Genomic DNA, 1,153,433 nt, shown 5'->3' with positions numbered 1-1,153,433 from the left:
CTTTACCATCTGAGCCACCAGGGAAGTCCTAGAGTGATATAGCCACTAGCTATATAATGCCTGAAGTGGCCTGAAGCTGGAAGAAGCAAGGAATGATTGCCCCTAGAGCCTTCACCAGACCACATTACCTGCCTCCTGAGAAACCTATATGCAGGACAAGAAGCACCATGTAGAACTGGACATGGAACAACCGACTGGTTCAAAATTGAGAGAGGAGTATGTCAAGGCTATATATTGTTATCCTGCTTATTTAACTTATATGCAGATGACTTAAATGGATGACTTACAAGCTGGAGTCAAGATTGCCAGGAGAAATATCAACAGTCTCAGATATGCAGATGACACCACTTTAATGGCAGAAAGTGAAGAGGCTCTAAAGAATCTCTGAAGGTGAAAGAGAATTTTTAACTAGCTTAAAACTCAACATTAAAAAAATGAAGATCATGGCATCTGGTCCCATCACTTTATGGCAAATAGATGGGGAATATGTGGGAACAGTGTCAGATTTCATTTTCTTGGGCTCCAAAATCAATGCAGATGGTGACTGCAGCCACAAAATTAAAAGACGCTTGGTCTTTGGAAGAAAAGTTATGACAAACCTACAAAGTGTCGTAAAAAGCAGACATCAGTTTGCCAGCAAAGGTCCATTTATTTAAAGCTATGGTTTTTCCAGTAGTCATGTATGGATGTGAGAGTTGGACCATGCTTTCAAACTGTGGTGCTGGAGAAGACTCTTGAGAGCCCCTTGGACAGCAATGAGAGCAAACCAGTCAATCCCAAAGAAAATCAACCTTGAATATTTATTGGAAGGACTGATGCTGAAGTTGAAGTTCCAGTACTTTGGTCACGTGATGAGAAGAGCTTATTCACTGGAAAAGACCCTGATGCTGAAAAAGAAGGAGGGCAAAAGGAGACGGGGGCCACAGAGGATGAGATGGTTGGATGGCATCACTGACTCAATGCACATGAGTTTGAGCAAACTCGGGGAGATAGTGAAGGACAGGCAAACCTGGCATGCTGCAGTTCATGGGGTCACAGAGTCAGACACGACTTAGTGACTGAACAACAACAAGAGCCTTCACAGGGAGTGTGGCCCTGAAGACACCTTGACTTTTGGCCTTCAAAGCTGTAAAATAATAAATTTCTATTACTTTAGCTAGTAATTCATTACAATAGCCACAGGACACTAATAAACATACATCTCCCAACTAAAAACATGCAAAAGAGATCTGATGATTTTAAAACTTAGATTATTTCAAATTTCCTCTTAAAAAAAAAAAAAAACAACACCAATTCATTATGATTGCCAGAGAAGTGAACACTATTCCATGTGTTTCCTCAGACTACTGAATATTGGATGATTCCTTAGGGATCTTCTAGTCTGGTGACTATGCACAGAAGAATCCATAGCTGTCAGGAAGGAGACATGGGTACTGGACTGGATTAGGGCAGAAGTGCGTAGTGAGTTTTAAGTAAGTCTCTAGTCTATCCAAAGGCTCTGCAAATCAAATGATTAAAAACCCTGTGAAGGAATAAGAAATAGTACTGTCTGGCTCCTTGTGCCAATTAAAAATCAGGGAACTACTACCAAAATGAAGAAGAGGAAAAGGAAAACTGGAGGACTGTTCCTGCCACAACCTAATGAGCAACTGAGCTGGGATAATAATTCCTGGTTCCTCCCTCCTACTCTAGGGCTAGTTCACCTCCTGTTCTTTATATCTCTGCAAAGCAGAATGGAAGGAAATGAAGACACATCGACCAGTGTGTGTCAGACACCATGCCAGGTTCTTTCAGATATGCAATCTCATTTAATTCTCACAACAGCCCACTGAGGTTGGTTGCCTAAGATCCCTCACTAATAGCCCAGGTCCCTCTGGCTGTGGTAGCTCATACTGTTTCCAAGACATAACACTGCTTCCAAAAGAGGGCACAACCAGCCATGAGACTTTGGGGGAAATACAGATATGTTCTCTTTCCAAAGATATGTCATAGTTATTTTTACTAATATTAATTTTTAATGTTTGAAATAGGAAAGTGTAATAGTTTTGCTGTGATACAGTTAGCATCACTATTTTTTTTTTCTGTTACAGATCATGTAGGCTTTCTCTTATCGTTTTGGCTTTATAAGAATTTCCTTTCCCTTAATAAATCTAAGACAGCAAAGTTACTGCTTAATTTTTCCCTTGATTGTTCTCCAACTGCTGACATCATCATATTACTTTTGGAATGTGATCTGATTTTCTCCATACTTGCTAAATGAAGCAATTATCTTGTGTATATGCCTTTTTATTTAAACACTTGTACCTTTAACAATTGTGTCTTGTGGATTTTATACATGTTTAAAGAGCTAAAGCTTGGCTTTCCTAGGAGACAGTGTGTTGTTTTTGTTGTTGACATGTGGGTAAAATATACTTTTAGATATTCTATTTTGAGAAGGAGTCTTTTGCCTGTAGTCATCCTGCCAAATGATGTAGGAATTTTCTAGTTATTGTCCTCATTTAGTTAACCAATAAATATTTATTCATGGCCTATTATGTGCTCAGCATGTTACTTGTAGACTATTTTAGATCTTTTAAAGGAAAGAATTATAAAATATGGTTGCAGTCTTTATACACTTGTACAACTTAGCTATGAAAATAAGACTAACAAAGAATCAGAAATATGGCTGCCTAATTGAGCATTAGGAAGTCAAAAATTAAGCTGCCCAGTATGAACTAAAATAGAGAATATTTCATGGGCATTGTGGAATTTGAGCTAGACATTCAAAAATGAGTAGGATGAATTGGTAGGAAATGAATAAGTTTTTTTTTTTTAATTTACTTTTGTGGAAAAAAATAGAATTAAAAAAGTAAATGTGGAGATTTATATATTTGGAACATAGTGAACGGATGGTTAATCACCAAAGTGAAATAAGGAAAATAAAAAATAAGAGGAATAAGACATTAGGTATGATAGCCAAATGGGAAGATAATATTAATATATGCATTAGCAGCCAGACTATGGAATTAAGATTTGAAAGTAGCAGATGATAATCTTCTTATGCTGGAAAATGAAAAAAAAAAAATTTATAAAGGAGATTTAGCATCAAAACATATGACAAATGGATTATAGTAGAAGCAAGGTCAATGTTACAGGCTTCTCTGGTGGCTATGACAGGAAGGAATCTGCCTGCAATGCAGGAGACCTGGGTTCAATCCTTGTGTTGGGAAGATCCCCTGGAGGATCTTCAGTATTCCTGCCACTCCACTCTACTCCACACTCCACTCCCCACTCCCCACTCCCCACTCCACTCCCCACTCCACTCCCCACTCCACTCCCCACTCCCCACTCCACTCCACTCCCCACTCCACTCCCCACTCCACACTCCACTCCCCACTCCCCACTCCACTCCCCACTCCCCACTCCACTCCACTCCCCACTCCACTCCCCACTCCACACTCCACTCCCCACTCCACACTCCACTCCCCACTCTCCACTCCACTCTCCACTCCACTCCACTCCACTCCCATTCCCACTCCCACTCCCACTCGCCTGGAGAATCCCAATGGACAGAGAGAGGACCCTGGCAGGCTACAGTCCATGGGCTTGTAAAGAGTCTGATATGACTGAGCGACAAAGCACACACAAGGTCAGTGTTAGGGCTTCCCCGGCGGCTCAGTGGTAAAGAATCCACTTGCAATGCAGGAGACATGGGTGCAGTCCCTGGGTTGGGAAGGTGCCCTGGAGGAGGAAATGGCAACCCACTGCAGTATTCTTGCCCGGGAATTCCCATGGACAGAGGAGCCTGGTGGATATAGTTCATGAGGCTGCAAAGAGTTGGATACAACTGAATGACGGAGCACCCAAGTACAGAGTCTGTATTAGACAAGTTTAGTAGCTAAAAGACTGCTGCTCTGCCAGTCTGGTGGTGGAACAGGGAGGATTTGGACTAAAGTGGTGATAGTCAGATGATAGGATAAAGCAAATTGTTCCAGGAAGCACTGAAGGAAGGAAAAATGGGTCTGTTTACAGATAGAGAATGGAGATGCCTGAAGGCATGTGTAAAGGACCTCTGATTGAGTAGGGAAGGAAATGATGGCCTGATAATAGATGGCTAGCTAAAGCGTAAATGGGTAATCAGCTCAGTCTTACTATAGTAAGAAAATCAGAGGGATGAGCTTAATACTCTGCACTTAGGAATCTCGTAGAGAAAGGGAGAGGAGAAGTGGCATCAGAGAGATGGGAGAAGCCTTTAGGTCATGTACCAGAGATGCCGAAGGATGAGAGAATTTCAGGAGTGGGTGGTTTGTAACATCAAACATTACAAGATATTGAAGAATATGTCTCAGGAAAAGTCTAAGGCCATCAGTTAAGCACAAAGATATCATTGGTAATCTCTAAGGAAATAGTTTCTGTGGAGTGGTGTGCACTCACTGAAATAGATTGTAAAGGGAGCAAGAAAGAATTAGAATCATTAAAAATGAAAGAGGAGGACTTCCCTGGCATCCAGTGTTTAAGGCTCTGCACTTCTGTTGCAGAGGGCACGGGTTTGATCACTGATTGGGAACTAAGATCCTGCAAGTCTCAAGGAGCAGTCAAAAAAAAAAATTTTAAAAAGTATTTAAAATGGGAGAGGAAAGATCCAATATTTGAGTAGCCTGGCAGCAGAATCAGAGTGGGGCATTGGTTACCAAGTAAATATATATATAGGCAGGAATAACAGAAGGGTGTATGATAGCTGGCATCCAAGATGATACCCAGTGATCTTCACTTCCTGCTATTCGTACCCTTGTGTAGTTCCCTCTCGCATGAAGTGATGCCTACTTGAAGAGCCAATAGTATATTGCAAAAATAATGGCTTGTGACTCCTGAGGATGGATCATAAAAGATGATGTGGTTCTGCTATGTTCTGTCATAGATTACTCATGCTGGGGGAATCCAGTCATCATGTGCAGATGATACCGATGCAACTTGTGGTGAGGAACCTGAGGACTCCTCTCAACAACTGACACAAGGTTAGTGAGCTTTCTTAGAAACAGATCTTTCAGGTCCAATCAAGCCTTCAGATGTCTGCAGACATGGCTGACATCCTGACTGCAACCTCATAGGAAACCTGAAGTCAAAACCACCCAGGTAAGCCATAACTGAGTTCTTGTCCCTTAGAAACTATGAGAATGATACATGTTTATTGTTCTAAGCCACTACATTTTGGAGTGATTTGTTGTGTGGTATTAGACAACAAATACAGATTTCTTTAGATACTTTCTTTTGTGTGTTTATCTTGGTTTTTTTGTTTTCTTTTTGTTGGTGGAGACTCAAAAATGTTTTAAGGTTCTTAAGCATATAGGAATGATTCTAGATGAGAAGAATATCAGGAAGAGAACTGCAAGGCTAAGTTCTGAGTGGCTAAAAAATTCAGGGGGACTAAAAGCTGGGGAGATGATTTTCAAAAAAGCAAAAGTGGCCTATTTTCTGAAAGTAATGGGAAGTTTAAAATAGATGCAAATTCCATTCCATCCTGAGTTGAGGACAAGAGTGCCTGAAATAATTCACATAAGATCAATTTAATTTATTAAGATCTCTATGTGTACATAACCCTGTGCATTTATGTTTTTACCTAAATAGGCTAGTAGATAATCTACTTACCCATAATAAGACATTTTCTATGATGGTGTGCTTTTAAGGTAAATGGTTAAAAATGTTAATCATTCCTCATAAAGGCTAGCAATTTGCTAAGTGATCTGCTAAGTGCATATGTAACACTTTATAATAGCTAGTTTTACTTTTGGTTATCTCCATATTTTTTCTACAGAGGTTGCTTATGGTTTTTTTTTTTTTAACCCATTAACTTATCTTGGCATCAGGGAACTGTGCGCTTTGAACTCTGTAGGTTCTTTGCCATCTAAAGGTCAAAAGGACTCTTGAACTTGGATCTGTGGTCTAAAAGGTTTACTTGGCTGTTAGTCTAATAGAAGAGGTTGAAGAACAAGTACAGATGAGATTACATAAATGTGGTTTGTGAATTGATTTGGCCCTGAACAAACTGTCAGATTCTGCTCTATGTTCTTTAATATGTATCTTTAGGATGGGAAAATTCATTTGTCAATATTGTTTGAACATAATCTATTTGTAGAGTACTGTATGAACACTTCAAAGGTGAAAAAAATCAATCAAAACAGAATCTTTCCCCAAGTAGTTTATAGTCAAATATGGTTGCTATTGGAAGGGATGGCATGGGTGTCAGCGAAAAGATAGAGTAAGACTGTAGATGTGCCCCGAATGTCTCATGCGATGACTACACTTGTAGTCCTTAAACAGGAGTGTTCTTTAGGATGGGTGAAGAAATGCGGGAGTGTGTCATCACTCTAATGTGTGTTCACAGGCAGCATTTTATCATGTGGAATATTGTCACTGATGATCCGGTGGCCTCAACAGTCCCCTCAGCTTGATTAAACTTTAGACATATTGCTTCCTTATTACTGGTCCTAATCTCCCTTTCCTTCAAGCATTTAAATTAGAAAAATCGAAATTGTATAGTCTTTCTCTGCCTCCTTTGAAATGTATATAAATCTCTTTCTAGCCTTTTGCCACATTTATAACCTCGGAAATGTCCTGAAGACCAGGGGACTGTCTCTCTGAGATATTGGCAACAAAAGATCACCTCTGTCTTGCGGTAGGAGAGGGGGGAGCCTAACTTGGATGGGCACCAACGAACAGACCCAGAGGGCCTGATCACAGCATCCGGAAGTCTTGCTCCACACATTCCTCTGGTCAGCTTACCCCTGAATATCCTCCAGCACTTTCCCACTAGTTCACCCTGTTACTTAAAAACCCTCCTGCCATTTGTCTCAGCAAAATGGAGCTTTTCTCTCCTAGTGAAATAGCATAAATAGTCTTTCCCTGCTTACCTTTGATACAGGTTTGCTTTGGCACTGGAAATCTTCACGTCCCTCTGGCCTTGCATAATAATCTTAGTATAAATGACATTTAGAAGATATCTTCTCCATCTAACTTCTTTGATGTGATAAGAGACACAAATAGATGCTCACTTAAGTACTGAGATGTAGATTGGTGTAAGGATTTCCAGGGAATCTGGAAGTTGAATACTGGACATTATTTCACATTAATAATGTAATAATTTGGTTGGGGAAAAAAGCAAACTTCACAAAAAGGTATACAGTGAAGAATGAATGTGTCCCCATGCCTCTTCTCCAGTCCACTTCTCAGGTATAGCACTTTCAACTGTTTTTAACTTTGTTATTATTGTAATGTAAATAATACATTTCTATCAATGTTCTTTCCTTTATCAACTCCTGGTATTTTGTGATATTCCATAAAAGGTGAAATTAATGTATTTCAATACCTTCTTCTCCTTCACTTTTTTCACTCTTGGTTTTCTTATATGTATCTTTTTAGAGAAACTCTTGTATAGTTATTTTAGTGGTTACTTTTTTCATATAAAATAGTTTTTAGACCTGTTTCTTGATCTGACAAATAACGATTATTGGTTCTCAAACTTTGGCATGCATCAAAATCACCTGGAGGGCTTGCTAGAACACAGCTTGCTGGACCCCACCCCTAGAATGTGATGTAGCAAGTGCTGTGACTTTGTGAACTTAATGTTTGTTAAGTAGAACCCAGGGCTGAAATGTTGGGCTATTGGATGGTGAGCCAAGATTCAATAAGAGACTGCTGCTGCTGCTGCGAAGTCACTTCAGTCGTGTCCAACTCTGTGCGACCCCATAGATGGCAGCCCACCAGGCTCCCCCGTCCCTGGGATTCTCCAGGCACGAACACTGGAGTGGGTTGCCATTTCCTTTTCCAGTGCATGAAAGTGAAAAGTGAAAGTGAGGTCGCTCAGTCGTATCTGACTCATAGTAACCCCATGGACTGCAGCCCACTAGGCACCTCCGTCCATGGGATTTTCCAGGCAAGAGTACTAGAGTGGGTTGCCATTGCCTTCTCCGCAATAAGAGACTAGAAGGGAATTAAAATAGAGAAGTTTATTACTCACAAGTCCTGAAAGAAGTATACGGGCTACCTCACAGGACCGCAGTGGGAGGTCAAGGCAGGGTGCAGGCAGAGAGAGCCTGAGGACCTGGGAACATGCCTTCTTTAGATTTGGTGGGTGGAATGCTAGGGGATTGTTGGGCTAAGGTCAGTGTGGTCAGTTCAGACCAAAAGAGCAGAGTTTTGGAAAGCTTGAAAGGGTTCTCATGTGAGGGGTGCATAAGAGGAATACCCTGGGAGGCTGAGGAGGAAGCCTATCACAAGTGCAGTGGAGGGGCTCATGGTGTTCACGTCTGCTTGGCCTCACAAAAGGAGCACTGAGCAGCAATACCACGGAGGAGTCCAGCTAAACCTTCAGCAACAGGTGTGGGGTGAGGCCTGAGGAGTGGTTTTCTAACACTGCTTTAGATGGTATTTATTGAGTCGTTCACTGTAGGATGAAGACATCATCCTACACTTCTCTTTACTTTTGGTTCCTTTTTGACATCAACTTCTGTCAGCTCTACCATCACTTCCATGCTGTTAATTGTGAAAGTGAGTGAAAGTGAAAGTTGCTCAGTAGTGTCCGACTCTTTGTGACCCCGTGGACTATATAGTCCATGGGATTCTCCAGGCCAGAATACTGGAGTGGGCAGCCTTTCCCTTCTCCAGGGGATCTTCCCAACCCAGGGATCAATTTTACATTGTCAATATGTGTGAAGTTAATTATTTCTTATTATTTTAATTTTGTGTTCTGTTTTTGATGTATAATTACTTCAAAAATTTGAGAACCAATCAACAGGATTTATAATATAGTAATAAAAATAGTAATCATTTATCCATGAAGAAGATGATATTAATATAAGCCTATGTATACAGAACCAAATCTATGAATGTTCTGAGTCTGTATTTCTCTCTCACCTTCACCTTCAAGTTTGGTCTGGCTTTGAATCTTGAATAACTTTTCCTTCTCTACTTACAAGGCATGTTCCAGGTAGCACATCAGGTCTGGGGCCTTTGTGATGCAGACACTAGAGGAAAGGAGAAGGGTCATAGATCAAAGGGCATGTTAAGGCTAGGAAAGAGTTTTGGAAACGTTTGAAGAGAAGGAATAGACATTCTGTGTGTAAATGAATTATCTGGAAGATATACAGGAATTTGGAGAAGTATTATTGTCTGTATAATCCTTTCTACAGGGTACAAGAAGTGCCCTAAAAGATTCTGACTGTGACTCCTTAATAGTTTTTTTCCCCAAGTTCTTTATTTCTCTTTCTGTCTGTATCTTTTGTGAATTGAAAGGTCAAATGATTTATAGTACTTGGAATTTTTAGAAACACAATTGTATATGAAATTTAGCTTCTTCCTAAAGATGCTTGACCTCTCAATTTCTTTTCTCATATTTTATTCAAGAATAAGGAAGTCTTTTGAATTCATAGAGATGTAGGTTTCTTCCTCAGATGTTGTTCTTATGAATGTATAAAGCAGGAAATTATAAGTGTAGTAAATGGATTAATATAATTTAATATAATTCTTCTTGGTTTTAGGGCCATGGCATATTCCTAAAAATTGAGGAACCCTCAGAACTTTTGTTTATATGAGCTATATCTATTAGTATTTATTGTATTAAAATCACAATTGAGAAAATTTAAAAATATTTCCATACTAATTCATTTAAAAATAACACAATGATTATTTATTAACATGAACAACGTTATGAAAGTTAACTACACTTTTCCAAAGTGAAAAATAGTTATTATACAAGCATTGTTTTATGTTTGTGTAAACTGCTTTGATATCTGGCTTGATAGAAGACAGCTGTATTGTCATATCTGATTCTGTATCATTCTGCTACCATGTATTATTTTGATAAAAATACACAGAAAATCTGTTTTCACACTTATATAGCTGGAAAAGGGAGGAGTATCTTAATAGATTTTTCAGATAATTGTGAATATTTTCAATACTATGCTGGAACTTATCAGGAAAGTCTTTGAAGATTGGGAACATGCATAGTGGCAGATACAAGTTTTTCAATTCTAATTTTCTCTTGGAAGTGCCAATTTTATCACTGGCAACAAATCTAGTCAGTTCTTTTTCTTGAAGTGACAGGCTTACTTTGCTCATTTTTTAAAAATTTTCTACCTAATATCCTCAATCTGAATAACTATCATTTATTTTTCTGTCATTCTTTCAAGCAAAAGTAGTACTTCAGGAAAAACTAGCTAGTTCAGCCCACAACTCACAATGGCATGGGTGCTTTTCCAAAAAACATCTTACTTGGATCCAACAAAGTATCACTGGTTTATGTATATTTCCCCCTGTCAAACAGAATATTTAAAAGATGCATACCAAAGAGTTGAGATTTAATACTAGTAATAATTTCAACTACTTCTTAAAGGATATCTTTAACTGAAATTGCCTTTCCTTTCTGATTATAATCAATTATTTTTGTTACTCTTGAGTGTATGGGGATGAAAAATATCACTACCAGTAGAGCTTGATACTGGTCTTCCCTCATAGCTCAGTTGGTAAAGAATCAACTGGCAATGCGGGAGACCAGGGTTCAATCCCCAGGTTGGGAAGATCCCCTGGAGAAGGAAATGGCAACCCACCCCAGTATTCTTGCCTGGAAAATTCCATGAACAGAGAAGCCTGGTGGGCTACAGTCCATGGGGTTGCAAGAGTCTGACAGGACTTAACCACTTAGACTAGACTAGACTAGACAGCTTGATACAACTCGATTCCTGTGATGGTGCCAGCAGTTTTACTCATGATTGCTTGGCCCATGTCAACATAGTGAAATAAGGCATATAGTACATTTAAACATTGTTTTAACTTTGCAGAACCCTGAAGGTCTCAGGGCCCCCCTGAGGATTTCTAAGTTGAGGTGTTCTCAAATTTCTTTGCATTTAGAATCTAGCTTTTTTGGATTTAAGGTTTTTGTTGCCCTTTTCTGTATAGAATTATACCCCATATCATCAGTAGCATTAATAGTGTAGCGTTTCTTGACAGGATGTTCTATTGTATTTGTTGTTGTTGTTGTTTAGTTGCTAGGTCGTGTCTGACTCTTTGCGATCCCATCAATTGTAGTCTGCCAGGCTCCTCTGCCCATTGGGTTTTACTGGCAAAAATACTGGAGTGGGTTGCTATTTCCTTCTCCAGGGGGTCTTCCTGGACCAGGAACTGAACTCACATCTCCTGCATTGGCAGGTGTGTTCTTTACCACTGAGCTGTCAGGAAAGCCCTTTCTACCATATACCTTGCAATTCTTTTCCAAACTAATGATATTCATCCAGTATATTTTGATACTGAACTCCTTCTGTTGATACTTTCTGTAAATAACATGAAAAGTTCAGGCAATAAGCAGGATATATATTCCTTCCTCAAATAGTTCCAAGATTGTTTATGAATGGACAGTTAAGGGGTTGCAATTGTCTAGTTTTGCCACTGGGGAAAACAGAAGTCATAGTTATGAAGGCAGTGATTAACACTCGTGTGATATTGAATTGTATTTGCAGAAATACAGTATGTTGTCCCTTTTGTTCTAGCTGCTCTTGTGCCTTTCAGGAGAATTTTATGGTTTAATGTAGATTTGAAGCATTTTTAAGCTTGAAAATGAATATAATCCTATTGGAGTCCTCTTTTTGATTATATCCTTTAATTGGTTTTGGGTTGTATTTGTATACTATATTGCTTCATAGAAAGTTTTAACATCATATAAATACTAATATTTTATAAATTAATGCATTAATGCAGTCTCAGTAGAATTATCATTTACTGTTTTTCTCTCTGAGGATAAATATGTTTATTAGCCATTTCACTTGGAAAAACAAATAAGCACGTACAGCCATGAATGTCCTAATAAAGAGTCGTGATATGTGGAGTGAAATGTCTCTATCTGATATTAAAACACATAAAGATCAAAGTAGTGTATTATGACTTTTACACAAAGAGGAGGAAATAAGAAAATCTACAAATAGATCCCAATCCTTATGAAAATTTATTATAAAGTCAGCATATCAACCATTGGTGAAAAGATAGATATTTTTGCATAAGTGATGTTGGGATAACTGACTAGACTTATAAAAAGTAAATATTCCATTTATTCTTACACCATACTTAAAGGAAAATTTCAAATGGATGAGAAATGCAAATTTAAAAAACAAATTGTACAAGTACTAGTAGTAACCTGAGTTTGTTCCTCTGTAGCCTAAGAGTAGAGACATTTCTTAACTTGATTAAAAGAAAGAAGTACCAAAGACTGGTATATTTGACCATTTAAAAAAATTGAGTGACTTGAATTCTTTAAAAAAGAACTGCAAACAAAACAAAGATAAATGATAAATGAGAGAAGTACTTACAATTTATTTCAAAAATGTTATAGTTATGATACAGAGGTTTTAAAAATAGAGAAATTACTTACAACTATAGAGAAAGATAGCAGTTCATAAAGAAGAGAGGGGAAATGATCCTCAAACATAGGAAAAGTTTCTCAACTTTGTTCCCAACAAGTAAAAGGCAAATTGAAACTAGGAGATTCCATTTTATTAGACTGACAAAAGTTCCAATTTGACAGCATGTTCTTTGATCAACAAGCTTGTGGGGAAATAAGTGTTCTCACATGCTGTTAGTGGAAATACAAAATGATGTTGCTATTATGAAGAAAATCTTTGCAAGATTTAGTAACGTTATATCCTTAATTTTTGACTCAGCAATTCCTCTGATTGAAATATATTGCAAAGATACTTCAGGCAAAAATGCAAAAAGATAAACTTGTGTAAGACCCTTCACTGAAGGAGTCTTAATATTTCCAATCCCCTTTGAAATATATTTGGGTTTGATACTATGTGAAAAAGTCACACAATGGAGTTTTATTTAGTTGTAAAAGAATGAAAAATATCTCTGTATACTGCTATGGAGTGTAGAAAAATGTGTTATACATATTACTGCTTATATCTACATATTTAGATATATAAATGCATACATATATTGATATATGCACACATGTATATTTATACACATATGCAATATATCTATAAATATGTAATTTTTATATATTGTATAAAGTGTATTATATAAAATAGGTTTAAATATATTTGAGTGTATGAGTGTGTGTGTGTGTGTGTGTGTATGTATATATATATATATGTATATATAAATTTGGCTGTAAAGAATCTGCCTGCAATGCATGAGACCTGGGTTTGATCCCTGGGTCGGGAAGAACACCTGGAGAAGAGAACGGCAACCCCCTCCAGTGTTCTTGCCTGGAGAACTCCATTGATCGAGGAGCCTGGCAGGCTATAGTCCATGGGGTCACACAGAGTTGGATGTGACTGAGTGACTAATACACACCTTAAAACAGTTGTTGAATAAATAAGAATACTTTTTAAAAGGTGAACAATATATGGAGGGCACACAAATAGAAGCTAAACTGCTTTGAGTATACCACATTATATGGATTAGACTTTGAAACCAGGTAAATGTGTTTATTTTTATGTAAGTTAGAAAATTTATCCAAAGAATTATGTGAAAATATCTCTTGCCATATCAATAAACAAGAAATGTCACAGTCATCAGTGATTTCTGGCCTCCAAATGTGAATAAGGTCTCCCAAAACTGTGATCCAGCAGATGCCACCACCCCTCATGGTGATTGCTGAAGAGATGGGGGAGTGTAAGCAGCAGCCATCTGCCACTCCTTAAGGTGAACAAGCAAGCAGGATTGGCTCCAGATAGGTGAGGTGCCCATGAAAGGAATGAATTCCATAAGCCCAGAGGCTTGCATCTTCCCATCCAGAGAATGCTAAATTCGTTAACTTGATACTTGATTGTTGATGTTCAGACTGCCTGCTCCCTTTGTTGCAAATTTGTTTATAGCTTGACTTCCCGTCCTGTCTCCTTGGAGCAGTTTTCTCAGAGCTACTGAGGTGCTGTCTCCTAGGCCAAGAGTTCCAACCATTCCCACCAAATAAAATAACTTCCTACTTTCAGGTTGTGACTATATTTTTTAGCTGACATGTTCGATTCCTGGGTCGGGAAGATCTGCTGGAGAAGGGATAGGCTACCCACTCCAATATTCTTCGGCTTCCCTTGTGGCTCAGCTGGTAAAAAATACACCCGCAATAAGGGAGACCTGGGTTCGATCCCTGGGTTGGGAAGATCCTCTGGAGAAGGGAAAGGCTACCCACTCCAGTATTCAGCCCTGGAGAATTCCAGGGACTATTTAGTCCGTGGGGTTGCAATGAGTCTGACAAGACTGAGCGACTTTCACTTTCACTTTCAAAGTTAAAAAAAAAAATGAACGGATGAACCTGTTGCATTATGATTATGTGAGTCATATAGGAAGGAATTATTATCAGTGGTTTTAAATTCTGGCAAATTTACTGTGGATCTGTAGTGGATTATATTCTAAACCTTTAAACGTGTGGGATTGGGGCGCCATCACTTAAGCTGTGGAAATTTCAGTTTAAGTTTAGTTGGTCTACCATGTCCACAGTTCTGTATCCTTAGATTCCACCAACTTTGGATCCTGTAGTATTTATTTACTATTAAAAAAAATTCTGCATGTAGGTGGACCCCAGTACAGTTCAAACTCACGTTGTTCAAAGTAGTTGCGCTATTTGCTATAATACTCATTGTTATTCTCTTATTGGTAGACTAAAAGAACTAAGGAATATGTTAATACTACCAAGAACCAAAGTTTTGCTGAATGACGGAAATGAGATAAAAATAATTTAAATTCGAATAAAAATAACATGAACTTGCTTTTCATGCTCCATTTTCTCCTTTAAGAAATGCTCATTTCCTTGTTTTTTCTGCTGAAAGGCCTAGATGTAATGAGCTCTGTAGCAATAAACACCCATAGTACTCAGATTACTCTTTCTAAATACCATTTTCTATCTTTTTAGAAACAGACATTTGGGAAAAATGAGAGACTTGAGTACAGAGCAAAGAACGCTATCAAAGACTTCTGTTTCAGTTTTCTGCTTAGGATACTCTGTGCTCCTTTGAAGTCTTGATTTATATTTTTCTTCCATTCTAGAATATACTTAGGCTTTATTTAAATCTTGAATACCACCTCTTCTCCATTTACATTTTGTGATTCCAGCAAACATTTGATTCCTCATTCTGTCCTCCATCTCTTTCACATTTTTCATCTCTTCCTTTTGTTTCATTCTGAATAAATTATTTGAGTATGTCTTTTAGTTCACAAGTTCTGTTTTGTACTATATCTTTCCTGCTGTTTTAAACATTTATGGCATTATTTATTTCAAATTCACTTGTACAAATTCGGTTTTTAAAATTTTATGTACTTATCTCTGAGAATTTCTTGATTCATGCTTATCTTTGCTATTGCCCAGATGTTCATTTAAACATTTCATGCATGGTACTTTTGAATGCTGGGAATGACAATTTCAAAATCTTCAAGGATTACAAGTATGAAATCTTTATTAATCTGTGGCTTCTTATTTTTGCTGGATTTGACTTATATGGCTTACTTTCTTACATGTGTACAATCATTGTAAAGTTAGTAATGTTCTATCGCTGCAAACTTTGCAAGCCTACTCAATAGGATTTTTGTGCTTCTTAAGAGTTTTGGGTTCAGAGGAGATGAGTGCAGACTCAGCTTCTCTTCCAACATCCCCAAAACAGTGTTGCCTGAAGGCTTGTTCTCAGGGCATCTAGGGCAGCTCACTCTTCTTGCTCTCTGGCTCTGAAGTATTGACTCCACTTCTCCCACATGATCCTCTGGGGGCATAACTGCTCTGGTTCCCAGCCCTCTAAAGCCTTTGCTTTAGCGTTTTGGGACATTAGAGCACTTTCATCTTTGTCTCATTATTTACATACTGGTGTTAGCCAGTACTCATAATTTTCTTTTTAACTTCATAAATGAGACAGTATAATCATTATTATCTTATCTAGACTCTTTAACACTTTTTATACTCATTATTTCTTCTTGTGTTGGTCCTGATGGGAAGACTGGCTAATTTGGGATGTGTACAACATCTAAAAGGTTTTAAAAGACTCTGAGTCCTCGTGGAAATCATTGCTGCCTTAAATATTAACAAGCATTTTTCCAGTGTATTTCAGTAAGTAAACACAGTAAAATCTTCTTGTGGTGGGTCTGCAGGGGACAGAAAAATTGTACCCTAGATAGAGGATTTCGCTTCGTGCCAGGGGCCTCTCCCATAGACTTTATTTCAATGAGAAAATCATGGCCTGTAGCTTGAGCCAGCAATTTACAGATTAGTAGACAAGATTTATTGAACTAAACAATAAAAAGGAAAAGCCGTTTTATATTTGTGATATAGAACAGTCTAACCAAAAAATTGTTGTCTCCCCTAGCCTACACATAAATCAGTGCCTTATCATATCTGTGCAGTCATGCTTAACATTTTCTACCCTGGAATTATGAGCAAAATCTTTGTAATACAGACTCTAGAATACATTTAAAAAAAAAAATCATACCTAATATGCATTTTAAAAATCCCATTCTCCAATTTTTTTCTCATTTTCATTTTGACTCTTGTAAGGCGAATGCAGAGAAAAAGAGCGAGTCTGGCCAAAGGGAAATTTATTAGAGGGAAATAAGAGAGTGACTGGCCCTTAGGAGAACCGGTGTCCTCCCTTTCTGACAAGGTCTTTCTTATGCCCCACCAATGAAAAATTCTCTGAAGGGATGGTTAATTTTTAGCCTGTAGTTGAGTCCTGTGGTCATGTAGCCGAAGGTCTGGAATCTGGTGGTCTCGTAGCTTTGAGAAGGTAGGTGTCAGTGAGAAAACAGAATGTCATTTGAGCAATTTGGTCAGTCTCAAGGATCACTGTGATTTTATTCTTTGTGAGGTCAACATAATGAGCCATCTTAACACTGAGCCCTCATGTAGACCCTATCAACTCTGTCAGAAGCTTTCAATTCAGGAACTTACTCTGTGTATCATGAACAGAACCTAGGCAGCCTTGTGTGGGTGGTTCATGCTCAAATGTGACACATGACTCTACATGGAAAAAAAATTTCTACATGGAAATTCAGAGCCAGTACTCCAGCTTTAATATTACCAGAGTCTTGTTTTCTGTTGCAAGAAGTACAATTTTAGTGATGGTTCTTATTAAGGATGGGTAAAATCTGTTTGAGGCTGGTTTGGTTTTGTTCTCAAATTGACCCTTCAGGGGTGAATCTTTTTCTATTGTTCATAATTCCATTCTTCATTTCCATCTTCTTCCCTTCTCTGTTTCTCATGCTGCTCCAGCCTCATTTCAGAAATTGCTGTTGACAGGAAACTATGTGTGTAATGTGAATTATCTGTCCGTGTCACATTGCATCCCCATCAACAGTAAGATGGCTTACAATCAGTTTTAATATTGCTTTAAAATTGTGAAAAACAGTGGAAACTAGAGTCAGAAACTTTGTAGCACTCTAATATATTAGTTTCTGGATGTGGAAAAAATTCTGTGTTTGGGACAATATTTCTAAAGAAAGTAATATGTGAGAGAGGAAGTAATTTTCTTTTCAGTAAAGCAAGTGGTAAGTAAAGCAATTAATACAAAAGCAAAGAAGACATATTTACAGCCCAAGATTGTGATGTATTTCATATTAAAAAAAACTCTTGGAAAATGTAGAAGATATAAAGTAGTAAGAGCTATATGTACAGCTTGAAGCCTAAATGCATTTCTATTTTCTCGTGATCCAGGTTAAGAAATAGAACATTATTAGCATCATAGAAATAACCTGGATGACTTTCCTTGCTTTCCTCTTCCTCTTAGCTTCCAGGAAGGTATCACCATTCTGAGATTCTGAATTTGTGATAATTAGTCTCTCATATTCCTTTCTAATTTTATAAAAAAGATATGTCTCCTTCAACAATGTACCATCTTAACCTTAAGAAACTTGCATGTATGGAATCATATTGTATGTATTTTGTGAGTTGTTTGGTTTTTTTCCTGTTAATGATACAGTCCATTTAATTTTACTATCATAAAGTGGTATATTATGTTTATATAGAGTATAGCTGGGAATATACATGTTTATATACATATATATTCATGCATATATGTGCCATGATGGTTTATTTATTTATTCCATTAGTATACAAATTTGCATTGTTCCTAGTTTTTTGATTGTGATTAATAATCCTGCTGTGAATAATAACAGCTTTAAGCTATAATGCTTCTTATGTGCCAAGTATTTTTCCACTTTATGTATTATTAATATATATCAACTCATTTAAATATCAGCAGAAGCCTATAGGCTAGGCTCTATTATCATCTTATAGGTGAGGAGGCTGAAACATAAAAATGCTAATAAATTAACTAAGATACAATAGGTAACAGAGATGAAATTTCAGTGTCTAGAGCCTGGCTACATAGTCCATGATTTTAACTACCATGCTCTGTTGCTTGATTCTTACAATGCTTCTGAAACATGTACAAATATGTCACCAGGCTTCAACAGTACATGAACTGTGAACTTCCAGATGTTCAAGCTGGTTTTAGAAAAGGCAGAGGAACCAGAGATCAAATTGCCAACATCTGCTGGATCATTGAAAAAGCAAGAGAGTTCCAGAAAAACATCTGCTTTATTGACTATACCAAAGCCTTTGACTGTGTGGATCACAACAAACGGTGGAAAATTCTTCAAGAGATGGGAATACCAGACCACCTAACCTGCCTCCTGAGAAATCTGTACGCAGGACAGGAAGCAACAGTTAGAACTGGACATGGAACAACAGACTGGTTCCAAATCAGGAAAGGAGTATGTCAAGGCTGTATATTGTCACCCTGCTTATTTAACTTATAAGCAGAGTACATCATGAGAAACTCTGGGCTGGATGAAGCACAAGCTGGAATCAGGATTGCCGGGAGAAATATCAATAACCTCAGATATGCAGATGACATGACCCTTATGACAGAAAGTAATGAAGAACTAAAGAGCCTCTTGATGAAGGTAAAAGAGGAAAGTGAAAAAATTGGCTTAAAGCTCAACAAATATATGGGGAAACAGTGGAAACAGTGACAGACTTCATCTTTCGGAGCTCCAAAATCACTGCAGATGGTGACTGCAGCCATGAAATTAAAAGATGCTTGCTCCTTGGAAGGAAAGTTATGACCAACCTAGACAGCATATTAAAAAGCAGATGTTACTTTGCCAACAAAGGTCTGTCTAGTCAAAGCTATGGTTTTTCCAGTAGTCATGTATGGATGAGAGAGTTGGACCATAAAGAATGCTGAGCATAGAAGAACTGATGGTTTTGAACTGTGGTGTTGGAGAAGACTCTTGAGAGTCCCTTGGATAGCAAGGAGATCCAACCAGTCCATCCTAAAGGAAATCAGTCCTGAATATTTATTGGAAGGACTGATGCTGAAGCTGAAACTCCAATACTTTGGCCATCTGATATGAAGAACTGTTTAATTGGAAAAGACCCTAATGCTGGGAAAGATTGAAGGTGGGAGGAGAAGGGGATGACCAACATTGAGATGGGACCTTTGTGGAAGATCTATTGACTGAATGTGCATGAGTTTATTTCTGTGGTGTCTATTTTGTTTCATTGACCTGTATGTCTTTTTTATGCCTGTACTCTACTGTTTTGATGGGGAAGGAAATGGTGACCCTCTCCAGTATTCTTGCCTGGGAAATCCCACGGACAGAGGAGCCTGGCAGGCTGCAGTCCATGGAGTTGCGAAGAGTTGGACAGGACTTTGCAACTGAACAACTGTTTTGAGAACTGTAATTTTGTAATATATTTTGAGTTCAGGAAATGTGACATTTCCAGCTTTTTTGTTCTTGCTCAAATTTCTTTGGTGATTCAAGGTCTTTTGTGATTTCATATGAATTTTTCAGTTTTAGGGAATTATAACTGACAAAATAGTATATACAACTTGATATTTTCAGGTATATATATATACATATATATATATATATATAATGATTACTGAATCAATCTAATTAATATATCCATCTCACATATTTAATATTTTTCTTTCTCCCTTTTTTGTGTTTAGAATTTACTGTTAAGTATACAATAGAGTATTACTTATAGTTAACAGTCATCCTACTTGTACATTAGAACTCCTGAATTTATTCATCTTGCATAACTGAAAACTTTGTACCCTTTGACCAATATCTTTCGTTTTCCTGTACCTGCTTCTAGTTTCTTACACAGCTGTCCCTTGGTACCTGAGGGTGATTGGTTCCAGGACCCCTACAGGTCTTCAATCCCTTATATAATATGGTGTAGTACAGTTGATCGGCCATTGGTTGGATCTGCAGATTGAGGGCTGACTGAATAATCTGGATCGTGGCTCTTAGTTGTATTGTTTGCAGATATTTTTTCCCATAGGTTGCCTTTTAAGAAGTTTATTTATTTTATTTTTGGCTATCCCAGGTCATTTTTGCTGTGCTGTTTTTCTCTAGTTGTGAGAGGGGCTACTCTCTAGTTGTGGTGCGTGGGCTTCTCAATGCAGTGGCTTCTCTTTTTGGAGAACACAGGCTCTAGGGCACCCGGGCCAGCAGTTGCAGCACGTGGACTCGGGAGTTGTGGCTCATGGGCTCTAGAGCATGGGCTCAGTAGTTGTGGTGCACAGGTTTAGTTGCTCCGAGATATATGGAGTCTTACCCGATCAGAGATTGAACTCGTGTCTCCTGCATTGGAAGGCAGATTCTTCACCTCTGAACCACCAGTGAAACTTCTGACTTTTCATTTTCTTTCCTTTGCATGGCTGAAACTGTTCAGTTTGATGTAGTTCCACTTGTTTATTTTTTGTTTTTTTTGTCTGTGCTTTTGATTTCATATCCAAAAAAAATCATAGCTAAGACTATCAAGAAACTTTTTTCTATTTCTAATTTCAGGTCTAATCCTTAAATCTTTAATCTATTTCTTTGAAGTATCATTGTGCTTTTTCCTTGGCTTTATTGAAATATTATTGACATATAACATCGTATAACTTTAAGATGTACAATGGCTTCCCTGGTGACTCAGTGGTAAAGAATCTGACTACCAGTGCAGGAGACCTGGCTCTGATCTCTGATCTGAAAGGATCCCCTGGAGAAGGAAATGGCAATCCACTCCAGTATTCCTGCCTGGGAAATCCCATGGACAGAGGAGCCTGGTGGACTACAGTCCATGGAGTCGCAAAGAGCTGTACATGACTTAGTGACTGGAAAACAACAACAGGATATGCAATGTGTTGATTTGATATATATCACAAAAAGATGATTACATGAGCATTAGCTTACACCTTCATCGTATTACATAATTATTATTTCTTATTTTGTGTGATGAGCACATTTAAGATCTACTGTATTAGCAACTTTCAAGTATATGATACTATATTATTAACTACGTACGTTGTTGTGTCTGACTCTCTATGACCCCATGGACTGTAGTCCACCAGGCTCCTCTGTCCATGGGATTTTCCAGGCAAAATTACTGGAGCGTGTTGCCATTTCCCTCTCCACTTATTAACTATAATCGTATGGTGTTTTTAGATGAGTTGCTCTGTCTTTACCCAATGGAAGAACTCATGCTCTGAGGACAGCTCTCATGTTCCAAGGGGATCTCTCTTAGAACTGTACATGGGGAGGTTGGGGAAGGGGTGATATAAAGGGAAACTTTGCTTCTTAACCTTAGTAGTGCAGTTTTTTTTCTCATTTCTATGCTCAACTGGGAGATTGTAACCTCTTACTTGGCTTCTGGAACTCTTGTAAAGGTTTTTTCATCCATGGATGATTGTTAAATTCGTGTTTCTATTGGAGGGAAGAGTGCTGGGACCTCTTACTCCACCACACTGCTGATATCACTGCCCTGTTTAATATTAATTACAATTATAATAGCTAACATTTGTGGACTATTTACTATGTGCAGACACTAGGCGTTATGTAATATAATTTTTGCAGCAGACATATTAGATGCTATTTTTATCCTAATTACCAGTAATAGTATTGAGATTCAAGGTCACATAGCCTTATATGGTGGAGAGGTAAATCTGACCCTTTATGACTTTAGAGCCGATAGCTGTCATCTATGATATATCAACTCTACTACTTCTGCAGTATCTCCAGAAGTCTGTGGCAAAATGGAAGTGTTGCATATTGCTCTTAGATAGGGAAATGTTTCAAACCAAGTATCCTGGAAAAGCTAATATATTAAACCTACAGCCTTTACAGTTAGAATATATGTGCTCCTGAATAAGTTACTTATTGTCAAAATGATTTTTTCCCTGCTGGTTTTATATATATTTTTAAATTACACAACACAACTAAAAAAAAAAAGTTGGTATTTCCCTCTAAAATGATTTTAGAGGTCACATAGTATGTGTGTTGGGGGAGAGATTCTGAAATAAGATATCTTTCTTTTTCATTATGAAAATGAATTTTAATTGATAAATATAACGTAAAAAGCACAAAACACTGTTCAAGAAAACCATTAAGGAAATGAAAGATGCAAGAAGGGGTGCTAATCATTTTGTTTCCATCTGAGACTGAAATGAAGCCAAATAAAGAGGGGTGGGGAAAAAAGGAAAATAGAAATTAAATGGTAATTTTGGAAGACTGCCTCACAAATACCAGGGAGAAAAAAGGGTTAATTTCTTATCATTGTATTTTGAAAGTTTTTAAAAATATATTCTAAAGATAAATCTTTATCATATATATAATTTAGAAATATTTTATCCTCTTTGGTTTGTCTTTTCATTTTATTAGTAGTGTCTTTAAAGAGCACAAGTTTTAAAGTTTATAAATTCCAACTTATCAATTCTTTTATGCATGATACTTCTAGCAACATATCTAAGAAATTTTTGCCTAATTAAAATATGCAACTATTTACTATTGTGTTTTCGTATAGAAGCTCTATAGATTTTTACTCTATACTTAGGTTCGTGATCCATCTTCAGTTAAATTTTGTATAGTATAATGTATATATTGGAGCTCAGAAATGAAATACTTTAAATCTGAATAGAAATGAGTTTATATTTTCATAATATTTCTTTAAGGGAAGCTTCCTGTTCTAAAACAGTTGTTTTAGGTACACTGTACAATGATTTCATTCTCTGATTCTTTAAGTAAAATTCTTTTGCTTTGGATTACTATCTTTATAGAACATGAAATTATATTAACTCTTGGGAGGAAACTTCCAGGCTGATGTGAGATATTTCTCGTTTTTAAAGTATTTGTTATTAAGTATTTAACTGAGGATAATGTCCTAAACATAGTAAGTTTCTTAACTGATTATCCTAAATAAAGTTTGGAAAGATTGGTGTTTCATAATTTCAGAAAACACAGAGGATGTGAGTGACTAGTTCTTCTTTCTTTCTTGGTGAACTTCTCCTTACATAGAGAATCAACAAACAAACTATTAAAGTTTCAATTATAGCTTTTCCTCTTGCTTAAAGAAATCCTGATATACTACATATCTGTTTTTTTTTTTTTTTCTTTTCCTTTAGACACTAACTTTTTGTCTTGAAAGAAGCAGATGGTTGGATTCTGATTTCTTTTTTACCATCAGTCTAGGTAATTGAAGTGGGGAGAAACACTGTGGTCTTGTCAGTTCTGGATTAACCAATTAGCATCTGATATTTGGAGTGAAAACAGTAGTTAACACACTCAGGCTTCAAATAACTTTCTCACACCCATAATCAGGCACAGCTAAAGAATCAGCCATCTAGGGATAATGATTTTCCATTGCTGTTTCGGCCTGGTTTGAATCCAAATGGCCACCTTGAAAAGAACATTGCTGTGCATTATGTGTTGCCTTCCCATTGCTCCATTTCCTCTCATTCATGTGTTTTCCATGCCATCATGCCTTTGCTGACTGCAGTGTCTCTTGAAATCTCCTAAATAAATAGTTATGCTTGCTCTTAGGCTGTCTTATATTGATGCTTCTAAAATGTTTTCGCTACTATCCTTTCAAGGTTTAGCTTTTAACAGTTATAAAGAAACATTTTCACCTGTGAAGCTTCAATTAACTTTAGTACTTGCTCATTTAGAAGGTGTTAGTATAGCTTTTTCTACAATTGTAGCACCATTTAGCATTTCAGTTCAGTTTAGTCGCTCAGTCATGTCCAACTCTTTGTGACCCCATGAACCACAGCATGCCAGGCCTCCCTGGCCATCACCAACTCCCGGAGTCCACCCAAACCCATGTCCATTGAGTCAGTGATGCCAGCCAATCATCTCATTCTCTGCTGTCCCCTTCTCCTCCTGCCCTCAACCTTTCCCAGTATCAGGGTCTTTTCCGATGAATCAGCTCTTCACATGAGGTGGCCAAAGTATTGGAGTTTCAGCTTCAACATCAGTCCTTCCAATGAACACCCAGGAGTGATCTCCTTTAGGATGGACTAGTTGGATCTCCTTACAGTCCAAGGGACTGTCAAGAGTCTTCTCCAACACCACAGTTCAAAAGCATCAATTCTTCGGTGCTCAGCTTTCTTTATAGTTGAACTCACACATCCATACATGACTACTAGAAAAACCATAGCCTTGGCTAGATGGACCTTTGTTGACAAAGTAATGTCTCTGCTTTTTAATATGCTGTCTAGGTTGGTTATAACTTTCCTTCCAAGGAGTAAGCGTCTTTTAATTTCACGGCTGCAGTCACCATCTGCGGTGATTTTGGAGCCCAGAGGAGTAAAGTCAGCCACTGTTTCCACTGTTTCCCCATCTATTTGCCATGAAGTGATGGGACCAGATGCCATGACCTTAGTTTTCTGAATGTTGCACTTTAAGCCAACTTTTTGACTCTCCTCTTTCACTTTCATCAAGAGGCTCTTTAGTTCTTCTTCACTGTTTGCCATAAGGGTGGTGTCACCTGCATATCTGAGGTTATTGATATTTCTCCTGGCAATCTTGATTCCAGCCTGTGCGTCCTCCAGCCCAGCGTTTCTCATGACGTACTCTGCATATAAGTTAAATAAACAGGTTGACAATATACAGCCTTGACATAGTCCTTTTCCTATTTGGAACCAGTCTGTTTTTCCATGTCCAGTTCTAACTGTTGCTTTTTGACCTACATACAGGTTTCTCAAGAGGCAGGTCAGGTGGTCTGGTATTTCCATCTCTTTCAGAATTTTCCACTGTTTATTGTGATCCATACAGTCAAAGACTTTAGCATAGTCAACAAAGCAGATGTTTTATTGAAATAGATGTTTTTCTGGAACTCTCTCACTTTTTCGATGATTCAGCCAATGTTGGCAATTTGATCTCTGGTTCCTCTGCCTTTTCTAAAACCAGCTTGAACATTTGGAAGTTCACGGTTCATGTATTGCTGAAGACTGGCTTGGAGAATTTTAATCATTACTTTACTAGTGTGTGAGATGAGTGCAATTGTGAGGTGGTTTTAGCATTCTTTGGCATTGCCTTTCTTTGGAATTGGAATGAAAACTGACCTTTTCCAGTCCTGTGGCCACTGCTGAGTTTTCCAAATTTGCTGACATTGAGTGAAACACTTTTGCAGCATTTAGCATTTAGTCAAATCATTAGTAATCTCTGGAATTGAGAGTAAAATATGGATTTTAAAGTCTTCCTCAAAGGTTTGTTTATATATATGTGTGTATATATATATATTTATTTATGAAGAAATTTATCCAACTGATTTTATTAAATCTGTGTCCTTTTGCCTTGAAATAAATAACCATTGGCATTGTCACACTGTTGTAAGGAGAAACTAGTGGTACTCTTACATGTTTTTCTGAGAAGAACAGATGAATGTAGTTATTTATAGGAAAATGATTGGAGAAAATAGAGATCTGAGGCAGAAATGTTTTAGCCTTTTTAAACCCCCAGTCTAAATGTTTATGCATGCTTTATGTGTTGTACCTATGGTGTGGGGTCTGTTTTATAATTATAGAGGAAAATTAAGTTCTGGAAAGAGAGAATAGCCAGTGTAGGATTTCTTTATGGGCCCCTTTATTGGGGTTGCCATGAATTTTCTCTTAGTACTGGATAGGAAGAAGGAAGTAAGTACAGATTTTTGGATTTAGTAAAACCTTTTTAATCAAAGAGGAATACTTCCCTTGACAGATTGTTCTCTTTTCCCTTAACTCAAAAAGATAATAATATTTATTATATTAGGACAATTGAGGCACAAAAGACAATGCTGCTGTTTGAAAGTAAGAACTATGAATGGTAAACTAACGTGATTTCTTTTTTCTTCATTTTTTGGAGAATAAGTGCTTTGCAGCGCTGTTTCTGCTGTATGGTGAAGAGAATCAGCTACATGTATACATCCATCTCCTCCCTCTAGGACCTCCCCACAAGCCTGCCCCCTCCATCGCACCCATCTAGGTCACCACAGAGCACGGAGTGAGCTCCCTGTGCTACACAACAGGTCTCCACCAGCCATCTATTTTACATATGGTAGTGTAATGTAGTGGCGATATGTAAATCCTCATCTCCCATTTCTTGGTGACTTTCACAAGTAACCATGTTTTTCATGTATATAATTATGTTATCAGGATAGTAATTCATTTGCACTACCAAAGATTCTACCTTCTGTTAGAGAGTTGACAGGTTCTTGATATGTGGTGGGAGTGAAGTGTGTGCCGTTTGTTACATTTTCTCATTTTACTTCCTTGCATTGGTCTGAAGCACTATCTAGTTTTATCTAGGAAAAATGGATTGTTAATACATGTAAGGAAAAAAATATATCTTACAACTGTTATATTAAAGGGGAAATAGAGTCTGGAAGAAATCCCAACCCCTCTCTACTGCTGACAGAAAGAGAGTTATCACTGATATTTTTTCCTTTGAGAACGAAATAGGAAACAAAATGCTTTAAAAATATGACATAACATAAATATGGCTCTGCTTTGTCTTATCACATTATTCTGGGCAAACAGTTTACTGCATCACAAGAATTGTCAACAGAGCCTCTGCAGGTTAGACAGAGAGCAGGAATAACTAAGAGGGAGGAATAAATAGTAAAAATCCTGCAGAGTGAATGTATTAAATTTATTACTATTTTTTTTCCATCAAACTTCTTAAGGTGAATGATCTTGTGTGTTTAGTTGTATCTAGAATAAATCTAGTTTAGATTTTGGAAGAAAATCAAACTGAAGACTGAATTAGACTCAGGAGTCAATAGAAGTTAGTCGGGAGGAAATGTTCTAGAAAGAAGTGGCAAAATGTAGAATTTTTTTTAAAGGCATCAAAATGGCGACATGTGACTTTGGCTAGTTGCTTGTATTGTCTGAGTCTCCAACATTTTTATCGGTTTAAAGGGCAGTGGTGATCAGAAAGTTCAGTGAGGCTATAAGGCGGTATATCAGTTGTAGAGAATTTAAACTAAAATTCATTTGTTTTTTTTAATCACCATTCCCAGGTAATTCTAAATGATATTACTGATAAAATACCCCTTAACACAGGGAAGGGCCACTCTTGCTGGCTACCCCTCATTTTGCTGTGTCATTTCCTTCCCTGCATCTCATTTATGTTGGTCTTGGTAGTGGAAGCAGTATTGAATATTCATAATTTTATTGCTAAATCTAAAGAAATGGGAGCCAATGCCTTTCTATATTAATGGTAAAGCCACAACATGACAGAAACAACAAGGAGTGTTGATTGAACAATTTTGACATCTTAGGCATTATACATAAATAATTTAATTTCTCTTTACTATAATCACAAAATGATTATTTTTACATTTTTTTCAGTTGAGAAATTTTGGAACTTAAAAAAATTACCCAATATACTTTATTGATATAGGAGCTGATATTCATATCTAGGTCTGTCTGATTTCAAATCTTCCACAGTTTTTCATTATAAATACATGGTTTCCTACTAACTCAGTCATATTTGGAGAATGCTTCTTTTAAAAAGAATTTTACTTTAATATAAATTTCATGTGCAACAGTGTTTCAGTTCTGCATATATGTATTATTTTTCAAATTCTTTTCCCATTTAGGTTATTATAGAATATTAAGCAGAGTTTCCTGTGCTATATGACAGGTTCTTGTTCATTTTCTATTTTAAGTATAGCAGTGTGTGCATATCAACCCAACCTCCTAATTTATTCTCCCCCTTTCACCTTTGGTAACCATAAGTCTCAAAGTCTGTTTCTGTTTGTAAGTAAGTTCATTTCTATCATTTTTTGAAGATTCTACATGTAAGTGATATAATACATTATTTTTCTTTCTCTGTCTGACTTTACTTAGTATGATAATCTGTGCCCATTATGTTGCTGCAAATGTCATTATTTCTTTTTAATGACTGAGTAATATTCAATTATATACATGTACCACTCTTTTATCCATTCATCTATCAATGAATATTGAGATTGCTTTTATTTCTTGGTTAAACAGTGCTGCAATGATCATTGGGGTGCATGTATCCTTTCAAACCACCTTTTTCTGCAGATATATGCCTAGGAGTGGGATTGCTGGATCATATGGTGGTTCTATTTTTAGTTTCTTACGGACCCACCCTCCAATTCTGCTAGTGGCTGTACCAATTTACATTCCCACCCACAATGTAGGAGGGTTCCCTTTTTTGGAGAATACATTTTAATGAGACTTTGATAGTAACTTTGTTCTTTTTCTTCTAGCTCCTCTTCCCCATTCATTTCTTTCCATTCTCTTAAGAAAGGCTTTAATACTCTCACTATCTCTTCTTGACCTCTTTGGCAAGTTCCTCAGCTTGCTCTAAATCAGATGTGTCTTTCTTAACAAATCTTGTAAAGCACTTGTGGCAGTTTGGGAAATAGACAGGCAACGCACAACTTTCAAAGCTGTGGACCTGAGTGAGAAGCCAGTGATGAAAATGGGTCTATGGATAGGATATAAGCTCCTTTCTTCTTGTTCATTGTGTTCGGTCTGGTGTTACTTGTCATCAAGAGAATCGTCTTGCTGAATCCCAGTGCCAGTTGTATGGACTGCATTGTTTGTGTTCTCCCAAAATTCATGTGTTGAAAACCTAATTTCCTATGTTATAGTATTTGGAGATGGGACCTATTGGGAGGTAATAGGTCATGAAGGTGGAGCTCTTACTGTGAGATCTGTGACTGTATAAGAAGAGACATGTGAGAGCTGGCTTCTCTGTCTGCTGTGTGCGGACGTACTGAGAAGCCCACCATCTGCAAGCCAGGAACAGGGCTCTCATCAGAACTGGACGACGCGGGCACCCTGACTACAGCCTTTCCAGTCTCTAGAACTGTGGGAATAAATTGCTGTAAGCCAGTTGGTCTATGATATTCTGTTATGACAGCCTGAACTTACCAATACATCACCCAAAGGAATTCTACCGGAATGGAGACTAAGCATCAAGGAGGATGGAGGAAGGCTGTCATTACTTTTTTTAAGACTATGTTTTTTTAGAGAACTTTTAGGTTACAAAGGAATTGAGATGGAGGCACAGAGATTTCCCATATAGCCTCCTGCTCCTACACATGCATAGCCTCTTCCAGTATTAATATCACTCTCCAGAATGGTACTTTTTTTTTTTTTAAACTAAGAATGAACCTACATGTCATAATCACCTGAAGTTCACAGATTTCCATAGGGTTCACTCTTGGTGTTGTACATTCTATGGGTTTGGACAAATGTAATGACATGTTCATCATAATATACAGAGTATTTTCACTGCCTTAAAAATCCTTTATGCTCTGCCTACTCATTACCCCAGCCCCATCCCAACTCTTGATAACCACTGAGCTTTATACTTTCTCCACAGCTTTATGTTTTCTAGCATGTCATATACTTGGGATCATATAGTAGTGTAGCCTTTCCAGATTGGCTTTTTACACTTAGTAACATGCATCTACTGTTCCTCCCTGTCTTTTCATGGCAAGATAGCTCATTTATTTTTAGCTCTGAGTAACATTCCATTGTCTGGATGTACCACAGTTTATGTATCTATTCACCTATTGAAGTATATCTTGGTTACTTCCAAGTTGTGGCGATTATGAATAAAGCCACTATAAACATCCATGTGCAGGTTTTGTGAGGACATAAGTTTTCAACTCCTTCGGGTAAATATCAAGGAGCAGGATTGCTGTGTAGTGCAAAACTGCCACGCTGTTTTCCTTAGTGTCTCTACCCTTGCATTTGTACCAGCAATGAATGAGAATTCCTATTGCTTCACATGTTCATCAGCATTTGGTGTTGCCAGTGTTTTAGCTTTTGGCCTTTCTAATGTATGTGTAGTGGTTTTAGTTTGCACTTCCCTGATAACATATGATATGGAACATCTTCTCAAGTAGATATTTGCCATCTGTAAATCTTTGGTGTAATGTCTGTCAAGGTCTTTGGTTCATTTTTTTAATTGGGTTTTCTTATTTCAAGAATTCTTTGTATATCTTGGATAACAATCCTTTATGTCATTGCCTTTTTTAAAAAATAGTAAGGGAAACAGGAAAATTACAGTTTTGATTTCATTCCTTCTGACAGTTTTTTGGACTGCAATATGATCTGTTGTCCCTGAAGAATGTGTTAGGCTGAACTGCAAGTGTAGGCCTTTCTTTTAACTTTGATTTGAATTGCAATGGATTAGCAACTATGAACAATGATTAAATAGTGATTATATAATGAATATCTAATGTTCCTGAATAATCATTTAAAATTAAATTTTGAATATTTTATAATATTCCTTACATAATTAAAGAGAGAACTTCTTTTGCATTCCCAAAAGAAGGTACCAAAGGACCCCCCCCATCACAATAATGGTTATTTACAATTAGTTTTAGTTCTTCAAAATATTGAATTGTTCCTATTTTAGATCTTTACAAATGCAAAAATCCCAAATCCCTGTGCTGTTAGCCTCCTGTGAGTCCTGTTATTCACAATGATGGCACAATCAAAATGCATGACCAGATAAAATGGGCTTGGAACTAGTCGTTCCCAAAGGGTATAGAAAATTGTGTTCTGCATCCAAGGCTACATGTTGTGATACATAAAACAACATAAAAAATGGCAAATAACCAGTATCATTTCGATGAACAATTACGTCATAACTAATTTTGTTAGTATGTATTATTCAAAATATCACCCTATTTTGCTATTTTATAATTCAAAAGATGATTAGATCAAAAGCAGTATTTTCTCAAGCTGTGTTTTTCTATATTTGTACCATCTATTTTATCTATCCATCCTTAGAATTGAAGTTAAAATACATCATAGAGAAAACAGGCCTATATGCCTTTATTATCCATGGGCTACAGAACACTAAAATGAGAAAAGAGGTTGATATCTTATAAAAGTGGAATGAAAATTATTCATATATACTACTTTCAGTAAAAGACACAAATATAGTTAATAAGTGAAGGAGACTGAATGCAGACTGTTAACTGTTAACCTGTAAGCCACATACACTCTTTTTTTTTTTTTTTTTTTTGGCCATACTTCACAGTTGGTATGATTCTCTAACTGGGGATTCCAACCCTGGCCCCTACACAGGATAGCCAGGGAATTCCAGCCACATACCTTCATTGATTACTTATTTCATGTGACTCTGAGGAGCAGGGAGTATTATTTTCTGGTAGAGACAGAGAGTCTCTACTAGCTTAGGACTGCTGTCTCCTTTGCTGACACATCACGCACCCCGCCTCACTGACTGCAGGTTGGAGAGAAAGAAAAGAAAAAACCTGCCCAGCCCTTTTCTTTCTTTCTCTAGGAATAGCTTCCTACACTTGTGTTATTTTCTCTCCTGCACTCAGGTGAACTCCCAGGGATAGAGAAGCCTGCAGTATTTGAGTCTGTCTACTTCAGGGAGGGAGTGCTGGGAAATCCTTTGGGTGCAGGTTTAAAGCCACATTTTCTAATCTGCTTTTTCAGTGACAAAGCTGTCACTTAAATCCCCATCTGTCTATCTTCTGTGCTTTATTTTTAATTGGTTCTGAATTTAATACAGAAAGAAAGGGTATTATATATTGACCCCTTAAGAGCCCAAAGGTGACCTATAGAAATCCATGGAGCATACGTTTCTCTGAAATGTTGAAAATAAGGCCATCCTGTTGGAAATTCAGATGAAAATATGACTGAATTGCATTCAACTTAATACCACTGTATTTTTTAAAAATCCCATTTAAAATTTATAAAGTATGGACTAATTGAATATAAAATCCAAAATCTAAAATACACTTATTTTGGCATTCTTCATCCAGATCGGATATAGAGAAATTAATTCCAATGTATAAATCCCATGACTTACTGCTTAAAAGATAGTGATTTAGGCTTTAGCCTATGTTGTTTTTAATTACATAGCTTGATCTTTCAAAGAAAACATTCCTTTCCTATTGGTTCAGTCTTACTGCTTTTCTCTAATACCAAGTTAATCTAAGAACTAATGCATGATATTTATGTATGAAAAAATCCAAATAAAAGAGACATATTTTTGTTAGGGCATTAGAAAGTTTTTACACTTATTAAAACAAGGAGCATTTAAAACTCTTGAGGAGGACATCGTACAATATGTTTTAAATTTTACAATACTTAGGGAGCATGTGTGTGTGTGTGTGTATGAAAGTCACTCAGTGGTGTCCAACTCTTTGCAACCCCATGGGCTGTATAGTCCATGGAGTTCTCCAGGCCAGAATACTGGAGTAGGTAGCCATTCTCTTCTCCAGGGGATCTTCCCAACCCAGGGATCGAACCTAAGTCTCCTGCTTTGTAGGCGGATTCTTTACCAGCTGAGCCACCTGGGAAGCCCTTACGGAGCATAAGACAACCTTCTTAGTATTCCTCATCTCATTAAATTTCTTCTTCAGTTTTTTGTTACCTATGTTAACATGCTGGCAACAAACTGAACTTTTCACTTTTATTGTCAAAGAATTGAAGTTGAGGAATAGGATTGTTTTACCTTTAATTTTTTTGCATATTTGATATTTCTCCTTCTAAACGAATGTTATTAGGATGCTAGATTTTCTGGTTCTGGTTGCCAAATTACATATATATTATTGGAAATGAGTTCGACCACAAAGAAATCCACCATGAAAATATTGGAGGGAATTATAGTGCTGTTTATAATATGTGAACTTCCTCCATTAATCTGAGGGCAAAGGGATTGAACCCAGTATGTTACCAGATGGCATCAGGCAAAGAATGAACAGTCCTTGCTAAACTGTTAAGTATCCCCCCCACCCAAGTTTAGGTCTAAGAGCAGCAAATTAATACTAGTTAATTGAAGTCCCTAAGAAGCATTTTAACTCAAGTTTAAATCCTTATGCCCCAAGTCATTAGGTCCCTGGTAACTAGCAAAAAATGTTTAAAGTTTTAAAGAGATACATTCTAAACTGTCTTTGAGAGTAAGAGTTCAACTAAATCTAAATATGCATTTGCTCTGCAGATTTGTAGGCAGAGTTCATTTTTCTTGAAATTTTAGGCTCTAAAATGGATATTTTGTGAGATGAGTGTACAATTGTGGTTGTAAAAAATACCAAATTATTGAAAGATGTTTCCTGCCCCCATACCCCAAAATTGATGATTATGATCATGCAATAGGAGCTTTCTTTTGTTCATCCTTCTGAATTCTCTTAGTATTTATTTTCTTATAGTGATTATTTGACCCTCAGAAAATACTGCCTTGCCACACTCATTGTGTAGCAGAAAGAGCAAAACTTTGGAATCAGACATACATGTGGTATGTCTAGCACTCAGGAGCTACCAGACTTAAGACTGTTTTCTCTAAACCAATGTGAATCTCACTTTTCTTAGCTGTAAAATAGAACTACAGGTACATCACAGAAAAGTTGCAAGCACTGAATAAATTAATGATGTCCCTACCAAGGACTCCCCTCATAGCTCAGTCAGTAAAGAAGCTGTCTCCAATGCAGGGGACCCTGGTTTGATTCCTGGGTCAGGAAGATCTCCTGGAGAAGGAAATGGCAACCCACTCCAGTGTTCTTGCCTGGAGAATCCCATGGACAGAGGAGCCTGGCAGGCTACAATCCATGAGGTCTCAAGAATCGGACATGACTTAGTGACTAAACCACCACCCTACCAAAGTTCCTGGCATGAAATAGGTGCTCAACACATTAAAAATTAATAGTCTTTGCCACTAAAGCATTGTGTGCTTGGGGAAAGGAACTGTGCTGCTTTTCTTTTTAAAAATTATTTATTTATTTTAAAATGAAAGTGAAAATTGCTTAGTTGTATCCAACTCTTTGTGACTCCATGAACTACATATTCTCCAGGCCAGAATACTGGAGTGGGTAGCCTTTCCCTTCTCCAGGGGATCTTCCCAACCCAGGAATCAAACTGGGGTCTCCTGCATTGCAGTTGGATTCTTTACCAACTGAACTCTCAGGGAAGCCCTTTTTTATTTTAATTGGAATGTAATTGCTCTACAATATTGTGGTAGTTTCTGCTATACAACAGTGTGAATCAGCTACATGACAAAACCAAATATTGTATATTAATTCCTGGTGGCTCAGATGGTAAAGAATCTGCTTTCAATGCAGGAGACCCAGGTTCAATACTTGGGTTGGAAAGACCCCCCTGGAGAAGAAAATGGCAACCCACTCCAGTATTCTTGCCTGGAGAATTCCATGGACAGAGGAACCTGGAGGGCTACATTCCATAGGGTCTCAGAGTCCGACACTACTGAGTGAGTAACACTTTCACTTTCAATGCACATACGTGGAATCTAGAAAAATGGTACTGATGAATCTGTTTGCAGGGCAGGTGTAGAGATGCAGATATAAACAGACTTGTACTGCTTTTTTTAGTGTTGGAATAGGTAGCTGCGGCTGCGTTCCCTTCATGAAGATTCCTTTCCTGGCACGAGCGGAGCTCTCATGGGTTTTCGGTGATTGAGAAGACGGTACACATCAGGCTTCACTGCCTGTGTTCTTTCACTTGCCTCCTTGTCTCTGGGTGGAGAAGAGGGATGAGGTGATGTTGGAGAGGTTTCCTGGCTTACAGGCACCCTGGAAACTGCAGTTCCAGGACTCTACTGCCTGCAGGCTCTGGCTACATCCTGGCAATTAGAGGTTTTTGTGAATACTCAAAATAGGGTAGGGGAGAAATTGGTCTCCGGATATATCAGGTCTGGAATGTGGCTTATACTCAGATGGCTGAGATGGGTTTTGCTTGCAATTTGGGGGCATCTTTCTCAAAATCTCTCATTTGATAATGCAGGCAGATGAGATTATTTCCTTCTAACCTTGAAACTCTGGATTTCCTGAGAGAGCTCACAATGTCTAAAGTAGCTTTTTTCCTCCTTGTCAAACTTGAATAGATACCTAGTACCAACTTTTTTCAGTTTAACAGCTACCATGGAAAATTGTTACTCATTTTTGTGAGCCAACAGACTAAACCTAAGCCTTGTGTTTACTCAAATTCACTTGAAAGAAAAGGAAAACTGACAACTTGTTACATACCATTTTGAATAGATTGTAATTCATTTTGATGATAATCTGTTAGAAAAGGAAGGTAATAAATTGTTTATGATAAAACTAAAGTGAAATTCTGAATAAATTGTTGCAAGTAATCACTTTTAGGTCAATAAGGCATTTGACTTCAGTATCCTCTACCTTCCCACGAACTGATTCTTAGTGAAAAGGAGAAAGGGAAAAGAGTTAATAATTAATCTGAAAATCTTATTTTGGTAAACAGAAAAGAGATGATTCAGACTACTTTTTTCTTTTATGGATTGGGAGATAGTTCAATGCATTTTGGGATGCTGTAGCTTGTAAATACTTATTTGTATAAAACATGCTAGAATGTTTTCTGGGAAATATAGACACATGGAATTAAAAAGTGATTTCAATATTTATGTTTCTCAGATCAGCACATACAATTTGAAATTAGTTAATGTTGGAAAATTCATATGTATTATACTTCTGAATTGGATATCCATATCTGATATCTGTGCTATTTCAGGCTGACTTCCTATTAGAGTTAACTGTAGAGCCATGACTTGGTCAAAATCTTTGATTCTGAAAACTACAATCTTCTGGGGAGAAAAGCTTTAATGTCAGTGCTAACATACATATATATGAGTATTTTTGGAACTATTACTCAGGAATGGTAATGATTGATGAGGGTAGCACAAAGTTAGAAAACTTTTTCAATACTATCTTTCCTAAACATTTCCTAAAATTATTGCCATTATGTGGTAATTAAATTTTTTAAAATTTATTTTTGAAAAACCTTTTTATTTTATATTGGAATATAGCCGATTAACAATGTTGTGATAGTTTCAGATGCACAGCAAGTAATTTTTAGATCAATATAGGATTATGGAATTAACAACTCCAAAAGGTGCTGCTGAGCTGGTAAATATGAGGTGGTCAGGGTCTCTCCATCCACAATTCTACTGTCCTCTAATCCTAACTCAAGTCTCACAAGGGCCATTAGAGGGGTAAGTATATGTATCCATGTAAACCTATGCTCATTTGAGGGTTCATACTTGCTTGTCGGGGCTTCCCAGGTGGCTTATTTGTAAAGGATCTGCCTGCAATGCAGGAGACACAGTAGACATGTGTTTTATCCCTGGATCAGGAAGATCCCCTGGAGAAGGAAATGACAACCCACTCCAGTATTCTTGCCTGGGAAATCCCATGAACAGAGAAGCCTGGCAAGATATAGTCCATGGGGTCACAAAGAGTCGGACACAACAGAGTGATTAAACAACAGCAAACACAAACTTGCTTATGGAGAGTCAGTATGATATTCTCTATAACATATAACTTTAGAGTATTTTCGTCACACTTTACGTAACAGCTATACATGCATTATTTTATGTGTTTCTCAATCACCTTGCAAAATAAGGACGGTATTTTCATCCTTTTAAAAGATGCAGAATCTAAAGATCAAAGCACGTCAATATCTTGGCTAAGTTTATCTAGGAAGTTTAAAGGGAGAACAGATGGTGGAATCTGGGTGCACTGACCTCTAGACCATTGTTTCTTCTACTACCATCTGAGCAGTAGTAATGGGTTTATTTTAATTTCAGGCACCAAGAATCTCAAGTGAGAGAGTGACATAGCTCTAACCTATAATGTTAATAGAATCTTATGACTAATAGAAAGTTATTGCAAGCACTGTGAAGGATATGAAGCCCAATATTCCAAAATTTCTCTCAAACTTCAATATCTTATTTTTTGTTCAGCCAAGGATGTGCTATTAGTCATTCATTGTTGCCAGAATGAGCAACTTCAAAGAAACCATCAGCCGTCTGGCAAGGCTTTCCTCCCAACATGGATCCAGTGATTCTCTGCCAGGCTATTTGCACCATCTGTTGGGTATGAGTCAGTGGAAGGATGAAGGTTGGACAGCTGGAGCTGTCAGCTTTGAAATGCCACTTGCTAGGGAAATACCAGAATTCTCTGCAAAAAGCACCAAAGCAAAGTCCCCTACTAATCCCAGAAGAAGACTAGTTAAATATGGTGGCATTTCTGAAGAAGGTCTTCTCTTTCCAGACACTCAAGTCCCTTTTTTTTTAAATCCTTCCTAGCCTCTTTTGGAAGGAAGATTTTGTTGCGCCATATGAAAGAGATGTGAGCACAGACTTTTCATGCGAGTGTAGTAGGAAATTGAGAAGCAGAACATCTTGAGAATTTTGTTTGATTTTGCATTAGAGGAAGAGTTATCCATTCATACCTGTATTCATTTAGCTATTCACTTTCGCTGAGTGCTTACCATATTCCAAGTGCTGATGGATGAAAGAGGAAATAACTCTACATTTACTGTGTACCTACAAGATGCATTGTGCTTTAAATATGATATTTACTGTTGGTAAGAATACAATGGTATGAGAAGTATTATCTCATTTTTCTGTGACCAATAGCCAATTTGTGACTAACCAATTTTTAAAATATCCCAGGATTTTGATCCCTGATCAGTCTTTTTCATTTAGTTGATGGTTTGGCACAAATTTACTTAGAGAATTCCAAAAATTAAGAATGGAAAGATCTCTATCTCTCAAACTTCACTCTTCAGAAGTCATTACCATTAATAACACAATATCATACAAGAAACTGTTTTAATTAAAGTGGAATCTTACCAAATGTAATGGGTTGGAGGTTGATTTCATTTAAAAATGTATTATGGGTATCTTTCTAGATCAATAGATTATATTTGCTCTTTTTTAAATATTGCATACTTAATATTCTGTAGTAAGTTTGGATCACAATTTATATTAGGTTGGTACAAACATAATTTTGGTTTCAGACTGTGAATTTTATCATTATCAGTACAGTTCAGTTGCTCAGTTGTGTCTGACTCTTTGTGACCCCAAGGATTGCAGCACGCCAGGCTTCCCTGTCCATCACTAACTCCCAGACTTGCTCAAACTCATGCCCATTGAGTGGGCAATACCATCCAACCATCTCATCCTTTCACCTTCACCAAGAGGCTCTTTAGTTCCTCTTTGCTTTCTGCCATAAGGGTGGTATCATCTGCATATCTGAGGTTATTGATATTTCTCCCAGCAATCTTGATTCCAGCTTGTTCTTCACCTGGCCCAGCATTTCATATGATGTACTCTGCAAAGAAGTTAAATAAGCAGGGTGATAATATTATCATATGGAGAAGGAAATGGCAGCCCACTCCAGTATTCTTGCCTGTGGGTGGAGGGGCCTGGTGGGCTGCTCTCCATAGGGTCTCACAGAGTCGGACATGACTGAGGTGACTTAGCATGCATGCATGCATTGGAGAAGGAAATGGCAACCCACTCCAGTATTCTTGACTGGAGAATCCCAGGGACGGAGGAGCCTGGTGGGCTGCCGTCTATGGGGTCGTGCAGTTGGACACAACTGAAGCGACTTAGCAGCAGCAGCAATATCATTATAACTAGGTTCAAACACATCTTTATTAATCAAAATAGGAACCATTACAGTCAACACGTATTTGCTAACAAGACAGAAGTTTGTTTATTCCTGTAGTATAAACATCCATGCTTCAGAATTCAATGAACTCTTGGAAAGCATTTTCTGCTTCTTGCTGGTTGTGGTAGCATTTTCCCTGCAAAAAGTTGTGGAGATGCTTGAAGAAGTGGTACTCGGTTGGTAGAGAGGTCAGGTGAATATGGTGGATAAGGCAAAACTTTGTAGCCCAATTCATACAACTTTTGAAACATTGATTGTGCGATGTATATGTCAGACATTGCTGTGGAGAAGAACTGGGTCCTTCCTGTTGACCAGTGCCAACTGTAGGCACTGCAGTTTTTGGCAGATCGCATCAACTTGCTGAGCAGACTTCTCAGATGTAATGGTTTTCCTGGGATTCAGAAAGCTGTAGTAGATCAGACCAACAGCAGACCACCAAACAGTGACCGTGACCTTTTTTTGGTGCACGTTTGGCTTTGGGGAGTGCTTTGGAGATTCTTCTCAGTCCAGCCACTGAGCTTGTTGTCATCAGGTGTCATATAAAATTCACTTCTCATCACATGTCACAATGCCATCAAGAAATGGTCCATTGTTGTTGCATAGAATAAGACAAGACAACACTTTAAAGCAATATTTTTTTAAAAATTTTCGTTCAGCTTGTGAGGAATTCACTTATCGAGCTTTTTCACCTTTGCAGTTTGCTTCAAATGCTGAATGACCCTAGAATGGTTGATATTGTGTTCTTGGGAAACTTCTCATGAATCCTCTCAATTGGTCATTGTCAGCTTCCATGCTCCTCATCTTCAAGGCTCTTGTCTCCTTTGCAAAACTTCTTGAAGCACCGCTGCACTGTATGTTCATTAGCAATTCCTGGGCCAAATGTGTGTTGTAGATATTGTGAGTTGTCTCCACTGCTCTACGACCCATTTTGTACTTGAATAAGAAAATCGCTTGAATTTGCTTTTTGTCTAACATCATTTCCCTAGTCTGAATGTATTTGAAATAAACAGCAAGTAATAAGTCATTAGTAAAAAAATAAAAATAAAAAAATAAAGTGATGAATGTGCATTAAAATGATGTATAACATAACCACATTTATTTAAGAATATATTCTAATATAAAATGGCAGATTTCAACAATGCAGAACCGCAATTATTTTTGCACCAGTCTAATAATACTACTATTTCATTTTGAGGGCCATTTAAACTATTGCCAATTACTGCTTTTACAAAATAAAGCTATAATGAAAATCATGTCTTTATGGCACTCATAGTAATAGATTGAAACAATTGGTGAAAAATACCAAATATTCTAATTAAAGAAATTATTCAAATCTTTATTCATTACTGTGAAAGGTTGGCCCCTCTCCTATTCCTTTCATAGAGTTTTGCCAATGTCTTAAGGAGGAAAAAAAATGTGTTGATTTGCATTTACAAGGGGCTCTGTCCTATCATGGTGCTCTCTTATATGAAAGAAACTTGTATTTCAAGAATTAAGTTACAAGAATAAATCACCCAATTTTGTTAATTCTACTTGCCATACTTGCATTAAAATGAAAACTAGTCATAAGGGAGGAGCAAACAGAAAGGCTATATGGTCGTGTTAACATTCTTGTATTTGTTAATATCATTGAGATGAAAATTGATGAGTTTAATCATACAAGAAAATAAAATCCTCAACAAAAAACTCTTTACAATTGCTTGTAAAAAGATAATTTCACTGGAAGGATTTATGTCCTAAAAAATATAGTAATTTTAGTGGAAGACATTCTGTCAGAAACTCCAAATACATACTGTTTGTTGATACTGTTTAGTTGCTAATTCATGTTTGACTATTGTGACCCCCATGAACTGTAGGGGTTCTACCAGGCTCCTCTGTCCATGGGATTTCCCAGGCAAGAATACCAGAGTGGGTTGCCATTTCCTCCTCCAGGGAATCTTCCTGACGCAGGGATTGAACCCACATCTCCTGCATTAGCAGGCGATTCTTTACCACCGAGCCACCGAGAAAGCCTATGCTATTTCGGCTGGAATATTTTAAAACTTATTATAAATATCTAGTAGATCTAATGTATATCTAAACTACATTGTAATAATCTAATAATAATCTCATCCAATCAGCTGTTTTTTCCATGACATTCAATTAATGACAATGTTGCTTGTTAAGTATGAAAAGTCCATGCAATGTATTTAATATACGTTATAATATATCTTATAATTTATAGGCTATTCTGTGTAACATCACTAATCATAATACCGATGCAAAAACTGGTACAGGCATACTTGTCATTTTAAAATCTTTTAAGCCAAATCCTCTAATAAAATTTCATTTAGTATAATTAAAATGTCTATTAAAATATTTAAGCCACATTAATTCAGTCATTTCAAAAGGTATTTAGTTTAGTAAGATTCTAGGTTAAACAAATAGTACCTTGATCTTTTGGACAGACTGAAATAAAAGCTACTTCTTCAGATAATAAAAACCAAAAAAAGTTTAAAATACAAAAAAATTCATTCTCCTACTATTATGAATCTTTATCTTTTTCATACACATCTTTTTTTTAGTCTTAATCTATGAACAATTTGGATTTGCATCCTAGTTTTCCTTTGTGTTTATAGAATAGTTTGCCTCGCCTATTGATTTATGGTATTCTTAAGCATAATTTCTAATTATTGCAAATATTTCATTATGTGTTAAAGAATCTGCCTGCAACGCAGGAGACACAGGTTCAATCCTTGGTGGGGAAGATCCCCTGGAGAAGGGAATGGCAACCCACTCCAGTATTCTTGCCTGGAGAATTCCATGGATGGAAGAGCCTGGTGGGCTACAGTCCATGGAGTTGCAAACAGTCAGATATGACTGAGAGACTAACACTTTATCCACCACTAAGTCATTTCTTTATGGTTGTACATTCATTTTGTATTGATTTTCACTCATAATGTTGACAGGGTGAATACTCATGCACATATTATTTAACCTGTTATGAGTCATTTTCTTAGCACATATTCCTTGAAGTTAATTGTCTAGATTAAATGGAATAGATGTAAGTAAAAAGTTCCACCTGTTTTATTTTAGCAGTATAATATCAACAAAATTTAAAAAATTCCACTGTTACAAATCAAATTGCCTTAAGTATATGTATGTGTGTGTTCGTGTGTACATATATACCTGTGTGTTATATGTGTGTATATGCAAATATCCAATATCAACTATGTAGTTTAATATTACATCTTGAATATATGAAAGAATAAAGCCTAAATTGAGGTTCAAGATACTACGTTGGATGTCATAGAATCAATCAATCTTTCATGAATAAGTATTTCACCATAAATAAGCATTCCAAAGAGCAAAGAGATTTCCATTAAGTGGCTTGTGGCCCAAATCACCAGTGTCTTCTTGTTACTGTGAATTCTTCTCTACAAGAAGTGATTCTGTTAGCTAATTTTGTGCTTGTTCACTAGCCATGCCCAAAATATTTTGCTTTATTTAAAGTAAGAAAGGTGAAACAAAAGAGTTGAAAGGTTTCTAAAAATTCTTCTATATTGACAAGATTAAGTAACAGTTGATATTCATTTTCTTCCTATTTCTTACCACTGTAGGTCTCTTAATTACTCGCCACCCCCCACCAAACCTCCAAACTGAAAAACTCCAAATCAAGCACATCTATACACTCATCCACCCAGGACCTGAAACACCATCTGAGGCTAAACCCAGATTCAAGCAGTAATTGGAAAAGAGAAGTTTACAGGATAGTGAGCTCATTATACTTTTCTCCTTTCCCAGTTGGGTTCGAAACATATCTTTTCACTTATTAATTCAAGCAAGAATGGCCACCCATCAGCAGGGATTCAGCTAGAGCTCTTCAGACTAGGGGTATGATTTCTGGCAATGTGTTCACAATAACAAATTTCATTAAAGCCAAAGCAAATTACGGGTCCGGTGGAATTCATTAGAATGGGATCTTACCCATATTTGTATTTTATCAAGAATATAAATCAACCTGGTAGAGGCTTGTTTTACCCTTCCTTTCTGGAAGCCACCTGCCAATTTAATTTATATATTTGCTCTCATGAGAGGTTACTTAGGAAAGCCAGTCTTGTCTGTGTATATCAACATTTCACGACAGATATGAAGTGTGTCCTACTCATTTGATAAGAAAGATATTCACAAATGAGGGGAGATAGAATGTGTGATTTTTCTGTTAATATTTTGTAACACACTTTACACTAACAAAATAATTTCAAAGAGGCTACCCTTTGTCCTTAGCATGGAAACCAGAATTTAGCTTGCATGAGACATTCAGCGTGGGCTTATTTTCCAGAGAGATGATGGTAGGCAAAATAATCATTCCCTGGACAGATTAAGAGGCTTTATGAGTTCAATCTGCCTTAAATAATAATAAACAAATATAGCCCTTATTTACATACCACATATTTTTCTAAGCTCTTGTATATGTATTAACTCACTGAACTCTTTCAACATCTGTATGGGGTGAGATTATTATTATTTTTTTGGATGAAGAAACTTAAGCTCAGAGAGGTGAAAGAAGTGACCTGAGGTCACACAACTTTTATGAATGAAGAAATTGAGGCCCAGAGAGGATAAATAAGTTACCTGAGGTCACACAGCCACCAAATGGTTGAGCTGAAAAGCACATCCTGGCAATCCCGATCCAGAGGATTCTCTTAATAACTGTTCCTACTGGGACATTGGAAGGATGGGGTACAGTAAGAAATGGTACTGGGACATTGAGGCTAGTTGTTTCCTATTTTCCGAGTGCAAATTCTACCTAAGGAAGCATGAGGGACTAATGTCTGTGACATAGGCCAGTAAACCAGACACATACGGCTGTGCTTCTCAAAGTTCAGGATGCTCAAAAATCATCGGAATAGCTTGTTAAACACAGATTTCTAGGTCCTGTTTGCAGATATTCTGCTTCAAGAGATTGGGCACAAAGATTTATATATCTGATCAGTTCTAGATGATGCTGATTCTGATTCAGGGGTCACATTTTGAGCAGCACTGGTGTAAAGGACACCAGAACCCTGAGGATCCTAGGCAAGTAGCATCCCCAATGGGATGAGATACATCTCTGATTAAGAATCAAATGTTATTCAGTAAATAAAACATCAGAATGGCAATGGTTGACAAGATGGCCTTTGTTTTTGCACCAGAGATTACCTTGCACATTCAGTCATTTTAATTGAGCACGCCTTCCCAGAAACTGGGGAGTGAACGAGGTCACAGCCAAATAACCAGGGAGTAAAGTCTCACCAATAAAGGGATGGAGATTTGACATGACAGAGTTGAAAAGGAACTTCTGAGTCCTTTCAAGATTTAAGGCAGGCTGAAAATCTTCAGCCTAAGTCTTACGCTCTTTCTTAGGAAGTACTTAAGTATCAGTTGTTATGGTTTGAGGTGAATGCTGAGAGTTTCAAAAAGCTTCTGTATTAATCTAGCTACTACATGTTTGTTAGAATCTCTTATGTTAATTATACTTAGTGTTTTATGGCCAGAAGTATCTTTATTCCCTTTCAACCCTTTCTCACTTCCTTGTTTTCAGAAACATGTACAGAACAACTATGATGTGCTGGATTTTTCAAGTAGGTAATGGGGCTCATGGAATCTGTGATCAAGCAAGGGGAACAGACATAATGAAGCAAGTACTCCATGAATTAATTGCAGTAGTGATCAGTTCTGTGAAGGAGATGCTGGTGTCGGGGGTGGAAAGTTGTGGTGGTACATCTGTGAAAGATTAGAAATCATTGCTTATGATACTACATCTACCAGAGAGATATCTCCGTATTAGACATGGTCAGGTGTCTTCCTCTTTAGTATCTATCACATGGTTATGTTGTAAAGAGACAATTTGTCATGACTTGGGTTTGGGCTATTTCCCTCTTGAAAAATAAAAAAAGGCCATATTTCAAAGGACTTGTGGATGCTTACCCAAATTTCCCCCCTTTAAAACACATGAGAATGTCTAAATTCCTTGATGGTTACTGTTTATTACTTTTCTGGTGGCCATATGACCTATATACATATGGCTCTGTTCTGTTGTCTGCTTCAGATTATAAAATTACTAGAGGTCAGGGGCCCAGAGCCATGCAATTAATTTTCTCAGTACTGGGAGCTTCATGCATGATTAGGTGCTTAAATGCTTTTTCATCCTAGGGATGATGCTCTTTGAAGTTTTTCTATGAATTTGATTGATGGCCTAAATGATGGTTGGTTTTACACAGATAATATTAATGACTGCATTTAATACAGTGTTCAGATGATTGTGCTTATAAGCCAAAGCTTCAAAATGAGTTAAGAAAGCCGTAGACAGCACACATTGTCCTTTTGTTATGTTATAGGGCTATATGCTTATGTAGAGTTAGTTATTTTAGACTAAATTTCTGAGTTTTGCTGAAGAGTGAGGGATAAAAGTGGAGTATGGAAAGATGCCACAATAGGTTTGTTAAATAGACATTAACATGAAACTTTATTCAGCATCACAAAGATAAGTAAAATCATGTTCTAAAGTGGCATGATTATCTGTATAGACATTGAATCTTTTCTCTATATAACTGATAAGGAAGTTGCAATCATTTATATGGCCCCTAGTCCTCTGATAAATACTATGTATTGATATATGTTAATTTGTAATATAAAAATTATGTTAATTATTAACTGAAACTAAATTATTAACTAAAACTTATTTGTCTAGGAAGATAAGCAAGAATCCTTTTTTGAGCAGTAGTTAGATAAACAAAAATATTTTGAAGACACTGAAGGTGTTCTATAAACGTTAACCTTTCTTAACTACTGCATTTATGTTATATTTTGTGATACATATTAAAATTTCATAGTAAATTTTCTGGGACTTGTGAAACAAACCTGAGTCTTAGCATCACAACTGTAAGCTGCTAGCATCCTGGCAATAGAGGGCATCAAGCTACTTTAGCCAATAGAGGGTTGGGAGATCTGTATTTCCAGGATTGCTGCTTTGGCGACAAGGAACTGTCTTATCTGGCCATCCAGAAGGTGTGAAATCTGATACATTCAATGTTTCTCTCTTTCCTTCCAGCACTGAATTTTTCCTTATTTCCTTCTTCTACTTCTTAGCTAACACCCATATCTTGGAAAATTTGCTGTCAAACTTGGAAAGCACTATAGCTACCTTATTTAGAGTAAAGCCTAAAATACACATTTGTTCAGCTTTTCCTCAAGGGTGAATCTAGCTCAACTCAACCTAGACATTGCGGATAAATGTTTTCCTTTTTTGATGATTCTCTCCTAAAACTATCAAGACAAAATGAATTTGTCCCATTTTTGCTGCTCATTTACTTTATTTTCTTTTGCCTACCTAGAGCATGTTAACTTGAATTTGGTCTTGATTTTTCCAGCTCTGTGGTTTTTAGATTTTCTCAAGCTGAGTCCTTTTGTTGAGATTTATTTTATACAGTAAGCCTTTGTGACTCTCAGTTCTCTTATTGGTAAAACAACAATAAAGCACTTTCTTAGAGGTTGTTGTAAGGATTAAATGAAATTAATGTGCTTATCACAATGGTTGACTCAATGCATGAATATTTGGGAATTTTTTTAAAAGACTTTCTATAATTTTACTTTATTTTTTGACTCCACTGGGTCTTCGTTGCTGCACGGGCTATACTCTAGTTGCAGTGCATGGGTATCTCAGTGCGATGGCTTCTCGTTGCTGAGCATGGGCTCTAGGGCACACAGGCTTCAGTAGTTGCTGTGCAAGGGCTCAGTAGCTGAGGTTTCTGGACTCTGGAGCACAAGTTTAGTTGTTATACGGCATGTGGGATCTTCTTGGACCAGGGATCGAACCTGTGTCTCCTGCACTGGCAGAGGGAATTTTTACCACTGAGTCACCAGGAAAGCCCAGGAATTTTTTTATTTAAATAAAATATAGATATTTTATGTGAAAATAATAAAGGGAACATTCAGGTAAACACTAAAGCCCCTAACTGATGGAGTAAGTAAGAATCAAATTTGTAGATGTACCCAAACTTTAAGAAATAGTGAAATATGGAATGTCAGGTAGAAAGAAAAAAGCATATAACAACTTGAAGGGTAATATACTAAAGATTTAACATCTAACATCACATTCAGTGGTGAAAAACTTGAAGGTTTTCTTCTGACATCACGAAGAAGATATAAATGTCCACTTTTATTCAACATGATATTAGAAGTTCTGACAAGAGCACTTACACAAGAAAAATAAAAGACATCCAAATTGGAAAGGTAGAGATAAACTGTCACTATTTGTGAATAAAAAAGGTTTTATATATAGAAAATCCTAAAGATTCTGCCAAAAAACTGTTAGGACTAATAATGAATTCAGTAAAGTTGCAGGATACAAAGTGAATATGCAAAATATACAGATTGCTGTATATTCAGTTGCATTTCTGTACACAATCAGAGAAGTTAAAACTACAATTCCATTTGAAATTGCATCAAAAAGAATAAAATACTAAGGAACAAATTTAAGGAGGTGAAAGACCTATACACTGAAAACTGTAAGGTATTGATAAAAGAAATTGAGGAAGTCACAAACATATTCCATGTTCATGAATTAGAAATTTTAATACTGTTAATGTCCATACTATCAAAGCAGTCTACAGATTCAGTGCAACCTCTATCAAAATTCCCCTGGTATTTTTCACAGAAATAGGAAAAACAATCCTAAAATTTGTATGGAACCACAAAAGACTCCAACTAGTCAAGGCAGTCTTGAGAAAGAAGAACAGACTTGGAAGCAACACACTCCTTGATTTCAAACCATGTTACAAAGCTATAGTAATCAAAACAGTATTGTACTGACTGGCAGATAAGTAGATCAATGCAAAAGAATAGAGAGCCCAGAAATAAACCTACTCATATACAGTTCATTAATTTACAACTTAAGAGGCAAGAATATACAATGGGGAGAGGACAGTCTCAATAGGTGGTGTTGGGAAAATTGGACAGCAGAATACAAAAGAGTGAAAACAGACTACTGTCTTATACCATATATATTAATAAAGATTAATTAAAACAGATTAAAAACTTGAAAGAACTGAAACCACAAAATTCCTAGAAGAAAACATAGGCAGTAAACACCTTGACACTGATTTTGGTGACAATTATTTGGATCTGAATCCAAAAGTAAAGGTAACAAATGTAATAATTAGGTTGTTGCTCAGTCGCTAAGTAGAGTCCCCCTCTGCAACCTCATGAACTATAGCATGCCAGGCCCCTCTGCCCTTTGCTAACTCCCAAAGTTTGCTCAGATTCCTGTCCATTGAGTCAGTGATGCTTTCTAACCATCTTATCGTCTGTCGTCAACTTCTCCCTTTGCCTTCAATCTTTCCCATCATCAGGGGGGAAAAGTTCAATAAGTCGGCTCTTCGCATCAGATAGCCAAAGTATTGGGGCTTCAGCATCATTTTTTTTCAGTGAATATTCAGGGTTGATTTCCTTTATGATTGACTAGCTGGACATTCTTGCTATCCAGGGGACTCTCAAGAATCTTCTCCAGCAGCATAATTTGACAGTGTCCATTTGTTGGCACTCAGCATTTTTTTATGGTCCACATGATTACTGGAAAAACTATAGCTTTGACTATACAGACTTTTTTTGGCAAAGAGATATTTTTGCTTTTTAATACATTGTCTAGGTTTCTCATAGCTTTTCTTCCAAGGACCAAGCATCTTTTAATTTCATGGATACAGTCATAGTTGCAGTGATTTTGGAGCCCCCCAAATAAAATTGGTCACTGTCTCCACTTTTTCCCCTTCTATTTGCCATGAAGTGATGGGACTGGATGCCATGATCTTAGTTTTTAGAATGTTGAGTTTTAGGAGTTTTTTCACTCTCCTCTTTCACTTTCATCAAGAGGCTCTTTAGTCCCTCTTCACTTTCTGCCATGAGAGTGGTATCAGCTGCATATCTGAGGTTGTTGATATTTCTCCTGGCAATCTTGATTTCAGTCTATGATTCACCCAGCCTGTCATTTTGCATGATGTACTCTGCATATATGTCAAACAAACAGGGTGACAATATGCAGCCTTGGCTTACTCCTTTCCCAATTTTGAACCAGTCAGTAGTTCAACGTTTGGTTTGAACTGTTACTTCTTGACCTACAAACAGGTTTCTCAGGAGACAAGTAAGGTGGTCTGGTACTCCTATCTCTTTAAGAATTTTCCACAGTTGGTTGTGGTCTACAGAGTCAAAGGCTTTAGTATAGTCAGTGAAGCACAAGTAGATGTTTTTCTGAAACTTCCTTGCTTTTTCTGTGATCCAACAAATGTTGACAATTTAATCTCTGGTTCCTCTTCCTCTTTGAAACCCAGGTTATACACCTGAAAATTCTCAGTTCATGTACTGCTGAGGCAGAGGTAAAATAAAACTGAAACGCTTCTATGCACCAAAGAAAACCATCAACAAAGTGAAAAAGCAACCTACTGAATGGGGGCAGTTTGCAAATCATCTATCTGATAAGAACTTAATATCCAAAATTTATGCAGAACTCATACAAGTCAGTAAAAAGAAAAATCTGATTAATAAATGGCAAATGGATTTAAAAAAATGGATCTGAATAGAAGACAAAGAAGCAAAGAAGACACAGGGCTGGTCAAAAGCTACATGAAAATATCTTCAACATCACTAAGCATCAGGGAAATGAAAATCAAAACCATAATGGGATATCACCTCATGCCTGTTAAATGAATGGCTGTTATAAAAAAGATAAGGAAATAACAAGTGTTGGTGAGGATTTGAAAAATAGGGACCCATTTGCACTGTTGGTGGGAATGTAAATTGATGCAACCACTATGAAAAACAGTGTAGAGTTTCCTGAAAATATTAAAAATAGAACTAGTATGTGATCCAGCAATTCTACTTCTGGAATTTATTTATTTATCCTAAGAAAATGAAAACACTGGTTCCAAAAGAAAATATGCATGCCCGTATTCATTGCAGGATTAATAACAGTAGGCAAGAAATAACTTAAGTGTCCATCTATGGATGTGTGGCTGGAGACGTTTATGCATATCTTATGCAATACTATTCAGCCATAAAAAAGAACAAAATCTTGTCATTTGTAATAACTCAGATGGACCTTGAGGGCATTATGCTACATGGAATATATCAGAGAAAGACAGATACCATGTGATCTCACATATGGAATCTGAAAAACAAAGAAATAAAAGCAAGGTGGTAGTTATAGAGAACAGATCCTGGTTGCCAGAAGGGAGGGAAGTAGAATGAGGGTGAAATGATTGACAGAGATCAAAGGGTACAAAATTCTAGTTATGAAATAAATGTTATAGGAATATAGTATACAGCATAGTGACTGTAGCTTATAGTACTGTATTGCGTATTTCAAAATTGCTAAGAGTAAATCTTAGAAGTCCTCATCACACACACAAAAAGCATGTTTTTGACTATATTTAGTAACAGATTATAGTGAGATTTATTGTGATGATCATTTTACAATGTATACCCATATTGAAAAATTATGGTGAACACCTAAAACTATTATAATATTATGTCAATTATATCTCAATTTAAAAATTAAATCATATCACATTTGCATGATTTAACATTCTTACAGTCAAACTTGTAAATCAAGTTTTCCCAACACATTTCTTTTTGAAGGGAAATTGTCAATTTTTAATTATTTCAGTAAATAAATAATTCTCTTTATGATAAGGTAAATATTGTAGGTAGGTTTAAAATTCTTTATTCAAAATCAATTTTCACTTCCCTCCCTAGAGTTTTAATAACTTCTATTTCATATGCATCCATCCTTCTATTGTTTATATGTAGAACAAATGGAAGCATGTTACTTTAAAATGTCTATAAGTGAGTGGTATTGTGCATATATTTTGGAAGTTTAATTTTTTACCCAACAAAATGCCTTGATGAGTTTTTCCATCAGTCACTACCTATAGATACAGCTTTTAAACTGTTGTTTACCATGGGTAGACTACTGAATTACATGTTCTCTAGTAGCCCAGGGAAACAAGAGGCTCCTGACCGTGGCCTGACATATTACATACTCAAAAAAATACACTTATTTCAGAACTAAAGGACACTTGACATTTTGGATCTTGTACTCTAGCCCTGGTGCTCAGGGCTAGAAATAACAATGGTAGCTCTAAGAATGGGTTTCATGACTAACCCTATTTAGACCCTAGCAAAGTACCTTCCCACAGCTCTTCACCTATGTCCACAAACAAAAGGTAATATGTCTGAAGGATATAACACCAGGGTGGATGACTCCTTACTAATGTTAGAGGTGAATGCTGTTCCAGAGAGGGGTGGATTTTGCCCATAAAATCCCCATAGGTAAGAGAAAAGACAAATTAACATGTCCAATTCTTGTTCTTAGCATATGAAATAGATTTTTGCAAATACTGTTTCAAAGAGTAGAGAGTGCATATTTTATGCTGTTACTATTCATCTGTTCCAGTTCAAAGTACCATAAATTAGCCTAGCATTCACAAAAGTGCTACATGGTGCCTCAGTAATATTTTATAGGATTAAGCAATTCAAATGCAAAATAAAAATCCAAATGTAGCATGAGTGAAGTAAGATACTACGTTTTTACATTGACAAATATATGGAAGCTAAATTACATTATTAAATCATTTTATTTTTTCTAATAGTATTAAGACAATTAAATTTTCAGAACACCAAATTTATTATTGGTTTTATTTCATTTTGATTTAAAATTAGTTGTTACAATTTCTCTTTGAATTTAGTATTTAATTTCAAATACTTTAAAAGTAACTTTGAGAATAGAAATTATGATTTTTGAATGATTTGTTATATTTCTGACTATAAATATTTGGGAGGAAAATGTACTAATTTTTTTACTCTCTAAGTACAACTATATTTCACTTTTAACTCTTTCAACAGAATAAATAAGGTCAACTAGAGGGGTGAGATGGGAGGTGGGAAGGAGGCTCAAGAGGAAGGGGATATGTTGGGGGAGTGTGTAATTTCCTTGGCTCTGTCTTGTTGCAGCAAAAATTTGAAGCAATGGATGGGCCAGTGTTATAGCTCAGTTTTATTGGCAAGCAAAGGAAAATACATCCTCGAGGCCTGAGGGCAGGCTGACCCAAAAGACGCAAAGAGAAGAGAAGCCCCTGACTCAATATTGGCTCCTCTTTTTATATGTTTTCTCTCCTTCCCCTGAGCCTGCCCTATGTAAACTGGGCTAGCCGGGAGGGCTGTTTGTTTTACCTGAGGTTCTCGCTCCGGTCCTTGGACCTCTTTTGCTCTATTTTCCTGGACTTTTCTCTTTTTTGTCTTTTAGCCACCACCATTCTGGACTCCTTTTTCCTATTCTAACTACGTAACAGATATATGTATGCATGTAGCTGATTCATGTGGTGCAGCAGAAACTAACACAGCATCGTAAAGCAATTAATACTCCAATTTAAAAAAATTAAAAGAGTCAGGTCAAGATAATGGTGGAAAAATGAGGTGGAGTTTAGAAAAGAAATGAAGCTGAAAAGAAAAATCTTCAAAGGGACCGTTTGATTAATTTAATAGAACTTGGAAACACTGAAGTAAGCATTTTATGCTCTTAAGCCCAAACTACAAAAAAATTTGCTAACAGGACAATACATATTTGTGATTTATTGAAGGTAATTTTGGGGGTCAGTGTGTGTGTGTGCTCAGTTGTGCCCAACTCTTTGAGACCCCATGGACTGTAGCCTGCCAGATTTCTCTGTCCATGGAATTTCCTAGGCAAGAATACTGGAGTTGGTTGCCATTTCGTCTTCCAGGGGATCTTCCTGATCCAGGGATCAAACTCCAGTCTCTTGCCTCTCCTGCCTTGGCAGGTGGTTCTTGACCACCACCTGGGAAGCCTATTGAGGGTAATTACTGATAAAATAATGACTCTGATTAAGAAAATTAATCTCATCAAATTCAAACCTACAACTAGAAACAGGTCAGATAAAATCCATGCAGCTTATATCTGTGTTACTAAGTGAAGGTTTAAATTGATGATCAGAATCATGAGAGTAAAAGTAAAAGAAAGTTATTCATATTGAATTCACAAATTAAAATTTAAAAATGCAACTCTCCCCAGCAGAGTTTCTTCTTTTAGAAGAAAACCACTGTTATAAAATTAGCAAATTAGGGAAGAAAGATTGAGCCATTCTACTCTGCTTACTGGAAGCTAATCCTGGAAAATGGGTATGATATTTTTCTGACAGCATGAAAATATTTATTGCAAAATATAGTCTGAAAAAAGTTAGTACTTAAATATTTCCTGCTTTGTTCAACCAATAGAAAATTATAATTTTATACATATTTTGTAAATGGAGAAATAAATTAGAAACTGGCTTTTCTGTTTCAGCACAAAAATAGTGTTTTGTTCTGGTGTTACTTGTTTCAAATTTCTAAAGGATAAGCTTTGTTCAATGATACAGAGGTGATTGAAAACAATTACTTTCTCAATTAGAAGCACATAAGATATTATTTGCACATTAAAAAGCACATATGCATTTAGAGCTTAGAAAGCTAAATAAAGAGCAAATAATTGATAGTATTCAACCACTGAACACTGATAAAGAACATTGGAGCAATAGTCCCAAAAGGATAATGTATATCTGATGTTTAGCTAAGAACAATGATCCTTTTTGTAGCACTAACAGATTGGAAAATGTCTGGGTGTAGTAGAAATGGTTTCAAAACTTGCTGGAATGGCTGAACATGAAGGATGGATTGAAGAAAAAACTAAAACAAATGGTGACTATTTAGAATGGAAATATCAAAGTGAGATGGTTAGTTTAGTGGGAAGTCAAGTGAGACAAGATATTAAAGATACAATATTTATATAGCAAATATACAATCAGTGAGTGTACCATTAACAAAAGTATGTCCAATAATAAGCTTTTATCATGCATGGGCTTTAACTTCCAAGAAAGGAAGACAAGGGAGTCAAAATTAATGACTCTTCATTGACTGTACAGCTTTTGTAGAAAGTGCTGAGAGGAAAATTATGAAAGTGATTTTGAATATTAACTATTAACTTAAGACATGATGAAGAGTGACTATATAATGCTAACAAGATTGGTAAGTAAAAGGTGTATGAGCTAGAATCACGGTCTAATAATTCTACCACATAACTGGCAACATAGTGTAAATTTATGCCCATAAGATGTGGGCTCTACTGTGCCAGGAACAAGTCAAAAATCATATCTGATCTCTGTGTCCCAAAATTGAATGTTTTCATGAATCACATGAGAGATATGACATTAAATCTTAGATGGATGGTGAGAATAATCATCATCATAGTGAAAGCTGAGTAAGCAATTATATTACTGTAGGTGAGAGGGGATGAAATGCAGTAGAATAGTTATGTGAAACAACAGCATATCTTCAAATAAATGCCAAGAAATTTTGGGTGAGAAACTTTTTTTTTTTTAATTTGTACTGCCTATAGTCATTTGACTATGAACTAGTACATATTATTTAAAATGTTAGCAAATGTATACCAGACATCTAAGTGTGGATATTTCAACATTTAAGGATTAGAACTTTTTTTTTTCATTTTAGAAAAAAACACTTTTAATAGAATCAAACTAATATATACAAAAGCAGCATTTGAATTAAAGATAACAAAAATATATATATGCCTATAAAGGAGGAGGTTTAAGAGCAAATAAAGCTGAAGCTAATTTCTACCAAGACCATTTCTACTGTTCTAGATCAAGGTATAGTCTCTAAAAGGTACTTGAACAAACTGAGCAACATGCTGCTGTTTTTTCATTTAAAAAATAATGTCCTAATTTAAAAATCTTTAAGAAAGAACTTAACATTTTATGGACCTAAATAATTGATTTAAGTGAGGTTAAAAGTCATGCTGTAGTAATCATTTACACAACTAAATTAAAAGTTTTTATAATATATTCTATAGCAGTGATAATTTATCATACATAGTTCATTACAGTGTTTGGATACCATATAATGTACTAGCTATAATCTACATATAATGTATCAATGCTATTAATAATTCCAGATTGTATCTCCTCTCAGCAGTGAGTAATGGCTCCAATTTACAATGAGTAAAAACTATGTATACACTAGCTTCAGAAGCCTACTTTGAAGTTAATGTCAATAAAACACATGTTTTGTGAAAATCTGGATTATGACATAGTCTGATGATTTTGTTGAAAAAAAGGTCAATTTTATGGGATAAATGTATCATATTTATGAATTTACATGCCTTTGTTTTATTCAAATATTGCTAGTCCATTAAAATACCATTTAGACAATGGCAATAATAACTAGTCACTTGATACCATGCTGACTTTCAGTAATATAAAAATGTGTGTGTATTAGTCGCTTAGTTGTGTTGGACTCTTTATGACCCCATGGACTGTATCCCGCCAGGCTCCTCTGTCCATGGGATTCTTCAGGCAGTTAAAAAAAATACTGAAGTGGGTTGCCATTCCCTTCGCTAGGGAATCTTCCTGACCCAAGGATCAAACCCAGGTCTCCTGCATTGCAGGCAGATTCTTTACCATCTGAGCCATCAGGGAAACCTTTATATATGTGTGTGTGTGTATATATATATATATAGGTAGCTCGGCACATGCTTTTCACTTTTGAGATTATGATGGTCTCTTTATCAAGAACATATTTTAGTAAAAGTTACATGTTTTATGAAAAGTTACATATTTTATGAAACATATTGTCTGAAAAGATTCTTCAGGCAAGAAGACTGGAGTGGGTTGCCATGCCTTCCTCCAGGGGATCTTCCCAACCCAGGTATGATCTTCCCAACCTAGGTCTTCCGCATTGCAGGCAGATTCTTTACCAACTGAGCCACTAGGGAAGCCCATTGAAAGTTACAGTCTTGGTTTAAAACTTTTTCTGTGATGTAAAATAAACTCTTGGCAGCTTTCCTAGATCCTGCTGAAGCGCTCTGGTTTTAGTCTTCTTCCCTCCCCACCCTTGCTCAGAGTGCACAGGAGTACTGCTTCCCTGTATCTTTGACAGTTCTCAGTGAATCATGGCCTTTGCATCTCTCTTGCTAAACTTTACGATCTTTTAACTGTAGGTTAGAATCTACAGGAAGTTTCATAATTCTAGCCTGCCTTTAACTGTACTGGGAATGTTTTTAGCATTACACTATATATGTAAGGTTCTGGTAGATATTCCGTACCTACTGAGAGGCATTTCCTTGTTTTTTCTTAAAATTTTATTTGGTGATATTCGCTTATATGTTTGGGCTTCCCAGGTGGTGCTAGTGGTAAAGTGCCCACCTGCCAGTGCAGGAGACATAAGAGACATGGGTTCTATCCCTGGGTTGGGAAGATCCCTTGGAGGAAGGCATGTCAACCCACTCCAGTATTCCTGCCTGAAGAATTGCATCAACAGAGAAGCCTGGTGGGCTATAGTCCTTGGGGTTGCAAAGAGTTTGACATGACTGAAGCAAATTAGCACGCATGCACACATTTATATGTTTATCTTCTTATTTGAGGTTCATGCTTTGGAGAAGATGTGAGATGAGTTGAAGGAGTCTTTCTCCAACCTCTGCTTACTGAGATTCAGAGAGGCAGGGGAAGCCCAGACAGTGCTGGCATTGCATAGTCTGCCTTCTGCACGTTTCCCCCTGCCCCCCACTTTTTTTTTTAACTGACATACATAAATAAATGTATTGAAAGCTTGATTAGGAATGAGATATTTACATAGTTTCACAGTGTACCCTTTCCTTCAATATTTATTAACTGGAAAGGGGGAAAATGTAATTTTTTAGTGGAGGAGCCTAGTAGACACCACCTAATAAAATGATCAAGGTCATCCATACCTCTAAGATCAATCAAAATGGAAAACACACTGTCACTTCTGATATTCCTCATATAAAGGTTTGTAACCCAAATCTGACTGTGGGAAAATGTCAGACCAGGCTAAGTTGAGGAACTTTTTACAAAACAATTGAACTTTATGTTCAAAAGTGTCAAGGTCATGAAAGTCAGGAAAAGGTGGAGGATCTCTCCCAGATTAAAAAAGAATGAAAACTAACACATATGTGATTCTGAACTCACTGCTTTGCTATAAAGAACGTTATTGAGATGAATGCTGATGCTTACCTGAGGTCTGTGGGTTAGATGGTAGCAGCATATCACGGTTACTTTTCTGATCTTGATGATTATTTTCTGGTTATTGTGGAGAATGTCTCTGTTTTCAAGAAAACACTAAAGATATTTAAAGCTTTAAAAATTACAAATACAGAAAAGAATATACTAAAATATCAAGATGCCAACTTATTCTCATATGATTCAGGAAAATTCATAATTTGATCTTCTTGCAACTTTTCTATAGTTTTTGATTGTTTCAAAGTGTGAAAATATATTTGTAATTCCATTGTATCCATATGTTTTATAAATAAAGCTAATATTTATCAGATATTCCTCTAAGGGATTACCCCATAGTAAGTTATTCAGTCTTTGTAACAACACTATGAGAAAAATACTATAATCACCTCTGTACAGAATAGGAAACCAAAGCATGGAGGAGTCAGATGACTTCCTCGTATTTATATGGTGATAAGTGTTGGACTTGTGTTATGAATCAAGGGTTTCTCATGCCTAAACCCTCCTTGTTAACTACTAACCTTCCCTGCCCCCTGGTAATTCAAACTTTGCTTCTATAATTGTACCAGTCACCTGAAGTTTTTCTGTAATTTGGAGCTAGGGAAATTTCTCTTGATCTGTAATTTTTAAAACACTTTGTTTCCATTTATGAATCCCAGTGCTTCCTAAGCCAGAGCACCCCAGTTCGTGTACCATGGATGGGTCACACATGCGGTGAGGTCGTGACTCCTCAGCCGTGGGTGGGGTGACTGGTAGGACCAGGGGCAGCCACACCCCGATGGCCAGTCTCTTGTGGCCCCTGAGAACTAGTGCAGACATATCACGTGCTATGAACCCCATGATCTGAGATAGGGGAGCAATTTTCGGATAGTTTTTCCTCTCTCCATCTGCCTTTGCTATACTGGATGATGAAAATATATTCATCTCTCTGCAGCAAATTTACTTCACGTGTCTATAAACATTCTTCTGAAAACCTACACCAAGTAGAATAGAAAATTAAAGGCAGAATTGATTTTTATTCCCCATTAGATGTTCTGCTTTCTTCTCATTGCAGACACTATTTTATTTAGGTGTTAAGGATTTAAAATTGTTATTTTCATAACAATGATGTTGCTGTCTACACATAGACATGCACAACCCATATACTTGTGGTGTCTTTTGTTTAATCAAGTCAGGATTCAGCTTTATAGTTGCAGCAGGTTGAATTATGGTACAATTGCAAGTTGACAAGCAGTAATGTAGTACTCTGTAGAACTGAAAGTACTGTAAAATACCTTTTCATATGTAGTATTTATTTTTTGTGTAGACTGGAAAATGTATTACTACACTGTAGTGAAGAAATGATTGCCTTTCCAAAATATCATTTGGTTGATAATCATAATTTCTATTAAACAAATATTCAGACAATCCTGCATCCATCACGTTAAATCCATTTAAAAAGCTTTCTGCAGTTCCACAATGTATGAATAACTTTTGTATTTAATGTAGAAACTAATGTTGATGTCTCCCCGATATGAAAATGAGAAGTCTAATTTTAACAAATAATTCTGTCAGTGTTATAAAGTGACTAAAAGAAGCCTAGTGCTGCTGATTTGTAGTGAATGTATTACTTAGGACTGCTTCTAAGTGGAAAAGTGATAAAGTAAGGAATCTTTTCCTCGTAACTTAAATGTTAAATGTCTTCTTTTTATCCCCTGAATTTTCTGGGAAAGCACTATGTCTGAGAAGGGCAATCCAATTTTAAAAGGGTTATATTACGGAGCTAGAAGACAAATACACTAGCAGTTTAATGCAAACATTGACTAAAGTAATTTATTGATGACTTGTATGATCATTGATCTGCTAATTGTGATTGGTAACTGAAAAAGGATAAGGAATCATTTGCTTCAATTTCTCGCCCCCCCAAAAAAAATTTCTTTTCAAGCAGATAGGAAGTGGGGGTTAAACTCAAACAGATGGAGTCAATATTTCTGTTCAAAGACAACAGTTAACTCTTCAAAAATAATAAATTGTGGAGAACTTAGTAAATAATGTAAATGAATAGAGACTAAGAAAGTTAGAGATCGTGTTGAATTTGTTTCTGAAGTATTCCTTCTGAGTTAGAGAAATACGCCATTTTGGAGTTTCTTTCCTCTACAGAGGCTGTGTCTTTGTGACCTCAAGTGTGAAAAGAAAGAAATCAATTGCCTGATTCATTTGTGAAATACTGTCTTAGCCCCAAGTATGAGCCAGGTGCTAGGAAGGAATTGTAAACAGGACAGCCACAGTCCCTATGCCCTTATATGCTCAGATAAGCTGAAGATTGGTAGAAGATAGAGACATATTATCAGACAACTGATAACAGGGAGATAAATGCTAGGCCAGAAAGAGCACAGGGATCCCTGGGGAGCAGCGTGATAGAGGTATTCATCATTGAATGGCAGTGTTGCAGGTGTCTGGTTAGGAGGTCACAGAAATCATTCCTTGGAAAATGATGGCTGAGTTGAGTCTTAATGTATTAATAGGAATTAGGTGAAAAGAGAAAGCAGCATAGCTAGTAGACTGCAAGCAAGAAAAAGCACAGCATTTTTAGGAAATTAAACTAGTTTTGTCCAACTGACTTTCCATATCTTGAACACTCACAACCTGTCTATATTTCTTTATGCCATGGGTTTATTTTCTTATTAGATTTATGCTCTAGACCTTTTATTCCCATGGAAGATATTTGGAAAGATTTCATGGCTTTGAAATGTAGCTCTGGTGTCCAGATATCAGGTTGACTTTCATTTGGATGAAAGTTTTGCAGTTTTGATTGGTCAGTATGGGTCAGGATCCTTGAAATGGCCACAAGATACACAGAACTCATACCTCCATGCTGGATGATGGGATACTCTGTTGTCAGGCTGACGCTTTCTCCTCCTCTGTCCCCTTGATAACCATACTGCTTATTACAGGGTATGTGTTGTTAAGATGATGGGAGGAAGATGAACTGCAGAGGAGATTGAAAAGATACCTTAACATGAAACAATCAATCTGTATGATGGTGGGACTCTTTCCACCCCATGGAATGTAGCCCACTAAGCTGCTCTGTCCATGGGATTTTCCAGGCAAGGATACCAGAGTAGGTTGCCATTTCCTTCTCCAGGGGATCTTTCTGACCCAGGGATTGAACTCACATCTCCAGCAATCTATATAAACTTCTAATAAAGTGTGATTCTTTGACCTGAACTTGAGCTGAGACGTTTGTCTTTTTCTAGTGTTCAGTGAATAGGCTAGCAGCACAGTACTTTGGCCATCAGCCACAGCCACAGAGACTGTGGCTTTCAAGACTGGCTGCAGTTGCATTTCAGCATCCTTTAATTGTTCAAACAAATCTAGGGATCTTCAAAGAAGAGAAGGGCCTCAACTTCCTCAGAGTCCTATTGGTTTCTATATATTTTGGCACCTTCCTGTGTTCTGTTCCATTTCTTAGTTTCAGTATTGCTTGAGTCTGTTTTCATTATGTCAACAATACCATAAATGTTAGCTGGAGACATCATTCTTGCTTCCAGTGTCCACTGATGTCCATGCCAAAGATGCAGATATCCAGTTATGCTGTTACTTAATAGAGTCAAACTTGCAAGAATGTTCTGTCATTACTTAAGGAGGAAATCCCACACTGTTGGTCTTGAGATCACATTAGGTTTTTGGGTTTGCCTACATCTAATTATTGATTTAGGATTGACAAATTGTTTCTTTAAAATTTACTTTCTGTCATCAACACCTCTATGATCTTTTGTGGTAATGCTTTATATAGATGCAGGGCTTTCTATTTAGTCTGTTTTCTTATTCTACTTGGGTCAATATTCCAAGCTATACTGATCTTGAATTCTGAAAGTGAACAGTCAGGGTCTTTGGTATTCTTCCATTTCATATCACCTGAAAATTTGGACATACATTCTTTGCCTTTATCAAATTTATTATCTAATAAATTGAGGAGTCCAGGGCCATAGATGAAGCCTTGACCGTAGCACCAACTCAGCTACAGTGGTCTAGTAGAGCTGTATTTGACACCTTGAATGCAATGCCCACTTATAGTGAAACAGATAATGGGATGGAATGAAGTTGGAGTTGGGTTTCTGACTTTGGGTAGTGCTGTTTGAGCAATGATTTGTTCTGTATCCACCACTCTGAAGATCTCAAAGCACTCTCCTCCTAGTCCTTCCCTTGATTTTATTATTATTTATCACTAATGTTAATGTTATTAATATAATGATTCTCACTCTGCCTCTGAAAATGTTTTATGTGTTGGGTTGTTGCATAATGCTATCTCAGACCCTTGCCTGTTCTAAGCAGAGGTAGAGTCAGTAAGGAGATTGTTACAGGAAAGAGAAGCCAATCATTAAATTTATTTTCACTTGAGCAGGATATAAATACAGATCTCTACAGGTCAAAGAATTGTTTCTACTGAGTTATCAGTCCCCTTTTATTGTGCCAGTTAATAAATCTCAAAATAATTTCATTCTCAAGCTTATAATTTTAGATACCTATCTCCAGTGGGCACCTTTTGGAACACTCATTTTCCAGAGTTTTGGAAGGGTACTTACTGGAAGATGCAGAATAGAGTTCTGACTTTTCAGTAGCTTTTGTTACCTATGCATTTTATCTTCTCCATTTAAAAGCCATGCAATGTCATACCATAGGCCCCAAATTCATCTTAAAGAACATCAGATTTGCTTTCTTAAAGCCTAAATTACTAGACATGCTGACAGATTTTATTTTTTCAGTATTGGTGGTCAATAAAATCTTTATGGTGGTTGGAACACAGAATGTTTTGGAACTTTATGATATCTTTGATCAAGAGAAAACTATTCCACATAAAATAATTACTCTTTCCTTTTTAAGAAGAACACCATAATTATAAAATACTCTATTTGGTTCGCTTTACACACAAGTAGAAAGTATTCTCATATTAAAATATAGACTAGTTTAATATCAGATAATCAGCAGATAGAAGTAATAGTGCAGCAGATGGCTCCTAATAGCCCAGAAATTAATACAAAATGATAAAGCAGCACTGCTTCTGTTAGGAAATTCAGTCAACATTTATGTCATATTACCCCTACGGTTAAATATAATTGTCTTTGGGCCAATAGAGAAAGAATTTCATAACAGCTTTGAAAAGTAATATATAATTGCCCCAAACAGTTTTAGCAAAAGATTTTTTATCCCATGATGACATTTAGTACATTTTGGAATGTCCTCACGAGATCATTACAAAGCTTCCCAGAAATGAAGTTCTTTCATTCTCTTTGTACTGTCTTTAGGGGCATATAATACTATTCCTATGTTCAACAGTCAACTGTATTTTTTAAGTTTGAAGAAATAATGTCTTCCTTTCCCACCCATCAAGTTAGTCTGTGGCAAGGCCCCTTTAAGTAGTCTTTGAACATATTATTTTCCTATAACATTTGAATATTTCTGGTTTATATTAATATACTAGGACATGAAAACAAATTTAACCACTGAGACAAATATTATAAAGGGAGAGATGCAACCTTATAATACAGACAGACCAGTGACACTGACTACTTCAAATTATCTCCCTATTGTATTTAGCCAGATTGCCTCCCTATAGTTTGTATAGTAAACTAGACTGGATATGTCTTAAAATTTTGTACAGCACACAGAAAGTAGCGAATTCAAACAGATAAATTTGTATTTGGCACTTTTTCCATTTGTTTGACACTTCGAAACACTAAAGTACCCTCGTACCTCATTAACTCAAAAATGACAAAATTGACTCTAATCATCTTTGCTTCTGTGGGCTCGATGATAATAGTAAATAAATGCTGTACCGTTATTTACACTGCATTGACTTCCAAATTAGAGTGGAAGGGATGAAAAATGCCATTATCCAAGTGGAAAAAATTGATCTAGTAGTATAATGTAATTTTCTATTAAAAATTATAATCTTTGCATCACCATAAATGGATTTATAAAAGTCCATTTCAACGGTGCCATTATCTTTGAATCACCTGCCCAGTGCCATCAGAGATGATAACAGAGCCAGCCTAATTGTCATGTTTTCTGAGCGGTGAGTTTATAAAACAGTAGACCATAGCTCTTTCCATTGCTCTTGCTGCAGGAGGCTCTGGCATTGGGCAGTAAAGCTTTCACGCTGAGAGAGTTGGTAAGTTGATGTACTGCATCCACCAGATGTAATGCTCATTGTGTTTGACTTTTCAGCCAAATCTGGAAGATTATTCATAGGAAATTAGATTGTAAATGCAGATAGGCTTTTTGATATTCCTGCTGTCCACGTTTTTCCAATTGCATAATGGGATGATAACTGAGCTTGGAAAGGCTGAGCCTTTACTCATCATCATATAGACAATCTTGAAAATAAGAGCAAAAGAAATCATTTCTGCCCTGTATGCATCCCTGAGGAGAGGAAGGCAAGTGCAAATGGATCTGCAAAATGGCTCCCACTACCCCATGCTGGCTGCGTAATTGCTTTGGTTGTACTCTGGCAGAACTGTGCGTTGGCCGCAAGCATGACATTTAGGAATTGTGCCCTATCTTCTCTGATTCCTGCTGTAATTTTGAACTGTGTCACAGTCCAGGGAGAAGTAATGCAAGAGCGTGATGGTGGTTGCAGGATTGACCTCCATCTTTGTTTGACGTTCTGCCAGTCCTTTCCAGCTCCAATCCTGTGTTAGCCCCCCATCATATCTTAGCTCTCTTAGCACTTGTGGCATCCTAACATTTTATGAAATAAATAGTTAATTAAAATTTTTATTTGGAGTAATTCTGTTTATTCCATTTTTCTTGATGACATTCTTCTTGAAATGGCCTCTGCCATTTTAATTGCTTTTTAGATTGGCTACACAACTGTAATCTGATGTATTTTTTTTTTTTAATGTACTACTAAATTTACACTGTTTTTATTTTTCTGGTATCTCAGGTCATTTCTCCCTCATTTTTTCTTGTTTTGTTGGGGTACTTTCTTGAATAATGTAATAAAGAGCACCTGGAGGTAATTTTTTTTCTGTTTTTTTGATGTCTAAAGATATCTTCAGTTTCTCTTTATACTGGATTCATAGTCTGACTAAATATAGAATGTTTAATTATCAGTATATGTCCAAAATAATATCTTCTTATCCTGACTATCCTTACATTTTATGTTGAGGTCTTATTTGGATTCATTCTTCATTTATTATACTCAGTGCTCAGTGTAATAGTTTTTATTGCTTTATTATGTATTTATTTGGAATTCTTTTATTCATTGAAATATAGCTGATTTATAATAAAAGTTTCTGATATAAAGCATAATGATTCAGGATTTTTGTAGTTTATCTTCCATTAAAAGTTCTTACAAGGTAATGGCTGTAATTTCCTGTGTTATGCAATATATCCTCGTTGTTTATCTACTTTATAATAATACTTTGTATATCTTAATCCCATACCCCTAAAGTGCTCCTCTTTCTCCTCCTCCCTGCTGGTAAATACTAATTTGTTTCCCATATCTGTGAGTTCATTTCTGTTTTTCTATGTGTATTCATTTATCTATCTGTATTATTTTTCAGATTCCACAAATAAGTGGTATCATACAGTATTTGTCTTTGACTTATTTCACCAAGCATAATATTCTCTAGGTTTATCCGCTTTGATGCAAATTGCAGAATTTCATTCTTTTTTATGGCTAAGCAATATTCCACTGTGTGTGGGTGAATGGGTGTGTGTGTGGGTGAATGGGTGGGTGTGTGGGTGAATGGGTGGGTGGGTGGCTGGTAGTGGTGTTGGAGAGAACACTATTTTATTATGATTTTCTGCCTGAATTATCTATCCATTGAGGTAAATCATTTGTTAAAATCCCCTATTATTATGGTATTATTATAAATTTCTCTTTTTATGTCTATTAGCATTTGCTTTATTTATTTAGGTGCTCTGTTTTTGGGTGCATATATATTAATGAGTGTAAAAAACCTCCTCTTGTACTGATGCCCTTATCATTATATAATGCCCTTCCTAGTCTTTTCTTGTAGCCTTTGGTTTAAAGTCTGATATGAATAACACTGCCTTCACTTTCTTGTTCTCATTTCCATGAAATCGCCTTTTCTATCCCCTCCCTCTCGGTCTGTGTGTGTCTTCATCCTTGAATTGAGTCTCTTGTGCTTGTGTGTTCAGTTTCTCTGTCGTGTCTGACTCTTTGCAGCCCCGTGGACTGTAGCCCAGCAGGCTCCTCTGTCCATGGGATTTCCCAGGCAAGAATACTGGAGTGGGTGGCCATTTCCTCCTCCAGGGGATTTTCCTGACCCAGAGACTGAACTTGCGTCTCCTGCGTTGGCAAGTGGGCTCTTTACTACTGAGCCACCTGAGAAGCCCTGAGTCTCTTGTAGGAAGCCTGTATAAGTGTCTGTTTTTTTAATCCAGTCAGCCTTAGTAGTAGTTTTTAATAAAAGACTTCTTGTTACATGTCACCTTTAAGAAAATTTCTTGTGTTTTTTCCCTTGATTCTTTTTTTAGGATTAATTAATTTATTTTAATTGGAGGATAATTACTTTATACTATTGTAGTGGGCTTTGCCATACATTGACCTGAATCAGCCACAGGTGTACATGTGTCCCCCATCCTGAACCTCCTTCCCCCTCCCTCCCCATCCCGTCCCTCTGGGTTGTCCCAGTGCACCGGCTTTGAGTGCCCTGTTTCATGCATCGAACGTGGACTGGTCATCTATTACATATACATGTTTCAATGCTATTCTCTCAAATCATCCCACCCTTGCCTTCTCCCACAGAGTCCAAAAGTTTGTTTATATCTGTGTCTCTCTTTGCTGTCTCACATATAGGGTCATCATTACCATCTTTCTAAATTCCATATATATGTGTTAATATACTGTATTGGTGTTTTTCTTTCTGGCTTACTTCACTCTGTATAAAAGGCTCCAGTTTCATCCACCTCATTACAACTGATTCAAATGTGTTCTTTTTAATAGCTGAGTAATATTCCATTGTGTATATGTACCACAATTTTCTTATCCATTTGTCTGCTGAAAGACATCTAGGTTGCTTTCATGTCCTAGCTATTGTAAACAGTGCTGTGATGAATATTGGTTTCACCTTGATTCTTTTACCTCCATTGTTGATAGCACACTTATAGAGCTCCTGGATTGATCTCTCATAAAAATGTATCTCATTTTTATTATCTCTGTTTGGTCAGCATTCTGATAAAGTTCTGAAATTTTGTTATCCAGGTCAATACTATTTTTCTCTATAGCCTTATATACTTTTAGGCATTTATTTTAAAGTGATTTTCTGTGGCTTGATTGATTCTGGTTTCCTCTAGTGTGAATTAAAAAATTTTCTTTTTATCCTGGTCTACCTGTTTGCAAAGAGTCAGACACAACTTAGCGACTGAACAACAACAGCAGCCTCCCCCATTACGCTGTTTTTCTTCATTTATTCTGTGATTATACATAATTTGTATTTTAGAATAAAGGGATTTATTAGTTCTTTCATGTGGGAAATAGGTTATGATGTCAACTACCAGGTTTTTGTGGGTGAGTATAAAGACAGTTATTAATCTGGGAAACCCCTAAGTGACCAAAAAGGTCTTTGCTTCTGTATGCTGTGGACCAGGCTAACCTGGGGCTTCCCTAATAGCTCAGTTGGTAAAGAATCCATCTGCAATGCAGGAGACCCTGGTTCAATCCCTGGGTTGGGAAGATCCCCTGGAGAAGGGAAAGTCTACCCACTCCAGTATCCTGGTCTAGAGAATTCCATAGACTGTATAGTCCATGGGGTCACAAAGAGTCAGACACAACTGAGTGACTTTCACTTTCAGGCTAGCCTTATTTTATCTAGACAGTTCAGTTTCTTAAGCCCTATGTTTTCAGACTTGGAATTACTTATTGCCCTTAGTTTATGTCTGGGGAATAGAGAGATAAGGAAATTTTGGCTTCTGATTTCTGCCTGCTTAAAAGAATGCCTCAACTCACACATTCTGTTGACTCTATTTCCTACATGATTCCTAAAATCATTGACTTCTTTGAATTATACTGCTATTACCTTAAAATATCTTAAATCATCTACTCTTATTTTGATAATTCAACAGCCAACTAGTGTCATTGACTAGTGTTTCCTCCTGTTCCAAGTATTGCACATGTGATATTTCTAAAAGAAAAATTTGATCATTAATTCTTCCATTCTGAAACTATTTATTGTGTTTATAATGTGAAAGCATTATTCTAGGCATTTGTTTCTTGCCCTCCAGGGGCTTACATTCTAATGATAATGTTGTGTAATGGTAAGATAATAAACAAGAAAATATTTGATCTTACATGAGCTGACTCAACGTTATATGTGCATCAATTTTTATTATTTATTTTTAGTTGTGCTGGGGTCTTTGTTGCTGTGTGTGAACTTTCTCTAGTTGCAGCAAGCAGAGGCCACTCTCCAGTTGGCATGCAGTGGCTTCTCTTATTTCAGAGCACAGGCTGTAGGCATGCTGGCTTCAGTAGTTGCAGCATGGGGGCTCAGAAGTTGCAGTTCGAGGGCTCTAGAGCACAGGCTCAGTAGTTTCATCACTCAGGCTTAGTTGCATCTGGAATCTTCCCAGACCAAGGATCAAAGCTGTATCCTCTGTGTTAGCAGGTGACTTCTTATCCACTGTACCACTGGGGAAGTACAATTATTTTTTATATATACTTATATAGTTCATGAAATTCTAAACAAAATGTTGAGGTTATTTTCCTACCTTAATTTTTAAAATTTATATGTGATTCTACAACTTCTACCATTATCAACATACTGATCAATGAAAAAATAGAAAGGGCATAAACATAATAAATAGCCTTGGTTATTATAAGATAAATATTTTAGATCAGTGACACAAAGATAGTTGTTTCTCTGTAAAATAAAAGCACTATGTAGAACTATGAACTTTTAGGGAAGAGATTGTAAGATGTCTGGAAGTGGTAAGAGAGATTAACTGATGGACTTCAAGAAAGAAAGAAAATAAAAATACATAATGTCAAGCACATGAAGACCAAATCAGAAGAAGCACAAGGAAAAGTAAATAACATTGAAACACAGTAAGAGAAATGAGTTAAAAACGAGCACAAGAAAAAAGAAATGAAGATTAAAAAGATATTAGAGACATATGGTAGTGTTGGAGTAGAGGCAAATGAGACTCAAGAGATGTATAAGTGGAAACCCAAAGGAGAAACAAATAATGGAATAGACAACTATTTAAGCAATTATGGAACAAACCAACAATCAAACAAAGAAATCTTTATAGAGACAAATGAACTTGCATCTACAAAATATACTCTACTTTTTCAAAACTACATACCTTTGTAAGTTTTCTGGACTTCAAATTTAAAAATATAGATACAAGCTTATATATTTCCCTTTTTTCAGTTTCCAAGTTTTACATTGCTTTTGTCTTATTTTAAACTAGAAAAAAAAATGACTATGGTAAATCAAGACAAATGGGAAAAAGGTTAGTAGCTATAACATGGATCCAGAGGTTAGCTATGTAAATGTGGTAAAGATTGGTCATAGATTCTCTATCTCTCAGGAGTTAATGAAGAAGAAAAGTTATCATTGATAATTGCCTTTAAAATGAAAACAATGTGATCCATTAGGAAAATGATTGGTTTTAGAGAGGATTTTTTATACAGTATGAATATGTGTGGTGGAGATATAGTCTTCAACAATATTTGCATTGCAAGTAAAATGATATAAAGCAAAGTATTGTTTTGTAACAGCATTTCTGTGAGCAGCTTCTGATGGTCTCTCTTGATCAAAGGGTAAATAAGAGGACATAGAGAAAGGATATTGACTTAGCTAATAACTCTCCAAAAACATTAACTCTTTTAACCGACATTTTCTTATGTATTTGATGGTAATAACTTGAAGGTTTTGCTAATACACACACACATACACACATATACACACTATATATTCCTTATTTTTAAAATACATTTACTTTAGCTGCCTTTGCCAAATCACCTGCCATCAATGTATGTATATAATATATATAAATAACATTTATATACATGCTTAATTGGGTCTAGGTAGCAGTCCGTTCAGACTGTCAGTCAATCTCCAGTGATTTCTTTTCTCTAATACATGAGGATAGTAACAGTGGGTCAGTTCAAGTATTATCAACTTTGATGTTTTGAATTCTTCTGGAAAAGATGGCATATAAATATAATTCAAGCCAACTACCATTTGTGCCATCCTATAAATTGGGTAGCCTTGGTACAGTTCTTAAATATGTCCAATGCTCACATGGGACTCACGCCTTTTATTTTGTAAGTGTTCTAAATCTTTGCTGATACCCTTCCAACTGAATTTGATTGTCTCGATGTACTTCCTCCTTGTGTTTCACAGCATTTTCACTTATCTTCCTAACAGACATTTTTTACATTGCATGGCAGCTTATTATAGGCTTCTAGAGGTAGCTAAGTGCTTTACTTACCATTAAATGATAAGCCTATATGGGAAGCCCACTGGCGGGAACTGGAGAGAGTCAGCAGTTTTGAACCTGGTAAGTCAGGCTGTGTTTGAAAGCTCTGAGGAGGCTAAATATTTTATTCACAGAGTAATTCAGTGTATGTCTGAGGTTTATTCCAAAAGTATGCCTATCAGGAAAATGCTGAATATATGGTATTAGCAAGAGGAAAGTAATTTTAGCTGCATGTATCTCTGCCAAAGTGACTTGGCCAGCATCTTGTAAGATGCACTTTTAAAAAGGGAACAATGTAACTGTTCACCTAAAGCTAAAGTCTATGAATTCTGTATCTTGAAGTACCCGCTTTTTTCCCAAATTATAGGATGAGAAATGTTTCATCGTCTCAGAGATTGGATAGACTAGTTATCTAAGATAATTTTGTGTGCTTTGCAATCGCTGTGACTTCCAGGGAAAATCATATTGATGTTGAAGTTTAAAATATCTCTCTTTGCACCCACCTGAAAACTTTGGGTTAAACAGTTAAATAGTGTTATCTCTGTTATTAGCTAAACTGCTAAAAAATTTGCCTGTAATTTCTAAGGGTATATTAAATGAGAAAATAATTATTCTGTTCTCAAGTTCATGTTACACATTTGGAGACAAGTATTCAATACCTGTACTTTACAGAGGAGGGAAAAAAAGGCATAAAAAAACTTTCCTAAAATAAATATTAACTCCTAGGTTTTATTCATGGGGTAGTTAAGTTTTTATCTGTAGGTTAAAAACGAAGCTCAGTCTTTACGTGGTTACAATTTGGAATCACTGGGGAGCTTTAAAATGTCCTGCCATCTGGATCCTAGACCCAGAGTTTCTAAATTAATTATTCTGAGGTATGTTCTTGCCATTCAGTGAGTGCTTAGAAAAGGAAGCTAAGTTGCAGATTCTAGGTGACCCCTTCAGTCTCATGATATGCTCCTACCATTTGTCATGACATGCACAGTTCTAAGTTGTCAATAGAGAAGGGAATCCAAGAAAAAAGTTCTTAACTGTTAAAATGGGAAGGAGATGTGTTACTCATGAGCTTTTTCCAAATAGCTTATATAAGCTGTGCTACAGAATCATTGCCTTATATCCTTGACTAAATAGGAAGCATGACATCAGTAAAATCTCTGAGGATTCTGTGTACCAAAAAAAGGTTGATTGGCAGTATACAAATTCATGTAATATTGGGACATAATTCTCCATGGATTTCTCATTGTCTGCTTTTTTTTCCCCCAGACTATATTTTCCAGGACTTTTTATAGTGAACAGCCTTAAAAGTTAGAATATCTCCCTTTGGAGCAAACGGCAGTCATGCTTACTATTCACTGTAGAAGATATAGGTTCCCCAAGCTCAAGATTTCTTTTCTATAATACAGTATACAATATAATACAATGTACAGTATAATACAACAAGATATAATACACAAGCCACTTTGTGTTCACTCATTTCTTTGAGGCCTATCTGCATCATCCTTTGTAGGACTTAGGACAGAAGGAAGTGATACAGATACGCTGATGCTCATGTTTCTTGCTGTGCCAGGAATACTAAAGTCCTTTGTCTCTGGCCAAGGAGTTTCATCATGTCTTCAAACATCATGAACGGTAGCTGTCTAGCTTATTCATTTCCTAGTGGGTAAAATCCCAGACCCTTCACAGTTCTTGATAGATAACACTGGTGCAATATTTTTTTTTCACTTATTTGAGTCAGGAATTATGTCCAGTCATTTTGTCCTTAACATATCAAGGCTTTTAAAAATGTTAACCATGTAAAATCAGGGAATACTCTACATCCTGAGTCCTTTTTGAGGCATCTAGAGGCAAAGAGCTTCATTTAACTAGGATATGACTGGGGAACTTGGTGGGGATCATTCAGTTTATTTAAGTGGAGTTCTAAGAATAAAGTAAGATAAGCTGCTGCTGCTGCTAAGTCACTTCAGTCGTGTCTGACTCTGTGCGACCCCATAGACGGCAGCCCACCAGGCTCCTAGTCCCTAGAATTCTCCAGGCAAGAACACTGGAGTGGGTTGCCATTTCCTTCTCCAATGCATGAAAGTGAAAAGTGAAAGTGAAGTTGCTCAGTCATGTCTGACTCATAGCGACCCCATGGACTGCAGGCTACCAGACTCCTCTGTCCATGGGATTTTCCAGGCAAGAGTGCTGGAGTGGGATGCCATTGCCTTCTCTGAGTAAGATTAGGGCAAGTGTTAAAGAGCAGGACCTCAATGCTATAGTTGTAATCAGCTGAAACACAGAAGTAAAATTTTTGAGGTAAGTAAAAGAAAAAGGGACATCCAGAAAGGGCTTATTGATTACTACATAGTAAATAGTTGTTTTTCAGTCACTGAGTCATATCTGATTCTCTGCAACCCCATGGAATGCAGCATGCTAGGCTCTTCTGTCCTTTGATATATCCTGGAGTTTGCTCAAATTCATGTCCACTGAGTCGGTGATGCTATCTGACCATCTCATCCTCTGCTGCCCCCTTCTCCTTTTGCTTTCAATCTTTCCCAGCATCAGGGTGTTTTCAGTGAGTTGGCTCTTCACATCAAGTGGCCAAAGTATTGGAACTTCAGCTTCAGCAATAGTTCTTCCAATGAATATTCAGGGTTGATTTCCCTTAGGATTAACTGGTTTGATTTCCTTGTCGTCCAAGGGACTCTCCAGAGTCTTCTCCAGCACCATAATTTGAAAGCATTTTTGTTTCTTTGGCACTCAGCCTTCTTTATGGTCCAGCTCTCATATCCGTACACAACTACTGGAAAAGCCATAGCTTTAAGTATACACACGTTTGTGGGCAATGTGATATTTCTGCTTTTGAATATACTATTTAGGTTTATCATAGTTTTCCTTCCAAGAAGCAAGGAAAGACCAGTCTTTACATTTCATGGCTAGTGTCACCATCTGCAGTGATTTGGGAGCCCAAGAAAATATTATCAGTCATTTCTTCCACTTTTCCCCCTTTTATTTGCCATGAAGTGGTGGGACCAGATGCCATGATCTTGCTTTTTTGAATGTTGAGTTTCAAGCCAGCTTTTTCACTTTCCCCTTTCACCTTCATCAAGAGGCTGTTTGGTTCCTCTTCACTTTCAGCTATTAAGGCGGTGTCCTCTATATATTGGAGGTTGTTGATATTTCTGAGCAAGCTTGACAGTAAATAATAGTAAAAGGGTATTACTTAAAGTGAACTCCAGCATTAAATGCCTAATTAGAAAAAATGAGGACCTCAGGCATTATAAAATGTACAAGTATAGAGAAGGTGATACTAGAGCAGTAGCACAAACCTTAGTGTTTCTGTTTTGTAAATAAGTTCATTTGTATCCTTTTTTAGGTTCCATATGTGTGGTATCTTATGAAATTTTTTGTCTAACCAACTTCACTTAGTATGATAAGCTCCAAGTCCATCCTTGTTGCTGCAAATGGCATTATTTCATTCTTTTTCATGGCTGAGTAATATTCCATTGAATGTAGTACATCTTCTTAATCCACTCCTCTGCTGATGGACATTTAGGATGCTTGCGTGTCTTGGCTATTGTAAATACTGTGGCTATGAATATTGGGGTGCATGTATGTTTTCAATGTATGGTTTTCTCTGGATATGTGTCCAGGAGTGGGATTGCTGGATCATATGGTAGCTCTATTTTTAGTTTTTTAAGGAACCTCCATACTGTTCACCATAGTGACTGTACTGTTTACATTCCCACCAACATTTTAGGATGGTTCCCTAAAACAGAAGAATTTTTATGTTGACTCACAAATCACAGTTAAACTAAAAATGATACAGCATGGCTAAAAAGTAATGGGCAAGGCTTTGGGAAATAAACAAACAATAAAGAAGCAGGGATTGTGATATTGATATCAATAGAATGGAAAGCAGGCCAAGAGCTGCAAGTGGGAAATACAAGGACACTGTATAAAGTGAGGGCTAAAAATCATATTGATTATCAAAGTGTATGGATCTCTTTGCACCAAATAGACAGCAAAAACTTTATGATACAGGGAAAACTAGACGTATAAAACAATAGTAAGTAGATATTAATGTTTTTGTTTAAACACAGTTCAAGTATATAAAAATGGGTAAATATATAGAAGATTAAGCAAGATTACCAACAAGGTAAATGGTAGACATATTTGCATCAAATATCTTATGGGCACATAGAAGTTTTAAAAAAATCAACCATGGTAAACTGTATCACAGAAAGAATATAAATAGCATTTTCATATCATACTACAATAACTAGAAATTAATAACAAAACCAAAGACAGAAGTACTTTAACTTGAAAATTTAAAAATTTTCTGTTAGTCACTCAGTCATTTCCAACTATTTGAAAGCTCGTGGCTTGTAGCCAACCAGCTCCTCTGTCCATGGGATTCTGCAGACAAGAATACTGGAGTGGGTTGTCATTCCCTTCTCCAGGGGATCTTCCGAACCCACTGATTGAAATCAGGTCTCTTGCATTGCAGGCAGATTCTTTATCATCTGAGCCGCTAGGGAATCCTAAGTGGCTAAGCCAACCTAAGCCTAAGCTAACCTAAGTGGCTCCCCTAGTGTAGATAGAAGGAAATAAAAGTATAGATAAAAAGAAATAAACTTTCTCTAAGTGAAGATAAAAGGAAATGAAAGCTGAATTTTCAGAATTTCTAGATGACGGATGCTGAAGCTTCAATACTTTGGCCACGTGATTTGAAGAGCTGATTCATTGGAAAATATGCTGATGCTGGTAAAGACTGAAGGCAGGAAGAGAAGTGGGTGACAGAAGATGAGATGGTTGGATGGCATCACTGACTCAATGGACATGAGTTTGAGCAAACTCCGGGAGATAGTAAAGGACAGGGCATGCTGCAGTCCATGGGGTCCCAAAGTCAGACACAATTTAGCAATTGAACAAAGCAACAAAATGAAAGAATGGCATATATAAGATGTGAAAGTGAAAGTTGCTCAGTTGTGTCGGACTCTTTGCAATTCCATGGACCAATTCAGAATACTAGACTGGGTAGCCTTTCCATTTTCCAGGGGATCTTCCCAACCCTGGGATCAAACCTAGGTCTCCCGCATTGCAGGTGGATTCTTTTTCAGCTGAGCCACAAGGGAAGCCCAAGAATACTGGAGTGGGTAGCCTATCCCTTCTCCAGTGGATTTTCCCAACCCAGGAGAACCACGGTCTCCTGCATTGCAGGTGGATTCTTCACCAGCTGAGCTATTAGGAAAGCCCCTTACGTAAGGTGTATTGCCAACTAAAACAGCTTGAAAACAAACAAAAAAGTAAAGAACAGAATAAATATAAAAATACAATGAGATAAAAAACAGAAACATTGGAACAATAAAATACTGATTTTTCAAGATAAAGTCCATAATATAGACAAAACCTGAACTAGTCTAATAAAAATTGGGGGAGGGTAAGGAGGTAATCTAAATATACAAAATCAAAGTATGAGAGGAAACATCTCTGGAAAGAGGAAATTTCAAACACCACTTTCAAAATATATTTGAGATTTTATATAAATAGTACCATTTATTAGGAAAATATAATCTCCAAAATTGACTTCAATTGAGATTGCAAGTTTAAACAAAGCAAATTTCTATGGAATAAAGAAAATAATAAACTATCATATTTAGGACTGGACATGGAACTGGACTGGTTCAAAATTGGGAAAGGACTATATCAAGGCTGTATATTAACATCCTGCTTATTTAACTTATAATGTAGAGTACATCATGTGAAATGCCAGTTTGGGTAAAGCTAAAGTTGAAATCAAGATTTTTGGGAGAAATGGCAATAACCTCAGAAATGCAAATGACACCACCCTAAATGGCAGAAAACCAAAAGGAACTAAAGAGCCTCTTGAAGGTGAAAGAGGAGAGTGAAAAAGCTGGCTTAAAACTCAACATTCAAAAAACTAAGATTGTGGCATCTGGTGCCATCACTTCATGACAAATAGATGGAGAAAATATGGAAATGGTGACAGACTTTTCTTGGGCTCCAAAATCACTGCAGACAGTGACTGCAGCCATGAAATTAAAAGATGCTTACTCCTGAGAAGAAAAGCTATGACAAACCTAGACAGCATATTGAAAAGCAGAAACAACACTTTGCCAACAGAGGTCTATGTAGTGAAAGCTATGGTTTTTCCAGTAGTCATGTACAGATATGAGAGCTGGACCATAATGAAGGCTGAGCGCCAAAGCATTGATGCTTTAGAACTGTGGTTCTGGATAAGACTCGAGAGTCCCTTGGACTGCAAGGAGATCAAACCAGCCAATCTTAGAGGAAATCAACCCTGAATATTCATTGGAAAGACAGATGCTGAAGCACCAATATTTTGGCTTCCTGATGCAAAAAGCCAACTCATTCGAAAATAACCTGATGCTGAGAAAGACAAGGGCAGGAGGAGAAAGGGATGACTGAAGATGAGATGGTTGGACGGCATCACTGACTCAATGGACATGAGTTTGAGCAAACTCTGGGAGATAGTGAAGAACAGGGAAGCCTGGCATGCTGCAGTCCAAAGAGTGTTAAAACACTACTGAGCAACTGAACAACAACAAATCTATCCCACAAAAAGTTTTATACTAAAATGTTTTCATGGGTGAATTCAAGAAATCATAAAAAAATAGATGCAATTCTATTACATTATTTCAGTAAATAGAAAAAAGAAAACTTTCATATTATATTTGAGACAAGCATAATAGTGTTCCTGAAAACTGAGCAACTAGACAGTCTAATGATACATCTTGATTTTTTTTTTTTGCTTTGAAATTTAGAAACAAATTTTATTTAAGATCTGAAATACGATTCCTAAAATATCAACCTCTCCGGAAAACCATGGCTACACAATAATGCATTGGCTCTATCATGTTAGAACGTGCATTAGACTCAAATACAAAAACCATGAAACAAACCACCATCCTTCAACAGCTTGAGCAAAGATAGAATGAATGCCTAAGGAACAACACAGATGGACTCGCAGAGGATGGGCTGTTTTACTTCAAGCACCATAAAAAAAAGCACAAATGCATGGGTTTTTCGGGTATATACATTAAGTTGAACCTTTGGCACTAGGAATCAGGGCATTTTTCACGTAGCATTAACACATATTAGAAAATTGTGTAGTGTCAAAGGGATAGAACCACAAGCATTCAAGCAATGTTGTCAACTAGGCAATAAAATGTTCTACTGAATGCTTCTTCTTTGTCTAATCACTGCATACACTGGCAGCAACTTTGAAATGAGAAAAGGAGCTTACACTCCTTTCATTTTCTGTTTAGGAGAAAACAGAAAACAAACTGAAACATAAGCCCTGTTATACATTAACGATTTTAAAGAGTATCAATTATACAAGAAAAAGACTAAGAACAAAAAGAGCGTTTACAGATACCAGATGTAACAGTGAGTGGTCAGTAGACCCTCACAGGGCTTTGCGGTGGTACTCAGCAGAAGCCACTTTATAATTGCTGGCAGTGAACAGAGACACAGCATTTTTTGCCAGGTATTTCAGGAAATCATGCAAATAGCCCAACAATAATGCAAGGCTCTTCTCATCAAGGGGTGTGTATGCCAATATTGCCCCAATTCTTAGAAATAATCTCAGGAGGTGTGGTGCCCCATAAACCTGGGACATTGGCACATCAGGGTGAGCCAAGAGAATTTCAGCAAACTGGGGCCTCTCAAATTTGTAGAGCAGCTGGGTGCCCAACATCACGTTGAAATACTTTTTATCCCTCCCACCACCTCATTAACTGCATACTCCTTGTTGTCAACATTGCCTTGTGATCTTTTGCAGTTGGCGTATTCTTCCAAAATAGTATCCACGTTTTTCTTGGCTGGGAGTTGGAAAAGTTGCTTCTGCCTGGTGACTAAGTCCCAGTCCTCAACAAGCCATGGTTTTAATTCTTCTGGAATCTTCACCTTAACTTCCATTCTATTCTTAAAAGCATCCTCACTTTCAACTGTGGGGTCTGCCCGGGCCCTTTTCTTCCGAGGTGGCTGGGGTGCTTCGCTGGTGCTGCCACCATCTCCGTTCCCAGGGGTCTTCCGTTTGTTCTTTCTGGTCTTCCTCACCGATCCTGATGGAGGGCTCTCAGCAGAGAGACCCACCCCCCCCCATCTGCCTGGGAGTGCTGCTTCCAGATTCTTCTGCTGGGGACCAGATCTCTTCTTTCCAGATGTCCCTCTCATTTTACTTCTTTGCATGTTGCTTCTAGTTGATTTTTTGAAATTGTCTTCTTCGGCGGATTGGTGTCCACGAGTTTGAGAACCCTGCTTTCTGGAACTCATTCAACCTTGTTTTTATTCCAACCAGCAATCCTCTTCTTTCCCTGCCAAGAACTCCTAGTGTTTTCCCAGATGGAATCTTATAGATCTTCTGGGATGGTCGTGGAGATGAGGTGAGAGACACAACCCAAGATTCTGTAATGAGGGATGTTCTGCAATCAGGATCAGAGCTGATCCTCACTACACAGCAAACTTAGTTTTTCTGATGGTAGCCTGAAACGAGGATCCATTTCTTTTCAACAGAAGACGTGTGATCACTGCCGTCGTCTCTCCAACCGCCATAGTCTACATCTTGATTTTTTTAAATACTATTCACTACTAAAAGAAATTTGGACTCCTTGGAAAGAGAAAGGATTTACTATCTTGGCAAAAGAAATACAAGTTGTAATGATATAGAATTCAACTTAAAGTAGCTTGTGAAGTGAAGTGAAATTCCCTCAGTTGTGTCTGACTCTTTGTGGCCCCATGGACTGTCCATGGAATTCTCCAGGACAGAATACTGGAGTGGGTAGCCTTTCCCTTCTCCAGGGGATCTTCCCAACCCAGGAATAGAACCCAGGTCTCCAGCATTACAAGCAGATTCTTTACCAGCTGAGCCACAAGGGAAGCCCAAATTTGGCAATATTGAGCAGTTTCAAGAATAATAATGATTATGGATTATAACATATTGAGTACATAAAAAAGAAACATGGGTCCATAAAGTTACTGAAGACAAAATAAAACAGGATATATAATCTGAGAAAAGAGAGAAGTTGGAAAACTTTTCTTACAGGAGAATGTCAGCTAATATAAAAATACAGATGACAAAATTAGGTCACTATTGTTTGTAACTCTCAATTTGTTTCAAACGTAGGTAATCAATTCACTCTCCCCACAAATTACTCCTTGATCACAAAGGGTAAATTTGTCTTTATGATAGAAACGGTAAGTAATCAAGCTCTCCATTGCCTGTGGTGGGACAGCTTGATAGGGGTCTGATCTGTTAAGGGGTCACCATAAGGTGTTCTGCCTGGAAAACTTTTAACCTGAATCTTGATACAAGATGAATCAATAATGTGAACTCCTCTGCAGGATAATTGGCCTGAATTCTTAAAAGGATTCAGTGGCATCAAGAAAAAAGAGAGGAAGGGTAATTGCTCTAGATTCAAGAAGTCAAAGGTGACTCAATAACCCAATCCAAAGTGTAAATGTTGATTGCGTCCCAGATTGGAAAAGATAAAGTATATTTTGAGACAAGGGAAATTTTTCATATAGTTTTTCCTTAGATGTTATTATATTCATGTTGATATTCTTAGGTATGATAATGGTATTATGATTGCACAGGAGAATGTCATTGTTCTTGAATTTATGCTAAAGTGTTTTGAGAGAACAATGTCATGATGCCTAAAACCTACTTTAAAATAGTTTGGAGAAATTGAGAAATCTTACTTTCTCTCTCTCTGTTCATGTACATCTGTGTCTGTAGGTTTATATGTGTATGTGTGTGTGTATATCCGTGTGTAGGTGTGTGTGTGCGCACATGTGTGTATAGGAGGGAGGAGAGTGGAGTGAGACAGGAATTGTGGTGTGATGCTAACAGTTGGTCAAAAGTATAATATATAGGAATTCATCATGTTGTCTTTGAGCTTGTAAGTTTGAAATCTTTCAAAATAAAGTAGCAAATTTAAATAGCAAAAAAGAGATTCTCTAACCAACTTCCATATCTTATTTTCTATTTTATTGAAGTTTGCACTGAACGACCATAACCCTTGCCTTTGATCATTTAGAATCTTATGCTCATGGAAACCTTTGCCCTGTTAATAGCTCTTATAATATTAGCTTGTAGTGAATTTTTCACTTTACCCTTGAAAGGAAATAAGGTAATTGCCAGATGGGAACACACTCCTCACTGAAATATTTAACATACTCTGTAAAGTGATAACAAATCAGTAAAGTATGGTTTGTCATTCTCTGTATTTCTTTCAATCTGGATGTTACCTGGGAACACTGGAGAATTTGTGTAATTACTGATGGTGGTAGCATCAGAGTCTAGAGTTGACATTTCTGCTATGTCTTCATTTTATCTCCTAATATACACTGAGTAGTTTTTCAAATACTCTTAAATCAGAGCTTGGGATATTTTAATTAGTAATGTCATGTTCCTGTGAAATCAGAATATTCTCAATACCCCAAGGTAGTATTAAATTTTCAAATGGAGAATTTATTATGGATAACACATTTTCTTATTTCCTCAATTGTATAAAGTTACATTTAGGTAATTTAAGGGAATTTAATTTCTTAAAATGATAAAAATAGGCAAGATTTTTGGTATTATATAAAAGCACATGTATACAAACTACTAGATAAGGTCAGTGTGTTTTTAAAAGAATTCATAATAGATAATGAAATGATAGTTGATCTCAGCTAGTCTTGAGACTTTAGAGTCACTTAAATAGAAAAGAATAAAATCCTCTAAATGCTTTGCTTCTTTAGATCTTAAATGATTTACTTTTGTTGGTTTTTTCCTGATTTATATCCTTGCTACTGCTGCTAAGTCACTTCATTCATGTCCTACTCTGTGTGACCCTATCCCTGGGATTCTCCAGGCAAGAACACTGGAGTGGGTTGCCATTTCCTTCTCCAATGCATAAAAGTGAAAAGTGAAAGTGAAGTCACTCAGCCATGTCCGACTCTTCGCGACCCCATGGACTGCAGCCTACCAGGCTCCTCCGTCCATGGGATTTTCCAGGCAAGAGTACTGGAGTGGGTTGCCATTGCCTTCTCTGGATTTATATCCTTAATACTTCTTAATTCATACTCTGCTCACTGAGAGGCAGAAATGTAGCTTTTGAAAACAATTTGGAAGATGGTAACCATTGATTCAGTGTTGACAATGCCTGTTTCATTTCTTTGGGGACTTGCCTCCAGCCCCGAATATGGGAACATACTTGGCCTTTCAGAGAAACCTCTAAGGAGCTCGCTTCTAGAGATGGGAGAGATGAGCTTGTTCTCTGAGAGTTGTGTAATGATTCTAATGACTCATGATAGAAATGTCTGGAATTTATGTCACTGTCTTTTTTTGTGACAGACATTCCATGATTTGGTATGCCTGTGAAACATTAGCTGCCTTATCAAAAAATACATTTGAGATCATGCAGTTGTAATAAGACAGACTTAAGCAAAAATGCTTTAAGTTAATCAGTCTCTTTCTCTTGAAGTTTGGAAGCCAGCATGCAAAGTTAGACTTTAGTAGAAGATGTGTACAACCTACTGCCGAGTAAGCTTTTTATGATCAAATGTTCCTGCATGTCTATTGCATGTTTAACAAAATTAGTGCAATTTCAGTAATGAACTATCCTGCTAATTAAAGAAATATCATGTATTTGATGTATCCACTATACATCACAACCAGGTACAGGAAAGGATAGAGAAAGTGTACTAAATTAAAAGCCAGAACTCTCTTTTCCAGTGTAGCATCCTTGGAAGTGTGAAGATGATGTAACTTTGGGCCATTATGTACATTGTGAGTCAAAATTCATGATTTGTTTGCTACCGAGCACAGTAGCAAAAAGTTTTCCTTGCACATTGCTGGTCCCCTGTGGCACATTCATATTGGGTTTCAGATCATCTTGTCCTTTACCGAGGTGTTCATATCAAACTGTGGTTTTAGAAAAAGGCTAAAAATAGAGTTTTTATGTTGTGATCATCCTCTTACATTATGCTAATAAAAATAATTATGTTGCATGGCATTCTCTTCAAGCCAGTGAAAAGAGGATATAATCAGAATCATGAAGATTTAATTTCTTAAGGCTGAATTTCTTCAGTCAGTGAAATTTTATGGTATCCAGTGTACCAGGCACTATTCCAAAGGGGAATAGAAGAATTTCTCTGTGATATTAAATATAGCTTTTACTATACTGAAGTATGTATTTATTTTATTTATATTTCCTCTCATATACTTTATTATTTTTTATTGAGTATAATTATTGTTTTAGTTTCTGCTGCACAGTGAGGCTATAAGTATACATATATCTCCACCCACTTGAGCCTGCTTCTCACCCCACACACCCATCCCACCCCTCTAGGAGATCACAGAGCACTGAACTGATGAGCTTCCTATGCTTTATAGCAGGTTCCCACTAGCTATCTGTTTTACACATGGCAGTGTATATATGTCAATACCAATCTTCCAATTCATCCCACCCTGAATTGTATTTTTAAAGTGTGTGTGTTTTCATTATGAATTAAAAAGCCACATTTTTTGACAAGTTAAGGTCAAAATAGTCACTGCTGTTATAGTGTGTGTGTGTGTGTATTTATAGCACACCACTAAAAACTTGGAGCTTATAGAGTTGCTTTGTTGACTTCAGCTTAATAATTTAAAATCTGGCACCTTGAACTCTGTGCTTTCAGGATCTATTTAGTTTGTGCTCTAGACTACTGGCTTTAAATTTGATGTCTTTGTCTAACACAAATCCTAATAATTGAAATAATATTGTGGGTTCTCTAGGAATAATTAGTTTTTGTATCTTAAGGTATGTTTGATTTTCTGGTTTCATTGATGCCATCCTAGCATGAAGGACATCATAGAAGAAAATGTACAACTTCTTAATCTTTGGAGAAATATAATGATTACAGTCTTATTAGAGAGGTGCCACACAGCAACTACTGAGCAATTTAATTTTTGCTAAATTAATTTTTACATGCCATTGTACAGTTGGAAATGGCATTCTCTTTAAAAATAGTATGAAACTTGTATATTTTATCTACTCATATGAGAATTTCTCAATGTAGAAATTGGGAAAGTTGATAATTTAAAAAATCTGAGTGAAATAATTAAATGTTTTCAAACTATAACAGTTCAGTTCAGTCACTCAGTCGTGTCCGACTCTTTGCGACCCCATGAATTGCACACGCCAGGCCTCCCTGTCCATCACCAACTCCCAGAGTTTATGCAAACTCATGTCCATCGAGTCAGCCATCTCATCCTCTGTCATCCCCTTCTCCTGCCCCTAATCCCTCCCAGCATCAGGGTCTTTTCCAATGAGTTAACTCTTCACATGAGGTAGCCAAAGTACTGGAGTTTCAGCTTCAGCATCAGTCCTTCCAATGAACACCCAGGACTGATCTCCTTTAGGATGGACTGGTTGGGTCTCCTTGCAGTCCAAGGGACTCTCAAGAGTCTTCTCCAACACCACAGTTCAAAAGCATCATTTTTTCGGCGCTCAATTTTTTTCACAGTCCAACTCTCACATCCATACATGACCACTGGAAAAACCATAGCCTTGGCTAGATGTACCTTTGTTGGCAAAGTAATGTCTCTGCTTTTTAATATGCTATCTAGGTTGGTCATAACTTTCCTTCCAAGGAGTAATTGTCTTTTAATTTCATGGCTGCAATCACCATCTGCAGTGATTTTGGAGCCCAAAAAAATAAAGCCTGACACTGTTTTCACTGTCTCCCCATCTATTTGCCATGAAGTGATGGGACCGGATGCCATGACCTTAGTTTTCTGAATGTTGAGCCTTAAGCCAACTTTTTCACTCTCCTCTTTCACTTTCATCAAGAGGCTTTTCGGTTCCTCTTCACTTTCTGCCATAAGGGTGGGGTCATCTGCATATCTGAGGTTATTGATATTTCTCCCAGCAATCTTGATTCCAGCTTGTGCTTCTTCCAGCCCAGCATTTCTCATGATGTATTCTGCGTATAAGTTAAATAGGCAGGGTGACAATATACAGCATTGACGTACTCCTTTTCCTATTTGGAACCAGTCTGTTGGTCCATGTCCAGTTCTAACTGTTGCTTCCTGACCTGCATACAGGTTTCTCAAGAGGCAGGTCAGGTGGTCTGGTATTCCCATCTCTTTCAGAATTTCCCACTGTTTATTGTGATCCACACAGTCAAAGGCTTTGGCATAGTCAATAAAGCAGAAATAGATGTTTTTCTGGCACTCTCTTGCTTTTTCGATGATCCATGGATGTTGGCAATCTGATCTCTGGTTCTTCTGCCTTTTCTAAAACCAGCTTGAACATCTGGAAGTTCACGGTTCATGTATTGCTGAAGCCTGACTTGGAGAATTTTGAACATTACTTTACTAGCGTGAGAGATGAGTGCAATTGTGTGGTAGTTTGAAAATTCTTTGGGATTGCCTTTCTTTGGGAAAACTATAAGAGAATGTTTTAAATAATTTTTCTCAGATTTAGAAGATTATTTGAATTTTAGCTATATTTTACATATTCCAAATTTGCAATAGGCCAAAGACCTGATATTACCACCAATCTGTTGCCTGACTGGCACTGATTTCTAGGGGGTGTTTATAAATAAATATTTAAGTCCTTGGTCAATCTCAATAGAATCTAGATTGGTATGTGAACATGATTTAGGAGTGTCCTCCATTTTCCTAGTTAGCCAATTTGGAAATAAAAGAATTTTTATAAATTTATAAAACTAGCAAGAGAAATATTTTGAAGTTTAATAAAGCTTTTTGAAGTAAACATCCATGAAGATGAAGCAGAATATCTCAAAGCATTTAGCCTCACGGCTAAAAGCAACATTATTTACAAAATTATAGGATCTAAGCTATTTTGCCAGCACCATGATCTATTTGGCTATCTAGAGAAAGGTTAACAGCTTTTGAACGGCTCTGCTAGCTGGGCAAATCATACACATTAAAGGTAAATGAAAAAAAAAAGAAAACTTTTTTCTATCAGTCATATCTTTAAGAAACTTCTTTCACAGATATTTTATGTTTATTTAAATTTCAAATGTTAGCTGGGAATTGGAAAATAATTTTGCTCTCAAGAAAACTGCCTAAAAAATTTTTGCCTTCAGTGTGGGCAACTGGGTAATGGAAAAATAAGAATGGGGAGTTTTTTTTTTTTTTTTTTCTCCCATTACTCTTTTTGAGCTTTCTGTGAGAAAGTTCTTTAAATTTGTGTGTGTGTGTACTAGTAAGGAATGGGTAAATAATTTGGCTGTGGTGACTCATCCACCAAAAGTATATGAAACTAGGTAGTTCTGTTAAAAAGAGAGAAGTAAGATGTTTTCATTGCCAAAAATATAATTAAAGAATTTATCACAATTTTGTGCTTCTAGAATTCCATTTACTTCTTTTTAATATTTGCACTACTACTGAAATCAATATCCAATAAGATTTTAGGTTTTAAGAAAAATGATTCTCCTTAAGGCAGAGAAAGAATAGTCTCTTGAATGAACAGAATTCTGAATCAAAAAGAAAAAAATGGTCTTCTTGAAGGACAGGCACAGAAGTGTGTTCCACTGTCACTTCCTGTTCAAAGGAGTAGAGGGTACTCTCAATTTAGAGAGTTAATCCCCCTTTCTCATGCTAGTGGTTCCTGAGGCCCCTGGGATCCATCATTGCTCTGCATGGACTATTTATTCTCCTTACCAGCCGCCTTAGGAAAAATGACTTCCTCTGAAGTTTTCATGAGGCCCACAAAAGTGCTCAACAAACTTGAAACACGGTCATTTAATTAGTTTCTCTAATTACTTACATCTACATGGATGTGAGAGCTGGACTATACAGATGGCTGATTCATGTCAATGTATGGCAAAAACCACTACAATATTGTAAAGTAATTAGCCTCCAACTAATAAAAATAAATGGAAAAAAAATAAAGTCGAATGCCGAAGAATCGATACTTTTGAACTGTGGTGTTGGAGAAAACTCTTGAGAATCCCTTGGACTGCAAGGAGATCAAAAACCAGTCTATCCTAACGGAAATCAGTCCTGAATATTCATTGGAAGGACTGATGCTGAAACTGAAGCTCCAATATTTTGGTTACCTGATGTGAAGAACTGACTCCTTGGAAGAGATCCTAATGCTGGGAAAGATTGAAGGTAGGAGGAGAAAGGGATGACAGAGGATTAGATGGTTGGATGGTATCACCAACTTGAAGGATATGAGTTTGAGCAAGCTCCGGGAGCTGGTGATGGACAGGGAGGCCTGGCACGCTGCAGTCCATGGTGTTGCAAAGAGTTGGACATGAATGAGCGACTGATCTGACATGAAACTCTAGTAAGCTGCATCTGCACGCATGCATGTTCAGTTATGTCTGACTCTTACAGCCCCATGGACTGTAGTCCTCCAGGTTCCTCTGCCTGTGGGGTTTTCCCAGCAAGAATACTGAAGTGGGTTGACATTTCCTCCTATGTGGGATCTTCTCCTGCATCCCAGGCAGATTCTTTATCACTGAGCCACCAGGGAAGCTACATATAATATTACTCTAATTTAGCCTTCCTAGGTCCTAAGTGACAGTATCTTGTGGAGGCTAAAGCTTATTTTTAATTATTTAATTTTATTAGTTTATATTTTGATGTGTGAGGTTCAAGGACTTTTAGTATATTTGTGTAACCGTCATCACAATCTAATTCTAGAATATTTTCATCACCCCAAAAAGGAACCCCATGCCCAATAGCAGTTGCTCCACATTCTTCCCTTGCTCTAGTTTCTAGTAACTACTAATTTTTTTTCCCCTATTCTGGGATTTCATTAAATGAAATAATATACTATGGACTCTGTGTCTGTCTCTTTTTCTTAGCATGAGGTTTTCAAGGTTCCCCTACTTTTTAGTGTGTACTAATACTTCATTGCTTGTTATTGGCCAAGTGATATTCCATTCTATAGATATGTTGCATTTTGCATTCATCAACTGATGGACGAAAGAATCTGCCTGCCAATGCAGAAGATGCAAGAGATGCAGATTCGAGCCTTGGGCTGGGAAGATCCCCTGGACAAGGGGATGGCAACCTATTCCGCTATTCTTGCCTGGAGAATTTCTTGGACAGAGGAGACTGGCAGGCTATGGTCCATGGGGTTGCAAAGAGTTGGACAGGACTGAGTGACTAACTTTCATTTTTATTTTCATACATGAATTACTGTAACTTGTAACTTTGTAGTAAATTTTGCAACTGGGAAATGTGAGTCCTCTAAATTTGTTCTTTTAAAAAAAAAACAAAAACCTTATTTTTCTCATGCTGGGTGTCCTCAAACTCCATATGAATTTTAGGATAAGCTTTTGATTTCTGCAAAAAAGGCAGGTAAAATTTTGATAGAGGAATTAAATTGAATCTGTAGCTCAATATGGGGAGTACTGCCATCTTAACAAGATTAAGTCTTCCAATCCATCAATACTAAATAAATGTCTTTACATTACTTTGATTTTTTCCAATGGTATTTTGAAATTTTTATTGTAGAAGTTTTGTATTTCCTTAGTTAAATTTATTCTGAAATATTTTAGTCTTTTGTAAAAGGAGTTGTTTCTTGATTTTAGATTGTTCATTACTAGTATATCAAAATAAGAGTGACTTTTATGTGTTGAGCTTGTGTCCTTCAACCTTGCTGAACTTGTTTATTCTAAGAAGTTTTTGTGGAAGTCTAAGGCTTTGAATGTGATAATAGTACCACCCTTTTTCTTATTCCTGCATCTGTGTGTGTGTGTGTGTGTGTAAACTCAACCTACTTGATTCAGTTTTAGCTTTTTACAAGTAAGGGTTAGGTTGAAAAACTTATTAGACTCCATACCATCTTCTTCTGACTTACGATCTCACTTCCACAGACAAGAGGGACAACCATCTATGGCATGCCCATTCTCAAGGGCACTGCGGGCAGCGCTGTGGGGCCCTGCTAGTGGATAGGTGGTTGCAGCTTCAGTTATACAGCTTGCTGCCTGATGGTGGTTTCCAGATAAGATGTCTTAATAGAGTTGTTAAGTCAGTCATGACTAGAATGATCATATAATTTATCATCACCCTGGGACACTTTTGAGACTTAGTGGTGGGGCAGGGATGAAACATGTGCTATTAATTACTATGCAGTGAAACAGCATAAAATTTGAATATCCTGAACAAAAAAGGAGGTGTGATCATCTTGTCATAACAGATTGTCAACAGATGGGTTTTAAAGTGTAAATTAGACAAAATGAAAGGGTAAGCCAGGAACAGAAGATTTGGTGCCAGAAGATGCCTGTGGGTTCAGTGGTAGGGAATAAGGATTAGAGAGACCAGGTCAGGAAGCAGGCTCTACACTGATAAGAGCGTGGGCCTTGAAGCCATTGCCTAGGTTAAAATCCTTCCTCTGCTACCTACTGCTGCTGCTAAGTCACTTCAGTCGTGTCTGACTCTGTGCGACCCCATAGATGGCAGCCCACCAGGTTCCACCCTCCCTGGGATTCTCCAGGCAAGAACACTGGAGTGGGTTGCCATTTCCTTCTCCAACGCATGAAAGTGAAAAGTGAAAGTGAAGTTGCTCAGTTGTGTCCGGCTCTTAGGATCCCATGGACTGCAGCCCACCAGGCTCCTCCGTCCATGGGGTTTTCTAGGCAAGAGCACTGGAGTGGGGTGCCATGGCCTTCTCCGCTGCTACCTACTAGCTGTGTGAATTTCAGGAAGTTACTTAATCTCGTAGTGCTTTGTGCATGTGTGTGTGTGTGCTAAGTCGCTTTAGCTGTGTCCGATTCTTTGCACCCTAGGGACTGCAGCCTGCCGGGCTCTTCCATCCATGGGGGTCTCCAGGCAAAAATACTGAAGTGGATTGCCATGCCCTTCTTCAGGGGGTCTTCCCGACCCAAGGATCAAACCTGCGTCTCTTATAAGTCTCCTGCATTTCACAGGCGAGTTCTTTATCACTAGCGCCACCTGGGAAGCCCAGGTAGTGCTTTAGTCCACTCAAATACAGAATGGGTTTAACAGTAACCTTACTTCATAGAGTTGTTATGAGGATCATATGAGTAAATATATGTGCTTCTCATAGAGTGTGTGCTTTGAAAATATTATCCGTAAATAGCTAAATACTGTAGTGATCAGTTTTGTTTCTTGGGTAGGGATATGGGCTGAGCCATCGTCTGGGAGCCTACTGGTTAGTGGGACTTTGACAAATCCACATTGTCAGTTGTATCACCACTGAGATGGACCTGTAGTGGCTTTGCTATAAACCTACCTCTTTAGTCCTGATGTGCACGGATCCTCTGCATTCTTTTATTTTTTAAAAATATTTTAGAAGCTACTTCCCATTTCCCTTTCAAAATACAGCTTTGAGAGAGAGGATTTGAAAATGCTTGAAAGAGATATGAATTTAGTAGGATTCAGCATGGATTTTGTAGTGTGAAGTTATCAACTACCCACAAACCAGTGCCAGGGAATGACACTTTATTTGATATTCTGAGGTCTAATTTCTAACTATTAAACTGTGAGAAACACTAGATAATTTTTCTCTTTTTCCAATAGTGTGTAAATGAAACAAATTCTTTTCCAGGTAGGATAACTCTTAGGTAATATTCTGGAAAATTCAAGTATAGTATTTTCTTTTTTATTTTGAATACTTTCTTCTCTTCCTTATATAAGGAATACTAAAGGTTTTAGGTAATTATTTGTCTACTTTTAGCTTATCTTTTGAAGGTATAGAAAATTAAATACTTATATCTAGAAGCTATAAATTTAATCAAATTTTCTTCAGAATGTTAAGGCCAAAAAATAAAACTCCAAACAAAAAAAGGATATTAGGGGTGTTAGCCAAAGGAATAACTTCATTTAAAATGTATCTTTAGTTTACACTCAAATAAAATTCACTTTTCATTTTTATCAGTTTATTTAAGGTAACGATCAGAAGTTTGAGTTACTTATTACTATTTTTTTAGACATAATGTGCTATAAACCTGTTTGCAGTTGTTGGGTGTTAGAGTAGATAGGGATTCAAAATTTTATATGGAATATTCATCATATTCCAGTTGGTGGTATATCTGACTTTGGGGGCTTGTGTATTGATCTAGAAAACAGACTAATTACTATGGCTCTATAATAGAAGATGATTTTATTTATTTGATAAGATTTTGCATTTAGTTCTTTGCTTTTAAATGGCTACTGGTATGTATTACCTTATTTTAAAAAACAGCACTCAACTTTATTAACTTTGAAACTTGGTAGGTGGTTGTTCCATTTAAGATGAACTTTCCTATAAAGAAATGATCACAGGACTCCTTTGAGCCTTGCTTCTACACTCAATATAAGATGTGATTTTATAAAATAGGAACTAGTTTAAAGGAGTATTGCCACTTCCACCTTAGGGCATAGGGTCTTCATCCTTTGAAAGGCCCTGAGTGTGATTTTATTGGTTGTGAACATTTGCAGCTGAGTCACCATCCTTGGTCATGAGGAGAAGGAAGAATTGAACATTCTACTTTGTGTGGTTTGATAAGAGTTTCTCTCTTACGTATGCTGAACTCTGGGACGAGGGATCCCAAATAAGACAGCTTTGGGATCTTCTGAGCGGGAAGGGACAAGTATTCCAACTTTGTTTTCCCAGGACTTGTGGCCAGGAAGATGAGTCAGGGCAAATCCAGTGCCTCAGATAGGTCCAAGAATTAGAGGTGCAATGAGTTCCCAGAAATAAAATCTCTCTGAGGAAAGAATATCTATGCTTGCAGCTTGGAATCAGCCTAAGAGTTCATTGGGAGGCCTGATTTCAGTCACTGCTTGTAAATAAGATTTACAATTTATCTTTAAAATATTTAAATTATAGCAATTAAAATTTTAAATTAATTCTAAATGAACACTGAGCTAGGTTTACCATGTTGAAAATAATGAACAGAGTGCTCAAGCATAGGTAATGTATTAAATTTTTTAAAGGTGTTCATATGTTTATTAGTTGGTTTGCCATAGATCATCTGGATGTGAATCTGTCATTGTTCTTACAATAAATGTTCTGTTCACTGATTCTCTGTGTAGGGATAAAGCTTGGTTAAATGAAGTTTGACCTGACTTAAAAAGAGTGTGATAAAGTTCCCTATGCTTATCTTTCTTTGGATGGTAATATTTTGACTCATCGTGCCTTGCTTGTTGAAAAGTGCTTTTTATTTTTTTCAATTCTTAGTCATTTATATAAATTAATAAAGATAAATGACAGAATTTATGGAAACTATGAAAAGGAAAGCTCTGATATTGTTACAGCCAGTTGTATTAGATCAGGTGAGCAGAATTCAGGTAGCAAAGATTCCTTGACCAAACTTCAGTCAGGGGCCTCTGAAATCTTCCCAACTAGACTGCACCTTTTGGGCTTATGTTTTCATCTTTGCATCACCCAGTTTTAGCAAGAGTTCTGCTAAGTCATTTTAGCAAGACACCGCCATCCTTGATAACTGATACCTAATTCCTCATCTCCTAACCCTGTTATCTGATCACTCTGCCCTGCCTGCAGCAAGAATCCTGTTAAGTTGGTTTAGCTGGATAGAATTCCTCCTCACCCCAGAGGTTTTCTCTTAGGAAATTTCTACCCACTGACCCTTGCCCTGCTCCTTGTCTGTAAATCCCCACTTGTCTATGATGTATTTGGAATGAAGCCCATTTCTATACAGAAGTCTTTTCTCCCTACTGCACCAGTTCCTGAATAAAACTTATTTATTTATTTTTTTTACAACTTTCACTACTGTCCAACTACTCTGATTTTCTTTGATGTAGCTAAGGCTGGGAATAACTCAATACATATTTGTCCAACACTGTTCATTATGTCCTTAATCCATGGAATTAAGTATTATTAGTAAACCAGTCCCAATCCTGCCATTGTCACGTAGCACTTACAGGGCTGTATTTGCTTTTGATGATGATCATGACTGTGTGTTAGGTATAAGAGAAGGAAGGGACATAAAAATGAAAAAGAAGGTCATCTTCTTATTATAATAAACACCATTTGGAAATTGGTAAATAAGCCAATTGTTATTGCATAAATCAGCAGACGTCAATGCAGAATAGTTAGCATGTGTTCTCTGTCCACCTGCTTCTGTCCCCTGGACTTGATTCACAGCAAGGGCCTGGCTCACTCCAGAGCTGTCTTGGCCTTGAGGGAGAACAGAAAAGCCACGAGAGGTCAGTAAGGGTCAAGAACTTTCCCAGTTCAAAGCTCTGGGTGAAGAGATGGTTAGGAGCCCTTCTGTTTTCATGGTCGAATACAGATCAGGGTCCACACTGAAAGAACAATGGGAATTCTTAACTCAAAATAGTGATTGGCAAGTCAGGAGAGCTCAGAATCTGACTGCAGAATTTTCCCGCCAAACCATCTTTTCCTGGGCTGTCATTGTAAGGCCTTCCTGCTTGGAGGTACTCTGGTAGAGTCAGAGGAACGAAGGTTTGGAGGCAGAGAGACCTGTAGCCCCCTCCATACCAGCTCTGCTGCCCATTAAATACCAGGCTAGGCACACATCCTGTGCGCCTCTGTGCCTCAGTTTTCTCATTTGCACACAGGCTCCTGGGTGAAAGGTGCCTAGGATGGTGCCCTTTATTACTCATCAGCAGATGTGGTTGAGCACCTGCTATGTGCAACACATAAAGCTAGGCACTAGGATATGGCAGTGGAACTTACAGCCTGGTTGGAAACCAACAAGTGAAAATGCAAGTCATGTAATTTTGAATTGTTTAAATAGCTAGGAAGAAAAAGCAGTAACATAGGACATGGATATAGGCAATGACTACGGTGCCTTAGATGGCATCATCAGTCTGATCAACCTTTCAGTTGAAATTCAAGATTCAACTTTGCACCCTGAACCTCTTTTCCTCAGCCTGTTAGGGAAAAAGAGACCTTGACCGGTGTTATGAAGTGAGGATGTCGGGTCAGATGAGACGTGGCCTTGCTTGGCTTGCTTGCTCATTCAGTCATGTCCAGTTCTTTGCGAAACCAGGGAATGTAGCCTGCCAGGCTCCTCTGTCCATGGAACTTTCCAGGCAAGAATACTGGAGTGGGTTGCCATTTCCTACTTCAGAGGTTTTTCCCGACCCAAGGATCGAACCCGCATCTCCTGCATTGGCAGGAGGATTTTTTTTTTTTTTTTTTTAACCACTGAGCCTCCTTGGAAGCCCAGGTGTGACCTTACTGGTTATGAAAAAGAATTTGGATTCATATGTAAAGTGGGAGAAGAATGGATTGGCATATGGTTAACATCAAACCTGTAGTGGTGGTGGTGATTATCGTAAGCCAATAGGAAAGATTCCTATTTCACCTGTGGGATCAAGATAGGAAGGGACAGGTTACCTGTGACCTGGACAAAGGTAGGAATGCTCCAGGCATGGAGATGGGAAAAGAGGTTTCTGTGTAGGAAATCTACACAGCATTACTACTACTGCTGCTATTATTCCAATCTGACTTTATGGGGTATCATTCAGGTCTTACAAATGTAAAAGGTGAAAATTGTGCATTGTAGGTAAAAACAAAACAAACAAAAAAACACCTGAATGAAATTTCACTAAAGAGCAATAACCCAATTAATGTATTTGGTAAGAATTTAGTTTGTCAGCTATTTTATTCAATTAAAACATAAACTGGGATGTAACAGAATAATGCCTCCATTGAGATTATTTAACTTTTATTACACAGCTACCAGCTCTTCATCTACTTCTTTAAGACAAAGGGGACCCTTTTGAAGTGTTGCTTATATCTACTTGGGGAAATGCAATGTTTATTGAAGTTGAAGTGCAATTAGGTTAATCTCTCTTTAGATAATACATGTAACTAAATGTTCCTAGGCAGAGCGCAAAAACTACAGACATATTCACTCATAATGAATATGCATAGTGTGGCAAATACCACCATTAGGTCCAAAGATGAAGATACAAACACATAAAGCATTCTATGGATGTTTGGGACACGAGAGGAAGTAGGTTATACACACACACACAGAGCCTGAAGAGCTTGCCAAGCTGTAATTTTCCATGTCCAAATTTTATTGGCTACAGGTGCATCTGTGGCCCTCAATCTTCAGTATAGATGTAGAAGAAACATTTATGATTCAAAGATTTAAGGGTATTTCCATTCCTTTGCTCCACTAATTTGAAGTGCAATATGATAGATTTGATTTCAAGCTCTGGTGATTTCTGCGTAGAAATGGTTTATCTGATGTGACTGTGAATGTATGTGAGTGCATAAGTAGGGGATGGGAGGGGCAGGATAGTGTACAAAGACAGAATCACAACATAAATACAGGTAGCAAGTCTCATTAATTCCACATGTCCATACATATCAAACATGTGCATGTTCCCTAAGTCATTAGATCTTCCTGGCACCTGTCTGCAGGAGGACTGTAGACCTAATTAACAAGTTTGCATTATTCATTGGAAGGGCTGAAGCTGAAGCTCCAATACTTTGGCCACCTGATGTAAAGAGCCAACTCATTGGAAAAGACCCTGATGCTGAGAAAGACTGAGGGCAGGAAGAGAAGAGGGTGACAGAAGATGAGATGGTTGGATGGCATCATCCACTTGATGGACATGAGTTTGAGCACACTCTGGGAGATAGTGAAGGACTGGGAAGCTTTGCTTGCTGTAGTTCATGATATCACAGAGACAGGCACAACTGAGCAACTGAATAACAATGAAGAAAAATTCCAGCAAGTAGGTATGTTTTGTGAAAGCCTGTGAGCCGTCTTTACTGATTTCCATACTTGAAATGGTTAATATGAAAAAAAAAAATAGCAGAACATGGAGGATTGCACAGATAAGATAGTAGCGAACTACATCCAAGGATCTCTACCAGTGTCCCAGGATGACAAAATTTCTGAAGACCTAAACTCAGATTGTTGTATTGTTATTTTTGTTCTAAGATCCATTTAAGGTGGATACATTTAAACATTCTGGCTTTTCTATATTGTTTTATTCTCAAGGACCTGACATTAAGATCAGGTTCATATAATGGAAATTTGCAAAACTTGGCATCATGCTGCTGTGAATGCGGAAAAAAATATTTTACAGTAGCAGTCTCCCAGAAAAATTTATTCACATTTTACCCTTCAGTAGTGTGCAGGGACCTTGGGATTTAATTGTGACTCTCTTGTTAATCACTAGTGTCTCCTTGGCTTTGTTACTTTGCTTTTCAACAATGCCCTTCAAGGATGGATGATGGGGAATTACTAACAAAATACACACTAAACCAAGACATGCTTCTGACATGCAGAGCTTTCAAATAAAGGATCACTTTCAACCAGGGTCTCTAATTAGAAAACCACAGTGATGAAGCTGCTGACAGTGACCTTTCTAAACCCCAAATCTGATTATATTACTTCTCTATTTAAAACCCGTAGAGAGCTTCCCATTACTCCTTGAATGACGTCCACACGCCTTAAAATAGCTTACAAGGCCTCATATGGCCCTGCTTACTTTTCTAGCTCATCTCTCTCCATCAAGCTTGTAGCTCTTCCTCCCAGTCACATTGGCTGCCTTTCTTTTCTAGTATATCTCGGCCTCCCCTGTCTAAGCCACAGCAGATTTTCTACACAGAATCCTCTTTTCCCATCTCTATGCGTGGATCACTCCTACCTTTGTCCAGGTCACAGGTGACCTGTCCCTTCCTATCTTTTAAGGTGCTCTCCTTGATCCCAAAGGTGAAATAGGAATTTTTCCTATTTGCTTCAAGCTTGGTATTTCCAGCACCCCTTTACCTTTCACACTGCGTTGCACCTCCCTCTTTATTGCCTGTGACTTGTTAACTCCACAGGGTTGGGGATTCTGTCTCTTCATTCTGGTATCACTGTGTCTAGCCTAGTGCCTTACACAGATTAGTGGCCTGTGAACATTGTTAGAATGAGAGAATATATAAATGAAGTCATCTATCCTTGTGCAATTCTACTAAGTTTATAGAACAGACATGTAAAGGTAAGAGGTAATTCAATAATTATTTATTTCCTTTACTTCCTTTTCCTGATATTTTTTAACCTCGCCCTCCTTATCAACAACTTGCAGCTTGTTACCCACAGACACAGGATAGTGTTTGCGTGTTCCTGTGTGCACTTTGTCCCGTCCGACTCTTTGGGACCCAGTGGATTGTAATCCACCAGGCTCCTCTGTCCATGGAATTTTCTAGGCAGGAATACTGGAGTGGGTTGCCATTTCCTACTCCAGGGAATCTTCCAGATCCAAGGATCAAATCTGCATCTCTTGCATCTCTTGCATTGGCAGGCAGAGTCTTTATCCCTGCACCTTCTGGGAAGCCCTGCTAGATGTAAGTAAGTCTTCCTAATTTAAATTTGTAAAAATGCTCTGAGTGTGAATTCCCATAAGCCAATAGATTTCTTCTTTGGGGTATCTGCTAAATTTCTTGAAATAATATCATTTGTTAGCTCCATGTTATCAGCAGTCCAACTTTTTACAGCCTGATCTAACAATCCCTGGGTAGAATTTTCCCAATATTTAACAAGCGAGGATCAGTCTAAAGGCCTGTTCTCAGACCTGATATAACTTCATCACATACCAGGGACATCCTCCTCTGCATATTTCAGATGCACCAGATGCTGTATTTACTTGAAAGGCCAGATTATGGTAGTACAAACTCCCACTAGCCTGGTTGTCAGAAAACCAACTTCAAAATATTCTGTTGTTTATCCACAAAGGTTTGTCTGTCCGGATGAATTCAGAAAGCCAGAATTGATCACTTTGCCCCTCACCTGGTCCTTCTCTCTTGTTCTGTTTCTCATTTGTCAAAGCAAAGCCTCAAGGAAACCTCTCCACTCTCCCTGTCTACCTTGAGAATACTAATGTTCATTCCAAGGGCCAGTTCCAGATACTCCCAAACATCTGGTCCTCAGAGAGAAGTACTGGTCATTTTAGTAGGAGTAAGCAGACCAGGGTACAACCCCCTCCATTCCAATGCTACCCCTGCGTCATCTGGCGCTATACCCAAAGCCTCACAAAATCTCTCTGGGAAACTTCTCTCTGCTTCTGGCCATGACTCTTGGCCCACGATGTCATCTTGCACAGTCTTTCCCAGAAAATGCTATTGCCATCCTTCCCAGAAATCTCACTCTTGTATATGTACAAAGCCAAAGCCAAACATATTCCCTATGTAAAAATCTGTTGAACCCCTGCCTACTCTCTCCTGATCTCTCATCCAACTGAATTTCCTTCTTTTCCAAGAAATGTCACAAACACTATTATGCATCTGTCAGTGTTGGTAACCACATGCTATGTGAAGGCGAGGAGGAGGTGTGGTTTTTAGAAACAATATCTAGTCTTCTTTCAATCACACAGGATGTTGAAACATGACTTTCACTAACTGTAGTGTGGAAGTTTTAAAAATGCAGTCCAAAACTGTATCAGGCATAAAAAATTCAGTATATATACAGTAGATCCTCATTATTTATGAGTCTATATTTAAGAATTGGTTTACTGGTAAAAATTTCTTTATAACTCTGAAATCAATACATTCATGGTGTTTCCATGGTCATTGTCAGGCATGCACAGAGAAAAAATTTGAGTTGCCCAGGGTGCTCAGTTCCCAGATGAGGCCAAACAAGGTGATGTCTGCTTTTGTTTCAGTTCTTATACTGTAAGCAAGTGTGTTTTGTGTGTGGTCTCATTTAGTACCATGTTTTCCACATTTTTCATTGGCAATTTCACTGTTTAGAAGGACCTCCAAGCATAGTGATAAAGTACCATGTACTGTTCCTAAGCCTAAGGAGGTTATTATGTATGTTATGGAGAAAATAAATGTGTTATATAAGCTTCATTCAGGCCTGAATTATTGTGCTGGTGGCCATGAGGTCAATGTCAGTGAATTAGTATGTATAAGAGTCGTTAAACAGAAACAGAAAGAGTAAGTTTGTGTGATGACTGATGAAAATATATGTGATCAGAGTCTTGCAGACCCAGTCCAGTGTTTCCCCTGGGATGAGTGACGAGTGACTTAGCGCTTGCTAACTCAGTGTTCAAGGTGACTTTATAGGACATAACTCCGTGAATACTTATAATCAGCTGTTTACATATAAAAGAACGTTAATTTTCAAATATGTACTGAAACTGCCTCTTTTCCCTTGGTATGTATGGTCAGCAGTTGGTGGTTGGCAGGGAAGCCCATGTCAGCCAGCATTTGGTGACAGACTGAAGCACTTGTGTGTTTGATTAAATGGACTGATACATCACATTATATCACTTTAGTGACAAGAACACTCACAGATGTGGGCAAATAGCTTAACAGATATTCCCACATAGAAGTGAAGGATGGAATGTAAATGCAAGAAATGAAAATGAAAACAACAAAAACCTCATGAACTCAGCTATAGTATTAGTTTTGGGCAACTCCTATTAAGAGGTAAATGAATAAAAATCTTGTAAGATTTGACACACTTGCTATAACATAAAACTAGTAAGAAATATTATTTTATACTTATATGTATAAATAATAAATGCATGTATATGTGTACATACATTTATTTAAAAACACTACCATATATTTGATGGCTCTCACCCTAAATTGATATTTTTGTCTTTGATATTTGCAAATGATTGTGTATGTTATCTTCATAAATTATAAATGATTTTTTAATTACACATTCATTTTGTTGCGCTTTGCAGATACTGTGTTGTTTTTACAATTTAAGGTTTGAGGCAATCCTGCATTGAACAAGTCTCTCAGTGCCATTTTTCAATAGCATTCATTCATTCCATGTCTCTGTGTCACAGTTTGGTAATTCTCACAATATTTCAGTTTTTTTCCTTATGATTATATATACATGATCTTTGATATTGCTTCTATGACTTGCTGAAGGCTCAGAGGATGGGTAGCATTTCTTAACAATCAAGGATTTTTTAAAATTATAAATGATTTAGAATTTAAAAGCTTTTTACTGATGGGGTAAGAGACCATTGGAGTAATATAGTAGGAAAACTGTTTGACTATAATATCTGACACAAACATACACACACACACATATGTTGTTGTTGTTCAGTCGCTAAGTCACGTCTGATTCTTTGCGACCCAGTGGACTGCAGCTCGCCAGACTTCCCTGTCCTTTAGTATCTCCTGGAGTTTGCTCAAACTCATGTCCATTGAGTTGGTGATGCCATCCAACCATCTCATTCTCTGTGTCCTTTTCTTCTCCTGCCCTCAGTCTTTCCCAGAATCAAGGTATTTTTCAGTGAATCAGCTCTTCACATCAGGTGGCCAAATGTGTGTGTGTGTGTGTGTGTGTGTGTATAATATCCAGAATATACCAATATTAATAATTTAATATGCCAGTATTGACTATACGATGTAGTGCAGTATTACAGTTGGAGAGAAGAGGCCACAAAAATCATGCATAAATGGACACATGTTCTACAACTTTGTTTGTAATCGTATATTTGGACATGAGTTCTTATAACTGTTGAAAGGTCAATAATTCTTAAAATTCTGGGGAATTGAGTCTCGGTATTGGTGACAGTCCTTAGAAAATTTATCTTTTTTCTCTCCTACCCATTCCTGATGTGGAATTTAACATTTCAATTACAAATGCCAAATTCCACTTAAGCCATCATATCTCACTTCTGTATTTACTTCTATGGAGAAAAGAGAAGGAAAAGGAGAAACCTTTAAAATTCCTTGGATGGGAGTTTGATACTTTTCAAAATAGTGGTCAAAACCAATTAACTGGAAACTAAAACATAAAATGGTCGATTGTTATGAACTCTGCAGGAAAATGTGAGGACTTCAGGTGAGTCAACCAGCAAATCTCTTGATATATTTGAGAGTGTTGTGAAGTGGGTTATTATATTCTAACTTCAGGAAGCTTGTGGAGAATGTGTGCCACGCAGTCACTTCCTTGCATATTTCTTTACATTCTGCTATACGAGTTACTCGCCTCATGTGTAGGCTCAGCTGTCTACCTCTGTGTAAATAGGGACTCTGCAAATCCTCTCTGGCAGAGTAATTTTAGCATACCAAGAGGTGCCAATTTGTCTTATTCTTACTCCTGTGGAGAAAAAAGTTAAATTTATATCTCAGTCCCATCCAAACACACTCACATTTATATACTCACTAAGACGCAAGACAAAGTATTTCTGTTCTGCCATTCCTTGTACCGTGGGGAGCTAACAGCTTATTTGGTTTTAGGAGCCATCAAGGAGATAGCCCTCAGGGAGATACAGAACCTGAAGGGAGAGACTAGCTTTGCCCTGTGAGGGAGAAGGAAGGAAATTGCAGCTTGGTGTTGAAGACTACATAGGATGAGAATAATTTCTCTCAGATGAAAAGGACAGAATTCAGGTTGAGGGGGTTCTAATAAGCAATTTGTTTTGGTAGCATTCTGAGAATGGCAGGACCTGAAAAGGGAGCCAGGCTGGTTACCCTTTGTCAGCTGCCTTGCTAATAATGCATTTGGTAGCTTCCCTGGTTCCACTGCAGCTGACTTCTAGTTCAGCTCATGGGAAGCAGTGAGAGGACTGGAGGGGAGAGAAATCAAAATATTCTTTCCTGCCTCCTTCCTTTTTGGGTGCTGTGTCTGGGACTGTGGCTGCGTATTTCCACCACTGGCTGTACAGCCATAGAAGCTCTCACTGGGCTCCGGTGGCTCCTATAAAACTATTTCCTCCTCTTGCACTCTTAGGGCTAGTGGAGATACTAGCTTTCTTCTGCTAGTCTCTGAGAGTTTCAACCTCTTTTGAGGATTCCTTTAATTTTGGCCATACCCCTATAAATAATATTCCTTTCATTAAACTATTTTTCATTGCCATTTATCTGGGATTCTGCCTCTCCCGAAGAGGTAAGGCCCTAGCAGCTTGGATATGAGGCATCTTCTTTAGAAGCTTGACTGCTTTTTAGAAGCTTACCAGCCTCCTGAAACTACTGTCCAGTCCGTGAACAAGGAGCAGTGGAAGAGGCTGGTGGACTTAATGTCAGCATGTCCAGAATTACGGTACCTTTTATTATCACCAAGAGTAGAAAAACCATAAAAATGACCGATACTGAATTTATCACTTGACTTTGATTTGTAACATATTTTGCTACTCAAGGGTTAAGGGGCAAGTGCATGCCTACTTGACTCATTTCTAAAACATGCTTTTAGCTTTGATGTAGAAGGGCAATTTGAACAATATGACCGGTCCTTTTGCTGTGGGTGACTGAAATTTTGTCATTAGAGTTCTCTTTACATAATTTTTATAGCTACTCCAGGGTTTTGAAAGAGATACCATGTTGTAGTACAAAGGGCCTTATTGTTAGATTGGCCTAGGTTTCTCTGAATCTCTGCTCCTTGATTTGTGAAATAGGAAAAATGAGGTCAAATATGAAGGATTGTTCTATCTAAACTCTTAGTAGGCACTCAAAAGTTACTTTCCTTTCTCTTGATTAATGTATGTTTCTTATGCTCCATGAGAGTCATGACAGTGAGTTGTAGGTGGTGCTGGATTCACTTGAGGACGTGGTTGTACATTGAGAGGGGTAACTGGCGCTCTGAGGTTGAGTGTATGCTCTATTCCCAGAATGGGTTTAAGTCCTTTCAACCCATTCTATGATGTGATACTTGGTGAGGCATGCATCTGCCCTTTGTTTTTCTCATGTGTAGTGAGGATAATAAGTGAGAATAATAATAGTATCTACTTTATTACAAATATTGAAAAAGTTCATGCATATAAGGAGCTTATAACAGTACTTAGCTTGACAGATGCTCAATGCATATTAGCACTGATTATTATTTCACAGGTTCTTCCCTGATGGCTCAAGCAGTAAAGAATCTGCCTGCAATGCAGGAGACACAGGAGATGCAGGTTCCATCCCTAGGTTGGGAAGATCTCCTTGAGAAGGACATGGCAATCCACTCCAGTATTCTTGCCTGGAGAATCCCATGGATAGAGGAACCTGGCAGGCTATAGTCCATGGGGTCACAAAGAGTTGGACATGACTGAGTGACTAAACCACACTATTTCTCAGTATCATAGCCTGGCTAGTTGTGCTGTTTAAGGTGTGTGCCATGTTATATCTTTCTTCTCAAGTTTAGTACAGTGTTTTGTATCTGATAGACAGTGAACATTTGTGAAAAACATACATTTCCAGAAGAAGTTCTGAGAGCTGTTACATGAACAAGGAGGTAGTTGATATAGCTCTACAGAATCATATTTACTGTAGGAGGCATTGTAATTTGCTGCTTCCTAGATGCTTGAGTGGGCTTCCCTGGTAGCTCAGTTGGTAAAGAATCTGCCTGCAATGCAGGAGACCCAGTTCAATTCCTGGGCCAGGAGAATCTGCTGGAGAAGGGATAGGCTACCCACTCCAGTATTCCATGGACAGAGGAGCTTGTCGGGCTACAGTCCGTGGCATCACTTGAGTAGAGACCAAAATGTATAGAGAACATAGAATGATGGGTGCTATATAATGAAGTCAACAAAAACAGCTCTCTGACTCCTCTTTTCCTCTGACATTCTAGCAGTACACTGTAGACAAGTATTTTGTCCAGAGTTCCAATTTATTTTAACTTGTTGGCATTCTTCTTCCTATACTTCAAAGGATATGAATACAAATAGGATGAATACCAGAAATGTATGTATCCTGGACTCCAACTGCCAAGCTAAGTTATATGTAGACCATTCCTACATAGAATTATAAATCAAGCTTCTGGATGCTACAATGTCTTAGGGTACAGTGAGAGAACTTGTATAATCTCTACTGACTAAAAAAAAAGAGAGAGGGAGAGGAAAAGGTGTTCCTAGTCGATCATAAAGTAGTCTCCCTAATGACAGATCTCTGATTGTGACAAGTCACATTTGTTCTCATTCTGGGACCAGATGAAGATTTATACTCTTATCCAGTTGTCACTGTACTTTTAGGTTACAAGGTCCTATAACATATATGATCTCTGTTACATCTTTCACACAACAGCCCCAGGGGACAGACCAGGCAGGTATTAACCTCATTTTACAGAATACGAAATGAGGTCTATGGGAAGCTAAGTGACTTAACTGAGGATCTATAGAAATTGGGAAAGGGCATGAAAACCCAGGTTTTTAAACCCCAACCAGTTTTCTTTCTTGTCCCACACCACACATCACCTCACTGTGGCCTTGATGTGATTTTGTAAAGAAACAGATAACTTCCTTGTTTATCTGATCAATAATGAGCTGTGTCTTCAGTTATATACATAAAAAAAAATCACAAAAACAAAACAAACCAAATTTTCACACTATTTAATCAATACATATTGAGCCCTCTTCTACCTGTAACACTTTACAAACAGAAGGTGTTATGCTAGAACCCTGAGCAATACAGCGATACATAAGGTAGATACAATGTTGCCCTCAGTTAGATCCCAGTCATTAGAAGATGAGAACTTAAACCAAAACAACATAACTGAGGTTGAGAATATTTATTTCTGTTATTTTCTGATTACTCTTCAGGTTCTTTGAGTTTGGAAGAATTTCTGGTAGCTCAAAGATTGAGCTTTAATTTATTATACAACGTATGTTAGGGCTTAAAAAAAGTAGATGGTCAAAACATTGTTCTAGGAAAGCATTTTATTTCTATTATAGAAGCATTTACTGTAATGATATTTAATACAGTGTGATAAAATAATTCTCAACTATTGATAATATGCCATTTATTTTTATGTTTTCCTTTATAAAACTATTAAACATATAGCTCTAAAATATTCATTTTATTACTTCAAAAGAAGAATAAAAGGCATTTAAAAAGTGATAATACTCCAATCCAAATAAAAATGAAGTATACAGAAAACAGCAAATATACCCACACATTAAAAATTTAATCTAGTATATTCTCACCTATTCCCAAAGATGATTATCAGTGATGATATGGGGAACCTTGACGAGTGGATTTCCTGAGAGACAACAGACCATGGCTTATGGAGTGGGATACATAAAACCTAACAGCTTTGGGACTGTCTTCCTCTAGTGACGGCTTCTTATCTCTTCCATCTGTATAATAAAAGAAACAATCACTACTGTTTATATCTATGAACCAGATAATGTGTAAGTGCCTCACATATATAAATTACATAGTTTTCTAAGTATTTTCATATATAAACTTTCTCGATTTGATTTCCTCAGCAACTTTATGTGTTTGTCTGGATTAAACATTATTGTCTCATTTTACAGTAAAGCAATTATAGGCTCTGAGACTTTTAAATTCTCTAAGATCGAGAAACTTGTAAGTAGAAAAAACATAGCTTTTAACCAAGTGATTAATTGCCAGGTTAGTTTTTTCACAGTTTACCACTTGTTTGTTTTTGAAAAATGAAACATTAGACAATCTCAGAATGAAAAGGTCTGCTTAACCATAATCATGATTATACTGTAAAATAAGGCATATTGACCATGGAAACTCATGTCCTGAAACTCCCAAATCCTCGGATGTTGATGATTCTGTTAACAATTACTGCATAAGTCTCTTGATTTGAGTTGTAACTCTGGTTTAATGGGAGAATATGCTATGGAATGCGCAGAGTATCAACTGCCAGACTAAGAAGCACTGACAATAGCCTGACTGATTACATCTGTCATGATCTTAGAGGAGATGTGGATTGTGAGAATATATGTCAATTGTCATAAGACTGTAGACAACTGAGTTGAATTTGTAATAATCTAAAATAATCCTTGGAAGCTTTTTTTTTAAATAAAAGATTACAGAATATTCTCTAATTTACACATATATATGAGGCAGAGTCAGTGGTACAGATGAAGTCTGAAATATTCATTTGAACAGTTTAGATTCATGGTAATTTAATATACATATATATGCATTAGCATAATTAGTTTGAATATTTAAAATATGTAGAGTAAAATGGTATCAAATTAATATCTAAAAACATAGTGATGGAATTGCATTTAATAAAAGAATATTGATAAAATTTCTTTTCTAACATTTAATGACCTTGATGTTACTATTTTATAAGGTCTAGGTCAACTATTGTGATGACTTTATGACATATTTTCCTTCTCTGAATTTGGTAAAAATATATACAGTGCTTTACTATTTTATAAGGTCTAGGTCAATTATTGTGATGACTTTATGACATATTTTCCATTCTCTGAATTTAGTAAAAATATATACAGTGCTTTACTTTCTGCATAGGTAATCTCTGAATTTCAGGTGGTAGGATGAGATTTCAGTGTACATTTTGTCATAAGACTCCCAGTTTACTTCAAAGATCTATTTTCTGTCTCTGGGTATAGTTTCTTTAGCATCAATACAACATAAAGTCAATGCATCACAGTATAATGTGTATTAAATGGATTGTTTATTCATCAAAAGTCTGCACATGGGAATTGCTATTAAAAATCCACACTAGTGCTTTGGATTGAATATTGCATTAATAGTTTTAAAGCTCCAGTTTGAATGGAGAAAATATTACTAAAATTTGTTGCCATTCCTCCTTCATAGACATTTAAAAATATCACATATTATCAGTTAAATTTTTCAAGTTTTTTCTGCAGAGATCACTCTCTTAGGTCAAAGTGTGACTGATTCTTATCATATGAACACCAATTACATGTATCAGTCCTGCCATCACCTCATACTCGGCATGTCCAAAATTGAGTCCATCATCTTCTTCACTCAATTGCTTTGCCTTGTTTTAATGATCAGACTCTTCTGTATTTTTTGGACATTACTTCAGTTTCTAGGGCTAAAAATCTTGAAGCTATTTTTGACATCTTTTCCTCCTTCATTGTGTCTATTTGATCAATAGTCAAGACCTACCACTTGAAGAAAATACTTTGAAATGTCCCCTGGATTCTCCTTTCCTTTCTTCAGTCACAGCTGTTACCCCAGTTCAGGTCTTTACCTGCTTCACGAGTGCATTCCTAAAGGACTGTACATCTCTATCTCAAGCCCACCCCCACTAAACATACACACTCCAGCCCCTTATGCATCTTACTCCTAGACCTGACTTAAAACACCAAATTTGTAATAGCACTCTTCTGCCATTACTATTGCCAACTGCATATTAACTTTAAGATCCTCATAAAATTACTGTATTTTATTCACCATTTTAAGCTATTTCTTAACATATGTTTATGTTTCCAGACCAGACTACCTTTCGATTAAGTTTCTGATAACTTTCTCATAAGCAGCTAATACTTGAGCCACATACATCTGTGTTCCTGCCATTTTCTGAATGGTCCATGTAGTCTTAGCTATTCACTTATTTGCATATGCTACTACCTAGAATGCTCTTCCCTACCTCCAATTGTTAAGTTTATAGCTATTAAGAAGCCTTCCATTATCCTCTATTCACTCTCCAAAATCTGATTTTTATTTTTCTATGCTCTTCTATATGCAGTGAGGGCATTTATGTAAAGAATGTATCTCTCAGTTCTGGGACCTCCACCCCCTAGGCGCCAGGCCCTACATTCAGAAACCCTGGGATCATGCATGAGCCCCAAGTCCTGGCTTCATGCATTAGTGGGACATGACTCTGCTCACCAGTGGGCAGACACCAACCCCAGGACCACCATGGTGCCACACACTGCCTTGACAGGACCTAGAAAATACTCCAGAAGGGTAGTATCAGCCCCAACTCTGCTCACCAGCAGGCAAACACCAGCTATGCAACACTCTGGGTCCCTCAGTTAAGCAGCTGCAGGATCCAGCCCCCCCAACTAGGGGGACACCTAGGACCCAGCAGCTAGAGACCCTGAGACCTGGCTCCACCTACCAGTGAGTAAGCACAAGCCCCTGGACTCACTGATCCCTGGCCCTATCTACCAGCAGGCTAATACCAACTCTGAGGGAGCATGGACGCCTCAGGCAGCCACCCCAGGATCCAGCCCTACTCACCAGTGGGTTGGAACTAGCTTTGGGACACCATGCAACTGGCAACCGAATCTGTCAGGAACTTGCCCTATCTGCCAGCAAGCCAATACTAGATTGGGGAACTCCAGCCCCACAACCAGTGATCCTAGAATTGGGCTCTGCCCATTGATGAGTCAGCATGAGTTCTGGGACCCCCCAGCATTCAGCAGCCAGATGATTTGCAGCCTGACCCTGCCAGTCAGCAGCTGGTAGCCATATCTTTGTGGGCTATGTATACCCAGAGCTGGGTCCCCATCCAGGGGAGGAGTTTACTGTGCATGAGCCTTGTTCTGGGCATAGAAGAAACAGCTACAATGATGTGGCAGAATTCCAGTTCTCAGTGGGGCTGTGAGCAGTTAGGGTCTGTCATTATGGTGATGTGTGAGCATATGAGAAGCAGGGAAAGATGAAGGTGTAATCTTCCAAGGATCTTTATCACTTGCTACATTTTTGAGCCCCTTCATGGATACAGCCTTGTTGTGGCAGAGGGGCTTGCATAATTCAGTGAAGCTATGACCCATGCCATACAGGGCCACCCAAGACAGATGGATCATAGTGGAGTTTTGACAAAACATAGTCTGCTGGGGGAGGGAATGGCAAACCTCTACAGTATTCTTGCCATGAGAACCCCATGAATGATAAGAAAAGGCAAAAAGATATGGCACTGGAAGGTGAGCCCCCCAGGTCGGAAAGGGTCCAGTATGTTATGGGGAAGAGCAGAGGGCAATTACTAATAGCTCCAGAAAGAATGAAGTGGCTGGGCCAAAGTGGAATTGTCACTCTGTTAGGGATGTGTCTGGTGGTAAAAGCAAAGTCCAGTGCTGTAAGAACAATATTGCATAGAAACCTGGGATGTTAGGTTCATGAATCAAGGTAAATTGGATGTGATCAAGCCTACAGTTAGAACATAGGTAGGCAAGTAGGGGACGGTTGAAGAAATTCCTTGATAGCTCTGGCTGCAACGTCCCAGAGAGAGCCCTGTTTAAAAAGTGTTGTGTCTTATACCCAATTTTGGGTTTAATTCTTTGGCTGTCAGTATTGGATCACATGCTCACCCCAAAGAAGACATTTTAGTTGAACTACAGCTTATGTCTAATAGAACAAGGAATATGTGATTTGTGGACATATCATGTAGGTTAAATCAAAGTGATACTCCAATTCTATACTTATGACACTAATTCCTTAGTAGGGTGAGTTGACTCTGCAGTAGCTTTGTGAAATACATTGAAATTTCCTTTGCTTGCTCTTTAAAATTGGACAATTTGATCTCTAAAGGATGATTTAAATGTAAACTACATAAGATTTAGACTGATGAGTTCTCTGAAAAGACACAGGGTAAACTTCTACCTTTTATGATATCAGTCCCTGTAGCTGCTTTCTTTATATTGAGTGACACCAAGTGTTCACCCTGTAAAGTGGAGTCTTAGATCAGGGACAAGGGGTAGAAGTGTCCATGTAGATCTTGAAGCTAGTGACTGTGGATGTTTAATCAAGTAAGAATCTATATGGAGTACTTAAAATGTGCCATGCTCTATTCTAAGTGCTTAAGTTCAGTTCAGTTCAGTCGCTCAAGTTGTGTCCGACTGTTTGTGACCCCATGGACTGCAGCATGCCAGGCCTCCCTGTCCATCACCAACTCCCAGAGTCTACTCAAATCCATGTCCATTGAGTCAGTGATGGCATCCAACCATCTCATCTTCTGTCGTCCCCTTCTCTTCCCGCCTTCAATCTTTCCCAGCATCAGGGTCTTTTCAAATGAGTCAATTCTTCACATCAGGTGGCCAAAGTATTGGAGTTTCAGCTTCAGCATCAGTCCTTCCAATGAATAATAGGACTGATTTCCTTCAGGATGGACCGGTTGGACCTCCTTGCTGTCCAAGGGACTCTCAAGAGTCTTCTCCAACACCACAGTTCAAAAGCATCAATTCTTTGGTGCTCAGCTTTCTTTATAGTCCAACTCTCACATCCATATGTGACTACTGGAAAAACCATAACTTTGACTAGATGGACCTTTGTTGGCAAAGTAATGTCTCTGCTTTTTAATATGCTGTGTAGGTTGGTCATAACTTTTCTTCCAAAGGAGCAGGCATCTTTTAATTTCATGGCTGCAGTCACCACCTGCAGTGATTTTGGAGCCCCAAAAAATAAAGTCTGTCACTGTTTGCATTGTTTCCCCATCTATTTGCTATGAAGTGATGGGACCGAATGCCATGATTCTTAGTTTTCTGAATGTTGAACTTTAAGCCAACTTTTTCACTCTCCTCTTTCACTTTCGTCTAAGTGCTTGATGTATGTTAATTCACTGAAGCCTTACAACACCCCTATAATTACCATTTCCCCCACCCCCATTTTATAGAGGGGGAAACTAAAGCACTGAGAAGTTGAGAAACCTGCCAAAGATCATATTTATTAAAAGACAAAAGTGAGACTTACACCAAAGGATTTTATCTTCAGAAACCATGCTTTTAACCATAGAGTCTTTGATTTCTGCAGATCAAAGAGAAAGGGAGGTGGTATATCCCCTACTATTCCACACTGCCCCTATCACCTAGAAAAGTTGTTTTCAAATTCTGGAACTCAGTGAAACTCTGGAGTTTCATTTTCAAATGCAATTCATTTGTCTCAAAAATTGGTTTAAAAATAGGAAGACTTAAAATTGATAAATCAAATGCTAAGTATATAGCCAGTTCTGGCAGATTACCTTGATGTTGCCCAGACATTGAAATGAATTTTCTACCATTTCTGTGCATATAACTGAGCTTCTTACAAATGTGATGTGAATTATTAAAACTTGTCCCATTGCATTAGTCTTTTAAAAACATTTGATCTGTGTACGTTTGAATACCTTAGTAAATGTCCACAATACTCGATTAAATGCAAGGCAGTCCTCAGACATATTTGCATCTGTTTTATATTCAATGGTCATTTATAACCATTTTATTTGTATAAAAATTGAGATTTCCCTTTGTGCATAAAACCTGAACATCAGTGATTACCACATCCCACTCTGTGATATCACAAGAGAAGCCAATATGATAGCAGCATTGAGTGAGCCATGTGGAATTTTCTGATGAAGATTTGGTAAAGGATAGGACTTATCCCACATACCATACAGGAAATGGCTTGGATTTCCTCTTTAACAATTTGCTTTTCAAAATCGCTTTTTACCCCATCCCATTATATATGAGATCTGGAGGAAGGAAGAGGAGATGAGGTGGCCTCCATGCATGGGATGGGGCTGTCCCAGGATCTGGGCTTCAGTATCTTTGCCTCTTGGATTTTCCTTGTGCTTTACTAAGGCCTACTCTATCTAGAAAGTTACATGTCTTGATAAAACACAACAGAAACAAGACTTTCTCTCCTGCATGTTTTTCTCTTAATTTGTGTCCAGTACTCTTTTCACACTAGAAAATAATTTGGTCATGATTGCACGTTAAACTTTTAGTTCTGATTCTCTTTCCAAAAATATATACTTTATAGCAGAACTTAAGAAAATTGTAAAAAATTAAAAACCTTTAAAAATAAGCATTACATTAATTCCATTATTCCTGCAAATACATTATAACTATATCAAAAAGCATGCAAAGGAACACACATTACTTAAATTTTCTTTTGGATAAGGAAGGAAACCCTGGCCCTTTTTGTTTCAACTATAGAAGATGGGCAGTCTGTATGGATAGCACTTCCCTGCATGCCAGAATACCAATTTGTTACTGAGCAAGTATACACACAAACCACCAAAAAAGAGACAGTGAATACTTAAGCTAGGTAACAATCAGAATATCCAGTCTATGTAAAATGGGTGAGGTGCAGGGTCAATTGCATGGTGATGGATGGATAGCTTCTGGACTTGTGTTGATGATCACTTTGTAGTGTATCTGGATGTTGAATTATAATGCTGTAGACCTTAAACTAATATAATTTTTTTAAAGCCTTTAAGGATCCTAAAAAAGAATATCAGGTCGTTAGTTAATACCAGTTACATTTCTTTAGGCCAACTAATATTCTAATATTTCATTAACATTTTACTATATTTGCTAGAGAATAAGATATGAAAAAATGCAGGAGATGTGAGATGAGGGTTCAATCTCTGGGTCAGGAAGATCTCCTCGAGTAGAAAATAGCAACTCACTCCAGTATTATTGCCAGGAAAATTCCATGAACAGAGGAGACTGGCCAGCTTCAGTCCATGGGGCCACAGAATTGGACACAACTGAGTGATTGGGTACATGCATACAGATACAAAACAAATCTAAACGGCTTGTCTCTATAAATATTTGGAGCTATTTTATTCAAATATTCGTAGCAGTAAGTAGCTAAATAAATAAATAGTTCTTAGATGTACCAATTGAGAAAATTAGTTGGGGCCAAACCAACAGAATACTTCTTACTGTTAGTTCTTCATAATCATAAAAACATAAGTCTAGAATTATTTTTAATAACAGGCTACAATGAACACTGATAATGCTTTTTATTATAGGTATGCAACTATTTAGGCCTATTTTTGTTTTGAATTATATTGTAAATCCTATAGCTAAAATACCTTTTAGTTATTATCATTATTATAATAAAACTTATACTTTATGGTAATGGTAACTTTCCTTCTGGTAAGCCATAATTTTTTTTTTTTTTTTTTTTTTGGCTTTCAATCCCAATTGGTTTCTCTCTATTCATTTACCCTTTGATGTTCATCTTTTCCCCTCAAATGTGTGTGTGGTGTGCTGTGTGTGTGTGCACATATAGACATCTGATTTTTAAGGGGAAGTGAATTTGGCAAACTCAACCTGGATACTTAAAAGATATTTTTGGGTTAAAGATACTGGGGTAAAAACCTCATTTTAAGACAATTCCACAGAAATGTCTAGTATTGGAGAATACTTCCAAGGAATTAAAAAAAAAAATTCTTGTTACCTTACAATTGCAAATAAATTCTTCCTTACCCTTTTCTTCTCTCTGGTATATGATGACAGTTAATGGGGCCTTAGACTGATTGTTGAAAGAGTAAAAATCAGAGACTAGAGAGCTTATCCTATCTCCCAGTGTTCTAGAACTTATATTTTAAACCATTCTGAAAAATTCTATTTCTAGAATTTTTCAATTTTATTTTATATACACAGGTTACTTTTCTTATTCCTGTTTATTCAATATTTTATGTGTCTATTCCATCATGTTTTAAATAGCTACTATTGACCATTTCTGTGCCAGGTAGTTCTTGGGCCTTTAGATAGATGAATAAAACACAGTCCCAACCTCCAAGACAACGTGAGTCTGGTGGGGAAGCTCAGAGTTTCTTGTGTTTACAGGGTCAGTTTAATTGCTGGTTTGAAAGGACTTTATAAGCCACGTAATCTTAGCAGGCAGTGTTGAAAATGACCACTGAGGTGTACTAGTTTAGTTCTCAAGAGAGAAATTTTGCAGGTAAAACGAACAACCTCCCTCCAAGCCTGATTTATCTCTGATTTGAGTTAAAACCTGAGACATCTATGTAGATCAAACTAGTCGAATGATTACTAATTCCTTCTCTGTTGCCTTTTTGCTCTGTATTATAGCCAGAGACAGTTTGTAGGCTGATCAGAGACCTTTGTTAAAGGCTTGTGCTAAGATAGTTGTGCTGCATTGCATTTCAAAGTTGGGTCAGAGCATTCAATAAATTGATTTTTCTGTCCCTTCTATTTCTCATTCTAGAACTCTGCCATAACCAGTTTCACGCGGCTTCCGTGGGCTTCTATAGTGGGGAAAGCCTGTACCTTGAGTGACAGAGGCAGGCTTTTGAAGTTTTCATGAAATGGTTGTGCTGACTTCCTCTTTGTTCATTGTAGAGGGTAGGATGTGTCTGGCTCATCTAATTTAGACACTTGAAAGTCAGATCCCAGTTCTACTTTTGAAAACCATCTGAGCTGCTTTTTATTCTCCAAACCCAGGAGCCCTCAGTGAAATCAATGGGCTTGGCAGGCTATATCTGTGAAGAGATGAGGTTACCCTGTTGTGTGCAAGACATTTTTTCTGAGGCTTGGACACAAGAAAAACAGCTTACTTGGGTGATAATTTTTTTACAGGAAAAAAGACATTTTGAGGGCTTCTGTGGAATGGTTGGGATTTATTAGAAGACAGGACATGTTAAATATGATTTTTAAAATGATGTAAAAACAAGTATGTGTTCAAGTATTTATTTTTTAGTTTTAATTGACCTCTAGAATGAAAAGCTTAAGTGACTTATGACACCATTTCTTTTTTTTTTTTTGCTGCTTATGTAAGAAAGATGGTTTGGGGTCAGCATGTTGTTATAAACTTTTATTCATCTTTCAATTTCAGAAAATGGGGAAACATTAGAGAGTCATACTGTTAAATTGCAAGTTCAAAAGCTCTTTGATTAATGCTGTTATTCTAAAATAGGATTTGAGTCTAGTTATATTGAAAAGAAATAGTTTCACACAGGGTCATTATATTGGGCAAGGTGATTCTTATGAATAAAGTTCAAGTGCCCTCAATTGAGCCACTAGCTGTTATTTCTTTTGTGGCAGTGTAACAATTTTCCAGTCAATAGTGTATAAATATTTTTAGACACTGCAGAGTCAGGTAAATTCCATTGACCAAAGGTAAAGAGCTATCTGTCATTAGTTCACTAAAGAGCAAGGTAATTTTCATTAATCATTTTTTAAAATTCTCTAACTTGGTAAGTGGTTATTTTATCCATGTTATTATTTAATATTTATGATGCCAAACTGAACCTCAGGTATATCTATACAATTGATGTAAAGTACAGAACTATCAATTCTCTCTCAGTGTGATCACCATCATAAGATTTAGTGTGAAGTAATGACACCACCCTTATGGCAGAGAGTGAAGAGGAACTAAAAAGCCTCTTGATGAAAGTGAAAGAGGAGAGTGAAAAAGTTGGCTTAAAGCTTAACATTCAGAAAACTAAGATCATGGCATCTGGTCCCATCACCTCATGGTAAATAGTTGGGGAGACAGTGGAAACAGTGTCAGACTTTATTTTCTTGGGCTCCAAAATCACTGCAGATGGTGACTGCAGCCATGAAATTAAAAGATGCTTACTCGTTGGAAGGAAAGTTGTGACCAAACTAGAGAGCATATTAAAAAGCAGAGACATTACTTTGCCAACAAAGGTCCATCTGGTCAAGGCTATGGTTTTTCCAGTGGTCATGTATGGATGTGAGAGTTGGACTATAAAGAAAGCTGAGCACCGAAGAATTGATGCTTTTGAACTGTGGTGTTGGAGAAGACTCTTGAGAGTCCCTTGGACTGCAAGGAGATCCAACCAATCCATCCTAAAGGAGATCAGTCCTGGGTGTTCATTGGAAGGACTGATGCTGAAGCTGAAACTCCAATACTTTGGCCGCCTGATGTGAAGAATTGACTCATTGGAAGAGACCCTGATGCTGGGAGGGATTGGGGGCAGGAGGAGAAGGGGACGACAGAGGATGAGATGGCTGGATGACATCACCGACTAGATGGGTATGAGTTTGAGTAAACTCTGGGAGTTGGTGATGGACAGGGAGGCCTGGCGTGCTGCGATTCATGGGGTCGCAAAGAGTCGGACACGACTGAGCGACTGAACTGAACTGAATGATGCAAAGAGTTGGACACGACTGTGCACATGTACGCAGTGACATCCAGACCCATTCCAGTCCCTACATCTAATCATTCATTTATAGAAACTAGGGCTCTTAAGGTTTTTGTTTTTGTTTTTTTTTTAAACTTTCAGTTGCTATAAAACTTGAAACCACTTCTCTGGTCATTGCTGTGCAGTGGTTTTCAAAGTATGGCCCTTGACCAGCAGCATCTGTGTGAGCTAGGAACTTACTGGAAAATTCAGATTCTCAGGTTTAAACATTTGAATAACTGAATCAGAAACTTTAAGGGCAAAACTAGCAATCTGAGTGTTAGCAACACTGCAGGTTGAATTCTAATACCCACTAGGAGTAGAAAATGATGGGGAAATGAACCCTGCCTGGATTTTTCAGCACTGCTGAAAACCATCCTTCTTAGACATGGAAATTTATGTTATGTAACGGTAGGGAGTATTTGTTTTCCCTTTCCCTAGAAATATTTTACTCTTCACCTACCATGAGAATTCGATCTGTAGCCATTTGTTAAAATGCTCTGATCTAAAAGGAAATAAAACTTCTCATATCCTCCCCAAGCCTGCAATGGTGACAACCTAAACCAGGTCCCTACGGTAAACCCTAGGGGTTGAGGAGACGGGAAGGCTCTTTTCCTAGGTATTTACAATTCAGAAGGAAAGTAGCCCTGGACCTTGGAGACATCTGGAGGTCAAAAAGCTGAGAAACGTGAGAGTGTCTGACTCTTGGAGATATTTTCTTTGCATTATTTATTTGCATGAAATTGAGACACAAGTAAGTTAAGTAACTTTCCAAAGATCCCATGAGTAGTGACTACACAGTTAGGTCTGTTACTTAGGCACATTTTGTTTGCAAGAGGGTCCATGGTGGCTCAGAGGTTAAAGCATCTGCCTGCAATGCGGGAGACCTGGGTTCGATCCCTGAGTTGGAAAGATCCTCTGGAGAAGGAAATGGCAACCCACTCCAGTATTCTTGCCTAGAGAATCCCATGGACGGAGGAGCCTGGTGGACTACAGTCCACGGGGTCGCAAAGAGTCAGACACGACTAAGCAACTTCACTTTCTTTCCATGTTGGAGTGGAAGGGCAACAAGGCTCTTTCCCCTTTGTATGCAGAGAAAAGTCACTTTTTCGTCATCCTTCACCTAAGGAGTGTCTGGCTATCCTCGTAGGAAAATTGATCTGGCTCTCATGTTGCCCTGGGTGTGAGGACTAGGTGAAAGTGGGGAAGGCATACTTATTATTTACTGAGAAGTATTTAGGAAAAAAAATCTGCGTAATCAGGAATACTTTGCGGTATACTCATTATAAAATTAATAAAGAGGAATAATAATACATGATTCACTTAAGAATTTTTCCAGATTTCTTAGGCCCTATTCTATCTAAATGCTTACTTGTCAAAAGCAGGATATCTGCATGTACACAGTTTGCATTACTAGACAGCACAGATCTAAAATCTCACTCCGAAGCATCTTCAGTTGGTTACTTCACTGGTTTAAATTTCCTTTAAAAATTGGGTAAGGACTTCTTTACATATGCATGACCAGAAATGTCCAAATGATTAGTCCTTCTCAAGGCCAGTTTCCAAAAGGGATTTAATTTTACCTTTAGAATGTGGGGATTGTTTAGGAATATTTTTCTTTTTTATTTTATTTTATTTTATTTTATTATTTATTTATTTATTTATTTTTTTTAAATTTATTATTATTTTTTTTTGTCATACATTGATATGAATCAGCCATAGATTTACACGTATTCCCCATCCCGATCCCCCCTCCCACCTCCCTCTCGACCCCATTCCTCTGGGTCTTCCCAGTGCACCAGGCCCGAGCACTTGTCTCATGCATCCAACCTGGGCTGGTGATCTGTTTCACCATAAATAGTATACATGCTGTTCTTTTGAAATATCCCACCCTCACATTCTCCCACAGAGTTCAAAAGTCTGTTCTGTATTTCTGTGTCTCTTTTTCCGTTTTGCATATAGGGTTATCATTACCATCTTTCTAAATTCCATATATATGTGTTAGTATGCTGTAATGTTCTTTATCTTTCTGGCTTACTTCACTCTGTATAAGGGGCTCCAGTTTCATCCATCTCATTAGGACTGATTCAAATGAATTCTTTTTAACGGCTGAGTAATATTCCATGGTGTATATGTACCACAGCTTCCTTATCCATTCATCTGCTGATGGGCATCTAGGTTGCTTTCATGTCCTGGCTATTATAAACAGTGCTGCGATGAACATTGGGGTGCACGTGTCTCTTTCAGATCTGGTTTCCTCAGTGTGTATGCCCGGAAGTGGGATTGCTGGGTCATATGGCAGTTCTATTTCCAGTTTTTTAAGAAATCTCCACACTGTTTTCCATAGCGGCTGTACTAGTTTGCATTCCCACCAACAGTGTAAGAGGGTTCCCTTTTCTCCACACCCTCTCCAGCATTTATTGCTTGTAGACTTTTGGATAGCAGCCATCCTGACTGGCGAGTAATGGTACCTCATTGTGGTTTTGATTTGCATTTCTCTGATAATGAGTGATGCTGAGCATCTTTTCATGTGTTTGTTAGCCATCTGTATGTCTTCTTTGGAGAAATGTCTGTTTAGTTCTTTGGCCCATTTTTTGATTGGGTCATTTATTTTTCTGGAATTGAGCTTCAGGAGTTGCTTGTATATTTTTGAGATTAATCCTTTGTCTGTTTCTTCATTTGCTATTATTTTCTCCCAATCTGAGGGCTGTCTTTTCACCTTACTTATAGTTTCCTTTGTTGTGCAAAAGCTTTTAAGTTTCATTAGGCCCCATTTGTTTAGTTTTGCTTTTATTTCCAATATTCTGGGAGGTGGGTCATAGAGGATCTTGCTGTGATTTATGTCGGAGAGTGTTTTGCCTATGTTCTCCTCTAGGAGTTTTATAGTTTCTGGTCTGACATTTAGATCTTTAATCCATTTTGAGTTTATTTTTGTGTATGGTGTTAGAAAGTGTTCTAGTTTCATTCTTTTACAAGTGGTTGACCAGCTTTCCCAGCACCACTTGTTAAAGAGGTTGTCTTTTTTCCATTGTATATCCTTGCCTCCTTTGTCAAAGATAAGGTGTCCATAGGTTCGTGGATTTATCTCTGGGCTTTCTATTCTGTTCCATTGGTCTATATTTCTGTCTTTGTGCCAGTACCATACTGTCTTGATGACTGTGGCTTTGTAGTACAGTCTGAAGTCAGGTAGGTTGATTCCTCCAGTTCCATTCTTCTTTCTCAAGATTACTTTGGCTATTCGAGGTTTTTTGTATTTCCATACAAATTGTGAAATTATTTGTTCTAGTTCTGTGAAAAATACCGTTGGTAACTTGATAGGGATTGCATTGAATCTATAGATTGCTTTAGGTAGAATAGCCATTTTGACAATATTGATTCTTCCAATCCATGAACACGGTATGTTTCTCCATCTGTTTGTGTCCTCTTTGATTTCTTTCATCAGTGTTTTATAGTTTTCTATGTATATGTCTTTTGTTTCTTTAGGTAGATATACTCCTAAGTATTTTATTCTTTTTGTTGCAATGGTGAATGGTATTGTTTCTTTAATTTCTCTTTCTGTTTTTTCATTGTTAGTATATAGGAATGCAAGGGATTTCTATGTGTTAATTTTATATCCTGCAACTTTACTATATTCATTGATTAGCTCTAGTAATTTTCTGGTAGAGTCTTTAGGGTTTTCTATGTAGAGGATCATGTCATCTGCAAACAGTGAGAGTTTCACTTCTTCTTTTCCTATCTGGATTCCTTTTACTTCTTTTTCTGCTCTGATTGCTGTGGCCAAAACTTCCAACACTATGTTGAATAGTAGTGGTGAGAGTGGGCACCCTTGTCTTGTTCCTGATTTCAGGGGAAATGCTTTCAATTTTTCACCATTGAGGGTGATGCTTGCTGTGGGTTTGTCATATATAGCTTTTATTATGTTGAGGTATGTTCCTTCTATTCCTGCTTTTTGGAGAGTTTTAATCATAAATGAGTGTTGAATTTTGTCAAAGGCTTTCTCTGCATCTATTGAGATAATCATATGATTTTTACCTTTCAATTTGTTAATGTGGTGTATTACATTGATTGATTTGCGGATATTAAAGAATCCTTGCATTCCTGGGATAAAGCCCACTTGGTCATGGTGTATGATTTTTTTAATATGTTGTTGGATTCTGTTTGCTCGAATTTTGTTAAGGATTTTTGCATTTATGTTCATTAGTGATATTGGCCTGTAGTTTTCTTTTTTTGTGGCATCTTTGTCTGGTTTTGGAATTAGGGTGATGGTGGCCTCATAGCATGAGTTTGGAAGCTTACCTTCATCTGCAATTTTCTGGAAGAGTTTGAGTAAGATAGGTGTTAGCTCTTCTCTAAATTTTTGGTAGAATTCAGCTGTGAAGCCATCTGGTCCTGGGCTTTTGTTTGCTGGAAGATTTTTGATCACAGTTTCGATTTCCTTGCTTGTGATGGGTCTGTTAAGATCTATTTCTTCCTGGTTCAGTTTTGGAAAGTTATACTTTTCTAAGAATTTGTCCATTTCATCCAAGTTGTCCATTTTATTGGCATAGAGCTGCTGGTAGTAGTCTCTTATGATCCTTTGTATTTCAGTGTTGTCTGTTGTGATCTCTCCATTTTCATTTCTAATTTTGTTAATTTGGTTCTTCTCTCTTTGCTTCTTAATGAGTCTTGCTAATGGCTTGTCAATTTTGTTTATTTTTTCAAAAAACCAGCTTTTAGCTTTGTTGATTTTTGCTATGGTCTCTTTAGTTTCTTTTGCATTTATTTCTGCCCTGATTTTTAAGATTTCTTTCCTTCTGCTAACCCTGGGGTTCTTCATTTCTTCCTTCTCTAATTGCTTTAGGTGTAGAGTTAGGTTATTTATTTGGTTTTTTTCTTGTTTCTTGATGTAAGCCTGTAATGCTATGAACCTTCCCCTTAGCACTGCTTTTACAGTGTCCCATAGGTTTTGGGTTGTTGTGTTTTCATTTTCATTCATTTCTATACATATTTTGATTTCTTTTTTGATTTCTTCTATGATTTGTTGGTTATTCAGAAGCGTGTTATTTAGCCCCCATGTGTTTGAATTTTTAACAATCTTTTTCCTGTAATTGAGATCTAATCTTACTGCACTGTGGTCAGAAAAGATGACTGGAATGATTTCAATTTTTTTGAATTTTCCAAGACCAGATTTATGGCCCAGGATGTGATCTATTCTGGAGAAGGTTCCGTGTGCACTTGAGAAAAAGGTGAAGTTGATTGTTTTGGGGTGACATGTCCTATAGATATCAATTAGGTCTAGCTGGTCCATTGTGTCATTTAAGGTTTGTGTTTCCTTGTTAATTTTCTGTTTAGTTGATCTATCCATAGTTGTGAGTGGGGTATTAAAGTCTCCCACTATTATTGTGTTACTATTAATTTCCTCTTTCATACTCGTTAGTGTTTGCCGTACATATTGCGGTGCTCCTATGTTGGGTGCATATATATTTATAATTGTTATATCTTCTTCTTGGATTGATCCTTTGATCATTATATAGTGTCCTTCTTTGTCTCTTTTCACATCCTTTATTTGAAAGTCTATTTTATCTGATATGAGTATTGCGACTCCTGCTTTCTTTTGGTCTCCATTTGCATGAAATATTTTTTTCCAGCCCTTCACTTTTAGTCTGTATGTGTCTCTTGCTTTGAGGTGGGTCTCTTGTAGACAGCATATATAGGGGTCTTGTTTTTGTATCCATTCAGCCAATCTTTGTCTTTTGGTTGGGGCATTCAACCCATTTACATTTAGGGTAATTATTGATAGGTGTGGTCCCGTTGCCATTTACTTTGTTGTTTTGGGTTCACGTTTATACAACCTTTCTGCATTTCCTGTCTAGAGAAGATCCTTTAGCATTTGTTGGAGAGCTGGTTTGGTGGTGCTGAATTCTCTCAGCTTTTGCTTATCTGTAAAGCTTTTGAATTCTCCTTCATATCTGAATGAGATCCTTGCTGGATACAGTAATCTAGGTTGTAGTTTATTCTCTTTCATTACTTTCAGTACGTCCTGCCATTCCCTTCTGGCCTGGAGGGTTTCTATTGATAGATCAGCTGTTATCCTTATGGGGATCCCTTTGTGTGTTATTTGTTGTTTCTCCCTTGTTGCTTTTAATATTTGTTCTTTGTGTTTGATCTTTGTTAATTTGATTAATATGTGTCTTGGGGTGTTTCGCCTTGGGTTTATCCTGTTTGGGACTCTCTGGGCTTCTTGGACTTGGGTGGCTATTTCCTTCCCCATTTTAGGGAAGTTTTCAGCTATTATCTCCTCGAGTATTTTCTCATGGCCTTTCTTTTTGTCTTCTTCTTCTGGAACTCCTATGATTCGAATGTTGGGGCATTTCACATTGTCCCAGAGGTCCCTGAGGTTGTCCTCATTTCTTTTGATCCTTTTTTCTTTTTTCCTCTCTGCTTCATTTATTTCCACCATTTTATCTTCTACCTCACTTATCCTATCTTCTGCTTCCGTTAGTCTACTCTTGGTTCCCTCCAAAGTGTTTTTGATCTCATTCATTGCATTATTCATTTTTAATTGACTCTTTTTTATTTCTTCTAGGTCTTTATTAAACATTTCTTGTATCTTTTCAATCTTTGTCTCCAGGCTATTTATCTGTAACTCCATTTTGTTTTCAAGATTTTGGATCATTTTTATTATCATTATTCTAAATTCTTTTTCAGGTAGATTCCCTGTCTCCTCCTCTTTTGTTTGACTTGGTGGGCATTTTTCATGTTCCTTTACCTGTTGGGTATTTCTGTGCCTTTTCATCTTGTTTAGATTGCTGTGTCTGGAGTGAGCTTTCTGTATTCTGGAGGTCTGTGGTTCCTTTTTATTGTGGAGGATTTACCCCGTGGGTGGGGTTAGACGATTGGCTTGTCAAAGTTTCCTGGTTAGGGAAGCTTGCGTCAGTGTACTGGTGCATGCAATTTGATTTCTTCTCTTTGGAGAGCAATGGAGTGCCCAGTAATGAGTTTTGAGATGGGTCTATGTGTTAGGTGTGTCCTTGGGCAGCCTGTATGTTGACGTTCACGGCTATGTTCCTGCGTTGCCGGAGAATTTGTGTGGTATGTCTTGCTCTAAAACTTATTGGCTCTTGGGTGGTGGTTGGTTTCAGTGTAGGTATGGAGGCTTTTGGACAGTCACTTATTACTTAAAGTTCCATGTAGTCAGGAGTTTTCTGGTGTTCTCAGGTTTTGGGCTTAAGTCTCCTGCCTCTGGATTTCAGTTTTTTTCTTCCTGTAGTCTCAGGACTTCTCCAACTATACAGCACTGATAAGAAAACTTCTAGGTTAATGGTGAAAAGATTTTCCCCCGTTAGTGACACCCAGAGAGGTTCACAGAGTTACATGAAGAAGAGGAGAGGGAGGAGGGAGATAGAGATGAGCAGGAGGAGAAAAGGGGGGACTCAATAGGAGAGAGACAGATCTACACAGCTGTCTGTTCCCAGAGTGTTCTCCGTAGCCCAGTCACCTACAAAGATTCACAGAATTGGATTGGGAAGAGAAGGGGAAAGGAGGAACTAGAGGTGTTCTGAGTTAGAAAACAGAGAGTCAAGATTGGGAGAGAATAATCTTCGGTTTAAAAATAGGGCTTCTCTTCTTTTTTTTTTTGTAAGGTTATAGTGTATTGAAAATGAAAATTAAGGAGGAATATTTTTCTTCACCCCACAGCAGCTTGCCTACTAGTAAATTTTAAGATCAAGTCTTTATCTCTTGCATGAAGAAAACATTGCCATCTGCAACTCTTAACATAATGGTAGATGTATTACAAGTATGATTAATGTTTTCTGAGATATACTGATTTATGTAGACATTCCCTCCAGGATTTCATAATCACATAGAGACCTCTAGGGATGCAGGCACTTCATCAGATGTGTAATTCAATTCCATCATTTTTACAGATGAAGAAAATTGAGACACGTGGAAATTAAGTAATGTTCCAAAGATATTGTGAGTAGTAACTACGGACTTAGTTTTAGTCATAGTTGACTCTTTTTCATCTGTTTTTCAGTATAATATCATACCTAAATGAATGGAAAACCTCCTGTGAATTCTATCTAGTCAGAGATCCTTCTGCCTATTTGATTTTCTCTGAACTGGGGATGTTAAGCAAAGGATCTTCCTTAAAGGTGCTTTGGACTCACAGTGGCAGAATCTGGAAGGCCTAGCAATGGTGGAAAAGCTCTCTGCTTCTTTATACCTCAGATACCTCTACTCACATCTCCTTTTGGAGGCTTATCCTAGAATTTCTCATTTCAGGTGCCACTGTTGCTTAAGCTTTCTATTTCTCAAAATACAGGGATACTATTTTTTTAGGGTTTGGTACATATTTTCAAGGGAATGCATGTAAAGACAAAAAGGAGTTTAACAAATTGGAATTCTCCAAGCCTTCTAAGAAGAGATTGTAGAGCTCTGAACACAGAAACAGATAAACCTGATTTTATGATTGTCTTAAATGGCATACTGTTGATATGCAAAGTACACAGAGGCAAAAAAGAAAAGATTGAATAACAGACACAATTAAATGACTGAATAAGAATAACAGATGTGTGAATGAAAATAAGACCATTTAGCACTCCTTTTTTTTCTATCCTTTCATGGACTGTAAGCCTTTTAGATAGTTTTCCAGGTTTTAAAATAACTTTAGTGTATTGGTAATTTGAACTAGCAGGGAAAATAACAAGGCCTCAAGATCCCCTAAATAGTCCAAACATAAAAATAAGATATAAAAAATGTGAAGGTTGCATGCAGTTGAAATCTCATGCTATAGCATACCTAGGAAATAGTGTTCCTTTTACTTGAGTTTTGAAAGTAAACAATGACAGGCTTTTAAACCAAGTGGTATAAATTTAATATGATTCAAGAACTCTACTGTACATGAAATCAGAGATAAAGGCAGCAGAAGAAGGAGCCACTCATTTTTCTGTATTCTAATTATCTTCGTTTCAGTGGGTTAGAAAATGGTAAATGTAGAAGTCAAGTTGGAGATGGTCCTGAGCTCAATCGGCTGCCAAGTTAAGTCTGATAAATGGCAAGTGTGTATAATTAATACTGTCATTTTCCCCTAGACCAAAGGGCGACTGCAGTAACTATAGATTGTAATTGTCATCGTTGTCACATAAAATGTGCTATTATTAAGTTCAGGCTGAATTTTATTGCTGGGAATGCTCATAAATTGAGCGGTCAGTCATTTAAATTACCAAGTAGAGAGCTTAAAACTACTTTCTAAGACAATATATTTGACTTTGGACCTCTAGAAACTAATTGCATTTTTTGAACAGACGGTAGACAGGCTGTAACCTATAAATGAGAATATTCTGACACATATGCCATGTACACTTAAGCATGTTCCTAGGAATCTTACATTTTTATTTCCAAAATTTTTGGTTGTAGAGGCAGGAGAGGAATGAGGAGTCGATGTGAAATGACATATGAGTGGGAGAGATCATTTTGAAAGTACACTTATTGCTTTCTTGCAAGATGCCTACTTTCCAGAAGATGATGTTGATAAAAAATTAAAGCATGCAGCATGAATATTATTATGGATTTGTTAGTGTCTTAGAGAAGGATCATGGGAGAGAAAATCAAATGGAGTAGCAAGGGATGAGGAACCAGCTAGCAATAAGCTAAAAAGATTAATAGTGACTAATAGGATATTTGGGGAGTCCATTTAGTATTCTATTTCTTTGTATGTTTAAAGTGAATGTACTTAAAACATGTATTAAACATATGTTTACCTAAAATACTATGCTAGGTATTCTGATATGAAAATACTGATGAGATCCATGACCTTATCTTTGGAATGTTTAATTCTATTTACATTTTTTCATTTTAAGTCTAAAAATAGAATTGTGTAATTATACAAAATATAAATATATAATTCTAAAAATATAATTTAAAGAAATACAATTAGAGGAAAAAAATGCCCATTCCTCCTTTTACTGGAAGCAGAATAGTTGCTATATTATTGCATTTCATATATGTATACATATATAAATGAATTTTTATAGTTGTAATTAGTATATGCAACTTTAAGTTCTGTGTTTTATATTCTGCATATCTTTTCCCTCATTTTCTAGATCTTCACATAGCTGTTGATTTCACCCTTATAATTCAAGTCTCGAACTGAATATCACCTCCCTAGGTCATTCCTACCATATTAGCCTACTTTCTGCCCATCTTTCTGTCATACTACCCTTCACAGAATTATTATATTCATATTAGTTATTTCTGTAGTAAATAATTTTGGTCAATCATTTGTTCATTTACCTTTTGTCTTTGCTCTCTTAAAACATAAGTTCTGTGCAGCCGGAACTTGTCTGTCTTATTCATTATATGCCCAGCCATGAAAACAAGGCCTGATATCTATAAATAAACATAAGTTGAGTTAATAGTGAAAAATTTACTGCACCATTCTTCTGTTGTTGGACATAATTTATTTCAAATTCTGCATCATTATAATTTATACATTTAGGGATATCTTCCATGAATGTAGTGATTTTCAAGCATAGAAAATAATTCCAAGTGTTAGATAATATTTCTGAGTCTGAAGTTGTTTATATTGTGATGTGTGTATTATATGTAATATAGTACACATATAATATAATAAAATGCAATATATACATATATTCCACCTATTTTTTAGAAAGCTTGACCAAGTGACAAAAATCTTATGTTTGTGTTTACTTTTTGTCAGTTTTACCTCTTCTGTATATTATAATTTTAGAAAATTTGCTATTAGATTAATAGTCAAAAACAATATGCCCAAAGTTGCTTATTTTCTTCTGACTTTTAGCAAGTTTGTACCTTTATTTTTAATACTTTTAGTATTGTTGGTAAGTAGGAGTTTCTCTTTTGTAAATTTCATTGTAGTCATTTTTCTTTTGTTTTAACATTTTCTCAGTCAGTGTGAGCTTTTGTGTACTTTAACCCTTTGAGCTGACAAGCTTAGTTGTAGTCAATTAAACTGTTACTTAGAAAGGTGGCATGCTATGAGTTTAACTGGTACAATAAGGAATGAGGAAGCTTCTGTTAATATCCCTCTGTGGGGAGGTGAGGAGCTAATAATAGGTGCTCAGTAGTGGGGGCTATAATTGTTACCTAGGTTACATCAGACTCTGTGGTCAGTGCTTTTATATCAATTAATTCTCACAAATCTTGTTAGTTTTAATCTTATTTTATCCCTATATAAAGATGTGAAGTTAAGTCTCAGTTGATGGGAGTACAGAACTGAGATTAAAATACTCCACATTGAGTGTTGGAACTGTGATTTAAACTCAAATCTGTGGTTTTTTTTTTTTTTTCCCTGCACTATCTGCACACTTTTTGCTATTCCAGGAAATTACCTTTGAGGTAGACTTGTAGGTATCTAACTAGCAAGGCAGAGTAAAACAGATGTTCCAGAAAAAGATACCAGAAATGAAACAACCTGGGAACACCGACTGTTGATATTAAAATGTGCATTAAAAATTTTTTTTTGAAATAAGTCACAAGTTCTATAAATGAACAAATACGTTAACCTCTTCATTTGTTTAATATGTGTTAAATTGGTAGTAATATCTTACTAAAATAATTTAGTCTTATTATGTAAAATATTGAAGAATGGTTTAAAGATCTGAGAACATATTTTCTGGTTTGATTGTATAGTATTTATTTTCACCAAAGGTTACATAGAATTTTAAAAGATGATGTGAAAACTGTTTTTTCTAGGACATATTAACAGTTAAGGAGGGCTCAGCTTCAGAACTTCCAGTGGGCATGACTTCCTCACGTTCTGTTCCTGGATGAATCCATTTAGAGAATATATGGTTTCCTCTGCTTACATTGGCAGCATGGGGTTGTTTGAACTTTGCTGGCCTGGCTATTAGCACTATTATGACAAACTAATCAACGACTCATATGACATAATCCCTACTTTTAAGATGTAAAATAATATACTTGCACAGAAGTTCTGATGTAGAGAACAGAGAAAGTGTGAGGGGGAACAACCTTTTTAAAAAATGATTGATCTCATACTGTGAAAGAAAAAATGTTTCCAATAAGACACACTCTTTCTGTAAGTTGCTCTGGATATCCTTCTGTTGCTAAAGAGAAAGAGTGGCATTCTGTGTGTTATTTACTGTGGGGGAGAAAGGAGAATCTCTCAGAAGGGCTGAACTGGGAATCTCTCACTGTGTTCATTGCTCCTCCCTCTGTATGTGTGGAAGGTTGTGAATATCTGGACAGAGACTTACAGAATTAAGAAGAAGATGATGAACTTCCTTACATCCTTTAGGTGTCTCTATTTTTTTTTAATAAACTGCATTGATAAATTTTTATCATGACCAGAAAGGGTACGAAGAAAGGAAGGCTGACAAACCATCTGTTGGCCACAGCTTAGAAACCTTTTTTGAACTGAACCTTTTTTTTTTGCTGTGTTTCTGAAAAACAATGCAATAAGGATTGTATTTTGATGAACTTCTATACTGCCCTTTTCACTTCTTTTTATTTGTGCCTAAACTATAGTTTCTTTTAATTTGCCTATGTGGTTGACTTTATCTCTGTCAAATGTATGTGTTGAAGTGGAAAATGTTGTTTATTTTTGTTAAAAAAAGTGTTAGTATTCTGTAAGGAAACAAAATGTGCTGGAATTAGAGGCTAAGATGTCATCTTAACCAAGTATTGAGCTGGATATCAGATGATGTGACTTTTAATACCAATTACACCATAGGATCTTGGATAAAGGATTTAATCTCTGAGTCTGTTTCTTTATCTGTGAAAGAAGTATGTTAAACTAGATGATATCCAAGTTATTACAGTGATGACATCATCACTTCCTTTGGAGAGGTAAATGTGGAAGCTAGACCCTTGTGTTCTGTTAAGAACAATTATCTTACGTAGTATAACCTAACACCTGTGACCCTTCCCAACAGTTTTACCTGAATTAACACACTGCGTTGCATCAGTATCACTGTGCTGTTAGTAAGGGCGGGGCGGGGGGGGGGGGTAGTATTAGCCATAGAAAAAGATGCAGAATCTGAGATTCAGATCCATAATAACCAGTCCAAGTCCACACAGTGTATTCCAACCAGAGCTGTTTGCCCTGGGTTTACTAACATAGGTTTGATAAATAATAATATATTGCTGTATTAGAATACTTACTGGCTTCCCACTGAACTTGCTTCTACTACTTGAGGCAAAAAAAAAAAAAAAAAATTGTCCTCAATCTGGTTTGCATCCAGAATTCACTAATTAGCCCTTACTAACTCCATATAGTTTGTGGGTGGCCCACCTGGCAGGTATGAAGGCAAAAAGATATGACACTGAAAGATGAGGCCCTCCAGGTCAGTAGGTGTCCAATATGCTACTGGGGAAGAGTGGAGAAGTAGCTGGAGAAGGAATGTAGAGGCTGGGCCGGAGCTGTAACGACATCCTGTTGTGGATGTGCCTGGTGGTAAGAGTCAAGTCTGATGCTGTAAAGACCAATATTGCTTAGGAACCTGGGATGTTAGATCTGTGAATCAAGGTAAATCCAATGTTGTCAAGCAGGATATGGCAATTATAGGAATCAGTGAAATAAAATGGATGGGAATGGGTATATTTAATTCAGATGACCATTATATCTACTACTGGGGCCGAAGATGGAGAAGTTCTACACAGTCAGCAAAAAAAAAAAAAAAGAAAGAAGGAAAAGAAAAGACCCAGAGCTGACTATGGCTCAAATCATCAGTTTCTTATTGCAAAATTCAGACTTAAATTGAAGGAAGTAAGAAAAATCACTAGGACATTCAGGATGACCTAAAACAAATCCCTTATGATTATACAGTGGAGGGGATGAACAGATTCAAAGGGTTAGATCTGGTAGACAGTGTGCCTGAAGAACTATGGTTGGAGGTTCACAAGATTGTACAAGAGGTGGTGACCAAAACCATCCCCAAGAAAAAGAAATGCAAAAAGGCAAAATGGTTGTCTGAGGAGGCCTTACAAATAGCTGAGAAAAGAAGAGAAGTGAAAAACAAGGGAGAAAGGGAAAGATATACCCATTTGAATGCAGAGTTCCAAAGAATAGCAAGGAGAGATAAGAAAGCCTTCCTCAGTGATCAGTGCAAAGAAATAGAGGAAAACAATAGAATGAGAAAGACTAGAGATCTCTTCAAGAAAATTAGAGATACCAAGGGAATATTTGATGCAAAGATAGGCACAATAAAGGACAGAATTGCTAAAAACCTAACAGAAACAAGCGATTAAGAAGATCTAGCAAGAATACACAGAAGAACTGTACAAAAAAGGTCTTAATGACCCAGGTAACCATGATAGTGTGGTCACTCACCTAGAGTAGACATTCTGGAGTGTGAAGTCAAGTGGAACTTAGGAAACATTACTATGAACAAAACTAGTGGAGGTGATGGAATTCCAGCTGAGCTATTTGAAATCCTGAGTACCCTTAAAGTGCACTGAACATATCAACAAATTTGGAAGATTCAGCAGTGGCTGAAAAGGTTAGTTTTCAGTCTAATCCCAAATAAGTGCAATGCCAAAGAATGTTCAAACTACTGCACAATTGTGCTCATTTCACGTGCTAGCAAGATAATTCTCAAAACCCTTAGTTTAATATTATATGAACTGAGAACTTCCTGAGATACAAGCTGGCTTTAGAAAAGGCAGATGAACCAGTGATCTAATTGCCAGCATTCATGGGATCATTAAAAAAAGGAGGGGGGGGGAATTCCAGAAAAACATCTGCTTCATTGACTACACTAAATCCTTTGACTGTGTGGATCACAAAAAACTGTGGAAAATTCTTAAGAGATGGGAATACCAGACCACCTTTCCTGCCTCCTGAGAAATCTGTATGCAGGTTAAAAAGCAACAGTTAGAACTGGATGTCGAAGAACACTACAGCCTACCAGGCTCCTCCATCCACGGGATTTTCCAGGCAAGAGTACTGGAGTGGAGTGCCATTGCCTACTCCGGTGGAAGAACATACTGGTTCAAAATAGGGAAAGGAGTGCATCAAGGCTGTACAATGTCACCCTGCTTATTTAACTGATATCCAGAGTACATCACAAGAAATGCTGGGGTGGATAAATGACAAGCTGGATTCAAAATTGCTGGGAGAAATACTGACAACCTCAGATATGCAGATGATACCACTCTAATGGCAGAAAGTGAAGAGGAACTAAAGAGCATGTTGATGAGGGTGAAAGAGGAGAATGAAAAGGCTGGCTTAAAACAGTATTTAAAAAACTAAGATCATGGCATCTGGTCCCATCACTTCATGGCAAATACATGGAGAAAAAGTGGAAGCAGTAACAGGTTTTATCTGTGCATTGTAATTGTAGCCAAGAAATTCAAAGATGCTTGCTCCTTGGAAGAAACAACTATGACAAACCTAGAAAGCATATTAAAAAGCAGGGACATCACTTTACTAACAAATGTCTGTATAGTGAAAGCTATGGTTTTTCCAGTAGTCATGTAAGGATGTGAGAACTGGACCATAGAGAAGGCTGAGTGCTGAACAATTCATGCTTTTGAATTGTGGGGTTGGAGAAGACTCTTGAGAGTCCCTCAAGAAGGGAGACTACCAGGAGATAAAACCAGTTAATCCTAAAGGAAATCAACCCTGTATATCCACTGGAAGGATGCATGTTGAAGCTGAAACTCTAATACTTTGGCCACCTGATTAGAAATGCCAACTCATTGGAAAAGATCCTAGTGCTGGGAAAGATTGAGGGCTGGAGGAGAAGGGGGCGACAGAGGATGAAATTGTTAGATGGCATCACCATGGACATGAGTTTGAGCAAACTCGGAGATAGTGAAGGACAGGGAAGCCTGGCATGCTGCAGTTCATGGGGTTGGAAAGAGTGGGATATTACTTAGTGACTGAACAATGACAACCACAACTCAATATAGAGGGGATAGAAAGCAGTCAGTGCCTAGAAAGCAGTAAGAATAAGTGTCTATGTAAATTGGATCTGCCTATATTTAGGTTATTGGTTCATGGTTGGGCTCCAGTGTTAAACAGCATCAGCTTCTGAGGTCATTAATGCTTGGTAGCCCCCAAACTGTTCTTTCTGGTTAAGACTTAATACTTATTGAATACTAATGAGTTTGAAATGCATATTTATGGCTAGCATTCTTTTAGAATCTTTAACTGAAAAGAAAAATAAAGTAAGGGAGAATACGAAGAGGTCATCTCCAATTCTGCATAACAGAAACAGAATATATTCCTAGAAATAGGTATATTGCAAGTAGTAAGCTACTGTGTGAGGGTTAACAGACCCGCATAATGCTTGTGAACTGTCTCTTGGTGAATAGAGCATTTATAAGACAATGAACTGTTAATGCATAAATTGCATTTTTATTCTGCAGTTTCTGAAAGCATGTCAATATACCATTTTTAAAATGTCATTTTGCTTTCCTAAAACAAGAGTAAGTATGTTCTGTGGATAAACTTGGGTATTTGTCAAATCTGAATTATGTCAGAAAAAGACATGGCTCAAGATAGTGGTTTGGTTTATCTCCTATTTCACGTGTGTTCCACTGACAGGAATTTAATTATATGTGTGTAATTCTCTTTGCCGTGGTGACTATAACCTTACATTTAGTAATTTTATTTATAAAAACTAAAGCTCTATGCAGAATTAAAATATTAGTTTTAGTTAACTGTTAGGAGTTTTTTTTTTTTCCTAGAGAGGGTCATATAACCTCTTGATTAAAAGAGAATCTTCTTATAGTAGATAGTAGTTGGTGTAAATTGAATGTTATAGCCTGTGATTTTTACATATCAAGAACAAAAGGAGGATAATCTCAATTTTTAAAATATTGAGATATCCAAATTAATTTTGAGTTTTAAAAGAGTTGAAAGCCTCCATGTGTAACAGTTTCCCAGTTTGTATAAATGCAATTGCACAAAAACAACTTTTATCCCAGACATTTCTGGTTCTAGAAAAATCAGAAAAAAGACTTCTCCTATTGTTTTTTAAAGTAGGTAGAAGCACTGAACTAAAAGTCAGGGCACTCCAGGTCTCATGCCATCTGTTTGTCCTTGGGCAAATTTCATTCCATCCTATGATATCAGAGCATTTTGTTCTGTAGTAGGGAAACCCAAAACCAATAAAGTAAAGCCTACGGTATATTTGAGGAACTTGGAAGAAAAATGAAATAGAAATTAGATACTCTTTTACAGGCATGAAAATAAGCACCTTTATTATGCCTATAAGACATTTTAATGATCTAATGTTTTTTATATTCTCTTTATTAACTTTGTAAGGATGGTAAGGAATATGAATTTAAAGGAAACAGCCACAAGTGTTGGGCAGGATCTAGATGGGCAGGAAACTACCTGGAACGTCATGAATCTTTATCTGAACATGCACACCAGATCCAAACAGTCTGTCTGGCTTGATTAGTGAAAAAATCAATTAGGTCTGTTAGGCAGTTCAGTCAAGTCATGAATTAGTTAACTAGTTCTTATTGGTCTGAGTAGATTAGCTGATATGTTTACTTATTCAGCCGGCAAGTATTTTTGGAACATCAATTATATGCCAGGCAATGTGCTATGAACACACAGATGAAACATTCTTACCTTTAAGGCTTTCACTGATTCAACTATAGTCCAAGGCATTGAGTTAAATGCCATCTTAATGGAACCTGCTGTAGGCAGATGCTTGGTTAATTCAACAGGGTGAGTTGAGGAGCAGTGGACAAACGTCTATGGGATGAGACACTTCTGGTGAAAATGAAGTTAATTTAGGAAAAAAGGAAAAAAAAAACTTGGCAGAGGGCTTTGGGATTAGGGAAGTTTCTTGGCTCAGTTATTGTTTCCATTCTTTGGTCTTAACTCAGGTGGCATTCAGTAAGGACTGAGATTAACAAACTTTGTTTCTATTTTTTTTACATTTACCACTAGCCCAAATTGACCAGCTTCTTTTTTGCCTAGTATCATCTAGAGACTTTTCCTTTCTTTCATCTTTGATAGATAGAAGGACCGAAAAGCAGGTGAGTAGGAAAATATTTCACAGATAAGTAACATGGCCAGGGAGCGGGAGTAAAGAGCCACTGCTCCATATGCTAAGATGGGATGCATAATGGAGAATCGCATACTACCTTAGAATGTCAGTGATAATGCTGAAAGTCCATCACTCTTGTTAATGAAAATATGAATATAAGTAAATGAAGCCCCAACATGAGAAGGAACAGTGATTTGATCTCAGGCCTTGTGTGTGCAGCTCACAGATCATTAGACCACAGCATGAAAAGCTATGGGGAAATGTTTGTATGTTTTTTTTTTTCAGTGCTCTTCTTGGGAGTCCTCCATTCCTATTGGATAGAAATGTGAAGGAGACAGCACTTGGGTATCTATGATCGTTCTGCACTGAGGCTTTAGTATTCAGTGTGATTACCATTTAAAAACTATGCAGTTAAAGCTATGTCTAATGAGAAAGAATAGGCCATGCTAAATAATCTGCGCTAACAAAAGCCAGCTATTCCAAAGGTGTAAAATCATCTTGGCTTCTGGTGTTAGGATGGTGGCCCTGGGGATTTGAAGGGATGGTGCTGTAATTAAAAGACTTAAGTCATGGATTGTAATGGCACTGGTGAACAGTACAGCTCCCAAGAAGGCAAGGAATTCTTTCAGATTGTTCATGGGAAAGTGAAGGTTTTGTCTTTGTTCTAAAATAATATGAAATGATGAGATTCAATTTAAAAATTCTGTCTAGTTCCGAAGTTTATTTTTATAATGGATGTCATATCCGACGTAAGATTTTGCTGCAGTATTTTTTCTGCCATAATATTAATATTAATAACCTACATTCAACATTAATGTAGTTACTTCAGTATTATAACTATCTACATATTTGTTTAAATGGATTAAAAATAGCTGAATGCTGCTCTAGGAACCGCCTGTCTAGTTAATGTTTTATTGCTCTTTCTGTCCAGATTTCAGTGTGGATCATATAGTAGAATTGAATTAATTTGTCAAATTTTTATTCAGTTATATTTGTGTGACCACTAAGGATTGCTTGCAGATTCTGCTTAAAATTTAATGAAAGGAGCTCTGAAAGGTGTGAGCCAATTGTACAATCAATAAGCCTGGATTCAAACATATCTGAAGTTTAAGTGGGCTATGCAGATTTAGTCTCTAAAGCATTTTTTTTTTAAGGGACATTTTGATTTAATTGAAGGGAGAGCTAAATAAAGAAGCAGAAATGAGTGACAAGATGACATAGTTATTGTGATACCCAGTAATTTCGACTTTGGATCTGGGTTTTAGTGTAGCAGGGAAAGAATCTGGAGGTGGGAAGAGAATAGGATGAATTTGAGAAGAGGGGATTAATGAATTAAAGGTTCAGATAGAGTAAGTGGCTTCAAAGGATACAAAGCCAAGGAGTGATAAGGGATTCCCATTTTACTAAATTTCTTCTTAAACAAGCATGAAGATATTGAAGCAGAAACCTTAGAAATTATGTTGTATTAACCAATTAAATACTTACTAAGTAGCTTTTGCACTCAAAGTTCAGTTAGGCAGCTGTAGTGTATCCAAAGCTTTGACATCTGATGGCTACAGGCAGGAGCCCACAAACTAGAGCTCCCCCCCAAATTAGGCCACTACCTGTTTTTGTGCCACCTGGGGGCTAAGAAAGGCTTTTGCATTTTTTAATGGTTGAAATAAAGTAAGGAGTATTTAGTGACATAAGAAAATTATATGAAATTCAAATATGAAGTTTTATTGAAATGCATCTACACTTTTTTTTTTTTTTAACATTTGGTTAATGGCTGCATTCCTGCTATAAGAGCAGAATTGAGTCACTGAAGCAGACCATGTAATCTGTAAGCTCTTACATATTTACTCTCTGACCCTCTGGAGAAAAATGTTTCTGAGTTCTGGTCTAAAATAACCCAAGTTCCACTGTTGCTTAATGTGGGCTTCAGTGACTTCACAGTCAAGATTTATTGAGGACTTTTGTGTGCTGGGAATTTTTCTCTGAGCTCTATTCATCTCATTTAGTCCTCACAGCACCTTCATGAGATTGCTGCTGTCTGCCTACAATGCAGGAGACCCAGGTTCCATCCCTGGGTTAGAAAGATCCTCTGGAGAAGGAAATGGCATCCCACTCCAGTACTCTTGCCTGGAAAATCCCATGGACGGAGGAGCATGGTAGGCTACAGTCCATGGGATCGCAAAGAGTGGAACGCTACTGAGTGACTTCACTCACTTTAAAAATAAGAAATTGACACACAGAAATGTTAAAACCTTGCCCTTAAATCACATAGGTATTAAGAGATGGAATTGAGATTTGAACCCTGGTGATCTGACTCCAAAAAGTATGCTATACACTTTCTAGATCTCAATTTCCCATCTTTAAAATATGGATTGTATACTTTTTAAGATACTTATTATTAGATAGACTTTGTTAAATATGTATAAAGCTGTTGGTATAAACAATTGATTTATAATATAGTCTTCATTTCTTTTTACCTTGTATGCCAATTTTTTGTAAGACTCTCCTAGTTTACTTGTTAACATAAAAATTTGAGATCCTGGACCTCGAGATTGTGGAATGAGGACTAAAATTATACTTTGTGAAGAATACCCCTGAGTTAGTTCAGTGCACGTGGTTAGGGTGGCACTTGGAGAAATCTTGGGTCATTGTGGGTTTGAAGAGGGAAAGAAGAGTAGCTTCTGCCCTCCCGAAAGATCAAACTTGTGTATGTAAATATGTAACTATCATAATGAACATCAAAATCCAAAGTTATGAACAGGTCTTATAGAAATTCAGATGAAGGAGAGCTTATTGTAAGAATCAGAATTAGAATTATGGGATAAGAGATAAGAAAGGTCGCAAAAACACATTAAGATAGAGAGTACTGGCCAACTCGATAAGCTATCCTAAATGAATGAATAAACTAATGTGGAAACTAACTTGAGAGGGCATTCACAAGACTTTTCTGAAAACTAAGGCTTTCCAGGTGTCTGTCAGAAGTAGACTCAGGGACCCTGCACAAGAATGAATCTTGGTGTGCACTCTCAGGGTGTTTACAGATAAGTCTGGGAAGCAGTGATGGAAACAATGGTTATGCTACAGTGTTGAATGTTCAGTAACAAATATATTATCAACCTTGTATATCACAAAGGAAGAGGTACCCATCCCACCTTGGGGAAGCAAGTAGGTTACATTGTTGAGTCAACAGTACTGATAAAAGAAGGTAGATGAAACATGAAAACTATTATGTGTAAAAGAACAAGAATAACCAAAGGATATCAATGGAGCAATTCAGTTCAGTTCAGTCACTCAGTCATGTCTGATGCTTTGTGACCCCATGGACTACAGCATGCCAGGCCTCCCTGTCCATCACCAACTCCTGGAGTTTACTCAAACTCATGTCCATGAATTGGCAATGCCATCCAACCATCTCATCCTCTGTTGTTCCCTTCTCCTCCCACCTTCAATCTTTCCCAGCATCAGGGTCTTTTCAAATGAGTCAGTTCTTCACATCAGGTGGCCAAAATATTGGAGCTTCAGCTTCAGCATCAGTCCTTTCAGTGAATATTCAGGACTGATTTCCTTCAGGATGGAATGGTCAGATCTCCTTGCAGTTCAAGGAGCAATTCATGATGATGCCAAAGAATAATACACAGTTTTTCTACCAAAATGTGACCTAAATGCAGAAGGCTTAGGTCAAAATTGTTGTTTAGTGGCCATGTCTGACTGTTTTGTGACCCCATGGACTGTAGCCCTCTAGGCTCTTCTGTCCATGGAATTTCCCAGGCAAGAATACTGGGGTGGATTGCCATTTCTTTCTCCAGGGGATCTTCCTGACCCGGGGATCGAACTGGTGACTCCTGAACTGGCAGGCAGATTCTTTACTATTGAAAGAAAGAAAGAAGTTGTTCAGTCATGTCTGACTCTTTGTGACCCCATGGACTGTAGCCTATCAGGCTCCTCTATCCACAGGATTTTCCAGGCAAGAGTACTGGAGTGGGTTGCCGTTCTTTACCACTGAACCATCAGGGAAACCCTAGGTCAAAATACCTATGAGCCAAGAATTTTAATGTTAATAGACATGTTAAGTGCAGAAGGCGTGCACACACACACACTCCCCTTCCACCTCCTCCTCCTCTTCTCTGAATTTAACACGCATAGGTAGTTCATAGTTACCATAGTCACTGGTTTTAGAGAACTTGGTGATATGGGATATAAAGATCTACAAAAGATCAGGTCTCAGGATTTTTGGTTCAAAGCCTTACTGTGTTTCTCAGGATAAGCTCAAAATCAAATACGACTTTGAAAAGATTACAGATAACTAAAGTTAAACTGACTTTATGTCTAAATTTTCCGATATAAATACCCTTTATCTTTGGTTTAACTTCCTAATTTAGCTTCCTTCAAAGTGTCTCCCCTCTATCTTCCCTCCCTTCCCCTTTCTTTCTGTCTTTGGAAATGTTTCAGATATGAAATAAAGCATGACTACGCAGTTTCACCAACTCTCAACATTTTGCCACATTTGCATTGTATTGTTTTTTGAGTGAAAATAATATGTTAAAGATACAGTAGACCGAAAAACCTCTCTTCATGCCTCTCCAGTCTTCTTCCCTTGACTCTTTTATTAGGATGAATCACTCTTCTACTATATGACCTTGGCATTGATCATTCCCAAAAAGTTTCTGAAATTTTGCAATGTTAGATAGTGATAAAAATATAAAGTACTGACATCACATTTAAAATGTGATGTCAGTACTTTATAAAAAAAAAAATTTTTTTCTAGCATTAATACACATATAATTCTGAAGAATGCATTTTAATTTAAAACTGTGTTTGGGGATTCAATCATATTGAACTTTGCAATTCTAGCTTATTTATTTTAACTGTTAACATTCCATTGTGTGACTGTGCCACAAGTTATTAATACATTTTCTTGGTAAATAATATTTGGCTTGTTTACAACTTTTAGCTATGACAGGTGATACTGCAATGAATATTCTTATAGGTATCTTCTTGTATGCATGCTCAGTCTTTTAGTCATGGCTGACTCTTTGCAACCCTATGGACTTCAGCCCACCAGGCTCCTCTGTCCATGGAATTTTCCAGGCAAGAATCCTGGAATGGGATGCCATGCCCTCCTCCAGAAGATCTTCCTGACCCAGAGACTGAACCTGTGTCTCTTTTGTCTGCTGCTTTGGCAGGCGAGTTCTTTACCACCAGCGCCACCTGGAAGATCATCTTCTTGTAAGGTGAAGTGAAAGTGAAAGTCTATCAGTTGTGTCAACTCTTTGGACCCCATTGACTGTAGCCCACGAAGCTCTTCTGTTCATGGGATTCTCCCATGAACATTCTCAAGCAAAAATACTTGAGTGGGTAGTCATTCCCTTCTCCACGGTATTTTCCCAATCCATATATCGAAACCAGTTCTCCTATGTTGCAATTATTATGAGCTCTTCTTTTAGCTTAGTTAATTCTTTTCTCAGTTCATCTAAAATGTCCTAAAATATTAGAGAAAGACAGCAAAGAAGTACTGTTAAAGATTCTTGCTCATATAAAATTTTACAAATGTATGAAATATTAGCTATTTCCCCCCCCCCCCCCCCCAGAGTCATATCTGTGTGAAATTTCACCTGGGGCAGTGGCCTCAACAATGTCTGGAGATTGCAGTGTCCCTATTCTTGAGCCTGTAGCGGTAATTGAGAATCTGTCTCCAAACCAAGAGTGTAGTTGCTGTTTCACAAGATATGCATATTTTCAAATTTGTTAAATTTATTGACAACTTGTTTTCCCTTTAACAGTGTTATGTGTGTCCCAGTTTAAATCTTCATCAATATTTGAATCTGTCTCTTTACTTTTGTTTTTTAAACTATGAATAAAAGTAATTGAAATGATATACCATATGGTCTGTGCTTCCCCCATGGCTCAGGGGTAAAGAAGCTTCCTGCAGTGTAGGAGCCGCAGGAGATGCAGGTTTGATCCCTGGGTGAGGAAGATCCTCTGGAGGAGGGCATGGCAACTCACTCCAGTATTCTTGCCTGGAGAATCCCACAGAGAGAGGAGACTAGCGCGCTGCAGTCCATGGGGTCACAGAGAGTTGGACATGACTGAAGTAACTTAGCATGAACCATGTGGGTCTACATTTTTTATTTCCTAGATTACTTGTGAGATGAGTTTTGTTTTTGTTTTATTTTATTATATACTTACATTCCCATTACTGTGGACTTTCCTATTTATTTGTTTTGCTCATTTTTCAGTTGGATTTTTGATTATATTATTTTCATGAGTTTTTAATATTATCCAAGTATTGTTCATAGATCAGTTATATGCACTACTGATACTTTCCTCATGGGATTTTTTCCCCCCCTTTGTTTATGGTAAGATTTTTCTCACTGAAATATTTTATTCTGGTGTAGTCAATTTTATTCATGATTTTCATTATGACTTGTGTTGTTTTAGAAATTCTTCCCTATATTGAAATGATAAAACATGTCTCCTGTATTTCTTTTAAATGCTTAAAATTCTAGTTTTTCAGTTTGGATTGTTAATGCATCTGGAATTTATATTTGTGTATGTTATAAGTGCATTATAGTGGCCGGAGTTTAATTGGAGAATGGATAGTAAGTCCTGTGTGCCAGTAGTGTACGGTGTTGGAGGAGAAGTGGATTGCAAGTAAGTTGTGCTGCCTAGGACTGGTTGGCAAGATCTGGGATATATATGAGCTCAAGGGCTGCTGTGACCACAGCAGACTGGGTGCCTTAAGCCACAGAATTGTATTTCTCACAGTACTGCATCCTGGAAGCCCAAGATCAAGGTGTCAGCAGGCTTGGACTCTTCTGAGGCCTCTCTCCTTGGCTTGAAACTATCTTTTCCCCGTGTCCTCACATGGTCCTTTATCTGTACACATCCTTTGTGTCTCTTTGTGTGTCCAAACATCCTCCTCTTAAAAGGACAGTGTATTTTCCAAGTCTCTTGTAAATGTGTTATCATACTTCCATAATTAAAAAAAAAAAAAATATATATATATATATATAAAAGAAAGAGGAAGAAAATAAAATAGGAGTCAGGATCTGCTTCATAAGGTGGAAGTTCCCCAAACATATAGGTGTTCAATAAACATAATGTGTGTGTTAGTCACTTAGTCGTGTCTGACTCTTTGTGACCCCGTGGACTATAACACACCAAGAAATAGTAGACGTCTATTATAAGTGCTTTGAGTAAAGAAAATATATCTAAATATATCTATGGAGGTATTTTTGGTTACTAGAAGCTCAATTTACAATTTTCCTTTTATTTTTTTTGTGTTAACCATAGTTTCCTTAATAAGCATGTGAAGTGAAGTGAAATCGCTCAGTCATGTCCTACTCTTTGTGACCCCATGGACTGTAGCCTACCAGGCTCCTCCGTCCATGCGATTTTCTAGGCAAGAGTACTGGAGTGGGTTGTCATTTCCTTCTCCAGGAGGTCTTCCTGACCCAGGACTGAACCCAGGTCTCCCGCATTGTGGGCAGACGCTTTACCGTCTGAGCCACCAGCGAAGTTAATAAGCATGTTACTGCACAGGTAATAAAAATTTTAAGAGTATTATTCTTAGAAAACAATAAATAAAAGGATGCTAGTCGTATTGGATCAGAGTCCACCCTAACAGCCTCACTTAACCTAATCACCCATTTAAGGTCCTATTTTCAAATATAATCACACTCTGAAGTACTGGGCCTCAACAGAGGAATTTGGTGAGAAAGACACATTTCAGCCCATAACAGGATATATTGGTTTGCTAAATTTTTAGGACAACTTAGCATGTAAATGTCTCCTGGAAAGCAGTCATGGTAGCTCTGGCCTTTCAGAGATGAAAGTGGAAACTGCCAGGCCTCTAAAGGTCTAGGCCTGGCACTGATACAGTGCCTTTTCTGCTTTGTTCCATTGGTCAGCATAAATCACAGGGCCAGCACAAATTCTCAGGGAGGGGAAATAGATTCCACACATAAGAACAGAGAGAATTATTGGTGGCCATGACTGCAGACTAAGAATGTGGTCACTGAGGTGAGAAGAGCAAGTGAGAGCTCACTTGCAGATTCCAAGGAAGGAGAGTAATTTGAGAAGCATTTATTTCAGAGTTTTAAACTTGGCAGAGTAATCAAATAGAATATGAAACAGAGGAAGTCCCTGGTTTTGGCAGTCGGTAAGGACTTGGCAAACAATGAGATCTGGGGGATACAAAAGATCATGGATTTGAATTTGATTTAAATTCAATGTAAGGGGGTTGGGACAGTGACAAAAGAGCTACAGCTGCACACACACCCAAGTACGTGGATCAGAGAGAGGAAATGGGGGACACAAAGACACTGCTGCCTTGAGTCACGTGGAGGAAATGGAAACCAGGAAGGAGGTGGTTATAGACGGTATCTTCATCTCAGAGGCACAGACAGTTTCTGCTGCAAGACCCAGGTCCTACCTTTCATTTAGAATGTCGTCTATCAGACCCCTCTCCTCTGATGACATGATCAGAAGTGAGATAAAATCTAGCTTTATTTTGGGAGATACTGAGGGGAGATTTCGCATTGAAGATTCTTTTTTTTCTTTTTGCTGAACAGCAGATAACTTGCAGAGAGCTTATGTTCTTGTGGTGCCTTTGGTTGGGTTGATCGTTTTCAGATGGCGCATACACCTCACCAAATCTGCCAGAAGAGCCTGTGGCAGGGATCAGTAAATGAGTGTTCCTGGCCTGCTGCATGTTTTTGTAAATAAAGTTTTATTGGAACATAGCTACACTCATCTGTTTTTTGTATTATCTGTGGTTTTCCTGCCACCGTGGCAGAGTTGAAATGTTGAGAAAGAGACCATATGACCCACAATAAAACATTTATTTTCTAGCCCTTTTCAGGAAGAGTTTCCCAACTCCTGAAGTATAATATTGAATCATATAATATATATATTATACAATTTATATATATTACAGAAAGTATAATAACTTTCTAAAAACTGTTGGCATTTAGCAGGCAGGTAAATGGTAGCCTAGGGTGATGGAGAAAGTCTTGGTAATTGACAAGCCACTGCTGAGGGTCACAGAGACCATGCTTGAGAAGGATTATTCAGAAAAGTCAGGCAAGGTGACAGTCCCCAAGACAGTTGCCAGATTCAGCAAATGAAAATAACAGAATATTCAGTTACATTTGAATATCAGATTAAAACACAGGTCATTTTTAAAAGTATATGTATATGATTTTAGGGACATACTTATACTAAAAGAGCCTTGTTGTTTGTCTGATATTCAGTGTTAACTGTGGGGGTCCTGGATTTTTTCTGTCTACCCTAGTCTCCAAGCATCAGAGTATTGTGTAGGAGTCTGAACCCAGACTGCCTAAGTTTAAATATTGCCTTCATCTCTCCCTGACTGAGTGACTTTTGGTATCATATTTAGTCCTCAGTGGCCCAGTTTCCTCATCTGAACTATGAGAATAATAACAGTTAAAGAATTAAGTGGGGGAGAATATGACAATAGTATCAGATTAAGTGAAATCATGTATACATCTATCACAACTCTTGATTATGTGTTTACTTTTATTAATCATGCCTAATAAATTAGGATGAAGGAAACTTTGAATCTTCCTAAATACAAATCATCCAGGGGAAGAACCCCTGGAAAAGAAAATAGCAACCCACTTCAGTATTCTTGCCTGAAAAATTCCATGGACAGAAGAGCCTGATGGGCTGTAACCTATGGGGTTGCAAAGAGTCAAACATGACTGAGCAACTAAAGCTTACTTCCTTAGTGTATATATGTTAATCCCAACTTCTGCCCACTCCCCATTTCCCCTTTTGTAAGGATAAGTTTGTTTTCTATGTCTTTGAGTCTCTGTTTTGGACATGCTTATCTCTATTTTTTTTTTTAGGATTCCACAATAAGTGATATCATATGATATTTGTCTTTCTCTGACTGGCTTACTCCATGTAGTCTGATAATCTCTAGGTCTATCCATGTTGCTACAAATGGCATTATTTCAACAGTTTATTTAAATTCATTTCAAAAATTACTGTTTCCTTATTTAGAAGTTCTCTACCTTTAGCCCCTGTTCATCTTTCTAACAATGTTATTCACATAAGCAGAGCTCCTTGTGTAATGTTATTTGTATCCAAGACTTTTCAGTGTTCTAGTCTTAAATAGTTCTGTCTAGTGGCTGTGTGCTGGAAATAGCAGCACCAGCTTTCTCTTGGCATGGATTCCTTGTATATCTGCAGTATAAGGCTTTTATTTGTGTCCTGACAATAACAAATGACTTATGGAAATTCTGGGTGGTTGAGTAATAGATGTCCTGAATGAATTGTCCAAGAATAATGCAGCACACTCTGAATTACAAAATATTTCAGTAATTATGATGATGCGGGGAAATAATTTACAGTTGTTTTTCAGAATTCATTAAGAATTTTAAGTGATTAGGAGTTTAGATATATGTGTTATTGAGTCAGTACCAACAAATTATCTATCTTATCTGTCTGAGGAAGAGAAATGTTATGGGAGGAGAAGTTAAAGTAAATGAATATATATGAAAAATATTGTAAGGAATGCAAAATTGTGCAAAGATGTAATATGTCTCTAAGCCAACACAATTTGGTTTGATACATGATCCTTTTATTTCACAGTTTTAAAATGCATCCCACAGCCCAAACCATTCTTTACTCTTCTCCATGGGGAAATATGTGAAGACAGGCAGTTCCACACAGGTCTGCCCCACTGGAAGCTTTTTATTTCAATGCTATCAACTTCTATTCGCTGCAATCATTTTTCTTTTATTCTCAGTATCCATTGTTTTCCGTAATTCACTTGAGTGATCTGAAAACCGCTGAGAGCAACTGTGAGAAATCTGCCTGCTGACTTTGTTGAGAGTGAATTTTGAGAAGGAGGTTATTTCTGAGTCTATAGACAATAAATAAATGGACTGAAATTAAATTATCATTATCTCACACAATCACCTTGATAAGAAAATACAATTTTATTTTTTTTTGCTGTATAGAAATGCCCTTAAGTCATATCTGGTAACCTTGATTCCCTAGTACTATGTGTTATAATGTTTACTACTTTCCTAAAGGGAGGAAGCAGAGGAGGCATCAGGGCTAGCTCCCACCTTCTCTTACTCATGGCCTGCCTTCTCCTTGATCATCTATCCTGTGATTGTGTATCAGTGGCTATTCTATTGTACAAGGTAATATATTCAATATAACCAGTGAATAAGTTCACAGAAAACAAAATGAGTTATAAGGTTAATTTGATTGTCTAAGCAGTTATACCTGAAGTGTACTCAGGATATCTCTCTGATTGTTATTGTCATTATTCTGATCATCAGCATCATAGTCCTCATCATTTTCACTGATGGTATTTTAGTAATTTTAAAGCCCTACCTGTATGATATCACAGTAACAGATTTACCTAATTCAATCACCTTAAATAAGTCAAATCTTTTTTTAAAATTAATAAACATTATCAACTCAGTCTGATTGTTCATAAATAGTGTGACTGATACCTTACCATTCCATGATGATTGGAATACTGGTCAGCTGCTTTCAGCAGCTTCCAAATAACTATGGAACCTCCTCATCTCCATTTTTTTTTTTTTGCATCAAATATATATGTACATAGAATGAGTAACAGGTCTCTATATTCTTGAGATTGGAAGGGATTCTCTATGTTATGTAGTCTGTTGTTGTAGTGAGGGTGGCTTTGTCTCATGGAAGTCACCAATGTACCCACTAGTTTAGGATTGTTTTATCTGTTCATCTACTGAAGGGGCAGTTCTTTGGTCATAAATAATTCATTTCACCAAGTTCTTATATTTGGATAAATTAAAAATAAGTTCTTGCCATGCAAGTTTTTTGGATACAATTATTGATTTCCAATCTGTTTGATTTCCTTAGTTGGTGCAAATAGAAGGAAAAAAAGGGCCTGATCATACCAGTGTGATTTAAAGGAATCAAGTATTATAATAGACATATTTATTAGCAGTTCTTCTGTGACAGTAAGTTATTTATATATACTAACTCATCTAATCTTTTAGCAACTCTATATCACTAGTTTCTCTATTTTTATATAAGATTTTGCTGAGACAAAGAGCCCCAAGGTACCAAGGTAAAAAGTAGTAAAGTCAAAAATTAAATTTAACTTATTCCAAAGTTTAAAACACTCATACATAACAAAACCCTGCTCAAAAGCAATGGAAGTTTTGCCTTATTGTAGGAAGAAATTTAAATTTGTGTCTTGCTTATAACTAAAGCATTAAAAGTCCTGGGATTTGCATGAGAAGGATGATGCAAAGGGAAATCTCGACAGATGAGAATTTACTGCCTCCTCTTTATAGAGTCTGTCCTGAAGGAAACTGGAAAAGAAAGTATTTAAGCTAGAGTTTTCCTTGTGGAAGAAAATAATGATACATAGGTAACGAGCGTTGGGGGGGAGCGGGTCAGTCAACAGGAGACTCTAGAGGCTGCAGAGGTATGTGAGACAAAGGAAAGGGGAAGGAGGATTTTTTTTTCCTTTTTTTCCATTATGAATGTGATCTTAGTTTTAGCACTTTCTTGAGAGTAATCTCAAGAAAAGTTTTAACTGATTTAACTGATTTCTAATTATTTCTAGGGACCAGACTGTTTCTTGGGATGTAATTGACTTTAAAGTTATAAAAGGAAGACCAAACTAATATAGTTTATAATTTTTTTGTACTATACTATACATGCTAATAATCAATATAATCACTGTAGCTTCCTTTTTTGTCTAAAATTTTGTTTAGCTCATATTTTAACATGACTCTATCTAGTCTTCACAGCACCCACAAAAGTATTGTTATTATTCTCTTTCACCAGTTTCTTTTTTCAGACAGGTACATCCAGTAACTGCTTTAGTTAGTTGTAACATTATTAATTACTGATGTCAAAATGGAAAACATGGAAACTGTCACTGGTGTAATAATAATAATAGTTGTCTTTTTCTTCTAAAAATTTTTTTTGTTTTTAAGTATGCTGAAGGCAAACTTTCTTTTAATACTATAGTATTCATTTGTATAACTAGCACTCTTAGAAATATTATCTATGAATGTCTCTGTAGAGAGTGTATAATGCAGCCCAGAGTGGTGAACATAGTATTTCCCAGAAATAACACTACTCTGATTCATTTCTACAACTAGCACTCTTTTTAGATGCATCTTTTACACAGTTTTCCTTGGAGAATATATAACATACCAAGCTAACTTAAAAAAAATATTATCTATAATTTTTCAACTACTCTCTAAGCCCAACGTAATTACTGTCAGTATGTCCATGAAGAAATTGAGACAGAGGAAGATTAAGTGTTTGATGTAAACAAATGCTTCGTCCCTCTAGGAACAAATGAAAACCCAGGATATTATGCATAAAACATTGTAAGAAGACTGTCAAGTGGAAAGAAGGAAGCAGAGCTGGGAACAACCATGCTGGTTAGGTTCCTGGGTTTCTCGTCGGCTCATACATCTCAGAATTTCAGTGAGCACACAGGCGACTGCTAAGTGCCAAGAGGCACAGACAAAAATGGTCGAATAAAAGCCTGTGCTTTCAAATTTGAGGACCAAGAAAGGGGTAGTCTACAAGACAGAAAAATGTTAGCCAATAGCCACCCCCAAACATCCAAACACCAGAGGAAACACACATACACACACATAGTTGTCCGATCCCCACCCGTGCAAGCAAAGGCCAAGTGAGAAGTCTAGGTGTCAACTCTTGTCCTGCTGTAATGGGGTGCTTCCATCTCCCCATTAGTGTGTTCTTAGAGTATGCTCAGTGAAACAGATTTGCATCCCCAACTGGGAAGAATGAGGCACCTTTCTCTCTCACTACTAGGGTGTTGTGAGGGGCGGGGGGGGGCAAGTGAAAAATCAGGACTTTGACCACCACACAGGCATAACAAGGCCATCCTCTTATCTCCATGGTGTCAAGGACGGCTATGTGGGGAGCAATAACAAGGCATCTCAAACTATCCCTGCCAGGGATGTCAGCGGATACCTTGTGGGGAGTCAGAACACCCATGCCTGCCCAATAGTAATGAAAAATTCCCCCCTTGAATATCAACAGAGGCTAAATAGGGAACCTGGACTTCTGTTCCACTGGGCAGTAATGAAGAGGTACCCCATTTATCCTAGCATGATTTCTGAGTTGCATCTTCAACTCTTTTTGACTTTTAAATTTAGGAACTGCACTATAGTGTCTGCCTGCTCAGTCACTCAGGCGTGTCCAACTCTCTGTGACCCTATGCACTGTAGTCCACGAGGCTCCTTTGTCCATGGAATTTTCCAGGCAAGGATACCGGAGTGGGTTGCCATTTCCTATACCAGGGATCTTTCCGATCCAGGGACTAAAACTGGGTTCCATACATTTACTGCATTGGCAGGCGGATTCTTTACCACTGAGTCACCTGGGAAGCCCCGGTATGTACTATAATTATACTCTGTTCTTTAAATCAGAGTATATTCTCCCTGGGGTATGTACAAAATGATTTAGTGGGATGTAGAATTAAAATGTTATACCTTGCATTAATACTTGGTTATCTCACCCTTCCAAATACCTGTTCATATTTTAATTAAATAACAATATATGCAATAATCTGACGGGCTATAGTCCATAGTGTCGCAAACATGACTGAGCATTCACACATGCAGATATCCAATAGTACCTGCATAGCATTAATGTATAGAAACACATTTATTGGGGAGATATGCTCAGTTTTTTGTTTTTAATGACTGGACGCATCATGCTAATACTTGGAGACAACTGCTTTAAATCATTAATATATAAAATATTTTGTGTCCTAAGTTTCAAGCCCTGTAAAAAGTGCTGGTCTCTGGAATTAGAACAGATACTTAGAAAAGTGAGAAGGGCATGGCCAAAAAGATTTGGAAGGTTCATGAGACAAGTATGGTTTTTACTATGATTAGTCTGATTGGACACAGGGACATATCTAGGCAACCGCTTACTCTATTACTTAATGACATAGGTCTGCCAATGACTTTAAAACTGTAATTATTTAAAGCCTTCAGGTAAAGGAAGAAGAGCAGCACAGCATATTAAGTGGCATGTGAGAACAGTGCTGAAATTGCCTATCCCATGTGAAGTCCTCTGGGCTAAGGCGGCAATGCAGCCAGGCATGGATAGGGTTTCCTATACCCTCTAACTCAGCATCTGACAGGATATGATGTAGCTGTAACAGTGCTTCTGAAACTCTGATAATTGAATTAATTCCATCAATATATAATGTCTCTAAACCCAAGGGGATCACACTTGAGTGGCATTTAATCAGTGATATCACCACATCTAAAAAAAGAATGATTCCAATGAAATGTAGAATTGAGATTCAGAAAGTGAAGATCCACTTGATGTTTGAGTAAATACTGCTCTACCAAGGAAGGCTCTAAATTTGGGAGATAAAAACAAACTTGCTGATTTAACTTTACTAGAAATTAAATGTAATACTATTACTATCAACACCTCATTGCTCTGGATCTTTCATTTCATACTTACCAAACAAGCTTCTGCTGAAAAAACACGTGCTCCCAATAATCTTGCTAATAGCAACTCGAAGTGGTTGATCATTTCTATGTGTCAGACACTGTTCTGGGTGCTTTATATATATTTGTTCATTGAATTCTTTTAACAGCACTCTGAAGTGGAAGTCATTATTAACCTCAATGTACAAATGAAAAGGACCCAATTCCACAGAGACTAAGAAACTTGCTCAAGACCTAATTGTTAGTAAGTGGCAGAGCTGGGGTTCACAGTGGGCCAGTCACAACTCGAAGTCTGAGATCTTAATCATTCTGAAACATGGCCTTGTTGAATCTGGACTGGGGGAAGTCTTGGAATCAGGGTAGATACTTAATCACTGGAATAATGTGACTACTGTTTTATATTAATGAAAGTCATTGAGGTATAATGCTTAGAAGTACATTAATCAGTCTTGTGCGTAGTTAGTTAGCAGGACTTATGCAGAAAGACTAATCTCTCTAAGTTGCTAAGAACTTTTGGTCTTTGGACTTGAAATCCTGACTGCTGGCTCTAGATCTGTGGGGACTCTAAGGGTATTACATTTATAAGCCCCTATTGAATAAAATCACCATCAGGATCATCCCATCAGAAATCTAGTGTAATACTCCAAGAAGCTTTATTAGAAACAGTGATGCAGGTATGTACTATAAATGTGATTTTTATAGATGATTTGAGATTTTTAAGACTGAGTATAAAGTCATGTGAACTCATGTGTCTGTTAATTTTAATTTTTGTGCTAATCTCATTTGCTGCCTCTGAGAACGGTTATTTCTTAAACTAATCAATACATTAATAGAACAATATTGTAAAGATCAATTGAGGGTTTTTGTTTTGTCCCGTTAATTGAAAACAATAAATGAGCCAGTTATTTTACCAGCAAAATGGATTTGTTCAGGAGCAGCAAAAACTGCAATATGAGACATGCAGTTATGGTGAAACTCATACAAGACTATTTAAAAAAAAGAGAGAAATGCTTTTATGTAGGAAAAGGGGAAATTGGGAGGGGCTGCTATAATCAAGAAGTCCATAGGTAGAAACTGGGAGTTTGAAGCATGGTAGTTGTTCATTGACTGAATTGTGACAGCTTCTCATTGGCTGAGTTGTTGCCAGGCAAGGGGATTTTTCCTTCCCTGCTTGTGGTAGTAAAGTACTATCACTCCCTGCCACAGGTGCTAGGGATGTATGTCTCTTTCAGTTGGCATCTATATTAACTTAGGATGGTACATGATGAGAGATTTCTTTTCTGGGCTCCTACCAACCAGTCCATCCTAAAGGAGATCAGTCCTGGGTGTTCATTGCAAGGACTGATGTTGAAGCTGAAACTCCAATACTTTGGCCACCTCATGCGAAGAGTTGACTCATTGGAAAAGGCCCTGATGTTGGGAGGGATTTGGGGGCAGGAGGAGAAGGAGATGATAGAGGATGAGATGGCTGGATGGCATCACTGACTCGATGGACAGGGAGTTGGTGATGGACAGGGAGGCCTGGCGTGCTGCGATTCATGGGGTCACAAAGAGTCGGGCATGACTGAGCGACTGAACTGAACTGAACTGCATTTAGGTGAGGTTTCCCTTTAGCATCTTTCAAGTTCATTTGTAGGACTCAAAATGTTTCTAAAAGTAAAGTTGATCATTTGGTAAACTCCCATTGTGCTGGGCAAGTTCTTCTCCCTGAGAAATTACTCCTGAGAGTTGGTTTGTGTCAGCTCCTACAGGCAGGAACAGCTGTTAAGCTATTTTTCTCTTGACATTTACAAAAATAACTTTCAAGTTGTTGCTGTAGTTTTAAAAGTAATATAGATTCTTTCTATTCTCTTTTCTCTCCGAACTTGTCTCAGGTGATCCTAGCACCATTGGCCATGGTGATGTCCTCTTGTAGCCCTTGAGCTTCCTTCTGGCTGAGATGAACATCTGGAGACCTGGGGTCATCCTTCAGTTCAGTTCAGTCACTCAGTCATGTCCAACTCTTTGCAACCTCATGGACTGCAGGACACCAGGCTTCCCTGTCCATCACCAACTCCTGGAGATTGCTCAGACTCATGTTCCTTGAGTTGGTGATGCCATCCAACCATCTCATCCTCTGCCATCCCCTTTATGTCCTACCTTCAAACTTTCCCAGAATCAGGGTCTTTTCCAGTGAGTCAGTTCTTCGCATCAGGTGGCCAAAGTATTGGAGCTTCAGCGTCAGTCCCTCCAATGAATATTCAGGACTGATTTCCTTTAGGATTGACTGCTTTGATTTCCTTGCAGTCCAAGGGTCTTCTCCAACACCACAGTTCAAAAGCATCAATTCTTTGGCACTCAGCTTTCTTTATAGTCCAAATCTTACATCCATACTTGACTACTAGAAAAACCATAGCTTTGACTAAATGGACCTTTGTTGGCAAAGTAATGTCTCTGCTTTTTAATGTGCTTTTAGATTGGTCGGAGCTTTTCTTCTAAGGAGCAATTGTCTTTTAATTTCATGGCTGCAGTCACCATCTGCAGTGATTTTGGAGCCCAAGAAAATAAAGTTTGTCTCTCTTTCCATTGTTTCCCCATCTATTTGCCATGAAGTGATGGGACTGAATGCCATGATCTTCATTTTTTGAAACTTGAGTCTTAAGCCAGCTTTTTCAGCCTCCTTCTTCACTTTCATCAAGAGGCTCTTTAGTTCTTCACTTTCTGCCATAAGGGTGGTATCATCTGCGTATCTGAGGTTATTGATATTTCTCTAGAAATCTTGATTCCAGCTTGTGCTTCACCCAGCCTGGCATTTCACATGGTGTACTCTGCATATAAGTTAAATAAGCAAGGTCACAATATACAACCTTGACGTACTCCTTACCCTTTTTGGAACCAGTCTGTTGTTCCATGTCCCATTCTAACTGTTGCTTCTTGAATTGCATACATGAAAATGAAGCACGGCAAAGGCTAACAGTTTTGCCAAGAGAACACACTGGTCATAGCAAACACCCTCTTCCAACGGAAGAAATGATTCTACATATGGATGTCACCAGATGATCAATACTGAAATCAGATTTATTATATTCTTTGCAGCTGAAGATGGAGAAGCTCTATACAGTCAGCAAAAACAATACTGGGAGCTGATTGTAGCTCAGATCATGAAGTCCTTAATGCAAAAGTCAGACTTAAATTGAAGAAGTAGGGAAAACCACTAGACCATTCAGGTATGACCTAAATCAAATACCTTAAGATTATACAGTGGAAGTGACAAATAGATTCAAAGGGTCATCCATAGGCACATACTTTAAATAACTAAATCCAACCAATCATGGTCAAAACCTCACCAGCTCCTCTCACTTCCCATCTACCCCTCTGTCTCGCATTTCACACTTAACTAGAAAATTCTCGCAGTGAGCAAAGCTCAGTCAAATCAACTTTCCTTGATACTTTCTCTTGCCTACCTATTTTTAATCATTTCTTTCCTGTCTACTCTGGTAATTGTCCTTCACTTTCATATATTAGCCTTTCTCATTAATCACACCAAGCCAGCCCGCTTTCCTAATTCTGTGGTTACTTCCACTAATTGCTTTCTGGGCACCAAAATGCTTCTTCTCTAGAAGAAGAATTTCTTTCTTACAAAAGAATTTCCTATTGCCTTCCTTCCTTCAACTCAGTAAACATGGCAGAATTTTCTGAAAGGGTGAAGGAAGACAGATGGAAGGAAAGAAGATGGACAAAAGGCAGTGAGGAAGGGAGGGAGGGAGAGACATCACTCGTTTGACACCTTATAAAAAGTCAGCTGCTTCTCAAATATTGCTTCCTGTCTCTTCTCTACAGAATGTCATGAAAGGCCATTTACTAATGCCTACCAAAGAGAATAGAAATAGTTAAATGAATGATTCTTGACTTAGTTTCTAATTGATTTTTATTGATGATAATTGTAAGATTTAATGTATTGATTTTTAGATATGAACTGTCCTTGGAAGTATTGATCATAGCTGTTAGATGTTAACACTGAGAAAATAAAATATAATCATAGAAACAAAAGCATTTATATATAGAGAGTAGGAGTTTAAATTAGCAATAGCATCTTAGTTAAAATAGATGGTATTCATCAGTGTTCAGAGAGTAGCCTGAATCTAGCTTATGAATTAGCTATTTGGTTTCTTTTGCTGGGTCATGATTTTATATTAAAATTTAGAAATAAAGGTAGAATAACTTGGTTATACAATATCATTTTCTTCAGAAGCTTGAGACAGTTTAGGGTAAGCTTCATCCTCACACCTTTTACATGAGGATGGGTAGAACTAATTTTATTCTTTTTTTTCTAGAAATAAATTAAAATATGAATATTCTGTGAATTCACAAAGTCTGAATACAGATTTTAGAAACTGCTCTTCTTTAGAATGTATTTCTCATATTTAATGTCACTATGATTTGAAAGTCTAAATATGGCAAAAAGTATCAGTAGCATGCTTGGTAGAGAAAAATTATTAGGGTACATATGATGGCAAAGGCAAAGAAGTCAAGTTTATAATAAATGAGTGAATAAAAAGTAAGGTTGCTGAAAGACTTCCTACATTCAGATGTCAGCTCTAGGATTCACTGAAATATAAATAAGTCTTCAAAATTTGTCCCATTCCCTGGTACCTTATTGATTTTCCAAGGACTTCTAAAGTGATGTTGATCCCAAATCTACCTTCTAAGAGCAACAATCTTATCCAGAAAATTACTGTTTCTCATTCTTACATTAAGTATGCAAAAATCCTTATTTATTTCAAATGTCGCTACTAACATAGTGGTCCCATTGGAAATTTTCTGATAAATCTTTGTGGAGTCTATTTCATAGTGATATATATCTTATAAGGAACAAGTTCATAACACAACTAAGTTCTTCACTATCTTGTGCTGAAATGGCAAATGTCTGTAGCAGATTGAAAAGGGGAAATTAGGGATGTGAGAGCTTTGGGATATTTTAAGTCAAACAACCTCATTGGACTTACTATGCATGCTTCCTAAAACTTGAACCAATTGAAGTTTCGTGTACTGATTCTAGAAAGTGATGTTCTGCTCAATCATATTGAGGGCTGTAGTAAATTATTACCTGAGTAATTATAAATGAGTAATACTTCCTCTCATCTGTCCCTGTCTAGTCCACTTCCACAGTCACTATGGACTTGGTCATGTGACTTGATTTGGCCAATGGGTCATCAGCAAATAGGAACACAAGCTTGTTCTTACACATTGTGGTTTCACTCTTGAACCACAGGATGCCCAAGATAGCCTGCTCTGTAGGGGAGGTAGAGGAAAACCAAGGCACCGTGACCAACAGGACTAGCCAACTCCTCGCCGTTAGATTGTGGCCACTGGGGGCACCCAGCTTCCAGATGACGTGGTAATTAACTACATCTGCTAAGGGAGTCCCGTCAGCTGCACACAGAGCAAAGACAGTTTCCCCCAGTAAGGCTCTGCTAATTGCCAAACCAAACAATTGTAAACAGATGAGTTGTTTTTGTTTTAAGCCACTATAGTTTGGAGTGGTTTGCTTCTCAGCTCTAGATAACCAAGTAGTGTCTGTTGAAAAGTGTTTGCAAGTTACCAAAACTTAGGTAAGTTTTTGTCATTATCCACGGAATGATGTTGAGTAAATTATATACTCTGAGACTCAATTATGAGACACAGATATGCAGATGACACCACCCTTGTGGAAGAAGGTGAAGAGGAACTAAAGAGCCTCTTGATGAAAGTGAAAGAGGAGAGTGAAAAAGCTGAGTTAAAACTCAACATTCAAAAAACAAAGATCATGGCATCTGGTCCCATCACTTCATGGCAAATAGATGCAGAAACAATGGAAACAGTGGCAGACTGTTTTCTTGGGCTCCAAAATCACTGCAGATGGTGACTGCAGCCTTGAAATTAAAAGATGCTCCTTGGAAGAAAAGTTATGACAAACCTAGACAGCATGTTAAAATCCGGAGACACCACTTTACTGACAAAAGTCCATCTAGTCAAAGCTATGTTTTTTTATTTTTTTTTCCAATAGTCATGTATGGATGTGAGAGTTGGACCATAAAGAAAGCTGAGCACCTAAGAATTGATATTTTTGAACTGTGGAGTTGGAGAAGACTCTTTAGAGTTCTTTGGGCAGCAAGGAGATCCAACCAGTCCATTCTAAAGGAAATCAGTCCTGAATATTCATTGGAAGGACTGATGCTGAAGCTGAAGCTGCAATACTTTGGCCACCTGATGCGAAGAACTGACTCACTGGAAAAGACCCTGATTCTGGGAAAGATTGAAGTAGGACAAGAAGGGGATGACAGAGGATGAAACTGACTCAATCACTGACTCAATGGATATGAGTTTGACTCAATAGATATGAGTTTGAGCAAGATCTGGGAGTTCATGATGGACAGGGAAGCCTGGTGCTGCAGTCCATGGGGTTGCAAAGAGTCAGTCATGACTGAGCGGCTGAACTGAACTGCACTGAGACTCAATTAGGTAGTAAGTTAAATAGGAATAATATTAGTGTCTTTCTGTTTAGATTTCTTAAAATTACAGAGGTCGTTTAGTTTATTTATTCTTTTTCCAGCTGCAGAGACAGAGATTTCCCAAAGTCACAAAAAAATACTAGTTTGCAGAAATTGTTAGCGCTCCTTTATATAAGTAATAAACATTTTAGTTTAAATGCTATAGGATGAGATAAGAGGAGGAGAATTCACATTAAAAAAAGCAAAACCATAACATACCCAGGGTTTAACTCGACAACAAAGGAATAAGACTAATAGGGCTTATCAAAGGATGTAAAATGAAGCTAGAATAAATGGAGAGGCCTGCCAGGTTCCCGGAAAGATACGATATTGTTAAGATGTCAATTATGTACAAATTCATATATTTAATTTTAATTGACACTATTTTGTTGTTAGAAACTTAAAAGCTGATAGTACAGGTCCTCTTAAAGAATAATGTATGAATATGGCCAAAAACTGTAGTTAGAAAACAGAACAAGAAATTTGTGGAAAAGATAAAAACATCGGGGAAATAGACTGTGAAGCAATTGTAATTGAAATAGTATAGTTCTGGCATCCTCACTTTTAGGTAATATTCTTGCACCCTATTTCACTGAGAAAAGTAGAAGCAATTAGAAGAGGATTTCCGTATACTCTTACCACTACATATGGCAACATGTCTGCATGTGTATCCAGATTCTTTGCTTCTTCTGGTACATTATTGAGAAATGTTTTATGTTCTTGTCTGTTACCACTGTTTCACGGTGGACTATAGCTCCTTTTGCTTGTTAGATTTTTGCTTTAATAATTATTTCTTCTCTATCTTGCATCATCAACTTCTGCTCCCCTGCATTTTCTAATGGTATACAATTATGCTGTTATTTTTCTTGGTTTGAAAAAAAAAAGGAAAAAAAAGTTTCGCTTGACCCCTTACTTTCCTTCACATTTTTTTCTAGCCAGACACCTTTAAGGACATTTCTGTAATAACTCATTCCACTTCTCATGCTCTGGAAATCACTGCAGTGTTTGGTACATACCCCTTCATCAAAATGGCTCTTGTCCACCACATGAAGGACTTCTCTGCTGGGAAAGACAATGTTCAGCTCTAAGCTTTTAATTGACTCAGCACAATGCAATCTTTAACACAGTTTATCACTCCTACTTTTTGAAACATTTTCTTCATCTGGATTTTAGGAAATCACTTTATCTTCACAACCACCATTCAGTCTCAAGGCTTTAACTGACGTGTTTACATGATGAATCTCAAAGCATATCTCCAGCTCAGACATCTCATTAAAAGTCCAAACTTACCTATCCATCCATGTATTCAATATTCTTAGTTGAATGTCTAATAGGTATCTCAAACTTAAAAAGCTCAAACCGGATTTTGACACCCCAAAATATTCCTCCCCCGCCCTCTTTCCATTTAAAAAAATGGCAACAACATTCTTCTAGCTGCTTAAAGCCAACATGGTGATGTCCTGTGTTAATGCCTTGTAACAGCAAATCCTGTTGACTCTAGTTTGCAAATATTTTTAGAAAGTCCTCCATCACTATCAGTGTCAATCAAATCATCATTTTTTTCTTTCCTGAATTATTGCAATAGCCTCTTAACTTGCCTTCCTTTGTAACCCTTCTATATATGTAAACTATAACTAAAATATCCACATTGAAGAGGTCCTCTAATAATCAATATAGCTAATATCATCTTTCAACCATATACTGTTAGTATGACTATAGGTAAATCATGAAAAATTTTAGCCCTTACTCCTTTTTAATGAAATACATGTGTCTTTTGCTCTCTCTACCCCACAGATTTTGAAAGGATTGAACAAATAAAAGGAGCATCTGTGTATGTGAAATTTGTAAAGGGCTACAAAAATATAAAGTGATAATAACAAAATGACAGAATGATTATTGTGATGACTGGATGAATGGTTGTTCACTATATAATATTTCTTCAAGTGTCATAAAATATTAACAATAATTTTAGGTTAATAGAAACCATAATATAATAACCACTTCATAGACTCTGCTGTGCAGAATGAATGGGGGGATGGGGTGAAGTGTGTAGCAGAGCCACTTTAGATGGGTTTGTAAAGATTTATTATGCCCACGGAGCAATCTGCAGTCGAGTAAATTGGCATTTGAGGGGTGTCACAAATAATAATGTAATACATCTTGCACTACAATGCACAGGTGTCCAAAGGCTATTACAATCCAAGCGTTGCACTAAAATTGTATGAAGTTAACAGCATGGCTACTATGAGAAGGGTACTCAGAAAAGAGCTTTTTAAAAAATCTATTTAGTGCCATCACCCCTGCCTTTAGCCCAATAAAACCACAGCAACTCAAGAAATTAAATTCTCTGCTTCCAATTCAGCCAGTACTTGTTTAAGTAATAATTGCAGGATGAAATAGTTGCTTATCAGAAGGACATCTGAAACTTCAGGCTTATTAGATTGAGCCCATGTGTAAGGGATTGTTGAAACTTGACTGAGGATCTAGAAGATACTGGGCCTCTCCATATCAGGCTACTTCCAGAAGGAGTTGAATGAGTCCTTTCTAGTAAGAACTTTGGTATGAGATATTTTGTGGAATATTTGGTATGGAAAATCTTTTACAACTATTGCAAAAGCATAAGGTATTTGATGCATCCTTTTTGCATCTTTGTATCAGTTCTTGAGTGAAGTTTCTCTTTATTAGGTTCCACTGATTGATTATTAAAACTCCCCACAAACACAGGTTCAGTTCTGAATACAAAGGAAATAATAAAGCTCTACTCTCTACTACTTTTTCTATGCTATACTCTAGTTAAACCCAACGTGATATCTTCTACCTAATGAAAAAAAAAATAAGTTTAAAGATGTTACTCAGATACTGGGAAAGAAAAATTTCTTTTATGGGCAGAAGTTAAGGGAGCCAGACTACATTAAAGACAATCAAAGAGTATCATAACTCTCATTCTTAGAAACCATTTTAGTTTTTATTCCAGCTTCTGTACCTACCAGGAATTATGCTAGGGGTTGGAGCCACAGGGATGAGCAGGAACAATATGGTCCCTGATGTGTTATTTTGGCATAATGTTCAGATATATGGGCTCTTATTTTCCAAGATCTCCAAACTCTGTTTCCCTCCCCTACTTCCTTTGGACCCTCTCTTTTCTTCACTCATGGTTTTGAGGTCACGCTCCATTTGAATTTATTTCAGGCTGACACTTTTTAATGTGAGGATTAGCCAAGAAGGGATTTTCAGTTTGTCCGTCTGGAGAGCTCATGGCATCATGATGGCTTCAGCTTCTTTAGACATCTCAGTGGACCCCTGCAATTATTCCGTGACTGGAGTTTCAGCTGGAGTGCTCAACCAACTCATTCTTTCCTCTGAGTACTGCTGACTGAGGTCGCCTTGCACCTCCTTGCCCCTTCCCACAGTGTTGCTGATGACACACAGCAACACTTTTCTTTTATTTGTCAGGATTTGTCCATACTTACTCACGTGTGGGGCTACGTATGAGTAGTTGTGCTTCAGTTGCTCACTTATGTCCAGCTCTTTGTGACCCAGTGCACTGCAGCACACCAGGCTTCCTTGTCCTTCACTATTATCTGGAGTTTGCTCAAACTCATAACCATTGAGGCGGTGATGCCATCCAACCATCTCATCCTCGGTCGTCCTCTTCTCGTCCTGCCTTCAGCGTTTCCCAGTATCAGGGTCTTTTCCAATGAGTCGGCTCTTCACATCAGGTGGTCAAAGTATTGGAGCTTCAACATCAGTCCTTCCAATGAATATTCAGGGTTGTTTTCCTTTAGGATTGACTGCTTTGATCTCCTTGCTGTCCAAGAGCTCTCAAGAGTCTTCTCCAACACCACAGTTCAAAGGCATCAGTTCTTCAGTGCTCAACCTTTTTTATTGTCCAACTCTTACATCCATAATGACTACTGGAAAAATCATATCTTTGACTATATGGACCTTTGTCAGTAAGGTAATGTCTCTGCTTTTTAATATGCTGTCTAGATTTGTCATAGTTTTTCTTCCAAAAAACAAATGTCTTCTAATTTAATGGCTGCAGTCACCATCTGCAGAGATTTTGGAGCCCAAGAAAATAAACTCTATCACTGTTTCCATTGTTTCCCCATCTATTTGCCATGAAGTGATGGGACCGGATGCCAAGATCTTCTACATATATATTCCACCTATTTTTCTTGTTGATATTTTCTGTGGGGTTTGATTTCTCTATTTTAGTTGCTTTGTTTTTTCTTTAACGGAGAATGCAAGGAGATTCAAAAACTCTGTCACCATTGCCATCTTCTCAGAACTCAGAACATGTGTTTTTAAACTAGGTTGGACAAGTAGAGAATCTCTGGGAATGGAATAAAGCTAAGAGTTATTATACACATGCCAGAAGTGATAACTAACAGCACAGCTGGTCTGGGAACTGTGAATCAGGCAGTTGTTTATCAATATCAGAATGTTTTTATTCTTGGAAAGCTTTCTTTCAGGCTGTTAAATCTATACTCACTAGCATTCTATGAATATGTATATATACATGTAGACTGCAGACAAAAACGCATAATATTTTGGAACTGGGAACCAAAATGGGATGCTGTATTACCACCTGTGTCTAATTAAATATTTGTGGTAATTGAATGTAATTAAAAATTAAACAACCATTTGGTAGAGGATAATATATCATATTTCCTACATCACTTATGTGCTTCAATATGCTCTCTAGCTGATTGTTTTAACTTGGATTTAATGTTTATAGCTCCCACTATTGTTGGTTCACGTTTGTTGAATTTTACATTTAAAACACCCTCTGCTTGCATCTCTTTCCTCCCACTCTTCACGCAGTTAAGCTCCTCATCATTCTCAGGTCTTAGCTTGAATGTCGCTTTCTAAAAAAGGTGTTTTTAAAACTACTACACATCCAACTCCTGGTGACTCAGACAGTAAAGAATCTGACTGCAATGTGGGAGATATAGGATCGAGCCCTGGATCAGGAAGATCACCTGGAGAAGGAAATGGCAACCCACTCCAGTATTCTTGTCTGGAAAATTTCATGGACTGAAGAGCCTGGTGGGCTACAGTCCATGGGGTCGCAAAGAGTTGGACATGACTTTCCAACTAACACATATACACAACCCCAGCTCCAGCTGAAATCTGGTTTTCTTCTTATTACTTTAATTTTTTTCCCCCTTATTTGGCTGCACTGGGTCCTAGTTGTGGCACATGGTATCATTTAGTTGTGGCATACAGGATGTCTAGTGGTGGCATGTGGGATCTAGTTCCCTGACCAGGGATCAAATCTGGGCCCCTGCATTGGGAGCTTGGAGTCTTAGCCACTGCACTACCCGGAAAGTATCTCCTCTTATTCTTTGTAATAAGATTAATATTTAGTTCTTTTGGGGTTCCCAGCAAGTATCAGTGTTGTTTGAACAAACAAATGAACAACAAAGCACCCTCTCCTTATGATTTTCATACAATTTTTTTTTTTTTAACTCTGATTTTGAGGAATAAGGTAAACTCATCACCATTTCTAAAGCAGATAGAGCCATAAAACTTCAACTAATTCAGTGTCTGAAGCTCTGCTACAGGACTAAATTGATGGGTTTGTTTTTGGAGTGTGAATCACAGCCCTTATCTTTTCTTTTGAAGGCCCAGCAAGAACAGTGTCATGTAACTTTTAGTGCTATTATTATGTTTTTAATTTTTAAATTTTTAGTTATTTTATTCTTTGGGCTGCTCTTGGTCTTTGTTGCTGTATGTGGACGTTGTCTCACTGTGGTGAGCGGGGCCTGCTCTCCAGTTGCGGTGTGCAGGCTTCTCATCGTGGTGGCTTTTCTTGTTGCAGAGCATGGCCTCTAGGATGCTTAGGCTCTGTAGTTGTGGCATGTGGGCTTGCTTGCCCCAAGGCACATTTGATCTTCCTGGACCAGGGATCAAACCCTGCAGTGTCTCCTGCATTGGCAGGTGAATTCTTAACCACTGGACCACCAGGGAAGTCCCTATCATTATTATTTGTCGGCACAGTTCCTCTACTATCATATTAGGAACAATTTCCCCCAAGGCAGGGGTGTATATTTATATAACTTGACTCTACTGCATGCTTAGAAGTGGGCAACTAAACCAAGTGGGCCCAACTGGGATTTCCTGATAGGGATGCAAAATCAGGATTTAAGCCTATTGGGTCTTTTCAATAGAAGATCTATAAACCTCAGAGATATGGTCACCCATGTCCTACCATGTGAACTTTTTAAAAAGTATGGGTGGTATTTTATGAGTTAGAGTTATGGTGCACTCTGGCAGAGAGGCAGAAATGAGAGATGAGCCATGTTCTATTGGTATTTGCATCCCTGGTTACAGGGTTATTCTGAGTTCTGATCGAACCTGTATCCTTTAGTCTCCATAAGACATTTTTATACACCTAAAATTCTTTCTTTTAGTATAATCTAATTCAATGGCTTTTTGCCAGTTTAGTCTACAGAGACATAATAATCATTAATAGCTATTGAATGAACCCATGCCACAACTTTTAACAGATATAAATTTATACAGGTTTCAGTTGAGGAAATAAGCAGTCACTATCACTAAGATATGTTCATTCTTCATACAACACTTAATTATGTTATATAGGACATGCAGAACTATTCAGAATTTCTACTCACTTGGCAGTTAATATCAAAATTGAACTTGAGATTCATCTAAGCCATTTGAGCATGTCTCTGGCATCTTCCATGTGTGTCGTGCTCCTGAAAGAGAGCTCAGCTAAGTTCCTCAATGAGAGCTGCAGAGCTCATGTAAAGCAGTGGTATTAATGTAACTTACACTATCCAAGGCCCGTCTTTGAATAACAAATGCAGTTGTTTAATTTCCTCCCAGCATATCAGGGCACCACTAAGAGGTGGGGTGTGAGGAAAGTCCTGGACCTAAATATGGAATATTTATCTCTGACTCTGGCACAGAAACCAGCTGGGGCCAGAGATAAACCAAACTATATGCAACTTCAAGGAGTTCTTTTCCTCCTGCTGTCATCACAGAAGCTTCCTGTGAAGACTTTCTTAAGCCAAGGCCTCTGATCGAGTGTTTGAACCAGACTCTCTTATTGATTCTGTGATCCAATACTTTCAGAGGCTGATTTTCATACCATGTGCCTAGAGCAAGCTAAATTCAAGTCCAAGACAGGATAATTTGTTGAACAAACTGTAGTTTATGAAACTAAGGAAGAACTTTCTTTAGCCATAACTTCTAGGTGTCATCAGAGTGAGGGATAAACACAAAGATTAGGGCTTTGGTAAATAGTAGCTATTTGGGTAAATCAGAGCCAGGCCAACAGTCTGGTAGATCATTCTCCATGACTAACAAAGAAAATATTGAGGAAGAGATGCTAAATGAATATTTTCCATGTAATTTGTACCTGTCTCTTTCTACTGATCCAGAACAATTCTTAACTTCTCAAGATGAGCTACTGCTTTTTATTTGAATTGATCATAAAGGTGATACTTTCTTTTACTCTTTTTTTGCATGTTTATACTATTATGACATCAATACTAAATGAAAGTAAGGAAAATACTTCAATTTTTAAGCTTATTAATGGACTAATTGCAAATAACTAATTAGTATTTAAATCAGGATCTTGAGGAACATGTTATTAGCAATCTGCATCAGAGCATTTGGAGTTTAGTGACTAAAAAATTCCAAGTTAACCTATTTCAGTAATTCCCAATGTTTCATGTATTTGTGTTTATATATCCATATGTGTGAGCAGCCAAACGTCTTTATCCTATTATGTTGATTATTGTTTTTATTCATTTTTACATTTCATATTGCATACCTTCCTTGTTATGTTTAGAACCATTAAGCCTCCATGGTTAAAACTGGAATTGCTATGAGTTTTCAAGCGCTGTCCCTAATTGCTATTACCATGGCTAATGACAGCATAGAAATGATTATAATCACACACAAAAAGAGCAAATTGGATATTTTAATCAGAATAGTGTAGATTAAAACAGGACTAACAGTCCTCATGTGGAAAATCGATATTTAAACAAGAAATGTCTCCTTTCTCTAGAAATGAGATTTCCCTTTAAAGGCGCTATTTGTTTATAATCCTCCATAAGCACTCAGTGTCTATATATCATAGCATTCAGCATATTGTTGGAGCAAAGGGAAACTTTGTTGTAATGAAATGCCATTTCTTCCCAAAAGTCTTGCACATTTAACTCTGTGGAAGTAATGAAGCTGATATCATCAAAATATCCCCTGTTCCTGAAAATTAAATGTTTTTTATTGATTTTTTAAGTATGCCAGAGTCAGCATTTTATCATAATTTCTTATGGATTTTCTTCTATCCATAGAAATAAAGCTATTAACTCTAAGTATGAGCTTTAGCTTTTTTTTTTTTTTTTTGCTGAAATTTGTTTTGCAATGTTGTTCCATTTCTTGCCACTTACTAACTTGAAGCCTTTTAAAATGCTTCTTTACTTTTTTAACTTAGGTGCCAGCTGTTAGGGCAAGACAAGAATTACCATGGTGTGAGCAGAATTGGAAAACCTTATTTTCAGGGATCTCTGTTTCAATGACTGGGGCAAAGGTCAATGTGGCGGCCATGTTGTTTTACATGTAGAATTGTTGCATAATATCAAATCTGTTCATTGGCTCTCCTGATTACAAACCATGTGACTATGAGAGAGTAGCTCTTCTAAGCTTCTTTTTGTCTGTGTAGAAAATGTGGAAAGTAAGGAGCCCTGGAAAATGTGTCACTCAAGGAATGTAAGGGGAAAAGAGCATAGTGCATACAAAATAGCTTTTTAAATTGAATACAACTGAAAAATGGTCAGAGGCTCTTGGCATTTCCAAAGCCAACATAATTACCAGAAAATTAAAATTTCTTGAGAAACTGGTAAATGTTTTTATTTTTTATTTTTTGAGATAGAGCAGGACCTGGCTTGTGCAGGAATGTTCTAAAGCTTTACTTGTGGATTTCTGTCTCAGATGGAAAGGAGAACTATTAAGTATTGTATACTAAATGTCTTTTGGGCACTCATTAAAAATAAAATACCTTGTAAATGTATAAACCTTTTAGATGCAACAATTCCTTTACTATTGTTTTTAATAACTAATGACCTTTTTGAATTATTGGAATTATTTATAGATATAATCTTAATTTTCAAGTTTTCTGATTATAGATAGGATAATGATAAGGAATCAATATTTTTAATAAATCATGGTGAGTTATGAGAAAGTCATTGTACTTTCCTTCCTATCGTTCATTTTTCTGAATTTCATGCAGAAATTCTGGAAATGAAACAGTGTGAATAATGTAGAAGTTAATATACATAAGTTGAATTGTAAAGTTTAAGCACTAAATATATTGATATTTTACACACACACATATAGATATATATATGGCATTTCAGTACCATATTTATGCATTAGGTATTTTGGATATTGTTGTTGTTCAGTCACTAAGTCATGTCCAACTCTTTGTCATTCCTTGGACTTCAGCACAACAGGCTTCCTTGTCCTTCACTATCTCCTGGAGTTTGCTTAGATTCATGTCCATTGTGTTGGTAATGCTATCTAGCCATCTCATCCTCTGTTGCCCTCTTTTCTTTTTGCCTTCAATCTTTCCCAGTATCAGGATCTTTTTCAGTGAGTTGGCTCTTCACATCAGGTGGCCAAAGTATTGGAGCTTCAGCATCAGTTCTTCCGAATATTCAGGGTTGATTTCCTTTGGGACTGATTGGTTTGATCTTCCTGCTGTCCAAGGGACTATCAAGAGTCTTCTCCAGCATCACAGTTTGAAAGCATCAGTTCTTCAGTGCTCAGCCTTCTTTATGGTCCAACTCTCACATCCATACATGACTACTGGAAAAACCATAACCTTGACTATATGGACCTTTGTTGACAGAATAATGTCTGCTTTTCAACACACTGTCTAGGTTTGTCATAGCGTTTCTTCAAAGGAGCAAGTGTCTTTTAATTTCATGGCTGCAGTCACCATCTGCAGAGATTTTGGAGCCCAAGAAAATAAACTCTATCACTGTTTCCATTGTTTTCCCATCTATTTGCTAAGAAATGACATGACCAGATGCTATGATCTTAGTTTTTTGAATGTTGAGTTTTAAGCCATCTTTTTCATTCTCCTCTTTCACCCTCAAGAGGCTCTTTAGTCTCTCTTCACTTTCTGTCATTAGAATGATTTCGTTTCCTTATCTGATATTGTTGGTATTTCACCTGGCAGTCTTGTTTCCAGCTTGTGATTCATCCATCCTGGCATTTCACCTGATGTACTCTGCATATAAGTTAAATAAACAGGGTGATAATATATATCCTTGTTGTATTCCTTTCCCAAGCTAATTCAGTGGACTCTGCACGTGAAATGTAATAGCCGAAAAGAACATCCGATGTCATTCTAGAGAGTTGTTATTTGATTTGCCATGACATTGATATAGAATAACAGTTTTCCCTTGGTTTATAATGATAATTTCTCTATATATTTCAAAGTTATTTTTACTTTTCTTTCTTTTAGTCCAGTTGCTTTTTGATGGCCTTCCTGCCCTTGGGGCTATAATCAGATGAAGGGTGTGTATGCTGAGTTGTGTCCACTCTCATGGTACTCTTTCTGATGCATCTGTTCTAACTTGCTCTCCTATCCCGAGACTGGCAACCTTCTTTCTCTGGCATTTTCAGATTAGACTTCAGGGCACAGTCGAAGATGAGAAATAGCCTGGACCTATCTCAGGAAGCAGCTTATACCACCTCTTCTGTCTCAAAGCTTCAGTTCCAAGTCTTGCCAGAATTATGGTGTTCAAATCCTAGCAAAGGATTTGCTATCAGAGATGTTTTCTTGGCAAATTTGAAGTTGAATCAGACTCTTGGCATTTACTTGTAAAACTCTCTTGGTGCCAGCAGCTTCTAGTCTATGGGAAAGGATTAATATGGTCTCAGCCTCATAAACTCTGATATTTAAATTTAATGTAATATAAACTCAGCAAGTGATATTAGCCATATTTAAACTGACAGATACAAGTAGAACTTGTAGACAAATACTGAAAAATAAAAAGCAGTTACCCAGCAGGACAACACAATAGTGATTTTGGTTTTGTAAACACTACTAGAAAAGACAAGCCTGTTAAACCACATAACTCATAGATTTTTCTGTAGAACGCCTCTTTCCTTTAAGAGGGGGTACCCTTATGAATATTGGGGATGCACTGAGACAAGAGGTGTCAAAGATGAAAGATTCCGTGCATGTTATTGTGTTTGCATGATATGACTCTTGTAAAGGAAGTGAGTAGAATAATACAAATGGGTATATCATTGTGATATTCTAAGTCTCCCTGCTATCCAAAAGTCCACTTCCACACTTAAGTATAGGTGTATAATCTTAAAGTGTTTTAAAATTACATATTTTGAACTCAATGCTTTGAATATATTTTTGTGCAAGGAGCAGCTTCTGTCTATGGAAAGTAGGATCCGTTATTTTTCATTCATCAGGGGTCATGTTTTAATTCTAGCCTGGCTTTCGCTGCACATCTCTAGCACATGAAGGTTATTGCTTTATATCTTTGTTGTTTTCTATTCTGAGTGTAAAGTAGAAAATCGTGTTCTCGTATTGATGAGATACCAACATTTCCACCTAGATCCAGACCAGAAAAATAACACATTCCATAGAGCTTTACCATAAACTTTAGATTTTCTGTGTTTCTAAATTATCTTTGGTAGTACACCCAACAGATCTTTCCTATATTGCTGACTTCCTAGGTAGCATTTTTTTTTCCCTACCTTCATTTTTGGGAGTAGAGAAACACTAACAGCAACAAATTTAAAAACTGCTCTTGCTTTCGAAGACCTTCTAACCCAAAGCTGACTTAAAGGTCCATTTCTGAACTTTACTTAGCAAAGAGTCTGTTTGTAACTCAGATCCAACCATTGGTTGGATTTACATGTGTGTGCTGCAGAGCTAAACAGAAATAATGCTTTCTTTCATGCTCAGTACAGCAGAAACAGGAATATCTTGAGGGTATAAAAAGGAGAACTTCTCTTCATTTCTACTCCTGCTGTCCCACCTAATTTGGAAGAAATTTGAAAGAATTAGTTCTGCAACTACCCACAAGATATGGGCCGACCTGTATATTATATATACTTTTATAGAAAAAATAACTGTACAGCAATTCTTAAAAAAAATTCTAAAAAAGAATCTGGTGTTATCATTATGTTTTGGATGCCTGATGTCAACAAAAGTCTTCCCCTCTTGCCTGCTGCTTTGCAGTACTATCTACATGCACACATATTTTTTTAACAAATACATATTTTTGCACCATTTGCTCTTTACCTTTTGGTTTTTAGCTTAACCTTAGAGCATACACATTTTCCTGATTGCTATCTGAATTTCATGCAGTTTTCAATGGCTGCATAGTGAATTGTCCATTTTATTGATATACAAGTAAATGATTTCTGGCCGATTTAACCTTAAGATTAAATCTAATTTGCTGTTACGGAGGATGGCAGAATGAAGATAAATGCCTGCCTAAAATACTTGTGATATATTCATTTTTATATAGTAACAGGATGTGCTTCTACACATTGTTTTAGTGTCTCTGGTGTCCTGACCCACTATTCCTGTATGACAAATCACTCTACCTTTGGTGACATAAAGCTACAACAAATTTATGATCCTTTTGGATTTGGTGGTCAGGAATTTGGAAAGGACCCTGTGGAGATAGAATTCTATCGGGAGCCTCTGCTGGGAAGACTACCTGGGGATTACTTAACTGATGCTTCTCTCTAGAAGTTTTGACACTTACATTTCTGACTGTGGGCCTGTGATAATTCAAATGCTCGGCTCAGCAAAGGGCTAACTGCTGGAGAGCTCTCACACAGGCTATCTGCATGGCTTGGACACCTTACAATGTGGCATCTCAGCTCTGAAAGGGAGCATCCTGCAAGGAAACCACTGGCGTATGGTGTTCCACGTGTCCAAGCAGACCAAGATGCTATACGGGAAACTAAATCATGGAAGGCTTTGTAGGGGACAGGCTTCTTTGGATCTAACCTCAGAAGTCACATGAGTTGCTTCCATCCCATTCTATTGGCTACAAGTGAATCAATAGAGATAGTTGAGATTCAAGGAAATTAGATTCCCTCTTCCAATGGGGAACTGGTAAGATCATATTATAGAAGAGCACATAGGGTTGAAGATATTTTTCCAGGCATCTTTGGCATACATGGGTTACTAGCATGCTGTTTCTGGAGGGAACATGTATTAATTGCTTAGGGGAACCGTGGGAATGATGCTCCTTTTGTGTCAGAGGGTTTCTACAAACCACTTTGCCATCCCAGAGAAATGCATAACTTTAACTCTGCATGGCTTCCCTGGTGGCTCAGATGGTAAAGAATCTGCCTGCAGTGTGGGAGACCTGGGTTCAATCCCTGGGTTGGGAAGATCCCCTGGAGGAGGGTATGGCAGCTTACTCCAGTATTCTTGCCTAGAGAATCCCCATGGACCGAGATGCCTGGCGGGGTACAGTCCATGGGGCCGCAAAGAGTTGGACACGATTGAGTGACTAAGCACAGCAAGCCAGTGACAGAATGCAGATTCCTTCAGCACTTGTCACTCAAAACTCAGAAACAACTTTGGAGCAGGGCCATAGTGTTTTGGATTCACTTAGAGTGAATCCTTGTCTTCCCTTGTCTTCCCTAGAGTCAGATCTCTTCTCAAAGATGACTTCTTTTCTTCTAGTTATAAAAGTAAACATGCCCTGAGACATGCTTATCATCTCCTCTTTCTAGCTGAGACCTGATGGCTAGGATTATGCCAAATGCCTGTTTAAGTTGATTAAGTAAGTAATCCATTTAGTCTTTCATTCTTACATGAGTGCCTGGATGCACAGATTTATTCCTTTAGCAAAAGTTTACTGAGTAGTTTTTTGCTAAGTTATCTACATTGTGAATAGTGTTATGATTCCCACTATCATGGATTTTAGGGCAGCATGAGGAAGACATGGATAATGTACATTATAGCACACATACAATAGCACATTGTGATAAATGCTGTGAAAGATGAGAGTGATGTGTGAAGAATGAGGAGCCAAGCTGGTGAAGAGGTGGAGGTAAAGCATTTGGGACATAACATTTATTTGAAAGTGAAATTTGTAGTTGAAGAATGGAAGGAAGGCCAGTTTGACTACTGTATTGAGGGAAGTCAAGGGTAGTACAAGAACTCTGGGAGACGGGCAGTGCTCTGGCGCAGTAGGATCCAGCAGGCCAGCTGAATTTTCTTCTCATAAGGGAAATCATTCAACTGTCTAAAGAGAGAAGTGACGTGATTTGATATATTCTTTAAGAATAGTTTGGGTGAAGAATGTTTTGAGGGAGGCCAGAGGGAACAGTGAGACAAAAAAACCTAGCATTTCAGTTTAGAGATAATCAGGGTTGGTAGGGGAGATGAAGAGAATCGGAAAGCTTTCAGATATACCTTGAAGTTTAAATTAACATACATGCACCCCAGTGTTCATAGCAGCACTGTTAATAATAGTCAAGACATAGAGACAACCTAAATATCCATTAATAGATGCATGGATAAATAAGATGCGGTACATATATAAATGGAATATTACTCAGCCATTAAAAAGAATGAAATAATGCCATTTGCAGCATCATAATGCATCTAGAGAGTATGATACTAGATCATAATATCTAAGTAAGTCAGAGAAAAATATGGTATCACTTATATGTGAAATCTGAAAAAAATGATACAAATGAATTTATGAAACAGAAACAGACTCACAGACATAGGAAACAAACATTGTTATCAAAGCAGAATGTAGGTGGAGGGAGCGATAAATTAGGAGTTTGGGACTAACAGATACACACTATTATACATAAAACAGGTAAACAAGAAGGTCCTTCTGTATAACACAGGGAACTCTATTCAATATCTTGTAATGACCTATAATGGAAAATAATCTGATAAAGAATATATATGTGTATATGTATGCACACACAGACACACACATGTATGACTGAATCACTTTGCTGTAGACCTGAAACTAATATAACATTGTAAATAAACTGTACTTCAATAAAAAATAAAGAGAATACCCATGATAAATGAGCTGTAGGGAATATGGAGAAACCTGCCCAAGAGGCTCCTTTGGTGTAACTGTCAATCCTTTATGACAGACAAAGACAGAGAATGGTGAATCACACTCGGCATGAGGAGGTGACAGCTCTGGTTTGGGAAGCAAGACGCCTGCTGTGGGCTGAAGTTTGAGAAAATAGTGCCAAGTCCTTAAATGTTCCATAATGCCCTAAGGCTATTGTGGCTGTAGGAAACGAAGTGTAAATGAGTAGTAGAATGTGAGGGCAGAGAGGAAAGAAGGAGTCAAATTGTTTCAGAGTTTTATAAGTCACAACAGCGACTACAGATTTCACTAGGAGTAAGGTGGGATGTCACTGGAGAGTTTTGTACAGAAAACAGATATGGTTTTAAATGATTTAATAGAATTACTCTATGTTAAAGCCAAATTGAGGAGAGGGATTGAGAGTGACAGATTAGGAGAAAGATGCAATATCACGGAAACAGGTGATGGTAAGTTGGACCAAGATGTCAGTCTTGGAGATGGAAAGTTGTGGTCTAATTCTAGAAAATCTTTGAAAGTCACTGAAAAAGAGTACCGTATTTTATATTACCACATCCATTTTGGGTGTGCAAGTTAACTTTTTTCATGAAAGCATTGAAGCAAGTTGCAAGTAACTTCCGCTCATTTTTGTAGTGCAAATTTTCTGTATATATCTGTTTCAAAGTAGGATGAATAGATTATTGGAGAAATGCTGTAATATGACTGTCTTCCTTTAGGGGATAACGTAGACCTCATGGTGTTCTTACCTGAGATGCTTAGAAGTTCTATATGTGTAGTTTGTATCTTGCTGAATCCAGATTCAAACAAACAACTTGAAAAAGACTGAGAAATATGAGCATCTAATGAATATTTCATCATTTTAAGAAATTACGTCTTTTAGGCATGATAGTGATATCATGGTCATGTTGTTAAAATGCCCTTATCTTTTAGAGGTGTATACTGAAAATTTTAATGTCATCTAATAAATCTATATTGAAAAAAATTTTAGTAAAACTATGGAATGTTTAAGATTTGGTACAAAACAAGCCACCCAGTGTGTGTGTGTGTGTATGTGTGTGTATTAATGAAGATAATGGGAGATAATGAAGTGGGTGGAGTATATATAAAACAAGGCCATATGCATATATATAAACATATATACATATAAATATGAGTTAATAGTCAACAATACTGGAAAATGTGTTCATAAGATTTCATCACACTATTTGAACTACTTGTGGTCCATGTGGTCCATACTATTTAGACTACTTGCACATTAAAAACATTTATAACACAGGCAATGTGATAAATCATATGAGAGCCTGCCTGGCTGACCAGTAGCATCTTGTAGTATGATAATAATCAAAGATCATTTCAGGCCAGGGTACAGTTCATAGGTTGAGAAATTCTCTAAGGCACCCAGAATTAGTTGAACTTGTGTGACTGATTCATATTAATCAAGTTCAGAATATTAATGTAAAATTGGGGATACTTTCTCCTAGTGATGAGAATCCTTGGGCCTTTCATTATATGCACCGCCTACACATAGCAAACTGGAAAGTTACAGATGTGCAAAAATGAGCGGAACAGGGTATGCAGCATTTTGAAGAATATATTCTCTATACCATGGTGAGACCTCCCCGATCTTCAGTTTAACGGAAATTCTCCAGGGATTGGAGGCCCAGTTTTATTCCTCCAAATCCACTTGGTTTGTGCTTGGCGTATATGCATTGTCAAAGTCTATATTCTCTTTTTTTTTTCAAAGTCTATATTCTTATATCCCATACTTTCTTATCATATTCTATGGCAAAGTTACTTGAGTAACTTTTAGATAGATCTAATTCACTCACTGACACTGGGTCAGAGAGCACTAACCCAAGGATTTTTTCTTAAGTCTCATTCATTAATTTCTGGATTTTCCTAATATCATCTGAGGATAGTTTCCATGACCTTTGGTCTAATCTTGCTATTACCCTATCAGACAGGGATCCTGTATCTAGATGCTCTTTGCCTTGAGAACTATTTAATGATATAATTGGTAGAGAGGGCAAGTAGGTACAAGGTAGTGGTGGGTACATTTTATGTGGCACTTGACATGAATGACAATTTTTTTCAGTGTGTGTGTGGGGGTCATTTAGGTAGTTAGTAATTATACTGACTTTCTATTGCTGCATAATAAATTAACACAATTTTAATTGTGTTAAACAATCAGCTTGAAACAACATTTGTTTATTATCTCACAGTTTTATGAATCAGAAGTCTTGGATAGTATGCCTATATTCTTGACTCAGGACCTCACAAGTCTGAAATTAAGTTAGCCAGTTATGTTAATATCTAGAGTTTTTAGTACACTTCAAGGTCATTACTGTTAGTGGAAGTCTTTAGTTCCTTGTGTTTTGTAACTAGGTTCCCATTTCCTTTGTAAGTGGTTGAACTGAGGTTGTTTCTCATGCTCTTGACTCATTATTCATTCCTTGTTTGGGGCCCTCCCCATCTTTAATGTTAACAATGGCATGCCACATCTTTTCTTGTGCTTTGAACTGTGACATCTGCTTCTGTCGCTCCCTGGAGAAAATCTTTGCTTTTAAAAGGCCTCATGAGATTAGATAAGACCCCCTCAGATAATCTCCACACTTAAGATCAACTGTGCTGTAGAATATAACGTAATCATGGAAATAATATCTCATCATCTTCAGTCTTCATAGGTATAAATAGGACATTATTGGGAAACCATCTGCTTACTATAATAATCCTACTCCACAGACCAGAATCTGAATCTAAAATGCTATTCTTGAATTAAGTATGAAGTTGTACTGAAATTATAAAATATCTGTTTCTTTATAGGGAAAAAAAAGAAACCCTTCCCAAAGGAAAGAGTTGATATAGTCCTGTTCCTAAATTTGGGTCTTTGGCTCTAAAACTCAATCATTATTTTCAAGGTTACACATGACCAACTATATATACATTTTCTTATAAAATTTACTATATGTATAATCTTTTTGTATAATTAGAAGGAAATTGCATATAAATTCTATCTGATATAGAAGTGTTTTAGAGATAACTTTTATACTCATTTCCAGTTCTCCTTCCTAGTTCACTCTTGTTATAGACTCAGTCTCAGACCATATATATTACTTTCAACAGCCTCAAATAAAATGCACACTTAAGGAATATTAACAATTGGTCTACCAACCATATCTCTCAGTACAATGCATGTATCATTATTATATATAAGGTTTCTGAGGTGACAATATTTCCCCTTTATAAAATTATAGAAATAATAATTCAAAAAGAGAAAAAACTCCATAATTCCAAATCTAGTGAAACCATTTAAAAAATTTTACATGTATTTCTCTGGATTTTCTTCCTATGTACATATTAACATACAAATTTACAGATAGCTATATTTATATTGTTTATAAACAAGAGTGACTTTTTAATATGTTGAGGTGAAATTCACATAAAATTTATCATTTAAGGTGAGCATTTTTAATGCTATTTAGTACATTCACAATGTTATACAAAATTCACTCCCATCTAGTTCTAAAACTCTGAAGTTTCTGTCCCTCCAAAATAAAACTCTATGTGCATTAAGCACATTATGTCCAGTCCTACCTCTTGCCAGTCCCTGGCAGCCACTAATATGCCTTCTATCTCTATGGTTTTATGTATTTTAGAGATGTCATATCAATGGGATCATACAATACTTAATATATGTCTGGTTTCTTTCACTTATCATAATGTTTTCAGGGTTCATCCTCAGGATAACATATATCAGTGTTTCATTTCTTTTCAAGGCTAAATAATATTTCATTGTGTGTGTTTACTACAGTTAGTTAATTCATTCATCAGTTGATGAACATTTGAGCTGCTTCTACTTTTGGGGGGCTGTTGTGAATAGTGTTGTTAAATAAATGTGTGAATGTCTTTGTTTAGTACCTGTTAATTTTGGGGAGCATATAACTAGGAATTGCTAGATAATATGGTAATTCGATGTTTAACTTTTTGACAAACATGAGTGGCTTACTTTATACATATAGTTGTGCGATATGCTTAATCAACTTAACCTAAATGTCTTTTGGTTTCATTCTGTGCTTACTTTAAAAAAAGTTCCTAAACTTTGGTCATAACTGGTGTGTAATTTTTATTATGATTATAATAGGGGAAATTTTTGTTCTATTGTTTTATGTAAGCCTGTGTTGCAGAGTAAATTATATGGAACTTAACTGAAATCTGTTGTAGAAAAAAAAGATGAACACAAACATTTAAAAAAATGCCACTCTTATTGGTTTGGTTAGGTGAAAGAGGTGTTCAATGCCAGTTTATAAATTTATGGATAGTCATATATTGAAGTGAAATAATGAATATCAAGGTTTTTTGACAGCTAGACCATTTTCTTCTGTTTAAAAAAAGAAAATGGGTGCAAAGTTATAACACTGTATAAAAATACATTTTTCATATTAAAAAGTCAGTTGAAAAAATTCCAACTGTCTGCTCAATTATCATAGTCACACAGTACTATAAACCAACTCAAGGAGCTAGATCTCTGTGTATGTTTGTATATGAGAAAGCACTTACAAAATTCATTTATTTAAACCATCCAAACATTGTTTATTATTTCAACTCTATGCTAGATACATTTCTAGGCAGTTGAGGTATATCAGTGATTGAGAGATAAGTGTGGTTCCCCAGAGACTACATTTAATATTTTTCTATAAATATTTTATAGAAAATTTATATAAATATTCTATAAATATTTTATATTTTTCAGTATGCTTTTTATATAGGTATATTGTTATAATTATGAATATTGATACATGCTGAGGATATGGAGTTTGAGTTTTCTTAGAAAATAATTACCTTGATTAATGTAAAAATTTGACCTAATAGCAAATGTGTAACCTGAGAATCATCTAATATTTTACATCATTTGAGATAGATATCAGTAGCAAATCTGAATAATTCATTGAAAGGACAATTGTGTAAGATGATTTGTATCTATTTTATCCATTTTTTTTAACCCTTTGGTCTTTGTCTTTTAATATCAGAAAAGGACTGATTGTTTTTCAAGTCAGTTTCACTGTTCTTTGGCATAAACCTGGACTACATTACTTTGCTCCCTTGTGATTATTTGTGGTCATGTGAGTAAGTGGGTGAGTGGGATATTAGCAAATGTGATGTGCACCAGTTTGAGCCATAGTGAATATAATTCTTCAGGGGAGGTCTTCCATGCTCTCTCCCAGCGTGTTGGCTCGACACAGATGTTCACGGTAACCTTGGAAAACATATGTTGAATATGGTGGAACCAAAACACATAAAGAGATTAGGTGCTGATCTTCCACTTGGAACTTGGCCATCTGCTTAATAAGAACAACTATTTTGGGCTTTGGTTTGAGGCGTTTGTTGTGTTACAGCAGCTAGAGTCACCTTAATTATACTTCTCTCCATAAACAGCAAGGGAAGAAGTGTCAATGTGTTGGAAAGAAAACAGGTATTTAACAGTTTAGGATGGAATATAAAAAAAAAAAAGAGTTTGTTTTTCTAAAACTCTTTTTTTCATGAGTGAGTGTGTGTACTTCTTTCATTTAGAATGAAAGCTTAAAGACTGCCAGAGGAATTTAGGAATTTACTTTTTAAATTTTACTTCTAAAAGTAAAAAGAAATTTACTGAACTCTATCTGACACATAAGAATGAGGACACAATGAATAGAAAACACATTTTCTATGCTATTTTGTCCAGTTTCCTAGAGAAAAGCAACACTTGTAGTCAGTTTAACCAAGAATTAGACTGTGGGCTTCCCTTGTGGTTCAGCGGATAAAGAATCCACCTACAATTCAGAAGACCTGGGTTTGATCCCTGGGTTGGGAAGATCTCCTGGAGAAGGGAAAGGCTACCCACTCCAGTATTCTGGCCTGGAAAATTCCATGGACCATATAGTCCATGGGGTCGCAAAGAGTTGGACATGATTAAGCGACTTTCACTTTCGCTTTGATCAACAAAAAATATCCAGGATGATGTTTGCTATTTTTTGATTCTTGATTAAATGGACATTGTATTTATTATTGGAAATGTGTAAAAAGGTTACCATAAGCATGGAGATAGGCCCTCCCGAAAAGATTTTTCCAACTGAGAATAAATTAGATTTCAGAAGTTGAGAACCAAAGAGCTTAGTCTTAAGTTATATTAATAGTTTAGAATGAATTATTAAGCAAATAGTTTGTACTTAGAAAAGAAAATGCAATTAGCTAATATCTTTAGTAACTTCAACTCTTGTCAATTTAACCTGCTATTCCTTTTCAAAGGGCAATTAGGCTGACAGTTGAGGAAATTGACTGTTTTTATAGATCTTAATGTAAGCTAGGCATCTCACAAAGATTGCTTATATGCAAGAAAGAATTGTTTGCTCTATGATACCACTCGTAAGTGAAATTCTGGTCAGTTTATAGTTTACAAGTGGATATAGAGGCAGCTAGTGTAAAACTGATAAAAAAATTTTTTTAACTTAAGGGTACTGAGTTAGAAAAAAAATTATCCCATAATTATCTCCCATTCAGTGGAAAACTAGTTTTTATTTAGCTTGTAAGAGAAGGACATGACTGAATAACCTTATTTTCATGTTATATTGTCTAATAAAATTAGCAATTACTCAGTAGGTTATTTTAATATTATGTTGCTATTTACTTAAATGACAATTTGCAAGCAGTACACTGCAAATAAATTGCCATTGTGGAAATTCTATCAAAATTATATACAAATATATGTATTAATAGTTATGTATATATATTTACACACACACTTATATACCATCTTTAACAGTAAAAAATTATAGATTCACAAATAAGCTATGATACATATGTATATGTTTTATAGTCTATTTGGAAAATCATGGGATAAAATATGCAAAAGATTCTACTGCACATTCTAGGGATACCAAACAATCTCACCCAGTAATCTAATAATAACAAAACACAATTCATACTGATTTAAAGTGAGAAAGGGAGAACAGCAGCTTATGAAAATTTTGATGATGAACAACTCAGGACAGTAATAATGCATAGTTAACGGTGTTCTTTTGAACATGTCAGGATTTCCAAATATATACACATGAACAGATCTATTTATCTATTGTTGTTGTTGTTCAGTGGTTAAGTTATATGTGACTCTTTGCGACCTCATGGACGGCAGCATGTCCGGCGTCCCTGTCCTTCACTATCTCCCAAAGTTTGCTCAAACTTATGTCTGTTGGGTTGGTGATGCCATCTAATCATCTCTTTATCTGTTGTCCGCTTCTCCTCTTGCCCCCAATCTTTCCTAGCATCAGAGTCTTTTTCAGAGAGTTGGCTCTTTGCATCAGGTAGCCAAAGTATTGGAGTTTCAGCTTCAGTATCAGTCCTTCCAATGCATATTTAGTTATCTATTACTGCATAACAAATCATCTCAAACTTAGCATAAAACATCATTTTACTGTGCTTATAGAGTCTGTATCAGGAATTTGGAGAGGGCCTAGTTTTTACAGGCTGCCGTGATAATCAGTTACTACAAATGTGGTCATTTAAAACAACAGTTATTCTTTGGAAGTTTCAGAGGCCAAAGGTTCAGAATCAAGAGATCTGTAAGGACAGTGGTAGCTCAGAAGACTCTAGAAGAGAATCTGTTCCTTGCCTCAACATCCAAATGAAAAGCCTAGCGTTAAAAAGTATAACCAGTTCAGTTCAGTCACTCAGTCATGTCCAACTCTTTGTAACCTCATGGACTGCAGCACACCAGGCCTCCCTGTCCATCACCAACTCCCGGAGTTTACCCAAACTCATGTCCATTGAGTCGGTGTTGCCATCCAACCATCTCATCCTCTGTGATTTCACTAGGTGGACTCAACAGTACATGTGAATTGGCAAAAGGAAAAATCAGTCACCTTGAAGATAAATCAACAGACATTTTCTAAATGGAAGAACAGAGAGAAGACAAAAGAAAAATGATCAGAACCTTACATGTTCAGATGACACATGGGGCAGTGTCTAGATTCACCCTATGTTAATGAGAGTTCCAGAAAAAGAGGAGAAACAGAAAAATATATGCAAAGAAATAATGTTACCAAGTTCCCAAATTTAATTAAGGGATGTTAAATTATAGGTAAAAGATACTAAATTAACCCCAGGTAGAGAAAATTTTAATATAACATTGTATCATTTTCTAGACATTAACTCATTCCCTGTATTGGAAATGCTTTACTGGCTGCTGTGGCAGAAGATCGTCTGAGTTTTATTTGCTTCTGCTAGCAAGTGTCTCAGTGACCCAATTTTTCTATTAGTGTCTTCTATTTTAGCCTCAGTTCATGATGATATCTTGGGTCATCACTTGCAATAAAATTACTACTTGTCCATTGAGTCTATTTCTCATTCCCATTTGCCTAGGGCAATGATTGGCCTTCCCTGGGGGCTCAGATGGTGAAGAATCCCCCTGCAATGCAGGAGACCTGGGTCCAATCCCTGGGTCAAGAAGATCCCCTGAAGGAAGGCATGGCAACCCGCGCTAGTATTCTTGCCTGGAGAATCCCCACGGACAGAGGAGGCTGGTGGGCTCCAGTCCATGGGGTCACAAAGAGTTGGACATGACTGAGCGACTAAACATAGCTCAGCAAAGTGCCAGAAAGCACGTATTTTCAGCTTTGCAAGCTGTGCGGTCTCTGTCATACTACCCCCTTTTGTTATTTTAGTGTGAGAACCGCCATAGACAGGACATGAACTAGTGTGTGGCTTCTCCCAATATGACACTTACAAAACATAGGATGTGTGTTAGATTTGGGGTGCAGGATATGGTTTGTTCAGTCCTGTTTGGGATAATGTAAGATGTACTTCTTGGGCCAAAAAAAAGTAGGAAATTTTAGCCCTGAAATGACATGCCCTTCTTAAAAAAAAAAAAAAAAAAATCGTGATTCACGTACTTCTGAAAGTGCTTATATTATGGTTTCATATGATGAGAAAAAATCCACTTTTCTCTTTAAAAGAAAAACAATCAAATTCAAGAAACAATTACCTGAAGAAGATTGCTACTGGTGAACTATAAACTCAACTACTTCTTTTTCAATACTTTTTATCAATAATTTGGATGAAGTTAGAAAAACCTATATTTCAAAATGGCATAAGAAACAGAAACAGTAAAGATGTCTAATATTTTGGAGAAAAGAATAGTGAAGCTATTCTAATGACCTCTTAGAAAACAATTTAAGGTGATAGAATACCTGCATAATATATTACATGAAAAAAATAGAATAAGTTTAAATACAGTAAAATCTCAATTTTGTATAAAACATAGACAAAACCCAGATAATGAACAGCATAATATTATACCTGTGTAATAATATTTAACTTTCTGGAACATTTATTATATTTGCCCTTTAAGAAATTTATAAATTTTTTACATTTAATGTTTACAGCTAACGTACAGAGAGGATTTTATCACTTCTTCTTAAAATGAGAGACCTTAGACAAATAAATTATTTGCTTAAAGTCCATATATATTAATTTTTGGATTTAGATTTAAATTCATTTTTTTTTTCTGATTGCAAAGGCAATGGCCTAATTCACTGGTCTTAAATAGTGGGATTATGGCTTTACTTTATTCTCTATATACTACATATTTTTGCATCTTTCATATTATCCACATTGAAAAGGTATTATTTAATTATAAAAATAAAGATAGGAATTGTTGACATAGTAAATTGATATCTTACAGTCATAATAATATGTCAAGATTACTGAATTTATATTTTGAAAAGAAATTCAATAATACAGACCTGGATGGATTTATTTCTTTATTTTACCATATTAAAAAATAAACTTAAAAACATTTTTTATTGAAGTAGAGTTGATTTACAATATTGTGTTAGTTTCAGGTGTACACAAAAATGATTTAGTTATGTATGTGTATATATTTATATATATTATGTATATATAGATATATTTTTCAGAATCTTTTATAGATTATTATAAAATATTGAATAGAGTTCTCTCTGCTACACAGTAGGTCTGGAGGAAATAGTCTAGATTAATAGATGTTAATGTGAATTTGGTTGACAGAGTCTCAATGAAGGCATTTACTTTCAATACTCATACAAGCGTGAGATACACATACTTAAGCACAGCATCTATTACCTGGGACAGTGCTGCTCAAACATGGCCCTTAATTGCTTGCCAACTATAACTGTTACTAGTTTATGATGACATAAGAAAATAAATTGAGAGGAAACAATCAACTGAGTAATTTTATGTTAGATGAATCTAATAATAACAAACAGGGCTTAAAGTTTGTCTTTTCACTATTTTACTTTTTTTTTTAAAATAGAACTTTGGTCCTTGAGAGAGAGGAATAAAAGCTCGGTGGTATTTCACTGTAGATAGTGAGAGAATCGCTGACCTGGGAGGTCATCTGTGGCAGTGGATACACATGTCTGTGGTACTTATACATACTCAGGTGTTAAATTTTAATTGGGACTTTCAGAGAAAGGAAGTTAGGATAATTACAAGCCTGGAAATGGTGTCACATGATGAATGATAAACTGGAGAGTTAGCAACAGGTTTTAGCAATGATTTTGAAATGTGAATAGTCAGCATAGGAAAAGGACCAATTGCTCATTATGTATGGATAGAACTAGAACTAAAATATGTTAATAGAAATGAATGTAAGATTTTGACTCAATCATTAAGAAGCTTAACTATCAAAGTACTAAACATGAGTGTATTCTAAGATGGAAAATTTCACCACATTAGAGCTATTCAAATAATGCTGAGTGAAAACCTGGAAGACATTTGGTGTAAGACTGATTCTTGAAAGTTCTTGCTCCATTCAAAGATTTTGTAACTCTCAAAATCAGATAAATAATCTGCTTTGGTAATGTTGTCCCAGCTTCACACTGGACAGAGCTCTCTGTGCTCTGAACCAATAGCGCAGCTGTCCATGTAAATTCAAGACTATGCTAATTAAATGGATGTTTAGGTTCCCTTAGCTATAGAGTTTCGGCTACTTTATTTTTTAAATATCACTTATTCTGAAATGGCATTGAGTAATCTACATACATTTTCTTCCTGAGTCTTCCTTTTTTGCTCAGTGAGATGCTTTTGGCTTTCTAGATATTTTTCTCCACATTATATAACTTTCTTTTGGTGTGTTCTAAGAGGACAAGCCAGTCCTGATATATACTCAGGAACAAACAGTGAATTGGACAGCCATAGGTGTAACAAAGATAAAATGAATTCATGTTTTCTGTTCTGAAATAACCTCCTCTCATCTTGACTCTCATAGGAACTTCTTTATACCTTATTTCCTTCACTGCACTATATTTATCATTCTTTTATAATAAATACTTGCCAAAGCTTAGTTAGGCGGTTGTCTTCTTAGTCTCTCCTAAAAGCAAAAGGCATGCATGTTTTCCTTCCACAGAAGTGAAAGAGAATGGGAAATACTTATTCTTATACAATTTTTACTGTTTTGCTACTCATTGTAACACTAAAACTGTGGGTGTTTATTGAGCTACTGCTATTTGAAGCTTTAGTGCTAAGTGTGCTAGTCTCTTCTCACCACGTATGTTTAGTCATGGCTTAACTCTGCCTGTAACATGGGTATACCTGGTGATTAACTAGTCTTGCTATTTCTAAGATGAGATTTCTTTTGGTTTCTATGTGCCAGGCTAGGGAATTGGGGATATTTTTGATTTGCCCTTGAAAAGCCATGCATATATAAGCTATTTGTATATGGCTTTAACCTCTTACAAGGCAGTGGTTGTATCATATTGTTACATTTTGTTACAAGAGTAAAAACCTCTTATGTAAGGATAGCTCATTTTATAACAAACTAATTTCCCAGTATTCATTACGGATGTAAGAGTTAGACTCTTACTCTACATAAAGGTGGCTGAGCGCTGAAGAATTGATGCTAATTATGGTGTTGGAGAAGACTCTTGAGAGTCCCTTGGATTGCAAGGAGATCAAACCAGTTATTCCCAAAGGAAATCAACCCTAAATATAAATTGAAAGGATTGATGCTGAAACTGAAGTTCCAGTACTTTGGCCACCTGATGCAAAGAGCCAACTCATTGGAAAAGACCCTGATGGCTGGGAAAGATTGAGGGCAGGAGAAGCGGGGGAGAGATAAGGAGATAGTTGGATGGCCTCATTGACTCAATGGACATGAGTTTGAGCAAACTCTGGGAGATAGTGAAGGGGACAGGGAAGCCTGGCATGCTGCAGTCCATGTCGCAAAGAGTCAGACGTGACTTAGTGACTGAACAACAACAAATTTTAGTCTGACATATAGATGAGTTGAATAAGATCACCCAAGCCTACTAGAATTACATATGATGGAGAAACTACCACTCCATGGACAACTTACAAACCATGGTAAGAATATGGAGTGATAGTAACCATTTTTAAGAATGGATTGTTAGTAAACTGAGTTATGAGACTGGAAATGCTAGTAAGAGTCCTGAGGTTGAAGCAGAAAGTTAAGTCCGCAATCATTCTTCTCTTGTCTTGCCATCGATGCCAGATTTAGAGCACAGGCTTTGTAGCATGTAGCATGCTACATGTAGCATGCCTGGGTTTCTACTCTATTTAAGTCACTTAAATGAGTAAACATAGGCAAGTCATGTAGTTTATCTGTGCCCCAATTCCATGTTGATAAAATGGAAACAATAATACCTCCATCTGAAGGTTGTGGTGAGGAATAAACAAAGTAATCTAGGCCAAGCATGAACATAATATCCCATACTTAGTAGACTCTCAGCAAATGGTTGCTTTTTTCTTCTTTCCTAGCTGATTTTTGACTATTTGTCTGGCTTTGACTTTTTATTCACCATGATATTACTGCTTATTATAAACCCTAATTCTAATTCTAACATACATGCTTTTTGATAGTTGACCATATTCTAGCTTCTCAGATTCACCTACATTCTTGTCTTGGCTCTATTTTTTTTTTCCCCTTTTCCTTTGGACACTCAGCTTCATAGCTATCCTTTTCTCACAACTTCACCTCATATAATCCTCTCAAGAACAGAGAAAGCATAAAGAAATATTAGTACAAGCATAAGAAAACAGAGAATATCTGATTTTTTCATAGAAAGATATTTTTAATCACAAGTATCTGATGAAATCTGCCTTCTGTGGATATAAAGAATATTTTAAGAAGCCTTATGCCAGCTTCATTAAAGTTTTTTTTTTTTTGGTAAAATTGTTTTACTCATCAGGAGAGGATGGTAATAGAGTATGCCGCAATATGTTTATATTTATACTGTTTTATCTCACTCTTTTTCTGTGGCAGAAGCACAGTGATGACTTAGCCAGGTAAAATTTGCTAGTATGTGAACCTTGAATTTAATATAAGTAAATGCCCTAGTTTATATAACTATGTAATCATTATAATATAGAGTTATGATTTTGTAGACTTGAATTCTGCCTTAGACAAATATTATATTTTTTAAAATGTGTAACATTCAGGAAAGGATCAAATTAAAGAAACTAAATATTAAGTAGATTTTCTTGAAGGAAGAAGGGATTTACAAACTACAGTTTAAACTGATTAGATAAGCCCATAAATCTTTCTAGGTTTTCATTGATTTCTTACATATCCTAAGACTATCTGGATTGAGAAACTGTAATTTCTGTCATTAGTTTGTTTATTCTTACCACAAACATGACATATAGCCTCAAATATTCAAGAATATTAAGTTTTTAAAATGTAGTGTGCATTTAAAATCAGAAGGAAAAAGTAGGTGAATTAAATAACCAGTGCTATATTTCTATATGTTAAATATTCCTATAAGAGACTGTAGTAAATAAAATATATATCTGTATTTTTAAGTAAGAAATATTTTCTTAAGAGCATCATAATGCAGATAGTTTATTTTTAAGAGTTTATTTAGAACTTCAACATTATTGAAGAACTTCTAGGATAAAATGAGCCTGTTACAAGTACTTGTACTGTATTGAATTTAGCTCTTCATTGCTTTACTTAAGTATTCATAGTTCATCTATTACTGCTAAAATTTATATTCACTACAAGCTCATTAGTACAACTAATTCATCTATTACGATTACTATGGGATAAAAATACCAGACTAAATTATTCAATTATTGGTTAGTAATTTGAGCTGGATTTATGGCCTCAACACAGTGACTCACTCTGGCTGACCAGCCTAGGCTTGTTCACATGGAGACCCATTTCAAAAGAAGCAAGAACATAACCACCAAGGCACCAGCATTTTTTGAATCTCTGCTTGTACCATGTTATATCCTATTGGCTCAGATGGTAAAAATGAGCCTGCAATGCAGGAGACCTGGGTTCAATCCCTGTGTCTGGAAAATCCTTGGAGAAGGGAATGGCTACCCATTCCAGTGTTCTTGGGGCTTCCCTGGTGGCTCAGATAGTAAAGAATCTGCCTGAGATGTGGGGGACCCGGGTTTGATCCATGTGTCAGGAAGATGCCCTGGAGAAGGGAATGGCTACCCACTCCAGTATTCTTGCCTGGAGAATCCCACGAACAGAGGAGTCCATTGGATCACAAAGAGTCAGACACGACTGCGAGACTAAAACACCCACACACAGACACACACTCACACACAACAAAGCCCATCAGTCAGTGTGGGGCAGCACAGCATCAGTCAAAGAGGAGGACACAGGATGGCATGAATCGGTTTGGTACTATGCTGGCATAATCTACCACAGTAAAGACTTATGGGATTATTCACATTAGGCATTCTCTTACTTCATAATAAAACAGTCAAAACAGAAAATGGAAACATTGCCTATTCATCTAGAATTGTATTTGTTGATGCTGATAGCTTACAGTGAATGATGTCAGATTCATGATCTCTAAAGAAGATTTAGCTTCAGGACCAGGGACCAGGCTTGATTACTCAAGAGCTTTTGTGTAGCAGAGTTTTATTAAGGTATGAAAAGGGACAGAGAATGCTTCTGACACAGACATCAGAAGGGGGATGGAGAGTGCCCCCCTCACTAGTCTTATCCAGGCCTTCACATACTTTTACCAGACCCACTCCCACAACATACATCTTAGATTAACAAGATTAGAACTAACAATAGAAAGGTTTTACCAGACCCACTCCAACACATACTTCTTAAAATAACAAGATTATTCAGAAGGTTCTTGTTAAGGAGAAACATGTCCTCAGGAAAGATACATTGTTATATTAACTAAGACAAAGCAATGTAGAAGGAAAAAATAAAGCCTTTGTTCTTTTCCTCTTGAGAGCCCCAGACCCCTTTCTCCTCCTCGGTTGGGGGTGAGTGGGGTGGGGGACTGGACTTCTTATCAACCTATCTAGTAATTGACTCTCATCCCCCCCTGCCACTTCCTGCCCTGCCACCCTTTTCTTTTAGGAGAATTATGTTGCCAAGTGAAAGGAGCATCATTTTCATTCCATAACTATTTCCTGCTATTGAGGGGCATCATCCCTAAATTGTTGAGGCAACATATTCTCCTAACCCTCATTTTGAGGGTCTGTGACCCAGGGGCCCCAAGTAATAATTGAAAGAGGCTGTGTCACTTGTAGGAGCTTGAACAACCATTTGTAACTTAAAAGCTTTCAGACAGTTAGAAACCCCATTTTACAGTTATAGATGTAAGGCAAAATAGTCATTAAACCAAGTTAAAACAAAATCAAAAGTTACATTATTCCACAGTTACATCAGTCCATCTTAGGATTGTTAGATGTCATCAGATCAAGAGGTGTCACATATGATTGTTGTTGGTGAAGGTACTCGCAGAGCTGAAGAGAGTCCTTTCCTTGAAGCGGAGAAACCCACCATATGAAGCCTTCAATTGATGAGAAGGTTGAAAAGCTGAAAGCTGAGTCACATAGTTAATTCTAAGGTTTCAGGATCTATGACAATATCTGTGCACAAAAACAGTCTGTGACAGAGACAGTCCCTTCTTCTTAGGAACAGTTTGAGCCCTCATTAAAGCTATGGGTGAAACTTGAAACCAACTGTCTTGTGTTTCCTGAGCTGACTTACGCAGATGCCTCTTAATAATGTCATTAGCCTTTTCAACTTTTTCTGAATATTAGGGTCTCCAGGAACAGTGTAAGTGATATTCTCTTCTTAGAGCTTTTGACACCCCTTGAGTTACAGCAGCTTTAAAGATGGAGCATTGTTGCTCTGAACTTTAGTTTAAGATCCCACTTATCATGAGAAGTAAGTACAGTAAGATTTTGCCCATTAGTAAACTTATGAGCTTTAGGCATTAACAAAATAATAGTGGCAATTACCCTTAAGCAATGCAGCCATAACATTTTTTCAGTAACAAACTGAACTCTGATCCTGTGTGCAAGCTCAAAGCGGGAGCCTGAAAGAGAGCAGTTTGAAGAGCCTTGAAAGCCTTTTGAGTCTCTGGCCCAGCTTTTTGGTTTGGGCCTGCTGAGTCTCAGTTATAAGTTTATATAAAGGCCGGGCAAGTTCCCCACAACCCAGAATCCAAATGTGGCAATTGCCTGTAATGCCCAAGAATCCTCTCAATTGTCTTAAAGTCATAGGTAGAGGAGGATTTAGTATAGGTTTAACTCTAGAAAGTATCCTTCAAATCAGCGACTGAAAAATATTTGGCTTGTTTAGGAATTTCAGACAATAAAGTATAAGGGTTAGACACTATTTTTATATCTTGAACAAGTCTCTATTTATCATTTGACTTTTTTACACCCAAAATAGGACTGTTGCATGAAATGCTATAGGGAATTAATAGCCCTTGTTCCTTTAAATTTTAATTGGTGGGTTTTAACTCTTCCTTAACCTCAGGCTTTAATGGATACTACTTTTGAAATGGAAATAAGTGAGGGTCATTGAGCTTGATAAAGACTGGAACAGCATTTCTGTTCCACTCAGTTTTTCTATCACCCCACACTGTAGGATTTACTCTTCAACTAAAAGAACAGGTTCCATATTTATGAAAACAGAGGCATGGACCTTTCTCAGTATATCCCTCCCCAGAAAGGGTGAGGGAGACTCTGGCATGATCAGAATTTCCTGTGAAAATAGCACAGAGTCCCAGTTGCAGCTTAGAGGATGACTGAAATAATAATGTTTGGTTTGTCCAGACAGCCCCATTACAGTAGTGGATTGGGAGGAAAGCAGACCAGGGGTTTCAGTGAGCACAGAGAAAGTTGCCTGAGTGTCCAAAAGAAAATTGACTGATTGGTCCCCTACAGTTATTTATAACTGGGGTTCCTCAGGTGTAATTAGGATGGGAGCTTGTGTGGGGGCCCCTGGGCACCTTCAGCCCCAATTGTCTTGAGAGTCTGACCCCTGGGGCCTATGCCTCGGAGGGTGGTCTCTTTTCCAGTATGGTCCTTTGCAGACTGGACATGGAGCCAGGGTGGCTTAGATGACTAAGGGCAATTCTGCCTGAGATGCCCCTCCTTCCCACGATAATGACAAGCCCATCCATTTTCACCTGGGTTCTTCTGGGTCTTTTTCTCAGGCTGTTTCAGAGTAGGTCTAACAGACGTTGTTGGGGCTTCAGTCTTTTGCCTGGTTCTTACTTTTTTTTTTTTTGGCCTCCTATTTTCCTCCTCGTATTCTCTAACATAATATACCATCTGAACCAGCTATAACAGCTTTTTTAAAGACTGATTTGTTCCAAAAGCCTGTTTTCATAAATTATGGCAGATATATGGAGCCAACTGACAAATCTATCTTTTACAATTACTCCTCCTTTGGAATTTTTGGGATCAATGTCAGTAAATTTGTGGAGAGCTTCCTGTAGTCTATCTAGGAATTTACCAGGAGTTTCCTTCTCTCCCTGTTCTATGTCAGCCAACTTAGCATAGTCTAAAGTCTCAGCATGTGCTCGCTTGAGTCCTTCAAGAATATATCCAGCAAAGTGGCTCTGTTATTGGAACACCCTGGCTCCCAGTAGTTCAGTTCAGTTGCTCAGTCATGTCCAACTCTTTCTGACCCCATGGACTGCAGCATGCCAGGCTTCCCTGTCCATCACCAACTCCTAGAGCTTGCTCAAACTCATGTCTATTGAGTCAGTGATGCCATCCAACCATCTCATCCTCTGTTGTCCCCTTCTCCTCACACCTTCAATCTTTCCCAGCATCAGGATCTTTTCCAAAGAGTCAGTTCTTCACATCAGGTGACCAAAGTATTGGAGTTTCAGCTTCAGCATCAGTCCTTCCAATGAATATTCAAGACTGATTTCCTTTAGGATGGACTTGTTGGATCTCCTTGCAGTCCAAGGGACTCTCAGGAGTCTCCTCCAACACCATAGTTCAAAAGCATCAATTCTTCGGTGCTCAGCTTTCTTTATAGTCCAACTCTCACATCCATATGTGACCACTGGAAAAACCATAGCTTTGACTAGATGAGCCTTTGTTGGCAAAGTAATGTCTCTGCTTTTTAATATGCTGTCTAGGTTGGTCATAGCTTTTCTTTCAAGGAGCAACTGTCCTTTAATTTCATGGCCACAGTCACCATCTGCAGTGATTTTGGAGCCCTCCAAAATAAAGTCAGCCACTGTTTCCACTGTTTCCCCATCCATTTGCCATGAAGTGATTGGACCAGATGCCATGATCTTAGTTTTCTGAATGTTGAGCTTTAAGCCAACTTTTTCACTCTCCTCTTTCACTTTCATCAAGAGGCTCTTTAGTTCTTCACTTTCTGCCATAAGTGTATTGTCATCTGCATAAATGAGGTTATTGATATTTCTCCTGGAAATCTTGATTCCAGCTTGTGCTTCATCCAGTCTAGAATTTCGCATGGTGTACTCTGCATAGAAGTGAAATAAGCAGGGTGACAATATACAGCCTTGACGTATTCCTTTCCTGACTTGGAACCAGTCTGTTGCTCCATCTCCAGTTCTAACTGTTGCTTCTTGACCTGAATACAGATTTCTCAGGAGGCATGTCAGGTGGTCTGGTATTCCTATCTCTTTAAGAATTTTCCACAGTTTGTTGTGATCCACACAGTCAAAGGCTTTGGTGTAGTCAATAAAGCAGATGTAGATGTTTTTCTGGAACTCTCTTGCTTTTTCAATGATCAAACAGATGTTGGCAATTTGGTCTCTGGTTCTTCTTCCTTTTCTAAATCCAGCTTGAACATCTGGAAGTTCATGGTTCATGTACTGTTGAACCCTGGCTTGGAGAATTTTGAGCATTCCTTTGCTGGCATGTGAGATGAGTGCAACTGTGCAGTAGTTTGAACATTGTTTGGCATTGCCCTTATTTGGGATTGGAATGAAAACTGATCTTTTCCAGTCCTGTGTCAGTTGTAGAGTTTTCCAAATTTTCTGGCGTATTGAGTGCAGCACTTTAACAGCATCACCCTTTAAGATTTGAAATAGCTCAACTGGTATTCCATTGCCTCCACTAGCTTTGTTCGTGGTGATATTTCCTAAAGCCCACTTGACTTCACATTCCAGGATGTCTGACTCTAGGTGAGTGATTGCACCATCATGGTTATCTGGGTCATGAAGATCATTTTTGTATAGTTCTTCTGTGTATTCTTGACACCTCATGTTCCCTCCTTCCCCTTATCTCACTTTCAAGTCATTTATCTCCAAAAGTAGTAGCTTCCCCCAAAACTCAAGTTTTCAAGTCAGGAGTCAGTATCTGTCCCAAGACATATATTACATATCTCCAAGTAAGGTCATAAAGTACAATTAGTCCCATAAAGTCTTCTATGTACCTTTTTGTATCCTCTTGAGAGTCTTGACCACAATTGGGACTGTTTGAATTTCTACAGAGACTGAAGCAACCCTGCCTGAAAGGGTGCCCCAATTTTCAGCCTGTTCAGTTGGGAGCCCCGGATACAGGGACAAAATAGAGGACAGGAGGGAGCTGAAGGTTTCACAGCCAAATCTGTATTCTTGGGATTTAAGTCTGGCAAGTCTTACAGAGAGATAAAGAGCAACGTATATGACACTTCTACTCATTTCTCTCCTTTTCCACAGAACCAGTCTAATTATAAAACAGTATTATAGTTGAGACCCTTTAACTGGTAAGTTTTTCCCATCTTCCAAAATATACTGTGGCCATTCAATATCACAGAAGAAAATCAGACATGTCTTTTTAAACTCTGGGGATCAAACTTGTCCCAGTTTTTAAAATACATTTTAAAAGAGTGGTTCTAGAACTATCAGCTCCCATCTGTAAGAGAGAAAAAAGTGGCATCCACAGCTGTGGCTTCTTCCCACTGGAGGCGTCCCTCCCTGCTCTAGATGGGGGTGTAGACAGACTCTCCACCGAAGCTTTCCTTCCCTGGTCAGATTTAGTCTGTCCCTTAGTGACACAGACACCTTACTCATCGCTCCCAGTTCTACCACCAAGGCAGGGTGGAGATGCACTGGGTTAGACCTGCTGACATCCCAAATTGATTTCTAGTTCCATACCACCACAACCTTTGTTTGACTTGTCCTTTTCCTCTGATGCCACCCAGGATGGAGCAGAGCAGTTTCCCGGAATGTTTCCCAAGCCAGGACTACTAGGGGAAGCATCCGTCTTACGTGTGCCTGTGCATACTGACTGCAGTAAAAGCAGTGAGTTATAAAGCGATGAACAAAAACCCCAAGATGCCCCTTTTGAGTGTCACCACACCAGTATCTGTGATAGCAAAAGAGGTGGTAGAGGATCGGCCACCCAGGAAAAAGTGATTTTTGTTCTCAAGCTATTAGGGCCAGTCCTTCCAGTTCATTCCCACAGGTTCCACAGAAAGAAATATCTAAAGAGTTGAGACAAAAGCCACCAGAGAGCCTCCTCTGGTCCACTAATAGCTAACGCTACCAAAGGAAGAAGCTCACTGCATTTCCAATCTGACCAGGTCCTGCAATTCCCCATCTGTGGCCTCAAAAGCCTCAAGGACACAAACAGCGCTTCTATTCACATAGCTAGGAGGTATAGCCATGACAAAGACTCACTTTCAGGTCGCTGGCCCCTGAGGCAGGCAGTCAAGAGAGTGACCTCTAGCCTGAGAGACGTTCCTGGAGCTAGAGCTCCACCTCACTCCCAAACGTGCTCTTATAACTCTTGGCTCCTAACAAGGCTAGGTGCTTCCATACATGGAGTCTAAGTAAAAGTACATAGTAACAGCATGAATCACAAGTCCATTGAAAGTCTATGATCTGACAGAGTAGTTTAGTAGTTCTAATTCCCCACGCAATTATGAAATGGTCAAAGAAGCCAGGAAAAGGTGACCGAGAAAGGAAAGCTGGGTCCACACACTTTGTCTGTCTCTGGCTGCTCCCCTCGCAGGGACATTGGGTGTCTTTTGGCATTGGCAGGTCGGTATAAATCCCAACAAGGCTCTCCTTTTGGAGTTGCCTTCAGTCATTATGAGGGACCTCAAAACCCTAGAGCAGGGCTCATCACTTGCTTCACACAGTTTGTGTCATTCATTCACACAAGCACACTGAAGGGTTAGTAAAATAAAGCAGAAAGCATGCATTCTGAGAAAGCAGAGAGGCTAGAGCTCTGAGTGTTCTTACCTTGTCCTGAAGATCCCGGGTGAGCCCCTAAGATGATAGCTTACAGTGAGTAATGTCAGATTCATGATCTCCAAAGAAGAAGATTTAGCTTCAAGACCAGGGACCAGGTTTGGTCATTCAAGAGTTTTTGTGTAGCAGAGTTTTATAAACGTATGAAACGGGACAGAGAATGATTCTGACACAGACATCAGAAGGGGAACAGAGAGTGCTCCCACTCGCTAGTCTTGCCAAGGCCTTATATACTTTTACCAGACCCACTCCCACAACATACTTCTTAAGATAACAAGATTAGTCAGAAATTCTTGTGAAGAAGAAACATGTCTTCAAGCAAGATATATTGTTATATTGACTAAGACAAAGCAGTATAGAAAAAAAGTGTTTGTCCTTTTCTCCTCGAGAGCCCCAGACCCCTTTCTCCTTCTCAAGGGCTCTGGACCCCCATCTCCTCCTAGGTGTCCTGGACTTCTTATCAGCCTACCTAGTAATTGACTCCGGAGAAGGCAATGGCAACCCACTTCAGTACTCTTGCCTGGAAAATCCCATGGACGGAGGAGCCTGGTAGGCTGCAGTCCATGGGGTCGCTAAAAGTCGGACACAACTAAGTGACTTCACTTTCACACATTGGAGAAGGAAATGGCAACCCACTCCAGTGTTCTTGCCTGGAGAATCCCAGGGGCGGAGGAGCCTGGTGGGCTGCCGTCTATGGGGTCACACAGAGTTGGACACGACTGAAGTGACTTAGCAGCAGCAGCAGTAATTGACTCTCTCAGTGCCACAAGGATTTATTTGCTTGATAACTTCCCCTATAGAAGATAATTTCCTAGTGACACATGTGTCTCCATATTGTCTCTGTGTAGGGAACTTGAATCTTCTTCCCTCCCTCCATCCCACCATCCTCCTTCATTAACCCCTCAAAAAATTAAATCATGGCCAATATGTTTCTTTTGACATAAAATAGACTCTATACAACAAAAAAATCCAATAAAGACTCAAAATTCTCAAACATTTGCAAAAAGCAGATAAAGTGTTTTTTTAGAGGAAGTTTACAGGTAACACTCATTTTGCATACCCATACTTCAAAATGAAGATATCTAACATGAAATTAAGATATATACCAAACAAATTTCAGAGTTTAAAAGTTTGAGGTGAATGCTCATATATGGTAAGTGACTGAGTTGCAACAACTCTATTAATGCATAGGATTTGGTGAGCAAGTAGAATTTATTAAGTACTATGTTAGTCTCGATGTAAGGAGTATATTTTGTTGCTTCCCTCTAGTCCACTCCTTCTCTTAACAGTTGCAAATAAGCTTCTCAATATCTTCCCCTCTTTTCTCTTCCTCATTTATGTACAAATAATTTTGATCTTTTTTTTTAATACTGACCTGCAGATTTGTTTGGGAAAATCTGTGAGTGGGAAGTGAATTATAGTTTAGGAGGCTAATAAGGCCTCTCAAGAAAGTTTCAGACTAAGTAAACTGAACATGTTTGTAGGCAAAAGAAATGAATCAGGAGAAGAGTGAGGCTTTGCAAGAGAAAGGGTATAATGGTGGGATGTATGCTTAGGGAGCATAAGTATTATTCTTGGAAAGAATTGGCTCGTTCCTGTCAGAGAGAAAGAGGGTGGTATTAAGTGCAGGCTGAAGAACAGGCTATATGCAAGAGAGCAGGTGTGATATAAAAGAGACACAGTACATTGGAAGAAAAGGCTTTTTCTCATGCTTCTGAGTAAGAGCAGTGATAAGATCACTTACCTAGATTGAAAGTCCAGTTCATTTCAGTTCATCTCACATTATTTGAGTGTCTCTTACGTGACAAGAATTGTGATAGGTATCTATGACCCAAACAGAAATAATGCACAATCTCTGTATTGAAGGACTTTAAAATCTAGGTGGGAGACAGCTACATACATCCAGTCTAATGTTCATGGGAAGGCTTTCAGAGGAAATGCCGCCTAAACTTGATTTTAAAAGATGTATAGACATTGACCATGAGAAGACAGAGAAGGAAATTGCAAGCAGGAGGATAGCAATTGCCAAATCAGTCAGGATGGACAGATAAATGTTCAATGTTGATAGAACTCTTTCTCAATTGGTTTTTAACCTATTGCCCCTTTGATGAACATGAAAAATATTCACATCCTTCTTTCAGAGATGGCAAATTGCCTCCCACCAATAAAGACCCAGTTTTCTAGTATAAAACCTGAAGTTTTTTTAGTGATGAAAAGACTGCCTGTGCAGATCGAACTGGCAGGGGGAATTGTATGTAGGTCTTTTCATTAGCCATTATGCAGGAGGTGAATACTGAGAAGACTAGAGGTGGTAGAATATAGATGGAAAGAGAGTGAAAGCTAAGATTAGTAAGACTCCTGCTTTTCACCCAGAGGAGCCATAGATGCCTAGAAAGTTTTCCAAGACAAACAAGCTGCTTTAATTTTTCTACCAATTGAATTGCAATATACTCTTGATTAGAATATAATATACAATATAACAATTGATTAGAATAACTAACACATAGGAACTACATTTCTCACTTCTACATGTTTCAGAAAATTGTACCAGTGTTCATTTTATCTGCAGTTAAGTTCAGCAATTGGGTTGAATTGATCCTTTGGCTGTCAAACAAATAAATAAGCAAACCAAAAAACTGATTTCCAAGTTCATGTTAATTAAGTGATCTTAGAAGCTATTTGGATAATCTGTTTAGACTTCTCTAACTTTCTAATTACCATGTCCATAGGGGAATAATGTCATTAAGCTGGCTTTGCTTAAAGATATTTATTCATAATATCATGGGTTAAATTCACTGTTACATTATGATTCAAATACTCCATGGATTTATAATTTTACATTCAATAATCCATTCTTCATGTCTTTGGATACATTTTATGGGAAGAATGGATAACTGGATTAAATGGCACACATATATGAGAACTCAGAGATTTTAACATTAAAATTGCTAAGAGAATAAAATTATGGTAAAATGTTTTTGGATATTACAGTAAATATATTCACATAGTGGATATTAATATACTCTGCTTCATAAAACATTAGTTGCATAGGACAGCATGATCATGACAAAAAGAATCATGTGCACACACACACAAACACACACACGTGAAAGTCGCTCAATTGTGTCTGACTCTGCGACACCCTGGGCTATAGTCCATGGGATTCTCCAGGACAGAACACTGGAGTGGGTAGCCTTCCCTTCTCCAGGGGATCTTCCCAACCCAGTAATCAACCTGGGGTCTCCTGCATTGCAGGCGGATTCTTTATCAACTGAGCTATCAGGGAAGCCTATATATATATATTTATATATATCCATATTCTTTCCCATTATGTTTGTTGTTGTTCTGGTTTTCCGCATGGTCAGGGATTGCTGCAGCACCCGGATGAGAGTGGTCACATTCATGTATGCCTGGGCCGTCCCCAGCTGTAACTGCCCTGGTAGGGTCACCCTCACAAGGGGGCTGATCGATCTCCCTATCTAGAATCCTGAATGGCAGTCCTCTCTTTCCTGTCCCTTTCCTAGAGGCCATTGAGGGCTCTAGAGGATGGAGAATTATGCTCCATCTCATACTAATTATTTGTAAACCACCCTCCCCCACCATTTCTCATACTTTCTATACACAATTTTAGAAGACTCACAGAGACACATTATATTCTACTCCTTCGGACTTGCCTCTGGCTGTCTCCTCATTAGGATCTCTCCTCCATGCTAGCCTCTGGAGTTAGGTAGTTCCTCCTATATGTTTATCCAAGTTGTAGCCCCCATCCTTCCTCCCTGTGCACTGATATTTCTTGATTTCCCTTCATGCTACCTTTAGAAAATGGCTATATTTATATATATATATGTGTGTGTATATATATATATATATATATATATATGGTGTAGGTATGTATTGCATAATCATGGTGGATTATGAGGTATTATTATCAAAGAAGTTTTCTCTCTTCTCTCATCTTTCCTCTTTTGATATTATCTTAAATTGTGGGAGAATATATTTGACATGAAGTTTGCCATTTATAACCATTTTAAGTGTACAATTCAGTGGCATCAAATGTATTCATAACATTAAATAGCCATCATAAATACCTATTTCCAAAATTTTTCATCACCCCAAACAGAAAGTCTGTTCCCATTAGAAAATTATTAACTCCCCATTTCTCCCAGCCTCTTGTTGTTCAGTCATTTAGTCATTTCTGACTCTTTGAGACCCCATGGACTACAGCGTGCCAGGCTTCCCTGTCCTTCATCATCTCTCTGGAGTGTGCTCAAATTCATGTCCATTGAGTCGGTAATGCCATCCAACCATCTCATCCTCTGTCATCCCCTTCTCTTCCCACCTTCAATCTTTCCCAGCATCAGGGTCTTTTCAAATGAGTCAGTTCTTCGCGTCAGGTGGCCAAAGTATTGGAGTTTCAGATTCAACATCAGTCCTTCCAATGATTATTCAGGACTGATTTCCTTTAGGATGGACTGGTTGGATCAGAATGATCTAGTGGTTTTCCCGACTTTCTTCAATTTAAGTCTGAATTTGGCAATCAGGAGTTCATGATCTGGGCGAGTCAGCTCCAAGTCTTGTTTTTGCTGACTGTATAGAGCTTCTCCATCTTTGGCTTCAAAGAAGATAATCAATCTGGTTTTGGTGTTGACCATCTGGTGATGTCCATGTGTAGAGTCTTCTCTTGTGTTGTTGAAAGAGGGTGTTTGCTATGACCAGTGTGTTCTCTTGGCAAAACTCTGCTAGCCTTTGCCCTGCTTCATTCTGTACTCCAAGGCCAAATTTGCCTGTTACTCCAGGTGTTTCTTGACTTCCTACTTTTGCATTCCAGTCCCCTATAATGAAAAGGACATCATTTTTTTGGGTGTTAGTTCTAAAAGGTCTTGTAGGTCTTCATAGAACTGTTCAACTTCAGCTTCTTCAGCTTTACTGGTTGGTATATAGACTTGAGATTGCATCCAAGTACTGCATTTTGGACTCTCTTGTTGACTGTGATGGCTACTCCATGTCTTCTAAAGGATTTTGCCCACAGTAGTAGATATAATGGTCATCTGAGTTAAATTCACCCATTCTACAAAAAAAAAAAAAAAAAAAATTCACCCATTCTAGTCCATTTTAGTTCACTGATTCCTACAAATGTCGATGTTCACTCTTGCCATCTCCTGTTTGACCACTTCCAATTTGCCTTGATTCATGGACCTAATATTCCAGGTTCCCATGCAATATTGCTCTTTACAGCATTGGACCTTGCTTCGATGGAAGTCACATCCACAACTGGGCATTATTGTTGCTTTGGCTCTGTCTCTTCATTCTTTCTGGAGTTATTTCTCCACTGACCTCCAGTAGCATATTGGGCACCTATTGACCTGGGGAGTTCATCTTTCAGTGTTCTATCCTTTTGCCTTCTCATACTGTTCATGGGGTTCTCAAGGCAAGGATACTGAAGTGGTTTGCCCTTCACTTCTCCAGTGGACCACATTTTGTCAGAACTCTCCACCATGACCTGTCCATCTTGGGTGGCCCCACACGGCATGCCTTAGTTTCATTGAGTTAGACAAGGCTGTGGCCCATGTGATTAGATTGGTTAGTTTTCTATGATTGTGGTTTCAGTGTGTCTGCCCTCTGATGCCCAAGGGACTCTCAAGAATCTTCTCCAACACCACAATTCAAAAACATCAATTCAATCCAGATAGGAAAAGAAGTGAAACTCTCACTGTTTGCAGATGACATGATCCTCTACATAGAAAACCCTAAAGACTCTACCAGAAAATTACTAGAGCTAATCAATGAATATAGTAAAGTTGCAGGATATAAAATTAACACACAGAAATCCCTTGCATTCCTATATACTAACAATGAAAAAACAGAAAGAGAAATTAAGGAAACAATACCATTCACCATTGCAACAAAAAGAATAAAATACTTAGGAGTATATCTACCTAAAAAAACAAAAGACCTATACATAGAAAACTATAAAACACTGATGAAAGAAATCAAAGAGGACACAAACAGATGGAGAAACATACCGTGTTCATGGATTGGAAGAATCAATATTGTCAAAATGGCTATTCTACCTAAAGCAATCTATAGATTCAATGCAATCCCTATCAAGTTACCAACGGTATTTTTCACAGAACTAGAACAAATAATTTCACAATTTGTATAGAAATACAAAAAACCTCGAATAGCCAAAGTAATCTTGAGAAAGCAGAATGGAACTGGAGGAATCAACCTGCCTGACTTCAGACTGTACTACAAAGCCACAGTCATCAAGACAGTATGGTACTGGCACAAAGACAGAAATATAGATCAGTGGGACAGAATAGAAAGCCCAGAGATAAATCCACGGACCTATGGACACCTTATCTTTGACAAAGGAGGCAAGGATATACAATGGAAAAAAGACAACCTCTTTAACAAGTGGTGCTGGGAAAGCTGGTCAACCACTTGTAAAAGAATGAAACTAGAACACTTTCTGACACCATACACAAAAATAAACTCAAAATGGATTAAAGATCTAAATGTAAGACCAGAAACTATAAAACTCCTAGAGGAGAACATAGGCAAAACACTCTCCGACATAAATCACAGCAAGATCCTCTATGACCCACCTCCCAGAATATTGGAAATAAAAGCAAAACTAAACAAATGGGACCTAATGAAACTTAAAAGCTTTTGCACTACAAAGGAAACTATAAGTAAGGTGAAAAGACAGCCCTCAGATTGGGAGAAAATAATAGCAAATGAAGAAACAGACAAAGGATTAATCTCAAAAATATACAAGCAACTCTTGAAGCTCAATTCCAGAAAAATAAATGACCCAATCAAAAAATGGGCCAAAGAACTAAACAGACATTTCTCCAAAGACGACATACAGATGGCTAACAAACACATGAAAAGATGCTCAACATCACTCATTATCAGAGAAATGCAAATCAAAATCACAATGAGGTACCATTACACGCCAGTCAGGATGGCTGCTATCCAAAAGTCTACAAGCAATAAATGCTGGAGAGGGTGTGGAGAAAAGGGAACCAACCCTCTTACACTGTTGGTGGGAATGCAAACTAGTACAGCCGCTATGGAAAACAGTGTGGAGATTTCTTAAAAAACTGGAAATAGAACTGCCATATGACCCAGCAATCCCACTTCTGGGCATACACACTGAGGAAACCAGATCTGAAAGAGACACGTGCACCCCAATGTTCATCGCAGCACTGTTTATAGTGGCCAGGACATGGAAGCAACCTAGATGCCCATCAGCAGATGAATGGATAAGGAAGCTGTGGTACATATACACCATGGAATATTACTCAGCCGTTAAAAAGAATTCATTTGAACCAGTTCTAATGAGATGGATGAAACTGGAGCCCCTTATACAGAGTGAAGTAAGCCAGAAAGATAAAGAACATTACAGCATACTAACACATATATATGGAATTTAGAAAGATGGTAACGACAACCCTATATGCAAAACAGAAAAAGAGACACAGAAGTACAGAACAGACTTTTGAACTCTGTGGGAGAATGTGAGGGTGGGATATTTCAAAAGAACAGCATGTATACTATTTATGGTGAAACAGATCACCAGCCCAGGTGGGATGCATGAGACAAGTGCTCAGGCCTGGTGCACTGGGAAGACCCAGAGGAATCGGGTGGAGAGGGAGGTGGAAGGGGGGATCAGGATGGGGAATACGTGTAAATCTATGGCTGATTCATATCAATGTATGACAAAAAAAATAAATTAAAAAAAAAAAACAACATCAATTCTTCAGCGCTAAGCCTTCTTTACGGTCCAACTCTCACATCCATACATGACTACTGGAAAAACCATAGCTTTGACTAGACGGACCTTTGTTGGCAAAGTAATGTCCAGCCCCTGGTCACTTAATTTACTTTCTATCCCTATTGCCTAGTCTAGATCTTTCACATAAGTGGAATCATAGAATATTTGTCCTTTGGTGTCTGGCTTAGCATAATGCTTGTCACTGAGCATAAAGTTTTCAAGGGTCATCAATTGTGTGTCAGAATTTAATTCCTTTGCATAGCTGAATAACATTCCATTTTATGTATAGACAACAGTTGTTTCTACCATATCCTTTAAATATTTTTTTCAACTGGAACAGTTATTCTTCTCCCTCGATCAAAAGTCAGGCAAAATCTCTGACTTTTAGTCAGTTGTAAGCGATAGAAAATCTTAATGTCACTTTATGTTGTACGTTCATAATCTAATCCATTAAAAATGCCTTGTGCCAAAAAATAAACTTGATACAACATAAAATCTTCTCCCCTGATCCTTGAGGCCCAGACCTGTGTGCCATATACCTGAGTGCATTTGGTGTAGAAGCTCAAATGGGCTGATGCAACTCAGTGGTCACTTTGAGGGTTCATCAGGTCCCACCTAAACCATGACTCTTTACTTATCTCAGATTAAGGTTGACAGGAAACACTAATCAGTGATTATCCACTTTATTCCCTTGAGAAGTATCTCTTCAGATCCAGGTTTTTAAATTCTAGTACTTAAAATTAGTTTATCTTGAATAAAAATAACTTAACCCTATGTTAGTGCCTGTAATGTTTCAGCCTCATTATAGGATCATTTCTGCAGACCAGAGTTCTCTGCCCTTACAGTGGTAGCAAAAGCCTAACCCTGTTCCTGTAGATATAAAAGATATGTGTTCCTGCCTAAAATAGGCTCACGGACATAATTACAAAGACTTGTCAAGATATGTGTGGAGGATATTCTTTGTAGTACTGTTTAGTAGTGGATAAGAACTTGGAAATGATCAAATTTTCAATAATATCATAGTGGTTAAATACATTTTTGAGATGTCTGTATAATAAAGTACAACATAATATAATATCTTGTTTAGACAATTGGCAATCTGGTTAGGCTGAGAAATTTTCTTCTGATGGTTTTAATATTAATTTATTTCACTCTTTTACTTAAAAGAGCTATTTTTTTCAGTATCCATATTGAATGGAATCACCAAATCAAATTTGAATTCTGATAATTTATCTTAATTTTACGTAGCCTGTATTGTTCTCCTGTCTTCCAGTATTCATAGTGGGAATGTAAAAGTGAATTAAGAACTTGAACATACAAATCAGGCATACCTAGATTTTGGTTGTGTGAATTTAGGCAAATTTTAAATGTCTTAAGTTTGGTATTAGTTATTTCTTTTTATATTTCTATCTATCCATCTATCCTTATCTATGAAATTGACATAATAGTACCTACTTCAGAGGCTTGCCATCATGATTAATTAGATCAGGTACAAAAAGTGCCTTTTGTTTTTCTGTCTTTCTTTCTTTTTTTTTGGAATAGACTTCAATGAACTACTACTAAAAAATAAAAATGAACTTTCCTTTTGAGGCAAGCATCACTTGGTCTTGAACACACAGGCTGTTTGGATCCCCATTGCCTTGTGGATAGTTGCTGCTACAATCTATGTAACTTATTTTCCCTTAGATGTAACCCAGGCAAAATCCCACATGTTCCATGAGGTCTTGTTCCATGAATACAGAACATAGAAGTTTCTGAATCTAGATCTAAATTTTGTTTGTACTCTTTGGTCCTTAAACTGGAGTCGTGGCCCACTATTGCTGTTTGTTGATTTGCTCATGTAGGTATTCTTTCCTAAAGAAAGTTAACATTCTTATATCATAAATTACATTAACAAGAAACAACAGAGAACAAAATAAGAATACTATCAACCAAAACAAACTCTCCCCCACCAGACCCTTTCAGAAGGCATTTCAAGCTGTCACATATTTACTGAGTGAATATTTGAATGGCTGTCTTAGAGTATTAGAAATGACTCTTGAGTTCAAAGTGACATTGACTACGCCCAAAATGGAGTTTTTTTTTTCCTTCGAGAAGTTCCTGCCAGCTAAGCCTTTTATTGTTGTAGAAAGGTTGGCATTAAATCACAGGGTAAAGTCAACTTTACCTCCTCCAATTTTGCTGCTGCATTTTTATTTTGGACCTCCTACATACTTAATGGTGGCAGTAGAGCTAATATTAAAGATGGGCTGGGGCTGGATTTCATTTGCTTTCTTGCTTCAGATCTCCTTTTATTATCTCTGGTTACCTAGCAACAGATAATGTTGAACTAAGGCCAGATGATGCCATCTAGGCTCATCCTTGTGCTATGATTCTGAGTGTTTGTTCATTAACCATATTTCTTTAATGTTCATGCCAAGGTCCATATTAGTATGAAAAATGGGAAAGAGTGATTTGGTTAATGAAATAGACACATGTTATTTGAATATCTAATATAGTGCAAGATTGCTTTAAAAAATATGCTGAGTAAACTTTGTGTGTGTATATATATATATATATACATATGTATATATATATATATAATTTGCAGGTGACTTACTATAATTTAAAAAGAAGTGGAAGTGATTTCTCTATAGGTGGTTTCTTCCAAATGGCAGGTTTAAAGGTGGCTGATCACAGTGAGGAACTAATTGCCTGGTTTTAACTAGGTTCACTGCTGTAAGAGATCTTGAAAATATTTCTTCTCCTGGTGTTTGTATCACCTTGAGCTTCAATATAATGATACCATACTCTTTTTGTATTGAGCCTTATTTCAACAGAAAATGTGAGCTATTTTCACTTTGTGAAAAGCAGAATTAGTGTAAAAAGTTTAAAGCAGCTAAAAAAAGCTTTTCATCTTTAAAAAATTCTGCTCAGAGAGGTCAGCTTGTTTTATTTTTTAAAGTTAATAATACTGTGACTTTAGCCTCTCTCAACTATTTCTGTGATATTTGTCACTTTTACTTCAGAAATATGATTACCAATGTAAGTGGAATATAATTGAACGGATTTATGGAGAACCATGAGGATCTCAAAATTATGTAATCTAAATTCTAAAATTAAGATTATCTAGTTTTATCACTAACTCTTCAATCTAAGGAGAAGGCAATGGCACCCCACTCCAGTACCTTTGCCTGGAGAATCCCATGGACGGAGGAGCCTGGCAGGCTACAGTCCATGGGGTCGCGAAGAGTCGGACACGACTGAGCGAATTCACTTTCACTTTTCACTTTCATGCATTAGAGAAGGAAATGGCAACCCACTCCAGTGTTCTTGCCTGGAGAATCCCAGGGACGGGAGCCTGGTGGGCTGCCGTCTATGGGGTCGCACAGAGTCGGACACAACTGAAGCGACTTGGCAGCTACAGCTTCAATCTAACCAAAACTTAAATTTAGAATGAATAAAATCAATGTAAAATAAAATGTTCAGCATTTTAAAAAATGACTTCTAATTTAATCCAACAACCTCTATGTTTATTATGTTTATATGACTGATCAAGACATTTTAGGTCTTTAGGTCTTGCAAATATGAGAAAGCAAAGTCCTTGTTGTCAGGTAACTTATGATTTATGAAAGAAATAATGGACATGTAAGAGACTAGAACCAAGGTAGAAAGGAACAGAAATCTATGCAGATATAAATGCATGTACATATTAGATCTGTTCAAGAGACAATAAGGGCTTAAATTTGTCAGGTCAGTGGTTCATAAATGTGCACTGTAGACTAACATATTTTGAGAACTTTTCAGAAATGCAAATTCTTGAGCTTCATCGCAGACTACAAACTCAAAAAATGTGGAATAGAGTCCAATAATCTGTTTTCACAAGCCCTCCAGGTACCTCTGAGGCATGATGAAATTTGAGAACCACTAGAGATGAGCTGTCGCATATAGTAGCCACTTTAAACATGTTGCTGCACAATCTAAATCTAAATTAATTAAAATCAGGATTTCACTTTTAGTTGCATTAGTTACATTTCAAGTGGTCAGTAGGTGTAGGCAGTCGGTAGCCACCATAGTGGACAGGACAGACGTATAACATTCCCATCATTGCAGAAAGCTTTATGGGACAGCGTTGCTCTGGAGCATGGAGCCCTCAGTGGGAAATTGAGAAATGAAAGAAAGTAGATTTCACTCAAATCACACAGATTCTTAAATGCATAAGTAAAGAATTTGAACTATAATCTCAGAGAAGAATGATTTTTATTTTTTTAAAGACATGATAAGCCTGGACTTTGTTTATAGAACATCACCCTTACAGTCAAGTGCCTGATGCTTCCTACTGATGAGACAGTGGGAAAGCAAACAACAGATTTATCGTTACTGAGACTGAAATAGTGGGAAGGAAAAGAAGAATGTGTGTTTATAAAACCTTGAGAATATAGACCCAGTGGGAACTGCTTACTCTGAATGAGAGGTAGTCAGAGAGATAGGAAACTTTAAATAAGACTGGATTTTGAGTGAATGATTGGGATAAGGTTATTGCTGTTAGCAGCGAGAGAGAAACAGCAGTAGTTTATCACATTACATGAAAAAAAAAAAAAAAAGATCATGAGCTTGCCATTCAGTTTTATCAATCCAAGAGCTTTTATATTCATCCATAAGTTTTCTTCATTACTCTTATAACATAGTTTTATCCTGTTATTTTCCTTTCCTATCTGGTAATTTTTTAGATTACTGGTTTTCATGAAGAAAATGAATATTTCCCCAATACTTACTGTGAATGTTTTTCAAAGATGTAAGCAGTTTTATTTATCAATGGATCAGGTGGAATATATCCAGACAATTTCTTCTCTTTTGGCTAGAGAAAAACTTTTTCTGGATGAAAGAGTTGCAAAAGAAGAAACCAGGTTGTAATGTATTCTGTGAAAATTCTGGCTTCCTCAAGTATCATCTGAACATTATAGTTTTAGTTTGTGGAAAAATTGAAATGATTTTCAGTTTCATGTGAAATAGAATACAGTTGACCCTTGAACAACATGGGTTTGAATAACATGGGTTTGAACTACATGGGTCACTTATACATGGATTTTTAAAAGTAGTAAATACTACAGTACTATATGATCCTGGCTTGGTTGAATTCACAGATGCTGAACCATGGATTCAGAGGAACCACGTATATGGAGTGCCAACTATAAATTATATGAAGATTTTTGACTGTGTAGAAGGTCAGCCTGCGTAACCCTCAAGTTATTCAAGCGTAAACTGTATGCAGAGTGCTAAGAGTGTCAAGAATTGTTCCAGTCCTTTATTTTTTTTTACAAATTTCACAGTAGTGTATACTTTTTTTTTTTTGCTCAGCCTCCTTTATTTTTTTATTTTTTTCCTATTATCATACTTTATTTTTATTTATTTATTTATTTATTTATTTATTTTTTCAGTGGGTTTTGTCATACATTGACATGAATCAGGAATAGATTTACACGTATTCCCCATCCCGATCCCCCCTCCCACCTCCCTCTCCACCCGATTCCTCTGGGTCTTCCCAGTGCACCAGGCCCGAGCACTTGTCTCATGCATCCCACCTGGGCTGCTGATCTGTTTCACCATAGATAATATACATGCTGTTCTTTTGCAACCTCCCACCCTCACCTTCTCCCACAGAGTTCAAAAGTCTGTTCTGTACTTCTGTGTCTCTTTTTCTGTTTTGCATATAGGGTTGTCGTTACCATCTTTCTAAATTCCATATATATGTGTTAGTATGCTGTAATGTTCTTTATCTTTCTGGCTTACTTCACTCTGTATAAGGGGCTCCAGTTTCATCCATCTCATTAGAACTGGTTCAAATGAATTCTTTTTAACGGCTGAGTAATATTCCATGGTGTATATGTACCACAGCTTCCTTATCCATTCATCTGCTGATGGGCATCTAGGTTGCTTCCATGTCCTGGCCACTATAAACAGTGCTGCGATGAACATTGGGGTGCACGTGTCTCTTTCAGATCTGGTTTCCTCAGTGTGTATGCCCAGAAGTGGGATTGCTGGGTCATATGGCAGTTCTATTTCCAGTTTTTTAAGAAATCTCCACACTGTTTTCCATAGCGGCTGTACTAGTTTGCATTCCCACCAACAGTGTAAGAGGGTTCCCTTTTCTCCACACCCTCTCCAGCATTTATTGCTTGTAGACTTTTGGATAGCAGCCATCCTGACTGGCGTGTAATGGTACCTCATTGTGATTTTGATTTGCATTTCTCTGATAATGAGTGATGCTGAGCATCTTTTCATGTGTTTGTTAGCCATCTGTATGTCTTCTTTGGAGAAATGTCTGTTTAGTTCTTTGGCCCATTTTTTGATTGGGTCATTTATTTTTCTGGAATTGAGCTTCAAGAGTTGCTTGTATATTTTTGAGATTAATCCTTTGTCTGTTTCTTCATTTGCTATTATTTTCTCCCAATCTGAGGGCTGTCTTTTCACCTTACTTATAGTTTCCTTTGTAGTGCAAAAGCTTTTAAGTTTCATTAGGCCCCATTTGTTTAGTTTTGCTTTTATTTCCAATATTCTGGGAGGTGGGTCATAGAGGATCTTGCTGTGATTTATGTCGGAGAGTGTTTTGCCTATGTTCTCCTCTAGGAGTTTTATAGTTTCTGGTCTTACATTTAGATCTTTAATCCATTTTGAGTTTATTTTTGTGTATGGTGTCAGAAAGTGTTCTAGTTTCATTCTTTTACAAGTGGTTGACCAGCTTTCCCAGCACCACTTGTTAAAGAGGTTGTCTTTTTTCCATTGTATATCCTTGCCTCCTTTGTCAAAGATAAGGTGTCCATAGGTCCGTGGATTTATCTCTGGGCTTTCTATTCTGTCCCACTGATCTATATTTCTGTCTTTGTGCCAGTACCATACTGTCTTGATGACTGTGGCTTTGTAGTACAGTCTGAAGTCAGGCAGGTTGATTCCTCCAGTTCCATTCTGCTTTCTCAAGATTACTTTGGCTATTCGAGGTTTTTTGTATTTCCATACAAATTGTGAAATTATTTGTTCTAGTTCTGTGAAAAATACCGTTGGTAACTTGATAGGGATTGCATTGAATCTATAGATTGCTTTGGGTAGAATAGCCATTTTGACAATATTGATTCTTCCAATCCATGAACACGGTATGTTTCTCCATCTGTTTGTGTCCTCTTTGATTTCTTTCATCAGTGTTTTATGTTTTCTATGTATAGGTCTTTTGTTTTTTTAGGTAGATATACTCCTAAGTATTTTATTCTTTTTGTTGCAATGGTGAATGGTATTGTTTCCTTAATTTCTCTTTCTGTTTTTTCATTGTTAGTATATAGGAATGCAAGGGATTTCTGTGTGTTAATTTTATATCCTGCAACTTTACTATATTCATTGATTAGCTCTAGTAATTTTCTGGAAGAGTCTTTAGGGTTTTCTATGTAGAGGATCATGTCATCTGCAAACAGCGAGAGTTTTACTTCTTCTTTTCCTATCTGGATTCCTTTTACTTCTTTTTCTGCTCTGATTGCTGTGGCCAAAACTTCCAACACTATGTTGAATAGTAGTGGTGAGAGTGGGCATCCTTGTCTTGTTCCTGATTTCAGGGGAAATGCTTTCAATTTTTCACCATTGAGGGTGATACTTGCTGTGGGTTTGTCATATATAGCTTTTATTATGTTGAGGTATGTTCCTTCTATTCCTGCTTTCTGGAGAGTTTTAATCATGAATGGGTGTTGAATTTTGTCAAAGGCTTTCTCTGCATCTATTGAGATAATCATATGGTTTTTACCTTTCAATTTGTTAATGTGGTGTATTACATTGATTGATTTGCGGATATTAAAGAATCCTTGCATTCCTGGGATAAAGCCCACTTGGTCATGGTGTATGATTTTTTTAATATGTTGTTGGATTCTGTTTGCTAGAATTTTGTTAAGGATTTTTGCATCTATGTTCATCAGTGATATTGGCCTGTAGTTTTCTTTTTTTGTGGCATCTTTGTCTGGTTTTGGAATTAGGGTGATGGTGGCCTCATAGAATGAGTTTGGAAGTTTACCTTCCTCTGCAATTTTCTGGAAGAGTTTGAGTAAGATAGGTGTTAGCTCTTCTCTAAATTTTTGGTAGAATTCAGCTGTGAAGCCATCTGGTCCTGGGCTTTTGTTTGCTGGAAGATTTTTGATCACAGTTTCGATTTCCTTGCTTGTGATGGGTCTGTTAAGATCTTCTATTTCTTCCTGGTTCAGTTTTGGAAGGTTATACTTTTCTAAGAATTTGTCCATTTCATCCAAGTTGTCCATTTTATTGGCATAGAGCTGCTGGTAGTAGTCTCTTATGATCCTTTGTATTTCAGTGTTGTCTGTTGTGATCTCTCCATTTTCATTTCTAATTTTGTTAATTTGGTTCTTCTCTCTTTGCTTCTTAATGAGTCTTGCTAATGGTTTGTCAATTTTGTTTACAGTAGTGTATACTTTTACATAAATATACTTACATCTCTGTGGATTAACTTTATTTTATTTTTGAACATTAAAAAATCATACTGGTTAACATATAACATGTACATGTTAGCCAGTTCTTTATAAAGATAGCATAACTGGTATGGTATGAGATATTAAGGTAGAAAAATAATCACCCTGTTAGGTGTCCAAAATTCCATGTTGTAGTTCTACTACTTTAAAGATATTAGATAAAGAGTAAACTTCTGTGGGCTAAAATTTCCCCATTTATGTAATGAAGAGCTTGAACTAGATTACCTTGATCTTTCTGACTCTATAGCATGAAAACATAATGGCTTGCAAATTGTTTATTAGCTGCTATTGATCAAAGAGCATACCTCTTGGGTGAGGAGGAGGCACAGGGCAGGTAACTTGTTGAGAAGTCGAAGAAAATAAGATGTGGGGCAGAGACTGGAGTTGTTTGTATCACACTGAACAGTAACAACTGGAAACTTAACTTGAAGACTCAGATACCTGGGGTAATGTTCCAATTGGGAAATTGCTATCCTCATGTACATGTGATTGTAACTGGTAATAGTGTGATGGAAAATGAAGAAGAACACTACTTAAGGTAGTCAGGAAGTGGAATGAAGTTTTTTACACAGACTCACTCTGTTCATGTAACTGTTGTACTTGATCTTGTCTCTAGCTTCTGTTTATATTGTTAAACACATATATTCAGAATTTGTACAGGGTAGAAGTGAATTTGGAAGATACATTCATGGGCAAATATCTGATGGGATAGAAAGAACACTGGGTAGGGAATCATGAAAACTTGTTTGGGTGCTAGCTCCTGTAACTAGTGCCATAGTGTTGCACAATTTATTATGTTGACACCTGCTTCTATGCCAACAACCTTCTGAGCAGACTTGACACTCTTAGACAGCAGCAGGGAGAGCGATCAGAGCAAGTGGCTAACTTGCTGTAATTCCCAGCCAGTCTACCTAGCTTACCAATTCATTGAAACTGGCAGCACTCCAGATCAAAACTCTTTCTGGTAACCATGCCAAGAAGTAGTTCTAGGTAGATCAGATGGATTTGTGAACATTCAAAGTGTTAATATTGATCATGTCCAAACTAGAGAAAGAAATAATGGTTATGTACAGCAGTAAGGGGAGAAGGCAATGGCATCCCACTCCAGTACTCTTGCCTGGAAAATCCCATGGATGAAGGAGCCTGGTAGGCTGCAGTCCATGGGGTCGCTAAGAGTCGGACACGACTGAGTGACTTCACTTTCACTTTTCACTTTCATGCATTGGAGAAGGAAATGGCAACCCACTCCAGTGTTCTTGCCTGGAGAATCCCAGGGACGGGGGAGCCTGGGGGGCTGCCGTCTATGGGGTTGCACAGAGTCGGACAAGACTGAGGTGACTTAGCAGCAGCAGCAGCACAGCAGTAAGGAGTGACTGATTATATAGATGAGTTTAATGCCTTTCATAAAACACTTGATATTTTTTTCCTTCCATAGTCTCATCCTTTATCTGCAGCACCAACAGTTAGTAAATTTCTCTCCAGGCCTTTACCAGTGGAGCTTGCTAATTGCAGATTCTCAGCCTCCTGATTATCATTAACTTCATTTTTGTAGTCATTTCTTATTGACTTAAGGAGGCATGTCTATTATCAGGGAAACCAGAGTGATGGGGCACAAAAACAGTTAAATTTATGCTTAAACCTGGTCAGATTCCATCTGTATTTTCTGCTTTTCCCACTCCACTGACCACAAATTGTTTTGTGACAATGCATTTATTCTTGTCCTCTGTATTTCTAGACCAGAGATTTCTCAGTGACCAGAAGAGAGTTTTGAGTTTTTATTATCTCACCAGAGAACTGAAAATAGTTTTTCAGTTCATAAAATCCTTTACAAGATTTTCCATAAAGTAGATGGTTTATAATTCTTAAAATTAATTACTGCACTGATACATTTGTCTTAATGTAATCATTATTTTCATTTTAATATAAGTCCTTTCTTAGTCCTCTTTTCTCCCAGAAGCGTAAGCTCTGGGCTATGTAAATATATTTTTCCCCTGCAAATGGAGGAGTTTGAATTTGGTGATCTCTGAGTCCCTTCAAGCTCTGAGACTAAGTCTGAAAGCTAAGGGTGATTATAAAAGGATTTTCCTGGTTTCTTGAGACTGAAGTCATAAGGAGTGGCCACTGTACTACTTTCTAAAACATGCTTTAGATTCACTGACGGGAGTAAACCACTGCAGTGGTCTGACACTGAATGCTGTGTATCTTCTGATTTTCCTCAAATGGTTGCCTTTCACTCTTCCATGCAGTAATTTTGCAGGCATTCAGTCTTTGCAGCCAGTGACATTTTTCTAATTTTAACTCAGGTTAATCAGCCGGGTGAGAATTGATGAACAAGCATTTGTTAAAACCATGTCTCAAGAAATGTCAATTTGGATTGAACACGTGCCTGCCGAAGAGATTTCTTCATTAACCTGCTGACACTGCCAATGAGAGTTCAATGTTGTTTCAAGAAAGAGTCCTAGAAGCACATGGCCCATTGCTACTTTTACTGTTGGCCCCAGTGTTCTGCAAATATTACGCCTTTTATTTTCCTTATCAAAGCTAAATGATTTATGAAGACCATTTAAATACATAATTTTAATTTTTAAATATGCTGGTGACTCTGTAATAATTTATTGAGCTCTGGGGGTGTTGAGATATAGAAATATTTAGGCACAAGATAGGACTGAATGAGCTAGTTCTATGATATTGATTTACTTATTTCTTTATTCATTTATAGAAAACAAAAAGGTCTATTTTGAAGTCATTTATCACTAAAGTTTTCCCTGATGGGCCTGAGACCCCCTCTCAGGGACAGGATATTATAATGTCCACCTTGCCATTTTTGACAGTGAAGTATAGCTGCTGCTATGGCTTTCACCCTGGAAAACCTAGTGTGTGTCCATTTTATTTTCTGTCAAATTTGCTTAAGTAATAAAAATTATGTATTCCACTAAAAATAATACTATGTTCATCATGGCCTAATGAGTTCAACATCATCATCAAAAATTGGATAATTTAGGAGGATTTCCTTGGTGGTCCAGTTGTTAAGACTTTGCTTTCCAATGCAGAGGGTATGAATTTGATCCCTGGTTGGGGAGCTAGGATCCCACATGCCTCACGGCCCCCCCAAAAAAAACAAAACAAAACATACAACAGAAGCAATATTGTAACAAATTAAATAAAGACTTTAAAAAATGGTCCACATCAAAAAAATCTTTTTAAAAAAAATAATTTATGTACAAAACAATCGATGAAGTGCACAAATATTAAGGGCCCACCTTGAAGAATTTTGCACATATATTATTATATACTCACCAGGTTAAGATACAGTTATCCCTTCCCAGTCTGATCTTCTCCTTTGCCCTGTTGAGGAAACCACTATTCTGATTTCTATCATCATCACTAATTTTGCAAGAATTTTTTATTCAGATCCAGAGATACATAACATAGTAGCTCTGTCTTTCAGTAGTTCACAATATGAGGGGAGATAAGAGCCATGAAGAAATTACCAGAATACAAAAGTAATCCTTAAGTGTTGCATGTTTGTGAGATTAATAATGCCGTCCCAGATTTCAGAGTGTTTGGTATTTATAAACCTGTGTACACTTACAATCATAATTGACCCTCAGAACACTTCTGAAAAATGAATGCTATTGTCTCCTTTTTTACTTGAGGAAGCTTAAGATAATAAAGCTTAACTATTGATAACATGCCTGTATTAGTTTTTTATTGCAATGTAATAAATTAACACATATTTAGCTGCTTAAACGACAGAATTCATCATCTTACTTCCTGTGCGTCAGGAACCCAGACACAGGCTAGACAGTGTACACCAGTGGGCAGGAGTCTTTGGGGGCATTTGACTAACCTAAAGGTCAGTAGTGTCACATAGGTGATAGGAAACAAACTAAACATGGCTGCATATCTTACGCATCTTTATATCATGCTTCTATGTGAACACGAGGAGGGAAATGACATTTAAAAAGGCTCTTCTAACCAGTGAAAGTTATTATTGATGGAGTTCTTATGTTCCATGATTAGATTTAAAGCCATTAGTAATCTTAGTGAGATAGAATTTTAGTTCCATTTCAAAGATATGGCAGCAGATGCTTGGAGAATATAATTAACTTGCCTAAGTTCACACAGCTTCTACATAAATGAGCCAGGATTCTAACCTAGTTCTTTCTGACTCCAAATCCTTTGCTCTTATACTCTATTACATGCCTGAACATAATATGTGAACTAGCCTTTGACAGATCTGTAGATTTTTGAAAATTAGAGATATGATCAGTAATAATCAGAAATGACAGTGAAAACAGGTAGAGATTTGGAAAGTGTCAGAAATATTATTTGGACTGTGGGTTTCCTGACAGCACAGCTGAACTGAACGAATGAAAATTTCACCTTCCCTTAGACTAGTGTTTTATTGACAAATACTTTATTTTGATACCAGGGACTTCTATTTATGAATATTGTAAATGGCCCTGTGGAAGTTTGCAGTACATATGTAAGAAGACGGCTCATTTCCTGTGCAGTATCTTTTTCTTAAGGGCCTTTGGGAGGAATTGCTTTCTACTTTTCAGATAAAGAAGAGCTGAGTTCACTGAACTGAGTTACAATTATTTTCACTCTTTGCCTGCTCAGAAAGCTTGGTGCCAAATTTGCAGCCCACTTTCACATGTATATGACATTATGATCAATGTGCTTCCCCTTTTTCAGTCTTACCCTCTTTTAACATTTTTATCTCGATAAGATACCTTAAATTCTTTTTTTGAGCTCTTCAGGGTATAAATAAGCAAATATATGAATAAAATTCAGGTAGGTTGTTTCCAGGAACCACTTATAAATTTGCAGGTAGGCAGAGTTCCGAAGCTCAGCTGTCAGTCCTCCTAAACGAGGTGAACTGAACACTAAATCATTAACTTGGCTGTGAGGCTTTTGTCAGTAGATCCCAGTGACAAGGCACAGGCACTGCATTATAAAGGTCAGGGTTTGGACCTACTGACAAAGATTCCACTCTGGTGTCCCCTTTCTTCAGTTGAGAGAGTAACTAGATTCAAAGGATGTGAAAGGGGCATTATAAGAAATTAAGGTCCTTCCACAATTACTTCAAAATCTGTGTCAGCTCAATTTAGATAAAAGGATGCTGGCACAGACTCAGAATGTGGTACATCAGCAAATTGATTGTTACAAATCAAAGCATCACCCCCCTTTCACATTTTCAGAAATGTAAAACTGTATTAGAAAAAAGGATGCTGTACAAGTCTGTTGCAAATGGGATATGGGAATTTGTTGTTATCACTGAGCTGTTCTAGAGAGTTCTTAGCAATAGCTTAAAAAAAAAACCTAAGGAGTAAACATTAGCAAAGCAAGTAAATGTAAAGATCTCATAGAAATATCAGGAAACCAGAAGAGGGACGTGGATAAAGAAGTGGTTAAAAATCAAACAAGACAAAAAGGAAGATGGGAATCATGTAGTATGAGAGTAGAGAAGAAGAAGAGGGGAATATCTTTGAAAACTTTGAGGACAGAAGCTCAGTGAGGGAGGTAAATGGTTGGGTGACGCACGAATCATGGGAAAGGAGAAGGCAAATAAGAGAGTCAAGAAGACGCTAATCTAGAGACAAAAGAAGAATTTCAAGGACAATAATTGCTGAGAGGTGGCAATTATTTGTGCATTTGATGTATGTCATAAGGTGAATATTGATGCAGCAGGAAAATTGAATTGAAACAATTGCAACCAGTTGCCTATTGTTGATATTCTTTCTTGTGAAATTGGGGAAATTAAGAGACTCTTCTCTATTGAATGCAAAGAATTTGTGATTTACTGGATTCCTCTGGGGTTTCCCTGGTGGCTCAGTCAGTAAAGAATCCACCTGCAATGCAGGAAACCCAAGTTCAATCCCTGGGTTGGAAAGATCCCCTGAAGAAGGAAATGGGAATTTGGACCTAACATACTGGGTAACTAAGGGGCACCTATGCTTATTTAATCACTAATCAGTTCAGAACTAAAATACATTTTAGTTCATGCTTGTATTATTTTACTGTGGTTGCTGGACAAATTATCACAATCACTGCAGCTTAAAATAGCAGAAACTTATTTTCTCATAGTGCTAGAAGCCAAAAGTCCAAAATCTGTTTTTCTGGGCCAAAATCAAGGTGTTGGCTGAGCCAAACACTGTTTTAAGGCTGTAGAGGAACATCTGCTTCTTCCTCTTCCAGCTCCTGTTGATTGCCAGCATTCCTTGGCTTGTGGCTGCATATAATTCTAGATTTCAAGGCCAGTGCCTTCAAATCTCTGTCTGCTGCTTCTTCACATCGCTTCTCCTCTGTGTACAGTCTCTCACAATCTCTCTTGTAAGGATATGGCATTAAGGGCCCACCTGTGTATTTCAAGATCATCTCCCCATCTCAAATTCCTAACTTAATCATGTTCTTTAAGAGATTAGAATTTTTCATCAATGAACCATTATTTAACTTACAACAGTGACCTGTTTAAGCATAGAATGGTATCTTGGCATAAAATAAGCACTTTGGTATAAATCTGCTCTGTTTTAATCTTGCTAGGTCTGTTTGATTCATCCTTCACATTACTGTGTCACTGCAAAAACTAAATGAGATCATGTTTCTAAAAGTGTTTTCTAAGTGATAAAGCACTATACAACTATAAGGCAATGTTAATATTTTAATATCTGACTTTGTATTCTGATAAAATATTGGGGGCTTTCCTGGTGGCTCATTGGTAGAGAATATGCCTGCCAATGCAGGAGATGCAAGTTTGATTCCTGGGTTGGGAAGATGCCCTGGAGAAGGAAATCACAGCCTACTCCAGTATTCTTAAGTGGGGAATCTCATGGGCAGAGGAGCCTGGTGGGTTACAGTCTGTGGGGTCACAAAAGAGTTGGACTGACTTAGTGACTAAACAACAACCATTTTATTGTGACCAATAAAAATAGTACTATGATACTATAATGATATGATTTGGGGGAACCAGGGAAGATTTACAGAGTCAAAGATATTTCTTCTTTTCTTCTCTGCTTCCTTACTTATTAAATGTGAATAATAATAGCACCCATATCCTAGGGGTTGTTTTCACAATTCAATTAAATGAGTGTAATGTATCTAAAGTACTCAGAAAGTGTTAGACACATTGAGTTAGGAATAATAGCAATAAAAAACCAAACTAATGAGCTCAGAGCTCTGGGTAATTGGTCTGGAATTTGGGAAAAGGATGTACCACCTGGAAATAGGAAGGAGACTCTGAAAGGTCTGAGCTGAGATTGCCACAGAAATGTTTTGATAAAACCCTCAAATGGAAAATGTTGTTTTGGGTTAGCCCTGCCTTCACATTTTTTTCCAATTAGTATTATTTAAAATGTATGCAATCTATTTTTGGTATTCAATGTATATATTAGTTAATTACTAAGTGACAAAAATATAGCTCTGAGGAGTGTTATAAGCAAAACACATTGGCCACCACTTGGGATCCATGTAGTCTGTAAAACAGGCTATTGGGATGGGAAAAGTATTGATATTCTTGATCCCTATAAATAGGCTTTATACTTTCCACATGTGGTGGAAAAGTGAGTCACACAAAACAAATCCACATAAATAAATCAGACTATCAGATAAGTCCAATAATAAAGGCATTGTGGAAGTACAAATAGGGTCAGTTCAGTTCAGTCACTCGGTCGTGTCCGACTCTTTGCGACCCCATGAATCCCAGCATGCCAGGCCTCCATGTCCATCACCAACTCCCGGAGTTTACCCAAACTCATGTCCATCGAGTCGGTGATGCCATCCAGTCATCTCATCCTCTGTCGTCCCCTTCTCCTCCTGCCCTCAATCTTTCCCAGCATCAGGGTCTTTTCCAATGAGTCAGCTCTTTGCATGAGGTGGCCAAAGTATTGGAGTTTCAGCTTCAGCATCAGTCCTTTAAATGAACACCCAGGAGTGATCTCCTTTAGGATGGACTGGTTGGATCTCCTTGCAATCCAAGGGACTCTCAAGAGTCTTCTCCAACACCACAGTTCAAAAGCATCAATTCTTCAGTGCTCAGTTTTCTTCACAGTCCAACTCTCACATCCATACATGACCACTGGAAAAACCATAGGCTTGACTAGACGGTAGAAGGGGCTAGAAAAGGCTTCGTAATATAGATATTTGAACTGAGTCTAGAAAGATGAGTAGGAGTATATTTCTTAGGCAGAAGTGTAGGATCATGTTTCAGGCTTAATAAGCAACTATAAGAGGGCCTGAAAGAACATAATAGATTCAGGGAACTGTGGCTAACTATTAAAAAATAAAGTTTAGTGAGCATTTGTAGTGTTCTGGGAAATGTCTGTGAAAAGATTGAGACCATGTTATCAAGGAGCTTGCAATTCTAATGAGTTTGCCCTTTTATATGAGTTGCATGGGCTAAGTTTATACACAAAAGTTTATCTTATTAAATTTCCAATTTAGAAAGTATAGCCTAGAATTTGAATACACAGATTGAGATGGTATACTGAAGCTATAGATATTTTATATTATATTTCTATTTCCCAGAATGTATCATTGAATGTATTAAGGGTTAAGGCATTCTATAACAGATAGAAAATAGAGATGTTCCAATCATGTATGTGGTATTTAAAGCTTATTCCAGTCTGCACTACATTGAGAAAGCTCGTTAGATGGAATAGAGTCTTTAGTGGAGGGTAAAGAGATTCCTTAACCTTCCCCAGTTCAACTTTTCTAGAACCCCAATAACATCTTTTAATTCAAAGTAGACTTTGAGGGACTTCCCTGATGGTCCAATGGCTGAGACTCCATGCTCCCAATGCACAGGGCCCAGGTTTGATCCCTGCTCCAGGAACTAGATCCCACATGCTGCAATTAAGACCCAGTGCAGCCACATAGATGAATATAAATATTAAAGGAAAAGTAAACTTTGAACCAAAAGATGGACTTTGGAGTCATGGCAAGGAGTTGGAGAGATGAATCACAGGCTTTTAGTTAAGTGCCTACAGCTTCAGAGTAAAGTATCCCACAGAAGTCACATGAACTTTGCACATAGGCTTCCAGGAGCCTGAACAACCTACTGAAGATAGCTAAAAAGCATTGCAGCATCTGGCATCTAATTCACAGGAATACAGTTCTATGAAATTATGGTTTTCTTTTCCAGAACTCTATCCTATCTCCCATGGCAGTCACACTGGATCTTGAAGCTTCAAAAATAATAAAGTTAAGTTTTCTAAATTTTATATTTTTTATTTTTGTTTTTCATATTTTATTTTCATCTATTTTACTTGACATTGATAAAACTGAGATGTGACTACAATCTCTGACAGAGCTAATAGTTACCAACTTTAAATAAGTTAGAATGAATTAAATCCACCCTGAAGTTCAACAGTGTGAGCGTCTGAGCAGTCAAATCAAATAATTTTAAATACTTAGGTTTTAAAATATTCTACTTAATAATGATACTGACATTTAGAGAGTGTAACACAACACTAAAATATTTCAAATAAGAAGAGAACCAAAGTTCTTAGAAATTAAAACAATTATTAAAATTAAAAAGGTTTATTCTATGTAAAATATAGTATGCAGTGACAGGTATTATTGTATTAAACTTGTTTAGAAGATGAGCTTGAGGTATGCTAATAGAATTTAGAATAATAAAGACTTTGAACTTATAAGGGAGGACTAAATTAACTTTTTTCTAAAAAACATAGGATTTTCCTTATTTATTGATCTTTAAGAAAAAATTTTTTCCATATATTAGTAACTCTGGAAGCAGTATGTATCTAGCAAGCTATACCATATTACAATTCCTATTGATTTCTTTTGTATTATATAATCTCTGTGAAATAGTTAAATCTTACTGTAGAAGAGATCATAGATTTGCTGAAAATGAGGACTGTTAGTTCCATAAGTGTTAAATAACAGCAATATTCAAAGCAAGAGAGTGAGAAGAAACAAGAAAAGTAACTGCAGAAGAAAAACATCTTTACTTAGGAAATGGCAAGGTATTCCAAATTGAAGAGGCTCTGACATGAAAGATAAAAGAAAGACCTACAATTAGGCTTATTTCAGTAAATTAATTTCAGTGAATAAGAGAATCATACAAGCATCTAAAGAGAAAAAGTACACGCACAAAACAAAAGCAAGAATCTAATTTTCATTGGACATGTCATCTCTTCCCCTTCCCTTCCTTTCCTTTCCCCCAGTGCTGGGAGATAATAGAGTCTGATCCTATAACTGGACGTTGCCAAAATGCTCTCTGGGCTTTTTGCCTTGTGCTTAACTGCATCCTCATTCCTTTCCTCAAATAACCAGAAAGAACACTGGTCTGAAATTAGATTTGGTTTCTGATTCCTGCTCTGTCCCATCCAAACTTTTTCTTTTTCAAGGTAGTATATTCTGTCAATTGGGACTTTGATGTCCTTGCATGTTAACCAATTTGAATTAGTTGATCTATAATGCCTGTTCTAGCTGTAACATTCTTTGATAGTGAGGTGATCCAAAACATGCTTTATGATTGTTAGAGTTTGAGAGCTAACTTTGTACGATTGTTACAGAATTTGAGAACTGTGTATTGGAAGCAGAAATCAAATGCCATGGGCATGTGAGATTTTTTACTATTTTCAATGATACTGGCAGTTTCATTCAAAAGTATATCCCAGTAACCTTCTAATTGGTTCTAGACTGACCAGTAAATATGGAAGCACATATCATGCTTGCCCAGAATTTGGCACTATTGGCATACTTTTTAAAAAAATTTTTGGCATAATTTTAACTTCAATAGAAATTTCTTGAAAGTAATCACCATCTACAATTTGAAGACTAATGACTGCTAGACCAATTAATTAGCAAGTTTCTAATTAGTAACATTCTAAGTTAAGAGAAAAATTGAATAATTTTTTAAAAAGCTAAGAAACCAAAAATATTTTAAATAAAGTTATGTTTATATACTACAAAGACATTTGTAGTCTAACTCTTTCAGTACAATATTTAAAATCCCTTTGTAAAATCAGGAATTTGATATCAACTTCATATAGAACTTAAAGAATAAAGTTCTTTCAATAACTTTCATAAATTTTTTTAAAAACAAAAAATTTAGAACTGCCATATGACCCAGCAATCCCACTTCTGGGCATACACACTGAGGAAACCAGATCTGAAAGAGACACGTGCACCCCAATGTTCATCGCAGCACTGTTTCTTATAGCCAGGACATGAAGCAACCTAGATGCCCATCAGCAGACGAATGGATAAGGAAGCTGTGGTACATATACACCATGGAATATTACTCAGCCATTAAAAAGAATTCATTTGAATCAGTTCTAACGAGATTGATGAAACTGGAGCCCATTATACAGAGTGAAGTAAGCCAGGAAGATAAAGACCAATACTGTATACTAACGCATACATATGGAATTTAGAAAGATGGTAACGATAACCCTATATGCAAAACAAAAAAAGAGGCACAGATGTACAGAACAGAATTTTGGACTCTGTGGGAGAAGGCGAGGGTGGGATGTTTAGAGAGAACAGCATCAAAACATGTATATTATCAAGGGTGAAACAGATCACCAGCCCAGGTTGGATGCATGAGACAAGTGCTCGGGCCTGGTGCACTGGGAAGACCCAGAGGGAGCGGGTAGAGAGGGAGGTGGGAGGGGGGATCGGGATGGGGAATACTTGTAAATCCATGGCTGATTCATGTCAATGTATGACAAAAACCACTACAATATTGTAAAGTAATTAGCCTCCAACTAATAAAAATAAATGAAAAAAAAAATTAAAAATAGTCATAGTCTATTATGGGTTAGGAAGATCCCCTGGAGAAGGAAATGGCAACCCACTCCAATATTCTTGCCTGGGGAATTCCATGGACAGAGGAGCCTGGCATGGGGTCGCCAAGAGTCGGACACAACTTAGTGACTAAACTAAACTATCTTGATATATTACAGAGTTTTCATACTTCCCTTCAAGATGAGTATATTTAACAATGAACAATGTCAATTCTAAGAATGTACAGCAGTCAAGTTTGGAATATAGCAATCTTCCAACAGTGACTAAATCTGAAATGAAGGCTTTAATCATTAAGTTTACAGATTATTTCAGATAAGGTAAATAGTAAGAACTAATGGACTTCCCTGGTGACTCAGCTGGTGAAGAATCTGCCTGCAATGAAGGAGACCCTGGGCTGGGAAGATCTCCTGGAGAAGGGATAGGCTACCCACTCCAGTATTCTTGGGCTTCCCTGGTGGTTCAGACCATAAAGAGTCTTCCTGCAGTGTGGGAGACCTGGGTTTGATCCCTGGGCTAGGAAGATCCCCTGGAGGGGGGCAGGGCAACTCACTCCAGGATTCTTGTCTGGAGAATCCCATGGACAGAGGGGCCTGGCAGGCTCCAGTCCATGGGGTCACAAAGAGTTGGATATGACTAAGTGAATAAGCACAGCACAGCACAGTTATAAAATAATCTTTATAAATTGAAAAGATGACCAGGACCAGGCAGAATGAAGTTCATTGAAGTTAAGTGCACTACAGATATGTGCAATTGGAGAGTTGGTGAAGTATAATGTTTTCTCCTGCATGGTTGATACCACACATATGTCACTTGGACTAGGAGATAAGAGTATAAGGGACAATTCAGTCATTATAGCAGGCTTCACTCTGATGCTATGGCAGGCAATGTAAGAGGAAGGATTGTCTCGGGATCATTGATTTCAGGTTTTTCAAATGACCTCGAAGTTCATGTTTTCTAAGGCCTTAAATGCTTCAGGCTATAATTCCAAAGGAAAACTTGCGGTACGAATGTGACGTCTATAAAAACATACCTAGAATTTGAATTCCCCCCCAAATGATTTTGGACTCCCAAAATACAAAGCAATACTCTAGAATAGATAGCCTGATTTTGTCAATAGCCACAGCTGCTAATCAAAGAATTCTCTGTGCCTCACAGTAGTAGAAGTAAAGTCACTATTTTAATTCTAAATTATTCCTTAGCCATTTTAATTGTAGAAGAAAGTTAAATATATGACATTATATAGGTACTAGATATCACAGTATTTTATTAGATTATAGGAGATTATTAATTTATACACCTAGATCCTCAAAGCAGAGTTTTTAATTGTTTGTCATAATATTTATGTATTTTAAATACAATCTTGGTGATAAATCCATGAAGAATTTAGAGACTCTTTTATGATGTGTTTACTGATTTTTTAGAGCTCTTCAAATATAATAATAAAGTATTCTGAATTTGTAAAGAAAGCATATAATGAGAATGTCACCCAGTAGCACTGACATATTTTAAGTCATCATTAAAATGACTTAACATTAGGCTGATATACAATATGAAAAGAGAAAAACTCAATTCTTAAAATCAGGCCATCCACCAAACGTGATAGTTTTTATAGGAGGAACTTGAACACAGACATAAAAAATATAGATGCATATTAAAAACAAATACACTGAAGAGCTTAGGAAAAGACCTGCTAAACTCATAAAATAGAACTCACTTGGATTAGTAATAATTTTATAAAAGGAGATTTTCTTACATGTTAATATTAGGGACTGTATTGGGTCGAGACCGATGGAAGTCTTAGGTGCAATTACATATTGCTTTCAGTTGGTTGGATTATTTGGGGACAGTTCAACTCAGTTTCTTGAAGCCATTGTTAAAGATTAAATCCTATAGATTTTCAAACACCCTGTAACTGTAGAAAGAACAAAATTAACCTTATTTTCTTCTTCTGAATTCTGTACTCCAAGTTCTCATAGTATATATGTTTAGGTGTGTTACCATATTTTGATAGCAAGTTGGGTTTATATGTTCTTTGATTTTGTTTACTCTGAAAATCGCTAGAAAATGAAGATTTTAAGTAGATCAAAGGGACACTAAAAGGAACACTGAAAGAAGAATGGAGAAACTCATGGGAGAATAATGTGGGGGAAGTTAACGACGCATACTTGTACTGTTCCTTGTAAGAAATTATGGACGTTTAAACCAATGTAGTAGCATTGAGGATGAGGAGAAAAAAAATAATCAACTCTTTTTTTTGTTTCTATTTTTCCTTGTTTCATGAAAAATTTAAGGTAGCTTTTAGGGATATACAAAATGCCATGGAAAAACATCATAGCTCATAGGATTATATTACTCTCAAGGGGAATCATGATTGATCAATCAACAACTAGTCTAGGAAGAGGGATAGAGGATAGTGCTTTGGCTTTTTTTGCTTGGAGAGTAGACACATGCAATTATTCTTTACTGAAATAGGAAGTAACATGGAGAAATTAGCTTACCTGGAGAGAAGGTAAATTCATTTTTGTATATATTAAATTTGAGATACCTATGAATCATTCAGGGCTTCCCTGGTAGCTCAAATGGTAAAGAATCTACCTGCAGTGCAGGAGACCTGAGTTCCATCCCTGGGTTGGAAAGATCCCCTGGAGAAGGGAATTGCTACTCACTCCATTATTCTTGCCTGGAACATCCCATGGACAGAGGAGCCTGGCTGGCTACAGACCATGGGGTCACAGGGTCGAAAACAAGTGACTAACACTTTCACTTTAACAAAGCATCCTGGTGAGGACATTAAAATGAGAGTTTGAAATTTTTGTTTAAACTTCAGGAGAATGATTTGAGAGACATTAGCAAAGAAGTGGCAAGTGGTGTAGTAGCAAATACTTGTATCAAAAATTCCAGATAGAAACTATCCCAAGACTCAGTGGTTTACTGACAATTACTTACTTTTTTTATTTTGGGTGTGTGGATTAGCTCTGGCCCTGCTGAACTATAGGGTTGGCCAAAAAGTTCACTCAAAGATTTATATATGATGTTATAGAAAAAACAGAATGAACTTCTTGGCCAACTCAATAGATTGCATTGTCTTCAGGCTGCAATTCATCTCAGCACTGCTTCATGGGTCTCCTTATCCTGCAGTTAGAAATTTCTTAACAGATTTTTTTTTTTTTTTTTTTTATAGTGGATGATGGCAAAATGCTAAAAGAGCTAGCAAAAGCTCATGATGTCTCTTGAGACCTTGGGGTACATCATGCAAGTTGCCTTATGCTCGTAGTCCAGTGACCAAAACAAATCACATGGCTAGGTCCACCATCAAAAGGGCCAAGAAGTATAATCTGCCCTCCATAGAGGGAATGATGGAAATCATAGGAAAGATTCTAAAGAAAAATGCTGTCTCCCATAGGGAGTTATCTGGATTATTAGAGTTGGATGACATCACTCAGAATAGGTAAAAGGAGGATGATGACAGCACCCTCAAAAAACACTGATATTTAAAGAATAACCCCAAGAATGAAAATGATGGAAGGATTATAGAGGGTCCCTACAATCAAATAAGGGGAGCTTCAATGAGTAGGAGGAGGAAAAAACATTATCTTATTCAATGCAAACTTCAAGTCAGGATTGAAATTGTCTGTTGCATAGCAGTTTCAAGGTCATTAATTAGACTTATTTCTGAATAATGGAGGCAAAGACTAATAAATTGAGAAAGTGAAAGTGTTAGTCACTGAGTTGTGTCTGACTCTTTGTGACCACCATGAACTGTAGCCCACCCACCTCCTCTGTCCATGAAATTCTCCAGGAAAGTATACTGTAGTGGGTAGCCATTCCCTTCTCCAGGGATCTTCCCAACCCAGGGATTGAACCCAGGTCTCCTACATTGCAGGCAGATTCTTTACCATCTGAGCTACCAGGGAAGCACAATTTGTGAAATGGATGGAAATGAGGAAGTAGAGATCACTAGAAAACTACCCCTTCAAAAACCTCTGTTATGCGGTCTGAAATTGGTAAACTGCCTATGATTGAGAAAATGATATTCCTCTAAAACCTCTCAGTTGAAAGTTAGAACAGTTGAAAATGATTTATTATTTGTAAATGATAAATCAAGAAAGCCTACACTTTGATGACTATACTTTGAAATCTACTTAAATGTTAGCTTTATATGAACCAATTGATTTATTGTGATTATTATAAAATTCAGCCAATAAAAATTTTATTCCTCTATGCCAGACATTATGAAAATATAGATGTAAAAGTAAGAATAAAACATAACTCTGAAATTCAAGAAAATTGCCAGATGAAAGACCTCTGTGTCTAGAGCGATGGTTGCAAAAGCTGTGTGCGCCCATCAATTCACCTGAGAAATTCTTAAACTATATGAGGCCTAAAAAAATCATGATTTACTCCAAGTACTCATTTTCCAGATTTATTCCAAAGAATGAAAATTTGAATTTAATGGATCAATTTTGCGGATTTCCATTGCTGTAAGTTTATTATTTCACATCTGATGTTTGCGGCTTTAAAAGGTAGAAGTATCAATGAAGATTGCTGCTCTCTTTGGTGGAAATTCATCAACATAAGCAGAGAAATGTGTGGAAAGGACAGAGAAAAAAGTTCTTACATTTCATATAAGGTCAAAAAGGATGCATTGAGGAAAATTATGCATACGCATATTTAAAAGGCAAGGCATTTGGAATCATTGCTTAGCTAGAAAGACTACTCAGTAATGGTATTTATGGGAATTACTCAGTTTTCATATCTCTTGCACTGCCATACATCACTCCTCTGCTGCTGCTGCTAAGTCGCTTCAGTCATGTCCGACTCTGTGCAACCCCATAGATGGCAGTCCACCAGGCTCCTCTGTCCCTGGGATTCTCCAGGCGAGAATACTGAAGTGGGTTGCCATTTCCTTCTCCACATCACTCCTCAGAAGCATCTAAATAGGCTTTTGCCCCTCTAGCCCTCTGATACTGTATTTTAACCAATATGTTACCTACATTTGTCCATTCTTCAGATTCTTAGAGAGTGATAGGTATTTGTAGATTAAATATCCTTAGGGTAGCTTCAGTTCAGTTTCTAACATTTTCTGCTATTTACCAAAGGACATCAGACCATCAGCAAACAATTTTTTATTACTGAAATAGTTAACAACTTGTCCTGATTTTTCATGCTGTATTTTGATGATTTATCTACAACTTGACACAGAATAAAATCCACCTGCAATGCAGGAGACCCTGGTTTGATTCCTGGGTTGAGAAGATTCCCTGGAGAAGCGACAGGCTACCCACTCCAGTATTCTTGGGCTTCCCTTAAGGCTCACCTGGTAAGGAATTCACCTACAATGCGGGAGACCTGGGTTTGATCCATGGATTTGGGAGATCCCCTGGAGAAGGGAAAGGCTACCCTCTCTATATTCTGGCCTGGAGAGTTCCATGGACTGTATAGTCCATGGGGTCACAAAGAGTTGGACATGACTGAGTGGCTTGCACTTCACTTCAAAAGCTTGATTTAAGGCTTCTCTCCTTTGTACCCCCATAGCATCTTCATATGCATATTTATTTTAACATTTATTGAATTACATTATTTTCATGCCTGTTTCACTCTATATTAACCTAAATGGGAAAATAATTTGAAAAAGAATAGATGTGTATAACTGGGTTTTCCAAGTTGGCTTCTCAGGTGGCACTAGTGGCAAAGAACCCTCCTGCCAATGCAGGAGATGTACAAGATGTGAATTTGATCCCTGGGTCAGGGAGATCCCCTGGAAGAGGGCATGGCATACCACTCCAGTATTCTTACCTGGAGAACCCCCATGGACAGAAGAGCCTGGTGGGCTATGGTCTATGGGGTCACAAAGAGTCAGACATGACTGAAGTGACTTAGAATGTACAACTAGGTCACTTGAAAAAAATCAGCAATAGGGTATAAGTATATTTAAATGTATAAGGAGGGGAACCAAGAAGTCTAAAGAAAAATAAGACAAGTATATAAAATCCAGTGGCAGAAGGGAAGAAAGTCTGGTGGAGAGAAGAGTGGAAATGTGTATGAGGGTAAGCATGAGAAAACTCCTGGGCCAGTCACCTGCTTGATGCTTTCATATCCACTCCTATCCTGTTCTTCTTTGTATCATAGGAACTAACCTCTGGAAAATATGTTTTCTAGGGCTCTGCCTTTGGCAATGTATTCTCTAGCTTCTACTATTGCCAACTTCCCAACTTGCCAATAACAGAATCCAAAACATTGTTGCGAGAGATGAGGGGCATCTCTTCTACCTTCTACCATCTTCTACCTTGTAGAAGATGGGATACTTTCAAACTCTTTCTTCATTGAGATGAAGTATTCTCATCAGAGTATGTACATATTCTATATACACCGACTTGTATTGATGTTGCCAGCCTGCAGTGCTTGTGCCATCATCACCATTGCTGGGTTACAGAATGTCTTAGAAGTGATCAGTCTCTTACCCATGTAAGTCATTGATCTTATCACAGACCTCACATCTAAAAGCATCTGCCTTACAGAAATGTGGAATTGCTCACTGAAACTTACATTACAGTTTAGGTTGGGAGACAACATCTTGAAGAGTTGGGTGCTGTCCTGTAGAGAAAATATGAACTTTAACCTATTGACCAAAATACATGTGTCCAGGAACTTAGCAGTAAAATTGAAGGTGCCCTTCTTTTATGTCACTTAACTACTCAGTTACAGAATTTTTGTCTTCTTTACTCATAATTCTGCTCTTTGCTACTTTCCCAATCATGATTTCCAAAAGGATGGTTATATGAGAGGATGCATCAATGGCTTCATTGAATTTGGAAGCTGAAAATGCCATATGGACTATATTTTGACCTCAAGAAATGTGGTGGTTTACACATTGTTTACATGTTGAATAGTTGAAGGTAGACTTCAGCAACCTAATAAAGGCTGTGTCATTAAGGAATCAGACCCTTCAGTAAGTTGCAATAGAAGATTCTTATTTACCAAAAAAAATGGTTTTAAAGATAAAAGGAGTAGAATAAAGCTAACAATAAACTGACAAACTCTCTCTGAAGGATTCTGAAATTCTATTGAAGAACAAAATGATGACTTGAAAAAATGCTTTGGATAGGGGAGACTCATTATCATCACAATAAATATTATCTAAATTAATATATAAATTATTAAAACTGCAACATCCCATAAAAACAATAGAATTTCTGAAGAGCTAGAGAATCTGATTATAAAATTCATATATTAAAAAGAGAAGTAACAATACCAGAAAATTGGGGTCAGGCAGGGGAAGTAATTAGTTGTAACAGTCATTAGCATGTAAAATAAAGCCAAAGTAACCAACATGAGGTAATTGTACACAAATAGAAAGTAGAAACCAATGCCGAGTGCAAATATATGTGTACATACCATACATAGTCAAATCTAGATTTCATATTTTAGCAGAGGAATATAGTTTTAAGTTAATAAAATAAATGACCAAAAACCTAGAGTTAAATTACGTTTAATGTTGAAAGAGTGAATACCTGACCTCCAATATCAAGAAAAAGGTGTAAGTATTACCTCCTACTATTCCTACTCAATAATATGTGTCATTCAAAGGAATAAAAGTCATATATATTAGAAATAAGTAAAACTGTATTTATTTGGAAACTATATGTACAAGTATTTAGGGAACTTGTAGGAATCCACAGTGAACTATGAAAACTAAGGTAACTTTAGCAACTCTTTCTATATGGTATCAGCATACAACTAGAAAAGAAAAATTTTAAATACCAGTTGTAATAGTATACAAATACAAGAAACACCTGAGATAAATGCAACAAAGATGTATAAGACTTGTTAAAGGAAAATTTTAAAATACAGAAGATATTAACATACTAGACAACCCAACATAAAATTTTGAGCAACATTCCCATAAAATATATTACTGGAAAATAAACATATTTAAAGATATCCAACATATTTATTTATTGTGCATTTCAAAGTAAAACTACAGTGAGATACCACTATACATTAACTTGAATAGCTAAAAGTGAAAGACAGACTTCTTATATATTGCTGGATGGAGAGTAAAGTTTTCCAAACACATTGGAAACCAGTTTGAATTTTTTTAAAGGTTAAACATTGTCATATAAAAAATGAAAATATAAAAACAATAGTCACATGAAGGCTTGTAAATAAACTGATTTGTATTAGCCCCAAACTGGAAACAACCCAGATCAAGTGTCTATCAGTTGATGAAATGATGAACAAATTTTGTATATTCAAACAATATAATACTGCTCAGGAATGAAGAAGACTACACTACAGACATAATATGGACAACTTCTAAAACATGATGCTAAGCAGAAGAAGCCAGATAGTAAGAGTATATACTGTGCATTTATATACAGGGTTTTAGAATAAGAAACTAATATATAGTTATAAAAACCAGATCATGGTTCCTTGGAAAGAGAAGAGAAGAGAAATGCTGAAAGGGGAGTGAGAACACTATTTAGGTATTTATGGAAACATTCTATATCACATGTGTACAATACAACTGTACACTTAAAATGGGTGCATTTTATTGCATGTCAATTATGCTTCAATACAGCTGAGATAAAATAAACAATCAAAGGCAAATGACAGCATGGAAAATTTTTGTGTGTGTGTTTCAAATCTAATTCCTAAGTATTTATATGAAAATTAATAATATAACTAAAAAATTTTAATAACCTATAAAAATAGACATAGAATAGACACAAAAACAAAGGTAACATAAAAAGACATTTTCAATACATTCTTAAGGAAACTGTAAATTAAAATAATGAGGAGACAACATTTTAATCTAAATACTTAATATCAAAACATTTGATTAGACTGCTGGTGAAGTTTATGGAAATGTCTTTTCATGTATTTTTTGCTGGATGACATTTTGATGAATTCTGTTAAAAGAGGGTGACCTTTGAGTTAGAAATTCTGTATCTATGTTGTTACTAATAAATTCACATACATCCAACTTGATTTACATACAGGGATATTCATTGCAGTGTTGTTTGTAATCTCATAATAATAACAATGTCTACAATACATAGCAGGGTAAATAAATTATGTAAAATCAATTCTGTGGATTGCTCCAGAGCCATTACACAGGATGAAACGGCTCTTCATGAATTAGTGGGAAGGAGCTCCCAGATCTTGAATAAATGGTTAAGTGCCAAAAACAAGGTGCAAGACCACACACACACACACCACTCTCACAAATGCACACAGACCTGTAAATGCTAGGGGGCAATTTTAGATAAAAAAGCTGAATTCTGCTTTTATTTTGACATTCTTTGCTCAGATCATGGTGACAAACTGTCTTTTTCCAAGTGTTTTGTGATTGAGGGAAAATCCTGTTTTCCAGAAGAATTATACTTGCAACCTTAATTAATTTTTAACATTTAATAATTGATCCTGTTCACCCTTCAGGATACATGACTGTCAGAATAAGACATAAATGAATGCTGTATCATTAGCCAGCACACATCACTATTGTACCATATTCAGGGTGGTTTTTCCTGGATTCAGTAAGCCTTTCGATCCTTTGAGAATCCAATCTTGTTAAATCCCTGCTGCTGCTTGCAATGACTTTCAATTAATAAGGTCATTTTGTGGCCTGACATGGTAGTCCAGTCAAACTGATGTCTGTTGTGTGAGCCAAGCATTGTAATTTATCTCTGAAAAGAGCTTTTGATTGTGCCAAAGGAGGAAATGCACTGATAAATTGTGACTTTTCAGAATACTGTCCCTAATTTTAGATGTTGGATTTTCTTAAATGATTTGCTGAAAGTATAAATGTGCAAAATGCTTGAATGACTGTTTAGTGCATGCTGTTTGAAGTCTTGTGCTTGTATTAAGCACAAAGGGAAAGTCATATTAATGGAAAAAGGAAAATATATAAATCTGAGAGGTGTAAGACAATATCAGTTATAGCTATTTTTTCTACTTAAATGATTGCTGTGACTCCAAAGATTAGATCAAAATTTCCTAGATAAATTATACAGAAACGTATTTAAAACAGGGAGGTTCTAGGTCCTCTTTTTCTAAAATTAATTTTTATTGGAATATAGTTGCTTTGCAAACTTGTGTTAGTTTCGGCTGTACAACAAAGCAAATCAGTTATATGTATATATATTTTCCCTCTTTTATGGATTTCCTTCCTATCTGGGTCACCAAATAGAACACCGAGTTCCCTGAGATATAGAGTAGGTTCTCATTGTATTTTATACATAGTATCACAAGTATGTCTATGCCAATTCCAGTCTCTCAATTCATTCTACCCCCTTTGATTTTGTCATAAGATTTAGTTATGCCAAAATATATTTTGGTAAGGATACATCATACTCGTGTAAGTTTTTTCATTACAGTTCACTGAGTTATATAATGGTAGTTGAATAAAAGTGAAAGGCAAAGTTAGAAATTCTAAAAAGAAACAAGAGGTGATATTTTATTCATCTGAGTTTTACAATAAAAAGAAAATGAGGTGCTATTCTAAAAAGTACCATCAATATTTAATATTCTAATTTAATAGAGTTTCACAATGCAGTTCCTTAAGCAGGTTATAAGCATGGTAAAGAAGAGAGAAAAGGAAAGAAAATATAAATGTGGCTTTAGTGTGTGTGTGTTTGTGGAGGGGGTGCTCAAATTGTTGAGATTGACTCAGACAAATTAAGAAGTCAGGGAACAAAACTGTGGAAGTACATTCTTAGAATTAAAGAGAATGAATGAAGAGGGGGTGGATAAATGAAGAGATGGCAAGGCAGGGAGATAATTAGGAGACAGAGACTCCAGAGGTTCCAAAGTGTTAGGTAAATTACTCTTGTCAACCGTCTCCCTGAGGCTGGGACTTCAGGGTGTCATTACTTCTTACTTCTTATCAACACTGCTATTAAACACTCTCAGATTTCATTTGCTCTTCAGCTCAAGGAGTTCCCCAGGTGAAAGGTTTTTCTATGACCTCTAGGGGTGTGACCACATCAATTTTCACAGAATGACAGCCTCGTCTGAACTTCAGATCGGAAATTCCTACTCCTGCTCTCATTTTGCATTCTTCTTTTCCACTTGCTGAAAATTAAAGGTTTCCCCTCCCCCCTTTCTCTTTGCATTGCAAAAGAAGTCCTGTAGAAAGGGTAATACGGGTTGCAATAGGAAAAATATTGACTTGTTACTGCCCCAAATCTCTGAAGCACAGTAAAAATATATATTCTTTTCTCTCTTTTATTTAAAATCACTTTCATGGAGAATACATTTTAAGTGAAAAAATTAAGCTGTGTCTGTTAAAAGGCAGGTGTAACATAGTCTTATTATATTTTAAACTTTGAAAATTACTTCTATTATTTCTTTTATAAATACAGCATAGTAAGATATAACTAAAAATGAATGATTCAATAATTGGAGGATGGTGACATTGTGAATTGAATAGGAAATGTTTATTTTACAAATATACTATCCACTTTTTATTAGTTTTTTTGGAACATGCTTTGCTTGTACTTAGTACATTTCACAATAGTATTGTAGTCTAGACTCTAGACAAATCAGACTTCCAGACCAATTTAATCCTTCTGTCGAACTACTTTCTGAAAACCTAAAAAAAATATTTCTCTTTAAACATTCATTCTGATTTAATCATTCCTATGAAATCAGGGTATTTCTTCAGAGAGCTTAAGTCCAGTCTGCTACTACTTGGTATAATTTAATTTTATGTTTTGCATTTAGAAGGATTTTCTGTTTTAAAAAATAATAGATTGAATCATATGAAATTGACATTTCTGAAAAATAAATTTTTAAAAAATGTCAATATCATATGGACCATTTGTCTATACAGTTATGTTGTGTGCTACATTCAGCCATTCTAGAGACAACAGTTATCCTTAAATACATACAATCTTAAAAATTACAGTATGTTTTCAGTCGACTAATATTTGTATTTATGTAATTTCATACATTGCCCGACTACCTGTGAACAATTTGCTACCATCTAGTTGTGAAATATTTGATTTTAGAAAAATTCTCAAGGATAGCATTTAAAATTTGGAGAAAGGCAATGAAATTTTGTTTTGTATCTGGAAACTATTTCTTTTATTCTTGCTCTTTTCCTTATAACATTGTTTATTACTTGATATATTCAGTAATTACTTCAAAATGGATCCTTAGAACTTACATAATTTACAGGTTTATTTCAGGATTCTATTATATACCTTCCCTTACACCATTAGTGTTTGTATAGGCAGAGCAGATTGATAACTCTGTGCTAAGATAAATCCAAATGAATTATTATTTTAGAGAATATTCTTTATGACTTCTTAAATCTTGCTAATATATACCTGAGAGACATTAGGATTTATCTGAGATGTGATTCAAACAAAACCAAATGGAAACAAGTTTTTATTAAATGTCTGTTAAAATGGTGCTTTAGATATTGGCTATAAAGTTGGGACAGATGAATCAAATGCTTTTGACTACATCTGGAGACAAATAAACAGGCATCACAGTCACTAAAACATTGTTGTAGTGTCAACAAAAGCCAGAATTGGAAGGTGGATGATTTCATTTCTCATAATTTTCCCTATCCAGATAGTAGATAGTGGTCTTCAAATGTAAAATCACAAAAGACAACAAAATGCATTTTGATAGTCTGTCTGACTGCTTTGTTTGAAACTTCAGATTTTCTAGTTTCCTACATTCAGTTTATCATGTGACTGACAGCCATTGGGGAGAATGAATGGGAGAATCATCAAATGAATGATTGCGAGCCAACCATCGGGGAGACAATAGGTACAACTGACCTTTAGTAAGAGGAACAAAAGGAACAGATTTTTCTGGGTGGTTTCTATTAATTTTAGCACCATCTTCTCTCTCATTTGAAATGTTAAATGTGTATGAATTGCTAGAAAGTGCACCTAAGTAAAGGCATTTCATATTTTTGTTCCCATTGTTTAACAACATATTTCCTTAGTTTAAAAGACAAAGTAATAATAATAAGCAAGAGAGTACATTAAATGAATAAAAAGAGCAAGACAGTACATTAAATGAAAATTAATTTACTTTTTAAACATATCATCTAAATCAGCTATACCAACACAATCAAGTCAGACCTGACTGAAAAGATGTACTCAGTTTTTTTTATTGTAACCCAAAATATGTATTGACACTATACATCTAATACTACATGATTATATAAACAATATGTGTATGTGATACAATTGATGCTATAAACTTAGAATTTTCTTCCTCGTTCTGACATTGGCCCATTCTCTTAAAATGCTGTCATATAATTTGGTGTAGATGGAGATAGTGAATAGAAAAATGTTTTGCATTTAGAAGGATTTTCTGTTTTAAAAAATAATAGATTGAATCATATGAAATTGACATTTCTGAAAAATAAATTTTTAAAAAATGTCAATATCATATGGACCATTTGTCTATACAGTTATGTTGTGTGCTACATTCAGCCATTCTAGAGACAACAGTTATCCTTAAATACATACAATCTTAAAAATTACAGTATGTTTTCAGTCGACTAATATTTGTATTTATGTAATTTCATACATGGACAATGAATAAGGATTCAGTTAAGTAAAACACACTGTGATTGTGTGTGTGTGCGCGCACACATTTACTATATTTTCCAATAAAGTTTTGTAAGACAGATGACAGCATCACATCTATAGTCCTGTGACCCTGTATCATTTTACCATAGTTGTTATTTTGTTTTAGAGAATCCCAAGTAATCTTAGAGCCTTCAAGTCTAGGTAACACAAGTAGGTTCTAATGCTTCTGCCAGTTTTGATCACTCCTGGTGGCTATTGGTTGTGTTGAGGATTCTCAAAGACGGTTCCTCAGGATTCCGTGTGGCAAGTGCTTGGAAATAGGTGCTATGTGTGTGAGATTAGTAGTACCCTTACATCCCATTTGATATTTCAGACCTAACACTTTTTCTTTTTCTTTTCTTTTTTTTTTTTACATCTGAGGAAACAGGGTGGGAAAGATGAATGTCATTTATTGAATATGTACTATGTTCCAGATCAGGCACTCTGCTAAGCATATTATTGCTTTTATTCCATTTACCCCTGATAGAAACTTCATGGTGGAATTATCACCACTTTATAGAGGAGGCAATTGAGTCTTATAGAGGTTAAGTTATGTACCTAGAACACAAAGTCAAGTCAGGACTTACATTCAGCAGAGTAACTCCAGATCTCCCACTCAGAATCATTTCACTGTGCTACCGTTACTTTCCCAGGGCAATCTGCTAGATTTAGAATGCTATTTTTGGATTAGGATCTATTAGGGTTTTTTTTCCCCATGTTAATTTTTAGTTATCATGAAGGATTTATAGATAAAATATGAAGGTATACTTATGTTTTTCATTAGAAGTATAATTCCCTAAAAAAGAGACATAATTTTTCCCACTGAAAAGGACTTAAAAAATCCAACCCTTGAGGATAAAAATCCTCAAGCCCTCCCTTCACTATCACTGTTAAAAATCTGTCTAGCCTATGATTAAACAACTGTACTAACTCCAAACCTACCAAATTTCAAAAAAAAAAAAAATAGTATTTTATACACCTGTGTGTGCTTCTGTCTGCTGAGTTGTTTCAGTCATGTCTGACTCTGTGTGACCCTTTGGACTATAGCCTGTCAGGCTCCTCTGTCTATGGAATTCACCAGGCAAGAATACTGGAGTGGATTGCCATGCCCTCCTGCAGGGGACCATCTCTACTCAGGGATCAAAACCAAGTCTCTTATGTCTCCTGCATTGGCAGCTGGGGTTTTTGACCACTAGCGCCACCTGGGAAGCCCTTTATATACCTATACATTTTATTATTTTCAAATAAAGCCATTTGTTGTATTAGTTCTACTAGTTACTTCTGATTCCTACGGATATGTAAATATATTATGTCAAAAATATTCAGAGATGCTGTTTCATGGAAAGAGCTTTACTTGGAGTATCAGTTAACTTCTATCCTAATTTTACTACTTTTCAATTCTGAAACTTGCAAGTAGATTACACACCTAACATAAAATGCTAATTTCTAAGAGATATTTAATATGTATAATCACTACTCCAGTGTGTTCAATTCAGTAAATGTTCCTCGTGGTCTTTTGTGTGATAGGTATTGTAGAGGGCTGTGAAAAGAGAAAGAATAAGCTGGAATCTTTGTTGATGTGGAAGCAAATATCTATCTATTTATCTATCTGGTTGATACAGTTTTATTATTTATTATTATTTAATGTGATAAAGATGTTTACAATGGTAAGGGGACTTGGAGGAGAAAGAAAACCTTTAATACATTTCTGGTCTTTGTCTAAGAATAAATGCATACGTACTTTAAGAACAAAGTTGCAGAAAGACATATAAAATGTTATAATTACTATCATTATCCTGTATATGCTTCTTAGTCTCTTAGCCCCAGAAAACAGCAGAAATTCAATAGATCTTAAAAATAAGAGATTAATTATTTTAAGAACTTGGAGGTGATTTTAGTAAGAGTCACAATTATCATAATTAGAAAAGGCAGAAGAACCAGAGATCAAATTGCCAACATCCGCTAGATCATCGAAAAAGCAAGAGAGTTCCAGAAAAACATCTATTTCTGCTTTATTGACTACGCCAAAGCCTTTGACTGTGTGGATCACAATAAACTGTGGAAAATTCTGAAAGAGATGGGAATACCAGACCACCTGATGTGCCTCTTGAGAAATCTGTATGCAGGTCAGGAAGCAACAGTTAGAACTGGACATGGAACAATAGACTGATTCCAAATAGGAAAAAGAGTATGTCAAGGCTGTATATTGTCACCCTACTTATTTAACTTATATGTGGAGTACATCATGAGAAACGCTGGGCTGGAGGAAGCACAAGCTGGGATCAGTACTTCCAGGAGAAATATCAATAACCTCAGATATGCAGATGACACCACCCTTATGGCAGAAAGTGAAGAAGAACTAAAGAGCCTCTTGATGAAAGTGAAAGAGGAGAGTGAAAAAGTTGACTTAAAACTCAACATTCAGAAAACAAAGTTCATGGCATCCGGTCCCATCAGTTCACGGCAAATACATGGGGAAACAGTGGAAACAGTGGCTGACTTTATTTTCTGGGCTCCAAAATCACTGCAGATGGTGATTGCAGCCATGAAATTAAAAGACACTTACTCCTTGGAAGGAAAGTTATGACCAAACTAGACAGCATATTAGAAAGCAGAGACATTACTTTGCTAACAAAGGTCCGTCTAGTCAAGGATATGGTTTTTCCAGTAGTCATGTATGAATGTGAGAGTTGGACTATAAAGAAGGCTGAGCATTGAAGAATTGATGCTTTTGAACTGTGGTGTTGGAGAAGACTCTTGAGAGTCCCTTGAACAGAAAGGAGATCCAACCAGTCCATCCTAAAGGAGATCAGTCTTGGGTGTTCATTGGAAGGACTGATGTTGAAGCTGAAACTCCAATACTTTGGTCACCTGATGTGAGGAGCTGTCTCATTGGGAAAGACCCAGATGCTGGGAAAGATTGAGGGCAGGAGGAGAAGGGGATGACAGAGGATGAGATAGTTGGATGGCATCACCAACTCAATTTACATGGGTTTGGGTGTACTGCGGGAGTTGGTGATGGACAGGGAGGCCTGGCGTGCTGCGGTTCATGGGGTTGCAAAGAGTTGGACATGGCTGAGTGACTGAACTCAACTGAAAATGATTACTTGTGCCTGATAAAAATGTGGGGCTTTGGTGACTGCAATAGAGCCATCACTATAGACTGAAAAATTCATACCTTCTAGAAAGTGGCACTTTTAACATCTTGATACCAAATTGTTTCTCTGTTATATGAAACAAACAACACATAAATGAAACAGAAAATAAACTTGTAATGGAGAAATTTGTACAAATTCTGTTATTCCCTGAAAACACATCTAAGTGCAAAGTGGGAACCAAGAGTAGTACTCTGAATCTCTGGGTGAAAGGGATTTCCAAAGGTCAGAAGTAATATTTACTGTTGAGGTTTGAGAGCAACCTAGTGTCAAATGTGTTTGATTTTCTTGAACCAAAACTTTGATGTTTGTATAGAATGTACGAATTTTGCTTGTATACAACTCTGCATTTCCATAGTGTTAATTCCTATTTAAACCAGCACCTATTTGTCATGATATCTAGCAAGTGTTTCTGCAGCCTAGAATTAAAATAGACAGATCTGAACACTTATTACAAAGTGATAGATTGATATTCATCAACTCGTGTTTACTTAACTGAATCTCTATGGCAATATGTATGACAAAGTATCCCATCTCTGGTGAGGAAACTTTGGCTATGAAGTCACATATGTGTTTTTTCATGCATTATCTTTAGGTTTGTTGTTATTCCATCATTAAGTTTTGTCCAACTCTTTGTGATCCCATGGACTACCGCACATCAGGCTCCTCTGTCCTTCACTCTACCCTGGAGTTTGCTCAAACTCATGTCCATTGAGTCAGTGATACCATCCAGCCATCTCACATTTGTTGCCCTCTTCTTCTCCTACCTTCAATCTTTCCCAGCATCTGGGTCTTTTCCAATGAGTCAGCTCTTTGCATCAGGTGGCCACAGTATTGGAGTTTCAGTTTCAACATCAGTCCTTCCAATGAACACCCAGGACCGATCTCCTTTAGGATGGACTGGTTGGATCTACTTGCAGTCCAAGGGACTCTCAAGAGTCTTCTCCACACCACAGTTCAAAAGCATCAATTCTTCGGTGCTCAGCCTTCTTTATAGTCCAACTCTCACATCCATACACGACTACTGGAAAAACCATAGCTTTGACTAGATGGACTTTGTCAGCAAAGTGATGTCTATCTTTTTAATATGCTACCTAAGTCTGTCATAGCTTTTCTTCAAAGGAGCAAGCATTGTTTAATTTCATGGTGGCAGTCACTGTCTACAGTGATTTTGGAGCCCAGGAAAATAACATCTGCCACTGTTTCCTTTTTCCCCCATTTGTTAGCCATGAAGTGATGGGACTGGATGTCATGATCTTAGTTTGTTGAATGTTGAGTTTTAAGTCAGGTTTTTCACTCTCCTCTTTCACTAAGAAGCTCTTCAGTTCCCCCTTTTTTCCCCTGCCTTTAGGGTGGTGTCATCTGCATATCTGAGGTTATTGATATTTATCCCAGCAATTTTGATTCCAGCTTGTGCTTCATCCAGTCCAGCACTTCGCATGATGTACTCTCAACCATATAAAAATTTTTTTGAGCAGTGACATTGTGTATAGCTCTTGTAAGGTATAGGGGAACAACAGGGGGTAAGAAAATTGACATGGCCTCTTTATAGAATTTAATTCCAGTGGGAGGAATCTAAATTTAGATGATTAATAGGCATATCATTACAAGTTGTGCTATATAGAAACAGAATATGAGCCATGAGAGAGCATAATAATAGGGGATCTGCTCTTAATTGGGTGGTCATAGAAGGCCTTTATGAAAACTGGTACTTATTGTGAGATAGAAAGGAGCTTCCACTGTGGAATGGAAGGTGAAAATGGGTTTGGCCAATATAGGTTGTATAATGGGCAGAAGCATTTGCAAAATTCCTAAGACAAGAAAATAAAATATTGACATTGAGTAATTGGAAGATGGTTAGTATGTCTGGGAATCAGTGCAAGGAAGCAGATTCTAGAGAGAAGTGTCTGGATCCAAGTGATATGGGGTCCTGTTAGCCATGATCGGGTATTGAGACTTTGCTGCCACAGGACGTATTGAAGTCTGTAAGTCCCCACAAAAATTGAACTCATTACATCATTCATATGCATTATACCATACTTTAGAAACTTGTAGTCTTTCATTCATTCTTTGATTCATTCATTTTCTGAGTGCCAATTTGAAATATCAAGAATCAAAGAATTCATAAGATAAATCTCTCCTCATCCTGATTTCATAAACAAATGGGGATAGGCAGATTTCTAGAAAGACAAGTTATACATACTATAAATTTACATTAATAATAAAACTGAAAGTACAATAACATCTTGTTAAACAAAAGATTTAGGCCTTTGGTGATGGAAGCCAGAGAGTTCGGAAAGAGTTTTTAGAAAATAAGTTGTATACCTGGATACTCTGAAGAACTAGTAGACATGTACTGAGTAAGTCAGGCATTCTAATCAGAGGGCCCAGGACCAGGGAGTTGGTTCCAGGGATGCATCTGTCATGTGCTAGGCAAGGAGGAGATGAGGCCCAAGAGATAGACTGGAAAAAAATTACTAACATGTTTTAATACCATGCTCAATGTTTTAACAAGTAATCTATTAGACCAAAGTCATTTCAAGTGGGAATATGACTCAATAAGGAGGTGGATTTCAGGATGACATTTTTAGGTTTTCAGCATAATTGCTCTGGCCTCTATCCCAGGCCACCATTTAGCTCCTGTCAGTCTCTATGCTGTTCTCTTCTTGTGTCTTTGGAAATTTTAGTGGCGCTCATTCTTTATCATGAATATCATGCTTATGATATCCCTAAGCAGTTAGAAACCTAAATTCATTATGGACACTTGATATATGCTAATTGGTTCTTGTATTAGTTCCTTATGCTCTAACAAGTTACCACAAACTTAGATAAAAAAAATCATATTCTGACAGTTCTAAAGTTCAGAGTCTAAAATCAAGGAGTTGGAAGGGCTGTGTTCTTTCTGGAAGCTTCAGGGGAGAATCACTTTCCTTGCCTTTATCAGTTTCTAGGGGCCATGTGCATACATTCGCTTGTGGCCCCTTCCTCTGTCTTCAGAACTCAGCACTCCTGTAGTTAGTTCTGTGGTCACAACCCCTTTTTCTGACTTTGATCACTTTTAATTACTTTGGCCCTCTCAAATATTCCAGGGTAACCGCTCTATCTCAAGGTGCTTAACTTAAGCACATCTACAAAGTCACCTTTCCCAAGTAAGGCAGTATATCTATAGGTTCCAGAAATCAGAATGTGGATATCTTTGGGGGCCTTATTTAGCTGACTAGAGTTCTGCAAATGTCATTGCCAAATTGTGAGCTCTGAACTCTTTGAGTCCCCAAAACTTGACTGAACATTTTTATCTTCATAGCAAAGCAGGGGATGACAGAACTTTAGAGGTGCTGAGTAGGTGACAAAAAGCTGCGTGATTTCGCTTTACCTTTTTACCTGGTCGCGTTTTACTAAAGTGACATTGTCCCACTAAAGCGAACAAGGGAGACTTTGAAATTCTGCTATGTGCAGGACTCTGTGATGCTGAGATCCAGTAGAGCTTTCATTCCCATCTTTCTTCCTCAGAAGGGAGTCTGTCACTCTGCGGGAAGCCTCTTTGAAGCAGCCACAGCTTTGGGATTACTGAGTGCAGGGACTTCTCAAAGAAAACAGTGTTCTTTTCATTTCCTATCAACAAGGAGTTCAAGTTCAAAAGAATATGTTCTCTTTTCTTGCTTTTTCGTATGTCTATTAATAGGACAGTGCCAAGGTTCTGACCAGGAGTTTATAGTAGATTCATGGGACTAATGAGAATGGAATTAGGTTACTAGATTTTTCATCTCTTTGTGCAGTTATGAAACAACACAATGGAGACATTAATGACCACTTGCCTATTAGTGAGATCTTACTCTTGAGGACACCAAAAGGTTTTTAAAGACATGAAGTCACTGGTCTTCACACTCTAATTAGCAAGAATGTAAAAAAAAAAAAAAAAACTATGGCCTTATTTTAAAAAATGAAGGCTACATCTGTACAAGTAACCAAATCAAGCAGCCTGAGGATTTAGTCCCTTTCTCATGTTCATATGAGGGATCATATAGTATCATGTCTGGAAAATATTTGCAAAATAGGGAGTCATTGAGGAGGTTCAGCCTAGTTATCAAGTCATTGTGGCATGACCTGTGAGAGCCCAGGTACCTGAGCAAAGCAGTTGATGTATTGGAAATGAATGAAGACTGCCAAACTGGCTGAGTTTTTAAAGAGTTAAGGTCCGGAATCTAGGTAAGTGAATAAACAGCAAATATTTAGAAACAGTGAAGTGCTCTGGAGCTTAGATATTTATCTCTTTATAAATATACCTGTTAAATACAGGTGGTTCTGAGTATATATATACATATATATAAGTTGGTTCTGGATTTACTAGTTAAAGATTGAGCGAGGGCCAGAAGCTGAAGTGAATTTCTCAGGGTTTAATGGGAGGTGAGTCAACTTATTTCCAAGTCTGTAGTCATCTTGACTCACTGCCTTTTCCTAGTTAGCTTAATTTAAAATTTTACTACCAGCTTGTTAAAATTTGATCCATTGTCTTTATAATTTAGTGGGCTATTATTATCAATTTAAAGTGATGTCTATTGATTTAAGCCAGATTAGTGTTTAGAAATTTCAGATTTTGAGTGTCCATGGCAAATGTCCTTCAGTTCTCAGAATTTAATCATGCTCCTCACTGAGGAAATAAAGTCTAATAGTTCATTAGTTTAAAAATTTTTTTTTTCTGTTTTTATTTTTAACACTGTAATATGTTTGGAAATCAGAATGCTTTTTTCCACGGAAACAGTAAATGATGGCTAAAGTGACTGATTGATTACCTTTTTAAATTCATACTTGGCTTGTCTATAAGCCTTCTGAGTTTCTTTGAGGTTTTTAATTAGTGTAGAGATGAGGTAAGAGGTTTTGGTTTCTGGTGGAAGTGACAGTGGAGAGGGCCCTGGGATGTAGAGGGTTTACAAGTCAAGAGGGACCTGGAAATAATTTTCCATTCAATACTACTTTTATTTCTCTAAGTATAACCCCTGAGAGTCCAACACAAGCTGTGATAAGTGGGTTTACTCACCTTTGGTAGAAGTTTTGTAGGCTAAGGGGATGCTCTTGGGCACTCTTAGTACATTTCTTTTTCCATAAACCATGCACATTATAAAGTAATGGGACTTGGGCATTCTACACTTTCCTAGAAGTATACTTTTATTACATCCTTTCTGGAGGGTATTTTGGACAGTATATCAAGGTCTCAAAAATGTATATAACTTTTGAAATAGAAATTCTTCTCCTAGGAATTTTTTCTAAGGAAATAATCACAGACACATGTAAAGATTTATGATTAAAGATATTGGGCTTCCCTGGTGGCTCAGACGGTAAAGTGTCTGCCTGCAATGTGGGAGACCCAGATTTCATCCCTGGGTCAGGAAGATCCCCTGGAGAAGGAAATGGCAACCCACTCTAGTACTCTTGCCTGGAAAATTCCATGGACAGAGGAGCCTTGTAGGCTATAGTCCATGGGGTTGCAAAGAGTCAGACATGACTGAGTGACTTCAATTCACTTTGGGTTGTTTTATTAATGATAGTGAAATTATGAACAGTAAAGAGGTTTAATTTGAACTGGTCAGTTGTATTGTATCCATCTGGATCCAATCAGGAGATAGAAACATACAGAGGAGGTTTACAATAGTATCATTAAACTCTTATAAAGAAAGTAACTAATACACACACACACACACACACACACCCCTACACACCTGACTAACATAACAAATACATTTGAAGAAGGGATGATTGAGCTTACTGGATAGTAGAGACAAGCTGGGCCATCACTGGGCAAGTAGGAAGCAGCCCTCTAGAATGCAGGCAAGGAATGGAAGAATTCAGCAAGTGGTAGCCAAAGTGTACAGAGAGGTGAGAATACTTTGGGCTGAAGGAGAGCTGTGAGAGTTAGTGGAGGCTCAGTGAGACTCCCCTGGGGTGTGGGTGGGCTGCATAGGGAACTGCAGAGAGGACAGCAAGGGCACAGGGTCCTCAGGTTGCAGGCATGCTGCTCAGGGAACGGTAGAGGAAATCAGGGTGCTGATGGGGGCGAGACACCTTTAGGGCAACAGCTGTCTGGGTCAGGTGAGCCACAGAGAGTTTATTTCTAGGCTAGGGCTGTAAGGCTGCCAAAGACTCTTGCATTCTGGGGCAGTGGCTACAGCAGAACTCTACCCATTGTCTTCACAGCCATGATGCTGACACTTCTACTTTGTGCTGGCTGGAAGATAGCGAAGGGCCCCTTCCACCTGACTATTTCCCTCCAGCACTCTGTACGAAGAGAGCTGAAAGTCCTGCTTAATAGTCCTGTTCTATTAGCACAGAACATATATCAAATGGTGAATTCCAAGGTAAGAGGTGATAAATTAATCAGTAGCGTATACATGATGGTGGAGCATAAGATAGCATTCTGTGAAGTGAACATCCTGCAAACATATAGCATATATATAGTGTATTCCTTTGCAGCAGAGGTTTGCTTAAATCCAGTATAAGAATTTTGAGTTTCTTAGGGTTAGAATTTCTCACCTATAACACAACTCATTCTGTGTTCACTTTCTGACTCTTTGAGTCACTCTGAGGGAACTGGACTTTAAGTAGACAAATGCTACTGCTGTGAGTACTAACAGAAGTTGCCTTTGGTCTGGGAGTCTCTTGTCTTTTGCAAGCAACCATAAATATATGACAGACTCATGCGTTGAGTTGCAGGTAAAGTAAAATTTCAGACCCATCTCTATTCTTGACTCACTTGAACTAATTAGCTAACTAAACTAACTAGGAGATTTTCTAGACTTGTCAGGTGCTTTTAAACAGATAAAATGAGGGAATAGCTTTAGGGGCACTGCTTTAGTAATGTGGGTAAAGAAGTCTACTTTGAAGAGCCAACTCAAAGTTGAGACATGAATAATAATAAAGAAAATGTCACAGTAAAATTTCAGTGAAAAGTTATGTAATGGAAGGAGCAAATGCAAAGTTCCTGAGGTAGTATCAGGGTTGGCCTGTTTGAGGGACAGCTAGAAGGTCAACATGATAGCAGTGAATGAGGGAGCCACAGGGGTGAAAAGAGGGAAGTAAACAGCAGGACAGAATACTTTAGTATCTGTAGGCTTTAGCAACGAAACAGAAGCCAGGGGAAGGATGATCTGATTGTTTTACAAAGATTATTCTGCCTCTATAAACAGGTGGCTCACATGGTAAAAATCTGCCTGCAATGTAGGAGACCCGGGTTTGATCCCGGGTCTGAAAGAGCCCCTGGAGAAGGGAATGGCTACCCATTCCAGTATTCTTGCCTGGAAAATCTCACGGACAGAAGATCCTGGCAGGCTGTAGTTCATGCAGTCACAAAGAGTTTCGGACATGACTGAATGACTAAGCACTCAGTCACTCATAAACAGGTTGGAACGGAAGGATTAATGGTAGAGAGAGGAAACCATTAGGAGAGGACCAATATAAGAAGTTTGATGATTGTGGCTTGGATCAGCATTCTAAGAAAAAAAATGAATAAAAATCTAGTTAAAAAAAAAAATCAGCATTTAAACATAATAATGAATAACTTTCCAATATAAGCTCTGACATGTGATGTCCAAAGAGAAACAAAAGCTTTTATCACGGAATGTTGAAAGGTGTTTGAATCCATGCTTAGAGATCAGAAGTGCTTTGTAAAAGATAATGAATCAGAAATTTCAGTCAAGTATTATTATGTTCATCTGGCATGGAAAATAGGTATGAAATATCTTTAAGAGCCTATATGTTTGTAGAAAATCTCAATGGGACTTGCTACCTCAGGACCAGATAAAGAAAAACTATTACAACTGATAGTACAGAAACACAAAAGATCAGAAGAAATCTTTGGGGGTGATCAAACCATCTCAAGAAAAAGAAATACAAAAAGGCAAACGGTTTTCTTAGGAGGCCTTGTAAGGCCTAGTTGAGAAAAAAAGAGAAGCCAAAGGAAAGGGAGAAAAGGAAAGATATGCACATCTGAATGCAGAGTTCGAGAGAATAGCAAGGAGAGATAAGAAAGCCTTTTTAAGTGAACAATGCAAAGAAATAGAGGAAAGCAATAGAATGGGAAAGACTAGAGAACTCTTCAAGAAAATCAGTGATATCAAGGGAATATTTCATGCAAAGATGGGCACAATAAAGGGCAGAAATGATGTGGACCTAACAGAAGAAGAAGATATTAAGAAGAGGTGGCAAGAATACACAGAAGAATTATACAAAAAATATCTTAGTAACACAGATAACCATGATAGTGTGATCACTCACCTAGAGCCAGACATCCTGGAGTGTGAAGTCAAGTGGGCCTTAGGAAGGAAGCATCACTATGAACAAAGCTAGTGGAGGTGATAGAATTCCAGTGAACTATTTCAAATCCTAAAAGATGATACTTTTATAGTGCTACACTCAATATGCCAGCAAATTTGGAAAACTCAGCAGTGGCCACAGAATTGGAAAAGGTCAGTTTTCATTCCAATCCCAAAGAAAGGCAATGCCAAAGAATGTTCAGACTGCCGCATAATTGTACTCATCTCACATGCTGGCAAAGTAATGCTCAAAACCCTTCAAGCTAGGAGGCTTCAACAGTATGTGAACCAAGAACGTCCAGGTATACAAGCTGGATTTAGAAAAGGCAAAGGAACCAGAGATCAAATAGCCAACAACTGCTGGGTCATAGAAAAAGCAAGATGATTCCAGAAAAACATCCTACTTTTGCTTCACTGACTATTCTAAAGCCTTTGACTGTGTACATTACAACAAACTGTGGAAAATTCTTAAAGAGATGGGAATACCAGGCCACCTAACCTGCCTCCTGTGAAATCTGTATCCAGGTCAAGAAGCAACAGTTAGATCTGGACATGGAACAACAGACTGGTTCCAGATTGGGAAAGGAGTACATCAAGGCTGTATTTTGTAACCCTGCTTATTTAACTTCTATGCAGAATACATCATGTGAAATTCTGGACTGGATGAAGCATAAGCTGGAATCAAGATTGCTGGGAGAAATATCAACAACCTCAGATATGCAAATAACACCACCCTTATGGCAGAAAGTGAAGAAGAACTAGAGATCCTCCTGATGAAAGCAAAAGAGGAGAGTGAAAAAGGTGTTAATACTCAACATTCAGAAAACTAAGATCATGGCATCTGATCCCATCACTTCATGGCAAGTAGGTGGGGGAAACAATGGAAACAGTGAGAGAATTTATTTTTTTGGCTCCAAAGTCACTGCAGATGGTGACTGCAGGCATGAAATTAAAAGATGCTTGCTCCTTGGAAGAAAAGCTATGACCAACCTTGACCGCATATTAAAATGCAGAGACATTCCATTGCTGACAAAGGTCCATCTAGTCAAAGCTATGATTTTTCTAGTAGTCATGTATGGATGTGAGAGTTGGAATATAAAGAAAGCTGAGTGCCAAAGAACTGATGCTTTTGAACTGTGGTATTGGAAAAAACTCTTGAGAGTCCCTTGTACAGCAAGGAGATCCAACCAGTCCTTCCTAAAGGTAATCAATCCTGAATATTCATTGGCGGGACTGAAGCTGAAGCTCCAATACTTTGGCCACCTGATTCAAAGAACTGACTCATTTGAGAAGACCCTGATTCTGGGAAAGATTGAAGGTGGTAGGAGAAGGGATGGCAGAGAATGAGATGGTTGGATGGCATCACCAACTCAATGGACATGAGTTTGAGTAGGCTCCAGGAGTTGGTGATGGACTGAGAAGCCTGGTGTGCTGCAATCCATGGGGTTGCAGGGTCGGACATGGCTGAGTGACTGAACTGAACTGAAAATTCAGTCCTAGGCCTGATATTCCCCTTACAAGATGGAGAACCAAACATTTTTAATAGCTCTTGCTTTTTTGTTGCAACTCTTAATTATGATTGTATAGATAGATGACAGGTGTGCACTTCAGGGTGTGTAGTTATTTGAAGACCATGCTAATCAGAGGTGCATATTCTCTGTTCTTTTCTCTGTGGCTCTAGGTGCTAGGGTGAATTTTTTAGGCAATCATATAAGAAAATAAAATGACTTTTCTGTCTGAAGGATTCATTGCCATTCCATAAAAGCATTTTTAATATATAATTGTTCTCTCTCATCACAAATGTTTTCACCACAGAGATAATCACCTTGACTTATAAGGAAGGTATGACCATAAGAATAAGAATTTGTCATTTAACATTTCATAGTCACTGTGTGTAGCACTGCTTGTTTTCTGAAAGAATAAAGCAAAATAACAGGGTTTACATTCATTAAAAATAACATGTTTTTAATAAAGGGAGATGAAATAAAATGTTGCACTCGTTTTAACTTTAAAACTTACTTTAACAATTGATACTTCTAAAGTCAGTATCTTATCTGGCATCACATTTTAGTTTTTTTTCACATTAATCTTTCTTCCAACTATCTGGTACTCTTTGATTTATAAACTTTAAAAAAGATTATAAATCAGAAAAGGGTCAAATCACAAGGGCTATGAAAGAAAGTACCGATCTGAAATACATTCATGAACACCCAAAAAAAAAAAAAGTTAAAAACAAGTTTGTAATTTATAGCTGCCCTGAGGCAGCGATAACTAATACACTGAAAATTTACCCATTTTATGCATCTATTTTGCTTGTTTTACTACTTTGCTTTTCATAAAAAACACATTTATTTCAGCAACCGTCGCTTCTTTTGGCATTTATGTGATCTCTGAGCTATGTGTGAAAATACACATATTTCTACTTTACAATTTTTATTGAAAAATTATTTCTTTTACAAAATTATATCAATGCTTTTTTTTCTAAGCTAGAATTATTTTCATTGTTCTTTTTTTCTATCAGTTACTTCAGAAAGTCAGTGTTACAGATTATTTTAACATCTGCTTTAAATCTTTTTTTCAATTGCCATTTGAATAATGTTTTATTGTTAAAGAGGAAGAAGTGGAAATTTTCAGAATCACAGGTCATACCAATTATTTAATAAGAATAACACTGTAGATTACACTTAAATGACACTGCCCTCATAAACACTGCATGCGATTCACAGCTGTAACCTAATGAGTTTTCATATTGTTCCTGGGAGTCAGTGGAATAGTGTGAACAAATGATTATTTTTATATATATGATAGTAGTATATGCTTGAGCAGAGTAAACAGAAGCAGGTGGCATCTCAGTACTTGCTTCCCAAAAGAATAGCCATGAAGACGCTGAGGCTTGGATTTCATATTTTATTGAATAAAACTTTAGATAATAAGGCAAGGGCCTGGTAGCGGGTACCTCCTGCTTTTGCCTGCTTAGCGTTCATTCTAGCATCTTCTGGTGAAAGCATCCATATATTTTCACTCTTGCATGTGTATTTAAATGTGGCTGTCTGAATCCTGCTTTATGATGGTGCCCTGATGCAGGCCTGGTCCTTTAGGACCTTACTTCCTCTTGAGTGCAGTAATTGATTCAATAATTTGCAAGTAACTGATTCAGTAATTTACAAGCAACCACTCAATTTACTGTTCTGTCTACCAGATACCTCTCAGTCTTCCTTTGTGACATAGTCCTTGTCACAATTTGAGAACTGCAGAGGTTATTAGGAGTCTCTGAAGAGATCTAGGTTTGGGGTAAGGGAGAGAACCTAACTACACATCCTAGGCTACTATGCTTTACACTTCCTTAGAAACCAAGACTGAAGACATTAAGATGAGTTCTTGATTGGGGAGACAGGTAGGATGGTGAGCTGGCAAGAACACCAAAGCCTGTTGCTAACAGTAACAATATCAGAGTAAGCTATAGATTAAAAAATCCTGATTCAATAAGGCCTCTGTGGTGGACCAAATGCAACCACCCCAAGCTCTACTCAACTCTGAAGGGAGTGGTATTGACAAGAAATTAACATAAAAAGGGTTTGTTATTGTTCATGCCCTATAACAATACCTGTAAAGTAATCTTCTATCCTTATCCCACATGAGTCAAGGAATTATCTGTTATCTACAATGAGTGATTTGATTCTAGAAATTGTGTTTTTTAAAACACTTTTCAGATAGTGTCATCACCCAGACTAGGAAGCTCTGATTCATCCAAAGTTTGCCACATATGCACAAAGAAGTTGGCTCTAAAATCCTTCAGTTCAGTTCAGTACCCCTAGTCATGTCCAACTGTTTGCTACCCCTTGTTCTGCAGCATGCCAGGCTTCCCTGTCCATCACCAACTCCTGGAGCTTGCTCAAACTCAAGTCCATCGAGTCAGTGATCCTTATGTATTACAATTGTGGTATAACATTGGATTGTCTGTCTTTAGAAGTAAGGACATACATTTTTAGTTAAATGTAAAACTGAAATAGGAGGGAAGCGGGCAGGGCACAACCTTTAAAAGAAAAGACATGGCCACAGGACATGACAAAAACTAGTTAGAGCCAATGAGGTCCAAGATGGCAGATGTGACATCCTGTAGACCTTGAGCTTCATCATATGCTCTTTGTAATATATTAGCATGCTAAATGAAACACTCAGCAGCACTATGACAGTTCTGAGACTAAGCATAAAAGGTCAAAAAGTGGGTGGTGACTCAATTCCGGGAAACCATGCCCCCTTCCCCCAAACAATTGGAATAATCCTCTCATTCATTAGCCTATGAAATTACTCAGTCCATAAAAACTAACCATGCTGTATTTTGAGACTCTCTCTCACCTTCTGAGATAGCTCACACTCTGTGGAGTGTGTTTCTCTTTACATAAATCTTCTTCTTACCTATTACTTTGTCTCCAAATTGTTTCACAAAGAAGAAAGAACCTTAAATCTACCAGCAACAGAACCATTGTAAAAGTTTGATAAACATGTGCTTTTTGATCCATACAACAAACATATTTCAGAATAGGTGTGGATTTATAAAAAAAGTTGTGAAGGTAATAGAGTTCAGATAAACACATGGCCAGTTTCTCTTCTCATTAAAATGTTACGACACATTTTCCCAATGAATGAAACAGTAGTTTTACATTATCCTAAAGTCCATATCTTATTCAGATTTTCTTAGCTATTACCTAGTTCGGTTCCAATTATTGCATTACATTTGCGTCTCCTTAGGTCCCACTTGACTTTGACAGTTTCTCTGACATTCCTCAATTTTGATGCCTTTGATAGTTTTGGTGAGTACTGGTCAGATATTTTGTAGAATGTCTCTGAATTGGGATTTGTCTGATGTGTTTCTCATGATTAGACTTGGGTTATGGGTTTTTGGGAGTAGGAACCACAGAGCTTAAATACCATTCTTGTCACATCACATCAAAGATAAATACTACCGACATGATTTATGACTGTTGATGTTGGTCCTTTATCACCAAGGCTGAAGTAGTGCTTGTCAGGTTTCACTACTGTAAAGTTACACTTTTTTTGCTCCTTGTACTCTTTAGAAGGATTTCACTATTGTGCAACACAAACTTACATATGGGAGAGTTATGCTCCACTTCCTTGAAAATGGATTATCTACATTAATTATGTAGTATTCTTCTGCAAGGCAGATTTGTTTGCCCTCTATTTATGTAGTCAGTCTCCTATCTGTATCAGTATAGACTCTGTTTTATACTTCAAGTTGAGTTATAATCCAATGCCACTTTTTTGATCGTCATGTTGTTCCAGCTTTGACAGTAGTAAGCTTTTTAAAGTGGTCCTGTGTCTCTTGACATACCCCCAGTCACTGGGTTTTTTCCAGAGTACTTTCTGGCATTGTAAGGTGCACCATGCTCATCTTATATGTTTCCTGCCCCAGCAGAAAAATAAGCCATTTTTCCAAGAAGCCTTAGTTCCTGTGTCAGAGGATAATATTAGAAATAAAGATGAGTGCTAGGTATGATTGTTCCCAGCAGTGTCAGCTGCTCAGTCGTGTCTGACTCTTTGCAACCCCATGGACTGTAGCCCGCCAGGCTCCTCTGTCCATGGAATTCTCCAGGCAAGAATACTGGAGTGGGCTGCCATTTCCTTCTCTAGGCAACCTTCCCGACTCAGGGATGAAACCTGTGTCTCCTGCATTGCAGGCAGGTTTGGGTCTGGGTCACCAGGGAAGCCCAAATATAATGTAAGTGCTATGTAAATAGTTGAAGATGAGTGGTAATTCAAGTTTTGATTGTTACTACTGGGGTGCCATTATTTATTTCTAGGCCCTCTCAGCTGACAGATCAAAGAAATATATCTGCATTCTTAATTGGCATATATATATATATACATATCTTTAAATATTAAGATATTTATTACATATTAAGGTACACACATACCTATAGCTATTAAGCTAAACTTGATTCTGTATTGGTGTTTCCTTTACCACAAGAATCATTCTGGCCTCTTCCCTAGCTTTGCTGTAACCGTGAATGTCAACAGTGTGAAACTCAGTTCCCATCATGCATTATTCATTTGCTTAATTATTTCATTATAGAATAAATTTGTAGTGAGCTCAGAATTGTTTACTCATACCCTTTTGGTAAACAACTTTATCAGTTATAGCACAATGGTTATGTGTAGTTCCTTTTGCCTTTAGTCTTACAGAAACCACGCATTTCTGAAGTTATTTAGCTTAGCCTCCTTGTCTCTTTAGATTGTTTCATGTATTTGTACTATAGTTAGGTTTTTGTGTCACAACCTATATTTCATCCTGGGGTCCTCAGCTTCCGAATTATTTTCATCTTTAAGGCTCATTCTTAAATAAGAGTGTAAAGTTGTAATTGTTCTGACAAAAACATAGTTTGTATATCTACCATTTAAGTATCACATAAAAATAACAACCTTAAAAAATTCTTTATACCTTGTCTGTCTCACCCTCCAGATCTCTCCTACCCCTAAACCTTTGGCAAACACAGATCTATTTACTGGGTTTCCCTGGTGGCTCCGTCAATAAAGAATCTGCCTGCAATGCAGGCTACCTGGGTTCTATCCCTGGGTTGGGAAGAACCCCTGGAAGAGGGCATGATAACCCACTCCAGTATTCTTGCCTGGAGAATCCTCATGGACAGAGGAGCCTGGCTGCAATCTAGTTACTGAATCTATAATTACTTTTTGCAAATACCATATAACTGAAATCATGTAGTATGTAGCCTTACTTCACTTTTCAGTAAGTAACAGAGATTCATGTGTCTTTATATGGCTTGAGAGTTCACGCCTTCTTATTGCTGAATAGTATTACATTTTATAAATATGCAACATTTCATATATCTATGTACTTCATTGTTTCCTGTTTTTGGTAATTATGAGTAAAGGTCCTGTAAGTGTTCATGTGCAGTTTTTTGACTGAACTTAAGTTTTCAAGTCATCTGGGTATATACCTTGTAATGTGTATGTTAGATCATGTGGCAAGACTATAGTTATTTTGTAAGAACTGGCAAACTGTCTGCCTAAGTGACAGAATATTTTGCATTCTTACCTAGCACTGAAAGTTAACATCTGTTGTTATTGTTAGGTTTGAGGATTTTGGATATTCTAGTAGGTATGTTGTGGTATTTCATGGTATTTTTATGCAGCCTTTTCCTAATGACAAATGATCAGTTCAGTTCAGTCACTCAGTGACTGTGTGCAACTCTTTGTGACTGCAGCACGCCAGGCTTCCCTGTCCATCACCAACTCTCAGAGCTTGCTCAAACTCATGTCCATCGAGTTGGTGATGCCATTCAACTATCTCATCCTCTGTTGTCCCCTTCTCCTGCCTTCAATCTTTCCCAGCATCAGGGGCTTTTCCAATGAGTCAGTTCTTTGCATCAGGTGGCCAAAATACTGGAGCTTCAGCTTCAGCATCAGTCCTTCCAATGAATATTCAGGACTGATTTCCTTTAGGATGGACTGGTTGGATCTCCTTGCAGTCTAAGGGACTCTCAAGAGTCTTCTCCAACACCACAGTTCAAAAGCATCAATACCTTGGCGCTTAGGTTTGACAAATGATATTATGTATATTTTCATCTGTTTATTATTTCTGTATATTCTTTGGTGTCATATCTGTGTTCTTATCTTTTGCCTATTTTTTAAAATGGGCTGCTTTAAGTGTTCTTGGTGTATTTTAGATACAAATTCATTATCACACATGTATTGTGCAACATTTTCTCCCAGTCTGTGGCTTATCTTTACACTCTCTTATCAATGATTTTCACAGAGATTTTAAATTTAAAAAAAGTCCAATCTATCAATATTTTCATTCACGGATTGTGTTTTTGGTGTTGTATCTGAAAACAGTTTTACCAAGGTAACATAGATTACTCCTGTTTTCTTCTAAAATTTCGATGCATTTTATATTTGTATATAATAAGTTCAGAAACATTCCCCCCCTCCTCTGTGTTTTGGAAGATTTTGTGAAGGACTGGTGTTAATTCTTTTTCACATGTCTGAAGACATTGTGTCCTGGGCTTTTGTTGGAGTTTTTTTAAATTACTGATTCAATTCCTTACTGGGAATCACTGTATTTGGATTTTTTATTTCATGATTCAGTCTTGGTAGGTTGTATATTTCTAGGAATTTATCTATTCCTTCTAGGTTGTTCAATTTGTTGGTGTATAATTGTCTCATGATTCTTTGTATTTCTCTGGTATCAGTTGTCACTTCTCTTTCATTCCTGATTTATTTGAGTCTTATTTTTTTCTTGATTTCCTTTAGGGTTTACTGGTTTGATCTCCTTGCTCCTCAAGAGACTCTGAAGAGCCTTTTCCAGCGCCACAATTCAAAAGCATTGATTCTTTGGCATTCAGCCTTCTCTATGGTCCAACTATTACATCTGTACATGACTAATGGGAAAACCATAGCTTTGACTATGTGGACCTTTGTTGGCAAAGGGATGTCTCTGCTTTTTCCATATGCTATCTAGGTTTGTCATAGCTTTTCTTGCAAGGAACAGTTGGGTCTGACTCTTTGCAACCCCATGGTCTGTCCATGGAATTCTCCAGGCAAGAATACTGGAGTGAGTTGCCATTCCTTCTCCAGGGGATCTTCCCAACCCAGGTATTGAACCCAGGTCTCCTGCATTGCAGGCAGATTCTTTATCATCTGATCTACTAGGGAATCCCACCAAGGAACAAGTGTCTTTTAATTTCATGACTGCAGTCTCTGTCTGCAGTGATTTTGGAGCCTAAGAAATAAAATCTGCCACTGTTTCCACTTTCCCCCCATCTATTTGCCATGAGGTGAAGGGACCAGAGGGCATTATCTTTGTTTTTTGAATGTTGTTGTAAGCAAGGTTTATCACTCTCCTCTTTGACCCTCATCAAGAGGTTCTTTTTTTTTTTTTTTCAAGAGGTTCTCTTTTTCCTCTCGGCTTTGTGCCATTAGAGTGGTATCATCTGCATACGTACTCTGCATAGACATTAATTAAGCAGGGTGACACAATATACAACCTTGAAGTACTCCTTTCCCAATTTTGAATCACTCTCTTGTTCCATGTCCATTTCCAACTGTTGCTTCTTGTCTTGCATATAGGTTTCTCAGAAGATAGATAAGGTGGTCTGGTATTCCTATCACTTTAAGGAATTTTCCACAGTTTGTTGTGATCCACACAGTCAAAGGCTTTATCATAGTCAATGAAGCAGAAGTAGGTTTCTTTTTTAATTCCCTTGCTTTTCCTATGATCCAACAGATATTGGTAATTTGATCTCTGGTTCCTCAGCCTTTTCTAAATCTAGCTTGTATGTTTGGAATACTTGGTTCATATACTGTTGAAGCCTAGCTTGAAAGATTTTCAGCATTACCTTCCTTGCATGTGAAATGAACGTGATTGTATGGTAGTCTGAACATTCTTTGGCATTGCCTTTCTTTGGGATTGGAATGAAACCTGACCTTTTCCAGTCCTGTGGCCACTGCCGAGTTTTCCAAATATGCTGGCACATTGAGTGAAGCACTTTAACGGCATCATCTTTTAAGATCTGAAATAGCTCAGTGGAATTCCATCACTTCTACTAGCTTTGTTCCTACTAATGCTTCCTAAGGCCCATGTGGCTTCCCATTTTAGGATGTCTGGTTCTAGGTGAGTGACCATACCACTGTGGTTATCCGGGTCATTAAGACCTTTTTTGTATAGTTCTTCTGTATATATTCTTACCACCCCTTCTTAATCTCTTCTGCTTCTGGTTAGACGTTTATGAATGTATTCTCCCCTGCACCTCTCCAGGAACCATCTTTTTGTTCAGTTGTTATTCTCTATTGTTTTCATTGGTTTCTATTATAATTTTTGTTTCATTTTTCTTGTGTATGCTTCAGGTTTATTTTCTGTTTTCTAGTTTTATATGGTAAAAACTTGTGTTATTAGTTCTTTCAATATATGTATTTAGAGCTATTACCCTTCTCTAAGCATTGCTTAAGTTATAGCTCACAAATTATGAGAATAATTTTTATTTTTGCTGAGTTAAAAATTTTTCTACCCATAACTTGCCTCAGTTTTGTATTCATTTTGCTAGTAAAAGTAAAGTGTAGAAAAAGTTCTTCACATTAACATTTTTTATCCTCCTACATTTATAATAAATTGTCATAACCTTTTATCTACATTTAGAAGTGGTACATTTAGAGCCACTACAGAGTGTGTTATAATTTTGCTTCAATTGTAAAGCAGTTTAGAAAATAGAGGAGAGTCTATTGTATTTACCATATTTTTACTTGCCACCTTTTTCTTTGCGATGTTCTAAAGTTCCTTCTTTTATCGTTTTCTTTTTGTTTATGAAATGTCCTTTAGCTGTTCTTTTAGGGGAAGTCTGCTGGTGAAAAATCTCTTAGTGATCTTTAATTCTAGAATGCCTTAATTTCTCTTTCCTTTCTATAGGGTATTTTTATTGGAGCTAAGATTTTTGGTTAATGGATCTTTTCTTGCATTATTTGCAAAACATGGTGCCATTTCCTTTTTATTTCCATAGTTTTTGATGTAAAATTCACTGCTATTTGAATTTTCTTTTCTCTGTAGATATGGTTTCTTTTCTCTCTGGCGCCTTGTAACATTTTATATTTAGCTGGCAGAATTTGAATTTTTTGTGTCTTTGCATTGATTTATCTCATTTATGCCTTGTTAGCTCCTTTAAGCTGTAGTTTTATATTTTCTGCCGTATTTGAAAAGTTTTTAGTCATTATTTCTTCAGTACTTTTTCATTCCTCCCCTCTGTCGTCTTCTTCAATAACATAAATGTTAGGACTTTTATTATAAATCTCCATGTCACTGTACTTGTTTTTGTTTTTTTAGTCTAATTCTCTGTTTAAATTGAAGAACTTCTATTTTTAATCTTTCAAGTTTTTTTCTCTATCTCCTCCACTCTGCTTCAGAGTCTATCCACTGAGTGTCTTAGGTAGTATTACACTTTAATCTTCTAAAATTTCCATTTATCTCTACTTCTTTTTCTTTCCTAAAACTTTCTATTTCTTTGAAATATTTGAGGCTTTTAATTCTTTCATCACTCTCAAGCATGTGCGTAATTGATTTTAGAGCTTCTTTATGACAGCTGCTTTAAAACCTTTGTGAAATAATTCTAACAAATTGTTGTGTTCATATTGAAATCTTTATTTTCCTTATGGTTGTTATAGCAAATTACCACAACTGTAGTGGCCTAAAGCAATATAACTTTGTTATCTTATATTTTTATTGGTCTCTCTAGTTGAATGTCACTGTATTGGCAAGGCTGTATTCCTTTCTAGAGGCTCTAGGGGAAACTTTTTTTCCTTATCTTTTCAAGCTTATAGACACTTCCTGCATTCTTGAATTGTAACTCCCTTCCATTTTCAAAGCCAATAATGTCTGGTCAAATCTTCAGTTGTATCTCTCTGTCACTGATGCTTGTTCATTTGTCTTATATATTTAAGGAAACCTGTGCTTACATTGAGCCCATCTAGCTTAAAGCCAGGTAATTAACAAACTGAATTCTTTTATGTTGATTTTTTTTTTTTTTTTTCATTTAACCAAACATATCCACAAGTTCTGGATGTAGACATCTTTGGCAAGGGGCATTATTCTATTACATTATGGCCCCCAGAGATGTACCACCCTATCACACACAAAATGCCTCCATTCCATTCAAATACTCTCCTAAATCTCAACTTACTACAGCATCAGCTCAATTTCAAAATCTTTATCATATAAATCATAGAATCTGAGGAGTCCCAAATCTCATTATCTAAATAATAAACATAAGGATAGAGTGAGTCTCTGAGTATAATCCATCCTGAAAGTGAAAGTTGCTCAGTCGTGTTTGACTCTTTGCAACCCCATGTACTATACAGTTAATGGAATCTCCAGGCCAAAATACTGGAGTGGGTAGCCATTCCCTTCCTCAGGGGATCTTCCCAACTCAGGGATTGAACCCAGGTCTCCCTCTTTGCAGGCAGATTCTTTACTGTCTGAACCACTAGGGAAGCACAATTCATCTTCATTTGTGAACCTCTGAAACTCAAAAATTAAATTCTCTGTTCAAAAATATACTGAGGGAGACATAGAATAGTGAGAGGGTAACAGGCAGGAAGGCCAGGGGTCTCCAAACGGAGGAAATAGGCTGCAAGTGTAAGACATTTTTAATCTCTCTTAAGCCGCAGGAGGAAACAAACCAGCTATATATTTTTTTCTTCTCTATACAAATTTAAAAAGAGGTTTCTCTTAAAATGCTGTGTTGCCATGACACCTGGTTTCACCTGAAGCTAACTACTCTCAAACCTTGAGTTAACCAATACATTTCTTTTTCTTATGGAAATGTTGTCTTAAGCTATGTTAATGTACCCCAGACTCTATCTTCAAGTTGGTTCCGCCAAATGGCCTAACCTACTTACTCAGATATTGTTCCCTGATCTATGTAAATGAAACTATTTGTTGGTAATCTGCCCTTCTACAAGATTCAAGTCAATCGTTTTATGGCCAGGGATGAATTATCTGGTGCCATTCTAAATTCTAAGACATTCCTTTCTTTTCATTAACAGACTGTGAGTGACTATATAACTTACAGCTAAAGACTAGGAGGGGGGTACTCTTTTGCCCCCTTCTGATGCCTATGTCAGAAGCTTTCTCTATCTCCTTTATACTTTAATAAAACTTTATTACACAAAAGTTCTGAGCGATCCAGCCTCATGTCTGGCCCGGATTGAATTCGTCTCCTCAGGAGGCCAAGTATCCCGGCGTCTTATCGTTCAGCAACAACCCTTCAATAGTAGTTATAAATATTCACATTCAAAAAGAGGAAAAATAAAGGGAAAGCACAGTTATTGGCCCCAAGCAACTTTCAGATGTAGTTGGGCAAACATTTCTTGTCATCAGGGCCTGGGAATAATCTTATGAGGTTCACAGATTCACTCTTTGAAATCACAACTTTGTCATGGGCTTCTGACTTCATCTTCTGAGTCATTTGTCCCCTTTCATGGATAATAGAAAATGTCTATAGCTGAACAGTGTTATCAACCTATTATCCTGCTTATAAAATGTTGCAGGTTCAGTAGCCAGCTATCATTTTCCTTCCTTCTCTTTCAAGCCTAACTGGGAGAGTTTCTATTCTTAAAACATTCTGAGGCACCTTGTAGATCTCCTACATGTGCCCAGGGGATTTACTGCATTATCATGAGATTTGTGCACAGGTCTTTCTTGAAACAATCTTCTCTATTTTTTATTTTTACTGACATAGCAGAGGGAATTAAGTCAACCTTTAATTTCTTTTTTTATTGAAATATAGTTGATTTTACAATATTGTATTAGTTTATTATAAAAAGTGAAGTGATAGTTATACATACATATTTTTTCCAATTCTTTTCCATTATAGAGTAGTATAAGATACTGAATATAGTTCTATGAGTTATTTAGTAAATCCTTATTTAATCCCTAATTTCTTTAAAAAGACTTCTCCAATGGCATACTGTGAACTTTTGATCCTTTGAAAGCATTAGAAAAAAACCTAAAAAGCCCAAATCTCAGATTTTTCTCTATAGGATACTTTGACAGTAAATCTCTTAATTTCAGCATCTTTTGCCATTTGTGAAAGATGAGGGTTTTCAAAATCATCATGCCTTGGTTCCTTTATGTTTAAAAATCTGTCTCTTATTTTATCTGTTTCTTGTTGCATTTTACTAAAAGCTCAAGAAGAAATAAGGCCAATATTATGTTTCAACACTGTTTGGAAATCTGCTTAAATATCTACTTTTTTTTCAATCCTAAAATTTTTTGTTTCTTCTTTACATTTTTTGGGGGGGTTATATGTTCTGTATTTTTGCTGAGTCATTATATTTTGCTGTTTGATTTAAGCATGTTAACAGGTACTTGTTGATCATTTATTTAAATGATGTCAGCTTAATGTCTAACATGTCTGTCACCTTTGTTGTCTTCTACTGAGATATTTGTGGTTCTTTGAGATCTTTGTGGTTCTTGATATGATGAGTGATAGTTTTTTTTAAATTGGAACTTGGACATTTGGCATACTTTTTTATGAGACTCTGAATCTTATTTAATCCTATATAGTTGTTTTTCTCTGGCACTGTTCCTGCCAGGGATGAGGGGTGTTATCTCATCACTGGCCGGTGAATATAGAACATGCTTTCACCATTTGGCTCTTACTGAAACCCACGGGAACATTCTCATTACTGCTGGATAGGAGTGGGAGTTCCAGCTATTCACATAGTCATCACTGACACCACAAATAGGGACACCTTATTATTGGATGACGACAGAGGATGAGATGGCTGGATGGCATCACAGACTCGATGGGCATGAGTTTGAGTAAACTCTGGGAGTTGGTGATGGACAGGGAGGCCTGGCGTGCTGCAATTCATGGGGTCGCAAAGAGTTGGACACGACTGAGTGACTGAACTGAACTGAACTGATTATTGGATGAAAAAAGGAAAGGTCTGGTTTTCAATTTGGCCCTGATCAAAGTATTGTTCCTAGTGTCTATTAACTGGAGGCACAGGAAGAGGTGATTAGAGATTTTAGAGACAGCACAATAATTTTAATGAGCTCAAATATTTCTTTATGACCAAAGATGACTGAGATGCTGATGTAGGCTATAAGGAGGTCATGCTCCAGTTTCTTTATGTTTAAAAATTTGTCCCCTTGGAGAAGGGAATGGCTACCCACTCTAGTATTCTTGCCTGGACAATCCCATGGACAGAGGAGCCTGACAGGCTATACTGCATGGGGCTGCAAATAGTTGGACATGATGAGTGACTATTACTTTCAAATTCTTAAACCACATCTTTCCTATCCAACTCTGAAGCTGGAGAAGAGTAGTTTTCTTTCTTTCTTTTTTCTCTTAGCTATCTAAATTCTGAAAGTGCTTATACCTACTTTGAATTCAACTTTACAAATAAAAAATACATGTTATGATTTAAAAAATTGTCCTTTAATTTCTGTCTTTAAAATTGCAGTTTACTAAAAGTGCAAGAAGAAATTAGGCCATACTATATTGCAATACTTTGCTTGGAAATCTCCTTAGCTAAATATCTAAGTTAAAAGAAGTGAAGGCAGAGGTACTATAAAATAGCATATATGGGTGTTGATATTTCCATGAAATTTTGGTACATTCATGGAGAGGAAGGCTAAAATATTCAACAAATAAATACAGATGATGGCTCAATCTAGAAGAGCATCAGTAGAATAGTATTTTTGAGGAAATATACATGAAACATCAACTGTGAGTGTCAAAAGGGCAACTAATCCACTCACTCTGAGATCTGTCAAGAATAGAGAAAAATGAAGAATGCTTTTTTTTTTTAAAATCAGAGAATAATTTCTTTACAATATTGTGCTGGTTTCTGCCATACAGCAAAGCAAATGAATCATAATTATATATATATATATATATATATATATATATATAAATCCCATCTTTCTTAAGCCTCCCTCCCCCGTCTCATCCAACCCCTCCAGGATGTCAGAAAACACCAAGCTGGGCTCCCTGTATAATATTATAGCAGCTTCCCACTAGTTATCTATTTTACACATGATAAACTATATGTCAATGCTGCTTTCACAGATTGTCTTATCCTTTCCTTCCCCCACTGTTTCCACACATTCTTAAGAAGAATGCTTCTGTTTGAACGGTTTTAGCAATGTCTTTGGGTTACAGCAAGGTTATCAGTTCAGTCACTCAGTCGTGTCTGACTCTTTGTGACCCCATCAACTGCAGCATACCAGGCTTCGCTGTCCATCACCAACTCCTGGAGCTTGCTGAAACTCATGTCCATTGAGTTGACAACGCCATCCAACTATCTCATCCTCTGTCATCCCCTTCTCCTCCTGCCTTCAATCTTTCCCAAAATCAGGGTCTTTTCCAATGAGTCAGTTCTTTGCATCACATGGCCAAAGCATTGGAGTTTGAGCTTCAGCATCAGTCCTTCCAATGAATATTCAGGACTGATTTCCTTTACAATGGACTGGCTTAATCTCCTTACAGACCAAGGGACTCTCAAGAGTCTTCTCCAACACCACAGGTCAAAAGTATAAATTATTCGGTGCTCACTTTTCTTTATTGTCCAATTCTCACATCCATACATAACTACTGGAAAAACCATAGCTTTGACTAGACAGACTTGTTGGCAAAGTAATGTCTCTGCTTTTTAATATGCTGTCTAGGTTTGTCATAGCTTTTCTTCCAAGGAGCAAACATCTTTTAATTTCATGGCTGCAGTCATCATCTGCAGTGACTTTGGAGCCAAAAAAAAAAATTCCTCTCACTGTTTCCATTGTTTCCTCACCTATTTGCCATGAAGTCATGGGACCAGATGCCAGGATCTTAGTTTTTCTGAATGTTGAATTTTAAACCACCCTTTTCACTCTTCTCTTTCATTTCATCAAGAGGCTCTTCAGTTCTTCTTCGTTTTCTGCCATAAGGGTGGTGTCATCTGCATATCTGAGATTATTGATATTTCTCCCAGCAATCTTGATTCCAGCCTGTGCTTCATCCAGTCCAGAATTTTGCATGATGTACTCTGCATAGAAGTTAAATAAGCAGGGTGACAAAATACAGCCTTGACATACTCCTTTCCCAATCTGGAACCAGTCTGTTGTTCCATGTCCAATTCTAGCTGTTGCTTCTTGACGTGGATATAGATTTCGCAGGAGGCAGGTTAGGTGGCCTGATATTCCCATCTCTTTAAGAATTTTCCACAGTTTATTGTGATCCACACAGTCAAAGGCTTTGCATAGTCAGTAAAGCAGAAGTAGATGTGTTTTTGGAACTCTTTTGCTTTTTCAGTGATCCAACAAATGGCAAGTTGATCTTTGGTTCCTCCGCCTTTTCTAAACCTAGGTTGAGCATCTGGTAGTTCATGGAATTCCATCACCTCCACTAGCTTTGTTTGTAGTGATGATTCTTCAGGCCCACTTAATTTCACATTCTAGGATGTCTGGCACAAGATTACACCATTGTGATTATCTGGGTCTTGAAAATCTTTTTTTGTATAGTTCTTCTGTGTATTCTGGCCATGGCTTCTGCTTCTGTTGTCCATACTGTTTCTGTTCCTTTATTGTCCCATCTTTGCATGAAATGTTCCCTTGGTGTCTCTAATTTTCTTGAAGAGATCTCTAGTCTTTCACATTCCATTGTTTTCCTCTATTTCTTTGCACTGATCACTGAGGAAGGCTTTCTTATCTCTCCTTGCTATTCTTTGGAACTCTGCATTCAAATGAGTGTACCTTTCCTTTTCTCCTTTGCCTTTAGCTTCTCTTCTTTTCTCAGCTATTTGTAATGCCTCCTCAGACAACCATTTTGCCTTTTTGCATTTCTTTTTCTTGGGGATGGTCTTGATCATTATTTCCTGTACAATGTCATGAACCTCCATCCATAGTTCTTCAGGCTCTCTGTCTATCAGATCTAGTCCCTTGAATCTATTTGTCTCTTCTGCTGTATAATCATAAGGGATTTTTGTCATACCTGAATGGTCTAGTGATTTTCCCTACTTTCTTCAATTTCAGTCTGAATTTGGCAGTAAGGAGTTCACAATCTGAGCCAGAGTCAGCTCCCAGTCTTGTTTTTGCTAACTGTATAGAGCTTTTCCATCTTTGGCTGCAAAGAATATAGTCAATCTGATTTCAGTATTGATCGTCTGGTGATGTCCATGTGTAGAGTCTTCTCTTGTGTTGTTGGAAGAGGGTATTTTCTATGAGCAGAGCTTTTTCTTGGCAAAACTGTGTTAGCCTTTGCCCTGCTTCATTTTGTACTCCAAGGCCAAATTTGCCTGTTACTCCAGGTATCTCTTGATTTCCACTTTTGCATTCCAGTCCCCTGTAATGAAAAGGACCTCTTTTTTGGGTGTTAGTTCTGGAAGGTCTTGTAGGTCTTCATGGAACCATTCAACTTCAGCTTCTTTAGCATTACTGGTCAGGGAACAGACTTGGATTACTGTGATACTGAATGGTTTGCCTATTGCACCCAAATACTGCATTTTGGACTCTTTTGTTGACTGTGAGGGCTACTCCATTTCTTCTAAGGGATTCTTGGCCACAGTGGTAGAATAATGGTCTTGTGGGTTAAATTCACCCATTTCAGTCCATTTTAGTTCACTGATTCCTAAAATATCAATGTTTACTCTTGCCATCTCCTGTTTTACCACTTCCAATTTGCCTCAATTCATGGACCTAACATTCCGGGTTGCTACACAATATTGTTTTTTACAGCATTGGTAACTGCTTCCATCACCAGTCATATCCACAACTGGGCGTTGTTTTTGCTTTTGCTCCATCTCTTCATTCTTTCTGAAGTTATTTCTTCACTCGTCTCCAGTAGCATTTTGGGCACTTACCGACCTGGGGAGTCCATCTTTCACTGTCCTTCTTTTTGCCTTTTCATACTATTCATAGGATTCTCAAGGCAAAAATACTGAAATGGTTTGCCCTTCCCTTCTCTAGTGGACCTCATTTTGTCAGAACTCTCCACCATGACCCATCCATCTTGGGTGGCCCTATATGGCATGGCTCATAGTTTCATTGAGTTAGACAAGGCTGTGGTCCATGTGATCAGTTTTCTGTGATTGTGGTTTTCATTCTGTCTGCCCTCTGATGGATAAGAGGCTTATGGAAACTTCCTGATGAGAGAGACTGACTGTGGGGGAAACTGGGTCTTGTTCTGATTGGCAGGGCCATGCTCAGTAAATCTTTAATCCAATTTTCTGTTGATGGGCAGGGCTGTGTTTCCTCCCTATTGTTTAACCTGGAGGCCTTACTAAGTGCCCCCAACCCTGCAATAGCCTACCGCTGACCCACACCCCTGCCAGAGACTCATGGACACTCATGGGCAAGTCTGGGTTAGTCTCTTGTGTGGTCAATGCACCTTTTTCCTGGGCCCCGGTGTGCACAAGGTTTTGTTTGCACCCTCCAAGAGTCTGTTTCCCCAGTCCTGTGTAGGTTCTGGCAGCTCTACAGTGGGGTTAATGGTGACCTCCTCCAAGAAGGCTTATTCCACACGTAGGTCTGTTGCACCCAGAACCTTGCCCCTGTGGCAGGCCACTGCTGACCTGTACCTCTGCAGGAGACACTCAAACACTCAAAGGCAGGTCTGACTCAGTCTCTGTGGGATCTCCTGGTGCACAGAATGGTTTATTTGAGCCCTCCCAGCGTCTCTGGCAGGTATGGGGTTTGATTCTACATGCAATTTTGCCCCTCCTATCGTTTTGCTGGGGCTTCTCCTTTGCCCTTGGATGTGGGGTATCTTTTAATGGTGTGATCCAACATTCTGCTGTCCATGGTTGTTCAGCAGCGAGTTGTAATTTTGGAGTTCTTGCAGGAGAAGATGAGCGCACATCCTTTTACTCTGCCATCTTGTTTTAGCACGGTCTTTGGGTTACAGAAGGTTTTGATTAGAGCAAATAATATGAGTAGCTTTCAGAGAAGAGATAGATGACTAAATTGTACTCATATCAGAACGTGAATTACAAAGGAAATGGTGGTTAGGGAATCACAGCCAGGTGGAAAATGGTGCTGATGATAGATGAACAGATGTATGCTCTGTTTTATATCTAGATTGTGATCACCTTTCTGGGAGGCTTGAGTTTTTGGCAGTGACTGATATGTGCAGCAATGTAATATAATGAGGTTAGTTTGGTTGGTCTTTCAGGAGACAGAAAAACAATATCCTTTGGAGATTTCACTTAGGCAGTTAGTCAGATATTTGATGTCACAGCTAGGGAAGGGCCACTTTGCATGGACTGTGGAAATGGACAGGCTTTCTTTAAAAACTTCAGCAGGTGATGTCTCATTTGGAGTAGGGTGTTCATAAGCCAGGGCAGCTCACCAGCTTCCTTTGAAACTTGTTAAAGGGTGTGTTTCAGCTAAGACTTGGGTAGGATTTAGTAAGAGCATGTTGACCTTTAGGAACTTCATTTAAATACCTTCAATAATTTAAAATCTAATAATAAAAAATGTAGCAATGCAAGATTTGTGGAAACTCTGATATGAGAGTTGCAAAAGTGAGTTATCACTGATTTCATTGGGTAAGGGTCATTGAGATGATAACTTTTTTTTATCTAGCTCTAATACCAACACATAAAGTAGAAGGCCATTCTTGACAGGAGTTTCATGACTGAAGTTGGGAAAGCGGTATTAGAGACTTAATGAACAAATATAATCTCAAAATGTAATGGGACGAGAGCAAAAGCACATCACATAAAGAATGTGATGAAGATATTCAAGAAAAATAGAGGTGAGAAGGGAGAAAAATAAAATAATGGAGAAAAGGTTTGAATTTATAAATAAAATTTGAGAAGGAATTTTATGAATTATCTGGGGAATTTTAACTGCAGAATTTAGTATCTGAGGAGAGACTAAAGATTTTGAATTTCTAACAAACTCCCTAGGTTTGAATTTCTAACAAACCCAGAGCTGCTGGGTTTTGGGAAAAAAAAGTCTGAGTAAAATGGGAAAAGTGAGATAGAAAATAGAACACAGAAGAAAGGAGAATAATGCGGTGAGATAAAAAAAAAAAAAAAAGTAGAGTTCATTTGAGGTCATTGCTCTATACCTATTCTGCTGTATTTTGGTTAGTTCTTAAATGGCATAAAATTTCTGATTCACTTACAGTCTTTTTAGTGATGATTTTTTAGAGGGAGCTTGAAGTTGCTATTGGTAGGGAAAAATAAAAGTAGGAAAAGTCAGACATGTACAACATTTTGAAAGACCCAATGTTATTTTTCTATTTGCATCCCCAGGTGGCTTCCAGAATCCTAGCCATTTCCCCAGTGTGGTTATCCAGCCTGGCACATACTTCCTCCTCGTTAGCTAAGTCTAAGTTCCTTGTATTTTTGATGGAAACTCTGGCCTTATAGAAAGCATTTAATTCAGTGGATTCACATGAATTTTTAATAACTATCATGCATTTAATCCTGTTGAGGGACTTGCATTTTAGAGAAAAGTTTGCTTACTCAAGAGTAATACATCTTAAATAGCACATCATATTTGGGTGAGGCTGACTTTCCTCATCTTCATAAATAATCTCATGGACCACTATTCTTCTAGGAATAGGAGATGTAACACTCTCCTGGTGCTCTTACATAGTTTTCTCAAAGGATTTTAAAACATTCTGAATTTTTACTTTTTTATAGCAGTACAAAGAAGTTAAGATTTTGTTAACTCTTACTTTTAGTATATATTATGAATAGATTCAACTCAACCTAGGTTTAAAGAAAAGCATGGCTATTTCTTTTTGAAAAATTTATATATTATTCTGTTTTATTACAAGTCTCTTCCAGAATCTATTTTGGTAACAGAATGAGGTCTGCCATCACCCACTACTTCTGATAATAATAGTGACTTCCATGCTGCACATTTTTCAATTTGTGTTGTACTTCTGCCACTGCTCCATAGTGAGAGGAGCGGATGATTTCTAGCTATTGTGTGGCTCTTTCTTCCCTTGGACTTCTGGTGTGCTCAGTTACAGCTCTGTGTCAGATGTTTTCCAACCAAACAACAATTATATTGCTTTTTTTTCTTCAGTTCTGTGGTGGATACCTTAGTCACTGGCATGCAACCAAGCTGGAATGAAGTCTTAGAGATATATTTTAACTTGCGAGGCGATCATGAAGGTTGGCCTTGTATTTGCATAAGGCAGTTTGTATTTTCTTACACAATTGTATTTTGTTATCCCTTGCCTACATGACTTTACTTGCCTGATGGAAATCAGCTGCCTCTTAATGTGTGTGACTTCACCCAACTATTATTTTCAATTTTGGTATTTTCCAGGCAAAAAGTACATTATATTTTGGCATAGAAATTATATGAGCCTGCTTTTGAGCCACCTATCAGGGATTTTGTTTTAAAAAAGTGATAAGGGAAGAAAATGAAGCTGAAATCCATATCATACATGACTACTTGGGTAGAGATAGTAAGCAGTCTAGACATCCTGGTTCACTTTTAAATATATCATGGGTATACAGTGCCTGCTTTAAATTTGAAGAAGTTAGAAATAGCTTTTAAAATCACCATACCCATATAATCCCCACCAATATTGTTATATCATTGGGCTATGTTGTCTGAGAGAATTTAGTCTATTCTTTCAGTTATTTCTTTTAAAGCTTATATCTTTTCTCATTAGTTTTCCCAGGATTATGCAATATAATTGAAAGTCATCACCAGATCTTATTTACTTGACAGTTACTCTCAAAACATATATAATGCACAAAAATCCTAGAAACATGGACTACCTTTATAAAAAAATCTTAGTGAACTCACTTTAAAGTTTGTCAACTTATGCTATGAAGCTCTGGTCCAAAGTAAAGCAGCTTAGCTAATATATTTATTCTTGCCTCAACTGTTGAGTTTTATGACTAGGTGAAGTGTTTTCACTTTCTGCTTTCTTTCTCTTCCTGTTTGTATAACTGCTTACTTGCTCTGTTTTGTAATTTCATCTCTTTCATCTGTACATAGTTGAGAGAAATAGCTGCAAGAAAAGGGTTATTTGCTACTTACCCCAACAATCCACTTTTCAATTATTCAGGTTTCCAAAAGGAAGAGCATGAGGTAAGACATGTACTCATTTTATTCAGTGAGGGTGTGGGTGCCATTTTACAGAAACAAATGTGAGGATAAAAGGCAACCAGGGCAGAGAAAGCAGTGTGCTGCAGAATTGACAGTTTTACTGGAAAGTACAGCTGGTTACAAGGGTGATGAATCTGCTAGGGGAAAAAAGAGTTTATCTGGCTTCTTTCCATTTCCTATCCATTGTTGGTGAAAATTCATTCTACAGGGCATTAACATTTTCAGGTGATGTCATCTGGCTCTTCCAAACAGTCATGGCAGAAGTCAGGTTCCCTATGATTCTAGCAACCATAGTGGGCTAGCAGACAGGTATGAACGATCAGCTCTGTCTGCTTGTAGGTCGGGTATGAAGGGGGTTCTGCACATCTCATCATCAGAGATAATAGGAAAGCTCCAGAGTGGCAAGCTGGCAGTGTGCACAATTAATATTGAGGACAGGCTGTGTTTTGCTTGACTTGAGAGGAATGGATGGGGAGAAGCGAATTGAGCTGCAGAATGGTCCCCCATCACTTGTGATGACGAACTCAGAGTTCTACATGCTTTTCTCCATTGAAGACTGAACCAACCTGCCTCTCTATGTGGGGTCTAAGAGTGTCTTCCATTTTTTATTGGCTTTTATCTACTCAAAACACTTTCCTGAGGGTTAGTTTTATATTCTGGAGTAGTTCAAAGCATTGTGATGCTGCTTCCCACTCCTTTCTAGAGGTGCCTCACATTCAGATTTTCCTGTCTAATCATTTATCTGAATTCTTCAATGGAACTTTCTCTCCTCATGTGTTCATTAACACCTTCTCACCTTGCAGAGTCCAAGCAAAGAGTTTCTAGATAGGGTCAAATAGTATCTTAATCAGTTCTGGCTGCTTTAACAAAATACCGTAGACTTGTGTGTGTGTGGTGGTGGTGGTGGGGTCTCATATACAGAAATTACTTCTTAAAGATCAGAGACTGGAATTCAGATCAGGTTGTCAATATGGCTGGGTTATAGTGAGGGCCCTCTTCATTGTTGCAGACTGTTGAGGTCTTGTGTTCATGTGGCAGAAAGTGATCAACCTATGTGTGTGGCCCTTTCTTGTAAGATCACCTGATCACCTAAAAATAACATCATAATGGGAATTAGGTTTCAACATATGAATTTTAGGGAGACATAAGCACTCAGTCTGTAACACTCAGTTTGAGCTAATTGATCTTTTCAGTTACCCCCACATCGGAAAGTCTAAAAATGGAAATGGTATACTGCATTTTTTACAGAGTGCTTACCAAATATATAAAAGGCTTATAATTTGAAACTCAGAAGAATTTCAAAATATATATTTCCAGTTAAAATCACTTCTGCCTTTATTGAAGGACTGACTAGAAAGAGTGCATTATTATTATAGAAAACTGGAAAAAGAACAATAAAATATTTCCTTATCCTTCTATTACCTCCCCCCGCCCCTCAACCTAGAGTGAAAGTAAATCTTATGCTTCCTTGTATTAAGGAGAAAGGAATTTATTTCCAGTTTTACCTGTAGCAGACTGTGGAATCTATTGATATGCTAAGCCAGGTTCTTTTGGACTTCCAGACCACACAATGTATAAATCAAATCATCTTGTCTTTTTGAGGTGTCTTTTTGTAGCTAGTTAGGTTAGCTCGTGTTTTAACTGACTCCCACGTCGCATGCACAGTTTGGCTTCCTTGGTGTGTTCTGATGATAGGAGGAAAGTTGATAGGAGTGGCAATCACAGACTCACTCAACGTGTCCCTTTCAGAGAATGCTGCTAGACCTTTTCCTTTTACTGAGCAAATCCTCTTATGTCTTTGAAGAAAGAAGGTGGTTCTCCCTGCCTGTTGAGCAAGTTCAATTTAAAACCTTGTGGGGAGAATTTCACAGCATGCAAGCAGAAACAGTTTTATTGCCTCTATTTTCAGGATCTCTTTTCAAATTACAATAATATGCCCAAAAAGAATATGAGAAAAGACAATCTTTTGGGAGCTAAAACAGAGCTTTTTATCTTTTAAACCCAAAATATAACTAAAGAAATCACTTGGCTTATAGGAGTTTATTTTCCAATTTTAAACTCCATATTTTAGGAAATGTTACAGTCTTGTGGATGTAAAGAAATAAATGCTTGTATGAAACAACTCTTTTGTATAAAGATTGAAACTCTTTATAATGTTTTATCCAGATTGAAAATCCTCTCAATTTACCACCTGTAGAAGTAGATAAATTTTCATTTCCACAAGAAAGATTTTTAAAAGATATTATATTAATGTGTGCTTAAATTTCCTTAATTTCAAATGTATTATGTTACTCATTTTTATTATTCATCATGCTTCAGAAAAGCTTGGTTTAGCTCCTGTGTTTCATAATCTCCTAAGAAGTTTTCATTCACATTCTTAGGGGAAATTAAAGCATTTATATTTTGATCAGCATGATTAAGGATTATTGTAACCCAAATAAGGATATAATGCCAAATATTATTTTCCATAGAATAGCTTACTTTTAGTTACATGTTTCTTACTGTAAAATTAAAATTTGTTGCTCCTAATATTTACCATGGGAGGTGGGCCTAGCAATTGAAGTTAGATCAATCTCTGTAGAACTCAAAAATTGTTATTGAAAACTCACAATGAATTAAGCAACATGGAAGATAACTACTTTTGCATGTTTGGGGACTGATGCATTGATTAATGCATCAACTAATTTCATGCATAATCTACTTCCTAAATGGAGTTCTTTGAGGATTCTGGATAATGTTTACATATACACAATTAATTATGAATTTATGCAGGGGAAATCAGGTACTAATGTATCTGGCTATGAGAGAAATTTCTAAGTAGATAGTCACTTCCTTTGTTGGTGCATTCTATAGTACTTGCTAGGGTTGCAAAGCTGTAGCATAAAGAAGAAAATCTGTATTTAGAACTCGGGCCAGTTCTTTGCTATTTTACTGCTAACACTTTAATAACTCGCTCTGAAATGATATCTCTTTCATGTTTAGGATAGATGAAACAAACTTATTTTCTGATTAAGTACTTGCTTTTTTCAAAAAATAAAAACAGGCATATTACAAATGCTAAAAGAAAGCTCACTGATACCTTAGCAAGAATGTAAAAGTAAATAGTTTTTGGCTTTTTGAAGAAAAAGGACCACTTAAGATATAATCAAAATAGTATTTTTAATTAGTCATGAAAAAAGTTTTTTTTTTAAAGCATTAATTTTTTTAAGCAATTCTCCCGGAGTTGAGTCACTAATAACTAAGATCTATAGGAGATATTTTAAAGTCCAAAATAAGATGAGAGCAACATCTCTAGGCAACTAAAATAGTTATCCTAGAGTGTAAGAGAACTGACATTCACTCATAAACAGAAATCCAGGAACTTAATAATTAGAAGGAGGAGGCATAATAACTACAAGGCAAATATCTACATCCCTCTATCCATATTTTAAAGTGAGATTGGTTATTTTGTTCCCCAGTTGATTGCCTATTAGAAATCACCACTAAGAGGGTGCTGACACCACTAGGGGCAAGTGATATGATACAAAGAGAGGGAAAAACCTGAATAGATGCTATCAAGGAGGAGGAAAAAGTGTTTCAGGTAGCTGGAGACTGTGTAGTATAAGGATAAACAATCTATGGATGGGTCCAAAAGTTCTATGGGGTTTTCCCATCACATCCTATGGAAAAACCACAACGAAATTTCTGGTGAGCCCAGTAATAGTCCCAGGCATCCCTGAGAACATCTAGTAGGAAAGTGAAGGTGTTAGTTGCTCAGTCGTGTCCAACTCTGCGACCCCATGGACTGGGGCCCACCAGGCTTCTCTGTTGGAATTCTCCAGGCATGGATACTGGAGTAGATTGCCACTACTTTCATAGGATCTTCCCGACCCAGGGATCAAACCCAGGTCTCCTGCATCACAGGCAAATTCTTTACCATCTGAGCTAATAGGCAAGTGCATAATAGTAAAAACTTTGTTTTAAACAAAAAAAGGTTAATCTATTTATTTTGGTAAATTCACTTTTAAATACAGTATTCTCTGACAGTGCCAACCATTTTTTTCCAGTATTAGATAATACCTTTTAAATTTTTTAACATATAAGAAGCTTGATTAATTAGATAGATATCATTATTCAATGAGATCTTATTTCAAATCCTCCAGGTTAGCAAAAATTAAAGTCTGAAAATACTAATTGCTTAGACAATATAGTGTAATGCAAACTCATAGCATGCTAATGGGAGTCCTGAAAAACAAGAACAAGCTAGTTAACTGGACTGTGTATGTGCAGAATTACCACCACCCATAGAGAAAAATCACTCATGTATTAGTGCATATGGAAAAGAACTGTTCTTAGCAGCATTGCTGTAATTGAAAAGAAAAAAAAGTGGAGGAAAAAAATAGTCATCAAAAATAAGGTTGATCATTAATAAATTATAGTACAATCACTCAATTGTATACTTTAAAGCACTGAAAATAAATGAGAGCCATATGTAAAAAATATATGTTAAATAATATTGAACAGAAAAATAAGCTTATAGAAGATTACTTGCAATCTGACTTCATTTTTATAAAGTTCACTGCAAGCTGAACTAAATATATGATGGGGTTAGTGTTGTGGCAAGATACAGTCACTTCTCCCTTGAACGATGTGACGTGGCTTTGAACCATAGGGGTTCACTTACATGCAGCTTTTTTCAATAGTAAGTAGTACAGTACTACATAATTAGCAAATACAGAGCCACAGTTACAGAGGGTGGTCATCCCTAACACCTGTGTTGTTCAAGGCTCAACTATAGTTGAAACACACTCTATGAGAAGAGACCTAATTTCTCTGTATAGGAAGTTTACTGCAAGTGAAATCTCAGATGTTATTTGCAGGTGAGTTTTTATTTTTATATGAAAACATTGTTTCACTCCACCATCTTTAGTGATGAGAGCTTCTCTGTTCTACTATTAGTTGATAATGTGTGCCTGAGTGCATGTTCTGTCGCTAACTCATATTTGACTCTTTGCAACCCCATAGAGTGTAGTTCACCAGGCTCCTCTGTCCATGGGATTTCCCAGGCAAGAATACTGGAGTTGGTTGCCATTTCCTTCCCGGTGGGACCTTCCCATCCCAGGGATCGAACCCACATGTCTTACATCTCCTGCGTTACCACTGGTGCTACCTGGGAAGCCCATAGGGGTGCATGGACCAGTGCAATTAGTAGACACTAAGAGTTATTATAAAGGGAGATGAATATTATTTGTGTTTATTTTAAAAATAAAGTTAAGAATTAAAATCTTTTGTATAGATTAACAAGGGTATCCTCCTTTATTCCACAGATGAGATTTTCCTATGCCTAATATGGCTCCTGAGCTGTTGTAAGGAAAAATTGGGTTTCTCATTATACAGAAGAGCAGCTTTCACTATAATGCTTTGTAGTTTCTATCATCTCATCCATGATTTCATTAACAACTAAATTCACCCTCATATTACATGTGATATGAATAATGTAAACATCAGTGATGTACCACTCCTTGACTGAAATGTTGATTCATTTCTACATGTAATTTACATGTAGTTTACATGTTTACAGAATAGACTATTCTACATGGACACTAGTCTCTTTCTTGGGCATAAGATGAGGTTAAAGTAGTACATGTAACAAGAAATCTGTTTAAATTTTAAATTAACAAGATTCTTTAGCAGTCTACTCCAGGTGGCTCAGTGGTAAAGAATCTGGTGCCAAACAGGAGATGTGGGTTCAATCCCTGGGTTGGGAAGATCTCCTGGGAAAGGAAGTGGCAACTTACCCCAATATTCTCACCTGGGAAATCTCATGGACAGAGGAGCCTGGCAGGCTACAGTCCATGGGGTCACAAAGAGTCAGACATGACTTAGTAAAAACAAGCAAAATTAATGATGAAACTTGTCTACGTATATACAGTATTGAGCTAATGATAACATGAAGCCCTCATGATTAGGAAAGTTTTCAAAATCTTAGCACCAAAAATATAAGTAAAAACTATTATTTATTTCAGTTGGAATATCTGAAATTCAGTACAAAAAATGTGTGTTTTAGAATGTTTTCACTAAACTTATAAATGTCCAGCAGGTGATTTTGAAATTTCTACTTAGTAGTAAAAGTTAAAACATCAAATACCATTGTAGAAAGAACAGTATAATACTTACTAGTCACGTACCTTGGGCAGGATCTCGTGTTGGAAAACAGTTCCTAAAATTTAGAAAACAAAATGTATTGAATGCATTTGAGAACAATGTATTGAGTTTAGAAGTTTTGCTATATGGTAGGTTAAAAATAGATTTCAAAAACCAGTCTCAGATTGCTTGACACAGACTTTCTAGTAATGAAACTTATCATTTCTGGTACATTAGCATTCTATGAAAAAACAGTATTGACAATACAGGTTTTCTTTCATAACAAAATATTTTAAGGTAAAAATTGAAAATGTCATTATCAGTGCTGGAACCAGTTTATCTGAGATTTTAAAAAGAATTTAATGTAGGTTTCCAGCTATAACTACATACCTGTAATGCATTCCTTACATCATTCAGAGAAACAGTTCAGAAACAAAGACATGGAAACCCAAGGTGAACAAAATACTATGGGGTATCATCAGTGTGGTTATTTTTATAAAAACAGGAGCTTTAATAGTAAAATCCCTGAATATTAAGTAATGACATGGGTATGGCTTTTATATTTCTGTATTAAAAAGGTTACCTGGATATTAGGGTAAATAACAAAAATAACTAACAGAGTTAGACATAAATTGAACATTTTCTTTTCACCAAGCCAGCAGTTTTATAGTACTTGACACTTTCTGTGATACAGTTGTTAGTCATGTGCTGTCTATCAGATTGTTCTCAACTTAAAAATAAAACAATTTGTCCCTTAAAAATGTATCTAACAGAACTTCTAAAGAGGAAATACATTTATGTAGTTCAAAATGTGAGAATAAAAAGTACCATATAGTGAATAGAATAGTCTACTCTCTCTGGCTAGTCTCTTAGATATTCTTGCAGATTTTATGCCTCTCTCTTTTCACACAGAATTTAGCATATTATACAAGCTATTTAAAACTTAAATTTCTTTTAAAAAACACTGGTCTTGGAGGTCTTTCCATATTGATACATAAAATAAGTCATCATTCTTATTTTTAAAACAACAGCTTGTGATTCTTTATATGGATTTCACACAGTTAATTTACAACCCCCCCACTGGTGAATATTTCTGGTAGGCTATGTCATTGTTCACTGCAATCTCCATTTCCTGACTTCTGAGATCACATTTCTCTATTCCTTTCCAGCCACATGTCTTGCCTTGACCAGTGAAATATGAGTGACAATGATGTATCACTTACAGTAAAAACTTTAAGGGACAGTGAATATATTTTTGTCGTATTCTGTCTTCTTCCCCTTCTCTCTCAACCAGACAAGAGAACCAGTACAATTCCTTTTCAACCTGGAAAAAGGTACTCCTTCCATGTGAGTATAATAATTAGGACCTGTGCTAAATGCTATGTGTGAATGAGAAATACAATTGCTAAAATGCACAAAGCATATATTTTTTCATTTGTTGCCATAGCTTTATCTAGATGATCATAATTGATATGAAGAATGATACCAGAATTTGTGCACTACCACACATAGACCTATGTGTTGTCATCATCCTGGTTAGGAAATAAATTGCAAGAATTTTTTTAAGTTGGAAGGATAGAGGTCTGCGTTAAGTTTTGGAGAAACAGTGATAAAATGGTAGTCTGCAATAACTTGACAAGTCACTAACATCCTTCATACTTTGGTGAAAAGGTTGGGAAACAGAATACGAGTAGTGTGGGTTGTCTGTTAACTAGAAGAAGAAAAAAGCCCAGAGCAGAAATTGCCAGTTTGAAAGGGAAAATGGAAAGGAAGATAGTCCTGAAAGTTAGGACTTGTGATTTGTAAGTGGAAACTGTGTCTTGATTTCTAACAATAAAAGGCAAAATTAAGAGAAAAAGCCTGTGAAATCAGCCTTGTAGCAAAGATCATATAAAACCTATGGACCATAAAACAAGAGCTGGGAACAGATTAAGAGACTAGCAGTAGATTCAGCATGTTAGAAAGACAGTTTATTTTTTAAAAAAGAAAGAAAGAAAAGATAGAAAAGAAAAAGACTAAGTGTACTTTTCTTTAAAACTCTGATAGCTCAAGGTATGCACAGTTATGTACACATAGATGGGCGTGTCTTAGGAAGAGTTGTGACTTTGGCTATTTGTATTTACATAATGCTGGTTGAAATCAAATAAATAAGAGGTCAACAAATTATTTCAGAGAGTTATCCTATCAAGACAAATGCTAACCTGAACTGAAGTAGACTATTGTGTTTCTAACACTCTGTGGGCAGAAAATGGGCTGAGAAAGCTTTTCACCACTTAAAAAGTTGTCACATATCTTCTTCAGTCGTAGCCTAGGAAGATAATGGAAAAAGAATTGCATCCCAGAGGGTGTACTTAAGGATCATGGATAACTGTGGCATGGGGACTGCTCTTAGGAAGACAAATCAAAGGTTTATTCCCGTTTCAGGACAAATGCTCTTTTCTGTATATGACCAGTGTGAATTGGCCTTGCTAAATATGAGTAATTGTATATTTCTTGATATTTCTCCATCTAAATGGAGGTGTCCATAGCAGAGTTGCTGTCCTTATTTCACTACTGTGTTTCTGGTAAAGAGTGTCCATCTGCATGTGGTAAATTGGAATGACTGAGACCTAGGGCTTTAATAGCAAAGAAGTAAATTGATGAGGTGTTCTAGTAGTTGCGATTGGAGGGGGAGCAATAAGTATCTGAGAAAGGAAACCAAAGATTTGTGATCTGAAAAGAAGACTGGTCAGTCTAAATTATAGTTCATCAATATATAATTTCCTACCATGGAAGAGAATCATAATCAAATTCCTTCTCGCATTGGCCAAAATTGGCCAAAATTGGCCAAGTGCCTTGCTTCCCACCCCCCCACCAAAAAAAAAAAAAAAAAACAACTAAAACTACCTAGAACTTATGTGGTCAGAATTTTTATAGCATGGGGTATATTTTGTCATTTTCTTTTCCATCACTGCAGCCCTCACCATTTCCAGACAGTTCCTGTTCCATAAGTAGATGGATATATTCTTTAAGCAGAATCCACTTAAAACTTTACTGCTTTAAACCATTAAAGTCCTGGTACACTTCAGCCTAATGTAGCCTACTCTGATGTATAAGCTTTCTCCAGCCTTTTGCTCTATCAAATAAAACTACAATGACTTAACATACATCATTCTGAAAATGTGTCAAGGGACCTGGAGTTTAAATTCTCAAAAGTGGAATTATCACTTTTTGTTTACTAGGCGTTTATGAGATGCTTATTTATTAACACTTGACAGGAAAGTTTTGGTAATACGTTTAAGATGGTGAATCTGGAAAGCAAACATTTTGAAAATGAACAAAAATATTAATGTTTGTGAAACAAACTCATACCTTGGAGAAAGAATTGTGTCAACTGTTGTTTAAAATAGTTCTATGTGAGTCTGAAGCAAATACAAATATGTATTATAAAAAATTTTATCTTCTATAAAGTTATAAATATAGATACATAGAAATAGAATTTTCCAGCAAAGATTAAAGTCGTCCATACAAAGAGTTTCAGTGGGTTTTGTATTTAATTAAAATATCTGTAACAACTGATTGTTTGAAAAAAAAACTAATTTATGTAAGAGAAGGTATATATGCATTCACTAAGGAAATAAAGATACTAAAGGGGGAACATCATATGATAACATTGCTACATGTGTAAATAATATTTGATAAAGTTCAGCACTCTGTAATAGAAGAAACTCCACTAGGAATATAGGTAGTTTCCTTTACCTAATAGATGATATCTAAGAAAATATTTGGTAGACATTATTATTAATGAAATACTGAAAACTTTCTGCTTGAGATTAGGAATAAGAGGATGATGCAAGCTTATGACATTTCTGTTAAACATTGTATTAAAGATCTTAACAGTGTTGTAAGTCATGAAAAGGAATGAGAGGCAGATCTGCCATGATTAAGACAACATGACTGTGATTAGAGAAAATCCAAAGAATGAACAAATGACTTAAATTTAGCATGGTCACTGACTATAAGATCAGTATATAAAATCAACTGCCCACCTACATCAGCAATAAACAACTAGAAATGGCATTTTTAAAAGTTATCAACAAAGTAGGGAAAATGTTACCACTTTATAATAGATAAAAGCCAGCAAATTTCTAGGAACAAATCTAATAAAATGTATATATCTCCACATCATAATTTTTCAACAGCAGCATTACAGAACTGCAAGTGCTGCTACTCTATACAAAAAGAAGTGGCATACCATCAAGAAGAAAAATTAAAGTAGGCCTAAATATGGGGATTTATGATGTTTACTCATTACAACGTTCAGGACTATGAAGATGTCAGTCCTATATAAATTGATACATAGCTTTACAGTCATCCCAATAAAATGTCTACCTATTTTGCCTGTTTGGAAATTAACTGGTTGGTTTTAAAATTTATATGAAATGCAAAGGAGAATCATTTAGGTAACAGAAGGTGAATTTGGTCTGTGCTACTATTCTCACACTCCCAAGGAAGTGCTTTTCCTCCTCTGACAAAATGAGGGAAAATCCAATTTTCTTTGTCATCACAATTTTTCAAAATACCTTTACCTCCCTTTCTCTGTTGACAGTCTCTGCAGTCCCCTTACTGTAATGCTAAGAAACCTTTCTTTTCTTGGCCTAGGGACTTTTAGTTGCTTCAAATGTAGTGTAGAAGGCATGGGTAACTGAATTAAAGCTTGCTTAATGTTTTCTGGCATTGTTAAAGCCTGTATGTATTAAATAAAGACCTCCTTTGATCTAGTAGACAAAAGAACCTTCTTACAGTTATACCTTTAACAAAATAACCTTTAATAGGACTAATATCAATACATCTCAGTAAGACCAACTAATTGATATCTCTGCCTCCAAGAATCCAAATGGCAATAAACAAAATTTACAAAGTCTGGACTTTAATCTTCTATTCATATATGACTCTTTCTTAGTCTCAGTATGCCTTTCCCAATAATTTTCCATCTCATCAAACTCCTGGTCTCAAGATAAATTTCTGCAAAGTTTTCTCAGCCTTCTCATTCTAAATCAGGTGCTTCTCTGTGTAATCTAGGGATGCTGCTTATTTATCTCTCATGGATCATTGTAGTGTAAATGTTGTGTTACAGAAATTTCAAATGCAATACATTTGTATTCAGTCCAGCTAAGTTTCAGAATAAAATGCCTCAGTGTCTCAAAACCAATACAATGTCTCAAAAACAACAGCAGTTTACTGATCACTCAAGTTAACAGTTCAAGGAGAGTGTGTCTAGTTCTTAGGCATCTCATCCATGAACTGAGGCATCATCTGCTTTTTCTAGGACAGGACAGTCGCTAGCATTCAGTGGCAGGAGGCAATGAAACAAGAAATATGTACAGAGGAATTTCTTGTCTAGGTGTGGAAGTGCTACACATCACTCTGGCTATATTCCCTGGTGCAGAGCTCAGTTAAGTGGTTCATTTAACTACGGTGTATCTGGGAAATATAGATTGGCTATGTGGCCAGCCAGGGGGTTATGTTCAGTTCAGTTCAGTCACTCAGTAGTGTCCGACTCTCTGTGACCCCATGGACTGCAGCCCTCCAGGCTTCAAGATCTGTCAAGAATAGAGAAGAATGCTTTTTTTTTTTTTTTAATTGGAGAATAATTTCTTTACAATGTTGTGCTGGTTTCAGCCACATAACAAAGCAAATGAGTCATTATATATATATATGTATATACATAATCACCTCATTCTTGAGCCTCCCTCCCCCATCCCATCCCACCCCTCCAGGATGTCACAAAACCCTAGGCTGGGCTCCCTGTATTGTGTTATAGCAGCTTCCCACTAGTTACCTATTTTACACATGATAGACTATATATACACACTACTTTCTACTTTCTCAACTTGTCCTATCCTTGCTTTCCCCCACTGTGTCCACATGTCCTGACAGAAGAATGCTTTTATTTGTGACTACTTTGGCAGTGTCTTTGGGTTACAGCAAAGTGTTCAGTTCATCACTCAGTCATGTCCAACTCTTTGCAACTCCATGGAATGCACAATTCTAGGCTTCTCTGTACATCACCAACTCCCAGGGCTTGCTTAAACTCATGTCTATTGAATCAATGATGCCATCCAACCATCTCATCCGCTGTAGTGTCCGTCTCCTCCTACCTACAATCTTTCCCAAAATCAGGGTCTGTTCCATTGAATCAGTTCTTTGCATCAGGTGGCCAAAGTATTAGAGTTTCAGCTTCAACATCAGTCCTTCCAATGAATATTCAGGACTGATTTCCTTTAGGATGGACTGGTTGGATCTCAGTGCAGTCCAAGGAACTCTCAAGAGTCTTCTCCAACACCACAGTTCAAAAGCATAAATTCTTCTGAGCTCAGCTTTCTTTATAGTCCAAATTTCACATCCATACATGACTAATGGAAGAACCCTCGCTTTGACTAGATGGGCCTTTTTTGGCAAAATAATGTCTCTGCTTTTTAATATGCTGTCTAGGTTGGTCATAGCTTTTCTTCCAAGGAACAAATGTCTTTTAATTCCATGGCTGCAGTTACTATCTGCAGTGATTTGGAGCCCCCCAAAATAAATTCTCTCACTGTTTCCATTGCTTCCCAATCTATTTGCCATGATCTTAGTTTTGTGAAGGTTGAGTTTTTTTCATTCACCTCTTTCACTTTCATCAAGAGGCTCTTTAGTTCTTCTTCACTTTCTACCATAAGGTGGTGTCATCTGCATATCTGAGGTTATTGATATTTCTCCTTGAAATCTTGATTCCAGCTTGATGTACTCTGGATATAAGTTAAATAAACAGGGTAACAACATACAGCCTTGACGTACTCCTTTCCTGATTTGGAACCAGGCTGTTATTCCATGTCCAGTTCTAATTGTTGCTTCTTGACCTGCATACAGCTTTCTCAGGAGGCAGGTCGGGTGGTCTGGTATTCCCATCACTTTAAGAATTTTCCACAGTTTGTTGTGATCCACACAAAACTTTGTCATAGTCAATAAAACAGAAGCAGAATTTTTTCTGGAACTCTCTTGCTTTTTCAATGATCCAACAGACATTGGCAATTTGATCTCTGGTTCCTCTGCCTTTTCTAAAACCAGCTTGTGCATCTGGAAGTTCACAGTTCACGTACTGTTGAAGCCTGGTGTGGAGAATTTTGAGCATTACTTTGCTAGCGTGTGAGATGAGTGCAATTGTGCGGTAGATTGAGCATTCTTTGGCAATGCCTTTTCTTTGGAATTGGAGTGAAAACTGACCTTTTCAAGTCCTGTGGCTACTGCTGGATTCTCCCAATTTGCTAGCATCACCTCCACTAGCTTTGTTTGTAGTGATGCTTCCTAAGGCCCTCTTGATTTCACATTCCAGGATATCTGGCTCTACATGAGTGATCACACCATCATGGGTATCTGGTTCATGAAAACTTTTTTGTATAGTTCTTCTGTGTATTCTTGCCATCTCTTCTTAATATTTTCTGCTTCTGTTAGGTCCATACCATTTCTGTCCTTTATTGAGCCCATCTTTGCCTGAAATGTTCCCTTGGTATCTCTAATTTTCTTGAATAGGTCTCTAGTCTTTCCCATTCTACTGTTTTCCTCTATTTCTTTGCATTGATCACTGAGGATGCCTTTCTTATATCTCCTTGGCATTCTTTGGAACTCTGCATTCAGATGGGTATATCTTTCCTTTTCTCCTTTGCCTTTAGCGTCTCTTTTTTTCTCAGCTATTTGTAAGGCCTCCTCAGATAACCATTTTGCCGTTTGTCATTTATTTTTCTTCGGGATGGTCTTGATCATTGCCTCCTGTACAATGTCACGAACCTGCGTTCATAGCTCTTCAGGCAGATTTATCAGATCTATCTCTTGAATCTATTTGTCACTTCCATTGTATAATCTAGTCATAAGGGATTTGATTTAGGTCATACCTGAATGGTCTAGTGGTTTTCCCTACTTTCTTCAATTTCAGTCTGAATTTGCCAATAAGGAGTTCATGACATGAGCCACAGTCAGCTCCTGGTCTTGTCTTTGCTGACTGTATAGAGCTTCTCCATCTTTGGCTTCAAAGAATATAGTCAATCTGATTTCAGTATTGACTGCCTGGTGATGTCCATGTGTAGAGTCTTCTCTTGTGTTGTTGGATGAGGGTGTTTTTATGACCAGTGTGCTCTCTTGACAAAACTATGTTACCATTTGCCTTGCTTCATTTTGTACTCCAAGGCCAAATTTACCTGTTATTCCAGGTATTTCTTGACTTCCTACTTTTGCATTCCAGTCTCCTGTAATGAAAAGGACCTATTTTTTTGGGTGTTAGTTCCAGAATGTCTTGAAGGTCTTCATAGAATTGTTCAACTTTAGCTTCTTCAGCATTACTGGTTGGGGCATAGACTTGGATTACTGTGTTACTGAATGGTTTGCCTTGGAAAGAAACAGATCATTCTGTCATTTTTGAGACTGCAACCAAGTATTGTGTTTTGGACTCTTTATGAGGGCTAGTCCATTTCTTCTTAGGGATTCTTGCCCACAGTAGTAGATATAATGGTCATGTGAGTTAAATTCACCCATTCCAGCCCATTTTAATTTACTGGTTCCTAAAATGTTGATGTTCACTCTTGCCATCTTCTGTTTGATCACGTGAAATCTACCTTGATTCATGGATCTATCATTCCAGGTTGCTATGCAATATTGTTCTTTGTAGCATTGCACACTACTTCCATCACCAGTCACATTCACAACTGGATATTTGCTTTGGCTCTATCTCTTCCTTCTTTCTGAAGTTATTTCTCCACTCGTCTCCAGTAGCATTTTGGGCGCTTATCGACCTGGGGAGTTCATCTTTCATGTCCTGTCTTTTTGCCTTTTCATACTGTTCATGGGATTCTCAAGGCAAGAATACTGAAATGGTTTGCCTTTCCCTTCTCCAGTGCACCGCATTTTGTCAGAATTCTCCACTGTGACCCATCCGTCTTGGGTGGCCCTACATGGCATGGTTTATAGTTTCATTGAATTAGATAAGGCTGTGGTCCATGTGATCAGTTTGGTTAGTTTTCTGTGATTGTGGTTTTCATTCTGTCTGCCCTCTGATTGAGAAGGCTGAGGCTTATGGAAACCTCCTGATGGGAGAGATGGACTGAGAGGGAAACTGGGGCTTGTGCTGATGGGTGGCCATGCTCAGGAAATCTTTAATCCAATTTTCTGTTGATGGGCAGGGCTGTGTTTCCTCCCTGTTGTTTAACCTGGAGGCCTCACTCAGTGCCTTCGGCCCTGCAATAGCCTACCGCTGACCCACACCCCTGCCGGAGTCTCATGGACACTCATGGGCAAGTCTGGGTTAGTCTCCTGTGTGGTCACTGCACCTTTCTCCTGGGCCCTGGTGTGCACAAGGTTCTGTTTGTGCTCTCCAAAAGTGTTTGCCCAGTCCTCTGTAAGTTCTGGTGGCTCTACAGTGGGGTTAATGGTGATCTCCTCCAAGAGGCGTGTGCCATACCCAGGAATAGTAAAAGCCTCTAACATAAAGTTCAAACAAATTCATTGTTTCCTGATGACAATGAATAATCAGACATGTGCTTAGTTATATTTCATTACAGTCCTAATGTGTGTCATTTCATTTCATTCATTCTCTGAATCTGTAACATGAAGAATCTTCATTTTACTCATTTGATTATGGAGTCAAAGGAAGATCATTCAGCTCTTTGAGGGTACTAGCTCAGCAATATGCAAATAGACCTTTCTCCACTCAACTGCATTGTTTTTTTTTTTTTATCTGATATGAGTATTGCGACTCCTGCTTTCTTTTGGTCTCCGTTTGCATGAAATATTTTTTTCCAGCCCTTCACTTTTAGTCTGTATGTGTCTCTTGTTTTGAGGTGGGTCTCTTGTAGACAGCATATATAGGGGTCTTGTTTTTGTATCCATTCAGCCAATCTTTGTCTTTTGGTTGGGGCATTCAACCCATTTACATTTAGGGTAATTATTGATAGGTGTGGTCCCGTTGCCATTTACTTTGTTGTTTTGGGTTCACGTTTATACAACCTTTCTGTATTTCCTGTCTAGAGAAGATCCTTTAGCATTTGTTGAAGAGCTGGTTTGGTGGTGCTGAATTCTCTCAGCTTTTGCTTATCTGTAAAGCTTTTGAATTCTCCTTCATATCTGAATGAGATCCTTGCTGGGTACAGTAATCTAGGTTGTAGGTTATTCTCTTTCATTACTTTCAGTATGTCCTGCCATTCCCTTCTGGCCTGGAGGGTTTCTATTGATAGATCAGCTGTTATCCTTATGGGAATCCCTTTGTGTGTTATTTGTTGTTTTTCCCTTGCTGCTTTTAATATTTGTTCTTTGTGTTTGATCTTTGTTAATTTGATTAATATGTGTCTTGGGGTGTTTCACCTTGGGTTTATCCTGTTTGGGACTCTCTGGGTTTCTTGGATTTGGGTGGCTATTTCCTTCCCCATTTTAGGGAAGTTTTCAGCTATTATCTCCTCGAGTATTTTCTCATGGCCTTTCTTTTTGTCTTCTTCTTCTGGAACTCCTATGATTCGAATGTTGGGGCGTTTCACAGTGTCCCAGAGGTCCCTGAGGTTGTCCTCATTTCTTTTGATCCTTTTTTCTTTTTTCCTCTCTGCTTCATTTATTTCCACCATTTTATCGTCTACCTCACTTATCCTATCTTCTGCCTCCGTTATTCTACTCTTGGTTCCCTCCAAAGTGTTTTTGATCTCATTCATTGCATTATTCATTTTTAATTGACTCTTTTTTATTTCTTCTAGGTCTTTATTAAACAGTTCTTGAATCTTTTCAATCTTTGTTTCCAGGCTATTTATCTGTAACTCCATTTTGTTTTCAAGATTTTGGATCATTTTTATTATCATTATTCTAAATTCTTTTTCAGGTAGATTCCCTATCTCCTCCTCTTTTGTTTGACTTGGTGGGCATTTTTCATGTTCCTTTACCTTTTGGGTATTTCTTTGCCTTTTCATCTTGTTTAGATTGCTGTATCTGGAGTGGGCTTTCTGTATTCTGGAGGTCTGTGGTTCCTTTTTATTGTGGAGGATTAACCCAGTGGGTGGGGTTAGACGATTGGCTTGTCAAGATTTCCTGGTTAGGGGAGCTTGCGTCAGTGTTCTGGTGCATGGAACTTGATTTCTTCTCTTTGGAGAGCAATGGAGTGCCCAGTAATGAGTTTTGAGATGGGTCTATGTGTTAGGTGTGTCCTTGGGCAGCCTGTATGTTGATGTTCAGGGCTATGTTCCTGCGTTGCTGGAGAATTTGCGTGGTATGTCTTGCTCTAAAACTTATTGGCTCTTGGGTGGTGGTTGGTTTCAGTGTAGGTATGGAGGCTTTTGGACGGTCACTTATTACTTAAAGTTCCATGTAGTCAGGAGTTTTCTGGTGTTCTCAGGTTTTGGGCTTAAGTCTCCTGCCTCTGGATTTCAGTTTTATTCTTCCTGTAGTCTCAAGACTTCTCCAACTATACAGCCCTGATAAGAAAACTTCTAGGTTAATGGCTAAAAGATTCTCCCCCGTTAGGGACACCCAGAGAGGTTCACAGAGTTACATGAAGAAGAGGAGAGGGAGGAGGGAGATAGAGATGAACAGGAGGAGAAAAAGGGGGACTCAAGAGGAGAGAGACAGATCTACGCAGCTGTCTGTTCCCAGAGTGTTCTCCGTAGCCCAGTCACCTACAAGGATTCACAGAATTGGATTGGGAAGAGAAGGGGAAAGGAGGAAATAGAGGTGTTCAGAGGTAGAAAACAGAGAGTCAAGATTGGGAGAGAATAATCTTCGGTTTAAAAATAGGGCTTCTCTTCTTTTTTTTTTTTTTTTTTGTAAGGTTATAGTGTATTGAAAATGAAAATTAAGGAGTAGTAGAGGAGTACTAGAGGACTTTAAAAGAAATAAGAGAAAAAGAAAAATAGAAAATAGAAGAGAAAAAGGAAAGAAAAAAAAGAAAGAAAAAGAAAAAAAAAATTTTTTTTTCCCCCTAATTAAAAAATCATAAAAGTCTGTGGAAATGAAAGTTAAGGAGTAATGGGGGAGTAATAGGGGATTTTAAAGGAAAATAAAAGAGAAGAAAGAAAAAAGAAAAAAAAAGAAAAAAAAGAAAAAAATAAAAAAAATTTAAAAAAAAAAAAAAAAGAGAAAAAAGTAAAATTATATCTAGGAGTTTCTCTGGAGCTGTTGCGGTCAGTGTGGGTTCGGCTCAGTTTCAGATAGCTCCTCGTTCCAGCTTACGCTTCTCGATATCTACAGGCCCCTCCGGTGTAGTCAGCGTTTCCTAGAGGGATTTTAATCTGTTGCACCAGTCCCTTCTGAAGCGGTTCCCTTTGTTTATTTGGCTTCTGTTTGCCGGTCTCTTCAGAGCCTCATTTCCGCCCTGACACAGGCGGGCGGAGGTGGACTCTTACTCAGGTAGCTAGTTCCGTCGCTCTGCGGGGCAGGGAGGGGCTTGCGCTGTGGGGACAGGCTTGCGCCGCGGGGATGGGCTGGGGCTGCCGGGAGGGGCTGACGCTGCTTTCTCCGTCTGTGCTGCTCAGGTTCCCGGCTGTTCTATATGGAGCGCGCCCTGCGCTGCGCGAGGTTCCAGCCCTCGGGTGTTCCACAAAAGCGCGGAAGGAAAAGCTGCGCCTGCTCTCTGTGCCTTCCCCGTCAGAGCGGTCCAGGCAGCCAGGGGCTTGGTGGGCGCACTCTACCCAGGTGTGGCGCGCCCCCTCCCTTCCGCGGACCCAGACTCAGTTTCCGCTGGCGCCAGTCGGGCGTGCGCGCCTTCCGCCCTCCGCGTCCCCAGCCCCAGTCCCCGCCCGCGCCGGTCGGGTGCCTGCGGCCTGTGTCTCGCCGCGACCTTCCCCTCCCCGCTGCCTCCTGCCTCCGGCGGGGTGGGCCGGTCCGCAGCCTGCGAGCTCCTCTCTGGACCCTCTCGGTCTCTTTGTTCTGCGAACGGCCGGCAGTGTGTTCGGGCCGGTTAATTTACTCTCTCTTTTGGTCTCCCACAGTTCAAGTTGGCAACTCACAGAAGTTCCCTCCGATTGTCCTCAGGGCACTCGGCCCGGACCCTACCCCAAGCAATGCCGCCTAAGAGCTCCCGGGACGGATCTCCGTCCTTAGCTCTTTTGTCTCACTTTTTATCTTTTATATTTTGTCCTACCTCCTTTTGAAGACAATGGGCTGCTTTTCTGGGCGCCTGATGACCTCAGCTAGCGATCCGAAGTTGTTTTGCGAAGTTTGCTCTGCGTTCAGTTATTCTTTTGATGAATTTGTAGGAGAGAAAGTGGTCTCCCCGTCCTACTCCTCCGCCATCTTGGCTCCTCCCCCCAAGTCATTGCCCTCGTCTAGATAACAGTATCTTTTACATAATTGATTTTGAAAGTCACACCACCACATTATACTTCTTTATTAAAACACTTTCCAAAATCTAAGCAATGAGTTCTAAAAGTTTATAAATATGCTATTGATATTCTCTTAATTGAGTCTCCAATATGAGTCTTTTTTAGAGGCTCCCATTTCCTAGGGGTTGAAAATGAAACCCCAATATGGCGTTCAATGCCTTTCATAATTGGGATTGCTATCTCCAACAGCCTTCTCTCTCCTTTTTACCCCTCCTCTGTACTTCAGACACAGGATACTGTTCCCTGCCCTTGAATAAAATATGCAATTTTCAGTGTCATTCTTTCCTTCCTCTGCCAAAAATAGCCTTTTCTCTTACCCCCTCTCTCATTTTCCTTCTCTGCCTTCTTGATATAGCTGTCCTTAAAGGTAACTCAAGGCTGCGACGGTGCAGGGGCGGTGGCCGAGAGGAGCTACTCCACGTTCAAAGTCAGGAGGGGCAGCCATGAGGAGATATCCCACGTCCAAGGTAAGAGAAACCCAAGTAAGACAGTAGGTGTTGCGAAAGGGCATCAGAGGGCAGACACACTAAAACCATAATCACAGAAAACTAGCCAACTTGATCACAGGACCACAGTCTCGCCTAACTCATTGAAACTAAGCCATGCCGTGTGGGGCCACCCAAGATGGTTGGGCCATGGTGGAGAGGTCTGACAGAATGTGGTCCACTGGAGAAGGGAATGGCAAACCACTTCAGTATTCTTGCCTTGAGAACCCCATGAACAGTATGAGAAGACAAAATGATAGGATACTGAAAGAGGAACTACCCAGGTCGGTAGGTGGCCAATATGCTACTGGAGAGCAGTGGAGAAATAACTCCAGAAAGAATGAAGGGATGGAGCCAAAGCAAAAACAACACATAGTTGTGGATGGGACTGGTGATAGAAGCAAGGTCCGATGCTGTAAAGAGCAATATTGCATGGGAACCTGGAATGTTAGGTCCATGAATCAAGGCAAATTGGAAGTGATCAAACAGGAGATGGCAAGAGTGAATGTCGACATTCTAGGAATCAGCAAACTAAAATGGACTGGAATGGGTTAATTTAACTCAGACGAACATTATATTTACTACTGTGGGCAGGAATCCCTTAGAAGAAATGGAGTAACCATCATAGTTAACAAGAGAGTCTGAAATGCAGTACTTGGATGTAATCTCAAAAACGACAGAATGATCTCTGTTTGCTTCCAAGGCAAACCATTCAACATCACGTTAATCCAAGCCTATGCCCCAACCAGTAACGCTGAAGAAGCTGAACAGTTCTATGAAGACCTTCAAGACCTTTTAAAACTAACACCCAAAAGAGACATCCTTTTCATTATAGGGGACTGGAATGCAAAAGTAGGAAGTCAAGAAATACCTGGAGTAACAGGCAAATTTGGCCTTGGAGTACGGAATGAAAAAGAAAAGGAAAATGAAAATTGGAAAAGAAATGCAAAAGGCAAACTGGATGTCTGAGGAGGCCTTATAAATAGCTGTGAAAAGAAGAGAAGCGAAAAGCAAAGGAGAAAAGGAAAGATATTCCCCTTGAATGCAGAGTTCCAAAGAATAGCAAGGAAAGGTAAGAAAGCCTTCCTCAGTGATCAATGCAAAGAAATAGAGGAAAACAACAGAATGGGAAAGACTAGAGATCTCTTCAAGAAAATTAGAGATACCAAGGGAACATTTCAGGCAAAGATGGGTTCGATAAAGGACAGAAGTGGTATGGACCTAACAGAAGCAGAAGAGATTAAGAAGAGGTGGCAAGAATACACAGAAGGACTGTACAAAAAAGATCTTCACGACCCAGATAATCACAATGGTGTGATCACTCACCTAGAGCCAGACATCCTGGAATGTGAAGTCAGGTGGGCCTTAGAAAGCATCACTACCAACAAAGCTAGTGGATGTGATGGAATTCCAGTTGAGCTATTTCAAATCCTGACAGATGATGCTGTGAAAGTGCTACACTCAATATGCCAGCAAATTTGTAAAACTCAGCAGTGGCCACAGGACTGGAAAAGGTCAGTTTTCATTCCAGTCCCAAAGAAAGGCAATCCCAAAGGATGCTCAAACTACCGCACAATTGCACTCATCTCACATGCTAGTAAAGTAATGCTCAAAATTCTCCAAGCCAGGCTTCAGCAATATGTGAACCGTGAGCTTCCAGATGTTCAAGCTGGTTTTAGAAAAGGCAGAGGAACCAGAGATCAAATTGCCAACATCCACTGGATCATTGAAAAAGCAAGAGAGTAACAGAAAAACATCTATTTCTGCTTTATTGACTATGCCAAAACCTTTGACTGTGTGGATCACAATAAACTGTGGAAAATTCTGAAAGAGATGGGAATACCAGACCACCTGACTCACCTCTTGAGAAACCTGTATGCAGGTCAGGAAGCAACAGTTAGAACTGGACATGGACCAACAGACTGGTTCCAAATAGGAAAAGGAGTACGTCAATGCTGTATATTGTCACCCTGCCTATTTAACTTATATGCAGAGTACATCATGAGAAACACTGGGCTGGAAGAAGCACAAGCTGGAATCAAGATTGCCGGGAGAAATATCAATAACCTCAGATATGCAGATGACACCACCCTTTTGGCAGAAAGTGAAGAGGAACTAAAAAGCCTTTTGATGAAAGTGAAAGAGGAGAGTGAAAAAGTTGGCTTAAAGCTCAACATTCAGAAAACTAAGATCATGGCATCTGGTCCCATCACTTCATGGCAAATAGATGGGGAAACAGTGGAAGCAGTGTCAGACTTTACTCTTTTGGGCTCCAAAATCACTGCAGATGGTGATTGCAGCCATGAAATTAAAAGACACTTGCTCCTTGGAAGGAAAGTTATGACCAATCTAAATAGCAATATTAAAAAGCAGATACATTACTTTGCCAACAAAGGTCTGTCTAGTCAAGGCTATGGTTTTTCCAGTGGTCATGTATGAATGTGAGAGTTGGACTGTGAAGAATACTGAGCGCTGAAAAATTGATGCTTTTGAACTATGGTGTTGGAGAAGACTCTTGAGAGTCCCTTGGACTGCAAAGAGCTCCAAGCAGTCCATCCTAAAGGAGATCAGTCCTGGGTATTCATTGGAAGGACTGATCCTGAAGGTGAAACTTCAGGAGTTAGTGATGGACAGGGAGGCCTGGCGTGCTGCGATTCATGGGGTCTCAAAGAATCGGACATGACTGAGCGACTGAACTGAACTGAACTGAAAGGTATGACTCAAATGTTATACATTTGCAAGGTTTCCCTTTCTTAATACCCATAATCTCAATCAATCACCATTTCCTTTTTGCTCCCACAGGAAATGTTTATATTTGTTTTACAGCATTTATCACTGCAGACTTGCATTGTAGTTACTTGTGAATGTATCTCTTTCCCTTCACCCAGGATAGCTGAAATTCTTGATAGTAGTTAGAGCATCTTATCCACCTTTTTGTCTCCAGTGTATGTACACAAATAAAATAGTTGTGGGATTGAATTCTAACTATCTGGGTACCTGATTTATTAATGTTTTAAGAAAAAGCAAAAACCCAAACATCTCTTATGTGTTTTTCTTTGATTCTTACAGAGAGACCTTAGAAATAGTTCTTAGGAAGTTTGAGAACATTTTGTAAATGAATATAAAAACCCATGTTTGAAAAGGGAAAAGAAAATATGTGTTAATGTTAACAACCTAAATTAATCTTTTAGAATAGCATTAATCAAGTGTTGCGAATGGATATTATATACTGCTATAAAACTATATAACCTAAGCCACGTGGGCTCCACTAAGAATATGCAATGAGTATTTTAAAATTCTATGTAGATATCCTTCAGGATGTGAGTGATCTATATACCAAGAATATATTTTCTATGGTTATGAAAGAGGGCGAAGGAACGTACTAGAAAATATATGGATGAATACAAATTTGCCTTTGACAGGCTTATGCAAGAAAGACAGCTAAGGTAGTTTATCAGTGACTGACAAGTACTTTGCAAGTCAGAAGACTGTTTTTTTTACTCCAGAATTAGAGGTCAGAACCACCTTTGTTCAATGGAGAAGGCCAACTTTTGCCTTTTTCCAGACCCTTTCATCTCCTATGTAGATTAATCTCTGCTTTAATCAAAGAGTATTTTACAAAGAGCTCCAGGTCTACCCGATGGTGAGTATAGAATACATCTTCCTGCTAAGATGTATTAAATATTGTCTGTTATATAACAGTGTGAACTGTGAACAGCCCCTTGTCCCCTGAGAATCAAGCCTGTACCACCCACTGCCTTGGCCTCTAGTCTTATCTAGGACTTCAGCTCTATTGTTTGCAGCTCCGATACTTTAACACTGTGAAGCCCTGTCCTCTGGGTGATGAATCCTTTTCTGCATCTTCAGTACTAACTAAAAGCTTATAGAGGTAAGCTTTCAACCTCAGACCTGTTTTTTCCTATTATCTACTTTCTGGGCTCTGTGCCTATGATATATGTTTTGGTTTGAACTTCAACTTCTGACTTGATCAAATTAGGCAAGGCTTTGTCTCTTAAGTCACTAAGCATTGAATAGCAGGGCTCTCCCTTCCCATCTTGTTTTCCAAAGAGCTAATCCTACAAATTGGGTCCATTTTCCCAGCTTGCTCTTATCTGCCTGTTTCTGCCCAAGTTGAAGAGATCTTAGTTTTAAGTTTTTTGATCCAGTTTTGGCCTACTTAAATGGTTACTACAAAATGTTTCAATTTTTGTTTGCAGCAGCCACTGTTTTATCTGTAAATGAACATAATTTGTCCCTTGATTCCTCTTATGCTAGTGACCCAAGCCATATGATTTAAGCCATAATCACATGCATGTTGCAAGTCTCTACACAGCATATGTAGACATATTTAGTAGTTTTCATACCTGTTTATGTAGCAGATGTGAGCTTGTCTGTTATTCTGACATATTTAATGACTATTAAACTTGTAGCTACTTTCTTTTCTCCTCCTCCCTTCTCCACACAGTCAGAGTAACGGTATTAAGGCAGCTGGCACAAAGGAAATATCAAAGTAGGTCAGAGGGCAGATTATGATATTTTATCATTGAATTTTGAAAAAACTAGCTGTGTTTCCTTAGGCAAATCATCTACCCTTTCACTGCAGTCATTTCCCTTATCTGTAAAGTGGAATAATTATATATATTATTCTGAGAATTTATAATTGGACTCAATGTAAAGGACTTGTTATAATAGCATATTAAAGGCTTAGTGGATGTTAGCTATGATTATGGTAATCATTTTAAATGTTTACTAAATAAATGAGACCAAATAAGAGATCATTAGAGCAGGAAAACAAAGGGAAATTATTGTTTATGGAATACAAACTAACACTACCTGTGCACATAAAATCCAGGAGGATATTTTGATGTAATGGTACTTGAAGATTGAAGAGTTATCAGGAAAAAAATTGTATTATTTGGTTCTGTTAGAAAGACATTAGAAACATAACTAAAAAAACATGTATAGAAGAAAGTTTCAGTAATATAATATGTTGTCAAGTTGGCAAATTAAAGGTAATAATTACAGAATGGTGATATTTACATGGTTCCTCTTTTTAGTTCCTCCTTTTCAATTAAAAATTAGACATTTATTCATGAACAAAAGTACTTGTGTAAAAGTTGTGGGATCCAGCACCATATGCCAAGGGACCTATGAGGAGTCATATGAGGAGTCTTGCGCATCTGAGCATCTAGCAATAAGTAGACAGATCTTAGGTGTGGACTGTGGAACCAAAGAAGAAGCAAACTTACAACCTCTTTTGCTACAGTTGGGGAAAAACCTGAACTGCTGACCTGGGCAGATTCCCACAGATGAGAGAGAGATTTATGAAGTCCAACCTTCCTGAAGGGAGATTCCAGCATGCCATTGGCGCTATGGAGATGGTAAGAACAACTTCCACAGAGCTGCCCTCTCCCAAAGAAAGACTATACCATGATGACCTATCAGGGGGTGGTGACCTCTCTCATAGGAGAAAAGGAGAGCGATGAATGATTGCCCAACTACCCTGTTTCTCTCTAGCAGCACTGAGTCCTGGGGAGTCCAGTCCATGACTCGAAGAGGGAGGAGATGAGGAAAGAGAAAAGTTTAAATAACATTAAAGGGAAGCAGACCCTGATGCCTGTGCTCGGCAGTAAGTCCACTCATGAGCACGGGGAGCACCACACCTGTCACACAGGGGGAGTGCTCCCTACTGGGGTCAGCAGTCACCCTGGGTACCCTGAGCATTCTGCACCCTCCTACCCCTCTGCAGTCAGCTCCTGGTGTAGTAATAAGACCAAGCTCCAGTAGACAGAATATACTCAGATCAACTAAGAAGAAAGAGAAGGCCCAAATATCACAAAAGAAAGAGGAGACATTATGACTGACACCACAGAAATACAAAAGATAATGAGACTACTGTAAGCAGCATTATGTCAATAAATTGAATAACTTAAAAGAAATAGAATCCTAGAAACACACAACCTACTCTTCTGAATTGGGAAGAAACATAAAATGTGAGTAGACATCTAATGAGTAAAGGGATTGAATCAATAATCAAAAAGCTACCCACACTGAGGAACCCTAGATCAGAGGTTACACTGGCAAATTCTATCAAACTTTTAAAGAATTTTTTTTTCTTATCCTTCTCAAAGTCCTCTATACTTGCAAACTTAAGGCCAGGGTTACTCTTTTATCAAATCTATAAAAGGACACTACAAAAAAAAAAGAAAGAAAACTAGAAATTAATATCCCTGATGAACACAGATGTAAAATGCTCAACAAACTATTAGCAAACCAAATTCAACAGCACAGTAAAAAGGGTCCTTCACTAGGATCAAGTGGGATTGATCCCAAGGATGGTTCATCAAAAACAAATCAATAAATGTGACACACCACAATAAGAGAACTCAAGATAAAAATCATGATCATCTCAACTGATGTAGAAAAAATATTTGACAATATACAATATCTTTTCCTAATAAAACTGAGTATAAGGAGAATATAATATAAAAGGATATATATGGCAAACCCACAGCTTAAAATAATACTCAATGGTGAAAAACTGAAAGCTCTTTATTTAAGATGAGAAATAAGACAGGGTACCCAATCTCACGCTCTCATTCATCACTATACTGCTGCTGCTGTTGCTGCTAAGTCACTTCAGTTGTGTCCAACTCTCTGTGACCCCATAGACGGCAGCTCACCAGGCTCCTCCGTCCGTGGGATTTTCCAGACAAGAGTACTGGAGTGGGTTGCCATGTCCTTCTCCACAATACTGATAGTCCTAGCTATAAAAATTAAGCTAGACAAAGACAATAAAAGGCATTCAAACTGAAATGAAAGAAGTAAAGTTGTCTTTATTTGCAGATAATATGATTTGAACTCCTAAAGACACAACCAAATAACTGCTGAAATTAGTCAATTAATTCAGCAAAGTTGCAAGACACAAAGTCAACTTACAAAAATTAGTTGCATTTATATATCCTAAAACAAAACATCTGAAAAAGAATTAGAGAAAACTATCTCATTCAGTATAGCATCAAAAACAATAACTAGGAATAAATATAACCAAGAAAATCAAAGATCTATACTCTCAAAACTATGAGACTTTTGTGAAGAAATTAAAGAAGACACAAAAAGATATCCTTTGTTCTTGAGTTAGAAGGGTTATTTTTAAAATGTATTTACTATCTAAAGCCATCTATGAATCAAGTGTAATCCCTATCAAAATTCCAAAAGTACTGGATGAATCATATAATTTTTAAAAATCCTAAATACTTAAGAAAAACACAGAAATCCTTAGAAGAATACAGAAGGAGGTATTACACTTCCTGATTTCAAAACATACTATGAAGATATAGTAATCCAAACAGTATGGTGCTGACATGAAAATACATACATAAACATGGGAGACAAAAATGAGAGTCCAGAAAACCCTCCAGTCAACTAACAGTTGACAAGAAACCCAAGACCACTCAATTGGAAAAATAATAATCTCTTCAACAAATGGTGCTGGAAAAAGTGAACAGCTTCATGCAGAAAAGTGAAATTAGACTGGATCTTACACACTCACAAAAATGAACTAAAATATATACAAGGTTTTAACATAAGACATATTACCATAGATGTATTAGAAAAATTCATAGGCAAAAATGTCCTTGATATTAATCATGGCAATGATTTTTTAGATATGACACTAAAAGAATAAGCAGCAAAAGCAAGAATCAACAAGTAGGAATACATCAAACTAAAAAGCAAAATAAACAACCAAAAAAGGCAAATTATGTGATGGAAGAAAATATTTGCAATATATATATATATATACACACACACACACATATATATATAGTATGGGGGCTAATATCTAAAATATACAAGGACCCTATACAGTTGGATGGGGGAAAAAAACCCAATACAATAAAAAGGGCAGAGGAATTAGACATTTTTTTCAGTAACAACATCCAAGTGATTAACAGCTACATGAAGAGATGCACAACATTACGAATAATCGGGGAAATAGAAATCAAACCCACTGTGAACTATAACCAAACACCTCTTAGAAAGGCTATCAAGGAGACAAGAGATAACTAATGCTGGCGAGGATGTGGAGAAAAAGGAACCCTTCTACACTCTTGGTGGGAATGTAAATTGGTTCAAAACTATGGAAAATGTGGAGGTTCTGAAAAAAATTGAAAATAGAATTACTATATGATCCAGCAATTATATTTCAGAATATATACTGAAAGGAAATGAAAATAGATATTGAAGAGATATATGCACTCCCATGTTTATTGCAGCATTATTCTCAAAAGCTAAGATATGGAAACAACATGAGTGTTCATCAATACATGAAAGGATAAAGAAAATGTAGAATACAAACACACAAATATTCAGCCGTGAGAAAGAACATCCTGCCATTTGCAACAGGAATGGACCTTGAGCACATTATGCTAAGTGAGATAAGTCAGACACAGAAAATCAAACACTGTGTGATCTCAATTATGTATGGAATCTGAAAAAGCCAAACTTATAAAAACAGAGTAGAAATGTGACTGCTAGGTGCTGGGGGTGGGAGAATTGGGGAGATACTGTTTAAGGTACAAATTTGCCACCAACAGATAAATAAGTCCTGGATATCTAATGCACAACATAGATATAGATTATAGATCATAGATATTGTAGATATAATAGATATTATAGATTATAGATAATAATACTGTCTTCCAGTTGCTAAAAGACTAGATCTTAATTATTCCCACCACAAAAAAATGATAATTATGTGATCTGATAGTGGTGCTAATCATCTTGCAGTATATAAATGTATCAATAAATACACTGTATACCTTAAACTTATAGGATGTGGTACATCAGTTTTGTCTCAATTAAAAAAAGAAAACATTAAAAACATAATAAATGATACAAGCACTGTGTATTCTAGACCAGCCTGTTTAATATAAATTTCTATGTGGACAGAAATGTTCTTGATCTGCAAGACCTGCAATGGTAGCCAAGAAGTACACCCCAATACTCATAGCAGCATTGTTTACAATAGCTAAGATATGGAAGCAATCTAAGTATTCACCAATACTTGAATGGATAAAGAAGATATTATGTGCATATATAATGAAATGTGAGCCATAAAAAAGCAATCAAATTCTGCCATTTGCAACAACATGGAAGGACCTGGAGATTATTATGCTTAATGAAATATGTCAGACAGTCATAAAAAGTGTATGTGCTTAGTTGTTCCCTCGTGTCTGACTCTGTACCCCCATGGATTGTAACCTGCTAGGCACTTCTGTCCATGGGGATTCTCCAGGCAAAAATACTGGAGTGGGTTGCCTTGCCCTTCTCCAAGTGATCTTCCCAACCCAGGGATCAAACTCAGGTCTCCCACAATGCAGGTGGATTCTTTACTGTCTGGGCCACCAGGGGAGTCCTAAAAAGTGTATATTATCACTTATATGTGGAATCTAAACAATAAAACAAAGGAATAAAGCAAAATGGACTCACAGTTATAGAGAACAAACTAGGGGTTCCCAGTGGGGTGGGGGCAAAGGGGAAGGTCAAGTTGGGGGATAGAGGATGAAGAGATGCAAAATACCATGTATAAAATAAACTATAAAAACATACATCACAGGGAAACACCTATAATTTTAAATTGAGTATAATCTATAAAAGTATTGAATCACTATGTTGTACATCTGAAACAAATAAAATGTAAATCAACTATACTTCAATTTAAAAAGTGAATTCACAAGTGAATTTTGGCTAATGAAGCTAAGGATGATATTTTAATTTTAGATTTTAGGTATTTAGTAAGGAGAAGTAAATAGCAATAAATAGTTGATTTCTCTCATTTCCACAATTTAGGTGGCTGACAGATATAAAAATACATAGAATCTCAATATAAAATTTGGATGAATAAAAAATTTGGTTGAAAACAGCATGGTTTCTGAAGAAGAAAACATAACGTGAGTAACTTTTGCAGTTTTAGAATAGGATCAATACATATGATAAGAGGTTAATTTATATTTTGCTTTCATTTTTGTCACAAATGCTAACATTTTTGATATCCAAAGACCCAAGAATTTTGTATTATCATGCAGTTACAATAATTAATCAATGATCTAGGGAAAAATAATATTCTGAATAGCCACTAATTTCTACCCCCGCCCCAGGCATCTGTATACATTTCATTGATATGTGTATGGTGTTTGTTTTCACAAGATTTTTAAAAATTAACTTTATCCATGAGCTTCACTATTAATAATTACAAATTCTATCCTGTCTATAAAACCTGAATCATTTATGTTTCCACCAGCCAGCCTTAGACCTATTTTTTTCTTGTTTCCTCCTCTACTACTTTCTATTGTGAATTTTATTTTTTACTTAATGAGCTCTTCACTTATATAAATTGGTATCTATATTCTGCTAATCTGTAGGAATCTAAGCTGCTCTTTGAGTTATATTCTTAGAATGATCTGTTAATACATAATTATTTTATTACATTCTTAATCATAATAAGAATTAATAAGAACAGTCCTTAATTATATTAATGGGCTTCCCTGGTGGCTCAGACAGTAAAGAATCTGCCTGAAATGCAGGAGACCTGGGTTCATTTCCTGGGTTGGGAAGATCCCCTGAACAAGAGAATGACTACCCATGCCAGTTTTCTTGTCCGGAGAATTTCATGGACAGAGGAGCCTGGTGGGCTACAGTCCATGGACTCCCAAAGAGTTGGACATGACTGAGGTGACTGACAGTAACAATTAATGTAGCGAAAGAGTTTTGTATCTCCAAAGACTTTATTTCTTTAGTGCATCAATAGTTTATAAAACAGATTCTAACAGAAGGATTTTCTTAAATTTGTCAAAATTGGGAGTTAACAAAGTACTTCAATTCTCTGTTGACATTGTAGCACAGAACCCTTACACTTGTCATTGAAAATTCCATTTGATTTCTCACAAAAACATTGTGTTGATATTTAGATTGTATCAACAGACTTGAAAATGTTATATCTATAATACATATTTGGTTTATGACATTTCTCTAATTCATTAATTTTTCCATTAAATCATTTTTCTTTAGGCTTCTTTTATTTTTTCAAAGGAATATGTTCTTTTGACTTTTCAATCATAATTTATAAACTTTTCATATCTCATGGTTTAGAATGTGAGAGTTCATTTTTATTTCACAAGTCTGTACAGTTCTAATTATTCTGAAAATAACTAATTAAGAGTGAAATCTAATTAGATGAAAATAATATTGGCAGTTACAATGAAGTGTCTGTTCAGATTTGCCATAAATATAATTCTTTTTAATATCAAGTTCACCAACTGAGTTTTCTATGAGTTCATCATAAATATAAAATTTTACTCTGACTTTTGGTTAAAAAAATCAAACTATATGCATGTCTATGTCTTTTTGATTTTTTAAAAGACAGAATGATTTTCTTAAAACATGTATTGTTTCTGAGGAGCTGCATATACTTTTGTCTTCCAGTTTTATTGAAAGATAATTGACATACAGTACTGTATAAGTTTAAGATATACAGCATAATTATTTGACTTACTATATCATGAAATATTTACCACAATATGTTCAGCAAATATCCATCATTCATACAGATTCAAAATTCAAGAAATAGAAAAAATATTTTCACTTGTGAGAACTCAGGATTTACTCTCAATAACTTTCATATATAACTCGTAGCAGTGTTAATTATATTTATCATATTGTACATTACATCCCTAGTACTTACTTATAACTGGGAGTTATTACCTTTTGACTACCTTCACCCAGTTCCCAAACCCCTGCTTCTGGTAGTCATAAATCTGATCTCTTTTTCTATGACTTTATTCTTGAAGTATAATTGACCTACAGCACTATGTCAGTTACTACTACCCTACATGGTACTTCAATATTTCTAGGCATTTCAAAATGGTCATCATATTAAGTCTAGTCACCGTGGCAAATCATTTCTCTAAAGAGCCTAAATACTGACCCAATACAGAGAGACACAGATTTATTCAGCCTGTACTGCATAACCCCATTTATTTATTCTGATCTATTGTTATACAAAAAGCATTTTTCCAAAACATATTAGCAGATCACATTTTTTCACATTCATTATTACTTGCTATCTCTGAAATGATTGGTTGTTTCAAGTTTACTGACTGGTTAGTATACACATGTGACTCTGTAGACATCCACCCTTACTCCTCTCTAGATTCACATGCACTTGGATAATAGTGTATCCCAGGCAAGCCTGTCTTTCTGGGAAGTTATCATGTTCATCTAATTATACAGAAATTTATACATGAGCTTTCAACTTAGTGAAACAAGTGAGAACATATGGAAACACAGGTGTTTGGTTCTTCATGACTGAATTAAATCTACATCATGTATTAATTGTACAAGGAAACTTCATCATACTAGGAAAAACGTATAAAACTTGTATGAGATCAGATGATTCTACTTTTTATCTACAAGAATTATTTTCACTGTAAAAATAGGAACATAATTTGTAGGATGGAAATTGTAACAAATATGCAAAATTTCCATGAAACATGAATGAATGTGTAAGTGTTCAAGTCATGGTTCTTCTTATTACAGGGTAATATATAATAGTTTCATCAAGACACCAAAGAAATTGGTTGCACACAAACACACAAATAGCAATATACAAGATCCCAGCTTCCCCATCCTCCCATAAAGATCAATGACTAGACAGCTATTCACAGAAAAGGCTCTGGTAGATCACTTAGGAAATTTTAGCAATATCGTGGAACAAAAAGTCAGAATAATCACACAAGAAGAGAAGAAGCTTCATTTCACCTGTATCATCACATCTGGCAAGTCAGCATTTTTCAGTGGCAAGAAGGAATTTCCCAGCTAGAAAGTTTCTCTCACCAGGAAAAGAAGCATAGTGTGAGAAACCAGCCTCTTCAAGCACTGTGCAAAGCTCCTACTAGGGTTTTACTCTACCCAGACTGTCAAAGCTGAGAAATAAAGAGTTGGCAGGAATGAGGAAAACAAGCAGAGACTACTATTAGCAGTCACATATGGAGCATGATTGTGGTTCAGAGAGACAGTCTAACCAAACCCAGCAGCTTCTCTATGATAGCACACCACTGCAAACCCCCTGCAGGTTATCACCACACAAATGCTTGCACTTGCTAGTGCCAGCCATCACACTCCCTCTCTGCCTTGCCAGCTGTACACCATCACCAGCGTGCATAGTAGTGTGCACACCAACTTCAGGGCCCCTTCTCATGGGTCCAGAGCACACTCAGAGCTTGCTGGCCACCACCATGTCTAAGATGAGACAGCCTCTCCAGCAGTGCACCTGCGTGTTCCCAGCCAAACCCCTATCACTGGCCTCAAGTGCAGGGTATAGGCTCAGGGGTAGACTGGGGGGCTCCATGTGACTGCGCTGATCCCAGGGTCCACGCAGTTGCTTGCAGGCCCAGCCTTCTGTCACAGCTGACACCACTGTTCCAACTTGTAACTAGCCCTTCCATATGTGTGCCTGCATGCCCACCCACCTGATCCCTGACACCAGTCTCCACTGCATGGTGCACACATAGGCATAGAATGTGCAGCCACAGGAGAGCCCTCTGACAGCTAACGCCTTGACAGCTGCAAGTGAGCCTGTAGCTGGTTCTGGCCTTGCCACCTGCCTCAAGCCCAGTCACTATCAGCGTGCCTGCCCCTGCTTCTGCCACTATGGAGGCAACTGCAGTTGACCCACAGAGCCAAGTGTGTGAAAACCACTGTCTTTAGTCATCACTGCTCCCTGGTTCTTAGCTACTGAAGTGAGACGAGTCACTTAAAGACCCTGTGGACCCACCACAGTGCTCACCAAGGACAACGCAGTTGTTGACACTGGGGACACTAGTGAACTCAGAGACATAATACTCTGCCCAGACTAGATGTTTCCATGTGCTCCTGAGCTTGACACCCTATACTAACAACCAAGGTCACAGCATGCTATAGTGAGCTCCTATTCACAGGCAAAAGTTTCCCTTTTTGAAATCAACCCATTAACTCTCGAAGAGGTGGCTGCTTCTTCAAATATGCAGACATCTACACAAGGCTACAGGGATCACAAAGCATCAGGGAAATGTATCTACAAAAGAAACATAACAAACCTGTAGTAACTGACCACAAAGAAATGGAGATCAAAGAAATCAACTGTTCATATGCTTGAAGAGCTGCAAGAGAAGACAGATAAACAACTTAACATCAGAATACAATACAGGAATAAAACAGCAGTTCATAGAGAAAACATAAAAGAACCCAATGGAATCTTTGGAGATGAAGAATACAATGACTGAACTGAAGAAATCAATAGAAAGCTTGAATAGCAGTCTTGAACAGGCAGAAGAGAGAAATCAGCGAGCAAGAAGAGTTTGAAATGATCCAACCTGTGGAGACAAAAGAATGAAGAAACCTATGAGAGTTAAGGACAGGGCATCAAATTGATAGTCTATGAACTACTGGAGTGTCAAAGGAAAGGACAGGGGGAGAAAATGAAGAAAGCTTTTTAAAGAAATAATGACTGAGAACTTCTCAAACCTGGGGAGAGATTTGAACACCTAAGTTTGTGAACTGAGAGGTCACCTTAAAATTTCAATCCAAGAGGTTCTTCTCCAAGACATATAATAAAACTGTCTAAAGACAGAGAATTTTAAAATCTTCAAGAGAAACAAATGATTTTTCTCATACAAGGGCACTGCAATAACGCTGTCAGCAGGTTCCTCAGACACTGCAGGCCTGGAGAGAATGGGATGGTATATTCAAAGTGATAGAAAAAAGAAATTACCGACCAAAAATACCTTAACCATGAAAGCTGTCCTTCAGAAATAAAGGAGGAATAAAGACTTCCCCTAATTTAAAAAAAGCTGAGGAAACTCATCACTACTAAATATGACTTACCAAAAGAAAAAAAAAAAAAAGTTGAAAGGAGTTTTTAAGCTGAAGCAACAGATCTCTGGTTAGTTGGTGAAAACAGACAATACTGGCTGAACTGCATTGTATGTTATCACAAACTGAGATGCTAACTTAATTCTAGAATAAAGATTAAAGAACAAAAGTATTAAAAGTAGCTTTAGCATAAACAATATGCTAATGCTGCTGCTGCTGCGTCGCTTCAGTCGTGTCTGACTCTGTGCGACCCCATAGATGGCAGCCCACCAGGCTCCCCCATCCCTGGGATTCTCCAGGCAAGAATACTGCAGTGGGTTGCCATTTTCTTCTCCAAATACGTTAATGAAAACAAAATTTAAAAAAAGATATAAATGGTGACAGCAAAAACATAAAAGGTGGAGTAAAAGAATAGAGTTATATATGTGATTAAAATTAAAATTTTATGAGTGTAAAATACACCTTTTTGTGTATGTATATGTGTATGTGTATAGTTTTTATCTAAGCCTCATGAAAACCACAAAGCAAAATCTACAATAGATAAGCAAAAGGTGAATAGAAGTGGATCAAAGCACATGACTATTGAAAATTAGTGCTTTACAAAGACAGGCAGCAAGAAAAAAGAAGAAAAAATGAAATACAAAATAGCCAGAAAACAGAATAAGGTGTCATTTGTAAGTCCTTAAATAACATTTATACTCTAAATGTAAATTGAACTGAATTCTACAATCAAAAGGTATAGACTGTCTGGAGATAAAAAGATCAAATAATACCCAAATATATGCTGCCTAGTAAACTATGTCAGCTTTAAGGACATGTATAGGAGTAGCCCTCATGGTAAACAAGAGTCCAAAATGCAGTACTTGGGTGCAAAAAAATGACAGAGTAACACCAATTTGTTTCCAAAACAAATCATTCAACATCACAGTAATCCAAGTCTATGTCCCAACCACAGATGCCAAAGAAGCTGAAGTTGACTGGTTCTATGAAGACCTACAACACCTAGTACTAAAACACAGAAAAAAAAGATGTCCTTTTCATCATAGGAGATTAGAATGCAAAAGTAGAAGGTAAGTTAGGCCTTGAAGTACAAAATGAAGCAAGGCAAAGGCTAACAGAGTTTGGTCAAGAGAACATGCTGGTCATAGCAGACACCCCTTTCCAACAACAGAAGAGACAACTCTAGACATGGACATCACCTGATGGTCAATACTGAAATCAGATTGATTATATTCTTAGCAGCAAAGATGGACAAATCTATACAATGAGCAAAATTAAGACCTGGAGTTGACTGTGGCTGAGCTCCTTATTGCAAAATTCAGACTTAAATTGAAGAAAGTGGGGAAGACCACTAGGGCATTCAGGTATGACCTAAATCAAATCCCTAAGATTATACAGTGGAGGCAATGAATAGATTCAAGGGATTTGACCTGGTAGAACAGAGTTCCCTGAAGATCAATGGACAGAATTTCATAACACTGTAGAGGAGGCAATGACCAAAATCATTCTAAAGAAAAAATAATGCAAGAAGGCAAAGTGATTATCTTATGAAGCTTTACAAATAGCTGAGGGAAAGAAGAGAAGAGAAGGGTAAAGGAGAAAGGGGCAGATATAGTCAACTGAGTGCAGAGTTACACAGAATAGGAAGAGATAAGAAGGCTTTCTTCAATGAACAATGTAGGAAAACAATAGAATGGGAAAGACTTAGATATCTCTTCAAGAAAATTGGAGATATCAAGGGAATATTTCATGCAAGGATGGGCACAATAAAGGACAGAAATGGTAAGGACCTAACAGACGTGGAAGAGATAAAGAAGAGATGTCAAGAAAACACAGAACTGTACAAAAAAAAACTTAATGGTCCAGATAACCATGATGGTGTGGTGACCCAACTAGAGTCAGACTTCCTGAAGTGTGAAGTCAGATGGGCCTTCAGAGCATTGTTAAGAAATAGGCTAGTGGAGGTGATAGAATTCCAGAGCTATTTAAAATCCTAAAAATGATGATTCTGTTAAAATTCTGTACTCAATATGCCAGCAAATTTGGAAAACTCAGCAATTGCCACAGTACCAGAAAAGATCAGTTTTCATTCCAATTCCAAAGAAGGGCAATGCCACAAAAATGTTCAAACTACCATACAAATGCAGTCATTTTATAAGTTAGTGACGTAATTCAGAATTTTGCTGCTCAAAATCCTTCAAGCTGGGCTATAGCAGTACATGAACCAAGAACTTCCAGATATTCAAGCTGGATTTAGAAAAGACAGAGGAACCAGAGATCAAATTGCCAGCATCCACTGAATCATAAGAAAAGCAGGAGAATTCCAGAAAAACATCTACTTCTGCTTTATTGACTATGCCAAAGCCTTTGACTGTGTGGATCACAACAAACTGTGGAAATTGCTTAAGGAGATAGGAATACCAGACCATCTAAACTGCCTCCTGAGAAACCTGTATGCAGGTCAAGAAGTGATGGTTAGAACCAGACTGGAACAGGGACTGGTTCAAAACTGGGAAAGAAGTATGACAAGGCTGTGTATTGTTATCCTTGTTTAACTTATATGTAGAGTACATCATGCAAAATGTTGGGCTGAATGAATCACAAGCTGGAATCAAGATTTCTGAAAGAAAAACCAACAACCTCAGATGTGTGGATGATACCACTCTAATGATAGAAAGCAAAGAGGAAATAAAGAGCCTCTTGATGAAGGTGAAAGAAGAGAGTGAAAAAGATGGCTTAAAATTCCACATTCACAAAACTAAAATCACGGCATCCACTCCCATCACTTCATGACAAGTAGATGGGGAAAAAGTAGAAACAGTGATGAGTTTTATTTATTTCCTTGGGCTCCAAACTCACTGTGGATGGTGTCTGCAGCCATGAAATTAAAAAAAACACTTGATACTTGGAAGGAAAGCTATGACAAACCTAAACAGTTTATTAACAGTACTTGGATGAATGTCCGTATATTCAAAACTGGTTTTTCTAGTAGTCATGTGTGGATGTGAGAGTTGGACCACAAAGAAGACTGAGCACTGAAGAATTGGTGCTTTTGAACTATAGTGTTGGAGAAGACTCTTGAGAGTCCCTTGGACTTCAAGGAGATCAAATCAGTCAATCCTAAAGGAAATCAACCCTGAATATTCATTGGAAGGACTGATGTTGAAGCTGAAACTCTAATACTTTGGCCACCTGATGTGAAGAGCTGACTCATTGGTAAAGATCCTAATGCTGTGAAAGATTGAGGGCAGGAGAAGATGGCGACAGAGGATAAGATAGTTAGATGGCATCAATGACTTGATGGACATGAGTTTGAGTAAACTTCACTATCTCAGGGAGATAGTGAAGGACAGGGAAGCCAGGCATGCTGTAGTCCATGGGGTCCCAAAGAGTCTGACATGACTTAGCCACTGAATAACAACTACAGTATTGGTCTATAAAAGAAGGGGTTAATCTATTTCTGTGTGTAAATATTATATAACTCAGTTTCCACTTTTCTTTTAAACACAGTGTCCAGAATTTATTCCAAAATTTGAAACATAACATTGCATGGGGGAAAAGAAGGATCCATTGTCAAGAAACACTCAATCCACAAAACCAGACCCAGAAATTATCCTGATACTTGACATATCAGACACTAAAATAATGTACCTTGGCTCAGTGGTAAAGAATCAGCCTGCAATGCAGGAGAGCCAGGTTTGATCTTTGGGTCAGGAAGATCCATTAGAGAAGCAAATGGCAACCCACTCCAGTATTCTAGCCTGGAAAATCCCATGGACAAAGGAGCCTGGCAGGCTACAGTCCAAGGGGTCACAAGAGTCAGACAGGACTAAGCAACTAAATCACCATCATCACATGATTCATATATAAAAAGTTACAGTAAAATGAAAATATAGAGAACATGTATGAAGAGATGAGGAATTTTATCAGAGAAATGAAAACTATATAAAAAACCACAAGAAACTCAAGAAATCAAAAGATTATCAGAGAAGAGGTGTCCTACTAGTAGGTTTTTAGCAATAAAATGAACATTTTCCAGGAAGAACCAGTGATCTTTAAGATAGTTTAATATATCTAAACTGAAAGACACAATGAAAAACATAATTTAATAGAACATCCAAAACTCTGGGATATTGTCAGACCATCTACCACGTGTAGAATTGGTATCTTAGTAATGAGAGAACAAGACAAAGCTATTTTAATACATTATTGACTGGAGACATTATAGCCATATGCATTAGTGTCTTCAAAAATCCCCCAGGCAATAATGTATTAGAGATAATAGTCCAGAATTTTTCAAATTAATGGATTTCAACAAACAAAAAGTTAAATACCCTTTCCCAAATATAAAGAAAAATTCTACTTAGGCATATCATAGTAAAATTGTGGAAAACAGAATGATAAAGAAAAATCTTGAGGGTATACTGTGAATAAAAAATAAATGTAACAATTTCAACAGAAGCACTATGAGACAATTTGAACCAGAAGACAAAAGAAGTAAAAACATGGAGTGCTAACCACTGGCCTACCAAGGAATTCCTCTTTTTTCCCCCATTTTTAAAGACAAAGGTATGGGATCCTTAAAAATGGGGGGCGGGGGGGAAAGAGGAACTCCTTGGTATTCCAGTGGTTAGCACTCTATGTTTTTACTTTCAGGGACCAAGTTTGATCTCTGGTTGAGAAACTAAGATCCCACAAGTGGTGTAGCACGACACACACACATTAAAGCAAAACAAAACCCTGTCAATCCAAGATTATATACAACTATATACAACTTCTGAAAATATCTTTCAGAAGTGAAAGAGAAGTAAACATTTTCAGATGAATGACTGCAGAGACTGAATTATAAGAATCATTTCAATAGATGCACAAGAAGCACTTGATAAAACTCAACATCTATTCATGACAAAAACTCTTACCAATGTGAGTGTAGAGGGGACATATCTTAACACAATAAAAACTATTTATGACAAACCTATATAATACTCAAAGTTTAAAAACTGAAAACCTTTCCACTAAAATCTTAAGCTAGAAAAGGATATCCACTTTCACCACTTCTATTCAACATACTGGTGTAAGACTTAGTCACCAGCAATCAGACAATAAAAAGAAATAAAAGTATGAAAATGATAAGAGGGTAAAATTATTTTATGCAGATTACATGATACATATATAGAAACCCTAAAGACTCCTCACAAACACTATTAGAGCTAATGAAAAAATTCAGCAAGGTAGCAGGATACCAGATCAACATACAGAAATGGGCTGCCTTATTTTTTACCCTAAAATGAAATATCAGAAAGTTAAAAAAAAAATCAATCCCTTCCTTTCCCCCCCCCCCCATTTATTTTTATTAGTTGGAGGCTAATTACTTTACAATACTGTAGTGGTTTTACTGTATGGTACTGGCACAAAGACAGAAATATAGATCAATGGAACAGAATAGAAAGCCCAGAGATAAATACACGTAACTATGGACACCTTATCTTCAACAAAGGAGGCAAGAATATACAATCCCTTTCAAATTTGTGTCAAAAAGAAAAAAATCTAGGAATAAACCTGATCAAGGACATGAAAGACTTATATGCTGGGAAATATAAAATATTGACAAGTGAAAATGAAGATGATTCAAAGAAATGGAAAGATACCCTGTGCTCTTAAATTGAAAGAATTAATATAGTTAAAATGGCCTTACTACATAAAGCAATTGACAGTTTTAATGCAGTCTTTATCAAATTACCCATGATATTTTTCACAGAACTGGAATGAATCCTTAAATTTGTTTGGAACCACAAAAGACCCACAATTGCCATGGCAATCCTGAGGAAAAAGAACAAAGCTGGAGGCATAACCCTCCCAACTTCAGAAAATACTACAAAGCTACCATAATCAAAACAGCCTAGTACTGGCATAAAAATATACACATGGATCAATGGAACAGAAAAGAGAGTCCAGAAATAAACCCACATACCTAAGTCAATTATTCTTTGACAAAGGAGGTAAGAATATACAACAGAGAAAAGATATTCTCTTCAGTAAACAGAACTTGGAATATTGGACAATTTTTATAAATTGTTTTATAAAACAATTGAATTTAAACATTCACTAACACCATATATAAAAGTAAACTCAAAATGGATTAAAGACCTAAATCTAAGTCTGAATAGTATAAAATGAGAGGAATACACAGGTAAAACACTCTATGACATAAATTGCAGTAATAGTTATTTAGATCTGTCTTCCAGAGTACTGGAAACAAAAATGAAAATAAATGAATGGGACCCAATTAAAGTTAAATGCTTTTTTACAGCAAAGGAAACCATAAACAAAATGAAAAAACAACCATATGGAATGGGAGAAAATATTTGCAAACAATGTGACCAACAAGGTATTAATTTCCTAAATATATAAACAGCTCACATAGCTCAATATCTCACACACATAAAAATCTAACCATGTGAAGACACCTAAATAGACATTTCTCCAAAGAAGACACACAGATGGCCAATGGGCACGTGAAAAGATACTCAACATCATTAATTATTGGAGAAAGGAAAACCAAAACTACAATGAAGTATTACCTCATACTTGTCAGAATGGCTATCATCAAAGAGTCTACCATGGATAAACACTAAAAAGGGTGTGGAGATAAGGGAACCCTCCTACACTCTTGATGGGCATGCAAATTTGTGCAGCCACTATGCAGAACAATATGAAGGTTCCTTTAAAAAAACAAAACAAAAAAGCCCCTAAAATACAGTTACCATATGATCCCATAATCCCACTCCTGGACATATATCTAAAGAAAACCATAATTTGAAAAAATACATGCACCCCAGTGTTCATAGCTGCACTATTTAGAATAGCCAAGACATTTAGCCAACCTAAATGCCCATCAACAGATGAATGGATAATGAAGATGTGGTGTGTGTATATATAATGAAATGGAATATTAGTTGTGAAAAAAGAATGAAATAATGCCATCTGCAGCAACATGCATAGACCCAGAGATTATCATACTAAATGAAGTAAATCAGAGAAATAAGTGATATCATATGATATGTCTATGTGTAATCTAAAAAAAAATGATATAAATTAATATATTTACAAGACAAAAATAGACTCAAAGACATAGAAAACAAACATGGTTACCAAAGGGGAATGGAGGAGAGAGATAATTTAGAAGTTTGGGATTAACAGATGCACAGTACTGCAAATAAAATAAACAACAGAGTCCTACCATATGGCATCGGATACTATATTCAATATCTTATAATAACCTATGACGGAAAAGAACATGAAAAAAAATATATGTATATGTATTCTTTTGCACTCAGTTGTCTCCGACTCTGTGACCCCGTGGACTATAGACCACCAGGCTCCTCAGTCCATGGAATTTTTCAGACAAGACTACCAGAGCAGATTGCCATTTCCTACTCCAGGGAATCTTCCCAACCCAGGACTGAATGTACATCTCTTGCATCTCCTGAATTGACAGTTGGATTCTTTACCACTGTGCCATCTGGGAAGCCCACAGATGTGAATCAGTTTGCTATATACCTGAAAAACTAAGACAACATTATCAATCAATTTTACTTCAATAGAAAATAAAGATAAGGAAAAGCTAGAAATATTAAAATTCATCAGGTGGAAGCATTATCAGACAGAAATATGAATCCACACAAAATATAAGAGTGAGAGAAATGGAAAATGGGTATATTTAAAATGCACTGTGTGTTAGTTGCTCAGTTATGTCTGACTCTTTGTGACCCCACAGACTGTAGCCCACCAGGCTTCTCTGTCCATGGAATTCTCCAGGCAAGAATACTGGAGTGGATTGCCATTCCCTTCTCCAGAGGAACAACCCAAGCCAAAGATCAAACCCTGGTCTCCTGCCTTCCAGGCAGATTTTTTTTTTACCATTTGAACTACAGGGAAGTCTTAAATGCATTACTTAATAGGTACTACTTCTTGTAATTAAATAGTATAAAAGATAATTGTTTAAAATAAGATAGTAACAATGCATTATAAGATTTGTAGCAAATAGAGAACTAAAACGCATGATAATAATAATGCCAAGATTAAGTGGAAGATGTAAAAAACATGGAGCTGTCAGGTTCTTATACTGTATGTGAGTTGTAATAACTGTATTTGAAATATGCACTGTGATAAACTAAAAGTGAATTTTAGGAAATCTATAGCAACCAACTTCCCTGATGGCTTGCTTCCCTGGTGACTCAGATGGTAAAGAATCCGCCTGTAATGCAGGAGACCTGGGTTCAGTCCCTGGGTTGAGAAGATCCCCCAGAGAAGGAAACGGTTACCCACTGCAGTACTCTGTCCTGGAGAATTCAATGGACAGGGGAGCCTGGTAGGCTACAGTCCATGGGGTCACAGAATTGGACACACTGAGTGACTTTCACTTTCACAGCAACCAGTACAAATAAAACAAAAATAAAAGTCGGTGAGGAGATAAATTAGGAGAAAATCAGGATAGAGAAGGAAGATGAAAAGAAGGAGAATATGGGACAAATAGCAAATAGCAAGATAAATTTTAACCATATACTTTTATTAAATGTAAACCAGCTAAAAACTCTAATTCAAAGCAGAATTACTACACTCCATAAAATACAATACCTAAAAAAGATGCTGTCTATAAGAAATAGGAAAAAAAACACTTTAAATGTAAACTGATGGAAAAAATATGTGTACTGTGCAACACTAATCAAAAGCAAGCTGAAGTAGCTGTGTTAACATCAGATAATGTTAAGCCACAGAACAAGAAATATGATAATCGAGGATGAGAGGGACATTACACAATGACAAAAGAAAACCTAATGTCCTAGGTTTATCTGCACCTAACAAAAAGATCTCAACCTATGAAGCAAGAATTAGTATAACTAAAACTAGAAATACATACAACTACAGTTGTAATTGAAGAATTTAACACTTTGCTTTCAATAATTGATATAACAAGTAGGTAGAAATCTATCAGGATACTGATGACCTGAACAACTTTTAAAATCTTATAACCAGTTGATAGGGCTTCCCTAGTAACTCAGCTGGTAAAGAATCCACCTGCAATGCAGAAGACCCCAGTTCGATTCCTGGGTCAGGAAGATCTGCTGGAGAAGGGATAGGCTATCCACTCCAGAGTTCTTGGGCTTCCCTGGTGGCTCAGATGGTAAAGAATCCTCCTGCAATGTGTGGGACCTGGGTTCGATCCCTGAGTTGGGAAGATCCCCTGGAGAAGGGAATGCCAGTATTCTTGCCTGGAGAATCCCCATGGACAAGAAGAGCCTGGTGGGCTACAGCCTACTTCTGCTGCTGCTGCTTAGTCACTTCAGCTGACTCTGTGTGATGCTATGGACTGAAACCCACCAGGCTCCTCTGTCCATGGGATTTTCCAGGTAAGAATACTGGAGGGGGTGTCCATTTCACCCTTCAGGGGATTTTCCTGACCCAGGGATTAAATCTGCATGCTCTGCATTAGCAGGCAGATTCTTTACCACCAAGGTACCTGGGAAGACCCCAGAAAATATTAGTATATAGTAACCAAAATAAATGACTGACAGTGAAAGAGAGGAGAAAAAATAATTGCCAGTATCAGGAAGAAGGGCATGTTACCTTGGATTCTATAGACATAGGAAGTGAAAAAAGAAAATATCAGGAGTTACTTTTTTTTCCCCAATAAATGTGACAATTTATGGTGGACCAATGTCCTGAAAGGCACAAAATACCAAAGTTCGTTCAAGGGAAAAAATATATATGACAAAAATTTCCTTTTATTTGTTCAGAAGTTTAAGTCACAGTTTAAAAATTTCCCACAAAGAAAACTCCAGGTCCAGGTAGCTTTATTTATGAATTCTACCCCTAAAAATGAATAAATAATAGATATTATACACAGATTTTCAAGATAATAAGAGAAGCAAAACATGTTCCAACTCATTTTATGAGGATAGCATTAAATTTGATACCAAAAGCAGACCAAAACCATCAGAATGCTAGAGACCAATATCCTTTATGAAATGTCTCTGAAAAATATTTAGCAAATAAAATGCAGCAATAGGGTGTTTTAAAAAAATAACCAAGCCATGTGTTAAGAGGCACAATTAAAAGAATTAAGGATATGAAGCCAAATTGGGTTCTATTCAAATGGCATCATATACTTCCTAGTAATGTGACCTTGGGCAAGCTGTGGAATCTCTCTAAGCATTGGTTTCCCCATCTGTATGATAATAATGCACACTCTAGAGGATTATTGTGAGAACTAAATAAGCAAAATATAGTGTATCTAACAATTTCCAGGATATGGGTACATGTTGAGTTTTTTTTTTTTTTCCCCCAAATCTACAATTAGATATATTGAGGTCTATACTTTAAAAATTTACCTTGGAAGCTTAGCACAACATCTTCTAGAACTGACTGACTATTGGTTAATTAACCAACTGGTTAACCAACTGAAAAATTGGTTAATTGAAATAGAATTTTTTAAAAATGTGTTCTGCTGATCTTTTAGTTGTTTTTTAATTTGTGTAGAAAATGGTCATTTTAACCTATTGGAAAAAAACAGTTGAGGTTGCTAAGCATACAAAACAGAAAAAACAGAGAAAATGGGGAAAAGAAATGATCAATTAAGGGACATAGATATATTATGAAATTAGTTTTTAAAAAGTAGTTAGGGAAAGACAGAATATAGGATTAAATTTTTGTAGTGATACTTCAGCATACTTGGATAGCATTTATTTTGGATTATTATAAAGAAAAACACCAGCCTGACCATTGATAAAGCATTCATTCTTATCCTAAAAGGAATAACAAAAACAAAAACTAGAAGGAGTAATTATTAGAGTAGTATAAAGAACTTTGGCTATATTTTCTCCCTTAGATATGTTTGAAGAGTTTGCCTTTCTTTTGAACTAAGAGATGAGAGAATCACTTCATTTGTTGGGCTGTTGTTCAAAATTTAAAATTGCTATTATAGAAAAAACTAGCCATTTTACATGTTTCTATAAGCAGAGCAACACTTAATTCCCTCAGCTATTCTCCAATGCCACTGCAGGAGATATTGAGAGAAACAGGTTTGATCCCTGAGTCAGGAAGACTACCTGGAGGAGGAAAAGGCAACCCCCTCTAGTATTCTTGCCTGGAAAACCCCATGAACAGAGAAGCCTGGCAGGCTACAGTCCATAGCATCTCAAAGAGCTAGACACAATGGAAGCGACAGCACGCAGCACACACACTGTGAAAAAGAAAAGTTATGACCAACCCAGACAGCATATTAAAAAGCAGAGACATTACTTTGCCAACAAGGTCCATCTAGTCAAGGCTATGGTATTTCCAGTGGTCATGTATGGATGTGAGAGTTGGACTATAAAGAAAGCTGAGTGCCGAAGTATTGATGCTTTTGAACTGGGGTGTTGGAGAAGACTCTTGAGAGTCCCTTGGAGTGCAAGGAGATCCAGCCAGTCCATCCTAAAGGAGATAAGTCCTGGGTGTTCATTGGAAGGACTGATGTTGAAGCTGAAACTCCAATACTTTGGCCACCTGACGCAAAGAGCTGACTCATTTGAAAAGACCCTGATGCTGGGAAAGAGTGAAGGCAGGAGGAGAAGGGGACGACGGAGGATGAGATGGTTGGATGGCATCACCGACTCAATGGACATGAGTTTGAGTAAGCTCCGAGAGTTGGTGATGGACAGGGAAGCCTGGCGTGCTGCAGTCCATGTGGTCGCAAAGAGTCAGACACAACTGAGCGATTGAACTGAACTGATTATATATGATGTTTAATTTGCTTGCGAGTTTTACAACTTATCTTTATGTATTGTACAAGACCCTATTACGTATAGTAGGCTTTTATCATTTTATAGGTGACAAGACTGAGGTCAAGAGATTTTGCAGTTCTCCTAAGCAACACCCAGTTGGAGAAGTAGAATTCAAATCTCAGCCTCTATCTCTCTGGCTTCATTCTGAATGATGACAAAATCAAAGTTGAGGATGTATTTCTACCCAAATGTCCTTTGCAAATCTCTGTAATTTCAAATGTTGTCCTTTATTTGATAATGCCTGGCTTTTTTCTACCTTGAATTGCCCAGGAGAAAGCAATTGTGATAAATATGAAATGACTGTACAAATTCACTGCAATGCAGAATGAAAATTTCAGATAGAAGGAATGGAAATGACCAGTCCTAATATCTCATCACCTCGACTTCATAAGGACTGAAGCTGAAACTCCAATAGTTTGGCCACCTAATGTGAAGAACTGACTCATTGGAAAAGACCCTGATGCTGGGAAAGATTAAAGGCAGGAGGAGAATGGTATGACAGAGGATGAGATAGTTAGATGGCATCACTGACTCTATGGACATGAGCTTGAGCAAGCTCCGGGAATTGGTGATGGACAGGGAAGCCTAGAGTGCTGCAGTCCATGGGGTCACAAAGAGTCAGACATAACTGAGCGACTGAAATGAACTACTTCAGAAAGTGCTTCTAAAGTACTTTACTGTTAAAGTCCAGTACTCAATGCTGGATGCAATATATGGGATTATAAAAATGTGCTAAAATAATCACTGATAAATAAATTTCAGGAGTGCCACATATAAATAGGAAATAACATTGGTAGGGTTTAGTCTTGAAGGCAAGGATTTTGAATGTCCACTTGATGATACATTAAAAGAAATGAGTGATGTCAAAATTCTATATCATAGCAATATAAACATTATTTCATTTATTATAGGTGTTTATTATTTCTTATAAAACCTCTGAAAAATGTTGTATTATAGTTTTAACTATTAAATAACAGTAGTGCTGAGAATTCTACTTGAATTTTGACTCTATACTTTTATGGTAAGACTTTATATTAAAATGTTCCTACTGAAACTTTAATAGCTTGTTAATCCAAGAGAAGACTAATTCATTGGAGGGTGCAGAAGAGGCTACTGCCTTTTCAAAGCCCCAAATCCTTTAAACCTCTTTTCTCCTTCATTTTAAAAACATGAATAGCATGACTCAAATCCGGCAGGCAGATTTTTGCAGGTTATTTTTTTTTCTGTCAAAATTTTAGGTAACATATTTTTTATAACCATCTTTATAATAAGCAAATGTGTGTGGAAAAGTCAGGTGTTAAATAAAGCCATGCAAATTAGCCATCTGGATTGAAAAATATTGTTTTACTTAATATTGAGCTTAACAGATTTATAGATTTATAAAGAATCTTTTAGCTTTTGCAGTATTCCAGTATACGTGATCAATCCTTATGATTCTTCACATGCAAATTAAGCTGGAGAGTTGGGAATAAATAGTGGACATAGCCTTCATATTTCCATCCAAATCTCAGGGCACTTATTTTGGAAAGAAAGGATAAAATAATAGTGCCTAAAATATATATATTTGAAAATACTTGATTTTTACCCAGTGCTTTTTAAAAAATTTCAAGAAAGGCTGAGAGCCCACCACTGTGGTTCAATTTTGGTTGCATGAACATATGTGTTTAAGAGCTCTGCTGATGGTAACTGTGAGAAAGGCTGACATGATAGAAACAAATGAACATTGCCACTGATGGACAGGGAGCTTACGCAAATCAGACAACCCAGAGATCCTACCATTTAAGGAGGAAACATGGCATTCTTCCTCCCATAGTTTGCTCAAGCCTTGTCCATCCACATGTCTGAGCGATGTCACTCCAAATGTTAAGAAAGGGAAGGGAAGGGAAAGGCAAACAAATTGAAGCCCCATCATTCATTGTTTCACAAATAATGTTGGAAATATTTATTCTGGTATCTATGATCTTGCATGTTCTAACTTTCCAGTTTTTGTTACAACAATTCCTATACATTTCTCTTTTGTTCTACTCAAATGGAACTCATTACTGCTCCCCACACATGCCATATGCTTTCCTCTCTAGGTGCCTTTTCTAACCTTATTCAAATCTATTCCCTCTCCCTAGTAACCAGTTCATTTTCACTATTTAAATTTATATCATTGAAGTGTGATTTACAAGCAAGTGTATGTGCATACTAAGTTGTTTCAATTGTGTCCGACTCTTTGCAACCCTATGGACTATATGTAGCAGGCCAGGCTTTCAGTCCATGGGATTCTCCAGGAAAAATACTGGAGTGGGTTGCTGTAACCTCCTCTGGGGATCTTCTTCTGACACAGGGATGGAGCCTGTGTCTCTTATGTCTCCTGCATTGGCAAGCAGGTTCTTTATGACTAGTGCCACCTGGGAAGTCCTTACAAGCAGGTAGATGCACACATTTTAAATGTTTCAGTGAATTTTGACAAATTGTCACTACATTCAAAATACAGAATGTGTCCACATGATTTTATTAATGAATGCTTACTATCAAATTTGCTGTCACCTCTATATCCCTTCACATACACCCTAAAATGAGGCAAAGACTTATCTGTCTTCTAACATTACAATTTTGACTTTTCTAGAACTCCATATACATGAATTGATATAGTACTTACCCTTTTTACTGATTTCTATCACTCAGCATACTGTTTTTTTTTTTTAAAGATTCATCTCTGTGATTATTGCCAAGTGATAAACTATTGTACAAACATTACCAAAATTTGCTTCTCCATCTACTGTGGAACATTTGGTTATTTCCAGTTTTTGAATATTATGAATCAAACTTATGAATATATGTGTAAGTTTCTGTCTGCCTATATGCCTGTTTCTCTTTGATAAATGCCTAGGATTAGGATTGATGAGATTGAGCTTCCCAACCCAGGGATCTGAACCCAGTTCTCCTGCATTGCAGGCAGATTCTTTACCAGCTGAGCCACAAGAGAAGCCCAAGAATACTGGAATGGGTAGCCTATCCCTTCTCCAGTGGATCTTCCTGACCCAGGGATCAAACTGGGGTCTTCTGCATTTCAGGTAGAGTCTTACCAACTGAACTATCAGGGAAGTCCCAGGATTGATGAGCAACAATATTTAAGTTATTAAGAATTTGCAAAAATATTTCCCCAACTGGTTTTATCACTTAAACTTCTATCAGAAATGTTTCTCAATTACCATACATATTCACCAATATTTGGTATAGTCACTCTTTCTTATTTTAACCATTCTAAAGGATGCTTATGTGGTATGTGGGTATGGCATGGTAGATTTTATGTGCATCATCTATGTGTTAGGTGCTCAGTTGTGTCCAGATCTATTCAACCCCATCGACTGTAGCCCACCAGGCTTCTCTCTGTCCATGGGATTCTCCAGACAAGAATACTGGAGTGGATTGCCATACCCTCCTCCAGGGGATCGTCCCAGCCCAGGAGTCAAACCCAAGTCTCCTCTCCCTCATTGCAGGCAGACTCTTTACCATCTGAGCCTAATAATGCTGAGCATCTTTTCATGTGTTTTTTTAAGCGATTAATATGTCATATTTGGGCTTCCCTGGTGGCTCAGATGGTAAAGAATCTGCCTGCCATGCAGGAGACCTGAGTTTGATCCCTGGGTTGGGAAGATCCCCTGGAGAAGGGAACAGCTACAGTCAATGGACAGAGGAGACTGGCAGGCTACAGTCCATGAGATCTGTAATTAATTTTTTAAAGTAATTAATATTCCATATTTAGTGACGTCTCTGTTCAAGTCATATATAAATTTTTACTGTTTCTTTTTAAGAATTCCTTAGAATTATGTTGTTTATGAATAAAGATAAATGTTCTGCTTCTTTTCTACCTACACACTTTCTTTTTCTTATATCATTGCACTGGTTAGGGCCTCAATACAATGTTGAATACAAATGCTGAGAGTGGAATATACTTGACTTTTCCTCTATCCTGGGTGAATACATTTAGCCTTTCAACATTAAGTACAATGTTAGCTAGTTTGCCAGGAGTTATTGTATTGTGCTTGTTGTTTATCATCAGTGGGAGTTAGATTTTGACAAAGTATTTTCTGGCTCTGTTGTTACAATTTAATGGTTTTACTTTCTTTTTCTATTAATATTGTGAATTATACTAATTACTTATAATGTTAAGTTAACCTTGAATTCCTGGAAATTGGTCAAAAATCTTTTAACTCTATACTTGGTCATAAGTTACTCCTTTAATATTGCTAGACCCAGTTAGCTAGCAAATATTATTTCTATGTTCATAAAGGATATTGATTTGTGCTTTTGATTTTTTTCTAGCTTTACTGAGGTGTAATTAACATAAAGTTGTAAGCTATTTAAAGTGCACAACATGATAATTTGATATGTGTATACATTGTGAAAGAACTTCCCCCACTGAATTAGTTAACATATCCATCACTTCACATATTTCCTCTTCTAGTTTTTGTAAACGTATGCACAAAATTGATATTTCTTCTTTGATGTAATTAGCCATTGGAGTCACATGAGTCTGGAATTTTCTTTGTGGAAAGTTTTAAACTACAAATCCAACTAACATAATAAATGTAAATGATTCAGGGTATGTATTTTCTTTTCTTTTTTTTTTAAGTGTTTTGCTAGTTTGAAAATTGTCTATTCCATATATGTTGAATTAGTTGGCAATAAGTTATAATAGTTTCCTGTTATGGCTTATAGGGTCGTGCTCGCTTCGGCAGCACATATACTAAAATTGGAACCATATGACTTATAGGGTCTTTTTTCTGAGCTGTCTAGGGGTTTATACATTTTTATCTTTCAAAAAATAAGATTTTAGGTACATTTATTCTCCTCTATTTTTCTCCTTTACTTAACTGATATCTATTCACTTAAAATTTTTTTCCCCTTTCTTCTGCTTCCTTTGACTTTAATTGCCTTTTTGTGATTTTTGAGGTACAGATTTAGATTATTTCAGAATTTATATTCCATATAATGCTATAAATATTCTTCTAGGAACTAAATAAAATACATTCTTCAGATGTGAATACATGATTTTTTCAAACTTTCATTTAGTTCAACATATGTTCTAATTTTTCTTGTAATTTCTCCTTCAACCCATGGGTTATATGATACAGTGAGACAAAAACAAATGTTATTTGGAACTATAGGTAATAAATGAGATAGAAAATCAAGAAAGATTGGCTTGAATTTGCCTATTAAAAGATACAACAATGCTTTTTTAGGAAAATGTATTAAATACTTCTGGTTAAAGTTATTTTTACTCAACATAAATTTTACATATATTCATGTCAGAATTTATACTAGATATTAAACAAAATAAATAAGAGAGAATTCCTCCTCTCAAGGTTATTTTAGTCTGCTGCTGCGAAGTCGCTTCAGTCGTGCCTGACTCTGTGCGACCCCATAGACCGCAGCCCACCAGGCTCCCCCATCCCTGGGATTCTCCAGGCAAGAACACTGGAGTGGGTTGCCATTTCCTTCTCCAGTGCATGAAAGTGAAAAGTGAAAGTGAAGTCACTCAGTGTGTCCGACTCTTAGCTACCCCATGGACTGCAGCCTACCAGGCTCCTCCGTCCATGGGATTTTCCAGGCAAGAGTACTGGAGTGGGGTGCCATTGCCTTCTCCTATTTTAGTCTAGAGGGGAGAAAAAAGGCAAAATATTCATATAGGGCAATGCTTTACAATAGAAATATTTGTATTTTTAATTTTTTAGTAGCTACATTAATAAAGTAAATAAAAGTAAAATGAAGTTTAGATATATGTCAAATATTATTAAAATGTCATTTCAAAATGCAATCAATATAACATTACAAATGAGACATTTTGCTTTTTTTAGTACTAAGTCTCCCAATATACTCAGCTGGTAAAGAATCCGCCTGCAACCCAGGAGAGCTGGGCTTGATCCCTAGGTTGGGAAGATTCCCTGGAAAAGGAAAAGGCTACCCACTCCAGTATTCTGACCTAGAGAATTCCATGGACTGAATAGTCCATAGGATCGCAAAGAGTCGGACATGACTGAGCGACTTTTACTTCACTTCACTCTCAATATACAGGGTGTTTTTGATTTTATGGCATATGGTAATTCAGACTAGTTACATTTCAAGTGTTCAATAAGGGCAAATAGCTGTTGGCTGCTATATTGAACACTCAGGTAGTATTAAAATATACCTGTTTATAAATATATAAAGTGCTAATTTAGTCCTCACAGAATGTGTCTCCATTACACTGAACACTTTGCATTCTAAAAAGATTAAGTAGTTGTTCCATGATCTGTCAGCAAATAAGTAAAAGAGATGTGATTTGAAGCAAAATTTTTCCAACTCCAAATTCTGTATTATTTCCATGACCCTTAAAACAGCTACAGTTTCGGGTTTTCTGGCCTCCTTCAAACTGCTGACTTCCCTAAATCATTATTTCCAATCATGTAATCAAATCGACCTGTTCTAGAGCTACTGAGCAGAGGGTTGTGGTAAAGTGAAAATCTCAATGATGTGAATAAAAGGTTAAGAACACAAATGTAACTGTGCTTCTCTTGACATATCCGGGAATCAAGATTTTATCCTTTGTAGTTTCTTTACTTCCTTAAAGAAATATACAAGTACATTGCAAAGATATGATAGCATGTTCTGGCTCTCCTAATCCTGAATCTAGTTCTCTGCTTAGTGTTTTTAAGAATAGTTAGGATAATTCAACTTGGATAAGAATAATAGAATAGATTGAGTTTGATTAAAGTTATTAAAATGGGCTAAAAACTCAGAATAGTTGGTAGGTTTAAGGGCCTTGCATCTAAGCAAAGTTACCCAAACATGTCACTAGTATGGACTAGACTTATTTTTAAGTCACTAGATCTATGTCATTTTGGGGCTTAGCTTTTTTGTCCAAAGGAATTTTAACATAGCGAGGGTATGCATCTTAAAACCCATGCTAAAAATGAATTGAGTTGTGTAACAAATTTAGATTCACTAATCCAATCAATCACCAATACATATCTATGTATTTATTAAGTATAAGTGACTTGGTTGTTGGAGTTGCTTATTAAAATCACAGGAATTCTGCTCTCTAACTTTGTCTCTAATTAAAGGTCTTAATCTTTCAGGGCTGTCCTCAGTTACTATAACCTGAAACTATGAGTCTATGACTCATGCCCCATTGAGTATGTGAGGAACAAAATGATGCTTCTGCAGCAGTCCAGTAAGATGTATGGATAGGCACAAGCATTAGATTCCCCACAAAAATCCCGTGAGGAACTTTGCTTGAAATGTCTGCCAGCTCTTGGGTCTTCTCATACTTCTACCTATATCTGATTCTGGGCACTATTATTTTAATTAAAAAAATTATTGAAAGATATTTTAAAACAGCTAAATGGAGTGATATGTGATATTTTTAGAGGGAAAGAGTCAATGAAGTTATATATATATATGTATAGTTTTACAGAGAGGCTTATAGAGTTTTATATATCTACATTTATGGCTTTATGTATATATAGAACAAACATATGCATCTGTAAATATATATATACATAGATACACATTTTAACTTCACTGACCTATAATTTGGGTGGAATTCCAATTCCAATTAAAATTTTAATTTTTTGCTGGCATTCTTTTATAAATAAGCTATTCTTAGAATCTTTTTTTAATGAAGGATTCTGCTCACAGAATAAATTTGTCCCAAACTGCCCAGTTTTGTGAGACCTGACTGTTAAGTTTTAACTCCAGCTCAGAACAAAAATTCTGGAGGAAAAATGTTGTATGAAAAGTGTTGAATATCCCTGCTTCCTTGGTTCCTTTGTTGAGGGGTGGGGTGGGGGGCAACTGGCATGAAACATCAATTGATGCATTACAGTTAACATAACTCACCTCTCTGTTCTAAGGTTATCCAAGTTTGCTAAGAAAACAAGTTGAGTGTTTGAGAGCGTAGGTTTAATAATTAGTTACTTAGAGCTTATTTTGATAATTAGAGAACTTTGTTAACCTATAAGACTGAACTTCAGCATGTAATTTCCTTCATCAAGAAGGTTCAAGACCAAGCAGTACATGTTGAAAATTGTGTTAAGTGAAATACTGACACATGGTACAGGCAAAGGATGGACATGATTTTGCTCATATTAAAGCAGCACCTGACTAGGTTCAGAGTGTTGCTGTTCAAGACAATGAAATAGTTACCTGCACTTGGGCAAATGTGGGTGAAATGAGGTGTAAAATGTGCTCTGTTAAAAGTCATACCTAAGAAGAATGACAAAGATGTGAACATTGAAATGGAGAGCAATAAGGAAGGCAACGCTTATCAGAGCTGCTGATTATAGACACAGGTCATGAAACTGCAAAATAGCATTTATAGGCAGCAATTTCACAGGGCAGTATCCGTTCAGTTGTAACCGGAATCATATACATTTTTATTTCTGTTGCAATGATCACTCCTCTGCTAGTGCAAAAGTATGCTTGGAGCTTGGAGATGACTAAATTTGCTAATGTGAAAGGACTGGAAACTTATCAAAAGTAAAGTGCCTGCTCTATGGGGGAGGGAGAGGAGTAGAGGGCTTCTATGGGGGGTGATGGTGGTAACCCCAGTAATCTCTTGAGCAGAGAATACGGTGGCCAACTATTGACTTCGTTTGCCATGAAGCTGAAGCAAGGAAGGGAAAACCCTTAGTTAAAGCTATCCTTACTAACCATGCCTCCCAGTTATATTTCCCTCCTACTTGCTTCACTGTCTCCAAAACAAAACAAAATGGTTACTAAGAGTGGAAGGGATACATTGGGAAACTGGAATTGACATATACACACTACTATGTATAAAATATATAACTAATAAGGACCTAGTGTATACCACAAGGAACTCTACTCAATACTCTGTAATGACCTATATGGGAAAACAATCTAAAAAAAAAGACTAGATATTTGTATATGTATAAATGATTCACTTTGCTGTACATCTGAAACTAACACCACATGGTAAATCAACTATACTGCAATAAAAGTTTAAAATGAAGTTCCCTCTTTTCTTTATGTGCTTAGTCAATATACCAAAGTTATTTTTCTATTATTTTTTAAACTAAATTTCAAATTAAATACTTCCTATTGTATTGTCCAAATTTATTTCCTAGAAGACAGAGTACTTCCTTATTATTATGGCAAAGATTTTGGTGCTCCAAAGATTTTGACCACCAAAGATTTTGTGGTCAAAAGACTAATAATAATAAATAAAAATCCCTGACCAAATGATGTTTCAAAAAAGTTTATTTCTGTCTTGCAAGCTATGTATTGTTTAAAAAAAATCAATCATATTTGGAAATCATTGAGTTTCATTGTGGTTATAGCTGGTTTTTTTAAATAATAGGCTCTAGACTTCCTGCTCTCAGGACCTGCTTGCTGTTTGTACCTCAAGTTCAACTGAATGTGGCCATTTTCTCTCCCTCCAGGTGGTACATACAAGCTGGGATTTGGTTCTCACCTTCAAAGAAAATGTCCTGAAGTAAAGCAGAGTTTTGGTGCAGTATTCAAAGGATACATTTTCTAGCTGCTTGTGCCTACTTGTGTTCACTGCCACTTTTCCAGGCTGGATTTGCTCCTTCTTGGCTAAGATTCTGAGGCCTGCTGCCTTCCTTCTTAAGCCTGTGAGGTTCTCTGGTTCCTGTTAGCTTTTAGGCTGCCTTGAGCATCAGTGACTTCTGATATCATAAGCATATACTCATATTCCAATTCTGATTCTTTGGGTACTTGATCCTCAACTCAACCACTATCACCAACTTCCATACTCAAGGGGAGCCTTTCCCCATCTTTTTGGTTCCTTCTTCTAATGCCAGCTCCCCTGTTACACCTCCTGACGTCTGAGCACATAAGCTGTTGCTCATGGCCTGGCACCAACAGAGTAATTGTACTGTCAAATTGTTGAACATCTTGGTGCTGTCTGGACTACCCCAAAGATGAATGTGAATGAAGCTGCTATTGAGTTTGAAAAACCTTGGGTCCCTGGTGAAAAAAATAGATAACCAGTAAAGTTACAGAATTTTGAACTGAGTGTGACAATCTAATCAGCTCTCCTCTGGAATTACAATGAAAAGATGTGATTATACTTCTAATTAGGAAATTATCATAATTTGTATTGAAATAAAAAACAATGTGAAAGTTGACTATTAAAAAATAAAATCACAGTACCTAGACATCGTTTTTGTGTGTATGTGTGTATAAAAAAGTAGACACACTTGCCTAAGGTAAAAACCAAGCAAGATTGTTATAGCCAAGCATAGTTCTAGAGTCTTCACATGTATTATATGACTTAATCTTTATATCCAATGAGTTAGGGAGAAACAGTTATCAGCCTGCTGCAGAAATACAATTCTGCAAGGAGAAGTTAAGAAATGTGCTCATATTTGCAGAAATGCTAATAAGCAAAGGAATGTGAACTCAGGCAGTCTGGTTCGCTGAATAGTATGGTCTTAACTATTAGTATATTGCCCACTCTCTTACCAGTAAACGTAAAGGAAAAGATCAGGAAAGATACGTTCCAGGGCATCAATAGTGTTCATTCCTGGAGAGTGAATTAGGAGGGAGGAAAGATGTGAGAAAAACTTTACTTTCCCCTCTATAATTCTTCATTATTTTCATTTATGTAGCTCAAGAAAGAATCATTAAAATTAGCAAAGTCCTTTCTGTGGTATAATTCCTACTGACTTTAATGACTGGTTTTTGATAGAGTCATAGATAAATGACAATCTCAAATTTATATACAAGTCACAAGGGCAGTACAAAGACATTTTTCCCTGATGACATTTGAGATTCTATGGCTCTACAACCCTTGAATATTTTAGTGTGTCTTCTTTACAAACAACACATCCTCCTAAGTAACCAGAATATCACCATCAAAACCAAAATATGATCATTGGTACATTACTGCTATCAAAGTCTGAGTAGTCATTTGGGCTTTGTCACCCAATAATGTCTTATAGCAGAAGGATCACACAGAGAACCACAATACATTTAAGTATTGTTTCTCTTTAGTTTCATTCAATCTTTAACAATTCCTTGGTCTTGGCATTTATGATCTTGACACCTTTGAATGTTACTGACTAGTTATTTTGTAGCATATTCTTCTACTTAGAATGGGCTTATATCCCTCATGAAGTATTTACATAGGATACTGTTTTCTTGATTACAGGCTACAGCATGGCAAAATATTTTAACTTACCTAGTTATTGATGATGGTTACTTTGATCACCTGATTAAGATTGTTTCCACCATCGCTATAAAGTTACTCATTATTTACTTGGGACTAACATGCATTCTGTGAGGAGGTACTTTGAAACTATGCAAATATCCCTATTTCATTAAACTTCCAATTTTCCCCTTATTTATGAGAGCATAGACACATGGATTCTGGCTTTGTTGTTCATTCTTGTTTTATTCCATGACTTATAACCCATTAATGATATTTAGTTTGATTTTAAATTGTCCTACATTTAGCCTGTGGTAGGCTGCCGTCTCTGGGGTCCCACAGAGTCGGACACGACTGAAGTGACTTAGCAGCAGCAGCAGCAGATACTTCAAGCTGGCTCTTATATCCTTTTGACATGTCTTCATCACTTTTTCTTTACTTTATAGCTGAAGATATTCTGGGTTCCTCTTCTTTTTTCTCCTGTTACAGCCATGCTCCTTTCCATAGAGAAGTGACACCAGATACACTTGTTTCTTTTAGGCAAAAGACATAGATTTTTTTTTTCCTGAAAAACTTGTGGAAACAAATTCTAGGTGGAAGTGGAAACTGAAATCATAATCCAAGTATAGTCTTTCAAGGACAAGTCTAAAGAAGATTGAATACAGTGCATTTTACATTCATTCCAAAGTCCTTCTCAGAATCCCCTTTTGAAAAAAGTTTTATTTTTCTTCTCCTTTAACATTACCAAGACATTTTGTTTCTGAGAACTCTTGACCTATAGTCATTGCTATTACAGATCTCTGGGTCTCAGGGGAAACTGTTGGGCTAAAATAAAACTAAAGTAAGGATCCCTAAACATGAGAGGATGGAACACAGATATATTTAGGCTCTGCACTCTCCATTGATCTAAACAAAAGAAACTGGCTTCCTATTTATGTGCTTAAACATGACCTCAGGCATAGGTTGGAAAGCCTTCTCGCTTATAGCAAAATCAATAGATGATATTGAATAAAATTTTTCAGTTCTAAAAAGTATCACAGTCTGAATTATAAGTAAACAAGTAATCATTGAATAGCTTTCTAAAAACAGAAGGAAAATCTCAGTTGATTCCAGTGCATGATCAATCTGTAATACATCACTATAACTGGGGCTTCCCTGTAGCTCAGTTGGTAAAGAATCTGCCTGTAACACAGGAGACCTGGGTTCGATCCCAGGGTCAGGAAGATCCCCTGGAGAAAGAAATGGCAACCTACTCCAGTATTCTTGCCCAGAGAATCCCATGGACAGAGGAGCCTGGCAGGTTGCAGTCTATGGTGTCACAAGTGTCAGACACAATTTAGCGACTAAAACCACCAACCATCCTCTAATTAGATATACTTTATAATAAAGATTATATAATCTGAGTAATAATAGATAAAATATGTATTCATATATATATTGTCTCACATTCTCCTTGAGAAACCTAGTGAGGCAAGTATTATTAGTCTCACATGACAGATGTAGAAGTGGAATCCAGAAAGTTTAAGAGATTTGCCACGATTGCCAAGCTGCTAACTGGTAATGCAGTATCTTTTAATTACAAATTCTTACTTCTCTTATAATCATCTCTACATACCGTCTCCCCAACCTTTACTTTTTGCCCAGTCAAAATTTTTTTAAAGACTATTTTTTTTAGAGCAGTTTTTTACATTTACAACAAAATTAAGAGGAAAATACAGCCATTCCTATATACTTTCTGCCACCATATAAGCATAGCCTCCTCCATTCTGAATATAACCCCACTGGAATGGTTCACTATTTTAAAAACAAGGATGAACCTTCATTGACACATCACAATCACCCATAGTTTCATGGTTTACCTTAGAATTCACTCAGTGCTGTACATTTAGGCTTCCAAGATGGCTCAGTGGTAAAGAATCGCCTGCCAATGCAGAAGCCACAAGAAACATGGGTTAGATCCCTGGGTCAGGACCATCTCCTGGAGGAGGAAACAGCAATCCACTCCAGTCTTCGTGCTGGGATAATCCCATGGTCAGAGGAGCCTGGTGGGCCACAGTCCACAGGGGCCGCAAAGAGTCGGACATGACTGAAGTGATTGAGCATGCATACACGATATACATTTAATAGGTTTGATCTTTTCATCATCTTCATAGCTGGTCTTTTCCAGAGCATCAAATAGCTGGACTCATACAGTATAGCCTTCTCAGATTGGCTTCTTAGTAATATGCATTTAAGTTTCTCTTTCTCTTTTTATAACTTGATAGTTCATTCCTTTTCAGCACTGATTAATAGTTCACTGTCTGTATGTTTCACAGTTTATTATCCATTCACCTACTAAGGGGTGCATTGGTTGCTTCTAGGTTTTGTCAATTATGAATAGTTTCTATAAACATCTGTGTGAAGGTTTTAGGATAGACATAAGTTTTCAGCTCCTTTGAGTAAATATCAAGGAGCACTACTGTCAGGTAAGACAGAACATTTAATTTTGTAAGAAATCACCAAAGTCTTCCAAAGTGACTGCACCATTTTGCCGTTCTACCAGCAGTGGGTGGGACTTTGTGTTGCTCCTTATTATCATCACCAGCATTTGGTGTTGTCACCAGGTTCAGCATTCTAGGTTTTGACCATTATTATAGCTACACAACCACTTTTTAGGAAATCATTTTAAACTTTTAGTTGGGTTCAGTTGACCAGATATGACACACAAGTCACTCGAAACTGATCAAAGTGATATTAAAGCATTAAGAGAATTACATTTAAAAAAATCTTTTTTTTCTAAAACAAATAGAATCGGTAGGCCCATGATTATTCATAGATAATAAAGTATATTTTTATCTCATAGGGCTTTTTAGTCATCAAATATGAAAAAATTTGTTTCCTGGAGTAAAAGAGGGGTGAAAAGCCATGATCCAGAGAGAAAAACTAAAAATTAATAATCTGACGATTTGTAACAGAAGTCATTGTGGCAGACAAGATTCTGAAGACAGAGGAAGCAAACTGAGATTTAACTAGTTGTGAAATTAGATGTTGATTATTTGTTTATCCTAAGTGTTGTTTCAGCCTCTATTATATCAAACACTGTCACAGCTGTTGTAAGGAAGCACTTAATTTATAGAGTCAATAACCAGTGGGGAACTCAAAAGTTGTGTTTCGTTTTGAAAATTCTGCCTATCTGGGCAGATAATGCAAAATGTTTCTATCAACCAGTGTGTTAAAATTTCACATAATTGTCTTTTTGGCCACATTAGGTCTAAGACAGGAGAGAAACAACATTTCATAGTCCTTTTTAAATTAAGTGATTTCTTCACAGCATTCCCAAATATTCAAGAAGGCGAAAAATATATTTTCGACATTTGTTCCTTCTCCAAATTGTATTTTCTGTAGAAGCAAGACAAATGAAAGACATGTTTTTAACTACCCCATGCTGTTCAGAGCACTGCAGTTTGTGAATTTTTAAGTGGAAATGGAGATTGTTTTTATTTCCCTGATTTTTATTTGCAAGTTTCATGCCCCAGACCTGTGTGCCTTCTGATCAAAAGTGACAGCTAGAAGTAGCAACCCATTTAAGAGTGACACATTGTGTTATACTCAGCGCATCTCTAGTTTGGGGAATTAAAGAACAAAAAAATTATGTAAACACAGGAGGGAGAACCATCATTTATCTTGATTTTTTCCCCCTCTACATCTAAGTTAAAAGTAAACCTACATGCTATGACACCACTTATGATTCAAAATAAATGAACTGGGTTAGAAGCTCCTGTGTTTATTCCCGTTGTCTCTTTCCTGAATATTCTACCTCAATGTTGCCTAACTTTCCCTGCCAAAAGCTAAGCAAAAGAAGCCACACAAAAGTTTAGAGGAAGTAGAAAAATTCTCAAAGGGATAACTGATTTATGTTTCTATCTGTAAAAAGCAAAGTGCCTCTGAATTTAACTTTTTTTTTTTTTAATTTAACTTCTTTATGCAGAATTACAAAAACATCACGTATGAAACCTGAAATTATATCAAACACGGCTGGCCGGCTCAGGTTACCGACTTGTTTAGTCAGGTCTGATTTCTAAATCTATATTCAAATATATCATTCCTTCCTGTGAGGAAGAAAAGAAGATTCAGACTCCTTTATTTTGTTATTGTTGTTGTTGTGTTTTAATTTAGTTTTGGGGAGATATTTTGTTTCCTCATAAATAAATGCATGCATAAAACCCCCTTATTCTTATCTTGGAACATTAGAATAATGCAATTTTGTCTTGGGGTATTTAAAATGAGTTTTAACAGAATATCTAACATTGGGTTTTGCTAGAATGCATCTGAGACAAATATTTGGATACAGGTGTTGTTTGGGGGAAGGTAATCCCAGGAAGCAAAACTGATAGATGAGGAAAGTAAAATGCAAAAGGGAAGGCAAACAGAAGGCTGCATAAGTGAGTTGACCATCACTAGGGACAACTAGTACTCTTCCACACTTGCCTCTGGGAAGTCTCATAAAATACATCTTAGAACTGCCTACCCAGGTGATGAAAGGCAAGAGGGTTTGACCTTCAGTGCCTATACCACTTATTAAGGTAGGCTTAGGAACTATTAATCACTCTGGACTTCCTGGGTACACATGCATGAATCCTGATTAGGATGTGGCAGGGTTTCATATACAGTGGTGTCAAAGAAGTACCATAGCAGAAATCAAGAAGTATTCAGTGTGTTTTGAGGTGAGGATCTGCATTCGGTCTGTGTAATACAAGCCTTCCAGCAGTTTGCCAGAGGCTACAGTTAGCATTTGTTACATAATAAATAAGGTTAGTACCATGGGATCTGCTGGGTCATATGGCCTGCATAATTGAGAATCCTGTCCATAGTCTGGACCTGTAACTTGGACCTTAAATTACAAAACAGCTTCTTTCTCTGGACCCCACTTAGATTAGTAGAGTTCGTTAAGTCACCCATTAATATAAAAGTCTGCCAAATCTGGCTCATGAGCCAAATGCAATCTGATACTTAAAAAAAAAAAAAAAAAAATTACTGTTGGAACAGCAGCACACCCATTTGTTTATGTCCCATCTATTGCTCCTTTTGTGCCAGCAACAGCAGAGTTGAGCAGTGGCAACAGAAAGCATTTGGTTTGCAAAGCTTAAATATTTACTAATCTTATTTTCAGAGAAAAAGTGTTAACTTCTAGAATAATAAATGGGAGAGAGGGAAATTTTCATAGGTGTAGTATATGTGTCCAAAATTGGAAAACAAAACAAAACATCAAGTGATGTGGCTTATTTAAAGTACCTGTTGCAGTGTGCAACTTTTCTCAATGTGGAAGGTGCCATATTAGAGCAATTCTATTAAGTCCTTTTCAGGCTTCCCTGGTGGCTCAGATGCTAAAGAATCTGCCTGCAATGCAGGAGACAGAGGTTTGATCCCTGGGTTGGGAAGATCCCCTACAGGAGGGCATGGCAACCCACTCCAGTACTCTTGCCTGGAGAATCCCCATGGACAGAGGAGCCTGGTGGGCTAAAAGTCACAAAAAGTTGGACACAACTGAGTGACTAAGCACAGCACATTAAATCCTTTACATTGATTTAACTGATATTAAATACAGTTGACTCTGAACATCACAAATTTGAATTGTGGGGGTCTAATTACACATGGATTTTTTTCAATAAATATGGTGACCACAGCCATGAAATTAAAAGATGCTTACTCCTTGGAAGAAAAGTTATGACCAACCCAGACAGCATATGAAAAAGCAGAGACATTACTTTGCCAACAAAGGTCCATGTAGTCAAGGCTATGGTTTTTCCAGTAGTCATGTATGGATGTGAGAGTTGGACTAGAAAGAAAGCTGAGCACTGAAGAACTGATGCTTTTGAACTGTGGTGTTGGAGAAGACTCTTGGGAGTCCCTTGGACTGCAAGGAGATCCAACCAGTCCATCCTAAAGGAAATCAACCCTGAATATTCATTGGAAGGACTGATGCTGAAGCTGAAACGCCAACATTTTGGCCACCTGATGCAAAGAGCTGACTCACTTGCAAAGACCCTGATGCTGGCAAAGGTTGAAGGTGAGAGGAGAATGGGGCAACAGAGAATGAGATGGTTGAAAGGCATCACTGACTCAATGGACATTAGTTTGAGTAAACTCTGGGAGATGGTGATGGACAGGGAGGCCTGATGTGCTGCAGTCCATGGGGTTGCAAAGACTCGGACACGACTGAGCGACTGAACTGAACTGGGGCATTACATTTTAAAACTGTATTAGTCATAGATGAGTATTGATCCATTTTCATAGGCATTTAACTACATAACTGAAGTCTCAGAGTGGGATGTGAAGGGTTCATTGCATGGGTTCAAAGCAAGGGGATAGCAGGCTGCACCTGTGTAAAGCCAGTAACCCCCGTCCCTAACTTGACAGGAGAATTGATGAACCTAATGGGAGATGCTCAATACATTATATACCAATCTGGAATTTACCTGTTTTTGAGTTTTGATAAAAATAGCTAAAACCATCATAACAGATATATATTACATATACAGTTGGCCTATCATATCAGCAGGTTGCACATCTGCAGATTCAACTAACCTCAGATGGAAAATATTGGGAAAAAATTCCATAAAGTTCCAAAGGACAAAACTTGAATTTGCAATGTACCTGGAAACTATTTACATAGAATTTACATTCTATTAGGTATTATAATAATATAGAGATAATTTATAGTACATGGGATTATGTGCAGTAGGTTATATGCAAATACTATGCCATTTTTAAAAAGAGCCTTGAGAATCCATGGATTTTATTATCTGTGGGAGTCCTGAAACCAATCCCCAATGGATACCTGGGAACAACTGTATTTATACTTCTAACAATCCAGCTTCTGCTACAAAGATGTAATCCAAAATCAAACAAACAAAAAGACAAAAAAAAAATCAAAGTGATTCTACTATAAATAACAATCAATTTAGAGGAAGCAATGGAATGTTTTATGTTTTTATAATTAGGCAAGGAACTGAATAGACATTTTTTCCAAAGATGGCATACAAATGGCCAACATGTACATATGTACATGTGTTCGATGTCTCTAATCAAAGAAATGAACACTGAAGCCACAATGAGATATCATCTTTTATCAGAATGGATTCATCAAGAAGACAAGGGATAACAAATGCTCATGAGGACTTAGAGAAAGAAAAAACCCTGTGTATTATCAGAGGGAATGTAAATTGGTACAACCGCTGTAGAAAACTGTATGGGGTTTCCTCAAAAAAATAAAAGGAACTACCATGTAATCCAGCAATTCTAATTCTGGGTATTTATCTGAAGGAAAAAAAAATATTTGCACCCCTATATCCATCACAGCATTATTTACAATAGATAAGACACGAGAAATACCTAAGTATTCATCAATGAATAAATGGATAAAGAAAATACATTACACTCACATATTAGTCATAAAAGAGAAGAAAATCCTATTATTTGGGACAACATGGATAGACCTTGAGGGCATCCATTTTAAGGAAAATAAACCAATCAGAGAAAGACAAATACTGCACAGAATCACATATGAGGAAAGCTAAAAAAAAAAATCATAGAATATAAAAGTGGTTGTTGGCAGCTGGAGGTGGGGGAAGAAGGGGGAGGTTGGTAAAAGGATATAAACTTTCAGGTGTAGGATTAGCAGCCTGAGGATCTGAAATATGGTGACTATACTTGATGGCACCATATTATACAAAACTGACTCTTGAACAACATAGGTTTGAAATGTCTGGGTCCCCTTACATATAGATTTTTTTCAGTAGTAAACACTGCAGTACTTCATGATCTGAGGTTGGCTGAATTTTAGGATCCAGAGCAACTGAGGATCTGAAGGGCAGATTATAAATTACACTGGGATTTTTGACTGTGCAGAGGATCAGTATTCTTAACTCTGGCATTGTTCAATGGTCCACTGGATTTGAAATTTGCTATGAGTAGAAGTAAATGTTCTCACCAAAACAAAAGCAAAATGTGAGATGATGTGAAGATATCAATGAACTAGATGGTGGGAATCTTCTCATAGTGTATGAACACAAATTTTTAGAAAAAACAAAGTAATGTTTCATGTTTGTGTTATTTTGCTATGAGGGCAGCTCCAGATGTTGTAGAGTTGCAGTGTCTAAAATTAATAGGAAGCTCACCATCTTTCAGGTTAAATTCACAGGCGAAAAGTTGAAGAAAACAAAACTGTTGTAGAGTGAAGTATGTCAGACACAGAAAAACAAATGCTATATGATATCACATACATGTGGAATCTAAAAAATACAACCAACAACACTTCATGGGAAATAGATGGGGAGACAGCGGAAACAGTGTCAGACTATTTTTTTGGACTCCAAAATCACTGCAGATGGTGACTGCAGCCATGAAATTAAAAGACGCTTACTCCTTGGAAGGAGAGTTATGACCAACCTAGATAGCATATTAAAAAGCAGAGACATTACTTTGCCAACAAAGGTCCATCTGGTCAAGGCTGTGTTTTTTCCAGTGGTCATGTATGGATGTGAGAGTAGGAATGTGAAGAAAGCTGAGTTCCGAAGAATTGATGCTTTTGAACTGTGGTGTCAGAGAAGACTCTTGAGAGTCCCTTGGACTGCAAGGAGATCCAACCAGTCCATCCTAAAGGAGATCAGTCCTGGGTGTTCATTGGAAGGACTGATGCTGAAGCTGAAACTCCAATACTTTGGCCACCTCATACAAAAATTTGACTCATTGGAAAAGACCCTGATGCTGGGAGGGACTGGAGGCAGGAGGAAAAGGGGACGACAGAGGATGAGATGGCTGATGGCATCACCGACTCGATGGACATGAGTTTGAGTAAATTCCGGGAGTTTGTGATGGACAGGGAGGCCTGGCGTGCTGCGATTCATGGGGTCGCAAAGAGTCAGACATGACTGAGCAACTGAACTGAACTGAATTGAGTGAGTATAATAAAAAAGAAACAAACTACTGGTGACTAGTGGGGAGAGGGAAGGTGGGGAGGAGCAATATTGGTAGGGAATTATAGGCATGAAATAAGCTATGAGGATATATGATACAATATAGGAAATATTTTATAATAATTATAAATGGAATATAGCCTTTAAAAATTGTGAATCACTATATTATGTAACTATAACATAATATTATATGCTAATTATACTTCAAAGTTAATAAATACATAAAATTAAAATAGTAAAAAACAATAATAATAGTAATAAAATGGAGCTATAGCTCCATACTCTGCATCAATTGAAAGGAGATTTTTGAGACATGTGGAAATTTGAATACTATGGATATTTGATACAATGAAGACATTATATTTAAATATTTATGATATAATGGTATTGTGATTTAAAATAACTTTTTTAGAGATACATGCTAAAATTTTTATAGATAGAATTATATGATGTCAATTTTCCTTTAAAGTAATACTAAGAAAGGGAAGTAATTAGGGTGTGAATAAAGCCTAAGTGGCAGTGAGTTAATGATTCTTAGGACTAAGTAATAGGGGTTCATTATACTATCCTGTCCATTTTTGTATATGTTCAATATTCTCCAAAATGAGTGAGTATGTGAAAGTCTCAATTGTGTCTGACTCTGTGACCCCATGGACTATATGATCCATGGGATTCTCCAGGCTAGATTACTGGAATAGGTCACATTTCCCTTCTCCCAGGGATCTTCCCAACCCAGGGATTGAACCTAGGTCTCCTGCATTGCAGGCAGATTCTTTACCAGCTGAGCCACAAGGGAAGCCCAAGCATACTGGAGTGGGTAGTCTATCCATTCTGCAGGGGATCTTCCCAACCCAGGAATCAAACCGGGGTCTCCTGCATTGCAGGTGAATTCTTTACCAACTGAGCTATCAGGGAAGCCTGTAAAACTTTAAAAAGTGAAAAGAGGAACTTCAAAAGGAAAATACCAGGGAATTCCAAATATAACACCTCAAACTGTAAAATTTATAAAAAGAAAACTTGATGGGATAAAATCTTTTGCTTTGGTTTAAGCAAATATTTCTTAACTACAACACTAAAAGTATGGTAAACTTAGAGGCAATAACAACAAATTTGACTTATCAAAACATTTTGCTTTTTGAAAGATGATAAATAGCACTTTATCATTGAGAATAAAACTCCAAGCCACTGATGGAGAGAAAAAGTTTGCAAATCACATATCTGATAAAAACTTGCATCTAGACTGCAGTGTCTCAAAATTCAATAAAGTAACAATTCAAGAAAAAAAGGGCAATGTTTTGAATACTTAGAGAATCTACATAAATGGCAAATATAAAAAGAAAATGATATCTAACATCAGTCATTAGAGAAAATCAAAACCACTATGAGATTTACTATACATCAAGTAGGTTCTCTAATATTTTTAAAAAGGACTATCCCAGAACTATTTGCCAGGATTTAGTGTACCTGAAAGCCATATGCTCTGCTGGTAAGAACGTAAAATGAAACAATCCTTGGGAAAATAGTTTTGCATGCTTAAAGTGAAACGCACACCTATTTTAGCACTTTGTCATGCTAGTTATAGGTATTAAGAGAAATAAAAGCACATGCTCATACAAAGAATTGTACATGAATGTTCATAGCAACTTTATTTGCAACAGACAAAAACTGAATCTTAATAGGTAATTGATAAACTATGCTAAAGCCATACACTAAAATACTAACTAAACAGTGGGAAGAAAATGAACTGTTGTGCTGGTAATCATATGGGTGAAGGTCAAAATAATTATGCTGAGTGAAATACCAGCAAAATGGAGTACATACTGCATGATTCCTCTTACATAAAATTCTAGGGAATGGAAATGACTATTAGCAGACAACAGATCGGCAGTTGCCTTGGGCTGGCAGGAGATGGAGCAGAGAGGTGCAGGAGGTAGGGACTGCAAATGGGCATAAAGACATTTTGAAGGTTGGGTATGTGTTCCTTTTCTTGATAATGCAGATGATTTCAGAGTATATACAAATGCAAAACTTAACCTGAGAAATTGGTATGTTCAGTTTGTTACAGTGCCATGAGGCATGTGTGCTCAGTCGTGTCTGACTCTTTGCAACCACATGGATTGTAGACAGCCAGGGTCCTCCCTCCATGGAATTTTCCAAGCAAGAATACTGGAGTGAGTTGCCATTTCCTTCTCCAGGGAACCTTCCCAACTGAGGGATCGAACTCACGTCTCTTGTGTCGCCTGCATTGATAGGCAGATTCTTTACCAGCTGAACAGTGCCATATGTTTCAATAAAGCTGCTTTTTAAAACTCAGAGGATACAGCAGAATAAATCTGGAAAATTGGAGTTTATGCGATTTGAAGTTTAAAATGCTTGTAGTTTGCTTACTTTAAGAATTTAGTATAAGAATGTTTGTTTAAGAATAAAGTACAGTTTTGTAGCCACCCAGTGGTCATCCTTTTCTGCTTTGATAATGACATACTTATTCCTATGTGGGTAATTGACTCTTCCTCCTTGTGTGCAGTCCCAAAGAGACCCTCAATAAATTTCCCTGACCCTCTTCATTAAGGAGGAGACATATAACCAAAATAGAATTAGTGGATTCTGTATCTCCCCAGGCATTGATTTTTAAGTGAAGAGATTTAAGGGGACTAAAGCAGTTAGAGTTTATTAATCTTGGCTGTAAAGACTTAAAGCAAAATAAAACAAAACTGCAAATGAGTTTCTATAACTAGAACCCTGAAGCTTCCTGTTGTTTTTTGAGCCTGGTTCCTACTGTTTTCTGAGTCTGGTTCTATATCCATTTCCCCCACCCACCGCCTTTTTAACAATTCTTTGAGCTAGTTGATGCCTTTCCAATAAATTACTTTTATGTTTAATTTATCTAAATAAAGTTTTAGTTGTTTATAGGAAAAAAATTATAGAAAGGAAAAAATAAATGGGGAGAGAGACGTGAATTGTAGTCTCTCTCAAGTTGTATGATTGAAACATTTTCCATTCCATTAAAATCTTGCTGAATAAAACAGACAATATTGCATTTTTAATAAAATAGTGAAGATTGGTATGCTTGGGGAAAAACAAGAGCTTCCAATCATCCTCAAGTAAGAGTTCAGTCAAATAGATTAAAAGAATCCTTTCAGACTATTTCCACTAGTGCTTTCTTATTTTTCATTTGTCTTGTTGTTGATAATGGTAGAGGTAAAGAGGTTTCATGTATTTTTTTTTCATTTATTCTTATTAGTTGGAGGCTAATTACTTTACAATATTGTAGTGGTTTTTGCCATACATTGACATGAATCAACCATGGATTTACATGTGTTCCCCATCCTGAACCCCCTTCCCACCTTCCTCCCCTCCCATCCCTCTGGGTCATCCCAGTGCACCAGCGCTGAGCACTTGTCTCATGCATCCAACCTGGACTGGCAATCTGTTTCACACTTGATAGTATACAAGTTTCGATGCTGTTCTCTCAGATCATCCCACCCTCGCCTTCTCCCATAGAGTCCAAAATCTGTTCTATACATCTGTGTCTCTTTTTCTGTCTTGCATATAGGGTTATCATTACCATCTTTCTAAATTCCATATATATGCATTAGTATACTGTATTGGTGTTTATCTTTCTGGCTTACTTCACTCTGTATAATGGGATCCAGTTTTATCCTTCTCATTACTACTGATTCAAATCACTCATTATCAAAGAAATGCAAATCAAAACCTCAGTGAGGTACCATTACGCACCAGTCAGAATGGCTGCTATCCAAAAGTCTACAAGCAATAAATGCTGGAGAGGGTGTGGAGAAAAGGTAACCCTTTTACACTGTTGGTGGGAATGCAAACTAATACAGCCACTATGGAGAACAGTGTGGAGATTCCTTAAAAACAGGAAATAGAACTGCCATATGACCCAGCAATCCCACTCCTGGGCACACACAGCGAGGAAACCAGATCTGAAAGAGACACGTGCACCCCAATGTTCATTGCAGCACTGTTTATAATAGCCAGGACATGGAAGCAACCTAGATGCCCATCAGCAGATGAATGGATAAGAAAGCTGTGGTACATACACACAATGGAATATTATTCATGTATTTTTATCACTCAGTCATCACCTTGGAATGCTGGCTTTCCTAGAGTTATTGGACACATAGCTGGAGCTTTGACCCTAAATTGCATGATCTTTTTTTCCCTTCTCCTTTGTAGACAACCTCCCACATTTATTCTCTGCATGTTATGTTTCACACAGAGCTATCTTAGGCCCCCTTTGTTCTCTCATCTACACATCTTTCTTGTGTAAGCTCATGTATCTCCAAAGACTTCTGTGACTATCTAGTACTTGGTGACCCCTAACTCTATCTTAGATCTCTTACAGGTCTAGACTCATTAAGCCTCTTGCTTGTTAGACATCTTAAGCATTTAGTCACTTAGTCACATCTGTCTCTTCGAAACCCCATGTACTGGAGCTTTCCAGGCTGCTCTGTCCATAGGATTTCCCAGACAAGAATACTGGAGTGAGTTGCTTTTCCTTCTTCAGGGGATTTTCCTAATCCAGTGATCGAACCTGGGTCTCCTGCATTGCAGGCATATTCTTTACCATCTGATCCACCAGGGAAGGTTTAAATGAAACATGCCCAAAACTGAACTCATCATCTACACAATCTTAAATCTGTTCTTATTTTCATGTGTCCTGAATCCACCAACTTATTCAAAGCCTGTTTTTTTCATGCCCCAACCCAAATAATCATCAAGGATTATTGTGCCATCTGCAGATGTAAAAAAAATATCATTTTCAATAAAGAACAAGACCCACAAAGGCAGGGGTTGTGCCAGTCTTTTTTAGTGGATGCATCTTGAGCATCTAACACAATGTCCAGCATATAGTAGACATCTTGATGTTTAAACTGATAAAAAAGAAATTAGTTATCCTAAATTGTTTTAAAAGTCTATAAGCTTGGATAAAAGTGCTCTAGAAAGTGGGATAGAGGCAGCATACCTCAACATAATAATGATCATATATGAAAGCCCATAGTAAATATCATTCTCAATTATGAAAAGCTGAAAGCATTTCCTTTAAGATCAGAGACAAGACAAGGAGGTCCACTCTTACCACTATTATTCAACATCATTTTGAAAGTCCTAGCTGAAGCAATTAAAGAAAAAGAAATGAAAGAAATCCAAATTGGAAAAGAAATAGTAAAACTATCACTGTTTGCAGATGACATAATATTATACATAGAAAATCCTAAAGATGCCAACTGGTGTTAATCAATGGTTTTGGTAAAGTTGCAGGATACAAATTAATGCACAGAAATCTCTTGCATTCCTAAACACTAGTAACAAAAAATTAGAAGGAAATTAAGGAAACAATCTCATTTACCATTGCAACAAAAAGAATAAAATACCTAGGAATAAACTGACCTAAGGAGGCAAAAGACCTGTACTCAGAAAAGCATAAGATACTAAAGAAAGAAATGAAAGATGACATAAACACATGAAAAGATGTGCTATGTTCTTGGGCTGGATGAATCAATATCATGGAAATGACTATACTACCAAAAGCAATCTACAGATTCAGTGCAATCCCTATCAAATTACCAATGACATTTTTCATGGAATTAGACCAAAAATTTTTACAATTTGTATGGAAACACAAAAGACCCTGAAGAGCCAAAGCAATCTTGAGAAAGAAAAACAGAGTAGAACAATCAGGCTCCCTAACTTCAGACTAAACTACAAATCTACAGTAATCAAGACAGCATGGTCCTGGCACAAAAACAGAAATAGAGACCAGTAGAACAGGTCGGAAAGCCCAGAGATAAAACCACACGCTTATGGTCACTTAAACTAAGACAAAGGAGGACAGAATGTACAATGGAGAAAAGCTTCTTCAATAAGTAGGGCTGAGAAAACTGGACAGCTACATGTAAAAGAATGAAACTACAACAGTCTCTGGGGCTTCCCTGGTAGCTCAGTTGGTAAAGAATCTACCTGCAGTGCAGGAACCCAGGTTTGATCCCTGGGTCAGGAAGATCCCCTGGAGAAGGAAATGGCAACCCACTCCAGTATTCTTGCCTGGAAAATCCCATGGACAGAGAAGCCTGGCAGGCTACAGTCCATGAGGTCACAAGAGCAGACACAACTTAGCTACAAAACCACCACCACCAACACAAGCCTCTAACACTATACACAAAAGTAAACTCAAAATGGATTAAAGAACTGAATGTAAGGCCAGGCACTATAAAATTCTTAGAGAAAAACAGAGGCAGAACACTCTTTGACATAAATCCCGGCAGGATTTTTTCTGACCCACTTCCTAATGAATATAAAAGCAAAATGTAACAAATGGGACCTAGTTAAACTTCACAGCTTTTGCACAGCAAAGAAAACCATAAACAAGACAAAAAGACAACCCTCAGAATGGGAGAAAATATTTGCAAATGAAACAACTGATGAAGGATTAATCTCGAAAATTTAGAAACAACTCATGCAGCTCAATACTTAACCGAACAACCCAATCAAAAAATGGATGGAAGACCTAAATAGACATTTTCCAAAGACATACAGATGATCAAGAGGCACGTGAAATGATGCTCAACATCACTAATTTTTAGACAAATGCAAATCAAAAGTACAGTGAGGTACCACCTAACACCAGTGAGAATGGCCATCATAAAAAAATCTATAAACAATATATGCTGCAGAGGGTGTGGAGAAAAGGGAGCCCTCTTACACTGCAGGTGGGAATATAAATTGATAAAGCCACTATGGAGAACAGTATGAAAGTTCTGTAAGCTAAAAGTAGAACTGTCATATAACCCAGCAATCCCACTACAGGGCATATACACAGGGAAAACCATAATTCAAAAAGATACATGCACCACAATGTTCACAGAAGCACTATTTACAATAGCCAGGGTATGGAAGCAACGTAAATGTTCATCAACAGAGGAATTGATATAGAAGATATGGTTACATATATACAGTGGAATATCACAGCCATAAAAAGGAACAAAATTGTGCCATCTGCATAGATACGGATGAACTTAAGAGACTGTCATCAAAGTTAAGTTAGAAGAAAAAAAGAACAAATACATTTATCCATATATGTGGGATATAGAAAAGTAGTACAGATAAATTTATCTGCAAAGTATAAATAGAGACACAGAGGTAGAGAAGAAACATATGGACACCAAGGGGAGGGAAAGGGGATGGGAGATGGATCAGGAGGTTAGGATTGACATACATATATTACTATGTGTGGGATAGATAACTAATAAGGAATTAATATATAGCACAGCGGAAAATGAAAGAAGGTACAATCTGTTTGTAGGACATCCATTAAGTTAATCCTAAAATGTATTCCAATATATATTAGGTACAGACAAATATTGTTTGAGTTCACTTATGTGAGATATCTAGGTCAAATTCATAGTCAGAAAATACATTGGTAGATGCCAGAAGCTGGAGCTGGGGTGGAGGGAGGGGAATGAGGAGTTAGTGTTTAATGGGGACAGAGTTTCAGTTTAGAAAGGTGAACAATTCAGGAGATGTATGATAGTGAGAGCTGCACGACAATGTAAATGTACTTAATGGCACTGAACTGTATAGTTAAATATGGTTAAAATAATGTGCTTTATATGTGACTTGTATCACAATAAAAAAGACATTAAAAAAAGTCTACATGTTTGATAATTGAAAGTTTAAAGAAATCCTTTAACTCCATATGGCCAAAATTATGCATTTTTGTCTATTTTAATTGTTAAGGAGTTTCATTCCAGGAGTTTAGGGAATAAGAATGGCAAGATACATAAAGGAATGTAGTTATGGCAAACATATTCCACAATGCCTAGGTTTGTGAAAAGTGATAAACAGGGGAAAAAAAAAAAACAAAAAAACAAAAATGGCAGCACCTAATGGATCTGATGTTTCCCATTCCAGTAGTTACATGAATAAATGGACTTTTGGTCCCAACACATAGTTATTCCCCTTAACAATATCCCCTCAGTGGTACTTAGGCCAAGTGCAGAGAGGCTGTGGTCAAATGAGAGCCTAGGAGGAAAGGGCTAAAAATTTCACTTCATTGAACAAGGGAGGCAAAGAATGCAAAATCTTTTATTTGTTAGTTAGCACCCTTCTAATGACTTATTCAGAGTTTTGAATTTTAGGTTTTCAGTGCAACTGGTGATTATATTTTAAAAAATCTAAAAAATAACCCAGCTTTAAATACCACTGTCTGACAAAAGAATCTGCAATCTTTTTGTTAAACCAAAATGCATATAGGGTTTTATCTGTACAGTATAAGTCAAAGGTATTTTTTATTGTGTTACCATTAAAAAAAAGGTATGCAATTTAAATAATCACAGCCTGAAGGATTCTTTCAACATTTACACAAAATGGATTACCTCAGTTTATTGAAAAGTATATTTATTCTGAGGAAATACATTGAGTTCCTTTTGTACAATTCTGACGTGACAAAAAGAATGCAAAACATAGTAAGTAAAACACTGAGTTGGCCAAAAAGTTTGTTTGTGTTTTTCCACTGAGATTTTATGGAAAAAGCCTAGTGAACTTTCTGGCTAATTCAATACATAGGTTCCCTGCTGGTTTTCTTATCAGAGTTATGAATGTGGAAAAGAAGTTGTGAAACTACAGAGATACTCAGATTCATTCCAATACAAAAATTTTACTCTGAGCTATTTGACCTGCTCATCACTAATGCAAATGCACTGTATCTTACAACCACCCCCTACTGTGCTTGTACCCTTTGTGCTGACATGATCAGTAGCAGGATACCTCCAACATTCCAATTTCAGATTATGACCTCACTTTATATTGCTTCGGGCTTCTCTGGTAGCTCAGACAGTAAAGAATCCACCTGCAATGTGGGATACCTGTGACATGAATAACAAGAAGGAGTAGGCCAAGGGAAGTCTTGGGGGAGGAGTATTGCAGGCAGCTGTTGTTCAGTCACTGTTGTGTCTGACTCTTTGTGACCTCATGGACTGCAGCACACCAGTCTTCTCTGTCCTTCACCATCTCCCAGAGTTTGCTCAAAGTCATATCCATTGAGTCAGTGATGCCATCCAACCATCTCATCCTGTTACCCCGTTCTCCTGCTGCCCTCAGTCTTTCCCAGCATTAGGCTCTTTTCCAGTGAGTGGGCTTTTCCCATCAGGTGGCCCAGCAAATGCAAGGGTGTGAGTCTGGGACAAAGGTGTTGGCTTAGAGGGAACAATGAGACACTAAGTGATTAACAGTCAGATGGCAGAGTTTGGCAGGGATCAAGTCATAAAACAAAATGATATGTAGAACATGATAATGTTTTTTGCAAAAACAGAAAGGGATGATTTAATCTTCCTGTAAACAAACTATACCCTTTCTGATCTCTAGCTTTCTCTAATCTGTGTTTCCTCCTGACACTATGAAGATGTGCCTGTGGTCTCACTAAGGGCTAGTTCTGTGCTTCTGACTTGTACTATACCCCTTCTTTTCCTCCTAAACATTTCACTCTTTTGTTACCCTCTCTTGTTATCTAATACCAACACTTTTTCTGTTCTATTGAATAATTTACACTAATGTGCTCTGGTATTTCTAATCTTACAAGAAAAATATTACTTAAAAGTTTCACGTTTTAAATTACATTCTGCACTTACATTACATAACAGCATTTGATTCTTTTTCATACCTTTCACTGTAACTGATAAAAGAAGCAAAGTCTAATGCTGTATAAAGCAATATTACATAGGAACCTGGAATGTTAGGTCCATGAATCAAGTCAAATTGGAAGTGGTCAAACAGAACATGGCAAGAGTAAACATCAACACTTTAGGAATCAGTGGACTAAAATGATTGAAATGGGTAAATTTAACTTAGATGACCATTATATATACTGCTGTGGGCAAGAATCCCTTAGAAGAAATGGAGTAGCCATCAGAGTGAACAAAAGATTCCGAAATGCCATACTTGGATACAATCCCAAAATGACAGAATGATCTCTGTTCGTTTCCAAGGCAAACCATTCAATATCACAGTAATCCAAGTCTATGCCCCTAACAATAATGCTGAAGAAGCTGAAGTTGAACGGTTCTATGAAGACCTACAAGACCTTCTAGAACTAACACCTGAAAGAGATGATGTCCTTTTCACTATAGGGGACTGGAATGCAAAAGTAGGAAGTCAAAAAATACCTGGAGTAACAGGCAAATTTGGCCTTGGAGTACAGAATGAAGCAGGGCAAAGGCTAACAGAGTTTTGCCAAGAGAATGAACTGATCATAGCAAATACCCTCTTCCAACATCAAAAGAGAAGACTCTACACAAGGACATCACCAGATGGCCAATACCGAAATCAGATTGATTATATTCTTCTCAGCCAAAGAGGGAGAAGCTCTATCCAGTCAGCAAAAACAAGACTGGGAGCTGACTGTGGCTCAGATCATGAACTCCTTATTGTCAAATTCAGACTTAAATTAAAGAATGTAGGGAAAACCACTAGACCAGTCAGGTATGACCTAAATCACATCCCTTATGATTATACAATGGAAGTGACAAATAGATTCAAGAGATTAGATTAATAAACAGAGTACCTGAAGAACTATGAACCAAGGTTTGTGACATTGTACAGGAGGCAGTGATTGAGATGATCCCCCCAAAAAAAGAAATGCACAAAGGCAAAATGGTTGTCTGAGGAGGCATTACAAATAGCTGAGAAAAAAAGAGAAGCTAAAGGCAAAGAAGAAAAGGAAAGATATTCCCATTTGAATGCAGAGTTCCAAAGAATAGCCAGGAGAGATAAGAAAGGCTTCCTCAGCGATCAATGCAAAGAAATAGAGGAAAACAACAGAATGGGAAAGACTAGAGATCTCTTCAAGAAAATTAGATACACCAAGGGAACATTTCATGCAAAGATGGGCTCAATAAAGGACAGAAATGGTATGGACCTAATAGAAGCAGAAGATTTAAGAAGAAGTGGCAAGAATATACAGAAGAACCATACAAAAAAGATCTTCTCGACCCAGATAATCATGATGGAATGATCACTCACCTAGAGCCAGACATCCTGGAATGCAAATTCAAGTGGGCTTTAGGAAGCATCACTACAAACAAAGCTAGTGGAAGTGAGGGAATTCCAGTTGAGCTATTTCAAATCCTGAAAGATGATGCTGTGAAAGTGCTGCAATCAATATGTCAGTAAATTTGGAAAACTCAGCAGTGGCCACAGGACTGGAAATGGTCAGTTTTCTTTCCAATCCTAAAGAAAGACAATGCCAAAAAATGTTAAACTACCATACAATTGCACTCATCTCACATACTAGTAAAGTAATACTCAAAATTCTCCAAGACAGGCTTCAATAGTATGTGAACTGTGAACTTCCCACTGTTCAAGCTGGATTTAGAAAAGGCAGAGGAACCAGAGATCAAGTTTCCAACATCCATTGGATCATCGAAAAAGCAAGAGAGTTCCAGAAAAACATCTATTTCTGCTTTAATGACTATGCAAAAGCCTATGACTATGTGGATCACAATATACTGTGGAAAATTCTTAAAGACATGGGAATACCAGACCACCTTAAGTGCCTCCTGAGAAATCTGTATGCAGCTCAAGAAAAAAATATTTAGAACTGGACATGGAACAACGGACTGGTTCCAAATCAGGAAAGGAGTACGTCTAGGCTGTATATTGTCACCCTGCTTATTTAACTTCTATGCAGAGGACATTATGCAAAATGCTGGGCTGGAGGAAGCACAAACTGGAATCAAGTTTGCCGGGAGAAATATCAATAACCTCAGATATGCAGATGATGCCACCCTTATAGCAGAAAGCCAAAAATAACTAAAAAGCCTCTTGATGAAAGTAAAAGAGAGGGGAAAAGTTGGCTTAAAGCTCAACATTCAGAAAACTAAGATCGTGGCATCTGGTCCCATCACTTCATGGCAAATAGATGGGGAAACAGAGGAAACAGTGACAGACTTTATTTTCTTGGGCTTCAAAATCACTGCAGATGTTGACTGCAGCCATGAAATTAAAAGACGCTTACTGCTTGGAAGAAAAGCCAACTATGATCAACTTAGACAGCATATTAAAAAGCAGAGACATTACTTTACTACCAGAGGTCTGTCTAGTCAAAGCTATGGTTTTTCCAGAAGTCATGTATGGATATGTGAGTTGGACTATAAGGAAAACTGAGTGCCAAAGAATTGATGCTTTTGAACTGTGTTGTTGGAGAAGATTCATGAGAGCCCCTTGGACAGCAAGGAGATCCAACCAGTCCATCCTAAAGGAAATCGGTCCTGAATATTCACTGGAAGAAGTGATGCTGAAGCTGAAACTCTAATACTTTGGCCACCTGATGCAAAGTGCTGACTCATTGGAAAAGACCCTGATGCTGGGAAAGATTGAAGGTGGGAGGAGAAGGAGTCGACAGAGGATGAGATGATCGGAATGCATCATCGACTCAATGGACATGAGTTTGTATAAACTCAGGGAGATGGTGCTGGACAGGGAGGCCTGGCATGCTGCTGTCCATGGGGTCACAAAGAGTCGGACACAACTGAGCAACTGTACTGACTGACCCGTTCACAGAATACTTAAATTTAAGTCATACTGGTTTTCTCCTTGTCCTCATCTCCTATTCTCCCATTTTCTTTCAAGTTTTCTTTCATCAGGCTTTTGTCCTCCACTTTGCTAAAACTGTTGTCATTAATTTCTACTAACAATCTCATGCTTTCCAGCAGAATTTAACACAAGTGACAACTATCTAATTTGGTATCTACCCAAACTTTGGATATTGAAGGACCCCAGAATTTGATTTTAAGCTTCATTCTTTCTCTAAAAAGTCTTTCAATATAATCTCACCTAGTTGCACTGCTTGAAATAATATGAACTGGGCAATAAGTTCCAAACATATGTCCTTGCATCTAATTTTTCCTCTGAGCTCCAAATTCATAAACCCAACTGTCACTGGAATGACTAATAGACATCTCAAATTAAACATGTCTAAAATAGAACTTTTTGATTTGTGTCTCCCTCCCTACAACAAGATTTTCCATCAATCTTTCCTATCTCAATAAAGAACACGATCATTCACTCAGTTGTGCAAAACAGAAAACCTTGAGGTCAGTCTTAATGCCTTTTTTTCCCTCACCACCACTTGCCTCAACACACACACACACATGAAACGTATACTTCAGTATTAAATCATGTCAGGTTTGCCTCTAATATATACACCAAATTTGATCACGCTTACTTCTTCATTGCTGTTCCCCTAGTCTAAGACACTATCATCACTCATTAGGCTATGACACTGACATCTACTCTGAGTTTTCCACGTAAGTAAATTTGGTCAGGTAAAATTCATTCATTGATGGCAGCCAACGCATCTTTTAAAATGTAGATGAAAATTAGACGTTTTCAGCCTTGCTGAAAATCTTTCTATAGTTTTTCAGAGCACTTTGAAAGTTCAGATCCTTATCACTTTCTACACATCATTTTGTTTTATGACTTGATCCCTGCCAAACACTGCCACTTGATTGTTAACCACTTAGTGTCTTATTGTTTCCTCCAAACCAGCCCCTTTGTCCCAGACTCATACCCACCCTTGCATTTTGCTGGGCTACCTGATATGAAAATCCCACTCACTGGAAAAGAGCCTAATGCTGGGAAAGATTGAGGGCAGGAGGAGAAGGGCATAACAGAGGATGAGATGGTTGGATGGCATCACTGACTCAATGGATATGACTTTGAGCAAACTCTGGGAGATGGTGAAGGACAGAGAAGACTGGCATGCTGCAGTTCATGAGGTCGGAAAGAGTCAAACATAACTTAGTGACTGGACAACAGCTGCCTGCAATACTCCTCCCCCAAGACTTTCCCCTTGGCCTTCTCCTTCTTATCATTCATGTCACAGCCTAACTGACAAACATAACTCTGTTGCCTCCCCATGTCCTATTTTATTGCCCAGATTTTGTTTATGTCACTTTGCAAAACCTAAAATGATCTTTTAATATATTTGTTCATTTGACATTTTTCTACTCTACCCCTCCTACCCCAGTATATGAATGTCAGATGAACAAGGACCTTGTCTGTTTCTTAATTCTACCTTGAGCACTGACAATATCAGAAGCTACTACATACCTTAATAAAAACTAGTTGAGTGAATGGTAGGAATGAGTATGAAACATGCACAATCAATGAAAGAAGAGATTCTTATCATGATCTTTATTTCAATAACAAAGTAATAATTTTGAAACTTTTGCAAATTCTAGTTTTGTGTTGGCAAAAGTAGCAATTTTAAGTGGTAAATTCTGTAATTTTCATGTTTCACTTATTCCTAATACTGTCATTATTACTAGGAGTTATGGAACTTAATTAAGAATACATTATCTTTGAGAAATTTCATACATATAGATATATGCATTTGTATTTTTATAACTATTATTTATAGAAAAATCTCCCAAATTCTGAATTTAATAAATTACAGGTATTTTCCCTTTCTTTTCTATAATATTGGAACTCATCTCCTCTGCTACCACCAATGAAAAAGTGAAAAGGCTTAAAAATAGACTTTTCCAATTAGTGCAAACATACTATTAATATGTTCTATTTCTATTGTAGCTCAAGCTAATTGGAGGAACAATCTAGGAAAAAAAAGGGAAATTTTGCCTTGTTGATCTAGAAATTTACTGATATCCTTGTTGAAAGAAAGTCAAGCTTAGGGAAAGGAGTAAAAAGAGCTGCCAATCATGAAATATAACTATATAAGGATTTCAGAAAATCTTCTAATGGCAAATTTTGACATTATTAAATTATGTCACTTAAAGACTGGAGATAGATGCTGTGTTATCTTCAAACTATTTTTTAAATGTCCCTACTTTGATTCCTCTGTAGCACACATTATGTTCATCCATGGATGTATTCCACTTAAGCTTCTAAATGTCTTATCATCCCTTTCCAGCAACTTAAATAGCTCAGTTCCTAACAGGGACTATAAAGCACCAGGATGATATAATCATAATTTCAATCTGAGAACTTTCCTCTACAAATGAGTTAGCACACATTTGAGGTATGAATCATTTAATTCTAAGTTTATTTAAAATAGATATATAAGATGAGGCTCTGTTATAACGTGAAAATATATTCTCCATAACTTCTTTGATTTCTAGCCCTCAGAACAATAAAGATACACATACTCTTGCCATACCTAGGTGAGACTTGAATAAGTTAGTATAAAAAATAAATAAGTCTTGGAAAGTTAGACTATTTTAAGAAAAGCCCTCATTTTGTAAAAGATACTTGGACAGCTTCCCTATCAATATTTGTCTAGCAATGGATTCAGTTCTTCTGTCAAGCATTTGTTCGTACATTTGTCATCCAATTACTTGATCTGTTAACTATTTTTTTCTATATTATTCATTATAAATTAGGCACTGACACAGGCACGGGGGATAAATACCCAAGTTAAAAAATTATTGTTCAGGCCAAAAAGTACTTTACAATCTAGTGGAGAGATTCACAAATAGACTAAACACTGCACAATGATATCATTATTGCTACAATGGGAATATACATATATGGTATGTTCTAGTCTGCCTGAAGCATTCAGGGGAGAGTCCCAGAATCTGCTCATACCTATAGCCAACCATCCCTGAAAATGAGTCCTGTCTGCTCCAGTGCAGGCTTATTTGAAAGGATTAGAGATCACTTAATGCAAAGACTGGGTAACAAGAACATGCAGGAAAACTAAGGAACTGAACTATAAAAACTAGATATCAAAACATGTTGAGATGTCTGCTGTCTCTACTGATGGCTGGCAATTACATAATATTATACAATAATTGAAAATCTAGAGCAAGGTTAAGTGACTGCAGATAAAGTGGTTTGAGGTCAGTGGTCTAGGACATAGTCCCAGCAGCCAAAGGGATCACCAGATTGGTTGGCAATTTGCTGCTTGATTCCATCTACCTTCTATTTTTTCACCCATCTGAGAACTAGGTCTGAAGCAATGTGTTCAGGGTTGCTTCTGATTGCTTCAAAACCACTGGAGAGTAACTATGAAGAAAGAATCAAACTTTCTGGTAAAAGCTTTCTAACAGTTTTATAGGAGTAAAATTTGAAATCACAGGCAGACGTCAAGCTCCAAAGATGCTGGATAGGTTCCTGCTCATGGTTGCTGCTGCTGCTGCTGCTAAGTCGCCTCAGTCGTGTCCGACTGTGTGACCCCATAGATGGCAGCCCACCAGGCTCCCCCGTCCCTGGGATTCTCCAGGCAAGAACTCTGGAGTGGGTTGCCATTAGATCCCTATAAACCCTTGTAGACTCCCATAGTCTCTGTGTCCTGCCCAGCTACCTCAGATGTAGACATGTTTTATCTCATTTGGCTATGTTATAGTCTATGTGGTTCTCAGAATCTGAACCTAACCTGCATGTATTATTTCCAAGGGATAGATCACCTCCATTCTCTATATCCCAGAGAAGGGGGATTCCTGCCACCAACATAACGGGTCCATGTCTACTTTGCTTGCTTTCTCATCCTGTGATCTAGAACAAACTATTCAAGTTTCTTTGAACTACTCCTCTGACAATTTTACATTTCTTCTAATCCTGGATTTTGGAAGTGAATAAAAATTTCTGAGGTCAAATAAGGATGGGCCTGCCACTAAACCAGCTGCTTAATTACTTACTTTTATATGAATACATGTGTCTATAATATATACTTTTTTATAGGAGCTTCTATATTATATGTATACACAGGTACACATCTTTAAACAAGCATAGGAAGTCATTATATTTAGTTGTATACATATATAACTAAACACATATTTAGTTGTATATATTTTTTTGCTGTTTTTGTTGTTTACTTGCTAAGTAGTGCCTGACTTTTTGTAACACCATGGACTGTAGCCTTCCAGACTCTTCTGTCCATGGGGTTTCTCAAGCAAGAATACTGGATTGGGGCACCATTTCCTCCTCCAGTGAATCTTCCCAACCCAAGGATCGAACCCGTGTCTCCTGCGTTGGCAGGCAGATGGATTCTTCACCACTGAGCCGCCTGGGAAGCCCTATATATTTACATATATATAACTGATGTGATGGCTGCCTACCCTCAATGATAGTGTGTACTATTTTTTTCTTCTTTTCTTCTTCTATAAACTAGTGCCTATATTGCTTACTCTGTATTGGGTCCTACTCTTCGTTTATACACATTAATTCAAGTTCTACAACAACCATACTGTGTTGCCTACCATTGTTATTCTTATTTTATAGATGGAAACAAAAAACCTGAGGCACTAAGAAATTAAATGACTTTCGCAAAGTTTCAAATCTACTAGATAAAAGATGCAGGATTCAATCCAGGCAACCTGGCTTCCTGTTCAAGATTTTAAAGAGTGACTACATCAGACATGAGTTTTAGAAAAAGTCTTTATGACAGCACTGAAAATGGACCAGTTTTAGGGGAGAGAGGTTGTGATATGGAAGGGAAGAATGAAGTCAGATACCAGCGAAGAGATTATTTATATCAAAAAGACAGTTTTGACCTTAGGCAGTGTCATTGGAGATGAGAGAAGTGCTGATAGGAATCAATAGGACACAGTGACTGACTAGTAGAATGGTCTTGACTTGTCCTGACATTCTTGATGGCATAAGAATAAAAAAGTCAAATGATTGGCAAAATTTCCATCAAGAATCAAAGATAATACTTGACTTTACTCAGTTTTCAGAATTATTAAAAACTCCATCTTTCATGTCCTCTAAGAATAGGTTGATATTTCCCCCCAGGACTTCATTTCTCTAAGTCTGATTAAATCTTTGAAAATCACATCTAAAATAGTCTTTGCATTCCAGATTTATATTGAACTGAAATAAAATGAAATACATGATCAGTAAATGGCATGGCATTTTGCAATTGTAACCATTAATATGTGGTAGACACCATTTGAATACAAGAATTTAATGTGTCATTTTCACACATGCTTGCTTGTTTGATCTCTTTTATATTCATTTGTTTTAAAGGAAAAAAACTCATACCATAGGTCCTATTGTCTTGTAAAATTATGACAAGATGATAAATTAAATTAGTCATGATTATGCATTTGATTACATGATAACATTATTCTTATAATAGCACTCTTGTATCCTAGAGTTAAGCATTTTAAAAAGCATTCTTTCTGTTTCTATATAAGACAAGCTTTTAATACAAGCACTGCTCTCATTAATACTAACAGTTAAAAAATATCCAGGAAATTAAACCTTTTTTTCTTTGTTGAACTATGATCATTTAGAGACATTGAATAAAATAATGAGAAAATTATCTCTAGCTCACAACAATAACCGTGCTGTTATTATTTCTATTAAATATGTTATCCATGCATACTTTTAAGTTCTTAAAGCAACAGCATTTACCAGTGAAACTGAAAGTCACTCAGTCCTGTCCTACTCTTTGTGACCCCATGGATTATACAGTCCATGGAATTCTCCAGGCAAGAAAACTGAAGTGGGTAGCCTTTCCCTTCTCCAGGGGATCTTCCCACCCCATGGATTGAACCTAGGTCTCCCACATTGCAGGTGGATTCTGTATCAGCTGAGCCACAAGAGAAGTCCAAGAATACTGGAGTGGGTAGCCTATCCCTTCTCCAGGGGATCTTCCTGACCCAGGAATTTAACTGGGGTCACCTGCATTGTAGGCAGATTCTTTACCAACTGAGCTCTCAGGGAAGCATTTACTAGTAGCTTTCACTGATTTTTCAAAAGTGGGGAACATAGATTCTTTTTAAACAACCCTCATGTTATTCTCACTCATTTCACATGCTAGCAAAGTAATGCTTTAAATTCTCCAAGCCAGGCTTCAACAGTATGTGAACCAAAATATTCCAGATGTTCAAGCTGGATTTCAAAAATGCTGAGGAATCAGAGATCAAATTGCCAACATCCATTGTATCATAGAAAAAGCAAGAGAATTCCAGAAAAAATCTACTTCTGCTTCATTGACTATGCTAATATCTTTGACTGTGTGGATCACAACAAACTGTGGGAAATTCTTATAGAGACGGGAATACCAGACCACCTTACCAGCCTCCTGAGAAACCTGTATGCAGGTAAAGAAACAACAGTTAGAACCAGACAGGGAACAACAGACTGGTTCAAAATTGGGAAAGGAGTACTTCAAGACTGTATATTGCCACCCTGCTTATTTAACTTATATGCAGAGTACATCATGCCAAATGCCAGGCTGGATGAAGCACAAGCTGGAATCAAGATTTCTGGGAGAAATATCAATAACCTCAGATATGCAGATGATACCAGCCTTATGGCAGAAAGTGAAGAGGAACTAAAGAGCCTCTTGATAAAAGTGAAAGAGGAGAGTGAAAAAGCTGGTTCAAAACTTAACATTCAAAAACCTAATCTGGTTTTGTGATCTGGTGATCTGGTCATGGCAAATAGATGGGGAAATAATGGAAACAGTGACAGACTGTATTTTGGGGGGCTCCAAAATCACCACAGATGGTGACTGCAGCCATGAAATTAAAAGACGCTTGCTCCTTGGAAGAAAAGCTATGACAAACCTAGACAGCATATTAAAAAGCCAACAAAGTCTGTCTAGTCAAAGCTATGATTTTTCCAGTAATCATGTATGGATGTGAGAATTGGACCTTAAAGAATGCTGAACACCAAAGAATTGAGGCTTTTAAACTCTGGTGTTGGAGAAGACTCTTGGGAGTCCCTTGGACCACAAGGAGATCAAACCAGTCAATCTTAAAGGAAAATAATCTGAATATTCATTAGAAAGACTGATGCTGAAGCTGAATCTCCAGTACTTTGGCCACCTGATGCAAAGAGTCGACTCATTAGAAAAGACCCTGATGCTTGGAAAGATCAAAGGCAGGAGGAGAAGAGGATGACAGAGGATGAGATAGTTGGATGACATCACTGACTCAATGGAAATGAGTCTGAGCAAGCTCCAGGAGATGGTGAAGGACAGAAACGCCTGGCATGCTGCAGTCCATGGGGTTGCAAATAGTCAGACACCACTGAGAGACTAAACAACAACATGTTATTCTAAAATCCAAATTTTTAAAAATAAATTTTGTCTTATTTGATAGCAAGGCAGTTTAAAAAATTTAGTTATTAGGCAGTAAACATTTTATATGTTTCAACATGTGTGCTAGTTGCTCAGTCATGCCCAACTCTTTGCAGCCCCTTGGATTGGGGCCCATCAGGCTGCTTTACCCATGGAATTTTTCAGGCAAGAATGCTGGCGTGGGTTGCCATTTCCTTCAATATTTTATATGCAAAATTTCCATGACATTATTTGTAAAACCAAGGGTAAATAAAAACTATTCATGAAGTTAAGATAATATGACTATAATGTAAAATTTTAACCAAAATAACCACATCATACTCTAGGACTTTAGGCTAGTTACTTAAGTGTTCTAAGCTTTCTCTGCTTCAGTTTCATTATATTCAAGTGGAGATAATACTACCTAATTCATAGGATTTTTAAATATATAAATAAATAAATATATAAATAAATAAGTAAATAATATAAATAAATAAAATAGGTTATTTTAAATGAGTTAATATATATAAAACATTAGCATAGTGCCTAAAATAGTTACTATTTTTATATTGTTATGGGGTCACTTTCATCTTGTAAAAGTGCTTACCTGAAAATAGATGGTGGAAGTTATAAAAATAGCTCTTTAAAATAGAGAATGCTTTAAAAACTCATTCTACAAATGTATACTCATGCATTTCAACATACTTCTGTGTTGCTAAATCATAAGAACTTTTCTGTTTTTGGACAGATATTCTAATGAGGGCAGGCTTCCCAGGTGGCTCAGTGGTAAAGAATCCTCCTATCAATGCAGGAAATGTGGGTTTGATCCCTGGGTTGGGAAGATCCCCTGGAGAAGGAAATGGCAACCCACGACAATATTTTTGTCCCATGGACAGAGGAGCCTGGTGGGCTATAGTTCTTTGAGTCACAAAAGTGTTGGACATGATAGTGACTAAGCAACAGCAACAAACCTAATGAGGGCACTTTGAAAAAAAAACTGCCCCGGGGTAAGAAAGGGCAAAGCAGTAGACATAAAAAGAGGAACTTATCCAGGATAATTTAAGCTACTACAGAGTTTCCCAAATAGTACTAGCAAACTGACTACTGTCTAGTTCTCAGAGTAAACTATATACAAAATTGATAGGAACATAGGTAAATAGAAATGTATGAGGTGAGTAAAGCAAGACAGAAAAATAAAATCAGAATTGGTATGGTTTCTAGATAAACTTTCTCAGCTAAAATGAAAAACACAGACTCAGAATACTGAAAATAAAGTGACTCAATTTAAAATAATCCAAAGAGAAAAATACACATAATATCCTTTTTTCTAGGAAAAGTATAGATACTTGTTTTTAAAACAAATCCTTTAAGACCTAGCAAAATTCCTGCCAGATATAAATCAAGAAACATTTCCTATCAAGAGTGATTTAAAAAACAAACAAAAAAAACTCAAAGAAATCATTAGCCACAAAATCAGCTGAAGAGAACCCTACAGGCAGAATGTTTTTAAACTGGAATTGCGTAGTTAATTTGATAAAATTCCTTTGAAAGAAAAATAATTTGTAAAATTAACACATGAACATTTTTTACTTTATACAACTACTCAAAAGTACATATTATTACTGAGTTTATCCCATTTATATCATAACAGTTATACTTGGCAATAGGTGACTGCACACATTTTTCTGTGCATTTATACGAAAAACTATTAGAGATAAATAAAATTGACCATAGATTGCAGTTTTCCTTATAGGACAGCATAATTTTATATTTTAATCAATTAAATGCTCAGTGAATAATTAAGACTGATTTTCCTCAAAATTTACTTAATAAATTCCTTGAGTTCCTTCATGCTTGTGAATGCCTATTTGTGTTGATGTTTAAGTATGTTTGATTATATAAAATTTTATTGAACAGTACCAAATTGTTTTAGGACATTGTATGATGATGTTGATAAGTCTGAGACCCCCTGACTTTTCTCCTATGTGACTCATTTATTATGCCAGGATGCTGTATAATTAAAAAGTTTATATTGAAATTTAATTACTTAATAAAAGTACCTCAATGATTTTGGAATAAATATGATTTATATGTTAAAGGACTCAAGGGAAAAGACGACCACCATAACAAACATACGCAATTTCTGCACAGAGATTAAAACCATAAAAAATGTTAAAATGATGGAAATAAAAGAAAACTATCATTGACAAACAATTCCTTCTTTTTCAGAAGGAATTCCTTCTTCTTCAATAAGATTAACCGAAGACTAAAAGTTAAGAATCAGTGAACTCAAATGCACATCAATAAAAATTATCCAAAATGAAACAAAGAAAATGAGTGAAAATAAAATACAAGAGTATCCAAGGGTCATGATATACTGTCAGGCCACTTAGACCTAACATGTACAAATCAGACACCCAGAAGAAGTGTTTTAGTTGTTCAGTTGTGTCCAACTCTCTGTGACCCAATGGACTGTAACCCGCCAGCCTCCTGTGTTTGTGGAATTTTCCAGGCAAAATACTGGAGTGGGTTGCTATGCTCTTCTCCAGGGGATCTTCCTAACCCAGGGACTGAGCCTGGTGGCTCAGATGGTAAAAGGAGAAGACAGGTAAACAAAATTTAACACCAGACTTATCAGAAGTTACATAAGCCACACAGAATGCACTTAAAGAAAAACAAAATTTCGACCTAAACTTCTATCCCAGAAAAAAAATATTTAAAAATAAGGACAAAATGAAGACTTTGCTACAAGACAGACAAAAGCTAAGATGGTTTATTGTCAGAATGACTGTACTACAAGAAATGTTCAAAGTGGTTCTTCACAGAAAAAGTAGGATCCCAGATAAAAACTTGAATCCACACAAAGAGAAGAGTGCTTAATAACAGCAAAATGACAACAGTAAATATAAAGAGTATCTTTATTTTTTTCTAATTTTACTCACTTGAAAAGATAAGACCACCTAAAACAAAGTAATAGTCTTTTGATATTTATATGCAAAATTCAAATGTAAGATAAACATAGTATAAAGGATGGCATAGAAGAATGAGAAAATATTGCTGCAAGATTTAAATACAATGTAAAGTGAAATAATATTGTTTAAAAGTACACTCTGATATAGTAATTTTTAGTCTAAGTGTAAATGAAGTCACTAAAATTAAAAAAAAAACAAAACTAAGAATACAATAGTGTAAACAATATGGAGTCGTTAAAAAATAAAATCACTGTTCTGTTTTTCAGAACAAGGAATACAAAGGAGGGAAGACTAGATGGGACAAACAAAACAAACTATCAGGATGGCAGATTTAAATTCCATCATCAACTGGGTTATAACAGTTGTGCTAAACACCCAATAAAAAACAGATTGGTAGACAGCATATAATTTCTAGGTTTTTGAAAAACCTAAGAGAAATCTATCTTTCAATATATGAAAATTTATATGCTAAAATTAAAACAGAAAGATGTTTAATGTTTAACAGTAATTAGAAGAGAAATGGATTGGGTACACCAAAATCAGATGGTATAGCTTTCTGAATAAAAAATATTATCTTTATGATGAAAACTTCATAAAGATGATAACACCAATTCATTAAGATATAACAGTTATATAGGTACACACATATTTTCTTTAAATTTATGATGAACTAATAGAACTGAAGAACTGACAAGATTTCAATTACACATAGAGACTTCACTTCTTATCCCAGAGACAAGAGAACACCAAGGATATATAAGATTTTAACAATACCATCAATCAACTTGGTTTAATTGAACCCTGCAACAACAAAAATAAAACAACAGAATACATACTTTCAAGCTCTCATTAAAGATTCACCACATGACCACATTTTGGACCTTAAAATAAACTTCAACAATGTTAAAGAGTTGGAAACAAACTAAATAGACTAAATATAAAAAACATACCTGGAAAATCCCCACAAACACTTGAATATTAGAAACTTACTTGATAATAACATTGTGTCAAGTAAAAAGTCACAAAGGGAATGAAATATTATGAATTGAATAAAAAATACATACAAAAATGTGTGAGATGCAGCTATAAGTGCCTAAATAAGAGTTTATACATCATATGTTTACATTGGAAGATAGAATAAAAATCTCAAAGCGAATTTAATCTTCCATTTTAGAGAGGAAAAAACTAAACCCAAAGGAAGAATGAAGGAAAAATAAATTGGAATTGAAAATGAATATGAATGCAAATACAAAAATAGAGAAATATTTGTAAGGAATACTGATTAAAAAAACACAAACAGAAAATATAAAGAACTCACAATTTTCCCAGTAGAACAGAAACATTCACTTTTTTTTTTTTTCTTAAAAGAGGAACTTTGCACAGACATACTTGGAAAGACATGGATAACAAAGAAACATGTGAGCATGAAGTTACCCAATATCATTAATCATTGTGGAAATGAAAACTAAAATCATAATGAGATACATACATGTATCGTCAAAAAAAATTATGAAAACTGCCAAACCCCTGAAAATTCCAGGTTTTGGCAAAGATGAGGTATTAATCAGGGTCCTCATATACATTGTCATGAGAATGCAAGGTGATACAACCACCTCGCAAAATACTTTTGCAATGACGTTTGAACTTATATGCAGATTATCATATGATTCAGAAATTTCACTCCTTAGGACTATAATGTTTCTTCCACACAAAAAAATACTGGTGAAACTTTTTAGCAACCTTATTCATAATTGACAAAAGTGGGAAGTAATTAAAATGTTAACCACCTAGTGATTAGATAAATTATGGTACAGCTAAATAATGGTATAAATTTCAGCAAGTAAAAATAAATAACTACTAAGAAAAGCAGTAGCGTTGATGAACCTTGATGGCATTATTTTAAATGAAAACAAAATCCAGTTCAAAAGCCTACATACTATAAGAATCCATTTATATAATATTCTGTAACATGTGAAACTATTAGGGACAGAAATTGTATCCATTGTTTCTAGATATTGGTGGGGGGGAGTGGAAGAGAGTACAGAGAATAACCATAGACTGACACTCAGGAACCTTTGGGATAATGGAAATATTATATATCCTAATATGGTGGTGGTTACACGAATTTGTCAAAACTCACAATGCTGTACACTTATATAGGTTACCTCTTCCTGGATCACAGCCTTGTTGTGGCTAAGAGGCTTGTGTAACTTAATGAAGTTATGAGCTCTGCCAGGCAGGGCCACCCAAGATGGACAGGTTATAATGAAGAGTTCTGACAAACCATAGTCCACTGGAGGAGGAAATGGCAACAGACACCAGTAATTTTGCCAAGACACCCTATGGACACCATGAAAAGGCAAAGGTATGAAAACAGAAGATGAGCTCCCCAGATCACAAGGTGTCTAATATGTTATTAGGACAAGATCATGATATCTGGCCTCATCACTTTATGGTAAACAGAAGGAGAAAAAGTGGAAGCAGCAACAGATTTTATTTTCTTGGGCTCCAATATCACTGCAGATGGTGACTTCAACCATGAAATTGAAAGATACTTGCTCCTTGGAAGAGAAGCTATGACAAAGATAGATAGCATATTAAGAAACAGACAAAACTTAGCCCACAAATGTCCATATAATCAAAGTTATGGTTTTTCCAGTAGTCATGAACAGACTTCAGTGTTGGACCATAAAGAAGGCTGAGCACTGAAGAACTGATGCTTTCAAACTGTGGCACTGGAGAAAACTCTTTAGAGTCCCTCAGAGATCAAACCAGTCAATCCTAAAGGAAATCAACCTTGAATACTCACTGAAAAAAACTGTTGCTGAAGCTGCAATACTTTGGCTGCCTAATGTGAAGAGCCAATTCATTTGAAAGATCCTGATGCTGGGAAAGATTGAAGGCAAAAGGAGGAGGGGGAGCAGAGGATAAGTTGGTTAGACAGCATCACTGACTAAATGGACATGAATCTGAGAAAATTCTGGGAGATAGTGAAGGACAAAAGAGCCTGGCATGCTACAGTCCATGGGGTCACAAAAAGTGGGACACAACTTAGCGACAGAAAACAACAAAATATAGGTTAAAGAAGTAAAAAAAAAAAAAAAGTTTCTAATTTAGTTTTTTTAAGGTACCTCCATACTGTACTTCTTCTGCTTTATTGACTATGCCAAAGCCTTTGACTGTGTGGATCACAACAAACTGTGGGAAATTCTTCAAGAGATGGGAATACCAGACCACCTGACATGCCTTTTGAGAAATCTGTATATAGCTCAAGAAGCAACAGAACTGGGCATGGAAAAACAGACTGTTCCAAATTGGGAAAGGAGTACACCAAAGCTGTATATTGTCACCCTGCTTATTTAACTTATATGCAGAGTACATCATGAGAAATGCTGAGCTGGATGAACCACAAGCTGGAATCAAGATTGCCAGGAGAAATATAAATAAGTAGGAAAACCTAGGTGGTAGGTGTACAAGTTTTACCATACTTTTTAAAAACTTTGTTCTATTATGAAGTTTTCCTATAAACTGTTAAAAAAAATTGGAAGCACGATACCCCTGCCAAAATTAAATCTTTATAATAAGATCAGGAGATAAAAAGTTGCTATTAAAAGCAAAAATAAAGGTATGCAAATCAAAACTAAAATGATATATCATCTCACACCTGTCAGAACTATCATCATTAAAATGTCTACAAATAATAAATTATGGAAAAGGTATAGAGATAAAGGAAACCTTCTACTCAGTCATTTGGAAGGTAAATTGGTATAGCCACTATGGAGAACAGTATCAGTTCAGTCGCTCAGTCATGTCCAACTCTTTGTTACCCCATGGACTGCAGCATGCCAGGCTTCCCTGTCCTTCACCAACTCCTAGAGTCTGCTCACCCTCATGTCCATCAAGTCGGTGATGTCATCCAACAATCTCATCCTCTGTCATGCCCTTCTCCTCCTGTCTTCAATCTTTTCAAGCATCAGGGTCTTTTCAAATGAGTCAGTTCTTCCAATCAAGTGGCCAAAGTACTGGAGTTTCAGCTTTAGCATCAGTTCTTCCATTGAATATTCAGGACTGATTTCCTTTCGAATGGACTGGTTGGATCTCCTTGCAGTCCAAGGGACTCTCAAGAGTCTTCTCCAATACCACAGTTCAAAAGCATCAATTCTTCAGCGCTCAGCTTTCTTCACAGTCCAACTTTCACATCCATACATGACCACTGGAAAAACCATAGCCTTGACTAGACGGACCTTTGTTGGCAAAGTAATGTCTCTGCTTTTTAATATGCTGTCTAGGTTGGTCATAGCTTTTCTTCCAAGGAGCAAGCATCTTTTAATTTCATGGCTGCAGTCACTATTTGCAGTGATTTTGAAGACCAAAAAAACAAAGTCTGTCGCTGTTTCCACTGATTCCCCATCTATTTGCTATGAACTGATGGGACCAGATACCATGATCTTAGTTTTCTCAATGTTGAGTGTTAAGCCAACTTTTTCACTCTCTTCTTTCACTTTCACCAAGAGGCTCTTTAGTTCTTATTCACATTCTGCCACAGTGTGGTGTCATCTGGATATCTGTGGTTATTGATATTTCTCCTGGCAATCTTGATTCCAGCTTGTGGTTCATCCAGCTCAGCGTTTCTCATGACGTACTCTGCATATAAGCTAAATAAGCAGGGTGACAACATATAGCTTTGATGTACTCCTTTCCCAATATGGAACAGTCTGTTTTTCCATGCCCAGTTCTAACTGTTGCTTCTTGAGCTGTATACAGATTTCTCAGAAGGCATGTCAGGTGGTCTGGTATTCCCATCTCTTGAAGAATTTCCCACAGTTTGTTGTGATTCACACAGTCAAAGGCTTTGGCATAGTCAATAAAGCAGAAGAAGTACGGTATGGAGGTACCTAAAAAAACTAAATATAGGCCTACCAGATGATTATGCAATCCCACTCCTGGGCATATAGCCAGAGTAAACCATAATTTTAAAAGATACATGAACCCCAATATCCACAGTAGCACTATTTACAATTGCCAGGATATGGAAGCAACCTAAATGTTCAACAGATGAATGGTTAAAGGAGATGTAATATATGTATCAATGGATTTTTAATCAGCTATTAAAAAGTGAAATAATGTCTTTTGCAGCAATATGGATGGACCTAGAGGTTATCATACTAAATGAAGTCAAAGAAAGACATATATGATATCACTTATATGTGGGATCTTTATTAATTTTTTTTTCAGTGGGTTTTGTCATACATTGATATGAATCAGCCATAGATTTACACGTATTCCCCATCCCAATCCCCCCTCCCACCTCCCTCTCCACCCGATTCCTCTGGGTCTTCCCAGTGCACCAGGCCCGAGCACTTGTCTCATGCATCCCACCTGGGCTGGTGATCTGTTTCACCATAGATAATATACATGCTGTTCTTTCGAAACATCCCACCCTCACCTTCTCCCACAGAGTTCAAAAGTCTGTTCTGTATTTCTGTGTCTCTTTTTCTGTTTTGCATATAGGGTTGTTGTTACCATCTTTCTAAATTCCATATATATGTGTTAGTATGCTGTAATGTTCTTTATCTTTCTGGCTTACTTCACTCTGTATAATGGGCTCCAGTTTCATCCATCTCATTAGAACTGGTTCAAATGAATTCTTTTTAACGGCTGAGTAATATTCCATGGTGTATATGTACCACAGCTTCCTTATCCATTCATCTGATGATGGGCATCTAGGTTGCTTCCATGTCCTGGCTATTATAAACAGTGCTGCGATGAGCATTGGGGTGCACGTGTCTCTTTCAGATCTGGTTTCCTCAGTGTGTATGCCCGGAAGTGGGATTGCTGGGTCATATGGCAGTTCTATTTCCAGTTTTTAAAGAAATCTCCACACTGTTTTCCATAGCGGCTGTACTAGTTTGCATTCCCACCAACAGTGTAAGAGGGTTCCCTTTTCTCCACACCCTCTCCAGCATTTATTGCTTGTAGACTTTTGGATAGCAGCCATCCTGACTGGCATGTAATGGTACCTCATTGTGGTTTTGATTTGCATTTCTCTGATAATGAGTGATGTTGAGCATCTTTTCATGTGTTTGTTAGCCATCTTCTTTGGAGAAATGTCTGTTTAGTTCTTTGGCCTATTTTTTGTTTGGGTCATTTATTTTTCTGGAATTGAGCTTCAGGAGTTGCTTGTATATTTTTGAGATTAATCCTTTGTCTGTTTCTTCATTTGCTATTATTTTCTCCCAATCTGAGGGTTGTCTTTTCACCTTACTTATAGTTTCCTTTGTAGTGCAAAAGCTTTTAAGTTTCATTAGGTCCCATTTGTTTAGTTTTGCTTTTATTTCCAGTATTCTGGGAGGTGGGTCATAGAGGATCTTGCTGTGGTTTATGTCGGAGAGTGTTTTGCCTATGTTCTCCTCTAGGAGTTTTATAGTTTCTGGTCTTACATTTAGATCTTTAATCCATTTTGAGTTTATTTTTGTGTATGGTGTTAGAAAGTGTTCTAGTTTCATTCTTTTACAAGTGGTTGACCAGCTTTCCCAGCACCACTTGTTAAAGAGGTTGTCTTTTTTCCATTGTATATCCTTGCCTCCTTTGTCAAAGATAAGGTGTCCATAGGTTCATGGAATATGTGGGATCTTTAAAAAAGATACAAATGATCTTATCTTCAAAACAGAAACAGAGTCACAGATGTAAAAAGCAAAACTATGGTTACCAATGGGGAAGAATAAATTAGGAGTTTGGCATTAACATACACACACACACACACATATATATATATATATATATATATATATATATATATAAAAACAGATACTCAGCAAGACCTACTATACAGACCAGGGAACTATGCTCTATATTTTGTAATAACCTATAAGGGAAAATAATATGAAAAAAAATAGATATGTATGTATAACTGAATCACTTTGCTATACACCTGAAACTAACAGATCATTGTAAATCAAATAGACTTCAGTTAAAAAATAAAGGAAAAATTTATAAATAAATTTAGCATAAACAAATTGCAGAGCATGTCAATCATTTTTCCACTACAGCGTTACAAGTAAGACTCTAAATAAGATGGAATATTAGGAATATTAATATATTCATAATAACTCCTATTTTCACATAACTTATAGTTAATACACTGTACTTCATATACATGATTCCTTTTGATCTAAATAATGAGTATATCAGGTAAGTGATATTATATTACACATACAGAAACTGACATATACAGAAGTTAAGAGACTTGTCTCAGGTATGTTAAGCCAATGCCTGAATTTCAAATTTCCTGTAATATTTCTATATCTTTTATATTGAAGCATAATAATCAGAAAAATGTGCATAAAGTATTATATTCAGAAAAGCGCATATAGAGGTAAAGTTTAAGGGATTTTCATGAACACCTGTATAACCTGCATTGCAATCAAGAAACAGAACACCAAAAATACCTCAGTTCTTTTCAAGGGTGATCAGTGTAAGAGATATATTTTTATAAAACATTTTAATTCTGTGGTAATTATCACCAATATAAATAACCTTTCCTTGAAGGGTCCTTTGAATAGTCAACTATTTTACTATATTCAAAATATGATGCTATTTTTTAAAACAAAAAGTTTTGCACAGCTCTTTAGGAACATTTATTTAAATAGACTGATAGGAAAATAACCCCAAATAACATCAATTGGTAATCACCATTTAGAAAATTACTAAAAGTCTATATAAAAGTTAACATATTATTTGCTGTTAGTCAAAAATGTGGTTAGAATGCATTGACTAATGGGATGCACATTATCAGTTAAAACAAGTCTTAAGACATTATTATGCATGATCAATAAAAATAAATTCAAAATGGATTAAAGACCTAAATGTAAGGCCAGATACTATAATACTTCTACAGGAAAATATAAGCAGAACACACTTTGACCTAAACTGCAGCAATATTATTTTCAATCCATCTCATGAAGGAAATAAAAAGAAAAATAAAAAAATGGGACCTGATCAAACTCAGAAACTTCTGCACAGCAAAGGGAACCATAAACAAGAAGACAACACACAGATTGGGAGAAAATATCTGCAAACAATGCCACTGATAAAGGATTAATCTCCAAAATTTACAAACAGCTCATGCAGCTATATGTCATAAAAACAAACAAACTAATCAAAAAATGGGCAGAAGGCCTAAAAAGACATTTCTCTGAAGAGGATATACAAATGGCCAAGAGGCACAAGAAAAGATGCTCGACATTTCTAATTATCAGAGAAATGCAAATCAAAACTACAATGAGGTATCAACCTCTTACCAGTTAGATGGCTATCATCAAAAGATCTACAAACACTGGAGAGGGTGTGGAGGAAAGGGATCCCTCCTACACTGTTGGTGAGAATCTAAGTTTGTCCAGCCAGTATGGAGAACAGTATGGAGGTTCCTTAAGAAACTATTAAAAATAGAGCTACTATATGATCCAGAAATCCCACTCCTGGGCATGTATCCAGAGAAAACCGTAATTTCAAAGGATGAATGTACCCTGATATTCATAGAAGTGCTGTTCAAAATAGCCAAGACATGTCCATTAACAGATGAATGGATAATGAAGATATGGTACATATATACAGTGGGATATTACTCAGCCATTAAAAGAAGGATATAATGCCATTTGCACAACATGGATGGACCTAGAGATATCATATTGAGTAAAGTAGGTCAGACAGAGAAAGACTAGTACCATATGATGTCACTTAAATGTAGAACCTAAAAAAAAAGATACAAACAAACTTATTTACAAAACAGAGACAGACCAACAGACTTAGAAAATAACATATGGTTATGGGGGGAAGGTTGTGGGAGGGGGAAGGGACAGATTGGGAGTTTGGGATGGATATGTATACACTGCTATGTTTAAAATAGATAACTGAAAAGGAACTACTGTATAGCACAGGGAATGCTGCTCAGTACTCTGTAATAAGCCAAATGGGAAAAGAATAAAAAGAATAGATACATGTATAAGTGAATCACTTTGTTATACACCTGAAACTAACACAGCATACATTGTTTATCAAATCTTTTGTTGTTTAGTTGCTAAGTGGTGTCCGACTCTTCTGCGACTCCATGGACTGTACCCACCAGGCTCCTCTGTCCATGAGATTTCCAAGGCAAGAATACTAGAATGGGTTGCCATTTCCTTCTCCAGGGGAATCTTTCTGACCCAGGGATCAAATGTGTCTCTTGCATCTCCTGCACTGGCAGGCAGAATCTTTCCCACTGAGCCACCAGAAAGGCCCCTAATCAAATCTATTCCAAAACAAAATAAAAATTCAAAAACATAAATTTCTGAAGAAAAAAAAAAAAACCTGGAGACAAAGTAGGTAGGTAGGAATAGAGATAAAATAAGATTGGTCGTGAGTTAATTTTTGAACCTGGGTGGTAAATATTTGGGGGTTCATTATATTCTACTTTAAAAATTTAAGAAAAAAACCAACATGGTTGGACCTTGAAGACATTATGCTAAGAGAGATAAATTAAGTAGAGAAAGACAAATAGTGTATATCACTTATATGTGGAATCTAAAAAACCCAAACTCATAAAAACAGGGTATCAAACAGTGGTTCCCAAGATGCTAGGTAGGGGGTAGAGGGAAGAGATGTTCACAGGCATACCGCTTGCAAGAAGTAGTAAATAAGTCCTAGAAACAAATGTACAGTATAGTGAAAACAGACAATATTGCATTATAAACATCAAACTTGCTAAGAGATGAGACCTTAATTATTCCAACTGTTAAGAAGAAATTATAATCATGTGACATGGAGGTACAATGGTGATAGTAATCATATGACATATAAACATATGTGTGTGTGTGTGTGTGTGTGTGCACGTACACTGTTTGCTCGGTCACTTCAGTTGTGTCTGACTCTGTGACACTACGGACTATAGCCCTACAGGCTCCTCTGTCCATGGGATTCTCCAGACAAGAATACCGGGTTGCCCTCACCTTCTCCAGGGGATCTTCCCAACCCAGGGATCAAACCCATGTCTCCTGTGTCTCCTACATTGCAGGTGGATTCTTTACCCGCTGAGCCACCTGGGAAACCCAGGGAAACTCTATCTATCTATCTATCCATCTCTCTCTCTATATATATATATAGAGAGAAATCAAATGAAAATAGTAATGTATCAAATTAACAGTACTTTAAGGTACATATTACTTGTATACTTTAAATTTACAGTGCCATATGTTCAGTTCAGTTGCTCAGTCATGTCCGACTCCTTGCGACCCGATGAATCGCAGCACACCAGGCCTCCCTGTCCATCACCAACTCCCGGAGTTTACTCAAACTCATGTCCATCGAGTCAGTGATGCCATCCAACCATCTCATCCTCCGTCGTCCCCTTCTCCTCCTGCCCCCAATCCTTCCCAGCATCAGGGTCTTTTCCAATGAGACAACTCTTCGCATGAGGTGGCAGAAGTATTGGAGTTTCAGCTTCAGGATCAGTCCTTCCAATGAACACCCAGGACTGATCTCCTTTAGGATGGAATGACTGGTTCTCCTTGCAGTCCAAGGGACTCTCAAGAGTCTTCTCCAACACCACAGTCCAAAAGCATCAATTCTTCGGCGCTCAGCTTTCTTCACAGTCCTACTCTCACGTCCATACATGACCACTGGAAAAACCATAGCCTTGATTAGACAGACCTTTGTTGGCAAAGTAATGTCTCTGCTTTTTAATATGCTTATCTAGGTTGGTCATAACTTTCCTTCCAAGGAGTAAGCATCTTTTAATTTCTTGGCTGCAATCACCATCTGCAGTGGTTTTGGAGCCCCAAAAAATAAAGTCTGACACTGTTTCCACTGTTTCCCCATCTATTTCCCATGAAGTGATGGGACCAGATGCCATGATCTTAATTTTCTGAATCTTGAGCTTTAAGCCAACTTTTTCACTCTCCTCTTTCACTTTCATGAAGAGGCTTTTTAGTTCTTCTTCATTTTCTGCCATGAGGGTGGTGTCATCTGCATATCTGAGGTTATTGATATTTCTCCTAGCAATCTTGATTCCAGTTTGTGCTTCCTCCAGCCCAGCCTTTCTCATGATGTACTCTGCATATAAGTTAAATAAGCAGGGTGACAATATGCAGCCTTGATGTACTCCTTTTCCTGTTTGGAACCAGTCTGTTGTTCCATGTCCAGTACTAACTGTTGCTTCCTGACCGGCATACAGGTTTCTCAAGAGGCAGGTCAGGTGGTCTGGTATTCATACTTCAATTTAAAAAGTAAAAATTCAAAAAAAAAGATGAACTTGATATTTCCTTCAGCTTCACTGGACTTTAGACAGGTGTATTCTTGACTGTAGAACTAAGCCCATAAACTCATGTCATGCATATAAGGTCAACTAATATTTGAAAAGGGAACCAAAAAACCTCATCAGGAAAAGACACTCTTTAATAAGTAGAGCTGGGAATATTGGATATTCACAGGCATAAGGATGAACATAGACCTTCTATCTTAGAACATGCAGAAAAATTTACTCAAAATGGATTAAAACTTTAAATGTAAGATCTGAATTCATATACTTTATAGAAGAAAACATAGGAGAAAAGCTTCTTGACATGTCTTACAAATGACTTTTTTTGGATATGATACCTAAAGCACAATCACCAAAAGCAAAAATAAGCAAGTAGGGTTACATCATCTAAAAATCTTCTGCACAGTGAAAGAAAGGATCAATAAAATGAAAAATGTTACTTTTCATTTTTCATTTTGCAAACCTTTTTCATTTTGGAATGGAAGAAAATATTTGTGAACTATACATCTGGTAAGAGGTTAGTACCCAAATTTTATAAGGAAGTCATACAACTGAATAACAAAAACAAGTCCAATTAAAAATTGGCAAAGGATTGAGTAGACAGTTTCCCCAAGATATTTAAATAGGCACCAGGTGCATGAAAAGGGACTCAACATTACTAATCATCAGGGAAATGCAAACCAAAATCGTAATATGAACTTTCTCATGCCTATGAGAATGGCTAGCCACAAAAATATAAAAGATGCTGATGAGGATGTGGAGAAAAGGGAACCCAGGTACACTGTTGGTAGAAATTTAAATTCATATAGCCCCTGTGGAAAATAGGGTGGAGATACGATTCAGCAATTCTACTTCTGGGTATACATCCAAAAAAAACCCAAAATCATTATCTTCCAAAAATAATTGCATTCCTATGTTTATTGCAGAATTATTTATAAAAGTCAAGATATGAAAACAACCTAAGTTTCCATCAACAGATGAATAAACATGGAAAATGTGAATATGTACACACAACAAACACACACACAGGAATACTATTCAGCAATAAAAAGAAAATCCTGCCATTTGCAACAACATGAATGAACCTTGAAAGCATTATGCTAAGTAAAATTAAGTCAGAAAGTGCAAGACAAATACCGTGTGATACCACTTCCTATATATGGAATGTTAAAAGCAAAAGATAGACAAACAAAGAAAACCTCATAGCATATAGATACAGAGAATAGATTGATGGTGGCCAGAGATAGGGGATATAGTAGGGATGGGGGAGTGGGTGAAATGGGTGAAGACTGTTGAGAGTTACTTACAGTTTTAGGGTAAATAAGTTTGGGGATATAATTTACATCATGGTGACTATAGTGAATAATACTGTATTGTATACTTGAAAGTTATCTTAAAAAGTATCACTGGGAAAAACACTGTAACATTATATGAGCTAATGTATATTAACTAAACTTATATGGTAATCACTTTACAACATATGCATTTATCAAGACTTTATTTATATACATTAAACAATGTTTTGTGTCAATAATCTCAATAAAACTAGGGGGAAAAAAGACCTGAAAACTCTTTGAAATATAAACATCACAAAAGCAGAGCTCTTACATCCCAGTCTCTGAGGAGTGTAGAAGCCCAATTTTGATCATTCTAATTACACGGAAGGCAGTAATCACATTGACCAACTTACTTCTCCAACATTATCTACTACGTTGCCACTCATTCGCCCCTGTGCTTAAGAACTCTTTTAACTTTTGTTTCAGTTGAGTTCAATATCTCTCCCCTATTGTAGTAGTATTGACCAAAATCTTCCTTGCCTACCTTGGTGCAATTTTTCTTTGACTAATGCCTACTGTACTCTAGGTAATAAACTATCAACTTGAACTTTGGATATACTCCACTAGCTAACAAATATAAACGAGTGTGATAAGCACAATGTTCATATTTACACATATGCTATAAAAAACAGGTAAGGGAGATTTTGTCCTCCTTCTTATCCCCAGGAGTCTGAGGGGCTTTAAGAAGTTAGACAAATTGGAAGACAAAATTAAACAAGGAAAATTCAAAAAATAAGCTTCTTAAGTATATATAATATGAAGGGGATTCTAGGTAGACAAAAAAAAGACATAAATGACAATATAGAGGCAGGGTGTTCATAATATGTTTAAGGAATGAGGTCAAGAGCTGCTCTAGTATAGTATGAGCATGTATGAAAAGATGAGGGCTGGAGTGGCTGGGAAGACTGGATTGCATTCAAGTATAAAAATAATTGTATGCAATGCCTGAGTAGTCTGGACTCTAGGAACTGGGAAGTCAATAGAAGTGTATCAAAAAGTGATTCAGTGCATGTTTTTGAATATTCCTCTGCTGACAGTAAAAAGGCTGGTGTGCTGGCAAACTGAATCTCTTGCAGGACGTCCATGGAGAAAGCCCTGATTTGTAGAACTTACAGATTTTCCTGGTGTTAACACTCCCGACTGTGGCTGATTTTAAGCTGCCAATGGTTTAATAGCAGGATTTCAGAAGTCCTGGAAATGTAACCGTGTGTTCTCATGAGTCAGTACAGTTTGATCCAGAATATCATTGGAGGCAAGGGCAAAGAATGGGGTTCGTCTAGATGAGATAAATGAGGATATGGACTAATAAAGTCACTGTGGTTGTGGATAGGAAGGAATTCAATCATGTGACAGTATAGAGGGAAAGCTATCAATCCATATCAGAGGTATTATTCACATTAAAAACAGTATTCTCATTAAGGATCCTTTACATAGTCAACAAATTAAAGGTCAAATAATGTGTGTCAGAGGTCAAGTAATTCGCCCATGTTCACCCACCTTGCCAGTGGAAGAGCCTGGATTTGAACCCAGTCTGCCCAATTCCAGTTACCCATACATAGGTTAGGAGCACAACTCCTGCTCACCTGGGAAATGGACCTAATGGGGTTGTTCTGATGATTAAGTAAGTAAATACACACATTCAAAGCACCTAGACAACTACAAACATTTGTGAAAGTATAGCCAGTATGACTAATATTGTCATTACCATTATCTTTATTTTGCCACAATCATCATGCTTAATTGAATTTGTTAGCAGTGCTGAAACAGTCAACCAGGAGGTGCTAATACAGTAAAGCAATTTTCTGTGCTTAAGAAGTTTACCAGCTGGAGAAAATAATGCATTTCAAATGCTGTGCATTTCAAATAGTAATTCTTAATCTTTTTTTTCCCCAAGTGTAGACTAAAGCGTATAAACAAATCTCTGTGTCTTGGAATACAGCCTTCTGTTGTATACTGACAGTGTGTTTTAGCTTGCCCGAGAATGATAAGCTGCATAACATTTTGCCATTTTAAAAGTTAAGATAACCATCCTTTAAACAATCTGACATTATCCCTTCCATTGTTCTGCTAACATCAGAAGCAGAATTAAGTCTTGAATTATGCCGGCAATGATTCATAATCCTCAAGTAACTGAAAACTCTGTTAGCCATGGAGTATTTCACAAGGGACAAAGATACCAATGTCCAGCCCAGCTCTGACCATTGAAGGTTATACAACTTGTCTATGTCGAACATCATTGTGTTTTGGCATCTGTACAAAGGGTTAGCCACACGTCCAGTGAGATAAACCTTTTAACCTATATACAAGGCAAGAATCTTTTGGCCCATAGCTTTATAGCCTCTGGTGCTTTGGACCCACAAATAAATCACTCATAAGATAGAAAATTTTGCAGCAAATTTTGGCCTCTAAAATAGCCTGAAAACTATTTAATTTTAAAAACTCAATAACTGCTATCAAACACACATGATGAAGATAAATGTATCTCCTGCAATTTTCACAGTTTGGCACACCAGAGAATACCTAAAAGACAAGGTCACCAGCACGAGGACTGTGTGCTTTAGAATTTCAGTCCTTGATAAATAAAATACCTTCACTCAAAAGCGGAACATACATTCATGAGCAAGAATCAACACATCATAAATCACTGCTTCTGACTGAACAATTCATAAAATAATCAATGCAAATCAATGACAGAAAATACATGTCACATTACTTATTGCAGGAAAATTGCTTTGTAATATAATTACATTTGTTTTACATTCAGTATCTTTAATGTTTGTCACCTTGAGTTTCAACCTTGGCACATATATACTCACTGTGAAAGCAAACAGTGAATTTTTTGTTATTTTGTTTTGACCAAAAGAATACATACCAGAGTTTTTACAATAAAAATCTTTACTGTGTTTTGCATGTGAGCATGAAAGAGATGCTTGCAATCAAAGCGTGATGTTCCAAGGAAAAGATTATTTAAATCCTTGCACGGGGGCAAGTTGGATTTCTTTTCCAGGCAAAGTCTATGTGGGAGACTCAAATATTTGCCCGAGCTCTGTAGTGAACTTTGAGTCTGTTTGCATTCACATTGTGAGAATTATGTGAGACAGAATTTTATATGGCATCTGTTTGGAATCGTTTTTCCCTTTAACCACCAAACTTGAAATTTTAATTCAAATCCATGGGAGTAGCTTACCAGTTGGTTTCACACAAACTGTGGTATGACTCTTCAATCCACCTTTGAATCTCCTGTGCACCTTTTATGAGTAGATTGTGATGGAGACGTGATTTCAAGTAGAGTACATTAATGGAAATGCGAGTTATAGCAAGGCCAACAGGTCAGGAAAGTGATAGCCATGTAAAATAATAATAAATTGTTACTCACCCTTCCCAGGAAGAGGAGGCATGGCAGGCCACAGGAGGACACACAGGAAAGCTCCAAGCGCCAGGCTGGTCTGGAGGCAGCAGCGAGGGTCTTGATTCTGGAAGAAACAGGCAAGACAAATATACAGGCTCAGGATTGGCTAGTTTGAATAATTTCAGTGGGCTCTGGGGCAAAGGGGCTATCTTATACTTGGCTCTGGGGGTGTCATCAGGGCAGGCATATCATGGCCGGGAGGGACATAGTCCAATAGATTGGGGAAGTGGGCTCTGGATTGGGGGGGTTATATTTGATAAATAGTCCCAAAGAGGAAGCTCTTCCTGAGAAGGAGAGTGGGGTGATGAAGACTGCAGGATGCCAAGGAAAAGTGATTTAGGTACACTACCATGTTCTTCAGATTGGGGTATAACTAGCATATTCGTGTAGGGCAGATATTAAACTGTGATGCTTACAGAGACTACAGTGGTGAGTAATACAAGGATGACTTATTATAATACAGCTGAAGCATTTAGCATGTGTGTGGGGACTGTAGGGCAATTGAACCAACAATGCAGTGAGGATCAGCAGCAGCTAAGGGCTCATAGCTTTCTCCTCTGGAGAACTGCCCTCAGCCAGTGGTTCTCAAGCTTCAGTGCATCAGAATCACCTGAAGAGCTTGTTAAACCAGAGACTGCTGGGCCCCAACCCCAAAAGTTCTGATTCAGCAAGTCTGGGCTAAGGTCCAAGAAACTATCACTGCTAACAAGTTCCCCAGGTGATGCTGATCTGGGGACCATACATTGAGAACAACTGTCTAGACTGACAAGCATCACCTGCCCAGGGGGTTCCTGGCAGGTTTCACCCTCCAGAGTCACTGACTGACTGAAACGGGGGTGTGAAAATCCAGCCACCTTGCTGAAAATCATGACAGTTGTTCGGTGCCACCCATTCTCCTGAGAGCCACAGGAGAGGAGGCCGTGGTGAGGCTTTGGCTGACATTCTCTTTTCACCAAGGTTTTTCCCCTCCCCGGTGCTGCCTCCCTCACTTCCTACAGATTGCTGCCTAGTAAACCACTTGCATAATCCACACCACTCAGTTTTTGTTGTTAGGAAACTCAGCCTAAGAAAATAATATATCTTGACCAAACATATCTTTTTATTACCAAATCTACATCCAAGAATTCTTTCTGACATCTTAAAGTTTTATTTACCCTTAATATTCCTGTTGATTCTCAAACATAGCAATGGATTTGAGAGTTGTCAGTAGTAATCAAAATGCTCAGAAGGGTAGGCAGCATAAATAGAGGAAAAATAATGGTAATTATTTGGAGAATAGAAAACAGAGAGGGCATTAGTTAGTTATCCTTGTTAGGTGTATCCAGTTTACCTCCTCCTTACATTTCCCTCACAAGGCAAAATAAAGACATGATACTGCCTTCTGATACTTTACACTACAAGGTACTGTCTAAATACAAATTTACATTTTTGCGAAGAGATGAATTCATGCAATGAGTATCATAACCAACATTTTGATACCTAAACTAACTCCCCACAGCTGATTTATTTCAATTAATGCATTGGCATTGCTTTGTTTAGTTGCTAAGTCATGTCTGTCTCTTTTTGTGACCCTGTGGACTATAGCTCACCAGTCTACTGTCCATGGAATTTCCCAGACAAGAAAACTGGAATGGGTTGACATTTCCTTTTCCAGGGGATCTTCCTGACCCAGGGATCAAACCAGGGTTTCCTGCATTGCAGGCAGATTCTTTACTGCTGAGCCACTGGGGAAGCTTCAATTAATGAAATGTAATTAAATTCTATCCATGAATGAATAAGTGAATTAATATGCACTTAATAATCTAAATATGTCAGATACTTGGCTAGCCACTTTCTGAAATATCATTCATTGAATCTATTTAATCCTTATGATTAAGGACTCCAAATAAGTTTTTAGAAAAAATATATTCTTCGTATTTTTAAGAGAGTAAATATTCTTAGTAAAGAGCACAAACCCAGGTAGTATTGCTATTTTGTCAGTAATATAACATTAAGTGATTTTAATGAATTAATATATGATTGAAGAAGACTGAATGTCATGCCTACAACTGATTTTGACAACACACTGCAGAATGTAGGACTACCTCTTTCTCATCCTATTCCAAACTTTTGAACATAATTTATTACATTTAATTCTCACACTGGAAGGAAAAAGGACAAAGTGTTTTGGGTACTTTCTTATCAAAAGCCATAAGATGAATGAGATGGAATAGTGTGAAAAAAAAAAAGAGAAAATGCTTCGTAAGTTACTATTAAGGACAATTCATGCAGTGAATTCAGGCAGTTCATGTACCAACCCAGGAGGATCCCAGGCTTTGGTTTAAGAGAAAGTTTTGATCTCATCTGAACTTTTTTTTAATGCAACACGTATAATGGTAAGAATCCAATATAATTGATTCAAATTCTGGTTTCCCCCCCTTTTTTTTCTATTTGATCTAACTTAAGTTATAATTATCTGGGTCCAGATGTCTTTGGGTTTCCCAGGTGGCTCATATGGTAAAGAATTAGCTGGCAATGCAGGAGACCCAGGTTTTACCCCTAGGTCAGGAAGATCCCCTGGAGAAGGGAAAGGCAACCCACTCCAGTATTCTTGCCTGGAGAATTCCATGGACAGAAGAGCCTGGTGGGCTATAGTCCATGGGATTGCAAAAAGTTGGACATGACTAAGCAACTAACACACACACACAGACATCTTTATCACTAAATTGACAATAGCGCTCACTTTGATGATGTCGTTATGGACGTAATACTACATATAAATTTCAATACACCATGGCCAAAATATCACAGGTTCACAAAATTAATTTCTCTTACTTTTAATTTTATTCATATCTCCTTCGTTTTATCGACACATATTCAGTGCTCCAGACCAACTACTATGATCTGTAAACAAATTCTGCATTATTTAACCCTTGTATCTCTTTACACCTCATACATTTAGGACTATCAGTTACAAACTAGCTTCCCTGATTCTCTAATGAGGAAATTTTTATTCTTCCTATGAATGTCCAAGGGTATGTTGCTCATATCATTGAGTCCACTTTGCCATTATTATAGCAAAGATTATTTCTTCAATGTAATTAAGTGCAATGTTTCATTCTACTGACAGTAGGTGCCTTTTGCGTATGTCCCAGATGAAATTATCACATGAAATAGCATACTAAATAGCACAACTATAACAACTGTCTTCAACACTATATTATAAGCTCTTAAACTTATGATATACATTCAATTTCTCTGTCTATTCCTCTCCATTGTCTATTTAGTTCTATATTCCACTTCAGTGGTATATTTCCACTGTGACTCTCACACATGGACTGCAAAAGACAATGTATCACACTGCTGGAGAATATGCTGAAAACAGCTTTTCACAAGGATAAGTAAAGAGTTCCTTCAACCAGATGTTTCAAGCAAAAGCAAATTCATCTGCTCAAAGAGAATATGTTGCTGGGTGATGATAACATGGCACTTCCCTGGTAGCTCAGCTGGTAAAGAATCCACCTGCAATGCAGGAGACCCTGGTTCAACTCCTGGATTGGGATGATCCCCTGGAGAACAGATAGGCTACCCACTCTAGCATTCTTGGGCTTGCCTGGTGGCTCAGATGGTAAAGGATCTGCCTGCAGTGTGAGAGACCTGAGTTTAGTCCCTGGGTTGGACTGGTTCTCTGGAGAAGGGAAAGGCTAACCACTCCAGTATTCTGGCCTGGAGAATTCCATGGCCAGAGGAGCCTGAAAGGCTAAGTTCAGTTCAGTTCAGTCGCTTAGTCATGTCTGACTCTTTGCGACCCCATGAATCGCAGCTCGCCAGGCGTCCCTGTTCATCAGCAACTCCCGGAGTGTACTCAAACTTGTGTCCATTGATTCGGTGATGCCATCCAGCCATCTCATCCTCTATTGTCCCCTTCTCCTCCTGCCTCCAATCCCTCCCAGCATCAGGGTCTTTTCCAATGAGTCAACTCTTTGTATGAGGTGGCCAAAGTATTGGAGTTTCAGCTTCAGGATCAGTCCTTCCAGTGAACACCCAGGACTGATCTCCTTTAGGATGGACTATTTTGGTCTCCTTGCAGTCCAAGGGACCCTCAAGAGTCTTCTCCAACACCACAGTTCAAAAGCATCAATTTTTCGGCACTCAGCTTTCTTCACAGTCTAACTCTCATGTCCATACATGACCACTGGAAAAACCATAGCCTTGACTAGACGTACCTTTGTTGGCAAAGTAATGTCTCTGCTTTTTAATATGCTTATCTAGGTTGGTCATAACTTTCCTTCCAAGGAGTAAGCATCTTTTAATTTCATGGCTGTAATCACCATCTGCAGTGGTTTTGCAGCCCCCCAAAATAAAGTCTGACACTGTTTCCACTGTTTCTCCATCTATTTCCCATAAAGTGATGGGGCCAGATGTCATGATCTTAATTTTCTGAATGTTGAGCTTTAAGCCAACTTTTTCACTCTCCTCTTTCACTTTCATCAAGAGGCTTTTTAGTTCATGGGGTCACAAATAGTTGATCTATGCAAAGATCTATGCCAAGGCCAAGATCACGGCCATGCTCATGGAAAGAACAACAGAGGTGGGGAGAGAGATTTTTATACAGACATTTCATAGAATAAGTTAAGTCATATGAGGAAAGCATCACCAAAAAATAAATAAATAAATAAAATAAAGAAGCCTTTTTAATTCCCCGCAACAAATAAAGTAACCGATTTCTAATTTTGGATATGATATTAGCATGACCCTAAATCTTCTGGATCATACTGCTTCCACTGTTCTACTTAGCTTTGTAGATAGATTATCTGGGTCCCATTTGAACCTATAGTTCTTCTAATAAACATGTTCATTCCAGTCTCTGAAATGCAAATCATTTTCATGATCATTAGGAAAATGGAAACTACAACTTCTTTTTCTATTTCATCTCATTAGAAAAATTCCTCTTCCTTTTAGATAGAAATATGATGTGTGAGTAAAAAATGAAGGATTCTATAAGATATATATTTGGAAGTGAATTTTGCTTTATGGTTATTTTATGTTATGGTTATTTTTCAATTTAGTTCTGTTTTCAAATGAAAATACAGCAACCTGGCTCTTCACGGAAATATACTTTAGCTTCATAAGTTTTTATGTCTTACAGACCAGACTTGAATACAGGAAAACTAAAATTCACCACTTGTTTAAAATTTGAAATCAAGATGCATTTTACTTTCATATCAAGCATTAGTAGGGGAGGCAAGAAACATCATTTTCTTAACTCCAAAGTCCAACTGCATGACCAATCAAGGTTGACTGATTGGAAGTGTCAAAAAGAGTGACAGCCGATATCCTCTAGTCTGCTAGCCTTGCGTTTCAGAAGACAGATTAAACCAGGCTGTCTCTTTCTAAATTCAAATGAATTGGGGAAAAAAAAAGTGACTTGATCCATTATGGGGCTTGTGGTTAATTGATCTTTGACTCATTACTTCAGCTGAACAACTTAGGGACATAGACAGACATGAATAGTTGGTTACAAAATGGTAAGCCAGGATAACTGCACATCTCCAGCTTTGAAACAGAATAACCATGGAAATTTTAAAACAGCCTCAATTAAGCAGTATCCTATTCAATTATTATTTAAAAATCACTGATAGCATTAATAAGCTGCATAAATTGGTTATATCCTATATCCATACATAGAGTATATTTGCTGATATATTTATTATTTAATCTCAATATTATTTTCAATATTTAATATCAGTTTGCTATGATGCAGAACCAATTCCTGAACATGACCGACGTACAGTGATTATATGTACTGTTTAACTCGCTGTGTGTGTGTGTTAGTTGTTCAGTCATGTCCAACTCTTTCCCATCCCATGGACTATAGCCCACCTGGCTCCTCAGTCCACTCCATCCATGGAATTCTCCAGGCAAGAATACTGGAGTAGGTAACCCTTCCCTTCTCCAGGGGATCTTCCAGACCCAGGGATCAAACACAGGTCTCCTACATTGCAGGCAGATTCTTTACTGTCTGAGCCAGCAGGGAAGCACTACTCTTTGGTAAAACAGTGAGTTGTTTGCTACTTCAAGTTATATAAGGCCTTTGATAGCTGTATAGTTGAAAATCACTTTCAGTATCAATTTTTATTATAAAAAGCAATTTTTATATGTTTGAAGGTGAAATTCAGTTGCAATGTTAGCATGAACAAAAACTTGTTAGTGTTCTTTTATGGCCATGATATTCCTTCATTTCTAGAAAATTTAGAGTAATTCAATAACTTCTATCAGGTTATATCTTAGTTGTAAAATTATTTGCTTGATAGAGGAGTGAATTATAATTGGCAGGGTTTATAGCATGAGAGTAATATATTCACCACGAAATAAAAAAGCTTATATATAATAAGAAACATAAATAATATAGCATGTGACTTTAGAATACCCTTCTCAAATATTATATGTAGGGAATTATTAATTTGTTTTCTGCTATTTTATAAGGAGAAAATGAAATTTCCCTTATGTCGTCCTCAAACCTCCTCAAAAAAGAATGTTCAAATACTTAATGATGTAAGAGAGAGAGACAGAGAGAGAATATGAATGTCAGCTAATTTGCCTGTGTGTGTGCTATGTTATATAGTCATGACACTAAATTTCATTATTAAAACAACATCAATATTTTAAGATACAGTACTATTTTATGTGCCAATGTTAAAGAAAAAGTCTGCCATTTTAACAGTTACACAGTCCTAAGATACCATCAATTACGAGATGAACTCTTTTTTCAGAGTTGTACAATGTGAAAAAGAAATCCTGGATGAAGTATGAAACTTCTTTCTAGTAACAAAATTGTGCTCTTCCCACAATGATTCCTGTGGCCAGTAATAATACAAACAAGTAACGTGCTACCTTGACTTTCCTTTCCTCTTACTTCATTCATGGCTCAGTCTCCTATGGTGCATCATTCCCTCCGTTACTTCTGAATGATAAAGTCTCCCAAACTTCAGTCCTCAGACCACTCTTCTCTAATCCTTTCTCTTGAAATATCACCTATGTGGTGGGTGGATCAATCTTCAATTTTAACTTCATTGCCAACCTCTCCCTGACCTGTGTTCCAACTGCCAATGTAATAATTCCATCGGTTATCTAAAAGACATCTCAAATTCTAAATCTACTACAGAAATTTTGCTATCTTCAGTAAATGGCACTGGATATCCAGCAGTTTCAGTTCAGTTAGGTAACTCAATTGAATCCAACTCTTTGCCACCCCATGCAGTGCAGCACACCATGCTTCCCTGTCCATCACCAACTCCCAGAGCTTGCACAAACTCATATCCATCAAGTTGGTGAAGCCATCTAACCATACATCCTCTGTCCTCCCCTTCTCCTCCTGCCTTCAATCTTTCCCAGCATCAGGGTCTTTTCCAATGGATCAGTTCTTCACATCAGGTGGCCAAAGTATTGGAGTTTCAGCATCAGTCCTTTCAATGAATATTCAGGACTGATCTCCTTTAGGATGGACTGGTTGGATCTCCTTGAAGTTCAAGGGACTCTCAAGAGTCTTCTCCAACACCACAGTTCAAAAGCATCAATTCTTTGGCGCTCACCTTTCTTTATGGTCCAACTATCACATCCATGCATGCTACTGGAAAACCCATAGCTTTGATTTCATGGACCTTTGTTGGTAAAGCAATATCTCTACTTTTTAATATGCTGTCTAGGTTGGTTATAGTTTTTCTTCCAAAGAGCAAGCATCTTTTAGTTTCAAGGCTGCAGTCACCATCTGCAGTGATTTTGGAGCACAAGAAAATAAAGTCTGTCACGGTTACCTAGTTTCACCATCTGTTTGCCATGAAGTGATGGGACCAGATGCCATGATATTCATTTTTTATATGTTGAATTTTAAGCTAGTGTTTTTCACTCTCTTCTTTCACTTTAATCAAGAGGCACTTTAGTTCCCCTTTGCTTTCTGCCATAAGGCTGGTGTCATCTTCATATCTGAGGTTATTGAAATTTCTCCTGGCAATCTTGATACCAGCTTGTGCTTCATCCAGCCTAGCATTTCACATGATGTACTCTGCATAGAAGTTAAATAAGCAGGGTGACAATATTCAGCCTTGACATACTCCTTTCCCAATTTGGAACCAGTCCATTGTTCCATGTCTGGTTCTAACTGTTGTTTCTTGACCTGCATAGAGGTTTCTCAGGAGGAATGTCAGGTGGCCTGGTAATCCCATCTCTTTAAGAATTTCCAAAGGTTTGCTGTGATCTACACAGTCACAGGCTTTGGCATAGTCAATAAAGCAGAAGTTTTTCTGAAACTCTGTTGCTTTTTCGATGATTCAATGGATGTTGGTAATTTGAAATCTGGTTCCTCTGCCATTTGGAAATCCAGCTTGAACATCTGGAAGTTCTCAGTTCATGTACTGTTGAAGCCTAGCTTGGAGAATTGTGAGCATTACTTTACTAGCGTGTGAGATGAGTGCAATTGTGCAGTAGTTTAAACATTCTTTGGTTTGCTTTTCTTTGGAACTGGAATGAAACCTGACCTTTTCCAGTCCTGTGGCCACTGCTGAGTTTTCCAAATTTGCTGACATACTGAGTGCAGCACTTTCACAGCATCATCTTTTAGGATTTGAAATAGCTCAATTGGAATTCCATCACCTCCACTAGCTTTGTTCATAGTGATGCTTTCTAAGGACCACTTGACTTCTCACTTCAGGATGTCTGACTCTAGGTAAGTAATCACACCATCGTGGTTATCTAGGTCATGAAGATATTTTTTGTATAGATCTTCTGTGTATTCTTGCCATCTCTTAATATCTTCTGCTTCTATTAAATCCATTCCATTTCTGTCCCTTATTGAGCCCATTTTGCATTAAATGTTCCCTCAGTTATCTCTACTTTTCTTGAAGAGATCTCTAGTCTTTCCTATTCTATTGTTTTCCTCTATTTCTTTGCATTGATCACTGAGGAAGTTTTCTTATCGCTCCTTGCTATTCTTTGGAACTCTGCATTCAGATGGCTATATCTTTCCTTTTCTCCTTTGCTTTTAGCTTCTCTTTTTTTTCTCAGCTATTTGTAAGGCCTCCTCAGACAACCAGCTTGCCTTTTTGCATTTCTTGTTCTTGGGGATGGTTTTGATCGCCATCTCCTATACAATGCTACAAACCTCTGTCCATATTTCTTCAGGCACTCTATCAGATCTAAGCCCATGAATCTATTTGTAACTTCCACTGTATCATTGTAAGAGATTTGATTTAGGTCATATCTCAATGGTCTAATGTTTTCCCTACTTTCTTCAATTTAAATCTGAATTTGGCAATAAGGAGTTCATGATCTGAACCACAGTCAGCTCCTGGCTTTGAATAACAAGCAAATGCAGTTTCCTTTTTGCTGACTGTATAGAGCTTCTCCATCTTCAGCTGTGAAGAATATAATCAATCTGATTTTGGTATTGACCATCTGTATATGGTCATGTGTAGAGTCCACGTGTAGAGTCGTCTCTTGCATTGCTGGAAGAGGGTGTTTGCTGTGACCAGTGTGTTCTCTTGGCAAAGCTCTTAGCTTTTGTCCTGCTTCATTTTGTACTCCTAGGTCAAACTTGCCCATTACTCCAGGTATCTCTTCCTACTTTTGCATTCCAGTCTCCTATGATTAAAATCCAGCAGCTTATAGGAACAATTAAGAGCCTCTCACGGGTGTTTTCTCAGACCTTTCTATTCACTCCTATTAGGTCAAAGTTTAAAACTGGTCCACAATTGGTCAACATTTTCTCCCCCTTGTTAGTTTCACCCAAACACCTTCAGCTTTATCAAGCACTGATGTCTTAGACCCTTAACTGATCTTTCTACGTCTATAGTTTCTCAAATTCCCCACCATGTAGCCAAAAGGATATTCTTACAAAGTAAATCTCATTATGTCCTTCTCCTGCTCAAATCCCTTTATTTGCTTCTAATTAAACTCAGAAAGGTACAAAACTTTCTCTTCTGTGGCCTACAAAGTCCTATATTATCTGGCCCATGGGTTCCTATTAATATTACTTCCTAGCACTTTTTTATGCGTGCACACACACATATACCCACATACATTCTATGACTACACTAAAATATAAGATTCATAGTTCATGACTGCTACAGGAACTTGATTTTTTATCTTACTTGCCACTCTATAAACAGTGTCTGGAACACTGACCAGAATATAGTAGATACTGTGTTAACAGAGTAAATGACTGAATGAATAAATGAATGAATGGAAATGATGCATAAAACAGGAAAATGGTTTGTCAACATTGAATACCTGTCTTGTCACTAACTTATTATCATGTTTGGTCTGGTGGAATTCAGAGTGAAAGTGTGTCTGACACTGAGTCTGGGAACACTGAAGAAGCTTATAGGCTGATGAAGATGAAAATCATTTGGTTTTTGTCCAAGAATAGAGGCATTTTAGTTAAAGAACTTTCTTGAGACTGTTGCTTTTAGGTCAGTGTTACTAGCATCTTTATATAATGGTCAATTAGAATATATATTCTTATGAGTCCTTAGCTAATATTAAAAAAACAAGTTACTCCAAATCTCAGGCTCTCTTCAGATAACAGTTTCCCTAGTCTGTCAGTCTGAGCATTTTGAAGTTAATGATCTGCCACATATCAAACACCAAGCGGGAGACACTGTCTACCAGGCAGCCAAGTAGATTGCTGTCCGGACTGTTGAACCTAAGACTAGGAATTTGGTGTCAAGGCTCCTCACTGCTGTCTGGCTATTAGGCTTGTGAGCAGCAGAATAACTGTTGTTACTGAAATTCATCATAGACCATTCTGTCCAAATCATACATTGAGGAAGTCAGTGAAATCTGTCTCTCTAGGGCAGAGGGTCATTTGTCATTTTGAAAGAAGCTTGCGTGAGTTACGGGGCTCTGAAGGGGTTTTATAATGTGAAATATTTATGTGAGGATGGAGACTGAGTGTGACTTTGGGGCTGCGGAGCAAACGATGGTACTATTTTTGCTGAGAGTCAGAATGTTCTGGCAGTAAAGACATCTGGGATCCTGAATCTGTACTGGTCATGTGATTTTCTGGCTTCATAGCTCCCACTTGATGCTGTGTGCTCCTCCTCCGCTGCTGTGAGCTCATTATCCTCTAATATTAAGGGCAACCACTAGCAAATGTGCTGTAAGTCAGGAGATGCCAATTATGAAGACTATCGGTGATGAAATGGCCATCTTCTTCCCTTGGTGGAAATTATGTCTCTTAATGGTTCAGTGATATTAAGCTACCTTTACATTGAAATTTGTAGTTCATTTTAAACAATTTATCTTAGATGGGTATGAAGATCCTGAAGGTGTGAGGAGATGGCTGGAATTAATGACCTTGCTAGGGAGAATTGGGCAACTTGTTCAGATGCAGGGTACCTCAGGCAAAGAAAGAGGAAACAAGCAATACCTGAAGAATTTCATGGGTTATTACAAGGGGTACTGGGTGATAAACATTAGCAGAAGCATCAGTTTGACAGATACAACACGGTGAGTCAGAATCACTACTCAGAACTCCTAGGAAGTGCTAGACTGAAACATCAGATTAAAGCAATTGGAGGAGAAATTATTTCTCACAAATACTTTAACTTGAAATTCAGGGATAATAATAGCTGATTCACATACTTGTTTTGAGAAATCAAAACAGAAAACACACATAAAAGCACCTGGTAAATTGTGAATAGCAAATCAACATTCTAAAATACTTTTTGGTTACTTTTACTGAACGGGGATGAGCTTCCATTATTGTTATGGCTTCCAGAGATAAGTGGGACTTCACCTTGAGAAGAAAATGATGAATTAATCAGATTTAGAGAAACAAATACAGTTTATATTTATAGGCATACTTCAGAGATACAGTGGGTTCAGTTATAGACCACTAAAATAAAACAAATATTACAATAAAGTGAGTCAACACAAATGTTTTGTTTTCCAGTGTATAAAAAATTTAGGTTTACACTATATGGTAAGGTATAAAGTGTGACATAACATTATATCTACAAAATAATATATGAACCTTAATTAAAAAATATTTTCTTGCTAAAAAATGCTAACCTTAATCTGAGCTTTCAGAGAGTCACAATTTTTGTGTTATAGTAATATTGAAGATCACTGATCACAGATCACCATAACAAATATAATAATAATGAAAAAGCTCAAAATTCTGTAATACTAAACAAAATGTGACAAAGAGATATGAAGTGAGAAAATGCTGCTGGAAAAATGGCACCAATAGACTTGTTTGATGTAGGGTTGCCAGAACCCTTCAATTTGTAAAACAAAATAAAATATAAACAACTCACAATATCTGAAGAATGAAATAAAGCACAATAAAATGAGGTATGTAGTGTACATAAACTATCTCCCTCTCTCTCTTTCTCTCTCTCTCATTCTCTCCCTCCCCCTAATGTTTACATACATATATTCTTTTGTTCTCTTCTTGAAAAATAGTAAGATATTTTCTGGTTAGGGATTGGCATGTAGTGTGAAGAAAGAAACTGACGTGAACCCACATGATAAGAAGGGGGCAGATATATCAGGAGTTTGAGATGAACATGTAAACACTACTATATGTAAAACAGATAACCAACAAGGACCTACTATATAGCATAGGGAACTCTAGACAACATTTTGTCATAACCTAAAAAGGAAAAGAATCTGAGAAAGAATATATATATACATATATATAACTGAATCACTTTGCCTTACACCAACAACTAACACACACAGCAGGGTAAATCCATTATTCTTTAAAAAGTAGGGAATATTTAATTACACATTCTCTTTCAGAAACAAATTACTGAATTGAAAGTTTGGGATGGATAAAATCACTGTATTATGACCATTTTTGCTGACTGAAACAAACACAAGAGTAGCTTAAACATGAGAACAAAAGCTATATTAATCCAATTTTAGAAATGTATTTAGAATAAAATTTAAACTATGATGGTAAATGTTTTAGGGAACACTGATAGTGGGTAGCAATACTTCCCTACTATATTCCTATCATAGGGCAGATAAAAAGGAAAATGGGTCTATCACCCATGGATGTAAAGATGAGGTTCTTTTTAATAGGTGGAGGCAACTGGTTAGGTGATTAGTGGTACCTAAACTCTGCTTGGGTGAGGTGAGGCTAAGGAGATCAAAATAGTGGAATGCACAGCTTAGAGATCTTTGGCTTTAGATCTAAAAAACCACATTCTGACTGCATCACTGACTAGTTTGGTAATGTCACCTAACCTCTCTGAATCAGTGTTCCCACATCTGTAAGACTCAGATAACAACCTTTCCCCTAGGTACACTACATGAGGTTCGAATGACACATGGTGTATGTAATATATGAAAATGTAAAGCATAACATAAATTTTTGATATTGATACCAAAGTAATTTGAGTTTTTACATATTCATCAAAGTTTGGATGCAACTGAGCAACTTGCAGCCCTAACTTTAATAAAAAATAAAGAAGTTCTATAATGGAAAGTGGTAAAAGCAGGTTGAACAGAATGGAAATGGAAGAAAATGAACATCATTTTATTCACATATTTGCCATTAACATTGCCACCACCCAAATGAGACAGAATTTTGCTTTTAAAAATGAAAGGAAATTACTTCTCCACATTTCCATAATTTAATATTGCTGCTTTTATTTTACTACCTTATCTTTAAATATTTAGGTCTTTGAATGTCAATCCCGAGTATACTATTTGAAATGTTGGGTCAGTATCTGTATTCTGTACTCTTCAAAGAGGATAGCTTCCAAATATCCTCTTCAGCCAGAGGATAAAACAAGGTTTTTTTAGAAACAAGTTAAACTTATAGTTCACATGTTAAATATTACTCTGTTAATTTCCCCAGCCAATTACAGTGCTGAAAGCTTTACCTTGGGAGTCATAACATAGATTTGTTGAATAAAAGGTCTATTTACATCTTCTCCCTCCTTCATCTTATAATACCAGCAAAAATAATTAGAGGAGGGAAAAGAAGAAAATGGGAAAAAACTCTGCTTAACCTTCTCTCAAGCTGCCTGAAAACTCAAGCAGGGGGTGGTCTGATGGATAAGATGGATGAGCACCATTTCCCCTGGCTGAAGATCAAGCCTATCTCATTTGTAATTTTCTCGGTACCTGTGGCTAAGGAAGAAGGTTCCGAACACAACTGCCTCCACCCTCAGACCCAGTGAGAATAACTATGCTCTAACTAGTCAGACCTTCTTTGACAGATGGGAATAGAGAGCAAAATATATAGAAAAAATGAAAGTCACTGAGTGCTGTGGTAGAGACAGCTGAAGAGAGATGACATGCTATTATTATTTCATTTCTAACTTCACAGTGACCCATACTTTAATAAATCAAATATGCACAGTCATTAAAATGTAGAAAGATTCTTTGGAGGCAGGGAAAATCACTTTTACTAGTAAAAGAAATGATAAATTAATTATGTTATCAAAGTGAAACTTTAAGGAGGTGTTTTATCATATGCAGCCTTAGTATATTCTTTAGGATTTGGCACAATGGAAAAAAGTAAGGAATACTATTTTATCCTAAATATATTATTTGGCATTGCTTTTATGTTCTTGAAAATAAGGTGCATCACAGTTCCACTGAACATCATTAGAATAATACATGTATAAGTTTGGTCATCTCAGGGCCCTGTTGTTCAGTCACTCAGTTGTGTCTGACTTTTTGTGACCCCATGGACTGCAGCATGCCAGGTTTCCCGGTCCTTCGCCAACTCCTGAAGCTTGCTCAAACTTATGTCCATTGAGTCAGCAATGCCATCCAACCATCTCTTTCTCTGTCACCTCCTTTTCCTCCTGCCTTCAATCTTTCCCAGCATCAGGGTCTTTTCCAGAGTCGGCTCTTTGTGTCAGGTGGTCAAAGTATTGAGCTTCAGCTTCAGCATCAGTCCTTTCAGTGAATATTTAGGGTTGATTTCCTTTAGGATTGACTGGTTTGATCTCCTTGTGTCCAAGGGACTTTCAAGAATCTTCTCCAACACCACAGTTCAAAAGCATCAATTCTTCGGTGCTCGGCTTTCTTTATGGTCCAACTCTCACATCCATATATGACTATGGGAAAAACCATAGCTTTGACTATATGGATCTTTGCCAGCAAAATGATATCTCTGCTTTTCAATGCACTGTCTAGGTTTGTCTTGACATTCCTTCCAAGGAGCAAGTAAATGTCTTTTAATTTCATTAAAACCACAGTGGTCTTGGAGCCCAAGAAAATAAAATCTGTCACAGTTTACACTTTTTTCCCATCTATTTGCCATGGAGGGATGGGACTGGACACCATGATCTTAGTTTTTTGAATGTTGAGTTTCAAAGCAGCTTTTCCACTCTCCTCATTCACCCTCATCAAGAGGCTCTTTAGTTTCTCTTCATTTCCTGTCACTAGAGTGGTATCATCTGCATGTCTGAGGTTGCTGATAATTATCCTGGCAGTCTTGATTCCACCTTGAAAGTTACTAGAGCATAACTCAAACATTGTCATTTTCAGTCCTAACAAAATACAAAGATGATCAAATTCTCGTGTGATGTACTTCACTTTTTGAAGAAGATGCCTTTATTTTCCACGTGTACAGGTACGAGTGCCCTAGGTACCTCATTTCACTGGTTGACATGCTTACTGAGAAAGTTTATGTTATTTCCTTAATTTTATGTGATTTAATTAAAGAAATTTATCTGTCTTCAGGTTCCATGCATTGGCAAATCACATAATGATGATATAAACCAGGAAGACATTTCCAATGACCATTCTTAATCTTCCTTTCTATTTTCTCTAACTTTGCCCTAAAATAAAATTTTAGAGTGATCCAAGAGGAAGTGGTTGGTTATTATAGTAAAAGAAGATGAAGAACAATCTTTGGCAACTCAAACTGGAATGGGGACCAGGAAGAAAGAAAGACCAGCACCCAGATTAAAAACACAATAAACATATTTTCTCTCTGGCCTCTCAGGAATGTTTGCTTAGGCAAGTATATTCTGGAAAATTGGTTTGACTATTTACTTAGTTTAACAAAATATTCACTTTTGGAAAACCAGCAGCCCAAACTGATAGGAACTGCACAGTTACCTGTCTTTATGAGAAGCTGCAGTGTCCAAAGATACAGCACAGAGGAAGATAAGCAAATCCAGGCTTCCTGAAGAATCTAATCACATAACTGACTTAGAGGCAACTTCAAAGCTGCCAGGGAAACTATTTGAAAAGCCTGCCAACGTGTCAAATCCTGCTACTAGTGAGAGGTCTTTCAAAGGTTGGCATCTGGATCCTGTGATTGCCATTCAGGAAGGGTGTCTGGGACTTCATGCGTTATTTCTGGTGATCATCTGCTCAGGCTATTACCTGGCAATTTGGACTGTGAAGACTGTTGTGTTGATTCAGGATGAAAGCCTATCCTACGATTTCACTTCTGAATGAGATTCTTTCAAGCTGTCCTTTTTTATTTATTTACTGTGCCACACTGACTTCAGCATGCATTTGCTCTGTGCTATGAATTGACTAACAACTTTTTCACACTATGGGGGTAAAACTAAAAATCCAGCTTTTTGCCCACTTGTGGCTTGTAAGTCTCATAAGTACTGAACCACACATCCCCTGTTTTTAGAATATTGTTTTGAGAAAATTCTTTCATCAGTGATGGAGCCTCACATTTGTTTTATTTGGAAATTTCTTTGATTCACCTTCACAAAGCAAATAGTATCATGTGGCAAATAGATATATTTTGTTATAAAACCCTATTGCATTTCCTGTACCCCTCCCACCCTAATACTCCCAACCACAAATTATTATACACAAAAACAGAGTAACAGAATGAATTTCAAAAGGATTACTGATTTCTAAGATGTTTACCAGCCAATATTTGAAGATACAGAATTATAGCCATGGGAAGTCTAAATATTATAGCTGTAGGCATTTATTTCTCTCTTTACAGTTGATTGGAGTGTTAACTGAGGTACTGACGCTTACTTAAAGGAGAAAAAGGCCCGTGGCTGTAGCCATCCTTAATTAAAATCCTTCACATTCTGGCATTTGTGGCTTTCCAACTAATATTCTCACCACTTAGACCTGAGGCAGAACCTAGTAACTTACAACCTACACCTACTACAAACTACTTTTTTATAGCATATCGGGCCAATCTTCCGTTTTTGTGTGTAGCTGATGAGGGAAAGAGACTAAAACACACAATGGAGGAAATGCATGCCTGCTGTTTAGATTAAACCAATTTCTCATGCTTTAGATATAAATAAATGGTCAACGATAATTAGACAAATGAAATGTTGATTTCAACATCATAAAGAATGAATAACAGGACTACTGACCCAAACACCAAAAATTATAGAGGTAATTCAGGAAGTAAAAAATTTTTAGAATTCTGCATGTTGTACACAGACAAATGCATAAAATCAGAAGCAAATGTTCTGAAAAGGTAAAATTCGGAAACCAGGAAAGAGTCCTTTGAAATTAAACCACACACAGAGAGAGGTAGAAAGGCAAAGAGGGAGAAAAGAGAAGGAGAAGGGAGGGGAAGGGAGAAACAGAGAGACTTGGCAGAATTCAAAGACTGAATAAAAAGGGGATAAAATAATTGTTATAGAAGATAAAATATCAGAAAAAATTTGAGGGGAATATTTTATAAGAAATAATTGAGTCAATTTCCCATAGTTTAAGAAACACTAGGGGCTTCCCTGATGGTCCAGAGGTTAAGAATCTGTCTTGCAATGCAGGGGACACAGGTTCAATCCCTGGTGTGGGAAGATCCCACATGCTGCAGAGCAACTAAGCCCATGCGCCGCAACTACTGAGCCCGCACCTAGAGCCCACGAGCCATAACTACTGAGTCCACAAGCTACAACCACTGAAACCAGGGTGCCTAGAACCTGTGTTCCGCAGCAAGAGAAGCCACAGCGATAAGAAGCCTGAACACCACAACTAGAGAGTAGTCCCTGCTTGCAGCGACTAGAGAAGGCCTGTGTGCAGCCACAAAGACCCACCACAGCCCCAAAATAAAAATAAACGATCTTAAAAAAAGAACACAAAACTCTTTAGATTAGATGGTCCTCCAGCTATCTGTAGAACAGTCAGTCCTGCCTACTGATAAAAGCGTCTGAACTTGCAGAGCACAAAGGTAAGAAAAAAAGAGAAGACTGTAAAATGTTTCCAGAGAAGTATGATCCAGTAAACATACAAGTGATCAGTGTTGGAAAATAAAGGAGGATTATCTTCTGAGTTTTAATAGAAAGGATTACATACCAATACAATGCAGCCTTGGTGACTTCATTTGACAAAAGAGGTAGAAGCGGATTCATGGCTATTTTGTATAGTTATATATAAAATGCACAGTAGAAGTACTCGAGTACTGAATCTTAGTTGATGTCACAGTATTAAGAAAAAAAAATAAAAAGAAACTTTGCCCTTGGTTATTTCATTAACCTCACAGTCTTAGTTCCCTTGCCATTGAAATGCTGATAACACCTGTTTCACTAGCTCAGCACAGTTTTCAGGATGTTATAAAGTAATTCATTGAAAATGCTTTAATAACTGTTTTTTTAAAATTTTTATTTATTTTTTAATAACTGTTAAACATAATTTATAGGCAAGTTTTCCATCTCTATCACTTACAACTTCTCACTCAAGAACAAGCCGCTCAAGTCAATATCACTGTTTTATTTCTAGAACACTCTTGTATGTAGAATTTCTTTTGAAACTTTTATCTTTAGGTGGCAGGTCTTCTGCTATCATTATGATGGACTGAAACCTATGGGAATTAGGAGAGAAGGCCAAGTTTCTGAAGCGCTGTTATTAATTCCTGTTTTTTTTTTTTTTTTTTAATTCCTGTTTTAAATTAGAAAAATTCATTTTTTACCTAAAAGATTAAGTTGAAATGAATAAAGACTACTGTTATCTTATTTTTGCGCCCATGTTCTCAATCTTTTTGAACTGGATTTGGCACAGTGGATAAATGAAAGTAGTGTACCTTCTTGGCTACTGGGAAAATTCCTGAGTGCTCTCCTTCTCTATTAAACATATCCCGGATGGATGCTAGAAGTGATGTGGGTAAAGTTGTTTAGTGAACAGTGAAATGCTTTTCCTTATTTTAAAATCTTAAAATATCCTAGTTCTTTTATACAAAGGTCAATCTGCTTTTACCCAAGCCTGAGGGCCAATTTCTCTTTTTATGGTTTCTCTTAAAGACTCAAGCTTGCTTATATTGCTTTCACTGAAGCTTTTAATCCATTTCCTGTAAGTAGTATCCAGGAAGCTGCTATTTTCCCATAATTTTCTATTCTTATTCTAATATGTTTCAATCCACATCCCTATGGCCATGCCAAATGCTTTTTCATTATGAGTTGGGTGAGTTTTAGATAGATTATGTTTGCCTAGAAAAGTTCCAGTAATATCTTGCTTTGTCATCAGAACTTAATTTCATTACTGGACTGGTGAGTGGCCACAGAGCACTTTTCCTTTGGATGTCTACTATACAAGTTCAATACAGGTTCCCGTGGTAGTCTGAATAGCATATACAAACTCTTATACATTGAAAAGTAATCAGAATAGGGTTTAGCTATTAAGGATTATCCACATGTATGAATATTCTTGCATATAAATGATCTTCCACTGGAGTCTATGATTGTGCTACAGAATTTTCCCAGTTAACTTACATTAAATTTCAGTTGCTTCATGTGTTTCAGCATTCTGGAAGAGTGTGTTTGTGTATATATGTGTCTGTACATGCTCTTTGAAAGAAAGCATCATTTAGCCACTGCTTTCATATACAGATGGTAAAGAATCAAAGCTCAGCTGGTAAAGAATCCACCTGCAATATGGGAGACCTGGGTTTGATCCCTGTGTTGGGAAGAACTGCTGGAGAAGGGATAGGTTACCCACTCCAGTATTCTGGCCTGGAGAATTCAGGCTATACAGTCCGTGGGGTCACAAAGAGTCGGACAATACTGAGCAACCTTCACTTTCACTTTTCAAGAAAACAATGATATTTTCAATATTAAATGCAATTTATATTCGAATTATATTTTTTCATAAATAGATACATGTGTCATGTTCAAAGAGCTAGAGTGTTATTCACCTAACAGAGCAAGCAGTGTCTACAGGGAGAAGTTACTATGTCATGTCATCAGCCATTTATTTTATTAGGTGTCTGGAATGTTTATCAAACTATCTGCTTGGTTTTGTACAAAACACTTATGCCCAGTTGTGCTTCTCTGGTGGTCACTTTTGTTTGAAGAATACAATTTTTCTTTGTTTCCCAACATCTTTGTGTGACTGATAAGATATGTTACTTTTTTTTTTTTTTACCCCTAAGACCTTTAGAAAGAAATAATTTAATTTGCATGAATGACTTTCTTATGGGAATACATTAGATAAGCAACTCTAATTTAAAGGAAGGTGACTTGTGCATTTAATTGAATCTGATAAAGTAGTTGCAAAAGACATTTTCCAAATGAATTTTCTTTATGCATTAATTATTAAATCTCTGCTTTCTTACAAGCATGTTGCAACTTAAAAGACACAATAAGAGATATTAAACAAGGGTTAAACAATAAACCAATATTGTAACTTCTTATTAAATTGCCTATGTTCTAAAAAAATAGATTGAATAAAGCACATAGAAATATTGATAATAGTTATCTCTGAATCATAGTTATGTCAACAATTTTACCTTTCCTCCCCATAATTCTGCATAAAAATGCTTAACAAGTATACAAGACTTTTATGATCAATGCATTTTTAAATGAATAATTTTTAACTTAAAATTTAAATAAGGAAGTTATTAAAAAAGAAAGCTAACCTACACATGACCAAAAATTATGAGTGTCACATACATGGGATCCTTTACTATATAAATCACAGAAATCATAATTTATTAAGATCAGATCATAAGGCTTTTCTAACAGATGAGTAAAATGAGTACAAAAAATATTAAATGATTTTTCCATTGAGAAATCATTTTGCTGTACATCTGAAACTAACACAACAATGTAAATCAATTATACTTTTAAAAAGTAGGAAATATTTAATTATATGTTCTTCTATTCAGAAAGAAATTACTGAATGAAATAGTTTGGGATTGATAATATCACTCTAATAACTTCTCATTAATTTGATTTCCTCTATAAAAGACCTGATCACACTTGTCACGTTCTGAGATCGTGGAGCTTAGGATTTCACAGAAGGACATGATTCAACCCATAGCATATTCTGATTTAAGATTCAACCGATCTGTGCCCTTTAACACTTCTAATCTTCAAAGAAGGGAAATTTAGAGCCTTTCAAAACCCAGATGCAAGACAAAATTCTGATTTACCAATTCTGACTCACATTTGGGAATAACTGACCCTGTTATTCCAAGAATTCCCTCCTTGGCCTTTATTTTGCCTTCTCTGGGTCTCATCGCCAGATTGGGTCCTCTCACTCCTTTGCTTCTTGCTACTGAGACAGGGTTCTCCTGACTTCATCAGTTCCAGGCAGCATGTTAACCTTCATTAGCTTTGGATCTCATTCTTCAGTGAACCTCAGGCAGCGGGTCTTCCTGAGGCAGCTACTCTGCTTTGGAGTCAAGCAACTGCCTTTGTATCACATTAAAATGAACATGCTAGGAAATCAATCCTACCTGCCAAGGAGGTACTACGTCAAACTCTCATTCCCCTCCCTTCCAGTTGCCTCTGGTAAGGAGGGCCGGTTTGACAGTTTCTCTGTTCTCTGCACTTTGATCAGGGTTGCTCTGTGCTCTTCCTATTGCAGCATCCCTCCTTCCTGCCCCCATGTGAACACGTCTGCCATTTCGTGAGCAGGGTCAGTCCTTTTACTGCCACACCAGAAAGTTCTCAGGTACCCACTGGGAGCCAAACCAAGTTCACTCACCTGCCAGTTTCAGGAAACAATATCTATTTGCTTGGTGAAACATATGCTTCACCATTGTGCTTTGAATTTATCTTGCTAAAAAGCTCACACAAAGGAACCCTCTGTGCATGCGTGCTAAGTTGCTTCAGTCATATCTGACTCTTCGTGACCCTATGGACTGTGGTCCACCAGGCTCCTCTGTCCAAGGAATTCTCCAGGGAAGAAAACTGGAGTGGGTTGGCATTTCCTTCTCCAGACCCCCTGTATGTGTATTCAATTTAATCCTTTGGTAAAAGTTAAAGCATAGAATATCAACTGTATCCCAGCAACTCTGCAAAATATTTTACAACTATTGCTACTTTAGTCCACAGAAGATCCTTATGAATAATGCCTTACATGTTTTGGATGGAGAAATTACTGTGATTTATTGATAGTTTACTATAAACTAGGCACTATATACTACACATTTTATATTTATCAACTCAGTTAAACTTTACAAAAAACTTATAAAGCAGGAATTATTTTTGTATATTAAGGTCTCTGCAGAAAAAGGATCGAAACTAAGCAGGACCCTGTGGGACTCCTGGACAGAAAAGTGTTTGTGTCTCTCATTTCTTGATTATAGGAAATTGACTTCACTCAGCCTCTGAAACCTTCCCTGAGTTTCACAGGGCAGGTTCAAAGAGCTGCTAATCAGGGAAGGGAGGCTAAGTGACGATAAGGGAGGAGCAGTTAAGAAACAATAGTGCAGCCTTTGGGCAGGGTCCTGATAGTCCTTCAAAGGATATAAATAACAATATCTTTGAGCAGTTTTGTTGATACTGAAACCCCCACCAGGTGCGAAAAGTTAATTGTACACTGCCTGCAAGCACTCAGACCCCAGACCAGCTGGAATCGGAAAGTTGACAACGCTGACTCCCAATCTCCTCACCACAAACCAATGAGAAGAATGTTCATGAGATGATCATGCCCTCCTCTTTCACCCATTACTATAAAACTCCTCACAACACCCTCCAGGTCAGGACACAGAATTTTTAGGGCACTAGCCTGCTCTAGTCTCCTCTACCAAGCAAAGATATAAAACTTCTCTTTTCTGCTTCATCCAAAACTCTATCTCTGAGATTTAATTTGATGTCAAGGTACAAAGGCCAGATTCAGCATCAGGATGCCCAACTAAGATATGTTAATGCAAAGCAATAACAAAGAAACAATATCAACATGCACAATTAACCTGAGATGGTAAGATTTGCCATTTCCAGAGGCAAATGGACTAGAAAGGAAGGTATGTTATGAAGCCAGAAGGAGCTAGAGCCCAGTGGTGGTGGTTGTTCAGTCGCTTAGTCATGTCTGACTCTTTGTGACCCCATGGACTGCAGCACACCAGGCTTCCATGTCCTTCACCATCTCCCGGAGCTTGCTCAAACTCATGCCCCCTGAGTTGGTGATGCCATCCAACCATCTCATCCTCTGTCTCTCCTTCTCCTCCTGCCTTCAACCTTTCCCATGATTAGGGTCTTTCCAAATGATTTGGCTCTTGGAATCAGGTGGCTAAAGTATTGAAGTTTCAAGTTCAACATCAGTCCTTCCAATGAATATTCAGGACTGATTTCCTTTAGGATGGACTGGTTGGATCTCCTTGCAGTCTAAGGAACCCTCAAGAGTCTTCTCTGGCACCACAGTTTAAAAGCATCAATTCTTCAGCACTCAGCCTTCTTTATGGTCCAACTCTCACATCCATGCATGGCTACTGGAAAAACCATAGCTTTGACTATATGGACTTTTTTCAGCAAAGTAATGCCTCTGCAATATGATGTCTAGGTTTGTCAAAGCTTTTCTTCCAAGAAGCAAGTGTCTTTTAATTTCATGACTGCAGTCACCATGATTTTGGAGCCCAAGGAAATAAAGTCTGTCACTGCTTCCATTTTTTTCCACATCTTTTTGCCATAAAGTGATGGGACTAGATGTCATGATGTTATTATTATTATTTTAATGTTGAGTTTTAAGCCAGTTTTTTCACTCTCCTCTTTCACTTTCATCAAGGAGCTCTTTAGTTCCTCTTCAATTTCTGCCATTAGGGTGGTGTCATCTGCATATTTGATGCAGATGTTATTGCTATTGTTATTGCTATTTCTCCTGGCAATTGTGATTCCAGCTTGTGTTGCATCCAGTCTGGCATTTCTCATGATGCATTCTGCATATAAGTTATTAAAGCAGGATGATGATATACAGCCTCGACGTATTCCTTTCCCAGTTTTGAACCAGTCTGTTGTTTTGTGTCCAGTTCTAACTATTGCTTCTTGACCATCATACAGGTTTCTCAGGAGACAGGTAAGGCGGTCTGGTACTCACACCTCTTTAAGAATTTTCCACAGTTTGTTGTGATCCACACAGTCAAAGATTTTAGTGTAGTCAATGAAGTAGATTTTTTTTTTTTCTGGAATTCTCTTGCTTTTTCTATGATCCAACAGATGTTGACAATTTGATCTCTGGTTCCTCTGCCTTTTCTAAATCCAGCTTGTACATCTGGAAGTTTTTGGTTCACTTACTACTGAAGCATAGTTTAAACATACTATTGAAGCCTAGCCTCAATGGTAGTAGTGGTAATGAAAGTCACTCTGTTGCATCCGACTCTGCAATACCATGGACTATACAGCCCACAGAATTCTCTAGGCCAGAATATTGGAGTGGGTAGCCTTTCCCTTCTCCAGGGGATCTTCCTGATGCAGGGATTGAACCCGGGTCTCTTTCATTACTTTCCAATTATTTACCAGCTGAGCCACAAGGGAAATCCAAGAATAATGGAGTGGGTTGACTATCCCTTCTCCAGCAGATCTTCCCAACCCAGGAATCAAGCTGGGGTTTCCTGAATTGCAGGCAGTTTCTTTATCAGGGCTATCAGGGAAGCCCTAGTGGTATATGGAGTATAATCTAGGGGTCAATTGGCAGATGCTCTCATCCAAAAGGTATGTATTAGTCACTATGTGCTTGATAAACATCACAAAACTTCTATAGACTCATGTGTTGATAAAAGTAAGGGTTTAGAACATAAACTGTTTGAGTTCAATTGCTAACATTATTATGTAGAGCGGTAGTTTTCAACATGTGGTCCTCTGACCAGGAGTATCACTAAATCTTGGCCATACCCTGGGCCTCATGAATCAGAAACTCCAAAACTGGGCTCCAGGAAACTGTGTTTTAATAAACTTTGAAGGTGACGATTATGTACATTTAACATTGAAAACCACTGTCCTAGGTTAAATTATTTAACCTTATAAAGAAACTCAGGTCCATCCTCTGTCAAACAGAAATAATGACTGTAAGTACCTTTTATAGTCATTTGGAGAGTTACTGTGACAAAGGTAAAGCTTAGAAAATGGCAAGAACACATTTCAGTAGCTATTTTTACTACAGTTAGTAGTTTCCAGTCTATTTTTATTAAGAGAAGGAACTGTTTGCTTATAAGGCAGTACAACATAGTTGTTCAAGGCCCAGGACCAAAATAGCCTGAACTCAAAGCCTGGGTCAACTCAGATCTAGGGGTTATTCTCTCTCAGTCCTGTTATCTCATATGTAAAGTAGTTATGCTAATGAAAGACCCTACATCAAAAGTTAGGCTAGTTACTATCCCATACCAAGAATTGAATTTAAATGCTACCTACCATTATTACCCCGTCAATTAATTTGGCTTGGGGGAGAAGAATTTGTTAATGTGTTAATTTATTTAAGTACATTATTGCTCTTAGAGTGAGTTCATTTCTTTTCTGTAGTATTTATTTCAAAAACTCTATTTTGCTCCATCCCTGAAAACAAAAACAAAACTAAAAAACAACAAAAAATCCACCTTTTCCCCACTTTCCTTCATAAGCAATCCTCTATATATAAAACAACTTCCTGTATTTGTTTACTTTTGAGTAATTCTTAAGCACTTCTCCTGGGTGAACTGAAGCTGAGGAAGGATAAACTAAAAAGGAAGGGACCTTAAATAATTATAAATAAGAAAGCATATCTGTGTTCATTTTAAGGGCCCAGAACAATCTTAAAATTTCTAAAAATCTACTTGGCTACCTTTCACAGGTCATGAGTAGTTGCCTATAAATATGAGATTCTTGTGCTGAATAAAATCAGGGTTTAGGCTACTTATAAAATACTTTCTTGAACTCTGAAAGTCAATTTAGCATTTCATGTCACTTTCAAAGTTTTTCTCACTTCAACAAGAGCCACTCATGTTGTCTGGGATGCTTGGTAATTGAGTTTCTCAAGGAATATGTGACACATTGTGATGTAGTGTAAAAGGATTTCAGTTATCCATTCCCGGATCCTTCATAATCGGCTAAAAATATATCTCAGTGTCCCCTGTCTGTGCTTCAGGAGGCCCTACCAATCTCATATTTCTTAATCTGATATTATTTTCTGGTCATCAATTTGATTTCTCAGCAACCGTCAGGGCTTGGTCTTCTTTGAATAGCCTCATGTCTATAAATCTTTATTTCTTTTTTTTTCAATTTTCCTCCCAGTCTCTGTTGATCTTAACTCCTAAATTTTTATCACTTGTAGCCTGAATCACAAGTGACCTTTTCATTGCCATCGGTCAAGTTTCCACTTAATAAGATTGGAATGGCCCTTGTCATTTAAAAAAGAATAATGAGCACTCCTCAGAATGAATGGTAGAGAGCAGAAATACCAAGGGGGAGGGGACAAGGAGACAGAGAAAGAGAGGGAAATGAAAGAAAAAATCCGGTGCTTTAAAGTTGAGGACTTCGCTGCCTGTAATTTCCTTATTTTTCATGCTTAATCTATTCAACCCTATGTTTTAAATAAATGATTGGTCACTTTTTCTGGAAAAATAGCTGGATAACTTGAGTCCCATAATGAGTCACTGTGAATAAACCAAATACTTTATATGATGAATTTATCATTTGAGGGGAAAGAATCTCAATACTTTTACTTTGACCAAAATGTACTGTTTATAACAACAAAAGAGCTCCTCAGGTGGTGCTAATAGTAAAGAATCCACCAGGAGACACAAGAGAGACAGGTATAATCCTGGGTCAGGAAGATCCTCCGGAGAAGGAAATGGCTACTCACTCCAGTATTCTTGCCTGGAGAAACCCATGGACAGAGGAGGCTGGCAGGCTACAGTCCATGGGGTAACAAAGAGTCAGATACGACTGAGTATCTCAGCACAATGAGGATAACAACAAAAAGTCAATCACTTAAAATTTTGTATTTTCTATGAAATGTTTTAAAAGATGTTTTGAAAAGAATTTTCATTTTAAAATGCTTCAAAGAGGTGACTACTTCCTTGTACAAAATATTTGTCTAGTCCCTTTCCACCTTCTTTGAAGATGAAAATTTTATCGAGTCTGGAGAGCATCTGACATCTATCTTATGCAAACAAAGTTTTTCTTTTTTTATTGCTCTTCTCATGATTCTTTGACAAACGTGTCAGATTTGCATTTTGCCATTCAACATGCATGTCGTATGCTGAATATATACATGCAGTGAGTATTTGGTATGTGCTTTAATAATAAACCACAGATTCCAATGTCTGGGAATTTGGGTCCAAGGGAAATAGACATGTGACTAAAAGAAACACTCACCTACAAAATGACTAAGAAATGCCAGAAGAAAATAAATATACATGATTCAGAATACTTTAGCAACATGAAAAAAGTGCTAGATTAAAATAATGATAATCAATATAATTTGGAAAGAAAATGGATTTTTGGCTGTGCGTGAAGATGAAAGAGTAGGCAGTTGATTCAGATATGCACTCAAAGGGCCTAGATTTGATTTCTTATTTTACTAATTATTGTAGATACAGGATTGATTTTCCACAGACTTAATGAAGTGATAAATATAGAAAGGTGATATATATATAATATGATATGGGTAACAGTCTCAGTAATGACCCTTCTCCCCATGAACCTTCCCTTCATAGGTTCCTCTCTTAAGAACTGTGGAAATGAAACTGTTGTGTGTGATTCTATTTCATGGGCATTTATTGAACAATTACTATGTATCTAGGCACACTTAGGTCTTATAAGTTAATATGTTTAAAAAATATTTCTAACATAAAAGTAACAGAACATTTGTAGTAGCTGTTAAGTAATATGACCTTACTATGTAAAATAGTATATTGTGTAGAAAATTAGAATATACATTGGAGCACTGTGACATAAAAGAAGCTAGACAGATGTTATCCAAACCATATTCCCAGGGGTCTGAGTAAGAGGATATATGAGAAAAAAATATCCTATGACTAAATGAGTGAAAAATCTGAATACTATAACATTATTTTAAAAAGTCAACATATTCATTTGTATAGTAAAGCCTTTGAAAATGGTTTCTGATTAATATTTAATATTTGTAACTACTGATATCTAAAGTGCATATGCTTGCACTATATAATATATAATATTATGACTCTCTGCGACCCTATGGACTATATAGTTATATATATATATATATATATATATATATATATATATAGACTATAATTCTCCAGGCCAGAATACTGGAGTGGGTAGCCTTTCCCTTCTCCAGGGGATCTTCCTGATCCAGGGATTGAACCCAGGTCCCTCACATTGCAGGTGGATTCTTTACCAGCAGAACCACAAGGGAAGCCCATATAATAATTTACACATATATTACTCTCTCTACATAATATATATTTTAGTGTTTATATATATATATATATGTTTCCCTGGCTTCAGACTATACTACAGGGTTACAGTGATCAAGACAGGATGGTGCTGGCACAAAAACAGAAATATAGACCAATGCAACAGGATAGAAAGCCCAGAGATAAACTCAGGCACTTTTGACAAGAGAGCCCAGAATGTACAAAAGGCAGCAAAGACAGCCTCTTCAATAAGTGGTGCTGGGAAAACTGGATAGCTATATGTAAAATAAGGAAATTATAACACTATCTAACACCATACACAAAAATAAACTGCAAATGGATTCAAGATCTAAATGTATGGCAAGACACTATAAAATCTCTTAGAGGGAAACACAGGCAGGCATATAAGTCACAGCATGATCTTTTTTTTGACCAACCTCCTAAAATAATGAATATGAAAACAAAAATAAACAAATGGGACCTAATCAAACTTCAAGGCTTCTACACAGCAAAGGAAACCATAAAAAAGATGAAAAGACAGATGGGAGACAAAACATTTGCAAAGGAAGCAACTGACAATTAATCTCCAAAATATACAAAAGCAGCTCATGCATCTCAATATATTAAAAAAAAAAAAAAAATAAGTGCTTAAGACCTAAATAGACATTTCTCCATAGAAGACATAAGAAGGCCAAGAAGCACATGAAATGATTCTCAACATCTCTAATTAGACAAATGCAAATCAAAACTATACTTCACATGGTAAGAATGGCCATCAATAAAAAATGTACAAAAAATAAATGCTGAAGAGGGTGTGGAGAAAAGGGAATCTTCTTACACTGTTGACAGGAATGTAAATTGATACAAACACTACGGAAAATAGTATGGACTTTCCTTAAAAAACTAAAAATAGAACTACCACATGATCCAGCAATCCCATTGCTGGGCATATATCCAGACAATAACTTAATTTAAAAAGATACATGCACCTCAATGTTCATTGCGGCACTATTTACAATCACCAGGATATAGAGGCAACCTAAATGTCCATCAACAGAGGCATGGATAAAGAAGATGTGGTACATATGCACAAGGGAATGTTACTCAGCCATAAAAAGGAACGAAATTGGGTCATGTGTGGAGATGGGGATGGACCCAGAGACTGCCATACAAAGTGAAGTAAGTTGGAAAGAGAAGAACGAATATTGTATATTAATGCATATATGGGGAATCTGAAAAATTTGGTATAGACAATTTTATTTACAAAGCAGAAGAGGAGAACAAACAAAGGCAGAGAACAACTATATGGATAACAAGGGGGAAAGTGGGAGGTGGGATGAATTGGGAGACAGACTGACATATATACACTGTTAGTAAAATAGATAACTAATGAGAACCTATAGTATAGCACACAGACCTCTACTCAATGCTCTGGGTGACCTGAAAGGGCAGGAAATCCAAAACAGATGTACACACACACACACACACACACATTTAACTGAATAACTTTGCTATATTGCTCACAACATTGTAAAGCAACTATATTGTAATAAAAATTAAAAAGAAAAGGTTTTAAAGAAACATGTCCATTATAAAGAACTATGAAAGAAACCCACTGCCAAGTAAACCATGACACGTGTTCTTAACACAAAAAATTTACAGAAAGATATGTTTTCATGGAAATTTATCACATACTACTTCTGTGTTTGTATGAAAAGGTAAGTGAATAAATGGTTAACATTTTCCTAAAACATTTTTCATGTTTAGAGTTTGGAATTTGGAAGCACTTTTCTATTTGAGTCATGAATATCCATATTTTTCTGCAAATAGTAACCTTTGTTCCATCAAAGTGTTGGTGGCACAGGATTTCTTAAAATAATCTAACAAGCTCTAAGTCATTAGAGATAATTTCTGAGGAGACTTGTAACTGAATATAGTCAGTCTGCTTGCTTTCTGGGTTTAGGAATAAAGCACAAGCCCTCTGCTTGACCACATCCCACCATCTCACAGCTATTTGCTTCCTAGGAAACAAAAGAAGACTACAGTATCGTCTTTGAGATTCTCATCTAAGCCACTGGTACCCATCTGCACCTTTTGATCTTGCATTGCATGCAGGCAGCAAGGACAATCATCCCATCACACTCTCAAGAGGCTTTGGATTTCAAGAGATGGTAATACGTGGAGGAAAAATGCACCCAGAACAAATAAAGCACATCATTCCTTTAAAAGGTCAAGCATGGCATTAGAATGAGAACATTTTAACCTTTGATGAAACATTCTGAAATCAGCAAGTGTGCAAAGGAATGACAGCAAATTTCCTTTAGTGAAGTGAAAGTGTTAGTCACTCAGTTGTGTCTGACTCTTGGTGACCCCATGGACTGTAGTCTGCAAGGCTCCTCTGTCCATGGAATTCTCTAGCCAAGAATACTGGAGTGGGTAGCCATTCCCTTCCTCAGGGGATCTTCCTGACCCAGAGATTGAACCTGGGTCTCCTGCATCGTAGGCAGATTTTTTTACCATCTGAGCCAAAAAAGAAGACCTTCCTTTATTGAACTTATCCTCAACTCTTCAATCCTCTGCCTAATGACAAAGAACTTCTTTTTCGGGGAGTCAACTTGAAGGCAAAACAAAAGATATTCTGTAAGAAATACTAAATGCTAAGTGGCTACTTTATTTAAATATAAATATTCTATTTCAAATAACCTATTTATCTCCAGGATTTGCCTTTAGCTCTGGGGGTGGAGGAAACTCTTTTGAAGCTAGAATATGTTTAGAGATAAGTTTTTCAGCTTACATAAAATACAAGTTACACTGGAACAGTACATCAAAATTAACATTTTGAATTGCTGAGGCATTTTTCAATATATTGGGTTAAATAAAAGGGATTTCACTTAAATTTTTTCAACATTCAGTAAATCTACTTCATAGAAATAAAAAATTGTACTTGGCTCTAGTCAACTTCTGTTTCCAAGAAGATGTGGTAAACATACTTTTCTTTCTCCCAGTAAATATATCAGGCAATCCTGGACATTATATATAAAACAGTCATGAGAAGATGCTAACAAGTAGTGGAAACAAGCCAGATTGGCTAGGATGATTCCAACCTGAGGAACGATGTAGTGATGTGTTCCCTGGACTTTTCTTTTGCCTCATATATCCCACACTGCAGATGGTGACTGCAGCCATGAACTTAAAAGATGCTTGCTCCTTGGAAGAAAAGCTATGACCAAGCTAGACAGCATATTAAAAAGCAGAGACATCACTTTGCCAACAAAGGTCCTTATAGTCACAGCTATGGTTTTTCCAGTAGTCATGTATGGATGTGAGAATTGGACCATAAAGAAGGCTCAGTGCAAAAGAATTGATACTTTTGAGCTGTGGTGTTGGAGAAGACTCTTGAGAGTCTCTGGCACTGCAAGAAAATCAAACCAGTCAATTCTAAAGGAAATCAGTCCTGAATATTCATTCAAAGGACATACGCTGAAGCTGAAACTCCAATACTTTGGCCACCTGATGCAAAGGACTGACTCATAAGAAAAGACACCGATGCTGGGAAAGAGCAAAGGCAGGAGAAGGGGACAACAGAGGACGAGATGGTTGGATGGTATCACTGTCTCAATGGACATGAGTTTGAGCAAGCTCCGAGAGATGGTGAAGGACAGGGAAACCTAGGATGCTGCAGTTCATGGAGTTGCAAATGATCAAACATGTCTGAGCAATGGAATAACAACAACAATCTCAGACTGGTAGTTGAAGAAGTCACAATCTGGAAATGTTAACAGTGCACACTACAAAAGCACCAGAGAAGTCTGCTCCATGTAGCCAAAGGAACAGTCTAGGGCAGTCAAGCCAAAGAAAACTTTAAGACAATAGCCACTTTACTCCGACCAAACGCTGCAGAAGAAACCTGTGGCCTCCCACCACTACTCACCCCTGCAGAGACTAAGTAGTGAGCCTAGGTCTCCACCCACATGGAGTGGCAAAATGTGCCTCCCAAGCCCCTGAGTTGGTGTTAGGGAAGATTAAGTAGAGACGAAGGATTTTCCTTCCTTCCATAAGATGAGGCTCCCCCACCATACACAGTGTGTTAGTCACACAAGGATCCTAAAATGTCACAGCCATTTGCCCTCCCTGGTTTGTCACCAAAAGCTTTTAAGGGCAGCATTCATCTCACATTGCCTCTCTCTCCTTCATCTCTAGTCCTGCAAGCTTCCAAGGCTTTGCCCTTTGGTTCCTCAGAAGCTGGTGCTACGCTTTGTCAGGTTCCAGACAACACTGATGTCAAGTATAAACAAAGAAGACCTTCTTTCTCTCTGCTCCCTGTAGGTACTCGGATTTTACAAAGGTTTGTGACTATATAGCATCCAATGTCATTTTACGGTCATGAGGAAGCAAATATTGGTTACATTTCTTCAATGTCTTTAAAATTCTGAAATTTTGAAAATAACTGAAAAGAAAACTTGAGGATGAAAACCACATGCTAAGACAGGCTGAGCTGAAAGCTTGAAGGAAACTGGATTTTGATGACTCCATGAGATCAACAGTGGATTGCTTACTTCTTATTTACAAGAAGAAGATAGATGATTAGTAATTTAAGCCATTGCTTTTCAGGTTGTCTGTTACTTGTAGAAAAAGGCAATCCTATTTAATATATTTGCCATTCTGTGTTTCAGATTCTTGCACAGGTGTGACTTTGTCACAGTGCTTTTCTCTTTTAGTTGTTAAGGCATTAAGTTAGATTTGAGAGTGCCATGCAGATGCTTAGATATTCAGGAGAACAGTAAGAATAAGCTCTCCAGTGTGACCACAGCTTTCCAAATACAGACTAATGTGGAGAATAGTTAAATCAGAAGTAAGATGAAGGTCCTGAATCTTGACTCCATTTCAAAAGAGTGCCCTGGTTGCACAGAAGCCTGATATTTCAAAAGAAACAATTCTGTGGGAGCTTAGGCTCCATCTTGTGATGTCAGACTGACCAAGAATTTACCACCTGTCAATCAGAACCAAACCAGGTGTCAGGGGAAGAAGATGTCATGTGGCTTCTCTCCCCTGACTTGCAGCCTTCCACTCAGAACAGCACTGGAGTGAGGGCCTAAGGGTTTCTCAAAGCTGAAATGATAAGAATAAAGGGTTATTGTGGGCATGTCCATGGGATTAGAGAGCTGAGAAGTTTAAGAACCTAAAGTTAAAGGAAATCATCATCATTTTAAGGTGCACTAACAAACTTGAATTATTTTTTCCATTCTACAGATTACTACTATCATAAAGTAGCCCTGATTTATTAGGGCATTTCTGTTCCTTAGGAAAACTCCTTAGAAAATAGAGTAACAGTGGCATACTGCTTCTTTTGCACTTTTCCTTGGCAGAGGGATTGCTGGGATCCTCATTAGTTGGCTGGTGCAGGGTACAATAACTTGTCACTCTTTAATGTCACAGGGATGTTTCCTTCATTAGATCCCCATAGAGTATGCATGGTAAATATGTGAAAAGACAGTTTCTTTCATGAAGGACTTATATGCATATGAATCTGTTTAGTATAATGAAATTATTATACATAGATTTCTACTTGTTTAGTATCTGATTTGTCCAGCTTGACTGTTTATTTTATCAGGGCAGAAATTACACCTAATTTTTTCATCTTTCACTTCCTAAATCTTAGCACATAGTAGGTTCAAGATGCATCTGTTGAACAAATGAAGGCATGGGTTTTTAAGTAAAAATGAAAGTCAAGATTCACGGCACACTATTAATTTCAAGAATAAATGTATAACTTTGGAATTACTGTGAAATGACTTGAAAAATTACTTGAGATCCTGACCTACCTGTTATTATAAAAGCTCACCGAATTCTTACTGGCACAAGAAATGGAATGTTCCTGCCTAGTGACCACTGTAATCTTTGAATAAGCTTTTAAAAAATGTTCTAAATGGTTTAATAATGCTTTCTATTCTTGTATGTAGTTTCAAGAAATTTATTAAGTCATCTGGATTTAGCCCAGAAACGAATGTCATTACAATGGCCAAATATATCTCAGCTGGAATATTTTACAGCAAAGCTACCAACACAAAAGACACCTAAAGAGCTAGAAGTGACAGCACGGCAGAAAACACTGGTTGACTAATTTTTTCCCCCAAATCACCTAAAACCATGGATGTAGGCTTCAAAGGTATCACACAACTTTTTAGTAAAATCATTTAAGTCTTATTTGAAAACCCATGGTATTTCTGACAAGTTCCAAAGAAAAATTTATTCAAATTAGATTTTTTTTAAAGCAGTACAGTAAATACAATAAAGAAATACAACTCTACAGTCTACATATAGCAGTAGAAACATTAACCAGTCGAGAACTGCTCCTTTGCTAGGGAGAAATTACATTGATGATATTTTTCAGTTAGTTAACAGAAAATCATGTTTATGTTCTTTCACCCCACTGAGACTTAAAGCTTATGTATGGATCTTCATTTGGATATTTTAAGGGTAGACCTCCACTCTTAAAATAACCATATTAGAAAATGAGTATATATCCACATTAGAAAATAATTTTGAAAAACAATGAGTATATATCCATACTAGAAAATAATTTTGAAAAACAATGAGGCTTCTTTTAAGTGGAATACTAAGTAATTTATCAAACTCCATATCTGACCACTGTAGATATAAATTTGTTATTTTAAAATGTTTCTCAAGTACTATAATTATCAGTTGACAATGCTTTTGAAAGTTAATAAAAATCAGCCTTGCTTTTTTTTTGTATTGCTTTAATTGCAGTGTACATTAAACTCTAATATAGTGCCTATAGTATTGTAAATATGAAAAACTGTGAAAAATTTTTTCACGAGGCACTCTTCATATGCATATATATGTGTTTAGTAACATGATTTGCTCTGGATGCTGGATGGCTTAAAAATGTATGACTTATAGCTCTATTGCCATATGAAAGCCCACTTTTAAAACTTCAGTTACAGGGTTTCCCAGAGGTTTCTGTCAAAATTCTAACATACTGCTTTGGGAAGATATTCAATTAGAATTCAGCAAATTATGGCCACAGGCCAAATCTAGCCCACTGCCTATTTTTGTACCTAAAGTTTTAATGGTAAACAGCCTCACCTATTCATTTACATCGTGCCTAGAGCTGTTTTTGTGTCACAGTGACAGAGTTGAGTAGGTGTAACAGAGTCTGAAGAGCCTAAAATTGAAAAATATTTACTATCTGTCTGGCCCCTTACTGAGAGAAAGTCACTGACTCTCAGTAACAACTAATTAGTAACAACTAATTTCAACTATGCTTATGAGATTCAATATATACTACTTTGCAGAGAATCAGGTAAAAGAGAACCTAAAAGGACAATATCGACATCCCTGGCCATAGGTACTAACATCCTGGAAAGGCTTATGAGCTGCAGGCTACCCCAGAGTAAAATGAGGAAGTAGAGGTAAATTCAATGGGAGTAACAAAAAAAAAAAAAAAAAAAAAAAAAACCGGGGAGGAGGGGAATTCCCTGATAACTCAGTTGGTTAAGAATTCGCTTGCAATGCAGGAGACTCCGGTTCAATCCCTGGTTCGGGAGAAAGGATAGGCTACCCACTCCAGTATGCTTGGGCTTCCTTTGTGGCTCAGCTGGTAAAGAATCTATCTGCAAGGCGGGAGACCTGGGTTCCATCCCTGGGTTGGGAAGATCCCAGGGGAAAGGCTATCCGCTCCAGTGTTCTGGCCTGGAAAATTCCATGGACTGCATATAGTCCATGGGGTCGCAAAGAGTAGGACATGACTGAGCGACTTTCACTTTCACTTTTCACACCAAAAAAATCAACTTTAGCTATTTAATCACTTTGCCAATCAGTGCCTTGTTAAACAAAGGAGTGAAGTTAAAAAGTGGGGGAGTAGGAAGTATAGACTACTGACTGTAAGATAGGCTCAAATATATATTATACAAAACAGGGAATATAGCCAATATTTTGCAATAACTGTAAATGGAAAGTAACCTTTAAAATTATATAAAAACTTTAAAAAATAAATACAGGTTCTTTAGTAAGTTTCTGAGTCACTGTTAATTACTATGGTTATTTAATGGTACCCTGAATAGGTGCATACTTCTTCCACATCAAGAGAAACAACAATAAAACATCAAAAAGAATACACCTTTTCATTCTCTGCTGAATAAAATAAGACACAAAAAAAGGAACTTAAAGAGAAATTAAACTACTGTTGTTTTACACTTGGGCCATCACACATTTTAGTAGCTTATCCATTTTCATAGAAATTTTAAGTTCAAGAATAGTTTTAGTTTTATAGCATCTTAATAAGCAATTCCAAGCATTTTAGAGAGTTTTATCATAAAATTTAATAATACATAAAAATAGCATTTTTTGCCATCATCAACATATGAAAACACAGAAAAGCAAGTTCAGATAGGTGGTCTCATTGCAAACCCCCAAACTGAAATACAATTATCAGCTAGGATTTACATTTCCTTTTGGGAAAATGTGAACATATGTTTGTAATAAAGAGATTTTTTTAAAAATCAAAGTATGTGGAAGGAAAAAAAATTAATTTCCTGTTAAATTCCTGGAAAAAGGGTAGACCAGTTCAAAATAAAAATGACAAACTAACTATGCATGAGTTTAAAGTGTTTCAGGTTATTGGCAAGCATTTTTGGAACTGAGACAGACATCACAGCACAGGTATGCCACTAGGGCAACTGCAACTGCATGTTCTGTGACCCAGCAGGGGGATGAAATGGCCAGAGCAGAAAGTCAACAAAAAGTCACACAACATCAGCTGTCAGCCAAGATGGATGGGCAGTAGGAATCAGTTTAACCTCCTGCCTTGAAATACTAAAAACCAGTTAAATACTTGAAACAATGATTTTAAGATATTGGGCAATAGGCAGCACAGAACAGTTCTTTCTGAGAGAAGGCAAAAAAGTGAGTCCTATGACTAGTGGGTTTCCTTTATATAAAGCTGGGATCCTCAAAGATCTTTATTGTGTAACTGGGATAGCTAGGACATAGCTATCAATTTGAGCTTTAACTGATACTGCAAAACACTTTTGCAAAGAGGTTGTAGAAATTTACATTCCCAGCAGCAGTGTATGAGAGTATTTTTTATTTTCTCAGTTTTCAATATTTCATATTGAACAGTTTTAGGTATATAGCAGTTTCTTATTGAGATTTTGATCTGTATTTCCTTAAAAATCTTTTCAAAGGTTTATTAGCTTTTTGATGAAGTGTCCATACTTCTTTTGTGTGTGTGTATATATATATATATTTTTTCCTTTTGGTTTGAACTTTTTGTTATTCTAATTGATTTGCAGGAAGTTCTGGGTACTATAGATTTAAGCTATTTGCTGTTTTTACTGAAAATATCTTCTTCTATTTCCTGGCTTGCTTTTTCATTATTTTACTGGTGTCTTTTGAGCAACAGAAGTTTGTAATTCTATTATCAACTAATCTGACAAGAATGTTTTGCTTAATATTTTTTAGGCTCTGTTCAAGAAATGTTTACCTTTCACATGATAAAGGATTTTAAAATAATCTCAAAAAGTAGTAGCTAGACAGAATTTAATATAGTAGATTTCAACAGCAATTAACAAGTTGATCTGATAGACTAGAAAGAAACCCTATGCCAGATGATGAGATAAAATATGTTTTATAAGCATATATTCTTTGAGTCTCTTTCATAATAGCTTCATAAAAACAGCTACTGCCAACTGATACATGCCAATATTGTTTGGATTTTCAACCACTTCTCTTAGTGCTACACAATCATTAGATGCATGATTGGACATCCAAGTTATAACAAGTGGTAGTTTTATTAAGTATTTTGATAATGTTTAACATGGATTACCACCTTTTTTCACTGCCAGGCTTCTAACATCATCTATCCACAAATCAGGATTGGTTTATAATCCCGCAGTAACAAAAAGAATCAAATCTCAGTGGGTTAACACAACAAAAATGTATTTCATGCTGGTACAACATAACAGTGCAATTAAGCATTGAGTCACGGTGATTATTAGACACTTAGCAATACAATACAAGCTTCATAACAACTAGAAAAAATTGGAAGTATTTTGTTAAATAGCACTACTGACTACTGCATATAAAAGAAACATTCTCAAATGTTACCAATTAATAGATTATACAACATATCATAAGGAATTACACAGAACTGAATTACACAGAACTGAGCAAAAGTCAGCTAAATTTAAAAGCTGGCAAACAGTAGGAAATGAATATCCACATCCAAAAATATCTAGCTAAAAAACAATCATGCAGAATCTTGCAAATAAGTCACAATCCCAAATAAACTATAATAGAGATTGAAATATATTAAGAACTAATTTAATAATGAAAATACAATATGTCTGTGCTTTTTAAATATAGGTAAAGCTGTAGTTTCATCAAACCCTTTAATCTTAAATGCTCATATGGGAAAAGAATAAACACCACAGCAGGAGCATCAGTCAGTCCCTGCACACACTTGGGTGGGTGCAAAACCAGTTCAGTAGTGTGACACCAACTCTCCTTGCCACAACACAGCCTCTAACCAAGACATGCACGCTAGGGGGAAAAGTGAAACCAGCACAGAAGGGCAGCCCCAAGCCCTCCCAACCCACTCACGCCCCAAATCAAGGCAGAGACTTCCATCACAACTGGAAGAAACCCAATTCTCTCAAGATTTCTACTTCACGCTCTTGGACTCACCTCTGTCCTTGATAAGGCCACTGAGCATAAAGGAAGCCTGTGGTTCTAGACACCTGCTTCTAGATCTATCCTCTCCAGCTTCAGCCCTACCTCCCACCAAGGCTAGAGCTGCCAGCACACCCCCAGGGAAGACGCAGCCTGCACTTACTTCAGATCCAGCTTTCCCACCAAAGCCACTGGGCCTACTCAGATTGCATAGGGACACTTGCACTCGTGTACACAACTTCAAGACCAGGATAGAACATTGTTTCACATAACTCCACAGAGACAGAGAAAGTCAAACTGAGAAGTCAGAGGAATATATTCCATATGAAAGAATAAGGAAAAAACTTGGGGAAAAGCCCTAATGAAATAGAGATAAATAATTTAACTGATAGAAGGTAATAGTAATAAGAATGCTAACTAAACACGGGAAAGAATAGATGAACACAGTGATAATTTTAACAAAAGCTAGAATATAGGAAAAAGAATACAGTAATTGTAATAAAAAGTACACTAAAGTGAATTGTCAGGTCCATTTTTCTCCCTTGGTTCTTGTCTTATTATAGCAAAGAACTGGAACAACAGACTAGTTACTGTTCCAGCAGGCAGGATTTATTAGGCAGGCAGCATGCAATGCACTCTCAAGATGTGAGAGCAGACTAAACCCTATAGGAGTGGTCTCAACTCATTTGACTTCCCTCTTTGTACTTTTTGTCTCTTCCCTTTGGCTATTCCTGGGGTTAGACTGGCTACTCCCCATGCAAATTGGGGCCTGTACCCATCACCAATCAGGGGAGGGAATGCAAATAGTGTGTATGTTCAAGGCCAATCAGGGAAGGGGGTGTGTTTGGGTGTGTTTTCACGTCAGAGGCTCTCATTCTGAGCTGCGGTTTTTCATAGGCTTTCTTTGTCCCTTTTGTGGGTTTTTTCTAGTTGCCACTTCCTCTAAATGCCACCATGGACTCCTTTTTCTACTCTATCTAGTGAAATGAATAGCAGATTAGCTGATATAGAAGAATGCATCAGTGATCTGGAATATAGAATCCCTGAAATCAAATCATTCAATCAGAATATCAAAAAGAAGCAAGCTTTTAAAAATAAAAATAGTTTAAGGGACCTTTGAGACAACATCAAGTGTACTAACATTTGCATTATAAGTGTCCCAGAAAGAGAAGAAACATAAAAAGGTTTAGAAAATGTATCTGATGAAATCATGGCTGAAAGCTTACCCCTACCTGAAGAAGGAAACAGATGGCCAGATACATGAAGCACAGCGAGTCCAAAACAAGATTAACCCAGAGACAAAACCAAGACATATCATAATTAAATGGAAAACATGAAAGCACAGAGAATTCTAAAGGCAACAAGAGAAAAACAGAGAGACATACAAGGGAACCACTAAATGACTGACTGCTGATTTTTCTGCAGAAACTTTGCAGGCTGTCAGAGTGACATGATATGTTTAAAGTCCTGAAAAGGAAAAACCTACAATTTGAATATTCTATCCAGCAAGGTTATCATTCAGACTTGGAGAAATAAAGAGCTCCTAAGACAAACAACATGTGAAAGAGTTCATCAATATTAATTCTAAGCTAGCCTTATCAGAAGTGTTAAAGACTCACCTTAAGTGAAAAAGAAAAGGCTACAACAAGAAAAAAAAAAAGTAGGAAGAAAAAAATTCCACTAGGCACTATGCTTTATTAAAATGATGGAAAAACATTGGAAAATACTTAACATACAATCTTATTAAACTAAAAAAACAAAATTATATTATTGTAATTATATGAAACTAAATCCATGCAGAAAAAAAAATGAAACAACTGTGGTTTAATCAGGAAACAATACATAGAAATAATTTGAACACTAACACTCAAGGGAAACCATTCAATATCACAGTAATCCAAGTCTATGCCTCAACCAGTAATGCTGAAGAAGCAGAAGTTGTACAGTTCTATTATGAAGACCTACAGACCATCTAGAACTAACACCAAAAACAGATGTCCTTTTTATTATAGAAGACTGGTAGGCAAAAGTAGGAAGTCAAGAGATACTTGGAGTAACAGGCAAATTTGGCTTGGAGTAGAGAACGAAGCAGGGCAAAGGTTAATAGAGTTTTGCCAAGAGAACGCACTGCTCAAAGCAAACAACCTCTTCCAACAACACAAGAGAAGACTCTACACCTGGACATTGCCAGATAGTCAATACCAAAATCAGATGGATTATATTCTTTGCAGCCAAAGATGGAGAACTTTTACACAGTCAGAAAAAACAAGACTGGGAGCTAACTGTGGCTCAGATCATGAACTCCTTATTACCAAATTCAGACTGAAATTGAGGAAAGTAGGGAAAACCGCTAGATCATTCAGGTATGACCTAAATCAAATCCCTTACAATTATACAGTGGAAGTTATGAATAGATTCAAGGGATTAGATCTGATAGACAGAGTGCCTGAACAATGATGGACGGAGGTTCATGACATTGTACAGGAGACACGGACCAAGACCATCCCCAAGAAAAAGAAATGCAAAAAAGCAAAATTGTTGTCTGAGGAGGCCTTACAAATACCTGAGGAAAGAAGAGAAGCAAAAGGCAAAGGAGAAATGGAAAGATATTCCCATTTGAATGCAGAGTTCCAAAGAATAGCAAGCCTTCCTCAGTGATCAATGCAAAGAAATAGAGGAAAACAATAGAATGGGAAAGACTACAGATCTCTTCAAGATAATTAGAGATACCAAGAGAACTTTTCATGCAAAGATGGGCACAATAAAGGACAAAATGGTATGGACCTAACAGAAGCAGAAGATATTAAGAAGAGGTGGCAAGAATACACAGAAGAACTATACAGAAAAGATCTTCATGACTCAGATAATCACGATGGTGTGATCACTCACCTAGATATCCTGGAATGTAAAGTCAAGTGGGCTTTAGGAAGCATCACTATGAACAAAGCTAGTGGAAGTGATGGAATTCCTGTTGAATTATTTCAAATCCTAAAAGATGATGCTGTGAAAATGCTGCACTCAGTATGCCAGCAGATTTGGAAAACTCAGCAGTGGCCATAGGACTGGACAAGGTCAGGTTTCATTCCAATCCCAAAGAAAGCCAATGCGAAAGAATGCTCAAACTACCGCACAATTGCACTCATCTCACATGCTAGCAAAATAATGCTCCAAATTCTTGAAACCAAGCTTCAACAGTACCTGAACCCTGAACTTCCAGAGGTTCAAGCTGGATTTCGAGAAGGCAGAGGAACCAGAGATCAAATTGTCAACATCTGTTTGATCTTTGAAAAAGCAAGAGAGTTCCAGAGAAATATCTAGTTATGCTTTATTGACTATGCCAAAGCCTTTGACTGTGTGGATCACAACAAACTGTGGAAAATTCTGAAAGAGATGGGAATACCAGACCACCTGACCTGCCTCCTGAGAAATATGTATGCAGGTCAAGAGGTAACAGTTAGAACTGGACATGGAAGAACAGACTCGTTCCAAATTGGGAAAGGAGTACTTCAAGGCTGTATACTGTGACCCTGCTCATTTAACTTATATGCACTGTTTATCATGAGAAATGCTGGACTGGATGAAGCACAAGCTGGAATCAATACTGCCAGGATAAATATCAATAACCTCAGATATGCAGGTGACACCACACTTATGTCAGAAAGTGAAGAACTAAAGATCATCTTGATGAAAGTGAAAGAGGAGAGTGAAGAAGCTGGTTTAAAGCTCAACATTCAGAAAACTAAGATCATAGCATCTGGTCCAATCTCTTCACGGCAAATAGCTGGGGAAACAGTGGAAATAGTGAGAGACCTTATTTTGGGGGGCTCCAAAATCACTGCAGATGGTGACTTCAGCCATGAAATTAAAAGACACTTGCTCCTTGGAAGAAAAGCTATGACCAACCTAGATAGCATATTAAAAAGCAGAGACATTACGTTTCCAAGAAAAGTTCCTCTAGTCAAAGCTATGGTTTTTCCAGTAGTCATGTATGGATGTGAGAGTTGGACTATAAAGAAAGCTGAGTGCCGAAGAATTGATGCTTTTGAACTGTGGTGTTGGAGAAGACTCTTGAGAGTCCCTTGGACAGCAAGGAGATCCAGCTAGTCCATCCTAAAGGAAATCAGTCCTGAATATTTATTGGAAGGACAGATGCTGAAGCTGAAACTCCAGTACTTTGGCCACCTGATATGAAGAATTGACTCATTTGAAAAAACCCTGATGCTGGGAAAGATTGAGGGTGGGAGGAGAAGGGGATGAGACAGATGAGGTGACTGGATGGATCACTGATTCAATGGATATGAGTTTGAGTAAACTCTGGGAGTTGGTGATGGACAGGGAGGCCTGGTGTGCTGCAGTCCATGGGGTCACAAAGAGTTGGACACAATTGAGCCAGGAAACTGAGCTGAACTCAAGGGAGGGGGGAAATTAAAATGTAGATACATATTAAAACATCAATACTACAATGTAAAAAAAAAAAAAATACTACAATGTAATAATATGGTGTTACTTCCAAGTAGTGAAGATCAAATTTTGGACTTCGTTACATTTCTTCTCTGAGTTTTAATTCTAGCAGGAGAGCAACAAGGCTCTCAAAGCTGATTTTTGGTGAGGGAGACTCTGACAAAACTCTGAAATATATACACGACCATGTGTAAAAGCTAGATCGTGGGAAATTACTGTAAAACATGGAAGCTCAGCCCAGTGCTCTGTGCTTATATGGAAGTATAGGGTGGTGGGGGATCTGTGGGTGGGAGACTCAGAGAGGGAGGGGAAATTATGGCTGATTCACATTGCTGCACAGCACAAACAAGCATAATACTGTAAAGCAACTGTCCTCCAATTAAAAGTTTTTTTAAAAAGCAAAATGCTATTTTACAGTTGCATAAATACAATTATTGCTTGAAAATATTCTGAAGCTACAAGTAAAGGAAAATGAGTAGAATGTATCAGTTGCAGGACAATGATTGCCTAATGGTGACAAATGGAAATGTGGAAAACTTTGGGCTGCAAAGCTGATCTGGTACGCAGGGCCTAGAGCAGAGCCAGGTCAGGTGACGGACTCCGCCATACAACTTGCTGCAATACTCTCCAGCACAGCTTGCTTTGTACATAATATGTAGAGCTCGCCATTCTTCTTCACCCCTAAACACAAGCGCCAAATACTATAGTCTCTACCTTCACAGAGGAAGAACAGGTTCTTTGGCTTTCTGCCCACACTTCAGTTAAATACCAAAAGTTGTCAGAACACTCTAGTACAATGGTTTCTACTGCTTATTCACAGTCCCTGAAATGGAAACAAATCTTTTCTCTTAAAAAAGAATTAAGAAGATAAAAATTGAGTTTAAAGTGGATTTAAAATTGAGGCACCTTTGGAGATGTTTTTGTTATTTCAACTCTGTGAAATACAAAAGTTGAAGAAACATCAATAAAATTTAAAGGAACTATGAAATTGATTTGACTTCATTCAATCTTAAGTGGCAGCTTTAAGTAAGCCTTCCTCTTTCTTATAAATTATCGTGAGCAGAGCTCTTTATGAAATAACTTGCCATTTGCTGAAATCCTGCCTTGATGTTTTACTCTGTTAGTGAATATCTTCCATTAAGGTTGAGCCAATTACAGAGCACAGATGTTGTTTAAAATGTTTTGCTTCTTGCTGCCACAAAGTCCAAATGTCTGAGAGAACTTTGTTTGGGTTGACTGAGTTTTTGTCTTGCGATGCTTCGAATTCTTGGAGAAGACTTTTGAAGCCCCTGATGTTCATCCTTACATCCCTCTTCAAGCTACAGCTGAGCAAGTAATAAATTAACTTCAAGGATTTTTCGCATGGTGTAGTATTTCTCTATCTAGTGGCACAGTGCATAGTAACAAAGGAATTTCCCAGCACAAATTGTTGGTTTTGCTTCAATTTGCAAAATTAATTTAAGAGAAAAGTAACTAAAGTCAATCTCTCAACTTACTACAGAGCTAACAATTTAACTTTTATTAATAGATTTTCATGCAGTTTACATTTAATTGCATAGGATTCTGTTGCTTTTGACATCTCTTTGACTAGAGTCTTTCTGATCAGAATTTTTTAGAGTATTCTGATCATATTTTTTTTGAATAGAGTATTCTGATCATATTTTTACATGTTGATTTCATGTGTTCTAGTGTATATCAGATTTCTATTTCCTATCTGGATACTAACTTCAACATTTTGGAATGATCAACCAGTTATAAATCCTATCTGAGAGGAGACAAAGAAAATAAAGAAAAGTATCAATACACTTTATACTCTTGATTAGAGATGAACATTTCTACTAAGACATAATCCCAAGTAGATTAGCATTCCATTTCCATAAATGTGAACTAGAACAGCGAGAGTAGGGACACAAACTCCTGCACCTAGGGATTTCCCATAATTGGTCTATTTTGTGTACATTGGTCTCATTTGTGTACAAACTCAGTGTTCCTGTCAGCAATGCATAGTTAAGATTGTTATTCAATTCAGCTGAGGATAAATTAATATGCCTGACAATTTCTAAAGGTAACTTAGTGAAGTGAAGTCACTCAGTTGTGTCTGACTCTTTGCGAACCCATGTACTGTAGCCTACCAGGCTCCTCTGTCCTTGGAATTTTCCAGGCAAGAGTACCAGAGTGGGTTGTCTTTTCCTTCTCCAGGGGATCTTCCCAACCCAGGGATCAAACCCAGGTCTCCTGCATTGCAGGTAGACACTTCACCGTCTGAGCCACCAGGGAAGCCCAACTTAGTGAAGCCCTTGACAAATATGATTTAAAAGGCTGTCTATGAATAAGATATGATTTCAGGCCACTCTCCCTTTCCCTTGCTAATGGAGCCCACTGAGAGCAGAGATTGTCCAGAAGAACAAGAATAATCCTATGTCACATAGACTCAACTTGAGAACACTGTATTTTCAAAGCAGATTTACTTTTCTGGTTCAGTTTGGTTGAGGCGAACAGTCAAAAGTGTTGGTTTCCCCTTGAAGACTGAAACCTGAACTTTTTTGGATCCCAGGATAAATGAACCTTTTATTGCTGTTTCTGTGGATCACTGTCCACAGCACTGATGGGCTGTATTTGTTCTCAAATGAGAGCTAACTGTACAGTAGGGCTGTCCTAAATATATTAAACAATAATAATTTTTTATTAATCCCATTGTTCTTAATATACTGAAAGCACTTTCAAAATGATTTCAGTTGACTCTTTCAATAAATTGGTGAAACCTTAAACTTTACCATTAAGAAAAATTAGAGAAATTTTTATTATTCATTAATGACCATAAAAAATCACCTTTCTAAATAAAATGACACTTTTCCCTGAGGAGTCATCCGAAGGAGGATTCTACTAATGATTATCAGAATGCATAGTGCTTTTAACATTTCATGTACTCTGGGATTATTTTAATTTCCACTCTGTTCGCCAGCATTTAATTGTTTTGTTATATAAATGGAGGAATACCCTCGTCAGGTACCCATCAGTCAAATCCCTAAGAATGTCATGATTTATTAGCTATTACCTTAGTCTCCAAAAGGAAGAAGCGCTGTTGCCTGGTACAGTAATTATGCCTCCCTTACTTCTCACAGCTAAGTTCTGCTCTCTAGGCTATGCCATTCTGGATTCCTATCCTTCCCATCGAGGGTCGGCACCCTAGTTACATAGCAGCACTTCTTACTGCCTCTGGACTGCAGTCACTAGCCATCACTTCTTTTTTCAAAGTTCAGATGTTTCACTTATTAAGGCAGTCTTTGCCATATCAATAATACTTTTAAAATGTCTTCTGGGCTTATTTCATAAAAATAGAAAGATTGTTTTTTCCTAGGCATTACAGAATCAATTCATTCTAACTTTCCCAACTCCTAAGGCTTCTGAGTCCTTCTTCAATACTCTGTCAAATAAATATACAACATCTCAATCTCATTTTCTGTCGACTGTTGTCATGCTCAGGCTTTAAGGAGCCATTCCATAAAATTATTAGGTAAATTTACAGGTATTTTTGCCAATATTTCATATCCTGAGTCATGGCTAAATACCCTCCTGAATAAATTCTCTTCTGCTTAGCTTTATCTTTTGCATCTGCTGCTCTTTATGATCCATGACCACACATATGTGCTCAGTGGCTGGTGGTTCATATTTTGAGGTGTCCTGCTTTACATTTACCGGATTGCTTTCCAGTCCATTTAGAATGTGCTGAAAGCTGATTCTGGTTATTGGGCTGGAAGCAATAGGTGGTGATGAATTTCAGGAGAACAGTATTTTACTGGACATGTGCTTAGGTGAGGTCTTTGCAGGATCTCCATGCAAAGGGGAAGCTATGGTAAATGGCAAGAGACTGTACTAGGCAGGAGGGGTAAGAAGAATTTGAAGAGTCTCAGGTTTACCCACTTGTATTTTCCCAATCTAATCAAATTTTCTATCATAATGCTAGCATCAACAACAAAAACCTTTAGCGGCTGCTAATTTAATATCCATGGAGGTTTGATAACCTTATGATCGTACACCTAGACCTGAATTTAATCATAATCTGTGAGTCTACATCATACTGGGATTTTTTTTTTTTTCATTTGGGATCTTTTTTAAATTTTAGAGAATCTCTGGGGTTTAGAACATTTCTATGTGTAGCACTAGTATTAAAAATCTCATCAAAGTTTGGAGGAATTCTCCAGTGAAACTATCTAGGGTCTAGAGATTTTTTTCTGGGGAAATAAATGATAGCTATATGAATTAAATTTACTAAATCATATTAAGTAAGTTATAGTAATTTGTGTATTTCAATGAAAGGCTTATTCAATCTAAGTTGTCAAATTTACATGTATAGAACTTTTCATATTTTTAAAAAAATTATTTATTTTTGGCTGTGCATGGTCTTCAGTGTTGCTTGCAGGCTTTCTCTAGTTGTGATGAGCAGGAGCTACTCTTCATTGTGGTGCGTGAGCTTCTCATTGTGTTGGTATCTTTGTCAAGGAGCTTAGGTCCCAGGTGCACAGGCTTCAGTAGTTGCGGCACTTGGGCTCAATAGCTGTGGCTCACAGGTTCTAGAGCACATGGGCTTCAGCAGTTGTGGCATATGGCCTTAGCTGCTCTGGAGCATGTGGACTTTTCTCAGATCAAGGATGGAACCCATATTCCCTGCATTGGCAGGTGGGTTCTTAGCCACTGAACCACCAGGGAAGTCTTCATCTTTTTGATGTCTTGCAGTTCTGTAGTGATAGCCTCTGTTTCAGTACACTGTGTTTCTCCTTCTCTTTTTTGTTCAGTATTCCTAGACATTTGTCACTTTTATTGATTTAAAAAAAACAGATCTTTGTTGTATTGGTTTTCTCTACTGTTTTTTATTTTTAAATTAATTGACTTTTGCCCTTATCTTGATTTTTATCTTTCTGCTTGGCTTACTTTTATTTTGCTCTTCTTCTCTATGTCCATGATGTAGGAGTTTAGATTATTTCCTGGTTTACACTTTTTATATTTGGGACTATAAGTTTCCTTCTTGTCGCTGATTGTGATGCAGCCCATAAATTTTGATATGTTGCATTTTCCTTTTTATGATGTATCTTTAATATTTTGTCTGGGACTTTATCTTTTAACTGGAGATTATTTGGTAGTGTTTTGTTTAACTAAAAATGCTCATTAAATGAAATGTATTAAGCTGCAGACCCTGTGCTCTAGTACAGATATGACAATGGGACACTGAGTAATTTCACATAATATGATGATACTAGCTGGAATTTATCTGTCGCTAGATTATAATCCCATTAAAGAGTGATTTCATAAACCACAGGTAAAGAAGTATTTTTCCAGTGGCTAGATCCATGAGCCAGACGCTTGAACATCCACTTCATACTGAAGGAAAATAATAGATATAGATAATGCACTAACTTCTGGATACAAATTAATACCTTGGCTAGTTGGTCAGAAGTATGAAAAAAATTACTGAAGTATTAAAGAAGGGGAAAGTATTAAAGAAGGGAAAGTATGTGGATAAAACTATGTAAATATGCAGAAAGACTTCAGATCTTTGTATCCTGAGTAAATGACTACCAGAAAGCAGCCACCATAGAGTAAACTCTCAACAATCAGATGGACAGAAACTCTGGAAGCTACTCCCTGGCACTTTAGTGTGAATGGATCTCTGAAGAGACTGATCACAGTGCCATAGTTGGAATCTATGCATGAATCTAGAAACAGGAGCTCCCCTACCTACTGTGATGTAGCCACTGCCACTGATGAATACCCAAACCTCTAGCAGCAGAGATTGATGTTGAACCCTTGATTTGGTGCAATCCCTCCATAAAGCCATACTACTGGGGTGGCAGGCTGGTTACACTGGACCATTTCCACCATGGTGGAGGGAACACTATTTCTTTATTACACCAGATACATACTCCATATAAACCTTTTTCCTTTCTATTTTCAGTGCCAGCACCCGCACCTAAACCTAAGATTATACAAAATATCAGATTTTTTTAGTCTTAATATTCTATAATACTGGTTCAGTTTAAGGAACATTAAATAAGAAAGATGTTATATTAACAGATATATGACAATAAGATCTACTGGAGGAGCAACCAGATAGATAGATGCTTTGAGCTGTTTTTTGAAGGTATAATTGTTGTATCAGCTTAGCTTGAAAATAAGATCTTGGATATTATCTTCTAGGATGTGGTATATGATCTAAATCAATGACCTATATATGGATCTGTGTCTTGGACAACTAGGATAGACGAGTCTAAAACCTATGGGTACAAGAGGAACGACTGACCTATCATAGTTAACAACCTTATTCATGGATTGTAAACTTTCTATTCCCAAATCTTCCATTTCACCTTGGATAAAGGCCTTGATTCTCTGTAAGGCACAGGGGAAGTACTTCCACCAGATAATACAATGGTTTTACTCTGCTGATAGCTGAAACTATCACTTGATTACTTTTGGCTTCTCATACCAAGACACTAGTAGACAAAAATGGAGTTACTTTACTAGAAATGGAAACTGACTTTGATTACCAGAGAGATCTATAGTTAAAACTATTCACTGGAGGAAGGAAAAGTAGATCGGGAACCCAGGTGATTCAATAGGACTTCATTTGGTATTTCCATGACCACTATGATATTTGCCCAACTGAGAAACTAGATACTCAGTTTGAATTTAATATCTAGGTCATTTCAGCAAACAAGCAAACCAGATGAGAGAAAGGAATGTCCAAGGAAGAGAGAAATCTTGAATGGGTGGTGGAAGAGGGAGATGATAATCAGTCTTGGTTCTGGGGCTCCCTGCAGCTTTGTAGACTATAGTTTCATCTTGCTAAAGTTTGCTATTATCTTTAGAGATATAACCTGTGCAGTCCCTGTTAGAAAAGGTACAAAGATATCCTATTCTCTCACATGAGAGCCAGATACCATTATTATCTGCAAGATGATCTGAACGCCACAAGAGATGGTCTATACCAGAATCAGTTTGTCTGCCTCTTCAGAAATTGGCTTTTTGTTTATTGGAAAATCCTGAGTGCTATTGCATTTATTTCCTCTGCAGATACTACTTAACATTGGCAACCTGCATAGGGTAAAGCCTGAAATTTGGCATAGAACCTGTTTCTATCATCAAAGAATGTGACAGAACAACTCAGATACTAAAGTATCATGAACTTGACCCTCATGGTCTTCGTTCCCTTCTACCTCTTTATAACTCTTTGGAAGAGCTCATACTGTGATACAATTGAGCTCATTTCACACGCTAGCAAGATTATGCTCAAAATCCTTCAAGCTAGGCTTAAGCAATACATGAAATAAGAACTTCCAGATGTACAAGCTGGGTTTAGAAACGGCAGAGGAACCAGAGATCAAATGGCCAACATATACTGAATCATGTAGAAAGCAAGGGAGTTCCAGAAAAAAAAAATTATCTACTTCTGCTTTATTGACTATGTAGAAGCCTTTTACTGTGTGGATCACAATAAACTGCAAAATTCTTAAAGAGATGGGAGTACCAGACCACCTTACCTGTTTCCTGAGAAACCTTTAAGCAGGTCAATAAGCAATAGTTAGAGCCACACATGGAACAACTGACTAGTTCAAAATTGGGAAAGGAGTATGACAAGGCTGTATATTGTCACCTTGTTTATTTAACTTCTATGCAGAATACATCATGTGAAATGCTGGGCTGGATCTAAAGAGGAACTAAAGAGCTTTTTGATGAGGGTGAAAGAAGAGAGTGAAAAAGCTGGCTTAAAACTCAACATTCAAAAAACTAAGATCATGGCATCTTAGTTCCCATCACTTCATGGCAAATAGAAAGGAAAAAACTGGAAGCAGTGACAGATTTTATTTTCGTTGGCTCTAAAATCACTGATTGGTGACTGCAGCCATGAAAAAAAATGCTTGCTCCTTGGAAGAAAAGCTGTGACAAACCTAGACAGCATATTAAAAAGCAGTGACATCATTTTGCTAACCAAAGTCCGTATAGTCAAAATTATAGCTTTTCTAGTAGTCATGTACAGATTTGAAAGCTGGACCATAAAGAAGGTTGAGCACCGAAGAATTGATGCTTTTGAACTGTGGTGTTGGAGAAGACTCTTGAGAGCCCCTTCGACTGCAAGGAGATCAACCCAGACAGTCCTAGAGGAAATCAACCCTGAATATTCATTGGATGGACTTATGCTGAAGCTCCAATACCTTAGGCAAAGAGCTGACTCTTTGTAAAAGACCCTGATGCTGGCAATGAGTAAAGGCAAAAGGAGAAGGGGGCCAGCAGAGAATGAGATGGTTAGGTAGCATTACTGACTCAATGGACATGAATCCAAGCACTCTCCAAGAGATAGTGGAGGACAGAGGATCCGGTGTGCTACAGTCCATGGGGTTCAGACATGGGGTTCAGTCCAAGAGTCAGACATGACTTAGCAACAGAACAACAATAATATTTATATGTAGGTATACATTTCCTTCAATAAATTAATTGTCAAAGGTATCAGTGTAAAGCATGAAGCCATTATATATTGTGGGAGACCTAAGAAACTGATAGTTGAATTTTAGGGTCCTAGAATACGAGCTAAATGGAAGTGGTGAGAGCTAATGTTTAATAATTAAAAATAAGGCAGGATGCCCAGTATCTATGGAAACGACATACCAACTAGAAAACCAGGCCCCCCTGGATGGAGGAGCCCCAGGGCTCATACCTAGACTGTCCATCACCTAAAAGAATACCCTAATTATCTGTGTAACCAAATAAATTGTAAAAATCATAAAAAAAATAAGGCAGGTTGTCAGATAGCACAGAATTATTTATACCATTTAAGAATTTTAACTTGGCTATTGGAAAATAGAGATGCTGAGAGATAATACATAATGTTTTAAGTAAGTAAATATTAGCTTTTATATTTTAAATATATGATAGGACAATTTATATACCCTGAAAAGAAGGATCCATACCTTCTACTGAGAATGACTGTGGGATCTTAAGCAATAGGCAATAATATAAATTTCATTTTAGAAAAACCATGGTGACAACAATATGAAGAATGGACATAGCTTTGGGAAGAGGTGGCAAGACTGGAAATAAGAAATCATTTGAAAATATTTATGATCAAACAAAGAGATGACATGAGCTTGAATCAAGGCTTTAGAATACAGAGCTGAAGAAAGGAATTAATAGAGAATGTTAGGCAGATAATACGGATAAATGTGTAGGACTACTTGGATACAAAGGAAAATTCTGATATGATCATTATCATCATTAAACATTATAGAGAACTTCCTTTGCGTTAGCTATTGCACTAAATACTTCGCATGAATTAAAATATTGTTGGTTAATCTTGGTTTAGTGACCAGATGGCAGTTCCATTCATAATAACTCAACATATCTGGGAAAAATTAAAGTTAAATCCCACTTATCTCATCTAGTAGCAAAAAGTTAGACAACTTCTCTGAATCTCAGTTTTTATCAACTGGCCTATCTAGCAAAATCACTATGATGTTCAGAAAGTTCAGTTCAGTTGCTTAGTCATGTCCGACTCTTTGCAATCCCATGGACTACAGCACACCAGGCCTCCCTGTCCATCACCAACTCCTGGAATTTACTCAAACTCATGTCCATTGAATTGGTGACCCATCCAACCATCTCATTTCTGTCATCCCCTTCTCCCTCCGCCTTAAATCTTTCCCAGCGTTAGGGTCTTTTCAAATGAGTCAGTTCTTCACATCAGGTGGCCAAAGTGCTGGAGTTTCAGCTTCAGCATCAGTCCTTCCAGTGAATATTCAGAACTGATTTCCTTTGGGAGGGACTGGTTGGATCTCATTGCAGTCCAAGAGACTCTCTAGAATCTTCTCCAATACCACAGTTCAAAAGCATCAATTCTTCTGTGCTCAACTTTCTTTATAGACCAACTCTCACATCCATACATGACTGCTGGAAAAACCATAGCTTTGACTAGACAGACCTTTGCTGACAAAGTAATGTCTCTGTTTTTTAATATGCTGTCTAGGGGATGTTTAGTGTAGATAAAAACAGAATGCACCAAGACACATACTAGGTACCCAGAAAATATTATTGCCTTCACTCCCTTCCTTCTACCCTCTAACCTGAAAAATAAAAATACATTTTTTTTTTGGCAAAAGTCTTTAATCATAATATTAAAATGCTAGGTTTTGTTTAACATTACACCATGGTTTTCAAACTTGGGTTCATCATGGCAATTCTAGCCATTACTACTGAAATAGTTTCAACTTGCTTTTGGCTAAATTTCTATGGGAACAATATGGTAAAAAATAGTGTGCATTTTATCTGAAACAGTAGCAAAGCTGTTGCTGCTGCTGTTTGACTGCTGAGTTGTGTAGAACTCTCTGCAACCACATGGACTGTAGCCCCGCCAGGCTCCTTGGTCCATGGAATTCTCCAGGCAAGAATACTGGAGTGGGTTGCCACTTCCTTCTCCAGGGAATCTTCCTGACCCAGGAATTGAACTCACATTTCCTGAATTGACAGGTGAATTCTTCACCACTGAGCTACCTGGAAAGCCCTATAGCAAAGCTACTGTAAAATTATATCCTAAGAGCCACAGGACACATTTATTGCTGCTTATCTTATAGATTTTGTTCCCTTTTTTGTAAATCGAAGCAGAGCTTTGGAATAGTCTAAACCACTATGTATCTAGCTCTATGTCTTACTGTAATTGTGATTTGTGTTTATCTTTTTTTCTTTCTTCTCTTCCTTTCCCTTCCTTTCTCTCTTCCTTCTCTCCTTCCTTCCTTCCTTTTTTTTTTTTGATTGAACATCTCATTAGCTGGGTCAGTCACTGTTGTATGCACTAAACTTTTTATTTAAATTTACCAACAGTCTGGCTGTTATGAAAATATGAGACACTATAAAGCATCCTCACTGGGTGGGTAGCACTGCTTAATTGTGCAGAGCATGGATTCAATCTCCTTGAAAGCACTTCTGCCCTGTCTGTGATATTTGCTATTATTGCCAAGTAAATTATGTCTATGTCTCTAGCACATGAAAATGTGCAGAATACAGTACATCTGTTTGGTGTTTTATTGCTGAAATGCTCATGATGACCTTGGCTGAGGAAAAACTGATAGTTTTTACAAATAATATTCTTTCTCTGTCTATGAGTCTCTGGAGGGAAGAGAAAATGTCCTGTGGAATCCCTGGGAATTATCAACTCACTTCTGAGATCTTAGCCGTACCCTTGCTGGCTTCAAAGATGCCATCGTCTCTTCAGAGATGACCAGATTCTATGAATATAGCAACTTTTCTCTGAGATTGTAGTATCAATTTTGGAACCTGACCACATTTGCAGTGTTCTGACCTCAAAGCGACCAATTAGTGTGGGGGTCCCCGACCTCCGTGCCGCAGACTGTTATGTCTGTCCCGTCAGGTCAGTGGCAGCATTAGATTAGAAATAAAGTGTACAGTAAGTGTAATGTGCTTATATCATCCTGAAACTCTCTCTTAGACCCTTGCTCAGGGAAAAATTGTCTTCCACAAAATTGGTCCCTGGTGCCAAAAAGGTTGGGGATGTTGAATTAGCATGCTTATCATCACTGACTAAATCACACACAAAACATTGTTCTGAAAACAACCAAATCCTGGAAATTTACTGACACTAGACTAAGTTAGCCACTCCATGCTCCCTGAGGCAGACATTCTAGAGATAATGAGGAAATTTCCAGAGTAAAGTCCATATCGTAAATTGTCAGGTATTAGAAAGGAAAGTAAAAACTTGAACTGAAATTATTCCTAGAGACTTTGGACCAGCAATATTTTGCTTGATACTAACTGGAAAATTTCAAGTGTAAAATATCACATCTATGCTGAAAAATACAGGGAGCCTACCTATTTGATTAACATATTTATGCAAAGATTATAGATTTAGAAGTTATAATACTGATAAATAAATATCGCTCCTGAGAAACCTAACCTCATCACTGAATCTATTTTGAGCATGGAATTAGTTTCATCTTACTTTGTTCTCAAATGAAAGTAGTTACTCAGATTTTTATATCAAATGATCGGTCTACTTTTTTTTTTTTTTTTTAAAGAAAACTGCATATGTACTCTACATATTTAACAAGGTATGTTCAGTTGCTCAGTCATATTCAACTCTTTGGGGCCCCATGGACTATACCCACCAGGCTCCTCTGCCCTTGGAATTTTCCAGGCAAGAATACTGGAGTGGGGTGCCATTACCTACTCCAGGGGATCTTCCAAACCCAGTGATTAAAACCCCGTCTCTGGCATCTCCTGCTTTGGCAGGTTGATTCATTACCACTAACGTCACCTGGGAAGCATATACACACGCGCTCTCGCTCTCTCTCTCTCTCTCTCTCTCTCTCTATATATATATATATATATATATGTATTTATTTATATATATATACACACACACACACATGAATACACTCTAGCTTTTATTATTATTATTATTGAATTATACTTAAATATTTCATCAAAACATTTTTAACCAAGAGGTTCTGACTCATTTAGAACACTTTTGCTGAAGGACTATTAATCTTTCTCTGGATTTTTAATGGTAGAGTGAAAAAGAGAAAAAGAGAGCTTTCTGTATTAGTATTAAATAATTGCCTTGTCTAGGTACAACTTAAATAACTAATTGTAGATGGTGTTGAATGCAGACTGTTCTTGTCTTACTCAGTGAGAATTTAGCCACAATAACAAGTATATTATGTTCCTTCTAAAGGAAATTTTATGTTTTTGGAAGTGACATGTCATGGAGCACCATCTTGAATTCTGTCTTGTGGTTTTTTTTTTTTTTTTTTTGGTCTATGGTGATAATCGTACTACAGTGTACCAGCATGAAATATCAGAGCCAATACCCACAAGGTACATTTAAGACATATATTGAGTGAGAACTATTAAAATAAACAGTACAGTCAACCTGCTTTTCCTTAATTGAACTGTGGGTAAAAACAATTCTGGGGGTAGGAAGCAGAATCACTGCATGTTTATTAATATTGCTATCTTATAAAACTTTTACTTTTTTCAACTGTTTAAGCTAGGATAAGAATAACTGCTAATAAATCTACCCAGCAAATAAATTATTTTCTTGGTTTTGTAGAAGCGTTCCTCATTTGGTTAAGAAATCAATTACATTTTCTATAATGTGTGCCTGAATATAATAGACTTTTCATATTATAGTTCTATAATAAGTGCATTTTAATTGTATTTCACTCAGGTTTATAAAAGTGTAATTAAAACATATACTATAGCATACAGAGTCTTCTTCTCAATGTACCAATATTAAGTTAAAATGTGAAAGAAACTGAATCAACAGCAGAATTTATTATTTGCCTGTGTCTTTGATGTTTCATAATATTATCACATCTCCAAAAAGGATATAAGGACACCTAAGGGTAGCTGACTATCAAAATAGTTATCAGTTCAGTTCAGTCACTCAGTTGTGTCTGACTGTTTGTGACCCCGTGGACTGCAGCACGCCAGGGCTCCCTGTCCATCACCAGCTCCTGGAGTTTACTCAAACTCATGTCCATTGAGTCAGTGATGCCATCCAACCATCCCATCCTCTGTCATCCCCTTCTTTCCTGCCCTCAATCTTTCCCAGCATCAGGGTCTTTTCAAATGAGTCAGCTCTTCACATCAGGTGGCCAAAGTATTGGAGTTTCAGCTTCAACATCAACATCAACATCAACATCAGTCCATCCAATGAATATTGGCCTCCCTGCCCATCACCAACTCCTGGAGTTTACCCAAACTCATGTCTATTGAGTCAGTGATGCCATCCAACCATCTCATCCTCTGTCATCCCCTTATCCTCCCGCCCTCAATCTTCCCCAGCATCAGGGTCTTTTGCAGTGAGTCAGTTCTTTTCATCAGGTGGCCAAAGTATTGGAATTCCAGCTTCAACATCAGTCCTTCCAGTGAACACCCAGGACTGATCTCCTTTAGGATGGACTGGTTGGAGCTCCTTGCATTCATAGGGACTCAAGAGTCTTTTCCAACACCACAGTTCAAAAGCATCAATTCTTCTGTGTTCAGCTTTCTTTATAGTCCAACTCTCAAATCCATACATGACTACTGGAAAACCATAGCTTTGACTAGATGGACCTTTGTTGGCAAAGTAATGTCTCTGCTTTTTAATATGCTGTATAGGTTGGTCATAAATTCAGTTAGAGCTTTTACATTACATATGCTAACTCTTGGTTAGTGGTGTTGATGTATGACTTTCTATTAAAGATATATTATTTCTTTTAAGTGTATATTATTTTCCTTTCAAGCTATATCATTATATCACCAATATTCTTATTTTAACCAGTACATTGGAACCCCATATATCTTTAAAAGAGCCCCAAATATAATTTTTCAGCGGTCCAGAAAAGACCTTTTTTTAATTTAAGAGAGGTTATGATACAAAATCAATTTCAGAACTGAGCTGCAAAAACTTATTGGACCACACGAGCAAGTTTCAATCAAGAATATATAGAGGGGCCAGGAAAAGCATACTATAGTTTTTAGGTAGTGTTGGCGAGTGGCGTATGACACAGCTTTACAAAAATCCTTCCTATAGGCTACCTTAATGGTGCACAGACTAGCACACAGTAGCTTACAGAAAAAGAGAAATTTAGCTTATTCACCTATGCAGAAAAAATATTTATTTGGTTTTGGAATTATGTCCAAGTGCCTGTTAGTCTGGTCCCTGCATTAAGGCAGAATCCAGAAAATCACCTCTTTACTCATCAACAAACCTATTCTCTTGGATTCTGTGTAAAGGTCTCCCGTTCCAAAACCACATCCAATTATTTTCCTCTTGCATGCATGCCAAGTTGCTTCAGTCATGTCCAGCTTTTTGCGACCCTATGGACTTAGCTTTTTTCAGTGTCTATGGACTTAGCTTCCTGGTGTTCATAAACAAATAATGGGATGCTTTTACAGACAAAGCAGGGTTATGAGCAATGTGCTAATATGCTGTGTACATAAGATCATGGTACCAACTAGGAAGCAAATAAAATCCTGAGCATTACCTTCCAAGATTTTGTAAAAGGATTTGACTGGCTCTGGTATGGAGAATTTGTGCTACAGATTCTGTCGCACACAATTTAAATGTAGCAAGAGATACATACAGATTCAGGACCATCATATAAGCCAATATATGCAATACACTAAGTCTAAGGCAGAGCAAGGCAGGGGACTTTGTGTCGAATTTGCTAGCTATCATAGCTCAGAATCTACTTACTTTTTAAAATATGTAGAAATTCTCAATACAAACAAAGCTTTTATAGTAATCAAATCAAATTATGATAATGAAATTATTTATAAATTGTGAAATCATTTATACATATTAGTTGTTATAACATGGGTAAGGACGTAACACCCAGTGGGGAGCTGTGGAAAAATACTGATACTTGCAACCCACCTCCAGAAATCCTGATGAGATTAGTTTGTGATGCAACTGAACACCCTCAGATCTCCCAGTAATTCTAATGTATGATTAAAGGTGAGAATCTCATTTTGAGTATGCAATCCGCGCTAAGTAATTTGCCTGTATTATTTCTAATGCCTGCTATGACTGAAAGTATGATTATTCTTCTCATTTTTAAGACTGAGAAATGTGAAAAGTGGTGAAATCAATAAAAATTTCCAACTCCACATTGGTAGCAAATATAGGATCAGGATCTGAACCCAAGTATTTCATATCTGTTTTCATACAAACTCTGGTGTTTTGCTGATGTCATACCATACAATACATATATGAAAACTGTGTTTCCTAGATAAAATAAAAAATCAACTACTTAAATGTTCAGGACTTTATTGTTATGCATTGTTAGTACAATGTGAATTGCCACAATCATTTTGGAAAGTCATTTGCAGAGTCTGCAAAAAGATTCATCATTGGTTTATAATAACTAACCATAATTGCATGTTTAGCTTATGATACTACTCTCAGGCACTACATGTGAATTATCTCATTTACATATCACAGAATTGTATAACATAGATATTATTATCCCTGTTTTCCAAAAAATATGAAAATATTTTGCAAAAAATGCTTTGTGAGCTTAATAAGTACCTAAAAATAATGAAGACAATCAATGGCAGAACATAATTCAAACCCAGCAGCCTGCAGTTTGACCCTATTCTCTTTTAACCAAGTAATTTTGTTCAGGAAACAATTCTAAATAAAAAAATAAGCTGTGTACATAAATGTGCTTACTATAATATTGTTTCTTAATGGTAAAAAAAAACTTTTTGGAAAAAGACAAAATATTCAACAGTATTGTTAGTAAATTATGGTAAAATATTTGCAATGAATATTACACACCTATTAAAAACTTGAACAAATATATTTGAAGTCACTTCCTCTGCTGCATAATTTGTAGGAAACTGAAAAGACTGTCTTCTTTACTTGTACCAAGAAAAATCCAGATAATCTGTAGAATCATGACTTCACTGAACCCATGAGAGAACTGAGGCTAGTAAACTTGTGTTTACTGATTTCAGAAATGCACAAGACCTCCCAAGGAAAGACAGGACATGTAATATGTTGCAACTTTGGCAGAGGAAGGTAGAAAGAAGTGGCTGCCATTAAATGGGTAAAAAGAAATTAACATTTTAGTATACATTCTTAAAGGTCAAATGTTGCCAACTTGTCAGACTGGATGTTTTGGGGCCTCAAACAAGGGTAATTCACACTCACTTGAAAGAAGATCTGTGTATTCACCAGATACTCCTTTAGTATAATGAATAACACTAGAAAATTTGGTTGCTGTTATTTTGATTTTGGTTTTTTGATTCTGGTAAATTTGATTTTGGTTGCTGTTACTGGGTAAGTGGCAAGCAAAAGAAGGAAATCAATTCATGTGATTAGCAGGCATATGCTTTTGATGTCATTAACATTATTGTTTATTATAATATGTGAATCATACCATTTCATAATTTTGGTATTTGCTCCTATTTTATGTCAACTTGAGGTAGCACAGTTAGAGGTACCTGCCTTACCAAAGGCAAAATACTGAATTTTTGCTAAAACACACTTTAATTTTTTACAGCAGTTTTAGATTCATAGCAAAATTGAGGGGGGAGCACAGAAATGTCCCATATACTCTAGGCCTTTACATACATATAACTTCTTCCATTGCCAAAATCACTTAACAGATGATAATCACTCAAAGTTCACAGTCTACATTATGATTCACTCTTGGTGTTATCCATTCTATGGGTTTGGATAAATGTATAACTATCTATATTCATCATTACAGTATCACATGGAGCATTTTCATGCCCGAAAAATCTGCTGCGCTCTGCCTAGTCATCCCTTACTAGCCTCTCCCCTCCAATCTCTTTCCCTGCAGAAAATCTCTGGCAGCCATAGGCTTTATTTAAATAGTCTTCAGCCTTTTCCTGAATGTCATATAGATGGAATCCTCCAGTATGTAATTCTCTCTGATTGGTCTTTTTCACTTAGTAATATGCATTTAATGTTCCTCCATGGCTTTTCATGCCTTGGTAGCACGTTCATATTTACTGCTGAACAATATTCTATGGCCTAGACTGTATCACAGTTCAATTATCCATTCAGCTACTGAAGGACATCCTGGTTGCTTATACACTTTGGAAGCCATGAATAAATCTTGTATAAAAATCTGTGTACAGTTTGTGTGTGGATGATAGTTTTCAATTTCTTTGAGCAAATACCAAGGAGAGTGTTTGTTGGATCATATGGTAAGTGCATGTTTAGCTTTGTAAGAAAATACTAAACTATCTTCCAAAGTGGCTGGACCATTTTGCATTCCCAGCAGCACTGAATCAGAGTTTCTGTTCCTCCACATTCCTGTGAGTATCTAGTGGTGTCAGTCTTCTGAATTTTGACCAAACAGATGTATAGTGATACCTCACAATTGTTTTAATATGCAATTCCCTAATGACATATGTTTTAATATGCAATTCCCATTTTTTATATATTTATTTGTCATCTGTATATTTTCTTTGAGATATACTGCCTTTAGTTTAAAAAATTTTGATTCAAAGTCACCTTGAAAGGAATCAAATTTTATAAATATTTTTAAGTATGTATGTAATAGGTTCCCTGATACTACATTCTACGATGGATCTGTCAGTTCACAAGGAAAAGTTAGATTGTAAATGAAGTGATTGTTTACTTTTTAGTTGCAACATGTGGGTTGTTGTTTGGCCTTATAACCAGTTATTTATCCCCTAAATTAATTCTGGGACTCTTTAGTATAGTTTCAGAGGAACTGCTGTACTGTTTTTCAAACATGTTGCTTCTCCTCTTATAGTCATTTAACACAGCAATTATCAGTAAGACTTTCCTTTAAGAAAGCTAAAATAATTTTCCCCATTGTGTTACATTTATGTGATAAGAAAAGGAGATTTATGTACTCACAAATATGCACTGAGCAGTAAGGAGTCATTGCTTGCGTTCAGTCACTAAGTTGTGTCCAGCTCTTGGTGACCCCATGGTCATGTAGCCCTCCAGGCTCCTCTGTCCAGGGGATTTCTCAGGGAAAAATAATGGAGTGGGTTGCCATTTACTCCTCCAAGGGATCTTCCTGACCCATGTCTCCTACATGGGCAGGCCACCTTGACCACTGAGCCACCTGGGAAGCCTATATATACAAATGGATCATTCTAAAGAAAAACCTCTCTCTGTCACACACACACACACACACACACGTACACACATAATATACCCATACGATGTCATAATTGCATACGTATTTTCTTGAGCTAAAAATTTCTTAACAAAGATTTTGGGTAGTAGTATTTCTAACATCAGTATACAATATTTAGAGATGGTGAGATGTTACAAAAATCATCTGACAGCAAGTTTTAGTTCTTCACACTTATTGCATCTGGGAGACAGGTTTGAATTAGTCTTGAGTAGCTTGAACTGGTATGAAATAAATCTTCAAAATAAAGCTGAATCAACTTGGTGTCTGTGTTTTTGTAACAGTCTTTTCAGAATGAAATTTGACATTTTCCCCCTCTCCCAGGGGTAGCAGTTTACTGCTGGCTATCACTGCTGTTTAATTAAACTTAGAGCTTTTAAATAGAGAAACTAATTACTATATGATTTCAAGAGCTTTTCATTTCCCCTCCATTTCTCTTCCGCCTCCACTCCCAACCATATATGCAGGGTGGGAGAATAGAGTCACGTTCATTTAAACTGAGCACAAATACATTCCAGCAATAAAGTGTTTTCATAAAGAACAAAGATAAGTAATTGAGAAGAACTGCGTTTAATTATCAGTTTCTGAGAAACCTAGGCTTGGGTCAATTCAGGGAAGGATGTGAATGACATAGAAGGCTGCCCCTCTGGATTCCCATATGACACTTTAACTAGCAGAAACAAAATATACCCTGAATTTCTTTGAGCTGACAACTTAAATTCTAATTCTGGCTACTCATCTTTGAAAAACAGGAGGCACCCAACTCGGGCCCAGCACATAATTGGACCTAAGTCACAGTTTCTGCCTGTAATTATGTCCCCAAAGTCAGATGGTTTGAACTGGGAGCCAGGCCATGTCAGCTTAAGTATATGTTTATATATTTGGAATAAAAAGTGTGGCTTAATTTACCTTTTAAATATTTAACTATGAAATATTTTAGCTTTAAATATTTAAAACTGAATTGTTAAATTGTAAAAAATTGGAATCAGAGGTGAGAGGTATGAAAAATAAACATAGAAAAATAAAAATCAAATAAACTAATCAAAATGGCAACTGATACTACAAATCAGTTGGATTGATTGGAGAAAGAAATGCAGATAGGACTTGGTTCATATCTTGATACTACAGATTGGAAAACCAAGCTGAAATAGTTTACGCTTGGAATAGTAGGCTGGAGGCTTTTCATGTATGCTGGTGGGTACTCCAGCTTAGGAATTTTAATTTCATTAATATTAGGACACACTAAGAAAAATGGATAGCCAGTTCCCACCAATAGATATTTCAAACTCCAATTTTAATCCATTTTAATAGGTTAGGGAAGGATTCTGACAAAGCTACAGAAAGACTTCCTCCATATCATTTAGAAAATTCCACAAATCAAAATATATCCTACAACGAAGTAAGGGAAAATATCAAGTGCCAAGGGGGAAACAGTTAACTGACATAGAGGTAACAATCAAAATAAAGAGAAGATGACATATCATCTTAGAATTCAAGCAGGGATTGTCATATTTTCTTAGATTTTTGCTGTTGTTGTGATTATTGCCCTTAATTTAATGCTCAGTGAGTACTCATTAAGAAATAACGGCACTGTTTTTCTCTCTAAAATTAGGAATTTTAACTTCTAGGAAGGCAAAACTAGGTGAGCAGCTGACCATCAAAGAAATTCTCTAAGGCAGGAATAAGACTTATATCTTTATCTCTAGAATTATGTCTTATTAATGAATGTTCCCCTCTAAAGGGGTTTATCAGGGTTGCATTATATGTGAAGACAATAAAAATAACTGGTGGATTTATACACAATGTTTTTTATATACATTCTCTCATTTGAGTCTAAAGGTTGAGGCCACTGTTTAAAGAAGTGACACTAGAAAGAGGTGTATATACCTTAAAGTTAAAGCCAAATAAAATCCAGAGAGAGTGATATGATTTATGATTTAGTTAAGTAGAAACTAAGAATCTAATCTATTCCAAATACCTGGGACTGAGAGTATTTTAACTCTAATCCATGTAAGATCACAACATCCTCTCAATATACAGTACATCAGTGTACTTACCTAAAGGCAAATATAATGACTTAAAGTCCTGCTTATTCTGAGAGTCTTCAGACTCTCAGATCAGTGGTCTTCTTAGAATGTTATTTTTATCTTTAAAAAAATCTTACCCAAGGCTGTTCTGATTGCTAAAATTATTGAGTCTCCTATATATCTTATTTCTCTTCAAAAAGGAAATACAAGAGAAATCATTTGTTGTCGTATTTATATGAAGCTATGCACATCAGTAACAACTTGGTCTGTTTTAACTTACTGCTTATTTACAAATTTAGTAAATCTAATTCACATAAAGTCTATCTGAAAGATAACATTTATGGGGCTCTTGATAGCTTCAGATGTTTACAGGAGTGATTGTATATGAGTAAAGAGAATGTCTTTTCAACAAGATAAACTTTAGGTAAAATTCGCACTCAGTGTGCTTAATATTGAAATCTGAGAACGAAACAAGGATTAAAGCTTCCTTAAAGGGATAAATTATCTATTACCAAATCAAAAATATTTGACACTGCTAAGAAAACTATGAAAAAAAAAAAAAAGAGATGAAATAAGCCAGATTTTATCTTAGAATTGGACCGCCTATTAAGGATATCATTATTTGCCAGCCACAACATAACACAAATGTTTGCAGTGTGGCAAACATTTTTGTATCTTACTTCAAAATACTGGGTTTTCAATATACACTGTATCATCCATTAAAATACTGACCCTAGGTCATTCATCTATCTCCTACCCTGCAGAAGGGTTTTAATGCAAGACATGCTGCCTTTACAGAGATACAAATGAGTGAAATAGCGCATGGGAAGTTCTTTGAATTAAATAAATGGAAGAAACAGTGTGAAACTGTGATATAAATCTCCATAATATAGTTTATCATTTCCATTTGGGGAGACTGGAAAAATAAATGCAATACAAGTGAAACGAGTTGGTGTGAAGTCTGCTAACAAATGAGCAGAGACTTAAGGCTTTGGTCTCTGGACTACAAGCCTATAGCCAAACCGTAAACCATTCCCATTTTGTACCCCAACTTTTATCTCTACTGTCTCATAAAAAAGCATATTATTCTTCTATAGAGTCCTTGGATGTAGTACTAGCATAAATCAAATATTCCCTGGTTTCTGATCTTCTTTTGAAATTAAATTCTTAGGCTGAGCAGAATAAAACAATCTCTTTATCAACTAGGCATTTGAGGGAGGCTGGAACAAAGAGAAAGTGAAGTTCAGGAAAGAGGTAAGGGAGCGAAACTTGACATTGTCCTGTCTACACCACCCATGTGGCCCAAAGTTGGAGGAGGGCAGGCACTGTTGCAGCTAAAATCTCAGACACAAAATGCTTATTTTGTTTTCACAAATTTGCAGTTTGAGCAACTACGGCTCAGGATATCTGCCAATTTCCCAATTCTCACTAACTGGAAGATTATTTTGACCATCACTGTGACTCATAGGCTTTAGAGAAGTGAGAAACTACAAACACTGAAAATGTTGAACAGTCATTCTGCAAGTACCTCCACTAATTAATTTAGCGGCATGAGCTACAAAGCTACAATATATACAAGGTCCCTTTTAGTGTACCTGGGATTATTCTGGAGTACCTAACTATCCCATATAAGTCAGCTAAAATCAGTGCTGACCCTATCTAAACAGATCGTTCAGGCCTAACAGTTTTCCTCATTATCCATACATATCCATGGCAGAGGCTGAGGGGTGTAACAAACTCTCACTTTAAGAATGAGCACACTCCGCCAGCTTCTCAGAGTACTGACAGTAGACAGGTTAGCTCCTTCAGGGACAGTCTTAGCCGCAGAGAGCTGCCCTATTCAATCTCATACTCTGTCCTGGGTAACCCATGAGCTAGGACTACACAACGTGGATACATAAAAGTGGGGTCACCTCAGGTCAACACAGGACAGCTCCAAAGAAACATTCCGAGTCTAGAACTCCCCAGGCTGACATTGTACAGTAGCTTCACATTGCCCATAGCCCACTCCTGCCTTCTTCCTTTTCCTTCCAGGGATGTTAGTGAATCCTTAGCTACATGCTCAACTCTCCAAATCTGCTTCCTGGGGAGACCTGCTCATGACTATACCTCTCCATTTTTAATTTATCTCAAGTTCCTTGGGCAACAATGTACTTTCAAAGCCATTTAGTTACAGCTTCCAGATAGGAAATCAACATAAGCATACTTGTTTAAGCACATCTGCCCATCCCCTTAAAATGATTCAAAGCATATCCAGCAGAATATAAAAATGAGAGAAAACAGACACCATAGATTTCACAGATTAGTTACAAGTACAAATTGTTTAGGATAAAATAATAATAAAACAAGTAGTCATAATTCAGAAATGCAAGGGAGATTCAGTATTAGAAAATATAACAATACTAACATCCAAAGTTACAGAGTAATTTTACTATAGTAGAGAAACACCTTATGATTATATTAGTCACAGAAAAATCATTAAATATATTTCTACATTCATTTTTAATTTAAGCAATTATAAATGAGAAGAAAGGAAATTCTTTAATTTGATGAAATACATTTGTTAAGACCATAAAGAAAACAGTTTATGTAACTGTAGAGCTTTAAAAATATTTACATTAGAATTAAATACATTTCAATTTTATTAGTTTTCTATTGCTATATAACAAATTGTCCTTAACTCAGTGGCTCAAAACAATAATCCTGTATTAGCTCATAAGTTTGCAACTCACTGTGTTTACTGATCTGAATATCTATATTTTAAAAGTGAACATCATTCTATCCACCAATAATAATTAATTAAAAATATAAGTAAGTAAAAAAGGTATGATTTACTTAGCAAATATATTCATTAACTGGGAAATTAACCTGGAGAAATGTACAAAAAGCCATTTACAAACATGTAGAATCAATCATTTGAGACATATGTCATTTTTGTAGATAAGATGGCTCTGTGTCTAATTATTTATATTTTTATGAAACTAGGATCAACCTTCAGTTTTTCATGGACATGAAAAAAATATTTTCAGATTCATTTAGAATTAAATTTCAAATTCGTAAAAATTAAAGACAAATCAAGTACATCAGTTTTGTATTGCTCAATTTCAAATATCATTAAAGACTGGACTTAAACTAACAGAGACCTACTTCCTCTTTGGAAGAACATAATATGAGCATACCTTTTAATCAGAAGCTGGTAAATAAATACTTCAACAGAAAAATAAGAAAGTAATGGAAAGAAAAAACACAACTGGCAAAAAAGGTATGAGTAATATAAGAAGATGAAGGCAAATATAGGTTAAATGATTAATGAGATAACAATGTCACCCATTGAACTACACAAAAAGTGCTAAAACCTATTAATACTAAATATAATCAAGGAGTTAAAGGAATAGTTGCATGCATAAGAAATTGATATGTAATTGCATACAGATACTAAAGTCTGTTCTAGAGAGCAAATTGACTTTAGCTCATGTTTAAATGTGCATAAGTGATTCCCAAGCAACTCCATTCCTTGGGATAGACTGGAACTCTCCAATATTAGCCACATGTAACTATTTAAATTATTTAAACTTATATAACATCAATAAAATTGAAAGTTTAATTCCTCAGTTTCACTAGTTATATTTCAACTGCTAGTGAATACATTATTTGACAGTACAGATTATAGAATAATTCTATTATCACAGGAAGCTTTTATTGGACAGCCCTGATTTAAACTCTAAAGAAACTCTAATACATGTGTATTGGTAGATACAGACATAAAATTTTATATTGTGTCTCTGGTTGTAATTACATCCCCCCAAAAAAAAACAAAAGAGAGAGCAAGAGACATAGAGAAAGATGGAGGGAGGGAAGGAGGAAGAAAATCATGAAAGAAAGTCATGAAAGAAACAAAGAGAAAAAGAAAGAGAAAGAGGAACCATGAATTGAAAAAGAGGAGGGAATTAAAAAAAAGCAAATCTGGGGAGGAAGAAGGTAGACATCAGGATTTCTGTTATCGGTGTTAGGATAAATCAGCTGGTAAAGAATTTGCATGCCATGCAGCAAACCTTTGTTCAATTCCTGGGTCAGTAAGATTCCCTGAGGAGGGATAGGCTACCCACTCCAGTATTCTTGGGCTTTCCTGGTGTCTCAGATGGTAAAGGATCCACCTGCAATATGGGGGACCTGTGTTTGATTCCTGGGTTGGGAAGATCGCCTGGAGAAGGGAAAGCTATCCTCTCCAGTATTCTTGCCTGGAGAACTCCATGGACAGAGAAGCCTGGCAGGCTACAGTCCATGGGGGTCACAAAAAGTTGGACACAACTGAGCAAATTTCACTTTCATGTTAAAGTTTGATATGCCTATTAACACACCAGTATGGGAATGGAAACAAAGTTTTTAATGAGGATAAAAAATATGTTTTTTAAGTTTAAATACTGCAAATATCCATGATATTTTTCACAGAACTAGGACCAATAATTCTAAAATTTGTATAGAATCACAAACTCCAAATAGCCAAAGGAATATTGAGAGAAAAGAACAAAGCTGGAGGTATCATGTGTCTTAATTTCAAACTGTACTACAAAACTACAGTTATCAAAACAGTATAGTGCTGGCACAAAAAAAAGACACATTGATCAATGAAACAGAATGAAGAGTTCGGAAATGTACTCACATTTATATGGTCAATGAGTCTATGTCAAAGGAGGTAGTGATATAAAATGGGGAAAAGAAAGTCTCATCAATTAATGGTGTTGGGAAAACTGGGCAGATATATGTGAAAGAGGGAAACTTACCCCTTTCTTATACAATATAGAAAAATAAACTCAAAGTGGACTACAGACTTAAATGTAATGCCTAAAAGAATAAAACTTCTGGAAACAATGTAGGTGGTATGCTCTTTCACGCTGGTCTAAGCACTACTTTTTTTAAATCTGTCTCCACAAGCAAGGGCAACAAAAGTAAAAATAAACAAATGTGAGAACACTGAACTAAAAGACTTTTCATAGTGAAGGAAGCCATCTACGAAATACAATGATAACCTACTGAATGGGAGAAGATATTTGCAAATGATATATCTGATAAGGGGTTGATATCTAAAACATATAAAGAATAAAATTCAATAGCAAACCAATATGATTAAAAGATTAGTATAGGACATAAACATTTTTCAAAAGAAGACATATAGATGGTCAATAGGCACTTGAAAAGATGCTCAGATCCCAGATGCCACAACTAAAGAGACTGCACACTGCAACGAAGACTGCAGATTCCATGTGCCAAAACTAAGAGCTAACACAATCAAATAAATAAATGAATAAAAAGATGCTCAACATCTCTAACCATCAAGGGAATATAAATCAAAATCACAATGAAATATCACCTCACACCAGTCAGAATGACTATAAAGAAAACACAAAAATCGGCAAAGATGTGGAGGAAAGAGAACCCATCATTGGTGAGAATGTAAATTGGTACACCAATATAAAAAACATGTAGATCCCTTAAAAAATAAAAATACTACTACCATACAATCCAGTGATTAAACTTCTGAACATTTAGCATTAGAAAATATAACGATATATATTCTATTTAATGATAGAAAAAATACATGTATCCCCATGTTCACTGCAGCATTATTTACAGTAGCTAAGATATGAAATTTATCTAAGGTTCCACTGATAGATGATTTTATAAAGAGAAAGTTATTATATATATTTATACACAAATATACATATCTTATATATTTATTCTTTATATACATATATACACATACACATATGTGTATAAAGAAGATGTAAATATATAAGAAGCAAGATTGCAGGGAGAAATATCAATAACCTCAGATATGCAGATGACACCACCCTTATGGCAGAAAGCAAAGAAGAACTAAAGAGCCTCTTGATGAGAGTGAAAGAGGAGAGTGAAAAATTTGGCTTAAAACTCAACATTCAGAAAACTAAGATCATGGCATCCAGTCCCATCACTTCATGGCAAATAGATGGGGAAACAACAGAAATGGTGAGAGACTTTATTTTGTGGGGGTCTGCAAAATCACTACAGATGGTGACTGCAGCCATGAGATTAAAAGACGCTTGGTCCTTAGAAGGAAAGTTATGACCAACCTAGACAGCATATTAAAAAACAGAGACATTACTTTGCCAACCAAGGTCCATCTAGTCAAAGCTATGGTTTTTCCAGTAGTCACTTATGGATGTCAGAATTGGACCATAAAGAAGGCTCAGTGCAAACGAATTGATACTTTTGAACTGTGGTGTTGGAGAAGACTCTTGAGAGTCCCTTGGACTGCAAGGAGATCAAGCCAGTCCATCCTAAAGGAAAACAGTCCAGAGTGTTCATTGGAAGGACTGATGCTGAAGCTGAAATGCCAATACTTTGGCCACCTCATGCGAAGAACTGACTCACTGGAAAAGACCCTGAGACTGTGAAAGACTGAAAGCAGGAGGAGAAGGGGATGACAGAAGATGACATGGTTGCATGACATCACCGACTTGATGGACATGAGTTTGAGTAAGCTCTGGGAGTTGGTGATGGACAGGGAGGCCTGGTGTGCTGCAGTCAGTGGGGTGGCAAAGAGTCGGACACAACTGAGCAGCTGAACTGAACATACACACAGAGACACACATATATACATACACAACAGAATATTACCCAGCCAGTAAAAAACAAAATGAAATCTTGTCACTTGAAACAAGGTGGAGCTAGAGGAATCTAAGTGAAATCAATAAGTGAATGATAAATGCTGTATGTTTTCAATTATATGTCACATCTAAAAATCAAAACAAATGAATCAACAGTACAAAACAGAAACAGACTCACAGAGACAGAGAACAAACTAGTGACTGGCAGCGGGGAAGACAGTGAGGAGGTGGAGAAATTTGGAAAGGCCTTTAAGAAGTACTAATTTACAATTATTAAAAATAATATCACAGAGTTGTAATGTATAGCATAGGGAATGTAGTCAATAATACTGTAAGTACTCTGTGTGGTGACAAAGGGTATCTAGACATAGCAAGGTGATCATTTCATAATATATAGAAATATAGAATCACTAATATAATATTGCAAATCAATTATTTTTTGTTGGTGTTCAGTTGATAATTCATGTCCAACTCTTTGTGACCGCCTAGATCACATCACACCAGCCTTCCCCATCCTTCACTATCTCCCAAAATTAGCTGAAAATTCATGTCCACTGAATTTTCTATCTAGAATGCCTATGTAACCATATCATCCTGTGACCCCATCACTCCTTTAGCTTTCAATCTTTTAAGCATCAGGGTCTTTTCCAATGAGTCAGCTCTTCACATGTGGCCAAAGGATTGGAGTTTCAGCTTCAGCATCAGTCCTTCCAAAGAACATTCAGAATTGATTTCATTTAGGATAGACTGGTTCAATGTCCTCGCAGTCCAAGGAACTCTCAAGAGTCTTGTCCAGTTCTCAATTCGAAAGCATCAGTTTTTCTGCACTCAGCCTTCTGTCTATGGTCCAACTCTCAATCTGTATATGACTAATGGAAAAACCATAGCTTTGACTAGACGGACCTTTGTTGGCAAAGCCATGTCTCTGCTTTTCAATACACTGTCTGGGTTTGTTATAGCTTTCAAAGGAACAAGTGTCTTTAATTTCATGGCTACAGTCACAATTTGCAGTGATTTTGGAGCCCAAGAAAACAATATTTGTCATTGCTTCCACTTTTTCCCCTTCTATTTGCTATAAAGTGATAGGACCTTAGCTTTTTTAATGTTGAGTTTTAAGCCACTTTTTTACTCTCTTTTTTTACCCTCATTAAGAGGCTCTTTAGTTGCTCTTCACTTTCAGCCATTCAGTTCAGTTCAGTTTCTGTCGTGTCCAACTCTTTGCGAACCCATGAACCGTAGCACACCAGGCCTCCCTGCCCATCACCAACTCCTGGAGTTTACCCAAACTCATGTCGATTGAGTCAGTGATGCCATCCAACCATCTCATCCTCTGTCATCCCCTTATCCTCCCGCCCTCAATCTTCCCCAGCATCAGGGTCTTTTGCAGTGAGTCGGTTCTTTTCATCAGGTGGCCAAAGTATTGGAATTCCAGCTTCAACATCAGTCCTTCCAGTGAACACCCAGGACTGATCTCCTCTAGGATGGACTGGTTGGATCTCCTTGCAGTCCAAGGGATTCTCAAGAGTCTTCTCCAACACCACAGTTCTAAAGCATCAATTCTTCAGTGCTCAGCTTTCTTTATAGTCCAACTCTCACATCCATACATAGCTACTGAAAAAAACCATAGCTTTGACTAGATGGACCTTTATTGACAAAGTAATGTCTCTGTTTTTTAATATGCTGTCTAGGTTGGTCATAACTTTCCTTCCAAGAAGTGTCTTTTAATTTCATGGCTGAAGTCACCATCTGCAGTGATTTTGGAGTACCAAAAAATAGTCAGCTACTGTTTCCCCATCTAGTTGCCATGAAGTAATGGGACCAGTTGCTATGATCTTAGTTTTCTGAATGTTGAGCTTTAAGCCAGCTTTTTCACTCTCTTCTTTCACTTTCATCAAGAGGCTCTTTAGTTCTTCTTCACTTTCTGCCATAAAGGTGGTGTCATCTGCATAGCTGAGGTTATTGATATTTCTCCTGGCAATCTCAATTTCAGCTTGTTCATTATAGCTTCCTCCAGCCCAGCATTTCTCATGATGTACTCTGCATATAAGTTAAATAAGCAGGATGACAATATACAGCCTTGACATACTCCTTTTCCTATTTGGAACCAGTGTGTTGTTCCATGTCCAGTTCTAACTGTTGCTTCCTGACCTGCATACAGGTTTCTCAAAAGGCAGGTCAGGTGGTCTGGTATTCCCATCTCTTTCAGAATTTTCCACAGTTTATTGTGATCCACACTTTCTGCCATTAGAGTGGTATTATCTGCACATCTGAGGTTGTTGATATGTCTGCTACCAATCTTGAGTCTAGTTTGTGATTCATCTAGCCCAGCATTTTGTATGATGTACTCTGCATAGATGTATGCAGAGACCTACGTCTGCATCTATCTATGGCCAACCTATACAGCATATTAAAAAGCAGAGACATTACTTTGGCAACAAATGTCTGTCTAGTCAAAGGTATGGTTTTTCCAGTCGTCAAGTATGGATGTGAGAATTGGACCATAAGGAAAGCTGAGCACCAAATAATTGATGCTTTTTAACTGCGTTGTTGAAGACTCTTGAGAGTCCCTTGGACTTCAAGGAGATCCCACCAATCAATTCTAAAGGAAATCAGTCCTCAATATTCATTCATTGGAAAGACTGATATTGATGCTGAAGCTCCAATACTTTGTCCACCTGATGTGAATAACTGACTCATTTGAAAAGACCCTGATGCTAGGAAAGAATGAAGGCAGGAGGAGAAGGGGATGACAGAGGATGAGATGGTTGGATGGCATCACTGACTCGATGGACATGAATTTGAGCAAGCTCTGGGTGTTCATGAAGGACAGGGAAGCCTTGTATGATGCAGTCCATGGGGTCTCAGAGTCAGACATGACTGAGCAACTGAACTGAACTGAACTTGGCATAGAAGTTAAATAAACAGGGTGACGATATACAGCCTTGTCATTCTCCTTTCCCAATTTTGGACCAGTCAGTTCTATGTAAGGTTCTAACCATTGCTTCTTGACCCGCATACAGGTTTCTTAAGAAACAGGTAAGATGGTCTGGTATTTCCACCTCTTTAAGGATTTTGCACCATTTGTTGTCATTCACCTATGACCATGCTATGTCATAGCATAGTCAATGAAGTAGAAGTAGATGTTTTGTTTTGTTTTTTTCCTAGAAATCCCTTGCTTTTGCCATGATCCAACAAATGTTGGCCATTTGATCTCGTTCCTCTGACTTTCCTAAACCCAGCCTGTATATCTGAAGTTCTTGGTTCACATACTGCTGAAGCCTAGCTTGGTGTTTTTTGAGCACAACCTTGCTAGTATGCAAAATGAGTTTAATTGAATGGTAGTTTGAACATTCTTTGGCATTGCCTTCTTTGGGATTAGAATGAAAACTGACCTTTTTCAGAACCATGTCAATGCAGAGGTCTTGAAATTTGCTGACATATTGAGTGCAGCACTTTAATAGCATCATCTTTTATGATTTGAAATAGCTCAGCTAGAATTCCATCAACTCCACTACCTTTGTCAATTATACTTAAATAAAAAATAAGTTTAAGTATAAATATCTTAATAAAAAGTAGATGTATGGCAAAGCAAACACTGTGAATCTCATTTAAAGAATTTCTTTACATAGAGCAAATTTGCTCAAATGTTTTATCTACAAAATGACTCAAATTTCATATCCACAAAACAAGAGAGTCCACTCTGCACACTGACCAAACATCAGATAATTAGAAATATTTGTTCTTTTTCTTATGAATATGACAGGGATGAAAGTGATGGGATTATTCTCATGTTCCCTTATTTTCAAACATACAGGCAAAACTCAGGAGTCCATTTCCATGAGGTATATATTACTGGAATAAAACCTAAATCACTTTTAACCCTATTTCAAAGACAGCCTAGAATTTTACACCTGCTTTGTAAGGAAATCTTAAAAAGGCATGCTGGCAGTGTGTCTAAATAACATTATGAGAAATTCTGATAAAAGGCTTAAGGATGACTTTTCTTTTGACTATGAATAGTGTTTTACACTCAAAAGTTGAATAAAATATAAATCTCTGATGTTTTACAATGTAACTAGAATATTAGTGCTCTTGCTGATATATTCTTTACGAACAGCTTCCAGAAATGAGTTCCCTGAGGCTAGATACTACAGTTTCTCCTTCTTTTCCTAATGGAAAATAAATAATTACAGAATTAAACAAGCAAAACAGAAGAGGCTGCAAAATTCTGTGTCATAACTTCAGCCTTCAACCTGATGGGACTTTTGAAAATCATCACTAGAGCTATGATTTGTCACTGTAGTCAAATATCTGTTCAAAAGCGCTATACTTCTGATTTATAAATTTAGGTCTACACATGTTGTGCCATGTGCCTAGTAAGAGACTCTCCTGGTTTTCTTCAGACACTTGCATCTGGTTCTGAACTGTTCAATGCTAAATACAGTAAATAAGCTGTAATTATGTGCTATGCACAATTCATTATACATCTTCATTTGGAAACATTAAGCAGCAAAACAATGTGCCTTCTCAGAGGAACTTGCCATCTGCGTTTTGTACTCTGAGTTGGGAACAGGGAAAGTAAAAGGTAATATGATGATAATGAGAATTGTTATAGACCTAATACATTACAGAAATTATCTTCTGGCACCACTGATGGCTGCTTGTTTACAGCATCTTTAGAACTCTTGAGACCAGGAAAGAGATGGGTGTGTGCAACCAGAGAAGCAGAGGCAGCCATAAAATGTGGCCTCACACTCACGTTTCCTGATTTTTGCACACGTTTCTTTTCCCTTTTTCCCTTTTAGTTCTCCTCTTTACACAATTAACTTATTCCCCCTTTCTTACTCAAACACAAAACCGCATGTGTTATTCAGAGATTGTGGGGAAAGTGGGGACAATAATTACTGCTCTATTTTCCACCCTGACTTGAAGTTCTGGATTGGTAGTGATTTTTACAGCTATATATTTGTTCTAAAACTGTTTATCGTTTTTCTGCAGCCAAAACCTCACATTTGGCAATAACATCCAGGAATAAATCTGAATAGGAAGGAAGAAATGTCAACTTTGCCCTGTAACTGCGTTTTGTTAGTCTCCTTGTCAGTCTCCCAAACGCGCACCATGTATCATTTGGTTTAGTCTCCCCTTTTGAAGGTTGGGGGTAGATAACTTTGTGGTTTACTGTTGATATAAGTTACAGAAATAATTGAGAAGTGATTTTCTGTTTTCTCCCAAACTTGGGAGTCCTTCTGCCAATGAAACCATCAGCTGTAAATCATTTTCTTATTTTTAAATTTTGCTAATAATTTGATTAATAAATTTTGGTGAGGTCTATCGACATAAAAGTCCAAACATAGCTACATTTAAAAATCTTATTTCTATGTGTTATTAGAAATGAATTTTTCAGAATTTATTATCTTTTATAGTATGCAGTACAGGTAATACTTTCCTACATGTTCCTGGAACAAGAGATTCTAAACAGTTTGCCACAGATTCAAGTGGTGGGAGGAAGTAGTGATGAGGCCATATCTCAAATTCTAACATAAAATCTTTCAGTCTTATTCTTCGGCTCTTAGCTGTCCCATATTCTACCAACCAGTCTACTTTATTACTTTTGGGGAAGGAAAGCCAGATTTTCTATCATTAAACATCTTTATTTTGTCATCTAAGGATTACCTACTGGCTCACATCTTTTAATATTGTAAGCCAAGCTCTTTGAACTCAGAAAATTCTTTTTCCCCCCTAAAAACCATGTATGATTGAAAAAATCAAAAAAGGTTTTAAGCATTGTATCTTTCTATGAATGATAAGAAATCTATTTAGATTCTCAGCTAACTTTCTTATTTTTATTTGATTATTTTATATCTTCCTCTCCCTGGGGCAAATATGCACTTCTGAAGTAATAAAGACTTTTAATTCAATAGGTGGCAGTTTGCGAGGCAATGGCAAAAATCCATGAAGGAGGAGCTTATGAAACCAGTATTATATCCTCTGCTCCGTTAACATTGTCATAACCCAGAGAGCTAATGGAATCATCCTTTATGAAGGTCTTTTTGCCATTTGTCTACAAGGACCAAAAATTCTGTAAGTTAGGTAGACGTATCTCTAAGAAGTTTGGTGCCAAGTATTGCTAAACTATCGACTTAATTTTTATATTATACCTAAAAGTAACAGTGTTTTTCAAACAAATTATTTTATGACATTACATTAATATATTAGGGAAAATGAAAAATGACAAGCTCTATGTTGTTGTTTAGTCGCTAGGCTGTGTCTATAGAATACATTAAATAGGCAATGCTTAATTGCTTTATAAAGTAGAATTATGTTGTGATAATGAGTATAGTCTTTAAAAATATATACCTGTCTGTGAGTATTCTAATATTTTTCCTTAAGCTGGGGCATAATTTCTAAGTGAGACATCACAAATGGATAGACATTAAAGAATAATTTCATGCTTTTGCATAAATAAGAATCTATTGTTACAAGTCCATGGAGTGAGCAATCAAGCATTTTCTAAGTTCTCATTCTTGTTAATTTTAAAATCTTAAGTTCAAGTCAACAAAAGTCCTGGTTGTGAAGGTTTTCAAAGATCAAATACAGTAGTCTTCCTACTTATATTCATCTCTTAATTGTATATTATGGAAAGGTTTCCATAAAGACTTTTGCAGCCTTCATTTGTTGTAACAGATTAGCAATTTTATCCTTTAGCATTTTTATTTACTTTGTGATTGACTTTTGTTAAATATCACAGAACACTTTGCATTATAACCTCTTCAATTATTACATGCCATGTCCACTAGATATAACCTATTTAGGGACGGATATTTCAGAAACTAGCAAATTACATAATGAAGGCACTAAAATCATATTGAATTGTGTGTGTGTAAGGGAAATATGGGTTTCCCTGGTAGCTCAGACGGTAAAGCATCTGCCTACAATGCGGGAGACCCGGCTTTGATCCCTGGGTTGGGAAGATCCCCTGGAGAAGGAAATGGCAACCCACTCCAGTGTTCTTGCCTGAAAAATTCCATGGACTGAGGAACCTGGTAGGCTACAGTCCATGGGGTTGCAAAGAGTCGGACACGACTGAGCGACTTCACTTCACTTCAAGGGAAATATGTGCATTGCAGCTAATACAATGAAAATTTTCATCCAATTTTCATTTTTCTATATTACTTCCCATGATTAGATCCAGTTTTCAATCATAAATGTTCATGTTTAGTTTAGATAATAATTGCATAAAGTGTTAGTTGCTCAGTCGTGTCCAACTCTGGGAGACCTCATAGACTGTAGCCCATCCGGCTTCTCTGTCCATGGTATTCTCTAGGCAAGAATACTGGTGTAGGTAGCCGTTCCCTTCTCCAGGGGATCTTCCTGACCCAGGGATCAAACCTGGGTCTCCCACACTGCAGGCAGACTCTTTATTGTCTCAGCCACCAGGGACTTAATAACATAAAGGTTTAATGACTTAATGTTAGATTTGATTATTTGACAAAAGACTAAAGCCAATGAAAATCATGATACCCTGAGTGATATTTCTTCTTTAAGACTATAACAAACTGATATTTATACCTTGTCATAGGTAGCATTTCTTCTAGATTATATCAAAGAAAGACATCTTATTTGTTCCATCAGATCTTCAATAGAGGAAGTAGGGATTTATTTGTAAGGGATCACAATGTGTCAACAGTGAAGAGTTTAATTTCTCTGGTTGCCAATCTAAGGGTAATTTATTAGTACACAACACAAAATTATCAGAATTTCCATGCCCATCAGCAGATGAATGGATAAGGAAGCTATGGTACATATACACGATGGAATATTACTCAGCCATTAAAAAGAATTCATTTGAATCAGTTCTAATGAGATGGATGAAACTGGAGCCCATTATACAGAGTGAAGTAAGCCAGAAAGATAAAGACCAATACAGTATGCTAATGCATATATATGGAATTTAAAAAGATGGTAACGATAGCCCTATATGCAAAACAGAAAAAGAGACACAGATGTACAGAACAGACTTTTGGACTCTGTGGGAGAGGGCGAGGGTGGGATGTTCTGAAAGAAAAGCACTGGAACAAGTATACTATCTATGGTGAAACAGATCACCAGCCCAGGTTGGATGCATGAGACAAGTGCTCAGGGCTAGTACACTGGGAAGACCCAGAGAGATGGGATGGGGTGGGAGTTGGGCGGGGGGGGATCAGGATGGGGAACACATGTAAATCCATGGCTGATTCATGTCAATGTATGGCAAAAACCACTACAATACTGTAAAGTAATTAGCCTCCAACTAATAAAAATAAATGAAAAAAAAAAAAGAATTTCCATAAGTAAGGTAATATTAAGGAATCTATTTCAATATCTATATGATGCAGCAACAATGAAACTCTAAAATGTCAATAACTTACTAAATAAAGGTTTATTTCTAGCTCTTATTTCATTTAATGTGGATCCAGTAGCTCTCATAATGTAAATAGTTCTACAAGTAGTTCATGAAGTCAAGCCTCTCCCATCTAGTTACTTTACCTGGAATACGGGGCCATAAAGGTCACAGAGAAAGAGAAAGAGTAGAAGATGTCATGAGATGTTTTAAATGGCTAGACTTGGAAGTGGCTTACATTACTTTCTCCCAAATACCTCTGGTTGTGACAAGTTTTATTTGGTAAGCTCTGTGACACCATCAAACGGGAAGATGCCCTAGAGAGGGGAACGGCTACCAACTCCAGTGTTCTTGCCTGGAGAATTCCATGGATAGAGGAGCCCATGAGAACCTACAACCCATGAGCTCACAAAGAGTCAGACACAACTGAACAACTAGCATTATTATGACATCTGCATTATTTTCTTATGACCTCTGTAATACATCATCATAAACTTAGTGCTTTAAACAATATAAATTTATCTTAAAATTCCAGACAATGAAACTCTGAAATGAGTTTCAGTGAGCTAGCTAAAATAAAGGAGTCAATAGGGCTATATTCCTTCTAGATACCCAGGAAGAGAATTCATAGCTCAGCTGGCTGCCTGCAATTCATAGCTCCTGCATGCAATGCAGGAGACACTGGTTGGATTCCTGGGTCAGAAAGATCTTCTTGAGAAAGGATAGGCTACCCACTCCAGTATTCTTGGGCTTCCCTGGTGGCTCAGCAGGTAATGAATCCACCTGCAATGGGGGAGACCTGGGTTTGATCCCTAGGTTGGAAAGATTCCCTGGAGAAGGGAAAGGCTTACCCATTCCAGTATTCTGGCCTGGAAAATTCCATGAACTGTATATTCCATGGGGTCACAAAAAGTCAGATATGACTGAGGGACTTTCACTTTCACTTTCTTAGCCTGCAGAGTCTACCCACATTTCCTGGCTTATGGTCCATTTCCTTCAACATCAGGGCAAGTGCTCACGCCACCATCTCTTTCTTCTGCCTCCTTCTTCCAGTTTTAAGCACTAGGATAATATAGAACTCACTCACATAAATTACATTATTCTTCTTATTTTAAAGTTAGTTGATTAGTAACCTCAATTTCATCTGCAACCTTAATCTCCTTTACCATATAACCTAACATCACAGGTCTTCTGGGTTAGGATATGGACATCTTTAGGGGACCATTGTTTTTTCTACCACACACATTATCATTTTATCTTAATTTTATATGGTCTAAGTATTCCATTATATGGTAGAGATGGTTATACTGAATTTAAATAAGACTAAAAATACACTGTGTATAAGAAATACTTGTTTTAGAAAGGTTTCTAAAGTTATTAAATGTTTAGAAGGGTTAAAAGTAAAATAACAGAAAATGATGTATCTTGCATAGACTAAATAGAGCTAGAGGACTATATCAGTATCAGAAAAAGCATGCTTCAAAATAGAATATTGTAAGGGATAGAGATTTTATAATAATAAGAAGTCTATTTGAAGAATATATAAAATATCAAATACTAAATTTATGGTGGTGATAACAATTGCAGTGTATATAGAAATAGAAATATACTGTTCTACATATGAAACTTAATGTTATTAAACAATGCTACCACAATAGAAAGAAATTTTAAAATATCAAAGATATATGAAACTAATAGAGCTTCAAAGTACATTAAATCTTATAGAAAAAGAATTTGATAAATTTATAGTTATATATGAAGAATTCAGCATCTTTTTACTATAATTGTTAAAGGATAGGAAAAGTAAACACAAAATTTCTAAGAGTATGAAGACTTAAAACAATATAAAACAAATTATTCAAGTTGAGATTTATAGAAATCTATTTTCAAAAGCAGAATATATACTCTTTTCAAGTACACATAGAGCTTTCAAAATATATGCTGCTATAAAATAAGCCTCAAAAGTGTTAAAAATTGCAAGTGTATGTGTTATTAATACAAATGAATTCAACTATAAATCAGAAATAATACCTGGGAAATCTTAAAATATTTGTCAAGGTTACAATGTAAATCATCAGGGAAATTATTTACCTGAAATAAGTGAAAATATAATGTCTTCTCAAAGATATGTCCTTATATGTTCATAGATTCCTAGCAGCTTTATTTATGTAGCAAAATTTGAGAATAAACAATGTCCATTAATTGGCAAATATATAAGCAGTGCAATGGAAATATTACTTAGCAATGAGAAGAAATAAAGTCTTAATATATTTAACAACATGGATGAATCCCAAAATCATTGTGCTGAATCAAATTAGCCAGATACAAGAGCATACATACTTTATGATTCCACCTATATATAGTCAAAGCTAATATATTATGTAAGTAGATTAGATATTCTCTGGGACTTCAGTGAAGCAGGAGTTACTAGAATGAAACATCAGAGAACTTTCTGTGATCATGGAAGAGTTCTCATCTTGATTATGGTAGTGGCTACATGTGTATATAAATTTGTCAAGATTTATTGAAACTTATACTTAAAATGGGTGCATTTAATTACATATAAACTATACCGCAATAAAGCTGATTCAAAGAAAGATTTAAAGAATGAAGTTATAGCACCTCAAAAACTATAATGTGGATTAATTAGAAATTAAATTTGGCTTTATAAAAATGTTTTCATGTAGACTTTTAGAATATATTGATATGTAAAATGATCTTTATAATAGAAAGAAATCTGAAGTTGTATCAGATTGGCAACAAAATTAAGAAAGAAATACCATTTAAAACAATCTCAGGATAGATGCCCTTTATCTCACAGTAGGCTCCCAGATCCAGTATGCAGTTAGGGAGTATATTCTGAAGCTTACATTACTAACAAATACAATGGGGAAGGTAATTATGTCTTTAAATATCACTTGGTGAATTCCAAAGCAATAACATTAAAGACAGAGAAAAGGAGAGAGACACAAACAATGTAGATATGGGTTTGTGGATAGGAGACTGGAAACTATCTTTTTGCTTTTTCCTTTTCCCAATTTGTACCATTAACTGGATGTTCTAGTTTTCCCTGGTCTCTGATATGGAATATTCTTTCCAAATGTTGGTTTCCTTCTCTGCTTCTCCTGCAGTACCAAGAAAAAGATACCATTTCCCTTGAAAATTTCTCTCAATTGGCACTTTTTAATTCAATTTAATTTTAAAAAAGTGTTTTGTTTGTTTATGGGTAGAGTTTCATTTGTTTGGTTTTCAGCCTGCCATTTATTCTATAGACATTAGCTTAATGGACTTGGAGTTCCAGCAACTTCTACCTAAATTCATCCATTACCAAGTGAAAACCATCTTTTTCTCCTCAAATGATTGCTTATGCTTATAAGTGGTCTTACAATTTTGCTAAGAAAGGAGGATGACTGTTTCTTTTAGATGGAGACTTCATTGTAAGTGAGAACTGCAGGTACTTTGGAAGTAGCATTAAATTCCATGGAACCATGATAGAAACAAAGTGTTAATATGTAGGTTTTGATGACTTAAGTTTCCTCAGACTCAAGGTAGGAGCTGAATTTCTCTCTATTTTTGGTTGCCATGTGTTCGCTTAAGGCTATTTTAAACCACTTAAATTTTTATTATTTGAAAAAGTTATAATTTCCTTGTTATTTTAATGAGGGTGCGATAACACTCAGATCTAAACAGTGGATTTACTTCATGATTTATTTTTCTTAGGAACATGTGAAGCATTTTACCCTCTCAGTAGTCTTTCACACGTAGGTTGGTTAAACTCCACAAGAAAACTGTGGTTCCAGCATTAAAGATGCATGGGTTTAAGAGTTATTTATAACACACACACACATGTACACACAAACACATACTTTATCACCACCAGCACCATCACAAACAACAACCAAAATCTCAGGTTTACTGAAATGAATTTGCTTATTCAATATTTGTGGTTTGTTTTTATGAAGGTATTTTATGCATAGAACATTTTTTTCATGTTCTCGATGTTTTATGATTTTCTTTGGAATAAGTAACACATTTTAATATTCCTTCCAAACATTCATAAGTTGTTTCACATTTATGAAATAAACAAACTGAAAAAGTGATATTTCTTTCTCTATTGAAGTTTCTTTAATTTTGTAAGGATTTCTGAAAACAAGTATTCAAAAAATAAGACACTTTTGCAAGGCCAAGTGTAACAATATCTACATTCTCAGGCTGCTTGGCATTGCTATCCTCCATGTTCTATACCAAAGTCCACAGAGTCATAAGTTGGAACATACACACATACACACACAAGCATATTATTCTTTCCTTCTGACTGATGCCTGAGACCCCTTACCTAGGAATGGTTTATGCTATCCTTGAGGCAATATCCTTATCCTATTCCTTATAATATCCCTAACTATAGTCCCCTAATTAAAAATAAGACCTCAAATATCAATGTATATATGAAAAGTAATATATATTAAGGTTATCAGTCTTCATGAAAGAACAGAACTGAGTGAAGAAGACCTAAAACTTCTGAGAGTAGGTGGCAGGGTCTAATCTGGAGTTGGGGATAGCATTAAAATAGAGTGCTGGGGAACCTGAAAACAAACTTTAATTACTATCAAATTTGGTCAAGAGACAGACTTCCCTTGGCTTGAATAAAAATAGTAGAGGCATCCTACTGTCTTTCAAGTGCACAATTGCACTCATCTCACACACTAGTAAAGTAATGCTCAAAATTCTCCAAGCCAGGCTTCAGCAATATGTGAACCGTGAACTTCCAGATATTCAAGCTGGCTTTAGAAAAGACAGAGAAACCAGAGATCAAATTGCCAACATCCACTGGATCATCGAAAAAGCAAGAGAGTTCCAGAAAAACATCTATTTCTGCTTTATTGACTATGCCAAAGCCTTTGATTGTGTACATCACAATAAACTGTGGAAAATTCTGAAAGAGATGGGAATACCAGACCACCTGACCTGCCTCTGGAGAAATCTATATGCAGGTCAGGAAGCAACAGTTAGAACTGGACATGGAACAACAGACTGGTTCCAAATAGGAAAAGGAGTATGTCAAGGCTGTATATTGTCACCCTGCTTATTTAACTTATATGCAGAGTACATCATGAGAAACACTGGGCTGAAGGAAGCACAAGCTGGACTCTAGATTGCCGGGAGAAATATCAATACCTCAGATATGCAGACGATACCACCTTTATGGCAGAAAGTGAAGAGGAACTAAAAAGCCTCTTGATGAAAGTGAAAGAGGAGAGTGAAAAAGTTGGCTTAAAGCTCAACATTCAGAAAATTAAGATCACGGCATCTGGTCCCATCACTTCATGGCAAATAGATGGGGGAACAGTGGAAACAGTGTCAGACTTTATATTTTTGGGCTCCCAAATCACTGCAGATGGTGATTGCAGCCATGAAATTAAAAGACGCTTACTCCTTGGAAGGAAAATTATGACCAACCAAGATAGCATATTAAAAAGCAGAGACATTACTTTGCCAACAAAGGTCCGTTTAGTCAAGGCTATGGGTTTTCCAGTTGTCAGGTATGGATGTGAGAGCTGGACTGTGAAGAAAGCTGAGCATCGAATAATTGATGCTTTTGAACTGTGGTGTTGGAGAAGACTCTTGAGAGTCCCTTGGACTGCAAGGAGATCCAACCAGTCCATCCTAAAGGAGATCAGTCCTGGGTGTTCATTGGAAGGACTGATGCAGAAGCTGAAACTACAATACTTTGGCCACCTCATGCGAAGAATTGACTCATTGGAAAAGACCCTGATGCTGGGAGGGATTGGGGGCAGGAAGAGAAGGGGCCAACAGAGGATGAGATGGTTGGATGACATCACCCGGCGGACATGAGTTTGAGTAAACTCCGGGAGTTGGTGATGGACAGGGGGGCCTGGCGTGCTGCAATTCATGGGGTCGCAGAGAGTTGGAAACGACTGAATGACTGAACTGAACTGTCTTTCAAAGGGGTTGGATGAAGTGCCTATCCTACTGTCTTTTAAAGGGGTTGGATGAAGTGCCTAAACACCATATCACATAAAAATATTGTGGAGTGGAGCCATCTTCATCTTATTATTTCTTCTTTCTCCTCTCCCTGATTTTTTTCCTTTTCTTAATTTTCTTACAGGCAAAAAGATCAAGTTATCCAGATTCATAAAATTATAAACAGAGTAACAGATCTCTCTCCATTTCAAATTGCAACTTGTGATGATTATTTTTAAAGAAATATATGCCTGTGAGGCTTCTAGTATTTCAAAATACTAAAAAATCATAACTATAACTTATTGAGTATCTACCATTCTACATTTTATATTGGTGAAACAAAGTTAAATATATTATATATTATTATTTAATTAATAATTAATATTAAATATTTCAAAACCCCTGCCAATTAAGTATTTGAACATCCATTTTAAGAGTAAAGGAACAGATTAAAAAGATTGTGAGACTCATTGATGCTACTTAGCTAGAGCTGGATTAAAATTCAGGTATTTTTTATCTAAAAACTACACTTTTTATGCTTTAGAATTTTAGCTACGTTTCCTCAATAAATAGAAGACAAGGTTATTCTTCCTCTACTGAAAGTTCTTATTATACCAATAAGGCAGCTGTTGTTATTTTCATTCTGTCAATATGTTGGGCTTAGCACTGACAAGTAAATCTTCTCCAGAAACTCTCTAGCCATTCACAGGAATCCTTGTGCTTTAATATTCATGTTCAAATTTTACTGTTTTCTTTTATTATACTTAAATATCAATGTATATTGATACTGGGTGTATATTGATACTGTATAACCCAGACAGAGGGGAAATGAGGACACCAAAGCATTACAAATGAAAACTCTGGGCTTTTGAAGGAATCAGGAAATGTTTCCCTCGAGAGACTATCCTTTCCTGGTTGTAACAGTTTGTGGGTCAAATTTACTAAACTGATGAAAAATGATCCCTTTTTCCATTTGTCTATATTAAAATAACCAATTTAACTGAGATTAATATTATACATTTTGTTCTATCAGCTTTATACTTTAAAGAAGAAGGAGCTATCCTCTTGATAATTACTACTAACTTTCTAGTTATCCTAGGTTATATAAAGAAATGCTTTCTATAAATAAAAACAGGTGGGGAAATGAAGAGAGCAACAAAAATGATAAGAAAAAGGGAAAGCAACAGCTATAATTATCTTATTTAATAGTAGTGTATTTAGGCCTGAGAATAACTGAAAAGGTGTTGACTCTGGGACCATATTTGAGTTTGCTTTATTTGTAGAAATTAATACTACTTCTTATAGAGGAGAATAATCTATGCTGGGAGTGTGTAGAAGCCAAGTTGTGAGTCAGCTGAAGTCCTAACTCCAGACACGCCCTGGCCTTTCATGGCTAAAACGGAAAAAGCAAATGGAAGCTTTGATACTACTTTTCTCAGTTTGACCTAAGCATCAAAAAATGAGTGACACACCACTGTCTATTGCTTCTATTTTGTATAAGCATCTAGGGTTAATTATATTTTCAACGGTGGATGGAATATAAACAGACTATGAACTCTATTTGCAAATTTAAACTAAAAGATAAAGAGTTGAAATCTGTCACTCCTGTTTTTACTACAAGAAAGTTAAAACTCTTAAAATGAAAAACTTCTTGGACTCAGAGAATTGAACCTATAGGACCAACTGTCACCACAAAATATGGAAAGACAGCCAAATTTAGAGTCACAGGAGAGAAATATTTACCTGAGATAGAAATTCCCCAAAACATAAACTTGTAGGAACATTTCAGTGGTAATTTTCAGAAACTTCTGGAGCCTAAATGCAGAAGAGCCACAAATGAGAAACTCCTCAATTACACTGGTTGCTTTTTAGGCACATGAAAACATGTTCAACATCACTAATCATCAAAGAAATACAAATCAAAACCAAAATGAGATATCACCTTACAGCTGTCAGAATGGCTATCTTCAAAAAGAACAGGTATAGCAAATGTTGGAGAGCATGTGGAAAAAACGGAACTCTTGCACACTCTTCATGGGAATGTTAACAGGTGCAGCCACTGTTAAACAGTGTATGGACCTTTCTCAAAAAGCTAAAAATAGAACTATCATATGACCCAGAAATTCTGCTCTTGGGTTTGTATTTGAAAAAGCCAAAAATATTAATTTGGAAAGATGCAAGCACCCCAGTGTTCACAGCATGATTCTTGACAATAGTCAAGATATGGCAGCAACATGTTCATCAACAGATGAATATGGTGTGTGTGTGTGTGCACACACACGCACACACACACAAATAGAATATTACTCAGCCATAAAAAATAATAAGATTCTGCCATTTGCAACAACATGGATGGACTTGGAGGGTACCGTGTTTTGTGAAATGAGTTAGAGACAGATACTATATGAAATCACTTATACAAGGAATCTAATAAATATAACAAACTGTGAATAATACAGAAAAGAAGCAGGCTCACCTATATAGAGAAGAAATTAATGGTTGCCAGTGGGGGTGTAGCAGGGGATAAGCAACATAAGGGTAGGGGAGGTGGGAGGTACAAAGTAGAGTATGTAAGATAGGTTCAGTAACATGTTGTACAACACAGGGAATATAACCAATATTTTGTAATAACTGTAAATGAAAAATAACATTTAAAGGAAATGGCAACCCACTCCACGCCTGGAGAATCCTATGGACAGAGGAACCTGGTGGGCTGCTGTCCATAGGGTAGCACAGAGTCGGACACGACTGAAGTGACTTAGCATGCATGCGTGCATTGGAGAAGGAAATGGCGGCCCACTCCAGTATTCTTGCCTGAAGAATCCCAGGGAGAGAGGAGCCTGGTGGGCTGCCATCTATGGGGTCGCACAGAGTTGGACACGACTGAAGTGACTTAGCAGCAGTAGCAGCAGCAGAAACATTTAAAAATTCTATAAAAATTAAATATATTGAAAAAATGGATTTTGAAAGATAAAGATGGATTGGATAATGATTATTAAAATTTTGAAAATTATAGCCCTTACAAAATGCAAGGCACTATTGTTTCTTATGCATATACACATCATGGACATACAGTAAAAGATTCATGATACTTTCTAGCCAAGAAAATTTACAAATGGTGTTTATAGCAGATGCCACTTTAATCTAGATTATTTTATGTAAAAGAATAATGAGACTCAGAAATATGAAGAATCAGAAGTAGAGTTTAGCACTACTAGTTAGTGCACTTTTTCCACTTATTGCCTTCGTCCAGCTTACACTCATACATTCTCATTTCTATTCTTTATTTAAAAATGAGATGGGAAGAATCAAGAGGCTTTTTCATTGGTCTGAGAAATTGGTCTGATCTGGCTTTGGTAGAACAGTCACCTTTAGGGTAAAACTGAAATGAACAGCTTTTCTTATGTGGTTGCCTTTTATTGAAATATTCTGAATAAATACTAATTCAAAGGGGCAACTTAATAGGGGATTCTTAGAAACACGTGGAGAAGTAAACAGTGCTTCTGGCTAACACAAAAATAGTCCTTGCATTTACTTTGCACTAACGATTGTTTGATAACTGAGTAACAGTTTTCAGCCATTAGGCATATCAATGTTTGTCTGTTCATCAGATAAGAGCATTGCCCAACTCTAAAACCAAGAATCTTTAGATTTTTCAAAGAGTGTAGACTCTTTAGGCAGTTATTGACAATATGTTTAGGGCTGTTTTGTCAAGTACCCTCTCTCATTTTTCCCCATTTGTTTTCTGAAGTAGATTAGCGTGTGAATGAGAATGTCAGGGCATGGTGAAAAGCTCTGCAAAGTGTTTCACATTAGATTCTTTTCATGAGCACTGCTATGAAATTCCCTTGAGGTCAGTGATTTGTGAATTTTGGATACTTTGCTTAAATTTTTAAAGCTGCTTATTCAAAAGATGTCATCTCAGTCTGCCATGGGCAAGTTCATTCTCTCCTGGCCATGAAGCTGAGGGAGCATCTAACGTTTTATCCTAATTTAAAATCCATGCAGTATGCACTGGGACTTTTGCCCAACATACAGCTTTCAGAATGCAGAGGACATCATAACACACACCCTGAGAAAGGCAGGTGAAGAAATAATTTTGACAACTGGCTTTCCACCCATTCCTTGGCATCTAGACTATATTCTTCCCATGAGCCATGCTATCCAAACAATTTGTTATGAAATCTATCCATTCTGCAAAATGGACAAATTGAGATGATTATCTGAATATGTTTAGAAAACACCTTTAAAACAATAGCTTTGTACTGGCTGTGTAGACAAAGCCAAATAATGCTGCCTTGAGTGTTTTTCTTCACCTGAAGCTGTATTCAATTTCTTCCCCAGCAAGAAAACTGCTCCTCTGGCACCAGTCCTTGAAATGAGAGTTATTTCTCCACTTGGGGGTAATAACTCTTTAGGACAAAAGACTTTGTCTAATGTTGGGCCATTTGTAACTCTACAAAGAAATTTCAGTTGATGAAAAAGTGAAATGGTTTTCAATAAATATATAAACACAAGTAACTTTTCAAAAGCAAAAATACTGTCTTTAATTCCACAGAGGAGAACCTAAGCCAGTTAGTATTGTCACTACAATCTTGGCAAAATTAATTTCAATTCTCTCACTGATTCACATAGTCATGAGCAGAGGTATTAAGCTGACCAGCTGCACTGTTTGTTCATCAACTTCCACACGGGCCACCAAACCTGTAGCATATTCAGTAAACTGATGTGGAGGATGGCTCCAATTTTACATCTGGGCTCACAGGTTAGTCAAAAATCAAACCCCAAAGAAGCATTTCCCCAGGTTATCAGTCAAGTTAGTGGGAAAATATTTAATTCATCATATAAATTCAGAAGCTAAAAAGTATTTCCTAGCATTTTAATAAAGAGTTGGAAACGGGAGCTGGTTCTAGCTCCTGTGTTCTAGCTCTTATGTTAGAGGGGAAGTATTCACCAAACTCACAACCCAAGATTTGTCAATCTAGTAACTATCCTCAGTATATGGGAACAAACTGATAGAGAGGTTGATTGATCAAAAATATGGCCCACAATACTTATTACGGAGACAGGTTGAGCAAGAGGTATGAAATGATAAAATCCTACTGGGCTCAGAGAAAGCTGATGAAAAATGTGTGGGGCTGAAAATTAGATGCCGCATATTTTAGCACCACCATCTTTTAAATTCTCTCCAGAGGGAAATTATCCCCTGAACTTGGTATTTTTGAAATAATTCTTCTAACTGAGAACAGCTAAACCTCTTATAGAATCTTGAGTCCAGAATAGCTCCTGGAATCTCTGGGTACTGGTAGGGAATTAGGGCACCAGATAGCTTATATCTGTTTATGGAAAAGAAAGAAAAAAAAAATCTATCTTCAAACTTAAATAGAAAGAATTTGAAACAATATACTAGGGTCTCAGTCATATTATGCAGAAGCATTAGCAGTGTTTTTTTTTTTTTCCTTTTGACTAAAGACTACATCCTTCCCTTAGGCATTTTAGTTTGATATTCTTGATGCTTATGTTTTAGTTAGAAATAACGAGAGCTAATAATGTGTTAATATGACATCTTGATCTTGACCATCTTGCTTATTCTTGAAAAGTGAGTATAAAAATATAGTATCATCTATAGTATATATTATTTTTAAGTTTTAGAAAGACATGCAGAGATGCAATTGACTGTAAAAAGAATTATGAAAACAGACATTCATAACAACTTTTAATAATAATACCAATAACAAATTATTAATACTAACAACATTACTTCAAGAACCTGTTAGGTACATGATCTTCAGAAAACTAAGATCATGGCATCTGGTCCCATCACTTCATGGGAAATAGATGGGGAAACAGTAGAGATAGTGACAGACTTTATTTTTGAGGGCTCCAAAATTACTGCAGATGGTGACTGCAGCCATGAAATTAAAAGACACTTGCTCCTTGGAAGAAATGTTATGACCAACCTAGACAGCATATTAAAAAGCTGAGACATTACTTTGCCAACAAAGGTCCACCTAGTCAAAGCTACGGTTTTTCCAGTAGTCATGTATGGATGTGAGAATTGGACTATAAAGAAAGCTGAGCACAGAACTGATGCTTTTGAACTGTGGTGTTGGGGAAGACTCTTAAGAGTCCCTTGAACTGTAAGGAGATCCAACCAGTCCATCTTAAAGGAAATCAGTCCTGACTATTCATTGGAAGGACTGATGCTGAAGCTGAAACTCCAGTGCTTTGGCCACATGATGCGAAGAACTGACTCATTTGAAAAGACCCTGATGTTGGGAAAGATTGAAGGCGGGAGGAGAAGGGGACGGCAGAGAATGAGATGGTTGGATGGCATCACTGACTCAATGGACATGACTTTGGGTAGACTCTGGGAGTTGGTGATGGACAGGGAGGCCTGGCATGCTGCAGCCGATGGGGTCACAAAGAGTCGGACACGACTGAGCGACTGAACTGAACTGAACCTGCTAGGTACCAAAATATGTATCAGTTGTTTCATATATGCTATTGAGATAGAAGACACTATTTCTGCTTTACAGATGGGAGTCTTTGCCCAAGGCTACACTCATAGTTACATGAAAGAGGAAGATTTGAAGCCATACATGGAATGATGCCAATAAACTGTAAATCCTGCATTGTAACACAAGGTCATTATTTGAACTTTATTAACTGAACTTTATTAATGATAGAAGATGAGATGGTTGGATCGCATCACTGACTCAATGGACATGAGTTTGAGCAAACTCCAGGAGATAGTGAAGGGCAGGGGTGCTGCGGTCCATGGGGTCACAAAGAGTAGGACACAACACACGTTTTCCGTGCCAGCTGTATGCTCATATATGCGTGCGCCCAAGCACACCACCAGTAATTCCATATACTAAGAAATTGCTATTTGCAGTTTGAGCCCCTTTGGTCCCTTAACAAATTCCATGTCTTTCCCCTAGTCTTTCTTATGCTAGTAACATTCTCCATTTGATGCATGTTTAACTGTGAAAAATTTACTTATCATACTGTTTTGCCACACATCCCTTTATTCACAGTCCCTCACAGTTTCATAAATGGTGTTGGGCTATTTTACATATCTGTTAATTGCTTTGTTATATTATTAAATTTTACTTTTTTTACATTTCTGACTGTAACCTCTTCTCAGTACACATCTTTCAGAATGTCTTAGACTATTAATGGTTGTATCTTTGTACTGGTTTTGAGTTGGCTCCAGTTCTGGATGGCCAACAAGTATCCATATATATATGTCCTAATATGTTCTAGGACATGTCTTCAGTGTTAGCTTTTGAGCTTTTCCCTCATTGGTAAGATTTACAATGTTTGCTAAACTTCCCTAACAGTTGTTTTTAATGTCAGTATCTTGAGTTTATTCCCATTCTACTTTCAGGTGTGGGAAGCGTGCTGATTTATTCTTACCAGCTTTTATATCTTCAGGTGCTTTGGAGAGATAGGGAGCAATAAAGATGATGATGGTAAGTTCAACACACTTAAAACCTATGGATTTTATCAATAGGCATGAAGCTCCCAAGCCCTATTGTGAAAACCCACAAAAAGATTTCTTGTTAAACAACTCTTTTGTTTTTATTGCTGTTGTGAGGATAAAATATTATTCCAAGCATCCTTTTTTCCTTCTGCTTCCCTTTGAGCTCTTGAGTTGTGGCTATGAAGCAAACTAAAGTATAAAACTTAAAAAAGAAAAAAAAAAACATACACAATCTTGTCATTTATGGGAAGCATCTTAGTTTGTTCTTTACAGATGCTACATTATTTAATATTTATAACAATCTGTATGATATGTTTTATGTCCTTAATTTTACAGATAAGGAAATTCAAGTCCTGAGCATTAAAGTATCTTTCCGTGGTCATCTGGGTGGTAAATGGCTGAACAGAACAAACTTTGTATCCAATACTGAGTGACTTGAAATTCCATGCTCTTTCACTAAATCACATTATCTTATATAAATGAGCAAAATTTTGTTACTATCCATTTAGTTCATATTTCACTCTTCTCATTGTATACTGCTTATCAATGTAGTTCTTCTCAAACTTCTGCTACTAAAAGTACCTTGTTGTACAAGATAAAACATGAAACCCATACCAAAAAGAGGTTGAGAAATTTACCATAAATTGTTCACAAATTTAAACTATTTTAGGGCCCTCTTGTTACAACCTTAAAACTCATGCAAAATTTGCATATTACCATGTAATTTTAGCGTAAAAACTATTTTTAATTCTATTAACTCATAAAAAACCACAAAAACTAACTTCTCTAACTTGTCACATTGACTAGTGGACACTTTATAATAAGATTTATTCTAAGGATTTTGTAAATTAAAGACTCAGTATTTTTCCATTTCAGGTAGACAAATAGACATTCCTCTCAGTCCTAAACACACTAATGGTAGTCTACAAAGACTTAAACATGTTTGCCCCGGCTATCCTCAGACCTTATTTCCTCTAAATTTCTCTCAATTCAGTTCAGTCACAAATCTTGTTGCTATTTGTCAAATATTTAAATCAAGCTTCCATAGCACATACATTTGTGGTTTCTCCACCTGATATTCACATGGCTCACTTCCGCTCTTCGGTTAGATTTTACTTCAGTGCCTTATTTTCTGAGAGTTCTGCCCTTGCCATGCCTCTAAAATAATCCTCTTCCTCCGTTCATGTGCTTAAAAAAAAAAAAAAAAAACAGCTTTATATTCTATTTTGTGCTGATCAGCATATTAACTTATCTATTTCCCCTTCTAGCCCTATGTGGTCAGGGACTTTTTTCATTGTTTATATGAATCATGGTTGTTAATTGCAAAAATACCTAACCCATAGTTATCATAAATAGCAATACATTTATTAAAAGCTAGTAGTTGCTCATGGACCCTCCAGGAGGCAAGATTACCCAGGCTGGGAGGTTAAGCCACCAGAAAAAGTGTGGAAGGCTCACAGTGGGGATGGTTCAACGCACTCCATCACAATTGCCACCAGAGCCAGATACCACTGTCCACATGCTGACAATATCTTATCTTGGAAGTCCAATTTTTCAGCTATGGGGGCTCTAACCTATCAGGAAAAGCATTTAGAAAAGTACCCACTTTGCTATCTGCTTCCTATAGTTTTTCTTTTCCAGGACCAAAGTCTGGAGTACATGCATGTGATTAGCGAATTCTAGGTCACAAAGTTGAGCTCTCGATCAAGGGTAGTGGCAATAAAAGTTAGTTTCAGCTTTCTCATTTGAGAAGTGTGGTTCGTAACATAGAAAATCCCCTATATATAAGAAAACTGCTCAAAATGTGCTACATGGCCAAAAAAAAAAAAAGCAAATGTGCATGACCACGAATTCCCAGCACCTAGAACAGTGTCAGGCACACTTGGAGTACTCTGTAAAAGTTGCTAAGTAGATGAGTGACATATTATGTTCATGTTCAAGAGATCAAGTCAATCAATATTAAGGGAAATGAACTTTGAATGCTCATTGGAAAGACTGATGCTGAAACTCCAGTATTTTGGTCACCAGATGTGAACAGCTGACTCACTGGAGAAATCCCTGAGCGGGGAAAGATTGAGGGCAGAAGGAGAAGAGAATGAGATGGCTGAATGGCATCACATATGCAATGGACATGAATTGGGCAAACTTTGGGAGATGGTGAGGGGCAGGGAGGCCTCGTGTGCTGCAGTCCATGGGGTCTCAAAGAGCCAGACACAACTGAGCGACTGAACAATGAGGGGTTAGAATATTTTGAAAGGTCTTTTTGTACAAATAGCATTAGCATGCATCAACAGTTCTTTTCCAGTGTTTTGGTGTAATGTTTTTAAGTATATACATCATATACGACATAACATTCTCAGTTGATGTGAGGACAGCACCCTATAATCAAATCTATTACTATTTCTGTACTGAAACATATAACACATACTTAGTAAGGTAAAGTAACATAAAGACTAAAAATAGCCTCACATGAGTTTTTTGTTCCCAAATAAGCTTTTTAATTACCTTATAATTAGCTACATAACTAATTTTGAAATTAAGGGTAAGAGATTATAGACCTGTAAATGAATCAAGTATAAATTAAGACATTAGCATATTTACTGTTTTTGTGGTCAACATTCATTTAACTGTTCAATTTATTTTTAGTGCTCTGATCCTGACATGGAAACTAAAGACATTCACTTTTTTGCCTTTTGATTAAGAATATTCAGCCTAGAAGAAAATGGGTAAATTTATATTTCCTAGACTATCTTCTTCTCCATAAACATAAAACTCATGCTTTACTAAAGCCTCTATGTTCTACCATTTCAGACTGAGTAGTTCAGTCTACTTCCCAAGCCCTGGTGAGTGTCTCATTGACATTATTAACAACTTGATTTTTTCTGATCTGTATACTTAGAATCTCATATTACCTCACTCTATTTGTGATTTTAAGATTGTATTTGAATTTTTTTTCAATACTTACTAAAGTTCCCAGATGATACATAATTTAAAGAGGCTGTTAAAAAAAATAGCCTTCTCAAAATAAGATTTCAAGATGCAGGAATAAGCAATAAACCATTCTTGTACCTCATCATTGTCCATTTAACCAGAATTAACTCAAAATCACTGTCTAATGTTCAGAAAACCTCTCTACTAAGTGTTTATTCGGCAAGAATTGCATACCACACCATAATTACCAATGCTGATTTCCTTCCCTATATATATGAATATACATTATTTACTGACAAGAACTAGAGCTATCCCTAGGTCTTCAGTACCCAAGGAATATAAGTTTTATTTACAACAATTTCTGTCAAAATATTGAACAATGTTCCCTGTTGTTTCTATCTAATTTCATATGTTCCTATCTGATCTTTACAAAGTATAGTGTTATTTTAATAGGAGAAACCAATTTAATTGCAACAATAGGTTTGGTATCTAAGATTTTTAAACTATGAATAAGTGCCACAGATATTACAATGTATTCTGAAATCATGAATAATTTCTAGCTTTCACATGGAGCAATGCTATTTTGGAGAAGGCTTTCACAGTAATGCTAACTGCAAGATACTTTTAGTTTTATTTACATATCACTAATATTCATCTTTTCTAATTAAAAATTAAGTTTTTAATAGTTTATTAATAGGTTCAAGAAATCTTATAAGTTATATTTTTAGAAGACAAATGAATTCAAATCTTTCATATATGTAAACTTTTGCCAAACATCTCAAAGAATCCTTCCTCAAGAGTCATGAATTCTTTGGCAATGGTCATTGGAAAGGAAAAGAAAAGTAGTTAAGGGAAAATTGTCATCCATCCCACCACCATGCTCTATGATATACTTAAATTCAGAATATCTCAACACAGTACAACATATCCTATTTCTAATATCCAATGTCACGGACACTAATAAGAAAAAAATATGGAGAGATGTCTTGATTAAAGGAAGCCTCTCAACACTAATAATTATAATTGCCACTTTTTCCCCTAGAAGTATGTTTACTCCATCAAAATACAGCATGAAGACATTCTGCCAAGATTTGGGGAAAGTGCTTTTCTTTTGTAGACTGAGAGGAGACATTTTGAAAGGAAGAATGGGAATAGAGACCCAGCAAGAGACCTAGACTTCAGTTGTATTTTTAAGGAGTAAATATGGAAACTTAAAATTTGAATATTAACTATCTTAATATTTATGCCTATACTGCCCCTTGTAAGTTTTTATGTAAGCCGCAGTATGTATATCCTAATTTAAGGACCAAACTCTAGGATGACCATCCTACATCATAATCTCTCCTTTCCCACACAAAAGCCAACTCTCAAGCACCCTGATTTGAGAGTCCTAGATTTAGATTTTTGATATCAGTGAACTTTATTTCCAGGATACCTAATAGGACTGGAAATGTGTGCATAACCCAGGTATTCTGTGCCTAGAAAGACTCAAGTCCTCTGGTCACATAAAGTCGCATTCTTAAAATTTAGAATGAAATGAAATAGATAAGGCCTCCAAAGTGTAGATTCCTTCCTAGTATGGTATCCTTTCTCCACTCTCTGTAGCCATGATTTCTCTTTCAGGCAAAGCAAACTTTGCCTCTTCCCCCAGACTTCTGGCATTCAGTTATGTTGCTAAGTGTTTTCCCTTCCTGATTCACTCAGGTTTTATCAGGAAGCTGAAAAAATTCTCAACTTTAATCATACTAATTATTTATTTATCCCCATTCTGATTATGGAAAAGGACCCATAACACATTTAACCCTCAAAAAATATCTTCCACCAGTTTTCCTAAATAAAAAGAATTGCTTTCCTAAGAGTAATTCTTATACAAGTATATTCTGTTAGAATATTATGCTCAATATCAGTCTCCCTATTTTTTCTTTCTTTTCCTGCTCAGGACTCTTCATGTCTTTGTTCTGTAGCTGAAATGCAACAGACTCTATTGTTCAGAGAATAGTCCCATATTGCTGTCTTTAGAATAATATAAATTTTGTTTTATGTGGATTATTTTAATAAATTTTCTAAGAAGTTTGATTTTTTTATATATTAAATCCATGGGGAAAAAAAAGTTTCCACTGATAAATACTGAGGTGTTTGTTACATTTAGTTTTCTTAGCTTGTATACTATCTAGTGATCCTGACTATACATCCTTTCATCTCAAAATACTTTTTCCACTTTTAAACATTGAAAACTAAAATGTTTTGTTACTTTATACACATTTAAGGACCTGTTATGGGACATTAATATTGAAATACAATGTTTGATCTTTTAATTAGCCATGGGATAATGGAGAGTCTAAGTCAAAGAAGATATAAAAATTAAAGTTTGGACATTCAATATATTATTATCTAATCGTGCTATCTAATAATAGTAATATTATTATATCTTTACAGTTTGATTTCCTGGAATGTACTCTCCTAGAACAATGTATTTCAACACTGGCTGTTACTGGAATCATTGGTTGGATGACCCACAGACTGGAGAACAATAATATCAAACAAGTTTGCACACTGTTGTGAAGGTTCTGAATCCCATGTCAGGCCTCCAGCCTGGGGATCTGACAAAGGACTGGGAATCCTCAGGGAATCTGGCCTTTAGGGCCAGTAGTATTTGATTACAGAATTTCCAGAGGACTGAGGGTAACAGAGGCTCCAGTCTTGGAGGCACACACAAAATTTGGCACATATCAACATGGGAGACTGAACCAGAACTACCTGCTGTAGAGGGCCTTCTGTAGATGTGTGGGTCAGCAGGGACTCACCACAGGGATGGGGGCTCTTGGTATAAACCCTCTTAGAGACTGCCATTAACCCTCAGGCCAAACAACTACTAGGGAAGGAGTGCAACCCCACCCATTAGCAGATAATTGGATTAAAGCTTTACTGAGCAAGGCCCTGCTGACCAGAGCAAGACCCAGTTTTTCCCATTGCCAATCCTTCCAATTAAGAAGCTTACACAAGCCTCTTAGCCTCATCTATCAGAGGACGGAGAGAAGAATCAAGCAGCAGCACAATCTCATAGTAGCTAAAACAAAAACTATATTACAGAGAAAAACAGACATATATCTCAGATGAAGAGACAAGATAATATCCCAGAAAAACAACTAAATGAAGTGGAGATAGGCAACCTTCCAGAAAAAGAACTCAGAGTAATGATAGTGAAGATGATCCAGAATCTTAGGAAAAGAATGGAGGCAAAAATTGAAAAGATGCAAGAAATGTTTACCAAAGACCTAGAAGAACTAAAGAACAAACAACAGAGATGAATAATACACTAGAAGAAATCAATAGCAGAATAAATGAGGCAGAAGAATGGATAAATGACCTGAAGGACAGAATGGTGTAAATTACTGCTACAGCACAGAATACAGAAAAAAGAATGAGAAGAAATGAAGGTAGCCTAAGAGACCTCTGGGACAACATTGAATGTGCCAACATTCACATTGTAGGGGTCCCAGAAGGAAGAGAGAGAGAGAGAAAGGACCGTAAAAAAATATTTGAAAAGATAATAGCCGAAAACTTCCAAAACATGGGAAGGAAATGGTCAACCAAGTCCAGGAAGTACAAAGAGTCCCAGGAAGGATAAACTGGAGGAGGAACACACCAAGACACATAATAATTAAAATGACAAAAATTAAAGAAAGATAAGATATTAAAAACAAGAAGAAAACAAAAAATAACATTACAAGGTAAATCCCATCAGGCTATCAGCTGATTTCTCAACAGAACTCTACAAGCCACAAGGGAATGGCATGATATATTTAAAGTGGTGAAGGGAAGAACCTACAACCAAGAATACTCTCCCCAGCAAAAATCCTTCAGATTTTATGGAGAAGTCGAGTTTCCCAGAAAAGGAAAAGTTAAGAGAATTCAGCAACACCAAACCAGCTTTACAACAAATGCTAACGGAACTCCTCTAGGTAGGAAACACAAGAGAAGGAAAAGACTTAAAGAATATAAACCCAAAATAATTAAGAAAACAGTAATAGGATCATACATATCAATAACTGCCTTAAATGTAAATGGATTAAAAGCACCAACCAAAAGACATAGACTGGCTGGGTCAATGAAAACATGTGCCTGTATGCACTTCCACTTACCACATCCGTCTGCTTGATACCCACAAATTGTCAGTCAGTCAGTTCAGCCAGTCAGCCATGTCTGACTCTTTGTGATCCCATGGACAGCAGCACACCAGGCCTTGCTGTCCATCACCAACTCCCAGAGCTTGCTCAAACTTATGTCAATCAAGTTGATGATGCCATACAACCATCTCATTCACTGCCGTCCTCTTCTCCTCCTGACTTTGATCTTTCCCAGCATCAGGGTCTTTTCCAAATGAGTCAGTCCTTTGCATCAGGTGACAAAAGTATTAGAATTTCAGCTTCAGCATTAGTCCTTCCAATGAATATTCAGGACTGATTTCCTTTAGGATTTACTTGTTGGATCTCCTTACAGTCCAAGGGACTCTCAAGAGTCTTCTCCAACACCACAGTTCAAAAGCATCAATTCTTCAGTGCTCAGCTTTCTTTATAGTCCAACTCTCACATCAATACATGACTACTGAAAAAACTATAGCCTTGACTAAACAGACCTTTGTTGGCAAAGTAATGTCTCAGCTTTTTAATATGCTCTTGAGCTTGGTCATAGCTTTTCTTCCAAGGAGTAAGTGCCTTTTAATTTCATGACTGAAGTCACCATCTGCAGTGATTTTGGAGCCCAAGAAAATAAAGTCTCTCACTGTTTCCATTGTTTCTCTAACTTTGCGATGAAGTGATGGGACTGGATGCTATGATCTTAGTTTTCTGAATGATGAGCTTTAAACCAGCATTTTCTCTCTCCTCTTTCACTTTCATCAAGAGGCTCTTCAGTTCCTCTTCACTTTCTGCCATAGGGTGGTGTCATCTGCATATCTGAGGTTATTGATATTTCTCCCAAAATTGAGAATATTTCCTATTCTCAATTTCTCCCTGGAATCTTGATTCCAGCTTATGATTCATCCAGCTTATGATTCATCCAGCCTGGCATTTCGCATGATGTTCTCTGTGTATAAACAAGCAGGGTGAACAATATACAGTCTTGACCTACTCCTTTCCCAATTTAGAACCAGTTTCTTGTTCCATGTCCAGTTCTAACTGATGCTTGTTGACCTGCATACTGATTTCTCGGGAGGCAGGTAAGCTGGTATTCCTATCTCTTGAAGAATTTTCCATAGTTTGTTGTGATCCACACAATCAAATGTTTGATGTAGTCAATAAAGCAGAATTAGATGTTTTTCTGGAACTGTCTTGCTTTTTCTGTGATCCAACAGATGTTGGCAATTTGATCTCTGGTTCCTCTGCCTTTTTAAAATCCAGCTTGAACAATTGGAAGTCAGTTCACATATTGTTGAAGCCTAGTTTGTAGTATTTTGAGCATTATTTTGCTATCATGTGAGATAAGTGCAATTGTGTGGTAGTTTGAACATCCTTTGGCATTGCCTTTCTTTGGGATTGGAATGAAAACTGACATTTCCCCATCCTGTGGCCGCTGCTGAGTTTTCCAAATTTGCTGACATATTGAGTGCAGCATTTTAACAGCATCATCTTTTAGGATTTGAAATAGCTCAGTTGGAATTCCATCACTTTCACTAGCTCCATCACCTCCACAAATTGTAATTATTTTATATTGTTAAGTTAATCATGTTCCCATTATGGCTTGTAATTGCAATTGTCTTTTATTGTCTGGCTATTGACAGTGAAAACTATTGTGATTATGCAACTAATACTCAATACCATTGTTTCATCATTGGTCAACATAAATAACAGAATTCCATATCACCAAAACTAGGATCTAATAGAAAAACCTGTAATCACTTTTTAAAATCCAGATGCTTTATTAGTTGGAGGCTAATTACTTTACAATATCGTAGTGGTTTTTGTCATACATTGACATGAATCAGCCATGGATTTACATGTATTCCCCATACTGATCCCCCCTCCTACCTTCCTCTCTACCCAATCCCTCTGGGTCAATAAAATAAAAAAATAAAATAAAATAAAAACAATTAAGATAAGGCAGGCAGGGAGGCAGGAAGGCAGGTAGAAAGAAGGGAGGAAGCCAGGAAGGGAAGGAAGGGGGGAAGGAAGGAAGGAAAACATCTAGTTGCAGTTGAAATGCCTTCCCAATCTCATGTGAGAAGATAATTACCACTCCTCAAAGGTAGTAACTTTCTTATTGTTCATGCACAGTTTTTCCTGCTCACGTTTTTATATTCTTTCTACATATCTGTTCATGAGTATATATACTGTTTGTGTTTTAATATTTTACATAAAGGGTGTCCTACTGAAAATGAAAAAAAAAAATCCAGATGCTTATCAGAACTATCTTAAATTTTTTTGAAAAATACAAATTCTCAGGTATTCTTTTTTTTCCTCAGAGCTCCAGATATATTTCTAATGAGCAGTCATGTTTAAAAACAACTGGACTATGATAGTTTTTTACTTTTATCTAGTTTGTTTCACGTTTTCTATTTCATAATCAGTGCTTCCACTTCTGTTAATGTTCTCACATTTCTCCATCTCCTTTTCTTTTTTGCTGTTATTGTTGTTCTTTCTCAGGCCTTTACCAAGTGTAGTAGAAGAACTTTTTTATACATATATATATATATATATATATATATATACAATATACAATTGTATAATTTTAGAAAATTATGAATTTTGCCTAACTAAAAATTTATAACATTTTGATCTCATTTATTTGACTTAGTATGAAGAGAATGATAGGTTTCTAATTAAAAAAAACAGATATGCAACAAGCAACAAAGGTTTACTGTAGAATATAGGGAGCTATAGTCAATATCATGTAATAACCTATGATGGAAAAGAATTTCAAAATTAATATATGTGTATTTTTATAAATGAAACACCTTGTTATGCACCTGTAACATTGTAACTCAACTATACTTCAACATATATATTTAAAAATAATAAGTAAGTGAGTACATGTTTCCATTTAATTTCCCATCATGGCAACTTCTAATTTTAAAAATTATCATTCATTGTAGCAACAAATGTATAATGAAATTAAACCAGCGAAATGTATGTAAGAACTTTATGTACAAAATTATAAAATGTTTTTGAAGGCAATTAAATAAGATATAAATTTTACATAGAGATAATATTGTGTGGAGAGGAAAGCTCTATATAAAAAAAAATTCAGTTCCTTCCAAGTTAGCATGCAGATTTAATACCAACCTTCCCAAAAGAATTTTCTCTTTATAGTTTTGAAAGCTAACTCTCAAATGTTCCTGGAAGATCAAAGACTCAGGTCCCAAGATACTCTTAATGAAGACCAGGTGAAAGAATCAAGATGCAAAATATCAGTTTCTTATAAAGTACAGTTTGCATCAGAATGGCAATAAGCATGTAGACTATCAACTCAATATAATTTAGCTATTCTTTCAACACCTGTTATATATACTGATTTGTTAAATTTTAGTGATACAGTAATGATAGAGCAAATAAAACTAAAATTCTGTGGAGTTTCTATAATTGAGGGGAAAGCAATACATGAGATGAATAAGTAAAATATAATATCTCAGATAGTGATAGATGTTATGAAGAAATGTTAAGCAAGGAAGGCAGTAGAAAGTACAAAGAGTTAAAATGTGTGTGGTTGTGAAGGAGCAGATGAGATTCAATTTAAATAAGGAAATCCAAGAAATCCTCATTAGGAAGGTTACAAAGGGGTCAAAAATAAATAAAAAGTGATAAATGACAAAAAAAAATCTCAGAGGTATTACAATGGGCATCAATAGAAAAATTATTATTTAGCGAATGATTGTGAGACAATTAGTTAACAATACAAATGAAAAGTAAAATGTCTATAATCTTAAAATATTAATATTTTTGAAAATTCAGTTAAACGTATGGTAGACACACACATGTGCTTAGTTGCTCAGTCATGTCCAACTCTTTGCGACCCCATGGACTGTACTCCACAAGGCTCCTCTGCCTTTGGGGATTCTTCAGGCAAGAATACTGGAGTGAGTTGCCATTCCTTCTCCAGTGGATCTTCCCAACCCAGGGATCGAACCCAGGTTTCCCACATTGCAGATGGATTCTTTACCATCTGAGCCAACTGGGAAGGCCCCAGGGAAGACAGACAGACAGACAGACACACACACACACACACACATATATGATGGAATATTACAATGAAATTTCATCATTTGCCACAACATGAATGCACCTGGACTTATCCTTTGTGAAACAAATCAGACAGAGAAAGACAAATACTGTGTTTTCACTTATATGTAAAATCTAAAAAATAAACAAAATATAACAAAATAAAAAGAGAATCACAGATACAAAGAATAAACTAGTGGTTGCCAGAGGGGAGATGAGAGGGGAGAGGGAAAAATAGGTGACGAGGATTAAGAGGTACAAACTACTAGGCATAAGAGTTATCAAGATATAGTGTACATGGTCATTATTTTATAATAACTTTATATGGAGTATAAACCATAAAATACTGAACTATTATGTTGTATACCTGGAACAAACAGAACATTGTAAATCAACTATATTTTAAAAAAAAAGTAGACAAGTATGAGTGACCAAATCTCAAAAGTATTTAGAAAATGTTAAAATATGTATTTGGGCAGTGGAACAGGGAGGGTATTAAAAATAAGATCCCAAGAAATCAAATCATAATGGAAAATACATATTTGACTACATTAAAATGACTCAAAAGATATTATAAGCTGCAAACTTGGAGAAGATACTTTAAAACAGTTATAATATAGAATTCATATCCAAAATGTGTTAAAAGTTTTACAAATTAATAAGAAACTGGCATTGAATAGAAAATATTCAATTAGAATATAATTAGAATACACAAGAGATAAAATTGCTAACATCTGTTGGATCATCAAAAAAGCAAGAGAGTTCCAGACAAACATCTACTTCTGCTTTATTGACTGTGCCAAAGCTTTTGACTGTGTGGATCACAACAAACTGTGGAAAATTCTTCAAGAGATAGGAATACCAGACCACCTGACCTGCCTTTTGAGAAATCTGTATGCAGGTCAGGAAGCAAAGTTAGAACTGGACATGGAACAACAGACTGGTTCCAAATAGGAAAAGGAGTACATCAAGGCTGTATATTGTCACCCTGATTATTTAACTTATATGCAGAGTATATCATGAGAAACCCTGGGCTGGATGAAGCATAAGCTAGAATCAAGATTGCTGGGAGAAATATCAATAACCTCAGATATGCAGATGACATCTATGGCAGAAAGCGAAGAAGAATTAAAGAGCCTCTTGATAAAAGTGAAAGGAGAGTGAAAAAGTTGGCTTAAAGCTCAACATTCAGAAAACTAAGATCATGGCCTCTGGTCCCATCACTTCATGGCAAATAGATGGGGAAACAGTGGAAACAGTGACAGACTTGATTTTTTTTTTGGTCTTCAAAATCACTGCAGATGGTGACTGCAGCCATGAAATGAAAAGATGCTTGTTCCTTGGTAGAAAAGTTATGACCAACCTAGACAGCGTATTAAGAAGAGACATTACTTTGCCAACAAAGGTCTGTTTAGTCAAAGCTATGGTTTTTCCAATAGTCATGCATGGATGTGAGAATTGGACTATAAAGAAAGCTGAGCGCTGAAGAATTGATGCTTCTGACCTGTGGTGTTGGAGAAGACTCTTGAGAGTCTCTTGGACTGCAAGGAGATCCAACCAGTCCATCCCAGAGGAAATGGAAGGACTGATGCTGAAGCTGAAACTTGAACACCTTGGCCATCTGATGCAAAGAACTTAAACATTGAAAAGACCCTGATGCAGGGAAAGATTGAAGGCAGGAGGAGAAGGGGACGACAGAGGATGAGATGACTGAATGGCATCACTGACTCAATGGTCATGAGCTTCAGTAAACTCTGGGAGTTGGTGATGGATAGAGAGGCCTGGCGTGCTGCAGCCCATGGGATCACAAAGAGTCAGACATGACTGAGCGACTGAACTGAACTGACTGAGACCACTCAGTGAAGACAAAGGAGAAAACAAAATACAAACCACAAAGAGCTATTTGATGAGAGGAAGTATGAATAATCAATCAAAATATTAAAAGATGTACAAACTCATTAGTAATCAGGGGAATTAATTTTATAATGAACTATCCTCTTATATTACTAAATTGGAAAACATAAAACTATCTATACAAAGTTGTGGTCAGGATATGGAATACTGAGAACTCAATCTACTAATTGTGGAAGTGAATACTGGTATAGTCTCTTCAGAGACCTACATGATACCTATACTCTCTTAGACGTATATTTTTCATAATAAAAGATAGTCACTCACTGGTCTGTACAATAAGCCACATGTGTTCACATATTAGCTTCTTTTCTTTGGTGGCAACAACAACACAGTGCTATCAGTTGCCTCCATTTTAAATATAAGACAAACTATGAGCTGGCAAAATTAAGTTGGAAAGAAAACTCCAGAGTTCACTAGATAGAGTGTCTTAGTAAGGTGTTTCCAGGTAGGTGGCATTTGAGTCAAGACATGAAAGAAGTTTTGGGGAAGACCAAACAAATAGCCAAGGCAGTCATTGAAGCTGTGGTGGGTCTGTTCTTTCCAGGAAGAGTGAAATGATTAGAATGAATTGGGACCATAGAAGATAAGATATAATAGGGTGCTACTGGGCATTGAGAAAACTTGGGCTTTACCCACTAAAAAATATAAACAGAGGCATGGTATAGTCTGACATATGCTTTCTAAGAACAAGTGGGCTGGTTGCTCCTCTGAGCATGAAGTCTAGGATAAAGTCAGGGCACAAGTAATGCCACCAGTAAGGAGATGCTGACACTAATGTTGTAGCAAATGAAAGCCATGGAGATGTGACCCAATTCTGAAAAATAGATTTGGTATGTAAAGGAAAAAGGAATTAAGAGTGATTCCAAGATTTTTAGCTTGGACACATGGCAGATAATAAAGTGAAAACTGGCTACAAACACTAACCACATATTTTCCTTTAGCGTTTTCTCCCATATTGTTCCCTAGGTTGGTGAAACCCATCATTCTCTGTTTACTCAGGAATCAGATATCAGGAGATCATTTTTAACATTCACTTTAATAACACTGCTAATTAGATTTAAAGAATTCTCTAGATATATGAGAATATGTGAAATTACAAATGCCCACTGCTAAATTTGCTGATTAGCAGTTTCTAATTTTGAAGGTATAACAAGCAGAGTTAGGGAGTAAGAAGAAAAAATGTCTTGTTAGGCTTTGCTTTGAGATCTCCCTTTAAAAGAGAGTTCTCTTATTTTAACAGTAGGACCAATCTTTGGGAATTGCTGGCTTTAGCTGACAGGCAAAAGTGACTTCATTCTTTTCAAAAAGATCTGGAGGCTGCAGATAAGACTCAGCACGGCAGCTATTATAATTAAAAGAGAAATTGCATGTACTCTAGAAAATTCCTCATCCCCAATGGGTATCATGCTATCATGTTGATGCCAAAACATTAAGATCAATGTAGGGCATGAACCCACAGTGAAGAGGGCAATTTGCATTTAGGACAGTCTATTTTATCTCCAATGTGTATGCTTCAGGGGAGGAAAGGATTAGAATCAAGAAGAAAAGAGATAATGTAAATGAACTGTTAGAGGCTAAGTATTTTACTGTTTTTACTATAAGCACTATTTCCCCCTGATCCACGTATGATGAGCCAACCACATCTGAGTCGAATGCTGTAATGTTTTCTTTTTAAAAATAAAAGCTTTTGAATAAATGTGAGATCAATATTTAGCCACAGAACCATACTGAGAATACAACCGGTTGGTATTTTGCCAGTGAAATTTTACCAAGTCATCACGGCTGATTAGTGCTGTTGTGTGACTTATTAAAAGAATTTTAACTTTTCAAGCCTTCTGTACCCGGTAGAGCCTAATTTTTATGAATTGCTGATGGCTTTACTTCCCTGAAATTCCTTGACTGCTTCCTGAACTTCCTTACTTTCCTCAGTGCTGCCCCATCCATTTTCTACTGTAGATTAATGATCTATTCATTGTTATTATATTTATAATATGTGCATGTGAGTGTGTGTTTGTGTCTATGTGTGTGTGTGTGAGAGAGAGCATGCCATTCTATTTTAGATGTCCTATGTGTAACCAGTCATTCAAAGTTTCTCTCTTTAAAAACTAATCCTGGAGAACAAGATGATGAAGGAGTAGGTAGACTTGGAGTGCATCTCTCTCCATGGATACCTGAGGAAAACACCTTCAGACACAGAAAGGCATGCAGAATACCAGTTGAGAGCAGACAGGAGTATCTGACCAGCAGGAAAGAATATACAGACATGCAAAACTCAAGACCAAGCCCTGAGCCTTTAGAGTGGGAGCACTGACTCCAAGACCCTAGACTACCAGAGAACTAACCCTCAGTCAGTCAGTCAGTCAGTCGCGTCCAACTCTTTGCGACCCCATGAATCGCAGCATGTCAGGCCTCCCTGTCCATCACCAACTCCTGGAGTTTACTCAAACTCATTCCATCGAATCAGTGACGCCATCCAGCCATCTCATCTTCTGTCATCCCCTTCTCCTCCTGCCCCCAATCCCTCCCAGCATCAGAGTCTTTTCCAATGAATCAACTCATCGCATGAGGTGGCCAAAGCATTGGAGTTTCAGCTTCAGCATCAGAAATAGAGGAAAACAACAGAATGGGAAAACTAGAGATCTCTTCAAGAAACTTAGAGATACCAAGGGAACATTTCATGCAAAGATGGGTTCGATAAAGGACAGAAATGGTATGGGCCTAACAGAAGCAGAAGATATTAAGAAGAACTAACCCTAGGGAGTATCAAACAGTAAGAACTCACACAAAGGAAACTGCTTGAATACAAGACCCAGCATCACCCCACCAACAGTAGCACCCTGTTCAGGACACCTCATTTAAACAAGAAACAAAACAAAAATACAAACTAAATCATCAGCAGATAGGATTACCACCTCACTCAGCCTTGCCCATCAGAAGAAAAAGAAACAAACAAACCTACCTTAAGTGAAAGTGAAGTCACTCAATCATGTCCAACTCTTTGTGAGCCCATGGATTGTAGCCTACCAGCTCCTCCATCCATGGGAGTTTCCAGGAAAGAATACCGCTGGAGTGGGTTGCCATTTCCTTCTCCAGGAGATCTCCCCTGACCCAGAGATTGAACCAGGGTCTCCCACATTGTAGGCAGACACTTTACCATCTGAGCCACCAGGGAAGTCCTGACCAACTTTAGGAAGGCAGAAACCAAAAGAAGAATGAATTCAACCTTGAAGCCTAGGAAAAGATCAAACACAATAAGTTTAAAAAGAATAATAAAAAGGCAGAGACATATTACATAAATGAAGGAACAAACTAGAAACACAGAAGTCCAAATAAATGAAGAGGAAACAGGCAAGATACTTGAAGAAGAATACAGAATAATGATAGTAGTTGATAAAAAGCCTTGAAAAAGAATTGAGAATAATGATAGTAAAAATGATCAAAAACCTTGAAAACAAAATGGAGAAAATGCAAGAATCAATTAACAAGGATCTGGAAGAATTAAAGAATAAACATACAGAGACAAGGAAGGCAGTTACTGAAATTAAAAATACTCTAGAAGGAATCAATAGCAGAATATCTGAAGCAGAAGAACAAATGAGTGAGCTGGAAGATAAAATGGTGGAAATAAACTTCTGGAGAGCAGAATAAAGTAAAAAGAATGAAAAGAATTAAGGATAATCTCAGAGACCTCTGGGACAATATCAAACACACCAACATTCAAATTATAGGGATCCCAGAAGAAGAAGAGAAAAAGGATATGAGAAACTTTTTGAAGAGAGTATAGTTGAAAATTTCCCCAACATGGGAAAGGAAATAGTCAATTAAGTCCAAGAGGCAGGAAAGAGTCCCATACAGGATAAACCTAAGGAGAAACACACCAATACACATACTAATCAAGCTAACAAAGAATAAACACAAAGAAAGAATATTAAAAGCAGCAAGGGAGAAGCAACAAGTATCATACAAGGGAAAACCCATACACTTAACAGCTGATCTTTCAGCAGAAACTCTACAGGCCAGAAGGGAATGGCAGGATATATTTAAAGTACTGAAAGGGAAAAATCTACAGTGAAGAGTACTGCACCTGGCAAGGATCTCATTCAAAATTGATGGAGAAGTAAAAAGCTTTTCAGACAAGCAAAAGTTAAGAGAATTCAGTACCACCAAATCAGCTTTACAACAAATGTTAAAGGGACTTGTTTAGTCAAGAAATAAAAGAGAAGATAAAAGATCTACAAAATCAACCCCAAATGATTAAGAAAATGGCAATAGGAACATATATATCAATAATTTCTTTAAATGTAAATTGATTAAATGCTCCAACCAAAAGACACAGGCTGGCTGGAGGGATACAAAAACAAGCCCTGTATATATGCTGTCTACAAGAAACCCACTTCAGACCTCAAGACACATATAGACTGAAAGTGAGAGGATGGAAAAATATATTCCGTGAAAATGGGAAGTAAAAGAAAGATGGAGTAGCAATCCTCATATCAGACAAATAGACCTTAAAATAAAGAAGATTACAGGAGATAAGGAAGGACACTACATAATGATCAAGGGATCAATCCAAGAGGAAGACGTAACAATTGTAAAGATCTATGCACCCAACATAGAAGAACCTCAATACTAAGACATACACTAACAGACATACACTAACATAAGACAAACACTAACAGACATAAAAGGAGAAACTGACAGTAACACAGTAATAGTAGGAGACTTTAACACTCCACTCACACCAATGGATGAATTATCAAAATAGAAAACTAAAGGAAACACAAGTCTTAAATGATACATTAGGTGAGATGGATCTCATTGATATCTTTAGGACATTTCAACCAAATGCAGAAGAATACACCTTCTTCTCAAGTATACATGGAATATTCTCCAGGATAGACCACATCTTGGGTCACAAGTCAAACTTCAGTAAATTTAAAAAAATTGAAATCATATCAAGCATCCTCTCTGACCACAATGCTATGAGACTAGATATCAATTACAAGAAAAAAACTGTAAGAAACACAAACACATGGAAATTAAACAACATGTTTCTAAATAACCAACAGGTTACTGAAGAAATCAAAAGGGAAATCAAAAAATTTCTAGAAACAAATGGCAATGAAAACATCACAACTCAAAACCTATGGGATACAGCAAAAGCAGTTCTAAGAGGGACGTTTATAGAAATACAATCCTACCTCAAGAAACAAGAACATCAAATAGACAACCTAACTTTACACCTAAAACAACTGAAAAAAGAAGAACAAAAAAGTCCCCAAAATTAGTAGAAGAAAAGAAATCATAAAGATCAGAGCAGAAATAAATGAAAATGAAAGAAACAATAGTAAAGATTATAAAATTAAAATGTGGTTCTTTGAGAAGATAAACAAAATTGACAAACCTTTAGCCAGACTCATCAAGAACAAAAGAGATAAGAATCAAATCAACAAAATTAGAAATGCAAAAGGAGACAATGCAGAAATACAAAGGATTGTAAGAGACTATTATGAACAACTATATGACAATAAAATGGATAGCCTGGAAGAAATGGACAGATTCTTAGATAAGTTCAATCTTCCAAGACTGAACCAGGAGGAAATAGAAGTTGTGAACAACCCAATTACAAGCACTGAAATTGAAGCTGTGATCAAAAATATCCAAAAAAAAAAAAAAAAAAAAACAAAAGCCCAGGACCAGATGATATCACAGGATAATTATATCAAATATTTAGAGAGGAGCTAATGCCTGTCCTTCTAAAACTCTTTGAAAAAATTGCAGAGGAAGGAACATTTTGAAACTCATTCTATGAGGCCACCATCACTTTGATACCCAAACCAGACAAAGACAATACAAAAAAATAAAACTACAGGCCAATATCACTGATGATCTTAGATGCAAAAATCCTCAACAAAAGTTTAGCAAACAGAATTCATCAACACATCAAAAAGCTCATACACCATGATCAAATTGGGTTTATTTCAAGAATGCAAGGATTCTTCAACATATGCAAATCAATGTGATACACCATATTAACAAATTGAAAGATAAAAACCATGTGATGATCTCAAGAGATTCAGAAAAAGCCTTTGACAAAATTCAGCACCCATTTATGATTAAAACTCTTCCAAAAATGGGCATAGAAGGAACCAACCTCAACATAGTAAAGGTCATATATGGTAAGCCAACAGCAAACATTATTCTCAATGGTGAAAAACTGAAAGCACCCCCCCTAAGATCAGGAACAAGACAAGTGTGTCCACTTTCACCACTATTAGTTAACATAGTTCTGGAGGCCTAGCTAGAGCAATCAGAGAAGAAAAAGAAATAAAAGGAATCCAGATTGGAAAAGAAGAAGTAAAGCTCTCACTGTTTGCAGATGACACGACATTGTACATAGAAAACCAGAAAGACAGTATCAGAAAATTACTAGAGCTAATCAGTGAATTTAGCAAAGTTGCAGCATACAAAATCAATACACAGAAATCACTTGCATTTCTATATACTAACAATGAAAAATCAGAAACAAATTAAGGAATCAATCCCATTCACCATTGCAACAAAAAATTAAATATCTTGGCATAAACTTACCTAAGGAGACAAAAGAAACATACACGAAAAATTATAAGACTGATGAAAGAAATCGAAGAAGACATAAACAGAGAGATATTTCTTGCTCTTGGGTAGGAAGAATCAATATTGTGAAAATGACTATACTATCAAATGCAGTCTACAGATTCAATGTTCAGTTCAGTCATTCAGTCGTGTCTGACTCTTTGCAAACCCATGAATCGCAGCACGCCAGGCCTCCCTGTCCATCACCAACTCCCGGAGTTTACCCAAATTCATACCCATCGAGTTGGTGATGTCATCCAGCCATCTCATCCTCTGTCATCCCCTTCTCTTCCTGCCCCCAATCCCTCCCAGCATCAGGGTCTTTTCCAATGAGTCAACTCTTCACATGAGGTGGCCAAAGTATTGGAGTTTCAGCTTCAGCATCAGTCCTTCCAATGAATACCCAGAACTCATCTCCTTTAGGATGGACTGGTTGCATCTCCTTGCAGTCCAAGGGACTCTCAAGAGTCTTCTCCAACACCACAGTTCAAAAGCATCAATTCCTCGATGCTCAGCTTTCTTCACAGTCCAACTCTCACATCCGTACCTGACCACTGGAAAAACCATAGCCTTGACCAGACGGACCTTTGTTGGCAAAGTAATGTCTTTGCTTTTTAATATGCTATCTAGGTTGGTCATAACTTTCCTTCTGAGGAGTAAGCGTTTTTTAATTTCATGGCTGCAGTCACCATCTGCAGGGATTTTGGAGCCCAACAAAATAAAGCCTGACACTGTTTCCACTGTCTCCCCATCTATTTTCCATGAGGTGATGGGACCAGATGCCATGATCTTAGTTTTCTGAATGTTAAGCTTTAAGCTAACTTTTTCATCTTCTCTTTTACTTTCATCAAGAGGCTTTTTAGTAATCCATATTAAAAACACATAAGATCTGTTGATTTTCAGAATCTTGCCACCCTTTGTATGATTCATTGGGTTCACATAAAGTCTCCTATGTTGTGTGCTCTAAGCTCACATAATTGTTGATTCTCTCATTACACTCTAATATGAAGAATCTAGTCACAAGATGGTGATGAGTTAGTGATATGATATCCCGTACCTTGAAGAATTTCTTTAGTGCAAAATATGCCCTTGTCTTAGGAAGAGAACATTGTACCAGCAGACATTTAATTTGCTTTAGCTCACTAATGGTAGAATACTAATGGGAGTTATACATCAAAATTCTCATTCTCTTTTGATTTCTGGCTAAAGAGTTGATGTATACTGCAAAGATCTAATCAAATGAAAATAGAGCTATAATAAAAGCTCTATAAATTTTGGCAACATCCTGTTGAGTATTAAAATTTATTTTGAATTCATAAAAGAGCAATTTAGAAGAAAGCATTTTAAAAAATTGTTTTTCTGGAAACTTTTGGTAACTCACTTTCAACCTGTTGAACTGTCTGGGCAAATCTCTCTAAGACAAGAAACCATAGAGAGGCCAGAAATGTCGCTAAATTTGATACTTTAGTTTAATGGCATTTCACAGAATCTTAAACTTCAAAAGTATCTGTGATATCATCTTGTGACAAGGAACTCACCACCTTTCAAGGCAACCCACTTTAGATATAATTTAGCAGTTAGAACTATAAATAGAACCTCGGTTTTTTTTACATCAAAATCAAGTTTCTTTTTTGATCATTCCTTTTTTCTTACTGGTCCCAGTTATGTTCATTGTAACTAGACAGGTTAACTTTTCGTCTAACACCAGACTCCACTAAGATATTTTTCCTTTTCCAGGATAAATATCTCCATTTCTTTCATCACTGGAACATAGGCTTTCCAGAATCTCACATTTTCTACCTTGCTTTCTTCTACACACGCATGTTGGACAACTAAAAATATGGACTCTAGGAAATACTCCAAAATGATCCACATTATATGCCAAGTATGATGGGTTTTCCTGGTATGATATGAAGGGCTTCTCTGATAGCTCAGTTGGTAAAGAATCTACCTGCAATGCCAGAGACCCCAGTTCAATTCCTAGGTTGGGAAGATCCCCTGGAGAAGGGATAAGCTACCCACTCCAGTATTCTTGGGCTTCCCTGGTGGCTCAGCTGGGAAAGAATCAGCCTGCAATGCAGGATACCTGGGTTCAGTCCCTGGGTTGGAAAGATCCCCTGGAGAAGGGAAAGGCTACCCACTCTGGTATTCTGGCCTGGAGAATTCCATGGACTATATAGTTATGGGGTCGCAAAAAGTTGGACACAACTGAGCGACTTTCATTTTCACATAATGTGTTTTCAGAAAAACAAGTTAAAAAGCATTCATTAAACAATTGCTATAGGATTATCTTGGAACATTTACCAGTCTCTGTCTCCTATTCCTGATTTCAACCTGTCTTATACTTTTCCTTGATTTGCATTCCACTGCCTGTCCTTCAACCCCTACTGATGAAAGACCACTGGGATGATTTACTTAATTGCCTTGATAAATGATATTCATGCCCTCATAATATTTGTTACTACATTAGCAGTAACTGCCTTTAGTGCTCCAGACCCCACTTTTCAACAGTAGGAATGAGATCTTGAACCCAGAGAAAATTAACCATAACTAAACTGGATATTGTATTTTGCCTCTTAGTTGAAGATATGACACTGCGAATATCTGAAGATCGTCATCTGCTCAACTGCATGCTATCGGGAAAGACAACAAGACTAGGAATCAAGTACCCAGAATTCTGTTTGACGGAATCTGGTCCTTCTTTTGATACACAAGTGCTCTGCTGTTCTTAGTTGCACAGTCATTTCCAACTCTTTGCGATCCCATGGACTATAGCCCACCAGGCTCTTCTGTCCATAGGGATTGTCCAGGCAAGAATGCTGGAGTGGGTTGCCATGCCCTCCTCCAGGGGATCTTCCCAACCCAGGGATCGAACCCAGGTCTCCTGCACTACAGGCAGATTCTTTACCATCTGATCCACCAGAGAAGCCCTTTAATACATATATTCAGATTCATGTCCATTGTAGGTTATTACAAGATTCTGAATATAGTTCCCTCAGCTATTCAGTAGGTCCGTGTTGTTTATCTATTTTACATATAGTAGTTTGCATCTGTTAGTCCCAAACCCCTAATTTATTCCATCCTTCCATTTTTCACCTTTGGTAGCCCTAAGTTTGCCTTTTGTCTGTGAGTCTCTTTGTTTTGTAAATAAGGTCATTTGCATCATCTTTTCAGAGTCTACATGTAAGTGGTATCATATGATATTTGTCTTTCTCCTGTCTGACCTACTTTACTTAATATAATAATCTCTAGGTTCATCCATGTTGCTGCGAATGGCATGGATCACATTCTATTTTAGGCTGAACAATATTCCATTAAATATATATGTGTGTGTGAGTTTGTGTGTGTGTACACATAATGCTGTCAGTCATGTCTGACTCTTTGTGGCCCCATGAACTGTAGCCTGCCAGGTTCCTCTGTCCATGGAATTTTCCAGGCAAGAATATTAGAGTGGGGCTCCATTTCTTCCTCTGAGGGTCTTCCCAACCCAGGGATCAAACTTGTGTTTCTCATGTCTCCTGCATTGTCAGGAAGATTTTTTACCAATAGCCAACACACACATACACACATTCATTTATTCTTTATTCATTCATCTGTGGATGGACATTTAGGATGCTTCTGGGTCTTGGCTATTGTAAATAGTGCTGCTATGAATACTGGGGTGCATCTTCTCAAATTACAGTTTGTACCTCTTCTGGATATATGCCTAGAATAGGGATTGCTGGATTGTATAGTAACTCTATTTTTAGCTTTTTAAGGATGCTCTATACTGGCCCTTCTTCTACTTCAGCTCTTGCACATTTTCAGTACTGCTGTTTCATCTCTTGTTCTTCTTGCCACTGAAATTTAGAGGTATAATGGGTTTTTACTGTTCTTTTTTACAATGTCTTATACCTTGTTGCTTTCCCCAATCCTTTCTACACTTCTGTAAATAGCCTCCTTAGTTACTTATTTCAATAATATTGTTTCCTATACCCTTTCTAAGCCACAGGTTTCTGATCTATAAAATTATAAGAACATAGTATTTGCGTTATAGGATTGTCCTGAGGGTTAGTAAAATGATATAAACATTTATGATAGACCCTGACAATTGTGTACTAAGTGTGAGGTATTTCTATTATTATTAATAGCTTACAGAGGAGTTAATGTAATATGCTAGAAATGAAAAATTTCATTGGCTAATCAATTCAATCCTTTCAGTTCAACAGCTTATTAGACACCCCACTTATGATCCTTGTTCAATAAAATCTGTTCTCAAGATCAAAGCAAAGTATTGAATATATTACTTAGTGATGACTGTTAGTTACATACGCATCTTGTAATAATGCTAGAAGAAAATCTAAAAACTTAGTGAAAAATAGTAATTTTCATCCTTTAGAAAAATCAATATGAATAGCCAGTTTCATTGTCATGTTCCATGGAAAACTGGGTGTATATTACCAATGATATTAATAAACCTAAATAAGCTCAGATATGCAAATTATACAACTCTAATGGCAGAAAATAAAGAGGAACTAAAGAGATCCTTGATGAGGATGAAAGAAGAGAGTGAAAAAGCTGGCTTGAAACTCAGCATTCAAAAAACTAAGATCATGGCATCCAGTCCCATCACTTCATGGCAAAACAGATGGAGAGAATGTGTAAACAGTGACAGACTTTATTTTCTTGGGTTCCAAAATCACTGCAGATGGTAACTGCAGCCATGAAATTAAAAGATGCTTGCTCCTTGGAAGGAAAGTTATGATCAACCTAGACAGAATATTAAAAAGCAAAGACATTACTTTGCCAACAAAGGTCCATCTAGTCAAAGCTATGGTTTTTCCAGTAGTCATGTATGGATGTGAGAATTGGACTATAAAGAAAACTGAGTGCCAAAGAATTGATGCTTTTGAACTGTGGTATTGGAGAAGAGTCTTGAGAGTCCCTTGGTCAGCTAGGAGATCCAACCAGTCCAACCTAAAGGAAACCAGTCCTGAATAATCATTGAAAAGACTGATGCTGAAGCTGAAACTCCAATACTTTGGCCATCTGATGTAATGAGCCTGACTCCTTGGAAAAGACCCTGTTGCCGGGAAAGATTGAGGGCAGGAGGAAAAGGGAAAGACAGAGGATGAGATGGTTGGATGGCATCACCAACTGAATGGACATAAGTTTGAGCAAACTCCATGAGTTGGTGATGGACAGGGCAGCCTGGCGTGCTGCAGTCCATGGGGTCACAAAGAGTAAGACATAACTTAGCGAGTGAACAGCAACAAAAACTAAGTAATTCAAGCATTTATAATCTTATAAAAATCCCAAACAATGCTGGTCTGTGTTTCCAAATGCATAGTCTAGTTAGACACCTGGCATTATCAAAGATCTGTTGATCTCCTGTGTATCCCTTGTAGTATTACTGACCTACAGAAACATTATAACCAAGGGTACTTTTTGTAAGTTTCTTTTGTAAACTTTTATAAAAGTCTATAGTCTTTCATTTTTCATCAATTTAGATAAAAATATGCTACTTCCAGTAACATACATCAAATATTTGTTATCTGTTTTTTTCTTGTTAACCTGGAGTTGCTTTCTTATGTTTTATTCTTTTCATTTTTGTTGTCTGCTGCTATTAGTGTTTTCACTATTGGCTGCTTTCTTTCTGCTGTTGAATGAATCTATACTGTGCCTTTGGCAGAAGAGCCATTTTGGGTATATATTCTGACTATTTGCAGATGGTCCATTGCCCAGGACCAGACACTTTTTGATAACATTCCTTAAGCAAGACAAGCTTAGGGGCATTACTACAATACTTAGTCATCATGCCCACTTGTTATGTCCTCTACTGGATATTGACTAAATGTCCATGCATTGCCACACATATGTGTGGTTATTATAATCTGAGCCTTTCATAAACTGAGCTTATCATCAGCATGAGCCTCAGTGACATAAAAGTGAAAATCACTCAGTCATGTCCAACTCTTTGCAACCCAATGGACTGTAGCCTGCTAGGCTCCTCTGTTCACGGAATTCTCCAGGCCAGAATACTAGAATGGGTAGCCATTACCTTTCCCAAGGGCTCTTCCCAACCCTGGGATTGAACCCAGTTCTCCCATATTGTAGGCGAATTCTTTACTGTCTGAGCCACCAGGGAAGCCTGTGTAACACAAAAGACCTAAGAAAAGTAAAATCTTCATTGATCTTTGAAATATCACTCACTGTGTTAACCCTCGCCTAGTACTCATAGTCATGTAGAAAGACATGTATAACTGTACCATCTGAAATATAAATGAGCTGATAAATCTCACTCATATTATTATTTAAGATTAGTTAATATAAACTGATATAAACTGCTAAAAGAACAGATAGATTTCATTTGTATAGTTTTCAGTCTAGTATATTTTAAGTGGCACAGCGTTAGGAAGAGTTCTTACAAATATGTATTCTCTGTTCTCAAAGCTACATGTATACACTGACTGCATGTCACATCCCCCTAGAACAGGACCAAATGAAAACATTTTTGTTGTGTGAGAGATATGTTATGACTTATTTGAAGGACAGATATCTTGACTACAAGACAGGTAGAGTCCATCCAGACAAATATTTCTATAACAGGATATAGAAGGGTTTGCTCTACTGCTGTTGTTTTCAAAATTCATATTTTTATGGAGAAAAAATAAGTTACAAAATAAATAAATTACCTATTGGAATGAGAATTATTTCCATGTAACATACAGTCAGCTTCATCACAAAATATACAGATCTATTAGAATCCAAGGCATTGTCATTACAAAGTAATATTCCTTTGCTTTTTCTGATGTCTGAACAAAGTAATCTTCACATCTTATATGTGTTGGTCATGGTTACTAGGACTTGAATAGATCCCCAAATCCAAGGGCAAACATCAAGTGGACTGAAGTAGTAAAATTCCTTCCCCTCAAGGGTCCATAAACTAGAACACAGATAGATTCAGTCAGTTTTCAATGGGCAGCTAAGCTAAGAAACTAGGGTCATGTAGACCCAAAGACTGGCAGTGGTATTGTCTTGAGCATGAGAAGGCATAGAGTACTTTAAATGGGAAAAGGCAGACCTGGACAGAAAAGAGGAGAGGGAAATCAGAGAAGCTGAGAAAGAAATTCTTTCAGATCCAGTAATAGAGGAACAAAATGCCAATCCCAACCATCATTTTTTAAAGCCTAATTTCTCTCCCTACATTAAACATTTTGTTCCTTTTATTTACTTGATCAATAATTAGTTATTGACCTAAAAGTCAAGTCTTTTCCCCTTTTTAAAAAGTTCTTTAAAAAAAGACAAACTAATTTTCTATTGGGAGTATTAGCTGGTATTTCCCAGCATCTGTTTACTGTGAAATAATTTTAATTTATCTGCATCTTTTTAGAAAAAGTCTCAGTTCCTCATCTTCTTGCTCAAGCTGCCTTAACTTTCTTTTAGGTGACTTATACATGACTTATGTCATTCTTGTCTCTCTTGAGAAGTTGACATTCTTATATCAGAGTCTTTACCTATGTCTCCACAGTAACTTGCTTTAAACACATGTAGCCATTATCCTCATTATTTGTCTTTCCAAAATCATTTACTTCCTCCAGTGTTCTGCAAAATATCTGTCATTGATTATTAACAGGAAATATAACAGTATGATATATAGACAAATATCAAAGTATATCAACATGCATACAATGACCTTCTATATTTGTGAGTTCTGCAACAGTAAATTCAACCAATCACAGATTGAAAGTATTGGAAAAAAGAGTTTTAGGAAGTTCAGAAAAGCAAAACTTGAATTTGCCACACACTGGGCAACTATTTAAAGACTGCTCACATGTATTTACAACTATTTACATAAGATTAACATTCATTAGGTATTATTAGTATAATCTAGAGATGATCTAAAATATACAAGAGAATGTGCTTAGACTGCATGTAAATACTACTTAATTTTATACAAGGTACTTGAGCATCTGTAGATTTTGGTATCCTGTGGGCAGGTGGGGAATAAGGGTGGGGTCTTCAAACAAATACACTGTGAATGTCAAGAAAAAACTGTAATATAGAGTCTCCTTCCCACCCCTATTCTATGACCACTATTATGTATTTACTCAAGAGGCAATTACTACTGTCAGATTCTTGTTTATCCACAAATTAACAATATCCTTAGCTTTTATAATGGTTTAACAACAACTGGTCCCAAATAGGAAAAGGAGTACGTCAAGGCTGTATATTGTCACCCTGTTTATTTAACTTATATGCAGAGTACATCATGAGAAATGCTGGGCTGGAGGAAGCACAAGCTGGAATCAAGATTGCCGGGAGAAATATCAATAACCTCAGATATGCAGATGACACCATGCTTATGGCAGAGAGTGAAGGGGAACTAAAGAGCCTCTTGATAAAAGTGAAAGAGGAGAGTGAAAAAGTTGGCTTAAAGCTCAACATTCAGAAAACTAAGATTATGGCATCTGGTCCCATCACTTCATGGGAAATAGATGGGGAGACAGTGGAAACAGTGTCAGACTTTATTTTTTTGGGCTCCAAAATCACTGCAGATGGTGATTGCAACCATGAAATTAAAAGATGCTCACTCCTTGGAAGGAAAGTTATGATCAACCTAGACAGCATATTAAAAAGCAGAGACATTACTTTGCCAACAAAGGTCCATCTAGTCAGGGCTATGGTTTTTCCAGTGGTCATGTATGGATGTGAGAGTTGGACTGTGAAGAAAGCTGAGCACTGAAGAATTGATGCTTTTGAGCTGTGGTGTTGGAGAAGACTCTTGGGAGTCCCTTGGACTGCAAGGAGATCCAACCAGTCCATCCTAAAAGAGATCAGTCCTGGGTGTTCATTGGAAGGACTGATGCTGAAGCTGAAACTCCAATACTTTGGCCACCTGATGTGAGGAGCTGTCTCATTGGGAAAGACCCTGATGCTGGGAGGGATTGGGGGCAGGAGGAGAAGTGGGTGACAGAGGATGAGATGGCTGGATGTCATCACAGACGTGATGGACATGAGTTTGAGTAGACTCCCGGAGTTGGTGATGGACAGGGAGGCCTGGCGTGCTGCAATTCATGGGGTCACAAAGAGTCGGACATGACTGAGCAACTGAACTGATGCCTATGCAACCTCTACTCAAAAATCAAGACTCATAACCAGTATCCCAGAATCTCTCTTGATGTTTTTCAAGTCAATATCCAACCTACCAAGAGACAAACACCATTCAGAATTTTATCACAATAGAAGTCATGCTTATTCATGAATATAAATTAAAATATGTTGCTTTTGTTCAGCCGCACACTAGGCTTCACTGTCCTTTTATGGATATTTTGTTTTTGATTTTTTTATGCAACATGATGTCCCTTCAAATATTGGTAATTCACTTTTTCATGTTATATATAGAATTCTATTGGTTGTGTTAGGTAGTCTGCATAGCAAAAAGGAGTCCAAAGTGGCAGTGGCTAAAAGACAAAGAAGGGAAAAGCCCACGAAAATAGAACAAATGAAGGTCCAAAGATAGAAATGAGGACCTCATGTAAAACAAACAGCCTTCTTGGCTAGCCCAATTTACATAGGGCAGGCTCAGGGGGAGGAGAAAAAAACACATAAGAAGAGGAGCCAAAATTGAGCTGGGGGCTTCTCTTCTCATCTTTTGGGTCGTCCCACCCTCAAGTCTCAAGGATGTATTTTCCTTTGCTTTCTAAAAAACTGAGCTGTAACATGGAGCTGTAACACTGGTCCATCCATTGCTTCAAATTTTTGTTGCAACGAGACAGAACCAAGGAAATTACAAACTCCCCTGACAGTTGAATGTATCACATTGTCTTTTTTATTTTGTTTTTGAAGTTTCAGAATGAATTTCTAGTTAAATGAAGTTGAATTCATTTTATTTTTAAAAAAGACCATTTGCATCTTTTAATGAACATTCCATGGGTAGTCTGATAGTCTTTGCTCCTCTTTCTATTAGAAATATATATAAGACACTGTTTGTGTTACAACCATTTTTTCCTGTTTGTTGATTACCTTTTGATTTTCTGTGCATCATCTAAATATCTCACATTTCTAATGTGACTTTTTAACATTTATACAAAAATTTAGCATTTTAACATAAATCAATTTTTAACACTCAGACTTTTCCAAGATTTTTTAAAATATGAATGCTTTCTTCAATAATTTTATGGTTTAATTTTTTACATTTAAATATCTGATCAATTGCAATAAGCTGTATCCTAGTGAAGGGTGAAAGTATGGGTTCAACTCTATCACCTTGGCAATCCCACTCTTTTGGATCCTGGCCTTCAGATCTTGCCTTTGGAGAAAGTCATGTGGATGATTTCCTCCCTATTGGATACTCATCACATGAAAACAAAACTGACCTTGAGCATGACATTAGGGCAGGAAAAAGGCTCTATTTTCCTCAGATGGATTTCAAAAGTGTTTAATGTTATATAACTATACCACAAACTAGCACAAGATGATCCCATGTGAATATTTTTTCATAGAGCTGACCAAAACTAAGAAATGAGAATGCTTTCAATAAGAGACCATTCTCACTGCAAAAGAATCTCTCCTGGCTCCCAAATCACCTCCCTCACTGACTGTGGGGATTAAAAGGAGCAAATACCCACTCCGCCATAATGAACAGTGGAGACTTTATCAGTATGGTAATACTAGGCTCATCAATTTTCATTCCAATAAAATGCTCTTAGTTATTTTGAAATAAAACCAACCAAAACTAAATAAATAAATCTTCTCAGTAGTAAAGTCTTCCATAATCAATAAATTCCCCACAGAAATCAAAGAAGTGGAGGAAAGGAAAAAGAGATGTAAATCTAAAATTGTACCAATATCACTGTAATGTGGTTTATCTAGTATAAAATGGAAATAAAATGACACACTATTTGACACTTAACTGCAATATTACTCACTTTTTCCAAGCTGTTCTATGTCATATTGAAGTAAGACATAGTTTTAAGAAGCTATCATATTATCTAAAATCATTCTATGGGCTTAATGGCCATGAGCCTCCTGACAGTATTATAGAAAATGCACAGTATTTAGAGAAAGAGTGAAGCTGCTTAGTTGTGTCCAACCCCATGGACTATAGCCTACCATGTTCCCTCATCCATAGGATTCTCCAGGCAAGAATACTGGAGTGGGTTGCCATTTCCTTCTCCAGGAGATCTTCCTGACTCAGGGATCAACGACGGGTCTCCCGCATTGTAGGCAGATGCTTTACCGTCTGAGCCACCAGGGAAGGAGGCCTAAAATTTAAGAATGCAACTAGCTTAAACACTGGAAAAAGTAAATAACCAGGTTTGTAAAGCATTATTTCAAGGTTCTCATTCTACATTAACATTTTCTCATCACATGATCTCTCTGTGTGGTTCAAAATTAGAGGAAAGACTTTTCTATGCGTGATAGATATATTAATATCTGCCTTTTTTCTGAAAAAGCCTAATACTTATATAATAATACTAAATCACTCAGATATTTTAAGAAATGGTTATTTTTAAATAAGGTTAATTTCAGAGTTCATCTCTAAAGCAAACTTTTGTTTATCTTTAGGTCAAATTCTATTACCTTTGGACAATATCTATTATAGAATTTCGGGAACAAGAGACAAATAAAGTAAAATTATCAGAAAAGTTGCCAAGTTAGAGTGAGTTTCTGAGCATAAGCATCTGTAACATTTCAGGTTATACCATAAATATTAGAAAAGAAAATCCTGCTCCCTGTGTCAAGTGAATGACAGTTTTTAATTTACATGATCTAATTATGATTTTTTAGTAAGTTAATGAAGACATTCTATCAAATTATGCATTTTTCAGTGTAAAGGATAGATGACTTAAGGAAGTGCTAATGAAGGACGACTAGTTAGAATTTTCATACAAAGAGCAGCCATGTAATAGATCTGGATTCTGTGCTGAGGAGTTGTACTGTGGCATATTCTGTGATTCAGTAAATAAATGGCTTGGTATTATTATAAGAGTGTGTATTATCTGAAAATGAATAGCAATAAAGGATTGCTTGATTTTGAAAAAGATAATTAAAGTATCAATATTTATGCTTATTACATTTTAATTACATGAAACTATAAGATTCAATATAAGCAAGGATAGTAATACATTCCAAGGACTCTGTAGACACTTTAAAGTTTCCATTATAAGAGTAACATAGTATTTTATACATCTAGATAATGAAATCATGTTTAAATTTCCCTCATCTACACATAACATGAAAAATGACAGAAAATATATGAAAATTAAACTTAGTATAATATTACAAATGCAAATCCTAAAGAGGAAAAGGAATTCACAGTAGACAGGAGCTATAATGGCATGCCTGAGAAGTGATGTCTCAGGGTAAAGCTAGTGCTTGCCATAGGCAAGGGCATCCCCAAAGATGGCACAGTTCCAACTAAAAACTCTTAGTCCATCATTTTAGTAGGTGTTTACTTTACTGGATCCACAGAGCAAACAGCTGCAGCTACCAGGCTGGTGAGGATTCAGAGAGTGAGGGGAAAAATCCAAAAAAGGCTAATATTTTGATAGAGAAACAATAGAGATCTCATATTAAAAGAAATTACTAAAAAATCAGAAAAGAGCTTTAAAAATGAGTCTATGAGACAATGAAAGGAATCACTGCTAAAATTAAAACAGTATAGTATAAAACAAAAAAGAGGACAAGAAAAAGATATTTAATAAATTTAGTTATTGGGATGAGACAAAACATATGGATAAAGAGCAGATTATACATAGTTGATAACTGTACAATGAAGTTTTCAGAAGACTCCTGAGAGTCCCTTGCACAGCAAGAGCAAACCCATCAATCCTAAAAGAAATCAACTGTAAATATATATTAAAAGGATTGATGCTGAAGCTCCAATAATTTGGCCACCTGATGCGAAGTGCTGACTCATTGGAAAAAACCCTGATGCTGAGAAAGGTTGAGGGCAGGAAAAGGGGACAACAGAGGATGAGATGGTTGTATGGCATCCCTGACTCAGTGGACATGAGTCTGAGCAAACTGGTGTGCTGCAGTTCATGTGATCACCAAGAGTCAGACATGGCTTAACAAGTGAACAACAACACAGTGAACTGAAAGATCAAATTTAGAAACCGTTTCAGCATCAAGCAAAACAAACAACAAAAAACCCAACCATACCACTCCAAAACAAATAAATAATCTAAACATAAAATAAAAACTAAACGAGCAGAAAATTATAGGGAAAATGAAAGATTGTTGCTTACTAAAGAACAATCACTAAAAAAAAAAAAAAAAGAACAAACACTGAAAAAGAAAAAAAACACAACTTAATCAATGAGGGAGAGAAAAGACACTGGGAGGAATTAATGAAGAAAAACAAATAGTAATTAAGTGCCAGTAGAAAAAAGAATGAAAAATTAGTGAGTAATGTTGGCAAATTTATACCAGTAAGATTGAAAAATCTAGATAAAATGAGTTTCTAGTGATGCAAATATTATTAAAAACAAATTTAAGATATAATTAAAACATACACAGACATACACAATATTACCCAAGCTCATATACTACTCAAGGAAAAAGTAATTATCATTTTATGCCAATTGTTTTAGAGCAAAGAACCAGATGAGTTATAGACCAATTGATCTAACAAGGCATTACCTAAGGATAGAAGAAAGCATAGGGTTTTTTTCCTATAAACAAAGTGAATCAACAAATTTAAAATGCATAGAAGTGATATAACTCAACAAGCTTGCTTTATACAGGATCAGCATAAGAGTTCAATTATTTCTTATTATTTTGTGTTCTCTACACAAGCAACAACCAATTAAAACCTATAATAGAAAAATGATGCATTGCAGCAACAATACAAATGTTATCTTACATTTACAAAATGTAAATTGAAAATTTTGTAATTTATAAAAAGTGGAGCAAGAATTTTATGGAGACAATCCAAAGAAAGACAAGTTATAGAAAGACAAAAGTCTAAAATTCCAGAGTCATGCTATGTTGAGGGTGACAATGGCAGTTTTATGTAGATACAGATTCCTTTTATAATACTCAATAAATCCAAATTAATACCTTTCAAAATCCTACCAGAGTTTTACAAACTCTCACAGTTGAGTTAAAAAGTTATTAAAAGGATAATTGTGTTTAAAAAACACAGGACAGTTTTTTTTTTAAAGTACAAGGTTGAGTTCACACAAAAATCACTGAATATGAAAAACAAGATATGAAGCTAAAATAAACAATAGTGTTACAGCAGGAGTAGAATAATGGAAACTCTGATGAAATTACTACTATTATTAATATTGAGTATATAGTGTATGCATAATTCACAAACAATCATAAGTGGGCATATTGGCAATTTATATGTGTATCTATAACTATTATATACTATGAAAATTTGTCTTATTTCACTCCTGTAAAAATGTATTTCAGCACTATTTTGTCTGTACCCATGATTTTATTTTACTCTTTTTCATGACAATACTCCACTCAAGGATGCAATTTTACATTAAATATTTTTTTATTTATAATTTTTCAGTGAGTTATTCTGTCCATAAACTTTCCACCTAACACTAGGATATTAAAGAGAGAAATACAAGAGTGGAACTTGGGAAACAAAGGACATACAAATTTTAAGAAGGAGAGTGTTAATGTTTCCTTTGCAGAAAGTTGTATTTATCATCCTACCAGCTATGTCTAAAATAGTCTATATTTAACATCTTGACTTTTTTTCATTTTTTGGCTTCTAAGTATTAATGTGGCCCTTGAGAAAAATCACCATCAATTCTCAAGTCAAGGAACTGAAGGTTATAGGCTCATAAATTAGTGGACCATGTGTAAATTAATTATATTTCCTTATTTAAAAATAATGTTTCACCTAACAAAAGATTGAAAGAAAGTTATACATAAAGATTACAAACTCTCAGAATGCATGAAATGTCAAAAGCTATGTAATTTGGTGATCATTACTAGCATCATTCTGAGAATAACACTTTAGAGGAAAAAAGTGACACTATTACACACAAAAAGGTGATGTTTTTATGGCCACTAATCTATGGTAAATTTTCTTTCAAATTCTTTCTTTTTTAATGACAAGCTTAAGGCCTCACCAATATATTGAATATTGAAATCATTTTGAAAGTGCTTTCAAATATCTTAAGAACAATGAGGCTAGCAAAATTATTACCATCTAATATATTTGAATGAACATCAACATTTTAGGAATCAGTGAACTAAAATGGATGCGGGTGGGTGAATTTAATTCAGAAGACCATTATATCTACTACTGTGAGCAAGAATCCCTTAGAAGGAATAGAACAGCCCTTATAATCAAAAAGAGAGTCCCAAATAGTGTACTTGGTTGAAATCTAAAAATGACAGAATGATCTTGGTTCATTTCAAAGTCAAACCATTCAATATCATAGTAATTCAAATCTATGCCCAACCACTAATGCCAAAGAAGCTGAAGTTGAATGATTCTATGAAGGCCTAAAAGGTCTTCTAGAACTATCATCATAGGAGGCCGGAATCCAAAAGTAGGAAATCAAGAGATACCTGGAATAACAGGCAAATTTGTCCTTGGAGTACAAAACAAAGCAGGGCAAAAAGGCTAACAGAGTTTGCCAAGGGAACACACTGGTCATAGAAAACACTCTCTTCCAACAACACAAGACATGTCTCTACACATGGAGATCACCAGATGGTCAGTAACCAAAGCCAAATTGATAGTATTCTTTGCAGCCAAAGATGGAGAAGTCATATACAGTCATGGAAAACAAAACCTGGAGCCAACTGTGGCTCAGATCATACACTCTTATTGCAAAATTCAGGCTCAAATTGAAGAAAGTATGGAAAATCACTAGGTCATTCAGGTATGACCTAAATCGAATCCCTTATGATTATACAATAGAGCTAATGAATAGATTCTAGGGACTAGATCTGGTAGACAGAGTGCCTGAAGAACTGAGGACTGAGGTTCATAATATTGTACAGGATGTGGTGACCAAAATCATCCCCAAGAAAAAGAAATGCAACAAGGCCTCCTCTTGTCTCAGGAGGCCTTACAAATAGTTGAGAAAAGAAGAGATACAAAAGGCAAAGGAGAAAGGGAAATATACCCAATAGAATACAGAGTTCCAAAATACAGGAGAGATAAAAAAGCCTTCTTTGGTGAACAGTGCAAAGAAAGAGAGGAAAGCAATACAATGGGAAAGACTAGAGATCTCTTTAAGAAAACTGGAGCTACCAAGTAAATATTTCATGCAAGACAGGCACAATAAAGGAAAAAAAAAAGAAAAAAAGGCAAGAACCTGAAAGAAGCAGAAGAGATTAAGAAAAGGTGGCAAGAATACACAGAAAACTGTACAAAAAAGCTCTTAATGACCTGGGTAACCACGATGGTATGGTCACTCACCTAGAGCCAAACATTCTGGAGTGTGAAGCCAAGTGGGCCTTAGGAAGTGTTACAACGAACAAAGCTAGTGGAAGTGATGGATTTCCAGCTGAGCTATTTCAAATCCTGAAAGATGATGCTGTTAAAGAGCGGCACTCATTAGGCCAGCAAAATTGGAAAACTCAGCATTGGCCACAGGACTGGAAAAGGTCAGTTTTCATTCTAATGCCAAAGAATGCTCAAATTACCATATAATTACATCCATTTCACAAGCCAGCAAGATTATGCTCAAAATTCAAGCTAGGTTTCAGCAGTATGTGAACCAAGAACTTCCAGATGTACAAGCTGAATTTAGAAAAGTCAGAAGAACCAGAGATCAAATTGCCAACATATGCTAGATCACTGAAAAAAAAAGAAAATCCACCCCCCCCAAAAAAAAACTCGAATCCTGCTTCATTGACTATGCTAAGTCCTTTGACTGTATCGATCATAACAAACTGTGGAATATTCTTAATAAGATGTGAATATGAGACCACTTTGCCTGCCTCCTGATAAATGTGTATACAGGACAAGAAGCAACAGTTAGAACTGGACAGGAACAATGGACTGGTTCCAAATTGGGAAATGAGTACCCCGAGGCTGTATATTGTCACCCCACTTATTTAACTTACGTGCTGAATACATCATACAAAATGCCAGGCTGGATGAATCATAAGCTGGAATCAAGATGGCTGGGAGAAATATCAACAAACTCAGATATGCAGATGTTAGCACTTTAATGGCAGAAAGTGAAGAGGAACTGAAGAGCATCTTGATGAAAGTGAAAGAGGAGAGTGAAAAAACTGGCTTAAGACTCAACTTTCAAAATACAAATATCATGGCATCAGGTCTCATCACTTCATGGCAAATAGATGGGAAATATGTGAAAATAGTGTCAGATTTCATCTTATTGGCTCCAAAATAAATGCAGTCAGCAACTGCATTCATGAAATCAAAAGACACTTGTTCCTTGGAAGAATAGCTTTGACAAACCTAGACAGTGTATTAAAAATCAGAGACATCACTTTGCTGACAAAGGTCTGTATAGCAAAGCTATGGCTTTTCCAGTAGTCACGTATGGATGTGACAGCTGAATTGTAAAATGGCTGAGCACCAAAGAACTGATGCTTTTGAATTGTGATGCTGAAGAAGACTCTTGAGAGTCCTTTGGACAGCAAGGAGATCAAACCAGTCAATCCTATAAGAAATCAACCCTGAATATTCATTGGAAGAACTGATGCTGAAGCCAAAACTCCAATACTTTGGCCAGCTGGTGCAAAGAGTTGACTCATTGGAAAGTACCCTGAGGCTGGGAAAGATTAAGGGCAAGAGGAGAAGTGGATGACAGAGGATGAGATGGTTAGATGGCATCACTGACTCAATGGATATGAGTCGGAGCAAACTAAAGGAGATAGTGAAGGACAGGGAAGCCTGGCATGCAGCAGTCCAAGGCATTGGCAGAGTTGGATATGACTTAGTGACTGCTCAAAAACAACAATGTATCTTGAATAACCATACTATATAATTAGTCTCATTTAAGAACAAATACAGTCCATCAGTGCTGTGGATGGTGATTGACATATACAGCAATGACATTTATTCTGGTATTTATTCTCATTTATTCTGGCATTCAACAATGTTCAGGTTTCACTCTCCAAGGAGAAACCAACACATTTGATGGTTCACCTCAACTAAACTAAACCAGATAGGTAAATGTGCTTTAAAAATGCAATAATCTCAAGTTGAATCTATATGACATAGGATTGCCCCTGGTCTTCTGGCCAGTCTCTGTTATCACTGTATTCCATTAGGAATGGTGTGGGAGAGAGTCCTGAAATCACATTTTCACCATAGGTAACATTTAAAATCATATTTCTCAAGAACATTCACTAAGTTATCTTTAGAGATTGACAGGCACATTCATTTATACTCAAATGTTAAAGTATATAACTAAGAATCTAACTATCCATTGCTGAGAGAAACAGAGCATGTACAAATGAGTAAGAAAATAGAATGATCCATGTTGATGTATGGCAAAACCCAACACAATATTGCAATTATTCTTCAATTAAAAAAAATACCAATCATGGGAAATCACTAGCTTCAGGAGTTTGGGCCCCTACGGTGCCTATTCTGGTTCATATTTCTGGAGATGGAAATGTTAATCTATTTGGGATCATATTCCAAGAGAAATATTAATCTCTAATGAAGGATAAAAAATATATTGGTTCTTTATTCATCATTTCTTTTGCCTCCTCTCAGATAGGATTTATAACAGACTGATCATTTTAAGATGTTGAAGTTATTAACACATAGGGAATCTGGATTCGCTTGAGTGAATCACCATTTAAATATATGATCAGAATACTATAAAATATCCTGGTGAGAAAGACTTAAGCCAAAGAGATGTCAAAAGCAGCAGAATCTTATGCAATTTAGTGTAAAACTGCATGAAAATATACTAATAACGATTAAGTTGTTGGCTCTGTAGTAAGTTAAGAAATTGACCTTAACTAGTTCCTGTTTCTCCTAAATTAATTTTCAAATTGAAGCAAACCAACAGTTTGTGTTGGGAAATCCCTTTGTTACTACTCACTGTGCCAGTAGATAGAGAAATTACTACATTGTGCAAAAAAATCTTTGCAGATAATTCATTTGCTTAGCTGTAGCCTGAATAGTGATGTAAGAATGAATATCGGGAGCTTCATAAGCCTTCTCCAAGAATTAGGAACATCACAAAGGGAAAACTCAGTCCACTCAAACAAAGCTTTCTCAGACATATGACCTTTGTGGCAGCAAGAAGAAAAGCATTTTAAGTAACATTTCTGCTCTGTAATTGGCTCAACCTTAATGGAAAATATTCACTAACAGTAAAATACCAAGAGAGGATTTTGGTAAATGGTAAGTTATTTCAAAAAGAGCAGTGTTCAAGGTAATTTACAAGAAAGAAGAAGGCTTACTTAAAGTTGCCACTTAGGATTGTATCGAGTCAAATCAATTTCATAGTTCCTTTAAATTTTATTGATGTTTCTTCAGCATTTGTATTTCACAGAGTTGAAATAACAAAAACATCTCTAAAGATGTCTCAATTTTAAGTCCACTTTAAACTCAAATTTTATCTTAATGTCTTTTTCAAGAAAAAAGTTTGTTTCTATTTCAGGGACTGAATACAGCAGTAGAAACCACTGTACTGAAGAGTGTTGACAACTTTTGGTATTTAACTGAAGTATGGGCAGAAAGCCAAAAACATTGTTCTTCCTGTGTGAAGGTATAGATTATAATATTTGGGACTTGTGTTTTTACAGTGAAGGAGAAAGAAGGGCTCTACACATTGTGTATGGAGCAAGCTGTGCTGGGGAGAGTTGTTGCAAACTCTTTGGTGGAGTCTGTCACCTGATGTGGCTCTGCTCTAGGCCCTATGAACCAGATCAGCTTTGCAGCTCAAAGTCTTCCACATTTCCATTTGCTACCATTAGGCAATCACTGTCCTGAAACTGATATTTCACTCATTTTCCTTCACTTGTAACTTCAGAATATTTCTGGTAATTATTATACTGCTTGCATTTATATATATATGTGTGTGTGTGTGTGTGTGTGTATATATATATATATAATTTTTTTGGTCAGAGCCTACTTCATCAGAGTCTATTTCCAAAGTTTGATTATCACTACTCATTTTGAACAATAATGCTAGCCAAAGAGGCAGTGGGAGAGACTTATGTTTGCATTCCAGGAGAACATGAAAGCATCCTACAGTTGATTCCAATCTCTTCCAGCCACAGTTCATGAACAGTTCTGGTGGCAGAGATGAGATGCAAGACAGTCATGTCTGTACTTAAGACGTTTCTTAAAAGGTCCCTAAACTCGGTTCTGATATGAAGCGTCAACTCATTGGAAAAGCCCCTGATGCTGGGAAAGATTGAAGGCAGGAGGAGAAGGGAGCAACAGAGGATGAGATGGTTGGATGGCATCACCAACTCAACGGAAATGAGGTTGAGTAAACTCCGGGAGATAGTGAAGGGTAGGGAAGTCTGGGGTGCTGCAGTCCATGGGGTCATAAAGAGTCAGGCACAACTTAGTGACTACAAGAACAACAAACCTCAGCTCTAGCCACTCCAAAATTTGTTAATGGATGTAGAAAACTTAAAAAGATACAAAGCAAGGCCTCAGTAGCCTAAAATGTGGGGAAAGAAGTAAAAGTACAGAATTTTTGTGTGCAATTGAAGATAAATTGTTAGAGCTTAAAATGGACTGGGAGGTCTATAAGACGTTTCAAGGAAGACTAGCAGTAATCACAAAGGAAAAACCTACACTAATTACACAAACATAAAGAGAAAGGAATTAAAGCACACTTAACAAATTCTCTAAGCAAAAGATACAAAGTGACTGAATGGATAAAAAATCAGATCCAACAATATGCTGCCTAAAAGAGAGTCACTTCAGCTTTAGAGACATGTGTAGTGCCTCTAAATGAAGAGATAGAAACATATACTCTATGCAAATTGTTAAAAAGAGAGAGAGAACGAACTTATATCAGGAAAAAACCCCCAGACTTTCAGAAAAATTCAGTCACTAAGCTATGCAGGTCATTACACAGAGACTGTAACATTCACACACACACACATACACACACACACATCTCCATCCATTCATCCAAAATTGGAGCAAGTAAATATATAAAGTAAACATTAATAGTACTTAAGGGAAAATAGAGAGCAACAAAATAATAATATGCAGCTTCAATATCCCATTTCAATATTGGATAGCTCATTCAGATGAAAGATTAATAAGGAAAGAGTGAACCTGAATAATACTGTAGACCAATGGACCTTACAAACACATACAAAACATTCCATCCAACACACCAGAATATGCATGATAGTCATATACAAAGGAATGAAGTTGGACATATACCGCTCATAAAATTTAACTCAAAATGAATTAAAAATACACACAGAAAACACAGGAAAAATAAATCTTGGCAATGGTTTTGGCAATGAGCTTTTGGATACAACTTTCAAGCACTAGGAAAAAATAACCAAGTAGAACTGTATCAAACTAAAAAGCTTTTGCGCAGCAAAAGTTAGTCAACAGAAAGAGGCAAACTACACAATGGAAGAAAATATTTGCAAACCATGTATCAGACATGGAGTTACTATTTAAAACCTATAAGGAATTCATGTATCTCATAGTAGAAAAATTTAGACATTAAAAATTAGGCAGGGTCCTGAAATAGACTTTTTTCCAAAGAAGACATACAAATGGTCAACAGGCATCCCTAATCATCAGAGAAATGTAAATCAAAATCTCAATGAGATATCACCTCACACTTTTTAGAATGGCTATCATCAAAAAACAACAAGGACCTACTGTATGGAACTTTGCTCAGTGTTAATGTGGCAGCCTGGATGGGAGGGGAGTTTGAGGGAGAATGCATACACGTATACATATGGCTGAATCTCTTCACTGTTCACTTGAAACTACCACAACATTGTTAACTGGTTATACTCCAATAAAAAATAAAAAGTTTAAAGTTTGGGGGAAAAATTAAAAATAGAATTATCATAAGATCCAGTAGTTTCACTTCTCAGTATATAATCAAAGCAAATGAAAACAGGATATTGAAAAGATACTGCACTCTCGTGTTCATTGCAGCATTATTTACAGTCACCAAGATGTGGGAACAATCTATTTGTCAGTGGGTGAAAGAGTAAACTAAGGTGGTGTGGTTGTACACATACAATTTAATATTATTCAGTCATGGGAAAAAAGGAAATCCTGCTATTTGGAATAACATGGATGGATCTTGAGGGCACTACTGTTGTTTAGTCACTAAGTTATGTCCAGCTCTTTTGCAATCCCATGGACCGTAGCCCACTAGGCTCTTCTGTCCTTGGGGGTTTCCTAGATGGATAGGGTGAGGAGGGAGATGGGAGAGGGTTTCAGGATGAGGGGGACACGTGTATACCTGTGGCTGATTCATGATGATGTATGGCAGAAACCATCACAATACTGTAATTTTCCTCCAATTAATTAAAAAAAAAATGCTGGAGTGGGTTGCTATTTCCTTCTTCAGGGGAGCCTCCCAACCCAGGGATGGAACTTGCATCTTCTGTATTTGCAGGCGATTCTTTACCACTGAGCCACCAGGGAAGTCCTGGAGGGCATAATGCTAAGCTAAATAAATCAGAGAAATACAAATACTTTATAATCTCACTTAAATGTGATATCTAAAAAGAAAGGGCCTGGGATGTGAGGAAAGAGAGGGTATACACTTCCAGTTATAAAATGAATACATTCTGGGGATCTAATATTTGGCATGGTGACTACATGCCAAATATTAGATTGTTAAATACATTTAACAAAAACGTATTATATTGTTGAAAGTTGTTAAGAATAAATCTTAAATGTTCTCACCATAAAAAAATAAAATTGTGAACATGTGAGGGGATGGATATGTTTAGCTAACTTTATCTTGTTAATCATTTTGTAATAGCTACATGTATCAAATCATCACACTGCACATCTTAAACTGATACAACCTGTTATATACCAATTATATATTAACGTGTGTGTGCTCAATCGTGTCCGACTCTTTGTGTCCCCCTGGACTATAGCCTGCCAGGATCTTCTGTCCATGGAATTTTCCAAGCAAGAATACTGGATTGGGTACAGGTAAGGAGGAACAGAACTCACTGTTGTTAATAGTGAATTGCAAATTAAAACCACAAGTAACTTAACTGCATATATAAATAAATAGGGATTCCCAGGAGGCATAGTGGTAAAGAATCTACCTGCCAATGCAGGAAATGCAGGAGATGCAGGTTCGATCCCTGGATTGGGAAGATCCATTGGAGAAAGAAATGGCAACCCGCTCCAGTATTCTTGCCTGGAAAATTCCATGGACCGAGGAGCCTGGTGGGCTATAGTCCATGGGGTCACAAAGAGTTGGACATGACTGAGCACAAGCACATAAATAAATAGCTAAAGTTAGAACCATTGGAGATGATGCAGAACAAGAGGAAATATCATACATATTTATGGGAATTTGATATAACCAGTCTGAAAAACTGTCAGTATTCACTAAAGATTAACACATACATATCATGTGATTTGACTTTCTTGTTGTTGTTTAGTTGCTACATCATGTTGACTCTTTTGTAACCCCACAGACTATAGCCCCAACAGGCTCCTCTGTCCATAGGTTGTCCCCAGCACTGGAATGGGTTGTCATTTGCTTCTCCAGGGGATCTTCCTTGGATCTTCCCAACCCAGGGATTGAACCTATGTCTCCTGCATTGCAGGTGGATTCTTTACTGCTGAGCCACTTGGGAAATCCAGATTTGACTTTCTACTACTTGGTATATAATTAATCAAAACACATACATATTTGCGCCAAAAGATAAGTACACAATGTTCAAAGCAGAATTATTCTCAATGACTACAAACTTGAAAAAAACAAATAAGCATCAAATAAAGAATATGTAAGCAACTCATGGTATATTCATACAAGGGAACCCACCCATCTGCCTGGTTTTATAAAGAATTATTCCTGCATGCAAGGTCATGGTGAATCTCACAAACCCAGTCTTGAGGGAAATGTCTGAACTCAAAAGAGTACAAATGATGTCATTGTATTTATATAAGGGCTTCCCTGGTGGCTCAGCTGAAGTTCAAGATCAGGCAAAATTAATCTTTTGTAATTAACTTTTAATAGAAATTAGTGATAATGACAAGGAGGTCCTAGATGGGGCTTCTGTGGTGCTGGAGATATTCCATAGCTTGATATCTTGACATGTGGTAAGTACATGGGTATTTTCAATATGTAAAAAAGATTTATTACCTATATCTGTATAATTTATGGGATTTATATATACTATACTTCATTAAATATTAAAACTTGGAATGTTCAAATATATCAAACATTGCAACTAGTTGAGCAACACAGTAAGAATTAAGTGGTGATTTATATTTCATATAAAGAATGGCCTTGGTGATCCTTTCATAAGCTATTTGAAAGAAGTAGTGAGGATGATGAATTCTTGGAATTAAATGAATACAGATGTTATTGAAAAACTAGGTAAAGTGATGTAAATGGTTACCAATAAGTTTAATGATAAGTATATAATAGAAATATCCAGAATGCAATGGAAGTCAAGGTTAAAACCTAAGTCTAACTAAGCCATAAGTGAAGACATAGGGAGAGGATCATTGAGGAAATGATGTTTAAATTTGGTACTGAAGTTTCAATTAAGACTTAGAAGAGGAAGAAAGAAGGTGGGATAGGAAAGGTGGGCATTCCAGGCAATGCAAATAGAATCAAGCAGTTATGAAACTGCAGAGATACAAAAATCAGCTTGGTATTAATCCACTAAGTGTAAAGTGGAGAGGTTTAGGAAACATGGCTGAAGAATCAGGCAAGGCACCAACAAAGGAGGAACTTTTTTATGTTCCATATCTAGAGGGCTGGTTTGTAGTTGCTTTTGTTGTTGTTGCTGTTGTTGTTTTTTCATATTGATTCTGGGTATCTATTCACAGGTTATAAACAGAGATGAGTCATGATAAGATCTGTCATTAATGAATTGGTTAATTAACTAAAAAAATTTACCTATTTATATTTTTCCTACCTCTCTGTATAAGATTAAGGTGTATCATGCATAATGGTTTGACTCACACACATTATATCTTTTAAACAGACACCTAGGAGAAGGAAATGGCAACCCACTCCAGTATTCTTGCCTAGAGAACCCTGTGGACAGATGAGCCTGGTGGGCTGTTGTCCATAGGGTCGCACAGAGTCGGACACAACTGAATTAACTTAGCATGCATGCATGCATTGGAGAAGGAAATAGCAATCTACTTCAGTATTTTTGCCTGGAGAATCCCAGGGACAGAGGAGCCTGGTGGGCTGCTGACTATGGGGTCGCACAGGGTCGGACACGACTGAAGTGACTTAGCAGCAGCAGCAGGATTGAAGTGGAGGTTTGAAAGCAATGTAATAAAAGCAGAATATGGGAATAAATTTTTTCCTGAAAAATTACAATAAGCTAAAATGGAAAAATCATAGGGGATCAATAGATATACACAACAGCCAGCTCTCAAATGTGTGAAAAGATGATTTTCCTTTGAATGACTTATTTTCCTAACGTTGGCCAATAGTTGTAAGGTTTGAACTAACTCAGCCATACTTCATTCAGTTTCCTATTTGGCCAGTGACATATATTTGTAAATAGTTTTCAATCATCAGTACTCAATAACTTTACTGTTGATTTGTTGTTGTTGCTACACATGGTTGTCAACAAAGGTCCATCTAGTCAAAGTTATGGTTTTCCAGTGGTCATGTATGGATGTGAGAGTTGGACTATAAAGAAAGCTGAGCACCAAAGAATTGATGCTTTTGAACTGTGGTGTTGGAGAATTGAGAGTCCCTTGAACTGCAAGGAGATCCAACCAGTCCAACCTAAAGGAGATCAGTCCTGAATATTCATTGGAAGGACTGATGCTGAAGCTGAAACTCCAAGACTTTGGCCACCTGATGCAAAGAACTGACTCATTTGAAAAGACCCTGATGCTGGGAAAGATTGAAGGCAGGAGGAGAAGGGGAGGACAGAGGATGAGATGGTTGGATGGAATCACTGACTCAATGGACTTAAGTTTGAGTAAACTCCGGGAGTTGGTGATGGACAGGGAGGCCAGGCGTACTGCAGTCCATGGGGTCACAAAGAGTTGGACATGACTGCACTGAACTGAACCCATGGTTGAGAGTAAATATCATGGAGTCATGTAATAGCTGTGTGGTTTTTTTGTTTGTTTGTTTCCTCTGTGTGAAGTTAATTGGACTATGTAGAAATTAAATTCTCTCCTTGGCCTGAAAAAAATCCTTTTTATCATCTCAGCAGGAAACTCATTTTAGGCTTTTTAAACATACTTGCATGATTTTGATGAGATTATCATTATCATAATCATTATTATTATCCCTCATTAAGTGCCTGGAATACAAGGATATACCATCTCAAACTTTCACTATTTTTTAACTGCAATAATTACAGAAAATTCTGAATTCCAAGACTCTTTGCATCATCTGGGTTAAAATGCTTAGGTTCTTTGGTTAATAGTTGTCTTCATCTTTATAGAGACATGTTGATAACTTTAAACAACCAAATGAGACTTTGTTAAACACACAGACATGCAACTAACAGCTGCTTTGGGAAATATGTATAATGTATGATATTTAACAGGTTTAAATAATAGATTTCCTTTAGTTTAAAACCTGTTTCTGGTCTAAATAGCTACTATACTGTACAAAGAAATATAACTTGGAGCAATATTTTCCACCTCAAATAGGGAAAGAGCAACCTGACATCCTTATTTTTCCTGGACTCCCTGTGCCAGGGTCTCTTTTCTTTAATCCAGACTGCATGTTGCCACCAATATAATTTCTCTGAGGCACAATTCTGGACACGTGCCTTCTCACAGCTAAAGGAATTCCAATGAATTTCCCTTTTGTACACTCAAAACAGTCTAGAATTCAAAGCCCTTTACTACCCCTCAGTAAGTCTCCACCAAGTTATTTAACACGCTTGGCCAGGCACTTGGACATAGCAGTGGAAAGGAATGACTGGAAAGAGTGTAAAATGTGTCATATACCTAGAAAACATGAAAAAAATGTAAAATATTGTTCAGTGCTATGAAGAGTATAAAATAGGCTAATGTTACAGACCAACAGGGATGTGCTTTAGTTAGGTAGTCAAGGAAGAATCTCTGCAGAGAGGAAATTTGACCTGTGTCTGAATGTGGTGAATAAAAAATTCATGAAATGATATAGGTAAATGACCTTCCCAAAGGAAGAAACAAAAACCTTGACGTGACAACCTCACCATAGATAAGGGACAGAAAGAAGACTGCTTTGCCCAAACCTGTCCTTCCAGACTTCAGCTTTTCTTTCACTGAAAACCCAAACATCGAACTGAAATATGTTTCTCTTCTTTCTGTGTGCTGTGTATTTGTTCCCCTTGGAAATTTATTTGTGAGCATCTTTCCATAAGGTACAACGTATCCTATCTCTGCATAAGAAAGCCTTCTCTGTCTTCAGAATCCACTGGGACCTGGCATCAGGAAGAGTTCCACATGCCTTTAGGGAACATTTGGACTTAATCTGGTGTCTGGATATCAAATACTGAGTTTAGCTAAAAGACCCCGCCCCTTCCTCCCGACCAAAAAAAAAAAAAGGTAGCAGTGGAGAAATAACAGGGAGGTGAACTCTTCCAGATACAGAGAACAGACTGGTGGTTACCAGAGGCAGGGAGGTAGGGGATGGATGAAATGGATAAAGGGGGTCCAAAAGGTACAAACTTCCAGTTATGAAATAAACAAGTCATGGGATGTAAAGTAAAGCCTGGAGACTATAGTTAATAACGTGCTGTGCTTAGTCGCTCAGTCCTGTCTGACTCTTTTTGACCCCATGGATGGTAGCCCGCCAGGCTCCTCTGTCCATGGGGATTCTCCAGGCAAGAATACTGGAGTGGGTTGCCATGCCCTCCTCCAGGGGATCTTCCCAACCCAGGGATCGAACCCAGGTCTCCCACATGGCAGGCAAAATCTTAACTGTCTGAGCCACCAGGGAAGTCCATAGTTAATAGTACTGTATTGCATATTTTAAAGTTCCTAACAGAGTAGATCTTAAAAGTTCTCATCACAAGAAAAAAATTGTATCTGTGCAGTGACAGATGTTAACTAGACTTGCAGTGATCAACTCACACCAAAAGAAAACCAAATAAAAGAGTTACAATTGTAGGGCTGTAAATTTTCCCAGCAGTGTTTGGGGTTATTAATTGAAGAGAGTTCATCCAAAGTGTCATCTCTGGTCCCATGACAGGATAGTCAAAGATCCTAAAAGGCAAAATGTTTTATTTTTTTCTTAAGAGAATTTCCATTACCTTTTCTAGCATCAGGATTCATTATTAATTCATTCATTCATTTGAAAAACACTGAGGGTTCAGTATGTGCCAAAAATCTATATTTTTTGGAGATAAGATGGTGAGTAAAACAAATAGTTGCCTCCAGTATTTCTGAATGACAAAGGTCTTAAGAATACAATTGTATACCTCATTGTTATCTTCTATATTACTGGTTCACACTTTCACTCAGCAAGATTCTAATAAATACTTTGAGAATGCTTGAATTAAAAAAAATGGAACAGGAATGAACACTTGCTTGGACCCAAATTCAATGCGATAAAATGTCCAGGGAAAGCTACAGCTCTGGAACGTGTTGAGGGAAAGGCTGGACTGTCCCTTGACAAATGTGATGGGACTCGGGGACAGGCACAAGGAAAAATCTCTGAACTCGACGCATAAGGAGGACACATTAGGATGGAAAACTAACCCCACATCAAAAGCCTAGATTCCTAGATGCTTTATTGAAACTCTTGCTGGATGTACATTTTGACTTCTAGTGGGAATTTATTCATGAAGAATGATTCCACAATCCGAGAAAGAGGCATTTGGGCAATTTGTTTAATTTACAAAAAGATGCCTTCCAGCAAATTTATGGAGCCTTGTTTTCATTTTTAGGTTTCTAGTCCTGGGGACTTAACATAATTCTACCATCATTTTAAGTACAAAAATACCACCCCCCTAAAGAAAATTATACAGCTCTTAAATTAAAAAGCTAGGATTCATTAGTCTTCCCTGATGGCTCAGTCTGTAAAGAGTCTGCCTGCAATACAGGAGACCCGGGTTCAATCTCTGAGTCAGGAAGATCCCCTGGAGAAGGAAATGGCAACCCACTCCAGTATTCTTGCCTGGAGAATCCCATGGACAGAGGAGCCTAGTGGGCTCAGGTCTATGGGGTCACAGAGTCGGACATGACTGAATGACTAACACACAAGACTAAAGAATTCATGGCATCCTTCTTTGTCAACACAACTGAGATATTCTGCATGGCATGTATATGTTAATACTATTTTCTACTAACTATGTCAACTTAAAAATACAGAGAAGGCTTTGCTGCAAAGAGTAACCCACCTCCCCCCATCTCAAAATATAGGTTTTTCTTCATGAAAAAAAAATATGCATGTGAACAGGGGGCAGGTTGAACACTGTTACTGAAGGCTTGCAGTAAAGGGATGTGGAAGAAAGCCTCCAGAAACTTCCACTGCAGTAAAAAAAAAAAGCAGCAGCAGTTTCTCCAAGCCTGGCCCTGGATGAGGGGAGGATTGCCCTAGGCATCAGCCCATTTGGGGCTGTTACAGGGGTTGCTGCATCTTTCATATCAGGACATACCCCCTTCTTTAGGTCTTAGGGCATTCGTGATTATTTGGGGCTTCTGATCCTTCCAAGGAGTATGATTCCCAGAGCTGTCCCTACTGCAACTCTTGTTCTCAGTACATGTAAAGGCAAAATATAACTATCATTTTTATGATCTTATAAGCCATGTCATCCTGCAGTAAGTTACTCCACTTTAGATGGTAGGATTTTTCATTTAAGTCATTGATATTCTTAACTGGAATGAAATAGTTTGGAGTCTGGGCTCACCTGCTGCTTCATTTTTTGGGATTACCTCCTGTACCTATATCTCAATACATAACCCAATGCAAAGTGCATTCATTTCAGAACTTGATACAAAATTTTCCAATTCTTGCCTAATTTACACTGTGACCAGACTTTGCTAGAGTATCTGATAGAAGATTCCAGTGCCTTACCATGAATTAATTTATTATCGATACAAGAGCAATAATAATGTACTTTATTCTGATAGTATTTTCTTAACTGATTCACGTTTTTATATGGCAGAAATCAATACAACATTGTAAAGCAAATATCCTCCAATTAAAACAAAAAGAAGAATCAGTCCCTAGCATGGCATAACAGAGACACAGGGACAGTGCAAGTGACAGAGTGAAGATTTATGAGAGCAGCAAGCAGCTAAACTACCACGCTGTTGTGACTACAGATCTGTTACTGTGGGTATTGCTGCTGTGATTAGATGCTGTTCAATTCCCAAAGTCTGTGTATTCTCTTTCCTAAGACTTGAAGGGGAGGTTTTTTTTTTTTTCATGTTAAGAAATAAAACTTGAGAAAGCCAGTATGACACAAACTTCAGAATCCCAAGAGACTTGATATAACCCAGCTTTTAATTTCAGAGCTAAGACTTGATGATAAAATTAGATACCTAAAAAAATAAATTCAGCATCAACTGAGTTCAAACAGGGAAGGTTCACAGCAACCTCATGATTGATGTTAAAGGAATGCCAATAGTTCAGGAGGTAGAAATAGAGCTGAAGATGGAAATTGCAACACTCGGCTTTATAACAAGAGCTTGGGGAAACCAGCCACATTTTAAGTGATCAGTACTGAAGAGCGGTTCTCCAACTAGACCCATCTTTGTGACCACCCTGTTTCCCAGGTCAGGAGCCAAAGGTTTAGTGGCCTTCAGGGTGCACTGCCTCCTCCCTCTCATCACCAGACCTTGACTTATTTTCAGCTCCCATCTCCCAGTTCCTTGCTGGGCTCTGGGTCATGAAAGAACTCCAGAGTCAACCCTGAGCAGGGATGTGGCACAACCTCAGGCCCTAGGAGAACACCACAAGGCAAGATTGAACCAGAAGACTACATTTCTCTGGGGCCCAGATACCTGCACAGGTATCTTTCACCTGCAGAGCTTCCTGTAAGTCAGACCTACTGATTAAGATCACTTAGAGGGTTGCAGCATTTCCCCCCAAGAATGAGGTATTCAAAGCAAACTGAGGAAGCCCATACTACAACTGACATGATTTTTATTTTATTATTCTTCAACCTCATAAAAGAGCATGGAAGTTGGAGTCAGAGGAAAAGCAGTCCAGAGTGTCAGGGTAATTTCCCTGGGGCACTGAGGTTCCCAATGGGGCCCTGCCATTTTTGTTTTGGCTCATAAGATACAATGCTTTTCCCCCCCTTGAAGTATAGTTGATTTATAATGTTTCAGATGTACAGCAAAGTGATTCAGTTATACATATATATTATAAGAACATATATATTAAATTTATAAACATATTCTTACACAAATATATTCTTTTTCATGTTCTTTTCTATTGTAGGTTATTACAGGATATTGACTATAGTTCCCAGTGCTATAGAATAGGTTACAATGTTTTTATTACCAGGTGAAATTTTCAGAGTAAAAACCCATTGTCTATCTATCATGATATAAGTACGTGTATGCTAAATCTCTTCAGGCATGTCTGATTCTTTTTGACCCTATGGACTATAGCTCGGCAGGCTCCTCTGTCCATGGAATTCTTCAGGCAAGAATACGGGAGTGGGTTGCCATGCCTTCCTCTAGCATATCTTTGCAACCCAGGGATTGAACTCGCATCTCTCATGTCTTCTGCATTGGCAGGTGGGTTCTTTACCACTAGCACCACTTGGGAAGCCCCTATATAAAGCATATACCCAATTCATCATGAGGAAGTTAAAAGCATGAACTTCAGGCCAAACATGGCAACAGACCAGCTTTGTCAAAAGATTCTTATCTTTCTCTCTGAAATTGTATGTGTACTGAAACATACAGAATGAAACAGAAGACGGCTGACAGCAATAGGAAGTAAAAGGCCAATAAGACCTCTGAGATAAACTTAACCATAAGCAGAGAAGAGTCTGAATTTGTGTTTTATATTCTATATTATCTGAGTATTGGGACAGAAGTAGTTTGGTCTCTGCATCCTGAGTACCCACTGATGTCACTCTAGGCACCTTGTTAGGGAAGCGACTCTGTGTTTGTGTGTGAGCATGCACCCTGCATTTGCATGACCATCTGGGTGACAGGGAGTTCTAACACTTGGTGCTCACGTGGCCTTCACTATGGGATACTTGAGCTGTATACAGTCCTGGGAGAAACAGCAGATACTTACCTCAGCACCACAGAGGCCGTGAGATGGCTCTGCAACAGCAGTGACGGTATGCTACATGTGGGGCATTTCTTCATGTGGTAATGGTTTAATCAGTAACTCTAAGATCTCAGTGTGGTTAGGGTAACCCTGGAAGGAACCAGAACAGCAGACAGGAGGTCACCATTGTGGCAGTGGGCTCGGAGGAACACCCCTGAAACCTCAATTTCACAGTAGATAACTTTCATACAAAGGAGGAATGACTCGAAGATCTGAGTAAAGAACCCTGGGGATCCACGAGAGAATTTGCAGAGAGACTACAGGTGGAAAAGAATGGACCTCCAGCTAATCTGGGAGGTACTGTCATTTGACCATGCTGTGACACACATCTGTGTTACAGATGTGAGATCTGAAGCTAGAGCAACGACTTTATATTATAGACTGAATGTTTGTGCCCCCATTCCCTAAATTCACATAGTGTAGCCCTAACCCCCAGTGCAATACTATTTGGAGATGGGACTCTGGGGATATAATTACGGTTGAATTTAATTATGAGTATAGGGTGGTTCTCATGATGGGATGTGTGTCCTTATAAGAAGAGATACCAACGAGCTTGCTCTGTCTCCCCACGAGCATACAAAAGAGGTCATGTGAGCACCCAGCAAGATGACAGCCACCTACAAGCTCAAGAGAAAAGGCCTCAACATGAAATCTACCTTACTGGCATTTTGGTGATAGACATCCCAGCTTTTAGAAGTATGATAAATAAATTCCTGTTGTTTAAATCACCTTATCTGTGGTATTTTTTGTGAAAACCTGAGCTAAGATAGTAGCAGAAAAAAATAGTGATTTTTTTTTTTTCTTTTACCTTTTCTGGTCATGTGGAATTCTCAAAACTATCTGCAAAGTGCAGTAAAATTAGCTCTGAGTTTCTTTCTTTCTCTGCTTCTGTAACCCGAGATAGACTACAAATTTTTCTTTTCATAAATCATTTATAATTTGCTACAAAATTCCACCACATCCGAATGTTTTGAAATGTTAATGAGAAGTCTGACCCATGTATATTTGGAAGCTTGGTAAATTGATTATTGTCACCGGTTTGATGTTTAATGCTCTTTTCTGTAAAGTCAGGTTTGCAATTGGTTATCTCATTGTTGTTGGTTATCATTTTCCATATCGTTTAAACTAGTAAACACTGATGAAAGGAAAACAAAACTGAAGGGAAAGGTTACTGTTTATAGATTTGGAAACATATCAGGATATTTGAATATTCATTTGTATGTACAATCATGAAAAGTGAAAGTGAAGTCGCTCAGTCATGTCACACTCTCTGAGACCCCATGGACTGTAGCCTACAAGGCTCCTCTATCCATGGGATTTTACTGGAGTGGGTTGCCATTTCCTTCTCCAAATCATAAGGAGAATCAATTAACAAAGCACAATATTAATGCAGATTGTTGCTTATATTCTGTTTTAACATGCTGATCTGCCTGAGTCTGTAAGTTTCATGTAATTAGTTCTCTATCATAATTTATCTTGGTAAATATTAATAACAACTAGAGGTCATGCTTGCTCAGGGAATTATTTGTATCTCTAGAGTTGGGTAATAGTTAAACCTAAACAAAAAATTTGAACATCACAGTTGTCTTTGGAGTTTACTGTGATATTCACAATCAAAGGTATAAGTGATGTTCTGGAAATCAGTTGAGTTAATGGCTGAGGGGAGGGGGTGGGGACCCAAGCCAATGTCTGAGTAGAAGAGGTGGTGAAATCTCATCATTGCAGAGTAGAGATTTTTGAGGAAGAGGTTCAAGAATCAGGTGATTTGGTGACCATGAAGTATTCTCTCATTTATCTCATGGCAGGGAGAATAACTGACCGATGGCACCAAGTGGTGTATGCTGAAACCCACTGATGTGTCTGCTCAGGGGTTAACTTCCCACCAGGTTGCTCACACCAGTGACTGGATAAAACAAAGGTATGAAGCCAGGCCATTTCCTGGGAGATATGACTCCTATGACTGGAAGCTTGAGTTACCCTCATTAGCTTTGCTAAAACTTCCTTTCAACTGCCTTACAAAAACTTTTCCTACTCAACCTTTCTTGCTTCCTTCTCTTCTTCAGAGGAATTAGACCTGCATCTTGGTCTGAGAGTTCTGCCAGTCTTTGCCAACAACTTCCTGAGTTTTCCTCAAAGGCATTTTCTCCAGTAATTTTCTTGCACAGAAAATCCCAATTTGGCATCCACTTCTCAGAAGACCCTAACTTACTCAAGTGAAAAGCTGGAGATCAATAAAATTGTTCAGAATCATGTTATGATTTCTTGCTGATATCAATGATTTAGATAGTAAGTTTGCCTATTGAGGAATTTTCTCTAAGATAATCAAAGTTGAACCTTTGATTTAATAGGTATGTCAGGATCCTATTTTATATATGAATACCAGTGTGATATATGGTTCAAAGATCAGGTGTGTTTAGGGTTCAGTCAATCGAGGCAACTGAGGAAAGCAGGGGTTCCGTTCCTCTCTACCCTGAAGTCCACAGATAAGCAAAGAGACTGGAAATAAATGAGCATGAGTGACTGGGTCCATCTAAGGGGTAGTGAGGTTTATCGTCTTTTTAATTGATGCTGAACTCAAACTGAGTCCTCCCCCACCCCATTCTCCTTATCATGGTAAAATACTTTGCTTTTACATGGAAGGTAAACAATCCTACAAGTAGTTGATACTAAAACTAAACCTTTATTTGTGCCAGACTCTAAACGCTTTAAACTACAAACTCATGAGGTAGAAATTATCACTATTATTCTGATAGAGGAGAAACTTGAGGTTCAGAAGGGTAAGGAGTTTCCCATTTCTGTAGCTGGAATCTGAACTTAGGCAGCAGGAGCGCATAGGCCTTCTGTGTAGCATGCCTTTCAGAGGCTATACTTTATAAGATACAGATTATTGGGCAAAAAATTAAAATTTAACTATCACATACCAGTTTATTCTAGTCATATTATATATAAAATATATAGGACAATTTATTGTTATCTGGAGCTTCCTGTAGTACCTGCAGTAACACTGGTCCCTAGAAATATTGCGGAGACACTCTCCTGGGAGTGTAGGTCCTGACAAGTACCTACCCAGTACAGGTCACTCAGCCTTGAAATCAGCCATAACTTAACCTGAATATATTTATTTTAAGTTGCTCTTATGCTATTAGCATATTATGCTAATATGCATGGTTTTGAATAGTTTTTTTCCTGATATCTGGCACAATTTTTTTTTTTTTGCTTTGCTTTATTTTCTTTACTAATACTCAAAAATGAACCAGGATAAAGACAAAATAAAGCTGGGTTATTTGAAAGTGCTGGGTTGAAAACCAGACATACCATCAAAACATTCTCTGAACTGACAAGAGTTTGTTCAGTTCAAAATATTTTTTGAAAATGTCTCAGTTTTTCTCCCATTGGTTCTTAACTTTCCTTCCATCTTTATTTCTGATTGAAAACAAACCTGCTATGAAAGAAAGTACACTTTGTAGTATATCTGTGTGTATCTATAAATACCTATGAAGAAACAGAATCCTACACAAGCAAAATAAATGTATAAAGAGTGGAAGAAATATTGAGGGATTACCTGTAACAAATCAAGATATTTCAAATGTACACTCTTTCTTTGAGGGAAAAAAAATCAATATGAAATGTCAGACCTAAATTCCTATCATCAAATTTTTTTAATGTATCTGCCTTCTATTAATTTGTTTGAAAATTTTAAGCCACCAGTTAAAGTCTACCCTGACAAAATGGTAGTGATGTCTAATTTCATCATCTAAGTATACACCACCTTCCTGGAAACCACAGATGAGAAGTGATTCTCCCTCCTCCTCCCTCTCTCCCTTCTGGGTCCTCCCTTTCCATCTGAAGTATTGGTTCCAGGTATGAGAGACCTGAGATGATGACTCAGAGTAACATCTACTGAGGATATGCTTATCCCAGGCCAGGCCGTATACCATGAAGGATTAGGGTAGCTGTGACATCTTCAGTGCTCATTTTGGTAATGTTTTCCTACCTCAATGCAAGAGAGACGAAGTTTTTGTTGAGAGGGAATTTAGCCTAACTGTATCTGTACACTTACCAGGGACTTGGCCAAGTAAAAAGAAGTATTATAACCATAAGCAATGTTTATTAGTAATAAATAATAAAATTCCATAGGTCAGTTGGATATCACCAAGCACTAGCAGGCAAGTTCAATTCAGTTCAGTCACTCAGTCGTGTCTGACTCTTTGCGACCCCATGGACTGCAGCATGCCAGGCCTCCCTGTCCATCACCAACTCCCAGAGTTTATTCAAACTCATGTCCATTGAGTCAGTGATGCCATCCACTCATCTCATCCTCTGTCATCCCCTTCTCCTCCCACCTTCACTCTTTCCCAGCATTACGGTCTTTCCAAATGAGTCAGTTCTTCACATCAGGTGGTCAAAGGATAGGAGTTTTCAGCTTCAGCATCGCTCCTTCCAATGAATGTTCAGGACTGATTTCCTTTAGGATGAATTGGTTGGATCTCCTAGAATCCTGTTCAAGTACTGTTGAAGCCTGCCTTGGAGAATTTTGAGCATTACTTTGCTAGACTGTGAGATGAGTACAATTGTGTGGTAGTTTGAGCATTCTTTGGCATTGCCTTTCTTTGGGATTGGAATGAAAACTGACCCTTTTCAGTGCTGTGGCCACTGCTGAGTTTTCCAAACAGGCAAGAACTTTAATAAAACCTCGGTTTGTCTATTGCATAGATTTTTGCAGTAGATCTGCAAGATTAGGAATTATGCAGTGAAATATTCTATTACTTAATGAACTGGAAGGTGGGGTATGGGAAATTTAGTAATAGATGCAATGTTTAAAAAACTATATTTGCAATGGAGAAATGCTAGTTCTTTTCAGTTTTTTAAAAATATTTTGGAACTAAAAGACAGCAAATGTCAGGAGAAAAGGGTGGTATGAGTCAGAGGTTGCATAATTTACCTGGACCATATCAGACTATCAGAACAGCACAATTTCCATTCCTAAACCCCAGGGTTCTGCACCTGTGTATTTCTATATCCATGGGACTAGCAAACACCATCTCTCCACTCTTTTTATTCCTGCCACAAGATTTGGGACAAGAGAAGGAGGAAGAGAAGCAACGTTCAGCTTTATGATAAAAAGTAGAAAAGGTAAGAACAAAAGGAAGGATCTTAAACATTTTGCTTTTCTTTCACTCAAGAGAAGAAATGGATATTTAAGACTGTCAGAAACAGACCTATTTTTTCACTCTCCTTGAAGAAGTAAAGACACCCAGCACACATGATGGTGCACGTATAAAAGAATTGAGCTGTCTCTAGACAGAATTGTGAGAATAGATGTGATGGAGATTTTGCATTTGCCAATTTCACTTTGTGACCTACCTGCCTGTGTTTCTCCTCACTCCCCATCAATAAAAAGACTTGCAATGAATTAGAGCAAGTTGGAAAGCATGTGATAAAGTCATCCTTTCCAAGGTATAAATGCTGATAACATCTATCCCTGATGATGTAATTTGTATTTTAATAGGGAATTACACCAGAAATGCCTCTAGTAAGTTTCTACAGTGAATACCAAAAGCTTGAAATGTCTATGGGGGAATTTTAGGCCAAAGGGACCAACCAGTGAAAAATAACACTTTTTTCAGTTGTGGTAGGCAAGAGAGTATTTCACGGAAGTGGAGAACTTTAATGAAATAATCAATGGCGACTTAAATGTTATTGACTACTTTCTGCCAGGACTTAATGGGAATGCACAGAAAGTATATGAAAAATTAACAATGATATACTAAACTGCTAGTATTGCATTTTCTCCTCTTCTTCTACAGTTATATTTCCCAGACTCCCTTGCAGTTAGATGTGTCTATATGACTAGGATCTAGTCAACAGAATGTAAGTTAAAATTATTTCTAGGCTTAAACTACATAGACATTTCCTATTTTCTCATTTTTTCCCATGACTTCTATTCAGATGAATTGGAGATGACACCCAAGGAAGATTTGGGCACCGTTATGTGAAGACACAAGATTCTCTATCTGTTTGAGTTTTTTGTATACCATAAGACAGCAGCCCCATGGATGTATATACCCCATACTTACTAAAAATAACTTTAATAAAATTTATTAAAATAAACATATTGAGCTTGAATTATTCTAATTTTTGCAGTCTATTTGTTATGATAGGTAACCAAGCATTCTATACAGTATAATAATAAGAGGTTCAATTATAAGGAAATACAGAAGTAAATTTTCCATTCCTCTTCTTTTACCAACAGAAAAATCAGGCCAAAATTTTAAGTAATTATACCCACATATTTTCTTCTGGAAAAGGAGATTCCAGCCTTAGGTGAGAATAAGTGGGAAACACTATATTACATTGTAATAAAAATCACAGACTTTTTTTTAATGCCCATTTATTACTTACTAAATATATTTGCTTAAACAATTTGGAAAGTGACTTTATAGTAACATCTTATAGTGCTCCTAAAGGTTAAATAAAACATATTAAAAAATGACTAGCCCTTATTGTCATAATATTTATCAATCATGAAGAACCTGAACCTTTAATTATAATAGAGAACACTGGCATAACAGTCATTGCATCCAGTTCCTATTCTAAGTATTTCACATACTCTGAACCATTTAAGTCTCACAATAACTCTGAGATATTGCAGTAACTTTTTACATCAACTACCCACAGTTAACAACAGACACCACAGATGAAGTGCACAGTCCTCCACGATACTGCCCTCACATCTGACACCAGCTTCAAGTTCAAGGGTCCACAGGCCATCCTTACTTCTGACCAACTGGCTACAAATTCAGATATTTTTACTACCCCCTCAGGTTCAATGACTTATAGAACTTAACAAAATATTATATATGTGAGCATAGCTTTATTGCAGTCAAAAACAAGCACATCAGAACCATCCCAAAACAGAGGCGTATAGAGTAAGATCAAGAAGGGCTCCAACTGTGATGCTTCCGCTATCCTTTTGTGCCATCTATGGAGTCAGGACACAGATTGTTACCAAACAGGGAACATAGCTTTTTTGTCCACAGTTACAGTGAAGCGTCTTCATATAAGCATGATTGATTGAAATCTTAGCCATGTAACTCAATCTCCAATCTACTTCTTCTCCCTAGAGGTTGAGCCCATATCATGTGGCTCAAAGCCCCAGCCTTCTAATAACGTGGTTGGTCTTCTTGGCACAGCTAACTTCTATCCCGAGTCGAGAGCTTAAACTTTCTAAGGACAGACCTGAGTGACCTCATTAGGATAAATTATCAGGGCTTACATGAATAGCAAAAACACTTCTATTACTTAGGAAATTCCACAAATACTACTTCCTAGGAACCCAGGTCAAAGACCAGCCAACTTCTTTTTCCTAAGGGTTAGGAGTCTATCTCCGAGCCAAATTTCCTATTACACAGATATGTGCTATCATTATCTACACTTTTAAATGAAGAAATTGAGGCTCAAAGTGGTTAAGGGACTTACCTCAGGTCACACAGCTGGTAGGCAAAAGAGCCAAGTTTTGAAATTGCACAATTTGATACTGACGTCCACACTTTGAACTTTAATTACTAATACTCAAATAAAACCATTCATTCAAATCTATTAATAAATAGATGGCAGAGTATTGTAATGAAGAACTAATTTATTTTTTACAGAATACCAGTTCATCTTGGCAAAGTCATTTGTACTTCTGGAACAAACTTTTAAAAACAGTGTGTATAAAGTTATACCTGGTACTTTATTCATTAAGTCAAGAAAATTTTACTTAGTGTCTACAAGGTTGTAGCCACTGTTCTGGGTCTAAATGAGCTCTGAAGTCTCTTAACTGTAAGAATACATGATACTCCACTACACGGGTGCAGCAGTTTTCCATTACATATAGCTCTGAAACAGCTAGTCGACACTTATTTTTAGAGCAATTTTCAGTGCAATTTTCTCTTCTTAAAGGAAATATGAAAAATGCAATGCCAAGAAACAAGACCCTAGAGGAGAATATTTGATTCCTAGTCAGGCAATTACATATTTGGATGGTGTATAAAGTACCTGCATGCAAGTCAAGGAATAAAAACACAGAGCATGATGATTAAGGCACGGCATGATTTGTAGTCCATTAAAAAACAGAAACCACAAGCTCTCACCAGCATTCTCATTTTATGTAAATTCCAAACCAGTGAACCAGTGAAGTTGCTCAGTCATGTCCAACTCTTTGTGATCCCAAGGACTGTAGCTTAGCAGGCTTCTCTATCCATGGAATTTTCCAGGCAAGAGTACTGGAGTAGGTTGTCATTTCCTTCTCCAGAGTATCTTCCCGGCCCAGGGATCGAACCCGGTCTCCTGCATTGCAGGCAGACACTTTACTGTCTGAACTACCCAAAATATATAACTATAACTCATATACATATATATACATCTATACATTAAGTAGGACCCACACCTAGGAAATTTTTTTACATTTATAGGAACAGGAGTGAACATGCGGAGAGGGCCACACAGTTGTTCCTGACTTATCCTTTTACAAGAACTGTTTACTGACGCCACTGAGAGAATCCTAGAACACAGGGGTTGTAACACAAAGACCAAGACCGACTGCTTTAGAAGGGCAAGAAAAGCAGTTACAGGCTGACAGCACTTTCTCTCCCCCAGGCCTGCACAGCAGCATGGTCAGAGGTCTACCCAAACCTACCTTTCCTCCAGTGGGAAAAGAGACTAGGGTCACTTTAGGGGAGTGTCCATTCTGGTCTTACCCCTACAAGAATTGAAGGGGAATCTGTGGCGAGAGATGGGGGAAGGGATTTGCAACAAACAGCACTAGAATCTTGATAACTGGGGGCTCCTACCTGCAGCATCCAAGTTGCAGCCCCAGCCACTAGCTCTGCTGTTTGCAGAACCAAGATGGTGGAAGTCTCAGGAGAAAATGTGGTGGGATGCCGGCGTCATCAGGCAAAGTTGCTGAGTCATAGCCTGGCTCCCTGTGAAAGGAAGCTCCCTGGCTTCTTCCCAAATTGAAAGCCTGATCAGGAACACCTGGACACTGCATAGCCCAACAATGAGCCAAGGGTACAACAAGCAGAACTTGCAGTCTACAGAGCAAAGTCAGTGACACTACTCAACCAGTGGACTTGGAGAGCAGGTCGGCTTGAGTCAAGACTGAAGATTAAGAGCCTTGCCAGGCTCCGAGTTTTCCCTTACTTCACCAAGCAGAAGAGCTGATTCATAACCCCTCCCACTGCTGAGTGTAGCTCCAGGGCCTTAGCAGCCAGAAAGCCTAAGCAGGAACACCTGAAGGTTGTTTGGACCAGGCCTTCCAGTCCTGACTTCACCAGAAAACTGCTAGAGCTAGTAAACAAATTCAGTAAAGTTGCAGGTAGAAGTGAACATGCAAAAATCAGTAGTGTTACTAACTATAAACTTTCTGCAAAGGTAATAAATAAAATAACCCTATTTACAATAGAATAAAAACAATATAATGCTGAAGATTAAATTTAACCAAAGAAGTGAAAGATTTCTTTACTGAAAACTACATGACACTGATGCAGAAAAGCTGGAGGGAGAGGCTAAATAACAATAAAATGAGAAATGATTGTGTGAGTTGTGGTATTCTCACTCTGTGTTATTTAAAATGCTAGCTAAGAATGCTGGCTAAGAAATAATGTATTATGAAAGTTATAATAGTAAGTAAAAAAAAAATAGGGTACAATATCACCAGTACACCACTGCTCCAGAGCTTGAGAATTGTGGCATAGTGCAGTAATGTTTCTATCATTCCTCTGAGTCTAGATGAGAGAAGCAGACTGTGACAACTATGTTTTAACCATCAACTCGGGTTGCTATACTCTTTCCTACAGTAGAGCTTCAGATCTTGACTGAGGAAATATAACACTGGCAATTTCTGGATGAGCTAACTCTTCTATAAAAATATTTAAATACCCTTATTTCTGAAATCTTTGTTAGTGATAGTCCCCTCAAATTGGCATCTGAACCCATTGTCTTTTAAGGAACACTATCCCTGGCACTGTGTCCTATATCAAGAACCAAGGAGACAAAGTGACTATGCAGTCCCAAACAATTTATGAGAATTTTTCTACATGTCACAGCCAGTTTCTGAATTCTAAGGCAAATACCATCCACACAACCTCAGCAGGCAGAATAAAATCCCTGCTGGTCAGGGTTCAGGATGCATTTGCTTCTTCAAGCTGACACCGTGATTGTGAAAAGTCAACTCTGACAGGACTTGTATGTGAAGAAAATTGATGAGGGCAGCAGAATATCTAAGAAATGGAAGAGGCCTCCAGGATGGGCAGTGTAATGCTTCAAGCTTCTGCCAAAAGTCAGCTAGAAGCATTGAAACATCTCTATAAGCAGCAAAAGGACTCATGTTGCCAATCAAGGTGAAATAGCTCATTTGGAAACAAGGAAGTAAAGGGTGGTGCTGCAATTCAAAGAATGATCTTCCAAGGAGACTTACTGGGTATGGACCAAAAGACACCATTCCCTTTATAACAGTATTGCCAAAAGAGCCTCATTTATCAGTCAGACTTTACTGACAGCACATTTCTTTCTCATTGGCAAAGACGACCAATCAGAAGTTCGGAAATCTGGAAGAGACTTTTTCCTAAAGAGATCAGGTTTTCATATGGCTTTTTTTTTTTTCCTATTTCCCTTCCACTCAAGTTAGGATAAAAAGGAATCTGGCTATTATTCAAGTTGGTGAGAAAAAATAAAATGATTGGGATAATAGACAATAAAAAAACAGTAAAGGGCTGCTGGTTATAAAATATGTAAGACAATAAGCTGCATATCAGAGACATAAGAAACAGTCACACTTGAATAAATACAGCAACTAGTTGAACCGAGTAGCAACAAATCCTAGAATGCCTAGCCTCTTAATAAAATGAGATTTCTCTGGAAAGTTCCAAAAGCTTTAAGTTTGTCTCATACAAAACTACTTTCCTAAAACAGAGATCTCAAAAGACAACTTCACCAGTCCTTTTCTAAAATTGGATTTCCCCTTCCTGGAAATGCATTAGTTGCCAATGACAGCAGAAGAATCTAACCATAGCACATTCCCCTATCTATGTAAATAGGTCCATATTTCATTATTACCTGTCCCATGCATAGTCATCACATTTTTAATTATTCAGTACCAATAGATTTTGAACTAGTATAATTACAATCTCAAAGTCAATATGTAGATGACATTCAGGTAAATTTTCTAAAGATTCTCTGAAGGATATTAAAAAGAAATGGATTTTCTTCTACTCATCATCCTTCTTTGAAGGAAGCAACCAAACAAAGAAGCATTATTATTAACCAGACATAGATGTCTATCTTACACCATGTCAGGTAATAGAAGAAAGATGGATTTGGGAACAAAACATATATGTAGGTACAAATACAGCCTCTTCCATTGTGCACAGACTGCCAATAACTTTTCAGCATTTGCTATCATTTATCTTAACATGTAGTTTGATTATTTAGTTTTTTACTCCTCCAGTAAAGTGTAAGTTCCATAAGAACAAGGCTTTTTGAGTGTTTATATATCACTATATCTGTCTTCCATATAGTAGCTAATAACTATTTTTATTGAATAATTGAGGAAACCATTCCCCGGGAGAAATTCCAGCTTGTCTCGCCACTTGCAGAGAGCAGTAGGAGTATTATGTATGGAGGAGTAGAAATATGCACCCAGATGATAATAGTGATACTGTCTCTGACCAACAGGATCAAACAAAATCCCAGAATTTATAGAGATTGTGTGATAAATATCTTTACAAATCAATGTAAACTCTCAAGTATGTGTTAAAGCTTTATGTAGGCCTGTGAATTTTATATCTTCAAGAAAATACATCATTATCTATGGATAATCTGAAAATTAAAATAACTAAACAACACCTCACATCCATTAAATATTTTATCAATTAATCTGGAAGGTTTTTTTCCACATCTACTCTTTGGTTGAAAATCTGGGCTTTAATATATAAATTATATAATTTATTTAATAAATTGCATGAAATTTTGCACACTAGTGCTCTGTAAATTTGTATTACCTCAAATCAACTGACAAGTTAAGAATCTTTCTCATCTCATTCTATTACTGAACAAATATTTGTAAGGTCTCTCCTGTGTTCCCCGTAAGAGTCTAAGAAATTAGAAAATAACATTGATCAAGAAAGGAAAAATTCCTGGTCTCATAAAATGTCTCCTCTCAAAAATGTATTTCTAGGATGAGACAATTAAAAATGTATATAAACACAAATACAAAAGTAAATGTATTACTAGCTGAGCCACAAGGGAAGCCCAAGAATACTGGAGTGGGTAACCTATCCTTTCGCCAAGGGATCTTCCTGACCCAGGAATTGAACCAGGGTCTCCTGCATTACAGGCAGATTCTTTGCCAACTGAAATATGAGGGAACCTGAATGGTAAAATAGTAGATTACAAATTACTGGAAGAAATAATTCAAGGCTAAATGTATGAATAGTAAATTAAGTATTCTGTTAGACTGGTGGTTAAAAAAGTCCTCTCAGGGGAGGAGATATTTGTAAAAATACTTGATTGAAAAGAGAAAGGAATCATGAGAGTACTTGAGAAAAGAACCTTCTAGTCAGAGAAAACAGTACCTGCATGGGAAATGCTTGGTCTGTTTGAGAAACTGCAAGGTCCCTGTGACCAAAAGAGACAGTTGAAGAAGAGGAAGTTGTAGAGATTGCAGATGAAACTGAATCTTAAAGGGTGTTGTGAGAACACTGGATTTTAATCCAAAACAGTGTGAAAATTTAAAAGATTTCTATTTTTACGATGGTAGTCTGTCTCTTCACTGCAATTTAAGCTCTAGGACCATGAGATGCAGGGCGACAAGGTAGGAGGTTATTTCTATGTTAACAATAGCAAGCGGGGGAAGATGATGAACTATACTATGGTGGCAGCAATGGAAATGAGGAAAAGAGAGAAGCCTGGGATATATTGTGAGGTAGGATTAGAGGGACATGCTGATAAGTTGCTGATAAAGATGTGTGATTCGTAAGAGGCAGATCCAAGAGGATGCTCAAGAGTTTAAAACGAGAACTTGAGGGGCTGATTGACCTCTTTTCTGAGATGTGGAGCACTGCGGAAGGAATGGATTTACCGAGAGTTCATTTTGGACCTTAAGTTTCTGATTACTAGGAGATATTCAATAGTGGTTTTGAATTGGCTGTTTAATACACAAGGAAAGTCATACCTGAAGAAATAAAGTTAAGTACCAGCAGTGTATAAGGGATTCTTTAAGCCCAGATACTGAATAAGATCACATAGTTTGTGTAATAGAGACAAGATGATGTCTGAAGACTAAACCCTGAGTTATGCCAACATTTAAAGACTGGGGATATAAAGAATCTCTGGAAGAGAAAAAAAGCTACAAATAAGAAACCAAGCAGGCTTAAGGACAAAGTATAAATATATCCTGTTCAAGAGTCAAAAATGAAGAAATTGTTCCAAATAAGATCAATAAATGCTGTTGAGAATAGATTATTATGAGGTTTGAAAGGGACCTCACTCAGGAATGTTCTGGCTGATTAAGATGTGCTATTTGGGTTCATCTCATGTCCTGAGTACTTTAAACGCAATGTATTTGAATTCATTTATGAAATTCAATTATAGCAGTGTTTCCAATATTACATACTTCATGTATTGTATACAGATAATTTTTAGGATTCTACAAACTCCATAAAGCCTACTGAAATTTCTTGTATTAAGTATTTTATTACTAATGATAAATATTAGGATTAAATACTTATTTTAAGATTAAAATTAAGTCAAGTTAAAGGTAAACATTAGCTCTAACTGGATAATGGAATATCATTAAACTAAATTGAGGGTTTGATAGTCAACATCAGTGTATACAGATAAGGATGCACATCCAGATAAAAAAATAATCCACAGTGACTAGACTCATCACATAATTTTTCCCACTCAACATTAATTTTGCCTTTGTTTTAGTCAATGTTGAATAATCCTAACAACTATATAAGGAATGAATAACTCATAGACTATATTAGTTGTTTCCTAATGAACCATTTCTATAATAAATTATCTTCAATTTCTCAAAGTCTTGGAAATATGTAACTAATCTTTTTGCCCAGAAACTATGAATAACTAATGACAAAGGACGAGAGCCTATTAAAATATTTTCTTAAAGAATGAAACAGTCTCATGAAGAGACTTCTCTGAAGATGTTATATGCTATAACCATGCCAAATAATTGAAATATGATGTCTTTGAACTATCTCTCTGATAAAATGGAAGTGAGGAAAATATTTAATTTATAAATCATTTCCCCTAAGGCTTTTTAAAGTAATATAGCACTCTCATGAGTGTGCCAGGCTGTGGAGTACCTCTCATTTACTTATGGCTGAGCAAATTCACAAGTTCAGATAGTTTTATCTCTATGATTCAAATCATTAAAAAAATGACATTTGGGAATTGACTCTATTCTAGTAGATGTGATAAGAGAACACAACCTCAAGAGTAAGTAATACCCATTTTATGTCAGAGTCAAATATTTCCATGATGAACAGAAAGTTACACAGATGATGAACAAAGACAGAGAAAGTTTCACACGTGAGGGAGGAGAAGACACTGAATATACAGACCATGCATCACCATTTGCCTCTACATCTCTGTGCAATTAGTAATATCTTTTATTTTCAAGCAAAATTGACTTCCCTACTCAAAGGAAATTCAGGAAATTAGTGGGGAGGATAGCTGAACAAGACATGATCCTCACAGGTGATCAATAAATGGTGACAGACTGACTAAGAAATGAGTTTCTATCATGACTCTTGTCAATAGCCAACATATGTGTGCATGCGTGAGTGCGTGTCTCTGTGTGTGTGTTGTGTGAAAGGTACTTCTTAATCCTTAGGAGATTTCTGAAAAAGCATCCAACATAGAAATAGAGAAAGTAGGGTGAAGTCTGGGGAGACAGATGATTGGCAGCTGAAGAATTTCTCCATTGAAACATTGGGTTTGACACCAGGTTAGAGTGCAAAGCAGAGTTCTTTCCCATTAATACACAGACATTGACAGGACATCCAATTAAAGTGTAGAAGCAAGAAGCTATTGGACTTGGATAAAGCTTGGTAGAGGGTAGGAGGAAGAGTAAGGATCAACGTGATTTAAGAACAGAGAGCAACTAGTGTTCATTTCTAGAAACACCTCGTCTGAGTTTTTGCACAGAATAAATCATACTAAAATCTAGCAGATAAGGGCTCAATATTGTTGTCTCGGGAAAAGCAAAGGAAAAGAAAATAAAGTGAGAAGTGACAGTTAAGTGAAGTCTCAAGTCGTAATCCCACATCATTGGTCATGCTTGATTAAAGAGATTTCTGAGTGAGCTGAGTCCTTTTGAGGATAACAGTTGATTGGGGCCATTAATTATTTTTCTAAGTTTACATTAAAATTATTGTAACAGGCAGAATGCCAGTGTGTCTATATTGTATTATCAGCTAGAGAATATATTCCAGAGAGTGTTTATAAAGCTTTGTCAGACCATTACAAACTATTAGATCACAGTTTTTTGGGGTTTTTTTTTTTTTTTTTAAAGTAAGCAGACAGAAACAAGGCTTAACATAGTATATTAGGTTTCAACAAAGAATACATCTAGGTAACTTTTAAACTCATATTTATTTTCAGCTTGAGGAAACAGCTTTATTTTGTAACACTAAAATTTTAAGAAATACTCTAAGAAATCCCAGTCTTTAAATATATAATATAAATATATACAATAATAAATAAAATGTTAAATGCATTTTAAATTCAGCAATGTAAAATACAGCATATTTCCATATCATTTTGCTTCTGATTTTTGTTCTTTTATTTTGGTATGCTTTTTGTTAGAAATACACGACTAACACTCTTATACCATTATGCTTTTTATTGAAAAAAATATTATTGCATTGAACTACAGTCCAGGTAATTTACTGAATAACTAAAAAAGCTGCTTTGCATGTACAATAGTGCAATATACTTCACCACAGTATAATAAAAAATGTTTTGTACAGAGGATACAAAATAAAATTATTGGATTGTGTATGATATTGCTGGATTATTGTCCAGTTTAGTTACAAAGTAAATACTTTAAATAGAATTAAAGTGAGAATTTGTTTTAAAAAGCTACATAACCAGTTTATATTATTAGCTATGTTATCATTTCTCACAAATAGAAGGAACTGACAATTTCAGTTGGCAGAAAATAAATATTTATAGAAGTTGATTGTTTTAAAATGTGAATGTGTTTTGAAAAACATTATTCTGAACAAAGGTCAAGGTCTTTAACTAAAGACTAAAGAGTATATTTTTAAGAACACACACATATGCACACTCATATGTACACACACACACATTTTACAGATTCCAATTTGTCTGATTTATCTTTCTTTACTATTCTCGCTATTTAAGAAAGGGGGTGGGGTGCAAAATGAGGCATTGACTTCGGAAAAGGATTTAAGAAAAAGATTGAGAGGTCTCCCTCTGATTCAAGACTGCATAAAATGAAAAGAAGACCCTTTGGCTTATCTTTCTAATATTGGCTTATTCTAAACCTAACTGATTCAGCCACTGTTTCCATTTTAATACAGCTTAATCCAAAGCAACACAGCAATCACCTTCAAATGTCTACCTAATAGAAGAAGAAGATAATGTTTTGGCTGGAATGAAATGATAACCTTTGAAAATTCTCTAGACCCAGGAAAACATACGTTAGGAGTAAATTTAGTTTCAGTCTGAGACACAAGGGCAGTCAACTGTTTTCCTAACTACTGTGTGCATGTGGTCACATACTTGCTTTTTAATACTTTAGTTTCCAATGAGAGGACATTTCTTTTCAGGTGTTCATTCATTTAAGGAATCAAAATTAAAATTCTTCCTGACCCCTGCTGGGCCAGAGATAAGCACTTGGTCAGTTTTGCTCCTAAGTACATTAGCTACATACACTGATGTGTGAGATTTGTATTCTTTGGATCTGATACTCACATATATTTCTTCAGAATGTTTCAGAAAACCATCTTTCTGAAAACTCATGGAAAAGTTTTTAGGGAACATAGAAAACTATGCTACTGCTTTGAAATGTTTGGCAATGTCATTTCACTATTAAAATAGCAGTGAATTCTCCATACAGCCTGGGGAGGGCACTAGACGTTTCATTTATAGACATCTAGAACACTGGGAGTGGTACTCCACGAGGGAGAGCCATCTTCACTATCTCCAGTTATCGATCCAAATACTTGAAATACAAGTTTTTAGGTCAGCTTGAAAGTACTATGGTAAAATTCAGAAGCTGTGTTGCTGCCATTATTGGGAACTTTATATAAGTAACCAAAAATTTCATGCGCAAGGGAGACAGCCAGAGCTGGAAATACGATCCTGAGTAATTTTGCTTATTAAATATTTTGTTTAATGGGAAGGCTGTATAGGATTAATTTCTTTGAATATATTTCTATTCAGAAATAACAGGGAGATTCCATTAAGTCCTGGCAGAAACTGAAGAAAAGGCGTTACTGTCAAAATCCATTTTCTATAAGTGAAATAGAAATTTCAGGGGATCATTCTATGAAATGTCTGCCTGAGTGAAAAATTCCTGGGAGCTGGGAATTTTCCAAACTACTCCCTATGTTCTAATTACTTCCTTTATTTTACAACATACATAAAAGTGAACTCAAAGGAAATACTGAAATGTAGTTTTTTGTAACCCACTCTAATTTTTCTTGCTGAATATGACAGGGAATGAAAATGTAGATAAAGTTTTCCAAATTTACAGTTCTTTATACAAAGCATTTAATTTATTTAATGATCCCTTGAATCCAGTGAGGCTGGATTCCTTCTCAATCTCCAAGAAAAATATATTTATAGGTGTGTGAATGTATTTGTGTGTGTAAAGATTTCACAGTCTTTCTTAAAACCTTTTCATTTTTAATTAAGCATTTATAGCTTAAGACACACAAAAATTTGTCTCTATGATCTAAGTGTGAAAGAGTAATCCCATAAAGAGAATAATTCCATAAAAACCAAGTAATAGGCATAAAAAGAAAGTCAACTGTTAAATAATTGTGCAAGTGAAAGAAACAAAGTTGAAAATAAAATCTGTCACAGTGGAAATCATTTAAAAATAATCTGTTTTATAATTCAATATATAATTAGGACTTTAATTTTCTTCCAAAGTATGCATCAAGTGAAATAAAAAACAAAAAACATTGAGCCCACATGACTAATTTGGGGAAGGTAAGAGAATGGCTCAGAATGTTCTCTGTAGCAGGAATATTTTGTGTATAATCAGATGCAAAAAATGTTAATTTAAAACTAAGCCCTATGAATCAACAATTTGGAAATTATACTAGAGAATAACTGGATATGTCATTGATTACAAGCAAAGATCTAGGAAAAGTATTCTGAAAAGCTCTAATTTTTTTTTGCTCATCCAAATATGCAAAAGTTCTTGAATATTTCAGGATGGAGATTTTACAACTTTATACAAAGAACTTAAATTGTTGAGTTATTCTTCATGTTGAGTCAACACCTACATTTTTGTAGTATTTGCCCTTTCTGCCTTAAAGAGAATAAATATGATCTTCCATTGTATACATTTCTATGCTACCTTTTAGATATTTAAAGTTAGAAAGTTATTCTCATATATTTCTTTTCACAGCAAGTGTTCTTTTCTTTGCAGTGCACATATTGATTTCTTTATTTTTCATATGGCAATTTACCAGAGTCTGTTCTACAAAGCATTAATTCCATGAGACAGTGCACAGGCAAAAAAAAAAAAAAAATCTGTTTTCCTTACTTTTGGAAATTCAACATATTCTGTCCTTCTCCTGGAAATGTCTAGTGCATGCTGCTTGTCAAACATTCTGAGATACATCAAAATAAAGAAGTAAAATTACTTAACCCAATATTTCTCTAGAATATTTAAAAATTTAACTTGTATTTAGTTAATAATTTTTGTTAATTCACAGAGCTGATGTTATTCATCAGTGTAAAAGCATAAAATTAATCTGATCTCTTAACTGATCACATCTGCCATTTATGGATCCAATTCAGTTTGCCAACAACTCTCTTGTGTCCTGGAACAGCACAGAGTTTTCCACAAATGGTCTATTCTATCCAAGTTCCAAAAAAATAAAAAATCCTTAAAGGATAAAAAGTGCTATATTATACTACACAAAAATATTATTTCAAAAAGGATTAGAGACTTGAATGTAAGATTGGAAAATGTGCAACGCCTTGAAGAAAACATAGGATGTAAATTTCTTGACATAGGTCTTAACAATGAGTTTTTGGATATGACACCAAAATCTAAGACAAATAAAAGGAAAAATAAGCAAACAATAGTTCATCAAACTAAAAAGTTTCTGCACAGTAAAGGAAACCATCGACAAAATGGAAAGTCTAATCCATTGAATTGGAGAAAATATTTGTAAGTCATATATCTGATAAGATGTTAACATTCAAAATATATAAGGAATTCATAAAACTCAATAGCAAATTAAAATTATGATTAAAAAATGGGCAGAGGATCTGAACAAACAATTTTCAGAAGGTATACAAATAGCCAACACATGTATGGAAAGACTTGCAACATCACTAATCATCAGAAATAAAAATAAAAACCACAATGAGATATCACCTCACATTTGTTAGAATGGTTGCTATTTAAAAAGACAAGAGATAAAAGAGATGAAGAAAATGGAACCCTCATATACTGATAGTGGGAATATAGTGTAGTCATTATGGAAAAGAGTATGGAAACTCTTCAAAAAAGTAAAAATAGAACTACCATATGATCTAGTAATTCTACCTCTAGGTATTTAAAAAAGCAATATCAAAAACACTAATTTGAAAAGATACATGCATTTCCATGTTCATAGCAGTATTATTTACAATAGTCAAGACATGGAAACACCCTAAATGTCCATTGATGGATGAATGGATAAGGAAATGTGATATATATATAAATGTGTATATATATATATATATATATGTATACAATGGAATATTATTTATCAATAAAAAAGAATGAAATCTTGATATCTGCAACAACAGGGGTGAAACTAGAGGGCATTATACTAAGCAAAATAATTCAGAGAAAGTAAATACCATGTGATGGCACTTACAAGTGAAATCTAAAAATCAAAACAAAGCAACCATCAACACACAAAAACCTTAAACTCATGGATATAGAGAACAGATTGATGTTTGCCTGAGGCAGGGAGGTAGGGCTCAGAGGTTGTCAAAATGAAAGGGGTTTAAAAGCACAGATTTCCAGTTATAAAATGATTAAATCAAGGGTGTATAATGTACAGAACGGTGACTATAGTTAATAATACTGCATTGCATATGGGAAAGTAGCTAGGAGAGTGGATCTTGAAAGCACTCATGAGAAAGAATTTGTAATGATGTATGGTGATGAATGGTAACTGGACTTATGATGACCATTTTGTAATATAGCAAATAGCAAATGATTATGGTATATACCTTAAGTTAATGTTATGTAAGTTATATATTGATAAAAATAATCTTAAAAACATGAACGTCTTTTTACTAATTTTGTATAATTCCTATGATATAACCTAATATTTCATAACTTTTTGCAACTTTTTAAACATCATTGAATCATATGCAGCTTGAACCTACTAAACTCCTCATTTTATTGATGAACTAGAATTAGGCTCTGTCTCCCCAATAATCTACATGTACAAAGCTCTGTTAATTAAAGATAAATGTAGAATTTGATATTTATTTATGCTAAATTTCACCTTTCAAATTTTGTCCCATTTTATTCATTTTGGATTTATTTCACATTGCATTGTGCCATTCACTACATTCCTAGTCCTGGGCTTGTGTTTTCCTATTTGATAGACATGTCTTCCATGGTTTTGTCCCTGTTTATAAAAGATTGACTCTAACAGAGTACTACACAAAGACTTATAAGCAGTCTCTATAACCCTCTCTCAAGTTTGGAATTAGTCCAGGTCTCAACATATCTTTTTTAATTAGCACATTTGTCATACAGTGTTGACTACAATTCATAAGAATATTTATAAAATGTCTCTCTATAAAATACCCATACATTTTACTGTATTTTGCTCCCAGTCACTTCACCACATCTCTGGTGAAGATAACAAAGAAACACTACATGACTAATGAGATACTTAATTTTCTGTCTTCTTACCTGACTCAGCAACATGTGACAGAGTTGATCATTCTCACTTCTTTGAGTCACTTTCTTTACTTGCCTGATAGGCACACACATTTTTCTGAATTTTTCTATGAAACTTGAAAGTTCATCATGGTCTTGTTTTTAATGGGAAAAAAAAAATCTGAAAAAGAATGAATATATGGTTCCTTCTACTTCCACTCTTAAAGTTAGAGTGACCTAGGGCTCAATCTCTGAACCTCTTATCCATCCTACCTATCCCTGTTGGTATTACTCAGGGTAATGGCTTCAGACTCTTTCTATAAATTAATAATTTCTGAAATTATTTGTCCTTTTCACACCTCTACTCAAACTTTAGATTCTTATTACCAACCACCAATGCAATGTTTCTACTTCAATATTTAAAAGGGATCTCAGAATAGTTAAATTAATTATCCTCCCATAGTGTTCTGCATTTCAATTAACAGTAAATCCATCCTTCTAGTCATTTGTAGAAAAAGTATGATGTTACCTCTGATTTCTTTCTTTGTCTTATACTTTACATCCAATAGGAAGCACATTTTCTCAGCCCTACACTCAAAATATCCAGGATCTTACCTCTTCTCAGTATTTCCACTAGATTAACCCTGAGCAAGCCATTGCATTCTCTTGTCAGAAACACTCAAAAAATGAAAGTATTAGTCACTCAGTCATATTCAACTCTTTGTGACCCCATGGACTGTAGACTTCCAGGCTCCTCTGTCCATGGAATTTTCCAGGCAAGAATACTGGAATGGGTTACTATTTCCTTCTCCAGGGGATCTTCCTGACCTGCAGTTTAATTATTGGCCTCTGTTCTCCAAATTCATTTCCCCAGCAACTATTCACAAAGCAATAGCTGAATGAGCCTGGTAAAATCTAGTTAAGAATCATGTTGCTCCTCTGCTAAAATTATCCAATAGCTTCTCATTTCACAGTAAAAGCCAGTCATTATAATGGTTGGTGTGATTCCCAATGGTTTTGCTCTAAATTTACTTCTCTAACCTTATCTCCCATAATTCTCTGAAACCCTCTTTCCTAGTCACAGTGCCTCATAGTATAAATTTGATGAGCACACACAAAGAGTTGTTGATCTTAGCCTAGAATGTTCACTTCCTTCAGGTTACTGGTGAAATATCACTGTTACAGTACAGCTTCCTCTAACTAACCTACCTAAAATTGTATTTTAGCTACTACTCCTGACCAAGCATCTTTATCTGTTTTCCCTACTTATTTTCCTCAGTAGTATTTATCATCATCTAGCATAGTATTATATTATTTTAGTTGTCTATTCTGGTTTTTATTTCTATAACTCAGTTAGAATTAAATTACATTATGGCATTATCTTTTGTTTTGATTATTATTATATCCACAACAGTCAGATTACTGCCTAGCACATGGTCCTTAGTACATATTTGCTAAATAAGAAATAAAATAAAGTGAATACATGAGAAAAAAATTATTTTGCTTTCATACTATTTGGTTTTAGTGTACCTGTTAGTTACTAGTGACTGTCTTTTAATTAAAGACCATCATTAAATATTCTGCTTAAAATTTTATCTATAAATATGCTAACTTTAGATACCTGGAGAAACAGGCAAATTTGGTATTGGAGTACAGAATGAAGCAGAGCAAAGGCTAATAGAATTTTGTCAAGAGAATGTACTGGTCATAGCAAACACCCTCTTCCAAAAACACGAGAAGATTCTACACATGGGCATCACCAGATGGTCAATACCAAAATCAGATTGATTACGTTCTTTGTAGCCAAAGAGGGAGAAGCTCTATACAGTCAGCAAAAACAAGACTGGGAGCTGATGGTGGCTCAGATCATGAACTTCTTATTGCCAAATCTAGGCTGAAATTGAAGAGAGTAGGGAAAACCACTAGACCATTCAGGTATGACCTAAATCAAATCCCTTACAGTGGAAGTGACAAATAGATTCAAGGAATTAGATCTGGTAGACAGAGTGCCTGAAGAATTATGGAGGGAGTTTCGTAACATTGTACAGGAGACAGGGATCAAGGCCATCCCCAAGAAAAAGAAATGTAAAAAGAAAAATGGTTGTCTGAGAAGGCCTTACAAATAGCTGAGAAAAGAAGCAAAAAGCGAAGGAGAAAAGGAAATACATACCCATTTGAATAAAGAGTTCCAAGGAATAGCAAGGAGAGATAAGACAGCTCTCCTCAGTGATTGATGCAAGGAAATACAGAAAAACAGTAGAATGGAAAGACTAGGGACCTCAAGAAAATTAGAGATACCAAGAGAATATTTCATGCAAAGATGGGTTCAATAAAGGACAGAAATGGTATCGACCTAACAGAAGCAAAAGATATTAAGAAGAGGTGGCAAGAATACACAGAAGAACTATACAAAAAAAGATCTTCACAACCCACATAATCACAATGGTGTAATCACTCACCTAGAGTCAGACATCCTGGAATGTGAAGTCAAGTGGGCTTTAGGAAACATCACTATGAACAAAGCTAGTGGAGGTGAATTCCAGTTGAGCTATTTCAAATCCTAAAAGATGATGCTGTGAAAGTGCTGCACTCAATATGCCAGCAAATTTGGATAACTCAGCACTGGCCACAGGCCTGGAAAAAGTCAGTCTTCATTCCAATCCCAAAGAAAGGCAATGCCAAAGAATGCTCAAGCTACTGCACAATTGCACTTATCTCACATGCTAGTAAAGTAATGCTCAAAATTCTCCAAGCCAAGCTTCAACAGTACGTGAACCATGAAATTCCAGAGGATCAAACTGGATTTAGAAAAGGCAGAGGAACCAGAGATCAAATTGCCAACATCTGTTGGATTATTGAAAAGGCAAGAGAGTTCCAGAAGATATCTATTTCTGCTCTATTGACTATGCCAAAGCCTTTGACAAACTGTGGAAAACTCTGAAGCAGATGGGAATACTAGACCTCCTGACCTGCCTCCTGAGATATCTGTTTGCAGTTCAGGAAGCAACAGTTAGAACTGGACATGGAACAAGGGACTGGTTCCAAATAGAGAAAGGAGTATGTCAAGGTTATGCATTGTCACTGTACTTATTTATTTTGTATGCAGAGTACATCATGAGAAATGCTGGGCTGGATGAAGCACAAGCTGGAATCAAGATTGCCAGAAGAAATATCAATAACCTCAGATATGCAATGACACCACCCTTATGGCAGAAAGTGAAGAAGAATTAAAGATCCTCTTGAAAGTGAAAGGGGAAAGTTAAAAAGTTGGCTTAAAACAACATTCAGAAAATTAATATCATGGCATCTGGTCCCATCACTCCATGGCAAATAGATGGGGAAATAGTGGAAACTGTGACAGACTTTATTTTTGGGGGATACAATATCACTGTAGATGGTGACTGCAGCCATGAAATTAAAAGACATTTGCACCTTGGAAGAAAAGTTATGACCAACCTAGACAGCATATTAAAAAGCAGAGACATTATTTTGCCAACAAAGGTCCGTTGAGTCAAACCTGTATTTTTTCTAGTAGACATGTATGGATGTGAGAGTTGGATCATAAAGAAAGCTGAGCACTGAAGAATTAATGCTTTTGAACTGTGGTGTTGGAGAAGACTCTTGAGAGTCCCTTGGACTGCAAGGAGATCCAACCAGTCCATCCTAACGGAAATCAGTCCTGAATATTCACTGGAAGGACTGATGCTGAAGCTGAATCTTCAACACTTTGGCCACCTGATGGGAAGAACTGACTCATTTGAAAAGACCCTGATGCTGGGAAAGACTGAAGGCGGGAGAAGGGGATGACAGAGGATGAGATGGTTGGATGACATCACCGACTCATTGCACATGAGGTTAATTAAACTCTGGGAGTTGGTGATGGATAGGGTAGTCTGGTGTGCTGCAGTCCGTGGGGTCACAAAGAGTCAGACATGACTGAACTAAATCACTAATATCTATATTAAATATTCTTTCTTTTATTAAACTAGAGATGCTTGTTCTAATTTCTCTTCTAGTCTTCCTATTTCCTCAAGAACAATTGATATCATTTGACTTTCTTTAGGTAATTTTAATATTCTCTGTAAAATTCTCTTAAATGTGAAGATTCAAACTCATTTGAAGTGGCCAGGAAATAATTTTCTCTGTATGTCCCAAATTTCCTATCCATGTTTGTTCTACAATTTCCACTGAAAAGAATGTTTCTCCTTAATAAGGACAGCAAAACAAAATCAGATTGAAGTAACATTATTATTATTAGATCATCTCTTCTTTCATCAAAATTAAAGAACAATTTGTTTTGATTTCCCCAATATTTGGGTTACCTAAAAGGAGTTAACTTAGTCTCTGTTCATTTTTGATTTATGGCTATTGTCTTACTGTTTATGAATGTACAAGAATTTTTCAGTTACTTTGAATGTTTTTCTTATTCAGTTTATATTGGGATGTTTAAAGGACTACATTTTTCTTTCACTGAAATCTTTTAGAATGGTAGATTTGCTCATGTGATGCTACAACTTTTATAATTTCCTACCCAGAGTTCAAATTATCTTTTATTTAGATTGCAAAGTCTGTCTTCCCACAGTCCGAGAGAGTAAGTATATCCAATGAACATTTTCATAATTGATAATATGAGACAGTCATTTCCATGCCATCAGTTCTTATCAGCCTACACTTGTTAGTCAAAATTAAGTGCCCAAGTAGAGGTTCTCTGTCCTAACCTTCTGAGATATTAAACTGTCACCAAGACAATTATAAATATTAATCAGGTGCTGTCTTTTTCATGATAAGACTCCTAGTGAGTTCCTGTAATTATTCTGTCTTGGCTCTATGTCAACTTTGTAATCTGTTTTAGGAAACAGTCATTCACTTTAGTTTTCTTTTTATGTGCTGGGTCATTTGTCATCTATTTTTTTGAAACCATTCGTGTTTATCAATGGTCTCTCATAATAACTTTTATGGAGTTCCACACAAATATAGAATTTTTTGCTATTTGATGATCTTTTTCCTTTTTTTTTCTATTTCTTTTAGATAAAATAGGCTTTTTCACTGCCATACTCCAGTCAAAACTTTCATCCCATAAGTTTCTGGTGGTATCTCAGAAACTATGTCACTTCTTTATGCTAAAACTTTTAATTCAAATTTATTCTCTATCTCTCCTTTACCAGCATCAATTATTGTTTGCAAGTGTTAAGGACTTAACCCTTCAACTTCATTTTTCCTCATCTGTACAGAGGAATGATACTATTGATCTCAAAATACATTTGTGAAGATTAAATGAGATAATGAGGGTCTAGTACTCATCCTGACTCTCTTGATACACACAGGAGAGCTCCTGTAAGGACAGCTCTCTTACCTGTGAAGCCAAGGCTGAATAAGCCATCATTATCATGTTTTAGTGATAGAGGATTTTGCATCATCATACACACAGTGGTGATGGCCAATTACCTCCATTTTTGTTTAATTTGAATTTCTCTGAAACCTGTGCTTATGGGGGCTATGTAGTCACATAAGTTTTCTATGCTTTTAAGAATATAAAATAATAAACTGAACTGAAAGGCCAGTCAGAAATATAGATGTATGAAATGCAAATTCTGTGGTCAGAAAGTATTTTGAATGAATGTTTAAAATTGTTTACAAAATTAGAGGAATGGTGATTTTATTAATCATAATTCACTGCATTTTATCAGTTCCTAATAAAATTGAACAAAACACACCAAATACTTTAAAGTTTTCTCAATAAATATCAGGTAAGACTTTTGACATTTTCAAACCTTTGCCACTGTATATAATTGATATACATATGTTGGCTGAACACAGATTTCTGAGAATAAAGAAAACTTAATATTTTAATCCCAACAATATTTGAAAGTTTGACCAATGTATTAAAATATTATTCATAGTATATTTTAGTTTTATTTTGCATGATCAAATACTAAAGATTGCAAATATGTGTTTTCTTATACAAAAATTAAATATTCTTAATTTTAGATATTGGTGATTCTTATAATTACAAAATTCTCTTAACATAGAAGTATGTGAAATGAAGGTAACTCAGTTTTCCATGCAAACTCAGCCATACAATGTGGATAAGATTGTTTTGCATTGAAGAGTAATTTTTAATCTGAATTAGTTAGAAAATTTCTTGTCATTTCTCATTTCCTATGAAAATATAGTCTATATTGGTTGAAACAGATTACATTGATTGAAAGCTTAGTAAATAGTGAACCATAGGAACTATTTTTACCACATAATTAGTTTGTTTCACTGACCTTTTATTATTACCTGATGAATAAAACCAAATGTGCATTCATTCACTCATTCAATGAATACCTAGAAGATAGAGTATTATGTTCCATTTAATTTTTTGTAATATTAGTATGCCTAATTTTTTTGTTTTTTTACATTACATGAGAACTCATCCAAAAATACCCCTCTGCCTTTCTATCAAATTACTTTAAATTTGTCTAATTATTTTTAGCAAATTAAGAGATTCTTAAAATGCTTCTATTACAATATTGGCAATTCAGTTTACATTTCTATATTGGTCACATTTTGCATTGGCACCACTCTTTTAAATATAATAATAATCAGACCACTTTAAATACATCATTTTGTAGGTACTGACAATTTGTTTTATTTATCCAGAAGAAGGGCTTTTAGTTCAAGTGAGCTGACACATTTAAGGCCTCTTTCACTCCATTTAATGGTTGCATCTGACTGGAGCAAGAGTGATGGCAAAGATCTTGACCTTGAAACACTGGTTGAATTAGAGGATTCAAGTGGATGATAGAAGTTGTAGCTGGGTTGAAGTGAGGGCCAAACAAGGTGGGGATAAACGCTGAAGGGGGCAAGGGTTGAAATGTTATGTGAGATGGGTGGAAGGGGGCAGTGGTGATTAAATGCAGGGGGTGACCTGCTAAGAAAGTGGGGTGCGCAGGGATGATGGTTGGGGTCAAAGGTGAAAATGTGAATGGATTAAAGCGCGGCTGGGAAAGAGGATGTAGATGAGCTATAGGGAGATGAGTGCTATGGGCATTTATGGAAGCAGAAACAATATGCTGCAGGAACGTGTGGTGGATGGCGGTGATAGAAGCCTGCTGGTGACCTGGAACTGTCTGTACAGTGGAGGCCGAAGGAAAGGCGGTGGGCCCTGCAGCAGGCAAAACTCGAAGATGCTTTGATAGGAGCTGTTTCTGCATATGCTGCTGGGCTTGTAACTGTAGGAGCTTATATTTATCTATTTCATCAGGAGAAAATGTTATGGGCTGTTGAATTAATGGAGGAGAAAGAGATTTATGACACACTTCTAAGTCATCTGCTACTTTGTCATGCTTCTGCATAGTTCTGTCATAGTAAGAGTTTATATTCCCCTCTATCTGATTCATTTGCATGCTTCCATCCTGTAAGTCCAGATTCATATCGTTCTCTTTGGTCTCCATTGAGTCAGTAATACCACTGTATCTATTAGATGGAAAAGCACCAGGGAAACCATTTGGTACTGGGTCACAGCTTTGAATAGAAGGTTGGACTTCACCAATTAATGATTTTTGTTGTTCTTTTGTTGTTGGGTCCTTTTTCATGTTTGGTGAGTGAGATTCTGCTACTACATGAATTATACCTTTAGAAAGATGATTATCACAATCAGTGCCCACTGAAACAGGAAAATCATTTGTTGGGGAAATTTTGACTTTGTTTTTGTCAATAGTTCTTTGCATTGCACTGCCTTTATCCTTTCTTCTTCTGCTTTTGTTTGGTGTCTTTCTAGGCAAAGGCAATGAAGGTCTGTTACAGCCTGGTGGTGTAAATGGAATTACACATTGGATTTGTGAAAGAGGCTCTGATTCATTTTTACAGCTGTTTGATGAGATCTCAAAATGAATTGATTGTTCCTGATAGTTCTTGGCTTGTACTCTTTCTAAAAGGCTTTTGGCTGTCAGGGAGGTCCTCTCTGCTTCTATAGGGTTCAACTCTGTGGTATCTGAAGGGCTTCTTGGACAGTTTCTTAGAAGGTAGCTGATATTCCCAGAGTTACATTGCATGGATTTTACTTTTCCCAGATCACAAATGTGAGGGCTGTCCAAAGACTGTTGATTCCTTTTACTTGTATTTAAGTAATATATTTTCTCTCTTGAGTGAGAGCCCAGTCTGCTGTGCTGAGGTCCCTGGCAATTAGGTGGATTTTCACTGTTTCCAGCACAAGAAACCTGTGAGCTAGAATCACACTGGGTGATTCTTTTGGATTTTTGCCCTGAAAATTGTTGATTTTTGCCCAGTTTAGGTTCTTCTCTGCAATGACCATAAGCATGTTTGGAATATTTTTCATTTTTAATTGATTCCCACAATGTGCAGCTCTCGCCTCTCTCCGTTTCAGACTGTGGGCAGTCACCCTTTGCTAGCTCATCAGACAAGCAGAGACAACTGTGCTTTCGGCGTTTCCGTTTGTGCCTTTCAACTGAGTTCTGTTCTCGTTTGCAAAAGTAGAGCAAATTACCTCTGCCAAGTCCACTGGACCCATGATTGGAATAAGAACTTCTCAAGCTCGTTGTACTGACATGGGATGTGTCTGAAGGGCTAGAACACCTATTCAGAGACACCTTTGGAGAACTTATCTTGTAACTTGCTCTTCCGCATCCAGAAACCCCGCTGGTCATACTGATGTAGTTACTATTCAAAATTACACTGAAATCCTTCCCATGGTCACTGTGGTCCCTTACTGTGTAAGGACTAGACTTCCAGGTGAACTGATTCCCTTCTTCAACATCCAGATGAGGATCACAAGAAATCAGTTTATGCTTTTTTGTCCTAGAGATGCAAGGAGAAAAAGATAGGCCTTCATTTGCATCATTTAGAATTACCCTTTGGCAGCTTTGCCAATGGGCCCTTGAAGGTTCTTGAAGTTCATTATCACCATTTTTATTGTTTCCTACACAATTCTCTAGAGAGATATCAAGGTAAGCAGGCACTTCAGGATTTTTCATTTCCAAGTCCCTTGCACTAAAATTATGTTCACTCATACTGGACTCAGAATTGTTGCAGCCCAAATTATATTTCCTCTGGAAATTTTCCCAATCTGGATTAGTTATCCTCATCTTTGGTTTCAGAGACCGATTATCTTCTTGGATCAATTTTTGTTGGTCTTTAATTAAACCTGAGACTTGATTCTCCAGTGTAGTCTTCATTTCTGAGGGCTCTTTCTGCAATTCTGTTTTTAAATCCTCTGGATCACGGCCATCCTTTGCATTTCGAGAAAGCTTAAAATCAAAATATAATGGGTTGCAGCCATAAGAAATACAGGGCTCTGTTTTTGTAAAGAGAAGAAGTTCTGTTGGCCATTGGAGAGTTGTATGGCCATCCTTACTTTTTACGTGGAGAAAAGGCAATGCTTTGGACTTCACATCATGGGGATATGCTTCTCTTATAAAGCTTTGTGCATTTCTGCTAACTCTTTCTGTTTTATCTAATGATTTTTCTCTCTTCTCCTTTCTGGAGTTGGGATTCAGATGAACTGAACTGCTTTGTTCGCTTGGCTCTATTGATGGAAACTCATCCAGACATTCAAATATCCTGGCATCACTATGCTTGTAAATGTTTGTTGGGCTAGAGGAAACATTGGCTTGGTGTGAGTGATTAATGTGGTTTTCTGAAGTGCTCTTCAATGTATTTCTAGTTTCCTTTGCTCTGCTGGAAGGAGTAAAATCCACATCTGAAAGATGAATGTTAGATTTACTGAATGAAGCATGAATGCCAATTGAATTTTCCAGCATTTCATCAACAAAGTCATTCTTGTCTTGCAAAATTTGAGAGTTTATGGAGAGGGTATTGTGTAAAATACTTTCCAGATGGTTTGATGAGATGTTTACATCTTTTCCCTTAGTGAGATGTGTTTCTTCACTTGCAAACCTGCAGCACATGCATTTCTCTGCAGTTGATTTTGTTTTATAGATGGGTGACTTGTTACAATCACGGGTTTCTTCTGTGTTCTCACTGAAAACTGATGCTGAAGATTCTAATTTTAGATGCACTTTTTTGGAAAAAGAAAATGACACTCCCGTCCTATGATTTGCATTGCTGAGATCTGAGGATGTTTGTGGTACCCTATTTCCAAACAAACGACGTCGGTCTGTTTGCAACTGGTGTCGATTTGCTGTGGTGGACCGCTGCTTATCGGCAATGCTTCTGGAGAGATTCTTTCCTTTAAGGAGAAGAGCATTCTTCATGCATGATACCTTTCTGCCATTCTTAACTGGGAAAATTCCTTGCTGAAGTTGTTTTTCTATAGCTACTTTGGGGGCTTTGTATGCCGGCCCATTTCCAGAAACACTGTAAATAAAACAAATATTTAAATGATTAAGACATCAGATTTGAAATCTTATCTATATATGAACATTTCATAATGTATGATGATGGGTTCTGATACTATTTTTGAACTATATCTATTGTAATATAACAATTTCACTGCATTTATGTAACAGTATCTCCATGTTTTATAGTAGCTATTTCTAAAATGCTTTGCTTAAGTCGGTTTTTTTGAAATTAGCAAAAAGCAATAGCAAGTGAATATCTTATGCTAGTGCTGCTAAAGAAAATAAAGCATTGTATTTACATCACAATATGTCCCCCAGAGACTACTAATTCTTTGGAATATAGATTTAACCTTATTTTGCAAAGAGTTTTCCAATCAGTGCCTTCACCTAAATAGGAAAAAAAAAAAAAAATGGAACTGAAAGTCACTTCCAAAGCCTAAACTTATCTCTTTTATTCACTTTTTTAGTTTAAAGTTCAGTTCAGTTCAGTTGCTCAGTCATGTCCGACTCTTTGACCCATGGACTGCAGCAGGCCAGGCTTCCCTGTCCATCACCAACTCCCGGAGCTTCTCAAACTCATGTTCATCGAGTTGGTGATACCTAGTTCAAGCACTATATAATTTTTTTTCCTCAGTCTTAAAATCCCTTCATGTTTGTTTTCTTAGGAAATAGGGTGATCAGTTCTGTCTTTATGACTTGTCACTAATTTGATCAATTCTAAGAAAGTAACACACATTTTTACATGCCACCTCAATGTCTTCAATTAGTCTGAAACCCTTCTTTTAGCTTCTTACTCGTCAAAATATTTTCCTTTTATCTTTTTTGCATATATATGTTTGATCTTTTGACAGATTTTTAAATCTTTTGACAGATTCTTTTGAGCTTGAGTAGCAATTCAATCCGAAACTGGAAAGGATGATATATACAATAGATGAAACTCTTTAGATTAAAATTTTCTCTAATGTTCTGTGAAACACCTACTATAAAACAAATCTTATTGCAGGGGGAAACAATACAAATCGCATCATTGTGAGCTGGCTTTGTTTTCATTTTTGTTGCTTTGAGCTGACTTGCTTTCAGCTGCTTTGCTTGCTGGTTTTGAGCTGGCTTTCTTTTCCTTTTTTACTTTCCCTCCACATTTTTGGACATGCTTTGTTGGCCTTTTCCTATTTTAGATTTTTACTTCATTTTTATGCAGTCATTTATTGCTTGAGCAAACAGTACTAAAATAACAGGTATCTTTTTCACATGTAGCATAAATTCTAATGGGGAAGAATCCTTTCCTAGCCTTTGTTCTGACAAATTCTTTCTTTTGCTTTTACTTAACTATTTGATCAACTGCCATAGAACTCTGGTGTCACAACATTCCTTGTGTTCACCAAATTTCATTGCTTTCCTTCACTGTCTTTATATGTTTAATACTACAGAGACATATTTAATTAGCCTACTTTTATTCATATTGAAACGAATCCACTTGTGCATTTGCATGATTTTATAAATTTTCCTTTTTATGTATACATATTTTGTTATATTTATTTGAAACAACAAACTATGTATATATACATAATTTACATGTATATATTTTATTATATATACATATACATATATGTGGGGCTTCCTTGATAGTTCAGTTGGTAAAGAATCCACCTGCAATGCAGGAGACCCCAGTTTGATTCCTAGGTTGGGAAGATCCACTGGAGAAGGGCTAGGTTACCCACTCCAGTATTCTTGGGCTTCTCTGGTGGCTCAGCTGGGAAAGAATCTGCCTGCAATGCAGGAGACTTGGGTTTGATCCCTGGGTTGGGAAGATCCCGTGGAGAAGGGAAAGGGGATTCTGATCTGGAGAATTCCATGGACTACAGTCCACGGGGTCACAAAGAGTTGGACACGACTGAGCGACTTTCACTTTCACACTCATATATACGTATATGTATATGTATTTTGTTATACTTAATAAATACAAATAATTATGTGTATATCTCACTTTACCAAGCTATAGTTACAAATTGATTTCTTTTGGTTAATTTTTGCCAGCATTTCTGGGAACTTTCAATTCAACTTTCTTCCACTCAGATACATTTTCTTCACTGGTTGATTTGATTATTGCCCTTCCCTGTCCTAGGATCTTATCCTTGAATTTATACATTAAATTTATTTGCTCTCATGACTGTATGCTTTGGTCTTATTACTTATATTAATACTCTAGTTCTTTCAGTCTCTTGTTCTAGTTCAGAAAAAGAATTTGTTTTTGTAATCTATTTTATGGATTCACTATTTTTCAATGTCCAATCTGTTTATTATATCCGTATGGATTTTGATTTACAAACAATAATTTTAGTCACCAGTCTTTAATAATTTCAGATGGCTCTTTTTCTATGAACTAATAATGCCTGTAATTTTCGAGTTGTATTCTTGAATATTGTGGAAAACTAAATTTGGAAAAATTTTAAAGTGTCTGCTCCTTACAGTAACTATTTCATAATGAAAACTTTTCTCTTATTTATCACATTTATCTCCTTTCTTGAATTATTCCATTATGATGTAGATACTGGGCTATTTTTTATATTCTCTTTTTCCTTAATAACGGTTTTGCTTATTATTCTGGCATTGTTTTGTGCATTTTTTTTCTTTATGTTAGTCTAAATATTCTTTTCTATATTGCTGTTTCACTTCACCATTTATCTTTCTAATATGTGTAAAAGCTTCTTTTGTAGTATTCCAAATATGTTCAAACTTCTTTGCTCTTATGTGTTACATTCTGCTCTTCTTGTCCTTATTCTGTTCTCACTTTACAATTCAATATACATTTGTGATTATATTTTTACAATGTTAACATTTCATCCTTATTATTCATGTCTATTTCTTATATTTATGCTTTAAACTTTTTATCTCATTGCCTTATAAAATTTAATTTCCTATACCTTAAATCTAATTTATTTTTATCTTTGTGATACTTTAAATTTTATTATTTTAATTCAAGCTTATGCCTTGTGACATAATTAAAGGCTTAATCTTTGCTGTCATACTCCCATTTACAATTTCACTTTCTCCTCTAGAATAATTTTTAGTTTATTTCTGTATTTTTACCTAATTATTTTTATTTATAATTTTTGAAATGACATTAGTTACCCTTTAGCTCTTATTAATGGATTGTCCATTTCAATAGTTCTCCCAAATCCAATGCTTGGTAACTCAATACATGCATAATTTAATTCTCTCCTGGGCAAAAAGTACACTTTTCAAATAGGAAGCAAAGCATATCAAAATAACATGATTTCTTTAAGTGATGTAATTTCCTAATGTTCCACGTTATCTATTTCTTATATAAAAATGTCATACTCTCAGAAGCAATGGTCACAACTTTTAAAATTTGAAAAAAAAGGTCCATATCAAGATGCATTAGACTTATACATAGTAGAAATTTATGAACAGAGTGAATCTCTTTCTCCCAATAAGATAATTATTTTACTGAAGAATCATGTTGGGTTGATCTACCTAAGGGGATGGCTAAGGTTGTCTGCCCTTTATAAGATTCATTAACATTTTTCTGCCATCATTTTTTTTTAAATTAATCTTATTCAAATATTCTTACTACCTGTAAATTCACCTCTCCTCTCCATAGGGTCATGGAAGAATTCTGTTATCTATGTCATCTTACTCAGAAGCCCTCATTATGAGAACAAAGGACAAAGAAGGGTTATCCGAGGAGAAGTAACACAGATGACTTTTTTCACTTGTCAATTCAGTTGCCAAAATGAAAATATTTAATAATGCTATGAACAGACTTCCCTTAGGGCAAGTGCCTACTAATCTGAGAGAACAATTGTCTGGAGGGCAGATGGTGGGTAATAGAGAGAAAAAAATGAAGTAATTTTCCTAGTTCCAAGTTCTGTATCTGGGAAGTTGAATACCTATCATTTCCTAACAATATGATCGGATTGGGACCCAGAGAGCCTAACTACTCTATGGAAGAAAATGCCTAGTTTTGTTTTCATTTAGTTATTAAGATTTCCAAAGGCAGCTCAACCTCAATAGAGCTTATAATTTATTTTATTCAAGACACTTCCTAGATAACTCTGTATACTTAGAACTTTTAAATAAAAGCATCATCACCATCACTGTCCTCACCATCAAGGCTCCTCTGATCCTTTGTCTACTTCTTCCAAAAGAAAATATGGAATGAGTGAGGAGAACTGCAGACGTGTGACAACTTTCATAATAACAAAGGAATCAAAATTCTGTATATTAAGACTACTCAGTTTTTTTGTTTTTTGTTTTTGATTGTGTGACTTTAAAGAACCTATCTAAAGGGTCTCTCTACAGCGAGACTTGCCCTGCTTTTCTAATTTGACTTTTTGTAATTAATCATCCAGGAATTAACACATTCCCTCAATTATCTCCTGTGTACCATCCTAATGACCATTAGACCTTTCCTTCTAAGCCCTGCTTTGACAAGATATCCTGTCTGATATCTTATTGGCAATAAAGTTAATCTTTATTGTGTTGACAATAAGTTTAGTACCAGTTATGTGTCCTGTTTCTGTGATCGCATGTGCCCTAAAAACATGCATTTTTGTATTAACCTCACCTCTGGACACATGGTCTTCTAACCTTTATTATTTTTTTTTCTTTATACCAAATTTCTCACTTATTTTTTCATATTATCTTTTTTATATCTTTATAAGCAAATTAAAATATTCTAAATAGTGAGAAAAATACTTGAGTACTTGCAAGGTGACTGCTAACTGCAACTTAATTCAAAATTGATCCTAAAAAATATTTTTTTAAAGTAAATATGAAGTCTAATATTCTGCTGCTGCTGCGTCGCTTCAGTCGTGTCTGACTCTGTGCGACCCCATAGATGGTAGCCCACCAGACTCCCCTGTCCCTGGGATTCTCCAGGCAAGAACACTGGGGTGGGTTGCCATTGCCTTCTCCAATGCATGAAAGTGAAAAATGAAAGTGAAGTCGCTCAGTTGTGTCCGATTCTTCACGACCCCATGGACCGCAGCCCAACAGGCTCCTCCGTCCATGGGATTTTCCAGGCAAGAGTACTGGAGTGGGGTGCCATTGCCTTCTCCTACTATAATTGAGTCATTCACTCCCAAGCTTACTGTATATTGTTTTTCATTTAAACAATAGGAGTTTAAATTTTGGCACAGAACTACAAATATCACAATTCACCAGCTTGCTGTCAGCTATATTAATTAGCTACATTAGTGTTCTACATTATGATTCATATGAACACAAATCACAATCTGCAAATGTAATTGAGCTCCAGGTAACAAACTCCTTACTACAAAACATCCAGGAGTTCCGAGCCCATGTAAAACTGCTATTTTTCAGCTACAAGAATGTATCAGTGTAATGCTTGTTACAATTATCAATTTAAATGGCACCATGTGGTAAATTTAACTGCATTAATTACATCTTGTTTGTCATCCAGACAATGATAGTGCCATTTATTCTAGTTTCAGGTGTGTACAGAGGAATGCACAGATTTATTTCCTCTCCCAGAAGATGCATTGTTACTTATGATTTAAAAAAAAATATTATAAGACAAAATAACTGTGAAGCACTATAGAGATGCATAAGATACATATAAATCACCTGGATAGAATAAATGCCTGTATATTAGAATTATTCTTGGATCATTTCATTAAAGAACACATTAACAATATTAGGCAAGAAAACCTCAGATGTCAAACTCATTAATTTTTAACCCTTTAGCTATTAGGAATATGTACCTTCAGATATATCTGTTGATTAATTATAATTTGTTTACATTGTTTAGAGAACCAAAAAAATATATCATTGAAATTTCCTGAGACTCTGAAGAGAGTTTTGAACCACCTGAGGCACCTTGAATTCTTACCATTCAGACTGTTGCCTTAACTCAGCCAGCTGATGAAGTCGCTTAAGTGCTTTTTCTTGTTTCTTTTCATCTTTCCATGACTTGGAAGCTACATTTCGAGCAAATTCACGTTGCTTTAATTCTTTCAGTCTCTGTGGACAAAGAAGCAAAACAGAAAGGACACTATGAATAAGTAATATATCTTTTTTCCATCCAAAAGCTTCAGTACTAAACTCTGTCCAGGGTACAGAGGTGACTTTCTGGATAGGGAAGCACCTTCTCCATCAATTCTCTTCTCTGCTCCAAGATCAATTTAGTTGTCAACTGGGTTATTTATCAAAGCTTGTCACAATCACTACAGAATTGTACTGCAAAGCTGGACTGCAGTCCTTACCAGGACCACCCTGGGTATGTAATTGCAATCATCTCTGTGCCTGTGAAAACACAAATAGAGGATACTGTGCAATATATGAATGGGTATAAAGGGAGAGAAAGTTATGCAATGCACTTCCCTCCGTGCAATGTCACCAGCTCTCTCACGTATAAAAACATAACTACTCTTATTCCTGAAAATTGGTATGATGAAATACACTAGGTAAAATGAGCTTATTTCAGTAAAGAAATCTGTTATTGTGTAAGATTTAGTTCAAAGCTCTAAATGCAATTCTTAATTCATTTTTTTTCTCTCATGGAGATATTTATCCAACTCTGATTTCTATATTGTATCCAGGAGGAAAAGAATGGGTCAGGGATTTAAATTCAGGATAGAGGTTTGGCCTACAACTTCTTTGAATTAATCCTGTCTCTAAAACAATTGGCTTATGTGAAGATTGGATGCTACTTATTACCTGTTTGGATCACTACTTCAGAATATGCCATTGTGTTTAGTCACTCAGTTGTGTCCAACTCTTTGCAACCCCATGGACTATATCCCGCTATGCTCCTCTGTCCATGGGGATTCTCTAGGCAAGATTACTGCAGTGGGTTGACATGCCCTCTTCTAGGGGATCTTCCCAACCCAGATCTCCCACATTGCAGGTGGATTCTTTTACCACGTGAGCCACCAGGGAAGCCTAATGATAATGAACAAACTGAGATATAGCCATAATCAAATGAGCATCTTGAAGTTTGGGGCTTAATTCTGATTTAAGAGTATATTTGAAGAGTAGCCCTCTTAACCCATATAAAATGATTTTAAACTGCCTGAAATTTGTGTCCTTTAACTGCTTTTATTTCCCAAATCAAGTATAAAAAGACATTTTCCAGGAAAGGCAAAATAGGCAATTACATTGTGGTATACTACTTCTCACCTACAGAATAAGGGCCAAGACCTTTAATGATCATTAGTTTCCTTTTTGAAAGGGTGGGATGTTTTGAAAGAACAGCATGTATATTATCTATGGTGAAACAGATCACCAGCCCAGGTGGGATGCATGAGACAAGTGCTCGGACCTGGTGCACTGGGAAGAACCAGAGGAATCGGGTGGAGAGGGAGGTGGGAGGGGGGATCAGGATGGGGAATATGTGTAAATCTATGGCTGATTCATATCAATGTATGACAAAACCCACTGAAAAAAAAATAAATAAAGGAGAAATTGAAAAAAAAATAAAAATAAAAAATAAAACAAACAAAAAAAAATAAAAAAGAAGAAAGGGAACATGTTCAGAGGAGATTGTAGTCAAATCACTGTTCCCAGGTTAAGTATTTAAGGAGGGAAACAGAATACTCTTTCAAAGAAATTATTCTGAGCAGAAAGAGCAAGAATTTCACAGAACTAGAAACAACCACAGAGAGAAAAGTAGAGTCAACCTAAATTTGGTTTTTGATAAATGTTTCAGAGCCTTTTAAAAAACAGGAGACTTCAAAAAATCAAACTGTGGCCCATGTGGTATCAGAAAAAAAGAATAAAAGGATCAATAACTCTCTAGAGCTGATAACTCTCTAGAGCTGCATGACCTAAACCTTAAAGGCTATCCTTGGTCAGAAGACTGAGAGGCTTATAAAAATCCTCATTTCTACTTACCCTCCTACTCTCACCTCCTCATCCCCCATACACATAATTATCTAGTTACTGGGTTTAATTATCTTATGAACAAAGACATTTTAGAAATTGTCCAACATAATACAAGAGCCCACAGAGAATGCAGTTCAACTGAGTGAAAGAGAGAGCATGGCTACTTTGATAAACAGGAGAGGGATTTATTTTATTTTTTTACTCTCAATTACTACTGAACATAAAATATTCTATGATATATTTATTTAATATTTGATATTACTAGGATATAAAACCTGAATAGCCTACGAGAGGAAACCTGTTCTCATTTACTCACAACATCTGATGAATCTCATTATCCAAATCTTGTTTGAAATTTCCAGGTATACCTGGTTCTTTCATTAGCCTTTCATTTTTTAATATTTTACTCCTATTTCTGAGTTACAGAGATGATTGAGAATTTTGTCTCATTCATCCTACAACAAATACTGTTAATTCCTACTATGTACTGCAGATATAGAAATGCACACATCAACTACCTTTCCCTCAAGGGAGACAAACAAGTGAACAGATATTTTTAAAATATAGGATTGAGTTTCTGAAGAGTGGACAAGTTGCTTTAGAAGCATACAGGAAAAGTTAAGATAGACTGGGGGTGGAGATGGAGAATTGCTGTGTTGAGGAAATCAGCAAAGCTAAAATATTTTTAAGGAACACAGGAAACTAGAAAATGACCTAAAGTCACAGTCTTGCCTTGGCCAAAGCTGAGTGCTCAAGACTACACAAGGAAATCCCTGCAGAGATCTGCAGAGGGGGCCCTTCAAAGTTCAGCATACTCATCAGAACTACATGTGTGTAAGGCAACTATTCCAGGCCAAGAAAATAACCACCTGAAATAACTAAAGGAAACAATGCCTAGCATTCATACAGAACCAGAAATAGTGCCTGCTGTTACCAACAAAATCGGAAAAGCTCTTGGGACACTGAGTAGAGAATTCAGGGAGTCTTGCTTCAGCAGAGAAGAATTAGCCACATATTGAGCACTATTTTACATTTGCCTAAGAAATGATTTTTATCATTTTATCAAAGCTAAAAGTATAAATCTGATTCCAAGCAACTAAACTGCATTTCAGAACCAAACTCAAGAATATTTATAAAAATATAAACTTTCACAAACAAGGAAAAATAAATGAGATCTAATCAAAGATTTTCAGACATGTAAAGAAATGAGAAGACACATCCAAAAATAGGAAGTCAACCAATCAAAACCAATACAGAACTGACACAGATGCTAGAATTGGCAGAAAAGTATATTAAGACAATTATAACTGCATACCATATATTCAAAATGTAGAAAAGAGACAGTGGACAAATGTGTGGTTGGAGTCTCTGAAGAAAGAGGAAGGAATATTTGAAAATACAGTGGGTGATAATATTTCAAATTTTCTGAAAACTATAAATACACAGATTCTCTCCCTTCTCCCCTAAAAAAAACTTCAAGCACAAGTGATGTGAAGACAACTACACCAAGGCTCAGCATAATCAAAATTTTCAAAGCCAGGAAAAAAGCGAAAATTTTAAAAAAGTATCCAGAGAGAAAAGACATATTTCTGTACAGAAGAACGAATATGAGGATGGCAGAATTCTCACTAGAAACAAGCAATTGAGGATATAATGGAGTAACATTTTCAAATTTCTGAAAGAAAATTTAAAACTTTTAAAAATCAAATTCTAGACCCAGTGAACATATCCTTAAAAAAGGGTGAAATAGAGACAATATCAAACACTAAAATCTGAAAGAATTCAACAGCAGAAAACCACATGATAAGAAATGTTAAAGAATATCATTGGACAAAAGGAAAGTATTAACAGGTAGATGGATATATATATATATATATACATATATATCTACAAAAAACAATGACACCAGAAATAGTAACCATAATGATGACTAAGACATCTGGACAGTTTTACAAGGTCAGTGGGTGGAGCCTTTTCTAAAGGAGAGGATAGAAAAGGGAAGCATGTTGAGTACATTCCTTACCTTGTGTTGAATAATTTATGTTTTACGGAAATATTTGTATTTTCTGTGAATCCAAGATCGTATGTCACTACTGAAGAAAATAATAAATTTAGGATTAAAGCATTGATTTGTTGTCGAACTTTTCCTTGATAAATTTTATTTGAAGCTTGCCCTTGGGCTTCTCTGCTGGCTCAGTTGGTAAAGAATCTACCTGCAATGCAGGAGACCCTGGTTTGATCCCTGGGTCAGCGAGTTCCCCTAGAGAAGGGATAGGCTACCCACCCCAGTATTCTTGGACTTCGCTGGTGGCTCAGACGGTAAAGAATCTGTCTGCAATGAGACCTGAGTTCAATCCCTAGGTCCCCTGGAGAAGGGGATGGCTACCCACTCCAGCATTTTTGCCTCAAGAATTCCATGAACAAAGGAGCCGGGAAGGCTATACTCCATGGGGTCACAAAGAGTTGGACATGACTGAGCAACTTTCACTTCTTTCACTTTTGCCCTTGGTTATTAGAACCTATCGAACCTATAGCTCAATCATGTCCGACTCTTTGAGACCCCATGGACTCTAACCTACCAGGCTCCTCTGTCCATGGGATTTTCCAGGCAAGAGTACTGGAGGGGGTTGCCAGTTCCTTCTCCAGGGGATCTTCTCAACCCAGGGATCGAACCCAGGTCTCCTGCATTGCAGGCAGATGCTCCACCATCTGAGCCGCCAAGAAGGCCCTTTGATATCCTACTGCCTTCCAATATATAGGATATCATATTTGCACTACCAAAACAAAACATGTCCCTTTTAAACCTTCAGATAGCTGTCTGTTTGTGATGAAAAATAAAAATTTGTTTTCCTCAAAATTTCTCTGTAAAACAGAATGTATCTTAGACATATGTGTGTGTCATAGAACAGTACTGATATTGGATATGTCTCTTTGTATTACAATTTCCTTATTTGCCCAGTGGAGATGATGCAAGTCCCTAACAAGTTCACTAGGCTGTTGCAAACATCAAGAAGATCATTTATGTGCATGTTTTTAGAGATAAATAAGCATTATGGAAAATGTTCTTATGCTGATAGCAGCTACTAGGGATTAAGTTAGATCCCTTTGGGTAAAGAATACAGAACTTCCTCTATTATAGCTGGGTGATAAGTCCTGCCTGGTTCTTTGGCTCAGAGCCGGATAACCCTAGAGAAGAAACAAACAAACAAAAAAGACAATTGCGATCTTTCTAAGGCTGGTAGGTATATTAAAAAGCAGAGACTTTACTTTACTAACAAAGGTTTGTTGAGTCAAAGCTATGGTTTTCCCAGTAGTGTGAGAGTTGGACTATAAAGAAAGCTGAGCACCGAAGAATTGACACTTTTGAACTGTGGTGTTGGAGAAGACTCGAGAGTCCCTTGGACTGCAAGGAGATCCAAGCAGTCCTAACTGATCCTAAAGGAAATCAGTCCTGGGTGTTCATTGGAAGGACTGATGCTAAAACTGAAGCTCCAATACTTTGGCCATCTGATGCAATGAGCTGACTCATTTGAAAAAACCCTGATGTTGGGAAAGATTGAAGGTGAGAGGAGAAGGGGACGGCAGAGGATGAGATGGTTGGATGGCATCATCAACTCAATGGACATGAGTTTGAGTAAACTCCGGGAGTTGTTGATGGACAGGGAGGCCCAGCGTGCTGCAGTCCATGGGGTCGCAAAGAGTCAAATATGACTGAGTGACTGAACTGAACTGAACTGAACTGAAGGCTGGTAGGAAGATGAATTTTCTTGCCAATGGAATCCACTGAACTGTTCATTGGTACATATTACATTTCAGCTTGCCCTTTAATTTCCACCTATTGCTCAAGAGTCTAAAGAGACATGGTCACACCTACTAAAGTAAGAGAGAGAATGCTTTGTCTGTGGGTAAACACAAATTCACATCTCTGCTAAATGGACTGCTTAGATTTAACATCACTACTGAATTTCTCCTTTCAGAAGCTGTCACTGAATAGACATGTCTTATGATTGGGAAAAAGATGCCTGGATAGCATCACTGACTCAGTGGACAGGAGTATGAGCAAACTCCAGGGGACAGTGAAAGGCAGGGAAGCCTGGCATGCTGCAGACCATGGGGTCACAAAGAGTCGGACATGACTTGGCAACTAAACAACAACATTTTTTCTTAAAAACTGCCCCCAAATATGCTTTATCCTTTATCACTGCCCAATTAGCTAAAATTTGAATGCTCCTTCCATATTTTTAAGTAGAAAAATTTATATTTATTGCTTAAAGCTATATTTATTGCTTTGCCAGGCAAAGGGGGACATAGCTGGCTCCTGCCTGAAAAACTGAGTGTCTCAAGCTTAAAGAATTGATGAGGGGGTTTCTAACAATGGTTCAAGGGTGGGATCTTTGGCAAGACTAGGGTGTGGGCACAGCTTGCACTCCCTTAATCTCATCTCAAGTGGTCTCCTAATCTTGATGAGCTTCTCTGTCCCAGACACATTTTAAATAAAGCATTGTAAACATGATCATTTTTGTCTGCATTTTTATTCTCCTACATAAAAATCTCATCATAGGGTTATTAATATTATCCAAAATAGAACTCAATCAGGGAAGAGGGTAAAAGATCAGATGTCTAATATTTTCTAGAGGAAAACAGGGACAATCAGTTCATATCCTTGTATATGTAAAAGGAATTTAAGAGAAATGGTAGAGAGATATTCTTCATGGTCCTGAATGGCAGCTACCTAAATTGGTCTTTGCCCAGGTTAAAAGCAGTGCAGTAAAAGACTAATGCAGAGGTCAAGGTAAAGAAAGAAAAGTATCAACAGTTCTTAGGTATCTTTTCCAACTTTCACAGTGCATTTTATTCTCTCTCAGCAATAAGCAAAATAAGGCTTATGGAGGTAAACTTGTTTAAATACCTTTGTGAAATATGTGGGATTTAATTTTTTTTTCAGGTTCATTTTAACAGCACAAATTAAGCAATCTTTACTTCCCTACCTGTCAACAGGAATGCTTGGCATATGCATTGCAAAACTGGAATTCAGCTATGAATAAATAAAGAGGCAAATTGATCAGGGCAGTGAGTTTCCATGTGTTTTGAATAGCAATACTCCCAATATTATTGCTTCTGAGTCAGAACATGCCTGCAAACAGCATCCCACTCCAGTAAACACTCTCCGTTCACCTTCACTGAAGCAGAACACACATGTGAGATGAATTTACTCAAGCGTATTTACGTTTTCCTCTCTGATATAGAATAATTCCTTCCATCTCTAGACTCTCATCCATAGATCCCACAGCACTTTGCAGACATTAATGTTTTTCTTCACAGCAGAACAAAACCCCAATGCAAAAGGTCAAAATGATTAACCTCATATTAGATATGAAGAACCAAACACATAGAAGGTTAAATGACTTGATCCGCATCAAAGAAGAGGCCAAGAAAAGAACTGTGACTTGAAAACAGGATGTCTAATCTTCATTAAAGAAAAATGAGAAGTGTTTATGTAAAAGTCTAGACACTGAAAACAGTTCCACTTTGTGAAATTAAAAGTCTTGAAATGTTTAATTAATTGTCTTGAAATGTTTTGTGCCAAAATGATTTGGAAGACATTTATAGATCGTTAAACAATAATTGAGAACAGGAGTGGATATAATTTGAACAGCAATATGATCATGATGTAAGAATTAAATTATATAAAAAGTAGTATGTGTCAAAAAAATTCTCCATGTTGAAATGGGACTTTCTTTATTTCCTGTTTTTTTGCATGCCATCATTTTTACTGCAGTCTAGAAGCTGTACAAATACAGAGAGTGAAATAAAATAAAATATTTTTAAGACTCCCATTTTATTTTTTAAAACATTTTTATTGACATATAGTTGATTTACAATGTTATGTTAATTTCTGTTGTACAGCAAAGCGATTCAGTTGTACATATATGTACAATTCTTTTTCATGTTCTTTTCCATTATGGTTTATCACAGGATAGTAAGTATAGATCGCTGTGCTATATATAGGGATATATATAGATCCCTTTGTTGTTTTAAAAAGCCCTTATTAAAAAAAAAATTTTGGCCACCCCATGCAGCATGCAGGATCTTAGTTCCCCAAGCAGGGATTGAACCCGTGCCCTCTACAGTGGAAGCATGGAGTCCTAAGCACTGGAGCACGTGAGAACTCACTGTGGTCAGTTGCTCATTCGTGTCCAACTCTTTGAGGCCCCAAGGACTGTAGCCAACCAGGCTCCTCTGTCCACGTGATTTCCCAGGCAAGAATACGAAGTGGGTTGCCACTTCCTCCTCCAGGGGATCTTTCAGACCAAGGGATGGAACCTGCATCTCCTGCATTGGCAGGCAGATTCTTCACCACTAGGCCACCTAGGAAGCCCCGGGGAATTCACATTCCTCCCATTTTTGAAGCTACAGTTCAGGCTACCGACCAGAAGGAGGTCCCTGGAATGAATGCATTTGAGTATAATCTCTCAATGTGATTCCCTGCTCCAAGGATCAGTCAGGCCACAAGCAAGCTAAAAATAGCTGAGAAGAAATGGACCTGGGGTAGATACTCTGTCTCAAACTTCTTCACTTTCCAGCACTAAGTTAAATACTTAACAACAGAATCTGGAAGTTTCTTCTTACACATGCTGGAACATGAATTTCTGGTCTCTAGATTTAATTGCTGGTAGTCAGTCAACTGTGCTTCGACAATTAGGACCTGGAGATGCCATATTGGGCTCATGTGTGGATTCTTTGATGGGCTGAACCTGATGTTCCAAAGAGAAGGAGCCAAGCCTGAAGACACCACTGTCTAAATGCTAGGATGGGGATGTTGCTAGATTCTAGGACAACCTGAAAGTTGTGGTTCATGCAGAAAATAATATTCTTTCTAACTCAAAGTAGCCTGGGACACTTCCACAGCTTACAGAGGAGCATGTAACTAGGTAATTAAAGTATACGCCCCAAGCAAGGCAACCAACCATCCCCTTCCAAGGCCCATGATTCCCTGTCTTCAAATAACAAATGGACGGCTGCGGTGTTCCCATTATTTCTGAGCAGTTACCCAGATCCTTCCATCCTCCAGATATTACGGTCAGGATCCAAGTCAGCAGTGATACAGGCACAGACTTTTATTTGGTTTAACTGCAAGGTTTATTTTCTGCACCATGGCATAACCAAAGCTAAGGTTTGTAATGCCTTTGTAAGCCATATTAAATCAGGTAGGAATATAGCCAATATTATATAAATATCTCTAGTGATTGCTGTTGTGAAATAATTAACAGCAATATAAAGGAAGTACTTTAGTGATTGGGCACTGGAATTGCTTTTCATACTGGTTTTGTAGAAGTCAAAGGGCTTTCAATCTCTGCTCTTCTTCATGTTCATAGTGTGATAAGAACATGCTCGCCATGTTAGAATAATATTAATTCCCTTGAACTATCTACAGATAGTATGTTCAGGTTTGGAGAAATCTACAATTTCTGAAATGAGCAAATGAAAATTCATTAATTAAAGATTAAGTCTTGAGTAAACATGGATTAGACTAATACTTAGTTAATAAGACCTCAGAAAAAATCACTTTGCTTTCTATAACAGCCTAGACCATGGAGAATAAACTCAACATAAGAAACAATAGAATGATTCTAGACCAGGAAAATCCACACACTTTTCTTCATGCAACAAAGTTTCAAAATTATTTCCATAGAAAAATATTGGAAAGTGTCAGAATGTTTCATACATTATAGTCTATTTTGGAAATTACCTATAATTTCTCTTAAAAATTTTATTTATGCCAAAAAGTGCTCAAATATTTTATGAACCTCTTTCTTTTATAAATACTTCCAAATATCAAAATACAGAGTTAGAATGGGTATCAGGAGATTTTGGTTATCAGGAGAGTTAGAATGGGTATTGTGAGAAAAATCATTATGGAGATTTTTCTGTGAGGCTAATTTTTATTTCTAACACTCCTGGTTACATGTGTAGAAGACCAAAGCATTAAAAGAAACTATTTATTTTTAAATATCAAGAGAATTAATCACATTCCTTGTGGGGACATTTTAGGAAATAAATGTTTCTGCACTAGGTTCCAGGAGTCTTAAAAGAAAATCTTAAGAAATCCCATGGACAACCTCCACGCCCTCCTGGAAGACTGCTTGGTTTCTGTCATGACACAATCTTTATTTAGCAGGTTATTATCCGCTCTGTAGCTTTCTTTCCCAGCTGTGTGATGCCTCCACGGTCAACTCCTCCTAGTTCAGTTCATAAAGAAAACTTGACCTAATACACTCTGACCCAACTCTCCAGCTGTTTCTTTAAGAGCAATTTCTTGTATTTCAGCATCTTATACAACCTAGCATTATATTGATTTTTAAAAGCTCTTGCGGTTTCCACTTCATCCTCCCACTCTTTCATACCCTAGTTTAGGGTCAGCAATGCCTGCTGAGAATATTGCAGGCAAAAGTATTTAACCTGAACAAACCTGCAAACTAAGATTGTCTTAGCACAGAGAAAGTGTTTCTGAGATTTTTTTCAATTCCCTGTCTAAATGCTTTTCTGAAATAGAACTGTCTTTAAGAAGAAACTATTAAAATAGAGATAGAAACAGACATGAGAAATCAAAGAAATTAGACTCTGGTATCAAATTGAATTTTGTATCATGTGACTCATACAAATAGAGTTGATGTTTTAAAGCTCATGATACCAGATACCAATTAATAATGAGTTGAGCTATATGTATCAGAAACTTGGCTATAGTGACATAATCAAATGAAGTTTATTTCACTCTTAACCAAGAATCTATATTCAAGCAAGCCATGGTACTCATGCCTTCTTAAGGAAGTCCACAGCCCAATCTTCTTTCAGCTATCAGTTTTTTGCAACTTTATCCTCCTGGTTGCAATATACTTGAGAAATATCAGTTATCAGAATTGCTTTCCAAGTAAGAAGAAGGAAGAGCCGAGGATAAAAGCTGACTCTACTATTTTTATCTTAAAGACATCAGCGTTTTGGAAACTGGACCAAGTAGACTTCATTGCAATGTCATTTGCTAGAGGATGTCACATGTTATTGACATTTAAGAAAGAGGTATGAGAAATTCAAGATTTTAGTGAGGTGTGTGGCCATACCTTATACAAATCTGGATTTTGTCATAAGGAAAGATGATGGAATGGTCAGTGAGTAGCTGACTAGCAGCGTCTGCCCAAATGAAGATGCCAAATGTTGTCAGAAGAGATGAGTGCAGTTAGTGTTCAATCAAGAGCATGGCTTCCTTCAAATATAAAATTCTCCTCTACAAGATCTAAGGCATTGGACAGCAATGCAGGATAGTGAGAAATTTCCAGATCCTTTTACTCCACAACATTATAAAGGCCTTCATTTAAAATTACTAATTCTTTCAAGAAGATTTGGAATTGATTTTCTACTTAGGTATACAGTGTTAGAGTTAGGTCCCTGGGTCAAATTTGGTTTTCAGCCCATTTTTGTCAACGAAGTATTACTGGAATATAGCTACACCCACTTGATTACATCTCATCTTTGGTTACTGTCAAGCTATAATGGTGGAGGTAAAGTCCCTGAGACAAACCATGTACACACAAATTCAAAATACGTGAACTTTTCTAGAAAGTTTGCCAACTCCAGGGAGAGAAATCACTTTGTTCTTGTAAGTTCAGGTTAAGGGCAGTATTAATTCCATATTTACACACCACATGAGACATTTTCCCAGTGAGAAATACATAACACGGTCAAGGAAATCTGTAAAGAAGCAGATAGTAGTGGTGGTAGAAAGACATATGGTATTTGGAGGAATATCCAGTTTCATTTAACTGATAGTAATAAATATGAAACTCAATAATCTCCAGTGCTTCTGGGATAACTTGTAGAATAGGCATACCTTGGAGATACCTCAGGTTCAATTCCAGATCACTACAATAAGGTGGATATCAAAATAAAGCAAGTCACAATAATTTTTTTGGTTTCCTATTCCATATAAAAGTTCTGTTTATACTCTACTGAACTCTATTAAATGTGCAATAACATTATGTCTTTAAAATTACACATACCTTAGTTAAAAATACTTTGTTGCAAAACAGGTTAAACATTATCTGATAGCTAAGGGGGTCCTACAAACCTTCAATTTCTAAAAAGTACAAAATCTGTAAAGCATAATAAAATGATATGCTTGTATTTCTATTAAGATGTTGACTTACCTTTAACATTCCCAACTTTCCTACAGCAAGTCTAACTGAATAAAGCCTGACTTTGTTAACAAATCAAGTCTTGAATATTCTTACTGAATAGAATCCCCCAGAGCAACTTAGTGCACAACTAATTTCAGAACTCAACAGATAGAATCATCTCTTATTTCAAGTGTTTTTCCAGCATTGTTCACACAAAACAACATTAGGCAGATATGAGATTCATGGCCTTTTCTATACTTTGCCTATCTTTGCCTGGAGGTACTGCAGAGAAAAGAAATAAGAGAAATATAGTTAAGTGTTTGAACATCCCACCCCACCTCCAACCCAGCCAAAAATAAAAAAGAACCACTGTTCTTGCATAACACTAAAAAAAAAAAAAAAGTCAGAAGTCTTTGTTTTTTGCAAGTGAAAATGATAAGTGGTCTTTTAAAATACTTTTATTCTGTTTTTGTTTTTCAAAAGTATAGCTCCATTTATTAGATGCATTGTGAGAAACTATATCACATGCTTTGTTGCTAATTTTAAGAGTCTGGTAAACCACAGTTGTAACTGAGTATATACTTGATTAAAAGTGGATTTTAGGCAAGGTTGGGCAAACGTCTTCTCTTTTAATATTAACTCTTGATTTATCTCCTAAAATAAACTGGATTTTATTTATTTTTATAGAAGAGTTTATTTTCAAAAATTTTACTTTCTAGATAATAGAAACTTAGGCTCACATTAGCTATTTTCTCAATAATTGGCACTTTTTTAACAAGCAAATAATTTGATTGGCAACATATTCCTTGCAAAATTGAAATTACTTGAACACAATTTTATCAACATCCATAGCCACTGCTAATCAAAAATAGCACTTCATATGTTCTTTCTTTTTCTCTTAGTAATTGCAAAATCTTCTTGGAAAAGTACTCCAAGGGGATGAACTACCACCGAGATCAAACTTATATTTTACTTTGAAAGAGCAAGATACTTTACAAATCTTAAACTTTTAAAACATCGAAAGAAGTTTTTTCAAAATTAGTTTTCTCAGGTTTTTCAGTAAATTTTGATATGTAAATAGAATACAAATATTAGTGTGCCTTTAGGCAAATGTATAACATTTGTATACAATTCGTCCAGGGTTTAAATGACTTAAAATTTTGAGGAATGCTATTTACGGTTTTAAAAATATTAAAACAAAGGGTTAGTTATATTCATACTTTTTTCTAAAACTGCATTATTCATTGTGTGTTTTGTATTAATATCTCCAAATATGTTTATTACTAAAACTTCTAGGTTGAAATGCAGAAGCACTAAGAAAGGTGACTTAGATCCATTTTTACTTTTAAAAATAAAATAATCATATTCATAAAGAAATATATCCAATAAAGAGACCCCATTTTTCTCACTTTTCAAACCAACAGTCATTTTGTTTTTTTTTTTTAAATTGGAGGATAATTGCTTTATAATATCGCATTGGCCTCTGCCATATATCACCAAGAATCAGCCACAGGTATACATATGTCCCCTCCCTCCTGGACCCCGCTCTCATCTCTCACCCCATCTCACCCCTCTAGGCTGTCACAGAGCACTGGGGTGAGCTCCTTGTATCACACGGCAAATTCCCACTTGCTATCTATTTTACATATGGTAACAGAAGTGTTTCCATGCTATTCTCTCAATTTGTCCCACCCTCTCCTTCCCCTGACATGGAATCTAGAAAGATGGTGCAAATGAACCTATCTGCAGGGCAGCAATGTAGACACAGACATAGAGACCAGACTTGTCATTGTGTTTTATCATCACTGTTGCTGGTTAGCCACCAAGTCGTGTCTGACTCTGTTTGCAACCCCACGAACTGTAACCCATCAGGCTCCTCTGTCCGTGGGATTTCCCCAGTGGTACTGGAGGCATGAGGAAACGGCACATCCATTCATTTTTGGTGTGAGTCAAAAGGGGTGCAATCCTTTCAGAAGGGAATCTGGCGACAGCAATTATATTTCTATACGTACTATCCCATTGGCTCTGCAATTCCTTATCTAGAAATTCATCCCTAGATAAAACTGTACAAATGAACATAAACTGTTCCTTGTGATAATATTGCCAGGATTATTAATAAGTTTAGGGGAAACAAGTCTAATTCTCGAGTCTTTGTTCTTACAACTACTCAAATTGCCTATGGTAGCTTCTTTCTGGGAATGATATGCAAGTTATAGTCATGTCATAAGATGTCTTGCTTTAATTCCTTCATATATTACTATCTTTACCATCAGTTCTGAAATTAGCTGACTTGAAAAAGAGAAAGTCTACCATATTAATTCTGTTTTTGTTGTCTTAAGAAATATTTGAAACTAATGAATTCATCAAACTCAGTGCCTCAAAATTTTATCTTCTCAATGTAAGAATCACATAATATTACAGCATTTAATACTCCTATAAAATAAAAAAAGAGAACATCAGTTGATATGAGGATGTTTCAAGCAAAATAAATAAAAAAATACAATTCACAGTTGTGAGTAAAAGAAATAAGATTGCAGGACTTGACAGAATAAGAATAGAGAAAGGCAAAGTGAGATTCCTGACCTTGGCAAAGATTATCTTTTTTTTCTGTTTCCTTCCTTATTAAGTATTTGACCTGCTTTCACATTCAAATCAAAAAATATCATGAAGACACAACTATAATTTGATTATGCAATGAATGAACTGAAATTTGGAGATAAATTATGCCTCACAAAATGAAATCTGTTTAGATAATTCAGCTATCAACAGCTATTTAGTGGTGTTCTCTATTTACCCATTATTTCATTTAGTCTATTTTTAATCAAATTTCCTAAACCTTATTAACCATGGTAATTCAAAACTTGGGCAAAAATTATTAAATATATTAGAAATGATAAGTTCAGAAGGTCACATTTATCATTTTTCCTAAACAAAATCATCCAACCATTGTGTGTGTTTGTGTGTGTGTGCATGTGTGCTCAGTCATATCTGGCTCTTTGTGACAATTAGTTGTTTTACAAATTTATTAGAATAAATATAATCATAAAAAAGCATACATCAATATTCAAATATAACAGGTATGAAATCATAAGTGAATCAATTTCATATGAAGTTCAAATGTAAGTGGGCTGAAAAAAAACTCCTTTTAAAAAATAATACCAGAAAAGGGAAATATGAATATATAAAATAATCTGGTGGAGCTTGAAGACTTATTAGCAAAGCCCCCTTTTTCCTTGGGGTTATAGAATGTTTATGTTTATCATACTTATTATGATGAAATATTGAAAATCAGTTACTAGGTCTTTGGGGCTGACACTCCCCTCATCCCTAGAGCTAAGTGTCAGAAGCTGGCAGGTTGTGCTGAAATAAAACTACTATAATCTGCTAAGAAACAAGTCTGTCTGAAGGCAAATGCTTTAAGAGACCGAACTTCAGTTCTTCTTTAGATATTTTAGCTAGCAAACATCCTCTTCTGTACTCAGAGACAAACATGTCCCCCTTGTGTTTTCATTTTTATCATAAATATGCTTGTGATATAAAAGAAAAGACTGCACTGGACAAGCTGAACAAGCAAGGAAGATTGTATTCAATAAAGGAGGTGGACTGTTGCAACAAGGGAGAGACCCTGAAGGTAACTCCAGGGAGACAAAAAGCAGGTGGATTTTCAAAGGCTAGGATGTGCTAATGAAATAGGACTAAAGGATACTCCAGGGAGGCCCATTGAAGTAGGCCATCTGTGTTTACCAATTGTCCCTTCTTGAAATTAAGCTTCCATCCTCCCCCAGAGACTGGGTGATAGGGACTCTTTCTCATCCCATGTTGTATTTCAAAGGACTGACTCTCAGGTCTTAAGAAAGACATTTCTGGAATATAGAACATTTACATCTTAAACTGACGGAGAAAATATTTACAAATTGCATGTTTTCTGAAATAAATGCTCTAAGGAAAGGAAGGTCCGGGGTCTATAGTGAGGAAGAAACTTGTCTAAAGTTCAGTAAAAACTGAGGAGAGCATTATGGCCATTTTGATTGCACAAAGTAGAAAGAATTAAAAATATTCATTCAGCTAATTTATTAGCAAAGATCCCTGTTAACATGTTGATGTTTGCCCTTTCAAGTTTCAAGCACCATTTATTTATAAATAAATGATGAAGTTTTATAGTCCTTTCCAATCAATTTATAAGAGTCATAAAACAAGTAAAATCAGATGAAAATCTGCCTATAATGACTACAACAAAACAAGAATAGCATCCGCCCACATAAATTATGAAATTTTCACATGTCAGGCATTACACTAAGCCCTTTACTTAAATAATATGGTTTAATTTCCCCTGAAGCCCTGTAGCTACTACTTGTACCCACAAAGTACTTTTTTCTGATGAGAAAATTGAGGCTGAGAGATGCTGAGTAACTTGCTCAGAAGTATACAACTAAAAATCAGTTTTACAGAATTTACTTGAAGTCCATGCTGCTTGACTCCACCTGGCTGGTAACCTCTACACTCTATTTTCTCTTATAGATTCTTTATGTACTTTGTTACCCAGCATCACCTTCCCTTAGAGTCATGCCATTGCCCTCTTCACAGGGCCAAGATTTTTAAATTACATTTCATGTTATATTTTCCATTTCACTTAAATTGTAGTTTTAAAAACATGCATCTGTGAAAGCTTTGAAATGTTCACTTGGGATTTAACATCTGAAACTTAGAATGTTTCTGGGCCGACAACCTAAGAACATCTGCCTTCTTCTTGGTTAACAAGTGAAACCTTTGGAATACAACTCTACTTCACAAAAATTATTATTTACTAAGGTTTCCACTCAGGAAATAGCTTTGCTTTTTCCAAATGCATGTGAATTACTAGTAAGAAAACCAATTATGCTCCTTAATATACTTCAGTCAAATTTAGTAATTCCCAGCACAGGTTTATCCCAATCCAGGGGCTTAGAGAAAATCTCAAGGATTTTTATAAAATGCTACCAAAGTTCTCAAAGAAAATCAATTTAAATTCTCTTGTTAAATATGTCTGATTCAGTACTCTGAGCAACACAGTATTAAATTCAAGATTATAAATGGTAAAAACAATCAACTTCCCTGGTGGCTCAGACAGTTAAGAATCTGCCTGTAATGCAGGAGACCCAGCTTTGATACCTTGGTCGGGAAGATCCCTTGATGAAGGGAATGGCTACCCACTCCAGTATTCTTGCCTGGAGAATTCCATGGTCAGAGGAGCCTGGTGGGCTACAGTCTCTGAGATTGCAGAATCCAACATGACTGAGTGACTAGAACTTTCCCTTTCAAAACAATTAAGGATTATCCAGATTGCTAATACTGTTCTGTGTGAGGCACTGAGCTAGCGGTTATGCATAAGAGAAGCTGAAAAAGATGCTCACATAGCTACTAGCACACAAAAGGAAAGAAGATATGGATGTAGTCTCCAACAAGGATGACTTTCTTGTTAGCAACAGAAATTTGCTCAAAGTAGAGATGATTTCATGGAAGGGCATAGGATATCTCAATTTAAAGACCTGGCAGGAAGTGTGGTTAGGCTGCAGAAAGTACTGACACTAGAAAAAAGAAAGTTTTGAATTTAGATGACTTTATCTGTCAGTAGCTTAGATGATTTCCATCTCTCCTTCTTTGGGCACTCAAATGCCATTCTATTATATCTTTCCATCATGCCTTTGTCTATTTTGGAATGTATTAGACTACAACATGGCCACTCCAGGCTCTGGCTTTACTGGGCTCAAAGTGACAGATTCTCTAACTGTAATTTCTCTGTCAAGAAGGGAAAGAATATACCACACAAAACAAGGGCCAGGGTTCTAGCCAAGTCCCAGTTACCTATAACAGAGGAGTGAGAGCCGTGGCTTCCTCTCATTTAGTAGGAGCTGCGAGTACAAGCAATTTGGAAAAAGGAAACAAGTCTTCTAAAAACTAGCTGTAGAGCAGAGGAAAAAAAAATGTTCAGCACATGAAATTATTCAGTGGTATATACACAAACTTAGTGTTCATCACAATAAGATAAATATGCAAGAGATGAGGATAAAATTGTTATGATAGTGAAAATGTAGGAGGTTATTTTTGGTCACATATATATGAGTGTGTGTGTGTGTTTGTGTGGATGTGTATAAAGAATTGTAATATATAACGTTCCATTTAAGTTGATAGTTCAAACCAATATCATGAGATTTCTGTAATATAGTTATAACATTTAAGGCTTCTCTGGTGGCTCAGTGGTAAAGAATACACCTGCAATGCAGGAGATACAGGAGATGCTGGTGCGATCCCTGGGTCACAAAGATCCTCTGGAGAAGGGCATGGCAACCCACTCCAGTATTCTTCCCTGGAGAATCCCATGGACACAGGAGCCTGGTGGGTTACATTCCATGGTATTGCAAAGAGCTGGCCACAACTGAGCAACTAACACTTTCATAGCATTTAAAGTGAGTCTTCATAAAGCTATCAATACCCATCATTAAATGCTTATTTTCATGTCACTCTCATGAAATCTGTTATTACAATATGCCACTTAATATCTAAAGCAAGATTATAAGATAGATACTGTTATTTTCCCCAACTTAGAGAAAGGGAAACTGGCCCTTAGGGGAAGGTAAGAATATGGCTCAGCAGGTTTGATCTGCCTGCAACACAGGAGATGTGGGCTCAGTCCCTGAGTCAGGAAGATTTCTTGGAGGAGTAAATGGCAACCCACACCACTGTTCTTCCCTCAAAAACCCCACAGACAGAAGAGCCTGGTGGGCTAGTCCATGGGGGTCGTAGAGAGTCAGACACAACTGAGCACAAGTATTAGTTGGAGGCCACATAACTAATAAGTCAGAGGGGCAGATTCTCACCCATGTTTCTTCATTAATTCTCTTACTCACTATGCAATATCATCATTCCAGTCCCTGATGATGGTAGGATAACATCAGGGAGATAGGATCCTAATACGTCTTACTGAAGACTACAGAACAAAGCGAGAGGATAGCAAAATTCTGGAGTACTTAAGGAACACCGAGCAGTTATTTTCTGCTGAAACATAGGATATATAAATGATACCAAGCCTGACAGATAAATTTTGTCCTAAACATTGTGGGTCATGAAAACCATGTTTAGCAGGAGAGAATATTAATAGAATTTGTTACTGAGGAAAATTAATGTGATGATAGTGAGATGGGTTTACAGTTTGGGTTGGAACGTAGAATAACATGTCATATCAATTCGGCAAGGAGAGTAATGCATTGTCCTGACAAGATAATCTATTGCAGTCAGCTTTATTAGATAATATAAATAACGAGCATCTTGCAGTCATACATGAATGCACTTGGATAGCCAAGAGATCAGCTAAAGTCTAACAAGGTGGAAAGTTGTCAAAATAAGTGAGCATGTAAGCTTCAGGCATCTATTACAGTTTCTTATCTATCAGCTGTTATTTCAGAAAAAAAAAAAAAAACCTTGAAAAATACCAGTCTTTAAATTCTCTACCTAAATGTAAGACAATTTTCTTCAACTCCCTATCCATTAGCACGTCTATTTGACTCTACTTCTAAATTATAGCTTATATTAATAGCTTTTTTGATTCAATGCTTCCACTCTAACCCAAGCTATCATCATATCCTTTCCAAACATCATAGAAACTTTCTAGCTGGGCTCTCACCTGCCAATTTCATTTTCCCTCACATTTATCCACTATTCATAAAGCAAACAGAGAAATCATTTAAAATATCTTTAGACTAAGCCTCTTGTCTGATTAAAACTTATCAGTGATTTAGAAATGATCATCGACTAAAATCCAAATCCTTTGAATCGTGTGTGATACTATACCTGATTTAAACACTCTATCCCTCTCCAGCTTTATATTTTATCGTTTTCCCTACCCTGGTTATTCCATTCTATTGCTCTTCAGCTCGGCTGGCTTTCTATTGCTTTAGTGCTCCATAATCTTTTTGAACTCAGGAATCATGCCCTTTCTGGAATATCTTCATTTTTCCTTAGATGCTAATGTATTCTCATCTTCAGAATACAAGATCCTGCAGTCAGAGATGTATACATGACCAACTAAAAATAATTGTCATCGCCTTCCCCTGGTCACTAGTACATCAAGGAAGAATAATTAACTGGTAAAGGGCAAAAACACTGGAGTTTTCCAGATCAAAGAAAGAACATGTACAAAGTTCCATACACAGAAGTGCACCTATAAGGCTATAGAGTACAGTTGCAAGCAGATTAGGGGTGAAAAGTAGGCAAAGGTAAGAGAGGAGACAGGAGAAGTAAGATGGGATCTACAGAGTTTTTTAGGTCAACATAAGGTTAGGCATTATTTAGAATTATAGAGAGGTACTTGGGAAGGAAGGTAATGAAATGTGCTAAGGAGAGAAGTGGGATATAGATATAACAGCATTTTAGAAAGATGAGTTTGGCTGCTGAGGGGTGGGGAATGGGGCACAAGATGGGAGTGAAGAAAACTAACCAAGCAGGAGATGATGGGTCCTGACCTAAGATGAGAAGCAGTGTGATGAGGGGAATACTTAGGCAGCAGAACTGATTGTTAGGATACTACTCATCAATTAAAGATCTATTTGTACTCTTGACACTACTATTTTCAAAACAAATAATTTGTTTCAGTAAGATATTTTCCTTTGGTTAAGGTCATTAGTGGTCTAATTAAACAAGAAACTTTGCTCTGATAATGAGAAAGAGATATTGTAAATAGATACGTGTATTTTATTTTTAAGAGCTAAAATGCAAGGAAGCAGTTAAACCTCAGACCCTTAGGGAAAATCAAACTAAGCTTGTTATCAGGCACTGGAGATTTTAGAGCAGTAAGTCAGGTCAGAGGTGTTTAGTCCACAGTGAAAACTAGATACTCCCCAAATGACAATGTTGCTGAAGACATTTAGAATGAAGCAGCTGAGTTTTGTTGTTATTGTTCTTGGAATTGTTGTTTGCATTTGTTTTTGAAGATTTAAAAACATGATATCTCACTTCTCTAAAAATGCCTTTCGTTGTCATACATGATAAAACTTAAGGCAGAATCAAATATCATAATCCCAGAAAGAAGAAAGAAACAACTATTCCCATTTGTAAAGTTCAATTTCAAGAGTGACGCCACCAAGATGGAGACGTGAGAGACTTCAGCCTCTATTTCCCTTTGTCCCTTACAAAGTTTAACAACTACACAGCTATCCATGAACAAAACAGCTCTGGGAGAGCTCTACAGTCCGTGTAAGAAATTTCAGCAACATGACAGAACTAAAGAAATGAGAATAACAGCACAAACAAGGGAAGAAGTTGGCTTCATTTTGCCTGCAGCACCCTATTCCCTAAGTTGGCACTGCTTGGCATGAAAACTGAACTCCCTAGCTAGAGGTTGAAGTATAAGTGTCTGTCTTTGCTGATGACATATTCCTGTACATAGCAAATCCTAAAGACTACCAAAAACCTGTCAGACATAATAAACGGATTCAGTAAAGCTTCAGGATACTAAATTAATGTACAAAAATCAATTGCACTGCTATACACTAATAATGAACTATTTAAAAGAGAAATAAGGCAATCTAGCTTATAATATCATCAGAAACAATAAAGTGCTTATGAATAAATTTAAACAAGAAAACAAAAGATTTATATACAAAAAATATAGGATGTTGAAGAAAGAAATGAATACACAAATAAATGGAAAGATACCTTATGTTCACATTCAGAATAATTAACATCATTAAAATGTCCCTACTACCCAAAGTCATCTATAGATTCAATTGCAATTCCTATAAAAATTCCAATGACATTTTCATAGTAACAGAAAAGCAATGAAACACATATATATAACTATAACAGACTCAAAATAGACAAAGTATTCATGAGCTAGAACAAAGTTGGAGGTATCAAACTTCCTGATTTCAAACTATATTACAAAATTATAGTAATCAAAATGTGGCATAAAAACAAACACATAGACCAATGGACACTAACATAAAAATAGACACACCGATCCATGGAACAGATTCAAGACCTCAGAAATAAATTCACACACGTATGGTCAACTAATATTTGATAAGGAAACCAATAATTCTCTACTGGGAAATAAGATTCTCTGATAAATAGTGTTAGGGAAAGTAGATATCCACAGGCAAAATAATGAAGTTGGATTCCTATTCTACACTACATATAAAAATTAACTCAAAATGGATTGAAGATTTAATGTAAGACCTAAAACCACAACTCCCAAAAGAAAGCAGAGAGAATAATCTTGATAAGAGTCTTGGCAATGACTTTATGGCTATGCCATCTAAAACATAAGCCACAATGCAAAAATCAACAAATGGTAGTACACTAAACCATTAAACTAAAAGTCTTCTCCACAACAAAAGAAACAGTCAACAAAATTAAAAGGCAATGTATGAAATGAAAGAAACTATTGACAAACTATATATGATAGGCTTCCCAGGGGCACTAATGGTAAAGAACCCACCAAGCAATGCAGGAAATGCAAGAGATGCAGGCAGGTTCAATCCCTGGGTTGGGAAGATTCTCTGAAGAAGGGCATGGAAACCTACTCAAGTATTCATACCTGGAGAATTCGATGGACAGGTGGGCTACAGTCCATAGGGTCGGTAAGAGTCAGACACGACTGAAGTGACAGCACACACATATATATGACAAAGGGTTAATATGCAAAATACATAAGAAATCCATAAACATCAATAACAAAAAAATGGACAACCTGATTTTAAAAATGAGTAGAGGACTTGAATAGACATTTTCCCAAAGAAAGCAGACAAATGTTCAACAAATATGAAAATATACTTAGAATTACTAATAATCATCAAAAGCAAATAAAAAATGCAGTAAGATATCACTTCTAATCTGTTAGAATAGGTATTGTTGAAAATAAAGAAAGAAATGCTGTTGAAGATGTAGAGAGAAGGGAATCCTGATGCCCTGTTGGTGGGAATGTAAACTGACACAACCCTTGTGGAAAACAGTATAGTGATTTTTCAAAAAATTAAAAATAGAAGTGCAATTTGATTCAGCAGTATTATTTCTTAGTAATTATCTAAAGAACATGAAATTATTATCTCAAAGACTTATCTGCACTGCCATATTTTCTGCAGCATTATCCACAACAGTTATGACATGGAAACTTAAGGGTTCAACAAACAAATGAATGGGAAAAAATAGTGGTATATACAATGGAATAGGAAATTCGTTCATTTGTGACAACATGAATGGATCTTAAGGGCACTATGTTAAGTGAAACAAGTCAGAGAAAGAAAGACAAATCCTGTGTGATCCTACTTATACATGGAATCTAAAAACATCAGACTCATAGAGAGTAGAGTGGTAACTGCTGAGGACTGAGAGTTCGGTGAAATGAGGAGATGTTGGTCAAAGTATAAAAACTTTCAGCTGTAAGTTGAATAAGTTCCAGGGAAATAATATATGGTGTTGTGATTACAGTAGCATTATTATATTATATACTTGAAAGCTGCTAGGAGTAGAGTTTTCATGTTCCCACCATAACAACAAAAAATTATAATTACATGAAGTGAAGGATATAACTAACTTTATTGTGGTAAACACAGTGCAACAGATAAGTGTATTGAATTCACATTGTTCACCTTAAGATTATACCATGTTATATGCCAGTTATATGTCAATAAAGCTGGAAAAAAATCAATGAAGTTTCAACTTCAAAATAACAACATTAAGAAAAAATTATTTTAAATTGCAAAGGAAATTTGTGAGTGGCAAAATAACATTCTAGATAACTGTATAAAGGCTGTCTAACTTGATAATCAAACATAACATAGAATTCCTACAATAATGCATGAATAGTTTGTTGAATAGGTTATCTTCCCTGAATATTAAGTCCCTCAGTTAAACTTGTGATAAAAGTTGAAAAGCAGACAACTCTTAAGATCTTGGAGAAGAGCTTGGCAATCTGTATAATTGTATAATTGACAGATCATAAGCTTCAGAAAACAGAGGTGGAAAGAAGGGCTGAATGTTTATTAGGGAGTTCTAGAAATCTGACTTGCAATCTTATCAAGGTACAAGGATATTATCTGTGAAAATGGGCATTGGCTACAAAAGTAATTGCTATGGAATTATTCCAACTCTAAAAAAACCTTTTTTTTTTTTAAACCATCAATTAGTTTCGCCTATTCTAGAATTGGCAACTCTCACACATATTTGGTAGGGATAAAAAATGAAACAACCACTTCAGAAACAGTTTAGGCAAGTTTTTGTAAAAGTAAAATAGTATTTATCCTATGATATAGCAATTCATTCCTAAGTATTTACACAAAATAAATTAAAATAGACATATATAAAATTAAATTAGAAAGAACTTGTACAAGATATTTAAAGTCACTTTATCATAAATCCAAAAAAGTAACAACTTACCACCAATTCAAACTGCTAAATAAACATACAATATATACAAATTATAAAACAGTAACAAACAGTATGAACAATTGCTCTCTGCAAAGACAGGAGCACATTGCAAAGTCATTATGCTGAGCTCAAGAAGCTGAATATAAGATATCAAAAACTATATGTTTCCACCTATAAGGAGAACTGAGATGGTGGGGATATCCTTTGTATTGATCGTAGTGCTGATCACAGGCATTCATCAAAATTAAATATATGCAGTCCACTATACAGAAATTTTACCTCCCCGCCCAAGAAAAGAACTATACACAAAAGAAGCATGGATTAGCAGTATTGCAAATTAGAGGGGACCAGAAAAGATGCCAGTAAATGTGATCTCTGATCCCTATTTGGATCCTAGTCCCAGGAAAAAACAGTTCTAAAGTATATTATTCATACAGTTGATGAAATTTGAGTATGGGCATTAGAAAGCAGTGCTATCTCAATCATTAATTTCCTGCATTAGTAACTCTTTTATGTTTATGTCAAATGCTCAAAATTCTCCAAGCCAGGCTTCAACAATGCATGAACTGTGAACTTTCAGATGTTCAAGTTGGTTTTAGAAAAAGCAGAGGAACTAGAGACCAAATTGCCAACATCCGCTGGATCATCAAAAAAGCAAGAGAGTAACAGAAAAATATCTACTTCTGCTCTATTGACTATGCCAAAGCCTTTGACTGTGTGGATCACAATAACTGTGGAAAATTCTGAAAGAGATGGGAATACCAGACCCCCTGATCTGCCTCCTGAGAAATCTATATGCAGGTCAGGAAGCACAAGTTAGAACTGAATATGGAACAACAGACTGGTTCCAAATAGGAAAAGGAGTACATTAAGGCTGTATATCATCACCCTGCTTATTTAACTTATATGCAGTGTACATTATGAGAAATGCTGGGCTGGAGGAAGCACAAGCTGGAATCAAGATTGTTAGGAGAAATATCAATAACCTCAGATATGCAGATGACACCACCCTTATGGCAGAGAGTGGAGAAGAACTAAAGAACCTCTTGAAGAAAGTGAAAGAGGAGACTGAAAAAGTTGGCTTAAAGATCAATATTCAGAAAACTAAGATCATGGCATCTGGTCCCATCACTTCAGGGCAAATAGATGGGGAAACAGTGGAAACAGTGACACTTTATTTTTTGGGCTCCAAAATCACTGCAGATGATGATTGCAGCCATGAAATTAAAAGACAATTACTACTTGGAAGGAAAGTTATGACCAACCTAGACAACATATTAAAAGGCAGAGACATTACTTTGCCAACAAAGGTCTGTCTAGTTAAGGTTATGGTTTTTCCAGTAGTCATGTATGGATGTGAGAGTTGAACTATAAAGAAAGCTAAGTGCTGAAGAACTGATGCTTTTGAACTGTGGTGTTGGAGAAGACTCTTGAGAGTCCCTTGGACTGCAAGGAGATCCAACCAGTCCATCCAAAAGGAGATCAGTCCTGAATGTTCATTGGAAGGACTGATGTTGAAGCTGAAACTCTAATGCTTTGGGCACCTGATGGGAAGAACTGACTCATTTTAAAAGAGCTTGATGCTGGGAAAGATTGAAGGCAGGAGGAGAAGGGGACGGCAGAGGATGAGATGGTTGGATGGCACCACCAACTCAATGGACATGAGTTTGGGTAAACTCTGGGATTTGGTGATGGACAGGGAGGCCTGGTGTGCTGCAGTCCATTGGGTCACAAAGAGTTAGACACTACTGAGTGACTGAACTGAACTGAAATAAAGACAATGTTCCTATTCTTTGATAATTCACACTCAAGTTATTGGGACATGAGGTCTCCAACTTACTCTTAAATGGTTAGAGAAAAAAATGCAGTTGCATTTCTAGAGAAAGAAAACAAACAAACAAAAAAATAGAAATACAAACAATTGGTGAATTGGATATATCAGAGTTCTTTGCACTATTCTTATAAATACACAAACTTTTTATATAGACATATATATAGACATATATATATATATATCTTTCAAATATAAATTTAAAACTATATTAAAATAAAAAGTATCCACATACAACACCAAAGAAAAGTGACAAATGTGAAATTGAAATTTCAAAGTTCTAAGGGATATATAATATACACCAAAGTTAATTTGGGCACAACTCCTTTCAGAAACTATTTCACAGTTTATGTATCACAGACAGGACAGAATCTCAGACAAGCTTCTCTGAACTGTGCTTAAACTTAGGGCTATATTTCTGGAAGTGGGATATACTGAAATGGACAATTTGTTTTTGAAAAATATCTTTCAAAGTTGATGATTATAACTTATTAGTTTAAGAGTAAGTGATTTTTCTCTATTTAAATAACAAGACCAGTTGCCTCCAGGGATGACCAGCCATCCCTAAAGAGAAAGCATTTCATCAATACAAAGAAATGCATCTATTTCTAGTTTTATTACTTCAGGTTAGCACGTGTGCAATTAATTGAACTTAGTATAAGGTTGTTAAAAAGGAAATATAGAGAAAGGGAATTAAAACATAGTCCTAGCATACATTATTTGAAATAGTGACTGTGTCAGCCACAACACTTTTTTCCTTCACCAGTTAAGATGGTATTGAATGTTTTAGATTTCATGAGAATGTTAACACCTTAAGAAATATGTTAACTGTATACCACTTGAATCAGTCCAATTCCATGCTCACAGTTATTTAGCTAATATAGAGCAACAAAAACTGCAAGTAGTCAAGTGATTTTCCAACAAACTGAGTACATAACAAATCATTATTAAAATACTTTCTTTGGAAACTCAGGCTCTCCTCATTTAAAGCAGGAGATAGGAGAGATGGGCCAGCATCTCATTAGGGAAAAGTTGTATGGCTCTAAAAAGTTGAAAAGAGTTTTGTGCACCCAAATATTCCCTAGCTAAGACACCATAGGTGAGTATATCTTAAAATATACCTACTTTTTTAGCCCTTGATTATCACCCATCATAAAACTTCATAATACTACAAATTAGATGAAAAGAAAAAGGTCAGAGAAAAATAATGTAAATCTAGATCAATGAGGATGATATTAATAGATCAAGAGTTTTACCTTATCTTGAATAGTCCAATTTTAAACATTTATTAATTTCATGAAGAAGGGAGTCTGCCATACTCTAAAAAGGCCAGTTTTTTATTATCAGTTCTGTTCAGTTGCTCAGTCGTGTCCAAATCTTTGCGACCCCATAGACTGCAGCATGTCAGGCCTCCCTATCCAGCGCCACCTCCCGGAGTTTGCTCAAACTCATGTCCATTGAGTTGGTGATGCCATCCAACCATCTCATCCTCTGTCCTTCACCTCTCCTGCTGTCTTCAATCTTTCCTAGCATCACGGTCTTTTCAAATGAGTCAGCTTCACATCAGGTGGCCAGAGTCTTGGAGTTCCAGCTTCAGCATCAGTCCTTCCAATGAACACCCAGGACTGATCTCCTTTAGGATGGACTGGTTGGATCTCCTTGCAGTCCAAGGGACTCTCAAGAGTCTTATCCAACACCACAGTTCAAAAGCATCAATTCTTCAGTACTCAGCTTTCTTTATAGTCCAACTCTCACATATATACATGACTACTGGAAAAACCGTAGCTTTTACTAGATGGACTTTTGTTGGCAAAGTAATGTCTCTGCTTTTTAATATGTTATCTAGTTTGGTCAAAGCTTTTCTTCCAAGGAGCAAGTGTCTTTCAATTTCATGGCTGCAATCACCATCTGCAGTGATTTGGGAGCCCAAGAAAATAAAGTCTATCACTATTTCCCCATCTATTTGCCCTGAAGTGATGGGACCAGATGCCATGATCTTAGTTTTCTGAATATTGAGCTTTAAGCCAACTTTTTCAGTCTCCTCTTTCACTTTCATCAAGATGATCTTTAGTTCTTCTTCACTTTCTGCCATAAGGGTGGTGTCATCTGCATATCTGAGGTATGATATTTCTCCTAGCAATCTTGATTCCAGCTTGTGCTTCCTCCAGCCCAGCATTTCTCATAATGTACACTGCATATAAGTTAAATAAGCAGGGTGATGATATACAGCCTTAATGTACTCCTTTTCCTATTTGGAACCAGTCTGTTGTTCCATATTCAGTTCTAACTTGTGCTTCCTGACCTGCATATAGATTTCTCAGGAGGCAGATCAGGGGGTCTGGTATTCCCATCTCTTTCAGAATTTTCCACAGTTTGTTGTGACCCACACAATCAAAGGCTTTGGCATAGTCAATAAAGCAGGAGGAGATGTTTTTCTGTTACTCTCTTGCTTTTTTCGGTGATCCAGCGGATATTCGCAATTTGATCTCTGGTTCCTCTGCCTTTTCTTAATCCAGCTTGAACCTCTGGAAGTTCATACTTCATGGGAGTTCATACTTTATGAGAATTTTGAGCATTACTTTACTAGCGTGTGAGATGAGTGCACTTGTGTGGTTAGTTTGAGCATTCTTTGGCATTTCCTTTCTTTGGGATTGGAATGAACACTGACATTTTCCAGTCCTGTGGCCACTGCTGAGTTTTCCTAATCTGCTGGCATGTTCAGTGCAGCACTTTCACAGCATCATCTTTTAGGATTTGAAATAGCTCAACTGGAATTCCATCCCTCCACTAGTTTTGTTCATAGTTATGCTTCTTAAGGCCCACTTGACTTCCCATTCCAGGATGTCTGGCTCTAGGATGGTGATTACACCATCTTGATTACCTGGGTCATGAAGATCTTTTTGGTACAGCTCTTCTGTGAATTTTTGTCTCCTCTTCTTAATATCTTCTGCTTCTTTTAGGTCCATACCATTTCTGTCCTTTATTGTGCCCATCTTTACATGAAATGTTCCCTTGGTATCTCTAATTTTCTTGAAGAGATCTCTAGACTTTCCCATTCTATTGTTTTCCTCTATTTCTTTGCATTGATCACTGAGGAAGACTTTCTTATCTCTCCTTGCTATTCTTTGGAACCCTGCATTCAAATGAGTATGTCTTTCCTTTTCTCCTTTGCCTTTCACTTCTCTTGTATTTACAGCTATTTGTAAGGCCTCCTCAGACAACCAGTTTGCCTTTTTGCATTTCTTTTTCTTGGGGATGGTCTTGATCACTGTCTCCTGTACAATGTCACAAAACTCTGTCCATAGTTCTTCAGGCACTTTATCAGATCTAATCCCTTGAATCTATTTGTCACTTTCACTATATAATTTTAAGGGGTTTGATTTAGGTTATATATGAATGGTCTAGTGGTTTTCCCTACTTTCTTCAATTTAAGTCTGAATTTGGCAATAAGGAGTTCATGAACTGGGCCATAGTCAGCTCCCTGTCTTGTTTTTGCTGACTATATAGAGCTTCTCCATCTTTGTGTGCAAACAATATAATCAATCTGATTTCAGTTTTGACCATCTGGTGATGTGCATGTGTACAGTCTTCTCTTGTGTTGTTGGAAGAGTGTGTTTGCTATGACCAGTGCGTTCTCTTGGCAAAACTCTGTTAGCCTTTGCCCTGCTTCATTCTGTACTCCAAGACCAAAGTTGCCTGTTACTCCAGGTATTTCTTGATCCCTACTTTTGCATTCCAGTCCTCTATAATGAAAAGTACATCTTTTTTTTGGTGTTTGTTCTAGAAGTTCTTGTAGGTCTTCATAGAACCATTCAACTTCATCAGCATTACTGGTTAGGGCATAAACTTGGTTTACTGTGATATTGAATGGTTTGCCTTGGAAATGAACAGATATCATTATAATCAAATAATATATTTGAACTTGAGACCAATTCAAATTTGCATATTTAACATAATCTGTATTTTCCATCCTGATCCAAATCCAGTGAAATGAAACAACACATCTTTATGATACATTAAATTAAACATTGGAAACAATCAAACCAAAATGAGACTGATTATTCTGACCATTTCAGAAAGATGATAAATTAAGGGAAATCATTCAGTAGGAAATTAGAACACAAAACATTTGCAGAAAAATACAGTCTTCAAGGTGAGAAAATTTCCAGGTAATAAGCAAGGTCAGAGTCAATAAGAGAGCTTCACAGAAATCCAAAAAGTGAGTCACTGCATAATTGCATTTTGAGTAACTATGCAACACAGCATCTTGTATCGAACAGTGGGCAGTAGCGATATTTACTCCTAGTTTAGGATGGGATACAGACATTGAGAGCAGAGAGCTGTAAAAATGAGCCCAGTTAGTTGCTGGCTTTTAGGAGAAGCAAGAAGCCCTCACCTTCAAAATAAAACCTGTCAGAAATCTCAGATAATGACACATCCTGATCTCCTACATTACTATCAGAGATAGAATAAGATCCATTGAACTACCATCCAAAGACCAGGCAGTAGGAACTTGCAAACACAAAAATTACTCCCTGCCAAGAATCATCATAGTTGAGAAGAACTAGTGCCATGAAAATCTTTGCACTGAACTTGAAAAGCCGCAATTATCATTATCAATATTCATTACTAGGCAACAATGGAGCAATATCACTAATGGTCTGAGGGAAAATGATTTTGAACCTTGAATTTTGTACTTTATTAAATCAGCATTCATATTTGAGGGCAAAATATAAATATTTTCAAAGATATTGGAATTAAAATCTAAAATAGACTGGCTTCTGCTTAAAGCGTAGAAATCTGACAATGTCATTATTCCCACCAACCAGGAGAAAAGGGATAGAAAACGTCAATGAAATATGTTCCCTTTAATTTCATGCTCTGATTCATTTTGTTAGCTGTATTGGTTGTTATATTAGTTTCCTATGGCTACTGTAATAAACTTCCACAAACTTGGTGGCTTGAAAACAAGAGAAATGTACTATATCCCTTTCTGGCAGCCAAAAGTCTGTAATCAGTTTCACTGGGCTGAAATCAATGTGCTGAGAGGCCCAAGTATTCTCCACTGGGCCATGGGGAGAATGTGTTCCTTTTTACTTCCAGCTTCTGGTGGTCACCAGTTTTCCTGGATTGTGGCTGCATCATTCCAGCCTCTGCCTCTGTGATGACAGTGATGACACTGGAGAGGAAGCTTTTCTCTGTGAGGTCAAATTTCTCTCTGTCTCTCCTTATAAGGATCCATATGATTGCATTTTCGATGCCAAAGAATTGATGCTTTTGAACTGTGGTGTTGGAGAAGATTCTTGAGAGTCCCTTGGACTGCAAAGAGATCCAACCATTCAATCCTAAAGGAAATCAGTCCTGAATACTCATTGGAAAGACTGATGCTGAAGCTGAAACTCCAATACTTTGGCCAGCTGATGCGAAGAACCAACTCATTGGAAAAGACCGTGATCCTGGGAGGGATTGCGGGCAAGAGGAGAAGGGGGTGACAGAGGATGAGATGGTTGGATGGCATCACTGACTCAATGGACATGTGTTTGAGTAGGCTCCGGGAGTCTGGAATGGACAGGGAAGCCTGGCGTGCTGCATACCGTGGGGTCACAAAGAGTTGGACACGACTTAGCAACTGAACTGAAGTGATGATTGCATTTGCCCCCTACATGGTGCAGTGGTAAAGAATCTGCCTACCAATGCAGGAGACATGAGATGCAAGTTCCCTGGGTTGGGAAGATCCTCTGCAGTAGGAAATGGCAACCTGCTCTAGCATTCTTTCCTAGAAAATTCCATGGACAGAGGAGCCTGTGGGTTAAAGTCCATGGGGTTGCAAAGAGTTGTACATGAATGAGCATGCACATAAACACACACAGACACACACACACACAGAGACACACACACACAGAGGATAAAGTCCCCATGTCAAGATGCTTAATTTAATCACAACTGCAATGGTCCTTTAAGCATAAAAGATACCAAGTATAGATCGCAGGGATTAGAATCTGATATTTTGGGGGACTATTAATCAGCTAACTACACTTGTCATTTGATTTCTTCATTATTTTGGCATTTCACTTTGAGGCTCACTCTGAGTGGAAAATCTTTATTTTTATTTCCATTGGTTCCTTTATTTTTTTTCAGCTCTTTCTTTTATCACTTTTTAAGTTATCTATCCCAGGGTTCTCATGTTAATCAGGTTTCCTTGTTGTAACCGGACTTTCCACCCCTTTATGTTATGTCTAATGTCCCTGGGACATCTATGGTTCCTAGTCTCCCTGACTGGCAACTTGTTAAAAGCAGTAGCCACAGTTGGTGGTTTGCCACTGTTGAAGTTATATGTTGTATTTCCTCTCTTTCCAGCATGGGAAAGTCTAACTCAAGGCCACATTTCCAGCCGAGTTTTAGACTCTGTCTGAGCACTTTACATCTATTTTCTTTACTTTGCAATTTTGGGGATATGTTTTTTTGCTTTAGGATCCAGAATCTACCAGGACTCTGTCATGCTTTGTGTTTCTGATTTACTTGTAACCAGTTGAGATGTTTATCTCACTTGGAAGCCAGTTACATCACCTGTTGTTGTTGTCTGTGTTCATACTGTACTTGGCTCTGCCATGTGTTTGAAGCAGAGAACTGTGTCATAACCTAGACTTGTCACATCATCTGGACCAGAGATTCTAGCTGTTTTTATTAACTTGTGCTCTTTACCAGTATTAACTTGAAAAAAAGCTAATATCATGAATTATCACAAATTATCCTGCTTGAAATACATTCATGCTAGTGCAAGATCTATTTCCTTAGATGATCCATTGGAACTTAGCATTAGTTATGGGCATTTAGGGGCTTCCCTGGTGGCTCAGAGGGTAAAGTGTCTGCCTGCAATGTGGGAAACTCGGGTTCAATTCCTGGGTTGGGAAGATCTCCTGGAGAAGGAAATAGCAACCCACTCCAGGACCCTTGCCGGGAAAATCCCATGGATGGAGAAGCCTGGTAGGCTACAGTCCATGGGGTCTCAAAGAATCAGACACGACTGAGCGACTTCACTTATGGGCACTTAAAAGGTTATCTTAATATTTGAGAGAATACTGGTGGAAATCCAGTCCTCCAGAAGTTTCTAAGGCTCCCGCATAAGATAATTAATGTAGAGCTGTTGTTGTTTTTTTCTCCCCTGGGAGCCAAATAAAAGATTACTAATTAATGTTTGCAGTCCAACTTAGAAAATAAATTCAATACCATGCCAGCCTATCACCTGTAGCTATTATAATAGTATGCAGACGTTAAAGAAATATCTCTTAAAGAAAAAAATATTCTACAATACAAACCCATGAGCACCAGGATATATGAGTAAATCCACTAGACACAATTATGCTGCTAAAATCTCAGCATCAGTCATGAAGTTAAAGGTGCAGATGGTCACAATATTTTTGAAGTTTCGTATAAAGCCTAAAGATTGAATTCAAATTAGCTATTATATCACAGATATTAAAATGTAAGCATCTTAAAAAATTCTTTTACATGTTGTAGATGATGGATCTTTAGCATAAAATATGAATTATAGCACACACAGAACTAGTACTAAACTGAAAAATACAACTAAAGTTGACAGTCAACCAAATTATATTAAATTATTTGAGTGTACATTTCTATTGCCCATGCAAGCAAATTCAGGATATATTCACAATACTCAAACAAAAATATATACACTAAAACACACATAATAATTTTTAGGAAAAGTGAAAAAACTTATTAACACAGCTTTTATGATTTAGAGAATTCTATCTCTGCTGTTCAAAAGATTGATGTGATAAAAAGACTGAGGGGTATTGCAACACCCATAGATTCTTATTAAACACAAATACAAAAGAAAGTTTTAAAATTGTTAATTCTCCCAATATGCTAATACAAGCTAATTTCAAAATTTATCTAAATATGGTCAAGTGTCTAGTTAAAGAGGTCTTATGATTATAATGAAAATCATTTCAAAGCACCTCACAATCTTAAGTCTTGAATTAAATTTTTATGATTTTAGTTTGACTGCCACAAAATATTTAAATTTTCACCCTTAAACATGCATAAAATAGCTTTTTAAATATATCTTTAGTTTATCTCAGAAATTTCAATCTGTTGTACTCTCAAAAAAAGCATATTTTTTTTGCAAGTTTAAAATTAAGTATTTATGTTTTAGTAAATCTTCCCCATAAAAACACAATAGAGCTTTTGGAAACAACACACAGCTGATATATACTAGATATGCATATATCTAAAAGCACTTTTTGTAGCCAGGTTACCTATGTAACTATGCATTGGGCAATTTATACAAAGCCAATAGGTCACTTTTAGAAAGTCTAATAGGTACAGGTAAACTTTCTAGATGCTGGGAAAACAGTATCACAACAGGAAATAATCTTTGTCCTTGTGGCACTTACTTTCTTGTAGGAGGAAGACAAAAAAATTAATTCATAAGAAAAATATACAGAATAACAGATGACGAAAACCCTAAACAATAACAAAATAGGAAATAAGTGATGTGAGATAACAAGTGGATGGGTTGCAAATGTCATAGCCAATCAGAAAAGGCTCTTTTGCAAAAGACGGAAATAAATCAAAGATCTGAAATAAATCAATGAATTCGCTGTGTGGGGAAAAAACATTCCAGCCAGATAAAACTACAAGTGCCGGAGTACTGAGGACAGAGTAGCTAGTGCATAGAGAGCAATGAAATAGAATAAATGAGTAAGAGGGGGTGAATCCGTGTCAGCTTTAGCTTCTACTTTGAGACAGATGCAAGAGGTGAAGGTTTTAACACAATGATAAGAATGATTTGACTGTTTTTCTGGGAGTACACTAAGTGGGGAATGGACAAGAGCAGAAGCAGGTGGACTGGCTGAGACGCTATTACAGTTGGGCCAAGGTAAGAGCCAAGAAGGTGGTAAGCAGTTGCCACCTTTTTATAGTGACAACATGTTTTCCTGATTTTATATTCAATAAGAGAGGAAAAGAGAAGTCAAGGTTTGCAGCTTGAGTGACTGAAAGGCTGGTATTTCCAGTTTCTGAAAAGGAAAAGTAAGTTTTCAGGAAGAAAGATCAGGAATAAGCTTTTCTTTAATTTTATTTTTTGTCTCAGTTAAGGACATTTTAATTTTGAGCTGTCTGTTAGAAATCCAAAAGCTGATGTCAGCTGGTTAATTCATATACAAATCTGGAATCAGGAGAGAGGTTCACTCTAGAGCTAAAAATTCTAAAGAATTCAGAGAATTCTAAAAATTCTCTGTTTCAATGAGACCAGAAGAAATTACCAGGAGACACTACATAAAGGCAGAAGACAGAAGAATCCATGACTTGAGCCTCAGGACATTCCAACATTTAGAAGTTGGGAGATAAGAAATACACAAGAGAGACTGAAAAAGAGTGATCAGTGAGAGCAAAGGAGAATCGGGGTAGAGTAGTATCCTGGATGGAAAACTTGGATAAGTTGAGAAAGAAAGAAATACAAATAGAGAAGCTGACAGAAGGTTCTGGATGGATGTACAAACTTTTTATAAATGGACTGAAGGGAGAAGAAATGATTACAGTTGCGGACAGGTGGGTTGCTTTGTACTGGGAGTTTGTGGAATCTCTCTTGTAAGTGTGTTGATTTTCTCATTTAAATAGGAAAAAAGATTATAAGCTAAGAATAGGGACTGGAGAGGTAGTGCCAGAGATTTTAGTGCAGAAAAGAGGATGTGAAAGAACCATCTATCAGAGTGGGAGAGTACATAAAGAGTGCTCTTTTAGTATGACAGTTTTTTATGACCAAGATGCAGATTTGGAAGACCCCTATTTTGTCTATTGGGCTTTCCTGGTGGCTCAATGGTAAAGAATCCACCTGCCAATGCAGGAGACACAGGAGACATGGGTTCTATCCCTGGGTTGGGAAGATCCCCTGGAGAAGGAAAATAGTAACCCACTGCAGTTTTCTTGCCTGAGAAATGCTATGGACAGAGCAGCTTGGCAGGCTATAGTCCATGGGGTTGCAGAAGGACATAACTTCGTGATTGAACAACAAATTTGGACTATTCTGTGCAGAATGTGGTGACTGACTTGAGAAAAGAGGGAAAATCTTTTATTGAAATTAACTTGCAACCTTACTGATATACATTCAGAAAACTAAGATCATGGCATCTGGTCCTAACACTTCATGGCAAATAGATGTGGAAACAGTGGCTGACTTTATTTTTTGGGGCTCCAAAATCACTGCAAATGGTGACTGCAGCCAAGAAATTAAAAGACGCTTACTCCTTGGAAGGAAAGTTATGACCAACCTAGACAGCACATCAAAATGCAGAGACATTACTTTGTCAACAAAGATCCTTCTAGTCAAGGCTATGGTTTTTCCAGTAGTCATGTATGGGTGTGAGAGTTGGACTATAAAGAAAACTGAATGCCAAAGAATTGATGCTTTTGAACTGTGGTGTTGGAGAAGACTCTTGAGAGTCCCTTGGACTGCAAGGAGATCCAACCAGTCCATCCTAAAGGAAATGAGTCCTGGGTGTTCACTGGTAGGACTGATGTTGAAGCTGAAACTCCAATACTTTGGCCACATGATGTGAAGAGCTGACTTATTTGAAAAGACCCTGATGTTGTGAAAGATTGAAGGCGGGAGGAGAAGGGGACGACAGAGGATGAGATGGTTAGATGGCATCACCAACTCAATGGATATGAGTTTGGGTAAACTCCGGGAGTTGGTGATGGACAGGGAGGCCTGGCGTGCTACGGTTCATGGGGTCACAAACAGTCAGACATGACTGAGTGACTGAACTAAACTTACTGATATAGAAAATGACTGCTTTAAATGTTGTCATTTTTATCATTGTTCAGAGAGATATCCATATTTTGTTTTGTTTCTTCAATATTTTACTTGGAAATTCTGATGACCCAAGAAATGAGAATTAAGTGGGAGTTCTGGGGAATATTAAACCTACCACCCAAAACACCTATTAGGTATCTGTAAGTCAGTAAACCATTACGTATTTGAGCTTATAATATGTGCTAGATATCCCTGGGAGCTCAGCTGGTACAGAATCTGCCTGCAATGCAGGAGACCCTGGTTCAATTCCTGAGTTGGGAAGTTCCCCTGGAGAAGGGATAGGCTACCCACTACAGTATTCTTGGGCTTCCCTGGTGGCCCAGACGATAAAGAATCCACCTGCAACATGGGAGACCTGGGTTCGATCCCTGGGTTGGGAAGATCCCCTGGAGGAGGGCATGACAACTCCAGTATTCTTGCCTGGAGAATTCCCATGGACAGAGGAGCCTGGCAGGTTACAGTCCATGGGGTCACAAAGAGTTGGACACAACTGAGCAACTAAGCATAGCACAGGTATCAAGATGAGATTGATAAGGGAGCTTCATGAATATGAAAGCTATCCCAGAAATAATAGATTACATTTCATTTATCTTTTTTTAGTTGTCAGTTTCCTAATCACATTATACTTTGCAAATGAAAAATATTAAACTGAGCAAATTGTTTGAGAACTTCTGACAGTACATATTTATAAACTGGCTAAAAGTGGACAAATTTCTAATGCTGAGTTAAAGTCTAACCACTTTAAATTTTAAGTTAGAAATTAATTGCAATAAAATGAAACATTTAACAAGAACCCCACCTAGCATTTGCACTTATCTTTTATCTATAACCTAGGATATGTCTTTTGAAATCCTGATGGAAGTATTCTTTGAAAGAATGAAAAGAAATTTAGTCCTTCCTTTCATTAGATGTGGCACGGTTTCCATTTTGGTGGCCCTATTATCTGAAGTCACTTCTTTGAGTGAGTAGCTTAAGCTTACTGCTTTAGTCTGTTGTCTGAAGTTGAATTTTTGTTTTAAACTCTGATTTTAGTAAAATAGCCCCAAAACTACATACAGGGACCCAGTGCTTAGGGTTCTTATAAAAATTGAGAACAGTCTTTTAATCAGTTAAAACATTTTCTAGAATCAAAGTAAAGTCCTGTTTTAGTTTTTAAACCTGAAGCTACACAAGCATTTGAAAATCAATTTAATAGTATTTGTTTTTCTCTGCTTCACAAACGCTGTCAGAAGACATGAAGGCAGTATAAATGCAATGTTTGTCCAAAAGCCAAGGAGTAGATAAATAGAATTGGAGTTGGCCTTTCCAGTGTTCTGTCTGAGAGAGTTAATTAAATGCTTGTTTAGTTTTCTTGATCTGATGGTGGGTGGTGTATATATTGTTTCTTAAAAAAAAAAAAAGAAGAACATTTCATCTATAAATCTGAGAGAGAGAAACAGAGAGGATGAAATAATTCTTTTCTTCTATAACTCTCAGAGAGTTGATATGCTACAAATAAAGTTCAAATGATCATTTTAAGAAGTGACAGGAAAATAAAGGGATAGCCACAAAATGAAAGCAACCTCTTTTGCTCCTTTCCTGTTTGCCCATTTCTGCTCCCCTCTAACCTTAAAAGACCTTATTTTATGAATGAGATCAGTAGGGAATTTAACCTGACTTCTGACTTATGCTCTCTTGAATTCACATCATGACTTGCCTAACCTATTGATTCTTTTCCTGGGTTAAAAGAATAAAGAATTAAGTAAAGAATGAAGCTGGATTTAGAAAAGGCAGAGGAACCAGAGATCAAATTGTTAACATTCATTGGATCATCAAAGAAGCAAGAGAGTTCCAAAGAAACAACTACTTCTGCTTTATTGACTGCGCCAAAGCCTTTGACTGTGTAGATCACAACAAACTGTGGAAAATTCTGAAAGAGATGGGAATACCAGACCACCTGACCTGCCTCCTGACAAATCTATGTGCAGGTCAAGAAGCAACAGTTAGAACAGGACGTGGAACAACAGACTATTTCCAAACCGGGAAAGGAGTATGTCAAGGCTGTATATTGTCACACAGGTTGTTTAATTTATATGCAGATTACATCATGCCAAATGCCAGACTGGATGAAGCACAAGCTGGAATCAAGATTGCCAGGAGAAATATCAGTAACCTCAGATATGCAGATGACACCACCGTTATGGCAGAAAGTGAAGAAGAACTAAAGAGTCTCTTGATGAAAGTGAAAGAGAAGAGTGAAAAAGTTGGCTTAAAGCTCAACATTCAGAAAACTAAGATCATGGCGTCCGATCCAAACACTTCATGGCAAATAGATGGGGAAACAATGGAAACAGTGACAGACTTTATTTGGGGGGGGGGCTCCAAAATCACTCCAGATGGTGAAAGCAGCCATGAAATTAAAAGACACTTGGAAGAAAACCATTCTTCCTTGGAAGAAAACCTATGATCAACCTAAACAGCATGTTGAAAAGCAGAGACATTACTTTGCCAACAAAGGTCCATCTAGTCAAAGCTATGGTTTTCCAGTGGTCATGTATGGATGTGACAATTGGACTACAAAGAAAGCTGAGTGCCGAAGAATTGATGCTTTTGAATGTGGTGTTGGAGAAGACTCTTGAGAGTCCCTTGGACTGTAAGGAGATCCAACCAGTCCATCCTAAAGGAAATCAGTCCTGAATATTCATTGGAAGGACTAATGCTGAAGCTGAAACTCCAATACTTTAGCCACCTGATGTGAAGAACTGACTCACTAGAAAAGACCCTGATGCTGATAAAGATTGAAGGCGGGAAGAGAAGAGGATGACAGAGGATGAAGTGGGTGGATGGCATCACTGACTTGATAGACATGAGTTTGAATAAGCTCCAGGAGTTGGTGATGGACAGAGAAGCCTGGCGTGCTGCAGTCCATGGGGTTGCAAAGAGTCAGACATGACTGAGTGACAGACCTGAGTTCTCTGGCCCCAGCAGCCCCCTTAGCAATTCTGCATGCCATAGATCATGCAGCAAGATAACATCTGAAGAGAGAGTCAGGAATTCTGCATATAATGGAGAATGATCCAGAATCCAAACTCCTGCCTCAGTGATTTACTGAGACTCTTACACACACTGTTCTCTTTAAAAACTGTCCTGGCTGAGCAGAATCTTTGGAGTTAGTCTCCTTGGGACATGAGTGCATTTACTGCTAAGATTACTGGTTTTTCTGATTAAATCATTTTTCCTTTCTATGGACTCTTGCCTATCAATTATTGACTTCTGAACAGTAAGCAACTAAACCCAAGTTCAGTAACAAAATCTCAATAGCCATTTTATGGCATACATTAAAGGATAATGCTCTGAGAAGGCATCTTTATTTTGAACCCTGTCTTTGACTTTCATTAACTTTATTTAAAATTATTAAGAACATTTCTCCAATTAATTAAGCTGTAAATATGTGCATAGTTTTTTTTTTTGCTCCTGTTTCACTTGTCTAAGGGAGAAGTTTACCATGTTAGGTATCACATCATCACCTGATTAAAATTTGTATTTTAGTTAATAAATTTTAACCAATTTTGAAAAAGACCTTATACATTTTTATCCCAACTTAGAAAATATGAAAGTGAAGATAAGTTAAGTACTATCTAATTCATTTATTCATACATCAATACATATTTTTTGAGCATCTACTATGTGCTAAGGACCTTTCTACATCCTTTGAGCATGAGTTCAGTGGGGAAGGGTTTCCTGGTAGAAGAAACAGTATGAGCAAAGAGATGAAGGTGTTCAGGAACATGGAAAATGGCAACTATTTTAAGGTGGATGAAATATGGAATCAGCAATTGTGGGACTGAGAAAATGAGACACTAGAAGAAAATTTTAATGTTAAGGAGTTTGAACCCTACCCTATAAGCCAAAGAGACACATTGAAATGTTTTAATAATCCCCAGTTTCCTAAAAGACAGACATCTGGTTTAGGTACATTATGCCTGCTACCTAGAATGAGGGAAAATTGGAAACTGTTGACACAATAGAAAGCTACTGAAATAGTTTAAGGAAGTTCTATTGATGAGATTGAGGAGAAGGCAATGGCACCCCACTCCAGTACTCTTGCCTGGAAAATCCCATGGACGGAGGAGCCTGGTAGGCTCTAGTCCAAGGGGTTGCTAAGAGTCGGACATGACTGAGCGACTTCACTTTCATTTTTCACTTTCATGCATCAGAGAAGGAGATGGCAACCCACTCCAGTGTTCTTGCCTAGAGAATCTCAGGGACGGGCGAGCCTGGTGGGCTGCCGTCTATGGGGTCGCACAGTGTCGGACACAACAGCAGCGACTTAGCAGCAGCAGCGTTGATGAGATTGCTTCAATGCTTATGGGAAAAAGGAAATAGTCTCCAGATAAGATTTGCTGACATTTTTCGTGTGCAGATGAAAAAGTAAGTAAACAATATTGATTCTTATATTCTTAGGTGCTTTAATTAGGAATTCAATAGTCATTCAATCATGTAGACAGAGAAGAGGGAAAGAGAGGCGTTATTACAAAAAGTCTGATTTTTTTTTTTATAGATTGTTTTTTGTTTGTACTCATCAATATGCAGTTGGAAAGACTGGCTTGTATTTTAGGATAATGTCCTGGGAAACAGATAACAAATTTGTGCTTATTGTCATTTAGGGATAATAAAAGCTATGAAAATTATATCAGATATGAAAGGACATTGCATGTTGGAATAAAAACAGAACTCAGGGGAAGATTTATTTAATGAATAGATAGAGGAGGAAAAGAAAGAAATTCAAAAGGAGGTACAAGTTAGAAAATATCCTGTAGGATAGAGATGTATTATAAAGGCTAAGACTCAGTCTCAATAAAAGATGATGTGATCAGGTACTATGTAAAAAAGAAAAGCAGGCAGTAATTTTAGGAAGGATGATGTCCTTAATAAAATATAGGGAGAAAACTTTCAGTAGATTTTGGGTCAAAGTGTCCATCTCAGCAAGATGAATAGAAAGAGTAAGGTGAAATGTGGGCACCATTTATATGACAAGAGAAAGAGAGAGTCATTTGCAGAAAAAGGAAGAATGAAATCATAATGAAGGAGGGTTGAGAAACAAGCTTATTCAAAGGATTTCTGTTGCTTGCATATTCCTTCCTCTCTTCTTCCAAAAAAAAAAAAAATCTTTCTATTAGAAAACAACTTCTTCCCCACTATTCATTCTTTTTGATCCTGGCAGGGGTTCTAACCTAAGAATGTGTGTTAATCACTCAATCATGTCTGACTCTTTGCAACCCCCATGGACAGTAGCTCTCTAGGCTCCTCTCTCCATGGAATTTCCCAGGCAAGAATAATGGAATGGGTTGCCATTCCCTTCTCCAGGGGATCTTCCCACCCCAGGGATCGAACCTGGATCTCCTGCATTGTGGGCAGATGCTTCACCATCTGAGCCACCAGGGAAGCCCCAACCTAGGAATACATCAGACATCTGGAAATTCTCTCTTTTCTTAAGCTACTGGTTTGGAGAAACTGGCTTTGTTTCTACCTACTTTGTAGGTATCTAGGTACCTACAAGTGACCCATGTCAAACTAGACCATATTTGGTGGAAGCAAGTTTAACCAAAATACAGAGAGAAGTAGAGTGAGTAGATGAAAGAAAGACATTATCATTTGAGTCCCTGAATGCAGTCATGTCTAGATAATTACACTATTTTGATTTGTCATTTGCAACCACCAGAATCCTGACAATATCAGCCAATGTCAAATATACAGAAGAGAAATATTACTAATGGATAGAATTAAGTTCACAGAGGAGGAGGGGGATCTAATTTCCAGCCATGGGAAGTATATCTTTGAAAAGAAGTAGGGGTATTACATAGTCTAGAGGTATCAATAAGAGGAAACAAAGTATCTAGATCAAAAAAATCAAGGCAGGGAATGCAAGGATATAAAATAGGACTTAAATCAAGATCTGAAGAAGAATAAAATAACCAGTTGGCCAACTTCCCAGGTGGTGCAGTGGTAAAGAATCTGCCTGCCAATGCCTGAAATGCAGGAGACATGGATTTGATTCCTAGGTTGAGAGGATACCCTGGAGGAGGAAATGGTAAGACACTCCAGGATTCTTCCCTGGAAAATTCCATGGACAGAGAAGCTTGGCGGACTACAGTCTGTGTGGTCAAAAAGAGTTGGATACGACTGAGACTGAGTGACTGAGCACGCATAGTGCAGATCACTCCAACCAATCAACTTCTTAATTATGGGGGAAAAAAAAAAACTTTCAAGCAAGTAATTTTCCCAATTTATCTAGGTAGCACGTATCTATTATATAGCAACATATCTATTCCAGTTGATTTACAAGATACTGATACAACTCATTATATGCAACTTTAGTAAAATTCTCTATATTGCTCATAAGTTTTTGGAACCATTTTCCACCTCTTTATTTCTGGAAAAGGAGAAATAAATCTTTTTATAACACCTGATGAAAACTATACTTATCACAATTACAATAATTCTGGAATCTTATTTGATAATGAATAATGAACATAATGAAAAAGGTTGTGTGGCTAAAGTGGCAAAAGAAGTACAAAGTCTGATTCCTCAGAAAGACAATTTAGCTCACCTTGAAGTTAAAAGAGAGATCAATATTAGGATAACATCTGTAGGAAGGTGATTTGTGCAAGAAGAACTTTGGGATTATTTGGACTGCACTTGTCATTTTGGCTGCATATGTTGAATTGTATTACATATTAGATAAAAGAATGTTCTAGGTTAAACGTACATTTTTGTAACTAGATAGAATCAGTGGTATGTAGCCCTCCTATAATTCTTACTGTGGTGTAGTTATTTATGGTCAATGCTACTCAGAAATGTGAGAGTCCATCTTATCTACTATATGTATTAACATGTGGCAATGCAGTCACTCAAAATTCTGAAATGTAAATATGACCTTTGTCGTGAAGAACACTTCTTTTGTCCTAAATGATTATGGTAAAGAGGAAAGAAGCCAACCTTGGTGCTAGGCTGGTAACATCAGAAATAGCAACAGCAGGGCTGTGAGGGCAGCTATTCTGGTGGCTTGTTAAAGACAAAGACAAGTAGCTCAGAAGAGGAATAGAAATGACCCTGTTTCAGAGGTCAGTGAAAGCCCCAGATGACATCTTCAAGAACAGATTTGTAAACCTCAAATCCTCTGACAAGTAATGGGAGAAAAAAAAATCCAAATACAGGTAATAGTAGAATACTTGCATCAATTACTTGTGCTCATTGCTACAAAGAATCCTTAAAATTCTTATTTCTTCCACTAGCCAAGATGTCTGTTCTAAAGTGGAGTGACCAGAGGTCATGCCCTGAAAGAACTGCAATATAAATTATAAATATAAATATAAATATAAATATAAATAAGGGACCTTACTCTGAGCCCTTAATGCAAATTAATGTGGCTGCATCCACTCCAGGGGCTGGTTTTCATCTCTGCCTGGAACTATTGCCAGGGATCAAGGGACAAACAGATGGCAGGTCACACCGCAGACAGAAAATGCCTTATTCCTGTTACTCTTGGTTCTTAATTAATGTGGAAAAATCACCTGCATTTTCACAAAATACTTCTATTTTCTTAGGATATTATTAACATATCATTTTATTCTTTCAAATTATCCTATAAAAATTGTTTTTAAAAATGTAAAGCTCAAGTGGAATAAAATAGTAATTCAGCAATACAAGAAAGGACAGGATTCTATCTTTTCATATTGTTTTAAATACCAACTCTGTAACTTAGCATGGATGGCCTTAACCAGTTAGGGCCCAACCTGACTTTCTCCCATCATTTATATTTGAACAGGAGCTTTGGCTCCACACAAATTAAGTTCTGAATTTCTCCTTAGTGTCTCCTTTCCCTGCCTCCAACCCTTTCTGGTTTTGTTCCCACTGTCTAACATATCCTTTTGGGGCTCATCCATTTATTTGCTGTAATAATTTATCATAAATCACAAACATACAAATATACACTTGTCCTATGACTTTTATAATCTATGATCCTGGAAAATAAATTCAGGGCCAGATGCTGCCTTGCCATTTTGTCTGTCTGTCATCAATCGTAGCAGTCTTTCTTCTGACTCTGGAGGTGACCTCTCTCTCCTTCTCAACCCTCACTTTAGGCGGCCTCTACAAGTCAATAGGATATGGCACTTGAGATAAAAATGATTTATCATTCTAATTTGAACATCCCCTACACCATAAAAAAATAATTGCTTAAATCATACAATGGTAAGATATGGGAGGACAGGATACGATTTTTGTCATATACCAAAATAAAGAAATACATAGCACCACTCAAAAAAGTCACTCTGCATAAACCAGAAACTAGAGAATCCCTGAGAAATAGAAAGCAAAGAGGGAAAATGCCACAGAGCAAACCATAGTGGTAAAATATAGAAACAACATCATGATAGTCTATTGGGAGGATGTGAAGCCCATGAACAGGAGGGGCCTGAGAAAGAACCTGCTGAGTTGTTAGCTATGGTATCACAGAAGCAGCCAGCTAGATTACCCTTGGCAACAGTGAAGAAAAGTTTTCCAGGCAGAAACGGTAAGTGAAGGAGATTAGAGAAAGGGAGGCACAGACGAATCCCAAATGGCTAACAATATTTTTGAGTACCCAGCCTCAGAAAATCAACTGCCAAGGGATGCCACTCTCTCAGTCACTTAAAAAGAGGACAGCCACAAATCAACCTGCATGCATCTCTCTGAACAAAAAAGAGGAGACAGTCATTATAGGACACTTCAGCTACAGAGATAAGTGCACAAATGAGTCACAAATATTAAATAACCCTGAAAGAAAGACATGAAATCTAATCAATGATAACTTACCTGTGTCCAGAGAGTTAACAGCAATTCAAATAGAGGTTTTAAAATATATATTAATAGTAACAGAGAGCTAGAGGATGATGTCATCCTCATAGCAGACTTAATCATCATGCTTAACTGCTGGAGCATGAAAATAACAAGTTTGGACAGGAGGCCTAATTGAATAAATGATAGTAGAGAAACTCTCTTAACTGAAGAAAGACACAGAACTTCTCTAAGAGCAAAACTGATTAAAAAGTTTAAAAACCCAAAATGACAAATGCCCCATCTCTGTTCTATTTTTATCCTCTTTTGTAGGGTCCAGGATAATCAACAAAGTTGACAATGGAAGAATATGTGTTTCTATAATTCACAAGGTGTTTTTATTCCCTTAAAAGATTTACTAAAAACCTCTTTCTTCTTTCAAATTAAGACTAATTAGGGAAAGATTTTTAAATCCTGGAGTTGCATTTTCCAAAAATATTATTTCTAGATAATCAACATTAAAACATAAATACACCCAGAAAGAGTGATTCACATGGAAAGAAGATTCAAATGACTAGGCTATGGGATACTATCTCATTATGTGATGTGTTTAGTTGCTTAGCCTGTCCAACTCTTTGCGACCCATGGACTATAACCTGCCAGGCTCCTCTGTTCATGGGAGTTCTCCAGGCAAGAATACTGGAGTGGGTTTCCATGACCTTCTCCAGGGGATCTCCTGATTCAGGGATCGAACCAAGGTCTCCTGCATTGCTGGTGGATTCTTTACTGTCTGAGCCACCAGAGAAGCCCTAGCTCATTGTATCTATAAATTTTCTTACTATTTACACCTGTATTTCATTCTCCACTTACAAAAGTGTAGTCTTGCCTATTTATTTGGGCTTCCAAGGTGGCACTAGTGGTAAAGAACCCAACTGCCAATACAGGAGATGTAAGAGATATAGGTTCGATCCCTGGGTCCTGGGTAGAGAAGTTCCCCTAGAGGAGGGCATAGTAACCCACTCCAGTATTTTTGTGTGGAGAATCCCATGGTCAGAAGAGCCTGGCAATCTATAGTTCATAGGGTCGCAAAGATTCATCCTATATGATTTTTTCTAAATTATTTTGTTACAATACAACTATACAATCAAAATTAAGACATTATAACTCATACCTCTCTGACATGGCTAAATGTTCATTACTTATTAACCCAGGAGAGCAGGACACTGAGCAGTTAAGGGGAATAAAAATGCATTTTGATGAGGGATCATTCAAGGTTGGCACATTTGGATGGGGTGATTATGATATACCAAGGTCTATATATTGTACCCGAAAGACAGGTAGAGTTTCTCTTTGAAAAAAAAAAAAATAGTGATTACAGCTAAAGAGTAGTAATCTGCTTCATACGTAAAGGACATTATTGTTAGCTTAATTCCGTGTGACTATTTACATAGCCACAAAAATATGGACATTATATGATGAAATTAGGATTCAGAGATTAGGTTTATAATACACAAAACCAACATGAACTGAAATTCTTCTTTCACTATTCTTTCTGCCACACCATGATATATGGCATTCTGTTTAGGACCAACCATACAGAACTTTATACATATCATATGCTGATTCCAAAGCAAATTTCAAAAGGATTCATAGAAGGATATTTGATAATTTCTTTTAGGAATTAATTTCAGGATATAATGTTGTTGTGTAATCAAGGGAAATTTCTTCCACTACAGGAGAGAATCCAGCCTCTTAGTTCAGGTAATTATGTGCAATTTTAATTAAACTCAGCACAACTGATGAGAAGAAAATATTCTAAAATTTGTTCTTTAATGAGACATTTTGTAGAGTACTAACACACTAGGAAAAGTAGCAACTTGTCTAACTCAAACGTCTGGCCCACAATGGCATTGTATATTTCATAAGCATATACTATACTAAAAAATAGTAACTCTAATATTTATCATAAATTAAAAGTAGATGGCTCAGTGGTGAAGAATCCGCCTGCCATGTGGGAGTCATGGGTTCGATCCCTGGGTTGGAAAGATCCCCTGGAGAAGAGAAAGGCTAACTACTCCAGTATTCTGACCTGGAGATTCCACGGACTATGTATGGGGTCGCAAAGAGTTGGACACTACTGAGTGACTTTCACTTTCACTTTCAAAAGTAAACTAAAGATATGCAGCTTAGAGAATAAGTTTAAAAGAACCTGTGTAATCACTACCAGATTTAAGAAAGTATCATCAGCTGCCAGCGCTATAAATGTCTCTGTTGTACCAACACGCCCCTCTAACCTGCCCCTCTCCCGCGCCTCCCCCCTCCCCGTCACAGAGGTAACCATTCTTCAGAAGAGGGTAAATCATTCACCTAATTTGCATTATAATTTTACCACCAAGGCATGTAAGCCTAGACAATATGGTATTGCTTCATATGGTTTGCAGATTTATGTGAATCGAAGTATATTGTGTGCCTTCTCCTATGAATTGACTTTGATCAATATTATGTATTTGAGGTTTATCCATCTGGATACTAGTGACAGAATATTTATTTGCTATACTTTATAGCATTTCAATGTATAAGTCTTCCTCAGTACTTTTTGCCAGCCTTTTTTGATAGCTTATTTGAGTTGTTTCCAATTTCTTGCCATTACAAGTAATCTTGTTAAGAATCACCCTTTATAGTAGAAAAATATCTCTTGAAGCAAATGTGAATTAGTCTATATGCATGGGAAAAGATTTACTTGTTCACAAAATACATTCATACTTAACTATTTTTAGTTAAAATCACCAAAGTGGTTTATATCATCTATACTCATCTCAACATAAATATTGAAAAATTATTAACTTTTGCAATCTGTTGTCTATGTTTTGGAAATGGGTGGGGTTTTAATGTCAAGTTTCCTGACAACTACTAAAGTTTAAGTATTTGTAAAGTAAGTTTATGGTCCATTTATATTTCATCTTCTACAAAATTCCTATCCAAGTTTTTCATCCATTTTTTATTAACCACCTATTATTACTGCTTGTATTCTGAATATATTGATTTTCTGCCAGTTGTAAATACCAGAAATATCTTTTAAATTATTACTTGTATTTTGCTTATCTATAAAATATCTTTTGATAAATGCAAGTTTTAAACTGTCTTATGCTGCTAAAATTATCAATTTCTTCCTTTAGACTTTATACTTCCCATAATTTGATTTAAAAATTCCCTCCATTACAATTATAAAACATTTTCATATAATTGTGCATACATATAAATCTTTAATACCTCTAATATTTATTTGTATAGAATACAAGGTATAAATCTAATTTCATTTTATTATTGAAATAGATGACCAAGTTTCCCAATATTATTTATTTAATAGTCTCTTTGTTGCCCATGAATTTGCAATGCCCACTCTGATATAAAACAAATTTACATTCATGAAAAAGATGGTTTCTGGGCTTGTTATTTTATTCCATTTTTTACTTGCCTCTCTGTTCATCAGCATTTTTCTGTCTTAGTAACTGCAGTATTTAAAGGAAACAACATGATTTGATATAAAATTTTGGTATTGTATATGTCAATACTCTGTCAACTCATGATACTCAAAAAACAATAGCAACAACAACTCAACAGTATTGTCTGTGGAATGTGGTGAAGTGATTCTATATAAAAGAGTGAATGATCGAAAACACCCAGGGAAACCATTTAAGATGAAAAGTAAGGTGAGGGAATTTCCTTTTAGGCAGCAGGTTTCAGGTGTTTTTCTAATATCTTTCAATGAAATCATATATATTTTTCTTCCCAAAGAGTTGGCTCATTTCTTGGAAGTTTAATATTATTGTTCAGTAGCTTAGTTGTGCCTGACTCTTTGTGACCCCATGAACTGCATCATGCCAGGCTTCCCTGTCTTTCACTATCTCCCAGAGTTTGCTCAAATTCATGTCCACTGAGTCTGTGATGCCATCCAACCATCTTATCCTCTGTGGCCTGCTTCTTTAGCCTTCACTTTTTTGCAGCATCAGAGTCTTTTCCAGTGAGTCAGTTTTTCCCATCAAACGGCCAAATATTAGAACTTCAGTACGAGTCTTTCCAATGAATATTCAGGGTTGATTTCAAGAGCCTACTCTAGCACTACAATTTGAAAGCATCAATTCTTTGGCACTCAACCTTCTTTATCGCCCAACTCTCATATCCATATATGACTGCTGGAAAAACCATAGCTTTGACTATACGGACCTTTGTCAGGAATGTGATGTCTCTACTTTTTAATATGCTGTCTAGATTTTTCTTCCAAGGGGCAAGTGTCTTTTAATTTCATGGCTGTAGTCACCATCTGCAGTGATATTGGAGATCAAAAAAATAAAATCTGTCACAGTTTTCACTTTAGGTATTTTATATTTTTGATATAATTGCAATTATTATCTTTTTATATGGATTTCTCCCAGGTGGCTTGATAGTAAAGAATCTACCTGCCAATATAGGAGATGCAGGAGACATGAGTTTGATCCTTGGGTCAGGAAGATCCCCTGGAGGAGGACGTGGCAACTCACTCCAGTATTCTTGACTGGAAAATCCTTTGGATAGAGGAGGCTGGCAGGCTCCCAAAAAGTAGGACACAACTGAGCATGCATTCATGTGTATCTTTTAATATAATTATATTCTCCAGTTGATGGGAATACCAGACTACCTTACCTGTCTCCTGAGAAAAACATCTACTTCCGCTTTACTGATGATACCAAAGCCTTTGACTATGTGGATCAAGACAAACCGTGGAAAACTCTTAAAGAGATGGGAATACCAGACAACCTTATGTGCCTCCTAAGAAATCTGTATGCAGCTCAAGAAACAACAGTTAGAACTGGACATGGAACAATGTACTGGTTCCAGATAGGGAAAGGAGTACATCAAGGCTGTATATTGTCACCCTGCTTATTTAAATTATATGCAGAGTACATCATGTGAAATGCTGGGCTGGATGAAGCACAAGCTGGAATCAAGATTTCTGGGAGAAATATCAATAACCTGAGACATGCAAATGACACCACCCTTATGGCAGAAAATGAAGAAGAACTAAAGAGCCTCTTGATGAAAGTGAAAGAGGAGAGTGAAAAAGCTGGCATAAAACTCAACATTGAAAAAATGAATATCATGGCATCTGGTCCCATCACTTCATGGCAAATAGATGAGGAAACAAAGGAAACAGTGACAGACTTTATTTTCTTGGGCTCCGAAATCACTGCAGCTGGTGGCGATATAGCCACCATGAAGTTAAAAGACGCTTGCTTCTTGGAAGAAAAGTTATGACAAACCAAGACAGTGTATGTAAAAAAGCAGAGACATTACATTGCCGACAAAGGTCCGTCTAGTCAAAACTATGGTTTTTCCAGTAGTCATGTGTGGATGTGAGGGTAGGATTACAAAGAAGGCTGAGTGCAGAAGAAATAATGCTTTCAAACTGTGGTGTTGGAGAAGACTCTTGAGAATCCCTTGGACTGCAAGGAAATCAAACCAGACAATCCTAAAGGAAATCAACCCTGAATATTCATCGGAAGGACTGATGCTGAAACTGAAGCTCCAGTACTTTGGCTACTTGATGTGAAAAGCCAAATCACTGGAAAAGACCCTGATGCTGGGAAAGACTGAAGACAGGAGAAGAAGGAGACGATAGAGGATGAGATAGTTGGATGGCATCACCAACTCAGTGGACATGGATTTGAGCAAGCTCCAAGAGATGGTAAATGACAGGGAAGCCTGGCGTGCTGCAGTCCATGAGGGTTACAAAGAGTCAGACATGACTGAGCAACTGAACAACAACAATTGATTTTTACTGTTGTATACATGTAGCTTCCTTTTGAATATTGATGTTTAAACAATAACCTGACTAAATTATTTTATTAATTATATTTTCAGTGTACTCAATTATGTATTAGATATAATGACAGCATTGTATCTTCCTTTCTAATTCATTTTTCTGTATTTTGTTTAATCTGTCTGCATTAACTTGGGTTAATATAATTTTAATAGAAACTGTGATACTAGGATAATTTATTTGTTTCTTATTCCTATTTTAACTAAGAGTTTTCAACATGTACCATTAACATGACAGTATATATTATATATATATATTTAATAAGAATCATTTACCATTCTAACAGTGTTTCCTTCTATTTTTAGTGGCCTAAGAATTTTTATCCTGAAGTAGCATTGAATGTTAAAACTCCCCCGTACATCTACTATAGGAATAATGAGATGAATTAGTTGATTCATTTTCTAGTAGTAAATGGATTTGGCATTCTTGGGAAAAATCTAGTTTAGATCATAAATTTTTATTTCATAAGTGGATTTAGGTGCAAATAATAAATTTAACATTTTTGTTTCTGCTTATGAGTCATTTCGGCCTGTAATTTCTTTTTAAACTTTTTATACTCATTACTCTTTATTGTCAATCTTTCTTTTTATACGGTCTGGAAGAAATGGTGTAAATTGAAATTATCTGAAAAAAAAAGAGTTTGCTTTTGTAACTACCTAGATCTAGCATTATCATGATGAGATTAAAAAGAAAGTGTTTATTTCTTGATGGTGATAAAACCACTCAGATTTACCATTTCTTCTGGAGTCAGTTTGAATGGATTCTTGTAAGAATTTGTTCATTGCTTCTAAGTTTCCATATGCATAAAGTTTTCATAATATTGTTTTATTAGCTATATAATACCAATAGCATCTCCAGAAGTAACTATTTTGTGTTTCAAATTAGTGTGTTTTGGGTGCCTTTTTTATTAGTCATCAGGGGAGTTATATTGTTTATTCAAATATTTCTCTTTGGGCTCTGTTCATCCTCTCTGCAAGAACCCCAAGACCTAAGAAGCAGAAAGGCACGGAATAGGCCTGCTTTTGGATCTGGGATAGAACAACATTTGGGTAAAATTTCAGTGCTTTAGGTAATGTTGTTACCGGAACTTACTCAAATCTTAAGCAGTTCACCAAATGATGCAGAACATTATTACAACAACTCTTTCTCTTGTACCATCTCCACTTAACACATCCACAGTTTCCATCTGGATGTTTTTGCTTCCACTCTTCCGGAAGAATTAAACATCAGTACACAAACAAAATAATAAAACATTTCTGCCAGGCAGGACTGTCATTCATTCTGTTCTAAATACAGAAGTCTGATAATGTGCTTCTGTAATTTTTTATGTAATGAAATATGAAGAATCATCTGACAGTGATTTGGCTGTTGCTAACAACTATGAAATTAACTGTCCCAAGGGTTTTTTCCCAATTTAAAGAGGGTTAAATTGCTCATTTGCATGTTTATTAGTATTCACTTTAAATGCGGCAAATTTAATTCCTCTGTATCCAACATTTAATGACAAACTTAGCTTATCTAGCCATTAAATGTAAAGGGATCGCTGTTCTGTTTGCTAGATATTTCTTAGATAGTAATAATTAAAATAAACTTCTTATTCCAAACATACTGTTTCCAAATATTAAAACTGCCAATTTATTTGCTTTCTTTGCCATAAAAGAAAATGTTCCCAGCGTGGCAGGTACAGCATTTCTTAATAAAACCCAGCTGTCTTCACAAATGCATATATTTAAAATTAAAAACAAATTGTGCAAGCTGACATTTAAAACTGAAATTTGTTGCCTTAAGGCAAAAGTAATCACTGCCCTGTGTTCAGTGGCATTTGATTATTTAAGTTTTTCTCCTGCAGCACTGCTCTGATACATAGTTATTTAATAAGCAAGTAAAGCACATCATTTAACCCTTTATCAAACTGATAAACTCTATGTTCCAGCACTTAGAAGATCAGTACATAAAAATTTAAGTGATAAGTAATTGTTTTTCAGTTTGCTAAGTCATGTCTCTTTGCAATCCATGGACTGCAGCATGCCAGTCTTCCCTGTCCTTAACTATCTCCCAGAGTTTGCTCAAATTCATGTCCATTGAGTCGGTAATATAAATATAAGAAATAAAATAATTAAATGTTATTTTCATGTCATATAGGCTTTAGAAATAGTACATATTTTGACATCTAGTTTTCTCTGCTTTCACTTATGCAGAAATTAAATAAAATTCTAATGTTTTAAGTTGTTTTTACCTTTTTCTATGGTGTAAGAGATGACTTAATGCCTTCTTTGTGTCTAAAACCAAAAATATTCAGAGATTATCTGCCAGCAAGTTTAATGTTGGTCACAGATTGGAAATGAAGGGATATGGTTAATTGCATGATACCATAAAAGTAAGGTCAATAAATGAGAAGGGCAGTATTAACTGTTCTCATTTGAGGCAGTAGGATAGAAATATTCTGTAACTGTACAGATTTCATTAAAACCATTTCAAAATCTAGCAATAACTTATTTTTTAACACTATTGATAAGTATAATTTACTATCTAACTGTTCAGTGTCTCTACATGCTAAGAGCTTTTATAGGTGCTGGATTTGCAATAATAAATAACCCAGTCCAACCAACTTAGGACACTGCTGATGGGATAAACAGGAAGTTAGTAATTCAGTAGATAATATGATATGAAAGGAATAAATATTGGAAGCTATGGCAGTTTATAAACAAAGTAACTCAAAAGGTTTGAAAGAGTAAGACAAGGTTTGTAGAAGACCTGTAAACTGAGTTTTACACTATGTGTAGGAAATAGTCTGGTGAAGAGAAGTTGGTGAAAAGTGTAAAAGATCATAGTATATTGTTCTTCTATGGGGATAAAAAAAGAAAATTAAAAAGATAGGCTCTTCCATAGCCTTTCACTGGAACTTCTCTTTAGTGTCTAGTGATTCAGACAGAACTGCAAGAAAAAGACTATTCTCACCATATGACATCGTATGACTGTTGATGGAATCACAGACATGGATGACAGTGTGCAAGCTTCTCATAGGCAACCGTGAGTTTTTTCACACTGGTGACCACTGAGATGGTCCTGTCCACCCAATGTGAAATAACTTATCCTATTGAGACACAGAAGAATCAGAGTTATATCTAGGAGAGAATACTTAGCGGCAAGAGATTAAAAAACTTATTTTAACTAGATGCAATGATTTTATAGCATGTACTATTAAGTTAGGCTCTGTACAATACTTCTCCCCAAATATACCCCTTACAGATGAGGAAACCATGCCTGCAAGAAAATGCTGAAGGAGATACCGAGACATGGATTAGAGGGCAAGCAATCTATTTAGGAAAGCCAGGAAAACTGACGGGGAATAAGTGTAGTGGTAGAGAGAGAAGAAAGCCAATAACTAAAGGATATGTCTGTCTAGTCAAGGCTATGGTTTTTCCAGTAGTCATGTATGGATGTGAGAGTTGGATTATAAAGAAAGCTGAGCACCAAAAAATTATTGCTTTTGAACTGTAGTGTTGGAGAAGACTCTTGAGAGTCCCTTGGACTGCAAGGAGATCCAACCAGTCAATCCCAAGGATCAGTCCTGGGTATTCATTGGAAGGACTGATGTTTAAGCTGAAACTCCAGTACTTTGGCCACCTGATGCGAAGAGCTGACTCATTGGAAAAGACCCCGATGCTGGGAAAAATTGAAGGCGGGAGGAGAAGGGGATGACAGAGGATGAGATGGTTGGATGGCATCACCGACTCGATGGACATGAGTTTGGGTAAACTCTGGGAGCTAGTGATGGACCTGGAGTCCTGGCATGCTGCATGCAGGGGGTCACAAAGAGTCAGACACAACTGAGCAACTGAACTGACTGACTGACTGATGCTATTTAACTGTTGATCTAGTGAACAGCTGAAGCTTCATTTCAGAGAAAGTACAGGTTTCCCCTATATCTGAAACTAGACTGTTCCTATGAAAACTCTTGTACATTAAAATGGTTTAATGCATGATCTTAGGACACACCTCGCTAATGGATGCAAGTAAAAAGTGAAAGTGTTAGTCATTCAGTCCTGTCTGACTCTTTGTGATGCCATGGACTGTATGTAGCTCGCCAGGCTTCTCTATCCATGGAATTCTTCAGGATAGAATACTGGAGTGGGTAGCCATTCCCTTCTTCAGGGAATCTTCCTGACCCGGTAGTTTACAGGCAGATTCTTTACCAACTGAGGCATCAGAGAAGTCCAGTGGATACAAGACTAAGATAAAGCACAGATGCCCACAGACAGAGTCCAAAGCTGCGCAGGCTTAATGCTGAGTGCAGTTCCCAAGGAAGAAGTGCCATTCTGATGCTTGGGGTGCACAGGGCCTCTATAAGTGCTCAGACAATGCTAAACACTATTTTCACTTTGCAGTTTTGTTTTTAACAAAAGCAAAAACCTCTTTGGATTTCTTTCAGTTAGCATAAAACAGGTATAAACATAAGTGATTCAGAAAAGCAAAGTGATGCAATGCAAACTTTCAAAAGGCAGGGGACACCTGTACTGGGAAAGAGATGAAACCCATGCTTGGGAATTCACCTGTATGTAGAGAAAGGGACTGGGATATTTATACTCAGGAGAGTCATTTGTTTGGGATTCCTGTGGATGGGTCAGTGTTAGCACAGTCTCTTTGATATGTAAGATTGGGCTTCTGTTGTTTCAGGTAGAGAAACAGAAATAAACAATTTAGGAATAGAGAGGTAGGTACTGACAGTTGAGAGAAATCTGGGGAATACTGGAAATTTTGAATGATGAGGATGGGGCACTGTGGGCATCTGTGACAGAAACTGTACAGTTTGGAAGAGTAATTAAATCTAAATAAAGACTAAATCACAACTACAAATGGGCGAAAATAAGTTGAGTCTATCATGTCTTTGAAGCAATGTACTAAGCCCATTTTGAAATACTCAAGTCTTAGCTTCTTACCAACCAGTGGATAAAGTAATTGTAGACTAAAATTTAATAGGAAAAATTTAAGTGCTGAGTAAGAAATTATGCTCTGCCCCCAAGGTTTGAGACTATGTTTTAATAATAATATTTGGAGGAGAGCATTGAAGAAGATGAATATGAATGAGAAAAGAAAATCTAAGGTAAAGTAAAAAATAAACCTGAGATGTACCAAAATAAAATAAAGCTGAGATGTATCACAATAAAATAGAGATGTACCTAATATGAAGTAAAGGTATAAGCATAAAATATAAGAACCATGTCAGTTATAAACCAGGCAAGAGATCAGTGAAGAAAAAATTCATTTCTAAATTATAAATAGCAGCGGTTATTTAGGGAGGGACGAGCTATATGGTCAACTGCATACTGAGTTTTCAGTTAAAAAAGTAACCACAAGACAATGCCAGAGGTACGAAACACAGTTTTTATAGAAAAAGAAGAGGGGAGCAGCCTTTCACCCCATCATAGGCTTTGTATAAACAGCACTGGCAAAGCTCACATAATCATGAGGGGATGTATAGACATATTCTTTCTAAAAATACTTCAGAGATACCTCATAAAAACTGGAGGAAGATAAAAATTATTTTCACACTGGAAATAAAGGCCAGGTTCTGTCAGTATTCCCAAGCAAAATGACTTTAGAAAATTATTAAAAGAACCCAGTTCTAAAGAACTGTTTTCTACTTGCAAAATGATAGTTTGAATATGGTATATAAAAGGGAAACCTTTTAAACATATTAGTAATTGGAAACCAGAATAGTTTATTCAACATGTTTATAATAATTAATGAACTGTTATTTCATCCCCATTTAATGAGTAATTTACAGTTGTAAGGATGAAGAAGTATTTATTTTAATTTAGAATTTAGATCTGATTTACCAACGTGAGAATGTGCTTGCCCAATATCGAATACTCATGAATAAAAAGAAATCATATATATTGAAAGTGATCTCTATAAAACTTTGAATATTTTCAATAATATTTCTGAAACCATTGGCATAAAAAGTCAATCAGTTAAATTCCATGTATATCAAGAAATTCCATATTGTTAAAAGCTTAGTAAAAGTATTAGCAAAACATCTATTCATGTCACTGTGTCTCTAGGCATAAATAAACTGATCTATGTAAAGGAGCCGCTATGGCTAGGTGGGCTACCAATATTGCCAAACACAGAATAAGTCATTTAAAAAAAAAAAGAAAGAAGCTTACATGGCTCAATACTTTTCAAGTGCTTAATTTGAAATTCAGCTGATAAATACCTTACATGTTCACACACATAATAAATCAGCCAGTAACGACACTTGACGTGTTGTAGAAAGAATAAGATTGAGAATAGGATTTAGAAAAGTTAAAGTGCTATGTTGTTCTGAGAATGTGAGAAGGGCTGAAAAACTATGATTTGAGAAAAAGCTGAAGAACTAGGAGGACTTAGGATATAAAAGGGTCACACTTCTGACCTCTGGAGCACTAGGTCATCTCTCTACCCAGGACCTCTTCAAAGAGAGGGAAGGGTTCAGGTAATGATGCTGTGGCTTCAGTTTCATTTCATGAGCCGCATTTAACTTTACATCTGGCCTCTACTGATCCATGTACATATTCCATTCACTTTGGGAATCTTCAAACCCACCAGACTCTGTCCTACAGAGACCAACCCCTTACCACGGTTAGAACTTCAGCCAACTTCTTGTACCTGCCATTCCGAATATCTGAGCCTCTGAGGCTTTCAGATTGAGTGCCTACATTTAGACACAAATTGATCCAAATGACAGGCTCTGTTTTCAAATACATAAAAATCCTTATTGTACAGAAGTGATTAGATTTATAGTGTGGCACCAGAAGAGAGAACTATAGATAGTACAGGCAGACTTTAAAAGAAGGTAAACTTGAAGCTCAAAGGGAAAGATATTTTCTAATAGCTAAAGTTGTTTAAAATAGATGATTACCCTATGCTAGTCTAGAAACTCAGGTCTACCACCTTAGACCAGACCTCAACAACCAGCAGGATATTGTCACTAACAATTTTGTTCCACTGGGCCTAATTTCTAACCTTAGATCAACATCATTAGTTTCTTTCTGTATTTGTGCTCTGGCTTCCTGGCAATCACTGCAGAAAGACAGGGCATCACACTCTCTAGCCCAGTGATCTATATCAGCAAACTATCCCAGCTGTATTTGCCTTTTGGCAACATCTTTATTCCATTCATAGAGATCCTGCAGTTCAGTGGCTTTTGAATTTTTTTTATTACACGCTACAGAAAAACAATCTATTTTATATCATGATCCCAGATACCCATACATATATAACAGCAACAAAATTGCTAGAGTCACCCTTACAAAATGTATTCTGATATTTTTTGTTTTATTTAATTCTATTTTTGAATATACAGTTTTGAACATTTCATTTGCAGCTTACTGAAATGATTTCATGATCTGAAAATGAGTTATGAGCCAGAAAACGATCATAACATTCTGTGTGGAAAACTACTACTTTTATGATTTAGGCATGTATGCTCAGTAAAAGGCTGTGAAAGTCAAGATGCTAAGATTTAAGTTTCTTCATCCTTCTCTTCTACATGTCAAATATGCATTGCTATAAACAGTCTTCTACTAATGCCTTGGTTCTCAGTGTTCTGCTCCTCTCCTCCTTTCTAAATCTGCTTTGTTCATGCTTTGATCCAATACTGTTTTGACTACTGAAAACTTTTTGTTCGATTATCACCACTACCCTCATCCTCAACCACCCCTGCATTTTAAACCTCACCTTCCCCAACTTGGATCTCCCACTTGATAGACAGATATACTCAGGTCAGTTTACTCATAATTTGGGGGGAAAAAAAGAGCCTCATTTTGAGCCAGCCTTATTAATATCATTTGCCAATTAATTTATATTCTTTGTGACTCCTGGTAAGTGATTTAAATAATTTATTTTTTATCACAGTTTTATGTTTATTTATTATTTCTCTGCCAGGACTTGTAAGTGCTTTGAGAGCAGAAATTGCATATCATCGCTCTTTGGTGCATACTTTTTTCTGAATCCCATAGCTTAGTGCTGGCAGCAGTCAGCATGCACTGAATAACTGGAATATTTGGAGAACTTCATGACAGGCAGTGCCTATGGTCCAGCTTCTCTGGAGCATCCCCAGCTTTGAACCTAAAATTCTGCAGATTTGATTTGGGCCTGGGATCCACTAACTACCTCATCCCAGCTTTTCTAGACTGCTCTCATCTCTGTACTTCCTGCCTCGAGTTAAGACACTATGCAGCTAGATTTGTTTTGAAAGTTAAGATGAGAAAAATAAAGTCTGTTTTTGTTTCAGAGTTGATGGAGTACTCTAACACACATCATCTTACTTCATCATCATCATCACATCAACTTTCTCAGATGGATGGGGCCAGTCTTCAAGCCCAACTTCACATCTGAGGAAACTGAAGGGATTCATTAAGCTTGAAAGACTTGGCTGAAATAATAAAGTTAAAAAGTGAATGAGCCAGGGGGCCACCCTGCCTTCTGGCTGTGAAAGCAAGGCCTTTTCACTGTGTCAGCCTCTTCCATACTCCCGAGTTGGCCGTAGCATGTTTTCCACTAGCCACCTAGGATTTTAAGAATACATGTTGAAAATTACTAGTTCTACACAAATATTGAGTTATAAATGTTATTGTTATTCAGGTTTACATAATACCTTATATTTTTAGAACCCTCCTAAGCTTTTTCACAATTACTCTTTCCCTGTGGGGTAGGGGAGACAGGTATTATTATCATAGTTTTCAGACGAAGAACTGTAACTAAGAGAAACTATGTGACTTTCCCAAATTCTCATGGCTCATTAGTGGTGGAGTCATAATTTAGACTCTGGCCAGGCAGTTTGCCCACTTTCCACATTACCTTTATATCCTTAACAATGTTAAAATCCTTCCTGATGCTTAGCATATAAAGTCTGAAAAACAGATTTGAATTTTAAAATTCGAATCTAATTTTAATTAATTGGAAAACAATATCCTAACCCTAAAAATAAGATTGCAGGATTCTAAACTTACTCATCAGAGCACTTCAATGGAAATTCAAAAATTATATTGTGAGATATAATTTACTAACATAAGCCATGCTCATTTCCTTGTATAATAGAACCAACTCTGAAACTTAAAATTATACATGCTTATATATATATATGTATGTACACACACACACACATATATTTCACTTATAATTAATGAAATCATTATATATAATAAATATATAAAATAAGTATAAATTCAAATCTCATGGCAGTCTAGGATCCTAAAAGTCTTAACAGCTTCCAAAAAATTGAATACAATAAAATAAAAATTTCTAATAATACTAAGTGAAGAGTTGAATGCCACATGTACTTTAGATAAACTGGAAAGTTCCACTTTTAATCATCCTGAGAGGGAACCAATTCTCCCTGTGTGAATGGACCATTGCTGTACATTATTGGGCTTGCCAGGGGGCACAGTGGTAAAGAAATCATCTGCAGACACAGGAGACACAGGTTTGATTCCTGGGTTGGGAGGATACCCTGCAGTAGGAAATGGCAACCCACTCCAGTATTCTTGTCTGGAAAATTCCATAGACAGAGGAGTCTGGTGGGTTATAGTCCATGAGGTCACAGAGTCAGACATGACTGAGCACACATGCACAGTGATCTGCATATTGACTTCTTCTCCCTTCTTTCAATCTCCATGGAAAATTTTGTAACTGTCATAATACTTGACTTAGCATATTAGAATATGTGGATATCTGTCTTACTCTCATCTCACTTTTCTAGGCACCTCACAGTTTCTGTTCACCAGTTTCAAAAATAAAACCCAGATAGTTGTTTACCATGCGTATATCTCCTTCCTGAAGACTGGCAACATGTCTCCCTCAGATTTTCCTCATGAATCAATTTGGGGAGGTATTGGCAAACAGTAGGGGCTAAACAAATGTTTATTGAATTGAATTTGAAGGTTGACTATAAGAGTAGGAAGAATTTACCCATTACAGTCATTAGCAAAGGCAATTAACCTCACATATACTACATTTTTATTTGTATTTAAGGAACTACATAAACTTGGCAATCAACTTTAAGAATACATATGTGGTTCTCAATTAATTGCTCAGAATGAAAGTGACTTTCAAAGGTAGCTTTGATTCAAAATACTTTAAAATTGTAAGTTTTAAACAAATGTTCACTTAGTACCTATTACTAAACATTTGTTCTGAGTACACATTACAGAAAGTGATAAGAAGACCATTTTATATAGCCAATATTATATATAGCCAATAAAGCTAATATTTTGTAATTACTTCAGAAAAAAAATTTTAAAAGACAGCAAATTTATTTCAGTTTTGTCAATTGTTCAGTTCTTCAAAATAATAATGTTGGCCCAAATTAAGATGGTCATCAAGTTTTTCTTATATAAGAAGAATAACTTTGTTACCCACAATCAAAAAAACTGTGACCATGACTCTTAGTATTATGACCAATTAAATTAATTTTTTCAGTTATATGTCTGGATTCAGAATACTTTTTTGCAAAGGGCAACTTTTACACTTCAAATTTTATGCACATTAGCTTATTCAAAATTGAATCTCAAATTGATTTCAGTTTCTTTAATGATGCATTGAACATATGGACTTCCATAAAGTCTGAAGATCATTCAGACTTTATTATAGACCAAGCCCATATTTATCACCATTACTTTGTGGGAAAAAAAAATCTCATTTTGTTTATTTCCCTTTAGCTTTTGAATTTATGAAGAGGATTTGGATATGGTATAAGAAATGAATGCTCAATACACTACTATCTGCTAATGCTCATGAAGATTTTATACCTCAAAAGTCTTTCAGATTCAGATTCTTTGATATTCCTCTGGAATAAGAATTTGATTATATTTTTAATTTTTAGGTTTGTCATTTGATGATGTTCTATGAGATTGAAAACTGAAACTCCCAATAGAAAAGAGCAAGATAAAAATTCTACTATACACATATTTAAGAGTGTCTTTATACAAGTAGCATTTATTTGGATCAAGCACTGCATTGAGCAATTTTATTATGATTTTTTTTTGGGGGGGCGGAAATTCTATGAAGTAGGTATCATTTACAGCTCAAAGAAGTTGAGCAGATTATTATATCTTGGGTTAGAACCTAGTCTGATTTCAAGAGTTCTTTTCAGTTTGGTTCAGTTCATTTCAGTCGCTCAGTCATGTGTGACTCTGCAACCCCACGGACGGCAGCACGCCAGGTCTCCCTGTCCATCACCAACTCCTGCAGCTTGCTCAGACTCATGTCCATCAAGTGAGTTATGCCATCCAACCATCTCATCTGCTGTCGTCCCCTTCTCATCCTGCCTTCAATCTTTCCCAGCATCATGGTCTTTTCTAATGAGGCAAGTTTATATACTTTAACCATTAATCAGCTTGTATTTAATAACTCCACTTTGAGATCAAGCTCATTATATTAACTAGGTATGCATTTCATAATTCATCTTGGGCTATAAGTCATAAAACTATATCATTGAGCTAAAAATTTTAATGGCTATTGACTGAGATGACTTTATTACTACATTGAAAATATAGTTCACTGATTTACAAGTTGTTCAGACTTCATTTCTAACAGTTTTCTGTCTAAAATTGAGTCAAACTCACTTATAAAATATTGAGAATTTTACTCTGCACCAGAATAGATATAAAACGACTTCTCAAGAAAAATCTTGGCTATGTTTTTCAGTGTTCCTCCAGCCTAGCCCTCAAACAGAAGCCTATTTCCACACTGTGATGAACTTAAAGTTTGTTTCTCTCACAGAACCAAAGCATAGGAGTATGTCTCTAGTCTGCAAATGAAATGACTATATTCATACTTACCAAAAACACCTCAAATTTATGGCTATCTAAAGGAAACTTCACTATGCACTTATTGTTCTGCTCAGAATTAATTTCTGAGCAACTCATACAATCACATGTATTTATGTGTGCTGTGCTTAGTAACTCCGACTAAGTCATGTCTGACTCTATGACCCCATGGATTGTCGCCCTCCAGGCATCTCTGTCCCTGGGGATTCTCTAGACAAGAATACTGGAGTGGGTTGCCATGCCCTCCTCCAGGGGATCTTCCCAACCCAGGAATCAAACTGGGGTCTCCTGCATTGCAGGCTGATTCTTTACCAGGAGAACAACCAGGGCAGCATATGTTTATACCCGGGAATAATTTCTTTGGTTCTCCCACTGAATCACCTTTATGAAAGCCATTGCTACTCTTGCTCTAAAGATTCAGAATTGGTGAAAAATATTTTAAGAAAAAAAATGGTTATAAATTTTGTAGGCATATAGTTGTTCATAATACTCCTTTATTATCCTTTCAATGTCCATGAGATCAGTTGAGATGTTTCCTTTCTTTTTTAATATTATTTTAATATTTCATTTTTAATATTAGTAATTTGTGTCTAGGCTCTTTTTGTTCAGTTAGCCTGGCTGGAGGTGCACCAATTTGATTGATCTTTTCTTCAAGAACCAGCTTTAGGTTTTATTAAATGTAGTGCTTTCCTGTTTTTAACTTCATTGGTTTCTGCTCTAATTTTCTTTTTTTTTTTTTTTAAATTTTTTTATTAGTTGGAGTCTAATTTTCTAATTCATTTTCTTTCATTTACTTTGAAATTAATTTGCTCTTTTCTGTAGTTTCCTAAGGTAAAAGCTTAAATTGATTTTAGATTTTCTGAAATAATATTCAATTCTATAATTTTTTCTAGGCTCTGTTTTGATTGCAGCCCACAAATTTTGATAAATTACCTTTTATTTTAACATGTGAAAATGTTTTAAACTTTTTCATTGAGACTTTCGTCTTTGAATCAATTTATTTAGAAATAGCTTTAGCCTCCAATTATTTTGGGGGGAGGTTCCAGTATCTTTCCATTATTGATTTCTGGCTTAATTTCATTTTTATCTGAGAGCATATTTTGTATGATTTCTAATTTTTTAATTTGTGTTTTATGACTAGAATATCTTGGTGAATGTTCCATGTGAGCTTGTGAAGAGTATGTATTTTGATACTGTTGGGTGAAGTAATGTATAGATGGCAGTTGGACCTGTCAGTATTCAGTTCAGCCATGTGTTTATGGATTTTCTCCCTGTTTGATATATCAATTACTGATAGAAAAACTAAAAGTGTTAGTAGTGGGTTATCTGTTTTCCTTGTAGTTCTATCAGATTCTGTCTCATGTATTTTGATGCTATGTTGTTAGGCACATACACATGAAGTATTATCATGTCTTTGATGTTTTGGGGCTTCCCTTGTGGCTCAGCTGGTAAAGAATCTGCCTGCAATGCAGGCTACCCTGGTTCGATTCCTGAGTTGGAAAGATCTTCTGGAGAAGGAATAGGTTATTCTCTCTAGTATTCTTGGGCTTCCCTGGTGTCTCAGCTGGTAGAGAATCAAAGAAACTGCCTGCAGTGTGGGACACCTGGGTTTAATCCCTGGGTTGGGAAGATCCCCTGAAGAAGGGAAAGACTACCCACTCTAGTATTCTGGCCTGAAGAATTTCATGGACTGTATAGTTCATGAGGTCACAGAGAGTCAGACACCACTGAGTGACTTTCACTTTCACTTGATGTTCTGACCTCTTTATTGTTATGTAATGCCCGTCTTTATATCTGATAATTTTCCTTTCTTTAATGGTAGCTTTGTCTAAAATTAATATAGTTACTCCAACTTTCTTTTGATTAGTGTTGTCAAGGCATATACTTCTCCATCACTTTACTTTTAATCTGTGTCTTTCTATTTAGAGTGGGTTTCTTTCAAACAAAATATATTTGGGTCTCTCTCTCTTTTTTTTTTTCTTTTTTAATGAACACTGACAGTTTCTGTCTTTTAATTGTTAAATTCAGAACATTAACATTTAAAGTGATGAATTATTTATATAGTTGGATTAATATCTATCATACTTGTGACTCTTTTGTATTTACTGCTCTTATTGTTCTTATTTTTTGTTTTTAACTCTTTTTCCACCTTTTCTAGTTCTAACTGGGATTATACTTTTTTTTCCTTTCTTAGCATATCAATTATACTTCTTTAACTTCTTTTAACAGTTTCCCTTGAGTCTATAAACAAAAATTTACAAGAAATCCAAGTCTTTCAGATAACACTCTAGCTACTTCCTGGGTAATGCAATTATCTTAAAGCACAATATTTCCAACTCCTTCTGTCACTTATTTCCATTTCCTTCCTGCTGTCATTCATGGCTCTTATCCATAAGCTATAATTACTGAATACATGGTTGATACTATTATTATAATAATAATAGTCATTATTATTAATACTAGAAAAAATAGTTTTTTGTTGAAACAATTAAGAATAAGAAAATATGATTTATTTTACCTTCATTATCTCTTCTCAAATGCTCTTCCTTCCATTATGTAAATAGAATTTCTGAGGTGTATTTTCCTTTTTTTCTGACACATTTAACACTTCTTATAAGGTAAGTCTACTGGCAACAAATTCTCTCAATTTTTCTTTGCCTGAGAAAGTGTTTACTTAGCCATCACTTTTGAAGGACAATTTTACTGGACAAAGGATTCTAAATTGGTATTTTTTTTCTTTCAGCTTTTAATATTTCACTCTGTTCTTCCTGATTGCATGGTTTCTAAGGAGAGGTGTAGTGTAATTCTTGCTCCTCTATAGCTAAGGTGTTTTCCACTGACCAGTGGTTTCTTTCAAGGTTCTCTCTTTGTTCTTAAATTTATGCAGTTTGAATATGATATGCCTGAATATGTGTTGTTGTTGTTTAGTCACTAAGTCATATCCAACTCTATTGTGACCTCATGGACTATATCCTACCAGGCTCTTCTGTCCATGGCATTTCCCAGGCAAGAATACTGGAGTAGGTTGTCACTTCCTTGCCCAGAGGATCTTCCCAACCCAAGGATTGAACCCCACTTCCTGCACTGGGTGGAATTTTTACTACTAAGACATAAATATATATGTATCTGTTGAGCATTTTATTCGTATTTCTGAGCTACCTGAGTCTTTAGATTATCGTCTGTAATTAATTTTGGGAAATTCTCAGTCATGATTACTTCAAATATCTTGTTTTTTTTTTTTTTCTCCTGTAATTATTCCTTTTGTAATTGTCCATTGAGTCTTGGATACCCTGTCTTCTCCTTTTCATTTTTCTCTTTTTTCCATTCAGTTTTGGGAGCTTCTATTAGCATTTTTCTTCAAGTTCACTGATTATTTCCTTAGCCATATCTGCCTTCATTACTCACCTATCTTTATGTATCCACTTTTCCCATTAGAATCATTAGTAAAATAATCATAGTTGTTTTAAATTCCTAATCTTAGAACTCCAACAGCTTTGCATATTTGAGTCTTGTGCTGATTTTGGATCTGTTTCTTCGAATTGTGCTTTTTGTCTTTTAGTATGTCTTGCAATTATTTTCTTGAAAGCCAGACATACTGTACTGGGTAAATGGAACAGAAACAAACAGATCTTTAGAGTAAGGTTTTGCAGTTATTTGTCAAGTGGTTTTTCTGTCTTTACTGTTTGGTACAATTGCAGCTGTAAGGAGCTAAATTTCATCTGGTATACTTGTTTTTATTTCCTCTGTCACACTCTAGGTTTTCCTAGAGATTTCTTATGTAAGGTTAGAAATACATTCTTAAAATAAATCCCCCTGCAATGCAGGAGACCTGGGTTTGATCCCTGGATTTGATCCCTGGATCAGAAAGACCCCCTCTGGAGAAGGGAATGGCTACTCATTCCGGCATTCCTTCTGAATTCCTACACCTCAGTAAGTTGTGATTCCTGTATCCACTCATCTATCTCTCCAGTTTTGAGTGGAGCAATTTTCCCTGGAATCTTAGTTCTCTGATGGATCAAAGAAAAGTTGCTGATTTTTCATGTTGTTCAATTTTTTTTCCTGGTTATATGGATAGGAGTGACAAGTTCCAAGTCCCATATATAATGGACTAGAAATTGGAGGTGCTTCTTTATTTTTATATTTATAGAACACAGTTCTATATACACAGCACAAATGATTTTTGAACAAATGCCTAAAATAGTGAATTGCTAAATGATTGCCATGTATGCCTGGTAGAATTACATGACTATAGGAGAAAAACAATGAATTAAAAATGATTTACACATAAAATATTGCTCCCCTTTCTATCCTCTGGCTTTATCATTAACATGTGTTTGCAGTGAGCTCAGGCCTCACCTACACTCTGGAATATTTTAGCTATTTTATTATACTGGGTATTATTTTATTACCTAATTTACCAGCAGTTAATTTATATTGTTATATGGAAGATCTCATCTAGAACCAGATATTCAAAAGATAATACTATTCAATAGGTAAAAAGAATAATATTGTCGCTTGTAAATTTTGAACAATGAGATAATAGATACTATCATTAAACATTGCAGAGTTAATTTCACGCAATACTCACTTAGTATGGAGCTGTCATAATATGCTGGAATATTGTGTTAGGAAGCTATAATGGAAGTTGAAAAAACTAAAAAAATAAGCTAGGAAAATTAAACCCATGGATCTGCCAATACAAAAAGCATATGTATGTTGTAGAACTAAGACTCTGCCACACAGTTTTTCATGCTGTCTGAAATCTGACCTACATCAAAGTGAAGTTGCTAAATTATGTTCATGAAGTAAAAGGCCAGTAGATGTTATGGCTCCAGGGACTGAAGAGCAATAGCAAATTACTATTTTTTTCTCACTGCCTAGTTCAGGCCCAAGATTAAATTAAATGAAAGAAAGTTGTATTTAACCACAAAGTTATACAATAATAATTTCAGAGATAAAAGATACATTGGGTTTTTTTTTTTTCAGTTTAGTTTCCATTTGATGAAAGAATTTCTCACACATTATTCTTAAAAAATCACCCTCTAGCCTCCCTTTGTTGGGGGCTTCCCAGGTGGCTCAGTGGTAAAGAATCTTCCTACCAATGCAGTAGATGCAGGAGACATGGGTTCAATCACTGGGTTGAGAAGATCCCTGGTGAAGGAAATGGCAACCCACTCCAGTATTCTTGCCTGGAAAATCCAATGGACAGAGGAGCCTGGTGGGCTACAATCCATGGGGTCACAAAGAGTCAGACATGAAGACTGAGTATGAATCTCCCTTGGAAACCATACGTGATAAAATATGCCTCCATCAGCTCTATTGTGTGCTTATGCAGGACATGGGTTAGGGCTTGCTGTGCATTTTTAAATTTAATTGTCGCAGTACCTCTCTGAGGAAGGTAGCATTGGTTCTATTTTACTAAGAAAAAAAGGAGGTAGTGGGGTACATTTAAAGAAAGAGAATGAAAGAGAGGGAAGGAGGGAGGGAGGAAGGAGAGAGGAGAGGGAAAGTAAGAGGGAGGGAAACAAGAAGCGGGTGAAAGGGACAGAGGCAGGCAGGGAGGGGAAAGAAGATGTGCAACAAGGCAGACCAGACTGCTGAGATAAGATAAATTGACATTAATCTAGCAAACTCCTGCTATGGAAGTAGAAGTGGAAAAGCAGGGACTGGGACTAAAAACAGGAGAACTGGCTAAAGTACACAAAAGAATAAATGAGCCACTAGGCTCCTATCTTGTTCTGACAGAAAACTGAAGCCTGCTCTCTTGAGAAAGTGAACCAGCTAGAAATCTAGTTTTAGGAATATCTGATTCTGTGACTGGCGATGGAAGTAAAGTCCGATACTGTAAAGAGCAATATTGCACTGGAACCTGGAATGTTAGGTCCATGAATCAAGGAAAATTGGAAGTGGTCAAGCAGGAGATGGCAAGAGTGAACATGGATGTTTTAGGAATCAGTGAACTAAAATGGACTGGAATGGGTGAATTTAACTCAGATGAACATTATATCTACTACTGTGGGCAAGAATCCCTTAGAAGAAATGGAGTAGCCATCATAGTCAACAAGAGTCTAAAATGCAGTACTTGGATGCAATCTCAAAAACAACAGAATGATCTCTGTTCGTTTCCAAGGCAAACCATTCAATATCACAGTAATCCAAGTCTATACCCCAACCAATAATGCTGAAGAAGCAGAAGTTGAATTGTTCTATGAAGACCTACATGACCTTCTAGAACTAACACCCAAAAGAGATGTACTTTTCATTATAGGGTCCTGGAATGCAAAAGTATGAAGTCAAGAGATACCTGGAGTAACAGGCATATTTGGCCTTGGAGTACAGAATGAAGCAGGGAAAAGGCTTATTGAGTTTTGCCAAGAGAATGCACTGGTCATATCAAACACACTCTTCCAACAACACAAGAGGACTCTATACATGGACATCACCAGATGGTCAATACCAAAATCAGGTTGATTATATTCTTTGCAGCCAAAGATGGGGAAGCTCTATATAGCCAGGAAAAACAAGACTGGGAGCTGACTGTGGCTCAGATCATGAACTCCTTATTGCCAAATTCAGACTTAAATTGAAGAAAGTAGGGAAAACCACTAGACAATTCAGGTATGACCTAAGTCAAATCCCTTATGAATATATAGTGGAAGTGACAAATAGATTCAAGGGATTAGATCTGATAGAGTGCCTGAAGAACTATGGATGGAGGTTCATGACATTGTATAGGAGGCAGTGATCAAGACCATCCCCAGGAAAAAGAAATGCAAAATGGTTGTTTGAGGAGGCCTTAAATAGCTGTGAAAGGAAAGAAGTGAAAGGCAAAGGCGAAAATGAAAGATATACCCATTTGAATGCAGAGTTCCAAACAAACCCAAGGAGAGATAAGAAAGCCTTCCTCAGCAATCAATGCAAAGAAATAGAGGAAAACAATAGAATGGGAAAGACTAGAGATCTTTTCAAGAAAATGAGAGATACCAAGGGAACATTCCATGCAAATATGGGCTCAATAAAGGACAGAACTGGTATGGATCTAATAGAAACAGAAGATATTAAGAAGAGGTGTCAAGAAAACATAGAAGAACTATACAAAAAAGATCTTGATGATGATGGTGTGATCATTCACCTGGAGCCATCATCTTGGAATATGAAGTCAAGTGGGCCTTAGAAAGCTTCATTATGAACAAAGCTAGTGGAGGGATGAAATTCCAGTTGAGCAATCTCAAATCCTAAAAGATGATGCTGTGAAAGTGCTGCACTCAATAAGTCAGCAAATTTGGAAAACTCAGCAGTGTCCACAGGACTGGAAAAGGTCCATGTTCATTCCAATCCCAAAGAAAGGAAATACCAAAGAATGCTTAAAGTACCACACAAATGCACTCATCTCACATGCTAGTAAAGTAATGTTCTAAATTCTCCAAGCCAGGCTCCAACAGTACATGAACCTTGAAATTCCAGATGCTCAAGCTTGTATTAGAAAAGGCAGAGGGACCAGAGATCAAATTTCTAACATCCGTTGGATCATCGAAAAGGCAGGAGAGTGCCAGAAAAACATCTATTTCTGCTTTATTGACTATACCAAAGCCTTTGAATGTGTGGATCACAAGAAACTGTGGAAAATTCTGAAAGAGATGGGAACACCAGACCAGCTGACCTGCCTCTTGAGAAACCTGTATGCAGGTCAGGAAGCAATAGTTAGAATTGGACATGGAATAACAGACTGGTTCCAAATCGGGAAAGGAGTATGCCAAGGCTGTATATTGTCACCCTGTTTATTTAACTTATATGCAGAGTACCTCATGAGAAATGCTGGGCTGTATGAAGCACAAGTTGGAATCAAGATTGCCAGGAGAAATATCAGTAACCTCATATATGCAGATGACACCACCCTTATGGCAGAAAGCGAAGAACTAAAGAGCCTCTTGATGAAAGTGAAAGAGGAGAGTGAAAAAGTTGGCTTAAAGCCCAATATTCAGAAAACTAAGATCATGGCATCTGGTCCCATCACTTCATGGCAAATAGATGGGGAAACAGTGAAACAATGGCAGGCTTTATTTTCTTGGGCTCCAAAATCACTGAAGATGTTGACTGCAGCCATGAAATCAAAAGACATTTGCTCTTTGGAAGAAAAGCCAACTATGATCAACCTAGACAGCATATTAAAAAGCAGAGACATTACTTTACCAACAAAGGTCCATCTAGTCAAAGCTATGGTTTTCCAGTATTCATGTATGGATGTGAGAGTTGGACTATAAAGAGAGCTGAGCGCCAAAGAATTGATGCTTTTGAAGTGTGGCTTGGAGAAGACTCTTGAGAGTCTCTTGGACTGCAAGGAGATCCAACCAGTCCATCCTCCAGGAGATCAGTCCTGATTATTCATTGGAAGGAACCTCCGATACTTTGGCCACCTACTGTGAAGAACTGACTCATTTGAAAAGACCCTGATGCTGGGAAACAATGAAGGTGGGAGGAGGTGGGGACGACAGAGGATGAGATGGTTGGATGGCATCACCAACTAATGGACATGAGTTTGAGTAAACTTCGGGAGTTGGTGATGGACAGGGAGGCCTGGCATGCTCCAGTCCATGGGGTCACAAAAAGTCGGACACGACTGAGTGCCTGAACTGATCTGAATTGGTTCCTCCTAGCAGGCACTAAGAAAATGTTTGGTATAAAATGAAATGAGGAAGAGTAAAGTCCATAAGTTTCTGAAAGGAAGAATTAGGACCCCAAATGGCATATAACTTTTCAGGAGCAACACTAAAAGCTAAAAGCCAGTTGAAAAATAAATAAAATGTAAGCATAGAATAAACACATTCATATTTACTGATAGACAAAGGCCATAAAATTTTACCTTGTGAGTATGCTCTTAGGAAGCTTTTAGGTTCCACCAAAAGGAGGAAATATGATATAGAAAGTCATGTGATCAAGGAAACAAGGAGTATAATCTAGGACAGAAATAAAAGCATTCATAGGATGGTGACAAAGAGAAGTCCTGAAAGAAGATCTGTGTAGATCTGGAGAGCTACCTGGTAACACTGGAGCAGAAAGACAGAGGACTTCATCAGAAAGGGGAGGGGCTGGACTAGAACTGATTGACCTATTATTTCATTTATCTGATATTTTGTAATGATAATTTTTTCCTATTTATTGTAGATAGGTCAGAGATGAATTTGAAATAGGCAGTGACTTTAAATAATGGAGCACATATAAGAATAAGGCAGTGCAATAAAATAAGTGTAAAAGAAAGAAAATATGATTATAAAGTAAGCCTAGTACCTTATGAAGATAAAATAAAAAATATTTACAAGTTACAGTGACATAAATTCTGAGCACTGAATTAACACAATAAAATATAAGTCCCATGGATTGACAAGATATAAGCAAAAACTTATGAGGCAGATTAATATGTGTAATATAATCATATTTTATGTCTATCTTTTATATAAGAGTTTATGATTTGATAATAAGCATTTAGAAACTTATGGACCAAATTGCAATTAAGTACTATTACTCAATGTTCCATACTTATGTATACCTTAATTTTTAATATAAACAAATATCTAAGCATTCCTTTTAAGAATTAATTTTGTATAAAATATAGATCCAAAATGTCATTTTAAATTGTACACAGAACTTTGGTTTATGTGTATCATAATTTAGTTACTCTCTTTTCACTCTATGTTTAGATTGCTTTTGGTGTTTTTCTATTTTATATATCCTTGTGTATAAGTCTCTGGCATTAGTGTGATTATTTTTCTAGAACATATGCCAGATGGAACTGTTAATAGGAAAAATTCACATTTTAAGTCTTTGGATAAAGAATCCAAAGCTGAGCATCAAAGATTGAAACAATTTATATCCACCCAGCAATGTTTTACAGTTTCTAGTATCTTACTTCATGTCAACAGTGGGTAGTAAAATTCTATTTTCATATTTGACACATTTTTTTGAAAACTCTCTAAATTTTTATCTGATTACAAATGATGTAAGATCGTGTGTTCACATGTACATCTTCTGGCTGTACCCTTCTCCCTTCCTCTCCTTGTCACTGCTGTAAATACTTCAGTCATCTCTCTCAGGCTCCCTTGTGACTGCAGAACTGAGCTCTCTTACCCTGTGATCCTTAAACTGCTTTTAGGTTTTTTCTTCTAAATCACAAATCTGATACTATCATTTGCTTACTTAAAATCCCACAGAGTAACATCTAAAAGTCTTAGAGCAGAACACTACATCAGCATTAATATGGGTCCAAGTATTTTCTTAAATTATAAAAATGGATTTTCATGACAGCCTTTTCTTAACAATTATAAAGAACTTGTGATTTTGCTTACTACATTCACTCTACTTATCTAAGGAGTGATTAAAGGTAAGATCACAAAGATGGTGACATAGGTCATTCCTGACTTTGTTCCCTCTGGTGAGAACAGCTAATAACCATTCAAGAACAAGACACCACTGAGAAAATCCTAGAATAAAGAGGTGAGGCTAAAGCACCCCTTGCACCATGGAGACCATGACACTGAATTGCAAGGTGAGATGCAGTTACACATGGACATCATTGTCCCTTCCCCAGGAGGCCAGTGAATACCACATGGAGGGGTCTCCCCTCACTCTCCAGGTTCTCCAGTGAGCAAGCAGAATCCAGGGTGGACAGCCAACCCCTACCCCCAACACTGCGTGTCACTTTGTGGGAGCCCCTTCCTTGATCTTGCCCCAGATTGCAAGGGAATCTGTAGGACTCCACCACTGGGAATCTTATTGTGACAGAGAAGTGAGGTGGAGCGTCTTAAAACAGCCAGCACTTGGACGTGGCAGACTGAGTTCATACCTACAGTGTCCAAGTAGAAATCCCAACCAGCAGCAAAGTGAAAAGATAATTGATGAAATGGGGAAAACACTTCCAAGTTATCTATCTGATAAGGGGTTAATATCCAAAATATACGAAGAAATCATATAACTTAGTAAAAAGCTCAATAACATCTATTGTGGTTATCATTTCACAGTATATGTAAATCAAATCATCAAGCTGTAACCTAAAACTTACACACTGATATACATCAATTATATTTCAATAAAATTAGCAGAAAAAAAGCTATGATTAATCAATCATGTGTAAATAAATTGATGTAGGACTGAGTAGCATGATAAATTCTAGAAACTCACTTATTCAACTACTCATTTATTTTAAAAATATTTATTGAGTCTTTCCAATGTGCTAGACCTGCCCTAAGTTCCAGAAGTACGGGGCTACATAGCCAATAGAGCCAACAATGCCCTGTTCTTCTCTTTGTGAAGTTAATGGAAGGGAACGGGGGCAAAAATTTCAAAAGGTAACTTTTTTTCTTTTTAAAAGAGTATTAAACAATGGTGTGCTGGTATATCAAATCTATGGAAAAATCAAATGAAATATATAAAGCCCTATTTGTATGTTTGTGGATCTCCTAACATAGATAATTTCTAGCTACCAATGGTTTAAGAACCAGTTCACAAGATTCTTAAATATTAGACAGTTGGCTCTGGAGAGCCCGTATAAATTGATTCCAACCCATTGACAATACCAATAGGTATTAGAATTTGGGGAACTGGCAACTGACTACTTGAGTCAGAATGTAAAAGAAAGACCCTGCATAACAGATGGCACTGAGCTAAGGTATGAATGAAGAGAGGACTCAGAAAGTTGAATATCATCTGAAAGCAAATTTCTGGAAGAAAGAGATATGACAAATGCACTAAGGCAAGAAATCACTTAGCACATCTGAAAAACAAAGCCAGAACATAGATTTTAAATTGATTTTTCAGTTGGGAGGTAACCTTAAGATCAAAAAGCCTCTAACTAGGGTGAAACCAGTATTTTGGAAAAGCTGATTTATGATCCAGAAGCTATTATAAGATCAGTCCTGGTTCTTTTATACTTCTTTGCTAATAGAGTTTCCAATTACTGGTGGGTAATTCTTGGGTGAGAGGGGTGTGGGTCAGATATAGAAATTTAAAATCTACCGGAAAGCTGAGTTTATAGAATGCAAAATACAGCAGGAAATGATGATTCTGTTTTACCAACATTTATGGTTCTGAGAGTGTTCACTCTAGACACTACAATTTGCATTTCTTCTTTAATCTTATAAACTATACAAATCAAATATACTTTTAAATGCTGTTGCCATATTAAGATGAGTAGTAGTTTAAATATGATATAATGAAATGTATCATTGAGCAGTATTTGGATAAAACATAAAGCAAATTGTAGGCACAACGCAAGAGTAATTAAATTGAATTTATTTAGCAGCTTTGGTAATCTTTTGAACTTGGAGTCAAGAATAAAAGAGATAATTTTGTTTTGTTTATTTTACCTTTGCAGGTAAAGATGGAGGAGAATATGAAACAATAATTTAAGAATGAATCAGTTGGAGTTCAAATCCAAGCTTGAGAAGTGAACAGCTACCCCTGAGTGAAAATAAATCCTATCGTGAAGCAAATGAAGATTAGCAGGATTAAATGTCACATGTGGAGGATCTAAAAGTGGATTTGTTTTTTATTACTGAAGATATATTTATGGGTTAATTGTATGGAGATCCGGCTCATTTGTTTTTTCTAAATTGAGATGAGTCAGAATGTCTCTGGGGCAGAAGAAACTTGTATGGCTTCTGAGAATGTGTATTATTTGTTTCAGTATTATGCATTTGCAGCTAACAGTCCCGAGAAAGAGATTATAATTTGATAGTCTCAGAAGGAATTAATTGTTACTGACATGTTAGCTATATTAATAGTTACAATACTTTCTTTATCCAAGCAATTGTAATTTGTATACACATTCAAATTGCTTTAGTAGTAATGCCCAGCATTTACACAGAATTTTAAGAAGTTCAAAGCAATAGCTAAAAAAATTGTCATTTCCAAAATTTTGAGTTACATATAGAACATGACTGTCAAATCTAGAAATTCATTTTTTATTGTAGAAGAAATAGAAAAAAATAGCTTTGTAATTATTGATAAGCTTTTTCTACATGAAGCATATCTCAATTTTTATTAAATTATAGAAAGCATTATTTGGAGAAGGCAATGGCAACCTACTCCAATACTCTTGCTGGAAAATCCCATGGACAGAGGAGCCTGGTAGGGGGCAGTCCATGGGGTCACTAAGAGTCAAACATGACTGAGCGACTTCACTTTCACATTTCACCTTTATGCACTGGAGAAGGAAATGGCAACCCACTCCAGTGTTCCTGCCTGGAGAATCCCAGGGATGGGGAGCCTGGTGGGCTGCTGTCTGTGGGGTCACACAGAGTTGGACACGACTGAAGAGATTTAGGAGCAGCAGCAGTGGCAGCAGAAACCATTAAATGTCCAATGGAATTAGTTCAAAGCTATGAGTCCCAGATTATTTTACTTCATTCTTAAAAGTTATGTATTAACTGCAGTTCAGTTCAGTTCAGTTCAGTCGCTCAGCCATGTCTGACTCTTTGTGACCCCATGAGCTGCAGCATGCCAGGCCTCCCTGTCCATCACCAGCTCCCGGAGCCTACCCAAACTCATGCCCATTGAATTGGTGATGCCATCCAACCATCTCAGCCTCTGTCATCCCATTTTCCTCCTGCCCTCAATCTTTCCCAGCACCAGGGTCTTTTCAAATGAGTCAGCTCTTTGCATCAGGTGGCCAAAGTATTGGAGCTGCAGCTTCAATCTCAGTCCTTCCAATGAACACCCAGGACCGATTTCCTTTAGGATGGACTGGTTGGATCTTCGTGCAGTCCAAGGAACTCTCAAGAGTCTTCTCCAACACCACAGTTCAAAAGCATCAATTCTTCAGCATTCAGCTTTCTTTATAGTCCAACACTCACATCTGTACATGTGTACTGGAAAAACCATAGCCTTGACTAGATGGAGCTTTGCTGACAAAGTAATATCTCTGCTTTTTAATATGTTATCTAGCTTGGTCATAACTTTCCTTCCAAGGAGTAAGCGTCTTTTAATTTCATGGCTTCAATCACCATCTGCAGTGCTTTTGGAGCCCCCCCAAAATAAATTATCTCACTGTTTCCACTGTTTCCCCATCTATTTGCCATGAAGTGATGGGACCAGATGCCATGATCTTAGTTTTCTGAATGTTGAGCTTTAAGCCAACTATTTTACTCTCCTCTTTCCCTTTCATCAAGAGGATTTTTTGGTCTTCACTTTCTGCCATAAGGGTGGTGTCATCTGCATATCTGAGGTTACTGATATTTCTCCTGGCAATCTTGATTCCAGCTTGTGTTTCTTCCAGCCCAGCGTTTCTCATGATGTACTCTTCATATAAGTTAAATAAGCAGGGTGACAATATACAGCCTTGACGTACTCGTTTTCCTATTTGGAACCAGTCTGTTGTTCCATGACCAATTCTAAATGTTGCTTCCTGACCTGTATACAGGTTTCTCAAAAGGCAGGTCAGGTGGTCTGGTATTCCCATCTCTTTCAGAATTTTCCACAATTTATTGAGATCCACACATTCAAAGGCTTTGGCATAGTCAATAAAGCAGAAACAGATGTTTTTCTGGAACTCTCTTGCTTTTTCGATGATCCAGAGGATGTTGGCAATTTGATCTCTGGTTCCTCTGCCTTTTCTAAAACAAGCTTGAACATCTGGAATTGCACGTTTCATGTATTGCTGAAGTCTGGCTTGGAGAATTTTGAGGATTACTTTACTAGCGTGTGAGATAAGTGCAATTGTGCGGTAGTTTAAACATTCTTTGGCATTGCCTTTCTTTGGGACTGGAATGAACCCTGACCTTTTCCAATCTTGTGGACACTGCTGAGTTTTCCAAATTTGCTGACATATTGAATGCAGCACTTTCACAGCATCATCTTTTAGGATTTGAAATAGCTCAACTGGGATTCCATCACCTCCACTCACTTTGTTTGTAGTGATGCTTCCTAAGGCCCACTTGACTTCACATTCCAGGATGTCTGGCTCTACGTGAGTGATCACACCATCGTGAGTAACTGGGGTGTGAAGATCTTTCTTGTACAGTTCTTCTGTGTATTCTTGCCAACTCTTCTTAATATCTTCTGCTTCTGTCAGGTCCATACCATTTCCGTCCTTTATTGAGCCCATCTTTTCATGAAATGTTCCCTTGGTATCTCTAATTTTCTTGAAGAGATCTTTAGTCTTTCCCATTCTATTGTTTTCCTCTGTCTATTTGCATTGATTGCTGAGAAAGGCTTTCTTATCTTTCCTTGCTATTCTTTGGAACTCTGCATTCAAATGGGTATATCTGTCCTTTTTTCCTTTGCTTCTCTTCTTTTCACAGCTATTTGTAAGGCCTCCGCAGGCAGCCATTTTGCTTTTTTGCATTTCTTTTTCCTGGGGATGGTCTTGTTCCCTGCCTCCTGAACAATGTCATGAACCTCTCAGGCACTCTGTCTATCAGATCTAGTCCTTTAAAGCTATTTGTCACTTCCACTGTATAATCATAAGTGTTAACTTACTTCTCTATAATTACAATAAATCTGTGAATAATATGATGTTTGCAATAAAATGAATTAAACACAGAGGACTGCTATTTAGATACCAGGTGACATAAATGCTTTAGAAATCACTTATTAAACTGCTGGATCTTGAGTAATTATAAGTGAGAGAAGGAAAGTAGAGCGGGTTACCCTGTCAGCAGAAGAGGCCAGATATGTACTCTGAATCCCCATGGAAAATAAAATTAAGGCAACTGTTCCTGTTAGTTAGGCTAGAAAACACTCATCCAAAGCCCTACTACTGTTATTATAATCAGCCTCACAATCAAGAAAGGCCCTCACTGAAGCAAGAACCAAATAGATGTATTTAGCTTTGGAATTTGAAAAAAAGAAAAGGTTTTCGCATACTTTACTTTAGTGCATACTTCTTATTTTCTGTATCTAAAATTGTTTCATTTAAAAGGCAAATTGTAAACTCAGCTTCATTTAGAGTTCAGGTAATTTTCAGAATATTTTGGGCCAAAATAAATCTTTAGATGGAAGTATTTCAATATTGATCTAAGAAAGTAGTCATAATGAGGTCTATGGTAAATTTAATTATTGCAGTGTTACCCAAAGTGGGCAGCAAGTACAAAATTCTGCACAATATTAATTATCCTTTGATCAAAAGGAATTTAGAAAATGCTGTTAAGTCAGCTTACCATGAGATCTCAGCTTTTTTTTCATATCAAGATGTAAGTTATCAATCTTGTATTAAATCTACTGAAGCATATGTTGAAATACAGCCATAAGACAGGAGGGGATCCCAGACAGAGGGAAGTTTATGAGCCAATATGAGCAGGTGGAAAAGCATAATGAATCTTTTAAGAAATTAGGAAAATTCTGGGTTTGGAGGAGATAAATCTGGAAATAGATGCCAGAGCCAAACTGTGGGTATTTTGAATGACAGACTAAGTAATTCAGACTTTTACAAAATGTCAGCCAGCAGTCATTGAAGATTTCCAATGGGAGTGATTGAATAAATGTGAGAGTTTGGAAAGATCAATCTGGCTGTAAATGGATAGGTCAGTGCAGAACAAGGAAAATACTAGAAGCAGGGAGTCCAGTTAGAAGGCGCTAGCAAAGAGTCAGGAGTGAGATTAACATAAATGGTGAAAAGAGAATGAAAAGGGAAGATGGAGAATGAGGCCTATTGCAAGAGAAGAATGGGAGGAATGAAGGAGAGTTTCAAAAAATTTTAAAGTCCCCAAGACACTGATGATGACTTTAGTGATCACAATGTATATTTTTGCAGCTTCTTTATGTGTGGGTCATGCTTTATAACTGCACCCATGCCTTTCTACCATAAAGGTAACTTTCCATTCTTAGTTGGTTAACATGGTTAACTTCTAAAATATTTTTAGGATTTCTATTTCATTTGTCAACTCTTCATTCTTAAATAATTTTTATATATTCTTTTCGTATCCTAGATAATAATTTCTCTAATATTGAATCTTTGCAACTGCATGGCCTGTAGCCCACTAAACTACTCTGCTCATGGAATTTTCCAGGCAACATAATAGGCCTCCTGAAATTAGGGATCAAAATTTTCCACTTTCTATAACCTGCAAAAAAGCAAATAATGGAAACTCAATCACTGTTTGAACAAAGGAGCATGCCTAGGAATGTTAGAAAGCTAGGAAGCCTTAAAAAAAAGCAGAAATGGGGAAATAGATGGAATATAAGGATTGAGGAAGTGTTGTTTTATCAAAATGTCAGAAAGACAATATAAACAAAATTAAGGAAAATGATAAAAAAGGGAACTGATGAAGCAGAATTCCAGAGTGAAAGGCAGGCTGTAGAAGGCAGATCAAGTGTGGAGAATTCACCCTCCTGTAGTCCAATACTTTCTACATAAGAGGCCTTGTACTCCTCCATTTCCTCACCTTAGCTCCTTGTGTTTTCACTCAAGATTGCTATCCCATCTTGAATCTCTTTATTTATATTTACTTGTGTACATCTAAAACACAGATCTAATATCACTGTCCCATGAGACCTTCCATGGTCACATTTCTCCAAATCTCCAGAATAAATTTTTTCTTAATAGGCAGGCTGAAGCACTCCTACATAAAATTCACTTTGGGTGATGCTTTTGGGAAATTTGTCTTTATAGACATATTTTATCTAATAAAAGACACAAAGATAATATAATCATTTTACAGCTCCAAATGAAGTAATAGATTTAAGCAAATGATCACCTATGGATACAAGAACCGTTAGTGGAAAAATGTAGGTGGGGTAATTAATGATAAAGGCAATCATACCGAAACCCACTGATCAAACTGCAAGTCACAAAAAGAAAGAAAACTTGATCACATATACTTCCTTATGGAAAGATAAAACACACTCTCTTATATGTTTTTGCCAAGGAACCAGCATTTGACCAGATTTTATCTGTAACAATCAGTTTAAAGGAAACACAGAAGACAGAAAAAATGTGAAAAGATAACACTGAGTTGTATTCAGCAAAATCTCAAATGTGTGAAACAATCCAATTTTTCAACAAACAGATTACAAAGAGCACAATTTAAAGGGGGAGTGGAAAACCCATAATATAAATAAATATTAAAAGAAACTTTAAGATGTATCAGCTAAAATTGTGATACATTTAGATTTCAACAAACCCAAATTTACAAATCATTTATGAGACAAATGACCTATACCAAGACACTGTTAATTTTTAGGTATGATGATGGCTATGTTGTTTAAGTCTCATTAAACATCTTGAAATATTTTCACATGAAATGATACGATATCTAGAGTTTACTTCAAAATAATCCAAGGTGGTGGCAGGTGTGGGGAGTAATGATACTATGAATGAAACAAGACAGATCATTGTTGGAGTTGGATGGTAGTCCCATACTTCATTTTTATATATACATTTGAAAAATTCTATTTTGTATCCTTTTAAAATGCAAGTTCCTGAGCCCGATCTTGGAACTACTGAGTTAGAATAGCTAAAGGAGAATCTAGACATCTGCATTATTAACAGGCTCCAAAGTGATGATTAGGCACACTAAGATTTGGAAATCTCAATCCGGAACAATGATTCCCGTTGTTCTTACTCTTGTCAGAGACATCTAGTCAATTACATATTCATGCTCTAGCTTTAAAGATATTAATAGAAACTGTCAAAGCCATATATTTTATATGTACTCAATATATATTAGTGATATTATTCAAAATATTTATTGCTTTTCACTCTGAATAAATATTGTAGGTCTAGATTATACAAGGTTTATCCATATATTTCATGATATTAGGATTGTGCAACTTCTCAGCTGTTAGTAATAATCCTGTGGCCATATGGAATTTCTTTCTTAGTGGTGTTTGACACCTATAATTCCTAAAGGGCTAATATCCTCATACATCATGCAGCAATGATAAAATTTAACAGATGAGAACAATAACCCGCTCTTTCACAGACAAATGGAAAAAGAGAATCTTAGCATTTTGTGTAGAATATCAATCTTAGCATTATGTGTAGAATATCAACACTGATTTTATTTATATATTTATATCTTCCATTACCCCTCCACTTTTGCCTTTGTCTGAGATTGTCTTTGTTAGCTTTTCTGCAATTGTTCATTTATTAAGTAATCACTTTGATTTTCCTAAGAGGATATTCTTGCAAAAATATAACATTGTATTGAAAAAAAATTTCCCCCAAAACTTAGTATTCCCTATACCTTGGAACTCAAAAAAATTCTACGCTACATCTTGGCCTAATACTCATCCAATATTCTAGATCTGCCACTAAGTAGCTAGGTGGTTTTGAATCTGGCCCTATTTTTACTGAGTCCTGGTTTCCTCACATATATAATCCTAAAATAAATGTCAATCTACTCTTGGATCCTATATTCTTTCTGGGAAAAAGTATTTCACTTAATATTTAAACAAAAAACACAACTTTCGAGGAAAAAAACTGGTATAACATCTCAGCAACTTAGATGAGGATAAATAAGGTCAGTTGCATATGTTGTATTCTGAAAGTAGAAATCCAGGAATATGAAGGTTATTTCCCACTTCAACTTACCTGCTTATGAGCATGGTCATAAGAATTAATATGATTGTCAAACTCCTGGTGTTTGTGGTACTGCTTGTCACATAACTCACAGTAAAAGTTCGCTTTTACATCTTCCAGGGCCTTTGCTGTGGACTTCTCCTTTTCTGGAAAATCCTTTGAAAAAAAAAAAGGCAAAAATGTTGGTTATATTTCTCTCTAATAGCATAACCAGATCTCATATTAATCAAGTTGGTAATTTAATTTTACTGTGACTCAAAGGAAATGGTTAGCCTCATTACATTTAAGAAATCTATGGCACAATGGAAGCAACTTTCAGCCTGGCCTAATCCTAAATTATCAGTGAACATATAATGACTTATCCTAAAGGAGCGGAACCATCAGCTTCAGTATGGTCATTACTCTTTGTCTTCTTACCACCTGTTTCCAGGTGTGATACTGCTGACCCACCTAACTATAATATCACCACCATGTCCTCTACGTAGCCAGTGACCCATCCCCAAACTGTAAGACCTCTCTACTATAATATTTTATCGGGCATTGATTGCATCCTTTTGTATTTTCACCTATTGCTTCATGTACTTTGGCCTACCTGAGATCTTAAGTGTTGGGACTTAACTATTCTCTCTTTACATTATGCCTTTCCCACCTTGATAACTGGTGAGCCTTTTCTCAACACCCAGTTCTTGGACCCTCTCAGCCTCCTTTTCCATGGCATTTCAAGGAGGAGAAAGCCTCCCTTATGTTGCTTATTACCAAACACATCTACGATCATTCCTACTTTGTTTTTTTCACAGACATTTCTTTCTTTGATATTACCCCTTATATTTTTGTATTCCACACAATTCCATCTTCAGCCACCTGATCTATCCACTTCACACACTCTCCCAGGGTGGTCCCTTTCATACCATAGTTAGAGCCTTATTTATCCAAAATCTCTAACTTTGGCCTAAGCTTCCTCCACAAACATTAGCTCCTGCTAGGCATTGCTAATGAGTGTGTTACAATTTTCAGAATTATTTTTAATTAATTTTCATTGGGGTATATTTGCTTTAAAATGTTGTGTTAGTTTCTATTGTACAGCAAAGTGAATCAGCTATATGTATACATATATCCCCTCTTTTTTGGATTTCCTTCTTATTTAGGTCAACAGAGAGCACTGAATAGAGATCTCCCTGAGCTATATAGTAAGTTCTCATTAGTTAACTGCTTACAATTTTAACTATACTCTATCTCAAACAGAATTTTGGCCACATAATTCCTCCACTTAAAATCCTCTTGAATTCTGTCATTGCCTATAGAATAATAGTGACAGATGCTTAGTGAACATAAACTATGTGCCAGGTATTAGGATAAGTATGTGAATTATCTCAGTAGTCCCTCACAACAACACTATAAAAATAATAAGTTCTATGTTAATGGACATTCTATAGATGCATTGTTCAGAATTCAGAGGGATCACACACTTGCGATCACTGAGTTAATAACTGGAAAGGGATTTGAATTCAAATAACCAATGTCTAGCTCTTTTGTTAACAAATAGCTGCGCTTTGCCATGTCCTTCCAAGGCCAATCCCCTTAATATACCATACAAGCTCCTTCTTACCTCATCAGTGTCATTAATAGCAATCCATGTTCCCATATTACCCTCTTTAATTTTATCATCAGACACACCATATGATATTTAAAAAATTGTTTTCATGTCTATGGTTCCCATAAACTTTTGAAGGCAAGAATTATTTTATTCATTTTTGTGTCAACAGTACCAAACATATTATCTAGCTCAGTTAGGTGCTTATTTAATATGCATGACATAAATTAATGGGTAATGATGACTTACGTATTCATGCCTCTTACCATCCTGCAAGTTCTGCTCTATTATCCTAGTGCCTAGATAAAAGAATGGCTGGCACATAAAGGATGCCAAATAAATATGCATAAAGAATAGGTGAACAAAATAAAGAATGGATTTTAGCTTTGTTTCTCCAAAATGACTAACCTTCTATGAAAAGAAACTGGGCCATAAGTCTAAATCATAGGGGTATCATTGCCCAGACAAGAAAGCCATCTGGGCAGAGTCTCACAGGGTTGAATGAAGTGATGAGGCAATTAATTAAGATATGGGAACATAGTGATTCAAGCCCCAATATGAGTCTAACACACGTGGCAGGAAGTAGGAAGGACATTAGGACATTAGTACATTGGTAAAGAGCAAATTAGACTAAATATCTGGAGTGCCTAGCTAAGAGAGTTGAAGTAGAAATCTGGTTACATTCTAGGTTAATGGGGCATATCAAAGCTACTTGATAGGATATATTCAGAAACAAGAATGTGGACACCAGTTTCAAGATCAAAAATCCAGTTGCTGAAGGAATTGAGATTATACAGTTACTTAATAACTGCGGGAACAGTAAAAGTAGGCTACTATTGAGTAGTAGACTTAGAATCAAGGGAAATCATTACTTTTTCATCCAGTGTGTCTCACTAGAAATTATGGTCTTTCTCAGTATAATTTTAGCAATTGGATTGAAACGAGTGTCTACTTTGGTTTGCCCATGGTTCTTACTTTACAATGACACAGCCTCAGAAAATTGACCATGTGCTTGGACACTGAGCAACTCTGCTTCAGCTGCATTAACTGGAGTTGGAGTAGGGATGGCAACTGAGAATTCAGGGTGAATTTGTCATTAAAAATGTATTTTCATACTATTCCAGATTATGTATTATACAAGAGGATTTTATGACAATAGCTCCATGGCCAGAGTAGAGCTTTTCCAGTTAGTCTCAGCGTCTATATCTAAACATCTTTTATTTCTAAAACACCCTTTAATTATGATATTACATGGCTCTCAATGAAAAAAGTTATGAGAGTTACACCAACATTTCAGTCTATATCATTTCCTACAAGTGTTCCCATTTTACAAAGCCGTCTGACTAAACTACACATCCTGTTTCTTGCTTCATTTTTCTTGTCAGGATATGGTGCTGATATACCCATTTCTCTTTCCTCTAAAGGACTATTGATATTCCCCATGGCATATCCTAGTTGCCCGATTAAAAGAGGAAGGATACAGAAGTGGATAAATTAGCAAACCATGTAGGGTTCACAATACAGTTTGTCCTTCAGAGCCAGAAGTAAACGCATAAGCCCAACGGCAGAGACTAGGGAATAGAAATGGGAATAAACCTGAGAGTCTCAGGCAGAGGAAACTATAATCCAAGAGTTGGGTAGGCATAGCAGATCATAGAGGAAAAAGAGAAAAGAAAAAAAAAAAAGATTTCTTAAGGATTTTTGACAAAACTTGAAATTGAGATTAGAGCGAGAGCTGACTTTCAGTAAAAGAACCACAACTTAGTTGTCCATGGCATTGCTTGGAATAAAGTAGACCAGTTCTGAAGTGTGAAAGTAGACTATCATGCTGTCATCCACTCATCTAGCCATACTTTCATCCTGCTATTATCAAGCACTTGTACAGGCAAGAATCTCTTGTTAGGCAACTTTAACTGTTCATTTCTTAATAAGTCTTTCTTCAGACTTGAACAGTCTAGCATGGGAGATTTACAGGCTTCCCTAGTGGCATCATCGACTCAATGGACATGAGTTTGAGAAAACTCTGGGTGATCATGAAGGACAGGGAAGCTTGGTGTGCTACAGACCATGGGATCTCAAAGAGTTGGACACGACTGAGCGACTGAACAGCAACTGGTATCTCAGTGGTAAAGGATCCACCTGCAATGCAGATGTTCATTTGATCCCTGGTTTGGAAAGATCCCCTGGAGAAGGAGGTGGCAACCAACCCCAGTATTCTTGCCTGGGAAATCCCATGGACACAGAAGCCTGGCAGGCTACAGTTCACAGGGTCACAAAAGATTCAGACATAACTTAGCACCTAAACAAAAACTGCAGCAAAGTGGAAGAATTACATGTGAAAAGATGAACACTGTAAATTGCAGTACAGTAATAATCATAAGTTGTTATAGAATGTACCTAGTTCATACTAGTTAAGAATATTTGAAAGAAAATGTCAGAGTTTTTTTCCTCTCTTTTTCACACATAGCATTAGATATACTGTAAATTCTTGGCATTCTTTGCCTTCTTTGTTAAATGACAAGATATTTTTACTGGTCAAATAACCTTGAAGGCAAATTAAGGTAAGATTTACTCTGAAATAATTACACAGTCTTTAAATATATTCACAGGTATGAATTAAATATGAAAGGAGCAAAAATACCCACTATTCTCAGTATCAGTAAATTTTTTAATAAAAAATGAATAAAATTCATAATAATACATTAGATATATAACATTTGATATAAAGTTCCATCATTGATTTGCTAGTTATAAAAAGTTCCCTTCTCAAAGACTGCCTAGAAGAGGAGACTGGAAGCTTATTTAATACAAAAAATAACATTTATTAAATAAAAGAAAACTTCTTGTTAACCATTCTCAATGATTGATTAAATGTTGAAAAAATATTATAAATTCAATATGACAGTTATCTGAAAAACTCATTTTAAAACATTAGGCATTGCCAGTAGGCATTTATGTTACAATTCAGTAAGAATTTCATAGTAATTAATTACTTTTCATGACTCATATTTTGGGTGCAAAGAGAGAAAATACACTTTTTCACACCAAGAAATTCATATTCATGCACATAACAGGTATGCCTGTAAGGTAGCAGGTGTTCTGACTAGCGTAAAGCACTTAGTTAGAAATATGAATGATTTCTACCAAATTATTCTTATTATTGTAATGACACTTACACTCTAAAACCCACTGCTCTCTCTTTGATAAACAGAAAACTGTCAAGCACTTCACACTTGTTGACTCCTTTAGTCTTCACAGCAACTTTATAAAATATCATCTCTTCTTACCCCATGTAAAGAAGGCAAGGCAAAAACACATCTAGAAATTCACTCAATGTTGATGAGCAGGGACAGGATTCAGACTCAGATCTATCTGACTTCAGAGCTATTAATCACCAGGCTCAAGGCTGCCCTAATTACTTAGCCTTTATCCAGATGCTACATAATTCTGAGGTACCTCTGCTACCTGTTTTAGTAGATTTGGAATGATACAGAGACCCTAGTTTCCAGAGAGAGTCAGAGGACTGATTAGAATTTTAAAAATCTATGAAGTTCTTGAAGCTGAGAGACAGGCACTAAGAAAATACAAAGTGGTAGTCCTGTTTCTACTGGATGTGCATATGTGCCCTGATTATTGAAAAGGAAAAGAAGGAACCAACTGCTGTTCTTAGTACCTCCTTGATGGTATTGGAGATTTGAGGATTGAATTCATATTCTTTCCATGAAAGTTTCACATTTGACCTTTCACTGTTATGTGTAAGAGACTGCTTTAAGAATTTTAATATTCTCTAATTTGTTCTGTTACACTGGCCACAAATAAAATCCTGTTTCAAAGACAGTGAATTTTCTTCCTCCTCTGATCAAGTGACTAACACTGATTCAAAAACCTGTCTTGGTCCCCACTGTCTTCCTGCATCTCTGTAACAGTTTGGGTAATGAAAAACTCGCTTTAGACAGTTTTATGTATTTATTTTATGTTTGTGACAGGGAAAAATAATCTTTGAAGACTGACTAACTTGGATCTCAGCCTCTTTCTTAAAAGTTTAAAATCTCAAGTTTTTTAGTTTTATCAGTATCAGAAATTAAGGGGAATAATGAGTAGCTTGCAGGATTGTTGAGAGTATAAAATGAGATCCATTTCATGGAAGTACCTAGTACAGTGTATGCTAAAAGTGGGTACTTGATGTTTTTGGACATTTTGTGTATGTATGTGTCTTTCTTTTGTGTATATCACTGTATTCATGTGACATTAATTTTTTAAAAATATCATACCATTCTCCTATGAGTCTACAAAGTTACTTTCATTTTCTGATGAAAATATGAACAAGTGATAGGAGTCCTTATCCTCTTCAACCCACCATCTCATATGAAAGCACAATCCCTGATAGTAAATTCAAATCTGGTTTATTTGAATAGAATTTTCAGGATGTTTTTATCTCACAATTTGTTTTTAACATTTGGACTGTTTAGAAATTCCCCAAATAGGCAAAAGAGCATTGGATGCCCTTAACATTAATATTACTAATATTGATTTCCCTAAATATGTGGCTGGCTTATTTTATTAAAAAATGGTCTTGTATTCTATAGTATCTAGGTTGTTGCCTGTTACTTAGCAAAAACTCAGTATTTGTTGAATAAATTAAATTAATGATAAAAAGTATAACTTTTCCTACTATGTAACAGATAGCTTGGCTTACCTTGGCAGTGTTAAATCATATCATAGGGAATTAAACTGTTGAAACTATGGCAGAATAAATAAATGAGTATGATTCTAAACATAAGGAACTTTTGGAACAATCCTTTTAAAAACTATATATCCTAAGGAGCCTACTGAAGAATTATCCTAAAGTAATACTGGGCGACAACTGCCTACAGATTCACAATCAGAACTATAGATTACTGATTTCCAATGCTCTTCTCATTTTACCATAATCAATAGTTCTCCTTACAATTTGTTAAGAATCAAGTATTGGTTTCCCAGACTTGAACTGGACATAACTAACTTTAGACCTTCCCATCAATGGCCAGGTAAATATAACATCAGCCATATCCTGGATTAAAAAAAAAAAAGAGCTTTCCCCTTTTATTAGTGATTCATTCAAGCTGCTCAGAAGACAACCATATTAAATACATGAACTTGTCACTGGGTAGCATGCTTTGGATACATCTTAGTATCATTTCTAATTTGGAAAGAATGACACATTCCTGACTCACTGGCAAGATGCCAGAGTGATGATTGCCTTTATGTTCATGAAACAACCATTAAATACTTAAAACTTGCTTATATAACTGCCTATTTTGGAGAAGATTCCTAATGGCTGCATCTGAACAGAGATTATTTTTGAAAAGCACATTTTTTGTCCATCAGTATTCTATACCACCAACTTCATCTTTCTCAGCATAAATTAATATACAGTTCTTCTATTAGAAAAACACATAAGCATATAATGCAGTTCCAGTTGCACCCTAAAATAATCATAAGAGTAGCTATTGCTTTATTACCTGTGAATGTCTGCCATAAAGGAAAAAGGGGGCAGGTATAATTTCTATATCGCTTACAGATACTACATTGCACAAGTTCATAAGGGTTATGAACTGGTTTTCAGAGTATTTTTAGCAATCAGTGAAATAGTAAAACACATGTAAACCAATGAGACTTAACTGGGCACCACGTAGTATGAGCCCATGAAGATGCAAGGACTACCAGTCTCTTACAGAGAACATCCCAGCCCACACCAGTAAAAACAGGCAATATTCTTAGGTGGGGTTGAAAAAGAGGGTGCATGAAAATATATGTAAATTTGCCCAAGGTCAGAAACAAGGTTGAATCTATTAAATAGCAGTCCTTGGCCTGGAGTTCATGCCTATCAAAATCCATAATGAATTCATGAACGAATATATGTAGTGAGTAAAGGAATAAATACATTTAATGTCTTCTGACTTTTTGCCTATTTATTGTGTCAAAAAGGAGAGAACCAGAAAGTCTGAAATGAGTATGGTGATGTCAAAACCCATATAACTGTATGCTTTAAAGAGTGAACCGTAATGTGACCTATAGACTTTAGCTAATAATAACACATCAATATCAGTTCATCAACTGTAACACATTCATCTACCACACTAATGTAAAATGTTAATGATAAGGGAAACTATGTATAAAATTAGAAGAGAGTATATCAGTACTCTCTGTACTTTCTGATCTATATTTCTATGAGCCTAAAACCTTGGTGGTTCATGGTAAAGGATCCACCTGCCAGTGGATCTGACAGGAGACATGGGTGGGATCCCTGGTCTGGCAAGATCCCACATGCTGTGGAGCAACTAAGCCTGTGTGCCACAGCTCTTCAGCCTATTCTAGGGCTCTAGGGCCTGGGAGCCCCAACTACTGAGCCCACATGCTGCAAGTACTGAAGCCTGCATGCCCTCAGTTCAGTTCAATTCAGTCGCTCAGTCGTGTCCAACTCTGCGACCCCATGAATTGCAGCACACCAGGCCTCCCTGTCCATCACCAACTCCCGCAGTTTACTCAAACTCATGCCCATCGAGTCGGTGATGCCATCCAGCCATCTCATCCTCTGTCGGCCCCTTCTCCTCCTGCCCCCAATCCCTCCCAGCATCAGGGTCTTTTCCAATGAGTCAACTCTTCGCATGAGGTGGCCAAAGTACTGGAGTTTCAGCTTCAACATCAGTCTGTCCAATGAACACCCAGGACTGATCTCCTTTAGGATGGACTGGTTGGATCTCCTTGCAGTCCAAGGGACTCTCAAGAGTCTTCTCCAACAACATAGTTCAAAAGCATCAATTTTTTGGTGCTCAGCTTTCTTCACAGTCCAACTCTCACATCCATACATGACTACTGGAAAAACCATAGATTGACCAGATGGACCTTTGTTGGCAAAGTAATGTCTCTGCTTTTTAATATGCTATCTAGGTTGGTCATAACTTTCCTTCCAAGGAGTAAGCATCTTTTAATTTCATGGCTGCAATCACCATCTGCAGTGGTTTTACAGCCCCAAAAAATAAAGTCTGACACTGTTTCCACTGTCTCCCCATCTATTTCCCATGAGGTGATGGGACCAGATGCCATGATCTTAGTTTTCTGAATGTTAAGCTTTAAGCCAACTTTTCCACTCTCCTCTTTCACTTTCATCAAGAGGCTTTTCAGTTCCTCTTCACTTTCTGCCATAAGGATGATGTCATCTGCATATCTGAGGTGATTGATATTTCTCCCGGCAATCTTGATTCCAGCTTGTGCTTCTTCCAGCCTGGCGTTTCTCATGATGTACTCTGCATATAAGTTAAATAAACAGGGTGACAATATACAGCCTCGACGTACTCCTTTTCCTATTTGGAACCAGTCTGTTGGTCCGTGTCCAGTTCTGACTGTTGCTTCCTGGCCTGCGTGCCCTAGAGCCCGTGCTGCTCAGTGAGAGAAGCCTATGCACAGCTACTAGAGTAGCCCCTGCTCATCACAACTAGAGGAAAGTCTGTGCCACAATGAAGACCCAGAAAAGCCAAAAATACAGAAATAAAATGATAAAAAATTGTCTATTACTTAAAAAAATAAAAGTGTACAATGAAATCCCATTTTGATAGTCCTATCTTCATTGAATTCAGGAAAAACAATACATGATATAAAAATAATCCTTGTTATGTAATGTACATGGCTGAGTTCCAGGTAGACCAGATGACAAAGAGAGCTCCTCTATATGGAGATATCTTGAAATCCCCAGTTCTGTTCTGTTATTTTCTATGAGAGAGAGTGACTCTCAGCAACCTTTGAGCAAAGCAGAACTACTGACAGATCATATTTACAATCATTAGATCCACTGGAAATTCAAAGGGTGAAATTTCTATATTCAAAAGAAAGATTTTGGAATGTGTCTATTATGTAGATGTGTAGAATATGGTAATAATAAAATGTACTTTCTTCCTCCAGCATGACAATAGAGTCCCATTTATAAATGTAGTAATTACTACCCCATCAATTCAGCCCACAGATCTGTATAACTGTAATGAACATAGAAATATTGCATTCATCTAAATTGAATACATTTAAATTAATAAACTTTTGTACATTAGACAGGAAATACTTTCATTTAGCCATTATTCCTGCTGTAACTACTTATTGTAAAAATGCAATTAATAGTGTCTGACATTTCATTTTCTAATATAAGAGAAATCAATGGAAACTGTCAGGTAACTAAGTTTTCTGGAAAGTTGCTAGTGACACCTGCTCAATTACAAATCATTTTTAAAAAATTCAACATCTGCAACAGCTGTCTCGGGGAGATATGGTCATTAAGTGGTGCTGACCTAGACATTGTTTCACTTTTGCTTGAGAATTAACTGCAAACATGTCCCTTCAAAAAGATCCAGATGATTGTCAAATAAATTCCTGTTCTAAGGCCTTCTCAGGTGGTTCTGGAATCAATCTGTACATTTCTAAAAAGCCCTGTTCCCATCCTCTTTCACTAAAATAGGCTTAGAAACTCCTAAAATGATGCGCTAAAATGGTATAAAGCCAAAGTCTTTGCTTTTAAAAAAGGACATATGAGCCAGATAAAAAGTCAGCTACATTTGGTTTACTTGTTCTCTAACCAGAAATGTTTAAAAAGTGATTGTGCTCACAAAGGCACTTCTTTGTTTCAAACTGCCTGCTGCAAGTTTCTATCTATTGAATTCTAATAGGTAATTTACTTTCAAACTTAGAGAAAACTAGCAATTTTGAAAGAAGTATGCTATACAAAAGCTCTATGTCTCAAATCTTGAAATATTAACTTCAAGCTGGGAAGAATGTCTCAAAAGTGAGGAAAGTCTATTAGAATGCTAGTTTTCTTTGAGAGGAAGTCATTCACATGGACTAAAGGAAATGCTCTAAACTACATTATATTCATTTCAAGATCATGAACTGATGTTCAAAAGCTTGGCTCTGCTTTCATATATTTTGGAAGACATATTTGTCACATATTTTATCTATTAATTACTATTCCATAGAACTTTGTAAAACTTGGGTCACTGACTTCACAAATCCTCAAAAGAAATTGTGCATACCAGTTTTATAGAGACATTTTTGCTTTATTGAAAACAAAAACAATTGTCAATTGAAGTCAAAGTCTGATGAGCCGAAAACTGGAGTAAAAGTTAATATGTGTCACAATAGCAGAACCCATAGGTTCTAGGTACAGCCTACCTAGACTTTGGTGAAGAGTTGATACAGATTTTCACAGCTGCTTGAGCAGTTGGAGCATCTGTACTTATTGCTAACATTAGCACCGATTCAATAAGCCGTATAGCTGTGTCATAATCTATTGTGTATGCCCGCACTGTATAGAGTTAGACTAAAAAGAAAGTCAGCTACACAGAACAGAAATTGTGGGTCCATTGTAAAAGAAGTGGAATAAGAAAGTTAGAATCATCTTGTAGGCACGCATGGGACTTCAGAAATTCTTTTCTAATTAAAAGATATTTAATCCAGAATTTCTTTGGTTTTACCCAGATTGATGTAGAATGATCTGGACTAATAAGTAGTAGATCTGGACTAATTCAAGTCCTTGACTTCAACTTCTGAGAACAACAGCAGAGCCACAAATTCTACAAAGTCTATTTTCTTACTTGGAAGAGGAGATTGATCTAAAGGATGAGCTTTTGCATCTCTGAAACTTGACATATATAAATGAGTATCTAGTATTTAAGCTGATATATTAGATACTGATATATACTCTTTCTCTTAACACAATCAAAATCTATTTAAGAACTTATTTAAAAAGTATGTTCTTACTCCTGAAATGCCAGAAATAAAATATTTTGTTTCAAAACATCTCTTACAGACGGAGACAGAATCACTCTCTGTAGAGGACTTCTTCCTCCTTTTATTTCCTAAGGTTTAAAAAATATTAAAAGCTTTGCTAGTCTATAGATTGTTAGTTATAGATAGTTTCAGTGGATTGAACACTGAACTGAGCCAGTACTAAAACTGGTTTTAGAAAGGGGGAAGCTACCTTCTTTTCTGATATTGGAGGGATATCTTAGATAAAAAGAAAAGAAAAGCAGAAGAAAAAAGAGTTTATTCCTGAAAAGATTTTTTTTTAACTCCTGTGTTACCCTTGAAGCAATTTAGTGTATGGTGGGGATTTAGTTATATTATAAAGGTTTGGATTATTTGTTGTGTTATTCTACTGTGCAAGATAACAATAACACATAACTCTTATTTTCAAGAGGCTCTCAGACCACCCGAAGGAATAGAATTAATTCACAAATTGCAAGTGACAATAGAAAGGAATATACAGTCACATGGTGGGGATTTAAAGTGCTATGTATTTTCAAAGAAGGGAAATAACCTGATACTTTATAATGTGCCTACATATCAAAGCAGAATAAACCTATTAAGAGAATTTTACAAAAAGACTAAATTAGTTGTCTTGTATTTGACTCTTACATACAAAAAATAAATGGCAGTTGATGATTTAATTCTGGAGTTTAACAAGGTGACATAAAATATTTCTGAGAATGAATAAACTCACATTTTGCAATGAGAGTAATATAGATTTTACTCTATGTATTGATGAACAGGAAGTCATAGACACTTTAGAGAGAGGATGAATTCCTATTCTCTGACTCCTCTTCTATTACAGCTGGTGTCATTTCTGACCAATAGTTAACACAGGAATTATGATTCTGCCCGTATTGTTCCTCAGTGTCCTCCTTGTGATTATTTTCCCAGGACATCTCTCTTGGACTTTCTGCTTGTGTTTCAGAGTGTTTACACAAAGTCTGAATTCACTTTGAATACTAAAGCATAATTAAGTTATTTTTTAAATCAATTCATATATATATATATATATTCTTTTTTTTTTCCCTCCACTCATTATGCCCTGGAAAATCTTGACTGACTGCTATCTGTTTGAATATTCTATTACAGCTCTGAGCTGGAGTCTGTGTTCTCACTAGTGGCCATTCCTCAGCAAATCTCTGTTCTGTGCTATCTGCAGTGATGGCAGGGATGGATATAAACCTTTTAGTAGGAAAAAAGTCATTATGTTAATAAAAAATACAAATTTCACTGATAAGAAATGACAATGCTCTTAAGCTTCTAAATACCCTTAGGGCACTCCATAGGAGTAGCAGCAAACACTCACCAAGGAGCAGTCCTCTTGGTCTATGGTGTGCCCAAATACCATAAGCTGGCACTTTGGATGTCCATCTAGGGAGGAACAGGATCAGGGTAAGACTCTGAATCCTTGCTCAACTGCTTGCAAACTCAATGGTATTCAACAGTGAAAAAGTGAAAGTGAAAGTCGTTCAATCGTGTCTGACTCTTTGTGACCCGGCAGACTAGTCCATGGAATTCTCCAAGCAGGAATATTGGAGTGGGTAGCCTTTATCTTTTCCAGGGAATGTTCCCGAAACAGGGATCAAACCCAGGTCTCCTCTATTGCAGGCTGATTCTTTACCAGCTAAGCCACATGAAACCCAATAATACTGGAGTAGATAGCCAATCCCTTCTCCAGCAGATCTTCTAGACCCAGGAATCAAACTGAGGTCCTGCACTGAAGTTGGATTCTTTACCAACTGAGCTATCCGGGAAACTCTGGAGAGCAAGGATAATAATGTCACCTTCACATGATAAGTATAATGATTAAATAAGTTCAAACATAAAAAGCACCTAATATCATCCTTGGTGGAATAGACATTGAAGAATTTGCAATTCAAAGGCTCAGGTTTGATCCCTGGGTCAGGAAGATGCCCTGGAGAAGGGAATGGCAACCCACTCCAGTATTCTTGCCTGGAAAATTCCATGTACAGAAGAGCCTGGCAGGCTACAGTCCATGAGGTGGTAGAGTCAGACACAATGGAGTCACTAATACTTTCACATTCAATACCCTTCTAGGTATCACTCAGCAGTCACATTATCTATCTGTCTATTGACCTACCTACCAACCTACCTACATACCTAATCACCTATAGCTATAGATTAAAAAGAAAAACAAAAAGCTATAGTGTTAAACGCTGAAGCAGTGGCCAAAATGAAAATATGCCAGGAGGAAGTGTGTCTAGGAAGTTCTACGTTTTGAAATTAATTAGTAAGAATCATGCTCCTCTGTCCATGGAATTCTCCAGGCCAGAATACCTGAATGAGTAGCTGTTCCCTTCTCCAGGGAATCTTCCCAACCCAGGGATTGAACCCAGGTCTCCCACTTCACAGGTGGATTCCTTATCATCTGAACCACCAGGGAAGTTCATTAAAAATAGATGAGGTGATATATCCTCATGGTTAGGAATATAGTTCTGAATTAGATGTACTGAGTTTAAATCAAAGGTCTATTCTTCATGAGGGGTACCCAGAAATTTCATCTTTATCTGTGTCTTTATCCTAAATCAGGAGTACTTGATAACAGTAACTAACTCATAGGACTGTGACAATGATTGTGAAAACAAATCAAATGAAATACTTTGCATAGTACCAGCCATATACTGCTATTTGGTTTGCTATTTGTTTATACTTTCTTGATTTTGTTTTGTTCCATTTTGTGTTTACAGAGTTTAACAGCAAATACAAAAACATGGCATTAGATTTGAATGCAATGCACAGTGACAGCTGAAGACAGACATCTGGCTCAGGAGAACAAGAAGTGTCTGGATTGGGAATGGAGATTTGATGGGAGTTGGGTGGAGGGTGGTCCATGAGGACTGAACTATAAAATGCCGGCTCTGTTGGGGAAGAGGAGCCTAGCTCCCCATAACTAACACCTAAACAATGTATAAAGAATGGGCCCACAAATTTCAATAAAAAGCATCCCCCCACACACACCCACAGGGAAGAGATGAAGTTATCTTCCCAGCTGAGCGATGTACTATGTGGATGACAAGTTTTTCTTCCCATGAGATCTGTCTTTGTATTGCAAACTAAAGGTGGGAAAATCCAGTGCAAAAACAAGCAGAAACCTCAGCCAGACACTTAATCGTGTTCCTATGAGGACACAAATGCCCTTTATTACTGACTCTTTTATTTTTAAACTCCCCACGGTGCCATATACTGGATAAGTTACTTGTTAGAAATAATGTCCCTTGCATTAAACATACATTTTTTTCTTTCTAGAAACAGGCTCTGCTTTCTGTTATAGATGGTGAACTGAGCTGGCTTCCTGACCTGTCCTTTAGCTACTGTATCTCTTGGATTTATGCTTTTGGCGGAAGTACAGACAGATAAATGTTTTAAGGATTTTGCTTTTGATTTTTTTAAAGTTTTGGATATTTTCTGTTACATTTTTACTACCCTATACAAAAATCATGATTTGAAAGTTTATCAGTTTATAACATACAGAAATGTACCTCAGATATTAGCAATAAATAACATATACTCATTCTACAAGGATATGTATTAATTTCATTGCATTTATGTGACCATATTCCTGACGTGACATGACAAATAATTTCAGGGCCTCAAGGTTAATTTTTTACTTACTATAAAACATGTACCTGTTAGTGAAACAGCCTTATGATCTAATTGATTCTATAATGTTTTCATTAAAAGAAGAAAAAAATGTATTCTTACAAATACTACTATTATTGTACAGAAATAAACACTTACCCAGGGTGGCCACAAATTTAGAAGGTGATTTAAACATTAAGCATTTTATTATTAATAACAAAATGACAAAGATAAAATTTTATGGACTTGAACTAAAAAGCCTGTCTAGACCCACACTAATTATTCTGTCTGTTTAGCAAGTAAAAACTTTAAAAATGACTTGTGTGTGTATATGCATTTGTGTGGTAATATTTCCAAAAAGATTTCCCATTTAACTTATGTGCTTTAAATCAACTCATAAGTTTATCAAGATAGTATCATAATCAAACATGAGTTTGTAAAGGTTTAATTATAAGGACAGAAATCGTAAGGACTTAACAGAAGCAGAAGAGATTAAGAAGAGTGACAATAGTACAAAGAAGAACTGTACAAAAAAATTCTTAATGACCTGGATAACCAAGATGAATGGTCACTCACCTAGAGCCAGACATCCTGGAATATGAAGTCAAGAGAGCCTTAGAGCCTTATCATTACTATGATAAAAGCCAGTGGAGGTGATGGAATTCCAGCTGAGCTTTTCAAATCCTTGAAAATGATGCTGTGAAACTGCTGCACTCAATATGCCAACAAATTTGGAAAACTCAGCAGTGGCCACAGGGCTGGAAAAGGTCAGTTTTCATTCTATTTGCAAAAGAAGGCAATGCCAAAGAATGTTCAAATTACCACACAATTGTACTCATTCCACATGTTAGCAAAGTAATTCTCAAATCCTTCAAGTTAGGCTTCAACAGTATGTGAACCGAGAACTTACAGATGTACAAGCTGGGTTTAGAAAAGGTAGAGGAACCAGAGATCAAATGGCTGGCATCTGTTGGATCATAGAAAAAGCAAGGGGATATCAAAAAACATCTACTTCTGTTTCATTGACTACACTAAACCCTTTGATTGTATGGATCACAACAAGCTGTGGAAAATTCTTAAAGTGATGGGAATACCAGACCACCTTATCTGCTTCCTGAGAAACGTGTATACAGGTCAAGAAGCAACATTGCAACTGGACAATGGACTGGTTCAAAATTGGGAAAGGAGTATGTCAAGGCTGTATATTGTCACTATGCTTATTTAACTTATATACAGGGTACATAATGTGAAATCCCAGACTGGTTGAATTACAAGCTGGAATCAAGATTGCCAGGAGAAATACCAATAACCTCACATATGGAGATGACACCATCCTAAGGGCAGAAAGTGAAGAGGATCTGAAGAGCCACCTGATGAAAGTTAAAGAGTAGAGTAAAAGAGCTGGCTTAAAGCTCAACATTCAAAAACTAAGATCATGGCATCCAGTCACATCACTTCATGGCAAATACATGAGGAACAAATGGAAACAGTGACAGATTTTATTTTCTTGGCCTCCAAAATCACTGTGGACAGTGACTGCAGTCAAAAAATCTAAAGACACTTGCTCCTTGAAGAAAAACTATGATAAACCTAGAAAGCATATTCATAAGCAGAAGCATCACTTTGCCGACAAAAGCCCGTATAGTCAAAGCTATGTTTTGTTTTGTTTTGTTTTTCTCAGTAGTCATGAATGGATGTGCGAGTTGGACCATAAAGAGGGCAGAGTGCCAAAGAATTGATGCTTTTGAACTGTGGTGCTGGAGAATACTCTTGAGAGTCCCTTAAACAGCAGGATCAAACTAGTCAATCCTAAAGGAAATGAACCCTGAATATTCATTGGAAGGACTGAGGCTAAAGCTGAAGCTCCAGTAACTTGGCCACCTGATACAAAGAGTTGACTCATTGGAAAAGAACTGATGCTGGGAAAGATTGAGGGCAGGAGGAGAAGAGGATGACAGAGAATGAGATGGTTGGATGACATCATTGACTTAACAGATATGAGTTTGAGCAAACTCCTGGAGACAGTGAAGGACAGGGAGGTCTGGCATGCTGCAGTCCATGGGGTTGCAAAGAGTCAGACACGACTGAGCGACTGAACAGCAACAATTATTTGCTGATGTTTGCCAGTCCTTCTTTTGTTTGTCCATTTAACATTTTCATGAAAAATTGGATGGCTTAAGGTCGATGTTCCATTCATCAATCTTTAATGTCCATATCTGTATGTCAAAATAAACCCATAAAAAGTCATTACTTTAAAAGATGTTTAGTAACATCTAAACATTCAATTTGCTAATCAATTGAAGAATAATTTATTCAGATAAAAATGAAGTCATGTTTCCTCAATATTAAAAATTTAAAATGCAGAAAAATATCCACTTTCTTGTGTCTCTATTTAACTAAATTAAACTTCACCAACCTATGTGTAAACCATCTATTATAATAAGGGGAAAAATCAAGACCCTAAGTGGTTCTTATGAACTTCATATGGGTTCCAGTGAGTAATAAAGTGACAAAGATATTATTAATAAATGAATAGCTAAGATTCCCATTTCCTCATAAGTAAAATTTCAAAAATATTTCTCCCCTTTTTATATTAATACAGAAGTTACAAGATGGAAATAACATATGAAAACATAACATATATAAAAACAATTATAGTCATACAGCCAATGCAAGGGAAAAAAAGGAAAACATGGAAGAAGTATCATATAGATATGCTGTTTAGTAAAAGACAAATTTGCAAAAACAAGCCATCAACAAATGGAGAGTTGGTTTTGTGACAACTTTATACATATTTTACATCTGCTTTTTATCCTTTTCCTGTCACATTTTTGTGGAAACCTGTATTAGTGTTAAAGGAATTCTTAAACTTGCTACAGTCAGGCACTGAGGACTTTTTATTTTGTACTGTTTTGTTTGGGCCATAGGAACTGAAGGATATGAAACTGAATTCTTAATTAAATAACATACACACTTTATCAAAAACAACTAATTAAATATTAATGTTTTACTTTTTGTCTACAGAATATGGAATCCAATGGGCTTGTATTTTGTAAGATTTTATAAAAATGTATTCTTTTTTGTCTGACTTTTCACTCAGCATAGTGTTTTGACATTAATCCATGTTGTGTATATTACTTGATCATTTTAATTGTAGGATGGCATTCTATGATATGGATTTGTCACAGTTATCCATCCCCTTGTTAATATGCATTTGGTTACTTTTCTGCGGTATTCTCAACTGGGGGACAAAAGGGAGGGGTAGAAGGAAGGAAGCATAAAAGGGTACTAGGAAATGTTTGGTGGTGACATGTGAAACCATCTTGACTATAGTTGTGACTTTGTGTAACTTTTGGCATAACTCATTAAACTGCACACTTAAATATATACATGAAAAAGTTAATGATTAGTTTTTCTAATTTATTTCCTGTACTCTTGATAGGAATTCTTTATTCTTGCACTGTTGAGAAAATATCTGGGCAGATACTATCCCAAACAGAACAGCATCAATAATTATTTTTCAGTATATATCTATTTACTTTTTTATTGGAATAAAATTGCTTTACATTGTTTTTCATTCTGCCCCCCATGTAATATCCTCAGGCAAGTATTTTTCTCTCTTTCATGTGTTTGGCCTGGTGGTATATTTTACCTTTACCTTATGAAGGAGTAGAGAATACTTGAGTGCAAAATGACAATATAATTGAATATCATTCAAAATTTTTTAATATAGATTTCATTAGAAAGAGATTAAAATATTCCTGAAGTGATAACAAGTAATTCAGTTGATAAGATAGTTAACTCATACTCTGTAGGCATCAACATAACAGCTGTCAAGTTATTCAGCATTTAGTTGAAAGCAAATTCAATAATTTGGTGAGCTATTCTTTGCATTCCATCAGTGTTTATGAGGCATTAACAACATTTAGGTGAAAATTTTATGTCATAAAAGATAATTTTGTGTACCTTATGACTACTTGACAGTGATTGCTGAACACCATGGCTAATCAATATTGAATTATATATAGCAATTAATGGCTCACTTGAACATTTTGTAAATTCATAATAAATATTAAAAATTAAAACATTGATACAAATGTATATGGAAGTAGCTAAAACTTACTTTTGTGAAATACATAGGAAAATTTGATATTTAAAATTGTATGCAAATTTTAATTTATGTTATTCTTAAAAACTGGTTCTATTTATGTTTTTTTTTTTAATTCTGTGTTTTGCAAGCATGTATCTTAGCTAAATTGGACATACAGTTTTAAAAAGTCATTCATATAAAGAAAATGCAATAAATGATGTAAGACTCTTCTTTTGAGGTAGGAGACAGGGAAATTAGGTAAGTTAATATATAGCTTTACTTCCAGATTGATTTGTGTGACTGCCTATCTCTAGTGTCTTGTCTCTAGCTTTCATATTTCTAAAATAAGGGTTTGGTTAATTGTCAAGTTTCTTTTGAACTCCAAGACTATGCCATTAATTTTTGTCTTTTAGGGACAGTCTTCTTAAATATGGATATATGTTTTTGAGGAGAAAAAGAGTTAGTTAATAAAATCTTTCTGACAGTAAAATATGAAAGTGAGGAAAGAATTTGGGAAGAGGAAGCTGAATTTTTCAGCCTCCCTAGTTTCCACAGGGATTCATTCATTTAGAATGGATGCATGCTCATTTACTTCTCCAAACCTTTTCTACTGTAGACAAAACCCAAGACACAAAAAGACACTATACTAAATGGCATTTGTTACACCTTCCTATGATTTAACAGCATATCAAAATCTTCCAAATATCTTGATTCAACTTATTTGTGCCAAAATGAAAGACTAATAGAAATAAAGACACAGATAAACAAATGGAACCTAATTAAATTAAAAAACTTATGCACAGCAAAGGAAACCACACCAAACAGAAAGACAACTCACAAAGAGGAAGAAAATATCTGTAAAAGATGCAACCAACAAGAGATTAGTCTCAAAAATTTACAAACAGTTCAAGTGGCTCAATTATCAAAACAAACAACCAACCCAATCAAAAAATGGACAGAAGACCTAAAGGAACATTTCTCCAAAGAAGGCATACAGATGGCCAAGACATGAAAAGATGCTCAACATGATTAATTATTAGAGAAACGCAAGTCAAAACTACAAGGAGTATCTCCTCACATCAGTTAGAATGGCCATCATTTAAAAAATCTACAAGCAATACATGCCAGAGAGGGTGTAGAGAAAAGGGAACTCTTCTACACTGTTGGTAGGAATGTAAACTGGTACAGCCACTATGGACAACAGTATGGAGGTTTCTTAAAATACTAAAAATAGAGCTACCATATGAGCCAGAAATCCTGCTTCTGGGCATACATCCAGAGAAACACATGGTTCAAAAGGATACGTGCACCAGAATGTTCATTGCAGTGCTGCTTACAATAGCCAAGACATGGAAGCAACCTTAATGCCCACCAATAAATACCTAGATAAAGAAGATACAGTACACATACATAATGGAATACTACTCAGCCATCAAAAGAAGAATGAAATATTGCATTTGCAGCAACACGGATGGACTTGGAGATGTACATACTAAGTCAGTGAGTCAGACAGAAAAACAAATATCATATGATGTTGTTTATATGCAGAATCTAAAAAAATGAAGCAAATGAACTTATTTACAAAACAGAAAGAGACTCACAGACTTAGAGACTGAACTTACTAAGGAGAAGGATGGGAGTGGCGGGATAGATTAGGTGTTTGGGACTGGCATGCACTATCACATTCAAAATAGAAAACCAATAAAGACCTACTGCACAGCACAGGAATTTCTCTCAAAATTCTGTAAAACTTAGATGGAAAAATAATTTGAAAAAGAATAGATATATGTATACTTACAACTGAATCACTTTGCTCTGCACCTGAAACTAACACACCATTAATCAATTATGCTTTGATATAAAATTGAAGTTTTTTAAAAAAACCATCTGATTATACAATTATACTCTAGATGTGTGACACCACTTATTTAGCCTGATTTTCACTTTGTTTTTATTTGTTTTCAGTTGCTTGTTTTGGTGCTCCCTTAGCTTCTACTTACCCAAGATAAATGACTCAAAGAAATTAACATAATTTTTTACTGGTGAACTGCCATATTCGCAATTCACTAATAAGAAAGAATATGATGGATTGAAATTTTCAGGTAGAAAATATTCTCTTTCAGTTAATGAGTTTCCATGTCAGAAAACAAAAGAAAAAGATGGAAAATTGAGAGGCTCAAGTCCAACCACTAAGAACCAAGTTTATTTCTCTGCCCATGGTGGTGAATGCACTGATTAGAGGAGATACGCCCTTGCATTTCAAATGTGGAGCCCCACAAGGCAACATTCCAAGTGCAGAGCTAAGGATTAAGAGAATTTCCAAAAAACAAATCAAAGGACTCTGATATCTGTGCTTTTGCTAACAGAACGCTGAGAGTAACTTTGGAATTATATCCTAAGAGAGTTATCAAGGTTGACAGAATCTATCAGATATCTTGGCAGAAAGATTTAGAGTAGAAAGGCAGAGGCTTGTCTATCCAGGTCCTCAGAATGATTATTTCCTTGGAGATTATATTGTGAAGGGCTCTTATCATTTTCTAAGTGAGCATAAGAAAAGTGATTTTCTCAGTTGCCAAAAGATATATTTATAAATGCAACACAACTGCTAAGCCATATCACTCCTGGCTCATGTAGGTGAACAAATATATTGTTTCCTTTTTCTAAATGTCATTTTTAATTAAGAAAAGATTACTCTGGCAGGGAGAGAGAATTACTTTTTTTAAAATCAGATGGTTGGAATAAGGCATATCAGGAATAATCCTTCAGATACAGACAAAGTCCTTTGCCTTATTCTGCACAAATGAAGAGTTGGGGCAAGAGATGTAATATTTAAAAGTAATATACATCTTGGGGAAAATGAACTTTGAAAGTATATTTAGATGTTAGTTTTTATGCATTTGACTTCATGACAGGAATAGTTTTCTTTCTCATTTCACTTTTTTCCCCCTATTTTTTGGGGTAGCTCTTATAAAATAATATAGAAATATTACTATATTCAATGATCAAAGACTTTTTCTATATAAGAATAAAAATATTGCTATTTATAGTGAGATATCTTCTTACTCACTCAAAGACTAACTTTTAGGTGGCACAAAATAAGCTTGCTTTTAATGTTCATCAAATTTTTTAAAACAGGAATTACATTATACTGGGTGTTCACTGGAAGGACTGATGCTGAAGCTGAAACTCCAATACTTTGGCCACCTCATGTGAAGAGTTGACTCATTGGAAAAGACCCTGATGCTGGGAGGGATTGGGCGCAGGAGGAGAAGGGGACGACAGAGGATGAGATGGCTGGATGGTATCACCGACTCGATGGACATGAGTTTGAGTAAACTCCGGGAGTTGGTAGACAGGGAGGCCTGGCATGTTGTGATTCATGCAGTTGCAAAGAGTCGGACACGACTGAGAGATTGAACTGAACTGAACTGAATAAAATTTTTAAGATATTCTCACTTGTGGCAGTGGTAATTTATTTCATAAATACTTTCACTTTCATTATGTATGTGCAAAAGGTGTTTTATACCTTTTATTTATAACATTATTTTGTTAATACAATGTCAACATCTGTGTATTTTTATTGATTGTTTAATTTTCATAGTTTCCTTTTAATGGCTAACCTTCTACTGTAAAAGTACAAGACTCAAACAGTCAGTTTAACAGATCAATATTTGTGTGTAGGCACAATAAATTTTAATACAATGATAGAATCCTTTCATATACCTTCCATATTTTTAATGCAGTAAGTGTTTTAAAGAAAACTCAAAACTCAAAAATGCTTGCAGACTTTCTGGAAGAGTCCTAACAGAGTCCTGTTTGGTTGTCGCTAGGACAACTGATTTTAGGTTTGGAAAATAGGTTAATTATAATATTGATATTAAATAGGCATCTAGGTTAGAAGTTATGGGCTGTCTCATATATGGTTCTCTAGAATCTCTAGAACAACTTGGGTTTTAGCCTCTAAAAGTGGGATAGTAGCTTATATAAGTAGGATAACACAAATTCATAGAAATTATAGAACTCAATGATGAAATCTATGTCTGTAGCAAAGGAAGAGAGTTAGGAGTATTCTTTAAATACTAGGGGAAATAAGCACCAAAGAAGCATTGTTTCTAAATATTGAAATCATGAAATGTCATTAACAAAGAACACTAAAAGAATTTAAAAGAGAAATAAATTACATTTAAAGTTAACATAATCTATGTTAAATACCTTATAAAGACTACATTATTAACCATTCACTCTCTAACAGAAGGCTAGGGGAAGAAGAAGAAGAAAAAGACAAATCATTTATCCTTTTCTAAACTGTTTATAGCATCTATGAAATGAATCCCTAAACTGGATTCCATGAGCTGCCGTACTAGGCATGCAGTTTCCACTGCTATTTTATCAGAGAAATATTCAGTACTGTATTTAAAGCAGACCAAAGAGGTGCTGCCTTGATGGAAGTGTGTGTGCATGGGCGTGTCTCTGTGCTCATGTGTTTGTGTATGTGGGTTGCAGTCCCTGAAACTCAAGGGCTTGTCCAGAGTTCTTTATAGCATCTCTGCATACTATAACGCTCAGCTCAGATGATTCCGTCATCCGAGTCTGATCTTACTCTGAACCACCTTCCATACATCTCCTTTTCAACCAGACCAGCCTTTGCATGACGGAGAGCCAAGAAACTGTGTACCTATTTACTGGAATTTGCTTGATTCCACAGTGACAACCACTTATAAAAGGCTAACTGTATAAAAGATTGGAATTAAGGGCCCAGAAAAAAGATTCATTAGTGCCTGTCATTCCTGCTGGCTTCTGAGTGACTCGGGCCTCCTCACAAGATCCCGAATTTGGAAGCTGCATATTTAAATCCCAGAAGGATTTAGATAGGAATGTGCAGATGGCTGTATAAATAAAATGACTGTCACTGACTTCTTATTTTTCTTCATAAAATGGGTGTTATGATCCTGGTCAATCTTGTCACAGCCATTTTGCCAGTAAGGAAGTATTAGTCACTCAGTCATGTCGGACTTTTTGTGACCCCATGGACTGTAGCCCGCCAGGCTTCTCTGTCCATGGGATTCTCTAGGCAAAAATACTGGAGTGGGTTGCCACTTCCTCCTCCGTATTCTATTCACAACTGAGATTTGTCCTACCTGAGCTTGCAAAATGTACTTAGGAATGCAGGGTTTAGAGGTAAAGGAACAAAAAACAACAACAAAATTAGCAGGAGGAAAGCTTGCTACCTTAAAGAATAAAAGAAAAAAAATTTTTAAAGCAAATGAGTTTTGTCAATTTTTTTTTTTTCGCCATTGTTTACCCTGACTTTTCTCTTGCATAGATGAGTAGACCAAGTTACAGTATTCCTTCAGGGGCTCTTGGTATGTAGCAATGCATGCTACAATACGCAGCAATACATCTTACACACAGTTGCCCAATGGGCTTCCCAGATGGCACTAGATGTAAAGAACCTGCCTGCCAGTGTAGGGGGCTTAAAGAGATGTGGGTTTGATTCATGGGTAGGGAAGATCCTCTGGAGGAGGGCATGGCAACCCACTCCAGTATTCTTCCTGGGAGAAGACAGAGAAGCCTGGCGGGCTATGGGCCATAAGGTTGCAAAGAGTTGGGCACAACTGAAGCAACTTAGGACACACACACACACACACACACACACACAGAGTTCCCCAATAAATAATGTCATTTGGGTCACTTGCCTAATGAACACAACACCAATTCTTAATTCCTCCATGATCTGGCTCCAACACATATTTCAGTCTAATTTCTCATGGTGTTCCTATACATATCTCATGTTCCTGTCACAGTAAATGATTCACTATTACTATGAGTGACCATTATTTTTCCTCCTCTGTACCTTTGCTCGAACCCGTCTTCTTCCTCGAATGCCATTCTCATGTCTCCTCACATTTATGCTTCAGCCAGCTCAACACATTTGCTATGCCTATGGCACTTTCAGATACAAATTGGCACTTGCCATGGGTGCTAGCAATCTACCTCTACAAGAATTAAATAATATGCTGCTGCTGCTGACCTCCAACACCCCCTTGAAGGAGTTTGAGGTGAAGAGCAGAAATGAGGTACTCTGTTCTGGGAAAACTGGCAGCAAACGTCTTCAGACAGATATTCTTAGGAGCTGATTTTATGAGCCCAACTCATTTATCTCCTCATATCTAGAAAAGTACTAAAACCCTTCAGGGTGATGACTCTTTCTCATGACTAGCAGGAGCTTCATGAGACCAGCAGAAAGTTTCTACAATATATATATATATGTATATATATACATATATGTATGTATATATATGTATATATACACAATATATACAATATGTATATATATACAATATATATATATACAATATATATATATATATGTATCTATATATATATATATATATAGAGAGAGAGATATACACTTGATTGCATGTATTCCCCCTTTACCAAAATCACATAGATACTGTCCTTCCCCCTTGCCTCTTTGGAGCAGATTTTCAGACTAGCTGAGGTGCTGTATCCCAGGCTGTAGTCCTCATTTTGCTCCAAATAAAACTTAACTACAGCTCTCAGGCTCTACATTTTTTTAAAGTTGATATCAAGAAGTCTTCTCTATCAATGATGGCCAAAGGTAATATTTTGCCATAAGCTCCCATTGCCCTCTACTCTTTTTATATGACCTGTAACAATTTTGTCCTTCCTACTTCCTTCTTTAGTGTTTATTTCATGAAAAAGATCATGCACTTATTTCCGTATTTTCCTAGAATTTAACACACTTCCTGGTAGGCAACAGACATTCAAAGTATATGTTTTTGAACAAATGAATGGAAATTTCCTCACATGTGGGCAGAGAAGCTCTAGTTGTAGCCAAAATACAATCATGAGTAGAATCAGATAATTGTTAGATCAAATCAGAGACTATAGGTCAGCAATGAAAATATTCAGTTCAATTTTGATAATTTCCACTAGACAATAACTTTCCATAGTCATGGCATATTCTCTGTACTACCCATCATTATGGAAACTGAAGCAGAGAAGCATTCACACCGTCTTCCCTTAGTTTTCTGGAGGGAGAGACAAGCTTGTATTTTACAAAGTAGTCAAGAAAAGCTGAATTTAACATTCCCTCTTTTATGTCACTTCAAAACTGTGTTTCTGATAACCAATTATAAGGTACATTTCTCCAAGTTTATTGATCAACAATAGTAAGAAATTATTCTTTGGGTTTTTACCTAGTACATGCTTATTATGGACAGTAACTACAACTATACTAGCCCTCTCTTACCGCATCTTGACATCTAAAGTCTTCTACCACCACATATAATTTTTATGAACATCTCAGGATGTTGTATTTCCTGAATTTGGATTGCTGATAAGGTTAAGCCCAAATTAGCTTCATCTGACTTTGGAGAATGTTCTTTAGCAATACCTCTAGGTGTCTTCTCACATGTTATTTGAATTTTTGATTCATGAATGTTACCTACCATACAAGCTTCTAAAAGTAGAATGAACAAAAACAAGTGATTTAGTATCTGCAATTAGCTAGTACACAACTGTAATAGCATCTTTAGGAAAGGGCAATTTCCTATTTGATCTTACTTGAATTAAATGTCATCTGCTCAAAGTTAATTTGTTGTAGTTTCCATTTCAATTAATTCGGAATTCAGAAAGCTTACAGGTTGAAATATTAAGACTGCATCCTATTGATTTGTTTGCTAATAGGGAATAAACTGGCACATAACAGGCCTCTTAGGAAGCTTCTCTCAGCAAATACGCTTTTTAAAGTACAACTTTTATTAAAACATAACTTACATACAGTAAGGGAATGAACCATAAGCTCAGTGAATGTTTATAAAGTGAACATCATTTTTTAGCCAGCACCCAGATCAAGAAACAGCAAATCATCAGTGCTATATAATATAATCAACCTTTCTCATACTTTGACCCTCCCAGAGAAAATTATTATCCCAACTTTTAACTCTAGTACAGATCAGTTTTGCCTGTGATAGACTGTCTTAGTCCATTCATAATGCTATAACAAAAATACCATAAACTGGGTGGCTTAAACACTAATTTCTCACAGTTCTCAAGGCTAGAAAGTCCAGTATCAAAGAACCAGCAGATTCAATCTTTGGTGAGAGTTCACTTTCAGTTCAAAAAGGGCAATTCCTTTTCACAAAATGTGCTATTTATAACAATTCTATGAATATTTCTTGTTTTGTCCTAACATGGGAAGACAAGCAGGAGCTCTTTGAGGTCTCTTTAGTAAGGACACTAATCCCATTCATGAAGCCTGTACCCTCATAACCTAATCACTTCCCACTGACTCTGCCTTCAAATAATATCACACTGTGGATTAAGATCTTAAGATATGAATTAGGCTGGGATGTAAACGTTCAGTTCATAACAGAAAGGTAGGTAGGAAGGAAGATAATTAGATTCATTAGCATATGTGCTTTTGTGTCTTCTTTTGCTTTAAAGTATAGTTATCAGATTTATGTAATTACTTGTGATATTGTGTTCATTTTCATTGCTATGTAATATCCCCTTATAGGGATATATTATCATTTACTTATCCATTCCATTCTTGAAGCACATCTAAATATTTTAGTTTGGGACTATGTTGAATGAAACTGCTATAAATATTTTAACATATCTTCTAAAGTAAAATTGCTGGGTCATAACATACACAAATGTTCAGCTTTGTTCAATATTTTATATAAAGATTAATGTAACCATTTTCATACTTACACGATATTCAGTAATCTACAATACCTTTATGTCAAATTACTCAAATGTTAAAATTTGACTAGGTAAGCAGAATATATGTACCACTATAATAATAAAAAATACAGGGAAGAGAGATTATTGTTGACTGGGTAAGGGTGGGATTTAATGTAAAATTCTGTAACTTTGAATCACAATATACAAGGAAAGCCAGACACAAGTTTCACACAGTCAAGGATTAACTTTTTGAGTTAAAGGAGTAGTGCCATTAATATTAGGACCTTGTTAAATAATGTGTAACAGCAAAAGTTCAAGGGGTTAATTGATGCTCCAGGTGGGCTCATGCAGCAGCTTTCAATTGCAATCAGTGCCTTGAATTCTTTCTAGAAGCCATGAGTCTCTATGGAACCACTAGAATCACTCATTACCTTCTGTTTTAAGCATTCTAAGCAAATACTGTGATGGAATTAGCTCTGTTTTTCAAAGCTTATTCATTTTGAGGGAAAATGAAGATGAAATATATGCTATTGGTGCATCAAAATACTTGCTTAAACTTTTATTCCATTAAAAGGGCAATTCTGAACCAAAGATCATGTTTTATTACTTCAAACCAGAGTGGAGGAGTGGGAGAGGATAAGCCTGCTTTAAATTTTAAACTATGAATGAGACTCAATTCTCTGAGTTTTGCATAACCACAATAAATCCTGGATATTTATAAACACCTGTATTTCAAATGCCAAGTTCTATATATGTAAATTAAGCACATTAAATTTGTTACATTGCTATAAAACCTACCTGGTAAGATATCTCAAGTTTATTCTATTAGGTGGGGGAAAAAGTAACTCTACAGTCAATGGAAAAAAAAAAAAAATACATTGGAGGGAATAAAAGCAACCCTTGTTGCTAGGTGAACTTCTATTTATAGATAGTTGACTGCCATTGGCACAAGCTCTCTAGACATGATTTTTGCTTAACTGAAGAGTTTTACTGGGGTATCTATTTAAATATTTGGGAAGACAGACTATACTAACTCTATACTACACTCCACATTGGAGTATAGCTGCTTTATAATGTTGTGTTATTGTCTGCTCTATAGCAAAGTGATCATCCCGTGCTTTGAGGGGCCTAGCAGTGAAAGTAAAGAAGGGCAAAGTCATTAGTGTAGCTATAGTTTCTCCATGCATATGTTAATTATGAAATAAAAAAAAAAAAGATGTACACATTTAGTTATTTGCCAAATGATTCAGGGTTATGACATCAAGCTTCAGGTATTCAGTTCAGTTCAGCTCAGTTGTTCAGTCATGTCCGACTCTTTGCAACCCCATGAACCGCGGCATGCCCGGCTTGCCTGTCCATCACCAACTCCCGGAGTTCACCCAAACTCATATCCATTGAATCGGTGATGCCTTCTAACCATCTCGTCCTCTGTCGTCCCCTTCTCCTCCCGCCTTCAATCTTTCCCAACATCAGGGTCTTTTCCAATGAGTCAGTTCTTTGCATCAGGTGGCCAAAATATTGGAGTTTTAGCTTCAACATCAGTCCTTCCAATGAACACCCAGGCCTGATTTCCTTTAGGATGGACTGGTTGGATCTCCTTGCAGTCCAAGGGACTCTCAAGAGTCTTCTCCAACACCGCAGTTCAAAAGCATCAGTTCTTCTGTGCTCAGCTTTCTTTATAGTCCAACTCGCACATCCATACATGATTATTGGAAAAACCATAGCCATGACTAGATGGACCTTTGACAAAGTAATGCCTCTGCGTTTTAATATGCTGTCTAGGTTGGTCATAACCTTCCTTCCAAGGAGTAAGCATCTTACTGCATCATGAAAAAGAAAAAAATATCTATTTTTCCCATCTTGATATCAGTTGTGTCTCCTTGCAACCCCATAGACTGTAGCCCACCAGGCTCCTCTGTCCTTGGGGATTCTCCAGGTAAGAATATTGGAATGGGTTGCCATGCCCTCCTCCAGGGGATCTTCCCAACCCAGGAACTGAACCCAGGTCTCCTGCATGGCTGGCTGATTCTTTACAGTCTGAAAGAAGCCAGGGAAGCCCCCATTTTTATATAAAGAGTAAAATTTTATAATTCTGGTCATATCAAACTCAACTCAGTATTTATTTTCACACAAAACTCCACAAAAACATGTTTAGTGATGTCATTTAAAGTCAGTGGCTAAAAATCTTCCAAATAACTATTTCATTGATCTTTTCTGTCTGGGTTCTAAGTGTACAAACAGAAAGTTGAAGTAGATTTGAAGTGCCCATAAGTTGGTTTTTCATTTTATCCAGAGACCTTTGAAATTTTTCAGTAAAAGCACTCTGAACTGATCTCTAAATAACTGACTTGAAGGTTTACCTGTAACTTCTTGTTCTTTCTTAACCATACTCTCTGAATCCTAGGATATGGTGAAAGCTTGTCCTGTATACCATGCTTCTCAATTTGAGCACTTGACTTCCCAACACTCAAGTCATATGCTTTCACAAATTATTCATATTTCTTCCCCAATCTATTCATGGCACTACATTCTTGTATAATTATATTTAATGGAATATTTTATATATTGTTAAAATAAATGTTTTAAATGTAAAATCTGTTTCTATGAAAAACAGGTTCAATGCTTTGGAAAGACTCAAGAATTAATGTTATTGAATTACATGTGAGATAAATGACATTAAAATAGGAGAAACAGAACACATCTAGAAAGATTTGGCATTCATATTGATTCACAGTTATCAATTAAGATCTCATTCTACTTTGAATAACCCAAAGAAATTGTGGATGATGAATTACACTATGGTTTAAGTAAAAAGACACAAAATGCAGCCCCACTTCAATAAGAATTTTCATGCTCAAAGAAAAGTATTTAACTCTACTAAAAAAGATTAAGAAATATTCTAAATTAAAATCTGTAAGCTCTCTATGTATTATGTCTTATAATCTCTGGGTTTGTTGGTTCACTTTTTATGAACCAACCACCAACCACAAGTCCCAATAATATTAACTAAGGTTTCAACTGCCCATTAGGACTTTTGAAGCCCAAAGTGAAGAATATCAAATTCCCTTTTAAATGTATAAAAAAATTAAGAGGTATTAGCATAACTGCATTTCAGTCTTTACTAACTTTTTCTCTCCCTCAATTTAGCTTTGAGATGTGTTAAAATAATGTAGTAGAACAGCTTGCCCATGTAGCTGCAAAAAAAAAAAAAAAAAACAACCACTATAGGCATTTCATTTAGCTTCAGAAGGCCTGTAGACACTTATTTTCATGCCATAGGTTTGTGTTTTCCTAACAGGATTTACTACTGAAAAATCTTATTATAATCGGTATATACTACGAAAACTACAAAAGGAAGAAATAAAAGAGAAAAATCCCCATTTTTAAGAGAGAGTAATGGGATAGACATGAGTTTGGGTAAACTCTGGGGGTTGGTGATGAACAGGGAGGCCTGGCATGCTGTGGTTCATGGAGTCGCAAAGAGTTGGACACCACTGAGCGACTGAGCTGAACTGAACTGAACTGGATGGGATAGTTATATTTTTCAGTCGATAAGTCTATCTCTGTTAATAATTAATTTTTCTACTCACTTTATTGAATGCCATGTTTAAACATAGATTATTGGTGCTCAAAGTTAAGAACAATGTACTGATTTTGTTTGAATATGTACTGTATGTTATTATTAAATCTTTGAGTCTGTGCTTTAATGACTATTTTGCTTCACTGTTCTTGCTAGAAAAGGTCCTTTCTTGGTGGTTTCTTCAGTTTGCATTTAAGATGTAATAAAAGGTGAGGCTACATAGAATAGTAGAATAATAAGATATTTTATGACAGGTTGTATAATTTAATGGTCACCACTTGGGCCCCTCATTTTTCTGTTGGAGATTCAAGCCCAGTTTCATAATAAATGTCATAATTTGCAGTTCTACCTGAGCTGGAATATGCAGCATTCAATGAACTCTAAAGAATTTTTATAGCAGGACTTCTCTTTTATTCTCCTCATAAAAGTTATTCTTTAATTTTGGCAACTCTCATACCAACTGTTCACCATCTTTTAAAAGAATTGTAGAAGCAAGTACTCTCTGCATATGTTCTAACTTCCTTTGTCGGGAATGAGTTGCTTTGTTTAAAATCCAACATGGTAATTAAGTCCCATGCTTTTCTGATGCATAGAAATTCATTTCATGTTGGAATCCTGATGTACAGAAATGCATATTAAAGAAAATAATGGCCTACTAAGCAGTATAACCCACAAGCACTGCACGTATGGGGACCAGAGGGTGGAATGCCAGTCCAGAAACTCTTTTTAAAATTATGAAAATTATGATGGCATTCTGAAATCACTTCTAGGCCAAAAAGGGTCACTAATAAAAGAAAAGTCATTTTATAAGGAAACACAATGCAATTTTCTAGGCATAAAGTGAAATGATTTATAAAACTACCTAAAACACATTCTGATAACAAATGCATGGGAAACCATGCAGGAGGTTCACAATGATATGCAATGATTCTATTTAGGAACTCTCTTATTTCTCCTCCAAAATCATCTAATAACATTATTGTATACTTGGGTTGTTTAATTTCATAGTTCCTCAGAGAAGGTGAGTCAAATTGATGTATTTTTTTTTTAAAGTCTGGGCTTCTATAATCTAAGCCTGGCACAGTACTTCACAATCACATGTTCTAAACAGAATCTGCTGCTTGGAGTACAGTGTAAATTTTCTTTACAGACTGTATAAAGAGAAAAATTATTACACAAAAAAATTTGTATTAATTTCAGCTGGATATAGGCTAACACAATATAGGCATTTAAACATGTCTCTACAGGTGATTTCAGATGTTGCATTCTGGTGCTTTTATTCGGTTCTTGTTTGATTATCTTTTCTTTGGGTTCCTTAAGAAATCTAAAAAAAAAAAAAAATCTTTCTGCAGTTTCCATGCTAAAACCCCTGTCTTGGATTATTCCTGAGCTGTAAGTCAGGGATGTTTATGACTTTCAAAAAATTATTAAAATCTCCATCATTGTACAAATGTGCTTGCCCCAAAATTTCTCATTTCTTTTCATTGTTTCCCTCATTCTACTTTGCCATTTTTTATGTTTTTGTGAAATAAAATGTTTTCATTATATTCATCAATCCAATCTAACTCTCTTGTATTTATCATCTTCTGAAATTCCTCTCTGTATCCTCTATACCTTGTAGAGACCCCAGACACTTCACTATCTGCAGAGTCCATATCTCATTAGCAGAATATCTAAAATTCAGAGAGAGCTCAGTGGTGGATGGACTTCCTCAGTTATACAGATATCTCCACACTGGTGGAAAGACAGAGAATACTATAAAAATAAACTAATTCCATTTGTAGCTTTCTAGTTGTAGTATGAGGTAGAATAATCAGTTTAGAATACAAACTCTGAATCTGGCAGATGTGGGTTTGAATCCTGAATATTCTACCTGTTAGCTCTATAATATTGGGTAAACTAAGAAAACTCTACTTACTCATATTTGAAAATAAGGTAGAAATACATGTCATTTATAGCTGCTGTCAGTATTAAATGACATAACATGGGAAATATGTGGTACAGTCAGTCACATGGAAAACACTTTGTAAATTGTCACTATTAAATTATTATTCTCATTATTTATCATAAAAACAAATGGTCTTGAATATAGTCAATAGACATTAGTGTTAATGTTCAGTAGCATCACTGACTCAGTGGGCATTAATCTGAGCAAACTCCGGGATATAGTGGAGGACAGAGGAGCCTGGTATGCTACAATCCGTGGGGTCTCAAAGAGCCAGACATGACTTAGCGACTGAACACCAACAATAGTAAAATAGGGTTTGTAATACATCTACACCATCAAACTTATATGAGTCTTTAAGAAAATATGGAAGCCTGTGATAAATTTTAGAAAGCTTTCCATCAAAATAGTAAAGATAAAGATAAGTCTGGTATTGAAATAAACACATGAAGAGGACATTTTTTCTGTGCTGTTTAAAGGCATGATGGAGAGTTACTGGGAACACCAATATCAAGAACAAAAACCACACCAAGGGAGTCACATAAGTGCCCGAAACCTTCTCCCTGGGAGCTTTCCTTAGACTATGACAACAGAAGCAAGATTGTTTATCATAATGCTTGCTTTACAAAATATCCAATCCATTAAAGTTAATTTACTTATAATTTTTCCCAATGATACCTTCCTCAGAGGTAGAACTGGGACACTTGTGAGATCACATGAATGGTTTTATACAACTATAATTAGCTCAGTTCAGTGTTTCTCAAATTGCTGTCCCTGGGAAAACATTGCCACTTAATGTTAATGGGTGAGACACAGAAAATTTTGCAGTTATTCTCACTTATCCCTTTATATACTAATGTCAATAAGATTCTTTTAGGCAGCATGGAAATCAAATCAGTTAATCCTAAAGGAAATCAACCATGAATATTCATTTGAAGGACTGATGCTGAAACTGAAGCTCCAATAATTTGGTCACTTGATGCAAAGAGCCAACTCACTGGAAAAGACCCTGATGCTGGGAAAGATTGAGGGTAGGAGAAAAGGGTGATAGAGGATGAGAAGGTTGGATGGCATCACTGACTCAATGGACATGAGTTTGAGCAAACTCTGGGAGATAGTGAAGGACAGGGAAGACTGGCATGCTGCAGTTCATGGAGTAGCAAAGTTATAAAAACTCATTTGATTACAAAATGAGTATTTTGGATAGCATATTTTATTAATTTTTTCAGGATATTTAGGCATAATTTAAATACAGCATTATACTAGTTTTAAGTGTATTACATAATTATTTGATATATATGTATAGTGAAATGACTACAATAAGTTTAATTAATATCCAGCACCTCATATAGTTACAAATTCTCTTTTTGTTTTGATGAGAACTTGATTTACTCTCTTAGAAAGTTTTAAATATTTGGTACAACATTGTTAATGCTGAATAACATTTTAATGCTCTTAAAGAATCTTTGGGGAAGCATTGTTTGAGAGATACTGGTTTTATTGTTAAAAGAAAGACTTTCAAAGTAAGGAAATACAAAATGGTTATTCATTTGTGTTAAAATATGAGGTGATATTTGCCAATATATCTAGGGGGAAGAAATGAAGTAAGAAAAGAGTAATGGAAGGAAGAAATAGAATAAGGAAGGGAGAAATGGAATGTGAGAAGGGAAGAAGGGAGAAAAGGGCAATGAAAGAATAAACAAAAAAGTGAAAGAAGAAAATAGTTCTAACTGATTAAAAGGACAGTATCTACATTTAGAATAATCTTTTTTTTTTTAATTTGAAGCTCTGTGTGGAAAAGATTTATGAAGAATAATAGATTCAAGCCACTTCTCTACTGTCTACTCAAATTCTAGATAATACTTTGAAAATACATATATGATTCATAAAGATATCTTTAACCTTAGAAGCAGATAACACTTTTGGAGAAGGGAAGAGCAACCCACTCCAGTATTCTTGCCTGGGACTTTCCATAGACAGAGGGGCCTGGCCAGCCACAGTCCATGGGGTTGTGAGAGTCAGATATGACTTAGTAACTACACTACCACTGCTAGATAAAACTTTCAGTTATAACTGCCTTTTGTTGACTAGAGTTTCTACTGATTACACAGGAATGATGGAAATATGACAAATAAGCAAAAGTAAGAAGGACAACACTAAATGACAGGAGAGCATTAGACTTAACTCACTTCTTCCATCTTTCACAAAAATGTATAATAGTATTGTATTGGCTGATTTTGTAACATTTTCTTTGCCATAGAGACAATGAATTGATACATTAAAGCCCTATTCTCTGCTGCCTCCTCCTTCCAAAACCAAAAAAAAAAGAAAAAGAGTTCTCAGTTTAAATGGTGACAGACACTAAAGTTTTTAAGTTAAGGAATACTGAACTCCTAACTTAGGCTTCAAGTGTTACAGTCATTAAAGCTGCTAATGGCCTCTGTTGGCAGTTGTGGCTTCACTGTTGGAAAAAATAAAAGGAGTTTGTAAATTAAAAGAATTAAGGAACATTTTTTTTTTCCAAACTGGAAGGAAAATTTATTTGCTATCTATATTATAGTGCATTGAATCAACAATTACATTGTATTTTCCTGGATTTTATTATTGGCTCAAAAGTCACTTAGGGATTTGATTTTCATTCTATATCTAAGGGTTTCCCTGGTGGCTCATATGGTAAAGAATCCGCCTGCAATGCCAGAGACCTGGGTTCAATCCTGGGCTGGCAAGATCCCCTGGAGAAAGGAAAGGCTACCCACTCCAATATTCTGGCCTGGAGAATTCCCTGGACTCAGTCCACGGAGTCACAAAGAGTAGGACATGACTGAGTGACTTTCACTTTACTTTACTTTACTATACCTCAAGTGCAGTTGAAAAACAATAGGGTTAGATGGTATCTCCAATCCCAACTTTAAAGTCCTGCATATGATCATAAGATGAATTTCTAATAAAGCTTCAAACTGAATGCTTAAGAAAAAAACCAAAAGAGAAGGAAGAGGACTAGGAAGATAAATATATATATACATATATATATATATATATATGTATTTCTTTTTCAAAATAGTTATCAATTATAGGAAGTTATATTCACATTTAAAAATACTTTTCTCTTTTCCCCCAGTAGTGATGTTGTCCACATGCTACAGACTAAAGTACACAGACGTTAAGCTGATTAGAGAAGAATTGATATTATTAGAATGTCAAAATAATACATATGTTGAATGCTAAATAAGTTCTTCTTTGCCATCACACTATCCATTATCATTATCGGTGTAAGCCATTACAATATGTTACTTATGAGAAATACATATAATAAATGTGAGATAAAATTCACTGTCCTGTATTGGTATAGAAGTTAATAATTTATAAATCACTATGGTAGTACATTTCCTAGGTCAGAAAATGAGGGAATGATTTCATAATTTAAGTCTTCAAAGTGGAATTAATAATGTTCATTCACTTTTACCCAAGTTTAGGGACATTATGCCAATTCTCCTTATATAGGCAAAACATTCTTTATTAAGAATTTTGAGGAAACCAAAACTGAAAAAGACAGATGTTTCCCATTGTTCATTGCAACACTATTTACAATAGCTAGAACATGGAAGCAACCTAGAGTCCATTGACAGATGAACGGATAAAGAAATTGTGGTACATATACACAATGAAATATTACTCAGCCATAAAAAGGAACACATTCGAGTCAGTTCTGATGAGGTGGATGAACCTATAACCTATTATACAGAATGAAGTGAGTCAGGAAGAGAAAGATAAATATCATATTCTAACACATATATACAGAATCTAGAAGAATGGTACTGAAGAGCTTATTTATAGGGCAACAGTGGAGAAATAGACATGGAGAATAGACTTATGGACATGGGGAGAGGAGAGGGTGAGATGTATGGAAAGAATAACATGGAATCTTACATTACCATATGTAAAATTGATAGCCAACAGGAATTTGTAATATAGCTCAGGAAACTCAAACAGGGGCTCTGTATCAACCTAGAGGAGTAGGATGGGGAGGGAGACGGGAGAGAGGTTCAAAAGGGAGGGAATGTATGTTTACCTATGGCCGATGTTGAGGTCTGACAGAAAACAACAAAATTCTGTAAACCAATTATCCTTCAATAAAAAAATAAATTAAAAAAGAAGAATTTTCTATTCGGAAAAAAAGAAAAGTGTTTAAATCAAAGCAAGAGAAAAACTTTTGTTTTTTAATCATTTTACTTCCAATTTTACTATCTTCAAGTTTAATACTAATAAAAGTATGAAAATTCTAATATTACCTTAGTCATTGTTTTATGTACATCAGTTTGTTCCAATAGGAGAATTGTTTTTAATATAAAACTGTAGAATGTTGAGTTGACGACACCCAGAAAATATTCTGTGGGCTTCAGTGTCAAAGCTTAGCACCAAATTTAGTACATATAAGTTTAAGAAGAGTGTTGACAGGGCTCTCTCTAGATGAATCCTGCTGGGTTTTAGAAATTGCTTGATTTCAGAAGTCATGCTGTGCTGCTAATCAGAGCAGAATTGCACAATATGCTTTCACAGGCGGCCAAGGTCTCTCTGCACAGCCGTGGGATCAGCCCTCAGCTCTCAGGCAGAAATCACCTCTTCCCTTCCTGGTGAATACAACTCTAGCCATGAGGCAAGCTCTCCAGGGAAGGTGATTTGAATGCCACAAGGATTTGGTGTCCGGGCAGGACATTCAGTTTTGTCTAAGAGGACAAGTGAGCAGCAGAACCTGGAGACTGCAGTGTTTGCAAACAGAACAAAATATTTGGATTCTAGTCATCTCTCCACTATTTATTAGCTACATGACTTTTGCTAATTTCACTGGCTTAGCCTCAGCCTCCTCAACTAGCAAATGGCAATATTGATACAGGAAGGCAGCAAAACTAAGTGCTGTAAAGTGCTTACCATGGGTAAGCATTCAGTTCAGAATCTAGCTCAATAGTATATAAATAATGACTATTTCAGGAGACAGAGTCATCCAAAAGTCAACCAAAAGAAAAAGAAAAAAAAACATACAGATTAAGTTTTTTTAATCTGTAATGTCTTTATTCTTTCATGTCATTGTCTTATAGTTCTGGTATTCATATAAAATATGGAATATCTTTTTTGCAATATTAGATATGTTACATTTTATAACCCTGTGTTATATAATGGCTATTGATAAGCTTAATGTGAATATCTCTTCATGAGTTTTGTACTAAAGTCCTAAATTGATCTTTTTGTGACTGGAGAATTTTATTTTATAAAGGTTACTTCAACAACTTGGAAGTGCATGTAAGGTTTTAAAACCACTGCAGAGCATATTTTTTAAGCATTCTCCAAGTTGTCACCACATATGGTTATTCATCACAAGATCCCAGAGCATGTCAAATTTTATTAGTGTTATATGATGGAATATGACAGGGGAGACACTATTGAGCCTGATTTATTGCACACGTGCACACATACAAAGTGTAAACAAAGATATCCCAGGAGGTGCTGTCTCAAAGTGCAGCTGCCAAAATTATAGGTTGTCTAAGCCAAATTAAACCAGAATAATTCATTATGAAGTAAAAATTCCTTCGGAAATATGTTGAACAATGGGATATTCTAAAGGGTAGTGTCTGCCCTGGAATTACTGTTATTTAAAAGTATGAAGATGAAGGGAAAATAATGAGTAGATATGAATGTCACAGCATCATTTGGCCACCCAAATACTCTTACATCACCACTCAGCAGGGTAGCTATCTTTATACGAGATATTAGCTTGATTTGGACTTGATTTTGAGTGTTCATGAGTGTTCCCATGACCCTTTAGAAAGGATGACTGTTTGAGGAACATTACAGATAATTTATATTCTTAACTAACTTAGAGTTGGTTCTTAAACCTTCCCTAAACTGATGCAGGATTTTAAACCATGGATAAAGGATTCTTATTTGACTCTGAATATTTTCCTGTTAGAGGATTACTGAGCAGAAACTATGTAAATATTTTATTTCATGTCAGTGAGCACAATTCTATACTGATAGTTAAAGATTTCAGAGATAAATGTTAGAAGAAAGTACTTATTCATGAAATATTATCAGATGTTGACTCATGAAGTTAGAGAAGATCACTAAAGGTTTGTAATAATAGGGGCCATCATTTAATATATGCCTATTCTGTTCTGTGCTTTACCTTCACCAGCTCCTTTAATTCTCCCAACTCTCTACAGCAATGTAATCTTACACTAATTTTACATGTGAAGAATCTGGGACTCAGATTAATTAGGCAACATATCCAAGATCACAGAACTAGAAAATGGTAAAGCCAGACTCTGTCCACCTTCAAAGCCCTTGCTCAATTTGTTCTGTAACAGGAGCTCTTTGATCTACAAAGTTCTGTCGATTTCCAGTTGCTTCTGGGCTTTAGTAAGTACTAGCCCAAGCTATCCGGAGAAGGCGATGGCGCCCCACTCCAGTACTCTTGCCTGGAAAAGCCCATGGACAGAGGAGCCTGGTAGGCTGTGGTCCATGGGATCGCTAAGAGCCGGATACGACTGAGTGACTTCACTTTCACACATTGGAGAAGGAAATGGCAACCCACTCCAGTGTTCTTGCCTGGAGAATCCCAGGGACAGGGGAGCCTGATGGGCTGCCGTCTATGAGATGGCACAGAGTCGGACACAACTGAAGTGACTTAGCAGCAGCAGCCCAAGCTATCACCAGATTAATGTCAAAGATGAGGGCAGAGTAAACTTGCAGATCTGAGTGGAGGACAGATTGACTAATGGACTTCACCTTTTCTCTGGCCAGCACTCACTAATGTCTTTTTGTGTACAAGGCAACACCCTTGCAGTTGGGAATAAAGAGATGACTAAGCAAATCCATTGTATTCAAGTCCTGGAAGCTTCTGGGACTCCATTCCCAGAAATAACTCAAAAGAAATGTACAGTAGAGTTCCATAGATTGTGTAGTTCTCTTGTTTAAAAGTTCCTCAAGAGATTCTGGTAATCAGAAAGTATAGGAACAAGCTCTGCATTATATGATAAATAAGGATTTTCTAAAAGTACTCATGAAGTTCATAGCAAGAAGAGGTTGACCATTGTTGGGGTTGTAGATAAATGTGTCACAGAGAAGGGACATTTGAACAGAGACTTAAAGAATTACTATGTATTTGTCAGGTGGAGAAAGACATATGTAAGGTTGTGAACAGGAACTTTTAGTAGAGGAAACTCTTCAAAGATGTGGAGGATGAAAAGGTGGATTGAAGAAGAGAAGAAAAAACTATAAGAGAATAATTTAAGACAGTTGTTTAGGGTCATGTTAGAAGATAACATAAATATAAACAGTAATTCATTTTAAAACAGGCATTTTAAGCAAGGGGAGAAGATTTACATTTATACAATTATTTTGGTGGCAGTTAGAAGGAGAATTAGAGTATATGAGAATAGGACCAAGACAGCAGTTAGAAAGTCAGAGTAATAATCAAATTTAGGAAAGGTGAGAGCAGGAACTGACGCATTGGTCCTGAGCAAAGGAGAGAAAATAATCCTAGAGGTGTTTCAGAAATGAAGCTGATAGAACTTGGCAACAGAAGAGGATGGAGGGTTGAAGAAAGGATAGTAAAAGGTGACTGGGGCTTCCCTGGTGGCTCAGTTGGTAAAGAATCCATGTGCAATGCAGGAGAGTGCCTGCAGCACAGGAGACCTGGGTTTCATTCCCTGGGTCCAGAAGATCCCCTGGAGAAGGAAATGGCAACCCATGCTGGTATTCTTGCCTGGAGAATCCCATGGACAGAGGAGCCTGGTGGGCTACAGTCCATGGAGTCACAAAGAGTTGGACACGACTGGGTGAGTTAACAACAGGAGATTTTCAGCTTAGGATATTTTATGGAAGACAGTACCTTTAACTTAAACTTAATACTATATGAAGAACTGATGCGCTCAAATTGTGGTGTTGGAGAAGACTCTTGAGACTTCCTAGACTCAAGGTTATCAAACTAGTCAATCCTAAGTGAGATCAACCCTGAATATTCATTGGAAGGACTGATGCTAAAGCTGTTCAATGTTTTGGTCACTTGATTAAAAGAGTCAACTCATTGGTAAAGACCCTGATGCTGGAAAAGATTAAAGGCAAAAGAAGGGGACAGCATAGGATGAGATGGTTAGATAGCATCACTGACTCAATGGACATGAATTTGAGCAAACTCCGGGAGATAATAAAGGCCAGGGGAGCCTGGCGTGTTGCAGTCCATGTGGTCACAAAGAGTCGTATGTGACTTTGAAACTGAACAACAATAAGATGATTTACTTTAAGGAGATAAGAAATCTAGTGACAAACATTTTTGAATTGAACACCTCTGGATCATTTAGCAGATGTTTGAACCAGCATCTGGATCTTATAAAGGAATTTGAGGCTAGATCAAAGAAAATAATTCAAAATATATTCATCATGTAACTTTGTTGAGATGTATTCCTTTTCGAATGCTTAATTTGGGGTTAGGATTTAATGAGGCCTGTTGTCATAAGAACATCCTTATGACATTTTCAGAAATTAATACATGTATTCCAAAATATTAAAATAATAGGCTAATTTCCACCAATCGTACTTGTGCTGTTAGTCATTAAGCTAAGTATATTTGGCAAGTTCATCTAATTTACAGTATCAAATTTCAGTGTATTTTCTACTTTTGTTTCAAGTAGTTATTCTCAGCCTCTTATGAAAGGACTTTTTCAAATTACATCTACTTTCCTGGCTCAGAGTCAAGTTCACACCTGACCTGTATTTTACATTCTCTGTATAACTGTGCACAAACAAAGGCAAAGACAGAAAATGTTTGAACCAGACACTAGAGAAAAATTTGGCCTTATGTGCCTCCCATCGATTTAGTTTATGAGCTTATTTGTAAAGTGAGGCACACCTGGGGAGTTGAGGGATGCACAGTATGGTTGAGTCTAGGAAATTTTGATGTTCATGTACACACAATCTACTGTGTGATGCCCTGTCACTTGTTCCTGTTGAAAGGTCAATGTCAATTCTGTAGTAAACACAGGAGTAAGCCCTGGAGGTCATTACATGATTATAGAGCTATGCTTTTTACACTACATACTCTCTTTCAAATATAGCTTATTGTACTTGGAAATCTTTGTTCACCAAACACCATGAATATTCTATTCCTCTCCACTGTATAATAACATTCACCTTCAGGGCTTTTCATGACTCAGAGAAAGATGACTGCCAAAGATAATTACTCGACTGTGATTAATGAATCCTCTTCAAAATTGCAGGCACCAGATAGGAAGTCTGATAACTTTTATAACATCAAAGAATACTATTATCAAAGACTTTATTCTTTGTCATTTTGTTGGGAAAAAAATGATGTCCCATTACATTTAACTAGGTGACAATATGTTCATCAAAGAAATGTTTGAGTACATGTTTTACAGCTTATAAAAAGAGAAAATGACAGCTACAACAATCAAGAGCTTTCTTGCTAATTGTGGAGGAAAAGTGATAGTTGAGAAAGATAGACCACTAGTTAGTTTAGGATATCTTGGCATTTCCTTTTTATTGCATAGGATGAATTTGTATTTAGGATAACACTGTTTGGGTTTAAAATGATTTGAAAGAATAAGAGGAATTTTGCACTTAACTATGTTCAACCTAATTGTATCCCATATATAGAGGTAGCTACTCCAGGTCCTCCAAGTCACATCTTTCCTGTTTGTGTGTCCTTGGCTTAAATTTAAAGAGCAACCCTAGCAGAAGGCCTGTCACACATCGGTTTTGTTATGCCTCTCCTCCTACATCTGTGCTGTTCTCAAGTACATGAGGGTGATTAAAGTGCCTGGTGTGTGAGAGGAAAAGGGAACAGGAAGAAGGGTAAATTCCACAAATGTCTTTTCCTCTTCTTTCCTCCCTCAGTGTTTATCAGGCTCTGAATTACTCTTACTACAACAATAAAGGTTTTTCCAGGTGGCACGAGAGGTAAAGAATCCTCCTGACAATGCAAGGAGACAGAAGAGGCACAGGTTCCATCTCTGGGTTGGAAAGATCTCTTGGAAGAGGGCATGGCAACCCACTCCAGTATTCTTGCCTGGAGAATCCCATGGACAGAGGAGCCTGGCTGGCTATAGTCCGTAGGGTCTCAAAGAGTTGGACTTGACTGAAGTGACAACACACACACATCACACAACAATAAAATACCCAGTAATTGCCATCTTTGGGGGAAAAAAGAAGGCAATGCTAAATTACTTGAGCCTATTTTATCCTTGACAGGTGTAGACCTTCAGTCTTGATGTATGCAGATACCCTCACTTACACCTCTCATCTTTTCCAAACTTAGAGATAATGTCCAAAGGAAATCTATTTTAACATTGTCTAATGGAATAGTTGCACAAGCAACCATTTAATTAAATTAATAATAACAACAACAATATAATATATTAACAATATAATAACAATAAAACTACAGAAGAGGCAAGTTTCTACAATGACACAGAGATAAAGAAAAAAGAGCCAACACTTTGAATACTTACTATGCATTCCTGGCACTTTTAAACTACTTTATCTCATTTTAGTCTCACAGCCATGTTCAGAGGGTAAGTTATTATTCCCATTTTACAGCTGTGAAGTGGATAATCAGAGAGGACTGTAATATGACAAATTTACTCACTCAGAAAGGTCTGCCAAGATATTAAAATCTGGTTCTCCTGTAGATGCCATACTGCATCTTTTTAAATAAATGTCATTTTTCATTTGTATCCATTCATTGCAAATTTTATATTAATTACCTCTAATTTACAGGCAAATAGCAATTTACAAAAATGAAGACATAATTCCTATCTGAAAGGGGATATAATCTAGAAGAGGGGATAAGACAAAAGTGTTATCAATGTCAATGCTATAAATGAAGTAACACTAAACCACAGCAATGGAACACATGCCAGGGAAATAAATTCCTCTTGTGAAAGAAGAGGTCAGGAAACATTCTTAGATAGTGCAATGTTTATAGAAAATGTTGGGGGGGAAGGAAAAAGAAAGCAAGTGTTCATAATCAAAGAAGGCATTCTAGGAAAAACTATAGAATGAAAAATTGTGTAAAGACACAAGAGAGACTGTTATGTTTATACACGTGCAAGGCATTGTGGTTGGGCATGTGCATGGGCATTTAGGCATGTGCAAGGTGGTTGGAGAAGCAATAACAAGACTGCGAGGTGGAGGGAGCACAGGAGAGGAAGGCTGGTGAGACCAAAAAGAGCCACGTAAAGAAAGCCCTCCTATGCCAAGACATGATGCCATGACACAGGGATTTTATAGAAAATGGAGGAGAGAAGTGGCAGAGAACAAAATAGGTGTGTATTTTAGAAACCTTGGTGACAGAAAATTGGAAGGCAGATCAGAGGATGTGAGGCTGGAGGCTGGAAGCCCAGCTAGGAAAGAGTCTGCAATGATCCGAGTGAGAGATGGTGAGATAGTCACCGAGGACAGTAACATGGGCATTTGGCGAAGGGAGAAATCTGGGCTGACTTTTGTCTTTATGGTTGGGTGATCACATGGATGTGTCAGATTCATCCAACATGAAGTACTACAGAGCAGCCAGTTAGAGACATCAAAATAAAAGCCAAACAATTCCACTCTCTTTCCTTTTGGGGACCCCTGTTGGTTTAAATACTTCTAGAAGTTCAGTCTTCTGTCTTGCCTGTTCTTTCCTCACTTCTCCTCCAACCCTCATTCTACTCAGGCTGTTGTCTGGTCATCTGACTGGAGTCTCCCCAAGATCCAAACAGTAATATGATACAAGGATTTACAGAGCACATGTAAGTTTCATGCTGGTGATAAAAAAATAAGATACAAAATAGTATACTTTTTAGGATACTTTCTAAGTTATAGCATCTAGTAAGTGTGTTTGTTTGTTTGTTTGTTTGTTTTTTGCCTTCATGACTTTTTTATTGTGGTAAAATATTCATAACATGAAACTTACTATCAATCATTTTTAAGTATACAGTTCAGTGGTATTAGGACTTCCCAGGTGACTCAGTGGGAAAGAATCTGCCCACCAAAGCAGGAGACACAGTTTTGATCCTTGCGTTGGAAAGATCCCTGGAGAAGGTAATGGCAACCGACTCCGGTATTCTTGCTTGAGAAATCCCATGGACAGAAGAGCCTGGTGGGTTACAGCCCATGGGGTCACAAAAGAGTCAGACGTGACAAAATGACTAAACAACAACAAGAATCAGTAGTATTAAGTGTATTCATATTTTTGTGCAACCGTTACAACCATCCATCTCTGGAACTCTTTTCATTTTGCAAAACTAATACTATCCACTAAACAATCCTCATGACACCTCTCTTCCAGCCCTGGCAACCACTATTCATTTTTCCTTCCTCCCTTCCCCCATCCTTCCTCCCTCCCATCCTTTACTTTTTCTTTTGCTCTCTTTCTCTCCCTGTTTTTCTTTTTCTTTCTTCCTCCCTCTTTCCCTCTTCCCTCCCTTCCTCCCTTTATCTTTCTTCCTTCACTTCCTTCTTCCCTCCCTTCCTTCCTTCATCTCCCCTTTCCCTCCATGCCATAGGCACTGGTAACCACCATTAAGCCTAAAGGCATTATATTAAATTAAATAGGCCAGTTACAGAAAGACAAATATTGTGTGATCACATTTATATGTGAAGTAGATAAGATTTATATGTTAGATAGAGGTATAGTCAGACTCATAATAAAAGAGTAAGCTGGTAGATATTGGGGTCTCCTGCATTGTAGGTAGATTCTTTACCAACTGAGCTATGAGGGAAGCCTGGTATATATCTAGAGATATTAAAATGGTTTATAATATCCATTTTAAAAAGATCTTGCTATGGAAACCATGGCATCAGAAAAAGACAGGTGGAACTCAAAGATGCAGAACAACAGGGTTTATTCAGTACTGGTGAGGGCCCAGTGGAGTCACCTCCAAAGGCTGAGCACCCTGACTTTGTTCTGGGTGTCTTTTATAAACAGTAAACTTCCTGCTCAAGCATCTCAGATCCCTCCCACCTCCAGGTAGCCTTAGTTCTCATGGATGTAACCAGCAAGCAAGATCACAGAAAGGAAAGCAGTGATTGATAAGCAGCAGCTGCTTAAAACAAGATAACGGAGGTGAAAGCAAAAGGTTGTTACTTTAATTGAGGGCTTTGATCTTGCTCCTATCTCAATATGACATTTTAGTTTTTGTCATTAATATCTTTGTATATACCCATGGATGATACTAAAAATGCTTAAGGACAAAGGGACATGGGAAAGGCCAATCAGAACAGATGGTCAATGATCTAGAATATGTCCCAGTCTTCACTCCCAACAGGTTCTTGTCATCTGAAAGTTAGCTTGCATAAATTCAGTATATATACAAATATGTCTATCAGCAACACTGTAGTAATTTAGACTAAATTTTGGCATAAGAAAATATCAAGGTGAATTTAGTTTAGTTGATATTAACAGCAAGAAAATAAGTATCTATATCTTGTATTTTTAAATAAAGAATTCTGTTTTTTCTCTTGAAAGATTAAGGCATGTTTATGAAAAAAATCAAACAACAGAAAAGACAGAGAATAAAAATTTAAATGAAATAAAACTTAGAAATCAGTTCAGTTCAGTCGCTCAGTCCTGTCTGAGTCTTTCCAACCCCGTGGACTGCCGCACACCAGGCTTCCCAGTCTATCACCAAGTCCCGGAGCTTGCTCAGACTCATATCCGAGTCAGTGATACCATCCAACCACCTCATCCTCTGTCATCCCCTTCTCCTCCTGCCTCCAATCTTTCCCAGCATCAGGGTATTTTCCAGTAAGTCAGTTCTTCGCATCAGGTGCCCAAAGTATTGAAGTTGCAGCTTCAGCATCAGTCCTTTCAATGAATATTCAGGACTGATTTCCTTTTAGATGGACTGGTTGCATCTCCTTGCAGTCCAAGGGACTCTCAAGAGTCTTCTCCAACACCACAGTGCAAAAGCATCAATTCCTCAGTGCTCAGCTTTCTTTATAGTCTGACTGTCGCATCCATACATGATTACTGGGAAAACCATAGCTTTGCTTAGACGGACCTTTGTCGGCAAAGTGATGTCTCTTCTTTAGAATTGCTATCTAGGTTGGTCATAGCTTTTCTTCCAAGGAGCAAGCATCTTTTAATTTCATGGCTGCAGTTCACCATCTGCAGTGATCTTAGAGCCCAAGAAAATAAAGTCTCTCACACTTTCCACTGTTTCCCCATCTTTTTGCCATGAAGTGATGGGACCAGATGTCGTGTTCTTAGTTTTATGAATGTTCTGTTGTAAACCAACTTTTTCACTCTTCTCTTTCACTTTCATCAAGAGGCTCTTTAGTTCTTCTTTGCTTTCTACCATCGGGGTGGTGTCATCTGTGTATCTCAGATTATTGATATTTCTCCCAGCAATCTTTATTCCAGCTTGTGCTTCCTCCAGCCTGGCATTTCACATGATATACTCTACACATAAGTTAAATAAGCAGGGTGACAATAATAATGATCATTTAAAAATGTATGACCATTATTTTTGACACCTCTTTTTTCATGTGTTTGGAGTGTTCAACAGACTAAAAAAAGAGGTTAATTTTCAAATAAAAATGTCTTAATTTTGTTTAAATTTAGCAGAAGGAAAGGAAGTCCATTGAAACTAAAGAAACTGTTCAACTGTAGACAAATATTCCCTTAATAAGACCTATGAATTCCTAAAATATTTCCCTAAAGTAAGGACAATTGGAAAACCAAATTTCAAAATGTGCTGTAATTTGAAACAGTATTATTTGACTCCTTGCTATGAAAGACAAAGAAATTAGATCACTTATCTGAAGTAAATATGGGAAAACTCTAAACAAAATATCCAAATCCATATAAATATATATAATAAATCAATAAAAATAATGTAAACTATTTATAAATCAATATAAATAATAGTGTACCTTGTCCAGCAGCTTCCCAGGTGGGGTTAGTGGTAAAGAACCCACATGCCAACTCAGGAGAATTAAGAGACATGGGTTTGATCCCTGGGTCAGGAAGATCCCCTGAAGGAGGGCATGGCGTCCCACTCCAGTATTCTCGCCTGGATAAGCTCATGGGCAGTGGAGCCTGGTGAGCTAAAGTCCACACGGTCGTAAAGAGTTGGATATGACTGAAGCGACTTAGCATGCACACAGACACACACATACGCATATTGTCCAAGATGGGTTAATTCCAGGGACACCGGGATGCTTTAACATTGATATTTCTATTAGTGTAATTCATGTGTTAACATTTTAAAAAGAGAAAATTAAAACATTTAAACATTTAAAAAGAGAAAAGACATTACATTTAAAAAAGAGAAAATTCCTCCACCCAGAGGAATCGGGTGGAGAGGGAGCTGGGAGGAGGGATCGGGATGGGGAATACATGTAACTCCATGGCTGATTCATGTCAATGTATGACAAAACCCACTGCAATGTTGTGAAGTAATTAGCCTCCAACTAATAAAAATAAATGAAAAAAAAATTAAAAAAAATTTAAAAATTTTAAAGGATTATCAAAATTAATGCCCCCAATTTTTCAATAATATCTAACACCTGTACCTGAAAAACAGGCAAACAAACCAACAAACAAAACCACATCTGCATCCTGTGGTGTAACACTTACACAGTGTTCCTCCCTGGGGGTAGGTCTTCAACAGCAAATATGGCCAATGAATGTGGATTCTCCTGTACCTCCATCTACCCTGCCTAACAGTGCTCTGGATTTATAGCTCTAATCAAAGAGTCTTGAGACAGGCCTTTTGGGACTGTGCCACTTATTTGAGGGAAATTGCTTTTTTCAGGAGGTAATAGGTTTGTTTAGATGCCCATTCTCTATTACAACTTGGTCTATATTCTAGAATACTTAAAAGAGTTTCACATTTTGTAGCAAATTCATTTACCATCTTGCAGCCAAAAACACATTCTGAATGATGAAGCTTAATGACAGTAATCATGAAAAACACCTGTGGTCTCCCTACTCAATGAAATAAGTTATTTTTTGTGAGTTCAGTTCCACTTTGGCATTAATTTGTTTCTTGAGAAGAGACCACAGGTGTTTTTAATGTTTAAAACAATTTCTAAATCAAAGTATGTGTCTTACTATCGTATAGGAATGAATAGATCAAGATGTCAGTGATAAGACTGGTGGTGGTTTAGTCACTAAGTCGTGTCCAACTCTTTGAGACCCCATGGATTGTAGCCTGCCAGGCTCCTCTGTCCATGGGATTCTTCAGGCAAGAATACTGGAGTGGGTTGTCATTTCCTTCTCCAGGTGATCTTCCCAACCCAAGAATAGAACCTGGGTCTCCTGCATTGCAGGCAGATTCTTTACCTACTGATCTACCAGGGAAGACCTATTATTAATAAAATAATACATTGGATCAAGGAATTATTAATAAAATAAATACAGCAAAATCTCAATGTAGTGTTTACTAGGAATGGAGAAGTTTCAAGGGTCAAAAAAAATACCATCTTTTGCTTTCCCCCACTTCTCATATAAACATCAAATGTAGTATTCTAAATTTCAGATGTGGTGGTGGCTGGGAAGGGAGACATTCAATTGAGTCTTCTGTGTTTAATTTAATCATTTTGAAAAATGGATCAAACTAAACATTATTATTTCACAATCTAATAATTTTATGTCCATATTTCTTTAACTTTTTCTTTTCTTTCTGAAATGTCCACTCTAGTATACTCTGCAACAGTTATTCTAGTTCTAATATATTAATTTTAGTTTAACATTTAATAACCTATCCTTCTCTCTTTAGTCTAACATTCCTTAAGGTCCCGATTTCTCACCTGCTTAAAGTGTGTACTAGCTTCATAAGTAGAAACTCACAGAATAATATTCAAGAACATCACAATATTGAGACAACATCCAAAGAGCCTACTATGTACTCTAGGAAAGATTAGCCCTTCAGAAAGCCTGAGCCAGTTCTCCTTCCTCCCTCCTTTTCCAGACTACTGCTTATACTTTCTTGACTCTCTGAACTTTCCCATTTTGTCCGTGGGGATAAACTCTTAACTACTCAACTCCATCTCTTGACAGTTACTTAGCAATGACTCAATATAGAAATATCACTTTAGAAATGAAAGAGCTATTAGAAGGATCTATGACCTCTATAGCTCTTATATCTTTTAAACAATCTTAAAATCCGCACACTTTCCAGATAAAGTGAGATACAGAGACATTAAGTGATCTACCTAATAGCAGAGATTTAACTTTTGCAAAAAGTGGGATTGGAGGTCAGGCCAACAGATTCCTAGCTGTATGCTCCTCTTTTTTTTTCTGTGTTCCCTGGATCTTCTCAATAAGAATTCATTTATATATACTTTTGTAGCTCCCTGGGCCCTACCACATAATCATCAAATCAGGTTTTCCAGAGAGACAGTGACCTACAGTATTCAAAATATTTAATAATCATTCTGGCACAGATATGGACCGTTCAGAATAGAGCCAAATCTAGTCCAGTTGTCAACAATGGATGTTTTAAAGTGGTATTCAGCAGATGAACATCAGTGCTGACTTCATATGATGTTGACAACTCCTGAATAAACCCTTGGCTCCTGCCAGGGTATGTTTCAAAAAGGGGTCTACTGTTTGCTTCCTTGGGCTGGGATTGCATGAATTTTTAGAAGGATGGAATCTCTAAGATTAAGCACTTACAATGAAAATAGAATTCAGGATTTTTCTCACTACATGTTAAGTGATAAAACTCTTATCTCAGGTTTTAGATAATGACTATTTTGACATTAAGATTTGAAAAGTGCCTTACCATTTTTGCAGTAGCTGAGAAGACATAAATTACCACCTCTATGTATTCACTCACTACATATTATTTACAAAGAAGCAAAATTTATTAACAGTACTAGCTAACACCAGGTAACTATAATTACCTTGAATGGAATGACAGCTTTGTGACATATACATATATATATATAATTGTATATATATATATGATTGAAATTCTCGATCAAGCTTTTGTAACTTTATTTAGAATGGATCCCACTAGCAAAGATAAGACAGGTTAGTTCATGACTGGCAGTTCAAATTCTGTTCTTTTGGACATGTTTTCCTAGGAAGCCCTTGGGAAATTGATTTAAAATACTGAATGGGAATTCAGTGAAAAGACACTAAAATTTTACAATGGACAAATAAGATATGACCCATCCCGGGGAACAAAATGAAAGGTTCATGAAGTAGGGTCAGTGGCTCTGACTTCAATTTCAGCTCAGTGGTAACCTTCTCGTGCCTTCTTCTATTAAGTGACAGGATAAGGAGTCAGAAGCAGAAAATCAGCCTAAGTCTCCAGGGCAGAAACTCAGAGTTTCTAAAGAAGCCCTGGGAGTGACTCAGAAAGAGCAACATAATTCTCATAGGCATCCGTCGACTTGATTGTTTATGGCTAGCTTGTTCCCTTTTTTTAAAGGCAGCAACAGAGAGAAAGGGAGTGAAACTGAAATTAAAAAAAAAAAAAAAATATATATATATATATATATATATATATATATATATTCTTCAGAGAATAGAAAAAACTGAAGTGAGTCCACATAAAGGACTATTGAGCAGATGCAGTCAATGCCACATAATTTATTAGATTCTGCTAAGTATTTTCTATCTGACAAAATGGCCTGTGTTATGTGATTATCAAAGTTCTATTCACAATCCTCTTGAGTTTCTGCATTTCAACAGCAGACGTTGGGAAGGTTGGTGAGTGGGCAAATCAAGTTCTTTTGATTTCTTTAGAGAAAATACTGATTTAATTTCCAAATTAGTTTTTATTTTACTCAGCAAGATACTGATACTAATATTTTAAAAGAGATAACATTATTTTGGAATTGCTTCAGCAATATAATCTTCATTTTTCTTTGTTTATAGTAGACAGAGTTAGAAGTAAAAGTAAGATTGAATTTTACAAGAAAATGAGCATCTTGCCTATTTCTTTTCTCTTCCTTGCTCATATACTCATATTTGCTGTTTGTATGCTAGAAGTATCTGGAAGCCGTTTACTTATACTATGCATGCTGGGAATACTTTTACTAGCAACTAATACAACTGAATTATAGTCAAACAGTAAAATAAGTAACAATTTGTTGAAAAAGTACTATCTGTGAGGTGCCCTGCTATGTATTTTACAAGAAGTAGTTTAATTAACCATTTATAAAATCCTCTGATAGAGACATTACATCCTACTTGGGAAGCTTGGAAAATGCAAATTTATAGAGGTTAAGTGATTTGTTCAAGGTTATAGGTATTGAAAGTATCAGAGCTGCAATATGAACTCATGCCAGCCACACTCCTGAACACTTGCTCTCTGTGGTATATTTCCTCTCATTATATGTATGCAAATCATGTTATAAGTGTTAGTTACTACATTCAAGAACCTAAAAGAAAAAAAAGCTGTTTAATTCAACATGACAATTATTTTGACCTTTTCCCTCATGAATATTAGATCATTTTTTATATCACCTGCTATTAGTTGCTAATGGGAAAACACACACAGGTGCAAGATAAGAAATGGAACCATTATCATTCTCTAATTGATAATGGAACCAATGAACATGGTCTTTTCTACAATATCTGGGTTAGAGATTCAGCTGGTGATTGGTCAGAGGATGGAAGCATATACATGGTCTGCCTATAACATGGTAAAATATCTTTTAGGACTACTTGTAGAATCACATTTTAGTCATGAATTTCTTTATATTTCACATGTTCATGTAGCAACACTTTCAGGATATGACTTATCTTTAACACTTTTAATTTACACACAGTTCATTTTATCCTGGTTCATCTGAGCCACAGAATACATGTTTGTCCCAATTACAGTTACCTTTGCTATTCTGATTTCCTTAGTTTAAAACATGTGCAGGAATTACTTCTGAAATATTTCAAGATGTACCATTTTGAGAACTGTCTACTTATATGGAAGATATTAGGAAGAAAAAAATTATTGTCTGTTAATGTCTGAATGACTTTATTTCCATATGTCTACAAGATATCTATGGGAAAACTACCTCCAGATTGTCAATTAAGCCCACTGTTGGATTTTAAATTTAACACAATTTATAGACCCATAATCTCAATACAAGCACTCTTAGAAATTCTTGATTGGCAGTTTCTATTGCCATGTTCATTATCCCCACATTTAGATAAATGTTACATCCTAATATGTTTATAAGTAATTCTGTAATTTCATATGTACATTATTGCATCCTACAAAATGGGCTAATGCTATAAGGTCATTTTTTTGTCTCATTACTGATAAATGTTCATTGATTTCTCTCTATCATCTTTTGAGTCATGTTTAAATTTACAAAAAAGTGGATCCCATCAACATCTTTGACCACGTACTGATGTTTACAGATGTTCTATGCTAATAATGTGTCTAGGGGATGATAGTTCAATGCTTCCCTGTTGGAAGATAATGAGTTTATATGTCATTTGGAACCTCAATGGTCTCTTTATTTGGACACTGATTCAGAGCATGCTGAAGATCCCAGTTCATTTTGGTATTATGCCAAAAACTTTTTGAGAGTAGCTAATGCAGCACAGAATTCAGGAAGTAAATAGAAAATATGTCTAATTTTTGTGACTTTAAATTGAGAAGATTAAGGAACAGATTTTATTCTTTTTTAATTTCCTAAACTGAGCTTTACAGAACTAACTGAAAATTTAAAAAAAAAAGAGAGAGAGAGAGGATTTATCCTCTAGATTAGTACACTGATCCAGAATCCATTGTAACAAATGACTCCAAGTAACCTAGGCAAGGAAGCACATTGCATTTGTCACCCTTGCTCACTAACATGGAACAGAGGATCTGACCCACAGTGGGAAATAAGTATATTATTGTGGAATGAATCGATTAATATACCAAAGTGATCATAATTTATTATTTTGTTTAGGATTATAATTGTTTTATAAGATATAAACCACTCTTTAAATCTAAATCTGATGATTTTAAAGGCTGAAGCTTGAACAGATACTTGTATAACCATATTCATAGCTGCATTTTTCACAATAGCCCAAAAGATGGCTGCAACCCAAATGTTTACTTATGAATGAATGAATAAACAAAATGTAGTATATACATACAAGTAATATTATTCAGCCTTAACAAGGAATTAATTCTGATACATGCTACAACACACATGATCCTTGAAAGCATTACAAGAAGTCAGACAAAATGACAAATATTGCATGATTTCACTGAAATGAGCTATCTACATAGTCAAATTGATACATACATAAGATAGAATAGTAATTACCAGAATCTGGAGGTAGGGTAGCTGAGAAATTATTATTTGTGGGTATATCATTTCAGTTTGAGATTCAAGATTCCCTGGTGGCTCAGACGGTAAAGAATCTGCCTGCAATGCAGGAGACCTAGGTTCGATCCCTGGATTGGGAAGATGCCCTGGAGAAAAGAATGGCAACCCACTCCAACATTCTTGCCTGGAGAATTCCCATGGACAGAGGAACCTGGCGGGCTACAGTCCATGGGGTTCAAAGGGCCATACATGACTGAGTGACTAAGACTTTCACTTTTCATTTCAGTTTGGGATGATGATGATAAAGTTCTGGAAATGAGTAGTAATGACCGTACAACAATGTGAATGAACTTAGCGTGACTTAATTGTACCCCCAAAAATATTACATGCAAGTATCAAAAAAAAAAAAAGACAACTAGTGCTGGTGAGGATGTAGAGAAATTGAAATACTTGAACAATGTTGGTGGGAATGCAAAATGCACATTCATTCTGGAAAGCAACATGAAAGTTCTTCAAAAAGTTAAAAATAGAATTATCATATGATCCAGCAATTCTACTTCTGGTATTTACCCAGAATAATTGAAATCAGGATCTTGAAGAAATATACACATTGACATGCTCATTATAGCATTATTCATTTTAGCTAAGGTACAGAAACAACATAAATGTCTATCAACAGATACATGGATAAAGAAAATATGGTATTTATATACAGTTGGATATTCTTCTTGGGTCTTAGAAAAAAAGATAATTCTGCAAAATGCAACAACATGAATGAATTTTAAGGATATTATGTTAAGTGAAATATGTCCACAGAAAGAAAAACACTTTTATTTAAATCTTTGATTCCCTTTATATGAAGAAATAAAAGTGAAACTGTTAGTTACTTAGTCATGTTCAACTCTTTCTGACCCCATGGACTGTAGTCCACCAGGCTCCTCTGTCCATGGGAATTCTCCAGGCAAGAATACTGGAGTGGGTTGCCATTCCCTTCTCCATGGGATCTTCCCAACTCAGGGATCGAACCCAGGTATCCTGCACTGCAGACAGATTCTTTACCATCTGAACCACAAGAGAAGTCCTCCCATTATATGGGGTATCTAAAATAGTCATATTCATAGAATCAAAGTGAAGTGGTGATTTCAAAAGGCTAGAGGAGCTTTAGTTGCTGCAAAGAAGATGAAAGATCCTGTGTGCTGCAACTAAGTCCCAGCATAGACAAATAAGTAAACATATATATTTATACACACACACACACACACACACACACACACACACATTAAAAGAGGCTAGGGGAAGGTGGAAATAGGGAGTTACTATTCAGAGGGCATAAAATTTCATTTATGTATGATGAGTAAATTCTAGATCTCTGCTGTATAACATTGTGCCAATAATCAAAAACACTAATGTACACTGAAAAATTAAGAGGCTAGTTCTCATGTTATAGTCACAATAAAGTAAAAAAGAATAGCTTAAGAATGTATAATAGAGTGCATAATATCTCTTGGGTACAGAGAGACTAAAATTTATACAAAAAATTAAAGGTATTAAAAAGTTAAACATTATTCTGGTTTTTTTTTTATCATAATGAAAAATAGTACAAAGAAAAACAGAAGAAAATAACATTCCTACCTGGTGAAACAAATGTGGTTAAGTACTCTTTTAGCAAAATATTAACCAGGCCACACAAAATACAAAAAAGGTCAAAGTACCCTTACCTAAAGGAAATATCAAAATTCCTGGGCTTGTTTCTTCTTCAGTGGAAAAACAAATGAAGAGTATCTGGAATCCTAGCAGTTATGTTAAAAAATCATCTTGTTATCATTTTAGGACATGGCATCAGCATGCCATAAGTAAGTGCCAAGCTCATAAATTTTGAACTACTTTCCAAAGTTAAAAAATAATTCCAATACAAAAATGCAGTTGATATTTATCAGTTTTCTCTTTACTGTGATATAGTCTATAACTACAGAATATTAAGCTAAATGACAGCTTCACATTCTGTTAATTTATGCCAGTTTCAAATGTATTTTAAAACATCTAAGTCACCAATCTTGTCTTCTCTGTAGGGGTAAACACATGTAATGTGGTGAGAGGCACATTCATGTTACCTGTCAGACAAGAATATGTGGAAAGATGGCAAAAGTATATAGATTTGTAATACCATTTTTCAGAGCAAAGATATATTCAAAATATTAAAATCAAGTCTGATAGTAGGAGTAAGATGACAATGAGCTTAGAAAAAGCCTTCATCTGAATACTATCTCTGGGCATCATATAGGGTATGTGTTTTATAGAAAGTACAAGGAAGCTATAAGAATATTAACATATCTAATGGCTTGTACAGTTAAAGAATTTACAGCCAACCAAGACCTTTATGATAGGAGTCCTGATGGGAAATAGCTACTTGAGATAAAGCAAATGTTATTCGGCTATACCTTTTCAAAGTCAAAATGTAGCAAATCAAATTAAACTCTGATACAAGCAGAAGAAAATGTGACTATAAAGAGCTACTGAGGAGGAGTAGAGGAGGAACAGACTCGCCACTGGCTTAGAGAAAAGACAGTCGCACAGAGAGTTTTTGCAACATCTGGAAAATATCCAAGAGCAGTGAATACCTGAGCTACTTTCTTGGCTTATATATGGTTTCATACCTCATGTAAATATGTACCAGAGAATGTTCAATTTTCTCAGGTTTTTTGAACCAGAATAAACAACTTAAAGTTTAACACTTGTAGATTTCTACTGGAGGTCAGACATGAAAAAGAATGGTGATAAGCATTTCAGTTCAGTCCTCATTAACTTTATAATTGCCAAATAAAATGATTGTTTCCTAATCAGGAATTAATTACCAAATACAATCAGTGTTTTCTAATAATTTTGTAGCTGAGAACAAGGGTTCATATTGAGTGATTTAACAGACCATCAATGTAGGTTTTGTAATACAAATACTGCTTCCCCACTATTGAAATATATATACATAAAGGAAAAAACTTTATACATATGGAAACTTAGAAACAATGAACAAATCCATTCAAACTGACTCCAGAAGAAATAGTAAATCTGAATGGTTTTATCACCATCAAGAAATAAACACTTCCTTTTCAATCTTCTTGTAGCTTCCCTGGCGGCTCAGTTGGTAAAGAGTCTGCGTGCAATGCAGAAGATCCGGGTTCAGTCCCTGGGTTGGGTAGATCGCCTGGAGAAGGGAATGGCAACCCACTCCAGTATTCGTGGCTGAGAATCCCATGGACAGAGGAGCGGGGCCAGCTACAGTCCATGGGGTCACAAAGAGTTACACACGACTGAGCAACTAAACCTACCTATCTAAAGGAAAAAGGCCAAGGGGATAGAATTGTTTAAAAATAACAAATTTTAATTATTGGCCAGAGATCTGCATCCTCAAAGAAGACTATAATTAGCAGTTAAAGTGGGTTAACAGAACAGGATATTTCACAATACATACAATTAAGAGCAAAGGAAATAGGAAATATTATCTCTAGGAATAAAGATCAAGCATAATGACCTTAACTGCTTTATACAGAAGTTACCCAAAAAGAACACCAAAGACGACAAGCATTAGAATCTTTCAGAACTGACTTGAGTGATTCTTGAATCTGCACATCTGAGGTGAGCTGGAGTGATGGGGGCAGCTGTGGGAACAATGTGCGGAGAAGCAGTGGGGCAGATGCTCCCGCTGAGCAGGGAGTGGTAGGTATCCCGTTGAGCAGCGCACCCAAATGAGTTAGCGGACGGCACTGCCATTTCCTCAGAAACGCCAAGGAAGTGATCTGTCATCCTTTGTCATTTCTGGGTGCAGAGATCATGCTCTGGTGGGGATGTCAATTTGTCACTGAGCAGAGTTGGCCTAACTGAGACAATGAAGCCCAGAAAATGGCAGCTTCTTTCTTGCTGTCACACATTTGCCAAGAAGCCTCAGGTTTTGTACGTATTCTCTGAAAAATTTCATCTTTCTCACCAAGAACTTTCAAATAACCACACGGTTAGTTACTGTAATAGACACAGAATTATTCTATACTTAGTTTTATTTATTAAGTGCAAACATGTCCACAAAGTGTTGCCAAAATACATATTGAAATAGGTAAAGAGGTTTTTTCTGGCTTATTGGTTTCTACAGATAAATTTAGTTGTGTTTTTTTTCCCCGTAAATTGAGTCGCTAATTTCACGAGACACTCAACCAATTCATTAAAACAATACTTTCCATGAAAATAAATAATCCACTTCTATGTACTAACAAGTCACTTAAATTCCCTGTGACTTAGGTCCTTATACAAAAATTAGAGAAAATGATGCTTTTTACATATTTCTCAGAGGTACTCAAGATAGTAATGAGATGATGTCTTTTGAGCACTTGGAGTTACCCAAGGAGAGGTACAGTATTAACTCAAATTACCACTCCATTATGATTTATCCTTACTTTATACAAACCATTTACTGTTAGCAGCATTTTTCTTGTAGAAACCTTTTATACTGCTGAAGTGCGTTAGCCCTTCATGTCTGTTTCTATTCCTTGCTCATCAAGGATCTGAGGCTACAAAACAGAGAACTCAACTACAATAGTAGCAGTTAATATTGTCTGTCTCTTCCAGACAATACATTGTCCTTCTGTAAGTGACTTTTGTATAGCAAGCTGCTCAGAAAATGTCATGTCAACAAGAGCCCCTGAGGGATAAGTGAAATGCAGCACAGGTTAACAGGAGAGCTAATTTCAAATCTCATGAAGGCAAGGAGGATGGGTCCAGTTAGCATCATAAAAAATAAGGAGATGAAAGACAGGCTCCATAGCTCTGGGCTTATGTGAAAGGTATTGCACCACTCCATGCCAGCCCTTCAGAAGCCACCATTCTCCCAGTCTTTAGGACTCCATAACCAAGAGTCACTATCTCTTATGTTCAAGTCCCAGAATAACATCCTATCCACTTTTTTCCTGCTGAAGGAATCTAGTGCCCTGCTTCTGCTTTCTCAGTCTCAGTGACACCATCTTAGTTCCTTCACCTCACCTTACCTAGAGTACTGCCGCTGACACCAGTGGCTACCTGGCTGGTGTTCTTGAGTTTGGACTCTTTACTGCATTGAATTCATCTTGCACACTTCTGTCTGATCCCCTGCCAAAATCTCAGTGCTCCCTAATATTTAAGTTAAAGCAAGGTAAATCCCTAAGAAAGGCAATCCCAAAGAATGCTCAAACTACCACACAATTGCACTCATCTCACACGCTAGTAAAGTAATCCTCAAAATTCTCCAAGCCAGGCTTCAGCAAAACGTGAACCAAGAACTTCCAGATGTTCAGGCTAGTTTTAGAAAAGGCAGAAGAACCAGAGATCAAATGGCCAATATCTTCTGGATCAGTGAAAAAGCAAGAGAGTTCCAGAAAAATATTTATTTCTGCTTTATTGACTACTCCAAAGCCGTCGACTGCGTGGATCACAAGAAACTGTGGAAAATTCTGAAAGAGATGAGAATACCAGACCACCTGACCTGCCTCTTGAGAAACCTGTGTGCAGGTCAGGAAGCAACAGTTAGAACTGGACATGGAACAACAGACTGGTTCCAAATAGGAAAAGGAGTACATCAAGGCTGTATATTGTCACCCTGCTTATTTAACTTATATGCAGAGTACATCACGAGAAACGCTGGGCTGGATGAAGCACAAGCTGGAATCAAGATTGCTGGGAGAAATATCAATAACCTCAGATATGCAGATGACATCACCCTTATGGCAGAAAGTGAAGAGGAACTAAAAAGCCTCTTGATGAAAGTGAAAGAGGAGAGTGAAAAAGTTGGCTTAAAGCTTAATATTCAGAAAACTAAGATCATGGCATCTGGTCCTATCACCTCATGGGAAATAGATGGGGAGACAGTGGAAACAGTGTCAGACTTTATTTTTGGGGGCTGCAAAATCACTGCAGATAGTGATTGCAGCCATGAAATTAAAAGATGCTTACTCCTTGGAAGGAAAGTTATGACCAGTCTAGATAGCATATTAAAAAGCAGACATTACTTTGCCAACAAAGGTCCGTCTGGTCAATCTATGGTTTTTCCAGTAGTCATGTATGGATGTGAGAGTTGGACTGTGAAGAAAGCTGAGTGCTGAAGAATTGATGCTTTTGAACTATAGTGTTGGAGAAGACTCTTGAGAGTCCCTTGGGCTGCAAGGAGATACAACCAGTCCATCTTAAAGGAGATCAGTCCCGGGTGTTCATTGAAAGGACTGATGCTGAAGCTGAAACTCCAATACTTTGGCCACCTCATGTGAAGAGTTGACTCATTGGAAAAGACCCTGATGCTGGGAGGGATTGGGGGCAGGTGGAGAAGGGGCTGACAGAGGATGAGATGGCTGGATGGCATCACCGACTCGATGGGCATGAGTTTGAGTAAACTCCGGGAGTTGATGATGGGCATGGAGGCCTGGCATGCTGTGATTCATGGGGTCGCAAAGAGTCGGACATGACTGAGTGACTGAACTGAATGTATTAGTTTAAAACATCAGGGTGAAGGCCAAAAGACCTGAGTTCAAACTCCTGGCTATTCTTTATTAGCTACAGAATTCTTGAGGAAAAAAAAAAATGCTTCTCTAATATTAGACCCTGTATCTGTAAAGTGAGAAGAATTATGCTTCCTTATCCAGGCGGTGGTGGCTGGGAATACAAGAGAAAATGCAGGCAAACTATTGAGCACAGGGTCCACCAGACTGTAAGAAGGGGTAGTTCCTGTTGTTATATAATTCAGTTTCGTTCTAGCCACGAAAATCACATATTATAATAGTGCACAACAACAATAAAAAAAGTAATAATAACTAACATTTGTTGATTGTTTTCTTGGTACTCAGTCCTAATATAAGTGTTTTACATATATAAACCCATTAGTGCTCAAAATAATCCCTTAAAATGGAAGTGCTATTTTACTGACAAGCAAAGTATGACACAGAATGACCACTTAATGTCTAAGGTCACACCTGCTAGGACTCAAACCCAGATAAACCTGGCTCCAGACACTGTTCTTAGTTACTATGCTAACACTGGTTCCCTAGTTCAATCTCCTTGCATCTCCCTTTCTTGAACCTTTTGGTTGCTATATTTCTTTCTTGAAATATCCTTCCTTTCAATATCTGATTTTTTGTCGCTTATACATTGTCTAAGCTCCAGTTCAAGTTCTTCCTTTTCCAGAACATCCTTTCAGTCTCTTTGCATTGATTTTTTTCTGAAGTGTCATAATCCTATGTTCCATAACACAGTACTTAATTGCACAATACATTATACTGTTTTTAAAAATTTTTCTCATGTACGTTGCTTTTTTCCTCCCTAAGAGCCTTCAAGTAAGTAGAAAACCAGGAGCTCTTTTGGGCTTGCCTGGTAGCTCAGGTGGTAAAAAATCTGCCGTGATGCAAGAGAGCCCAGTTTGGTTCCTGGGTCAGGAAGATCCCTGGAGAAGGGATAGGCTACCCACTCCATTATTCTTGGGCTTCCCTGGTGGCTCAGCTGCTAAAGAATCTGCCTGCAATGTAGGAGACCTAGGTTCGATCCCTGGGTTGGGAAGATCCCCTAGAGAAGGGAACAGCTACCTACTCCAGTATTCTGGCCTGGAGAATTCCATGGACTGTATAGTCCATGGGATCACAGAGGGTCAGACACAACTGTGCAACTTTCATTTTAGGATTTCTTTATCCTCCCGATCCAGAGTATAGTATTGAGTTCATTTTAACAAATACTCAATACATATACACAATATCACCTTATCTATACAGTACTGTACGAGGTTATTGCATTCAAAATTGTATAATTATTCACATATGATATGACTAAAATAAGTGTTGATGAGGTCTTATCTCAATTTTTGTGTTACCCAACTTGAATGAAAATCAAGTATCTCTCTGAAACTACTTTACAGCCCAAACTCAGGCAAATCCTGAGTCTTTCTCTGAAGAATGGGGAGCTATGACATGTAGAAACAATTTCTCTACAGTCTGAAAATACTAAGCTTGATCGATAGGATGCTTAGTTATGTCCATTTCTTTAAGACATTTTGAGAACTTACAATTTCCTAAGGAGACAATTTTCTTAAGAGTCATACATAAGTAGAGCTCTTACCAAGCAATTTCCTCTGACATTTTCCTTTAAATTTTCCCATCTTTTCCCCTTCATCAGATGACTCTTCCTTGCAGCTTTTGCTGTTTTCTGAGCATTTTCTCCCCAAGTCCTCTGTGATTACAACCTTCAGACATGGCTAGGGCAGTTCTGAAGTATACACTTTAATCAACATTTGTCCATGTTATGTATAATGGATCTTTTCATCTTGTCTGGGTCTCAGTAGTGATGACGGCTGCCTATGGAGGCTGGCAATATTTTATTACTCTCACTAATTAATATGTGTCCTGTAAAACTGAAATAACTTAATGTGTGGATCATTTTGGCAGCCTTTCTATTTTTCAAATAAATTGTACTAAATTTAAATCCTTGTTTACTGAGAGACCTCCCACAGTGAAGATACTGTGATTATCTTTTAAATTAGAACAAAGCAGATTTAGATATTAAGTTTCTTTTGCCTAATTCTCTAAAAAGTGTTGCATAAATTAAATTTTAGTTCTATGTTCTCTGAAATCAAAGCTCTTTGTAAATATATGAACTTGCCTCTAAAACCTTTGTAAGAACAGTAGATAGGAATCCAAAGCCATACCACGTCTGGCTTTGGTACCAGAATCATCACAATCTAAAGAAGGAGAAGTTTGTGAGACGTGTTTGCATATATTGGGATGGCCAAGAAATTTGTTTTTTCCTAAGATGGTACAGAAAAACTGAAATAAACCCTTTGGCCAACAAAAACAAAATGGAAAATAGAAATGAGTCAGCTTAAGAGTAGTTGATGAAACAGTTCTTCAAAACTATATGCTATACCTGAGTTTCTTAATAGTTTGGGCTAATAAAAAGATTTCATAAGACTTAGTCCTAAAGTTTCTAAAATACTGGAAAGTTGGCATAACTTTTCTCAAATATGTTTCTTCAGTAAGAAAACGCCCTATTTCTAAAGGGAAAATACAACCATGCTTGAATTCTACTTCATGTCAAGCAGTGGGCTACACATTTTTCATGGTCGTCTGTATTGAAATTTCCTTTATGTGATCAATGCATTCCAGAGAAATCTGTTTTGTTCTACTTTGGCTGCTCACTGCTCTCCTAGGTCTTTCTGCTTTGGTCAACCTCCTGGGATATGTCCCTTCACAGTGGCAGATGGACCACCTACATCTTCCCAAGGTTAAGTCCCTCATGTTGCCCCAGGTATAAAGGCCTCCTCATCTACTTTTTATTTGTAGTGCAACTCCTCTCTCATTACTCTATGGTTCATTACTATGACTCTATTACTCATTTCTCTCATTAATCTCTTCTAGTTGGTAAGTTCTCTTGTTAAGGATAGACACTAATCCCTATAATAAAGTCTCCAAAAGGTTCCCTTGAAACCTCTTTCTTATTTAAGGGGAGAGGGGAGGAATACAGAGTTTTTCCAGGAGGGGCTGAAGAGAATAATGAATTTTTCTTCAAATACATTCTCACTGTTAGTGGTGGGAACCTCTACATCTTGCCGAATTCATCTTTTTTCTTTGCAGGCTAATGCCACTGATTTCATTATCTCTCAGGATAGAAGGTAGCTAGTCTGGTTTGGTAGCTAAAAGCATTATTCTGGAGCCAGGCAACCTGGGTACAAGCCCTAGCTCTGCCACCAACCTGCTAAATGAACTTAGTGAAGTTACTTAAACTCCTTATGCCTGATGTCCTAATCTGTGGATGGAGATACTAGTAGGTGGTAGCATTTTACTTAACCCAAGAGAAGGAAATGGCAACTCACTCCAGTATTCTTGCCTGGAGAATTCCATGGACAGAGGAGCCTGGCGGGCCTATAGTCCGTGGTGTCGCAGAGTCAGGCATGACTGAGCAACTAACACACACACACACACCCCAACAGGGTAGAGGATCAATAAACATAAGGTGTTAGTACAGTTCCTCAGATGTAATAAGGACTCAAAATTTTTAGTTATTATTTACATAATAATCTGGAATCTACTATACTATTCTCAGCCTTGGAGGCCTCAAGCCCAGCTAGCAAGAGAAGATCGCATTCTACTATTGTTACATTAGCTTACTTGAATACACATTTATTATTTTTCATTCCTTGTTTCCAAATGATTTGTGGTAGTTTATAATAAATGATTGAAATGCAATAGAAGAATTAAGGTAAGTTTAAAGGCTATAATGTCACACAACCTATTAAGACAGATAAGTATACCAGAAATGTAAATCAATGGAATTTTCTAAAACTGAGCATAATTTTAATTTTGGACTAAGTGGAAGCCATAATGACCAAAGGAAAGAAAGGTTCTATGCAGTTCTCATCTAACAAAATGATATCACTTACTGAGTTACTAAGCTTCTTAAAGTATTGAAAATGTAAGATAAAAGATAAAAAAATAACTTCAATAGCTCTTTTAATAATGATGTCCTGAATATACACAGGGATTAATGTTCAAGTATTAATGAAATCAGGGGTCTCAAAATTGACCATAGGTAAGAAACACCTAGCAACTAAATGCAGGTTTTTAGGTCTGCCCTGGAAGTAACAGGATTTCAGAGGGAGCAAAAAGTGGCCGTGGGGCAAGCATCACGATGAACTCTATGCAAGGAGGGTAGGAGGACACCCTCAGCCAAACATGGGCATGACTGCTCTTACCTGAGACCAGCCATTAAAGAGCCACAGATAAGGCATGCTTATGACGATCTCATATCAGTGGGTCAGGCTGTTTTTGGAAGGCCCAGATCTCATGCCCATAAGCTCCCTTCTCATTTTCAGAGTAAAAGAGATAATTATAATAGTCAAGATATGGAAACACTTAAGTCCCTTAGCAGATGAATGGGTAGAGAAAATGTGGTATATGTATATATTGGGATATTACTCAGCCTTAAAAAGAATGAAATAATGCCCTTTTCAACAACATGGTTGGTCCTAGAGATTATTATACTAAGCAAAGTAAGTCAAAGAGAGAAAGACAAATGTCATATGATATCACATACATAGAATCTAAAATATGACAAAATAAACATCTATGAAAGAGAAACTGACTCACAGAGAACAGACTGGTGATTGCCAAAAGGGTAGGGGTTAGAGGAGGGATGGATTGGGAGTTGGGGATTAGCAGATGCAAACCATTAGATAGAGAATGGATAAACAACAAAATCATTCTGCACAGTACAAGGAACTAAATTCAATATTCTGTGATAAATAATAATGGAAAAGAGTATGAAACAGAATGTATGTATATGTATAACTGAATCACTTTGCTATACAGTAGAAATTAACACAACATTGTAAATCAATACTTTAATATACTTCAATAAAATACATTGGAAAAAAAAAGGTATTTATTTGTAATGATGCATCAAACACAAAGACAGTTATCTACAAGAATAGAAAAATACAGATAAATGAGAAAGTATCTTTAAAATAAAGTGTTAATACTAATTTAAAAGTTATGAGCAAATTATATGCAAAAGGGAGAAAGAAAAATCAGCAAATTCCACAAAGGGAAAATGAAAGGCCAATATAGATATGGAAAAATGTTTGACCTGATTGTGAAAGTCACTCAGTCATGTCAGACTCTTTGCAACCCCATGGACTCTACAGTCCATGGAATTCTCCAGGCCAGAATACTGGAGTGGGTAACCATTCCCTTCTCCAGGGGATCTTTCCAACCGAGGGTCCCAACCCAGGGACCCGAACCAGGTCTCCCGCATTCCGAGCAGATTCTCTACCAGCTGAGCCACAAGGGAAGGCCAAGAATAGTGGAGTGGGTAGCCTATCCCTTCTCCAGTGGATCTTCCCAACCCAGGAAGATAACCAAGGTCTCCTGCATTGCATGCAGATTATTCACCAATTGAGCTATTAGGGAAGCCTTGACCTCATTACTAATACATAAATGCAGACTGAAATAATGTGAAGTCACATTTTATCCATCAGATTGGGTAAGGGAAAAACACATTTGTTAACACCTTGATCATAATAAGAATATGGGGAAAGGGCATTTTCATATAATTTTGTTGAAGAGAAAATGGCTACATTTTTCCAAAGGAGATCTAGCCATATGTATAAAATTGTAGGAGTGCTAAATTTTGACTAAGCATAACAATTACATATCTAATTGAATCTTAATAAATAATTGTCTAATGTCAATATTTAAATGCTAATTTAAAATATTTTGACACCATGGGTTTTACACTAGGAAAAAAAATAAACTAAAAAAAAGTCCAATAATTGAAACAGGCTAAAAATTATGATATTCATTTCAATGGACTACTATGAAAGTATGAAATATTAAGATGTGCAGTTATGATGTCCACAAAAAATATTAAGTATCAAAAGCTTATGAAACTTTATACATGACATGACCCCATTTGTCTAAAGAAAATCTCTTCTCACATGGTAGAGCAACGTGCTCTGGATTTTATATCATGTGGTAATTATAAATATTTTAGATAAAGTAAAATTGGATATTAGATAAATTTTCTTTTCCTTTCCCTTTGTTTTGCTTGAATTTATCATCAGCAAGTACAATTGCATTTTACTTTTTTAAAATTAAAAGATGTATTAATTGTGTTTAAATCAGATTCCTATGTGGTTCGTGTTAACCTAAAAATATATTATTCAGTAATGTAATAACAGTACCTTCCTATGGGACCAAAAAGAACTACATGTTTGCTGGGTTTACATTTTCTTTCCTTAACTATTTCCGTAGAGACCCGAATGTTGTTGAAACATCTGGGAGTATATAAAAATCAAAATTGAGAGCAAAGGCACATTCTGACCTGTATCTTTAAAAATTACTGTATAAGTTTTCCAAGAAGAAAACATTCTGATCATTGAGGCACTTTCAGTATATTTTCTTCACTGCCTCAGAGACTTTCACTTAAAATAACTCTCCCTTGAACAACACAGTAACTTTAAAAAAATGTCTTTATAGGTATGTGTGCTCTTCCAATGTTGTAAGAAGAAAAATAGTCAAAAACAAACCACTTCAAAACAAAAATTACCACACTTAATTATTTTCACTTTCATAGTATTTTAAAGAGCTGATCACTAAATATTTAGAAAGTACTTACAATCAATATCAACATTTATTTATCTCTTCTAGTATTTTTTCAAAATGAATTATGTTTTGAAATAAACGTTTGCCTTGACAAATCTGTTTGAACCAGAGAATGTTTTGCTTTTGTTTGCTTATGAGCTGTTAAATCTTTCAGAAATCATCAGGTACAATTAGGAATCATGATCATTATAATTATTGAATTCTCTGGTCTTTGTAGGCTGCTTTGCAATTTATAAAAGACTTTCACACACAGTGTATTATTTTCATTTTGATTTTCTGACAACCCTATTAAGTAGGCAGTACAGGTATCATTTTCCTTGGAAAAAATCTACTTTATAAAAGGTAAAGCTATTTGTGTAAGACCTATTTATCATGCCCCTATTTCAGTATTCTAATGGCACTTTAACAGGTTACTGGCCTTCATATGGGGTCATAGCATGTAAAATTTACAGAAGAAATGGAAGATCTTAATCTCAAAAGATCCTGCAAACTAAAGAATCCCTGATCCCTGAATATGTAGAAAAATATGAGCATTTGAGTCTTTCATTTATTTCAAAAACCACCGGGTCATCAAAACAAAACAAACAAAAAAAACTTAATATTAAAATGTGCAGAAATCAGGAGTCTTTAAATTCTAGCAATTTGATATAAAATTCTGATACTCCATTTTTTAAATAACAATATTGTCCTTGTATTCTGATTTTTGACATGAATAAGCTCTAAAACTTATTATTTGTAAGATAAGTAGGCATCGTGAATAAAATAAACTCAGCAGTCTATGTGGGGATTATTTCATGTTTTGACTAAAGATTGGTGTTACTCCAAAACTGGCTTCAGGTCCATTTCCCAGAAGCTTTAAGACTTTCTAATCCAGTATTTCTTAAAGAACAATCCATGACCATGGAATCATCAAGAAGTTCCTCTTTAAAAAATATTCGGAGGTAAGTATTTTTGGAAAAACCAATATATGCCACTACCCTTTTAGATATTATGTAAGAAAATTAGCAGAGTACAGATTAATATAAAAGAACTTTATGCAATACGGATTGCCCAGAATTTTTCAATTTCTTTCCATCAAAATCAACTTTATAGCTGGCTTAAAACTAAACATTCAAAAAACTAATTTCATGGCATCTGGTCCCATCACTTCATGGCAAATAGATGGAGAAACAATGGAAACAGTGACAGACTTTATTTTCTTGGGCTCCAAAATCACTGCAGATGGTGACTGCAGCCATGATATTAAAAGATGCTCACTCCTTGGAAGAAAAGCTATGACAAACCTCGATAGCATATTAAAAAGCAGAGATATCACTTTGGCAGCAAAGGTGTGTATAGTCAAATCTATGGTTTTTCCAGTAGTTACATACAGATGTGAGAGTTGGACCATAAAGAAGGCTGAGCACCAAAGAATTTGATGCTCAAAGAACTGATGTAGTGGAAGACTCTTGAGAGTCCCTTGGAAAGCAAGGAGATCAAACCATTCAGTCCTAAAGGAAATCAACCCTGAATATTCAACAGTAGGAAAGATGCTGAAGCTCCAACACTTTGACCACCTGATGCAAAGAGCCGACTCATTGGAAAAGACCCTGATGTGGGAAAGATTGAAGGCAGGAGGAGAAGGGGATGACAAAGGATGAGATGGTTGGATGGCATCACCGACTCGATGGACATGATTTTAAGTAAACTCTGGGGGATGGCGAAAGACAAGGGAATTTGGTGTGCTGCAGTCCATGGGATCACACTGTTGGACATGACTGAGTGACTGAACAACAAATAAACATTTCAAGGAACCAAAATATCAATAGGTCACTGGAGTCTTTTTTTTTTTTTTTTTGCTCAGAAACTCAAACCACTTTTGAAATAACTGAAGAAAATATCTGGTATAAAATATGTTATTTTATCATAAACATTATGTTATACTTTAAATTATCTTAGATTATTGGAGTTTAGCATAGTGCTCTGAAATTAGCAGTTTGAAGGCGCTTGAGAACAAAGGATGCATATACAAACTATGATGGCTATAATGTACTCACTCTGTTCTATAAAAAAACATAAAGACCTAGAGGTATGAATTAAAGGAAAAATATGTACAAGGTACATCCATTACACTGGAATTAATAAAAATTTTGTCTTTGAGCATTTAAAAGCATGTGTTCCTCACTAGCTATCTTTTTATACATGGTGGTGTATGTATGTCAGTAATACTCTCCCAAATCATTTCACCCTCCCTTCCCCTGCCAGTCCTATGCCCTTCCCCCACTGTCCCTTCTCTACGTCTGCATCCCCATTCCTGCCCTGCAAAAGGTTCATCAGTACCACTTTTCTAGATTCCACATATATGCTTTAATACATTTGTTTTGCTCTTTCTGACTCTCTTCATTCTGTATGACAGACGCTAGGTGCATCCGCACCATTACAGGTGAGTATAGTTGTATAATACAAGCTCAGCTGGGTGCTCTGTGATGACCTAGAGGGGTGAAATAAGGGTGGGGTGAGAAGCTTCAAGAGGAAGGAGATATATGTATACATAGAGCTGATTCACTTTATGTAGCAAAAGCTAAAACCATATTGTAAAGCAATTATACTCCAATTAAAAAATAGCATTCTCAATTTAAAAAATTTTATTTAAAAAATTAAGCTAAAATCCATACCCATATTCCTTTTCTCCTTAACAGAATACTTGTGAATGCTCGACATTAACCTATACTGTTTACTAATATTGTTAGGATTTTTAAATTGAAACTGAAAATTTATCTTGGTAGAAATTAGTTTCCTTGAACTAAAGAATTAAGAAGAATAACAAAAGCAAGGACTTTAGAAGTCAGTACAAAGATAACTTATTTTGATAACTCATATTTCTGACAAGCTAATTAATCACACATACTATATACATTATATATGTACTCTTCATCCATGAATCATGTATACAATGTATATTATGTGTGGTTAATTAGCTTGTGTAAATATATCAGATATATATTTTCATGGCAATATATAATATAATAGAGTATTAATAAGACCACTTTGGAAACAGACTACTGTTTACAGTAATTTTACTAGTATACCATTAAGTTCTCAAAGTCTATTTAGGTCTTCTCCTTGGTGCTACTTACAGAAGGGACAGCCAGCTCATCACCAGAATCAGGCCTGATGATAGACAACCACGTAAGCTTATGAGATTAAGAAGAAAACCAAGAAGTTTCCCTGACATCTGTTATTTTAACAGACCAAAATTATTACATCTGTAAAATATTAGGAAACATTGTCTCTAGAGTTTTCCTCTTGAGAAGAGAGAAGGTCAATGATGATGCCAAGCATTGGTCCTGAGAACAATAAACAACATAACCCTACTCAGCCAATCCTAGACTGTCCTACAAATGTGGAACAAAAGAGGATACTTAAATGAGAGCAAGTTTTTCTGGGCTGAGACTACTTAACACTTTCTCCAAGGATCTTGAAGTTATCTAGGACAAGAAAGCTGTGCATTGGAATTATCAATCAGATCCCTTTGTGTATTTAGTCCTGAATAAAACTACAAATCGCTACTGGCCTTCACCTATAGACCACATTGTAAAATTATAATCATTGACTTTTGAAACAGGCGAATAGAATTTTACTAGAAGGGATATGTATGGGTGATTCACTTTGCTGTCTGACAGAAACTGACACAGCAGTGTAAACAACTATACTCCAATTTAAAATGGAGAAGGAAATGGCAACCCACTCAAGTATTCTTGCCTGGAGAATCCCCATGGACAGGAGCCTGGTGGGCTACAGTCCATGGGGTTGAAAGAGTTGGACACAACTTAGCAATTACACCATCACCACCACCAATTTAAAAATGTAGGATTTATGATGTGCTGTTTAAGTCAGGATTCCCCAAGTTACCTCCAGAATCAATTTGCTTATTGATACTTTTCACAGCTCATAACCTGTTTGACAGCCAGGTTTGACAAGTAACTCAAGTGAAGTGACTCAGTTGTGTCTGACTCTTTGTCACCCCATGGACTATAGCCTATCAGGCTCCTCTGTCCATGGAATTTTCCAGGAAAGAGTACTGGAGTGGGTTGCCATTCTCCAGGACGCTTTATCATCTGAGCCACCAGGGAAGTCCTAGTAAGACTAGTAACTAAAGGGTATAACATACCGTGCCAGCAATTTCTATATTAAACTTTCCCAAAGTCAAATTTATTACAAAGCTCTTGGTGGCACAATGTGGGGGCAAAGCCCATCTGTGTGTGAATAAGGACCTGAGGGGAGTCTGCACCTGGCTGTGTCTAAAACCCCCCATGATTGCCTGTATTCTCTCTTACCATATCACATCGTTTGGGTTAAAATGAAGGTCATAGGTAATTATGCTCTGTGCAGTCTTACAAGCTCTTAAAAATATCTGAAATTGTCATACTGTTCCTAGATACAATACCAACTCCACCAATTACTCTCTGTGTGCCCTTTGGCAAATTACTTGTTCTCTCTTTGTGTCTGTTTCCTCATCTGTAACAAGGTAATAATGTTACCACCTACTTCATAGGCTGTTAGAAAAAATGAATGAGGAAATGCAGAAGAAGCGCTTAGGGTTGAAGAATGGTGAGTGGTACATGGACATTAGCTATCACCATCATCATAATTATCTTTAATTTTTTATGTCTTATTCCTAACAAGTAAACTTATATATTAAGATCAGATAAAATATATTAGTCCTCTTAGTATTCTGAGTATCTACCAGAGTGCTTAGCATGAAGTAAGCACTGTATTATATGTTTTATACTGAGTTGAAAAGAGCCATGAGGAATTTCAGAATATTGATTACACCTGTAATAATTTGAGCATGATGGGGAATTTTGATACATGCAAAAATAATTTGCTTGCCATATTAACAAATCTTCTTATGTGCTCTATAGTCCAGACAATGTAGCTGGTATACATGCACTTCATTTTAACTCTGGTCCTCTTGCCCCTACTCTGAACTTACAACTAAGTTATTCAAAATAATAGTAAAACTCCCTCCCTTTTTTCCTTATTCTTTTCTTCCACAGATGTTTACCTAGTGACCCCTACAAACAAGCCCTGAACTGAGTCCTAAAGGCTCAAAACTGGATGTGTCATTTCTAATATATTCTAGGATTTCATATTTTCTCAAGCATAAGAAACAAGCAAATCCCCCTCTCAAGTGCGCTGTAAAAGCAGTATGAAAACAGGATGCGCTGATGCTGCTGAGGCACGGAAGCGGGCCAAGGATGACTTCCTATGGACCTTGGAATGGCTATGACCAGAGGTTCTGCAGAATATAGATTACAATGGAACAAAGAATGAATGGGAGACAACCATGGAATATCATTTCAGGAAATCAGAATGAAAAGAAATGAGCACATTTGGTTACCTTTTAATAAACCCTATATTTTATATGGATATTAATTCAATTTTTTTTTTTTTTAGTTATGCAGTTGCCCTTCTACATACATAGACCCAATCACACACAATTTGTTTTGAGAATAAGTTTGGAATCATTAAAGCTTGTTTCTGTGCAGGTTATGTCTCTGTGGCACTACCTGCGTTGTTGCATGCTCAGTCATTCAGTCCTGCCTGACTTTGCAACCCCATGGACTATAGCCCTCCAGGCTCCTCCTTCCATGGGATTTTTCAGGAAATAATACTGGAGTGGGTTGCCATTTCCTCCTTCAGAGGATCTTCCCAACCCAGGGATTGAACCTGCATCTCTTGTGTTTCCTACATTGGCCGGTGGCACTACCTAGATCTCCATTAATGACATTAATAACATAATGATTATAAAAATGGAGAAAGAAGTTATTCTTTCTGTATAACTTGTAGAAATCTCTGTATTAAGATTTTTTAAATTGACAGACTAGAAAAATAACTTGTAATTTTATGACCCATTACTATGAACAACCCATATGTAGGTATTCTGTGTTTTTTAGAAACAAATTTATGTAATTTAAAAGTATTACAGGTCACTTTTTTGTACTATAGCACTTATTTGTTTTCTTGAATTAAGTATGTTTATGTAAAATTTCAATAAACTTATTAAATTGCGTTAATTATCTAGTTATTTTTGCCATTTATTTCCTTCCATGATGATTACTACTTCTGTACTAGAGAGGAAATGTTAAAAACGGGCTGTCAAGTATGCCAGGTATACCTCCAAACTGAAGATACCTTAACACTTTATATAGAGACTTTGTAGAATTTATGTTCCCAGGTAAAATTATAAGTAGGACTCATATGGGTCTTATACATCAATCCAACTCCTATAGGAAATCAAGAGGTTTCTATGAATTCCAAGCCAAATAGCAAGTTGTTACTCTAACCACAAAGCAGTTAGCTCTCTACAGATGGACCATAAAGTCTTGAGGAGCAGAGGGCTTGGTGGTATGAAGTTCAGCAAGGGCTGGGAACTCACATTTTGGCTCTGCCACCTCTTAGGCAAGTTCGTTAATCTCCCTGGTTCTCAGCAGCTACCCTTACAAAATGAGGAAGTAAAAAGTCTTGTACAGTACATGCCATATCAATGGTAGCTCTACTTTTATTAGAAAAAGCAATGCAGTTTCCCTAAGTATTTCAACTCAACACATTCGGCATTAACACAGTCCTACTTTTAAACAATCACTACAATTGTTGTTTTCTGCTTGGAAAATATTTGAAGAGTTGACAAAAAATTTTGCCTTCTGCCACACACACACAAAAAAAATTGAAGTAAAAAACAAATAAAAAATACTAAAAAAAATATTAAAAGCCAAGGCATCAAACTTTAGCTGTTGATGATTAATAATAGTTTGGGGCTTTTTTTTTTTTTAACTTGGGGAAAAGTGGTTTTTCTTTTTTATTTTTTTTATTGAAGGATAATTGCTTTACAGAATTTTGTTGCTTTCTGTCAAACCTCAACATGAATCAGCCATAGGTATACATATATCCCCTCCCTTTTGAACCTCCCTCCCATCTCCTGCCCCATCCCACCCTTCTAGATTGATACAGAGCCCCTGTTTGAGTTTCCTGAGCCATACAGAAAATACCCATTGGCTATCTATTTTACATGTAGTAATGTAAGTTTCCATGTTACTCTTTCCATACATCTAATCTTTGTTTTTTAAAGGATCAGAAAAGTTGCACTGAAATAGTATTATTTTAAGATACAATTTTCTGTTCGTGATAACTCTTCTGTGACTCATGAGGGCCATTAGCTGAATTTTACTAATACCTCTACACATTATTCCATCTCTTTTTCAACCAATGAGATGAAAAAAGATGCTACACAGGTCAAAGGAACCCAACACACTTGGAAAAATAAACTTTGCTAGAGATATCTAACATGTTGAGTAAACAAACAAAAATGAAGAGAGAAAATCAATAAAAACTCATATTTTAGAGGAATCGGGTGGAGAGGGAGGTGGGAGGGTGGATCGGGATGGGGAATACATGTAACTCTATGGCTGATTCATATCAATGTATGACAAAACCCACTGAAATGTTATAAAGTAATTAGCCTCCAACTAATAAAAAATAAAAAAAAATTTAAAAAAATCCTTAAATAAAAAAAAAGAAAGAAAAAACAAACAAAAAAAATTATATACTTTTATTTGATTTTTATGCCTTAGTAGTCTCCCATGTTAGAATTATCAAACAAGGTTGGTTCTGCCTGAGTGGTTAGTTTGCTATACTGATGTAACTGGACACAGCCAGGTGCAATCTTTCATGCTCCATTTTCTAATTCTCTTCACTGGAATTCCCCAGACAAGATACATGTTTTTGACTTACAGAAGGAATCAATAAATTAATTATAAAGAAGATAAACTGAACTGTATCAGAACTAGAGGTGAGAGTCCTTTGGGAAAATTATTTTATTATTGATTTATTTTGATTATGAGGAAGAATGAGGGAGAGCAAGCTGAATTAATATTTCAATATCTCATATATAACAGAGGTTGTTTTCTGCCAGAAATATTGTTCAATGAAGAAAGGCCTCCCAAATTTTATAAGCTGACCAAATAGAGGTAAATGGTATAACACTTTTACTTAAAGCTTAAGATCCTTCTATAACCCAGGTTTCATATTTTAATTCACATGGGAGACTTAGAAAAAAAACAAAAACTATACTTGTCTCAGATCTTTTGAAAGAGTCTGATGTGATTTTTCTAGAATACTGTCTAGGCCAGGCTTCAGTAATTTGCAATGTCTCTAGATATTGCTGACATGCAGCCAGGGTAGGAAATCACTGTTCGTGATTTAACGACCACAGTGGCCATGTGAGGTCATGTATGACAACAGTTCAGTCTAGTGTGTGGAATATATGATCAGTAAGTACTCAAATGTCATATTCCTTTACTCTTTCTGAATTGAGTCTAAAGATGATGCATTTATAGATGCAACTGACTTATGATATTTAAAAGGGGTGCATATGTTGAAACAAATCTAATGTTGACCTGGTCATGACTGGGAATGTATCACAGAATTCTTCATGGTTGAACTTTCTTTCTTGTCAGATACGCCATCATCTATCATCATCATCACCACCATTATCATCAGCTAAGTTCAGTTGCTCAGTCATGTCCTACTCTTTGCGACCCCCATGGACTGCAGCATGCCAGGCTTCCCTGACCATCACCAGCTACTGTAATCTACCCAAACTCATATCCACTGAGTATGTGATGCCACCCAACCATCTCATCCTCTGTCATCCCCTTCTTCTCCTGCCTTCAATCTTTCCCAGCATCAGAGTCTTTTCAAATGAGTCAGCTCTTCGCATAAGGTGGCCAAAGATTTGGAGTTGCAGCTTCAGCATCAGTCCTTCCAATGAATACTCAGGACTGATCTCCTTTACGATGGACTGGTTGCATCTCCTTGTAGTCCAAGGGACTCTCAAGAGTCTTCTCCAACACCACAGTTCAAAAGCATCAATTTTTTGGTGCTCAGCTTTCTCTATAGTCCAACTCTCACATCTATACAGGGCTACTGGAAAAAGCATAGCCTTAATACAATGGACCTTTGTTGGCAAAGTAATGTCTCTGCTTTTTAATATGCTGTCTAGGTTGGTCATAAGTTTCCTTCCTAGGAGTAAACGTCTTTTAATTTCATGGCTGCAGTCACCATCTGCAGTGATATTGGATCCCAAAAAAATAAAGTCCATGTTTCCCCATCTATCTGCCATGAGGTGATGGGACCAGATGTCATGATCTTAGTTTTCTGAATGTTGAGCTTTAAGCCAACTTTTTCACTCTCCTCTTTCACTTTCATCAAGAGGCTCTTTAGTTCTTCTTCACTTTCTGCCATAAGTGTGGTGTCATCTGCATATCTGAGGTTACTGATATTTCTCCTGGCAATCTTGATTCTCGCTTGTGCTTTATCCAGCCCAGCGTTTCTCATGATGTACTCTGCATATAAGTTAAATAAACAGGGTGAAAATATACATCAAAGTATTATAGTTTGAGAGAAAGTGAAAGTTGCTCAGTCTTGTTCGACTCTTTGTGACCCCACGGACTATACAGTCCATGGAATTCTTCAGGCCAGAATACTGGAGTGGGTAGCCCTTCCCTTCCCCATGGGCTCTTCCCTACCCAGGAATTGAACCCAGGTCTCCTGCATTGCAGGTGGATTCTTTACCAGCTGAACCACAAAGGAAGCCACCATTATCACTGACTTTATCTAATCTATGTCCTTCATCTAATCTAGTTCCTAGAGAGAACTAGAGAGAACCTAGAGTAATAAAAAGGGAATGTTGGATAGGAGTATGATAAGGACAAATCTTGCAATTTTTAATGAGGACTTAGAATTTTATAACTTTCTGCTGAAATAAATTTGAGCCTGCTTACCTTTTAGTTAACAACTGAAATAATCCAAAAGTAATAACTAGCTTGTTAGTGCATTTGGGGATAGAATTTAATTTCATGACATTAAAAGTATGAGGTCCAGGGGCACTTTATGTTACAGCTTCCCCCTCCCACTTCTGAAAAATTCATTACACTGCGCTATAAAACTCAAGAGGTAACATTTTGTTTTTATTTAATCAAACTAAGCCCTATTTCATTATTTGCTGAATGACATTTTTCTGTAATTTCTGAGAGAAGATGGATTTTATAAAGTGTATAGACAGTCAAAATCCCATTTTCTATATGCAAATAAAGTTAAATGGTCTAGGAACCATAGGGTTGTTACAATAATTAATCAAATGATTTTAATATTAAGGTAATGCTAAATGGAAGCAGGAAGAAGCCAGTTGGACCTGGCTCCCAGGCCAGACCAGTACACCAAAGAGAAGATACTTAATTGTTCTAAGCCTCAGCTATTTTAGCTGTAAAATGAGAACAAAAATAAATATTTCATAAAATAATTATAAGATTAAGAGCACAGTATGTGGTAGCATTCAAATGTGTATGTCATTTTTCAAAATAATTTTTTTCAGTCCACTTGTGAAATAAGATGTATTCATTTTGCTTCTGATCTAGGTTAAGATTAATTGCTCATTGATTGAATTTTCTTTGTTCAAACACAAAAACCTTCTAGGCACAAAAGAATTTTTTCTATTGTACATCAAGTGTACGACACAGTTAAAAGTCTACTGACAAATGGTACACTTTCCATCACTTTTTTCAAAGGTAGTTTGAAATGCAGAAAATGTATTCATGATCAGCCTTGAGAAAATGTCACAGAACTCAAACTCTAAAAACTTTACTGGAATATTTTTAAAACTTCAATGTAAGATTTTATATTTATGTACAAACTCTAAAAGAAAGCATCATGATTACAAGCTTTTAAAGCTTGTTTTTCAACAGTCATATGTTTTATGAATATGAGAATATGAATGATAAATTTTCTCAATGCCAAAAATATCATAAGTTTAATATACCTACAATTCCGTCTAGACAGCATCAACATTATGGCTGACAAGTATCACAATCTGAACCTTTTCAGACTTCACTCCACTGAGCAAATTACTTGAACTTATTCAGCTGGGTATTATACTGGGTAATGGCTCTTTTGATTCATGATTGGAGAAAGTCTTCACAAGGTACAATTTAAATTATTTTAAAAGGTAACCAGGGAGTTAATCGATTACAGTGAATAAGCTATAATAACATAAAATGTAGGGTTTTTTTTTTAATGTTTGAAAATTCTTTTATCTGAGTAATATTCAGTTTGAAAGAAACATATGAGAGTCATATTGACCTAGTATAACCTAGATGTTGTCATAAAACATGATTATCTGTAGATAATGCATGGTGCCCAATTTAATTTCTATGGCTGCTATAACATATAACTACCAAATTGTCTTAAAACGATAGAAACTTATGCTGTCATACTTTAGAGAGCTGTGCTGTGCTTAAGTGCTCAGTCATATTTGACTCTTTGCAATCCCATGGACTGTAGCCTGCCAGGCTCCTCTGTCCATGGACATTCTCCAGGCAAGAATATTGGAGTGAACTGCCATGCCCTTCTCCAGGGGATCTTCCCAACACAGGTATCGGATCCAGGTCTCCCACCTTGCAGGTGGATTCTTTACTGTCTTAGCCATGAGGGAAGCCTGAAGTCTGAAATCAATAACACTAGGCCAAAATCAGGTAGTCAGCTGGGACACACTCCTTCTGAAGGTTGTAGAGGAGAATCTGCCTCTTGCTTCTTCCAGCTTCTGATGACTAATGTAAGTTCTTGGTTTATGGCACATTACTCCAATCTTCAAGGCCAGCATCTTCAAGCCTCTCTCAGCTCCATCTTTACATTTCTTTCCTCTTTCTGTGTAGTGCATCTCCCTCTGCCTCCTTTTAATAAAGACATGCATGATTGTATTTAGGGTCCATCATGGTAATCATGGGCTTCCCATGTGGCCCAGCTGGTAAAGAATCCATCTGCAGTGCGGGATACCTGGGTTCAATCCCTGGGTTGGGAAGATTCCCTGGAAAATGGAAAGGCTACCCACTCTAGAATTCTGGCCTGGGGAATTCTATGAACTGTATAGTCCATGGGGTCGCAAAGAGTCAGACACGACTGAGTGCCTTTCACTCACTTATGGTAATCAAGGATATGTCTATCTCAGTATTCCTAATCATATCTGAAAAGTCTGCCATATAAGGTAGCATTTAAGGTGCTAGGCATCAGGATCCAGTATTTTGGGGACCACATACACCAGTCTACTGCAGTGCTCTAATGGAATCCATTCCATTGAAGAGTCTGTGAAAGTGACTCAGTCATGTCTGTCTCTTCATGACTCCATGGACTCTACAGTCCATGGAATTCTCTAGGCCAGAATACCGGAGTGGGTAGCTGTTCCCTTCTCCAGGGCATCTTTCCAACCCAGGGACTGAACCCAGGTCTCCCACATTGCAGGCAGATTCTTTTTTTTTTTTTTTTTTATGCAGGCAGATTCTTTACCAGCTGAGCCAGCAGAGAAGCCCATTGAAGAGTCTACTCATGGAAAAAAATTGTTTTTCCAATTATTACCTCCAAATTTTGTCAATAGAAGGAGAAGATATAAGGAACTATGCTGGTGCATCAATAAACAATGAAGATGAGGGTTGTAAGTTACTAACTTTCATGAAAATGAAGTCTATGCACTATTAATCAGCATAATTGGTAAGAAGTCTTTATTATCTCTGGCACTGAAGCTTAATCTTTGAATCCTTAAAATAAATTTTAGGAATAATTTATTTCATATTCTTTATACAAGACAAAGTTTTTATAATTTTATTTTAATCACAGAGATTATGAAGACTCAAAATATCCCATTTGGGTGTTTAAGGGCCAAATATAGAAATGGCGACTCACTCTTTTGAGGACTTTTCACATGGATCTGGAGATGCAGAATCCTCAGTTATAATGAAGATACCTTGATTTTCAAGTCTTTTAATTAAGATAGCAACATAAAGTTTTTAATAACCATGTCTGTCATAAATTATACACCTACTGTACCAGTCTTCCCCTGTGGCTCAGCAGTAAAGAATCCACCTGCAATGCAGGAGACGCAGGAGATGGAGGTTCTATCCCTGGGTTGGTAAGATCCTCTGGAGGAGGCCATGGAAATCCACTCCAGTATTCTTGCTGGGAAATTCTCATAGACTGAGGAGCCTGGAGGCTACAGTCCATAGGGTTGCAAAGAGTCAGACATGACTGAAGTAACTGAGCATGAGCAGACAATGCAAATACCTTATTCAGGATTGATGGTCTTTTCTTTCTGTCCTCAATTAAAAAAAAAAAACTCATTTTCATTGATTTTTTAAAATAAGTGACTAATTAATATTCACTAATAATGATGACTGTAATTAGCCAAAATTTCAATCTTCTGTTAAGAAATTAGACATGTTCACAATAGGTAAAACCTTGCTAAGAATTTTTGTTTCACATTTAAGGCCACAGTACAATTTCCTTAGAACTTTATCATTACTAAAATACACATAATTTCTTAGTGTAATCAAAAGCATGTCTAATCAGAGAACTATGAAAAAGCTAAGGGAGATAGAACTCAAGCATTCTACCTTCTATTGAGATTCTCAAGTCTATCAGAGTTCAGACAATCAGAACACTAACAGCTTAGAAAAATAAACGTGGTTCAGAAATTCTGTACCTATTCTTTCCTAGGACAAAGAGCATATTAAAACCATTGGGGGAGAAAAAAAACTTTAAATAGAGGAAGAAAATATGGCTGTAATGACAGTGCATCACTGTTGGTAGCTTGAAGACCCTAAATAAAGTGGAAATTGGTGACATACTAAAAAAATGGAGGTTTTTTTTTTTTTTTTTAACCCACCTTAACCACACACTTGTAGTTCTGTCCCTGGTGGCTCAGCCGGTAAAGAATCCGCCTGCACTGCTGGAGACCTGGGTTCGATCCCTGGGTTGGGAAGATCCTCTGGAGAAGGGAAAGGCTACCCACTCTAGTATTTTGGCCTGGAGAATTCCATAGACTGTGTAGTTCATGGGGTCGCAAAGCACTGGACACGACTCAGCAGCTTTCACTAGCCACACGTTTGTAGTTCTGTACAGTATGAGCAGAGGTCAGATGGGAATTGTTTCGGTTTCAAAAGAAATATGGTTTCAATCATTTTTCCTGAGAATTGAAACAATGAATCTATATCTTTACTAAGAGGTTCTATAGACTTATGATTTATGAATATATCTTTTGCATGTTATACTTAAATAAACAAGCATCTTGAAAAAACCTCTAGCCAAAAAAATACTTACAGTGCCTTTGGATCATTTAACTTCATTTGTCACTATATCCATGTGACATATGGATATGTTAAGTACTTAACAAAGTTATAATTAGAGTTTAAAGCAATTTTATGCCTGCAATATAATTGATTTTCTCAAACAACATAGTTTATGGATGTTTGACCTTATATAAGGCAGAATGAGCTATTTGGAAAGCCAGATTATGTAAAAAATAAATAGTTTTTTAGCTCTACCCACAAAATACTGGAGAAGGAAATGGCAATGCACTCCAGTATTCTTGCCTGGAAAATCTCATGGACAGAGGAGCCTGGCAGGCTATAGGTTGCATGAGGTTGCAAGGGTCAGACATGATTTATCGACTAAACCCCACACCCATAAAATACACATTAAGACAGAAACATTTTTTTGAGGTAGCATGTTCACTGATTGATTGGCTGTTTCATCCATTCAATGTGAAGCATTAATTTTCAGGAATACAGTTTTCTGCATACAGGTCTTTTGTCTCCATAGGTAGGTTTATTCCTAGGTATTCTATTCTTTTTGTTGCAATGGTGAATGGGATTGTTTCCTTAATTTTTCTGATTTTTCATTGTTAGTGTATAGGAATTCAAGGTACTTCTGTGTATTAATTTTATATCCTGCAACTTTACTATATTCATTGCCTATTTCTAGTAATTCTCTAGTAGCATCTCTAGGGTTTTCTATGGAGAGAATTCTGCTCTCTGCAATCAATGAGAGTTTTACTTCTTTTCCAGTCTGGATTCCTTTTATTTATTTTTCTCATCTGATTGCTGTGGTTAGACTTCCAAAACTATGTTGAATAACAGTGGTGAGAGTGGGTACCCTTGTCTTGTTCCTGATCTTAGAGGAAATATTTTCAGTTTTTCACCATTGGGAGTAATGTTTGCTGTGGATTTGTCTTATATGGCTTTATTATATTGAGGTAATTTTCTTATATGCTTACTTTCTGGAGAGTTTTTATCATAAATGGGTATTGAAATTTGTCAAATGTTTTCTCTGCATCTATTGAGATGATCATAATGCTTTTTATCTTTCAGTTTGTGAAGATGGTGTATCATATTGGTTTGCTTATATTGCAAAGTCATTGCATCTCTGGGATAAAGCCCACTTGATCATGAGGTATGATCCTTTTAATGTGTTGTCTGATTCTGTTAGCTAGAATTCTGTTGAGGATTTTTGCATCTTTGTTCATCAGTGATATTGGCCTGTAATTTTCTTTTTTGTGTGTGTGCTATCTTTGCCTAGTTTTGGTATCAGGGTGATGGTGGCCTTGTAGAATGAGTTTGGGAGTTTTCCCAAACTGTAAATTTTCTGGAAGAAGATGAGCAGGATATAAATTAGTTCTCCTCTAAACTTTTGGTAGAATTCACCTGTGAAGCCATCTGGCCTTTGGCTTTTGTCAGAAGATTTTTTATTATAGTTTCAACTTCCATGCTTGTGATTGGTCTGTTCATATTTTCTATTTCTTCCTGGTTCAGTCTTGGAAGGTTACACTCTTCAAAGAATTTATTTCTTTCTTCCAGGTTGTCCATTTTATTAACATATAGTTGCTCAGTGTAGCCTCTTAAAGGATCTTTAAGATCTTTTTTTTGAATTGTCTGTTTTAACTTCTTTTTCATTTCTAATTTTATTGATTTGAGTATGCTCCCTTTTTTCTTGATGAGTCTGGCTAATGGCTTGCCAATTTTGTTTATCTTCTCAAACAAACAGCTTTTAGTTTTATTGATCTTTGCTACTATCTTTTTCATTTCTTTTTCATTTATTTCTTCTCTATTCTCTATGATTTCTTTCCTTCCTCTAAAGTTGGGACTTTTTTGTTCTTTTTTTCTAGTTGCTTTAGGTGTAAGATTAGATTGCTTATTTGATGTTTGTCTTGTTTATTGAGACAGGCTTGTGTTGTCATAAATTTCCCTCTTAGCATTGCTTTTACTGCTCCCATAGATTTTGAGTTACCATGTTTTCATTGTCATTTATTTCTAGGTATTTTTTTTTTTATTTCCTCTTTGATTTCTTCAGTGGCCTCTAGGTTATTGAGAAGTGTATTGTTTGGCACAAAAATATAAACATAGGCCTGTGGAACATGATAGAAAGCACAGTGATAAATGCCCACACCTATGGGCACCTTATCTTTGACAAAAGAGGCAAGAATATACAATGGAGCAAGGACAGTTTCTTCAATAAATAGTCCTGGGAAAACTGGACAGTTACATGTAAAAGAATGAAACTAGAACACTTCCTAACACCATACACAAAAATAAACTCAAACTGGATTAAAGACTCAAATGTAAGGCCATGCATGCATCCTAGGTCGGTTAAGTTGTGTCTGATTCTGTGCAACCCTATGTAATGTAGCCTGCTAGGCTACTCTGTCCACAGGATTCTTCAGGCAAGAATACTGAAGTGGGTTTCCATACCCTCCTCCAGGGGATCTTCCCAACCCAGGGATTGAACCCACATCTCTTACATCTCCTGCATTGGCAGCTAGGTTTTTTACCACTAGTGCCACCTGGACCAGAAACTATGAATCTCTTAGAGGAAAATATAGGCAGTGCACACTTTGACATAAATCACAGCAAGATCTTCTTTGATTTAAAGAAGTCATTCCTAAAGTAATGTCCATTCCTAAAGTAATGGCAATAAAAACAAACAAATGGGACCTAATTAAACTTAAAAGCTTTTGCACAGCAAAGGAAACAATAAACAAGATTAAAAGACATCCCTCAGAAAGGGAGAAAATAATTGCAAATGAAACAACTGTCATACAGCTCAGTATCAGAAAAACAAATTGCTCAATCAAAACAAACAAACAAAAAAAACGGGGAGAAGACCTAACCAGACATTTCTCCAAAGACATACAGATGGCCTATAAACACACACAAAGATGCTCAACATCATCATTAGTGGCTAAAGAAATGCAAATTAAAACTATAATGAGGTAGTAGCATATACCCTGAGAAAACCACAATTCTAAAAAAATCAAATTTTCCCAATGTTCATTGCAGTACTATTTACAATAGCAGAACATGGAATCAACCTAGATGTACATCTACAGATGAATGCATGAAGAAGATGTGGTACATATATATAATGGAATATTACTCAGCCATAAAAGAACATGAATTTGAGTCAGTTCTAGTGAAGTGGATGAACCTAGAGCATGTTATACAGAATGAAGTCAGAAAGAGAAAAATATGCTTATATTAATACATATATATGGACTCTAGAAAACTGGTATGGATGAATCCAGAAAAGGAATGGAGATGTAGAGAACGGACTTGTGGACACAGTGAGGGAAGGAGAGAGTGGAACAAATGAGGAAAATAGCATCGACATATATACACTATCATGTGTAAAATATATAGCTGCTGAGAAGCTGCTATAGTACACAGGGAGCCAAGGCTGGCAATCTGTGATGACCTAGAGGGGTGGGGCGGGGAGGCAGGGGAGAGAGGCTCAAGAGGGAGGGGATATGCGTATAGTTACTGATTCTCATTACTGTGTGGCAGAAACCAATACAACAATGCAAAGCGATTTTCTCCATTGAAAAAATTTTAGAGCAGATTAACCCTGAAACAAAAGGATCAAGGCTTGTTTTGAGTCTCAAATTAGTTATGTTGTTCTTAGTAGTACTTTATTATTAAATGAGATTATTAAAGACCGAGATTAGGATTGAGACCAAACTGCCTCTTATTTATGGACCTAAGGCTGGAGTGAAGATGTGTGTTTTAAACAGGGATGGGGTAGGGGGATCATCTATTTTTATCAATGGGATATTTAGCTGTACACTCTCATGATGGGGCCATCACATACTTGAGGCAGCGTGTCAGGTTGAGGAGGTCTAGGGTAGTGTTTCCACTTGCTCTTGACCTATGTCAATAATATAGCAATTTGCCAGAGGAATCTAGATGGAGACATAAAAGAAAATGAGAAAACGTGAAACGTCAAAAGTGGCCAGAGGTTGACAGGAGGAGGCCTCAGATACCAAATCTGCTAAAAAGAGACAATACTCCCAACTTTAGCAGCTAGAAACCTGTCTAAAAGATTGGACTGGTCAAAAAACAACCTGCAGGAGCCCCTCAGAGGGGAAGACAGACATTTTAAGTGAAAGCAGCAGAAAACAACCTTTGAATATACATACCCACCTCAACCTCCAAACAGCACCCTTGGGAAGAGGCGTATGAAAGGAAACCCTTTGCAAGAGTAAAATCATTCTTGATGGAAAAATTAAATATTAAATTAAATCAAAGTGATCACTTCAGATTTTAAACTGACCTTTAAATAAATCATTTAAGTTCCATGTTACCCAAGTTGCATTAATAGTAATTAACAGAAGAATTCAGAGCAAGGTGAAAGCATTATAGAAAATAATGTTTCTTTTCTCTTTTGCATATTTTGAGTATAAATTTTGACTCCCCACATTTTTCAAAGTTACCTATTTCAGCAGTCTTCAAAGTGAAGTACATGTAGATGTTCACAAGAATTCCAAAGAAATATAGTTCTGATATTTTTACAAGAATCCATTTTCAGACCTTCAACTTCCATAGTGATTTAGAATGTATCTACTTGAGGATGCTTCTTGCTCTTCAAGATGTCTTGCTCTCCATTTCTACCATGTTATCCTGTCATCCCCTGAACAATTATGGGTGTAAATCTCACCTAGTGTTATTTTAATATCATGTTGCTCTCTGGGGTGGGAAAATCTCCAGGACACCAGACAATGCATCAGCTTCAATCATCAGTCTCTGTGAATTCTCCTCAGATAATAAGTTTGCTGCAGATGTCTTATTTCTGTTATAATAAGACAAACTTTAGTTTGGCATTAGATGTTGAGTCTTTTTCTCCATGTTTGGAATGTTCTGAATTTGGATACATGGTTGAGTGGTTAGTAGAAAAGATGGCAATTTTTACTGAAAACCCTCTTCTACCCTACAATCTTGTCAAAAAATGCTTCTAATGGAAAGTTCATTTTGCCAGTCCTAATTTTGTTTGCCCTTGGTTCCCTTCCCTACTTCTCTGTGTTATGCTGTGCATTTTAAGGAAGCCAAGGCCCTTCCTATAAACCACATTTTCCAAATTCCTTGGCCACATTTTTTTTCCACTAGAGAAACTCATAGGAAAAAGGGAGGCAGCAAGAATGGGAAAAATATTCTCTTGCTGCCAGTCTCTGCAGACACGGTAAAGCTAAAGGCAGTTCTGATGCCCATAGGAGAGAAAACCATACCTAGCCCAAGCCTCAGTACTCAAATCCTCTCAGAGTTCCCAGCACCTTCAAGGGTTTCCTTCATCTCTCTGCACTAGATCCAAGAAATACTTCAGGATTATGAGCACTGGTAACCTCATATCTCATTACTCTTCCCCCAGCTATGATCATTTAACTCTGAAGTTAAAATCTAAGATGTTTCTCTGTCCTGCTCTTCCAAGCCTTTCGTCTATGTAATCAATTCTCTGCATTAAATTCTCAGTAACTGGATTATGAAGGGCAGAGAGCAAAGAAAAAAAAAAAAGAACATCAGTAAGAAATACCAAAAACAGTGGCACCAGATTTCATTCAAGGAACAAACTTATAACCAGACTCTATGCCTTATCTATCCATCTATCTGAGAACTGGAATGTTCAAGGTTTGTATAAAGTATGCTGGGAAATACAAATTTGCAACAATGTCCAATATTGGTGCATTGTCCTTACTCTCAGGAATGAGAGAGAGCCTGAGGAGCTGCCTTCTTGACTCGTGTCTCAATTTCATCTGCATATTTTGCACAAATTCAGAGAGAAGGAATCAAAAATTTCTGCTTCCAACAAATCAATGCCAAGTTTTAAAGTAGGACATTGGAGGTAAGTTGGTTTAATATTTTCTTGAAAATGTATTCAGGATCAGAGAAAAATATTCTGTATTAACTTCTGAAAATGATTATTAAACACTTAGATTTTATATTCATTTTTTTCTAGGGCCCAAACAACAAGTTTTCTGTCACTTGATCATTTCTCTATTCATTTATTAATTGAGAGAAAATTCCTTGTCCAGGTTAATTTCTGCAGTTGTGATTGGAATCACATTCCTATTCATCACTTTGGAAAAACATCCTTCTATCTCACTCCCTAGGCTTCTGCTAGTTCTTTGCCCTCAATATATAAATGCACTTAAATTTATATTGGCTAGATGATTATGATGACGACGATGATGACGATGATGCTAATGGTGACAATAGTAATGATGATTACTATAATTCTCCCTAGGCTCCTCCATCCTTAATTACAGTGCTCTCTCTCTCAGGATAAGCATTTTTTAATGAGTTGTCTACATTCATGGCTCTATTAAATTCATATTCGTGAGTTATGACTTTCTCACTTTTACTCTTTGTGCTATTTTATTACATTTGGCACTACTGGGAAGTTGCTTTCTTTAAATTCTTTTCTCTTGTGGCTTTCAAAGCAATTTTTTCTACTGTTTATTGTTTTATTTCATTTCACCTCTGGCATTTTCACAGTGGTTCCTTTCTGAGCAACTTTTCTTATATCTACCCTTACATTTTTATACATTCTAACGTGTTTTTATATCTCTTTTCACATCATCTGTTCTCCCTAGGCAATATCATACATACCCATGGGTTCAATTATAGGTATGCTGAAGATTTCCAAATCTTTATATCCCAACCAGTCCCAGTATTCCAGATCACTTTGTTATATTGCATCTTGGTTGTATCTCTCTGGTTTTCCCATGTAGAAATTCAAATTTTAAACAGTCAATATCCAATTCATCATTATCACATCAAAATCTTATGCCCAACTCACTGACAAGACCCAATCAAAGATCTGAGAGTGATCCCTAAATTCCTGTGTTTTTACTCTCCTCTTAAAATAAGCACTGAACAACTTAAAATTGCAATGTTCATAGCAATTCAAAAATTTGTTAATTTTATTAAGATGTCAGTTATTTCCAATTTGACCTATATTTTCAACATGATTACAATAAAAATTCTAGTGGTTACTTTGTGATTATCTATAAACTGATTCTAAAGATTGTATGAAAATGCAGAATACCTGGACTAATCATTGCATTATTAAAGAAAAAGAAGGACTTTTGTTTTTTAAAAAAGAAGAAAAAGGAGGACTAACATTACTCAACCTTAAGAGTAAGCACAAGGATAGAGTGGTCAAGAAAGTGTGGTATTGAACAAAGGATAAATAAATATGACAGTGGAACAGAATGCTGCTGCTAAGTCACTTCAGTCGTGTCCAACTCTGTGCGACCCCATAGACGGCAGCCCACCAGGCTCCCCCATCCCTGGAACAGAATAGAGAGCCTTGAAATAGACGTACAGGAATAGAATCAACAAATATTTGATGAAAGGGCAAAGGCAATTTCATAGAGAAAGGATAGTCTTCTCAACAAATGGTGCTGGAAAAACAAGACATCCACAGACAACAAAATGAATCTGCACAGTGACTTTACACCTTTCACAAACATTAACTCAAATAGATCATAGACCTAAGTGTAAAACGTAAAACTGTCAAACTTGTAGAAGATAACGTAGGAGAAAATCTTGGTGGTCTTGGGTATGGAAATGAATTTGTGTATATGTTTCCTTGTGTGTGTGTGAAAATGCACATGACATAAAGCCTAATATTTTAACCACTTTTAAGTGTACAATTCAGTGGGTTTAATTACATTCACATAGTTGTACTGGTAAATAGTTTTTAGATACAATACTAAAAGGATGATCCTTGAAAGAAAAACTTGAAAAGTAGGATTTTATTAAAATTAAAAATCTCTTCTGTGCAAAGACAGTGTCAAAAAATGAAGACAAGATAAAAACTGGGAGAAAATATTTCAAACACATCTACTAAACACACCCATTCAAAATATATGAATAACTACTAAAACTCAACAATATGGAAAAAACAACCCAACTAAAAAGTGATGAAAAAATCTGAACAGATAGCTTGTTATAAAAGATGTATAGATAGAAAATACGCATATGAAGATATGTTCAATATTATATGTTATTGCTGCTGCTGCTGCTAAGTCACTTCAATGGTGTCCAACTCTGTGTGACCCCACAGTTGTCAGTCCACCAGGCTCCACCATCCCTGGGATTCTCCAGGCAAGAACACTGGAGTGGGTTGCCACTTCCTTCTCTAATGCATGAAAGTGAAAAGGGAAAGTGAAGTCGCTCAGTTGTGCCCCACTCTTAGCGACCCCATGGACTGCAGCCCACCAGGCTCCTCCATCCATGGGCTTTTCCAGGCAAGAGTACTGGAGTGGGGTGCCATTGCCTTCTCTGATTATATGTCATTAGGAAACTACAAATTAAAATGAGACACCACTATACACCTATTAGAATGGTAGAAACCCAAAACACACACGGAATGCTGTCAAAGTTATGGAGTAATAGGAACTCTTATTTATTGTTAATGGGAATCAAATATGGTACAGCTACTTGGGAAGACAGTTGGTAGTTTCTTGCAAGCTAGGCATACCCTGACTGAATGATTCGGCAATCACACTTCTTGGTATTTATTAAAATGAGTTAAAAAGTTATGTCCCCACATAAAAGACTATATATTTTGGTGTTTACAGCAGTTTTATCCATAATTGCCAAAATTTGGAAGCAACCAAAATGTCTTTCTGTATGTGAATAGATAGCAAACTAAGGCACACTCATACAATGGAATATGATACACAATAAAAAGAAACGAGCTATCAAGCCACAAAAAACATAGAGAAACCTTAAAGCATATTGCTAAATTAGAGAAGGTAGTCCAGAAAGATTACATACTGTATGATTACACTGTATGACAAAAGGTAAAAAAGTAAAAAGGTCAGTGGTTTCCTTGGGTTTAGTGAGGTGGGGGATGAATCTGTAAAGACAGGATTTATTTAAGGAAGAGAAACTATTTTGTTATCATAGTGTATTGGTAGACATGGTATTGTGAATTCTTGATTCACATTGATTCACAGTTGATCCCATAAAACTGTATAACACAAAGAGTGAACACTAATGTAAACTATGGACTAGAGTTAATAATGTATCAACACATTATTCATCAAAGGTGACAAATGTATCATGGTAATACAAGATGTTTATAATAGAGAAAATTGAAATGTCAGTGGAGCAAGTATATGGAAACCTCAGCACTTTCTGTTAAATTTTTCTGCAAACCTAAAACTACTCTAAAATATAAAGTCAATCAATTTAAAGGGAAAAGCACTGAGTTTCTACTTGAATGTGTCCATCCATACTGGTACCCCCTTCATCCAGAGCCACATTATAGCTCAGCTATCTCGCTGTCATAGCCCTCTATCTAGTCAGCCTGCCTTCAGTTCATGCAGCTTGGATACATCCTCCACACTGCTTTCAACTCTTTGCTTCAACATCGAAAAATGTATTATGGTACTTCACTGTTTCAAGTCATCTAGGTCCTGCCCAGTTGCTCACTATTTTAACCCATATTGTCTTTTATCATCTGGCAATAGGGAACTAATTACACCTTTGTGAATGTACCATATAGTATGGCATTTCTGTTGTGCTATTTTATCTGCTTGGGACACCCCTGACTCAACTACCCACCTGTACCGAGCAACTCACCCACTAGCTTATTCTTCTGAAACGTTAACTTGTCTTTGCGTTTCTGTGCTCTTCTTCTGAATTCTAATGTTGAACTCATTGGTTTTGTCACCTGCTGGCTATGCCATATGGGTGTGCTCCTCAAAGGCAAATGCCATAGATGTTTGTCTTTTCCCTGTTGCAGAGCCATCTTTATAATTATAGGATCCAGAACAGAATTTTGTTCAAATAAGTATACATTTAATTTCCACATAATTTCCTGTAAATTAAGCATACCACATGAGATGAATGACTTCTGCAATGGTGAACATATAATTCTCTTTAGAGGCAGAGTGGCAAAATATAATTTTTATCTGCTAGATGAGAAAAAATGAACTAACTGATAACAAAGGAGAAGTTCAGGGGTGCTATTGGTTTTTTGAAAAAGATAGTAAAAGTGATTACAGATGTGCTTAAGACCAACTAGGTATTGGATTTAAAGAGAGAATAAAAAAAAAAGTGTCATAAGATTGACCCCCTGACTTCAATAATAATGCAAAGATGTGGCAATAAGAGTCTTTGGAAGGGAAGTGGCGATGAAAATAAAATCAGAAGGTAAAAGGATGACAAAATTCAATGGTTCCTGGTGACTGGGTCCAAGGGACTGTGTCATGGCTCAGATTCTACCAGATCAGCAACCTGCACTGGGACAGCTGACAGACTACAAAATCACTTGCAGAAATGGCCTTTCCCATTAAAGAAAGAGATGTTTAATTTAAAATAAATTAAAATGATAGGAAATTTAATAAAGTTAGAACATTTTAACTACTATCACAACTCTTTAGGAGTACAGGCAGTCCTTTGCTATCTCACAATAGTCTTATTCTCACTTCAATGTGCTGTTATAACAACTGGACAATAAAATACATCACAAGCATCCTGTTTTCATTTAAAATATGTCAGTAAATTAAATACAATCATGCTGTCAAATTACTTGCAAAGATCTAAGTATTCTTCCAGTAATTATACCTAATGCATGATTTATTCCAGGACTATTAGTGATTAAAAATATTTTTTTCCTCTATTGATGCTCTCTTACTAATTATACCCCAACATGATTTACTTTGTGCTTATGAATAGATGATAACTATTAGCTGGACATTTTTTTCTCCTACACTAATGACACAACTCTGCAGGAAAGCATTTATTTATTAAATAGATCCAGAGTTTAAATGTAACAGTAAATCAGGAGCTCTTTTTCTTCTCTCCTCCCAGGATTTTCAAGCACTATCTTTCTATTGGAGTCTTCCTTTCCAGTATATATTTTACATAAGTTATCCTAATGTTTGCCCTTTTATTTATTAAACCACAACCACTTTATTGTGGGCACATATCTTGATTTTCAGCCATTTCTCTCCTCCCTTCATCAAGAATTTCTTACTTAACCCCTGCAATTTATCTTCTGCCAGCCTTTCTACAGACATGGTTTTCTAAAAGGTCACTATTGACCTAAATCTTGCCACATTTGATAGAATCATCCTCCTTGACCTTCTGTGACCTATCTGCTGCAGTGTCCCTGCATTTCCAAGTAAGCATGACCATCATTCCAGAGAGGACCTGTAAGATTACTTAAAGGGAGTGAAATCATTCTAGACTAGGGAAAAGTTTTTAAATGTGAGTCCCTTTTGAGGTAAGTTCTGAAAACTCTTCTGTAACATAAAAGCTATTGAAGATATTTCTCTCTTGAAATGTTTTACTTCCTTATTGTTTGTGGAGATGATCAGCCATCTTTCTCTTATCTCATGCCTCATCTTTCTTTAGATACCACTGACCCCATGGCAACTTTTATTTCTTCTCTCCCTGAGAATCCCTGGAAAGATCAATAGTCAAGTCAGTGCTCTTCTCTCTGCACTTTCTGTTTGAGATACAAGCCACCCATCCCAGCTCTCTGTGGGTGGAAAAAGAAGAAAATAAAACAACTAATTACTTTTATTATGTCATAACTTATGTTCACTAACAGGTGAATGGGAGGAAATGATTAATCTCTTTCAATCACAAATTATTTATGCCTATATTCCTCTTTTTCATATAGAAAAATTACATTCTACGTTGCTTTAGTTGTTGAGACAAGCAAACAAGAAACACCAAGTTGTTATGGTTACACCCTCACCTCTCATTGTTTATTTGGGACACTTGTGATTTGTTCCATGCAGTCATACCAAATCATAATGATAAAGGTTTTGCTTTTGTATTGAAAATGCTTATAATATGGCCAGCAACAGAAAGCATAAAATAGATGTGTCATTGCTACGGCCATGTAGACATGCACACCCATGTGGATGTAGGTTGGAAGTTGATCATAGAGAAATAAACATGTGATTTTCCTGAGACTGTTGAAAGAAAAACTATTCATTATGTTATTAATTATTTATATTGTTCAGATGATTCATGTTTGTTTTTTTTTTCTTTCTGATAACTCTGACTTCCTGGTTGTGACAGTCCTAGAAGTTTGTGATGTTTCCTTCTCTAGCCCCAGACAGGTGACCCACACCACAACTTGTTGAAGTCTTGTTCTTCACCCAAATCAGGAGACTTTCTGGGAGCAACCACTCTTGCTCCCATTTCAATTGATCACCCTACACAGAACTCACAGGAGATTTACAGGTTACCTCCTGTGCCACTTAGTCATTGTTGAGAGCTTTTGGAAGTTGTCAAATGGCCTGCTCCACTTGTGCATTTTGTTTAGATTAAGTCTGAGATGTAGGACACAATTCTGCCATGTTCTCACACTTGCAAGGGAATCCGTCACCTCAAGTTCATGGGAGAGGCAACAGAGTGCACTGAACACATGCACACATCGCATCTTTCTTCTTCCCCAAATTAACCATTCTACCCCCAGTTCTCTCTAACCTCAGTTCAGCTCAGCCGTGCAGGCATGTCCAACTCTTTGGATTACAGACCTGTGTTCTCAACCCTGAGGAATACACTGGTCCCTTGTTAACTCAAGTATAATCTGGATCAACAGCATCCACATTACTGGAAGCTTCAGTTTAGTCACTTAGTGATGTCTGACTCTTTGAAACTCCATGGACTACAGCACGCCAGGCTTCCCTGTCTATCACCAACTCCCGGAGCCTGCTCAAACTCATGTCTATCAAGTCAGTGATGCCATCCAAACATTTCATCTCATCTTATCTAGTCCCCTTCTCCTCCTGCCTTCAATCTTTGCCAGCATCAGGGTCTTTCCCAATGAGTTAGTTCTTCACATCAGGTGCCCAAAGTATTGGAGTTTCAGCTTCAGATCAGTCTTTCCAATGAATATTCAGGACTGATTTCCTTTAGGATTGACTAGTTTGATCTCCTTGCAGTCCAAAGGACTCAAGAGTCTTCTCCAACATCACAGTTCAAAAGCATCAATTCTTAGGCACTCAGCTTTCCTTCTGGTCCAGCTCCCACATCTGTACATGGCTATGGGAGAAACCATAGCTCTGACTAGACAGACCTTTGTCAATAAAGTAATGTTTCTGCTTTTTAATTTGATGTCTAGGTTTGTCATAGCTTTTCTTCCAAGGAGTAAACCTCTTTTAATTTCATGACTGCAGTCACCATCTGCAGTGATTTTAGTGTAAGTGTTAGTTGCTCAGTCGTGTCCAACTCTTTGCAGCCCCACGGACTGTGGCCTGCCAGGCTCCTCTGTCCATGGGATTCTCCAGACAAAAATACTGGAGTGGATTGCCATTCTCTTCTCCAGAGGATCTTCCTGATCCAGGGATCAAACCCAGGTCTCCTACACTGCAGGCAGATTCTTTATTGCCTTAGCCACAGAAAAAATAAAGTCTGTTACTGTTTCCATTGTTTCCCCATCTATTTGCCAGAGTCAAATATCTTGTCGAACAGCAAGAAAAATTCTGGGTTTATCTATGCACACACACACACACACACACACACACAAACACAAAAGATTAGTCACTCAGTCATGTTTAACACATAGCAACCTCATGGACTCTAGCCCACCAGGCTCCTCTGTCCATGGAAATCTCCAGTCAAGAATACTGGAGTTGATTGCCATCCCCTTTTCCAAGGGATCTTCCTGACTCAGGGATCAAATCCAGGTCTCCTGCACTGCAGGCAGATTCTTTACCATCTGAGCCACAAGGGAAGCCCTTCTATTCATGCACATCCCTTAATCAATTGAAAATCTCTATCTTTTAAAACTTAGAGTCTTAAAAATTAAAACGTTTTCAGGTATGGATTCTTCCTAAGGCACTAGGAGTCCTCCCCTGTTAACAAGGGAGTCTCAGTGACTGTAACAGAAAGTCTTGGAAAAGCTTATCAACTTATATTGCACATGCTACTCTATTATCAACTTATATTTCACATGCCTCTCTACCATAGATATCTCATAATATGCAAAAATATTCCAAATATACTTAGTGGTAAATATATTTAGTGGTAGTGATTAATATAAATTTTCATGTAAAAAAATCACTGAATTTATAGTTCATCAGTATATTTTCACATATTAAGAAAATAACTTTCATCATGTATGATGTTAAAAAGTGACCTCAGTATCTAAAGAATTAGAAATTATTGCACTAGTCAAATCCATAAACTTATGACACTAATTATAACTAAAAATTGTTTACATGTTAGCTAATATTTAAAACTAGCAGGTTAATTTTTCATTTGGACTTCATTCTTGAAAACTTACCCATTTTCTTCATTTTACATTTAATAACTAAGCTTTTAACAACTATAGCTCCATCTCAGAATATGTTCTTTATCTGAGTTCCAGAATGATATTTACAATTTCTGTTGAACACTTCCAGTAGGAATCACACTCATCAAATGCCTTCAGCTCCAAACCAAAGTATTCACCTCCAAAATAAAAATTCTGGTGTCCAAAGTATATTCAGTATCACCTGCCTGAAATGATGTTACCATCTCCTGCTTAGAGACCTGATCTATCTTTTGTTCCCCCTATTCTAGTCCTTCCTCCATATTTAACTGATCCTCTTTCCATTTTATAAAACATAGCACTGAATTGCCTTTTCACTCATAAATTTTTCCTACCACATCTCAGTCCAGACTTTTTTAAACCTCATGTCTGCATTGCCATAGTAACATTCTACCTGGTCTTCCCACTCTTCAGCACATCTTGGAAGAAGCAATGGACTTTTGTAAAATATACTTTTTTGTCTAATTTTATTTCTCTTCACTGGGATTCGAAATAGCTTTAATTGTATTACCAATTATTCATTCAGAAGTCTGATATCAAACCTCTCAGTTAAGTCTCCACTTTTCGCATCTAATTCTCCAGTTTCTCTCTACATGAACTCTCTGCCTCCAGCTAGCCTCCGAAGGCATTCATTCATGGTCACTTGCCCATCCCTCCTTTTAGCTTATGTCATATATCTTTCCTTAAAAGCATTTTGCATTTTCTTGTTCTATTCCTATGTATTCTAGAAGACTGAGTTTTACTTCTCTAACTTCTGAATGCTAAATTGAGTGGTATAGAGCCATAGACTATGAGCATCTTGCTGTATCGTTTGATTTAAAACACTGAAAAAGTAGCACCTGATACTAAACATCCTCAGAGCTGCTATAAAATACATACTAGTTCTCAAGAGTTTAAATAATTATATAAAGTGTCACAGAAACCTCATGATAAATGGGCATGTTTTTAACAGCTGTCCATCGAGAACAGAAAAATATAATGTTAAATTATATTTAATAAATCTATTAAATTTGCTTTGAATTCATGCTTCAGCAAGTATGTCCTGAGGGCCTCCACATGCTGTACTCCATGCTAGGTACTCCATGTAAAGCTGACACTAAGACTGACACCACCTCTGCCCTCTTGCAACTTACATTTCATTTAGAAGTTCTTTTAAATAAATCGGTAGCATTATCCACAAATTAAATGTGAAAAGCAATATAATTTTTGCATTGTGTATATACTAGTTATGCAAATTAATCACTTCTGATTCTACACACAAAATTAGTCAACTTTTTGTATGGTCAACTTTCCTCTTACAGGAAATTGCAATTTTTACTCCTTTTGTAAATGTGAGCTAATTTGCTTTATAGTTTTAAAAGTGAAAAATAATTGAGACATTTGATCATTATAAGTAGATATGATTGTATATTTTAAGAGGGGTAGCTATTTATGTTCACCTCTAACATCACACTAAGTTTAACAAATGCAGATTACTGTGAAGAGAGTTTGAGAAGGATAGCAATATTGTCATGAATGAAATATATCTGATAATGCAAAATACTCACTTCTGACCTGTCTGTGTGAATGCCAACCGTGCCAAATTGGCAATCTGCACACCATGCAAATAGCTCAAAGCTAAGCTTGCCTGCTGGAGGAGCTAGTGTATATAATGAATACAGATTATTGAGTTTTGCTGTAGTGACTGTGAGGAAATGAGATGCTTTGGAGGGTTTGCATGCACTAAAACTGCTACATTAAAGGATTTCATTTTGAAATTGCATTGCTTTTTGTATTCCATTAATGAATTCTGGTTTGAAGAAAAATGATTAAAATAAAAAGAATGGGTTCCTTTATTTCTGGCAGTAGCTTGATATGAATTACATTTGAAGGTTTCTGATGAAACAGAGGTAAAATATGTATCTAATATCAGTACAAGCCTGCTATACATATACCATACACATGGTATATAACCTTGAAACTACCTTGATAATATGGTTTATTGTTTTCATTTTCCTGAGAAAAAATATGTTGGTAAAATACATGTGCTTCATACACTAGTTAAATTAATCTGAGGTGATTTAAATTCATACTTTTACCCTCCACCTGGATTCCAGGTTTCAAAATTTACCTTCTTTAAACTGTGCTATATGACTCAACATCCACAGGTTGAAGCCTCTTCCAGATTGAAAAAAAAAAAAAAAAGAGTAACAATGCTTTTGTGCAAGTGTCTGGGGATTGGCACGGGGTCATCTCTGCAGATAGATTGGTTCAGATATCACATCACCCAGCTACTATACCCAAGCTGCTTCAGCTTTGCATCTGAGTCTGACCCTTGTCTTTATAACTTGACTAACACTTCTAAAACTAGAGGTGCGCCTTATTCTTGGCAGCTGAGATGATGTCTTACTTCACAATCCCCGTCCAAACCCTACTGAATATTTTCCCCCAGGCAGAGATCTCGCCACAAGAAAATCATGGACAAGATTTGGCCCTGAACTCATGATCACTACTCCAACCCACCACCCACAGCACTTCCATTACACAGGTTTGATACCCATGATGCCCATCGTCTGCCTAAACCTCCAGCTCTTTGTGTTTATCACATCTGAATATCATTTTCTTTCACTGTGCCTTGTCCCTAGGACTGGGTCTATTTCCTTTAGGCTGCTCCTTTCCCAGGGAACAGGGAGATTTCAAAGCACATCTCCATAGATATAAGACATTAGGACATGTAATTTAATATTTTGGGGGAAATAATTTCCTTTGCGTTCTGTTTTCCCTTTTACCTTTTTTCTTGCACAGCAATCGTTAGATCATCACTTCAAAGAAAGGATGTAAAGTTGTGATACAGCATAAGAGCAGGCACTTCACAGGTCTTAGCTCTATGATCTCACTTTCTGGGAGTGTCCTCAAGGATTTCCAACACAAAGTTCATCACAGTATCTAGCCAGTCCATTGCTTTGTTCTCAGCATATTTCTGAACAAAGCACTCAGTTTAGAAAAAACTGATATAACACAAGGTGTTTATTAATAACTGTCTCAGTTACTATATTTCCTCACATGTTCCTGACGGCACTGATGGAATCTAGAATTTCACGTAAGAAAATATTTCAGCTACAGTCAAATTTTACTGTAAGGAAAAGTTGATTAAGGTATTTATGATTAAAGCTTTCAGAAGGATCGATTTATCAATGCTCATTATGGTCAAGGGTAAAAATGCAAATTCCAATGGACTTAGAACAGGTATCTGAGCAAGTAAACAATTATTTATTGGAATTATAACATCCTGGCAGTTTAGTCTAGAATCATGGGCTTTTCTCCTTCATTCCGTTTTATACCCAAAGGTGGAAAGGTAAGAGTTTGAGGAGTATAGAAAGCATATGTGGTATAGGAAGAGCATGGAATCCAAAGACAACTGGGATTTGAGTGCAGAGCCACTGAATGGCCACATTAAGATGGCCACATTAATGGGAACGTTAACATAACTACTCTGTACCTCAGTTTCTTTATTAGCAAAACTTACTACAATACTTTTTGCTTGGCACAGAATTTGTAAGGATAGCATGGTGATGAAGAACATGCATTTTTGAAGGTAATCCAGGGCTTGAACCTAGGCTCCCTTTCTTACTATGTGTGATCTTAGACAATTTACTTCTCAGCCTCCCTTGATGCCCCCCATCCCAGGTTTAAAATTGAGATATAAATTGTTCATTGATCCTACTTCAAAGGATTTTTTGTAAAAGATTATACTTGATAATATGTGTAAAATGTGAAGAGTTTGAGTCATTGTCCAAGCTAGTACACTATCAGCTTTAAATATAATCATTACATTATTATAGAACTTTGGAATTTTTTTAAAACGCTAAGTATATATGACAGCTCAATGATATGATGAGGCAATCACAACTTTATCAAAGCAGATAATTTTACTGAAAAGTTTTATAAACAGTTTATGCAAAAAGGGGATGTTCCATTTGCAATAAAACAAAATTTCCTTCAAGAAGCTTCATCATAAGATAAATCAGAGTTTAAGTTCATGAGACTTCTAACTCAGTAAAGTCCTTCACAAATCTAAGTAAATGAGAATGTTTCTACAGTGATATAATCAAGGTTCTGAATTATGATTTTTTCATTGTTGTGATGAAGAGGAAAAGTTACAACTTTACATAACCTCCTGCTTGTTCTGCCTCTGTAACTCAGCTTGCTCCTTGCAAAGTCTGGATCACGTAGGTCACTGTAGTCTCAGAAAGTGGGAACTTAACAATAGTAGGAACTGGAGCTTATCTCACTCACCCTTGTCGTGCTCTTTGCAATCACCCAGCCCCTGCAAACCTGCTTAATCATGCCTGTCCATGTAAAGTTCAGGCATACCCCTCCCCATCTTGACTGCTGTTCCCCTGCACAAAAACCCTTTGTTTAAACCAGCCTATTAGCAGCTAGTGTTGCCCATTATAATCTGTCTATAAAAACTTTGTAACCCCTTTGTTCTGGGCTCAGATCTGGGAGTGTTAACTCCTCTGGGCCCACCGCTGTAATAAACCTGAGTTCTCCAACTCTCCAGGTATAGTGTTTGGTTTCTCGATCACTGGTTTCTGCAACAGTGATAGGCATCCTATTGTTTCCAAAATGTAAACCGTTATTGTGTTTCTATTTATTTCTTGTTAGGTTTTGAGTTGAAAGATTTTGTGATTTTCTATAAGAACTTTCAAACCATATACTGATTGGTTTATGCTGATTCATTCTTCTACTTAACTGGTAGTTTCCAGCTTGGTTCTTTGCGCCTAAATTATTTAATATTTGTCATCATTTAAGTTGATTGAGTGCCTCTTAGTACTCATACTCAAGCTTTCTTCTCCTTGAATCAGGTTTCATTGCCCTTCATTATTTCCTCTGCTTCCAATTACAGCTTCATTTGCAGACTCAGAAATTTTGTTTCACTGCTTTCATCCGACTCATTTATGTGTATTACAAACATCCACACTGCTGAAATTGATCTGTGGCCCAAGTACAAGAAAATTCAGACTTCAAGTGAAATGAGGCAGCAAGAAAGGCACTGGAACAGAGTGTGTGCTTTGCTCTGAAGCAGTCACAAGGACCCTTCAAGTGGTTAAAAGGCAAGTGAGGAGGACTGAAGGGAGCAAGGGAAGTTGAGGTCCCCCTGGAGATGCAGCTGCATGCTTCCCATTAATTTCAGTTGGGGACTCAGCATGAACCTGAATATAGGATTTAGCTGGAAGCAATCTGTGAGGCTTTGAGGATGTTGGTCTTTGCAACCGAAACGACTTTCATGATAAGCAAAGATTAAGGATCAACGATGCCAGGGATGAAATGTAAGATGGGAATAATTCAACACTGCACGCATGAGGATGACTTGAGGATCTGAGGACAGTGTCTGCTGGGAATGTCTGTAGCTGAATAAAATACCCAGTTTCATGGCATAGTTTCAACTTGATTTCCTTTTATATACATGCAGTACCCTATAAATTGATCTGTTTTGTCAGCCATCTAGATTAAACGAAGCTAATCAACTCAGAAAAAGTACATGTATGATAAAAATTACTTTGAAGAGGAGTGCAATAGGAAACCTGCATTCAAAAATACAAATGAAATAGAAAATCTCATTTTTAAGGGGTACAGAAAAAATTAAGACATCTTTCTGAAACTCCGTACTTATCTTTCAGACTAATTATCTTAAAATCAGGAACTGAAAGAAAAAAAAAAACAACAACAAAACACTCACCCAAGAAACAATTGGGTAGTAATAGCAGCAAACATATTACTTCTCATACTACAATGTATAGGTCACTTTGGGTCAAAAAAGACCACAAAAGGCAACCTAAGAAGGCTCTAGGCAACTCCAAGGAAAAGGAGCATTTGATAAGAGCTATTGGTCAACACCTGCCACAGGATCAGTGCTCCCATTGAGTGCTCCTTGGACAACTGTCATCTCCCTGGTTCCTTTCTGCCTATCAAACTTGTCTCTCATCCTTGCCTGTATCACCAGACCTGTCATAGTTCTTCCTGGTATTCAGTTTTGATACTTGTTTTTCTGGTCATGCCTTAGATTAATACATTTCTTATTTGCTGGGATATTGATTTTTCAAACTGGCCTCTGCAGGGACGGATTTTTAATAAGCCCTACAGGAAGCTCTAGGAGAGCTGCAGAAGTTTAACCAAAAACATTTTTGTATATATTTTTAAAGAGTTAAAAAATTTGAAGGAAAAAAATGCAAATGTATCGTGTATCAAATTTTAACTGTTGGAAATCCCATTTGCTAACTTCTGTAGTTACCTGATAATTCAATTTTGTACAGATCTTAAAACAGTTTACTTGCTTTCCCATAGCATATACTTAAACTTCTGTAAGCTTATCACTGATTATGAAAAATGATGATTTACACTGATCTTTCATACTTGTGCATGTCTGTATAATCATTGGTCTAACATCAGGCAAGACCCACATATACCTTTCCACATATACTTTTTGGCACAACTGTCTCTTGTACAACCATATATAATAGAACATATTGTATTGTGACAATAGATCTTTATGAGAATTTTCATGTTTTTATTTTTTGGAATGCTTACTTTTTAGCTTTTCCATTTATGAAAAATGTATTCCATGATAGATATTTCTAGAGACTTAACTTTGAAACAAATAGTACTGCTGCTTCCCTTTAAATATTTTCAATCAGATTAAATTGAATCATATCCTGAGACTATAAGTCAAACTATTTTTTTAGGTCTGTTGTCATATGCACTGACTTTTTAATGTGAATTTTAACAGCACCAATTCTTGTATAAGCAAAATAAAGAATTCAACTCATACTGAAATTGATATAAAGGTGCAATCATCATTTATGTTTTGGAAAACAGGCATAGATTCAAAATGTATAAACAAGCTTTTGCTATTAATAAGAACTGCATTGTAGGAATGAAGGAATGTGCCCATTGTCAGAGTCTATAAATGACTGCACCTCAGGTGCAAATGCATCAAAATTCCAGTGTTTTTTCTTGTTCTGAAAAATATCTGAACATACCCAAACCATCCATTTTCAGATTCTTCTCCATTGTAGGCTGTTACAAGATATTAAAGTATGACATATTTTAAATGAGCTCAGACATATTTGGGGTTTATTTTTTTCCCCAGCTTTACTGAGATATAATCAACACATAATGTTGTATAAGTTGGGCTTATACAACTGGTATATATATACCAGGTAGCTCAGCTGGCAAAGAATCTGCCTGCAATGTAGGACACCCTGGTTCAACTTCTGGGTCAGGAAGATCTGCTGGAGAAAATATAGGTTACCCACTCCAGTATTCGTGGGCTTCCCTGGTTGTATAAGTTGAATTTGCATTATCACATAAGTTTAGTTAACACATTCAACGCTTTACATTATGTGTGTGTGTGTCTGTGTTTGCTGAAAACATTAAAGATCTACTGTCTTAGCAAATTCAAGTATATAATAGAATACTGGGAAATTTTAGGGTAGTTGCAACTGTTCCGTCTGACACTGTAGGGGTCAGTAACAAAGCTAAGTATTTATCAATACTCATAGACCTTTAAGGCACAACAGGAAAACTTTAAAGTTTAAGACTTAAAAAATCATTTAGAAGTTTGAGGGATTTCTAGAATGGAATGTGATAAAAGAATTTCACTACATTACAAGTTATTAAACAATCTCATTTCAAGAATAGAGGGGAAGTGTGCTGCCCTAACTAACTTTAGAAATGAGAGGGGTCTTCAAGGCTAGAGGCAAGGGGTATTGTATATAGCACTGTACTCTAGTTGAAGAACTTATTCCCCACAGTGGTAGAGGTAATAGTTCTGAAACTACTTTTCATGTACACTGGAAAGTTAAGTAAATGGGTTAGAGTCAGTTTTCTTACAGTCAGATCATAGACAAATAAGAGAAAGCTAGAAGGATTCATGTGGTAATGGGTCAAAGTTGGAGAAAACAGAATGAACTCCTTTTTAGCCTAGTATAGATATCTGTAGTTACATACTGAAAATTTATAGATCTAGACTCTTTGTGACCCCACAGACCATAGCCCATGAGGCTCCTCTACCCATGGAATTTTATAGGTAAAAATAGTGGAGTGGATAGACATTCCCTTCTCCAGGGGAAGTTCCTGACACCAGGGATTAAACCTGGGTCTCCTGCATTGCAGGAAGATTTTTCACTCTCTGAGCCACCAGCTAAGCCCTTGCATGGGTTAGTATACACATATTAAAAACCAAGATGTAAATATTAGGTATAATAAATATTATGTAAATGTTAGGTATACACAAATGATATGCCATTGCTTCCAGGCCCTTTCAACTGAAACAGCAGGGTGAATAATGACAAGAATGGAAGTATGTAAAGGGGCCAAAAAAACAATGGAAAGAGCTCCCAATGGTCAAAACTGGAACAGTCTGAGCAACAAAATAAATATTGGAATATAACCCAAAGTATAAAATAAATATTTAAAGTCCATATACACATGAATAAATAGGGAAAACAGAATTTTTCTGCCTGTAACAATTCCACATACTCTTTGTAGAGACTGACCACTCAAGCAGGTAGAGCATAAGATTCTGAACAGGCACATGTCGATGAAGGAAAAGAAAATAAAAACAAAATGCCTGGAACTCATAGTCTCACTCATTTACTGAAACCCTGTGTGGGAAGCCCTGAGCAGACAGTGTGGCACAGGAAGACACAGAATCTTGGTGGGTGGTTTCAGTGAAAAAAAGACGGAGGCCACGGAGGGGAAGTGAAGACAAACGCCAACCCATTACTTCTATGTACTATTGCTCCTGGCAAAACATATTCAAAATTCCTAGGGACCAAACGTTTATTCTCTTTCAATTAATAAGACTGTGCCACGTTTTCATTTTTTGTACATACTTTTAGTTTGACTTAGGCTACTTTCTTATCTGTGCTCTATTTTTACTCAGATGTATTTACTCAAAGCTGTGAGATTACTCATCCCCCCAAACTAAGGCAAATCTGGTGGAAGAATTTTATAAAATAATAAACCATTTGCCTTACAGTAAATGTGACACCTGTTATTACAACTGTTCCTGTTTTAGTTAGATCTTACCATGTTTGGCTTTCCTGGTGGCTCAGTCGGTAAAGAATCATCCTGCAATGCAGGAGACCTGGATTGGATCCCTGGGTTGGGAAGATCCCCTAGAGGAGAGCATGGCAACCCACTCTAGTATTCTTGCCTTGAGAATTCCATGGACAGAGGAGCCTGGTGGGCTATAGTCCATGAGCTGCAAACAGTCAGACACAACTGAGTGACTAACTAACTACCCTACCATGTTTGAAAGAAAATTGCTTGTTTCTCTTTAAAATGATTTGCATCTAATTTACATCTAAGTTAACTAATTTGAAAGATTTTAATTGCTTTACTTTCCCTTACTGACATTACCCAAGGTGACTGACAACCCTAAACACATATAATTTTAGCCTTGCTCCAAATTGTTAAAGTGAATATTTTATATAATCTAATAATAAAATTATCAAATTGTGTTGATAAAAATGTAGAATTCATAAAAAGATAAAATAAAGGATATAATGAAAATTAGACAAAAGTAATAAGTAAATCTGCTCTTTGCTGCTCAATGCATGTCCAAACTTTCCTCAAAATATGTTACTTGCTGCCTTTTTTTCTGAATGACATATGTGTTCCCTCAGCATTTTTGCATTTGACTCAGTCTGTATCAGTCTGCACTTATTAATTGCTTATTAAATGTTTTTGGTGCCTTAATATCCTGCATATATAAGTGTGCATGTCTCTGCCTTACACATGTATGCATATGTTTGTATTCAGTCTACCAAGATAAATCACAAAACTCTTTAAGATCAGTATAATATCTTTGAATTTTATAAAGGGTAAAGGAAGTATAAAAAAACCTTTACATTATAAGAGGTCATATTATGGAGGGCCTTTGTATTATGAGGAACTGAGCAGTCTGAAGTTCCCAAATTCCCAGACAGGTTTTCTTGATAAAGTAGTCAGTAATGCTGAATGTTCTATTTTCCTACCTTTATACTCTAATAATCATCATGAGGCAGCTGATTATCCAGAAGTAGTCAAGAAACTAAAACTACATTTATACACAATGATTTTGTTTAAATTTACTTTGTCAACTTTTTTTGATAACCCTTCTTTCCTATGTGCTAAACATTTTTACTATTCATTTAGGACATAAAGAGAAAGAAAATAATCACATCTTGAAAACCCATCCTGAGTATTGATCACTATCCCCTGATACATTTCATCTCTTCTTATATCTTTCTAACATTTTTATTTTCATATTTATTCAGGCCACAGATTTTTATTGAGCACTTACTATATGCCAGGAAGCCTTCTATAAGCTAGAGCTATAGAAATGAACAAAACAGAAATTTTATCATGTGGACCTTTCATTCTCTTCCTGATTGGATATTGAAATTTTGATGAGAAAAAGTTAATATATAAGGCATGAATGCAATCGATTATCCACCACTAATTAATGACAAGAAGAGAAAACCCAGTTGCCCACTAGATATTTAAAGCTCAGAATATGCTTTCAATTTCTTTTTGTGTTTCACAGTTGTAATGTCTAACTACATTTGTTTTACTTTCTCTAAATTTAACAACTACTTTAGAAATCTGAGAAAAAAACTCAGACCTCATAATTTTTTTCTAACCAATCCAAATATATAGATTTCTGGAAGGTTCTTCATATATTTCAGATAGTTCAGCCTAGAATCCATTGCAGTAAATGCTGTCTCGCTGAGGATTATTCGGTGTAATTTTCCTTAAGAATCAGTACATGAAATGTCTTTAGAAAGTAAAATTAGCAGAAAATAAAACAGCTGCATTTTGAATATGCACTTGCCACCTGCACATTTGCAAGTACATAGTATCAAATTAAAATTACAGTGACCTAAGAATGAATTGAATTTAGTTCTATTTGAATATTTATATTGCAACATATTTAGATGTTTTATTTGAAGGTGTTTCTGCCTTTATAATAGGCAAGTGTACTGGGTGTGTGTGTGTGCATTGGTATGTGTATACATGTGTTTTGTGTATGTACAATAAATAAAAAGAGTTTTTCCTCTACATCTTATAAAACATTTTAAAATAAAAATACTTGATTTAAAGTACCACTCATTTTTACTTTTAGGAAATCTTTCAGATATTATTTGCTGTCATAGCAGAATACAAATAAAAACACTACACACTTAAGTGTGTGATTCCATAGATACCTATCCAGAGAAATGAGAAAATGTTTCCCAAGATACAGTGATCTCTATCTCAGCACAGTGCATTTTTAGGCAACTAATAATCACAACTAACAATCATAATAAAACATTATTTCTTGTTATATCAAAAGGATAGTAACTTTAACATTGCAGAATTCCTTGTTCAAGAGTTAGCACTGAGCTGAGAAATACATTTTACTATATAAAATAACAATAAACATCAGTTAAGGAAAATTCTTGAAGGCCACTGCATGAAGCATTACATGTGTATAGCTCTAGAGGAGGCTGATGGCTCAGTCCCACCGGACCTCTTCAGAGAGGCATTGTATAACAGCTGCATTTTTGAAAAGTCTAGCTTAGGAGAAGAGGAAAAATAACTGCCAGCTACCACCTGCCATTGTTCACCTTTACCTCCACAAGGTGCTATATCCCAGTATGTTCAGATTACGCGGAGCTGGTTCAAGGCAACAAGGAAACCCAGAAATTGGAGGCATAGGCCACAGCAGGGTTTTGCTTCCCAACATCATAAACAACATTTGAGGCAGGAGCTAACCTGTCTTCAGGATGCAAAAGTGGTGCAAGTATTGCCTAAGCCATTCTGAAGAAAAAGTAAAGGCAAGTGTAGGACCCAAGGCACAGTATCAGTTGAATTCACATTGCCTGAGAACTTTACCCATGGGTCTAACTCAGACTGTATCTCTTTGCTCTACCAAAAGCCAGCAAGAACATGTCATAGGTAAACAATAGCTTGTAATCGATTGTAAGGACCTACCATATAATCTAAACTTTTTAATAGTTGAGGATCCATTATGGTCTCCTATTGCCATTCTGTATTTTTTATGTTTTCATGAATGGAAAATATTTTACTTGTTATTACCCTCTTAGTATTTGTATTTTACTGGTTATTTCCCTTTTAGTATTTTAGTATTTAGTTATTTCCCTTTTCATATTTCCCTTTTAGTATCTGATTGATCTAGTTTTCAGGTATCTGCCCCTGTCTGTTTGACCTTATTTATCATGCTTTCAGTTCAGTTCAGTTGCTCAGTCATGTCTGACTCTTTAGGACTCCATGGACTGCAGCATGTCAGGCCTCCCTGTCCATCACCAACTCCTGGAGTCCACCCAAACCCATGTCCATCGAGTCAGTGATGCCATCCAGCCATTTCATCCTCCATCATCCCCTTCTCCTCCTGCCCTCACTCTTTCCCAGCATCAGGGTCTTTTCAAATGAGTCAGCTCTTCGCATCAGGTAGCCAAAGTATTGGAGTTTCAGCCTCAACATCAGTCCTTCCAATGAACACCCAGGACTGATCTCCCTTAGGATGGACTAATTGGATCTCCTTGCAGTCCAAGGGACTCTCGAGAGTCTTCTCCAACACCACAGTTCAAAAGCATCAATTTTTCGGCTCTCAGCTTTCTTCATAGTCCAACTCTCACATCCATACATAACCACTGGAAAAATCATAGCCTTGACTAGACGGACCTTTGTTGGCGAAGTAATGTCTCTGCTTTTTAATATGCTGTCTAGGTTGGTCACAACTTTCCTTCCAAGGAGTAAGCCTCTTTTAATTTCATGGCTGCAATCATCATCTGCAGTGATTTTGGAGACCCCCAAAAATAAAGTCAGTCACTGTTTCCACTGTTTCCCCATCTATTTCAAATGAAGTGATGGGACCAGATGCCATGATCTTTGTTTTCTGAATGTTGAGCTTTAAGCCAACTTTTTCACTCTCCTCTTTCAGTTTCACCAAGAGGCTCTTTAGTCTTCACTTTCTGCCATAAGGATGGTGTCATCTGCATATCTGAGGTTATTGATATTTCTCCCGGCAATCTTGATTCTAGCTTGCGCTTCCTCCAGGCCAGCGTTTCTCGTGATGTACTCTACATATAAGTTAAATAAGCAGGTTGACAATATACAACCCTGATGTACTCCTTTTCCTATTTGGAACCAGTCTGTTGTTCCATGTCCAGTTCTAACTGTTGCTTCCTGACCTGCATACAGGTTTCTCAAGAGGCATGCTTTAATATTAATAATTACCAAAACATAAAACACATAACCCACAGAACACTGATAGAAAAGCAAATTCTCAAGTCATCCTGACTGAATTGTAATGTTGTCTCTAATTCTTAGAAACTGTGTGAATCCAGGGAAAACTTACTCTCTTGTCTATAGTATCAAACCTGCCTATCTTATAGAGTAGTGGTGGAAATTAAATGTTAATACATAAAAACACGTAGAAAAGGGCCTGCCACAATCTAAGTAAGTTCTGTATAGATCACAGCCATATGATTGTTGAGAGATTTTTACTGTGAAATATTTTCTAACTGAACATGGCCATCGCCTCTACAATCTCTCTTTGGTTTTGGCCAAGAAGAGAGCACTCTGCCCAGCACACAATATATATTTCTTGTAGTAAGTAATCAGAATAGTACAATAAAAGATTTGATAAAAGGAAAAAATTGGAAATGGAATCAATCACCCAATTATTTGTATTACATATAAGACAAACATAAGTGGAACACTTTAAGGTAAATGCTCATGGCCAATGGGTTGCACAGGCAAAAATTTTTAGTTAAGTAGATTTTAAGATTTAAAAATCAACAGATGCTTAAAGGTAGAATTAAATATATGATTTGCATTGAAATATGTGAATCAAAACTTTAAGTATATACTTAAACTATTTAAGTGAACAACTGTGCTTATACATTCAATTAATTTTAATATTTACTCTTTTTACATTGATGCTGTATTTTTAAAATTAATATTGATCTTATTTGTTTCTTATCTACCTAGTCACTTAAAGGATTTGAAATGACTTCCGGGATTTTCAAGCTTAACGGACACATTAACTGCTTAAAATGTGGACCTTTTTGTTTTTTTTTTAACCAGAAAACATACAATAATTGAGATGAGTATCATTTTGGCACAAGTGCAAACTTAAATAAGGGGAAATCAAAAATTGAAAATAATGACTATCTTATCCCTTTACACACTTATGCGCTAAACCTCTTGGTTTACATTACCAAAAAAATGAAATCCATTTAAACCTTTGAGCATACATCAATTTTGTCTTGTCACATCACTGATGCATTCTAAAAATCAATAAATACACTGAGTTTTTTGAAAATTATGCTTCCTTTCTTTTTCAAGAATCTATGCTCTGAACACTAAAGAGTATAATTTGGCATGAATTCCATTTTATACAAAGACAGATTTCCATTATAACTATATTGACAAATTACTTATACACAAGCTTCCAGGCAGAACTAACTTGTAATAAAAGTCATGTACTAGATCTCACTTCAGCAAATTTTGCAAAAGCACCCATGAAATGTTGCATTCTGTAATTCCACCATCGGCTGCATGGTTTGACATCATATAACCTTTGCCAGATAGGACTGTTAAATAATTCCATTGTACTTGCAACTAAGACAGGGCAATTTTACCCCAATTTATTAAGTATGAAAAGGTCTAGAGAGTCTATCTTGTCACTAATGTCAAAACTTTTTGCATTTTCTTATCTTTCATATTAGTCTTATATCAATTAATTGTTCCCACCAACCAAACACGATAAATTACTAATTAGAGTATACCTTATAAAATGGCTATGTGGTAAATGCACTAGCTACAGAAGAATGAGATACAATCTCAAGATACATATTTGGATGTGAATTGTCATTTTCATATACAGGAGATCATATGCATGATAAAAAATGCTCTCTAATAGAATAAATAACAGCTGAGTATCACATTTTTGCATCATGAAACACATAATAAGCCATCTTTTACAAATTCATTTCAGTGCTATTGCTAGACCCTGAGAAGGCTTACAAATATTTTTGTCAGGACCTGAATCATCTCTTAGGAAACTGCACAGTTAAAGCTTACTGCTTGTAAATTTAAAAAAATAATCAAATCATATTGGGCAAGCAGAACAGGAAATGATAACAGACTCTCCCCTCACTGCCTCACCAACTATTTCATATTTAGTCAGTAGATTAAGTCATGGAAGATTAAAGTAGAAGCTTGCTCAGGACATGTAGAAAATGTAAAATACTTTATTTGCAAAAATGTAAAGTGTAAAGAGGAAAAATGGGTTGGAAAAGCAATCAAGTTTGAAAAGTCCCTGAAGAATCTGAATATCTATTTTTGAGCGATTGCCATAGTTTGAAGATAAACCATTACATCTTTTAAAAATTAACCAACAGGAGGGCAATCTGAATGATAAAGTCATTCTAATGAAATGCAGACAAAGACTAAAAAGAATGAAAAGTGACAAGTAAAATCTATTAGAGGACAGCATTTAACTACTGGAATCAGGTTACTTACCTTGTCAATTTACAGTTGTGTGCCTCCTTTTCACAGAAACAAAACATCCTACAAAGTGTCACAGCGACACTTGTAAGGCAAACAGAATGTGGTCATTTGAGTGGTATACAGAGTATTCATGTTTCCAAGTGAAACATCCAAACATCATTGAATTTACAAGCCCAGAATTAACTATGCTTCAGTGGGTTACCACTCACTCTTGAAGAATGAACATAGCAGATTTAGGAAGTAATTAAAAGCCAGAAAATAATTACAGTTCCATTCATCAACTACAAGAATGTTTCTCAACAACTGAAAAGCTATCCTTAAATGGGCAAATAAGAGTTCTTGTTCAAAACTCTTCAGAAACTGTAGGTGACCAATAAAAACAATAGGTGATTCCCTACTTTGTATTCTATAAACACTAAAAATCCAATCATTTCTTCTGGCAAACTACTGTAAATCCTAAAACATGCAGAAAAAAAGGGATGAGAGTAGAACTTTCCAAACACAGAAAACATCTCCGTTTATAAATGCTCACCAACAAAGGCAGCATTGATTTTTCAAGAGAACTTCGATTTGAACAAGCATATTCTAAGCTTATAGAGTGCATGCTGAACAGGGTTGCTACATTTAGAAACATTAATCTAAGAAGGAGTCAAGGAAAATGAAATTATATACAGAATCAATTCATCCCCTTGGAATGAAAAAAGCTACAGTGCATGTGTTTCAAAGACTGTATTCATCTTTTTTATTATTAATACAATAAAATGATAGCTTAAATGATTAGTTACAGAAATTACCATACTTCAGAATTCACTATGATAATTTTATTCATTAGAAAACGTTAGTAAAAAATAATAGGAAATAAGCACTAAAAATCTGGCTTGAAAAAGAAAAATATGTAAAAATAAATCAGATAAATAATTAGCAGTTATTTTAGAGAATTCATCTAATTTAGGGAAACTATTTTGTTAAATAAAACTACTTGCTACTATCTAAACATTTCAAGGCAAGTATAGATATGGCAACCCACTCTAGTTTCCTGCCTGAAAAATGCCATGGACAGAGGAGTCTGGCAGACTACAGTCCATGGAGTCACAAAGAGTCAGACATGACTGACTGAATGAGGGCACACACACACGCATAGAAACATTCCAAAATTAGTCTCAGTAATGTGCGCCTCTTACTTGAACTTTGTGATACAACAATCTACATCAGTTTTGGCAGTACTAAAATAAATGGTTAGACTTTCAATACTAATATGAATAAGCCTATTTCTGGTGTCACTGAGACTGGCCTGTCATGCATAGCAATGCCAGGCCTTGCCATGGTGGGACATATTAGCAGCCATTGCCCAGTAAGGCTGGCTCCACTGTGCCTGAGATAAGGGTCTGTGATCTCCAGACTCTGCTAATATCACAGACATAATTTATTCTGTATCATCCAACCCCTCTTTTAGTATTTCAATTTGACAACAGTTGGTCCTCCTGAGATTTGAGCTTTCTCTTGAAATCCAGTCAGCCTGCTAGGGTTCTATCATTCTCTCTCCCACTTTCCAACCCTCTTCTACCCTCTCGCCCCCACTCTGTGAGACTAGCAGAAGTTCTCCCTGGCTGTGACACTCCCCTGGAATAGTATTCCTCACATAACTGATGGGATTGTGACAGTTGAGTTTCTTCATCTTCTGAGCGCTACCTGTAGATCAAGTTTCTTTGTCATTTTGATCAGGGACCTGAATTACCTAGACCACTCCCCAAGAGCATCTGGCCTACAAGCTGTTTCATAATCTTTGTCCTATTTCATCTATGCCCAGCTTCTTCTATTTCCCCAACTGTTCTCATGAGGCTTTATAACCAAACCACAGGAGATAGAACAATATGGCTGAAATCATGGTCCTGTACTGGAGCTGGGCCTCAGGCATGAGCAAATGGCCCCTACCCCACATCTGAAATACCCTTGGAGACATTTAATCACCATATCTTCCCATCCTCTAGGATTCAATTCAAAGACAAGCAAGAGAAATAAGTTTCTCTCCAGTATGAACCTACCACACAGGTTACAGCTGTTACTTTTTGGAAACAAAAATACCTCTCTTATGATGCTTGACTAAGTTAGAGGAAACAGTATTTATAATCGTTGCAATTCTTTTCAAAGTATATGCGATGAGTTTAAGCAAGCTCTGGGAATTGGTGACGGACAGTGAAGCCTGGTGTGATGCAGTCCATGGGGTAGCAAAGAGTCGGACATGACTGAGCGACTGAACTGAAGCTTGGAATGTGTGAACATGTCTTATTTAACCATAAAAAGTTATTCATATATCCTTAAATACATAGATTTCTTAATATGATATCATAATAAACAATTTGGGAAGAAGTGGGAAATAAGAGTATCTGAAGTATACAGTAACAATCATGATCATTCCTTCTTAGTTTGGTTTTGTATTTATTTTTTGTAACCTTGCCCTGATTTGCCCCCAGATGATTAGAGATTCAGAATTAGAGTTCATTTGGAAAGGAGTCAATGAGCTGAAATTACTAACAAATTTGATTATAAACATCTACTGTTTCTTATTTCACAATATTTCAAAAAGTTCAAATAATTGCACATATTTATTCAGGAAAACTTTGTGATATTAATGTTTTATCTGTATTGCTGGGAGAAATATCAACAAACTCAGATATGCAGAGTTTGAGCAAGCTCTGGGAGATGGACAGGAAAGCCTGGTATGCTGCAGTCCACGGGGTCGCAAAGAGTTGTACACGACTGAGTGACTGAACAGCAACAATCTGCGTGTGTGTGTGTGTGTGTGTGTGTGTGTGTGTGTGAAATATGCTTTCATACTATATTTATTTCTAGTAAACATAGTATATTTACCCTTGTTAGGCCAATTTGCAGAATTTCAATTAAATGGTATTCTAAAATATTTTGTTTAAAATTCTCTTTTATGCAAAGAGGATCTTTTTTTGTCAAGAATTCACAAAAAATAAAATCCCTTTGAAACTTCTTAACTCCAAATAGCATTGAACATAAGAGCATATTATAGACTATTACATTTAGAATAGATAAACAACGAGGTCCTCCGGTATAGCACAGGGAACTGTATTGGATATTTTGTGATCAACCATAACGGAAAAGAACATAAAAAAAGAATGTACACATGTGTATAAGTGAGTCACTTTGCTGTACAACAGAGATTGGCACAATATTGTAAATCAACTACACTTCAATATTTTTTTTAAAAAGAACATCAAAGAAAACAGGTTGCTATTAAGATACTTTTTATGTTAATAGTAGATATCAACCCTCATGTTCCCAATAAATGGGGTCACCTAAAAACAGAGTATCTAGGGAGTCGTCAACTGTCACTAATTTAGTTGAAGAACTGAAATTATCTTCAGCAAATTTATTTCCTTTACACTTCAAGAGATTTTCACACTTATTTAAATCATTAAGAATATTTTCCATTGAATACTGTGAGATCCATAAAACATCACATTTTTTCAAATAAGGGTTTCATCTAAGTTGGTGATTTATTTTGTTTTTAACTACTTAGGTTAGTCCTTACAGGTTAGCCTTAGTTAGAAGGAAAGTAAGTACAATTTCAGGTTTATGAATCTCAAACCCATTCCCACTCCAAGCACTAACTTGATTTTTAGTGGCCTTTCACACAAAGGTAATTTTTTTTCTTTATTCTTCATTTTTTTTTTAACTTCATGTGGGTCATAAAACAAATTGTGTAGTACAGTCTTCTACTCCTTCAACAGAGAAAGATTTAAAGATTTTTTATTTTGTTTTGGATTGGAATGGAAAAATATTAGCCTAGTATTAGCCTAGTAGGTAGTTGTGAGAAAAAGAAATGATAAGGAATACTTAAATCCATTTGTCCTGATATACAATTTTGAGTTTGAGAAAGCCTACTGGGAAACATATGTAGACAAAACAAAGAGATAATCTGGATCTTATTTTCTATTATTTTAATGATCTATTTTGCTCTTGAACAGACACAGATATGTCTCAAAATTATTTAGGATGACTCGCTAGTTGTCTCTTTCATTTATTCTATTTCACCAGCTCAATATTGTTATTATTATTATTATTAGTGGCATTTACATATAATATGCAGTGACATTTACCAAGATCCCTTCATATGTAGTTTGTTTAATTTGGTTGCTCATGGGAAAATAAATACCATATAGATCTTGAACAACTGACACAATATATGTTTCAAAATGTACAAGCTGAAAGGTTGAAATGTTCCCTCCGTATTCTATAAAGAAATAATTATTAGAACTGGATAATGTTAGAGCTTCCTGAAACTTAGAAGTCATTTCATTAAACTTATGGAATTGAAAGGAAGAGAAGACGGCTCTTTAGATTTGAAAAAAGGACTAAATTGTTTCAAATATAAGGGATATTTCAAAGAAGAAAGCTATAGAAAATTGAGTATAAAGTAATTTGCTTTTCACAGGTTATCAGCAGAATAATCCATAAGACTAAAGTAGAGATATATGAACAATTTTCTCAACAGAGATGGGAAAGTGAGAAGAATAAACACAGATTTTTTTTAATAGTGAAGGAAAGTAAGAACATTCATTTTCCAAAACTGTTCATTTTAGAGATCATTTAAATTTGTAGCTATACCTTAGAATGATCTTCATGTAATTTAAAATTAATTTGCTCAAATCTTGATCCTCTGATGACCTATTTTCCATCATTTCTCCCTCATTTCCTTCAACAACTGATTGAGTTCATTTACTTACCATATGCTGAGCTTATGCATAATGTTCCCAGTGGTGAACAAAACCAGCCCTGGAGGAATTTACAAGCATATAGTGGATTGGCAGTGAGCAATACTGATCAAATATAAAAATGTAAATTTATAACTATGATAAGGAAGCATTCAACAAGTATAAGAACATCCAATGAGGCAAGTATATCAAGTTGGAATGGTGAGGAAGGTGTTTTCAAAGAACAGGTGGTCCAGCTCAGTTCCTTCCCTGACTAGTTGATAATTTGATTCAATCCTACCTTCAATTTTATTTCTTATTTTCTTTTCCTAACACTAAATTTCAAATTTCTGGCCCTGAAATTGACCAGTGTCTCTAATGAAGGATGATTTCTTTTTCTACGAGAGCAACATTAGATCTACTATATGCAAAATAACAAAAGCCAGCTTATCTCTGTTGTTCCAACATCCCTTTGGCTATCTGCCCCTTGTCTCTGAAAGTCCAACTCTGTTATAGCATTTATAAAGCCCTTCATCAACTTTTATGTATCAAACCAAAACACTCAGAACACATCACACTTTTGACATTTCAGTGTAAAGAAAATTGTCACTTTATTGCTTTTTGATAGATAATTGTGGATGGATTTGAATATGTAGTTAAGATTTAGTTATTTTTTCCCAATAAAGTGTCTATGTGAGGATTCTTTATTATAAAAAAACAAAAATGAAAACACTATATCATGCTTTAGAGTTGCTACAAAATGCACTTATTATTTACAGGAGGACCACTCTTTATCACAATCCCTCTCACATTTATGGAGATTTCCAGATGGAGCATACTGGAGCAGGACTGAACTGATCCACTTATCAAAGGAAATATTCCTCAGGACACAGACTGAGGCCGGATGACATGGCTGTCAGAGATGAACTACGAAGAGTTGCTTTGATCTCTGAAGATAACTATCCTTATTAATCAAATTCCTGACAAATGCAAATTCAATAAGCTTTTTTGGACATAAAGAGATCAAATTGCCAACATCCATTGGATCATCGAAAAAGCAAGAGAGTTCAGGAAAACATCTACTTCTGCTTTATTGACTATGCCAAAGCCTTGGATTCTGTGGATCACAACAGTGGAAAATGCTTAAAGAGATGGGAATACCAGACCACCTGACCTGCCTCTTGAGAAATCTGTATGCAGGTTAAGAAGCAACAGTTAGAGCTGGACATGGAACAACAGATTGGTTCCAAATCGGGAAAGGAATACGTCAAGGCTGTGTTCGTCACCCTGCTTATTTAACTTATATGCAGAGTACAGTTTGAAGAAACACTGGGCTGGATGAAGCACAACCTGAAATCAAGAGTGCTAGGAGAAATATCAAATAACCTCAGATATGCAGATGACACCACCCTTATGGCAGAAAGCAAAGAAGAACTAAGGAGCCACTTGATGAAAGTGAAACAGGAGAGGGAAAAAGTTGGCTTAAAGCTCAACATTCAGAAAACTAAGATCATGGCATCTGGGCCCAGCACTTCATGGCAAATAGAAGGGAAAACAGTGGAAACAGTGACAGACTTTATTTTGGGGGGCTCCAAAATCACTGCAGATGTTGACTGAAGCCATGAAATTAAAAGACACTTGCTCCCTGGAAGAAAACTTCTGACCAACCTAGACAGCATATTAAAAATCAGAGACATTACTTTGCCAACAAAGGTCCATCTAGTCAAAGCTACGGTTTTTCCAGTAGTCATGTATGGATGTGAGAGTTGGACTATGGAGAAAGCTGAGCACCAAAGAATTGATGCTTTTGAACTGTGGTGTTGGAGAAGACTCTTGACAGTCCCTTGGACTGCAAGGAGATCCAACCAGTCCATCCTAAAGGAAATCAGTCTTGAATATTCATTGGAAGGACTGATGCTGAAGCTGAAATGCCAATATTTTGGCCACCTGATGTGAAGAACTGACTCATTGACAAAGATCCTGATGCTGGAAAAGATTGAAGGCATGAGGAGAAGGGGACGACAGAGGATGAGATGGTTGGATGGCATCACCGACTCAATGGACATGACTTTGAGTAAGCTCTAGGAGTTGGTGATGGACAGGGAGGCCTGGCATTCCTGCAGTCCGTGGGGTCACAAAGGGTCAGACATGACTGAGTGACTGAACTGAACAGAACTGGACATAAACAGGTTACTGTATAGTTTCCTATATTCAAAAAGGAAGTTTAGCACCTCCTGAAAAGGATGTAATCGTGCACATCCAGGCTCTGGAAATGCCTGATTTTGGATACTGCAAATGCCCCAAATAGCAACTGGCACTTATTTAATTCTTACAACATGGATTTTACAATAATCCCATAAGCAAAAGAACAAATAAGATGCTCAGTTTCGTTTTGTTTTTCAGATGAATAGACCGAAGCTGCAATATTCTTCTCATTTTCTCTCACAATGTCTTTTTTTTCCAAATTCAATTAATTTTAATGAGATTTAACTAAAATATCTTCAAAATGTATCTAGACTTTGATTACTTCTTACCACCACCATCACCACCCTGATCCAAGCCACCTTATTTCTCCTAAATGACTGCAATATCTCCTAATTGCCTTCCCTGTGTCCGGGATTTCCCTATCTTCAGTCTATTTTCAACACAGGAGCCAGAAGAATCCTGTAAAATTATACGTCAAATCACATCATGCCTACGGTGAAAGCCTTCACTGGTTTCCCAGGACCTGTAGAGTGCTTCACAATCTCATGCCCCGGGTGACTCTGTTCTCATCGTTTCATCTTCTCCTCTCCTACCACCATCCTCAAGCTTGTGCACTATGTAACAGCCATACAGGCCTCTTGCTCTTCCTTTAACATGCCGGTATGAATCTTATCTCAAAGCTGTAGACAAAGTATTTCCTCATTTTGAAAAGCTTTTACACTAGATATCTGCATGGTTAGTTCACTCAGAAGTCACTTCTGAGAGGAGCCTTCTCTGGGCCATATCTGAAATATCAGTCCTCATGTATCAGTCATCGTTCCCATTCTATGTGTGTACCTCCCCTTCACTTAATATCTAAATTATATATATTTTACTTTTTCATCTTTTTAAGTTATCTGTCTGCCCCAGCTAGAATGTAAGTCTTGTAAGGACAGCTTTATTTACTGTAGTATTTGCATAAGGGTACTTGAAGAGAGAAAACTGTTTAATCACTATTTGACTCTAAATAAGTGAAGCTCCCAGATGAATAATTGATTGAAGGCCGTATGGCTAACAGTAAAGGACTCTGTAGTCAAATTGGGTCTTTCTTATTTCATGATATCTTACTAATTTTTGACACCTGCCTAACTTTCTCAAGCTGCATTTGCTTCTAAACATAGAACTGCGAAGAGAATGTCCAGATATAAAGGCTGTGCCTCACAACTTGACTCTGGGTAGAAAAATGACCAAATAACATTTAATTTTTCAACTAGAGCTAAAATATCTATATCTATATTCAAGAATCACTAGTCAAGGCTGCACTTCCATACCCTTATTTTTCATTCCAAAATGGCATCTCTGTAGTTCTTGAAGAAGATTGTGAAGTGAAGTCACTCAGTCATGTCCAACTCTTTGTGACCTCATGAACTGTAGCCTACCAGGCTCCCCTGTCCATGGGATTTTCCAGGCAAGAGTACTAGCGTGGGTTGCCATTTCCTTCTCCAGGGGATCTTCCCGACCCAGGGATCGAACCCAGGTCTCCCACATTGTAGGCAGATGCTTTACCGTTTAGCCACTAGGGAAGTCCAGGAGTTCTTGGCCTTTGCCAAAATGTATTCTTTGTTAAACGGATATGTGCATTTTGGAAAATTAAGAGAGATTTGATACACTTGAAAGTGAGATGTGGCCTTTCAGCGTTGAGGCTTTCAAAGCTGAAAAAGTTATGGATAAAAGAGAAATTAAAAAAAAAAAATTAAATGGAGTAAAAGAATAAGAGCCATAAATGCTACTTCCTAATTGTCATATTAAATAGCTCCATACTCCATCTCTTTATGTCTCCTGAGGAAGTAAAGTTAAACTTGTTCTATCTTATATTAACAAAATTATGTTTTAAAGCCAATGAAAGTTTTTTGAAAACTTAAAATACTTTTTCGAATGTGTAATGACTGAAAGAAAAGGAAGTTAAGAAAGAACTGAAAAATTATATTTCTTAGACTTTCAAATTTCTTCTTCAATTGTCATTTTACTTCTTTATAGAGGAACAGGCAAAACTGTAGATGCTTTTGGAAATAACTGAAAAGGTTTCGGGCAGAAAGAAAATATTTAAGACAGATAACAAACCTTTAAACCACAACACTTTTGTTGTTATTGTTGTTTTTAAATGTTTGTGTGTGTGGTAAAAATTACATAATGTAAAACATATAATTTTAAACATATTTATATTGCCCTAACATCTTATTTTACTCATCAGATTACAAAATATTTAGATAATATTTTAGGAAGAAGAAAACCCTTACTATGGTAGGCTTTCCTATCGTAGTAAATATCCCTCATTGATGGGAATAAAATGCCGTGGACTCTCACGTACTGGTAGGGAACAGTAAGAAAACAAACATTTTCTAGCTAAAATAAGAAAAAGATTCTTTTTTCACAACAATCTATTAATTCCAAAGACGTTCATACTGGTCTTTAGAGGATATAACAAATTAGAAGCAAGTCCAACTATTTCTAAAATTCTTAATTGAGTATTTCCCATGACTTCACGCTAAGCTAAAGGGAGATAAAACTTGGGAATTTTTTTTCCTAGCACAGAATATACTGATTATATTTTATTGCCCTCAGTGCTCAAGTCACTGAAGCAATAATATACTTTGCCACACTGTGGAAGTCTGAAAAAGTTAGTTTGTCTTCATGGTACAATCTACCATACTAATGGAAAACAATTTATACACTTGCAACATTCTAACTTATTATCCCACTAGTAAGTTTGTAAACATTTAATGTTAATAAAATCTTGTCCTCTTGACTTTCAATAGTCATAGAAAGCTTCTACTAAAGAGGAATGTCTTCTGAGTATGGTTCTTATTAGCCTTATTTATTACAAAAACTATTTAAATATGAAAGAGGCTTTAACAGAATATGCAATTAATTAACCTGAATAAATGTGAAAATAATAGTTAAACCAGATGTCATATAAAAAGTTTCCCTGGTGGTCTCTCTGGAAATATTTTTAAGTTAGATAACACTCTAGGTGCTTTTATTTATACTGATATAGTTAAATATTTTTTATTGTTAATTCACCTAGCTTATGTTGAATTTCCTTGATTAGTTTAAGAAAGGCAGAACCTTGGGGGAATCTAATATAATATTTTTCATAAAAGAAAAAAATAAATGATTAGGAAGGAGCAGTGTTTCTAATCAAAAGATCAATCATATCTTCAAATTCAAGACTTCTAAAAAGTTGTTTTTTGAACTTGAGCAGAATGTAAGTTGCTATAGCACCAAGAGCCATTAGGTTTTCTGCTTTTCTTTTTGTGTTATTTCAAAATCTTACTGAAGAATAATCAACTTCATTAACTTACCTCCTTCCAAATAATACCCAACTGAAACAATTCCAATTTTTAAATGTTTAATTTTTGTAAGCAATTTTATACCTTCTAGAAGTTGGAAACTTCTATATTAAAAACTGTCAGGAATCACACAACAAAACCACAGTGAAATAACTTTTCATGCCAGTTAGGATGGCTATTATCAAAAGAGACAAGTGATAAATTCTGGCAAGGATGAGGAGGAAAGAGAACTCTTCCTTGCACACTGTTGGTAGGAATGTAAACTGATATAACCGCTATAGAATACACTATGGAGGCACCTCAAGAAGCTAAAGATAAAACTATCATGATTTAGAAAATCATTTATGGGTACGTATCTAAAGGAAATGAAATCATTCTCTCAGAGAAATAACTACTCCCTTGTTCATTGCAACATTATTCATAATATCCTTAATAACAACCTAAGTTTCATTGACAGATGAATGAATCAAGAAAATGTGGCATATTATTCAGCCTTAAAAAAGAAGGAAATCCTGTCATCTGTTATAGCATGGATGAAGCAAGAGAACATTGAGTGAAATAAGTCAGAGAAAGACAAATACTATTTGGCATTACTTGTATGTAGAAACCTCTCCTCCCCTAAAAAAAAGAAAATTAAACTCATAGAAACAGAGTTCAGTAGAATGGTTTGAGGATAGGAGAAATGTCGAGAAGTTGGTAAAATGGTACAAACTTCCAGTTATAAGATGAATAAGTTCTGAGGATCTAATGCATAATGTGGTGACTAGTTGGCAATACTGTATTACATCACTGAAATTAGTTAAGATCTTAAGCATTCTCAATTTAAAAAAGGTAAATATGTAAGGTGATGGGTGTGTTAATTCAATTGTGGGTACCCATTCACAATATGTATATATGTATAAAATCCCACATTGTACACTTTAAATATTATAATTTTATTTGTCAATTACAGATTAATAAAACTAAAGAACATTGTCAGACTTCCTTCTTCACTGATTTGCTGTGATTTTTTGGTCCATTATTTTAATCAATCACTCTCCTGTCAAGTCTGCAGCCTCCTACCTTTCTGCTTTTAATTCTACCCTCACTCCTCATTTAAACTTCTGCAGTTCTTAAGGATCCCATGAAACCAGTTCCCTGTAGCTTTCCTGAAGTGGTCAAGTCTTTTGAAAAAAGTGACACAATAGAACTGATTATTGAGTCTGAATTTACAGAGAAAGCAACAGCAAAGGAGTCTTCTAAACTGCCTGTGTAGATGGCTCTTTACTGTCACTATATCAAATGTCCTCCATTGTTCTCCTAACTACAGCCCCTGAACATATCCTCTGACTATAGATTGGGCTTCCTTGGTGGCTCAGACTATAGATTATCTCACCTAATAGTCTGTAGGAAATTGAAGCTATTAGGGCCATTCTCACTGACCTAACACACTACACACTGCCCCTTTTGGGCTGCCCCAGAAGGGCTCTTCTATTGCTTTCACCTCCTTCTTTCAGCAGTATTTTAATTCCTAATAAATGGAATATTGCCTTCCATATCAGTAAACAAAGGATGTCACAGTCATTAGTGATTGCGGTCACAACCTATGGTAAACTAGTGATCCCGAAGGGAACTCAGGAAGGAAAAGAATACCTGCCTTCTAGCAGCTATCAGACTGCAGCCACTTGCTCCAGCGATCCCTGAGGAAACTCAGGATGTGCAAACGCAGGATACTGGTCCCAGATAGCTGAGATGCATGCTAAAAAGAATGATTTCTGTGAGTCCAGACTCTTGCATCATCCCATAAATAGAAAAGCAATAAATTCCTTAGCTTGAGATTTCTATTAATAGTTCTCTTTAATTAATAATAATCTTTTGCTCCCATTACCTGCCCTTTGGTGCAAAGCTCCTATGTATCAATTAGCTCTGGCCACCCCACCCCACCCCCACTCTCTCAGAGTTACTTGTGATGCTGCCTTCTGGGTTTAAAGTCCTAAAAATTCCTGCCAAATAAAATGTAACTCTCAACTTTTATATTGTGAGTATGTTTTTCAGTTGACATTCCCAACCTCATCTGTTCTCAGAACATCTTAGCTTCAACTCTTTTTCTCAAACATTTCACAATTCCATCCTTCCTATAAGTTTGCAAACATGCTTAAGCCTCTACCATTTTTAATAATTCTCATTACCATCATGCTGCTTAGCTACTACAGTTCATTTTATACAAAGGTTTCCTCTAAGAATCTTTCAGTAATAATTACTAAATATCACAATCATATTATCAAAAAGTTATTTGGACTTAAGTAATTGTATTGCTCAGCAATGTTTTTTCTTATAAGGAGAAAAAGATTCTTAATAACTGATTTTTTCATTGACCTGAATATATGTATCTACATTTTTTTTCCTAGAAAGGGAGGACAGATCATTTTAACCAAACTCTTTTGACTGCAAAATGCCCAACTCCAGCTGGCATCAAATAATTGGAATTTATTGACTCACATAAATGAACACTCAGGGAGATAGCTTTTGTTTCAGGCATGGCTGTATCCATATCTAAATAATATCATCAATACTCTACTTTTCTCCATTTCTCATCTTTATTCCCCTGGTGTTTTGTTTTGTGTTATGCTGTTTCCTACAGATATTTTCCTTGTGGTGTCCCCTGGCATCACAGGTGAATAATCCTATTCACAGCAGCAAAAGACCTATGTGGATGCTAAATTCCTGACTGGGATTATGAGATCATCTCAGGATCGATCTCTGTAACCTGACAGAGGGGATTTAAGATTGGCACCATCTTGAATATTTTGTTAAGCTCTGTCAAGAAAATTAAAATTTAGAAGCAAATAATAATTTTATAATAATAATTCAATGACCAGTGGTTAATAATAATTGATAGATCAAAAATATTTAAAGATCTGAGGGCAACAGTTATTTTATAACTGACTTTCATAGAACTTTGAAAAATAAATAATTCTGATATTATTCAAATTCTAAATTTTATCATGAATCCAACAAAACCAATACAACAAAATGGAGTAAAACAAAATAATAGACTAACTTCACTTATGAATAAAGCCAAGGTCCAGAAAGCATTAAGAATCTAGCAGCATTTCAAATACAAGAATGCAAGAATGGTCTGATATAAGAAATCTATCAAAATAAAGGAAATGATCATATCATTATGTCAGTAGACTCAGAAAACCAATTAAGTACAAATAAGTAGTGTTTTATAATAAAACTTAAAGTATAATAGCAATATAAGAAATTATTTTTTCTACTAAAAATCTATTTTAGTAAGCACCTTCTTCACTCGTACATTTGAACACCCTTCCCCAATGTAGAGAATGCCTCATCTTTTTAATTCATACCTCCTCAAGGTACCAGCTGAATACTTTCTAAGCTATACTTACAAAGTACTATTTTGCAAAATATATACATAATTTCTACAGAGCAATAAGGGACTTAATCAAAAGTATTCATGGGGTCCTTTGTGTGTGTTCTACAGTGGCAACTATCTTATTTTAGTCACTAAACCCTAATCTTTTTAAAATTCACTTAACATGTTTTGACAGAAATTTAACAGCAAAATTCTGAAAAGCAATTATCCTTCAATAAAAAATAAATTAATTAAAATGTTTGTGGAATTTATTATTTTATCAGTTTTTATAATAGGTCATCATTTCAAGCTTTGGTTTTCTATAAGCTCTGGTTGAAGACTTTTAACTACTTTCTAATTTCATGAACAAACTATTTGAAGACCCTGACCTGAATGCATTTCAAAAATCTAATTGTCTATTACCCAAGTGAAACTCTTGAGTTTGTTTCCTCTTAATGACATATAGTAGGAGATCAAAATAAAAGAGCTTGTCTGTGATTCCCAAGAAAGAGCCTTATTTCTTCTTTGTGTATTTTCATTTTCTGAATACAGTTGAAACAAGAAAAAATATAACAAAAAGAGTCCCTAGAGTTCTTCTTTAAACAACAGGTTATTCTGTGTTGACTTTCTGATTATATTTATATATCCTCATGCCACTCTTTTGAAATCATTTTTATTGGGAGTATCCTTATTCATTTTGTATAGAGTTTTTATTCACACAGATATATTAAGTCACTTATCCAGATACCTAAAGGGAGAGTACAATACTCGGCCCCCTCTGCTGCAGTGTCCCAGATTTCAGGTAATAATTTTGAAGAGAAGGTCAGTTTAGATGGATTAAAGAAAGTTCATACTCTATCAGATAACCACGTGTTTAAGAATTATTGAAAAAATATTTCAAGTACAGTCCAGTTCCAGTGTTCATTCTTTTATTGAAAAGCATTGACTGTGTAGTTATATAATCTGCTGGGCAGTAGGAACTAAAAAAGGAAAGGAAATACAGAAATACTTTCTATAAGCCTGGATCCCTAGAGTTTCAAGAGGTGGCTGCCCAAGACATTCTAACCATGGGGGAGGAAATGTACCTAAAGCCTTAGAGAAAACTGGACTCAGGAACATGGGAGACAAGTGTGTTCTTCTATCATTTATGCAGCTTTCTGTCTTTTGTAGACTGATTTCATTTCTTTCTATTTCAGACTGAATAGAAAGTCTGGGTCATGAAAATTCAGTTCAGTCACTCAGTCGTGTCCAACTTCTTGGGACCCCATGGACTGCAGCACGCCAGGCCTCCCTGTCCATCACCAACTCCTGGAGTTTACTCAAACTCATGTCTATTGAGTAGGTGATGCCATCCCACCACCTCATCCTCTGTCATCCCCTTTTCCCTCCTGTGCTCAATCTTTCCCAGCATTAGGGTCTTTTCAAATGAGTCAGTTCTTCACATCAGGTGGCCAAAATATTGGAGTTTCAGCTTCAGCATCAGTCCTCCCAATGAATATCCAGGACTTATCTCCTTTAGGATGGACTGGTTGGATCTCCTTGCAGTCCAAGGGACTCTCAAGAGTCTTCTCCAACACCACAGTTCAAAAGCATCAATTCTTTGGTGCTCAGCTTTCTCCATAGTCCAACTTTCACATCCATACACAACTACTGGAAAAACCATAGCTTTGACTAGATGGACCTTTGTTGGCAAAGTAATGTCTCTGCTTTTTAATATGCTGTCTAGGTTGATGATAACTTTTCTTCCAAGGAGCAACTGTCTTTTAATTTCATGGCTGCAGTCACCATCTGCAGTGATTTTAGGCCCCCTAAAATAAAGTTTGTAACTGTTTCCCCATCTATTTACCATGACGTGGTGGGACTGGATGCCATGATCTTAGTTTTCTGAATGTTAAGTTTTAAGCCAACTTTTTCCCTCTCCTCTTTCACTTTCATCAAGAGGCTCTTTAGTTCTTCTTCATTTTCAGCTGTAAGGGTGGTGTCATCTGCATATCTGAGGTTATTGATATTTCTCCTAGCAATCTTGATTCCAGCTTGTGCTTCATCAAGCCCAAGGTGGATAGATCCAGCCAAGCTGAATGGGTCATGGAAAGCACGCCTCTAAAGCTTCATATTTCTCTCTGCAGAGAAGGGTGGGTGAAAATTTTTAGGATTGTTTCATGAAAAGCATTTCTCTAAAGCCTCAGATTTCCACCTGCAGAGAAGCTCAGACTTAACCCTTCTACTTCCAAATTTAACTCTGGAAAATCTCTGCCCTCCCTAGGTTAGTTCAACCTCTCTTCCCCATTCTAGTCACCTTCTGCCAGGATGTATTGGTCTTTAATTGACCCAGCATGGGACACTTCCCAACTCTGATAAATTAGACAGAGAGCAAATGGAGTTTGTTAGAAAATTGCAGGAATGACAAAAAGGATTTCATGATTGGGGAGCAGGGGGAGAAGCATTTCTCAGAAGGATGCACTTGGAAGGTAAATATATGTTTGTGACTCTATTGGGTGTGTGTGTACATACACACCATCTCTTCTGCATATTTGAAAATTTTTATTTAAAGAAATTGCAAATATTTATGTTATTAGAAAAGCACATTTCCTTATTAAAATGTGGTCCTGTCATATATTTTAAATTGGAAATTGAGCAAAATGGACCTGAAATTGAGAATAAGAAAACTGATCTAATGAGACAAAAATCAGGTTACAAGCTAGTGCCTGAATTTGCCGTTTACTGATTATTGCTGTGAATAATGTTTTATGGGAAGGACTCTCCTCTGATACTACAGTTTCATTTCTATATTTCTTAGATAATCATGCCTTTGTCTGAGTCCCTTGATCCCTTCCTCACATGAAATGACCCTACAGAAACATTCTTAACTTTAAAAATACTTAAGTCAGAGATGGCAGTTTAAAATTTAACATTCCTATCAAAGATTTATTTATGCACTGAAATTTCTTGATTAAGCCAGTCTTTATAGTGTTTTGAAATCTTGATAACTAGGAATTGGGATAATGTTATGAGAGGAATTTTTTCTCTTTCTCTACAAGTGGAGACTTGAATACCCATTTAGGAACAGCATACCCTTTAGTTCAAGGCAAGGGTACTATTAATAGGCTATTTGGCTTTACCAAAGTCGCACCTACAATTAGCCAGAGAGACTAAATTTTATTAAGTTCTTACTATGTGCTAGGCAGAATGTTAAGAATTGTTACACGCTGTAACTCATTTAGTCCTCAAAACAAACCAAAGAGGCAGATCCTGTTATTGCCATCAATCTATAGATGAAGAAACCATGGTTTAAGAGAGGCTAGTTAACTTGCTCCCAGCTCACCCAACTAAGGAATTAAACTATCCCAGCTAAGATGAAATTAGTGACTCAATGCTAATATTTAACTCACCATGGGGTTTACAGCCTCCAATGACTTCACAGTACACTCTACACCACACTGGGGTCTCTATCATGACCCTGGGGTCTGGCTGAGCCCTCCCCTCGATACCCACTCATTCGTAGTGTGCCTCAGCCGCTCATCAACTTTCTGTTTCTCAAACTTGCTAAACTCTTTCACAAACCAGGATTTTGTGTTATTACTGTTTCCTCAAAAATGTTTTCACTTGGATTCTAAGACCACAAGAAAAGTAATTTCTAACTGCCTCCAACCCATTACAACAAGTGATGTTAATCTCCAGGACACCTTACAGTTTCACTTCCTTCATAGCACCAAACACAATCTAAAATATCTTGTTGACTGATGTGTTTAATACTTAATTATCTGTGTTTGGAAACACATTCAGGCAGGAGGTATCAAACAAACAATAATTTGCTTGTTTTTAGGAAAACAAACTCAATAAAAGTTAACATTTATCAAACACTAAATGTGTGGTAGCTTATTTCTTCCTGTTTTATGTCTATTATCTCATTTAATTCTCTGTGCCACTAGCAGGCATATTATCTTAACCTTCAGATGATGATATTGAAACTTTATGAGGAGAAATACTTTCCAGGGTCATTCAAATAAAAGGTGGTTAAAACTGAATTTATCCAATTTGAACATCTATGCTTTCAAGCACAATACTAAATAATGAAAAAATACTGTAAAACAGATGTATACTGATTATTTTCAATAGTGTGAAGATCATAGCATACAGATTCAAATCAGATCCAAATACAACACAATCACAAAATAGAATATTGTGTAGCCATGAAAATTATTATATAAAGATCACAGAAAAACACTCAAAGTGTTTATTGGATATTAACGTTCAAAAAGCATTAAATAATGTGATCATTTATATAAATGAAAAAAACTAATTGTGTATTAAAAATATTGAAGGGAAGGAATCAGTGATTGTCTTTGGATGACTAGACTATGCATAATATCTTTTTTTCTACTTTAAAAAATGCTCTACCTAACCTTAGTGAGTTTCAAATACACTTCTGCAATGGCATAGACTTTTCATTTCATATACACAGTCTCATTAGAGACATTCAGACTCTAACTGTGTGTGAGTCCTCCTGGAGGAAAGGATTGCCCTTTAAACCCTCTGTATCCCTTCACACTCTGTCTACTCAGTTGAATTCTTCTGGAAAAGATGTTTAAAGAATTTTTCTTGTTACCTTGTTCAGGGTCATTATGGCAGGAAAGCCTGGTATTTATGTGTTTCCTTCTTTCATTAGCACAGACACATGATAAATAAATAGGCCAACCCTGGAAATTCCCTTCTTTTGCCTTCTGTCTACTGGATACTGGTGAGGCAATGCTGGTTTTGTTGATGTAGGAAAGTGCTTGACTGTCCAGTCATGCTCAGTGAAACCCAGTCATCAGCTTTGAGCCCTGGACTTGATTCAGTTATCTCAGAGGTCTTTTCTCCTGGGCACAAACTCAGCTCTTCTTCCACAATGGTCTGCAGACTTCTAAGTGTCTCTAAGAGTTTTGTTCCTCACAATGGAAATTTTTCTAGACTAGTTGGGCACTGGCTCTTCTAGACTAGTTGGGCACTGGCTCTTTTCTCAGTTACACATTCTTGGATGATTTTGCGATTAATCTTGTTCACATGATGGTTAATGATGAGATTCTCAGTCATGATGTGGATTTTTAAATGGCACATCACAAATTTTAAAAGATCCCAGAGAGACCTCCTCAGGACTATAATATATCTAGTCTGTAGCTTTATTTCTTGTCTAGTAATTTGCTCTCTATTCTCAACTCAGGGCAACTAAACCTAGCATAAGATTTCATTTAGAAAAATGTAAGGATAACTTTCTTTTAAATGAAGTGTTTCTTTTTAGTAATATACTAATACTTCTGATTGCTTTCACTCTCCTTGCAAAGAGATCAATGAATAGAAGTTATTTATAAATTGGTAATAACTTCAGGCAAACATTTGGGTTTCAGGGACATTGTTTCTACTTCATAAAATATTCATACAACACAACAGCATACATAATTAGGTAGAATATAATAAAAATAGTATCAAGCTACAGTAATACATACAAATGTCATAGTTTAGCTCAGTCACTCAGTTGTGTCTGACTCTTTGAGACCCCATGGACTGCAGCACACCAGGTTTCCCTGTCCATCACCAACTTCTAGAGCCTACTCAAACCCCTGTCCTCATGTCGATGATGCCATCCAACCATCTCATCCTCTGTCGTCCCCTTCTCGTCCTGCCTTCAATCTTTCCCAGAATCAGGGTCTTTTCCAATGAGTCAGTTCTTCGCATCAGGTGGCCAAAGTATTGGAGCTTCAGCTTCAGCATCAGTCCTTCCAGTGAATATTCAGGACTGATTTCCTTTATGATGGACTGGTTGAATCTCCTTTCAGTCCAAGGGACTCTCAAGAGTCTTCTCCAACACTGCAGTTCAAAACCATCAATTCTTTGGTGCTCAGTCTTCTTTATGGTCCAACTCTCACATTTATACATGACTACTTACATACATGTCATACTTACATAATATATAAAAAGTCACAAGATGGGGTATGTTGCTATGACTTTAAAAAGATAAAGCTCATAGTATTTTCCTAATCACCAAGCCCTGTCATTATAACTTTCCAACAGTAACTACAAAGGTTAAATGAAAAGGTGTAAGCAAAAATTATGTTATCTGGTAGAAAATAGTTGATATTTAAGATATTCTTGAATACCAATATTCAAGTGTTTTGTTATCCCACTGTGTTCAGCATTTTGCATGGATTATCTCATTTAAACTTTCTATTTTTTTAAGCATTAGCTCTCTAAGAAGTTACCATGATTCAGTTATTTACTTAAAGTCATACAGGTTGAATGTGATGAACTCCACATTTACTGGACTTAAACTTAGATCCTGTGACTTCAGAGCTCCTATGGTTAATTACTGTTATTGTTTGCATACATGCTCAGTCACTCAGTTGTGGCCAACTCTTTGGGACACTGTGGCCTGTAGCCTGCCAGGGTCCTCTGTCCATGGAATTTTCCAGGCATGAATACTGGAGCGGGTTGCCATTTCCTTCTTGAGGGGATATTCCTGACCCTGGGATCTAACTTGTGTCTCCTGCATTGGCAGGCGGATTCTTTACCACTGAGTCACCTGGGATTAGCCTGCTTCAGTTTCTAAGAGTTTACTGGCTCTTATTTGTGAGATATTTGTGAATCAGATAAGATAATAAGCACAAAGCATAATCAGAAGAGTGCAGTCTTCTAACTCTTATTGTTATTTTCCCTAATAACACTAAGAGTATTGTCATGGAGTTTTGATGTGCCACTTTTACTACACTTAGCTATGGGAAAGGAAGGGAGAGGAGCAGTCACTTTGTTCCAGACACATACCTTTTTCCAGTTATTCCAGCAAACACTAATCTCAGTTCTGCTGTGAAGGTATTTCTGCAGATATAATTAACCACTGAACAACACAGGGATTAGGGCACCAACCTTCCAAACAGTTGAAAATCCATGTGTAAATTATAGTAAGCCCTCATTGTCTGTGGTCCTGACCAAAAACTGTAAAGTATTATAACACTTAGTGTAAAAAAAATAAATCCATGTATAAGTGGGCCCACACACTTCATGTCATCTTGTTCAAGGGGCGACTATATGAGTAGCTGGCTTAAAGAAGAGAGGAAAAAAAAAAAAAAAGAAGAGAGATTATCTTGAATGGGTCCACTCTAGCCAAGTGAGCCCTTAAAAGGAGCTGAACACTTCCTGGTAAAAGATAACCCCAGCAATGGTTTGGTCTACAACTGCTACCTCTTCCCTGGATTTTCGCTTTTTCACTACCTTCACTATAGATCTCAGACTTGCTCAACCAGCCTTCAAACATAATCACATAAACCAGCTTCTTGCACTACACATTTCCCTATACATAGGTATGTGAGAGGTGTGTGGATAGATGGACAGATGAAAGAGAGGTAGGCAGATAGATAAACACATAGAGATAGATAATCTGCTTTTCTGTTTAAAGCCTGGCTGATTACAAGTGTTATCAGTGACAGATTCTGATTCTGTGGGGCCTGCATCTACATAGTTTGAGGTGTATGTAGAACTATGGAATCCTCTTTAAGGCAAAAAAAAAAAAAAAAAGACATTTAGGTATCAACTTAAGTATGCAGAATAAGAAAAGACTCACAAAAAGTAAAATTTTTAAATCTGACAAGGATCACAAGATCACATAACCCAGAAAAAATTATTTTCTAATATTTTTGCTAATATTTTTTATCATGAACTGTTAGGTACAGGTTTAAAATACTTTTTTTTCTCTAAAATTTTTTAACTCATTGTCTCTTCATATAACAAAAATTTAGTAATAGCATTTTCTATAAAGATAATAAAAAATGTAGTTTGTTCTGCAGTGCAGGGTTTGTATCTGTAAAGAAAGCCGAGTGCCGAAGAATTGATGCTTTTGAGTGTGGTGTTGGACAAGACTCTTGAGAGTCCCTGCAAGGAGATCCAACCAGTTGATCCTAAAGGAAATCAGTTCTGAATATTCATTGGAAAGACTGATGCTGATGCTGAAGCGCCAATACTTGGGCCACCTGATACAAAGAACCGACTCATTGGAAAAGATCCTGATGCTGGGGAAGATTGAAAGCATGAGGAGAAGGGGACGACAGAGGATGAGATGATTGGATTACATCACCGACACCATAGACATGAGTTTGAATAAGGCCCCGGGAGTTGGTGATAGACAGGGAGGCCTGGCATGCTGCAGTCCATGGGGTCACAAAGAGTCAAACACGACTGAGCGACTGAACTAAACTGAATAATAATTTTGACCAGATGTCAGCAAAAAAATAATTTCTTTGCTTATAATTTTAACATGTTTGATGGTTGCAACCCATTTTCACAGACTGGCTTAAGGTTCCACGTATTTTGAGTCCTATTCTCTCTCACTACCCATATACTTAAATTGCTGGGTACTATAGGATGTATCCATATTGCAATATGACCTTCGGCACAGTCTTTAAGGCACAATGCTTAGTGAGTTGGCACAAAAGGCATTAGGACTCCTGGGAGCCACTCCCACACCTGACAGCCAGCTACACCTTTTGTATACATCCTATTAAAGCCAAACTAAGTGTATCCTCAACCCAAATTACTATCAGAACTCCAAATGCTGACAAGAATGACCAGACTTGAGTTCAAAGAAGTTAAAAGAAATAGCCACCTTATCTGACTGTGTAAGAATTACCTTACTTTTACAGATTGTATGCAACCGTGTGATCATACTGTGGTAAATGGAATCATAGCTGCCCAGCATGGCTACCTCCTGATCCTCAAGCCTGTGAAAGTCAACGTAACACAAAGGAGACTTTGCGGATGTGTTAAAGTAAACATCTCCAGGGGAGATGATCCTGGATTATCGGGAGATGGGGACAGTGAAGTCATGTGTTCTAATAAAGAGAAAGAAAAAATCAGAAACACAGAAAACACTGTAAAGATGAAAGCTAAAGATTAGAATGATGACTTTCTCAGCTGTCTGATAAATATTACTGGATAGTTTATTAAGAGAAATACACAGTGTTAGTAGTTCTAAAACAGAATCTTCCTGAGGGCAAGAATTTTTTTTTATTCAATAGCTATATTCAGCACCAAGAACAGTGCCTAGCTACTCACACATTTACTCAACAAATTGCAATTAATTGTCTGCTATATGTGTTAATATTTAGAGCACATTAAATGAACAAATAAACAAACAAATGGATTATTGAGTGAGATAGTAAGCTCTTCCTCCACAAATGCAAACAACTTTAGCTAAATCATTTGAAAGCAAGGGCAGTATTTTAAATTTTTTCATGGTCTTCCTCCTTCTCCAAATGAACAATTCTCCATTTTTTTTTCACTTTCTATAAATCATAGTGTACAGGGTGGCATACATATACTTTTCTTATCACTTATTCACTGGCCCACCTTATTCATTACCAACATTCCTTTACAATAATCATATGAATAGTATGAAACTGCCTTCTGTGAGAGTCCCACTGGGATGAAATATAATATGTATTTGTTGATTGATCATTTGTTCTGCTGATATTTCAGTTCAATTTACATTTAAGATAGGTCTCTACTTTTCCTTTGCTTCTATCCTACATTCCAGGATGAACATTTTGAAGAGAATGAAACATAGGCAATGAGATCCTAGACTGAGGATTCAGTCTTACATAGCTTTATACTCTCTGAGTCTAGCACAGCATTTGATATATATATATAAAAAGTCTCCAAAATGCCCCAAATTTGACCTCTCTCATGATGGTAAAGGGGCTTTTCTAGTGGTTCAGATGATAAAAAAAAATCCATTGCAATAAGGAGACCCAGGTTCGATTCCTGGGTTAGGAATATCCCCTGAAGAAGGAAATGGAACCCACTCCAGTATTCTTGCTGGAAGAATCCCACGGGGTCCCAAAGAGTCAGACACGACTGAGCAACTCACACCACTACTACTGCTGCTACTGTGGTGATAAAAGAGGGCTTCCCAGGTGGTAAAGATTCCGCCTCCAGACGGCGAACAAACACATGGAAAGATGCTCAACATCACTCATCATCAGAGAAATGTGAATCAAAACCACAATGAGGTACCATTACACACCAGTCAGAATGTCTGCTATCCAAAAGTCTACAAGCAATAAATGCTGCAGAGGGTGTGCAGAAAAGGGAACCCTCTTACACTGTTGGTGGGAATGCAAACCAGTACAGCCACTATGGAGAACAGTGTGGAGATTTCTTAAAAAACTGGAAATAGAACTGCCATGTGACCCAGCAATCCCACTTCTGGGCATACACATCGAGGAAACCAGATCTGAAAGAGACACGTGCACCCCAATATTCATCACAGCACTGTTTATAATAGCTAGGACGTGGAAGCAACCTAGATGCCCATCAGCAGATGAATGGATAAGGAAGCTGTGGTACATATACACCATGGAATGTTACTCAGCCATTAAAAAGAATTCATTTGAATCAGTTCTAATGAGATGGTAAAACTGGAGCCCATTGTACAGAGTGAAGTAAGCCAGAAAAATAAATACCAATACAGTATACTAACGCATATATATGGAATTTAGAAAGATGGTAACGATAACCCTACATGCAAGACAGAAAAAGAGACACAGATGTATAGAACAGACTTTTGGACTCTGTGGGAGAAGGCGAGGGTGGGATGATCTGAGAGAACAGCAAAGAAACATGTATATTATCAAGTGTGAAACAGATCAGCAGCCCAGGTGGGATGCATGAGACAAGTGCTCGGGCCTGGTGCACTGGGATGACCCAGAGGGATGGGATGGGGAGGGAGGTGGGAAGGGGGTTCAGGATGGGGAACACATGTAAATCCATGGTTGATTCATGTCAATGTAAGGCAAAAACCACTACAATATTGTAAAGTAATTAGCCTCCAACTAATAAAAATAATTGGGAAAAAAAAAAAAAAAAGATTCCACCTCCCAATGCAGGAGACACAAGAGATGCAGGTTTGATCCCTGTGTTGGGAAGATCCCCTGGAGTAGGAAATGGCAACCCACTTCAGTATTCTTGCCTGGAAAATTTCATGGACAGAGTAGCCTGACAGGCTACAATCCACTGTATTACAAAGAGTCAGACATGAATAAGCAGCCACAACAACATGATGATAAAGAGTAGAGAAAGTTGGTTAGTCTGACTAGAACTTCTGAATATTTGTTTCCAGTGAGGAGAAGTGTGTCTCTTGAGTATAAATGATATTTATTGCTAGTAGTTACAAAGCATTTATTTTCATGTCCAACAGTGTACCAAGTACTTTAAATGGATTATCTCCTCACAAAATCCATGTGAAATAAAATTTTATTATTATATTAAATGTGAGGATGTATCTGAGAAAGTTAAAGTATATTACCTAAGATCAGAAATGAGTAACAGCAAAGTAAACATTCAAAAGAAGTCTGTCATTAGTCTGTTTTAAGTTATAATTCTAGCAAGTTTCTTCATATGCCATAAAAGCACTATTTCTTAACTGAATCCTTAGAATATCAGCAAGTAGAAAAAGACCATAAAATTTGAATATATACATAACTACATGCATATATTTAAATTGTTATTAATTCTATTTACCTCAGTTAACCTGAGAAATTGAGTTGATCTATGTCCCCTCAATAGGAAATAATATGTGAACACTTATCTCTGATTATCTTATTCACTAATTCAACAGATATTTATTTGAATGTCTATTATATTCTGGGATACCTCTAGGTACAAGGAAGCAAAAATTACAAGCTATAAAGTTGCTCTTAAGGAGCTTATGATCATGTAAACACAAAAGTTAATGTATAAGTAAGAAATCATAAGATAATATAACAAATGCCAGATCTGATGGACTGATTATTCCTCTCTGACTGGAGCACAGAGAGAAACAACTAACTTTTGGGGGGTGGACAGTGTGTTGAAGTCAGGGAAGCTGTCACAAATAAGGCTCCCTTCAACTGTCTGAGGGGCAAATAGGAAATAGGTGGATGAAGTACCCAGAGAGTACATTCTGGCAGGCGGTCAACATAGATGAAGGCATGGAAGCCTGTTATAACACAGTATATATAACAGTATGAGGATTCATTTCGATATTGCTGAAAGCAAGAGTATTTTGAAGGGATAGCAATGGGGAGGTGACACGGTCCAACAGGAGGTAGGGGACAAAAGGCAAGAAGCTGTTAAGAAAGTAACCACGAGTGCCAATCACTTCTTGCTAAGAAGTTCAAATGCTCTTCTGTGTAGAATGAAAACCCATGGGAGGATTGTCAAGCAGAAGGTGAACAGGATTGTATTTTCTGGATGAGTAGTTCAGAAATATTCCTCTGGAAACAGTGTTAAGGATGGACTAGAAGAGTCCACAGGTTGGAAGATAAGTTCATCAGAAAGTTATTATGGAGGTCCAGTCTGGACTTGGTGTAAGTTGAGTCAGGTGAAGGAACCTGGAGTGAAAGTGATGGCACTTTTGAGGGTATAGGAGGCAGAACTGCTGGATTGAGGAACTAACTAGATGCAGTGGAATTCTGAGGAAACCAAGATTCCTGACCTGGGTAATAGTCAACATTTGGTGTAGACAGGAAGAGGAGATTAAGCAGAAGGGAGAGAGATGACACATACTGAGCTTAGGTGTTTGCGAGACATCCCCATAGAGATGAACTAGAGGCAGAAGAAGTAATATTAATGATAAATATCATCATTTATGTGGCATCGTTTTCAGCATTTCACATACATTAACCCCTTTGATCATTATGCAATCTAAGAAGAAGGAAGTGAGTTGTAGAAGTAATTAACTCACAGATGCTAATACAGCTGGTACAAGGCAAAACTAAGACCATTTTGTTCCAAAGCTTACATTTTACTCAAAGACTTTTGGAGATTATTGAACTTTTTTATGTATGAGGTGTTACATTTAGATGGCTTTTAAGGAAGACTGTTGCTAGCTGGGCAATACTGGGAGGAGCAGAATAGTTTCTTCAACTAAAAAGTTAACACAACTACTAACCGGCAGGCATTATTTGTGATAGGTGTTGTGCCACTTGGCACAATGGGGCAAACAGAATTTGATATGGAGCCAAACACAGGCCCTGGTACAAAGTCTACATGTAATACACCTTGGTCTCTCCCCATTCATTTCTGATTTCCTTTCCTTTTGCTTTATTAAAAAAAAAAACCCCTGTATTATCCACAGTTGTGCTGCCTTGCAGAAATAAGTGTGGGTCTAGGGAGAGAGCATGAGCAATTTTGGATATGTACATCTCAGAATTAAATACACAGGTGGCAGTTAAATCTTTGAACACAGACAAGCTGAAATTCACGCTCTCTGATGTGTCCTTTCCCCTGATATCAGTACACCCACATGGAGGTTCATAAGTATAGTCTCGACATATTTGAATAGGGCAAATAAATTTGCTCAAAAGAGGATTATTTGACCTGAAAAGAACCTGTGAGTTCTGAGGGGGTAATTTTGGCTTCTCTCAGTGGAGTACAGTCTTCCTTTTGTTCTTTGATTTTTGTCAGACTTATCTATTCCTCATTCCGCATCCTCATGATAAGTCTAATAAAAGGTAAAACTTCAAAATGCTTGCTTTAAACAAAAGAACAATATTTATTTAGCAGCAATGTTGTAGCACACTGCAGAGTACACAGAGTATTATAGTAAAAATACTAATTAGAAGTGTGGAAAGTAAAATCCATTAAGACACTTTTCTGGTGAATCATTTTATAGTGATAATATCAGTATAAAATTATGTTATACCATAAAGGATCTTTCTCAAGCTTGTACTAAATTTTCTGGTTTATGATCTTTAAACAATTAAAAAGCTATAAAGGTAGAAACCCAATGACAGTAATTATTAAGATATAACTGAAAGCATTAACCTCTACCATACCTAAGCAGTTTCAAAATGTCCCCATATCTCAACACATTTTATTCACAGATCTTTAATATAAAAGTTGTTTTTCTAATAAATATAAGGAAATCATCTTACTACCAGTTATAAGGGCAAGTAAGCATCTTGAAAAATGTATTCAAGTCAGTGAAATGGGATGTTATATTAACATTGTTTTGATGTTACCAAGCCTGAAAACTGACCTCCCCCCAAAAAGTCTGTAACACTTCTCTCCTTTCCTGGGACCGAGGATGGCTCAGCTTCCTCCTTCACCTCTATATTTAGGTTAGGTCACCATCTAGATGGATTTTCATAATGATGTACCTTACCTCTCATCTGTGCGTTTCTGGACATAAGGATGCCTTAGCCTAATCTCTAAGCAGAATTTTCTCTCAAATCAAGTACTAAACTCTTCAATCTGGGGAGGGAACTGAGAAGCTTTCAGTTGGTAATGTGATAGCACAGGATTAAACTACAGAATCAGTATTTCATTCACTCACTTGAATAAAAAAGAATCCCCACTTGCTCCTACTTCAAGTCCACTCCACAGACACACTCCCACCACTGCTGTTCTCAATGGCTATTTATCATCTGACTCCTCCCCCCTCTAACAAGATCTCTCTCTCTCCATCTCCCACACCCCTTCAATGTCCTACTATTAACCTGGACATTCAAGAAACCAAGGATAATGTAAATTTTATTTCCACTTCTCTGTACCCAGAAATAAATATTTTTTCATCAATTAATAATTTTTAAAAGCAAAATGAAGAGAGTCTGTTTTGCATCCTAAGTCCTTGAAGGAGCTGTGGTCCTCACTCTGAACCCCTGTCAACAGCCAGGACTGTACAACCTGCTTCATAGCCTCCTTTTCTCTTTAATCTTTCCTCTTACAACCCTCTGCTTAAATGTCTAGTTGGCTTCAGGAAATTAGGTCTATCTGGGCAAATTCAAGCCCATTCTGACAGATAATTAACCTTCTACCTCATCCCATTTAAAGAAAAGTAATTCATTGATTGTTTTTCTGAAACTTGAATGCTGTTATGCTTTTCCTGCAATGGTTCCATCCTGTCTATTTGAGTGTTATAACAGCAAAACTGCTCCACACAAAGGACACAACAGGTTTACAAATGTGAGGTGTTTTATTTGCTGTATTAGTGGGCTTCTAGTTTTGTCATAGTCTCCTCCTGATCTTATCCCTCTTTCCCTGTGACAAAGAAGACACACACTGTCTATTTTTCTCAAGACCCTATGATCACTCTTTTGACTTTACTTCCAAATTGTGCAGCTATCTCTACTTTAATCTTTATTTAAATTGGCATCAGCATGTCCCTTATAGCTAAACAACCAGCGTGCCTGCCCCTGGGTTCCCAGCTTTACTAGGCCTACTCTTGCCCACCTCCAGCTTCACCCTTCCCTAAAGGCAAGGGATTGTTGAGTCAAGGCATTCATACCTCTCAGCGCTCCACAATACCATTTCCACATCTATTTCCAAACACAAGGGTTCATGGAATTTCCTGCTCAAGTGACTGTGGTGTTCACTTGTATGCCTGAGGCTATGCACAGAGTTAAGAGTGTCCTCAGTTCAGTTCAGTTCAACCGCTCAGTTGCGTCCAACTCTTTGCAACCCCATGGACTGCAGCATGCCAGGCTTCCTGCAGGGGGTGGGGGTGGGGTGGAGAGGTTGTTTAGTCAGGATTCTTCATTTGTTCTTGGACTAGTTTCTTGCCTGGAGAATTCCATGGACAGAGGAGCCTGGTGAGCTACAGTCCATGGGCTCGCAAAGAGTCAGGCACGACTAAATGACTAACATACACAACACACAAATCTTAGAGACGGATCTCGTCATCCTAATTATGATTCTCATTCATTTATTCTGTCCCCAAAATGATCTCTCTGCTGATCCCCAACAATACTTTCTCAATACAGCAACCAACTCCCGATCAGATCTTAGCATTTTGCTACTTATAACAACTCATTTTCCTCCCATTGAACTTACTGGTGTCTGTTTTTTTCTTTTTTGCACCCCAGGAGGTCTGAATGGTTTTATTATTACATAGTGACTATATAAAAGCTAAGAATTAATTTTCTGAAAGACAGCATGAATGCCAGGAAGAACACTGAGGGAGAGGACTAGGGTAATTAAGGACAATTACTCCTATGAAAGCCTCTGCCTGCCAGGTAAGTCACATACCTAGGAGACAGTTAAGGCTCTGAACTCTGCATGAAACTTGGTGGGTAAAGAGGAGTTTTTTGTTGTTGTTTTTAATTTTTATTAGAGTATAGTTGATTTACAATGTTGTGTTAGTTTCAAGTGTACAACAAAGTGAACCAGTTATACATGTACCTGTATCCACTCTTTTTAGATTCTTTTCCCATAGAGGCTATCATAGTGTGCTGAGTAGATTTCCCTGCACTATACAGCAGGTCCTTACTAGTTGCCTGTTTTATATATAGCAGTGTGTATGTGTCATACTCAGTGAAATACATCAGACAGAGAAAGACAAATATCATATGGTATCACTTATATGCAGAATCTAAAAAACAGGGGCACAAATGGACTTATCTATAAAACAGAAATAGGGTTACAGATATAGAAAATGAACTATGGTTACCAGTGACCAAGGGAGTAGGAGAGGGACAAACTGGGAGATTGAGATTAACAAATATACACTATTATATATATTATATATATAAAATATTATATAATTATATACATTATATATATATATATAAAGAAGAGTTTTAAGGATAAACACTACATATTAAGTAGCAGAATGGCTACAGTTGTGAGCATGTGATTTTACAGGGTAAGAAGAGGTTAAAGTCACATGAGAGTGTTGACATTAGGAAGTAGTGGCGATAACACTTCAACATAGAACCTATCCCCTATGTTCTCCCTTCTATAACACTACTATATCAATAGAAGACCAGTAACCAGCATTATGTTGGAACTTCAATTTCTACCTTCAATTCTCTTATTACTCTCATATTATTAATATTACCTTCAATACAAGAGGCTCCCTATACAGATTTGGGGAGTTTTTCAAAATCAGTAAGAACATCTGATTTGTTTTAATCAACAAAAGAAAGAGAGAGAGAAGGAGAGAAGAAAATCACTGAGGAAGAAAGGAAGGGAAGAAGGAAATTACAAAGAATGATTGTTATCATAAAACAAAAAACAATTATTATAGCAAAAACCAACAACAAAAAAAGTCAAGGCATAAGCCTCTGTCAAAAATAATAACATTTATGCAAAACTCTTTGATCCCCACAGGAAAGTTCAAATACAAATGAGTTTATTTTTAATATGACTACAGTAGATATTCAATATTAGTAGCTGAAGAGAGAATTCATCCAAATCAACTTTACTATTCAGCTGAAGCTGCCAATAAACTTTTATTGTTTTCTAGATACTGGAGTTAACACAGAAATGGAAGCACCTGAGGTAAAGTTAAAGCGACAAGAAACATCGCTGAGTTCAGCAGCAAGATTCCAAGTGTCTGTCAGATTAGAATTGATGACTTTTGCTATAAAGACAATGAGAAGGAAATGCAATAAGGGCATGGTTTTGACTAAAGTACTGTATCTTAGTCATTCATTTGATAGAATATCCTTCTGACAACTAGTATTGTAAAAATCGCAACCAAAAAGTATTTTGCAAAATTCTCCTATAAGAAACAGATTCTATTCAATTTTATAAAATGTTATGAAGCTATTATATTTATATCTAAATTTATTTATATCAACAGAATTTTTGGTAGTGTTTAAAAAGTTTTAATTCTATGGAAGAAATGAATGATTCTGTTAAGCACAGTTAGGTTTAAGTAATATATTTGAAGACAAATTTGGTAATATTTATTAAAATTAAAACTCAGAGAGCAATAACCTTTCTTGTATTATTTTTTAGTGCAGTAAAAGTAGATAATGAATACACACAGGGATGCACATAAGGTTTGCGAGTGAGTGTATGGTTGAAAAAATGATACTTATAATAAACTTGAGTAAAAACCTAGTTGGAGGACAAAGTTCATGCTATTCTTTTTTCATAGTAAAATCTCAAACAAAACAATAATGAAATATATTAATTTGTGTATGCATTTGTATATATTTTGAGAACAATATGAAATGACATGCACACTATCAAAAATTGTTACTATAGAAGGTAAGAATTAAGAACTAGAGTTACGATTAATTTTTTCTCTATTTGTCTCTATTATTTCACTTATTTAACAGGCAAGTTTTGTTAAATGAAAAATGAACCCTGTTTTGGAAAAGGAAGACAATTTCTTAATTATTTTACTGAAAGGCCTTTTAATAAGTAATATTTTAGCAGATGAAGATATTTAATGCACCTTTAAAAGATCAGCATTGTATTCTCTATTGAACATTAAACCATCTCTGAGAAGAAAAAGTGTATAACAAATGAGTCCTGATGGACAGTGAATTAATAAAGTGACTGATCACTCAGGACATAACTTCAAGGCTCATGTACTTATAAGGAATGAGTTGTAGAACTGTTAACTATAGAGCAAGCATTGGAATTTTGCCAATTATCTATTTAAATTATAATATAGATTGAAAATGGTGTGACTTTATTTCAGAGAAACAATTACTTAAAACCATTTGAATATTAATTTAAGATTCTCTTCCATGATTTCTTATTTGGCAATAAACTATAACCCCCTTTCATCTGGGTCTAGAAAGGAAGTCCTACAAAAAGTTCATGATGTTGCATTGGTGGATAAAGTTTCATATGTAAGTTACCTGGTAATAATCTATTTTTGTCATCTCCATTTAAAAGTGTTATAAAACTTTAATCTATCTTCTAAAATATGCTTTTAAATTGAAAGCATCAGCCCTTTGAACCTAGAAGAGCCAAACTGTAGTACCCTGTTTATTAATGAAAAATTATATTTATTTCTGTGTGTACTTACTTCTGGACTTAGATGGAAATTTTTGAAAGAGGCTATATCCAGAGTAGTATAGACTCAGATGTATATTTTAAATCTTTTTCACTTGAAACTTGATGACAGAGGATGAATATATGCATCAGGATCCTGTTGCTTTTGGTAATAGCTAAATTAAACAGAACTCAGGTTTCCTCAATCAACTCCTGATGTCTGTATCTCTTCCTCATAGTGATTAAATTTAGGGTTATGTGACATTCACTTTGAATCCTGAAGTTGTGGAAGTGAACCAGATATGCTAATGAATGTTGAACAACAGGATCTTTAGGGGTTAGAAGGGCAGAGGCATTTTGCAATTTATGTGCTATAAATATTTACACTATGGCCAATCTCAAACTATTAAATATTTAAAAACTAGGTGGCAAATGTCCTAAAATTTTAATAGTCATCTGTTACAAACCAGTACAAGTCAACTCCAACACATCATCCAGGTGAACCACAGGTTATCCTGATCTTCCAAGAGTGATGATCAAGCTGATATGGAGCAAAATGGCAGCCTCCATTTGGTGGAATATTGGGTTTGGTGAGAAAATGTGCTTCTTCCTATCATCTCCCACACAACCTGCTCATTGACCTTGCACTAATCAAGGTGATTTCCCATTCTTATTGTATACAAAGTACCTCAAAAAGTCCCAGAACATACCAGCATTATTAAATGCTCACAATACTTGATTATTAACGATATGATAATGATGGACAATAATTAGTTTTAACAATCCAAAAAGGAGACACTTGTGAAATCTGACCACAAACATGTTTGGCTATTTAATGAGAAAATAAAAATATATTTTTACTTTGTCAGCAAGTGTTTTATACTGAAACATAATCGTGAAACTGAAGCAAAAGGCTAGACAATTTGTCATATAAATGTCATATTTAAGATCTTTGCTTCACCTAAAGAAATCCTTATTCTACATTGAACTTGGCTTTGATTTATCTAATAAAATGCACAAGAAGAGGTTAAGCAAAACCACTAGCTAATCCAAAGAAAGGAAATAATTAAGAGCAGTACTTAGGGAATGGTAAGACATGTACTATAACCAGTTAAGTAAATTTTGTAAAGGAAAATTTTGTAATAAAAGCTTAGAATTTTCTCTCTTTAACATCTTTGCATTACATAATTTCTTCTCTTATTTCAAGACCATATTTCAACCTGGCATGCATGCTAAGTTACTTCAGTTATGTCCAACTCTCTGTGACCCTATGTAGCCCACCGGTCTCCTCTTTCCATGGGATTCTCTAGGCAAGGATACTGGAGTAGGTTGCCATTTCCTCTTTGAGGGGGTCTTCCTGACAAAGAGAAGTAGCAGTACCAGAGTTAGCAGGTTTATATTCTAATTAAGTTACCTTCTTAACATAATTGAATTAAGAAACTTACTTTTAATTATAGTGCGTTATCAATTGTCAAAATGATTATCATCATAGTAATATGTAAAAGGGCTTCCCGTGTGGTGCTATGGTAAAGAACCCACCTGCCAATGGAGGAGACATATAAGAGATGAGGGTTCAATCTCTGGGTCAGGAAGATCCCCTGGAGGAGCACATGGCAACCCACGCCAGTGTTTTCGCCTGGAGAATCTCATGGACAGAGGAGCCTGGTAGGCTACAGTCCATAGGGCCGCAAAGAATCAGACACGACTGAAGTGACCTACCACAGGACAGCACTATGTAAAAACTGCCAATCACTATTCATGATCTTTTAATATATGCTATATCTAATATTTTTGGTAAAAAGGTCAAACAACTGTTATTTTCCCCTATGAGTAAATAAAGGAAATTACAGTTTGGGAGAATTAACATTTAAACTCACACAAGCAACACAAACAGTAAATATCATTGCCAAGATCTGAATTCAGCTCTATTTTGATAATCTATACTATATTTTCCATATTTTTTAATAAGAGAACTGGCATTTGCATTACTAAGAATTGCCTTTGCTTAATGGTACTTGATTGTCAATATTACTTTCAATAAATAGTTCCCAACAGTTCCAATAAAATGTTCCCAGCAGTCAACATTACTTCCAATAAACTCCAAGGCATGAAAGCCTACGTGTTATTGGTGTTAGGGAATTATCTGTGGCTGCTGCTATTTGTGTGCACAAAGAAGTGAGGTGAGTAATGTGAGGTATAATGTGAGGGCTTCCCAGGTGATTCAGTGGTAAAGAATCTGCCTGCAATGCAGAAGACACAGGAGATGTGGGTTCAATCCCTGGGTTGGGATGATCCCCTGGAGGAGGAAATGACAACTTACTCCAGTACACTTGCCTGAAAAATCCCATGGAAAGAGGAGCCTGGTGGGCTATGGTCCATGGGGTTACAAAGAGTTGGACATGACTGAGCAACTGAGTGTGCACATCACAATGTTAGCTGTGGGCTGTATATTGGCATCCCAGTCACTCCTTGATTTTAATCATTCCCAGTCCCTTGAAATGAAATGAAATGAGATTAAACAATGAGACATGAAAACTTTGCAGAAAAAATTGTTTGTCACTTCGCTCAATGAGAGCCAATACAATATGGTTTATGTTCTCTATGTGCACTGATCTTGTTCCACCATTCATTCCATAAATGCTTAGCCAAATTTAGAGTCCTACCTAGATCACAGTAGTAAATTAGCATAAACTCAGAATTACAATCTAGGCCTTCTAATTATCAGTTTCTCAATCAGTAAATAAGTATTAAACAGGGAAACATCTAAGTTAGTCTATGAAATACAAAGTTAAATAAGTACAGGAGAGTCAGAAAGGCAAATCAATAAGCATTAATTTAGCGGGGCAATTACTCCAAAATCTTGTGAAAAGGGAGTCACAAAATACACAAGGAAGAGATCAAGTAAGGTTTTTAAAAAGCTTCAGAAGAAGCAACACTTAGAACCGAACATGTAACAACAGCCTGGTTCCAAATTGGGAAAGGAATGCATCAAGGCTGTATATTGTCACCCTGTTTATTTTACTTATATGCAGAGTACATCATGCAAAATGCTGGACTGGATGAAGCACAAGCTGGAATCAAGATCGCCGGGAGAAATATCAATAACCTCAGATACACACCCTTATGACAGAAAGTGAAGAGGAACCAAAGAACCTCTTGATGGAGGTGAAAGAGGAGAGTGAAAAAGCTGGCTTAAAATTCAACATTCAAAAAATAAGATTATGGCATCTGTTCCATTACTTCATGGCAAATAGATGGGGAAACAACAGAGACAGTGAAAGACTTTATTTTCTTGGGCTATAAAATCACTGTGGATGGTGACTGCAGCCATAAAATTAAAAGACGCTTGCTCTTGGAAGAAAAGCTATGACAAACCTAGACAGTGTATTGAAGAGCAGAGACATTACTTTCCCGACAAAGGTCCATCTAGTCAAAGCTATGGTTTTTCCAGCAGTCATGTATGGATGTGATAGTTGGACCATAAAGAAGTCTGAGCACTGAAGAATTGATGCTTTTGAACTGTTGTGTTGGAGAAGACTCTTGAGATCAAACCAGGCAATCCTAAAGGAAATTAACCCTAAATATTCATTAGGACTGATGCTGAAACTGAAGCCCAATACTTCAGCCACCTGATGCAAAGAGCCAACTCATTGGAAAAGATTTCTGGGAAAGATTGAAGGCAGGAAGAGAAGGGGATGACAGAGAATGAGATGGTTGGATGGCATCATTGACTCAATGGTTATGAATTTGAGCAAGCTCCGGGAGATGGTGAAGGACAGGAAAGTCTGATGCGTTGCAGTCCATGGGGTCACAAAGAGTCATACACAACTAAGTAACTGAACAACAAGAACTAATAGATGAGAAGCATAATTTGAAGTAATTTAAATAGTGGATGTATTAACACACAGCAAGAGGTACTCAGGATATACCAAGACCTGGAAGCCAGGAAAGCAACAAATAGCTGAAATATAGCAGGAAAGTCAGAAAAGAGCTGAATGAGACAACAAATAGGGCTAGAATACACATGTCAGAATGCTTTTCAAGCACGAGCAGGGGGACAACAGAAGATGAGATGGTTGGATGGCATCACCGACTCAATGGACATGGGTTTGGGTAGACTCCGGCAGTTGGTGATGGACTGGGAGGCCTGGCGTGCTGCAGATCATGGGGTCCCAGAGAGTTGGACACAACTGAGGGCCTGAACTGAACTGAAAGCACCATGCTAGAGCAGTTGGACTTAATTCTGTGAAAGGACAAAACAATGAAATATTTAAGCAGCCATATTCAAGGCTGTAGTTCTTAAGTTCTCTTTGACCACAGAGTGGAGGATATAATGGAGAGAGTTAACAGAGATGGAGGCAGGAAAACAACAAAAGAAGAAATAATGACAACAAATAAAAAGAGAATGTTAAGATCTGGATTTGCTTTAATATGGAAGAAGCTAGAAAAGAAGTAAATTCAGGATGACTCTGAGGTTTTTAACTGAACCGTTGGATACAAGATGACACCACTAACTCAGCATAAGGAAAAGAAGAAATAACTTACGGAGGAGGGAGGAGAGGGTCAGGTCACGAGTTTTTCCTAAGTCTGAGGCACCTGGGAGAATATCCTGGTGCATATAGGCAACAGACAGTTCTACCACAATCTTTTCCTGTTTTGTTTTTTCCCCCCTATAAACTTAGTTTGGCCCCTAATATCTCTTAATATATATTCAGTGAAGCTGGTTTTATTACAAGGATGTCACCGACCCCTTTTGGAGGGTGGCTGATGCTCTGAATTTAAACAATTATCCTTACTGTCCTTAAATGGGGTTTTTGTGTTCTGTGAGCACTTTGTCCTTAGCCAGATCAGCCGATAGAGTGAATCATAATGGCTTTTAACTATAAACCACATAGCGTTTTTAAATGTAAACCGCAGTACATTTGTTAAAATGTTTTCCCATAAAGATTTATAGATTCAAAGCATGCATTTGCAAAAGTTAATAGAGAAATCCTTTGAATGGTTTTCAGTGAGTTTCTCATCAACCATGACATTTTATGGCTAATGCTATATTATGTTTTCTCAATGACATCGTTTCAGGCACTTCCATGGCTAAATGTACTCTATAACCCACTCAAAATATCCCATTTAATTAAACAAAAAATAATTAGATGTTTGTAATTAAAAGTAGGAATTAGTTTTATTGTGCCATATTTGAAACAATGAAGGTTGATGATGTAAGACGATTTTAACACCATTGTGTTTAACTGTAAGTACTTATATCAAAGCAATTTCTACCTTAGGCTGCAAATATTTGTGATTAAATAATAAATCTGGGGAATGCATATCTTTAAAATGGCTCTCATCTTTCGTCAAAAAATTAAAATTTTCCTTCTGTATCCTATTAGTAAGCCTCAGAGAACCCAGGCATTAATCTGGAGGAATGTCAGACATCCATGAGTTGATTTAGGAATCATTTTATTTTTTTAAAAGGAGCATCTCAAATTTCTTCTTTCAGCATTTTGACTATGATTTACTTCACAGCTATCCTTCATTTCCATATTAGTTTTACACATACTATCCCTGTATAAGAAGTCAATAAAACATGTAAGGAAGCATAGAAATGAATATACTCTTATATTTTATTAGCAAAAATTGAATTGCTAATTATATGTCTTGTGTACATTATATACAGTATTTTGTTACCTCTCATTTAGATTTTAAAAACCTGCTTCCATCTCATATCTCTACAATACTAGTATCATATATCCTTGTCTATGAAAAAAAGTGTTTTCAGCTAATTTTGCCTCAGAAACCTAAAAGGAAAAAAACTCATTCATAAACTCTAGATTTCAATGTTATCACTGAATCTCTCGGTTATCTTAGAGGGGATGAAGAACTCATTAAGTAAAACACATTTCTTTCCATCTTTCAGAGTAGCACCAGTTCTGTACTGGTCCAAAATTATTATAGCTGAAATTAGAGCTCATTTCACTTTGGGATCTTCCCCCCCCTAAAACCTAGAGGGACTTTATGCTAATTACATAGGAAAGCAAAGTGTAAAAATGATTAGGAATCCAAATCCTTTAATATGAAGGTCAGTAGTGAAAAATCTCATTTAGCAAACATTTTAAGGCAATCATTATCACTATCTCAATCAACACCAAGTAGGCATGTCCTATATCTAATCCAAAGTGAGACAATTTTAACAATAGTTTCTTGTTAAAATTTTAAAAATCCTCATGATATTCCTCAAATAGGTTTTTTCATCTTCCAAAGTCAGAGAACTTTCAGAAATATTCTCATATCTATATACAGTAAGTACACAGCAGGTAAATATTAAATCTGAGACTAAAGTTCAATTCCTTCTCTAAATCCATAACCAGAATTGTTGCTCTTTAGCAGTACCCTTGTGACTATCTGTAGTTGAGCTGAACTAGAAAAAGTGTAACTCATTTCTCAGTCTTTGATCTTTTATCATACTTCTACTCCACTAGAAGGAATAGCTTATTAAAACATAACTCTGAATCTTACGTTTAAGTTATACTGTTCCCTGATAGCTCAGTTAGCAAAGAATCTGCCTGCAATGCTGGAGACCAGAGTTCAGTCCCTGGGTTGGGAAGATCTCCTGGAGAAGGGAAAGGCAACCCACTCCAGCATTCTGGCCTGGAGAATTCCATGGACTGTATAGTCCATGGGGTCACAAAAAGTCAGACATGACTGAGCGACTTTCACTTTCACTATCTTTCATTACTTCTATGTCCTAGATACACACACAATTTTTAAATTTATATTTAAATTTTTTTTTTTTTTAATTTTTTATTTTTCCAGTGGGTTTTGTCATACATTGATATGAATCAGCCATGGATTTACATGTATTCCCAATCCCGATCCCCCCTCCCACCTCCCTCTCCACCCGATTCCTCTGGGTCTTCCCAGTGCACCAGGCCCGAGCACTTGTCTCATGCATCCCACCTGGGCTGCTGATCTGTTTCACCATAGATAGTATACATGCTGTTCTTTTGAAATATCCCACCCTCACATTCTCCCACAAAGTTCAAAAGTCTGTTCTGTATTTCTGTGTCTCTTTTTCTGTTTTGCATATAGGGTTATCATTATCACCTTTCTAAATTCCATATATATGTGTTAGTATGCTGTAATGTTCTTTATCTTTCTGGCTTACTTCACTCTGTACAATGGGCTCCAGCTTCATCCATCTCATTAGGACTGGCTCAAATGAATTCTTTTTAATGGCTGAGTAATATTCCATGGTGTATATGTACCACAGCTTCCTTATCCATTCATCTGCTGATGGGCATCTAGGTTGCTTCCATGTCCTGGCTATTATAAACAGTGCTGCGATGAACATTGGGGTGCACGTGTCTCTTTCAGATCTGGTTTCCTCAGTGTGTATGCCCAGAAGTGGGATTGCTGGGTCATATGGCAGTTCTATTTCCAGTTTTTTAAGAAATCTCCACACTGTTTTCCATAGCGGCTGTACTAGTTTGCATTCCCACCAACAGTGTAAGAGGGTTCCCTTTTCTCCACACCCTCTCCAGCATTTATTGCTTGTAGACTTTTGGATAGCAGCCATCCTGACTGGCGTGTAATGGTACCTCATTGTGGTTTTGATTTGCATTTCTCTAATAATGAGTGATGTTGAGCATCTTTTCATGTGTTTGTTAGCCATCTGTATGTCTTCTTTGGAGAAATGTCTGTTTAGTTCTTTGGCCCATTTTTTGATTGGGTCATTTATTTTTCTGGAATTGAGCTTCAGGAGTTGCTTGTATATTTTTGAGATTAATCCTTTGCCCGTTTCTTCATTTGCTATTATTTTCTCCCAATCTGAGGGCTGTCTTTTCACCTTACTTATAGTTTCCTTTGTAGTGCAAAAGCTTTTAAGTTTCATTAGGTCCCATTTGTTTAGTTTTGCTTTTATTTCCAATATTCTGGGAGGTGGGTCATAGAGGATCTTGCTGTGATTTATGTCGAAGAGTGTTTTGCCTATGTTCTCCTCTAGGAGTTTTATAGTTTCTGGTCTTACATTTAGATCTTTAATCCATTTTGAGTTTATTTTTGTGTATGGTGTTAGAAAGTGTTCTAGTTTCATTCTTTTACAAGTGGTTGACCAGTTTTCCCAGCACCACTTGTTAAAGAGGTTGTCTTTTTTCCATTGTATATCCTTGCCTCCTTTGTCAAAGATAAGGTGTCCATAGGTTTGTGGATTTATCTCTGAGCTTTCTATTCTGTTCCATTGATCTATATTTCTGTCTTTGTGCCAGTACCATACTGTCTTGATGACTGTGGCTTTGTAGTAGAGTCTGAAGTCAGGCAGGTTGATTCCTCCAGTTCCATTCTTCTTTCCCAAGATTATTTTGGCTATTCGAGGTTTTTTGTATTTCCATACAAATTGTGAAATTCTTTGGTCTAGTTCTGTGAAAAATACCGTTGGTAGCTTGATAGGGATTGCATTGAATCTATAGACTGCTTTGGGTAGAATAGCCATTTTGACAATATTGATTCTTCCAATCCATGAACACGGTATGTTTCTCCATCTGTTTGTGTCCTCTTTGATTTCTTTCATCAGTGTTTTATAGTTTTCTATGTATAGGTCCTTTGTTTCTTTAGGTAGATATACTCCTAAGTATTTTATTCTTTTTGTTGCAGTGGTGAATGGTATTGTTTCCTTAATTTCTCTGTTTTTTCATTGTTAGTATATAGGAATGCAAGGGATTTCTGTGTGTTAATTTTATATCCTGCAACTTTACTATATTCATTGATTAGCTCTAGTAATTTTCTGGTAGAGTCTTTAGGGTTTTCTATATAGAGGATCATGTCATCTGCAAACAGTGAGAGTTTTACTTCTTCTTTTCCTATCTGGATTTTTTACTTCTTTTTCTGCTCTGATTGCTGTGGCCAAAACTTCCAACACTATGTTGAATAGTAGTGGTGAGAGTGGGCACCCTTGTCTTGTTCCTGATTTCAGGGGAAATGCCTTCAATTTTTCACCATTGAGGGTGATGCTTGCTGTGGGTTTGTCATATATAGCTTTTATTATGTTGAGGTATGTTCCTTCTATTCCTGCTTTTTGGAGAGTTTTAATCATAAATGAGTGTTGAATTTTGTCAAAGGCTTTCTCTGCATCTATTGAGATAATCATATGGTTTTTATCTTTCAATTTGTTAATGTGGTGTATTACATTGATTGATTTGCGGATATTAAAGAATCCTTGCATTCCTGGGATAAAGCCCACTTGGTCATGGTGTATGATTTTTTTAATATGTTGTTGGATTCTGTTTGCTAGAATTTTGTTAAGGATTTTTGCATCTATGTTCATCAGTGATATTGGCCTGTAGTTTTCTTTTTTTGTGGCATCTTTGTCTGGTTTTGGAATTAGGGTGATGGTGGCCTCATAGAATGAGTTTGGAAGCTTACCTTCATCTGCAATTTTCTGGAAGAGTTTGAGTAAGATAGGTGTTAGCTCTTCTCTAAATTTTTGGTAGAATTCAGCTGTGAAGCCATCTGGTCCTGGGCTTTTGTTTGCTGGAAGATTTTTGATGACAGTTTCGATTTCCTTGCTTGTGATGGGTCTGTTAAGATCTTCTATTTCTTCCTGGTTCAGTTTTGGAAAGTTATACTTTTCTAAGAATTTGTCCATTTCATCCAAGTTGTCCATCTTATTGGCATAGAGCTGCTGGTAGTAGTCTCTTATGATCCTTTGTATTTCAGTGTTGTCTGTTGTGATCTCTCCATTTTCATTTCTAATTTTGTTAATTTGGTTTTTCTCTCTTTGTTTCTTAATGAGTCTTGCTAATGGTTTGTCAATTTTGTTTATTTTTTCAAAAAACCAGCTTTTAGCTTTGTTGATTTTTGCTATGGTCTCTTTAGTTTCTTTTGCATTTATTTCCGCCCTGATTTTTAAGATTTCTTTCCTTCTGCTAACTCTGGGGTTCTTCATTTCTTCCTTCTCTAATTGCTTTAGGTGTAGAGTTAGGTTATTTATTTGGTTTTTTTCTTGTTTCTTGATGTAAGCCTGTAATGCTATGAACCTTCCCCTTAGCACTGCTTTTACAGTGTCCCATAGGTTTTGGGTTGTTGTGTTTTCATTTTCATTCATTTCTATACATATTTTGATTTCTTTTTTGATTTCTTCTATGATTTGTTGGTTATTCAGAAGCGTGTTATTTAGCCTCCATATGTTTGAAGTTTTAACAATTTTTTTCCTGTAATTGAGATCTAATCTTACTGCACTGTGGTCAGAAAAGATGACTGGAATGATTTCAATTTTTTTGAATTTTCCAAGACCAGATTTATGGCCCAGGATGTGATCTATTCTGGAGAATGTTCCGTGTGCACTTGAGAAAAAGGTGAAGTTGATTGTTTTGGGGTGAAATATCCTATAGATATCAATTAGGTCTAGCTGGGTCATTGTGTCATTTAAGGTTTGTGTTTCCTTGTTAATTTTCTGTTTAGTTGATCTATCCATAGTTGTGAGTGGGGTATTAAAGTCTCCCACTATTATTGTGTTACTATTAATTTCCTCTTTCATACTCGTTAGCGTTTGCCGTACATATTGCGGTGCTCCTATGTTGGGTGCATATATATTTATAATTGTTATATCTTCTTCTTGGATTGATCCTTTGATCATTATGTAGTGTCCTTCTTTGTCTCTTTTCACATCCTTTATTTGAAAGTCTATTTTATCTGATATGAGTATTGCGACTCCTGCTTTCTTTTGGTCTCCGTTTGCGTGAAATATTTTTTTCCAGCCCTTCACTTTTAGTCTGTATGTGTCTCTTGTTTTGAGGTGGGTCTCTTGTAGACAGCATATATAGGGGTCTTGTTTTTGTATCCATTCAGCCAATCTTTGTCTTTTGGTTGGGGCATTCAACCCATTTACATTTAGGGTAATTATTGATAGGTGTGGTCCCGTTGCCATTTACTTTGTTGTTTTGGGTTCACGTTTATACAACCTTTCTGTATTTCCTGTCTAGAGAAGATCCTTTAGCATTTGTTGAAGAGCTGGTTTGGTGGTGCTGAATTCTCTCAGCTTTTGCTTATCTGTAAAGCTTTTGAATTCTCCTTCATATCTGAATGAGATCCTTGCTGGGTACAGTAATCTAGGTTGTAGGTTATTCTCTTTCATTACTTTCAGGACGTCCTGCCATTCCCTTCTGGCCTGGAGGGTTTCTATTGATAGGTCAGCTGTTATCCTTATGGGAATCCCTTTGTGTGTTATTTGTTGTTTTTCCCTTGCTGCTTTTAATATTTGTTCTTTGTGTTTGATCTTTGTTAATTTGATTAATATGTGTCTTGGGGTGTTTCGCCTTGGGTTTATCCTGTTTGGGACTCTCTGGGTTTCTTGGATTTGGGTGGCTATTTCCTTCCCCATTTTAGGGAAGTTTTCAGCTATTATCTCCTCGAGTATTTTCTCATGGCCTTTCTTTTTGTCTTCTTCTTCTGGAACTCCTATGATTCGAATGTTGGGGCGTTTCACAGTGTCCCAGAGGTCCCTGAGATTGTCCTCATTTCTTTTGATCCTTTTTTCTTTTTTCCTCTCTGCTTCATTTATTTCCACCATTTTATCTTCTACCTCACTTATCCTATCTTCTGCCTCCGTTATTCTACTCTTGGTTCCCTCCAAAGTGTTTTTGATCTCATTCATTGCATTATTCATTTTTAATTGACTCTTTTTTATTTCTTCTAGGTCTTTATTAAACAGTTCTTGAATCTTTTCAATCTTTGTTTCCAGGCTATTTATCTGTAACTCCATTTTGTTTTCAAGATTTTGGATCATTTTTATTATCATTATTCTAAATTCTTTTTCAGGTAGATTCCCTATCTCCTCCTCTTTTGTTTGACTTGGTGGGCATTTTTCATGTTCCTTTACCTGTTGGGTATTTCTGTGCCTTTTCATCTTGTTTAGATTGCTGTATCTGGAGTGGGCTTTCTGTATTCTGGAGGTCTGTGGTTCCTTTTTATTGTGGAGGATTAACCCAGTGGGTGGGGTTAGACGATTGGCTTGTCAAGATTTCCTGGTTAGGGGAGCTTGCGTCAGTGTTCTGGTGCGTGGAACTTGATTTCTTTTCTTTGGAGAGCAATGGAGTGCCCAGTAATGAGTTTTGAGATGGGTCTATGTGTTAGGTGTGTCCTTGGGCAGCCTGTATGTTGATGTTCAGGGCTATGTTCCTGCGTTGCTGGAGAATTTGCGTGGTATGTCTTGCTCTAAAACTTATTGGCTCTTGGGTGGTGGCTGGTTTCAGTGTAGGTATGAAGGCTTTTGGACGGTCACTTATTACTTAAAGTTCCATGTAGTCAGGAGTTTTCTGGTGTTCTCAGGTTTTGGGCTTAAGTCTCCTGCCTCTGGATTTCAGTTTTCTTCTTCCTGTAGTCTCAGGACTTCTCCAACTATACAGCCCTCCTTTCGAAGACAATGGGCTGCTTTTCTGGGCGCCTGATGACCTCAGCTAGCGATCCGAAGTTGTTTTGCGAAGTTTGCTCTGCGTTCAGTTATTCTTTTGATGAATTTGTAGGAGAGAAAGTGGTCTCCCCGTCCTACTCCTCCGCCATCTTGGCTCCTCCCCCTATATTTAAATATTTTTATATATGTGTTGAACTGATTTGGTTCAGTTACAAAAAATAGCACAATCAATGTTTTTTTCTAGGGAGATGGCATTTATCATATTCTGGTAAAATACAACTCTAAGCAACAATCTGGAATCATAGAACAATGTTAACACTAGAATTACACTATTTAGAGGACTGTCTATACTAGTAATCTTAACTTGTCAATTTGACTTCCTACTGGTATTTTTAGGAGCCAGTTGATTCTGGCAGACTGATTAGAAAAGAGTTCTATTGAAATGTGGACCCTGTTCACAAGACACACAAATTTTTCTTTTCTGTTTTTGGGGGGCTAGAATGATATATTGATAACATCTGTCCTTAAATTTTCTTTAGGTTAAAATTTTCTCATCCATGTAATGTGGCAAGTAATTAAATATATTTAAAGTTCATTTTGCAGAAACATATCCATTTTACCTACAGGCATTCTGGAGATTAACTGATGTGAGAAAGTAAGTTAAACCTTGTAGCAAGAAAACAATTTTGGTTTCCACATCTTCACAACAGCATGCCAAGTCTGGCTCTTTAATGTCTGATAACTCAAGCATGTAGTCCTCACATTAGTCACCAAACAGATGAGTGCCTCTTAACAAAATTCAGCTTGGAAGTGACTCAAGCCAAACAAAAACTACTTCAGACTCTTAGTAACTGAAGGGGTGGCCTCATGTGTACAATACCCTAAGTTCTCAGACCTTTACTCCTATAGTAGATTAACAGGAAATCAGGTGTTTCATCACTTTGCTGCACCAATGCCTTTTCTGCATTATGCATTAATGTTCAGGTCTTGGTTTTTGGGTAGAGTTGATAAAAAGAAACATAATTTTGTAGAGTATATTCTTGTGCCTTTTTGAATGTCACACTTAAATAAGGAGTGTATTCTACTAAGCAATTTCCCTTCAGGTTAACCTGGCCCTATGTGCTTTTTTGAATGTAGTTATTGGGGGAGGCTACGGGAGGAAGAAACTACCTACATGAATGATCATACTGTCATTTAGCAGACAACAATAACACTATTAATATTCATTGCTAATACTTATTGAACTATACTGAGCATGTGCTATGTGTATAGCGCTCTTTTACGTGTCTTACATGTAGTAATAGAGTGGTTCCCAAAACAGCCCATGATGTAGGTACTATTATCTCCTCTTGTGCTTGAGGATGAGTGTGCTCGGTTGCTCAGTCGTGTCCAACTTTGTGACCCCATGGGCAGGAGCCCTCTGTCCACGGGGATTCTCCAGGCAATAATACTGGAGTGGATTGCCATGCCCTCCTCCAGCAGATGTCCCCAATCCAGGGATTGAAACCAGGTCTCCTGAATTGCAGGCAGATTCTTTACTGTCTGAGCCCCAGGGAAGCCCTAAGGATTCGAGAGGGAGAGAGAAAATAAATAATTTACTTATAGCTATTAAGTTGATGAGTCAAGCCAGCAACCCAGCAAATCTACGAACTATATACCCCAATATAGGTTTCATTCTGCTTCAGTTTCCAGGAAATTTAGAGTTAAAACTGGGTGCTCAACTATCGTGAGCATTGTAGGTGCCTCATATTATGTTTTTCTCTATTCCTTTTGACTAGAATCCTGTGTTTAGTTTTACAATCCACATCAAACAAATGTAGAAAAAAGAGTTCCAAATCATAAATAAATCATATATATATATATATATATATATGTATATGTATATATATATGAAAGATAACAAAGTTCTCAGTGTACTGTTTTCCCTTCAACGTCCTAACAGAAATACATTTGAATGTGTCCAGTATGCTTGAATCAGTATCTTCATAGATTTTTTGCCAACTTTTTCCTTTGTTCATTACATTTTTGACATAGGATCATGTTAGCTGAGTAATGTCTAAAGCCTGATTCATTGTTAACCGATCAAGAAATTGCCTGAGGTTAAGAAAGACTAATCAAAAGCTTGTCACTTAGAGCTTTGCCCAGAATATCCACTTCATTCCCAGGCTTTATTCTAAAGATTTATGTCTAACTCAACTCATCTCTTCCATCACAAGTGAAACATACAGTCTCTTCAAAATAAAAAGCCATTTTGACAATATTGATTCTTCCAATCCATGAACACGGTATGTTTCTCCATCTGTTTGTGTCCTCTTTGATTTCTTTCATCAGTGTTTTATAGTTTTCTATGTATAGGTCTTTTGTTTCTTTAGGTAGATATACTCCTAAGTATTTTATTCTTTTTGTTGCAATGGTGAATGGTATTGTTTCCTTAATTTCTCTTTCTGTTTTTTCATTGTTAGTATATAGGAATGCAAGGGATTTCTGTGTGTTAATTTTATATCCTGCAACTTTACTATATTCATTGATTAGTTCTAGTAATTTTCTGGTAGAGTCTTTAGGGTTTTCTATGTAGAGGATCATGTCATCTGCAAACAGTGAGAGTTTCACTTCTTCTTTTCCTATCTGGATTCCTTTTACTTCTTTTTCTGCTCTGATTGCTGTGGCCAAAACTTCCAACACTATGTTGAACAGTAGTGGTGAGAGTGGGCACCCTTGTCTTGTTCCTGATTTCAGGGGAAATGCTTTCAATTTTTCACCATTGAGGGTGATGCTTGCTGTGGGTTTGTCATATATAGCTTTTATTATGTTGAGGTATGTTCCTTCTATTCCTGCTTTTTGGAGAGTTTTAATCATAAATGAGTGTTCTACCCAAAGCAATCTATAGATTCAATGCAATCCCTATCAAGCTACCAACGGTATTTTTCACAGAACTAGACCAAAGAATTTCACAATTTGTATGGAAATACAAAAAACCTCGAATAGCCAAAGTAATCTTGAGAAAGAAGAATGGAACTGGAGGAATCAACCTGCCTGACTTCAGACTCTACTACAAAGCCACAGTCATCAAGACAGTGTGGTACTGGCACAAAGACAGAAATATAGATCAATGGAACAGAATAGAAAGCCCAGAGATAAATCCACAAACCTATGGACACCTTATCTTTGACAAAGGAGGCAAGGATATACAATGGAAAAAAGACAACCTCTTTAACAAGTGGTGCTGGGAAAACTGGTCAACCACTTGTAAAAGAATGAAACTAGAACACTTTCTAACACCATACACAAAAATAAACTCAAAATGGATTAAAGATCTAAATGTAAGACCAGAAACTATAAAACTCCTAGAGGAGAACATAGGCAAAACACTCTTCGACATAAATCACAGCAAGATCCTCTATGACCCACCTCCCAGAATATTGGAAATAAAAGCAAAACTAAACAAATGGGATCTAATGAAACTTAAAAGCTTTTGCACTACAAAGGAAACGATAAGTAAGGTGAAAAGACAGCCGTCAGATTGGGAAAAAATAATAGCAAATGAAGAAACAGACAAAGGATTAATCTCAAAAATATACAAGCAACTCCTGAAGCTCAATTCCAGAAAAATAAATGACCCAATCAAAAAATGGGCCAGAGAACTAAACAGACATTTCTCCAAAGAAGACATACAGATGGCTAACAAACACATGAAAAGGTGCTCAACATCACTCATTATTAGAGAAATGCAAATGAAAACCACAATGAGGTACCATTACACGCCAGTCAGGATGGCTGCTATCCAAAAGTCTACAAGCAATAAATGCTGGAGAGGGTGTGGAGAAAAGGGAACCCTCTTACACTGTTGGTGGGAATGCAAACTAGTACAGCCACTATGGAAAACAGTGTGGAGATTCCTTAAAAAACTGGAAATAGAACTGCCATATGACCCAGCAATCCCACTTCTGGGCATACACACTGAGGAAACCAGATCTGAAAGAGACACGTGCACCCCAATGTTCATCGCAGCACTGTTTATAATAGCCAGGACATGGAAGCAACCTAGATGCCCATCAGCAGATGAATGGATAAGGAAGCTGTGGTACATATACACCATGGAATATTACTCAGCCATCAAAAAGAATTCATTTGAATCAGTCCTAATGAGATGGATGAAACTGGAGCCCATTATACAGAGTGAAGTAAGCCAGAAAGATAAAGAACATTACAGCATACTAACACATATATATGGAATTTAGAAAGATGGTAACGATAACCCTATATGCAAAACAGAAAAAGAGACACAGAAATACAGAACAGACTTTTGAACTCTGTGGGAGAAGGTGAGGGTGGGATGTTTCAAAAGAACAGCATGTATACTATCTATGGTGAAACAGATCAGCAGCCCAGGTGGGATGCATGAGACAAGTGCTCGGGCCTGGTGCACTGGGAAGACCCAGAGGAATCGGGTGGAGAGGGAGGTGGGAGGGGGGATCGGGATGGGGAATAAGTGTAAATCTATGGCTGATTCATATCAATGTATGACAAAACCCACTGAAATGTTGTGAAGTAATTAGCCTCCAACTAATAAAAAAATTAAAAAAATAAAATAAAATAAAAATAAATAAAAAGCCAATGGAGGTGATTAAGAAAATATACCATCTTGTTATTCTAATAACACAATTGGCTCCCAGAGCAAGAAATCAGAATAATGCCCTTGGGAGACTTTTGAACCATAATGAAATTAAACCCTATTCATTGCTAGTAATAGAACCTTTTTTAAATGAATTGCCTGTGATATTCCTGCTCCCATAGCATCCCTTCATAATAAAAAAATTACAACAGTAATCATATTTATTCTTTCTTTTGAGCAGGTAGGTCTTTTCCAAACAGGTTGTGTAAAAAAAATAAATGATACCTGGTGTTCAATTCAGTTCAGTTGCTCAGTCATGTCCAACTCTTTGCAACCCCATGGACTGCAGCACTCCAGGCTTCCCTGTCTGTCACCAACTCCCAGAGTATACTTAAACTCATGTCCATTGAGTCGGTGATGCATCCAACCATCTCATCCTCTGTCATCCCCTTCTCTTCCCACCTTCAATCTTTCCCAGCATCAGGGTCTTTTCTAATGAGTCAGTTCTTTGCATCAGGTGGCCAAAGTATTAGAGTTTCAGCTTCAGCATCAATCCTTCCAGTGATCACTCAGGACTGATTTCCTTTAGGATTGACTGGTTTGATCTCCTTGCAGTCCAAGGGACTCTCAAGAGTCTTCTCCAACACCACAATTCAAAAGCATCAATTCTTTGGTGCTCAGCTTCCTTTATAGTCCAACTCTCACATCCATATGTGACTAATGGAAAAACCATAGCTTTGACTAGATGGACCTTTGTTGGCAAAGTAATGCCTCTGCTTTTTAATATGCTGTCTAGTTTGGTCATAGCTTTTCTTCCAAGGAGCAAGCATCTTTTAATTTCATCGACTCTTTCAGCAGTATATTAAAAGATAGGATTTTTTTAAAGTGATACCTGGTGTAAAGCAATTTAAAAAATTATATCTTTTAAAATACTGTTGAGAGAGTCAATTGCTCAGCAGGTTGATAAGAAGTCCGGGGTCCCCAAGGAGGAGAAAGGGGTCTGGGGCTCTTGAGGATTACAGAGGGGTCTGTAATTCTCAAGGAGGAGGAAAGGACAAATGTCTTTTTTTCTTCTACATTCCTCAGCCTTAGTCACATAAAAGGTTTTTTATCTTTAAGCCTGGAACTGCAACAAACAACCAACAACTCAGTGTAAATATTATACTAAAGATTATATAACAACAACAGTATCCTGCTTGAGGACAGTTTGTCCTTCCTGAAAACCTTCTGACTAATCCTATTATCTTAAAATGTATATTATGGGAGTGGGTCTGGTAAGATCTTTCTATTGTTAAGTTCTAATCCTGTTACCTTAAAATGTAAATTGTGGGAGTGGGTCTGGTAAAATTTTTACAACCTTGAGACATTCTTTTGATTTATTGTAATGACTAATTAAAAATATATATAATTCCCTTGCTTAGGCTAGTGATGGACCTTTGGGCTTCCCTGGTGGCTCAGAGGTTAAAGCGTCTGCCTCCAATGCGGGAGACCCGGGTTCGGTCCCTGGGTCGGGAAGATCCCCTGGAGAAGGAAATGGCAATCCACTCCAGTATTCTTGCCTGGAGAAGCCCATGGACGGAGGACCCTGGTAGGCTACAATCCACAGGGTCACAAAGAGTCGGACACAACTGAGAGACTTCGCTTCACTTCAATGACTAATTAAAAATATATATAACTTCCTTGCTTAGACTAGTGAGGGGGACACTCTCCACCCCCTTCTGATGTCTATGTCAGAAGCTTTCTCTGTCCCTCTTCACGGTAATAAAACTTCTACTACATAAGAGCCCTGAGTGGTGAAGCCTGGTCTCTCGTGCTGCAGCTGAATCTTCTTCAGAGATCAGGAATCCAACATCTTTCACTGCTTTCACCATTATATTTCTCCAGAATGCTTATGCACATTTAATATCATTTCTTAAAGCAATTGTCTATGCTGATATGTGAATGCACAGTGTACAACTATAGAAATTTAGTCTCTACTGTTCCCTCAACAGAAAACTGACTGATAAACTATTAGCTCAAGAGTTCATATATGATGAGAGTAGCAAGTAATCAGGAAATTATGCACTAACTTTTAAATTTCATTTTTCTAATAAAATATATTGAATCAGACAGGAAAAGTTATATTCAAGCATGGGCTACTTTGGGTTTAGTAGAGGTGATTTGACAGTTAACAATATTTTTTTAAAAATCTGTTCTATTTGAGTATAAGGCAGAGACTGCATTTTATTTATCTCCAACCTCCAGAAGAATTAATGCATATGATCCTCACTAAATTCTTACTGAGTGTATTAGACATAAAATGATTTTGAAATTATTTACCGGTATTCAATGACAAATAATACCATAAATATGAATACATAGAAAGAGATTGAATATACTTCAAAATTCATTCAGATTGTCCTACAAAGCTGCAGTCATCAAGACAGTATGGTACTGGCACAAAAACAGAAATATAGATATATGGAACAAGATAGAAAGCCCAGAAATAAGCCCACACACCTATGGGCACCTTATTTTTGACAAAGGAGGCAAGAATTGTCAAAATACAAAATACAAATGGGACAATGGGACAGACACAGCCTCTTCTATAAATGGTGCTGGGAAAACTGGACAGCTACATGTAAAAGACTGAAATTAGAACACTTCCTAACACCACCCACAAAGATAAACTCAAAATGGATTAAAGATCTAAATGTAAGATCAGAAACTATAAAACTCTGAGAGGAAAACATAGGCGGAACACTCAATGACATAAATCAAAACAAGATCCTCCATGACCCACCTCCTAGAGTAATGGAAATGAAAACAAAAGTAAACAAATTGGGCCTAGTTAAACTTAAAAGCTTTTGCATAGCAAAAGAAACTATAAACAAGGTGAAAAGGAATGGGAGAAAATAGTACCAAATGAAACAACTGATGAAGGATTAATTTCCAAAATATACAAGCAGCTCATACACCTCAATGCCAGAAAAATAAACAACCCAATTGAAAAGTAGGGGAAAGACCTAAACAGACATTTCTCTAAAGAAGACATACAGATGGCTAAGAAACAGATGAAAAGATGCTCAAAATCACTCATTATTAGAGAAATGCAAATCAAAACCACAATGAGATATCACCTCACACCAGTCAGAATGGCCATCATCAAAAATTCTACAAACAATAAATGCTGGAGAGGGTGAGAAGGATGCTATGAAAGTGTTGTACTCAATATGCCAGCAAATTTGGAAAACTCAGCCGTGGCCACAGGACTGGAAAAGGTCAGTTTTCATTCCAATCCCTAAGAAAGGCAATCCCAAAGAATGCTCAAACTAACACACAATTGCACTCATCTCACACGCTAGTAAAGTAATGCTCAAAACTCTCCAAGCCAGGCTTCAACAATACATGAACCATTAATTCAAGAGGTTCAAGCTGGTTTTAGAAAAGGCAGAGGAACTAGAGATCCATTGCCAACATCCACCGGGTCATTGAAAAATCAAGAGAGTTCCAGAAAAACATCTATTTCTGTTTTATTGACTATGCCAAAGCCTTTGACTGTGTAGATCACAATAAACTGTGGAAAATTCTTCAAGTGATGGGAATATCAGACCACCTGACCTGCCTCTTGAGAAATCTATATGCAGGTCAGGAAGCAACAGTTGTAACTGGACATGGAACAACAGACTGGTTCCAAATCAGGAAAGGAGTATGTCGAGGCTGCATATTGTCACCTTGCTTATTTAACTTATATGCAGAGTACATCATGAGAAATGCTGGACTGGATGAAGCACAAGCTGGAATCAAGATAGCTGGGAGAAATATCAGTAGCCTCAGATATGCAGTTGACACCACCTGTATGGCAGAAAGTGAAGAATTACTAAAGAACCTCTTAATGAAAGTGAAAGAGGAGAGTGAAAAAGTTGGCTTAAAGCTCAACATTCAGAAAACAAAGATCATGGCATCCAGTCCCATCACTTCATGGCAAATAGATGGAGAAACAGTGGAAACAGTGTCAGACTTAATTTTTTTGGGCTCCAACATCATTGCAGATGGTGACTGCATCCAGGAAATTAAGAAACACTTGATCCTTGGAAGAAAAGTTATGACCAACCTAGACAGCATATTAAAAAGCAGAGACATTGCTTTGCCAACAAATGTCCGTCTAGTCAAGGCTATGGTTTTTCCAGTAGTCATGTATGGATGTGAGAGTTGGACTATAAAGAAAGCTGAGCGCCAAAGAATTGATGCTTTTGAACTGTGGTGTTGGAGAAGACTCTTGAGAGTCCCTTGGATTGAAAGGAGACCAAACCAGTCCATCCTAAAGGATATCAGTCCTGAATGATCACTGGAAGGGTTGATGCTGAAGCTGAAACTCTAATACTCTGTCCACCTGATGTGAAGAGCTGACTCATTAGAAAAGACCCTGATGCTGTGAAAGATTGCAGGTGGGAGGAGAAGGGGATGACAGAGGAGGAGGTGGTTGGATGGCATTACTGACTCAATGGACATAAGTTCGAGTAAACTCTGGGAGTTGGTGATGGACAGGGAGGCCTGGCGTGCTGCAGTCCATGGAGTCACAAAGAGTCAGACATGACTGAGTGACTGAACTGCACTGAACTTGTACTTTTGGTGGGAATGAAAATCGATATTGCCACTATGGAAGACAGTATGGAGATTCCTTTAAAAACTAGGAATAAAATCAACATATGATCCAGCAATCCCACTCCTAGGCATATACAGAGGAAACCAAAATGAAAAAGATACATGCACCCCAATGTTCATTGCAGCGCTATTTATAATAGCTAGGACAAGGAAACAACCTAGATGTCCATCAACATATGAATGGCTAAAGAAGCTGTGGTACATATACACAATGGAATATTACTCAGCCATAAAAAGGAACACATTTGAGTCAGTTCTAATGAGGTGACTGAAACCAGAGCCTATTATGCAGAGTGAAGTAATTCAAAAAAGAGAAAGATAATGGTGAATCATTATATTCATCAAATAAAGATGAATTTATTTGCAAGGTAGCAATGGAGAAACAGACATAGAGAACACACTTATGGACACAGGGAGAGGGATGGGAATTTGAGATGTATGGAGAGAGTATCACGAAAACTTATGTTACCGTATGTAAAATAGATAGTCAATGTGAATTTTGTGTATGTCTCAGGGAACTCAGACAGGGGCTGTGTCAACTTAGAAGGGCAGAAAGGGGAGGAAGATCGGAGGGAGGTCCAAGAGGGAGGGGACATATATACACCTATGGCTGATTCATGTTTATGTTTGACAGAAAACAACAAAATTCTGTAAAACAATTATCCTCCAATTAAAAGATTAAATTAATTTTTTATAAAAAGAAAAAAGAGAAGATATAAATCTCCAATATTAGGAATGATGAAAGGTGTATCACTTGAGAAATTTTAGACATTAAAAGAAATAATAAAGTGAAAACAACTTAGGCCAATGCACTCAACAACTTAGAGGAGGAAATTGACTGCAAAAGGGTACTAGAGAATTTTGGGGTTGCTGGAAATATTCTACATCAGTATTATTGTAGTTCCTGCACAAATGTAACTATTTGTTAAGATTCAACAACCTATACAATTAAATGCTGAATTTTACTTCATGTAAATTATACTTTAATAAAGCAGATAAATATAAAAAATCATATTTTAATGTGCTTTGTGTTTAAAATAGAATAATGAAATATATACTTGTAAATGTTAATACTATACTAGTGATAAATAAAATTTAAAATGATATAGTGAATGATGTTCATAAATCCTTAACTAGCTAGTGGTTAATTTCATGAAAGTTATGATTGGAAAATCTGAAAGTTCAGAAATAAAGTACTTCTCATCTGCCTATTATTAAACTTCTCATTATTTCCTAGTTATATCATAATGGCTAATCATACCCAGTCTTTGAATTGATATTTCTTTTCCAGTATCTTTAATTATGTTATTTATCTAAGATGGCATTTTTTATTTATGGAGAAAAGCATTCACACAGAAATTTTATAAATTCATGTTTCAAATTTCACCTTAAATTTAAAAGGAAATATATTTGTCTTCCAAAGGTAAAGGTTCTGCATTCTCAAGTAGATCTTCTTCAGAAATTGTAACAATTTCACATCTAATTTCTACTTATTTGAAAGTGAAATGAAAGTTGCTCAATCATATATTTTTGTGACCAGAATACTGGAGTGGGTAGCCTTTCCTTTCTCTACTCATTTATGTCCCCTCTGTTTTCAAACTGACATTCATACTCAAGGATGCTCAACTTGTAAAGTCCCAAGCCTTCTTCCTGACCATATATTCACATGCAGTGCTTCTTATACCCAGTTTTATATATATTATTATGTTTCTGAATCTGACATCTCTTTACATGTAAAAAGCCTTATTAAAGTAAGGCTGATCTCATGATTTTAAAAGTATTCTGGAAAAAATAAAAGTATTCTGAAGTCAAGATAAGGAAAGGTAAGCAAATAAATCTATATTGTCTATCTTATATAAAATGAAAAACTCATTACCCTTGTTTCCCATGTATTAGTTCCTAACATTTAACACTTACTGTAAAACTTAGCCAGATTATCTCCAGAAATATCTAGGTATTTACTGACTCTAAGTTTTTCCCCTAAATAGTCTTCCTTAGTGGCTCAGAAGGTAAAGAATCTTCCTGTAATGTGAGAAATCAGCATTTGATCCCTGGGTTGGGACGATCCCCCTGGAGAAGGGAATGCCCATTAACTCCAGAATTCTTGCCTGGAAAATACCATTGACAGAGGAGCCTGATGGGCTACAGTTCATGAGGTTTCAAAGAGCTGGAAACGAGTGATTAACACTGTCACTTTACCCCATATACATTCTCTCTATTCCCTTCCTTCTCCCTATCACCACCCCCCCGACACACACACACATTCTCCAGGTACCTGGAATGTATTACAAAAATCTATCAGGGCATATATTTTCCATATCTGAAGTCACAAAAGTTTGAAATCATTTCTGACTTTCTTTGAAAAACTCATATCACTGTGACATAAAAATTGAGGGAAAAAAATCAGCCTCCTGAAAATGCTGCAATATTAGCTAATCCTATCATACTGAGTAGTTTGATGTTTATTTCAACTCAAAGTAAAATAGTTTGTGTGATCTTGGCCCTGACTTAGATAATATATTACTCATACTCCAAAACTGAAAGCTTGGAAACAAAGCAGAATGCAGAGTATTTGCCTCCAAGTCATTGAACAGGTTGTATCAGGAGAAAAAAAATAGTAGTGTAGAAATATTAAAGTACTGGCCAATACAAAATGAATTCCAGCTATGCCAAGCAAACCTGCTCCCTTTATGTACCTCAGCTTTGGAACCATGTTGATTATTGAAAAGGCTGCCTTTCACCTAAAGATGTAAATTCACCTTCAACAGTGGGAAGGTATTTGCATTTATTTGCAACCTTCCCAGGAAGTAACGTACTAGTCTCTGGAATATGGTATTTGCATGATATTGCCAGGGGGGTGTGAAATTTCCTTGGTTCTGTCTTGCTGCAGCAAAGATTTGAAACAGCGGACCAGTGTTACAGCTCGGTTACAGCTCAGAATTTTATTCTCAAGCAAAGGATAGTACATCCTTGAGGCGTGAGGGTGGGCCAAGGGTGACCCAAAGGAGAGGCCTCAATCTGTCTTAGCCTCCTCCTTTTATGCATTTGTCTTCTCCCTACTGAGCCTGCCCTTTGCAAATTGGACTAGCCAAGAAAGGGGTGTATTTATTTCACCTGAAGTTCTCACTCTCTGTGTGTCTTCTTTTGTTCCATTTTCACAGGCTTTTCTCTTTCTTTGTCTTCTAGCCACCACCATTTTGGACTCCTTTTTCCTATTCTAACTACCTAACAATATGATATAAATTGTTTGAAAAATAAGGTCATGCAGCCATTATAAGAGACACAAAAAGATTTTGTTTAGCTTATTCCAGTGGTCTCAATATAGGCTTAAGAAATATTTTTACTGAAAAGGGACTTGACTATTATCTATTCAACTCTTTCTGTAACTATGCAGAAAGCCAAAGTCTACAGAGTATATCTATTTTTTTCTACATCCTATAAATTTTAATGGCAAAGTAAGGAAAACAAGTAGAATTCACTGTTTATGCTTTTGTTTATACTATGTTGTTGATGAAGTTTATCACATCTATAATTTGTGAATTAAGTTCAACAATTTTTTTTTTATCCTCTACCCTGTATCAAATCTTTTGGAAATTAAAGAGAAGGAGCTGAATCTGCTGTGCCCTTAAGTAGCTCTAGTGGTGAAGGTAGTTACAGGAACCATAATGGGAAGAGAGAGTGAGGCAGCCATAGAGGAAAACTGTACATGGTGGCACAGGGACAGGAGTGAGTATCTGATTCTACATGAGACACAGGGAAAGCTTAACAGTAGAAGAAATAACTGAGTGAGGTTTTGAAGGAAGAATTAACATTTGACAAGTGATGAAGGCCAAAGGAAGGACAGCCCAGGAAAGGCTCACAGTATAAACAAACAGACATCAGCAAGAATATACACAAAAGAAACATGCATTTAATAGCTACATAAGTACAATGTCAGAAGAAGAAATCACAAGTCAGTAAGACTGGCGAGGGGGTCAAGGTTACATGTCTTTACGAAGGACCATTAATGTGAAATGAATGTGGAAACCCAGGGGAGCAACTGAAGAGAAGTGATGTGAATGATTTGGTTTTGAGAATGATACTTTTCATCAATTGTGAAAAATAACTCAGAGAAAACACAGGGAAATTGAAACTATTTTTTCAAAAAATTTATTGAGAAATGAAGCTGGATCAATAGGGATGGACACACTGCGTTTAAGGGTAGAACCTTAAAATATAAGACTGGTGAGTGAGAGAGAAAAATGAGAACAATATAGTAAACCATGAGGCTGAAAGAAGTATTAATGGATTTATTTATCTTTCATCTTCTTTGTCATAAACAGCTTTTCATATTAATTAAGAAATAACTATACTCTCTAACACTTGGATTCAAGATGGGGAAAATGACTGCATAAACTCAACCCTGTCTCACTCCACCGAAGTCAAGAATCAAAGAACTGGTTCACTTTCCCTTGGTCTTGAAAACACAGTTAAAAAAAAAATGTAATGGGAAAATGCAAATTGTTTATAAATCAGTGAGGTCCTACTGGGCACTAAACTATTTTTCTCTGAGTTTACTATTGGTCTGTGACTTCTTATAGAGGCTGATCTTGCAATGTAGCAACCAATTAGGAATCAGAGCTTTTTTCAACAGCTATGTTATTTTCTGTTATAATCACAGTGACTCATCCCATCAGAAGACTGTGTTTGACTTCTTTCTGCATCTCTTTCACCCAAAGAACTTAATTAACTCTTTTGTAACACACTCATGACTAATGTCTGCAGCTGTTAACTTAAACACAACCCCAGTATTTTTAGTTGTTTTGTTCCCAAAATAAGTCTCTTTGTATATCAGATTTTGTATCAAAATTGAGCCCTGTCTTTTGTGAGCATTGCTGCTCTGCTATTTAGGCAAACATTAGAATATTACTAACATTGTATGACCTGAAATTTGTAAGCAGCACCCATCACTCCGACTTTCACCACTCAGGATAATTACATTACCAGATGGAGAAGTTAATAAAAATGAAAGTTACATTTTAGGAAGGAGAAAACTTACTATTATTGAGGTGCTTTGTCATAATATTCTAAGTCTGAAAGGTAAAAAGTGACATGAGAAAGGCAACAGTGGCCTCAGGGATGAAGCTAGTGGTCAGCTCTTTGGCTTCCCTGGTCGCTCAGTCAGTAATGAATCTGCCTGCAATGCAGGAGACATAGTTTTGATCCCTGGATTGGGAAGATCCCCTGGAGAAGGAAATGGCAGCCCACTCCAGTATTCTTGCCTGGGAAATTCCATAGACAGAATAGTTTGGTGATCTATAGTCCATGTGGTCATAAAGAGTCAGACATAACTTAGCGACTAAAACACCACCACCACACCACCATTCACTTCTTGAGTGAAAGTATGTATAGTCATCACTACAACTCCATGAGTTGAATATCATTATATTCATTTTGCAAATGAACAACTTTAAACTCCAGGAAATGCAGCAACCTGCTCAATCAAGGTCAACCAGCTACAAACTCCAAAGTCTGTATGCTTCTTTTCTTTTACTTCATTTTACAGCTTAGAATATCCTTCCACTGTTACTATCAGTTTTTCCAAAAAAGTGTATTTATTATCTTATCCACTGTCATTCATTTGTTCAACAAGCACTTGACATAGAACTGTTACACTGTTGTGTATCTGTTACACTGTTAAGCCTGTAGTAAGCTCAATAATATCATTGATAAATAATAATATATATGAGTAATTTTAATTGAGCATTAAAACTGTGCCAAATACTGCTTCACATTCTTTATATGTGTTAACTCATGTCTGAACTTGTTTAACCCACAAAGTAGCCCTAAGAAATAGGCATTGTTAATATCCATGTTTGACAGGTAGAGAAACTGAAGCACTAAGAACTTAAGAAAATGACCATAGAAGAGTAAGCATAAAGGAAGCATAATTTTTCATCTTTCTAACAAAAATTTTTGTATAGCATTTCTTGCTTAAAACGCCTCACAGAGAGTGAAGCATGTGAGTTGATACTTAAAGGATCAGGTTTCTCTTAATAAATTAATAGAAGTAGAAAAGGGCATTCAAAGCCACAGAGATAGCTCCATAAATGCACTACCACCACCACACATTTGACAGTTGCATGCAATCAGGACACTATATCTCCGTGGTTTCCAACCTCAAATGGCTTGTGAAGTTGCCCAGCAATCCTATTTTTCTTGCTAGAGTGTTCTCTCCAATGCCATTTCATGCTTCTTCATCATACTGAAACCTACAAATCAACCTACTTCCTGCTCAATCCTGGTACAAGGCTCTGTTTTCTATTTCACAGGAGCTAATCAAGTTAATGTTTGTAACCACTTCAAATTCCTGCAAATGTTTGGGCTAAGATGATCAGAGAAAATATCCTTCTATGTTATTTATGTTATATATTGGTATTTTTAAAACTAAGTAACATGTAACAAATCATTATATAATTATGTGTCACCTAAATATTCCAGAGGTTTCAGGCTGAATAAACATGATGAGCCCAGGAATCATGGGTTCAGTAAATATGTAAAGTAAATCCTTGCTAGACAAATAAACAAAATCCAGAGGTAAAAAATCAAAGGATTATCCAATTGACCAGTGTGATAAGCCTTCCATATTGGCAGACAAGCCAAATAAGGAGCTAACCAACTGCAGAATCTTTCCTATAACAAGCAGCAGACCACTGAGGATGTCAAATGAGACAGGTAGGGTCATTAGGCTAGAGAGTCATGTGTCTATCTCAGAGATGAGATTAAGATTTGCATCTGCCCTAAACCAACCCCTAGGATCTTGCCATGCAAAGAAGGCATGCTCTAAGAACAGATTCTTCCACAACATTCTCTGTTTCTACATTTAAATTTTGCACGTACCAATGTAGAATCATCTAGAAGAGGTCCTCTCTTCCTATATATAACCAAAAAGAAAAAAAAGAAAGATAAAAAAAGAGAGCAATACATATAGTATTCTGTGTTTTGACCACTACACCCTCATAAGTTAGTTTGTAGTTTTAGAGACTGGAGGTCAAAAATTACAAAGTTTTAATTAGCCTCCTGCATGACAGGAAGAAGTGCTGAGAAATCTATGGTTGGTTGGTTTCTTTTCTCATCCATAGGCTCTAAAATTACAATTCTAACTATGTTTTTGCTTATATTTTACTTCATTGAAATTCCTCTCCCTTGTTAAGATCAATTTTGTGCAGAACGTTGTCCCACCCAATATCCTCAGAGAACTAGCACTAAAGATTCTTCTTTCTGTTCCCTGTATCTTCAAATATTTTTCTCTTCTGTCTCCTTTTCTCTGGCATTTAAACATGTTAAGCTCTATCACTATCGCATAAGTCAACAATGATTTGCTTTTTACACAAACCAACGGAGACTTCTCAGCCAATGCTTTACTTTATTTGACCTATCACTCTTTGAAACTCTGTATCTCAAAAATTTTCTTAATTATCATCATTTTCTTCCTGCTTTTCTAGTCATGTTTTACTTGTGAACTCTTTTCTCCTTATTGATACTTCAAATATTGATATTTTAAGTGACACAATCTTATATGTAGAACATCCAAAGGACTCTACACACACACACAATTATTAGAACTACTACATGAATATAGTAAAGTTGCAGGATACAAATTAACATACAAAAATCAGTTACATTTATATATACTAATGATGAACTACCTGAAAAGGAAATTAACGCAATCTCATTGAAAATGTTAAAATACTTAGGAATAAACTTAATCAAGAAGGTGAAAGATTAGTACACTGAAAACTGAAAATTACTCATGAACAAAATTAGAGAGCTCACAAACAAATGGGAAGACATTTCTTGTTCATGGATTGGAAAACTTAATATTGTTAAAATGGTCACATTACCCAATGTGATCTACAGACACTATGAAGTCCCTACAAGAAGTTCAATGGCATTTTTACAAAAATAGATAAAACAGTTGTAAAATTCACATGGAACCACAGAAGACTCTGGATAGCCAAAGTAATTTAAAATAATGAGAACAAACCTGGAGCCATCATGCTCCCTAATTTTGAAAGATACTACAAAGTTAAACATCTTAAACTATATACAAAAATAAACTCAAAATGTTCTAAAGATTTAAATGTAAAATCTGTAATTATAAAATTCCTAGAAGAAAATATAGGTGAAAATCTTCATAGTACTGGGCTTGGTGGTGATTTCTTGGCTACAACACCAAAAGAACAATCTATACAGGCAAAATCAGACAAATGGGAATATATCAAAACAAAAAGCTTCTTCACAGCAAAGGAATCAATCAACAAAATGAAAAGGCAGTATAAAGAATATAAGAAACACTTACAAACCATGTATCTGATAATTATTAATATCCAAAATATCAAGGAACTCCTACAACTCACTAACAAAACAAAAAACAAATAATCTGATTTTAAAATCAGGAAAGGACTCAGACATTTCTCCAAAAGAAGATAAACAAATGACCAAGACATATATGAGAAGATGCTCAACATCACTACCCAGGAAATGCAAATCAAAACAATGAGATATCATTTTATACATATTAGGATAGCCATTATTAGGGGAAAAGAGAAAATAACAAGTGTCAGTTAGGATATGGAGAAACCAGAACTCTCATGCACTGTTGGTAGGATTATTAAATTGTACAGCCTCTATGAGAAACAGTGTGAAGATTCTTCAAAAAAATTAGAAATAACATATGAGCAATCCTATTTCTAGATATATCTATTTATATATATCCTACTTATATGTCCCAAAGTGTTGAAATCATGAACTCAGAGCGATATCTGCCCCTCCATGTTCATAGCAGCACTATTTACAACAGCCAATTTATGGAAACAACTGAAATGTCCATCAACATATGAATGGGTAAAGAAATGTGGTACATATATGTACCACATATATGCAATTGCTTTTGAAAATTAAAAAAAAATAATGAAATTTCATTTTGACAAAATATGAGGAAACAGAGCAGTGAAGGTGATTTCCATCTTATAGCCGTAGTTTGAAACTGCTTCAAGAAAGAATTTGTCTCATTAAACATGTGAGTAACCTCAAAGCAGCTTGATTTTCTATAATGCATTAAATAAAATCATATTTAATTCTGGAATGGTATCTAGACATGGCATCTCGATTATCCAAATATTAACATGTTCACTTGTAATACAGACTTTAATTAACAGACAGGTTATCTTAATTACTTTGTAATTCACTGATTTTCATAACAAATGACAAGTCAAGGACTCAAACTGTAGCATGCTTAATTTTATATCTAGGTTAACTAATTTATAAATAACAAGACCTATATCACTCATCAAGTACAACATCTGCCCACTTCAATTTCATTTCAAAGCATCTCTACTGCCATGGCTGAGTTGCCTCTGCAGATTTAAAATACCTCTGAGTTCAATCAGTTCAAACTCAGTTATGAGTACTTGAAAATCAAGAAAATGTTTAAGACTAATTGTTAAATCTCTACTTTAAGTTGTGTGGTAAGCACTAAGAAGAAAAGTAAAAAGAGTTGAGTAGTAAAAGTGGGCAAATCATGTACCGTAAGAGTGACTTGTGTGACTGTCTCCATAGGAATGGATGTAACTAGCTACATGAAAAATTGCATCCCTTCCCATTCCCTACAGGCCTGAAATGGGCACCATATGCTTCTGTTAAGATACATTTCTATATTGGTAGTGTTCATATAGATATGTACTTTAAGGCCTGTTAGCATTAATCACCAATGCATTTTGGTGCTATATAGTCATGCCTGGCTATGGTGCAGAGATTTGAAAGAAACATTTTTTTTTTTCTCCAAAAGACAATCTCAAAGCTCAGAATATGCCCTAAATTCTCTTGCCATCAAGGCTTTAGGGGTTCCTTTTAAAGACAACTCTAAATGGATCCTGCAATGCAGAGGCTGAAGATACCTGAGATTTGAGTGGGTATTTTGAGATTCAAGCTAAAGCAAATATAGCTTTTTTTTCAAATCCTGGCTAAGGCAATGCTTCTGGTTATTAGTGCTTTCAAGGAAATTTCAATTCTCTCAGACATTTACTTGTGTGTGTGTGTGTGTGTGTGTGTGTGTGTGTGTGTGTGTGTTTAATTTACATTGCAGGGAATAGCAACAACTTCAGGTATATCTCACTATGATTGTCTCTGAGCCCAAGGTTGATAACAGCTGGAATGCGTAAATGCAGATACATGGGAAGTGGTATTAATCAGGACCACCCAAAGGAGTGAACACTGTCCTAGTTGCTCTTCAGAAAAAAAGAGGAAACCCTTCTCTGAGAGGACTCTGGAAACTGTTTATAAAGAGAGCAATAGCTTTTTCAACAAGTCCCAGAAGAAGCAGTTACAGAGCCTCCTAGTGACTATGTCACTGCTTATAAATGAACAGCTGACCATGTGTGAAGGCAGAGTGACTGTTCAGATTTTGGAGTAGACAGAGCCTTAGCGACAGTCACATTTTTACCCCATATGTATTATCATCTATCGGTGTCATGATATGTAAAAGGAAGGGTAACCATAAGCTAGTATGCTAAATTATTAGTTAATTTGGGAGAGAGAGGCTAAAACTCCATAACAATAAACTATCAAAAGCTAAGCAGTGAAACATAACTCCCGCACTCAATATTGTCACCGAAAATAAGTGACTGTCAAATACTGTAAAGGAGATTATGGGATAGGCTCTATTAGGAGAAGAAATCATGCCTGCTTTCTCTCAACTACAAATAAAAGTTATTCATACTCTAGTTTCACGAGGGCTAAGCTATATCTCCCCTACTCAATTGAGATATTATTAGACATGAGAGTTCTGCAAAAATCACAGCTGCTTGGCAAAGAAGGCTTCACTATTTTCATCTAAAATATGAAGCATCTAAAGACATGTCATGGGCTATAAGAAGACACATAGAAAGGGTCAAAGTGCAGCTCCAGACAGCTTCCACTTGGCAGGGTCTTGCCTACAATTTGACAAAGTTAAGAATCCTATGCCAGCTTAGTTTCATTATACTTTATTCACCATTTCAAACTTCTTTATTCCATGGGAAAATGTGGGATGAACAATGACACAAGAGCAATCCTATGCTGCAGTCAAGAAAAGTCTAGGTATACAAGCTGAGGCCTTGAAAGGAAGGAGCAGCTAAAGTGGGGGTCAAGAATGGTCATACAAGAGAATTAATGAAAAAAGCATTATACAGGACTTTAGCCCTCCATGGATTGATTTTCTGTGTGTTCCTCATGCAAATGTATGTGAATCCTGAATGTGGCTGGTGTGAACAAATGTATTTCTCTTTAGTGATATGAGACACTGAGGCTTGCATAAGACTACATTCTTAATGGGAAATTATTAAATTTGATGAAATGTCCACAGACACTGACATGATTAAAAAGTGAAAGTGTTAGTTGCTCAATCAGGTCCAATTCTTTTCAATCCCATGGACTATAGCCCTCTGCCCGTGGAATTCTCCAGGCCAGAATACTGGAGTGGGTAGCCATTTCTTTCTCCAGGCGACCTTCCCAATCTAGGGATCAAGCCTGGGTCAGCTGCATGGCAGGCAGATTTTTTACTATCTGAGCTACCAGGGAAGCCCCTTGAAATGATTAGTAAAGATGAACTGATCAATGTAAAATTCCACCTTTTAAAATATTAGTTTAGCTGAACTTCATGTATAATCTTACTTCATTCCTGTGTCAATAAAACAGAATTCTTGGGGTATTTTTCCTTAAAGCAGAGGAATGATAATCTGTTCCTATCAAGACATACTGACTACTGTGTTCAATGAGGAAAGACCTCTATCATCTTAACACATTTTCCCACTAGGGACTTAAACACAAGTCTTTAGATTCCTCAGCTGGGTATTTGAACAAACTGAGCCAATCAAGTTCACTAGTGAGACAGACAGACCCACTGGGGAACTTCATATTATGCGGTTCACTGTTGGAAATTGCATTTGAAAAAACACCTAAGGCAGCCACCACCTACCTATTCAGCTATTAAAGAAAGTGATAGGATTGGCAAAGGAATACCAATCATGAAGGAGCAAATACTCCTCTCAAATTCTTGCATGATTGTTTTTGTGATCGACAGTTGATATTTCTGGATTTGTAAGTCTGATGTGTGGATATGGCCAACTTCTCTCATTGTCCTTGATGACAAAAATCTGTGGAAGTCAGTGCTTGTGGTGTGTATGTTTATTTACCCACCAGGTTAATTTTTTTCTTAGAGTACATGAAATTTGCCTCATGGATGAATATGGATTAAAATGACTTACTATTTAAAACACTTGATTCCCCTTCTATTTTCTTTCTCTATCCAGCCACTGTTTTCTTCTATTTAATTTTGCCTTGCTCTACTCACATGTGGCATCCCATGTTCTCTTTCACTGATGAGCAAAAAGTGGATGTTAAGAATACTTAAGTATCTCTGTGATACCATGCCCTTATCTAAGAATTAGGGAAGCAACTCTCAAGCTTATTTTCAAAAGAGGCACCGCCGATCAAGAAATCTTCCCTTTAGGAAATTATAGAAACCCTGTCCCACACACCTGTATGCCCTTCAGTAATCATTCACAGCACAAACAAGCAAAGACATTTAAATTAGATTTTCATCAAAACTTGGAATTTTAAGAAAACAAAGTAATTTAAAACAAAACAACAAGAAAAGTCTTAGATGGAGTCTGACAAGATTCTTAGGTTTAAGTGAAGAAAGGAAAGTAAGTTCCACATTAATGGAGCCCTCACAGTGCAGATGCCAGCTGTCCACCATCATGAGAAAATGAGGGAGATTCAATGCTTCACTTTTAAGTAAGTGGCTCATGAGCTAGAGCTTTTTTAATAGTGAGTACTAACTTTTCTAATTCCCACCTGTTTCTTCTGTCTTAATTGCTCTCAGGAGCATGACTAATTTAAAATTAACTTTCTGTGATAAAATCTTATCACTCTCAGGATAAAATACTGAAATAACTATATTTTTACTCTGTCAAAACCTTTTACACAATAATAAATTATCTCTGTACAACAGAACATCCTGGACTTTTCCTGTGAAGGAGCTTAGCAATCAAAATCTAACATTTTATAGAAGAAATGTGTTCCAAAGTGGGATTAAAAACTGTAAATTTTGTATGACCTTTCAGTAGCCTTAGACTCTGGTTTGAAACACACAGTAACTTTAGCTCCCTAATGGTGGGTGAAAAAAGCAGCCCTTAAATGAGGGAGTTTTATAAGATGTAAAGATAACCCTTTACAACAAGGATATCTGCTCTCAAAGTTTTGGGTGGGAAACGAAGCAAATAACACTTAACAAAACTTCTGCTTTCCCAGAGCAGAGTGAAAAATCCTATTAAATGCTTCTGTGGAGACTATTTTCAATAAGTGAATGTTGCCCATTTTCTAGAGAAGCTTTTCAATTTTCCACATCTGTTTTTACTCTACAAACCCTACCACCCATACCAGGAATTCTCCTGCTACCTAAATGCTAAAAAAGGAAAAAAAGATAATCTCTATACTAAGAAATAATTAGTAGCAGCAGCTTTAGATTAACAGTTTAATATGGGCTTAATTTTTTTCTAAGTTATATCATTCTAGATGACTAAGAAGTTGATGAATATTTATGAAGAAGCATTGAATGCAAGTTCAGGCAACACAATTTTCTTTTCTGTTTGTCCTTTACAGGCTATGAAACTTAGCAACACCCTTTGACCTCTCTGAGCTTCAGTCATTAGATTACATTAGAAAATAATATGCTTTGAAGATTATAAAGTTATGCAATGTATTAATATTTTAATTACTAATTAGTTACTTGAACTGTTTAAGAAAAAGATAAAATCATTTTGTTTAGGTGGCTTATAATTTAGCTGGGAAGTAAAACAAGTGCATACACAAAAATAATAAATATAACACTAATATAAGGATTTGGTGATAGATTTGAAGCTGATGACAAATTTGGGAGATAACATTCAATAACACTCATAAGATTCAGTGATAACATTGTGTTTATGGAAATGAAAGTCTTTCTTCACATGAGATTTGGAAAAATGTGTTAATATTTTTTGAAACTAGTCTGGCCTAAAAGGAACTCCATTTGTGAAGAGATACAGTGTTTGTGTTTGAGATGTATTAAATTTTCCATGAGAAATATTTATCTTTTAGGAGCAACTGGAATTAAATGACTAAAATTTGAGAGGTTCAAACTGGAGGTATATTTTTGGTTCAAGTATTAAAACAATGAAATTATGAGTATGACTCATATTCAGAGATTGACTGAGAATCAAGGGTAGAGTCCTGACAATAAATGCTGTAATAACCAGGCAAAGAGAGTGGCAAGGAGAAGCCTCAGGAGAATGCTGAATCACAGATGTAAGAAAGAAAAGTGAAAATCGAGACGCTGATACTGCAGGATTTACGAAAGAATTGTGACACTAGAGGATGACATTTGAGAAAGGATTTTTTTAAGTAACATGGCAGCAAAGGTGAACCGCAAACTCCCAAAGTTTAGTAATAAAATAAACAATTACCTTGTGGAAGCAGCAAGGATGAGGACTCCTTATCTAGGAGTTCAGCTGGCATATGAAGGGAAAAAAAAGTCTTCACAGAAAGAAAGGGAGCTAAGAGCAGTGAAAACATGTAATATGAGAGAAACTTGAAGACAGGTGAAAAGGAAATAGTCATTGGAATAGGAAAGTTGAAAACACTTAAAAATGAGAGGTTAAACCTGGGATGGACTGAAAGAAATGGGAATGAAAAGAGTAGAAAGATTTACTTGCAAGAGAAAGAAAACCTCAGGCTAAGTGGAACTCTGAGAGGCATGTACTAAGTAGGAGACAGAAATGCAGGAGGGAAAGTATGCCAGGTGGTCTCAATATTTCTGAAGTAGAGGCTAAGGTCATCTGGGACAGGTGAGAATGGAGAGTAGGCGAGATGAAAGCTATTAAGAAATTCTCATTCAATAGGGGCATGTACTTTTAATTAATTTTCTATTAACCAGACCACAATAGAAGTTGAAGTTACCTTGCACAGAACTGACAAGCAAATGACTACTGTCCATAGCAATGCAAATGAATTTCATTTGAGATAAAATTGATTTCCTTTCTCTAGAAAACATGACATTTTTTTGCTCTACAGGTAATTAACTAGTTTTATATGCATTAGCAAACTTGCTTCAACATCCTGACTGCCTATATTCTTTCGATTTCTCTTTTTAACTGGTCTTAATATCTGGCCTCTTTTTATTTGCTTCTATAAAACTATCTTTTTCTAAATTTTTAATGTTTTTAAATGTTTGTCTATGTCCCTGCAGTTTTTAAAAACACTATAATATTTTATTTTATTATATATATATATTAATTGCACCATGGATAGTTTAATATAAAACATTGAAAGACTGAGTTCCTCTTGAGTTTCCTGAACCTGGAAAACCCAATCAAATAAGCATTCCAACCTTGTGGACTTAAGTAAATATAAACATAAATTAAGCTAACAACAAAAGACCTTTAGAAAAATGCCTTTTACATTTTGGAAACTGTAAGTGAGAAATGGAGGCTCATTTAGCATAAATGATAAATTAAGGTTTGCCTCTTCCAACTCAGGTATAAAAAGCCTACTGTAAAAAAATCACGCTGTATCCACAGTAAGCCACTTCATCCTCCAAAGACTGCCTAGCTCCCCTCTCCCTCTTGTGAAGACTGAGAAACCAACTTGGGGCTTGGAATGAAATCAGAATGAGTTTAACCAAATGACAGCTGTTGCACCTAAGGGTGAAAACTGGGTCCGGCCCAAGAGGTCTCAGCCAGAAGACAAGGGAGGCAGATACCAGTTTCCACTGGGGGCCAAGTCTGGTCATCCCGGTAATTAAGAAAGATACCTTTTGTCAGTCGCAGAGAAGTGTTTAATGGTCTATGGTGATATTGTTAGTGCATAAGAAAATAATATACATGATCAAAAAAATAGTTAAAATATCTACATTTATGGAGGAGGTCAATTGAATCAAACAGCTGAGAAGCCTCTCCTGAAAAAGATGCCTCTTGCAGAGTCTATAAGCAGAGCTTGCTGGTAGAGAACTGTTTTTAGAACTTTTTGTTCCTTATCTTATGTAAGGTAAATACAGACATCGAATGTAACAGGAAATTTTGATATGGCCATGACATCCAACCACATGTAATTTTTGTTATATAATTATTATAAATAAAATAATCACTAATTGTTTTCATGGATTTTTGTTATATTTTTCAAAGTATTATTCCATATAAGATTGAAAAATCAGATAAGCAAAATACTGGTCCTTCACAATGATGAAAATGAGTAGATTGCACCTGATTTATATAAATTTGTTGTACATTCTGCTGGATATTTTCCTATGTGTGACCATATAAAATATAAAGTGTCTTAAAAATGAAATGTATCCATGATGAAAAGCATCTCAATACAGGGAATTAAACAGAAAACAAATGTTGGTTTAATAGATTAAAACAATTTAAAAAACAAGATCTCTTTGGATCGTAATCTGGGAGATTAAGATTGTGTGGTAACAACAACAATATAAAACATTATTTATCTAGCACTGAATTCTCTTCTCTTGAACTCCCTTTAAATCCAAAGGATTTGTTGCCAAATTCCAGTACAGTCTGTTCTATTATAGCATGATGTATACGTTGCTATAAAATTGTCTATCAAAAATCTAGTTGCAGAAACAGTTACTTTTGTGACTGAAAACTATCCTGCCAAAGAGAATACCTAGTCCAATTTTCCCTTTGTTCCCTAAATTACAGAAGAATAATTATGCCTTGTAGAGAACTGCCAGGTGTGTTTACATAATAAAAAATCTGGGGCAGAAAAGAAAATAAAAAAGACTCAAAGCTGGTTGGAGGGGTGAGTTTCTGAGGAGTGTTGCAGGTCTGCAATGAAGGCAGTTTCGGGGAAAAAAGGAGAAATTTATTAGTGTTATGTTTTGAAACACTTCACACTTTTTAAGACATCCAAGTAAAGACTTTGAACTATTTGATATAACTTTTCATTACTGGACTCCATTTCTTTGATCATAACACTGCTTTCAGATTGAATCAGTGGCTCTAGAATTTATGAGTAACTTTCATAGAAGCGGTATCATATTTTATGTCTGCAATAACTAAGTAACTTTTCCTCAGTAGAAAATCTCACTAATGAAGGGTTTTATTCACTTGAGTATTTTGTTTTTACCTGAGAAAAATAAATTGGCTCACCTAAATCAACAGCAATAGTTTATTTGCACTTCAGTCTACATACTTAGAAATATTTCAGCTATACAATCCCCCTTGACCTTCACCTTGTAATTTTGCTTATGATAAAATTCATAACTATCAAAAGAATGCCAACAGCAACCAAAAAGCTGTGAGGTATACTACAAAGTTTCCAAATACTCTGGCATTCAGCACTTTGTACCCAGCCAGGGGAAGACCCCATAAAACACATAGTGCTCCCCACTTAATGGATAATTCATTTTACATTCACATCGAGTTCCACAATCTGACATTAGAAATGCCCAGTTTGGGAAAACTTTTTGTAATAGAAAAGATGCTGCACTGGAACAGGATAAGGTAGAAAGAAATGAGTCAGAAGGGTTAGTGAGACGGGATGAATTCACAAATAATGTGAAGAATGATGTAAGCCCAGTCAGAAGGGTATTTCAATGATCAGTATAAATGGTGAAGCCTTGATGTTTGTGTGAATGGGCTAGAAGGGGAGGATTTTAGAACTCTCATAATAAAGAATGGTGTTGGTGTTGGTGTTTAGTTGCTAAGTCCCTCTGACTCTTGCGACCCCATGGACTGCAGCCTGCCAGGCTCCTCTGTATACGGGATTTCCTACGAAAGAATACCGGCATGGGTTGTCATTTCCTTCTCCAGCGCATCTTCCTGACTCAGGGATTGAACCCACATCTCCTGAATTGGCAGGCAGATTCTTTACCACTGTGTCACCAGGGAAGCCCATAGTAAAGAATGCTGCTGCCGTTGCTGCTAAGTTACGTCAATAGCAGGTAGCTAATGATTACAGTGAGAGGAAAGGGTAGAAAGAAATTTGAAGAACTATAAATATTATACCCTGGGAAACAAGGAAGACAGTGGTCTCATTGACAGGCATTTATTGTTTAAATTAGAAGACTCTTGCCCAAGCTTCCTTTCTGGTATTCCATACCTAAATATCTAAAAGGAAGAAACACTGTATAAAATTATGCAAGATTTTTAAAAAAAATAGAAGTGACTTATAATTTAGGTTCCAAATTTTAAAAGAGAAAATAATAGAACCACTAAAAATATCCACTGCTGCACAGAGCAAAAACTGACGGGACAATAGTAGTAGTCATGGTTACCTGCATGGCAACAGCACACTATTATTATACAATTCATTCCTATGAATAACACAATCACAGCCTAACATAATACAAAATAATCTTGCAACAGTGATACAAAAAAACCCAAACCAGAAACTGTTTAAATCAACTAGGTTCACAGCTTCAAAATATAAATTTGCATTTCTTGTGTGAGTAATTCAACTGTTCTATATGTATTTCCTTAATTTTATAATCACATTTCATATTGTTCTTGTTGTTGAGTCATTAAGTCATGCCTGACTCTTTGCGACCCCGTGGACTGCAACATGCCAGACTTCCCTGTCCTTCACTATACCAGAGTTTGCTCAAATTCATGTTCATTGAGTCTGTGATGCTATCTATCCATCTCATTCTCTGCCAGCCCCTTCTCCTTTTGCCTTCAATCTTTCCCAGTGTCAGTGAGTCAACTCTTACCAATGAATCAACTCTTTGCGTAATGTGGGCAAAGGATTGGAGCATCAGCTTCAGTATTAGTCCTTCCAATGAATATTAAGTGTTGATTTCCTTTAGGATTCACTGGTTTGCTCTGCTTGCAGTCCAAGGAACTCTCAAGAGTCTTCTCTAGCACCACAGTTTGAAAGCATCAGTTTTTTGGCAATCAGCTGCTTTTGGTCCAAATCTCACATTCATACACGACCACTAGAAAAACCAGCACTTTGAGCATACAGACATTTGAGGGCAAAGTAATGTCTCTGCTTTTTAATATGCTGTCTAGGTCTGTCATAGCTTTCCTTCCAAAGAGCAAGCATCTTTTAATTTCATGGCTGCAGTCACCATCTGCATTGATTTTTGGAGCACAAGAAAATAAAATCTGTCACTGCTTCCTCTTATTCCCCTTTTATATGCCATGAAGGGATGGGACTGGATGCTATGATCTTAGTTTTTTGAATGTTGAGTTTCAAGGCAGCTTTTTCACTCTCCTCTTTTATCTTCATCAATAGGCTACTTACTGTCTCTTCACTTTCTGCCTTTAGCATGGTTATCATCTGCACATCTGAAGTTGTTGCTATTTTTCAGGCAATCTTGATTTCAGCTTGTGATTCATCCAGCCTGACATTTCACATGATGTACTCTGTACATAAGTTAAATAAGCAGGACGATAATATACAGCCTTGATATACTGCTTTCCCAATTTGGGACCAGTCAGTTGTGCCATGTCCATTGCTAACTGTTGCTTCTTTACCTGTATACAGGTTTGTCAGGAGACAGGTAAGGTGATCCATTATTCCCATCTCTTTAAAATTTTTCTAGTTTGTTATGATTCACACAGTCAAAGGCTTCAAAAAAAAACCCTTCATATTGTTATTGTTCAGTCACTAAGTTGTGTCTGACTCTTTGGGACCCCATGGACTGCAGCACACCAGGTCTCCCTGTCCCTCACTATCTCCTAGAGTTTACCCAAGTTCATGTCCATTGACAAAAAAGCTTCATATTAAAATGACTAAATTATTCATGGGAGTTCAAAGTTTAAAAAGTATTATTTTGAAAATATATAACCAAATTCAGAAGAAAAACAAAAATCACCCTTTCTTAAATAGGTCAGTTTTATATCAACTGTTTTAAAAAATAACAGCTAAATGCAATTTAAAAATCATTTAACTTTCATTGACTTCTTTTTATTAATATGTTTAAAGATCTCCAAACAGATATCATCAGCAACAAATCCATTAATCCTCGCCTAACATGGAAATAAATTTTGAATTGTTGGAATGTCCTTTTTTCAAAAAATATTCAATATCTGATCTTCACATTATATTGCAAAATCCTTCTCATCTTGTTACTTGATAAACTGAACATACAAATTTATGCCTGAAACTCCATTTTCAGAATAGCTACACAAATGTATTCCTCCTGAGACTATGGTATTCAGAGTGGACTCTACCACATGTTGAAACAAAACTGATATAATTGAATTGGCACCAGCAACAAATAGGTTTTCATTCACATTAGTTATATCCTGGCTATGAGAACAGAGCATTATTTATAAATTGACTAACTGCATTAAGCTCATGGAAGAGAGGTAGAGGGGTAGGATATGAGACAGCAGAGGGTAAGATAGGGCTTCCCAGGTGGCGCTAGTGGTAAAGAACCCACCTGCCAATGAAGGAGGGACATATGAGACTTGGGTTTGATCCCTGGGTTGGGAAGATCCCTTGGAGGAGGTCATGGTAACTCACTCCAGTATTCTTGCCTGAAGAATCCCATAGAGAGAGGAGCCTGGTAGGCTCCAGTCCAAAGGATTGGAAAGAGAAGACAAGACTGAAGTGACTTGGCATGCAGTAGGTAAGATGCTCAAAATATTAATAGTACTTGGTTTTTAATCTGAAAATTTAGATTACATTCTGATTCTGAACCCATTTGACTTCAGACAAGTCACTTAATTTCTTTGAGCCTTAATTTCTTTACAGATAAATTGAGGGAATAGATGCTAAATGACTCAGTCTGGTACGAAAACATTATGATCAAAAATCATTCTGTATACTAGTCACACAGCTCTTCAGTTTCTAGGAATTGCATATCAAAATTTTGCCAATATCTTCTCTCTGCCAATTTGTCTCAGCTCTTACATGCATTCAGCAAGCTCCAGATCACAAATTATGCCAGTGAACATTTTGAACCTGGCAAAGTGAAGCTTACTATTCCAAAATATCTGCACTATATCCAGCAAAACAACTAAAGGTATTATGGGCTTTTCAAAATCAAACATCTCAGCTAACTCTGCAGTGACTTATCCCCATATTCAACTATGGGTCTTTTTCTTTTGGAGAATTCTGTATATTGCTGCATCCTAAAGAAGTAAATGAACCTTGGAATACACTATATATACCATTTCTGTGCTTTTATAGTCTAGAGGAAACTTCTCAGATAGGAAATAGTTCAGTATTACTCCGCAAATGAAATTGAAATGCATCTGGTTGTACATCCACTTATCCCAACCCTGGCCTCTGGAAATTGGTACGGATTTTGGGGGAAAAAAAAGTACAGGATAGCAGTGTGAAAGCAATTATAATTGGTGATGTTGTGTAATAACTATGTCTCAAATCGCTACTGAAGACTTCTTCAGAATTAGGCTGAATTCACATTTAAGAATTGAGTTGACTTCTATCTTAGCATGCACTCCAGCTGTGCCCATATAGAAAGCAGTGTGATCAGTTGATTTTTAACAGTTGTTGGCTTTATCCTCCTCTACCATTTTTATGAATATATTGTTCCCAACAACACATTTGGTTCCCTTTCCTTTTTTTCTCAGCCAATTGTTTATTGTTCATACATCTAGCTTGAAGATATACTCCAATATGAGATGTGAAGGCTGCAGCTGACTTGCTTCCCTGAATATGGCACAAGAGCTTTTAAGTCTATGAAAGGCAGGGTCAATAAAACTCTAACAATATAGCACTTGAAGGGAAATAACTGTGGATTCCAGTCCCTTCTCGAGTATTTATAACAAGGGACTTCATCTTTTGTATCATCGCTAAAGATGAATTGCTAAAATAAGATTTGTAAACTGTTGTTCATTGTGAAGCTTATTATATCTTCCTATGTTTACTTTATAACTTAATTAAGTTAAGCACTTAAAAAGTATGGCCTTATCTATACATTACACTCAAAAATCATTTATATGCTGGTTGCTTAGAGTGCTTTAAATTTATATATATTATAAAATTTTTACATTTAAAAATCCTAATTTGCATCCAAAGAAGTTGCACATTGTTTCGTGGTGATACAGCAAATCCTTTATCTAAAGCACAATAGTTAGTAACAGTATTTTTGAGTAAAAATCCTCTATCTTCTTTTTGTCTACAAATGAAATGATCTCCTTTCAAACTACCACTTCTTTGAGTCAGTGTAGAAATTGTCCCATGATGTTTCATGGTACCCTTGGTAATCTTTCTTGTAATTAGCTGGCAAACGAAACTCATAAGAGTAGGGATGTGCTTTCTGGGATACCATATGCATTGCATCATTATACAAAGAAACTGTGAGAGCCTTCAGATCCTAGAGAAGAGACTTAGACTTGCCTAAGGCCACAGTATTGGAACTGAGATCTTCTGGGATGTGGACCAGCCATCTTTCTCATTAGACTCAGCTCCTTGCTGCTTCCATCACAGTTACAAAAGAAAGTAGGAAATGATTCATCTTTGTATAGTAATGTAAAAATGATTCTTTCTTCCCACTTCATTCAAATGGGCTTAGGTAGAACAGAGAAGTAGGTAATTATCTCCTTTCTTTCCTATCTCAGGTGTCTCTAGAGGGTGTGAGCTTCGGTTTGAAGGGTATTTCTCTCCTATTTGCCCTCCCTTCCCAGGAGTGTTATAGGGTTGGATTTAAATGACTGGATTCACAGAGAGGATCTTCAAAGGAAAAAAGGAGACCAGAATTGCCCATGGAGTCCTATAAAGTGCTCCAGGAGCATGCAACAGTGGAGTCCTGCTCTCCATTCACCTGCTTGGCACTCACTCCGTTCCTGTGTTAGCAATAGAAGATTGTTCCCTGTTTAGAAGTTATTAACTAAATACTAGGAAAGACATTTTACAAGATAAATCATTTTGATTTATATGTGCATATTATACCTGTTTCAGGTTCTCAGTAAGTATTTTTTGACTGAATGAGCAAATACTCTTAGCTTACTCTTACTGTTAGCATTACAGCTCTAAGAGCCTGACTGAATATAAGCACGGAGTCCCCCTTATGACCACATTCCCAGTGAAGTTTTCCTTATTGAGCCTTTTCTATTTGTTATGATCTATGTGACTATGCATGCTTAGTCATTCAGTCATGTCTGACTCTTTGAGACACTAACTGAAGCCTGCCAGGCTCCCATGTCCATGGGATTTTTCAGCAAAGGATACTGGAATAGGCTGCCATTTTCTTCTCCAGAGGATCTTCCAAACCCAGGAATTGAACCCGCCTCTCCTGTGTCTCCTGCGTCACAGGTGGATTTGTTACCTGCTGAGCTACTGGGGAAGCCCCTGTGTGATTTAATGAGCACCAAATGTCATACTCAGATTATGCTACAAGAAGTAGGAAAATAAGTAACTGGGACTAAACATGAGAAAATGTGATGTGGTCATTATTGATATAAAATAATTCAAAGAACCAATTAATATCCCCTACAATTACATAATGTGAATATTCTTTAAGGAAATCAGTCACTTACTTATCATTTAATATCAGTTTTCTGGATGAATATATGCTAAGTGTCTAACAGTCTCCACCCTTGAAGAGGTCAAAGCTTGCAGATAGACAGATGGGGAAGGAAGCTTTGTAGAGTGAAGAAGGGACTACAAGAGACCAGCAAAAGTCCTGGAAGCACAGAAGAGGTAATGGTACTTGTGGGCTGTCACAGGAGGCTCCAGGGAAAGAATTAGTGGAGACAGGTGGAGTTTCCAGAAGAAAATAAAGTAGAAAGACATTGCAGAGAAAGAAAGTGGAATTAACAAAGGCACCGTAGTATAAAAGTAGAAGATGTATTCATGAATAAAATGACATTCAGCAGGGGAAAAATGTAGGGCATTTAGGAAAATAATTGGATAAGATCATGCCTCATTAACAGTTTTCAATATTATTCAGTAAGAAATATGGAGACATACTTGAATTTTAACCAAGGAGGGATGGTGGAATAGAAAGAGAATTGTGTCTAATCTGTCTCCTCCTTTTCCTTTTCTACCACTATTACCCATTCTAACTGACATATTTTACCCTGACACTTGGTCTTCATACCTTGAGATATTCTGGAGTGGGAATTAATTGGAATTTATGACAAATCTAATGTAGTGTAAGGGAGGCGGAAATCTAAAAGAACATTATGGGAATTCTTAAAGACATAGATGGATGTTGATGCCATTAAAGAGACACAAATTATTCAGGAATCGAAATAGTGTGGCTGTGCAGAGTATAGTGGGTAACGTAACACATTTGCTTGGATCATCTGGTACTTGAAATGCCTGAATGTTCTATGCAGGAATGGGAAGGAAATGAAATGCCAAGAAAGCAGGGAAGAGTTTGGAGCCTGGTGGTGGAGTTTTAGGGGTCCCTAGCATACGGACCATGACCATATGTGTGATTGTATAAGAGGACTATATGTTCGCTTTACACCTGAAACTAACACAATATTGCAAATCAGCTAGGCTACATTTTTTTAAAAAAGAGGATTATCAAATAAGGAGAAAAGAGAACATTGACTAAAACCCCGGAGAGGACTGAGCAGATGAAATCAGACTGAGGGAAATATTAATACCATGTACACAAAAGAAGAGAACATTTCAAGACCTGAATCAGCAGCAACAATGCTACAGAGGACAAGGGAGATGAGACCACAGAGAACCTACTGGATTTTGCAAATTAGGAGCTAACTTTTGTTACCACCAAACCTGTTTTGTTTTTTTTTTTTTAGTCTTTTTTTTTTTCATTTATTTTTATTAGTTGGAGGCTAATTACTTTACAATATTGTAGTGGTTTTGCCATACATGTAAATTTACATAGGTTTTAGCACCCTAGTAGGTTGAGGTATGGAGATGACCTGAGCAAAAGAAGGCAGGAAGTATGAAATTCTTTCCCCAAAAGTCAGTTCACAACATAAATGGGAAACCAGTAAAATTATTGGATTGGATACCTTTTGATGCTATTTTTCTTTTCAGACTTTAAAGGTTCATTTAGAATTTCATTAAGAAACTGGGTATTTATCTTGGAATCACCCTACAGACATGTGACCAAAGCACTTACCTACTGAAATACTCAAATTATCCTCACATTTTTCTTCTACAGTCCATTGTTTAATGATGTATTGTTGTTGTACATAAAATATGAATCAATCAAAATCACAAATGTTTAACTTGCCTAAACATAAAATTTATTGTTAATAATGCACCCTTCCTCTACTTAGACATTTAAATGCATCATAGTATGTATAATTATAAAATTACATATAAAATTGCAATTTAAGACAAGTGTATTTTGAGTTATGATAGCCTTCACCACCATCTGGAAAATGTTTCTATCATTTTATTTGTGTCATGTATATTTCTTCAAAGAAGACATACAGACGGCCAAGAGGCACATGAAAAAAATGTTCAATATCACTAATTATTAGAGAAATGCAAATCAAAACTACAATGAGATATCATTTCATACCAGTTAGAATGTCCACCACCAAAAAGTCTACAAAAACTAAATGCTGGAGATGATGTAGAGGAAAGGGTTTCCTCCAACACTATTGGTAGGAATGTAAATTGGTATAGCCACTATGGAAAACAGTATGGAGTTTCCCTAAAAATATAAAAATTGAGCTACCATATTATCCAGCAATCACACTCCTGGGCATACATACAGAAAAAAAAATGGTTCAATATGATACATGCACCCAAAATATTCACTGTAATGCTGTTTATAGTAGCCAAGACATGGAAGCAACCTAGATGTCCATCAACAGATGAATGGATAAAGAAGATGTTGTACATATATACAATGGAATATTATTTGGTCATTACAAACATTTTGAAATAGTGTCATCTGCAGCAATATGGATGGACTTGGAGATTATTATGCCAAGTGAAGTAGTATAGTAAGTCAGAGGTAAGTGAAGTAAGTCAGAAAGAGACATAAATACATCACTTAAATGCAGCACCTAAAAAAAAAAAAAAAGGATACACATGAACTTATTTACAAAACAGACACAGACTCAAAGACTTAGGAACTGAACTTATGGCTACCATATGGAAAAAGCCAGTAAGAGGGAGAGATTGGGAATTTGGGACTGACATGTATGTGTGCATGTTAGTTGCTCAATCCTGTCCAACTCTTCACAACCCCATGGACTGTACCTGATCAGGCTCCTCTGGCCATGGAATTCTCCAGGCAAGAATACTGGAGTGGGTTGCCATTCCCTTCTCTAGGGGATCTTCCTAACCCAGGGATCAAATCCCAGTCTCCTACATCACAGGCAGATCCTTTACAGTCTAAGTCACCAGGGAAGCCCAACATGTATGCATGGTCATATTTAAAATAGAAAACCAACAAGGACAAAGGCACAGGGAACTCTACTCAATATTCTGTAATAAGCTAAACAGGAAAAGAATTTGAAAAAAAAAATAGATACATGTGTGTGTATAACTGAATCTTGCTATATACCTGAAACTAACACTGTTAATTATACTCTAATATAAAATAAAAAATATCTTAAATTAGGAGAGAATCAGTGAAGGAATATTTAATAACAATTGTTGCAGATGTTGATGCCTTTTTGAGTCTTCTTGGGACAGCAGGTTTGTGTTAAAAGACAGTTCCATTCCAAGAGTCTTCTAGAAACTTGAATTTTCTCTTAGCAAATAACATTTCTCAGTCCTACTCAAGGAAATGATGAAAATACTGAATAATCAAGGGATTTCTCATTTATGCGCTGAGTTAAAAAAGATATTTTACTTTTAAGTATCACTGAGGGATGAAACAAAGAATATAGTTGTTAACAAATTTTCAAAGGGATTATACTAAATAGAATGTTAATTATGTGCCTAAAGAAAATATGTGGAAGTAAATATTTTTTTAGTAACCAGTAGAACAGACACAAACCTCCCTTCTGCTTATCCCTTTGTGAATTTTCTGAATTGAGTGTTAAAAATTAAATCATCTTTTCATAAAAAGAAAAAACATTTTGATATACTGATTCATTTGTCCCCTATTCTCCATAAAATGCTATTTTTAAATTTCAAACAGCTATTCATTTTTTTTACTAAGAAAAGTATCAACATTTTAAAGAATAAGATGATAAAAATGCTTTGATTATAATTAATCTTTGTGTACACTGAATGAGAAATAGAATCTTTATTGGAGAAGCAGTAATCAAATCAGTAGATACTACAAAACAAGTTATAAAAAGTTCTTTAATTATGAATTGCTCTTGTCCACACTTCTCTCTTTCAATCATTCAAATTATAAATCCAATTGAAAAAAAATCAATAAAACATGATGAATAAGCAAATTATTTTCCTCTAGTGCTAGTCTTTAGGTTAAAATAGGGACAGCAACTTTACATACCATTGGTATGAGACATTTTAGTACTAATATTATGAAATATGTATTATTTTTATAAAAAATGTTTAGGTAAATTGTACTTTCAATTTTACCAGTAAGGAACAGGAGTCTAGGATGATTCTCTGAAAATATATTGATAATCTGTAAAGCATAAATTATTGACTTTCTTCTAAAGTTGATGGAAATCTTGTGATTGCTCTGTATGCCATTCAAACAATATTTTCAAGTCCCCTGCCACAGGTTGAGAAACTTTGAACAAAAAAAGAGAAAAAAGTTATGGCTAAATACTAATAGCAAATGATTGCTTCAGATGAAGTAAACATCCCACATGTTTTCCTTAATGGTTAAACATATTTAACAAAATCTTGGTAGTCTTATTGTAAAAGCCTTTTTACTTCTATTTTACTGAGAAGTATTTGCAGCCGGCAGAGTTAATGCAGGCTCATTAAGGAAGCCACAGCACTCTGTGCATTAGGGCTCTGCGCTCACCCCTGCTTTTAGCCTAATTATCCCATATTGTGGGATGAGGAAGACCATTCTTCCTGTTCACTAGTTCTCTTGACATTTTATGTCTCTGTGACCTTACCATCAATTTATCCAGGGTTCTTCAAAATTAACCAATCTTAAGTAACACTCTGGAACTTTAAAAATCAGATTTCTAGACCCCTTCCTCACAGGATTATGATTTGCTGAATTTAGGGTAGGGTGTCTGAATCTACATTTTAACAAAGGGGCAAGGTACCTTTTAAGATTAAATTCGGAAATAACATCTACTCCTCTGCTCTTCTTATATCCTGGGGATGATCTCTCTCATGCAGTGTGGTTCTAATCCATGAATAGTCTTTTCTCTGCATTTCTGCAGCCAGTGTGTCTTCTTTCTCCCATTTCTTGCAAACTTGGAGTTGACACTCGCATGCTTTTGTTTTGAAGGGCAAATCCCAGTTTTCCACTTTCTTCTTCAATATCCTGTGGGATTAGAGTATCTTCCCCCAAATCTCTGAGGTTTCTGAGCAGAAAATGAGTAGAGGACTTGCTTCTACTAGATGAGTAGAGGACTAAGGCTTCCCTGGTGGCTCAGTCAGTAAAGAATCTGACTACAGTGCAGGAGATCTGGGTTCGAATCCTGGGTCAGGAAGATCCTTTGGAGAAGGAAATGGCAACCCACTCCAATATTCTTGCCTGGGAAATCCCATGGACAGAGGAGTCTGTCAGGCTACAGTCCATGGGATGCAAGAGCTGGACATGACTTATCAACTAAACCATTACCACCACCAGAGGACTAGCTAGGATTAAATGGACAGGAGGATACTAGAAATAATAGATCCTCAGAACAGGAGGACTAGAGATGACATACCTAGGGCAGAATACGGATGTGAGTAGGAGGATCAACGTTTAAAAAACAGGGTGCAAACATAAGGTTTTGGTTAGTGACCTTACCTGGAGGGCATAGTGCCTCTGCCTGGTAAGGCTAAGGGTGATAAAGGGGAAGATAGTCCTCTCCAGGAGAGAGAGACTAAAAAGGGTATTGGTAGCAAGACATGTATAGAATTTCAATCACATCCCTTATTAACTGGATATGATGATAACCATAAGAAGTGACCACTCTAAATAAACACAGTAAGAATCTGCCTGCAGTGTAGGAGACCGAGTTTCAATCCCTGGGTCAGGAAGATCCCCTGGAGAAGGGAATGGCAACCCACTCAAGTATTCTTGCCTGGAGAATTCCATGGACAGAGGAGACTGGCAGGCTACAGCCCAGGAGGTTGCAAAAAGTCAGACAGGACTGAGTGACTAACACTTTCACTAAATATAAACAAGTGATGACAGATAAAAAAAATGATGCTAACTTAAAGGTTGATTAGATGGTTCTAAGGGTATCTCTCAAATCCAGTTTGGGATGGTGGCCCCCAGCTCACATTTTAAGCATTCTGAATGTATATCAGTAAAACACATACTGCTTTTAAAATGTTATGCACAACATTTCTAATAAAGAATTGCATTCAGTATGCTAGACAGTCTAGTTTATACAAACACACACACACATACACACCATGTGCACAAATCTTTTACCATGCCCATATGTTGAGTCAGATGGAAGGAAACTACAGATGTCTTCCAACCTAAATGTCATGGTAGTGAGGGCATCAGTCTTGGCTCCCTACCAATCAATTATACTTTATATCTCATTATGTCAAGATTTTCAAATTCCCCTTGAGGCCATTCACACACTCTTGCTACTTAATAGAGTAGTGATTTGTTTTGTTCTTTGTCAATCTATGTTGCAAATGTTTTAAATAATGTAACAAGAAAAAAATTCATATTACTGCTTTAAAGTAAATAGCCTGTGATGACTAGACTCTACATATAGGAAAGACTATAAATGCTGAAAAATTTAAATTGTTATATTTCAACTGAATTATTTCACAACCTCCCATTCAGAGCTGTCATCCCAAGGCACAACATATTGGTTCAGGTGGGCATGGTAAAGGTAATCTTAATATGTGATTTAAAAAAAATACTTAAGAGAGAGATAGATAATGGTGTCTGTTCACTAAAATGTATCAGAAGGATAGCCCAAGAACATTAAATATGCAAGAGAATCATGGTCAAGAGCCAGTAAAAAAGAATCACATAAAAGAGCATTCTGTGTGTGAACACTAGCAATGGGATGTGCCAGCTGAAACCAATGCAATTTTTTTCCCCAAAGGATGAAAGATTTAACCGTATATGATACAAGGTCCTTTATGCAAAAACACAATATAAAGTCACTATTTTTATGCAAAAAATACAAGAGGGATGTATAAAATATTTTCATTGAAAATACATAGAATTTGCAATCAAGAGACTTTCACTATTTCTTGTATTATTAACGCCCTGTTGGCATCATATATTTGTTAAAATAAGGGAACCAATATTGATACAAATGATCTACTAAAGTTCACAGATAATTCATATTCTCTTAGTTTTTACTGAATGCCCATTTCTGTTCCAGGATCTCATTCCCAACACCACATTATATTTGGTCATCATATTTTTTTTAGATCTTCTATACTGTAACAGTTTCAGATGTTCCTTGTTTTAGATGACCCTGACAGTTTTGAATATTGGTCAGATGTCTGCAGAATGTCTTTCACTGGGAATTGTCTGAAGTTTCCTCATGATCAAGCTAATGTTATAGGGTTTAGGAGGAAGATCACAGAGGTAAACAGCTATCCTTATTACACCATAACAAAGGTATATATTATCAACACAATGTATCATTACTAGTATAAACCTTCTCACTTGGCTAAACGAATATCTGTCAGGTTTATCTACTGTGTGATTTACTTTTTTCCCTCCTTTCCACATTATACTCTGGAAGAAAGTCACAAGGCACAGCCTGGAATGGAGTGGCAGTTATGTTCCTCTTCCTTGATGGCTAAATATCTACACTAATTATTTGGGATTCTACTGCACAAGAGATTTGTCTATGCTTTCACTTTTTTTTCTTTATTCGATCATTTATATCATCATGGACTAATTGGCGTTTGTTTTATACTTTGGGTTATAATCCACTCTACTTTATATATTTTGTTGGTCAAATTGTTCCAGTTTTGGACTTCTCAGTTGACTCGTATGTCTGTTTGACATACAACCATCAATGACATGTGTTTGGTCTGTATTTTGAGTACTTCCTTACTTTCCAGCATATCAAGATGCTCCAAGATAATCTTGTATGTTTTCTGCCAAGCCCTAGAATCAGGCCATCAAGCATTTCTCTAATTGTCCTTGGTTTCTTTAATTGGAGAAGGGTATTAGAAACCAAGACACAGGTGCATTCTGTGCTTGCTACTGGGGTGTCATTGTCTTCTAAGCTCTCTCAGCTGACAAAGCAAGATAATATGTTTATGTATACTATCCTGTGTGCATATGTATGTGTATTTGTGTGTTTACTGGCCCCCTAAACATACTTCTCCTCTTACTTATCTATAATCTCCCACTCAGACAGTAAGAAACTCAACTCTACTATTTGCCATCCATTATTCAGCTAAGAGCTTAATTCCCTAGTAGTTCATTTTTAAACTTAGAGCCAAACTCTGTTGTTTCCAGAATTTTTATTGTGTATAAATAGCATCTGGCATTTAATGTTAAACAGAAACATACCTTTCTTTATTCTCTCATGCCTACATCACTAGAAACATGTTTTAACAACCAAGCAAGTCTTCCTCTGAGGTTTGATCTTGTTTCTTCATTTGGTGTTATAACCAGTGGGAATGAAATTACAATAGGTTATGTTCCAAATATTTGCTTTCCAGTCAGTCATTTGGAACTTGTGGCTTTTGTTTTAATTGAAACACTTTACAAATAATAGTAAGATTTCTAGGCTAGCTCACAAGAGCCTATTTACCCCAGAATATAATTGTAAGGGTATATAATTGCAATTAAAAATGATAGAATGTAACATTAGTAAGTAGAAAGGGAAACATTAAAACAAATAACAAGTAGTGCTATATTAATCTTAGATATTAATCTTAGATATAATTGCTTAGGCAAGGAAAGCAAGGCCTGAGAGTAAGAAGTCTGTTAAATGCAGAGAAAACATCTGTGAAGGGGCAAACCGGCATGATGAATTCTGAGATGGCTACAACACAGAGTGTGATGTAGAGTGGATTCGAATAAGCCTGGACAGGCAGGCAGAAACTCAATTATTGTAGCCTTCAAGTGCCATGCCAAGAAGATGGGGTTTAAGTTTAGGGGAATAAGAAGTTAACGATGAATTGTATGTAAAAGTATGGCATGATCTGATTAGCAACTTAAAATCTTACCCTGATGACAATCTTAAGGATAGATAAGAAAGGGGTGACAAAAGATGCAGGATCAATTAAAAAATATTGAAATGGTGGAAACAAGAGATAAAAACCTGACTTAAGTTAATAATCCAGTATTCTGAGGAAGGGGAAAAGTGGTCAGATATGAGAAGTGATAAAGAGATAGACATTTGGTTTCAGTTACTGGTTATTATCATTGGGGTGAGGGAGGAATGAACCTTTATGATTTCCCCTTTACTGGTCTCAGAGATGGAGAAATTAATTGGGCATCTCTTGGTACCATTAATCAAGAAACAGGGTGTGGTAGGAAGAGAAGTCTGGAGGAAAGCGTAATGAGTATTTATTAACATGATTTACATGAAAAGTAGTCTTATCTTTCAATCATAATCCAGGTATTTTATAATAATTTATAGTGGGAGTGATTTCCTAAGATACCTGCCAGAAAATGGAGAACAGAAAGGGTACAGAGGTGTTACAAAGAATTTATGTGTACTTACAGAAAAGGATTATCAGAGGTATACCTTCATGACTATAAGAAATGCCAGCAGAAAAACTTAGATGAAGACACCTTACATTAGATCTCTTGAGAGGGAAGAAAGAAAATTCGACAAAGAGCCAAGAAGTCGCCAAATCAGGCTCCAGTTTGGAATGGGTACCATCAGTCCAACTGGAGGTGGGGCTTGTTTGGGATTAAGGGAAAGTAGGAGGAAATGTGCAATGGCTTGTTCCTTGTACAAAATCAATCAAGTCAGATGCATGTTTTTATGGTATTGGAATAGCACCATGGATTATTTTAGTTGTGATTTCCACTCTTAAAGTTTTCCTAAGATTCTCTTTTGGATATAACTTGATAAAATTAAAATCATCCTTGCTAGCTAGATAGTATGTCTATTATGTGTGCTATACCTATAGTGTATTTCACATGACTTAAAATTCGTAACTCCTTATAATATTTTGTAACACAGCTTCAATTTTCTAACCACTTAATTTCATCTTTGCCCATCTGTTTTCCTGTGTGCAAATCAAATCTCTTCCTTCTCTGACACCTAATCTTCCCTCTCATTATTTTTCATGTCATTTACACCTGCGGGCACAGGGAGAATAGAACTGTAGCAATAAAAAAGCAGGCAATATGCCGGGATCTTTGGAAATCTGAAGTTCTTGAAGGACTAGTCATCACAACTTTTAGTTTTCTTCCAGAAAGCAAAACAAAATGAATGACATTATCGACAACAAAATCAAACAATCTAGTCCAGACCATCAGCTGTTTCTTTCTGTGTGTTAATTGATTTCAATCCAAAAGCTGGCATATAGCCTGGAATTAATTTTTATAATTTGCTTCTCCTCTATGGAAAATGGATCCACAGGAAACTGATGAAGAGGATAAGTTTTTATAACCATCTCCTATGTAAGCCTTTTTATACTAATGAATGTGATAAAAATAAATGAATGTGACTAAAACAAAGCAAAAAACAATTTGAGTATTTTTAAGAAAGTGTTGCAACAAATAAATATGTGATTAACCAATAAAGTGGGGGAAGATCTCTAAACAGAATCATTTTTCTTGAAGGATGGTGTTAAAGAAGGAACATTTCTATGGAAGTTTTCTGAAGTATACACTTGAGTCAAACAATCCGAATAAATACAATATTATCTTAGTTGAAGGTTTTAGCTGACAAGTAGCTGAAAACTACACTAGCAAAATTAAAAGTATCCAAGAAAAAACTTCAACATTTAGCTTATCTTTAGAAAACTGCCATGCCAACAAATATTGTCTACTTTTTAAGCCAAACATATTTTTCAGATGTTTTAGAGGCTTTGTAGATACATTCAAACAAACATAATAAAAGTTACAAAAATACACTAATTAATTAATTTACTAAAACTTTAGTTAGTTCTAATCTGTTATGGAAACTAAGATATACATCAGTCAAGAAAGAACATATGAGCAATCTCATTTAAGAGACAGACAGGAGCACAAATAAAGTAAAATACAATGTTCTTTAGCAAAATCAATATCCTAAATTTGAGTAAAATTGATTATGAATGTCATGAAATATCTTAAAAAACAATTTCACTGGCATGTTGTAACAGGTCAAAATTACATAAATGCATGGTCATCATCTCTGCACATTTAATGAATATGAAAGAGATGCTATAGAAATAAGAAACATAATTTCTTATAATAATACTGCTGCTGAATTTTATATAAATACTGCATCATATTATATTTTGAAATTTTCTACAACTGAGTGCATTAGACAAAAGTCAGTTGAATAAAAGAAATTAATAGGGAAGAGTTAGCCTATGATGAAAGAATTAAATCACTCAGATTTAACAACATTAACTCAAGCACAGTGAAAATTATGTAAGATAATATTATTTATGATGAAATTTATGTAAGATGAAGAATCAAGAGATAAAACCAATTTTATAAACAACTTGTAAAATTAATTGAGTAAATCACTACACATATATGATCAAAACTAAGAAAAGTCTGCTTAGAAAGTTTGTAATAAACATATCTAATACTATATTGACAGTGAAAGCTTCTGGGAGAGAGCCTGGATAATCTCTTTTTTCAAACTTTACATTTTACTCCAATGCTCAGAACAAAGACTAATTAGTTTTATAAGAATAAAATCAAGTAAAGTTTCTTAAAACAAATGAAATGAAACTTTACTCCAATAATGGCATTGCTTTTCTCAAAGCCCAGAAGCAAGACCCTATACTTTCATTTATATATTACACAGATGTCCTAGCATGTAAATGAGCTTGTGCATGTTTGAAATAAGCAGATGCTTATTTCTCATTGCTTTGTTGCCCACTTTCTTAGGGTAAGAAATTTGGAAGAGGACAGCAATTCTGCCATATCTACAGTGCAAGTAGTATCTCTAGTTATATCTAGCAATAACCTATACTTTTCCTCTTTTGTAGGAAATAAGCAAAGCAACATTGACAGAAACCATCTGAAAATTTAAAAACAAACACTAATTAGTGCTTGCTTTGAAAGGACATATATTAAAATAGGAAAACTATAGACAGAAAAAATTAGCTTGGCCCCTGTGCAAAGATGACATGCAAATTTGTGAAGCACTCCGTATTTTTATCAATAGATAACTGGATTAAGATGTGGTATACATATACAATGGAATATTACTCAGGCATAAAAAAGAATGAGATATTGCCGTTAGCAGCAAAATGGAAGGGCCTAGAGAATACTATATTTAGTGAAGTAAGTCAAAGACAAATATTATATGATATCACTTATATGTGGAATATAAAAAATAATACAAATGAATTTATATACAAAAAAGAAACAGACTCACAGATACAAAAAAGAAACGTGTGGTTTGATCTCTGCTCCTTTTCTTATTATATAAAGCTTTCTAATAACTAGTGTTATAATTAAGCATTTATGCTGTACACACATCAGTGAACACATATATTCTTTGCCCATTTGAAAATGGTGTTTAAAATATATGCTCCCAAGTCAAGTATCACTCTATGTGAAACAGAAGAATAAATCTCTCTCATGTTGACCAACAATTCAGACAGTAACTTTGAATATCCACATCGCCATATTTTCGAAAGAATAAATAAAGCTTTGATCTCTCTCTGGTGAAATTTTATTTTCATTCCACATCTCATTTCTTTGTCATTTGAATTCATACTCATAATGTAGAGAGATTTTATTTTTCTTTTTATGGTGGCAAAACAGTGTTCTTACTCCTTTAGCTACAGAGAAGTTTTATTTAATACACCAATAAGAAATGTGTTCTCAAAATAAAATTAAATTATGAAAAAGGAGGCCAATTGGTTCAGCAATAGAGAATCCACCTGCAATGTAGGAGTTGCAGTTTCCATCCCTGGGTCAGGAAGATCCCCTGGAGAAAGAAATGGCAACCCACTCCAGTATTCTGGCTTGGGAAATACCATGGACAGAGGAGACTGGCAGACTATAGTCCACAGGATTGCAAAAGAGTTGGACACCACTTAGCAACTAAACAACAATAATAATTCCTTACAAAGCCAAGACTGTTGATGTTTATTATGTTTCGATCAGTAATATGTTAGGTTTTCAAGCAACTCAAAGATATATAGACAAGATACATGATTTCTTTCCAGTGCTTAAGAGTCCAGTTGGGGAGATAAGCCTTACACTTGAAACTTCTCCTTATAACAATGTAATAATATAAATTCTATACAAATCAAACTCCTGTATGTGCACTCTGAAATAGGTGAGGCCACAGGGCTGCTGCCATAAGGGTATGTTCAATTGCTTATTGAAAGAGCTTGAGCTGAAGGATGTTTTGAAATAGTTACAAATGTTTATTGTACAGAAGACAATGACACACAAGTGCAAGAATCAAGCATTTGAGGATTATGTAAATAACTAGTCTTCTGGGAAAAGCATAGGAAAAAATTCCAAGCTGTACTACATAGAGCTATTTGATGGAGGACTTTGAATTCAAGTTAAGAAAGTATCACCATTATTTAAGAAATGATTTGCTTGGAAATGAGGTACCACTTAAGTTTATTTAGTAAGTACTTTTGGCTTTATTCAACTTCGTTCAACTTTAAGCCCACTTTTCTTTTGTAGAATGAAATAGGCCTAACATAGGGTCTTAAGGTCTAGAACTAGATTTAGGGGGAGAAGAAAAAAGGAGTTTCAAGCTCTGGAACTACACTGTGACCAGTGCAAATCAGTCTGGTATTTAAGGTGAGTCAGAGGTAAATGCCAGGAGAGATACATCAAGTAAAAGGATACACTGTATAGAGAGCAAACAAAGAAAAACATAGTAAGATGTTAGCAACAGGGAATAAAGCAAGCTACAGAGCAGAGCAAGGCAAACAAGAGCTGGAATTTGTTTATGTACTGGGATCCTTGGTGTTTCATTTTACTGGTTACATGGTTCTTAAGTATACTGTGTGTGTGAGTGTGAGAGTGTGTGTGTGTGAGTGTGAGAGTGTGAGTGTGAGAGTGTGTGTGTGTGATAGTGTGAGAGTGTGTGTGTGTGAGTGTGAGAGTGTGAGTGTGAGAGTGTGTGTGTGTGAGTGTGAGAGTGTGTGTGAGTGTGTGTGTGTGTGAGTATGAGAGTGTGTGTGTGCACACTCTCAGTTGTGTCCAACTCTTTGCAACCCTATGGACTGTAGCCTGCTAGGCTCCTCTGTCCATGAGGCTTCCCAGCAAGGATACTGAAGTGGGTTGCCATTTCCTCTTCTAGAGGATCTTCCCAACCCAGAGACTGAGCCCATGTCTCCTGGGTCTCCTGCAATGGCAGGAAGACTCTTTATCACTAAGCCACTGAAATGCTCATCATTTGTGTAGGCAGTAAGCATTAAGCACTTTGGAAAGGAATTCGGTTTTACTCCTTAAGAAGCTAAACACAGAAAAAGCTAGAAAATAGACTGGTATTATTTTCTAAAAATAGATTATTTGTGCTGTGGGGCAGGAAGGAAATTCCACAATTAATAAAAATATGGTGAATCACAAATCATTAGTTGTCATTAGTGCCATAAGAGAATTGGAGGTATGAGAAGGAAATAAATTGAATGAGGATGTTGGAAAATATTTATTATAGGAATAGGGACTAGAAAAAGGGAGAAGGAATTTAAACAATTAGGCCTTCTAGCCAGGCTATATTGCTTTAATATTACATTAATATATTTTATGACTATGACTATCAGAATCTTTGTCTGCCAGAACTTGGATATGCCCCATTACCTTTTTATGAATTGAGGATCCATCCAAAGAAAAAAAAATACTGGAAATTACATTTCCATTTACATGGGAATATTTGAGGCACAGGGTGCATTATATTGAAGGAATACTTAGGTTTACTGGCTCCTATTAGAAGAAAAATGTATCATCCATTACAGTTTTGTTTGCATCTAAATTTGCTTCTGCTTCCAGTCTGTTCATTTTGGCATGTATGCAATCAGTTTGTCAATAAGAAAGGATCAATAAATCATCCATGGTGGGTATAGAACTATTTTATAATGCTAAAGGGTCTGTGGTTCCTGTACCTGTTACAGTCTTCTAGTATTTATGATCCTTGCCCTTTATATAAGGTATGTTGATTCACAACTTCCTATTAAAACAGAACATACAACCTTTCCTGGCTCAGACGGTAAAGAGCTTGCCTGCAATGCAGGAGACCTGGGTTCAATCCCTGGGTCAGGAAGATCCTCTGGAGAAGGAAATGGCAACCCACTCCAGTATTCTTGCCTGGAAAATCCCATGGACAAAGGAGCCTGGCAGATTACAGTTCATGGGGTTGTAAAGGACACAACTGAGTGACTTTACTTTTTCAACTATTTTAGACCATGAATTTTTGTGTTTCTTCCTTTTTCTCTAATGGCAGTCCTACTAAGTCTAAGATGCAAGGTTAAGGAACTCAGATACTTGAACCTATCACAGAGGAGTTTCTGCATTGTGCTGTGTACAGAAGTCCCTGCAAATAAGGAAGAGTCACCAGATTTCCCTCACTACCCTTCATATATCTACATGATGGCCTGCATCTCACAGAAGCTGCCCTCTCCTAGTTCATGGACCACTGCCAAGTAGAGTACATTTAGGAAAGAGCATGATTTTGGTAAGGTAAATTTTTAAATAAAAATAAATTTATATTTTAAAAAAATGGTTTTTAATTGAGATTGCATCCTTTAAAAATTATTTATAAAATGAGTGAGATGGTAGATTTTTTTGTTTAAAGAAACACAAATGTTTAATGGTTTTGTATACCAATATAAAGCTAGTAGATATGGTTAAGTTCCAGCAAAACTATTCAAATTGCTAAAGTATGATGCCATCAAGATTTTGCATTCATTATGTCAGCAAATCTGGAAAATCTAGCAATGGCCAAAGGACTGGAAAAGATCAATCCTCATACCCAATTCCCAAGAAGGGTAGTACCAAAGAACGTGCTAACCATCAGACAATTACACTCATCTCCCAAGCTAGGAAAGTCATGCTTAAAATCTTATGTGCTAGGCTTCAGCATTATATGAACCAAGAACTTCCAGATGTTCAAGCTGGGTTTAAAAAAGGAAGAGGAACCAGAGATCAAATTGCCAACGTTCTCTGGATTATAGAGAAAGCAAGGGAATTTCAAAAACATCTATCTCTGTTTCATCGACTATGCTATAAAATCTTTGACTGTGTTTATCCTGACAAACTGTGTAAAGTGCTTAGAGAGATGTTAATACCAGACCATCTTACCTGCCTCCTGAAAAGCCATAGGCAGGTCAAGAAACAACAGTTAGAACTCTGCAGAACAACTGATTGGCTCAAGATGGAGAAAGGAGTATGACAGGGATGTCTGCTGTCACCCTGTTTGTCTAAATTATACGCTAAGCACATCATGAGAAATGCCAGACTGAATGAGTTACAAGCTGAAATCAAGATAGGAAGGAGAAATAGCAACAACGTAAGATATGTAGATCAGTCAGTTCAGTAGCTCAGTCATGTCTGACTCTTTGCAACCCCATGGACTGCAATATTCTAGGCTTCCCTGCCCATCGTCAACACCCAGAGCTTGCTCAAACTCATGTCCATTGAGTCATTAATGTCATCCAACCATCTCATCCTCTCTTATCCCCTTCTCCTCCCACCTTCAATCTTTCCCAGAATCAGGGTCTTTTCTAACGAGTCAGTTCTTTGCATCAGGTGGCCAAAGTATTGGAGCTTCAGCTTCAGTCCTTCCAATGAATATTCAGGACTGATTTCCTTTAGGGCTGGCTGGTTTATCTCCTTGCAATGCAAGGGACTCTCAAGAGTCTTCTCCAATACCACAAGGTGAAAAGCATCAACTCTTTGGTGCTCAGCTTTCTTTATGTGGATAATGCCACTCAAATGGCAAAAGCAAAGAGGAACTAAAGAGCCTCTTGATGAGGGTGAAGGAGGAGAGTAAAAGAGCCATCTTAGGACAATATATTAAAAAAACTAATACCATGGCATCTGGCCCCATTACTGCATGGCAAATAGAAGGGGGAAAGCTGGAAACAGTGACAGATTTCCTCTCTTGGGCTCCAAAATCACTGTGGATGCAGACATGAAATCAGAAGACAATTGCTTCTTGGCAGGAAAGTGATGAGAAACCTAGACAGTCTGTTGAAAAGCAGAGACATTACTCTGCCAACAAATGTCCGTATAAGTCAAGGCTATGGTCTTCCCAGTGGTTACGTACAGTTGTGAGAGTTGGACCATAAAGAAGGCAGAGCACTGAAGAATTGATGCCTTCAAACTCTGGTGCTGGAGAAGACTCCTGAAAGTTTCTTGGACAGCAAGGAGATCAAACCAGCCAATCATAAGGGATATCAACCCTGAATATTCACTGGAAGGACTGATGTTGAAGCTGAAACTCCAGTATTTTGGTCATCTGATGCAAACAGATGACTCATTGGAAAAGTCCCTGATGCTGGGGACAAAAGAGGGCAGAAGGAGAAGAGGATCACAGGGAGGCCTAGCGTGATGCAGTCCATGAGGTCGCAAAGAGTCGGACAAAACTGGACAACTGAAGAACAACAACAATAAAAATCTGATTCCCAATATTTTTGGAAAAATGTTAGTTCATTCATCCTTATACCTTTAAACCTCTACTACAGACTATAGAATGTTTAAAATAGAAATATTCTGATGTCTGCAAAATGGAAAGTTTAACGTGATAAAACTGTAACTCTTGGTACTCATTTTGACGGTCAAGTGAAAACTATGAATGAAGGAAAAGGATGAAGGAAATCCTTTTGAAGGAAAATGAAGGAAAAGGTTCACATGAACCGTGAACTTCCAGATGTTCAAGCTGGATTTAGAAAAGGCAGAGGAACCAGAGATCAAATGGCCAACATCCACTGGATCATTGAAAAAGAAAAACATCCAGAAAAACATCTGCTTCTGCTTTATTGATTTAACAAAGCCTCTGACTGTGTGGATCACAACAAACTGTGGAAAATTCTTAAAGATATGGGAATACCAGACAACTTGACCTGACTCCTGAGAAATCTGTATGCAGGTCAAGAAGCAACAGTTAGAACCAGACATGGAACAACGGACTGGTTCCAAATCAGGAAAGGAGTACGTCAAGGCTGTATATTGTCACCCTGCTTATTTCACTTATATTCAGAGTACATCAGGTGAAATGCCAGGCTGGATGAAGATTGTTATTAAGATGGAATCAAGCTGTAGTCAAGACTGCTGAAAGAAATATTAATAACCTCAGATATGTAAATGCCACCACATTGGCAGAAATTTAAAAAGAACTGTAGAGCCTCTTGATGAAAGTGAAAGAAGAGAGTGAAAAAACTGGCTTAAAACTCAACATTCAAAAAATTAAGGTCATGGCATCTGGTCCCATCACTTTATGGCAAATAGATGGGGAAACAATGGAAACTGAAAGACTTTAATTTGGGGGGCTCCAAAATCACTGCAGGTGATGACTACAGCCATGAAATTAAAGGATGCTTATTGCTTGGAAGAAAAGCTATAACCAACCTAGAGAGCATAATAATAAAAGGAAGAGACATTACTTTGCTGACAAAGATCTGTCTAGTCAAAGCTTGATTTTTCCAATAGTCATGTGTGGATGTGAGAGTTGAACTATAAAGAAAGCTGAGCACCAAAGAACTGATGCTTTTGAACTGTGATGTTGGAGAAGACTCTTGAGAGTCCCTTGGACTGCAAGAAGATCCAACCAGTCCATCCTAAAGGAAATCAGTCCTGTATATTCACTGGAAAGACTGATGCTAAAATTGAAACTCCAATATTTTGGGCACCTGATGTGAAGAAATGACTCATTGGAAAAGACCCTGATGCTGGAAAAGATTAAAGGCAGGAGGAGAAGGGGACGACAGAGGATGAGATGGTTAGATGGCATCACTGACGTGATGGACATGAGTTTGAGGAGGCTCTGGGAGTTGGTGGTGGACAGGGAAGCCTTGTGTGCTGCAGTCCATGGGGTCGCAACGAGTCAGAGATGACTGAGCGACTGAACTGAAGCTTCCAGTAATGAGGATGCTGTTGATGCAGATGATACTTGAGTTAACCAGGGACTAAGCAGTGGTGCTCAACCCCAGTGTAACCCCCAGGGTTGAGAACACAGGTCTATAATCTGAAAGCAGCTAGGGAGAGTTTTATAAGGCAGATTATTGGAGAAAGAACTGCAAGTCCCATCCTCCCTTGGCAGGCTATAATGTCATTAGTACTTCTTTCACCTAAAGTTTAGTAAGGGTAAATTTAAGGAGGCTTCTTGAAGAATTTGTGATAGTTCTCCTAGAGTTAGGAGGACTTGGTGTTCTGTCTTCAAGTTCCTGCCCATGATACCTATAGTAGTCGGAAGGATGGCAACAAGTTTACTCTGGCAGGGGAGCCAAGGTGAGTTGTGCTGCGCCTGGGAATAAATTCCCTTTTAAAGTGGGTAAATGGATGTTTGTGATTTTCTGTGGTTCAAATGTGAACCCTGAAGAAATGAAAACTTACCTCAAAACACCTTTAGTCCTGACCAACAGTATTACACGAAAGGTATGACAGGATTTCACAGCCAGATCCTGGATTCAATGGAGAAAAGAAAATTGGTGGACGATGGCCAGTCAACAAAGAGCCCCAGCCAGAAAGAGAAAAACAAATATCATATGATATCACTTATATGTTGAATCTTTATACATATATATATATATAAACACACACACACACACACACACACACACACATATATATATATATATATGAATAAGCCTATTTACAAAACAGAGATAGACCCACAGACATAGAAAACAAACATAGTTTCCAAAGTGGAAAGGTGGAGGAGGGGGGATAAATTAAGAGTTTGGGATTAATAGGTACATGCTACCTTATATAAAGAGATGGTTGAATGACACCACTGATTCAGTGGACATGTACTAGGGCAAACTCTGGGAGATGGTGAGGTACAGGGAGGCCTAGCGTGCTGCATGAGGTTACAAAGAATCCATGACTTGGTGAATAAACAACAGCAACACCCTATATAAAATAGATAACCAACAATGACCTACTGTATAGTACAGGGAAATATACTCAAGAACACACACACGCACACACACAATGATAGAGAGCCTCAGTGCTATTCTGGGAATTACAGCTAAAGGGGCTCTGCATGGGAGGCTGTTTTGTACCTATGAGAGCACAAATGAGGGAAAGAGTATTTTAAATATGATAACATATTTTATTTATATATGATGTATATTTACATATGTACAAAATAAGTATTATTATATACTTGTGCTTATTATCTTTAATATTTTTACATACCCAGAGAGGTCAACTAAGAAACAGCCCTGAAATCCTGCATTCCAAACCAGGAAGGGTCTCTAATGACCTCTACTGATCTTCTAATGATCGCCTTTGTCCATCCCGTAAGGAATTTTAGCCAAGTTTCTGGTGGAAAAGTGTCTTCTATCAGAGACCTAAGACTCAGAACATTAATGTAGAGAACAATAGTATTCATTTTCCTACTGAAGAAAATTCTAATGCCTCTTGCCTAACCCTCCCCTTAGCAACACAAGGATAATAGTCTTTTACTGATCTTTAGCTCCTTCTTCTCTAATCTAATTAGTGTTTTCTCTAGAACATCACAGGGTAAAGGTGATGCAGGGACTCCAGTCACTCCCCACAACAGATCCTGTTGCAATAAGAACAGAAGTCACCCGGGGGACCCTTTAATGAGACAGGGCCAGAGCTCAGTGACCCCAACTAGGTAGCCTCTTGTCAGGCTGAAGAAGTTACAGAAGACAGATCTCTGCCCTTCATCTTCCCAATAAAGTTTTTTTGGGGTTTATGTTGCTCAGGGAGGATTTGAGGCCAGAAGATAGATGCCACCATACTCCCTGCGTCTCAGCATAAACCAATTGGAGATTCATCCCCTGTGGACTGAAACTCTAAGACAAGAATAGCAAGACAACTAAGAGAGGATGGTGGGCCTTTCCCAGAACACATATTTCTCATCTTTGAAGTCAGGAGACCTCCCTGACCACACATGTGCAGAAAGGCTCTTTGGAGGTCAAAGCGGGGAGTGATGCCAATAGATGTTCTACCCATACACCTTTTTGGTAGAATCCGTCTTGGCTAAGAGATGTGTGCATGAGCATCGGAGGTTCCTGAGATATAGCAAATCTGGACCTGAACCAGGCAAATTAAAATGACTGGCCAAAGGAAACCTGGAAGAAATGCCCCATAAAAATAACTCAAACTGCCATAAGGGTACAACTCAGGGACTTCCTTCCTTTAGAGTCTGCCCATGTGTCTATCACATATACTGCATGTTTTTTCCTCTTAATAAATACTTTACTTGCTTCACTAAAAAAAAGGAAAGAAAAGGTAGAAGGGTTGTAGAAATTAAAAGAATGTGTTGGGCTGTGCTGTGATAAGTCACTTTAGTTGCATCCAACTCTGTGCAACCCTATGGACTGTAGCCCACCAGTCTCTCTGTCCTTTGGATTCTCCAGGCAAGAAGAGTGGAACAGGTTGCCATTTCCTTCTCCAGGGGATCTTCCCGATGACCAAATCCATGTCTCTTAAGTCATCTGCATTGGCAGGAGGGTTCTTTACCACTAGCGCCACTTGGGAAGGCCAAAAATGAATAGTCATGTCAATGTCATAATGGCATCTTGTGAGTCCTGTTTATTCAATACAAAGACTAGGTATTGTATTAAGTCCTATATGCACTATCTAGTTTTTTTCTTCAAATAAGCAAAGGCTAGATGAAAAGGGAAACCACTGATCATTAAATCAATTACAAAGAAAAGCTGGATCCTAGAATTAACACTGAATTTTATCACGGCATCTTAAATAGTCAATAAAATACACATTTTCTACTAAGATCAAGAAAATATGTCACTATAGAATGAAAGTCTGTTAAAATTATTTACTTTGAAGTTTCCTGTTAACGGCATATCTGCATGCTATAGCTTTGATTCAATAACATTTTTTCTTACAAAAGAAAAAAAAATCCATTTCAAAGTGCTCTAGAAGAGAACACTGACTGCTAAGAAATTAAAAATCACAATTAAATGGGTTTGTAGGTTTTACTGATGTATGTTGGTTTTTGATCAAAACATATCAACCTCCAAGTTTGAAAAGAAAAAGATATACAAGAAAATTTACCATAATTGACCTGCTTTTTTGAGGGTTTTAATTTCTATTATTTCAAAACAAAATATTTCCTATTAATTCAGAGCTTATAAACTCTGAGTTGAACCAATCTGGCATTATGTATCATGCACTAAATTTTATTCACAAAGATACAGGTTTCCTCCCTAAAGATCCCCTTATACTGCTTAGAAGACATGATGGATTATAGTATGTACAGAAAAAACTCCTCCACATTATTTCAATGAACACTTAAAAGTGGCATATGTGAGAAGTAATTATTGTGGAAGTAAAGAGTGGCTGAATTTTCTTCAGGAGAAAAGCATTAAAATACCAATACTTAGTTCAACATTCAATCAATAATTGCATTAATCTCTGGGGGACATCTATATGCCAGGCTTTGGCTTTGGAAGATATGAAAATTTGCCTCTTAAAAAATATGAAATAAGTATAGTAACATAGTTTCATAGCCCATAATAAGGCCTTGATAGCCTAGAATTTGTTGAAATTCAATCTGCAAGTCTAATTATCACTCACAACACAATATTGACTCAAGTATGTCACCTTTTCCCAACACAGCTTCCCTTTTTGATTTAAAGTTAGGTATACTACTTGGAAGAAGAATTATAGAAGTATTAGAATTCTGAATTTTTTCAGACTCAGCAGTCTCCAAACATTGTTGACATTATCAATTCTAACAAAATATTTGTTGAAGTGACAGTAAATTTTAAAGATGATTAAATGTTGATCTAAAAGTAATCTTTTCCATCAGAACCCTCTTCTATTTCTCAAAGGAATGTTATATTCTCTCGTTGAATGTGTGTTTATGAAAAACTGATAATGAAGGGGGGATTTTTTAAAATCATACTCTATTATTAGTATCTATTAAGCACTAATGCTATGCCAGGCAGGAACTATGTTGGAATCTAGGGGAAAAAATGAGTGAAACACATCTCCTGACCTCTGAAAGCTAACAATTGGGAATAGATTCTGACAAGTAAATACACAATTCACAAAAAATATTAGGTATTGCCACAAGAGATGAATAATGTACTATTTTAACAGAGATTGGAACAATTAACTCTGTCTGGATAAACTGGAAACAATTTCAAAAGAAAAGACATTTTAAGAAGGGGAGAAAAAAGGAAAAGGGAGACTGGGACATATTTGTGGCATATGAATGATTGAAAGATGGAGGAAAACAACAATTCAGAATCCATTTTTACTGAAGTTTCAGGCTTTGTGTCATCACTTAGTACCTTAGTGGACATGTAATAGCTTTTCAGTAAATATGTGATGATTGAATGATTCCAGCAGATGCAGGATAAGGAACTATTGATGCCTCATCCTATACTTGTATCTGTTCAGCATGTTTGACCTTCTTAAAACAAGACAAAACACCTGCAGCTCTCCATCCATAGCTCTGATATACTAGGAAAGAGGTAAGAGCTACAACAGGTTAGAGAGAGAAAGTTCTGCTACATGTTTTCCAGTCTAGGCCCCTAGAGTATCCCTTTAATTAATGCCGAGCAAGTATGTCCTCAAAAAGTACATGCTGCTAGAAGAAAATTCTGGAGCAACACAACAGTTTCTGTTTAAAGAAAAATAAAAAGGTAATGTTCAAAAAAGGAAGAAGGGCAGGCATTGAGTTTAATTCTAAAAATATGCATGAAAGGAATAATTGGTAAGGAGGCAAATCCAAAAGATAGAATAATTATTCTAGTAAATCCAGTAATACTGTTCTTATAGCTATGTGGCCTATAATTTATGAGAATTCTCTGCATATCATAAAGGGTTTGCAGAAGAGTGATTTCAGAAGGTAAAGGCACTGCTTCCCTCTTCAGAGAATTACTAATTAAAAGAACCAGAAAGGTGGAGGGACACATATAACTTTCACAGGATGCCCACAAAGTTAGTAAGAATGGCAGAATGAATGTCTCTACTAGAGGTTGGCACATTATATTAAAACTTATAACTGTATATTTCCATATCATCAAGGGTTATCTTATCAGGTTTTGTCTTCTCATCACATGGAAAAATACATAGCCCACAGGAAATGCTTAAGAATGGTTGAATAAAGAAATAAATGTGTAAATGGTGAATTATATATTATGAAGCAGCAGCCTTCCAAACTAATGATATGTGACTACTCAGTCTTTGACTACAAGGTCAAAGTATCAAATGAAATGTATGCTCTAGTGCAGTAGTTGGTAAACTTTGGCTGTAAAGGGATAGACAGTAAATATTTCAGGTTTTTAGGGCCAGAGAGCAGCTGTTTCAACCTTTCAACTCCTTCATTGTAGTGTGGAAACAGCCAGTGTTAGTCACTCAGTCGTGTCTGACTCTTTGAGACCCCATAGACTGTAGCCCACCAGGCTCCTCTGTCCATGGGATTCTCCAGGCAAGAATGTTGGAGTGGGTTGCCATTCCCTTCTCCAGGTGATCTTCCTGACCCAGGGATCAAACCCTGGTGTCCTGTATTGCAGACAGATTCCTTACTGTCTGAGCCACCAGTGGGAGGGTGACAGCCAGGAGCAATAGATAAGTAAACACGGCTTGTTCCAATAAAGCTTTATTTATAAGAACAGGCAATGAGAAGTATTCCCAAGCCCCACTTACTTTGTATGCTTTTGTTAAAGATATGGATAAGAAATAAAACTTTAAATACTTAATTTTTATACCATTAAAAGTTAGATATTAGAGAAAAAACAAATTAATATTAGATCTATAAAATTACAAGAAGAAATTTCAGAACTTGTTTGTTTAGTATAAGGTATTAAGGATATAAAGTTTTTAATCTCCTTTGATCTAGAGGAGTCTATAAGAAAAGTATGCAATATACTACTGAATTATATTGCTTAAAGATCTGTTTTCATTGAAAGCTGCAAAGGCTTTGCACTATTATTGCTTTGTGGAAGAAAGATGAGAAGAGGGCAGAAATGAGGAAGGAAAATAAGGGGGAGGAGGAGAAGAAGGGGAGGAAGAAAAAATAAGAGAAGGAAGAGACCAGTTGTGTGTTATTGCTTCAGGTTTTATATCCATACTGAAATGTATTTCCCTGGCAAGATTCACATTTTCAGAAATAACTCTATTCCATGCTCTATTGCAATACTAAAGCTAAAAAATTTTACAACCCTGATATTTATGCAATTTATACAGAAAAGTTTCTATCTTGTTTCCAAAATTGGAAGAAAGTGACTAATGCTATGATGCAAAATACAGCTTTAAAAAAAGTTTCCCTTCTCTCTAAGCAATCATGTACATGGCATATAATTTTAACTAATAACCACAAAGTGTGCAAAAATTTATTGGTTTCTTCAGCTACATAATGAGTTTGACTTGCAGGCACCAGAATTTAATGTTAAAAGTAAACAATTTGTCCTCCTTTCTTCCTCCCTCTTATTTTTTTCCTAGATTTGACTAGAGATAAAAGGGGAAAAAAGTCACTCTAATGACAGTAATTGTTGCCTAATGGCAAACATGCTGTCAAATTAGCTTAAGTGTCCATTTAAAAGCAAACTTTTATGTGGCTTGCTAAACTATTAAGGGTATTAGTTAAGACATGGAATTGATTTACTTTACCCATTGCATTAACCTCATCTTGCATACTCATCAGTTTCTTATACAGGGCAAAGCAAATGCACCTTGATGTTTTATAAAATTGAATTTAACATCAAGCCATTCACTTTTAAATGCTACGCATTGCTATAATAATAAGAGGGTGACTAAGACAGTCAGAATCCTCATTACCGGTAACTAAATGAATTTTCAGTAATAGAGTCCTCATGGAAAATGAATTTCATGTTCTTGTACACCAAATGTAATTAGTAGCAAATAGGCTTAATTTCGATAGGGTTTTAGGTTCTTTGATCCATAAAACCAAGAGATAGGCACTTTTTAACCTAACTGAAGGAAGTTAGAGTAAGATCAGCACTTCAATGACAATTCAATTTCTACTTGACAATGAAAAAGGAAATACTCAATCTGATAAAGGGTTAATATAAACAGTGTGTATATAAAACAATAAAATTCTAAAATGTATATTTAATAATAAGTATATATATGAAAATAATAAATAAATATGTCTAATAAAATTGTACATATTCAGAAATCAAAACTAGCAATGCCATGTGGATTGAGGATGTAAACAGGATATAGTCAACTATCTAAGGCAGCATGGTGCTTCTGGTCACCACTCTGGACTAGAAAACAGCTAAGCTTTTATAAATAATTTAATCCTATGAATTAATTACTTCAGTAATTAAATGTTATGGAGCAACATTTCCAGTTTGAAGAATCTGCTTATATTTTTAAAGCAATTTATAAATCTTTTCTCCCTAAAAATTTATTCATTCATAATCCAGCCCATTTTAGGCACCTCATTCACAGTAGGCACCATGTTCCAGACACTGTGTGATCCCTACACTCAGCACATGTCTGAATAGTAAATTCCTATTATTTTTAAATGCTTTTTAATAACTCTAAGGAAGTTGGTATTAGGGAAGGGCTACAATGTTGAATTACAGTCTTCTCCAGTTTCACAGACACTTTAGGGTGAGGGTGGTTGTAGAATATTTTAAAATTTCTGTTGATATTTTTTCTATCTATAAATCTCTTTATACATAGTTTTTAAATTTACCAATTCTAAATAAATAAATAAATAAATTTACCAATTCTAGTTGTCATTTATGAACTCCACACTCGGAAAGAACATGTCCATTTATATCGCTCATCAACTTTTCTCTTTCTTGCTTCTTCAAAATTGTTTATTATTCTTTTATTAGTAATATTATTGGTTACTTTTGCAATTTAAAGTGTATTCATAAATCTCTGCCTCTTGTATCATCAACCTTAGATCTTCACATAAAGATGACTTTCCCTTACTCACCATCTCCTGAATTCCCCTCCAAATCTATTAACTATATCTTTCCTTCTATACTACTGAAGCTGAAAAATGTACATGTTATTCTCTAGGTACATGCTAAGTTGTTTCAGTCGCATCCAACTCTTTATGACCCCTATGGCTGTAGCCTGCCTGGCTCCTCTGTTCATGGGATTCTCCAGGCCAGAATACTGGAATGGGTTTCCATGCCCTTCTCCAGGGATCTTCCTGATCCAAGGATGGAAACTGCATCTCTTATGTCTCCCGCATTGGCAGGTGGGTTCTTTACCACTGGGAAGCCTGTTATTCTGTATATTATATGTAAATTAAATGAAATAAAATGAAAATTAGATGCGAGACGTTTCAAGTTGACCATTTGGAAGCTTGGTAGGTGTGTTCTACCTAGACTTTGGAGGACACCATGGACTAAGGCTGACTTATACCTGCAAAATGTAGAATGCTGGATTCCATGGGTGGCAGGCTTCTCTGTTATGCAACAAACTCAAGTTTAATCACTAAAGCTGTGTTGGAGTAGGGGGAGGTTTTAACTTTGATAGAAGCTCACAGAGATGTTTACAATATTACACCTGTCAAGAAATACTATTGACTGCAGTGAGAATACTCTGTGTGCATGTTTGTGTATAACCAGATGATTTTATTATTTGAAAATGACTCTAAAAGTCCAACTACCCAAAACTCACACACAGTTAAGAAAATATAGCTACTTGCCATGAGGACAGGGAGGGATATAAATAAACCCACCCTGTCTCATTTATTCTACCTATGGGTTACAATTATAACATACTTTAGGGGGCAATTAGCTAATACAGAAATGCTAAGGTTTCACTCCTATAGATAAATATAAAGAGAAAGCAAGTGAGAATTTCCAGAATCTGTTTGTTTAAAAAAATAGAGATGATGCTTAGCTTTATCCCAAACCCACTGAAACAGTTTAAAAAGTGAAGTCTAGGTCACTTGGTCTTTCAGCTAGTTCCTCTTGTAGTTTTGATGCATGGTTCTGATTGTTTATTGAAGTTATAGATTAATGTTGGAGTCAATTTAGTTATCCACTATACCTGTTCCCATCCCTCCCCAAAAATCTGGAAGTTTTATGTAACATATACAAAATTATAAAAACATATATCCAACAAAATTATACATGACACTATATTATATATCAATATGCACATATAAAATATATACAAACACATATAATACTAGCTACTGTTATATATGATATTAAAAAGAAATATCTAAAGAATTTGGTGGAGAGATTTGGAATGTTGCTTGGTTGTCTTCAAGGTTCAATCTATACACAAGAATTTGTGAAAGACTTTCTTCCCTGAAGAGGTTTACACATGAATTCACACATGAATTCCTTGATTCCCACTTAACAGAAGATAACCTATATTAAAATAAGATAATTTAAACTCAGAATTTTTGCCTCCTAAGGTTGTGATCTTATGCCCACAAACTTCATAATTGTGCTTCATTTAGGATTAGACATTAATAATACACATTTGAAAAAGTCAAATGATTCTAATTGATTGCCATACCAATCCCTGTCTGCTTTGTATTACTTAAAGGTAAATGACATGTTATTAGATACCAAAATTATCCTAATAAGCAGCAAATACTCTCAATTTAGTAAAATAAGGGAATGATAATGCAGCAATTAACAAATGGCTTATAAGGAAAAACTTATGAAATGGTAGAGTACTCAGATTTCAATTTATATGATTGACATTTCTTTCAAATGCTCTATAATTCATATAGACAGAAATAGATGGGCCATCTGTTTTCAAGTTTCTCATCTTTTTATAGCTCAGACATATTTGTGAGAGCCAAACATTAAGGGGGAAATGGCCTTCCTCATATGTGGTTTGCCATTTCTCATTTCTCCTTTTCAAGGTTAAACTTCTGTAGAACATCCAACATTCTAAGAGCAGAAAATAGTTTCTACTCATACATCCACTTTAGGTGTGGACTTACACAGATTCATGCAGGACTAATTTTGCTAACCATTGTGTTAGGATATTCCACTGATTTAGCTTCTAAAGCAGATAGAAAAGAAGTAGTGAATCTCCTTGATCAATAATGTCTCCAAGTCTTCTAAACACATTATTTCAGCCTATGATATAAGAAAAAAAGTTTTTCCTATAAGAAAACAAGATGCTGAGTCAAGGTGAAATTTGTGATTATACCATGATGAGATAAAGGTAGAATGACTACGTAGCCTTGTCAAGAAAAATACCTCTATCTGTTATCTTGTTTCTCCCCTTTATCATTTAAGAGTTCAAGTGTTTACATTCTTTCCTGGGTTGTAAAGCAAGATTCTATTCAACTATTGACACCCTGCATGTCACAAATCTTCATATCCTATGAAATCAGTATCTCAAAGAGAACGCTCTCACCCAAGAGTTCTCTTTGAACTGCAACGGATATTTAGGCAAACCATGGTCTAACTAGGCTTCCCTGGTGGCTCAGATGGTAAAGCGTCTGCCTGCAATGCGGGAGACCTGGGTTCGATCCCTGGGTTGGGAAGATCCCCTGGAGAAGGAAATGGCAACCCACTCCAGTACTCTTGCCTGGAAAATTCCATGGACGGAGGAGCCTGGTAGGCTGCCGTCCATGGGGTCACAAAGAGCTGGACTCGACTGAGTGACTTCACTTCACCATGGTCTAACTAGGTGTGAATTATCCACATATAAGTATGTATTAATATATACGTGCAAATATGGACTGCAAGGAGATCCAACCAGTGCATCCTAAAGGAGAGCGGTCCTGGGTGTTCATTGGAAGGACTGATGCTGAAGCTGAAACTCCAGTACTTTGGCCACCTCATGTGAAGAGTTGACTCATTGGAAAAGACCAGGATGCTGGGAGGCATTGGGGGCAGGAAGAGAAGAGAACAACAGAGGGTGAGATGGCTGGATGGCATCACTGACTCGATGGACATGAGTTTGAGTAAATTCCGGGAGTTGGTGATGGACCGGGAGGCCTGGCGTGCTGCGATTCATGGGGTCGCAAAGAGTCGGACATGACTGAGCGACTGAACTGAACTGATAAATGAAATTATATGTATTATATATGTGTTATTATACATGTGTATATAATTCACAACACTCTTCTCTGAAAATAAGGTAATGTCATAGAGCCACTTTGATCAATTGCACATAAATGAAATAATTTTAAAAATATTATATTTTTTTCATAATTAGCTCAAGGCTTAGACATAATTTGTAAAATAGAGCAGTCATGAACTATGCTTCCTCTTAAGTGTAGATGCCTGGCCATTCTCCTACACACTATTCCTTCTGAGTCTTTTAAAAAAGTGACCTAAAAAGGAGCAGTATTGAGTTCAGTGAGGAGAAAGTTCAAATCAGATCGCAGCGTACATTATTATTCCTTTCCAGGTAACTGATTAGTGATTTTCTAGTTATTTTGACACAGCTCCATATCCTCTTCTAGCCATCTGCTTGCTACATAAATTGAAGCATTAGATAGTACACTGAGTGGACAGAAGAGCACTTACAGGTGCTGTTAAAGAAAAGACCACACTTTGACCGTACAAAAAATGTTCTATACAAATTCTACAAAAGCAGCTTTCTGGCCCTAATGAAAGTGGGTACAGAGACAATGCATTTCAGGTCTATAAAAACCTCAGGACAATGAATTGTAACTACAAGTTTCTTCAATGCAATTAAAGATACTGCAGTTGAATACCATTTTGACCATAAAACTAGACAGTTTTTACAAGGAAAAGCTTTTCTAGGCAGTAGAGTGTGTTTTAATCAAATTCCACACTAAAAGCTTGTGGACTATAGGGAAAATTCAAAAGTAAAATGTAAAAGCTGCCTTCTTTTGAAAAATTTATTGTTTGGTATTCCCTAAGTGCCTGTGAGGTCCCCTATTCATAGGAGATACAACTTAGACAAGATTGATGAATTGTGCCAGGGCATCAAGGCTTTAGGACCATTAATTCAAGATGCCTTCCCCTGCATCCTCTGGTGTAAATTGCTGAGCAATCATCATTTTCCTTTACCTCTTTCTTTTGGTGATATAGTTTGCGTCGCGCCAGATCATAGTCCCCTGACATTAATTATGAACCACTGAGATCTTACATTGTTTTTTACTTCTTGCCCACGAAGACAAATTCTGTGAGAAGATATGGAATAAACTAAACACTAGAGCTCTTGAAGAATTTCATTTCAGGGTCTACTTTATAAGCCAGTGCTTGATTTTTTCTTCCTTTTTATTTCTCATTTTAAAAGCTATAAAGAAGTCAATGCTGCATTCAGGACTACATGCTGTTGAAAACTTCAAAACAGAATAGTCATGAAGAAAAAAAGACTTCACCAAAGACGCAGTCAGGACAAAAATAAACTTTCATCTAGCATGTGAACCTTCACAAATCACTCTACTTACGAGACATAATTGTAGAAAATCAGCAACCAACCACCTTAAAAACCAGTAAAGGATGGTCCCACACAATCAAAGAAGGTATACATTGTCCATTTAAAATCATAAGACACTAACCATTCTAACAGCATTTTAATATACATATATAAGTATTTAAACATAATTATTTTCCATTTAGAAAGCTTTCTTTTGCACTCTAAAGCACAAGTGAAATTTAAAGTCAAAGTTCTTTGAAGCAGAATTGAGCCTTTTCTCATTATTTATGCCTTAGCGCACATGTGATTGGATGGGCGTGGGGGTGGACTCACACCCAGTTCTTAAATGTCTAAAATATATTTCATAAACTAACACTCTCCACAGGTATTATCTATTCAGAGTTACTATACTGAATAAATCTTAATCATCTAAGTCTACTTTTAAATAACAAAATCACTGGTGAATTAAGAAGTATAAAATTTTTCTTTGCTTCATCCAATTAGAAAACTAACAGCCTATTAAATACTGTTTTTTTTTTCTTGTTTTAATAGTTTTTTTATTGTTAAAAATCAACTACACTTTATCTAAAGATGATGACATTGACTCAGGCATATACAATACCTTGGGTAGGCAGCTTTTCCACTCAATGTATTTTCACAAAGCTCCTACTTTATCCTTAACAAAGCATTGCTGCAAACAATCTAAACCCACATATCTGTTAAAGCAAGAGCTCACCTGATGCACAAAATGTATTAATAAGGTAATGTAACAAAGTTGAGTTGTCCTCATCTCAAATCATACTTGAAAGGGTAAACTTGCCATAAACAGCAATGATACGTGAAACATTGTATACTAGGTGACAAGAAAAACCTATGCATCCTCCTGGAATTGAAGAAAAACACTTCCCAGAGAACGATCCTGGTATGAAAATGAGAAATCAGGAAGCAGCCAACCTCAAGGAAAGTGATGGAATATGTGAAACAGTGAACAAAGCTCAGCACAACAAGCAGATCAGTAATTCTCAGTACAAAAGAGACTGACTATTTTTGGCTTTATTTTGTAGGCATAGATGAAGTAAACCCTGAGAGGACACTGTGTCTCTAGGAATCACGAGTCCACTTTTGGGGATTAGGTTTAAAATCATAATTCCTCTGTGGAAAGACAATGTGAAAGAGAAAACATGTATGTCTCTTCATTTTTTAGATTAATGCAGAACAGAATGGGTGCAGAATTCTTCCCAGCACCATCATTAATCTGCACTTGTCTTGAACAAGGGAAAGATCATGAATAACACAGGCACCCTACATCATGAGAATCTGCATCTGAAACACAAGAGGTTACTGTTGGACTTGGCATTAAATCTGAAAATCTTCAGAGGTGAGTTGAAAGCCATACTGTATGTCTATAACTTCAAAGTCAAAAATATTATGGTGAGAGATATGGTAAACCACACAGTGGCCAGTCATTTTAAGTTACATATACTTTACAATGACTAGAATGAATGGAATAGAGCAAATGCTATGAAGCCAGTAATATTTCATGGTGACATCTGTGGATGACTCCGTGTATCTCATACTGAATTATTTTCTCTAGCATGCAGAAAAAAAGGAAAAAAATAGTTACATAAATAAGATATATGAAAAGGTTTTGGTCTTTGAATAAAACATATGAGTATTGGAATTATCATTTAAATGTATGTTTTGTCATATGTATAAGGGAATATTCATTTTATGAATAATTTTAAGGGTGACAAAACTTTTGGTTATATTTTATGTGCTTAGGCCTATTAAATTTACAAAATAAAATAATCATACAAGAGAACAACATATGAAAGCAAATTACCAACTGTCATCATCAATTGAATTTCTAAGGGAAAATCTGGATCCAGTGGGTTTCAAATGTTTAGCAAGTGTTGCCCATGATAAATATTCATAGTTCTTGTCTTTGAATTGATGTCTTATTTTCGTGGCTAAGAAATCTAGAATGCTATGATCTGATATCATTGTTCACTGTTGTGGAACATAATCTGCCTTTAAAAAATATTGTCAGCTATCATTCCACAAAAAAAAAAAAAAAAAAAAAAGTTAATAAAGAAAGAAAAGAAAGTAAAGTAGCTCAGTCATGTCTGACTCTTTGTGACCCCCTGGATTGTAGCCTACCACGCTTCTCTGTCCATGGGATTTTCCAGGCAAGAGGACTGGAGTGGGTTGCCATTTCCTTCTCCAAGGGATCTTCCTGACAACCCAGGGATCTAACCTGGGTCTCCTGCATTGTAGGCAGACGCTTTTACCGTCTGAGCCACCGGGAAAGATGGAATAAATTAAATAACTCTATAACTAAAAAATATAAGCTCTCTGTCTCTCTCTCTCTCTTTTTCTCTCTCTCTCTCTATACACACACACACACACATACATACATTTATATATGTGTATATATATGCACACACTCATATATATTTCTATGAATGAAGAGACTATTTCAATACTTTAAAAGTAAATTATCAATAGAATAACATACTGTAATTATTATGATGATTATAGTGTAGCACCAATTTTATATGAATGTGTTTGTAATGAATTACAGAGGAAAGTGAAATCACTATATGTAATGGGTTTCCTTCTCTTCTTCTGTCCATCACATTACAAACCTATATCCAAGTCAAAGGGAGCCCAGTTGAGAGCCAATTATTCTGCTGTCAAATTAATTTAGCTTAGAAAATTAAATGTTTAGATGGCAAGCATTTCTGTAAAAATCAACATATTATCACTTCTTTGCCTTTAGAAATGAAGTTAAGTTTTTCATAATATGGAAATAGAGTGTCAAGAAAATTGTTATTGTTACATTACTAATTTAACTTCTTAGGCAGGATAACATCAAGGTCAGTGACATTTTTTAACTGGTTTGAAAGAGATCTAGAAGACTTACAGACATTGTTATTACTCTTTCCCTTTAACATTAGATATATAATATTGACTATTTAGCAACCTAAAATGAAAGGTTTTATAGACTCAACATTCTCTCTGCCATTTTTCAGATGAAACTGTATCTAATACAACTGTGCCACAGAAACATAAGTCCAAAGAAGCAAGAAAAAGATAATGATTCAGAATATCACTCTGAAGCTTTAATAGGGCTCCAGAAGACCAGGAGAGAGCCTGACAATGAGAAAAATGACTGGCTGATACAGTTCAGTTCAGTTCAGTGACTCAGTCATATCCGACTCTTTGTGACCCCATGAGATGCAGCATGCAGGCCTCCCTATCCAGCACCAGCTCCTGGAGTCTACCTAAACCCACGTCCATTGAGTCGGTGATGCCACCCAACCATCTCATCCCCTGTCGTTCCCTTCTCCACCCTCAATCTTTCCCAGCATCAGGATCTTTGCCAATGAGTCACCTCTTCGCATCAGGTGGCCAAAGTATTGGAGTTTCAGCTTCAACATCAGTCCTTCCAATGAATACCCAGGACTGATCTGCTTTAGGATGGACTGATTGGATCTCCTTGCAGTCCAAGGGACTCTCAAGAGTCTTATCCAACACCACAGTTCAAAAGCATCAATTCTTCGGTGCTCAGCTTTCTTTATAGTCCAACTCCCACATCCATACATGACTACTGGGAAAACCATAGCTTTGAATAGACAGACCTTTGTTGGCAAAGTAATGTCTCTGCTTTTTAATATGCTATCTTGGTTGGTCATAATTTTCCTTCCAAGGAGTAAGTGTCTTTTAATTTCATGGCTGCAATCAGCATCTGCAGTGATTTTGGAGCCCCAAAAAATAAAGTCAGCCACTGTTTTCACTGTTTCCCCATTTATTTGTCATGAAGTGATGGGACTGGATGCCATGATCTTAGTTTTCTGAATGTTGAGCTTTAAACCAACTTTTTCACTCTCCTCTTTCACTTTCATCAAGAGGCTCTTTAGTTCCTCTTCACTTTCTGCCATAAGGGTAGTGCCATCTGCATATCTGAGGTTATTGATATTTCTCCTGGTAATCTTGATTCCAACTTGTGCTTCTTCCAGCCCAGCCTTTCTCATGATGTACTCTGCATATAAGTTAAATAAGTAGGGTGATGATATACAGCCTTGACATACTCCTTTTCCTATTTGAAACCAATCTGTTGTTCCATGTCCAGTTCTAACTGTTGCTTCCTGACCTGCATACAGGTCTCTCAAAAGGCAGGTCAGGTGGTCTGGTAAAATCACCTAATTAAAAAAGCCTATGTCAGAGGGTTTTTAGCATCAAATTGATTAAATGGTTCTATCCAAAAGAAAAAAAAAAAATGATTAGGTATAACCAGTCACTAGACCATCAGTTCAGTTCAATTCAGTCACTCAGTCATGTCTGACTTTTGCTCATACTGGAAATAAATATAGGAGGAAAAAGCCACTTTTCATTCTTTCTTAAAATTAATAGACATCATTTTTAGAACAGTTTAGATTTACAGAAAAATAGAGAAGGCAGCACTAAATGTTTCCATATACCACTATTCCCCAGCATACAGTTTCCCTTTTATGAACATATTGCTTTAGTGGCACATTTGTGACAGTTAGCAAGTCAGTGTCAATCACTTATTATAACTGAAGGCCACAGGTCGTGTCAAGGCTCGATCTTTGTGTTGTACAGTTCTGTGCATTTTCACAAATATATAATGTCAAGTATCAATATTAGAATATCTACAATAGTTTCACTAAACTAAAAATCTCTATTCACCCTTATCTCTCTCCCCCTATGTCCCAGGCAACCGCTATCTGTGGTTGTGGAACCCTGTGTTCCTACTGTCTCTATAGGTTTGCCTCAGAATGTCACATAGTTTGTATTAGACAATATACAGCCCTTTCACATAGGCTTCTTTTACTATAGTAATATGCATTTATAGTTCCTCCATGCCTTTTGGTGGCTTGATAGAGCATTTGTTTATATCCCTAAGTAGTATTTCATTGTATGCATGCAACACAATTTGTTTATCCATTCATTTATTTAAGGATATCTTGTTTTGTTTCCATGTTTTGACAATTATAAATATTTGTATTTATATTAATATTTGTATAGGTTTCTGTGTGGACAGAAGTTTTCAAGTCAACTGTGTAAATACCTGAGCATGATTGCTAGACTGTATGTTAAGAAAAAGTGAAAAAGTGAAAGTGAAGTCACTCAGTCATGACCAATTCTTTGCAACTCCAGGAACTGTAGCCTACCAGGATCCTCCATCCATGGGATTTCCCAGGCAAGAATACTGGAGTGGGTTGCCATTTCCTTCTGTGGGGGATCTTCCCAACCCAGTGATCAACCCGGGTCTCCCGCATTTTAGGCAGACACTTTAGTGTCTGAGCCACCAGGGAAGTTTAATGTTAAGAATATGACCACAAATGACAAATATTATGCCTTCCTCTCTTTTTAAGTGAGACATTTTTGGAACACAATATAATTGGTGTTTTTCACAAGGCAGCAAGTGCATTATGTTTCTTTGCTCATGCCAAGTGGAGGGAAAAAAAAAAAAACCCTCTCGCATTAGAAAGCATTCTTACAGTCTTACATTAAGGAATTGCCATCCTTTCGAGAGAAAGCATAAAGTTTAACTTTTGAGAAGAGTCACATCTCTGTAAGTAAGCTTAAAGGATTCTATTTATTAACACTTGAGCAATATGGATACTATTTCTTTTTTGATATATCTCGAGCCTAGTTTCTTCTGAACTTCATTTATTTAAAGATTAATGTAGTAAATAAGAGCAAAGAAAGAGTGGCAACTTGAAGCTAGTCACATTCCTACTTTGGTTGCACTGGCTATAGAGTGAGACAGACAAATTACTTTTCTCTGGCTCTTCTTCTGGGGAAAAAAAATCAATCTTTATTCACTTTAATAATGCAGTTAAATTGAAATTAAAACTAGAAAGCTCACAAGTGGATTCCATAATTCTTAACTTTTCTGAAAAGATCTATTTTTTAAATAAATGTCCAAATATTAGTATGTTAAGATATATTATCATATAATAGTATGGGAAGTATTCAAAGAGGGGAATCTATTTTAATACAGCAGTGTGATTTTAAGGAATGTAGCTGAAGGAAGGAGAAGGCAATGGCACCCCACTCCAGTACTCTTGCCTGGGAAATCCCATGGACAGAGGAACCTGGTAGGCTACAGTCCATGGGGTCATGAAGAGTCGGACATGACTGAGTGACGTCACTTTCACTTTTCACTTTCACGCATCAGAGAAGGAAAATGCAACCCATTCCAGTGTTCTTGCCTGGACAATCCCAGGGACGGGGGAGCCTGGTGGGCTGCCATCTATGGGGTCGCACAGAGTCAGACACGACTGGTGTGACTTAGCAGCAGCAGCAGCAGCTGAAGGAAATGATAAAAGGTGTACAGAAGACATATGCACAAAGATATCCATGAAGGTGACACTGACAATACAGAAAAGATAAAAAGAATAAAACCAGATGACCAAAACTAAGGGATTGGTGATTTAAAATGTGTTATATCCATATGATAAAATATAATGTCATTAAAGCTATACTGTAGTATGCATATATTTACATTGGGAAGGAATGAAAATTATTTCTCATTTTCTCTGGGGAAAGTGGAGAGCTGTTTTGTTTTTACGGATGAGCCCTCCACTGTCCCAAAAGAATGTAAAAAGACTCTCACAATTTATCCAATAATCACATTCACCCTTTGGGATAACCAAGCTCTAATAACCAGCATCCATTTAGCATTTCATATACTTTCTCTGTGCTAGACTAATATAAACAAGAGAACTACAGAGGTGAATGAAACAAACATGGAGTTTGCATGTAGTATAAGAATGAGCAGAGGGCAGTGGGCAAGAATCAAGATAGACAATAAATTCATTAACACACGAGCAATTTTAGGCAATGTATGCTATTAAAAAATTGGATCCATAAGTTTGTTTTCCATGTCTGTGAGTCAATTTCTCTTTTGTAAATAAGTTTATTTGTATCATTTTTTTAGATTCCACATATAAGTGATATATAATATTTGTCTTTCTCTGTCTTCACTTAATATGATAGTCTCTAGGCCCATCCATCTTGTTGCAAATAGAATTATTTCATTCTTTTCCATAACTAATATTCCACTATATATGTGTACTATACGTTCTTTATCCACTCATCTGTTTATGAACATTTAGGTTTCTTCCATTTCTTGGCTATTGAAAATAGTGCTCTATGAACACTGGTGGAGAAGGAAATGGCAACCCACTCCAGTATTCTTGCCTGGAGAATCCCATGGACAGAGGAGCCTGGCAGGCTACAGTCCATGGGGTCGCAAAGAGTCAGACACAACTAAGTGACTCACACACACACACACACACACACACACACACACACACACACACACACTGGGGTGCATATATCTCTTCGAATTAGGATTTTCACCTTTTCTGGATAGATGCCTAACAGTGGATATGCTGGTTCATATAGTAACTCTATTTTTAGAGGAGATAGGGGTAGGGAGGGATAAATTTGGAGTTTGGAATTAACAGATACACACTACTATACAGAAAATAAATATACAATAAGGACGTACTGTATAGCACTGGGAACTATATTCAGTATCTTGTAATTACCTATAATAGAAAAGAATCTGAAAAAATAATATATATATATGATTCACTGAATACCTGAAAGTAACACAACATCGTAAATCAACTATTCTTCAATTAAAAAGAAATAAAAATGGAATCAAGAAAAGGGAAGGTTTTCTTAATAAAGAGTTACTTGGACAAGGCAGTCAAGGAAGACCTATCTGAGAGATTACATCTAGACTAGCAACCAGTAAAGATCAAGGATATGAACATTCCAGATGTGTTAACATAGTCCAGAGCCCTGAGTAGGAAATGATCTTGATATGTTTTAAGGTGGGAGGGGGGGAAGAGAGAAGAATATACAATTAGTTCTCATTGAACAAAAGGGAAGATGATAGCAGATCAGTTTGGAGTGGAAGCCTGGAGCCAAACCATGTAGTGCTTTACAGGTTATGTAAGGTCCAAGAGAAGAATGCGGGAAAATCAGGGAAGAAGTTCTAAGCCTGGGAGGTTGGACCTGTGACTCAATCCTGACACCAATAGAGTTCACATGTGGTAGTGGGACGGCTTGGCATAGGGGATCAAGGGAATCAGGAGACAAGTGTTGCCAGGGGTATCAGAAGCATGCACAAGCAAGAGGACAGCTCCAAGAACTGAGATCCAGGCATAATGTACCAACACAACTTACTGCATAGTTTAACAGGATACCTCTCGTTGCATGTGCTCAGAGATATCATCTCCAAGTCAACTATGAATGGTATATTCTTAATGTATCTGTCACTCTTTTTGACTCACTGTGTGAGGACATGGTTCAACCCCAACCTAGGAGAGTTCCAGGCCTCATACTTAGAGACCCAACCTTGTTTTCACAGAGTTCCCTAAGCTGGGAAAGACAAGCAGATCCAGAATATAAAAAATATCTGTGGGAATAAGGGTTGTACATCGCTTTGTTTGGGCTTTCTTACTCCACTGTTTTTCAAGTTGCCTAATATGACAATATTTTACTTTTAGTAAATAAGAGTAAAAGGTATTAAAAAATCAATCAATAGAGGAAGGCTTTTTCCTTCTTTAACCTGGTTTATTACTAGATTCATAAAAGCCTGGACATACCATTATAATATAATCAGTGACATCAAAATACTAAAACATAAGCAGAAATTATAACAAATGAGATAATGAATATCACAAGCCAAACGTGCACATACAAAAATAATGCATTTTGTTCTGAACCACATCATTTTAATGTCCAACTCACTCCCAAGCCTGTTAATAATACATTTCTCTTGCTTTAAAAATAAAAACAAGCCTGTTCATGAGTTTGAAGCCTTACCAACAGTCAGCTCCACTGAAAATTCCAAACAGATCCAGAGAACAAGGAGAATGTATGCATATTAAAGATACTAATGACAGTAATTCCATCAGTGCGGATATGGCATAGGCCCAGTCACATCGGGCACATCACAGTATACAGCATGGTCAACAAAGCCATCAGTGCCCGACAAAACCCATTAATCTGAGAACTGAGCACTACAGAGTCTGCCAAGGTACTGCCACATTTCTCTCTCTTGCGTCAGGGACTTCTCAAAATGACATTTCAGAGCTGGAGACAGCACTGTTCAGGGCTAAATGAATATTCCCCTAAGCATTTGCTTTTCAAGAGAGGAATTTCCAGGAATGAGATACCACCCACGGCCAGCTGGGTATAGACATAAATAAAGAGAAATTTACCCTTGGCTAAGGAATCACATTTTTTTTTTTTTTTTTAGTGTTTACATAGTTTAAACTTGAAGATTCATTTGTTTTTATTTTATTTTTTTCTTTTTAGCTCGTCCTTTTAGAAGATATTCAGAAATATGATAAAATGTGAAGGACTTGCCTACATTTGCATTAATTGGTATTTTTTTTTAATGTTTGAGCTCAGTTCAGTTGGTGAGTACTTGATGGTCATTTAGCCTATCTTCAAATGCCAATCTCCTGTGTTCAGGTATATATTGTTCTATATTTCCTAAGAAACCTTTTGTAATATAAAAGGTATCCTGAATTCTTTGAATGCAAAAATAATTTGCCACAGAAGTAAGTGTATTTTAAAATTTTCAATCATTTTCAAAGAGACTATCATGAAAGGCATTAAGTATATCATGACAGAATTGATGACAAAAGTTAATAGTAGACACTACACATAATATGTATTAATATACACATATAGATGGTGTATCTGTGTGTGTGCTTACAAACTCTATTGCCCTTTGAATCAGTATGTAATGGGTAGGATTCAAAGTCATTTTCTTGTTCAAATCAAAATTAACATGATTATTGACCAAAGACTCCATCGTAATACTAAATAATGAAACATGATGAGTGTATAACTAAGTTGTTCCTGTAGTTTTCTATTCAAAAATATTTGCAAGAAGTCAGAGGAAGGAAGCAAAGACTGAGCACTAACACAGGGAAGAAACATCATCCTTATAGGTGGTGTTAGGCACTTCAGATCCACTGAAATCTTTTTGTCATATTGGAGTTCTTCAAATATTTCTTGTAGAAAAATAACCTGCAAAAATTCCTGCAAAGTATAAACATTCTTTAGGCACTATGTACATTGGTTGAATGGCATTTAAAAGATTACACTGAATCTCACAAGAGCAACATTTGCCTAATTGCTTGCTATTTTTTTCCAGAGTATTTTATGTAATAATAAATACACATTTTATGTAATAATAACTAGAATAAAATCAAAGCAGTAAAACGTAGCTTGCTTTCTTGCTTTCTCAAGGCTTTTAAGGTTCTACAGAAATTTTCTGCATCCCTAAATGCACTGCCAATTCAAAAAGTATTTATGGAGCATATTGGATCTATAAACTATATTACTAACATTTATCTCTCACCTTATAGCTCAAAATATGATTTCATATGCATAATCTAATTTGACCATTATAACAAATAAAAGGTTTCAAATATAACTAGCAATTTCTTGAAACCTGCAAAAACATAAAAAGAAGAAAATGTGTTTTTTTTACACACATGGAACATAATTCTCTTGCTACTTTGACTAAACTTCTGTTAGTGTACAACAACTTATCAATAGCACAGAGATTTACAAACGGAAGGAGAGGGCACTGACTACTAAATGTTCTATGAAGTAAAGCTTTGGTCTACATGTCAGCCACTGGGAAGAGATAAAGAATTCTACCTGTGTTTCCATAGACTCAAGGTTATGTGATTGCTATTTAGACTCCCGATACAAAGTAAAATAATAAATTGTTGGATAGAAAACATTTTAAGCTTTGTAATTTAAAAGAAATACTCTGATTATTTTATAGAATGGCTTATGATTCAAAATTTCTTTTCAAAAATCATTTGATGGAGGAAACAAATTATAGATAAGGGTTAAGCAGATAAAATCACTGTGGATGGTGACTACAGCCATGAAATTAAAAGACACGTGCTTTTAGGAAGAAAAGCTGTGACAAACATAGACAGCATATTAAAAAAACAGAGACATAATTTTTCTGATATGTAGTGTAGTCAAAGCTGTAGTTTCTCCAGTAGTCATGTATGGATATGAGAGTTGGACCATAAAGAAGGCTGAGAGTCTAAAAATTGGAGCTTCCAAACTGTGGTGCTGGAGAAGACTCTTGAGAGTCCCTTGGACTGCAAGGAGATCCATCCAGTCAATCCTAAAGGAAATCAACCTTGAATATTCATTGGAAGGACTGATACTGAAGCTGAAGCTCCAATATTTGGCCACCTGATGCAAAGAGCCAACTCATGGAAAAGACTCTGATGCTGGGAAAGAATGAGGGCAGGAGGAGAAGGAGGCAACAGAGGATAAGATGATTGGATGGCATCACCGATTCAATGGACGTGAGTTTGAGCAAATTCTGGGAGACATGAAGGGCAGGGAAGTCTGGCGTGCTGCAATACATGGGGTCACAAAGTGTTGGACATGACTGAGTGACTGAAAAAGAACAGGTGATATTTAGCTGTAAGCTGTAAGGCAGAAGCCAGAAATGCTGCTAAACATCTATGATGACCATGACATTCTGTACAACCAAGAATTATCTGGTGCAAAATGCCAGTAATTCCACAGCTGAGACACCCTGGACTAGAACAACCAAACGCTTTTGAAAAAAAACAACAACTGGATGGCTCACAATACCTAATACCAGTGTGATATTGGTATAAATGTTGTAGAATAGAATGCAAAATCTAAAAGTAAAAGCATATATTTATGACAAATTAATTTTTAAAAAAAGGAACTAAGGCCTTGATTCATGTTTCTCATAATATACAAAATTAATTTTAAAAGTAACATATCATATATCAAAATGTAAAATAGAAATCTATGGAATTCTAGAGAAAAAATAACAAAACATCTCTGGTCTTCTGTTAAACGATTTGTTAAACAGGATTCAAAAATGCCACATAAAATAAAAATTGGTAAATAGGACTTCATCAAAATTAAAACCAAAACAAAACACAAACTTGGCTCTTTGAAGACACATAAAAAGCTAAAAGACAGCTACAGATTAGAACAAAGTATGTGTAAATATCCATAAAGACATGTCCAGAATAAATAAATTAATCTGTGACTCAATGTTGCAAGATAAAAAATATGATAAAAATAGGCAGAATATTTGAATACTTCATGAAAATGATACAAATGCCAAAAAACATATATAAAGATAGTCATCATCATTATATACTAGGAAAACTCAAACAAAAATTGCAATGTGAAACCTTTGAACACCTACTAGAACGGCTAACATTGTTTTCTTTCTTTCTTTCTTTTTTTTTTTTAAATGACAATTCCAAGCTCTGGTAAGGCAAGGAAGAGAGCAATCTTGACCTCTCGTATGTTGTTAGTGAGACTGTAGTATAATACAGTCTGTTTTTATAAGACTGTTGTAGTGAGACTGTGATATAATACAGCCCACTTTGGAAACACTTGGGGTATTTTGTATAAAGGTAAATATTTACTTACCAAAATCCAGCATTATCTCTTCTAGATTTTTACTCAAGTAAAATTAAACATTTTCAATATATATTTATTGGTAAATACTGATAGTTTCTTCATGTGCAATGGCCCCAAACTGGAAACGAACAACATGTCCAACAAATGGTGAATGGATAATATTTGATACATCACATATCAGACTACTAGTTAGTGGTAGTAGTAGTAGATTTGACACATCACATATCATAGACTACTAGTCATAAAAAGACATAAGTCACTGCTACAAAGAGTAATTGTGATAAATCTCAGAAGCATTTAAGTGAAAGATGTCAGATACAGAGGGGTACATAATCATATGATTCAATCTCTATGAAATTCTAAAAAATGCAAATTCATAGTGGCAGAAATTAGACCTGTTTCTCAAGGGCTGGGGATAGGGAGGAGACTGACAACACAAGAGCCCAGGGAAACTCTTTGGAGTCATGGGGATATTCTGTATCTTGATTGTAGCAGTGGTGACACTGTTTACATTTGCTGAAACCATAGACATACCCCAGAAAGGGTGAATTTTATCGTGACAATAAACCAGACCAAGAAAGCAAATGAAAACCTAGGCTTTGGTTTTTCTGTAAAAGAGAAATTAAAGCTCAAAACTTTTCAGTTTCTTCAGTTCACTGTTTTATGACTTTACGTAGTCAGAAATTACAAACACAAGAAACATTTCAACATAAGAAAGTACTTGTTCACAGTCCAAATGTAGTAAATTACCTATAGAGGACATTGTGGTATGTTTCTTAAACTACATTTTAAAGGCTATGGAAAATAAAAAAGTATAATGGTCAAAAATATTGGGAAATCTTGGATTAAACAGTATCAAATAGACATCTTATTTCCTTCTTCTATTAGAGCCTTTAGTGTGTGAGACATGGAATTACTAAAAGGAATTGTTAAGAACATCATGTAGCATAAAGAGCATGTTCTACATGATAGCTAAATTAAACGTCCTTTAAGGTTCTCTTCTAATGCCAAGATTCTTTAAGCTTCTTTTTGTTTGTTTAAAAGAAGATTTTAGACAGTAGCTTATAAATAAAAAATCATCAGAAATATAAATTCTTTATAGCAAGGACTTGCAGCATTCCTAGTGGCAGGGACAATATGTCCTATTTCTTTTCTGTTCCTTATACAGTGAAACACATCAAACGTTGACTGATTCGGGTATAAGCAAAAGTCCCATCAATATGGAAACAAACTAAACAATGAAAAATGAAGCTGTAATGTAAGACTGTGTGGTCTAGAACAGGGATCTCCAACCTCCAGGCTGTGGACTGGTACCTCTTGTCAGATCAACTATGGCCTTAGATTAGAAATAAAGTGCATGATAAATGTAAAGCGCTTGAATCATCCCGAAACCAACCTTCCAACCTTGGTCAGTGGAAAAATTGTTTTCTATGAAATCAGTTCCTGGTGTCAAAGTTGGGGACCACTGCTCTAGAACACAGTATTCTTAGTATCTTTCCTAAAATATGTTAAACACTTTGCCTTTTCCTACCTTTTCTAACTTTGAAATCCTGGACATGAATGCTCTTGACTCGGTATGAAGATGCATGGTCTTAGGGAGAAAATGTCATATTCTCTCTCTCTCTCTCTCTTTCTCAATGCTGGTATTTACACTCCTGTAGTTTATACATCTTTACTTTCTGGACCCAGAGGGGAGTGGAGGGGATGGCTGCCTGGTAATGAGCTTCAACAGAGATTGTCTCCAACTTCACTTACATAAAATAGAGAAATATCCCTTCTGAAACCACAAAAATCTATTGAATCCTGATAAATTACCTTTGATATTCAGTATTTAGTAAAATTAAGTGAAAACAGAGAGAAGCTTCTTCCTCTTTATTATTTGCTCCATTAGAATTGTTGAGATTTTCTACGATGATTATTTTCAGCTGGAAAATATAATGGTAAAATGCATCAGTATGTGTGACAAGTCACATCCACACACTCATGCATACAATCGTCATTCTGGTCTCTGGGAAAGAATACCATCAATGAACCTTATTGCATCTAAATGTTGTTATGTGACTCCAAATCAGTGTACCTCAATATTGCCCCTAAAAATGAGGTCTATTATAGTCAGTGCAATAAGATACATATATATAATACAAAAAGATAGTGGGGGAAAAAAAAACACTTGAAGGAAAATGGAAATGTTTAAGAACAATGTCAAGAAGAACCAATATACATTTACATATAAGAACTCAAGACTAGAAAAGACCTCTTCATGCTTTCACTGGATATTAGCACTTCATTTAATCTCAATATCTTTGGTCTTTTGTCTCCTGTAATTCTCTGTTTATTCATACACTCATTCAAAATTTTAACTGAGCACCTTGATTATGCTAGGCTTCTTTCCCAGGATGAAAAGATACACCAGTGGCTAAGATAAAGACCCAGCAAAATTCAGTAAAAACAACAGAAAGTAAAATGCAAATATCTATCCCCAAGTAAAATCTCTCTTCACTCTACCCTGCTCTCCTTCAGTCTATTATGATCACTACTCTCAGCTATCCACTTGCTGCAAAAGGTTTATCTGACAACATAACTTGAGGCAAGAAAAGGTTGAAAGTAATGCTCTAGTAGAAAATGGGAAGTGGAAATCAAAGATCAAGTAGAAAGTGAAATGTTGATGATGAAAGAAAAATAAGGATTTGTTGAAGCAATAATTTGGTATAGGCAAAATTAGAAGGGATCTGATGCAGAGTTGGGGAGAATTTTTTAGAGAAAAGCACAGATAATTAGGATATGGGATAAGTGTGTGCAAGTGAAAATATCACAGATGAATAAATATTTTGTGGGAGTTTTTAGAGGTTCTCTTTGGATTATTTCAATTTTCTTTTTGAAGTGGAAATGAAGACTTCCACTTCTGAGGAAACAGAAGGGCATCCTCCAGTTAATTATAAGTAGACACCTAAGACACTCTGTATAAAATAAACATAAGGAAACTCTGAAAGCAGAGATAGGAAACATACTGAGAAGTGACATCAGGACTCAAGGAATGAAATAAGGAAGAGCAACCTGGGTTCTTTGTTTATTTTGCCTTATATATTCTAGACTTGGAGCTGAGGAAGCTGGTGATTCAGAAACGACCATGGGTACAAATAGAAAGCCACAACACAGCTTGTTTGTTCAAGCAAAAGAAGAAAAATGGGGCAGGGGCAGATTACCAAGACAGAAATCTTATTCAATAACTGCTCTATTTCAGCCAAATCTAAGGAAAAACCTTTGGTCATACTAATCCCGACACTAGTAAAAGCAGAGTGAAAAGTCTAAACTTCCACGCTCTTCAGCCTATAACAGGGCACCCCGACCTTTCCACTAAGGTAATGTCAGAAATGGTCATATAGAGAGTTGGGACTTTTATCCAGGTTCCACCCCACCCCATCCCCCACCTGTGTCAATGCAGAGGGAAATCTGGACTTTCATCACACACAAAGCAATAAAGAGGAAAGACGTGCCTTATTTCTTATGCTTCCTCTGGAGTGATGTCAATGGAAGCCAAATGTGGAGCCAGAACTCTCAGTCCTGCCCAGCAGTGATGAGGAACCCCAGTCCCAGGATTCAATTGATGCCAATTTAAGAATCTGGACTTGTATTCTCACCTGCCAATAATAAGGTAGTGACACTTTCATTCCTGCCAGAGTGGTGGCAGGGAAGACCAGCCAAAATATGAGGTTTAAATAAAATCCAGAGTCTCATAACATAATACTCCAAATAGCTAGGTTTCATTTGAAAATCAATTGTTTTACTATAACCAGGAAGATGTCAAACTGAATGAGAATGGGTAATCTATAGAAGACATCATCAAAATGGCAAAGATAATAGAATTATTTTCAAAATTTTAAAGCAGCCATAAAAAAAAAACCAAAACATATTTCAAAAAGCAATTATGAGCATGTGTAAAACAAAAAATTAAAAGTTTCAGCAATGGGACTGAAGATATAAAAAAAGAATTAAATAAAAATTTTAGAACTAAAAAATACAATAACCAAAATTTTAAATGACAGTATAGGGGTTCAACAGCAGAATGAAGAGAGGAGAAGAAAGATCCACTCAACTGGAAAGTAGAACAGTAGAAATCACCAAGTTTGACAACAGAGAGAAAACATACTAAAAAAAAAAGAGAGAGAGAGAAGAAAGGGGGGGGGGGCGGGATGAGAAACAAGAGAATGTAACAAAAGACCTAAATTTATATCAGAATCCTAGAAGGAGATGAGAACGAGGGTATGATGAGAAAGTGTTGGAAAAAATGGACAAAAGCTTTTCAGTTTTGTCCAAGACAATACAAAGACTCAATAAGCTGAATGAACTAAAAAGGCCAAATACCAAAATACTTCATATTCAAACTTTGAAAACTAAAAACAGAAAAGCCCTAGGAGCAGCAAGAGAGAAATGGCCCATTAAATACAAAACAGTTCAACTGACAATGTATTTCTCAGCAGAAACCATGGAAATGTCATGAGAATTTTCACATGCTAATGTCATTCAGAGTTCTTACTCCACAAAAATGTTCTTCACGGTGAAAGGGAAATAAATACATTCTCAGATGAAGGAAAACTGAATTTTGTTGCCAGCCTATCCATAGCTGATAAGACAGAAAGCGTGTTGGGAAGAGGGGGAAAAAAAACAACAACAACAACAACAAAACACAGATCAGAAAGAGAGTTCGGTAAAACAAAATTGTGGTGGAGTTAAGTTACTGATACTGAAAACTCTGGATGGGACCTTAGAATTGAATGGATGAAACAGGAGAGAAGTTAAGATCACTTTAGGAGAGCAGATTAAGGGTATCTGAACAGCCAGGATATCGGAAGCATCATCTCCATGTCCCTGTATCTAAGAATTCAGAAATGAGTATCTTTAGAGAGAATGATAGGAGACCAGGGATAAGTCTTTGAGAAATAAAGGGAAATCAATGACATCATTTAGTAAGAGGAGAGTCAAATTTGAGAGTTTCAGGGAGGAAGGGGGTAGAATATCTGAAAGTGCCATCCTACAAGGGCATTTTTGGGAAGAAAAAGAAAACAAACTGCTTGGTCATAATATTTTGTTGTTAAATATAGTTGTACTGATAGTTACATAAATTGTGGATTATAGGTAGTTAATATTCTGAGGATTTCCGCATGGGGTCACAAAAAGTCGGACATGACTGAGCAACTGAACTGAACTCTACTGAACTGAACTACATCTATTATCATAAATGGTGTTTTGCTTCTTTCTCAAAATGCTATTAATCTGCTTTTTCTTTTCATAATATTTTTGTGATAAAAAGTATGATATATCTATGTAGCAATTTATTCTCCTTAATGCTTATGGAACTAGAAAGTTCTTTATTTCTTCATGAGAAATTTCATCTAATTTTTGCCTTATCCAAATGAACTTTCCATGGTTTTAAAACCAGTATTGAATCTATAATTGTCGCCTATTTTATACTTAAATTTTAAGTCTTTTTTCATGTCTTATCCTCCAAATTTTCTATTTTATTGGCCTGTTGATATGCTCTATCTTTTAATAGATTTTTTAAGAGTTGTTTCAGGTTCACAGCTGAATTGAATGCTCACACATTCACAGCCTCCCTCGTTATCAACATCCTGTACCAGAGGGGTACATTTGTTACAACTGATGAATCTACATTAAAATATCATTATCATGCAAAGTTCATGTCTACATTAGGGCTCTTTCTTGGTATAATACAGTCTATGGGTCTTGACAAATGTATAATGACATGTATCTACCATAATGGTATCACCCAGAATAATTTTACAGACTGAAATATTCTCTATGCTATAGCCATTCACCCTTCACCTCTCTCCCAATTCTTGGCAACCACTGACTTTTTCACCTGTCTCCATAGTTTTGCCTTTTCTGGAATATTATATAGTTAAAAATCATACAGCATGTATGGCCTTTTCAGATTGGTTTTCTTAGTGACACAGGTTGAAGTTTTCTCCATGTTTCTGTGGTTTGATAGTTCATTTCCTTTTAAATAATATTCTACTATTCAGATGTACCACAGTTTATTTCTCTATTCCTCTACCTAAGGATATTTGGGGACTTTCAAGTTTGGGCAAAAAACCTGCATGCAGGTTTTTATGTGGACCTAAGTTTTCAATTCATTGTGACAAATGCCAAGGATGGTTGCTGGGTAGTATGGTAAGAATACATTAAGTCATTTTGCATTCCCACCAGCAATAAATCAGAGTTCCTGCTGCTCCACTTCCTCACCAGCATTTGGTCTTGTCAATGTGCTGCATTTTGGCCATTCTAATCAAGGTACAGTGACATCTGTTTTAATTTGCACCTTTCTACTGATATATGATGTTGAGCTCTTTTTCATATGCTTACTTGCCCTCTCTATATATTTTCTTTGGTGAAGTATCCAGGGTTTTTGCCCATTTTAAAATTGAGTTGCTTCTTAATGTGCTTGAGTACAAACTCTAAGTTGATTTTTTTTTCTCTCAGTACTTTGTATTTTTTTCACTGCTTTGCTGACAAGACTTCTACTCCAACCATTATTCTTTTTTAGATAACCAGGTATGATGTGTTGTGTTTTTTCTCTTTTTCTTTCCCTCAAAGATTTAGGATTGTTTCATTTTAGCATTTTGGAGTTAAATTTAGGTGGGATTTTAGATTATCCTGTTTCTTCAATACTGTGATTCTTCAATATGGAGATACATATTGACTTTTCATTTCTGAAAACATTATTGACCACTCTCTCTTTGACCCTTGGTTCTTATTCATTTTATTTTCTTCTTTTAGACATCTTACTAACTAAATAGTAATCTAAATCTAAATGTTAGATTATTCATGTATAGAAGTATGCCCTAGACTATGAAAATGCCATTATGAGGAAGTCTCAAACTTGTTTTTGTCTAGTGCTAAAATAGTATCAATTATACTGGCCCTGCTTTTACATTCCTTATCCTGTAGATCCCTGCATTCTGTAGTTTATATAATTTCACCCTATATCCATTCATAGGGAAATTGGGGTTTTGACTGATTACCAGTGATACTCCTCAATAGTGGTTCAAACTACTGGATTAAACATTTTCCTTACTGTTTTAACAGGTCAGTGAGTAGAGATTTTCTTGCTCAGTAAGAGCAGAGAACAATCTCAGACTCTTTTAAATGCACAGATCTAGGTTCTAGTTCATTGTTTGAGATGAAGCATTTCTTTATCTAAAAATAGGCATTAAAAAAAATAAAAAAATAAAAAAAGGCATTAGCCATCTAGCCCATAGTCTCTATGTTTCTATCACAGAATTCTAGTGAATCATTATAGAATGGGCTTTTGCATATAATTATATTTAATTTCTCTGTTTATTTTTGGACTTTGGGGAATATTTGATTCTGTCAAATTCACCTCTGTGGATAAAAAAAAAACACAACTTTTGTTGTTCTTATAATATTTTCAATTATTTACTTCTCTGAATTATCATGCATGAAATAACCATGAATTTGATTTTATGGGCTTAATGTCTAAATTTAGATCTCCTAGACTAAAATTAGAATTATTTTATGAACAATTTAAAGTCTTATGGCAAAAAGCATCTTTCCCAGGAAAGTTGGCCCTATTTATGCAACTTTTACAATAAGAGCATCAATAAAACTGACTCACTGAGGCAAAACTCATATATCAAATTACCTTGTGCCACTGACAGTGTAAGACAGGTATGTAGAAACCACTGAATTATAAATGCTATGGTTTAATTCCTAAGCTATTGACCAAGGAAAGAAAGCCAACGTAATGGCCAGTGATGGCTGGCTGGACTATATTATCTACTGATGACAGGAATGACATTTTCTCATAGGAAAAAAGCCTTTGATAACTCTCTACTTTATTTCAGCACTTGCAGTATCATCTCACAAGTATAGTGATAAAGGACCACCTTTCTGATTTTGGGTGGTGGTAAGAAGAAGATATTTTAACCTTAATTTACTTGATGAATTATTAATATCAGAAGCATCAAAAGTTTTCCCTTTCCTGATGAATACTCTCTTCAACAATCCATAAGAAAGTCAGCATGGCAAGCCATTAACACTCCCTCAGTTTCTAATCAACTATCACAAAACATAGTGTCTTAATTCACTCAGACATACATATCTCCAGTAATTCCCTTTAATGGTTATAAAAGTTCAATACATGAATCATAAAGATAATTCAAGAGACATGGATTGAAGCACTTTTCAAATGCAATCTGAGATTTGTTTTGGAAAATAAGTTTAGATTTATATTCAGATACGTGCTCAAGTAGAAAATATGACTTTTTAAAGATATAATTTTCTTGCCAGCTCTCTCTCTGTCTCAGGATCAAACAGGTTGCCTTTTACATTGTCAAAAGGTTAGTTGGCTATTTGTGATGAAATCTGACACAGAAACTCTTTCCATCTCTTCTCAAAGATGTTATAGAACACTTACCAAATGTCAATACTGCTGACAACTGTCCCAGCACACAATCAAGTTAATTTCTCTTCTCACTGCATTTTAAAATGTAATTTAAAGCTTGAGACATTGTGGCAAAATAGAAACTTTAAAAAATATAAGTAATATTAAATGTGTACAATTTATCTTCTAATGAATACTGAAACCTAACCTTTTGGTTTTATGACAATTTTAAGTTCCTTAGAGAATTAACAGATATGACAAATTTAAGATTTCTGTAAATTTTTACACAGGTACCCCACAACTACACTGATTATCCCAAACACATTTTCCTGAACCTTCTCTCTATAAAGAGAAATCTAAATTAAATACATTTCTTCAGTTGGAGAAAAAAAAATCTTGTATCACCAGAAGGTTGAAATGGTTTTGGAGACATAAATATACTAAAGATAAATTTATGATAATTGTGAATTGAAATTTGTAAATTTAAATCACTGAAAAAAGACAAGTCAAAAAATTATTGTCTCTTGAGAATACGTAAAAATCACCATTATAATTATAAGGGAATTGCAGTAGAAGTCTTCTAATATATTGTTTCCAAAACAGAGCTATATTTCATCAAATAATACACTCTCTTGACAAATAGACTCAGGAAATATTTACAGAAACCTAAAGCTATCACAAAGAGAGAATGAAAGTTTCATGTAGATGGAGAAAGTAGCAGATTTTTAAAGAAAGGCCTGCTCATCAAATGTCCTTTTTACAAACTGTGGAAGATTTGACAGGGAGCTGACAAGAAAGCAATGGTTTCACAATCCATAGCATAAAAGGAAAACAGAAGTGAAAACTGGATAAAGATCTGTTGATGATCAACACTCACCTTTAGCTAAAAATCTTTAATGAGCAGACTTTATGGGTAAGTGTGTAAGTTTGAGACACTTAACCCACAAATCAGCATCTTTTCAAAGGAGTCAGCTCTTTGCATTAGGCGGCCAAAGTATTGTAGTTTCAGCTTCGGCATCAGTCCTTCCAATGAACACTCAGGACTGATCTCCTTTAGGATGGGCTGGTTGGATCTCCTTGCAGTCCAAGGGACTCTTAATAGTCTTCTCCAACACCACAGTTCAAAAGCATCAATTCTCAGCTTTCTTTATAGTCCAACTCTCACATCCATACTCTCTCATCAGTAAAAAGCAGAATTCACTAGAAACACTTGAATGGTTATCCCACCTCTATACAGGAGCATATTCATACCCTCCTTCTCACCCTCCTCCACTTCCATACTTATTAGGAGGTTTGGGGGTTGAATTTTTACCGATGGCCACAGAAAATTTTCACGTATTGCTGAAGCCTGGCTTGGAGAATTTTAAGCATTACTTTACTAGTATGTGAGATGAGTGCAATTGTGTGGTAGTTTGAGCAATCTTTGGCATTACCTTTATTTAGAATTGGAATGAACCCTGACCTTTTCCAGTCCTGTGGCCACTGCTGAGTTTTCCAAATTTGCTGGCATATTGAGTGCAGCACTTTCACAGCGTCATCTTTCAGGATTTGAAATAGCTCAACTGGAATTCCATCACCTCCACTGGCTTTGTTTGTAGTGATGCCTCCTAAGGCCCACTTGATTTCACATTCCAGGATGGAAGATCTTTTTTGTACAGTTCTTCTTTGTATTCTTGTAGATGGAGAAAGTAGCAGATTTTTAAAGAAAGGCCTGTTCATCAAATGTCCTTTTTACAAACTGTGGAAGATTTGACAGGGAGCTGACAAGAAAGCAATGGTTTCACAATCCATAGCATAAAAGGAAAACAGAGGTGAAAACTGGATAAAGATCTGTTGATGATCAACACTCACCTTTTAGCTCAACTGGAATTCCATCACCTCCACTGGCTTTGTTTGTAGTGATGCCTCCTAAGGCCCACTTGACTTCACATTCCAGGATGTTTGGCTCTAGGTGAGTGATCACACCATTGTGATTATCTGGGTTGTAAAGATCTTTTTTGTACAGTTCTTCTTTGTATTCTTGCCACCTCTTCTTAATATCTTCTGCTTCTGTTAGGTCCCAACTATTTCTGTCCTTTATGGAGCCCATCTTTGCCTGAAATGTTCCCTTGGTATCTCTAATTTCTTGAAGAGATCTCTAGTCTTTCCCATTCTGTTGTTTTCCTCTATTTCTTTGCATTGATCACCGAGGAAGGCTTTCTTATCTCTCCCTGCTATTCTTTTGAACTCTGCATTCAGAAGGGTATATCTTTCCTTTTCTCCTTTGCTTTTTGCTTCTCTTTTTTTCACAGCTATTTGTAAGGTCTCCTCAGACAGCCATTTTGCTTTTTTGCATTTCTTTTCTATGGGGATGGTCTTGATCCCTGTCTCCTATACAATGTCACGAACCTCCATCCATAGTTCATCAGGCACTCTGTCTATCAGATCTAGTCCCTTAAACTTCCAGATGTTCAACCTGGTTTTAGAAAAGGCAGAGGAACCAGAGATCAAATTGCCAACATCCACTCAATTATTGAAAAAGCAAGAGAGTTCCAGAAAAACATCTGTTTCTGCTTTATTGACTATACCAAAGACTTTAACTGTGTGGATCACAATAAAATGTGGGAAATTCTGAAAGAGATGGGACTACCAGACCACTTGACCAGCCTCTTGAGAAATCTGTATGCAGGTCAGGAAGCAACGGTTAGAACTGGACATGGAACAACAGACTGGTTCCAAATAGAAAAGGAGTACGTCAAGGCTGTATATTGTCACCCTGCTTATTTAACTTATATGCAGAATACATCATGAGAAACGCTGGGCTTGAGGAAGCACAAGCTGGAATCAAGATTACCGGGAGAAATATCAACAACTTCAGATACGCAGATGACACCACCCTTATGGCAGAAAGTGAAGAACTAAAGAGCCCCTTGATGAAAGTGAAAGAGGAGAGTGAAAAAGTTGGCTTAAAGCGCAACATTCAGAAAACTAAGATCATGGCATCTGGTCCCATAACTTCATGACAAATAGATGGGGAAACAGTGGAAACAGTGACTGACTTTATTTTTGGGGGCTCTAAAATCACTGCAGACGGTGATTGCAGCCATGAAATTAAAAGATGCTTACTCCTTGGAAGGAAAGTTATGACCAACCTGGATAGCATATTAAAAAGCAGAGACATTACTTTGCCAACAAAGGTCTGTCTATTCAAAGCTATGGTTTTCCCAGTAGTCATGTATGGATGTGAGAGTTGGACTATAAAGAAAGCTGAGCGCTGAAGAATTGATGCTTTTGAACTGTGGTGTTGGAGAAGACTCTTGAGAGTCCCTTGGACTGCAAGGAGATCCAACCAGTCCATCCTAAAGGAGATCAGTCCTGGGTGTTCATTGGAAGGAACTGATGTTGAAGCTGAAACTCCAATACTTTGGCCACCTGATGAGAAGAGCTGACTCATTGGCAAAGATCCTGATGCTGGGAAAGATTGAAGGCAGGAGGAGAAGGGAACGACAGAGGACGAGATGGTTGGATGGCATCACCGACTCGATGGACATGGGTTTGGGTGGACTCAGGGAGTTGGTGATGAAACCAAGAGGCCTGGTGTGCTGTGGTTCATGGGATCGCAAAGAGTTCGACATGACTGAGTGACTGAACTGAACTGAACAGAAAATTTTCACATTGATTTCTGAGCATGATAGAAGGACATTATCTAGGGGCTCAATGCTATATTCAAGTTGAGAATTGAAGTCAGGATACATGCTGAGAACTGGTAATATTAGGACTAGAACATAAACGTTATCACAAAATTTTATTTTTCCTTGGATTTCATTCTCTTTCACTGAACTACTTATGATAAGAATTCAATTAAATATACTATATGAAATATATGAGCTAGATGTGAGTCAAAAAAATTTTTTTTCTGTAAGGTTTGCAATAATTGGTCAATAAAAATAACTAGAAAACAATCATGGCAGTGATAATGCTCATAGCTATAACCAAAAAACAAAACATTTTAATATTACAATCTGTGTTTTATCACTCATAATATCATTTTTTATCCAAAATTTTCTTATTATTTATGATTTCAGACTAAGGTCAGGCATCATAACAATTTTAATTTGAAGGACAAAAGGAAGGGAGAGAGAAAAGTTCAGAGATTATCTTGTTCACTAAAGACAGTCTGTCATTTTGCTTCCTTTTTAGGGAAACACCCCTGGATCTCTGCAGAAATCAAAATACAGACTAAAAATAGGACATCCTAAAAATGTATGCCAGATGTATCTTATCTAGGGCTTTTCTCACCCCAAGGTATTTGCCAACTCCCACTTGACACATCCCAAATATTTTTAGCACTTCAAAGTCTCTTACTTATTTCTTGCACAGCTGGTAGCTAAAAATACACTGTATAATGCTACTTTATTATAAGTCAAAGACTGTTTTTCCAAGTATCATTTATTTGGAATATGCTTTCATGACTAGAGCTCAGGTGGAAGCAGGATGGCTCAGAATGAATAGATTAGTTCAAGAAGCTCAAATTCTCTATCCATAGGAGTAGTGTCAATGGTATGTCAATGTGGGATAGACGATTGTATAAACCTAAAAGTGAAAGGGAAGTCGCTCAGTCGTGTTTGACTCTTTGCGACTCCAAGGACTGTAGCCTACCAGGCTCCTCTGTCCATGGGATTTTCCAGGCAAGAGTACTGGAGTGGGGTGCCATTTCCTTCTCCAGGCGATCTTCCCGACCCCGGGATCAAACCTGGGTCTCCCGCATTTGTAGGCAGATGCTTTACCATCTGAGCCACCAGGGAAGTCAAAACAAAGGTATCAAAATTTAAGAGCATTCCATAAGATTAAAGACGTAGATGGGACTTACAGCTAAATTTCCACAAGAATTCTAATGACTGGGCTATCTATCACAGCTGGAGTGAACCTAACAGCTTGGAAATGTAAAGATCGTCAATGAGCACACTAATGAGGTTTTGGAGGTGACATTAAGGATATAGTCATGGATAAACTGGGGTTCAGGAAGACAAAATATAGGCTTGTGGAAGGCAGATTTACAAAATAGTCATGAGAAGAATTAAGCATGCAGAAGAAAAATTTAAATGCATGTTAATTCAAGGACAAGTTTCAGACAAAGTACACTTTCTATTACTGTAAATGAAGAAGTAATGAGGATACAATTGTGAAACTGCCAAAGGGGGAAAAGTTGCCAGGACATAACGAATATTTGAAAGTAAAGTGGTGATCACCTGGGAAAAGATTAGAAACCAATTACTGGAAGCTATGACAACATCAGAGAGATATCCAGGAGAAGAGAGAGGAAACTGGAGAGAAGGAGTAAGATAAATTCTGCCATCAACAAATTTGTGTCCTAAGACAAGACCTGTTTAAAGGAAAGGGATAAGGCCAATTTTCTGCTGCCTATAAGACGGGAAATAGAGTCATGAATTCACTAATCTCTCTCTGAATGTTTAAATTATGACTTCAAGTGGGCATGATGTCTTTGGTCTTCCACAAAGTGATGCTCTTCCTCACTTCTTGAAAGCAATGAAATAAAAACCCCTTAGTTTAAGGTCACAGTATTGTTTTCTAGTATAGCCACTAATCATTTGTTTCTTTACCAAGATGACTCTGCTTTTCTTAGAAGAGCACCTGATTTTCTGAAGCTTTTTTCAAAATCTTTACTTCTGGATTTCTATTTCTAATATATCCAATTTAATCAAGGTTGCTAACTGCCTTTGATGCTACATAATGAATATTCACTCAATCACAGCTGCTCCAAATGATACTCTTCAATGGGGCAGTTTTGAGAGTTGCCTCTGACTTGCCATATCTGAACTGTAAGTTCTAAAAACTCTTAAAAAAAAAATCCGCCAATTTTTGCACTGTCTTTATGATCATGGCACACCTGGGAACATAGGAACATTTCCAACAAGATCTTGAAGGACCTAGTTCCTCTTCCCTAAATCCCCAGAATACATGAGCTGCCACTCACATTTTAATTCTTTGAGAAGACCTACACTTGTGTAACAAACTGCAGAGCAGCTGCTGCTTTTCTTTCCTGGAAAATATCTAGCTCTGAACTGTAATTTAGCAGAACCTAAGACATCAGAATAAAGCAGCATGCTAAAAACATTAGATCAGAGACACAAAACATTCAGCAAATATACAAATTCTATATAAATGCAAGTTGGTGTTATTTTAGATTAGTGTTACAGGTAATTCTGTAGCAGGAATTAAGAGAAACACCCAGCAGCTGATGATATGTATGTTTCAATATGGATGAGGGAAAAGATGGATTAGAAAACACTACATCCCAACAGTGGGGAGTGATGTTACTCCCCTCTCTTGTACCTCCATTTGGGGCTTTGTAAAGAAATCATATGATGTGGACAATTCCTTTGATGTTAAATAAAAGAAGAGAGCAGAATTAAATATGTCTGTTGCAGCTTCCCCAGACCCTCCTCATTGAAACCACAGATGGTCACCACTTTTTCCTCAAGCCATGTTTGCATTAGGTTTAGCGGGTCTGCAGCTTGCTGTCTGGAATGAAGTAATGACTTCTACATTGTCACATATTGACATAGTCTCAGTATTTCCTATTTGCTGCCTGCTGTGGTAACCTAGTCTAAATGATGAGGTTCTGCTTTAAGATTTTGGCCCAGAAAACCCATTTCTTTCTGGGACCCAACCCCAGTCTACAGGTGGGTCCCTTAGCATCCAGCCCGTATTTTCCATCCCTTGCCTCCAATTTGGCTGTGCCTCACAGAAAACATGCCACAGTTGTAAAAATCACCTAGAGTCATAATCTATACCCTCACTCTGATTTCAGTCTTTTTCACTACCAGGGCTCTCTTCTGTTACACTTTGCCTTGTCTGCTGGACCAGAACTCTTGCCATCGACACCAGACTCCTCTTAACAAATGAATCCCATCCTTTCTACTCTGTGCATTTGATGGCTCAGCTCCACCTGCAGGGGCCAGCTGCCACAACCAGATTGGTTTCCTCAGCTTCTTTGAGAAGGACATCCAGAGATGACTTTTTTCTCTTTTCTATTATCCTTGTTGTTTTCAATCCCTCTTATTCTTCATAGAGAAGCTATCACCAATTACAATAAAATAGAGGTAATCCAGTATTCAAATGTGTTATTTTCAGAATGGTCATTTTCCTCTCGGAAATAACACTTTGGGTATTATATGATATCTTCAATTTATCATGTACTAACCAAAATATTAAACTAGATTGTAAGTATAGATCCCTGGCTACATCACTAGTGTCTAAACAAACATTCACTTTTCTTTTTATTTATGACCCCGTGGAGGCTATGCTGTCCTCAGATGCTACTGCTGCCCCCACAGCAGTACATAATTAGGAAGGACTAAACCTCTTTGGACATAGATACCATAGGAAACTCACAGCCATTGAGAACATGGCTTGTATATACCCCCAGGCATATGGTTTGTGCCCAGTGGAGGAGCAGGATGTGACAGTTTATTATTCTGCTACAGTAGCCATAACAAAACAGCATCGCCTAGGTGATTTAAACAATAGAAATCCGTGCTCTTATTGTTCTGGAGGCTAGAAGTTCAAGCACTTTTGGTCCTACCAGAGGTCTTTCTCTTTGCCTTTCAGATGGTCATCTTCTCACCATGTCCTCAAATGGCTTTTCTTCTGTAAACATACATTCCTTATGTCCCTCCAATGTACACCAATTTCCTCTTCTTATAAGGACACAAGTCAGGATGGATAAGAGCCCAACTTTAACTTAGTCACCTTTTCAAGAACCTTATCTTCAAATAGGGTCACATTCTCAGATGGCTGGGAGTTAGAACTTCAACATATGGATTTAGGAAGGACATGACTCAGCCCCTAATAGGTAGGAAGCACCAATTTCCTTGGTGGTGGCATAGGCCCTAGAATGGTACATATGCTTACCTACATAATTATTGCCAAAAACGTCACTCATGTGAGACTCTGGAACAGTAAATAAAGAATAATTCATTGGCAGATATTTAGGAACTAATATTAAGTGGTGCCTATATTGCTATACACAAGTTTTGGAAAAGGAAGTCATTTAACAAAACTTACACCCACAACATAATCCTAGGTCAAAATTTTTTATTACAATTTACTTGAAAGATTTCAATGGCTTCTAAATATTTTTTTACCATTATAGGCACAATTAACTGAGATTAACATTAAAATGAATAAATGTACTTATAAAATCTAAAGTATGCAGGTCAAGAAGCAATAGTTAGAACTGGACACAGAACAATGGACTGATCCAAATTGGGAAAGGAGTATGTCAAGGCTGTATGTTGTCACCCTGCTTATTTGACTTACATGCAGAGTACAGCTTGCAAAATGCTGGGCTGGATAAAGTACAAGCTGGAATCAAGATTACCTAGAGAAATATCAGTAACTTCAGATATGCAGGTGACAACACTCTTCTGGCAGAAAGTGAAGAGGAACTAAAGAGCCTTTTGATTAAAGATAAAGAGAAGACTGAAAAGCTGGCTTAAAACTCAACTTTAAAAAATGAAGATCATGCATCTGGTTCCATCACTTCATGGCAAATAAATGGGGAAACAGTGGAAACAATGGCAGATTTTATTTCCTTGGGCTCCAAAATCACTGCAGATGGTGACTGCAGTCATGAAGCTAAAAGATGCTTGCCCCTTGGAGTAAAAGCTATGACCAACCTAGACAGCATATTAAAAAGCAGAGACATTACTTTGCTGAAAAAAGGTCCATCTAGTCAAAGCTGTGGTTTTTCCAGTAGTCATGTATGGATGTGAGAGTTGGACCATAAAGAAGCCTGAGCACCAAAGGATTTATGCTTTTGAACTGTGGTGTTGGAGAAGACTCTTGAGAGTCCCTTCGACTGCAAGGAGATCCAACCAGTCCACCCTAAAGGAAATCAATCCTGACTATTCATCAGAAGGACTGATGCTGAAGCTGAAGCTCCAATACTTTGGCCTCCTGATATGAAGAACTGACTCATTAGAAAAGACCCTGATGCTGGGAAATACTGAAGGCAGAAGGAGAAGGGGACGACAGAGGATGAGATGGCTGTATGGCATCACCGACTCAATGGGCATGAATTTGAGCAAGCTCCAGGGCATGAATCAATGGGCATGAATTTGAGCAAGCTCCAGGAGATTGGAACAACTGGGAAGCCTGGTTTCCAACCATGGGGTTGGAAACAGCTGGACATGACTGAGTGACTGAACAACAAGGGCAGTTTTAGATGCTGTGGGCAGAGGATTAAACAAAACAATGTCATTCCTGTCCTCATTGGGACTGCTGTATCACAGAGGAGATCATGAACAAAATGGAAGATATGTAATACATAGTAAGGAGAAATGTTACTTCTACAAATAAAAAAAAAGCTCAGCATGGAATCAGAGTTATAGTAGTGTTATTTCACTTCTGAATAAAATGAGAGGGCCATGTGGATGTCTTGTGGAAGAGCTCTTCAGGTGGAGAGTTTAGACGGTACAAACATTCAGTTGTTTGCAGAATACTCAGGAAATCAGTGTGGCTGCAGGTGAGTTAGAGGTAGAGAGGTAAGACATGATGTGGAAGAGTGTCTTATTTTGAAATAACTTACAAGGAAAATATATTTGCCAAACATGCAATGAATATATGTTTATGTCTATGTATATCAAGAGTACCTATAATTGATGAGAAAATTACAAATGAAGACATAAGAACATGAAAGTCAGATATGGAAATCTAATAAGGTCAAAGAAAGCATAAAAGCATGTTTAAGTTATTGTGCAGAGAGAGAATTTCAAGTTCAAACAATAAATGCATAATCTTTCACTGATTAGACTTTTTAAAAAGAGGATGAGAAAAAAGGTTAGAAATGACAGTCTAGAGTGCCAAGAATGCACATCATAATGGACAATCTCAGAAACAACTGTTTAGGATGTAATTTGTATTGTTGGAGAAAATCGAGCAATAACCTTTAAATGCACACACATCTTCTGGCTCAGCAATTCAGCTCTTAGAAATCTACCCTAAAGTGAAAAGTATACCATTTGGGAAGGTATGTTGAAACATTATTTGTAGTAGCCATGAAAAAACACAGCTAGAAACAATATAAATATGTGTAACTAGAAGAATGGTTGCATGAATCAAAATATGTTATACTTAGGAAGTATTATACAACTATTTTAAATGATTTTTAAACTGTTTCTATTAACCTGGAGAAATAGCTAAACATAGAAAGCAAACTTAACTGCTATAGCCCTATTTTTGTAAAATAAGCTTAAAATATCTCCATTTTATTTCTGTACATTTATATGAGGACGGGGTAAGTTGTGGAAAGATGTATATGAATCTAATGATATTCATTGCTTCAGAAGGAAAATGAGGAAGATGTTAGAATTAATTATTATTATTTTTACTATTATTTTTTAAGTGAGAGAAAGACATGTATTCAAGTGACATTTTCACTAAGTAATATTCTTTCAAGATATTTGAGTATGTCAAGGATGTCATACATATTTGAGTATGTCAAGCTTTCGGCCATATTTTTATCTCTGTAGCACCACCTAACTAGGTTGAACATTTCAAAGAATTGACCATGTGGAACAGGTTAAATCAGTTACTTTGCCTTTGATAAATACAACCTTAGTCTTATAAATTTTAAAAAGAGGTAGGTAGGCATTACAGACTTTTTTAAAAAATTTATTCCAACAGCAAAAAGATAGGAGACAGTTGCCCAGAAGTGATTAGTGTGAGCTTCATTTTTAAAATAAAACTCCACAACAAGCAGATTGTAACATGGATAGGAACTTCATGGTATCTTTATTTACTGATGGGAAATTATGAGGCAGTACTATGGCACAGACTTACAAAATAGCATTATAGAATTCTATATGGCCTCTTATGTACATATAAACTCAGTAATGAACACTCTTAGATATCTTTATTATCAAAGTCAACTCCTGTCATCCATGATACTGAAACAGAAAGCCTGCATCCAGCTGATCTTTGTTTTCAGATATCAGTAATGAGATCCTAATTTCCTGAGCCTTATAATTAAGAACAGAAAATGATGACAGACAGGAAAGATATGGGATATAAAATGCTTCCCTATGAGTTATTTTGTCCTCAGTAAGTTCTTAATCTATTAGCAGAATTGAATATAGTTTAAAATCACTTAGCTCTATATGGCCTTTTTTGATATTCAATTTTTTTTCTTTCCAATTATAGAAATGTAAGATGAATAACTTGTATCTGTCTAACTTATTAGAAGGCCATGAATTGATTTTTCCTCCAAAGCAAAGTATAATTTAAAACCAAAGATTAATGCAGCACTTAGTCTTTTAAACTAATCCATTACTATTATGGAAATCAAAATTACATAATAGATGAAATGCTGTCACAACAATGGCTGTAAAGATCACATAGTATATCCTTTATCAACTATACAATATGCTTATCCATGAGGCAAATAAAAAAATTAATGTGTCTGAAATTAGCATTTAGTTCTAAGTAGTAATGTTTGTAAGATTTGGAATCTTTGGTACATAAATGTTATTTTATAAATATATATTGTAAATATGAATTATACAGATATCATTTGATGATGAACCAGGTTAGAGAGCAAATGAATTAGATGACTCAATAAGCTTACTTCTAAGTCTAGATTTGAGATCCATATAATCTATTTACAGGGAAAATAATTTACTTATATGGGGGTTTATTCTACTAATATGTGTTTATAAAATATTTTTTACTAATGAAGATCTTCAGGTAAATTGGTATAAGCAAAGTTGATTTCCACTGAATTCTTGAATAAGTCTATCCTATGTGAAATATGTTATAAACACCATCTTTATATAATTTTCTAAGATTTGTGGTAAGAAACAATATAAATCTTTATTATGTTGCATTGAGGTAAAGGATTATAATTTTTCCTAAAAAATGTGGAGTTACGCTATTTTATTGTGTCCTGTTATATTTAAAATCAGGAGTGACTTGATTTTTGCACATCAGAACACACAAACCATGTTTCCTAGAGAATGTTACTAAAACATTGTTAAAATTATAATTTCCTTTTTATTAGACCCATAAGAGAAATATCTCCTATATTTTAGTATTTCTAGACAACTGTTCTTTCTTTATCTTGTGGGCAGAGGTAGACAACTGATCCTGTTTCTTATTCCCATTGCTTCCTAGAGACCCAGGAGTCAAATTTAAGGCTCACCTCCAGCAAGACAGCACTTTCACAACATACATTTGGTTTGTTAACTTCAACTTCTTGCTTCACTTTAAATGTTGTAATCATATTCCTATCTCCCCTAAATTTCTTCATGGATTTGCTTTTCTCACTTAGAAGGCATAGTTTTGCAAACTGCATTAAATACTTCTTAGAACAGTATAAGGATAAATAAGGGCTTCCCAGTTGGTGCTAGTGGTAAAGAACCTACCTGCCAATGCAGGAGGCATAAGAGATGCTGGTTTGATCCCTGAGTTGGAAAGATCCCCTGGAGGAGGGCATGGTAACCCTCTCCAATATTCTTGCCTGGAGAATCCAATAGACAGAGGAACCTGGTGGGCTATAGTTCATAGGGTTGCAAAGAATCAGACACGACTGAAGCAACTTAGCTCACAGGCACACTAGGATAAATAAAATCCCAGATACCTACACACATTTATGGCTAGAGTCTATCAGATACTATACCTGAAAATAAACTTTTGGTTCAGTTTTCACAATGACCTGCAAACCTGTTCATTTGTCATCCAACTCCATGAAGCACTATCCATCCTCACCAGACCAAAAGCTGGTAATAGTGATTTGGTACATCTAGCTTAAAAGTTACCAGATGAATGTTAGTAACAATGTTATATTAGTGGAAAAAATCTCATCCATGACTCCAACTATCTACAATTAAAAATAAAAACACAAGAGTTAGTTTCCTTTTAAATGATTATACACTTTTATAGACAATATTTTCTAAATTACAAGACAGTCACTAAGGAGGGTCCTGACTTACACTGATTTTTAAAAGTAGTTCCAAATTAAAAATATATATATATTTTAAACCTTCTGTACTAACTTCAGTACTTAATCTGGTTGTAATTTGGTGATAAGACATAATTCCTTTCTTAACCAGACTTGAATTGTATTCATCTAAAATTCTTCTTTCTGCATCGGTCAAGCCTACCTCATAATATGCTCAGAGTTCATGGCCATTTTCTTCTTTGAGCTCCTTTGAAAGATTGACCTTCACCTCTGATGGGTTTTTCAGTTAACACATAAATACAAATTCAACTATTGTTCTTCTCTACTGATCTGTGTAATAATTAGGATATAGGAAGTCATGTCTGACATTCAGAATCAGGCTTATCTCAGAAATCGGGCTGTTAATCAGAATTATTACACTGCAGAAATCTATTATTTTTGCAGTTTTAGTAGAGCTATGATAAAGTGTACCTGGATCATAGATTCTGAGTCATTCAAGGATCAGATCTATGTGACCACAGGAAATAGACTAAACTTTTATTCAATTTGCAAATTTTGGAATCACAGTTACTAAAATACAGCTACTCATGAGCCAATTATAACAAGGCTTTAAAAAAAAATGGAACTCATTTTCCTTGGAAAAATCTTAAATGCTTTATTAAAGAGTGATTCTTTTGAAAGGGACCCAATGGATTTTATAATGTCTTGCTTTAAGAATATTATCTTTCTCATAAAGAGGATATGGGGTGGGTGTGTGTATATGTGTGTGTGTGTATGAATACTGCTCAGCCATCAAAAAGAATGAAATAATGCCATTTGCAGCAACATGGATGCAACTAGAGATTATCACACTAAGTGAAGTAAGTCATTAAAGAGATAGACAAGTACCATATGATATCACTTATATGTGGAATTTAAAATATGACACAGGTGAACCTATCTATAAAACACACAGAATCATATAGAAAACAAACTAGGAGTTGCCAGGGGAAAGGTTTGGGGGAAGGGTGGAGTGGGAGGTTAAGGTTAGCTAATGTAAGCTCTTATACATAGAATGAATAAACAGCACAGAAAACTATATTCAATATCCTATGATAAACCATAATGGAAAAGAATATTAAAAAATCACATATATGTAAAGCTGAATCACTTCGCTGTATAGCAGAAATTAATACAACATAGTACATAGACTACAACTAAAAAATTGATCAAAAAGAATATTATCCCTCTCAACATATAGGTTATCAGTACGGGTGGTCCAGAGTACAGCATCTTTTTCTAGTTAACAATTGAGCCTGATTTCATTTTCTCTTGCATCATTAAAGTTCCTTTTCCTCTCTAGACCAATGAATGGATCCATTTCACATTACCCAATAACTAAATCCCAATTATTTTTTTTTAAATTTAGTTTCACTACACTTCCTAGTGAGCTCATTTGCCTTAAAACATCAACAACTTATAAGAACAAGCTCTATCCAAGACTCTTCAAGCACAAAAAGAAGGATCTAGATATGCAGTGTATGATGATACTTCCACAGTTATGAAGCTCTAAAGTGAAATAAAATGTACTCAGACATAATAAATAATACCATTCAGGATTAAAAGCTGAGCAACTAAATTCCCTCCCAAAATAAAGCATTTCTTTAACTAACATTTTCCTAGCCCAAGCCAACTAAAATTTTCATCCCTTCTGTTTGCTTTTTGTTGAATCTCATATATTCTTTTGATGTGTTTCAAATGCTTTTCACTCTGTATGTAAGAAATATAGTCAGAGAATTCACTACAAAAATATATGTGCATACATACAAGCTCCCTGAAAAACACTCATTTTACTACAGAAGGATCTATATTTTGTCACAAGGCCTTAGGCATTGAAGCCATAGAGCATTCTGCTGAAATAAAAATTCATCTTGATTTATGAATATATATAACCATTTCAGTCCCATTTGAGAAACTACTACATAATGTTTAAGAGTGGTACAATTAATTACATTCATTTTTTTCATATGAAGAGGCATGAATGATACTCTACAATTCATTTTTCATTGTGAAATTTTAAATCTTAATGTATGATTTTATTATAATATATACATTTTCTGTAAATGTTTACAATTAAAGTAAGATTCTAATGAAATAAGACACATATCTCAACTCTGCTTAGCAGATAAAGCAATAACTCATGCAAAAAACCATTATGAAATTTAATGCAACAGACATTCCTTGAATGAACCAGCCAATGATGCTCCTGAATTTTAATTTATGCTAAGAAATCTAAAAATCTCCTAATCATAACTAACTGAACCCCAAACCAGCACATTCAATAGCCTGTGTACTTCAAATATTGTCAATAATTTGAATATTTTATAATTTCTTAAAAGCACGTGGCAATAAGTTCTCATGTTTCTTTAAAAGAATTTATTGATCTATGACACTAAAACTAGCTGCTTATCTTTTTTTTTTTTTGCATGACATTAGCACTGCTGCTGATGGTTTATCTTGCTGAGTTTCAAAATGCTCTAAGTGAAAAGAAATTCTATTATCTTTCCACAAGAGATCATTCTCTTTTATTACTCAAGTTTCATTACTAAGTTGGTTTTTGCTGATAATAATCTCCACATATTCCTTAATTTATTTTTATTATTTCTAGATAAATCTCAAAAATAATAATTTCTTTTCTTTAACGGATACTTTGGTCTCTCTTTCAGTTATTGACTAATGTTGAATTCTTATTTCATGATTTATCTATGTATTCTGAACAACTCAATATTCAAAGCTCCTCTGCATTTCCATCAATTTGTTCACAACTTTCTCCTAACCGAAAAATAAATTAAAATGAAAGAAATGGCATCAGGTTTTCAGCAATCTTCCAAAATCATGTGGCAAGAAAATACCTACCCCCTCACAGCTTTTTGTATTGCATCATCAAAATTTAGTACTTAGCCATCACATTTAGCCTGGAATCTTGATGCCATTTTCAAGATTCTCAGAAAATACCTTATAATCATTGTTTTACTAAAGAAATGTTTGAGTGTATATGAAGGTTGTATAATGTTCAGTTCAGTTCAGTCGCTCAGTTGTGTCTGACTCTTTGCAACCCCATGAACTGCAGCACGGCAGGCCTCCCTGTCCATCACCGACCTCTGGAGCTTACTTAAACTCATGTCCATTGAGTTGGTGATGCCATCCAACCATCTCATCCTCATCATCCTCTTCTCCTCCTGCCCTCAATTTTTCCTAGCATCAGGGTCTTTTCAAATGAATCAGCTCTTTGCATTAGGTGGCCAAAGTATTGGAGTTTCAGCTTCAAACATTAGTCCTTCCAATGAACACCCAGGACTGATCTGCTTAAGGATGGACTGGTTGGATCTCCTTGCAGTCCAAGAGACTCTCAAGAGTCTTCTCCAGCACCACAGTTCAAAAGCATCAATTCTTCGGTGCTCAGCTTTCTTTATAGTCCAACTCTCACATCCATACATGACCACTGGAAAAACCACAGCCTTGACTAGATGGACCTTTGTGGGCATGGTTGTCACCCTATTCTGAGAACAGAATCTTAGTTTCATGATTTCAAGATACACTTAAAAAGAGCAAGATGTTGAGTCTCTCTTATTACCACTTGAATCAAATACTATACCAGACCAAAATGTTGTAGACAACTGTAGAAGATCAATAACAGAAATGTTTAGCTGTATTTCCTGTAGAATCTTTATCTTCTTTTTAGTTTCAGCACATACAACCACAACTGTTTACAAATATCAACATTTTAGCAGATTCTAATAACAGCAATGTCACTACTGCAGTCAATGTATTCAGATTATTTAAATATTCATTTTTAAAGCACTTTATATATCAGCTAGTTCTGTCAGTTGGACGGCCGAGCCCTGCATATTTGAACAAATAATCTTTCACTAAAATCACTAAAAACTATATTATTGAAACTCATAAATACACACATAGCCTTCGTATGAGTGATACTGTGCTCCTTCTAAAACCACAGTGCATAATTTTATTAAAATTCAAGTGGACGTTGGTGATTTGTAATACGATGTCTATCTGAAAGTAATTTTTCTTTGTCAGACTAAGGCTTCCAAGATGCATAGAATCTCCAAAGTAGTTCAGTAGCAACACAATACAGTGGATGGAGCAATTAAGGTCAACTGCAACCACTGGCATTGCCTCATTACCAATATTATTATGACAGATTATTAAGTACAAGACTCATAAAATACCTTATAAATATTATTTTACTTAAGAAACTCTCAAGTGTTTATGAGAATTGGTGATTGTCATTCATTCACACTCTTCAAATCTGAGCTGTCTATATCTTAACCTCAGTTGTGACACAATTTTATGTGACATAAAGAATGTGGGATCCAGTTATACAAATTAATTTGGAAATAAATAAATATATAAACTCTTTAGCCACACATATTCTTCCAACCAAAGTCAAAAGGGTCTTGGAAGTCAGTATAGCTCAAGAACTTCTCCCAAAAGAGCTTTAATTTTAAATGACCAATATGGTTTTTAATTCCAAAGGGATATTTTTCTTTCTTTACAAAATAAGATGGCTATTTATCTTAATGTATACATTCCAAAAATTTTTCATTGGAGCCATTTGAAGTATTTCTGATATCACTAACTAAGTGAACCTCTTGTACTACAGGGTACAAATTCTTTCATAACATTTTTCATATATAGTTCTAAATATATTACAACATAGATATTATTACATACTCTTACTTTTATGATGAACCTACAGCTTCAGCAAGTGTCTATTTAATTTGAAGAATGAATCTCAACTACCAACATTAATAACTGTATTCACATCCTGCCAATTCTTTCCTGCTTCCAATATAACACTGTATTTAAGTATCTTCTAGATTTTGGGGGATCATATTAAGTTCTAGCTATTGAAAATTATTCAGTGTCCATTAACCTCTTCTTTGTGGTTCAATTTCTGTAAGACTCTAAAACATAAAAGGTAAATATGAAACAAAAAATCTCTTTCTGAAGATTAAATAATTCACAAATATATAACTAAAATAATTACTCCACTAATCTTCCTTCTATTTATGAGGCATAGGCCATCTCACCACTAAATTCAGCTATGTATTTGTACATCGTGTGTGTTCATTTTTAACTTTCTGGATCAGGTAGAACAGAATCTCTATTGGGAATATTTGTCCAATAGCATTTCATGCATAACCAGAGAGAGTTTTAATATATCACTGATTCTGTTTGTGACAATGTGCACTTTGGGAATTTAGGATTCATGAACTAACGTTGCTAGTCAGCATAGGTAAAATTATTGGTAGTGTCTAGTGTAAGGACATGTATCTGGAAAATGTTTGTATTGTTAGGAAATTGTACTATTAAAATAAAAATCAGTGGTAGTAGAAATTTCCATTAAAGATAAACAATTTATTTTCCTGTAATTCTTTATTACTATTATCAAAATGGTGCTAAACTACCTGAAAGTATACATATATTATATGTACTCCAATTTGTCTTAATAGATCAATAAATAATAACAGATTGCTAAAAGAAGATAAGAGATAATGTGCTATAGGCCAGTCCAATTTTTAAAAGCTGAATTGGGTTAAATTTAAATCTGTATACAACTCAGAAAGAAGGTTCTCAATTGGAAACATTTAAAATTCTAATTTAGAGTAAAGCATTTTTATCACAAGAATGTAATATTGCATATGCTAATAAATCTCTTGATTTATATTTTCTTCTGCAGTTTAACTTGTTTAATAAACAAATACATACCAAAATAGAAATCATATTTAAGTTAAAATATAATTCATTTGTCAACAGTGTCTTTTGAAAAATTAAAGCCATATATTCAATTTGCAAAGTGCACTGTTTTCATTTTTATTTATCTATTAATGGATCTCAGATATTTCTATATAATTTACAATGAAGCATAACCATTAATATATGTATTACTGAATTGTGCAAAGAAAACGAAATTGAACACTTTCTCTTGTGAAAAGGAATAAAAGAAACCTCACTTAAAATAGAATCATGAAGCACTTAAGAGAGAGTTCTCAGGCAAGTATTATACAACTGCAGCTTGCAAACCCCAGCAGGAGAAAAGATTTCCTTCTGATCCGTAAACAATCTGCCCACCACCCGCAGTCAATATAGAGCCCCACAATCACTCGCAGTTTCCCCCTTTCCTCTATAAAAGCCAACACCTTTCCTCTGTTCTTAGGACTTACCAACGGTTCACGATAATTGACTTGTCTTGAGTTGCAATTCTCTGTTATTCCTGAATAAACTCACTTTACTAGTAAAATAATTGGCTTTTTTTTTCAGGTCACTATCAGTCATTATTTGTGTGAAAAATTCTAAAGACTATATTGGTGATTCAGCAGGCAGTTCTTGAATGTATCTCAGACACAGATCAGGTCCTAACTAGGGTCAAAAGATGGGTGCTGCATGTCTGGCACTGGTTATCTGTCACCAGGAAAGAAAATCTTTTGAGGCCACCCTTATTTCATATGTAATTAGAGGAAGAGTGTTAGCAGGGGTATTAGTTAAAAAGAGAAAGAGAAAACAAAACTAAGGAAAATTGTGAGGGCATGCCAAACATGACCCTTCTAGTATGAATGAAAAGCCCTATGAAGTCCTCTATAAGATTTTAGATTTTCCTTTAATGGAATAAAAGTGAAGCCAAAGTTTGCACAAGAGAAGATTTATTTTCAGCTTCAAATTTAGGTTCAATTTGTTGTTGGTGTCCTAAATTTGAAGAGGTAAAAGTGAAGTTGTAGAGAAACAAGCAGAACATCTGCCCACAACCCCACCTGGCATCTAGCAAACCCTTAGGCAATGGGAATCAGTAAGACTTTTTCCCAGAATTCACATCTCAACTACAATCAGTGCTTTGGGTTTAGCTTCCCTTTTTGAAAAGTCTGCAAATTTCCCTTGGCAACTTGGCTCAGTTTGGTCTATTTACAGCCTGCCACTTTAGCAGCCATAGCCTCTTAGCAATCCTCAGGCTTTCACAAAGTCAAGTCAGGTTTCTTGGAAAGCAGGTTATCTTTTACTATTTTTTGCTAGAAATTATTACCATTTTGACAGTTAACTAAATGATTTCATCAACAGGTCCATGTGTCACATAGACAAAAAGACAGTAGATTGCTTAAAAATATAGACGATACTTAAAAACACATCAGATTCTAAACTTCTTTAGAAATAATACTGCTCGTGCCATTTCTAGAAACTCACAGAAGTGATGAATTTAATACATTTTCCTAAATACATTAAGAAAAGTCATGTCTGACTCTTTGAGACTCCATGGAGCCTGCTAAGCTCCGCTGTCCATGGAATTTCCTAGGCAAGAATAGTGGAGTGGGTAGCCATCCCTTCTCCAACAGATCTTCCTAACCCAAGATCAACCCTCGGTCTCCTGCATTGTAGGCAGATTCTTTGCCATCTGAGCCACCAGTGAAACCTAAATATGTTATATTTGTAACTTTTTCATAAAGAGAGGTATAATATTTCAATATTTCATTAACACTTTACATTCTAGTCTCAATTCTCAAGGAATCATATAGAACACGGTATTAAATAAGAAAGAATCCACTCAATCAAAGCACTGAGGTAACTCCATCAGATACTGCTGCATGCCTGTGAAGCCACATATTTTGTCTAGATAAAAGAGGATTGCTGCCTTCATTGACCAAAATATTGCCTATGCTGTTGATATGGCAAACAACCTTATCTAATGTTTTGAAAATATCAAGACCAATATAACTCCAAAAGTTTATTCTAATAGTTTCTGAGAGAAAATGTCTTGGAAATACCAATCTTTTTTTTTTTTTAATAGTTTTCTTCTTCTGTTTCACCTGCAAGTCCTACGCAGGTTGTGATTCATTTTAATAAATGAATCTAGGTTAAAAAAAAAAAACCTAAGCATTTTAAGACTAATAATTATAATCATAATATGTACAACATTAATTTTTATTCTTAAAAAAAGCAAAACTCCTGAATCTATGCTAGGAAGATAAAAAGAAGTATTGAAAAAATGCTTGGTTCTCAATAGACTTGCAACTAAATGAAGATTAGGCTTTCACATGAAAAGAAATTGACTAATACAAAGAATGAAGAACTTATTGATAAATTTGTTTTAAAACCCACGAGGCTTAATGGAAATAAATGAACTTTGGTTTTTAATCTCATTCCATGCACAAAAATTAACCTGGGATGGTTATATGACAAAATGTGAAATTTAAAACCATAAAGCTTCCAAAAGAATGCACAAGAGAATATATGTGTGGCCTTTCTGTCAGCAAAGGTCCCTTAAGGCAGCAACCATAAAAGGAAAAACACTGGTACACTGTACTTGATCAAAATTTAAAATATCCACTCACCAAGACACAGCATTAGGAAACTTGAGAACTTCAGAAACTTAAAGGCATGCCACAGCTGGGGAAATAAATATTTGGTATATATACAAATATATGTATATGTATGTATATATATACATACATATATATGTCTGACATAAGATTATATCCAGAATGGATGAAGAGTTCTGAAAAACTAACAATGAAAAAACAAGCAACCCAATCAAAATAGACTAAAGACTTGAACACACACTTCACAAAAGAAGGTATACCAATCAATAGAAAGTACATGTAAAAGTATTCAACATAATTATTCATTGCTGCTGCTGCTGCTAAGTCACTTCAGTCGTGTCCGACTCTGTGCGACCCCATAGACGGAAGCCCACCAGGCTCCCCCGTCCCTGGGATTCTCCAGGCAAGAACACTGGAGTGGGTTGCCATTTCCTTCTCCAATGTATGAAAGTGAAAAGTGAAAGGGAAGTCACTCAGTCGTGTCCAACTCTTAGCGACCCCATGGACTGCAGCCTACTAGGCTCCTCCGTCCATGGGATTTTCCAAGCAAGAGTACTGGAGTGAGTGCCATTGGCTTCTCCTAATTAGTCATTAGGGAGATACAAATTGTAGGTACAATTAAACAATGCTCTTTTATAACTATTAATATGGCTAAAATCAAGAAGACATGCAGCAATAAATGTTGACAAGCATGTGGAGCAACTGGAGGTCTCATACATTTCTGGTAGGAGTGCAAATTAGTATAACACCCTGGAGAATTATTTTTGTGGTTTCTTACAAAGTTAACATAGACCAATTATTTTCTAACTGGAAATAACACAAACGTGTAATAGAAAAATGGGTTAGTAAATTTTTGTATATTCATACAATAGAATATTACTTAGTAATACAGAAGAACAATCTATGAAACAAAGGTTTTTGTTTTCTTTTGTACATAAATTGTACTCAATTAAAAACAATAGCAAAAACAAAAGTTGGCCTCAAAACAGTAACAGATTGTTAAGTGAGTGGACCAGAAGAGAGACACTCTTGGGTGATGCAGTCTTATAAACATGTGTGCATTTATTAAGCATGTGTATATGTATTATTAAGCATACACACACACACACAGATACATTTGTGTTGCGTCTTAAAGAAGAAATAGAATTTGAATGATAAAATAGACAGAAAGCCTTCTTCAAAGGGGTAAAGGAGATAAGAAATAGTCAGATGCTGAAAAGTTTACCATGTCAGAAAAGTCAAAGGCATTTTAGAGGAGCAAAATCTGCCACCCCAAATATGTGTTTCTTTGGCATGTAAATTATTTCAAGCTGAAATCAGTCAAGACCCCAAAGACTCAGAAAGAACCTTTTACCTTCCTGATCTCTTGAAAGAATTTAGATAGAGGACCTGTTCCAGGAAGGGCGGCTATCACCAGTTAACTCTAGTATAATATGAACTGGATGTAGTAGACAGCCAAGAATGTAGCAAAATATTTTTCCTAAAATTCCTCTCTGTGTCCCATCATTTCCCTACAACAAATGTTTACCAAGCATTTGTTCTTTTTTATCTTCCTGTGAATTGCCTTCCTTTCTTTGGAAGTCTCAAAGTCCAACCTCCTTCTCCTTAATTCTGGATGACATATACACCTCATTTTACCTGGTTTTCTTTGAAAACTCTCCTGCTCTGATTCCCCATACATTCATATTTCTGTGATACAGTATTTATTATTCTTCTAGATTTAAAACTTCTTAACTCTTATGACACCTGGAAGACCCAAGAATGCAGAAAAAACTTCTGAAGGGACATTGTGTGTTTTCAGAATTGATAGGATTACCAGAAGTACAGAGAGCCTAATCTCAGTTTGCAGAACTTCTTTCCTTTTGATTCTTAAATCGCACTTGCTTTGGACCTAATCTTCACAAATATTGAGCTAATGTGAGGATTATACAGCAGTTTGCTAGAGGTAGAGAGCAGGTGAGATATACACTCAGCTGAATAAAAAGAAGGAAAGTATAAAGGGCTTTCCTGGTGGGCTCAGATGATAAAGAATCTGCCTGCAATGCAGGAGACCTGGGTTCGATCCATGGGTTGGGAAGACTCCTTGGAGAAGGGAATGGCAACCCAATCCAGTCTTCTTGTCTGCAGAATTCGATGGACAGAGGAGACTGGTGGTTTATAGTCCATAGGGTCGCAAAGAGTCAGACATGACTGAATGACTAGTACACACACACACACACACACACACACACACACACACACACACACACACAAAGATTCACAACTTGAATCTCTTAGATTATAAAGCAGATCCAAGAGCAGTGTCTCCACCTTGAATGAGAATCTAGTATTTACCAGCCACTGAATAAGTCCTTTGGATAATTAATTTTCAAGGTTTTTAAGAGATTATAGGGTTGAGTGTTTAAATCTTTATTAAAGTGAGTATAGCAGTTCATGGGACCAAGCAAAGCATTGCTTTAATATATAGAAAATGAAATCAAATTTCTCAGTGAACTATTAGAAATATGATATTCCAAAGAAGCTTCTACTTCACCTTGATGCAATTTAAATTGAGGGATCTTTGCTTCAAACTCTCCGAAACATGAAGAATTTATTCAGTTTATCAATGCTGTCTGAAATTACTTTCAGAAACAGAGGCCATTTTTAGTGACCTAGTTTATTTTTTAAAAATTCACAATGGTGAGAAATAGACCTGAATGCATGGTATGCCTGCTGTGTTCTAAGATAGCCTAAGGCTGTCTCCACAGTCTATCTGTGTCCACCAACTCAGTCTTTCCCCCGTTATGCTTTTTAATCTACTGGAGACTTTTAAAAAATAATCAGTATAATGTATCTCATGACAATATAATATGTTATTTTACATTCCAAGTTAGAAATACACATTATAAATTCCAAAATTGTCCACATTGACAGTGGCAATTGTTTACATGAAGTTATTTAATAATAGAAACATAAAAATATGTGGAGAAAACCAAATTCGCATGTGGGCATGCCAGCAATTAGGGCACTTAAGCAATCTTGCAATATCAACAGGTCAGGAAGTAAACAGCAATCAAGTCAAACTGATTGCTAGGAAGTAGGAAAAAAGCTCTGCAAATGAAATTCAAGTGAAGGGAACTTACTAGGCTGCATAACAAATATCAATCAAACTAAATTGATTGCTAGGAAATAAGAGCAAGGCAATCAAGCAAACTCCAAGCCTGTGCAACAAAAAATCTGTAACTTCTTAACAATAAATATTAACTCTTTTTTCTCATCTATTTTCACTGAAAGGCAATTTTTTTGCAGTCAGGATATTTGTCATATTAAATCTTTGAATTTCTCCTGCAGTGGTATATATATGCACATATATATATATGCATATATATATCAATAAATACTTCAAAAATGATAAAATTTTATGCTTTATCTGGTCCAATCTTTTAATTTTTAAGATAAATAAATTAAATGTTAAGAGATAAGCAGAAATGCTCTTTATCGAACTGTAAGAGTGGCAGATGGAGAACGGGACAGATTCCTCATTCCCAAACCAGTGTTGTGCTCATCACATTATGCTACCTTGAATGACAGTGAACACACCTTTATAAATAATCACATGACAGTCATAGTAAGTGAAATGCTCCCCTTCTCAAAAATCTTCTATAAACTGGGGGAGGGGAAGATAGTCAAAGTGTAAGTGAGCATAAAAAGAAAAATTTGTTCAACTTGTATAATAAGTCTTAGCACAGGGAACTCTACTCAATATTCTGTAATCAGCTATATGAGAAGAGAATCTGAGAAATTACATATATATATATGTATATGTATACTTTGCTATACACCTGAAATTAACAAACTATAAATCTATTGTAATCCAATGATTTTCTAAAAAAAAAGAAAAAGCCTTAAAGATTCTCGTGAGTTCTAACATGCATGCTAAGTTGCTTCAGTCATGTCGCAGCCTTCTAGGCTCCTCTGTCCGTGGGATTCTCCAGGACATATGGAGAACACTGGACTGGGTTGCCATGCCCTCCTCAAGGGGATCTTCCAACCCCGTGATTGAACCAGTGTCTGCTACCTCTAACCTGCATTGGCAGGTGGGTTCTTTACCACTAGCATCACCTGGGAAGCCCTGAGTTTGAACAGATATTCTTTGAAAATGATAAATGACTACATGAACATTGGTAGAAGTGTTTTTAATTTGCTTCAAACACATTTTCAGCAATGTTTATTCAGATAATAAAAGATGTGCTTGCCAAAGTTTAATATGATTATTTTTAGCCATCTGTGACAGAAAAACTATGATTTCTTTTCAAATTATAACATAAACGCATTAATTAATTTTCTTAAAGTAAGTATAATTCATAAGAAAAGCCAGACCACAAACATTATATCTTTGTTTACCACTCAAAGAGTGGATTCAGTAAATATTATTAACTAAGGTATCTTACCAAGATTGTTTGTTCCTAAGCTTCTAATTCAGAGTCAGACAGTTTCTGCATATCAGTTCAGTTCAGTGGCTCAGGGGTATCCGACTCTTTGTGACCCCATGAACTGCAGCATGCCAGGCTTCCCTGTCCATCACCAACTCCCAGAGCTTGCTCAAACTCATGTCCATTGAGTCAGTGATGCCATCCGGCCATCTCATCCTCTGTCGTCCCCTTCTCCTGCCTTCAATCTTACCCAGCTTCAGGGTCTTTTCCAAAGAGTCAGTTCTTTGCATCAGGTGGCCAAAGTATTGGAGTTTCAGCTTCAGCATCGGTCCTTCCAATGAAAAGTCAGGATCGATTTCCTTTAGGATGGACTGGTTGGATCTCCTTGCAGTCCAAGGGACTCTCAAGAGTCTTCTCCAACACCACAGTTCAAAAGCATCAATTCTCTGGCACTCAGCTTTCTTTATGGTCCAAATCTCACATCTATACATGACTACTGGAAAAACCATAGCTTTGACTAGATGGACCTTAGTCGGCAAAGTAATGTCTCTACTTTTTAATATATTGTCTAGGTTGGTCATAGCTTTTCTACCAAGGAGTAAGCTTCTAATTTCATGGCTGTCACCATCTATAGTGATTTTGGAGCCCAATAAAATAAAGTCTGTCACTTTAATTCAGAGTCAGACAGTTTTTGCATATTCTCCCAGCCAATTTAGTCATATGAGCAATGCAGTTTAAAAAAATAAATTTAAACTAGCTATTTAATTGAACAGACTGATTTTTCTTGAATAAAGTCAGCTAACATGGATTTATTTGACAGGTGATTAAAATTTACCTTTTTAGTAAATACATGTCTTTGTCAGGGGAGAATTGAAGGCTAAAATTCAGGCACATGGAATTTGGCTTTGGGTTTTATAAAAAAGTGGTACTGGGTATTGATTTAAGGCATGGACTCTGGAGCCAAAGTGCCTGGTTTTAAATGCTGTCTCCACCACTTACAAGGTTAATGGCCTTACAGCTTTGGGCTAATTAATTAATCTGTTTGAGCCTCAATTTCATCATGTATAGTATGGACATTAATAATAGTAACTCATTGAAAGATTAAATCAATTCTTGGTATATAGTAATGCTATACTAGTGTAACTTTTGTTATTATCATTATTATTATTATAGTAGCATTAGTTTATTAATATGCAAAAATGATTCTTTTATAATCACAAACTAGTATTCCACATTGGCAACAGAAAATTCACATTGATCTGTGTTGAAAGACAGCAAATGTCATTTTAGAATTTACTGCTTTTTTTTGTTGATTTGACTGAAACTCAGAAATAAATACATACCTGTATTTAAAATGAATGTACCCACACTCTCATGCACTACAATATATTTTCATTCACAAGACAGAGTATTTAAATAAATTTACTTTCAGAACTGATGATGTTTAAAGTAGAAAATAGAAAGGAAATCATTTTTTCCCTAGTAGAATTTTTATGTAAGCTCTTGAAAAACATTAATCATCCTTCCCTTAATGGACTGACCACATTAACTTCTACCCAAAATCAAAATACCTCTATTTAATGCAATTTACTGAAGGAAGACAAATGGTATTTTTATTGATTAATGCCTACTCATTTCTGCTCTAACCATGTAAATTATTTTCATCCCAAATCAGTAGCCTTTCCTCAAATTATTTACCACTTCTTCTTTTATTGCATTTATAAAATTAAATTTAAAAATTAAAACATATAGGAGACTGAGAAAAGGAGTTATAGCACTATGGTATTAATTTGAATACTTTGGGAAGACTCTACAAAGGTTAAATTGCTGAGCAAAACTAGTCAAAATAGATGTGGGTTAGGCAATTATGATATCTTTGAAAATTATAAAAACTTTCAGTTATATCTCAAGATTGCTTCTCAAAGACTTTATCCAACTCTAGTTTAAAGAAACAAAAATTGAATATTTTATACAGTGTGTGAGCATATGGCTTAGCCATGAAAGTCTGTATGGACCTTGCAAACTCAAGAGAAAGATCTTAGATCTAAATAAAAAGAATGATGAATGTAGAAATATTCATCCAGTTATGATTAATGTTAAAATATATAAGCTATGCATATACCTTTGTTTAATATCCCCTGCTTTGGGTGCCTTTGGCCCAGTAACTAAGTGATTTTGTGTTCTGATCACATTTTATGAGGCTTCTCTAGGATTGCAGTGAGAACATAGGCTTAAAAATGATATTTTCATCATTAGTAAAATATTAAACCAAGAGTATTCTAGATAGGCAAGTTAAGCTTACCAGAATAAAAAATATCTCTAAGTATTCCTCATAATTATATTATCAATACCAGAAAAACTTTATGAATTCAAAGTCTGAATTTTTGCAGCTTAACTCATTTCAATAAATGTGTACTGAGTGGTCAATTTATTTAAGGCATATAGCTTCCAAGTTTATCCCCTGAAATCTAATCCAGAATAGCTCTGTCTCCACTCTAACATGTCTATGTAACCATTTTAACACCAGCAAACATCTAGATGAATGAGAGTAGAGAAAAATAATTGCCACAATAATTGCAGACCTTCTCTTAATCTGCTTGAGCCTCAACTTCATCATGTATAATATGCACATTAATAATAGTAACTCATTGAAGGATTAGATTAATTATTGGTATATAGTAAAGCTATACTAGTGCTAGCTTAATCCTAAAGCCAACGAGGAGGGAATGCAAATACCAAAGTTGTTTTTTCTATTAATAATTTCCAGGCTTGATTCATACTGGCAATGTTTTACATTTTATGGAATGAAGAACAAATACTAATTCCACGATTTGGTGTATTCTATAGAAACTGATTATTAAAAACTTTCAGTAATTATCTGAGATGAGAAATGAATTGTTAATATGCTGAGTGGAAAATAACTTTTAAGCCTTGAGTTTATACCACTTCACTTCAGGCAAGTAAATAGGATTAACGCACTTGGTCCTTAATGATTATTTCTTTGATTTTAGATTGAAATGTTAACATTGAAACATACTGAAAGTGAAAAGTGAAAGCGAAGTCGCTCAGCAGTGTCCAACTCTTTGGGACCCCAAGGACTGTAGCCCACCAGGCTCCTCCAGCCATGGGATTTTCCAGGCAAGAATACTGGAGTGGACTGCCATTTCCTTCTCCAGGAGATCTTCCCAACCCAGGGATTTAACCCAGGTCTCCCACATTGCAGGCCAATGCTTTACCATCTGAGCCACCAGGGAAGACTGTGAAACTTACTGAAAAGGGATAAAAATGTTGAACTCTGATTCTAATAAATTATGTTGAAAGATAGCTCATTCATAAACTTTCATTTTATTTCTGTTGAAGAAAAAACTCATTGATTCAGTATGATTATACTTTAGAGTACCAAGATAAAGGTGGAAAAGGCCACTAACAACTTGAAAAAAGGAAAAGATAAGAGAGGACACATTTGACAAATTGACATAAGAGGTAGCAAACCTCTATAAACAAAATTAAAATTAGTTTTTTGAGCTACCTTATAGAATAGTTATTTTAAACTTATATTTTACCTTTACTTGCCTAAAACATAAACAAAAAGTAGAACAAATTTATATGAAGTTATCCCCACTGGTCAATCTGATAATACAGCTAATCTCTTGTACTTAAAATTATTACCATTAACTTAAAAAGAAGAAAAAAAAATCTGATGGTCATCTAAAGTACAAAAGACGTTGCATAAATACTGTTATATAGTATTGCAATTACTATTTCTTATGTTTGTCTCAACCTGTGTATATTACTCAAGTCTCAATAAGAAGGGGATTTTTCTTGTTTTCCTCTCCAACATTTAGCACAATGCCTAGTACACACCAGGTGCCTAACAAATTTTCTTGAAATCACCAAATTTAAATGAAATTTATTATCAAAAAGTTCATAGATGAAAATGAAAAATAATTCTCCATTTGTAATAGTCTTTTAATTTCAAACTATTAGTATTCTGGCTTATATAAATTTTCAAATAGATTTTGTTCTATATTCTTTTTTAAAGGCAGTATAATCTAGTAGAAATACAATACCCATATATTTATTCATTTAAATTTACATATATATATATTAAAGTATATGAATGGTTCATCACATGTAATTATTTTTTAACCCAAGAATCAAACAAAATGATCTAAATAAAAAGGTATACAACTAAACTAAGGTAAACTAAAACTAAGGAAAGTTGACTAGACACCTGAATATATATTATAGTGCAAGTTTCAAAAACATGGATCATCTGGCACATGCTATTCAGTTATTTCCAAACACATGGATTTTAATATCAGTAAAAGCACTTGACTTATTGTCAAGCTTATAAAGTATCATTCTAAGTATTAGAAGTTGACATATTCATGGTGATTCGGTGGATATAAATGTTTGTAACATACAGATGATCACTGCATGTTCAAAGAAAGCATGAAAATAAAGAAAAGTAGAATGCCATGCTCATTCTTTTACTTATTCCATTATCCACTAATGGTTTATGGAATTCCTACTGTGTGCGAGACCTATTCTAGATGATAGCCATACAGCTTTGGAAAAAACAGAGGACAATAAGGTATATAACATGTCAGAAGGTGTTAAATGCTATGGAAAACAAATGAAGCAAAGCAGTTTTCTATTTACATTACTTGTTCAGGGATGGCCTCATGGAGCAAAGACAGGAAGAAGATGAGAACATTAGCCATGAGTATGTACAGGGGGCAGGAATTTCAAAAGACAAAAGACACAGCAAAGAGGCAGGAGTAGGTCTAGTGTGTTCCAGAAACTCCAAGAAGGCCAGAGTGGCAGAAACAGAATGAAGGGAGAAAACAGAAAATTAAGTCAGAGGCAAGGGCCAGTTTGAATCAGTCCTGGCAGCCTTATAAGAATGCGCACCTTAGCACTCAGTGAAATGGGAAACCACTGAGGAGGAGCAATAGGATTTGACATTTCTTTGTAGATGATAATCTGCTTGCATGTGAATAGACTGTATGGTAGAATAAACAGCAGAGAAAAGAGCTCACACATCAGAGTTGTTATCACCTTTCAAGAATTTTTCTGTGTTACCATTACATGTAATTAGCTGTCACATGAAGTTTTTCTTATATCAGATCTCTATATGATGCTATATAATATTAATATCTTCTATTTTAGAATTTAGATTACACATATTTCATATGTATAAAATATATATTTCATTATTGGAATAGTGTATTTTAATGGATTAATTGTACTGATTTAAATTTATCTCAATGATACAATATACCCCTCACCAAATCTCTCTGTTCTGCATCATTTTCTTCTTACTTTTACTTCCTCCCATGAGAGTTCTACCTTCTGTTCTGCTACTTACTTCACCTTTGAGCTTGGCTTTCATAAAGGAATTTGATTTATATCTTTACTCTGAGGAGTAAGGGATTGGTATGCTCTAATGTTTCACCTTCCAGAATGGTATTTTTTTTTTTTTTTCCATTTTGTTAAACCAGGGACATAAGAAAAAACAGATGAAGCAGTCAGATTGGGATGAACGTTTTGTTGAGAAGTAGGAATGAAGGAAACATGAGGTCATAACTCTATGAAGGAACTTTTTCTATATCATTATCCTTCTGCCAACCTGAGATACCTTTGCTTTCTTCATATACATCCTCAGAGTTACATAGTATTAAGCTGAACAGAAGTATCCTGGCTCTGCATGGCCTTATAATCAGGAGGACAAATCCTGTGCAGGCAGCTAGTTTTGCATTTTTCAAAAATTTATAAAATTGTATTGTTGCCAGGTTGTCACTTCATATACAGAAGCAATACATTTTTACCCCTCAGGAGGGGAAGAGTTAAAACAGTTGTTTTTACTCAGTTGCTATGTCCAACTCTTTGCAATCCCATGGACTGCAGCACACCAGGCTTCCCTGTCCTTCACTAACTCCCAGCTTTTAAAATGATAACCGATAATAATTAAGAGAAAATGTACTGTCTGTTTTCATTTAGTTTTAAATTTTAATGAAGTTTTAACCAACTTTCAGAAAGCCACTCGATTGGGCTAAAAATAAGTAGTCAAGTTATTGAAACAACTGCTGGGCAGCCATGTTATCTAAGTAACATTTAACAAGAACACTCTATGTCCACACATATCTGAATGTGTTCCATTTTTAGATTTTACTGCATTTATCAGTAATTTGAGTCCATTTTAACATGCCAAAAAGATTAAACAAAATACCCTCAAAAGAAAGGGGGCTCACATTTATGAGGCCATGGCATGCCAAGTGATTTTTGTCTGTATATAATCTCTGCATGAAAGGTACATGCTGAATATTTTTAATCTCTCTTTATAAAAGACCACTGTAGTTCACAACTGGTTGACTTAAGGCTACACAACTAGACTAGTTCCAGGTCTATCATTAATGTCTGGATACTTTCCTCTGCACCTCAGTGGGAGTCAATTTGCAGAAGAGCTTCTAGAATTCTATGCACATTGTGAATAGGCTTTATATAGATACTACTTTTAAGTTTTTTTTTAACTTTTTTTTTACTTTTAAATTTTAAGTCAAATGCCCTATGTTTTCTGTCCTTTTACACCTCAACTTACAGCCTCTTTTTGTTTTCATCTATATCCTCCAAAATTCTACAACCTAGGTTTCAACAGTATATGAATCAAGAACTTCCATATCTTCAACTGGATTTAGAAAAGGCAGAGGAACCAGAGATCAAATTGCCAACATCAACTGGATCATAGAAAAAGCAAGAGAATTCCAGAAAAGCATCTACTTCTGCTTCATTGATTATGCTAAAACATTTGACTGTGTGGATCACAAAAAACTGTGGAAAATTTGTAAAGAGATAGGAATACCAGATCACCATACCTGCATCCTGAAAAATCTGTATGAGGTCAAGAAGCAACAGTTAGAACCAGACATGGAAAAACAGATTGGTTCCAAATTGAGAAAGGAATAGGACAAGGCTGTATATTGTCATCTTGCTTATTTAACTTATATGCAGATTACATCAGGCAAATGCTGGAGTGGATGAAGCACAAGCTGGAATACAAATTGTATGGAGAAATATCAATAACCTCAGATATGCAGATGACACCACCCTTACCACTGACTGAGGGACATGAGATTGAATAAACTCCGGGAGTTGGTGATGGGCAGGGAGGCCTGGAATGCTGCAGTTCATATGGTCACAAAGAGTCAGACATGACTGAGAAACTGAACTGAACTAAACTATGGAAGAAAGTGAAGAGGAACTAAAGAGCCTCTTGATGAAAGCAAAAGAGGAGAGTGAAAAAGCTGGCTTAAAACTCAACATTAAAAAAGCTAAGATCATGGCATCTGGTCCCATCACTTCATGAAAAAATGGTTGGGGAGATGATGGAAAATGTGACAGACTACTTTCTTGGGCTCCAAAATCACTGCAGATGGTGACTTCAGCCATGGAATTAAAGGATGTTTGCTCTGTGGAAGAAAAGCTATGACCAACTTAGAATATTAAAAAGCAGAGACATTACTTACCAACAATGATTCGTCTAGTCAAAGCTATGGTTTTTCCAGTAGTCATGTATGGGTGTGAGAATTGGACCATAAAGAAAGCTGAGTGCCAAAGAATTGATGCTTTTGAACTGTGGTGCTGGAAAAGACTCTTGAGTACCTTGGACTGCAAGGAGATCAAACCAGTCAATCCTAAAGGATCAGTCCTGAGTATTCATTGGAAGGACTGATGCTGAAGCTGAAACTCCAATACTTTGGCCACCTGATGCAAAGAACTGACTCATTGAAAAAGACCTAGTTGTGGGAAAGATTGAAGGCAGGAGGAAAAGGGGACGACAGAGGATAAAATGGTTGGACGGTATTACCTACTCAATGGACATGAGTTTGAGTAAGCTCTGGGAGTTGGTGATGGACAGGGAAGCCTGGCGTGCTGCAGTCCATGGGGTCGCAAAGAGTCAGACATGGCTGAGTGACTAAATTGAACTGAATTCTGCTCCTAGCTTCCTATGATTCTCTCTTTTTTCTTCCTTATCCAAAATTTCTCTTTTCCCTTTCTCATTCTTTCTACAGATAAGGAAGAACTTGAGTATGACAGTCTAGGTTTCAGCAAGCAGAGTACGCAAATGCTTCTTAATAGATGAACTGGTTCTAGTAATGGAGGCAAGAATTTCTATGAGGTACATGGAACCCAGATGACCTCTTCTGATTTCTTTTCTTTCCACTTCTTTGATCGGCTTTTCCCCCCACTGGTGCTAGTGATACAGAACCTTCTTGCTGATGCAGGAGATGCAAGAGATGCAGGGTACAATCCCTGCTTTGTGACGATTCCTTGGAGAAGGGAATGGAAACCCTATACAGTTTTCTTGCCTGGAGAATCCCATGGACAGAGGAGCCTGGTGGGCAACAATCCATAGGATCGCAAAGATTTGGACAAGACTGAAGAGATTTTGCATGCATCCATGCATGTCTTGGCATTCTCACGGACACTATATTGCCTTACTTTGATCACTGTTTTTAAAAATATTTTCAATTCTTCACTGATCAACAAAGATAACTCTTATTTTTCAGATAGATGTGCATAGCAGTTACAATATACTAATTCCTAAATAGGAGTAAAAAAAAAAAATCATTGCTAGCCAACATCTACAAATGAAGAGAAAAGTTATCAGATTTCTTGATCAGTCAGTCAGTTCATTCACTCAGTAGTATCTGATTCTTTGCGACCCCATGGACTACAGCACTCCTGGTTTCCTTGTCCATAACCAACTCCCGGAGTCTACTCAAACTCATGTCCATCATGTTGGTGATGCCATCCAACCATCTCATCATCTGTCATCCTCTTCTCCTCCCACCTTCAATCTTTCCTGGCATCAGGGTCTTTTTCAATGAGTAGGTTCTTTACATCAAGTGGCTGAAGTATTGGAGTTTCAGCTTCAGCATCAGTCCTTTCAATGAATAGTCAGGACTGATGTCCTTTGGGATGGACTGGTTGGATCTCTTTGCTGTCCAAGGGACTCTCAAGAGTCTTCAACACCACAATTCAAAAGCATCAATTCTTCAGCATTCAGCTTTCTTTATAGTCCAACTCTCACATCTATACATTTCTACTGGAAAAACCATAGCTTTGACTAGATGGACCTTTGTCAGCATTCAGAAAACTAAATGTTGTGTTTTAAGCCAAGTTTTCACTCTCCTTGTTCACTTTCATCAAGAGGCTCTTTAGTTCCTCTTTGCTTTCTGCCATAAAGGTGGTATCATCTGCGTATCTGAGGTTATTGATATTTCTCCTGACAATCTTTATCCCAGCTTGTGCTTCATCCAGCCCAGCATTTCTCATGATGTACTCTACTGCTGCTGCTGAGTTGCTTCAGTCGTGTCTGACTCTGTGTGACCCCATAGACGGCAGCCCACAAGGCTCCACTGTCCCTGGGATTCTCCAGGCAAGAACACTGGAGTGGGTTGCCATTTCCTTCTCCAATGCATGAAAGTGAAAAGTGAAAGTGAAGTCTCTCAGTCATGTCCTACTCTTAGAGACCCCATGGACTGCAGCCCACCAGGCTCCTCTGTCCATGGGATTTTCCAGGCAAGAGTACTGGAGTGGTTTGCCCTTGCCTTCTCCCATGATGTACTCTACATATAAGTTAAATAAGCAGGGTGACAATATACAGCCTTGACATACTCCTTTCCCTATTTGGAACCAGTCTGTTGTTCCATGTCCAGTTTTAACTGTAGATTCTTGACCTGCACACAGATTTCTCAGGAGGCAGTTCAGGTGGTCTGGTATTCCTGTCTCTTTCAGAATTTTCCAGTTTGTTGTGATCCACATAGTCAAAGGCTTTGGCATAGTCAATAAAGCAGAAATAGATGTTTTTCTGGAACTCTCTTGCTTTTCTGATGATCTAGTTCACATTGGCAATTTGATCTCTGGTTCCTCTGCCTTTTCTAAATGCAGCATGAACATCTGGAAGTTCACAGTTCACATACTGTTGAATCTTAGCTTGGAGAATTTTGAGCATTACTTTGCAAGCATGTGAGATGAATGCAATTGTGCATTAGTTTGAACATTCTTTGACATTGCCTTTCTTAGGCATTGGAATGAAAACTGACCTTTGCTAGTCCTGTGGCCACTGCTGAGTTTTCCAGATTTGCTGGCATATTCATTGCAGCACTTTCACAGCATCATCTTTTAGGATTTGGAATAGCTCAGTTGGAATACCATCACCTCCACTAGCTTTTTTTGTAGTGATGCTTCCTAAGGCCCACTTGACTTCACATTCCAGGATGTCTGGCTCTAGGTGAGTGATCACACCATCGTGGTTATCTGGGTCTTTTTTTGTACAGTTCTTCTGTGTGTTTTTGCCACCTCTTCTTAATATCTTCTGCTTCTGTTAGGTCCATATCATTTCTGTCCTTTATTGAGCCCATCTTTGCATGAAATGTTCCCTTGGTATCTCTAATTTTCTTGAAGAGATCTCTAGTCTTTCCCATTCTGTTGTTTTCCTCTATTTCTTTGCATTGATCACTGGGGAAGGCTTTCTTATCTCTCCTTGCTATTCTTTTGAACTCTGCATTCAAATGGGTATATCTTTCCTTTTCTCCATTGCCTTTAGTTTCTCTTCTTTTCTCAGCTATTTGTAAGGCCTCATCAGAGGCCTTTATGCATTTCTGTTTCTTGGGACTGGTCTTGATCACTGCCTCTTGTACAATGTCACAAACCTCTGTCCATAGTTCTTGAGGCACTCTGTCTATCAGATCTAATCCACTTCCACTGTATAATCGTAAGGGATTTGATATAGGTCATACCTGAATGGTTTAGTGATTTTTCCCTAGTTCCTCAACCAAAACCATATTTCTTGACGGCAAAGAATTTTTATCTGTCAGTCTAATTGAACTCAGTTTTGGACTATAAAATTTATAGCAACTATTAAAATGTGTAAAATCAATTTGAACAGAAATGGATGGTTTCATAATGGAATTGAGAGTGATTAACACACATACTATTTTTTTCTTTTTTTACTGAATATATAAGTATTCACTGAACCTGGTCTTAAATGAAAGACGAAACTCCAATTTACATAGCAAACAGGTAGAATATCATTTGATTGTTTCCAATTTTCTTGAGCACACACACACATATATATTCTAAAAGGGAGGCATCAACTGGTTTCTAATTGGTTTCTTTAAAAACTAAATAACAATGTACAGTATTTCTACTGTAATGCATTATAATGTACTCTGTGTGTTTTTTAAAATTACAGCCCAGGCTGGATGCATGAGACAAGCGCTCGGGCCTGATGCACTGGGAAGACCCAGAGGAATCGGGTGGAGAGGGAGGTGGGAGAGGGGATCGGGATGGGGAATACGTGTAAATCCATGGCTGATTCATGTCAATATGACAAAACCACTACAATATTGTAAAGTTATTAGCCTCCAACTAATAAAAATAAATGAAGAAAAAATAATAAAAAATAAAATTACAGTATATCACCTACTCAGTTCACCTACTAGAAGTTCACAAAATCCATTTAGTGGTTCATAGGAAATATTTTTAATTATTTAAGCTGGTATATTTTCCAAATTGTAGTTAAATTATAATAAATACTTTTATATTAATTTGACTTTATTTTATTGTACATTCAGGTTAAACACTACCTGAAGTAATTTTACTTATATAATATATAATATGTATGTAGGTAAGTATATGTATAATTTTAAATACAAAATGTATTTTTAAAATTTTATTGAAGTACAGTTGATTTTCAATGTGCTAATTTTTGCTGTACATCAAAGTTGTTTAGCTATATATATATATATATATATATTCTTTTTCTCAGACTTGTGGTTACCAAGATGAGGGTGGGAAAGGGAAGGATTGGTAGCTTAGGATTTGCAGATGCAAACTAGTACATATAGGATGGATAAACATCAAAGTCCTACTGTGTAGCACAGGGAAACATATTCAGTATCATGTGGTAAACCATAATGGAAAAGAACAAAATGTATTATTACTGGGAGTCTCAGATAAAAAAAAATGGATTGTTTTATACTTTGTACACTAAATATGTAGCAAATTTTATGTAATAGTTATGGAATTATACTCAATGATTCTTTTGTAGTTTGTCCAAATATCACCACATTATTGTTCAGTTGCTAAGTCTTGTTCAAGTCTCTGTGACCCCATGGACTGCAGCACTCCAGGCTCCTCTGTCCTTCACTATCTTCTGGAGTTTGCTCAAATTCCACTGACTCAGTCCACTGATGTTATCTAACCATCTCATCCTCTGCCTCCCCCTTCTCCTTTTGTCTTCAGTCATTCCCAGCATCAAGATATTTTCCAATGAGCCAGCTGTTCACATGAGTGGCCAAAGTATTGAAGCTTCAGCTTCAGCATCAGTACTTCCAATGAATATTCAGGACTGATTTCCTTTAGGATTGACTGGTTTGATCCTCGCAGCCCAAAGGACCTCTTAAGAGTCTTCTCTAGCACCAGAATTTGAAAGCATTAATTCTTTGGCACTCAGCTGTTGGGAGCCAGCGAGAGAAACCCCACCCGTGACAAGGTCTGGGTCCAAGGAGCTGGCACACAAAGGCTTCCGGACCTCCGGGGGTTTCTCGGACTGCCCCACCATCCACTCCCAGGCCTTCATCCTTTCATCTTCTGATGCTTGGCTAGAAACTAGTCTGACTCTTACCTAAAATCCCTCCTTGAAACCTTTGCATGGCAGCAACACAGTCCCTGGGGGTGCATGGGCCCCAATAAACAGGCCAGAGGTAAGGAAAATATTACACAGAACATCCTGCCTCTTCTGGCTCTGTTGGAATTATGATTGCCAATTTAGAATCTGGAATGCTCATGATTGCACAAAAACCCTTCTAGCACAAAACCAAATCTGCTAGCAACAGACCTATCTATCCCATAAGCAAAAGTAGATGAGTCCATTACGAGATTGAGAAGATTCCTTAGGGTGTGATCAGGAGGGAGTTCATGAGACCTCTGACCCTTAGGATTACATACCAGAGCTAAGTCCCCCGAGCTTCCCAAGATAAGCTTTGTAGATGGCTGTTTCACATTTGACTAGCTGCTGCCATTGAATTGTTTAAAAGTTATGTGTAGGTATTGATTGTTCTGGAAAGTTATTTATGATGTAACCTGTGATTATACACTTGGTACAATCTTATCATTCCTCCCTCCTTAAGCCTCTTTAAAGGATTATTGGTTTTAGAGTATATAAGCACTGATGTAAGAGAATAAAGTAGTCTTGATCCTGCACTCAACCAAGACTTGACTCGCATTCTTTTCTTCGATGACGCCGCTCATCTGGAGGGAACCCCTGGACTCCGCTGGGGCTGGACCCCGGCAGTCAGCCTTATTTATTGTCCAACTCTCACATCCATACATGACAACAGGAAAAACCATAGTGTTGAATATACAGACCTTTGTCAGCAAGTGATGTCTCTGCTTTTTAATACGCTGCTAGATTTGTCATAGCTTTCCTCCAAGGAGCAAGCATCCTTTAATTTCAACCCTGCAGTCACTGTCTGTAATGATTTTGGAGCCCAAGAAAAGAAAATCTGTCACTTCTTCCACTTTTTCCCCTTCCCCATATTATGGATACTCTTAAATTTTGTGGATTAAACCAACATATGAGAGACAGTGATAGGACTAAAAAAATTTAAAATGAAAAGGACTGAAATACATTCTTAATCTAACATGTATAAGGATGTATCTGGTAGAGGTTATCTGTGATCATCCATGTTAACTACTAGTATGTTTTATTTTTGTATTTTGTTGGCAGAAAGATAATGAACTGAGCCAATAAAATTAGACACGTTTCAGAGGTGTTTGCAAGAAAGAGGGAAAGTGGAGTTTGGGAAGAACTTTTGAAAAGGACAGTAATGAGGATTCTGCAGAGAAGGCCTGTATTGAGCCTTGAGTTTCTGCACTACTTGGCATATGTCATTTTTCCTGCAACGTGGTGGTGACTGTAGTGAATAAACCAGGTGCTCATAGATCCACATCGACAGCACTGTCCTTGTCCAGACACCTGTGTCAAGAAATCCCTGCTGAAAATCAGCAAGGCTTACTCTTGAGGTGTTTTCTGTCTGCTGGTTCGGGTCGCTAGTCACTGTGGCCACAGTCTGTCACTCACCCTGCTTCCTGCTGCTACTGGAGAGTGGCCAACCTGCCCAGAGGGTATGATACAATGAGTGAAAATAATTTTTCTATACCTGATAAGCTTCACCATGTCCATTTCAGAGTGCCACTAAGAGCTCAGATTTTTTCTACCTGTTCATCTCCAAGAATATTAATACATATCTGCATTCAATAAATACTAACACATCTCTCGAAGGTCTAAAATGTCCAGTCTATGTAAAAAAGGACATAAACATGAGCTCAGAATGCCAACATGATATGTTAAGACATGGTCACTGTACTTGGAAAAATCAAACAAGGCTTCACTGGAGTGTGTGGGGTGGGAGGCAGGGCCAGTATTTTAATAATATGTGAGCAAGATTAAGCCAAAGTGTTGAAATAAAGTGAGAGGCAGAGGCACAAAAGGTGTACAATGCTCTGAAGAAATAAATTTCCACAATGTACACACTACTTGCCCTATTTTCCAGGCATATTATTTGAACTGACCTAATATCATAATGCCTTTCATTGCTGCCCTGGCTTTTCATATATATTCTTTAAATAAGACAGAAGTGTCAAAACTATGTATTTTTCACATTTTATTTGCATTTTTATTAGGCATTCTAGTCTATTCAGCCTGTGACATCCAGCTAGCTCTCCAACTTCAAATTTTCATTCTTACTGCAGTCAGCCATTCAGCCATTTTTCTGTTGATGAATACTATCATCTGAAGATGAGAAAGCCACTGAGATATATAAACTATAATTTGTAGCTATTTAATTTTCCTTTTATCTGTTCCTCACTTAAAAATTCTGGTGGAGAGGAATTACAGGAAGCTTATATTTAAAATAGAGATTTGGCTTATCAGAATTTTTCACTTTAACAATAACTATTTCTGGTCTAATTCCTGTGAACAATGAAAATAAGAATACCTATACTTAGCCATTTATTGCCCCAACTAAGACCCCTCAACATGGAATGACAATAACATACTATTTTTAAAATTTTTAGTACACATTCATTAACCTTAGCATGAGTGAATATAAATCTTTCTTATACAAGTCACTAATATTTAAGTAACATATTTTATAGGAAAAGTTTTCTCGGAGATATTTAGAGTTTATAATGAGACATAAATGTTTCATAAGAGAACAAAGCTCAATTAATTAGCTCTGAGAATTTACTCTGAGAATGTACTCCACATTTACTCTGAGAATCTATCTGATTTTAACTTATTTTTAATGAATTAATTTGGAGTAATTTCCTTCTCACTGAAGACAATCATGAGACAATATTTCTTTAAAATCCATATATTGTTACTTGGGTGAATAAATAATTCTACAGCGAAGGCATTTTGAGTTGTTTCCTAGACTACTTTCTATTGTATAGTAAACCTATTCAATGTGTATCTGTGTTTACTCACTGACTATCTTGCTGCCCTATTGCATAAATCAAAAGAAACCCAAATGATTACACATAGAGTATGTGTGCCAGCTAATATTGTTGCCCTAAAACCAATTTTTAAAATTTATTAATATTATCTTGTTGAAATCTCAAAAGAAATCGAAACTCTCAACCTACAATGTTAAACATAGTTTTAGAAAACAAGCTCATTATTTCATTGCACTATTTATTTATGAAGTTTAAATTTTGAAAAACATCAGATTCATAATACTTCATGTCATATAAATCAGTGTTTCAAACTGAATTCATTTTAATCTACATATGAATGTTATATGTCAATTAAAACACATAAATATGTATGGTAGCAATGTAGAAAGTAAGGACTTAGTTTTTTTCTCCTTTTGAAAAATGAGTTTCTATAGAATACACATATCTTGGAACAATGGTTTTTATGAATCTAGAAGATTTGGGTAACTATGGATGGTAGTAGTGCTGGGATTTCAGCCTGGAAAGTTAGGTTGTAGCCTATTTCTACTGAACTTTATATCAAAATTTGTTGCATTATATTGAAACTGATCCCATAAGCAATGAAATGTTTTTTAAAAAATTTTTATGCAAAATAGCAAATAATCCATTATTTTTGTTTGAAGGGAAAAGTGAAAGTAGTGGGCAGACTAGAAAGGGGAGAATCTTGAGATGAGAAGATTAATTAGAAGCTGAGGAAGTCTCAGGTGAAAGGTGATATAGGTTTGAATGAAGACTAGGGCATTAAATATGAACAGGGGAGGTCTGCTTTGAGAGAGGTCAGAGCTATGCCATCCAGTATCAAAGAGAAATAGCATGATCAGTGAAATACAGTTGTAGAAATTACATCATCTGAATGTTTATATGGAGATGTATGTAAGTTGGAGCTGATTTTTCTTATTAAGAGAGGTTACATAAGGTGACTAGGTAATCATTGTCAGAAAGTTTCAACAGGATCATTTCCTGGACTTATTTTAGCTGTTCTTTTTCAATATCTCTTAGTGTACTGAGAGTGTAAGAAAAAACTTAAATACCACACATGAAGAACACAGACTTTTTCGGAATAAAACTATTAATGCTTTAAGAACAAAATATTAATCTTTTATAATTATTATAATTATTATAAAAATTATATATAATAATCATTATAATTAATAATATTATAAATTATATATAATAATATTATAAATTATAATATTATAATGATTATAATAATTATATAATAGAAACTATGCCACTATGAACCAGGAAGATGTCTGAAGGAAAGAAGGGACCCCACAGTGGAACTTACTATAAGTTGGTGAGTTGTGTTGAGTGAGGACATGTGTCTGAGTTGTTGATTTGGTGTCAGAACTGGAACTAAAGAGTTGTGTTTGCTTGGCTCTGGCAAAGACGATGGTTAAGAATGCATGCATTCAGGACTCACCAACCTGGCCTGGGTGTACCTTTTTAGGAAACAGTACCTGAACATGATAACATAAACCAAGAGAGTCACAACCATGAAGCAGAAACCCATGGGCACCTGTTCCCTGTGCTGGGGCCTGAACCAGTGGAGACATCACTGCAGACTAAACAAGGCCCCCAGGCTTCTCTTTACCAGCAACTCTCTTTAGCAGTGTAAAGCTTCATCTAGCACTTGGAAGAAAAAGTTACTTTCTTTGAATGGAATCAGTTTCTGGAATTCTTTAACAATTTCTAAGGGAAGGTAAAGCCTAAAGAGGGAGATCTTAGAAAATACTGGTAATCACAGGAGGATAAGCTTCTAGATTGTGTGGGAGGGGAGAGGGGAAGACAGTTGACTATATAAATGAGATGCAATACCCACAACTGGGTTCCGAGTAATACATTTTACATGTAAACAACTAGATTTTCAGAATGTGTGTAGAACAGAAGGGAAAGTCACAGGTGACAAGTTTTCTAGCTGGAGGTTGGAAGAGAAAATCAGGTGCAAAAAAGATAAGGTAGATGATGAAGCTATAAGAATCCAGAGATTATATAGGAGGGGGGGCAGGTTTGAGAGTTTGGATAATAAATTAAATTGTGGAGGTATTTGGTTATAAAGGACTCCAGACTATATAGATAGATATGAAGATGTGTTACTAAATACTTATACTATATTTCCTTTACTGCCTGTGACAAAACCGTAGATTAAGTACTGTTATTCTACTGTTTTGTTGATGAAGAATTCTAGGCAAAATGGAGTTATGATTCTTTCTGAAAATGTTGAATAACTCTGCCCTGGAAATAATAAAGTGGAATTCCAACTGAGACAGCTTAGCTCCAGGGCCTCAGCACTATGCTGGTGATGGAAGGGCTGAAAGAGTATAATGTTTAGAGGAAGAGGAACCCACGTTCCAATCTCAACTTTGTGAAGAGAAGCTGAACACATTTCTTAATTTGCTAAAATTAAATCTTCATCTATGCATTGAAAATCTGAGTCCCAATTTAGAGAATCTGGTGGGATTTCATAACACAATGTATTTGTTCCCTATTGTTACTATAACAAATTACCAGAAACTCAGTGGTATAAAACAGCAAAATTACAGTTCCTTAAATTTTTGGACATCAGAAGTCCCAAAGCAGTGTCACTAGGGCTGTTCTCCTTCTAGAAGCTTGAGAAGAGAATCTATTATCTTGTCTTTTTCAGTTTGTAGAAGCTGCTTGTATATCTGCATAATGGATGTTTCCTCAATCTTTGAACCATATCACTTGGACCTCTGATTCCATTGCCACATCTCTTTTTCTTGACTCATCCTTTACCCTTCTAAGGAGGACTCATGTGATTACAGTGGACCACCCACAGAATCCAAGATGATATCTTTGTTTTAAGATTTTACATTGGGTCTCATCTGCAAAATTCCTTATGCCATATAAGACCATTTATTCACAGATTCTGAGAATCAGCACCTAGATATCTTTCATTATCCAGCCTGCCACAATGTATGTACAGTGGCTAGCAGAACATGAGTAATCATAAAATTAATACTAAAATAGCAATAAAATAAGTTTATTGAACATCTCTCTTGATTATCAATTCTCTATGCACAGCCTTCAACAGAAGTTGGAAAGCAGTCAAATTGTGATTGAGCTCATAATAGGCATAAATAAAGTGCAGCTATTATTATCACTTTGGACATTATTATTCACTTTTTTAAAGAGAATTAATATGCATAATTCTCAGAGCATACCCTTTTAAGTGCCCTGCCAAATAAATTTCTCACTTTGGAAAGATGACCTTTCTAACTTTCCTCTTATAAAAGTACTGGGCACATCACAAAATTGCAGTTTCATAGTCCAACTTCAAATGTGAATCAATTATAGCTATAGCATTCCAATTAAATTCATTGGCCAATTGAGTACATACTGTCTTCCAGAAAAACCTGAATAACCTAGCCCTTAGAATATCTTCCATCATCTCTGTACCACTAATCATCAGGTAATCATTACTTTTTTAAAGTTGTAAAATATACATACAAAATAGTTTGTGAAGTATACATGAATATTTAGAACAATAAAAATATAAATATCACCATTTAATAAAGTATTAGTTCCCCATGTGTCTCATTCCTCTCTCTTTTCCTGCCAGAGACAAACACTATCTTGAATTTTGCTTTCAATCTTTTTGGATTTTCTGCAGTGTTTTAATAAGCTTTTTATTTTAGAAAAATTTAAGTGTACAGGAAAGGTGTATGAAAATATAGAGTTCCTACATATCCCATACCAAATTTTCCATATTATTAGAATCTTAGATTAGCATCATCTATTTGACAAAACTAATGAATCAATCTTATAATTATTATAAACTAAACCCCATACTTTATTTGGATTCCCTTAGCTATCTTTTTCCAGAGAAGGCAATGGCAACCCACTCCAGTACTCTTGCCTGGAAAAGCCCATGGACAGAGGAGCCTGGTGGGCTGCAGTCCACGAGGTCGCTAAGAGTTGGACGCGGCTGAGCGACTTCACTTTCACTTTTCACTTTCATGCACTGGAGAAGGAAATGGCAACCCACTCCAGTGTTCTTGCCTGGAAAATCCCAGGGACAGGGGAGCCTGCTGGGCTGCCGTCTATGGAGTCGCACAGAGTCGGACACGACTGAAGTGACTTAGCAGCAGCAGCTGTCTTTCTCATGGTTAGACTAGGGTAATGGGTTGGAGGAGAAAGACCACAGTATTATCACAGCACATTATGTTAGGGTTACATTCTGTCAACATGATGTGTCTTTAATGATGTTAAGCTTCATCCCCTGAGGCAGTACTTGTCAAGTTTCTCCATTGTACTTAACTCTCTCTACCCTCTACCCTTTAAATATTCTACTCTTTGGAATGAAATTGCAATGTGCAGCCCACATATAAGGAGTGGGGAATTATGATCTACCTTTTAATAGAATTATTTCTACATATATTATTTGGCATTCTTCTACAATTTTTCTATTCTCCCCATTTAGTTATTCAGTCATTGTTTTATATCACCACAGATTCTAGACAGTCATTCTATACTTCAGATTATAATCCAATATAGTTTATTTTGTTGCTCAAATTGTTTCAGTGTTGAGCACTGGCAGCTTTTGCAGTTGGCTCCTTTATCCTTTTGATGTACTCCATCATTTTATTTATGAAGCACTTCCTTATTTTCTAGCACTACCAGATCCTCTAGGCTCATCTTGATTATTTCCCATCAGCCCTAGAATCAGTCATTTCTTCAGGGAGCTCTGGTGTTATTGGAGAATGATATTAGAAACCAAGATCTTGGTGCTTGATATGCTCTTCAGCTTCTAGGTCCTCTCAGAGGACAGAGCTAGGAAATTAGGTCCGTACACTAACCCATGCATATATTAACACATATCTATAAATATTTCTCTGTGTATACATCTGTGTCTATATTATTAAGCTAAACACCAAGTTATATGGATGCCTCCAACTCTAATCGATACCACAAAGTTCATTCTAGCCTTCCCTCTTTCTTACCTGTAACTTCCCACTTCAGTGAGAAATCTGGCTCCCACCACCTGCCATCCATTTACATGTTCAACCTTTATATATAATGGTTTCAGAATTAAACTTCTTTGGAAACAAGTTTATCAACTAGAGTACAGCATCTGTGTACAGTTCCTTTTATCATTAGGCTTAAATCTACAATAATTTCCTAAATTACACTGATTAAAAGAAAGTAAAACAAAGTTCAACAAACCTTAATCCCTCATTTCAATGAGATTGTTTTACACATATTTTAATATAGTTATATTCTTTCATTATTTAGTTATACTCTTTAATTAATGCAATTATAGTATTGTATTAGCTGCTCAGAAGCCTGCCAGGTTCCTCTGTCCATGAAATTGTCCAGGCAAGAATACTGGAGTGGGTAGCCATTCCCTTCTCCAGGGGTCTTCCCAACCCAGGGATCAAACTTGAGTCTCCTGCATTGCAGGCAGATCCTTTATCGTCTGAGCTACCAGAGAAGCCCTACGTGTAAAGTTAATTTTATTTTTACCATCTTTCTTAAAAACAAAAGGACCTTATAATGTGTTCTACCCAACCACCCTACTAATAACTTCAACGCTTTCATTTCATTATTGCTTGATACAGTTAGTGTTTACTTAGATTTACATATTGTTTCTAGTTTCCTTGATTTCTAGCCTTTTTTTTTTTTTGGTAGTGTCTTAAGCCTTCCTTCTCAGATAATTTTCATTATCCCTAAAGTGTAGCCATTATGTGCTACTTTAGGAAGTGATAGTTTTTAAGATGTATTCATAAGCAGTTTGTGTCTATACAAAGATCTTAATACCACTTTCATTGATGAAAAACTTGCTTTGTTAGGAGTATATCTCTAGCATAATAGCAAATTTTTCTCATTCAATTGTTTTCTGCCTCCTATTATTTTAGTTGGAAAATCATTTTAATTGTCAATTCTTTGTATGAGACATCTTTTACCTCTGACTCCTTTATAAATTCTACAGTTTCACTGCCATTTATTTTATTGTAGACTTTAAAGAAAAACTATTCTCCTTGGGATCCACTGGGCTTCTCATAAAGGCAAAATATCATCATTCATTAATTCTGGAAATTCTAAGTTATTAATTATTTCAATATTCACTTTTTTGTCTAGTCTCCCTCTAAAATAGTATCTCTTTCTCCTGTAAGTCTCTCAAACTTTCATATCTTCTGTCTCTTTGTCTGTCTCTTTGTCCCTGACAACACACATTAGTAGGAGCACTAACTGGGGGTACATCAAAGAAAATGGTGTGTTTTGTTTGTTTGTTTGTTTGTTTCAGTTGTATAAGTATTGTCACTTCTAGGCCTAAACTTGTTTAGATTTAGAATTTTCATCAGAAATTCTTAGAAAAAAATTTTTATACTTTCTGATTGTTTTCCTTTTCAGAGTTTTTTAACTAGTTTATCTGCAGAGGAGGTTGCCCTTTGTGGAGTTTCTATGGGGTTTTAATGGTGGTTTCAGATTTGGCCTATTTGTTGCATTCCAAGTTTTGCTTCATATCCCTCAAGAACTTTGGTCATTACATTCAGAATCTAGGTCAGGAGTTCTCAAATATACCTCCAGGGGAAATGCCAATTCTAGTGATTGCTTACCATATCAATTACTTTTTTATTACAGTTTTGGTCCTCTGCAGGATATAGTTGCTTTCTCACCATCTAAGCCAAGAATTTTAAAGGGTATTTAAAATATGTCATCTATCATTTGGGGGTATGCTTATCTGAAGTGGATTAATTTTGAAATGATGAACTGATTATTATATGAAACTCTTTAATATAATAAATATTAAATAATAATATTTTAAATAATATTAAAATGAGATGTATATATTTGCTAAATACAAATTGTGTCTATTTCTAGCTTTTAAAAAAACAGTATATAAACAATGCAATCATTAAAATATCTCCAAAATATCAAAAGCCATACAGTAGAATATAAATTAACATACTAGGAATTGACACAGTGAATACCTATTAAAATAGAGTGTTCAACTTGACAGAACCCAACTTAAAAGTGTGGCCACCAAAGAATAATAGTGGGCAAGGGATAGAACAATCTGATGATTTGCTTTAAAATAGCAAAACAACATAGAAAATCAGATAAATGTACTACTAGCATGTCCCTGAAATAAGTAGCATCTACATCTATCTATTTACCTACTATCTGTCTACCAACCTACCTATTCTACAAAAGGACCTTTTAGAGATGTTAAAAAACAATTTCAGATTGAATATTATTTCTCAATTATGGATCTAAATGACTTATATGTAAAACCCTTTAGCAATCCGATGTTATGAATGTCACAATTTTAACTGGAAAAGCACAGGGTAAACATCACATAACACTTTTTGTAACTTTAGGTGTAAAGGTTTTTTTTTTTTTTTGTCTCTTCTACTTTCACTTTCTAGTTTACAGGCTTTAATAAATCAGACAGAATTTAATAAATTTTTATGAGGGTCTTTAAAAACTGCCATAGGGTCTTTGTACTTGTAGTTCTCACAAAGAAAATTTCAGCTAAAGAACAATGGTAAATTACCAATTTTTTTTAGCTTTCCTGATAGTTCAATTGGTAAAGAATTCATCTGTAATGCAGGAGACCCCGGTTTGATTCCTGGGTTGGAAAGATCTGCTGGAGAAGGGATAGGCTACCCACTCCAGTATTCTTGGGCTTCCCTTGTGGCTCAGCTGGTAAAGAATTTGCCTGCAATGTGGGAGACCTCGGTTCGATCTCTGGGTTGGAAAGATCCACTGGAGAAGGGAAGGCTATACACTCCAATATTCTGGCCTGGAGAATACCTTGGACTGTATAGTCCATGGGGTTGCGAAGAGTTGGACATGACTGAGCGACTTTCACTTCACTTCACCAATTTTGTACTAGATAATTGAAAAATATAACACATTCCCATATTATTATAAGTTAAAGTCTATTACTTGATTAAGAATCCCTGCAAAATACAAAAGTTTATTTCCTCAACTAATTAGACTTATTGCTAATATAATGTAAAAAATGAAAGCAGTTATGTGGCTAACATTTTACCTGCAAATTTTATTCTTTGCAAAATATGTAATTTAATCAGTTATAAAGATAATGAAAACACTATTTACTATCATACAAACCAATAATTTAAACATTTTAATTTAAAATTAAGAAAATAATGCTGAAAAATTGAGATAAAAGTATAGTAAAGCATAGTAATTATTTGTAAAGAGTACTTCTGCACCCATGGGAAAGTGTTATTGTGAATTTTTTAAAATTACTCCTAATTAAAATAACCTATTGTCTCTGTAAAGTTTATAGTAATAAGTTCCAATGAATAATTTTCATTGTATTTTAAGTAGCATTCTCCTCCTCTCTTCAATTAAAGACATGGTCAGGGATCAATAGCCAATCTCTCCATGATACTACAATTCAAAAGAGAAATAGTGCAGTGTGGCCAATACAATAAAATCTTTTTCATTACAAAAAGTTCAAATAGCAGCAGCAACAGAAAAATATGTCAATTTTCCCTATGGCATATATGACTGGCAATCAATTTTTAAATAATATTTCTATCTAAAATGAAATGTTTCAGCTGATAGTTGCTTCTAGTTTCTAGAACTGACCATCTTTCAGAGCTAAATTACAGATACAGTGCATATGAATATAGAAAACAAAGAATAAAATTATTATTAATGTATGATTCACTGGGAAGACTATAGTGAGATGAAATGGGAAGATGGTGTATGTGAGGTGAATATAGCTCCATGCTTTTCTTTTTGCAAAGACACATACAGAGCTTACTTTAACACTTTTTAAAACATAAACTTGATGTGATAACATTATGATCAATATTCACAGCTAAGATTAGAGGAACACTCAAATTTCTTAAGGAGTGGCATAATGATAGTGCTATCTATTAATGGCAAGAACAACAGGGGATTCCAAGGAATGAATAAGATTCCAAGAAACCTCAGAAGTGGGACCTGGAGCTGGTACAGATCATGTTCATCTATGGACAAGAAGATATTAGAATAAGACAGACTTAAAATCTGGTGCATATGCTGACCTTTGATTTTTTTTTTTTTTAGTTTCAGTGTCTAAGTGGGTAATGAAATGGCAATTGTAAGGTGAGTTCAAATATTTTGTCTGGTATCATATTTACATATTGTGAGAATAATCAGTTATAAAACAAGCAAATCATTTTGAAATAAAGACATAGGTTTAAAGGTTGATTAACCATAGGGTACTATGAATAGTTTGATCACTTAACTATACGATAGGTGGCTTACATTATACTTGAGAATACTTCCCACTTCATGACACATAGTTAAAGAAGTTTATTCTCCAGTGAGCTCATAGCAGGAGCTCCCAATGCTACCTGACTTGGGAAAGCAGTAACAAAAGGAGGTAGAGACACTGCTGCTGCTGCTAAGTCACTTCAGTCATGTCTGACTCTGTGTGACCCCATAGACAGCAGCCCTCCAGGCTCCCCCATCCCTGGATTCTCCAGGCAAGAACACTGGAGTGGGTTGCCATTTCCTTCTCCAATGCATGAAAGTGAAAAGTGAAAGTGAAGTCGCTCAGTCGTGTCCAACTCTTAGCGACCCCATGGACTGCAGCCCACCAGGCTCCTCTGTCCATGGGATATTCCAGGCAAGAGTACTGGAGTGGGGTGCTATTGCCTTCTCCGGTAGAGACACTGGATATAGGTTTATAATTTACCTCAGTTCTGCAATATAGAGGGAATCACAGGTTCCTTGTGAGAACAGGTGCCGGGAATTTTATTAAATCATGGCTTACTGTTTGTCCCAAGTTATGTTAGTATAATAACAGTGATAGTGGAAGATGATTCTATGAAGTTCAATGTCAAGCTAAAAGGAAGATTAAAATATTTATTTCAAGGCTTAATACAAATGGTAGAGGAAGGGTTGTGCAGAAAGAGACAACTAAATAAATAAAACCTAATACAGTAAGTGCTATAAAGTAGCAGTGAATATGCTCTGAATCTTAAGGAGAGCTAAAGTTGGAAGATGCTATTTGTGGGTAATAAGTGATAGCAAGAAAAGACAGAAATGGCAGAAATAGCAGCCCAGAGATGTAACAGTGAATAATACATTCTAGAATCAACTGACACTTTATACTGTGGCTACAGAGTAAGTTGTGTGCGGAGGGAAAAGAACAGGTAAATAAAGATGTAAACAAAGTGGAATCTATGCATGTGAGATTTTCAAGTCCATATTAAGAAATTTGGACTCCATATTTACAGGTAAATGATGGATATTTATAAACAAAGAAGTAAAACAGAATCATATATTACAACATATTACAGTCATATATTACAATCTGTGCCTGCATGGGTCAGAGATCATGTGGGGAGTGATTTAGCAGCAAAATGGGGAGTGGGAAATTAGAAGACAGAAGCAGAAGGTGGAGAGGAGTTACCTACATGAGGGAAAGGGAAGAGAACTCTCACTTATTGAGCAATGCTTCTGTGTAGGAGTTGTGCTAGGCTTCAAGTGGGTGTAAGTTCCCTTGACTTGTGCTGTAAACCAATGTAAGCAGATATAATATCCATCTTACAGATCAGTTTAAATTTCATGAAAGTAGAACACAGAGCCATATCCAAGTAATTAAACTACTGACAGTTAACAAAACTAATTTAAATGACTTATTCTACTAAAATTGACTTTTGTTGGGCAAACTATCTTTCACTGAGTTTAAAAGTTACGGTTTGCAGGATAGAATTTTGGAAACATAAAGAGAAAGCTAAACATCTCTGATTAGAATCAGAGAGACTTGATAGGTAAGGAGAGCATAGCATTCCTTAAGTGCTACAGAAGAGGAAGAAGAATACAACTTAAAGTGGGGAAAGAAGAGCAATTGACACTAAAAGCAATGTCAATGGAAAGACGATGGTAGCCTCAAACTGTAAAAACCAGCCTGTTTAATAAGGCCCATGCAAATGCACACCTCGTGTGAGAAGATTAGGGGCAGTTCTTATAAAGGAGTCGTGTTCCTTTTCTGAATTTACTTGGAGCAGAAACAAGAGTCTTGGAAGAGACAAGGAGTTACGTTCTAGTCAGAGGAGGTTGGGAGGAATTTATGATTCTTAAGAACTCTCTGAGATATTAGAAGGAGTGGGGGATCCCCATTGGGTATAATTCAAACCAAAATGCATTCAACTATCAAAGGAGAGGGCAATTATCATTAATACCTAGCTTTTCATAGGGAAGATGATAGCAAATATCTGGGTTAATTTACCAAGTAGCCCAGAGAACCAAGTATCTAAGCAAGCAGGGCCTCTAACACTCACACCTACTTACACTTACAAATCTCCTTTCCCTCTCAACAGAGAAACACCAAGAGAAATACCACCCCTGACCCCGTCTACCTTCACCAAAAAATCTCCCAGATTTTAGCTATCATTTTGGAATAAATGCATGTTATAATTGCTTTATTTGTATTAACGGCCTATAATAGATTTTCTATTGTTCTGGATTAACTCATCTGCTAAATTTTTAAAATACTCTATGGTAAAATTTAAGATATACCTGTATTTGTTGCTAATGGACAATTAACAAAGTACCTCAGTTTCCTAAAAAAAAGACAGCTACAAGACCATTACATTTAGACTTCCATTGAACAACCTTTCTTCAGTAATAAATTTTCAGAGCAAAAGGTTAACTTGTAAATTCAATAAAGAACATTTTACTTTCTTAGTGACCTAAGTGCTAATATAATTAATAAAGCATCATTTTATTGCACACAATATATGGGGATTCATTTCCAATTTCATTACAATGTTTCATCAGGTGTAAACAGGCCTTTATGTGTTACAGATTTAACTGTGAAAAAATAATTTAGATATTCTGGTAAGTAATCTAAAGGAAGGTTATGAAAATTAAAAATCTAATTTCTGAAAGAGGCACACAAGAGATATAATTCCTAATAGACTTATTCTTTTCAATGGATTACCTATATCTAGTATGCTATAAAATTGTCCATAGTTGCTTCTCCCACTTCTGCATTTTTAATATTGTCTGACTTAGGAAAGACACACTATTCAAAGGAGAAAATCAAATTCTCTAATAGGAAATGGTATAAAGTTGTACTAAATTATCTCATGTACTCCTGAGTCTTTTTAACCAGACTTTAGTAATGTTGTATTGTTCAGCCAAAATCAGATCAATATCTAACTGAAACAGCAACAGCCACAGAGAAAAACCTCTATTGTTTTAAGAGAAAAGATGAATTAGCATAGTGAACACAAGCTAGTGATCTCATTTAGAGATTTGGATTCTAAACCATGAACAGTTCAATACCCTGCTGAAGAAAAACAAAGGACAATTTTTATCCAAAATAGAATATTCTCACCCTGAGAAAGATGGCAGGTAATGTAATGTGATCTCCAACTATTTTCACTTTGACAGTAGCATCCTGAGTATGTAAACTCTGGATTTCACTCAAAAATTAGAATCACCAAATATGGGGTGACTAAAAATCAAACATTGCATTTGAAGAAGAGATACAATTATATATGCATTAAAGTGCTTTCTTTTTTCCACTGGTTGATGGGAGGATTTAGTTTGGTAATGTATTCAGGACCACTTGGAGCTCAAAGTGGAAAAGCATTAAGAGAAAATTATTATTAGTATCCTTCTCGGAAGGAAATGTGTGCACCATGATTCAATGGATAAAACTAATATACATAATTGTAGACCGCCGGTTCAGCAACTTCCACTCAATAGCAGAAGCATTATGATGAAAATTCATTTCACAGTAAAATAAGAAGTATCTATAGAAAACTGTTAATTATAAAAGATTTTCTCACAAGCTTTAATATTTTATAGACAAAAGAATAAGAAAGAATGTTAATTTGCAATGCAATTTACTAGGTGAATGATATTGGGCAAGTAGGTTATTACATCTAAGCCCTGTTTCTTCATCTTTCATATGGAATGAAACATAAATGGCTATTTCAAACATTAAATTTCTATAACATGCCAAGCTCTTTGTTTTGAATGTATAATAATTCCTCAACATGCAGATAGGAAACCACTAGAGGGAAATCAAGGCCAAAGGCCATAAAGATGTATATAGTATTGTGGGTCTTTTTTTAATTTAAAGAGGAAAAAAACTGAAAGTTATTTTTTAAAGTGCAAGAATAACTCAGTCAGGTATGTAAATAAATAAGGTGCATGTACTTCACATTTGAAAGTTCCATATATTTAGGAAACTGAATATGGTTTCATATTTAAAATATGTGATATAAATAAAGCATATTTATGTAAACCCCAATAAGTATATTTCTATAGTATTCTGCATTGTTAATATTTATCAGGATGTTGTATTTTGCTCTGTTTTTCAAAAGGGGTAAAGGGTATGGAGAACATTCAGAAAAAAAAAAAAAGAAATGATTTTGGATATAAAATAGTACCTTAAGGGAATGGTTGAAATAGCTGGTATTATTTAGTTTGAGATACAGTGGCTAAGAAAGGGGAAGATTAGACATCTATCTTCATTAGGATATGAATTGAACTAGATGACTTATTGAAATCCATTTTCCTTTTTCTGTACTATATAATGCTACTTTCTTCTAAGGTAAATATATACTGATGTAGATACAGATATAGTTCAATAGGTGAAGTGACAACAAACATTAAGAACACTGAATATTCCTTACACACACACATACACACAGTCAGTATTTCTTAAAGCTGAGCCTCAAAATCACCCAGTAATTGTTTAAAATGCAGATTCCTGAGTACCTCCCAGGGCTACTGAATCAAAATCTTTGGTGATGGGATCTGAGAATCTACAGATGTAATAAGCACACAAGATGATATATAAGTTCACTGGAATTGGAGAACCACTGATTTAGAAGAAAATGCTTAGTTCTGTATATTTTTCAGTTGACTGTCAAGGTCACCGTGGTGGTCCCCTCCATGTAAGTTAGCCTGGAAAGGGAAAAGAGTTTTAGCCATGTGTGTTGAAGATTTATGAGCCAAGACTGATAACTGCCTTGCATTCACATTCTATTGGCTACAATTCAGCTATATGACCACACCTTAATAAGGGTGTCCTGGAAATCTAATCCAGTTGTATGCACACAAAAAGGAAACAGAAAGTCTCTGACTAAATCTAACTCCACGGAGGCAGTGGAAAAAGATTCCTTTTTCCTTGTTTCTCAAAGTGGGGTAGATGCAGTCTCTGGAGTTTCCTAGACACCACCCTGACTGGATTAGAATCTCAGCATTGTGGCCTAAAATAATTATTTTAAACAACTTTCTCATGATATTCTTAGACACAGTGAAATTTGAAAATGATTCCTAGGTATTTTTTCTCCCTTTTTCTCTACCATGTTTTCCTTCGAGAGTAATTTAAAAAAAATTTTTTTGCACCTGATTTTCTAGAAGAAGCAGTCATTTAAAAAATATTTTGAGGAAATATTTTAATGAAGAATTGTACCAGTATTAATTTTTGAATTGAAGATCATCTGCCTATAGACAATCTTAAATGCCAAGTGAAAAAAGAAGTGTTCATGAGCTGATACTAATCACTTAAGCTTTTGTTGTTTCCTCCAACAGTCTTGTTCCATATGAAAGGGAGAAAGGATTAAGAGCTATGGCTCTTACTGAAACAAACAAAAATTTAACTTCTGCATCAGCTATCCTTTTTTCTATTGAAGAATTTTTTTAAAAAGAAATGTTAATGTTCTCCTTTGAGGCATTATTTTTTAAAATCATTCTAAGTTGAAGTACTCCATAGTTTTTTGTTTACTAGGCTTTTCCACATACATTTGGTAAGCAGCTACTAATCACTCATGATCCCTGAAACTCAAGATGTGCACAATAATGTGGTAATTTCAATTACCTCTTGTCAAGACCAATATCTTCAAAAATGACCAGAATAAATATATAGTGGGAAATTGCAAGTCTATGAAGTAATTTTAAAAAAGGAAATGCCCAAGTTTATTGATTTCTTATTTTTTTAGAATTTTTGCCCTGCTGTGAAATGCCCTAAAATTGCATTCTCCAAGCAAAAGGATGAGTTAAAAAGGAAAGTATTTATAAACTAAACAATTTTAATATATTCTCTCAATAACCAATAAATATTCTGAAACATGTTCAGATGTTTTAGTCCTAACAACTTTCTTTGTGAAAGCTGAAAGGTTGGCTAAATCTAAATTCTAACAAATACTGATGGAGAAGCTGCCTTATGCCAGTTATCTAGCAGAGAAAATACATGGAACCACAGTTCCCACAGGCCCAAACAGTCAATATATTCTCACGATGCATTTGTAATCACAGAATGAAATCTTCATTTAGACATAGACTTTTCACTGTTCAAAAAATATTATTTGTATGACAAAAGGCTGTTGTATGAAAAATAGCTTATTCTGATTTCTCTTTATATGCCATTTACTCCTTTCTACAAACAGCCTATACTCCATTATGAATCATTCCATGACTGTTGTTATAATTTAAAATATCTCTATGATACATTAGTGATGATAAAGATATTCTTTTACATTTAAAGCACTATTTGAAAAATGGAAAGATCCTTATACACATTTTACGATGACAGAACACATTTATGAGATATCCTTAGTTCCATGGTGAAATAATGGTCATACAAATCTTTAATGAAATAGTGTTGATCTGTTTCTACTAATCTCCTTAACTAAATGTTTCAATGTTAAAGGAAATTTCAATTAAAATAATCCTATTAAATTAATGGTGTAAATAGTAGAACACAAGTATTAATACATGTAAGGATCACAAAAGAATAAAAATTTCTATTCATCATAATAAAAATGGGTAACTTTCCATCCAAGATTCTTTATCAGTTTAACCAAAATATAATTAAGACAAGCTTTCTTCAGTTCAGTTCAGTCGCTCAGTCATGTCTGACTCCTTGGGACCTTATGAAACACAGCACGCCAGGCCTCCCTATCCATTGCCAACTCTGGGAGTTTACCAAACTCATATCCATTGAGTGGATGATGCCATCCAACCATCTCACCCTCTGTCGCCCCCTTCTTCTCCTGCCCTCAATCCTTCCCAGCATCAGGGTCTTTTCAAATGAGTCAGCACTTCATATCAGGTGGCCAAAATACTGGAGTTTCAGCTTCAACATCAGTCCTTCCAATGAACACCCAGGACTGATCTCCTTTAGGATGGAATGATTGGATCTCCTTGCAGTCCAAGGGACTCTCAAGAGTCTTCTCCAACACCATAGTTCAAAAGCACCAATTCTTCGGTGCTTAGTTTTCTTTATAGTCCAACTCTCACATCCATACATGACCACTGGAAAAACCATAGCCTTGACTAGACGGACCTTTGTTGACAAAGTAATGTCTCTGCTTTTTAATATGCTGTCTAGCTTGGTCATAACTTTCCTTCCAGGGAGTAAGCGTCTTTTAATGTCATGGCTGCAATCATCATCTGCAGTGATTTTAGAGCCCCAAAAAATAAAGTCAGCCACCATTTCCATTGTTTTCCCATCTATTTGCCATGAAGTGATGGGACCAGATGCCATGATCTTAGTTTGCTGAATGTTGAGCTTTAAGCCAACTTCTTCACTCTCCTCTTTCACTTTCATCAAGAAGCTCTTTAGTTCTTCTTCATTTTCTGCCTAAGGGTGGTGTCATCTGCATATCTGAGGTTATAGATATTTCTCCCAGCAATCTTGATTCCAGCTTGTGCTTCCTCCAGCCCAGAGTTTCTCATGATGTACTCTGCATATAAGTTAAATAAACAGGGTGACAATATACAGACTTGACATACTCCTTTTCCTAATTGGAACCAGTCTGTTGTTCCACATCCAGTTCTAACTGTTGCTTCCTGACCTGCATACTGGTTTCTCAAAAGGCAGGTTAGGTGGTCTGGTATTCCCATCTCTTGAAGAATTTTCCACAGTTTATTGTGATCCACACAGTCAAAGGCTTTGGCATAGTCATTAAAGCAGAAGTAGATGTTTCTCTGGAACTCGCTTGCTTTTTCGATGATTCAACAGATGTTGGAAATTTGATCTCTGGTTCCTCTGCCTTTTCTAAAACCAGCTTGAACATCTGGAAGTTCTCGGTTCATGTATTGCTGAAGCCTGGCTTGGAGAATTTTAAGCATTACTTTATTAGCATGTGAGATGAGTGCAACTGTGTGCTAGTTTGAATATTCTTTGGCATTGCCTTTCTCTCGGATTGGAATGAACATTGACCTTTTCCAGTCCTGTGGCCACTGCTGAGTTTTCCAAATTTGCTGGCATATTGAGTGCAGCACTTTCACAGCATCATCTTTCAGGATTTGAAATAGCTCAACTGGAATCCCATCACCTCCAGTAGCTTTGTTCATAGTGATACTTCCTAAGGCCCACTTGACTTCACATTCCAGGATGTCTGACTCTAGGTGAGTGTCACACCATTGTGATTATCTAGGTCGTGAAGATCTTTTTTGTACAGTTCTTCTGTGTATTCTTGCCATCTTAGGTCCATAACATTTCTGTCCTTTATTGAGCTCATATTTGCATGAAATGTTCCCCTGGTATCTCTAATTTTCATGAAGAGATCTCTAGTCTTTCCCATTCTGTTGTTTTCCTTTATTTCTTTGCATTGATTGCTGAGGAAGGCTCTTATCTCTCCTTGCTATTCTTTGGAACTCTTCATTCAGATGGGTGTATCTCTCCTTTTCTCATTTGCTTTTCACTTCTCTTCTTTTCACAGCTATTTGTAAGGCCTCCTCAGGCAGCCATTTTGATTTTTCGCATTTCTTTTTCTTGGGGATGGTCTTGATCCCTGTCTCCTGTACAATGTCACGAACCTCTGTCCAGAGTTCATCAGGCACTCTATCAGATCTAGTGCCTTAAATCTATTTCTCACTTCTACTGTATAATCATAAGGGATTTGATTTAGGTCATACCTGAATGGTCTAGTGGTTTTCCCCACTTTCTTCAATTTAAGTCTGAATTTGGCAATAAGGAGTTCATGATCTGAGCCACAGACACTCTCTCTTTTTTTTTAATTTTTATTTATTTATTTATTTTTTTTAATTTTTTTTTTTTCAGACAGTCTTTCCTAATCTGCCCTCATAGCTCATCTGGTAAAGAATCCACCTGCAATGCAGGAGACCCTGGTTTGATTCCTGGGGTGGGAAGATCCGCTAGAGAATGCATAAACTACCCATTACAGTCTTCTTGGGCTTCCCTTGTGGCTCAGCTGGTAAAGAATCCGCCTGCAATATGGGAAACCTGGGTTCCATCCCTGGGTTGGGACAATCCCCTGGAGAAGGGAAAGGCTACCCACTGCAATTTTCTGGTCTGGAGAATTCCAAGGACTGTGTAGTCCATGGGGTCACAAAGAGTCAGACACATTGTTGCTCAGTCACATCCGACTCTTTGAGACCCTATGGACTGTAGCCCACTAGGCTCCTCTATCCGTGGGATTTTCCAGGCAAGAATACTGGAGTGAGTTGCCATTTCCTTCTCAGGGGATCTTCCCCACCCAAGGATTGAACTCAGGTCTCTCACATTGCGGGCAGACTCTTTACTGTCTGGGCCACTAGGGAATTCCATTATATACATACAAAAGCTGCTTCTACCTAGTGTCTGCTCTCAGGTTGCTCTACCACACTTGGTATAGTAAGGTGCATAATAGTTTAACTTTGAAAAGGCAAAAACAAAATATTAAATTTAAAAGAAATACAATAAAAAACAAAGCAAACTTCTAAAAAGTCTGAAATACAGTTACCAAATGATGTTTTCTTTATTTACAAGTGTTTTTCTATATCAATTAAAAAAATGACAATCCAAAGGATCATAATTAAATATGGCCTTTTAGGAAAAATATACAAACTAGGGAACCAATATAGAAATAAATGCTTAACCTCACCCAAAATTACTTTCAAACAAAACAAACTAATTATCTAATGTATTTTCAAACACTGAAATGTCTCTGTTAGGTCTGTCTAGCATATGCAAATATGATGTAATCTCAAACTATCAGATGGAGTGAAACTTTGTACAATAATCTTGAGAGACAATTAACATCTATCAAAAGTTTAAATCTATCTTCAAATATATAATTTCACTCTACGACATAATTTTGCATTTAAGGGAAAGAATCTCACTAATTTCTAGTCTTCCTTTTTGTTGATTTTTTTTTTTTTTTGCTTGTTTTTCTTTTTCTTTGCTTATTGTTCTGGAGTATGTTTTCAAGTAACTTTCTCAAAATAGGTGTGTCGGAGAGGTTTTTATTTCCAAGCATATCTAAAGACATCTTTCTTCATTCTTCCAAGGGAAAAACACTGTGTCACTCAGTACAATTAAGGTTGAGGTTATGTTCTTAAGTAGAACCAGAAAGTGTAAAAAGAGAAAGACAGGGTCTTCCTAATGGTACTGCCTCAAACTAAGCAAACATTAAATCTTTATTAGAAAATTCCTGTATTTTATTACACTACAAAGGGTGTCTCAATTCACAAGAGTTGCCTGTATTCATTGTCTCCAGTTTCTAACAATTCCCTCAACTCACTATAATTTGTCTTCAACTCTCCTTTGCTTCCCCAAAACAACTTTAAGAAAACCAATGATCTCCCTTGTAATAAATCCAATGAACATTACTATGAAATGTTTTAAATTCTCAGCCTAATCAATAGATATAAAATTCAGTCTCTCATTGGAATTTTTTCATGCCTTTTCTAGGGAAACATCATATTTGTTGGTATTCTGAATTGGCCTCTTTGGGAGATAACTCCACAAGCCTTAGTCACAGAATCCTTATTCATTATATACACCTATTCATTAGTCAGTAGAGTTTAACCCTGGCTATGTTTTAGGCTTAACTCAGAAGACATGAATAGTGGTATTTCCACAATGTTATGCACAGAAAATTTTATATATATAGTTGTTCAGTTGTTAAATCATGTCTGACTCTTTACAACCCCATGGACTGCAACATGCCAGGCTTCTCAGTCCTTCCCTATCTTCTGGAGTTTGCTGAAACTCATGTCCATTGAGTCAGTAATGCCATCCAACCATCTCATCCTCTGTCGCCCCCTTCTCTTCCTGCCCAATATGTGTAGATAGATAGATAGATAGATAGATAGATAGATAGATAGATAGATATAGGACATCCCTGGAGGTTTAATGGTAAAAAACCTGCTTGCCAATGCAGGAGACACAGGAGACTCGGGTTCAATCGCTAGGTTAGGAAGATTCCCCTGGAGAAGGAAATAGCAACCCACTCCATTATTATTGCCTGGGAAATCCCATGGACAGAGGAGCCTAGCAGGCTACAGTCCATAGGGTGGCAAAGAGGTGGACCTGACTTAGCAACTAAATAACAATGACAATACATATGAGAGGGTAACAGGCAGGAAGGCTAGGGGTCTCCAAATGGAGGAAACAGGCTGCAAGTGTCAGACATTTTCTCTCTCTCTCTCTTAAGCAGCAGGAGGAAACAAACTACAAGTGTCAGATTTTTTTTCCCCTTCTCTATACAAATTTAAAAGGAGGGTTTTTTTTTTTTAAAGTTCTGTGTTGCCGTGATGACACCTGGTTCCACCTGAACTTAAAACTTTTCTCAAATCTTGAGCTAACCAATGCTTTTTCTTATGGAAATATTTTTCAATATTTTCAATGTTTTTCTTAAGCTATGTTAATGAGCTATGTATTTACCCTAGACTCTGTCTTCACATCAGTTCCCCTAAGACTCAGAACCAACTTGACAAACCAGTATGTTTTACTCATGCAAATGTTCTCTTAAGCTATGTTAATGAGACTATGCCTTGCTTAGAAACCAGCCTTTCTTCAAGATTCATGTCAATCATTTTATGTTCTGGGACAACTCACCTTGTGCCAATGTTATCTCAAAATGCATGTTGTGAGTGAGGGGCCTGGTGTCAGTCTCTGAGTTCTGAGACATTTCCTTTCTCTAACTAGCAGTGTGCTGGCATGCTGAGGTCCATGGGATCACAAAGAATTGGACACAACTGAATGACTGAACTGAACTGAGTAGCTATACAACATCCAGCTAAAGACTAGCAGTGGGGCACTCTTTCTGCCCCTTTCTGATGTCTATGTCAGAAGCTTTCTCTATCTCTTTTATACTTTAATAAAACTTTATTACACAAAAGCTCTGAGTGATAAAGCCTCAACACTGGTCATGGATTGAATTCCTCTCCTCTGGAGGCGAAGAATCTCAGTGTCTTTGACAGCTCAGCAACAACCTTTCATCTATATGTGTGTATATGTCCTTTCCCAAGTCTTAGATAAGTCTTAGACACTTTCTAACTACTTCTCACCTATTCCATTTTAATATCATCATATACTTTATATACCATGATACCATTATTGCCGTTGCATTAGTACTATTATATCCGGTATGTTTGGGTTATGTGCCTTTCTCTGCTTGTGCATAAACAGGTGAGATATTTGTCACCACCCAAGAAATGTTTCACCCTGTTGGAGATGGTATCACCTTCATTGAGACTACATGGATAATATAGTCCATGGCACTTTAAATTGTACATGTCCAGAACAAATGCGATTGATTCACCTCAAACACAGTTCCACCAAGGATTTTTATATCAGTAAATGAAACCAACATGTAATCAGCTATAGAAGCCAGACACTTAGAAGGCATCTTTGCAATCCCCTGCTCCCTAAACCCCTGTGCCGAGTCTCTCAATCTTTTCTAATTCATTTCATGAATATCTCAGTCACCTGCCAACATTTTTACATCTCCCTTTCCACCACCCTAACAGATTCTTGCCTTTATAGAGCCAACATGGTAGCCTTTGGCCTCAGTGACTTGAAGCGTGAACATGGTTGGTAGCTTTCCTGGTGGCTCAGATGGTCAAGACTCTGCCTGTAATGCAGAAGACCCAGATTCAATCCCTGAGTCAAGAAGATCCCCTGGAAAAGAGAATGGCAACCCACTCCAGTGTGCTTGCCTGGAGATAAGGAGATAGGAAATTAAGTGGTATATTTAGGAGATGTACAAACAAAAGATTAATTTGGAGAATTATTTACATCACTAATCTTAGAGACTTTTAAGTACTTTCTAGTTCTTATCAGTCAATATCCACACAGAATTTCATCAGTGATTTAATTTTGTTTCAATATTGTATTTTCCCAAATGTCCTCTATCGCCACCCCACACACCCCCACACACACATGTCTATGATGGCTTAGGGGATAATAATTGTTAACAAAGGCATAGACAGTGGAATAATAATCTCTGGTTCATTTGAATTCAAGAAGCCTAGACTCATTTGGGGGCAGGAATGTATTGAGAATGAGTAGTGAAATAAGATTCAGCTAAATTAGACACAACCATATTATAGAGGGTTTGGAAAGAGAAGTTTAGATCTAATGTGACAGGAAAGAGTCAGTCAAGAGACCTGTTCCAGAGAAAGCTGGGATCTGGCAGTTCTGCAAAGACTGGATAGAGTGAGAAAGCCTTGAGTTAAAGATGTTGTTAGAGAAGCTAAGCCTGTCTGTCCTGGAAACCTGGGAAAGAAGAGAAAAATATGGACTTGTGGAAAATAAGGAGAAATAATTTTCATCAGCCAACATGCAAATCAATTCTTCCTAGTAGGAATTATTACATAGCATGATGGAGAGATCATAGATTTTAAAACATCAATTCAATTTCTCCTAGATCCACTACTTGTCATCTAGATAACACAGTATTTGACTCTGCCTATTTAAACTCTACGAATCTTAATTCAATGTGTTTACCTATTTTATAGTGTTTCAAAAAAAAAAAAAAGATGGCATGCAAAATTCCTAGTTAAGTTTCCATAAAACACTTAAGAAATGCTGCTTTTATTAAAAATATATATGTATTTTCCTATGGAGATTGTTCACAATGGAAACCTATTATGTACATTTTGTAAACCAAAAAATCTCCTACATATTATTATTTATTTAGCTTTCATTTTTAGTTCTCAATTAGGCAGGGTATTCTCAGATGGTAATTTTGAAATTTGTAACTGAAAAAAAAATCCTACAAGTAGCATCATATTGTCCAATTAAGTTTAAATGTATAATATATCTTATATGTTATTTTATATATTTGTATTTTCTTCAGGTTCAATATGGTATAATTTTTCTCTTATATATCATTCATGAATTTTATATTACATTTTAACTGCTATTGATGAATTAAAAAATTTAAAAAGCTTACAGCTGTCCCTTGGGATCTGTTGGGGATCAGCTGCAACCCCATGGACTGATGCCCCACCAGGCTCCTCTGTCCATAGGATTCTCCAGGCAAGAATACTTGATGGGTTGCCATTCCCTTCTCCAGGGGATCTTCCCAACTGAGGGTTTGAACCCAGGTCCCTGGCATTGCAGACAGATTCTTTACCATCTGAGCCACCAAGGAAGCCCCCAGGAATCTCTGCTGCTGCTGCTGCTAAGTTGCTTCAGTCGTGGCCAACTCTGTGTGACCCCATAAATTCACAGATGCTCAAGTCTTTTATAAATAATGGTGCAATACAGTCAGACTTCTCTCTGTATCTGTGAACAATTAAAGCCATGGATACCAAGGGATGACTGTATTTCCTTTACTGTCTTTAAGATTTTTATATTGCCTTCTTTTACTAAGGTAAATTGTGCTTTTACTTCTCTGCTAGTATTCTTGCCTGAGAAATCCCATGGACAGAGGAGCCTGTGGACTACAGTTCATGAGGTTGCAGAGTCAGACATGACTGAGTGACTAACACTTTCACTTTCATAATAACAATACATTATTCCCTTTTCCCTCTAGTTGCACTGGACCAAGACACCTTCTCATCTGCCTGCCATAGGCCTCAGTTAAGATTTCTTTGTATTTGCATAGTTAATTAGAGTTCACAGAGATGGTTCATATTACCATACTTGATCTTTTTCAATAACCTCAGTAAGAATGAAAAAATAGTATGTTTTATTTTCTAGGCACCTTTACCTCACTGCAGGAACCAATTCCATATTAAGTTATTTATCCCTCAATGATTCCCAGGTTTATTTTAAAAATTAGCTTATATCATTCCCCTGACCTTATTGAATTGATCTAGAATTACCAGTCCTTTCATAAGATATATTTTGAAATTAATATGGAATTAGACATAGTGAGAAGCAAATGCTATTAAATTATTATCTTATTACTGAATCTTATTAAAAGTTAATATCCTTCCTTACAGAAAACATGTTAGATATTAATATCTAATTAACATCAGTAATAAACACACACAGAAAAAAGTCCTAAAAATAAAGTAAAGACCCTCCTCACAGTATCCTACTTTACAGCAAATGATTCAGTAATGTTTTGCCTATATATGTAATGCTTTCTTTTGTTAGGTTTAACTGTTTAAATTGGAGAGATAAAAATGGTTCTTAAGCACTTGAATTTTGAACAAATTTTTAACATTTTGAAAAACAACAAAAAATGACTCCTTTTGGCCTCTTTTCCAATATCTTTCTGTACTACAGTGTATAGAAAACTAAACTCTACGTTTTCAAGCCTCCCTTGCAGCTAGATCTCTGAAAGTGATAGGTTCTTACAATCATTAGTAAGATTTTATTTTGAATTTCAATTAAGGCTGAGGGTGGAGGAAATGACTTTGATGCATCCATATTAAGCTGATACAGTTATAAAAAGATGACAAGGCAGTTCCTTATCTCTGAATCTCAGTTAAGACCAATAGGAAGTATCCATTTTCCAGCTGCCTAACTTTCTATTAGCAGAATTCTTGGAGAGACTGTTTTATACTGAGATTATGGTACCCAACCTAGTGTCTGGTCATTCAGCCCTTCCACATGCTTTATAACTGTGCATTTCCTACTTTAAAATGATTTTCTCTTGGAATTGGTTTCAATTATCTAGATGTGAGTAAACTCTACTTGATGCATTCTTAAATGTAGGAGACAAATAATTAGCAAGAAAAGACTTGTTATCCTGTGAATTATCTCTTCTCCTGAGAAAGGCAGAGGGGGTTTGCCTTCCCCACAACACCCCTCCAGTCTCCATATCAATGACACCTTCAGACCTATCCTTGGATAAAACATGCACTTCAGAAGCCCTTTATCTTTAAACATCTCACCTCTCACTCATTAATACCAAAACATATGTTTAAGAGAGGCTAAAACCTTACATTGCCAAAATGAGAACTTAAAGAACAAACTTTGGTAAAGTACATATTTGGTTTAAAGGCTACTTTTTTTTGGCTTATTATTAGACAATGAAAAATGATTGTCAACATCAGTTTTCCTTGCTTTATGGGTTGTTGAAGGAAAGACAAGATTTCCTAACACCTGAAGGAAGAGAGTGTAATGAGAGATAAGGAATGTTGAAAGCTGTCAGAAAGACCAAAAAAGAGATGATTAATTAATTTTTAGTTTTGCCCACAATAAAAACTGTTGACTTTAACAGTAGTGGGTTATAGTTGTGAGCTCAAAGACTGAAAGGTAGGCCCCAGGATAGTTTTACCTAATGGGGAAAAAAAGAAACCGGGAGAAAGGTGAAAGCACCTCAAAAATAAAATCATATTTTACAGCTGAGGCTGATGCCAGACCTATTCTCCAAGAAGTTATGATGAAAAGTTTTTACAAATACTTAAAAGCTAGTGTGAGCACTTTAATCTGCTTTCTTTGGCCCATAATTCTGGTTAAGAATTATTTTATTACTAAGATATCTTCTAAGAGGAAAATATGTGATTTTTACAAATGTATTGCTTCTCTAATATGTGTTAGGGTTGTATTTAAAGAAGGAAAACAGGTTATATATATAGCAAAACATCTTCAATAGGTAATTCTTCTCACTCTACTAAAAAGTGATTATGTTGTACTTGTGATATAACTAGACTTAAATCATTAAAATGAGATTTCCTTCTTTTTTCTCCCACATGGAACTGACATCTAAGAAAGCTTTTGAGTTGTTTCAAACTAACATTTCAAAGCTACTTTGCTGGTTGAAATCTAGATTTGGCTTAGCAGATTCAACCACTGAGTTCTAAGACAGTTCTAAATTTGACCCAATATGTTTTCCTGTCTTTAGATATGCTGTAAAGCATCTGAGATTAATAGGAAATATGAATAAAAGGTCCTGACAACATCAATAAAGGCTGTCAGCCAACTGCAGCTGGCAGTGATTGGCCATGATGTGAGTCAAATAAATTGTTGGTGGCAAAGAGTTGACGAGTGAAATAACATTCAGAATGTGTATATGGGTGTATGTGCCTGAATGGTTAAAATCGACTTCTCCAACCCTCCTGTTCTGGTCACTGCATATTTTATAAGAGTGATCACAGAGAAGGTACAAAGAATTTTTCTGACTTGTAAAACTAGGGGATAATAATTAATTGGGGTAATAGTAATGAGCAAGACCTTCCCTTGTAACTCAAAGGTAAAGAATCTGCCTACAATGCAGGAGACCCCAGTTTGATTCCTGGGTTGGGAAGGTCCCCTGCAGAAGGGATAGGTTACCCACTCCAGTATTCTTGGGCTTTCCCGGTTGCTTAGATGGTAAAGAATCCACCTGCAATATGGAAGACCTGGATTTGATCCCTGGGTTGGGAAGATTCCCCAGAGAAGGGCATGGCAACCCACTCCAGTATTATTGCCTGAAGAATCTCCATGGACTGAGGAGTCTGGTGGGCTACAGTCTGTGGGGTTGCAAAGAATCGGACATGACTGAGTGACTAAGCACAGCATAGCACAGTAATGAGTAAATAACAGATTTCACTATGCTCAAAATGTATTTATTCTCTTCAACCATCAGATTCTCACTCTTTAGTAATGGATATGCATGGAAAGTTGGTTCATCGGCTGACCAAAGAGCAGTGAGCGGGACTGGAGAATTTTAGAACAATGTCCAGATAAGGGAAGGAAGGAAGGGGAGGCAGGTATGGTCAGACTGTCAGTAAACCACTAATCAAGGCAAATCACTACCTCAATGTTCCAAAACATCTTGGAATAGCAGTATGCATTATTAAGATAAATAATATATACTTATATATACATATGTAGATAGTAGGTTTATGAATATTATGTTACATTGTATGTGTTATATGTGTATACATCTATAATACAGGTGATTATACAAACAAAAATTACAGATTAGTACAACTAGTAGTTAACCCTGAAAGCTGAGTGTCAGAGAACTTTTCAGACTCTAACTCCTGCTATGTGGCTTGGCATAAGTTATTTAACTTCTCTATATTTTAATTTCATTGACTGTAAAGTGCATTTCATAATAGTAACTATCTTATATGATTGTTCTGAGTATTAAATTAGATGCTATTCCCTGGGCACATAGAAAAACTCCATAAAAGTTTTCTTATGGCTATTGTCATTACTACATTATATTGGACAAATTGTTAGGGAATTGCATGATTTCAGGTTAGTAAGTTTATTCTTAATTATGTCAGTTTTTCCTTTACCTAGTGTCTCCTTATCAGCTGCTCTTTTTTCTAGGTCTTCTGTACTCACTATTCAACTAATGATGGTTTACTGTGTGTTTATCACCACTGGGAAAGGTGTACAGTTCTGGTGCATTCCATAGTGCACTCCATAAGGGTCTACCCACAGAAACACTCAATGAACTCATAAACTGAGTGACCATGCTTGACTTTCTTCACAGATAGGGCCATAATTAGAAATCAACCTTTTTAGTACAAAGTTATAATGTCAAGATAGATTTTTAAAGGGAATACAAAGTTAAACATGGTAACTCAGTAATCCATTGATGTACACCAAGCCACCCAACTTTTATGAGTTAAAGCAATGATCTGTTATTTCTGTTGGTTTGTTTAACTCAGTTGAGTGGTTATTCTGTTCCAGCTGGAAGTGCCTGGCGTTACACACAGGTGCATTTAACTTGGCTGCAGGACTGGGTTAAAATGTACAGAAGGGCTTTACTCATATATCTGGGGCCTCAGTTTTCCTTCACATGGCCTCTCTTCCGCCACATGACTATTTGATTGTCCTGAGAGTATGGTGGTAAAACAGTAGATAAACCACATATATTACAGTCAAATGCTCCCAAAGTGAAAATGAAGGCCTTTAATCTTCTCACAGTCACTTCTTCCACATTTTGTTGACCAAAACAAGCCAACTCAGCTTATATTTAAGGGAATGTGAAATTGACACTACTTCTTGATGGAAAAGCAATAAATGCAGCAAGGGAAATAACTGATCAGGCCCATTTTAAAGACTATCATAGATAATCATTACTCTAAGATTTCTAGAATATTATTTTTAATTATAACAATTAAAGCCTGAATTAAATACTTTATTAGTGGTCAGGTGAAAATATATTTACTGTTCTTTGTCCCCGCAGATTAAAAATAGATAGTACAAAAGATCTACATTGTTCACCAAGATTTTTGGACCATTTAGCCCAACTTGTACAACATTTTTCTAACCATTTATTAAGTGCTCATTATGGACCAGACATTGAACCTAACAACTGATATATAAATATGAATGAAAAAAGTGAGATAATTTAATTTTAGGAGACTGCATAAAACATACCATATTAGACCAAAGCAATAAATATGATTTGAGTAAGGGCAGGATGCCAGAATTACTAAGAGAGGCACAACACTCAGACTGAGCTGAGGAAGGGGTCGGCAAAGGTCTCCTGGCAAATATGCCATCTGGACTGAGTCACATAGAGAAAGAAGCAGAAAAGTTCATTCAAGGTAGAGGCAACCATAGGATCAACAGAGTGAAGCCATGTGAAAGGACAGAGGACATAGGGATTTGAAGGGCTCTGGGACCCAGCCCTTCAATGTGTCACGTATAAGACACAGAGAAGCTAGACATAAGTTTGGGCAAAAAAGAGAAAAAGAGAGTAGAAAATTGAAGAATTTAGGGTCCCAGCAGTTTGTTTCATTTTTATTGTTGCTTTTTAGATTGACTTCCACGTTCTTGTGGGCTGAGAAGAAGGAGCCTAGGAGAAAGCAAGGTTTGACGATCTCATTAATCAGTGCTTTTGCACCTTCTCAGAGCCTCTCATCTTCACTTGTATCTCAGACCATTTGCTCCATCACAGCTGTCACTGCAACAACAGACCCACAATGCACCCACTGCCTAAGACAAACGCCAGAGGTCTGGCTCTTCCCACTGACTCTCAGATGAAACACAAGCATGGGATCTAGCTTCCCCAGAGACCACCAGAGGCCAGGTCATCCAGGGGTATTAATAGCCTAATGGAGAACAAGAGAAAGGGCAATGCCAACAGATAAATTCCCCCTGTACTCCCTCTGTTGAACATTCCCTCAGGGGTGGATTTTCTGTACAGCCCATCTGATACCTCACATAGCCAAACATCTAGTTGGTCTCCTTGGGATCCAACTGTAACATCATATCTGTCTCATTCTGCCTGCCTCACTGCCCACTTCCAGGCTCTAAGATTGCTCATCTCAATAAGTACACTACCACTTAAGTCTCAACCTCAGATTCTGTTTTCCAGGAAACCTCAACCAATGTCAAAATAGAGCGGATGGCAGAGATAAGGCATACATTCATTGTCTCATTCATTGCAAAACACAAATGTATTGAATGCTAATTAACTTATTATGCTAAGCATTGAAGCTATTAAAATATTTGAATGAATCAGAAAGAATCCCTACCTTCAAGACACTGAGAGAAAAAAGAGAGGTAGAAAAACATGAGTACCAGAAAGTACCCTTCGATTTATGGACAAAATATGAATGCAGTAGCATGGAATTTATGAAGGGGGAGCAGGTCTATTTAGGGTGATTGTAGGTGTGTTCCTATCTGGTGGGGATGGTCAGGAAGTAGGAGGTAGGCACACAAAATTTCCACAAAGGAGGTAACTGCTGAGCAAAGTTTTAAAATCTGATTCATTACAGGAAGCCTCAGAGATAAATGAAATGGAACCCACCTTTCAGACAGCTGCAGTCTAGAGAAAGAGACAGTACAATTTGAATTAAATCTACTCTGCTTCTTTTTCCAACTGCCAAACCTGATTCTGCCTCCAAACATTTGCACTGGTCTTTGCCTTTGTTTGGAAATTCTGTAGCCTAATCCCAATATCTCTACTCATATCACAAACTACCACACAATTGCACTCATATCACATGCTAGTAAAGAGAGGCTTAAAATTCTCCAAGCCAGGCTTCAGCAATATGTGAACCATGAACTCCCAGATGTTCAAGCTGATTTTAGAAAGGGCAGAGGAACCAGAGATCAAATTGCCAACATCTGCTGGATCATCAAAAAAGCAAGAGAGTTCCAGAAAAACATTTACTTCTGCTTTATTGAATATGCCAAAGCCTTTGATGATGTGGATCACCAGAAACTGTGGAAAATTCTTCAAGAGATGGGAATACCAGACCAGCTAACCTGCCTCTTGAGACATCTGTATGCAGGTCAGGAAGCAACAGTTAGAACTGGACATGGAACAACAGACTGGTTCCAAATAGGAAAAGGAGTGCATCAAGGCTGTATATGGTCACCTTACTTATTTAACTTCTATGCAGAATACATCATGAGAAACGCTGGGCTGGAGGAAGCACAAGCTGGAATCAAGACTGACAGGAAAAATATCAATAACCTCAGATACGCAGATGACACCACCCTTACGGCAGAATGTGAAGAAGAACTAAAGAGCCTCTTGATGAAAGTGAAAGAGGAGAGTGAAAAAGTTGGCTTAAAGCTCAACATTCAGAAAAACTAATATCATGGCATCTGGTCCCATCACTTCACTGCAAATAGATGGGGACACAGTGGAAACAGTGACTGACTTTATTTTTGGGGGGCTCCAAAATCACTGCAGATGGTGACTGCAGCCATGAAATTAAAAAGATGCTTGCTCCTTGGAAGGAAAGTTATGACTGAGCTAGATAGCATATTAAAAAGCAGAGACATTACTTTACCAACAAAGGTCCATCTAGTCAAAGCTATGGTTTTTCTAGTAGTCATGTATGGATGTGAGAGTTGAACTATAAAGAAAACTGAGCACCGAAGAATTGGTGCTTTTGAACTGTGATGTTGGAGAAGACTCTTGAGAGTCCCTTGGACTGCAAGGAGATCCAACCAGTCCATCCTAAAGGAGATCAGTCCTGGGAGTTCATTACAAGGACAGATATTGAGGCTGAAACTCCAATACCTTGGCCTCCTGATGCAAAGAGCTGACTCATTTGAAAAGACCCTGATGCTGGGAAAGATTGAAGGCGGGAGGAGAAGGGGACAACAGAGGATGAGATGGTTGACTGGAATCACCAACTCAATGGACATGGGTTTGGATAGACTCCAGGAGTTGGTGATGGACAGGGAGGCCTGGTGTGTTGCGGTTCATGGGGTCTCAAAGAGTTGAACATGAAACAGCAACTGAACTGAACTGTACTGAACTCATATCACTTTCTACCAAATCACCTGGTATTATTTTATCTATAGCAACTAGGACTATGTAAACCTATATTAAACATAAGTCCAATGTAAAAGACAGCATATCTATCTTTCTCTTCAATATAATTCCATGTATAATATAATTCCATATAATTCCATAATTCCAATATAAGTCTCTTCAATATAACATCTTTCTCTTCAATATAATTCCACAATGTTTAGTAAATACTGTAAATACTTGTTAATGAATGAATCAAATTATTTTTAAATTACAAAAAATTTACAAATTGAGATTAAAGCTATGGATGGGCACAGCAAATTCTAGAAAGACATCCAGCCAAGGTTTCCCTAAGGCAGGGTTTTTTGAGCTGATGACAGGATATGTAAGCATTAAGGGAGTGAGGGATGGGGTAGGGAGGGAGGTAGGAAGGGGGTTTCAGGATGGGGAACACATGTACATCCATGGCTGATTCATGTGAATGTATGGCAAAAAACATCACAATATTGTAAAGTAATTAGCCTCCAATTAAAAAAAAAAAGAAAGGTGGGACGCAGAAGTGCAGAGTATCAGAGCACTGCAGTGAGAGGGAATAACATGGGAACAGCTCTGAGACAGGAAACAGTAGAATGTATTCCTATACCTGAAAGTTGGTCAGTTTCACTGAGACATTGTGAACAAGGGAAAGGTTGTGCTGTTGTAGAAACCAGTAGTCGAGAAACCTAGCACCATACTTGGAAAGTTGGAGAACACGGGTTTATTACGCCGGCGGGCCCAAAGGAGTTAACACTCCAAGCTCTGAGCCCTGAACAAAGGGATCACAGAGTCTTTATAGACAGACTGTAGTGGGCAACACTAGCTGTTAATAGGCTGGTTTAAACTAAGGGGTTTCATGCTCAGGATCAGCAGTCAAGATGGGGAGGGGGATGCCTGGCCTGGACAGGCATGATTAAGCAGGTTTGCAGGGGCTGGGTGATTGCAAAGAGCAGGACAAGGGTAAGTGAGATAAACTCCAGTTCCTAGTATTGCAAGTCCCCACTTTCTGAGACTACATGACTTACTTGATCTAGACTTCGCAAGGGGCAAGCTGAGTTACAGAGGCAGAAGGAGAAGGAGATTATGTAAAATTTTAACTTTTCCTCTTCAGTATGAGAGGAGGCTGGAAGCAGAGGCAAGGATCAAACCACTGAAGGACCTTGTAGCATATTAGAGGCTTTGATCCTATAAGGCCAATGATGGGTGTCATGAAGGAGAGTGATGATCTGATTTGTCATTCAAAAAGATTCTTGTGACTACAATGAAATGTAGGGTGAAAGGAAAGACCACTGCATTCATTCAAGTGCGAGATGGTGGATTCTCAGTGTGAACAAAGGTGAGGGCTAAGGGAAAAGCAGTGCAGAGTGAATGATCTAATTAAGGGTCAAGGATGAAAGGATGAAAAAAAATCACAATATAAATACCCAAGAATCAACAGCAACACAATCCAGTTTTATAGTTTGCACTTGCTGAGTACAAGAGGGAGGTCAGTTTATAAAAATGAACTCGGGATAAGAGGATAAAAATCATAAAATGATAAACATAATAAAATTTTTTGATTGGGAAATTATTCTTTTATCCTAGTCAAAGCCACACAAACATAACATGGCGATTATACATTTCATGAAAGTAACACAAGCTTTGTAACATTTCATAGACTGAATTTTTCAAGTTCAACTTTGAATAATAAGAAATAATACAGCAAATAATCTATGAAAGGATGATTTTAAGATACATGGTGCATATTGTCACCCAGAACATTCTATGACTTTCAATTTCTGCATATTTATAGTGACAGCTACAATTTATAACATTGTTTTCTGTGTATTTGGGCTGAATTTTCCCATCTATCCTCTTGTGTTTCCCACCACTATTCTTAGGTCTGTTGTTCACCTTGTCATGAATAATTAGATGCTCTCTAATCAGTGGAAAGACTGCATTATTGACTCAGTGGTGAGTTCCCTAAGGCCCTTTCATCTTTGTAGTCTTTGCATTCTCAATGCCAGACATGGTGCTTTGAATCTATGAATAACTTTTTTAAAAAATTTATCAAGATCTAAAAGGACTTGGTAACCCTAAAGTAAATTTTGAATGATCAAAGAATGCTTAAAATATTGGCTGTATAATTTTATATATTACATGTCTTTTTATCCACTTATTTGAAAACACATAATTCAGTCTAAATGTTACATTAAATAGAATATTTGATTTTTTTAAAACATTCCACACCCGAACAATGCCAGATAGTAGTTTGATATAGAAGCAATGTTCTAAGTGTCTGAGTGAAGTTGGCTGATGGGAGATGAGGAAGTGATTGCTAGTTGCCCTTACTCTCATCTCTCTTTCCCTACTCACTACTGACTCTCCCCCAAAACACACTGCTGAGTCTCTTTCTTGTTCACATGATCCCAGATGTTTTCTATTGATAAATACCCAAAAGGATATTATGGTGGTCACTGGGGCACTTTGCTCTTTTTCTCCCTTTTCCAAAATGGATATAAAGTATATACTATATTTTAATGATAATAAAATGAGATCTTTTATTTGAAAGTACACTGAAAACGTAAAGAATGAATACAGATTTAAAATATAAAAAGGATTCTTAATGCAGTGAACTTTAGGCTAGAGACTATGGGTATCAAAGATTTTAGGGACCAGGGTAGAAAACTTGACAGGGAAACCTAGGAGATCAGTAATATCCAAGCAGAGAAAAATATTAATAGCTTCCTACTTCTGCTAAGCATATAGTCCAAAATACTCAGTATCATATACTAAATGCTGTGCAATTAGATTTGTACCATTCAGTTTCCAGCCTCATGCTCTTCCATCAGTTCAGTTCAGTTCAGTCTCTCAGTCCTGTCCAACTCTTCGTGACTGCATGGACCACAGCATACGAGGTCTCCCTGTCCATCACCAACTCCTGGACTTTACTCAAACTCATATCCACTGAGTCAGTAATGCCATCCAACCATCTCATCCTCTGTTGTCCCCTCTCCTCCCGCCTTCAATCTTTCCCAGCATCAGGGTCCTTTCAAATGAGTCAGCACTACACATCAGGTGGCCAAAGTATTGGAGTTTCAGCTTCAACATCAGTCCTTCCAGTGAACAACGAGGACTGATCTCCTTTAGGATGGACTAGTTGGATCTCCTTGCAGTCCAAGGGACTCTCAAGAGTCTTCTCCAACACCACAGCTCAAAAGCATCAATTCTTCAGTGCTCAGCTTTTTTTACAGTCCAACTCTCACGTCCATACATGACTACTGGAAAAAATATAGCCTTGACTAGATGGACCTTTGTTGGCAAAGTAATATCTCTGCTTTTTAATATGCTGTGTAGCTTGGTCATAACTTTCCTTCCAAAGAGCAAGCATCTTTTAATTTCATGGCTTAAGTCAACATCTGCAGTTATTTTGGAGCCCTAAAAGATAAAGTCAGCCACTGTTTCCACTGTTTCCCAATCTGTTTGCCATGAAGTGATGGGATTGGATGGCATGATATTAGTTTTTCTGAATGTTGAGCTTTAAGCCAACTTTTTCACTCTCCTCTTTCACTTTCATCAAGAGGCTCTTTAGTTCTTCTTCACATTCTGCCATAAGGGTGGTGTTATCTGCATATCTGAGGTTATTGATATTTCTCCCAGCAGTCTTGATTCCAGCTTGTGCTTCCTCCAGCCCAGCGTTTCTCATGATGTATTCTGCATAGAAGTTAAATGAGTAGGGTGACCATATACAGCCTTGACGAACTCCTTTTCCTATTTGGAACCAGTCTGCTGTTCCATGTCCAGTTCTAACTGTTGCTTCCTGACCTGCATACAGATGTCTCAAGAGGCAGGTTAGCTGGTCTGGTATTCCCATCTCTTGAAGAATTTTCCACAGTTTCTGGTGATCCACATTATCACAGGCTTTGGCATAATCAATAAAGCGGAAGTAAATATTTTTCTGGAGCTCTCCTGCTTTTTTGATGATCCAGCAGATGTTGGCAATTTGATCTCTGGTTCCTCTGCCCTTTCTAAAACCAGCTTGAACACCTGGAAGTTCTCGGCTCATGTATTGCTGAAGCCTGGCTTGGAGAATTTTGAGCATTACTTTACAAGCATGTGAGATGAGTGCAGTTGTGTGGTAGTTTCTGCGTTCTTTGGCATTGCCTTTCTTAGGGATTGGAATGAAAACTGACCTTTTCCAGTCCTGTGGCCACTGCTGAGTTTTCCAAATTTGCTGGCATATTGAGTGCAGCACTTTCACAGCATCATCTTTTAAGATTTGAAAGAGCTCAACTGGAATTCCATCACCTGCACTAGCTGTGTTGACAATGATACTTCCTAAGGCCCACTTGACTTCACATTCCAGGATGTCTGACTCTAGGTGAGTGTCACACCATCATGATTATCTGGGTCATGAAGATCTTTTTTGTACAGTTTTTCTGTGTATTCTTGCCACCTCTTCGTGATATCTTCTGCTTCTGTCAGGTCCATACCATTTCTGTCCTTTATTGAGCCCATCTTTGCATGAAATGTTCCCCTGGTATCTCTAATTTTCGTGAAGAGATCTCTAGTCTTTCCCATTCTATTGTTTTCCTCTATTTCTTTGCATTGATCACTGAGGAAGGCTCCCTTTTCTCTCCTTACTATTCTTTGGAACTCTGCATTCAGATGGGTATATCTTTCCTTTTCTCCTTTGCCTTTCTCCTCTCTTTTTTTCACAGCTATTTGTAAGGCCTCCTCAGACAGCCATTTTGCTTTTTTGCATTTCTTTTTCTTGAGGACAGTCTTGATCCCTGTCTCCTGTACAGTGTCATGCAACTCCGTCCATAGTTCATCAGGCACTCTGTCTATCAGGTCTAGTCACTTAAATCTATTTCTCACTTCTACTGCATAATCATAAGGGATTTGATTTAGGTCATACCTGAATGGTCTAGTGGTTTTCCCTACTTTCTTTAATTTAAGTCTGAATTTGGCAAGAAGGTGTTCATGATCTGAGGCACAGTCAGCTCCCGGTCTTGCTTTTGCTGACTGTATAGAGCTTTTCCATCTTTGGCTGCTAAGAATATAATCAATCTGATTTCAGTGTTGGCCATCTGATAGATGTAGAGTCTTCTCTTGTGTTGTTGGAAGTGGGTGTTTGCTATGACCAGTGTGTTCCCTTGGCAAAAATTTATTAGCCTTTGCCCTGCTTCATTCTATACTCCAAGGCCAAATTTGCCTGTTACTCCAGGTGTTTCTTGACTTCCTACTTTTGCATCCCAGTCCCATATAATTAAAAGGACATCTCTTTTGGGTGTTAGTTCTAGAAGGTCTTATAGGTCTTCATAGAACCATTCCACTTCAGCTTTTTCAGCATTACTGGTCAGGGCATAGTCTTGGATTACCGTGATATGGAATGGTTTGCCTTGAAAATGAACAGAGATCATTCTGTCACTTTTGAGATTGCATCCAAGTACTGCATTTTGGACTCTTTTGTTGACTATGATGGTTACTCCATTTCTTTGAAGGGATTCTTGCCCGCAGTAGTAGATATAATGGTCATCTAAGTTAAATTCACCCATTCCAGTCCATTTTAGTTTGCTGATTACTAAAATGTCAACGCTCACTCTTGTCATCTCCTGTTTGACAACTTTCAATTTGCCTTGATTCATGGACCTAACATTTCAGGTTCCTATGGAACATTTACAGCATCAGACCTTGCTTCTATCACCAGTCACATCCACAACTGTGTGTTGTTTTTGCTTTGGCTCCATCTCTTCAGTCTTTCTAGAGTTATTTCTCCACTGATCTCCAGTAGCATGCTGGGCACCTACCAACCTGGGGAGTTCATCTTTCAGTGTCCTATTTTTTTGCATTTTCATACTGTTCATAGGGTTCTCAAGGCAAGAATACTGAAGTGGTTTGCCATTCCCTTCTCCTATGTTCTTCCATAATCTGACTTAAATATCTTCCCTTAGCAGAAAAATTCTCTCTCTAATGTATTACTCTCTTCTTTCTGAACCCTCCTGGTCCCAGATTTTTTTCTTTGATTCTATGGCATTCTTAATCCACTTACACTATAGAAATATTAAGGGAATTAACACAGAAAATTTAGTAGCAGTCTGGTATTTAACTAGTGCTTTAAATAACTTCATGTTAAAATTTCATGTTTAAAGGTAGCTCAGTGGTAAAAAAAATCCACCTACAGTGTAGGAGATGCAAGAGACACGGGTTTGATCTCTGGGTCAGAAGATCCCCTGGAGGAGGGCATGACAACTCACTCCAATATCTTGCCTGGAGAATCACATAGACAAAGGAGACTGGCAGGCTATCATCTATAGGATACCAACTAGTGGGACATGACTGAGTAACTGAGCATGCATGCAAACTCATGTTAAAAGTCTATATTTTTAAGGGACAGGGTTTCTCCTGTGGTGGACTGAGATCCCCATGGGGACAGGTTATGTCTCACTCATCTTTATGTTCCCTGGTACTTAAAACAATGTTTGTGACTATGGTAGATTAACATATAATTGTTGAAAAAAGAATGAAACTGAAAATAAGGAAAGAAGTTAGACTCATCTTAAAACAAGGCAGTCAGCAACCTGGAGAGGAATTTCTTATGATAAACTAGTGTGATTCTGTGATAGACTTTTTAAATGCTCTGATTTTTTTATAATTACATTAGTTAATGAATTGATTTTATATGAATCAAGCTTTTTTTGTCTCATTCTCTTGTCATTTTTCTTTTGTTAACATAATTCTTTGCAAAAGCAATCCCATTATTTCAGGCACAGACCTATAAATATGAACCTTAGATTCTTATAACCTAATATCCTACTGAGTTCAAATGAATTATGGATAACTTGCTTTGTTCCAATTAAAAAGATTATTTATTTCTGAACATTAAAAACTAAAAATTTACTAAAGCCAAAAATATCTAAAAAAAGTTTAACTACCCAACAGGGCATGTACAAAAAATATTCAATAAAGTACACTTTAATTTTCTTTTAATATAAACAACAAATACATCACCTGAAGTACCTTAGAGGAAGTACAAAGTAAATAAATTCCAACATTAAGCAAAGAAAATTTAAAATATTATGTTTAATTGCACATCTATAAATGTAATAAGCTTAATGCTATACAAATAGGAAAAGGAGTACATCAAGACTGTATTGTTACCCTGTTATTTAACTTATATGCAGAGTACATCATGAGAAATGCTGGGCTAGAGGAAGCACAAGCTGGAATCAAGATTGCTAGTAGAAATATCAATAATCTCAGATATGCAGATGATACCACCATTAGGCAGAAAATGAAGAAGAACTAAAGAGCCTCTTGATGAAAGTGAAAAAGGAGAGTGAAAAAGTTAGCTTTAAGCTCAACATTCAGAAAACTAAGATCATGGCATCTGGTCCCATCACTTCATGGCAAATAGATGGGGAAACAGTGGAAACAGTGACTGACTTAATTTTTCTGGGCGCCAGAATCACTGCAGATGGTGATTGCAGCCATGAAATTAAAAGACGCTTGCTCCTTTGAAGGAAAGTTATGACCAACCTAGACAGCATACTAAAAAGCAGAGACATTACTTTGTCAACAAAGGTCCATCTAGTCAAGGCTATGGTTTTTTCCATTAGTTATGTATGGATGTGAGAGTTGGACTATAAAGAAAGCTGAGTGCTGAAGAATTGATGCTTTTGAACTGTGGTGTTGGAGAAGACTCTTGAGAGTCCCTTGGACTGCAAGGAGATCCAACTAGTCCATCCTAAAGGATATCAGTCCTGGGTGTTCATTGGAAGGACTGATGTTGAAGCTAAAACTCCAATACTTTGGCCACCTGATGTGAAGAGGTGACTCATTGGAAAAGTCCCTGATGCTAGGAAAGATTGAGGGCAGGACCAGAAGGGGACGACAGAGGATGAGATGGTTGGATGGCATCACCGATTCAATGGACGTGGGTTTGGGTGTACTCTGGGAGTTGGTGATGGACAGGGAGGCCTGGCGTGCTGTGGTTCATGAAGTCTCAAAGAGTTGTACACAACTGAGCAGCTGAACTGAACTAATACATTTTTTTTTTGGTATTTATTCAAAGAAAATGTTGCCAAATACAATATTATCTTCCAGACTATTTTATGTGTGTAATAATCTAATGCCAGATTTTCCTGAGCAAGAGAATTTCCTCTCAGATGGAATCCGGTAAATTTTTATTTTCCAACTAGTTACAAAGTAGAATTAACAATCTTATCCAAAAAGTCAACATAACCAGCTTTGAAATAAAATATGAACATAAGATGATATAATTGAGATTCTGTAAACATCAAATATTAATCTGATATTTTTCTATAATTTTAATTATAAATTACTTATTTTCCCAATAGAGATCTTTACACACTTAGTTCTTTGATGACTTTATTCTTTTTGAGGTTGACTAGTCAATTTATATTCACTTGGTTATTTCAAAATGAACATGATAAATTTTAGAAAATACTCTTGACTATAAGCATACTTTCTTAATTGGATTATCCAAATATCTATCATATAAAGCTATGGTTTTTCCAGTAGTCATGTATGGATGTGAGAGTTAGACTATAAAGAAAGCTGAGCACTGAAGAATTGATGTTTTTGAAATGTGGTGTAGGAGAAGACTCTTGAGAGTCCCTTGGACTGCAAGAAGATCCAACCAGTCCATCCTTAAGGAAATCAGTCCTGAATATTCATTGGAAGGACTGATGCTAAAGCTGAAACTCCCATACTTTGGCCACCTGATGCAAAAACTGACTCATTGGAAAAGACCTTGATGCTGGGAAAGATTTAAGGCAGGAGGAGAAGGGGACAACAGAGGATGAGATGGTTGGATGGCATCACTGAGTTGACAGAGATGAGTTTGAGTAAACTCCGGGAGTTGATGATGGACAGGGAAGCCTGGCATGCTACAGTCCATGGTGTTGCAGAGTGGGACATGACTGAGAGACTGAACTGAACTGAATCTTAGTTTACTTATTAGATATTATTTTATACCTAAGTAAAACTATATTTACATATATGTGTATAGATACTTATGCAAATATTCCCTTGGGATCTTAGTTACACATAGTTGCTTGTGGAAAATATTTTTACTTTAGCAGTCTGATGATTAACAAACTATTTTTCAAATCATCAGATCTAAATTATAAGACCTAAATCAAAATACAGTATTTATGCCTCTGTAAATTGTGATCCCTAGAGATTTTTTAAATTAGTAGGAAAGAGCATCAAAGAGTGTATTTATTCTTATTACCCAAATAAAATTTTGCTAGGTCAAGTCCATTCATAAAAACAAACTTAATTAACTATAATTCAACAATGCCTGATAATATCAACAGTTAGAAGAAAGTTACACTCTTTTATTAACATATGGCTTATATTAACTTTTGCAAAACACATGAAAAAATGACCTGATCCAATTTTTGTGTTTAATTCAGTGATTTTAAGTCATTCCATTGAGTTGTTTTGTAAATACTTACTAGTAAAACATCCCCCTGTACAATCTATATAGAAACATAATCCCTCCAAAAACACAAAGCTCTTGATATAACATTCCTACATTTTCCTTCATCTTATTGATGAAGAGTGTTGCTTGAAAAATCAACCCAAAAAAGTCTACCGGCTCATTGGACAAAGAGGCCCAGTATTAAGCAAAATGTATCCTTCATTTAACGTACTATATTTTTAAAGCTTTCATAAGATTGTTCATTTACATATCTATCCCTTAACATTCAGGAAATGTTTATAAGAATCTCCAATAATCTATCTCAAGCTTCTGTATTTCCTGAAAATACTATTGAAAATATTTCTATCTTTCAGCTGTAGGACTGGAAAAACAGAATATAAAGCTGGAAAATACTGGCATCATCAAGTCCACAGTTGCTGCTGATTGTGTCTTCTTAAATTCATAATGTAATAGTTCTTTTTCAAAGTCATTATGGAATATCATTGCATTTTTCTATTCTATGACATTTCTAAAACTCTTTATGAAACATTAACATTAATAGTAACATTATTAATCTGATTTTAATATAATTCATCATGATATTACTGTCCATGATTTTCCTACCAGGTCTGTTCTTGCCTCAAAGTCCTTAATTATATTGTGTGCCCTAGCTTTTCAGGGACCATGAAATTTGGCAGCATTTATTGAATATTTTCTGTATTTTTCATCTACTGTAAAATATTCATCAAATTCAGTTACATGCCCTATTCCCTCCATCTCATCTTAACTACTATCAACTGTATATAAAATGGTCAGCCTTGTTCCATGGAAGAAATTATAACCTCATCTCTATTCCTTAACTTCATGTTGTGTGAGTTCTTAGTTTTGACTTTTATTCTTTTTTTGTTTTGTTTTTACTAAAGTTACTTTGCATCTTTTGCAAGAAAGGATCAAAAATTTAACAATTTTAACTCTTACTGCCACAAGAGGTTTTATACTCAACAGAAAACCCTGAAGAAAGGAACTTATGTGGGTAATATTCATCTAGGAAAGGCCAGAAATTGTTCTAATGTGAGGGGTGGGGTATTTAAATCTCCTTTGCTATTTATGAATTAGAGAAATTGTGTGTCAGAACAGATAATTATAGGTAAAGGCATACACTACTTAAGCGTACAGCTTCTGGAATCAGACTTCCTGGTTTTAAGGGTGGGTCCCAATATTTCCTAAATGTGTGAAACTTGGGTAAATGAAAACTTCACTTAAGCATTTGTTTGGCATATACAAAATGGAGGTAAAACAGTTAATTTATCAGAGCTACCTGAGCTTTAAACAAGGTAACCCCTGTTAAAAGTCTAGCACATTGCCTGGCTTAGAATAAAAGTTTAAAAAAAAAAAGTTATTACTCTGAGGCTGGACTACCTATGAATTATGGCAACCATAAATTTGTTGCAGAATTTTAAAATTTCCTTTTGCGACTTCAGCTGCAAATAAGAATAGAAGATGGTGTAGAGTTCTGAGGTTGAGGATTTGCAAAGCTTATCAAGATATTCAAAAGTTAAAGCTTACATTTGTTTAAAAATAAAAGCAGTTGAATAAACCCCATACTTATTATTACCAACTATATATCCTAAATATTTTCTCATGGGATTCCATATTTTTAAAAAATGCACAATTTCAACAACTTTCAAAACATTAAAATATCTTCATTATCATCATCATTAAGCATACATTTACAAAGTCCTCATGTGTGTTGAAAGCTCTGAAAGTTAGAATTAAACGAGAATAGTCTATATCCAAAGAGGCCACATCATCTTAATAGCTATCATTCTTTGCCTAGTCATCTTTTTGAGGGTTACTATACATTGGTTAAATTCTTGGCCAAAAATTAAATTTATAATTTGAAGAAACATAACATATTGCTAGTTCAGTGAATACACACACACACACACACACACACACACATATTTATGAAATATCTCAGAGGAATCAATTTCTCTATATTGGGGGTTATTTCATTTTAATATGATATCATTTATCCTATATTTTGAATTATGCATTTTAGTGATAGATAGGGACTCTGTTTAGCTCAGTAAATGTTTGGAGAGAATGTGAAAAATTAATGATAGCATAACCCAGATATCTCTGAGTCACGAGTTCTTTAACATTGGAATCTCTGCATTCCCCACAGTAAATCCACTTTACCATGAACTCTTAGAGAGCAATGCATTTTACTTATGAATTGATAAAGACTTGACATCACACAACTCTCCTCATATAACTAAATCTTTCACACATTTCATGTGCCAACTCTGCTGGGTCTGCTTTCAACCGTGTTCCTCCTTATTCACCATTCGCTTGTCTTGGGAAGTGTAAAACAGATTTAGGGCCACTATTTTAGCTTGTTTCAGCATATGTTTGTCTCTCTGATGAAATAGTAAATTTCTAATTCTAGCAGATACTAAAGCAGGTTATCTTTTCTCCAGATAGTTGATACCAATTCATACAATATGTCTAAAAACACATGTGTACATGCATGTACACGCCCACACACAGCTGTTTTGTAGTGAAATCTTTCATTCCTCCTGAGATTTGGTTAAAGAGGAGTGCAGGGTTTGGTCACTCCTATGGCACAGAAGGGGGTTGGAGGAGAAGAAAACCATTGTGTAATAGCAGTCATGTGTCCTAAGAAGCTACAATGCTTCTATTCTAGCAAGAAAAGAGAACAGCTTTATCAGTGTAGGTAAGAGGCAGTGTAGTGTGGACAGCACAGAAATAAAGAGCATAACCTTGGATAGTGCCTGGTTTGAATCTGAGTGCCATCATTTGCTAGCTGTGTGACTGTACAGTGACTTCAATGTTTCAGTCACCTCATCTGTACAATCATGATAGCATTGGCCTCACAGGGATTATTTAGTGTGTGTGTGAGAATCAAGGATGTAGTGTGTGTAAACTGCTCAGCATCATGATGAACAGAGTAAACACTGAATGTCAGCCTTTGTTATCAAGTTCACTCTGAATCTCAATAAAAAATATAGCATGGTTAGATGCGTATCTTGAAGAACTGGCCAGTGGGCCTGTTTTTTCTCATAAGGTCAGCCAGAGTTAATCTGAGTCTTACTGGGAGGTAGCTGGAGTTGAGCAGCAAAATTTCAGTGTGAGTATTGAGTACCTAGAGGTCAGGCCTCCTGGGCCAAAGGAAGGGAGTCAACCATTCAGGGGCTTGTTAATCAAGGCAAAAAAGTGTCAGGTTGTTTTGACACTCATAGCTACTGAGTAGAATATATCTGAAAAGAAATGTAAAACATTACTTATTGGCTGCTTCTAGGAAGGGAAACTGAAAGTCTAGTAGAAAAAGGTCAGAGTGGATATTTTTATTGTATACACATAGAAACTCTAAATTTTAGAGCTTGAGAATTTGATGCTTACCCAGAAAATAAAGTAACTAAAATTTTTGAAATATAGCTCAAAGTGAATTACAATATGTATTTTCAAACATAGCTTAGTTACCTAAATTCAAATTGCTATACTGCAATGAACTTCCACCAGTTGATCTTTTTAACTAAGTTCAAAGACTTTAACTCCTCTCAGAACATTCACTTGCAAACTTGTTTTGGCCCTGATTCACAATAAGAAATATATTTTGTATTGCACTGAAGCTATATGTGTTAACTGGAAAGTTAGAGATCAAACAATACTTAGTTGTTTTTCTTGTTCAGTTGCCCAGCTGTGTCTGACTCTTTGTGACCCCATGGACTGCAGCACACCAGGCCTCCCTGTCCCTCACCATTTCCTGGAGTTTGCTCAAGTTCATTTTCATTGCATTGGCAATGCCATCCAGCCATCTCATCCTCTGGTACCCTCTTCTCCTTCAGCCCCCAATCTTTCTGAGCATCAGGGACTTTTCCAATGAGTCATCTGGGAAATACCAGAGATCTCCTTGGGAAAATTGGAAACATTAAGGGAGCTTTCCACCTAAAGATGAGCACAATAAAGGATACAAATTGTAGAGACCTAGTAGATGCTGAAAAGATCAAGAAGAGATGGAAAGAATACATGGAACAACTGTATAAAAAAGATCTTAATGAACCAGATTGCTATGATGGTGTGGTTAGTCTTCCAGAGCCAGACATTCTGGAGTGTGATGTCAAGTGGGCCTTAAGAAGCACTGCTGTTAATAAAGCTAGTGAGTGCGATGAAATTTCAGCAGAACCATTCAGATACCTAAAGGAGGATGCCATCAAGGTTTTGCATTCATTATGTCAAACAATAGTTTACTGATCTCCAGATTTTACATTGATGATGCATGTTCTTGGGGCACCAAGTCTCAGTTTTGCCCTGTCTACAAGGAGAATCTGATGCTGAATCATTCTTTTGACTTTTACATCCCTTATTTGAGAAAGAGTTTTTCAAACTTCTTTCACTGTGGGATTCACTTCAAACATGACATCTACTACAATGAATTTCCTGCCTTTCTGTAATCACCACAGGTTAATTAGACTTGGAGATGCTATGAGTGGAAAACTAGAGATATTCCTTTATGTAGAGTAGCCATCTGCATCCTGAGGCCTTTTATAGTAGATGATGCTAATTCCAAGGAAATTGCATGATCACTTAGGGACCCTGCTTCCTGCTTGTACTCTCCAATCTTCCATGTTTTCCTATAATCCATTTCCTAGCATATCTCTGAGAGAACTGCATACTGACAAAAGGACAAAAAGTATCTCATACCTTTTCCCAATACTTGAAGGTGAAAAGGAAAATACCTCAATTTTTTAATATATTAATTGGCCTCTGCTTCCTTCTTTTTGCATTTCATAGAGTCTAATATGTTCTGAAAATTATGAAAAATTAGCTTTCTTTCAAGACTTTTAATCCCTGCTCTTTTTTTCAATGCAAACCAGTTTATAAGACTTCCCTGGTGGCTCAGTGGTAAAGAATCCACCTGCAACACAGGGGATGTAAGAGACATGGGTTCGATCCTTGGGCTCAAAGACCCCCTGGAGAAGGAAATGGCAATCCACTCCAGTATTCTTGCCTGGGAAATCCCATGGACAGTGGTGCCTGGTGGCCTACAGTCCATGGGGTTGCAAGAGTTGGCCACAATGACTAAACAGCAACCAGTTAGTACACAGAGACATAGCTGCATGGAGAAATTACCTACTGGCCTTTGTGCCATAATCTAGCAGATTCTCTACTCTGAGGTACTTAGCAAAGTGTCAAAAAATGCACTGTTACAGGAGTCCAAGCCAGTTATGAGATGCAGACAAAGCCAACCTATAGGAGCTCAGTGCCCGCCCACAGTCTACATATCAAATGGAGTCTTACACTGATTAGTGTGAGTAAAGTCCATTTATTACCATCCTTTTACTTTATTATTCATCCTTTTAATGCTAATCTATGTGTGTCCTTACTTTTAAAGTGGACTTTTTATAGGCAGCATAAAGTTGAGTCTTTTTTATCCAACCTAACAATATCTTCCTTATATTTTTTAACTTTGTATTTAATGTATCATTGAGATGATTGGACTTTAAAATATCACCTTGCTAATTTTTTTTCTATTTGTCCCAACTCTTTTTTGTTCCTTTTTTCCCTCATTTTCTACCTTTCAGATTGAAAATTCTTTGTAATTCTATTTTACCTCCTTAGCAACAGTTCTTTGTTGTGATATTTTACTGGTTTTTTAAGCTTATAGTATACATTTTTATTTTTTTTTATTTTTTTTTTTAATTTTTATTTATTTATTTATTTATTTTGTCATACATTGATATGAATCAGCCATAGATTTACACGTATTAATTTAACACAATCTACTAACAAGACACCTTATACTAATGCTCAGTGGGTAAAGAATCTATTTGCAATGCAGGAGACACAAGAGACATGGGTTCAATCACTGATTCAGGAAGATCCCCTGGAGGAGGAAATGGCAACCTGTTTCAGTATTCTTATCTGGAGAAACCCATGGACAGAGGAACCTGGTGGGCTACATACTGTCCGTGGGGTCTCAAAGAGTTGGACACAACTGAGTGACTGAGCACACACACACGCACTATCAAGACACCTTATATTAATACTACTAACCCATACCATAGAAGAACCATAAAACGGTGTGTCCATTTATCCCCTTCAAAACGTTGTACTCTTGTTTTTAAACACTTAACTTCAGAATGCGTTATAAACTCTATGATGCATTATTGTTAGTGTTGCTTCTAAAAAGAAAAACTTATTTCAGATAGCTAAATTCAGTCTATTGTCTGCTGTGGAAATTTCTTTTTTATCATTTAATCTGTCAAGCTTGGAAAGAATTTCTAGACTGATTTATATTCATCTATTTCACTGGTGAATTTTTATTTTATTTATAATGGAAGACAAGAGGATGTCAGAGTCTTTTCACTAATCAAGAATATAAGGAGAACTTAACTCCACATGTTTAAAATAAACTTGCCTTAACTGCAATTATTTAAAAAATTATGTTACTCTAATGCAATGGCTTTGAATAAAGACTGAAGACAAATTTATATTTGTAAGAAATAACATTTAACATATTATTTTTCCTTATTCTCACATTTGTTAACCTGTTATTTACATCTTGTTACCTATTCAGTATTTACAAAAAATATAAAACATTAGATTGAATCTATCCTTCCCTTTTTATATCTTCAATTCCTTAAATATATGTATATAGGCAGATCTATCTATCTACCTCTATATATATATATATATATGATCTCTTTTGAATATACTTTCCTTCTCAAAAGTTTTGATCTGAACCATATTAGCATATACTATTCAATCTGAATCATCATTGTAAATGAAGTGAAATATATTATAGAAAAAACACAATTGAAAAAAGGAAAATAAATCACTGAAACATTGGGAAATGTACTTGAAGAGGAAAGGCTAAAAGGCTAAGTAAATGTACATACCCAAGAAAATTGAAAGGAAACTTACCAGCATGGTTCATGTATATGAAAGGATATTTTATGGGTGCCAGCTATTTTGTTTGTAAATTGAGGGCAGAACTTCAACAGTCTCCCTGTCATATGCCTCATTTTCTTCATGCTATGATCTGTCTAACACAGAACTGGAAAAACAATATCACTCAAAGGCCATTTTCATCCATCTCTTTCCTATTCAGGAACTTAACAAGGACTCTAACTCTCTGCATCAAATCTAAACTTCCAACAAACAGCCCTACATAAAATATTGTTATATATTTTTATCTCATGGCTTAGTATTTCCCATACTAGCCCCTCCATTTATTTATCTTTTAGAAACTAACTTTGTTTTATTTATTTATATGTACTGTAGCCTAGGTAATGCACTTCCTATATGGGTTCCATGCATACCTGAACAGTTTAATGTTTGGACAGCATCTCTCCTTATCTTTTTATTTTGTCATCACTGATAATACTCATGCTATTCTTTTACTACTGAGTTTGAGATTCAAAGTCATCCCCACCGCCCCCATAACATAAATACTATCTGCCATATCTCCTTCTATTTCTCCCTCTTATCACTTCAGTTTTCCTGTTTTAGTCAAGGCCTTCTCAAGCTTAGCATCATCAACATTTAAGACTAGGTAATTCTTTGTTGTGGGGCATGTCCTATTCATACTGCGGGATGTTTAGTAGAATTGCTGTCCTCTTTGCACTAGATGCTACATTACCCCTGACCCCATCAGAGCCAAAAATGTCTCCAGCCATTAGTAATAATTCCCCCAAACAGTGTATACTGATTCATGTGTCCATGCCTCTATCAACATGATGATTCTTTCTCCCCTTTATACTATTCCTGTAAGTGAAAACTTAAAGAATTGTGTTCACAGTTAGAAGAAAAACCAAAAAAGAAATAAAGCAACTACCATAAAACTACCACAATGACCACAATAATTTAAGTATCTCTGCATTGATGAAGCATAACCTGGCCCATAGGCAGAATTTATCTTTTTCTTCTTACTGCTTCTACATGTGTACATCGTGTGCATTTTCCCATTGCTGCCTTCATCATACTTCCTCAGAATTTATTTTCTTAAAATTTATCTCAACTAAAGGAATGTGAAAATAATGTGAATCCAAACTATTCCTGTAGTCGCCAGCCAAGCATGAATGTACCAGACAGTTATTGAAGAAAGCATTCAATATAACCTTTCCTGATGATTATCTTGATTAAACAACCTGTACACATATCCAATTGTATTAAAAGCTCTTAATATTTATTTTATAGCTTTAATAACTGTGGTAGATTAAAAATTGCTTTATTTATTGTACAAGGGTATATTGCATTAATACAACACAGAGAACAGAGCCAATATTTTATAATAACTATACACGGAGTATAACATTTAAAAATTTTGAATCACTATTCTGTAAAGGGATCTCTGGTGGCACAGCATTAAAGAATCTGCCTGCAATGCAGAAGACCACGTGCAACGCAGGAGATGTGGGAAGATCCCCTGGAGAAGGAAATGGCAACCCCAGCCGGTATTCTTGCCTGAGAAATCCCATGGACAGAGGAGCCTGGTGGGCTATATAGTCCACGGAGCGGCAAGAGTCAGACAAGACTTAGCGATCACACCACCATGTTTTGCATACCTGTAATTTAAATAATATTGTACCACAATGATATGTCCAAAATAAATAAATAAGATAAAAATTAAGCTTAAAAAGTCAGTGTCTAAAAAAAGAAAGAGTTTAAAAGTTAAGCTTCAAAAGTTATATAACTTTTTAATAAAAATAAATATTTTATTGAAGAAAAGAAACTTTTTTTTTCCTTAATGCAGCATTAGAAACACAGTTTTTGTGTGAAGAAATATTTTGATTGGATAGTAACATAATTGAGGAAAATATTAACTCACCAAAATTAGCCTGAGTAATATTACAATGCATAGGATTTTGTTGAAGAGTTTTCTGTGCTTTACTTTTTTACTTCATATACATATGTATAGACCATTTTATTATGTTTTCTAAAATATAGGTCATTTTGCTAAATTTAATAAACTCTACTTTATTCTAAATGCATCTTCAAGCATTTCAGATCCATCTTCAAACTTAAAACATTACTTTTGGTATAATCTTCGCCAAAATTTGAAAGTTGTTTCTAGTTTTTTTTTTTTTTTTTTCCTTCCATCAATTTCTATTTTCTCCTAAGTTTCTTGGCCAATATTTGGTAGTGGCATATCTTTAAATAATCATGTGTGTGTCTTGTCTGAATATGTTTATATATGTCATACATATATTATATATATATATATACACACACACACACACACGAACTATTTGCTCTTTTTCATCATCCCATTGAACCAAATGTGAAAGTAAGACGAAATGAACCTCCATCCTTCCTGTTGCTCCTTGTGCCTGTGGAAAGAAGTATTGTGAACAGCTGAGCTCCAATCCCTGGTTATCCTGCTCTCTGGTAATAACTGGACAAAGACAAACTCCAAGGCATCCAGAGTGAGTCTACGGATAAATAAATGTCTGCTCACAGGTTCTGACTAGCACATCCCTGAAGACACTGAGGAAATACTAGATAACATTTGTCTTTTGGAGCCTCTTTCACCTGTATCTTGGTTCCTATCCTTTGTGGGGCTCTGTAAACTATCAGAAAGCTGGACACTTTCTGGTCTCTTTTTGGGATCCTTCTTTCACAGTTATCATTTTTTGGCAGGTAGTTATTTCTGCTTAGCTCAATAAGCATACATAATACCTACTAGTGATTCTGTGGGAGAATTTATGAACACAAAATGCACCAGGCTCAGCTCCAGTATATCATACTCTAAAGGATGCTTGCTTGAGAATTTAAACAATAAGGGGGTTGTTGGACATCAACAGTTATGGACATTAAGCTAACGTTATAGTTAAATGTTTGGCTTAATGCACAATGTTATGCCAGAGTCAGCATATCTTTGACCATTGGTGCCTTTCTGCTTTAGAAGTTGGTGACACTCCAAAGCCAAAGACTTAAACCAGACCTCAGGCTGCTATACTGATTACTACTCTCCTTCCCCACAACCCCTCCCCCCAGCTTTCTCCTGTTTATCTCTTTTCCAGTTGTTACATAGGCTTACAATTTTTTCCATACATTTATTAAACACATATTCATTTTTCACATAACTCAAGGCACTTACAGAGATGAAAAGGACATTGTACCTAACTCAGAGGCCTCTCAGTTTAGAAAGAAAACAGTTCCACCAACAGATCTAATTGAAAACTGGTAAGTTCTATACTAAGAAGCTAGAATAGAGGCTCAGGGAAGGCTTTAGTGATGAGACAACTTGTACACTGCTTTGAAAGGATAATTAAGAGTTGTCATGGCAGAAAAAAGGAGGAAGAACAGTCCCATGGGAGGAAAAAAACAAAAAACAAAAAAACAGCCTGAGCAAAAGCTGACTTGAAATAGACAGTGTCATTTGAAAACTGATAAAAATATTTTATGGACCACACCTCTGGGTTCACATGAGCAAAACTTTACATGGCTGTCTAATGCCCCTCATCTTGAGAAGGTAGCAGTGATCAGGACTGCCAGCTTCTTCCTCAGGTGTGATGCCATCTGAGTGATTCTCAGGCCCCTACACCATGTCCTAAGAGCCACACGGATAAGAATTGTAACTTTCTTGTGTAATGCTTGTTGTTATGTGCGTATGTGAGTGCTTTTATTTGTCCTTTTATACCATAAAGCTTAAATAAAATTTTACAAAAAATCAGAAGCTCAACAGAAAATAGATGATGAGGAAGGTGATGTGATCTAGGTGAAGAAAGAACCATTTGCTAGTATGATTTTCCACTGAACAGCCACTCACCTCACTACAGATTCACCTCACTACAGGTTCAACAACTTGCCTTGTAAGTTTTCCAGAAGCAAACAGTGCTCCTGCTTGCCTTGTGGAATTACAGAAGAGGAGGAAACTAGGCCCCTTCAAAAACAAACCTATGGAAGAATATTTCTGTGATGGTTCTGCTTTACTGGGAGAATTTCCAGCTTGCAAACCACAGACATGAAAAGTTCCATATTTTTTGAAGTCTAATCCAATTAGAATAAGGCCAAAAACATTCAAGGATGAACTCCCCTTGCCTCCCGCTATAAAACCCAGAATTATATGTCAAGTAAAGGAAAATGTAAAATAGAATGAATATGGTTAGAACTTGGAGCAATTAGCATGAACCTCAAAATTTAAACCATATAGCCCCCAGTTGTATTTTACACAGCAAGATTCAGATGAGGAAGGTAAAGTAGAATCTACCACGGAGGATCCAAAATGTTACCACCTGAACCCATATATCATTCTTAGAAAAAAATGAATCCTGGGACAAGTAGACTTTGTGTGTATTCAGATAGAATGGAATGAGTTTACAGCATCAATTACAGGGAATTCTTCCTAAGATTCAATAACACGATTATAACCAGACTGCCAAATTTAACTTCTTATCCATGGAATTCTCGAGGCAAGAATATTGGATTGGGTTGCCATTTCCTTCTCCAGTAAGAGGAATGTAGAAACAAGTTAGATGACACTATGAGGTGGAAGAAGCAACTGGATAAATAAGCGGGACCCATTCATCAATAAGTCAATATCAAAAAAAGATGGGGAGAGGGTAGAAGAGGAAAGGTGCTCAGTCTAACAAGATTAAGGAAACATAGAAACTAAAAACAACCTTAACTGGATCTTAAACAAATGAACTTTATAAAACATTTTTGACTAATTGGTGAAATTTTAAAATGCAATTGATGAACTTTTGTTACTGATAATATTAATATTAATGATTTCATGATATTGTCTGATATTTTAATAGTAGAAAATGTTCCATTTTTGGATTGGTACAAAAATGTTTAGGTTTGAGATGTTCTTAATATATATGTAATTTACTTTAAAATTATTCAGCAAGAAAATGAAAAGAGCAAATGTGGCAAAATGTTGATATTTGTTAAAATCAAGGTAATGAGTATACGGGAGTCATTTTATATTCTACATTTTTCCATATAATTGAAAATTTTTATTAAGAACTGGATTTTAAAAATTGATATGATAAGTTTGATGTTAACATTTCTTTGCTTTTTTATGTCTAAATGGATTAATAACATCAATAGGACTCTTTTATATATTATGTTCCTAAAACAGCCAAAAAATTGTCATAACTGCTATTATGATTCAGATGTAAGATACAATGAGTTTGACACTAACTTCATTTGTTCACTCATTCTTCATTTATTCTTCTCATTCAGTAAATGATATAGTTGCATCATTCTCCAGAAACCACTGAATTTTTAATTTTGATGTCTCATAGATCTACTTGCTCAAGTTACTAAAACCATCTGAGTTTAAATTTTATCAGCTATAAAATGAGGATATTAATAAATATATCATATTATATAGGGCTTCCTTGATGGATCAGCTTTAAAGAATCTGCCTGAAGTGCAGATCATGTATTGGTGAATAATCTACTTGCAAATGCAGTAGATACAAAAGATGTGGGTTCAACCCTTGGTTCAGGAAGATCCCCTGCAACCTGCTCCAGCATTGTTGCCTAGAAAATACCATGGAAAGAGGAGACTGGCAGGCTACAGCCCATGGGGTCCCAAAGAGTCAGACATGACTGAGTATACACACATTTTTTGAAGAATAAGTAAGTTACTAAGTATAAGGTGTTAGAATCCAATGGTAACAAAGTGAATGGTAGCATTTTTACAAATAGTGGTGTCACTGACATTAAAAGTATAATTATAAAAGTAGACTATTGTCCAAAAGTTTTTTTTTTCTTCCTGCTTCAGAGCACTCCTCATCTCCTTTTAAGCAGTTTTCCTACTGAAGAATTACAGCAAACTTTATTACATATGCCAGATTATTAAAAAGTATTTCTTAAAAAGTAGAACCAAAATCCTAAATTATCCTTATGATTTAAGGATTATAAAAATCATAAGCATGGACATGTTTCAAAGAAAGATTTTTCTCCTGTATTGTGGAATTATTCAGATTATTTCTGTTAGTGAGCATTTTAAATAAAAATTATAAAATACTCAAGAGGTTTCAGGACTAATTTGCAAACACTTTGTTACATTTTGAAAGATACCAAATGAATTTGCCCAGTAAGTTTGCATTAGAGATTGGATAATTGGTGCAGAGCAGTGCAATTATTTCTTATATGTGTTCTTTTGAAACAACAGTGCCCATGAAATCTCCGGATTATACTTTCTAAATAAAACAGCACACTGTTAAAGTTTCAGAGTCTAGAAATATTTGATATCAGAAACAGACTCCTTAATTAAATAGATCATGCACAGAAAGATCAGGTGACCACCTTCCTGAATCGAATTTTAATAATTTGGTAACTATAGTACTACCATTGATGCAGTTGTCATCAAAGACTCTGTGTTTCAATATCCATTTCTCATTTTCTTACCTGTTTATAAATGTCTGCTGTAGGCTGAAGCCTACAATGCAAGGTTTTGTTAATAATAGATTTAAGATAGAATGTATGTTCCCCCTATAGAGAAGGCAGTGTTGTACTTCACAGGAGAGGTGGTCTCTCTGAGCTCACTTCCCAAGAACTGATCACAGCTGAAACAGAATGAGTGGGAACTAATCAAATGAAACCACTTTTCTTGGCTGGTTCATTTGTACAATTGATGAGGACACAAAAAATAATTAGTCACTATTCTTAAGTCACTAAGACAGTCTTAGGGAAAATTAGACTGGGGAAAAAGTGCCAATCAAAAAGTGCTTGATTTGACCCATGGTAAAAATACAAAAATTGAGATGGATGTGGACTAGAATGTAACTGTTATACCCAAGTATTTATGTTGCATCACTAAACAGATAATGTACCTTTTATATTGAATAGTCTATTCAGAATGCAGAGCATGGCTAAAACTATGACATATCCCTAACAATAAAATACCTGGAGTAATAAAATAATCATATATATCAGCCAGACATATATAGTAAGTAGCCAATATATATTCTATTACTTGAATGTTTGTCTCTTCTTAAGAAATAGAACATTTCCAAAATAACAATAAAACTGCACTAGATATAATTTAGGCTGAAAAATTCAGAATGCAATTCGGGATTTAACAATGCTTATAATGTATATTAAGAATGCCTAGAAATAGTCAAATTGTGAAGCATGAAAGCATAGTTTCCAACACTGTTCCAATTTCTAACAAGTTCAGGAGCATTCTAAAACCACTTTCAGGTTCAAGAATTTTCATAGAACTCCCTGAAAACTTATATTTATGACTACTGTTTATTAAAGTGAAAAATACAAATTTTGCAAGCAGTCAAAGGAAGAAACACATAAAGCAGAGCCTAGTAGGATTTCAAACATGAAACTTGCATTCTCCTTTCCTGGAAATGACATGCAACAATGGGCACAGATTTTGCCAAATAAGGAAGCACAACCAAGACTCTGTCTCTATAGGTTCCACTATAGCTTTAATACACAGGTATCAATGGCGGATTGTTCACACGGCTGAACCCAGTCTCTGGGTCAGTTGATACCACAAGAGCCAAAGCTGCCACCCCAGGTCACACTGTTGGCCTTTATGGTGGGGACAGCCCCCATCCTCAAGCCACTGGGTATAGATGACCTGACCCCAACATCCAATGTCCCCAGCCCCCACCTCAAACAAAGATGCTCCTATCAGGTATTAAATAGCTATCTTGGAAAACAAGGGCAAAAGCGGGATATTTCTTTGAGCAAGGCCAAATTCTTTACTACACAATGACTATTAAATGATCATTTCACACCTAGGTGTGAAGTTAAAGAAAATAAGTAATATCAATAGATAAGTATATTGTGAATCTCTGGTTTCACTATGAATTTTCTTAACTAGGACAATATAATCATCTACTCTTAAACATTCTATTCCCTAGAAGTCAATGAGTATTCAGTTTATGTAGTTGGATGCATAACCAACCTCTCCACTATTGAGACTTCCAAAAGCATTTTAATCTCAAGTCATTTTATTTTAATCATCAAACATTTTTATAGATCCATGTCTACTCTGAGTTGTTTTTGACTCACTAAGAAAGCTTTTCATCATACCACATGCCACCTTCTCCCACCTTCTTAAATATAATTATAACAATATTAACTCTTGGTTCGCCCTTTGTTCAGTTCAGGGACTTCTCAGCTAATTTATTCAGCTCAGTCTCATTTCAGTTTAAAACTATCCCTTGGAAGATAATTTAAGTTAATGGAAATGAGTTAATGACCATCAAATAGACCTGAATTAAATATTTTAGGAATTCTAATTATTGAGTCTGATCAGTTCTAACATATGATTACTAATATCCCCATTTTTAAGGAGAATTATTCATAAGGATTAACATTTTCAAAATGAATAAGATTATCTGGTGCCACTCTGAGAACAAAATACAAGGCATATTGATTTTATAAATACTTGTTGTATAAATAAAATTGTATATTTTTTTCATGAAAATTTCCATTTAGAATATTATTTATCCAGATGGAGAATATCTATAAGCAGAGAACCCAGAAATAGGAAAGAAAAAGCTGACAATCAATTACCCTAATGCCATGATCATGAAGAAGGAAACACATTAGATGAACAACTGATTGCAAAGTTGGAGTCAGAACACAGCTTTGCCATGAATGGGGCTGAAAAACATCCTTGTGTCCATGGAAGGGTTCAGGGATGCTGCTTCTGTGCCAGAACTTAGTATTAGTCTGCAGGAATATTTTTCTCTAAAGGATGTATCCTATGTGGATATTAATTCATATTACACGTCTCTAAGGATCATCTACAATGATTTGGCATTCACCATGAAGAGGCCAACATATGACCAGCACTTACAGAAATCATGAGGACAAATGTCTTTTTTTAAGAGCTCTTTTCTAGTGGAAAATGACTATTTTTAATCAAAGTAAAACTAGTCCCCAGTCTAAAAAACAAGATGACATACATTGAATGCTTATTATATATCATGTGCAGTGTATATATTATGAATTCAATCCTCCTGCACAGATGATTCTATTTTTATTTTCAAGGAAGAAATTAGGTGCACAAGGGTTGAAGAACCTCTCCCAGATGAAGCTGCTAAAGTGGCCAGTGAAAGATTCAATCCCTATTTTATAGTATTCCAAAGACTATTATTTCTCATACTCTTGTCTCACCTGTTGCAAGGTCATACCAAAATGGCCCAGTTGCTCTGAATCTAGCATTGTGAATAACCTTATTGATGGATCTGATTGTTTCAATGCTTTTCCAAAAGACAGAGATGCTAATAACTTTCAGGGAATGAGATGGTCAGCCTGTTTTCAAATCTCTATCTGCCGCTTGCTAGTGTGCAAACTTCAGCACATTACTCAACTCTCTACACAAGTTTTCCTCCTAAGTGAACTAGGTATGACATAGCCAACTTCATAGGTTTTCTGTACACATTAAATAACAAAATGTAAATAAAGCACTTAGCATAGTACTTGATACTAAGGTGTGAGACAGCTCAGCAGCTTCCCTGGGAGACAAACACAAGGAACCCCAGCATTAAACTGAATGAAAATTTGATGCTAGGAACCCAGGTTTTTTGATAAAGCATCTTAAATACCAGGCAAATATAAACTGGACCCAGTACTGCCAAAAAAGAGTGAAGATAAGTCATACGAAGGTCATTGATCTGCTCATCATTTTTTTAAGGCTAACAAAGTTGAGAGTTGCAATTACAAGAGCTAAAACTGCCCAATGGTCATACATGAAGATGGAAGATATAGTTAATTGAACATCTGAACTGAAATCATACAAGTTCTAGTTACATTTAACTGATATGCTGAACTCAAGGAGTTCAAGGTCTGATTCTATGCATAAGACTTTTAGCTCTTTTTAAATAAGTGATATTAGTGACTGATCAGTGACTACCTAACACTTTTTACTTATTACAACAGAAGCAGTTAATATCTATTGAAGGGTTACCATGCTGCTAGAAAGGTTCTAAGATGTCTATGTATGTTAATTCAAGGAATTCTCACAAGTTTCTTATGAGGTAGCTTCTATTGTTATCTCAGTTCTACAGACTAGGAAACAGGCACATAGAGGTGAAATGGCTTGCCCAAGGACTCACAGATCAGAACCAAAGAAATTTGAGCCCCATTTCTTACTACTACACTGTATTGACTCTTTAAGTCAAAAGTGGCTGAAATCTATGAAATAAGAGACATTAAGTGTACTAACACCTACTTGATAGTATAGGTAAAAATTTCTAAGGATTCAAAAACAAGTATACACTTTGTTTACAGAAAATTACTTTCAATGCCCTTCCAAATAAATATAAAAGGAACGTTAAAATCTCTAACAAGGAGCTCCCATGTGACTCCCTGTGGCCTTGAACACAATACAAGGAAGCATACTTCAAAAACTACATTTGCTTCTATTTTCAATCCTAGTTTTCACCTGGAGTTCTTTCTCTCATTCCTAAACTTTACAGTAAAAACTTTCATTTACACAGAAAAGTATACTGAAATGATAGTACAATCAATAAGCATCTACACACTCTATCTAGATTCATCAGTGGTACCATTTGGCTATACATACTTTGTCTTTCCTTTACAAACACATGTGTGTGTGCTAAGTCACATCAGTTATGTGTGACTCTTTGCAAACCTTTGGACTGTAGCCTACGAAGCTCTTTTGTCCACGGGATTCTCCAGGCAAGAACACTGGAGTAGGTCGTCATTCTCCCCTCTAGATCTTCCTGACCCAGGGGTCAAACCTGCATTTCTTGTGTCTCCTGAATTGGCAGGTAAGTTCTTTACCACTAGTGCCATCTGGGAAGCTCCTTTACACATACATACACACACACACATGCACACACACACACACACATGCACACACGCACACACACACAGTGGGTTGGTATTTCAAAACTAAGTTGTATACCTGTTATTTCACTTCTTAATACTTCCTCATGAATCCCACAAGAACAAAGTATTCATTTGGTACTTTATTAGGAATATTCTTAATTTGATTTTCTATATCTCAGCTTTATAAGTGAGACTAAATCAAAAGATACCCAAGTCTTATACATCTTAACTGATTCAGAAAGTCTGACTATGAATAGAATGACTTGTCTGGAATTGCTAGTGAAAGTATGTGTAAGTCTTTAGTAAATGCTCCTGTCACAGTCAAGTACTATCATCATCCTCAAATAAAAAAGATGTATAAATCACAGGGTTGCTACATGCTGAATTCAAGTACAGCTCAAGGCTCTCATGTGACTTGTCATCATTTTTAAAATTATGTCTGGGTACAGATGGTGCTCATCCCCAAAACTTCAGCTTTTGTATATGGAAAGGAGCCCTCACTATTTGCTTTACTTGGTTTAAAACTCAACATACAAGTCTTAAAACTCCAATAAACAGTGAACATTCTTTAGACATTAAACAATGAATATTCCTCAATGCTAACTCAATGTTGTCACACACAAAAAAGTTGTGAATTTGGTAAATTATCTCCCATATTTAAAACTGATTGTAAACTTAATAAAACACTATAAATGTTGGAGTTTGAGAAAAACATCTACTTCTGCTTCATTGACTATGCTAAAGCCATTGTGTGAATCACACAAACTGTGGAAAATTCTTAGAGAGTTGAGAATTACAGACCACCTTACCAGTCTCCTGAGAAACCTGTATGCAGGTCAAGAAGCAACAGTTAGAACTGGACATGGAACACTGACTGCTTCAAAATTGGGAAAGAATATGACAAGACTGTATATTCTCACCATGTTTATCTAACATCTATGCAGAGTGCATCATGCAAAATGCCAGGTGGGATAATTCACAAGCTGGAATCAAGATTGCCAGGAGAAACAACAACTTCAGATATGCACATGATCTCACTCTGATGGAAGAAAGTAAAGAGGAACTAAAGAGCTTCTTGATGAAGGTGAAAGAGGAGAGTGAAAAAGCTGCCTAGGAACTCAACATTAAAAATCTAAGATCATGGCATCTGCTCCCATCACTTCATGGCAAATAGATGAGGTAAAGGTGGAAATGGTGACAGATTTAATTTTCCTGACCTCTAAAATCACTGTGAATGGTGACTGCAGCCATGAAATTAAAAGACACTTGCTCCTTGAAAGGAAAGCTGTGACAAACCAAGACAGTGTATTAAGAAAAAAAAAAAAAACAGAGACATCACTTTGTCAACAAAGGTCCATATAGTCAAAGTTATGGTTTTTCCATTAATCATACATGGATGTAAGATGTAGACCATAAAGAAGGCTGAGTGCTGAAGAACGGATGCTTTTGAATTGTGGTGTGCTGGAGAAGGCTCTTGAGAGTTCCTTGGACAGCAAGGGGATCAAATCAGTCAATCCGAAAGGAAAACAACCCTGACTATTCATTGGAAAGACTGATGTTGAAGCCGAATCTCCAATACTTTGGCCACCTGATGCAAAGAGCTGACTCACTGGAAAAGACTCTGGTGCTCAGGAAGATTGAGAGCAAGAGGAGAAGGAGGTGGCAGAGGATAACATGGTTAGATAGCATCATCGACTCAATGGACATGAGTTTGAGCAAACTCTGGGAGATAGTGAAGGACAGGAAAGCCTGGTATGATATACTCCATGGGATCACCAAGAGTCAAACAATATTTTATGACTGAACAATAGGAAGAAAATACTTCTAATATAAACTCTTTATAATATCAAGAGCACTGTAACATTTAGACAGAACACAGCATAGGAATATAAAATGATGTGTCAGAGTACGGACTATGGAGCCAGACCACCATAGGGCTCCAAATTCAGCCATATCCAAATTCTGACTTCTCCCACTTAATATCTGTATGAGTTTGGGTAAATTGTGCCTTATTTCTCACATCTATTAAAAGGAGATTATAATATTTATCTCATTGTCCAATTGTGAGAATTTTTTGAGACTCGTGAGAATATCAGCAGAACTTTGATAACATCGGGCATACCATCAGTTAAAGTGTTAGTTATATCTGAAAATATCACAATAATTAGAGAAGCAGTTCTCAAAATTTCTGGTCTCTGAATATACTGAGAATCTCAAGATGTTTTGCTTAAATTTGTTATGTATAACCATGTAGGAAATTAAAATTGAAATTAAAACATTAATTCTTTTAAAAAATAAAATATGTTCAAATAAACACTATATTTTAGTAGAAAATAACTACATCTTCTCTCAAGAAATAATGAGAAGAGTGGTGGTATTTTACGTCTTGGCACAAGTCTTTACCTGACATCTATGATGTCAGACATTAGATTCTCATATTTGCTTCTGAATGCGGTATGTAATACTATGTCCTTTTGGTTGAAGTATCTGAAGAAAACCCAGACTCACACAGATATGTAGTTGGAAATAAGAGGACTATTTTAACAGATTTTTCAGAAAACTTCAGATATTCCATTCTTCTTGATACTGACACCAAAATTTGACGAGTGATTGTCTTCTAAAACTTCACTGCAGTGTGCATTCTGAAACTGAATCAATGCACATTGCTACATTCTCTTACATTATACTCTGTTACACTGAATGGTCTATTTTGCACTTTGGTCTTTTCTTGTAGAAAATGGATCAGTTTTCTACACTGATCACTTGAGAAATACTGGCTCACTGAGTCATGCCATTCTTTCAAATATCAACATATTTTATAAAAATATATTTGTTAATATCACCAACACCTTTATCTGAAAACTCTGTAAGGATTGGGAATCTCTCAAACTCACGGTGACTATCTCAATTTTTCCTGAATTCTAATCTTCTCTTAAAAGTGTGAATTTTTCATTGCCAACAAATACTATCAGTTGATTTTCCTTGAAGTGACAAGATGACTTCTTTTATTTTAAAGTAAATGTGTGCCAAATACTCAAAAGCCATAGTTTGTCTGTCAGTTAAGTTTTCAAGTAAAAATTGTATTCCATGAAAAGAAGGAGATTGTTACAACTCTCAACTCAAATGGACAAGTGCTCTTTCTAAAGAAAGCCATGATAGTCAAAAAAGCTTTTTTGTGTACTTCTCAATTTGTCAAAGAAAATATTAAGCAGACATGTGCTCTCTTGCTTGTGGACAAGATGGAATAAAAGGGGCAGAATAAATCCTCTTCCCATCTCTGCAAAAACAGACAAAACATATGAATCAAATGTTTTCAAAAACACTGGGTATCAACCAAAAAAGCACTGATTCTTGACAGATGGAAAATAAAAGAAGTCATTCCTACAAGTGCACTATTTCATTCCTTCAAGAGAGTTTCTAGGTCAGGGTACAAAGAGAGAGAATGCAGAAAGGCTCATGGACTCTCCGAGATGAGGAGACTGAGAATCCCAGTGGCTAAGTGTTCGCCGGAAAGAAAAGTGAACAACAAAGAGAAAGCCCTGGAAATCTTTTCAGGGTCTCCCTCACGTGTCCATTAGGGTGCTGATTAGCAATACATTTATCCTTAATGTGTGTGTTTATAATATTTATTCATTCATGTTATTATTATATTATTATTATTCCTACTTTTATATCCTCCCAAGGCTTAGCATTTTAACTAGATATTTATTTTGGAAGTCTCCTAGATTAACAAAAAATTTCCCACTTCAAAATAGCAAGAATTCTATCACAGGTTAAATGTCATTGCTGGTTCTGGATTAAGGACTAAGTGATTCTTGGCAAAACTCAGATTACTTGATTTGTTGCACTGAGCAAATCCTATCCTTTCTCTTCATTTCCAGGAAATATGGTTTACTTTTTTTGTTATTTATTTTCTAAATGGTCAGTGTTACCTAGGTTATCATACTTGTATAGTTACCTATACAAATTTTTTATTATGCTTAATAGCTTCTGTTGGCTTTATCTGTAATTTAAAATCATTTGAATGCTCATCTAGCCATTTTATCCACTAGAAAATGAAGGTTTGAATCTGATACAGTAATTCTTCCATTTAAAACATCTGGCTAAATTAGCATCCTGAAATAGGATATTATAATAATTAATGCAAATGACCACCAGAGTTGATCAACTGATGGATAACCTTCCCATCTAGCCATCATTGGCTGAAATTATTTGGTAAATAGGTATCTGCTACAATGTCCTATCTTGTAGAGTTCTCAGTAGAATTCTTACTATTAGAGAATATGCGGCTACTCAAAATTAATCCTCTTCATTCTTTCTTTTAGATTCTGATTATACACAGACATTCATATATATATACATATTTAATTTTTACATGCAGGAAAAAGTAAACTCAAAATATTTATATTGACTTCCTCTTTTAGGCATACGTTTCTATCTCACTTATCAGTAATAATTATATATATGTATATATATATGTATAATTATACATAAACATTGCAAAGATATATGTATATGTAGAATATATATACACATGTACTAAAATTATTAAAGTCAATAAAAACGTACTAAAATCAATAAAAAACCAACCATTTACCATCTATCAAGGTTTTCTATTGTTGGCATTACAACTACTCCAGTGTGTATTTTATTTTCACTTTTTAAGTTTCATTTTTAACTTGTGGCCTTTAATAGACTTGAAATGTTTCCATTACTTAAGATTTCAAGCTTACATTTTTTTCTCTTAGCTGATGACCAACTCCTTCAGCTAGATTATGCATCTATCTAGTAATTGTCCTGATATATTTTTTAAACTTCCCTCTTTTTTGCAGTGACAGAAGGTTTTATGCCCATGAATTATCTCTGTCCAAGAATCGAATAAAATCTTCTCTAAGAGACACCAGTTCACTTTTTTTTGCGATTGAGATTAAAAATCATAATCTTGGCATAAGGAGGTGTACATGAGAAGCTGTAACAGCTTCTGTGTAACAGAGACTCTCTTCTACACTCTGTAGACATTGCCATCCTAGGCAGCAACAAGGGAGCTCACTCAGTGGGTCTGAGTGGTGGATGCTAGCCCAGGAGGTTCTGCACATGTGTGGTACCATTTCCATGGTAACGTCATAGGTCACACCTCATCTCTAGTTCGCCGGAGAGCCTGAAGAGATTCAAAAGCAAGAATGAGCCACTGCTGCAAAGGCAGAGACCAAGTAGGAACTGTTCGGGGTTAATAGGCTGGTCCAACACCTGAGTTAACTGCTATTCAATTGAGATCACAGAGGTATCTAGAGGTTTGGGTGTCTGGGGCCTGTTCAGCAGTCCCTGGGGCAGGTGGGGTGCTCAGCCCACCACTTCTGATTTTAAAGTAATACAAACATCTTTTAACTAAGATAATGAGCACTGTAGTTTTGTTCAGGACTGACAGAACAATGAAAGTTCAGGGGTGTTTTTTCTATATGTGCATGAATTCCTTTTCTTTTTTTTAAAGAAACACTTTCTCTCAAGCTTATTTCTATTTTCTATTTTAAAGTCTGGATGAACCACTTCAGGCTACTCAGGCTTGTCCCTATCCATTCAGTGACCTGAGCAGCATGAGTTGCAGACCAGTCTTCAGTGGTGGGCTGGGCACCCCACCTGCCCCAGGGACTGCTGAACAGGCCCCAGACACCCGAACCTCTAGATACCTCTGTGATCTCAATTGAATAGCAGTTAACTCAGGTGTTGGACCAGCCTATTAACCCCGAACAGTTCCTACTTGGTCTCTGCCTTTGCAGCAGTGACTCATTCTTGCTTTTCAATCTCTTCAGGCTCTCTGGCGAACTAGAGATGAGGTGTGACCTCCTATGACATTACCATGGAAATGGTACCACACATGTGCAGAACCTCCTGGGCTAGCATCCACAACTCAGACCCACTGAGTGAGCTCCCTTGTTGCTGCCTAGGATGGCAATGTCTACAGAGTGCAGAAGAGAGTCTCTGTTACAGAGAGCAAGGTGGGCAGGTTAGCATAAGGCATCCCTGTGAGAGGCTGGTGGTCTAACTGGATCAGTAACCTCCTGAAGGCTGTTCTCAGAAGGCTAGCAGTTCCCAGAAGTCTGTCTGGATCTGGTGAGTGAAGGTTCTAGAAGTGAATAGCCAGAAATATGAGTAGCTTTAGTGGCAGCAGTAAACACCAGCCCAACTCTCTGGTCAGTATTCCTGGAGGAATGATGCTGACATCAGCCGGGTTTTCCATGGGAACAATGGCATAAGCTTCCTTCAGATTTTCTTCAGATTTATGATGTAAGACATTATCACTTTTCCTTTTGTAGATGTAGTGTTCCATATGGAGGTCAAGATCCATGCCAGCTCAGAGGATTCCCACTACAAGGCATTTGAGGACATCCCCTTCCTTCATTCGTTGGACACCAAGGGCTCTGGATGTTGTGAAAGCTTCCCTTAAATCATGAGAGGAACCCAGAACAGTGCTATGTGAACCCCTATCTAGGTAGCTCTGTGCAGAAAATATTGCTGTGGAACTTCATGGAAAGTAGGTGCCTTCCATAGATATCAACATTTCATTATATATTGTTCTAGGACATTCTGCACGTTAGCATTCCATCATATATTTTGTTAAGACTTTTAAAATATTTATTCCCCAAAGCTACATTTCTGGTAACCCAAAGAACAAGGATCTATGAAACCAAATAAAGAAAAGCAAACTGATAAACAGAACAGCTGAGGTCAAATTTCAACATAATGTTTTGTTAAATCTACTTTATTGTGGTACAATTTAATAATTTTTAATTAAACTTATTCAAGCTAAGAAAAAGCAAAGACTGCTCACCTATTTCTCTCACCTTTCACACCATGCCTCTGGCAACCACTAATCCATTCTCTGTATCTATAAGCTTGTTTATTCTTTATTATTTAGATTCCATATAAAAGAGAGATGATAGGGTATTTGTCTTTCTCTGAGTTACTTAGTATAAAGTTCTCAAGGTCCATTCATGTTGTCACAAATGGCGAGATTTTATTTTTATGGCTGAATAATATTACAATATATATAATGGTATAGGTATGTGTATCAGAGTTTCCTTATCTACTCATCCATTGATGATAGATACTCTGTTTTCATATCTTAGCTATGGTAAATAATGATTAATGAACATCATGGGGGTGAAAATAGCTTTTCAAATCAGTGGTTTTGTTTTCTTCAGGCAAATACACAAAAGAGGAACTGCTGTATCATATTGTAGTTCTGTAATATTTTTATTGAAAAAGCTCTAGACTTTTTTCCATGGTGGTTGCACAAATTTAGAATCCCACCAACAGTACTTGAGGGATCCCTTTCTCCATATTCTCTTGAGTATTTTTTATTTTTAGTTTTTTTTTCCCATTTATTTTTATTAGTTGGAGGCTAATTACTTTACAATATTGTAGTGGTTTTTGCCATACATTGACATGAATCAGCCATGGATTTACATGTGTTCCCCATCCCGATCCCCCCCTCCCCCGCCTCCCTCCCCACCTCATCCCTCTGGGTCTTCCCAGTGCACCAGCCCTGAGCACTTGTCTCATGCATCCAACCTGGGCTGGTGATCTGTTTCACCCTTGATAGTATACTTGTTTCAATGCTGTTCTCTCAGAACATCCCACCCTCACCTTCTCCCACAGAGTCCAAAAGTCTGTTCTGTACATCTGTGTCTCTTTTTCTGTTTTGCATATAGGGTTATCATTACCATCTTTTTAAATTCCATATATATGCATTAGTATACTGTATTGGTCTTTATCTTTCTGGCTTACTTCACTCTGTATAATGGTCTCCAGTTTCATCCATCTTATTAGAATTGATTCAAATGAATTCTTTTTAATGGCTAAGTAATATTCCATAGTGTATATGTACCACAGCTTCCTTATCCATTCGCCTGCTGATGGGCATCTAGGTTGCTTCCATGTCCTGGCTATTATAAACAGTGCTGCGATGAACATTGGGGTACACATGTCTCTTTCAGATCTGGCTTCCTCGGTGTGTATGCCCAGGATATTTTTAGTTTTTTAAAATAGCCACTCTAATAGGTATGAGATTGGTATCTCATTGTGGTTCCAATTTGCGTTTCCTTGATGAGTAAAGATGCAGAGCAACTTTTTACTTGCCTGTTGGTCATGTGAAAGTCTTCTTTGGAAAAAAATATATAGTTAGATCTTTTATCCATTTTTTTTTTCATTTATTTTTATTAGTTGGAGGCTAAGCACGAGACAAGTGCTCGGGCCTGGTGCACTGGGAAGACCCAGAGGGATCGGGTAGAGAGGGAGGTGGGAGGAGGGATCGGGATGGGGAATACATGTAAATCCATGGCTTTTATCCATTTTTAAATTGAATTGTTTGGTTTCTTCTTTGAGTCCTATGATTTCTTCATATATTCCAGATATTAGCCTTTTCTCAGATATATGATTCACAAATATTTTTTTCTCATTCATAGGTTGCCTTTTCATTTTGTTGATGGTTTCTTTTGTTATACAGAATCATTTTGGTTTGCTGTAGTCTCATTCATTTTATTTTTGCTTTTGTTGCCATTGTTTTTGGTGTCAAACTCAAAAAAGAAAAAACTCATGTCGAGGATTAATATTAAAGTGCTTACAGCCTATGCTTTTTTAAAATATATTTTATGGTTTCAGGCTTTACAGACTATGTTTTCTTCTATGTTTTATAGTTTCAGGCTTTGCATTCTAGTATTTAATTCTATTTTACATTTTTGTGTATGGTATAATTTTTGTGTATGGTATAAGATAGTGATCTACTTTCATTCTCTTTTATGTGACTGTCTAGTTTTCCCAATACCATTTATTGAAGAGACTATAATTTCACCATTGTATATTCTTTGTTCCTTTGTTGTGAATTAATTAACATACATGCATAGATTTACTTCTGGATTCTCTACTGTGGTCTGTTGATCTATGTGTCTGTTTTTATGCCAATAATGTATTGTTTTAATAGCTTTGTAGAATAGTTTGAAATCAGAGAGCATGATGCGCCCAGCATTGTTCTTCTTTCCAAACATTGCTTTGTTATGCAGGATCTTTCATGGTTTTATACAAAATATAGGAATGTCCATTCTTGAATTTGCATATTGCTTTGGTAATATGAATCTTTAGACTAGATCACAATATAGGCTATATTCCTCTGTAATTTTTGTGTTATTACAATTGCATTTTGTTAAAGAATAGTTATAAAGAGAATTTTGTGCATAATTTTTCTTATTTAAAGACTTTTTACACAGAACTGACACTCTCAGTAAGTATCTACAATATGTGGAGCTCAAATTATTTCTGATTATAGCCTCCCATTTAAAGGTAAACTTCAAGTGACTACAGCTCACTGGTATGTGTTAAAAAGTAAGTAGATGCTGAAAATTAGCCCCATTATAGAGAAGAATTTTTTCACTGTAATTTTTTTTAATTGTTTTACTTACCTGAAAAAGTTTGACCTCACTTTCTTAATAGTGTTTCTGGAAGAAAAAAATTCAGCAATTTTGATGTAACTGTGGAAATGTTTTAAATGTAAAACAACTAGGAACCTGGATCTAGCCCTGTTCTAATCACTAAACTGTGAGGTTCCCGGGTGGCTCAGATGGTAAAGAATCTGTCTGAAATGGGGGGGCCTGGGTTTGCTCCCTGGGTTGGGAAGATCCCTGGAGAAGGAAATGGCTACCCACTCTAGCATTCTTGCCTGCAGAATTCCATGGACAGAGAAGCCTACAGTACATGGGGCCACAAAGAGGACAGAGTGACTCACACTCTCACTTTTCTGAGTATCTCTGGTTCTGCTTCCTTACCCAACCAAGATAAACTCACAAATGTAGAATCAGCTATTCTCAAACTTCTTTTTCTTTTTAATCTTTTTGGCTCTTATTTTACAAATAGCAGAGACTATTTGAGAAACTTGACCTTCTTACATTAGATAAATAGAATTAAAGCTCTCCATTAAACTAATGATAAAACAGACATTTAAATAGAATGGCAAGATACCTTTTTCACATTATTAGCAGAAATAATGAAATTGAAACTACATTGGCCTCCTGGACCAGTCTTTTTGAAACCCTCAAACTCTTTCCATATTCTTTATTTGTCTAAAATCATCTAAGGGCTGAATGCCTACCTTTCTCATTTTAATACCCTAGCAACATACGCTGCACATGTAATCACCTAATTTTTTTAATATTTAACTGAAGTGCCTCAGTTAATCCTCACTGCCACCTTAAAAGATAAGCTGTTTTCAATCCATTTTATTGATTAAGAAAATAGGATCAGAAAGGTTAAGTAATTGCCTTGAAATCCCAAGGACCCATACATGACAAAAGTAAGATTACACTGTCAGATCTTCTAAAGTTTAAAAAAAAAAAAAAGGTGGATAACTCTAATTACAGAGGTGATCCTTTTTTTCCTTGAAATCCTTGAAAAGGATTAATTTTACATTAGCAGTAAAATGTTTTCTTAAGAAGAGGAAGACAGCTGATCCAAAGAAAGCAGAAAGGAAATACTGAAAGGAGGATAGGAAATTTAGATTTGAAAATTTGCATTAATTGAGTCTAAATTCACAGAAGGTTAAATAAAATCATCAAATACAAATTGAGTTTAGCACTAAAAAGATACACTGAGATACTTTCAAACTGACAGTCCAGCTGAAGTCCTTCAGAGTTCATATCTATACACGAGTATAGATCCCATGTTAGGTGCTCTTACTGCAGTAAAATTTAAAAAAAAAAAATAATAAAGGAAAAGATAAATGGCTAGACCAGATGTAGAACAGCTCTGCTTCTTCAGTCTATGAGATCTGTTCCTAGGAACAAGATGGTAGGAGAAGGTTAATATTTTTGTCCATATTGTTTTGTTCTGCTTTCCCCACAGGTAAAAAGCAGGTGGAAGGTTAGGCTGGGTTCAGCCTAGAGGAAATTTCAACAGCAATGACTGAAGTCAATAACACTTAAAATGACGGAGGATAAATTGAGAAAGTAGCACTGACATATACACACTTCCATGTGCTAAGTCACTTCACTCATGAAGTGAAGTCATGAAGGGTTGCAACTCTTTGCAACCCCATGGACTGTAGCCCACCAGACTCCTCTATCTATCAGATTCTCCAGGCAAGAATACTAGAGTGGTTGCATTTCCTACTCCAGGGGATCTTCCAGACCCAGGGATCGAACCCTAGTCTCTTAGGTCTCCTGCATTGGCAGGCGGGTTCTTTACCATAAGTGCCACCTGGGAGGCCCCACACTAGCATGTATAAGAGAGATAACTAGTATGAAGCTGCTCTGTGAAAGCCTACAGGGGTGGGATGGGAAGGGGAAGGAAAGCTCAAGACAGAGGGGTGTGTATATATATATATACACACACATATATGACAGACTTCCACTATTATACAGCAGAAATCAACACAATATTGTAAAGTAATTATCCTCCAATTAAAACAAAATGACTGATGAAGAAAATGACAACACTACAACACTATTTTTAGTACTAACACTTCTCTTGAATTTTTGTGAGACCAAGATGATCCGTGTTCTAATTACAGATTGAGAGTAAAAGGGAAAAGAAAAACATACGAAATTCTAAATTAGGGCATGTTTAGTGATTTAATAATTTAAATAACTTTAATCTATAGCAAATGTGTAAGATAAATTTCAGTATTTATGGTATGGGAATATACAAAACAATTTTCACTGAAGGGTATTCTGAGTATAAATAGTGTAAATTTGGGCTGAAATACAAAACCATTGCCTTCTAGAGAACACATGGCAAACTCCATAAATTAACTGGAGAAACAGAGTTCTACCTAATATTCATGGCAAGCCAGTAAGTTCTACATATACTGATGGGTAAAAGAAAGAAATTAATTAGAAAGAGTATTTCTTTGGGTGTATAAAGACTGATAACAATAGTTATAAATATTTTAAGATTTATTCAACATAAAGAGCAAAAACAAAATTAAAAGATGCAACTAGAGCAGAGAAAATTGGCAACATGTATGATAGAAAACTTGTCATTTTACATATGAACAGCTTGTAGGAATCAGTAAGAAACAATCATTTCAATTTTAAAGGGGCAAAGAACATTAATAGGCATTCCATCATAAGAAAAACACAAATATTTAATTATCTGAGGAAGAAAAGTTTAGAACCCCTGTTAATCAGAGTTAGAGGCACCTTTCCAATAAGATTTTTTTTTTTAATCTCTGAATCTAGTTTTTGGTAAAGGTGTATGCTGTTGAAAACAGTTTAAACTGGAAATATCTCTCAAAATTAAGGGACAAAACATGACAAAAACATTAAAAAATGTGCCTACACAAACTGCCTGATTCCTTAAAATTTATATTTAGGACATGACAAGGAATCCATTAGGATGTTAAATGTATCATTTTTAATATGAAAATTTGGATATGATCTTAATATTTAATAACCATTGATGGCTTAAATAACTATTGAAGCATGGCTACCAAATAAAGAGTTTACTCTCTAAGACTTAAATAACCCTTAAAATTTGTAGTAAGTCATATGAAAACTTTTATGCAGAGTACATCATGCAAAATGCCAGCCTGGATGAATCACAAGCTGAAATCAAAATTGCCAGGAGAAATAAACAACCTCATCTATGCAGATAATACCATTCTAATGGCCAACAGCAAAGAGGCACTAAAGAGCTTTTGGATGAGCATGAAAGAGGAATGTGAAAAAGTTCGCTTAAAACTCAACATTCAAAAACCTACGATTGTGGCACCCAGTCCCATCAATTCATGGCAAACAGATGGGGGAAAAGTGGAAACAGTGCAGATTGTATTTTCTTGGGCTCCAAAATCACTGCAGATAGTGACTGCAGCCACAAAATTAAAAGATGCTTGCTCCTTGGAAGAAAAGCTATAATAGACCTAGACAGTGTTTAAAAAGCAGAGGCATCACTGTGCCATCAAAGGTCTGTATAGTCAAAGTTATGGTTTCTCCAGTAGTCATGCACACATGTGAGAGTGGGACCATAAATACAGCTGAATTCCTTGTACTGCAAGGAGAGAAAACCCGTAAATCCTAAAGGAAATCAAGTCTGAATACTCATTGGAAGGACTGATGCTGAAGCTGAAACTCCAATACTTTGGCCACCTCATGCAAAGAGCCAACTCATTGGAAAAGACCCTGATGCTGGGAAAGACTGAGGGCAAGTGGAGAATGGGGCAGCAGAAAATGAGACCGTTAGATAGCATCACTAACTCAGTAGACATGAGTTTGGGCAAACTCTGGGAAAGAGTGAAGAACAGGGAAGGAATCCTGTTATGGTGCAGTTCATGAGGTCACAGAGAGTCAGACAAAACAACTTAATAATGAACAACATCTGAAAATCAGAAAAATGAGTAAAATACACAAACAGACAAAAAAGTGAAAATGATGTTGGTGGGAGTTGTAAATGGGAGTTGGTGATGGACAGGGAGTCCTAGGGTGCTGCAGTTCATAGGGTTGCAAAGAGTCAGACCTGACTGAACCACTGAACTGAAATAGCAGGGAAGGAACACAGCTCCACCAATTAAGAGAAAATTGGATTAAAGATTTACTGAGCCTGGCCTCGCCCATCAGAACAAGACCCAGGTTCCCCTTCAGTCAGTCTCTCTCATCCAGAATCTTCCATAAACCTATTACCCTTCTCCATCAGAGAACAGATAGCCTGAAAACTACAATCACAGAAAACTAACCAATCTGATCACAAGGACCACAACCTTGTCTAACTCAATGAAACTATGAGTCATGCCTTGTAGGGCCACACAAGACAGACAGGTCATAGTGGAGAATTCTGACAAAACATTTTCACTGGAGAAGGGAATGGCAAACCACTTCAGTATTCTTGCCTTGAGACCCCATGAACAGCATGAAAAGGCAAAAGATAGGACACTGAAAGATGAACTCCCCAGGTCGATAGGCGCCCAATATGCTACTGGAGATTAGTGGAGAAATAACTCCAGAAAGAATGAAGAGACGGAGCCAAAGCAAAAACAGCACACAGCTGTGGATGTGACTGGTGATGGAAGTAAAGTCCAATGCTGTAAAGAGCAATATTGCAAAGGAACCTGGAATGTTAGGTCTATGAATCAAGGCAAATCGGAAGTGGTCAAACGGGAGATGGCAAGAGTGAACGTTGACATTTTAGGAATCAGCAAAATAAAATGGACTGGAATGGGTGAATTTAACTTAGATGACCATTATATCTACTACTGTGGGCAAGAATTCCTTAGAAGAAATGGAAGAGCCATCACAGTCAACAAAAGAGTCTGAAATGCAGTACTTGGATATAGTCTCAAAAACAACAGACTGATCTCTGTTCATTTCCAAGGCAAACCATTCAATATCACAGTAATCCAAGACTATGCCCTGACCAATAATGCTGAAGAAGCTTAAGTTGAATGGTTCTATGAAGACCTACAAGACCTTCTAGAACTAACACCCAAAAGAGATGTCCTTTTCATTATAGGGGACTGGAATGCCAAAGTAGGAAGTCAAGAAACACCTGGAGTAACAGGCAAGTTTGCCCTTGGAGTACAAAATGAAACAGGGAAAAAGCTAATAGAGTTTTGCCAAGAGAACGAACTGGTCATAGCAAACACCCTCTTCCAAGAACACAAGAGATAAATCTACACATGGACATCAACAGATGGTCAATACTGAAATCAGATTGATTATATTCTATACAGCCAAAGATGGAGAAGCTCTATACAGTCAGCAAAAACAAGACCGGGAGCTGACTGTGGCTCAGATCAGGAACACCTTATTGCCAAATTCAGACTTAAATTGAAGAAAGTAGGGAAAACCACTAGATCATTCAGGTATGATCTAAATCAAATACCTCACAATTAGACAGTGCAAGTGAGAAATAGATTCAAGGGACTAGGTCTGATAGATAGAGTTCCTGAAGAACTATGGACAGAGGTTCTTGACACTGTACAGAAGGCAGGGATCAAGACCATCCCCAAGAATAAGAAATGCAAAGCCAAAATGGTTGTCTGAGAAGGCCTTACAAATAGCTGTGAAAAGAGTAGTGAAAGGCAAAGGAGAAAAGGGAAGATACACCCATTTGTATGCAGAGTTCCAAAGAATAGCAAGGAGAGATAAGAAAGCCTTCCTCGGTGATCAATGCAAAGAAATAGAAGAAAACATTAGAATGGGAAAGACTAGGGATCTCTTCACGAAAATTAGAGATACCAGGGGAACATTTCATGCAAAGATGGGCACAAGAAAGGTTAGAAATGGTATGAACCTAACAGAAGAAGATATTAAGAAGAGGTGACAGGAATACACAGAAGACTATACAAAAAAGATCTTCCTGACACAGATAATCACAATGGTATGACCACTCAACTAGAGCCAGACATCCTGGAATGTGAAGTCAAGTGGGCCTTAGGAAGCATCACTATGAAAAACGCTAGTGGAGGTGATGGAACTTCAGTTGAACTATTTCAAATCCTGAAAGTTGATGCCATTAAAGTGCTGCACTCAATATGCCAGCAAATTTGGAAAACTCAGCAGTGGCCACAGGACTGGAAAAGGTCAGTTTTCATTCCAATCCCAAAGAAAGGCAATGCCAAAGAATGTTAAAACTAGCACACAATTGCACTCATCTCACACGCTAGTAAAGTAATGGTTAAATTCTCCAAGTCAGGCTTCAACAATACGTGAACTGAGATCTTCCAGATGTTCAAGCTGGTTTTAGAAAAGGCAGAGGAACCAGAGATCAAATTGTCAGCATCTCATGAATTATCAAAAAAGCTACAGAGTTCCAGAAAAACATATACTTCTGCTTTATTGACTATGCCAAAGCCTTTGACTATGTGGATCATAAAAAACTCTGGAAAATTCTTAAAGAGATAGGAATACCAGAACACTTGACTTGCCTCTTGAGAAATTTATAGGCAGATCAGGAAGCAACAGTTAGAACTGAACATGGAACAGACTGGTTCCAAATCAGGAAAGGAGTAGGTCAAGGCTATATATTGTCACCCTGCTTAATTAACTTCTATTCAGAATACATCATGAGAAACGCTGGACTGGTTGAAGCACAAGCTGGAATCAAGAATGCTGGGAAAAATATCAATAACCTCAGATATGCAGATGACACCACACTTATGGCAAAAAGCAAAGAGGAACTAAAGAGCCTATTGATGAAAGTGAAAGAGGAGAGTATAAATGTTGGCTTAAAACTCATCATTCAGAAAACTAAGATCATGGCATCTGGTCCCATCACTCCATGTCAAATAGATGGGGAAACAGTGGAAACAGTGACAGACTGTATTTTGGGGCTCCAAAATCACTGCAGATTTTGACTGCAGCCAGGAAATTAAAAGAAGCTTGCTGCTTGGAAAAAAAGTTATGACCAACCCAGACAGCATATTAAAAAGCAGAGACATTACTTTGCCAACAAAGGTCCATCTAGTCAAAGCTATGGTTTTTCCAGTAGTCATGTATGGATGTGAGAGTTGGACTATAAAGAAAGCTGAGTGCTGAAGAATTGATGCTTCTGAACTGTGGTATTGGAGAATACTTGAGAGTCCCTTGGACTGCAAGGAGATCCAGCCAGTTCATCCTAAAGGAAATCAGTCCTGAATATTCATTGGAAGGACTGATGCTGAAGCTGAAACTCCAATACTTTGGCCACCTGATGCGAAGAATTGACTCATTTGAAAAGATCCTGATGCTGGGAATGATTGAAGGTGGGAGAAGGGACAACAGAAGAGGAGATGGTTGGATGGCATCACCGAATCAATGGACATGAGTTTGAATAACTCTGGGAGCTGGTGGTGGACAGTGAGGCCTGGCATGCTGCAGTCTCTGGGGTCACAAAGACTGAGACACAACTGAGTGACTGAACTGAACTGAATTGATGGGACTGGATGCCATGAATGTTGGTGTTCTGAATGTTGAGTTTTAAGCCAGCTTTTTCACTCTCCTGGTTTGCTTTCATCAAGAGGCTCTTCAGTTCTTTGGTTTCTGCCATAAAGGTTTGCATAACATCTGCATATCTGAGGTTACTGATATTTCTCCCACCAATGTTGATTCCAGCTTGTGCTTCATCCTGCCTGGCATTTCGTATGATATACTCTGCATATAAGTGACAATATATAGCCTTGATGTACTCGTTTCCTGATTTGGAACCAGTCTGTTGTTTCATGTACAACACACATTTCAAACAAAGCAAAGAGACAGAATAAAAAATTATTTTGTTTTTAAGAGATGGAGTTTTAAATGATTTATATTTTTGTGTGTGTATGTATGTGGATGGGTACTTATATATTTTCCAAAATTTCTAACTTGAACATGTTTGTAGTGTGGAGAAATTGTAATTAAAATAATAGGAAAAAAATCCAGTAAATGCTGTGGCTATATCTTTACCCGCCTCAGAGAAGTAAGCATGCTGGGAATGGCCTTTGAATATTTATTTTCCTTATTTTTCTGCAAATACACAATCTATATTTTAGACTATATTCTGCAATCTATAATAAACCTCTGACACATATTATTTCCAGATAAATCAGAGAATACACTTTCTTTTAGAATTTTCAAATGAAATTACATTTACATATAGAATAACATATCACTGACTTTGATGTTGTATGTCCAAAGCACTTCTTCAGAGAAAACCTGCCATGCATCAATCAACTTGACAAGATTTTTAAAAATATAACTTTTCATCCTTATTACAGATTACTCTGTGCTCTGGTTAATTTGATCAACATAAACACTTTAATTACATAATCTTTGTTCCCTAATGCCCTTTGGCAATACAAGCTTCAGTCTAATTCCTTTTTAATAATCAAGCATGAGCTGGTTTGTAAAAAAATTCTCCAGAAGTACCTGCAGTATTTTTTATTTCCCTCTTAGACCCATTAGAGTATACTCATTAAGCAAATCATGCTGGTGAAGCACTGTGCCAAAATGTCAGTGAGCCCAGTGAGAGATTACAGAATCATACATCAGTGATGAACAGTAGCTTAACTTTCTACAAACCACTAAAATATATGGTTCAGAAATGCCTTTAATATGTGAACAAAAATCAAAAGATACAAGGATATTCAAGATGATTATAAGCAACCACATAATTGATGATATTATTAAAATTAGTGAAACAGCATATATTCAGAGTAAAATATATAGCACAACTTATGATTAAACAAATAATATGACCTTATTTGCATCTCAAAGAGAATTTTATATAAAACAAAATGCTTTAACTCTTCAACATTTTAACAAACAAATCATGATTTCCTTCCAGACTACAAGAGGTTCAGGAAACTCATGAATAAAAGTCACATAAGCTATTAAAATAACACATTACCAACTTTCTCTTTTTGTTAGTTAAAACATACTATGGGATATTAGATCATTTTGTTATATGAAACTTTCTTGTCTCTCTTAGTGTGGGAAATCATTTAAATTATCAATTGCGATGTTTAACCTTAAATCCTGGCTAAAATGAGTTAGCCACTTTCCCTTGAAGAGGACCATGAAGGGTCACTGGTTACTCCTTAAATTGTTTTCTTTGAGCTTTAAGATTCATTACCACCAGAAGACATGTCTCACCAAGGAGGCATTCCTGAAACAATGACTGATATTTAATTAGAGAACAGACCTTGGGTCCATGTTGCTTTGGTAGAATGGATTCAGCATTATGATCTGGTCAGAGCTCTCAGAGTAACCTCAAAGATCATTGAAAAAAAAAAAAAAAGACAGCTAATCTCCACAATAGATATGTGATAACAGATAAAGGATAATGAAAAAGCCCAGCAAAACAATCTTCTTCCTCCTCTATGCTCATAACAAACAGCTCAGTAACTGAGTCCAGACAAAATTATTTGGTGGAGCAGTAAAGAGAACCCAAGGCATTCCTACAACTACAGGGCATTTAATGTTAGACAATCTGATCTGGGGGGGCTTCCCTGGCGGCTCAGATGGTAAAGAATCTGCCTGCAATGCAGGAGACGCAGGTTCAGTCCCTGGGTGGGGAAGATCCCCTGGAGAAGGGAATGGCAACCCACTCCATTATTCTTCCCTGGAGAATTCCATGGACAGAGAAGCCTATTGGACCACAGTCACAGGCCTGCAGAGAGTCAGATCCAACTGAGCAACTAACACTTTCACTTTCACTGTCTTTGATGATCTCAGGAAACTCATTGACCTCATCACCAACTCAATGGACATGAGTTTGAGTAGACTCTGGGAGACAGTGATGGACAGGGAAGCCTGGCATGCTGCAGTCCATGAGATCTCAAAGAGTCGGACACAACTTAGCGACTGAACAACAGCAACAAAGCTAGACAAAAAATAAGTTCTTCTGATTTCAGGAAATTGCCAAAATGAATACAGGATCCTCTTCAAAACAATCTCACTGTGTGTGTATGTGCTTTTGAAAAGCTGGCAGAACTGTTACCCATTTTTTTCAATGATTTTATTACAGAAAAATCCTATTCTTCAAACTAACTTATTATTGTGTGAAGGAGACATATTATGGCATTTGTATTTCAAGTGTTTATCAATAAAACAATAAAAAAAATAACTTGGGAAAGTATACTGGAGAGATAATTAGGAGGCTATTATACCTGTACATACAAAAGAGATCAGTAATCCAGAACAGAGATGAAAAGTTACATTTTTTAAAAGCTTGTCAAGTTGAGTGAAGTATAACAGGTTTTCTCTGAAGCAGTTTTTTGGACATAGAACATCAAAGTAAGTTATATGTTATTGTTCAGTCACACAGTCATGTCCAACTCTGCAATCCCATGGATCAACAAATTTAGTTTAAATTTGTTGGCAGCAGAGATAGAAAGAATGGGGTGTGTTCAAGAGATTCTTGGAAGGTCAAATTAACAGGACTTAGTAATTATGTAATTATTTGTTAGTAATTCATTGGAAGAACGGTCCCCAGATTTTTGACACACAAGAGAAGGTGCGTCGTGTTTACTGAGATGAGGCATCTTTCTCTTCAAGAAGGCACATGAAAAGGAAGATGGGCAAAGTGAGATAGTAAAGTTCAGATACTAAGTAAGAAGTTAGAAAGTGGACCTAGTGCTGAGATGAGAGGAAAAACTGAAAATGCAACTCTGGGAGACACATCAGAACAAAGGCAAGTCCTTTTAAATATTTGCCCAAATGATTGTTAGTTTAAAAATAAACACACACATATACTTGCACAAGCAACATAAACCACAAATATTTTTAAGCTGAATGTTTTATAACACATAGAATTTTATATTTTATACCAACATCCTTTCTTTATAATTATTAAACTATATTTTAATATGTATCAAAATTCTTAAAGTTGCCCTGATTCAAAAGGTTATTTAAAAGAACTGTGTATTATCTATATAATTTCTTCCAATCAATGAATGAGGTCCATATATGTACTGTCTTGTTTTTAGCATTGTTTCTATACAAGTTGAAAGCGAAAGTGTTAGTTCAACTCTTCGTGACCTCATGGACTGTAGCCCTCTGTCCATGGGATTCTCCAAGCAAGAATACTGGAGTGGGTTGCCATTCTGTTCTGAAGGGGATCTACATGACCCAGGGATCAAACCCAGGTCTCCTGTGTTGCAGGCAGATTCTTTACCATCTGAGCCACCAGGGAATCCTACACAAGTTAAGTCTACATAAATTTTCCAGTATCCCTTCTGTCTCGGGAATTATGTAATTCTATGCAAAACACACTCAGCATCCTCCTTTAAAATAAATTCCCCATTATTAAAATTTTTTTACACCATAAACCTTTAACAGTAAGTGACACCATCCTTAAGGCAGAAGGCAAAGAAGAACTAAAGATCCTCTTGATGAAGGTGAAAGAGGAGAGTGAAAAAGCTGGCTTAAAACTCAACATTCAAAAAACAAACATCATGGCATCTGGTCCCATCACTTCATGGCAAATAGATGGGGAAACAATGGAAACAGTGACAGACTTTATTTTCTTGGGCTCCAAAATCACTGCAGATGGTGACTGTAGCCATGAAATTAAAATACACTTACACCTTGGAATAAAAGCTATGACCAACCTAGATAGCATATTAAAAAGCAGAGAGAGACATCACTTTTGCCAACAAAGGTCATATAATCAAAGCCATGGTTTTTCCAGTATTCATGTATGGATGTGAGAGTTGAATCATAAAAAAGGCTGAGCACTGAAGAATTGATGCTTTTGAACTGTGGTGTTGAAGAAGACTCTTGAGAGTCCCTTGGACTGCAAAGAGATCTAACCAGTCCATCCTGAAGGAAATCAGTCTTGAATGATCACTGGAAGGAATGATGCTGAAGCTGAAGCTCCAATACTTTGGCCACCTGATGCAAATAACTGACTCATTGGAAAAGACCCTGATGCTGGGAGAGATTGAAGGCAGGAGGACACAGAGATGACAGAGGATGAGATGGCTGGATGGCATCACTGACTCAATGGACATGAGTTTGAGTAAGCTCCAGGAAGTGGTGAAGGACAGGGAAGCCTGGCATGCTGCAGTCAATGGAGTCACGAAGAGTAGGACACTACTAAGTGACTAAACAACAACAAGAGTATGACTTTATTGCAAGGCAAAAATATTGGAGCCATGAAATAAAGATACTTTGGAATTCACCCAAGCCTAGTAATATCCCTTAAAACCACCATTCAAGCAATTCTCATGAGAAAGACCTTAGCATAAGTTGAATTTATATCTAAACGCCCTAATTAGACCACTGTTGAAGCCATAATCATTAGTTTTCCTATTGTGCCTGGCTGCTAAAATAGTTTTTCTCACTGTGTACAATAAATGAGAAGCAACATCAAATTATAACATTTGCAAACTGGAAGGCACCTTTGAGATTAGCTATTTCAACCTCTCCAATTTACAGATGAGAAAGAGGAGGTTCAGTGTGGTTAAGTGACTTGCTTAGAAACAATGTGCAAAATCAAAATTTGTTACCAGTATTGAAGGGTATTGTATGAATTAAACGGTTTTGAAATGTTACAAAATAGCTTCTCTAATCAAAAACATAAAATCAGTTGTAGAAAATAAAAGAAATAGTATTAAACTCATTGGATTTAAGTGTGAACACCTAGATTACAGTGATTTCTGACACTATCGTATCATTCATTTTTAAGTATTTTTTCACATAGTTCACTTAGGATGACAAAGGGAATGGTCATTAAACTGTGAGTTCGATCCCTGGGTCAGGAAGATTCCCCAGAGTAGGAAATGGCAACCTGCTCCAGTATTCTTGCCTGGTGAATCCCATGGAAAGAAGAGACTGGTAGGCCACACAGTTCATGGGGTCCCCAAGAGTCAGACATGACTAAAGTGACAGCACACAGGCTTGCAGGAATTTTCAATTATCTGTTATGAGAACATTTCCTGATTTATCAAAAAAAAAAAAAGCTGATCGTTCTCAACAAAATATTTGCTGACTTTGTAGTTCAAAATTAAATTCTCAAAAGAAAGTGCTCCTTATTTTATATTGCCCTGTCTTAAATGAGGCAGGAATGGACCAGATCATTGTTGATTCAAACAGAAAGATGAGTCAAACAGAACTTAACGAACCTTGGTTGAGACACAGGAAGGGCTTAAGACAAAAGAATCATCAGTTCAGTTCAGTTCAGTCCCTCAGTCATGTCCGAATTTTCGTGACCCCACGGGCTGCAGCACGCCAGGCCTCCCTGTCCATCACCAGCTCCCAGAGTTTACATAAACTCATGTCCATCGAGTCAGTGATGCCATCCAACCATCTCATCCTCTGTCTTCCCTTCTCCTCCTGCCATCAATCTTTCCCAGCATCAGGGTCTTTTCAAATGAGTTAGTTCTTTGCATCAGGTGGCCAAAGTATTGAGTTTCAGCTTCAGCATCAGTTCTTCCAATGAATATTCAGGACTGATTTCCTTTAGGATGGACTGGCTGGATCTCCTTGCTGTCCAGGGACTCTCAAGAATTTTCTCCAACACCAAATTTCAAAAGCATCAATTCTTTGGCACTCAGCTTTCTTTATAGTCCAACTCTCACATTCATACATGACTACTGAAAAAATTTTGACTAGATGTACCTTTGTTGGCAAAGTAATGTCTCTACTTTTTAATATGCTGTCTAGGTTGGTCATAGCTTTTCTTCCAAGGAGCCAGCATCTTTTAACTTCATGCAGTCACCATCTGCAGTGATTTTGGAGCCCCCAAAAATAAAGTCTGACACTGTTTCCACTGTTTCCCCATCTATTTGACATGGAGTGTTGGGACCAGATGCCATACTCTTAGTTTTCTGAATGATGAGTTTTAAGCCAATTTTTTCACTCTCCTCTTTCACCTTCATCAAGAGGCTCTTTGGTTCTTCTTGCTTTCTGCCATAAGTGTGGTATCATCTACATATCTGACGTTATGGATATTTCTCCCGGCAATCTTTATTCCAGCTTGTGCTTCATCCAGTTCAGCATTTCACTGATGTACTCTGCATAGAAGTTAAATAAGCAGGGTGACAATATACAGCCTTGACCTACTCCTTTCCCGATTTGGAACCAGTCTGTTGTTCCATGTCCAGTTCTAACTGTGGCTTCCTGACCTGCATACAGATTTCTCAGGAGGCAGGTCAGGTAGTCCGGTATTCCCATCTCTTTAAGCATTTTCCACAATTTGTTGTGATCTGCACAGTCAAAGACTTTGGCATAATCAATAAAGTAGAAGTAGATATTTTTCTGGAACTCTCTTGCTTTTTTGGTGATCCAACAGATATTGGCAATTTGATATCTGGTTCCTCTGCCTTTTCCAAATCAAGCATGAACATCTAGAAGTTCACGGTTTGCGTACTGTTGAACCCTGGCTTGGAGAATTTTGAGCATTACTTTGCTAGCATGTGAGATGAGTGCAAAGAATCATCAGATTGGTGCAGAATTGTATTGAGCAAGATTTTCTCAAAAGATGAAGTGAAAGATCCAGTACTGGAAGAAATATGAGAAATAAGCAAGATGCAAATTCATTTTAAAAAGATGAGGAAACTGAGGGCCAGAGGAAAAGAGTGACTTACTTGGGTTTTGAACTAGTCAAGGGAATAAGTCAGGGTTAGAGGCCAGGTCTCCTGGGATATAATAGAGTATGTCACCGGACTTTACCACTCTGTGGAGACCAGTTTTCTGCAGATCATCACACGTGTGGAGAAATCAGGGATACAGGGACAAGCTGCACTATAATCTGAGAGAGCCCCTGGGTTCTCAGAGTATCTTGTTGGTACCTCCGGTCTTCCACACACCAGATGCTCAGAGGCTAGTACCTTGTAGTCTTTGGATTCCATAATAAGTCATTTCTTCCTCATGCAATCTTATCTTCCTTTGTTGATGATTGAGAAAGATTCCACAGCACACAAACGGTGGTATTAAAACTATCACCAATGACAATGCTTGTAACTCTGCTCATAAAGTACCTGACATTCTGAGAAATGTGATTCTGCATAATGAAATCAATATCTTTGCTTCTGCCCAGGATCACTCCTCACAGGATTCTACTCAGTTCATCCTACACTCCCAAAGCCATCCTTCTTTTTAAAATGGTGACCCTTTGAACATAGAACTAGATGAGGACAAAAAAGTACCAGAAAAACTCTAATTTTTCATTCATTGCCTTTTAGGCCTGGGAGTTATCAAGGCCTTTGTCAAAATTTTGATTATTGAATTTTCCTTCAGTTATATAGTTTTAGTTGATGAATCTTGCCTTCTTTACTAAGAAGCATTATAATCCACTAGCCATTTGCCCTAAGCTTCCTTCATAGACCTAGTTAACCATCACTGCTGATTGTAAAACTCTGGCTCATCTTATTTTGGCAAATTAACCCACTGAAATGACAGGACAAATTTAACTTGAATTCTGGGATAGGGTTGCAGGCTCTGGGATGTGTCAGATGTAATTTAAAAATTAAGAACAGAGCCAGAAAGCCAGTGATAATGCAAAAGGGGCTGAACTCAGCATCAGGTTTATAGGAGATTGCAAAGAATTAGGCAAAAGACTCAGCAAGGGACCAGGAACATATCAAGGAGTGGTGTTTAAACCACACTAATTTGAAAGTGCTTGACAATTTAGGTCCCTACCCAGAGTCTTCTACTGAATTGGAAGTCTTCATTTACCAGATACTCAAGCTTCTTTCTTTGTTCAAATTCTCTCAGAATCATGGGGATTGGGGAGAAGGTGGTCACACGTAAACCAAATCCCAGAGTCAGAATCAGCACAGAGGTCTCTTGCCTGCAGCTGTCTCTCTTCCCTTTCCCTTCTAGGCATTGAGGCTGCTGGCCATTCTTTCTGGTTTCACCACTATGAGAACATTTGGCTCTGCTGCCCCTGGGAACTTAATGCCTTTATCAGTAGTTTTCTTGTTTCCAGATCTTTTCATCTCATGTTTATCTCAGACCAGTAAAGAAACATCTTCCTCTTCTAGCATCCAGCCATTAGCAAATATATCCGCCCAAATAGCAGAAGCTATCCTGTCCGTCTAGCACTTTTCAGCTTGCCAGAAGTTGTCCTTGAGTATTCATTGGAAGGACTGATCCTGAGGCTCCAATACTTTGGCTACCTGATGCGAAGAGCCAATTCAGTGGAAAAAGCTCTGAGGTTGGGAAAGACTGAGGGCAGGAGGATGAGTGGGCAACAGAGAAGGATATGGTTGGATGGCATCACCGACTCAATGGACATGAGTTTGAGCAAATTTTAGGAGATGGTGAAGGACAGAGTAGCCTGGCGTGCTGCAGTCCGTGGGGTCACAAAGAGCAGGACACAGATTAGCCACTGAACAGCATGGTATCTGGGGACTAAGAAGGGCTGTGGCCAAGCATATTCATCTCACTGGACTAGGAATTGATACCATTCCTGATCACTCTCCTCCCCACTTGCACACTCACCACTTAGGCCTTTCATGACCCTAAGTCTGATGCCCCTGCCAACTCCTAACATTCTCATGGTGACCTTTTACTCTTAGAAACTTCTTTGTCCCATCATTGTGGCATTAGTCAGGAGATACTGAATTTGCCAAACATGCCAGCATATCTATGAACCTCCAATATGGATAGACTTTGAATGCTTACATTGCTAGGAGTACCACCGGCCCAGGTGGGCTGTAACTGTGTAGCAGCCATCATGGAGATGGCCTTTGAGGTTTTCATTCTGAGTGCTTTGTACTCTGATGCCAGCCCTGTGTGTACATATACTATGTTTTTACTGAACTTTATAAGTTCATCTTTCTACCAAGTGAATGCTTAATTAGAGGGTCCTAGATTACTTAAGATAATGGAAACAAGAATGTGGCTAAATCAAAATGGAAAATCATTCATATTGTGTTTGCTTATTTAATTTGTATTTTAAAGTAGTCATGAACAGAGTTATTCTTGTAATTTGTTACTTCAAACTTTTGGCGCTACTGTCAAGCCTCATTGAATTTTTATCATTTTCCACCCTGCTTCTCTGTGGGGTTATCTCTTTTTCTCTCTACAATACTGATTAAGAGGATCAATTTTACAATTAAGGAAAAGCATCAGACTAAATAGAACTTTGTTCAATTGTTCTTACACTAAAGCTCACTGTCTTTCTGCTCATACTTTCCCAGGCTGAAAGAGGTAATTAAACATTCTGGGAGAAAACAGCTTCCCCTCATTACCAGCTGGCCTGTGGGCTGCATTTAGTGAAAACTATAAACAGGGGTGTCAATGATGTTAATGAACTTGAAGCAGAAAAAATGACCAAACAAATCAGGATTATTTGTGGATAGACAATCACAAGGCTATCTGATCAATGTTTAGTGTCCTTTTGTTGTTGTTATTGTTCCCATAAAAATAAAGCTTGTTTTTGGTATTTCACTTTTGTATAAAGCTGGAGATATTTCAAAAGTCTCAACTCAAACGTGATTTTAAAACTGACATGTATACACTGCTCTATTTAAAACAGATAACCAACAAGGACCTACAATTTAACACAGGGAACTCTGCTCAAGACTCTAGTATAACCTCAATGGGAAGAGAATTTGAAAAAGGATAGATACATATGTATAATTAAATCACTTTATTGTACATCTGAAACTAACACATCATTAATCAAATATACTTCAATATAAAAATAAAGAATCCATAAAATCTGCTTCAGAAAAATAAAAACAAAACCAAAAGTCTCAACTCACAAAAATAAAACAATTTTTATGCATGGTTCCATTGTCTTGAGAACTCTGATTAGAACATCATTATGGTAAAACAAAATGAATAAATGTAATATTACTAGTTGGTGTTATACTCATGTAACTTTCCCAAATAACATTGCAGCTAGTTTTGGATAGCTATCAATATCCAAATATTGGACAGTTCATATTATCACCACACCACAGAGAAAATTTTAGATTGTCCATCTATAGCAACCTATAGCATTATCATAAAAGAATGTTTTAAAAAACCAATGATGATCCAGTATTCCTTCTCATGATGTAAAGAGCCTCAAATAAAGAACAAATAGTATAAATTGTGGCAGAATAAAAATAGGAATAGACCTATGATCTAAAAACTGTGTATATGTAATAGGGTGGATTATGTTACATGTGTTATAACAACTTCATCTTCCCCCACTGGTTATGAGGCTGTAATTCTTAATTTCTGCAAGTACCTGATAACCTTTCATGCAATTAAAGGATCTTGTATAGAGATATGAGTCACTACTGAGTAATTGTCATTGTTTTGAAAATGCTACTCCTTCTCAATCCTTGCTATTACTGCTTTGTCACTACTACCTTTTCCTCATTCCCAGGTTCATATACAAGACACATATTTCAAAATTTAAACTAAATCTGTGTTGGAAACTTTGGGGGGTTATGAATACCATTCGTGGTTGTTGAAAACACAGAAAACAACTGAGAATATTGGGTAAAATCACAAATTCTTTTTATGTGGTCATCTTTTAAAAAATAATTCTTCTTTTGAAGCAAGATTTCAACAAATACAAATTGCAGTCTTGGGATCACTATGAGCACGCAGCTATGCCCCCTAGACCTGGACATTTTGACTTGGCTAGGCGTTTATCATGACCAGGGGATTATGGTTTTATTGTAGTTTCTTTGTAAATTCACATCACAAAGGTGGTTCTTGACATTTACACAATAGATACTTTTGTGTATTATAAATCCATGCCCTAAACCACCTTTTATAGGCCAAATTCAGAATTTCCCACTAGAAGTGATTGTGAGTGATTTAGAGAAACCCATGGAGATTTGGAAAGGGAAGGGAGGTCAGCCTTCATGATGTGACTGTGGCATTTGTAGACTATTATTTGTCACAGCACCAGCCAAGCCAAGCAATCCAAATGCTTTCTGACCATGTTCACCACAGGACAATATAGGCTTCTCTATCCCACCCTTCTCTTCCATACTGAGGGGTCTTATGCAGATTCCTAGCATTAGAGGACACCTTAAGTTAGTTAATGCATTTTATCATGCACAACTAAAATTATCCCTTACCCCACTGAATCTCCCCTTTCCTTCCAAACCCTTTCTGCCTGCTCAGTCCTGATTCTACTCTAGGCTATGAGAGTGGCAATAAGAAGAGGTCTGTGGAGGGCAGCTGGAGAGTCTCCTCACCCTGGGGTCTGTGAACAAGTGTGGGCTATCTCCCTAATTCTTTCTGTCTTAGGCATGTGAACATGAAACTGTGAACATCCACTCTAGATTTCAAGGCTGAAGGCCACTCAACATTCAGATTAAGGCTCTATGGAAGAGATCAGACAGAGGCAGGAAGACCTGTGAGGGAGGTTCACAGATCGATGTCTCTGATTTCTAGGAGGGAGCTGGCAGGATTCCATTCTGCCGCTGTTTCCCCTTGTCCTGCAAAGGTTCACACCCACCCACTGGAATGCCTGCAGGGAAGGTATTTAACAAAATAGTGCTAATTTTTAGTTTTCCAAAAATGGAACACTACACACACATCACTAAAAAATCAAGTATTTTGTTTCTTTTTCAAACATTCAATTTCTCAAATATATTTGTCGAGAATGTATTATATACTAAACTATGTTGTTGTTCAATCACTAAGTTGTGACCAACTCTTTGAGACCCCATGGACTGCAGCACGCCAGGCCACACTGTCCTTCACCATCTCCCAGAGTTTGCTCAAACTCTTGTCCATGGAGTTGGTGATGCTGTCCAGTCATCTCATCCTCTGCCACCCCCTTCTCCTCCTGCCCTCAATCTTTCCCAGAATTAGGGTCTTTTCCAATAAGTCGGCTCTTTGCATCAGGTGGTCAAAGTATCAGAGTTTCAGCTTCAGCATCAGTTGTTGCAATAAATACTCAGGATTGATTTCCTCTAGGATTGACTGGTTTGATCTCCATGCAGTCCAAGGGACTCTCAAAAGTCCTCTCCAGCACCACAGTTCAAAAGCATCAATTCTATGGCATTCAGCCTTCTTTATGGTCCAGTTCTTACATCCATATATGACTACTGGAAAAACCGTAACTTGAACTATATAGACCTTTGTTGGCTCAGTGAAGTCTCTGCTTTTTAACACACTGTGTAGGTTTGTCATAGCTTTCCTTCCAAGGAGCATTTTTAATTTCATGGCTATAGTCACCATCTGTAGTGATTTTGGAGCCCAAGAAAATAAAGTCTGTCACTCTTTCCCCAACTGTCTGCTAAGTGATGGGACTAGATGCCATGATCTTAATTTTTTGAATGTTGAATTTTAAACTAGCTTTTTCACTGTCCTCTTTCCCTTTCATCAAGAGGCTCTTTAGCTCTTGAGTCCTTCCAATGAATAGTCAAGGTTTTCGGATGGACTGGCTTTATCTCATTGCAGTCCAAGAGACTCTCAAGGGTCTTCTCCAATGCCACAGTTCAAAAGCCTCAATTCTTTACAGCATTCAGCATTATTTATGGTCCAACTCTCACATCCATACATGACTACTGGGGAAAGCCATAGCTTTGACTATATAGACCTTTGCCAGTAGAGTGATGTCTCTGCTTTTAAAAACACTGCCTAGGTTTTTCATAGCTTTTCTTTCAAGGAGCAAGCTTTTCTCCCAAGAAAAGCTATGATAAGCCTAGACAGCAAGTCCATAATAAAGTATCTATCCTGCAAAAGATATCACCAATTAAGAATCAATATGCCCACCTTAGAGTTCTTAAATTAGCTTGGAACTAAAAGAAAAGGTCATGGCTGTACCATTAAAGGAAATAGCAAAAAGGAGTTACTACTTGTCCTTCCATACAACATTTGGGATAGAGCTTTCATTACAACTTAAAATGATACTAGGTTCAGAAAAGTGATGAAAAATTATTAGAGGATCTTCAAAAGTTACCTTTAAAAGCTTAACATGACAAACTATACTTCTTGAGCAAAACTTGGATCAGTTTCTTGAGCTTGCCAAGACATAAGGATCAACCATTTTGAGGAATAAAATCTTCAATAAATGCCAGTCTGTCAATTAAAAAGAGAACTGTATCTTTGTTTTGTCTTTTAAAACTATTTTGCTAAACTTATTGGTGAATAGTCCTTTTTCAGTTTATAGGTTTTTATAATGACTCACAACCTAAAAATTCAGGTTCTTCATATAATTGCTCATAAAGGGAAATTTAATAGATATTTTTCCATTTTTATAGATTTCTAAAACCTATGAGAAAGGCTAAAGCCATAGCACTATTGTTGTCTCTGGGACAAATCAGTGTGGAGAAAGTATTCTAGATGAGTGCTTATCATCTAATACAGTTGATGAAAGTTATCACTGGGTGATGGTCCTAAAATGCCTCAGGCATCACACCCTTCACTGGAACCAAGAATAAATCAAGAACACAGAGAAGGTGGGGATGCACTTTCAGAGGGAATTACAAAGGTGAGTGGAGAGAATATAGTCAAGCACTCTACTATTTCCTGCTGTTGTTTACTTACAAGCTCTGTACTTTGTAAAAACTGTCATTTAAAACTATGGGGAGAGCCTAAAATACCCTGATTATGGCAACTTTATCATCTCTAACATATATCTAAATCAACACCATAGTGGGGTCAACAATAAGAATTATGATCAGTAATTTCATTTAACATTTTGATAGTCAGATAAGTCAGGTAAATTGCTTACCTGACTGTTCACACTAAGCGATTTCACAAGCATTACTTCCATGTAGATACACAGGTACAATTATTATCCCCATTTTCAGATGATGCAATGGAAACCAGATTGATATTTAGGGCAAATAAGTGGCAGAGCAAGTAAGTCAGCAAAAGCTTCAGCCTACAAGTCTGGGTTTCTTCTCACTGTATCCTATTTTTACTATATTCTTCAAAATGAATTAAAATCACCAAATCTATTGAAATTTGCCAGTGGATGTATTTTATACATTTATACATTTTATACATTATCAAGTCATTATTCCCTATGGTATAAATTATTCATTCAAAGAGAGAAAAACCAGGAAAGAAAAATAACATTCGCTAGTGACTCACTATTTACTAGGTGGGACATTTTTATGATTGTCATAGATATTCTAACAAGCTAACAAGCATATTAAAATTCATTCCTGTCCCACATTAAAATAATTTTAGCTGGGAAAAAAAAGACATAATTACTATTATCATTTTGCTTTTGAAATTATTGGCTACAAGTCTTTCATTTAATTAGGATAAGCTCTGATTTCTCAGCAATCATTTTGTAGAAAATCTAGTCTATAGATTATTTTCAAATATGACATTTTTATGCATATGAAGTTGACAATAATGTTATGTTTCATAGACATTTAATAAAACATGTATTCATTTAGATTTTGCCTTTTTATCATAATCTCCAGAGAATTTTCTTTCTTGGTTTCAAGCCTATTTTTTGCAGACCAACGAAAAACCTGTAGCCCCCTAATGCTGTGTGTCTGGTGTTTGATAAATAAAGTGACCTGGGGCACTGTGCCAGGCACTTTGCAGACCTTACCTCATAAGATTATCTGTCCAGCAAAAAAAAAAAAAAAAAAAAAAGCATGCTGAGCTACAGACAATAGGTTGCTGCAGCAAAACCTCAGAAAATCTATAAATTAGGAGGATGATCTCCTAGGAATTCCTACCACACCAGCAATTTAAGTGTTCTCTATTTAAATAACAATCAAGTTTGGAGGGGGGTGGGGATTGCAGTGAAAATAGAATATTGGAGATACAGGGATAAAATCATTTTTTCCTTTAAAAATGTTACTAGAAATGTTAATCATGTATGTACTTTATCTCATTAAAATATATCAATGTCAGTTCATTAGTTGTGACAAATATACAATGTATGATCTTAACAACAGGTAAGAAGGATGTGGGGTAAACCAGAACTCTTTGTATTATCTTTGCAATTTTTCACTAAGCCTAAAACTATTCTAAATATTTATTTTTATAAATAGAATCATGAATAAAAGTTTTTAAACAGAAAAAAAAAATGGCCCTAATATAGTCTTTGTACCCTTTCCCTTTCATTCCTTCCCCTTCATGGATATTTCAGTCATAAAGCCACTGGATGGGGAAGTGCTAACGGCCTATGTAGAGGGCAGCTTGTTAAGGAAGGATGAAGTTCAAGTGTGGTGAATAAGTAATCACACAGAGAGAAGGCACCCGATGTCCTGCTGTTAAAGAGTTATAAATGTGGAAAGAAAGAAAATTCGAACACCATGCTGTGGCAATGAATTAGAATTGGAGGTTTCAGCGTGAACAATGGTTTTCAATATATGCACAAAAATATCAGTGTAAGTGTGTGTGTGTGCCCTGTTCACCGAGAATGACCTGGGCTCAGTTTCACTTCAATAGCAACTAGTAGACCTAGTGCCCAGATATTAATTTCTAAACATCATTCTTAACTAAAAGAAACTAGGGCCCGTTAGAGTAATAACTGGGTAGTAACTGGTTCATAGTATTTCTGGAGGGGAACTTGATAATATGATTCTAAATCCTTAAAGAATTATAATTTCTCCAGATATTTCACATCTGTAAGTATCTTATTGAAATTATGAAATGAATTAACAAAATGAAATCTGTCCATTGGCATGATTCCAAGATGTATATTTAGTTTTGCTTATTTTAACAAAGATGTAAACAAAATGCTCAAGAGTCGAGGTTTGGTTAGTAAGGGCCTATTATAGCCATTAACCAAAATTTTATTGATTTATATTTTATGAACACATTGTATGCTTTTGTATACTTTTACACAGGTTTTTAAAATATATATTTTATGTACTTTGTACTTATTTATGTTTTATTAACTCTAAAAGGCATTCATAATATATTGCTGAGTGGTGAAAACAAAGTAGAAAGCCATATAATAATAACATGGTGTGAAAAGTGTGTGTGTGTGTAAGATCAGTGATGTTTATTGTGTAAACTCATTATATATGAAACTAAACATACCTACACGCAACTGCAATTAGAAAAAGAGAATCACAGAATATGCATAATTGTTAATTTCTTAAATTATGATATTCAGGTAAATATCATTTTCCTTTTCTTTGTTTTCTACATTTTCTATAAGGAATGTATACAACCTGGTTATATAAAATAATAAAGAAGTGGAAGCCGTGCCAGAATGCATGTGAGCCATTTCTCAAGTTGGTTCATCCTGCTTAGCCTTGGTCTCTGAGACTCTGGGCTAATCACCATTATTGAAAATGGCAACCTTCTGCTGCCAGAGAAAGCAACGAAGCTGAGAGGCTGAAAACACCTGGGCAGGAAGCATTCATTCTAACTGAAAGTGTTGACTGCTCTCTCTTCACAATCTGATAAGGGAGAAGACAAATCAATGTTGTCAATAAAGAGTGTTTGTGTCCTTGAGAGAAGACTTTATGCACAGAAAGATCATTCCTAGGTTTCCTTTGGTTTTAAAGCTTAAAGTTAGATCTATTCAAGGTGCAAATCTAAAAGCATAACTCACCTTAAGTTTTTAGACCAATTTACAAATTATTAGTGTAAAATATTTTAATAGTAACTTAAAAGATTTTGATTAATCACTTGTCCAATTTTTAAAAATAATTACTTTAAAAGCAATCTCTTTAAAAATTGTCTGTCTGATAAACTGAATAGGTTAGATAGGTAGATAAACAGATGGATAGATATAGATATATATATAAAATCTTAAAGGATTCCCAGGTGGCATAGCAGTAAAGAATCTGCTTGCTAATACAGGAGATGCAAGAGACGTGAGTTCCATCCCTGGGTTGGGAAGATCCCCTGGAGTAGGAAATGGCAACCCACTCCAGTATTCTTGCCAGAAAATCCCATGGACAGAGGAACCTGGCAGGATACAGTCCATGGGGTCACAAAGAGTTGGACATGACTGAGCAGGAGCATGCACTCAAGATAAAATCTTGAATGATCCAATACTATATGTAACTTGGTAAGATTTCAACTTAAAATGAGTCAATCTAAAAATCTAAGTCATTTACTCTATTACACATTTTAAGACAATCATTTTAAGATGTTACTTGGTAGGCCAAATTCTCTTACACACTAGAAATTCTTAAATACCACATACACACAGATCTCTTCTTTACACAAAAATATTACTGCTAAAACATTTAACTATTTTAAATATTTTTACTGTAAATTATAAATCTTCCAGGGTTAAAAACTCTTTATCTATGAAGGAATGGATATCACTAAAAATAGTTTTGAGGTTACCTTCTCAACCAGTTGAAGCTGTATGTTGGTTGGAGATTTCAATCAAGCTGCTGACTGGATTTTGGCCAGTGCCATTAAGGGTCACCTTGAGCCCTATTCATGGCCTACTGAAGTGAAGTGAAAGTCACTCAGTCGTATCCAACTCTTTGCGACCGCAGGGACTATACAGTCCATGGAATTCTCCAGCCAGAATACTAGAGTGGGTAGCCTTTCCCTTCTCCAGGGGATCTTCCCAACCCAGGGATCAAACCCAGGTCTCCCGTATTGCAGGCAGATTCTTTACCAAATGAGCCACAATCAAGGGAAGCATGGTCTATTACAGGGATTTAATGAGAGTTGAGTTCAAAAGCCTTGAAAGTGACATAGCCCATATTATAGATTTACTCATACCCTTCCCAAATTTTTAAGTTAGATTAACTTTCATCCGTTAACTATGATATTTAATTGAATCCAACAATGTGAGTCACCACTTCATTCAGTTCTGAATTATTTTTAGATTCTTTCCATTAGCACTACAATTCCTACATTTGCATATATTCTATAACATTTGATTAAAAGTTAGATCTCTCACACCAAGCAGTCATAATGCATAAAGTCTTTCTTCTGATGAATATGTATGTATGCACATGTATTTTGTAGAGAAAGCAGGAGTGAAAAGATGGTTAAATTGCTGGTAAGCTGGTCAGTTTAGGGGCAAATAAATTTTGCTGTCTTTTTGCTATCTTATTTTCTAACCCAGGCAAGTTGATAATATAATGTCTAACTGACAAAGCTTAGGAAGTAAGTTCTACTTCTTAAAAATTTATTATTTATTTCTAAAGAATCACATCACTTCTCCAGTCTACTTCTTTGGAAAAGAGAGTTTAAAGTGCAAGCTCAATTGCTTGGCCCACAGTGTGGTGTCACATGGGCATAGGAGGTCAGCTGCATCAAGGCCACCACTCTACCACTCACCCTAGAGCTCCCACTGACAGAGAGTCCCAACACCTGGAGAACCTAGCACCTCAGTGAAGTTATTTTCATTTCAGCTATAGGAGCACCATTGACTATAGAATTTAAAAGTGAAGGAGAAAAAATGCTGCCTCTTCATATTTAGAATACCTTGTTTATAATCTGCTGAAGGCAAAATGGTACAATAGACTTAGTTGTGCTCAAGAAGTTATTCTAGAAACAAGTATTTACTGATTCTCAATGCCAAAGGAATGTCAGAAAGTAAAAGAAAAAAAAAAAAAAAAGCAGTTCATGATCTTGCAGAAGAGTTACAGCTGGAAATCCTTATATAGTTCTCACCAATCTAAAAAGAGCTCCCATTTTATCTGTGTCATGAATAAAAAGACACTGGCATCCAGCACCAGGATTATCATCTGCCTACCAGGAAAAATGATTAATTTAAGATAAATAGATGCTGGCTTCAGACACCTGATTGTATTTCCCAGATACTGCTGTAGCAACACTCTCTCCACTCAGATGTTATCTAGTATTCAGAGGATGGCTCTTTCCTACTCACAAAACACAAAGCATTCAAGATTTAATCTAGCTCCCTGTACGATGTGGTTGAAACTTTTTTTTTTTCCACTTTACCATCACCCCTACCAATACAAATCTCTTTTTTAACTTTTCATAGCATAAACTTCTTTTTTTTTTCCCTTTCTATTTCATTGTAGAAAAATGGCTTAACTATAAAGGATGATAGTAAAAGTATGCCACTCAAAACAAATAAGTCAAGTAGAAAATAGCAATCACAATCTGATCATTTAATTTTAAAATTTTGCAGAGCATGAGTACACTCTAGTTTTCTCTGAAAAGATTTTTATTCTAAAGATCCACTTTTTAAAAGTATACCTTATGAGTGTAAAGTTGTCTTCATTCCAAAAGGCTATTACATTTTTAAATTTCTTTAATTCAGTTTGTTAAAGGCAAAGAGGATATGTACTAGCCAGTATTTTTTTTTTGATACAATAAGAACATGACCTAGAACAATTTTCCTCCTTTTATGAGACACAGATCTTAGAGAATGACCTTATAAAAAATCTAAGGCTATTCTGATCCTTAAATATATCACTGAAAGCAAATTCTAACAACTAAGGATGATCACTGAATACACATCACACTACTTGTCTTCACATCTGGAAACTCATTAAATATCACTCCTCACAGTCCTGTGAGCCTTTAGTCAAGAGATGAAGCTTAAAAGTATGTTTTCTTTTTACCATAGTGCTGTCTTACTGAAAAGTCACACACACACACACACACACACACACACACACACACACAAATGAGATATGGGTCCATGGTAATTGAATATGTGTCCATGGTAATTAGGTGTAATATTTTATGAAATAAATAGAGATTTAACTTGTCAAGCAATGACTAGGCAGGCTATTTCTCTACCTTGTGAAATACTCCATAAAACTGCCAGATATGAAAGTAATCTTATACCTTTAGCTCTGTTTATGATGAAAACAGTTACCCTTCTCATCAAGTCAAAACCAAAAAGTGCAGACTCTAAAATAAAATTTAATAAAAATTGTCATTGTAAACAGGTATAATCACAGCAATTATAACACAAACAACAAGTTGTTTGGCCAAAAGAGTTGATAGTTCTAAGGAGTAAGTGATCCAAAGGGCCTCAATATTTGATCCTAAAATTTGCGATATGATTCTGAGAGTTTTGTGTTTATAGTTATTATGTTTTTAGGTATCTTATAACGATAGCTGGATTTTTCTGAGTATATCACAACTGAACAAAAATGGCATAGCCAATTGAAAAGTTTTACAAGAATACAAAATAATCACACACAAATCATAATTATTTCTACTAACTAGATCCTATTGGGTTAGGAGTTAAGACCTTCTAGTTAGTTCAGCCAATATCTTACAAAATGTTAAGTCTCAGAACCTCTCAAGGCTGAAAGAGGCACAATATAATTATGTATCAATATTTCGGCATACAAGGACACACCAAGTCCAGGACAGATTTGCCTAGGACCCCTCCAAGAATAAGTACCCATTCTGAAGTGGTTTTTCTATGAGGCCAACAGTGGCATATATATAGCTGAGAGGTCTCTGTCGTAGAGACAAGGAAGCATAGTGACATGTGAGGCATGGACCAAATGGCTCTTATGCCTCTCCAGCAGATGCCAACACTGAAAAATGGTGATGGAGGACCAGATGCCTACACTGCCCCCACTGTCATGCTACTGAAGACTCTGGGAATCTGTCCTCCAAAGTAGTCACCTTAGTAAACTTTCATTTTCTGTAACTCACTTCACAAATAAAGTGGCATTTATAATCACATGTATTAAAACAATGATATTTAGTATCCCATAAGGCTCTGAAATGTCCAAAACTGCTATTGTTTGTATGTTTCTGAAGAAATATGATATTTTCCTGAATTAGAAAGGGCAAAAGAGCTTTGAATTCAGCATAGGCTGAAAAGGTTGCACAATAATAAAGATTTGTTGGCTAAATTAACAAAAATCCATTTACATGTCTAGGACAGCCAATTTTTAAAAATATTTCACTATTCTTTCTTTTACTATTTACATTGTTTCTCTGGTTACTTAAAAATATATGATTACTTAGACTTGATATAATAATACTCTCCCTTTAAAAAGAAATGCTTTTTAAATGCTCCCTTTAAAAGTATCATTGTAGCCTAAATCTTCATTACATTTATGGAATACAACAATATTTTAGCAGGCATTTCTGACTCTGAAATTGTGCCTTTACAAACATCTTGAATACAGTTATTTATACCATTAAATGTGGCACCCACATATTATTTCCCTGTGTAAAAATATGTAATGGTTCTCTATTGAGCATCACTAAATTCAGATTCCTATAACTTTCTTGAATAGCTCTAGCACCACTTTACTCATTGAAACATCTGTCATATTTCCTCAAAAGTACTCTAGGAAGAAGTATCATTTCCCTCTTTCAGTATTTCATGTACACGTGTTCTTGTCATCCTTCCTATAAGATAAGCAACTGAAGTGTCATATTACTAATTAGCCTTTTTGTCCTATATCTTCCTTAATAGAAAGAGGAATTTGTTATGTCAGCAATTGTAAATTTCTTCTCAACTCTAGTTCATTTTGTTCATTCCCCACAGCACATTGATCAGTTAAACCAAAAGCAAGAACCAAAGTAGACATTACCTTATTGATGCTGTGTTCTAGTAAATATAATATATAGACCAGAGTAAATATTTGTACTGAAATTATAAAGATTACTCCAATCATAATTATATCCAATATTTTGGCTACCTGATGCGAAGAACCGACTCATTGGGGGGCCTTGATGCTGGGAAAGATTGAAGGCGAGAGGAGAAGGGGACAGCAGAGGAGATGGTTGGATGGCATCACTGACGCAATGGACATGAGATTGAGTAGGCTCTGGGAGTTGGTGATGGACAGGGAAGCCTGGCGTGCTGCAGTCAGTGGGGTCACAAAGAGTTGGACATGACTGAGAAACTAAACTGAAGTGAATAATAATTATCTTTGTGTACAGAAAGATACTCATATATTTTTGATACTCAAAGATCCATTATTCAGAGATTTTTGAAAAACTAAATTGTGATTTGTTGTGTTGATGTCACATGACATAGAGTGCACAGCAAATTTAAGTAAGCCATATATCTTTGGAGTTCTTCCAAACGTCAAATAACCAGAAAATAACTCTTGGAGGAAAAGTAACAAAGCTCAGAGTTTAGTTTTACTAGCAGTCTCCACATCTCTGTATAGAAGGGATGATCCTAAAATATTTTCAAAGCACACGACACATGGATTCCATTCTCAGGCTCCACTCTACCGGCTGGACACAACAGCAATTTAGTAAAACACAGCATTTTAGTTTTTAATAGAGAAAAACCTAGGATCACTGAAGCATAATTACCCTATAATCTTCCTCCTCTATAATTTACTATCAGATACTTTCATTCTTTACCGCCAAATGTTTTGAAGAGTAGTCTACTCTTTGACCACATTGACTAACTGATCAATTGCAAACTGGTTTTTCTCAGCCACTTTACTATTTTTTCAAGGCTCCAGGAAACCTGTAATTGAACATTAGTAGGTCACCTCAGTCCTCAAGTTTTTTGACCTCTCTAGAATTTTACTCTACCATCTACTTTTATACCTCTCTCTTATATTGACCTTCATGGCCCTGTGTTTCCTTTGTTCCGCACCTGTAATGCTCTGCCACCTTTCACTGAGTCCCATTTGCCCACTTCTTAAAATTAGGTTTACATGGTTCTCTTCTCCACCTACACTGTCTCATTTCCTTTCATTATCTCACAATCATTTTGGTTCCCATGGTTTCAACTCTTCCCTCAATGCAGAAGACTATCTAATTTGCATCACAATCCAGACTTCTCCATTTCTCCAGACTCTAATTGCATTTATACCTGCACCTTTCTATGGCAACTCCATTTCAACATAATACATACAAACTATTTTTCTTCCAAAATCTAGGTTTTCTCCTTTATCCTCCATCTCTATTAAAAAAAAAAAAAACATAGACTTTGTAGTTACCGACATTCAAACCCACAGAGCATCTTTATATCCTTGCATCTCTCACATCTCAAGTCCAATTAAGTCATGAAAACCGTGGTGATGACATGCATATTTCCTCCATCTCAGCAACTCCTTTAGTTGAGATTCCAACTGTCCAACTGGGCTAAAATTTTTAAAGTCCTACCTTTCTCTCAGTAGTATGCCTTAGGTTAGTTATGCAAACATTTCACTTCATGTAAGGTTTTTCTGGACTCCTGCACTGTGTCTTGATAACTACTCCATCTTTCATCTCTATGTCTTCCTATCTTGACTCAGTCATTAGGCCCAAACATCCCTTGTTGAGCCTGATTCAGGATCCAACATTTTACAAATTCTATCCATCAGTGGGCTGATTAGTGAGCCTATCCCAGAGTCACAAGCAGAACAAAACATGCATTACCTTTCATCGAATCATCACCACAGCCTTTTTTCTTTTAGTGTTAATTTCTTTTTCTAAACAGAACAATAATGTAGACAAGCTTAGAATATTATGAATATACAATGCAAATATCACCACCAAATTCCACTAATTTTAACATTTGGGTAGATTTTTCTCTACTCTGGTTTCTATATTTTAAACTAAAGTTAGGATCACATAGTACATATAATTTTGTATATTATTTACTTTAGAGAATGCCATTTTCCCTCCATTTAAAATATTCTTCAGAAATGGTTTTATGGTACCATAGTAATCCATAATTAATACATCTATTCAATTTTCAAAGTTTTCTTTTAATTCCATAATAACCATCTTTACATTAAAATCTTTGTCAATTTTATTTCTTTATTTCTTTATGACATGTATCTGGAAGACTTAATCAAAGCGTATGAGTTTTTAAGCTTGTGATCTATACCATCAAATTGCTTTCCAGAAAAGCTAAACCAAAGTTGTCAACTGGCAGACAGTAAGGGCACTAATTTGCCAACTGCAGAATTCTGAAAAGTGCTCTGGCTGCCTCCAGTATCCCCCACCTCTAATTCCTCTGTACTTCACAGGCAACTTTCTAGAACACAGTTAGGATTATGTGTGCTCAATGATTCTCTCCTACCTCTGAGCATGTGTCCGGGTTCTCCAAACACTGGATGCAACTTCCTTTCTTGTTTTCCACTCCCTTCTTCTGCTTACCCTCAAGTCTATGCCAGCAAATCTCCTCCAGGAGAGGCTTTGCAAATACATAGAGTTCCATTCTACATTAATTAAATAAGAACAGGAGTCAGCTTAAAAAAAAAAAAAATTTCTCCACAAGATGATTCTAATAGCCAAGGTTTAAATCACCACAAGCCAGACCATTCTGCCTTAAAGTGAAATAGACAGAGCTATTGGGAGAACCTGCCGGGAAGTCACTTTACTTTTAGCAGACCTCACTTTAAGTGGATCTCACTTTAAGTAGACTAACTCACACCTTTTAGGGCTAGAGACCAGGAATCAACAATTTAACAAACCTACAGATTCTGTGGTCGAGAACTACTCTAGTCAAACCAGACTATTCTCATTTTCCTAATGAAGTGAATGTATGTATTCTCTCTATGCTTCAAGCTTACAGTCTTTCCAAACCCTCCCTGACCCCCATGTCTACTGCACCACCACCCAGCAGACATACAAATCACATCTTTTTGCATGCCTGGCTTTGCTTATTCTTCCAGCAACATTTAATTGTTCTGGCATTTGTGTTTTCATGTTCATTGTTTGTCTTTACTGTAGTATTTCTTCTCTCCAGCCCTGTATTAAATGTAATTGTGTAGACTTTAAGCTCCACTAAGAGGATTGAGTTTTTCATGTGCAGGTACAATATCTGACTCACAAGAACACCTCCACACTGTCTGGCATACTTTTCTACAAAGACTAGACATCTGTTAAATGCTTATACTAAATAACAAAGTATTTCTAGCCTGAATCTCCTTGATAAATAATTACCAAACACTGTTCCATAATGTTTTTGCCAAGAGAAAAAACACTCGAGAATTAAACTAGTTTCCCTTTTTTTTGTAAATCTTATAACACCTAAATATTCTCTTGGTAACTAAGCTTACTCTGGTTTGCTCTGCTAAATCAAGTATGCTTTGTCTACTTAATAACTTATATATACCTGAACTACTGTAAAAATAAATCAACTATGTACCACATGGATGTTTGCTCAGTCTTGTTCAGCTCTTTGCAACCCCAATGGACTATAGCCTTACAGGCTACTTTGTCCATAGAATTTTCCAGGCAAGAATACTGGAGTGGGTTACCATTTCTTACTCCAGAGGATCTTCCCAAGCCAGGGACTGAACCCATGTCTCCCACATTCACAGGAAGATTCTTTACCACAGTGCCACCTGGAAAGCCCAAATTTAACTATACTTCAATTAAAAAAATAATAATAAAATGCTTAGTGAAAAGTTCTACCCAAGTTGTTAGGCATTTAGAGTGTTCTGTTTATGAGCACAGGTGAAAGGTTAGAGTGGGATCTGATGTTCCAGGTAGAAATCAAGTTCAGCTCATCATGATGTTCTAAAGTAATGAATTCAATGCTGTTCTCTACAATATTGTAATTAGCCTCCAACTAATAAAAATAAATGGAAAAAAATAAATTCACATTTAACATTAAAAAAAAAATAAAGTAATGAATTCAAAAAGCTTACACAAAGCCACTCCCCAGTTGTTTCCCTGAAGGCCATGCCCAAATATGAACTCTTATTAAACTTTCTAAGATATCCCAGCCACCTTTCTACCTTGGTGTTCTAAAGCACAAACATTTGTCTGGTTTTATTATGTTTTTCATAGACATCTCCCACCCCAGTGGACTCTAAACCCCTAAAATTAGCAACCAGGTGTTTTCCACATTTGTGATTCTTACAGTGAAAATGATATTATCTGGTGCATCAAAGGTGTAAATAAAACCAAAAATGAGTGAGAAATTAAAGGCAATACATCAATTTTTTGGATCACAGGTATAATATAGTTTTCCTTTCAATTTACTTTATTAAAACCATATGCTAACTTCCATTTGCAGTGGAACTTTCATGTCATAGAAGAGCAAAGAATGACCCTCTGATCATGAAAAGATGGAATTATTCATCTTCTCTTTACCCCAGGTATACAGATTAGGGAGGCTGTTGAGAGCATGTTTAAATTGTGTGCAAGGTACTTGCATACCCCATACCTTAGTTTCCTCTTCTATAAATTCCTGGCAAAATTAGATGTTCTTGGGGGATCCCCTGGTGGTTCAGATGGTAAAGAATCCACCTGCAATGTGGGAGACCTGGGTTGGATCCCTGGGTTGAGAAGATCCCCTCGAAGAGGACATAGCAACCCCAGTATTCTTGCCTGGAGAATCTCTTGGACAGAGGAGCCTGGCGGGCTACAATCCCTGGGGGCACAGAGAGTTGGGCACTGAATGACTGAGCACATCACGCAACTGTGGGAAAGACAGCAGGGGAATAACCGTGGTATGTGGGTTCTGAAAGAAGATATGCGGGAAGCTCTAAATTTTCAGCTAGAGATGAAAATTATTAATATGCGTGATTGATGGACAGAGAAGGAACATGTGTGCTTGGGTTGGGGAGCAGACAGAATGGAGTGGTTCTTACAATTTTCAGAGACCTGTGCCTCTGAAATAAGAAGTATATGGCAACATTTAGTCATGAACCAAAAAAGATGTTGAAGAAATGATAACCATGCTAATGAAAGAAATAAAGACCAATGGCAGGAAGAATAACAGGGAGGTAAAAGATTGCTTAGGAAAAAAAAAAAGCTAATTGGCAGTACTCATTTCAAAATAAACTATATTCTGCTTCTTACACCCACACAAAAGTGAAATCAAACTTGCCAAAAGGAATTTGCCAATTGTCAAAGCAAAAAATTGGCAGCTCTCATTATACTTGCTACAAATGAACAAGATGAATACTCTCCATGAATCGCATTCAAAGCTGTCTAAAATCCTGAGTAGCATCCCAATAGTTGGATAGTCTATATTTTATTATTTTTTTATAGCCTGACTTGCTTTCACCACAGACTCGAATCATTTAAAAGAAAAGACTTGAGTTCGATCCCTGGGTTGGGAAGATCCCTGAGGGAGGGTATGGCAACCCACTGCAGTATTCTTGCCTGGAGAATCCCCATGGACAGAGGAGCCTGGGGGGCTACAGTCTATGGGGTTGCAGAGTCAGACATGACTGAAACTACAAAGCACAGCACAGATGTTCTTGACTAGATGCTTACATGACAGGGTAATAACCAATTAACGGTATTTAATCTGTTCTACTTGTCTGTACAAAGACAAGAGGACATTGGGAGATTGTTTCTTCAGAAACATTTGGTTCCAGAGCATAAAGGCGCACGCTGAGAAAAATAGCAGAAGGAATCTAGAGTGTTCTAAAGTGAAAGGTTAGAAAGAAATTTTAAAACAAAATTCTATAATCTGATATTCCATGTAGAAATCAAGTTCAGCTAACTGCATGGAAGGTACATAACTAATTCATGCTTTGGTTTCCTCTTCTATAAATTGTGGACAAAAAGAGGAGAAAATGTCTGGGATTTCCAGGTCCACCACCTAGCTGAGTTGCCAGGGTACTTTGGCCCTTTAATACCATTGACATTCTGATTTCCCAGGGCACCATGGAAACCAGAATAGAACCCAGGACACCCGAGAGCACCCAAGATACTGGCAGTTGCAAGAGTGATGGAGGACCAGTGGGACCTCGAGGACAGGTAAAAGGGAGAGGCACTTGAAGAAAAAAGGATATGTTAAGTTGACGTGCAGGGAAGAGAAAAAGATTGGTAAGAAGACTAAGTCAAAAGTAACAGAATTTTTTATCTCACCCCTACGACAACAACAAAAGAAAAAGAGCCATTTCTGAGGTCTATTGATACGAGTTTAAAAAAAAAAGAGAACCCAAACTACTTACTTCAAAAGTTCACTCTAATTATCCAAGCAATACTGCTAACTTTCACTGTACTGAGTAAAGAAGTTACTCAGTTAAGTTAAAGAAGCCAATTAGTAGTTAAGAGATCCCCAGATTTTTAAAAATTTATTGATCAGTTAAATGTATAAATTGAGGAATTGTCATAAAAGATATCCTTTAAAAATTTTGACCAAAAAGAATCTGTATTTACCATTACATAAATGAAAAGACATTTTAATGTAATGCCAAGGCTACTGTTAGTATCAGTGGATACATTCATCTTTGTGTGTGTGTATATATGGCTCAAGATGGGGAGAAAAAAATTCTATAAATTAAAAAAAAATAATAATAATATAAACAATGACACAGTGAACTTATTCTAGATTAAGCTTTATCTTCTTCCTACCACCCAGTTTGTTGGAAAGTTTCTTCCTAGGATATGTGTTAGTTATCTCATTGTAAATTTTAAAACAAAATTCTATATTATTCTTGTTTCAACAGTCTCTTTTTTTCCAAAGACACTATTTATTGATAACACTTGGAAGCATTTGAACAACTAAGCTTTTTTTTTTTGTCACAAGAAACAAAAATGAGTTTATCACCAAAGAAGTAGCCTGGTAATGTAACTATTGTAATAAGCTGAAAACCGGTATCATCTGGCAAAATAAATAAGACTCATCATGTCCTTTGGAGCCCATCCCCGAAAGGCCAACAAAAAGAATTTGCCACTGGAAACTCTAATGCCACAAGTTCCACGTAGCAATTACTTGCAGTTTCAGGAAGAAAAGCAAAGACTACAACTAAAGAAATTCCTTCTTCATAGGATGTTCCTAGTGGCCAGGATAACAGCAAACATAGAAAAAAAAGATATTGCTGACTACTACGAACAATTGTTTCAGTCAATTTTGAAACGTCACATAGGAGAAGCAGTGACAGGATTATTGCTCATATATCCTACGTCCATTCTGCATATCCTGGAGTCCTCCAGTGGTACTTTTTACCAAATTCTTTTAGATTACCTGAGCCATAAAAAGGATGAAATGGAATTTTTTATCCAAGGAATGAAGATTATAGTCATGTCCCACAATATCCCAACAAGGCTATTTATGCAGTGGCATGTTTCAGTAGTAAAAGCACCAGTCATGTATCTAGATGATGTGACACAGACACAGTCCCTACAAGAGGTCATGACAGAATTTCTCATCCAAACACACAAACTAGCACTTCACCTTTTTAAGACTGTGAAATTGAGCCCTAAAGGACCAGGCGACAATTTGCACCAAGCTGCACCTGAATTACTCCTCCCAGAACAAATAATAAAGTACTTGTGCAACTCTGCAGAATTAATGGACCCAGAAGGTTTTATAAACATGTACAATAAACCCATACATGTCACATTGGATTCTGAGGTGGTATGGCCCGCTCCTTCCCATTTCTAGGATGAAGAGAGATGATGTGGTCAATGTGGTCAAATCTCTTAAGGAATGTATGCTACTTAAATAAAAGGAAAATATGCCTAAAGCTCTCTCCTTAAAAAAGAAACAACGTGGATATCTACACAAAGGTAATAGATTAATCTTTTAAAAATATGTTTACTTAAACTTGAAAATTTATCTGGTCTAATATTAAATTCAACACATTATTTTCAAAGGTGATGGGTTTTATGAAGGTTATAAGTTTCTCAAAGGCTTATATCATTTTGATGGAAAAACTTAATTTTTTAATGAAAAATAGAGATGAAAGAGGACAAACACTAGATTCAGATTCTCATTCATTCTCTCAACCATCAATGAGAAGTAATGTGTTCTAAGAGTATACTATTTCAGGAAAAAATACAACCCTTCAGTTGATTGCAACCTAAAGTTGGAGGCAAATATGTGTAAAACTAAATATGGTTTATGATATGATATGTGATTGTTATTTCAGTAGCAGTATGTAGGAAAGACTGTAACAGTACAAGTGAGGGAGTAATCTCTATATGTATGATCCCTGAACTCAGAAAACAAAACCTAAACTTTCAAAATAGTTTCAAATTTTCATATTCTAGATGACATAATCAAGAATATTGAGGCGATTATAAAGCTAAAGAACACAATAGTTTTTTGAAATGACCAGAAAATGCCCTGTCAGAAAGCACTGAATTCTTTCATGCAAATCATTTACTGAGCACCATTCACAGGACAGACACTCATGACAGGGATATGTGAGGATGAGTCCTCCCTTGGAAAGTCTTTGTAAGAAACGAATTGGTTATTTTTCCATTTAATTCCTAGATAGCAATTAATTTTCTAATTAATTATTTATTTCTGGCTGTGTTGGGTCTTCATAGCTGCTCGGGCTTTTGTCTAGTTGTGCTGAGTGGGGGCTACTCTCTGGCTGTAATATGCAGGCTTCTCATGGTGGTGGCCTCTCTTTTTGCAGAGCACAGGCTCTAGCACGTGGGAGTTTGCGCAGTTGTGGTTCCCGGGCTGTAGAGTGTGGGCTCCGTAGTTCTGGTACACAGGCTTAGTTGTTCTGTGCCTTGTAGGATCTTCCAGGACCAGGGATCAAACCCTTGTCTCCTACGTTGGCAGGCAGATTCTTTACCCCTGAGCCACTGGGGAAGTCCCCATTAACTAAGTTCAAAACAATTTTTTTAAAGCATTGATTGTAACTTCATTGTAGCTGGAGAAGGGTCAACATACTTGTTTAACATAGCTCAAATGAAAAGCACAGGAATTTTGTGTAATTATGGGACAGTCGGAAAGTTAATAAATATGTGTTGGCAACTGGAACCAAAACCCCAAGTCAAACTACAAATTAGACAACAAAGGGTTAAGGGGTTTTGTTAGGTTCAAGTTTGTTTTCTTTCTAGTTGCTAAGTTGTGTCCAACTCTTTTGCAACCCAATGGACTATAGCCCACCAAGCTCCTTTGTCAATGGGATCTTCCAGACAAGAATGCTGGAGTGGATTGCCATTTCCTTCTCCATGGATAGCAGTTAATTATATGCAGTTCCTATACAACTTATTTCAAGTTGGTCTCCCCCTTCCTTTACTAAGGTTAATGCTTTTTTGCACTATTTAAAATTTTCTAGTTTAAGCATTAAACAACATAAATGTCTTACTACTTCAATGATATTTATCCCCAGATTGCTTCAATATCCTATGAAACAGACTTTGGACTGAATAGAGGAAATACTGTTATATCATTTTAGTTTACTGTTTATTTCAGTCACTTTTTGGGAAAAAAGCCATTTCAGTACTCACCTCAGATTTGTCATATGCAGAAAATATAATTTGTTCCATATCAGAATCAAATTTCAGGAAAGATCATTCCTATTTTTTAATTTAGTAAAATAGATTTAGAAAAAGGATGGCATTTTTCACTTTAAGTTGAACTTGAAGTTCCTTTGATTTAAATTTAATTACAAAAACTATATTTAGAGAAAAAACTCTTCCAATTAAGAAAGAATACATAATTTATAAACATTTTATCAATTTGGTAAATATTAAACACCTAATATTCAGCAATGTGCTTTTAAACTTTGAACTATGAGAAGTCACCTATTAGATACTAAGTGTTTACTTGACAAAATGAGTTTAGAGTAAAAGCTTTCCAGGCCACACACAAAAAAAAAAAAAAAAAAAAAAGAAAGAAAGAAAAAACCAGAAGAAGAAAGGAAGAGAGGTAGGGAGGAAAAAAAGAAAGCGAGTAAGCTTCAGTCTTAGTCTTTGAATGTATGTGAGGAAGAGGTTTTGAAGGGTAAATGAGCATATTTAAGTGAACAGATGCAAGCAAAAGCAGGAGAGAGAAAATGAACCATAAATGTTCATTGGAGCAGATGAATCCATGTAACAGGGTAAATTTTGTTTGGGAACAATATTTTCTAAAGTGAATAGAAGTAGTTCATAAGTAAAACTACCTATCTGAGTAGATAAAAGTATGGCACATTATGTTCTCAAAAAAAAAAAAAAAAGACCACTGCAATATATCTCACCCCATATGCTCTTACAATATGACCTTAAACACTTCTCATCGCCTGGTGGGTTCTGAGTCCCTTCTCCTTGAAATCAGGTAGACCTTTGCGACTGCCTAGACCAACACTACAACAGAAGTGACCCAATGTGACCTCCAAGGTCTTAAAAATCGCCTTGCACTCTGCCTTGATCACTTGAATGGAACCTAAAATATGCTGTGAGCAATCCAAGCAGGTTTCTAGATAACATCCCCAGCTGAGTTTCCAGCCAACAGTCAGTATCACCACTAGACATGTGACTGAGTGAATCTTCGGGTAATTCCAGACTCTAGGCTCCCAGCCAACCCTGGATTTCAAGCCAGAGCAGCTGACACCATGTGGAGGAGTGGCATAGAGATGGACTATTCCCACTGGGCCCTGTCTAAGCTGTAGATCTGTGAACAGCAGAAATTCTTATGTTGACTCAGCTACTAAGTTTTGAGTGGATGCTTATAATAGCAGTCTGGAACACCAATATATAACAGGAATAATTTTATATGTATATTTTATTTATGTATATATGTATGTATATGTATTTTTATATATTTATTTATTTATTTATTTATGTACATATGTATTTATTCACTCATGTATGCAACTAATATTTTGTAAATATTCACTAGGGGACCAAGCACTGTGCTAGTCACTGGGTATAGAAGCAGAAGTAAGATGCGTGTAATCATAAGGAAATTATAACCCTCATTGGGGTTTGAATTACTTCTTGAGACTTCCTAGCATAGACCTTTTATTGATCTATAATACTTTCTGGTGTGAAACATACTGACAGAAACCTAATTCATCTAGTCAAAGAAAAACATAAAAAACCTGAGTCATTTTTGAAAGAAGTTATAGAAAATTTCTAAATGAAAACACTGATTTACTTAGTAGACTATTATTTTACATTTAAAGGATTTTTGAAGTATCAATTGTGAAAACTGGAAAATAAGCACAAAGTGAGTATAAATAAAACTACTTATTTGTTAAATGAACATTTTAGAATGAGTTTATTCATATGAAAGTAGTTACCTTTAGGAGAGTTTAAACTCATTTCAGTGATGGCATCATTACTAAAAACATTGTGTGACTCTTTTATGACAGATAAGAAGGTTCATACATCAAAGGGAGTTAAAATATCTTAGTGATATCTAGTTTTTTGGACCCCAAATAATATATCTTCCAATTTGGTGACCTGCTTCCCTAACAGTTCAGTTGATAAAGAATCTGCCTACAATGCAGGAGAATCCGGTTTGATTCCTGGGTCGGGAAGATCTGCTGGAGAAGGGATAGGCTACCCACTCCAGTACTCTTGGGCTTCCTTTGTGGCTCAGCTGGTAAAGAATCTGCCTGCAACATGGGAGACCTGGGTTCGATCTCTGCAGTGGGAAGATCCCCTGGAGAAGGAAATGGCTACTTACTCCAGTACTCTGGCCTGGAGAATTCCATGGAGGGTATAGTCCACGGGGTCACAAAGAGTCGGACACAACTGAGCCACTTTCACTTAATATTCAACCTTCATTCATAGAAAGACTTGTTTTTAAATATTGAACTCCCTCTCAAAGGAAAATCTGCTGACACTGAACATATTAAAAGGGTGTGACACTGCCTCCAAGGGGAAGCACAAATAAGTTTCCAAAAACAGCTGCATTATTGGGAGTCCTATAGAGCTCACCCATATCATATCTTTAAAGGGGACAACACTCATTTAGCTGTGTCTGTTTCAGTATAATGATAAAATGCAGAAATACTATACTCATCTTACAAATATGATTTAATTTGATCAAATCCAAAAATGTAGCTCATTAAACATTAGAAAGTCTCATAAGGTAATTTTCACCCCAATGAGGATTATAGTTTCCTTACAAATACACTTTACATAAAACCAGGGTACAGAAGTTAAACTGAAAAGAAAATGAGCATTTAAATACGGAACATACAATGTTCACTGTCCATGTAACAATGACCATGTAACATGTACTCATATATAGTCAAGGAACATATGACATTTATATGGCCAGCACCATTCTAATCCATTTGTTTTGATACCTATAACTTTACAACAGAGTGACAGGTTGACTTTCTTCTTGTTTCAATGTGACCGAGGACTTTCAGAAAGATTATAGTTTTCTTGAAGGACAACTGAAATAATGTTATTTGGAAGGAAAAACTCTCCCAGGGTGAATTTTAAAATTCATACTGTCTTCATTTTAATTAAAGAAGCATCTGGATTCCTTCCTGGAGAATTATTGCTTAATACAAAGAGATTTTTACATTCAGTGACTTTATCATAACTTTAACACCATAACACCACATTTCAATTCAGTGAAACCTATCTCTAGCAGAGAACTCCCCAAACTTCCATGAGGAAGTGGAAATGGGACAGCTTAACACCAACTGAAAATAGCAAGTACTTTAAGGCTATTTTACAGTTGTAGTGACTTAATGTAGAATTAGAGTTCTCCCCCTTGTGGTCAATTATGTAAATTTCCAGATTACCTACTGACAGGATTTATACAATAAACACAGTGCATAGTTTTCAAGAAAATATAAAGAGAAACCTCAAAGGTGTCTGTCAAATGTCTGTTCTACCTTCCCCCCAACCCCTCACTCTTTTGCAGAAAAAGACATTAAGCATTTTGCCCACAGTAAAAGCAATAGTTGGTAACACTAGTCCCCGATCTCCACTTCATCACTTTAAGTAATTAACTGTAGTCAGGATGGCTAGTGCTCTAGATTTGAGTCTAAGGGCTAGTGGCGCTAGTGGTAAAGAACCTGGTACCAATGCAAGGGACTTAAGAGATGTGTGTTCAATGATCCCTGGGTCAGGAAGATCCCCTGGAGGAGAGCACGGCAACTCACTCCAGCATTCTTGCCTGGAGAATCCCATGGACAGAGGAGTCTGGCAGGCTACAGTCCAGACGATCACTAAGAGTCAGACACCACTGAAGCGATTTTAACACAAACACAGCTCTCTCCACTACTACGCCACAACCCTTCTGTGCTCCAACCCTCACATAATGCCTTTTCTAAACATCTGACTGACATCTCCATCTCCACGTGTTCTGGATAGAATTCATCATTCCTTGTCTCTGTTATTCCTTCAGTCTGCTCCCTGCATTCCCCATTACTATAAAATGGACACTCTCCACACAGTTGCTAAATCAGAACTTGAAAGTGAAAGTTGCTCATTTGGGTCTGACTCTGTGACCCCATGGACTATACAGTCCATGGAATTCTCCAGGCCAGAATACTGGAGTGGGTGGCTTTTCCCTTCTCCACGGGATCTTCCCAATCCAGGGATTCAACCCAGGTCTCCCGTGTTGCAGGCAGATTCTTTACCAGCTGAGCCACAGGGAAATATCCAAAACTACAGAAATTTGTAGCCTCTCCCTTCACCAATGGCTCTTCCGGACCCAGGAAACAAAATGGGGTCTCTTCCTTTGCAGGTGGATTCTTTACCAACTGAGCTATCAGAGAAGCCAAAAAAAGAAAAAAAAAAAATCAGAACTTGAGTGTTATCCTAATTTCCTCCCTTCCCTTTTATCTCACTGACAGGTAATCAATCCAAGCCCCACCCATTTTTTACACAGTGTTTCATGTCTGGCCTTGTTTTTGTGACATCCTTAGGGATCTCCCTCACTCCAATCTTTCTTCCTCCTCTCTGTCTTTCTACTCTGTGTAGTATGTCTATCAAAGTTAAAGGCAGTATAGAAGAAGAGGTAGAGAACCCACCTATGGCATTGAACTGCTGTATTGAAAGCTGGGTCTGAGAGTTTGTAGAGCCGTAATTTGCTTCTTTACCTTTTTGCACCTCAGTTTTCTCATCTACAAAGTGAGTGCAGTAAATAGTACCTACATTATAAGATTGGTTATGGATACTGCGTGAAATAATGGTGTAAAGATCCTAGCATACAGTAAGTAATAATAAAAAATTATTTCTCTGATCAAAATTCTTCAATGGCTTCCATTTCATCAAGATAAAAAGCAAAATTCTAAAATGATCTCCAAAGCCTTGATTTTCTGATCCTTGCTTACAAAGTGACCCACCCTCATATGTAACCATCCTCTTTCTCACACTTTGTTCTGTAATGATTTCCTAATATTTTCATGCTTTTTGTCTAACTTCCTTCCTCACTTCTCTTAGCAAAGTTCTGCTTATTGATTAAATCTTATTTCCTCTGTGAAGCCTAGTGAATTCAAGATACTCTTTTCTGTCTTCATTGTACATGATCCTCAACCACATTTTGGCAAGTCTTCTGTATTATTGCTGCTGTTTAATGTTTTATTCATTTCCCAACAACTTGTAAACAATAATCATGAGATTTTTTTTATATTTGTATCTTTAGCTCCTCATTTTTAAAAGGAATCATTTAAAATATCTGTAAGAATTTCTCCATAAGGTTAATTCTACCTTTATCAAAATGGTTATGAAATTTCAATATATTAAAATATCCCTATCTGACCCATCAGGGTTTGGCCATTGTTCATGAAGCTCTCTAAAATAGCAAGTCAAAACATGGTGACACCTTCTCTGAAATCTTCAGTTTTAAGCACATAATAACTTCTTATTCCCAAATTTGGAAGGATACTAAGAATATATTCTGGGAGTGATTCAGCTGAATTTTTTTTTACATATATAGTACTATCCATTGAAAAAAGAGCTCATTCCCAATTCACTTAGTTAAAAATACTTTCTGAATAAACTACTAGTAAAGTATATGACCTTTATTCCATATTTAAGAGTGACTTATTTATGTTCTTTAAGTCCTTTTTTCATTATCTATACTTACCTGTTGTTTGAGACATACTCTTGATAAGACTAAAATTTATACCCATATTTGCTTAGGTTATTATAAACGTATAAATTTGACTCCATTTTAACTATGTAATTTGCATTTCTGATCTGTTTTTATAATACTCAGCTATTTTTAAGGACATTTTTTTAAAAAACAAGACATTAAATGTAAAGTGTTGATTTATGAAGGGAAAAATAAATGTCTGCGTACTGAATATATTTACATTTTTACCAAAATCCACACTAATGTAATGATCTCCTCTCAGGGATCTCTCTGACTCAAGTCTCACCTTCCTCCTCCCTCTCTTCCCAGTTTATATTCTACTTTGCATTTTGAAATCAAAAATAATAGACTACTCAACAAGATGGTGCAAAAACTACACACCTTGTAACATTTTAATTCTTTGATTCTTCACTTTCAGTACTATAAAGTGACAGTTCTTAAGCACATACCCTAGTCTCACCAAAATAAAAAAAAGAACATTAAAGCAAGATGACTGATCTCTTCTATGTACTCTCATTATGTGCTCTTGAACAAGTGATTTATTCCTTCAGGGATCTCTGCTCATCTACACTGTAGAATCTACAAGCATCATAAAAAAAGCACATGAGCCCTTGAACTTATCCAAAAACATGGGCAAAAGGAAAGGCTATGTTAACTTACAATCAGTCAGAGGGTAGGATTAAGTATTTTTATTAAAAATTTGAAATCTAATGTCTGAATGGATGACTAATTCACCCTATCAGAGAGTATTTGTGGTGAAATACCAACATCTTCCTTTAAAAAAAAAAATCTATCTTATTGTATTCATTTAAGTGAAAAGATGGATGGGACTTTGAAAAGTCAGGAATTGATACACGAGATTATGACATCTAAATATTAAGTGTGGTAGCACTGTGGAGTCAGAAGATACAGTGAAGAGTGGGACATTTTTATTTAAGGTTGATGAGACTTTAAGCAGAGCATAATCAGATTGGTTTGGCTGCTGAGTGGAGAGTGAACTGGCAGGGGACATGGTGGTGCAGATAGACTCCTTAGCAGGTTGTAACAAATTTTCTAGCAGGAGAAGATAATAGCCTGGACTAGATTAATGACAGTTAAAATGGATCTAGGAGACCAATTTGAGAGCTAATCAAGAGGTAAATGAACATAGGTTATGAGGGAGAGAAAAGTGTCAAATACATTAGTTTTTATAGTTTTTTCAACAGGATAGTACTATTCCCGAGTTAGAAAATATACAAGGAGTATAGAGTTTGTAGGAAAATATTGTCCATTTACTTAATGACATGTAACCACATCAGACTGGAACAATCTTTGATATTTCCATTATTAATATCTTTGGATGAACTTTAGAGCATATGCATTATATTAAATCTGATACATATGCATTATATTAAATCTGATACTTTGTTGAAATAGATAAATAGTAAGGTATGTTTTCTGATATAAGTAACTTCTAGGAAAGCAAAGTGAATGAAAACAGTGTGGTAAATTAAAAAAAAAAAAGCTGAAGAAGAAATTACCCCCCAATTACCCTGCATTCTAATATTCACCACGACAGCTCCCCTGAATCTTATATCTATATTTAGTGGAGCCAAAAATAAACAGCACTTATTGAGCTTAATTCCTTCCCTTATTCAAATAAAAGTCATTGCAAACATTTAATTCAATAATTATTTATTGTCTTCTATAGATGCAGTCATGTGTTAGGAGCCATGTAAGCCACAAACATAAAAGGTTCCATAGAGTTCCCTCCAGATCCATTGGCATACCAGTTACTCCATTTGCAATAAAAATTTAAGTGAAAATGTATACTTTGGCATTTTATTGAAATGACTTGCCTCTTGCTTTTCTCGTACAATGAATTTTATTATCTCTCTGCATTTGTCATTCAGCAAGTATGAACTGGAAAACTGTGTCAGACAGTTTGTCAGTCATGGGGGCTCAGGGGTGCAATGTAATCACAAGCAAATACATATCATTTCTACCTTAGAGAGTACACAGTCTCTGTCTCCCACTACCCCAAACACATAAAAGAAAATGAAACAATTATGATAATTGTTATCATAGTGGGTATACAAATTGCAATGGTTTCCTTTCCTAACTTTACCTTGTTTAAAGGATCAGGGGATGCTTCTGAGGGGGGAAAAAATACAAGGATTTCTGAAAGTTAAATAGAAGTGAGCCAAATAAAAGGCAAGGAGTAGGAGGGGAGTGTTCCTGGCAGAGGAGATATATATATATATATATATATATATATCTCCTAGCAGAGGGATGTTCTAAAACCTAAAGGCAAGAAGAGTCATAGTGTGCTAGAAGAATGGAAAGAATTTCCATAAGTGAAGACCTTAAATATGAAGGGAAATCACAAGAATGAGACTAGATAGCAGTTAGGCATGCATGCATGTGTGCATGCCAAGTCGCTTCAGTCATGTCTGACCCTGCGGCCATATGGACCGTGGTGCACCAAGCTGCTCTATCCATGGGATTCTTCAGGCAAGAACACTGGAGTGGGTTGCCATGCCCTTCTCCAGGGTATCTTTCCAACCCAGGAATCAAACCCATGGCTCCTGTCTCCTGCATTGACAGATAGGTTCTTTAGCTCCACCTGGGAAGCCCTTAGTATTTGGGCAATGGACCAGATTATATAGACACTTAAAGTTACATAATTACCATGATTTCTTCTCAAGTGAAACAGGATACAGACACGGTTTAATCATGGAAGTGCCCTGATTAGAAATGCATTAGAGAAGGACACTTGGAATTGAGAGAAGAGCCTGGAAGTGAACTAGGGAACTAGCCAGGATAGATATGCTAATGAGGAGACCATTACAGTATTTAAGGAAAGAAATGACAGGAAAGCTAAGATAATGATAGGAAATGCAAAGATAATGGCAACAAGAATAGAAAGAGGAAGCAAAAATCAAGAGAGCATATCTTGATACTTGATTGAAAGAGGAAAGTGTGAAGAGAAAAGCATCAAGGACAAAAAGCAGTTGACAGATGGTGGTGCCACGCTCTGAGACAATAATACTGGAAGAGAAGCAAGCTGGAGTGGCACAGGGAGTAAGATGAAGTTTTCCATTTGGAGTGTGTTGAATTTGAAGTGTATGAGAAACATCAATATGAAACTCTCAATAAGAGAAGTAGATACATTGTCCTGAAGCTCAGGAGATAGACCATGCTTGGAGATAGAGATTTGAAAATCACAAAGACAACGACTGATGCTTCAAGAGTAATACTATCATCTGGGACAAGTATACAGAGTGCAAGAGAAGAGAGCCTACTTCAAAATCCCAAGGAAGGCAAAGGACAGAAGAATGTGGACTCACAAAGAAGCCTAAGAGCTCATTATTTAAATTGCCCAGAAGCAGACAAAAGAAGAGCAGAAGAGGACAGTAGTGTCATGGATGCCAAAGGAAAATAATATTTCCTAAAGAAGAGAGTACTTATCAGCATCAACTACTGTCCCAAAGTCAAGTGAGAAATGGACTGAAAAGGTAGATTTTATGACAAGGAGGTCATTGGTGACTTGGAAAGAGTGACTTACATAGTTTAGGAGGCAAAAGAAGGATGCACCAGGCTCAAGAGTGAGTATTAGGTGAAAACATAGACTAAGTACACACAACATTTCTAAAGGCTTGGGTGTTGAGTGGTTAGTGAATTTGTAGCATCAAATGGGGAATATAACAGCCCTTTTTAAAAATCCTTTTTGTTAAAAGGAAGTGAAGTGAAGTGAAGTTGCTCGGTTGTGACCGGCTCTTTGTGACCCCATGGACTGTAGCCTACCAGGATCCTCAGTCCATAGGATTTTCCAGGCAAGAATACTGGAGTGGGTTGCCATTTCCTTCTCCAGGGGATCTTCCCGACCCAGGGATCGAACCCGGGTCTCCCGCATTGTAGGTAGATGCTTTACCGTCTGAGCTACCAAGGAAGCCCTTGTTAAAAGGAAGACCACTGATTTATACAGGTTTCAAGGAAAGAATCTGTGATTTTATGTGAAATTAAACATCCAATCATGGCCCAAGGGGTAAAAAGCTCTATTCAGTTTCAAAATGCAAAAATACAGTCTTGTACCATAAAGGTCTTCAAGTGACTCTTTATACAGTTCTGGACAAGAAATTTTGCTCAATAAACATTTGGGTTAGATAAAGAATTGCATTAATCTCTAGAAAAAATCTAGATGCACAGAAAGCAACTTTAGAATATGTGTGAGCTCTGATGTTAGAACTCAAAGTTTGGGTTATTTTATTGGTATTTCTGAAACTAAGTCTACCTTAAATCAAGTTCCCTTGCCAAGTTTATGATTAATCTCTATTCCCTTTCTTGTCTGACTCCTGTTCCTGTCAAGATTGATAAGTTTCAAAGAAAAGGGGGGACTGAAGCCAAGCAGAACCCTGAAAGACAGTCCCAAGTAAATATGCCTTTCTGTTTATAGAAAAAAAGGCTTTAGAGTCCTAGAACTTCACTCTGTTCCAAACAACGGATTCAAACCGTGAAGTGAGGGAACTCAAAATTAAAGAGAAAGCAAGTGCAATGTAATCTTTTCCATGATTATTAGCTTAAGCCAATGCCTTGATTTATGACCCCAAACTATGAGGTAACACACTGTGGCTTCAACCAGCTGGCCCCAAGCAGACGTAAAAATAGGGTCACTTGAGAACTGAAACTCCTGAACCATCATATAGTCCCTAAACAGATAGTAAAATGCCTCAACTACTGTCTCTGCTCTCTTCTAGGGGAAAATTGAAGGATCACGAGACCAAACTAGGAACAAGTAGGATAACCACCATCACTGGGGGCAAAGGAAGCCACGAAGTGGTGCCAGAAAGCCTGCAGCATCTTATCTGAACTCAGGATTATAGAGACCCTCTCCTCCCCATTTGCCTTTAACAATCTTACACCCTAGTCAGTCAGAAAGATGGATCTGAGATCAATCTGGGTCTCCCACCTTCCAGGCTGGTGCCTCTGTGATTAATAAACCTTTTTCTGCTCGAAACTCTGATGTCCCCATTGGTCTGGCCTCACTGTGCTTTTGGCACATGGACTTGGGTTCAACAACCATTTCCATGGTCAAACTTTATAGTTGATTGCAGATTATGTGCTTGATCTACTTTATGGATCAAGCACTTTGCATCTGGAAATTTTGCTCTGAAATCTGGCCCTTATCCAGATTGCTTCCTTTTTTGCCCGGTCAGAGCATGCTAAGAAATTGCAAATTACAATCAAATCTCAATTTTCCAAACTAATGATTTTAAAGAGCAATAATGCATAATCCAAAATGATGGTGAATTCATGAACCATTTATCTCTGTAATGTATATTCATTAAACTTGACTCTAAGTACATCTCATATGGCATGCACAACAAAATGATAAAGCATTTCAACTGAAATGATTCAAGGAGACTTGCAAAGTTTTCCAATTTCTCTATTTCTGCTTCCTACTACATCCTATCACTTCTATAACCGTTCATGCTTAGGCGCCCCATAAAAATGAACATACCATGATTTTTAGGATGAAGATGTTTCATCTTCTCCTTGCAGCATGTCCTTACCATTGCCACTATTTTTACAGCTATGTCCCTCTTTCTATCTCTAGAAAGTATCATTCAAACAAGTAAACAGTAAAATGAACCCATATATCAATTACCCACCTTCAACAAAGACCAACACCTCTTAAAAATCTATAGTTTGTTGGGAGTTTCCTGGTGGTCAAGTGGTTAGGATTTGGGGCTTTCACTCCTGTGACCTGGATTCAATCTCTGGTCTGAGAGTTGAAATCCCACAAGTCATGTAAGTGTAGCAAAAAAGAAAAAAAAAATCTATTGCTTATCAAGAACATGACTATTATCTAAGATAATATAGGTTAAGAAAACATGTGACTACTATATATAAAATAGATAACCAATAGAACCTACTGTATAGCACATGGAATTGTACTTAGTACTTTGTAATAACCTATGATGGAAAAGAATCTGAAAAAAAGAATATATATATGTATGTATAATTGAATTATTTTGATGCACAGCTGAAATTAATACAACACTGTAAATCAACTATACTTAAATTAAAAAAAAAAAAAAATCAAGAAAGCAACCCCCTCTCAAAAGAAAGCATGTCAATACTAGAGTTATAAGGAGCTAATTAAATATTGTCCATCCCAGCCTAGGTCTCTCAGTAAGGAAAATGAGCAAGTAGGGACTTAATAAAGCACAGCGCTGACTGATAATAAAGCAAGAACTAGACATTGTCCACACCTATCTTACACCCTCTGGTAAAATCAAGACTACAGCTCTACTGCCTTATTCTTGGAACACAATATTTCTCCAAATCCACATAATAACAGGTATTACTTTCTACAGTCATACAAAGCACAAATAAATGCAAAAATGTAAAGCATTTAAAGTTTGATACATTAGTCACATGATTATTGAGTTGAATTTTGAGGGGTGAACAGCTCAGTGTTCAGTTGTAAGAAACAAAGAAGGTTCTTACCTTGGATGTTTTTTATCCAGGATGTCACCCAAGAATGTACTCAATATCTATGTTTATAAGAATGATGGGCTTCCCTAATAGCTCAATTGGTAAAGAATCCGCCTGCATGCAGGAGACCCCTGTTTGATTCCTGGGTCAGGAAGATCCGCTGGAGAGGGATAGGCTACCCACTCCAGTATTCTTGGGCTTCCCTTATGGCTCAGCGGGTAAAGAATCTTGAAATACAGGAGACCTGGGTTTGATCCTTGGGTTGGGAAGATTCCAGGAGAAGGGATCCCATGGAGAAGGGAAAGGCTATCCGCTCCAGTATTCTGGCCTGGAGAATTCCATGGACTGAAGTCCACGGGGTTGCAAAGACCAGGACATGATTGAGTGACTTTCACTTTCACTTTCTTTCCCTTTCATTAGAAAGATAAGATGATTTTTATAAAGGGATGACTTCAGAGGTTCCTGTATTATTTTCACCACATACAAGAGAAGGTAATTATGGGTTTGACATTTTCACTTTTGACCTTCAAATACAAATACAAGTTTCTAGAAACTGAAAATTTAAGGCTTTCATACAGCATTAACTTGAAAAGAGTTATGATGGTTTCCTCAAGGGTCCTCTTGCCCATAAAAACCTCTTTGAAGGATAATTCTTCAGAGGACCACTCACCCATGTCTGTTGCTAAAGATGGTACTCAGAGTATTTTATTATGTCAGGGGAGCTGGAAACCCACAGTTTCAGGTTGACATGTTCCACTAACAGAAGTGTCATGTCTTATCTTTGGCACTACTTTGTTCTTCTTGCTAATATTAACCAAATGATAGTTGTATAAGCACAAGTAATTAGTCTACAAATGATAATAAGACAATGTTTTCTCCATTGTATTTTTAAGAGACATCAAAATATCTCTTTAATGAAGATGACTCTCAGTTGACTAGTAGGAATAAAATGCTTGCATAAATAGAATTATGTGCATTTTCAGAATATAATCACAGACATAGAGACATCACTGTATATATTCATGCATGCATATTAAGCCCCTTCAGTCTGTCCAACTCTTTGTGACCCTATGGACTGTAGCTCACAAGCTTCTCTGTCCATGGGATCCTCAGAGTCAACTGAAACAACTTAACTCACACACAAACCCACACAAGAGAAACCAATTAATATTCATAAAATTGCTCCAAATCAAGTTGTAGAATCAGATATTTAACTATCAAAGTTTAATACCATAGTACAAGAAAAGGTTTGAATAAATAATGCAGATCATTTCTCTACCAATTATGTCCTCCTCACCTCTACTGACTCCCATATAAGATGTTCTGAGTATGGGTCATAACTGTGTGACTCTGTTATCCTCCCCTTCTAATCTCTCTCCTTCTGTACACACAGCAGACAGGCTGGACTAGTACTATCTACCAGGAGCAGAGAAATCCCATGTGTACGGCGGCAAATGATGAAGCTGAAGTCAGAAGCAGAGATGAGATGCCTAAGAATAGCAGAGAAACAAAGCACTTTAGCTCCTGATTCCATTCTCCAGCCTTGGCTGAGGCCTGGTGGCATTTCCTATGTCTGAACCCTTTCAATAATCTTTTCTTTTGCTCAAGTCAGCTGAAGTGCTGTTGGTGGGGTCAGGGGTGGGGGTGGGGAACAGATATGTGTTTCCCTCTTGAAGCAAACAATTCCTCAGCAGCCTGAGAAATATTTGTCAAAGCAACCTACTCACACACAGGGCAAGGAGTTCTCAGTTTCACATTAGAAGATTCATGTTCAAATCTCCTAATTTCTGCTGGCTGACTGCAACCTTGAGAAAATTATTTAACCTCTCTGGGTCTCCATTTTGTCACCTATAAATTGAATGAGCACCCAAATATTCAATGAGAGAAAATGCATGTGAAAATAACCAGCAGCTCAATAAATGTTATTTTAGAGAGTGCTCTGCAAATTTGCCATTTCCATACAGCAAATCTGCCAGTTATGACAATAAGCTTTGAGACAAGGGCTTGAGATGGTTTGAATTCTGACCCACAGCCTTGGGATACTTCAGGAATGCTGGGCCAATTAGCCAAGCCGTTGTTACATAATGCTTTCATAGTAAGAGTCAGGTGGTCTAGACATACTTTAGAAAACCTTCCAGCAGGGTGAACCACAGGGTAAGAGCTCTAGCAGGCTTTTGTTGCTGCTTTTCATATCCATGGGAAACATCTGAACTACCCTTTGATAAATGCTCAAATACCAATTCAGAAAACTGTACCCCTGATCAGTTAATTAACTTTTATTAATATGTGTTGTGAATACCCAATTTAATTCTTTACTAATAATAAGAACATTAAAAATATCACAAACCATTGTAATTAAATGGCTTAATATACATACAAAGGAATTTTTTTTATTATTTCAAGAAGCTCAAATTCTAGTAAGATGAAAATGAATTTCTGTTGGTTTTCTGGGGGGTTATTTCCATTATGTTTCTAACAAGAAATCGGTTACTTAATGTACCTGATAGAAATAAGGTAATAACCCCACTGTGCCTTGTTACCTGACATATAAAATTGATGGTTAATATTCACACCTATGAGCAGAATTGAAGGCAGAAGGAGAGGAGAGCGACAGAGGATGAGATAGTTGGATGGCAGCACTGATTCAAGGGATATGAACTTGGGCAGGGCAAACTCCAAGAGCTGATGAGGGACAGGGAGGCCTGGCATGCTACAGCCCACGAGTTAGCAAAGGGTCAGACAGGACTTGGCAACTGAACAACTACATGAGCAGAATTAGTGTGGGACAAGATTAGAAAACTACATAATAGGAGTGGAAGCAATACATACATTTTTAATCTCCTTCTATACTTTGGGGGCTTCACCTTGAAAAATTATGTTATTTTCAATTATTTATGTGAGATAAAATTTCTGAAAATTCCTTCACTTTTGAATTATTATGCATTCTTAGTGTCTTTGGGTTCTTGGAAAGTGCTTTATAGTTTTGTGTAATTGACAATAACAAGAGTTTAAGTCAGGACATTTATTAATTACACTTACACATTAGCCTGCCTCCTGAGAAATTTGTGTGGAGGTCAAGAAGCAACAGTTAGAACTAGACATGGAACATCAGACTGGTTCCAAATAGGAAAAGGAGTATGTCAAGGCTGTTATATTGTCACCCTGCTTATTTAACTTATATGCAGAGTACATCATGAGAAATGCTGGGTTGGATGAAGCACAAGCTGGAATCAAGATCACTGGGAGAAATATCAATAACCTCAGGTATGCAGATGACAAGAGAGCCTCTTGATGAAAGTGAAAGAGGAGAGCGAAAAAGTTGACTTAAAGCTCAACATTCAGAAAACTAAGATCAGCATCCGATCCCATCACTTCATGGCAAATAGATGGGGGGAAAAATGGAAACAGTGAGATACATTATTTTGGGGGGCTCAAAAATCACTGCAGATGGTGACTGCCACCATGAAATTAAAAGATGTTTGCTCCGTAGAAGAAAAGCTGTGACCAACCTAGGCAGCATATTCAAAAGCAGAGACATTACTTTGCCAACAAAGATTCATTTAGTCAAAGCTATGGTTTTTCCAGTAGTCATGAATGGATGTGAGAGTTGGACTATAAAGAAAGTTGAGCACCAAAGAATTGAAATTTTTGAACTGTGGTGTTGGAGAAGACTCTTGAGAGTCCCTTGGACTGCAAGGAGATCCAACCAGTCCATCCTAAAGGAGACCAGTCCTGAATATTCATTGGAAGGACTGATGCTGAAGCTGAAACTCCAATATTTTGGCCACCTGAAGTGAAGAACTGACTCATTTGAAAAGACCCTGATGCTGGAAAAGATTGAAGGCAGGAGAAGGGAACAACAGAAGATGAAATGGTTGGATGGTATCACTGACTCTATGGACATGAGTTTGAGTAAGCTCCAGGAGTTGGTGATGGACAGGAAAGTCTGGCGTGCTGCAGTCCATGGGGTCACAAAGTGTTGGACATGATAGAGTGATTGAACTGAACTTAACTGAACACATTGCTGTTCAAATGAATGTTTTGTCAAAATTTAATTTTTCCATATGTGTAGATACTCAAATCTACATTTACCTCATGTTAATATTTTCATTTTTACCCAATCTAATCAACTAAGATTGAATGAGTGCATAAAAAAATGACCAAGGGGTTACAGGTTTATTAAGTGCCTACTAAGCCCCAAACCCTGCAGCATCCAAGTGCTGTCATTTACCTGGATGAAGAAGACACATATCCTACTGCCAGGAGACTCAAGGAAAGAGAAACAAGCATGTGAGCCAACAATTAAAACACAATTCTCTTTTAATAAAGGAATGTGAAAACTGTCATGGTGGCATGACAGTCAAGTGGTTTCACACTTGAGCTTGGATTCTGAAGATACAGGGTCCTAGTACAACTCTCTCCCCCTCAGTAGCTGTAAAATGTGGAGCCTCATCTCATTTGCACATAGAAGAGTGACACCATCTTAAGACTGTTTTAAAAATTAAATAAGACAATGCGTGAAAGGTGTATTTGGGAACAGTGTGTCTGATGTAGAGTGAGTGCTCCCAATCTGTTACCATGACTACGTACTGGGCATTAGAGAGGTGTTTTGAATTCCAGGAAAGCAGTACAGAGGATCCCTAAGAGTTACCAGTGGAGGAGAGGAAAAAGAGCAAGTCATAAAACCTTCCTCAGTGCTGGCCTCTGAAGTTCTAAACTACAGGAGTATTTGCAAGTTCACATTGGTTCAATAATTTTATAAAATGTTAATATATACAACAAACTCATGGGCTGCTTGTTTAAACTATACATTCAGGCCTGACTCAAGGTACACTGATTCTTTAAATCTGCAGCTTAATCCCCTTTGGACAATAACCAATGAAGATGAGCTCGTAAGGCCATTCTAGCTTGATTTTGCTAGGCCATTCTGTCACTGAAGCTCCAACACTCTGGCCACCTGATGCAAAGAGCCAACTCACTGGGAAAGACACTGGTGCTGGGAATGATTAAAGGCAAAAGGAAAAGTGGGTGGCAGAGGATGAGATGGTTAGATAACATCACTGACTCAGTGGACATGAATCTGAGCAAACTCTGGGAAATAGTGGAGGAGAGAGGAGCCTAGCATGCTGCAGTTCATGGGGCTGCAAAGAGTCAGACATGACTTAGTGACTGAACAGCAACGACAAGCTTGATTTTTACTACAATTAACCCAGTTGCTGTATTTGACATGCAATTTATTTTCCCTCTTAATCTTCCAGAATCAGGACAAAGTAACATACATACACCAAAGGTTCTCATTACTGATTGCATTTAAATCAGACAAATTGATGGTCTCTCTCTAGAATACTCACAATACTTTAATGCCAATTATTGAAAAATGAATCAAAGATGAGAAAAGTCCACTTCCAAAACATATATCATACAAGTTTATTTGTCTAATGTGTGCTTTCCATTATAGACTGTAAATACCATAACAGATAACATGGGGACTCATTTGTATCAATAACTTTACTATCACAATGCCAGACACAGTTAATCAAGAATTATTTTCAGGAAAATGTAAAATGCTTCCATGCCAGGAAATGGGAGTGGTAGGAAAGATGGAAGGGATAGAATGGAGAAATAGTTAGGAACTAAAATGAGCAGATGTACTAATCTGTTGAGGGATTAAAGAAAAAATATTCTCAAAATTCAAGCCTAGACTGTTCAATGATGCCCTAGCCAAGAAAGCATGCATTCAGTCGAGGATTAACTTAGTTTTGGATATTATGCATTTAAGATATCTATGGGAGATAATGACTAATGAATAACCACAGATGTCTATGAATCTAAAATTATGTGTTGTGGTAAACAGAATAATGGTCCCATAGATACCCATAATTTAATTCTCAGAACCTGTGAATACTATCTTCATGTCAAAAGGGACTTTGCAGATGTGATTAAAACTTTAAAACTAAGAGCCTTCAGATGAGGAGAGGAGATTGGGTTGTCCAGGTGGGTCCAATATAATTCCATAAATCCTTTAAAGCACAGAGTTTTTTCTAGTTACAGAGAATCAGAGAGATGGCAGCCGGAGAAGAACTTGCTGGCTTTGAAAATAGAGATGGGAAGCCATGATCCAGGGAACACAGGCAAATTCTAGAAGGTGGAAGAGACAAATAAATTGGTTCTTCTTTAAAGACTCCTGAAAGAAAAGCAGCCCTACCTACACCTCGATTTTATCCCAGTGAGACCTCTGTGGGAATTCTGACCTACGAAACTGAAGAATAAGAAATTCATGTTGTTTGAAACCACTAAGTTTGTGGTAATTTATTACAACAGCAATAGGAAACTATTACACATAAAGTCTGGGTTGAACATATACATCCTTCAGGTTTCTATATAAAAGATACAGTATAATTTCCTCTATTATTTAATGCCCCTCCCTCTTACTATCTGCAATCTTGAAGTAAGTGATGTAAATGTAATGCTGGGTATTTCTCTGTTGCCGGTCAGTTCTATCCTAACCATTCCTCTCTCCCTAGGAACTGGGACACATAAATTGTGTATCCCATAACTCCTTGCCAGTTGGTTTCTGGTTAGGTCTGCCAATGGAAAGAGCAAGCCTAATCAGAGAAGTATGAGAGTGGAAGTTGGCAAAAGGAAGGGAGCCGTGATTTTCTTCCTTGGCTCTGTCTCCTGAGACCTTAGCGCTTAGCACCCAAAGGTTCTAGCAGTGCTGGCAGCAGCCTCAGACAACTGCCAGCCTCTGCAGTGGGAGCACAATGGTGCCAGCAGCCCGCAGCTGTAGATACGAGTCACTCAGGCAGCAAACCCACCAGCACCAGTGGGGCTGTCAGCTCTTGGACGATTGCAGAGCAGTGGTGACATGGTGTCAGAAGCAGAACCACAACCAGAGAAAGGCTTGTACGGTTTAGGTACCACTTTCCCCTTTGTTTCTCCAGCCCTAGGAGCTGCAGTGATTGCCTGTAGTTACTAACCTCTTGGTAATAGCATCTTCCCTTTTCTCTCCCTTAGCCTTTTCAACACATCCATAAACAACTCCTTGCATTGTATTCCCTCTGTTTGAAAAGCTGAGAATGTTTTTTTTCCCCCCTAAGAGGAGAATATATGTGCATAAAAGCTTATACCTACACAAGGACTTTAATATTTGCTGATAAAGCAACATAGAATATAGATATAACATATACAACCTTTAGTTACCTAATATGTCTTCACTTCAAATAGTTTACTATTAAAGCAGGTTGTTCCTGGGGAGAGAAAATAATGGAAGGGAAAATCACATGATTGGTCCATCAGAATTTTCAAAGGAAGTGAAATAAAGATATTTAAACAGTAAGAGTGTGAATGCTTATCACCACACAGTTAGTAATTTTAGATTAAATATCTATCTCTATAGAAGAGGAAAATTACACATGGCAGCAAAATCATAAAAACAATTCATGTTTAACACAATTCACTTTGATGAAAACAAGAAAAATGGAAAAACAAACTTCAAATGTATCATTGTCTTGAATTAAAGCTGTATCAGGAAAGCAGGGCATACTGGGCATTTTCATGATAAAAGTTGTGAAAATACAAGGCTTCTACTTGCAACAGTTCTTTTAAACAGAAGGCTAACCAGCCTGCACTTGTCTTCAAGAAAACACAGCTACAGTAAAGAGCCATCTTAAAGGACCATTCAAAACAGCAACAGTTTCAACAAGTTGTTTGAGTGCGGAGTTCCCAGTCTGTGCTTAGAAGAGTTTAAGAGGTCAAGGAAACCTGTTTATAACATAACAAGCCAAGTGCTGTAGGAGTAACCATCAACTGCCTTTCACTGCACACTTACTATACACCCAACACTTTGCCAAGAACTTAGCATTCATTAGCTCATTCACATCTTTCAGAGGCCCCATAAGGTGACTATCATCACCAATGAACAAGCTGAGGCTCTTAGTGCTGAAGCAGCCATACAACAAGTTAGAACTAGAGTTGGAGGTCAAACCAGTTCAGTCCAACTCATCTATATGTTTAACTACTTCTCTATACTAAATACAGGAAGGGAAAATGTCTATGCTCTCACCTTAAAAGTCTAGTGGGTGAAGAGTACAGACATGGAAAAAACAAGGCAAAATAGGTATACAGACAACACCATAAAACCCTACACACATCATGGTTTTTATTTTAACATTTTAAATAGTTATAAAAACATGCAACCTTTGTCACCAAGCAACACTGGAAGAAACTCCTCTTTTAGCGACCACACATGTATTTCAGAGATGCAGAGGCACCTCATCTAAGGAAGTCAGTGATTATTACTTTGGGTCTTTAATGTTATTGTCTTGTTTCTAATACCATCTGATTGAATTTTCCTAAAAAAGACAAAATGAGTTTCTATAATTAATTCGAAACATTCTAAAAACCTTCTATTTTCCTTTGCTTTCTGGATAGAAAAATGCTATATATCCACAAAACAAGAAAATATTCATTTGGCCAGACCACCCCAGGTTACCCTAAAACAGCAAAGAGGAGTATTTTGGGTGAAGCTGAAATCACGATATCATTTTTCCATATAGATCTATAAAGTCAATCCTCAGTTCTTCTTCCCTTATAAGGCCTATTTTTAATGGACTTACACAAATGATTAATGATGATCCAACTCCCATACTTTTATTTTCTTATTTGTAAATCATTTCTGATTTTTGTTTGTCACAACATAAAAAGTCATGGTTCCTATCTCATTTGGTACAACCCACAAGAAGTAATTAGGAGTACCCATGTCAGGACCACAGAATGTTTAGTTCTGTACTAAGATTAAAAACCATATTTCCAACTGAGATGGTATCTTTATTTCCTTGTCACACGGCCTACAGGAGCTTATATGGTTGGCCCTTACCTGCCAGTCCTCCCTTATTTTACACCCCTTAAGCCCCTTAGATGGGGCTTTCCTCATAGCTCAGTCAGTAAAGAATCTGCCTGCAATACAGGAGACCCGGGTTCAATTTCTGGGTTGGGAAGATCCTCTAGAGAAAGAAATGGAAACCCACTCCAGTATTCTTGCCTGGAGAATCCCATGAACAGAGGAGCCTGGCAGGCTACAGTCCATGGAGTCACAAGAATTGGACATGACAGCGACTAAACCACCACCAAGCCTCTTAGCTACCATGTCTATTGTGTTTACCTCACTCTCGTCAACACCCTGGACAGTGCCCGCACAGCATGTGATAAGGGTCCCAAACGATATGTGAAAACAGGATCTGAACTTCATGGGTTTTGAGGTTGTTGTTGTTGCTCAGTTGCTCAGTCTTGTCTGATTCTATGCGACTTGATGGACTGCACCTGCTAGGCTCCCTTGATCTTCACTATCTCACAGAGTTTGCTCAAATTCACATCCACTGAGTCAGTGATGCCATTTAACCATCTCATCCTCTGTCACCCCTTTCTCCTTTTGCCTTCAATCTTTCCCTGAATCAGGGTCTTTTCCTATGAGTCAACTCTTCACATCAGGTGACCAAAGTATTGGAACTTCAGCTTCAGCATCAGTCCTTCCAATGAATATCCAGGGCTGATTTCCTTTTAGGTTGACTGATTTGATTTTCTTGCAGTCCAAGGGCCTCTCAAGAGTCTTCTCTAGCACCACAGTTTGAAAGCATCAATTCTTTGGCGCTCAGCCTTCTGTTTGGAACTGGGCAACAGCAACGGTCACATCCATGCATGACTACTGGAAAAACCATAGCTTTGACTATACAGACCTTTGTGATGGAACCAGATGCCATGATCTTTTTCAATGTTGAGTTTTAAGCCAGCTTTTTCACTCTCCTCTCTCACCCTCATCAAGAGATTTTTTAGTTCCTCTTTGGTTTCTGCCATTAGAGTGGTATCATCCGCCATATCTGAGGCTGCTGATATTTCTCCTGACCATCTTGATTCCGCCTTGTGATTCATCCAGCCTGGCATTTTGCATGATGTACTCTGCATATAAGTAAAATAAGCAGGGTGACGATATATAGCCGCCTTCTACATCTTTTCCAATTTTGAACCAGTCCGTTTTACCATGTCTGGTTCTAACTGTTGCTTCTTGACCTGCATACAGGTTTCTCAGGAGACAGGAAAAGTGGTTTGGTACTCCCATTTCTTTAAGAATTTTTCACAGTTTGTTGTGATCCACACAATTAAAAGCTAATTTAGCATAATCAATGAAGCAGAAGTAGGTGTGTTTCTGGAATTCCCTTGTTTTCTCCATGATCCAATGCATGCTGGCAATTTGATCTCTGGTTTCTCTGTCTTTTCTAAACTCAGCTTCTTTCTACATCTGGAAGTTTTCAGGTCATGTACTGTTGAAGCCTAGATTAAAGGATGTGGAGCATAACCTTACTAGCATGTGAAATAAGCACAATCATATGGTAGTTGAACATTCGTTGGCATTGCATTTCTTTGGGACTGAAATGAAAACTGACCTTTTCCAGCCCTATGGCTATAGCTCTGAAAACAGTTATAACTGCCTTGAGAATCTTTCTTTTGGAACCTGGGTTACAGGTGAGTTTATCTTCTATGCAGGATAGCAAAGAGCTCTTCCAGGACCTGTTAAGTCTTCTTACTTCTCTTGGGGCCTTCCTCTTAGTGGTCTACACTCTCAAGGGGCACCTAAAGACCTTTCAAAGCAGAGCTTTGAATTAAGACTCATCTTTACTGCTCCCTTCTTACGCTTTCATTTCCTCATTGGTCTTCATTTTCTTTTGGGCACCTAACTCTTGAGCTATTGGATTAAGAGAAGAATTTTTTCCAGCTCCTTCATTTACATCAAAGAGTATATCAGTAGCAGGATAAAGGATATTTCTTATATATATTTGCATCTGGTGGTTCCTTCAATGCAGAAGACCTGGGTTCAATCCCTGGGTTGGGTAGATCCCTGAAGAAAGAAATGGCAACCCACTCCATTCTCCTGGAGAATCCCATGGACAGATGAGCCTGGCAGGCTATAATCCATGGGGTCACAAAGAGTTGGACATGACTGAACACACACACACACACGCACATTCCCATTTGTGTAATGGGAATGTCTGGCATTAGCCACTGAAAACAGAAGGTTCTCCACAGAATAGAAACAGCATCTTCTCTAAGGAGGTGGCCAACCATGCCTTCTCCCAAGGGAAAGGGAAGCACTCAGATCCCCACACCCCCACACAAAGTCCTGTCTAGTGCTCTGATGCAGTCTCTCCTCTAGGAACTCTCTCTACCACATCCGCTTATCCCTTAGCCAGTTATACTTTCAATGCTGACCTAGTAGGCTACATCCCACAATGACATCAGCAGGATCACAGAAACACTGCCTTCAATTGCTGTCATTCCCTCGGTCTCACGTAAGCAGCCAAAGTTTCAAAAAACAACCAAAAAATGTACTAAGATCCAAAATAAAACAAAACAAAAAGAACAAAATGGTAAAATCTACAGATAAAAGTTTAGAACTGTCTAGGCAAAAATTACTTTTAAGCTCTGACCTAAGTGCTCAGTACCATGGGCCAACCGACCATCCTCTCTCTTCATACAATTCAGGTGTCTCCCTCACCTTCTTTCTTCTGCTTTAATGAATCTGTTCACTTACCAAAGCATGCAGATAGAATTACTTTCAAGTGTATTTGCTGCTTATTTGGAATATTTGGAAAATATACCTTCGTTTCTGATAGTGTGACTTATCTTTCAGTTTTGCTACATAGCCAATAAGGGTTGGACACATAGCAGACCCTCACAATACTTGTTAAACATGATTGGATGAATAAATGAATTAATGACACTGACTTCCCAATTAAAATGTTCTTCTGTCTCCAGTTCGAGAAACCTTAGGCTTCTCCCAGACCAGGCTCCTATATCCAGATTTCTGTCCCACACAATAGTTATTTCCCACTGACTCTAAAGTCTGCTCAGGGACTCAGTTTAGGAAAAAACTTGAGCTTCCTTGAGTTTATTCATGAAGGTGTCCCTGAAATCCCAAAGTCACCTTACTATTTTTTATAAAAACTTCAAACTTAGAGTGAATGTAATAGATAATCAATGTCTAGTGATGGAATTAACTGGCAAAGTGTCAAATAGTTAATTAAGTTACTCTGGATAAGATATATGCATTTTAATTATGTTTTGGAAACAGCAGATACTTGCCCCTCATGGTCCATCTAAGTGGTATTCAAATCATAAAGTTCCAGGGCTTATGCCTAGATGTATCTTCCCTCCCCAGCATCTCTGCCCAGAGGAAAAAGAGAAGGTTTTCACCATTCAAAGCTTCCCCCCACCTTTAGCCAAAGGTTCCATCTATTTTGGGCTTCCCAGGTGATTCTGCAGTAAAGAATCTGCCTGCAATGCAGGAGACACAGGAGATGCAGGTTCAATCCCTGGCTGGGAAAGATCCCCTGGAGGAGAGCATGACAACCCACTCCAGCCTTCTTGCCTGGAGAATTCCCTGGACAAAGGAGTCTGGCAGGCTACGGTCCATAGGGTCGCAAAGAGTTGGAAACAACTGAAGTGACTGAGTGTACATGCATGCATAAATCTATTTTGCCTGGCTCCAAAGATTTCCTTTGAACTAAGAATATATGAAAAAATAAAAACAACTACAGCATGAAAACCACTGATCAAACATTAGTGAGTTGTTTCCAAACAGGCTGGTAAGAAATTGTGAGGTTGTAGGTTCCTCCCATATTTCATCAAACACAGTGCTCATCATAATCAGAAACTGAATCTTAGAGCTAGCCTTATATTCACAACTTAATGAATAATTTAAAACTTGATGTACCCAAATCAGTGTCACACAAGTAGATCACAAGTTGTACTCCAGTTACTGTCTATTGGATCTAATTCTAGGATCTTCAGATTCAGTGATGCTTATCTAATTTTACATAATATTCCCTATGAATATGTTTATACCAATTATAATTTTGTTCCAGATATGCTTTCTCAGGGATTCCCAGGAGGCTCAGTGGTAAAAGTATCCCCCTGCTAATGCAGGAGACATGGGTTCGATCTCTAGGTCAGGAATATCCCCTGAAGGAGGAAATGACAACCCATTCCAGTATTCTTGCTTGGAAAATCCCATGGACAGAGGAGCCTGGTAAGCTACAGTCCATGAGGTTGCAAAGAGTCAAATGAGACTTAGTGATCGAGCGCACATGCATGCATGCTTTCTCACCTGTTCTATTTCTTGTAGAAAACTGATTTTCTCTATCATTTTCAGAGATGGAGTCTATCCCGATGATCACAGAGGATGTAACTGAATACAACTATTAAAAAGTTTACAGCAAAGTGACTTACTATTGGTAGGAACACATAAAGAAAATTTATTGCAGTTTATTACTTTTCCTTTATAACGCAATTTCACAAATCTTTCGTCTATAATGATAAGAAAACAAATCATCAGTGATCGCCACGAAAGGTTGCTCCAGCAATATCATGCAGAGCTCTTGAACTCACAGCATGTAGCATATGGATACTGGAAGATGAGCATTTTATTGAAACACATGATCAGTTCTTAAAACATATTTAAATTCATCTAATTTAGGATTGATTAATATGAGCATTGTTTGGGTTTTATCTATAATCTTCTTGGCAATAATCCTGTTTCCATAGCAACACAGGCTTGTATTTTATCCTTATGCATGTGTGTGAGATTATAACAACTTTTGTAATAAAGTTTACATATCATTTGCACATAAATTTAATTTTTTATGAGAAGTCCAAGATAGAGGTTTCTTTCCTTTAATCATTTACTAGCTTGCCACTAAATACATAATTCACATATCCTCAAATAATGAGAATTCAACAGAGCCATTCCTAACCAAAGATATTGAAATCTACAGGATGGTCAGATCTTTGAATTTCAACTTGTACTATTGAAGGAAAGATAATGAAATATTTCACAAATGTCACCCTGGATATGATCCCTGTGTTGTATTAGCATGAATCCATTCATTCTTACAGATCAGTATTCTTCTGTTCATTTCAAATAGTTAACAAGTTAGCTGTGTCAGTCAAAGTGAAGTAGGATAGTAAGCAGCTGACACATTGTCTAGTTACCTGTGCCTACCCAGAAAGAGCACTTTGCTGTCAGCTGAGCTGCAAGGATATGTATTTCTTACTATAACTCTTTCTAATATCATTTTTAAAAAAAATAAGGCAGTTTATGATCTGGGATTAGGACAATAGTCGCTTTTGGTTTCAGCGATGCTTGATAAGAGGCACACCTGGTGCTTCCAGGAAATTGTAATATATCCACATCTGGGGTATTAAAAGGCTATACATTTACAGTTTGTGATCATTTATATATTATGTTATTCTTTAATACAAAATGTAAAAAATATTTAGATACTGCTATGTCTAGAATAGGAATGTTGAAGATTTTATGAAATTATAATTGTTATTTTGACTCATCCCATTACTTTTTATTTAAAGCTAATGTTTTTCATCACCTAGAAAATTTGCAGGTATCTAAATCAAAGACTCAACAAACCAAGAAAAAATATGCTTTTAAAATGATCTGGTTTGTAGTCTTAAGTTTATTTTCTATTTAAAGGATGTATACAGTATGAAAGGGAACTATTTAAAAAATAGACATGATTTAGAAGTGTGGATGTTTTTCTAAATATATGATAATATTTTACTGAGTTTATTATCACCTTTCAAGAATATCAGCCATTAAAAAAAGAAACATCAGCATATTGTATTTCAAAACATCTATTAAACAGTGTAATAAAGTATTTTGAGTTGCACAAAATTCAATTAATAAATAAGAAAATAATGTAAGTAATATACATGAAGAAGGTTAGTTCTCACAAATTTTTCAGTCCTTTATTGAAAAATCACCAACTGTCTCTGAATAGTTGAAAGGATATAACACTGAAGACAGGGTAGATCGATCCTCTTGTTTCCAAGGGGCACACTGAGGAAGAATACTGAGTAAATAGAGGCAGAGACATTGGGGGAGGGCAGAAGGAGACACAGTCTCACTAGAGGATCAGTCACTTTGGTAAGCAGAGAGGCACCCTACCACTGGCAGTGTTTGCCCATGTTAAGAGTAGCTGTATTCATTTCCTATGGCTATTCTGACAAATAACCACAAACTTACTGGCTTAAAAGATAACACCTTCATTATCTGATAGTCTGTTAAGTCAGAAGTCTTACTAGGCTAAAATCAAGGTGTTAGCAGGGCTATGATTTTTTCTGGAGACTCTACAGGAGAATCTATTTACTTGCCTTTTCTTGCTTCAAGAAGTCATATGCATTCCTTGACTCGTGGCCTCTTCCTCTATCTTCAAAGCCAGCAGCATAACATCTCAAAGCTCTCTCTCTGACTCTGACACTTCTGCCTCCCTCTTATAAAGGTCCTTGTGATTCTACTGAGTTCACCTGCATAATCCAGGAAAATTTTCTCAACATCCTTAATTTAGTCACATCTGTACAGTCTTTTTTGCTATGTTAAGTTAAAGCCAAAGGTTTTAAGGATTATAATGTGGGCATCTTTGAGAAGTCATTATTCTATCATAATGATATATTAAAATGTATATAGTGGGAGGCTAAACCAGATTGTTAAAATTCCTTCCAATTTTTATATCCTCTAAATAAGACAAATAAGTCAAATATTTGTTAACAACTGTAAAAAAAGAAAAAAGAAAAAAAAACAAAAACTGACCATACAAAAGGCCTGATTCTCTCCACTCCAGAGAGTATTACTATCTTTCTGTATGTCTAGTTGAAATGGCTGGATATTTTAATTAAAACTCATTATTTAGAAAAAAGTCCAAGATTCTTTTGAGGATAGTGACCACATCCTGACTTATCCAAGACAAAAAAAAGTATCAGTACTAGCAAAACCTTATTGGAAACTGTGTGATTGATAAGTTTAAACCATTGGAGAGGGCAGGCAATTATGCAACAACCACTTTGCAGCTGCTCCAGGATGATGCTTTCTCAAAGGCTACAGTGGCCAGTGACAAGGAAATGATTGTCTCTTTTTCAAAAGAAAGAAAATGAGAACAAGATAGAGAGAAATGGTGTGAAAACAACTATCTTTCCTTCTTACTACACACTTCTAAATGGGAAGGGAACTGTCAAGTTCCTAACGTAATTCATTTCACAGAGGCTATTAAATATGTGCCAATGAAAAATATGGCTCAACTAACTCAGGTATGAATTTCATCCATTTATATACAGCCATTCTTCAGCCTCTTGTGGCCTTTAACAAAAGATGTTCTGGAACAGTTACATGGAATAAAGTACTTTGCAATTTGGAATAATAGAAAGTATTATACTTGAGGCAATTGACCAAAGCATCTTGGTAGAATTTGAAGTGAGAAGCATCACCACGAAAAGAGTGACCACAAAATCCAAGTAGAACAGTTTGCATTCTAACAGATTCTAACTAACTTGAGGAAAAACAATTCTCTAAGAAAATATTTTCTTCTTGGAGCTACCAAAAGGACCAAAGAGAATATATATAACAATTAAATTTCTATTGAAATTCTTTTGCTTCCTATTGAAACCAATAATAAACCAGAAGCTATTCCCAGCTCTGAGAATATAAAGAAAATGACAAACATGACTTCAAGGATCTCACAACTCATGGAGAAATGGAGACAAATAAACACAGTGATTATCAGCAATGATGTGACTGTGGCCTGAAACAGAAGCACCGATCCATGAGATAAGGGACTTCGTGTAGATTCACATGAGAACACAACTCTTTCCATTTGAAAGAATAATTTAAACATATCCCAAGAAATGAGAGCAAAAAAAAAGAGGATTTTTAACAAACAGAATAGCATGTGCAATGACAAAAAGGTCCATAAACACATGTCACAGTAAAGAATTTTGAGTAGTTCAGTATGACTGGACCATAGGATTAGGCAGAAGAAGAGAGTTAAAGCTGAAGATGTCCAAAGGGGCTAGATCATGAAAACTCTTAGATACCACCCAAGGACTATGAACATGTTCAGATAATGTGAATGTAAGTAATATGGACACCTCTTGTCTCTTCATATTCACATGAAGCAAATCAACAAGAAGGGTCAGATTTCAATGGAGCCTCCTCCATTCTCTCCATCATTCAATAAGGGGCTCAATAGTTACTTTCTCTTTACAAATGGTATTTATATCATTCACAAAGAGGAAATGCCTATCACCTTTGCTTGCCAGGGAACACATTACAGAATAAAATTATTCATAGCAAAATGGGGATCTGAAAAGGATATCATATGTAGGGAGAAACTGACAGTATTTTTCTGCTATTGAGGAGATAACATGAGACAAATGAACTTCTGCGTAACTGTGGGAAAGGCTTCCCAAATAGCTCAGTGGTAAAAAATCTGCCTGCCAATGCAGGAGATGCAGAAGACTTGGGTTCGATCCCTGGGTCAGGAATATCCTCTGGAGAAAGGAATGGCAACCCACTCCAGTATTCCTTGGAGAAAGCAATGGCAACCCACTCCAGTACTCTTGCCTGCAAAATCCCATGGACGGAGGAGCCTGGTAGGCTGCAGTCCATGAGGTCACTAAGAGTCGGACACGACTGAGCAACTTCACTTTCACTTTTCACTTTGATGCATTGGAGAAGGAAATGGCAACCCACTCCACTGTTCTTGCCTGGAGAATCCCAGGGACAGGGGAGCCTCGTGGGCTGCCGTCTATGGGGTCGCACAGAGTCGGACATGACTGAAGTGACTTAGCAGCAGCAGCAGCAGCCAGTATTCCTTCCTGGAGAATCTCTTGGACAGAGGAGCCTGGCAAGCTATAGTCCATGGGGTTACAAAGAGTTGGACACGACTGAGTAACTGACACAGCATGGCACATAACGGTAGGGAAAGGGCAGGGGAATAGCAATGGTATGTGGGTTCTGAAAGAAGATATGGGGGAAGCTCTAAATATTCAGCTAGAGATGAAAATTATTAATATGTGTGATTGATGAACAGAGAAGGAACATGCATGCTCAGGTTGGGGAGCAGACAGAATGGGATGGTTCTTAAAATTTGCAGAGACCTATGCCTCTGAAGTTAGAAGTATATGCCAACATTTAGTCATGGACCAAAAAAGAGGTTGAAGAAACTAGTAATCATGCTAATGAAAGGAATAAGGATCAATGGCAAGAAGAATAACAGGGAGGTAAAAGACTGTTAAGAAAAAAAAGCTAATTGGCAGTACTCCTTTCAAAATAAACTATATTCTGCTTCTTATACCCACACAAAAGTGAAATCAAACTTGCCAAAAGGAGTTTGCCAATTGTCAAAGCAAAAAATTGGCAGCTCTAATTATACTTGCTACAAATGAATAAAATGAATACTCTCCATGAATCGCATTCAAAGCTGTCTAGTCTAAAATCCTGAGTAGCATCCTGATAGTTGGATAGTCTATATTTTATTATTTATTTATAGCCTGACTTGCTTTCACAACAGACTTAAGTCATCTAAAAGAAACTTTATATGTTAAAACAATAAATGTAAAAGAATGAGAGTTACAGAAAATAAACTAAAAATAAAAGCTAGACCAGGAATAGGAGGTAAGTAGGAGTGAGAATCTCATGCTGCTTTGAAGGTCACCATCAATCCCCATCACTCTGGGAAGCCAGAGATTGGTCTCTAGGTTTCCTAACAGTCCAAGAAGAAAGGGAATATAGATCACGATACAGCTGTCTCTATCTCTCAAGGAAAATTACATTATCAGTTTTTTAGAATGTAATGTTTACATTTTAGGTATCAAATTTAAATGAAAGAAGTGTTCACTTTTAATTCAATGTATGCTATTAGGGATCCATCTCAGGAAAAGTAAGATCATTAGTGATTACTTTTAAAAGTCCTTTCCATTTTAAATAGTATATAATATTCCCTTGCATTCTTGTGTTCAATAAGCTAACAATGTCTTAGTTACAAATGAGAATGCTGTCTACCTATTACGTAATTCACCTTTCCACAGCTTCTTTTCATATCCAATAAGCATTTCCAATGCAAGAAAGACTCTGCAACTTGGTGATTGATATATTCCTATTATCATCAGAACTCTGCATTTTATGAGAGCATATCAAATATTTAATATCTCTCTCTAGACCTTATCCACTAAGTAAGCCTAATCTATCTACAAGACTGCTGCTTGTCATTTTATAAGAATTACCTGGAAAACTCTGTTAAAACCAGAAGATATTTTCAAGAAAAGTAGCATTTTTATCTCAATTTTGATTCAAATTATTTTCTACACAATATGTATGTGTACCCTAAAGAATTATTCTAGCATTGTGTAGTTTAACAAACCAAATTCATACTGAAACGCACTTCATAAAGTTATTCAAAATACATATTACTCTTCTCAATCTTTGCTCTCAGTACAGCTTTAATCCTATTGACATCTCAAGCCCTATTAATATTTAACACATGAAAACTATGTCTCTAAGTGAAATCTTACACAACAAAGATATCACAGTTATGACTAAGTTTTTTTTTTTAACAAAAGTACAAATGATTAAGTTCTATGTTAAATAACATCCCCATTTAGCCACATGATGAAAATATGTTTTATTCTGTTTCCAAAATATGGGGAACAAACCTAGAATAGAGTTTATATTAATTGTTCATCTAAAAGAAACAAATCAAGAAATTGACCCATTAAATTATAACTGTGAAATAAATGCAGTATGAGCTAATAAAGCCACAAGTTGTAGCACTCAAATACTCATTGGGTTCTTCTTATCGTGGAAACTTCCTGAAGTTACAGAAATATAAACTAAGTCCTAGAAAGTGGAGAGTTATTCTGGAAAGCACAAATGCCAACTACAAGTTTCTATAATCATTTAGTTGGGGAAGAGAAGAAATGGGTTGAAAAGGCTATGAAAGGAAAGGAGATTGCTTAATACAATATTTGACATAGCAAAGAAAACATGCTCTGTAAGAATTGTAACTGCGTCTTCCTTAAGGAAAACATCTGAAAGTTTCAATATGAAAGGCAGTATATGTATTCATGAATTCAAGACGAGGCAGGTGACTTCTCTATTGGAGAACATATCTTCATAATTATTCTTGGCACATGAAAAGTGCAACAATTTGAGAACATTTTTGGATATGTTTAACCATGTACTTATTAAACATAATGGAAATACATACAATTATTATAGTCATTAAAAAAAAGAGCAAGGTCGTAATTGCACTCATTCCCTCATAAGGGGTTCTCTGAATAAATGCATGCTCAAGGTAATTAATCTGTACTAGAACTTCATTCATTTACATATATGCATTGATAATTTTTAAAAGAGAACTTTATAGAAATTTTTAGTCCATTTAAAATGCTCATTCGTTTATATATCACCTCTTTCAATTAGGTAATGCAGTCAGTCATACAACTTAGAATAAGATCACTAAACAAAACAAGGTAAGAATTAAATTAAACAATATCATCATCCAAGGATCCTGATATGTTGCCGAGATGAAAATCCCAAGAATTTTCTTCACATCAAATGTTTCAGGGGAAGACAACAGATATTCCCAGAAACAGATATTCCTGGGTGTCTATAGAGTTCCCAGGAATAAGTAATTTTGAAGAAGTATCACGTTATCTAAGCTTCCAAAGAATGGTAATAAGCTGACCATGTACCACAGATAAAACTATGATTATTGTTAACATTTAATCACTAGATAAACTGAATGACAGTCTTACTATTGTTCACACACAGATGAAATAAACTGTAATAAACCATACACAACTCTTAAATGTGATATCATATTTTACATTACTTAAGATAGCTAAGAATATATTCAAATATTTTTGACACTACATAGAGGATATTACTTGTTTATTTGAATTCAAACATGGTGGTAGAAGAACTTTTAGGTTCCTGAGTTGTAAGAAAGTTGAACTTTTAACAGCTCTGACAGTAAAGGTTATAACTTAATATATAGGTAGCTTCTTGTACTTGAGCACTGGTAACAAGTGTGTATCCGTACGCATGTGTGCTAAGCTGCTTCAGTCATGTCCGACTCTGTGGGACCCTATGGACTGTAGCCCTCCAGGCTCCTCTGTCCATGGGGATTCTCCAGGCAAGAATACTGGAGTGGGTTGCCATGCCCTCCTCCAGGGGATCATACTAACATGGGGATAAAACTGTGTCTCTTATGTCTCCTACATTGGCAGGCAGGTTCTTTACAACTAGCGCCAACTGTGAAGCCCATGTATCTATATATTTATGCATAAATATATGCAGGCATGTGCGGGCATGTGTGTGTGTGTGTGTGTGTGCATCTGTGATTTTTAAAGTCATCATTCAATCTTATTATATATTTGGAATATGGTGGGAGATAAATATACTAAAATGTGGGAGTTAGAATATTTTCTAAAGTTGGAGACTTTTACCAATACGCACTATGTGATGCTCTGTCATTTTTTTCCCTAATCTATTCCTCTATTTAAAGTAACATAAACTCTCTCAAATCAATTATTCACATCTTAATTAGGATAAAAAGCAAGAAGCTATTTCTTCATGCCAAGTCACCAAAAAGAACAGAGATGCAACAGATAAGACATTTTCATGTTTTCACTTTGATGATAGGAACTGAATTTCACTCTAGGATTTTTAGTTTACTGATCTGTGAAAAGTGTTTAGGAGTAAAATGCTTTATTTATTTCTCAAGTATCCCATTAAGTATTTATTACAAGAGTTCCATGTAATGATTCAATGTTTTCTAAATGAAATCCTTTGAAATGAAAATGTATATAAATATAAGCATCCCCTTTTTACTGTCAGTTTAATATATCAAGTGTTCAGATTCTACAGACATATCATTTTAACATGACAAATTATATAACTACTTTACATTTATAACTGAAGAATTATATCTATAAGACATTGAAATGTTAAATTCATACTACCCAGGCAAATTTATATCAGAACTATCAAAGAAAGAAACTCTTATTACATCAAAAAGGAATTGTGGCTATTCTCCATTCTAAACAAAGTTACAAAATAATCTTACTCAATGATTCTGTTATGTGCTAGTTTCAAACAGTTCTACTAAAACAGAAAAACATGGATTAAAATAGGAAAGACAGATTAAGAAAATAAGAACCAATATTTAAATTATTGTAGAACTAAGTGAAAATGAGTTAAATACCCCAATCCATAGTCCCAGATAAACTGAGTTTTAGTGAGTAGAAATAACTAAATTATTGACACAGAGGTCAATTTGAGACCATTCTGGGCATTAAATTTGAAAAACATACCTTCAGAGCAGCTATGTTTTAATAAAAAATAAATGATTGTATACCATAGAGAGTTTGCTGATGATAAGTACTTATAAATACTCAATACGTATGCTGATGAAAAAAATCAATAAACTTCTGCTAACCGGAAAGTAACTGAAAGTAAAAAAAAGATGTGTAATCTGTTTTCACCTTTATGCTTCACAACTCATTAATGAAGAAGGCATATATAAACTCATCTGGACCAGGAAACTGTTACTTAAGTTCTCAAGAGTTTAGGGTCCAGAAGATAGTGACCTATTTCAATTTAAGGAGAAAGACTAAATGTTAAGCAAGGTGAAGGAAATTCTGACTTATCTCAACAACCTGCCACTGACAGAGAATGAATAAACAGCAGTTTTCACGTATGCTCATCTCATGTGAGTAACTTTTCAAACCTTGAAATAATCATTCAAATCCCATAGTAAAATGCAAAAGAAGACAAAATATAGCAGGTTTAGGAAATACACAGAATAATTCAGATATTTTTAAATGATGCAAATATAATTTAAGTATAGTCAAACGTGTAAACTGTAAACATTGGAGAGAACTGTCCAGTGAGTCAAAATATGACACCTAGGTAAAAGTAAACAAATCAGTATTTTCGTGAAAACCAGCTCAATAATAAATAATAATAGCATCACGTAGGTGTGAGCTCTGGTCAGCAGGAGAGCCATGTGATTATGGGCTATTTTCTTACATCCACATTCATATGTCTGGTCCCTATGGGGTCATTCAGGCTCCTAGGAAATGAATGAGCAAAGTGGAATGGGGGTGTGGGGAGAGGAAGGACTCTTTTTGACCATATAACAGAAATTTTCTTTGCAAGTCCTTCAGATTTTGGAAGATTAACACTTCCATATTCTAACCAACTTAAATAGAACTAAACAATATAAGAACTATGAAGTAATTCTCCCTTTATTCCTTGAGTGATTAAGGGACATACACCTAACGCACCATCCAGTTCAGATTTCTACAATCAGAGAGTTTGGGAAGACAGCCACAGAGCTTATCAAAGGATGGAAAAAAAAATAATACCTGTGAGGCAGATGGAACATTCTAGGTTTTCTAGATGAAATGAAATTAAAGTTTGAAGGATTTAAGTCTGCTCTATGGAAGATCCTGACACCATAGGTTGTTAAATAATAAGGTGGTTTGCTGAGACTGCAGAAACTCTAGTCCTGAGAATCTTTAAAAACAGGAAGGATTCAGACCAACTGCTCAGAAACACTGAATATGGACTTTATTCAACTAAAGCTCTCCAAGACCCTTTTAACTCTATGAATTTAATTGTAAATGCCAGTATGAACAGTGTATTTCATCTTACACTTTTGACTCAGTGCTAAATAGTTGCAGGGGGATTGCAATGACCTACTTTTTACAGTGCATGAAAGAAAATAGTTTGTCACAATCAGGAGTCCTAGTGGTATCTCTGGTACCTGCACTTTCTGATTTCAGATTTCTCATGCAAATCACACACTGTCTTTAATCACAGGTTTTTATAATATATTGCAGTTTTGAATAATTCATGCTAATGAAGAATTAAAAACCAATGGAAAGTACCAAAAAATAAAAATAAAAATCAGACAACTTCAGTTTTCCCTCTTTATATTATACATGAAGGTACTGGTTTTTCACATTAAACTGGAAAAAAATGTTCTTCAAGTTTAGACCCTTAGTCACTTACTAATAATTCAACACTTTAAAAAGTAAATCATGACTTTTTTGAAAAACATTTGAATCCTTAAAAAATTCATCTATAGTATGTACTGAGAATGAACTAAAATATATACTGAAGCCATAAATTCTAATCAAAATCATTTAACAAAAAATACTAAAACAAATAGTAAACTAAATTGAATAGTTTAATAAATTAAGTAGCAATCACTCAAATTTGCATATCAATCCATCTATACATAGTACAAAAAAACTAATTATTGCCACAAAGAACTCTTTGGCTTTTCTTAAAGTACCTGCATAGTGAAACATTATATTGCAACCATATGGGCATCCAACACTTTTCCTTTGGCTAGAACTCCGATGCAAAAACCTTCAAAGAGTTTATTTTCTTATAGAGTAAGTACAGCATGGTTAAACTAATCCCAGCTGATGATTTCACAAAGCATGGCTATAAAGTGCCACTCAAACTTTCTATACTGCCCAAATCAGCAGATTCATAACTTGACACAACACTCAAAAGCTGCTTTCACAAGCCCGCACTTTACTAAATTCGGTAAATAGTTGCACCCTAAGCACTAGAGATACTAATGACTGTGTTGAAAATACACATGTAAACCCACACCCCTCATGAGCAAGTCTCTCAACAAACTGCATAAACAGACACAATATACTGATGAGCAAGGTAGATACCCATCTCCCCTTCATTGTGCCAGGGCAGCATTTCTATTTATATTAACTCTGATGGTGGTATGTGTGTGTGTCTGCGCGCGCCTGTGTGCAGGTTACCGGAGAGGGAGATCCATTCTTGCAGAGGGGCCCTCTGAAGACTCCTTTAATGCCCCGGTAGTGACCATTGCTGAGATGTCTCGAACTGATGACCAGGTAACAAGCCATGTGGGTTGCGGGCGGGAGGTGTAGAGTCTCAACTCCTCACCAGGCGACAAGCCTCGGAAATGCGGGCTGGTTTCTCAGCAGCAACAGTGATTGCCACCTCCCGAGACGAAGCGGCCAGCAGTAAGCAGGGGACGCTGCGGCGGCGCGTCCCGGCTCCTTGCCCCGCGCGGGGCTCCTGCTGTCAGCAGCAGCTGCTCTGACGGCGGAGGTGGCGGCAGCGGCAGCCACAGAGCACTTAGGGGACCCGGCGAGCCAGTCCACATGCTGCTCTGGCCAGGTGGCTGCTCAACCGCCGATCGACGCTGTATATTCTTTAAGGACAACTTCCTGGGTCCGCTAGGGGATCAGCAACTCCTCCTGCCTTTCCCTCCCGCCCCCGCCTTCGCACTCCGCGCGCGCTCAGGGGATGCTCAGGCGCGGGTCCCCACGGTCTGGCCCGGCGTCCGCGGCGGGGCTGTGTCTGCGGCGCCGCGAATCAGCGGCAGCGGCAGCCTTCGCGGGGAGAGTGGCGGGGAGTCCTCGGAGCGCCAGATCGCTGCCCCCGCTGCAGTGGCGGGAAGGGGGTGGGGAGGGACGGGCGGGCTGGGGGGAGAACTGGGAGTTGGGGACGCGGAGACTTGTGAGTGGGGGCTGTCAACGCGACGGCTGGGCGCCAACAGCGGGGCGAGGGGCTCGCCAGTGGCTCGGCGTGGCGGTGACAGCTGCGGCGGCGTCAGGAGGCTCTCCCGGTGCGGGGGGCGCCGCTCCAGCATCCCGCCATCAGCCGCCCTGAACCCCTGTCCCTCTCCGCCCTGTGTCTCTGGGCCAACTTTGTGCTGTGTTGGGGGCGGGGTCCTGCGGGGTCGGGGGGCGGTGCACGGTGGAGCAGTTGAGCGGGAGGAGAGCATTTTCTTTACTCTTTCCCCGCCTGCACGCCTTTAGCATTTCTTCCGCGCTCCGGCTGACGGCTGCGCTGGCCAAAGCAACAGCTCCCCACCCGGCTGTAGGGATGTGCTATGACGCCCCAAATAGGGCAAACAGATTAGAGGCGCTATAGTAGGTAATGGATGGAGGAGAAAGTAAGTTTTAGACAGAAAACTTATATAAGGAATAGAAACGAAACACACATACGTGTGTCTCTTTCCATCTATTCATCTGTCTTCAGAGTTATAAACATGCACTTACAAGTCTTTCTTGTTTCCTTAAAGAGGCAGATATTTTTGCTCTTTATAGGACGTTTGTTTCCTCACAAGCTTAAACAATCACCCTTAAAAAGTGTTTTTTTGTTTTTTAATGGACGTTGTATCATTTAGGGCGAATAAAGTCACCAGGCAGGAAGCCGCACTGAGAATTAAAGACTCGTGCAGAAATGAGCTGTGGAAGGAGAAGGAGGCTCTTGCAGAGTCAGGTATCAGTACGCCCTCTCCCCCACCCGCTAGCTGATCTTCCGGAGTTAGGTGATCTCTCTTATCCTTTTCAGATCTGTGTTGGGAGAAAAGGAAAGGTCGTCCGTTTTCCCTCTTTTGCCTTAGCACAGAATTAATCGCAAGATTAAGGCTAATGTACCCAGGCGTCTCCCCAATTTTCTCCTCTTCTAACATAATCCCCATCTGCATCCTGGATAACACTGAAGACCTCTCACAAATGACAGAAACCGGCAAAAAAGCAAGCAGGAAATTAAAATTCTCCTATTCTGGTAACTCATAAAACTCTTAAAAATAGTCCCATGAATATAACCTCTGTAACTGCCCAATAAAGGCTTGATTTTTGTTTACATTATTGCAATATCCTTAATGTTTTATTAAAAAACACACAGATGTATTTCTCATTTTAAAGGTTTCATATAATATCTTTCAAGCATTTTAAAAGTGTTTACATACTAGAAAATGACTTAGTATATAACGTGAAAATACCAATTTCTTTCAAACTTCTAGTTGAAAATTACTGATAATAAGGTATTGCAATGTAAATCTTGCAGGCTAATTACTTTGTAACTATCTTGTTGGGAAGAACTTTTGAAATTAAAAAAAATTACAGAAACAATAGATACAATATAAACACTTTTCCTTTTCTACTAAGATGTGTTTACTTAATAATGTTGTATTTATTTGACTTAGAGTTGCAAAATGTTTCCAAAGCTGAAAGTGAGTAATGCTGCTCATATATATGCTTTCAGACATATTCTATGCAAAGAAAATGTGTTCATAATCAGGTGAAATCTTTGCCAGAAAAAAAGGGGGGATTTTAAAAGGATATCGTGTGGCTCAGTCTATAATTACAATCTCACTCTTCATAAACGTAAGTAGCAAACAGCATTCAGTACCTAACTGTATACATTCTTGAATGGAATAGAAAAATGAATGATGTCACATGCTATGAATAACAATTCCAAGGATGCTTTACCTTCTTCATTAAGTAAATATGATTCCTAATAATGCTTGATTATTTTTAAGAATTAGGCATGCTTTTCTAAAATGAAAGGATTGACTTAAGTAATGAAAATGTATATAATTCAAATATACCATCCTATTATTATTTCTTTTTTATTCAAAGTATCCATTAGCTATCCTGACAGTCTTGTTCATTTAATTATTATGTGCATTTGAGTTTTCCCATAGGAAACAAAGTAATCTAATCCCTTTTTATAGTAATGTTTCAAAGACTGAGTCATTTTTATAATTCTTTTAAAAATTCTAATTTCTTAAAAATTATTTACTTTTTGAGATCCTTCTTTGTTAGAAATGAATGATACCAATTCTGTTAATTTGCCATGTGTTTTAAATCATTTAGGGCGGGCTTTCCTGGTATCTCAGAGGTAGAGAATCCACCTGCAATGCAGGTCTGCAGGTTCGATCCCTGAGTCAGGAAGATCCCCTGGAGGAGGAAATGGCAATACACTCCAGTATATTCACCTAGGAAATCTCACAGACAGAGGAACCTGGAGGGCTACAGGCCACAGGGGTCACAAGAGTCAGACACAACTCAGACTAAACCATCACCATGGTTGTTCTTGGCTTTCTAATTTTTTGCCACCCATCTTAAAATATTTAGGCCAAAAAAAAAAAAAAAAACCTGACACAATTGTTATTCTCAGCAAATTTTAATAATAGTCTTTAAAACAAACAAAAGAATAATTCCCTTTTCCTTGACAGATTGTGACTGATGTCTATTAGTGTGATGTCATCATATGCAACAATTCTCCATCACTCCTGGCCTCTACTTTAAATGTGTTTTGCCCAATCTAAACAACAGAAATGTGTGCTTTTGTTTGCAGAGTTGCTATAAATACGAAGTTGACCAGTTGCATTGACTTATCAAAGGAGATTCCTTCCAACTTCAGTAATTAAAAATTTTCAGAAAAGGTGAAAGAAAAGGAAAACACTTTAAGGCTATATTAAATGAATTTTAGATACAAGTCAAATCCTATTACAAGTGTGAAAAGCAAACATCTTGCACAGTTTTACAAGGCCCTTTTATTAAAAGCAATATCTGATATGATGAATTCTCATTCTAAGGAAAGGGATATGAATGGCAAAATAGATTTCCGCCTATAACCAAATGATATTTCACATGATTCCAGGTTCATGGCTGTGTCATAGATGATTGATATCATGAGAAACCCACTCTTTATCAACATATCCCAAATTGATCCCCTTATCTCCATATCCACAGCCCCCACCTTAGCCCAAACCACCATTACTTTTTGCTTGAATCATTGCATTATCTTTTTAGCTAATCTCCTGTTTTCAATGTTGCCTCCGTATAAAATTTATTCTTTGTATCTCATAGCCAGAGTGATATTTTAAAAACATAGAGCATATCTTACTCCATCCCTATTAAATTACCTGTTGGTTTCATATCATCAGGTTTATAGAAAAATTGAGCAGAAAGTATAGAGGGCCCATATTGTTTCTCCCCCTTCCCCACACAGTTTTCCCTTTATCAATGTCTTGCTTTTGTGTGGTACATTTGTTACAATTGATGAGTCAGTATTAATACATATTATTAACTAAAGGTCATAGTTTACATTAGGGTTCATTCTTGGAGTTGTATATTCTACGAGTTTTGAAAGAATATATGACATGTATCTATCATTATAGTTGCATGCAGAATAGTTTTACTGCTCTAAAAATCATCTATGTTCCACCTATTCATCTCTCCTCCAATGCCTCTGAATCCCTATCAAACAGTAATCTTTTTACTGTGTCTTTTTTATGTCATTTGAAGAATGTCATATATTTGGAATTATATAGTATAATAGTTTTTCAGATTGGCTTCTTTCATTTAGCAATATGCATTTTAAACTTCCTTCATGACTGTCAATGGCTTGATACCACATTCATTTTTATTGCTGGAAGAGTTTTATAGTATTCCATTACATGGAATTGTGCCCCCCATAACCCACCCCCTAATGCTGAAGTCCTAACTCCTTTTTGAACGTGACCTTAATTGGAAATAATTTTTTTGAAGATGACAAAGTTAAGATGAGGTCATTAGGGTGAGCCTTAATCCAGTATGGTTTGTTTTCCTTTAGTTTCTAAGTTGTCTGACTCTGTGATCCCATGGACTTCAGCAAGTCAGGCTCCCCTGTCCTTCACCATCTCACGGAGTTTGCTCACATTCATGTCCATTAACTCTATGATGCTATCTAACCATCTCATCCTCTACTAGCCCTTTTCATTTGCCCTCATTCTTTTCCAGCATCAGAATCTTTTCCAATGAGTCAGCTCTTCACATCAGGTGGCCCAAGTATTGGAGCTTCGGTTTCAGCATCAGGCCTTCCAATGAATATTCAGGGTTCATTTCCTTTAGGATTGACTGATTTGATCTCCTTGCAGTCCAAAGAGCTTTTAACAGTCTTCAACAGCACCACAATTTGAAAGCATCGAATCTTCTGCACTCAGCCTTCTTTATGGTCCAACTCTCATAGCCATACATGACTACTGGAAAAACCATAGCGTTGATTAGATGGACCTTTGTCAGCAAAGTGATGTCTTTGCTTTTTAATATACTGTCTAGGTTTGTTATAGATTTTCTTCCAAGGAGCACGTGTCTTTTAATTTCATGGCTGTAGTCACCATCTGTAGTGATTTTGGAGTCCAAGAAAGTAAAACATGTCATTGTTTCCACTTTTTCCCCTTCTATTTGCCATGAAGTGATGGGACAGGATGCCATGATCTTAGTTTTTTGAAAGTTGAGTTTCAGGCCAGCTTTTTCACTCTCCTCTTTCACCTTCATCAAGAAGCGCTTTAGTTCGTCTTCAGTTTCTGCCATTAGAGTGGTGTCATCTGCATATCTGAGGTATTGATATTTTTCCCAGCAATCTTGATTCCAACTTGTGATTTATCCAACCTGGCATTTTGCATGATGTCTCTGCAGATAAGTTAAATAAACAGGGTGACAATAAAAGCCTTCCCAATTTTGAACCAGTCAGTTGTTCCATCTCCAGTTCTAACTGTTGCTTCTTGAGCCACATAAAGGTTTCTCAGGAGACAGGAAAGGTGGTCTGGTACTCCTGTCTCTTTAGGAATTTTCCACAATTTGTTGTGATCCACACAGTCAAAAGCTTTAGTGTAGTCAGTGAAGCAGAAGTAGACATTTTTTCTGCAATTCTGTTGCTTTCTTTATGATCCAATGGATGTTGGCAAGTTGATCTCTGGTTCTCCTATCTCTAAGAATTTCCCACAATTTGTTGTGACGCACACAGTCAAAGGCTTTAATGTAGTCAGTGAAGCAGAAGTAGATGTTTGTCAGGAATGCTCTTGCTTTCTTTATGATCCAACAGATGTTGGCAATTTGGTCTCTGGTTTCTCTGCCTTTTCTAAACCCAACTTGTTTGTACATCTGGAAGTTTTCAGTTCACGTACTGCTGAAGCCTCTCTTGAAGAATTTTGAGCATAACCATGCTAGCATGTGACATTAGTGCAATTATACGCTACTTTAAACATTCTTTGGCATTGCCTTTCTTTGGGATTGGAATTGAAAACTGACCTTTTCCAGTCCTGTGGCCACTGCTGAGTTTTTCAAATTTGTTGACATGCGGCAAATTTAAAGTTAAAGTGAAGCACTTTAACAGGATCACTTTTAAGATTTTAAACTGCTCAGCTGGAATTCTATCACCTCCAGGAGCTTTGCTCATAATAATGGTTCCTAAGGCCCACTTTACTTCACACTTCAGGATACCCAAATCTGGGTGAGTGACCACACCATCCTGGTTATCTGGATCATCTTAATGATGCCTTTTCTGTATATTAGTTCTGTGTATTCCTGTCACCTTTTCTTAACCTTTTCTGCTTCTGTTAGGTTCTTACCATTTAATGCTCTTTATCATGCCCATTTTTACATTAAATGTTCCTTTGATATCTCCAATTTTCTTGAAGAGATTTCTAGCCTTTCCCATTCTCTTGTTTTTGTCTATTTCTTTGCATTCTTCATTGAAGAAGGCCTTCTTACCTCTCCTTGCTATTTTCTGGAACTCTGCATTCTGTTGGGTGTATCTTTCCCTTTCTCCATTGCCCTTCACTTCTCTTATTTCCTCAGCTGTTTGTAAAGCCTCCTTAGACAACCACTTTGCCTTCTTGCATTTCTTTTTCTTTGGGATGATTTTGGTCACCATCTCCTATACAATGTTACAAGCCTCCATCCATAGTTCTTCATACAATTTGTCTACTAGATCTAATCTCTTGAGTCTATTTGTCACCTCCACTATATAATTATAAAGGATTTGATTTAGGTCATATCTGAATGGCCTAGTGGTTTTCCCTACTTTCTTCAATTTAAGCCTGAATTTTGAAATAAGGAGTTCATGATCTGAGCCACAGTCAGCTCCAGGTCTTGTTTTTGCTGACTATACAGAGCTTCTCCATCTTCAGCTGTAAAGAACATAATCAATCTAATTTCAGTATTGATCATCTGGTGATGCCCATGTGTAGAGTCATCTCTTAGGTTGTTGGTAAGAGGTATTTGTTATGGCCAGCATGTTCTCTTGATAAACACTTCGTTAGCCTTTGAGATCAAAGGCTTCATTTTGTACTCCAAGATCCAACTTACCTGTTATTCAGGGTATCTCTTGAGTTCCTACTTTTGCATTCCAATCCCCTATAATGAAAAAGTCATCTATTTTTGGTGTCATTTCTAGAAGGTCTTGTAGGTTTTCATAGAACTGGTCAACTTCACTTTCTTTGGCATCAGTGGTAGGAGCATAGACTCAGATTCCTTTAATGTTGAACAGTTTGCCATGGAAATGAATGGAGATCATTCTGTCATTTTTCAGACTGTACCCAAGAACTGTATTTCCAACTCTATTGTTGACTATGACTACTATTCCATTTCTTCTAAGGGATTCTTGTCCATAGTAGTAGATATAATGGCCATCTGAATTAAATTTGCCCATTCCCATCCATTTTAGTTCACAGATTCCTAAGATGTTTAGCTCTGTGGGATCCACTGTGGGCTTCACTCAACAGAAATGAATTAGGCTGCCCCCTTCCATGGGGGGAACAGAACTGGCAGCACGGAAGTCTAGCATCCTGCTGCCCCAACAATGCTAACCTGGGCCACCACAGATCCAGGGGGAAAAAAGAAAGAATTTCTTAACTTTGTCAGATGTACATGTATGCGAGACCACAGATACCTTTGATTCTTTCATTAAAATTAATCATTCTGATTATATGACTAAATACAAATTTACAGAGGTAAAGTCCCATTTATGCTCAAGGCATTCCGAGAAAGAGATACTGCCAGAAAGAAAAAAAGGGGGAGGTGGGGAGCAGGGAGAAAAGAAGAGAGGAAGAAAGGTGAGGAGAGAAGATGAGAAAGTCTTCTTTTTCTGCAGCAACTTTAAAACCCTTAACATAGTGAGATAGTGATATTTCCTCTCTGAAATGAACCTACAGGAATTTAAAACTGGGTTAAGAGAGATTAAGGGGCCCTTTCTCTATTAACACATAAGGTATAGCATTTTGACTACTATCTCCTAACAAATCAAATAACAAAGACTGTGCTGATGAATTAATCAAAGTCAAGAAAACAGGATAAGATTCCTTCAGACTTCAACATCTAATTTGGCAGGAAGACAACAGTAAGTCATACAGCTAAATCTATACTGTGAACTCTAAGAATACAGGGCAAAGGATATGAAACCAAACTGACTTCATGGAATTCGTTAAAATTATTTTCCAAGACAAGCATTCAAGTGAAGAATCAGTTCAGTCATTTGGATTAATTAAAACTACATCATAGAGAAATGATTGATACTGACTGATGTTGCTCCAAGTCATCAAGAGAAGGACAAAATAGCTCCACCATAATTCAGAGATACACAACCAATCAAACATGACCTATCCAAAACTCTCCAACTGCAGAGCACCATATTCATTCTACATTCTTTCCTCTCCTCAAGGATGAGTCTCTGAAGTATACAGGAGGTGGAAGAAAAACTTTAGATTACAGAATCATACACACACACACACACACACACACACATACACAAGCAAGCAAAAAACAGGAGTCCTTGCTGCTTACCTAGCATTTTGTTCATTTCACAGTTTCCCAAAGCTATGCCACTAATCTGACAACACTGTAGAGAGAGAAGTGAGCCCTGCTGCCTGCAAAGGCCAAGAAAAACAGCTACTATCCTGTCTACCGGTGCTCAGAATCCCAGTAGGGTCTGGAAGGATGGATGGTAGTGCAATTCATTATAACTCTGACCCCCTTCTGCTTTTCCTAGAACATGGCCCTCTCATATTTAAAGGCAAGAACAATTCATTTAAACACAAGGAGCCTTTTCCAGACTTGATCATTCTTGATTTCCCAGGACCACATTTCTAAAATACAACCTGATTGTATGTACTCTTCAAATTTAAAATGAATCTTAGTTCAGTTCAGTTCAGTCACTCAGTCATGTCCAACTCTTTGCGACCCCATGGACTGCAGCACACCAGGCCTCCCTGTCCATCACCAACTTCTGGAGTTTACTCAAACTCTTGTCCATTGAGTCAGTGATGCCATCCAACCATCTCATCCTCTGTCGTTCCCTTCTCCTCCCGCCTTCAATCTTTCTCAGCATCAGGGTTTTTTCCAATGACTCAGTTCTTCGCATCAGGTGGCCAAAGTATTGGAGTTTCAGCTTCAGCATCAGTCCTTCCAATGAATACTCAGGACTGATTTCCTTTAGCAGGGACTGGTTGGATCTCCTTGCCATCCAAGGGACTCTCAAGAGTCTTCTCCTATACCACAGTTCTGTTATAAAATTGCTTCCCATCACTTTAGAAATGATACAAGACATATAGATTCTTAAGCATACAGAACATTTCCCTTTTTTCTTCTTTTCAGTCCCACTATGCATATTGAAAAAAGGAAACAATACCAGAATCTCAGTATCAGAATAAATTAAGGAAAGGGAGTTGAGGAAATATTTATGGAGTACCATCCATTTGCCAGTTACTTTATATTCATCATGCCATTTCATATCTGTACCGATTGCTTTAATGCAGGTAACATAACTGAAGCTCAGAAAATTTAAAGATTTTATCTAAGGTCACAGAGCTAAGTAAGTGATAGAGCAAGAATCCATGTGTGTCTGACTCAAAGCCTAGGCTCTTTACATCTATGCTGTCTTTTTATCCTGCATCATTCAGCCTTTGGATGATCAGAGAAGAATAAGCCGTGGGCTCCTACTTTCATCAAGCTGAAAATCCTCTGGAGGAAAATTAGCAAATGTGGATGTTTTTACTAAATTTGAAGCATGAGAACCAATCATAATTCTGCATTGGAGGCTAGGTTTTATAAAAATCTATATAGGACTTTGGGGAAACCAGGTGGTACTAGCGGTAAAAAACCCTCCTGCCGATGCAGGAGACATAAATAAGGGTTCAATCCCTGATCAAGAAGATCCCCTGGAGGAGGGCATGGCAACCCACTCCAGTATTCTTGTCTGGAGAATCCCATGAACAGAGGAGCCTGGCGGTCTACAGTGTATGGGGTTGCAAAAAGTTGGAGATAACTGAAGCAACTTAGGGTACACATACACACACACATATTTAAAATGTAATTTATATATTTATCATTCACATCACATGACCCAGGGCTCTTATATCTTATGTTTTATGAAAGGCATATAAAAGCAGTTATGCCATTAGCTATATAAAAAGTCCCATATGAGTTATAAAAGGAATCTGGTCTTCTTAAAAGTATTCCTGCTTTCAAACAAAAGGAAACAGAGAATGTAATCTAGCAACAGAATAATGATATACCAGAAGACTTCAGTTTTCACTATGTTTATTTTCATATTTTAAATTATTTACAGATGAATTGGTTTGTAATGTCTCCATTTGTGCTGTTAAATTGTGCTGAACTGGTTATTTGCCTTGTGACTTTGTGCAGTTTCTAGAAAGGAGTGGGACTGGGAGCCTTTCTCCTAGAAAACTCATTCCTGGGGTAAACAACTCAAACTAGTACTGACTAATAAGTTTATCTCATTAACATTTCACATAGCTTTTTTATGTCATAAAATTTTAATAAATCGAGGTTTTTGTTGTTGTTGAAATGGTTATCCTATAAAATTTTCTTTTACTAGGGTAATTTTTCATCTCCCTCTACCTGTAAGACTGTTTCTTTACTTATCATTAATCACACTTCATGCAAATCAACTACACAGGCAAAATGCCAACACCAAAAGTCTTAATGAAAATTTAAACATTTTTTAATGAAATACTTTCATTATGAATCAAACTATATTAGTTATAAGACATAATATCTAATTAACTTCTAGATATAAATATAGTTCCATTCCCCCCTCAAAGAGCTTTATTTCTGAATTCCCTTCAATATTGAACATTGCATTTTAACCCTTGAACTGTGAAGGTGTTAGTTGCTCAGTGGTGTCAGACTCTTTGCGACCCCGCCAGGCTCCTCTGTTGGTGGGAAGCTCCAGGCAGGAATATTGGAGTGGGTTGCCATTCCCTCCTCCAGGAAATCTTCCCAACCCAGGGATTGAACCCAGGTCTCCTGCATTGCAGCAGATTGTGCACTACTGTCTGAGTCATTGCAGCTAATCTCCTTATAGATTTCTAGATTTCCACATTAAAGGAAATGCAGAATGTGAGAACAATGCAGTTATCATGGGTGATGGGCATGCATGCGTGCATATACTCAGTAGCTCATTTGTGTCCAAATCTTTGAGACCACAAGGACTATAGCCCGCCAGGCTCCTCTGCCCCTGGAATTGCCCTGGCAAGAATACTGGAATGGGTTGCCATGCCCTCTTCCAGGGGATCTTCCCAGCCCAAGGATTGAACCGAACACACGTCTCCTGCAACTCCTGCAGGCTGGTTCTTTACCATTGAGCCACCAGGGAAGCCCTGATGGGGCTTTTATGTCATAATTTTTTTAACATAGCTTTTTTTCTGTTATGGTGATATTTCAAGGCAAAATCCCTGGAATATTCATGTATATTTGAATTTAAAATAAAGGAGAACCCTTCATATACTACTATTTATTTTAATTTCATTTTAAGCAATAAATAACATATTTTTAGTTCTCAAAAATACCTGTTTTTCAAATAATAAAAAAAAAAAAAATGAGCTCAAGGATATAGAATACAGATCAGTGGTTGCCTGAGGTAGGGTGGTGGGAAGAGGTTCAAAATGTACAAATTTCCAGTTATAAAGTGAATAACTCATATGGATATAATGTACAACATGGTGACTCTAGTTAATAATACTGTGTTGCATATTTGAAAGTAACTAGGAGAATGGATTTTGAAAGTTTTCATCACAAGAAAAATAATGCTGTAACTATATGGGTGATGAATGCTAACTGGACTTATTGTTGTAATCATGTTTATCATCACTTGTACCTGAAACTACAACCCATATAAAAAATTGCAGATTTATTCCTACCATTTTTCTGAATTTCCACATTTCTGGGAAATTCATACAAGCATTTAATTTACCATTGGAAATTTCTATGTAGAAAATATTCTATGACAGCAACATAGCAATGAATAATTAGAATAATATATAAGGGTTAACCCTGAAAAAAAAATGCTAGAATTAATAATCTTACTTCAGCTGCAGCCTTAACAATCTCTCTTAAGACTTTTTAGGAAAATTGCCAACATGATTATAATGGTCATGTCCAAGAAAATGTAAGAGAATCTCTAGAAAGTGTTGACAGGCCTTTTCTATAAATATTAAAATTGATAATAAACATGTGAGTATAACTTTGTTGAAAAGCAGCAAGGATAGACTCACTGCTTAGACTTTGGGAAATGCAACTTAACATCAAGGATTAAAACTTCTAAAACCAAGTGTATTACTTAGCCTGGAACAATAATTTTTAAAAGAGGCAAAATGCGTAATGGCTCAACCACAATAGAAGTTAATTTTTCAATTGAGTAATCTTTGAGGTAGACATTCCTGGTCCAGTAAAAGGGTCACTCCCTCCACATGGTGACTAAGGGACACAGCTTTCTTTTGTCCTTCAGACCTCTTTCTCTGATGCTTACAGGCAGCCTAGGGGAAAGAGAGCCCAGAGGAAGCACATCTGCTTGTAAAGATGTTAGCCCACAGATGGTGTGAAATAACACTCTTCTATCCATTGGTTAGAACCCAGTCACGTGGTCACATGCAACTGCACATGAAACTGGGAAATAAAATTCCTGGTACCTAAATAGCAGAGAACAGAAAATTGGATCCATGACTGACTACCAATCTCTGCCACAACATACATACTCTATGACTCAGCAAATTCACCTATGAGAATCCTAAAGAAATAATTATATACATTTATAAAGATTATACACAATTAATTTTAAGACAATACTTACATATATTTATAAAGACTCTAATAAAGTATGTTTATTAAGTGTTCATTTTAATAGTGAAAATAATCTCAAATGAAAATAATTAATAGAGCATCAAAATGATACACCATATATATACATATATAGTATATAGAATAATAATGCTATTATAAAGTAATTTAAAATAAAAAGTATACCATAACATTAACTGGAAAAATTTTTAAAAAATCAAGTCTAGAAAAGTATGATATGATTTTTGTTCTAATTAAAACTGTAAATAAATATAGATTTAATTACAGGTATAGATTCATGTACCTGTTGCAGGTATAAGTTTATGGAGACATAACTGCATGAGAAAAATAAGGATGTATGTGTCCCCAAATTGATTATTTTGGGGGGTATAATTTTAAATGATTAATTTTTCCATTTGTATTTTCTACAATTATTAAATATTTCTTCATTAACTAAAATGAAAAATAAAAAATAGTAAATTAAATATGCTAAAATACTGAAGAGATTTATTATATGTTAATATTAAGAACAGTATAGAGCTGTAAATATGTCATGATTACAAGTGTGTATTTTTACAAATACATGTATACACATACACATGTAAAAATATAAATTATAAAGGCATTTATATAAATACATATACAGAGTTTTATTTAAGTTTCTGGTATTATAAATAATTTTCCCCTATTTTTAAATGTTATGCTCTTTTAACCATATTTTGAAGGTTGGAGCATGTTTATGAGAAGACAAACATCACTTAAAATCTAATAGTAATTCACTCTGAAAGTCCTGGAAGGACTATAGAATTATTGTGAGAAACAGTATTATTTTTTCTTCTTTAAATTAAATTGGGAAATTTAGTCTGTCTTTGTTGTGAAGGTTGAGAAAATTAGTCTGCTTAGACAGACTGTGTAATGGGCTGAGTGATGGCTTGCCAAAAGATAGGCCCTAAGGATCCTGAGATGAAACCATTTGGATTACTCAAGTGAACCCTAAATTCAGTGACAAGAATCTTTGTAAGAGACAGAGAAGGTCATGTGAAGAAAGAGGCAGAAATCAGTGATGCAGCCAGAAACCAAGGAACACCAAGGAACGCTTGGCCTCACCAGAGACTGGGAAGAGGCGAGGCCAGGAATCTCCCCTAGAACATGGGAGAGAGCTTGGCCTTGCTGACACCTTGATTTCAGACTTCTGACCTCGAAAACTGTGAGACAGTTTCTGTTGTTTTAAGCCACAGTCTGGGGTAAATTGGTAGAGCATCCATGGGAAATACATGCAGAGTGGTTATACAAAATGAAATAAATCACTCTGCATAATAAAATAGCAAGAATATAGAATATTTTCCTAACCACAGGAAAATATGTTTGGGGGTCCCTGAATGGGAGGAAGAGGAGCATGTGGGAAACCAATCTCTTGGGAGAGAATAATGCAGTACAAAATGCAAGCCAGACCAAGGCAGGGATGAACAAGCAGCTGTCAAACTAAACAACCTTGTTTTACTTTGACGTTATTATCTGCTGCTGTGATGTTCTGAGCTTAATCACTATCTTTTACCCCTTATTCTTCAGTAAATTTTTTTATTTTTCTTAAAAGAATGGTGCTTCAGGGATTGCATGACCATGGTGTGCACTTCATGTCTATGGAGAGACAGGACAGGGAAGAGAAAGCAGTGAAGGAAGGGGAGAAATAGAGTAGGAATCCAGCCTTCAGCAGCAGCATGAGAATAGTCATGAGCCGTGAGCAGCAGAAACAAAAACCCGGAAATCTTCAGGGATTTGGAGGAGGCAGGGGACCATTCATATAGTACATAGGATGGGGCTCCAGTGAGTACATTTGGAGAAAAAAGGAAAACTGGACACAGAATGGCCACACACAGACAGATGGAGTTTTGGCTTATGCAAGAAGAAGTCAATTGCAGACAGAATTAAGTTCCAAGTTTCTTTTAATATTAGCGAACTAAGGCCACACTCTGACCTTTTTCTTCCTCCTCCTTCTTTTCCATGTTATAATATAGACTATTTTTTACTATGATGTATGGTAGGAACAGTCAAGTTAAATTAAATAGAGCCAATACCAATGACTTATTACCCAACTCGGGGGTTGTTACCAACAACAAACTATCAAATAACAGAGATGGTGAGGATTCAACCTCAGAGGGGGAAAAAAGAAATTAAAAAGGAAGTCATTAAAACACCAAAGAGCAGTTTTTGCCATACATTGACATGAATCAGCCATGGGTGTACATGTTGTAATGTAATTAGCCTCCAATTAAAATAAATTAAAATTTTTTTTTTTAGGGTAGCATTTTGTTTATTAATAGCTCACAGAATTGATACGAAGTTTGGGAAACATGTCTAAGAAAATATAGGAGCCAGGATAACACTGGTGTGCATAAGCAGGAAATAATCATATAGATCTGGTTAGTAGTACTAGAAAGATTTTGTACCTGCAGATATTTGCAGAGTGTATATTTTTGTATAATATATATGTCCTCCATGAGGACAAGGCATTTTATCTCTTTTGTATACTAATTCCAATCTCTATAATAGTACCTGGCATAGTAGAGGCTTAATTAATTGACAAACACATGTTTAGTAAATAAATATATTTCCATCCATGTATTAGTACAATCAGATTAAATGTTTTTTTTTTTTTCCTTTTCCTTTTGTTTTTTTTTTTTTTAATTAGTTGGAGGCTAATTACTTCACAACATTTCAGTGGGTTTTGTCATACATTGATATGAATCAGTGCCTGGTGCACTGGGAAGACCCAGAGGAATCGGGTGGAGAGGGAGGTGGGAGGGGGGGATCGGGATGGGGAATACGTGTAAAATAAATTAATTTTTAAAAAACATCAAAGAGCAGGGAAAAGGTAGAAAAGGAAAGAAATGCAAGCAGAAGGGAACAGTAAAGCAAGAGAAGCTTGTGGAAATGAGTAGAGGGATGAAAAAGTAGGATGATACAGGAGTGAAATAATAATAAAAATAGGGTAAAAATCAAACAGTGAGAAGTCAGGAAAAGTTGTAAGGGATGAAAAGAGAGTTCAGCAGGAAAAAAAAAGAGGTAGAAATGGAGATGAAAGAAGGCTTAGAATACAGAACATTGTATCAGCAGAATATGGCAGTTTATATTAAACTCGAATATTTTTAGAGCCTATATAGAATCATTTCAACTTTCTGGCTTTTATTGAGAAGTGTAGTCAATTTAAATTTTAAGTACCACTTTCCAAAGACCATAGAATTTTGGACTTACCGCACTCTAAGAGAAGTTAGGTACTTTGGAAATACATTAATTCCCTTTTGACGTTTAGCTTTTGCCATAGAACCAGTGTTTGCTAAATGACTTCATGAGCTCAAAGAGCTCATTTCTTCCTCAAAGTGAATATTCACTCTTGGGGAGCAACTTTTATATGAGGAGGCTCCAGGGCAGGGTTGGAGCAATACAGGAGAAAGCTGAGGATGAAATAGCACTTAACTCCTGTTTTGAGTAAATTATTGGTCTTTTCTAATTCCAACATTCATTTTGTTATTTATGTGAATTAATATAAACTGTGAAAAACAAACTATTCCATGTTATAAAATTTGAAAAATGTGACTTTGGAAAACTTACAGTCATCCCTTTTAGTTTTATAGGAAAGAAGTTCTTACAAAAAGATGAGATGTGAAGGTGATGAATATGTAATAATGTTTTCATACACTTGCCAATTTAATGTGTTTGCATAAATATTTAATACATCAATCTTTTCAAGAAGAACATGTTCTGCATTTCAATGTGTCGTTTCATTTTCATCAGATTGGCCTATTAATAACGTCCCCAGAGAAGGTTTCATTATTTTGTGGACATTTCCAAAACAGTGATCAAATCTCTTTAATTTGTGAGTATTTAAGAAAAGGTAATTTTTTAGACTCTATGCAAAATCATCATTATATGCATATATGTGTGTATACACACATATATATTTATGTATATGTGTATATGTGAGAGTTATATGAGTAAAATCTGCTTTAGTTGATTTGTGTTCTAAAAAGCATAAAAAGCACAATTTGTATCAGATATGTAGAATGAAAAAAATTGTTGAAATTATTTTAAATTTCAGTCTAAAGTAGAAAAGATTTTGGTAAATGCCAACACCACAATTTTGTCCAAGTTCAAGTTATTTGTACAAAACACATGAACATTTTTCATGAAGTTTAGTCTAGCTTCACTCAAGTTATCTTTTTCGTTTCTATTCATCTAAACACAATCCCTCACTAAACTGATATCTCCAAATCTCAATCAAATTCAATTATTTTTCCAATATGTCTTCTCAAGTCATTGCCTGATTATTCCACATATAACTTTTCCCAATAACACTCTGAAGTTTTTAGTTTACTTCTTTACACATGCTCTTTGAAGTTATATTTTTTATATGTGCTTGCTGCTTACTAAAACTATCTGCTTTATCACTCAATGTTCCTATTCTTGTCTCATTTTTTCCATACATCACCTACTGGGGTATATGATTTTGAAATGCAAAAATTAATGAACAGGTCTCAATTAAATAGAGTTAGGAGACCAGAAGAGGGTGCTGTCACACCCTGCTACAGTAACAGAGCCCAACAGGAAGAAGAAAGTTCCTCTTCTTTCCTGGCAAGGACTCAATTAGTGAAAAGCCACAGACTTGTTGTTTTCCCAACTTTATTTTCCTCTCTATAAAAGCTTTTTCCTTCCCTTGCCATGTGGGGATTTGCACATAGCTTGCCATATTTGCAGATCCCCAAGTGCAATTCTCTGCTGGTCCTCAATAAACCCATCTTTGTTAGACAAATATCTGGCAGTCTATTTGTTTGAAGTCAACCGAAACAACAGACAAAATGATGGTAAAACAAAACTACAGACCAGATATCAACTACTGAGAATCTCTCTAGTGTCTTACACTTAAGAGGCAGCCCTCTCTCAGCTTTTAACGTTGCTGCAGCTCCTGAGGGTCAGGAGGACAGAGGCTATACTCCCAGGACTCTTTAGGGCAGGTGGGCACTACTTTCCCCCAGGGATATCACAGATCATCAAGTGTTGAACCTCTCTGGGACTGGTAGAGTATTCTTGCTGCCTCCTTCAACAAAGAAACAATTGAGAGGTGGAGTGTTGGCGAGCATTCAGGCTGCCGTTCTCCTCAGAACCCTTTCACAAAAGGTTTAGTTTAGTAAAAATAAAGTTTGAAGACACAAGAAGGGGAAGAGGTGAAAAAGAGAGAATATATATGAGACTATCAACATTTGAATGTAGAACATACACTCCTTTGAGGACAGAGATTTTATTCAGTTTAATTTCAAAAGCTTTTGCACAGCAAAGGAAACCATAAACAAAATGAAAGGACAAATTACAGAATAGGAGAAAATATTTGCAAACAACACAGCCTACAAGGGACTAATCTCCAAAACAACTCATGGGACTCAATATCAAAAAATGGGCATAAGACCAAAATAGACATTTCTCCAAAGAGGAACATACAGATGACTGAGAGGCTCAACATTGCTGATGATTCAGTTCAGTCACTCGAAATGCAAATCAAAACTACAATAATATATCACCTCACACCAGTCAGAATGGCCATCATCAAAAATTCTACAAACAATAAATGCTGGAAAGGGTGTGGGTAAAAGGGAACACTCCTACACTGTTGATGGGAATGTAAACTGGTACAGCCACTATGGAGAAGCGTTTGGAAGTTCCTTAAAAATACAGCAATATGCTACTAGACATATATCTGGAGAAAAATGTCATTCAAAATGATAATACACCCCAATGTTCATTGCAGCACTGTTTGCAATAGACAAGATATGGAAGCAACCTAAATGCCCATTGACGGATGAATGGATAACAAAGATGTGATACATATACACAATGGAATATTATTCAACCATAAAAAGGATGAAATAATGACATTTGCAGCAATATGGATGGACCTGGAAATCATCATACTAAATGAAGTAAGACAGACAGAGAAAGATGAGTATTACATGGTATTGTTTATAGGTGAAATCTTTAAAAAATGATACAGATGAACTTATTTACAAAACAGAAATGGAATCATAGGCTTAGAGAACAAATTTATGGTTACTGAGGGGAAGATTAGGGGGAGGGGAAGATTAGGAGCTTGGGATTGACATGTACACACTGCTATATTTAAAACAGATAACCATCAAGGACCTAATTATATCAGAGAGAATTCTGTTTAATATTCTGTGATAACCTATATAGGAAAAGAATTTGAAAAGAATAGATACTATTATTCCTGTGTGGTTAGAAAACAGCCTCATGCATGCTAAAGGCATGCTGTGTCATTTATAAGTTTAAATAATGAAATAAATAAATCTCTAATAAATAAAGCTGATCAAAATTGGACAGGCCTAAATTCTAGGCAGATTTGGTAAAAAAGAAAAAAAAATACCACCACCATCAAGTCCCTAACTTGGTCTTCTGTGATAACATGCTCTCAAATAACAACAATCTCTTTTTGCCTTGTGTTCTGGGAGTTTTGGTTTCCTATCACTCCATTCAATAAACATTTCAATGTGGGATCAGAAGAAAAGACACAATTCAATTGACTGAGGTTTAGAGAATGGCTACTATCAGCAAACATTCTGTTAAGAAAGATATGTAAGATACCTTTAAACCGTTGGGGAAAGAGGTTCATAAAAAAAAAACAATAGACTTGCAAATGAGAATATATGTTAAAAATGTAGCCCTGTATAAATCACCTGGACCTCTGTCAGAGGATGATTTTCTAATTTAAATTACATCATGTTTTGAATAAACACAGTAGTTCTGTTCCTGGAACTTAATGAGCACAGGGAAGATATATTCACCAAAACTATGTAGCAACCTGGTCGCATGCATTCTACATATATTTATGGAAAGGGGCAATGAAAATATAATTTTTATATATTACTTCTAAAGATTCAGGAGACATAAAACCCCAACTATTCGAACAAAGCTCTGTAAACAAGGACTACTTACTGAACAGAAAGGTCTCAATTATTTAGTTAAAAGGCTGACAGTTTTTCCATAAATTGCTCATAAATCACACAAAAATTCTAAAATATATAAATGAGGAATTGACATGAAGCATTTATTAAAAGTGAAAGAAATTGCTGGTAGCCAAAACAGCCATTAACATCTAAGTCAATAGTTGAGTAAAGTAATTCAAACCTAAAAAGCAATAATTGTTCTTAAATATAATTTAAATATTCCATTACTTATAACAAGGGTCCATAAGACTTTTTCTGTAAATGAGCAAATGGTTAATATTTTAGGCTTTTCAGTTCTTAAACAGTTTCTGTTGCAACTGCTCAATCTCGTCATTGTAGGAAGAAAACAATCTAGACAAGCATAAAAGAATGTATTTGTGTTGCAATAAAACTTATGTACAACGACTATGTTTGCTAAATCCCCTGTAATGGCATATAAAGCTCTTCACAATACAGCAAATACATTAAGATTCCACATTTAAATCCATGCCCCAATTAACAACTTGTTAACATTCTCTTCCCCCTCCCCATCTCTTACCCACACTTTTCATCTTCTGCAGTAGCCAACCAAGGGCAGGGTTCCAAAAGTGAAATTGGAATGATGACCCCAAGGGAGATACTGAGGAGACTGGCATGCTGAAGTCCATGGGGTCACAGAGTCAGACACAACTTAGCGACTGAGCTACAAACAGCAAACTCAGAGGAAAGAGTATGTTTTTACTTATATTGTGTAAATTGCCAGCTCATGGTAACAATTAAAGGCAAACCACTTTTAGTTGGTTTTACTATTGAACTGAAATTCTCTATCATTTTTATTGCCCATTTGCCTGCACTCAGACCTTTATCACAGTGCTTGCCTTCCAGTGTAGCATTATCTTCTGCATCTTTTTTTTTTTTTAATGTGGACCATTTTTACAGTCTTTACTGAGTTTGTTACAGTATTGCTTCTGTTTTATGCTTTGGTTTTTTGGCCAGGAGGCACCTACAATCTTAGCTCCACAACCAAGGATTGAACCTGCATCACCTGATTAGATGGTGAAGTCTTAATCACTGGACCATTCGGGAAGTCTCCTATTCTGTATCTCAAGTGGAGAATATAACTGCATATGTTGGATTTTTTTTCTAATTAATATTAACTGTTGTCTAGAGGTTATAGGATGCGTTGTAACTTATTTAATAAATCCTACATGATAAATATTTAAGCTATTTCCAGTATTCCCTGATACAAAGAATGCTCTATTCAATTTACTTGAACACTCATCTTTGCACACTTGTGGTAGTGTTCTGTGTGGATAAATCCCTAGAAATTGAATTGATGACACTACAGTTTTAACATACAGTGTACCACATTACTCTTCAAAAATGCTGAGTCAATTTAAACTCTAGCCAAGAGTAAATGATAGTATCTTTTCTTCATGCTCTCTCCATGAGAGATAAGGTCAATATTTTTAACTTTTGCCAATTTGTGAACTCAAATATTCTATCTCATTTTATTTCAAATTGTATTTCTTTTCATAAATTATCAACCATTTTTTATTTTTTCCTCTGAAAATTCTCTTTGACATATAATGATGTGTAATTTAAGATCAGGTAGAGGGAATGTCCAGAAAGACAGTCTTAAAAACACACAAGTAAAGTTTAATATATTCCAGTAGAGTGTCAAAATTGTACTGCTTGGTCAGTTAAGTCCACCTGGTTAAGACTGATTATTTAGCCGCTGTAGAGCAATGTGTTTGGATATTTCTGTCTTATTACACTTAAAAACTCCCACAGCTCATCAAATTATTCATATTTTTGTCAGTAAGAAACAGTTATAAATATTTCTGTTTGTATTTAGTGTCAGTAATTTCATTCTAATTTGAGTATGATATTTGTCAAACACATACCTCCTCTCCAACAAACTATATTTCTCTTCTTTTATTTTGGAATGAGGGTGGGGTAGACCTATCCATAATCATCCACAATATTTACTAACAAAATTAAACATTTCTAATCTAATTTCATAAGTATATCATTTGGCTCCTGGTATGAGATGACAACTTCAGACAAGTACGTGATGATCTTGAAAACACATTGGACATTTGACTTTAATGGGGGAAGCCTTGAGGTATTCTTCTTTTGAGTGTTAATGTCCTATTAAACAAGATAAGTGTGCTCAGCCTTCCTACCATTTGACAGTAGTAAGGCTCTTAGCCTAGGGCCTGCCCAAGGGCTTTGTCCTTGTACTCTTTTAATCTTGATTTATATCCACTTCCTAAATGATCTTATACAAATTCTTGTCTTTAAATACAGTCGACTGAAAATTCCTTATTTGCATCTCAAAGCCAAACCTCACTCCTGAACTCTAAATTAATGTATTCAAATAGCTTACTCAAACTCTCCAGCTACATAAAGAAGAGGCATCTTTAACATATTTAAAAGTGGACTCTTGACCTCCCTCATAGCATTTCCTCCCATGGTTCCACTTCTCAGAAAATGGTAATTCCACTTTTTCATGTTGTTCAGATCAAAACATTAGAGGCATACCTGAGTTCTCTCCTTTCCTTATAACTATATAGAACCAACAACAAATACTCTCAATGTTTCTTCAAAATTGGTCCATAATTTAATAATTCTGGGGAAACTAACTCTAATTACCTCTATGGCTATCACCATGCTCCAAGTCACTATCTTTATCTTATCTCCTTGCAGTCTCTTCTTCACACAGTATGCTTAGCCTTTTTTTTTTTTTTTTAAGCCGTCCTTTTTTAAAAAAAGTCAGTTCATGTTCCTCATCCCATGGCTTTCCAACATGCTCAGAATAAAAGCCTAAGTCCTTGCCATGGTTTGTAAGCCCCTCACCATCTAGCCCAACAAGATCTCTGTCTGACTCCATATCTCAGCATTCCGTCCTGCTTACCTCTAGTCACAGCGGCATATTTTCTATTTTCTAGAATACATCTGGCCCTCACTCATCCCAGGAGTCTGTGTTCTCTTTGCCTATGAATCTCCTTTCTAGGGAAATCAGCACTGCAGTCTTCTTCATTGTCTTCAATTTTCTGGTAATTTATCATAGAGACCAGACATCATATAGAATATTAATAAAAACTAGGACATACACAATAGTAAAAGAGAGGCTTGGGCAGGACTACAGCCTTTAATAAATAAATTCCTTGCTTGTGGGCTTATTGGTCCCCACCAGTTTGCCATGTAACACCCCAATCCTCTCAGTAAAGAAAAGGGATGGAACCTGGTGGATGGTTCAAGATCTCCAGATCATAAATGAAGCTTTAGTCGCCCTCCATCCCACAATACCCAATCCCTATGTAATCTTGGGAGAAATCCCACCCAGTGCCAAGTGGTTTACAGTCTTGGTTTTCAAAGATGCATTTTTTTTTTTTTTTGCATACCACTGGCTAAGGAATCCCAATATCTTTTTGCCTTTGAGTGGGAGGCCCCAGGAGAAAAACACCAACAGATGACTTGGACAGTATTACCTCAGGGGTTCAGAGACAGCCCCCACTTGTTTGGACAGGCCCTTAGCCAGGATCGCCTAGATCTGGACCTGGGACCTAATGGGAAAATATAACAATATGTAGATGACCTACTAATCTGCTCTCCAGATGAGGAAAATGCCCAACAACATGCAATTCAGGTTCTAAACTTTTTGGCAGAAAAGATATATAAAGTCTCCCATGCTAAGGCACAGATGGTCGAGACAAAAGTCACTTACCTGGGACTTCAGATTACACACAGGTCTAGGAGGCTGTCCTAGGATTGGGTACAAGGAATCCTCCAGTTGCCCTCCCCCACAACTCAAAAATAATTGCGAGCTTTCCTGGGGCTAGCTGGGTATTGTAGAATCTGGGTACCCAACTATGGTCTAATTGCCCAGCCCTTATATGAAAGCTTAAAGGGACGGGATGATTCAATCCCACTGATGTGGGGAACTCCTCAAAAGAAGGCAGAGGCTACACTAAAACAGGCCTTAACTCAGGCACCTGCCTTGAGGCTGCCAGACCCAGAAAAAGCATTCCAACTTTATGTCCATGAAAGAGAGGGAATAGCCTTGGGAGTGTTAACTCAAAGGTTGGGATCTGAGACCCAGCCTGTAGCTTACTTATCCAAGAGACTCGATCCAACCGCCCAAGGCTGGCCCCCCTGCCTTCGAAATCTTGCAGCTATTGCAATCACGATAAAAGATACTTTAAAACTCTCCTTTGGGGGCAAACTATTTTTACCAGTCACCAAGTAAAACAACTCCTAAATGGGAAAGGCCATTTATGGATGTCTGATCAAAGAATCCTCAGATATCAAGTAATGCTGATGAAAAATCCAGGCCTCACTATATCCCCTTGTGAGGTTCTTAACCCAGCCACCCTCCTGCCTACCCCTGAGGGCTCCCTCCCCTTTCACTCTTGTCTAGAAACCTTGGACCACTGGACAAAACCCCGAGAGGGATTGTCAGAAGATCCTCTGACCAATCCTGAGGAAATCTGGTACACTGATGGAAGCAGTTTTGTCTTAGATGGAAAAAGAAGAGCCAGATATGCAGTAGTCTCCAATTTTGAGATCATAGAGGCTAAGCCTCTGTCACCAGGTACTTCAGCCCAATTAGCTGATCTCATAGCCCTGACCCGAGCTCTAGAGCTGGGAAAATGAAAAAGAATAGACATTTACACTGACTCTAAGTATGCCTTTCTGGTGCTACATGCACATGTGGCTATTTGGAAAGAAAGGGGCCACTTGGCCACCTGAGAGTCCCCAATCAAATATGGCGATCAAGTCCTTAGACTCTTGGAGGCAGTCCATCTGCCCACTGAGGTTTCAGTCTCCCAAAAAGGGATCACGAAGTGGCACGAGGGAACCAAGCAGCTGATCAGGCAGCTAAGAGAGAGCAGCATTACAGAACAATGACCTAATAGGGGTTGCCACCCTAGTTCCACAGATTAATTTGCCAGAAACTTCTTCATATACTGAAGGTGAGATTCTTAAAGCTAAGAGTGAGGGCTTTCAAGATCATACAGGGTGGTTGCAAAAGGAGGGACTCCTTTTTCTGCCTGGGAACCTCCAATGGAAGTTGGTTTACTCCTTACATGCCACCACTCATTTAGGAGAAAAGGCCCTCCGAAGATTACTAGAAAGGTCCTTCAGAGGACAGGACTCCAAACAACTATAAGACAAGTGGTCTCCTCTTGTCCCACTTGCCAATTAAACAACCCCCAAGGAGCTCGAAGACCCCAGCTGGCCCAGCCCATCCAATGACGTGGGACCTATCCAGGAGAGGACTGGCAGATGGACTTCACCAAGATGCCTGTTTCTCAAGGGTATAAATACCTATTAGTCATGATAGATACGTTCACAGGATGGATTGAAGGCTTTCCCACCTGGACTGAGAAGGCTGAGGAGGTAGTAAAAAAAAAACTACTCCATGAAATCATTCCAAGATTTGGTCTGCCCAGGTCATTACAAAGTGACAATGGGACATGATTTACTTCTAGGGTCACCCAAGGGGTCTCTAAAGCATTGGGCATTACTTATTATCTCCATTATTCCTGGCGGCCTCAGTCTTCAGGAAAAGTAGAAAGAACCAATCAATTCTTAAAATCAGCGATAAAAAAGATAACCCAGGAGACCTCCCTGGGATGGAAGGAAGCTTTACCAATAGCTCTCCTCTGCCCCTGTATTGCCCCTAAGGAACAGGTTGGTCTTAGTCCTTATGAGATGCTATATGGGAGACCTTTTGTTTAAGTCAATGACCTCTTCCTAAAAATCCAGAGGTTCAGACTCTCCAGTCTTATACCATGGCCATTGGGCAATTCCAGCAGGACATATGCTTGTGGGGTATGAACCAGGACCCAAAGGACTGTAAGGAGTCACCACTATATGCTCCAGGGACTCAGGTCCTAGTTAAAGTCTGTAAAGATGGGTCCCCAAAGGCTCAACTCCAGCCCACATGGAAGGGCCCCTACCCTGTAATATTTGCTACCCCCATAGCAGTCAAGGTACCAGGACATGACTCCTGGATTCAAGCCATGGAAGAAAACTGAAGAGGACACTCAATGCACCTGTGAGTCCCTGGGAGATCTCAGATACCTATTCAGGACTACAAATGAGTGCCATTCTAATGAACACTCCCAAAATCTGGTTTTGGGGGATAAGATTTCTCAGGATAGCTCTGAAGAGCCAACACAGCTTGACAGAGATTGTACTCCAAAACAGACAGGAGATAGATCTTCTGATCCCTGAACAAGGAGGGACATGAGCCATCCTGGCGATGTGAATTTAGAATTGGCTAACGCCCCTACTAGTCCCTGTTACACCATATGATGCTGCTTATGATTGCTCCATGTATTATCAATTGACTAACCTGTTTTGTCTCTGCTCAGGTCAACAAGCTACAACATGCAGTGCCAGTTCAACAAAGATACAAAACTACAGCCAACCATGGAAAATATCACTCACCCTTAGATGGACGCCGCTATGAGGACTCTGAGACCTGAGACTAGCAAGAAGGGGAGGCCCAATACCCCTCGCTGTCCCAGTTTAGCAGAAAGTAGCCAGAAAGACCTTGACACCCCTATTCCCAAAGAATTAGGCCTCCCATCTCTTGAGGGGGGAATGTTAGGTAGTTAGAATAGGGAAAAGGAGTCCAAAATGGCGGTGGCTAAAAGACAAGGAAGGGAAAAGCCCGCAAAAATAGAACAGAGGAAGGTCAAAGGAAGGTCCAAGGACCAGAGTGAGGACTTTAGGTAGAACAGCGCTCCTGCCTAAGCCCATTTGCATAGGGCAGGCCCAGGGGGAAGGAAAAAAAAAAAAAAAAACATAAAAAGAGGAGCCAAAGGGGCTCTCTCCTCTCTCCCTCTCTCTCCCACGCATGCATACGTTCTTTCTCTCTCTCTCTCTCTCTCTCTCTCTACCCGCCCCCCACCACCACCACCCCATGCACCGGTGCGCTCCTCCACTCTCTTCTCTTCTTCAATGATGGATTCTCCAGCTATCTTCTAAATAAAATAGAGCTGTAACACTGATTCGTCTAAGAGCTATGACATGGTTTGTCTAAGACCTGAGAGCTGTGACACACCGAGGGGATTTAATGTCTGTCACTCCAAATCTTTGTTGTAATTAGACAAAGAACCAAGGAGCATACACTCACCTGACAGACTTATCATTAGATATTACATACAAATAGATATTATATGTAATTAGAGAAATACAATTTCAATGTATAATAGAAATCTGGTAGGTTTTAAAACAGGATAAGTATCTTTAATGTAACTGAAGGAGAAATACAAATAGCTAACATTTGCTGAATGCTGTTCTCCTGGACCCTGTAAGAAAGAAAAAAGCAGAAGTCTCAACACTAACAGAGTAAATATTTTAAAACTGCAGAGGCAACTAGGATTATTTACATTGACCAAAGAGTTATAATCTACCCTATAGCTGTAATGGCCACACACTTGTGTCTGCTACATAAAATACATAAAGTCAAACATGAGATGTACAAGAAGAATTGATAGAAAGATTTCTAAGAGTTGGTAGTACACCTTTGTCAAGCTCAGATGGGACTCACAAAGTTTATATGTTTAAGCGAGCTTGGGGGCCCATGGCAGCAAGAACAGATAAGAAACAATATGGACAGATTGAGAAATAGCATTTCAGTTCTGCCCTTAGTTCTAGGGCAGCCTTGAGGTGAGAGAGCCTGAAGGAATAATAATTTCTGGCTCTTTCCCCCTTATTTGATAAGATATACAAAAAGTTGAGTGTTTTAACCAAATAAGAAAAAACCTTCATTTCTTTGACTTAATTTTATACTGTATCCTGGCTTATGCATAGTTATGTCAGTGTTTGGGAGACCATTATTGACAAAATTTGGGATAAAATAAATTACATGCAGTGTGATTACAACTAATCAGAAACAAATCTTGTGACATTTGTTTATTGTGTACTTCAACTATTTTTATTAAAATTTGTATTGTTTTATTGGAGCTTCTCCAGTGGCTCAGTGGTAAAGAATCTGCCTGCAATGCAGGAACCACAGACGATGTGGATTCAGTCCCTGGGTCGGGAAGATCCCAGGGAGGAGGGAATGGCAACCCACTCCAGTAATTTTGCCTGGAGAACTCCATGCACAATGAAGCCTGGTGGGCTACAGTCCTGGTTGCGAACAATCGCACATGACTGAAGCGACTTAGCATAGTTTTATTGAAATTAAATACCTGTTCATTCTTTTCAATTAGACTGCAATTTCCATAGTGTGGGGTAGAGCACTGGTTTTCATACTGGTTGGATATATATATATATAATATATGTATATATCAGAAGATATATATATATATATATATATATACACCAGGTTTTCATACTGGTTGGAGATATATATATATATCAGAGGACACACAAAGCTTTTCCAAAGGGTTAAATTTTTCAAAGAACATTGATTCTTTTCATATCCTTAGCTTCTGTGTGAATTCTTCCAATAATGATCTTACGAAGATATAGATTTTGCTGATTCTTTATTCCCAACTCCCCTTTCATAATCCTTTCTCACACTTTACACAAGAAATGACTCTTTCCTACCATCAAGAATCTTGTTATGAAGTGTAACCCAAGCAAATAAAACTAGCCCAGGCATTAAATGAAAGACTGTTACCAAGTCCAAGCTCACTCTGCTTGTCCCATGACAGGCCGATGAATCTGAGAGAGAAGTTGAGGTAAGGAATGTAACTATTCAGAAAGTTGACTGACCAAGATGACAAACAAATGTCTCAAAACAACCATCTTGTGGGGTCTGGATGCCATGTCCTTTTATGGATCAGAGATGGGGAAGGGGGGAGTGAGGAAACAAAGTAAAAAGGCCATCAATCTTGAAAATATCTCCTAGTATGGCATTGGCAGGTGGACAGGATTCTGAACTTTAGCTTAATTGTCAGGCTGAGGAGTAGGATTCTCTGAGGCCAGTCATTATGTATGATTAAACTAATAATAACAAAAGCAATGGAAAACAAGTCAAAGAAATAGTTCCAACATGGAGTCAGAATAGACTTCTCTCTGCAATAAGGCCAGTTTGATTAAAATATTGGTGCTGATATTGACCCAGTGAATGACTCTAATGACTGTGTAACAGGTTCTTTTGCAAGTCAATTGAACTTAAATTATTTGCTGTCAACAAATTAACAGCGTGTCCTGTCAAATCAACAATCTATGCTATTAAAAACAATTTTTGTGCCTTTTGGTATATCTATAAAAATTTCAAAAGAATTGAATAACATTGATACTTCTACTCCCATCCATTTAATTATATGAAATGGATTCTCAGCAATCACATTCATAAAAGCAGAAATTAAGACCAACAAACTTGATTGAACTACAGCTTATTCTAATGCTTCTTAATATTCATCCATAGCTACAGGAATTGAAAAGTTTTATCTTTCTCATTTAGAAATGTATGACCAATAAATCTTAATTTTCATATGCAATAATTATTAATCTTTTAATATATACATTGTTCTGATCACATTAGAACTAATAAAAAGTGTATTGACAGATTATTTATGAAGGTATTTTTAGTACCTTAGTGCCTTATGATTATAGGAAATTAAAAATTAATTGTTAATTATACAAAGTTATGACCAACCTAGACAGCATATTAAAAAGCAGAGACATTACTTTGTCAACAAAGGTCCGTCTAGTCAAGGCTATGGTTTTTCCAGTAGTCATGTATGGATGTGAGAGTTGGACTATAAAGAAAGCTGAGCACCGAAGAATTGATGCTTTTGAACTGTGATGTTGGAGAAGACTCTTGAGAGTCCCTTGGACTGCAAGGAGATCCAACCAGTCCATCCTAAAGGAGATCAATCCTGGGTGTTCATTGGAAGGACTGATGCTGAAGCTGAAACTCCAATACTTTGGCCACCCCATGCAAAGAGTTGACTCATTTGAAAAGACCCTGATGCTGGGAGGGATTGGGGGCAGGAGGAGGAGGGGACAACAGAGGATGAGATGGCTGGATGGCATCACTGACTCGATGGACATGAGTTTGAGTAAACTCCGGGCATTGGTGACGGACAGGGAGGCCTGGCGTGCTGTGATTCATGTGGTCGCAAAGAGTCGGACATGACTGAGCGACTGAACTGAATTGATACATGTTTTTATTATAAAGAAATATAATAGGATGATCAATAAAATATATCAAGCATAAAAGTATTACTTAAAGACAAAATTTTTTGAGGGTTGTAAAATCAAACTCAAAGACTGAGGAGTGAAGTACTCAGACTCTCAGTCATGTCTGACTCTTTGCAACCTCGTGGACTTTGGCCTACCCGGGTCTTCTGTCCATGGAATTCTTCAGGTAAGAATACTGGAGTGGGTTGTCATTTCCTCCCCCAGGGGTTCTTCCTGACTCAGGGATTGGACCTGCATCTCTTATGTCCCCTGGACTGGCAGGCAGTTCTTTAACACTACCACCACCAAACATAATGTCTGTGTGCTTTTAAAAAACAGACTGAAAGCACCAAATCACTGTGGTACTTAGGTTTAATTAGACACACTTTTAAGAGAGTGATCTGGAGATCAATTTTTATGTGAAAATATAATATGTAAAATGGTACTTTTATGACTATTGAAAATTTCAACTAAGATTTTTAGCTATCAGCTTAAACCTACATGGGGAGCATATTTTTCACAATTCATTCAAAGGCTATGTGAGCAAAGAAGTTTGAAGGCATTACCATAGAGCAAGGAACTTTGTATTTTTGCATTTCTGGAATCTAATAATTTCTATCCTACTTAGTAACCAAGAATCTATTTCATCAGCCATAAAATGAAACAAATATCATTTTCTATCTTTCTGGGAATAAATAAAATAATGTTTGTAATTGGCTAACCCAGTACTTGGTACCAGAACCTTTCTCATATTTTCTACTAAAGATAGCATGGTTCCTAACCAATGTACTATTCAATGAATATGTTGATTGGATTTCAAATAATCAGCTTTAATCATAACAGATTTCATAGAAAAAGCTTCTTGATGGTGACAAGTAGAACTGTGGCCTGCAACATTTGAAGACATGGATATAATTAAAATGAAATGAAAATGAAATGAAAGTGGCTCAGTTGTGTCCGACTCTTTGCAACCCTATGGACTATACAGTCCATGGAATTCCCTAGGCCAGAATACTGGAGTGGGTAGACTTTCCCTTCTCTAGGGGATCTTCCCAACCCAGGGATAGAATCCAGGTCTCCTGCACTGCAGGCGGATTCTTTACCAGCTGAGCCACAAGGGAAGCCCCATAATTAAAACAGATCGTTCATTTTTTTAACTGGTTTATGGCCTGCCTAGCTGAATTCAATTATTATAGAGACTATCTCAACACTACATATATAATTCATGTATTATAAAACATACTTGTCATTAAAATAATAAAAAGTCAGATTTTCCGAGAAAATGCCAAGCTTACTCTATAAAATAGTCCATCAAAACACTTATTTCCTGAAATTAGCATATTCTATTATGGCTAGTAGAGACTTCAATCTAGATTTTCTTTTTTTGTTGTTCTTGGTGGGGGAGCCTAATGGGAAAGTCAAAATTACTTTGTCTTTGTTTTCGGCAAACTTTATGATCGACATTTGCCTGACAAACAATGTGTCAGTGATCATTATATAGATATGAGTAAAGCAAGAGACTGTGTGTTTGTAAGAAACATGGATAAAATTTTTTAATTGAAAATCTTAATAGATCACTCAAAATCATGCATGGCAGTGAGAGGAAGACCCTGCTTCTCTGAAACTTATCCCTCAAGTTAGGAGGAAGAATAAAGAAATCAGTGATTCTCAGAGATGATTTAATAGGAATCAAGTCTAAACAGGACTAAAATTACATAGTAAACGATGGCATACTTACTCAAGAGTGGTTTTAGTCCCAAATATCAAGTACAATTTATTAACTTCTGTAAATCAGAGCCATTTGTTAATGAATCAATCTAAAACATAAACTGTGGAAAATGATTCATATATTAGATTTCTGATTCATCATGACAGCTGAATGCCCTGGGTCTATTTTTGATTCTCATAGAGAAACTCCTTAAATCTTTCTGGTTGAATGGGCAAATAGGTAGGACAGACTCCCTAAGTATGTATAACTGAGGTTTAAACAGACAAAAGATAAGACTACTTTTACATATATACTCTTATTACTTCTTATCCAAATGTAAATTAAAAATTTTTTTGCCATCGCTTTAAATAATGTCTGATGTAGACAAATTGAATTGGGCTGAATTGTTAACTATTTAGAAATAGATATACATTTATTTAATAAATGTATCTATTTATGATTCAGTCTTAGTAAGGATATTTGAAAGATGTTTATGCCTAATTTTATTTAATCATCTCTATTCCTATCTTTTTATTACCGTTGAATTTAGGATTTTATAGGAAATAACTGCTTATGCAAAAGTAAACTTTTTTGGAAGTAGTCATTTAAAACTAAGTGCAAGCAAAGGTAAGAATCAAGTGAATTTGTTATTCAGTGTTAACAAAATGTTTATGCCCAAAGATTTTACAACATTCACTTCCTTGAAAAGAAATAAAATACATATGCTATAATATGTGTTCAGCCTTGATTTTATGCACATTATATATTCTAATTATTACAATCTAATTTATAAATAATGCACGCTGTGGTTCTGACAGTGAAGCTGTGATGAAACAGAGTACCAATTTTAATTACATACAGTTTTAATACAGCGAGCACTGCAGCCTTTCTGTCATCTTTGAAATGGTAACAGAATGAAAAAAAAGTTTTTGAAATATGAGCATGAAGGTAATGAGATCAATAAATGTCAGCTAGAAAAAGTAATCACAACTCCTGAGACTCACTGACCTTTCTACAAATTCCGGAAATAATAGAGTAGCTTGGGATGAGGAATTCTTTAACAATGAGAAACTGATACTATTATAAGAAGAAAGGGAAGCAGAGATTGCCCTCTGACATAAAAAACATTGCCTATAAAGGTAATTTTGACACAGTAATTTATTCCCTTGATTTTTTCCTAAGGTCACCACCAACATAGGTCACAAACCTTTGGACTTTACAGAGACAAAATTCCCACTGAAGCCTTCTGAATACTGAAATACCTGCTTCATAGACTTTTAGTTTGTTTCACAATATTCAGCATCTCAATAGAGTTTAATCATATTGTTGGTTAATTTAAATGCCCAAAGTGAAAAACATTCTATTTTCGTAGTTGTAAAATCACTCTATCAGTATCTGAATATAATTTGGGAAAATTCAATTTTAGAAAGTGAAGGAGTGTTCAGAAAGATTTAATCATCATGAAATATTCAGCATTTGAATATAAAATGAGGTGATAATATAAAACTCTAAATTACAATATTAAAATAATTTTAAAGTCCACAAAATTTTAGGAGATACTGCAAAACAAGTCTTCCATAATAACTAAGTTTCTACAGGACTAGAAGGGTTAGGTTGGAGTAAGTTTTTGGTTATTACAGCTTTTATCCTGAGGGCAGACTGAAGTTAGCACCATAAAAGTGGCTGAGATTTCAATACAAAAGCCACAGTCTTTCTATACTAGAAGATGAGAGAAAAGTTCAGGAAACTAACAGATATTCAAAAGCAAAGGTGAAATCAAAGAAATAACAAAGTCATAGTTGTGAATCCAAATTTATACTTTTATACTCTGTTGATATACTTAGCTGACCGCTGAACTACACACGTACTGGGAAAACTCAAGAATATACAGTTAAAGATAAAATAACCGAACTGATATCTAAGTTGCCAGCCAAGAGACAAAGTTTGTGATTTGACTCCAACCAAAGGAATGACCATCTAAAACAAGTCACCAACATACTTCTGAGAAATATAACAAAGTCCAGAGACTCCATAAGATAAAATCCATGATGCATGGGTAACAATTAAAAACTGCTTTACTCATGAGGTATCAGGAATGCATAACTCAGATTCTGGGGGGAATAAAAAATCAACTAAAATCCATCCCAAGAAGAATCAGGTACTGAAATTATAAGAAGATGATATAAAATAACTGCTATAACTATGTTCCATAAAAAATACGATCACAATGAGAAAAGAAAATCAAATATTGGGGAAGGAATAAAAAGCTACAAAAGAGAACCAAATAAGAGAGGATTCTGGAAAGATGGTAAAGTAGGAAGCATCAGGAATCTGTTTCTCCAACTAGACAACATTACACTTGAAGAATCTGGTATAACTGTTTTGGAACTCTAGTGCCTAGAAGGTTTGCAACTTCAAGGAAAGGCCTGAATAGGAAATTGCAGGTAATTTCAGCCCTTAGCACAGTAGCATCTACTCAAATCCACTCTGCACCTGGTGTGGAGAGTAGCTGTGCACATATTCCTAAATAAGCCAGCACATAGTTTGCGGGAGACAGGAGGAGCAAGCTTTACTACTGCTAAGTCACTTCAGTCATGTCCGACTCTGTGTGATCCCATCCCTGGGATTCTCCAGGCAAGAACACTGGAGTGGGTTGCCATTTCCTTCTCCAATGCATAAAAGTGAAAAGTGAAAGCGAAGGATCACTCAGTCATGTCTAACTCATTGCGACCCCATGGACTGCAGCCTACCAGGCTCTTCCATCCATGGGATTTTACAGGCAAGAGTACTGAAGTGGGGTGCCATTGCCTTCTCCGGAGCAAGCTTTAGGTATCCCCAATAAGACTGTCATCAGACTGTTTCAGATTTCTCATCAGAAACGTTGGAGGCCAGAAAGCAAATTCTGATATATTCAAAGTGCTAAAAGGAAAAACAAACACTTCCAACTAAGAATACTATATATTGAAAAACTATTTAAGAGTGAGAGTAAAATGAAGATATTTCCAGATAAACAAAAGCTGAAGGAATCCATTATCACTAGAACTGCCCTTCAGAAAATGGTTTGAGAGAGTCCTGCAAGGGGAAGTAAAAGGATGCTAGACAATAACAGAAGCAATAATATTCTGTCTAGGTTTGTCACTGCTTTTCTTCCAAAGAACAAGAGTCTTAATTTCATGGCTGCAGTCACCATCTGCAGTGATTTTGGTGCCCAAAAAAGATAAGTCTCTCAGTTTCCACTGTTTCCCATTCTATTTGCCATGAAGTGATAGGACCGGATGCCATGATCTCCGTTTTTTTGAAGGTTGAGTTTTAAGCTACCTTTTTCACTCTCCTCTTTCACTTTCATCAAGAGGCTCTTTAGTTCCTCTTCACTTTCTGCCATAAGGATGGTGTCATCTGCGTATCTGAGGTTATTGATATTTCTCCTGGCAATCTTGATTCCAGCTTGTGCTTCATCCAGCCCGGGATTTCGCATGATGTATTCTACATATAAGTTAAATAAGCAGGGTGACAATATATAGCCTTGACCTTCTCCTTTCTCAATTTGGAACCAGTCTGTTGTTCCATGTCCGATTCTAACTGTTGCTTCTTAACCTGCATACATATTTCTCAGGAGGCAGGTAAGGTGGTCCGGGATTCCCATCTCTTCAAGAATTTTCCACAGTTTGATGTGATCCACACAGTAAAAGGTTTTAGCATAGTCAGTGAAGATGAAATAGATTTTTTTTTAATTCTCTTGCTTTTCCTATGATCCAATGGATGTTGGCAATTTGATCTCTGGTTCCTCTGCCTTTTCTAAATCCAGACTGAACATCTGGACATTCTTGGTTTATGTACTGCTGAAGCCTAGCTTGAAGGATTTTGAGCATAATCTTGCTAGCATGTGAAAAGAGTACTGTATAAGATCTTATACGGTAGTTTGTACATTCTTTGGCATTGTCTTTCTTTGGTATTGGAATGAAAACTGACCTTTTCCCACCCTGTGGCCACTACTGAGTTTTCCAAATTTGCTGGCATATTGAGTGCAGCACTTTAACAGCATCATTGTTTAGGATGAAGGGTACACTTTAAAATACTTAAATGGTAAAATTTCCATTATGTGCATCTTACCACAGTAATTTCTTTTCTTTAATGAAAGAAATGAGATTCTAGAACTGAAGAGAATAATATTTGAGATTTTAAAAAAAAACAAACTAGATTTACTGTAAAGCAGGATAGAGAAGACAGTAAAGTCATTGAATATAAAAATTGATCAATATGATCTAATTACCTAATGTAAATAAATCAAAAAAGATTGAAAATGAAATGAGCCATACCTTGAAGAACTACTGAACGAAAGCAAAAAATCTAAATATATGTGCAATTGCAGTCCCATAAGAAGAGATGATTAAAAAAAAAAAAAAGCACATAAAATTTAAAGAGATAATAGCTAAAATTTTTCTGAATTTAGTAAAAGAGAAATTTACAGATTCAAGCAGCTATGTGAATCCCAAACAACACAAATATTCATGTAGAAACAGGCCAAAGCACATCACGGCCAAAGTTCTGAAAGAGAAATCTTGAAAGCAGACAGTGAAAAATGATAAACAACAGGTTGAATTACTAATAACTGTTCATCAGAAATCACTGTGGCCAAAAAGCAGAGGAATGACATCATTAAAGTAGTGAAAGAAGAGCTACCAACTTTGAATTTTATATTAATAAAAACATTTAATGAAAAAATATTCTAAGTTAAAAACAAGATAATTCACTGCTATCTGAAATTCATTACTACAAGAAATGCCAAATGGAGTCCTCAGCCTGAAGGGAAATCATACCAAATGAAAACAGTTCTTTGGGAAGTAGGAAGGGATGAAAAACCTAGAAAAGATTTTCTGTGTTTTTTTTTTTTTTCCAATGTGGAGAAGGCAAATAGAAAATGCTGTATTTCCTTTTCTCTACATTAAAATCCATAGGGTTGTTTAAAACAAATATTACGTATATTTGATATAAATATAAAACCTAACAGCCATAGCGTAGATGGTGAAGGGAAGGTAACTATAAGGGAAAGTAACTATAAAGGTCTTTATAGTTACTACATCTTATATTAAATGATATATTATTATTTATACATAAATGCATATGGGAATCTCTAGAGAAACTACAAAATATAATGTACAAGTTATAGCTTAAAAAATCAAGAGTTAATCAAGTATGTAAAAATTACTCAAATAATCCAATAGAAGTCAAGAAAAGAACAGAGGGTCAAAAAAATAAGGGCAAACAGAAACAAATGAGCTGGACATGCCAATTAAAAGGCAGATATTATCAAAATAGATTTCAAGAGTGCGAATAATGAAAGGCTTCCCTTGTGGCTCAGATGGTAACGAATCTGCTTATAATACAGGAGATCTGAGTTCAGTCCCTGCGTTGCCAACATCCCCTGGAGAAGGGAATGGCTCTCCAGTGTTTATGCTTGGAGAATTACATGGATAGAGGAACCTGGAGGACTACAGTTAATGGGGTTGCAAAGTGTCAGACAACTGAGCAACTAACGCATTCACTTTCAGTAATGAAAGTAAAAGACCTAGGATAGCTTCTAGTTACCTCAATGGAACCTAAGAAACACTTAGCATATTTCTTGAGTCAGAATTCTCCCCTATTCTAGTCAGAGCCTAAATCAAGTTGAGGATTGCTATTCCCTAAATAACATGTTAGGGAATTCTCTGGTGGTTCCGTGGTCAGGACTTCATGCTTTCACTGCAAGGAGCCTGGATTTGATTCCAGTTGGGGAACTAAGATCTCAGAACTAAGATACTGTGCCAGGGCAAAAAAAAAAAGAAAGGATGTTAAACAGTAACACTGGTGAAACAATTGCTAGGGCAGAGGGATCCATAGTCTTTAGTAGTATTGTTAAGAAGCTACATGGCCCTTTGCATCTATTCCTCAACTGAGATTTCAAGATAAAAGGAAATTTCCCAAGAAAAGGATACTCTTGGTCACATTTGTCTATCAGGAGTTAACAAAAGAACACACATTTAAGAAAAAGTGAAAGCTATATAACCTGACAGATAGAAGCCAGTCCTGCAAAATGCAGCCAGCATTCTGTAGAGCATAATGGCAGGGAGCAAAATCACTGTAGAATTTACCTAAGCAATGATGTGTAAAGTCAACTTTGAATACTTATTAACTCAAAAATGAGAACTTTTAGGAATTAACCAAAAATAATGACTATCACAGTATCAAACTGTGGTACAATAAGGACATGGGGCATACACATGTGGGGTGAGGAGGATAGGTTAACTCAAGGAGAAATGCCATCGATAAATATAGAGTCTATAACTCTGGCAGTACTACATTTGAAAGCTAAGAAGACTCAGGACTGATGTCAGAAAGTGTTTTACAATATTTATATAAACATTGCATGTGTTTTCAAATGTATCAATATATACTAAAAAATGCATGATTCAATTCCTAAATACATGTTTGTTCTCAAGTACTATTTTTATTCATTTAAGAAATTTCCAATAAAGAGAATTGAGCCTATTATTGATATATCTGTGTATCTGACTTGGGTGACCCTCCACCTGAAAACAGTAGGTAGAAGTCTAATGTTCATAGCTGTCAAGAATAACATAGCACATCTTCATAATGTTTCTTTCTTTTCAAGGATGGTGCATATGACAACTGCATTTTCTAAAAAGGATGTTGCTAACAAAAGGTAGTACATGTATTCCTATTGCACAGTCATTTCTGATATTCCCTTTGAGTAAAATAATAAAAATTCAGCATTAATGAAAAGAACTAAGACTTACATGTTAAACAAATATTCCTGATGTTTCTAGAAACTTAAAAGTTTTCATAAGGCAATCTTTACTTTTCTATGGAAAAGATAATTACCTGACATACATGCAACTTCTGAAAGACCTCTGAAAAGAAACACATACATCAACCTGTCATATTCTGATTTTCTGATAGGTCAAATTTCATTCCAAAGTTTGGCAAAGTGCTGAGCATACTATCACCTGCTATAAAAGTGTAAAATAATACTAGCTTCAGTAATAACTCAGCCTCTAGCTATGACCAAGTAAAAAATCAAGCCTATGCCAAATTCTTCATGAATCTGGATTATTTATTAAATGTAAAAATTATAATTCTACCATATTTAATTTTAGTATATTATTATTAATAGCTTATTAACTTGCAGTGAAAAAATACATGCTTTAGTGAGTAATTATAAGCAAAAAATAATGCAGTTCTGTCATCAGGACTTTTATTATTTCTCCTATATGTTGGCAACTTAAAACTGTCTTTGAAAATAATCAATAGATTTCCATCTAACATATATATAAGCCATTGTGATTGTCTGCCTCAGATTTAGTTGCAAAACTATAGAAAAAAAATCCCTTAGTGATATTAATGTCAAGCAAAAGGGCAATAATGTAATGATACTCCCTTGCCCAGTGATGAATGAAATAGGATTATCCTAAATATGGTCAATGGAAAAACTTTATACTTTTACCTGGGCTTAAAAGTCTACAAAAGAATCACTTGATCCTATTACGATGGTTTTTGAAATTTCTTAAAAGTGGCACTAATAGACCACACTGACAAGCAGTAACCATAAATTGAATGGCTATGTTTGATTATAAACATCAGCAAACCTAAGGGGCAGAATCAGTACCATGTTAGTAAGGACTCCATAGGTATGACTGATATTCACTGAGCAAAAGCCTAGATTATAGGTAATTCACTGAGCACTTTACATAGAACTGCAGGTAGTACCAACAATAGGGGCATTTCCATATGCAATATCATGGCTTCAGTTCAGTTCAGTTCAGTCACTCAGTCGTGTCCGACTCTTTGCGACCCCATGGACTGCAGCACGCCAGGCCTCCCTGTCCATCACCAACTCCCAGAGTTTACTCAAACTCATTTCCACTGAGTTGGTGATGCCATCCAACCATCTCATCCTGTCGTCCCCTTCTCCTGCCTTCAATCTTTCCCAGCATCAGGGTCTTTTCCAATGAGTCAGTTCTTCGCATTAGGTGGCCAAAGTGTTGGAGTTTTAGCTTCAGCATCAGTCCTTCCAATGAGTATTCCAGACTGATTTCCTTTAGGAGGGACTGGTTGGATGTCCTTGCAGTCCAAGGGACTCTCAAGCATCTTCTCCAACACCACAGTTCAAAAGCATCAGTTCTTTCATGTTCAACTTTCTTTTGTAGTCCAACTCTCACATCCATACATGACTAATGGAAAAACCATAGCTTTGAATAGATGGACATCTGTTGATAAAGTAATGTCTCTGCTTTTTAATATGCTGCCTAGGTTGGCCATAACTTTTCTTCCAAGGAGTGTCTTAATTTCATGGCTGTAGTTACCATCTGCAGTGATTTTGAAGTCCAAAAAAAAAAAAAAAAAAAAAAAACAGTTTACACTGTTTCCCCATCTATTTGTCATGAAGTGATGGGACTGCACTCCATGATCTTGGTTTTCCAAATGCTGAGTTTTAAGCCAACTTTTTCACTCTCCTCTCACTTTCATCAAGAGGCTCTTTAATTCTTCATCGCTTTCTGCCATAAGTGTGGTGTCATCTGCATAACTGAGGTTATTGATATTTCTCACAGCAATCTTGATTTCAGCCTGTGCTTCATCCAGTCCAGCATTTCTCATGATGGACTTTGCATATAAGTTAAATAAGCAGGGTAACAATATATAGCCTTGACGTACTCCTTTTCTGATTTGGAACCAGTCTGTTGTTCCATGTCCGGTTCTAACTGTTGCTTCTTTACCTGCGTACAGATTTCTCAGGAGGCAGGTAAAGTGGTCCAGGATTCCCATCTCTTTAAGAATTTTCCACAGCTTGTTATGATCCATACAGTCAAAGGCTTTGGCATAATCAGTAAAGTAGAAGTAGATATTTTTCTGGAACTCTCTTGCTTTTTTGATGATCCAACGGATGTTGGCAACTCAATCTCTGGTTCCTCTGCCTTTTCTAAAATCCAGATTAAGCATCTGAAAGTTCATGGTTCACATACTATTGAAGCCTGGCTTGGAGAATTTTGATACTTTGCTAGCATGTGAGATGAGTGCAATTGTGCCATAGTTTGAGCATTCTTTGGCATTGCCTTTCTTAGGGATTGGAATGAAAATTGACCTTTTCAAGTCCTGTGGCCACTGCTGAGTTTTCCAAATTTGCTGGCATGTTAAATGCAGCACTTTCACAGCATCATCTTTTAGGATTTGAAATAGCTCAACTGGAATTCCATCATTTCCACTAGCTTTGTTCACAGTGATGCTTCCTAAGGCCCATTTTATTTCACATTCCAGGATGTCTGGCTCTAGGTGAGTGATCAAACCATTGTGATTATCTGGGTCATGAAGATCACTTTTGTATAGTTCTTCTGTGTATTCTTGCCACCTCTTCTTAATATCTTCTGCTTCTGTTAGGCCTATATCATTTCTGTCTTTTATTGTGCTCATCTTTGCATGAAATGTTTCCTTCGTATCACTAACTGTCTTGAAGAGATCTCTAGTCTTTCCCATTCTATTGTTTTCCTCTATTTGCATTGATTACTGAGGAAGGCTTTATTATCTCTCCTTGCCAGTCTTTGGAACTCTGCATTCAAATTGGTGTATCTTTTCTTTTCTCCTTTGCCTTTCACTTCTCTTCTTTTCTCAGCTATTTGTAAGGCCTCATCAGACAACCATTTTGCCTTTTTGCATTTCTTTTTCTTGGGGATGGTCTTGATCACTGCCTCCTGTACAATGTCACAAACCTCCATCTATAGTTCTTCAGGCACTCTGTCTATCCGATTTAGTCCGTTGAATCTATTTCTCACTTCCACTGTATAATTGTAAGGGATTTGATTTAGGGCATACCTGAATGGTCTAGTGGTTTTCCCTGCTTTCTTAAATTTCAGTCTGAATTTGGCAAAAGGAGTTCATGATCTGAGGCACAGTCAGCCTCCAGTCTTGTTTTTGATGAGTATATAGAGCTTCTCCATCTTTGCCTGCAAAGAATATACTCAGTCTGATTTCAGTGTTGACCATCTGGTGATGTCCACATGTAGTCTTCTCTTGTGTTGTTGGAAGAGGGTGCTTGCTAAGACCAGTGCTTTCTCTTGGCAAAATTCTATTAGCTTTTGCCCTGCTTCATTCTGTACTCCAAGGCATAATTTTCCTGTTACTCCAGATATCTCTTTACTTCCTACCTTTGCATTCCCGTTCCCTATAATGAAAAGGACATCTCTTTTGGATGTTAGTTCTAAAAGGTCTTGTAGGTCCTTATAGAACCTTTCAACTTCAGTTTCTTCACCATTACTGGCCGGGGCACAGAGTTTGATTACTGTGATATTGAATGGTTTGCCTTGGAAATAAACAGAGATCATTCTATCATTTTTGAGATTGCATCCAAGTACTCCATTTCAGACTGTTGTTGACTGTGATGGCTACCCCATTTCTTCTAAGGGATTCTTGCCCATGGTAGTAGATATAATGGTCATCTGAGTTAAATTCACCCATTCCAGCCCATTTTAGTTCACTGATTCCTCAAATGTTGATGTTCACTCTTGTCATCTCCTGTTTGACCACTTCCACTTTGCCTTGATTCATGAACCTAACATTCCAGGTTCCTATGCAGTATTGCTCTTTATAGCATCTGACTTTACTTCCACTACCCTATTATGGCTTACTCATAGAGAAAATACTATAGAGTTTTTATAGTTGCCATTTATAGCACAGAGGAATGAGGTGAAGAAGGGTTAAATGACTTGTCTAAATTTCACACAGAAAGTGAATTATGAAGCAGAAACCATAGCCCAGAAGAGAGAAAACATAGCTTTCAAATAGCTGAAATATGTCTACAGTTGTATATAGTAGTTACTTCATTCTGAGCTGCCTTTTTTTTATTGTGAAACAGAAGGCCACTAAAAGCATTAGAGCCACTGGATTTTCTTAAGAAAATGTGTATTTCAGCATAAACATTGCACTTTTCTCCATGTTCCTACTGCTTTTGTTTTGAAAAAGCCATACATCTTACCATAGATGAGTCCTTAAGAGAAAGAAAATACACATATTTTCCTTAAATAATACTTCAAGAGGCATTAGTTATATAATTACTCAAAATACTTTGTTATTGCACATTCTCAAGTAAATGTTCTCAATATTTTCCTAAATTCTATACATCATTTTTGGTATTCAAGATTTGGGAGTTCTTTTCAAAGAAATATATCTTTAAAAAGACAAATAAAATTGATAAATATTTATCCAGACTCATCCAGAACAAAAGTGATAAGGCCCAAATAAATAAAATCAGAAACTAGAAAGGAGAAGTTACAACCAATATCACAGAAATACAAAGGACCCTAAGAGATCACTAGGAACAATTATACACCAATAAAATGGACAACCTAGAAGAAATGGACATATTCATAGAGAGGTACAAGCTCCTTAAACTGAATCAGAAGAAAAAAATATTACATATTAATAACCAGTGATATAAATCAGTAACAATAATAACCAAAAAGAAAAACTTCCAACAAACCAAAGTCTAGAACCAGACAACTTCACAGGTATAAAGTCTACCAAACATTTATAGAAAAGTTAACACCTATCTTTCTCAAATGATTCCCAAAAAAACTGCAGAAGAAAGGATGCTTCTGGATTCATTCTATGAGGTCAGCATCACCTTGATCCAAAAATCAAAGACATCACACACAAAAAGAAATATACCATAGCCAGTAGCATATTCAGTCGTGAAACATTTCTTGATTTCCTCTAAAATCAGGAATAGGAAAAGGAGATGCACTCTCATCACTTTTATTCAACATAGTATTGGAAATCCTAGCCACAATAATCAGACAAGAAAAAGAAATAAAAGTAATCCAAGTTGGGAAGGAAGAAGTAAAACTGTCAATGTTTGCTGATGACATGAACTATACATAGAAAATCCTAACATCACCACTAAAAAAAAGAGGAACTCATCAATAAATTTGGTAAAGTTTCGAGATACCATATTGATAGAAACCTGTGGCAGCTCTACACACTTACAGTGAACTATCAGAAAGAGAAATTAAGAAAACATTTCCATTTACCAAAGCATCAGAAAGAATAAAATATCTGGGAATGAATCTAAGTAATGAGGTAAAAGATTTGCACTCTGAGAAGTATAAGACACTGATGAAAGAAACTGAAGACAATACAAGCAGATAGAAAGACAATACTGTGTTCAAGGATTGGAATAAAGAATATTGTTAAAATGATCATAATACCCAAGGCAATCTACAGAATCAATGAAATACCTATCAAAAATTTAACGACATTTTTCAAAAAACTAGAATAAATAACTCTAAAATTTGTATGGGAAGCAAAAAGAAACTGAGTAGCCAAAGCAACCTTGATAAAGAAAAATAAAGCTAGAGGTATCAATTTCCCTGATCTCAAACTATACTACAAAACTGCAGTAATCAAAACAGTACAGTACAGACACAAAAACAGATACATAGACCAATGTAACAAACAGAGAACTCAGAAATTAATCTACACTTATGTGAGCAATTAATCTATGACAGAAATGGCAAGAATAATCATTGGGGAAAAAAGACTTGTCAATAATTGGTGTTGGGGAAACTGGGCAGTGACATACAAAAGAATCAAACTGGCCTTCTTTCTCACATTATATACAAAAATACAATCAGAATGAGTGAAAAACTTATTAGATAAACATAATACTTAAAACCATAAAATTTTTCATGAAAATATAGGCAGTATACTTGCTGAAACTGGTCTTAGCAATATTTTTTTTTTTTATATGTCTCCTCATATCGAAGGAGGCAAGGGAGACAAAAGCAAAAATGAACAGAGGTCATCAGCTAAAATGCATTTGCACATTGAACGAAGCTATCAACAAAATAAAAAGGGTCCCTACTGAATTAGTAAAGATATTTATAAATGACATATCAGATAAGGAATTAATATCCAAGATTCACAGTACTCTTACAGCTCAGTACATGTATATATATACTCAGTTAAAAAATGACAGAGTATCTGAATAGACAATTTCCTTCAAAAAAGATATACAGGTGGCCAACTGGAACAAGAAAAGTTGTTCAATATTGCTCACTGATCATCAGGGAAATACAAATCAAAACCACAGTGAGATATTATCTCACACCTGTTAAAATGGATATTATCAAAAGGACAACAAATAACAAGTGTTGACAAGTGTAGAAGAGGGAATTGTATACTCTTGGTGGGAGTGAAAATTGGTGCAGCCTCTATGGAAAACAGTATCAGTTCCCTTAAAAAATTAAAAATAGAACTACCATAAAATCCAGCAATTCTTCTGGGTGTTTATCCAAATGAAAATACTATTTCAAAAGGATATGGGCAATCCTATGTTCATTGCAGCATTATTTGCAATAGCCAAATGATGGAAATAACCTAGATGACTATCAGTAAATTAATAGAAATGCAGATGTGGTATATATAAACAAAAGAATATTACTCAGCCATAAAAAGAAGGGAATTTTGCTATTTGCAACTAATCTGGATGGACCTAGAGGGCACTATGCTAAGTGAAATAAGTCAGACAGAGAAATACAAATACTGAACAAAAACAGAGTCATATACCCTCTCAACAGAGAGAGTAAGATGACAAGAGAATTAGATGAGGGAGATAAAGAGGTACAAACTTTCAGTTACAGAATAAATAAATATAGGTCTGAAATGCACAGTGTGGAGAATATAGTCAATAATTATGTAATATGTTTGTATGGGGACAGATGGTAACTAGACTTATTATGCTGATCCTTGTGAAGTATATAGAAATATTAAATCACTATACTGTATAACAGGAACTGACATAGTGTTGTAGGTCAATTACACTTCAAACACAAATTCATAGAAAAAGATACTCGATTTGTGACTACCTAGGCAGGGGGAGGGGAGGATTGGATGAAGGTAGTAAAAAGGTACAAACTTCCAGGTATAAGATAAATAAGTACTCGAGTATAAGGTACAATATGATAAATATAATTAACACTCCTATACATTATATATGAAAGCTGTTACGAGCATATACCCTAAGAGTTTTCAACATATGGAAAAAAATTTTCAGCTTCTATAATTTTGTATCTAAGGAAATAATAGATGCTCACTAAACTTACTGTAATAATCATTTCATGATATACATAAGCAAATAATTATGCTACACATGTTCAATATATACAGCATTGTTTGTCAATTTTAGCTCAATAACACTAGGAGAAAAAATTAAAAATAAAAAATGGAAGTGTCTTTTTTTAGGAAGTCAACCAATGCAATCTTGCTTAAAATGAAAATGGTCAAACCAGTTAGATTTACAAGTTTATTATGATACTATGACATTATAAATCCACTTTTTTATATTGCTTTAATTTACTACATTTAAAAAATAGATAGTCAAAGGAGATAAAGTTAAATGTTGTTGGTTAGTTGCTAAGTCATGTCTGACACTTTGCAACACTTTGGACTAGAGTCTTCCAGACTCCTCTGTCCACGGGATTTCCCAGGCAAGAATACTGGAGTGGGTTGCCATTTCCTTCCCCAGGGGATCTTCCTAACCAGGGAAATAAACCTGTGTCTCCTGAAGTGCATCTCCTGCATTGTAGGTGGATTCTTTACCATTGAGCCACCTGGGAAGCCTAGTTAAACATAGCAGTAAAAAATAACTTTCTTACAGTAGCAGTATTGTGCTTAATGATTAGATCATTTTAGGCATAAAGATGAGATTTTTATCCCCTTTACTTGATACCCATCAGCCATGTATATGGTTGCTCTTCTCTAATTCACTATTCAGTAGAACATCACATTATAGTACTTTCTCCTAAACTAGTTCCTTAATGAAAACTATTTACAATTTTTTATTCTACCTGATGTAGCAAATGACAATGTTCATCTATGTGCAAAATTGAAACCCACTGACTATTTTCAAAGAGAGATCATTTTGATGAAGGTGCATAATACAAGCATGCATTATTTTTGTGACTATCCACTTAAATCATGGCTTCCCAGGTGGTGCTAGAGGTAAAGAATCCTCCTGTCTATGCAGTAGACGCAAGAGACTCAGACCCCTGGATAGGGAAGAGACCCTGGAGTAGGAAATGGTACCCCACTCAAGTATTCTTGCCTGGAGAATACCATGGGTACAGAAGCCTGGCGGGCTACAGTCCATGTGGTTGCAAAGAGTTGGACAAGACTGAGCAAACACACATTTAAAACATATTTTTATTTACTAGCAATTACTTATTATATTTTATAATTTGTAATGAAACTTTCCAGGTTCATTTTGTAACCCAGATTCTTGAAAAATTGTCACTGATTTCATATCTCTAAAAATTATGTTTATATCTTGAGAAATAATGAGCAATTATTGATGCAAATATTATTTTACATATAGAGACAATGGAAATATGCTCAGCATTTTGCAAACCATTAGTAGTGAAGTTTGACCTATTAAGAAACCAGATTATGACAAATTGACGCCTGTCATCATTTCTTGAGTCATTTAGTTAGTAAATGTACAACAATTAGGTAAATCCTATTTATGACAGACCTATGTAGTAAAGTATACTACATCTACTTTTCCTTCTTGAACAAAATATTGTTCTTATTGGCCTTTTGTTGTTCAGTAGCCAAGTCATATCCAACTCTTCACAACCCCATGGATTGCAGCATGCTAAGCCTTTGACTGTGTGGATCACAATAAACTGTGGGAAATTCTGAAAGAGATGGGAATACCAGACCATCTGACCCACCTCTTGAGAAACCTATATGCAGGTCAGGAAGCAACAGTAAGAACTGGACATGGACCAACAGATTGGTTCCAAATAGAAAAAGGAGTACGTCAAGGCTGTATAATGTCACCATGCTTATTTAACTTATATACAGAGTACATCATGAGAAACGCTGGGCCAGAAGAAGCGCAAGCTGGAATCAAGAATGCTGGGAGAAATATCAATAACCTCAGATACTCAGATGACACCACCCTTATGGCAGAAAGTGAAGAACTAAAAAGCCTCTTGATGAAAGTGAAAGAGGAGAGTGAAAAAGTTGGTTTAAAGCTCAACATTCAGAAAACTAAGATCATGGCATCTGGTCCCATCACTTCATCAGAAATAGATGGGGAAACAGTAGAAGCAGTGTCAGACTTTATATTTTGGGGCTCCAAAATCACTGCAGATGGTGATTGCAGCCATGAAATTAAAATTAAAAGAAGCTTACTCCTTGGAAGGAAAGTTATGACCAACCTAGACAACATATTAAAAAGAAGAGACATTACTTTGCCAACAAAGGTCCGTCTAGTCAAGGCTATGGTTTTTCCAGTTGTCATGTATGGATGTGAGAGTTGGACTGTGAAAAAAGCTGAGCACTGAGAAATTGATGCTTTTGAACTGTGGTGTTGGAGAAGACTCTTGAAAGTCCCTTGGACTGCAAGGAGATCCAACCAGTCCATCCTAAAGGAGATCAGTCCTGGGTGTTCATTGGAAGGACTGATGCTGAAGCTGAAACTTCAATACTTTGGCCACCTAATGCAAAGAGTTGACTCATTGGAAAAGACCATGATGCTGGGACCAGTTGGGGGCAGGAGGAGAAGGGGACGACAGAGAATGAGATGGCTGGATGGCATCACTGACTCAATGGACATTAGTTTGAGTAAACTCTAGGAGTTTGTGATGGTAGGGAGGCCTGGTGTGCTCGATTCATGGGGTCACAAAGAGTCGGACACGACTGAGAGACTGAACTGAACTGAACTGAGGCTTCCCTGTCCTCCGCCATCTCCCAGAGGTTGCCCAAGTTCATGTCCACTGCATCACTGATGCCATCCAAGCATCTCATCCTCTGTCTCCTTCTCCTTTTGCCTTCAATCTTTCCCGGCATCAGGGTCTTTTCCAATGAGTTGGCTGTTCACAACAGGTGGCCAAATATTGGAGCTTTAGCTTCAGCATCAGTCCTTCCAATGAATATTCAAGGTTGATTTCCTTTAAGATTGACTGATTTGATCTCAGTCGATCTAAGATCAAGAGTCCAAGGGACTCTCAAGGGTCTTCTCCAGGACCACAATTTGAAAGATCAGTTCTTCAGCGCTCTGCCTTCTTTATGGTCCAGCTCTCATGACTATACATGACTACTGGAAAGACCATAGCCTTGACCATATGGACCCTTGTCAGCAAAGTGATGTTTTGGCTTTTTAACACACTGTCTTAGGTTTGTCATAGCTTTCCTGCAAAGAAACAATTGTCTTCTAATTTTAAGGCTGTATTCACCATCTACAATGACTTTAGAGCTCAAGAAGAGGAAATCTTTCACTGCTTTCACATTTTCCCCTTCTACTGGCCATGAAGTGATGGGACCAGATGCCATGATCTTAGTTTTTTTTTTTAATATTTAGCTTTAAGTGGACATTTTCCTCTTCTCCTTTACTCTCATCAAGAGGTTCTTTAGTTCCTCTTCACTTTCTACTGTTAGAGTGGCATCATCCACATATCTGAGGTTGTTGATATATCTCCTGGCAATCTTTATTGGCCTAATATTCTATATATTCATCATTTGTCATCCCCAAACAATGCCTCAATTATGTAAATCTTCACTCAGTGTATCCATGTGTGTGTCTGCTCGGTTGTGTCCAACTGTTTGTGACCCCATGGACTGTAGCCCACCATCCCCCTTGGTCCACAGAAATTTCCAGGCAAGAATACTGGAGGAGGGGTGCTATTCCCTACTCCAGGGGATCTTTCCAACCCAGGTTATCGAACTTGCATCTCTTGAGTATCTTGAATTGGCAGGTGGATTCGTTACCATTAGTGCTACCTAGGAAACTCCAATGTATCTAAACACATCAGAAATCCTAACAATCTATCTTCACAGATAAATTTTTCCTAGACATCTCTGACTTGCTCAATCTAGTCACATCGCTCTGTAATTATTTTCTTTATAAACTCTTCTGTCATCATCCTGGGATTCCCTTCACTTCTTGCTTGTATTAGACTCCCATTTCCTAGGTTCCATATATTCTCTTTTTTTTTATTTACTCCCTGGTTTAGGGAAAGTATATCCTTCAATAGCTTCCTAGAAAAGAATGCATGAGAGATTTTTTTTTTTTTTTTGCCCTGCCGTCCAGTACATGGGATCTTAGCTCCCCAACCAGGGACTGCATCCATGCCCCCTAAAGTAGAAGTGTGGAATTTTAACCACTGGATTGCCAGAGAAGTCTCAAGATATATATATATAATCCTGTATGTCCAAAATATTATATTTTCATTCCTATAGTTGATTGATAGTATAAAAATTCTAGATTAGATGTAATTTTCACTGGAAATTTTTAAAACAGTCTTTGAGCTTACAGCACTGCTAAGAAGTCCAGTATTATTCTGATTCTTAATCTCTTGAGGGAAATGTATGTTTCTCTGGAAATTTGTACAACCTCCTTATGGCTCAGGTTTTCTCACTTGGACAGATGAAGCAAAACAGAAAAAAAAGGACATCAAGTGTCTCTCTAGCTGAAGACTTTATATCTTTCAGCCTTCTCAAAATGTTTGTGTACTTAAAGAGAGAAATGAAAGGAGTTAATTCATGTCTTAAACATCTCATAACCAAAAAAACCCAACTCATAAACCCCAGAAAAGCAGTGTTCTCAGAAGCAACACATCCTGGTCAGGGCTTCATTTAGAATGTGCCCCAGTTCTCCTCACCATCAAAACCATGGCTTGTTCTTCAGGGGCTGACCTCCCACAGGTCTGTAACTGTGAGAGCTGGGACTTCATTTCATTGGTTTATTTAATCTTAAAATCCAATCAGAGGAAAAGACTCTGGAGACATAGAGCTTTATAACACTGGAAGCTAATATTTCATTAAAGTGACCAGGTCATGTTAACCAATAAAAAACTATCTCAGAATCATCATAATCACAATGTGCTGATGATGAGTTTCAGAGTCTTGTCCCAAAGAGAAATTTCAAAAAGAGTTAAAAAGAAAACACAAAAAGAAATGAAAAAGATGATTACCTAGATAAAGGCCCAGGATATTTGTTCATGTCATCCTTTTCTCAATTCTTTCTCCAAAATTATGGACTTTATTCATGGTTTCAAAAGCTACTTGAATTGATCAAGATAATGAGTTAAAAGAAAATCAAGATATATCTTTCAGATTCAATGTATTGTATTCTCTTTATTAGCAGTATTCTTTTGAAAAATTAAGGCTAGAGGTTTGAAATATTCTTCATAAGTCATAACCAGTGTTGTCTTCATTATCTAGCATAATTTAAAGACATTAACCATATTATCTTCTGTCTGTATTACTATTGTCATTATAACTTTGGGGGCAAAACAATGAACCCTATTCTCTTTGCAGATTTGTGCAGAATTTTCTATGTATGTTTCCTATAACATTTTCCTGATGCTTCACTGATATCTTTAGATTCATGAGGTAACGTAAAGGAATTCACATCGGGGAATTTTTCCAGTTTTCGAGAGAAGTTTTCTTTTGTTTTTTGAGTTGAACAAATACTATACAATAGGCACTATATATGTCATCTTCATTGGTTCACGTCATACTATTTAATTACCACTTGAATCAGTTCAGTGCAGTTCAGTTCAGTTGCTCAGTCGTGTTCGACTCTTTGCGACCCCATGAATCACAGCATGCCAGGGCTCCCTGTTCATCACCAACTCCCGGAGTTTATTCAAACCCATGTCCATCGAGTTGGTGATGCCATCCAGCCATCTCATTCTCTGTTGTCCCCTTCTCCTCCTGTGCCCAATCCCTCCCAGCATCAGGGCTTTTTCCAATGAGTCAACTCTTTGCATGAGGTGGCCAAAGTACTGGGGCTTCAGCTTCAACATCAGTCCTTCCAATGAACACTCAGGACTGATCTCCTTTACGATGGACTGGTTGGATCTCCTTGGAGTCCAAGGGACTCTCAAGAGTCTTCAACACCATGGTTAAAAAGCATCAATTTTTCGGTGCTCAGCTTTCTTCACAGTCCAACTCTCACATCATACATGACCACTGGAAAAACTATAGCCTTGACCAGATGGACCTTTGTTGGCAAAGTAATGTCCCTGCTTTTTAGTATGCTATCTAGGTTGGTCATAACTTTCCTTCCAAGGAGTAAGCGTCTTTTAATTTCATGGCCGCAATCACCATCTGCTGTGATTTTGGAGCCCCAAAAAAGTGAAGTCTGACACTGTTTCCACTGTTTCCCCATCTATTTCTGATGAAGTGATGGGACCAGATGCCATGATCTTAGTTTTCTGAATGTTGAGCTTTAAGCCAACTTTTTCACTCTCCTCTTTCACTTTCATCAAGAGGCTTTTTAGTTCACCTTCACTTTCTACCACTTGAACACTGCACATTAAATCTCCTTATCAACTTTTTGACAAAATTTGAAAACTGAAGCTCAGAGAGAATTAAGTAATTTGACCTACTTTTCAAAGTTATAAATGGCAACATCAGAGTTTACATGCAAGTTTTAACTCAGATTCTTATGCTTTCCCACTTTTGATGAGTAGATTTAAATAGAATATAATGATGTCTGCTTGGCTGCCACTAACACAACATTCAAATGTTTTAGATATTTTCCTTCTAATCAGAAAGAGGTCATACATTTAATAAAGATTGGTTTACAAAACTTTACAACTGTTATGAAAATGTAGGAAAGTCACTACTAATATAAAATGACCAAATAGATCACTTATATGATAGAAAGTATTTCTCTTTCAACCTCTGCTTCCAAAACTGGTGAAGCAGGTACTTCAGATGAGAACCTGACTAAAGATCCACTCTGCAATCAAGCTTGTTGGTTCTCATTTATCTCATACATCTCTAATTTATTTATCTCATAAGTCTTTCATTTATCTAGAGATTCTAATGAAATATTGTATTGAAGTAAAAAGTATTGAAGTAATCATTAGGAATATAGGTGTGGGGTGTCTGTAGTAGGTCAAGAAATCAAAAACATTTCTGGAATAGAGAAAACATATTGGAACATCGCTGTTGGTAAAAACAAGAGGTTGAGAGTATATTACATGGGAATCACAGCTCCAGAGTTGCTCAGTCTGTCCATTGAAACCCCAAAGGCAGCAGATGTAATGGAAGATGGTGTGAGGTAGGGTCTGAAAACAGTGAAATTAGCTGAAGATCTAAGTATCTAGCCACATAACAATAGGAGCAGATTATCCCCTTGCTCTTCTCCCCACATCAACTCAGGGTACAAACATGTGGCATTTATCCTAGCCCTATTTCAATCCTAAAACATCCTTCTCTTAAAAAAAAAAAAAATTATCAAGAAAGCTAGTATAAACTTCCCAGAATAATCTCCTTCCCATTGACATTTCAGGGCCTATAGCCTGATCCCCAGCTCCCCATTTATTTATTCTGTCTGTCTGGAGTAAGTAAAGGAATAAAAGCACTATGATCTTCTTTGTTTTTGTTTGTTTTAAGCAAGACAGGATCAAATAATGGGAATTAGGTGATTCTAAACTCAATGGAGGAAAAGGCAATGGCACCCCACTCCAGTACTCTTGCCTGGAAAATCCCATGGACGGAGGAGCCTGGTAGGCTGCAGTCCATGGGGTCCCGAAGAGTCAGACATGACTGAGCAACTTCACTTTCACTTTTCATTTTTATGCATTGGAGAAGGAAATGGCAACCCACTCCAGTATTCTTGCCTGGAGAATCCCAGGGATGGGGTCGCACAGAGTCGGACACGACTGAAGTGACTTAGCAGCAGCAGTAGTAGCAAACTCAATGGAAGTTATGGAGCAGTAGTATATACAGTAAGGTTTTAAACATGACTCTCAGAACAGTATAGAACTGATCCTGATCACTAAAACAGTTGCTGCTTCTGCAAAAAGCGAACTCTGGAAACAACTGAAGTTGTGAGCATACAGATTAGAAAACAGAGATTAGAAAAGAGCAGCTGCCTACAGCCTGACAAGCTTCAGAACACTGGAGATGAGAAACTGAAACCTTCCTGCACAGGTACATTTCCAATGCCTTTATTGCCAGCAGAAAACAGCCAAAAGACAGCAGGAAGAAGATCTTTTTCCTAATGTGTAGAACCTACTTCACTCCCAGAATCCTGGTTGCTGGGGTGTCTAGGGAATAAAAAGTCTCTAGCTTTCCAGACAGTGAAAAAAAAAAAAAGGCTCACTTAGAAGGAAGTGGATCCTGATGCTGAAAGCGATTAGACCACATCTACCACTCACCTCCAAAGAGTCTTGCACATACATTGGTGCTCTATGCCTTAGGCTATGGAGAGTTCACAGTCAGAATACCACCTGCAGCAAAGATCTGAAAGGAAAACACACCTATTTACACAATAGTAAGAAACACCACACCACCTACTCAACCCTTCATCTGATGACTATTAATGACAACCAATAATTCTTAGTTATAAGAGGAGAACCAACATTGTGAAAGAAAATGACAAAAATTTAAAATTACTCAGGAATCAGAAGAGAAACCTCTGACATGATCAGAGAAATTAGACAAACTAGGATTCTGAGTAAAGTGTCACTTAGAGAATTTTTTAAAGCACTCAGAGATTTATATTAAAATTGCTCAAATTAAACAGCATAAAATATCTTAAAGTGCAGAGAATAAAATATGGACATAAAATATGAATGAAAAGAGGAAAATAAAAGACCAATCCAAGAGATACAGCCTCTGAATAAGAGAATGTGCTTAAATGCAGCCAACCCAGAGAACACTCATCTAGAATGCAATATAAATGCTGTTCACTGATTCTTCACTTTTAGAGTCAATCTAAAATCATCTGGTTTTTAAATATTGGCCTAAATATATAAAATATTCACAGACCAAATAAAATACACATACAGCGTAAGTCCAGGCTATAGACACCAGCAGACAACCATTATATGGAAACCATCAGCTGACAGAACCTCCAAAATGGTGGTCTTCAGCCAGAGGTTTTCAAAAGTTTTATTTATCTGAGCAGTTGGTAGCTGTTATTATACTTGATTCTGGGAGTCAGGCCAGGGAGGAAAAACATTAGATAACATGATTGTGGTTCAGAAAAAGAATATAAAATGTCAACACACTGAACAATACACAAGTAAACTATAGTTGATTGACAATACGAAGCAAAAAGTGGGAGAGATGAAGGAAAGGGTAGGGACACTAGAGTCCTTTTCTCATTAGTGGGAGCTAAGAGGTATTGGTAGTTGAGAGTACGTTCAAAAAAGAAGAAGAAGAAGAAGACTAAACATAGCATTAGAATTGCAGTGGAGATAAACAGAAAAACTTAAAATAATTAAACTTTAAACATCTGAGAGGAGAGGGAGGAAAAAGTGAGCCAAACCCCACCTTTCAGCAAAGGAGTCAACAACGTTTTTTAAATACCTATTCATTGCCAGGCACTATGCCAGGTGCTGAGGACGCAGTATTGCACATGGGAGGGGGAGGAGAAGACTGATGCTTTAGGGGCATCTCACTGCTGTTCTCCCTTTCTCATCAGCCTAGAATATTTTATTATTTTCTCTTCTGGCAAATGTCTCTCCCTCCAAAACAAATCCATGCTTAAAAGCATAGCACCTGACCATGACTGAAGAAACAGAGTATATAAAAGTATATAATCTAGAACTCAAAAGTAATCACTAGAAAATATCTAAACAGAAATTACAGAAAAAAATATTGGCTGAGGGGAGTAGTACTGGTGAGAGGATGGGGTGCAGGAGGAGACTGTCCTTTTCCTGAAATACTTTCTGAACCATCTATAGATAGTACTGGCTACCAACAGGGCCGCTGACAGTCTGCCTTCAACTATCAGGCTTTTCTGCAATGGTCTTCACTGAAAAGAACCGTTTATTCCAAAGTAAAGTAGCTTCCCAGTCAGCCTGTATTTAATGATGGACTGAAGTTGGGCGGGGTCATCTCAACCCTACTTGGGACAGATAACTCTTAAGGGACATTCTAGCTCCTGGAGGTCAGCTGATACTGTCCTTGGAACTCCACCACAGCTTGGTTTCTCCTTCGGCTTTCCTTTTATTCCTTTCTACAAGGCTTAATCTCAAGAATGTTCAGTAATAAACAAGTTGTACGCTAAGTTGTATGTTTCTCAGGAAACCCATCCTATGGCAACCAGTGTGAACAGGTGTTACATTGACAAATACAAGGTTTAAAGGCTAGAATAGTACCAGTGATGTTTTATTCAATGCTATACACAACAAATGAACAATTAGCCAGTAAAACAGAGATATATGTGTCTATAAAATTCACTTTCACTAACATAGTTTTCTCTTCATTTTATTCCACTTTTTTCTTTTATTTTTGTATTTTTGTCAAGGATGAACTGCTTTCTACCTATTATTTACCCTCAAACTTGAAATTACATGTTTGGGATATACAGAAATTATTATTAGTTGTTTATTGTTGTGTGTTTCCTTTATATTACATGCTTAAATCTCATTAGTAATTTTATCATGACAAGTTGTTATTACTGATTGGGCAAAAATCACATTTCAGTTACAAAATCTATTAACTCATATAAATGTCTTTTATTTTATTATGAAATGATAGTAAATTCTTTTACCTACCTTATTTTAAAAGAATGATTCCTGGCATGCAAATATCATAATCAATACTGGAGAGTTGATTGATAGAAAAAAAAAGTTCTTATGTAGAATACATAATAGAGATAATTGCTTGATTGTATTATCTAGGTATCAGTTTACTAGCTTTTATTTCAAGAAGTGCTGCCAATAAAAGTGATAATTTCTGTGTCCGTCTTCTTCAAAGCTCTTGTTTGAAATATTTAAAGTATATCTCTACAAGGCAGAGATTCTAGCTTCATTATTTATATATCTTATTCCTAAATATTTTATATAATAGAGGTTAATACATTTTTAAAGAATGAACAAATGAATGAATGAATGCTTAAACTTGCTTCAAACAATATTTTATCCAGAAATCTTTATTCATTTATTTGCATATACTGACTTTTTGCTATTTTCCCATCATATTCTAATTTCCAAGTAAGTAAATCTCCTTGCAGTTCCTGGAAACTCCAAGTCTCAGGCATTAAATTCATTAATATTTATTAAATACCTACTCTTTGCCAGAGAGCATGCCAGGTACTGAGGATGGAATAATGTATATAAGTAGAAGGACAAGTGCTTGAAATGCATCTCCTTGTTGTCCACATCATCTCTTCTGCCTGGAATGCTTTATCGTTTTGGTTTTCTGTTTACCTGCTACTCCTCCAACCCAAAGTTGTGGTTAAGAACACAGAGTCAGGCCACCAACATTAAAATCCTGGCTTCACAATTACTATGTGACTTTGGGCAAGTCTTCCTTAACTAGTCTTCATTTTTCTCATATTTAGAGTAAGAAAGATAATGATATCTACCACATACAGTTGTTGGTGTTATAATATATGAAAAGATCTCAGGTGACTTCCTCTTTCAAATTGTTGAATAAGTGTCATCTATGATTGTCAATATGTTTAGGCCCTGTTGTTAGAAAAATAGTTGAATTTTGACAAGAAATGCTAAGGTATATTAGCTGCCATCAAAGTACAGTGACTGTAGAATATTAGCAAAGCCCATTTAATCACTATTTTTGACAAGAAAAAATTTTAAATCAGCAAAACAAAAAAATCTGCAAAAATTAAAACATTGTCTCTTATATGTTCAATATAATAGAGCATTAATAACCAAGATAGTTCACATTATCCAGCAATAACTGTGAAGACTGTGAAGAGTGGGAAGGATAGAAAATTTGGATGAAAGTGAAAGAAGATAACCCACATTGTTCTGAAAGATAACCCACATTCCAGGAAGCAAAGTGTTTCAAAGCATATTCATATTGCTTTATTTGGTCCTTCCATCACTCCTATGAGGCAAGTAAAGCTTCCATGGAAGGAAAGTTATGACCAACCTAGACAGCATATTAAAAAGCAGAGACATTACTTTGCCAAAAAAGGTCAGTCTAGTCAAGGCTATGGTTTTTCCAGTGGTCATGTATGGATGTGACAGTTGGACTATAAAGAAAGCTGAGTGCAGAAGAATTAATGCTTTTGAACTGTGGTGTTGGGGAAGACTGTTGAGAGTCCCTTGGACTGCAAGGAGATCCAACCAGTCCATCCTAAAGGAGATCAGTCCTGGGTGTTCGTTGGAAGGACTGATGCTGAAGCTGAAACTCCAATACTTTGGCCACCTGATGCAAAGAGCTGACTCATTTGAAAAGACCCTGATGCTGGGAAAGATTGAGGGCAGGCGAAGAAGGGGACAACGGAAGAAGAGATGGTTGGATGGCATCACCGACTCAATGGACATGGGTTTGGGTGGACTCCGGGAGTTGGTGGTGGACAGGGAGGCCTGGCGTGCTGCAAAGAGTCAGACACGACTGAGCGACTGAACTGAACTAACTGAAAGCTTCCATAATTGTCCTCATTAGAATGCTGAAGACTCAGACTTGAAAAGATTAAATCCTTCTCGTGGTTTTCTTTCATTATGGAATAGAACTGATACTAGAAACAAGACCTTATAGCCTCTTGTCAAATGTTCTTTCTATTATTCAAAGTTCTCATATATACACAGGGGTTTAGATCAAAGCCTTGAAAAGTCTATTCCTGGGTCAAGGTTAAATTATCTATGGGGTCAATGTAGTATCATTAATGTGAGTGCATGGATGGGCAGTCTCCCCATCAAAATGGCACAGAGTAACATAGGAGGGATGACATGAAAGATGTATTTCCAGGAAGATAGCAGACTACTACCTCCTCCAGCCTCTCTTTCAATACGTGTTTTTTTTTGGGGGGGGGGGGATTATTTCACTTTATTTTATTTTAATTTATTTTAAGTGGAGACTAATCACTTTACAATATTGTGGTGGTTTTGCAATACATTCACATGAATCAGCCATGGTGTACATGTGTTCCCCATCCTGACCCTCCCTCCCACCTCCCTCCCCATCCCATCCTTCAGGGTCATCCCAGTGCACCAATCCTGAGCACTCTGTCTCATGCAACGAACCTGGACTCATGATCTAGTTCACATATGATAATATACATATTTCAATGCTATTCTCTTAAATCATCCCACCCTCGCCTTCTCCTACAGAGTCCAAAAGTCTGTTCTTTACATCTGTGTCTCTTTTGCTGTCTTGCATATAGGGTCATCATTACCATTTTTCTAAATTCCATATATGTGCGTTAACATACCGTATTGGTGTTTTTCTTTTTGACTTACTTCTCTCTGTATAATGGACTATAGTTTCATCCACCTCTTTTCATAGCTGAGTAATATTCCATTGTATATATGTACCACCACTTTCTTATCCATTCATCTGCCGATGGACATCTAGGTTGCTTCCATGTCCTGGCTATTGTAAACAGTGCTGCGATGAACATTGGGGTACACGTGTCTTTTTCAATTCTGGTTTCCTTGGTGTGTATGCCCAGCAGTGGAATTGCTGGGTCGTATGACAATTCTATTTCCAGTTTTTTAAGGAATCTCCACACTGTTCTCCATAGTGGCATTTCCACCAACAGTGTAAGAGGGTTCCCTTTTCTCCACACCCTCTCCAGCATTTGTTGTTTGTAGATTTTTTGATAGTGGCCATTCTGACTGGCATGAGATAGTACCTCACTGTGGTTTTGATTTGCATTTCTCTGAAAATGAGTGATGTTGAGCATCTTTCAGTGTGTTTGTTAGCCATCTGTATGTCTTCTTTGGAGAAATGTCTGCTTAGTTCTTTGGCCCATTTTTTTGATTGGGTCACTTATTTTTCTGGAATTGAGCTTCAGGAGTTGCTTGTATATTTTTGAGATTAATTCCTTGTCAGTTGCTTTGTAATAGAGCCTGAAGTCAGGCAGTTTGATTCCTCCAGTTTCATTCTTCTTTCTTAAGATATTTTGGCTATTCAAGGTTTTTTGTATTTCCATACAAATTGTGAAATTATTTGTTCTAGTTCTGTGAAAAATACTGTTGGCAGCTTGATAGGGATTGCACTGAATCTATAGAATGCTTTGGGTAGTATACTCATTTTCACTATATTGATTCTTCTAATCCATGTACATGGTATATTTCTCCATCTGTCTGTGTCATCTTTGGTTTCTTTCATCAGTGTTTTATAGTTTATATATATAAACTATATATTTGTTTTGTTTCTTTAGGTAGATTTATTCCTAAGTATTTTATTCTTTTTCTTGCAATGGTGAATGGAATTGTTCCCTTAATTTCTCTTTCTGTTTTCTCATTGTTAGTGTATAGGAATGCAAGGGATTCCTGTGTGTTAATTTTATATCCTGCAACTTTACTATATTCATTGATTAGCTCTAGTAATTTTCTGGTGGAGTCTTTAGGGTTTTCTACGCAGAGGATCAAATCATCTGCAAACAGTGAGAGTTTTACTTCTTATTTTCCAATCTGGATTCCTTTTATTTATTTTTCTTCTCTGACTGTGGTGGCCAAAACTTCTAAAACTATGTTGACTAGTAGTGGTGAGAGTGGGCATCCTTGTCTTGTTCCTGACTTTAGAGGAAATGGTTTCAATTTCTCACCATTTAAGATAATGTTGCCTGTGGGTTTATCATATATGGCTTTTATTATGTTGAGGTATGTTTCTTCTATGCCTGCATTCTGGAGGTTTTTTTTTTTTATCATAAATGGATGCTGAATTTTGTCAAAGGCTTTCCCTGCATCTATTGAGATAATCATATAGTTTTTATATTTCAATTTTTTAATGTGGTGTATCATACTGATTGATTTGCTAATATTGAAGAATCCTTGCATCCCTGGGATAAAGCCCACTGGGTCACGATGTATGATCCTTTTAATAGGTTGTTGGATTCTGTTTGCTAGAGTTTTGTTAAGGATTTTTGCACCTATTTTCATCAGTGATATTGACCTGTAGTTTTCTTTTGTTGTGGCATCTTTGTCTGGTTTTGGTATTTGGGTGATGGTGGCCTCATAGAATGAGTTTGGAAGTTTACCTTACTCTGTAATTTTCTGGAAGAGTTTGAGTAAGATAGGTGTTAACTCTTCTCTAAATTTTTAGTAGAATTCAGCTGTGAAGCCATCTGGTCCTGGGCTTTTGTTTGTTGGAAGATTTCTGATTACAGTTTTGACTTCTGTGCTTGTGATGTGTCTGTTAAGATTTTCTATTTCTTTCTGGTTCAGATTTGGAAAGTTATATTTTTATAAGAATTTGCCCATTTCTTCCAAGTTGTCCATTTTATTGGCATATACTTGCTGATAGTAGTCTCTTATGATCCTTTGTATTTCTGTGTTGTCTGTTGTGATTTCTCCGTTTTAATTTCTAATTTTGTTGATTTGATTCTTCTCCCTTTTTTTCTTGATGACTCTGGCTAATGGTTTGTCTATATTATTTATCTTCTCAAAGAACAAACTTTTAGCTTCGTTTATTTTGGCTCTTGTCTCCTTTGTTTCTTTTGCATTTATTTCTGCCCTAAATTTCTTTTCCTTCTACTAACCCTGGGGTGCTTCATTTCTTCTTTTTCTAGTTGCTTTAGGTGTAGAGTTAGGTTATTTATTTGATTTTTCTCCTGTTTCTTGAGGTAGGCTTTTATTGCTATGAACCTTCCCTTTAGCACTGCTTTTTACTGAATCCTATAAGTTTGGGTTGTTGTGTTTTCATTTTCATTTGTTTCTATGCATATTTTGATTTCTTTTTAAATTTATTCTGTGATTTGTTGGCTATTCAGAAGTGTGTTGTTTAGCCTCCATATGTTTGTATTTTTAAAAATTTTTTTTTCCTGTAGTTGACATCTAAACTAATCAGAAAAGATGCTTGAAATGATTTCAATTTTTTTGAATTTACCAAGGCTAGATTTATGGCCCAGGATGTAATCTATCCTGGAGAAGGTTCCATGTACACTTGAGAAAAAGGTGAAATTTGTTGTTTTAGGGTGAAATGTCCTATAGATATCAATTAGGTCTAACTGGTCCATTATATCACTTAAAGTTTGTGTTTCCTTGCTAATTTTCTGTTTAGTTGATCTATCCATAGGTGTGAGTGGGGTATTATAGTCTCCCACTATTATTGTGTTACTGTTAATTTCCCCTTTCATACTTGTTAGCATTTGTCTTACATATTGTGGTGCTCCTATGTTGGGTGCATATATATTTATAACTGTTATATCTTCTTCTTGGATTGATCCTTTGGTCATTATGTAGTGTCCTTCTTTGTCTCTTTTCACGGCCTTTATTTCAAAGTCTATTTTATCTGATATGAGTATTGCTACTCCTGCTTTCTTTTGGTCTCCATTTGCATGAAATATATTTTTCCAGCCCTTCACTTTCAGTCTGTATGTGTCCCTAGGTTTGAGTTGGGTCTCTTGTAGGCAGCATATATAGGGGTCTTTTTTGTATCCATTCAGCCAGTCTTTGTCTTTTGGTTGGGGCATTCAACCCAATTACATTTAAGGATATTATTGATAAGTATGATCCCATTAACATTTACTTTGTTGTTTGGGGTTCGAGTTTATAAACCTTTTCTGTGTTTCCTGTCTAGAGAAGATTCTTTAAAATTTGCTGAAGAGCTGGTTTGGTGGTGCTGAATTCTCTCAGCTTTTGCTTGTCTGTAAATCTTTTGATTTCTCCTTCATATTTGAATGAGATCCTTACTGAGTAAAGTAATCTGGGGTTGTAGGTTGATGGGTTGTGGGTTGTTCTCTTTCATCACTTTAAGTATGTCCTGCCATTCCCTTCTGGCTTGAAGAGCTTCTGTTGAAAGATCAGCTGTTATCCTTATGGGGATCCCCTTATGAGTTATTTGTTGTTTTTCCCTTGCTGTTTTTAATATTTGTTCTTTGTGTTTGATCTTTGTTAATTTGATTATTATGTGTCTTGGGGTGTTTTGTCTTGGGTTTATCCTGTTTGGGACTCTCTGGGTTTCTTGGACTTGGGTGGCTATTTCCTTCCCCATTTTAGGGAATTTTTCAACTGTTATCTCCTCAAGTATTTTCTCATGGCCTTGTCTTCTTCTTCTGGGATTCCTACGTTTCGAATGTTGGGACATTTAACATTGTCCCAGAGGTCTATGAGTTTATCCTCATTTCTTTTAACTCTTTTTTCTTTTTTCCTCTCTGCTTCATTTATTTACACCATTCTATCTTCCACCTCACTTATCCTATCTTCTGCCTCAGTTATTCTACTGTTGGTTCCTTCTAGAGTGCTTTTGATCTCAGTTATTGCATTATTCATTACTGATTGGCTCTTTTTTATTTCTTCTAGGTCCTTGTTAAACTTTTCTTGCACCTTCTCAATCCTTGTCTCCAGACTATTTATCTGTAGCTCCATTTTGTTTTCAAGATTTTGGATCATTTTTACTATCATTATTCTGAATTCTTTTTCAGGTAGACTCCCTATCTCCTCCTCTTTTGTTTGGTTTGGTGGGCTTTTATCATGTTCCTTTACCTGATGAATATTTCTCTGCCTTTTCATCTTGTTTAGCTTGCTGTGTTTGGGGTGGCCTTTCTGTATGCTGGAAGTTTGTGGTTCCTCTTTATTATGGAGGTTCTTCCCTGTGGGTGGGGTTGGATGAGTGGCTTGTCAAGGTTTCCTAGTTAGGGAAGCTTGCATTGGTGTTCTGGTGGGTGGAGCTGGATCTGTTCTCTCTGGAGTGCAATGAATTGTCCAGTAGTGAGTTTTGAGGTGTCTATGGGTTTGGTGTGACTTTTGGCCGCCTGTATTTTTGTGCTCAGGGTTATTTTCCTGCGTTGTTGGAGAATTAGCTTGGTATGTCTTGCTCTGAAACTTGTTGACTCTTGGGTGGGCTTGGTTTCAGTGTAGGTATGGAAGCTTTTGGATGAGGTTTTGTCAATTAATGTTCCCTGGAATCAGGAGTTTTCTGGTGTTCTCAAGTTTTGGATTTAAGCCTCCTGCCTCTGGCTTTCAGTCTTATTCTTACAGTAGCCTCAAGGTTTCTCCACGCATACAGCACTGATGATAAAACATCTAGGTTAATGGTGAAAAGGTTCACCACAGTCAGGGACAGCCAGAGAGGTTCACAGAGTTATATGGAGAGGAGAAGAGGGAGGAGGGAGATAGACGTGACCAGGAGGAGGAGGGGGAATCAAAAGGGGAGAGAGCAATCTAGCCAGTAATCAATTTCCTATTTGCTCTCCACAATCTTGAGCACTCAGAAAGGTTCAGAGCTCCATAGAGAAGAGAAGAGAAGTGGGAGGAAGGAGATAGAGGTGACCAGGAGGAGAGGAGGGGGAGTCAAAAGGAGACCAATCTAGCCTGTGATCAGTTCCCTAAGCATTCTCCACAGCCCAGAATACCCAAAGAGATTCATAGAGTTAAGCAGAGAAGAGAAGGGTAGGGAGGAGATAGAGGTGACCTGGGGGAGAGAAACGAGAGTCAAAAGGGGAGAAAGCAATCAAGCCAGTAATCATACTCCTAAGTAAAAATGGGTACTGCAGATTGAATTCTTAAAGGTACAGAATTGATAACAAACACCAAAAAGCAAAGATTAAAAATCTAGAGTAGCGATTAGACTTTCAAAAATACAATATTAAAAAAACAAAACAAAATAGCAAAAGAGATTTAAAATTATACGAAATTTGCTTTAAAAAAAAAAAAAGGTCTTTTTTTTTTGCAAGGTAATACTAGGTTTTAAAAGTGAAAATCAAAGGAGTAATAAAGAACTTAAAAATTTTAAAAAAATCTTTAAATTTAAAAATGATTATAGTCAAATATATCTAGGAATTTCTCTGGAGCTGTTGAGGGCAGTGTGGGGTCAGTTCAGTTTCAGATAGTTCCTTGTTCCAGCTTATACTTCATCTCAAGGTCTATGTAGGTCCTTTCCTAATGTAGCCAATGCAAACTACAGGGTTTTAATCTGTTGCACCTGTCACTTCCAAAGCAGTTCCCTCTTCTTTGTTTATTTTGGCTTCCTCTGTTTGCAAATCTCTTCAGTGTCTAACTTCTGCCCTGACACAAGGGGGTGAAGGTGGTCATTTATTTAGGCTCACTTCTTCAATTGTGCTGCGGGAAGGGAGGAACACTGCAAATAAATATCACCGGCTTGTGAGGGGAGTGCTTGCAGTGTCTGGGCCACACTGGGTTTGCCCCCACTCACGGTGTGTGTGCTTTCCCGGTCTACACTGCTCAGGCTCCAGGTTGCTCTGCAGGGGAGCTGTCTAAGGCAAGCCCTGGGTTGCGTGCACTTCCCAGGTCTAAGCCACTCGGGTTCAGGTTCTCGGGTACTCCACAAAGGCACAGCCTCAGTTGGGCTTGCGTTTTGTGCCCTTCCTAGGTCCAAGCAGCTCAGGCAACCAGGAGCTTGGCGAACTCACACTCCCCGAGTGGGGCAGAGCATCTTATCACCTCCTCCACCCAAGCCGCTCAGTTTCCTGGGTGCACAGTGGGATGCAGTCTCAGGTGTGCTGTGTGTCTCCTCTGGGGAGCTGATCTCTGGCTGCGACCCTTCTGGTGGATGTCAACTGTCCAGGATCCCAGGAAGACTTGGTTAGCAACTGGGAGTCTGCAGTTTGGTAGAAAAATGCCATCTCTGGGACCGAGTTTACCCCTTGCCTTCTGGCTCTGGCTGTTGCCCATCTGCCTCCCTGCCTCTGGCAGAGGATGGGCCTGTCCACAGCTGGCTAGCTCTCTTCTGGTATTCTCTCAGTTCTTTGTTCTGTGAGTGGGCCTGGCAGTGCCTTAGGTTAGAGCTTTTCATGGGAAAGTTCTCTCTCTCTCTCTCTCTCTTTCCTCTTTTTCTTTTTTCTCTCTCTGGCTATCCCACAGATTGGGCTGCTATCTTACATTAGCTCCCTCAGATTGCCCTCAGGGCATTCAGGCCCGGTCCTCACCAGAGCATGCAGCCCAGGCCTCCCTGTTCAGCCCCCACTTGCTGGTGGCTGACACAAGCATCTGGGCTACTTTTCTGCCGGGAGTTGCAGTTAGGAGCATAACCTGTGGGTTTTATTTAATTTATTCCTCCCAGTTATGTTGCCCTCTGAGATTCCAAAACTCCCCACAGACCTGCCGGTAAGAGGGTTTCCTAGTGTTTGGAAACTTCTCCTCTTTTACGACTCCCTCCCCGGGATGGGTCTTCATCCCTAACTCTTTTGTCTCTCTTTTTATCTTTTACATTTTGTCCTATCTCCTTTCGAAGACAATGGGCTGCCATTCTGGGTGCCTGGTGTCCTCCGCCAGCATTCAGAAGTTGTTTTGTGGTATTTGCTCAGCATTCAAATGATCTTTTGATGAATTTGTGGGGGAGAAAGTGGTCTCCTCTTCCTATTCCTCTGCCATCTTAAGGGGAGATTCTCAATGTGCATTTAAGCACCAATCATGTACTGGGTCTCTGGCTAATCCATGATATTGAACCTGATCTTTTTTTTTTTTTGAATCTGCTCTTAATTAGCTTGCAATTTAATTGAATGCCAACAGTCTGCCCAAGATACAATGAACATTGTTTAAATGAATAATGGTCCTTGGACTCAAGTCCTTTATCTGTAGGAATATATAATAACCTCCAGAGCTGTGAGGATTAGTTGAGGCATCCTATGAAAATCACTAGTGCATTGCCTAGCACATTTTGTTGTGTTAGTCACTTAGTCATGTCCGACTCTTTGTGGCCCCATGGACTGTAGCCCACTAGGCTCCTCTGCCCATGGGATTCTCCAGGCAATAATACTAGAGTGGATTTCCATTTCCTTCTCCAGGGGATCTTCCTGACCCAGGGATAGAACCCAGGTCTCCTGCATGCAGGCAAATTCTTTATCATGTGAGCTATAGGGAAGTCCCATATACTAGCACACAGACAAGCTCAATAAATAACAGCTAGTAATATGGCTAATGACAGCAGCATCTGTAGTTTGGACAGCTAAATTTTTGGTAGTTTAAACCTTATGGGGTCAAATGGGAGTGCATGTTCATGGAAGCATTAATCAATATTAGTTTGATGTCTATTTTCAGAAGTAGAGCTAGAATCAAGTTCTTTTTTCTCCTAAATGAAGTAGCCTTTTGTATGTATTTTCTAGGGCTGTCATAACAAAGTACTACAGTGATATCAAACACAGAAATGTATTTTATCACAGTTCTGGAGGGTAGCACTCAAAGATAAAATTGTAAGCAGATTTAATTCCTTCTGAGGCCTCTCTCCTTGGCTTGCAGATAATTGCCTCCTTATGTGTTTAATTGGTTGTTTCTGTGCGTGCATGTGTCCAGTATCTGTACCTCCAAATTTCCTCTTCACATAAGGATTCCAGTCACATTGGATTATGGCCGACCCTAGAGACCTTGTCTTAATTTAATCATCTCTTTAAAGACCTTCAAATATGATCACATTCTGAAGTAAGAGGGGTTAAGACTTCAACATACAAATTTGGGGATGACACAATTCCGCCCATATTGCCTTTGCATGAATACACAGATTCACAGAGACAGATTATGTACTACAAGCTTTATTATTGCCCAGTCCAAGACCACAGTGCAAAAGAAAGGGAAAGATTCTTAGCTAAAATGATGTAGATAGGGAACAGTCTCTGACCATCACTGAAGAATTTGGCACACACCAAAATACAGACACTCTATGGATGGATCTGCAGGAGATTTAGCCCAATTTTACAGAGGAAGGAGGAACGGAATTTTTCTCAGTGGATTTCAGAATGTGTAACTACAGGACTCAGAAAGAGTCCATGTCCTAATACTTCGGCATCTGGAGAAGTGATCATTGAAACAAGCCCATCTCCTGTTTGATAGGCTCCTTACAGCATCACTTTCTTTTCAGAGTCACCAGGTAACAGATAAGAGGGTGCCTACTGATATTTGTGGTGTCTATGCACTCAGAGTCTAGAAATGCCCAGAAAAATAGACTGACACTTAAAAAGTATACTTAACACTTCTGAGAAGGAATGATTATAAAAGTGTCATAGCAGGTGTCATTATCAAGTATATTTCCTGCAGCAACTTTATACACCAATTAAAGACTGTTGTTCCACAGAAGCTGTAATATGTAGTGATTAAGACTCCATAGTATATATAAGATATAGTATAGAATGGATAAACAAGGTCCTCATAGGTATAGTACAGGGAACCATATTCAATATCCTGTGATAAAACAATGAAAAAGAATACATATACATATCTATCTATCTATCTATCTATACACATACCTATATACACACATACACATATATATATTTCAAGCTCTTGCTCCAGAGTTGCTGGCTCAGAGTCAGAAATGATATTTATTAGCTGGGTTGGGTGACTTTGGGCAAGTTTATTGACTATTGCTTCTCAACACCTTCATAACTAAACTGGGGATAATCTGGTTCTTACATCATTGGGTAGTTCTGAGGATTACCTGAGTTAAGATGTGTAAAGCACTAAGAATATTGTATCATCACCAAGAAATCCAGAGTGAAGAACTCAGTCTCCACAAAGGGAAGGAAATTTCTAAGGTGATCCTTCCCATATATAGCAAATAAAAACATAGATTGCTCAGTCAAATTTTATGATATAAACAATGAATACTTTTAGGATAAGTATGTCCCAAATATTGCATTAATACTTTTATACTAAAAAGGTATTGCTTATCTGAAATTCAGACTAACAGGGTAGCCTGTATTTTTTTTATCTGGCTTTACAAAAGGAAACATATTAAGTAATATTAGGAAAGAATATCAGAGAGCACAATTCTTTGAGTGCCACAGTTGTTTAATAAACACATGTATTACAACTGAATGACTTGGTTAACTTATGGGGGCTATAACGCAGATAACTTGGAAAAAATGAAAGCGTTTGGACTGACCTTGTGTGTCAGGAAAACTAAGTAGCATGCACATAGAAAAATGAGTTACTAAGCCCCATGAAAGTAGCCACTGAATTATAATCTCAGTTCTCTTACAGAATTTGTGTCATGAATAAAGTATTGAGTAATACTTTTATCTTTGAAAAATTAGTTTATGATGAAACAATAAATAAAGGATAGATGGGGAAATATTTTAGATGGTAAATTAGAAAATATGAGGTAAACGAAAGGGTTCATGAACTCAGAGATAAATCAAGAATGATTTGGAGTCCAGCTGAAAGGAATAAGGAACAATCTAGAAATAGATGGAGTTGAAATAGAGATGAGACAGATTCTAAAACTATTTCAAGACAAAAGTCATGGGACAGGGGACCTATGCCTAACTTTATTACCACCATCCAGCTGTGATACTCTCCTCAGAAATGGTTTGGTTCAGTTGCCTCAGATTTCATATAAAATACATTCCAAGGGGAAAAGCACTTCATTGTAAATTCATCAAGGCTTTCCATTTCAAGGGCAGAGTATAATAGGAACAATAACAACAACAAAAAATGTTGCTGTTTACATTTTTAAAGCAGAGAAAAAGAAAGTTTAATCATAACCTACAGCAAATATTCTTCATACAAAAAAAGAGTCACATTGTCTCTAAGGGAATTCTAAAAGTAAGATAAGATATATACATGCAAGCATTTGAGAGTCTCAATGTAAATAAGTTTTATCTAAGATTGTTGTTCAAGTATTATGATTGCTACACACAGCAGAACACGTCTAAACACTCACTCCTCTTAAATGTAATACAAGAGAACAATACAATTCAACCCACTCAAATTGGTAAATCACAAAAGATTTCTCTTGGAACAGGTACATATTTAGTTCTTATTGTTGCTCTATCGTCACAACTGCTTATGCACAAACCAACAAAGAAAAAGAATTAAAGAAAATGAAGTTAAAAGCTTTATTTATATAAATGAAATTTGTCTCTCACAAGCACAGAAAGAATTTTCAAATTGATCAGAAATTATATGTAACATTTTTTAAAATTTCACAGCAATCAAAAATATGGAGCAGGAATAATTTTTATTATTTTTATTAAAAATAAGTATTATAGATATGCTTATTTTGGAATTCATGGAGACAATACAGTGATTTATGGTTTTCAAATATTTGATGGTTTTGACAATGCAAATCAATTTTAAAAAAACATTATTCTATAATTTTCAAACACATATTTTTCAAAAGAAAAGGACTCATGTTTTTCTGATGCAATTAACTCCAGCTCAAATTTTTAAACTTTAATTGATTTCACTAGCATAATTTTTTTCCTTCAACTGAGAGGGAGACAAAAACTTTATCCAAAAATTTCTGTTTAGGGTTGAATCTTGAAATTTTCTCTTTGGAAGTCCTAATAGGAAAGTAGTTTGTCTAATACCACACATGTAGGTGGACAATATAAAAATAATCATGCTACAACCCCCTAGATGATCTTCACTCACATAATCCCATTTTCATCCCTCTGACAGTTTTGCCAAAGAATGCTGATCTTCACTACATACTTAGAAAATCCAGTTTCACAGTTTTTGAATGGTCTACTATCTAGCACTTAAGGGTTATAATTGCAATAAAGGTAGATCAGAATTAAAGCAGAGAACAAAATGCAGATATCAGCAAGATCGTGTACACTTCTAACTCTCCCTCAAAATTTAGGCCAAATCAAGTATCTAGTAGTGAAGTGGAAGTGGAAAGTTCAAATTTAGCCTGTAGTCTATGTTTAAATATTTGCTGCTAGTATTAGTCAACTATTCTTAGCAATATTTAAAATAAACAGCTAAGAATCAAAATAATTCAAAGTTTTCTTTTTTCCAAATCCTTATTCTTGTTTTTATCTTAGTTTGATCCTGTAAAATGATTCCTTCAAAAATGATTGAGAGTAATTCAGAAGGTGTAATATTAGCAATAAATTAAAATGTACTTTATTTAATATTTATTAAATCATAATTCAAATATAGGAGTTATATTACCATGTTAATACAGGGCTTTCCAGGTGGTGCTAGTGGTAAATAACCTGCATGCTAATGCAGGAGACAAAAAAAAGAGGCTTTGACCGCTATGTCGGACATATCCCTTGGAGGAGGGCATGACAACCCATTCCAATATTTTTGCCTGGAGAATTCCATGCACAGAGGAGCCTGGTGGCCTAGAATCTATGAGGTCAGGTCACAAAGAGTCAGACACGACTGAAGTGACCTAGCACGCACACATATTAATAAGTACCAACTAATATCAATCAATATAAATATATTAGGCATAATATAATAAATATTATTAGGTTGATGAAAAAGTAATTAGAAAAGACCCTGATGCTGGGAAAGACTGAAGATAGGAGGAGAAAGGGACGACAGAGGGTGAGGTGGTTGGATGGCATCATTGACTCGATGGACATGAGTTTGAGAAAGCTCTGGGAGTTAGTGATGGGCAATAAAGCCTGGCTTGCAGCAGTCCATGAGGTCACAAAGAGTCTGACATGACTGAGTCTGAATTGAACTGAAAAGTAATTGTGGTTTTTGCATTGTTGAAATTAGCCATTTGATACAGAATACATTTTAAATAAATGTGGTTATGTTATACATTATTTTAATATGCATTTCTCTCTTTATGGTTTTTACTAATGACTTACTACTTGCTGTTTATTTTATATTTATTTTAGGCTGTGGAAATGACATCAGACAAAAAACAAATTTTCTTATTTGAGTTCAAAATGGGTCATAAAGCAGCAGACACAACTCACAGCATCAACAATGCACTTGGCCCAGGAACTGTTAACAAACATACAGCATAGTGGTAGTTCAAGAAGTTTTGCAAACGAGACGAGAGCCCTGAAAATGAGGAGCATAGTGACCAGCCATTGGAAGTTGATGACAACTAAGAGTATCATTGAAGCTGATCCTCTTATAACTACATGAGAAGTTGCTGAAGAACTCAGTGTTGACCATTTTACAGTTGTTTTGCATTGGAAGCAAATTGGAAAGGTGAAGCAGCTTGATAAGTGGGTGCCTCATGAGCTAACCAAAAATCAAAAAATCATTTTGAAGTGCTGTCTTTTCTTACTACATGCGACAACAATGAACTATTTCTTCATTGAATTGTCATGTGTGACAAAAAGTGAACAAAAAGATACACAACTGGTGATGGCCAGCTCAGCAGTTGGACCAAGAAGCTCCAAAGCACTTCCCAAAGACAATCTGACACCAAAAAAAAGGCATGGTCACTATTTGGTGGTCTGCTGCCCATCTGATCTACTACAGCTTTCTGAGTCCCAGCGAAATCATTACATCTGAGAGGTATGCTCAGCAAATCAATGAGATGCACCAAAAACTGCAATGCCTGCAGCTGGCATTGGTCAATAGAAAGGGCCCAACTCTTCTATGACAAAGCCCAATCCCACGTTGCATAACCAAAGCTTCAAAAGTTGAACGAATTGGGTTACAAAGTTTTGCCTCATCCACTGTATTCACGTGACATCTCTCCAACTGACTACCATTTTATTCAAGCATCTCAAAAACTTTTTGCAGGGAAAATGCTTCCACAACCAGGAGGACACAGAAAACGCTTTCCAAGAACTCGTCAAATCCCAAAACATGGATTTTTATACTACATGAATAAACTTATTTCTCATTGGCAAAAATATGTTGATTGTAGTGGTTCCTATTTTGATTAATAAAGAATTGTTTGAGCCTAGCTTTAACCATTTAAAACTCACAGTCTGAAACCATAATTATGTTTGATCCCCCTACTATAAATAAATAATATAATAAAATCATAATTAAGTATAATATAATAGAGCTTCCCAGGCAGTACTAGAGGTAAAGAACCTGCCTGCCAATGCCAGAGACATAAGGATGCGGGTTAGATCCCTGAGTCAGGAAGATTCCCTTGGAGGAGGGACTGGCAATCTACTCTAGTATTCTTACCTAGAGAATCCCATGGACAGAGGAGGCTAGCAAGTCCATAAGGTCACAAAGAGTCAGACACAACTGAAGTTATTTAGCACAAACACAAGCACATTAATACAATAGATAATTATATTAAGTATCATATAATAAATAAGTCTCTAATGTGGTTTCAAAATGCTTATTTCTATGAAGTTTAGTTCTTAGACTGCCTGTGATAGAGTAGGAATTAGTTACCTAAATTATCTTTCAAAAGTAAACAGTTTATCTTTCAATAAAAATATTATTATTGAAGACAAACATAAGAGGTCATCAGAGAAAAATGAATAAATAAATGAGATACCTTCAGCTTGGAAAAAAAAAGTTAACATTCAGAATTACCTTAAATCAGAATCATAAGCTTTACTTCAACAAGTGCACAGTCTACTAGAAAAAAATCGCTGATATCTAAATAGCTATAATACAAAATAGAACATGATTAAATGCCATGAAAGAGGACTAGATTATAAGAAGAAAGAGAAACTATCCAGTTAGGAAATTTGCCATATTCCATGTGGGGGGAAAAAAAATTAGTTGTGCATAGGAGGACATTCTCCATCAAGGGAATATCACAAGCAAAGCTTCAGAAGGAAAAAATTTCTGAGATATATACCAGGTCCAGAAAATAGTTCCATTGGCAAAACATGCTACATATGAAGGAGAAACTTGAGTGATAATAATAGTAGGGGGATAGTGAAAGCACGTAGTGAATTAAAATTCCCTTGATTTCTCAGTGCTGCTGTAAAAAGTCCTGCCCTCCTGAGACATGGAAAAATAAAAATGCTTGTTTTCACTTTCCCTAGTAACATTTTTAATTTCCACATCTCATAAGGATTAGATCTGTACTTATCTGTACAGTTAATTGCTCTGATCCAAAAGTATGATAAAAATTCTCTCGTATCTCTCCTAGAGAGCAAACAGTTACAGTCTGAATTAGGGCCCTAGTTTAAGTTATCAAGGTACTACCAAAAAGTGCTTCTCCCTAGGACTTTACAATTCAAAAAGGATGAAACCCAGACCTTGGTTATATCTTCAGGTCATAAATGCTATAGACCCCAGGATAACTTGTTCTTGAAAAGAAGTATTTACGTTACAAAGGTTAGAGTGAGTGAGAATCTAGCATCATTTCCATCCCATTTCAAAAGATCAAAAAAACATTTTTTTTTTTCTCTCTCTCTCTTCAGAAGGGGAGAGGGGCAGCTGTCTTTCTGGTGAATAAATCCTTTGTTCCCCATTTCCTCTCTACAGAGTGAAACTCAACACTAGCCTTGAAGGTTTTCATAGGAGCTCATTTAGATGTGGGTAGACTAGCTCTGGCGAACCAATGCTGCAATGTTAAGGTGAATCTGGTTGTAAGCATCAATACAGAACTCCTTTTTCCTGACCCAGACACTTCCTATTCCTATTTCTATGTGTGTGCCTGTGTGTATAGGAGCTTCCCTGGTGGCTCAGACATTAAAGAATCTGCCTGGAATGTGGGAGATCTGGGTCCAGTCCCTGGGTTGGCAAGATTCCCTGGATAAGGGAATGGCAATCCACTCCAGTATTCTTGCTTGGAGAATCCCATGGACAGAGCCTGGCAAACTACAGTCCATGGGGTTGCAAAAAGTCAGATACCACTGAGTAACTAACACTTTCACCTCACTTTCACTTCATATATATGTATTTCATGTATACATACACAGAATCCATAAATACACATATTACACACACACACACACAACAGTCAACATGAAGAAATTTCCCTGGCAAGTCAAAGGTTTTAATTTTAAAATGCTTCATTTGGAATTGTGTATGCCTTTTCTAAAAGTTGCAGGAGAATGGTGCCTTATCCCTGCAAACATTACAACTGCTTCCAAAATAATATCAACACAGAAAGGAACAGTACTATAAAATGTTGCTGCAGTCTACAACACAGAATTTGGAACCAGTAAAAATCAGAAAAGACAGATGTTGAGACCTGGGCCAATTTAGATCAAAAAGCTTAATTGTATTCCGTTATCCTTCGTTCTTGGGAATTTGGGGATACTAAGACTGCCTTTAAAGAACTGACTTTTTCCCCCAGTGGGACAAGACAAAAATATACATCCAAACTAGACTAGTGCTAAGATTTTTAGATCAGATAATAGTTGCTAAAGATGGTCAGGAAGGGGGAACTCGGTGTGGCTAGACCATATTTCTGAAGAAGGGGCAGTCACAAAGACTCTCTTCCCTCACTACTTAGTCATTAGTAACTTCATTATTTTATAACTCCTCAAGTAGATCTGATCAATCTAAACAAAACAGTGCCTGCCACCCTCAACCCTCTCCCAAAGCAAGAGAGTACAATGATCCTAGGATAGGAAAGCCTGGGTTGACCAAGCTTAGAAATAATTTAGAAGAGTGCCTAGAATTTGCTTGCATTTTCTCATCAAAACCCTTATACCTCTGAGCTATGGAGTGAGATAAACTTGAGTTTGCTCTTGGATGGCTTACTTAATCTCTCTGACACAAAGTGATGCCTTCTGTGAAATAATGAGGCCGTGAGGATGGAGTGAGATACTGGATTTAAGATGCTCATCACAGCCTCCGACTCACAAACACTCAACAAATATTGTTCCTTATCCTTCTGAAGTCACTCCTCCCATACTTCCCTGGTTCTGGAAAGTCTTTGAAGTGAAATGTGGGACAACAGGGATGTCATTGTTTTGAACAAAGGTGGATAGTCAGCAGTATGGAAGAACATAAAATCGCTTGTAATTTTCAGCTTCAGTCATAAATACGGAAGATGACAGACATAGGAAAAATATTAAGAGAGAGCTCCCTGTGGTATTGCAAGCTGCCAAATCAGGGAAAAGATGAAAAATAAGTGTTCAATCAAATTGCTTCCCCTCACTGAAGTAATAGCAATGACAGACATACTACTGGAGAAAGAAAGGAATCAAATTGAGTTTATAAAAATATATAAACAAACAGGAGGAATCGGGTGGAGAGGGAGGTGGGGGGGGGATCGGGATTGGGAATACATGTAAATCCATGGCTGATTCATATCAATGTATGACAAAACCCACTGGAAAAAAAAAGTAATAAAAATATATATATATATAAACAAACAGGAAAGTGTTCAGTTATAGGAAAAGTATCACCATCTCATAGGGTGATCAAACATGTTTCTAGGTTAAAGGGCAAAAAAAAAAATGAAATCTATGTCTTTTAGATCTATTTTTGAAAGCTTTAATAAACTAATTGGCTTTGATTTTTAATAAATTGCAAAACCTTTCCATAAAATAACAGAAATTAATTAGATACCAAAAAGTGAAAATTACATTTTAGTTGAGCAGTGCTGAATCTGAAAATATGCTGGAAACTCAGGGAAGTATGATTCACTCTCAGATTTCTTGAATGACTGAACCTGGGTTAATGACCTTTTCTGTTAATACTGATAATACTCCTTGTATCTTTTACTTTTCAGGTTTGCAATCACTATCATCATTTGATGGAGAGAAAGTTTCTAATTATAATAAATCAATAGGTTTTCATAGTGCTGCATGGTTGCAAATCTGCCTGGTTGCAAATCGGGCTTTCTTTATAAAACTTAAAGTTTGGAGGAGGTACAAGTCTAATTTGGTCTGAATATTTTATTTTTGTTTTTTCAAGAGGGACTATTGCTTTTTTAAAGACTTTCTGTTTGGGAATTTCTAGGCCAGAACACTGGAGTTGGTAGCCTTTCCCTTCTCCAAGGGATCTTCCCAACCCAGGGATCTAACCCACATCTCCCATGTTGCAGGCGAATTCTTTACCAGCTGAGACAAAAGGGAAGCCCTGTTTTATATTAGTCTCTTATAAAACTCTATTGACCTTAGTTATTTGATATCAAGATTTTGCTGTCTAAATAGAACATTTTAAGCTTCTCCTTTATCATCTGATTACAGATATCTTGATTACTGATATTCTGTTGAGGATCGGAATTTTGTGCCACACAATTTTTTCCCCCTCTATATCATATCTCCAGTTCAACACAATTCTTAGTCAATTTCCTTTCTAGGTTTTAAGTCCTCTTAATACCCAGAAATTCATTCACTGCTTTTTTGTAAGTTGGAAGATGGAAATAACCAAGTCACTGTGTTTTTCATTCTCTCAAGTTTATGTACCATTTTGACAGGATACATTTCTCAGAAAAATAAAATTTAAGCTATTTCAACAAGTTCACAAAATTACAATTAGAAGCATTTGTCAAAAACAGTGCTTGGTTGCTTTTAAATAGTGTTCTTACAGAGCAGAGTGGGACTGTTCAGCCTGTTTCACGTGAAGTGATGAAGACATGACTGCGCTGTGCTGAGTTGTTCAGGCGAGTCTGACTCTTTGCAACCCCTCGGATTGTAGCCCACCAGGCTCCTCTGTCCATGGAGGTTCTCCAGGCAAGAATTCTGGAGTGGGTTGCCATGCCCTCCTCCCCAGGATCTTCCCAACCCAGGGATCGAACCCAGGTCTCCCGCATTGTGGACAGATTTTACTGTCTGAGCCACCAGGAAAGCCCAAGAATATTGGAGTGGGTAGCCTATCCCTTCTCCAAGGGATCTTGCCGACCCAGGAATCAAACCAGGATCTTCTGTGTTGTAGGCAGATTCTTTACCAGCTGAGCTACCAGGGAAGCCCAGAATTATGATCAGATAATATCAATGCCAATGGAGGCTATGAGAAAACTTAGAACACCTGTTCCCACCTCTGCCCTGTTCTTCCCTTTTTATGGATGTATAAAATGCATACAGAGACATATACAAATCATTAGAATATAACTCAATGCATTGCCACACATTTAACCTGCCTGTACAATAGCAAGACAGGCAGAATCACCAGTGCCTCAGCAGCCCCTTGTGAACTAACGTTCTGGTCACTGCTCCCAAAGGAACAATCACTCTCTTTCCCTGGTGGCTCAGTGGTAAAGAATCCACCTGCCAATGCAGGAAATGCGGGCCCAATCCCTGGTGGGGAAGATCCGCTGGAAAAGGAAATAGCAACCCACTCCAGGATTCTTGTCTGAGAAATTCCATGGACTGAGGAGCCTGGCGGGCCACAGTCTATGGGGTCACAAAAGTGTTTAGTGACTAAACAGAACAGAACAAAATTTTAAACCACAGCTTCACTTTGCCTGTTTTGAAATATAAATGGAGTCACAGTACAATTTATTTGGAGTCACAGTACAATTTATTTGGAGTCACAGTACAATTTGTTTTGCTCAATATTAGGCTTATGAGATTTATCTATGTTATTGAGTATGGTCAGCTCACCTTTTAGGGTGTGAGACTAGTTATAAACAAATCTGTATTTTCTGCCTCCCAAATGTATGGACATCTTAATTCTGCCTCATCTTTGTAGAATGCTTAAACTTGTGAAGTCTTAAATTCCATACAATTGTCAACTTATGGAAATCAATAAGCATATATTATACAAAAGTAGAGAGGCTAATGTAATGAACCTACATGTAGCCCTCATCTACTGTCAATAATTTTATCAACTCAGGAATTCCTGTTTCATCTAAAATTTCACTTGCCTTTCCCTCTTCACTCCACAATGTGGGATTATCACTTCATCTCTTATAAATATTTCAGTGTTGAACTCAGAAAACAATGACTCATCTTGAAATATAATTTTAAATGCTATCATCATACCTAAAAATACTTTCTTATTTATTTAGTGTTTGCGCAGATGTCCCACTTTTCTCATTTTTTTCCAGTTTTGTTTGTTGTTTGGTTGGTTGGTTGGTTGGCTGCTTGCTTCAGGTAGATATCAAATGAAGGAAGATCTTTGGTTTAAATGGTTAAAAGGTCCTTTTTAACCATCTAAATACCCCTTGTTTTTTTTTTTCTCCTTGCAATTCTTTGTGTGTTGGTAGAAATAGTTATTTTTTCCTGAAGATTTTACCACAATATGAATTACCTTCCTTTGGTTTCAGTTTTTCTTTGGATAAATTCGCTAGTGATTTATCTGTTTTGTATATCTTTTCTGAACGAAACCAGCTTTTATATTTATTCATTAATCCTATTGCTTTTATGTTTTCCAACTCATTAACTTTTATCTTTATTAATTCTTTCTACTTTCTTTAAGTTTACTTTTTTTTTTTTTTTAGCTTATTGCACGGAGCATTTAATTCTTTTGAGGGAGTTTGTTTTACTTATATAGGTCTTTATATTTTTCTGGTGGTTGTTCTACTGCTACCCCACAGACTTTTTATATATCATACTGTATCATTAGTTTGAAAGAATTTTAAAATTTTACTCTTCAATTTTCACCCAGACATTTCTTAACATTTTGTTGTTGTTTTCTGGTAGAATATTCTATTTGAGTCTTATTTTCAGGGGGAGGGGTGTCATTATTCTTTTGTTTATAAGTTGTATCCCTGTGTATTTTCCTTTGAATTTTTTTATTTCATGCTTTATGAGAACTATTGCTATGTTAGTTTACACATAAGTATTCCTCTCTTAAGAAGTTTGTGATATATAGCCTTTAGGATTTTAAGTACGCCTATTTATCTCTTTGATTTTGAATCTGATTTCTGCCTTGAGAGGTATGATTATGAGCTTTGCTTTCTTTCAATCTGCTATCACCTAGTAGTATACCTTTACCCACGTTTTATTATTTCCAAATAGGTTCAAGATAAAATTCACATATAGTAAAATTCACCCTTGTTAGCTGGACAGTTATATGAATTTGGACAGCTGTAGTCATGTTGCCACAAACACAATCAAGATAACAGAATAACTTTGTGGATCACAACAAACTGGAAAATTCTTAAGGAGTTGGGAATACCAGACCACCTTACCTTCCTCCTGAGAAACCTGTATGCAGGTTAAGAAGCAACAGTTAGACTTGGACATGGAACAATTGACTGGTTTCAAATTGGCAAAGGTATAGAACAAGGCTGTATATCATCATATTGCTTATTTCAACTTATATGCAGAGTATATCATGCACAATGCCAGTCTGAATGAATCACAATTTGAAATCAAGATTACCAGGAGAAATATCAACAGCCTCAGATATGCAGATGAAAACCACTCTCATAGCAGAAAGTCTAGAGGAACTAAAGCGCCTCTTGGTGAGGGTGAAAGAGGAGAGTGAAAAAGCTGGCTTAAAACTCAACATTCGAAAAACTAAGATCATGGCGTCCTGTCCCATCACTTCACGGCAAATAGATGGGAAAAAATTAGAAACAGTGACAGATTTTATTTTCTTGGGCTCCAAAGTCACTGAGGATTGTGACTGTAGCCATTAAATTAAAAGAGGCTTGCTCCTTGGAAGGAAAGCTATGACAAACCTAGACAGCATATTAAAAAGTAGAGACATCATTTTGCTGACAAAGATCTGTATAGTCAAGGCTATGGTTTTTCCAGTGGTCCTATACAGATGTGAGAGTTGGACCATGTGAAAAACTGACTCATTGGAAAATACCCTGGTGCTGGGAAAGGTGGAGGGCAGGAGGAGAAGGAGGCGACAGAGGATGAGGTGGTCAAATAGCATCACGGACTCAATGGACATGTGTTTGAGCAAACTCCAAAAGATAGTGAAGGACAGGGAGGTCTGGTATGCTACAGTCCATGGGGTCATAAAGAGTCAGACACAACTTAGTGACTGAACAATAACAATAAAATCATGTTGCCACCAATACAATCAAGACATAGAATACCACAAGACACAGAATTACCACAAAAGCTCCTGTTTTTAGTTAATTATTAACACACTTAAATTCTTTGTCAATTACAGATCTGATTTCAACCCAAAGTAAAACTTCTGATTTTTCATGGATGTTGAGCCTCAATTATTATCTTCACCTCAAATATCTGCCATCAGTTCAGGACTGTGACCACTGAACTTGGGACTAGAGAAGTTAGAATCTCCCCAGATCCTTGAGTTTTCCCTTCTTCCCCAAAGACTTATTTCATCTGACCCTCTAAGTAACAACTGATTTACAAACAAGTCCATCTACCACTCCCACCCCCCCACCCCACCAGAGTGATACTAAGTTGCAAATTCCCTATTTGTTTCATGGGAATACCATTACTCTGCCTTGATGGTTTCTTCAGGTTGGCAAAATTGAGCAAAAGATACAGATAACCTTTTCAAAAGTAGGGTGAGCAAAAGCAGTGGTATGTGTTCAACAACCATCTCTGGGGAAACAAAGGCCTGATTTGTTTTTTTCCAATGACTGTGATATAAACACTCCCACCAGGATGGATTTCAAGCTACCAAAATGTAAACTAGCATGCAAATTTCCCGAAAATGTACAAGTGACAGGGTTTAAAAATTCTGTTTTGGTAAATACTTCATTATGTTTACAAATGCTTATCATCTATCATTACCAAAATCACACCATTAAACTCACCTTTTTCCTTCTTTATCTTGCATCCTACAGAGCATTCTTGGAGAAACAAAAAACTAATTTGACTGCTAGCTTTTCTAACTTAAAATGGACACAACTCCTGCTATTTGGCATAATCATTTCATCAACTGTTCAAAATCCTTTCTAATCAAGTCAAGCCTTCAATCCCATATTCAACATCAGTGGTTTTGGATAGAACCTAATTTCCAAAATGAAATGAAATGAATTAATAAAATAAATATAAGGAAACTTCATATGTGTTTTCTTTCTTGCCATCAATTCCATTTCAAGCTACGTCTGACTCACTCATTCTTCTTTTAAATATCAGAAACATGAGTGATGCCTTTTACTTAATGTCTCCCCGACTATTTTTGCTATCTATTAATTCCTATTACCTATTGTTTATATCTTCAGTTGTACCATTTTCTTTTATTATTTTAGTCTCCTCTACTGCAACTTTTTTTTCTCTCTTAACCAAATGTACTTATTGTCCATATCCTTTTAAAACAATCATTTTATATCCAATGCTCAGATTTTGGTTTCTAGTACCATTCTCCATTTCAAGAAACCAGGGCTTCTTGCTTGAGGGTAGAGTTGAACAGTGAAAATATAACAAGGGCCTAGAGTGTCTTGAAGTATCACAAAGTAAGAAAGTGCTTAAAAAGTAACTCCATTTGGCTATGTTAAGAAGACACTGAGCAAATCTTGAAAGAGCTCTTAATGGACAGAGTTAGGGGGAAATGTAGTATTGGATTATAACCTAAATAAACATACATGAGTCTGTATTTATTCAATAAATAAATTTATTTAATAAATAAAAAGAAAAGAGTCAAAGTTTTTATAAATGGAGGTGGAGTTTAATTCTCATACCTGTACTTCCAATGAGTATAGGCTGGAGTTAGTGACTGATTTCTAAATAATAGAAACTGGAAAGGGAAGACTAGTAACTTTATAGCACAAAAACCTAGCAAAGTCTATCTACCTAAGAAACATGACCAATGATGTCATGTGGATATAATATACCCCTAATACAAAGGGATGAAAAATGCGTAGCATCGCTATAGCATTCTTTCTGACAGTACATAACTCCAGTCTAATCATGAGAAATGATATATCAGACAAAACCAAACTGACAGAAACTCTACAAAATGCTTGACTGGCACTCTTGAAAACTGTCAAGGTCACCAAATACAGCAAAGACTGAGAAATCATTAAAGACCAGAGGAAACTAAGAAGACAAGATTACTAAATGGCATATGTTAGACTGGATTGCTTTCTGGAAGAGAAAAAAACATATAATGGAAAAAATGGTAAAATCCAAATAAAATGATTTAGTTAATTGTAAAATATTAGTGGGCTTCCCTGGTAGCTCAGCTGGTAAAGAATCCACCTGCAATGAAGGAGACCCCAGTTAGATTCCTGGGTCAGGAAGATCCCCTGGAGAAGGGATAGGCTACCCACTCCACTATTCTTGGGCTTCCCTGGTGGCTCAGATAGTAAAGAATCCACCTGCAATGTGGGAGACCTAGGTTCGATCCTTGGGTTCAGAAGATCCCCTGGAGTAGCGCACGGCAACCCCCTCTAGTATTCTTTCCTGAAGAATCCCCATGGACAGAGGAGCCTGGCTGGCTACAGTCCATGGGGTTGCAAAGAGTCAGACATGACTGAGCGACTAAGCACAGCACAAAGTATCAGTACCATTTTCTTAGTTTTGAAAAAGGTACCTGGCAATGGAAGCTACCAACAGTAGGGGAAACTGAAACAGGATGCAGGGTTTGTAGCAACTGTAAAACAAAGAATGTGGTTCCATAAGAATGAAGTCATTAGCCACAGCAGTCACTGACCTAAAATACACCCTGAAAAGAATTCAGGGAAAGATCAGGTTGAGGCACTCTGTGCTTTGGTAAAACAAATCCTTAGATAATTAGAAATATTTCAGGAGAAAATTTTTTATGAACCTGGATTCTTGTATCTTCCCATATAAGAAAAGCACTAACATCATTAACTGAGTTGCTGTTGATTACCAGTATTCTTTTACTGAGATGTATGCTTGATCGCATGCACTCCTTCATCAAAATCATATATATATCAACTGTTTCCCTTTACCTTTTTGGAGCAGTTCCTCAGAGCTATCTGAGAGGCTGCCACTCACGGGGTAGTCCTCAGCATAAAACTAAGACTCATAGCTCTCATGTTGTACATTTTTATTTCAGCCAACACAAGTCTCTGCTCTCTATTTAAATTTTTCCTATAAATCTAAAATTACCCCAAAAGAAAAAGAAATTTTTTAACAATTGCTTTATTCTACTAACCCCCCCCCCAGCTATTACCTCTACTCTCTACCTGACAGATAAATCACAGTAATGATGATACAATATTTTAAAATAAATTTTTCTCAGAAGACTTTTAATCACAACTACTACATGGAAATATAAATTTAAAAGGCAATATTAAATTTTGCAGAGAAAATAGGATATCACTGAAGGAAACTTCCCCAAAATTTAGTCTTCAAGACTCCCCCAAATAAAGTCAAATATCTATCAAATATCTTAGTTATAGAAAGAAATAGCACTTATGCAAAGAGCAATAAGTTCTGTATATGTAATAACTTCAGATTGGCAGCAAATTTTGGAAATTCACACTACTCATTACTTAGCAATCTCCATCTTTGAAACAGCAGATTTCATGTTAATATCAAAATGTATTAACAGTTCCTTAGACAATTTTCATCTATTTTTCAACAAAAACTGTTGAGATAACTGTAATATACAAAGAAGTACTATTGAAGGTTAAGAAGAAAAAATGTGGAAGAAAGATAAAATCTTTGTGTCACCAAGTTATATAGCTGATAGCAGCTAGAAAAATACTGTGCAGACCTTCTCAAAGTGTCATCTCAGAAATTCTTTGTGTATGACTACCTGCCTTGATAAACTGCAATTACATTTGCAGCAAAAGGTCCTGGAGAGGAAAGGTTTGACCCAGTGAAAATGAAAAAATCCCAAGGCACTCTTCAAAGGCTATTTGTGTCCATACTTAAATAATTACAGTATGAGCTCAGCTCCTTTAACCATAAAGGTCTTGAATTCATGTGTTGAACCACAAGTGTGTAATGCAGGTTAATTCATTCTTGGTAAGATATAGAAAACAATTCAGTAAAAGTAGAACCAAACTGCTATGTAAACATTGTACAAGTGCTGATTTTAAGGTCAATGTCAAATAGTTACCCCTTTTTTGTGACAATGAGGTTTATAGGTGATCATTTAAAATTTTAACTCAAAGTTCACTATTAAAATTACACACCCAGTTTTGAGTCAAAGAGATATAAAGACTTGTAATAAGAAAAAGGGCCTTGATATCACTGATATCAATTCTATTAACCAATCTTGAAATAACCAGATTCAATTATTTTAGATGATTCTTGTAAGTTTTTTCACTTATACAAATTCATTTTATCCTAACAGTAAACATTAGGTTTTAGTACCAGATGCAGACCTATTATTTCCCTACAGAATACCTTGCCTCAGTTCTCCACATTCTATTTTCATCCACAGGGCAACAAGATGATGGAAGATATCACTTTGCTGCATGTGTGTGTGTGTGTGTGTGTGTTGGGAGCAGGAGGTATCTGTATATCTGATTCCAGAAATTATGAAATTAGGAGAATATATAGGAGATATCACACATATTCCTCCTCCCCTCCAGCAAGAGACAGAGGGAGAGACAGTAACAAAGACAAAGAACCTTTCATAAGGAAAGAGAGGAAGGTATCTATCCTCAAATATAGGTTCTTGTCTTTGTGGGAGATAAAAGTTTTATTGCCCTAATTGCCTCTTAGCGGGAGCAGAGTTCCAAGATGAAGGGCAGTGGTTTCGACCCTTAACGGTATGAGAGCAGTTTGGGAAAAAAGCATTTTCTATCTTCTGTTACACTGTTCAGAAAGCCTTGGCCATGCAGACAAATGAAAATATTCACATTACTTCCTAATGTATCCCATATTTCTAAATGACATACAGTTGACTCTTAAACAGTGGGGGTTTACAGGATCCACAGTTGGTTAAGTCTGGAATGGATGTGGAGAAATCAAGGATGGAGGGCACTGACTATGAGTTAAACATGATTTTTAACCTTGGGGAGGATAAGTACCTCTAACACCTCTCCCCAGCCACCCTCCCCGCCCCACACTGAAATGTTCAAGGGTCCAATGTCCAATGTGTTAGTCATTAAGTCATGTCTGACTCTTTGCAACCTCTGTCCATGGGATTCTCCAGGCAAGAATACTGAAATGGGTTGCCATTTCCTTCTCCAGGGGATCTTCCTGACCCAGGGATCGAACCTGGGTCTCCTGCATTGCAGGTGGATCATTTACTGTCTGAGTCACCAGGGAAGCTGTATTTATATTGCTACTTCTAACTTCTAACATTTTAGTTACTACTATGGCACCTCATTCTTTCATTGACCCCACTAAATGAATACTCCCGTTACCTACAACTCTCAATGTAGTTATATCATAATTTTAGTTAGCTCAGTATTCAGTATTTATACTGTTATTACCACGTAAATAATACTCACTATTGAGGCATGCATGTGCATGTATGCTTATGACTGTTATCCTTTGGGTTCCCAGATGGTACTAAGGGTAAGGAATCTTCCTGTCAATGCAAGAGATGCAAGAGATGTGGGTTCTATCCCTAAGTCGGAGAGATCCCCTGGAGAAGGAAATGGCAACCCACCCCAATATTCTAGCTTGGAAAATTCCAATTTAATGCCCAATAATAGCATTCTTTGGAATTAATATTTTTTCCTTAGTTTTCTATTTTTTAACAGATATAATCTATAAATACATTTCCAAGCCTAACCTGTCCCATCAGTTGTGTCTTCAGTTATGTTAAAAAGTCAAGATAATCTATCCAGTTTGCCATCCTGAAGAACTCTTCTGAAGAATTATGACTTGCTACAAACTCAGGTAAGAGCTCTCTAGCCCTGAACCGTAGGGATCTTTGGTGGCTACCACTGCTGTATCAATTCAAAGTCTTTCTACTTCTCTGATTTCAGCTAAAGTGGGATAAAATGTGGCCTGTGATCTCAGACTTACCTTGCACTGATATCATTCCATCTCATGTTCTCTTTGCATGTCTTTTTGTCCTCTGACTTGGTACCTTAGCCTACTCTCAAATATGGGCCAGAACCGAGGAGTTAACTTTCCAGGGCTAACACTGAACAACTGGAATAGAGACACAGATATGGAGAATGGACACAGAGCGGGAAGGGGAGGATGAGACAAATTGGGAGAGTAGGACTGACATACATGCACTACTGTGTTCAGTGCAGTTCAGTCGCTCAGTCGTGTGATCCCATGAACTGAGCACGCCAGGCCTCCCTGCCCATCACCAACTCCTGGAGTTCACCCAAACCCATGTCCATTGAGTTGGTGAAGCCATCCAAACATCTCATCCTCTGTCATCCCATTCTCCTCCTGCCCTTAATCTTTCCCAGCATCAGGGTCTTTTCAAATAAGTCAGCTCTTCGCATCAGGTGGCCAAAGTATTGGAGTTTCAGCTTCAGCATCAGTCTTTGCAATGAACAACCAGGACTGATCTCCTTTAGGATGGACTGGTTGGATTCTCTTTCAGTCCAAGGGATTCTCAAGAGTCTTCTCCAACACCATAGTTCAAAAGCATTAATTCTTTGGTGCTCAGCTTTCTTTATAGTCCAACTCTCACATCCATCCACGACCACTGGAAAAACCATAGCCTTGACTAGATGGACCTTTGTTGATAAAGTAATGTCTCTGTTTTTTAATATGCTGTCTAGGTTGGTCATAACTTTCCTTCCAAGGAGTAAGCATCTTTTAATTTCATGGCTGCAATTCCCATCTGTAGTGATTTTGGAGCCCAGAAAAATAAAGTCAGCCACTGTTTCCACTGTTTCCCCATCTATTTCCTGTGAAGTAATGGGACTGGATGCCATGATCTTAGTTTTCTGAATGTTGAGCTTTAAGCCAGCTTTTTCACTCTCCTCTTTCACTTTCATCAAGAGGCTTTTTAGTTCCTCTTCACTTTCTGCCATAAGGATGGTGTCATCTGCATATCTGAGGTTATTGATATTTCTCCCAGCAATCTTGATTCCAGCTTGTGCTTCTTCCAGCCCAGCATTTCTCATGATGTACTCTGCATATAAGTTAAATAAGTAAGGTGACAATATACAGCCTTGACCTACTCCTTTCCCGATTTGGAACCAGTCGGTTGTTCCATGTCCAGTTCTTACTGTTGCTTCCTGACCTGCATACAGGTTTCTCAAGAGGCAGGTCAGGTGGTCTGGTATTCCCATCTCTTTCAGAATTTTCCACAATTTATTGTGATCCACACAGTCAAAGGCTTTGGTATAGTCAATGAAGTAGAAATAGATGTTTTTCTGGAACTCTCTTGCTTTTTCTATGATCCAGCAGATGTTGACAATTTGATCTCTGGTTCCTCTGCCTTTTCTAAAACCAGCTTGAACATCTGGAAGTTCATGGTTTACATATTGCTGAAGCCTTGCTTGGAGAATTTTGAGCATTACTTTACTAGCATGTGAGATGAATGCAACTGTGTGGTTGTTTGAGCATTCTTTGGCATTGTCTTTCTTTGGGATTGGAATGAAAAGTGACCTTTTCCAGTCCTGTGGCCACTGCTGAGTTTTCCAAATTTGCTGACGTACTGAGTGCAGCACTTTCACAGCATCATCTTTTAGGATTTGAAATAGCTCAACTGGGATTCCATCACCTCCACTAGCTTTGTTCATAGTGATGCTTCCTAAGGCCCACTTGACTTCACATTCCAGGATGTCTGGCTCTAGTTGAGTGATCACACCATCATGATTATCTGGGTCGTGAAGATCTTTTTTGTACTACTATGTGTAAAATATTCATAGATAACGGGAAGCTGCTGCATAGCACACGGAGCTCAACTCGGTGCTCTGTGATGACCTAGAGAGTAGGACAGAGGGGAGGGCTGAAGGCAGGTTCAAGAGGAAGAGGACGTATGTACACATATAGCTGATTCACTTCGTTGTATAATAGAAACTAACAGAACACTGTACAGCAAGTATACTCCAATGAAAATAGATAAGTAGATAACGGGGTACCTCTACAACTAGAGAGAACCAGTTGATATCAAGAAGTAACTAAAACCTGATACTTTGGAGAAATTTTATTTGCAAATCTGTTGTCTTTACCACAACTGATAATAGAAGTCAACTTTCTTGAGTCTGCTAGGTCATTACCACTTGCTTATGTACTTTCCAGTTAATAAAATTCTGATACTTTTTTCTCTCTCCTCTCCCAGCTTTTTGTCCGCTTGTGTTATACCCATTTTAAAAATCCCATTACTATTATTTTAGTGGCATTTCAGGAGGAGGTGATATAAATTTGTGTGCTCAATGTAAGTTTTAGCTGGATATGCTAGATGCTTTCCAAGTTAATAAAAGGTTCTTACTCTTATTTGGCAGAAATATCTATTATGTTTTCTTTATCTTCTTAGACAGTGTTTATCATAAATAATTTTATCTTTTCTGAGAATTCATGGTAATTTAATGCATCAATTATACTGTTTTGTATAAGAAAGGATATCCTCAAGATTTTATTTCATAATATGCAATGCTACTTATACTAAATTATCTCCAATTTTTCTAATTTTCTTGTTTTTTTTTTTTTACTTCTCTTCTCCAATTCTTTATTTTTAATCAATTCTTGTAATGCATCATTACCAACAGGATGAATTCATGCTTTCTAGTCTACCTTATTTTACATACAACATTCAAAATTAGGTTGGCTCTACAAAGGAATAAAGCATAAAGAAAGTTTTTTGATAATTACATTTTTGGAGGTCCATCATCCTCAATTCTTATTCTCTTGGCTTGTGAGTTGACAATTATTTTTAATGTGATTTGCATCATTATAATATAGTCTGACTAAATTAGGCCTTGTTGTACTTTAATAACAATAATAAAGATAACAATGACAGAAATAATAATTCCTAAAATTTATTGATGACTCCCAAGTGTCAAGCATTGTTTTACATGCCTTACATGCATGTCTCTTTACAATCCTACTTTATAAATCTTAAAAAGTAGCAAGTATTATCATCTGTACTATGGTACAGAAAAGAAAACAGTGGACTAGAGAAACAATATCACCTGTTTTAGAGTAAATAAACATGTATCTTGGATTTTACTTCCAGTCTTTGTCTAAAATCTCTATTCTGCCTTTACCAGTCTATACTGACTCTGCAAATCATTATACTAAAAGTCATAAATGGACAATGGGTATCATCATTCGATTTCCATATAATTTATAAAGCTTGGTTCATAACATTTGAGGTCACAGACTAAGATCGACTCTTTGACAAGAAGCTCAATAAAAATAAATCTTGTGGTCACAAGGTGATGCTTGGGTAATGGCTACTAATCACCAACCCTAAAATATACAACCCTGCTCCTGAGTGTCACACATAATTTGATATAAAAGTTGTTTAACATCTACTATTATACTTCTTAAATCAAGGCAATATACATTTATTAACAGTTCATAATATGTTAAACCATGTGAGGTCCCAACAAAAAATTGTGAATAGAAAATAAAGAAGATATGTATCCTCTGCCTTCAAGGCACTTACAGTCTAATTGGAAATAAAAATGAAAAATGTAAGAACTTTACAATATCATAAAAGTTAAAGGTTTGAAATGCCTGCAGTACATCATGTCTTTAGGAGAGCTGAGGCAGGAGTAGGCTGACATGGCTGGTAGGGCACAGTCTGAAAGGTTATGCAGCTTTCAGATTGATGAGAAGGAGTTCAAAGGTTTGCTCACCAGGAAAAGATATCAAATAAAAGACAGAAATGATAATACAGTTGCAGTGCAGAGAAGG

The 1,153,433-nt window shown here is 36.6% G+C and overlaps 2 protein-coding genes, 1 long non-coding RNA gene, 1 other non-coding gene and 1 pseudogene across 6 annotated transcripts; 3 read left to right on the top strand and 2 right to left on the bottom strand.

Annotated features, from left to right (window-relative positions):
- Nucleotides 1-76,681: 76,681 nt before the first annotated feature.
- Nucleotides 76,682-77,841, bottom strand: LOC122674777 (annotated as a pseudogene). The gene has a single exon (XR_006335033.1). The product of XR_006335033.1 is annotated as a mortality factor 4-like protein 2 (transcript).
- A 466,740-nt stretch (nt 77,842-544,581) lies between these two features.
- ZNF804B (zinc finger protein 804B) lies at nt 544,582-1,064,292 on the bottom strand. Its single transcript, XM_043873460.1, has 4 exons — nt 1,063,655-1,064,292; nt 637,336-637,479; nt 554,115-554,245; nt 544,582-548,255 (listed from the first exon to the last, which is right to left on the bottom strand). The coding sequence occupies exons 1-4, from the start codon at nt 1,063,760-1,063,762 to the stop codon at nt 544,592-544,594; spliced, it is 4,047 nt and encodes a 1,348-aa protein (XP_043729395.1). The 5' UTR covers nt 1,063,763-1,064,292; the 3' UTR covers nt 544,582-544,591.
- On the top strand, nt 838,352-838,462 carry LOC122674968. Its single transcript, XR_006335129.1, has one exon. It is a non-coding gene; the product is annotated as a U6 spliceosomal RNA (small nuclear RNA).
- On the top strand, nt 1,023,448-1,025,122 carry TEX47 (testis expressed 47). Of its 2 annotated transcripts, none has more exons than XM_043873463.1 (2): nt 1,023,448-1,023,489; nt 1,024,265-1,025,122. In XM_043873463.1, the coding sequence occupies exon 2, from the start codon at nt 1,024,364-1,024,366 to the stop codon at nt 1,025,120-1,025,122; it is 759 nt and encodes a 252-aa protein (XP_043729398.1). In that variant the 5' UTR covers nt 1,023,448-1,023,489; nt 1,024,265-1,024,363. The 2 variants fall into 2 exon arrangements, with proteins under 2 accessions (XP_043729398.1, XP_043729397.1); XM_043873462.1 differs by having other exon boundaries at nt 1,023,458-1,023,489; nt 1,024,185-1,025,122.
- LOC122674870 lies at nt 1,063,628-1,082,393 on the top strand. The gene is made up of 5 exons (XR_006335069.1): nt 1,063,628-1,063,750; nt 1,065,055-1,065,149; nt 1,065,918-1,066,039; nt 1,080,350-1,080,431; nt 1,082,355-1,082,393. It is a non-coding gene; the product is annotated as an uncharacterized LOC122674870 (long non-coding RNA).
- Nucleotides 1,082,394-1,153,433: the final 71,040 nt, after the last annotated feature.

The sequence above is a fragment of the Cervus elaphus genome, chromosome 18, assembly GCF_910594005.1.
Source record: "Cervus elaphus chromosome 18, mCerEla1.1, whole genome shotgun sequence".
Classification (NCBI taxonomy): Eukaryota; Metazoa; Chordata; class Mammalia; order Artiodactyla; family Cervidae; genus Cervus; species Cervus elaphus.
The sequence above is the reverse complement of the archived record's forward strand: the minus strand, read 5'-3'. Positions and strand labels throughout refer to the sequence as shown.

Bases quoted from the DNA above. Each gene is read 5' to 3' on its own strand.
- TEX47 (XM_043873463.1), top strand. From the start codon at position 1,024,364: ATGTCCTTTGGAGCCCATCCCCGAAAGGCCAACAAAAAGAATTTGCCA.
- ZNF804B (XM_043873460.1), bottom strand. From the start codon at position 1,063,762: ATGGCTTGTTACCTGGTCATCAGTTCGAGACATCTCAGCAATGGTCAC. The intron at 637,480-1,063,654 runs GTAACCTGCACA...TTTTTTTCAAAG, and splicing joins AGAATGGATCTCCCTCTCCG to GATTTTCCAGAAAAGGAGAA. The intron at 548,256-554,114 runs GTAAGAATTCAA...TTTTATTTACAG, and splicing joins TTAAGGCAACAGTCTGAATG to TGTTTCTGGAAATGGGCCGG.